General features: G+C 44.0%; 5 protein-coding genes and 1 long non-coding RNA gene across 11 annotated transcripts in view; 3 read left to right on the forward strand and 3 right to left on the reverse strand.

Annotated features, from left to right (window-relative positions):
* Positions 1-194,262: 194,262 nt before the first annotated feature.
* YTHDF3 (YTH N6-methyladenosine RNA binding protein F3) lies at positions 194,263-233,561 on the reverse strand. 3 transcript variants are annotated; one of them, XM_066578280.1, is made up of 6 exons: positions 233,162-233,561; positions 225,430-225,558; positions 221,203-221,227; positions 211,911-211,996; positions 208,575-210,152; positions 194,263-202,432 (listed from the first exon to the last, which is right to left on the reverse strand). In XM_066578280.1, exons 2-6 carry the CDS (start codon positions 225,451-225,453, stop codon positions 202,409-202,411), a joined length of 1,737 nt encoding a protein of 578 aa, XP_066434377.1. In that variant the 5' UTR covers positions 225,454-225,558; positions 233,162-233,561; the 3' UTR covers positions 194,263-202,408. The 3 variants fall into 3 exon arrangements, with proteins under 3 accessions (XP_066434377.1, XP_066434378.1, XP_066434379.1); XM_066578281.1 differs by lacking the exon at positions 225,430-225,558; XM_066578282.1 differs by lacking the exon at positions 233,162-233,561 and having other exon boundaries at positions 221,203-221,261; positions 225,430-225,560.
* A 52,930-nt stretch (positions 233,562-286,491) lies between these two features.
* TTPA (alpha tocopherol transfer protein) lies at positions 286,492-324,796 on the forward strand. The gene is made up of 5 exons (XM_066578283.1): positions 286,492-286,718; positions 309,917-310,070; positions 314,057-314,250; positions 316,691-316,801; positions 321,774-324,796. The coding sequence occupies exons 1-5, from the start codon at positions 286,524-286,526 to the stop codon at positions 321,945-321,947; spliced, it is 828 nt and encodes a 275-aa protein (XP_066434380.1). The 5' UTR covers positions 286,492-286,523; the 3' UTR covers positions 321,948-324,796.
* Positions 324,797-336,338: 11,542 nt separating this feature from the next.
* Positions 336,339-337,254, reverse strand: LOC136578314 (uncharacterized). Its single transcript, XR_010786623.1, has 2 exons — positions 337,094-337,254; positions 336,339-336,549 (listed from the first exon to the last, which is right to left on the reverse strand). It is a non-coding gene; the product is annotated as an uncharacterized lncRNA (long non-coding RNA).
* A 6,337-nt stretch (positions 337,255-343,591) lies between these two features.
* Positions 343,592-364,581, forward strand: GGH (gamma-glutamyl hydrolase). Its single transcript, XM_066578284.1, has 9 exons — positions 343,592-343,917; positions 350,793-350,907; positions 353,518-353,568; positions 355,384-355,468; positions 357,138-357,276; positions 358,031-358,137; positions 359,177-359,267; positions 359,413-359,550; positions 363,793-364,581. Exons 1-9 carry the CDS (start codon positions 343,641-343,643, stop codon positions 363,909-363,911), a joined length of 1,122 nt encoding a protein of 373 aa, XP_066434381.1. The 5' UTR covers positions 343,592-343,640; the 3' UTR covers positions 363,912-364,581.
* A 29,698-nt stretch (positions 364,582-394,279) lies between these two features.
* NKAIN3 (sodium/potassium transporting ATPase interacting 3) lies at positions 394,280-944,683 on the reverse strand. The gene is made up of 6 exons (XM_066579000.1): positions 944,345-944,683; positions 633,452-633,589; positions 628,108-628,188; positions 532,174-532,371; positions 426,555-426,615; positions 394,280-394,851 (listed from the first exon to the last, which is right to left on the reverse strand). Exons 1-6 carry the CDS (start codon positions 944,396-944,398, stop codon positions 394,838-394,840), a joined length of 546 nt encoding a protein of 181 aa, XP_066435097.1. The 5' UTR covers positions 944,399-944,683; the 3' UTR covers positions 394,280-394,837.
* A 115,830-nt stretch (positions 944,684-1,060,513) lies between these two features.
* The window catches only part of LOC136578315 (aspartyl/asparaginyl beta-hydroxylase-like), a 100,253-nt gene continuing 7,333 nt past the window's right edge, over positions 1,060,514-1,153,433 (forward strand). The window contains exons 1-17 of one of the 4 annotated variants that reach the window (XM_066578286.1): positions 1,060,514-1,060,739; positions 1,095,083-1,095,229; positions 1,103,052-1,103,120; positions 1,121,605-1,121,673; positions 1,126,261-1,126,308; positions 1,129,741-1,129,788; positions 1,131,846-1,131,917; positions 1,132,988-1,133,476; positions 1,135,370-1,135,432; positions 1,135,584-1,135,643; positions 1,136,536-1,136,559; positions 1,138,576-1,138,620; positions 1,141,696-1,141,731; positions 1,145,530-1,145,556; positions 1,145,954-1,145,992; positions 1,146,731-1,146,772; positions 1,152,228-1,152,272. In XM_066578286.1, coding sequence (XP_066434383.1) covers positions 1,060,706-1,060,739; positions 1,095,083-1,095,229; positions 1,103,052-1,103,120; positions 1,121,605-1,121,673; positions 1,126,261-1,126,308; positions 1,129,741-1,129,788; positions 1,131,846-1,131,917; positions 1,132,988-1,133,476; positions 1,135,370-1,135,432; positions 1,135,584-1,135,643; positions 1,136,536-1,136,559; positions 1,138,576-1,138,620; positions 1,141,696-1,141,731; positions 1,145,530-1,145,556; positions 1,145,954-1,145,992; positions 1,146,731-1,146,772; positions 1,152,228-1,152,272 — 1,357 coding nt within the window. In that variant the 5' untranslated portion in view covers positions 1,060,514-1,060,705. Of the gene's footprint in view, positions 1,060,740-1,089,410; positions 1,089,597-1,095,082; positions 1,095,230-1,103,051; positions 1,103,121-1,112,647; positions 1,112,693-1,114,074; positions 1,114,117-1,118,524; positions 1,119,247-1,121,604; positions 1,121,674-1,126,260; positions 1,126,309-1,129,740; positions 1,129,789-1,131,845; positions 1,131,918-1,132,987; positions 1,133,477-1,135,369; positions 1,135,433-1,135,583; positions 1,135,644-1,136,535; positions 1,136,560-1,138,575; positions 1,138,621-1,141,695; positions 1,141,732-1,145,529; positions 1,145,557-1,145,953; positions 1,145,993-1,146,730; positions 1,146,773-1,152,227; positions 1,152,273-1,153,433 lie in introns of those variants that run through there. The other 3 variants (XM_066578287.1, XM_066578288.1, XM_066578289.1) reach the window with 3 other exon arrangements.

The following is a 1,153,433-nucleotide window of genomic DNA, read 5'->3' on the forward strand; positions in this document are numbered from 1 at the left end:
AAAATGTTTTGTTAAAATTTTGAATTGTTCCTTAAAATCTTTAACCAAGGTGCAGTTCCTCCGAATCCTCCTAAATTGTCCATAAGAAATGTTGACCTTCCACTGTTTGGCATGGCAACTAGTAAAATTCAGCTAACTGTTGGAGTCAACGTTTTTAAAATGTATTCTGGTGTGGACAGACCCATCTTTGATAAATAATTCAAAATCCAAAAATATGATATTTTCCTGGTCAATGGCCCCAGAAAATTCCAAACCCCGTTAATTTTTGTTTGGAGTATTGGCAAAAAACAATCAGTCTTACATTTTGCCACCTCAAATGATTGCAATGTCATCAATGAAACTTTTTAAAAATACTATGTGAGGATTCTGTATATTTGCTTTAAAAGCTTTCATGTAGAAGTTCGTATAACTTGGGGCAAACCTAGAACCCATCACTGTTCCCTTAATTTAAGGATAAAATTGATTGTTAAAAACAAAATAGCTATTATGTAAGATAAAATTGATAGAATCTAAAATAAAGAGTTTCTAAGTATGTATAAATGAGTCTTGTTCCACAAAATGTCAAATTGCTTTTATTCCCATGCCATGTGGGATATTGGAATGAGGGGCTTTAACATTAAGTGAAGCCCAAATATATGATTCTTTCCATGTAATATGTTCTATCAAAGTTAATAGGTGATCAGTATCTCTAAGGTTAGCTGGTAAATGGAGAATGCATTTCTGGAAATGATGGTCTATGTATTCTGAAGTTCCACTGGTAATGAAACCTTTGCCTGAAAATAATTGGTCTACCAGAGTTGTTTGTGACACTTGTGAATTTTAGGAAGAAAAGAAAATATGGTAATTCAGGATTGTTAATTCAAATAAAGTTTTTCTCAGTTTTAGACAAACAGTTGTGCAGTTATCCTCAACCACACAGCGTAGGGAGGCACTGATGTCTGCTGTGGGGTTCTTCTCAAGCTTTTTGTAATGTTCTAAATTGTCAAGAATTCTGGAAGCTTCTAAGTCATAGGATGCCCTGTCCAAAATTACAACAGAACCCCCCTCGTCAGCACTTTTGATAACTATGTTCTCATTGACTACTAACTAGTAGGGTTTCTTAGGGTAGAAACTTGTGAATTATTCAAATTAGAAAATGATGTCTGCTTATGTTTTGACATTTTGTTGAAGTCCTCAAAAACTTTCTGATAAAAGGTCTCTATAAATGGGCCTTTGTTTTCTAATGGGTAAAATGTACTGACTGGTTTGAGGCCAGTGGTGATTGGTTCATGTAGTACGGCAAGCATCGGTTCATCCCAATGGACTGCTAAGTTGGATAATTGGAGATGGAAGTGTCATTTAAGTGATACGTACCTTCTGCTTTTTTTAATGGCAAAATGATGACAAATTGTTTATTTCCTTATCAATTTGTTGTGATAAGCAAATAAATCAAATAGATCAGAGGGATGAGTAGGACTGAAGAAGAATCATTTGCTGAGGACCTTCAATTCACTTCTCTTTAAAACATGTTTAGATAGATTAAGGATTCTAAGGGTACAAGTTTTTCTGTTATTTCCTTATGGGGTTAGATTTTTTTTTTTTGTTTTTTGCTAAGGCATTTTACTGCCCTCTTACCTCTTCACCTCTGTTTTACCTTTTTCTGTGGTTCAAGGTTAAGGAAATTGGTTGGTAAAATTGAGTAATTTTGGACTTCACTATTAGGCCTTAGTCAGGCGGGCGTTTTTTCACGCGATTTGCGGATGCGTCCGGTGATTTTATAAAACCAATGGTATCGGACACATGAGCGCTTTTTATGCGCTCGTCCGATAAATTATAGAACAGAAATCGCAGATCGCACCTATCTACGATCTGCAATTCCTGTTCTCTTCTCTATATGCACTCAATGGGGCCGGCGGCAGCAGCGCCGACCCCATTGAGAGCATATACTAGACAAATCATTCTTCTCTGCCACAGCTGTAACAGCTGTGGCAGAGAAGAACGATGTTTGCCCATTGAATTCAATGGAGCCGGCAATACAGCCGGCTCCATTGAAAGCAATGGGCTGCCGGCGAGCGCGGGATGAATTGTCGGGAAGGGCTGAGCCAATCAGGGGCAGCTCTCACTCACAACCACTCACACCCACTGCTGGCCGGCCGCGCTGAACTCCGTCTGCCGGGACAAGGTGAGTATATATATTTTTTTTATTTTTACACATTTCTGGATGAATTGCAGGGAAGGGCTTATATATTTAAGCCCTTCCCGACAATTCATCGTGAGATCGCCCGCAGCGCATTGCTTTCAATGGAGCCAGCTGTATTGCCGGCTCCATTGAATTCAATGCGCTGGACAGCTCCTTCCCGTTTCTATTCAAACGCGGCTAGGAGCCGTTTTTTCGGGCGATTTTTCGGCCCCGGTCACACGATTTGCGGATGCGCATCCGTCATGCGATCCGCAAATCACGGCAAAAAACGCCCGTCTGACTAAGGCCTTAATAGAGAATGGATAGTTGGGTTTGGTCATACTAGCGTATTGTGGTTTGATGCTGTCCGTATGGGTGAAATGATGTGACTGGGAGTTAGTGGATATGAAAGAAGAGTGTGATTGGAGATTATATCTAAAAAACCAGAAGACTTCTGAGTGGATGAGGATGCACGACCAGAAATAGGAACATTAACTGTTTAGGTTGTTGGAGGTGGAGTAATGTTGAGAGGAATGTTTTCTTGGTACACCCTGAATTCTTTGATACCTGTGAATAAACACCAAGACAAATTGCTGCAATTGTGAAGACTAACGGAGGTGCAATTCAATACTAGAAGAGTGTCTCTAATAGATTGGACATTCAATGTATACATAGATGTTACCTTTCATTGTAATCCTACCTGTGATGATAATGAAATGACTGCTGAAAAGTCTTCTCTACAGAACAGGAAGTCTCAGCATATTATTAGGCCTAGTGACCAGAGTAAAATAAACATGATCCTGATATATATACTGATCTATATATATCAGTATCATGTTTATTTTACTCTGGTCACTAGGCCTAATAATATGCTGAGACTTCCTGTTCTGTAGAGAAGACTTTTCAGCAGTCATATATATAGTGATTTAGAAAGTAAAATAAAAAAATCACCAATATTTTTTTATTATGTCTCACATAAAAGCTTGATTTAAAGAATAGGTTAATTTCTGATGACACATTTCCTTTAAAGAACATTTGTTTTGTACTTATTTTAAGTATTTCTTGCCATCTGATTGCTTTCTTCCTGATAGTGTTACTTTTGAGCAATTGCTATGCAAGGACAGCAAAGTAATGGACCCATGAATATGTTCCTGCTTGTTCCAGTCATGCCTCTATTGATTTGATTGTGCTACACACAGTGCACAGATTCTTCTGCCATCTGGACATTTTCATCTAATGCATTATCAGATTTATTTGGTTTATCAAACAAGTGACAGAGAGGTGTCTTGTCAGTTGTAAGGCAATACACAGGTGGTAGTCAAAAGACCGATTCAGCTGTATTTCAGAGGAAAAGGGGATTCATGCATAAAGTGATGAGAAAAGTGATTTTACCTTTTTTTTCTTATTTATCCTACTGAATGATTTCTGATCTTTGATTAAAAACTGTGATACAAAACAAAGACAGTGTGAGCAAATACATAACCCAAAGTCTTCATTATTATTACATTTATTTAAAGAACACTAATGCTTGAAATGAATGACAGAAGTGAAAAGAAGAAAAACTTAGGCCTCCTTCCCACGAACGGATTTCTGCCGCGTAATTTGCGGCGAAAATCCGCTGCGTTGCCCGCAGCTATTAGGTTCTATTGAACCTAATAGCTCAGGGCACACGGTGCGGAATTCCACCGCAGAATTCCGCACCGTGAAATCTCCCGTCCTCACCCGCAGCATGCTCTATTTGCCGCGGGTGTACGCGCTGACGGCTTCCATTGCAGTCAATGGAAGACGTCCGTTCACGCTATCTCCCGCTGTAACACAGCGGAAGATAGCGTGACAACGCTTTCCCGCCTACCGCCGCCGCCTCATATGACGAGCTGGCGCGTCACATGACACGGCCGGCCGCGTCATGTGATGCGGTGGGCGTGTCATGTGACATGGCGGCGGTGGGCGGGGAAGCGTCATGCGGGAGCGAAAACGCCGAATACGCTAGTAAGTATGGGGTCTCTGGGGGGCGCCGCGGCGGAGCCCGTCACGCTCGTGTGCAGCCGGCCTTATAGACACTCATAGCCAATCTGCAGATTTTCTGCAATCCTATACAAAATATGACAGAAAATAAAGGAAGTTAATTTCCTCCTGAGCCCTTCTAACTTCGCTGACATCTGAGGAGATTTGCTAAGGGGTGGAGTTTAAAATGACTTGTCCCATACAATAGGCAATGGAGTGGGGAGAGGCTCCCGCTGCAGTCTATAACCTTATAGACAGGGACAGGCTGGGTCTTTTTCTTGAGGGAAAATGGCAAATCCTGTGTCACATAGAGAAATTCTTTAAATTGTTCTCACAGTTGTTTTTTTTATCATATTTCTTTTTTTTGAAAAGTTTTTCCAAACATAGCAAAAACAACAGAGTGCACAATAAGCACATTCTTATGTTGAACTATGATGTTAAAGTAATAGCTTCATGTTCTATACAAGCAATTTGCTCAACATGGATCACCACAACTTTATAGTCAACATATTAAGATATTGTGAATCAACTTATAACTAAACAGTTCTTTTTATTGTGATAGGAGACAAAACAGAATCAAGGAAAAAAAGTGTTTCATTTTCTTAGTATTTTCCTTATTTAGTGCTTATTTAAGTGATTATGATTAAAAATTAAAGTGAATTTGCTCATTTGGTTTGATCGAAGCAGACTTATTAATCTTTGCCATGATAGTGAGGAGGAAGGTATATTTATGAAAATATACCATACAACTGAAATTTTTGAGCCCCATGTTTTCCAACATGCAGCATCCTTTCAGAATGTGTTTTACTTCAATTTTAAGTGAAAATGCACCAATAATTGCAATTGATTATATGAACTATGTGGTAGCTTTTATAGCACTTAGGTGCATTTTAAAAATCTTTTTTTTTAATGTTTTAGCTATATAACAAATATAATGCATGCTAAGTGCTATAGTTTTAAGAACATTATTATGCTAGATTTTCAGGTTTTTCAAATTGAAAATATTGGGGAATATTAAGCTGGGAAAAACACAGGCCCTGGTAAACATGTCAGACCTGGCAACTTACAGTACTTTACATGTGTGTAAGGTGGTAGAGGAACTCAATTGCTTCTATACTAGAGATGAAGTAGCAGGTACTGTTCCAATGGGTGCTCCATGGGTAGGGTTAAGCCTTGCCCCTTCCACTGACAACAGGCACGGAGAAGTCCAGCTCCTTTATCTTGAGTGAAGTAGTCAATGTGTCACGGGGCTAGGAAGACTCAGCCCCATTAGTTAAAGGCTTATAAATCCTGGTGCAAATATTTCAGTTTGAGGCCCTTGTGTGCAACTTCTTTTCATGGCTGCTGGAGACATTCCATCTGTAACTTTCTGCAGCAGCGCTGGGTCGCATAGACAGCTCTCATGAGGTTTATTTAAGTGAAAATTCACAACAGAAATCCATGCAGCTACCACAGATTTCTGACATAGATTTTCAATTCTTAGATCCGCAGATCCACATGCAGATTTAGCACAGTCAATAGGAAAACTCCACATGCGATTTGATACAGCTGAGCGCTCCGAGCGGGGTATGCAGAACACAGCTGTAGCGCTGTGTTCTTCATACCCTGACTGTTCATGGAGCACTCAACTGGTATACAGCTGTGCGCTCTGTGTGGAGTATGCAGAACACAGCTGGTCTTCATACCTCGGCTGTGTTCACAGAGCAGGATACAGCTGAAACAATAGTATTAGCTGTATCCCACTGTGAACTCCTGATAAGCCTGATAATTCTCTTTCAGCATGCTGAAAGAGAACGATCAGCGACTGGTTAGCGAAAACTGCAGGATGTCAGTGCAGTTAGACACAATGTTTCTCACTCAAAAGACGGCTTTAAGCGATTTTTGAGTGAGAATCGTTGTGTCTAAATAAGCCATTAGTCTGTTCTACTGCACCAATCAGCTAATTTCCTCAGTTGACTGCACCCTCCTGGTACCCACCTCGTCATTGCACCCAGTGCACATGCCGCTTCTTCTGTGCAAATCAATTGGCTTTTAATGTGGCCGGCCTCACTTACGTATGTTGCATGGTGGTTCTGGCTTCAACTGGTTCTGGCTAGTACAGAATCAGGAGTATTCCTCAACCACGATTCCCAGCAATCCAAGTGGTTGTCCAAACATCCCCCTGGGAGTTGCAGGCTCAGTGTCAACTCCTTTTGTTCTGTAGATCGTCACGCCCTGGGTGGCACCTTTACTGCAGGCCATTGCACTTCTATAATAGTTCCTCTGCAGCTACAGACAGGCTTTTAGTCTTGAACTCAATGGTCCCATATATTCTCAGTAGCTACTACTGTGTTTCTGTTGTCTGAGCAGTATATTGGGCCCCCCAGCTTTTCAGCACACCTCAGCTCCCCTATAACATCCCTGTGCTTCCTCTTTTGGAGCAAAAGTACTCCCTGTTATATGAGCCTAGAACCTTTGGGACCTTTTCTTAGGGAAGGGGTACCTTCTGAAGGCTGTACTGTCTAGTCCATCATGAAGGTGTGGGGGCTTCATACTGGTGCTCCAACACCCTGCTCTTTGGTTTCTCCCCTGCTATGTCCTGAGTAAGGAGTGTGGCAAAGCACAGATATCAGGCCACTGTTATGAGCACCTGTACTGCTTCAATCTGTAAAGGCAAGGGCGGAGTGGTGCCCCTCCTGACATATAAATATATGACTTTTTGGATTTTGTATTAAATTACGCCTGACAGTTTGCCATCATCTTTTCAGTTAGCCATTAGAAGGGCTTTCACTTTTTATCTTTTTTAGCAACTGGCAAAAACAGTACAAAAAAAGCACCGCTTTAAAATTCATAATAGCAAAGAAATTGAGATGACATCAGTGCTGTTAGAATATCCCTGTCTGTTTTCTACCACTATTATTACCACTATAAAGTGTTCCCATATGATTTCTTGCTTTAGAACTTCAGAGGGGTACTTTTCTACCCGATGAGATTGCAGTCCACCATTATCTTGTGGATATGGGAAACATAAACTCCATGATTAACTCCAAGGCCAAGATAAACAAGTTATGAAAATGGAAGCAAACTAACGCAGCCACAATTTACTCCATATCAGCTTTAAGTCAAAACCCAAAATACAGTAGACTTGAATATCCCAGCAGTAAGGCTTTATTACTTTACTAAATTAATTCCAGCAGACACTGTGCAAAGTGTAACTGTATTCCAATTGCTATAGGGATACAATGACTATAAGTTAATTAAATTTATTAATTTTAATGTTTTATTATACATATTTAACATTGTTCTTTTTCTACGTCTTGTGGTCACAAAGAATAATAATGCAATTGGCAGAGCATGCAATTAACTTATCCATAGATTGTAGCTGTGTGACTCAGTTTGGTAATATAAGGCAACAATTAGTGTTGAGCGAACAGAACCAGAAGAACCCTGTTTCAGGTCAAACTTTACTAAAAGTTCAGTTTGGTACAAAATATCTACCCAAAACAGAGTTCTACTGATTTGATTCACTCAACACTTGTCTTGAACATTGATGTATAACACTGTCAAAGAGCCATAAAAGCACTGTATAATTCTTTTAGAGTGTTATTCAAGGCTTGTATGGCACCTAGACAGTGGTATACATCAGTTTTAGGGGTGAACTTTTTATTTTGTTTGAATCATTTTGGACCAAACAGAACTTTTTACAAAAGCCAGCCGTACGAAACTTTTTAAAAGTTCGCTCTTCACTAGCAATAATATTCATGCTAGGTGTCACAGCTTGACAGCCACGACTGGATCATGGCTTAACAGCCATGATGCAGAAACACAGTGGTGGCACAATGTCAGTCTAAACCACATTATGGAGTTGGAAGCAACCTCCAGGTTCATCTGGTCCAACCCCCTGCTCAGTGCTCGATTCACTAAGTTAACCTAGAAAGATATTTGTCCAGCCTTTGTTTAAACACTTCCATTAAAGGAGAACTCACCACCTCCTGTGGTAACCTGTTCCACTCATTGATCACCCTCACTGTCAGAAAGTGTTTACGAATATCTAAATTGTGTCTCCTCCCTTTCAGTTTCATCCCATTGCTTCTAGTCTTTCCTTGTGCAAATGAGAATAGGGCTGATCCCTCTGCACTGTGACAGCCCTTTAGATATTTGTAGACAGCTATTAAGTCTCCTCTCAGCCTTCTTTTTAGCAAGCTAAACATTCCCAGATCCTTTAACCGTTCTTCATAGGACATGATTTGCAGACCGCTCACCATCTTAGTAACTCTTCTCTGAACTTGCTCCAGTTTGTCTATGTGTTTTTTAAAGTTGGGTGCCCAGAACTGGACACAGTATTCCAGATGAGGTCTAACTAAGAAAGAGTAGTAGAGGATAATTACCTCACATGATATAGACTCTATGCTTCTCTAAATACATCCCAGAATTGTGTTTGCCTTTTTGGTTGCTGCATCACATTGTTGACTCATGTTCAGTCTATGATCTATTAGTATACCCAAGTCTTTTTCACATGTGCTGCTGCTTAGCCCAATTCCTCGCATTCTGTATGTGCTTTTTTCATTTTACTTGCCCAAATGTAGGAATTTGCATTTCTCCTTGTTAAATACCATTCTGTTAGTCACTGCCCACTGTGCAAACTTTTCTAGACCTTTTTGAATACTCTCTCTCTCTCTCTTCCCTAATGTTAGCTATCCCTCCTAGCTTTGTATCATCGACAAATTTGATCAGTTTTACATTAATTCCCTCCTCCAGATCATTTATAAAAATTATGGTGTGGTTATATAGTTATTTATTGGTGTTGCTTCTGCCATTGCCCCTGCTGTGTCTACTGTTATTACCACCTGTGTATAGCCATTCCCTGTTTCCACTTAGGGACAGTTAGGTGGACAGCTTTCTAGATACCACAGTAGAGTAATATCTTATGCTCTAAACAAAACACCTGAACTAAAAACATGAACATATTGTCCCCCCAACAAATTTCTCCATGACTGGCTTCATCATTTATTCCCCTGATGAAGCCAGTCATGGAGAAACATGTTGAGGGGGCAATATGTTCATGTTTTTAGTTCAGGAGTTTTCTTTGGTGTGTAAGATATTACTCTACTATGATAGCTAGGATATTTTATATGTAGGTGGATTCACCTTCTACTCTCATATTACTAGGATAGCCTGGCAGGCTTGCTCAGCTTAGGCAGTTTGGTTTCACTGGGATACCACCTGCAATGCACATGTCTTAAATTGACGCATTGGCTTAGTGTATTTGGACCGCCTTCTCCTGTATTTTTAATTGTCCTTGCCTTAGGAATTTTGCATACATGTAATAAAGATTTATCATTTTATTTTCATCTTGGGAAGGTATGATAAGTCATTTTTTTGCCAATTTGAAGTTTTTCTTGTTCAGTGTGGACACTGCCTTGCATCTGTACTGGGCATCCGTTAATGATCAGCATGAACATAACATTAAGGCTAATGAAGCTGTATGCATGGACCCTGCACACTGGTGCACCAGGCCCTACAGTCTTGTATTACACACTGCTATGCACTCCATATAGCAATGTACAATGCCCGATCAGCTCTGAACTGGTACTGAAATTCATGAATTTCAGTGTCATGAATGTGAAATATATTTGTTTGCTGGACAGGTGATAAATGCTAAATAGGTGAGGGTCCAACAGATTGGATCCCGGCTGCCTAACCCCTTAGGTGCTGCAGTCAACAGTGAACACAGCATCTACAGAAAGTAATTAGAGTGTGGGGGCTCCCTCTGTCACCCCATTGTCTGTTCCTGCAATGGAACTGCAGGGTGATAATGGCTTGTCTTGGCTTCCAAGGCCTAATGAAGGCTCCATAGAGCTGCCATCCTTGTCCATGTATTAGGTCATGCTAGAGGCAAGGCCTAATAGGATGACATTAAAGGCACAGTACAGTGCAATAAGGAAGCAAAAAAAACGAAATTAAAAAGTTTTTTTTATTTTGTAAAATCAGTAAAACATAACTAAAACTGTATAAACTCGGTATCGCTGTAAACCTACTGAGCTGCAGAATAATCTTAGCATATCATTCTCACTGCACAATGAACACCATAAAATGAGAATGAAACCCAAAAAACAATCACAGAAAATGCTTAATTGCTGGGTTTTTATTTTTTTGATTTCCCAGCAATACAATTTTTAAAAAGTTTTTCAGGATATGTATATGCAAAATTAAAAAAATTGGCCAACAAAAAACAAGCTTTCATACAGCCATGTCAATGGAAAAATAGAAAAGCTATGGCTCTTGGAAAGTGACAATAAAAAATTGAAAAGTTTCTGCCCAGTCCTGGCCCCCATAAAACACCATATTTTTTTCTAAGGGAGAATACCTTCATAACAATATTCATTGGCCAAACTTTCGTTTTTTATACATTCATACAAAAGGCATGCAAGAAAATGTCCATGTACCCTCATTTAAGGTACGAGGCACAGAGATACGGTATGGCAATCCATTGGCACCGCATTAAAGATTTGTACACCAATGATCATAATACAGCCATGTAGATAAAGACATGAGACTATGGCCGCCTGCAGACGGCCGGGTCGGATCTGGCTGCGAGAATTCTCGCAGCGGGACCCAACCCGAACATCTGCAGAGAGCAGCATGACACTCACCTGCTCCCGCGGCCCCGGCTCTTTCATGTGCCGGCTGTCGGGCAGCCGGCGCATGCGCAGCCAGCGGCCGGTGAGTGACGTTTCTGTGCGGGGCTCCATGAGCCCCGAATAGAAATAGAGCATGACGCGATTTGTTCGCCACGCGAGATTTCGCGCTGCCAAATCGTGGCCGTCTGCATAGGATTGCGTTTGTTAACGCAATCCTATTGCAGCTTCCAGGGGTGAAAAGTCCGCGGGAAATCCGGCAGCGGAATTTCCATCCGTCTGCAGGCGGCCTATAGCAGATACGCCTCACCAAGAATATGGTCATATGTTTATTCCATTCAGAAGTTGGTCTGATTGAACTAAAATATCTGCAGCATACGGGAGAATATTATTTATTCAAGTAACATATAAGTGTGATTTTTTTTTTACTTTGCTTTTTCTGCTTAAAAACAGGTTTGACAAAGAGAAACTTTTCAAGGATTTTGCAAGGAGGAAGCAAAACACATCACTAGCAGGTTGATTTAACCTCAAAGGATTCTAGGAAAATGTGCAGTGAATAGCTTCAGGTTCAGGATGGTTTTGAACATTAAAGTCTATGGCTTAAAAGCTTTCTTAATAAACGTAAAGCTTAGACAACTTCTTTAATATTTCTCTTGTTAGAAGCATCTTAATAACAGAATTATAGCAAGTAATAAGAGTAAATTAAACGTGATTGCTCTCAAAATGTGTGTCAGGATTTCATTTTCAGATCTACAATAGAAAACATGTCAGACTGAAAAATTTTGAATGTTCTTGTATTCTCAGACATAAAGATAAATGAGATTCAGAGATGTTTGTTTGACATATGCACAAGGAAGATCTTACTAAAGCAGAAAAAAAAATCACATTTTTGGATATTTTTCAGTTTATGCTTAGAAATTTTAAATGGGTGAATCAACCACTCCCTTCTCTCTTTACCACTGATATATACATACCAGGAAATGTAACCAGTAAAGCTAGCTTTATAATGCCAACTGGTATTGTCATTTAACTTTCCTAAACTCACAGGAAAACTCTATTTAAAGATGCGTCCAGAATTAGGAAAAAGGGTACTTTTCTTCTTGAAACAGCACCACGCTTGCCCATAGGCTGTGAATGGTATTGCAACTTTAGTAATCCTTATTAAAACTGAGAGCAGACTATTTTTTCTAATCCTGAACATCCCTTTTAGCTCCTTCCCTCTCTAAGACATTCATGTATGTCACAGAGATACAGGGCGGGTGTGAATCAGACTCAGAAGCAGGAAAACTGAACCCCTGAATGTTAATGTGAACGAGTCCTTAGTCCTTTAATACTCATGTGATACAATATTTGCAGTCCCACAGGATATGCTCTCCTGTCACTACTATCAATTCGATATGGCTGAACACAATAGTTGAGGAGGAGTTCTGAAAACTGTCTAAAGCAAAAGCTGTCTTTGTTGCTTATAGTAACCAATCACAGCTCAGTTTTCATTCCTCCCTCATAGTGCTCTTGAAAAATGTAAAAACTGCTCTGTGATTGGTTGCTATGGGCAAATGAATGGCCAAGCGCTGCCTGTTATTAACCGAGAGCTGTGACCAATCATAGGCAGTGCTCAACTGTTATTCAATAAATGGCTGAGGGCTACCTGTGATTGGCTGAGTGCTCAGCCAATCAGATACAGCCCTTTCAGCAGGCGGGTATTTTAAATCGCTGCCTGCTGTAAGAGACTGACACCAGTGATGGGAACCCAAGCTGCTAGACGCTGTTACGATCATGTGGGCAAACTAAGCATGGGGCCCACACGATCGTACCCAAAAAGGGAGTGGAATGGATGCACTGGTTTCACACGGGTCACACGGGTTTCAGGCAACTGACCCTGTTCTACACGGGAGGATGGCATGGCCCTACCTAAGCGGGGACATTGCCCCAATAAGGGCAGCCCAGTGTTCTTCGGATCTGGGCCCTAGCTGATCCTAGGAGCCACGCACCAGAACAGGATGCATTCACATGCCACATGACAGGGACTGAACAACAGGACACACAGAGCCAGAATACACAGCATACGGCATCCACAATGCAAACACTAGTAACAGATGATAAGCTGGGTGTAAATACCAGGTATTAGTTGACATTTTTTACAAAACGTGGAAGCTAGCAGGCCAAACTTCACGGCTCCTGGTTATACCGCTAGTCCCTACATTAACCAGGAGTCCAGCAGAACCAGACAGAGTTCACACAGAACGCGGCAACAGGACACACATAGCAGGTCACACAGCAAGCTAACACAAAACTGACAAAATATAAACGGACATGAACCAGCAAAACACAGATCACACAGCAAACTTCAACAGACAAGGATTCATGACTGCTCACTCTGAACACCAGACAGAGACTGACCAGGAGCTGGGTTTATATGTGAGCACAGACCCGGGAGATAGGCTAGCAGGAAGTACCACACCCAGCCAGCTCAATCAATTAACCCTGTGAGGGCTGTGCTGCTAGGAAACTTACAACTACAGATCCCAGCAGCACCTGTAACAGACGCGTCTGAGCCCTGGCAGCAGCAGAGAGGTGAATATTTTTTTAGTTTTACTACCAGATAGAAATGATTTTCAGGGAAGGGCTTGTATTTAGAGCCCTTCCCTGAAAATCACTGCAGCGGTGCTAGCATCGCAATCCTCTGCCACAGCTGTGACAGCTGTAGCAGGGGATTCTTTACTCCCCGCAGAGATAAAGAAATCCTCTGCCACAGCTGTCACAGTTCAAATAAAGAAGAATCAGGCAGCAGATTTAAGAACGTCTATGCATCCATAAGAATGCCTTACAAGTACCTCATAATCACAAGTAGCAGCGACGTTTCGACCCCAAATGTCCGGGTCTTTGTCAAGCTTGTTGCAGCAAGTTTTCTGCACCTTAAATCTGCTGCCTGGTTCTTCTTTATTTTGACTGTACACATATGGGATTTGGATTCAATCCCTATTTGGGCTTGCAGTGATCTTTTTGAAGTGACCCTCCCAGACGGGTTGTGGTGAGTGCTGTTGGTTTCTTCTACTATTTTACAGCTGTCACAGTTGTAACAGCTGTAGCAGGGGATTCTTTAGTCCCCGTGGGAAGTCCCCTTGTCACTGAACACTGTGGGGAATATTGACATGCACCACGGACCTATGGTGCACGCATGTCCTATGTTTTGCACGTACGTGCATTTGCACGCCTGTAAAACACAGACATGTGAACACACCATAGGAAACCAATGGTTGTAATAGACACATGGTTTTGTGTTCACCTATGTACCAATTTTTTTATGCCCCTGTGAATGAGGCCTAATCGCGACTAGTAATATATTCATTTAAACCTCTGCACTTCTATATTTAGGAGTCCAGTGGGCAGTCCTAGTGGTAATTTGTATGCACACTTATACAGAGAAGGCTGTCAATCACTAATAGGACTGCCCACTGGACCCCTAAACTTAAAAAGTGCAAAGATTTAAATGTATGAAATACAAGTTATACTGAATAGAGATAGAGGTAGGTTTCCTGTTGTACAGGTATAGTGCAAGGACCAATCTAACTTATGTTATCTGGTTAGGGCAGGTGAACGTAGAGAATTTGCTAAAAATGCGCACTAAGAATATCAAATTAAACATTTGTTTATAGCAATTTATTCTAAAAGTTGTTTAAGACATTAATAATGAGTCTACGGATTATAACAATAATAATGACAATAATCATAACTCAATTTCACATCTCCCATAAAATATTTTAATTTTATTCAGATTTGCAAGAAAGCTAAAAAAATGCATTATACCATTATGTTATTATAAATGACAGTTTTCAGTAAATATCAGAGGGAAATTTAGTCTCGATTCAGTCTTGAAATATGCATAACTGGATTGTAATTGTCTTTCAAGCAGAAATGCCTTTTCTGTAGTATGTAACACATCCTGACAGCAAAAACACAATATTTTTAAAAGGACTTTTATTATTTCATGACAGGCTGTATTATTTGCTGAGATTGTTTAAATTTCTTCCTTCTGTATTGAAATGAGAAAAAAGGCAAAAGAAGAAAAAAAAAAACAGCAATGAGATTAAGACCTAATTAAAAATACCTTTGATAAAGAAAAGAAGCTCTCACATCTAAGAAATGCAATACAATCCCAATTATCACTTCCACTTAATTACTGTAACCTGGAACCATTCGAGGAGCCGTCGGATATAACATTGTTAAATTTTAATAGAGATGCGTATGTATTCAAATTTATGGAAATCTGTTTGCAACTTTCCAAGGCAGTTCTGTTAGTGGCTCCCAATGGAAACAAGAATGTGGTCTCCGCTGGATTATTCAATTGAATAAAAAATATAAAATTAAATATATAAATAATTCATAGTCAAAACTGATTTAAATAGCACCAATCACTTCATTCTATTCTTCAAGATAATGTTTCTGTAAGGTCTGCAAAGCGAATCAAGCCTTCACTTCTAAGTTCTATTCCTGTTTAGTTCGCTGCATCATACTTTGTTCAATCCGTGTTCTTCTAGTCTTCCAATAGGCCTTATCTGTAGGTAAAGTTTTTAACTGTTCTGTATAGAAATACAATATGAAGTAATATCAAAAATATCTTAGTAATTCATGATCATAATACTGTACTTTGGAAGACATTTCCTAAAGGCGGGCAACTAAAGTAATTAACGGAATGGCTGGACTATAATACCCAGAGAGGTTATCAAAAGTTGGAATATTTAGTTTAGAAAAAAGATGGCGGAGGGGCGACCTAATGTATAAATATAGCAGGGGACAATACAGAGATCTCTCCCATCATCTGTTTATACCCAGGACTGTGACAAGGGGGCACTCTCTATGTCTAGAGGAAAGAAGGTTTCTTCACCAGCATAGAAGAAAGTTCTTTACTCTAAGAGCAGTGAGACTATGGAACTCTCTGACTAAGGACGTGGTGATGGTGAAGTCGATAAAAAAAAGTACAAGAGGGGCCTGGATATCCTTCTTGAGTGATACAATATTATATGTTATAATCATTGATAACATCAAAGTGGTTGTTGATCTGGGGATTATTCCGATTTCCAAATTGGAGTCAGGAAGGATTTTTTTTTCCCCTAAATGGAAAAAATTGGCTTCAACTTCATTGGAGTTTTTTTCCTTCCTCTGGATCAACATTGGGAGGGTAATAGGCTGAACTGGATGGACATGTCTTATTTTGGCCCTACATACTAGGTTTCTAAATACTCTTTGTGGTTGAACACTCCTCTTTTAAGAATGTTATATATTTTGCTGGTTATGCGGTAAATTTATAAAAAGTCACATGACAGAGTAATGCAGAGTACTATCTTAGCAATCAATTGATCAAATCTTCAAGTTTCCTGAAGGAACTAAAAAATAGAATTACAAAAATTCAATATACGTAGTTTAAAAAAAAATACGTATTTTTCCTCACAAAAACCCTTTTAAATTGCCAAAATTTAAAAATATATATAAAATAAGCAACACATAATATGTATTACCATTTGTGTGACAACTAGAGATGAGCGAACGTACTCTGTTTTGTCCGAGTAGTCAGTTACTCGGGAAAAGCGGTGCTCGAGTCCAAAAACACCCAAACCGAGTACGTTCGCTCATCTCTAGTGACAACCCAAACAATGAAAATATTTTGTTATTTATCTTGCATAGTGAATGCCCTTAAAATAATTTTAAAAAGTAATGGCACAATTGCTATTTTTCTTTTATTCACCTTTTAAAAAACACAATGAAAATAAATCCAAAAGTTGCATGTACCCCAAAATGATATCAATAAAAACTACAACTCTTCCTTCAATAAAATCAAGACATTACATAACTCAATTACTGGGAAAATAAAAATGCTTTTGGTCTTAGGCCTCGGTCACACAGGCGATTCTCCGTGCGATCTGCGCATGCGATGTGCGATTTTATAAAACCATTGCTTTGCAATGGTATCGGACACATGAGCGCTTTTTATGCGTTCATCCGATAAATTATAGAACAGAAATCGCAGATCGCACCTATCTGCGATCTGCGATTCCTGTTCTCTTCTCTATATGCGCTCAATGGGGCCGGCGGCAGCAGCGCCGACCCCATTGAGAACATATACTAGACAAATCATTCTCCTCTGCCACAGCTGTAACAGCTGTGGCAGAGAAGAATGATGTTTGCCCATTAAATTCAATGGAGCCGGCAATACAGCCAGCTCCATTGAAAGCAATGGGCTGCCGGCGATCGCACGATGAATTTTCGGGAAGGGCTTAAAAATATAAGCCCTTCTCGGAAATTCATCCAGAAATGTGTAAAAAGTAAAAAAAAAACATATATACTCACCTTGTCCCGGTAGACGGAGTTCAGCCGTGGCCGGCCGGCAGTTCTCCTGAACTGCTATGAGTGGTATTCAGCAGCCGGGGATTTAAAATCCCCGCCTGCTGAATGAGCTGCCTCTGATTGGTCACAGCCCTCACCAATCAGAGGCAGCTCTCACTCACCCATTCATGAATTCACTCACCCATTCATAAATTATTAGGTTATTTTTACCTCTTGGTGAACGCAATAAAAACAAAGCTAAAAATTTAAGGGAGGGGGTTGGGGAACACACCCAAAAATGTTTAATGACTTGTAGAACAAACTATATATACCAAGGATACTAATGTGTTGTACAAGCATCATTCAATTTTTTTTGGTACATATAATGGAGTTGTGCTCTTAAAAAGTACAACTCGTCCAACAAAAAAAGCAAGCCCTTAGACAGCTATGTCAATGAATTATGGCTCTTGCAATGTGACAAAGGAAAAGTGAACATCGCTTGGTCCTTAAAGCACAAAATAAGCCTGCTGTTATTTTCCCAGATTGTCCGGCATTTTCAACACCTCTCATCAAGTCGGCCACATGTTTAAGTGGTTTCCAAGGTTATAAAAGATGGCTTTTTTCTTTTAAAATCAGTACCACACGTATTCACAGTGTGTGTGGTATTGTAGTTCAGTGCCATTCACTTTAATGACACTATAAGTGCCTAAGTAACATATAATTATGCACAATTTATATATGAATACATAATGATCAGCGCATTCATATGTAAATTTTCCATTCAGCATGGGCCCTTCCCCCAGGGCCAGATACAGGAACAAACCTATTGTGTTTGTAGGTAAATCCAGCTCTATACATATATATAGTGCGTCTACAAAAGTAATAAAGTACAACAGTCATGGCTACCTTGATATCCCAACACACTACACAAGAATATCAAGACCTGTATTCTCTTAGCACAGTGGGGTCAAACTGATTTTCACCGAGGGCCACATCAGCCTTATGGGTGACTTCAAAGGGCCGATTGTAATTGTAAGACAGTATAATAATAGTGACCCTCATAGTGGCCACAGTAGTAGTGGGGATCCGATTAGTAATAGAGTCCCCATAGTGGTCCCAGTAGTAAGTGACCCCCATAGTGATCCCAGTAATGATAGGGACCCCATAGTGGCCCGAGTAGTAATAGTGACCCATATAGTGACCCCAGTCATAATAGTGGCCCCCGTAGAAAGTGACCCCAGTAATAACAATGACCCCCAAAGTGAACCCAGTAGTAATAGTGTCCCCAATAGTAGTCACAGTAGTAAATGACCCTCATAGTGACCCCAGTAATAGTGACCCCAGTAATAATAGTTACCCCAGTAATAGGAATGACCCCCACAGTGGACCCCGTAATAACAATGACCCCATTAGTGGACCCAGTAGTGATAGTAACCCCCATAGTGGCTCCAAAAATAATAGTGTCCCCCATAGAGACCCCAGTAAGGTCGGGACATCGAAAACTGATATATCGAAATATCGATTTATCGCTAATGCTTTGGCGATACTTTTCATCGATATTGTTATGTTCGATATATCAGTAACATCGATAGTTTAAGGCAATATAATTTTTGTAAAGAAGAAGCGTGCCTTGTAGAGATGAGCGAGCACCAAAATGCTCGGGTGCTCGTTACTTGGGACGAACTTTTCGCGATGCTCGAGGGTTCGTTTCGAGTAACGAACCCCATTGAAGTCAATGGGCGACCCGAGCATTTTTGTATATCGCCGATGCTTGCTAAGGTTTTCGTTTGTGAAAATCGGGGCAATTCAAGAAAGTGATGGGAACGACACAGCAACAGATAGGGCAGGCGAGGGACAACATGTTGGGCTGCATCTCAAGTTCCCAGGTCCCACTATTAAGCCACAATAGCGGCAAGAGTGCCCCCCCCCCCCGCACTGTCAGCATAAAGATCGTTCTCCTCTGCCATAGCTGTAACAGCTGTGGCAGAGAAGAACGATGTTTGCCCATTGAATTCAAAGGAGCCAGCAATACAGCAGGTTCCACTGAAAGCAATGGGCTGCCGGCGATCGCAGGATGAATTGTCGGGAAGGGCTTAAATATATAAGCCCTTCCCTGCAATTCATCCAGAAATGTGTTACAATAAAAATATATACCGTATATACCGGCGTATAAGGCGACGGGGCGTATAAGACGACCCCCCAACTGTCACCTTATACGCCGGGAATACAGCGGAGCAAAGAATAGAAATCATTACTCACTTCACCGGTGCTTCTGCGGTGCTGCTGCAGGCTGTCGCTCCCTCCTGGTCCCCCGGCAGAGCATTGCTTTCTGGACGCAGTGGTTGAAATCCCTGCCTCCAGAAACACACGTGCCTTCAGCCAATCACAGCCATTCAATGACATCATTGTCATTGGCTGTGATTGGCTGAAGGCACGTGTGTTTCTGGAGGCAGGGATTTAAAGCCCTTCGTAGAGAAAGCAATGCTCTGCCGGGGACCAGGAGGGAGCGACAGCCTGCAGGAGCACCGCAGAAGCACCGGTGAAGTGAGTAATGATTTTTATTCTTTGCTCCACTGTATTCCCGGCGTATAAGGTGACAGTTGGGGGGTCGTCTTATACGCCCCGTCGCCTTATACGCCGGTATATATTTTTATTGTAACACATTTCTGGATGAATTGCAGGGAAGGGCTTATATATTTAAGCCCTTCCCGACAATTCATCCCGCGATCGCCGGCAGCCCATTGCTTTCAGTGGAACCTGCTGTATTGCCGGCTCCATTGAATTCAATGGGCAAACATCGTTCTTCTCTGCCACAGCTGTTACAGCTGTGGCAGAGAAGAATGATTTGTCTTCTATATGTTCTCAATGGGGTCGGCGCTGCTGCCGCCGGCCCTATTGAGCGCATATAGAGAAGAGAACAGGACCGTTGGGGTTCTTGAAGCCTAAAATAACTCCTAACGGTCTCCCTATAGCAGCAGCACTTTCCCTGATTTATGTCAGAAGGCATCTGTGGCGAGCCGCGGGAGGGCAGATTTTAATTCTCGGGTGACACCTGATCTCACCAGCCACTCACTGCAGGGGGGTGGTATAGGGCTTGAACGTTGCAGGGGGAAGTTGTAATGCCTTCCCTGTCTTTCTATTGGCCAGAAAAGCGCGCAAATTTCTCAGGGAAGAAAATGAAAGTAACCCGAACACCGCGTGGTACTCGTTACGAGTAACGAGCATCTCGAACACCCTAATACTCGAACGAGTATCAAGCTCGGACGAGTATGCTCGCTCATCTCTAGTGCCTTGTGGTCCGGTGACCAGATGTTCTTTCTTTACATTCTGCCCTTCCCTTTGTGTTGGTACAGGATGTAGTTTTGCTCGAGGCACAAACTTATAAACAAGTTCTAGAAACTTTTGGAAAGTGTGAGGTTCCTCTTTGTCACCAATAAGGTTTGCTACAGGCAAAACGACTCTCAGAAAAAGTGGGGTCTTAGGCCCCTTTTCCACATGCGTTTGTTCATCGCGTTAGATGCAGGCTCTGAACACTTGCGTCTAACGCAATGGCTGTGGGCAATGCTGCACCGAAAAAATGCTGGTGAAATTATGTCGGCTCGAAGGAGCATTTTGAAGGGAGAGCATGCGGGCAAATTAATATTTCTTGGCTCATTAGATAACGATTATTGGGGCCAATGCCTAATTTTAATTATATGTTCCATCTATAATTTTTTCTCATTTGTAACTTTAATATATTTTTATGTTATTAATAGTTACTAGAGATGAGCGAGCACCAAAATGCTCGGGTGCTCGTTACTCGAGACGAATTTTTCGCGATGCTCGAGGGTTTGTTTCGAGTAACGAACCCCATTGAAGTCAATGGGCGACCCGAGCATTTTTGTATTTCGCCGATGCTCGCTAAGGTTTTCATGTGTGAAAATCTGGGCAATTCAAGAAAGTGATGGGAATGACACAGTGACGGATAGGGCAGGCGAGGGGCTACATGTTGGGCTGCATCTCAAGTTCCCAGGTCCCACTATTAAGCCACAATACCGGCAAGAGTGGGGCTCCCCCCTCCCAACAACTTTTACTTCTGAAAAGCCCTCATTAGCATGGCATACCTTAGCTAAGCACCACACTACCTCCAACAAAGCACAATCACTGCCTGCATGACACTCCGCTGCCACTTCTCCTGGGTTACATGCTGCCCAAACCCCCCCCCCCCCCCCCGCACGACAGTGTCCACAGCGTACACCAAATTGTCCCTGCCCAGCCTTCAGCTGCCCTCATACCACGCCACCCTCATGTCTATTTATAAGTGCGTCTGCCACAGGAAAAGCAGGCACACACTGCAGAGGGTTGGCATGGCTAGGCAGCGACCCCCCCATAAAAGGGGCGGGCCGATAGTCCACAATGCTGTACAGAAGCAATGAGAAATCCAATCCTGTGCCACCACCATCTGGAGCTGCACACGTGGGCATAGCAATGGGGAACCTATGTGCCACACACTATTCATTCTGTCAAGGTGTCTGCATGGCCCAGTCAGACCGCGGTTTTTTATAAATAGTCACAGCCAGGTACAACTCCGCAATGGGAATTCCGTGTGCACCCACAGCATGGGTGGCTCCCTGGAACCCACCGGCGGTACATAAAAATATCCAATTGCATTGCCCATCACAGCTGAGGTAATGTCGTGGTTAATGCAGGTGGGCTTCGGCCCACACTGCATGCCCCAGTCAGACTGGGGTTCTTTAGAAGTGGAAACAGATGCATTTACAACTCCCTGTGGACCGACAGCATGGGTGGGTGCCAGGAAGCCACCGGCGGTACATAAATAAATCCCATTGCATTGCCCATCACAGTTGAGGTAATGTCGTGCTTAATAGAGGTGGGCTTCAGCCCACACTGCATGCCCCAGTCTGACTGGGGTTCTTTACAAGTGGACAGATGTAGGTTAAACTCCGTGTGCACCTACAGTATGGGTGGCTCCCTGGAACCCACCGGTGGTACATAAAAAAATCCCATTGCATTGCCCATCACAGCTGAGGTAATGTCGTGGTTAATGCAGGTGGGCTTCAGCCCACACTGCATGCCCCAGTCAGACTGGGGTTCTTTACAAGTGGACAGATGTAGTAACAACTCCCTGTGGACCCACAGCATGGGTGGGTGCCAGGAAGCCACCGGCGGTACATAAATAAATCCCATTGCATTGCCCATCACAGCTGAGGTAATGTCGTGGTTAATGCAGGTGGGCTTCGGCCCACACTGCATGCCCCAGTCAGACTGGGGTTCTTTACAAGTGGACAGATGTAGTAACAACTCCCTGTGGACCGACAGCATGGGTGGGTGCCAGGAAGCCACCGGCGGTACATAAATAAATCCCATTGCATTGCCCATCACAGCTGAGGTAATGTCGTGGTTAATGCAGGTAGGCTTCGGCCCACACTGCATGCCCCAGTCAGACTGGGGTTCTTTACAAGTGGACAGATGTAGGTTAAACTCTGTGTGCACCTACAGCATGGGTGGCTCCCTGGAACCCACCGGCGGTACATAAATATATCCCATTGCAGTGCCCTACTCAGCAGAGCTAACGTCAGATACAATACAGGTGGGCTTCGGCCCACACTGCATGCCCCAGTCAGACTGGTAATATGTACCTTAACAGTAACCTCGTTGGTGGTAATGTGGTGGTGACTGCGGACCTAGTAGCGCGGTTTTATTTAGTTGGTTTTCGGAATGTGGCCAGGATTAAGTGGGCCATGGCGGGGGGATGGTGGTGGTGCTCTCTTGTTGTGTCGTTAAAGGTGAAATTCTTGGACTGCCACCAGACGGACCAATGCAAAGGTATTTGCCAAGAATGTTTTCATTGTTGGAGGAGGAGGGGGATGTTTTGGAGGCACTATGTGTCCTCTACACGTGTCCGTGGTTATATGCACCTTAACAGTAACAGCGTTGGTGGGAAATGGCCTCACCGCCATCATGTCTTTGTGAAGCCTCTGTTTCCACACCCCAGTGACATACCATTAGCAGCGGTATAGGCAGAGCCCAGAATTATTAACATTTCAGCGGTAGCATTAGGGACAGGCCCCACTAACATATCACTAGCAGCAGTATAGGGGGAGCGCAGTCTTAGTTCCATTTCAGTAATAGTAGCACTCAAGACAGGCCCCAGTAACATTCCCATTGCAGCAGTTTAGGGAGATAACAGTCTCTTTCACATTTCAGTAGCTGCAGTATAGACAAGGCCCCAGTTACATTTATGTAGCTAAAGTGTAGGCCAACCCCACACACCTTTTTGTACCATGAGTGCAGGCGAAGAACATAGAAATTACTATGATTACACTGTAGGTGAGGGCTCAAAAAAATTGGTGTACCAACAGTACTAATGTACCTCAGAAAAAATTGGCCATGCCCAACCAAGATGGCAGGTGAAACCCATTAATCGCTTTGGTTAATGTGGCTTAAGTGGTAAAACTAGGCCTGGAGGCAGCCCAGTTTGACGAAAAATTGGTTCAAGTTAAAGTTTCAACGCTTTTAAGAGCATTGAAACGTATAAAAATGGTTTAGAAAAATTATATGAGTGAGCCTTGTGGCCCTAAGAAAAATTGCCCGTTCAGCGTGATTACGTGGTTTCAGGAGGAGGAGCAGGAGGAGGAGGAGGAATATTATACACAGATTGATGAAGCAGAAATGTCCCCGTTTTGGATGGTGATTGAGAACGATGCTTCCATCCGCGGGTGCAGCCTACGTATTGCTTAGGTATCGCTGCTGTCCGCTGGTGGAGAAGAGAAGTCTGGGGAAATCCAGGCTTTGTTCATCTTGATGAGTGTAAGCCTGTCGGCACTGTCGGTTGACAGGCGGGTACGCTTACCTGTGATGATTCCCCCAGCCGCACTAAACACCCTCTCTGACAAGACGCTAGCCGCAGGACAAGCAAGCACCTCCAGGGCATACAGCGCTAGTTCAGGCCACGTGTCCAGCTTCGACACCCAGTAGTTGTAGGGGGCAGAGGCGCCACGGAGGACGGTCGTGCGATCGGCTACGTACTCCCTCACCATCCTTTTACAGTGCTCCCGCCGACTCAGCCTTGACTGGGGAGCGGTGACACAGTCTTGCTGGGGAGCCATAAAGCTGTCCAGGGCCTTAAAGAGTGTTGCACTGCCTGTGCTGTACATGCTGCTCGATCTCCGCACCTCCCCTGCTACCTGGCCCTCGGAACTGCGCCTTCTGCCACTAGCGCTGTCGGATGGGAATTTTACCATCAGCTTGTCCGCCAGGGTCCTGTGGTATAGCAACACTCTCGAACCCCTTTCCTCTTCGGGAATGAGAGTGGAAAGGTTCTCCTTATACCGTGGGTCGAGCAGCGTGTACACCCAGTAATCCGTAGTGGCCAGAATACGTGCAACGCGAGGGTCACGAGAAAGGCATCCTAACATGAAGTCAGCCATGTGTGCCAGGGTACCTGTACGCAACACATGGCTGTCTTCACTAGGAAGATCACTTTCAGGATCCTCCTCCTCCTCCTCCTCTTCCTCCTCCTCCTCAGGCCATACACGCTGAAAGGATGACAGGCAAGCAGCATGGGTAGCGTCAGCAGTGGGCCAAGCTGTCTCTTCCCCCTCCTCCTCATCCTCCTCCCCCTCCTCCTCCTCAACGCGCTGAGATATAGACAAGAGGGTGCTCTGACTATCCAGCGACATACTGTCTTCCCCCGCCTCCGTTTCCGAGCGCAAAGCATCTGCCTTTATGCTTTGCAGGGAACTTCTCAAGAGGCATAGCAGAGGAATGGTGATGCTAATGATTGCAGCATCCCCGCTCACCACCTGGGTAGACTCCTCAAACTTCCCAAGGACCTGGCAGATGTCTGCCAACCAGGCCCACTCTTCTGAAAAGAATTGAGGAGGCTGACTCCCACTGCGCCGCCCATGTTGGAGTTGGTATTCCACTATAGCTCTACGCTGCTCATAGAGCCTGGCCAACATGTGGAGCGTAGCGTTCCACCGTGTGGGCACGTCGCACAGCAGTCGGTGCACTGGCAGATTAAACCGATGTTGCAGGGTGCGTAGGGTGGCAGCGTCCGTGTGGGACTTGCGGAAATGTGCGCAGAGCCGGCGCACCTTTACGAGCAGGTCTGACAAGCGTGGGTAGCTTTTCAGAAAGCGCTGAACCACCAAATTAAAGACGTGGGCCAGGCATGGCACGTGCGTGAGGCTGCCGAGCTGCAGAGCCGCCACCAGGTTACGCCTGTTGTCACACACGACCATGCCCGGTTGGAGGCTCAGCGGCGCAAGCCAACGGTCGGTCTGCTCTGTTAGACACCGCAGCAGTTCGTGGGCCGTGTGCCTCTTATCTCCTAAGCTGAGTAGTTTCAGCACGGCTTGCTGACGCTTGCCCACCGCTGTGCTGCCACGCCGTGCGACACCGACTGCTGGCGACGTCCTGCTGCTGCTGACACATCTAGATTGCGAGACAGAGGTTGCGGAGGAGGAGGAGGAGGAGTGTGGTTTAGTGGAGGAAGCATACACCGCCGAAGATACCACCACCGAGCTGGGGCCCGCAATTCTGGGGGTGGGTAGGACGTGAGCGGTCCCAGGCTCTGACTCTGTCCCAGCCTCCACTAAATTCACCCAATGTGCCGTCAAGGAGATGTAGTGGCCCTGCCCGCCTGTGCTTGTCCACGTGTCCGTTGTTAAGTGGACCTTGGCAGTAACCGCGTTGGTGAGGGCGCGTACAATGTTGCGGGAGACGTGGTCGTGCAGGGCTGGGATGGCACATCGGGAAAAGTAGTGGCGACTGGGAACTGAGTAGCGCGGGGCCGCCGCCGCCATCATACTTTTGAAGGACTCTGTTTCCACAACCCTATACGGCAGCATCTCAAGGCTGATAAATTTCGCTATGTGGACGGTTAACGCTTGAGCATGCGGGTGCGTGGCGGCGTACTTGCGCTTGCGCTCCAACACTTGCGCTAGCGACGGCTGGACGGTGCGGTGCGAGACATTGCTGGATGGGGCCGAGGACAGCGGAGGTGAGGGTGTGGGTGCAGGCCAGGAGACGGTAGTGCCTGTGTCCTCAGAGGGGGGTTGGATCTCAGTGGCAGGTTGGGGCACAGGGGGAGAGGCAGCGGTGCAAACCGGAGGCGGTGAACGGCCTTCGTCCCACCTTGTGGGGTGCTTGGCCATCATATGTCTGCGCATGCTGGTGGTGGTCAGGCTGTTGGTGGTGGCTCCCCGGCTGATCTTGGCGCGACAAAGGTTGCACACCACTGTTCGTCGGTCGTCAGGCGTCTCTGTGAAAAACTGCCAGACCTTAGAGCACCTCGGCCTCTGCAGGGTGGCATGGCGCGAGGGTGCGCTTTGGGAAACAGTTGGTGGGTTATTCGGTCTGGCCCTGCCTCTACCCCTGGACACCACACTGCCTCTTGCAACCTGCCCTGCTGCTGCCCTTGCCTCCCCCTCTGAAGACCTGTCCTGAGTAGGCGTTGCCAAACCAGGTGGGGTCAGTCACCTCATCGTCCTGCTGCTCTTCCTCCGAATCCTCTGTGCGCTCCTCCCTCGGACTTACTGCCCTTACTACTACCTCACCGATAGACAACTGTGTCTCATCGTCATCGTCCTCCTCACCCACTGAAAGGTCTTGAGACAGTTGCCGGAAGTCCCCAGCCTCATCCCCTGGACCCCGGGAACTTTCCAATGGTTGGGCATCAGTGACGATAAACTCCTCTGGTGGGAGAGGAACCACTGCTGCCCAATCTGAGCAGGGGCCCGAGAACAGTTCCTGGGAGTCTTCCCGCTCCTGAGCATGTGTCATTGTAGTGGAGTGAGGAGGCTGGGAGGAAGGAGGAGCAGCAGGCAGAGGATTCGGATTTGCAGCACTGGACGGCGCAGAACTGTGGGTGGATGATAGGTTGCTCGAAGCACTTTCTGCCATCCACAACAGGACCTGCTCACACTGCTCATTTTCTAATAAAGGTCTCCCGTGTGGACCCATTAATTGTGCGATGAATGTGGGGATGCCAGAAACGTGCCTCTCTCCTAATCGCGCAGCAGTCGGCTGCGATACACCTGGATCAGGAGCTCGGCCTGTGCCCACACCCTCACTTGGGCCTACGCGTCCTCGGCCGCGTCCATGTCCTCCAGGCCTACCCCTACCCCTCAGCATGCTGTATTACCAGTGATTTGATTTGCCAGCCAGGAAAGAAATTGGCGCAAGCCTGCAGGCCAAATAGAATTTTTGCCCTTTTTTTTTTAAAAGGAAAGGCCCAATGACTATATTCAATCAATAATGTGTTGTGGCCCTGCTGTGTGTCACAGAACTACAGTGCTATTAACTGCAGCAGAGCGGTGATTTCCCAGCCAGGAAATAAATTGGCGCAAGCCTGCTGTTAAACTTAGCTGGCTGCGTATGATTTTTTTTACCTTCTCCAACCAGCACACACGTACCCAGAACGCTGAGGACTGTCAGAGGCAGGCCAAATAGAATTTGTTTGCCCTTTTTTTTAAAAGGAAAGGCCCACTGACTATATTCAATCAATAATGTGTTGTGGCCCTGCTGTGTGTCACAGAACTGCAGTGCTATTAACTGCAGCAGAGCGGTGATTTCCCAGCCAGGAAATAAATTGGCGCAAGCCTGCTGTTAAGCTTAGCTGGCTGCGTATGATTTTTTTTACGTTCTCCACCCAGCACACACGTACCCAGAACGCTGAGGACTGTCAGAGGCAGGCCAAATAGAATTTTTGCCCTTTTTTTTTTTAAAAGGAAAGGCCCACTGACTATATTCAATCAATTAATAAATGTGTTGTGTGGCCCTGCTGTGTGTCACAGAACTGCAGTGTTATTAACTGCAGCAGAGCGGTGATTTCCCAGCCAGGAAATAAATTAGCGCAAGCCTGCAGGCCAAATAGAATTTTTGCCCTTTTTTTAAAGGAAAGGCCCACTGCGTATATTCAATCAATAAAATATGTCTTCTGGCCCTGCCTACACAATTCTGTCCCTGGAGTATTACTGCAGGGCGCAATGCTCTGCACGGCCGATTTGGAAAAAAAAAAAAATGTGCAACACTGCTAACAGCAGCCTCCACACTACTGCACACTGTTAGATGTGGCCCTAAGAAGGACCGTTGGGGTTCTTGAAGCCTACACTAACTCCTAACGCTCTCCCTACAGCAGCTCCAACACTATAGCACTGTCCCTCAGCTATCTCACAACGCATCTGAGGCGAGCCGCGGGAGGGGCCGACTTTTATACTCGGGTGACATCTGATCTCCCCAGCCACTCACAGCAGGGGGGTGGTATAGGGCTGGAACATCACAGGGGGAAGTTGTAATGCCTTCCCTGTCTTTCAATTGGCCAGAAAAGCGCGCTAACGTCTCAGAGAGGAAAGTGAAAGTAACCCGAACATCGCGTGGTGCTCGTTACGAGTAACGAGCATCCCGAACACCCTAATATTCGCCCGAGCATCAAGCTACGTTCGCTCATCTCTAATAGTTACAAGTTAATAATAAATTCAACAGTTATTAAAGTTTTAAAAGAAAACTATAATTTTTTTGTTGATTGTGTTGCTTTATTAACCCTAGACCTGTTTTATTTTTATACAGCATTTTAAAAAGTCGATATATCGAAATATTGATAGTTTTCTACCCCTATTTTACAAAAATCGATAGTTTGTTCATCGATAGTCGATACTATTGACTTTCAATATTTTTGTGTCGATGTCCCAACCTTAGGCCACAGTAGTGATAGGGTCTCCCACTGTGGTTTCAGTAGTGATAGTGACCCCTCATAGTTACCCCAGTAGTAATAGTTACCCCCTTAGTGGCCCTAGTAGTATCAGTAACCCCCATAGTGGCCCCAGTAGTAATAGTGACCTCCAAATGATCCTCAGTAGTAATTGGTCCCTGGTCAGCCAGCATTCCTACAGGCATTCGATTCACCCAGCCGCTGCTGAGCCTGTAACTCTCCCCCTCAAGATCCGTGTGGCATACAGGATGGCACACACAGACACGGCAGGGAAGAGGTCAGTGGTTACAGACTCTGCACCGCCGCTGGACCGGAGCGGCAGGCTGTGTGAGTGAAGTGCCTGTTAGGGCTCTTTTTTACATGAGCATATATCAGCTGTGCTTTCATGCCCTGCCAATATATGCTGCCCATCTAATGCATTGTCTTCCAATGCATCAGTGCCGATGGGCGTATTCCTGCAGCGTAACAGCGACTGACCAGCAAAGGCCCCCTGCACACGGTCAGGTTGGACCCCGCAGTGGAGTTCAACCCAGTGTCTGGATGGCGGCCCCAGCGTACCTGTATGGCGTGTTCTCCTCTGTGTTGTGGATATGCCAACCAGCAGGCCGGTGCACATGTGCGGTACAGATGATGCCGTGCCGTCGCTATGGTGATGACGCGGCTCCCTCAACCATTCTGCAATGATGATTGCAGAATGGCCGCAGGATAGACGGCTTCCATTGACTTCAATGGAAGCCACCCATGTGTAGCCTGCGTAAAATCACAGCATGCTGGGATTTCTTCCCCGCATGCAGAAAAACCACAGAGTAGGACTTACAATCACAGGCAGCACTTATCCATGGTGGTCCAAGAGTATGTCAGTTGCCACATGGATGTACTCAAAAATGGCCTTGGCCCCTTTGACTTCTGGGTTTGTAAGCTAAACGAGTGGCCAGAGCTTGCATAACATGCTTTAGAGGTGCTTGCCTGCCCCGCTGCCAGCATGCTATCAGAAAGGGTGTTCATAAGGTGACCAGATTTTCCCAGGGTCAAAGTGGGACAAAAGGGTGTGGTCAAGGGGCGGGGCTTATCACGATTTGTGATTTTTCCTCTGTCATTATAAAATGTATAGGGCCATTTCAAAAAAGACAGGGAGCAAATTCCAGAGCATTTCTGCACCCAAATGCTTATTTTGACTGGAAATCAGCTAAGTATCCACAGCTGATTTCATACTATGCGACGCTCCCCTTAACCTCTTCTGAAGGCTTCCTGCTGTCAGCTCCCCGGCTAACAGTTCCCAGCGGCCTGTAGTGGAGTCACCAGACCAGGATCACCAGACCAATGGTGCTGCACGTGACCAGATGGCTGGGAACCAGAAGCTGGGGAGCGCTGACTGCTGGAAGCCTTCAGAAAAGGTTAGGTAGAACGCCGCATAGTATGAATTAAGCTGCAGATATGCAGCTGATTTTCAGTCAAAAACTGCACCAATAGTACAGATTTTGACTGTTTTTTGGATGCAGAAATGCTGCGGAATTTGCTGTGTAAATATACAGTAAGTCAGCTTGAGTTAATCTGCCACGTACAGAGTGGCCTCACTAATGACAGTGGCCCCCACAGTGGCCCCAGTTGTAATAATGTTCCCACAGTGGTCTCAATAGTAATGGTGGCCCCAACAGTGGCCCTAGTAGTAATAGTGACCCACACAGAGGCCCTAGTTGCAGTAGTGTCTCCACAATGGTCTCAGTACTAATAGTGATCCCCACAGTGGCCTCAGTACTAATACTATTACTACTGGGGCTGATATAGGTGACACTGTTACTAATAGTGTCTCCTAAATTGGCCCCAGTAGTAATACTGACCCCCACAATAGCCACAGTAGTAATAGAGCCCCTCCCCATATACTTACCTTCTCCTCACCTTCAGAGTGCCGCTGCTCCTCTTTTTTTAGCTCTGCTGCCGATGGAAGTGTGGGCCCGGCACCCCGGCTGGTAGTCATTCACGTCCTGAAAATGTGATAAATGGCTATCCTTCTGGGGTCCTGTTGGAAAGCCTGACATAGCATCCCAAAGCAGGACTGTCCTGCCTAAATCCGGACTTCTGGTCATCTTATTGTTCAACACACACACAGCTGGGGGTGTATTAACTGAGAGACACATGTGCTTGTCCACAGACAATGTGGATTACCTGACGTTTATAGAAATAAAGCAGATATGAATTTTACCAGACTTCTGCAACCACATGGCAGATTCCACTGATTAGCACGCTGGTAATTTTTACTTGCATATGACTGAGCAAAGATTTATATCAATAACTACACTGTGTCCTCAAGGTGATGTTGCTGCTGATTCTCCTTTTCCTGCTTCCATCATGTTTCCTTCTCCTACTTCCCCCAAATGAAAATCTGTCAATATGGAAATACAGAGTTCCAGCTTGCATGTTTCCACAAGAAGCACATTCTGCCCTCAAGGTGGAGGTGGTGGAACTGCTGCTGCTCTCCATCTCCTGCTTCCGCCATGTTTCTTTCTCCTCCTTCTCCCAAAATGATCATTTTGTAAAGCACAAGAAACACCTGTAGCTCTACAGCTTTTCCTTGGAGCAGGTCCGTGCTGGACTGTTCTGCCCAACTAGTAGAATTTGTCTTTTGCAAGTTTTATGACATTACATTTTAAACTAATAGCACACCTGCTGTTTTCCTTGGCGCAATTCTTGATTTAGGAGACTCTATGTGCGTCTTTGTTTGTTTTCATTGACTCCCCTGTGCTACGATTGACACCTACACCACTGTACACTATTTTGACAAATTTTGGGAGGAGCACAGTGTTCCCTAGGTGTGTAGCTGTATTCCCTTTGGAGGGCTATAGCTGTGTTGGGGACCTTTGGGAGGGCAAATTGGTGAACCTGATTTTTACTTCCTTTGACTTTAATGGGAGATGGAATCAACCATCTTGATTCATAATGACTTTTGTGAAATTGTTCTGATACCAACATAAACTGATTATTCAATTAATTTCAAATCACCACAAAATTACATGGTATCTTGCTACTTACATAAATATCCAAGTGGAAAGCACTTTGGATATTAAATGCAGAGGTTACTATACTCTTCTAATCACCAAATCCTATTATTATGTAAAAACAAAAAATAAAAAGTTTTTCTGCACTCGTCTGGATAAAAAGTGATGTCCGGTACTCGTTGGAGATTTTTTCTTTTGGTTTAATAATTACAAGGCGTGAGCAACACGTTTCGGCCAAAATTAGCCTTTTTCAAGCTCAAATAGCATACGTACAGAAAGACAACACATACAATATAGCACTTACATTGCCCGTGGATTTGTTGTGAGGAGGACGCCATGGGAGGTTCTATGTTCTCACGGGGGGTGGGAAAATCCCACCGTGACGAAACCAACTTGATCTTATGTTACATGGAGCACACGTAGTGTTCCAAAGTCCAGAAATAAATTTTAAATAATCGATTTAAACATTATGCAATATAAATGGATTCAATCTAAAAATACATATCAAGCATATCAATGTTTAAATCAAGTCTACTTGGACAATAGGTGTCAGCGGGGTTCCTGCAGAACTTGTAGATGACTAATTCCTCCTAAAAGTACTGTAAATGTGTGAAGAATAGGGGTAACACTCATCTGGCCTTACACATTAGATTCATGTAGACTGATGCCACCGTGTCTTGTAGATTGCGTGACTATCTAATGTCTATCAGTCCACCTTCAGGTTTTTAAATTTAACATGGTAGATCTTTAAAAACACTCTAAGGGCTCCTTCACACTGGCGAGCGCGATATTGCCATGAGAAAAATTGTGGCAATATCGCAATTTTGTTCATGAGATGTCTGAGCGCCAGGGATGTTTTTTCCTGGATAAATATTGCGCATCACTGCTGCCCGCCATTTTCTCTAATGTTAAAAGTGCATCGTACGAAAATCACAAGTTTGTGCCTTGCGATAAACTGGAGGCTCAATAGGGAAACATGGGTGAGAGAGAAAAAACGCAGAAAGATAGAGCAGGCAGCGATTTTTAAATCTTGCAGCATCACATGAGAGAAAACATCACAAAAGGGAATGAAGTCACTGAAAAGCATGAGTTTCATAATTCTGAGTTTTCACGCACTCTTGCATCACGCAACAATCTCGCGATTTTCTTGCAAGTGTGAGTGTTCCTAAGGCTAGTTCCAAATGGGCGATTGTGTTTTTTTGTCAGGTCCACTGGAGAAAATCCACACAAAATCCGCAGTGGAAATAACGCTGGATGTGGATTTTAAATCATCAGCATAAATTGACATGCCTCCGAAATAATTTTCAGCAGATGTAGCAGCAGACCCACCCTGTCAGTTTTATATGAGCATATTAATATACGTCCTTCATATGGATCCACAGTATGGACATATTACAGATTATATTACATTTGTATTTCATGAATATGTGATCTGTATTCGCATCCATATCCTCTTTCACTAGTTTAATTTTCTACTGGGCGAATATGGATCTGTTTCTTGCCCAATAGAAAATATTACACATGGATGGCATTACGAATGCATCTTTATTTTAATCACTTCCTGTAAATTATAATGGGAGTATAATTCAGGAAAAACATACTAAAGTAGCACTTGCTGCCATGAAAAAAAATGCACATTGAATAGCCCTATAGATTTTCATTAGTTCTGTATTATGGTCTCCAAAATATGTATTAAATGTGGATTTGAAGTACGCTCAAAGTGACCCAAGGCTAGTTTCAGACAAGCATATTTTAGCTCCATATTAGATCCATGTTTTGGGAACCGTAATACACATCTATTATAAATCTATGTATCTATTTTTACATGGCTGCTTTTTAAAAATGCAGCATGACCTATTTTTTGCCTTTCTGCCTCTGTATGGCTGTCATTTTCTATCGGGCAGATATGAATCAGTATTTGCCCAGTAGAAATAAAAAAAAACAATAGAAGGCAAATACTGATGGCGTAATATGGATCCGTATTAGGGACATATTTAAATACGCTTGCCTGAAAGGGAGACAGAAATGTCACATCATGCATGTCTAGGATTCTAAAATTTAAAATTAAACAGGCAACTTTTTAATATAAGGGTGACTACCCACTAGCGTTTTTTTTTCTGCTGCGAATTTGCTCCTATTTTTTCTTCCAATTGTCAATGGGACTTTCTAATGTTAAAAACGCAAAGTTGCGGTGCGTCGCGATGGGTCGCGTTGCATTGCGTTGCGGTTTTAACATTAGGAAGTCCCATTGACAATTGGAAGAAAAAATAGGAGCAAATTCGCAGCAGAAAAAAAACTGCTAGTGGGTAGTCACCCTAAGGAAGATGAAACAGACATGAGACAAATAGACAAACAGACATGAGACAGACAGACAAACAAAAACGAGACAGATCAACAAGCAGACATGAGACAGACAAACAAACATGAGACAAATAGACAGACAGACATGAGACAGACAGACAAACAGACATGAGACAGACAGACAAACAGACATGAGACAGACAGACAAATAGACATAAAACAGATACAGAAACAGACGTAAGACAGACAGACACACAGATGTGAAACAGATAGACAAACAAACGTAAGACAGACAGACAGACATGAGACAGGCAGACAAACACTCGTGAAACAGATAGACAAATAGATGTGAGACAGACAAACAGACATGAGACAGACAAACAAACATGAGACAAATAGACAGACAGACATGAGACAGACAGACAAACAGACATGAGACAGACAGACAAATAGACATAAAACAGATACAGAAACAGACGTAAGACAGACAGACACACAGATGTGAAACAGATAGACAAACAAACGTAAGACAGACAGACATGAGACAGGCAGACAAACACTCGTGAAACATAGACAAATAGAAGTGGGACAGACAGACAAACAGACATGAGACAGATAGACAAACAGATTTGAGAAAGACAGACAAACAGTCTTGAAACAAACAGAAAAACAGTCATGAGACAGACAGACAAGCAGTCATGAGACAGACAGACAAGAGACAGATAGACAAACAGAAATGAACCAGACAAACAGACATGAGACAGATAGACAAACAGACATGGGACAGACAGATTTAATCCTTACTTGAGAGCTATCAGGTGGATTGTTCCCAACAGCAGAGCATTTTTCCAGTTATCGTAAAAAGTATAATTCAGAATTTTGTGAAATCCTGTAAGTGCATCTGTGGTAGACAAATGTAAATAATTTATTCAGCAACGACTGGAAACAGGAAATAGAATGTCTGCTTTCATAGGGAAATACTTTTCTTCCACTTGGAAGGAGACCTGATACATCAGTACATCTGCCTTTTTGGTTTCAGAAAAGCTCCCATCAGCTGTGCACATGCTTGATTTATTTCATGTTGGTTTATTTTTTTTCAGCTGAAAGGCATAACCTCTTTCCTGTTTTTATTTTTAGTCCTTGATTGGTTAAGATGTCTATAAGGCATTGCTGTGCTGGGTTTCCGGCAGGGATGGAGTTAAATAAATGTCAAGGCATTCTGAGCATTTTTTGCCAGCAACCATGAGATTCAATTTCAGCTTATTTAGGTTTAATGGCAATAGCTTAAAATCACATAGGCTGCAGTGAATGCGTTGAGCTGTTGTGAAGGCAGCCCGAGCATATTTGGTCTGAAGGCTTTGTATCTAACCTGCTTATAATAACATCTTGCAAAACAAGGGTGGAAACTGGATGCATTTAATAAAAAGTAAAACATCAACTACAGAACTGAAGCGGAGTGATTTTACATTTTTCTATTTGTATTAAGCCCCAGAGGCAGTGTCAAAGCAGCTTTAGTTATCATCTTGCGATCTATATGCCTCAAGACCGACCTTTTATATAACATCAAACAGCTGCGCTGATCGATTGATTCCGTCATGGAGGTTTGCAAGGTTTGGGATTAATGCAAGCAGCTTGGAGAGATTGAAAAAGCAGGGTAAGTAGTGCAAGTAAGACAGTTCAGTGAGCCAAGAACATGGAAAGGTTAGATAAGCACATGTTCATGGAGAAAACTAGATGTTCCATTCATAATCTACCCCTTAGGAAACTTCTTCAGAATATATTAACAGTCATTTTAATGCAAGTGTGAGTTATTCAAGGGGTGTAAGAGCCATCACAAATCTAGTCTGAATGGGTAATGGTAATAACTGGTATTGAATTTCAATGGTCTATATATACTACTGATTGCAAGGGTTCAAAACTTTGAAGTTTCAGTAGCTAAGACTGTTGCCTATCACCAAAGCATTGATCAGACTTTGACGAAAACTCACCTATTGATGATGTTAGCTAAGGTATACTTTGATGTCCCACTATAATAACTTTAAAATACACATTCGTATTCAACAGCGACTCCATTACGAGTTTATTTACTTTAGTTTGTGATTTAGATTTCCAGCCTGCCTAGTATACTTGCTTAGCTTGATGGCTGTCAAAAATAAAATATTGTTGGCCTCAATTAAGGCAAGCTAAGAACAGGAAAGTCAAGGTGGTTTCATACCTACGTCAGGGGTTCAACTTTCCTTCTACGTTCAGGGAGCAGGAAAGGGGTATCCCCATGGCCAAATGGCTCCATCTAAGGGAGAAGAGCACCGAATGGACCCCATTAACTATAGTGGAGTCCAATTGGTTTCTGCTCAGCTGGTCAGCTTTTATCCAGAAGAAAAAGTGCTGCATGCTGGTATTTTCTGCCGGATCTATGGCAGACCCTCTGACCGGAAGTTCCAATGCAGATGTGAACAACCTTTAGCGTTCGAAGGATGCAAAAAATGCTTCCTAATTAAAGTATACCATTTTTCTACTTTCCAAAATTCCTACCATTGTCAGACTGAGGTTCCTTAGGCCTACCAGAAAATATTCCCTACCTATACTGAACATATGCATGGCCAATTTTAATTGCATCATAAACGCATTGTTATCATTGCACACAGGGCATATCATCAATAATATAAAATGGGCTATTTGTTAATCAACCCATGATAGACTCAAGTGGCAAGTGATTGCTCCAAATAGGTTTGTCTTATGCTGAACCTTTTGAGTCCACTTTTGTGTCAGAGCTTGGGCCGATCGGAGGATCCTCTAGTACTCTAGTGGGCCAGTCTGCAGCCTAGAAAAAGAAATACTAAAGTGATATTAACAATGCAGAACACAGTCTAGAAGTAAGGACATACAATGTTGTGATATTATCATAAAAGAACACAGCCTACAAATGAAGACCCAATAGTGGTTCCACCAACATAGGATACAATTTGCAAATTAGGATGATGAGCACCATTATAGCATCTTCACGACAAAACACAAATTAAAGGGCTTTCCGATTAGTGAATGAAATTCTAAGTTTTGACCCATACACTGAATGGGGGAAAGCTAATAGACCCCCACTGATCTCAAGAATGGGAAACCAGTGCCACACCTTTTTCCCTTCTCTTATTTCTGTAATGTAGTTGAGAATGGGGCACTGGTCGCACATGCATGGAAGCAGTTCTTTCATCACCATTCATTTCAATAGGACTGAGGAAATAACCCAGCGCTTTGCTTGGCTATATCTGTCTACCACATTAAAATGAATGGAGCCACCACTGCAGATATGCCCTGCTGCTCCATTTATTTCAATAGCTCTGACAAAAATAATTGAGCATAGTGAGAAACTCCGATATCATGCTTGTAAACTTGTGATTTTCCCTGTGATTATGATGTCTTTTGTGAGGAAAACGCGCTTTTTCATGTTTTCCGGTGCATGAAAATCACATGTTAATTCAGCACTAAAAGTAAAAATTGCACCGTACTCACATGAAAATTGCATCTGCATGTGTTTATGATGCAAATTTTTTCTTGCTCTAATGGAAAAAAATGGGCGATAACACCCAAAAAAATAGAGCATGTTCTGATCTTTCTAACAGTACTGCTGGGAGAGAAAAATCGCACATGTAATTTACACCCATTGCAAATGGCTTCTGTTCCACTGCAGGTTTTTTGCTTCTCGCAACGCACAAAAGTTGCACTATTCAATCACTCTAGTAAATGTGGTCTAAAAATAAAGACAAACACTACTGTGATATAATCACACAATACACAGTCTAACACCACAAGAGAGCAAAACATACTGATAATTAAAAACAATACTGTGACATCAACAATATAAATCACAGACAATGAAAAGACAGCCACTATTATGACATCATTACAATAGAACACAGCCCAGGAATAAAATTAAAAGACAATTGTGACATCATCATAATAAAACCGGTTATAAACAAGACGTAAGCTATTGTTATAGCATCACTACGGAACACAGCCTAAGAATAAAATCATAGTATTTTGTGAAATTGTCACAATAGAATACAGCGTGTAAATGAAAACAGTATATCTCTATTGTAACATCATCTGAATAGAACAGCTTATAAATAGACAGGCCATTATGATCAGCAAACTAGGCCATAGTCTAGGATTAGCGATAAAAAATTATAGTATTAACACAATAGAACACAGACAGAGAATAAAGTCAAACACAATAGTTACATTGCATTACAGTAGAAAACACATTCTAACACAGACACAGTCTATTGTGACATCATCAAACTAGAACAACTGATACAAAAGGCATTATGACATCAGCACAAAGAAATACAATGTACAAGTAAATTCATAGGCTTTTGTTATATGATCGTAAAGGATGCTGCCACTCACCACTTCTTCCATCTTTTATTTACAAGAGCTATAGGAGTCATGTGGGTTGTTTATCCACATGACAGCTGCAGCCAATCGGAGACAGGACAGGGATATAATCAGTGACATCCTATAAACCAGCCTCAAGGCTTCTATACTAGATGCCCACGTGACAGTTTTTTTAAATTTTTTTTATTCTTTATTTATTCAAAGAAAGGCATGTATACGTTCAACAGTTACAGGAAGCATATACAGTTATTTGCTTAGTACATTAGTTGAACAATAAGAAAATTGCAATACAGTTTTTCAAAGATTTTCCTTGGGTTAGGGGGGGTGGGATGGGGTGTAGGGTAGGGGTGGGAGAGGATAGGGGAAGGTATAAGGGGGAAGGGGTAAGGGCACTAGAATTTTCCTGTGACATAGAGTAGCTAATAACACGATACAACAGTGTTAATATAAGGCATCCTTCGGGTAGAGGACACGTGACAGGTTTTTGAGATGTCATCAGGCCTTCTGGCTGGGTGTTGTCACCTGTCGGATACTATGGCGCTGGACTATCAAAGTGGTGGTCAAGTGCTACATTGAGTATATTGATATTATATAGTTTTGGGTCTGGAAAGGCCTTTAACAATAGACACAAACACTATTGTAATATCAAAAAAGACAAAGGCTATTGTTATATGATCATGATTTTACATAATGTAGGGGGGAAAAGGCAGTCAATTGTAACATCATCAAAGTAGAAAACAACTTGCAGGAGAAGTTACAAACCATTGTGACATTATAAAACATTACACAGATTATAAATGAAGACATGGACTGTGTTGTCTTGTGGTGAAGTTTGAATAGTCTAAGAAAAAAGACAAACACCATGGTGAAATTATCACTCTAGAACATGTGCATGAAATGAACAAACATTCTATTCATTTTGACTGGAAATATCCCTTTAAATGGACTGTTTTTCAAGTAATTTAGTTGTTTTTAAAGTTAAGGTGGCCACACACATTAGATGAATGTTGACTGAAACCACCAATTTTGGTCGGACCAGCCAACTATCTAATGTGTATGGGGTGTCCGAACATTAGAAGTCAGGGGAAAAGAAGGTTTAGGCAAGTTGAATTTCAACATCTCCAATCCAATTGGGAACATATGCATGCTCAACCAAGTCCAGCTTGCATCGGTATAGGGGGGTCAGCAAGAAGAGTTGTTGGCTGAATTAGTGTTCAACCGATAGTTATCTAGTTTCTACGATCTGTCTTACACTTCAAAATACATTCCAAAAAACCCCACTACATTATAAATAATAGCCATAACAATCAACAATAATATAAAAACTGGATAAGCGTTCAATTAGGAATGACCATTTATCTTACGGAATATATAACTTAAAAATATATTGCTTACATATATGGAGTAGAGGAATTAGACTCCTCTCCCTCCCCATATGTAAGTAATATATATTTAAAGTCATATATCCAATGAGAGAAATGGTCACTTCTGATTAAGCACCTGTCCATTTTTCTCATCTTTGTTTCTCTGCTTTGTCATGGCCGTTTAGTTGGTTTATGTGGAGGTGGCTGTCTGCTGGATTGACCATGGAATCATGGATGTCTAGCCACTTGTGATTTGTATATAATCTACAATAAGGACAATATACAGAAATATACAATGAAAAATCCTCTAAGGCAACACGGAGACTAAATAAATATGGTCAAAACCCACTGGATCTATGGTATCCTTTGCTACCACACCAAATCCAAATAGGCAGTAAGCATGGAAGTCACTTAGACCAAAGGGTCGGACTCTTCCCAAAAAGTCCCAAGCACGATCCATAACCTAAGCAGATGGTTGTTTCATATATAAGTGGAGTTAAGAAAAAAAAAGGAAAGCATACTGAAGAACCAACTAGTCCTGTAATATTAGATATCAATGGATTATGAATTATATATGGAAAACACTCAAAGGGGGGAGGAGGAGACTGGAACTCTCACACCTCTAACAACCCTTTAAGAAGTCCAGGTGAGCCTTAAAAAAAATGTAAGACATTCATACATTCAAGTAGGGACCTTTATTAAACTACATTTCAGGGAATAGATATCAATTCCTCTCCCTAAGGAGCAGCAAAGACTAATCAATCAAGACAGTCATCATACATATGACTTACAAGTAAAATGATAGGACTCATCATCCTAGCTGACAACCACGCCAACAGCAAGATGCCAAAGGAACATCCGGTCACATGACCCCACGAGCCCTGCCAGAAGCATTTTATGAGCATTCCCAGAAATGTATTGAGTCCTTTTAGTGTGTTTAATAATGATCCGTGTTTGAGTTTTTGAAGACTTTTACCTTCCATTTTTCTTAATGCTTCTTGGGGATTATTAGGGGTGTGAGAGTTCCACTCTCTCCTTTCCCCCTCTGAGTGTTTATATAATTCATGATCCTTCAATATCTGATATTACAGTAGCGATTGGTTCTTTAGCTCCCTTTCCTATTTTTTCTTATCTCCACTTGAATAATGACAATGTTAATGGTAAAATAATGGATCCACAAATACATTTAGTAAAATATATGCTTAGATTACACAATTTAGCCGATGCTTCTTCATGGAGTCAACTCGTACCTAAATAAAATCTTTTACCAAGTTAAGAAAGAGGAAATAAAAAAAGTAAGAGACAGACCGATAAAACCAATCAACTAAATAAAATATTACCCCTCTAGAAAACCTTTGGAAGACTTTATCTATATATATAAAGACGAAAGCCCTCACTCACTCACTGACTGACTCGCCACTAATTCTCCAACTTCCCCATGTTGTAGAAACATGAAATATGGCACAAGCATAGACTATGTCCAAAATAGGAAAAGTAAATGGGTCTCAACTCGATTTTTCAATTCTTAGCGCAAAAGAATTAGCGTCCACATTTTACGTACGTAATCTAATTCTCTCACTTCCCGATGTCATAGAAATTTGAAATTTGGCAGGGCATTGATTATGTCATAAATAGGAAACATTAATGGGTCCCAACTAGAGATGAGCGAACGTACTTAGTAAGGCTGATTTCGCAATCGAGCACCGCGATTTTCGAGTACTTCACTACTCGGGTGAAAAGATTCGGGGGGCGCAATGGGTGAGCGGGGGGGTTGCAGAGGGGAGTGGGGGGGGGAGGGAGAGAGAGAGAGCTCCCCCCTGTTCCGCGCTGCTACCCCCCAGCTCCCCCACGCCCTGCCCCCCCAGCGACCCCCGAATCTTTTCACCCGAGTAGTGAAGTACTCGAAAATCGCAGTGCTCGATTGCGAAATTGGCCTTACCGAGTACGTTCGCTCATCTCTAGTCCCAACTCGATTATTCAATTCTAAGCGCAAAAAATTAGCGTCCAAATTTTACGTACGTAATCTAATTCTCTCACTTCCTGATGTCATAGAAATTTGAAATTTGGCATGAGCATTGATTATGTCCTACATAGGAAAAGTTAATGGGTCCCAACTCGATTATTCAATGCTAAATGCAAAAGAATTAGCGTCCAAATTTTACATACAAAGTCTAATTCTCTCATTTCCCGATGTTATAGAAACTTGAAATTTGGCACGAGCATTGATTATGTTATAAATAGGAAAAGCTAATGGGTCCCAATTAGATTATTCAATTCTAAGCGCAAAAGAATTAGCGTCCAAATTTTACGTACGTAATCTAATTCTCTCACTTCTTGATGTCATTTTACATAAAAGAAATGTCGCATGGTTACCTCCACGTAGTGTTTCCTGGGTAACACAAAGAACCATGCAAAATGGTGAACATATTTTTTTCCTTGGTATCTCTAAAGTAACCACCAAGATTTTCCGTGTGAACACCAGATAAACACCAGTACCAAATTAACTTGTGCAAAGCCGGGTATATTGGCTAGTCTTAAATATAGGTAAAGTTTTGGATTCCACACGGTAAAAAGGGTATAGGAAAGCACCAGATGGTTCAAAGGTAGACAACTAGACATAAGAATCACATGGGAGGTCTCTTTTAGAAAACTGGACATGTTCACCTTTTAAAAAACATGACTTAGAAGTGTATTGTCTTCCAAGACATATATATACTATCTATGATGAAGAGCAAATAAAAAAAAACTATTCTCCAAAAAAGAGATCCAGTCTTATTCACTATGAACCACATATAGGACAAGTCGATTCTAACATCTGTACACAACTCCAAATAAGAGAATATCATGTGTATGAACGTCTCTATTTTTGTGCTACCAGGACCAAGCAAATGATCAAAGTATTATCAGGAATATGTTGCTAAGAGACCTTGCACCTTCCATTACAGAATGATATTAGCCAACTAAAAGAGGTGAGAAACTGGGTAATAAAGATATAAATGTCTGAAGACGGCTGATTGTTCCAGAAATTTCATGGTAACAGTGTCAATTTAACACACAGGGACAATCTAAGTTCTTACATTTTTTGAAAACTCAGATATTGCTTCTAACTTTTTTATTACTTTATAGCTGCTCATACTGTATGTCCTCAGAGTTTTTACTTTTGTAACAGAGGCAATTTGCTTCGAGATGAAAATCATTGGACTGAAATGGAAGCCATGTGCTCCCCAACATAAAAGCACTTATATACCCAGGGTGTCAATGTCCAAGAAGGAGACAAATTAATTTGGTTATTGCCCTCTTGACTTCTTTCAAGAGTAGATCGAGTCAATAAATCAAAGCTGATTGTGGATAATGAGAAAATAATTTGATAGTATCTTGATTCAAAGAAAATTCTGAGCCATGCGTTCAGAATCCAGAAGTGTCTCAGCACATCCATATTCACTGCCGGGAGCTCCTAGGCAACCAAATGACATGATCAATTATCACCCCATCATCTAAAGTATCTAAAGTGTAGGCAGTGCGCACATGTAAAGTATTTTTGAATGTAGCACAATAGCATCTGTATTTAGAATATCTATTTACCACTTATTAAAAACTGACTGTTAATAAGTAGAGATGAGCGAACGTACTCGTCCGAGCTTGATGCTCGTTCGAGTATTAGGGTGTTCGAGATACTTGTTACTCGAGACGAGCACCACGCAATGTTCGAGTTACTTTCATTTTCATCTCTGAGACATTAGCGCGCTTTTCTGGCCAATAGAAAGACAGGGAAGGCATTACAACTTCCCCCTGCGACGTTCAAGCCCTTATACCACCCCCCTGCAGTGAGTGGCTGGCGAGATCAGGTGTCACCCGAGTATTTAAATCTGCCCCGCCCGCGGCTCGCCACAGATGCATTCTGACATAGATCAGGGACAGTGCTGCTGCTGGTGCTGCTGCTATAGGGAGAGCGTTAGGAGTTATTTTAGGCTTGAAGAACCCCAACGGTCCTTCTTAGGGCCACATCTGATCGTGTGCAGTATTGTTAAGGCTGCTGTGAGCAGTGTTGCGCTTTTTTTTTTTTGTGCATATCGGGCGTGCAGAGCATTGCGTCCTCAGTCTGCAGTCCTTGTACATAGTATAGGGCGAGTACTGGTGAGGCAGGGAAAGAGATATACTGTCTATATAGGCAGTGGGCTTTTTCAAACAAATTTGGGAAAAATACTATCTTTGGGCTGCCTGTGATCGTCTTGAGTGTACTGCGTCTCTGCTGGGGGTAGTAGTCCTAATTATTACGCAGCTCAGTGTTACAGCGGGCTTGCGCAAAATTCTTTCCTGGCTCTGCGTTGCCCGTTACATCACCACCGTCATCCCGTCCAGAGGGAAACAGTCTGCAGTCCTTGTACATAGTATAGGGCCAGTACTGGTGAGGCAGGGAAAGAGATATACTGTCTATATAGGCAATGGGCTTTTTCAAACAAATTTGGGAAAAATACTATCTTTGGGCTGCCTGTGATCATCTTGAGTGTACTGCGTCTGGGGGTAGTAGTGTGAGGGTATATATATATATTGCCATATGTTCTTTATACTTTTATACCTATATGCAAGTTTTATTCAATTCCAAATGAGAAAAAACGTATATATGTCGCCTTACATCAGATATTCCAAGGCTTTGCAAGGCTGAGAGAGATGTTCTAGAAATTCAGAGATGATACCGAACCAGACATGAAGGACGCGTGTACTTGGCCGTTTTCCCAGAAGCAAGATATCAAGATGTTCCACTATGTACATAATTTTCACTGTCTTAGGCCGGAAATCCGGACTTCCCATATATGGAGAATGCATGCTTGGCCGTTTTCTTAGAATTGAGTGGGTGATTCTTTGTACTGGAGTTAATTGAATACGTGATTTTCTGTACATAAGCCAGAGGCGCCGTAGCAAGATAGCGACTGTTTTCACTATCTCAGGCCGGAAATCCGGACTGCCCATATATGGTTATGAGCCCATCACCCCTTGTTGGTGATGGGACAAAGGGTATAAGATCTCATGTAATCTGTAATAAAGCTCGGCGAAGCGCAGCCATGCCCCGTGTGATGAATTATACCAGACCTCCCTGTGTGGTGTCTCTTCTTACCGCCGGCAACGGGGCAAGTGGGGTGGGCCCGATTGGTGCTGTACTTAGAATTTTATTACCCTGACAAATGGCGCAACCAACTGGGGCGAGAAAGCCAGAGCCTACAACGCATTCCACCCGGATCCACGCCGCGGGGAAGCCGTCCTGCTGCAAACCGAGCCTGATCAACTCACAAGAACTCCAGGTAAGACCGGCATATATTTATGTTGTGTTTTACACTGCGAAGTCTTGCAGCGGGACTGACTATCTGTGGTTTGTGACCGGACGGGTTGGGTTAAGAGTTCTACACGGTAACTCGTGTGGGCTCCGGGTTTGCCATCATGGACCACTGACCGTGATATGCGCACCAATCGGTCACCCGGAAACTAGTCTGTAGTCTATTTGTACTTTGAAGTTTTAACGTTTTAATAATAGTGGAGATTGTTGTATCTGCAGAAGTTTTTTTTCTCTTTCTTTTCATTTTGTCTCATAGAAGAAGGGACCCTCGGTTTTAGTTTAGTTAGTTAATGGTTTAGCTGAGGAGGAGACGCACTCTATGAGATAAGTCTCATAGAAAAAGGGACTCTCGGTTGTTTTGCCTTATATATGGGGCTAACGATTTGATTTAAGAGAGATGCATTTTATGAGGCTGGTTCCATAAAGAGAAGGGACCCTCGGTTGTTTTGCCGGTATATAAGGGGCTGACAATTTGGAATTAAGAGGGATGCACTCTATGGAGCGTGTTATTATTATTGTTGTTGATGTTCTAATATGCGTAATATTTTATTAAAGAAGACAGAGCCCCTCAAGGGCTGCCGCCGTGTGGATGAATCTGTAAAATGTAACAAAACTTATGAAAATGTGTGACACCGACCCGCACGGCAGATTACAAAATGGTGTCTGGGAGGAGGTCTTTAGGACCGAGAGGTGCCTTGGAAGATCAAGGTTTGCTAGACAGTGCTGGAGGAGGAGAGAGAGAGAGACAGTCAGAGAAAGTTAGGTATGTACACATTATTTGTTTAAGAAAGTATCCGTAAGTGAAATGTTGAAAAGTACAGTAAGTGATCAAGAGGGCGTCAGGAGAGTGTCTATTAAAGGTTATATTGACAGCTAGGTAGGGAGAAAGTGCTGAAGGAACAAGCAAGTCGATAAGAAAGTTACAATGCATGTGATTTGTTGGCAAAGAAAGAAGAAAATGTGTATAATACAAGATAGATAATAGATATGGATATATATGTGTGTATATATATATACTGTATGTGCAAATAGTTAACTGAGCTTGCTTTTAGGGGAGAAGAGTTTTGTTGACATGTAGCTGCGAGTCTGTGTAAGCTTTTCAAGGTCAAGAGATAACGAAGCGAGAGAAAGAATGCAATAATAACCCTGGATAATATCTCTGCTTGCTTAAAATGAATTGAAATGAATTTAATTAGTTATACTGTCATAGTAGGCAAGGAAATATAGCAATTTCTAAGTTATATTCTTACTTATACAGGGGTTGAAAATGAATGTTGCAAGGTCCCAGCATATGTGTTAATTATGAGTTCAAATGCAGGCAATAGTTTACGCTAAAACAATTCAGTCTGTGTTTCATATTCGTAGAGAGATAAGAGATGTTTTAAAAAGGTGGGGGCTTTCAGATTCACTCTGAGCTCAGGGTCACAAGGGGGGCTGAAAAATACCCACAGATTCTAAAATACTTCAGCGTTTAATACAGCATATAATAGCTTCAGTAGATAAGAAATATAGAATGTATCAGCAAACTTTTTTTTCACATAATTTGTCAAAGATAGCGCTCATTCACAATCTCATCTCAATAGAATTATGTACTTTATAACATTAAAAGCACTCACCTCAATGTTTTTCAACTGATGTATGTTTGTTTGTCAAACTTTTTTTGTCTGTGCATTTGTATGTACTGGTACACCTTCAAAGGGGGTGACGGAGCAAACTTCAGCGCATGGATGGATGAGAGTTAGTGACCCGTGTTCGGGCTGTGTGGAATGTGTGATGCAGATATTGACTGGGGATAAAAGTCCTCCCCATGCATGGGACTTTGCTTGGTTGTGATGTGGATGCTTGGACTGTTAAGCTGAAATGAGCTGAGAAGACGGACGCACGGAGCCAATATCGAAGGGGTGGAGCTAGATGATGTAATAGTACGTAATGTTTCATCCTTCTTGTCCAAGGGAGGGGTGAGGAGCTTGAGAAGCTAGTAAAAGTTTTTGTTTTGTTTGTTTTTTCTCCTGTCTCAGATTTGACAAGACATTGCATGCAGGAACAGACTAATAATGAATTTGCTTAAAGGAATATCACATTTCAAATATTAGTAGATGTTTTGTAGGTTATTCTTCCCCGGTGTAACTCATGTTTCTGCTATTGGTGCTAACATCTTACAGGCCTTATCTGCATCCATCAAATCTTTTTACAATGTTGTACTACCTTGAAACCCGTCTACTATTGTTCCAATTGAGTACCCTGGTTTAAAGGGGGGAGGAGAAGGCATAGGTGATCTAGGTATTGCAAGTCAGCCATTTTTAAATTCAGCCATTTTTAAATTTTTTGCAAGCCATTTTTTAATTTTTTAATTTTTTGCAACAAGATTCTGATCTTTTTCAAATAGAATATCAGCCTGATTGTCTAGCAGTGATGCAACAAGAAAATTTAAGTTTTAAAAAGTTACTGAAAGCCCTTGTTAATAATGCATATTTTGAGTTGTTTTTTATAGATGGTACCAGGGTGATTGACGACTCCACACTGGATATGCAGTGGTTACACAACAAGATGTCCTAAAAGCAGAATGCCTCCGCATGTCGCAGTACAAGAAGCGGATCTAAAGGCCCTCGCTGAGGCGTGTAGAGTGGCCACAGGTAAGACGGTAAACATTTACACTGACTCCCGGTATGCATTTGGCATAGCTCATGATTACGGCCCAACATGGAAGGCCAGACAGTTTTTTACCACAGCAGGACAGCCAATTAAGAATGATGCAGCGGTGCAGTCTCATGGAGACCCTACTTCTACCTGACAAAGTGGAAAGCTCACACCAATTCCTACACCAAAGAAGCAAGAGGTAATGCCATCACAGGCCACACAGCAAAGGCAGCGGCCCTCAAGCCGTGGAAGAAAGAAGAAAAGAAGAATTTGATAATAACTTTGGACTTTGACTACACTTGGACTTTGATAATAACTTTGGACTTTGATAATAACTTTAGACTTTGATAAGAACTTGGACTTTGATAAAAAAAACTTGGACTTTGATATGCTAAAGACTTTACAGTTACAAGCCAGCAAGGAAGAAAAGGAAAAATGGACTAAAAAGGGACGGCGTATGGTGAACAGTCAACAGCACTTGCCTACCACGGTCCCTGTGCCCCATGATGGCCCAGCTGACGCACGGAAAGACGCACCTCTCAAAGCAGCAATGATGACGACGCTTGAACAAGGACGGGTGGCTCCTGGGTTTTCTGTAGCTGCTGCATCATTTGTCCAATTTTGCATGATCTTTGCCGTAAGCAACAGGGCAGAAGTAAATTTGCCACATCACGCTTGCCTAGACCACTCTACCCATTTCAGGGATTGCAAATTGGCTACACTCAGCTTCCACGTGTTGGGAAGCATGAATATGTGCTTGTTGTTGATTTCTTTTCAGGTTGGAGACCTACCCTGTTACCAAAGTAAATAAGCAGGTAATCACACAGGAGCTCATGAACGAGGTAATCCGCAGATATGGGGTACCGGAAGTGATTGAGTCAAACAAAGGTACACACTTCACAGGTGAAATAATGCAACACATTATGTCTGTTTTGGGTATATTCCAGGCTTTTCACACACCCTACCATCCGCGGAGTAGGGGGAAAGTAGATACAAAAGACAATGGAGGAAATGGGTAAATTTTGAATTGAGTGTCTCCCATTAGTTTTTCTTTTTCTTAGGAGGGTACATGCCACAGTAGCAGAGTTTGGGGAATGATTTTCTTGTTAATGTTGTCATAGGCCTCTCCAAGGAATTGTCAATAATGCATTCTGCAGTCTCTGCTTTTCTCCCAGGACCTACAGATGAGTGTCACAATCTGAAACCAGGTGACAGGGTCTATGTGAAAAAGTTTGAGCGAGAAACCCGGTTTGAATGTCCTTACCAGATGTTGTTCACCCAACTGCAGTCAAGCTCGAAGGAAAGCCCACTTGGATCCACACTTCGCACTGAAAAAACTAATGATCCTGCATATCCTTTACATGCTATAATTTGGTACAATTCCTCTAACACACCTTTGACTACTGTACACTAGCCCCGTGTTTCAGGTTTCAGAACAAATTAATACAATCAAATGTGCAATATGAAGACTACACTGAGGGTGAGAATCCAACACCGCATCGTGCTAAGAGAGAAGTTGACGCTCCAGGTGGTAACTTTGACCCACATGTATACATAGATGTAATAGGAGTGCCAAGGGGGGTGCCAGATTAATTTAATTCTAGAGATCAGGTTAAAGCAGGTTTGGAGTCCTTATTTGCTATTGTCACTGTTAATAATAATGTAGATTGGATGAATTATATCTATTACAATCAGCAGAGGTTTGTAAACTACACCAGAGATGCTTTACAAGGGTTAGCTGACCAGTTAGGGCCCACTGCATCCATGGCGTTCCAAAATAGAGTGGCCGTGGATATGATTTTAGCAGAAGGAGGTGGGGTATGTAATTTCCTGTTTGTGTATTATCCCTTTAATATGACGCCAACATTTACCTTGTTTGAAAAAGATGAAGAGCCAGTTCCGATAATACCAACCAGGTACGTTACCAGAAGAATGGAGAAATGTACTAGTACTGAGCCGCCCCGGTCTCATAAGATGGACTGTCAGTGGACTTCCCATTTGCCTAGGGAAAGTGCAGAAGACCTTAGGTTCCGGCGAGGGCACACCCTGTGGGGTGTTAACTCGTACAGATAGAGGGTATGGAGGTCCGGAAATAAGCCCAGGGAATCCATGGCCTCCTTCTGAGGTGAGGTAGGGATCCTTCCCCTTTAGGAGTAGGGACTTACGGGCAGTGGAGAAACCCTGACGCAAGGGAGAGACGACCGAGGAAGAGTGCAAAGTCTGATGCTTGATCTCCATATTAAGTTTTTTAGGGGGGTTTGTGAGGGTATATATATATATTGCCATATGTTCTTTATACTTTTATACCTATATGCAAGTTTTATTCAATTCCAAATGAGAAAAAACGTATATATGTCGCCTTACATCAGATATTCCAAGGCTTTGCAAGGCTGAGAGAGATGTTCTAGAAATTCAGAGATGATACCGAACCAGACATGAAGGACGCGTGTACTTGGCCGTTTTCCCAGAAGCAAGATATCAAGATGTTCCACTATGTACATAATTTTCACTGTCTTAGGCCGGAAATCCGGACTTCCCATATATGGAGAATGCATGCTTGGCCGTTTTCTTAGAATTGAGTGGGTGATTCTTTGTACTGGAGTTAATTGAATACGTGATTTTCTGTACATAAGCCAGAGGCGCCGTAGCAAGATAGCGACTGTTTTCACTGTCTCAGGCCGGAAATCCGGACTGCCCATATATGGTTATGAGCCCATCACCCCTTGTTGGTGATGGGACAAAGGGTATAAGATCTCATGTAATCTGTAATAAAGCTCGGCGAAGCGCAGCCATGCCCCGTGTGAGGAATTATACCAGACCTCCCTGTGTGGTGTCTCTTCTTACTGCCGGCAACGGGGCAAGTGGGGTGGGCCCGATTGGTGCTGTACTTAGAATTTTATTACCCTGACAGTAGTCCTAAATATTACGCAGCTCAGTGTTACAGCAGGCTTGCGCAAAATTCTTTCCTGGCTCTGCGTTGCCCGTTACATCACCGCCGTCATCCCGTCCAGAGGGAAACAGTCTGCAGTCCTTGTACATAGTATAGGGCCAGTACTGGTGAGGCAGGGAAAGAGATATACTGTCTATATAGGCAGTGGGCTTTTTCAAACAAATTTGGGAAAAATACTATCTTTGGGCTGCCTGTGATCGTCTTGAGTGTACTGCGTCTCTGCTGGGGGTAGTAGTCCTAATTATTACGCAGCTAAGTGTTACAGCGGGCTTGCGCAAAATTCTTTCCTGGCTCTGCATTGCCCGTTACATCACCGCCGTCATCCCATCCAAAGGGAAACAGTATACATATATACGCTGCCTACAGTATCTGTCTGCTGTCTCAGCTCAGCCTTTAAAAAAATAGAAGCAAAATACTTAAGGCCTACTAGTGGCCTTTGGACACTTGACTGCTTCTTCGCTAGCTCAGTCATATTCCACTAGCTCAGTCATACGCACCTACGTCTCACTACAGGCTTGCGCAAAATTCTTTCCTGGCTCTGCTGTGCGTTCCGTAAGCGAAGTCAGCCTCCAACCACAGGCGAATAAGCGGCACATTTAATTACAGCGTTCTGTTTCTGCACTACTGGTAATACACCATGCTGAGGGGTAGGGGTAGGCCTAGTGGACGTGGACACGGACGAGGACGCGGAGGCCCAAGTCAGGGTGTGGGCACAGGTCGAGCTCCTGATCCAGGTGTATCGCAGCCGACTGCTGCGGAATTAGGAGAGAGGCACGTTTCTGGCATCCCCAGATTAATCTCACAATTAATGGGTCCACGCGGTAGACCTTTATTAGAAAATGAGCAGTGTGAGCAGGTCCTGTCGTGGATGGCAGAAAGTGCATCCAGCAATCTATCGACCACCCAGAGTTCTACGCCGTCCACTGCTGCAACTCTGAATCCTCTGGCTGCTGCTCCTCCTTCCTCCCAGCCTCCTCACTCCATTACAATGACACATTCTGAGGAGCAGACAGACTCCCAGGAACTGTTCTCGGGCCCCTGCCCAGAATGGGCAGCAATGGTTCCTTTCCCACCGGAGGAGTTTGTCGTGACCGATGCCCAACCTTTGGAAAGTTCCCGGGGTCCGGGGGATAAGGCTGGGGACTTCTGGCAACTGTCTCAAGAGCTTTCAGTGGGTGAGGAGGACGACGACGATGAGACACAGTTGTCTATCACTCAGGTAGTAGTAATTGCAGTAATTCCGAGGGAGGAGCGCACAGAGGATTCGGAGGAAGAGCAGCAGGATGATGAGGCGACTGACCCCACCTGGTTTGCTAAGCCTACTGAGGTCAGGTCTTCAGAGGGGGAGGCAAGTGCAGCAGCAGGGCAGGTTGGAAGAGGCAGTGCGGTGGCCAGGGATAGAGGCAGGGCCAGACCGAATAATACACCAACTGTTTCCCAAAGTGCCCCCTCGCGCCATGCCACCCTGCAGAGGCCGAGGTGCTCAAAGGTGTGGCAGTTTTTCACTGAGAGTGCAGACGATCGACGAACTGTGGTGTGCAAGGTTTGTCGCGCCAAGATCAGCCATGGAGCCACCACCACCAGCATGCGCAGGCATATGATGACCAAGCACCCCACAAGGTGGGGTGAAGGCCGTTCACCACCTCCGGTTTGCACCACTGCCTCTCCCCCTGTGCCCCAACCTGCCACTGAGATCCAACCCCCCTCTCAGGACACAGGCACGACTGTCTCCCGGCCTGCACCCACACCCTCACCTCCGCTGTCCTCCACCCCATCCAGCAATGTCTCTCAGCGCACCGTCCAGCCGTCGCTAGCGCAAGTGTTTGAGCGCAAACGCAAGTACGCCGCCACGCACCCGCACGCTCAAGCGTTAAACGTGCACATAGCCAAATTGATCAGCCTGGAGATGCTGCCATATAGGCTTGTGGAAACGGAGGCTTTCAAAAACATGATGGTGGCGGCGGCCCCGCGCTACTCGGTTCCCAGTCGCCACTACTTTTCCCGATGTGCCGTCCCAGCCCTGCACGACCACGTCTACCGCAACATTGTACGCGCCCTCACCAACGCGGTTACTGCCAAGGTCCACTTAACAACGGACACGTGGCCAAGCACAGGCGGGCAGGGCCACTATATCTCCCTGACGGCACATTGGGTGAATTTAGTGGAGGCTGGGACCGAGTCAGAGCCTGGGACCGCTCACGTCCTACCCACCCCCAGAATTGCGGGCCCCAGCTCGGTGGTGGTATCTGCGGCGGTGTATGCTTCCTCCACTAAACCACCCTCCTCCTCCTCCTCCTAAGCAACCTTTGTCTCGCACTCAAAATGTGTCAGCAGCAGCACGTCGCCAGCAGTCGGTGTCGTGCGGCGTGGCAGCACAGCGGTGGCCAAGCGTCAGCAGGCTGTGCTGAAACTACTCAGCTTAGGAGAGAAGAGGCACATGGCCCACGAACTGCTGCAGGGTCTGACAGAGCAGACCGACTGCTGGCTTTCACCGCTGAGCCTCCAACCGGGCATGGTCGTGTGTGACAGCGGCCGTAACCTGGTGGCGGCTCGGCAGCCTCACGCACGTGCCATGCCTGGCCCACGTCTTTAATTTGGTGGTTCAGCGCTTTCTGAAAAGCTACCCCCACTTGTCATACCTGCTCGCAAAGGTGCGCCGGCTCAGCGCACATTTCCGCAAGTCCAAGGCGGACGCTGCCTCCCTGCGCACCCTGCAACATCGGTTTAATTTGCCAGTGCACCGACTGCTGTGCGACGTGCCCACACAGTGGAACTCTGCGGTCCACATGTTGGCCAGGCTCTATGAGCAGCGTAGAGCTATAGTGGAATACCAACTCCAACATGGGCGGCGTAGTGGGAGTCAGCCTCCTCAATTCTTTACAGAAGAGTGGGCCTGGGTGGCAGACATCTGCCAGGTCCTTGGAAACTTTGAGGAGTCTACCCAGATGGTGAGCGGCGATGCTGCAATCATTAGCGTCACCATTCCTCTGCTATGCCTCTTGAGAAGTTCCCTGCAAAGCATAAAGGCAGACGCTTTGCGCTCGGAAACAGAGGCGGGGGAAGACAGTATGTCGCTGGATAGTCAGAGCACCCTCATGTCTATATCTCAGCGCGTTGAGGAGGAGGAGGAGGGGGAGGAGCATGAGGAGGAGGGGGAAGAGACAGCTTGGCCCACTGCTGAGGGTACCCATGCTGCTTGCCTGTCATCCTTTCAGCGTGTATGGCCTGAGGAGGAGGAAGATCCTGAAAGTGATCATCCGAGTGAGGACAGCCACGTGTTGCGTACAGGTACCCTGGCACACATGGCTGACTTCATGTTAGGATGCCTTTCTCGTAACCCTCGCGTTACACGCATTCTGGCCACTATGGATTACTGGGTGTACACACTGCTCGACCCACGGTATAAGGAGAACCTTTCCACTCTCATACCCGAAGAGGAAAGGGGTTCGAGAGTGATGCTATACCACAGGACCCTGGCGGACAAACTGATGGTAAAATTCCCATCCGACAGCGCTAGTGGCAGAAGGCGCAGTTCCGAGGGCCAGGTAGCAGGGGAGGCACGGAGATCAGGCAGCATGTACAGCACAGGCAGGGGAACACTGTCCAAGGCCTTTGACAGCTTTCTGGCTCCCCAGCAAGACTGTGTCACCGCTCCCCAGTCAAGGCTGAGTCGGCGGGAGCACTGTAAAAGGATGGTGAGGGAGTACGTAGCCAATCGCACGACCGTCCTCCATGACGCCTCTGCCCCCCACAACTACTGGGTGTCGAAGCTGGATACGTGGCCTGAACTCGCGCTGTATGCCCTGGAGGTGCTTGCTTGTCCTGCGGCTAGTGTCTTGTCAGAGAGGGTGCTTAGTGCGGCTGGGGGAATTATCACGGATAAGCGTACCCTCCTGTTAACCGACAGTGCCGACAGGCTTACAATCATAAAGATGAACAAAGCCTGGATTTCCCCAGAGTTCTCTTCTCCACCAGCGGACAGCAGCGATACATAGGCTGCACCCTAAACAATACATAGGCTGCACCCGCGGATGGAAGCATCGTTCTCTATCACCATCAAAAACGGGGACCTTTTAGCTTCATAAATCTGTGTATAATATTCATCCTCCTCCTCCTGCTCCTCCTCCTGAAACCTCACGTAATAACGCCGAACGGGCAATTTTTCTTAGGCCCACAAGGCTCAGTCATATAAGTTTTGTAAACAATGTTTATACATTTCAATTCTCAATTCAATAAAGCGTTGAAACTTGCACCTGAACCAATTTTTATTTGAACTGGGCTGCCTACAGGCCTAGTTACAAATTAAGCCACATTAACCAAAGCGATTAATGGGATTCACCCGCCCTCTTGGTTGGGCATGGGCAATTTTTCTGAAGTACATTTGTACTGTTGGTACACCAATTTTTTGGGCCCTCGCCTACAGTGTAATCCTACTACTTTTTAGCCCACCTGCATTAAAGCTGACGTTACCTCACCTGTGATGGGCACTGCAATGGGATATATTTATGTACCGCCGGTGGCTTCCTGGGACCCACCCATGCTGTCGGTCCACACGGAATTCCCATTGCGGAGTTGTACCTGCCTGTAACTATTTATAAAAAACCCCGGTCTGACTGGGGCATGCAGACACCTTGACAGAATGAATAGTGTGTGACACATGGGTTCCCCATTGCTATGCCCATGTTTTCAGCTCCTGATGGAGGTGGCACAGGATTGGATTTCTCATTGCTTCTGTACAGCATCATGGGCTATCGCCCCGCCCCTTTTAAAGAGGGTCGCTGCCTGGCCGTGCCAACCCTCTGCAGTGTGTGCCTGCCTCATGGCAGACGCACGTATAAATAGACATGAGGGTGGTGTGGCTATGAGGCCAGCGTGTGGCATGAGGGCAGCTGAAGGCTGCGCAGGGACACTTTGGTGTGTGCTGTGGACACTGGGTCATGCGGGGGGGGTTGGGCAGCATGTAACCCAGGAGAAGTGGCAGCGGAGTGTCATGCAGGCAGTGATTGTGCTTTGTTGGAGGTAGTGTGGTGCTTAGCTAAGGTATGCCTTGCTAATGAGGGTTTTTCAGAAGTAAAAATTGTTGGGAGGGGGGGCCCACTCTTGACGCTATTGTGGCTTAATAGTGGGACCTGGGAACTTGAGATGCAGCCCAACATGTAGCCCCTCGCCTGCCCTATCCGTTGCTGTGTCGTTCCCATCACTTTCTTGAATTGCCCAGATTTTCACAAATGAAAACCTTAGCGAGCATCGGCGAAATACAAAAATGCTCGAGTCGCCCATTGACTTCAATGGGGTTCATTGCTCGAAACGAACCCTCGAGCATCGCGAAAAGTTCGTCTCGAGTAACGAGCACCCGAGCATTTTGGTGCTCGCTCATCTCTATTAATAAGCATGAATATGATTCCTGTGTGGTGCAGAGTACTAAGCTTTCGCTCACGGCCTGAATGTTGCTAGTTCAATCCCCACTTGGTTCAGGTAGCCGGCTCAAGGTTGACTCAACTTTCCATCCTTCTGAGGTCAGTAAAATGAGTACCCAGTTTGGTGGGGGCTAATAAAATACCTGAAAGCGCTGTGAAATAAGTTGGCGCTATACAAATAAAAAGATTTTATTTTTATTTATGAATATACTTTAGATCTGAGTTGTATATTCAACATACACTAATTATAATTTTCTATGGGCTCCTTCTGAACTTCCAGGTTCCAGGCATGATCCAGCTGCAAGCTGCCAGTTGGTGGATAGAGAGTCAAGTGATCATTTTCAGAGTTGCAGAAGTGAAACTTTGCCAACTGTTAGATGTCTATTCTGCATCTTGTTGATATACTATAAATGTCTGAAAAGTGAAAACTCCTTAAGGGGTCGTTCAGACGAGCGTGTTTTACAACCACACTTCTATAGCAACCAATTGGTTGCTATTAGAGATGAGTAAGTATACTCGCTAAAGGCAATTGCTCGAGCGAGCATTGCCTTTAGCGAGTATCTCCCCCGCTCGAGACAAAAGGTTCTGGTGCCGACGCGGGGGAGCGGTGGGAGAGGGGGGGAGAGAGAGATCTCCCCTCCGTTCCACCCCGCTCTCCCCCGCAGCTCCGTGCCCGCTGCCAACACCCAAACCTTCCGTCTCGAGCGGGGGAGATACTCGCTCGCTCGAGCAATTGCCTTTAGCGAGTATACTCGCTCATCTATAGTTGCTATGGAAGCACTCACATGGTCCCTTTTTAGAAGTGCAGAATCTGTGCTTCTAAAAAAGAACAGACAGCGAGTGCCAACTTGCCTGTCAGCTCCATGGTTCGTGCTGTCCAGGGTGCTTACCATAGGCTCCTATGGGAGCCATGAAAGCAGGTTAAACGCACCATGGATGTGGAGCTAGGGGCAGCCCGTTTACGTGCACAATCCCTGCATTTCAGCAGCGTGGTTTACATGTTGCTCAGCAGCGTGTAAACCATATTCATCTGACTACGACCCTAAAGAGCACCAGATATGCCATGTCAGTGGGGCTGGCTACATGGCTTTGTAGCAGCTGCCCCTCTGAGTCCAACAATGTCTCTCTTTTCCTTCTATTCGCTTCATTTCCTGACTCTTCTTAGTTTCAATCTGAATGTGTCAAGTGGGCAGTCGCCACCTCTCACTGTCAATCAAGTTTGATGTAACCTATTAACAGTGAGCTGTGGGGACTACCCACCAGACATATTCACAGCTCCAGGAACCAAAGCTAAGAAGAGCTGGTACAGGGAATGGGAGGGAGTAGAGGCAAAAGAGAGATACCATTGGAGTCAACAGGGCCGCAGCTGCAAAGATCCACTGATATACCCAAATGACAGACCCTCTTTAAGCTCTAGTCTTTGTTTTGTTGAAATTGGAACAACGATAAAAATTATAGTAGCTAAGGAGACCAGCACTGAACAAAATAAACAATGAAAATCATTCATGGATGTCTTACATATAATCTTAAATTCTTAATAGAATTTCACTTTCAATGAAACTTTTTCAACCAATTAAAATAGTGAAACCTTTTATATCCTTTTTCCTTCTCTGATTGTATATTCTATTTCAGAATTCTTTAGGCACTGAGGGCTGTGTGAGACAACTCCTGACACCTCTGTCTTAAGCCTCAACAGAACTTTCCTCATCCCTTAATTATACATGTTGACTTAGGCTTTTGGTAATTCTGGAGCAACACTTCACTGCATGGCTGGTTCCAAGTGTATGTGGGCCATTCTATCTATTACTGCATCAGCTGTGATAGAAGTATGCTGGTTAGTTATTATAATGATCCGGCAGCCAGCACCTCAGAGGTGATGTCACCAACAACGGAGGGACCACAATACCAAGTGACCACTCCACAGAACTCAGCTGGAAGTGCCTGTTCTGACTGCACTACTCCAGATGAATATTTAAAATCCCTGGCAAGCCCCTTAAAGCACTGCCACATTCTATCCCTCTTACATGTATATGCCACCTCTTGTCCCCTTTTACCTATAGATGTCACTTTTTGCCTCTTTGACATAAGTGTCCCCTTAGCAATATATAATAAAATTATCTGGGTGCACTACGTTTTTGGTAAAGGGATAATTAATAATAATTAATAGCACATAAAATTTTTATTGATTCTCTTCTTTCTAATAGTAAAGAGGGTTTCACACCTGCACCTGGGGTTCCACTTTCCTGCTCAGTTCTGGGAGCAGGAAAAGAGATTCCCGGTGGTTGAATGGGTCAGTTTTGGGATGGAACCAAACAATGCCAAACAGACTCCATTGACTATAATGGGGTTCATTCAATTTCTGATCAGTTGCCTGGTTTTAAGATGAAAGAAAAAGCTCTGCATGCAGCGCTTTTTCTTCCAGTATTTGAGCTGGATCTGTGGCGGAACCGCCCTAAAACAATTTATTCCATCTCATCATTTTTTTACAATAGTCAACCTGATTACTTTTTAGTAAGTAATTCTGTTAATTTGATAACATTATAATTAGAGATGAGCGAGCGTACCTTTAAGGCAAATTACTCGAGCGAGTATCGCCATTTTCGAGTACATGCCTGCTTGCCTGAAAAGATTCGGGGGCCAGCGGGGGGCGGGGGAGAGCGGAGGGGTACGAGGGGGAGATATCTCTCTCTCCCGCCCGTTCCCCCCTGCTCACTCCCGCAACTCACTGCTCACCCCCGCCGGCCCCCAAATCTTTTCGGACGAGCAGGCATGTACTAGAAAATGGTGATACTCGCTCAAGTAATTTGCCTTAACAAGTACGCTCGCACATCTCTAATTATAATATTTAAAAAATCTAGAATGAATAAGAGCTCTGCATATATTGTATGATGTAATCTGCATTTGGTTGCCTGATTATAGACATCAATATATGTAGCCCCTTTTGTTTATTGACACTGCTCCTTATATTAGTCTCCTATGTGACCATGAACAAAAGACTTCACAGTTGATTGGACATGCTCTGCTTGAACGGAGGTTGTAGACAACGGAGGACTCACTATCCAACAAACGGAAATTCTCTAAGCCAAGAAGAATCAAGGTGAGCAGTTAGTAGAATGTTATTTTATTTAAAAAAAATGTCTCTGTAGTTTTTGATGCAGTTTTTGGAGCCAAAGACAGAAGTGGATCCAGGAGAAAGGAAAAGTGTGAGGCCGCCTGCACACGAACGGGTTGGATTCCGTATGCGGGAGTCCACAGCAGAATCTGACCCTGTGCCTGGTTGGCGACCCTGCGTACCTGTCATTTCTCTTCTCTATACGTTGGATGGCTGCAGCGAGCCGTTGTCAGATATGCACGGTACAGATTTTTAAAAATTGTTTAGGCGATGACTCGGGTACCCGTGATCTTTCCGCAAAGTCAATTGTGGGTTGGGCAGCAACAAAAATAGAGCATACTGCAATTTTTCCCCCGCTCGCGGAAACCGCTATTGATTTCCGCAGGTGTGCAGGAAGAAGCGCTTTCCCATAGCATGCTATGAATGGTATTTGCTGCAGACCTGCGGTGCAGACACCCACCACGGATTTAACAATGCAAATCCGTTCGTGTGCAGGCGGCCTAAGGTCTTCTTTTATACTGTAATCTCCATTCCCCAAAAAGTGCTTTGTGTGAAAGCACCCTCATTTGGTTCCTACCTGCCACCTGATACACACCACTAATTAAAATACACTAGGGAGTGTGCCTGTATACTTCCACGTGGTTTTTTCCTGCTGTATGAGACTTGGGAACGTAAACTAGGTCCCCCGAGAACTAGACTGCTCGCACCCATCATACTCTTTTTCGGAAGTTTTCATGGGAGTTTAGCCTTGAGTACAACACATAGAGGGGAGCCTACATCTATTAATGAGGCTTTTTCTCCCAACACAGTACTACACTATTGCACTTTTCTTTCTCTCCTCCCTCCCCTCCACCTGGACTACTTTGAAGTTCTTCATTGTCCTTAATATACAAACAATGTTTAATAAACCAGTACTTTGGGGATCCAAAGAATGTCAGATTATATGAATTCTCCTCTAATCTTAATAATAATCATTACTACTGTTACTATAAAATCTTATATTACATTATTAAAAATGAAAACACTTCATATCACAATGACCTTAGAATAACGACATTCTGATTGCTCTACCTCTCTAGACAATATAGATCAGTACACTGCATATAAAGGCATACAGAATAAATTAAAGGTAGTGTCATTATTGATGCACAAATTCTCACACTGATCATCATCTTCACTATGAGAATCAATTATTTTATAATGAACTGCTGAGAATTGATTATAATCAAGAAGGAACAAAACCTGCTGTATATATATATATATATATATATATATATATATATATATATGTATGTATTAGGGGGTGCTAATATGTCCTCGACTTTGACCACAAAAAATTGCCATAGAACAAGGACATTTCACAGTTATTAGTCCCCTCCTGCACTTCGGTGTTGCAGCTTCTACAACCCATCTGGATAGAATTCCTTTGGTTGGGCAATGAATCAGATGTCAGCCGCCGCAGTTGCATCAGAGATGGAGGCGAATTTGGTCCCCTTGAGGTGTTTCTTCAAAGTAGAAAACAGATGATAGTCCAAGGGTGCCAGATCAGGTGAATAAGGAGGATTATCCTGCATCTCGAAGCCCAAGTGAGCCAGTTTACTCTGGGTGATGGCCGCTGTATGAGTCGCATCGTCATGCATAATTAGTAGAGATGAGCGAGCGTACTCGGTAAGGACAGATACTCGAGCGAGTATCGTCCTTACCGAGTACCTGCCTGCTCGCCCGGAAAGATTCGGGTGCCTGCGGGAGGCGGGTAGCGGTGGGGGAGAGAGGGGGAGAACGGGAAGGGGGGGGATCTCTTTCTCTCCCCCCCCCCCCCCCCCCCCCCCAGCTCCCTCCTGCTCCCTCCCGCAACACAGCGCTCACCCCGCGCCGACACCCGAATCTTTGCGGGCGAGCAGGCAGATACTCGGTAAGGACGATACTCGCTCGAGTATCTGTCCTTACCGAGTACACTCGCTCATCTCTAATAATTAGTCAATATAGATAGAATAGATAGATAAATGGATAGATAGAATATTTATAGTAATATTGTATGAAATATTTCGCTTTTATAAGTGGGACAGTTATTTCCCCAAGCTGTATTGTCAGCAGTTGGACAATAGAATGCAGTATATTCTGTACCAAAAGTATTGTGAGCTGGTGTTTTTTTTCCTAGATTTGCCTTCTTTATGAATTTCACTATCGGATGACATGAGACCTATATTAATCACTCTTAGAAGGTGCAAATTCTATTTATGTTTAGCCCATCCATATCTTATCAGCTTGCCCAGACATGTGCATTAAAATTGATTTCTTAACACATCTTACATGGATAACACAAGACTTTCATTGGATTATACCACTGCTTTTTATCATACATATGGAAGCATACTATATTTTTTACGAATGTGTGGCATACTTACAAGCGATTCGCAGTAGGAGAATTAAAAAGAAACCCACAGAATAATATAAAGGTGATTCACAATAATGTTTAATCTGCGTTTTGGCTTTCTGTCTCTTTGTTCAACTTTGGAGGGGGGGGGGGTTAAAATTGTAAAGCTTTCCATTTGCTTTTGTTCCGCTAAGTTTCTGTTTCTTAAATGGAACAAATACCGTGTTTCCCCGAAAATAAGACACTGTCTTATATTATTTTTTGCCCCAAAAGAGGCACAGTGTCTTATTTTCGGGGAGGAAGGTGCTTATACTCACCTGGTCCGCGGCGTCCCGGTGCCAGCCCACTGCTGGTCTCCGGGGGTTATGCGGCAGTCTGCAGTGTCCTCCGCGCTGAGATATCCTCTTCTTTCTGGTGGTAGGGCTTTGAATACCTCGCCTCCAGCAAAGCAAGCGCCGTGATAGGGTCGAGCGCCAGCCAATCAGTGCCTGCGCTCGATGAACTAATCACAGCCATTCAGTGATGTCATTCACTGGCTGTGAATGATCGAGCACCGGCTCTAAATGGCTGGTGCTCGAACCAATCACAGCGCTTGCTTTACTGGAGGCTGGGTATTCAAACCCCAATCACCAGAAAAAGAGGATATTTCAGTGCGGAGGACACAGCAGCCTTGCCGCAACGCCAGGGACCACCGTAAGAGACCACGGGCCAGGTGAGTATTGATGGGTTTTTTTTCATGTATTTTAGCTAGAGCTTATTTTTGGGGAAGGGCTTATATTTCAAGCCTCGCCCGAAAACCAGGGTAGGCGTTACTTTCGGGGTAGGTCTTACTTTTGGGAAAATGGTAGCATAGTCTTCAGCGCTATCTGTCCTGTTTAAAAAATAGAAACCTAACACAATGGAAGCAAACAGAAAGCTTTCTATTTGCCTTCCGATTTTAACCCCACCCCCACTCCCACCCCCTGTTGAAATCAATGATGGTAAAAGCAAATCCATTTAACTCAGTTTTAATTCCAAAAGCGGAAAAGAGATGGAAAGTGAAAACCGAGATTAAATGTTAGTGTGAATCCGCCATATTGGAGACATTTGTAAAAAGTGTCATTTTGCAGACAGGTTTTGGTACAGGAGAAATGGCACCACGGCATATACTGCAAGGCACTTTATAAGGGCTCAATGTCATGGGCGTAAGCACATTTCGGTCATGCAAGTACGCTGCTTATTTATGTGACCAAAAATTACTTATGTCCATGTACTTTGCTCAGTCCAGCAGGTTTTTGTGTTTGCAAATACAGTGCGTATTTGCGCACACAGAAAACAGGTTTACTGCATATTTGCACTCGCCCATTCTCTTCAATGGCCTATTGGGGTGCGTAATACAGACCAAAATAGGGCATGCAGTGTATTTTTTCATGCAATTGAATATCGGGTGAAAAAATATGCTCATGTGAATGAACCCACTGAAATCAGCTGATTTTATTCACTACGTATTACACATGCAAAAATTGTGCATGTAATACATTGCACAAATACGCTCATGTATGAGCCCTAAGTGTTATAAACATGTTTAAATAAGCTACAAAGACATCTAATGACTATATTATATACATAATTTCACAGGGGGTTCTCAGACAAATAAAAGAGTTTTACTGTCATATGAAAATACTAAATATCCCTATATACTGACCTTTATAGTATGCTTCGTCCCATTGCCCAAATCACCCAATGCTACTCTTGTTTACTGGCCAACGCAATTAGGTATGAGATATATGTAAGGGGGATACAAGTTTTTATTGTTACATGTTAAATACTATTTAAGAGGGGTGGAAATGGAGAAACAGAGCTGAACAGGAAGAGACAGGAAGTGCAGGGTGTGTGGCACGCAGCTAAGCTGTAGATTGAGGCGTAAGTGAGTCTGTGCTCCGGTGTAGCCGTTAAAGTCCTATGGACAATCTCCTCCAGGAAAAAAAAAGCAGGCCAGTCATAGAGGATCAGGACATCTGAAAGGCTAAAGGCACATATTCCACTGTTTTCTCCTCCTCATCTACTGCAAGCTAATGGACCTTGAGTGAGTTTACTCCAAGTCAACCGGGTACAGGACTTTGATTGATAAGCTATTTTCATGAACTTTTGAACTATACTGAAATACTGAGTTATCCCGAATTACTGGGTTACAAGTTGCCTTGTTCTATAGTTAATAAACCTGTTGCTTGTTCTGCAGTGATGACTTTCATAAAGTATGCTAGCTATCCACAGAGTCTCGGGCCACAGCCACCAGCTGGACCTATTTCAGAACTCAGCCATCACCCAAACCAGTATGGCTGGAACCAAACGTTGTGCCATCTGCCAATGCAGGAGGACAAGGGGACCATAATTCCACTCATGGAGATCAGCCTAGCACTCCCTATCTCAGAGCAAAGGTCACTGGTTGCCCACCAAGCTGACAACTGCCCAGACACCCGGGAAAGACCTGAGCCTGCCACCCAAGCCCTCTCACATATAGGGACAACACTTCATATGTGTGGTGGCCAATGACAGAACAAGTTCTGAGCAGGTCATATAGATGGTCTTACAGCTTTACTGCTAATGTTTTTACCTATTACCTCTAGATATATAGACTCTAAAATAGATTTGCCCTTACTTTGCTCTTGTTTTTTGCCCAGAGACTACATTTTACTGTTCACTGTTGATTTCTGCATGGAATATTGACTCAGCCTCTCACAATTCTCATAGTACTGCTCACTGTTCCCACTCACCCTGTCCTAGACTTCCTACCTCCTGACTTCATACTGCCTATAATTGCCAATGAATACTCATACACACTTTCCACTTAAAGGAGACTTCCATTTTTATTGCTCCAATGGATCTTAAATGAAAAATGAAGAAACTTCAAAAATAGTCTTGCTAAAAATTGTCCAACTATTTCACGTCCACAACTCCAATGCAGACATATGCGACTCCATGGAAAGAGACTGAAAACAAACTCTATAAGGTTATATTGTCATCCATTTCTTCCCGGCTATTTGCCAACCTAACAAATGTACGTTAGCAAGAATAACAGGGCAAATAGAAGGACGTATGCCTGTAGGTTCACACTACATGGGGTTTCTTTGAAGTCCATTACCACGAAGATGCACATGTTACAAAATTGCTGATCAAGACCTATTGCAAAATTGCTTAAATTTTCATTGTAGACATATTGGTGGGATAAAAAAAATGGTTATAAAGGTATACATAGCCTCAAGATCTGGGACCAGCAGAGGGCCAAAACCCAAACTAAGAGTAGAGGAAAAGGATGTTCCATAAAGTGAATTATGTGATCCCTTTGGGTTCTTTCTCTGAGTTCGACTCAAGGCTCAAAGCATTGCATTGACTCAAATTTATATTTAAGTTTACCGCATATCTGCACATGTATTTAGGCCTTTACAATGGAGCGAATCCTCCTGCAGATTTATAGACATGAAATCCGTGTCAAGAAATGGCATGGCAATCATTTTATCTCCACGATGTGGATTAAAAAATCAGTGCTGTATGGACTATGGCGCACATTTCCATTGGAGATAATTGTACAATTTATAGGCGCAGATTTCAACGTAGATTTGATGCAGAATTGGCACAGATTCCCTGTCCAATCCGCTGCAAAATCCGCCATGTAAACAGAGCATTTCCCATTAAATCCACAAGCATTTTTTATTTTTTTTATTTTCCATTTAACCCTTTCCAATCCACTGTCTAGCATCTGAAGACATTCTGATTGAAGGCTGTGCAGCTCCGATGTCGGAAGACGTCCGGCAGGGTATTCTTGCTGTATATTACTGGCCGCTCTGTGGTCGGGGCCCTCTCCAGCATGTCCCATACCGCAGTACTGGCTCTATCCAGCAGATGGCTGCATTGTATAATGGCAGAAAGAGAAAGCCCCCTAGGAAACCCTGAATCCAAAATTGGATTGCAAAGGGTTAAATTAATAGTAGTTGCATTATGTGATCAGATCTTTGATACTAGATGGCACTGATATTCCCATTTCATTTTTTTTTTTTGCTAGTTTTATGTCTATTCATCCAATATTTCTCTCCCTACTACAGCCCATATGCAGATACTGTACCATAGCGAAAAGAATGAATACATAAAAATAGAAAGTCATTTAACACCACAAAATATATTCCGCTAAACTAAGAGTCTATAGAGAGTCCATTCATTATTTGTGACAATATGATCAGCTGTTTTGGCATATCAGACTGGCTTCCATATCAGTCATCCTCCAGATCTGCCTTGTGGGAAATGTATTACCACGCAGGGGAATGCATGATTATGGAGGAGCCACTTACAAAACCATAGTCACATTGTTCTGCATGACCCATTTATTTTTTCATAAAAACATAAAATGTAAAGTGTTTAGGCAACTGATACAATAGACGCTAGCAGCCATTATGAGAAGAAGCGGCCGTGGGAATCTATTTTGTATACAATTACTGTACATTCTTCATGCTTCTGTATTACCAAACTATGTAACAAACAAAAACCCCTCACTGCGTCTTCTGTGTGAAATGGAGTACAAAAAGCACAATCTAAAAGGCCACGATAATATTCATAATAGAAAAAAAAAAAAAGAATCTAATGATTTTATCCACCGAGTACATTCATTTTCCCATGTGGAATTGCCTCCTTGTAATGTGTCACTGTTCTTTGTACCTCCGTGTTTCACATCCATCTCCAAATCCTTCGAGCAGTCTTGTAGAAAATGATGTCTCTACTTCAAAAGCCTTGCTGACTATGTTTAACTGTTATTTATACATAATATGTGGTCTTATTTTCACCTTCCTTCCACTACAAGGGGATCTTGCAGAGTCTGCTTGGATTATACCATGTTAACCTTGACCTCTTTGATGCAGATAATGTTTCTTGTATGTGTACATCTACAATTCTTCAAAGCCCTCATGGCCCCTTTTTTTTTCAACACTGAGGCAGAATCCATATTAGATTTTCTCTTTGAAATTGTCTTTTTTTTTGGAAAGGTATACTATCCATACAATGCTATTAACAGAGGTGGCTACAATACAAAAATACCAATAAAGTCTCCTTCTCGGACAGATAGATTTGTAAATCTTCAACTGTATATACTGCTCAGTGTAAACTCTATAGATGTCAGCCATTCAGCAAGGGAGAAACAAAAGCAGTAAGTTAATTACCCATCATTTACTGCTGCTGAGAGGACCAGATGGCAGAAACCGATATGTTAATGGCAAGGGGCAGTGATTATTTGATTTTTTTGTTCCTGATTCATAGTAGAAGCCGGTGACTGTAGCCACTGATAGTCACCAAACAATACAGAGCTAAAAGCTTTATAGATTGTAAGCTCATGAGGGCAGGGCTCTTCTATTATATCGAGTCTATGCTATATCTGAATTTGCCTTACTGTACTCTGAATTGTATGCTGCATTGTTTTATGTAGGTTGAGTATATATATATATATATATATATATATATATATATATATTTATTTTTTCAGAAAATAATGTGATGGTGGGGATCCCATTTCTGAGATCTCCTCACATACAATGTAAGTGAATATATGTAGGTTCTGTATACTTATGTATATATATATATATATATATATATATATATATATATATATATACATATATATATTACACACGTATACATGTATACTCAACCTACATGTCAAAATGCATGGTTTTGGTGATTACCTTGCACTGATTTACATTATGTAGGTTGAGCAAAAATGCATATATATATATATATATATATATATATATATATACACGTATATATGCACTGCGTTGTATTATATTGTACATTGTGGGCATTGCTTATGGAAAATCATTGACTATACCATACAATTTAATAAAACACTGTATCACTCTCTGACCTTGAAAAATATCACCTGTGTTTGTGCCAACTGGCATATTTACACATTATTGGAGCCAAACCACACTTCTAATTTTGGTTTACTTTTTTTGATTGCCCACACTGTTACTCAGATTTACACATGGTCAGCAGTTTTTCATCTTCAGTCATTGGGATAATAATTCACATTAACATTCATAAAATAGTAACATTTCTGTTCCCCAAACTAACAATAATCAAGTTGCAGAAAACAGTGTTATGATGGCAATCCGATCTCCGAGGTCGCCTCACATACAGTGAAATTGTATATATATATATATATATATATATATATATATATATATATAGGCACACACGCACATACATATATACACATATATATATATATATATATACACACACACAAAATGTTATTGTATGTAAGGCGACCTTGGAAGTGGGATTGCCATCATAACACTGTTTCCTGCAACTAAACTTGATGGTTGTTAGTTTGGGGAACAGAAATGTTACTATTTTATTAATGTTAATGTGAATTATCATCCTAATGACTGAATATGAAAAACTGCTGACCATGTGTAAATCTGAGTAACAGTGTGGGCAATCAAAAAAGTAAACCAAAATTAGAAGTGTGGTTTGGCTCCAATAATGTGTAAATATGCCAGTTGGCACAAACACAGATGATATTTTTCAAGGTCAGAGAGTGATACAGTGTTTTATTAAATTGTATGGTATAGTCAATGATTTTCCATAAACAATGCCCACAATGTACAATATAATACAAACACGGTGCAATGTCACATAATACAGCATGAAATAATATAATGTCATAGTACAGCATAAAAATTGACGTTATCATACAATGTTATCATAAAACACAAGAGAACAGAATATTATGAAATACAGTGTATAAGGTACTATACAATGCAATGTCCTGTAATACAACATGAAATGATATGATAAAATATAACACAAAGCTATGATATATAATAAATCATAAAATAGTGAAATATAATATACCACATACTATAATACCGTCTATCTATCTGTAGGAGGGGGTGTTATGTTTCTCTTTCTACAGAAGCTTTTCAGCTGTAGAGCATGTGCAGTTTTTTCTTAACCTTTGGCTGTTCTAGACAGAACATAGAACCCATTATCATGAATACAAATGTGCATTTAAAATCTATCCCTTTGCACAGTTAAAGGCATTTCCTGCAGCAGAAGAGTGCATTTTACTCACACATATTTATAACACCAGGTTTATGCTTCCTGGAGAGACATTAGTATTAAGAATTTATGACGCCTGTTCGTACCAATGCTTTATTTCCTGCTCTATGGTAGGCGATGGAATAAAGTAATTTCCAGACTGCATTGGAGTATGTATCATGACTGTAGATTATAGAGCATAGAACTAAATCAATGCACTGCAAACAAGAAAATGGACGATCTCAGCTAAGACTTACTGGAGATAAAGGGCTGAGAAATTAAAAAAAAAATCTGGGTTCATGTCCAAGACAAGAACAAGTGGAAAATCCATTATACATATGTGTAAATGTGAGCATCCTCGAGATTTTGAAATATTATATACATATATACTAAATCATATTAAATATTTACATATATATATATATTTATTAGACAAGCACACGTGCTGTATTATATATATACTAGTCAGCCGTACCATAGAAACCACCAACCTAACATTGTATAGGTTCTCATCAGAGGCGTAACTTGAAGCTTCTGGGCCCCCGATGCAAAATCAATACCAGGGCCCCTAACTATAATGCTTTTTTCCTAGTACTGGGCTCCCAATATGTAGAAGAGAGGCCTTATGGGCCCCCTAAGGCTCCTGGGCCCGGGTGCAACCGCATCCCCTGCATCCTCTATAGTTACGCCCCTGGTTCTCATCATATCACCAGTAGAGTTTTGACCTATCGAGACACGGATTCCACTAGACTTCTGTTCTCTAGTCTATGGCACCAAGATGCTAGCAGCACTTCCTTTACAGAGTATCCGTCACCATGTTTATCTTGCCCTATCCGAGGGCAGTAGAGATGAGCGAACACCAAAATGTTCGGGTGTTCGTTATTCGGAACGAACTTCCCGTGATGCTCGAGGGTTCGTTTCGAACAACGAACCCCATTGAAGTCAATGGGCGACCAGAACATTTTTGTATTTCGCCGATGCTCGCTAAGGTTTTCATGTGTGAAAATCTGGGCAATTCAGGAAAGTGATGGGAATGACACAGTGACGGATAGGGCAGGCGAGGGGCTACGTGTTGGGCTGCATCTCAAGTTCACAGGTCCCACTATTAAGCCACAATACCGGCAAGAGTGGGCCCCCCCCCCCTCCCAACAACTTTTACTTCTGAAAAGCCCTCATTAGCATGGCATACCTTTGCTAAGCACCACACTACCTCCAACAAAGCACAATCACTGTCTGCATGACACTCCACTGCCACTTCTCCTGGGTTACATGCTGCCCAACCGCCCCCCCTCCCCCCCCACAGCGCACACCAAAGTGTCCCTGGGCAGCCTTCAGCTGCCCTCATGCCACACCACGCTCATGTCTATTTAGAATTGCGTCTGCCATGACGAGGGACCGCAGGCACACACTGCAGAGGTTGGCACGGCTAGGCAGCGACCCTCTTTAAAAGTGGCGGAGCGATAGCCCACAATGCTGTACAGAAGCAATGAGAAATAGAATCCTGTGCCACCGCCATCAGGAGCTGCACACGTGGGCATAGCAATGGGGAACCTATGTGCCACACACTATTCATTCTGTCAAGGTGTCTGCATGCCCCAGTCAGACCGGGCTTTTTAATTCATAGACACAGGCAGGTACAACTCCCTATTGTGAAGTCCCTGTCGACCCACAGCATGGGTGGCTCCCTGGAACCCACCGGCGGTACACAGAAATATCCCATTGCATTGCCCAACACAGCTGAGGTAGTAATGTCGTGCTTAATGCAGGTGGGCTTCGGCCCACACTGCATGCCCCAGTCTGACTGGGGTTCTTTATAAGTGTACAGATGTAGTAAAAACTCCGTGTGCACCTACAGCATGGGTGGGTGCCAGGAAGCCACCGGCGGTACATAGAAATATCCCATTGCATTGCCCAACACAGCTGAGGTAGTAATGTTGTGCTTAACCCTTTCCAATCCAATTTGTATATGGTTTTCCTAGGGGGCTTACTCTTTTTCTGCTGTTATACAACGGCGCTATATGCTGGCTAAAGCCAGTACTGCATGAGCTGACACGTAGGATAGGCTCCGACAGCAGAGAGGCTGGCAATATACAGTAAGAGAACCCCGACGGACGTCTACCAACAACGGAGCTGTACAGCCTTAAACCCTAATGTCTTCACAGGTCACACAGTGGACTGGAAAGGGTTAATGCAGGTGGGCTTCGGCCCACACTGCATGCCCCAGTCAGACTGGGGTTCTTTACAAGTGGACACATGTATGTTAAACTCCCTGTGGACCCACTGCCTGGGTGGGTGCCAGGAAGCCACCGGCGGTACATAGAAATATCCCATTGCATTGCCCAACACAGCTGAGGTAGTAATGTCGTGCGTAATACAGGTGGGCTTCGGCCCACACTGCATGCCCCAGTCAGACGGGTTCTTTAGAAGTGTACAGATGTATTAAAAACTCAGTGTGCACCTACAGCATGGGTGGCTCCCTGGAACCCACCGGCGGTACACAAAAATATCCCATTGCATTGCCCAACACAGCTGAGGTAGTAATGTCGTGCTTAATGCAGGTGGGCTTCGGCCCACACTGCATGCCCCAGTCAGACTGGGGTTCTTTACAAGTGGACACATGTAGGTTAAACTCCCTGTGGACCCACTGCCTGGGTGGGTGCCAGGAAGCCACCGGCGGTACATAGAAATATCCCATTGCATTGCCCAACACAGCTGAGGTAGTAATGTCGTGCGTAATACAGGTGGGCTTCGGCCCACACTGCATGCCCCAGTCAGACGGGTTCTTTAGAAGTGTACAGATGTATTAAAAACTCAGTGTGCACCTACAGCATGGGTGGCTCCCTGGAACCCACCGGCGGTACATAAAAATATCCCATTGCATTGCCCAACACAGCTGAGGTAACGTCAGCTGTAATGCAGGTGGCCTAAAAATTAATTTGATTACACTGTAGGCGAGGGCCCACAAAAATTGCTGTATCAACAGTACTAATGTACATCCCAAAAATTGGCCATGGCCAGCCAAGAGGGCAGGTGAAACCCATTAATCGCTTTGGTTAATGTGGCTTAAGTGGTAACTAGGCCTGGAGGCAGCCCAGTGTAACGAAAAATTGGTTCAAGTTAAAGTTCCAATGCTTTTAAGCGCATTGAAACTTATAAAAATTGTTCTGAAAAATTATTTGAGTGAGCCTTGTGGCCCTAAGAAAAATTGCCCGTTCAGCGTGATTACGTGAGGTTTCAGGAGGAGGAGCAGGAGGAGGAGGAGGAGGAATATTAGACACAGATTGATGAAGCAGAAATGTCCCCGTTTTGGATGGTGAGAGAGAACGTAGCTTCCATCCGCGGGTGCAGCCTACGTATTGCTTACGTATCGCTGCTGTCCGCTGGTGGAGAACAGAAGTCTGGGGAAATCCAGCCTTTGTTCATCTTGATGAGTGTTAGCCTGTCGGCACTGTCGGTTGCCAAGCGGCTACGCTTATCTGTGATGATTCCCCCAGCCGCACTAAACACCCTCTCCGACAAGACGCTAGCCGCAGGACAAGCAAGCACCTCCAGGGCATACAGCGCTAGTTCAGGCCACATGTCCAGCTTCGACACCCAGTAGTTGTAGGGGGCAGAGGCATCACCAAGGATGGTCGTGCGATCCGCTACGTACTCCCTCACCATCCTTTTACAGTGCTCCCGCCGACTCAGCCGTGACTGGGGAGCGGTGACACAGTCTTGGTGGGGAGCCATAAAGCTGGCCAGGCCCTTAAAGACTGTTGCACTGCCTGGGATGTACATGCTGCTCGATCTACGCACATCCCCTGCTACCTTGCCCTCGGTACTGCGCCTTCTGCCACTAGCGCTGTCGGCTGGGAATTTTACCATCAGCTTGTCCGCAAGGGTCCTGTGGTATAGCAACACTCTCGAACCCCTTTCCTCTTCGGGAATCAGAGTGGGCAGGTTCTCCTTATACCGTGGATCGAGCAGTGTGTACACCCAGTAATCCGTAGTGGCCAGAATGCGTGCAACGCGAGGGTCACGAGAAAGGCATCCTAACATGAAGTCAGCCATGTGTGCCAGGGTACCTGTACGCAACACATGGCTGTCTTCACTAGGAAGATCACTTTCAGGATCCTCCTCCTCCTCCTCCTCAGGCCATACACGCTGAAAGGATGACAGGCAATCAGCCGGTGTACCGTCAGCAGCGGCCCAAGCTGTCTCTTCCCCCTCCTCCTCATCCTCCTCATGCTCCTCCTCCTCCTCCTGTACGCGCTGAGAAATAGACAGGAGGGTGCCCTGACTATCCAGCGGCATACTGTCTTCCCCCGCCCCCGTTTCCGAGCGCAAAGCAGCTGCCTTTATGGTTTGCAGGGAATTTCTCAAGATGCATAGCAGAGGAATGGTGACGCTAATGATTGTAGCATCGCCGCTCACCACCTGGGTAGACTCCTCAAAATTACCAAGGACATGGCAGATGTCTGCCAACCAGGCCCACTCTTCTGAAAGGAATTGAGGAGGCTGACTCCCACTGCGCCGCCCATGTTGGAGTTGGTATTCCACTATTGCTCTACGCTGCTCATAGAGCCTAGCCAACATGTGGAGCGTAGAGTTCCACCGTGTGGGCACGTCGCACAGCAGTCGGTGCACTGGCAGCTTAAAGTGATGTTGCAGGGTGCGCAGGGTGGCAGCGTCCGTGTGGGACTTGCGGAAATGTGCGCAGAGCCGGCGCGCCTTTACGAGCAGGTCTGACAAGCGTGGGTAGCTTTTCAGAAACCGCTGAACCACCAAATTAAAGACGTGGGCCAGGCATGGCACGTGCGTGAGGCTGCCAAGCTGCAGAGCCGCCACCAGGTTACGCCCGTTGTCACACACGACCATGCCCGGTTGGAGGCTCAGCGGCGCAAGCCAGCGGTCGGTCTGCTGTGTCAGACCCTGCAGCAGTTCGTGGGCCGTGTGCCTCTTATCGCCTAAGCTGAGTAGTTTCAGCACGGCCTGCTGACGCTTGCCCACCGCTGTGCTGCCACACCGCGCGACACCGACTGCTGGCGACATGCTGCTGCTAACACATCTTGATTGCGAGACAGAGGAGGAGGAGGAGGAGGAGGAGGGTGCTTTAGTGGAGGAAGCATACACCTCCGCAGATACCACCACCGAGCTGGGGCCCGCAATTCTGGGGGTGGGTAGGACGTGAGCGGTCCCAGGCTCTGACTCTGTCCCAGCCTCCACTAAATTCACCCAATGTGCCGTCAGGGAGATGTAGTGGCCCTGCCCGCCTGTGCTTGTCCACGTGTCCGTAGTTAAGTGGACCGTGGCAGTAACCGCGTTGGTGAGGGCGCGCACAATGTTGCGGGAGACGTGGTCGTGCAGGGCTGGGACGGCACATCGGGAAAAGTAGTGGCGACTGGGAACTGAGTAGCGCGGGGCCGCCGCCTTCATGATACTTTTGAAGGACTCAGTTTCCACAACCCTATACGGCAGCATCTCAAGGCTGATGAATTTTGCTATGCGGACAGTTAACGTTTGAGCGTGCGGGTGCGTGGCGGCGTACTTGCGCTTGCGCTCGAACACTTGCGCAAGCGACGGCTGAACGGTGCGCTGAACTACACTGCTGGATGGGGCCGAGGACAGCGGAGATGAGGGTGTGGGTGCAGGCCATGAGGCGGTAGTGCCTGTGTCCTGAGAGGGGGGTTGCATCTCAGTGGCAGGTTGGGGCACAGGGGGAGAGGCAGGGGTGCAAACCGGAGGCGGTGAACGGCCTTCGTCCCACCTTGTGGGGTGCTTGGCCATCATATGTCTGCGCATGGTGGTGGTGGTGAGGCTGTTGGTGTTGGCTCCCCGGCTGAGCTTTGCGCAACAAAGGTTGCACACCACTGTTCGTCGGTCGTCAGGCGTCTCTGTGAAAAACTGCCAGACCTTAGAGCACCTCGGCCTCTGCAGAGTGGCATGGCGCGAGGGGGCGCTTTGGGAAACACTTGGTGGATTATTCGGTCTGGCCCTGCCTCTACCCCTGGACACCGCACTGCCTCTTGCAACCTGCCCTGCTGATGCCCTTGACTCCCCCTCTGAAGACCTGTCCTCCTGAGTAAGCGTTGCACACCAGGTGGGGTCAGTCACCTCATCGTCCTGCTGCTCTTCCTCCGAATCCTCTGTGCGCTGCTCCCTTGGACTTACTGCCCTTACTACTACCTCACTGCAAGACAACTGTGTCTGATCGTCATCATCCTCCTCACCCACAGAAAGTTGTTGAGACAGTTGGCGGAAGTCCCCAGCCTCTTCCCTCGGACCCCGGGAACTTTCGAATGGTTGGGCATCAGTGACGATAAACTCCTCTGGTGGGAGAGGAACCGCTGCTGCCCAATCTAAGCAGGGGCCCGAGAACAGTTCCTGGGAGTGTTCCCGCTCCTGAGCAGGTGTCATTGTAGTGGAGTGAGGAGGCTGGGAGGAAGGAGGAGCAGCAGACAGAGGATTCGGATTTGCAGCAGTGGACGGCGCAGAACTGCGTGTTGACGATAGGTTGCTCGAAGCACTTTCTGCCATCCAGGACAGGACCTGCTCACACTGCTCATTTTCTAATAACCGTCTCCCGCGTGGACCCATTAATTGGGCGATGAATGTGGGGACGCCAGAAACGTGCCTCTCTCCTAATCGCGCAGCAGTCGGCTGCGACACACCGGGATCAGGAGCTCGGGCTGTGCCCACACCCTGACTTGGCCCTCCGCGTCCTCGGCCGCGTCCACGTCCTCTAGGCCTACCCCTACCCCTCAGCATGCTGTATTACCAGTGATTTGATTTAACAGGCAGGAAATAAATTGGCGCAAGACTGCAGGCCAAATATAATTTTTGCCCTTTTGGGAAAAAGAAAGGCCCCACTGCCTCTAGTGAATGAATAATCTAAGTTTAATAACTGTGCTGTGTCCCTGCTTATGTGTCACAGAACGTGAGGGTAGCAGAGTTATTATAACTCTGGCAGAGCAGGTATTTTTTTTCCCAATTAAGGAAAGCAAATGGCGAAGCCAGCAGTAAAGCGTAGCTGGGTGCGTATGATTTAGCAATGTTTTTCACGCAGCTCACACGTGTCCACAGGCGTTAGGACGGACAGAGGCTGGACAAATAGATTTGTTTTCAGTTTTTTCCCACCAAAAGGCAGCACTGCGTATATTCAATGAACATGAGAAGTGTAATAACTGTGCTGTGTCCCTGCTTATGTGTCACAGAACGTGAGGGTAGCAGAGTTATTATAACTCTGGCAGAGCAGGTATTTTTTTTCCCAATTAAGGAAAGCAAATGGCGAAGCCAGCAGTAAAGCGTAGCTGGGTGCGTATGATTTAGCAATGTTTTTCACGCAGCTCACACGTGTCCACCGCCCGTAAGGACGGACACAGGCTGGACAAATAGATTTGTTTCCACTTGTTTTTCCACCAAAAGGCAGCACTGCGTATATTCTATGAATAATAACTGTGTTGTGGCCCTGCCTATACAATTCTTTCCCTGCAGTATCAATGGAGGGTGGAATGCTCTGCAGAGGCGATTTTGAGAAGCCCAAAAAAAATGCAGCATAGCTAACAGCAGCCTGGACAGTACTGCACACGGATAAATATGGCCCTAGAAAGCACCGTTGAGGTTCTTGAAGGCTACACGCACTCCTAACACTCTCCCTGCCTATGCAGCACTTCTGTCCCTAATGCCAGGTGCAACGCTCTGCAGAGCCGATTTTGAGAAAAAAAAAAATCCCACTGCTAACAGCAGCCAACACACAGCTATCAGTGGCCCTAATAAGGACCTTTGGGGGGTCTTGAAGCCTACACTAACTACCAATTCTTTCCCTACAGCAGCTCCGGTATAAACAGCACTGTCCCTCATCTAACTCACACCGCATCTGAGGCGAGCCGCGGGAGGGGCCGACTTTTATATTAGGCGAACACCTGATCTCGCCAGCCACTCACAGCAGGGGGATGGTATAGGGCTTAAACGTTGCAGGGGGAAGTTGTAATGCCTTCCCTGTCTTTCAATTGGCCAGAAAAGCGCGCTAACGTCTCAGGGAAGGAAGTGAAAGTAACCAGAACACCGCATGGTGTTCGTTACGAATAACGAACATCCCGAACACCCTAATATTCGCACGAATATCAAGCTCGGACGAACGCGTTCGCTCATCTCTAGAGGGCAGCTTAAAACACTGAGGCCAGTTCACACGGGTGGATTTGATTTGCGTATTCCGCCCCTGGCACCTGCACAGACGATACGCGGTAATACGCGGCCATTGAAAGCCATGAACTTTCGCAGCTACACTCAGACATTTCAAATAGGAATTGCAGTTTCCACAAGCTGAATGAAAATCGCAGCATGCTCTATTTTTGCGCGGATTCTGCACAGATAGCCCCCATTGAAGTCAATGGATGCGAGTGTTCTGTCGTCCATTTGCAATCAACCTTGCATATGAGCGGCAGAAATGCTCGCAACTTCAATAGAAAAACCGGAGTGCCGGCTGGAGGGGAGAGGGGGAGTTTTGTTTCCGACGATACACTGTGCATAGCATAAATCTGCACTCAAAAATGCTCACATCTGCGGTCTTCCACGATCATTTGCAGTTACTTTCCGCGGATGATTGCAGGTCTTCCACTGTGGAAATTTGCATGCAGATTCCGACCTGTATGTGTGAGCCTGGCCTGACAGAGACTGATTCCAGAGCTGTTTCACTTTTTTTTCTGGCAGTAGTTTTGATACGATCACTCAGCTGCTGTATGAGTCCAGCACTGGAGTCCCCTCAATGATGTGCACATGCTTTAGAATGCTCGATATTTATAAGCTGATAACTTTGCTGCCCACCTGCCTCTGATTGACAGCTTTCTCCCTACGCACAGTATAGGGAGAAAGCTGTCAATCAGCCATGAGAAGGCAGAAAGAACTTGCTGCTCACGATCAGCTTGTGTTGCAGCTGCTAAGCAGTGATTTTAGGAAAACTACTGAAAAAAAGTAAGCAAGTGACAGACAGCTATAGTTAGGGTGTCTGTCACTACTTTATGCTGCTCTCAGACACAGTAGCATAAACCTGGGCACAAATTTCCTAAAAGTCCTTTCAGATGCAAGGTGCGGTCTTCATGGATCATACTTGTTTGTCCAGTACACCCTACAGATACTTGATCAAATTTAGATCTGGGAAGTTTGGAGGCCAAGTCATCACCTTGAATTCTTTGTCATATTTTGCAGCGTGCTAGGGTGGATTATCCTGTTGAAAGAGGCCACTGCTGTTAGGGAACACCTTTGCCATGTACTTGGTCTGTGCAGCATTTAGGTAGGTGGTACATGTCAAAGTAACATCTACATGAATGCCAAGACCCAAGATTTCCCCAGTACCACATGGCCTCTGAAGCCTTTTCTTCTCTTAGTGTATCCTGGTGCAATGTCTTGCCAAGTAATGCAGACGGATTTGGTCATCGAATTGAGGTAAAAGGAAAAGGTAATTCATCAGACTACGGCACGGCATCTTTTTCCATTGCTTCATGGTCCACTTCTGATTCTCACATGCCACTTGTGGCAGTGGACAGGAGTCAGCATGGGCATTCCAACTAGTCTATGGCTCTGCCTCACTATATCCTGCAAGTTGTGATGTCCTGTGTATTCTGACATCTATCTATCATAGCAAACATGACCTTTTCTGCAATTTGTGCTACAGAAGTTCTGTTGGTAATGGACCAGACAGACTAGCCTTCACTCCCCATATGCAATCAATGAACCTGGGGTGCCGATGACCCTGTCGCTACTTTACAGGTTGTCCTTCCTTGGATCTCCTTTAAGAGTATGCTCTAGCCCAGTTGTCTAACATCACAATTCTTCTCTTGTCAAAGTCGCTCAAATCCTTACACTTGCCCATTTTTCCTGTTTTCAACACATCGACTTCAATAACTGACTGCTTGCTACCTAATATATCCCACCTTTTGACAGGTGCAATTGTCATAAGATAATTATTGTCAATCATTTCATCTGTCTGAGTATATAGTGAAACCTCTTTGAGACTAGCTATTGAAAATCTGTTACAGAAAAATCTGGTGTAGATTAGGGATATTCCTCTCAATTTTTACCATGTATACATATAGTAGATGATAGATTCTGAGTCTTCATGAGCCAGGTCTTCCCTCCTTCTATACAAGTTTGTAACTCTTTTTGTTAATATTTATTGTTCTCATTTTTATAGTGAATTTAAACCCCCTGTTTTTATATGTTCAGTGCCATAGAATTAATGGCACTTTAAATAATAATTCTAGTTCACTTAGCAGGTTACTGCATCAGAAGGTAGGTAGACGTTGTCTGTATTTCCATCCATCCAAATGTTAATACTTAAAGGGGTTGTGCAACTTCCAGCTGTCTTTCTACAGGAAGCAGACAGCTCTGTACATTGCACAGTGGCCCAAGCTGGTACTGCAGGTTGAGTCCTATTGAAGTTAATAGGACTCAGCCAACATACAGAGCTGTCTGCTTCCTACAGCAAAACAGCTAGAAGTGAGACAATCCCTTTAATTTCCTTATATGTCATATTTTGTAATTAGCAGATGTGAGATAAAAATGCCCTAGCAATCTGAAAACAAATAAAGTTTGCTAAAATTTTCCATTTTACCATAGTTTAATTGAGATATAACTTTTAGTTATTTTGATGTACTTAAGAAGCCTCTAAGTAACGTTTAAATAGGCAAATGCATTGTAAAAAAACAGGTTTTGCTCTCTACCTTGATCCCACTGCATGTTGTCCTGGCTCCACCTAGGTTTCCTTCACAAAGTCAGCTCCACCGCCCAGACCCAAGTGGAAACAGGCAAAGAGAAATGTTCTTTCCGAAGAAAAGAAGGATACTAGTTATCAAAGTGCAAAAAAGGAACATGCCTTGCTTTAAAAAAGTTGTGCCATTACATCTTCCACTAAGAATAAACAAGGACACGTTTAGGGTGATCACCAAAACCATGCATTTTGACATGTAGGTTGAGTATACTGCTGACCATGTGTAAATCTGAGTAACAGTGTGGGCAATCACCTAATGTGTCACCACTCCTGACTTTACGGTTATGGCTAGGCAGGATTAAAAATGTGTTCAATTCATTGTACAGATTATTATGGATACAATGATACCAAACAAAAGAGCGGGCTTTTTTTTTTTTTTTAACAGTATTTTTATTTTATTTTTTATGTTCTTATAGAAGACCTGAGTCATAAAAGCTATGGTCACTATGATAATGCATTGCCACGGCAATCCATCAGCCCTATGGAATTATATTGCAGAGTGCCAATGCTGTCGAAGAGGGAGCGCGATTCTGCAATGTCCGAGGAGCGGGCCTTCGGACTAGGAGACAGCGGGGTACAGTTGGGGCATTGCCATGTGGCTCTACAATTTCTCACCCTGAGGGTAGCACGGGACCTGTCCAAGTTACTGAGGGGAAGTCTTGCAAAGAGATTAACCCAATACGTGGCTTACCTTAGCATTAGGTTGTCACGGGTGACGCCACCATTCCTTCCTGCGGTGAATCCGGATAATGAAATAAATGGCCCACACTCACAGGGAACTTTTAACTAGCAAAGCTGGGAATGGTCGGCAGTGCTGGTTTACTTGTAGAAAATTATGTACAGTCGAATTCACAACTTTACACTCATGCCAGCAGGAATAATGGTGCATAAATCACGAAGTGGTGCGTCAGGGAGGAAATAACAGGTTGACAGAAGAATCTACAGCCTTAGTTATCTGCAGGGTTCTGCTCCTGGTACAAACTCCTTTTACTCTCGCCAGCTCTCAACCGGTCAGCACTCATGTTCGGTAGATGCTCCACACAGCAATGGCGGTTCCACTCTCTCCGTTTATCAGTTGCTCAGGACACCACTGGCATCTCCTGGGCAAAGCAGGCCCAGGGAAGACTAAGGATGCCTTTCAGCCTTTTCCATTCCTAGTCATACAGATCAGAAGGTGTCTGTGTGGCTCACCCGCAGCTCAGACTAGCACAGGCTGACTGACAGGCACGGACTGGCAGACTCACTTGCTAAACCCCTTGCATTCACATATATGAAGCATGGTCACATGACTGACAACAAGATACATTTCTCAGACATCTCACATACCAGACAGCTAACTCATTCAGTGCTGCAGAAATGCAATACACATTATATTCATGCAACATGAAAGACACTGACAATACATAGGCATGAGACAAATGCATTCATACACTATGAAGGGGCCCAGCTACCTCTGGGCCACTACAATCCCTCCATGAACCCTTTACATGCTGCAAAGTACATTGATCATGGCATGTAGGGGGTTAACAGCGGGGATCGCTGTTCTTATCGATCCCCACTGTTGCAGCGAGAGGCCCACTGTCAGACACAGCTGGCCTTTGCTGCGGGATGGCGTGGGTGTGTACTAATGATCCCGCACCATACGGAGGACATAAGTTATGTACTGTTGCGTTAAGTAGCCCCCAGCCAGGACTGAAACTTTTTTTTTTGTATGCAGGATAGTATTGCATAAATGTGATACTTACAAAATGCCCTCAGCTCAGTTAAACTAGCGTTACTTTCATAAAAAAATGTAGATTCAGTGAGGTTCTAAAAATGATTTGGTCATGCAAAAATAAAACCGGCTACAAAAGAATCTCATTGCAAGATGGATGCGCAATAATGAACATCTGCAAACTACTGTTATATTTTCAGACAAGTTTGACAATGGCAGAAATTACAGATTTTTAGCAGATGTTTTTATTGCACACAACAGCTCTTCAAACATTTATTGCACTGGCAGAATGTATTTTGAATCTAAATTCAGATATCCACTATTCCAATTCGGAAGACAAAAAGTGTCAATAACATTGAACCAAATTTCCACTATTTACAGGCTATTTTAACACCATTTATGGCTAATTACAGTCAACAAGTACTAAAACTGACATCCAGCCATTCGCTAAACCCAAATGTAATCTTCTTTGAAATGTAGGTCAAATCCAATGGAGACATAGAATTCTAATTTCTGCATCATATCCCTAAAAAAATGGGCCGCATATTATTTAATGGACGAAAATATCAAACACAAAGAAGCTGAACATACAAACCCGGTCTGTTTATTTGGAAATATGCCGAGAAGAGGTTGAAACGTAAAAAGTGGTAGTCACATGTGGAGGTATTATAAGTGCATGACTGAACCTCACAACGGTGGTCATAATCTCTGAGGTAAAACTTCAGTGCAGTTTACCAGACAGATTTTGACAGACTTTGACACAGGTCTAATATACGGTGCAGTCAGGAAGAAAAACTAGAAGCGTAGCTCAACCTTTTTTTTTCTAAAAGATGTCATTAGATTGCTGAAGGTAAAATAAAAAAAGGAAATTGAACTGCTTAACTTAAATATAGACTTTTTCGCACGATGCCTCCGGCTAGAAGACCTGTACCAATATATTTTCATCTGCATGAACGTGCCCCTTCTAGAATTTGTACATGAAAAACTACACATGGAAATGGGACAGGAGTATGCTCAGGCTCATACAAAATGCACTAAAAACCTGGCGCAAGACAAGTCCATGTCCTTCTGCTGTCATCTCACTTTCACATAAGTCACTGATGTTTAGGGTCCTTTCTAGAGATAAGCGAGCGTACTCGCTAAGGCGAACTACTGGAGCGAGTAGTGCCTTATGCGAGTACCTGCCCGCTCATCTCAAAAGATTCGGGTGCCGGTGGGGGAGAGCAGTAAGTTGCAGGAGTGAGCAGGGAGGAGCGGGGGGAGAGAGAGATCTCTCCCCCGTTCCTCCCCGCTCTCCCCTGCCGCTCTTCCCCTTCCGGGCACCCGAATCTTTTGAGACGAGCGGGCAGGTACTCGCATAAGGCAATACTCGCTCGAGTAGTTTTGCCTTAGCGAGTACACTCGCTCATCTCTAGTCCTTTCATACGAGCCAATTATCATTTGAACGAGCGAGTGACATCATCGCTAGCTCATTCGCTCTTGTGCTGTCTGTTTATCCAGGCAGATGTATCATTGGCTTGTTCAAACAAAAAGTTGGCCAGTTTTTCACATTCACTGTATAAGCAAATGAGAAGGACAGAACAGGCGCTGTTTAAACAATAAGTGTACGAACCAACGATGATTTTTATGCCTGCATAAAATGAATGAAAGGCAGCGATTATTGTTCGTCATTCGGTTGTTGGCTCACGTTTAGATCGAACTATTATTGTTCACTTTTGCTCATTTGAACGATAACACTGGACAACAAAAACTTTAAAACTTTTTCCTTCCTCAAAATAGTTAAACTACCCTAATTTTGGATTGAGAAATGTTGTATATGACATTAGATTTTGTTTATTAGCTCTGGTCTTTAAGATATGCTAATCTCAAATCACATACTAAAAATGCGTTTTGAAGTTCTTTCTTTTCTCTAAATAACTTAACTACCCTGATTTTGGGTTGAGGAAAATGAATGTGACATTATATTCTGTTTAGTAGGTCTAACTCTGGTTTATAGCTACACTAACTTCAAATTAAAGGGCTTCATCACGTGAATGGATTCTTTTTGCTAGTTGCTTGCACTTCTTTTCTGGGTCTCTTGTCACTGTCCAACAGTAGTCCTCAAGCAGAAAAGTTTCCATTACCCCTGATACCTTTGTTCCATTTTTGATATATCCTGATGGAGTCGCTCTCCATGTTCGTCCCTCACGGCACCACTGTTGTCAGGGAAGAAGTCCAGGTCAGAATGTAGGAAATGGATTTTGAGTGACATGTTGCAACCTAATCGATGGTACTTTTCTAGAAGTTTATTCACAATCTCATCATAGCTGTCAACTCTGCGATTTCCCAGGAAGCCATGCACAACATCTTTAAATGCCTCCCATTCTGTTTTCTGATGATCCTGAAGAACTTGCTCAAAGTTTTTATCAAGATGATGACGAATTTGTGGGCCAATGAAGGTGCTTCTTTAACTTTAGCATCACTGAGCTGTGAGAATTGTCTTCTGAGGTACCAAGAAGCTTCTCTACCCTGGTTCATCCCCTTTACAAAGTTCTACATGAGTCCAAATTATATGTCAGATGATCATGCTAGACATTTTTCTCTCCGGGGCAGAGATTTTCCCTTGGGGGCCAGACTTTTATCTTGTGGTGAGTAAACCTATCCCGAGATACATATATTTATTTAACTTAAATGGGCTCAGAGCCAAGAGTGAACTCAAATTTTTTTATGTCATTGTCATTTCTTCCATGATGAAATGATTAAGTCGGAAAGATTTTCTTTGTTGACCAGTGTAATCGTTTTAAAAATCACCTAATTCTTATCTATTGGTATTTCAAAATCTGCTTTCAAGCATTGTTGTGACTATTGTTATTTACATCTGGCAATTGTCGACCCCTTCTTGACACCAAAGGACAGTCTAGAAGGTCTCCAGGTTCCAGACATGTGGCTGCTCTCATGAAAATAATTGCCCCCCTTCTAGATAGAGTGAGATTTCTCTTTCCCCACTTTCAAGTTTAGTTATTAAAGTTGGGAGGCTGCCTTACACAGATGATCAGCTGGTTCTGGCAATATCCGCGGGTTCAGCCGAGCTATATCTAATGTTTAAGTTCAAACTTAAAAAGTGAAAAAGAATTAAGACCGGCAGGAGCAGAGCTGCTTCTGGTTTTATAAAAGCAAAACTACAATTGTGACATCTTATTGTAACCTTTTACCTAAAATATCTTGTAAACAACGTTTCATTTCTCTGCCCCATACTGTCTTTTGTAATTGTTCCAATGTGTTACCCAAATATTGTGCTAAGCAACGCACTTCTGAAGTTGTTGATGGCATCTCATAAATAAAAATAATAATTTTAATAAAGATGAGAGACACAATACAGATATTTCAGGAGCTTAAATTAATGACAGTGTTTTTAATACATGCAGAACTTGTTTCCGCAGCAAAAAAACATGATTCACGATACAAAGACTATCCTCATTTGCATTGAAGTGAAAAGCGGATGAGGACAATTAGGAAAAACTTGGCTAAATACAGTTAGAGAAATCGTGAGCATGTAATTAAAGGGGTTATGCAGGGAGAAAAATAAATTCAAAGCAAGCCACTGTGATGGGAAAATATTAAAACATAACATACCTACCTCACCCGCTTCCCCGCTGCTCTGCACTATCTGCTGCAGTGATGACATCACCAACTTGAGCGTCATGTGACCACTGCAGCCAATCACTGGTTCCCTTCAACCTCTGATTTAAGGGGTTGTCTGGCGTTTCTTTTTCCTTCTGGCTTTACTCACCGTTTTAAGATACCAGCCACTCCAGTTCCCATCAGTCTTCTCATACTTTTAAGTACAGGAGATCCCATGCTATTTAGGTGCATAACTACTAAAACCAGTCATTGGCATCAGCGGTGACAATGTTAAGCTCATTGATTGGCTGCAGCAGTCACGTGGTTTTATTGCACATGATCTGCTGTGTTTGAAAGTATGCAAAGGCTAGTAAGGAATAGAGTAGCCAGGGACCAGAGCGGCCAGGATCTTAAAAAGGTGAGTATAGCTTTGTTTATTATTTTATACCTGTGCAAGTCTGAAAAAACAATACACCAGGCAACCCCTTTAACTGCAGTGCTCACATGTCCCATTGTCATAATATAATCACTGCTACAACAGAGGAAGCGGAGAACATCAGGAAACAAGGCCCCAGCATGATTAGAAAATTCAGGATCAACTGCGGTAAGTAAGGATTTCATAGAATCATATACTGGTAGAGTTGGAAGGGACCTCCAGGGTCATCTGGTCCAACCCCCTGCTCAGTGCAGGATTTACTAAATAATCCCAGACAGATATTTGTCCAGCCTTTGTTTGAACACTTCCATTGAAGGAGAACTCACCACCTCTCGTGGTAACCTGTCCCACTCATTGATCACCCTCACTGTCAGAAAGCTTTTTCTAATATCTAATCTGTGTTTCCTCCCTTTCAGTTTCATCCCATTGCTTCTAGTCTTGTACAAATGAGAATAGGGCTGATCCCTCTGCACTGTGACAGCCCTTCAGATATTCGTAGACAGCTATTAAGTCTCCTCTCAGGCTTCTTTTTTTGCAAGCTAAACATTCCCAGATCCTTTAACCGTTCCTCATAAGACATGATTTGCAGACCGCTCACCATCTTGATAACTCTTCTCTGAACTTGCTCCAGTTTGTCTATGTCTTTTTTAAAGTGGGGTGCCCAGAACTGGACACAGTATTCCAGATGAGGTCTAACTAAGGCTGCCTGTCCACGGGCATTGCGAAATCCCGCGGTGGATCTCTGCCGCTGGAACCCCCACCGGGTAGCAGGAGCCAGCAGACGGATCTGCGGGGTGAGCCTATCTGACAGATAGGCTCACCACAGAGAATCATGGCATTTCTTAGCAGGCTTCAAAATGCCGTCCACGAGCAGAGAATCGCTATGATTCTCCGCTCGTGGATAGGGGGGCTGCGCTTTCCATAGCAATGCTATGGAAAGCATTCACTGCGTTCCCCATGGCGATAATCCGGCCGTGGGGAACGCAGTGAAAATTCACCCATGGACAGGAGCCCTTAGGAAGAGTAGAGGGGGATAATTACCTAACGAGATCTAGACTCTATGCTATACATCCCAGAATTGTGCTTGCCCTTTTGGATATTGTATCACATTGTTGACTCATGTTCAGTATGTGATCTATTAGTATATCCAATTCTTTTTCACATGTGCTGCTTAGCCCAATTCCTCCCATCCTGTATGTGCTTTTTTTATTTTTCTTGCCTAGATGTAGGACTTTGCATTTCTCCTTGGTAAATACCATTCTGTTAGTAGCCGCCCACTGTTTAAGCTTTTCTAGATCTTTTTGAATACTCTCTCTTCCCTAGTGTTAGCTATCCCTCCTAACTTTGTGTCGTCTGCAAATTTGATCAGTTTCCCATCAATTCCCTCCTCCAGATAATTTATAAAAATGTTGATCAACACTGGGCCTAGGACAGAGCCTTGTGGTACACCACTTGTTTTATGTTTTTCCACCACACTGATCTTCTCCGATTTTTTTCTCCCTAAATAACCCCTTGAAGAAGCCTAAAGTGTCAAACCATAAGTCAAAGTCAAAATTGATTCAGCAGTACTTAAAAATAACAATAATTATAATTTTTGTTTCATTGTTGGATATAAGTTCTGTGCCGAATTGTGGGAAAAAAATTGTATGTCTTGTATATGGACTGTTTATGTCATAAGTATAGTGCATAGTGTTGACTTTGTAGATGTTCTACAAGTAATCACCACCTCTTTGCCTAATAACTGGATGCTTGGATGTTATGTGTGTTGTGAGGTTTAGAGCAAGCTGATGTCATTTTCTTGCCATCAGCAATTACCTTGGTTTCACAGAGAGGCCCACATGTAGGTTTGGAAATCATAAGTTTTATCTCCTGTAAGTTTATTTTTGTACTATAACAATCTGTAGGAGTATTACCAAGTATTATGACCACTACTGTGAGACTTGTCTTTGCTGCCACTTTTTATCTGGATCTAACAAATTATTTAAAATAGGTAAAATTGAAAGTTATGCTCTAATGGTATGAGCAAACATTAAAACACTGATGTCACCTATATATCATTTACTTTCCAATGAGGATAAATCCAAATTTGAAATCATTTAAAATTGTGATAAAAATGTCAAGCATTAACGATCATTTTACTACCATAGGCTTACATTCCCTTCCACCTGACTATTGTCTGAGGGGCGCAGGGATCATGGTTTCACACGTCATATGCCTGTTTCTTGTAGACCTCTGTGATTAATGTTCTGCTGTCCTCTCATCGATGATTATTTATGCTGTGATTGTAAGGCTGATATTGTGGTAGTATGGCATCAATATTTAGGCTTTTACCTAGTTAACTTTACCATGTGTTCATTCACTTACATTGATATCATGTAGTGTTGTGTATATATTTTCAAGGCCATGGTATGTACCTTCTGCACTTTTTATGGATGTCTGCTTTTACAAGATATATGGAAACTAAACTTGTTATGTTCTGACTTATCATCCTAGACCCCCTATTTTTAGTGGAATATTGCAAACATTATTTATGACTTTAATGCTATATCTAATACAGAATTAATATTTTTATGGGTTTTAATGCCCTAGTGTTTTTGTAGGTTAAGTAGTTATCTCACAGCATGCTTTAGGTCATTGAGCAGTATTTATTATGGATCTACAGTACTGTGCAAAGGTTTTAGACAGGTGTGGAAATGATGTCGCAACGTTAGAATTAGAGATGAGCGAACGCGTTCGTCCGAGCTTGATATTCGTGCGAATATTAGGGTGTTCGGGATGTTCGTTATTCGTAACGAACACCATGCGGTGTTCTGGTTACTTTCACTTCCTTCCCTGAGACGTTAGCGCGCTTTTCTGGCCAATTGAAAGACAGGGAAGGCATTACAACTTCCCCCTGCAACGTTTAAGCCCTATACCACCCCCCTGCTGTGAGTGGCTGGCGAGATCAGGCGTTCGCCTAATATAAAAGTCGGCCCCTCCCGCGGCTCGCCTCAGATGCGGTGTGAGTTAGATGAGGGACAGTGCTGTTTATACCGGAGCTGCTGTAGGGAAAGAATTGGTAGTTAGTGTAGGCTTCAAGACCCCCCAAAGGTCCTTATTAGGGCCACTGATAGCTGTGTGTTGGCTGCTGTTAGCAGTGGAATTTTTTTTTTTCTCAAAATCGGCTCTGCAGAGCGTTGCACCTGGCATTAGGGACAGAAGTGCTGCATAGGCAGGGAGAGTGTTAGGAGTGCGTGTAGCCTTCAAGAACCTCAACGGTCCTTTCTAGGGCCATATTTATCCGTGTGCAGTACTGTCCAGGCTGCTGTTAGCTGTGCTGCATTTTTTTTGGGCTTCTCAAAATCGCCTCTGCAGAGCATTCCACCCTCCATTGATACTGCAGGGAAAGAATTGTATAGGCAGGGCCACAACACAGTTATTATTCATAGAATATACGCAGTGCTGCCTTTTGGTGGAAAAACAAGTGGAAACAAATCTATTTGTCCAGCCTGTGTCCGTCCTTACGGGCGGTGGACACGTGTGAGCTGCGTGAAAAACATTGCTAAATCATACGCACCCAGCTACGCTTTACTGCTGGCTTCGCCATTTGCTTTCCTTAATTGGGAAAAAAAATACCTGCTCTGCCAGAGTTATAATAACTCTGCTACCCTCACGTTCTGTGACACATAAGCAGGGACACAGCATAGTTATTACACTTCTCATGTTCATTGAATATACGCAGTGCTGCCTTTTGGTGGGAAAAAACTGAAAACAAATCTATTTGTCCAGCCTCTGTCCGTCCTAACGCCTGTGGACACGTGTGAGCTGCGTGAAAAACATTGCTAAATCATACGCACCCAGCTACGCTTTACTGCTGGCTTCGCCATTTGCTTTCCTTAATTGGGAAAAAAAATACCTGCTCTGCCAGAGTTATAATAACTCTGCTACCCTCACGTTCTGTGACACATTAGCAGGGACACAGCACAGTTATTAAACTTCTCATGTTCATTGAATATACGCAGTGCTGCCTTTTGGTGGAAAAACAAGTGAAAACAAATCTATTTGTCCAGCCTCTGTCCGTCCTAACGCCTGTGGACACGTGTGAGCTGCGTGAAAAACATTGCTAAATCATACGCACCCAGCTACGCTTTACTGCTGGCTTCGCCATTTGCTTTCCTTAATTGGGAAAAAAAATACCTGCTCTGCCAGAGTTATAATAACTCTGCTACCCTCACGTTCTGTGACACATAAGCAGGGACACAGCACAGTTATTAAACTTAGATTATTCATTCACTAGAGGCAGTGGGGCCTTTCGTTTTCCCAAAAGGGCAAAAATTATATTTGGCCTGCAGTCTTGCGCCAATTTATTTCCTGCCTGTTAAATCAAATCACTGGTAATACAGCATGCTGAGGGGTAGGGGTAGGCCTAGAGGACGTGGACGCGGCCGAGGACGCGGAGGGCCAAGTCAGGGTGTGGGCACAGCCCGAGCTCCTGATCCCGGTGTGTCGCAGCCGACTGCTGCGCGATTAGGAGAGAGGCACGTTTCTGGCGTCCCCACATTCATCGCCCAATTAATGGGTCCACGCGGGAGACGGTTATTAGAAAATGAGCAGTGTGAGCAGGTCCTGTCCTGGATGGCAGAAAGTGCTTCGAGCAACCTATCGTCAACACGCAGTTCTGCGCCGTCCACTGCTGCAAATCCGAATCCTCTGTCTGCTGCTCCTCCTTCCTCCCAGCCTCCTCACTCCACTACAATGACACCTGCTCAGGAGCGGGAACACTCCCAGGAACTGTTCTCGGGCCCCTGCTTAGATTGGGCAGCAGCGGTTCCTCTCCCACCAGAGGAGTTTATCGTCACTGATGCCCAACCATTCGAAAGTTCCCGGGGTCCGAGGGAAGAGGCTGGGGACTTCCGCCAACTGTCTCAACAACTTTCTGTGGGTGAGGAGGACGATGACGATCAGACACAGTTGTCTTGCAGTGAGGTAGTAGTAAGGGCAGTAAGTCCAAGGGAGCAGCGCACAGAGGATTCGGAGGAAGAGCAGCAGGACGATGAGGTGACTGACCCCACCTGGTGTGCAACGCTTACTCAGGAGGACAGGTCTTCAGAGGGGGAGTCAAGGGCATCAGCAGGGCAGGTTGCAAGAGGCAGTGCGGTGTCCAGGGGTAGAGGCAGGGCCAGACCGAATAATCCACCAAGTGTTTCCCAAAGCGCCCCCTCGCGCCATGCCACCCTGCAGAGGCCGAGGTGCTCTAAGGTCTGGCAGTTTTTCACAGAGACGCCTGACGACTGATGAACAGTGGTGTGCAACCTTTGTTGCGCAAAGCTCAGCCGGGGAGCCAACACCAACAGCCTCACCACCACCACCATGCGCAGACATATGATGGCCAAGCACCCCACAAGGTGGGACGAAGGCCGTTCACCGCCTCCGGTTTGCACCCCTGCCTCTCCCCCTGTGCCCAAACCTGCCACTGAGATGCAACCCCCCTCTCAGGACACAGGCACTACCGCCTCATGGCCTGCACCCACACCCTCATCTCCGCTGTCCTCGGCCCCATCCAGCAGTGTAGTTCAGCGCACCGTTCAGCCGTCGCTTGCGCAAGTGTTCGAGCGCAAGCGCAAGTACGCCGCCACGCACCCGCACGCTCAAACGTTAACCGTCCGCATAGCAAAATTCATCAGCCTTGAGATGCTGCCGTATAGGGTTGTGGAAACTGAGTCCTTCAAAAGTATCATGGAGGCGGCGGCCCCGCGCTACTCAGTTCCCAGTCGCCACTACTTTTCCCGATGTGCCGTCCCAGCCCTGCACGACCACGTCTCCCGCAACATTGTGCGCGCCCTCACCAACGCGGTTACTGCCACGGTCCACTTAACTACGGACACGTGGACAAGCACAGGCGGGCAGGGCCACTACATCTCCCTGACGGCACATTGGGTGAATTTAGTGGAGGCTGGGACAGAGTCAGAGCCTGGGACCGCTCACGTCCTACCCACCCCCAGAATTGCGGGCCCCAGCTCGGTGGTGGTATCTGCGGAGGTGTATGCTTCCTCCACTAAAGCACCCTCCTCCTCCTCCTCCTCCTCCTCCTCTGTCTCGCAATCAAGATGTGTTAGCAGCAGCATGTCGCCAGCAGTCGGTGTCGCGCGGTGTGGCAGCACAGCGGTGGGCAAGCGTCAGCAGGCCGTGCTGAAACTACTCAGCTTAGGCGATAAGAGGCACACGGCCCACGAACTGCTGCAGGGTCTGACACAGCAGACCGACCGCTGGCTTGCGCCGCTGAGCCTCCAACCGGGCATGGTCGTGTGTGACAACGGGCGTAACCTGGTGGCGGCTCTGCAGCTTGGCAGCCTCACGCACGTGCCATGCCTGGCCCACGTCTTTAATTTGGTGGTTCAGCGGTTTCTGAAAAGCTACCCACGCTTGTCAGACCTGCTCGTAAAGGCGCGCCGGCTCTGCGCACATTTCCGCAAGTCCCACACGGACGCTGCCACCCTGCGCACCCTGCAACATCACTTTAAGCTGCCAGTGCACCGACTGCTGTGCGACGTGCCCACACGGTGGAACTCTACGCTCCACATGTTGGCTAGGCTCTATGAGCAGCGTAGAGCAATAGTGGAATACCAACTCCAACATGGGCGGCGCAGTGGGAGTCAGCCTCCTCAATTCCTTTCAGAAGAGTGGGCCTGGTTGGCAGACATCTGCCATGTCCTTGGTAATTTTGAGGAGTCTACCCAGGTGGTGAGCGGCGATGCTACAATCATTAGCGTCACCATTCCTCTGCTATGCATCTTGAGAAATTCCCTGCAAACCATAAAGGCAGCTGCTTTGCGCTCGGAAACGGGGGCGGGGGAAGACAGTATGCCGCTGGATAGTCAGGGCACCCTCCTGTCTATTTCTCAGCGCGTACAGGAGGAGGAGGAGGAGCATGAGGAGGATGAGGAGGAGGGGGAAGAGACAGCTTGGGCCGCTGCTGACGGTACACCGGCTGATTGCCTGTCATCCTTTCAGCGTGTATGGCCTGAGGAGGAGGAGGAGGAGGAGGAGGATCCTGAAAGTGATCTTCCTAGTGAAGACAGCCATGTGTTGCGTACAGGTACCCTGGCACACATGGCTGACTTCATGTTAGGATGCCTTTCTCGTGACCCTCGCGTTGCACGCATTCTGGCCACTACGGATTACTGGGTGTACACACTGCTCGATCCACGGTATAAGGAGAACCTGCCCACTCTGATTCCCGAAGAGGAAAGGGGTTCGAGAGTGTTGCTATACCACAGGACCCTTGCGGACAAGCTGATGGTAAAATTCCCAGCCGACAGCGCTAGTGGCAGAAGGCGCAGTACCGAGGGCAAGGTAGCAGGGGATGTGCGTAGATCGAGCAGCATGTACATCCCAGGCAGTGCAACAGTCTTTAAGGGCCTGGCCAGCTTTATGGCTCCCCACCAAGACTGTGTCACCGCTCCCCAGTCACGGCTGAGTCGGCGGGAGCACTGTAAAAGGATGGTGAGGGAGTACGTAGCGGATCGCACGACCATCCTTGGTGATGCCTCTGCCCCCTACAACTACTGGGTGTCGAAGCTGGACATGTGGCCTGAACTAGCGCTGTATGCCCTGGAGGTGCTTGCTTGTCCTGCGGCTAGCGTGTTGTCGGAGAGGGTGTTTAGTGCGGCTGGGGGAATCATCACAGATAAGCGTAGCCGCTTGTCAACCGACAGTGCCGACAGGCTAACACTCATCAAGATGAACAAAGGCTGGATTTCCCCAGACTTCTGTTCTCCACCAGCGGACAGCAGCGATACGTAAGCAATACGTAGGCTGCACCCGCGGATGGAAGCTACGTTCTCTCTCACCATCCAAAACGGGGACATTTCTGCTTCATCAATCTGTGTCTAATATTCCTCCTCCTCCTCCTCCTGCTCCTCCTCCTGAAACCTCACGTAATCACGCTGAGCGGGCAATTTTTCTTAGGGCCACATGGCTCACTCAAATAATTTTTCAGAACAATTTTTATAAGTTTCAATGCGCTTAAAAGCATTGGAACTTTAACTTGAACCAATTTTTCGTTACACTGGGCTGCCTCCAGGCCTAGTTACCACTTAAGCCACATTAACCAAAGCGATTAATGGGTTTCACCTGCCCTCTTGGCTGGCCATGGCCAATTTTTGGGATGTACATTAGTACTGTTGATACAGCAATTTTTGTGGGCCCTCGCCTACAGTGTAATCAAATTAATTTTTAGGCCACCTGCATTACAGCTGACGTTACCTCAGCTGTGTTGGGCAATGCAATGGGATATTTTTATGTACCGCCGGTGGGTTCCAGGGAGCCACCCATGCTGTAGGTGCACACTGAGTTTTTAATACATCTGTACACTTCTAAAGAACCCGTCTGACTGGGGCATGCAGTGTGGGCCGAAGCCCACCTGTATTACGCACGACATTACTACCTCAGCTGTGTTGGGCAATGCAATGGGATATTTCTATGTACCGCCGGTGGCTTCCTGGCACCCACCCAGGCAGTGGGTCCACAGGGAGTTTAACCTACATGTGTCCACTTGTAAAGAACCCCAGTCTGACTGGGGCATGCAGTGTGGGCCGAAACCCACCTGCATTAACCCTTTCCAGTCCACTGTGTGACCTGTGAAGACATTAGGGTTTAAGGCTGTACAGCTCCGTTGTTGGTAGACGTCCGTCGGGGTTCTCTTACTGTATATTGCCAGCCTCTCTGCTGTCGGAGCCTATCCTACGTGTCAGCTCATGCAGTACTGGCTTTAGCCAGCATATAGCGCCGTTGTATAACAGCAGAAAAAGAGTAAGCCCCCTAGGAAAACCATATACAAATTGGATTGGAAAGGGTTAAGCACAACATTACTACCTCAGCTGTGTTGGGCAATGCAATGGGATATTTCTATGTACCGCCGGTGGCTTCCTGGCACCCACCCATGCTGTAGGTGCACACGGAGTTTTTACTACATCTGTACACTTATAAAGAACCCCAGTCAGACTGGGGCATGCAGTGTGGGCCGAAGCCCACCTGCATTAAGCACGACATTACTACCTCAGCTGTGTTGGGCAATGCAATGGGATATTTCTGTGTACCGCCGGTGGGTTCCAGGGAGCCACCCATGCTGTGGGTCGACAGGGACTTCACAATAGGGAGTTGTACCTGCCTGTGTCTATGAATTAAAAAGCCCGGTCTGACTGGGGCATGCAGACACCTTGACAGAATGAATAGTGTGTGGCACATAGGTTCCCCATTGCTATGCCCACGTGTGCAGCTCCTGATGGCGGTGGCACAGGATTCTATTTCTCATTGCTTCTGTACAGCATTGTGGGCTATCGCTCCGCCACTTTTAAAGAGGGTCGCTGCCTAGCCGTGCCAACCTCTGCAGTGTGTGCCTGCGGTCCCTCGTCATGGCAGACGCAATTCTAAATAGACATGAGCGTGGTGTGGCATGAGGGCAGCTGAAGGCTGCCCAGGGACACTTTGGTGTGCGCTGTGGGGGGGAGGGGGGGCGGTTGGGCAGCATGTAACCCAGGAGAAGTGTCAGTGGAGTGTCATGCAGGCAGTGATTGTGCTTTGTTGGAGGTAGTGTGGTGCTTAGCAAAGGTATGCCATGCTAATGAGGGCTTTTCAGAAGTAAAAGTTGTTGGGAGGGGGGGGGGCCCACTCTTGCCGGTATTGTGGCTTAATAGTGGGACCTGTGAACTTGAGATGCAGCCCAACACGTAGCCCCTCGCCTGTCCTATCCGTCACTGTGTCATTCCCATCACTTTCCTGAATTGCCCAGATTTTCACACATGAAAACCTTAGCGAGCATCGGCGAAATACAAAAATGTTCTGGTCGCCCATTGACTTCAATGGGGTTCGTTGTTCGAAACGAACCCTCGAGCATCACGGGAAGTTCGTTCCGAATAACGAACACCCGAACATTTTGGTGTTCGCTCATCTCTAGTTAGAATGCTTTCAAGAATAGAAGTGTTAATAGTTTATTTTTGTCAATTAAAAAGTGTAAAGTGAATGCAAAAAAAGTGAAATCTAAATCAAATCAACACTTGGTGAGACCGTCCTTTGCCTTCAAAACAGCATCAAGTCTTCTAGGCACACTTGTACATAGTTTTTATTACAAAAAAAGGAAAGAAAAGGCTTATGCTCAAATGGAAGTTGGAGGCAGCTCACACGAAAAAGACATACATGAATATATACAAAGTGTTGCATATATATATATATATATATATATATATATATATATATATATAATTTGAAACAGCACTTACTAATTTGGGGTTCTCTCCATGAGTCCCCCCTAAGGATTGTTGTAGCAGAAAGAAGTTGTCTTTTTCAATCCAAGAAAGCTTCGGTATTATTGTATCTTGACTCCACCGGAAGTAGTGGTGGAGTCAAGATACAGGGTGTTTGACAGGGGGTTAACACCCCCTGTTCATGATTGGCTGCACGCCATTCTCACCTTCGTCGGCCTCACAGGTCCTGCTTCTGGCCCCGCGGTGACTTTAAGTGGCGTCCCAACAGCCCTACTTTGACTCTCCGTGGCGCCCCTTTTGTATTCAATGTTATGTCCCTCTATACCATCATACAACATGATGTGGGCCTGATGGCAACCAGACACTACCTCCAACAATCGGACCTCCCCAATGGCTGTATGGAGTTTGTCATGGCCTTACTGTCCTTGGTTTTGAATAACAACTTTTTTTTGTTTAACAACAGGTTCTACCCTCAGCGGTGAGGGACTGCTATGGGGTCCAATATGGCCCCCTCGTATGCTAACATTTTTATGCGGTATGTAGAGGACACATCTCTGTGTGCCTCCATATCCTGGACCTTGGTCCAGGTGTGGTGGAGGTACATTGATGACGTGTTCTTCATTTGGAATGGGACATAGGCCCAATTGAATACATTCCATCAGGAGCTGAACAACATCCACCCTGAGTTAAAATTTACTATGGTGGCTTCAAGAGATTCATTTCAGTTTTTGGACGTGTCCATAATCAAACAGGGGACGTCCCTCTATATGGATCTACACACAAAAGCGACAGATCGTAATAATCTGTTGCATTTCCGGAGTAATCATCCTCCGGCATTAATTAAAGCCCTGCCCTGGAGTCAGTTACTCCGAGTTAGGCGCATTACGAGCGATGAATACCTGGACAAACGCCTTAGTAGAATGTGTGACAAGTTTCTTGAAAGAGGTTATCCTAGAAAGCAGCTGGATGAACAGATGAGCAGGGTTAAATCTATCCCTCCAGCATCCTGGCTAGCTGAGACGTCTAGGGATCAGGGAGTACAACGTATCCCGTTTGTGGAAACTTATGGGCCTATCAGCAAGAGCGTGAAACGTATCATCAACAAACATTGGCACATTTTGTCTGGGTGCCACCCCAACATGGCGGAGTTTGCTTTGCCTCCCATGATGGCATACTGCAGGGGCCGTAACTTTAAAGCTACGTTGGTGCATAATTTTAAGAACAATAATAATAATAATCTTTATTTGTATAGCGCCAACTTATTCCGCAGCGCTTAACAAAACCTCGAATGCCTCACAGCGCACATTGGCGCCGATTAGAAACGGCTGTTTTCCTTGTTTGAAACGTGCAGTCTGTAGTGATCTCCTTAAAGGAGACACTTTCGCACATCCCTACACTGGCACTCAATACCACATCAGAGGTCACTTTACATGTGCATCATCGTATATAATTTACATGGTTACGTGCCCTTGCGGCTTATGGTACATTGGAGAAACCATCACAGAAATATGCAAACGCATTGCCAATCATAAGAGTAGCATTAGGACTGGCAAGGTCAACCTGCGTGCCTAAGCACTTTATTGACTATGGGCATTCCGTGAGCCAGCTCCGCTTCAGGATTATAAACGCAGTTCCTTCAAATATACATGGTGGCAACAGGGAGAAACAACTACGTCTCCTCGAGGCGCAGTGGATCTTCCAGTTGGACACCTTACAACCCAGAGGGTTGAATATTGATTATAACCCCTTAACGTACGCTATTTAACAAGAAAGGGTTGTTGCCATGACTAGAACTTTGTTGGATTTGGTTGTTCTTTAATCATGCTTTTATTGTTTCTGCTTTCCATAGATCCCCAGTTGCAGGGTGCTGCATGTGGTATCGTTGCAATCAGGCATGGATCCCAATTATTGGGGGGATATTATAATGCCCGAGTACTAGATGCAGGCTGTCTATTTGCACTTTATGTACTTTAAGATCAGAAGTAAACTTTTTGAGCAAGTTATGAGAGCGCTTTTTCATTTACACCTTTGTATAAGGTTGATGGGCAATGGTGTGGTGTGATACAACACTTAAGCAATTCAGTACAAATGTAAGAGTATTTAATGTAATTCAATAGTATTTTGGTACCCTGTTTTGCGACTCCAATATATCATTTCGTACTGTTTGTCAGATATGTCTGATTGTCGGAGATAAGTAATAATAATGAGCATTAACAGTCTTTGCATATGAGGTATAATATACACTGAAGACCACCGTTGTGAAGGATGCTCAGTACACTTATCTCTTTTTTGATAGGACCATCTTTCTATAAGACCCCTTTTTGAGTTTTAGATGGTCACTCCAAATAGGTTTCACTGTGCCAAAATATAAAAACAATACAACACCTTCCAAACTTTCAAAAGTAACCTGAAAAACCACCTCTGCAGAAAAACCTGCAAACTAGAACAATCCCTATTGCCACGACACCATCTGAGCAGCTTCGACCCTCATCTATTGTCTTCTTCCATCTTCTCTTATAGGTCGTCAGCTCTCGTGAGTAGAGTGCTCGCTCCCTCTGTCCCAGTCTGTCACTCATTTAGTTGATGCTTATTGTACGTGTTTGTCTTTTTATGTACTTAAACCCTTTTCATAGAACTAATATACACTGATACAAGATTAATACTGCACTACTACGATTGCTGAATCTGTAGTACATAAATAAGTGCAGGACTTAGAATAGTAGAAAGTAGGTCACTGTATTCAATATGCAATCTTGTCTCTAAATTACTGAGCCTCTCAATGTAGATTCCAAATGCTGCATGCTTGAATATAGTGATCCACTTGCTATTATTTTGATTCCTGCCCTTCTACATTTATGTGACTCTACAGGATCCTAGATTGCTTCTAGAATACCAAACGTGCTCTTTTTACCTTACACTCTTCACCATATTCAGCAACTGCTGTGACGTATTTTTGTTCCCACATTGAACCCTTTTGCCTCCTATATGTGTAGCATTTAAAAAGAATGGTGGCTCAGTGGTTAGTACTAGGGTCCTGGGTAGAGGCGTAACTTGTAGCTCCTGGGCCCCAATGCAAAACCTTTTACAGGACTCCCAACTATAATGCTTTATTCATTGTATTGGACTCCCTATATGCAGAAGAGAGGCCTTATGGGCCTCCTAAGGCTTCTGGGCCCGGGTGCAACCGCATCCCCTGCATCCTCTATAGTTACGCCCTTGGTCCTGGGTTCAAATACCACCAAGGACAACATCTGTATGGAGTTTGTATGGTCTCCATATGTTTGTGAGGGTTTCCTCCCACATCCCCAAAAAAATACTAATAGATCAACTCAGACTGTGAGCCTTACTGGGGGCAGAACATAGCAAGTAAAGTATATGCTGTGGAATAAATGCTGATACTGTGCTGGGCTGAGATGCGGTACCTGATGGTCTGAACAGTATGCAATAGAAAAGCAGGCTTGGGTCAGGCTGGCAGCATCAGTGCGTAAATGAAGCTCATACTTTAGGGCAGGCAGCAGATAAAAACAGAGTCCATTATACAGAGCTGAGGTCGGGGGGGGGGGGGGGGGGGTACAGAATTCAATACAGTCCATAAACAGGCATTGATCAAAATGGGGAACAGGCAACATACAGGGGCTTTGTGGTTGAATGAGACCAATTGCTTGAGCATCCTCCATAGGGAAAGGATGCCTCATATAGCAGGTGTGGGCTGCTCATAGGTGGAGTGTAAGGTAGGTGAGCCAGAGAACATTAGAGCAGAGTTCATGGCAATAAGTATGATCTATACACATGTGTAAAATCAATAAAAAGGACCAGTCACCACTCCTGACATATCTACATAGTAAAATGGTATGCAAGGCCGAAAAAAGACATGTCCATCCAATTCAGTCTATTACCCCCCAATGTTGAGTTAGAGGAAGGCAAAAAAAAACTAATGAGGTAGAAGCCAATTTTCCCCATTTAGGATAATTTTCCCCAATTATCTATTTTAGTGAATACTTTATTCCCCATAAAATAACAGTTCTGGGGCATCTTTTCTGCATTGTGCCATCCCTCTGTTACTTCTCCTGGAACTGTATCAAAATGACAACTCGATGCTACCATTCCCCTTGTCAGTAGAGTGTTTCCCTATATACTCTGCCACTCAGACATGACAGTGTTGGATCATGTAGCGACACATCCTATTGACAAGTGGAATAATAACATCTAGTTGTCAACTTATTCCCACATTCCTGGAGGTACAATAGAGGGGAAGTACATGTTGTGTAAAGATGTTGACTGATTCTTTTTGGCTTCCTAATAGTCTTCATCCCACTAGTGGCTTACTGATCTGTAGTTTATAATCACTATCAGCAAATGTAAACCGGAAGACCTGTATGGGGGACAGACATGAGAGTGCCCCAAGCCCAAAATTGGCATTTGGTGTAGTTCTACCACATATATATTTTGATCAAATTGATAACAATTTTTCAAAGTTCATTAAAGGGTTTGTTGAGGACTTTAACTATCTATGACCTATGCTCTGGATAGGTCATCAATAGTTAATGGGTGTGGGTCTGCTGCTTAGGATCCCTGCTGATCAGCGGATGGCAGGGCCTGCTGTCAGTGCTGGAAGCACATAGTGCTGACAACATTGCAGACGCCAGGTTTGGCACTACAGGCACAGCTCCCATTGAATTCAGTTCAGTTCAAACCAGGCTGTTGCTTGTCCTCACTTAGAGTGGAACTGGGAATCAGCTGATCATCAGGAATCCCAAGCAGCAGACCCTCACTAATCAACTATTGATGACCTATCCTAAGGATCTGTTAAGGGCATCCTGAGGCCTGTTGCCTTGTGTGTATGCCCTCTTGCATCCAATGGCCCCAACACCTGCTAGCAGTCTTGTCAAAACGACCCAGATGGTGGGCAATTCATTGATACAACCATCCAGCTTTCCACTTTCCAATAATACGCCCCTCTCAATCTCTGTTAACTGGGCGAAATCTCTTTGATTGTGTCGTAGAGGCGTCTAGTGGTTAACAAGCTCCACACAAGTGGAAAAAGAGGTCACTACATACAGGTATCCTCTAAGAGCCTTTTTATAGGCCAAGGGTGGAACCACTTTTAGGGCCTCGAGTGACAAGACCGTTCATCTAATCGCATCACCATTCTAATCATTTGCATATCTGCCTGAGATGTAACTGCATGCTGAGTTTTGCAGCAAAACTAGGTGCTTGACTTTTTTTGACAAAGAGTGTAATGTGTAAAAGGGTTATATTAAACATGTTTGGACTCAACACTTGAAGGAAATTTCGACTTTTTTTTTTCCCGTCTATGATTTTCCCCAAGGGAAGTAATGCCAGAGAATATGTAGATTTCTGAACAAAGCATGTTTCCACCAGCAAATAGGGACATTAATCAATTCTACCCAATGGATACATGGGGACAAAAGCACAATGTACACACTAACCATACTGTAATCATTGTCTTACCATAAAGGCATTGTTACATGTTTTGATTGCCAATTCCAGGATGTTTACATAACACTGATGAGCCAAAAGTCATGGCACAGGAGCTAATATCAAATAGAACCCCCTGTAGCCTAGCAAAGTGCAGCAGCTCCATGTAGCATGGATTCCATAAATGGACAGAAGATGTCTGAAGGGATGTAGTGCCATGCCATCTGGATAGGCACCCCCGGCTCTGTGATATTTACAGGTGCAGTATCATGGTTACAAATGGACCTGTCCACCACATCCCATATACAGTATGCTCGATTGGGCTGATGTCAGGTGAATGTGCAGGCCTCAACATTCACAGAAACTCTCCGAAATGCTCCTCAAACCACTTCTAGACAACTTGAGCTCGATGGTACAGTGCATTATCCTGCTGGAGTATCCAGTCATTGTGGGAGTACATGACATCTATGAAGGGCTACAAATGGTCACCAAACAGTGAAATGTAGCCAGAAATACTCAATGACGTGTTTAGTCAGACCAGTGAACCCAACCCATGCCATAAGAACACACGCCACACCAGTATAAAAAAACACCAACTGCCTGCACAGTGCCTGTTGACAATTTTGGTCCATGGCTTCCTGTGGTCTGTTCACCACACAAACCCTACCATCAGCCTGAAACATTTGAACATTTGGTACCATGAGTCATGGAATGATACTACATGTTGGCATTCCTCTAAGGTGCAGTTAGCAGCCTCATAAGCCCAGGTGAGGATGTGCTGTGTCCAATATTGTGATGTTAATAAAGGCACTCTTGTGGGTTTTCTGTTTCCAAATCCCATGGAAACTAAAAAACGCTGGGCAGACCAGCAAGATATGTATATGGGGCCTTTTGTATCGAATGTGGATGTAATTTCTGCCAATCTCTTGTCTGTTCACATGGACAATTCTAGGCAGATGCTGCCAGCTGTGATCATTAAGCACCCGTGGGCCGCAACTGTGCTGTCCACTGTGGCAGTAATGCTTTCTATGATGTATTCCTGGTACATATATCACACAGTGGTTTGAGGATTGTAGAATGTGCATACAACTTCAGAAATGGAATGTCCCATCCATGTGGCACCCAAGGTTATGCCTCGTTCAGACTCTGATTGCTGTGATAACTGTGAACACGCTGGCCAGTGTTCAACCTCACTTACAAGTTCCAAAGCTGTCACCTGATGAACCTGATGTAACACCACTCCATAGTCCATTCACATACTGCTATCCCATGACTTCTGGCACATCAGTGCATTAAAGAGACTCTGTCATCTCCAATGAGCCCCATAAACTAAAGTTATGTGCTCATATGATTTGGGTCGCTGAGCTCAGGGTGTCACTCTGTCCGCCTGCAAAGCTGCAATTGCTGTATACAGTGTACTACTTATGTACGCACTCATAATAACAGGACTCTTCATTACCTGAACATTGCAAAGCATCCAAAGCATTATGTAAATGCATGCAATCTTCGCTGTGTTGTTATAGTGATTGGGGCTTTTGAAAAGCTTTGCTGCAATTGCGATAAATCAGTAGCAAAGTCTGCACTACATATGTGTGTATATATATATATATCTATATATATATATATATATATATATATATATATAATGCAGACTTTATAATTTCTAAGGAGATATATATATATATATTTATTTATTTATTATATATATATATATATATATATATATATATATCCTTAGACATAATGTTCATGTCCTATATTCACCCGCTGTAGTAATAAATGCCTGTCTACTTCATTTAAACAGTGTTGGTCGGTTGTAGAGTCATTTATTGATGGTATGAAATAAGGACGTGATGTGATAATACTATGTAATACAACACTGCCCTCATTTAATCCTGGTTTATAGGCATTGATTCATTTCCATACTGTCTGAATAAAGACTAGCGGGGAATTACAAATGATCATGATCTAGTCTATACTGAGATAAGCAAGCCGTGATATATACAATGTAGCAACTCTCTGTGCATTGCTATATTCTAGCAAGATATTGAGCAAATAAAGGCTTGATATTTTAATACATAATGTAATGTAACCGGAAAGAGGAGCGAACCACATAATGTCTAGTAAATCTTCCCTATTGGAAATGTAGCTTAGGTTTTCTCATTTTTACATCTCTTTCAAATACCTTTGTCTGCCTCCATTCTTATCACAGCAATTTTTATACTTAAAAAAATACCTATGGATTCTAAACAGTCTTTTACAGTCGCAATTCCTGCAACTGATAGCTTGCTACACAAGAGTGCCCTCTATAGGAAAACAGTGGCCATGCTGATTTTTATTTTTTTTTGCAATGTAATCTAAAGCGAATAAACTCCCCAGCCAAGAAGGCATCTCCTGAACTTTCAGAATAGCGATTAGGCACAAAATTGCAATTGTTCAAGAACAGAGAGTCTGACCAGTAATGAATCAAAGAGCTGAGATACCCTGAACTAATTTTCTTTGCAAGAAAATCACTAAATTCCCTTTAACTTTTGATGATAGAGTAAAACTATGTGCCAAGTACTACAAGAATAGAGAATACTGTATATATTTTAGACAAAGAGCTGTCTATGTGGATGTGGAATAGTGCATTGCCCAATATCACCTGTTGCCTTCTTATCTTAGATATTTATCTTCTACTTTTACCATGGTGATAAAACTGGCCAGGCATCAGAATTCTGACAGCAGATGCCATTGACTTGGATGGGATCTATCTAATAACTCAAGACGATTAAAGCCCCCATGCTCATTAGGGAAAAGTCATTTGGGCAACTACTTAATGTATATGGGGGCTTCCCGACTCTCAGAACTAAGGATTGGGCATATTAAATTTCAGTGCTACTGTAAATGGTTAGTGGGCACAGGCTGGGGTTCTCCCCTGTCCTATGGTGAAGAATGTTCCTATGGCTAAATTGCCATCAACGTATGTGGGAGGTGATGCCAGTAGGCTCATGCCCAAGTTCTGGCCACACTCATTCGTTAGAAATAGGCCTGAAGGGTGGCAGTGGGAAAAGCTCTGGAAACTCTAAGACTCAATGAACATTTAATGAACAGAACATGATAGTAACATTAAAAAAGGCCCTCTGATTGGTGGGAGTTCAACGCTATAGCCTGTACCCGGTTTCTGGGTATAAATCAACAAACACTTCCCGTTTGCTGGGTATCAAAAATGCAAAATATGCTCAGTCTCCAATTAGTCTGTGTATAGGGCCTACCAGCATTGTCTTTTGTCCTCCGTCTGTCTTTACTTGGTGTCCGGGTTCAATACTAGCAATGTCCGAGAGTAAGGCTGCCTGTCCATGGGTGATTCTTCACTGCGTTTCCCGGGGCGATAATACGGTCGCGGTAATCGCAGTGAATGCTTTCCATAGACTACTATGAAAAGCGCCGCCCTGCTGTCTACGAGCTCATGGGTTTTAAATCGCAGCAGGCTGCGATTAGCCGTGATTCTCCGCGGTGAGCCCATCTATCAGATAGGCTCAGTGCGGAGAAGCGTCAGCTCTCCCCGGCTACTGGCGGTGGCTCCCACGGTGGAGATCCACCGCGGGATATCGCTATGCCTGTGGACAGGAGCCCTAAGAAAGCAAGAGAAAACCAATGGTGACAAGCAATGGTGCAGATGGCAACAAGAAGCTCTGCACTCACGCTCATAGGCTTACTATCTCTCAGTACTCTTTCTTGGCAGGAGCTTCCCCAACATGCATCACCACTGACCATCTGCTCTACCCACCTTCTGGTTTGCGGTCAGGGATTTCCTTCCTGCACATTCTAACAATGCAGTAACACAAAACAGGCCCTCTTTACACCTCCACCAGAGCTTCTTGGCCGCGAGTTACTCCTCTCTGCCTATTGAAAACACATGAGTGGTCGGCTGAGACGAGTATTTACATGCATGTAGAGTTAGGCAGCTCACACACAGCCCGCTTTTTTGAATTTTTAGTGCAGCGTTTTAACCCTTTCCAATCCAATTTGTATCCTGGTTTTCCTTGGGGGCTTATTCTTTGTCTGCCACTTTAAAACGGTGCTATCTGCTGGCTAAAGCCAGTACTTCATGAGGTAACACGTTGGATAGACTCCGACAGCAGAGAGGCTGGCAATATACAGTAAGAGAACCCCGACGGAAGTCTAGTAACATCGGAGCTGTACAGCCTTAAATCATAATGTCTTAAGATGGCAGACAGTGGATTGGAAAGGGTTAAATGCTGTAAAATGCTCCCATTGATTTCAATGGGGACTTGCAGACTAGCATCTGAATGCATCTTTCGAATGTGGCATTTCTAATGCCACAATTTTTGAGCGATGTCTGCCCTGTTCTTGTGCATTTTAGCGCTTTTTAATGGACCTCACCACCCATCACAATGATGGGTTGACTTAAAAATGCTGTCTAATGCGTTCGAAAATGCTGCTCAAAATCACGGTAAAATGCCAACGATGGGGTGCGTTAAAAACGCTGCTGAACGCTATACAATCCGTTCATAAATGTTCTTCAAAATCGTAGTAAAATGCCACAATTTCAAATGTGTCATCTTGCTAACGCCTGTGTGAGAGCAACCTTATAGCAGTCAGCCAAATAAGGGTTCAACTAATAACTATTGAAGGTGTATGTGCACCTTTAGATAATCCCCCTGTTGGTGGGCTTACATGGGACAACTATCATTCGAATAGTCACTGGAAATAGTCACCACATGGCATATGAATGATTGTTTGTGTGCTTTTACACAGAGTGATTGTTGTTCACTTGTTCAACTTCATGGTCGCTGAAGCGCTCACCTCCTGGTAAAGTTATCGGTTAGTCACTAGTACTAGTAGGGTCCTCCAGACCAATCAATGATCACAACTACAGCCAGTTATTTGCAGTTATGGCATCTGTTGGAAAGATATATCTCTGATACAGTGGTTTACATGAAGAATATACATTATATATTGTCAATAGGAGAATCAATTTAATAGATGCTTGGATGACTGCTATAGAATGTCTTTAATCAGCTTCAATATTGATTTTCCTCTTTTATTATTTTTCATATCTGTTACAGTGTATGAGCCCTGAACAGACATGGCCAGCAAATGGCTTTATGAAGAATCAGAGAAACAGATCAATCCTAGTACTACCTTTCATAAGCATCATATAAGCTATCATTTCTGTTCTTAAGGTGAAAAGTGAAGAGCAACTTTTGAAGAGTGTGGTTCAACTAGTTAGCCAAACTTTTTCAAAAAGTTTGGTTCGTTTCAATGAGTTTGAACCAAGCCAGAAGTTCACCAAAACCCCTAAAGTACAGGTCTTGTATGGCTCGTACTCAGTGTTATACTTCAGTATTCAAGACTAGTATTGAGAGAACTAAACCAGTAGAAGCGTTTCGGGTAGAACTTTGCTAAAAGCTCAGTTCAGTTTCATTCCAAACTGAACTTATAGCAACCTTCGACCCAAAACAGGGTTCCACTGGTTTAGTTCGCTTAACACTATAGGCGACCCTATTCACTATCACTGTGTAATATGCAGTTTGGATTTTGGTGAGTCTGTTTCTCCAAGGCCGGTTGGTCACAGGTCCTGAGAAGAACCATCACTTCTGATGTATCTTACTAGAGCTAATGACCTCTAGCTACTTTTCAGTAACTAAAAGCCCGTTTTTACATTCGGTGATGAATGATATAACAAGTTGGCCAGTGTTTGTTTTAAAAACCTCCATACAGCCCAATGCAAACTTTATGGATCAGACGCTCATATGAATCTGGTTCAGCTGGTTATCTGCCCATGTAAGAGCGTTTCTACGCACTGCTTAATCTGTCTTCATACAATGTAATGCTACTGTTGATATGATTAACTACATCTACTTTTGTTTTTCTGGCTAGTGTTCAAGTAATATTTTAATTTCATCGCTGCCTATGACACTAATAATAGCATTTATTTTTCCTGTCCCAGCGCACTAAAAGGAGTGGCGGAAAGTGTACATACAACATAAAATAAATCCAAGGCACTGGAGTTATATAACCATTAAAAGGTTAGGGCCCACTCCCATCTGCATTAGAGATTTTGTTTTCCTGCTCCGTTATGAGAGTAAGAAAACAGAATACCCTAACTGAATAGTTCAGTTATATAGTTAAACGGACCTGATTGACTATAATGGGGTCTGTTTGGTTCCGGTTATCAAGTCTGGCATTTTACCAGATGAAAACGTCCTGCACTTCATGCCAAATCTGGGTCATTGGCTCCAACTGGGGACTCTGGTGCAGATGTGAACGAGCCCTTAAATCTTTATTCATCTCATACTTAAAAATGGCAATGCACATTTCAGCTACACGGGGCCATTTTCGAGCCGAAAGAATTCAAGGCATTAGACAAGGCCCTGCATGAACCAAACATGTGTTCCTATTTTTAAGGATGAGATGAGTAAATAGTAACCTTTTTATAACTCAGATACCTGGTGCCTTGGATTCTATTTACATTATTTGCATTGTCTGTCCGAAAGAAAGACCACATGAAGTATTGCATAGAAGGAAATCAGTGATGCATGGGGACTTGCAACAATACTTGAGGAATATCTACACCTGCTTGGACAAGAAGATGGATAGATATAATTGAGTCTTGAGAAGATCACTGCAGGAATTTGGCAAAGCAAATGTATAATATAAAATATTAAAAGGGTTTTCCAAAAGATTGAAACATTGGCGGCAGTGTATGTGTGTGTGTGGTGGGGGATATAGAAATAAATAAATACTCCACCTCTCTGATGCTGTGCTGCTACCCCCGCCACTGCTCCCATCCTTCAGTGCCTTATTTACTTACTCTGCAGTGATCTCATGAATTATTTAGCCACATAACAACTGCAGCCAATAATAGAAGACCCGACAGGAATGTTATCAGTGACATCCCGTAAATCTGCCGAGTACTTCTACATTATAAGCCCACACGACAGGTTTATGAGATGTTACTGATCTTCTGGCCCAGTGATTACCTGTCGAATACCCTGATGCCAGAGCCTCAAGGCGGTAGTCCAGTACCATATTGATTGTATATACTTTTGGGCATGGGGAGCCAAAACTATACAAACAAAAAAAACTTGAAAAAAAACATTAAAATATGAGAGAACATTGGTTTTACATTTTAAAGGCCGGTGGAGATCAAATTACCATCATAGGACTAACAAGATGGAAATACTGAAAAAAAGACCTCTGTAGTAGCCGAAAGGAAGCATTTCCTCTCAACTCCTAGCTGACTTTTTATCAATGATATCCAAAACTTTTGCAATTTTAAAGAACTTAGGGCCAATTTATGTCTCTATATGAAAGGCATATGTAAAAGCAATATACTTTTGGCCAATGAAACAGGATCAGATGACGTCAGCGGAAAGAAGGAAAACTTTGCCTTTTCATGAAGTGGTGTGAATGAAACCTTAGAGACAAACACTAAAATAGGAATTCACATCAGGTCAGGCCTGGAAAATAAACAGAAGTGCATATAGTATGATAGGATGTGATATATGATATTATCCTCAACAGTGTTGGATGAATGGAAGTACAGTCTCTTGAGAATCTCAGCCAATCTTTAGAATGCCTGGTCAACACATTGGTTAGCTGAAAGAAGATGTGTCTTTTGTGGCAAAACTCCTTAAATTATGTTATTGATCATCGAACCACATAACCCCTTTTGGCTTTATCCATAAACTGAATTTATAAAATTATCTTGTAGACAACAGCCTATTCAGCATTTACGGCAGGTTATCCTTCATGTTTCCGCAATAACCAGATCATCCTAGTGTTACTTGTAGTAGTAGTAGTCTGTGTGGACAGAGATGGTAACAAGATAACACCTTCCTAAATAGATAACGCATTTCCTGGTTGTGAGAAAATGTATCATCGTAATTTGTATATGTATGAATGTGACGAATTAAGACAAGACTCACTGACATGGTTATCTCCACTCTTCTAATAGTGTCTGGATTAACTTCCTCAGGGTCCTGCCCATTTATGTCTTCCATACTAAATGCACTAATGACAATGCATGTGTGCCAAGTTTTCACTTGACAATAAGTAACCCTTTATGTGTTATCTGTGGACTTGCTAGCTATTAATTTAGATGTGGCATTTATGCTTTTTGATAAGGAACTTTTTTAAATGCATTTAACAGAATCATGGTTATACCAATAATGATGCAGACTTAAGGCCCATTTACGCGCAAAGATAATCTTTCAAACAATTGAAAGATTGAAAGTTTTAGTGATCATTTTGCATAAAGTGTTAATGACCACTAATGTCTGTTTACACTTTATCATCTTCATTTGCATGTAAAAGGGCTTCCAGAAGCTGTTTGCAGAGCCCAGCATGTGGGCCGGCCTCTGCACACAGCTCCATTGTTCTCCCAAGGGCTGTCCACAGAATGCAATGTAATCTCCTGTCTTCTGCGGAAAACAGAGCATGTGGTCTATTGAGAGATACTTAATCTCTCTGCAGCTGAATGATGGATTTTAAGTAGAGATGAGCGAACGTACTCGTTAGGAGTACTTGCGCACCCGAGTACCGCCATTTTCGAGTACTTCAGTACTCGCGTGCAAAGATTCGGGGGGCGGCGTGCCGGCACGGGGGGTAGCAGTGGGGAGTGGGGGGAGAGGGAGAGAGAGAGGGCTCCCCCCTGTTCCCCGCTGCTACCCCCCGCACCGCCACTCCTCTCCCCGCCCCCCGGCGCCCCCCGAATCTTTGCGCGCTAGTACTGAAGTACTCGAAAATGGCGGTACTCGGGTGCGTAAGTACTCGTAACGAGTACGTTCGCTCATCTCTAATTTTAAGTTCACCTTAAAATCATTGTTCAGATCAAAAGTGCACAATGCTAGCGTTTACAAGCAACGATTCATTTGCAGTTATTTGAATAAATTTTAAGTGATAATGATTGCGTGTAAATGGGCCTTAACTGCAGTTCTATTAGTCTGTCCTGTGATAGTAATTCTAAAGCTTATTTAGTATTAGGCAACGTTAACTTACTGCAAAATTACTACTATACTCATTATAGTAGTCATTTGTAATATGGTAAAAAAAAATTATGGCCTTACCTGTATCCCCCTGTGCCTCCAATTAAAAAAAAATGTAGGCCATAATATTGAGTCTTCCTACTACGGGAGAATCCAATGCATTACAAGTCTCCATATGCAGCTCACAGAGTGCTATTGCTGCATAATATTGAGCTGTAGGGTCTCCATCTGCCATTGCATATACTTGGCTTTGCCATCTGTATGAGGCCTTAGATTACTGGTAGAGGTCAAAACACTACAGATAGTTAATCATTTCCATATATTAAACAGTGAGCTGTTTTATGAGTAAAGTAATATATAATAAAAAAGTTTTTGTCTAGTACCTTCCATCCTCTACTTAGCTCTTTCACCAAGTTTATCACTAGAGATTAACCTATGAACATGTCAGTCATCAAATTATATTAAATATTTGTGCCAATAATTGGTGGGTCAACAGTATCAAGACAATCCCCTTTTTTCCATACTCATCTGCCTTCACACAGAAGGGCTTTTTTTATGTCTGGCTCCGGGCACTCTCAAAGTGTCAAGAGGGCGGTCCCCACTGCTCATCATTTTCAATGGTTGACGTCTGACTTGATTATAACATCTGATTGTTTTTTGAAGAATCATGCAAAAATAAATACGTAAATCTGGCATCACATCAGCCTTGGAAGACGATTGAGTAATCATGTTTTTATGTTTTTGAATCGGCAAACTTTACAAATACTTTAGAATTTTCCTTTAATTCACTAATACTTTCTTCCAGGTCACAATTAGTGTCTATTTCCAAGTCCTATTTTATAGGAAGAATTAATGCCTTCTCCAGTGTTAAGAGTAAGATCTGAAGACTTCTCCCTAAACAGTGACCATCTGCTAAGCAAAATATGGGGTTCTGACAAGTCAGACACTACTCATCTCCCTTGTTGTTCCACATTATTGCATATCTGACAAGAGCAATAAGGGGTTGTCACACGCTTTACATGACAGGTCCTAAAATGACTTACAAAAGGGATAGTAAAGCATGCAGCCCTTTGAAAAGACACAATCTCTTTATTTCAACTTTGAATCTCAGACATCATTATTTCGATATTTGGCTATCTTGCATTAATTCATGTCACATTTGTAACATTTTAGATAATCTTTTCTGTAATGTATGTACTGGACAATATTAAAGAAACACTAATCTCTAAAATCTATCACTTTCAGTGCAATGTGTAAAAATAAAATTTAATAAAATCTTGTATGTTCTGGCATTCTGTCTTTTAATGAAGATATTTTCAGGAGTGGCAGTGAGTATTCTTAAATGACAGCTGTTAAAGGGGACTGAGCAACCCACAGTCTTTTTTTTTAAATTTACTATCACCTTTATTATTTTTAGGGCTAAGACAAGTATTGTTCAGGGAGGTTAAATACTTCCACAGACCTGTGGTGTCAGGACCTCTACTTTCTGCCAGATTTTGACACTGGGTCACATGGTATTGCCCCTCTCGCAGTGCTCATCACATCATCCAGGCAGCTAGCTGTTCAGGTCATTTTCATAACTAAGCCAGACCCTTTTTCTGCTTCTGAACCGGCCATAAGATAAGTCGAATAGCAAGCCCAGTTAATGATGTTTTGAGCACAGAGAAAGGGTCCGTACCATGTGACCTGGCATTAGAACCAGGCTTTCACGTCTGGTATAACCAGTTATTACTCGTACAAGCAAAGGTGGAAAATTGCAGAGCAGAACACAGGTTCTATCCAGTGCACAAATAAATGGGATAACTATGATCTAACGTAGGAGGTGTTAAATGGAATACAACTAGAAACTGTGGCAATGGCAGTCATGTATACCAGAACTGCCCAAACTGGACTGGCTTCACAAGCGGAGCACCTGCCTTGAAAAGGGTGACCCCACTGTGGGAGAGAAGCCAGTCTCAAACAAACTGGTGACACTGATCCCTTAACTCCAATCCACAGAGTATTTGGGTTCAGGATACAGAGCTGAGCACTAAACAGAACTTTGGAGCACTAGTTCACTTTGCACGATTTAATCACAGAACACACTGGCACAATGTAATGTCTAGTACACAGGAAGTATAACTAGAAACACCTGCACCAAAGGGCCTTAAATACCCTTATATAGAAAATGATAAACTAAATAGGCTGAAAGACAACCCAGCGTACAGCATTGGAACCAGAGGGAGATGATAATCCATCAGTGTCCAGGGCAGAATAAAATGGCATATACAGTTAGGGCCAGAAATTTTTGGACAGTGACACAAGTTTTGTTATTTTAGCTGTTTACAAAAACATGTTCAGAAATACAATTATATATATAATATGGGCTGAAAGTGCACACTCCCAGCTGCAATATGAGAGTTTCCACATCCAAATCGGAGAAAGGGTTTAGGAATCATAGCTCTGTAATGCATAGCCTGCTCTTTTTCAAGGGACCAAAAGTAATTGGACAATGGACTCTAAGGGCTGCAATTAACTCAGAAGGCGTCTCCCTCGTTAACCTGTAATCAATTAAGTAGTTAAAAGGTCTGGGGTTGATTCCAGGTGTGTGGTTTTGGATTTGGAAGCTGTTGCTGTGACCAGACAACATGCGGTCAAAGGAACTCTCAATTGAGGTGAAGCAGAACATCCTGAGGCTGAAAAAAAAAGAAAAAATCCATCAGAGAGATAGCAGACATGCTTGGAGTAGCAAAATCAACAGTCGGGTACATTCTGAGAAAAAAGGAATTCACTGGTGAGCTTGGGAACTCAAAAAGGCCTGGGCGTCCACGGAAGACAACGGTGGTGGATGATCGCCGCATACTTTCTTTGGTGAAGAAGAACCCGTTCACAACATCAACTGAAGTCCAGAACACTCTCAGGGAAGTAGGTGTATCTGTCTCTAAGTCAACAGTAAAGAGAAGACTCCATGAAAGTAAATACAAAGGGTTCACATGTAGATGCAAACCATTCATCAATTCCAAAAATAGACAGGCCAGAGTTAAATTTGCCGAAAAACACCTCAAGAAGCCAGGCCAGTTCTGGAAAAGTATTCTATGGACAGATGAGACAAAGATCAACCTGTACCAGAATGATGGGAAGAAAAAAGTTTGGAGAAGAAAGGGAACGGCACATGATCCAAGGCACACCACATCCTCTGTAAAACATGGTGGAGGCAACGTGATGGCATGGGCATGCATGGCTTTCAATGGCACTGGGTCACTTGTGTTTATTGATGACATAACAGCAGACAAGAGTAGCCGGATGAATTCTGAAGTGTACCGGGATATACTTTCAGCCCAGATTCAGCCAAATGCTGCAAAGTTGATCGGACGGCGCTTCACAGTACAGATGGACAATGACCCCAAGCATACAGCCAAAGCTACCCAGGAGTTCATGAGTGCAAAAAAGTGGAACATTCTGCAATGGCCAAGTCAATCACCAGATCTTAACCCAATTGAGCATGCATTTCACTTGCTCAAATCCAGACTGCAGACAGAAAGACCCACAAACAAGCAAGACCTGAAGGCTGCGGCTGTAAAGGCCTGGCAAAGCATTAAGAAGGAGGAAACCCAGCGTTTGGTGATGTCCATGGGTTCCAGACTTAAGGCAGTGATTGCCTCCAAAGGATTCGCAACAAAATATTGAAAAAAATATATTTTGTTTGGGTTATGTTTATTTGTCCAATTACTTTTGAGCTCCTAAAATGTGGAGTGTTTGTAAAGAAATGTGTACAATTCCTACATTTTCTATTAGATATTTTTGCTCAACCCTTTAAATTAAACGTTACAATCTGCACTTGAATTCTGTTGTAGAGGCTTCATTTCAAATCCAATGCGGTGGCATGCAGAGCCCAACTCGCGAAAATTGTGTTACTGTCCAAATATTTCTGGCCCTAACTGTAATATAATAATAATAATCTTTATTTGTATATCGCCAACATATTCTGCAGCGCTTACATAGACAGGGGGAATACAGAAAGACAAAAGTACAAACATTACAGAACCACGGTTACATAGTAATCAGTTGATGAAAACAATAGGGGTGAGTGTCCTGCTCCAAACGAGCTTACATACTACAAGTAATGGGGTGATACAGAAGGTAAAGGGCTGGAGATGTGCAGGTATGGTGAGGTGGAGAGTGAGGGATGCTATATACAGACAATGGTCAGACATTTAGCTGTGTGACGGCAGAATCGGTATGACTGCAGGAGCGGTTTATGATGGCTAGCAGGGATTGCAGTTAGTAGGACAGGGAGCATGTTATCAGGCGGCGTACAGAGGAGTTTGTTTAGGGAATGCGTTATGCCTCCCTGAAGAGGTGCATTTTTAGAGCATGCCTGAAGTTCTGCGAGTCCTGTATTGCCTGGGTAGTCTTTGGTAGTGCGTTCCAGAGGAGTGGTGTTGCTCTAGAGAAGTCTTGGAGGCGGGAATATGCGCCACCCAACACATTACAGGGTTTAGAACTGATGCAGTGACCTCACCTCGGATCCACTGAGGAAACCAAGAAGTCACGGCACATTCGGCGCTGTGACACAGGCCAAAAGTTTCAACAATTCAGGTCCATGTACGCATTTAGCCTCCCTGGACAAATTCTTTAAAAACAAAGTCAATTTTTTAATTTTGTGTCCTTTTCTTTTTTTAAAGTTATGTAGCTATTTGAGGCCTTATTTTGGGTGGAAAGTGTTGAACTTGTATTCAGTTTTTATAATAACAAAGGCTTAAAAAGAAAAAACATCCACCATTTTTAAAATAGTTTTATGCCATAATTATTAATAGATTGTATAACTTTTATTGCACGAGTCAGTATGTTCATCTTTTTACTATTAATTTACTTTTATTAAATTACAATTAATTATTTGAATAATGTGTTTGTTTTTTTCATGCTAAAATTTATTTTTTATGATTATTCATTTTACTAAAACCAGCACTTGTAATTGTCAGTTACTTTTATCTCATATGTATTACTAGTGCTAGGAAGCCTGCCTACTCTAATAGTATGGGAAGTATTAATAGGCTGCTGACCAGCCTTGTCCATAATATAATGTGATTGCCACCTGAAATGTGCAATTAGCAAACTAAGCATCTCAGAGGTTATTCTAGCCTTTCTGCTCTCTGAAATGTAAAGTGAAATACTGGCCACTATCCAATTGCATTTTACAAAAAGGGACAGGTAAATGTGCTCTATACAGCATGCTGTGAATGTCTTTTTATGATAAGTCAGATAGATACACAAAGTGAGGTCCATAAAGCCATGCTTCGACAAGTTCAGTGTGGAAGAACTCAAGTGGTTGCAAAGGACACCGTCCTCAACCTCACTGAACGTTTGGAAAGAAGTGGAACACAACTTGCAAGCAAGATCTTCTTGTCCAACATCAGTACATGACCCTTATGAATGTTTCTTTTTGTTGAATGGGCAAAAAGTAGCACAACACCACTCCAAAATCTTGTGGAATGCCTTCCCAAAAGAGTAAACCACTCCACCATAAGGGGGAAATAATTGTGTACGGATGTATACTGCTAGCATTAAACTAAACTATATGAATCTTTATACAATGAGCTCCCCTTGTGGCAGCTATAGGTAGGCATTTTAATAAAGAGGACCCACAGCCAAGGAAGCCTCAAGCAGGAATAGACATAGCCTTACCTCCTTGGGGGAGACTGCATGGCTCAGTATCAGCTCTTGTCTGCATCATACTTTCACCGGAAACCTCTTGGCAAAGGCCTGGTTAGAAGCTTTTACAAAGCCACAGCCTGCATTAGACATATCAGTAGGTGAAGACCACATCAGTGCTTTCAACCAGAGAACTTTTATGAACAAGAATTCCTTGGGAACTGCTCACATGCTGTATAGGTATCTCGCACTGTCAGTCTTGACCATCAGATGGGGCAGTGTCTTTCTTGACAGGAAAGACAAAAGCTATTAGCAAAGGTGCTGCTGTTTCTTGCTGCCGCAGTCAGGCCAATCTGGCCTGCTCCGCACAGTTCTACAGCCTTCAGAAGCTTTTGTTGACTCATTTCTGTTTGGACCAGACTAAGTGCACCACAACATACACTTCCAGAATGCTCTGCCTCTTATAACTTCTTACGTACGCATAACAACCAGGTCTTCCACCATGCCCACTCTACATAATCCATCAATCGAAGCCAGGACCTGGGGGCACAAAACTTAAAGAAACCATTAGAACAATCACATATCAACTGAAGTGTTATACAAACTGAAACAGTTGAACCCTGTTTTGGATCATATCTTGCTAAAAGTTCAGTTTGGCGAGGAACCCGAACCTATGACACTTTGTCTCGGCCAAACCTGCTAAAAGAAGAAGGAAGAAAAAGAAGGAAGAATATTTTCTTTCTTCTTTTTTTTCCTCTTTGTCGTTAGCTTTGCCTTAAAACAGTTCAAAAGTACTTAGATACACTCCTAGGTGACCCAAAAATGTTACACATGGCTTTTATGGTTATTGGGCAGTATTATACACATTGCTAGGGGTATTGGTGAAGTTCCAGTTTGGTTCAAATTAATTCAGGCAGAACCAAACTTTTTGCCAAAATTTGGTGAATCAGTCAACCAGAAATTAATTAACAGTTGTCCATAATAAAACATACAGGGTATCTTTGACCCTGCTACAATAACATAATGTCATAGCAAGCGGATTGCAAATTTGCAGTCATAGCAAATTCATTATGGCTCCTCCCCCTTTTTGGCTAATACTGTGTAGAATGCAGCAAAATGCAGTCTCAAGAGGCTTTGTACCCAGTGGTGGAAGCCACTTCAAAATTACAGAAAAGCATCTTACGTATGACCGATTCTTTACATAATCTGCAGTAATATACTTGATTAATACATTCTTTTACTGCAAGTTTGATTTTTCCACATGACATCTGTTACATTTGAGAAAAATTAATTAAAGTTGAAACTAATGAATCTTGCTATTTGATATCTACCCGTTTGCAGTTCAACAGATTTAAACATGTTTATTCCACAGAAATATTTTCCTGCCTATTTTACAATCATCCAGTAAGGGCCGAGCCTCACAATATTGGTAGAACATATAACTACAGCTATAATTAACTCTACATGGTAATTCTTTCCATTGCCTTTCTATATGAATGTTCTACATTGGTCAGAATATAATTGTATTGCATAAAGTAGATTACACAAAAGTCTCTTTTCTCATTAGTAGCAGCTTATTTACATATAGATGAAAAGGCATCGTTTCAAGGGGTTGTACAGCATTAGAAAAACATGGCTGCTTTCTCGTAGAAACACTGCCATGCCGGTACAGGGTGACCCACTGAAATGAACTAGAATGAACAACAGCACACAATGTGTTGAAATATCAAAAATTATGAATTGTAGCACCCTGGATACATTCTTCACCATCTGGAAATACAAGAAACAGATAAGATTATCCATATTTATTCTGAAAGATATGATATATGTACCGTCAAACTCCTTTAATGAATGGGTGCCTGGCTATCAAATATTCTGGATTATCAAACAGTCATAAAACAAGTCTATAAAATGTGCTTGCAAGTGTAGAATACTTTCAAAAAGTGCAGAACATATTACCACAAAATATGCAGATACCGCACTTGTTACTTTGACCGATGGCGCACTACAGGGGCAGATTAATGAAACTGTTTGATAGCAAAACTGTCTTTGTTGCCCATTCCAACTAATCCCAGTTCAGCTTTGATTTTCTAAGAGCACTTTTAGTGTTTTTGATGTAGTGCCCTACTGAAATTACATAGTGCAGATTGAGTGACAGTTTTGAGCAATCATTTTGCATAAACTATTAAGTAGCTACTCGGCTACTTAATAGCTATTTAGTGTGTAAATGCAGCCTTCACTGAATGCAGTTAATAGCCCAAGGGCTCTTATTTGCATTCAGCTCCTATGTTCTCCGAGGGGAAACAATGCTATCAGCACTACCCGTGGAGAACTGCTGATAAGGCTGAACGACGATTTTTAGGCTGGCCTGAATTTAACGATCAGCTAGAAGTCCCTGAAAAGTGCCCGATAGCCGCGGGTTTAGACGCAATGATTATCGCTCAAACGATCGCTTTTTAGCGATTTTTGAGCAATCATCGCTCCATGTAAATAGGCCTTAAGGTTCACCACATCTGTACTTCTGGCAGTTTGCTTCATCATTAGAGGAGTTTCCTCATTGTTTCTCTGTCCAGTCTTCTGCTTGCATGATTCTGAAATTTCACACTATACTTTAGATTTGCGCTGAAAACAAGTACCAAATCATCAGATTTGCTGGATTGAATGAAAATTACAATTTTTTTCCCACATTTGACTTATTATACATGTACAACATAAGCCATGAATCTCAGATAGGTGGTTGTCCCATTTTTGGGACCCCAACCACTGGGAGAAAGGGATACTTCAACTTCTGTTATGTCAAACGAGCTTTTTTTGTCAAAAATTTAGAACCAAGCTGGAAGTTCATAAACCCCCCTGAAAACTAGTATAGAACAACAGTGGAAGTGGGTCAATGAATATCACTTAGTGGTTAGCACTGTTGTGTTGCAGTGATGGGTTCTTCAGTTCAAATCTGACTAAGGACAACATATGCATGGAGTTTTCCCAATACCATGGAGAAGTTGTCCTTGGTCTGATATGAACCCAGGGCTCCAGCGCTGCAAGGCAACAGTGCTAACCACTATGCTGCTTCTTCTTTCTTTCTTGTCCTTCCTACTTTGGAGGAGTAGAAAAATAACGAAAAGAAAGGCAACCAGAGAGAACATACAAACTCCATGCAGATATTGTTTTTGGTCAGATTTGAACCTTGGACCCCAGCAATGCAAGGCAACAGTGCCAACCATTAAGCCATCATGTGGAGGAGAGGGAGAACAAGAATTTTCCAGTTCCATGCATATATTGTCCTTGGTCAGATTTGAACCTAGGACTCCAATACTGCATTACCACAGTACTAACCACTCAGCTACGTCCACTGAAGAACCTCTACATAAGAATGTGCCTTACTAGCCTAGTCATCTAAAGAAGGGGAATTGGGGCTGGGAGGTCTCTGTTCCAGTGATCCATGGGAGTCCCAGTGGTCAGACCCCCACTGGTCTAACACTACCTATCCATGTGATAACTAACAGTAGAATCCCTTTGCAGCAAATTATCTTATATCTTCCAATATTATATGCCAAGGTACTAAAATAGACTTCCTATATATTCTCAGCCATGTAAATTACTGTATTATATTCCTATTTTTATTCTAAGCATCGTTTTCCACCGTATGTTTAATGAATCTTTTTATTTCCCATCTCTATAGAGGACATCACAAGTGAACACACCAAAACATCACATAGTTAGTTAATGTTAGGGCTTTAAATTAAATGTCATTGAGTTTCTGAAAACTATGATAAGTAATGCGTAATCCCCTGTAGATGTCTATGGGGGAGGCCATATAAGGTGTTTCTATACAAAGGATGAACAGATGGGTTATAACAGTATGTCTCATACCAATAGCTTAGAAGTGCCATTGTTCCTTATCAAGTTAATTAAATTGGATTTTATCACTGTTTCAAAACAAAACTATCTTCAAAAGGCCACATTGAATTAATGTAAAATGGTTTTCAAGGCGCAAAAATGGACAAGATTGTACAATCAGCGATTAAATCTAAAGTAAATTGTAATCTATTTAATACTACAGAACTTTAACAGAAAGGATTTGTGTCTTTGAGGCTTATAAGGCTTCAGTAAATGTTATTCTTTTATTTTCTCAATGTAAATAGTTTTTTGGTTATTTGTGTTAATAAGGTAATTTCACACTATAACCTTATGATTTTATAATCGCCAACCGCGTGAACAACAACATACTAAAACAGGTATGATCTCAGGCCCGCCAGATTTTTTCTTCGGAAGCAAATTTCTCTCCAGGAAGAATTTACACAGTAATATGCCTAAAATATATCCTAAATTCAGTCTAAGGGTCCTTTTGGACAAGACGATTGTCAGGCGCTTAAGCGCCCAACAGTCGTCTCAGCAATATTCACTTCTGTGCTTTCTTATAGGAGCAATAATCGTTCAGTGAATGGAGTGGGTTGGAGATCTCTTCTGAACACCTGAAGGTCCTTTTACATGCAACGGTTATCATTTGAATGAACGAATGAATGAACGACTTTTTTGCATAAAATGTTGAACATTTATACTGAAAGATAATCGTTTGAAATCCTCTTCATTTCCCTCATTAGCTAAAGAAAACACTGTATATGTTGTTTGCTCAGGTAGGCAGGTGTTTATGTGAGGAAATCTCTGGTCAGCGGGGTTTTAATTAGTGGGAAGAAAAGCCATTGTCTTCTGCTGGCATGAGTAAACAAGTAGTCATTGTGTTTAGCAAGGCAAACAATCACCCTTTCCACTCAAGTCTTTCAGTTTTTCAAAGACTGAATGAATGCCATTTAAGCTAAACGAAAAGCAAAGTACCAATGACTGTTTTATGCAGGCTGAAACTCAGCAATAAGCGACAAGTGAATGAAGAGTGATGGCTGCGCATTTACACGTAACAATTATCGCTCACTTTTGCTCGTTTGAATGAATTTTGAGCGATAATTGTTGCGTGTAAATGGGCCTTGATTTAATACACGGCAGTCATTCATAGATGAACAATTGCCCATTTACACAGGCAGACTGTTGTTTATTTTACATACCTGCCTAAACTGAACGACGAACGATAAGCAAAAAAATGATCATTTGCCATTCAGTCACTGACAGAGTTTACACTGAATGAATATTGTTCAGTTTCACATGAGCCAGCGATCTGAATGATAATCGCTCAGTGTAAAAAGGCCTCTAAATACTGAACCCTCACCTCACAACAGGTTGACACTTGTAATTTTTCAGATTGTTCTGTGTACAGTGGAGGGCAGGAACAGCAGTCATCTCAATATCATCACTATAAAGCTGACACTGGATCACACCATTAACAATAGATAATGGGAACAGCTCAGGTTCTCTATTCTCTACACAGTGACCCTCACACATTCTATAGTGAATGCCCACCACACTCTTCTATAGGAGTCAGAACAGGTTCAGGGGTCTACTGGTGTCACAGATTACCACCACAATTCTCTCCCGTAGAAATCAAGAGTACCAGGCTGTGGTTGCATGTCAAAGAGCATGCCCACAACACAGTGAGAGAAACACATGCTTCAGCACTCAAACACATTTAATATCTAAATAAAATTGCACAACTGTTTGTACTAACCTCATAAATTGCACGTTTATTAGCAATCAAAACATGTGAACCCATCTGCAACAACCAAATGAACATTAATGGAAATTAAGGGAAAGGTACCCAGCTCTAAATTCCCCTTTCTTTGGGCCAAAGGCTTCCAAATGAATTCAGGGAAAGCAGGATATCTGGCTGTATACTTTTATTGGAACACCTTGGATGGAATGGTAAATAGAGTGCACAACAAAATTATAGGTGGCACTTGCAACAAATAAATTAAATGCAAAGGTGAACGTGAGCTATGGCTGCAACAAAAACACTAACAGAAACACTTGCTGAAGCACTCATACACATTTGAATAAAATTGCACTACTGTTGTTTATACTAACGACATGAAAAAATGCAAGGTTCTTGGTGTACATTTTGATCAAAACATGTTGGCCCAACAACCACACCCATATGTTCATTAGAAAACTGACACTTGCACCATTAAAAGTAAGTAATGAGAAAAGCTCAGGTCATACATTCTCTGCACAGTGACCTCTGTGCATATTACAGTGCATGCCCATCACACTCTTCCATAGATGTCAGAACAGGTTGATGTGCCTGCTGGTGTCACAGAGCATGACCACAACTCTCTCCCACAGAAGTCAAGAGGTGCAGGTTGTGCTTACATGTCAAACAACATTCCCACACCACAATGATGGATTATAATATGGGCAGTTTTGGCAAGCGCCTATGACCCAAGGCTGCCTAAATCAAATGGCTATTATATTGAAAGTTATCCATATTATTCACTGTCACAAGCCACGGCACATGGCTGCCATTGATGTCTCACTGATGTAGTGGTTATGTCATGTTTTTTGCTGCAACATAAAACTGTGGCTTGGCTACATTTTGCAATTTGTTTGTGGTACTTGGAGCAACAATTCACACTATGACCACTACATCTAAAAATACCATAGTGGGGAAGGCGGTCAAAGTTTTGTGAACAACCCAGTGTCTTTGGTACATGCAATCAGCAACTACTGCAACATTCGCTCATAGAAGTCAAGAGATTGAAATATCTGCTGGAAAGCCAATTTTTGGAGCTGAAACAAAGAAGATTAGAAAAAAAGAATATGTTTCAGTAATTATTTTAATGCTTAAACAAAATAAGGTGATAACATTCCCTTTAGGCCTCGGTCAGACGGATGCGCATCCGCAAATTGCGTGACCGGGGCCGAAAAATCGCTGGAAAAATCTGCTCCTAGTCGCGTTTCCTTTGAAATGGGCCGGAGCAGAGGAGCGCTGTCCAGCGCATTGAATTCAATGGAGCCGGCAATACAGCCGGCTCCATTGAAAGCAATGGGCTGCCGGCGAGCACAGGATGAATTTTCGGGAAGGGCTTAAAAATATAAGCCCTTCCCTGAAAATCATTAAAATCCCAGCCTGCTGAATGGGCTGCCTCTGATTGGTAACAGCCCTCACCAGTCAGAGGCAGCTCTCACTCACCCATTCATGAATTCATGAATGGGTGAGTGAGTGCTGCCTCTGATTGGCTCAGCACAGGGACCAATCAGGGGCAGCTCTCAGCTATTGAATGACAGCTGAGAACTGCCGGCCCCATTGAGCGCATATAGAGAACACAAGGAATCGCAGATAGCCGCGATAGCCGCGATCTGCGATTTCTTGTCCTATAATTTATCGGACAAGCGCATTACAAGCGAGGCCTTAAGCTGCATATATATACAAGTGAGTCAAAAATTATCCACACTCCAGTTATATGAAAACCTCTGTTGGCTTCACTGTCTTATCTTATCAATGCTTTGGGGTGTAGGTTTGAATGTTTTACACCAGTTAATTTCTGACTGCAGTGCAAGAAAAAAATGGCTGCACCTCTTGTGATTTGCATGAAAGTGAGAGATGAGTATTTCAGACTTGGCTTTTGAAAAGTCCTTGAGATGGAACCGAAACAACTCACGGAAGAGCAGAAATAGAGATTGCTATGCAAGTGTGTTGTGATGTAACATGACAATGCATGTCTGCACACCGCTGCTCATACTGTCGCCACTCTCCAAAAACTTTGTTTTGAGGTCTTAAAATATCCTCCCTATAATCTTGATCTGCCCATCGGACTGTCACCTGTTTGGTCCCCTGAAAGAAGCCCTAAGAGGATGAAGATTCACATCTAATGAAGAAGTGAAGACACTGGTGCATTTGTGGCACACAGCTCAGCCTAAAAGATTTTTTAATGAGGGAATATAAAAGTTTGTTGACAGACGGACAAATTGTATTAAAAAGCAGCGGGACTTTGTTGAAAAATAACATAGACTTTTCTTAAAGTTGATTAGAATTAATTCTACAGCCAGAATGTGGATAATTTTTGACACCCTTGTACATTCATTAGCTGTTCCTAGACTCCCCCATAAACATGTTCACTAAAACTGGCCATGGATACTTATTTATTTCCACACATTGCCATAAACAATAACAGTGTTCACTTGACTGCAGAATTAGGCCCAATGTCCACGGGCAGATTTGATTTGCGGCACCTGCAAGAGATCTGCAAATCAAGCCGCCCATAGGCATGCGCTAGCATCCGCAAAGCAGCTAAAAGCATGCGGATGTGGTTTTTTTCTTCCTGGCGTGCAAATCACAAGCGTGGGAAGAAATCGCAGCATGCTCCATTTTCCTGCAGATCCCACGCGGACGGCTTCCATTGAAGCCAATGGAAGCCATCCGATCCACGGATTGCCCGCAGCTGTCACTGTGGACGGGCCATGGATCTGCAGGAAAGCAGGAGATTTAAAGAAAAAAAAAGGAGCACTACGCATGCGCCGGGCGCGCCAGCTGGTGCGTCCGAACACATCTAACCATGCAGAAGAAAGAAGATCCGGAGAGGTAAGAAACTGTCTTTTCCTTTCCATGTCTGCGAGTACGCATGGATACAGCTGTGGGATTCAGGAGTGGAATCCGTTCATGCAAGTGGACATTGGGCTTTAGTGGCGCAGTCTTTTATAACTTGGAACTCAGTTTCAGAACGTTGCAACATCGTTTTAGAACTCGGCAACACAGTCTCAAGTACTTGTGACACAGATTTGGCCTTTCTGCCCTTGTGGAAACAAGTTACAGTCTCCATAAATGGGCTGGGTTCACATGAACATATCTCGCAGCCACTGGGGATGCAGAGGATGTGATTTCCCCTGGGCCCAGGAGCCTTAGGGGGCCTATAAGGCCTTTCTTCTCCATATAGGGAGCCTAGTACTATGAATAAAGCATTATACTTGGGGGCCCTGTTACAGGTTTTGCATTGGGGCCCAGGAGCTTCAAGTTCCACCTCTGCGTTAAGGATTTAAGAGAATTGGGGGGCTCCAAGATAAACTTTTGCACCCGGGCCCATGAGCCTTTAGCTACGCCCCTGCTCACAGAGTGCAGGCTGAGAGATATATGCACATGACATGCAGTCAGTAAGTATGCAATGACATTGTGTACTGGCTGTGTACGCTCACCACCATGTACTATCTTGGAGTGTATGCTAGCGTAATACGCGCCAAGATAAAGTATGCTGCAACTTTTCTTGAACTCATATTTTGCACAAGTCATGTGAGCAGCAACATGGCCGCCTATTTCATATTGATACAGAGTATTTTGCACAGAAGACCCACGTGTGAAATGTGCTGTTCCGACATGCTCGTGAGAACCGGACCATACTCAGCAGACCTGGCATGGCTCCAGGAACACACTTAACAGTTCACATGGGTATGCACTTACAGTCTCTGTGGTATATAGGCTTCCACTCTCTCAGCAATATAGTAGGTTAACAACTGGAGCTCATTCTGCTCCCACGGTCACAAGACTCCTTGGCTTTCTTACAGCACAGTACTTTCGGTTGCATTGAACCTCTCAGCAGGCTCCAGCGCTCACTCACGGCTCACCACTATAGGTTGCACCAAAACTTTCCACAGACCTCTTGTACTTGCTTGCGCTTTTCACCAAAGCAGCAACAAAATTGATCTTGCCTTTCAAACCCCACCATTTGTGCCACGCACAGGCAACACCCTAGATGGTGAAACGTGCCATACCATTCGTTCATCATATGCGCATGCCCCATCCAGTATGGTGACCAGTTATGTGAACCTTAACCCCTTAAGGACACAGACATTCTTTTTTCCCCCATTTTCATTTTTTCCTCCCCTTTTAAAAAGTCATAACTCTTTTATTTATCCATCACCGTAGTTATTTGAGGGCTTGTTTTTTTGCGCGACGAGTTGTATTTTTCAGTGGTACTATTTAATGTACCATATAATGTACTGAAAAACTTTTTAAAAATTCCAAGTGGAGTAATATTGAAAAAAATGAAATTCCGCCATCTTTGTGTGCATTGTGTTTCTATGGCGTACACACTACAACAAAAATGAGCTGATAACTTTATTCTATGGGTTAGTATGATTACTATGATACCACATTTATATAGTTTTCTCTGCTATACTACTTTTATTGTTTTCAAAGATATTTCTTTTTTTTTATTATTTTCTGCCGCAATCTTCAGCCATAACTTTTTTTTGTCAACATAGTTGTGCGAGGGCTTATTTTTTATTGCAGGACATCCTGTAGTTTCAGTTGGTATCATTCTGGAATACATACGACTTTTTGATCACTTTTTATTGCATTTTTCTTGGAGCCGGGGTGACCAAATAAAGGGCAATTCAGGCATTCTTTTTCTTTTTTCTGAGGATGTTCAACGCGACGGGGGGAAATAACACATTATTATGATAGATTGGACTTTTACGGACCCAGTGATACCATATGTGTATTTTTGTTTTATTATTTAGCTTCTTTTATTATAAATATGGCAAAAGGGCTATTTTTAAACTTTTATTTTAATAATTAGTAAAACTTTTTTTTAACTTATTTTAACTTTTTTTGGTTAGTTGTCAGAAGGGACAACAACTTGCAATGGTTTGATCGCTCCTGCAATACAATGCATAGCATCATATTATACCACGGTCTGACAGGCATTCTATCAAGCCATGCCATGGCTTGATAGCATCATATTATACCACGGTCTGACAGGCATTCTATCAAGCCATGCCATGGCTTGATAGGCCTTCTGCTATGACAGCCCTGGCACCTTTCAGAAGGCCCTCGGCTGCCATGGCAACCCACGATCTCATTGCGGGGGTGCCGCACAGCACCCCAGAACATCGGTCAGAGGATTTAAATGCTGCTTCCAGAATTTACAGGATTAACAACTCCGATAAGCGGCTTATCGGAGCTGTTTACCGCGGGTATCGGCTGTACGAAACATCCGGCACCTGCGTTATATGGAGCGGCATCGCTCCGCGATCTCTCTTCATGCCTTCCCCCGAACGTACAGGATGTAACTGTACGCCCTGCAGTGTTAAAAGGCTAAAGTGGCCCTGAACTGGGATGGAGACCACACACACCACATCCACAGGGGCGTCCACAGTGCCTGTTACACCAATCAGATTAGATAGCTGAGTAATAAACATCTGCAACTATAGCATTTATCAAACTATACAAAGCAAGCATTTTCATTACGCTTACATATATTTCAACAGGCTGTAATCATCAGGGTCCAGATAATAAACTTCAGATGCAACATGCACTTAGAAGCCTGTAACTTCCAACAATTCATTAGTATTCAATGGCCTGGGGGTGCTGATGCTGTAACAAGACGACCCATAAACACGGTTTAGTATAGGATAATTCTACGGCGCGGTGTCTACCATACGGATATTTTACGACAGCTGCAGGTCCGGCTCCAATCTGCTGCAGGCGACTATCTTTTTTTCTTTAGAAATTGTTGAGGCCTTCTGCACTATTGTGATGCATTAACGGAGTCCGTCTGCCCCATCAGACCTCCTCAGCAGTCCTGAGAGGAGAATGAAATCACTTCTATTGACCGCTGACATATTTATGTGATCACTCGTTTTGCTGAGCACGCTAGTTATCAGTTTTCAATCTCAGTAGTGTGTTTATTCAGCAGCAAACTAAATCACATCTGTGCCTATGTGCAACATTAATCAGTGAGGGTAAACTGCGGGTACAGGCTGCCAGCCCTATACGACAGCTGCACGAGTGAGGAGATGAGGCAGGCGCTGACGAGATCTCACCGAGGTTTGCTAGAAGAGATTTGTTTAGGATTGCAGGGTTTATGTAGATTATTGTAATGAGTAAAAGTACTATAAAAATAGGTAGGATTTATAAAGTTGGGTGGGTAGAACAATGTTTGGAAATATTAATTTGCACTTAATTTTCACCTTTTTATCACTTTCTACATGATACAATGACCACTCCGCCCCACATATCCCTTATTAAAAACTCCCCCCTCCCCCCTTTTACCTATACCTCCTCAACCCCTGTTCTTCTTTTCGTTCTTTTCTTCTTTCATCTCATCTTTAATTGCATTTATTGTGTATTCCCGTAATAAAAATGTTGAAAATAGAATTTCATCTGCATTCTACGTAACAACATGTACATTTATGTTTTTCACTGTATTGTACTTGCAATCGATTTCAATAAAAAAAGAATTTACAAAAAAAAAAAGGCTACAGAAATATTACAGGTCTAACATTGACTACCATGCGTTCACAAAAGGCCCCTATTTCTGGTCACTTTTCATGTTCTGCTGGGTACACAAGATCAGCAGTGACTTCGATATCAGAGGGCAGGATTACAATACAAGGAAACACCTCTATTATACAGTTAATATAATAAATTGTACAAAAAGACACAAACCTGTGATATATCACCATCAGCATAATAGAAAGAACAATGAAAAATGGAGATGTAACATCAGGACTGGCCTTCAGTTAGATGGCAACATGTACAGATTTTTGTTTGCACCCCCAAGTTAATAGTACCCTTTTTTACTCCATAAAAGGTAATAATGCCCTCCTTATGGCCCCCATGAAGTAATAGTGCCCCCTTTGTGGTCTCCACAGGGTAATAGTGCCCTCACAGTACAATAGTGCCTCTTTCATCTCTTATAAGGTAATAGTACCCCCACAGTACAATGGTGCTCCTTTTTATTTCTTATAAGGTCGTAGTGCCCCCTTTTCTGTGCACAGTTTCGGCTTATTTCTTTCCTCCACATGGCAGTATCTTTTGGAGGTACTCTAGACCTCATGACTCTGACTCCTGCCCTCCAATGTTCGAATGCACTGGAGAAGGAATAGAGCCAGGAGAAGGGTGATTCATGTAGACCCACAAGAGGTTTCTGCATGGAAGATGATGATCTGGGAATGTTTAGCTTGCAAAAAAGAAGGCTGAGAGGAGACTTAATGGGGTTTTCCAGGGAGAATACTACTGATGACCTATCCTCAGAATAGGTCATCAAAAGTTGATTGGCTGTGGCCCGTTACTCGGGACCCTGACTGATCAGCTGAGCGGGTGCAAGGTGTCAGCGCTGCAAATACAAAGAGGTAGGAGCTGAAGCAGCGAAGGCCTCTGCGCCAATCTCTGTGTAGTGGATGGTGCTTGTAACTGCAGGCGCGGCTCGCGTTGATTTCATGGTTTGCTATGCTTCTTGTGGGCCCAACCCAGTTTGCAGGTGACTTTACATCTACAGGTATGGTGGCTACTTGAGTGCACTGTGGAATTGTTTTTACTTACTGTATTTCCTACTGTGATATTTGCAGTATTGTTATCTTTCTAATGCATACGTAATAGGCATAGAGGGATAATTATAAAACATTTTATGCCAATCTCTGGCATAAAAATTAACAAAAATGTTGAGACTTTTGGTAGTTTGCGCTGCCGTCTGCCACTTTCCGGAAAAGAAGGGATGGTTTGTTGCGCATGGAAATGGCCTCCCCAAACCAACACAATTATATGTGATTTATGCCAGAAACAAATGTAAATTATACCAGAAATGTATGCCAGGTCAGACCATGTGTGCGCCAGGGAAAATAATTTTTGAAATGCTGGTCTTCATAAATTTCTCCCATAGTGTCTGCAGCATTTTGAGGTGGAAAGGTTTTAATCTGTGTGTTTTTGTGCAGTATCTACTGTATCGTTAGATACTCGCGCAGCACATATTTCGAATGTTTAGGACCCACTTTGTATAGATTGACTGACCTCTATTATAAAGCTGGGGGGGGAGATAGCTCACCTCCTCCCCCTCCCTGCACAGCAACCTCTTCACATCGCAGAGTATACTCACAACACTCTCCCAATGATTTATCTTTTCTTCTCCTTTTCTTCCCTGCAAGTGTCTGCTGTAAATCAAATCTCTAGAGCTCTTGTCACATTGTCATCACAGCAGATTTGACAAGATGGCTGGCCTCATAATCGTGTAAATAAAAATTATATATAATTAGAAAGTCAATACAAGCGAGTACTTTACAGTATTTTTAATCAATGAAAAAAACACAAGGAGATACAAATACATTCCTTTTTAAACACTAGCTTGTCACTGACCACTCCATCCGACGTAAAGACTTCCCTGGTGCTAATCTGCAGCAGTCAGTGGTGGTCAAACAAGTCAAACTGTAAAGGGAACTGGAGTGAGAAAAAAATTAAGTGCTTTTTATTTTTAACCAATTGAACAGCCCGAACAAGGTGCAAGCCCGGCTCTGAAACACGTTGCACCTGTTTCTGTACTTACCTTATGGAATAAATCATTAAATAAACATTTTGCTCTACTGGCTAACACGGTACCAAACCCTTGTTTTCATTATACCTAACTCAGCATGCAGTTACATCTCAGGCAGGTATGCAAATGATTGGAGATGTAGTGAGATTAGATGAACGGAGTTGCCCCCTCAAGCCCTAAAAGTGGTTCCACTCTTGGCCTATAAGAAGGTTCTCAGAGGCTCCTTGGGTATAGTGATCTCTTCTTCCGCTTGTGTAGAGTTTGTTGACCACTAGACGCCTCCATGATGCCATCAAAGAGATTTCAACCCATTATCTAAGAGGGAGGGCAATATTGGAATGCAAAAGGCTGGATGGTCGTATCGATAAGTTGCCTGCCATCTAGGCTGTTCTGACCAAACTGTTAGGAGGTGTTGGGACCAGTGGATATGTGAGGACATGTACATAAGACGACTAGGCTCAGAATGCTCTTGACAGACCACCAGTAGAGAGACTCATGTGAATAGTCTGACAAGTAACTGTTTCATGGTCTACCATCCAGAGACAGGTGGCACCATTGTTACAGCCCCCTGTGTCCATCTGAACCATTTTCAAGTCTTTGGCTGAAAGCCATTCGGTCCAAAGGCACCAATTATGTGTACTGCCTTTGATATCCACCGTCACCTCAGTTTTCAGTGATGTCATGAATGACATAACTGGACTGCTACAGAGTTGAAATGGGTTGTCTTCAGCGACAAATCCAAGTGTACTTTGGGCACTGACAACAGCCGTGTTTGTCCCTGGAGATCTAGGGGTGAGCACCTCAATTCTGCCTTTACTGTAGAGGGGAACACTACCCCCACTGCTGGTGTAATGGTCTGGGGGTCCATCAGATACGACAGTCGGTCACCTCTAGTAGTGATACGAGGGACAATGACAGCTCAGCGATATGTTCAGGACATCCTGCAGCCACATGTGTTCCTCTCATGGCGGCTTCCAAGAGGCATCTTCCAGCAGGATAATGCTCGGCCGCAAACACAAGGGGGTCACTGGAATGTCCCCACAACATTGTCACACTTCTGTAGCCTACCTGGTCTCCGTATTATCACCAGTAGAACATGTATGGTACCATCTAGAATGCCAACTTTGACAGCCTACCAGTTCCCACATTCTAGAGGATCAGTTACAGCAAATGTGGAGCGATGTGCCACAGGGTACCATACAGAACCTATACGCCTCCATGCTTTCCTGTATCACATCTTGCATCTTGAATATATATATGTATGTATATATATATATATATATATATATATATATATATATATATATATATATATATTCTTATTCTTTGGTTTAACAACAAAACAAACTACTAACAACTAGCATCTGTTGAGGAATCAATGTGAAGTGCTTTAGTGCAAAAGGTTTCATTAACATTCATATGTATGAGTATATATATATATATATATATATATATATATATATATATATATTTTATGCACTACAATTGGGTGTGATGTGTGCAGTCATTTCCTGCATAGGATATAGGGCCAGCTAAAATACCACTTTGGTTGATATAAAACTAATGTTATTACGCAAAAGCACATTAGCAGTTACATGGGACCTAGGCAACACAAAACTAGTGATAGATTCCCAGAAACAAAAAAAGTAAGTTACCTATTATTGGTGAACCATGTGTTAAAAAAAAAAAAGGAAGAATAAGGCCCCCTGTCCATGGACGTGATTTCGCCAGCGGTAAATCGCAGGAGAATCACGCAGTCTGCAGCTTTCCATAGTGTTGCTATGGAAAGCGCCTGGCCCGTGTCCACAAGCAGAGAATCATTGCGATTCTCCGCTCACGGCCGGCGATTCGCAGCATGCTGCGATTGCCGCGATTCTCCGCGGTCAGCTTATTTGTCAGATGGGCTGACCGGCGGAGATCTGTCTGCCAGCTCCTGCTCCCGTGGATAGGGAGCCTAAAAGAATGTTGATATTGCTATTTGTGCCATAAAAGGGGTAGTCTCACAAGTTAACAATCCCCAAAATGCAGCCTGAGAAATAGCCGGGTTGAAGCAACCAACTATCTGCGCCTGCCTTCTCAGGATCGGTGGGGGTCGTAGCAATCAGACCCCACTAAACACCATGTTATCCCCTATTCTGTGGATAGCGAATGACTTTCTTTGATGGGAATACCCCTTTAAACACTAATTTATAGTATATGTATCCAAAAATAGAACTAAAAAAGAGAGCTTGTCCTGTAATATGAGACCTTATACAGCTACACCAGCAAAAAAATAATTTTTAAAAGGTTACAGCACTCAGAATATGGGGAGGCAATAACGGACCTGTTGTCTATAAAGGTGATGTGAATATCTGCAGTCAATATCTTTTATATCTCTATATAGCAGCTGAATAAAAAAAATGAAGTAACTTTATAAAATATCTCCTATGGTTTCAGGTTTTCCAGTTCATAGTCAGACCTAGGTGTTTCCATGGTTACAGACTACAAACAAATCCTGTGTTGTCGGATGTTCTAGTCATAATCATACACTCTTCCTTGTTTAGGTTATTAAAGGGGTTGTCCCGCGGCAGCAAGTGGGGTTATACACTTCTGTATGGCCATATTAATGCACTTTGTAATGTACATTGTGCATTAATTATGAGCCATACAGAAGTTATAAAAAGTTTTTTACTTACCTGCTCCGTTGCTAGCGTCCTCGTTCCCATGGAGCCGACTAATTTTCGCCCTCCGATGGCCAAATTAGCCGCGCTTGCGCAGTCCTGGTCTTCTGCTCTCTTCAATGGAGCCGCTCGTGCAGAATGCCGGCTCCGTGTAGCTCCGCCCCGTCACGTGCCGATTCCAGCCAATCAGGAGGCTGGAATCGGCAATGGACCGCACAGAAGAGCTGCGGTCCACGGAGGAAGAGGATTCCGGCGGCCATCTTCACCGGTAAGTATAGAAGTCACCGGAGCGCGGGGATTAAGGTAAGCGCTCCGGTAAGCTTTCTTTAGGTCCCTGCATCGGGGTTGTCTCGCGCCGAACGGGGGGGGGGGGTTGAAAAAAAAAAAACCCGTTTCGGCGCGGGACAACCCCTTTAAGCAGTAAGGGACTAATGGAAGGGAGTTTGGCTACAGAATCAGACTACACTGATCATGTTTGTTAGTCCTTTTAGACTGGGGTCCTATAAGACTTGGGTTGGGGCCATTATTTGCTCTTTCTTCTATATATATAAAATTGAATGTATGCGTGTCTGTGTGTCTGTCTGTCTGTCTGTGTGTGTGTTTGTCCTTAATGTGCTACTACACCATTCATCCGATCGCCATGAAACTTTGGGAAGTTGTTGAGTACACTCCTGGGAAGATTATAGGCATAGTAAAACTATCCTACGATAAATGGCGTGCGTGCGAGCGTCGTCGACAGTTACGCCCCCCCACGTAGATCGTTTGATTTCCATCACTGCCACTAATTCTCTCACTTCACGATGTCATAGAAACTCTAAATTTGGCATGAGCATTGATTATGTCATAAATAGGAAAAGTTAATAGGTCCCAACTCAATTATTCAATTCTAAGCGCCAAAGAATTAGTGTCCAAATTTTACGTACGGAATCTAATTCTCTCACTTTCCAATGTCATAGAAACTTGAAATTTGGCATGAGCATTGATTATGTCATAAATACGAAAAGCTTACGGGTCCCAACTCAATTATTCAATTCTAAGCACCAAAGAATTAGCGTCCAAATTTTACGTACGGAATCTAATTCTCTCACTTCCCAATGTCATAGAAACTTGAAATTTGGCACAAGCCATGATTATGTCATAAATAGGAAAAGGTAATGAGTCCCAACCCGATTATTCAATTCTAAGCGCCAAAGAATTAGCGTCCAAATTTTACGTACGGAATCTAATTCTCTCTTTCCAATGTCATAGAAACTTGAAATTTGGAACGAGCATTGATTATGTCATAAATAGGAAAAGATAATGGGTCCCAACTCGATTATTCAATTCTAAGCGCAAAAGAATTAGCGTCCAAATTTTACGTACGGAATACAATTTTCTCACTTCCCAATGTCATAGAAACTTGAAATTTGGCACGAGCATTGATTATGTCATAAATAGGAAAAGATCAAGGGTCCCAACTCGATTATTCAATTCTAAGCGCCAAAGAATTAGCGTCCAAATTTTACGTACGGAATCTAATTTTCACACTTCCTAATGTCACAGAAACTTGAAATTTGGCACGAGCATGGATTATGTCATAAATAGGAAAAGCTAATGGGTCCCAACTCAATTATTCAATTCTAAGCGCAAAAGAATTAGCGTCCAAATTTTACGTACGGAATCTAATTTTCTCACTTCCCAATGTCATAGAAACTTGAAATTTGGCACGAGCATTGTTTATGTCATGAATAGGAAAAGCAAATAGGTCCCAACTCGATTATTCAATTCTACGCGCAAAAGAATTAGCGTCCAAATTTTACATACGGAATCTAATTTTCTCACTTCCCAATGTCATAGAAACTTGAAATTTGGCACGAGCATTGATTATGACATAAATAGGAAACGTTCATGGGTCCCAACTCGATTATTCAATTCTAAGTGCAAAAGAATTAGCGTCCAAATTTTACGTATGGAATCTAATTCTCTCACTTCCCGATGTAATTTGGCACAAGCATTGATTATGTCATAAATAGGAAATGTTAATGGGTCCCAACTCGATTATTCAATTCTAAGCGCAAAAAAATTAGCGTCCAAATTTTACGTACGGAATCTAATTTTCTCACTTCCCAATGTAATAGAAACTTGAAATTTGGCACAAGCATTGATTATGTCATAAATAAGAAAAGTTAATGGGTCCCAACTCGATTATTCAATTCTAAGCGCCAAAGAATTAGTGTCCAAATTTTATGTACGGAATCTAATTCTCTCACTTTCCAATGTCATAGAAACTTGAAATTTGGCACGAGCATTGATTATGTCATAAATAGGAAAAGTTAATGGGTCCCAACTCGATTATTCAATTCTAAGCACCAAAGAATTAGCGTCCAAATTTTACGTACAGAATCTAATTCACTTTCCAATGTCATAGAAACTTGAAATTTGGCACAAGCATTGATTATGTCATAAATAGGAAAAGTTAATGGGTCCCAACTCGATTATTCAATTCTAAGCGCCAAAGAATTAGCGTCCAAATTTTACGTACGGAATCTAATTCTCTCTCTTTCCAATGTCATAGAAACTTGAAATTTGGAACGAGCATTGATTATGTCATAAATAGGAAAAGATAATGGGTCCCAACTCGATTATTCAATTCTAAGCGCAAAAGAATTAGCGTCCAAATTTTACGTACGGAATACAATTTTCTCACTTCCCAATGTCATAGAAACTTGAAATTTGGCACGAGCATTGATTATGTCATAAATAGGAAAAGATCAAGGGTCCCAACTCGATTATTCAATTCTAAGCGCCAAAGAATTAGCGTCCAAATTTTACGTACGGAATCTAATTTTCACACTTCCTAATGTCACAGAAACTTGAAATTTGGCACGAGCATGGATTATGTCATAAATAGGAAAAGCTAATGGGTCCCAACTCAATTATTCAATTCTAAGCGCAAAAGAATTAGCGTCCAAATTTTACGTACGGAATCTAATTTTCTCACTTCCCAATGTTATAGAAACTTGAAATTTGGCACGAGCATTGTTTATGTCATGAATAGGAAAAGCAAATAGGTCCCAACTCGATTATTCAATTCTACGCGCAAAAGAATTAGCGTCCAAATTTTACATACGGAATCTAATTTTCTCACTTCCCAATGTCATAGAAACTTGAAATTTGGCACGAGCATTGATTATGACATAAATAGGAAACGTTCATGGGTCCCAACTCGATTATTCAATTCTAAGTGCAAAAGAATTAGCGTCCAAATTTTACGTATGGAATCTAATTCTCTCACTTCCCGATGTAATTTGGCACAAGCATTGATTATGTCATAAATAGGAAATGTTAATGGGTCCCAACTCGATTATTCAATTCTAAGCGCAAAAAAATTAGCGTCCAAATTTTACGTACGGAATCTAATTTTCTCACTTCCCAATGTAATAGAAACTTGAAATTTGGCACAAGCATTGATTATGTCATAAATAAGAAAAGTTAATGGGTCCCAACTCGATTATTCAATTCTAAGCGCCAAAGAATTAGTGTCCAAATTTTATGTACGGAATCTAATTCTCTCACTTTCCAATGTCATAGAAACTTGAAATTTGGCACGAGCATTGATTATGTCATAAATAGGAAAAGTTAATGGGTCCCAACTCGATTATTCAATTCTAAGCACCAAAGAATTAGCGTCCAAATTTTACGTACAGAATCTAATTCACTTTCCAATGTCATAGAAACTTGAAATTTGGCACAAGCATTGATTATGTCATAAATAGGAAAAGTTAATGGGTCCCAACTCGATTATTCAATTCTAAGCGCCAAAGAATTAGCGTCCAAATTTTACGTACGGAATCTAATTCTCTCACTTCCCAATGTCATAGAAACTTGAAATTTGGCACAAGCCATGATTATGTCATGAATAGGAAAAGGTAATGAGTCCCAACCTGATTATTCAATTCTAAGCGCCAAAGAATTAGCGTCCAAATTTTACGTACGGAATCTAATTCTCTCACTTTCCAATGTCATAGAAACTTGAAATTTGAAACGAGCATTGATTATGTCATAAATAGGAAAAGATAATGGGTCCCAACTCGATTATTCAATTCTAAGCGCAAAAGAATTAGCGTCCAAATTTTACGTACGGAATATAATTTTCTCACTTCCCAATGTCATAGAAACTTGAAATTTGGCACGAGCATTGATTATGTCATAAATAGGAAAAGCTAATGGGTCCCAACTCGATTATTCAATTCTAAGCACCAAAGAATTAGCGTCCAAATTTTACGTACAGAATCTAATTTACTTTCCAATGTCATGGAAACTTGAAATTTGGCACAAGCATTGATTATGTCATAAATAGGAAAAGTTAATGGGTCCCAACTCGATTATTCAATTCTAAGCACCAAAGAATTAGCGTCCAAATTTTACATATGGAATCTAATTTTCTCACTTCCCAATGTCATAGAAACTTGAAATTTGGCACGAGCATTGATTATGACATAAATAGGAAACGTTCATGGGTCCCAACTCGATTATTCAATTCTAAGTGCAAAAGAATTAGCGTCCAAATTTTACGTATGGAATCTAATTCTCTCACTTCCCGATGTAATTTGGCACAAGCATTGATTATGTCATTAATAGGAAAAGTTAATGGGTCCCAACTCGATTATTCAATTCTAAGCGCAAAAAAATTAGCGTCCAAATTTTACGTACGGAATCTAATTTTCTCACTTCCCAATGTAATAGAAACTTGAAATTTGGCACAAGCATTGATTATGTCATAAATAAGAAAAGTTAATGGGTCCCAACTCGATTATTCAATTCTAAGCGCCAAAGAATTAGCGTCCAAATTTTATGTACGGAATCTAATTCTCTCACTTTCCAATGTCATAGAAACTTGAAATTTGGCACGAGCATTGATTATGTCATAAATAGGAAAAGTTAATGGGTCCCAACTCGATTATTCAATTCTAAGCACCAAAGAATTAGCGTCCAATTTTACGTACGGAATCTAATTCACTTTCCAGTGTCATAGAAACTTGAAATTTGGCACAAGCATTGATTATGTCATAAATAGGAAAAGTTAATGGGTCCCAACTCGATTATTCAATTCTAAGCGCAAAAGAATTAGCGTCCAAATTTTATGTACGGAATCTAATTTTCTCGCTTTCCAATGTCATAGAAACTTGAAATTTGGCATGAGCATTAATTATGTCATAAATAGGAAAAGCTAATGGGTCCCAACTCAATTATTCAATTATAAGCGCCAAATAATTAGCGTCCAAATTTTACGTATGGAATCTAATTCTCTCACTTCCCGATGTAATTTGGCACGAGCATTGATTATGTCATAAATAGGAAAAGTTAAAGGGTCCCAACTCAATTATTCAATTCTAAGCGCAAAAAAATTAGCGTCCAAATTTAACGTACGAAATCTAATTCTCTCACTTCCTAATGTAATAGAAACTTGAAATTTGGCACGAGCATTCATTATGTCATAAATAGGAAAAGTTAATGGGTCCCAACTCGATTATTCAATTCTAAACGCTAAAGAATTAGCATCCAAATTTTATGTATGGAATCTAATTCTCTTACTTCCTGATGTCTGGTTGTTATATATTATACCGCTGAGGTAACTTGAAAGCTGCGCTGTGATTGGTTGTTATCTAGATATATAAAAACGAATGTATATATGTATGTCTGTCTTCGCAGCAACGCACGACCGGTAAGCTAGTTACTCAATAAAATGCAGTAAACAAATTTAAAGGGATATTCCAGGCTTTTAGTATTGATTAGTTACTCTCAGGATAGGTTATCAATTGGTGATTGGCAGAGAGCCAGCGCTCAGGATCCCAATTGATCAGCTGATCCTCCAGCCACTGTCAGTGCAGCAGGGCAAGATTGGTTAATGATGGATGATATTGCCTCTATATATAGCATGTCTTGTGATTTATGTATTAGCTTGAAGAAGGCCAGCAAGGCCGAAACGTCGCGTCTTCATGTAATGGGGTAATAAAAGCGTTTTTTTGTATTTTCCTACATCTGCCTATGCTGACAGTTCATTTTTTGTGTGGACAGTTATCTAGAACCTTTCTGGTTTTTTGGTTCTAATCTGTCTTGTGCATTTTAGTGGCCTGACCCCGGGAAGGGTTTATTTTGTGCTGCTGGTGGGATTTGCTATATTTTTGCAGCAGGGCAAGATGTCATCATTGGTGGTCAGGACCAGAAGTGTCATTCCTGTCATTCCTACAGCTTCATTCCTATTAAAATCAATTGAAGTGATGCTTCCTATTACAGTTCTGACCCTGACGTCAATGAGGAGCTGGAGGTGTATTAGGAGGCATCAATTCCATTGATTCTTAATGGGAATGAAGCTGTCTATTACACTTCTGTTCCTGACCACCAATGATGACATCTTGCCCCACTGCACTGACAGTTGCCCGGAGGATCAGCTGATCGGCAAAGATCCTGAAAAGCAGATCCCCACGGTTCAAGTATTGACCTATCCTGAGCATAAGTCATTAATAATAAAATTCTGGAAGACGCCTTTAGACTGCATTTCCACGAACGTATATTGGCTCAGTTTTCACACCGAGCCGATATACGTCATCCTCATCTGCAGGGGGGGAGGATGGAAGAGCCAGGAGCAGGAACTGAGCTCCCGCCCCCTCTCTGCCTTCTCTCCGCCCCTCTGCACTATTTGCAATGAAAAGAGGCAGGATGGGGGCGGGGCTGAGTGCTGAGAATTAGCCCCACCCCTGTTCCACCTCTCCCAATTGCAAATAGTGCAGAGGGGCGGAGAGGAGGCAGAGAGGGGGCGGGAGCTCAGTTCCTGCTCCTGGCTATTCCATCCCCCCCCCCCCCCCCCTGCAGATGAGGATGATGTATATCGGCTCGGCGTGAAAAACCCAGCCGATATACGGTCGTGTGAATGCACCCTTAAGCTGTGATAACTAACAGGATATGCATGCAACTTGTTTACATTTTGGAATAGGATTTATATATCCATACAATAAAACAGGGCAGTTGCAAAGCTTGAACAGTCTGTGCAAAATTATTATAACAGTCCAACTGCAAAACTCGTCTTTCACAAGAACACTTGGCATTTATTCCATTTACCTCTATTTGTACTTAGCCACTGCATACAACAGGTGCCCTTTTCTGTTATTGTATGTTCTGGAGATGTGACTTGTCTGTCTTCTTCAGCAGCAGAGTTTCTTGTCCACTTTTGAGTTCCTTGGGCTCTGCTAGTCACCAGTGGCTCCAGTATCTGTCTGACTTTGACACAGCTCTAATACTCTGCACCATAACGTCATATTATCTCCTCTTGTGGCACTGATTCTCCACTCAGCCTGCTCTGGTATCTTGACTTGGATGATGAGGTTGTGTAGTGGCCCAGTACGTGCTTTCCTGGCCCCCTCCATAAATGTCATACATGTAATGTCTTGTCTTGATGCAGTGTGAAAATGTCTGGTCATTTTGTTATGTGTATTGCAGCATTATGAGCTGACTGTCTGTAATGTATCAATTTCTATCCTCTCACGTGGTATGAGAGAGGTTAAAAAATATGAGTGATTGAGAGTGGGAAAGTAGTTCCATGTCTTCAGGAGTGGTGGTCGGGAGGTCTAGGTGCATGGGGGCATATTCAGGCCCTATGTGGTGAAGCATGGAAGAGGAGGAGAGGTTTCCCATTGTGGATGTATTTGTGAAGAGAAGAGTGAGAGCAAGAGCAGTTGTGAGCAAGTGCGCATCAAGGCCCAGTGCGGAGGTACTATACATTTTATTTTTTCCTAAGCGGCCATTTGAAGTCTGGATAACTGCGTAAAGGTACACCTTTTTGTCTGTCACGCACTGGTTGATCTGAAGTCTGGGTCACCGTGTGGGGGTACTTCTGTCAAGTTTATTAAATTGCCTGCACTGTATTTTCTTCAAAGTCTGCCTTGTATTGCTGAAGTTTCCATTAAGGTTATTTTCAGGCCCTGACTGTTCCCATGGACCCGAGGTACTTAAACTGTCTGTGGCTCATTTATTTTTCCTGCCAATGTTCATGCCGGGGAAGGGGCGGTATCAGAATGGTGGTGTCACCCGTGGCAAATCCCTCTACACCTATTATCCCGTTTTTTTGGGCATCCCATTCCAGGGGTGTCCAGAAGAGGTCCAGCGCTGCCCTGGCCTTGGCTACATGCGTCCCTCCGAAAGGGATCGTGGTAAGTGCTGCCGTGACAAGCCAGCAGCTTGCCCTCCCAGCTCCTCAGCATATGCCATGTGTTCGGGGTCTCCCTACGGGACGCTGCAGTTGCAGGGATGGTAGGTTTAAGCAAGAACAAGAATACAATGAAGCAGATGGAATACCCAAGGAGAACAATATTTATGTCTAACATAGAATTTTTTATGAACTATAGGAGTTGCAATGGTGACAACTAATGCTAATGTAAATTTACTGTCTAAGCACACTGGAACAAATGCTAGCTATATAATGTGCGACTAAGGTTGGTTTCACATATATGGCAGGGATTCCACTTTCCTGCTCCATTCAGGAAACAGTAGAGGGGAATTCCTGCAGCTGAACGGTTCTGTCTCTGGGTGGAGCCAAACAGCACAGACGGACCCCATTGACTACAGTGGGGTCCACCCAGCTGCCCAGATTTGCGACAGAAGAAAAAGTAGTGCATGCAGCATTTTCTTGCTATGTATTTTTAGCCGGATATGCAACAGAATCTCTGTCTGGAGGTTCCGATGCAGATATGAAACCAGCCTAAATAGTAAATAGAAATGGTAATAATGAGAACAAGAAAATTTATTTCCGCAGTTCTCTACAACTTAACTAGGTCCTATTTACGTTCTCTTTATGGTACAAACTAAGTGTCTGCTAAAAGACAACTCAAATTTGTTTTCATCTCAGTCTAATGCTTATCCTATTCTAGCTTTAGCACAGTGTATAATAGTGTGCACACTTTTATGATATACTGAGGTTGACCTCACTCACATCTCCATTGGAGCGAAGTTCAATCTTCAGCTCAAGACTAAATAGGCAGTAGCTCTCTTTTGCCATTCAATGCTTTACACATTGGTGTTCCAGACCAGCAAGTACTCTGGCCCCGAGCAACAGCTGCAGCAGCTTCTCTGGGTTGCAATCTCCCTCTTGCTCCAAAACTTGGGTACAGAAGGGCTCTCAACCTCATCTGAGCAGCAGAACAGCCCTCCTAGGTAGAGCAATAGTCTTTCACCCCAGGGTGCTTCTTCTCTGACAGTTCTGTCAGGATCCTGCACTCATCCCTCAGAGCAATTTTGATTCATTCCCAATTCTCCAGGGACTCTCCACAGCAGCCGCAGCACCAGCCCCATTAGCAGCCCATTGGTCAGCTCAGTCCTCTTTCCCTGCAGGCAGGACCCTGATGCAACTTTTTACGAGCAGATCAGCAGTCAATCGATCCCAGGCTGCCTCAAATTTTGTCTCATGTTCCAAATTGTCACAAGATCTGTCACATCTCATAGCCATTCTGTTCCCAGGGCAATTATTTAACCCTTTAATGATGCATAGACTGGAACAACTGTACACAGACATGTCCTGTCCAGGCTGAATCTGCTTGTCCGATTGTCCTGACCAAGAATCTGGTGCCCTCTGCTGCACAATACACGAATTAAATGCTGCAGCAGTATTTCTGTGTATTACAATCTATAACCATGGAAACAAATAGATCTTGAAGGGAGCTGAAGACACAAAACAATAGGATGTTTTTAAACAAAACTATTTACAAAAGTTATTTTGTTTTAAATTGTACTTTTACATATACTGTAGCAATAGACATAACAATCAGTCAGAAAGGAGGAGGTATCTTTAAGGTTGAAAATGACTTGGGCTTCAAAGGGGTTAATGATTCTGTAATAATTGCAGCGCTGTAGTTCTCGCTATGCAGAAAAAAAGCTGAAGGTCTTCACCACCACAACAAGAAAAAGACTGATTTAAAATGAGCCAGAATTTGGAGTAAATTTATTAGTGAACCCCTGAGAATGCTGCACTCTCTCAGGAAACATGCTTCCCACAAATAACTTCACAGATTAACGTGCTTTGTTTTGACTGATTAGTTATACAAATAGTCTGCTTCACATCTCCAAAATAAATCCTTGAAGAAAAAAAATGAATTTCATATGCTTTAGAGTGCTATTTAATTGAATTAATAAGAAAAGCATAGGTTAATTGCATTCCCTGTTAATGGCTGAGTATTATGCATGCAGGCATAGTTTATTTATAGCCGGAGTGTTTGATGTACACAATCAATTCCAAAAAGGGATAACAAAGACTTGTTTGTGTCTGTGCGGAATAATAATTGAGGATTCTCATGATTTCAACTTTTAACTAGATACTTTTATAAACTTATTTAGCATAATGCATGCAAAGATGTCTGGAGGGATTGTTCTATAAACAAAATAATGATATACATACACATTATCTATGTATAAACATTTTACTGATTTTTTAATGTGTGTAATGTGTCTATTTTACACCTAAAGTTCTGCTACAGTCAAACCGCATGGAAAAGGGAATTTCCGAAATAATTTGGAATTGAATAAGAAGACAGCTGCTCCACCATCACAACTTGCCTGTAAGACCAGATCACCACATATTTTTTTTCCCCCTCTGGAGTTGTTGTGAAAATGCAGTGATGCCAGAACCAAGCTCATCATTTTCTTATAATTCTTTATTTAACAAACAAAGGAGTGAATACAGAGCAGGGCAGGCAATCTCCACCTTGAGGAAATCTAAAGTTGTCAAGCCAACATTGGTACAAAACATGAGTAACACAAAGATTGTGATTAGAGATGAGCGAGCGTACTCACTAAGGCAAACTACTCAAGCAAGTAGTGCCTTATTCGAGTACCTGCCCGCTCGTCTCTAAAGATTTGGGTGCCGGCGGGGGGCAGGGAGCGACGGGGGAGAGCAGGGAGGAACAGGGGGGAGATCTCTCTCACTCTTTCCCCCCCACTCACCCCTGCTCACTCCCGCAACTCACCGCTCTCCCCCGCCAGCACCTGAATCTTTTGAGACGAGCGGGCAGGTACTCGCATAAGGCACTACTCGCTCGAGTAGTTTGCCTTAGTGAGTACGCTCGCTCATCTCGAATTGTGATCACAAACAAAAACCAACACTAAGTGAATATATTAATGCAACTGCTGGCTCCCGCACTGATCCATCTTGTTTTTAGCAATAGAAAAGTTAAATTCAGGGGGTGAAGCCATCTTTTCCCAGTATAGAGGAATACAAGAATGGGCCACCAGCAGCAAAAACTGAAGTAGTGAATTTTTATAGGTACGGAGGGGTAAGTTGCAGTGATGGAGGAAGAGCAGTGCTGAGTGCAGCTCCATATTTGGCCTCTGAGATGGAGCGCGTCACCTGTTGCACTTCTGTCCAAAGGGGTTCTAATTCTTTACAAGACCAAAAAGTGTGCAGAACAGTACCTTCCTCCACATCACCAGCAAACTGGGTTCATGTCAGGAATGAGAGCATGTAAAGAGAAGGAACTTTGTACCAACATTACAAAAATTTAAAACTAGCCTCCTAAATTTAGATCTTTGATTAGCAGTGAGATCAAAAAACAAGATCAGCGTCTCAATGTGCAAGATACTTAGGGGAGGCATTCCTGAAGTAAACACAAAGAGATAGATAAAGTGTGATGGATCATATCTAATCCCAGACAGAGCTTTTTGAAATCCAAGGTTTCTTACATGTAAGATGTCCTGGGTAAGGAGAGATAATGTCTCATCTGAAAAACTCTCCAGAAGCCCAGAGGAGGGAGATTAGCTGTGTTAAAGAAAGTAGCAGCAGAAGACCAATGAGAGTCCCCATTGAAATGCATGACCCGAAAGAGATTAGCTTCAATCCAGGAGCAAAATACTGGAAGGAAATTTGCATTGCCCAGAACTGGAGTCAGCAGAGAGAAGGGAGGGAGGGCATGAGAGCGCACCAGGAGGAGGTTGCACAACTTAGCACTGTGGGGCAAAAACAGGGATGAGATTTCACTGAGGCTATTTTGTGCCAAACCAGCCAAGGCAAGGACTTAAGTAGAATATTCATAAAGCTTTGTTTGATTTGCAGCCACCATTTTATCATCCCATTTTGACACCAATTAGGAACCCTAACTGAGTAGCAATGTCCTAAAGGCTCACCCAACACCGGGCTTAGAGATCATTGTATACATACAGTTTTGCTACGGTATTAGTGTATCTGGACGCCACCAAGAAGAAGCTTGACAGAGGGGGGTCACGCCCCAAGGACCTAATTGGTTGCAGAGCTGTATGGGCTGCAGGTCCCGGCAGCCCACTAAGCTGATGCTGCATCTAAAATGCAGGGAGCCGTGCACCTTCGTACGTTCCCGGCCCCCGCTGGAGGCGCGCATTTGCCCTGCTAAAGCCCCTTTCCCTGCCGGCCAGCCACAAGAAGGCCCACTAAGGTGATGCAGCATTGCCCCTGCTGAAGCCCCCTCCCCGCCGGGCAGCCAGAAGAAGGAACCCCGCTTTGTGTTACACCGCAGAGCGGGATTGGCATGATGGAGCCGACAGGCTCGTCAAAGGTGTTTGCCGATGGCGCCGCTGAGGCCCCACACCTGTACCTTTCCTTCCCCCCGCTCGGCATCAGCGACAACACAGCATAGGGGACCCATGCCATTACAGATGCCGTACTGCCACAGTAGCAGTACAGCAGCAAGCCAGCAGCGGAGGCGAACACTTTGACATGTGGCCGCCGCACACTGCATAACGAAACCAGACAGCCAAGAGCGGTGGGGGAGTCAGCTTAAGCAATACAGCGGCTGCACATAACAGATGGAGGAGGACAGCTGGGAGAGGTGAGCCCCGGCCAACACACTGACCCATCCTCAGTCACTTACAGCGGCCTTACCACATTCATTTTACCTCCCTGCAGGACCTTACTTTCTTGAGCCAGTCGGGAGCAGGGGGTGTGACAGGGGCGTTACTCCTGTCAACCACCTAGCTTCCTGGTGGCGTCAAGATACACTAATACCTTTTGCTACCGCATATAAACCTTCTTTAGAGCGATGCGAGATTCTTGAAAAATGTAGAGGGGATTGTAATTCAGAACTTGAAAACTATATAAGATTTGCAGAAGAATATTCATTTTAAAGAGCTCATATCACCCAGGTAAATATACCCATAGTCAATCGAGTACATTCCTCCTAAACCTTATGCAAAAGCTATGGAAAATTGAATTGATACAGGTGATCAGGATCAGCTGTAAGTTGAATTCTTAAATATTTTAGAGACTGGGCAGCCCAGCAGAAATTAAATGAAGATTCCAATAAATGTGTGGTCATAGGTGGAAGGGTAACACTCAGGGTCTTGGTTTTGGTCATGTTAATTTTAAAATCAGATAAAGAAGAGAACCTTTCAAACTCCTTCACTAAATTTTAAAAAGATATAACCGGTTGGAAATTAAAAATAACAGATAATCAGCATATGCTGCTATCTTATGTGGGTCGAATTGGACCTGGATACCGGATATATCCGTGTTTGTTCTAACAAATCTGAAAAATGGTTCCATAATTAGGATAAAAATCAATGGGGAAAAAGGGCAACCACGACTCATATTGTTGTATACTCCAAATTCCTCAAATAGAATGCCATTCACCCAAACGAGGGATAGTAGCATAGGGACATAATCCATTTCAACATACTGTGGCGCAAACGAATTGTGTAAGGTGTCTCCTCCATGAAGACACAGGCGGCCACAAGCATAAACTGACATTCCCTCTATCCTCAAAAGAGAACAAAAGGGGAGGAAACAAACTTCAGAAACAGTTCTCAACCAGAGAGATAAAAATGCACGCATAATCCTTAGTGGAAGAACAGTGTGAACACTGATCAAAGCAGCGAGAAACAAATCAATTGGCTGCTATCAACATAATAGGCTGAAATTGGAGGGGGAAAAAAGAGGTGGGTGGGGAGTATTTCCTGGGTAGTGAGTGCCAAAACAGGTAGTGCATATACATGCAGCAGTACAAATCCCAGATAGGGTAAGTAGAGGAACAGGGCATGTCAAAGGGTCAGGGTCGGAAGAGAAGGAAAGAGAAGAAAAGAAAGCAATCCACCCATGAAGTTGTTACATAAAGTTACTAATTGGCACACAAGAGAATATTGTCCTATACATTCCCTGATAAAGGCCTGAGAACAAACAGACCAAAATCCCCCTCCCTGTTCCTCTTATAACTTGAGAATAAACATAGGGAATAAACCTCAGAAGATAGATCCCCTGACTGAGGCAGAAAAAGCTCCAAGGAGTCCACTGGTCACAGCTGAATACACCTAAAAGTTAAGCATTATTAGGAAAATCAATGGAAATATCCACTGGCAAAGGAGCGGTGGACGATGGTAAGAGATCTGGAGAGTTCTGAAGATCACGTTTCCCTGTGTGATGTGTCCTCAGAGGGGTCTCTCAGTCTGAAGCCAATTAAGGACTTGAATCAGGAGAATCCCCAGAAAGGCAAACAGTCCATCCTGATCTGAATATTTCCTCAGGTAAAAAAACGTAGATTTTTTCACAATAATCAAATGGAAGAGATGGACCCATCTATATGAGGCCCCAGCAATTATAATCTTGTCCAGAAGAGGGCTCAACATTCTCCTTATCATCAAGGTGCGGTTGGAAATGTCAGAGGACATGTGGTTGTTGAGGAAGCGCTTCATCCCTCCAGTCTGGGGCTCAGGAGCTGCGAAAGCTACAGGGATTATGGTGCTTTGTCCCCTTCATTTACCAAGCATCACCTGGGTCCAGGTAACTAAGTCTGTATGAGGTAGTGGCTTGTGGCCGCAGAGCTCCTGTGGAATGCATCCTCACATCGACATGATCAAGCTCTGCCCCAATCTCATAGGTTTTCTATAGGACAGTTCAAGGCATTCAACAAATCAGTTTTGATATCGGTTGCCCTCCTGTGCAAGATAGAAAAACATTGTTTTTCTATCAGGCTACAGACACTAAACAGGCGTGAGAGCCTTGTTTAGCACAGAGTGTTAAGGCAGCAGAAATGCAGCCCTGAAGGTTATGAGTTCAATCCCTGCATGGTTCAGGTAGCTGGCTTAAGGTTGACTCAGCCTTCCATCCTTCCAAGGTCAATAAAAATGAATGCCCAGGAGGGGGAGGAGGGGTAATAAAAGCCCCAAAAGCTGAAGGCATGCAAAATAAGTTGGCGCTATACAAATAACAAGCTTTGGTGTAAAAAATCTCATTGTGACAATTGATGAATGGGAACCCAAGCTTACTGATGTGCAACTATAGCTGTAGTGTAACTCCTAGAGGACAGGAGGTCTTGGTCTGGAGGCTAGTTCAGAGCCCAAAACAAGCTCTATAAATCACTATATGTAAATATTTCCTACTTCGTACATATGGATTCCTTTTGTATGAAATCAGAAGCATGCATATATGTACCTCTATGGAAGCCTTATTATGGCAACATATTAAATGGAACTGTAACTTAGCCATGTGCATGAGCCCTTATTTTTTAAATGGTTTCACACATGAAATCTGCAGACTAGTACAAATGTTTTAACAAATCCCACTGACTTGAAACGGCTGTGGATTTTTTCCACTGTTAATGATGCTGTGATTTTCAAATCCACAGGATACTCTATTTGGTGTTAATACTTTATGCGTATTTCATTTATTTCACTGTAATGAGTACAAACCTCAGATAAACCTGCAACAAAATTGTCTGCAGAATTTTTTGTGCAGATTTATAATGGAATTTTTATGCTGTGTGTAAAACTAGCCTTACATTAACCAGGCTATATTGGTATTCATGTGTCAGTGAACATGCAAACTACTAACTAAAGACATGTTAGAGCAGTAAATATGAATCCATTTTGTATCATGTATCCATGTAATATGTTTCAGTCTGTTATATCATATTTTTGTCATTTTCTTGTATGAAAACTTTGCAGATGTACTGGACAACCTTGATTGTCGAGTACATCCAAAACCAGACTGATGGCCTTGGTATTATCAGCACCAGTTCTCCAAGACAAAGCTATATCTTATTTTATACATGTTTGTTTTATAAATCTTATTACACACAAAAGAATATGTTCTGTTTCACTCTACCCAATAAATTGACATAAGAGCTCCAATAAAGGAGAGATGGTTTCCAATTACATCTGTTGTGTGCGATTTGTAAGCTTCTTCGATACCTAAAAACATACCAAGTAGCAAATATTTATGCTAACTAATTGGTGCCCAATGGGGACTTAACCAGAATATCTCACTCCAGATCCCAGCAAAGAATTCAGTGATTTTCTCTTCTGCGGGAAAGACAGACAGAGTGCTCTATTAACAAAAGGTAAGATACCTTATTTCTTACAAAATTATTTGTCCTCCCCTGAGATTGGGATTGCCCCTCTTTGCTGACCAAGGAGGGCATTACTGTCATGCTTTGAGATTCGTCTCAAAAAATCCGACAGACGGTATGTTTTTGGGTAAGAAAATTGTATGTAAATGGTGAACTGGTGTCTGGTGTCTGGTGTGAACCTATGACAAAAGGGCATTTTTGAGTGTTATTGTCTTGACACTGTGAGTTTGCATGATTTTTACACCACACTGTTTTTGCCAAGGAAAGCTATGGAGCTTGGTAACTAATAGGAGAGCGTATGTACCCTTGTGGTAAAATATATATTGTCATATATTGTCCTTGGATAAGAAAGTGGATGAAAACTACAGTAGCAATTGAATGTATCTGAGAGTAAAAGGTAGAAAATGCTTTCTTATAAAGTTCTGGATTACAGTTGACATGTGTGCTAAAAAATCTCAAGAAAATACTAGAAGATTGTTTTGTACACTTAGAAAGAAAAACAGAAAGAAAATAACTTAAAAATACCACATTAATATACAATATTTTCATTTTATCATCACTTATACTTGTATAGGACTTTATTGCTGCATAAACCAATACACTTTTGCAGAAGAGATAAAGGAAACAGAATCTCAGTGCAGCGTCTTGTGAATGACCTATGTTGTCTTCTAGTTTAGATTCCCTCTGGCCACTTTTTCATCATGTCTTGATATACAAAGGGAGAACTACTTCATCGCATTAATACAAGAAAGTTACCTCTAGGTACCCTCTAGATGCAGGGTACAACAAAGATCTATCATATATTATGGCAGGAAAGGTGATTATTTCTGACGATTGATAAAAATCTCTGAAGAAAGCTAAGGATTAAAACCAAGTTGTAGGATGACATATAGAAGCTATGGGTTTTAAACTGAAGCCGCACCTTGGAGGCTTTCCTTGCCATAAATTAATCAGTAATTACATAATATTCTGTATGTTGATCATCAGATTTACTCACTAAGGCCTCTTTCACAAGGGTGTTGTAATATTTGGCAGCCAACATCGTGGTCAAAAATCGCATGAACGAGAGAAAGACACGACCAAGTCGCCACTAAATCTTCCGTTTTCTCGCCCATTCACATGGCTGGGCTGCGGTGTCTATATGCCACAGCCCAGAATTCTGTGAGCAGGAGGCGAGAGACCTTGCTATCTCCCTCCCCTTGTCAGCTGATAGCAGCAATAGAACCTCCCATAGAAGCCTCTGGGAGCTGCTGGCAAGGGGAGGGACTTTAGCAATGTGAGGCGCTACTAAACTCCCCCTTCCCTTTTCTGATGGTTCTCATAGGAATCTATGGGAATGGCTGGCATATTCACACAGAAGATAGGACAAGTCCTATCTTTTCCAGCTGGCCAATTATACACACCAGAAAATCACCCATCTGAACAAATGCATTGGAGTCCAGTGCTTCAGATGGTCATAACTTTCGGCCAGCGCTTTATCATGGGAAAATAGCCGCGATAAAACGCTTGTGTGAAAGAAGCCTAATACTGGAATCACACACTTTTTTTTGGAGCTAAAGTCAGACATGGATCCAAAAGGGAAAGGGAAATAAAAAAAGAAAGACTGAAAGTTGGATTCACCTCTGGCTTTGGTTAACCAAAAACTACATCAAAATCTGCATATGTGATTTCAGCCTTAGGCCTCATTCACACGAGCATTTTACGCAGCTAATTGAACTGCGTTGAAAAATCCGGACCATGTGAAGCATTGAAGTCCAATGTATTCATTCCCAGGCGCTGACAAAATGAGAACATCGACAAGCATTTTTGGTTACCAATTTTTCATGCTGTGTAAAAAGATAGGTCTTGACTAGAGATGAGCGAACCTACTTGTTTCGAGTAATTACTCGATCGAGCACCGTGATTTTCGAGTACTTCCGTACTCGGGTGAAAAGATTCGGGGGGCGCCGGGGGGTGGGGGGAGGCGTGGCGGAGCGGGGGGTAGCAGCGGGGAACAGGGGGGATTCCGCTCTCTCTCCCTCCCCCCCCCCACTTCCCGCTGCAACCCCCCACTCACCCACGGCGCCCCCCGAATCTTTTCGCCCGAGTACGGAAGTACTCGAAAATCGCGGCACTCGAGCGAAAAAGGGGCGTGGCCGAGTACGCTCGCTCATCTCTAGTCTTGACCACTCTTTTGACGAAAAACGCTGGTAGCTTCTATACACTCCTATGGGAGCTGAAAAAAAAAGGGAGGGGGAGTTTACCTGTGTAAGGCGGACGGAAAAGAAAAGAGCTGCTACTATTTAAGCTATTGAAGCTATTAGAAGTTATTCCAAGGATTTTGCTGAGTGAAGGAATTCCACACTGCAATGTATTTTTCCCGCGATATGCCCGTGTGAATGGACAAGGAAACGCTAATTAAGCTCGGGATTTGATCGCAGCTATTCTTCATTATTGCGATTTTACTTCGGGTGCGGGAGGCTATAAAAAAGCATATGCCCGTGTGAAGGAGGCTTTAGTCCGCTTTGAGATGAGTGCATTTTAGCTCTGTGTTTGGTCCATCTTTTGCGGACCGTAATACAGAGCTAATGCAGATGTATGCATCTATTCACATGGTTGTATTTTTCAAATACATTTTTTTTAAGGCCTCATGTCCACGGGGAAAAGAAGAATGCATTCCCCATAGGAATGCATTGACCACCAGCGGGTAGATAAATACCCGCGGATGGTTAATAAAAGTGAATTAAAAAATTTCTGGAGCATGAAAAAAAATGGACATGCTCCATTTAGGTGCGGGTCTCCTGCGGGGATGGCTCCCGCAGGCTTCTATTGAAGCCTATGGAAGCCGTCCGGATCCGCAGGAGACCCACGCCTGAATTAAACTCACCTGCTCCGGGCGATGCAGATCTTCCTTCCTTCGTGGCAGGATCTTCTTTCTTCGGGCTGGCGGATGTGCCCGGCGCATGCGCACGGCACACAGCCGGTGTGCCGAGCACATCCGCCGGGCCGAAGAAAGAAGATCTGGCCGCGAAGAAGAGAAGACCTGCATGGTCCGCTGCAGGTAAGTTTATTCTTATTTTAATGCCTCATGTCCGCGGGGCAGGAGGGACCTGCTACGGATTCTCCATGCAGAATCCGTAGCGGGCCTGATTTTCCCAGTGGACACGAGGCCTAAAAGCCCAGTATGACTTATTTTTGTCCATTTTCGCCCCCATATGGGTATGGTTTTCTGTTGGGTAAATATGCATCAATATTTGTCCAGCAAAAAACTAAATATATGGAGGCAAAAACAGATCAAATGCTGGTACTGATGACATACGATAATAATGTTATCTGCAACATGTCCATAATATGGATCCTTATTACGAACGTATTTAAATATGCTTGTCTGAATCTGCCTTAAAGGGGTTGTGTGGATGTTATATGATTTTTTGTAAATGGATCCAAGTCTGTTAAAATACGGTAATAAAAGCAGCAGCACGTACCCATCCTCTGCCCCAGCAATCCAGTGCTGCAACCCTGCCGTTCTTTGTTAAGGAACGACTACCACCTGACTACTGTAGCTAATCAGAGCCTGCAGCAGTCAGGTGCCAATCTCCTGGCATTGGAGTGATAATAGCAGGAAAATGGCACCTGACCACTGGGGCCTCTGACTGACTGCGATGGTCAGGTGGTAGTTGCTCCTAAAAATAAAGACCAGTAAGGCCATGTAAGGAGAATTTATGTGTTTATCAAAGAGAAGATGATCCCAGATCTCGTGCAGAAGTCTGGGCCCAGGGGAAATACAAATCACACCAGCCTGTGTGGTATCAGATGATTTCTAATTTATTCTAAGGTGTATTTGGTTTTTATACTATAAATGACATCACAGAAAAAGTATATACCTCCAAGATTAATAATAATACATAATAGGCTGAAACTAAAATGATTAACATAAGTTACACCTTTTGAGGTGTTACTATAACATACAATGAGATCGTTATGAGTTCAGTGAAAAGGAATGCAAGGGGGGGTCTGGGAGACTCTCTTATCTCCCCGCTGTCCCAGTACCATTCGCTATAGAAAGCTTTCGTTTAACCTCTTCACTACTTATATTAGCATCATGCTATATGGTATCTTTCTAGTCTACAATCCAATAAAAGAACAATTAACTGATACATTGATCTACAATTTTCTTAACAGGCCACAGGGCTGCTGTGCTGAGGAAAGAGTAGGAAAGCGCTGCTACTTTTTCTAATTTAAAAGATTTAGATCCATTTACAAAAAATTCTATTACACCTGGATAACCCCTTGACAATCGTTTCTCTAAATGTGGATTACCTGATCACTGCAGGTCAGGGAGCTGAAACTGCAGGCAAACCAACATTTGTTCTACAGTGGCCACTACAGGTGAAACAATGTATTACATATGCCAATTCAAATAAATGAGTGACCACTCAATATATGGCTACGCTTGGTCCTCCAGGTCAAGCAAGTGCCATTTTTACAGAAAATCTCAGCTCTGGCAAATACTTGAAATGGGGAAAAGACAGCTGACTGCGCTCGTGGGGTTAATGATTTTTATTATTATAACAGAGCGACGCGTTTCGACGGACATATACCGCCTTTATCAAGCTCAATATACTATTCAACAAAAAAGACATTTATATACAGACAGTTGCTCACAACTTCTAACTTTATTAACCGCCGGTTAATATCATGTAACACAGCTTAACTCATTCACTGACACGACGCACAAAATCGGCTTGGCGTTATAATGATGTTTCTCTGTGTAGTTAGAAACTATAAAAACTACCATATCAGACAATATCTACAAATATAATTGTAAAATATTAGTAAATTACAACAAAATCACATAGTTATTATCACCAATAATAAAAAGTGATAACCATACTGGAATTTAAACATGTAAAACTTTATATAAAAAATCTATATATAATAAAAAGGAAAACTATCCTTATCTGAATAATGTTCAATACTCATCTATAAAAAAGTAAAAAAACATGACAAACTATGTGTTTCATGTTCCACCCAAATGTATAGATGTTATTTGTAGTCTATAGTGCTGCTATCACGCCCTTTCGGGAGGAGCAGCCCTGCTCCTTGCATAGCTAATTAATCCCGGCTGTTAATTAAAGCCGGCTGTTGTGAGTAACTGTCTGTATATAAATGTCTTTTTTGTTGAATAGTATGTTGAGCTTGATACAGGCGGTATATGTCCGTCGAAACGCGTCGCTCTGTTATAATAATAAAAATCATTAACCCCACGAGCGCAGTCAGCTGTCTTTTCCCCATTTCAAGTAATTTCTCAAGCACCTTGCGAGGTGCTTTGCTGGCTGAACACTGCAGCTCTCCGTCGCTCCACGGATCAGGGAGTTAAAGATTCCATTCAAAGCCGTCCTGGACATCGGTGCCAGCAGGGTCTATCTGACAGATTTTCCCTGCTAGGCACCAGGTGAGTGCAAAGATGTTTATTAATGCACTGCTCTGAAAATCCTTTTTCCTTAATCTTCTGATAACTTGGCGCACCCCTCATTTCTATAGCTCTGGCAAATAGGGTATGTGAACACTAGTTAGTAAAGGGCAGCCCTAGAAATTCCCTCCTTATCCGTTATCCGTAGTATACAAGCACCAGTCAAATGTAACAATAGGCATTGTGAACTAATTACAGAAAAACTGGTTCTGCCAGTGGCACTGACCGTGCTGCTTGTACAATGTGAGATCATCGATGCAGTTGCAGTGGGGTGGTACACAAGTTACCTCAAGGTGGGAAAGGGTTAATCCTACTAATAGTCCCAATCAGCTATTGCAGCTAATCAGTTTGCAGTGGAGTGATTCACCAATGATTATTAGAGTTGTGATCTCCCATCATAGCTGACAAAACACGTTTTTATATTAAAATGTCATGTTACTGATTTTAGCGGTTACTGTTTGACATCCTTATGATTGGATAATAGGCTGCAATGACAGTAATTAAGGTGTGGAATTTCATTAAAACTATACACTAATTAACATTTAAAACAAAGTAAAAAAGCAAACAATATATTGCACATAATTTAGATTGCAATTAATAGAAAAAATGCAAATGAGATTGGCAAGAAAAGTAAAAGTACCGACAACTTCATAATAAATTAAGATGTTGTGATACAGACTGAAGTAGAAACTTGAGTCTCCTGGGCTTACATGTAAAATGTGTAACACCCCTGCTGGCCAACTATTATATTACTGGTCTGGGACAGAGGGGCCTTATGGGTGTCCTGAGGCTCCAGGACCTGAGTGTGATCACAGCCTCAGCCCAATGGCTTATATATTCTTCCACTACTGTTTCAGTCTTTCACTTTCTAATTATACCCATTAAACTGATCAATAAGGAAATATGTATAGAACTTCGATCACTTTACCAAAATCATATAAAAAGGGCCATAAAAACGCATTTACATGGGCAGATAATCTGCCTGCAATAACAAGGAGCTGACCAACAATGAACATGTTGGTCAGCACTGCCCAATTTACACGAAGGGATATGCTGCTTGCATAAAAGGCAAAATCGGCCAAAGAATGTTGTTGGCTGATTGTTTGCCCGTTTACAAGGCCCAATGATTGGGGTAATGAATACTCGGGGCAAATATTTGTGCCTGATCATTGACCCGTGTAAAAGGGCTTTTAGTGATAGGAGTTTCTAGTAAGAACTCAAACTGACAAAAACAAGAATACTCTGTAATAGAGATGAGCGAGTATACTCGCTAAAGGCAATTGCTCGAGCGAGCATTGCCTTTAGCGAGTATCTCCCCGCTCGAGATGAAAGGTTCGGGTGCCGATGCGGGGAAGTGGTGAGTAGCGTCTGTCAGCAGGAGGGAGCGGGGGGAAGAGAGGGAGAGAGAGATCTCCCCTCCGTTCCGCTCCGCTCTCCCCCGCAGCTCCCTCCCCGCTGTCGGCACCCGAACCTGCAGTCTCGAGCGGGGGAGATACTCGCTAAAGGCAATGCTCGCTCGAGCAATTGCCTTTAGCGAGTATACTCGCTCATCTATACTCTGCAACAATACTTTCTGCACTACTCCCAGATATTAGAACTCCCTATTCTCTTTCTTTGATGAAGTGTATTAAACACCATCCACATGTATTGTACTTTAAAGGGGTTGTCTGGGACTTTTACTAATAATGACCTACCCTCAGGATAGATCATCAGTAATTGAACAACATGGGTCCACTCTTTGGACCAATTATCAGTGTGAACAGCGCTGGAAGCAGATAGTGCTGTCCATATTCCAGTGGTCTAGTTTACTACTGAGCCTTGTGTGGTGCAGAGTGTAAGCTCTCGCCTACGACCTGAAGGTTGCAAGTTTGATCCCCGCATGCGTCAGGGAGCCGGCTCAAGGTTGACGCATCCTTTCAAGGTCAGTAAAATGAGAATCCCGCTTGGTGTGGGGTAATAAGTAATAATTACCTGAAAGCGCTGCGGAATAAGTTGGCTCTATACAAATACCAAGATTTATTTTTATTTTACTACAGGAACAGCTCTCATTGAATTAAGTGGGAGCTGCTGCAATTTTGACTGGCTTATCTGCTTTCAGCTCTGTCAGAATTGACAGTATTGCAAGGAATCAGCTGATTGGCAGGGCTCGCTGCTCAGTATCCCTGCCGATCAACTGCTTTTGACCTATTCTGAGGATGTCACCAATAATAAAAGGTACCAGAAAACTCCTGTCATCTCTTTTGAGTTGTATGTAGATCATATTAAATAAACCATGTTTTTTATTTTTTACTTCGTCTTGAGGAAGCCAAAGTGTATTAGGATTGGTGGACCATCATCTGTAAGAGCAAGGTCATACTTGGATTTCTGGTACACCCTGACATATAAATAGGATTCATGTTAACTAATGTTAGATATAGGCCACTTTCACGCGATTTTCATGCGAAGTGACGCATTATGAAACGCATACTCTCTAATGGTTTAATTCCCATTTGCAGAGTTTTCACTCATTTAAAAATCGCTGCATGCCCGATGTTTCTGCATTGTGCAAATTTTTTTCTAGCTCATGTTTTTCTATGGAGTCAATCAGGAGGCTGGAATCGGCACATGTGACGGGGGCGGAGCTACGCGATGACGCGTACAAGGGGGTGGAGGCAGAACACCGCTGCTGCCGGAGTGAGCCGAAGGGTAAAGACCCATCTGCGCAAGCGCGTCTAATCCGGCGATTAGACGCTGAAACTAGACGGCACCATGGCGACGGGGACGCCAGCAACGGAGCAGGTAAGTGAATAACTTCTGTATGGCTCATATTTAATGCACGATGTATATTACAAAGTGCATTAATATGGCCATACAGAAGTGCTGAACCCCACTTGCTATCGCGGGACAACCCCTTTAAGGCTGGGTTCTCACAGAGCGTATTTCCAGCGGAAATCTCGTGGTTTGGCCACAGCGATAAACAGCGAGATATCCGCCGGGAAAGCGCTGCTTCAAACCCCATGGCACTTAGCCGCGGGTTTTGAAGCGACCTGGCCGCACGCTTTTCAGTTTCTGTGGCCGGTGAATCTGCACCACAATGCCGGCTTCTCCCAGCTTTGCCGTGACAGATTCGCTGTCCCATGTGGACGAGAAATTTCGTCCACAAAGCTGGCCAATTGAGGGATTAGCGGCCACAGACATATCTGCCGTGGCGAAATAAGACACCCCCTGAAAATCAGACGTAGCGCATATTTGGGAGCAAAAATTAATATAAGACACGTCTTATTTTCGGGGAAACGGGGTAGACCCTGGCCAGCTGTAGCAGGTTGTTTTCCCCTGTAACTGAGGCTCCTATGGATGCCCCAGCTACAGTGGGAAAGTATCGAATAAAAAAAAAAAGTGGGTGTCCCCTAGAGGTCTTATATGACATCAGGGGGGACATAGTTAGTAAAAGAACATGATCACATACACAAGTGATCAAAAAATTACAGAATAAAACAACAATATATATTAGCCTATGCCAACCAAAACTGTCGCTATATGTGCCCTGTAATCCAAAACCATACATATTATATATCAAAATATCCGAAACAAATAGAGGAACCCAGTCCCATACTTTATTTTAGCATAAATATGCTAAACAAAGAAAATAACTATACATGTTAAAAAATCATTTTTTTAGCATTTTACCCCCAATAAAACTAAAAAAACAGGGGAAAAAAAAGTCAGTGAAAAAGATATTTTAAAAAAAAATCGCCCTATATGTCACGGAAAAAAGTCCACAGCAAAAATAGTTTTGGTAGCTAAAGAAAATAAAATAGGGCAGTAAAACCGCCACATGGGTAAAATCCCTAAAAAGTCTGGTCATTAAGGTACAAAGCAGCTTGGTCCTCAAGGGGTTAACCTTGTAGGTGGTTCTACCATTTCCAGCAGTTGTTATGATTTTTCTCTTCTTGATGTTTAAGAAGAGACCTTCTAGTTCACTTCTTTCTTTGGCTGCCATTATTAAGTGTTCTAGATCATCTCTGCAAAAAGGCTGGTATCATCACCATATTGCGATATGTTCCGCCCTCCTATTTTCCTACCAATCTCTGACTCAGCCATGCCGATTTTCTTCATAACGTCCTCAGTATACAGAAAAGAAATGGCGACAGAATGCACCTTGGCACACTCCTTTTCTGGTTTTAAACCAGTCTGTGCCCTTAAATGGTGTTCTGACTAATTGATATAGAGTGATCTTATGAGCTCAATGAGATGTTTTAGCCAAATCCAGAGCTTCTCATGGTCTACACTATCGAAAGCCTTGGTAGAGGTAGAGGTCAAGCCCATAGTACTAAAAGGTCAAAGCTATAACACTAACAGATAGCAATACGGTGACAGCTATATACCCTAATAATATCTTACAGGGAGTCTGGCATCCATGTTGTTGATGCAAAACTGCTGACAGCACTATCTTAGGGGAAGGAAGCATGGCTCATACCTAGTCTCTTCATATAAACATCTATCAGCCACATTGTGAAGAGCAACTTTTACTCCATGGTGCTCCCTGCTGCAAGTTTCCTGTAGGCGGGGCTTCTTTATAAAGTTTTCTCCCTCTTTGTCCAATGAATTGCTTCAGAGCTTTGACAGCTATAGTAGAGTTCTGATTGGACACACAGGTATGTATGAGCCATGCTCCCCTGCCATTGCATATTGTTAGTGTAGAGAAGAAAAAAAATAGATAGATCCACACTGAGTTGGTGCCTAGAGATTTAAAATAGTTTGATGTCCATAATCAGAGAATGGAGATGAAGTTAGAATAGAGGTACTGCCAACCAGGTTGCAGCCTTGCCCAGAAGAGCAAGCATGAGAAATTGGGTGAAACAATCATAAAAAGTCTGGTATGTCACATAACTCTCGAATGAAGATACTCGAGCCCAATGGATAAAATTCACTTGTCTAACACATAGCTGAAACATTGAAAAAGTGCATTAAACAGAAATTATTCATAAATAATGAAATACGCCATATAGGATAACCGGGTGTAATAAAATTCATGCTATTGATATATCATTGCACATAACGATGCTGAAATAAAAATTGGAGAGTTGTGCCATGCACTAGGCTTTTTATGGTTGTTTCACACTATTGAATATTGCTGTCAGTAGTTTTGCAAAATTGCGACAAACACACTTTAAATAGACTCCTCCCTTTTCTCACTATGGAAGCTAAAAAAAGCCAAAAAACTCTAACACGTATTGAGACCTGAATGTGGTCTCTTCTTCCTGAGGAGGATACGCGTTGGAGTTTTTTTGGCTTATTTTAGCTTCCTTAGTGAGGCTAGGTGACGTCACCCCCCAGCCCGCAGTGTCTGTGCATGCAGCCGCTACCGACCGGAGTAGCTGCGGCTCACATGTGTGCTCTGTGCTTTCTCTGTACTGCTGGTTATTTGGTTATTGCCTTTTGCTCCCGTTCTACATCCGCTGCTGGGTGAGTGTTTTTTTACATTGATACATTGTTGTGTTTTACTTTTATTGCTACTTTTTTCTTATATTTTTTAACATAGCAATACTCGTGTTTATTTGTTACTACCAAATAAAGCTAATTTAGAAATAACAAAGATAAATAACTTACATCGCTTATAAAACATAACAAATAGTAACATTGGAAATAAAATGAGAATTCCTGCATTCCTCAGGACGCTGCTCTAGTTTTCTCATTGTCCTGTGCAGTAATCTATGTATCATATGCTCCCTCTGATGGCTAGGAACTAGAATTACAGCTGTGATGATCATTTGTTCCTAATTATTTCATTGACTTTCAATGTTGATAGAACTAAGTATAGTTTTAGGGTTTTACAACACTTTACTGTATAATAATAGCATGTCTCATGGGGAAAAAGTTTTTTGAAGGAGGTATAAAAAATAACAGCAATTCCATGAATTAATTTTAGCATGATAAATGCATGCCACTCGCCGTACGGTATATATATAGTGTTAATTTTATTCTATGGTTCAGTACAATTTTTGCAATACCAAATATGTATAATTTTTTATGTTTTTACTTCTTTTGCAAAATAATAATAGCACATCTCATGCAAAAATATATTTTTGATGCTGCCATAATGTTTTTATTTTTCCATCAATGTGGCTATATGAAGACTTTTTTTGTGAAGCCAGCTGCACTGATAAGATTCTCTGTGCCTGTGTCCTGCTGTGAATACACAACGGGGCATGGTCTGTAAGAGCAGAGAACACTACAGCTGTTTGCATATGCAAAGCAGCTGTATTGTTCTATTGGGGGTCCCAGCTGTGTCCCACTCCAGCTGCATATTCTATAGTAGCTACTATAAAGTATGCGAAGATGATCGCTCAAAACTGTCACTTAAACTGTCTTTGAGTGACTTTTGAGTAATTATCTATCAGTCTAAATGGGGCTTAAGGCATATCATAATTTGATTGCTCTTATAATGCTTTAGTGCTTTTCTGTGCAATATCGCTGCGTTTTCTCATGGCGATATTGCGATTTTTGTATCAAAATGCGAACCATTCAATGCGATGGCTGTGATTGGTTCATCGAGCACCAATCAGAGCCAGCGCTTCCTGAAGGCAAAGTTTTTGAACCTCCAAACAAGGACGCATTGGCTGACAACTACAGATAAGTGCCGGAGCTGCAGCGAAGTGCGGCTAAGCAGACAGCACCTGTTATATCAGGCCATGTTGAAGACAAAGCCTTACAGACATGATGGGTCTGGGGGCAACACATCAGCTCCCTTCCTCTGTCTAACTACCTAGATGCTGTGGTTGCTATTGACCATGGCATCTAGGTGTTAAAGAGCCTGAGGTAATCGAGCAGGCACAGCTTTTGTGCCCGCACAATTACCATAAGATAAAGGTCCATCCTGAAGACTTAATGCAAGCCAGTCTACGATGTACATTTACGTCATGGTCAGGAAATGGCGTAAAAAAGAAAAAATCCTCAAATACTGCAGGTTTTACTCTATCCATTAGGCTGCATCCTCCTGCTCTGTACAGATCCACTGTGCTGCTCATTCACCTCTTCACTCTTTTCAAGGAGATTAAGTTGCCTTTGGGACCTATGTGTTTGTGCAACCGCCGGAGTAGCAGACTTTCCCCCATCAGCATTAATTAGGCCTGCGCTTCCATTAAGAATAGGTATAATCCATGTTCAATATATAACATGGTGAAAAATTAGGAAGAAATCCCTTTTATATTTTAGCTTTTATGCTTGCAATCACATTATGAACTTGTGTGACATCATCAAAGGGGAGGAGACATAAGAAGGAACTCATTATACAATGAGAGGTGATTCTGTGCATGATGGGTGATGAGGTGTGTGATGACACGGTGGTCTTCACTGAGAGGATTGGTATTTTCTCCTTTCAATCATAGTGTAGATCTGTCAGGATTGGCTACAAGAATCATGCAAGTACCGCCCTCTTGTCTTATAAGAGTTGTCAGTTTGTGGCAGTTTCATCTATAACCCCATTGTTATCACTGAGGATGCAAGTCTGTCTGGTGAAACATGTTGGGGGGGGGGGGGGTCTTTATCTTTTAAACTCCTGTCCATCACTGCAGTTCAGATAGCACAGCACCTCCTTCAGCTGCTCCATTACTATGGATCCATATCTCCCACTCACCGAGCGACTGACATTGTAGACACTTGGCTACTTTCATGTGTCCTTAATAGGGACTTATTGGTGACCTGGGTCAGTATAAGCTGACTGAGTAGGGAGTGCTGGCCTCCCGCTTGGTCCACCACTGACCGTACAGCTTTCACCAATGGAACTTATATGCAGCCTTGTACTTTATAGGGAGGTCAGTTTGGGCTCCTTATACTTGTCCTTATTGATCTGTGGACACATGCAGGCAAATGTTTGTCGCACCCCGTCCCATCCATGCTGCCAACACTGGTTGATATGGAGTTTTACAATTTCTATAGTGTGAGCTTTTTTAGTATATAATAAGTAGAGATGAGCGAACACCAAAATGCTCGGGTGCTCGTTATTCGAGTCGAACTTTCCGCGATGCTCGAGGGTTCGTTTCGAGTAATGAACCCCATTGAAGTCAATGGGCGACTCGAGCATTTTTGTATATCGCCGATGCTCGCTAAGGTTTTCATTTGTGAAAATCTGGGAAATTCAAGAAAGTGATGGGAACGACACAGAAACGGATAGGGCAGGCGAGGGGCTACATGTTGGGCTGCATCTCAAGTTCCCAGGTCCCACTATTAAGCCACAATAGCGGCAAGAGTGCCCCCCCCCCCTCTCAACAATTATTACTTCTTAAAAACCCTCATTAGCAATGCATACCTTAGCTAAGCACCACCATACCTCCAACAAAGCACAATCACTGCCTGCATGACACTCCGCTGCCACTTCTCCTGGGTAACATGCTGCCCAACCCCCCCCCCCCCCCCCCGCACGACCCAGTGTCCACAGCGCACACCAAAGTGTCCCTGCGCAGCCTTCAGCTGCCCTCATGCCACACGCTGGCCTCATAGCCACAGCACCCTCATGTCTATTTATAAGTGCGTCTGCCATGAGGAGGAACCGGAGGCACACACTGCAGAGGGTTGGCAGGGCCAGGCAGCGACCCTCTGTAAAAGGGACGGGGCGATAGCCCACAATGCTGTACAGAAGCAATGAGAACTCCAATCTTGTGCCACCTCCGTCAGGAGCTGCAAACGTGGGCATAGCAATGGGGAATCCATGTGCCACACAGTATTCATTCTGTCAAGGTGTCGCATAGCTCAATCCACACTGCAAGGGGAAAGCCGTCAGCGCTCTGCCCCCTACCCAAGTCAGTCAGTGCCTTTGTGCCAGACAGGTCAAACACCGCAATGGGAACTAAGTTTGCACCAACAGCATAGGTGGGTCCTAGGAAACCCAAGACATGAACAAAAAATTGATCTGAGCGGCCAAACATGGCAGACTTGCACTGCGCCCACGGCATAGGCCTCGGCCCACGGATTCAGCAATCCTAGGCTGGAAGCGGACTTTCACTGCACCCAGGACATAGGCCTCTGCACAAACCCTCAGCAATCGCGTGCCTACAGCGGACTCCAATGCTAGCGTAGCTGTGCACGTCTCATTAGCGCTGTATTGATCCTGTAGTTTGTCCCAATGCAGTGCCCCGGATAGTAGAGCTAATGTCAGATTAAATACAGCTGGGCTTTGGCCCACACTACATGCCCCAGTCAGACTGGGGTTCTTTATAAGTAGACACAGGCAGGTACAACTCCGTGTGGACCGACAGCATGGGTGGGTCCCAGGAAGCCACCGGCGTTACATAAATAAATCCCATTGCATTGCCCAGCACAGCTAAGGTAACGTCAGATTAAATGCAGGTGGGCTTGGGCCCACACTGCATGCCCCAGTCTGACCGGGGTTTTTAATACATAGACACAGGCAGGTACAAATCCCTAATGTGAAGTCCGTATGGACCCAAAGCATGGGTGGCTCCCTGGAACTCACCACGGTACATAAACAAATCCCATTGCAGTGCCCTGGACAGCAGAGCTAATGTCAGATACAATACAGGTGGGCTTCGGCCCACAGTGCATGCCCCAGTCAGACTGGTAATATGTACCTTAACAGTAACCGCGTTGGCGGGAATGTGGTGGCGACTGCGGACCTAGTAGCGCGGTTTTATTTAGTTGGTTTTCGGAATGTGGCCAGGATTAAGTGGGCCGTGGCGGGGGGGTGGTGGGAGGGCTCTCTTGTTGTGTCGTTAAAGGTGAAATTCTTGGACTGCCACCAGACGGACCAATGCAAAGGTATTTGCCAACAATGTTTTCATTGTTGGAGGAGGAGGGGGATGTTTTTGAGGCACTACGTGTCCTCTCCATGTGTCCGTGGTTATATGCACCTTAACAGTAACCGCGATGGTGGGAAATGGCCTCGCCGCCATCATGTCTTTGGGAAGCCTCCGTTTCCACACCCCAGTGACATAGCATTAGCAGCGGTATAGGCAGAGCCCAGAATTAGTAACATTTCAGCGGTAGCATTAGGGACAGGCCCCAGTGACATATCACTAGCAGCATTATAGGGGGAGCCCAGTATTAGTTCCATTTCAGTAGTAGTAGCAGTCCAGACAGGCCCCAGTAACCATTCCGAGGCACGTATAGGGGGAGCACAGTATTAGTTCCATTTCTGTAGTAGTAGCAGTCAAGACAGGCCACAGTAACATTCCCGTTGCAGCAGTTTAGGGAGATAACAGTCTCTTTCACATTTCAGTAGTTGCAGTATAGACAAGGCCCCAGTTACATTTATGTAGCAAAAGTGTAGGCCAACCCCACACACCTTGCTGTACCATGAGTGCAGGCGAAGCCCATAAAAATTACTAGGATTACACCGTAGGCGAGGGCCCAAAAAAACTTGGTGTACCAACTGTACAAATGTACCTCAGAAAAATTGCCCATGCCCAACCAAGAGGGCAGGTGAAACCAATTAATCGCTTTGGTTAATGTGGCTTAATTTATAACTAGGCCTGGAGGCAGCCCAGTTAAAATAAAAATTGGTTCAGGTGCAAGTTTCAACGCTTTAATGAGAATTGAAACGTATAAACATTGTTTACAAAAGTAATATGACTGAGCCTTGTGGGCCTAAGAAAAATTGCCCATTCGGCGTGATTACGTGAGGTTTCAGGAGGAGGAGCAGGAGGAGAAGGATGAATATAATACACAGATTGATGAAGCTAAAAGGTCCCCGTTTTTTATGGTGCTAGAGAACGATGCTTCCATCCGCGGGTGCAGCCTACGTATTGTTTAGGTATCGCTGCTGTCCCCTGGTGGAGAAGAGAAGTCTGGGGGAATCCAGGCTTTGTTCATCTTTATGAGTGTAAGCCTGTCGGCACTGTCAGTTGACAGGTGGGTACGCTTATCTGTGATGATTCCCCCAGCCACACTAAACACCCTCTCTGACAAGACGCTAGCCGCAGGACAAGCAAGCAGCTCCAGGGCATACAGCGCGAGTTCAGGCCACGTGTCCAGCTTCGACACCCAGTAGTTGTAGGGAGCAGAGGCATCACGGAAGACGGTCGTGCGATCGGCTACGTACTCCCTCACCATCCTTTTACAGTGCTCCCGCCGACTCAGCCTTGACTGGGGAGCAGTGACACAGTCTTGATGGGGAGCCATAAAGCTGTCAAAGGCCTTGGAGAGTGTTCCCCTGCCTGCGCTGTACATGCTGCCTGATCTCCGCACCTCCCCTGCTACCTGGCCCTCGGAACTGCGCCTTCTGCCACTAGCGCTGTCGGATGGGAATTTTACCATCAGTTTGTCTGCCAGGGTCCTGTGGTATAGCATCACTCTCGAACCCCTTTCCTCGTCGGGTATGAGAGTGGAAAGGTTCTCCTTATACCGTGGGTCGAGCAGTGTGTACACCCAGTAACCCGTAGTGGCCAGAATGCGTGTAACGCGAGGGTCACGAGAAAGGCATCCTAACATGAAGTCAGCCATGTGTGCCAGGGTACCTGTACGCAACACATGGCTGTCCTCACTAGGAAGATCACTTTCAGGTTCCTCCTCCTCCTCCTCCTCCTCCTCAGGCCATACACGCTGAAAGGATGACAGGCAAGCAGCATGGGTACCCTCAGCAGTGGGCCAAGCTGTCTCTTCCCCCTCCTCCGCATGCTACTCCTCCTCCTCCTCCTCAACGCGCTGAGATATAGACATGAGGGTGCTCTGACTATCCAGCAACATACTGTCTTCCCCCGCCTCCGTTTCCGAGCGCAAAGCATCTGCCTTTATGCTTTGCAGGGAACTTCTCAAGAGGCATAGCAGAGGAATGGTGACGCTAATGATTGCAGCATCCCCGCTCACCATCTGGGTAGACTCCTCAAAGTTTCCAAGGACCTGGCAGATGTCTGCCAACCAGGTCCACTCTTCTGTAAAGAATTGAGGAGGCTGACTCCCACTACGTCGCCCATGTTGGAGTTGGTATTCCACTATAGCTCTACGCTGCTCATAGAGCCTGGCCAACATGTGGAGCGTAGAGTTCCACCGTGTGGGCACGTCGCACAGCAGTCGGTGCACTGGCAGATTAAACCGATGTTGCAGGGTCCGCAGGGTGGCAGCGTCCGTGTTGGACTTGCGGAAATGTGCGCTGACCCGGCGCACCTTTCTGAGCAGGTCTGACAAGCGTGGGTAGCTTTTCAGAAACTGCTGAACCACCAAATTAAAGACGTGGGCCAGGCATGGCACGTGCGTGAGGCTGCCGAGCTGCAGAGCCGCCACCAGGTTACGGCCGTTGTCACACACGACCATGCCCGGTTGGAGGCTCAGCGGCGAAAGCCAGCGGTCGGTCTGCTCTGTCAGACCCTGCAGCAGTTCGTGGGCTGTGTGCCTCTTCTCTCCTAAGCTGAGTCGTTTCAGCACGGCCTGTTGACGCTTGGCCACCGCTGTGCTGCCACGCCGCGCGACACCGACTGCTGGCGACGTGCTGCTGCTGACACATCTTGATTGCGAGACAGAGGTTGCGTAGGAGGAGAAGGAGGAGGAAGCATACACCGCCGCAGATACCAGCACTGAGCTGGGGCCCGCAATTCTGGGGGTGGGTAGGACGTGAGCGGTCCCCGGCTCTGACTCGGTCCCAGCCTCCACTAAATTCACCCAATGTGCCGTCAGGGAGATATAGCGGCCCTGCCCACCTGTGCTTCTCCACGTGTCCGTTGTTAAGTGCACCTTGCCAGTAATCGCGTTGGTGAGGGCGCGTACAATGTTGCGGGAGACGTGGTCGTGCAGGGCTGGGACGGCACATCGGGAAAAGTAGTGGCGACTGGGAACCATCATGTTTTTGAAAGCCTCCGTTTCCACAAGCCTATACGGCAGCATCTCTAGGCTGATCAATTTGGCTATGTGCACGTTTAACGCTTGAGCGTGCGGGTGCGTGGCGGCGTACTTGCGCTTGCGCTCAAACAGTTGCGCTAGCGACGGCTGGACGCTGCGCTGAGAAACATTGCTGGATGGGGCCGAGGACAGCGGAGGTGAGCGTGTGGGTGCAGCCTGGGAGGCGGTCGTGCCTGTGTCCTGAGAGGGGGGCTGGATCTCAGTGGCAGGTTGGGGCACAGGGGGAGAGGCAGTGGTGCAAACCGGAGGCGGTGAACGGCCTGCGTCCCACCTTGTGGGGTGCTTGGCCATCATATGCCTGCGTATGCTGGTGGTGGTGAGGCTGGTGGTGGTGGCTCCCCGGCTGATCTTGGCGCGACAAACCTTGCACACCACAGTTCGTCGGTCGTCTGCACTCTCAGTGAAAACTGCCACACCTTTCAGCACCTCGGCCTCTGCAGGGTGGCATGGCGCGAGGGGGCGCTTTGGGAAACAGTTGGTGGATTATTCGGTCTGGCCCTGCCACTACCCCTGGCCACCGCACTGCCTCTTCCAACCTGCCCTGCTGCTGCACTTGCCTCCCCCTCTAAAAAGACCTGTCCTCAGTAGGCTTAGCAAACCAGGTGGGGTCAGTCACCTCATCGTCCAGCTGCTCTTCCTCCGAATCCTCTGTGCGCTCCTCCCTCGGACTTACTGCAATTACTACTACCTCACTGATAGACAACTGTGTCTCATCGTCATCGTCCTCCTCACCCACTGAAAGCTCTTGAGACAGTTGCCGGAAGTCCCCAGCCTCATCCCCCGGACCCCGGGAACTTTCCAAAGGTTGGGCATCGGTCACGACAAACTCCTCCGGTGAGAGAGGAACCATTGCTGCCCAATCTCGGCAGGGGCCCGAGAACAGTTCCTGGGAGTCTGCCTGCTCCTCAGAATGTGTCATTTTCATGGAGTGAGGAGGCTGGGAGGAAGGAGGAGCAGCAGCCAGAGGATTCAGAGTTGCAGCTGTGGACGGCGTAGAAGACTGTGTGGTCGATAGATTGCTGGATGCACTTTCTGCCATCCACGACAGGACCTGCTCACACTGCTCAGTTTCTAATAAAAGGTCTACCGCGTGGACCCATTAATTGTGAGATGAATCTGGGGACCCCAGAAACTTGCCTCTCTCCTAATCCCGCAGCAGTTGGCTGTGATACACCTGGATCAGGAGCTCGGCCTGTGCCCACACCCTGACTTGGGCCTCCGCATCCTCGCCCCCGTCCACGTCCTCTAGGCCTACCCCTACCCCTCAGCATGGTGTATTACGAGTAGAGCAGAAACAGAACGCTGTAATTAAATGTGCCGCCTATTGGCCTGTGGTTGCAGGCTGACTTCACTTACGGAACGCACAGCAGAGCCAGGAAACAATTATGCGCAAGGCTGGGTTTTAATCACCGACTACTCCCCCCAGCAGACACGCAGTAAACTGAAGACAGTCACAGGCAGGCCAAATATAGTATATTTTTAAACTCTTTGGGAAAAGGCCCACTGCCTCTGATATACACTGTATTTCGATTTCCCTGTTGGAGGCTGACTTCGCATACGGAACGCACAGCAGAGCCAGGAAACAATTATGCGCAAGGCTGGGTATTAATCACCGACTACTCCCCCCAGCAGACACGGCGTAAACTGAAGGCGGTCACTGCCAGGCCAAATATAGTATATTTTTCAACTTTTTGGGGAAAAGCCCACTGCCTCTGATATACACTGTATTTGGATTTCCCTGTTGGAGGATGACTGTGGTTACTGAAAGCCCAGTGCAGCCAGGAAACAATTATGCGCAAGGCTGGGTATTAATCCCCGACTACTACCCCCAGCAGACACGCAGTAAACTGAAGACAGTCACAGGCAGGCCAAATATAGTATATTTTTCCACTTTTTGGGAAAAAGCCCACTGCCTATATAGCCAGTATACCTCTTTCCCTGCCTCACCAGTACTTCCCCTATGCTCTGTAAAATGACTGCAGACTGAGGACGCTATGGTCTGCACGCCCGATATACAAAAAAAAAACACTGCTAAAAGCAGCCTCAACAGTACTGCACACAGATGTGGCCCTAAGAAGGACCGTTGGGGTTCTTGAAGACGAATATAACACCTAACACTCTCCCTATAGCAGCTACAGCAAGACAGCACTTTCCCTGATCTCTCTCAGCATGCATCTGTGGCGAGCCGCGGGCGGGGCAGATCTAAATACCCGGGTGTCATCTGATCTCTCCTGCCACTCACTGCAGGGGGGGTGGGATAGGGCTGGAATATCACAGGAGGAAGTTGTAATGCCTTCCCTGTGTTTCTATTGGCCAGAAAAGCACGCAAATTTCTCAGGGAACGAAATGTAATGGAGTTGAGCACCACGTGGTGCTCGTCTCGAGTAACGAGCATCTCGAACACCCTAATACTCGAACGAGTATCAAGCTCGGACAAGTACGCTCACTCATCTCTAATAATAAGTTATATTTTAAGGTCCCGCTTTAGGGGTTATTGCCTCTGGTATTATACTGATCTACATAGAGGAGTCAACTTTCCTTGTAATTTTGCTTGTGATGTAAATGAGATGGCTGCTGAAAGAGTTCTCTGCACAGAATAGGAATATAAGACTATTAATAGGCTTAATGTGCCTAAACACATTAGACTAAGGTTTATGGATGATTTCAACTAAAACAATCGATTATAGGTGAAGTTTAACAACGATTAATCATTTTATCAAACCAATGACAGAAGTCATTCAAAATTTCATCCAATAGGGAAATGCGAGATCTTTCATGTATGAATGATAGAGAGATCTTTCTAGAAACAGTGTTTTAAAGAAAGCATAATCCCAGAAGGATATTTCTTTGAAAGAAGGTGTTCAAGAGAGATGGGTCATGCATTGCTTGGTGTCTTTGAACAGGTATGATCAGTCTGAACAACAGTAACGGCCAACAGTAAAGTCTCCAAAAATTCTTAAAAATGAATTTAAACATAAAAACCTGTTATATACAATGAATCATTTTCTGAGGACACATTCCCTTGGAGTTTGTGGGGGTTGGATATGCTTTCAGCGCCAGAAGCAAGTAGATCTTATATCAGACAGTCTATGGGAAGTTAGTAGATGCTATCCTATGGGTTGACAACAGATAGGAAATGTATGGGAACAGCAAAAGGGCTCAGACTGCGTGCCGCCCACAGGAGAAGCTAAAGGTACGCAACAAGGACACAATGTCATTGTGCCCTTGCTGCGCACCACCAATTGCATGCACTATCTTGGTGTTTATGCACACGTAATACAAGCCAAGATAAAACATGCTACGATTTTTTTTGCACACGTTTTTTTACGCAATTACAGTAAGTGGCAACATGGCCACCTATGGTAGCTTGGTACAGCATATTCTGCGCTGCATACACTATACCAACACAGTCATGTGAGCTAAGCCAAAAGAGGGGTATTTTGGAGTTAGATAACTAATTGTTAAAGGGGTTGTCTCGCGCCGAAACAGGTTTGTTTTTTTTTTCAATAGGCCCCCCGTTCGGCGCGAGACCAACCCAAAGGATGGGTTAAAAAAAAAAAATATATATATATATATATATTACTTACCCGAATCCCCGCTGTGCGACGACTTCTTTCTTCCTTCTCCAAGATGGCCGCCGGGATCTTCGCCCACGATGCACCGTGGGCTCTGTGCGGTCCATTGCCGATTCCAGCCTCCTGATTGGCTGGAATCGGCACACGTGACGGGGCGGAGCTACGATGACGACGCGGGACCAGCTCTCCGGCACGAGCGGCCCCATTCACCAGGCAGAAGACCGGACTGCGCAAGCGCATCTAAAAACGCCAGAAGACAGCGAATTTAGATGGATCCATGGCGACGGGGACGCTAGCAACGGAGCAGGTAAGTGAATAACTTCTGAATGGCTCATAATTAATGCACAATGTATATTACAAAGTGCATTAATATGGCCATACAGAAGTGTATAACCCCACTTGCTGCCGCGAGACAACCCCTTTAAGTTTTATTTCATATTAGTGCAGTGGAGCACTGGGACATGGTAGCATTTACAATGCCAAAATATTGGAAAACCATTAACAGTTGTAAAGTCAGTGGCATGCACTACACCCTACAGTGGCAACACCCAGCTGTTATCTGCATTCAGTGAAAGGCTTCATTTGCATGCTACAAACTCCTAACTAGCTGAGTAGCTACTTAAGAGGTTATGCAAAATAAATCGCTCAAAACTGTCATTCAAACTGATGTTTGAGCGAATTTTGAGCATTCATCATTGAGTCTAAATGGGCCTCTAGTGAACCCTTAGTAATTACCTGGAAATCTGCATTGATTACTAATAAAATATGGTCTGATTGTTACCCAAGTTACAATCAGATAATAACTAATCTAATAGTTGTACTTGTTCAGGTCTTTTATTGAGCACATTGAATTAACCTTCACAGTGAAGGGACAAAAAGTAAGTGAACCCTTGAATTTGATAACCTGTAGTTCCCCCTTTAGCAGTCACCCTCCACATATGTTGTGCTGTAAATTGTTGCCATTGCAAGTCCGCTGCATGTGAATTGTCTCTTATGTCGCCGCTTATTTCATCCACCTAGTATACTTTGCAGCAATGTGACAGGTGAAGTTTTTTCTGCCTAGTTTTCTAGTGTTTTTTGGTAAACACGACAAATATATTTTTGTCTCATTTTTACCAAAAAATGCTAAAAGATGTCAAGTCTGCACATATCCTAAGACCGAGGGACTCAACAGTATGCCATGAACTCTGTTGTTCAACACTGAAAAACTTGAGTGCTGTACTTGTTTAGTTAAAAAAAAAAATGATTGGAACATTTTTGCCTTCCAAAATATCACCAGTATCTCATTGTTCTACTCTAATAGTTTCCAAAGGTGTCCTTGGGTGCCCAAAGAGGTGCCTCAATATGATTAAAAAAAAAGATTTTTATTGCCTGCACATGCCATACACTATGTGCAGTTTAAGGTCTAGGGGTGGAGACCCTGCCAAGAAAATCGGGGGTGGTGGGGAAGATGCGGCACTCTTGCGTTATGCCTTGGCTATTGGACATGCAAGATATTAGACAAGGCTGCTGGCACGGTTTCATAGTTAGGACAACCACAAAACTAATTCTGTAAATTGCCAGCTCATGTGCTCATATGGGCACCTGTATGTAAGAAGGACATAGCTGAACAAGAGCAGGTGCAGAGGAGGTGACCAGGGTAACAAAGGAAAAGGGTAGATTTCAAGGCAAGTCATCAAACTTGCCATTATTCAGTTTGGAAGAAATACAACTTAGAGGCAGGCTAATTAGAATGTAAAAATATGTGGATGGACAGTAGAAGAGGGGGGCATCCCCTACATCTAGATGAAAGAAGCTTTCACTATTGAACAGGGAATCTTTACTGTAAGGACACTGGACTAATTCAAGAAGGGCCTGGATGCCTTTCTTGAAAGATATTATATTGTAAGTTATGGGAACTAGATTTACTCTGATTGTCATGTGTGGAGTCAGGAAAGAATTTTTCCCTAAAATGGAGTGATTGGTATCCACCTTGTAGGGGTTTTTGTATTTCTCAGGATCAACATGGTAGGTTTATAGGTTGGACTTGAAGGACCTGTATCATTTTCGACATCTTCAATTAAGAGAAACTAGAACAATATAGGAAGGGAAGTGAAAGGCCAGGTAAAAATATACAGCTAATTAATATGTTTGAGAACCTTGCTATTAGAAGTGGAAAGAAAGAACAAAGACAAAAAAAATCAGAAGGCAAGTAGAGGAGCAAGAGACACCGATCACAAACTAAAATGTTTTTACACAAATGCACAGAGCATGGGAAACAAACAAGGAGAATTGTAGCTCCTAATCCAGAAAGAGAAGTATGATGTCATAGGCATCACGGAAACTTTGGTGAAATGATACACATTATTGGAATACAAGGCTTGAAGGATATAACGTATTTATAAGAAACAGGCCAAAGAAAAGAGGAGGAGGTATTGCGTTGTATGTTAGGAAAACATTCATCTGCACAGAGATTCAAGCTTCAGAGCAGGGGAGTTCTGTAGAAACTGTTTGGGTAAGAATACAAGGAGAGAACAAATAGAAAGAATACCATTGTAGGCATTTCCTACAGGCCACCTGGACAAGCAGAAGATAAGGATGAACTCTTTCTACATCAGATGGCCAAGCTCTCAAAAAAGCGTGATATAGTTATTATGGGAGATTTTAACTATCCAGACATTTGTTGGGAATCTCTCTAAGGTAAAAGTAATGGATCCAACAAATTCTTATCCGCTCTTGCTGACAACCTTATCTTCCAAAAGGTTGAAGAGAAAACAAGGGAATCTGCTATCTTGGACCTAATTCTTACCAACGGGTAGGAAATGGTTGAGGAAGTAAGAGTGGCTGGGACCTTAGGAGGCAGTGATCATGCTATCCTTGAATTTTGGATAAAAAGGGGAGGAAGACCTGAGAAAACTCAGACCTCAAGGTTGGATTTCAGAAAGGCAGATTTCAATGAACTCAGAAAGAGGGTAAGAAAGAATCCAATGGTTGGATGATATTAAGGAAAGAAATGTCCGCGAAGGTTGGGAAATATTGCAAAATGCGATTCTCAAAGCACAATCATTAACAATCCCTGAAAGAAGGAAGAATGGGAAGCATTTAAAGAAACCAGGATGGATGAACACAGAACTTGCACACATGTTAAAGATGAAGAAAAATATGTTTATCAAATGGAAAGAGGGGGGAATATCTAAAAAAGAATATAATGTGGTCTGCAGAAACTGTAGGGCAAGTGTCAGAAAAGCTAAAGCTAATAATGAATTAAGACTTGCAACAGAGGCCAAAAGCAATAAAAAAGGATTTTGGGGGTATGTCAAAAGGAAAATAAAAGTCAAAAATGCTATTGGATGCTATTGGACAAGATGAAAATAGTGAATTAGTTAAGAATGATGTTGAGAAGGCTGAACTTTTAAATTCCCATTTTGCATCTGTTTTCTCTCAGAAAGTAGATGCAACATCAACTAATCTTCCCTGTGCTATTGGGGGAATAAAAAAAGCAGGCTATCTATAGGCAGAGAGATGGTGAGGGAAAACTTAGCTAACTTAAATGAATTCAAGTCTCAAGGCCCAGATCAATGACATCTTAGGATACCAAAGGAAGCAGCGGACGCAATTGCTGAACCACTCGCCATGATCTTTGAAAATTCCTGGAGACCAGGAGAAGTCCCAGAAGATTGGAAAAGGGCAAATGTTGTCCCTATCTTCAAAAAAAGGGAAGAAGATGAATCCAGGAAACTACAGGCCTGTGAGCCTGACTTCTATACTGGGAAAGATGTTTGAACAAATTATTAAACAGCATGCATGCAAGTACTTCGGTGAAAATGGAGTAATTAACCCGAGCCAGCATGGGTTTTTTAAAAAACAAGTCATGCCAGACAACTCTAATTTCCTTCTATAACAGTATCACCGACTGGGTTGATCAGGGAAATGTGGGGGATATAGTGCATCTTGACTTTAGTAAAGCATCTGACAAAGTATCTCATACCATACTTATTGAAAAAATGACCAAATATGGGATTGACAAGGCAACTGTTAGGTGGATTCACAACTGGCTGAGTGATTGTACTCAAAGAGTGGTCATAAATGGCTGCACATCCAAGTGGAAAAATGTATAAAGTGGGGTACCACAAGGCTCTGTCCTAGGCCCAGTGTTGTTGACCATTCTTATAAATGATGTGGAGGAGGGAATTGATGGGAAACTGATCAAATTTGCCAACGACACAAAGCTAGGAGGGATAGCTAACACTAGGGAAGAGAGAGTATTCAAAAAAAGCGGTTATTTTTTAGACTATTGTCTTCTAATTTATATATATAACTTAGTGGATTATTACACCCTAAACACACTTCTAATTATTATTAAAATATATACATAAATATTATCTTCATAATATCACATCTAAGATTTGTCCTGGTATTTAAAACATTTCTAAAATTATATTATATATATTGCAAACTTCACCCTAATCTGCATAATGAATCGATTGATTAAATCTTTGTTTATAGGTTTACCGTTATCTAGATAAATTAGAAGACAATAGTCTAAAAAAATAGTTTTATATAGTCCAAATGACCATTAGTGATATACTGCGTAATATTATATGAGTTAACATTTTTGATTACTACAGAGTAAACTCATGAAGATTCATTCTTTGGGAGCAAATTTGCCCCAAGAAGAACCATATGAACCCTAGATAACAGTAGGGAATAAAGTATGGTTGCTATACGCAGGTAATGCAGAATACGCCCACATCATAGCAGAGAACAGACGCTCTATACAATAGTTCTAAACTATGAGAGCGCGATACACAGCCATGTTATCACGGTACGGCACGTGATCCCAGCCGCGTCATCGCGTTACTACATGTGATTACCTGTGGAATGCACCGGTGCGTTCCACTTAGGAATCCCAGGTCATGTGAGCACAACTGACAGTCGTGGCGTGAACTTGCACCGTAACACAGCTAGGAACGCTTAACAGAGAGCGGGAGAGGTAATTAGGGCTTGGCTTATTTTATATATTTATATGTGTTAATGAATACGTTTTATAGTTATGCTTGACAAAGGCTTATTCAAAAGTCGAAACATGTTGCATTTGTTTAATCAATATCCACTACTGTGAAATTGGTTTTGCCACAGCCAAAAAGCGCAAGATTTCTGTGTGATAAGCGCTGCTCCAAAACGCGTGGCACTTAGCCGCTTCGCCGCATACGTTCCGTTGTGGCCAGCTCTCCCGTAGTGAGGAGCGAAGCCGCAAAAGAAAAAAAAAAGAATGGACATGCTGCGTCTTGGGAATCCACGCCACAGGGCCGGCTAATGCTGGCTTTGCCGCGACGGATTGTCTGCCCTGTGTGGACAAGATCTCGTCCACATGGCTGGCTAATCCTGGGATTAGCGGCCACAGGCGGATTTGCCGCTGAGAAATTCCACAGCAAATCCGCCCTCTGTGAACCCAGGTTAAGTGTTTTTTAGTCTATGAATAGTATATAGGGGTACAGGTATTTGTGTTACAACACAAGGGCTGCAGAATTCAAGGATGTCTTGGCGGTAAACTCTGTGGTCTTCAGGAAAGTCATTATGGTAGTCTTTTTTTATTGATATTTGCCTTTTTTTAAAAAAAAACAAAAAAACAACAACTTTATTCCACACCATGAACCCAGCGCTTTAGATTCACACAATTCCTGTCATACAAGCCAATATAGACGTTCTACACTTATTAAGTTCCTCCCTGCCTTCCCTCCTGGGGAACTTAGCGCCCCCCCTTCATCCCGAACACACACATACCCCACACCCTGCATTAGCTGCATTGCATGAAAAAATGAATGCATTATCTAGCAGGCTCGGTCCAGGTCCCTCCCACTGCTCTGGGGAGCTCCAACGTGCTTCTTGCAGTCCTCGGCCGCCCAAGAAGATCACTTCCTGGTTACAGATTCATAAATCCCACCACCAGGGAAGCATTGGCTCCGATTGGTTCTCATGTGCTGCTCAACCAATCAATGCAGCACTCGATGAACCAATACGATGGCTGCGATTGGTTCTTCAACCACTGCTCAGCCAATCACAGACATTGCGTTGTGGAGTCTGGATTTATGAACTGGCCAATCAATGCCACGGCTCAGCCAGTTAATCAATCCCGCCTCCACAATGCAATGTCTGTGATTAATTATTCGACTGCTGCTCAGCCAATCAATGCAGCACTCAATAAACCAATCAGAGCCATCACATTAGTTCATTGAGTGCTGCATTGATTGGCTGAGCAGTGCTTCAGATCCAATCAGAAGCATCACTTCCTGGAGGCGGAATTTATGAATGCCGTAACTACGAAATGATCTTCTATCGGCAGCCGATGACTGCAAGAAGTGCGTAGGAGCTCCAGAGAACAGCAGGAGGGACATGGAACGAGCCTTCTAGGTAAGTGTAATAAGACATCCCCCAAAAAATAAGACCTTGCACTTCCTTTTGGGCAAAGATTAATATAAGAGGGTCTTATTTTTGGCGAAACACGGTAGTACTGTGCACTATAGTCTCCTGGCATATGTGCATAAAAGCTGGCTAGTGGGCCTTATGGCAGGTGGATGCTTTCCATACCTTTATAATGTAGGAATTAAACATCCTTCTGCCTCCCAACGATCCTTTATTTTATCTGACCTACAGTACTGTTTTTAGGCAGGTGTGGAAATAATTTTACAAAGAAAAATTGAAGTCTGATTGGCTCTAAATTTATTTTGTAGCAGGACAACGACCTCAAACATCCAACCAATGTCCAACCAATTAATAACTATCTTTAGTGTAAAGAAGAACAAGGAGTCCTGGAAGTCATGATATGGCCCCTGATCTCAACATCATCCAGTCTGTATGAGATTACATCAAGAGACAGTAGGATTTGAGCAAGTCAACAGCCACAGAATATTTGTGGTTAGTTCTGCAAAATGTCTGGAACATTCTCCCTGCCGACTTCTTTCAAAAACTGTGGAGATGTACCTGGTAGAAGAATTGATGCCAGTTTCAAGGCAAAGGGTTGGCAAAAAAAGGGGTTTTCTCCGCTTTAGAGATGGCCGACTATGCTCAACCTAGGAATACTTATTAAAAAGAGGTGCAAGAATCGCAGTTGTAGTTCTCATTGGGAAAGTGAGACAAACTGCAAAAATGCTTGTGTAGGAGCCATATAGTAGTGGCCATGGTCCACAACAGGGTAAGGGATGCCCCCTCTACAGACGTATGGTGTTTTGAGTGCTAGGCCTGACTAATAAAGGAGGGATACTGTGTATGGTGAGAGCTCAGATGAACAGCATTTTATTATTATAATGTGCTATTTGTTGTGACATAAATTAGACTGATGCAAACCAGTTTTAGGCTGTATTTATATGGGGACTAATTTGATATAGTCCCCCAAAAAATAGTTCCTACATCGCACTTATTTAACCTGCAATTTTACAGATGATTTTCAAGCTGAGCAATAGATTTTTTGTGAAAAATATGTAATATGCAGATTTACTTGCTTTTTTCACTTCCCTGATAAAAAAAAAATGGAAGCGTAGTTAAAATATTATTAAAAATGTAATGCACTCTCATGCAAAGCTCATTGTATGAGTGCGATGAGATTTTTTTTCATGCTTCCATAGGAAAGAATGGGTGATTCTCTCGCCCAAAAACAGGACATGCCGGGATTTTTCGATCTTGTATCGACGCAAGTGAAAAATCGCTCATGTAAATGAACCCATTGAAAATAGTAGGTGCTTTAAACACGTGAGGTCTGTGCCGTCGCTCGCTATTACTACCTGTGTAAATGCAGCCTTAAGCAAAGCTCTAGTGTTTGAGTATCTTATGTGCGTGCCTCCCGTCCGGCTGAGGAAGGTGGCGATATCAGCAAGTTGACATTCGCCAAGTGTCACATGATATATTGGATGTTTGACTTATTGTCTGGCACAGTGTCTTTGTAGGTGTAATAAAACAAAGGGTTGACAATATCTATATTCCTCGCCTAATACTACAACTCCAAGGCCGGAAAACCACTTAGAAGTTCATAATCAAAGTAAATTGAATTAAATAGTTTAGTAGTCACCCTCCATCCCGCAAGAGGATAAAAGTGAGGAAAAAGGTCACCAAGCTGGCACTATACTAGTACGTGGATTAGCGTGTCAGCTCTGTTCCCAGAAGCATCACTCGGAGATTGATGATATGTGACATTATCATAATCAGCCTTGAAAAGACTTTGCAGCATTCAACACAATCCCCTGGAGTCATCCAGCATTTTACCTTGAATGAGGTGATGTACGACTACTTCATACCCGATAGTATCCACCACTGACCACACACTTAATAAGGTAGGAAATTAAAACCCATATCCAGACTGTATTTCATCCTCCGCTAGACCCAAGAGAGAAAAGTTTCTGAAATCTCAAAGTTAGGGTTAATACAAAATAAAGTTAAGTGCATTCATTACATATTAAAGGGGTTTTCCAGGCAAATACTATTGAGTTATCCTCAGGATGGGTCATCAGTAATGTTTTAGAATAATTGATTGACTGGGGTCTGTCGCTGGGGATCCTGGCTGATCAGCACCTACTGTCAGCACCACAATAGACTGGGGATCTGACCACTGTGCGGTGGCTGGCTGTCATTACAGGCACAGCTCTCATTCAAATCAATGACAGTTCCACCTGCAATTACAAGCATCGGCCACTGCACAGGGGACAGAGCCATCTGTATCTGCTTCAACCCCTATGTATTTTAGCACTGACAACAGGTGCCTAATCACTTGGCGTCCCAATTGGCAGACCCCAACTATTAATGGCCAATCTTGAGGATAGGTCATCAAAAGGACTTGCGTGGAAAACCCTTTTAAAGTTATGTTCTATTGATTTTCATTGACTTTTTGTATTTAGTTGGTCATATTTCGTGCTTTTGCCAATCTTTACGTTGCACCCAAAACCAGGAATATATTCCAAAAAAGTGTTTTACCATTTCCCTCTGCTTTGAACCTGTTCTTCGCAAGACATTTCAGGCAAACCTGATAAATGCAGTTGTAAATAGTGCAGAGCTTGACTGCAAAAGAGAATCTCTGTGGAATGCACTGCCACCAATGGCCACAGTGGATTCATTAGGCATAACACAGAGGCCAAGTACTGATTTGACTTGAGACTAGATCCAGGGGGAGCACCTGGGGTTTCCTGGTTATCACCATTTCAACCCACTGCAGGGACTGTATGCATTTCTGTATGGCCATTACAAAGCACTTTGTAATATACTGTGTGCTTTGTAAATGAGCCATACAGATGTTATATACTTCCCTACACAGGTCACTATTACTGCTGGGGCAATTATTGGGGATCAGTATTACTGCTGGGGCAGTTATTGGGGGGGTGAGTATTACTGCTGTGGCAATTATTAGGGGTCACTATATCGGGATCGGCTTTCGGTGCGGCAGTGCTGTCCATTCATAGCAATGTTGGCCATTCAGTTCTATGGAGGTAGGCGGGGCCTGGAGAGACTAACATTTAGTGCAATGAAGGTGGGCGGGGCCAGGAGATAGCTTTTCAGTTTAATGTGTCCTGCTGGCATCGGGAGCGTGCACACAGAGGGGGGAGGTGCAGGGCATTGTGGGATTGCAGCACAACAGCACCATCTTTTAATACTTGCTTATGCAGCTTATATTTCTGCCATTTTGAGCCCATGTATGCTGTGTTTTAGAATGGTTAGTGAAAGGAAAGCATTATTATAAGAAAAAATGTCACCCTGCGTGGCTGGACAACTCTTTTAAGAGGCATCCAACTCATTTGGTAAGGCTTCCCATAATGCAGTAGTAAAGGCTGTAGACAGACACAGAGTTGTAAAACAGAGAAACAGAGTAAGTGCATTTGAAATTGTTTCACAACATAGATCAGATACTTTACATAAGTCAACCCAGTTGGTAATTAGATTTGTCTGGCATGACTTGTTTGTTACAGACCAATCCTGGCTCTGGTTAATTACTCCATTTTCATCCACATACTTACACACATGCTGTTTAATAATTTGTTCAAACTTCTGTCCCGGTATAGAAGTCAGGCTCACAGTCCTGTAGTTTCCTGGATCCACCTTTTTTATTTATTTATTTTTTGAAGATAGGGACATTTGCTCTTTTCCAATCTCCTGGGACTACTCCTGTTCTCCAGAAATTCTCAAAGATGATGACAAGCGGCTCAGCAATTACCTCTGATGCTTTCTTTAGTATCCTAGAATGTAATTCATCTGGACCTGAAGACTTGACTTCATTTACGTTAGCTATGTGTTCCTTCACCATCTCTCTGCTTATAGATACCTGTGGTCTACCATCAAGGCCACAGGCTTTACTTCATTTTATTTTTATCTCTGCTATTCACTAGGCAACTGAGAGCTAAGGGCATTGAATTAGGCTACTTAGAAAAAAATATAATTGAAGCTAGGAGGCTTTCTACCCCAATAGTCATCAGATAGAAGTAGAATAGACTGATTCTTCTAAGGAAATTCATTAGAAATCTCTTTGCAAGTTTACTTAGCCTATACACATTTATTTGTGAGGTAGATCTAGCCTTGACTTCATGAAATCTATGGTGCCACAGCTTGGCGTCTCTACCTCCTTACCGGCCAGCATTATCAATAGATTGTCTTGACAGTAAACTCAGACCTGACACTTACCAAGCTGTGTCTGTGTTGAATGCATGAGGGTTAACATTTTATGAATGGTTATCCCTTCAAGAAAGGCTAGGGGGTTCCTGATGAACTACTGGAGCAGTAGGGAAACACGTCCAACCAAAAATCCTAGACAATCACTAAACGCAACCTAGTACCAATTTGAACCAAGGGCCGAGATTATGGATAGTTCCACTATGTATCATACCAGATCTATAGCCTATCAGGTTGTGACTAACACATCAAGCATATTCTGTCTTTCACTGCAGAGTCTTATTGTACTGCAGCGAAATAAACCTCCATTAGTGGGGGGTTGTACCCTCAGGAGACATATATGGTGTCTGTGGGTGTGTCTGTGGGTGTGTGTGTCTAGGTCATCGCTCCCCTCTCTCTCGCCTAGTGAGGGTTACACGACCGTTATTGAGTGTCCTGTGTTTTTAGAATATCGACGTTAAATACTCAACATTTTAGTACACGACTGAACTGTGAAAGGGTTTAAGAAAATATAGACTTCTCTGCCTCAGTGAAATACCTTTGGACCTTGAGACTTGAATTCATCTAAATTAGCTATGTGTTCACTCACCATCTCTTTGCTTATAGATAGCACAGGGAAAATGAGTTGGTTACATCTACTTTCTGAGAGAAACCAGATACAAATAAATTTTAAAAGTTCGGCTTTCCCAACATCATTCTTAACTAATTTACCATTTTCATCATGTAAGCTTTAGGGATGAGCGAGTATACTCGCTAAAGCACTACTCGCTCGAGTAATGTGCTTTAGCCGAGTATCTCCCTGCTCGTCCCTGAAGATTCGGGAGCCGCCGCAGCTGACAGGTGAGTCGCAGCGGGGAACAGGGGAGAGCAGGCGGGAGAGAGGGAGAGAGAGATCTCCCCTCCGTTCCTCCCCGCTCTCCCCCGCAGCTCTCCGCCCCGCGCCGGCCCCCAGTCTTCAGGGACGAGCAGGGAGATACTTGTCTAAAGCACATTACTCGAGCGAGTAGCGCTTTAGCGAGTATACTCGCTCATCCTTAGTAAGCATCCAATAACATCTTTGACTTTTCTTTTGCTTTTGACATACACCACCACCCACACCCACAAATCCTTTATTTCTTTTGGCCTCTGTTGCAAGCATCAATTCATTATTAGCTTTAGATTTTCTGACACTTGCTGCAGACCACATTATTCTTTAAATATTCCTTCCTCTTTCCAGTTGATAAACATTTTTTTTTCCTTTTCAACATGTGCAAGTTTTATGTTCATCGATCCTGGTCGCTTCAAATGCTTCCCATTCTTCCTTCTTTTAGGGGTTGTTAACAATTGTGCTTTGAGAATCTAATTTTGCAATATTTCCCAACCTTCTAAGACATTTCTGTCCTTAAGAACATCCAGCCATTGGCTTTTTCATATGCTCTATCTGAGTTCATTAAAATCTGCTTTCTGAAATCCAAACTGGAGATCTGAGTTTTCTCAGGTCTTCCTCACCTTTTTATCCGAAATTCAAGGATAGCATGATCACTACCTCCCAAGGTGCCAACCACCTTTACTTCCTGAACCTCTCTCCCTCTGTTGGGAAGAATTAGGTGCAAGATAGCAGATGCTCTTGTTTTCTCTTCTACCTTTTGGAAAATAAAGTTGACAGCAAGAGTGGATAAGAATTTGTTGGATCCATTAGTTTTACCTGAGAGAGATTCCCAACAAATGTCTGGATAGTTCAAATCTTTCATGATCACCATGTCATGCATTTTTGAGAGCTTGGCCATCTGATGTAGAAAGAGTTCATCTTCTTGTCCAGGCAGCCCATAGTAATTGCCTACAATAGTGTCCTTTCTGTTCTCTCCTTGTACTCTTATCCAAACAGTTTCTACACAAACTACCATGCTCTGAAGCTTGAATCGCTGTAGAGATGAATGTTTTACTTACAACACAATACCTCCTCCCATCTTTTTTAGGTCTGTTGACCAGTTAGGTGGTTGACGAAAGTGTGGCTTAACTATCTTTTTGTCCTACTTAGGGCTAGTCTTAGGTTATCAGTGTCTAGAACATGTAATATTGTTACACTTAAAGGCATCCATACCACTCCTAAAACTTTCACCGCAAAAGGCAGCCCTGGTTCTACTGCAGCCAGGATAGAGATGTTCCTGTTGCATAGGGTAGTTTTATATACAGACAGGCAAGTCAGAAGGAAAAAAAAAAAAAAAGGGGGAGGGCTGGTTGCCTGGAATTCTAAGAGATTTCACATATTTCTCAGTTGTAATTGGCCAGACAGTGATTTAGGCCCTCTGCAAGCAAAAGGGGACAAAATTGGGGAATGAGGCGATGATTGGAGGACTTTATCATATGGCAGGATTGGGAGATTGTAGTGGAAGGTGGGAAGAAGCAGGAAAATTAAGTTAAAGCATTGGGCAAATAGGTGAGCTAGGTTAGAAAAGTTGGTTAGCGGTGCTTGTCATCACTATGATATAACACGAGGTAGGTAGCCAACATCTATGTAGAGGCAAATGGGGTGATGTTGCAATGACAGAATAAACCCTAGTTGAACATAGTAATCCAACATACAATGCTCAAGAAGGGGGAAAAAAAAAAGGGACCACTTAAGCATAACCACAATATCCATCTGTCTCGCTAGGAAACCACCAACTGTGAATCAATCTCACCTGCAAATAAAAGTGACAACAGGTGCCCTGGAGATGCAATAGCAAGACAACCCCACCAAAAAGGAATGGTTTGGCAGGTGGTAACCATATACAGTTAGTCATTCCTGCCTGATTTTTCTCTAGTTTTGCATTTTGCTAGCATCTTTGGTCATACTGGTAACATAAGTCGGTACGTGCAGCTCAGTCAGGTTGTACAGGTAGCCCTACTCCTCCAGGATGGTACATCCATACATACCTTCGCAAAGTTTGCTTGGTTTCCCAGCACAGTTTTAAGAGCATAAAGCAGATCCCAAGACATGGGCAGTTACACGGGAACTGGACAGGGCTGTAGAAGGGCACCCACCCAGTATTAGAATGAGTATCTGCTCCTCTGGGTGAGGAGGAATAGGAGGACTGCCAGAGACCAACAAAAGGACCTCCAGCAGGTTGCTGCTCTTCATGTTTCTGACCAAAAACTGTCTCAATGAGGACGTGATGTCCAGTAGGAGGAGGAGGCCCTGTGGCACAGCCCAGCACGATGTAGCTTTATTAGCATTAGCCATAGAACATCAAAACTGGCAGGTCCACCATTGGCTCCTCATTCTCGTCCCAAATGATAGCAGATAACAGAAAGGCTGGAGCTGCCGAGGTGAGCGCTATGCAGTGTAATTTAGCAATCCTTAAAATCTTTTATTTTTTTTACCAGTATAGTTACAGTCAGCACTTCAAGGGGAAGTGAAGTTTAAAAAAAATGCACCCAATAGTCCTTTAGAACATCTTACAAGTAGTTTTGTTTGGCGACATTCCAATTAAAATGTGCATCAGCAAGCAATGTTCGCTGCAAAACATTTAAATCATGATTGTACTGTAGGGTTTGTGTCATGAAAATCAGTTGAAACAACCCATTTTAAATCTAAAAAAAACCATACATTCGTTAAGTTGGTTAAAAGTAAGACCAGAAGGAGGGAAGATAGAAGACAAGAAAAAAAAAAAAAAAAAGGAAAGTGAGGGTCATTGTTAAAATCAACTCTTTTATTGGGCTCTTTTATGATGTCATTGCACAGAACCAACAACTAGCAATTTACATAAGGCATTGGTGATTATACTTATTTATAGTGTTAGCGGGCCACATTCATGTCTATGAAATTAAACTGCAGAGGAGAAATTATAAAGAAAGCATGCTTCTTCAATTAGCTTGTCTCTGACTGAGGATTGCTCCATAAATTAACGTGTTAACGGGAGTAGATTTTGAAATTTCAAAGCAATGCCAGAGTAATTGCTGCTCAGCGCAAAAATCAAAAGCGCACAAAGACTGATTCTTTTGAAGGGAGTAGAAACACTCTTGGCAAGCCATTATTAATTGCTTGCAACTAACCACAGTATATGTGTAGGATGTGAATCTGGTTTTCATTTACAGATACACTTCCAAAAAGTGGAAAAGCTGGTGCTGCCTTTATGTACCTGGTAGCAGAAGATGCCAATCACATCATTTAGACCAGTGGTTCTTAACCTTTTTCAGCCCAGTGCCCCCTTTAGGTATTGGGATGGATGGCGGCCAGCGTTCCCCCCCCCCCTCCCCCCCCCAAGCCTCACTAGTTTAAATCCAGTCAAAGTTTACCTTGTTTACAAAAGTTAAAAGTATAAAGTAAATTAAAAAACAAAATACTTTGAGAGTTTGATAGCGTTTAACAGATTAGCATTAATTGTGAAAACATTAGAGATGAGCGAGCACCAAAATGCTCGGGTGCTCGTTACTCGGGACGAAATTTTCGCAATGCTCGAGGGTTCGTTTCGAGTAACGAACCCCATTGAAGTCAATGGGCGACCCGAGCATTTTTGTATATCGCCGATGCTCGCTAAGGTTTTCATTTGTGAAAATCTGGGAAATTCAAGAAAGTGATGGGAACGACACAGCAACGGATAGGGCAGGCGAGGGGCTACATGTTGGGCTGCATCTCAAGTTCACAGGTCCCACTATTAAGCCACAATAGCGGCAAGAGTGCCCCCTCCCCCCCCCCCCCCCCCCCCCCCCCGCACTGTCAGCGTAAAGATCGTTCTCCTCTGCCATAGCTGTAACAGCTGTGGCAGAGAAGAACGATGTTTGCCCATTGAATTCAATGGAGCCAGCAATACAGCAGGTTCCACTGAAAGCAATGGGCTGCCGGCGATCGCAGGATGAATTGTCGGGAAGGGCTTAAATATATATGCCCTTCCCTGCAATTCATCCAGAAATGTGTTACAATAAAAATATATAACGGCGTATAAGGCGACGGGGCGTATAAGACGACCCCCCAACTGTCACCTTATACGCCGGCAATACAGTGGAGCAAAGAATAAAAATCATTACTCACTTCTTCTGACGTTCTGCGCCGCTCCTGCAGGCTGTCGCTCCCTCCTGGTTCCCGGCAGAGCATTGCTTTCTGGACGCAGGGCTTGAAATCCCCGCCTCCAGAAACAGCCAATCACAGCCATTCAATGACATCATTGTCATTGGCTGAAGGCACGTGAGTTTCTGGAGGCGGGGATTTAAAGCCCTTCGTAGAGAAATCAATGCTCTGGTCGTCTTATACGCCCCGTCGCCTTATACGCCGGTATATATTTTTATTGTAACACATTTCTGGATGAATTGCAGGGAAGGGCTTATATATTTAAGCCCTTCCCGACAATTCATCCCCGCGCACGCCGGCAGCCCATTGCTTTCAGTGGAACCTGCTGTATTGCTGGCTCCATTGAATTCAATGGGCAAACATCGTTCTTCTCTGCTACAGCTGTGGCAGAGAAGAATGATTTGTCTTCTAGATGTTCTCAATGGGTGCGATCTGCGATTTCTATGGCCTTAAGAAGGACCGTTGGGGTTCTTGAAACCTAAAATACTCCTAACACTCTCCCTATAGCAGCTCCACCAAGAGACCACTTTCCCTGAACTAATGTCAGAATGCATCTGTGGCGAGCCGCGGGAGGGGCAGATTTTAATACTCGGGTGACACCTAATCTCGCCAGCCACTCACTGCAGGGGGGTGGTATAGGGCTTGAACGTTGCAGGGGGAAGTTGTAATGCCTTCCCTGTCTTTCTATTGGCCAGAAAAGCGCGCAAATTTCTCAGGGAAGAAAATGAAAGTAACCCGAACACCGCGTGGTACTCGTTACGACTAACGAGCATCTCGAACACCCTAATACTCGAACGAGTATCAAGCTCGGACGAGTATGCTCGCTCATCTCTAGAAAACATCTCTCTAAAAATTACCAAATAACTATTTTAGTCAGCTTACTTTTAGCAGCTAAACTGTAGGTGCTAAATATGTAAAAACAGGTTAACTGGGGATACAATAATAGGTTTTATTGCAAAAGATTTTTTTTTTTGGGGGGGGGGGGGGGGAAGCAAGCAATAATACCATCTTTAATTATCATTTGATAGAAATGTAAAAAATATAAAAGAAAATACAAGATGCAACTTAATCCTTAATGGTTAGAAGACTAAAATGCAAGAACAATGAAATTCGACTAATAATGTTTGCCACAATCAATCTGTGTTATTAATGGCTGCCTTGGCCACTTACACATATCTGAAGTTATTTTCTTGCTTTGGTCAGGAGCTGCTGAACTGCGCTGAAGCCCCTCTCCACCAAGTACGTAGATAGAAAAGCCAACACGAGCAACTTAACTTCCTGCCACAGGATAGGATAGGAATTCTTCACTTTCACCCAAAAACATTCATAGCCACAATGCTGGAAGAGTGCTTGGGCTTCGCTATTGTGTTTCAAGTCGATCAACTGCTCTTGTAATCGGAGATTAAATTCTCCTGCATCTGCTAAAATGGATTGAGTACCCACCTTGGCATTTCAAGGGTACATAAATCATAAAACCTAGTTTGCATGTCTTCGGCTTGTTTGAGACTAGAGGAAAAAAACGTCTGTCTTCACGTGCAATTTCTTAAGACTCAGAAACTGACAGAGCTCGACTCAGGTTATTGGTATGAAGGTCTAGTTTGGCAATGAAGGAAGAGCTTAACCCTTTAGCCTTAATAAAAAGGCATTTTGTCTCCTTGTAGCTTTGTGTTGACCTCATCGAGTTTGTCAAATAGGTTTGTGAGATCGGCAACGTCAAGACATTGTAGTTCGATTACATCACAAAGGCTTGGGTCAATCGGCCGAAGAAACTCAACTACTGTGTCAAAAAGGTCGTAGAAGCATCGTAAGCACTTTCCTCTGGACAGCCACCTCACTTCGGTGTGTAGAAGTGGACATTTGAATTTGTGTCATGGTCTTGACAGAGCTTACGGAAAACGGGAATTTTTCTTACCGATAATTCCCTTTCTTGAAGGCAGCATGACCGCATACGCTGGAGGTTGCTCACCTGCTGACCTGATGGGACAGGAAAAGGCAGAGCATAAAAGAAACCTCCCCTCCAACAAACACCAGTGCGTTCCAAATAACCACAGTGACAGTATACTTAACCAGGAGGTGTGTTTTTATTGTCATCACACACCTCAGACAAAGAAACAAGCATACACATTACCTCATGTGTTAGACAAAACAAGGATAACCATGTCGGTAGGGATGGGGGGGGGGGGGGGGGGGGGGAGGAAGCCCGTATGCTGTCATGATGCCTTCAAGAAAGGGAATTATCGGTAAGAAAAATTCCCGTTTTCCCTCCGACATCATGACAGCATACGCTGGAGGAATAGCAAATAACTGGCATGGGCTTTTTTAGGGAGGGATTACTGCTTGAAGCACCTTCCTCTCGAAGGTTGCGTCCTGGCTACATTTAAAGTCCAGCCTGTAGTGTTTAATAAAGGTATGGCTAAAAGTCCACATGGCTGCGTTACAAATCTGCTCGATTGAGGCGTGCACTCTTTCTGCCCAGGAAGATGCCACTGCTCTCGTCGAGTGGGCCTTTAATCCTTCTGGAGGAGCGATGCCCTTGGCCTTGTAAGCCTCCTGGACAGCTCTCCTGAGCCACCGGGCGATCACATCTTTAGAAGCGGCCCTTCCTTTGGCCTGCCCCTGAAATTGAACAAAAAGTTTGTCTTTCTGAAACGTTCCGTTGCCTCAAGGTACACTAGTACAGCTCTTTTGACGTCTAGATTATGGAGCTTCTGCTCCTTTTCATTTTTGAAATCTTGGCAGAAGGCTGGAATGACTATTGGCCGGCCTCTGTGGAAATCGGACAAGACTTTAGGCTAAAAGGACGGGCCTAAAGAAAATACTATTTTGTCTGGGTGAATAGTCATATATGGGGCCCTTTGTGAGAGGGCCTGGATTTCACCCACGCGTCTAGCCGACGTGACTGCCACAAGGAGGGCTACCTTATACGTCAGCAAGGCGATGGATAGATCTCTAATAGGTTCAAATGGGGGAAATCGCAGAAGGCCTGAAAGACTATGGTCAGATCCCAGGGGGGTGCCGTAAGCCTTGTAAATGGATGCAATCTACTTGCCCCTCTAAGAAATCTAATCCACCTGTGCTCCGCCAGCCGCGAGATCAAAGAATGCCCCCAAAGCCACTACTTGGACTTTGAGGGTATTCGGACTCAACCCTTTATCCAGGCCCGCCTGGAGAAAATCTAGGATTGTACGGATGTCTGGCTGATCTAACTGCTGGATGTCCTTGCCCATCCACCTCCGAGAATTTTTTTCAGACTTTGGAATAGATCTTTTGTGTCGAGGGTTTAAGGCTCTCGCTAATAGTGGAAATTACGTTAAGAGAAAGGCCCTTTCCCAAGAATTTTACCCATTCAAGATCCAGGCCGTAAGCCTGAACTTGTGAACCTCCGGGTAAAGAAGAGGGCCCTGCAGCAATAGGTCCGGTCTTGGTGGAAGGTGGAAAGGCTCTCCTACTGACAGATCTCAGGAAGGGAAACCAAGGTCTTTTGGGCCAATAAGGTGCTACCAGAATTACTGACAGGCTTGACCGCAGTAATTTCCTTAGTAGGAGCGGAATTAATGGTAAAGGGGGAAAAAGTCTCAAACCCAAGGGGGAGAGAGAGCGTCCGTGCCCAAGGCCTGTTTCTCCACGCCTCGGGAAAAGAAAAGCCAGCACTTGGTATTTCGCTGTTCAAGTGCCTAATTGTTTTTAAGCATGTATTGAAATAAAGTAAAGAGTATACTCTAAAGATTCCAGACTTCCCTGCATCTACTATTGTTCATTTAGAGAAGCCACTGGACCGAGTGGCGTATGGAATGTGAGTATAATACTTTTACATCTAAGGAACAGACGGATCAACAGGCAAGAGCAAATGTGAGACAATCTATGCTACATGCTTTTTTGAAATACTTATGTCTGTAGGTTGGCCCACTGGACCACTTACCGTTTGGAGATTCTCTGGGTCCTCTCTGGCCGACATCCTGCGCTTGTGAGATCAACTCCTGTACTTAGGATCAATTCTCCGGCGTGAAGAAACACCAGCCTTCTTCCCTGGTCCAGAGCTTTACAAATTGAATCCGGCGCCAACCGCGCTAGGCCACGCCCCCTTACAGAGCATGTGACGTCACTCCCTGTGCTCCGTCGAGGCCACGCCCTCTTGCTGCTGCTCAGCCCTGGACCCAGAGATGACGGCCACGGTGGTGCCGGACAGCCCGTACTTGGACCGAGGCCCACGCAGTCCCCGGTTAGCTCCCAGATGAGGTACTTCCCACTGGGGCAACCGGGGCTGCCAGAAGAGATGCCGCCACTCACCGGTAAGCCCTGGAACCTCCGGCATGGGACAGCATCGCTGGAGCTCTGCCACTGCTGTCCTAAAGGGACAGGAAAAGCACTGGTGTTTGGTGGAGGGGAGATTTCTTTTATGCTCTGCCTTTTCCTGTCCCATCAGGTCAGCAGGTGAGCAACCTCCAGCGTATGCTGTCATGAAGTCGGAGGGAAAAGATGTTTGTTTAAAGAGTGCGCTTTTATCTTAACAGTATTAATTACATAGCGCAGAGAATCAGGCAATCTCTCCCATAAATGTTAAGCAACAAGGTGCTGCCGATGGATCACACAGTTGACCTCCATTATGCCAGGTATAGCAGATTTTAAATGGGCTATAAATCCGCAATAATCGATCAATCATGGATGCAGCTCCGTCGGTTGCACAAGCAAGTACATTTGGTAAAGAAATGTTTTTTTTCTTAGAAAAATTCTTCCACTTTTTTTTATATAGAGGAGCCTTTTGGGTCGGTGGTTAAATTTCTGGTTAACACTTCTGCCTCTACCTGTTCATTCGGATTAATGAAACAAACGCAAGCTAGCAGCAATGCTTCATTGTCTCTAACTGTTGACTTGTCAATTTGCATTACAAATGCTTTTAAAAAGCATTTAAAAAAGTGTTTCTTCCACATCAGCAGTAATCTAGACTCTTATTGAAACGTTGTCATTACTTAAAGGAATCAAATTTCACTATGGCACAGGTGTCAGGTCCCAGCATAGTACTGACAATCTCTTTAACTGCTGGTAGCACAAGTGTTTCCCCATTAGTATGTGATTTGCCACACTGCGCTATTAATAAAGACTTTATAGGAAGCAAGGAGACTTGTCAGCATTGAGAGCAGATTTTTCGAATAGCTTGCGTACAGTGCTGCAGTTCTCAAACTTTGATTTTAAACCTTGGAAAAATGAAATAGGCTTACCCACTTTGTTTGAATGCATTTTTGCAAGGTGATCACTCAGTCTCGAAGGCTTCATAGCTTCATTCGAAAATGCCTTTTCACAAACTGGGCACAGGGGAAGCTGTCCGTTTGTAGAAGGGATGAATCTGTATTTCCAGTATTCATTTGAATATGGACAGCATTCTCAGCTTTTTTTTATTTTATAAAAGTAGGTTTCAAGAATGCACTGTTTACGTCGCTCTATCATGTAATGATGTGACTTTTCTAACTCCACTACAGATCAATCACAAACCTAAACAACCTAAGCCGCTGTATTCCATAATGTCGCTGATTGGCTGGAACTTTGAATTGTGTGGGTCTCTGGGAGTTGTAGTTTATATCACTATTCTGAAAAGACACTTGGCATCCACTAAGACTACAACTCCGAGACCCAAACAAGTGAAAGTTTGAAGCTGTTCCAATCAGCAGCATTATGGAGTACAGTAGGTTAGGTTGTGCTGTAGGTTATCCAGTGTTATGAAGTGTGATTGATCTGTAGAGGCGTCATGTAGTTATAAAAGTCATACATTATATGATAGAGGCGTGCAGGCTGCACACAACCCCCATTACATGCAAGTGATTAATATGGAAATAATTGCCTCGGTTTTAGATTTGACAGATTGCTTTTGGATGGATTATCGACGAAAACCGAGGTATCACTACAAAATTGTTTTAAAAAATTTAGCTACTAGGCGGGAAAAAAACAAAGCAAACAGAATGCCCCCTATCGCCCCCTTTACGTTCCTGCTGTTACTTTTCGTTCCCCCGCCCCCTTGAGAAGTAACCCCCCCAAGGGGGCAATAACTCCCATGTTGAGAACCACTGATTTACACCATATACATAAAACAGATTCATTTTACTCATAATCAGATTTTCCAAAGCCTATGACAGTATCCCCAAGAGCCCGTATCCCCAAGAGCCCGCATCTGCTGCACAGGAAACAAACAACTAACTCAATGTCTACAATCTTCAATTACTGTAAAGAAATTCAAAGAGGATAAGCAAGTCTGGTTTTATAGAATATGGGGCGCTAGGCAACAGCTAGCTGCCCTCTTCTTATGCGGTTTCTAATAATTTCCGGACGCTTAGTGGTCCAAGTGGAAGGGTTAACTGGAAATTACATAAAAACTGTAAAAAGAAAAGTGGTATTAGTGTAACACCCCTTAAACCGGTCCCTGAGGGTGAGGAGCAATGAAAGGACATAGACAAGTCCCAAAGAAGTATGAATATACAGTGGGGCAGATTTACTCTCTATATTACACAAGAAAATTGTCTTACATGCTAAAATGGCCAGTGTCTAAAAACATATAGTAAATGTGGTGCAAAGCAACTCATACGGAAAAGGGAGAGTGCTTAATAAAGGGGGTGTGGCCTAAAGTGCACTAAACTGCTTCCACGTTGTTGCAACTTTTGACATAAACTAACCCAACTAATCTCTATAAAATTAGACTAGACAGTCTTAAATTCAACAGTATTACCATCCAGCACAAGTAGCTTATTTTTAATTACAGCTCTATACAAGCCCTACAGAACCTTATTGTGCCACCCATAGACACATGGTCCATCTAAGCTGCCTTCTATAACTTCCTCTTTAGGATGCATATATGCTTATCCCAGACAGGTTTACATTCACTTAGGGCAGCTTCTCACGGGCAAAGTGTTTTTGCACGTGCCTAAGTGCAACACATTTGCACCGTGAACTATGCAGTTTTGCATGCACGTTACTGTCCTTTTTGCCCATGGGACACACCCCACCATGATATGAAAGCCTGTTTAGCCTTATAAGGCCTAGATATGTTCTTTTCCCTGTGGTTTTGCACTGTATTTCACTCATCCCATTGTATATTGCATGCACATTTGCACACCCCCAACAGACTTCTATGGGGCCCTATGGTGTGCAAATGCGCACAAACTAGCGCATGTTCTATTTTGAGCACAAAAAATGTGCGCAGGAAATGAGAATGTTCCCATTGCAATGGGTTCCATTCTATGCACGTTGGGTGTGCAAATACATCTGTGTGAAGCCCCCCTTACTGTTTTTATTTCAACATGCCTGCTAAAAGTTTGTTCCAAGCATCTACTGCTCCTTCAATAAAATTCCTGCCGCTGCAGTCTCCCTCCCAACTAATCTCAGATGGTGCCCTTGTTTTAGCATTTAAGTTAGCCTTATTTAGATCTTAAGCTTTCGCTCACATGTTCCCCCTTCTCTCCTTTAGGCAATACAGATTAGGGCTTTCCGGATTCCCCCAACCATTTCTGTAGCTCGTCTTTTACACTTGCTCCATTTTATTAATTACCTTCTGCAGAACAATTGAAAATGGGTTTTCTAAACCAGACAACCCCTCTATTACAAATGGTCACTAAATTTTTGCATCACAGTAACATAACGTAGTATGTATGGCTAAAAAGACATGTCCATCCATTTCAGCCTATTACCCACCCCCAATGTTGATCCAGAGAAAGCCCAAAAAACAAAAATGAAGAAGCCAATTTTCCCCATTTAAGGGTAAAAAAAAAAAAAATTCATTCCTGACACGAATCTGGCAACTGGAATAATCCCTGCATCACCGACCCTTCTGAAGTTAATAATGCTAACATAACCTTGTATCGCGCAAGAAAGATGGCCATGCCCCTCTTAAACTCCTAATTTGCTGTATTTAGCAATCACCATTACCTGGAGTGCAATTTCAGGAAAAAAGTCACTTACTTTCCCCTTCAACTTATCGTGTGTACCCCTTAGATCCCACATTCTGAACACATTCTGCACTGTACAAAAACATCAAATAAATACGTGGCAATGACTAGATTTTAACATTGTTTATTTTCCAGCTCGATAATGACTGCTTTGCTCTGCCGTATTCATATACAGTATATGGGATATCTAACTTTTGAATCGCATACATAAAATTCAGTTGTACAAGACCGGGTCACCACAGTTCTCACAAGAGGCAGAGTGATGCAGAGGCACAACTGTGTAATACAACTGGAATCTTCCTGTAATCAGATTTTCAAAAACATACATAGTTACAAAGAAAGAAATGTTTAACCCTTTTTTTTTATATATTTCGTGCAGTGCAACCAGAATTTTATATCTGTATGCTAGGCGCAAAAGTGTACCCCATGTGAAATGTAACTTTGCAATAGATCTAATATTCCTTTAAAAAACACCAGCAACCAAACAAGTTTCTTTGTTGCATAAAATTATATAATTCTACTACACATTTCTATACATAGATGACATATCCAGATTGATTTCAACCCAAATGCCAGTTAATATATGTATATAATTTTAATATAGGTATACAATAGTTTTTTTTTTTTTAATTTTTATTTTTTAATACAACCTGACCGAACGTGTGATTAGAAAGATTAATTAAAACTGTTAACCTGTACCATAATTATAATCTTAAGCTTTGGATGGATAAGTATTCAAACAGTAAGTAAATATTACTGTAATTATCAGGGAAATTTGAGAAAATAGCTAAAAAAATATTCTTCGGATTAGAGAGAAGGGCAGGCAGAATAAAGCCGCTCGTAATACTGGTATAGCACTTGAGGATTGGAAAAAGGTCTCAGTAATTTATGTACGCTAAAAAAAAAAAGTTTGAAGAGGGGGAAAAAAAAACAACTTAAAAACACAAGTTTCTTTTGCTATAGTATGGAACTGTAGAATATGGACATGTTAAAGAGGCTCTCCACCTAAAAGGCTACTCAATTGTGTGCATATGTATAATATAGAATTATGGCCTTCTTTGCACACAAATGGCCCGCTACAATAAAGAAAATTACAACAAACTATGCAATTTTTGGTGGTTTTCATTAAAATTGAAGTCTATGGGGTCCTAAAAAATATGCGACAACGTTGCATAGAGAACTTTCAAATCTCCTACTGACAATCATGGTTTGCATTAAAGACACACACACACACACACCAAAAAAACACCTGACTTAAAAACTTACGTGAACCCAGCCCACCATGCTAGCATGAAACAGATGCATGTAATAATGTATCCAGATCAAAACTGAATTGGCAGAGAGCTGAGGCTGCTAGGGCCACACTGCCCAACTACCCTACAAATGCTGCAAGTCTTATGGTTCTGTTCACAATTAAAAGTGCCTATGCAGCAAAAACATTTTTCCATCCCTACACCCCTCACCTGATTGTCTCACTCTGGACGTCTCGTGTGTATTCCAGTCACTTCCATGCAGTGCAGTCCCCTGTGATACTTATCAGGCACCATCTGTGTGTTGACCTTCACATCAATTCCATGACACATCAGCACAGTATTACATGATCAGCTACAGCCTGTACTATCTCTACCACAGTGCCATTACCGTCTGTATTCTAGATTCAATTAAATAAGCTACATACCATAAGTACAGTCATAATAAAGGAGATCATGGCTCATCTTTCTAACTGTGAGACAGGAACCGTGTGATCACCATTAGTTTCTGCATCCCCCTCTAAGCCATCTCTATGCTAGGGTTCATGTAATAGTCAATTTCTCAGTCTTTGTGATGCTAGTTTCAAACAGCATAAACCTAAGTAAATCTGAGAGGACGTGACCACCTGAAGATGAAGACTCCAGGCAACACTAGCTCACATATACACTTGGTGGTGCTAGTTACATAATGAAAGAAAAAAAAGTCACCGGAGTGGCCAAAAGTACTGTTCCATATGGTTTCAATTGTTCCGATCTGTCAGAATAGTGTAGTCTTCGGTACTATTCCATCTGCCAACGTTTTGCACTAAAGTTGCGGCTCTTCATCTCAAACCTGCACCTTATGTATGTTCTTATGCATAAAACTGATTTGGGAAAATGAATGGCAAAGCCACCAGTAAAAGCATTCTCAATTAGGGAACCTGAAGTCATTGTGTGAATAGAAGTGAATATTTTCTTATTCAATCAAAGCAAAAACATCCGGACAGAAAAGCAAAGTGCCGAAAGGTTCTCAAACCCCGGGGTATGAATTCAGCCTCAATAAATGTAGGTGGAGAACCCCTTTAAACGTAAGACACAAATGTCTAATGGATGGGTGCAAACTAACAGACCTGTCGCACTGCACAGTTGCTTGCATGCTAGGTTGGAGCCAAGCAGGTAGCAGAGGTAATTTCCAACTGTTGAACTTAAATACCAGCATGCAGGGAAATCCTTAGGACTACGAAATAGCTCTGTAACAGCTGAAGAGAGATGAGGTTACACATGGGAAACAGTATATTCCACACACCACTCATTCTGAAATAACCAACGTGGATTAAATACAGCAAGCTTATACCAAGAATGGCAATTGTGCAATTGAAAAGAACTATACAGAATTAGTAAAAAAAAAAAAAAAAAAAAAGGGGGGGGGGGGGGTTCTATTTGTCCGACGGGGTGTACATTACACAGACAATTCATTGAAATATAGACTAAAGCTATGTTATACTTCCACCTATCTCATGTGTATCCAAAACGGGTAACAATACTGCAGCAGCTAGTGAGAAGTCACATTCTAGCAATCCACAAAACACGGATTCTGGACAGAGAGAAAACTATTTCATTGCAAAGATGGGAACTAGGCGTCAAACTACTAGTCATGGCTAATATGTGTAATGGTCAAGTTTTGCCCACAGCACTAGGTAAATGAAGAGGTCATCAGATTTATTAAAATAGAGGGACATACCAGGAACCAGTTTCCTTTAGTGTTGCAGTGCACCACCAAAAACGAATCTACTTGGACAAAGGGGCTGGGATATACTTGCGATCATTCTGCCACTTGATTGGTAAATCACTGCAACACCGACTCCTAAAAGCAGTATAGGTGACTGAACCTGGCAGACGTATAAGCGTTCGTATACTCGAATCACCTGTTAATATTTAGGAGAACCATCCATTATCGTCTCAACATGAATCAAGTCCCCTTATCTTCATGCCAACAATTAAAATTATATACGATAGACGACCAATGCCAAATAAAGCTAATGATAGTCACTTTTTCAGCGTCCTAATAAAAAGGAGGAGTATCGTTAAGAATCCATGTAAACTTAATCCTTCTTTGGAATATAAGCTTTTATAAGAATTTGTAACTATGACAGACCTCATTATGGCTAAAATCAGTGGGATCAACATTACCATTGCTGCTGACTGGTCATAAGGAATCAGTGATTGTGGGGAACAAATGGTTACACACTAAATTTGGCCATACACATTAGATAGCTAATCAGCTGAACCTCCCAAAATTGGGCCTGGATGATCATCCAATGTGTATAGGAGGGCTCCTGACAAAAGAGGTCGGGGAAGGCAAGTATCGACAAGTTGGATTTTAACTGCCCAATCCTTTTGTTCTTGGGGAGATAAGCCAGCACCAGGTGTCCGGCAATGGCCTTCTCCCCTTTCTACATTCAGAACACATGCACACTCTACTGAGCATGCATGTGTATCGGGGTATTGAGTTAGATGGCCAAACGAGCATACGCCAGATGAGTAACGGCTATCAAAGGTGTAACACCAAGCGCAAAATTCTAACTACAGTTCTTTAATGCAATTACTGACCAATTGGAAATATGCAATTTGTTTCATATCTCCAGTCTGAAGCTCCAGATATGTTTACACACAAGCGTGAAAAGCATTAGTGGTAGTTTACATGAACAGTGCACTATATCATAGGCTCCTTTAACATGGAGCATTTTATTTCAAACACACAATTAATTTAGAAGATTCAGGTGTGCCCAACTAGTAGAGCTCAATTAGGGGACCCGGTTGTTCACACAGGTTCTTAAAAGGTTTTAAAAAATGACTTGTAAAAATCGTAATTAAGTTCTTATTTGGGAACCAAAAGACCAAAAATCTAGAGAATAGCAGCATGGATTTTACATAGAAAATGATTCTCATTTTTGCAGACATGTCTAATAGCACTTCCAGAAAATACTAGAAACAGCGGGATTGTCCACTTTGGGTAACGTTCGTAAGAAGAGTCCCAAGACAACAAGGTGATCACAGGAAGCCTCATTGCTGTAATCTGTAAGAGAAATCTGCAGTAAGTCTTCAGTCTCCCGACGGCAATCTCATCATCACCACAAGAGAAACGAAGCATCACAGTTCCCCTATAAATCAGGGGACCATCGGTATAATACAGACAAGCTGGGCCCTCCAGAGTTAGTCTTAGCAGTTGTTGTATAAATGAAGGACAGATATCCTGCCTTTGTCAACCCATTAGTGAATTCAGTTATCTGAAGATGGGTTTCCTTCAACTGCCCCTGTTGCTTACCAGGAAGTTGCAGCTTATGGCCTAAAAACCATTTAAGTTGACCCATTTACAAGGAATATAAAAACGCACTTTGGGCAACCTATTTATGAAGGAAGGACAAACAAGACACTTGGAGTTTTGCCTTTCCAAAAGTGGAGGCCTGTCTGCCAGCTGCCATGACATCTTTTGCATATGGGCCCCCGTGGGGTCTATAAGCACAGAGCAGTCTTAATCTTTGTTTTCACCAAGATTTTCGCAAAATCACTTTAAAAAAAAAATGCAATTTGACCACACAGTGTGAACAGACCCTTAGTTAACCAAAGTATCTTATTTGAGGACCTCTTAATATAGGATGCACTGCTAAAAACTTCTAAGCACTTCAGTTGCCTTTCTATTATGTCTCAGTGATTCCTATTGCCAAATCGAATATTCATGATTAGTTTAACCTTCAAATATATTAAACCGAACTACAATCAACACAAAAAAAAAAAAAAGAAAAGAAGATTCAGGTGTCAATAGGGAAACATTGGAAAAGACATGTTACAAATGTGTGCAATCATCAGAGTTCTTCAGATTCCGCAATGAATCCTCCATCAACAGAGGTGACCACAATGGACGTTCTGTCGAGGAAATAAAACCAACCACCCCAAACTCTCCAGCGTGATAACCTGAAATAACCCATTTTTGAGCTCCCTGGGCAGCTGCAAGTATGGTGGAGATATTAATATTAACACAAATGTTTATCATTTTACCTTTAAGAAGCGTTTATGGTGTTTTGGCGCCAACAGTCTTCCATTACAAGCTTTTTTTTTTCTTTTTTTACACATTGTTGTTCCGTGAACCAACATTATATCCCTTAAACCCAGGTGTTGACCCCATTTCACAATTCTCTTAGTGAACTAGATGTCATCTTAAATTTATTTCAGTATGGAAATACAGACTCTCTCCATTCAATATAGAAGCATCGACTACAAGTAAATAAAAATTAAATATACTAGGTTGTTAGAGTTTGTTTCAGAAGTGTAGATATGTCAACCATTCTTTACCATGAAAACAAAACAAACAAAAAAAGTAGTAAAAACGGCAAGTAACACAATCTTCATGGACAAAACGTGATTAGCATAGAAATACATTTCTACTAGGAAAATGACCCCAAAAAGGTTACATTAGTTGAAGCTAGAAAGCAGCTTTGGAAAGAATGCACGACTACTGCCATACTCTCAGGCTCATAGACTCTACATTAATACGTTTGCCTGTAATACATGATTAGATTATTTCTCTATACTAGGACAAAAATGAGAAAACTAAATAAAAAGGAGGCACTTAAAATCACAACATGGGCTGAGGGATCTAGGAGCGGACCTAAAATGTGACAAACAGCGGCCGTAAAGTTATTTCCAAGAACTAAAGAGCCATAACAAAAACAGAGAAGTGCTGAAAGCCACATCTAATGCTTGCTAATTTTTTTTCTTTTATTAGCTAATTAAAAAGAGCAAGTTTCTATTGAATGAGCACTTGATTAGGTCTGCAGACATCCAGGAATACGAGCTGAAGGGAAATAGAATTTGAACGATTTTTTTCTAAAAAGGTCTCCCATGGATTGAGGTACATTGGTGATACAGGGTGGTATCAAACGAGGATGTTCTTGTTTGGGCTACTTTGCGTGCCTCTAGCAATAAGGCTAGGTTCACACACCGCATTTTATATATTACCATACCTCTGCACCCCACCTCTTTGGGAAACTTTACCGTTCTTTACTCTTGTCTTTGGAATCAACTCTTGCCATATTAGAAGTAAATCTACAGGAGGCAAAACACGTCTAAAGCAGTAAATCCAGGGTATACATCGATAAAAGAACCATAAAAGCAAAGTAAAGAAACACTAGTAGTATTCAGCAGGTATAGGGAGACGGCATACAAATGGCATTAAAAAGTAGTCTTCTAGAGGGGTGGTCTTTTTAAAGAAGGTTGCACGTATGGATGGAGCTGAAAACCTGGTCTGGAAAAAGGGGTGGCATGGTTTCACTGCATTTGTGTCCTGAAAGTACATCCAACAGTTAAGGGGGTATTCCTATCTTGGCTTTCCATGGTCGTGAAAGGTAACCCTGGTTGCTCTGTTCTGACCAGCTGTCATAAAGAGCCAAGCACTTAGACCACCACTTTTTCCGTAGCACTAACTGTAATGAATGTCTGCTACGGAAACAGCATAGCGCGCCATTTCTGAAATGCCGACTCACTTTTATTACAGCTACAGAAACAGCACTGTGTAAAGCACTCTGCTCTTTCCGTAGGCTGGGGCCTGGTGGTCAGCAGCCAAGGCGGCTGTTTCCCATCGCAGCCAAGAAAAGCCACGACAGAGAGCCCCTAAAGTGTATGTTTTACTTGTAGCGGAAATTCCACAGCATTTTCACTTCTAAAACAAGAGTCAAAATCAACACCATGAGCATGGATTCTGAGTCTAAATTGGCTGTGCATCCGTAGATACAGCGCTTCCCGCACCTCTAAAGTCTTTGTGCTGTCAGCGCTTCCTGGTATCCAGCGGCTTGTAGTGAGATCTGCATTACTTGCCCAGTGGCGCTGAAGTAGCATCACCTGACCAGCGGCGCTGCACTCACTAGAGGCCACCGGGTGCCCAGTGAAGGAAGCGCTGACAGCGTGAAGACCTGGGAAGTGAGGGGAACCCCACATCTTATGAAATCAGCTGTGCAAACTGTGCAGATTTTGACTCAGTATTGAATGCGGAGATGCTGTGAAATTTGCTGCAGCATTTCCGCTGTGTGTAAACATACCTTTAAATCAGAGCAGCTTCCATTTCTTACAGCGTGCGGCAGGTGATATCTCAGCGCCACTCCGCAAGACAAAGCTTCTTACTGACTGCATGTAATTGATGCCCCGCATACAGTAAGACGTTGATGGCATGTTGTGGTGCTAGGAGCCCTCCAGACTTCTCTACTTTTTGCTAAGGCCATTAACTGATGCGCCAGCTCTTGAATCTCAGGAAAAAGTGCACCAAGTGGCATATGGCTTACCTTATACTGCTACTTCTGTTCTGTTTTTTTGTGGTTCAAACTAGAGGTACCTACTAAATACGGTGTGTGAACCCAGCCAAATAGAAGCTCAGCTCTAAAACATAGATGTGCATTAAAGCTGCATTACTTTTTAATCACTAAAACAAAAATGGCGACTATGGAGACAGAGGATAAGACTTCGTGTACCATAGTGATGTCACTACAAAAAGTTAGAGCCAACTACTCTGACCTCCTGAATTAAAGACAGTTGATTTCATTTTCCAAAAGGCAATTAAAAAAAAAAAAAGGCCATAATTCTCAATCTTATTAACTAGCAACAACTTTCTAATAATTAGCACTCAACAGAAAAAAAAATATAGGACAAAGGAATCCTTGCATTCATTGGGACCGCTAGGCCGTAGCTAGAATACAAAAAGAGCAGATACTGGTTAAAAGCTTCAGGACAGAAAGTGCTTGACAAAAAAAAAGTTAAAGTTCTCAAGTGTTTGGTGAGGAGTACAAGGGCAGATGCACTGATGAAAACCATTATGTAAAAAGAGGGAGGGGGAGAGAAAAAAAAAGTCAATTTTATGTTAAAGTATTCAAAGATGTTGCCATAAGCAGAAATAAAATGCATTATGTTTTCTTCCACAAAGTAGGCGATTTCCAGAGTCTGCATCATTAGTGTTTTACAGAAGGACTAACTCCGTCTAATTATTGTTTGTTTCGATTTCTCTCCTGCAAAACACAAAAACAGAAAGTTAAATTGAGATTAAATTATTTTCTTTTGCAGAATTTAAAGGATCACAGAACAGAAAACACTTGACTGTCAGCAGGGACCACGTGGACCGTTCTACAGGGACCAACACAAAACCTCTAGGAGCGCTGGGTCCGTCCAGTCTGTGATATGGCTGCAGTGAACAATAATTATTGCTCGGTCTAAACACGAGCCAACCCCCAGATGACAGATATTTGTTCAATTTTCGCTTGTTGCTCATTGTGCGCAGGCATAACCATGGCTGTCTCGTTGGCTTATGGTTCGGTTTAACCAGCGCTCGCTCCATTCTCCTCACTTATACAGCCAATGTAAAAAGGCTGAAGATTCTCGTTCGTACAGGCAGATACATTGTTGGCTCGTTCAAATGATAATCGGCTCGTCTAAAAGGACCCTTAGATTTACATAGCATTCTACGGTGATCATTCATTTAAGGATATAGGGGCTCTGGCTCTTGCAGCTGACTTACAACCTCCCAACCCCAAAAACAATATAAACAGATCTCTGTTCTCCCTGCAAACTGTTCTAGTCATACGCATGCAGCAGCATCAATAAAGCGCTCCGGGACTCTGCAAAGCTGTAATGTGGTGGAGCCACCTGCTGGCAGAAGGAGGTCACAAGTAATGCACAAGTGTAACTAGCTAAGCTGTATTCCAATATACAAGTGTGATGGAAAAAATAGACACAACAGAAAAAAGTCCAAAATAAGAAGCCCCCACTAGTAGTATTCAGCGTACCTGACTAGTTATGTACTAGTTATGCCTGCCGTTCCATTCAGTGTCCTCCTCACCGCACCCCCAGGCAGGAGGGGGAGACACAGGGACTCCGTTCCCAGCGGCGAGACCTTTACTGATCAGGCTCCTATGGATAGGTGATGAAGTTTATTTTGGGGATCCCCCTTTAATTTACACAAGAGATCATCTTCTGATGACATTCCCTTTAAGGCTGGCTGTCCAGGGCATCACGACTGTTTGAAAGAGGACTGGTCATACTGATTAAGTGCCGTTTCCGTTAATTTTGGAATAAACTGACGGAGTGTTACTAGTTGGGAATCCGTCCCTACAAACGTGCGGTCAGCGCTGCGGACAAGAGGAACCGTAACGCCTACCTCTCCCGTTGACTCACAAGAGTAATGTTACACGTACCAGAACTGGCCGCGGGAAAATTGTAGAACAAGTAATGTGGGTGAGATTAAGAAATCCCATCTACACGGCATCGCAATGGGATTTATAGCGGGGTTTCTACAAATGTAGGATGCCAATTGGTGCGCCACATTTTCAGCGTAGATTTCGTCTCTCCCAATAAGGGGGTGAAGTCTGCTGCAAAATCAACATGTTTGTGTAAATTTTGCAGATTTGCTGAACATTTCACTTCAATTATGGGGGTTAAAGTTGTGACAAATCTGCGCGATTGGCTGAGGATTCCTCAGTGGCAGAAAATCCGCAATAAATCCACCATCTGTGAACATAACCAGAGAGAAGCAGACCGAGCAACCATTCCGGATGGAAGGAGACCCCTATGATGCATTAAAAGCCAGCCGTCGGCCATGTGTAATGTATGCAAGTGAGCAGTCAGGAGTGCGCGGTTGTTACTCGGTCTGCGTACTACATGGTTAGTCATTTATGTACAGTACATGGCCGATATCCAATATCACACCTCCTCTGCATTGAGCCGTTAACTGCAGGCTGAATACTAATTGAAAAGCGGTTCCCCAAGATTAGGGGAAAGAAAATTCCCCAGAAATGGCCTATAAACAAGAGTGGTGCCATTTCTTGATAGAAAGCAGAGCCTTTAGTGCTGAACTCAGGCAGCCTTTAGTCTATGTTCACGTTGCAGAATGCTGCAGGTTTTCACACCGGTGCGCTGCAGCTGCACTCATGATCACGGGCGGTCCTGGGGAGATATTAGTTTTGTGGGATAACTCCCTTCAAAAAGGAGTTAGCCAACTCCCCTCCCCCCCCCCCCCCCCCCCCCCTTTAAATAGGAATCTGTCCCCTGGGCGACGGCGCCCGAACCCCAGACAGGTGCGACGATTGCCCCAGTGTATGTGTTATTCTGAAACACTGCAGTTTCAAATTAAGGCTTCATGTCCACGGCATGCGTGGATTTCGACAGCGGAAGAACTGCGAGTCAGTGTGGAAATGATTCTTAAATGCTTGCTGGCGATCGCAGATCGTTTTTTCCCCTCGCGCAGATTTACTGCGGATTGTCCACGCAGGGGGGGTGGGGGGGGGAAATGCAAGCCCAAAGTGCCTGCCTTCCCCTCCTCCCTGCTTGGTCCCCAAGCAACCAGAGAGGTATTTGCCTACAAGTCCACAACTGAATTGTAGATCGCTCACTTCCATGAAGATGAAAGAAGTCAGTATGCACGGAATCCACGCTAAAATGGAGCATGCTGCGATTTCTTTTCCGCGCACAGAATCCGCAAATCAAATCCACATGTCTCAATTGAGGTGCGAACTGCACGAACTGCTGATCTTCCATGCGGATTCCGCAAATCAAATCTGTCCACGAACATTGGGCCTAAGGGTTCATGTCTACGGCCGCGGCCGGCCTCCCTGTTTACGTGTCTGGGTCTGTACTGCAAATGTGTACGAACGCGCCGGCACACATGCACAGTACTTTTTTTTACTCCAGCATTCCTGTGGAATCCGGGGCCCATCCTCAATGTTAACGGACAGGCTGCGGATAAGACAGCTTTCATTGACTTCAATGGAAAAAGTCAATGCGAGAACCACACTAAAATAGAGCATGCTGCGATTTGTTTTCCGTATGCGGAATCCGGAAAACAAATCCGCATGTGGAAACTAAAGATGCCCATGATTCCCTACGGGCGGCTTGAACTGCAGATTCCATATTTGGGCCTAAAACACATTATGAAGTTTAACTCGCAATGGAGCTCAACTCACAGACGAGCCTCTCTCTCCGCCCGCAACGTGTTACCCGTCAGCTCCCTCCTATAAACGAGAGGAGAGCCGTCAGCCACCACGCTGCCTACGGGCACTTCCCTCACTTTGCGCTCTGTCTTCAGGGCACCAATATATTTGGTGGCGCTCACCCTAAAGCCCCATTTAGACGGGACAAATGTTGGGCAAGCGGTGCCCGACACTCGCCCCTGCACATACATGCTCCCCTGTTCCTGTACGGGAGCTTCTATCGCTGGCTCACAGCGGAGCAGATTTCAGTTCTAGCTTCCCCCGCCCCTCTCCATTCAGTTAATATAGTGGCCATTCAATACTGAACGACTGCTATTTACACTGCACTCTCATTGTTAAACTCATCGTTTATGCAGCATAAACGATGGACGATGAGTTTAACTATGACAGTGCAGTATAAATAGCAGCCGTTCAGTATTGAACAGCCACTATATTAACTGAATGGAGAGGGGCGGGAGAAGCGAGAACTAAAATCCTGGTTTAGACAACGGATTATTGCTCAAAAAAATCTTTTGAGCAATAATCGTTGTGCGCTTTTACAGCGCTCCGAGCGGGGGATACAGAAGACAAGCAGGGCCGTTTGTCTTCTGCATCCAGCAGTTCTCCGCACGGAGCGCCCGGCTGTAATACAGCCGAGCGCTCTGAGCGGTGGATGCAGAAGACAAGCAGGGGCGCCTGTCTTCTGCATCCAGCTGTCCCTCGCTTGGAGCACCCAGCTGTTATACAGCCGAGTGCTCTGAACGGATAATGCAGAAAACAACCGTAGCTGCTTGTCTTCTGCATCCAGCTGTTCTCTGCTCAGAAAGCCCGGCTGTTATACAGCTGAGCGTTCCGAGCGGGGAATGCAGAACACAGCTGGACCGCTGTGTTCTTCATACCTTGGCTGTATCCCGCTGTGAATTCCTGATAACTGATCACTGATCTTTCAGCATGCTAAAAGGGCCTTAAATGGGGCTTTAGGCTACCCTTCCTGACTACCAGACAATGGGATTCTTCACCTTCCAAACAAAGCACATGAGCACATCATTTAACCCGTTGGTGCCTTACATTGTAATACACGTGGACTATGCAGCTTCTACTATTACAGAGGTGAACAGCTCTGCCGAACCAACTATGGAAGAATATAGCTAACCATACTTTCAAATGGCACTCAGTATATAGTGCATGTAAAAAAACAAAAAAACTACAGAAGTGGAGCCCACTATAGTACTAGTATTAACAGCCAACACACAAGCATCTGAGACGGCTCCATTAATACGAGGGGAACAAAGCGTGAGCCTATATTTAGAGGCGTGTAATTTATTTTCCTAATCTGGCAGTTGAGAATAGAAGCCGCACTTAGCGGATGACTCATTATGCTGCATAACTAGATCACACAGACGGGACAGGAACTCCTGATTTTTAGCTGACGAGCGTTTCTAGCCCATTTGTATTGTCCAACAGATCCCTACTGGATATAACCCATACAGAGGAACCCTCCTCGTCCAACAGATCCCTACTGGATATAACCCATACAAAGGAACCCTCCTCGTCCAACAGATCCCTCCTGTATATAACCCGCACAAAGGAACCCTTCCCTCACAAAGGGATCACTACGGCAAAACTAACAATAGCTTTACAATTATGGATCACTACGATTAAAGCAATACCAAAAACGTATGGATTTTTTGTTGTGCCAATTTTAAAAAGCAAAATATCTTTGTAAAAAGTTTAACTTTTCTGCCACAAAAACTTAATTTTCCTTTCAACAGTTGAGAGCTTGCATTTTTTGTGGGACATCTTGTAGTTTCATATGGTACATACAAATTTTTGATGACTTAATTTTTTTCTTGAAGGCTACAGGCACAAAAAAAAATAATTTTTTTTAAAAACTAAATTCTTGCAGTACATCCCCTCCCCCCCCCCCCCCCCCCTTCCCCGGACGACATTCAATGTAGGGAAACGTCATTACTTTGACAGATCAGATTTCTATAAATGCAAATATGTTTACAGCAATCTTTGTTTAGATTTTTTTAATTGTAAATATGATAAGCCAGACTTAAGGCCGCCTGCAGACGGCCGGGTCGGCCCCGGCAGCAAGAATTCTCGCAGCGGGACCCGACCCGAGCGCCTGCAGAGAGCAGCATGTACTCACTCGCGCTCCGCAGCTTCGGCTGCAGGCGCATGCGCAGACTGGAGCCGGCGGCGGGTGAATGCCGCACAGAACTAGAACATGCCGCGGTTTGTTTGCCGCGCGAGATTTCGCGCGGCCGTCTGTATACGATTGCGTTTGTAAACGCAATCCTATGCAGGCTTCAAACTGCGGAAATCCCGCCGGTCTGCAGGCGGCCTTAAAGAAAAAAAAAATGTACTGTTTTCTAATAATTAAATAACACATCTTGTTTCGCTTTTTTTTTTTTTTTCGAAGACTTGAACTTGTGATTGTTTGATTGCTCATAAGAGTATAATGCAAAGAGATCTCTCTCCCCCCGTCGCCCCCCTGAGCCTACTCGGACCAGTAAGCAGCGACGCTCCCTCGAGTAACTGCTGTATCCAAGTGTGCTCGTTCATCTGTAGTATTATACCAAAAACAATTACTACCTACCAACCGAATAGGTGATAAATGTTTGATTGCAGGGTATCTGACTGCTGTATTAGTAGAACGGCGCACCCCAAGGCCCTCGGAAGAATAAACCATAGGTCTGTATACATGAGGTGAACCGGAGCCATGCGTTCACTTCTGTGGGACTCTGGGAAATAGCCATGCACAGAACTCAGCCCTTGCCATAGGCTGTGAATAGAACGGTGCTCATGCACACATGGATTCCATCAGTCAGACCCCAAGCAATCACACATCACCTATCCTATTGATAGGATACACATGTTTTTAGTGGGATAACCCTTTTAAAGTCCTTGTTCCTACAACTGAGAAGTACCAGGTGGGGTGTCCGGCTGTCAGGCACAGTCACAAACCCTAGAAGTCAGAAGCAGTCTACTTCCACTTCTGCAAACTGCATAGAGATCAAAGAGTTCCAAGTAGTCTTGTCATTTAGGACTAATATATACTGATCATTAAAAGGTTAAAAAAAATGAATCCACGTCATCCTGGCGATGTGCACCGCTGAAACGTACTGCAAAACAAATCTAACACCAAAATGCAAAACAGTGACGTTAGCTGCCGCTCCCTTACCCTACGCATGGCTTCCTCCTCTTCCTGACGCTTCTCGTAATGTGCAAAGTCATCAAAGATAGAGGTTGTATGCTTGAAAGTCGCAATTATTTTAAGGACTTGCTTGGCTTTTTCTAGGGGTACCTCTTGAGTGTCCCTTGAGTTGGTAACAGGCTTATTATCGTTGTTTTCCAAACGAATGTGTCGCAGTTGGTTATTAGGAACGTCTTTGACGAAGACCCATTTGACTTCGAACTTTCCCTTCCACTTGTCTTGAGACCAGACTCCAGCATAGGCATTATAGTCTACAACAGACTTCATCTCCGCAACGCCACAAAAATGGCCACTCCCGTTGACGCTGAAGAGTAAATAAAGTGGACCTTTACCATTCAAGGATCGGTACGCAGCATCCAAACGCTTATTGCCATGTTCAGTACTGCACCAGATTGAGTACTTGATAGAACGGTGAATATCGTCCTCCGAGTAACTTTTGATTATAAATACGCGCCCATTTTTCAGACTCCAATCAAAGTCTTTGGGATTATAGTTGTTTATGGCCTTCAATTTCTCCAGTACGGGGTGAACCTCAACACCGGGTGAAGAGCTAATGGGCACAACACCTAAGCTAAAGTTCTCATTGCCAGCTAGGTTGTTCTGATTGAAGCCTACGCCCCGGTTCCTCGGTGCCACCCAGCGGTTCTGGAGCTGCTGCTGCACCTGGTGCGTCGGGGCCTGCTGCTGAGGTCCTTGTTGCTGCTGTGGCGGTTGCTGAAGCTGCTGTTGAGGCAGTTGGTTTTGCACCATGGGTAGAGGTTGAGTTAATGGCTGAGGCTGCTGAATTACAGGCTGAGGAGGCAGAACGGGCTGAACAAGAGGAGTCTTTACCACGGCCCCTTTGTCATCCCAAGTTCCAATATTGATGTTGTGTTTTATAGGCGGTGGAGGAACTGCAGAGCTACCAATACTCATATTGCCCTTCGGTTTAAGTTTAGGCTGAGGTTTTGCTGGCTTTCGAGCAATGGCAGCCCAAGAGGTTGGTTTAGGAGCTGAACTGCTAACTGGAGGCACGCTATTTGCGGCTATACTAGTCATTCCTGCACTAGTCAAGGCTGAACCGACGGTTTTCGTTACAGCAGCAGTCATGTCCCCGCCAATTTTCAGTCCCGTCATTCCTTGCTCGATGCTGTTAATCCCTGGCACCTTGCTTAACGTATCGCTGCCAAAACCAGCTTGCCCATCAGCAATGGCTCTCCCAAGGGAACTAGGTGGGTATCCGTAGCTGCTGCTATAGGCAGAACTTTGAGCTGATTGTCCCTGAGATCCACTTGTCCCCCATGTGGAGAAATCTGCATTCCCAGGAAAAAAGTTAAACCCATGCTGGCTTAAGAAAGGAGGAGTGTTCCCCAAAGCGCCAGGCTGGCTAAACACTCCATCTGGTATGTAGTGGTGTTCCCCATTGCTCATCTGTCCATACAAGTACGACATTGGTGGGTCTCCAGCAGTTGACCATGCTGCCTCACCAAGGGAGTAAGGAAATCCAATGGATGGAGCATAATAACTAGGCATGTAAGGGTCTGACATTGGTGGATAGCTATTACTCTGTAACAAATAAAGAAGATGAACTTCAGCAGACAAGATAAGGTCATGGTGAAAGATTTTACATAGAGCTTACATAAAAGAAAGCTGCCACTTCTACAAAGCCCAGTTCTCATCTAAGGATGCTTTTATACAGGACGTTCATACTTAGAAGTCAGACTGAGCCGAGCTCTCAAGTTGAAGGGTTAATCCATGCCGGGCTCTCCGTGCCCGCAGTTTATAGAGATGGGGCTGTCACTCTTGATGCTGCGGGCAGGGTAGTCCGGCACCACTCCCCTCTTATTCAGAGCTCCGCGTCAAACTTTCAAGTGTGAATAAAACATCCAAGGGGGCTGAATGGGCATATCCGTCCCAGGGTCAGGCTGCCTGTGGCTCGAGCAGCATGAAACTGGTGACAGGTTCACTTTAAATAAACTTTTGTATGATTTTTCTTGGCATTTAAAAATAAACAAAAACATAGCTTTACATTTCCTATTGCCAAAACGGTAAAATCAGAGGCATGATATACTTTTTTTTTGTGTGGCATCAAAAACAACACAGATGTTAAGCAGAATACACGTAGACATAAATATGCACTTTGGGGCTACGTAGTATGAATTATAGCCTACCAGTATGTCAAGCACTATGTTTTATAGACCTTTTGCATTAATGTATACACTCAACTGATGCCCCTAAGCTTTTCTCATACTAGCTAGGAGATAGGAGACTACAACCAATGGACATCATTGTTATTAGAGCTGGTTGCCAGAATAGGACATGCTGCACTTTCTTCACCCATACCAGTGGCCCATGTGCAAAATCTTATGTCGGAATAGTTATTGGCTATTATGCAGTCTTGTGCCGTCCATGTCAGGTCTGTTGAAAGCTGGCCTGAATACACGATTGTGCGAATAACTCCCAAGGATAATGCAATTAAATGGAAATACCCGAATGTATAAGTTAAGGGGGAAATGCTTTTAGATAAGTGCCTATAGCTCTATGTTCTGACATGGTACAAGACCATATATAATTGGCTCTATTTAAATCCTCTTTTGCTAAACTGAGCCCCAATTCAGGGGGGACTAAAACCGCTTTTCTGTGCAAGATCTGAGAGAACGGGTTGTCTTTTCTACCCGTGGTTGTAAAACAATCCAAGCAAGTTTTTCTGAACAAGTGAACGGGGTTATAAGCCCCCTCCATTTACATGGACTGGAGGCAGAATATTAGTGAATTGGAAGAATAAGCCCTAACAGTCTGTACTCTACATTTTACACTTCTTTAGGCTTTAAATATATAAAGCAAATGCCAAATATAATAAAGCGGTTTAACAATCCATCGCCTCCTATCTGACTGAATAAAGTGCTCGGCGCACTGGCCAATATATAATAGACTGACTTTGTGTGGGCCACTCTTCCACCAGATGGTTCCTTTCAGCCGAGGCATTAATTATTCATCGCATTTCAAAAGTCAACAGAAAGTACAATTGTTTTTCACACAAGTAAACAGTGAATGATCTCCTTGTTAGTCAGTAACTTGACACGCACTTTCTTAGCTCTGCAAACTAGCTGACAAGAAGGTGCAGCCCATTATTGTATTAGCACATTGCATCATGTTCTGAAAAGAAGGCAAGGTCATGATTGAGAAACAATTGCTAATACAAGGATTTCGGTCTGTACTTTTCTGTAAACCAGATCTGAGCAAGCAGCTGGATACGGCAATGGTAGTGTGCCATCAGGGAAGAGAAGAATCGTGGACACATCCTGATACTTCAGGTTAACCTACCTGATTAGTCTGGCTGGTTAGATATGGCTCAAAGTCGTCATCGTTTACTGCATCCTTCTGATGCATTGAACCGTTCTGTACTGCAACTAAACAGAAAACATTGTTGTTTGTTACAATGTAATAGTCCGTATAAACATCTAGAAATAACAGGCGCAACACAAATGAATTAGACACAGGATAACTTGCCGATTGGTGGAAGTTCGACTGCCCGGACGTCCCCACCACGATCTACATGAAGCGCTCCTGGCACGTCCCTAAATTTTGGCTGCACATGCACAGCATTGACTTCAATAGGAACTGCAGGAGAGAACAGAATTCAAGCACTCGGCAATCTCCAGCAGCCCCATTCACTTCAATGGGACTGCCAGCAAGTGCCGAATACATGAATTCAGCGCTCTCCAGCGATCACTGTGAAATTAATAGCGAAGTGGTACAACCACTACTGCCAAAGTTTCAAGATATGCAAGGGGCAAATTCACTAGTTTGCTGGTGTCCAGGCAGTGAGACCCCCATTAATAAGTTATCTCCAATCATGTAGATAAAGGGTTATTCCCATCTGGGCAAGTTATCTTCTATGTTGGTTGTTTGCTTTTGTGCTGCTCAATTACATAATAGGAAGCAGAATGTTAATCCCTTACATATAAAAAGCAGGAAGCTTGGAGGCCAGTTGTATCTTTTCGAAAACATACCAAGTAAAAGGAATTGGAATTTCCCCACCACCAATCAGCAGTTCCCCAGTACAGAGCCGGAAGCAGATTGCTCCATTCACTTGGCAGCAGGCCAGGTCTGTACTGCAGGGACTGATCCCCACTGAATTCTTGAGGGAAGGCCATCAATAGTTCAAAGCTAAACAACCCCTTTAAACATGTAATTGCAATAGGAGAATTTATTATGGTTAAATGGGTTATCGAGTTGTAAACCATCAATGGCCTATCCTCAGGATAGGTCATCAATGGTAGATTTGTGGGGGTCTGTCAATCAGCAGTTTGCTATGCTGGAATATTTGCTTCCTACAGCAACCAGCTGGGTGCACAAGGACAGCGGCGCAAGGAACTTCTGATTGGCTGGGGTCCCTGGCGGCAAACCCTTTTCTAGTTTAATATTGACTAATCCGGAGGATAGTCCAATAAAAAAATTTACAACCCCTTTAAAAATTTGCAATTTCAGTTTTTCAGTTTCAGTAGCGTTTAGAACACAATTGGGGAGAAAAACATAAAAAAAAAAAGAAGCCGATCTGTTAAAATTAAACAGCAGTTGTCATGACCTCAGGTCTGAGGAGCCGGAAAAATAGCTTTGCAGCCGCGGCCCCATCAGATTTGACCGAGATGAGCAGTGGAGACCATCTAGTTGATAGTTGCAAAGCATTGGGAGCCAAAACTAAAAGGGCTCCATATGGAGGGGGCAAGTAGAGAGTGAAGTAAAGATGCAATAGACTCAGTGGGGCCTCTCCTGGCAAAGCTATGCCCTCACTAAGGCAGCATAAGGTGGTGACAGACAGGCTGATTTTAGAGTAGTATGTTATATGTCCGTGTTGTGTAGATTTTGAAAAATCTTTTTGCCCAGTAGTGCAGCTCAATCCCATTCATTTTAATTGAGTTGAACTGCAGTACCAGTCACATCCACTCCAGAAAGTACGGTGCTGTGTCTGACAGACAATAAAGAGGATGCGGCACTTTGAAGAGGCTGTGCTACTCCAGAAACAGTTGATGGAGTTTCCAACACTGAGATCTGTGAATGGCTACAGTAGACTGTGATGTCCCATATGCAGGCTAATTGCAGCTGTGATTATGGAGATACGGGACTATACATTTGTAGGGCCAGGAGAGGCGAATAAAGTCTCTTTTTCTTTTTAATTCCTGCTTCCCATAGATAAATATAAGTAAAGCCTCACAACCCCTTTAGGTTGCATTTACACCGCCGAGATTGTTACACTGGAGATTCTCAGACGTAACTGGCATCACACGGGCACCCCGTTCCTGTAACGTGCTATGTGGGACACAGTGTAAGTCCTATTCTCGTGCAACACTCGCATGAAAATACAGCATGCTGCAATTTTTGGATTTCACTCTATTACAGCGAGTGTAACGTCAGTGGTGTAAATTAACCCATTGAAAATATGGTTAATAAAAATAATGGGTTAATAACGCATGAGTTCTGTGCGTCTTGCAATCAGAGTATGCGCGCATCATTCTCAGCCGTGTACATACAGCCTTAAATGTTACAAAAAAATTTGTGCAAAACTGTACCGTTAAATGGGAAGGCCGTTGGGCACTTAAAGGGGTTGTCCCGCGCCTAAACCTTTTTTTTTTTTTTTATTCAATAGGCCCCCCGTTCGGCGCGAGACAAACCCGATGCATGTGTTAAAAAAAAAAAACGTTTAGTACTTACCCGAATCCCCGCGCTGCGGCGACTTCTTACTTACCTTACTAAGATGGCCGCCGGGATCTTCACCCACGATGCACCGCGGGTCTTCTCCCATGGTGCACCGTGGGCTCTGTGCGGTCCATTGCCGATTCCAGCCTCCTGATTGGCTGGAATCGGCACACGTGACGGGGCGGAGCTACGAGGACCAGCTCTCCGGCACGAGCGGCCCCATTCACCAGGGAGAAGACCGGACTGCGCAAGCACGTCTAATCGGACGATTAGACGCTGAAATTAGACGGCACCATGGCGACGGGGACGCCAGCAACGGAGCAGGTAAGTGAATAACTTCTGTATGGCTCATAATTAATGCACAATGTACATTACAAAGTGCATTAATATGGCCATACAGAAGTGTATACCCCCACTTGCTTTCGCGGCACAACCCCTTTAAAGGGGTTGTCCCGCGAAAGCAAGTGGGGCCAATTTGTTTTCTGAACGACTGCCTGTTCATAGTGAATTGGGGCGGGTGGCTGGATGAGATTTCTGGCGCACCCTGCCTCCATTCACTGGATGACCATGACTCTTGTGTGATAGTCGTTGAGACGGTTGTCCGATGCTTAAAGGGGTTGTCCCGCGAAAGCAAGTGGGCTTAAGCACTTCTGTATGGCCATAATAATGCACTTTGTAATATACATCGTGCATTAAATATTGGCCATACAGAAGTTATACACTTACCCCCTCCGATGCTGGCGTCCCCGTCTCCATGGCGCCGACCGAAGCCTTCTTCTGCCTGGATTAGACGCGCTTGCGCAGTCTGCCCTCTTCTGTCCGGCTCCAGCGTGCTCGTGCATGCGCAGAAGACCTGTGCGGCGCAAGCACGCCGGAGCGGCCCCTTCAGCGCAAGCGCGTCTAATCCAGGCAGAAGAAGGCTTCGGTCGGCGCCATGGAGACGGGGACGCCAGCACCGGAGGGGGTAAGTGTATAACTTCTGTATGGCCAATATTTAATGCACGATGTATATTACAAAGTGCATTAATATGGCCATACAGAAGAGCTTAACACCACTTGCTTTCGCGGGACAACCCCTTTAAGCATCGGACAACCGTCTCAACGACTATCACACAAGAGTCATGGTCATCCAGTGAATGGAGGCAGGGTGCGCCAGAAATCTCGTCCAGCCGCCCGCCCCAATTCACTATGAACAGGCAGTCGTTCAGAAAACAAATGACGGCCTGTTTATACTCAGAAGTTGTATCAGTGAGCTGAAACGAAGAACTAATGAGCGATTTCTCGATCAGTGCCCTGTCAGTTCCCACTTTTACACGACATACCTACTGGTCAAAAATCGTGTTTTAGCAATTTTACCACATGTAAAAGTACCCACAGACCAAAAATTGTGGTTAGAATTGTGTCTGTAGTCAGGACTACTGAATTCTAGCACATGCGTTCCTGTGTCTGACACTGAAAGCTATAAGAAACCTTGTGTTTCCTTCATTTGGGTTTCTAGCTAAAGGTGAAATTCTCTTGAATTGTAGATGGAACAGTAAAGCTTAATGTCCACGGGCGGAATTGAATTGCGGAATCCAGGCGGGGCATCCGTGCAGATGATCTGCAGTTCAAGCCGCCCATAGACAATCTTGAGCGTCCGCAGCTGAATTTAAGTATACGGATTTGATTTGCGGACCTTTTGGTCCAGAAAACAAATTGCAGCATGCTCCATTTTGCTGCGGGTCTTGTTCAGATGGCTTCCATTGAAGTCAATGGAAGTGGTCCGATCAGCAGCCTGCCCACAGCTGAACCGCTGATCAAGAGGGGAAAGCAGGAGAATTAAGAAAAAGAAAAAACTCTGCTGCGTATGTGCGACAGCGTATTTGCCCAAATACCGTCGCACCCTCCTACATCCGCAGTGGAGAAGATGGAAGACCCCGCACAGCCATGCAGAGGATCTGAATGGGTAAGTAATGTCCTCTTGCCGCGGGCAGGGCGCAGCAAGGTGGGCTCCCGCCCGTGGGCATGAGGCCTAACACTAGTTTTAGCATAGGACGATGGTCCAAGGCTCTTATCGCTGTCAAGTTCAGTAGAGACAGCTAGGCACTGAAGTCAGATGCCCATTTCAGATCAGAGCTCCACCGCCCAGTTTTCTTCTTCAGATTGAACCTTCTATAAGTACTGTTTACCATTACAACCCTGTTCCAGAACAAGAACCAACAAGAAAATGAGAAAGATTTCCAGCTGTGAAGCACTACAAAGAAAAAGCACAACAGTTCTACTGCAAGACCTCAAAACAGAGTTACTCACCTGGCAACTTATGTGCTACACAAGTACTCAGTAGTTCCCACCCTGAGCATGTGAGTAATACTAGTCAGCCAATGATCCCAATACACCGTGCAGTACCAGAGTCAAAGTAAGGCCCAATGTCCATGGGTGAGTTTGATTTGCGGCACCCACGTGGAAGATCTGCAATTCAAGCCGCCCTTAGGGAAGCATGGATGTACACACTTAAAGCATTTGTTTTGCGGACCTTTGGGTCCGGAAAACAAATAGCAGCATGCTCTACCCTAGTGCAGATTCCGTGCAGACAGCTTCCATTGAAGTCAATGGAAGCCATCTGTTCTGCGCCCCATCCGGAGCTGACACTGCGGACGGGAACCGGATTCCATGGGAAAGCAGGAGTGTAGGAAAAATTGGGGGGGGGGGGGAACACAAAACAAAACCCTACTGTGCATGTGCACTGGCCAGTACTTCCACACACATCCGCAGTACAGAAAAAAAGACCACAGTCAAATTCCACTGCATGCGGAATCTGACCCCCACCCACCCAGTCTATGGACTTGAGGCCTAAAATGTACCAGACAAGGTGCAGGCAATGAGGGTTATATATAGGACTGCCAGAGATGGCCAAATACATGCGCTTGGCACCTCTGGCAGTCCCATTAAAGTGTAAGGCGTGTTGGCATGCATGGTCAGCTCCATTCAAGCGTAGGACAAAGTAAGGAAAGCGGGACAAGACCGGAATTCCCATGATCAGCGACGGCCCAGTGGTGTGATTCCTACTGTTCAGACTTCTTTTATTACCTACATATATAATGCAGGGCTTTTATAGCAACCTTCCAGTTGTGGGACAAAGTGCTGGCCTGGGACAGGAGGAGGTGCTGATGGTGGAGTGGTTATATTATACTACCTGTACCCCTCTGCCGCCCCTTTGACTTGTTGGTTGTACGCCCCATTTTCAGTTGTCCAAGATAGCTGCAGAAATTTTCTAACTACCTAATGCAAACTGTGCACTGCTCTCCGATTGGCCAGTTCTAATCACATGAGCAGTTCTGGCAAATCAGAGCGCAGATATAATGCATTGGTAGTCCAACAATGCACTATGGGGATTAGGTAGTCTGAAGATTGTATTGGTCATAGTCGATGGCCTGAAAGAGGACCCTAAACAGGTGGATTGGAGGGACAGAGAACATTTGCAGGTAATATAACCTCCTCTGGTCCCAGGACAGAATTTTATCCCGAGACCGGAGGGTTGACAGATTTATTTATTTCAAAATCGGCTTTCCTTAACATAACATTAGAAATGAGCCAATACTCCTCTCTCCTGGCTCCCTGCATGTCCCACACAGCTGTGATGGATTGTTTACAGGCTGCTGTAGCCAATGACAGAGCTCAGCAATTGATGGGATACAGGCAGCAGCAGCCTGCAGACAATACGGCGGAGCTGTTGGCAGTGGAAATGTGGAGAAGTCAGTAGAGGAGAGTATTACCTTGCTTGTTATTTTAGGTTATGGGAAAGTAGATTTTACAATAAAAAAATATAGGCCTAACAACCTCTTTATATCTTTTTTCGTTGGGGGGGGGGGGGGGGGGGGTTAGGGGTGATTAAAATAAAACCCAGAAATTTCACCAGTGTTTGGGCTTGGATTCTGTGGCATGAACGGAGCAGTATAAATAACATAACTTTCCTCTCTGGATCAGCAGGATTACGGTGCTAACAAGATTACACATATTTGGTTTATATTACTTCAACACAAAACAAAACAACAATATTTTTCTGTGGCCGCAGTAGACTGGGTTCCCACACAGCGTATTCCTGGCGGAAATCTCTGCTTCAAAACCTGCGGCACGTAGCCGCGGGTTTTGGAGCGGCTTGGCCGAACGCTTTCCTGTTACAGCTGGCGCTCCCATAGAGGAGAGCATGGCCGCAACAGTAAAAAGAAAAAAAAAAAAAAGAATGGATATGCTGCAGCCGGCGAATCGGCGCCGCGATGGATTCACTGTCCCGTGTGGATGAGATTTCTGAGAGATCTTGTCCACATGGCTGGCTAGGCCCGGGATTAGCGGCCATAGGCGGACTTGCCGCGGCGAAATTCCGAACGGAATTTCCACAGCAAATCCATCCTGTGTGAAACCAGCCTTAAAAGGACAACTACATTTATTTTTCTGCAACATGGCTGTATAAAGGCTTATTTTTTTGTGGGAAAGGTACCATTTTAGGTTACAGATGACTTTTTAATCAGTTTCTTGGGAATCAGGATGAACAAAAACAACATTTATCGAGTGACAACTTTATTCTGCTGGTCGTCCAACTAGGACACCAAACTCATAGCTGCATCCCAGACCTGTAACAGTTATTTTCCATCAACAGAGCTGTGGGAGGTCCTGTTTTTTGCGGTTCGAGTTGTAGTTTTTTGCTATTTGAGGTACACACAACTTTGAGAATTTTATTTTAATACACCTGATAAGCAAAAAAAGGCAACTCTGGAATTATTGCTTTGGTATTTATTTTATTAATCCATTAACGCTACAGGACATACAGTTACATCCTGCAACGTCAGGGTATGTATAAAGGGAGACCGCAGGGCGACCTCTCTTCATACAGAGCGGGAACCAGCAGTTTATTATAGCTGACACCAGCGGGCAAAAGTTGCAAAAAAAAAAAAAAAAGCAATCAAAAAGTCATGTATTCCAACATGGTACCAGCGCAAACTACAGTGAGATTCTTAGAACTATGTTGATGGAAAAATAAAAATTAATAGCACGGGCAGAGGACGGCGGCAGAAAAGAATTAAAAAAAAAAATTAAATGTCTTTAAAAAATAAAAAAAAGTACAGAGCCAAAAAAAAACAAAAAAAAAAAAAACAACTACTATACAAATTTGGTATCGTAATCATACAGACCCACAGAATAAATTTATGTCATTTTTGTTGCAGTTTGTGCGCCGTAGAAACAAGATGCACTGAAAGATGGTGGAATTTTCTCTTTCATTTGACTCCACTTAGAATTTAAACGTTTTTCAGTACATTATATGGCACATTACATAGTAGCATTGAAAAATACAAAATGCCACCCAAAAAACATCATTCGATCACTGCCAAACTAAACTTAGCCCATTGGACCCTGGAAACAGCGTGTAATAGGCTGGGTTACAATGCAGAAAGTGGAGTTAAGTGGAAAAAAAAAAAAAAGACATTCCGCCATCTTTCGGTGCATCAAAGATATTTAATCTTTAAATTGTTTTCTGTTGCCATCTTCTGCGCGCAATAACTTATTTTTCCATTGACAGTTATGTGAGGGCTCATTTTTTTGCGAGACGTCCTGTAGTTTACGTTGTCACCATTTTGGAATAATTATGACTTTTAGATCTCTTCTTATTGTATTTTTTTCTGGGAGACAGGGTGACCAAAGAAGTGCATTTCCGGTGTGTGTTTTTTCTCTCTTTCTGACGACGTTCAACGTGTGGGGTAAGTAATGCGTCACTTTGATAGAGCGGACTTTTACAGATACGGCGAAAGCAAATATGTATTTTTGATTTAGGATTTAGATTGTTTTATTATAGATATGGCAAAAGGGGGGTGATTTAAGCTTATTACTAATTGTTAAAAAGAAAAAAAAGTTAAAAACTTTATTGATCTTATTTTTACTTATTTCTTTTAGGGACCACCACTTGCAGTGCTTTGATTGCTCCTGCAGTATGATGTAATGCTATAGCATTACATCATACTGCGATTAGGCAGGCAATCAAGCCACCCCACGTGAACGGCTTGAGAGGTATTCTGCTAAGACAGCCCTGGGCCCCCGGCTGCCATAACACCCGCACAGCTCCCTGTGATCTCACCGTTCAGAGACAGTTTAAAGGGTTAATAGTGGAGATCAGCCATGCGGCCGATTGCAGCTATTACCTGCGGGTGTCAGTTGTAATAAACAGCTGGCGCCCGCACTGTATAAAGGGAGATCGGCCCGCAGTCTCTCTTTATATACACCACGACCCAGCAGGATGTAACTGTACATCCTATAGCGGGGAGGGGGTTAAAGCCAGCTATTCAGACAAATTTGCTTTCACATGAACTAATCCGTGTTAAAGGAAGGAAGGGAGTAGACGGACGCGGAACATGATTGACATGCAACGTGCAGGGTCTGCTAGCGCTGCACAGCTCATGGACAGTAGTCCGTGCACTGTCCTATACAAGTCATGCAAGTTATACCCAAGCTTCCTGTGCGTATCTCATGTACGGACATCTGAATACAGTTTAGGCCTCTTTCACACCAGCTACTAAGTCGCCAGATTTTGTAGCAATGCAACATCGCTACAAAACGCATGTATGTGAAGCCCATGGTTTCTGATGGGTTCTTTCAGGCTACAAAACATCTCATGTGAAAGAACTCATTGGAAGCCATGGGCTTCACATACATGTGCTTTGTAGCCCATGTGACAGGGGCCTTAAGGAGGTACTGGGTACAGCTTAAGGAGGCCTATGGATACTCAACTATAAGAAAAACTGGTGCATTTCAAAAGGGAAAAGAAACGTTATTTACAATGGGAGCTTAAAAAATTTCCTTCAAGGAAGTCAAATATTAACATATCAGCCAATAATTATAGGGAGGGAGAGGTGATACATTTTGGGCATACAGATAAGGAAATAGAAGCTCTTACCTTTGTTTCCCTGCCCTTTAGGTCTCTGCAACAACGTGGAAAAAGAAAGAAAAAGGTCACTGGAATTAAATACACAGAAAATTCTTTAGAAGTGAGAACAGATGAGACAACTACACGTCATAGTTTCTACATAAATGTGTAATAACCCAGACAACGGTCCACAGGCGACAGATACATACAGTAAACATGACCAGCATGAAGCCTAGCAAGCTGAGGAGTCATGCCAGGAGCCATGTATTACTGGTCCTTCACAGCGGCCGATCTCAGGCCCATAAAGAGAATCTGTCGATGCTGACCCTCGTCTGCAGGAAGGTCAAACGCTGGCATTAATCGTTTATCCCACACACTTTCATCGTCACCAGCAGGGAGATGTGCTGCCAACAACCATGATGCCTATTTATAAAAAAAGGGGCTTAAAGGGGAATTCGGGAGACTGGGCAACATTTTCTACATTTCCCTAACGCTTCCACTTCTTGCCATTATTTCAATAGTATCTGAATCGAACTAAGTTCTGGAAACTTTTTTTTTGTCAACATGCACCACCGCTGTGTTCCAGATATCTTCAGATGTCAACATTTATTTAAAATGGCCACAAAAACTACATCTCCCAAAATGCCCCATTGTTCGTTACTGACGAATGCGCATTCACAACTGTACAACCTGTCGTTATTACAGAAATTGAAGGCACTGAGCATGTCTGTCCAGTGAAACAGTGGAGCATACAGGACACAACCATTGGGCACCAATGGAGAACTGGATTCCATTTGCAATAATCCACAACGGCTAAAGGCCCATTTAGACAACAATTATCGCTCAAAAGCAGTTTTTTGAGTGATAATCGTTGCATCTAAACGTGTGGGTAACGTGCATCGCTCATTTCTAGCCAGCTAGATATGAGCGATGAGCCTTATGGGCACCGCAAGCTGATATCTCAACATTCTTTCAGCTATAATCCCGCTGGCAGTTCTCAGTGTGATACCAGCTGAAAGAGTCGAGAACAATGCAGCTGTTTGCATATACAAAACAGCTGCACTGTTCTCGGAGCTATTGCGGCCGTATCCCGCTCCGCCTGCATAATTCTTAAATAGCTAGTTAGCTACTTAGATGATCGCTCAAAACTGTCACACAGACTGTCGTTTGAGCGATCATCGTTCCGTGTAAATGGGCCTTTAGTCTAACAGACCCCCGCTGACTTAAAACTTTCATTTTTACCAGCTATCTCTACTGCATTGTTCCTTCTACTCTGCCTGTGAGGTGCAAAGAAAATATTTTGCAGCTGAATACAAGTGTGAAGAGAACCTGAAGGCGGCCCTACCGATTCTCCTAATATGTCCGTTTTCGTAAGCAACTATATTACCCGTTAGGTCATTCTGGAGAGTCTTGGCTTATACATTTCCAAGAGGAAGAATGCAGGTCCCCAAGAAAACACAAGTCCCCATTCCCCTTGTCATTAGCACGTCTTGCACAGTCTGGATTTATTGGACAGTGCATAAGGCCACGTGCCAACAACAAGAAGAAGGGTAATGCCCAGGCCTCAAGATCTTCACAAATCTCCAGAATGAGTAACCAAGGAATTGCATAACAGAATTCTAGGAAAAGGAGCTCCTGGATTATTTTATGGGGAATCCAAGTATAAAACGCGCCAGGAAATAATCCTACGAGTGACAGCAGCGCTTCAGACACAGGCATCTATAGGACTGATAGGGCCAGTTAGCGCACAGTGGGCAACAAGCTCAATGTTCTGTTAGCCATTTTGATGTGGTTTGTGATAAGTGGGGGAACGTGAGCCTTGTCAGCAGCGTCATGTGTTGTACTGCCAACCCTGCGGTATGGGGAGGCTGCACAGCGGCCAACATTCTAACCACTCAGGCATTTAATGGAAATCTATATGTACCACAGTCACATGGCTGCCATTTTAAAAGGGGTTCTCCAGCCTTTTTTTTTTAAACAAACTCTTGCCCCAGGATATGGAATTGCATTAAAAAATTGGCTAAAAGAGGTCATTCCTCACATTTCCTACTGCAGCCAATCACTGACTTCAGTGGTAACATGCCGTTCGTGCACATGACTAAGGCAAGCGATTTGCTACATCGGTCTTGTAGGCTAGGGGTCCCCAACTCCAGTCCTCAGGGACCACCAATAGGTCATGTTTTCAGGATATCCTATGGTGAGAACACCTGTGGCAATGTCTGAGGCACCGACAATAATTACATCACCTGTGCAATACTGAGGAGATCCTGAAAACATGACTTGTTGGTGGTCCCTGAGGACTGGAGTTGGGGAACGCTGATGTAGGCGATGAACAGGATAGGACGTCTTTGCTTCCTGCTTCAGTAGGTTGAGAAGGGGACCAAGACAGCGGTATTGGATTTAGACAGTGGAAATGAGAGTAATGGCCTATTTTTTATGGCAATCCTCACCCTGGGGCAAGTTTTTGTTTGTTTTTGTAAGGTGAGAAAACCCCTTTCAGCTGCGCTTTAATGAGAAGGTTTGTCATTTAGACTTTGCAAATTGCCAAAATAGCCATTAACATTTTAGAACATGAATGGATAAAGCAGTAAGCAACCACATGATGAGGCCCGAGTTCACACCACCCAGTTCAGGAGCCGCTGACGCACATCCAACTGCGAATGTGACAGTCTGGACTTCCATGCGGTTCTTAGTAGACAATTCATCAATACTCATCATTGACATCTACACATGAAAAGCTTCTCACAACACAAGTTCATATCTAGCATCATTTGCCCCATATTAAATGGTCCTTTTACATGGGCCGAGAATCTCGTGATTCTCGTTTGGCCGACGGAAGGAGCTGGTGATGTCATCTATGAACGACAACCTGTTCACTCTGAATGAAGGCGCGCGGTGAGGAGAGATCTCTGGCACGCTCCACCTTCACTCAGTCAGCAACTATAATCATTGGGATGGCTGTTGGAACGATTAAGCACCCAACAGTCATCCCACGTAAAAGTTCCCTTATGGGCCATTTACACGGGACGATCATCAGTTAAAAATTAGTTTAAACGAACTAATTTAAGTGATAATCATGCAGTGTAAACGCACAAAAGGGAAACAAAATGCTCACTTTTCGTTCACGTTTTTAACGCCGACTTTTCGGTCAGCTTAAAAACCACCCCTGGATCACGGGCTTGTCGTTCTGTATAAACGCTCCCGAGTGAGAAACCCACGATCCAGCGGTGAAGTCTGTCAGTGTAAAGGCTCTGCACAAGCGCCGAGGACCTCAGCGCTCGTGCAGTTGACTTGTCGGCCTGTGTAAGAGGGCCATAAAGCTTCATTCACACTTGCAATTTTCTTTCGGTCAGTATTTTTAACGGTGGCTTTACATGGGACAGCCATCACCCAGATAGTCGCTAAAACGTATGGATGACCGTTTTTGTGCTTTTACACTGAACAGTTTTTGTTTAGTTTTTTTGGGTGCATACCCCCCTGCAAAGTTATGGGCTAGCTGTTAAAGGGCACCAATTGCCCGTTTAGAGCAGATGATAATTAAATCAACCAGCAACTATTTTAAGGCGAGCTGAAATGAAGCAACTAATGAATGAATTCTCGCTCATCACCTGGTTGGTGGCAGTGTTTACACAAAGCAGCTCTCGCTTACATTCATTACATCATATAGCGACTATTTGGATGATAGTCGTCCCGTGTAAAGCCACCCTAAGGCTACCTTCACACGGGCGAGCGCGATATCTGGCCGAGAAACCCAACCCGATCTCACGTGCATTTTACCCGTGGATGCAAGGTGGTTTTGATGCAAAACCGCCTCACATCACTTCTCTGAAATTACGATCCTCCGGCGCTTGTTTCACGCACGAAGCATCGGCAAGTGTTTCTCATTGATTTCATTGGGAGACATCACATCGCACGGCATGCAATATGTTTGAGTGTCCCATTGAAAACAATGGGCAATGCGTTTCACGGTAAGCAAAAAAAAAAAAAAAATGATAGGATAAGGAACCCCCCCAACAAAATAAAATAGCTTATGTGTCTGACCCCATTAAAAAGAATGGCGTTCATATTCATGCAAGTCTTGTGCATCTCGCAACGCAGAAAACTTGCGCAAGATTCACACTCGTGTGTGTGTGTGTAGCCTCAGTCAAGACTAGGAGTGACATAAAACAGAGAAACTACAATGGAAAGTTTTCTACCGCATGGTATTACTGAGCCGTTCCTGGCTGTGGCTAAAAACACTAAATACATAATACTGACCAAAATCTGCAAGTGTGAATTCATTTCACAATCCGGGATACTTCAGCAACAAAAGTGGACGATTCCGCTCATGGAGGTTTCAGCTGGGACCACCACTGATTTCAAGATTGAAGGGGTTTGCAGCAGTCACTATATTGTGCATGAAAAAAAAAGGATGTAATTGAAATAAAAGGCTTTGGAGAGGCAGAATTAAGGAAACGTTAATAAGCCTTAAAGAATTTCTCAGTACCACTTGGTCTCTCATTTTGATAACCGAGGACAGACCCAACTTACGGATATTCACGCCTACCATCTTTTGAGAGGTTTCTATAATATTAGAAGTTAAAGCTGTTTTCCAGAACACCCCGGGGGTCGGAGCAGAAGCTGCTGCTCCAACCCCTGGGTAGTGACCGCCACTCGTAATTGTAGGTGCATCTATGAAAGTCCAGCCATTGCCCGCGGTCACTGAACATGTGTGGCCAGTTTGAACAACCCTAGTAGCCAATATGGACCAAAAAGTGTATTGCTGCTTCTGTGAATCTATTGCTCCCTAGGCGATTGCTCGTTCAACAGTTGTCCAACCTGCTTCTATCCAGTGTGTATGACCACCTATAGAGTAACGTGTCAGCTAAAGAAAACCTAATGTCATCACTTACCTCCAAAAAGAATCTGTTCAACCTAGAGGATCCTTGTTTTGCTCTACCTCACTGTCCATATATGTTTAATGGGATTGTCCGGGACTTATTTATGACCTATCCTCACGGCCGATTTGGACGCAGATCTGCAGATTTCACCCTTTCAATGGAGATGAAACCTGCCGTGGATCCGCACCAAAAGCGGAAGCACCTTTCAAAATTATCCCCCATCCACAGGGTAGGATAACTTTATAATCAGTGGAGGTCTGACTGTTGGGCCCCACCCCCCGATCCCGACAGGCTCTGCATGAATGGAAAGGACATGAGCCTCGTTGCTCCATTCATTTCAATGAGTGTCGGAGCGCACCGAGCCACCGTAATTTGCAATACATACAGGTGAACTGCCACGCCATTCATTTCAATGACGGCGCCAGAGATTGCCAAGCGCCTGTACTTGGCAGTTTCTGGCATTGTTGCTGAAATAAATAGAATGCTGATGTTCATGTGTGTCCTCTGCTCCATTCATTGGGGGACCGCCAGGACCCCCATTCTTGGGATCAATGCAATCCTAGTGGTTTGACTCCTACCAATTAAAGTTATTCCCTAGCCTGTGGATAGAAGGTAACTTTATGACCGCATGCACACGGCAGAGCCAGATTCCACATCCGGCCCCGGCAGCGGTGGCAGCAGCGGGTGCCGCGTGTACCTGTTATCTTGGATCCTCTGTACTGCTGATGGTCTGCACAGCTTCTATTGACTTCAATGGAGGCCGTCCATGCGGACACCGCAGAAAAGTGGAACATGCTGTGATTTTTCATCTGCGAGTGGAAACTGCAATTGGTTTCCGCTCATGTGCGTGAAGAATCACTTTTCCATAGCATGCTATGGGAAGTATTTGCTGCGGATTCCGCAATTCAAATCCACCATGCAGTCAGTCATCTTGGTACAACCCCTCCCTCTAACTGCAGTGGACCCACCATACCTATGTATTTCAAGGTCAAGTCTACATTCAGTGGGCAGTGTATGGGTGGGCACAGCTTCCCCTTGCTGACAACAGATCAGCATGCCAGCTTTAGGTTTGAAAAAAAAAAAAAAAAGTTCTCTTTATAAGACAGCCCCTATTTAGAGTTGCACACAATATTCCGTTTAACTACCCCGGGACTCAAACCTGACTATTCAGCGGCCAGACAATTCTTTCAGAGACGTCACAGAATTTAAAAGGTAACAGCAATTTTACACGGCCAATGACCTGGCCCAAACGTTCCTGCAAAAATCTGTTCACCCAACAGTTGGGCTTGGGAAAAGACCAACAATCAGCCAACAAGCGAGCAAGTGCTCATTCTTTAGCTGATCAGTTTTAGTGATCATAAAAACCATTCGCCACTTGGCTATACATCCCTCCATGGGAATGGGGAAATAAATAACTGGCCTATGGGGCACGGGACAGTAATTATAATCATTCACGCCCATATGTCGCTTCTCAGCCTGTGTGCAAGAAACATGAAATGAGCGCTGATTGACACACATTGCAATTGGCAGTTCTTAAGATTGGACCAAAAGCTTGGCTGGGCTAGAAGGAGCATAAGGCTCTGACGATCATCTCCAGATGTGACGGCCGCTCGGTGCCCGTGTTCCATTCCGCTCTAGTTTGGCTCATACAGGTAAGGACACAATGATATCAAGTGATGTAATGACCAAAACTAACTTTTTTCCAAGTCCAAAAAAACCTGAACATTCTACTCAATAGATTAAGGCCTCATGTCCACGGGGAAAATCGGGCCCGCTACGGATTCTACATGTAGAATCTGCAGCGGGTCCCTCCTGCCCCGCGGACATGAGGGCTGAAAATACAAATAAATGAGAATAAACTCACCTCCCATCCGCTCCGTTTCTTCTCTTCGCGGCGGCGTCATCTTCTCTCGTCGCGGCCGGATCTTCATTCTTCGGCTCGGCGGATGTGCATGATGACGTCGGTGACGTGCCCCGCGCATGCGCCGGGCCGAAGCAAAATGATCCGGCCGCGACTGAGAGAAGATGGCGCGGCGCCGAAGAGAAGAACCGGAGCGTGTAAGTAAAATATGATTTTTGTGTCCCGCGGATCCGGACGGCTTCCATAGGCTTCAATAAGAAGCCCGCGGGAGCCGTCCCCGCGGGAGACCCGCATGAAAATGGAGCATGGTCCAGATTTTTTCATGCTCCATTTTTTTTTAAATCACTTTTATTGACGATCCGCGGGTATTTATCTACCCGCGGGTGGTCAATGCATCCCTATGGGGTGCGGATCCGCGCGCGGGAGAAGAGTTAAAATCCGCTGCGGATTTTAATTCTTAATTTTCCCCGTGGACATGAGGCCTAAAAGAAGGAAAAAAAAAAGCTATCCGTTTTACTTTTATTTTTGTAAATACGCTAGTGCGAACTGCGCTGTAATCGCTGGGATTTAACACATTTCTGTGCTGAAGAGGCGATAATGCTGGACCTCACGCATCCGATATCGCTTTATGGAGGGTTATTGCACATTTCAGGGCAGGATGCTTTTTTTAAACCTGAGACCAAGCAGCAAAGCGGATGAGATTTGCAAAAATCTCTTTCACACGCTGCCAGCAGGCCGTTGCACAGAAACTGACGTGCGGCGCGGCATGTCAGCTGTACCGCCATCTCCGCTGCAGACTTCTCTATAATAGCAGGCTTCACTCCTACTGCAATGGCTCCTCTCTGCGCTTAGCGCCGCATGTGTAGCCCTGACCGCAGCGAGGAGTCATAATGATTGGCAGCACTCACACCGGTTTTGATGGGAGTGAAACAGACTATTCCAGTTCCTGCGGTCATCGGGACACTGGCCTGGAGGATCAGCTGATCGGCAGGGATCCTAAGCGCTAGACCCCCGCTGATCAGTAGGGGGCACCCCTTCAGCCTACAGGTGTGCCGTGTAGGAGCAGGGATTACAGGGTGCGCCCCGCGAATGGAACGCAGCAGCCGTGACGGAGGGGAAGTACTGGCCATCTGTAGTGTGACTGACGAAGCGTACAGAGATGATGGGGATAGTAGTAGATGGACAGCTTCCGCACCAAGATTTATGGCCCCAGAGCGTACATAGATCACAACGGGGCTCGGCGCTACCCGACGGGGCTCGGCGCTAGGGATGGAGCCGGCGCTACCCGACGGGGCTCGGCGCTAGGGATGGAGCCGGCGCTACCCGACGGGGCTCGGCGCTAGGGATGGAGCCGGCGCTCGGCGCTAGGGATGGAGCCGGCGCTAGGGATGGAGCCGGCGCTAGGGATGGAGCCGGCGCTAGGGATGGAGCCGGCGCTAGGGATGGAGCCGGCGCTAGGGATGGAGCCGGCGCTAGGGATGGAGCCGGCGCTAGGGATGGAGCCGGCGCTAGGGATGGAGCCGGCGCTAGGGATGGAGCCGGCGCTAGGGATGGAGCCGGCGCTAGGGATGGAGCCGGCGCTAGGGATGGAGCCGGCGCTAGGGATGGAGCCGGCGCTAGGGATGGAGCCGGCGCTAGGGATGGAGCCGGCGCTCGGCGCTAGGGATGGAGCCGGCGCTCGGCGCTAGGGATGGAGCCGGCGCTCGGCGCTAGGGATGGAGCCGGCGCTCGGCGCTAGGGATGGAGCCGGCGCTCGGCGCTAGGGATGGAGCCGGCGCTAGGGATGGAGCCGGCGCTAGGGATGGAGCCGGCGCTAGGGATGGAGCCGGCGCTAGGGATGGAGCCGGCGCTAGGGATGGAGCCGGCGCTAGGGATGGAGCCGGCGCTAGGGATGGAGCCGGCGCTAGGGATGGAGCCGGCGCTCGGCGCTAGGGATGGAGCCGGCGCTACCCGACGGCGCTCGGCGCTAGGGATGGAGCCGGCGCTACCCGACGGCGCTAGGGATGGAGCCGGCGCTACCCGACGGCGCTCGGCGCTAGGGATGGAGCCGGCGCTACCCGACGGCGCTCGGCGCTAGGGATGGAGCCGGCGCTACCCGACGGCGCTCGGCGCTAGGGATGGAGCCGGCGCTACCCGACGGCGCTCGGCGCTAGGGATGGAGCCGGCGCTACCCGACGGCGCTCGGCGCTAGGGATGGAGCCGGCGCTACCCGACGGCGCTCGGCGCTAGGGATGGAGCCGGCGCTACCCGACGGCGCTCGGCGCTAGGGATGGAGCCGGCGCTACCCGACGGCGCTCGGCGCTAGGGATGGAGCCGGCGCTACCCGACGGCGCTCGGCGCTAGGGATGGAGCCGGCGCTACCCGACGGCGCTCGGCGCTAGGGATGGAGCCGGCGCTACCCGACGGCGCTCGGCGCTAGGGATGGAGCCGGCGCTACCCGACGGCGCTCGGCGCTAGGGATGGAGCCGGCGCTACCCGACGGCGCTCGGCGCTAGGGATGGAGCCGGCGCTACCCGACGGCGCTCGGCGCTAGGGATGGAGCCGGCGCTACCCGACGGCGCTCGGCGCTAGGGATGGAGCCGGCGCTACCCGACGGGGCTCGGCGCTAGGGATGGAGCCGGCGCTACCCGACGGCGCTCGGCGCTAGGGATGGAGCCGGCGCTACCCGACGGCGCTCGGCGCTAGGGATGGAGCCGGCGCTACCCGACGGCGCTCGGCGCTAGGGATGGAGCCGGCGCTACCCGACGGCGCTCGGCGCTAGGGATGGAGCCGGCGCTACCCGACGGCGCTCGGCGCTAGGGATGGAGCCGGCGCTACCCGACGGCGCTCGGCGCTAGGGATGGAGCCGGCGCTACCCGACGGCGCTCGGCGCTAGGGATGGAGCCGGCGCTACCCGACGGCGCTCGGCGCTAGGGATGGAGCCGGCGCTACCCGACGGCGCTCGGCGCTAGGGATGGAGCCGGCGCTACCCGACGGCGCTCGGCGCTAGGGATGGAGCCGGCGCTACCCGACGGCGCTCGGCGCTAGGGATGGAGCCGGCGCTACCCGACGGCGCTCGGCGCTAGGGATGGAGCCGGCGCTACCCGACGGCGCTCGGCGCTCGGGATGGAGCCGGCGCTACCCGACGGCGCTCGGCGCTAGGGATGGAGCCGGCGCTACCCGACGGCGCTCGGCGCTAGGGATGGAGCCGGCGCTACCCGACGGCGCTCGGCGCTAGGGATGGAGCCGGCGCTACCCGACGGCGCTCGGCGCTAGGGATGGAGCCGGCGCTACCCGACGGCGCTCGGCGCTAGGGATGGAGCCGGCGCTACCCGACGGCGCTCGGCGCTAGGGATGGAGCCGGCGCTACCCGACGGCGCTCGGCGCTAGGGATGGAGCCGGCGCTACCCGACGGCGCTCGGCGCTAGGGATGGAGCCGGCGCTACCCGACGGCGCTCGGCGCTAGGGATGGAGCCGGCGCTACCCGACGGCGCTCGGCGCTAGGGATGGAGCCGGCGCTACCCGACGGCGCTCGGCGCTAGGGATGGAGCCGGCGCTACCCGACGGCGCTCGGCGCTAGGGATGGAGCCGGCGCTACCCGACGGCGCTCGGCGCTAGGGATGGAGCCGGCGCTACCCGACGGCGCTCGGCGCTAGGGATGGAGCCGGCGCTACCCGACGGCGCTCGGCGCTAGGGATGGAGCCGGCGCTACCCGACGGCGCTCGGCGCTAGGGATGGAGCCGGCGCTACCCGACGGCGCTCGGCGCTAGGGATGGAGCCGGCGCTACCCGACGGCGCTCGGCGCTAGGGATGGAGCCGGCGCTACCCGACGGCGCTCGGCGCTAGGGATGGAGCCGGCGCTACCCGACGGCGCTCGGCGCTAGGGATGGAGCCGGCGCTACCCGACGGCGCTCGGCGCTAGGGATGGAGCCGGCGCTACCCGACGGCGCTCGGCGCTAGGGATGGAGCCGGCGCTACCCGACGGCGCTCGGCGCTAGGGATGGAGCCGGCGCTACCCGACGGCGCTCGGCGCTAGGGATGGAGCCGGCGCTACCCGACGGCGCTCGGCGCTAGGGATGGAGCCGGCGCTACCCGACGGCGCTCGGCGCTAGGGATGGAGCCGGCGCTACCCGACGGCGCTCGGCGCTAGGGATGGAGCCGGCGCTACCCGACGGCGCTCGGCGCTAGGGATGGAGCCGGCGCTACCCGACGGCGCTCGGCGCTAGGGATGGAGCCGGCGCTACCCGACGGCGCTCGGCGCTAGGGATGGAGCCGGCGCTACCCGACGGCGCTCGGCGCTAGGGATGGAGCCGGCGCTACCCGACGGCGCTCGGCGCTAGGGATGGAGCCGGCGCTACCCGACGGCGCTCGGCGCTAGGGATGGAGCCGGCGCTACCCGACGGCGCTCGGCGCTAGGGATGGAGCCGGCGCTACCCGACGGCGCTCGGCGCTAGGGATGGAGCCGGCGCTACCCGACGGCGCTCGGCGCTAGGGATGGAGCCGGCGCTACCCGACGGCGCTCGGCGCTAGGGATGGAGCCGGCGCTACCCGACGGCGCTCGGCGCTAGGGATGGAGCCGGCGCTACCCGACGGCGCTCGGCGCTAGGGATGGAGCCGGCGCTACCCGACGGCGCTCGGCGCTAGGGATGGAGCCGGCGCTACCCGACGGCGCTCGGCGCTAGGGATGGAGCCGGCGCTACCCGACGGCGCTCGGCGCTAGGGATGGAGCCGGCGCTACCCGACGGGGCTCGGCGCTAGGGATGGAGCCGGCGCTACCCGACGGGGCTCGGCGCTAGGGATGGAGCCGGCGCTACCCGACGGGGCTCGGCGCTAGGGATGGAGCCGGCGCTACCCGACGGGGCTCGGCGCTAGGGATGGAGCCGGCGCTACCCGACGGGGCTCGGCGCTAGGGATGGAGCCGGCGCTACCCGACGGGGCTCGGCGCTAGGGATGGAGCCGGCGCAACCCGACGGGGCTCGGCGCTAGGGATGGAGCCGGCGCAACCCGACGGGGCTCGGCGCTAGGGATGGAGCCGGCGCAACCCGACGGGGCTCGGCGCTAGGGATGGAGCCGGCGCAACCCGACGGGGCTCGGCGCTAGGGATGGAGCCGGCGCAACCCGACGGGGCTCGGGCTCAGCGCTAGTACTATACGATCGGGGTCGGCGCTAGTGATGCAGCCGATGCTGCACGACAGGGCTCAGGGCTAGAGATGCACAGCACTCACTACAAGCGCCTCGCCCCCCGCCCACAGCCGCCGCCCCCGGTTACCTGGTCCACGCTGGTGGCAGACATTCTCCTGTGAGCCGCGGGTGATGGAGCCGCCTGGATCCTGCCTGGGAGCCTCTACACGTCTGCGGGGCGGCGGGACGGGCGTCTAGCGGAGGCGGCGCCGGGCACACACACACACGGACGGGTACAGCGCCGTACACATACGGCTACACAGACATTCGTGCCGCCGGGCGTCCGTGTAGAAGTGCGAGACGGAGCTACAGAGGGACGTGTATGTGTGTGTCCGGCTGCGGGACACAGGGGGAGCGGCCTCCTCTCTCTGGCGCTCCTCGCCCCCCGGCTCTCACTCCCGCTCTGGACGGGCTCTCTGCTCCACAATGGCGGACGAGGCCTCGCACTCTCACTTCCTCTCAGAAGCTCCCCCTGACCTTCCGCCGTGACGTCAATCCACAACCACTTCCCTGTCATGTGACCGCGGGGTGGGCGGGGCTCTCCTGCGGGACTAGGGGAGCACGTGACGGACAGAGCGGTGAGCGCCGGGAAAAACGTCTGCGGCTGCGCAGCTCGCTGTACTGTGGCCGTACCTCTGGGAGGACAGGCCATGTGTCCAGCTGGGCTCCTGAAATGGCCCTTTTTTGACCTAGAAAATACATTTGCATTAATAAACTTACAAATTTGCTGCCTGTTAGACCCCAATTAGTGTATTACTCCATCATGGCGTCATTTGGATCTTAAAGGGGTTGTCTGAATACAGAACAACTTACCTCCCATGGAGCTGACTAGTAAACTAATAAAGTACACAGTACTTACCCCTCCGCCAGGATACGGCACTGTGGACCCGCTATTTCCATGGCGAGTGGGATAACACACGGATTTTGCCTCTAGAATCGCAGCAGAAATCCGCTACATTTCTGCCACGTATTGTGCTGCAGAGCTGCATGCGAATTTAACTCGGTCCGTGGGCAAAACCCACACGCAGAAATTCTGGCGCAATTCCACGCTGATCCACTTGGAGACGTGACAGATCAGTTCTTTGCATCATTCTGCATTTTGCGCATTGACAGGGCTAAATCCACATGGGGATCCGTGACAAAACGTGACGGAAATAGCCGTGGAAAAACCCACATCAGATTCCGCCATGCGGCCTGCGGGCGCGCTCACATCACTATTTTGGTTTTCCGTTTTTCGTTACTGTCAGAGGAGCTGAAAAAGAGTGAATAAAGCGGCTGCGTTTCAAGTTCCATTCATTTCAGTCGGACTTTCTGAGCTTCAGTTCCGCTCAGTTTCATTCTATTCCGTTTGATTTTTGTTTTTTTTCGTGTAAACAGTAGCGCAGACCAGCTGTTATTTCCATTTAGAAAACGTAAAACACATGAATCAGTTTTTTTCTACATTATAGGAAATGGGTGACGGAATTGAACAAAAAGGTTTCTGTTTGGTTCCGTTTTTTTGTTAGTGCAGCAGCCGAGGAGCGGGGCACGGCCTAGGAGACAACGGGGTAGCATTTGGGGCTTGTCACGGTGGCTCTACCGTCTCCCCCCTTTAGCGTGACCACGGCACGTCCAAGGGCAGGGGGCAGGTGGGTAAAGCGGGGAACCCAATGCTGGATTACCTTAGTTAGATTTGTCACTCGTGATGCCACCGCTTCTTCTGCAGACGAGGGAGGATTCCAGGATGGTGGAGTAGACCCTCTCGCACAGCCTCTGCGGGGGAATTCCCAGTTGGCAGAGTAAATTCACACACACACGGGTACTGGTTAAGCCACAGCCTCCGGAAACGGACGGGCGACTGGTCGTTTTATTGAACTTTCAACAGGGTACAACTTAGTAGCAGCTTTACCAAGTGGTGTGGCAGGAGAACTTCACAGGGATGCAGGGGAAACCACAGTCTAAGTTATCTGCAGGTCCTGGCCCGGTTCCACTCTTCCGCTCTCTTTCTCTACCGGTCCACACTCACTGGTTATTCCACACTGCATTCTCCGGAAAACATCATCTGCTGTCACAAGCAACAAGAAGAAAAAAATCCTCAGTTCTCACACTATGCAATATATATGGGACGGAAAGCAAAGGAATAGAATTATGCAACTTACTTCACAGAGGCGCCTATGGCCTTTGCTTTCCATCTCATATATATTGCATGGTGTGAGCGCTGAGGATTTTTTTCTTCTTGTTACATTTATTATTCCTCCTTCACCACGTGATTGGAGTCTCCTCTGGCTGCTCTCTCGTATTCGTATGAGATTGCTTAAGAAGCACCCATGAACCTCTGCCTATCTTAGAAGTTGGACCCTTCACTAACAGTATTCTTCAGCATCCTCCGAGTGAGCGCTCCTTCCTACCTTTCTACTGCTGTTACAAGCGATAGGCCATCCTCTCGGCCTCCTCCATTCTGTATCTGTGGGTTGATGGTACCCACAGACAGCCGCCTTGGCTGTCTCTCACTCAGGGACTGACCAAAAACCAAAAAGCCCCTTGCAACTCCTCTCATACCAATAAATAATACAGGGTCACGTGACAGACAAAAGATACAATACCCAGACACTTAACCCATTTAGTGCTGCAAAGTAGGCAATACACTTCACTCACACAGGACAAAAGACACTGACAATACACACTTTTTAGAATAGGCCCCATTGTACTGGGCCACTACATCAGTTTAACAGTTTTTAAATGAGCGAGTACAGAAAGTTAGGAAGACAAGGCAATAAAAAGAACTGACTCCTTAAAAACGGATGAGCGAAAAGTGAGCGATTATTCATCACTCGTCCGGTCATTGACTCACATTTAGACTGAACAATTATCTTCACTTTCACTTGTTTGAACAATTTTTTTGAATGCTAATTGTTCAGTCTAAATGCTTCTTATGATAGGCCGTCAATATGTTAGTCTTGGGGAAACCCCCTTTAAATACTGAATTGATTTCAATCTGTTGGCAGCACTTTTAAAGGCGTTAAGCAATTTTCAGAACACGGGAACACTTTTGCATTGTTAAACCAGTGTATTGCCATCCTTGGTAAACCTGAAGAGTATTTCTACACTTCCACCTGATAGGAGATGGACTGGTAAGTATTAGGAAATTATAGTACCAGTGTTTCTGGTGGCCCAATGTGGCACCCAGTGGTGCTGCATGGTACATCCATTATGATCCCCACACATCACACACAACTCTACTACATCCATCTTGATTTCCACACAAGACCAACACGGCTTGGCTCCTCCCAAAGCCGTGACTTCACCGCAGGTCCTTCAGCTCACTGGATCTCTGTGGTGGTAGGTCAGTGTCTTCTGTCAGGAATGCTAAGTTGTGTCTGAGATACTTATGGCTTAGTTGTATTCTCAGTGAGTTGTTTTTGTTCTCTCCTTCCAAGAGCCCTAACTTTGTTGTTTTTCTGTCAGTCAGGGTCTATGTTTTATAAATGTTGTAGGACCTGCGATGATGTCACTAGGGGGCAGAGCATGAGAAGAACCCACATACAGTACATTCTACCAAACTGCAGCATGGCTCCTCCCACAGCAGTGACATCACTACAGGTTCTTCAGCCCACGGGATCTCTGTGGTTGGGGTAGGTCAGTGTCTTCTGTCAGGACTGCTGAGTTGTGTTTTAGATAATAACGGCTTAGTTGTATTCTCATTTTGTTATTTTTGTACTCCCCTTTTCAAGAGCCCTAACTGTGTTTTTCTTCTTTCGGTCAGGCTCTGTATTTTGTATGTGTTGTAGGACCTTCGATGACGTCACCGGGGGGGGGGGGGGAGCGATGATGTCACCAGGGGAGGAGGATGAGAAGCTCTCACATACATACTCACTGACAAGTGGTCGTTGTTTGCTGAAAGCAGAAACACCCTGATAGAAATTCTCAATTTTTTAAACTTATTCATCTACCGGATCTGTTAAAATACGGAAACTATGGTTTCCATGTGAATTCCATTCTGCTGTCCAATCTATTAAAAGAAAAAAAAACTGATTTATTCAAAACACAAATTAAAATGCTGATGTGAATAAGCCCTAAAGGCACATTTACACTTGCAACTAATATTCTGCTCTTTTTCCATTGCTCTGCTCAATGAAAATGATCTGACACAACCAAAAGGCGCAGAAAGCATCACATTGACTACAATGAGGTCTGTTCAAGATAACAACAAAGTCATTTTACCAGATGATATATAAACATGCTGCGTTATTTCATCTGGGATTTTATGCAGTATGGCAAGGCAGTACACAGAATGGCCTGCAGAGGGCTGTAAGCAGGTTTTCTCTGTACTGGAAGGTGCGTTAATCAGTAGGGACAGCTGTGCAGGTGTGCTGGAAGGAGCTAAAATCTCCAGACACATTCAGTTCCTAGCTGAAAGCTGGTGCAGCACTGCTGCTGAAAGCCAAAGCTAGGCAGAGCTCTGAGAGAGAGCTGGAGTTACTTCCTGAGAGGGAGGCTACGAGGTGGCTGAAAGCCTGACATCTGTCATCTGTAAGAGACCAGACTGTCTGCCGCCCTCTTGCGGTCCTGGGCAGATGCGAACATCGCACTGCTTCTCCTGTGTGTAGGGATTCTATGTCTGTTTCCTTCCAGTACTGAAGGGGATAACCAGTTCCCTGGCTCTCAGCCCAGCTGTGGGGTTAATAGGAATTACTTCCCTATTTAAGCTGGGCTGAGGCACTTCCTCCTTGCCTGAGAATTGATGTGTGTTTGTCTCTGACACTCAGCATTTCTAGGTTGCCTGTCTCAGGTCTGTTTTGTCTGTTTTATCCTGTACCTGTATCTTTTTATTCTGTAGGTTCTTTGCTTGTGTGTGTTTTGTCCATTTTCCTTTTAGTCTTTGTCTCATTCCTATTTCTATGGGCATCAGTACAGTTCTGTGTGCCCTATGTTCAGTACATTGTCCCTGTGTCCTGTCAAGGATAGCCAGCCCCGAGGTTCCAGCACGGGGCTGTCCTTATCAGGATGATCACCCTGCTTGCAGGCAGGGGTCTTCCCATCTTCCCGATCAGCTAAAGGCTAGACTTCGCTTCTGATATTGCCTTTTATAGTACCTCTCTCTACTGGTGTCAGCTGCCAACCACAGCAGGTCTGGTCCAAAAGCCAGGTTGGTTGGTTAGCACAGTGGGTCCACACTCTCAGTCCGTAACATAGCACCTTGGCAGGCAAGTGTTTTATGGTTATAGCACAAAATGTATGTGCTACCAGTGTCTGCTGTGTTTCCATTCAATTCCCGTGTTATTACGGAATATTCAAGAAAATAAAGTTATTCTGACTTTTTCATGGACGAAGTGAGGCGCTGTGTTGTTGCTGACACAAAAGTGAAGTCGGCTAAGGGTGGGTTCGCATTTGTATTGAAAGTTCTGCAAAATATGTCAGAATTAGCAGAGCATGCAGTGCTAAAATGAGAGAAATCCAGTGACCATTGCATTTCAAGTGTACCTTTGCTGTATGCCCTGGGAGAGCTCTTTGCAATAAACTGATCCATAGATCCCCACTTACCTGATGGAAGCCAATTTGCTTGGTATCTATAAGGGTTCCACACACTTGTGTCTTTTTAACGCTGCCGTTTTTTTAAAGCAATTGTCAATGGGACTTTCTAATGTTAAAAACGCATCGCACAAAAATCGCAAAGCACAAATTTATGATGCATTTTTAACATTAGAAAGTCCCATTGACAATCACGTTAAAAAAACACAAGTGTGTGGGAGCCCTAAGTGTTCCCATTTTCTACTGCATGGAATAGCACAACAGACTACCCTATTCCATGCAGTGGTATCCAGTATGAAAAATATTTACCATGTGGTATAAATTATTTGTTACAATGGCAGCCTATGATTGATGGATGTCACTGAGTGGCAACTGTTAAGGGATGTATGCATATGCAGTTTCTGTCAGTAATTCCCATTGTCTATGAAGCTTCTTTCACACCGTATCCATCGGGAGAATTACTGACAGAAAACTCATAGTCAACGTAGAGCCATATTTAGGGTTAATTTTGCCCAAGAAAGTATTAGTGCTCACACCCCTATTGGTGAGTCAAATTAAAACTGCTCTCCATACCACTTTTTTTTTTTTTTAATTAAAGTATTTTTTATTTAACTTTTTCACCTTTTGCATATTTTAAAACATTTTTTTTAACAAATCTTTGGTTTCCCCTCCCTCCCTCCCCCTCCCCCTCTCACCCACCCCCTTCCCCTCACCCCCCTCTCTCCCCCATCCCCCCTAAGATCTCTCTCTCAACGTTCTGTTCTTTGGGTAAACTGTCTCTGAATGAACACAGTGTTGTGTTGTAAACAATAATAACAGTTCTTGTAACGTATATTTGTTTTCTTCTTTGGTCTTCGTGTTGCTTATCTTCTTGCTGTTTTCTTTTATTGATTCAGGGTTAGATTTTTTGTTGCATTCGAGGGGGGGTCATATTTCTTTTGCCCGTTGCCCGGTCTCTCTCTCTCCAATCCCTCCTTTCTTAACTTTTCCCTATTACTCCTTACCACTTTATTTTATTGTATATCGAGTCTGTAATTTGTTCTACATTTCCCAATAAACTTTATATATATCCATTACATACGTTGTTATGTCTTAGTAAATCCCCGGTTTACTGGTGCCTCCCCACACGGCTCACCACTCCCTATGTATTTGATCCAACATTACTGCTCTGGGCGTGTATCCATCTCAGCCATATGTCCTGATATTTTTGACTGGTCTTACGCTTAGTGTAAATACTCCTTTCCCACGGTAAAATTTGGTTGACCTTATTTTTGAATTCTCCCAGCGTGGGTGGTTCTTCGTCCAACCAGCGCTGGGCTATTGTTTTTCTGGCTATATACAATAGTCTGGCTACCGCTAGTTTTTCATGATCATCTAATGTTAGATCCTGTATGTATCCCAGAATGCACACGTATGGTGTAAAGTCCATACGTATGCCAAATGCCGCGTTAATTGCATTTCTTATTCCCATCCAATATCTGTGCAATTTCGGACATCGCCATAGCATGTGGATTAGGTCCGCCGTGTGGGTTCTGCACCTTGCACATATCGGGGAGGTTCTCATTCCTATATTGTGTAAGAAGGCCGGGGTGCGGTACACTCTGTGTATTAGAAATATTTGTGAGACTCTGTGTGATTCGCTCAGAGATAGCTTGGGTGTCATTTGTAGGATTTCCTCCCAGTGCGACTCCTCAATGGGCCCTATGTCTGCCTCCCATTTTGCTCTTGTTGATAACGGGTTGTGTGCATTGACCGTGTCCTGTATATGGGAATATAGTACAGATATTTTCCCCGCTGTGGTGGTGGCTTTTCCTATTATGTCCGCTACTATATTTATTACCATTGTTATTTCCGCCGTGTTTTTTTCCGCTTGTATAGCGTGTCTAAGTTGCAGATATTTGTAAAAGTCACTATTGGGGATGTCGTGGTTTTGCCTTAACTGCTCGAAGGTTTTTAGTTCCCCCCCCTCCAGTATCTGATCCATTCTCCTAACTCCCCTGTCTTTCCACCCTTGGAATCCTTTTAGCTTGTTGATTTCTGGCAGGTGCGGGTTATTCCATATGGGGGTATGTTGTGTGCAGTTTTTTATATCAAGCATGTTTCTGGTCTTCCACCATATTTTATGTATCAATAATAGCGTGGGGGCACTTTGACCGTTTTTTTTAAACGCTCCACGTTCCAGGGTTTCAAACAAATGTGATCCGTTAAAGAGATTTTTAAGGATTCTGAAACTAGCGTCGTGTGTTTCTTCTGTCTCCCATCCCCTGAGATGCTGCAGCTGGGAGGCCATGAAGTACGAGAACGGATTGGGCAAGGCTAATCCTCCCTTTTCTTTTGAATTGTATAGCAGTTCTAATTTTATCCTAGGTGTCTTCCCTCCCCATATGAGTTCTCTAAACAGTCCCTTGGCCTTGTGGAAAAATTTTTGTGTTATCCAGTGTGGGGAGTTGTGTATTAGATACAGTAATTGGGGCATCCATATCATTTTTATAAGATTCACTCTTCCTATGATTGTCATGGGTAGTTTTTTCCATACGTGAAGTTTTTGTTTCCATTTTTCCATAAGTGGTTCCAGGTTTATTTTCCCGTACTCACTGACCTCTTTCGTAATTTTAACTCCCAGATATTTAATTGTTGGGGTGCATTTCAGGGTTAATTCTCTGTTGGCAACTTGCATGTCTGGGGTGTCTATTGATAGTATTTCGGATTTGGTCCAATTGATAGCGAGTCCTGAGAAGGCTCCAAATTCTTTTATTGTTTGCATCGTGGTTTCTAAAGATTTTTCCCTGTCCCCTAAAAATAATAACATGTCGTCTGCATACAAAGCGATTTTCTCCTCCATGTTTCCTCTTATGAATCCCACTATTTCCTGGTGTGACCGAATTTTGCATGCTAGGGGCTCTATTGCAAGTGCAAACAGGAGTGGCGATAGTGGGCATCCCTGCCTTGTCCCTCTATGTAGTGGGAATGTTTCTGATGACCCCCCGTTGATGGACACATCCGCCTCCGCTCTAGCATATAGGAGTTTTACTCGTCTCACAAATATTGGGCCACAGCCCATTTTTTCTAGTACCTTCCACAGGTATTGCCACTCAACGCTATCAAACGCCTTGGCCGCGTCCAGTGAGCATATGATTCTGTCTCCGGTATTATCTACGGGTATTTGTAGGTTTAGAAATACTCTACGGATGTTCGTTGCCGTTGATCTTGCTGGTATAAACCCACTCTGGTCTGGATGCACCAAGGTGGATGCCACTTGTGATAGCCGCTTGGCTAAAACTTTTGCTATAATTTTGACATCCGCGTTTAACAGCGATATCGGCCTATACGAGTCCATCAACAGGGGGTCCTTTTCTGGTTTTAACAGAATTATTATTTTTGCTTTTCGCATTGTTTGTGGTAGTTCCCCTTCCTTTTCCGCCCCCGCCCATGTCTCCAGGAGTTGTGGTAATAAAGTGTCTGCATGTTGTTTGTAAAATTCTATTGGGAAACCATCCTCCCCTGGGGCCTTGTTATTTTGCATATCTTTTACTGCCTCTTGCATCTCCTCCAAGTCTATTGGTGCATCTAGAAACTCTCTCTGTTCCTCCGTCAATTTATGTGTTCTTATATCCGCCAAGTATTCCTCGATTTGTTCTACCGTTTTTTCCAGTTTCGAGGAATACAGAGAGGAGTAAAATTCCCGTGCAATCTCTCTTATGGATGTTGCGTCCCTGACTATCTCGCCTCTCCATACCACTTTAGATAGTTGTCGACCCAACGCTCATTAAGTCATCAGCTATCACTCCCAACTCTCCCATGTGCATGCACACTCAGCTGAAAGTGCATGGGTACTCGGGGAAAAGGAAATAAGCTACTGCCAGACACCTCTGAAAGAGGCTTCTCTGCCACAATTACTTGCATATGCTAATAGAACTGAGCTTACTACATAGAAACAGTACCAGAACCAAGCTTAGTACTTAGTAATGGTACCAGTACTGAGCTTAGGCTTGATGAGTGTATGCCAATGTGTTGTGTATGTGTATACCTATGTGTTGAGTATTTCACTGACAACACACTGATCCATGGCCTATGAGGCTATTGACATGGGTGAGATTTTACACGGTGTCAGGAATATGCTGATTGTATATATGATTATCTAGACTCCATTTTTGTCTCTTTTAGCCATTCATGAACTTTGAATAACCTATTTTTCTGAGCAGAGAGTCAAAATGAAGATATCATGCTTACTGTGGTTGTGTAACAGGACACAGCTGTGGCAATGAGTTTGCTTTCTGCCTCACTACAGAACACACTGGCTATTTAGTGTCTCAAGGACTAATAAATGCATATGCTGGTATTTGTTCTAAGATAGTATAAAAGTTTTACTTTTTGGCGCTAAGACAAAAGCTCTTCATATAGGTGAAGGGGATGCCCTACCTGTCAGTCCAGTTCCTGGAGAAGATTCTCTGTTTTGGCGCCATTTGGAAGTGGGCTTTCCGGGTGCTGTTATACAAGCCAGATGATGCTGCCTCCCAGTGATCTGATGTAAGTTATAACCGTTGTGTATACATAATGATGTGATGTAAGTTTTTATCCTTTGTATATGAGTAATTTACAAAAGAGGCACAATTATCCATCACTATGCTTGATTATCACTTAATTTTAATAAACTATTATTTTTAAACCTTCCACATTGCCTTACTCTCTTTAAAACCGTATCCGAATCTAAGTCTTACTCCTTGTGGCAAAACACACAGACTGATGGTCTGTGTTCCATATCAAGGACAAGAATAGGTCATGCAATATGCACTGACCCCTCAGCATTTGGATTGGTGTCCGTGTGCTGTCCAATGCTAGTTGCGCCTGAGATTCTGAAGTTTGCTACATAGGCTCAGTACCAGAACCAAGGTTACGTTTGCAACTATCAGAAAAAAAATCCATCACCATTGTAAAAAAGGTAATGCTACAAAATTTGCCCCAGTCAATCCACACCAAAATATGCGGAACATGAGCATGTAACAGATTTTAATTTTGCTGCAGATTCTTTGCCGGCTCTGCAGTGGAATTGCAGAAAAATCCTCCTTCATTCTAATTAGGGGGGGGGGGGGGGGGCACAGACTGCAGCCAATCATATCAACACCTTTTGTTATGTCTCATGGTCCGAGGACAAGTCAGACAATGTTACAGTGTTTCCCTGAAAATAAGACGCTGTGATTGGCTCATTAAATGCCAGCTGTGATTAGCTGCTAGCGCTCGATTAGCCATGCACAGTGCTCGCTTTGCTGGAGGCGGGGTATTCAAAGCCGCGTCACCAGAGAGAAGCTAAGATGGCAGACGGGGCAGTACACTGCAGTTTGCTGCAGCGCCACCGGAGACCATTGGGACACCGCGGACCTGATGAGTATTTTTTTTTTTTTATGCAGGTTAGCTAGGTGTTATTTTTGGGGAGGCCTTATGTTTCAATCCTCCCCTGAAAACCGGGGTAGGTCCTACTTTTGGGGAAACATGGTATTAGGTGACCAGTCATGTAATTTCACATATTAGTCTGGATACCTGCAGTCTCCACAAGGGGGAGCTTACTTCATACACATTTATACAATTCCCCATTGAAGGCAGAGATGCAAGTACTGTATAGTGGATGCTCAACGGGTCGGCTGATCCGAGGGTGGCAGATATCAGCTGTATATAAGACTCCAACCTAATATTAGGGTGCTTTTAGACGGAACGATTATTGTTCAAAAAAATTGTTCAAACAAGTGAAAGTGAATGATGATCATTCAGTCTAAATGCGAATCAACAACCAAACAACGAACAATAATCGTTTGCTTGTCGTTTGTATTATGCAGGTATAATCCTCTGTACTGCGCATGTGCCGGCTGGCACATTCGCGGCGGAGCTGTAAGCAGGGGTCACTGGCCAGGCCCCGGGTTGAACTCCGCTGCGGGAATCCCGGATGCGAGGTCCAACCCGCCCGTGTGCAGGCGGCCTTAAAAGGCCTTTAGTGCGGTTTCAAACGAGCTTATGTGCAAATACGTTCGCCGCTGCGGATCGTATTTGTGCATGAACAAAGTTGGAAGATGGCAAGAAACAAGCTGATACGCACATGCCAGCGAATAGTACTGTAATTTTCGCGATCAGAATGTCAGTTCATCGCTCGTGTGTTACACCATTCCTGTGCAATGAAAAATTAAATGCCAAATTAGGGCCAGCTGTCTTTTTTTCCCTCCATTGTAGGCAAGGTAACTCCATACCCTCTTATTTTTTAAGCTGCCTAGACTTCTCTTGTCTGAACGAATCTATTGAAATCAATGTCTTTGCTTCATTGTATTATACGGGTGAGGTTTTCACATACGGAAATACCTCTGCAGATACGCTCGTCCTGGGGTGTAACTATAGGGGATGAAGGGGATGCGGTTGCACCTGGGCCCAGGAGCCCTAGGGGGCCCATAAGGCCTCTCTTCTCCATATAGGGAGCCCAGGACTATGAATAAAGCATTATAGTTGGGGGCCCTGTTACAGGTTTTGTACCGGGGCCCAGAAGCTTCAAATTATGCTTCTGCATTTGTCTGTTTGAGCCCTAAGTGGTGAAATGACCCATTTCCATTTTTTTGAAGGATTCTAACTTGTTTTAAAAGTTTGTATAAAAAGAGGGATTTCCATTCGAGGGCTTAATTATATGGGCGACAAAATCACACGTGTTCAGTGCGTTTGTGTAGCGGCCAAAACTCATGCAATGTATTAACCCAATGCTTCCAATGGGTTAATTTACACAGGTGTTTTTCCTCTTGCAGCTGAACTGAAGCATGTTCCATTTTTAAATCAAGATTACTGAAAACTCACCCATTATTTGCTATGGGCAAGTTAAAAATCACATCACATGTACATATGAGTTTCATGCCAGTGCAATATGATTTTTTTTTTTTTTTTTTTTAAATCAAGTTTTATTAAGATTTTAGATAATTATTACATACAATACTGCAGATGAGTAATCAAATGATTGCGCAAATGAACATATGAACAGTTGAATAATGGAATGATTGACTATACGGAGGTAAACAGGCAAGATAATGTTAATCAAGGTATACGGAATTCTATGTCGTGTTGTAACTGAACCATGGAGGTTCCTTCTTTGGGAAACAAAGAACCGAAGCCATAAACTTCATGACTGAAATCCCATATATCAGGCCTCCCTGGAGAAAACATCCTCCGAGTAGTATTAATATCAACTAATGACAGACAAAACAAACAAGACATGAAGGGGAATGGGAAGGCCACAACGTGCCTATGATAGCTAAGAGAGGGGGAAAAGGGAGAAGCAGGTACGGTGGGAGGTTAGGGTGGGAGGAGGGGGTATGGGGAGGGTTGGGGAAGCGTGAACAACCTGTCTATGTAAAGTAGGACTGACCTTTAGTTGAATATTGAGCCCAGAGAGGTGTGTGGGGCCTTGCTTCAGAGGGCCATGCTTGATCAGAGGATCCTGTCTGCTGTGATAATATGAGTGAGTTTCCCTTCGGGGATAGCGATGCCCGCTAGGGGCCCCTCGATAAGGAGTGGGGGGGGGGGAAGCGGCTCTCCATCTCGTGCCGACTGCAAGTCTCCATTGGAATTCCAGTCAACTTGGATCAACCTGGGCTGGAGGGTCGTCTCAGTTCCCTCCACGGACCCCATATGTGGAAGAACTCCTCTCTGTTGCCTCTGGACCAACTGGAGAGTTCTTCTAAATTGCAAATATCATCTACTCTCGCCATCCATTGGGTCACTGACGGCGGGGTTTCTTGAAGCCATAAGGTAGGTATTAGGGCTTTGGCCGCATCTATCAGGAAAGCAATGAGTTTATTCTTCTTTGGGTGAAACGCAGGAGACGGTCTCCACAAGAAAATCATCTCGGGAGACAAGCGAAGAGCCGGGGTGATCCTTCTCATGGTATCCTCCACCTCCCTCCAAAAGGGTGCCAACACTGAACATCCCCACCATATATGAAGGTAAGAGCCAGGTTCTCTGTCACATCTCCAGCACCTCTCATGTGGTGCTAATTTGTAGGCGTGGAGCCATTTTGGTGTTTTATACCACCTTACTAAAAGTTTATAGTGGCTTTCTTGTGCCAGTACGCACTGAGATAGGCCGAATGACGTGCTCAAGATAGTGTGTGTGTCGCTTGAGGAGAGAGTGATGTCTAACTCTTTTTCCCAAGATAGTAGGAAAGAGGGTTTAGATGAGGTTGTTTTTAAGATAAACTGTTTCCGTACCGTCGCTAGTTTCCTATGTTTTGGGTTGTGTTCTTTCAGCGCTTTTTCGAAGGGCGTCAGGGGTCTGGTGGAGATGAATCTTTTGGAGAATTCCCCTAAAGCCTTTTCGACCGATGCCTGTTGCAGAAAGGAAAAGTTGTGATGCGGTAATAAGCTATTAAGGACGTTGGCTGGATTTTTATGCGCTAGAGCTTGGAGGTCTCCTATATTAACCGAGCTAAATCTTTTCCACACTGACCTGGACGCCGGGTCCAGCGGGATGTTAAGGAGCTTTGGTAAGGAACTAAGTGGGGCAAGCGGTGAAGGGTCGGGAGCTAAGTCTCCTCTCAGGTCGGCCCAAGTTTCACAAGGACCCTTAATCAAGGGGTTGTAGTTTTTGGATCTACATTTGATTTTTGTAGGGAACCAGAGGTCCTCTATGTATGAGTCTTCTCCCGTTGCTTCTGCCAAAGAGGCAAAGAGCGGATCTTTTATAGGAAGAACTAAATCCATCCAGTAGCCCATGAGTGAGGCCCGGTATAAGTCCTGGATGTTTGGGAGATCAATGCCGCCCTCCGCTCCTCTCCTCGTCATCAAACTGTAAGCCAACCTCGGTCTCCTCTGCCTCCAGACGTACCCCGTGAACACCCTGTGGAGTGCTCCAAAGAAGCTTACCGGAAGGTGGATGGGAAGCATCCTTATTTTATAGATAACTATGGGCAAAATGTAGGTTTTTAAAACATTCTTTCTCCCAAACCACGAGATGCGAGGGATATCGTATAGTTTCAGTAAATTTTTAATTTGGTCTAATAGCGGTGGGAAGTTAGCTGTGTACAGGTTGTGTGTTTCCCTAGTTATTTTGACTCCAAGAAAATCGAGTGAAGAGTCTGCCCAGGTGAAGGGTGAGTTTTCTTTTAAGATTCTACTCTGATTTGCAGGGGTGGACACGTTAAGAACTGTTGACTTCCCATAGTTAATCTTAAAGTTAGAAATTAAACCAAAGCTGTTAAGAAGTTCTATTAGCCTAGGAAGCCCTTTCTCGGGATTGGTTACTATAAAAACTATGTCGTCTGCAAAGGCGGTTATATTGAGAGAGTGGTGTTCCCATGAGAGTCCCGTAATCTCTGGGTCATGCCGTACAAGCTGGAGGAGGGGTTCCAGCGCAAGGACAAATAACGTGGGGGATAGTGGGCATCCCTGGCGAGTTCCATTTTTAATATTAAAGGGGGCTGAGAGAATTTCATTAATTTTGAGCCTGGCGTATGGGGCTGCATAGAGGGAGAAGATAGCAGAGACAAAGGCCGGGGGAAAGTTGAAGTGATCTAGGACCTCCTTCATGTAGGGCCAGTCGACACGGTCAAACGCCTTTTCGGCGTCCGTACCCACAAGGACCAGCGAGATATGGCGTTTTTGAGCTAGTCGTATTGCGTGAAGCAATCTGCGACAATTGTCTCTGCCCTCCCTCCCCCGTACAAAGCCCGCCTGCTCCTTGTTGACCAGAAGGGGCACAAGGCTCTCCATTCTTTTTGCGAGGAGTTTGGCCCACAGCTTAATGTCAAAGTTGATAAGGGAGATTGGGCGGTAGTTGCTACATATCTCCGGGTCCTTGTCCTGTTTATGGATTAAAGTTATGTGCGCTTCAAGCGCTTGTTTGGGCAGGGAGGCTCCTTTCATCAATGCATTGAAAAGTTCAGTGAGTTTGGGAATTAAGATTGAGCTGAATGCTTTATAATATGGGAGATTTAGACCATCTGGGCCCGGGCTTTTGTTTTGGGGGCTAGAGGCAAGAAGCTGTTCCACTTCAGATTGCGTTATGGGGGTCAGAAGTGAGGTAGCTTGAGTATCACTCAGTTTCGGGAGCCGCGCTCTACGTAGGGAGGTCTCTGTCAAATTTTTAATGTCTATTCCCTCAGGGTGGGGGGTGTCTTGTTTGATGTCCTATAGACGCGAATAGTAATTCTGAAAGGTGTTAGCTATTTCCTCTGAGGAAGTTACCTGTGATCCTGCAGGAGTCTTTATAGACTTAATGAAGCTTTTTGCGCGTGCTTTCTTTATTAATGCAGTCATGAGCTTGCTTCCTTTATTGCCTTGGGCATATACTGCATGTTTGAAAAATAATTGTTTTCTATTGAATCTTGACTCCAGGATTTGTTTAAGGTCTCTCCTCAGTTCGGTTAGGTTGTCAATGATGGTTTTAGTTTGGGACAGTTTCGCCTGAAGTTCTAATTTTGAGATTCTGTTAAGTTTGTCGTCTATGGCTTTTTGTTGAGGTTTTTTAGTTTTAGAACCTAAGGCTATCAAAAGACCTCTTATAAAGGCCTTATGAGCCTCCCAGATCATAGGAACCTCCGGGCCACTCTCACCGTTTAGGAGGAAATATTCTTCAATAAGTTTAGAGAGGCGTTCTCTTTCCTCTATTGGGTCCAGAAGAGAGGCGTTGAGGCGCCATCTCCACTCCTTGGGTTTGGGATGAGCTAAGCGCAGATCCAGGTGGATCGGTGCATGGTCGGAGATAGTAATTGTGTCGATTTTGGCTCCTACTAGGCACGTCAAGAGGTCAGAGGAGACGAAGAGGTGGTCCAGCCTCTGGTATGACTTGTGTACTTGAGAATAGAAGGTATAATCCTTCACAGAGGGGTTCAAGAGCCGCCACCCGTCAACCAAATTAAGATCCTGGAGAGCTCGTGAAAGCCTCCTGAGTTTTGGTTGGGAGATGTGCGAGCGTCCCGTAGAGGAGTCAATCAGGGGGTGGAGAGCTACGTTGATATCACCGCCCAGGATCAGGTGGCCTTCCCTGAAATGGTTCAGGATTGTCAGTTGCTTAATTAACCAGGGAATTTGGTCTACGTTCGGGGCATAAAGATTTGCTATGGTCATTTTTATGTTGTTCACTAACCCCTTTAGGAAGAGCACTCTGCCCTCTCCATCTCTGTATTGGGAGATGCTGGAGAAGCTAAGGGATCTATGAAAGTATGTTGACACCCCCTTGGAGGACGAGGAAGGATGAGCACAGTGGAAGCTCTGTTCAAAATGTCTGCCCGGTAGAGACAGACACTTCGCTTTTTTAAAGTGCGTTTCCTGCAAAAGAAGAATTTTCGTGCCATACCTTCTGGCCATCAGGGAAACATTGTGCCTTTTCATCGGAGAGTTGAGGCCCTTCACATTAAAAGACGAAATCCGTAGGACGTCCATCGTGCGGAGGGTGGTTCTGCTTCAACAGGGTAAGTCTATCAGCCAAGACCTTCTACTAGAATATAAGGGTGGAGTTACAATGTATCAAGACAGGTGTTCAGGCAAGTTAAGGTGTTAGCACCTAAAATTAATTATTCGAAGAGGGGTAGGGGTGGGGTGTGTGTGGATGGGGGAAGGGAAAGACACCAGGTAGAAACACAAAGGTTCAGACGTGGGGAACAAGGGAAACAAATAAGTGCTCTGAGAGAGGTGAGGGCACCTATAGAGAGAATTGGAGCGAGTCACCCGGAATCGAAAGAGGATCCGTGAATCTCTCTCCAAATGCGTTGGTGAGTAAGGAAGGGCAAGCGCCGCACCAGGCCAGTTGACGGTAAGGTTTTACGTAGTCCAGCTTGGCGGGATCCACCTCGGGACCTATGAGGTGGGGTAGTTAAACGATATGAACAAATAAGTTTAAGCATATTTAAAGATAGTGCAACTGAGCAGCCTATTAACAGACAAATAGTAATACTGGTCGTATCACGAGCATGGTAGCGTCCTGAGAGACTATGCAACCTAGGAGGCATAAGTATTAGTTCTGTGATGGACCAAAAGGAGTGACAGTAACCCTTTCTGTCGGTTCCCTTCAGCAGAATAACTGCTAAATGGTAAGATGGTGAGAAATGGTCGGATCACAGAGCTCTTAAGACTTTATGTGGACAATTGTCCATCAAGTGTGAGAACGTAAAGACATGTAAGGCCATATCACGATTCAGGTAGAATCTCCCGTGGGTTCCTCTCGGGTCTTCTTCTTCTTCCCCCTTGGGGATTTCGTGTTCGCTGCCGGTTGCCATCTTTCAGGGGGATCGAGACGAGGCAAGCATGGGAAGTCGGGGATCGGCAGCCAGCATGGAAGGTCCATGGGTTCAATCTCTAAGATCTGCCAAGAGTTCTGTAGTTCCTCCGGGGAGCGAATATTTAGTTTACGCCCTTTGTGGGAGATACTAATGCCGAACGGGAAGAGCCACGTGTATCTGATATTTTTTGCCCTTAAAGCGTCTAGAAGTGGGCGTAGTAAGCGGCGTTTTGCGAGCGTAGATGGTGCAAGATCTTGAAATATTTGTATTGGGGACTCAGCATAGCTGAGGTCTTTGTGGTTTCTTGCTGCTCTCAGAATTGCTACCGCGTCTGGGAAGTTTAGCAGTCTACACACAATGTCTCTTGGAGGTTCAGATGTTGGAGGAGGGGGCCGCAGGGCTCTATGTATACGTTCTATAGAAATACTTTCTGTTCTGTCTTCGCCCAGGAGTAAGGAAAAAATCTCTTTGGCAATTTTAGGAAGCACTTCAGTAGCCCAACTCTCCGGTAGGCCCTTTATGCATATATTATTGCGCCTATTCCTATTTTCGATATCCTCCTGCATAATAAGGGTTCTGTTGAGGTAGGCGTGGTGTTCGATTAGCACTTTCTCCATGTCAAGTGCATGAGCAGAGATGGAAGCGGAAGAGGATTCCAAGTCCTCCACTCTTCTGCCTAGATGCTTCATTTCTTCCTTAATTTCTCCTAGCTCCGCTAGGACGGGTTTTATAGTAGAGGCCATGAGATCCCTCATAAAGGTTTTAGAAATGCTCTCACCTTCCTCCCCTTCTGAGTCCCCTTCATCCTCTCTATCCGCACCAGCTGCTCTGCAAGGGTCTTGAGTGGGTGTCATCCTGGCAGCGTCATGTACGGATCTGGTGCTGCGCTCTTTCAGATAGCGCTGCATATCTACTTGTCCCTTATTAGAGCGGGGAGTGCTCTGGGGGTCACTGCTTCTCTCTTTGCTCGTCTTCCCCATTTGTATTTCTGAATTATTATTAGAGGTCCCGATAAGAGCCGCCAAGCAGTCCTTGTTTTTAACGCATCATATCTCTGGTGGTGAGCTCCACCCCTTGAGTTGAGAAGAAGAAGGGAAGGGGGGAGTTTCTAGGTGGGATGATGCGTGTAGCGACTTAGTTGTTGGAAGATTGGGATAGTGCGTTACTAGGAGTACTTGTAGGAATGTATAACCACCTAGTAGTGATTTAGGTCTTAATAAAGGGGTTCTCCTGTCATGTATCACTGATGGTTCTTTCTTTGTGTGTTTCTGTATACACTTCTGGTGCTGCAGCCTTCACTCTTCTTCTATCACACCTGAGCTGTGCAGGGAGGGGGGGGAGACACCGTAGGGGGGGGGGGGGGACCGTATACAATGCTGCTTGTAGCCTCTGACCCGTTGTCTCTGGGTGGTATACTCTTTTCTCCTCACCCTGGGTCTGGTAACACGGTTCATGAACGTGTGTTCACAAGAGGGGGGGGGCAATTGCCTTTATCAGAGGCGCCGGGTTGCTTCTCCTACACCGGTCTCACTTCCCCCTCAGCGCTATCGTCAGGCACCGGATGAGCGGGGGGGGGGGGGGCGCCGCCGCCGTGTCTCCTGGTGTAATCTTGCGGCCGCTGGTCCGGACCCTCCGGGAGGTATGTCGCCCTCTCCTCCAACCCGACCCCCCCCCCCGGGACCTCGGGGGTTAAGTGCGCTGGAGAGGCTTTCACCGTGGGGAGCTCCGGGGTGCCGAACTTCCGGTCGCTCCTGGTTGCGCTACAGCAATGTCCCGCGGTCCGGATCGCTCCAGTGCGGGGTTGTAGGCTCCGTTTCTGCCCGGTCCCTTCCCCCCCCCGACTGACCTTGCCCGGGCGCCTTGTTGTTATGCGGGTCCGGAAAGGAGTTGAGACCGGAGCCGGTAGGGGAGCTTCACTTCCGGTCCGCGTAGGCGCCTAAATCTAGGGCCCGGCTTCAGCGCCAGAAGCAGGCCCGGAGCTGGGCTTCGGCCGGAGCGGTCTCCAGGCCTCTCTTTCTGTGCCTCCGCTTGCGAGGCAGCTTATGCTGGTGTTGAGCGGAAAATAACCGGCATCAGCAAGTCCGCAGACAAAAGAAAACTTCCTTTACTGCAGGAGCACCGATCCCGTGCGGCCGCTCTCTCGGCAAGCTAGGCTCCGCCCCCAGTGCAATATGATTTTTAAATATTTTCTATTGATACAAAATGCAATGTTCACGCACAAGAAAATCACATGTACCGCGATGCGACTTTATCCAATACTGCTAGTGATGAGCGAGCATACTCGCTAAGGGCAATTCCTCGAGCGAGCATTGCCCTTAGCGATTACCTGCCCGTCCAAGAGACAAGGTTTGGGTGCCGGCGGCGGGCAGGGAGCTGCGGGAGAGAGCGGGGAGGAACAGAGGGGAGATCTCTCGCTCCCCCTGCTGACTGTCGCAACTCACCGCTCCCCCGCGCCGGCAGCTGAACCTTTTCTCTTGAGCGGGCAGGTACTCGCTAAGGACAATGCTCGCTCGAGTAATTGCCCTTAGTGAGTATGCTCGCTCATCTATAAAAACTGCATCACACTTGCATAGAAATGGCAGATATAAGACTGTGATATTGGTCCAAGTTTCTTAAACCAATATCGCACTCACCCATGTAAATACTGCCATAGACATTTATGGCATACTAGCAGAACCCCCATCGGTCCCAGGCTGGCATCTGCACTCTGTGTATCTCCATGCTCAGGAAAATCATTCAGTGGAAATAGTAATAATAGTTATAATGCAAGGGCGGAATAATGCTATTCTGAATCCAGGAAATGCGCAGGACAAATACATGGAGGTGCTTCGTTGTCTCATCCTCTCTCGCAGCTCGGCGCTCCTCTTCACTATTATATATTGTCGGGTGCACCAGGATTTCACATCACTTAGATTTGGAATTTGTTAACTCAAGATTTTGCCACTTTGGGAAACCGTCGTCATGGAACCTCAGCAGATGATTGATGAAAAGTCTACATTTTAGGTTTCCATTTCTTTGGATGGGAAAATAGTCACAGTATCAAACGCTTTGGAAAAGTCCATTAATACAAGGACTGGGAGGACAGCCCATGTTCTTGCTCACTCCTAATACTACAATGAAGACTCTCCACACAAGTCTATCTTTTTAGTGGCTTTAAGTGGAGTAGGCCACAGCTTTATTTAACCATTTATGAACTTTATCCAAAATGTATCAAGATTTTAACATTAATACTTCCCATGCTTGACCTAAAGAACATCTATTTCTTTGATTCCGAAAGGCATCGTAAAGCCCCTTCTCCAATCGCTCCTGACTCCATCACTGCTTCTTCCTTCTTATTTGCCTTTCTATCCCCTCCTCTTCCTCCTACTGTAATCTAACCTCCGGTCGCTGCCCTCTCAAACCTATAACCACGCCCCCAGTCCAAGGCAGCTTCATTAGTCATTTTGCTGCCCCACAATCCAGGAACTCTCCCCGCTACAGTCTAGAACTTCCCTCTTCTTAGCAGCTGATCAGGTTGGTTTGACAGGAGTGACCCCTCATGAGCCCATGTTGATACAGAGTTATATGGCTATTTTCCTTGAGGTACTCCAGGATAGCATCTCTTAGAAACCCCCAAAACATTTTGCCCACAATAGAAGTAAGACTAAAGCCGCCTTTACACACAACAATTATCGTTTCAATGAAGGAACGACTGAACTAATTAACAATTTTTTTTGCACAGCAATGTTTAGCATGTAATGTGCAGATAATCCTCCTCATTTCCCTCATTAGCTAAAGTAAACACTGTTTGTTATTTGCTCAGGTGGGCGTGTGTTTATGGGAGCGATTTCTTGCTTGCAGCTTTTTAATTAGTGTGAAGAAAACCCATTGCCTTCCTTGGTCATGAGTAAAGAAGTAGTCATTTTGTTTATGAAAGGTAAACAGTCACCCTTCCTCTCAAGTTGGTCAGTTGTTCTAGACTGAACAATTGCCATTTAAATAGACCGACAAGCCAGCGAGCCAATAAAGTTTTTAAAGCTGACTGAAAAGTCAGTGTTAGGTTGTGCATCTGGGACCTGTTGTTTTACAGATTTCCTGGTGCGCTCCTTCACAGGTGAGGGCTTAATTGAGCCGACTGGGTGTGGTTGCTCAGGTCAGCCAATCGCTTGGGTCTGGGTGTAGATATATACTCCAGCCCATCTGCAAGAGAATGCTGTATCTCTTCAGTCTTGTCTGCCTGTGTATGTGTCATGTCTCCCTGCAGCTTGCTGTGTGTGTAGTGTCTGGACATCTTATTTTGCAGCTTGCTGTGTATTTTGTGGCCTGTGCTGCCTGATTATGTGTTTTACTAGAGTAGGGACCGCAAGACATGAGGACCCTTGATTGTTGGGCATGTGTCTTAAGTTCATTGGCCAATGCATGAACTAATCCCTCGTTTTTGTATTCAGCTTTATCTGCTTTAGCGTGCGTGGTTGAGTGTGTTTGTCATCTGTCAGTTTCCTGTTTGTGCATTTGGATTGTCCGTACTTGTCCTGGTTCCGTGCACCATCTGTTCTGGGAGAGCCAGGGCCAACAATCTAGCATGGGGCTGCCTTTATCAAGGCGATCGCTCCGCTGTTAGGGAGAGTCTTGCCATCTTCCCTTCAGCACAGGGTCAGTGGTCTGTTGATTGCCATTCAGGACTCTATGGGTCACATTCCTGTGGGCTCGGTGCTTGCTTGCCCACACGAATGTAACAGTCAGCCTAAACAACCGCTAACGACAAGTGAGGGATTTTTTTTCCCGCATTCACACTGAACAATTATAACTCAAATTTGTTCATCTGAATGAATTTTGAACGATAATCGTTACATGTAAATGCGCCTTTCCAAGCTTGTAGATTGCAGGTTCACTTTTCGACCCCTGTTTGAATATTGGAAACCCATTGGATATGATCTAATCCAGTGGAACAGATGCCGTCACTATAGAGTCCTTAAATATAAGAAACAAGCGTATGTCTATCACATTACTTAATTCCCTTAGAACCCGGGGGTGTATGCCATCGGGACCCGGCGATTTGTCTATTTTGATCTTTTAAAGACGGCTCTGCACTTTTTTCTGGGTTAAACTACGTGACATTTAGTGGAGAGTTTACTTAATCACTCTACATTTCATGTGATTGTTCCCAGGAAGAGAAACCAAGTAATCTTGTAGATATGATACCTTTTAATGGCTAACAAAAATACATGATGTCATAGCAAGCTTGCAAACCTCTCGGGTTCTTCTTCAGGCTTAAATGGAATAGATCTGAAGATGCATGGATATTTATACACACTTATGACATACATACTTATTACAAGGCACATCCATGTCTGTGCCTTGTCATCAGTATGTATGTCTTAAGTATTTATAAATATTCATGCATCTTCAGATCTATTTCATTTAAGCCTGAAGAAGAACCCTGCGTTGGTTCGTAAGCTCGCTATAACATCATGTATTTTTGTTAGCCATTAAAAGGTATCATATTTACAAGATTACTTGGTTTCTCTTGCTGAGAACAATCATATTTGACTCTATTGGCTAACACGGTACCAAACCTTTTTTTTAATTCGACATGTCATCTGACACTTCATTTTTCTCTGTGAATACACTGGAGAAAAAATATTTAATAGATTTGCTCTCTGCTCATCAGTCTCTACATTTTTTCCTACATTTATTAAAGAGCCAACACTTTCATTATTAATCTTTTTACTATTTATATAATTGAAGAGCAGTTTAGGGTTAGTTAAACTTTCCTTGTCAATAAGTTTCTCTGTCTCCATCTTTGCTGCTTTTATCTGCTTTTTTCATTATTATTTTTCTTTTCCTTTACAGGTTTTCAGTGCTTCTTTCCTGTCTTCCTGTTTTTGTAGTTTAAATGCCTTCTTTTTGCTGTTTATTGTCCCTTTAAAATATTATAATTGAGCCACATTAGTTTATTCCTATTGCTGATTCCTTTATTCCTGTTAGGTGGGAGCCAGTCACAGAAAGTAATTAGGATGTTTTTAGACATTTCCCATCTATTGTCTGTACTCTGTACTGTATTTTTGTGGATTTTTGACAGTGAGTATATTGGTATATCATGTGCCGTAAACCATGCTGTAGAAGATGCAGACTCTTGGAGGAGACAGTCATAGTTTGTGATGGGAACCATACGCTATTGAATATATGCAACAAGCCTTCCATTACAAAATTGCAATGCATCAGCCCGTCTACAATGGTATAAGGAATATTGTTGTTGGACATTTGAGCAGTGGAAGAAAGTTATATGGAGTGATGAATCATGCTTTTCCATCTTCAAATGAGATGGACGTACCTGGGTGCAGAGGATGCCTGGGGAACACCTTTTACTTGAGTGTGTTGTGCCAACAGTTAAGTATGGTGGAGGTTCTGTTATGGTCTGGGGATCTCTTACGTAGCATGGATTCAGTCCGTTAGTTGTAGTGGCAAGAACCATGAACATGGAGATGTACCTTGACATTGTAGATAATAATGTGCTGCTGACAATGTGACGATAATCTGGGAATCCTCAGCAATACTTCCAATTAGACAACATGCCTTGTCACAGATCCAACGCTGTTTTACGTTGGTTTAAGGAGATGGATGTTCCAAGATTGGACTGGTCTATGCATACGGCCATAGATATTTACGGCATCTCTGGATCAAACTGGAACATCAGGTTATATACAGCGTCCATCTTCTTTGAGAGAACTCAGCAGATATTTGCAGGATCAATGGATGGAAATACCAGCTGAAGTGTATTAGGCGTTAGTAGAAAATATGTCACGGAGAGTAGCTGATGTCATTAGGGCCACTGGAGGCCCCGCTAAGTATTAACTTATGGAAATAAATACTACTATTGATTCTTGCTCAGGGGTCGAATTACTTTTGTTAGGATAGTATATCCTGGGGTTTGTATTTAGCTTGGGGTCTGTATGCTGTGTTCTGGGATCTGCTCTGATATCTGAATTTATTTTGGAATTTGTTTTCCAGGGTCTGTATTTATTTTGACATCTAATTAACCCTTTCCGATCCACTGTCTGACGTCTTCAGACATTCTGATTGAAGGCTGTACAGCTCCGATGTCGGAAGACGTCCGGCAGGGTATTCTTACTGTAGATTACTGGCCGCTCTATTGTCGGGGGGCCTCTCCAGCATGTCCCATACCGCAGTACTGGCTTTAGCTAGCAGATGGTGCCATTGTATAATGGCATAAAGAGAAAACCCCCTAGGAAATCCAGAATCCAAAATTGGATTGCAAAGGGTTAAGGTTCTGGGTCTACATTTTCTTTTGACTAAATCTGAAATGCAACTCCGCCAGTTTTTTGGTTTTTTTTTTTTTTTTTGGGGGGGGGGGGGTTGTTTTTATGTTCACTTTTTTCTGAGTCAGTATGTCTATGGCAATACTAAATTTAGATAGCTTTTTAATATTTTACTACTTTAAAAAGAAAACCTTTTTATTTATTTTTTTTGTCGCAACATTCTGACACCCATAACTTTTTTTAGTTTTCCATCAATGAGGCTATGTGAAGGCTTGCTTATTGCTATGCAAGCTGTAGGTTTAATCAGTACCACTATGGGGTACAAACAACTTTTTGATTACTTTTTATCTAATTTTTTTTAGTAGCCTGGTGACAAAGAAAACTGCCATTCTGGTGTTATGGATTTTTTTTTCTTACCGCTTTCAGTGTGCAGGATAAATAATGCAGTATTTTAATAGTTTGGACTTTTACAGTTTCAGCAATAAACGTTTGTTTATTATTAATTTTGTTATGTGAAATATTGGAATTTTTTAATATTTCTTTCCTAATTTAGAAAAAAAATGTAATAAACATATTTTCACTTTTTTCAGTCTGTAACTGGTGATTGTCTGATCGCTTATACAATATACTGTAATAATTCAGTATAGTTGTATATTATAATTCTGTAGGCATTTTTCTAAGCCCTGCCACAGGCACGGCTTAATAGGCAGAAATACATAGCAGCCCTGTCACTGACTAGGATACCTTAGTGGTAAAGCAGAGGTAGAGGGCTCCCTTTGCCATGCCATCAGCACTCTTCTGATTTGTGATGCGATCATGAGGTGCCAATGGGTTCCATGACCCCCAGTTCAGGCATCTCTGTACTCTTATTAGACTTTGTCAAAGGCCAGCCCTAATTGGATGCCTGCCAGCATTACACTGACTGGCATAACCCAGTGCAATATTGAAGCATTGAAATGTATTATGTGAGCAATCATTGTATGTAATGTTTATTGTATTTTGTATGACTGTTCTTGCCAAGTCTCTTGAGGAGTGCAATACTCCTGAAATTGACTGCATGTAAAGCTAACTTGGTAGGCTAGAGGACCTTCAAGAAAACCGAAGAAGCAGAGATGTTTTTCAAATTTTTTTTCATATCTGCAACAAACAAAGCGAGGCCCCCAAGTCTGCACTGCATATCTCCGTCTCATGCACGCCCACCAAACAGCCCCCCCACACGCCCATGTTATAGAATGTACTATCTGTTGTGAGTGATATGTCGGATGTACATCACATATATTAAACCTACATATTACTGAGCATATATCCTGCTCTACTCCCTCCTCAGGTATATTGAGACATTTTTTGGAAATCCACCAAGGGAATATATGTTCATTACAGTCACTGGCATTGAAAGGGTGTTCCGCAAGAGGTAGAGATTGGTTTAAAAAATTGCTTTCAAGACAGGCTTATTGTATTATGCGGTTAAAAACCTGATTTCCATGTGGTCTTGACCTTAGATCTGATCTTATGATTATATACGAATGTTTGTTGTACTAATGTTGTTTTGTATTGTTTTTCATGTGTTCCATTTCCTCATTATTTATTCATTAGTAGGAGTGGTCATGTTTTTGTTAGGTCATATCCTCTTACCTTTAAATCACTTGCCTCTTATACAGGCTATATGCTATTATTAAGGCTTAGTTTTTGGCCAAAATGTGTAGGTCCCTGTGTTTTTCACGTTTTTATGGATATATTCTAATAAAGATTCCTATTTTATGAGAAGTGCTGGAGCTATATACAGCGTTTTTCCACATTCTACACACACCCATGTCAGCTTTCACAACAGCATTGCAGAATATGCCCTCCTGCCGAATTTTCAGCCCCAATATCCACACTGCGAACGTTCAGAATTTGGTGCAGAATTGAAAATGACAGAATCCTGCCTGGAATTCCACATCAAAATCCTCAGTTAGCGGTGTGGATCTTGCTGTGGAATTCGGGGTTGGCAAATTCCACAAGGGTGTTGCGAAATATTCCATCCCTAACATTTCAGTGATGTTTTGGAAAATTGCTAGTTTCCTTTAAAAAAGAGGATATTAGAGAACTAACGCTAATAATAAGAGGTTCAGTTCCTGTATGATGTCAGTAGATGGTGCTAATTCCAAATTCTCAGGAGCCCTACGGATCTGAGGTCAGAGGGCGCATGGTGTCCTCATATATAACGCTCAAAGTTCTAATATGAGAGCCCTAAGAAGCTCCTAATAAATGACAGTTTACAACATGATTGTATTACAGGACTTGTGGCTTCTTCCATTTTTCACAATCTGAACTATTATTTTATTTCAGCAGAGAGAAACTTTCTAACTGCAAACAACAAGGGCAGAAATGTAATACAGCAGGCTGGAAAAACTTATATGGTTGATATAAATGGAATAATGACAAGCCATAGTCGTACTTAATACCAGACTAACGCCCCATTTACACAAACGTATTCGTATTTGCGAAATTATTATTTTTTCTTTTGCACACGCATCGGCATATTTTACCGCACCTTTTACGCCCACAAGGCATGTTCATTTGCACGCGTCAAAACGCACTAATTGAAATGGCTAAGGGCCCTTTTAGACACAACGAGAATCGCCCAAAAATCACTCAAAGTTGTTGATCGCTGAATTCTAGCTTGCTAGAATTGAGCAATCAGCTGTTATCAGCCGGCTGCGCTGATAAGATTCTCTGTGCCTGTGTCCTGCTGTGAACTCACAGCGGGGCACAGGCTGTAAGCACAGAGAACACTACAGCGGTTTGCATTTGCAAAGCAGCTGTATTCTTCTATTACCGGCCACGGCGGTGTCCCGCTCCGCTTATATATTCTATAGTAGCTAATTAGCTACTATAAAGTATGCAAAGATGATAGCTTAAAACTGTCACTCAAACTGTCGTTTGGGCGATCATCCATCAGTGTAAATGGGGTTTAATTCGTCTAATGAGTTCCAGATGTGTTCTTTTTCATGCACAGTTACGCAGTGTTTCACGCATCTGCTAGCGTATTGCTCCTGAATTTGCGCATCTCCATTGCCTTTTATGGGAACTTTGGGTGCACAGAGCGCAGAAAAATAGAGCATGCTGCGTTTTTTTTTGCGCAACAGGAAAAATACGTACATGTGAACAAATCCATTGAATTCATTGTGTTCTATGCACTGCTTATTGTGCACGCAAGTTTTGTATGCTCAAATACGCCCGTAGGAAGGGAGCCTAAGAGCCATGAGTGGCTCAAAATGTGCAAGTGTGTCCTATGAGCGGTAGTGAAGCTTGGTTTGAGAAAAAAATGCCTTTAGCCTTCAGAAATGTTGTTTGCTCCTGAATGGATATTGTCCTGCAACGTGAGTTACACCAGAGAGGGGCTGCCATACTACAAGCACTCAGAATCTAAGGTGTGCAGAATAAATTAAAGGGATTGTTTGTTAAAAAGGAACTTTGAAAATTAGATCCAAGTGAGTGAAAACAATAAAGCAAACTGTACTTACTGGTCTTCAGCTCTGGCGATCCAGCACTACAGCCCTGCGATTTTCCCCAGTCTCTGTTGACAGCAGAAGTCCAATAACCTCTGCCTGCAAACGAGAGGCCATAGCATCATCGTTCTGAAGTCCTGGCATCGTGGCACCCAGGTTGTGAGCACTGATGCTAGAAGAACGGGCAATGACGCTGCAGCCTCTGAATGGCGAGCATTGGATTCCAATGCATCAGATCACATGGCCATATTCCCATGGCGTGAAAGCGTCCCGCCAGGCCAATATAGCACAGAGTGCTTTCATGCAGACCTGCAAAGTTAGTCCTAGAACTATCCTATGGGAGCCAATGACAGCTGCCGGAGAAGGGAGGGGGAGGGAGCTTAACAGTGTGACTGCTAAACTCCCTCCCTCTTCTCTCCTCCTCTCTCCACCCCTCCAGGTATTTGCAATGGGAGGGGGTGGGATGGGGCAGAGCTTATTACTCCCCACAGGTTTATGTGCTCCGGTTCTGCTTGATGTCTTCTCTGCTTTGTCTTCTTTCTTTGATTTTTTTTTACTAAATAAGAATGGAAAACTACTATGCACTTTATTAATATATTGCTATTTAAATAAAGGATTTTTCTTTAAAAATCGGTTTATATCCTTTTTTTAAATTAATGTTTGTCTTTTTTCATATCTAATACACCTTATTATCTGTTTTGGTTATTTTTTGCCTTTTTCAGTGTTTAAATGTAGTTTCCTATATGTACTGGACTGTATCTGCTCCTGTTTGATGTCCTCTCCGGAATTTGCGTCAAGTGTTCATTTGAATCACATGACCTTGGCACATGACTGCCTTATGATTTGTTCTGAGGCCTGTATGGCATCACCTTCACTATGGTTACGGCGCATGCACAGTCCACCACCTTCTTATAGATATGGATTCATGAATGGGTGAGTGCTGCCTCTGATTAGCTGAGCGCAGGGATCAATCACAGGAAGCTCTCAGCTGTCATTCAATAGCTGAGAGCTGCCTCTGATTGGTCAAAGTACTCAGCCAATTACAGGCAGCCCTTTCAGCAGGCAGAGATTTTAAATCTCCGGCTGCTGAAAAATCCTCAGAGCAGTGCAGGAGAAGAGCCGCGGCTGAGTCCCGGCAACTGCAGAGAGGTGAGTATACATATTTTATTTTGTTTTACATAATTTTGGATTGATTTTCAGGGAAGGGCATATATTTTAAGCCCTTCCCCGAAAATCACTGCAGCGCTTGCCAGAAGCCCATTGCTTTCAATGGAGCCGGCTGTATTGCCAGTTTCATTGAATTTAAAGGGAGAACATCGCTCTCCTCTGCCACAGCTGTGACAGCTGTGGCAGAGGATTTCTTCATTTCTGCGGGGAGTCCCATTTTTACTAGACACTGTCACAATGCTGTCACAGTGTCCAGTGACAATGGGACTCCCCGCGGAGATGAAGAAATCCTCTGCCACAGCTGTCACAGCTGTAGCAGAGGATTGCAATGTTCTCTGTATGTCAAAGGGGCCGCCGCAGCTGCCGCCGGCCCCATTGACCACAGGTGAAACCCTTGGATGTGACAGCATCCAGGGGTTTCACATCAAAGGAATCCCCTGCTGCAGCTGTCACAGCCGCAGCAGGGGATAGCAGGCAGCAGTCTTTTGGTGTGGATAAACGCTGCTAGCAGGGTTTTTCCACCGTGACGCTCGCTTCGGTCACACTAATTTTTGAACGCATAACTGATGCGTTCAAAAATTCGTGCGTCAAAACGCCCGTGTGACTGAGACCCAAAAGGTACCATATCTACAAGATTAGGGTTTAGTCACATGGGCGTTTTTACACGCGTGTATACGCGCGAAAAACGTTCGTACTGCGTTCGTCAAAAAAAAAAAAATCGCACCTATAAAAGATAGAACATATGGGTGGCAATGGACATGGTCACGCGTATGTACGCCCGTGTGACTGAGCCCTTACTTGGTTTCTCTTGCTGAGAACAATCACATTTTGTGATTTCAAACAGATTGAAATAGAATTCCTGAGATGGGAATACACCTTTTAATGTTCTGATTTATGTCCTAATAAACAAATAATTGCGAACACATCTGAAACTTAAGTAAATACTAAGTTACACAACGTTTATATGGATTGAACCTTGTAGAGCTTCCTGGAAACCCCTGTCATCCTGGTTTATGGTCCAAGTTCATCTTTATTTGTCTTCTTTGACTTTAAGCACAATAGTCAAATTATAACTGGCTACAAATGGACACATTAGATGTTTTATACATTAAACATTGAAACATTTCTTTTCTTCTTCCTGAAATTGTAATCTATTTATTGAATGATGTCAACTATATATTTTGTAAAATTGTAAGCCTGGAAGTAATTGTTTTACATTTACTACTTATTTTATTGCAAAGCCTAATATCAGTCATTGAACATAAATTGGTCTGGGCTTGAAATAATAAAATGGTAGCAATAAAAATAAAAGAGATGTGCTGGTAAGTGCTGCGTTCTTATTAGTTTATTTTAGAACGTTTGCTGCTGCCATTTTTGTACTCTCAGACAACGCTTTTGACTTCACCGCTTTCACTACCAAGGAGCATGTAATACAGCATGGCTTTACATGCTTGTCTCTAGGTGCAATATGTGGGGAGCAGCATGTATTAAAGTTGGGGAGCATGATGAAAAGTTTTCCTTCCTGCTTGTGTATCACCCTAAGGGCTTATTCACACAAGTATATGTCGGACGCTGTTTTCACAGCCAGCCGATATATGCTACCATCGGATCTGACTCCCTTTCCCTCCTCCTCGCTGGCTCCCTGCCTTTCTCCTCCCCTCCGGCTGTTTACAATGGAAGTGGGGGTGGTGGGGCAGAGTTAAGCTCCCGCACCCTCCCTGCCCCTTGTCCGGAGCCAGCAGTGGGACGGAGCGGGCCAGAGAGCTCCGCCCCGTCCCACCCCCGCCCATTGCAAACAGCCAGAGGGGATGAGAGAGGCAGAGAGCCAGCAAGGGGGAGGGAAGGGGAGACAGCTCAGATAGTAGAGTATATCTGACGGCCATGAAAATGGCAGCCGATATACGTGCGTGTGGATAAGCCCTAATATTGTATTTAGGCCTCATGTTAACGGACGGCTAGCTACATGCTGGTCCCAAGCCTAGATAAATGGGGAGGGGTGGAGAAAGCAATGGCAAACTACTCCACTACTTCATAGCGGGGTTGTGTTTGAAACCGCTGCCCATATGCAATATGGACATCCCCAGGTTCATGTCCATATTGGCTCGCCTACCCCAAGAATTCCTGGAACTCTGTCGTCTCCAGGAAAAGGGTCCATGCTCTGGGTGATTTTCCGCCATCAGTTCCTCCATATGTCTCAGGTGACCTAACTCTTGGACAAATTCTACTATAGTGCATGGGCGGGTGTTCCACCAGTGCCTGAGGATCACAGCCCTCGCTGCTGCAAGGACGTGACGCAAGAGGCCTTTTATTTATTTTCGACAAGCTCCCAGGAATGATGGAGAGCAGTGCCAGCTGTGGTGTTTGAGTGACCACCCTGTGTGTTGCCTTTTCATACATGGAAAACACGTCTTTCCAGAAGGGCTTCAGATCTGGGCACTCGCACCAAATGTGGAGCATCGTCCCCACCGCAGAGTTACATCGCCAGCACTGGTCCGACACTGATGGATATATGCGATGGATTAGAACTGGACACCCGTACCATCTGGAGAGAATTTTAGGCCACCGGTAGTTTGTGTGAGAGTAGATATGCCCTGTCCCAATTCGAACCCGGTATCAGTATGGCCAATTCTTTCTCCCAACCAAGGACAAAAGAGGGGGTGCCTGAGGTGGTGCTACCCAGCAGGATACTTTATATACTTGAAAGGCCGTGAGGAGGAAGGGATACCTGCAGAAATAGGTTTTCAATTGCTGTAGGGGCTTCCCCCAGCTGGGAGGAATCCCTTTGGTAGTTGAGAAAGGCCGATAGCTGCCTCTATTTGAATCATGAGAGTGTTATGTCTGGATGTCTGGCCTGAAGAGGGGGCAACGAAGGCAGGATCCCACTTGGAGCTACCTCTATCATCCTTGCGTTATCGGCTGCTTTCAAGCACAGGAATTTCTTTGTGTGTTGTCTGGGAGGGAATGAAGGATTATGGAACAGAGGGGCTTGGGCTCTCTTGCACACTGGAAGACTCCCACTAGACACCAACCCGTCCCAGATATCCAGGCAGTTTCCTGCGAATAGGGAGTATGATTTAGAGAGAGTGTCTATTTCTGGGGGACAGCAAGGCAGGGTCTGGATATTAGGTCTGATAATGGCCCTCTCTATCTCCACCCACTGTTTGGATTTTGAGCAGTCTCGTGAGTATGGCTGTGAAGTAGTAGAGCTAAGGATCTTGGGTCCCCACCCCTCCGCGTGACTTACAGCGAGATAGAGTGCGATAGCTCAGCCTACTCCCTCTTCACCCCCAAACAAATCTGTGAAAGACTGCCTAGACTTGCCTGATATACTGAGCCGGAAGCCCCATTGGGAGTGTCTGGAAGATGTAGAGGAATCGGGGGACTATATCTGCATTACGAATATTGATTCGTCCAAACCATGACAGGTGTTTTCTGGCATAAGTGTTCAACTTTTGGGTTGTTTTTTTCCAGCAATGGGGCATAATTTAGTTGAAATAATTGAGACAATTCAACAGACACGTGGACACCTAAATATTTCAGGGAAGAGGACCTCTACTTGAAGGGAAAGTGACTGGCCAGCTGCTCGACCTCCTCTGCCAGAAGAGATATGTTCAAAGCTTCGGTCTTGTTCATATTGACCTTAAAATTGCTAACGTGACCGAAGCGTGCAAATTCTCTCAAGATGACCGGGAGAGAAGTCCGAGGCTGCAAGACATACATAAGGAGGTCATCAGCATACAAGGCTGTTTTATATTGTTCCCGACCAATGGTCATAGTATTATCTTTGGCCTCTCTGCCCGGGAAAAAACCCACTTAATCATTGTGTATAATTGAGGGCAGAAGTGGGTCCAGCCTATTCGCCATATTTTTGGAAAAAAGTTTGATATCGATATTAATCAATAAGATGGGACGGTAGTTTCTGCACATCAGTGTGTCCTTTTCTGGTTTGGAGATCATCACAATCTGAGACATGGAAATGGAGAAGCAAGGGACACTTTATTAAAGACCGTTGTCAGAAAGGGGGAGAGCAGCTCTTGAAATTGTTTGAAAAACCGAGGCGTGAATCCATCAGGGCCAAGAGATTTAGCCGCTGGGGATCTCTTAATGACTTCCTCCACCTCTTTCTGAGATATGTCCCCCTCCAGGAGATCGCAAGTTTCCCCAGGCACTGGGGGGAGAGATCGGTTTCCTGCATGTAGGATTCGAAGCGTGCGTGCTGGGCCTTTGGTGCCATGTCATCTAATTGGCCTTTAATTTGATATAGGTCCTTATAAAACGCTCCATTAGCACATGCGCCTGTCTGAAGAAGCCCCAAAATAGCTCTTCTGTGTATTTGGACCACAGGCTAGACTTCACTCCCTATGTGCATCAAGAATATGGGACACCCATAATCCTTTCGCTGGTTCACTGGTTACACTTGTTTGGACCAATTTTGATAGGTACTAACTAGTTTTAAGCAAACCGAAACAATCAAACCTTGTTTAGCATTGAACTTTGCTAAATGTTTGGTTCAGCAAGAAACCAAACATTGGGTTGTTTGTATCAGCCAAACCCACTAAAAGAAGAAGAAAAAGGAGAACGAAAAAGAAAGAGAAATAATCTTTTTCTTCATTTTCCTTTCTTATTCCTTCCTTTTTATTCTTTCTTTCTTCTTCTTTACTAACTTCATTAAAAGCTCAAAAGTGCTTAGATACACCTGTAGGTGACCTATGAGGGTTATACAGGGATTTTAAGGCTCTTTGACAGTTATACACCAATTTTGAGGGTATTGATTAAGTTCTGGTTCGGTTTGAGCTAATTTGTAAAAAATCAAATTTTCTGCCCATCAACTGAAAAAAATCAACTAAACTGAATGTTTCAAAAATGTTCACTAATTAATAGAACTAACTAGAGATGAGCGAGCATACTTGCTAAGGACAATTACTCGAACGAGCATTGTCCTTAGCGAGTACCTGCCCGCTCGGAAGAAAAGGTTCGGGTGCCGGCGCGGGTGAGCGGTGAGTTGCGGGAGTGAGCAGGGGGGAGCGGGGGGGGGGGAGGAGCGCTCTCCCCCGCCGCTCCCTGCCCCCCCGCCGGCTCCCGAATCTTTTCTTCCGAGCGGGCAGGTACTCGCTAAGGGCAATGCTCGCTCGAGTAGCTGTCCTTAGCGAGTATGCTCGCTCATCTCTAGTACTTACCATTACCTAGTGAGAACACTCCACAAGACTTGACCAGTCATTTAGACATAACAATTTGGTCCTTGTCAAAGTCACTTTCCCATTTTCCTTTTCCTGAAGAAGAACCCTAAATAGGATTGAAAGCTTGCTGTAACATCATTTATTTTTTTAGCCATTAAAAGGTATAATATCTACAAGATTACTTGGTTTCTCTTACTGAGAACAATCACATTCTGCATCCAAAACATCAACTTCAAGAATAGACTGTCCATTTGCTGCCTAAGGGCGCCTATGAATGGACAATAGAGCATTGCGTTACTCGCAGCAATAATCCTATCCACGAGCAGAGAATCATAGCAATTCTCCTCTGGCTGGACTCAAATCGCGGCATGCTGCGATTCGCCGCAGTGAGCCTATCTGTCAGATAGGCTCACCACAGAGAACTGTCAGTTCTCTCCCCTGCTCCCTGGCAGCGGAATATTGCTAGCGATATTCCGTCTCGCCTGTGGACAGGTGGCTAAAGGTGCATTTACACTGCAAAGATGATCGCTCAAAAGATGGCTTTTGAGCGATCATTTTGTATAAACTACTATTATGTACTAATGCCTATTAGTACCAAGTAGCAGCATGTGAGCTGCCAGGAGCTCTAATCAGGGAACAGACCACCTGCTGTTCCCTGATTACATTCCCTTTGTTCTGCCAGCGGGGCTGACAGCTTAGAGAATGCAATCAGCGGTAATCAGCGCTCCCCGGACAGAACACAGCATGGGGTCCTGCTTATCAGCTATTCTGCAGAATGATGGTTTTCAAGCAGAACTGAAATTCATTGTTCGGCAGAAAACTGAAATATGGGCACATTTACACCCAAAAATTATCGCTCAAGAGATGGCTTTTAAGTGAATTTTGAGCAATAATCGTTGTGTCCAAATGGGCCTTAATACAGTACTGTGCAAATGTCTTAGGCTGGTGTGCAAAAAATGCTGCAAAGCAAGGGTGCTTCTACACAGAACAATTATGTCACAGTTTGCTCGTTTGTTTGGTCAGCTTAGATACAAAGATAAATAGTTTATTTTTTTCAACAGAATCATTCAGTTCGTTGTACCAGTGGATGAGAACAACTGAACAATCAGTGTTTAAACAGAAAGATTAGCGAACGAGTCAACGATTATTTTTATGCTTGCATAAACTGAACGATAAGCAAACAAATAATCGATTAGCATTCAATTGTTGGCCATCCAACATTGCAACAATTTTTTGAATGATACAGTCTTTCCATGTAAAAACACCTTAAGAATAGCCCTATATATCCCAGCCTTTGACAGATGCCACATGCATGAGAATGTTATTCACCTCACCGGTCAGGACTTTAAGGAAACTCCTGATCAGTGAATTGCCTAATATACTAAAAGAAGAAAACGAAGTTTGAATTTAGGAGGTGACGGACTGTATTGCTGTACAACATGAGCCTCTCTGAGTAGCACATCGGCTTGTATCTATGTTCGGTTTAAAGTTAAACTTTTTGTTTTGTTTGTTCTGTTTGCAGAAGTGAATTCCTGATAGATAAATATACCTTTACCCAGCAGAGCTAATACTGATTCATACCTCCTGGATGTCAATGATCCCGCTACCATGAGCCTGATTTATGTTGGCTTTATTTCTAGGGGATAACATAACATAAGGCTAACATAAACATAACATAACACAGTATAAAGATAATGTAAAGCTAATGTAAATCAGCTGCATCCAGGAGGTGTGAATCGGTAACAGCTCTGCAGGGTGAAGGCATTATGCCTTTGTTAGATTTTATAACCGGCCCTCTCAGGTCATTAATTACTCCAGGCGCTCCACGAACTGTGAACAGAATGTTCATAGAGCATCTTTGTTACCATGCGGCGGCTGTTGGGGGCGCGGGTGGCTGGTTGATGTGGTGCGCGCGCTTGTGGATCCGGGCGGCGACGTACGCACCTGTGAATTCATGAGCCCCTGGTTATGGGATTCTGCTGGTAGGTCGTCTCCTCCATTTCTCCTAATTCTCTGACCTTAGCCCCGCCCCCGTCCAGCCTCCTCTCATTGCAAATAGTGCAGAGGGGGGGAGAGGAGGCAGAGAGGGGGCGGGAGCTCAGTTCCTGCTTCTGGCTCTTCCATCCTCCCCCCCCCCCTGCACACGAGAACAACGTATATCGGCTCGGCGTGAAAACTGAGCCGATATACGTTCGTGTGAACGCACCCTAATAGTTAGGGACGACATCACGGAAAACCTGAGCGATGGTAAAGACCCTACGCGTTTCCCCCACAAAAAGTGGGTTCCTCAGGGGTTCAAATAGAACAATTCCAGCAAAAAAAATCGTAAAACCGGATAATGGCTGTAATAGATAAGTACCAGCCAAAAAATAATATAGCTGGGTAGTGGCTTCAAAAAAGACAAAATCTTCAGAAGATAACGTATCTGTTATCCCTCAGCGATAATAAAGAAGAGAATTAAAATAAAAATCTACTCTCCTAGGTAATTTGAGACCATAAATATGGTTCCTAGTCAATATAACGCCGTTTTTGTTGCAAAAAAAGGAGACCAGCTAGGGTTAAATTAGATATAGATATCACAACCAGACGATACTAAAGCTCTAGCCAGAATAGAGTATCCCCACTTGATGCTAATATCATCAGTAAGGAGACAGAAACAAAATAAAGAAAGAAAATGAAAAAAACGGCGGCATGTCAGTCCTGGTGGTGGGCTGACAGCATAATGAATGTCTGGATCACTTGGTCTTAAATAGGGATAGATTGTCCAACTTCTAGATGGGAGTGTCACTCTAATAGCCAATCATAGTTCATGATGTCAGCCGTTGTCATGGCTGACATCATGTCATGTTAATTAGCTTCACCACCTACCAATGTTAAATGTTAAAGTATGTGGATCAAATCAGGTGAGAATTTGTAAAGCTGTCCATTAGAGATGAGCGAACGTGTTCGGCTCCGCCCCTTTTCACCCGAGCACCGAACTTTGCGAGCAATTCCGTGCTCGGGCGAAAAAAGTTCGGGGGTCGCCGTGGCAGCGCGGGGGGGTGCGGCGGGGAGTGGGGGGGAGAGGGAGAGAGAGAGGGCTCCCCCCTGTTCCCCGCTGCTGCCGCCCGCGCCGCCGCACCTCCCCCCGCCGCCCGGCGCCGGCCGAATACTTACGCGCGGACACTGAAGTCCTCGGATAAGCCGGTGTCTGGGTGCGTAAGTGTTCGTTAAGAACACGTTCGCTCATCTCTACTGTCCATCTTAAGTATACTGACTAGAGATGAGCGTGCACCAAAATGCTCGAGTGCTCGTTACTCGAGTCGAACTTTCAGTGATGCTCGAGAGTTTGTTTCGAGTAACGAACCCCATTGAAGTCAATGGGCGACTCGAGCATTTTTGTATATGACTGGTGCTCCGCTTAGGTTTTCATTTGTGAAAATCTTAGCAAATCACCAAAGTCATGTAAAAAACACAGAAATGGATAGGGCAGGCGAGGAGCAACATGCAGGGCTGCATTTCGGGCTCCGAGGTCTCACTATTAAGCCACAATGACAGCTGAGAGCTGCCCCTGATTGGTCCCTGCGCTGAGCCAATCAGAGGCAGCACTCACTCACCCATTCATGAATTCATGAATAGGTGAGTGAGAGCTGCCTCTGATTGGTGAGGCTGTGACCAATCAGAAGCAACTCATTCAGCAGGCGGGGATTTTAAATCCCCGGCTGCTGAATACTACTCAGAGCAGTTCAGGAGAACTGCTGCCGGCCGCGGCTGAACTCCGTCTGCCGGGACTGGGTGAGTATATATATTTTTTTTGTTTTTACACATTTCTGGATGATTTTCAGGTAAGGGCTTATATTTTTAAGCCCTTCCCGAAAATTCATCCCGCGCTTGCCGGCAGCCCATTGCTTTCAATGGAGCCGGCTGTATTGCCGACTCCATTTAATTCAATGGTCAGTGCTCGTTTAATTGAGACGAGTACCGCGTGGTGCTTGTCTCAAGTAACGAGCATCTCGAGCACCCTAATACTCGAACGAGCATCAAGCTCGGATGAGTATGCTCGCTCATCTCTAATACTGACCTATATGAGCAGATGGCAGAACAATGTATTTGATCGCTTTAGGAACCTCTGATAGCTGTCAAAGAGTCCAGTACTATAACCGCTGATAGCTGTCAAAGAGTCTCTGTAGTATCGTGCGTACGTACCGTGACGTCATCGCACGACAAACACGTGATACAGCCCATTTGTTGCCATAGTGGAGCGGGTGTGACGTCATCGCATACGACGCATCACGTGACCCCGGGGAAGAGGCGTGTGTTCTCAGTAGTAGCTGAAAAGTGCGTTGCGTCATCGCATGCGCCGCCTCACGTGACCCCGGAAAGGAGGCGTGTATGTTTTACTTTAGCTGAAAGGCCAGGGCATGACGTCGCCGTGTTTATCGCAACACGTAACCTCAGAAAAGAGTATACAGCAGCATATATCATCATTCCTGCTACACATGGCTGAAGTATATAGCGGCATATATGATCATTCCTGCTGCACATGGCTGAAATATACAGCGGCATAAATGATCATTCCTGCCACACATGGCTGAAGTATACAGCGGCATATATAATAATTCCTGCTACACATGGCTGAAGTATACAGCGGTATATATGATCATGTCTACTACACATGGCTGGAGTATACAGCGGTATATATGATCATTCCTGCTACACATGGCGGAAGTATACAGCGGTATATATGATCATTCCTGCTACACATGGCTGAAGTATACAGCGGTATATATGATCATTCCTGCTACACATGACTGAAGTATACAGCGGTATATATGATCATTCCTGCTACACATGGCTGAAGTATACAGCGGTATATATGATCATTCCTGCTGCACATGGCTGAAGTATATAGCGGCATATATGATCATTCCTGCTACACATGACTGAAGTATACAGCGGTATATATGATCATTCCTGCTACACATGGCTAAAGTATACAGCGGTATATATGATCATTCCTGCTACACATGGCTGAAGTATACAGCGGTATATATGATCATTCCTGCTACACATGGCTGAAGTATACAGCGGTATATATGATCATTCCTGCTACACATGACTGAAGTATACAGCGGTATATATGATCATTCCTGCTGCACATGGCTGAAGTATATAGCGGCATATATGATCATTCCTGCTACAGATGGCTGAAGTATACAGCGGTATATATGATCATTCCTGCTACACATGGCTAAAGTATACAGCGGTATATATGATCATTCCTGCTACACATGTCTGCATCATATAGTTGGTTACAAAGAGAGGATATAGCATATCGTGACAGCTGTATATTAATTAATGCAAAGGGACGAATTGAAGAAGATGATATGGCATCCGATGATTGGCTCATATAGCATCATAGCAAAAGATGCAATTGGTACAGAGCAGATGTTATGGCCTAGCAATACCCTTAAGCAGTAGCGATGTCACTTACTGCAAAAGAGGGGGTATTATTGCAATGTAATGTAGAGGCATCTAATAATAAAGATATAAATATGTCTACATGTTAGCACATTAGACCAAACTGTAGCCACACTATAAACCAATAATACTAATATAACAGTTAGGATATTGATGTCGAGATAAATTCAGCTGTCAATCTGTGTCCAGGATATTTTATAAGACCATCATCAAATCCAGATTAGTGGTAAGTAGAAGATGTGAATTCCACATTTCATGATCATTATGCACAGAGATCATATATCAAGATTTCAATGTATAGAGGGAGAGTCGACTATAAATATGGTCAAAAAAAGGATAAAGTTATTTGGAGGTGTTTTGCTCCTCTGATGGTGGATTTACTACGTATAAAAATCACGTTAGCAGCACTGACTGTATGTATGTCTCAACTAGATAAAGCAATTAAAAGATAGCTGTTCGTGAAGTCCTTTTGGAGCGACTGACTGGATTCGAAACATCCAACTGACCTCTTTTTGCAATAAGAGTCTGTTTGTCTCGCCACGTCGCCCATCTTGGCATTCTATGCCCTGGAACTTGATCTGGGTTTCGTCACCCCCATGGGCATCCCAGATGTGTGTAGCTACGGGTGTTGGTTCGTTCCGTCTGATGTTGCCTACGTGGGCAAGAATGCGGCGACGGAATTGTTGAGCCGTCTTGCCCACGTAGTTCATTAGGCAGGAGTAGGTGGCTAAATACACGACATTCTTGGAGCGACAATTGATGAATTCTCGATTGTAGAATTCAGCAGATATTAAGGCGTTGCGAAAAACAGGGCTTTTTGTGATAAACGAGCATGCTGCACACCCGGAACAAGGGAAAGTACCCTTTAGATTATGCCTACCCAACCACATACTTGCCGGGATTTCAGATTTAAGATGGCTCCTTACGAGCCGGTCCCGCAAGTTACGACCTCTTCTGAAAGTAATTAGTGGAGACGAGGGTAGTATGTCACGAATGTCCTCGTCATCCCTCAAAATGTCCCAAAAACTACTGAGAATATTTTTTACTGCAGATGAACCTGTATCGTAAGTACCGATAATTCTAGTGATGTTTTGATCGTCTTTTTTATGGGTTTTTTATTGTTCCGTTCGCTTTTTTTCTGCTGCAAAGTTATAGGCCTCTGAGATAATTGTTTCTGGGTAGCCCCTTTGTTTAAATCTCGAGGACAGTTTTTTCCCTTCTGATATAAATTCGTTTTCTGAGGAACAGTTCCTGCGAATCCGCAGGAACTGGCCTTTAGGGATCCCTTTACGGAGTGGGTATGGATGATGACTACCCCATGTTAAAAGGGAATTGGTTGCAGTGGATTTGCGAAACGTTGTGGTAGACAGAGTCCCGTCTGGTTCTTTAGAAATCCTCAAGTCGAGGAAAGTAATTGTCTTCTCATCGCATTCGGCCGTTAGTCGCAAATTGAGATTATTTTTATTCAATTTGTCGACAAATGTCACAAAGTTGTTTTTTGGGCCGGACCAGAGTATAAAAATATCATCAATGTACCTTGACCACATGATGATATTCTTGGTAAATGACTGGTTCACCTCAGAAAAAAACGTGCCTTTCTTGCCATCAGCCCAGGAGCAGATTTGCGTAAGATGGGGCGCAAGGCATCCCCATCGCGGTGCCCCTGAGCTGGTGGAAAAAGGTACCCTGGAATAAAAAATAATTATGGGTTAAGATAAACCCTAAAAGGTCTTTGATAAATTGGTTATGTTCATAATACTGATGACCTTTTTGGCTGAGAAAGTATTCGGTGGCTGCTAGACCTAGATCGTGGGGAATCGAGCTGTAAAGGCTCTCAACATCCATTGTAGCCAGAATGACGTCTGGATCTGTATGGATGCCCTCGATTTGGTGCAACATGTCGAGAGTATCCTCCACATGCGATGGAAGGGAGGATACAAAAGGTCTTAATAGTTGATCCACGTACGTGCTTGCATTCTGGCTGAGATTAGACACACCAGAAACAATTGGTTGTCCTTTAAGGAGCGTTAACCCCTTATGTACCTTGGGCAAGGTATAAAATGTAGCTACCCTGGGATGTCTAGGAACAAGGTACTCGAATTCTGTTGAACTAATCAATTTGGACGACAAAGCTCTTTCGGCAATGGACAATAGCTCACGAGAGTATTGTACTGTGGGATCAGATGGTAGTTTTTCGTATGTATCTGTATCATTTAGTAGAGTCATACATATATCGACATATTGTTCTCTATTAAGGACCACGATGTTGCCACCTTTATCAGATGGTTTGAATACTATCTCATTACAGTTTTCCAGGGATTTTAATGCGAGAGATTCGGTACAAGTCATATTTTGAGGACCTCTGCAGTCTTTGGGGTTGAGATTTTGAATTTCTTTCAGGACAATTTTTTCAAAGGTATCGAGAAGAGGGCAGGGTAGAGAGGGAGGATTAGATGAATTTTTATTTTTGAGTTGGGTAAATGGGCCTCTCCCAGGGATGCTGTTCATGTCGTTTTCCAGATGCTGGAGGTCTCGTAGTATGGGCATGTCCGATGGAGATAACCCATATTAAGCAGCTTGTTTTTTATCTGATTGAACGAAGTACTTTTTCCATCTGAGTCGACGCATGAAGAGGGAGATGTCCTTTGTCCAGACGAATGAATTAAACCAGTTCGTCGGGACGAAGGACAGCCCCCTCTCCAATACGCCCATCTCAGTGGACGATAATGCTTTATCTGAAAGATTAATTACTTGTAGTTTGTCGGGCGTAGGACTCAAGACTTGATTAACTTGTTGGTCAGTAGAAGTCATACACCCCTCCTGTCTCTTAGGGGGTAGCTGGTTGACGGAGGTCCTAAAAAACTTTGGTCTGAATTGATATTAGAATACCTGTTTCTACCTCGACCTCTTTGTTGTGTTCTACCCCTACCTCGACGAGGGTATGTATTATATCTACCTCTAGATTGACTTTCGTTTTCCGAGAATTCAGGCTCGGAGGAACTAATGTCTGTGTCAGAACGTGATCTGTTGATGTTATATGCACGGTTCTCTCTGAAGTCAATTAAGTCTCGGTTGAATTGACTATGCTTACGTTCTTTTATTTGGGAGGTGTATTTCTCCACATTAATCTGGAGGGTTCTCTCTTTAGAAGAGAATTCAGGATCATCAGCGAATTTCTTCTCTGCCTCCAGGGTCTCATCTAAACATTGTTGATTTTTGGTTAATATTTGTTGTTTCTCTATAATGAGGAGCTGAATTAGTTTCAATGATGACTCTGTGGATTCTTTCTCCCATTTGGCTAGAAAATCATTAGTTCTCAACCGAGGAGGAGGTAGAATGGGATTGCACAAGCCCCTGGGAACAATCTTGTTCTCCATATATCTCTTGAGGCCTTGTACTTCCCACCACCCTCTAATACAGTCACGGTATTGTTTTGTTAGTTGCTTGAAACAGCCATGCATGTCAGTGCTAGATGTGTTAGGGTTATATCCCTCTTGGGAAAATACGGCATTTGCCTCGTTGACCCAGCTCTCAACATTGAGCTTATGAGCTACTACTATAGCAGTGTGCTCAGCAGATACCGTACTGGTCCCGGAGTATTTGTCGGATTTTGAGGACGTATTCTCCAAAAAACTGTCTGAGACTTTGCCTCCTCATAGGGAGTGGGACTGTGGTGTTGATCTGATTCCCGACAGTCTCATACCTAAGAGAGCCATTTTCAATTTGTCGGGGCGTGAGCACAAAGCCCTTAAGTCCTCTATCTCGGAGTCTCTGGCCAATCAACATATCCTGCAGTCCAGGTCCCCTACCGGGGCAGGTCTCTTCTTTGTTGAGAAGAAGGATGGGACATTGAGGCCTTGTGTGGATTATTGGGCCTTGAATAAAATTACAGTGAAGAACCAGTGCTCCTTGCCCTTGATTCTGGACTTATTAAATCAGGTGGTGGGGGCCCACTGGTTTTCTAAACTGGACTTGCGGGGGGCTTACAATTTAATTCGCATTCGAGGGGGAGATGAATGGAAGACCGCGTTCAACACCCCGTTAGGACATTTTGAATGTCTGGTCATGCCCTTCGGACACAACGCCCCCGCTGTGTTCCAGGGTTTTATGGAGGCGGTCTTCCACGACTTCCTGGGGGTATTTCTGGTCATATATCTTGATGACATTCTGGTGTATTCTCCAGACTGGGATTCACATGTGTGGCACCCGTTTGCGCGAGTATCAACTTTTTGTCAGTTGGAGAAATGTACATTTGGTACTAAACAAGTATCTTTCCTGGGTTATATGGATTTGAATGGAGTCTGATAAAGTAGCAGCAATCTCCCAATGGGTGAGACCAGACAACCTTAAGGCTCTCCAGCGGTTTTTGGGTTTCGCAAATTTTTACCGTAAATTCATTAAGAATTACTCGGTTATTGCTCAACCCTTGACCGATCTGACTAAGAAGGGGGCCGACTTGGTAAAATGGTCGCCTGCGGCCCTAGAGGCTTTTAGTCATCTAAAAAGAGCGTTTACTACTGCCCTGGTGCTAGTACAGCTGGATGCGCAATGACCCTTTTTTCATTGAGGTAGATGCATCTGAGGTGGGGGCAGGAGCTGTATTGTCTCAGGAAGTCATTGGGAGATCCGGGTATAGTCTATATGCGTTCTTTTTGCGGATGTTTAGTTCAGCACAACGCAGTTACGACGTGGGTAACCGTGAGTTACTGGCGACCAAATGGGCTTTAGAAGAGTGGCGACACCATCTTGAGGGGGCTAGACACCCCATTACCGTGTATACCGATCACAAGAATTTGGTATATCTTGCCAATGCTAAAAGACTCACAGCTCGTCCAGCCAGGTGGGCGTTGTTTTTCTCCAGGTTTAATTTCGTCGTGACATATATCCCAGAAGATAAAAATGTGAAGGCGGACGCCCTATCACGGAGTTTCGGGGCGCCGAAAAGTGAGACTATGACTCCCAAGAATATCTTGGCACCTGGGGTGGTGGTGGCAGCTGTAGAATCTAACTTCGTCCGTCAACTGCAGAACTGTCAGCAGGACGCTCCTTCGGGGGTGCCGGAGGGCAGATGGTTTGTTCCAGAGACCTTACGTCTCAGAGTCATTGAGGAATCTCATTCGTCGCTTTTTGCAGGCCATCCGGGGTTTCAGTGGACCCTGGTTCTTTGTTCTAGACACCAGAGGCGTATCTATAGAGGATGCAGGGGATGCGGTTGCACCCAGGAGCCTTAGGGGGCCCATAAGGCCTCTCTTCTCCATATAGGAAACCCAGTACGATGAGTAAAGCATTATAGTTGGGGGCCCTGTTACAAGTTTTGCATCGGGGCCCGGGAGCTTCAAGTTATGTCTCTGCTAGACACTTCTCGTGGCCAGGCATGTCTCAGGAGATCCGCGACTTTGTTAAGGGATGCTCTGTCTGTGCACGCAATAAAAGTTGTCGGCATCCTCCGGAGGGTCCTCTGAGGCCGTTACCGGTACCCTCTCGTCCGTGGTCTCAGTTATCGGTAGATTTTATCACCAATCTACCGGAATCCCAGAAGTTCACCACTATCTTAGTGGTTGTCGACCGGTTCTCAAAGATGGCACATTTTGTGGCGTTAAAGAAGCTACCTTCGGCAATAGAATTTGTTAAGAGTTTTGAAAAATAAACAATTCGCCTACATGGGGTTCCACAAAACATTGTATCTGATCGCGGGGTTCAGTTTGTGGCGCAGTTTTGGCGAGCCTTCTGTAGAAACCTGGGAACGTGACTTTTTTTCTCGTCAGCATTTCATCCACAAACCAATGGTCAGACTGAGCGGAAGAACCAAGATTTAGTGCAATATTTACGGTTGTTTGGTAGCTGGGGTATCTCCATTCTTTTGTGTTTACGGTCAGCATCCTCGCTTCCTTACAGCGATCCCTACTCCATCTGTCTGCTCTGCAGCTGACGTCGCCACAGATACGCGGCAGGGAGTATAGAAAGAGGTACAGAAAAACTTGGAAGCAACAGGGGCTCGTATGCAGTTGCATAGTGGGAGGAGTCTGTCAGTATCTGAACCTTACAGGATGGGACAGAAGGTATACCTGTCTTCTAAAAATCTCAAATTAAGGGGCCCGTCCTTGAAGCTGGCACCGCATTATATGGGGCCCTTTGTCATTACACGTGTAGTGAACCCTCTCGCCTATGAAGTGGGTTTGCCAGCTACATGGAGGGTTCACAGATTTTTCCATAAGTCTTTATTGAAACCTTCTGTCCCTTCAGAAATGAAGATATGACTTGGGGACAGAGTCTAATTGGGGTACCTTAAGCTCAGCCAAATAAATATTCCAAGGGTCAATCGTCAATATATACTGAACATGTCCACTTATAATTACACTGTAATGCATCCTATCCCACAAAAGCAGTGTTGGATAGAATGATGCTACATAATTGCACCGCTATTATTAGTTCACATTGGTAAAAGCTGCTGACTGGTTCCCTTTAAATGCTTTCAAAAATGCCTTGAATTTCAATTATTTTTCATAATGAGTTATAGAGAAAATCCCAGCACTCCAGTGATTATACTGATAAAATCTGTAGACTTATTTCACTGGGGTGCCTTCCTGCTGGCACCCCGAATCCCAGAAAGCTTGTGGTTGAGCCAAAGTCAGATGCAAGAGGAGATATGCCAGGATTGCATGAAATGGATATTTATTAGAGATGCAAGCGTTTCGGCTTTCCACACAAGCCTTCTTCAAGCATTCAAGTGCTGGGATTTTTTCTATAAAACATTATACTTCTGTCTTTTGGTATGCATATGCCTGGAGTTATCACATGACGCTCTCCTGATGGGATGTCGTTAAGACTGGTGATCTTCACACAGAATATATCCAGCTGATTATAACCATTGGAATATTGATCTGCTTAGCTGTGTGTTTTGCCTACCTGGATTTTTGAAGTACCAGTGCCTCCAAGGGAATCCGGTTGCGTCGGGGTGAGTCTAATCCAATTTAGATTGTTCCTATTACTATCTCTCCCCTCCAGAACGCTGCCTTCTGATTTTTGTTTAATTATTTTTCATAGCAATTTTTACAAGTATATCAGCCAGGTTTTCATGCCTGGCGAATATACGCTACCCCTCTTTGCAAGGGGAGGAGGCGGGATGGGGCGGGAGTTGGTGTGCTGAGCTCCTACCCCCTGCCACTGTTTGCAATAGGAGAGGTTTGGGGTTGAGCTTAGCTCCGCCCCGTCCTTCCCATTGCAAACAGTAGCGAGGGGCGGAGAGTGGGCAGCAGCTCAGCCCACTAGCTCCTGCCCCATCCCACCTCCTCTCCTTTTCCAACTTTACCATTCTATGACTCTATATGACACTATTCGGGGAAAGCCAGGGCCAAGGTTCTAGCGCGGGGCCGCCTTTATAGAGGCTATTGCTCCACTTGTTAGGTAGGGCCTCACCATCTTCCCTTCAGCACTGAGTCAGCTTCCTCTAAACCGTGTTCATTGGATCCCTAAAATAAGCTACACCACGCGAAGAAAAAAAGAGCAATATTTACCTAGCAGGTGCCGTCTGGGTCCCTCCCGCTGCTCTCTGGTGTCCCGGCAGGCTTCCATGCAGTTGTCAATGCCAGCAGAAAATCACTTGCTGGTAACAGGATTTGTAAACCCCAGCTCTAGCAAGAGATTGCTCTGATTGGTTCTCAATGAATGGCTGTGATTGGTTAATTGAGTGCTAGCTCTGTTTGGCTGAGCCGCGTGCTCGAGAACCAATCAGTCATTCATTGAATGGCTGTGATTGGTTCATCGAGCGCTGGCTCTGACTGGCAGAGCACTCGCTTACTGGAGGTGGAGTTTTCAAACCTCAATACAAGCAAGTGATGTACTGTTGGCACTGACAACTGCACTGAAGCCTGCCCAGAGCTCTGGAGACCAGCGGGAATAACCTGGACGAGGCCTACTAGGTAAGTATAAGACATCCTTCGAAAATAAGACCATGTGCCTCTTTTGAGGCAAAAATTAATATAAGACAGGGTCTTATTTTTGGGGGAATCAGTAGTTGCGGCAACATAAGGTCCAAAGCTAGGTCTGCTTACAGGACTTGTGCAGCCTGGGCATTCTTTAAAACCGCAGGTGATGACAGAAGAGTGGTCACCTGTAAGATCTGCAGTAAGCATTTAACCCTTTCCAATCCAATTTTGGATTCAGGGTTTCCTAAAAGGCTTTCTCTTTTTACAGTTATACAATGGTGCATCTGCTGGCTAAAGCCATCGTGTGTGCAGCAGAAAGGCTCTGACAGCGAAGTAGCTGGCAATAGATAGTAAGAATACCTTGTCGGACATTGTCTGACATTGGAGCTGTACAAGCTTCAATCAGAATGTGGGAAGACGTCAGACAGTGGATTGGAGAGGGTTAAAACACGGCAAGACTGTAAACAACCTCAACACAACATGTATAAGCAGTCACATGAACTCCCACCACCTGCTGCTTTGGAGAGTCCACCTGGACCAGATGCCAAAATTCAGCCTCATCCTGCTCCTTCTTCTGCTGCTGTAGCTCGTACTCCATCTCCCTCCCTGTTCATGCAGTAGTCTCTGAGCACAGAGAGGCAGTTTTTCTGACACGTGGTTCAGAAAGTATGGCCAGGGGCGTTACATAACCTTAACAGTCTTCTAGATGGGGCATGAAGCCAAAAGTGGTGCTCCACGTTTCATGGTATCCCCAATACTTGCGAGACATTTATCCATGTCTGTCTGCTCTTCACTCCTCTCCTCCTTCTCTTCATACCACCTTTCAACACTCTGCAGGCCAAAAGTGGCTCTGCAGGCCAAAAGTGACCCTGCACAATCTGAAGGCTGGCATGGTTGTGTGTGACAATGGGGCCAACCTGCTGGCAGCTCTTCGCCTTGGCAATCTCACACACATACCTTGCCTGGCCCAAGTAATGAACAGCACTTCCTAAACAATTACCCAGGTTTACACCCAGTCGCCGCTTGCCTGGGTCCCAGAGACAATGACGTGTTGTTGTCACAGGAGCAGGAGGAGGAAGAGATACCCATCTCACAACTGTCAGGCCAGTTCACCATTACTTAACACTGCAGGGAAGGTCGCTTTGTGCAAAAAAGGGGGCTGTCTTCTCCCCCCATGGGAGAAGTATAGAAGAGAAAGAGCAGAAAAGGGAAGAGGAAGGGGATAATATAGGTCCAGAGGCAGGGGAGGGGGTCTATGCAACGTTCCTTCCATTCATCACTAACCCCAGCTATTCTAGATAGCAAGACCAGCCGGAGGACACTTTTAGGCCTGACCATGATAAATGTGGGCCATCACCCTTAGGCACTCTATTGTATACCGCAGAGCTTAAAGAAGGACCATTGCATAGCCCACATCAAAACATCAGATCATTATTGGATAGCCACCCTCTTTGATACCCGCTACAAGGCCAAAATGACAAATCTCATTTCGGTAGTGGAGAGAGATCTCAAAACACAGCAGTATCGGGACAGATTATTAAGCAGCTTGAGCATAGCATTTTCTCATGGCCTCAGAGCTGCATCTGCAATAGATCGCCCCTTTGCAGCTCATGGTGGCTGAGCAGGAAGCTGCCGCAGCACCACTACTGGTGGCAAGGGAAGTCTGCTGCAAAAGCACAAGGTAGGACTGACAGTAAGGCTGGGTTCACACGGGGCAGAATTGCTGCAGAATTTCCGTGAAGATTGTCCGCACGGCAATTCTGCACGCGGCTCCTAATCCCAGGATTTAGTCAGCAAAGTGGATGAGATTTTGCAAAAATCTCGTCCACAAGCTGCGGCCAATGCGTTGCGGCCAAGCCGTGCAGAAACAGCTATGTGGCGCAGAGAACAAAGACACAGCATGTCAAATCTTTTTTTTTTTTATGCAGCGGCCTTTCTCCTCTCTATGGGGAGAGATGGCCGCAGCAGAAATGCAGGCGGCGAAGCTGCTTCAAAACCCGCAGCTGTGTTTTTCCAGCAGAATTTCCACCGGTTTTTGATGTGGCTAATCCGCGAGAATTCCACTGGAAATCCATCTTATGTGAACCCAGCCTAACAGGCAGCACTAATCCATGATGGTCCAAGGGTATGTCAGCTCCCATGTGAATGTACTCAGGCATTGGCCCCTTTGACTTTTTCGTGTTCAAACTGGGTAGGTGGCCAGAGCTTGCACAACATGCTAAGAGGTGCTTGCCTGCCCTGCTGCCAGAGTGCTAACAGAAAGGGTGTTCAGCACAGCTGAGGGTGTGATAACTGACAGATGCATTTGCCTGTCCACAGACAATGTGGATCGCCTGACGTTTAAAGAAGTGAACCAGGCGTGGATTTCACCTGACGTCTGCACCCCAGGGCAGATTCCACTGATTAGTTGGCACGCTGGCAATATTTAATCACATATGACTGAGCAAAGATTAATATCAAAAACCACATTGTGCTCTCAAGGTGCTGTTGCTGGTGGTGGTGCTGCTCCTTCTCCTGCTTCTGACAGATTTCCTTCTCCGATTTTCCCCCAAATGAAAAATATTTCAATATGGAAATACCGAGTTACAGCTCTCAAGTTTCCATTAGAAGCACACTTTGCTCTCAAGGTACTGATGCGATTGGTGCTGCTGCTCTCCTTTTCCTGCTTCCACCATGTTTCCTCCTGTTTCTAAATTTTCTGAAGGACAAGAAACAGCTATAGCTCTGCAGCTTTTCCTTGAAGCGGGTCCGTGCTTGGCTGTTCTGTTCACCTGGTAGAATTTGTGCTTTGCAAACTTTATGACATTACTTTTAAAACATGCACCACCCATGCTGTCTCCCTTGGCGTAATTTTTGGTAACTTTACTGTTTTTCCTTGGATTAGTAAAAATGGCATAACTTTGTTTCAAGGTCTGAAGCACACGGGCAGATTTTTGCTGTGAAATCTATGGATTCTGCAGCAGGGTCTGTCCATAGCATGCAATGTAAAATGATTCTTCTGCGCCCCCGGAGGAAGAATCACACCATGCTCTATTTTGGTGCGGGACTTGCACAGATGGCTTCCATTGCAGTCAATGGAAGCCTCCGGCCCTAGGTGTTTCTAAAATGTCAATTTCGAAATTGTCACGTCATCGCCGGTGTGGCATTCCCTGCACTGCACATGTGCAGGTCTGCGTGGGGTCACCGACCGGCACAGGGTCTAATTGCTATATGCATGTGCCCTAACAGAAGTGCTCCATAGCAATATACACAATGAAATAAATAGGTCAGCACATAGAGCTGAATAAAAGGTATCAAACTTTATTTATACATAGGAAAATATAAAAAGACAATTAAAAACATACACAGGATGAGCTGACAACTGAAAGAGCAGGGACAGGATGTGGCAATTCAATTGCAATATATACAGTTTCCCTGAAAATAAGACCCACCCTGAAAATAAGACCTAGCATGATTTCCCAGGATTTTTAAGGATGCTTGAAATATAAGCCCTACTCCAAAATTAAGCCCTGCTTACAGTTAATTAAACAAGTCAATTTAAATAGTGTCCAGGCAGCTATACATGTAAAAAAGTTAAATCTTTTTGAGCAAAGATTAATATAAGACACTGTCTTATTTTCGGGGAAACAGGGTATGTTTTAGTGAGAGATCCACAGTGTTCAAATAAAGGTAACATCATTGGGGTGCAGGTGACCAAGTGTGGTATCATGCGGTAAAACTAGTTTATGATGATTTTTGTGTGATCCCTTTTATTTGATTGCTTTTCCATGGAGTAGGAGGCCCGTGCTTGAGTGTTGTGTTCACCTGGCAGAATTTGTCCTCATAAAATTTATGACTTTGCTTTCAAAACAAGCAACGCACCTGACTTACTCCGGTTTCACATCTGGATCAGAACCTCTGGCCGGAGGTTCCGTCAAAGATCCAGCTCAAAGTACTGGAAGAAAAAGTACTGCATGCAGCACCTTTTCTTCCATCTGAGAGCCAGGCAGCTGGGTGGAAAGCAGAAGGACCGCATTATAGTCAAAGGGGTCCATCCGGCACTGTTTGGTTCCATTCAGAGACAAAAATACTCAGCTGTGGGGATTCCCCTATCCTGCTCCTCCTCTAGAGCAGGAAAGTGGAATCTCCAGTACAGATGTGAAACCACCCTTAGGCCTCATGCAGACGGCCTGGTCAGATCCCGCTGCAGTGACCCCTGGCGGCTCACCTCCTCCCGGTGTCTCCTCCGCTCTGCTATGTGCCAGCTGCCTCCCAGCCGTCACATGCGTACAGCAGAGCCAGCGCATCAGCCGTGACGTTTCTGTGCGGACCTCAACAAGGCTCGTACAGAAATAGGACATGCTGCGATTTGTTTACCGCGCATGTTTTCACGCAGTCAAATCGCAGCTGTCTGCATAGGATTGCATTATCTAATGCAATCCTATGGCAGCGGGCACGGGCAAAAGATTTGCAGGAAATTTCGCAGCAGAATTTCCGCCCGTGTGCATTTACCCTTACTGTGTTACAGCTACCTTCTTGTGACTTAGCACTCCTCCTTGAGGAAGCTACATTGTGTGGCTATACACATGGGGGTTAGCATACCCCCATCCCCCTCTGTGCCATTTGTTCATTGCACACTTTTAGTAACATTTCTTCTATGGATTAGTGTCTATTCCATATTATTTGTGCATTGTCCTACAGCATGACTTCATATCACTGCAGTACTACCTGGTTAAGCATCTGCAGTTGGGAAAGATTAACCCATGTTTAACATAATATTTCATATATATTGGGATATCTATATATATCTATATATATATATATATATATATATATATATATATATATATATATATATATATATATCCCAAATTGTTCAAGATCTTTCAATACCTTTTGAAAAAATGAACTGTTTCCCCATATGGCCGCAAACGGGACAAACAAACTTATCCAACTTTTTGCTGCAGTTTTGGGTCTGAAATCTGCTGCAGTTTGCTTTAGTTTTTGCTGAATGTCCAGATGATGCTGGCAGATACCAACTACATACATGATGTAGTAAGCCTGTACATGTAATGCCATGGAGTGTGATGGGTCCAGTGTGCGTACAGCAGTGTGAATGGGCGGCAGCGCTAGCTGATACCTCCCCGGGGAGTCATCTGGAAGCAGCCAAGCTCCCAGCACATGTAGTGGCAGGAGCAGAGGGCAGAGCCCGCAGGAGGAGGAGGAACACTCCCAAACTTCTGCGGAACATGTCCGAGGACTATGAGGAAGGGAACCCCCGGCTGAATGAGCTGCCCGACCAGTGCCCGGTGGTGGCAGAAGCGCTGCGGATCATCCGGCAGCGGGCAGAGGCGGAGAGCGGGCACTGGCCCCTGGGGCTCTCCGACCACTTCTTACTCCGCTTCCTCAGAGCCAGAGACTTCTGTATGGAGCAGAGTGTCAGGGTGAGTATACATATATACTGTGCATCCCACTACTACTGGTAGTACCACTGTACATATACCGTGTGCACCCCACTACTACCACTATTATACAGTCTATACAGTGTGCAGGGAGTGCACCCCACTACTACTACTATTATACAGTATATACAGTGTGCAGGGAGTCCACCTCTCTACTAGTACAACTATACAGTATATACGGTGTGCAGGGAGTGCAACCCACTACTAATACTACTATACAGTATATACCGTGTGCAGGGAGTACAACCCACTACTAGTACAATTATACAGTATATACAGTGTGCAGGGAGTGCAACCCACTACTAATACTACTATACAGTATATACAGTGTGCAGGGAGTGCACCCCACTACTACCAATATTATACAGTATATACAGTGTGCAGGGAGTGCACCCCACTACTACCAATATTATACAGTATATACAGTGTGCAGGGAGTGCACCCCACTACTACCAATATTATACAGTATATACAGTGTGCAGGGAGTGCAACCCACTACTACTACTATTATACAGTATATACTGTGTGCAGGGAGTGCACCCCACTACTAATACTACTATACGGTATATACAGTGTGCAGGGAGTGCACCCCACTACTAGTACAACTATACTGTATCTACTGTGTGCAGAGAGTGAACCCCACTACTAGTACAATTATACAGTATATACAGTGTGCAGGGAGTGCAACCTACTACTAATACTACTATACAGTATATACCGTGTGCAGGGAGTGCAACCCACTACTAGTACAATTATACAGTATATACAGTATGCAGGGAGTGCAACCTACTACTAATACTACTATACAGTATATACTGTGTGCAGGGAGTGCACCCCACTACTAATACTATTATACGGTATATACAGTGTGCAGGGAGTGCAGCCCACTACTAATACTACTATACAGTTTATTCAGTGTGCAGGGAGTGCACCCCACTACTAATACTACTATACAGTATATACTGTGTGCAGGGAGTGCAACCCACTACTAGTGCAACTATACAGTATATACAGTGTGCAGGGAGTGCACCCCACTACTAGTACAATTATACAGTATATACAGTATGCAGGGAGTGCAACCTACTACTAATACTACTATACAGTATATACTGTGTGCAGGGAGTGCAACCCACTACTAGTACAATTATACAGTATATACCGTGTGCAGGGAGTGCAACCCACTACTAGTACAACTATACAGTATATACTGTGTGCAGAGAGTGAACCCCACTACTAGTACAATTATACAGTATATACCGTGTGCAGGGAGTGCAACCTACTACTAATACTACTATACAGTATATACCGTGTGCAGGGAGTGCACCCCACTACTAGTACAACTATATTATATATACTGTGTGCAGAGAGTGAACCCCACTACTAGTACAACTGTACAGTATATACTGTGTACAGGGAGTGCACCCCATTACTAGTACACCTATACTGTATCTACTGTGTGCAGAGAGTGAACCCCATTACTAGTACAACTGTACTGTATATACTGTGTGCAGGGAGTGCAACCCACTACTAGTACTACTATACTGTATATACTGTGTGCAGAGAGTGAACCTCACTACTAGTACAACTGTACTGTATATACTGTGTGCAGGGAGTGCAACCCACTACTAGTACTACTATACAGTATATACTGTGTGCAGAGAGTGAACCCCATTACTAGTACAACTATACTGTATATACTGTGTGCAGAGAGTGAACCTCACTACTAGTACAACTGTACTGTATATACTGTGTGCAGGGAGTGCAACCCACTACTAGTACTACTATACAGTATATACTGTGTGCAGAGAGTGAACCCCATTACTAGTACAACTATACTGTATATACTGTGTGCAGAGAGTGAACCTCACTACTAGTACAACTGTACTGTATATACTGTGTGCAGGGAGTGCAACCCACTACTAGTACTACTATACAGTATATACTGTGTGCAGGGAGTGCACCCCACTACTAGTACAACTATACTGTATATACTGTGTACAGGGAGTGCACCCCACTACTAGTACAACTATACTGTATATACTGTGTACAGGGAGTGCACCCCATTACTAGTACTAACACTGGTACTGGCATCTACTGTCACTACTTATATATGATCTATCTGGTATATTATCTGTCATTGATACGTTACATAGTATGCATCTCATGTATTCGTTCATTGCATGTATTTACTAATTTAATTATTATGTATCTATTTGGTAGAAGAATTGTGCAGTAAAATATCAATATTTGCAGATAACACAAAACTATATAAATATATTAACACTAGAGAGGACGCAAGGAGATTGCAAGTGGATCTGGATAATTTGAGGGCAGGCAAATAATGTTTAACACTGAGAAATGTAAGGTTCTGCACATGGGCAGAGGAAATACAGGTCACCCTTAAACACTAAATGGGAACCACTGGGTAACACATGGAAAAGGATTTAGGGGTTTTAGTTAATTGTAAACTAAACTGGAGCAACCAGTGTCAGGCAGCTGCTGCCAAGGCAAATAGGATCATGGGGTGCATCAGAAGAGGTCTGGGGGCACATGACAAGAACATTGTTCTTCCTCTTTATAAGTCACTGGTCAGACCACACATGGAATATTGTGTGCAGTTTTGGGCACCAATACTCAAGGACATATCAGAGCTTGAGAGGGGACAAAGGCGGGCAACTAAAGTAATAAATGGAGTGGGCGGACAACAATACCAGAGAGGTTATCAAAATTGGGGTTATTTAGTTTAGAAATAAGACTGCTGAGGGGCGACCTAATAACTATGTATAAATATATCAGGGGACAATACAGAGATCTCTGCCATCATCTATTTATACCCAGGACTAGGACTGCAACAAGAGGGCATCCTCTGTCTCTAGAGATCTATCTATCTGTCTGTCTATCTGTCTATCATAGTATGTAAGGTCGAAAAAGAGATATGTCCATCCAGTTCAGCCTATTACCCCCATGTTGATCCAGAGGAAGGCAACAACTCCTAATGAGATAAAAGCCAATTTTCCCTGTATCAATCTATCTATCTATCTATCTCATATCTCTCTCTCTCATATCTATCTATCTATCTATCTATCTATCTATCTATCTATCTATCTATCTATCTATCTATCTATCTATCTATCTATCTATCTATCTATCTATCTATCTATCTATCTATCTATCTCTGTCATCTCCAATTGGTGTACTGTAAGGGCAGCTCCTGTCTCAGCAGTGCTGTGTGGTATGTGTGGTGTGTAGTATGTCTGCACTTATCAGCTCCTTTTATCCACTATGTTTAGTCCATGTCCTGTCTCCTCTGTAAGGGCTCCTTCACATGGACATATGCGTATTTGTAACATATTTGCTCTATGTGCAATGCTTTTTTTTCACGAGTATTGGCGTGCTTTACCGTATTTGTTGTGCACACATGGCATGTTCATTTCAATACAGCCTAATAAGTTCCAGATGTGTTCTTTTTTCATGTAAATGCACTCTGTATTGTGCATCTGTGCTTGCTTTTGTGAACCTCCTATAGACTTCTATGGGGAACTTTGGTGCGCAAATGCACAGAAAGATGGAGCAGGTTCCCTTTTTTGCGCACACAGCGCACACAAAAGAAAAGCTGTATGAATGAACCCAGTGAAATCAATAGGTTCTATTCTCTGCGTATTGCACACACAAATTTTGCGTGTGCAAATATGCCCGTGTGAAGGAGCCCTAAGGTTAAACATACTGTACAGTATGTACATTAAATGTCCATTCATCTGGTACCTGGTAATCCGGATTTTCTGATAATCAGGAATGGATTACTAACTGTCACTGTATCACTGATGACCCTGCAGCATCCCTCCACATTCACTCTTTTGGCAGTTCGGCATCCGTGGTATGTCGGTAACATCAGCCGATGTGGCGCCATAGATGGTTGTTTCATACCTGGTGGTGTATGTACTATGCGAGTAGAAGACCTGACACGTGACACTGAATACCCCGCACAAGAAGAACAAAGGGGACATAATCCGCCATGCAGATGTTGTGGTATCTGAACTAATGATAAGGAGATTTTCTGATAATCCCGCTCACTCCCTTCAATGCTGATTTTATTCAGAGGCTGCTGGATCCAGGATTATCTATATGGGAAGATTCTCTACTGTGGGGGTGGGGGGCTATGTAAATATGACAGGGGGTAGGGGCTGAAAAGTTCTCAGCCCGATCAAGAAGGGAATGAGCTAGGGGCATGAAACTTTAAGGCCCCCTGTCCACGGGCGTTGTGGTATCCCGCGGTGAATCTCCACCACGGGAGCCGTCGCCCGGGAGCAGGAGCTGGTAGACAGTTCTCCGCAGGTCAGCCTATCTGACAGGTAGGCTTACCGCGGAGAATCAGGGCAATTCGCAGCATGCTGCGAATTGCCGGCTGCGAGCTGAGAATCGCTATGGACAGAGGGGCCTAATCCTGTTCAACATATTTCCCCTGAAACTCAATATACACTTGTTATATTGTTTCTGAAGTTTCTTAAGGCCCTTTTAAAACAAAACTGCTCTGTTGCTGCTATCACCTGTGAATCACTCAAAATGTTGTGTCCCTTAAAGGGGTTGTCCCGCGGCAGCAAGTGGGTCTATACACTTCTGTATGGCCATATTAATGCACTTTGTAATGTACATTGTGCATTAATTATGAGCCATACAGAAGTTATCAAAAGTATTCACTTACCTGTTCCGTTGCTGGCGTCCTCGTCTCCATGGTTGCCATCTAATTTTCGCCGTCTAATGGCCAAATTAGACGCACTTGCGCAGTCCGGGTCTTCTGCTTTTCTCAATGGGGCTCAGTGTAGCTCCGCCCCGTCACGTGCCGATTCCAGCCAATCAGGAGGCTGGAATCGGCAATGGACCGCACAGAAGCCCTGCGGTCCACGGAGGGAGAAGATGCCGGCGGCCATCTTCACCGGGTAAGTAAGAAGTCACCGGAGCGTGGGGATTCAGGTAAGCGCTGTCCGGTGTTCTTTTTTAACCCCTGCATCAGGGTTGTCTCGCCGAACGGGGGGGGGGGGGGGTTGAAAAAAAAACAAAACCCGTTTCGGCGCGGGACAACCCCTTTAAGGGCTCATCCCGACGAGCGTTACGGAATACTGCCACGGATTTCCGCTGCGGGAGTATCGCGTGTAAAAAGCAAGTGATCGCAGAATTCCGCCATGGATTTCCATGGTCTCCATTAATACTATATTAATGGAGATTTCCTGCTGTGGAAATCCCCGGTGAAATAGAACACGCCGTGTTTTTTTTCCCGCAGCGGAAATCCGCAGCAGAATTCCGAATGTGAGCATTGGCCGCAGGAAAGCTAATAGGCTCAATAGAACCTAATAGCTGCAGAATTCCGCTGCGGGAAATGCAGCAAAAAGCCGTTAGTTGGAATTAGCCCTAAGGCCCCATGTCCACGGCAGTTTTTTCGCCGGTGGTAAACCGCCGGCGAATCATGCCGGCCGACGCTTCCCATAGCATTGCTATGGAAAGCGCTGGCACCTGTCCACGAGCGGAGAATCATTGCGATTCTCTGCTTGCGGCGGGCAATTCGCGCTGCGAATTGCCCCGATTCTCCACGGTCAGCCTATCTATTAGATAGGGCTGACCCTTGGAGATTCGCCGGCGGCTCCCGCGGCAGAGCTTCGCTGCGGGATACAGCTTCGCCCATGGACAGCCGGCCTAGGCTGTCTGCGCATGGGTGGATTTTGCTGCAAAATCAAAGGGGAGTGTCTGGCATGGCATGCTATGGGAAATTAATTCTCCATTCATGGAGGAAAATTCACAGCATGCTCTATTTTTGCGTGTTTTCCATGCAGACGTCTTCCATTGACTTCAATGATATTGCGGAAAGGCTACAAGTACCCGCGTCGTCGCCTAGCAACACCATGAGAAAAATAGTCAAAAAAAAAAATCTGTACTGTGCATGTCCGACGGCGAGCCATTGCGTCTATCTGCAGTACAGATGACAAAAGACAATACAGGTACGCAGGGTCGCCGGCCACAGTCAGAGCCGGAATCTGCTGCAGGAACCTGCATGCGGAATCCGGCTTTGCCATCTGCAGTCGACATAACATTTTTTTTCGAGGTTTGGAGATGGGTAATAGTCTGATAGAGCAAGATCTGGTGAGTAGGGTGGATGATGGTCTATGCCAGTGATGGCGAACCTCTTAGAGATAGAGTGACCAAACTGCAACCCAAAACCCGCTGCCGGGGAGCAGGAGCCAGCTGCCGGATCTCACCGCGGAGAATTGCAGCAATTCGCAGCATGCTGCGATTTGCCAGCCAAGAGCGCAGAATCACTATGATTCTCCGCTTGTGGACAGGGAAGCTGCGCTTTCCATTGCAACGGTATGGAAAGTGTGCACTGGGTTCCCCGCAGGGAACACAATGCAAAAACACCCGCGGACAGGCAGCCAGGCTTGTGAATGCTGTGCAGAGAATAGGATAAAACTGCAAATGGACATTAAAATCTTGTCTACAGGGGCTGCCAGACCCTCATGTTACATCTTATATTGGCGGGAAAATACATCAGACTGTGTCAGGTAGCCAATGCTCTCAGAAATGTCATACAGACACCTAATTTTTGTATGCTGGGCCACTAAAAAAGTGAATTTAACTCCTTAAAAGTTTTGGCTGAAAAGTCAATATTTTGTCTAATGGTAGCCAATTCCGTTATTTCCCAGAAATAAGTGGCACCAAAACTGCCTGACTGCCACTTCTCAACCAAACCAAAGAACTAATGTGCATGCTTGATCAGAAATGAGTAGGAATAAGTAGCAACATACAGGTTAGGCACAAAAATAGTCCTTGATTCCCAACAGATATAGAATGTAACTTTATTGGAATATTCTTAATAGAGATGAGCGAACGTACTCGTCCGAGCTTGATACTCGTTCGAGTATTAGCGTGTTCGAGATGCTCGTTACTCGAGACGAGTACCACGCGATGTTCGAGTTACTTTCACTTTCATCTCTGAGACGTTAGCGCGCTTTTCTGGCCAATAGAAAGACAGGGAAGGCATTACAACTTCCCCCTGCGACGTTCAAGCCCTATACCACCCCCCTGCAGTGAGTGGCTGGCGAGATCAGGTGTCACCCGAGTATATAAATCGGCCCCTCCCGCGGCTCGCCACAGATGCATTCTGACAGAGATCAGGGAAAGTGCTGCTGGTGCCGGAGCTGCTATAGGGAGAGTGTTAGGAGTATTTTAGGCTTCAAGAACCCCAACGGTCCTTCTTAGGGCCACATCTAACCGTGTGCAGTAGTGTGGAGGCTGCTTTTTGCAGTGTTGCACCTTTTTGTTTTTGTATATCGGCCGTGCAGAGCATTGCGTCCTGCAGTAATTTTACATTGTCCAGGGCCAGTAGTGGTGGTGAGGCAGGGACAGAAGACATATTTATTGAATATAGGCAGTGGGCCTTTCCAAAAACATTTGGGAAAAAAAATCTATTTGGGCTGCCTGTGACTGTCCTCAGTGTACTGGGTCTGTGCTGGCGGTAGTTGTCCTAATTCATACGCAGCCAGCTAAGTGTTACAGCAGGCTTGCGCAAAATTATTTCCTGGCTCTGTGTTGGCTGTAACATCACCGCTGTATTCCAGTCCACAGTGCAACAGTCTGCAGTTATTTTACATACTCCAGGGCCAGTAGTGGTGAGGCAGGGACAGAAGACATATTTATTGAATATAGGCAGTGGGCCTTTCCAAAAACATTTGGGAAAAAAAATCTATTTGGGCTGCCTGTGACCGTCCTCAGTGTACTGGGTCTGTGCTGGGGGTAGTTGTCCTAATTCATACGCAGCCAGCTAAGTGTTACAGCAGGCTTGCGCAAAATTATTTCCTGGCTCTGCTGTGCGTTCCGTAAGCGAAGTCAGCCTCCAACCACAGGCCAATAAGCGGCACATTTAATTACAGCGTTCTGTTTCTGCACTACTGGTAATACACCATGCTGAGGGGAAAGGGTAGGCCTAGAGGACGTGGACGCGGGCGAGGACGCGGAGGCCCAAGTCAGGGTGTGGGCACAGGCCGAGCTCCTGATCCAGGTGTATCGCAGCCGACTGCTGCGGGATTAGGAGAGAGGCACGTTTCTGGCGTCCCCACATTCATCTCACAATTAATGGGTCCACGCGGTAGACCTTTATTAGAAAATGAGCAGTGTGAGCAGGTCCTGTCGTGGATGGCAGAAAGTGCATCCAGCAATCTATCGAACACCCAGAGTTCTGCGCCGTCCACTGCTGCAACTCTGAATCCTCTGGCTGCTGCTCCTCCTTCCTCCCAGCCTCCTCACTCTATTACAATGACACATTCTGAGGAGCAGGCAGACTCCCAGGAACTGTTCCCAGGCCCCTGCCCAGAATGGGCAGCAAGGGTTCCGAATCCTCTCCCACTGGAGGAGTTTGTCGTGACCGATGCCCAACCTTTTGAAAGTTCCCGGGGTCCGGGGGATGAGGCTGGGGACTTCCGGCAACTGTCTCAAGACCTTTCAGTGGGTGAGGAGGACGATGATGATGAGACACAGTTGTCTATCAGTGAGGTAGTAGTAAGGGCAGTAAGTCCGAGGGAGATGCGCACAGAGGATTCGGAGGAAGAGCAGCAGGACGATGAGGTGACTGACCCCACCTGGTTTGCTACGCCTACTGAGGACAGGTCTTCAGAGGAGGAGGCAAGGGCAGCAGCAGGGCAGGTTGCAAGAGGCAGTGCGGTGTCCAGGGGTAGAGGCAGGGCCAGACCGAATAATCCACCAACTGTTTCCCAAAGCGCCCCCTTGCGCCATGCCACCCTGCAGAGGCCGAGGTGCTCAAAGGTCTGGCAGTTTTTCACTGAGTGTGCAGACAACCGACGAACAGTGGTGTGCAACCTGTGTCGCGCCAAGATCAGCCGGGGAGCCACCAGCACCAGCCTCACCACCACCAGCATGCGCAGACATATGATGGCCAAGCACCCCACAAGGTGGGACGAAGGCCGTTCACCGCCTCCGGTTTGCACCGCTGCCTCTCCCCCTGTGCCCCAACCTGCCACTGAGATCCAACCCCCCTCTCAGGGCACAGGCACTGCCGTCTCCTGGCCTGCACCCACACCCTCACCTCCGCTGTCCTCGGCCCCATCCACCAATGTCTGTCAGCGCACCGTCCAGCCGTCGCTAGCGCAAGTGTTGGAGCGCAAGCGCAAGTACGCCGCCACGCACCCACACGCTCAAGCGTTAAACGTGCACATAGCCAAATTTATCAGCCTGGAGATGCTGCCGTATAGGGTTGTGGAAACGGAGGCTTTCAAAAGTATGATGGTGGCGGCGGCCCCGCGCTACTCAGTTCCCAGTCGCCACTACTTTTCCCGATGTGCCGTCCCAGCCCTGCACGACCACGTCTCCCGCAACATTGTACGCGCCCTCACCAACGCGGTTACTGCCAAGGTCCACTTAACAACAGACACGTTGACAAGCACAGGCGGGCAGGGCCATTATATCTCCCTGACGGCACATTGGGTGAATTTAGTGGAGGCTGGGACCGAGTCAGAGCCTGGGACCGCTCACATCCTACCCACCCCCAGAATTGCAGGCCCCAGCTCGGTGGTGGTATTTGCGGCGGTGTATGCTTCCTCCACTAAACCACCCTCCTCCGCAACCTCTGTCTCGCAATCAAGATGTGTCAGCAGCAGCATGTCGCCAGCAGTCGGTGTCGCGCTGCGTGGCAGCACAGCGGTGGGCAAGCGTCAGCAGGCCGTGTTGAAACTACTCAGCTTAGGAGATAAGAGGCACATGGCCCACGAACTGCTGCAGGGTCTGACAGAGCAGACCGACCGCTGGCTTGCGCCGCTGAGCCTCCAACCAGGCATGGTTGTGTGTGACAACAGCCGTAACCTGGTGGCGGCTCTGCAGCTCGGCAGCCTCACGCACGTGCCATGCCTGGCCCACGTCTTTAATTTGGTGGTTCAGCGCTTTCTGAAAAGCTACCCACGCTTGTCAGACCTGCTCGGAAAGGTGCGCCGGCTCTGCGCACATTTCCGCAAGTCTCACACGGACGCTGCCACCCTGCGCACCCTGCAACATCGGTTTCATCTGCCAGTGCACCGACTGCTGTGCGACGTGCCCACACGGTGGAACTCTACGCTCCACATGTTGGCCAGGCTCTATGAGCAGCGTAGAGCTATAGTGGAATACCAACTCCAACATGGGCGGCGCAGTGGGAGTCAGCCTCCTCAATTCTTTACAGAAGAGTGGGCCTGGTTGGCAGACATCTGCCAGGTCCTTGGAAACTTTGAGGAGTCTACCCAGATGGTGAGCGGCGATGCTGCAATCATTAGCGTTACCATTCCTCTGCTATGCCTCTTGAGAAGTTCCCTGCAAAGCATAAAGGCAGACGCTTTGCGCTCGGAAACAGAGGCGGGGGAAGACAGTATGTCGCTGGTTAGTCAGAGCACCCTCCTGTCTATATCTCAGCGTGTTGAGGAGGAGGAGGAGGAGCATGAGGAGGATGAGGAGGAGGGGGAAGAGACAGCTTGGCCCACTGCTGAGGGTACCCATGCTGCTTGCCTGTCATCCTTTCAGCGTGTATGGCCTGAGGAGGAGGAGGAGGATCCTGAAAGTGATCTTCCTAGTGAGGACAGCCATGTGTTGCGTACAGGTACCCTGGCACACATGGCTGACTTCATGTTAGGATGCCTTTCTCGTACATTAGTACTGTTGGTACACCAATTTTTTGGGGCCCTCGCCTACAGTGTAATCCAATTAATTTTTTGCCCACCTGCATTAAAGCTGACTTTACATCAGCAGTGTTGGGCACTGCAATGGGATATATTTATGTACCGCCAGTGGGTTTCAGGGAGCCACCCATGCTGTGGTTCCACAGGGAGTTGTAACTGCATGTGTCTACTTCTAAAGAACCCCAGTCTGACTGGGGCATGCAGTGTGGGCCGAAGCCCACCTGCATTTAATCGGACGTTACCTCAGCTGTGATGGGCACTGCAATGGGATATATCTATGTACAGCCGGTGGGTTCCAGGGAGCCACCCATGCTGTGGGTGCACACGGAATTCCCATTGCGGAGTTGTACCTGCCTGTGACTATTTATAAAAAAACGCGGTCTGACTGGGGCATGCAGACACCTTGACAGAATGAATAGTGTGTGGCACATAGGTTCCCCATTGCTATGCCCACGTGTGCAGCTCCTGATGGTGGTGGCACAGGATTATATTTCTCATTGCTTCTGTACAGCATTGTGGGCTATCGCCCCACCCCTTTTAAAGAGGGTCGCTGCCTAGCCGTGCCAACCCTCTGCAGTGTGTGCCTGCGGTTCCTCCTCATGGCAGACGCACTTATAAATAGACATGAGGGTGGTGTGGCATGAGTGCAGCTGAAGGCTGCGCAGGGACACTTTGGTGTGCGCTGTGGACACTGGGTCGTGCGGGGGGGTTGGTCAGCATGTAACCCAGGAGAAGTGGCAGCGGAGTGTCATGCAGGCAGTGATTGTGCTTTGTTGGAGGTAGTGTGGTGCTTAGCTAAGGTATGCATTGCTAATGAGGGCTTTTCAGAAGTAAAAATTGTTGGGAGGGGGGGGCACTCTTGCCGCTATTGTGGCTTAATAGTGGGACCTGGGAACTTGAGATGCAGCCTAACATGTAGCCCCTCGCCTGCCCTATCCGTTGCTGTGTCGTTCCCATCACTTTCTTGAATTGCCCAGATTTTCACAAATGAAAACCTTAGGGAGCATCGGCGATATACAAAAATGCTCGGGTCGCCCATTGACTTCAATGGGGTTCGTTACTCGAAACGAACCCTCGAGCATCGCGATAATTTCGTCCCGAGTAACGAGCACCCGAGCATTTTGGTGCTCGCTCATCTCTAATTCTTACACATTGGTGGCTACAGTTGTATCAACTCATCATGTTTCATGCGGCATGGGTTGGTATCACACACTTGATCTGCGCAAACATTGATGAGATAATCTAGCTTGGACCAGACTCTTTGCAGTGTGATTCAGTTTACAGCTTCACATTCACCCCCCAGGGTAGCATGTGGATTCCCTCTCCCCCATATCCTCACATTGTGCCCGTTGACCTTTCCACTCACATAGGAAGGTCATCTCAGCAGGTTATCATCATTTTCTATTAACACCTGAAGATTTCTGCAAAATTCAAGTCACGTTTCATTGTCTTGTAGTTGGAACCTTTGGACCACTGGAGCTTGGGAGAAGCGTGCAGAGATTATGCAGGAGAAAAGATGATACTTTTTGAATTAATGTATCTGTGGTCACCATATTTATAAACCTGTTTTGATTTTATAACTACTTGAGACCAATGACTGTCTTGGGGCTCACCCTCTATCTAAGGCCGCCTGCACACGGGCGAAATCCCGCGGCTGAAAGCCTGCATAGGAGTGCATTACAATACGCACTCCTGTGCAGATGGCCATGCTTTGTCCGCGGCATGTCCTATTTTTGTGCGGGGCTCGCAGAGCCTCGCACAGAAACGTCACTCACCCGGCCGCCGGCTCCGGTCTGCGCATGCGCCGGGTGATCGGCAGCCGGCACATGAAAGAGCCGGGGCCGCCAGGCGCGGGTGAGTACGCGCTCCTCCCTGCAGGCGCTGGGGTCGGGTCCCGCGGCGAGAATTCTCGCCGCCGGATCCGACCCGCTCGTCTGCAGGCGGCCTAAAGGCCTTGGAAATAGTTTCAAAGTAAATGTTAGGAAAGGTTTCATCACATTTGGGACTGGATCAATATGAGTGAGAGAGGACAAATTCCCTAATGTTTCACTACAGAACGTTTCTGCTCTCTTCCTTGTTGCGTAATTGGATCCTCTCTTCATTCTAAAAAGACCTGCAGGAGGAAAAATCTTCTGAATGAGCTGTATACATATAAATATGATGTTCGGAAAGAGCAATTTCCTAATATAATCCTATTCAGTTTATATGGTTGGATTATTTGTAGAGCAACAAACATGTGAATGTAGCCTGACTTCGTAACTTTGTACACTGTATATGTTGGCGACAGACTCCGACTGGCATGTCAGGAAAGAGGTGAATCCTCCGATGGGCTCTGAGTCAGGAGTGGACCCCCACCAACCAAACCCGCATGAGCAGTGCACAACGCACTACAGTTGCTCCAGTACAGTACATACAGATATAGTAGGCAGCGTACAGTTCATCAGCCATCCAGTAGAAACTGGCTACTAGGCGTATAGGTGGATGGAATAAGATCTAGGTGCAGAGGCTGTCCCATACCAGCCGGTATTCTTCCTTCCTCCCTGGGCTCTGGTTTTATTGCAAATTGGTGCAGGTTTCTAATTAATTAATAGCCACGCAGTTTCGCAGATAAAACTGCTTTTCACTGGCAAAACCATGCAGCCATTAAAAAGCGATCTTAAAAACGGTTCTGTCTTACTACAACTACTCATCAGCGCAGTTTTCAGCCACGTTTAGGCTGTTGTGTGGTGCCGCCCTACAGGGGATATGCCATAAGTGCTACCTGTGGGATCCTTACCAATCAGGTGAATATGGGCTTACCAATTCCTGCTTGAATAGAGTCAAGGCAGCCACCTTTTCATTAAAGTATTTCATTTAAGTAGGGAATTACAAATGTAAATCAGGTAATATTTGCATGGGTGTACAGTGGGCCCCCAGGATCAATTTAACTAGTGGGCCCTAGGCCCCCCAGTCTGATGATGGTTGTTTATTTACACGGGAGAGAATTTCGAGTAGGTTTTGTGCGTTGCAAGACGCACAAAACTTACACGGATAGGAACTCCATTCTTAAAAATCTATCTTCCCACTTTTTTTTTTTCAAACTCACGAGCCATAGCACAGAGTTTGAATAGTCTAAAAAAAAGAAAGCACTAATTAATGTGCTAATATGCTCCATAGCGGTGCGCATTTTAGTGCATCCACCCATCAGTTTAAAAGCTTAGCACAGAAACATGCATGCGTTAATAGATTTGACGCTGCGGAGTGTATTAGCACATGAACTGTCTTTTTTTTTCAGCATGCAAATTTGAGAAAAAAAAAGTTGGAAGATACAGTAGGTCCTGTCCTATTTTCTTACACTTAGTATTAGCTATGTGCGAGAACAATAGGGAAGAATCCTGATAGTGAAAATGAGACCATTGTAATTAATGATTTCACTTTGTGCCGTTATGTAGCTGTGATGTTCATGGCCGCGTAACGGGACAAGATCACACTCATCAGTTTGAGGGCGCTTTCCCACGAGCGGGTATACAGTGACAGCGTTATTACGTTTTCATGCCTACTCCATATAAGCGCCTGAGTTTTTTCGCTATCACGGCCACCGTTTTTTTTCCCGTCCATTCACATAACCGTGAGTATTGTTTTTAGCTAAAAGAATACGCCGCACCCCGGAAATCTCTCGCTCTGCCAAAATCCTCGGGATGCCTTCCAGTGCCTATATAGAGGCACCTGTAAGTTTTTCGCAGCGTTGGACGTTGCAAACATGCCTCCCTCTCACTTCTCTTTCCCTGGTTCCATAGGAGTCTATGGGACCCGCCGGCCTATATTGGCCAAAACATAGTTCCAGAGCTATTTTTTGGCTGAACGTATATGCGCCGGCCACATATATGTTCGAATTTTCAGCCTGCCAGTGTATTTATGTGCCGTATATTCGCCCGTGTGAACGGATGCCTTGAAAATCAATGTCTCTCATGGGCACGTATATACACCCATGCGTAAAAACACGCCGTATATATGCTCATGTGAAAGAACCCTTAGTGCATGAACCAAACCATGATTTTTATGCTAATAAAAGTGAGCAACAAATGAAAGGTAAATGAATATTGTACATTTTCTTAGCATTTAGATGTAATAGTTATTGGCCATTTTCGTTCGAACAAATTTTGCGAGATATTCGTCCTGTGTAAATGGTCCTTCAGGGCTCTTACCCAATCGCGTTCTTTTAACGCTGCGATATCGCTGCCTTTTTTTAAAACACAATTGTCATTGGGACTTTCCAATGTTAAAAACGCATCGCACAAAAACCGCAAAGCACAAACTTGTGATGCGTTTTAATATTAAAAAGTCCCATTGACAATCGCATTTAAAAAATGCAGCGATAATCGCATAAAAAAGGCAAGTGGGTAAGAGCCCTTAGTCCCAGAAAACCCCTTTTTAAGAGAATACTGGGGAAAGGCCCATTTAGACACAACGATTATCGCTCAAAAGCCGTCTTTTGAGCGATAATCGTTGTGTGTAACTGCATTGACATTGTGCAGTTTTTGTTAACCAGTCGCTGATCGTTGTCTTTCAGCGTGCTGAAAGATCATTGATCAGTCATCAGGAATTCACAGCGGGATACAGCTGATACTATTGTTTCAGCTGTATCCCGCTCCCTGAACACAGGCGGGGTATGAAGAACACAGCAGTCCAGCTGTGCTCCTTATACTCCACACGGAGGGCACAGCTATATACTAGCTGAGCGCTCTATAAAGAGCCGGGGTATGAAGAACAGAGTGGTTCAGCTGTGTTCTGCATACCCCGCTCGTAGCTCTTGGCTGTATAACAGCCGGGCACTCTGAGCAGAGAACAGCTGGATGCAGAAGACAAGCGTACCAGTTTGTCTTCTGCATACCCCACGTGGAGTGCTTAGCTGTATAACAGCCAGGTGCTCCCAGCAGAGAACAGGTGGATGCAGAAGACAAGCGGCCCCGCTTGTCTTCTGCATCCCCCGCTCGGAGTGCAAAGTGATCATTCAACGTTTGAGCGATCACCTTGCGCTTAAAGGCACACAACGATTATCATTTAAAGGCATTCGAAAGACATGCCTTTTAAACGATAATCATTGTGTCTAAACTAGGCTTAACTTTTTCTCCTAGTGTTTACTGCCAGTAACATGGTGTTGACTCTTGGACTGGGTTCTAGTAATGACTGACCCCCCTGGTGCCGCTGTGGCTGCTGACAGCTGAAGAGAAACCCACAGGGAACCTAAGGGCTGTATCTGGTTAGGAAAGAATGGTCGGGTGAATCTTGCAGACACACAGTTGTTTGCTTAGCTTGAGATCAAGAATGGTTATCTGTGGATTAGTCCCTGAAAGTGTTTGTCCAGCGTATAGAAAGTCACTCAGAAAAGTTGTTGAAGCCTATAAACACCCGTGACTTTTAAACAAAGCAATGATTGTTCATTAGTTGTTTGACGAGATATCGTTCATAGAGGGGATCTCCTCATAAATCTGTTCGCAAGTTATTAAAATACGAATGACTGTAAAGCCCCATTTACACTGAAAGATAATCACTCAAAAATCGCCTAAATGACAGTTTGAGTGACAGTTTTGAGTGATCATCTTTGCATAACTCTAAGTAGCTAATTAGCTACTTAAGAGTTAATGCAGGCGGAGCAGGATACTACCACGATATTTCCGAGAACAGAGCAGCTGTTTTGTATATGCAAACAGCTGTATTGTTCTCGGGGCTTTCAGCTGGTGTCCCGCTCAGAACTGCCAGCGGAATACCAGCTGAAAGAATACTATCAGTATCGTCCGCTGAGAAAATCAGCATGCGGCGTTGATGAGAGTCATCTGTGATTTCTAGCTTACTAAAAATCACCAATGAACGAATAGTGCACGGACAGTGCACGATGGCAGCGCATTTAGACAGAACGATTATCGCTCAATAGATGGCTTTTGAGCTAATTTTGAGCGATAATCGTTGTGTCTGAATGGGCTAACTTCACACCAGACAACTTTTGATCAACCAGCAACTATTATTTTGGTAAGCTGAAACAAAACAACTAGCGCTTATCACTCATCACCCTCTCGGTGGTCATGTTTACACTGAAGAACTATCATTTATATTTGCTTTTCCCAACAATTACCGTATATACTTGAGTATAAGCCTAGTTTTTCAGCACATTTTTTAATGCTGAAAAAGCCCCCCTCGGCTTATACTCGAGTGAGCAAAAAAAAACAACAACAAAAACCAGCAATACTTACCTGCCAGCCTGCGTCTGTGTCCCAGGTACGATGGTCTCCCCGGCGGTGCGGCAAGCTGCTTGAGAATTCTCCCCGCTGTCAGTGCTGTGTAGGTAAGTGCTGTGATTGGATCGAGCGCCAGCCAATCCCAGCCGGCACTCAATCATTCACAGTCATTCAGTGGATGACATCACCGAATGGCTGTGATTGGTTTATCAAATGACGGCTGTGACTGGCTGGCGCTCAATCCAATCACAGCACTTACACAACGCTGACGGCGGGAGAATTCAAAGCCGAGCAGGGAGAATTTTCAAGCAGTTTACCACACCGCCAGGGAGACCATCATGCCAGGGACACAGACGCTGGCTGGGAGGTAAGTATTGCATTTTTTCTTTACCCAGTATATACTCGAGTATAGCTCGACTTATACTCGAGTCAATAAGTTTTACCATTTTTTTGTGGTAAAACTTATAGACTCGGCTTATGCTCGGGTCGGCTAATACGCGATATATACAGTATTTGGCCGATTGTCGTCCCGTATAAATGTACCTTAACACCTCTGCTTGCTCACTTGTTTTCATAAATAAATAGTACAAGCTTAGTTAAGAAACGTTATAATATATCTTAGACGACCTCATTATCACTGCAGTATTTGGTCAGTATTTTACATTAGTATTTGTAGGCCAAAACCAGGAGTGGTGCAAAAACTTCTTGTGCGTCTATAGATTCCAATTCTGGTTTTGCCTTCCACATACTGACGCAAACTACTGACCACATACTGCTGTCTGAATGGTGCCTTAAATCGGGTGTCCCACTTCTAGTTTTTTTTATTGCAGGATGCAGACAGCTCTGTACATTGCTCAGTGGCCTGGGTGGGTACTGCAGGTTGAGTCCCATTCACCTTAATAGGACTCAAACTGCAGTACCAACGCAGGCCACTGAGCAATGTACAGAGTTGTCTGGATTCTGTCTCAAAAAGGCTATGGGCCAACCCCATTAAAGGACTCCTCTTTCCCCCTTTACTCTTTGTTGTGCTGACTGGAAATCTGGGTATACCCATAAAAGTCCTAGTGATCGTTCGGCCCCATAAGCCAGTTCCTTATGTACCAGCTAAGCAATCAACTTACATTGATTCCTATGGAATGGTTTCAGATAAAGCCGATTGCTTTCAAATGGATTACCAACGTTAGTAGAGGTTTTACCAAATATTGGAGCTTCCTGCGCATTTCAGCAAAAGATAGGGCAAGACCCATCTTTTGATGTGGTGTAAAAATCAGCGACCAAAAACATGTATATGCTATTTTTTCACAGCGCAATTTTTTTAAGCGGCCAAAAATTGTTCATGTGCATAAATACATTGGAGTCCAATGCTTCGGATGGTTGAGATTTTAGGGTGATTATTTTACACGGCTAAATACCTGCGTAAGCACGGTCGTGTGAATAAGCCCTAGGGCTATATATTTAGGTAACCCAGTTTTTCGACTTGCTCATATATCCCTGGGAAAGCACATCCTGTCACATGGATACTTGTACAATGTAAAGATTTAACATATGACATTCAAACAGGCAATGTGCAAATAAGCATTATAAATGAGACCTTAGATATAGGGGATGCAAAGGGTAGCAGTCGCCCTCGGTCTTGATGCCTCGGATAACAATTTTTGCGCAATGCGTTTTTAACATTAGAAAGTCCCATTGACATTCACGTGAAAAAAACGCTCAAGAAAAATGCCAGTGTGCAAGAGCCCTATATCAGACATCAGATAACCACATACAAATATTTTACTTCCTGAGAAGACTCCGGCTTTGGCTTATATTCCCAATCATTACTACAAGACCTGTAAAAAGGTCTGACATTGATTTGCAGGAATACTGCCCTCTCATAGGTGGCGCCACAGAGGCATCCTACCTTTTCCTTATTTGCATATTCAAATTAATTAGAGGAGCATGCATGGCCCCATATGTCGCCTCACACTTTCTAAGTGCTCTTCCTAAGGAGAAACTATACCCTTCCTGACCCAGTATTATAAATGGCATATGGTAGGTGGCCGCCTTGCTACAGATTTTACATTGGGGTCCATGAGTTTCAGATTACGGCTGTCAGTATAATGGACCCTGTCTGTTCCCTTTCTCACAGTCTGATGGTCATGTCACCAGAACCGTCTTTACTAATAAAGATTACATTTAGTTTCAAGAACATATTAGATTTCTGTTTAGACTGGAATTATGAAGAAATGCTGTAACCACTGCTTGTCTTTGCCGAATATTTTGTAATATTGTCCAAAAGTCATTGTCTTACTATAACCCAGAAAGTTATTTATGTATTTGTTATTTCACTGATTATTTTGATTCTTAGGAAATATTGCTGCAAGATTCAAGGCCATTCGCCCCTATTTCCACGGCACACGCGGACTTTCAAAGCGGATATCCGCAGCGGAAGCACTGCGGATCATATTAAAAATGTTTTTTTTAATGGCTTGCGGGTGACCGCGGATTGTGTGTTTTTTCATCTCCCATGGAGATGAATGGAGCCACATCCGCACGGTATCAGCGATAAAATGGAGCATGCTGCGATTTTAGATCTGCGCGAAGCTTCCGCAAAGCACTTAAAAATCAAATCTGCAGGGTTTAATTCAGTTGCGGACGCCCTATTGTTTCCTATGGGCGGCTAGAGCGGCGGATCTCCCGCCGAAGTACCCTAGTGGGGTATATGGCAGTAATACCCATTGACAAGGACACTTTGTTACCTTTGTCTATGGTCAACGTCTGGTATTGCATCCCAGCCACATTCATGGAGCATGCGCACCATTCAGCTCTGTGGGACTATCGGATATAGTCAAGTGTTTTTAGGCCTCATGTACACGGGCAGATCGTACGGGAGCCCACAGCGGAATCCCACCCTGCCCGCGACCGCGGACACTGCGGGTCTTCTACTTACCAGTCCAGGTCTTCATTTCCTTCACTGCGATGCGTGCGGAAGCGTCGGCCGACGCGCCACCGCACATGTGCAATGGAGTTTTTTTTTTTACACCTGCTATCCTGCAAAATCCATGGCCTGTGTGCAATTCAATTGTAGATGGGCTGCGGATCGGACGGCCACCATTGGCTTCAGTGGAAGCTGCCCATGCAGGATCTGCACTGAAATGGAGCATGCTGCGATTTATTTTTTTTTCTCCGGAACAAAAGGTCCGCAAATCATATCCGCATGCTTTATTTCATTTGCAGACACCCATGTTTCCCTTTACTCGGGTGCCCCTCATGGATTCCGCAAATCAAATCTGCCCGTGGACTTTGGGCCTTACTTGGGTATCTTCAGCATACTCAGTTGCATACTCAGCCATTTCTGCGCTGTGAGGGGTTCAGTAAGGAGGAATGGGGGGGGGGGGGGGAAGCATGGGACCTCCATTCTTGTGATTGCCAGTTGTGAAACCCTGACCAATCAGCCTTTTATCACCTGTCCTGTAGATAGCCCTGAGGTGCCTGGTAGCCCACAGATATGGATCGACTTGTACAACAGTGAGAAATCTAGTTCAGTCTTTCCCTGTGCAAGCAAGGCGCGGCAGACTGGCATACATCACTCTACATGCATTACAGTGCAGCCAGCAAACATAGGTGGAGCCGCGGCTTAACGCTGTGGAAGAAGTACAATCCTGCTCCTGAGCTGGAGTTCATTACTGGAGATCCAAAGGTTCCACCGGTGTAATATAACAGCGCAGAACTCTTCATTACAGCTGTATTATCTTGGAAGCAGATTAGTACGCTTTGCAAATAATCATTATGGTGCAACGATTGCTGGCAGAAAATATATCTTACATTGCAAAACTGATGTGAGTTTGCTGTGACCCAGTCCTCTAGCACAGGGCACTCAGCTGCCTCGTGATTTGTCACATGATTGCCACTTACTGTCCTTTGTACATGGTGCCCACTGAGCATAATGTCTGTAGCCGTGGGAATGACTAAAATGGTAATAAACTACCTCTGCCTGCACTATGGGGGGATTCCAGACAGTAGAAAAAGGGTCTGGTACTTTTAAAATAGAGACTGCTACTACCATCCAAGAGCGGTGGCTGCCACTACAACTCATCCCCATTCATGTGAATGGTAATAAGCTGCAATACCAGACACAGCTCTTGGACAACACAGTTTCTGGTAAAATCAAACCCCTTTTTTGTAAGCCCACACCACTTCATAAAGCATTAAATGATCAATAATACTCTCCAAATTGTTGAGCAGGGCTTGTTCTTCTGAGCACTCGCCAACCAGAATGCATGGACCAGAAAGTAAATTCATCAACCCTGGATGAAGTAGCATAGCAGGCTGTACTATTCTGTCTGGGAAAATTCTGGAGAACATGGCGACCTCCCCCCCACACACACACACACCACCCCATGTGGATCCAGAGGAAGGCAAAAAAAAACAAACAATGAGGTAGAAGCCAATTTTCCTGCTTTAGGGGGAAAATTCCTTCCTGACTCCAATCTGCTAATCTGGCAATTGGAATAACCCCTAAATCACCGATCCTTCTGAAGTTATTAATGATTATAACATATAATATTGTATCGTCGAAGAAAGGCATTCAGGCCCCTTTAGAATCTTTTATTGAATTTGCCATCACCACATCCTCTCAGGCAGAGAGTTTGATAATTTCACTGCTTTTACAGTAAAGAATCCCCTTCTATGTTGGTGTAGAAACCTTCTTTCCTCTAGATGCAGAGGATGCCCTCTTGTATCATATCTGTATGTACTCCATGTTTTACAAACCGTAATATGAAGCTAATGAAAATCTAGGAATCCATGGGTGTATAAAATATGCACTTATTTATAAAACCCAGCATGCGCTCGTTTAATCTGTTTCACAGATGTAATACACTCATTAAAGTCCATGGAAAGTGATTACGAGGTGCATTCAAGTTCTAAGAGTTCCTAACTTTTTTTCTTGGTAATAGGAACAGGTAGAAACATGGGACACATTCTGGAAAATTCGGTCATTGTGTGGGGATGAGTGAGACAAATGGCAGCAGCATCCAGTGTACAGAAACCTGTGACCGCGGCTGGAGTTAGAAGCGTATTAAATACTTTAAACGGCGATATTCATATTTCAAGAAAATCATCCATTTGCTTCACTTGTGAGGAATGACACCCACCAACATTCATCATCAGTTGAGTGAGACATGTGGTGAAGGGGTCATGAAGGTGTTTGTGGGTGCAACAGTTCAACAAAGGCGAACATTGTGTGAGAATGATCCAAAGAGGACTTAGCCATGCGCTAGATGGTTCAATAACACGATTGAGCATGATGGGGGACCACTGATTGACTGTAGAAGAGATAAGCTGCAAAGTTGGCATTTCTGTAGGATCTGTGCGCACCATCCTGCGTGAAGACTTTAAGATGCAGAAAGTTTCCTTCAGATGGGTGCTACAATTATTAACAGGCGATCATAAGGCTGTGTGCGTGGCAATGTGTCAGGCTAATTGACAAGTGATGGCAAGAATGCTGTCTTCAATCCGTCCATTGTCTCAATGGATGACATGTGGATGAAGTTCAGGCATTTTTTAGTGGGCAAAAGAGACCCCTAAAGAAGTGTTTGCAGCAGTGATGCAATCATGGTATCTTTCTAGGGTAAGTAGTTTTTTCGAAAACCATTAGGAGACCCTCGAACTGAAATGCATCTCGTGTGTCATCTGTCTTTGCTTTCATTAGTATTATTTTCTATTAGGCAGAAATGGATCTGTAAAAAACAAAACCCATGGAAGCAAGAACAGATGGAGATACAGATAAAATACTGATGACATACTGATGCCGCTTCATTTGTAGTATGTCCGTATTATTGATATGTATTACGGATCCGTATTATGGACATTTACAAATACACCAGTCTGAAAGAGACTACAGACGCTCTGTTCACACGTTTGGCGGCTCCTTCAGGGGTTTCCACCATAAATGCTGGAAAACATTAGCGTAGCATGGTAAAATAACAGACACCATGTTGTAAACCCAACGGACCACATTACAGTCAATGGGTTCCATTTGGAGCTGTTGGTTTTGGTCATACAACTGACCCGCACGCCATTATTGTTTTCATCATGGAACAGAACATCTTATGTCAGGAGTTAAAAAACTAAAATTTTTAGCAAATGTGTGAACATAGGAATTAATAAGCAGCTAATAGGAGACAAGTGCTGTTTATGGCGGCCTATATCAGCTCAATGCAGAAGAATGATCTGCTGTACATAAGATAGAACATTCACGCTAACTATTCTATTTACATTTCAGCTGTTGAAGAACTACCACAAGTGGCGGAGGGAGTGCCCAGAAATTAGCGCAGACTTACGCCCATCTCCTCTCCTTAAGCTCTATAGCGCTGGGTACCATGGTGTTCTGCGGTCAAGAGATGCGTATGGAAGCAAAGTTCTTATTTATAGAATTGGTAACTACTGTATAAATTATATATACTGTAAAGTTAAAGAGGATATGTCATGTTCTCACGTTGGCCGGGGCTGGCTACACGGAAGCGACAGCCCCGCTAACTCCAGCTATGTGCTTCATACATGTGTTCCCCTGTATGGGCAATTAGAATCAGCTCCAGGCTCTGTGAATGTATCAATAGGTGACGTCAGATTTGACTAACAGTGAGTGGTGGAAATAAATCTGACATCACCCATTGACATTGAGTGGTGGGGACCACCCACGTGACACCAAAGGTACACCAAAGTACGGAGAAAATAAAATGACACGTAGCCAGGTAAACACACCCTGCAGTCTCCACACCAAAAGGTGCCCCTTACTCTGTCCCTCGTTAGGTTCACACAGTGTGTGTCCTTTTACCATCTACTTTGGGGGCACGACTTTGGTCAGCAATTTTTCCATCCCCAACATCCTCATTGATGGTTATTTTTGGCTGACCTATGCCGTTGCACCTCAGTCTCCTTTAGTTGTGACCAAAGGCTCAGGGGTTGTCACCATACCCATACCCCTGTCCGTCTAGTGGGGTATTTCTCTACTTTTGTATTTATTTGGTATTTATCAGCCCTTATTTGATATTTTAGACAGTTCTAATAAAAGTTATATTTTAGGGGTGTGTTCAGTGACATTTTTTAATACTTATACAACCCTTTGGCTACTCTGTGATTTCAGTTTAATATTATACTATGGATTATTCTGAATATTTGTAGCCCCTTAAAGGAGTTGTCTATGACAGGTAAATAAAAACTTGTGCAACACCCCAGAGGGATACCCTTGACACTTGACTAATATGAAGTGCTGGACGGTTAATTATTGGCTTGTCACGCGGCACTTACCGGATCTTTTCCCAGAGGAAGGACAATGCAAAATAACCAAATAGGTATTAAGGCCCATTTAGACACAATGATTATCGCTCAAAAGATGTCTTTTGAGCGATAATCGTTAGGTCATTTACATCGCAAGATGATTGCTCAAACGTTGAGCCATCACCTTGTGCTCCAGAGGATGCAGAGAACAAGCGGGGAGGTGCTTGTTCTCTGCAACCAAATGTTCCCCGCTGGAAGCCCCTGGACGTTATACAGCCGAGCGCTCCAGTGGAGGATGCAGAAGACAAGCGGGGTGTCCCAGCTTGCCTTCTGCATCCATCTGTTCCACGCTCCGAGCGCCAGGTTGTTATACAGCCGAGCGCTCTGAGCGGAGGATGCAGAAGACAAGCCGGGTGTCCCCGCTTGTCTTCTGCATCCAGCTGTTTTGTTGCACGGAGTACCCGGCTGTTATACAGTCGAGCGCTCAGTGCGAGGTATGGAGAACGCAGCTGGACAGCTGTGTTCTTCATACCCCGCCTGTCATCAGGGAGCGAGATACAGCTGAAACAATAGTATCAGCTGTATCCCGCTGTGAATCCCTGATAAGACTCATGGTTGTCTTTCAGCATGATAAAAGACAAAGATGAGTGACAGGATAATGAAAACTGCACAATGTCAGTGCAGTTACACACAGCGATTTTGAGGGATAATCGTTATGTCTAAATGGGCCTTTACTCACTTGATAGATCCCCCACTCCTCCGGTGGACCCGATAGTTTCTTACACTGCCCAGCAGTGATGATTTTGCTAATACCTACATGTGACTGTTGCAGCCTATCAATGTCTTCAGAGGTGATGGTAGCATGGTGGACACATGATCGCAGAGGACAGTGATGGGCTGCAGCGGTTAGGTGAGAATTAGAGATGAGCGAGCATACTCGTCGGAGCTTGATACTCGTTCGAGTATTAGGGTGTTCGAGATGCTCGTTACTCGTGACGAGTACCACGTGATGTTCGAGTTACTTTCACTTTCTTCCCTGAGAAATTTGCACGCTTTTCTGGCCAATAGAAAGACAGGGAAGGCATAACAACTTCCCCCTGCGACGTTCAAGCCCTATACCACCCCCCTGCAGTGAGTGGCTGGCGAGATTAGGTGTCACCCGAGTATTAAAATCTGCCCCTCCCGCGGCTCGCCACAGATGCATTCTGACATTAGTTCAGGGAAAGTGCTATCGTGTTGGAGCTGCTATAGGGAGAGTGTTAGGAGTATTTTAGGTTTCAAGAACCCCAACGGTCCTTCTTAAGGCCATAAATCTTCTCTACATGCGCTCAATGGGGCCGGCGGCAGCAGCGCCGACCCCATTGAGAACATATAGAAGACAAATCCTTCTTCTCTGCCACAGCTGTAACAGCTGTGGAAGAGAAGAACGATGTTTGCCCATTGAATTCAATGGAGCCAGCAATACAGCAGGTTCCACTGAAAGCAATGGGCTGCCGGCGTGCGCGGGGATGAATTGTCGGGAAGGGGTTAAATATATAACCCCTTCCCTGCAATTCATCCAGAAATGTGTTACAATAAAAATATATACCGGCGTATAAGGCGACGGGGCGTATAAGACGACCCCCCAACTGTCACCTTATATGCTGGCAATACAGTGGAGCAAAGAATAAAAATCATTACTTACTTCTTCTGACGTTCTGCGGTGCTCCTGCAGGCTGTTTCTCCCTCCTGGTTCCCGGCAGAGCATTGATTTCTCTACGAAGGGCTTTAAATCCCCGCCTCCAGAAACACGTGCCTTCAGCCAATCACAGCCAATGACAATGATGTCATTGAATGGCTGTGATTGGCTGTGTTTCTGGAGGCGGGGATTTCAAGCCCTGCGTCCAGAAAGCAATACTCTGCCGTGGACCAGGAGGGAGCAACAGCCTGCAGGAGCGCCGCAGAACGTCAGAAGAAGTAAGTGATGATTTTTATTCTTTGCTCCACTGTATTGCCGGCGTATAAGGTGACAGTTGGGGGGTCGTCTTATACGCCCCGTCGCCTTATACGCCGGTATATATTTTTATTGTAACACATTTCTGGATGAATTGCAGGGAAGGGGTTATATATTTAACCCCTTCCCGACCATTCATCCTGCGATCGCCGGCAGCCCATTGCTTTCAGTGGAACCTGCTGTATTGCTGGCTCCATTGAATTCAATGGGCAAACATCGTTCTTCTCTGCCACAGCTGTTACAGCTATGGCAGAGGAGAACGATCTTTACGCTGACAGTGCGGGGGGGGGGGGGTGTTGCCACTCTTGCCGCTATTGTGGCTTAATAGTGGGTCCTGGGAACTTGAGATGCAGCCCACCATGTAGCCCCTCGCCTGCCCTATCCGTTGCTGTGTCGTTCCCATCACTTTGTAGAATTGCCCAGATTTTCACAAACGAAAACCTTAGCGAGCATCGGCGATATACAAAAATGCTCAGGTCGCCCATTGACTTCAATGGGGTTCATTACTCGAAACGAACCCTCGAGCATCGCGGAAATTTCGTCCCGAGTAACGAGCACCCGAGCATTTTGGTGCTCGCTCATCTCTAGTGAGAATCCTTTATAAAAACTCGCTTTTAGGGCTTAAACAGATGAGTATAAAGCACAAACTTGCGATTTTTTGTGCAATGCGTTTTTAACATTAGAAAGTCCCACTGCCATTCACATTAAAGAAATGCAGCGTTATCGTGATCGCAAGTGTGAAGGGATCCTAAGGCTACCCTCGGACACACTGTATATGCTGCAGCATTTACAGGATGCCATGTGGACAAGATTTCAAAAATCTCATCCACATGGCGTAGAACATTTCCGCAGAGAATCTACAGCATATTCTAAATGCACTGCAGATTCTAAATCTACAGAATGTCTATTTGTGTTGCGGAGTTTTGCTGCGGATTTCAACATTTTAAATGCAAGAGTTGAAATCCATGGGAAATCAGCTACAAAATTCGCTGCAAAAAGCCCACAGCGAATACGTGTTGTGTGAAGGCGCCCTAATATCCTTAGAATTTATAGTCTGTGTATATTATCCTATATACTATAGTATATCCAGTCAGTTAAGTATTACTGAATAGGAACAGAACATTTTTAGATGTGTTTTTGAATGTTTTGCAGAAAAATGGGACCCAAAGCAGTTTACAGCATATGAAGTGTTTCGAGTGAGCCTCATAACATCTGAGCTCATAGTGAAGGAAGCGGAGACTCAGAGGAACGGTATTAAGGCTATCTTCGACCTCCAGGGATGGAGATTAGTTCATGCATTTCAAATCACCCCAACTATTGCCAAAAGGATTGCATCGGTCATGACAGTAGGTGAAGCTTTTCTCATTGTTTTCCTTTCTCTAATTGAATGTTTGTAAATTTCCAATACACTGAAATATTAGGGAAATGGGCAATGTCAGACTAATGGAAATTCTGTGCTGATTGCTTCATGATGTTTTATTCAATCATAGGAAGAAATAAATCTATATTTTTGACCTTTAAAGCAACTCTTCTAGTCCTGGGGCAAAATTTGTCTTAAGGATCAGAGGGGGGAAATTGCAGGGAGGGACAAAAATACGGAAACGCCGTACAAAAATCATGCCTTAAATAATATGGGATTATAAATCCTATTTCAATAAGACATGTAGAGACCGATTGTAAGTGGAGGTAATATGACACAGATGCTGCCGGGTAGAAGTGAACATCTGTCCAAGCAACAAGGTTGTATTGGTCAGGGGTTTGAGACACTCAGCTGCTGTTACCAGCTGGCTCCCAAAACCACCCAGAGCAGAGCAAGAGGTTAAGTAAACACAAATTTGGTGGGAAAGCTCAAGCAGGGGATAAAAGGGCAGCTCAATGCTAATGGTTAAAAACCCATTTATTTCTAATGTGTTTCCATATTTTTGTCCACCACCTGTATATTGCGTGATGTTGTCCCTTCTCCCCGTTCTATTGCTAAGCCACACACATGAACAGCGCTGGCCAATCCAAAAGCGGCATGCATTCTCTGTCTACTGATGTGCGGTGTGACAATAGTGCTGCAGCCATGTTGGAAGAAGGAAGAGGGTCCTCAGGAACAAGCAGATTAGCAGAAGAACAGGGAGAATGGAGGGCACCAGGTTATATAACTCCCTGCTCAAACATTCCCATCTGGTCCCTAGGCAAATTTTGTCCCCAGGACTGAAGGATTGCTTTAAAACAAATTAGAGAGCTAATTAGTGTAAGTGTGAAATATTATAATGCTAGTGCTAACAAATGTTACAGTATAGACACAGCTCGGTTGGGCAATAGCTGTATACTACATTTCAGCTCTATATCACTCCGTCAGTTCTATTAGTAGTCATTTCATTTCTTGCCTAGCAGTAGCATTTAAAGGACAACTTTAGTCTGTATAGTTGCTCGATAGAGGGAAGGTAAGTGACCATTGCTCTGTGTAAACACAGTCCAACCAAGTGACGAGCGAGAATTTGCTCACTAGCTGCTAGTCGCTTCGTATCAGCTCACATAAAAGTAGTCTCTGGTTGATTAATTATCATATGGTGTAAAGAGGCAATCGTTTGTCCTTCAATGACTAGCCAAAAACTTTTCATAGGGTTGTGCACTTCCCACCGAACGTTGATTGACTTCAATCTTATTTTGAACATTTTGCCCTCCTACTTAATGCTCATCGTTTACCGAAAATACGTGTGAACAGTGAGTGTTCACTCAAGGATTACTTCACGTATTTATGTCCTTTCAGTGGAATTGGCAACCAATGAGCATGCGTTGGGGTGAGGTCAGAATTTCAAATAGATGCCTAATAAAGAAGCTCACATTCCCTAACTAGTCAACAAGCAATATTTCAGCCCGGGTAAATGCTCCCAACAGTTCATGCAGATATTGCAAAATTGAACAAGTGAACACCAATCGCTCTGCCATTTGTAAGCTTTAGCGACTATTTTAAGTGACTATTCAGACAATAGTTGGCCCTTGTAAAGTCACCCTGAAGGTCCTTTTACACAGGCAGACATATTGGGAGGGACTTGTCAATCTAGCTGATCCAGGCAGGAAGCTGCCCCAATGGCTCTTCTCCGTTTTTCTAGCACGTTTCTGAAACATATGCTTCCTCTGATATGCCAACGCACTTCAGAGTAAGACGTACAGTTGTTTTCTGTAATGCCTGAAAGATTTTTTGCCGCCCATGGTTCAAGCCACATAAATCTCCTGACAGGTTTCCTTTAAAGTTGAGCATTTAAAAAAGTTTTCCGGCATAAACTATTGAGGACCCATCCTCAGGATAGGCCATCAATAGTTGATTGGTGGAAGTCCGTCACTCGTGATCCCCACAGATTAACTGATTTAGGAGGCAACTGTCCTCCAGCAAAGTTCTGTGGCCTCTTCTTAGGCCAGAGACGTCAGGTTCATTCGTTGGGTGACCTGAGAGCAGCTCAGTCCCATTTAAGTGAATATAATGGAGCTGCAATACCAAGCATAGCCACTATACAATGAACACCGCTGTGCCTGGAAATGACAGCAGTGCTCACCTGAGTGCCGCTGTTACTACAATCAGCTGATCGGTGAGATCAGGAGAGACGGACTCCCACCAATTGATGGCCCAAACCAGAGGATGGGTGAGCAGTAGTTTAGTGCTGGAAAATCACTTTAAATTATGACAAAAGCCAGAAGGTGCAGAACTACTATAGAGCAACAAATACATGTGTCTTGGTAAAAAATGTATTTGCATACAAGGCATTAACATTTCGGGATGATTTCTGTTTGTTCTTTCAGGACTCTTTCCCACTTAAAGTCCGAGGGATACATCTTATAAATGAGCCACTCTTCTTCCATCCTGTCTATTCATTAATCAAGCCATTTCTTCCTGAAAAGATCAAGGAAAGGGTGAGTGAGCTGAAATAACCCGGTAATGGATGCTTTATAGCTGTCACACTGTGGCTGTCACTGATATGGGAGCTTTATGCCTGTCAAAGGCTATAAGGGCACTATGTCTCATTGATATGGGAGCTTTAGGGGGGTCACAGGTTATGGGGGCACTACAGCTGTCACTGTTATAGATGCTCTAATGCACTCACAGATTTAGGGGGCACTGCGGGCCACACTGATATAGAACACTATGGCTTGCTCTGTTATAGATGCTCAATCACTAATAAGTTTTTGAGGCCACTGGGGGTAATCACTGATATGGGAGCTTTGTGGGTGTCACAAGTTATGGGGGTGCTATGGTTGACACTGTTGTGGGACTATCAGTGGCATAGCGGGGCAGCATGCAAAACTCAAATCTCTCCTCCTCTCCAGCACCTGATCTCTTATATAGTTTGCCACGGGGCAGTGTGTGTAACTCAAATCATCCTTCCTAGTCACTTCTTCTCTGGCGCTCTGAGGAGGAAACCCGGGAGGACAATTCAAGTTGCACATGCTGCCCCATGGCGTACATTGTAAGAGACCAACACCACCTAATCACAGTTGTAGTGGGTGGCATTGTGACACAGAGCAAGAACTATTACATATGGGTGCATGGGAAAGTATCACTTTGTGTGGGGTGAAAGGGAGGGCACTATTACAGAGTATGAGAGCACAAGGGACCAATATTACAGTATATGGGGCACAAGGGAGCACTATTACAGTATATGGGGCACAAGGGAGCACTATTACAGATTGTGAGGTAGAATGGAGCACTATTACGCAGTGTGGATGAAAACCCGAGCTTTATTACAGAGTAGGAGGCACTATTACAGTGGGTACAAGAGGCACTATTACAGAGTGTTGGGACAAAGGGAGCTATTACAGCATGAGAGGATGCTAGTACAGTTTGTGGGGGTACAGGGGAACTATTACAGTGCATAGATGCCTTATAACAGTATGTAGGTACACAAGGGAGCACTCAGTGTGTGGGGGCACAAGGGCACACTATTACAGTGTTTGCAGGCACAAAGGGGCACTACCACACTGTGTGTTGGCCCAAGAGAGCGCTATTATAGTATGTAGTGGCACAGGGACCTATTACAGAGTGTGGGGGTACAAGTGAAACTATAACAGTGTAAGTGGGCACAAAAGGGTATAGTATTACTGTGTAAGCGCACGAAGAGGGGCATTGGAGCAGCAGGATAGTGAGTTTGTTTACAGAGGCAAGTATTTAGTGGAAGGAATTGTCATGGCCAGTTGGGCCCCGGATGAAGAAGAAAAAGGAAGGCAGGCGACTCCAATCAGAGAAGACGTCACCTGTGATCACCTTTCCATACCTCGAGGTAAATGCAGAGTAATCACTGGTATCTAAGTACTATTTGGGGACTGCATTACACTACAGCTGAGCTGCTGTATATAAGACAACCGTGCTATAAAGGTCGTCCTATAGATATGCTCTCTCCAATATATATATTGGTTTTTTTTCTGGGAGCCAGACAAATCACTGAAAAATATGGATAGGCTATGGCAGTGAAGACCCTGGTCTCTTCCAACAGCTGATTGGTGGGGTCCGGAGTGATAATCCCCCACTAATCTGATATTGAAGAGTTATCCTGAGGATAGGTCATCAATATCTCAGTCCTGGAAAACTCCTTCAGATGAAGGCCACCTGTGAGATTCTTTATGAATATTTAAAAGGGATTTCCCCATAAAATACATGGAATATTGACTAAATATATTCTAAATATCAGATTGGTGGGGTGAAACTGGCAGGACCCCCAAAGTCACCAGAGCAGTGGTTCATAGTCCCTTTATGCCTGCCTTGCATGCTTCTTTTGCTGTATCTGCCCTTTTCATTGACATTAATGGAGAGTGACTGGACTTGTGTGATCACTCCTTCTACTGGGATGAACTCTGGTGGATCTAATATTGCATTATATTTAAAATATAACATATTCTAGTAGTGCCTAAGGCCAAATGCACATGGGCGAAAATTCCGTGGCGGTATTTCCCGCAGAATTTCCGCCCGAGCCCGTTGCCATAGGATTGCATAAGATAACGCAATCCTATGCAGACAGCTGCGATTTGACCGCGTGAAAACTTGCGCGGTAAACAAATTGTGGCATGTCCTATTTCTGTGCGAGCCGGCTCTGGTCTGCGCATGCACAGCTGTGCGACAGCTGGCGCAGAACAGAGCAAGACGCTGGGAGGAGGTGAGCACCAGGTTGTTGCAGGGGCATGGCTCGCATTCCGCTGCGAGAATTCTCACAGCGGGATCCGACCCGGACTTCTGCAGGAGGCCTAACCATGGGCTTTAAACCCCCAGCTGGGTGTTATGCCCGTATACAAGTGCTACGATAACACTTATACAATGACAATATTACACATGTATCCTAATCTAGTCAAGCCAGCAACCTACTGCACATTGATGAGGGGCAAAAACCCTGAAAAAGTCTGGCTGTACGTGGTTATATTTTTTTTCTGGAGAAGACTCTCAGTTTGGGTGATATTCCCAATCATTGTTATAAAGCTTGTTAAAAGGTCTGACATTGACTTGCAAGAATGCTGCCTTCCTGTAGGTGGCGCTGCAGAGGCATTGTTTCATCAACCTATTTGCGTACATTTCCCAGAGGAACATGGATGTCCTTATAACTCTCCTCACTAGGTGCTCTCCCTAAGGATAAACGAGGTACTGGTGCATTATGTCTCCTCCGGAAGTATGGGTGGAGACATGGGTTGGCTGGACACAGTGACTAGGAACACCTCCGTAACGCCCCATGCTCCGGTCATGGTTGACAGCTGGAACTCACTGGTGCTTTGCTATGTACGGTTCTGCCGAGGACACTACTGATAGCTGTGGTTGGGGGCGCTGCAGCACTGTGCTGTTTTGCTGTGCTGAGCACCGGACTGTGAGCTCTGCTTGGCCCTGCCCCCTGCGGTGCTGTGCTGGGCAGCTCTGCACAAGACTGACAGCAGCTGCTGTTGGTGCTGAGCACCGGACTGACAGCTGTGGTTGGCCTCCCGCTACGGTGTTCTGCTGGGCGGCCCTGCACAGAAGCAGCTGGTATTTTCTGGGAGGCAAGAAAACTTTCACAATGCTACTTCTGGCATCCTGCACTGCTTCCCCTGGTTTGTTTGCAGCGGTCGGTTCGTAGTCCTGTTATGCCTGCCTCGCATGCTTTGTTTGGAGCCGACGACCTGCTTGTGGATACAGCCGGTCCGCAATGTGTCACCAAGCCAATCTGAAGTTGGGGGCGTGCAGTTTGCATCCACCCATTCTAGTGGCCAACCAATCACAAGTTGTGGCATAGTTGTGGGCGTGCAGTTTGTCTCAACCCTTTCTGGTGGTGGAGACATAATGCACCAGTACCGAGAAACGATACCCTTCCTGTCCTAACCCACAGTGACAATGTGGATGATTTTTTTTTTTTTTAAATCCAGTTTTTATTGAAATTTTGTAATAAACAGAGAATACACAGAAAAGGCTGACATACGTCTAACAGCTCCTGCTAAAGCGAGACACAGGCACATATGCATTATGGAACAAACATCGTTGTCCTCGGTGGATAGAAGTGGTGAGCTCTCTAAGACTTCTCATATGAACCTTTGAGCAACGTCAGAGCTCTATCCTTGAGTCTATGTGCTATCTGAGTACATCAGTCATAACCTGGGGGAAGGTAAACAGCACTAGTACACTTACACGAACAGACACAGAAAAAAGGGGGGGGGGGACAATAGGGGGGGGGGGTCGATGGAATAGGATTAGTATGCCTGGGAGTGGGGGGTGAGGTAGGCCTTAGGAGAGAGGATCAGCCTCCGTCTCACTCGTCCCAGCACGTCGCCTGTCTCAGCTTGATCCAGGGTGTCCAAATTTTGTTGAAATTATCGTGTGTATTTGTGGACCAGCTGTGTAATTCTTCAAGGTTAAAGAGGTTGTCCACCCTGTCTTTCAATTGTTTAAGTGTTGGAGATGTCTGTTGCCTCCAGAGATGAGGGATTAGTGATTTGGCCGAGTCGAATAGAAAGGCTAGTAGTTTATTTTTCCTGGGTTGGAAGTGGGTTGACGGTCTCCATAAGAGAACCATGTCTGGCGATAACCGGACATTTGGTGAGATGTACTGGGTGATTGTCTCTACCTTCTTCCAAAAGGGGGAGATTTTTGGGCATGTCCACCAGAGATGAAGATATGAGCCTTCAGCGCTCCCGCATCTCCAGCAGGTTTCCTGGGGTGCGAGACCATGGTCATACAACCACTGGGGGGTCCGATACCATCTAGCTAGCAGTTTATAATGCGCTTCTTGCGACAGTATACATGGCGAAATCCCAAAGGAAGTCTTGAGAATTGCCTCTACTTCGCTAGATGCTAGTGAAATGTTCAACTCCTTTTCCCACGAGGAAATGAATGCTGGTTTGTAAGATAGAGGGGGCGTTATAAAGTTTTTACGAAGGAAAGAAATTTTCCTGAGCGAGGTTTTATTTTCCCCTAGGGCCTTCTCAAAAGGGGTCCGCGGTCTAGTCGATCTATGTGCCGCCAAGAAATCTCTGAAGATCCCTAGAATATGGGCACGGTGTAAGAAGGAGAGATTTTCGGATGGTAGTAGTCTGCGCAGAATGGTTGTTGGACAATGTGGATGATTTAATACCAATTTTTCCCCAAGTATTACTTATACTATTTTAGTAAATCTGTAATTAGAGAGGTAACCATTGAAATCCTCTGTATCCCTGGGCTTACAGATGGACCAGGTTGACAGTGGCTGTGGCTCACAAGTTGAAAATATCAGATACATTGCAAGTATGTAAAGTGCCGACTTTGCTGCAAATCCACAGCAAATCTGCTGCACAGTCTGCAACAAGAAATATCTGTCGCATCTGAACCCATCCTGAGAGTCAATATAAAATCTCACTTTAACATTGTCATCATATATCATATTTTTTTTCTTTGCTCTTTCAGATCCATTTACACGGTAGCAACTACGTACCAACCCTTCACCAGCACTTTGCAGAGAATATCCTCCCTCCAGAGTATGGTGGGATGGGACCATCAATGAGTGAACTTTGTAAAGAGTGGACTGACCACATCATGAACTCTGAAGACTACCTGCTCAGTATATCTGAGAGTGTATAGTCTCTTCTTCTTCCCTATAGATTATATACTTGAAATGGATGCACAACCCAAAATGTTTGGGCGAAGATTCAGAGGAAGAAGTGGGATCATATTGTGAACTCAAGTGCTTTACTCTGTAATAGGAGGAATAATACATTCACAGCGGCAGATTCCATATATAACATTCCATTGTGTCTTAGCACCCATCCAGGAGACCACTGGACCCATCACAGAAGAGCAGTTGGGGAGCGTTTACTGCAGAGAGGCCAAAATACTTAGGGAACACCAAACAAATGGGGGAAGATAGAAGTTAAAGGGGATGGTGCCACATGGAGATCCAATTAGACTTCCAAAAAATTGGCACAACCTGCTAACAGGAATGACTTTCCCCTCACAGTCCTCCATTCCAGATAGGAGAGTCGCCTTATCCCAGGCACAGAAGAAAGAGAACCGCCCTTTAGTGCAAAAGTGACCAAAATAAAAATGAACAAAATTGAATTATGTATATACACTATTTGGCCAAAAAAAATCAAGCCCCTAGAAGAAGTTGGCATTTTGCTGTAAACTCAGCATGCAGTTACATCTCCAGCAGATATGCAAATGAATAGAGTTGTGATGAACAGTCTTGCCAGCTGAGACCCTAAAAGTGGTTCCACCCTTGGCCTATAAAAAGGCTCTCAGAGGCTACTTGTGTGGAGTTACTTCTTTTTCCACTTGTGTGGAGCTTGTTGACCACTAGACGCCATTATGACACAATCAAAGAGATTTTGCCCAGTTAACAGAGTTTAAGAGGGGGCACATTATTGTAAGCTGTATGGTCGTATCAACAAATTGTCAACCACCTAGGCCATTCTGACCAGACTGTTAAGAGTTGTTGGAACCAGAGGATGCATGAGAGTATGAACACAAGGCGACTAGGCTCAGGACACCCTCAACAGACCACACCATTAGAAAGGGTCATCTGATCGTCCGACAAGCACGAGCAACTCCAACTGGTTTGTTGTCTGCTATCCGAAGACAGGTTGCACCATTGTTTCAGGCCCCTGTGTCTGTGGAAAGCATTTCCAGGTGCTTGACTGAAGGGCTTTTGGTCTCACAGCATCCATTACATGTACTGCCTTTGACACCTACCATCGCTTCCATTTGCATTGGTGTCGAGAACAACAAAACTGCACTGCTACAGAGTGGAAACTGGTTGTCTTCAGTGACTATTACAGGTTTAGTTTGGACACTGATGACGGATGTGTTAGTGTCTTGAGACCTCGGGATGAGCGCCTCAATCCTGCCTTTGCTGTGGAGTGGCACACTGCCCCCTGCTGGTGTGATGGTCAATGGGGCATCGCATACGACAGTCGGTCACTCGTAGTGGTACGAGGGACATTGACAGCTCAGCAATATGTCCAGGACATCCTGCAGCTACATGTGTTGTCTCTCATGTTGGCTTCCAGGAGGCATTTCCAGCAGGCTAATGCTCGGCCGCACACACAAGGGGGTCACAGGAATGTCCTCACGACATTGTCACAATTCTGTGGTCTGCTCGATCACCAGATTTATGCCACAGGAGACCATACGAAACCTGTATGCCTCCATGCCCGCCTGTATCACATCTTACACCCAAGCTACAGGCGGTACAACAGGGTACTAGAGCCTCCATGCCTGCCTATACCACACCTTGTATCCAAGCTAGAGGCGGTACAACAGGGTACTAGAACCTACCTTCAAATGGTCAGTTTTCTGCAGTAAATGATCCTTTTGCTTTGATATTGTAATCACTTATGGCAACTTTACAATCACACATAGAAAGTTTCATTCAATTCTGACAACTCCTTTTAGGAGATTGATTATATTAACACTAAATTGCCACATACAAGTGCGGTAATACATTATCCCCTCTAGCTGCTTCCTGGTGGATTTTCACCTAGGCTCCCCTCTGGACCAGTGAGTATTACATACAGAATTCAGCTCCGTTCACTGTCACACTGAGCGCCATTCGTTTTCTTCTTTCCGTTATACTGCCTACCTAGTTGGGTGACAACCTTTGTTGAAGCTAAATAATTCTTAAATATTGTTGACTTCTATATTGGACTAAATTATGTATAAATGTTCTTCAATGATACTTCCAAATGTAAAACTAATTAGTTAGATATTGGCTAAGCAGTTAATGACACTTTGGGAGAAAACTAAATATATGGGGATGTAAAGAGATACTAGAGGCAAGATCTAAAATGTAGAAGTATTGTGCAAAAATATAGGAGTTTCCTTGCCTACTCCAGATCATAACTACATAATAGCCTTTATGGGCACTGCCATGATCCCCCCGCATGAAGTAGTCCTTGCTTTGTAAGATATCCAGAGGGGGTATTTATGCATAGAACTAGGTGGACCATGACATCTTACCATGCTCATGCATTGACCATGCATATATCAGTTTACAATGGTTTCAAGCAACAAAACGGGGTACAGATACGTGAGTGGTAGGATGAGTAAATTATATGTATAAAAAAGTATCATTCCTCTGTAAGTGTCATATGACTAACTGTGAAAGCACCTAATGAAGGAAGAACAGCTTCTAACACAGCGGTGCCCAACCAGCAGCTTGGGAGCCACAAAGGGTTCACAAACCCTAGCTACGTGGCTCACCATAGGGGCCCTCTGTTATGGCCCTACCACCACTGAAAGCTGAATGTGGCTCATAAGGTATGGAAGGTTGGGGACCTCTGCTGTAGGGTTTACTCATACAAGTGAGTTAGCAGATCATACAGTTTGCATCTCTTCTTGCATCATTGCACCTTTATTTTTTTATGGAGTAATATTGTATTATATATAATCAAGCAATAAAGGTTTTAAAGCTGTGAAAATACAAAAAATGTCATGGGGAAAAATAAAAATAAGGCATCGGTGTGTGACTTTCGATACAAATTTACCAGATTTTGATAAAAAGTGCTCCATGCACGGCTATTTTTCCCATCAAAACAACATCTACCCTGTTTCCCTGAAAATAAGACATAGCATGATTTTCCAGAATTATTGAGGATGCAAAATGATTTTCCAGGCTTTTTGAGGATGCTTGAAATATAAGCCCTACTCCACAATTAAGCCCTGCTAACATTTAATTAAAAAAGTCAATTTAAATAGTGTCCAGGCAGCTATACATGTAAAAAAGTTAAACCTTTTTGAACAAAAATTAATATAAGACACTGTCTTATTTTTGGGGAAACACGGTAGATGAAACCTGAAGAGTCAAGGGTGTCCCATCAGGTACGGCTAATCCCGCACAGTGTTGTAGCCTCTTATATTAGTGGAAGCCACAATGCAGTAGTGAACAGAACAGTTGTCCGGGACTTTTACTTATTTTTGGGATAGATCATCAATAGCTAATCATTGCAAGGTCACCACAGATCAGCTGAACACTGAGTCTGAGGTCAGTACAGATAACACTGAAAGCCGATAGTGTCTGTACCTCAGTACCCGGATTGGTACTGCTGGCACAGCTCCCATTATATTTGTACCAGCCTGGGCCGCTACAATATGAACAGTTCTATCTGTTTCCAGTGCTGTTAGCCCCTTCCAAACTGATAGGGGACTGTGCGATTAGCTGATCGTTGGGGATCCCAAGCGACAGACCCCGCTGATCAACTATTGAGGGCCTATCCTAGAAGGCTTTATCCATTGCAGTACAATTTATATTCTGCTTCTGTTCTGTATGGTCAGTCACAGCACATACCGGATTAAAGGAGACCTATGATCACCTGAGCACCATATTTGCACACCCATGGGAGTCGGCGACAGTACAGCGGTTTCATATTTGTAGGCTTTGTCCACACACTCCCACAGAGAACAATGTGTGCACACACTCTGCAGAGGTGAGTCCACACACCAACTTTCACAGGTAACAGAGAGTCGGATAAGTATGCCAAGTACATTCCCAGACTCCTTGGGACTTGACCTATGAGCACCATAACTTAGAATCGTAGAATCATAGACTGGTAGAGTTGGAAGGGACCTCCTGGGTCATCTGGTTCAACCCCCTGCCCAGTGCAGGATTCACCAAATCATCCCAGACAGATGTCTGTCCAGCCTCTGTGTGTAGACTTCCATTGAAGGTGAATTCACCACCGCCTGTGGTAACCTGTTCCACTTATTGATCACCCTCACTGTCAGAAAGTTTTTTCTAATATCTAATTTGTATCTCCTCCCTTTCAGTTTCATCCCATTGTTTCTAGTCTTTCCTTGTGCAAATGAGAATAGGGCTGATCCCTCTGCACTGTGACAGCCCTTCAGATATTTGTAGACAGCTATTAGGTCTCCTCACAGCCTTCTTTTTTGCAAGCTAAACATTCCTAGATCCTTTAACTGTTCTTCATAGGACATGATTTGCAGACCGCTCTCCATCTTGGTAACTCTTCTCTGAACTTTCTCTAGTTTGTTTATGTCTATTTTAAAGTGGGGTGCCCAGAACTGGAAACAGTATTCCAGATGAGGTCTGACTAAGGAAGAGTGGGGGTGGGAGGATAATTAACTCATGTGATCTAGACTTTATGCTTCGCTTAATACATCCCAAAATTGTGTTTGCCTTTTTGACTGTTGCATCAGATTGTTGACTCATGTTCAGTCTGTGAACTATTAGTATACCCAAGTCTTTTTCACATGTGCTGCTGCTTCGCCCAATTCCTCCCATTCTGTATGTGATTTTTTAATTTTTCTTCCCCAGATATAGGACTTTGCATTTCTCCTTGTTAAATACCATTCTGTTAGTCGCTGCCCACTGTTCAAGCTTTTCTAGATCTTTTTGAATACTCTCTCTCTCTTCCCTAGTGTTAGCTATCCCTCCTAGCTTTGTATCGTTGGCAAATTTGATCAGTTTCCCATCAATTCCCTTCTCCAGATCATTTATAAAAATGTTGAACAACACTGGGCCTAGGACAGAGGCTTGTGGTTCCCCACTTGATACATTCTTCCACTTGGATGTTCAGCCATTTATGACCACTGTTTGAGTACAATCACTCAGCCAGTTGTGAATCCACCTAACAGTTGCCTTGTCAATCCCATATTTGGTCATTTTTTCAATAAGTATAGTATGAGATACTTTGTCAAATGCTTACTAAAGTCAAGACATACTATATGCACCGCATTTTCCTGATCAACCCAGTCCGTGAATTTGTCATAGAAGGAAATTAGATTCGTCTGGCATGACTTGTCTGTTACAAACCCATGCTGGCTCTGGTTAATGACTCTATTTTTATCCAAATACTTGCACATGCTGTTTAATAATTTGTTCAAATATCTTTCCCGGTATACAAGTCGGCCTCACAGGCCTGTAGTTTCCTGGATCCACCTTTTTCCCTCTTTTGAAGATAGCGACAATGTTAGCACTATTCCAATCTTCTGGGACTTCTCATGTTCTCCAGGAATTTTCAAAGATTATGGCGAGTGGTTCAGCAATTACCTCCGTTGCTTCCTTTAGTATCCTAAATTCATCTGGACCCTGAGACTTGAATTCATTTAAGTTAGCTTTTAAAGATGAGCGAGCATACGCGCTAAGGCTAACTACTCGAGCGAGTAGTGCCTTAGTCGAGTATCTGCCCGCTCGTCTCTAAGGCCTTAGTCAGACGGGCGTTTTTTCACGCGATTTGCGCATGCACATGCGATTCACGCATATATAGAACTAATGGTTCGCTATGGTATCGGTCACATGGCCGCTTTTTATGCAGATATGCGATAAATTATAGGACACGACGATTCGCAGATCGCGCCTATCTGCTTTCGGCGTTTTATGTGCGCACCAAAATCATTTACTGCAGCTAGCTGCGTTTTTTTCGCCGGCCAGTCTAAGTTTCATGCGCATTTTGATGCGCGCAGCGATTTTACTCCGGTCAGACGGGCATTTTGCTGCGACAACGCGGCTAGGTGCAGATTTTTCCCGTGATTTTTCGCCCCCGGTCACGCGATTTGCGCATGCGCATCCGTCATGCGATCCGCAAATCGCGCGAAAAAACGCCCGTCTGACTAAGGCCTTAGCGAGTATACTCGCTCATCTCTATTAGCTATGTGTTAGCTTAGTTTATGGTGCTCATATGTGATCATAGGTACTCTTTAACCCTGTCATGGACCATAATGTATATATCCAGCAGGAGTTACTTCATGCTTTATGATGGATATATACTTCATGGAGATCTGGGTACTGCCACTGTACCCAGGAGAGCAGCCACAGGAGCCCAGCTGGCATACATAGCCATCTGCGGCCACAACTGCTGGGATTAGAGCTAGCTCCTTTCCATGTTGTCAATAGTTAGAAGTGTTGCAAGCTACTCATTTAGTAGCTGCTCAAGGCGGTCACAGCTTCATCCTAGTAGTCCTTATTGGGGAGATATGACCAAATATTGAAATGCCTATTCTTCCTAAAGATTCTTGCATCCAATCAGCCTGCCTTCCTCTAATGTCATGAGTGGAAAGTAAAAGATGTAGCTGGGAAGCCCAATTTACTCCAGGAATGCAGAACCCATTTGTCAGAATTCCAGGAGATTGTATCACATAATGGAACTACCTGCTACCTAGTACTAATTACTTTCATCACAATATAAGTCAGAGTTGTGATTTTTTTTTTAAACTGCAAGGGATGGTATGAAATAAACCGTGCTTACCGATTCCAGACACCTGCAGTGCTAGCTCCCGTCTTTCCTGGTGGGATATCTTTACATGCTGCTGCGATGACATCCCGTATAGTGGTGTATGGATGCAGCAATGGGGGCCTGGAACTGAATAGTTGATCCCACATATTGTAATTTACACGAAGAACACTTGATGACATGCACTACACGTGTATTGGAACAGTTAATAAAGGATACGATTTTAAAATCCCTTTTCTTACCATTAGAACACACCTTGCTAGGCGACGTATACTTGCAACATCCACAAGTGGGCATGCCACATCTATATCAACCCTTCATTTCTATATCTGATGGAGAAAGGACATTTACTATTGCCATACCCACCTTGGCAGAAAACTTGCAACCTGCCTGTAATATTGCCTTAAGCTTATCCATGTGCACGATAGGTAAATATTTAATTATAGGGATTACTTTATTATAATCTGTGGAATATTGTGTTAACGTGGAGATACCTCGTCTATGTGTCCCAGACTTCTTTCCTCTAGATGACTGTCATATCATTGTTGTTCATGTGGGAACAAGGTCTGGCATGGCAGACCCCCCTAAAATAAATGAGATGTCTATATACCTGCTATACTAGACAACGTCTCCCACATGGATAGTATTCTTCAAATATATGGAGAACGCCTCCCACACTACAACATACAAATTGGCCAGGGAGGACGAAAAAAGAAAAGCCCAGTGGACAACCGCATACCTGGAGGTAAAAATCACCATCAAACATAAAAAAAAAATATTCTGTAACAAAAAAGAAGTAACAGAAATAAGATATTCCTTCAACTCATTTGCAATTGTGGTACAATTATTTTTGCAATATATAATACCCTGTCATGGAGTATTGACGTATATAACCCTGAAATATCACAAGTAACCTACACATAATTTTGCTGCTTTCCTATGTTCTACAAACAGTTAGGAACATTAAAAAAGTCTCTAATAAATCTAGGTAGCTTCTTTATTATGGGTTGCAGAAAACCATCCAACCACATGGATAATCTCTTGAGGAGAGACCCCACGCCAGAAGCTAGAGGCCTCAATGGAGGAGGGGACTGGGGCTTATGTAATTTTGGTAATGCATGGAAAATGGGAACAAGTGGATATTCCACTAGAAGTAAATCCCTTTGTGTCTGTGTTATAAAACCCATATTTAGTCCCTTCTTCAGACCCAAAGTTTAGATTGAACTACCGGTGGAGTCTCCCCTCAAGCGCCGATACGTAGAGGTATTGAACATGCTGTGAACTTGCAGTGTGTACAAGTCGCAATCCAGAATGGCAATTGATCCACCCTTATCTGCAGGGTGGATAGTAATGGAGTTGTTGAAAAATCCTAATGACCGTAACCCTTGACTGTATAGGGTAAAAAGTTTTATTAGTCACTGAATTTTCTTGTCTGTGCTGCAATCCGATTAACCCTTATAAATCCTGTTCACTTTGCAATAAGACTAGATCCCTCAAAATCATCTGTTCCGAAAAACGATAAAGCAGTAAAGATGTTAGTCCTCCATTCTATAATGTCCTCATATTGATCATCCACATTTTCTGGGTTATTATCCAAGAAAAGTCTCTTCACTGTTAGCAACCACCAACCTGTTCACATCTAGCAAGGTGCGGTACAAATTGAAACCTGGTACAAAAAATAGCCGTTTTTTAAGTGATTTGATTTAAGATTTAATTTAATTTTTAAGCTATTTAATTTTAGACACTATACATGCAGTTAGATTAAAAATAGTGTGATTAGATTTTATGGTGCATCTCAAATTTTATATTTGTGTGCTGCAGCGAAAAGATGATTTTAGTAGTGGCCTCTTCTTCCCCCTTGGTGCTAAAGGCCCCAGGGTGACCTCCCTACAACCTAAATCTGTCTGTGCCCCTATAGGTACACCCCTGCATGAAACTAATTAAAGTATATACTTCCAAATGAGAAAGTTCTCATGTTAGGTCTCCCATAATAAATATGAGGCTACAGTTATAAATGAGGTTCTTAAAGGGGTTGTCCCGAGGCAGCAAGTGGGTCTATACACTTCTGCATGGCCATAATAATGCACTTTGTAATGTACATTGTGCATTAATTATGAGCCATACAGAAGTTATAAAAAGTTTTATACTTACCTGCTCCGTTGCTGGCGTCCTCGTTCCCATGGTGCCGACTAATTTTCGCCCTCCGATGGCCAAATTAGCCGCGCTTGCGCAGTCCGGGTCTTCTCCTCTTCTCTATGGGGCTCCGTGTAGCTCCACCCCGTCACGTGCCGATTCCAGCCAATCAGGAGGCTGGAATCGGCAATGGACCGCACAGAAGCCCTGCGGTCCATGAAGACAGAGGATCCCGGCGGCCATCTTCAGCAGGTGAGTATGAAGACGCCGGACCGCCGGGATTCAGGTAAGCGCTGTGCGGGTGGTTTTTTTAACCCCTGCATCGGGGTTGTCTCGCGCCGAACGGAGGGGGGGTTTAAAAAAAAAAAAAAACCGTTTCGGCGCGGGACATCTCATTTAATGCACATTTCAATCAAAATGTGCAAGCCCATCTGCCCCGTCATGGCGACCTCATTCAGATGGGGCCCTACACTAAGACTTCATTTGTATAACGAGATATTTAGATGCATTACGTGTCCCTTTTATATGTGCTACATGTCAAAAATCATTACAGCATGAAACTTGCTATATTCAGCTTTCTATATTACACCTATAGACAGACAGATGACACTATGGAACTGGTAATAGTCCTGTGAGTGACCTTGCAAGCAAAGTGCAAAACTGTACTGATGGAGATAAAGAGTTTGTCCAGGAGTATCCAACATCTAAATTACTGACTAATAGACTCACTCTAACCATCTAATATTCTCATCTATGGTTGAGCATTGTAACCCGTGAACCATAGATCAGTGCAGTGTAACAGTGAAGATATCAGAAGGTTAGAGCGCATCTAGCGATCACTTATATAACAGCTATATCATTATCCCCCAAAAAACCTTGTAAAGCCAACCAATTACAATGGAAGAACTGGAAATTGTATGCTACCCCTATTTTACTGTGGGACAATACTGAGTGTAATTGGAAGGCTTTAACCATAGCAGTATGTCCTGTATTCTGCTTCTGTTCTGGTCAGTCACAGCACAGTGATAACTGGTATTAGTTAGAAGTACTTGATTAAAAGAGTTGCTTGCTGTCTTTTCCATCGATGACCTATCCTCTGTATAGGTAATAAATAGATCATGGACGGGGGTCTACCATTCGGGAGCCCAGTCCTCTAGTTGATCGCGAGCTGCACTGGATAGCGGGCCAGATGCTGTCATCGGCGGACAAGAGAAGTGCAGGCACCGGCGTCACTCCCATTGAAGTCAGTGAGAGAGGAGCTCTGCTTCTCCATTTCCTGCTTCTCTCCTGGTCATGACTGGATGTGATGTCTTGACCAGGAGACAAGCAGGAAGTGGAGGAGCAGCGCCGTGCTCCCATTGATTTCAATGGGAATGAAGCCTCTGATGACAATGTCCGGCCTCCTGTCCAAGTGCAGCTGGGAGGACATTGTCATCAATGGTCAGGGGAAGAGAGGTCAGACAACTCATTAAATTAATATATTAATTTAATACATATTTGTGCAATCAGAACTCTCATATAAATACTATAGTTTTATAATATACTTTATAGAGGCTCTGCCACTAGGGGGAGCTTAGGTGCTACTGAATATGGATTCAGCAAAAACTGTAGGATATGCTTACACGTAGTGGAAATGCTGTGGAGTTTCCGTATCCGAAACACTCAAAATCTGTATAATCAGCTGCGTATTAGAAATGGGAACCTCTTTAGTCACTCCACTAGTAATAGTGTCCCTAGCATTAGCCCCAATAGTAATGGGAAACCCTTTAGTGGCTCCATTGGTAGGCCTCCTTTAGTGGCCCCATGGTATTAGCTCCCCCAGTAGTAATATGGCCCCCTCTATGCGCTCTCTCTACCCCTGAACCTCCGCCTGGGCAGCAACTACACTATCAAGCATTGTAACTCTCTCGCAAGTTCCGGTTATAACGTGGCTGCAGTCCTCACAGAAGAGCCTCCCTTCCAACTTCTTCGCTGAGTATTGTGTGTGCAGGAACGCAGACGCCAGGAGGAGGAGTGATCTTCTCTGAGCCCTGCAGAGGTGTCCCAGTGGGAACTGAGTTGTACTGCTTGATGATTGATTGCTGCCTGCACAGAGCTGCTCATTACAGGTAGTTATTTTTTACCACCCATTAGTATGGCTGACAAAATCATATACTGGCCCCAGCTTCTGGAGTAAATTACTGGCCGGGTGGCAAACCTACATCTGTGCTGGATAGTGCTTGGATTGTCTGGTGCAGATCTGGCACAAAGTGACAGCTGAAGTACATACTGCGCTATTTCATCCAAGACAATGCCAAATGAAATGCCAGAAGCCAGATGGACCCATTATAGTGAATAGGGTTTGCCTGACGCTGTTTGGGTTTGGCATATCCAGTGCTTCCTAGGACGGAGTTGAACAACAAACCTCCATAGCGCTAGTGTGAACCTAATCCTGCAACCGGGAGATGTGCTTCCGATAAGGATGATTTTTTTTAGTGCCGTCCAAATGATGCGATCAGCCAATGGACAAGTGTTTACTTATTTGTTGGTTAATCAGGGGGTGCATTTGCACTGCTAGATGATTGGCAAACGAGTCTTCCTACCTGACCATCAGGCTGTATAACAGGGCTTCAATGTAGGTGGCATGTTTCTTAGATCCACAGGCTATAATACTTTAAATTTTTTTGTGAGAAACATAGCCCACAAAAAAAGCGTGGAAATGTATACATTTTTTAAAATATTGCAGTCAGTGAAAAACGTATGGCGGTTTGTTACCATTCGCTTAATGTATAGTTTTTTGTGATCAGGAGAGGAATAAAGTGATAAACTACAAAACATATACGTTTCCTTATAAAAAAAAAACCTGATCAAAACCTATACCATACATACGATTTTAAAAACATAAACCTATGCTTAAGGGCTGTTTCAGACAACCATATATTGGACGGGTTTTCACGCCGGCCGATATACAGCGTCTCTGTCTGCAGGGGGAGGAGGCTGGAATTAGCTCCCGGCCCCCCTCTGCCTCCTCTCCACCACCTCTCCACTATTTTCAATGAGGGGAGGCTGGACGGGGGCGGATCTAATTCCCGAGCACTTAGCCCCGTCCCCATCCCGCCTCCTCTCATTGCAAATAGTGCAGAGGGGCGGAGAGAAGGCAGAGAGGGGGCGGGAGCTCAGAGCACTGCTCCCAGCTCTTCCAGCTCCCCCCCCTGCAGACAGAGATGCCGTATATCGGCCGGCGTGAATACCCAGCCGATATACGGTCGTCTGAAACAGCCCTAAATGTTACGCATTTTTACACGTTTTTTTCATGTACGTTTCTCATATATGTGAAATGTACATTAAAGTGTCAGTATGGACAGCCCTAAACCAGTCTTCATAAATGAGCCTGCAGCGTCCCTTGGGGTGACTCCGGACACAGGGCATACGTTGAGGAGCTGGGAGAGTAGAGTGGTCACGGTGGCACTTACCAGGCTCTCTCCTCGAGGGACACACGTAGCCTCAGCCAGAGCAGCGCTGGGCCTCTTCCGGACACAACCAGGAGAGGGATGGCCAATAAACATAAGAACAGGAGATAAGGTTGTCACGGGTGATGCCACCATTCCGTTACCCACCGAAATGGCCCTTGGCTGTAAATAAATGAGCCGAAGACTTGTGCAACGTACCTCGGGTCCTTGAGAACGGTCAGGGCCTGGCAAAACTTTACTTGGGAACTTTATCAGGATACACTGAAGAATACACTGGTGCAGGTAAACAGAAGATTAGAGGTCAGGGAGGAAATTCAGGATGAAACTGGTCCTACAGTCGCAGTTATCTGGGGAACTCCCCAGAGTAGGATAGAGGTAGGGTCACTCCACAGAGACTCTCACGGAACAGTACTTCTGCGGTGGTCTTGGCCATCTCTTCTCGCTCACTCTCAGTCTCTCTCTTACTGGCTCTCACTCACTGTTGGCTCCTGGCATTGGGGTCACTGAGGTAACCCCTTTTTTTTTACATTCTTCACCAGATGAGGGTGGTAGGTACCACCATGTGGCTGGCACTCTCTCTCCCAGAAGAATAGAACCAGAAGAAGAATCTCTTCCCACTCTCAGACACTCATACGAAAGAAAGGAGTACAGGTAGAGACCTAAAAAACCTTAGCGCTCCAGCAGGAATATAACACCCTTACTTCACAGGGGTGTCTCCAATAAGAACACCCCTATCCAAGACAGCGTCATTAACAGACGTCACAACCATACATGTGCATAGGTCCAGAGGTCAGGACAATGCGTTGTAGCAGCAGACGTTTTTGTTCCAAGTATAGTTTATAATGCAACGCGTTTCAGCCCAGCAACATAAAACAGGGGCCTTTCTCAAACAAAACGGGGGCCAAAACGCGTTGCATTATAAACTGTACTTTGAATAAAAATGTCTGCTGCTACAACACATTGTCCTGACCTCTGGACCTATGCACATGTATGGTTGTGACGTCTGTTAATACCGCTGTCTTGGATAGGGGTGTTCTAATCGGAGACACCCCTGTTAAGTAAGTCACCTGCTATATTCTGCTGGAGCGCTAAGGTTTTTTAGGTTTCTACCTGTGCTCCATCGGACTACCATGGTGACCCTCTCCTGCTCGGATGTTCTGAGAACCAGTGGATACAATTTTCTTTATGTGCCTACTTGGATTTTGGGCACCCTAGTAGCTCCAATACATCAAGGGTGTTCCTTGGTGTGTCAGAGTGAGTTATCAATTGATCCATCTTGATCACCTTCTGTTTTTTTCTTCTCCCACCTCTCTCTTGGAGCGCTGCCTAAGGCCTCATGTCCACGCGCAAATTATGAATTAAAATCCAGAGCCTTTTTCCCGCACGCGGATCCGCGCCCCATAAGGATGCATTAGACATCCGCAGGTAGTTAAATACCTGTGGATGTCATTTTTCCCTGCAGGCGCGGGTCCCGCGTGCAGGAAAAAATCCGGACATGCTCCATTTAGGTGCAGGTCTCCCGCGGAGACGGCTCCCGTAGGCTTCTATTGAAGCCTATGGAAGCCGTCCAGATCCGCGGGAGACCCGCACCAGAATTTAACTCACCTGCTCCGGACGGTACAGGTCTTCCCTTCTTCGCGGCCAGATCTTCTTTCTTCGGCCCGGTGGATGTGCCCGGCGCATGCGCGCAGCACGCAGCCGGCGTGCCGAGCACATCCACCGGGCCAAAGAAAGAAGATCCGGTCGCGACGGAGAGAAGATTAGGCCGCGAAGAAGGGAAGATCCGGAGCGTGCAGAGAGGTGAGTAATTCTTATTTTCAGCCCTCATGTCCGCGGGGCAGGAGGGACCCGCTGCGGATTCTCCATGGAGAATCTGTAGCGGGCTTGATTTTCCCCGTGGACATGAGGCCCAACTAATTCTATTGACACTCATACTTATAGTCTCTAGCATACCACATGACCGGACATAAATGTATACATTGTAGACATCTCCCAATCTCATGTAAACATTAACCTCTCATTTGCTGCAGCTGTAGAATACACATAACAAGATGACACAGCGCATCTACAAAAGACATGACATTTATAGAGGAGCCAGGAATATACATTCTGGGCCACTAAAAGCCCCGTAGTGTAATGTTACAAGTCTGCATTCATATAAGGAGGGAAACCCGAAATTCTGAAATCATCACAGGACGCCAAAATCTGCTCCACATGTTTATTCATGGAAATCTCCTGCCGTTGTGGGTCATCTAATGTAAATGTAACAATGAAGATTATTTTCTTCTGTTTCTTCTTCTTTCGGATGGTTTACTCAGAGTATGGGGAATTGGGTGAAGTCATCAACAGCAGGAGACGTCATCTTCACACTTCTCAGCAAGCAGCTTTAGTGATGGCGACGTGTGCGTCTGTGAACTGTAACCATGGAACAAGAGATCAGATGACAGGAATATATTTACACACACACACACAGATACTGGGGCAGATTTATGGGAACACTCTCAAATAAAAACTGCTTGCCCACAGCAACCAATCACAGCACAGCTTTCATTTTTCCACAGCCCTATGAGATATGAAAGCTGCGCTGTGATTGGTCCCTTTGAGCAATAGAGACCATTTTAGGCAGTTTCGTTGATCAAACTTTGTCGCCCGCAGCAATCACAGCTCAGATTTCACGTCTCTAACTACTCAGAATGCTGCTCTGTGGTTGGTTGCCATGGGCAACGGGGCCAGTTTTGATAAATGAGGCCCTGACGGGGTGGAAGATGACACAAAAAAACTTTTAAAAAGCCAGAATGCGAATTCCTGTCATTCACTGCTCCCTCAGGAGCTACACTCTAATTAACCGACTGTATTAAATATGCCAAAATGGCTGCCATTACAGCTTCTGCAGGGCTGACACCTAGTTTTCCAGAATGTTCTTTTCAGTGCAACACAGATCGTTGTCACCCAGCTTTACCTGATTTCTGAATGGCAAAGTTGCCTTGTTATGGACTAAGTCTCCCGCTGCAAAACTAGCCAAACTTGCCATGCTGGAGCGTAATAAAAGTGAACGACAAGCCCTTGGGAAGGCAGAAGGTGGAATAGCGCCCATATTAGTTGTCACCTAGCCTTTCTAGAAAGTGCTCAATAGAGTTTTTAGCGAGTTGTTAAATTTTATTTCTTGTTTTACCTGTTTTACGGCTCACACGGCGCTTCTGGTGGATCCTCCTCCTGGCTATGCGCCGCCTTTTGGGTTCGCTGCTACGTTTTCTCATTTTGTATGCCATGATTAAACTGCGATGTTATAGTTCTGGGATCAGGAGCAAAATGATGACTGCAGGGTGCAGAGCGGAATATTCATGACTGCTGACCATTCTAATGACATCACAGCTATATGACATCACAGACTACGCCAATCACCTGTATGTGGTGATCTGCCGACTTATTAAAGGAGCCACGCCGTTTTGCCTTTGTCATCATATTGGGAGGTCACAACAGTCAGAGCACGTAAAGATTCCAGCCGGAGCCCGGCAGCCACCATTAGTGAGGATGATGGATGTGCGGAAGGAAAGTGACGTCTCCGCCCAGCTCTTACGTCGACAATATTTGCTTGAGTTGCTCCATGGGAAGAATTGAAGTCATGTTACAATTGAATGAGATGTTGCGTAATAAATCTAAGGAGCAAAATTTGGTCTCTTATGGTGAATTTAGGGTAAAAAGCGTCTTCTGGTACTTGTGCTATATCTACAGGGGTTAAGAGGTACTGGCCCTTTAAACGGCCGGGATTAAAGTCTCTTCTAATCGGCTGTCAGACTGTATTTACATGGGTGAGGGTGAGAAACTCAGATGGATATCGCACTTGTAAATCTGTGATCTTTTTTCCGCAGAGTCTGATGCGTTTTGCGAGGAAAAACTGATTGCATCGCTGTACATGATATTATCACGCATGGGAATAAATTGTTGCTCCAATACTTACAATGGTAAAAATCGTGGCACACTCACTTCCACAGCGCGTGGCATGTGAGTGCGATACAATTTTTTTCCACACTCCCATGGAAAATAATGGTGAGATCACTCACAAATAGCGCATGCTGCGACTTTTCTATTTTAGTTTGAGAGACAAATTAGCTCATGTGTATAAATACATAGAAAATAATGGGTTCTTTTCTGATGTAAGTTCATCCATATCACAATCGGATGGAACTCGCTTGAGGACATCGACCGTGTGAATAGCCTATGAGTTTGCATGATACAGAGGCTCAGTTACAGCAAATATGCCGCAGGATACCATACAGAACCTGTATGCCTCCATGCCTGGCAGTATCACATCTTGTATCCAAGCCAGAGGTGATACAACAAGGTGCTAAAGCCTCCATACCCACCCATATCACATCTTGTATCCAAGCTAGAGGAGGTACAACAGGGTACTAGAGCCTCAAAAGTTACATGATGGAGATGTGTATATGAGGGGCAGGATAAGTATATTATGGTGGGTGGGTTACCTCATGGAGATGGGTATATGAGGGGGCAGGATAAGTATATTATGGTAGGTGGGTTAGCTCATGGTGATGGGTATATGAAGGTCAGGATAAGTATATTATGGTGGGTGGGTTACCTCATGGAGATGGGTATATGAGGGGGCAGGATAAGTATATTATGGTGGGTGGGTTACCTCATGGTGATGGGTATATAAGGGGGCAGGATAAGTATATTATGGTGGGTGGGTTAACTCATGGTAATGGGAATATGAGGGTCAGGATAAGTATATTATGGTGGGTGGGTTACCTCATGGTGATGGGTATATGAGGGGGCAGGATAAGTATATTATGGTGGGTGGGTTACCTCATGGAGATGGGTATATGAGGGGGTAGGATAAGTATATTATGGTGGGTGGGTTAACTCAAGGAGATGGGTATATGAGGGGGCAGGATAAGTATATTATGGTGGGTGGGTTAGCTCATGGTGATGGGTATATGAGGGTCAGGATAAGTATATTATGGTGGGTGGGTTACCTCATGGAGATGGGTATATGAGGGGGCAGGATAAATATATTATGGTGGGTGGATTACCTCATGGAGATGGGTATATGAGGGGGCAGGATAAGTATATTATGGTGGGTGGGTTAACTCATGGTGATGGGTATATGAGGGTCAGGATAAGTATATTATGGTGGGTGGGTTACCTCATGGAGATGGGTATATGAGGGGGCAGGATAAGTATATTATGGTGGGTGACCTCATGGAGATGGGTATATGAGGGGGCAGGATAAGTATATTATGGTGGGTGGGTTAACTCGTGGTGATGGGTATATGAGGGTCAGGATAAGTATATTATGGTGGGTGGGTTACCTCATGGTGATGGGTATATAAGGGGGCAGGATAAGTATATTATGGTGGGTGGGTTAACTCATGGTGATGGGAATATGAGGGTCAGGATAAGTATATTATGGTGGGTGGGTTACCTCATAGAGATGGGTATATGAGGGGCAGGATAAGTATATTATGGTGGGTGGGTTAACTCATGGTGATGGGTATATGAGGGGGCAGGATAAGTATATTATGGTGGGTGGGTTAACTCATGGTGATGCGTATATGAGGGGGCAGGATAAGTATATTATGGTGGGTGGGTTACCTCATGGAGATGGGTATATGAGGGGGCAGGATAAGTATATTATGGTGGGTGGGTTACCTCATGGAGATGGTATATGAGGGGGCAGGATAAGTATATTATGGTGGGTGACCTCATGGAGATGGGTATATGAGGGGGCAGGATAAGTATATTATGGTGGGTGGGTTAACTCGTGGTGATGGGTATATGAGGGTCAGGATAAGTATATTATGGTGGGTGGGTTACCTCATGGTGATGGGTATATAAGGGGGCAGGATAAGTATATTATGGTGGGTGGGTTAACTCATGGTGATGGGAATATGAGGGTCAGGATAAATATATTATGGTGGGTGGGTTAACTCATGGTGATGGGTATATGAGGGGGCAGGATAAGTATATTATGGTGGGTGGGTTAATTCATGGTGATGGGTATATGAGGGGGCAGGATAAGTATATTATGGTGGGTGGGTGACGGAATGGAGATGGGTATATGAGGGGGCAGGATAAGTATATTATGGTGGGTGGGTTACCTCATGGAGATGGGTATATGAGGGTGCAGGATAAGTATATTATGGTGGGTGGGTTACCTCATGGAGATGGGTATATGAGGGTCAGGATAAGTATATTATGGTGGGTGTGTTACCTCATGGAGATGGGTATATGAGGGGGCAGGATAAGTATATTATGGTGGGTGGGTTACCTCATAGAGTTGGGTATATGAGGGGGCAGGATAAGTAAATTATGGTGGGTGGGTTACCTCATGGAGATGGGTATATGAGGGGGCAGGATAAGTATATGTTGGTGGGTGGGTTAACTCATGGTGATGGGTATATGAGGGTCAGGATAAGTATATTATGGTGGGTGGGTTTCCTCATGGAGATGGGTATATGAGGGGCAGTATATATTATGATGGGTGGATACTGCCTGACGTTCAAGCTGGCTTATCCAACAAGTGCAAAGGGAAAGCGAATGTGTGGGACTGTATCTCAACAGCAGGAAAACGAAAGTCATGACTGCGGTAGGCAACGGTACAGTGAATATAAAAATTAAGAACGAAGAGGTCGAGTTGGTCCAAGAGTTCCTTTTTCTTGGATCCAAAATTAATTGCAACAGGCAATCTGGACCTGAGATGAAGAGACGAATTACACTTAGTAGGAATGCAATGCAGGGAATCGAAAAGATCTGGAAAAGCAAGGATATCAGCATTGCAACAAAAACCAGACTGGCCAATGCAATCGTCTTTCCCATAATGATGTATGGTTGTGAAAGCTGGACTCTCAGGAAAAAAGACAGAAGGAAAATTGATGCGGTTGATTCATGGTGCTGGAGGAGAATGCTGCGGATACCTTGGACCGCCACGACCACGAATAAGGTAGTGTTAGATCGCGTCACACCGAAAATATCACTAGAGGGCAAAATCATCAAACAGCGACTCTTTTTTTGGCCACGTGATGCACGCAAACTCACTGGAAACAGTATTGGTGCTTGTCGTAGTCAGTGGAAAGAGAAGATGACAAAGAACAAGATGGCTGAATACAATCAAGGCCACCACAAACATGTCAATCGCTGAACTGAAAGAAAAGGTGAAAGACAGGAATGCGTGGAGAACATTGATCGATAAAGTGACCGAAGGTCGGATGCAACTGAACAGATAATCATCATATATTTTGGTGGGTGGGTTTCCTCATGGAGATGGGTATATGAGGGGCAGTATATGTTATGGTGGGTGGATTATCTCACAGAGACAAGGTATATGAGGGGCAGTATATGCTGGCTGGGCTATCTCACAGAGGCAGGGTGCATGAAGGGCAGTATATGTAATGGTGGGTGGGTTATCTCATGGAGACTGGGTATATGATAGGCAGTACATGTTAAGGTGGGTTTCTCGCGGAGGCTGGGTATATGAGGGGCAGTATATGGTGGGTGGGTTTTGTTGCAGATTCTGGGTATATGAGGGGCAGTATATGGTGTGTGGGTTATCTTGTGGAGGCTGGGTATATGAGGGGCAGTATATGTCATGGTGGGTGGGTTATCTCATGGAGACTGGGTATATGATAGGCAGTACATGTTAAGGTGGGTTGGTTTTCTCGCGGAGGCTGGGTATATGAGGGGCAGTATAAGGTGGGTGGGGTTTGTTTCAGATTCTGGGTATATGATGGGCAGTATATGTTAAGGTGGGTGGGTTATCTCGTGGAGGCTGGGTATATGAGGAACAGTATATGGTGGGTGGGTATTCTTACGGAGGCTGGATATATGAGGGGCAGAATATGGTGGGTGGGTTATCTCACTGAGGCTGGGTATATGAGGGGCAGTATATGCTACGGTGGGTGGGTTATCTCATGGAGGCTGGGTATATGAGGGGCAGTATGTGGTGGGTGGGCTATCTCACAGAGGCTGGGTATATGGGGGCAGTAAATGCTAGGGTGGGTTATCTCACAGAGGCTTGGTATATAACGTGCAGTATATGCTACGGTAAGTAGGTTATCTCACAGAGGCTGGGTATATGAGGAGCAGTATATGCTACGGTGGGTGGGTTATCTCACGGAGACTGGGTATATGAGAGGCAGTATAACTGATTTCCACATGAAATCCCCTACTGCCTGTGTTCCCCATGCCTCGCCCCCCCCCCCCCTTGTACCTCCTGTACCACTCCCACCCCATTTGTTTCAAATTGATTGTACCTCACATTATAATTGTTGTATTGTTTGGATTTATCCCATGCTTGAAGCGCTGCGGAATAAATTAGATTAATAAAGATTATTATTATTATAAGATTATTATATTTTATGGTGGGTGGGTTATCTCATGGAGGCTGGGTATATGAGGGGCAGTATATGTTATGCTGGGTGGGTTATCTCGCGGAGGCTGGGTATATGAGGGGCAGTATATGGTGGGTGAGTTATCTCGCGGAGGCTGGGTATGAGGGGCAGAATATAGTGGGTGTGTTTTCTCGCGAAGGCTGTGTACATGAGTGGCAGTATATGAAGGGTAGGTTATCTCGCGGAGGTTGGGCATATGGGGGGCAGTATATGGTGGGTGGGTTTTGTCGCGGAGGCTGGGTATATGAGGGGCAGTATATGGTGGGTAGGTTATCTCGCAGAGGCTGGGTATATGAGGGGCAGTATATGGTGGGTTATCTCACAGGGGCAGGGTATATGAGGGGCAGTAAATGTTAAGGTGGGTGGGTTATCTCGTGGAGGCTGGGTATATGAGGGGCAGTTTATGGTGGGTGGGTATCTCACGGAGGCTGGGTATATGAGGACAGTTTATGGTGGGTCGGTTATCTTGCGAAGGCTGGATATATGAGGGGCAGTGTATGGTGGGTTATCTCATGGGAGCAGGGTATATGAGGGGCAGTATGTTTTACAGTAGATGGGTTATCTCGTGGAGGCTGGGTATATGAGGGGCAGTTTATGGTGGGTGGGTTTTGTCGCGGAGGCTGGGTATATGAGGGGCAGTATATGGTGGGTAGGTTATCTCGCAGAGGCTGGGTATATGAGGGGCAGTATATGGTGGGTTATCTCACAGGGGCAGGGTATATGAGGGGCAGTAAATGTTAAGGTGGGTGGGTTATCTCGTGGAGGCTGGGTATATGAAGGGCAGTATATGGTGGGTCGGTTATCTCACGGAGGCTGGGTATATGACAGTTTATGGTGGGTCGGTTATCTTGCAGAGGCTGGGTATATGAGGGGCAGTATATGGTGGGTTATCTCAGGGGAACAGGGTATATTACGGGCAGTATGTTTTACAGTGGGTGGGTTATCTCATGGGGGCTGGGTATATGAGGGCAGTACATGGTACGGTGGGTGGGTTATCTCATGGAGGCTAGGTGTAATGTTTCCCCGGCCTTCATCAGGAGGAAGTGACCTCCCAGCCTCCATTTCTCTTCCTCCTTCCTGACAGGGACGGGGCCGCTGATGCAATGCGGGGTTTTGTGCTGTGAGCCGGGGAGGAGGAGCAGGGGATGCCGCATCCTGCCTGCCGTGTGCCGCACTCCGTACAGCCGCTGCCCCCTCCCTTGGAGGCAGTGCCGGCCGCCGATCAGGAAGGAGAGGCTCATCAGGAGCGCTGCCATCGTCATGGGTACAGCTGCTGCCCTGGGGCTGCTGGCCGCCCTGCTGCTGCTCACCACCGGGACATGGGGGTCCTCCATCCACAGCCACCAGCCCCCCATCAATGACAGGCCGGTGATAGGTGAGAGCTCACTGCTGGGCATGGGTTGGGGGTAGGTAGACATAAGGGCAGCGGTGTGGGCATGAGAATGGCATATGGGTACAGTACCTAACACCTTCATGAGGCATATACAGGGCATCCTGGCTGTAGTTATAGACAGTAGCTGAGGATATTTCAGATGGCCAATATGTGCTATATGTGGAGCAGCAGATATACTGAAGGGGTCTTGGGGTGTGTGTGTATGTATGTATGTGTGTATATGTGTGTGTATATATATATATATATATATATATATATATATATATATATTTATTATGGACCTGTGATTTGTTAGTGGATCCTTTTACATCTGACTTTGTCATCTATATGACAAGTGTGCCCGTCACCCAGCATCAGGTAAGGCTTCAGGTGGGCAGCTGCCCCTGCCGAGGCAGCCCAGTCACCCACCGTTCCTCCATGCATTGCCAATTCTGCCCCCGGTCCTCAGAGCTGTACAAGTAATGGATCAAATAACTTTTGTTGCTCCCTTTCTGAGATTTCCATTAATCATGAAGGATATGTGGACTATTAGTGGGGGATTTATAATTCTATCTCTGCACTGATTGAGACATGTGAGAGGATGGGCTCCGTTACCTGGTGGTCTGGCAATGCCTATAATAAGGGTGTCCCCAATTCTTCACCGAGCGCCTTGCCTTTTTAGCTTGTGAAGATATCCAAGCTTTGCCCACAATGCTTAGGTCATACCTTCAGGCTGACGATACTTTATGACATGGGGATTTCTAAAAGTGAACTTCCTCTTAAGCAAGCTTACCAGAGCGCTCCTGCGGTCCGTCGTTAGACTATATTTGGGGCTAACGCCCTTTTTGGATATAGCTATGTACACTCAGTGTAAACGAAAAACATCCCACCCCTAGGAGTTGTCGTAATGGAACTTTCTCTGTGTGATTGTAACGTTGATATAAGTAATTGATTACAATATCAGAGCAAAATTATTTGTAGGGAGGCTTTAGTACTCTGTTGTACCGCCTCTAGCTTGGATACAAGATGTGATACAGGCGGGCATGGAGGCTCTAGTACCCTGTTGTACCGCCTCTAGCTTGGATACAAGATGTGACACCGGAAGGCATGGAGGCTCTAGTACCCTGTTGTACCGCCTCTAGCTTGGATGCAAGATGTGATACTAGTGGGCATGGAGGCTCTAGTACCCTGTTGTACCACCTCTAGCTTGGATACAAGATGTGACACCGGAAGGCATGGAGGCTCTAGTACCCTGTTGTACCACCTCTAGCTTGGATACAAGATGTGATTCGGGAAGGCATGGAGGCTCTAGTACCCTGTTGTACCACCTCTAGCTTGGATACAAGATGTGATACCGGAAGGCATGGAGGCTCTAGTACCCTGTTGTACCACCTCTAGCTTGGATACAAGATGTGATTCGGGAAGGCATGGAGGCTCTAGTACCCTGTTGTACCACCTCTAGCTTGGATACAAGATGTGATACCGGAAGGCATGGAGGCTCTAGTACCCTGTTGGACCACCTCTAGCTTGGATACAAGATGTGATTCGGGAAGGCATGGAGGCTCTAGTACCCTGTTGTACCACCTCTAGCTTGGATACAAGATGTGATACGGTTGGGCCGCCTCTAGCTTGGATGCAAGATGTGATAAAGGTGGGCATAGAGGCATACAGATATCCTGCGGCATATCAGTCAACATTTGCTGTAACTGAAGCTCTAGATCGTGCAAACTCGTAGGCTGTCAAAGTTGACATCCCAGATGATCCCATACATGTTCTATTGGCGATAAATGTGGCTTTAGGTTGTCTTGAACATAACACTGAGCTGTCGTTGTCCCCCATGCCACTAATGGGGGTGACCAACTGTCATGTGATGGGCCACATCAAGACCATCACACCAGCAGGAGGGGCAGTGTGCCGCTTCACAGCAAAGGCAGGATTAAGACCCTCACCCCGAGGTCTCCAGACATGAACTTGACCGTCCTCAGTGCCCAAACTAAACCTGGATTTGTCGCTGAAGACAACCTGTTCCACTACACACAAGTAACCTCTGAGAGCCTTTCTATAGGCCAAGGGTGGAACCACTTTTAGATGCTCAGATGGCAATACTATTCATTTAATAACGTGTATATCTGCCTGAGAGGTTTTGCAGCAAAGCGGCTCCTACTTCTAGAAGCTTGTTTTTTTTGTCATTGACTTTGTGTAACCTGAGTGATCCCTTTCTTTTAGGTTGATTTTTGATGAGCGTAGTTTAACTCCATATTTGTATCCATCTGTATTTGCCCAATAGAAAATATAACCAATGACAGCAAATACTGATGACATACATTGCAATGTCATCTGTAAAATGTGCTTATTCCAGGCGAGTTACAATATACTCATCTGAAACAGGCCTTAATCATGGAAGGGAAAGATCAGAGCCTTGCTCTACTTGACTGATATCTCAACGTCAACTGGTGAAGCATTTACCGAACTACAACCAAATAGTCTAGACTATGTTCTTGTCTCTTTTGAGTTTGGTTGGCACAATAACGTTATGTGGCACCCTCTGGCCATAGACGGATTGTAAATGATTAAACCCTTACATTAGACCTTGTTCACATCGGTGTGATGGGTTTGTTTTCCTGCTCCAAACGGATTTTGATACAAACTGACTCATTGATTATAGGGTTCCGTTTGATTTTTGGCATGCTGCCTGACATTTTCTTAGAGGCGCTATTTCGTTGGGGGTTTTAATAGAAGTCAGCGATGGAGACTCCGAATGGAGTACCGAAAGTTGATAGAAACATGGCTTTAGGCAACTCTGGAAGTTTTGTGTCTTGTCGGTAGGAAGTGATGATGTCAGCACATCATCTGATGGTTTCAAAACCATGTTCTATTTCAGTTACCACATGATTGGCTCATAGAGATGGAAACATGTAAGACCGGTCTTACCAGAAATTTCATGTTTGAGGAGATCATCTTGATGACTCAGTGCTACCTTGTTGACGAGGACTTGAAACCCGTGCGTAAACATGCGTCATAGAAGGGATTTGCTCATGATTTCATCGTTATTTCTCTAGTACATGTGTTTTGAAAACGTGTCCAAGAGTACTTACTGAGGGAGAAAAGACACACAAATGGGCTTCATAGGGTTTGGTCTATGAAAAAATAGTAGTAGTGTGATAAGGCTGAACAGTATAGAAAACCCATTTTTATACACTATAAAGTGACCACTTTTCTTACTACCTGTTCATTGGTAGTCTAAGACATTACATGTTGCTCTGATTGGCCAGCACTGCTTACGTGAGCTGCACTGGCCAATCAATCAAAGCAGTGTGTAGTGTCTTAGACTACCGATACACTAAAATGTACATTTGGGCCTTAGTCACAGCTGCGGTAAGGGCCATTTGGTTTGTCCACAACCGGTGGGACACTTTATAGTCATTATAGGGGGTTTTCTGCTCAGGATTCTCATCTTCTGGCTAGAATGGAGAGCCGGTAGAGAGAAGGTCTCACTCTCTGTCCTGTCTGGCAACACACAGACAACCCACTGATTTGAATGGACTCTGTATAATGCTTATTTTCCCCCTATGGTGGCGCTGTAGAGAAACGGAACATTTATTTCCATGTTTTGACACAGAACAAAGTCGATATCTGGAGATTCAAGCACTGGGACAGTAATCAGGTTATTGTTAAGCATCTATAATTGGTGATTGCTCAAAGCAATCCCTTTTAGCTCCGTTGTGCACGGGGCGCAGAAGAACCATATAATCCTAGATATTGAGGGTCTTCAGTCTTGGATTAGATTTAAAAAAAATCTTCTCAAGTTGAGTTTCTTTACTTTTTCAGCGACAACAATAAAGTGCTATTATGAATTAGCCCATTCTGCAGCGGACTTTGCGGCATCAGGAGGCAATCTCTACTTCTGTACATGGATATCCTATTTCAGGACAGGATAGAGGGAGAACTTGCTGATCGGTGGGGATCTCACAACTGAGACCTCCATCAATTTTCAAGAACAGGGATCCTGTGTCCCCCATCTTCCTCACTGTGGGGTTACTGCACCCACCCACAGTGAGGAGGAGACACAATGAGGCGTTGGTCACACAAGAGCATCAGCGCTCCATTCACTTTCAATGAGACTGCCGAGATACCCAAGTAGCATCGGCTCTCGTATTTCCATCTGCCCCGTTGAAATAAATAGAGCACTGGCTGCACATGTACGACCAGCGCTCCATTTAGAGTGCTGTCACTCCTGTTCTTGAGATCAGGTGGGGTCTCAGAGGGGTGAGACCTCCACCAATCAGCAAGTCATCCCTTATCCTATGGTTAGGGGATAACTTGTAATTACGTCTTTAATTTACAGTAACGTAGTCATGTAACAAGTCCTACAAATGTTAGGGGATTTATAGGTTTATTAATGTACATGTATGACTTGGAGCTGATCCTGGCACATCGGCTCTGTGCCCACTAATCCACGACTCCTGACCAGTACTCGGTGAATGGATGCGTTGGGTTCGGCCATAAATCATTTGCTGTAATTGTATATTGGCTTCCTGGGACAAGTTTACTTTTCCATGAATTGTATGGCTTGGCACACATAGCACCGTGAAGTGTTGGAACAAGCTAGCGTCACAATTGTTGGACTACTCATTACTCACTTGTGTAAACACTGTAGCTCAGCCCGGCGTGTCCGAGAGATCTCCTCCCGTATAGCCTTCAACAAATAGGCTAGATGTTCCGTGCAGTCAGAACTAGATTTGCCTTACTGTTCTCTTCAATGATACTTTTAGAAAGTCCAAAAATCAGAACTATGGACATAGATGTCTCCGCTTTCGCTCCTTTGTGAATGTTCTCTGCTTGTGGAAATGCTGCGGAATTGCTGCAGCGGAATTGAATGCAGAAGATCTACAGCTTTTAACAGTTGAGGGAGTGCGCTAGATATCAAGGAACCCCATCCACACACGGCAGGAAAACATCTGCAGCATAAGTTGACTTGAGGTGTGGATTTTAACTTCTCAGTATGTTATTTAGGCCTCCATTGTGGGGTTTTTGGTTTTTTTTTTTTTTTTTTTTTTTCATCCATGAGGAAACTGTTAAAAAAACTGGCAGCATATGGACCCATATTACTCAGTGTGGTAACATGCAGCACAGAGTTTGTTTTCACGTACAAATGGACTAATTTGTTTTATGAACAAGGCTTACCCATTAAAGTCTATGGGGATAAGGGAGAAAACAAAAAAAGGACCGCACTCCGATGCCATCCGTGTGCTGTCCATTTTTCTTGAGAAATGCAGCAAAAAAGTTTTGGGTCTTTATTTATTTAATTTATTTTTTGTGAATGTGGAAAAAAAAATGGCATACTGAAGTAAAAAACAAAACTGACACATGGACTGCATATGGATGGCAGAGGATGACACAGAACTACACACATATGAAAAAATGTCCTTTTTTTTTTTTTTTTTTTGTAGATCTACATGGATGATTAAAAAATAATAATAATAATAAATTTATTGCAAGTGTGCACCTAGCCGTATGTTGTGGATTTCACCTCTTTATATGAGGTACATTAAACACGTGGATTTTCCGCTATGAGTGAATGTAGCCTTAAGGTGATTTGCACGGGACAACTATCATCTGAACAGTGGCCCAATAGAGCGACTATAGGCAGCAGTTGTTCTGTCTAAACACAGCCACCAACTCAGTAATAAATGACAATTTGTTCGCTGATTGCTTAGTTTTTTTTTTCTCACATAAAAACAGTCGCTGACTGATTAATTATTGTCTGATGTAAACAGTTATCGTAGTCTTACAGTGACCAGCTCAATACTTTGCAGGGAGGTGTTTTTAAATTTTTTTCCCTTCCGTTGACCGCTGATTGGCTCCCGCCTGTACCCCTCTGCCAGTTATTAATTAAAGAGAAACTCTCTAGTCTCCACGAGGCTTCTGTACTAACATTTGCAACTCCGGACATTTATTTCCAGTTCCCTTCGATTAGCATTATTACACCCTGTTATACATGATGACTAATTGGGCTGGTTGTGCCCAATTAGCCGCTCTATAAAATACTCTACCCTCAACCACTTGGACTACACACCTAGTAAAAGTTGCTCCACCTGTCTCGGTAGTCCCCTTGAAAGGGTCTGGAGCATCAGCGCATTTGTGTGACTCTCGCTTCATTCATCATAAGGGGTGCAGTAAACTCACTCCTAAGAGAATAGGGGACATAGGACCCCTGTACTTCGGATTGCTGGGGGTTTCTGTAGTGAGACTGCCACCGATCAGCAAGTTATCTCCTATCCTTGGATGTAGAATAACTTGTGATCTTAGTACACCAACTTTTAAATAGTCTTCGAATGTGGTAATCCCATCAAGTGCGGGCCTCCTCTCCTAATAGCGGAAGTCGCCAGTTTCCTTGGTGGCAGCAAGCTATAAAGAACAAGACAGCAGAGGAACGAATATCTGAAGAGTAGGGCGAGTTGGAAATTGGCATCTTATGGGATTTCGGAGATGTGAATATCCCTTTGAGCCATTAAAAGGCTATTATCACCTAGTAATAATTGTAAACCTACTCTGGCACGGATAGTTATCATAATTCATTAAGAGTCAAGTTAAACTTTGCTACTTGGGTATAGTCATGTACACTAGGGTCCTCAGTGGTTTGGCAGGAATGATAATTGGTATGTGCTTGGTTCCAGTGCTCACAGAACCTCTATCATTTGCAGATAACTATGGAAGATACAGAGGAAAGGATCGGGGTTATTGCCTTTACTTACAGACCAATTAGAATTTTTAAATATTGTGGTGACGTCCGGCATCAGAGATTGCTATTTACACATATTATGGGTGATATATAATTATATTAATGTTCTAATGCAGCTTCTGTTTTATGCTTGTAGGTGTTCTGGCGCAGGAGACACACTTTAAGAACTTGCGGTCCTTAGGCCGTTCCTACATTGCTGCCTCCTATGTGAAGACGCTTGAATCAGCTGGAGCAAGAGTAATCCCCATAAAGTAACCTACAATTACTGTTCTTTATGGCACATCCTAGCATAGTGTTTATGCTTCATTTATGGCACTAATATAGCTTGCATTGCTATACAGAGCATGTATTTAATGTTTTTGCCTCTTATAAGTAGACTAGTAATTATTAGGAAATTATAGTACCAGTGTTGCACCACACAGCTGTGCTACATGGTACATCCATTATGATCCCCACACATCACACACAGCTCTACTACATCCATCCTGATTCGCACACATTACACACACAGCTCTACTACATGCATCCTGACTTACACACACAACTGTAGTACATCCATGCTGATTTCCAGACATTACCAGCTCAACAAACTTGTAGATATAGTGATCAGCCCCTGGTCATGTGATCCCTGACTCCACCCACACAGGTGATCACATGATGGTGACATCACAGGTCCTGGTAGTAACTGCTGTTGGCTTATCTGGTATACAGTACTTTCTATTAAACTGCACAATGGCACCTCCCACACCAGTGACCTCACCGCAGGTCCTTCAGCCCACCGGATATCTGTGGCGGCGGTAGGTCGGTGTCTTCTGTCAGGACCGCTGAGTTGTGTCTGAGATAATAACTGCTTAGTTGTATTCTTATTTTGCTATTTTTGTCCTCCTTCCAAGAGCCCTAACTTTGTAGTTCTTCTGTCGGTCAGGCTCTGTGTTTTATATATGTTGTAGGACCTGCGATGACGCCATTAGGGGTGGAGTGTGAGAAGCACCCACATACATACATACTCTCAGACAAGTGGTCGTTAGTAGTTTGATGTGTCATTTTAATATGCTATTTCATTTAAAAGCTGCATTCACATTTCCACCTTGTAAAGTGTTGGCATATCATTTGGTTGAGCGTTCATGTATTTTCAATGGGGAGAGTGGAGGAAGCTGCTGCCTGACATCTTTGGCAGCAGTTTATTCCTGTGAGTACAAAGGATTGGGCTTGTTGAGTTCAAGGGGTCCAATCGTTCTTTTTTCTGATGTCATAAACGCCCTCCTACACATAAGGTAGCCTTAAGAGCAAAGTTGACCAAACCTACCAATTGTCACTGAAATTGGTGTGTTCAGACAACTTTGCTCTTAAGGTATGTGCATGGGCACCTAAGTGCATCACAAGAGATAGGGGTGTTCTACATGACACTAGTTAGAAACTGTTCAGAGTTAGAGAAAGAGATTGGAATTCCGATAACCTGTTTATTCCTTTATCTTCAGTCAAAAATATTCTGCAAAGTTATACCCCTAAATACTGGCTTAACTACAATATTGTCTTACTCTTAGATAGAATGTGATGTTCTCATGATAGATCCACTTTCTCCACTTTTATATTAGGCAGCGTTAGGATGATGTGACCAAAGGGGAATAGTTGGCTTGGTAAGAGGGGGACCTATGGCTGACACCAAAAGGGGCCCCTGTGGTAGGAGGACAAACAGTGCATCCCAGACTCAAATGCCTATCACAAGTTACTGTATGGTTTGGGGGCGAATGAAAATGGTAGTGCAGAATTTATGTGGGTATACATTGCATGAGAAGCTCCAAAAAAAAAGTTCTGCCTAAGTTGAGGAGTACCTATTGTTGTATTTTCACAGTTTGGAAGATATAAGTATATGATTATGGAGGTATAGTGGACTTTTTCTTGAAATAACAGGCACACAGTGAGCATATTCAAACTCAGAAACAGATGACCTTGCTTGAAAACTATTTGTCTGGGCTGTACTGCACAGGACTAGAGCCTGCAAAGTATACATAGAGACCCGGAGTTATCGCCAGTTACTGTTATGTAAAAGGACTGCTTTTTGCATGGCCATCCATAGATGTAAACTATTAACGGCCTATCCATAGGATGGGCCATCAATAGTAGACCAGCGATGGCCCACTGCCAGGACCCCAGCTGTTTGCTGGCCTAGTGTATTTGTGCACTGACCTGATTTCTGCAGGAAGCAGACAGCTCTACTCCGACTGCAGTGGCTAAGCTTGGTATTACAGGGAAAGTTACTATTCATTTCTATTGGAACTTCACCTGCAATACCAAGCCTGGCCACTGCAGTGGGAACAGAGCTGTCTGCTTCCTGCAGAAAGCAGTGTAGTGCACAAGCCCAGTGAACAGCTAAACAGCAGGGGGTACCAGGCAGCAGAACCTTCTGTGATCCGCTATTGATGGCCAGTCCGGGGAATGGGTTATCAATAATTTACCATTGGACAACATTAGAGATGAGCGAGTATACTCGCTAAGACACATTACTTGAGCGAGTAGTGCCTTAGCCGAGTATCTCTCCATCCCCCCCCACACCCGCTCGTCTCAAGATTCGGGGGGCGGGGAGCGGCGGGGGAGAGCGGGGAGGAACAGAGGTGAGATCTCTCTCTCCCTCCCTCCCCTCCTCACTCATCTCTAGACAACATCTATAATACTGGGGGGGGGGGGAGGGGGGGGGGGTCGACATGAGGAAGGCACAAAAGAGATGGCTCAGACTTGAAAAATGGGGAAAATGGGGAAAAAAACCGAAGGGTCCATATGTTGACTTATTTACTGTAATAGTAAATAGCTTTTAGGTGGATGCTGTATAGCTGGTATGTGATAACTGGGCTTTCCTTTTTCAGGATCAATCTTCCTGATGAAGAGTACGTGAAAATCTTCAAAACCATTAATGGGTATGTGTCAGCCATGCCAGTTTGTGAAATATGGTACGGAACAGCATAAATAAATTCTTCTAGTACCGAATCTCAATCCAAGAATCCCCATGAAATAAGTGTTTGATTCATTGTATCTTACAGCATTTAGTATCAATAAACTAGAACAGCTACAAACTGGTTGCCAAGCGTTATTAGCCTGTGTTCACACTGTAGGAAGTCGTGGGATAACATAGTGCAGCATGAACTGCTCAGACGGTCAAAGAAGTAGAAAAGCGAGCCAGAAAATAGCGCCAACTAGCATAAACAAGAACCAAGCTATGTGTAGGCTCACGGGAACGGATTACAGTAAATCAGGATTCCCACCGACAAAGCTTTTACTTCATAGTATTTTAACCCCTAAATGCCATATTAAAGCCTCTTTCAAACAAGCGTCCGTATCATTCGAAGTTAGCCGTGCAAATAAATCTCTTCCGAAAATGGATGTGTGAACGGACGATTTTCCACAAACTATTCCTGAGCTTAATTAGTGTTTTCTGCCCAGTCACGCATCCGGCCGTGAAGTGGTGCCAAAGAAGTGTGCTGCTGCTTGGAATTCTGTTGCAGAAAACCGCTCAATGACTTAAATAGAGGCACCTGCCATCTTTTCCCTGCGATGGATGCAGCTAATCTCCCTCCTCCTCCCTTTTTTTGCAACCCCCCATAGAAGTCTATGGAGGCTTCAGCATTTTTTTGGTCCAGACATAGGGCAAGGCCTACATTTATTTTGCATCAGGAAACTTCAGTCGCCAATGTGCTATCGATTTCCCGCCACCCCCCCCCCCCCCCTCGGCGGTTGAAAATAGTTTGTCTGAATAAATACATAGGAAACCATTGGCTCTAATAGTCGCGATTTTATTGCACAGCTAAGTTTGTGTTCATTTAAATTGAAGAGGTGGGATCTGCTGTAGTTCTGAACCAAAATCTGCTGCAAATCCGCTATGTGAGAACACACCCTAAGGGAGAATAGAACCCATTCACAGAGAATAGAACCTGTTGATGTCAATAGATCTGTTCTCATGAGCGTGATTGGGGACCTGCATAAAAAAGGTCCTGCTCGATCTTCCTGCATATTGCGCCGCAAAGACCCCGTAGAAGTTTATGGAAGGAGTGCAACTTAAGCAAAGGAATGCGTGAAACCCTGTGCACAAAACTACCGGGAAAAGAACGCATCCGGACCGCATTGGGGTAAATAGCCTTTTATTCCACGGATGGTGTATATCGTACGCGCAAGTGAACTGGCCCTGCATACGCAAAAAGTACTATAATATGCACACAAATGTACCTCATCGAACCTCATTCAAAGCGCGAGGAGAGTCTTCGCATATGTGCTTGAGTGAAGCCGTCCTAAGACTGCAAAAATCCTGTCCCAACTCACCTCAGTAGTGAATGAGAATGACTGGTGTTTACACCGAACAATTAGCGAATGAGCCAGAGATGATTTTTATGCCTGCATGAAATGAACAACAAGCAAATTGTTTCAATGGTTGGCCGTGTTTACACCAAGCAATCTGATTTCACTCGCTTAAATCAGAGGTCCCCAACTCCAGTCCTCAGGGACCCCCACAGGTCATGTTTTCAGGATATCCTATAGTAGGAACCCCTGTGGCAATGTCTGAGGCGCCGACAATAATTACATCACCTGCGCAATACTGAGGAAATCCTGAAAACATGACCTGTTGGGGTCCCTGAGGACTGGAGTTGGGAACACTGGGTTAGATTATTTATTTTTTTAAACCACAATTGTTCCGTGCAGAAGCGCCTTAACTTGTACTAATCTAACTTCTTTCATTCCAGATTTCTTCTTCCTGGCGGTGGTGTGGACCTTCAAAATTCCGAGTATGCAAGAGTGGCCAAGATATTCTATGATTTGGCCTTAACGGTGATTCTCATTTTACTCTATTAACAACATCCTTTTTTTTTGTTTTGCTATCGTTTTTCTCACTGATGATTTTAGTTTAATTTCAGACTGGTAGAACTGTATACAATTTCTATATTTCCCTGATTCTGCTTTAAAAACCTTTAATCCTGAAGTGGGCTTAAAAAAAAAAAACGTCCACAGACGTTGCTAAAGCTGACTTGTAAGAACGCATCTTATGATAACGCAATATTATAGCAGAAAGTAAAGAAAACTATTGGAAAGGGGGAGAAGAGAGAAGGGAATAGGACTGAGAGTGACTACATAGTCCGAATTGGTAAATCTGTGGAATCATTGGGTTCTCGAGAGCCATAAGGGAAGGGAATCAACGCTTTGATCAGGATCCATGGAGTCTGTGTTCTAAGGAAATACTTAGTTCTGGACTAATAATTCCTCAATCCTGTAAAGGTCAGAGAAAGTATCCAATCATTCCTTCCTTAACCCCTTAATGACACGGCCTATTTTGGGCTTAAGGACGAAACAATTTTTGGCGGATTTTCTTCTCCATTTTTCAAAGGCATAACTTTTTTATTATTCCATCGACGCGGCCATATAAGGGCTTGTTTTTTGCGTGGCAAACTAGTTTTTGGGTACATTGACTATATTGTAAAACTTTTATTATTTTTTTTAATGATAGCAGGGAGAGAAAAGTACCAATTCTGCCATAGATTTAAAAAGAATGACACAATCCATTTTATCTGTGGGTCGGTACGGTTACAACAATACCAAAATTCTTACCTTTTTTAGGTTTTTCCACTTTTCTGCAATAAAACCCCTTTTTTTTTTAAATCAAATTTTTTATTTTTTTTTTCTAAATAGCTGCATTCGAAGTCCTGTAACTTTTTTTATTTTTCTATGTATGGAGCTCTATGAGGGCTTATTTTTTGCGCAACAAGCTGTAGTTTTGATTGGTACCATTTTGGTGTACATACGGCTTTTTTGATCACTTTTATTGCGTTTTTAGGGAGGCGAAATGCTAAAAATTTGCATCTTGCCTCGGTTTTTAGTGTGTTTCTTTTACACTTTTTTCCCTGCACAGTCAAAAGCATGTGCAACGTATTGTACGCGTACTTATGGATGCGACAATACCAAATATGTGGGGTGTAAATTTTTATTTTTTTTAATGCTAATATGAGAAAAAGCATAAAAAGGGTTTTTTTAAACTTTTTTTTCACATTTTTCTTTTTTATTCGTTTTTTTTTTTTAATCTTTTTTTTTTTCACGGTTTGTCCCCCTCTGGGGCACTTACAGCACAGCACTTATGATCGCTTATACAGTGATCACAGGCTATGGCAATACAGGACATCTCGCGAGAGCCCAGTGACAAATATAGGACACCCCTGTTATGTATACAGAGACAGATATAAAAGTAGGTCAGAAGTGCTTGCTCGCCTTAATGCATTGTGTAAGAGGGCACCGCTAATGAAGGGCATCAGACTCGGGGACTGCCAGGGTCCCTCTAGTTCATAAACTATGAGGTCAAAAGTTTTCCAAAGAACAGTGGTGGGCGGAGGGGGGTGACAGATTCGGTGTAGATTAGGGAGGAATGTGGTGTGATTGGGGCCTTACTCTTATTCATTTGTCAATATTGATGTTACTTAATATATTAATGTCATTTTTTTCTTTTTTACAGGCAAATGACAAAGGCGACTACTTTCCTATCTGGGGAACATGTTTAGGATTTGAGCAAATGACTGTACTGACAAGTGGAGAACTCCTACTAACACTGACCAAAACGGAGGACATTTCATTGCCTCTAAACTTCACTAAAAGTAGGTCTATTGGGCCATATGTCTTCGCTTGTGCATACGGTGACTAAATACCAGGATGCCCAAATGACCATGAATGCCACAGTGGTCCCTTAAGTTACAACATGGCAATAATGTCCATTACCACTTTATCATCTTCATTTGCGTGTAAAAGGGCCTCCAGGAGCTGTTTGCAGAGCCCAGCATGTGGTCTAAGCTCTGCACACAGCTGCATTGTTCTGGCACGAGCTGTCGGCAGAAGACAATGTAATTTCCGGCACCTGCTGAGAACACAGCGTGCGGTCCCTGTTATCTCTCTCCAGTTGAACAATGGATTTTAAGCTCACCTTAAAATCATCGTTTAGACGAAAAAGTGAACGATGGCCGCGTTTACATGCAACGATTATCACTCATTTGCCATCGTTTGAAAACCTTTTGAGCAATAATCGCTGTGTGTAAAACGGTCCTTTACTCTCTTATCACTTCGTTAGCCTAATAAACCGTATATGCGCATAATTCACATATAAATGCATATTCAGGGTGTTCATCTGTAATTTCTATGTCTGGCAACTTTCCCAGGGACACCTGTGTGCACAGATCTACTGTGCCTATAGGTTAATCTGACCTTTCCTGTATAAGCTTGTATGGCGAGAGCTACCTCCTCTGTCCACTATCTGCCTTCAGACAGAAGAGGAGACCTAACCGCTCCACTTCTAACACATTTGGATGTTAAAATATATAAAGTTAGTTTTTAACTCTAAGCATATATATTTTCCAGATGTATTAGAAAGCAGATTATTCGGGAACATTCCAGATCGATTGTATACGGCGCTCTCCAGCATGTCCATCACTGCAAACTTCCACTCCTGGAGCCTCTCTCTGCAGGTATGTTACATGATGATACTGGTATTTGGATTGATCATTTTTAGTACTTGGCTTTTAGTTTTTGGTTTCATCAAAAGCACCAAATAGCAGAAATGAACTGCAAAGTATTTCCGAAGTTACCAGGATTATACCACCACGGGACACATCTGCACGACGTCAGCCACTAAGGTCGTTGGCGCTCGTGCAGAGCGTTTAGACAGAATTCGCAGCTGGATCCCTGGGTTCTCGCTTGGTTCTCGCTCAGCGCTTCACCTTTTATGTGACTTGCTGAGCATTTACACGCAACGAGAAGCCAACGATCCAGAAATAGTTATGCTGAATGAAAGTCAGTGATAACGAATAGAGAGTGATTATTTATTTTTTGCATTTACACTGCACGATTATCGCTCAAATTTGTTAGTTTGAACTCCTTTTGAGCGATAATCGTTACGTGTAAATGGGCTATTATGATCCATCAATAGGATTACTTCTGGGGGATCTGTTTTTTTTTTTTTCTGAGTCACTGGTTGGGGACCACTGCCCTGTCCCATGGATAAAGGATAAACTAAATTCAAGATAATGCAAAGGGATTATAAATGGCAGGAATTAAAACTCCCAGTTCCAGGTAGAAAAAAAAAGACTTGCATGGGAACATGGAAATGTTGTCTTGTGTCCACCTGACCAGATCATAATTGTCATCCTTGGTAAAGCGCAGTGTGATATATCCCATATTGTGACCTAGGTTAATTTGATGTAAAATTTTGGTAAATATTAGTAGTTAATCTGACTTCAGTCAATGGTTTAAAGTATTATTGGAGAATAGTCCCTTTATTGAGAAACCATTTTGAGAAATTAACACTCAGACAATGTTGGGCTCAAAGGCTTACACTCCATCCCACCATACCAACCCGTCAGATCTCGTTAGGAACTCTCCAGCACTGGACGGTTCACATCTGCTTGGTTTCTATAAGCAGCTGACAGTAGTTTTTTGTCCACATGAAGTTTCTTGTACCCTTCTGGTATTCTTACATTTTGTCTGTTTCTGCCTTTTTTTTTATAGAACTTTACAGCAAATGAGAAGTTAAGAAAATTCTATCACATCCTGTCAACCAACTCTGACGGCATTCTGGACTTTATCTCTACATTCGAAGGTATGGCCGGTGACTGTCATGAAAATGGGGAATTATAAACTTTTATACACAATTAATGCATTTGTGTGAGTGCGACCATTTGATATAATGGTCCATGTGACTGCTTTCCCTCATAAAACTGCTCCTGTCATATTGTGTTTTTCAGCTTATGATTACCCTTTCTATGGCGTCCAGTGGCATCCTGAGAAAAATCCATTTGAATGGAAAAAAACCTCGGATATTTCCCATACCGCAGAAGGCGTGCAAGTGGCTTTTTATATGGCTGATTTCTTTGTTAGTGAAGGTACGACCATAGTGAACCAGGGTCATTCCTTATATATAATGCCCCACTGCCTCGTTACGGATAGAACTGTATGAATTATTACTCTCCGGTAATTAACTCTAAGGAAGAACCACCAGAGCACGGATCGCACCCCCCGACCCGCGGGCAATGAATTCAGAGTGGAAATGTCACAATGTTCTCCTTAATCCTACATCTTCACTAGAATTCAAACTTCCACCATAAAAAGTATAGTGATAGAATCAAAATTGCGTATGCGTTTCGGGAGAGTATACCGTGCTTACCCATAGCACACATATATATATATATATATATATATATATATATATATATATATATATATATATATATATATATATATATATATCTCACATCAGTGTAACACTATTTAACATACAAACAGCCAATCAGATTATCCTCAGGAAATGCATAACGTTAGATCAATAGACATTAAAAGAATGCAAAACAGTGCTCTATAACAGCAGCAAACAATAGAACTGCATAGCACCAAATTAACAATATGGGTCGGAAAGGGTATCTTCTCTGCTTAAGGAGAGCACCTAGCAGGTGAGTGAGGAAACTTACAAGGCCATCCATACTCCTCTGGAAAATATGCAAATAAGGAAGATGGAACAATACCTCTGCAGTGCCACCTATTGGAAGGCAGCATTCCTGCAAGTCAATGTCAGACTCTTTATACAAGTCTTTAGAACGATGACTGGGAATTAAAAAAAACAAAAGCCAAAAAAGCCGTCTTATCACAAAACCAACCTTGGGCGATATAATCTTGCCTGCGAGCAGCGCCCACCCTATAAACACTATTAGGGCTATCCCAATTGGATTTTGAATAGGGGTAATAAATTGCAGCTAATAGAATATGTTCTTCACTTGTGTGCGCAGGGAGATGGGGAATGCTTTTTCAGAGGATAGGGTTAATCTTAACCATTATTGACTTTCCAGAAGAGTAGACCATTTTAGGAGATTAAATGAGTTTTTACATCCCTTGCCTGTATTATGTGGTGACGTTTGGCCGATATGACCAACACCGTGGTTACATCATGCAGTATCTGGTACCTGCCAACTTTTCATTAAAAAAATCCTGATCGCTCTACTAGACTTTTTAAAATTCTAGTTATTGAGAGGGTAAGAACCCAGGAGAGAGGTCGGGGCCGCAGACAGCTACCCCTGGTGGTTATGGTTATGTAACACCTTTTGCATTATTTTAGTAGTCCAACCTTATGCATGATGTCACTTCCTGAGGATAATTTCAGTGGCTGTTTGTATGTTAAATAGTGTCACACTGATGTGCTTAATATATGCTGGGAATACGGACGGTATATAATATTTTTATTCTATTACTCCAGTTTTATGGTGTTGTATTCTGCATGCAGGAGGACCACAGCCGGTGACCCTGCGTACCTCCCTTAACTGTACTGTGAGTGACCGCAGAGGCTCGCAGGTGGTCATGTGCAGTGCATTTTTTTTTATTTTGGGTTGTTTGTATTTCCTGTGCGGTTGCTTAGCGATGACATGGGTACCCGCAGCCCATACGCAATATTAATTACATATGGGCTGTGGGTCGGACACTTCCGTTGCCATCAATGGAGGCCGTCCATGCGGATTCCGTGGTAAAATGGAGCATACTGTGTTTTGTTTTTGTTTTTTTTGTTTGTTTGTTTTCTCCCCACCCCTCTCTTTCACTCACGGAATATGCAATTTGTATCTGCGAGTGTGAAAGAAAAAGAAAATGCATGCCTTTTTAATGGCTGTGTTTTAGTCTGAAAAGAGCGACCCCACTGGATGATAACTGTTAACAGTATATAGCTTATTACACCCTACATATGTGTTCTTCCTGAGTAAATGTCTTGATAAGCCAATAGGTTCAAGATGGAATTCCTTAAGAAAATAGTCCCAGTCCCAAAACATTTCCCCATTGACTGTACTCCAGAGGGCTCATCAGGGAGCAAACTAAAAGTAAGTCCAAACCGTTCCTTCAAATGATGTGTTAAGACCATGATGGCAGGCATGGGTCAATCCAGCCTGGAAAGGCTATTTACACCTAACAGGCGCACACACTCCAATCAGCGATATCACTACATCAAATAACGCAATCTGCGAACGCATTGGATGCATTAAACCCGCCCTAACGTCGTAAGGTGCGAGACTACAATTGCATTTGCTCAGTTAATGAGAACTGTCGTAGTCTCGTGATGTGCAAGACTTCAATCACATGATTGCAGGACACCTATGACTTGACCATCCCATTAGATCATGCAGTATGCGAGTGCATACAATGTTAGTTATACTCAAGGACCACGATGGGCACAGAATCGATCTACTACAGCAAAAAAATGTTGTTACATATATGATGATATTAATATTCTTCAGGTAAGGACATATGGTTACCACTAGGGTTGAGCTGTAATTAGTTAAACCACAGGAGTGTCCAATAGGGGTCCCGTATGCGGCCTGATATGAATGTAACCTCTCGTCATAGTGCTTGTCCATGAATAATGTATTATATGCGCTCACTTACCACACAATCTAATTGTGAGGTCAGTTGATGTGTCCCATGATCTTGTGATTGAAGTCTCCCACATCATGAGACTGTGGCAGATCGGATTAACTGATTTTACACTTATACGATTGTAGTCTCACGCCTTATGTTGTAGGGGCAGATTTAATAAGTTTGATGCATTCACATATCATTGTATTTGATAACTTAGTGATATCGCTGATTGTAGTGTATGATAAGTGTGGGCGTGCCTGTTAGGTGTAAATAGCCTTCCCGGGTTGGAACGACACCATCATGGTGTCACACATTATTTTAAGGAATTGTTTGGACTTTCACTTTTTTTTTTTTTTTTCTTTGCTCCCTGATGAACTCTCTGGAGTACAGTAAAGGGGAAATGCATCAGACCTGGGACTTTTTGCTGAGGGAATTCCATCTTGAACATATTGGTTTATGAAGATATTCCCCACCACCACCAGACACCATATTTCCTATTCTGTGGATAGGGAATACATGTTAAAGTTGGCACAAGTGGTTTAACCCATTAAGTACCAAGCGCCGTAAATTTATGGCGCTCGGTCCTTGGGTTTAAAGTTCCTGAAATTAAGCAGGAGCAGGTCAGGTACTCAGCTGAGGACCCAAAGGAGAAGACAGAAGTGTTTTTATAGGCTCAATGAGCACTATGCAGAGAATGCAGGTAATGGCATTGCTATTTCCTGTAGGATACCTGGGTTCTGGCATGTGAGAGCTGCAGGGTATTCGCAGACCCCTTACTACTGTCACTCTAGGGGAGGATGCTCCAGTTACAGTGGAAAAATGTGAAATAAAAAAAAAATACAGTGTGAATGTCCCCCAGAGGTCTTATATGACATCTTGGGGGGGGGGGGGGGGGGGGGGGGGAGTTACTAAAATAAATGTAAAAAGTACAGAATAAAAATTAAAAATTATATAAGAAAAGAAAATGACCCACTGCTGAGTCCAACCTAAACCGTTTGAGATTACAAATTATATATCAAAATGGTATTAAAATATGGACCTATATGTGACAGAAAAGAAAAAAACGCAGCAAAAATCATTTTGGCAGACGAGGTAAAAAAAATAAAAATAAAATAGGGCCATACAACCACCATGTGGGTACAATCACTAAAGTGTCTGGACTTTTACGCAATCGTGAAATTAAGTTAGGGTTCCTATATAGCAAATGGCACTGATAAACCATATTCATACTGGAATCCTTATGGAAAGTTGTTCCCCTCTACTTCACAGTGCATGAACTAGTTACTTCTTCTAGTGTTTGTAATTAGTGTGAATGCACAGGGGGTGGACAAAAATATTTGGAAATACCATACGAAATGCAAATCGGTCTCTACATGTCTTGTTGAAATATGATTTATAATCCCATGTAACTTAAGTGGAGGTAATATGACACAGATACTGCCAGGGAGGTATTCACATCTGCATGAGCAACAAGGTTACTATTGGTCAGGGGTTTGAGCCAATCACTTGCTGTTACCAGCTGTCTCCCCAAACCACCCAGAGCAGGGCAAGAAGTGAAGTAACCACAAATTTGGCAGGAAATCTCTCAGCCAAGCAGAGGTCAAAAGGGCAGCTCAGCGCTAATAATTGTAATCCCATGCATTTTATATGGTGTTTCTATATTTTTGTCCGCCCCTGTATACTGTACATTGTGTCTCGCACATTGTGATCACCATTTTTCTTTCCTGTTTTTGCAGCCAGGAAAAGTCATCACCAGTTCTCAGATGCCGCACAAGTACAATATCCACTGATATATAATTATTGTCCATTGTACACAGGAAATATTTCTGTCTTTGAGCAGATGTACTTTTTCTGAAGAAATGTTAAAGCTGTTCTTCGTGTGGTACGATCCATCGTGAGAAGATATTTTTGCTACGCACATTTTATTTGCCACTAATGTGAGGGCAGAAGATGGGTTTATCAAGTCAGCAATTAAGGGGGCTTTTAGACGAGCAGATCTATCGTTTGAACGAGCGAATGACCTCTTCATTGGCGTGCGCAGCCTGGTTATACAGCAGATACATCATTGGCTCCTTCAAACAAGAAATCATTCAGTCGTCACACTGGCTGTATACGTGAGGAGGAGGACGGAACGAGCGCTGGTTAGACCGAACCACAAGTGAGCGAGCCAAGAATGGCTTTATGCCTTCCGAAAACGGGCAACAAGCAAGCGATGCTCGTTCTATCGTTGTCTGCGTTTAGACCGAAGGATTATCGTTCACTTTCGCTTGTTTGAACCGTTTTTTTTCCTTTTTAATGATGATCGTTCCGTCTGAAAGCCCCTGTAGCCAGCAGTCACCGATTTTTACCGGAACAGGTATTAATGTATTGTATGTGTTACTGGAATCTCCATGTAACGCTGAATGTCAAGCTGTATTTATTCCCTGCGCTGCGGAGAACGCCGTGTTTCTTATTAAATTATTTTGTTTGTTCATCACTTCTGGAAACTGCGTACAATTAAATGTTGAGTTGACAATTCAGGCTGACGCTTTGTGTCTAGACTTCTGTGTTCAACTCGTTGCTTCTTAGGCCGAAGATCCACAATTCAAGCCTTCCATAGAGAAGCATTGGCGTCCGCATCTGAATTAAAGTGAGGGTGATCAGTGAGTGGAACAAGTTACCACAGGAGGTGGTGAGTTCTCCTTTAATGGAAGCCTTCAAATAGAGGCTGGACAAATATCTGTCTGGTATGATTTAGTGAATCCCACATTCACACAACCGTATTTGCACTGACCAAGTTTACTTGTGCAATACTCTGTGAATAAAACACATTGATTTCAGTGGGTTAGTTTACAAACGCATATTTTGCATGCGCAATTCCGTCACGCAAGGAAAAATATGCACCATGTTCTATTTTCCAGCGCATTTACACAGGCCAATACAACATATGGAACTAGTTCCATTAATTGGCCGTTTCAATGGCTGGGACCATGGAGGCATGTTTTTTGCATGCGCAAAAAGTACAGTACAAAATACAGAAGCATCTGCAAAAACACAACACGCGTGTGCAACCGGCCTAGGATGGACGGTCATGATCCTTGTTGGTGCATTCGCCTATATGGTGCATGGCCAGGATGGTAGAACGTCTTGCAATCACTTTAGCATCAGTATTGACCATCGTACCCTGATGGGAGTACAACCAGTCCCTTCACTTAGAAATCATGTACCATCTTGCACATAATAAAGTTGGTTTGCTTTTCCAAAACTCTGGGAATGCCGTATAAACTGAGGCTAACTTCACACTGGTGAGCGCAATATGGGGCTGTCAATTACTCCCCATATCGCACTCCCCACCATGTGAAATTCCCTGTGGATGCGAGCCGTCGTCACGTCAAAACGGCCTTGCGTCACTTCAGGGATGTAGCAATCTGCTTCCGAAGGATCGCAGAGTTTCTCCAATTGTTCTCTATAAGAGACCTCACATTGCGTGCACTTAGCATGTGGTGCCATGCTGCCGCCGGCCCAATTGACAGCAATGGGCAGTGCGAGGGCACACAACAAGGTAGAACATGCCGTAATTTGTTTCTTGCATTGTGGTGCCATGACTGAAAACATCGCTCATGTGTAGGACCACATAAAGAATGGGGTTCATATTTGTGCGTCTCCCAATGCACAAATCTTGCAAAAATTTTTTTGCCCATGTGAAGGCAGCCTGAATGGTACAATAACTCTTTTGTAAGTATTTTCCTCCTATTCGGCGATCTGCTCCATTCTGTGGGGACATTGGTAAGCGTATCATATTCTATCTTGTGCCGTCTTCTGGTATTGAAAGAAGTGCCACAAGTCCTGAAGTGAAGCGCGTCACACTCTTCAGAAAGACCAAGTTTGAACATCTCTTTTTCTAAAGTTATGTTTACTCTTAATTTTAATTTTTAATCTAAAATCTATGTTCTGTTTCTTCAAGCCCAGCGCAACCTATTGTTTGTCTTAACCACCCAGGTCAGAAGCCATCCGAATGGCACGCCTTGTGACAGAACCCACAGATTCAATTTTCTTATTGTAGAGATTTAAAAAAAAAAAAAATGTAATTCTCTTTTCTAAGCATGACTATGGGGGTGGCCAATTTGCTTGAACTGCAGTTTGCAGCATTCAAAGATATGCTTTACAGCAGACACATAGGCCATAGGAACCTGCAGAGTCCATTAGATCGTTGACTTCTATGCAAGACTGTTCTTGACCTGCTGTGTGATCAGTGGAGAGGTCACTGTGCAGGGAGGGAGGGAGGTGAGCTGTGATCACCTAATGTAAATGCTAGATCCTGTGTTATCTGTATATACTCTTTGTCAAAGTAAATCACACTCCCAGGAGAAGTTGTCATTTTGCTGGAAAACTCTGCAGGCAATTACATCTCAGGCTGATCTGCAAATGATTTGGAGTTGTGGCGTGATTCGATGAATAGTATTGCCACCTGAGGCCCTAAAAGTGGTTCCACTCTTGGCCTATAAAAGGCTCTCCGAGGCTCCTCGTGTAGTGACTGCTTTCAGCTTGTTGACCACTAGACTCCTCTATGACACAATAAAAGAGATTTTGCCCAGTTTGCAGTCTGAGAGCGGTGCATTACTGGAATTGATTGTTGTATCAACAAATTGCCCACCACCCGGGCCATTCTGCCCAGACTGTTAGGAGGTGTCGGGACTAGTTAATATGTGAGGGCGAAAGACCACCAGCAGAAAGGATCATCTGATCGACCAATTTGTACATGTAGTTCCAACTGTTTTGTTGTCTGCCATCTAGAGATATGTTGCACCATTGTTACACCCCTGTGCCTATCAGAACCATTTCCAGGTACTTGACTGAAGGATATTTGGTTTCATGTTACCCATTACCTGTACTGTCTTTGACTCCCACATCCGTTTGGAGTGGTGTGAACTATGAAAATGGACTACTACAAAGTGGAACCAGGTTGTCTTCAGGGATGAATCCAAGCTAGAGGTGGTGCAACAGGGCACTAAAGCCTCCATGCCCGTCCGTATTACATCTTGTATCTAAACTAGAGGCAGTACAACATGAAACTAGAGCCTCCATGCCTGCCTGTATCACAATTTGTATCCAAGCTAGAGGCTGCCCAACAGGATGCTAGAGCCTCCATGCTCCAAGTATCACATCTTGTATCCAAGCTAGAGGTGGCCCAACAGCGTACTAGAGCCTCCATGCCTGCCTGTATCACATCTTGTATCCAAGCTAGAGGCGGTACAACAAGGCACTAAAGCCTCCATGCCCGTCCGTATTACATCTTGTATCTAAACTAGAGGCAGTACAACATGAAACTAGATCCTCCATGCCTGCCTGTATCACAACTTGTATCCAAGCTAGAGGCTGCCCAACAGGATGCTAGAGCCTCCATGCTCCAAGTATCACATCTTGTATCCAAGCTAGAGGCGGTACAACAGGGTACTAGAACCTCCATGCTCCCCGTATCACATCTTGTATCCAAGCTAGAGGTGGCCCAACAGCGTACTAGAGCCTCCATGCCTGCCTGTATCACATCTTGTATCCAAGCTAGAGGCGGTACAACAGGGTACTAGAACCTCCATGCTCGCCCGTATGACATCTTGTATCCAAGCTAGATGTGGTACAACAGGATACTAGAGGCTCTATGCCCACTCGTATCACATCTTTTATCCAAGCTAGAGGCAGTACAACAGGGTGCTACAGCCTCCATGCCTGCCTGTATCACATCTTTTATCCAAGCTAGAGGCGGTACAACAGGGTACTAGAACCTCCATGCTCGCCCATATGACATCTTGTATCCAAGCTAGATGTGGTACAACAGGATACTAGAGGCTCTATGCCCACTCGTATCACCTCTTTTATCCAAGCTAGAGGCAGTACAACAGGGTGCTACAGCCTCCATGCCTGCCTGTATCACATCTTTTATCCAAGCTAGAGGCGGTACAACAGGGTACTAGAACCTCCATGCTCGCCCGTATGACATCTTGTATCCAAGCTAGATGTGGTACAACAGGATACTAGAGGCTCTATGCCCACTTGTATCACATCTTTTATCCAAGCTAGAGGCAGTACAACAGGGTGCTACAGCCTCCATGCCTGCCTGTATCACATCTTGTATCCAAGCTAGAGGTGGCACAACAGGGTACTAGAGCCTCCATGTCTGCCTGTTTCACATCTTGTATCCAAGCTAGAGGTGGCACAACAGGGTACTAGAGCCTCCATGTCTGCCTGTTTCACATCTTGTATCCAAGCTAGAGGCGGTACAACAGGGTACTAGAGCCTCCATGCCCTCCGTATCACATCTTCTATCCAAGCTAGAGGCAGTACAACAGGGTGTTACAGCCTCCATGCCTGCCTATATCACATCTTGTATCCAAGCTAGAGGTGGTACAACAGGGTACTAGAATCTCTATGCCCACCCGTATCACATCTTGTATCCAAGCTGGGAGATTGCTGCTACTTCATCTGAATCTCTATGGGTGAGATTACATAACCAAGGAAGGATACTTGTTTAGAACCAAATGTGCATTTCTCTAACTTGACAAAAAGTTGATACTCGTGCAAACGGGTCAGGACCAACCTTAGGTGCCGCACATGTGAGTCCCAGTCAGGCGAGTACACCAGAATGTCGTCAAGATAGATGACCAGAAATACCCCCAGGAAGTCATGAAAGACCGCGTTCATAAAACCCTGAAACACACAGGGGTCGTTACAGAGTCCGAAAGGCATGACCAGACATTCAAAATGTCTTAACGGGGTGTTGAACGCCGTCTTCCATTAATCTCCCTCTCTAATGTGAATTAGATTATAAGCCCCCCGCAAGTCCAGTTTGGAGAACCAGTGGGCCCCTACCACCTGATTCAACATGTCAGGAATCAAGGGCAAGGAGCACTGGTTCTTCACTGTGACTTTATTCAAGGCCCGATAATCCACACAAGGCCTTAGTGAGCTGTCCTTCTTCTCTACAAAGAAGAGACCTGCCCCGGCCGGTGACCTGGACGGCCGGATATGTCGGTTGGCCAGAGCCTCCGAGATATAGGACTTGAGGGCCTCGTCCACGCGGCCTGACAAATTAAAAATGGCTCCCTTAGGGATGAGACTGTCGGGAATCAGGTCAATACCACAATCCCACTCCCTATGCGGAGGCAGAGCCTCAGACAGTTTTTTGGAGAACACATCCTGAAAGTCTGACAAATACTCCGGAATGAGCACAGTATCTGCGGAGCACATGGCTATAGTAGACAGGTGACTATGACAGGATGATCCCCAATGAGTCAACTCCCGGGTGGACCAATCAAATTGGGGATTGTGCAGTGCCAACCAGGGCATACCAAGCACCACATCAACCGACATTTTTTCTATAACCAGGAAAGACAGTTCTTCCGAGTGGAGAATCCCCACCGTGAACTGCAATCCTGGGGTCCTCCATCACACCAGGCCTGTAGAGAGAGGGGTAGCATCAATGCTGGTAAAGTGAATTGGTGTCTTCACCGCCACAAATTCTGCCATCAGGGAACGGACAAAACACAGACTTATCAAGTTAGAGGCTGCTCCGGAATCAATAAACGCCCGCCCTAATCGGAAAAAATCCCGGAATTTAACATGACACGGTACCAAAAGTTTAGGAAGTACCTGAAGTCCTAGGTGATCCTCCCTACAATCGCCTAGGACTCGGAGTTTTCCGCCGGTTCCGGCTGCGAGCGTGGAGACCTCAGGGGGCAGGTTATCACCCGATGTCCAGCTTTCCCGCAGTAGAGGCAGAGACGATGCAACAAACGGATCCGGTGTCGCTCTTTGGGGTCCAGCGGATCCACCTCCATCGGCTCGAGAATAGAGACTGGTAAGGAGGAAGAGGGACCAGGGCAACCGACCTCCCTGATTCTACGGGTCTGCCTGTCCTGCTTCCTAGACCTGAGCCTTCTATCCGCCTTCACCGCTAGCTCCATAGCCTCCCTTAAAGACCCGGGAACGGGATGGGAAATTAACAGGTCTTTAACTGCGTCCGAGAGGCCCTGCAGGAAAACGTCTTTCAGAGCGCTATCGTTCCATGCCGTATCCCCCGCATAGCGCCTGAAGTTCGAGCAATAATCCTCCACACAAGACGACCCCTGCTGCAGCGCCAACAACCGCGAAACCGCCAACCCCGCTCAGTCCGGTTCGTCGAAGATACCCCCGAGTTCCTGGAAAAAGGAGTCCATGGACTGCAGGCAGGAGGAACCCTCGGGGATGGAAAAAGCCAAGGTCTGGGCAGAGCCCCGCAGCAGGGACATTATCAGCCCGACCCTCTGAGCCTCCGACCCGGAAGAACAGGCACGCATCCGAAAAAACAGGTGGCACGCCTGTCGGAAAACAAAAAACTTGTTCCTCTCCCCAGAAAACACCTCGGGAAGAGGGCACTTGGGTTCTGGGCTGGTTGAGGCGTCCGGCCCCTGCGACACCCCCCGCTGCTCCTGGGCCACCATGCGGGCGGATAAATCCTGGATCACAGGCACCAGGGCCTGCAGCTGGTTCGCGAGGGAACTGATCGCCTCCATGACAAAACAGTTTTTAATGGCCAGTTATTATGTTACGGCACTCTGCCCCCCGAGCGCCAGGTGGGGTGCCCTGAATTTCCCGCACCGCACTGTCCCTGCCTACTTGCCTCGGCCCTGGCTAACCCCAGGCGGACAACTGGGCGGCAGTCCCTGCTCTGGCTAAGGACCTGGCGACTACCTAGATGGAACTAACTAACGGGGGACAGAGTGCCGACAGAAGAGGCAGGTGGAACAGACCAACAAAACAAAGACTGAGCAAAGACAGGCTGGAGGAAGCTGACTAGCTAACTAGGAACTGCTGAGACTTGCTGCAGACAGACTAACTAGTGGCTAACAGAACCAATAACTGGCAGTGAGCTCAGGTCACTGCCAGCCTTTTAATTTCAAGCCTCCGCCCAGGGGCGCAGAGTGGGAGGAGCCGACTCTCCCACTGTTGCATAAAGAAGGTGGGGGAGAGCGGGCGGCACCCTACGGGCGGACACGCCCACGCCGCCACACGCTGGCTGCCCCACGCCGCCGGGAGAGCCCCAACTGCAGAGCTTCGGGACGCCGGAGCCGACACCGGAGCGGCGCGTGCTGGCCGCGGGACACAGCGCCGCCCTGCATGGTAACAGTCCCGATGGTATAGAACCTCGGAGACCTTACAAAGAATCTTTCCTCTCACTCCACCTACATGTTGCAGATGCAACGCAGATAGGGGCGATATGTCACATATTTGGTGGAGCTGCCCGACGGTGGCCACATTGTGGAGGGAGGTGATGGAGATTTATAACACAATATGCTCCCCACAGATAACATTAACAATGGAAATGGCCCTTCTCTCAATCCTCCCAGGCTCAATTAAAGCGATCAAAAGAGGAATCTTACGATTCTTTATATTGGCAGTTAGAAGGATAATTCCAAGGCTGTGGCGATCCACCTCTCCCCCGTCGCGGGTTATGTTGGTTGAGGAGCTCAATGAACTGATGCGATTTGATGAAATGGGGGCAGACGAGAGCGGAGCACTAGAAAAATTCTATGGAGTTTGGCAGGTATGGATCTCCTTCCGAGCATCGACAAGATTCATAAACTGGATAGATACAGGATCTGTGTTACGGCACTCTGCCCCCCGAGCGCCAGTTGGGGTGCCCTGATCTCCTGCACCCCACTGTCCCTGCCTACTTGCCTCGGCCCTGGCTAACCCCAGGCGGACAACTGGGCGGCAGTCCCTGCACTGGCTAGGGACCTGGCGACTGCCTAGCTGGAACTACTAACAGGGGACAGAGTGCCGACAGAAGAGGCAGGTGTAACAAACCAACAAAACTTACAAGTACAAGCAGGGCTGGAGATGGAGCTCACAGGCAGATAGACAGGACCCGAATAGCAACTAGTGCTGACTGGGACAGACCAGACTAGGGGCTAACAGGACCAACAGAAACAGGCTGAGAAAGGATAGCAGGGCTGACAGACAACTAGTGACTGGCTGAGGTAAACTGCAGACAGACTAACTAGCTGAAAGCAGAACCAATAACTGGCAGTGAGCTCACATCACTGCCAGTCTCTTAACCACAAGGTTCCGCCCCCGGGCGGAGAGTGGGAGGAGGCAACTCCACCCACTGCTGTATAAGACGAACGGAGGAGTGCGGGCGGCACCCTACGGGTGGACACGCCCATGCCGCCGCCCACCGGCCGTCCCAAGCTGCTGGGATAACCTCGACACAGGGCTCCAGGCTGCTGGAGCCGACGCCGGAGCGACGCGCGCCGACTGCGGGATCCCGTGCCGCGCTGTATGGTAACATTACCCCCCCTCTGACGGGGGACCTCCGGGCCCCCGGAAACTCGACCAGGCTTATCCAGGAGGCGGCTGCGAAAACGCTGTACCAACCCGAGAATGTGACCCACCTGGGCGGTCACCATGGGCTGATCCTCAGGTCCATGACTTCGGTAGTCTGTGGCTGCCCCATTTCCTTCAGGGCCAACCGTTGACATATCGTCATGTTTCAGGTCGTCTTCCGAGTCAATGTCCAACCATTCACCACTGTCTTTTGACCCATCCTCGCTACCAATGACGCTGCCTTCAAAATCTGAGGCATCTCCAACTTTAAAATCACTGTCATCTGAGCTATCATACTCCAAAAAACTCTTCCGGGCCCCCAAATATTGTAAGGTTCCTGTAGCCCGGCGAGAATCCAGGATCTCCTGGGCCTCGTATTCAACTTCATCACGGACCGGGGTGGGCGGCGGGGGACCGGAGGTGGGCATCACCGAAGGGACAACAGGTTTCGACACAGACTTATGGAACCCCCTGCGACCCCTCCTTTTGCGATTTCCAGAGGACCGGTACCCCTTCTGTCCCGCCCTGTACGGCTCAACCACCGACAGACTCTCCTCACAACGCAACTGCATACGAGACCCCACCCCTTTCTTCCGTCCCCCCTGCAGGGCATCGGTGGCGACATCAGCAGCAGGGCAGGCGGACGGGGTGTGAAGGTAAGTGGGACCTCGGGGACTGAGTGCGGTCTCGACTGAGCAGGGAGGATGGGAAGCGCGATGGCTATGGCAGAACGGGCCCCACTGGGTTAGCTCCCCAGTGGCCCAATCGAATTGGGGGTTATGCAACGCCAGCCACGGCATCCCTAGTACCATGTCTACCGACATTTTCTCCATTACCAGGAATGATAGACCTTCCGAATGGCGACCCCCCACAGTGAGTTGTAACACTGGGGTCCTCCATCGTACCAAGCCCGAAGCCAGAGGAGTAGCATCAATGCTAGCAAAACGAATTGGCGTCTTCAGCGCCAAAAATTCCGCCCTCAGGGGCTCAACAAGACGCATGCTTACCAGGTTAGCGGCTGCTCCGGAATCAATAAATGCCTGCCCTAGGCGGGAGAAGTTCCGGAATCTAACCTGGCAGGGTATTAGAAGTCTAGGACGTACCTGTGGTCCTAGGCGACCCTCCCTGCAATCGCCTAGGACTGGGAGTCTTTCTGCCGATTCGGACTGTGGGCGCTGAGGCCTCAGGGGGCAGGTTATCACCCGATGTCCAGCTTTCCCGCAGTAGAGGCAGAGATGATGCAATAACCGAACTCGGCGTCGCTCCTTGGGGTCCAGCGGGTCCAGTTCCATAGGTTCGGGAACAGAGACTGGTACGGAAGAGGAAGGAACCGGACAAACGACCTCCCTGACTCTACTGGTCTGCCTGTCCTGCTTCCCAGCCCTGAGCCTCCTATCTGCCTTCACCGCTAGCTCCATGGCCTCCTTTAAGGACCCGGGAATGGGATGGGAGATCAACAGCTCTTTGACCGCGTCCGAGAGACCCTGCAGAAAAACGTCCTTCAGGGCACTCTCGTTCCATGCAGTGTCGCCCGCATAGCGTCTGAAACTGGAGCAATAATCCTCCACACAAAGCGACCCCTGATGCAGCGCCAGCAACCGTGAAACCGCCAACCCCACTCGGTCCGGCTCATCGAAGATGCCCCCGAGTTCCTGAAAAAAGGAGTCCACCGACTGCAGGGAGGGGGAACCCTCGGGAATAGAAAAGGCCCAAGTCTGGGCAGAGCCCCGCAGCAGGGACATTATAAGCCCGACCCTCTGGGCCTCTGAGCCCGAAGAACGGGGACGCATCCGAAAAAACAGGCGACACGCCTGTTGAAAAACGAAAAACTTGTTCCTCTCCCCAGAGAACACCTCGGGGAGAGGGCACTTGGGTTCGGGACTGGTAAAGGCGTTCTGCCCCTGCGACAACGCCCACTGCTCCTGGGCCACCATGCGAGCTGACAAATCCCGGATCACCGGCACCAGGTCTTGCAGCTGGTTTGCAAGGGCGCTGATCGCCGCCATGAAAAAAAAGGTATTTTAAGGGCCAGTTATTATGTTACGGCACTCTGCCCCCCGAGCGCCAGTTGGGGTGCCCTGATCTCCTGCACCCCACTGTCCCTGCCTACTTGCCTCGGCCCTGGCTAACCCCAGGCGGACAACTGGGCGGCAGTCCCTGCACTGGCTAGGGACCTGGCGACTGCCTAGCTGGAACTACTAACAGGGGACAGAGTGCCGACAGAAGAGGCAGGTGTAACAAACCAACAAAACTTACAAGTACAAGCAGGGCTGGAGATGGAGCTCACAGGCAGATAGACAGGACCCGAATAGCAACTAGTGCTGACTGGGACAGACCAGACTAGGGGCTAACAGGACCAACAGAAACAGGCTGAGAAAGGATAGCAGGGCTGACAGACAACTAGTGACTGGCTGAGGTAAACTGCAGACAGACTGACTAGCTGAAAGCAGAACCAATAACTGGCAGTGAGCTCACATCACTGCCAGTCTCTTAACCACAAGGTTCCGCCCCCGGGCGGAGAGTGGGAGGAGGCAACTCCACCCACTGCTGTATAAGAAGAACGGAGGAGAGCGGGCGGCACCCTACGGGTGGACACGCCCATGCCGCCGCCCACCGGCCGTCCCAAGCTGCTGGGATAACCTCGACACAGGGCTCCAGGCTGCTGGAGCCGACGCCGGAGCGACGCGCGCCGACTGCGGGATCCCGTGCCGCGCTGTATGGTAACAATCTGAGGCTTTGAAGTCAGAACAACAGTCTTGATAAGACAAAGATCGGAACTGCGCCCTTGTCGGCACCCTAACACTGTCCAGGTTCGAACCCCCCCCTCCCCATCTCCCCCTTTTTTCTTAACCCTCCCTCCCCTCCTAGTGTGTATATGTCTAGTTGTTTGGTTCCCAGTTAGTGTGTTTCAGTTAAAGTTCTATATTGGAAGGTCGACAAGGAAACGTGCCTTCTAGGCGTTTGGAGTATAATTGGCTTGACTAGTCGTCTCTATAAGACCTAAAGGCACCAACACAATCCGTGTATTTGATTACAATGTTTATTTGACCGCAATGTTTGTAATGCAAAGGAAATGCAAATAAAAAATGTTTGAACATAAATAGTTGGAGGGAAAGTGTCATTCTGAAATCCTGTTGTTTTAAGGCAAGTTTGTTAAGTTAAACATACTGTAAGAATTTTTTTTTGTTTTTGTCAATCTTTCAAAGCACCCAACAGTCACCCCAAGCAAAAGGACCCTGAGCCATATAAAACTTTCTGTTCTACAGAGAAAACTTTTCAGCAGTCCTCTCATTTTCATCACCGACAGGATTACAAATTGTGGTGTTCTCTATATATCTGCACATCTTTCAGCTACACTACAATAGCCAAAAGAGTTTTGCTCTGCTTGTTTCCCACCTTGTGTCTACACATGGACCACACATGGTGCCACAACTCTGAGACCACCTTGCCTTGATTTTCAGAAAAATATGCAGCAACAACTGCAATGTGTGGCCTCACCTTCTCCCATCTACCATCCAATCCTCAGTGGCAATAAAAACTATTCCAAACTGCCCTGAGTAAATAGTCTTAATCACTTAGGCTATGTTCACATCTCCTTTGGTCATAGGAGCAGGGAAGCAGAATGTCAGATGGGAACAAATCTGTTACATGATAGAAATGAACGGTACTGAATGGACTCCATTGACTATAAGAGTCTCTCGGATTTCATCATGCTGCCTGGTGGTTTCCCAGACAAAACAGCACAGTATGCTGCGCTACTTTGTCCAGGATTTTGTGTCCTAATCTGCGCTCGAGCCTCCAATGCAGATGTAACCAGAACCTTAGTGTCCAGTATGAAGCAGGTCATATTGGTGGAACAGAGAGGTTTACTGTCTAGAATATAGAATGAATAGTCAAAAGCAGGGGTGTAGCCAAAGGCTCCTGGGCCTGGGTGCAAAAGTTTAACCCCTTAACGTAGAGGCGTAACTTGAAGCTCCTGGGCCCCAATGCAGAACCTGTAACAGGGCCCCCAACTATAATGCTTTATTCATAGTACTGGGCTCCCTATATGGAGAAGAGGAGCCTTAGAAGCCCCCTAAGGGTCCTGGGCCCGGATGTAACCGCATCCCCTATAGTTACGCCAGTGGTCGAAAGAGTAAATGTGTGCAAGTCAGGAGTGGGGGTTGTAAAGAAAGCGGTCGAGTGCTCCTTTAATCCCTTGAGGCCTTACTTACATGGGTGATAGTTTCTCATGAGTTCCATCCAATTGCGATCTGGATGGGGAAAAAAAAAAACAGTGTCCACTCAGACCGATGGTCCGAGTTTGAAAAATTGCTGTATGTGCTATTCTTCTGCGAGTCTTGCACGAGAATAGGACCTGTCATGTGTGGCGTCCCGCACATCGGACAGCACACCAATGGAGTGTCCATGTGCTGCGCAGTGCAAGTTGTGCTCAGCACACGCTCCTTAAACAATACTAAACAACAACAGAAATGTATCAGAAAATCCGGCTAAGAACAAGCTATGATAGAAATGTCCATGAGGTGTTGCTCACTTATAATGTATCATGTGAAAAGTTTATTGCAGTAAGGTAATGTCTTCTGCTATAGTCCTCATAGTAAGGGACCTGTGCCATAGAAGAGTATGTCATTGTGCATTGAAAGGATTGAGTCCACACTACATATTGGCTTTGAAGTGGATTTTCTGGTTATGCATTTCTATGACAGCTGAATGTCGCCACCTGTTGGTAATTCATTAACTTAGCAGACTTCAAAAATTGAAGAATCCTGTACAATCTCCCATTGAACTACTGTAAAAAGGGTGTGCTGGTTATTCTAATCATCACTTACCTAAAACATTGGTGTTTGCAAGAATTTATAGGAAGAGAGAAATAGACCACAGAATGCAAAGAAAAAAAAGTATTTATAAAAGAATCCTCCTAAGGCTAACTCCACACGGGCGATTGCGATTTTGCCGCAAGAAAATTGCTGCAACGTCACATCTTTATTCACTGCAAGTTGTGAGCGGCAGCAATGCTTTTTTTTGGAGAATAATCCCAAATTGATGCACCCCCGTCCCACCCCTCCCATTGCAAATGCTGGAGTGGAGGAGAGAGGCAGAGAGCTGGTGAGGGGGAGGGAAGGGGGGAACTGCTTAGATGAAAGCGTATATCGGCTGGGCGTGAAAACACCGGCCGATATACTTCATGGGAATAAGCCCTCAGAGTGAAAGACAGCAATCCAGAGCAGGTGATAATTCCCGGGATTGTCATATTATATGTCAGGGGACAGTACAGAGATCTCTCCCATCATCTATTTATACCCAGGACTGTGACTGTAACAAGGGGGCATCCTCTGCGTCTAGAGAAAAGACGGTTTCCACACCAACATAGAAGGTGGTTCTTTATTGTAAGAGCAATGAGACTGTGGAACTCTCTGCCTGAGGATGTGGTAATGGCGAATTTGATAACCGAGTATAAGAGCGGTCTGGATGCCTTTCTTGAGCGATACAATATTATAGTCACTGGTTACTTCAGAAGGGTCGGTGATCCAGGGATTGCATGTATAAGGCAGATAGAGGGATGCGGCTCCCTCTGTCACTCATTAGACCCCCACAATGTGATTACAGGTTGGCGAAGGATTGCTATTAGAGATGAGCGAACATACTCGTCCGAGCTTGATACTCGTTCGAGTATTAGCGTGTTCGAGATGCTCGTTACTAGAGGCGAGTACCACGCGATGTTCGAGTTACTTTCACTTTCATCTCTGAGACGTTAGCGCGCTTTTCTGGCCAATAGAAAGACAAGGAAGGCATTACAACTTCCCCCTGCGACGTTCAAGCCCTATACCACCCCCCTGCAGTGAGTGGCTGGCGAGATCAGGTGTCACCCGAGTATATAAATCGGCCCCTCCCGCGGCTCGCCACTGATGCGTTCTGACAGAGATCAGGGAAAGTGCTGTCTTGCTGGAGTTGCTATAGGGAGAGTGTTAGGAGTATTTTAGGCTTCAAGAACCCCAACGGTCCTTCTTAGGGCCACATCTAACCGTGTGCAGTACTGTGGAGGCTGCTTTTTGCAGTGTTGCACTTCTTTTTTTTTTTGGTATATCGGCCGTGCAGAGCATTGCACCCTGCAGTAATACTCCAGGGCCAGAAGTGGTGGTTAGGCAGGGACAGAAGACATATATTGTGAGGCAGGGACAGAAGACATATTTATTGAATATAGGCAGTGGGCCTTAGCAAAAACATTTGGGGAAAAAAATCTATTTGGGCTGCCTGTGATTGTCCTCAGTGTTCTGGGTTTCTGCTGGGTGTAGTAGTCGTCCTAATTCATACGCAGCCAGCTAAGTGTTACAGCAGGCTTGCGCAAAATTATTTCCTGGCTCTGTGTTGGCTGTTAAATCACCGCTGTATTCCAGTCCACAGTGCAACACTCTGCAGTTATTTGACATACTCCAGGGCCAGTAGCGGTGACGCAGAGAGAGAAGAGATATATTTATTGAATATAGGCAGTGGGCCTTTGCAAAAACATTTGGGGAAAAATTCTATTTGGGCTGCCTGTGACTGTCCTCAGTGTTCTGGGTCTCTGCTGGGTGTAGTAGTCCTCCTAAGGACGTGGACGCGGGCAAGGACGCGGAGGCCCAAGTCAGGGTGTGGGCACAGGCCGAGCTCCTGATCCAGGTGTATCGCAGCCGACTGCTGCGAGATTAGGAGAGAGGCACGTTTCTGGCATTCCCACATTCATCGCACAATTAATGGGTACACGCGGTAGACCTTTATTAGAAAATGAGCAGTGTGAGCAGGTCCTCTCGTGGATGGCAGAAAGTGCATCCAGCAATCTATCGTCCACCCACAGTTCTGCACCGTCCACTGCTGCAACTCTGAATCCTCTGGCTGCTGCTCCTCCTTCCTCCCAGCCTCCTCACTCCATTACAATGACACATTCTGAGGAGCGGGCAGACTCCCAGGAACTGTTCTCGAGCCCCTGCTCAGATTGGGCAGCAGTGGTTCCTCTCCCACCAGAGGAGTTTATCGTGACTGATGCCCAACCTTTGGAAAGTTCCCGGGGTCCGGGGGATGAGGCTGGGGACTTCCGGCAACTGTCTCAAGACCTTTCAGTGGGTGAGGAGGCCGATGACGATGAGACACAGTTGTCTATCAGTGAGGTAGTAGTAAGGGCAGTAAGTCCAAGGGAGGAGCGCACAGAGGATTCGGAGGAAGAGCAGCAGGACAATGAGGTGACTGACCCCACCTGGTTTGCTACGCCTACTGAGGACAGGTCTTCAGAGGGGGAGGCAAGGGCAGCAGCAGGGTAGGTTGCAAGAGGCAGTGCGGTGTCCAGGGGTAGAGGCAGGGCCAGACCGAATAATCCACCAACTGTTTCCCAAAGCGCCCCCTCGCGCCATGCCACCCTGCAGAGGCCGAGGTGCTTAAAGGTCTGGCAGTTTTTCACTGAGAGTGCAGACGACCGACGAACAGTGGTGTGCAACCTTTGTCGCGCCAAGATCAGCCGGGGAGCCACCACCACCAGCCTCACCACCACCAGCATGCGCAGACATATGATGGCTAAGCACCCCACAAGGTGGGACGAAGGCTGTTCACCGCCTCCGGTTTGCACCGCTGCCTCTCCCCCTGTGCCCCAACCTGCCACTGAGATCCAACCCCCCTCTCAGGGCACAGGCACTACCGTCTCCTGGCCTGCACCCACACCCTCACCTCCGCTGTCCTCGGCCCCATCCACCAATGTCTGTCAGCGCACCCTCACCTCCGCTGTCCTCGGCCCCATCCACCAATGTCTGTCAGCGCACCGTCCAGCCGTCGCTAGCGCAAGTGTTGGAGCGCAAGCGCAAGTACGCCGCCGCGCACCCGCACGCTCAAGCGTTAAACGTGCACATAGCCAAATTTATCAGCCTGGAGATGCTGCCGTATAGGGTTGTGGAAACGGAGTCTTTCAAAAGTATGATGGCGGCGGCGTCCCCGCGCTACTCAGTTCCCAGTCGCCACTACTTTTCCCAATATGCTGTCCCAGCCCTGCACGACCACATCTCCCGCAACATTGTACGCGCCCTCACCAACGCGGTTACTGCCAAGGTCCACTTAACAACGGACACATGGACAAGCACAGGGCCACTATATCTCCCTGACGGCACATTGGGTGAATTTAGTGGAGGCTGGGACAGAGTCAGAGCCTGGGACCGCTCACGTCCTACCCACCCCCAGAATTGCGGGCCCCAGCTCGGTGGTAGTATCTGCGGCGGTGTATGCTTCCTCCACTAAAGCACCCTCCTCCTCCTCCTACGCAACCTCTGTCTCGCAATCAAGATGTGTCAGCAGCACGTCGCCAGCAGTCGGTGTCGCGCAGCGTGGCAGCACAGCGGTGGGCAAGCGTCAGCAGGCCGTGCTGAAACTACTCAGCTTAGGAGATAAGAAGCACACGGCCCACGAACTGCTGCAGGGTCTGACAGAGCAGACCGACCGCTGGCTTGCGCCGCTGAGCCTCCAACCGGGCATGGTCGTGTGTGACAACGGCCGTAACCTGGTGGCGGCTCTGCAGCTCGGCAGCCTCACGCACGTGCCATGCCTGGCCCACGTCTTTAATTTGGTGGTTCAGCGCTTTCTGAAAAGCTACCCACGCTTGTCAGAGCTGCTCGGAAAGGTGCGCCGGCTCTGCGCACATTTCCGCAAGTCCCACACGGACGCTGCCACCCTGCGCACCCTGCAACATCGGTTTCATCTGCCAGTGCACCGACTGCTGTGCGACGTGCCCACACGGTGGAACTCTACGCTCCACATGTTGGCCAGGCTCTATGAGCAGCGTAGAGCTATAGTGGAATACCAACTCCAACATGGGCGGCGCAGTGGGAGTCAGCCTCCTCAATTCTTTACAGAAGAGTGGGCCTGGTTGGCAGACATCTGCCAGGTCCTTGGAAACTTTGAGGAGTCCACCCAGATGGTGAGCGGCGATGCTGCAATCATTAGCGTCACCATTCCTCTGCTATGCCTCTTGAGAAGTTCCCTGCAAAGCATAAAGGCAGACGCTTTGCGCTTGGAAACAGAGGCGGGGGAAGACAGTATGTCGCTGGATAGTCAGAGCACCCTCCTGTCTATATCTCAGCGCGTTGAGGAGGAGGAGGAGGAGCATGAGGAGGATGAGGAGGAGGGGGAAGAGACAGCTTGGCTCACTGCTGAGGGTATACATGCTGCTTGCCTGTCATCCTTTCAACGTGTATCGCCTGAGGAGGAGGAGGATGATCCTGAAAGTGATCTTCCTAGTGAGGACAGCCATGTGTTGCGTACAGGTACCCTGGCACACATGGCTGACTTCATGTTAGGATGCCTTTCTCGTGACCCTCGCGTTACACGCATTCTGGCCACTACGGATTACTGGGTGTACACACTGCTCGACCCACGGTATAAGGAGAACCTTTCCACTCTCATACCCGAAGAGGAAAGGGGTTCGAGAGTGATGCTATACCACAGGACCCTGGCGGACAAACTGATGGTAAAATTCCCATCCGACAGCGCTAGTGGCCGAAGGCGCAGTTCCGAGGGCCAGGTAGCAGGGGAGGTGCAGAGATCAGGCAGCATGTACAGCGCAGGCAGGGGAACACTCTCTAAGGTCCTTGACAGCTTTATGGCTCCCCAGCAAGACTGTGTCACCGCTCCCCAGTCAAGGCTGTGTCGGCGGGAGCACTGTAAAAGGATGGTGAGGGAGTACGCAGCCGATCGCACGGCCGTCCTCCGTGACGCCTCTGCCCCCTACAACTACTGGGTGTCGAAGCTGGACACGTGGCCTGAACTCGCGCTGTATGCCCTGGAGGTGCTTGCTTGTCCTGCGGCTAGCGTCTTGTCAGAGAGGGTGTTTAGTGCGGCTGGGGGAATCTTCACAGATAAGCCTACCCGCCTGTCAACCGACAGTGCCGACAGGCTTACACTCATCAAGATGAACAAAGCCTGGATTTCCCCAGACTTCTCTTCTCCACCAGCGGACAGCAACGATACCTAAACAATACGTAGGCTGCACCCGCGGATGGAAGCATTGTTCTCTATCACCATCAAAAACGTGGACCTTTTAGCTTCATCAATCTGTGTATAATATTCATCCTCCTCCTCCTGCTCCTCCTCCTGAAACCTCACGTAATCACGCCAAACGGGCAATTTTTCTTAGGCCCACAAGGCTCAGTCATATAATTTTTGTAAACAATTTTTATACGTTTCAATGCTCATTAAAGCGTTGAAACTTGCGCCTGAACCAATTTTTATTTTAACTGGGCTGCCTCCAGGCCTAGTTACCAATTAAGCCACATTAACCAAAGCGATTAATGGGTTTCACCTGCCCTCATGGTTGGGCATGGGCAATTTTTCTGAGGTACATTAGTACTGTTGGTACACCAATTTTTGGGGGCCCTCGCCTACAGTGTAATCAAATGAATTTTTAGCCCACCTGCATTAAAGCTGACGTTACATCAGCTGTGTTGGGCACTGCAATGGGATATATTTATGTACCGCCGGTGGCTTCCTGGCACCCACCCATGCTGTCGGTCCACACGGAGTTGTAACTGCATGTGTCCACTTCTAAAGAACCCCAGTCTGACTGGGGCATGCAGTGTGGGCCGAAGCCCACCTGCATTAAGCACGACATTACCTCAGCTGTGATGGGCACTGCAATGGGATATATTTATGTACCGCCGGTGGGTTGCGGGGAGCCACCCATGCTGTGGGTGCACACGGAATTCCCATTGCGGAGTTGTACCTGCCTGTGACTATTTATAAAAAACCGCGCTCTGACTGGGGCATGCAGACACCTTGACAGAATGAATAGTGTGTGGCACATAGGTTCCCCATTGCTATGCCCACGTGTGCAGCTCCAGATGGAGGTGGCACAGGATTGGATTTCTCATTGCTTCTGTACAGCATTGTGGGCTATCGCCCCGTCCCTTTTAAAGAGGGTCGCTGCCTAGCCGTGCCAACCCTCTGCAGTGTGTGCCTGCGGTTCCTCTGGCAGATGCACTTATAAATAGACATAAGGGTGGTGTGGCATGAGTGCAGCTGAAGGCTGCGCAGGGACACTTTGGTGTGCGCTGTGGACACTGCGTCGTGCGGGTGGGGGGGGGGGGGGGTTGGGCAGCATGTAACCCAGGAGAAGTGGCAGCGGAGTGTCATGCAGGCAGTGATTGTGCTTTGTTGGAGGTAGTGTGGTGCTTAGCTAAGGTATGCCTTGCTAATGAGGGCTTTTCAGAAGTAAAAATTGTTGGGAGGGGGGCCACTCTTGCCGCTATTGTGGCTTAATAGTGGGACCTGGGAACTTGAGATGCAGCCCAACATGTAGCCCCTCGCCTGCCCTATCCGTTGCTGTGTAGTTCCCATCACTTTCTTGAATTGCCCCGATTTTCACAAATGAAAACCTTAGCGAGCATCGGCGATATACAAAAATGCTCGGGTCGCCCATTGACTTCAATGGGGTTCGTTACTCGAAATGAACCCTCGAGCATCGCGATAATTTCGTCCCGAGTAACGAGCACCCGAGCATTTTGGTGCTCGCTCATCTCTAATTGCTATGGCACCCAGAGGCTTCAAAATACTTTCCAGGTCTGCTATTTATGGTACCCATTGAGGTCCAGGCAGAAACAGGGTGTCATAGGCTGTATAATGCATACAAAAAACTTGTATGTCAAAGTACTTTTCCCCATTGAAATGCCATTAATCTGTTCCAATTCATTCCAATAGTGAAACTAACTACAAGTAAAAAAAATAAATAAATTAACACTCACCTACCGTCGGCATTACGCGATGGTCTGCGGCGCTGCTGCAGGCTGTCGCTCCCTCCTCCACGCCGACAGAGCATCTCTTTCTGGATGCAGGGCTTGAATGCCCCGCCTCAAGCAAGCTAATGCTCTGACATCATTGAATGGCTGCGTGATTGGTTAACCCAGCACCAGCTTTCATTGGCTGACGCGGCACTGGATTAACCAATCAGAAAATTAGCTTGCTGGAGGCGGGGCATTCAAGCCCCAAATCCAGAAAGTTATGCTCCGTCGGCGTGGAGGAGGACGCGAGAGCTTGCAGCCATTGCGAGGACCTGAAACGCAGTGAGTATTAGACCCTCCTGAGCATCAGCTTGTGAGCTGATTGACTTGTGAGCAGGCTCATAACCCCAGCTTTTGCTCTTAAATCATAGCAAAAATTTGGGAGAGAACCTACTTGCAAGTCAATAAACTAGCAAACTGAGGCACTCGCATCCCGAGGTAACACTGTACTTAAATAGTCCACTGATAAAGATGTGAAAGTTTTATGGTCTCTGAATTAGGCCTCGTTCACAAGTCATGTGATTTTGTTGCGTTGCTACAAATCGCATGTAAGTGAAGCCCATGCTTTCCTATGGGTTAATTCACATGTGCGATGTTTTGTAGCCTGCAACAACCCGACACAAAAACATCATGATACTCGTGAGGTTTTGTAGCTCATGTTTCCCTATGGAGCCTTCCTCTCTGTTGCATCGCGCAAAAACATTGTTTTCGTCCGATGTAACTTTGACAGTAGGAAATCTTACTGTCAAAGCCATGACCTAAGCCCTAGCTGCAGGAAAAAAATAAAAAAATACACATACATCACCTTAGAAGTGCTGTCAGCCCAGCTGCATCTTCTTCCCGGGCCCCGACACTGGTCTTCTCTTCTGGCCGCGGATTGAAAAATCCCTGCCTCCTGGAAGCGCTGCCTCTGATTAGCCAATCACAGACAGCGGTTGATGAACCAATCACAGCCATTCATCAATGGCTGCCTTTGATTGGCTAAGCAACAGCCAATCACAGCCAGTGTTTCCGGGAGGTGGTGATTTTTCAATTCCCAGCCATAGGAGAAGAAGACAACCAGTGCAGGGGACCCGAAGAGAAGCCACAGCAGAGCCATGGACAGCACTTCTAGGTGATGTATACCCTTTTAAAACATTTTCTTCAGCTAGCGCTTATTTTTGGGGTAGGGCTTATATTTCAAGCCCCACCCCCCGAAAAATCCTCGCTTGTGATGCTACAAAGTCGCGGTATTACTGTGAGAAACTGCAGTGATATCATATGGACCAGCTATACGATATCGCTGTGATTTTCTTGTGGTAATGACGTGTCGCCCGTGTGGACGAGGCCTTAGTGTTAGGGGGTCACCAGGCTTGTCTGTTATCTCTGCTTTGAATTTCTCATACTTGCCACTCACACACGAATCCTCTTGAAGAATTTAGATCTCTGCTGAAAGGGTCAAAAGGCCACCAACCAGACATTCACTACACCGGATCAGGTACACAACATCGGACATGGAACATGTGAATGTCTCCGGGATCTTATAGTCCTGCTGTGTGTTGGGGATTTGTATCCTGTCCACAGTCCATACATGTGAGCAGGTCTTACAGCTCCCTACATTACAGGGATAAGTTCCCTAAAAAAATATATTAAAACGGGGCCAAAATAGCTAATTTTGACTATCTAATCTCAAAAGCAATGGGATAGAAAGCAATCAAAAAGTCATATGAATCACCAAACGATATCATTAAAAATACAAGTTGTCCTGCAAAATAACCCTCACACAGCATGGTTGATAAAAGAAAGATGTTCGAGGTCTTTGAAAACAGGGACGCAAAAAAAAAATACATTTTTTTAAAGTGTGAAAAAGTAGCAAAATATTGAAATATTATAGAAATTTAGTACAAACGTAATCGTACTCACCAGCAGAATTTGTTTATCATATTACTTATACTGCACAGTGAATGCCATAAAAAACAGAATTGCAGATTTTGTTAATCTTGCCCCTAGAAAAAAGTGGAATAAAAAGCGATGAAAATGTTAGATGTTCCCAGAAATAGAACCAATGAAGACTAGAGCTCATCTCACAAAAACAAGCCCCATAGAGCTCTATCGATGGAAATGTTACGGCTCTTGGAGTGTGGTGACATTTTTTTAAACTTTTTTTACTGTACAAAAAATAGTAAAACCTAAAAAAAAATGTATAAACTTGGTGTGGCCATAATCATGCTGACCCCCCCCAAAAAAATGTTATCACTAGAGATGAGCGAGTATACTCGCTAAGGCACATTACTCGAGCGAGTAGTGCCTTAGCCAAGTATCTCCCCGCTCGTCTCTAAAGATTCTGGGGGCGGGGGGCGGCGGGGTAGAGCGGGGAGGAACGGCCGCAACTCACCTGTCACCCGCGCTGGCCTCCAAATCTTTAGAGACGAGCGGGGAGATACTCGGCTAAGGCACTATTCGCTCGAGTAATGTGCCTTAGCGAGTATAGTCGCTCATCTCTAGTTATCACATTTATTCTGTATGCTGAATGCTGTAAAAATGAAATCCAAAAACAATGGTGGAATTTCTCCTTTTCCCAATTCACTAAGAAAAACTTCTTAAAAATGCTACAAAATATATTATATGTAAATGGTGCCATTGAAAAACATAAAGTGTCCCTCAAAAAACAAGCCCTCATGTGGAGGAACGCGATGATGAAAGAAACCAACCTGGTTGGTTCTTATGTCCTAAAATGGGCCTTTCGTTAAGTAAATGAAGCCTAGTGTTACGGTCTGTCTGATGCAGGCTGAGGGCATGACGCAGAGATTCTCTCTCCTTATACCATGTATTGCTTCTGCAGGTCATGCGCTAGCTATAGCACAAAGTAAAAGTTCTGCTTGTAGTCTGGCTTTAAAGTTGCAGAGTTCTTTGAACATACAGACCACATGAGGATACATTGGTTTTCCTGTGTAACCGCCAGAAATATAGCTCCACCAAGTTTTTTTTGTACTTTGAAAACTTCCCCTGAAGTCTGCAAACCCTGTTGAGATCATTCTAAAGATAAAATACGGAAACAGATAAGAGTTCACTGGCCAACAAGAAAAATCTACGTCACACTTGTATATTGAAAAAGCACTCTGGGAATACGTCTTATCTTTGTCCCTGTGTATCAACTGCAGTCCTGGACAAAAGTTTTGAGACTGATACAAACTTTGGTTTTCACAAAGTTTGCTGCTCTAGTTTCTATAGTGATGATGTGCATTAACTGTAGATGAAGATGAATTGCAATAGATTGCAAAGACATTCTTTGCCATGAAAATTAACTTAATCACAAAATCCCCATTTCCACTGAACTTCAGCCCTGCCACAAAATGAGCTGTCACAGTCCAGCATGTACCAGGACGTCTCCTACAGAGGATTCAGCTTGCACAGGAATGGCAGCAGGCAGGTATCAGTGCATCTACACACACAGTGAGGTGAAGGCTGTTGGAGGCCACCTGCTGTCAAGAAACCACTTCTCTCCAAGGAACCCATCAAGGACAGCCTGACATTCTGCAGGAAGTACAGGGAGCGGACTGCAGAGGACTGGGGGAAGGTGATTTTCTCAGACTGAGCCCCCATCAGACTGGTTGGGACATCTGGAAGAATTATTATCCAGAGGTGAAAAGCTAAGCTCTATCATGAGTCCAGGTCATGCCAACAGTAAAGCATCCCAAGACCATCATGTGTGGGGTGGCTTTTCATCCTAGTGAGTGGGTTCAATAATTTTGCCCAAGAACACTGCCCTGAATAAAGAATGGCATCTAAACCTCCTTTCAAATGATTCGGGGGCAATTTGGTGATGAAGAACACTTCTTCCATCATGATAGAGCACCATGTCACAAGGCAAAAATGATAACCAGGTGGATCCCTGAACAAGCATGGAAGTTTTGCATCCATGGCCAGGAAACTCCCAAAATCTTAATCCCAATGAGTACCCGTGGTCAATCCTCAAAAAGCGGGTGTACAAACAAAAACACAGAAATTGTGATAAACTCCAAGCACTGATTAGGCAAGAATGTATTACTACCAGTCCAGATTTGGTCCAGAAGTGGATATCAGCATGTCAGAGTGAACTACAGAAGTCTTGAAAGAATAGGCTCAGCACTGCAATTGTGAGTCTTTGCCTAAACTTGATGTAGTTGTCAATAAAAGTTGAAAATAATTCACACGTGACTAAAAGATCTAAAAACACTGAAACAGCAAACTTTGTGAAAATTAAAATCTGTGTCAGTCTCAGAACTTTTGGCTACAACTGTATATTATATACAAGTGCTGGGAATTTAGTTACCGGTGGCTTATCTTGCCGAATTAGCAGCTCCAGTCCCAGCATCGTTAGGAAATGGGCTGCAGGTGCAGAATATAATGCGGGTGATGGAGAGGCGCTTTACAGCAGTGTGGTTGAACAAACCGTGCTTTACTGGAAGTACGATAAACACTAATGTGGCAATAACAGTTAGTGTTATTGAGATACAATGCAAACAGCCTATGAATGTTCGATTCATACTATAACTCAGTCCATATCCTACGAATAGCGAGTCCTTCAGGGGGTTTTCCTGGAAGATACTACTGATGACCTTTCCTCGGGATAGGTCATCAATAGCTGATTGGCTGGGGTCTACCGCTCAGGACCCCAGCTGATCAGGTGCCCGCTGTCTGCACTGCAATACACAAGGGTGGGACGGACTTCTATAGGAGAGCTTGCACAGTGGTATGAAGAGTCAGATTCTCAGACTGTGCATCAGCTTCACGTGGTGACAGCGCGGGAACGGAAGGTGGGTGAATATAAAAGACCCCCCACCAGCACCATAATTTAGTTTATTGTTCCATTCCAAGGTAACAGGTTTCCTTAAAATTGTCCATTTTCTTTTATTTTTTGCATACAGCTGAAAGTTAGTAAATTTTGGAAAATAAACCTAATTTGCAAGTGGGTGTGTGAATACTTTTGATTGCAGCTGTATAATTAATTCTACACAAATACTGTATGAGATTGCACTGCATTTACACCCTTACAGGTTCCTTTTTAAATCCAGCTTTTCACTCACCATTCTGTAATGATTACAGTGTACACCAGGTGGCAGTATTGCTTTTGCTGACTTCCATTACGTTTGCTAGAAGCCCTATTTACTGCGCTGAACACTAAAAGTATTAATTATTTAGATTGGCTGAGAAAATCCAATAACATGTTGCTGAGAAGAAAGAGTTGGTGAAGCAAATGCATCTTTAGCAACATTTTTATCGTACCTTATTTCTCACTCCATTTATATGCAAAATGGCACAATTTCTGACATCCACGCAGCGTTACATTTGTTTTTCTGTAAGTATTCTTATCTTAAACTGTTACACAAACCTTGTTTTCTAGTCATTGAACAGTATGTGCCAAAATATTCCTTTTCTTCATCTCCTTGCACTGTGCTGGGGTCCTTGTACAACTGCAATGTGAGTTCTCACTCTCTCTATACACACTGGATACAATTCATCAGATGTAGATCAGGTCGTTACTGCAATTTTTTAATAGCTCTTCTTCAAAAATCCCTGTCCACTAGAATGTATTGAGCTGCTTGACAATCATTGTGTGACTTGCTAGTTATGGCCAGTTTCACAGGAGCGTATTGCAACATGTCCACAATATAGATCCATGATGCAGATGATATTACGCCTGTATGCCATCAGTATTTCATCGTTATGATCTGTATTTCTTCTGCAAGCGCCATTATTAGTTTTATTCTCTACTGGGTAAATAGGGATCCGTATTTGCACAATGCAAAATAATGCCAATGGAGGCAAAAATGGACAAAAATCGGTCATGCTACATTTTTTTAATACATGACCATGAAAAATACTGTCATGTGAATAGATACATATATTTATATTACTTGCATAAATAAGGAAAATTACGCTCGTCTGAAAGTGGCCTTTTTTTGAGAAAATGTACGAAGCAGCGCTACTTTTCTTCTCCATATGAAAGTGACTTATACGGAAATTGTTTTATGATATAATCATTCTGTTGGCAAAAGTCCAGCAAAAAAATGCATGAGTCTAGCCTCCGGCTTCGTTCACACAGTATTTTAAGTGTCAGGTCCATGTTGGGGTTTTTTGATGTAGATCTGATACTTTCATCTGCGGCAGAAATGGGAGGCTTAACCTCAGAGTTCTGCAGCAAATTCACATGTGGTTTTAGCCTCAGTTAAGTCTGAGCAAATTTGACAAGCGCCAAACTGTGACCAGGTCTTGTGGGGTGTTCCTAGTGTGCGGAGGTTAGTACCTGCCGAAAGTGATCTAAGGAAGGAGAAGCAAGCAGTGACAGGGCCATGGATGCCCAAGGCTCATCGATGTACGTGGGCACTGAAGGCTGATCTGTGTGGTCTGACTACACAGAACAGCTACTATGGCTTTAATTGCTGAAAACGTTAATGCTGGCTATAATAGAAGGGGATCAGAACACATAGGGCATCGCAGCTTGCTATATATGGCGTCACGAACCTGCATACTGGTCAGAGTGCCCATGCTAACCCTTGTCTACCACTAAAAGCATCTACAGTGAGCACTAGAGCAGCATCATAACAGGACCATGGAGCAATGGAAGAAGATGGCCTGGTCTGATGAATCACTCATATGGATGTCTGAGTCTGTGTATGTCACTTACCTGGGGAAGACATGACACCCGGATGCACTATAGGCAGAAGGAAGTTTGATGCTCCGGGTAATGTCCTGCTGGAAAACCTTGGGTCCTGGCATTCATGTCGATGTCACATTGACCACCACCTACCACACATTTTGCAAAGTAAGTAAACCCTTTTATAACAGAGGTATTCCCCTAAGCGCAGTAGCCTCCTTCAGCAGGATAATGTTCCTTGCCATACTGCAAAAATTGCTTAAAAATGTTTTGAGGAAGATGGCAAATAGTTCAAGGTAAACTGTATTGAAAAACAAAATCTACACTTTTCAATACAGCTGAAAAAAAGATCTATTGACAATAAAGCCCAATGCCCATGGGCGTATTTGCACTGCAGGATCCAGAGCGAGCATTCGCCTCTGGATCCCGCAACAAATACTGCCCGTAGGACATGCAAGGAAAAAGGTTTTCCATGCCCACAAGCGGAAATCAACTGTGATTTTCTGCTCGTGGGGAAAAATTGCAGCATGTCCTAATCTGGTGCGGGCCTCGCATGAACGGCTTCCAGTGCAGTCAATGGAAGCTGTGTGTCCTGCTGCGAGTTAGGGCTGATCCGCGTCATAGCCGGCGCAACTCTCTGCACTGCCCATGTGCCGGCACATCTGCCAAAAGGAAGAAAGACAGCAGCACTGCAAGTTACCCAGCTGGTAACGCTGGGGAAGGGGGTCAATGCTGGAGCAGTCATAATCCGACCCAGCCATGGGCATTCGGTCTTACTGACCAGAAGCATACATCTTTTTGTCTAGCCATTATAACACTATAGATATATTTCTCAGGAACGTTTCTCAGCGTGTACCATGAACATATAGCCTGAATGTGGTGTGAATAAAGTCTAAGGGCTTTTTTACACGGGACACCTGTGGGGCACAGGAGCGCCCAACAGTGGTCCCACCGATTATCACTTGTGTGTTTTCATACAGGAGTGATCATCACTCAATGGGTGGAGATGGAGTAGTAGGGGTTCATTTCACAGTAAAACAGGCTGTAGCTCATAGATGAACCACTGCCTGTTTACACAGGCCAACCATCATTTGATTTTTACACCTGCACGATCCGACCATGAAAAAATAATCGTTTGTCATTCATATAGTGCAGGCATTTATACTGCATGATTATTGTTATGTGCATAAGTGCCCTAGGGCTTCCTTCTAGAAAAAGGCAAAAAGAAAAAAATACCCTCACCCTGGCCATAGTTGCTTCACACAGGATAAACAATGTTTTCTTAATCCCACATGGCGGTCGGTTCATTTTCCTGGATCAATTAAGCATAAAAAATGCTGAACTTTGCAAATGCGTAAGTCTACCTCCTTTGTATTTACTCCTATATATATACACTAGCTGATATACCCGGCTTCGCCCGAGTTAATTTGGTACTGGTGTTTATCTGGTGTTCACACGGAAAATCTTATGAAGTCGTGGTTACTTTAGGGATACTGAGGAAAAACATATGTTCACCATTTTGCATAGTTCTCTGCGTTACCCAGGAAACACCACATGGAGGCAGCCATGCGACGTTTCCTTTATATAAAATGACATCAGAAAGTGAGAGAATTAGACTCCATACGTAAAATTTGGACGCTAATTCTTTTGCGCATAGAATTAAATAATCGAGTTGGGACCCATTAGCTTTTCCTATTTATGACATATTCAATGCCCGTGCCAAATTTCACGTTTCTATGACACTGGAAAGTGAGAAAAATACATTCCGTACGTAAAATTTGGACGCTAATTCTTTTGCGCATAGAATTGAATAATCGAGTTGGGACCCATTAGCTTTTCCTATTTATGACATAATCAATGCTCGTGCCAAATTTCACGTTTCTATGACACTGGAAAGTGAGAAAATTACATTCCGCACATAAAATTTGGACGCTAATTCTTTTGCGCACAGAATTGAATAATCGAGTTGGGACCCATTAGCTTTTCCTATTTAGACATAATCAATGCTCCTGCCAAATTTCGAGTTTCTATGACACCGGGAAGTGAAAGAATTAGATTCCGTACGTAAAATTTGGACGCTAATTCTTTTGTGCATAGAATTGAATAATCGAGTTGGGACCCATTAACTTTTCCTATTTATGACATCTTCAATGCCCATGCCAAGTTTTAAGTTTCTATGACATTGGGAAGTGAGAGATTTAGATTATGTACGTTAAATTTTGGCGCCAATTATTTTGCGCTAGAATTTAATAATCAAGTTGGGACCCAATTACTTTTCCTATTTTGGAGATAATCTATGCTCGTGCCAAAATTCATGTTTCTACGACATCGGGAAGTTGGAGAACTTTTGGCGAGTCAGTCAGTCAGTGAGTGAGTGAGTGAGTCAGTGAATGAGTCAGTGAGGGCTTTCGTCTTTATATATATAGATATATGATTTAATATTTCAGTTTTCATATTGGCTACTAGAGCAGGCGCAATAGGCTGACATTTCTTTTCTTTTTCCACAGTTCATTTCAGCTTTGCTGTATAGATTGGGGCATAGTCAGAGTCATCGCATTAGTATTAGAGGGCAGTGGATTAAGCAACAAATAACAGCTTTATTGTACTGCTGACAGGGTAACCATACTATCTACAATAAAGGTGGAGGCTATACTTCAACTCTTCACTGTATTGTGACACGTCGCTGACCATTACCTCACTGTCATTGCAGCTACCATAAAGCACACGTCCTGTTGCACAGACAATACAGGAAACAAGTATGTCTCTCCACCCGTTTGTGGATGTCCCAATATTTTTTGGAATAAGGTTTTCAGTTATATCTTTGAGAGCCCGTTGTTTTCAATGCCTATGTCTCCAATATTGCTGCCCTTGGGGTAGTTTTTAACTAGAGATGAGCGAGTATACTCGCTAAGGCACATTAACTGAGCGAGTAATGCCTTAGCCGAATATCTCCCCGCTCGTCTCTAAAGATTCGGGGGCCGGCGCGGGTGACAAGTGAGTTGCGGCGGCGAGCGGGCGGGGAAAGAGGGAGAGAGAGAGAGATCTCCCCTCTGTTCCTCCCTGCTCTCCCCGCCCCCCGCCGGCCCCCGAATCTTTAGAGACAAGCGGGGAGATACTCGGCTAAGGCACTACTCGCTGGAGTAATGTGTCTTAGCGAGTATACTCGCTCATCTCTATTTTTAACCCTTTCCAGTCCAATTTGTATCCTGGTTTTCCTAGGGGGCTTACTCTTTTTCTGGCATTACTGCATGAGGTGACACGTTGGAGAAGTTCCGACAGCAGAGAGGCTGGCAATATACAGTAAGAGAACCCCGACGGACGTCTTTTAACATCGGAGCTGTACAGCCTTAAAGGGTTAACATATAAAGCTACAAACTGTAAGCCAAAATAAATACACACATAAATCAGTAATTCATGTCCCCAACTAAAATAGAGGAAAGCAGTTGCTATTTATTTTATTATTTACAGCTATGCATTTGTCACAGATGTTGAATTATAGAGTATTAAAAACATGTAAACTTGTGTAAGAAATAAAATGCACCACTTTGACTCGTCATACAGAAAACCGCACTTGTATTCCGTGTAGTTGTACAGTACACTTGATTTTTTTAAAATTATTTTTATGTCTATTACATTCTGAAAGTATAGGTCTTCCTTCACATCAAAAATCAAAAAAATAATATTCAGTTGCGTATACTCTTGGTTCATCACATTACCTGTATGTTTGTGGAGGTAAAAAAAAAATACCCACCGTCCATACCGAAAACACCACTTTTCAACAATCCATTGGTTTCATGCTACAAAGAATAGAGAGAAAAATGTACAAGTGTCTCCAAGTGTCCAGGTAACTCAAATAATACTAGAAATCATAACCATCACTTATAAAGACAGTACGCGCTTGTATTGTTGCATTCTCAGAAGTTAGTCTCCTGAATTAAATGTTCCCATTCACAATGAAAAAAATCGGTGACTGTTCCTCCATGGTACATTTTCATCCGTAGTTGGTACAGGAATATTGCAGAAACTTGAAGTTTCCTTTCCATGTCACTTATGCCGACCTAAGGGGGAAAAATCATTAGAAGTGTTAGATACATAACAGTCACTGCAGCAATAGCATTCTTTAAGTCCTGGGAGCTGACACGTGTTGACTTATCGGGTATTTTGGATCATTGTGCAGTCGCAGTCCTCGAATCTTGTCAGAAAGCCCTAAATACAATGTTCACATTCTCTAAATTAAATTTTGGATCAGAGGGATTTCCTAATTGGGTTTCTCTGCTTGGTTTTCGGCTTCTGGCTTTATGAAATTTCACTTTATATTGCAGTTCAATGTTAGAAATAAGTGTTGAATCATCAGACTTTTTGGATTTTTAGATGCTTAACCCTTTGAGGACTTGGTCATTTTGTTTTGTTTTTTCATTTTTTTTTTCCCTACCTACTTTTAAAAAAAAGTGCTTTTTTATTTTTCTGTATTAACCATGCACGAAAAAGATAGGGCGGATAGGCGTAGTATTAACGTGCGAGAATCCTGATAGTGAGAATGAAACTATTGAAATCAATGGTTTCGTTTCTTCACGTTATGCGGCTATAAAAAATTGTGGGCTCATAACCGGACTAAAAGACGCCCACCTGTTTAAGAACTTAATTTAAGAAGTAGCTATAGTTTTGAGTCGACAGCTCCTCTGCAGATAGATGCGTCTCAGTGGCAACAGATGATAAACCAACCCTGTGTTGTCTGATAGATTAGCAAGGAGTAGAGGACAGATGAAAGTGTGAAGGCAGGATCAGAGCACACAGATCTTTTTGCAGTCTGACCTATAGACACAAAACAATAGGAAATGATTGATCAAGACCTTCTGCAATGCTGATTCATTGTTCATTTTAGATCTACCAGAGCCGTAGCGGTGAACCTATGGCAGGCATGCTAAAGAGGACACTCAGAACCCTCGCTGTGGATATGCATACCGATGGCTTGTCAGCATGATTGTGATCACCAGTCTGTGTGCCGCAGCTTCCCAGCTAGTAATCACTCAACGGCACTGTTTACGAGTGCCATACTGATGGCAGTGTGTGCACCTGGGATCCTCCTCCCCTGACCCGAGAAGAAAGGAGGAGGTGTCCAGGCACATACACTTCCGCCTGTGGGAGAGTCAAAAAGAGGGGCAACGGTGCTCTGAAGACCAGGAGGAGGTAAGTATATGGGTTGGGGGGGAGGGAGGCGCTATTACTACTCAGGCCACTGTGGGGTCACTATTACTACTGTGGCCGATATAGGGGACACTATTACTACTGAGGCCACTATGCACGTGGTAGTAAGTAAACCTCAAGCTGATTTAGGGTTTGTTTACACAAGGCGGAAATGCTGTGGAATGGCAAATTACGCAGCATTTCTGCATCCAAAAAACTGTTAAAATCCTCACCATTGGTGCGAATTTTGACTGGAAATCAGCCGCGTATTCGCAGATGATGTCATATTAAGCAGCACTCCCTTCACCTCCTCCGAAGGCTTCCTACTGTCAGCGTTCCCCAGCTTCAGGTTCCCAGCGGCCTGGTCAGGTGTCACACTGCTGTTCAGGTGAGGCCACTTCAGGAAGCTGGCAACTGGAACCTAGAGAGCGCTTACAGTGGGAAGCCTGCAGAGGACGTATGAAATCAACTGCGGGTACAAGACTAATTTCCAGCTAGAAAAGAAAAAGCACAAGGCATTTCCCTGCTGTCTATTTTGAAGCGTCTCTGTCTTTTTTATATCGATCGAGGTAAAATCCTATGTCGTGATAAGCTCCACCCCATGCCGTGTTAGCACTTTGTGATTAATAAGTGGGTTTTGGGTTGCAGTTTGGACACTCAGTCATTATAAGGTTCACAATTACTGGAATAGAGCAATAAAAATGGTTGCAAGGGCTTACCTATATGGGCGCATATGCTAATACGCTCACCGCTACAGAGTGAATTCGTGCATGAACCAGGTTTTTTCCTATTTCACTATTTAAACTCCACGCTATAGCACGCAAGTTTGAAAAAAGGTAGGAAGATCGGTCCTGCCCTATCTTTCTCGTACATAGAAAAATGATGTGCGCGAAAAATAGGGCAATTCCTATCTTTTCTCACACATGGTATTAACGTGTGAGAATCCCGATAGTGAAAACTAAACCATTAAAATCAATAGTTTTCTTTCATCCAATTTTGCGGCCATGATTTTCATGGGGCAAAACGGGACAAAAACACGCCTATGTGTTTAAGCCCTGAAGGTGGATATAGTCTTTACAGAAAGGAATTTGACTGTACTTGTACGTTCCACATTGGAACAGTTGGGAAATTATTTTGTATCAACCACCAGACTGGTCACAAACAGTTAACACTCTTAGAAAAATGAGCTCATATTCAGGCTGTTATGACCAACCCGGATGTATTAGCTGTGCCCTAAATGGATGAATATTTATATACTAAGTATAAATGTGGTTAACACAAAAAGGAAGCAGAAAATGGGGATCCAACTCTAAACCTTCTGAGAAGAGAAGACCTTACTTTTAAGCGGAGCAATCGCCCTGGTGAGGGCTACCCCACGCCGGGAAGCTGGAGGGACTCTGACTTTCCCTAAATGGTGAAGGGGAATATTGGCACATGTAAGATGTAATACACCCACTAGTGAAGGAAAAAAGATGTAAAAACACCGCAGATAACTAAGTAGAACAAAAGCAGACTTATCTTAAGCGTGTATTTAAACTAACTATTTTCCCGTGCGAGTTTCGTTCAACTGTGATTTAGACGGAACACCAAAATAACCAAATGATTTATGGGCTAATTAACATGGTCCTGATAGCAGCATGTCCTATTTTGGCTGATTCTTGACAGAAGAATTAAAAAAAATGCATTGCACTCACATGTAAATGTGAGTGGAATGTGATTTTCTATTTTTCTATTGGAACAACATGCAATTCACATGTTGCAGCTATGCAATGCGTTCTTCTCACAAAAAGCATCACAATCGCAGGAAGAAAATGCCGGTCTACAAGTACAATAAAACTTGGACCAATATCGCAGTCACCCATGTAAATATGACCTAACGGAGATTCAATTCCAATCCAGGAGCTGCAGACAAGGCCAAAAATCCTTCCAAACTGAAAGTATAACCAGCACCTTCTGTTCAGAAGCGCTGGTTTAAATAACCAAACAATGCTAACTGACTGGCTGAGCAGCCAGCTAACCCAGCCAGTCAATTAACCCCTTAACAGCAAGGAGTAGTTAACTCCCTGCTGACCAGTGCTGACAGAAAATGAATACATGTTGACATGTCACACCATGTGGACCACAAGCCACCCGGACCACGGCCGTCCACCAGCCACAACATGACGTAGGTGTTTTTAAACACAAGAACTGAGGGTGACTCAGGAAATCTGGGTAGTTGTATAAGATGCCACTCGACATTGCAGAACCCGAATGTAAAATCCATAGCAGAGCCCCTATTAGGCATCATTTATAACATTGGTAAGTCTTGGTCTACTCAACTGGGGCAGTAAGGCTCTCTGGGCCCCTTCAGGCTCCAGGGCCTCTGTAAAATTGCAACTTCTGCACCTTTATAGATTCTCCCCCCAATTCCACCAAAGGGGTCTGAAGTCACAGCAGATGGAAACAATTAGTAGAAGACACAAAATCAAAACTTGCTCCTGCCATTCAGAGATGGATATCAATGTATACACTTTACAAAAAGTAATTATTTTGGCCTTAGCTACTTCAAATAGAAGATAAATAGCAAAAAAATGTAGCTAAATGTCACCAAGTTGTATCATGCTGCTTTATGCTATGGCTCTGTTATCCCGCAGAACAGAAACTACTTGGTGCCCTGTATTGATTACATATTTGGACTTGGTAAAACTAGTTCTGTGCAGTATTCCTGAGTACATGATAGTTTTACCGAGCAGCGCCCAGGCTCATGTCTGCTAGGATTTATGTGCTTGTTTTGGGATATTACACTATGAAGGACTTTTACTGATTTATTGATTCACTTGAGGAATCTGTTTTGCCTGTGGAGGCAGATACATCTTCTAGTAGAAAAAAACTGTAGGGGATTTCTAATAACTGAGTGCAATTTTTCAGCCTTTCATCTAGAAATTGGCTGAGAGCTACAGTCCGGAGAACAAGAAGAAAAACACTTCAGAAACTTCTTCAATCTTTCTCCATGCAACTTCCCAATTGCTGCTTTCTGTTCCCTAAATAAGCACTTAGGGCTCCTTCAGATGGACGTATTTGAGCGCGTAAAATATACACGCGCAATATGAGGAGAATAGAACACATTGATGTCACACTGACGTTATTTCATATTAACAATTTTTTTTACGTGTATTTCAGTTGTGTGTAAAAAAATAGGACCTGCTCTATTGTCCTGCGTATTTGAGTACCGAAGGGCCCCATAGAAGTCTACGGGAAGTGTGCAAATGTATATGCAATACACAAGGGGATGTGTGAAACACTGCGCAAAACAAGTGTCACTATATGTATATAACATAGGATGGAACATGCCATAATTGTTTTTTGTTGTATGGTAAAAAATTTGTTGGCTTCCATGCTAAATTAGACGCATACATGGAAACAGTAGGACCTCATACATTTCTATGAAGGCCACATTATGGATCAGTACAGAATATATCCATTATACAGCTGTGTGCATAGGGCCAAGACTAGTTCAGAACGTCAGACCTGGTGTTTGCTGCCTTTTATACAAGCAGCACACCTTCACCTGCAGGTTTTCTTGCAGAGTTGTTGGGTTGTGGGGTGACTTCTGCTCTTCAGGACCACAAGTTGTCATGCTGTGTTACTTGAATACAGCTTCATTACCATACTGAATAGCTTTCTAATATATCATGGCCTTGATTTACTACATCTACAATGCAGTTCTTAGCCTGAACTGAGTCTTTAACCCCTTCATGCCCAATGAAGTACATGTATGTCATGGGTGGGAAGGGGTTCTTCCAAAATGCCTTACATTTACGCCATGTAGAGGGCACAGGTTCAGAAGCTGAACTGATGGGTGACTGACAGCCAGGGTCCTACATTGCCATATCCGTAATGACCTGTGCAATAAAATGAACACTCTTTTTATCCCATATGGCAAGCACTTTAAGAAAATGCAAACAAAATTGAGCCGAAATGCTTCTTTTGTCTATTTTGCAATAGAAGTGATCAAAAAAATCATATGTAACCCAAAATGGAAAAACAGACCCTTACATACCTGCTTCCATGGAAAAATAAAGTTATGGGTCTTTGAATGCAGTGATGGCAAAAATATATATTTCCCAAAATACGGTTTTTACTGTGCAAAAGGGGAAACACTTAAAGAAATAGGTAATTTTGGTAACCGACTTGCAGAAATAAATTATCATGTCAGTTATTATAACACATACTGAATGCCATAAAAAATGGCAAGATTAATGTGTTCCTTCACCCTATGTCCCCCCCAAAAAATTAATGTTATATAATTCATTAAGTGTACCCAAAAATGCTACCAATAAAAACTACATCTCACCACAGAACAAACAAGCCCTCATGTGGCCAACAGAAAAATACAAAAATTATGGCTTTTGAAATGTGGAGATGAAAATCCCCCAAATTTGTTGCATCCTAAGTACTAAACTACGCCGCATCCATAAGGGAGTTCAAGAAGTTTTTGCTTTTACATAAATTAGGTTTAATCATTGTATAATGAAATATTCTGCATCCAGTCTTTACTGCGTCCAATGAAAACTCTTAATTTAAGATTCCTATGGAGAGTCTTAAAAGCTCAAATCAATGTGGGGTTCACTAATTGGATATGGGTGAATCATACTGCCTGATTTGCCCAATTTACCTATTTGCCAGTCCACATAATATAGTAGGAGAATCAACACTACTATTATTCTCTTTACTTCGCCAAAGGCAAACTTAAAGTCCGGCAAATTAATTTGTCTAATGCATCCTAATGATCAGGGGATTGCAAACTGATTTGTGAACCATTAAAAGTTGGATTTGGCCCAAAAATGAGTAATATTGTATGCAAGACTGAAAAAAGACATATGTCCATCAAGAAATAAGAGAATTGGATGCAAACTAATACAGATTTCTGTAAAAATATAGATTCATTGGCAAATCATATCTTATACATACTCGTCATTCTAACGGATAGGCCATAACAACAATTCATAGGGTCCATAACAACTTTGGCAGGGGCTGACTACCTTCACCACAAAGGAATAGACTAAAATTTAGGAGCCACAATTCAGTTTTTAACTAGTTGACAAGTAAGTAGTGACATAAAGTACTATACATCCCCATGGTACACAATATCATCACATATTAGGGACATTTCAATGCCACATAGTAGGTACCACCAAACTGTAAAACCAGCACTACAGCACTAAGAACGTAATGTGCACAGTAGTATTGACCTAACAGTTAGTGCAGTCCTAGAGTTGTGCTCTAACATTATTGTGGCTTAAAGGGATATTCCACCATGGTAAGTGGGCATATGGCTCGGATACTGATTGGTGCAGAACTGATTGTCAGAATCCTTATCATAAAAGGGCTGCAGTGCTAGTTATGTGACTTTTGTACAGTGTTTTCCTGCATTGCAGATGGCAAGAAGTCGGGACCATCACTAGAATGGAGCTGTATTGCAGTTTAATTTCTAGTAGGTGGTCTTTAGCTCACTGTATAGAACAAAAGCTAAAAGGACACCACACCCTTTGTTCTCCTTATGATGAGGGTCCTAGAGGTCAGGCCCTATTGATCATGATTAGATATGAGCGAGTGTACTCGCTAAGGCAACCTACTCGAGCAAGTAGTGCCTTATGCGAGTACCTGCCCGCTCGTCTCAAAAGATTCGGGTGCCAGCGGGGGGTGGAGAGTGGTGGGGGAGAGCGGGGAGGAACGGAGGGGAGATCTCTCTCTCACTCTCTCCCCCCCCGCTCCCCCCTGCTCACTCCCGCAACTCACCGCTCTCCCACGCCGGCACCCGAAACTTTTGAGACGAGCGGGCAGGTACTCGCATAAGGCAATGCTCACTCGAGTAGCTTGCCTTAGAGAGTACACTCGCTCATCTCTAATCATGATGCTACCAGAGGAAAGAATCCCTATAATAGAGCATAGTTTAAGCTAAGAGCTGTTGCTATTTAAATCAAATGTTCCTGAGACTAAAGATATACTTTAGAGTGGTCCGCAAGCTATATTCATAGTACATAAAATATGCCGTCACTGGATCAGTGCATCAACATGGCTACATGCCCAGTGGTTTTTAATAAAATTATAAAATCCATGCCCGTGTACCCCATTACAATTCCAGTTCTGATGGTCGTTGTCAACTAGTAGCAGACTGTCACATGACTGCATTCTCCATGACTTTGAGCAACTGCTCATGTGCTGCTAAATGGGTTGGAAGCAGGGGCGTAGCTAAAGGCTCATGGGGCCCACTAGCTTCTCTTAACTCCTGAATGCTATAATGCTTTATTCATACTACTGGTCTCCCTATATGGATGAAAAAGGCCTTATGGGCCCCCTAAGGCTCCTGGCCCCAGGTACAACCACATCCCTTGCATCCCCTATAGTTATGCCAGTGGTCGGAAGGACACTACCTCATTCTGTAGCTTGTGGCCAATGGGAATGTAATTTCATTGTAATCCTTTTTGGTTAGAAGGAGCCCCTGTAGACTAACAGATCAACCGTTACTGGCAAGTGAATTAGCCATTCTTAGTAGAACTATACTAGGAAATAGTGAAAAGCAAACTTTTGAAAAATTTGTTTTGGCTGGTTCGCCCAACTTTTGCAAAAAGTTCAGTTTGGTCTGCATTAGTTTGAACCAAACTGGAAGTTCACCAAAACCTCTAAAACTAGTGTGTAACACTGTCCAAGAGCCATCAAATCCCTGTATGATACCCTGAGAATGTTATAATACAGGGCTTTTATTGCTCTTAGGCAGTGTTACACATCAGTGTTCAGGACAAGTGTTAAGCAAATCAAACCAGTAGAACCCTGTTTCAGGTAGAACTCTGTGCTAATCTTAACTTTTAGCAGTTCGACCTGAAACAGGGTTTTACTGCTTTGGCTGGCTCAACACTATTAGGGAACTTCTCTATGTGTAATTCCCTTATGATAAGTGAAGTTTTGCCTGTGACTCAACATCATCCCAAAGTCGGTGCAATTTGTGCCCAATTAGTTGTAATGATAGGCTTTGCTTCTTTAGCTGTAAGTGCTGCAGAACAATCCATTTCACATTACAGTAAACTGTGTATGGTTAGAAATTCTTATAATCCAAGTTGCGTCTTACAGCAAGTTACAGCAGATTCACTGTGCATTAGGGCCTCGGTTTATCTCGGTGATTGAACATATTTCGGTTCCAAACATAAACAATAATTTACTCTGCAGAACACAGAGCTGATTTACAGTGGAAGAACTTGGACACTGCGCCACTAGAAACAATACTCCATAACTTCCATCTGTACAACATCTAATGGAATAGTTTTCTCTTTATCAGATACAATATTTGAAAAAAACGTAAATGTTTCCTTCCTTATAACATTAACATTTAAAAGCACTTAATGCCGGGAGCGGTACAATCATTATTGCTCTGCAGAATGAGGAATTTCTGTTTTCCTAACTCCTACCTATGACTGAATCGAGCAGAACAACATAAATCTGAATGTTTTATCGTTTTAACTGTGAAAAGGCCCGGAGCACATCCGACTTCAACACAAAGTGAGACTAAACAAGCAAAGCAGATCTTTATGTGGTGGCTTGTAGGACCAAATTCAACAGCTGCGTCTGCAGATAAAGCGGCGCTGGGTTGGTAGTTTAGCACAAATCATTGTGAGATCAGGATTTTATGACAGTTATCTCAAATTCAGCTCTGATATATGTATATATATCTATTATTTTCATGATTCGTGTCAATTATATACCGCCCACATAACCTACAGTGCGGTACGGAGATTGTCATCACTTACGGCGGCTTCACATGAGCATATGTGCAATTGTTCACGCTTCAGTAAGGTATTGGCGCAGTGAATGAGGTTTGATGAGGTAGGTTAGAGTATGTATAGGTGCATAGTACTGTAGTTTTTGCACAAGAAGGGTCAGTTCTCATGGGCACACGGCACACCTCTTTGTGATTTAAAAGGCTATTTAGCCTAATGAGGTCCAGATGTGTTCTTTTTCCCCACAGAATTGCATATTTGCGTGCATGTTAATTAAAATTTGCTCACCTCTCATAACTTCTATAAGGGTCTTGGTGTGCAAATATGCAGAAAAATAGAACCAGACTTACTTTTTTGCAAGTATCACGAAATACGCCTGCAAAACGTGCTCATGAGAATAAACCCATTGACATCGATGGGTTCTATTCTCTGCGCATTGAAGAAGTCCTTATGTCTGTTCTCGTAAAGCCTCATTCACATACATTAAAATGTGCGTTGCAAAAAGCTAATTTGGATTTACCCCATAATCTGGGGCAGAAACCTTAGGCGGAGCCTTGGATCTCTATGACGGAGTTGAATTTAAAGTTGCCGCAGATCCATAGTGGATTAGTCGTATTGAATAGAGTTTCCTGATGACAATTCCAGGTAGAATCCACATGAAGCATACTCCTGCCATATGTTGTCTTTGTGCATTTGACCCAAAAGCAGAAGTCGTCTCCAGGCTCCTCTTTTCTTCTTGCTCTACTATTGTACCTATATTAGGGTCCTATTCTCTCACACTTTGTCCAGTCTTGCTCCCCATCTATTATTAGTCAGCTCACTAAAATATGTACCCTCTCTCTTTCTTCTAGTATCTTTCCCTCCTCTTTTAAATGTTCAGTCATATTCACATTACTGAAAAAGATACCTTTCATGACTCGTCCTGCGTTACCAACTACCGACCTCTCATTTACTTACCCTCCTGGAACACTTGGTCTAGTCTAATCAACTATCTCTGTGGCAACTCTCTTCTTGGCTCCTCATACTCTCGTTTACTCACTCTACACTCTAAACAAACTGCTCTTACTAAAGTGGCAAATCATCTCCTGAAGGCCAACTCTAGTGGCAACTGCTCTCTACTGATTCTTCTAGAATTCTCTGCATTAAATCATTGACTGTTGCTCAATATGTGGCCTTAAGGACACTGCTTTCTCTTGTTTTCTTTCCTACCTGTCTGACCACTCCTTTAGTGTATCATTGGTCAGCTCTACGTCTTCTCTTCCTGCCCTTGCTATGGGGTCCTCCAAGTTTGATCCTAGGCCTTCTCCTCTTTTCTATCTACACAGCCCATATAGGACAAACTATCAGCAAATTTGGATTTTAGTACCATCTCTACGCTAATGACACCCAATCAGAATTGGACTGGCCCAATTCCCTGGTGAATTCCCCGGGCGGACCTTGAACCTTAGCAGAATAGGCTGACTGCTCTCCAGCACGGCCATAGCTCTCTCTCCTCTTATCTTGTTGAGTTGAAGAGGGAGGAAGGTAGGACTGGAGCACAAGATTAGGGTGTGCGCAGTACACAGTGAATAGAGTCCATTGATGTAATTGGGTTTACTCATATTAATGATTTTTTTTGCATGCGTAAAAAATGGGACTATCTCTGGACATGCAGCACGGAATTTAAGTCCGGCAGTATTACAATTTATAGCAGTGGATTTTCGATCCAGTTTCCACCTCTTCTAATGAGGGGGTGAATTCCACACCAAATTGCTTATCAAAATGGTGCAGATTTTGAGTTGGATTTTATGCTACTGATTTGCTGTGAAAAGTCAGCTGCGGTCGCTTTTTAAAATTGTAATTTAGGCAAGATTTACACCCTGTTTTCAAATGTATCCAGGTGTCTAGAGAACAAGGGGACACAACTGTATGTCTATATACTGTTTTGATGGATTATGTTTTTTATATACTGGTAGTGAATATATTTTTCCTTTGAAAGTGACAAACATAAGCTTGGTTCTGTTCTTGTATCTATGTAGTAAGCTTGGTTCTGGTGCCATATCTACTGTGTGTATGCAGTAACCTGGGCTCTGGTATCATACCTACACAGTAAGCCTTCTTCCGTTACCACATCTATGTAGTAAGCGATAGATAGATAGATAGATAGATAGATAGATAGATAGATAGATAGATAGATAGATAGATAGATGGACATCTATAAACACCAATGATTGTCCGTTGCCTTTAACATCATGTCCTATCTCTATCTGAAACTGAACTTCTTGTGTTTCCACCATCTACTAAGCTTGTGTCACCCTTTTTCCCTTATAGATTGTAAGTTCTTGCGAGCAGGGCCCTCGCTCCTCTTCTTCAAATGGTTTATTAGTTTAAAGGGGTTGTCTGGGTTCTAGATTCTGTGTAAAAGGCATTTCCCATACAGTAACATAACAAATAGGCTTAGTTTCCCTTCTCCCCACTGTGTCCCCCAGCCCCAATTCGGGCCTGCACTCTAACCTCACAGACTGCCCCGGGATGTTGCACGCACTGCAGCCAATAACAGAGTTCACCGATCAATCAAACAAATAACTGGAGGACTAATAGGCACTGCAGGAAACAGCGGGAGTGGGAAGAGGTGAGTATTAACCTATTTGTTATGTTACTGAATGGTGAATGCATTTTACACAGGATCTAGAACTTTAAGGCAGCTTTCCAAAAAGCGTTTTTTTTAGCCCATATTTGGCCCATCTTTTGTGGACCGTAATATGAAGCTAATGACATGGCCTTGTTTCACTGACATGTTTTAAGAATGCAGCTTGTTTGCATGAAAAATACACCCATTATAGTCTACGGAAAGTGCCTACAGATGCACTGAGAAAACCAGGGATTCCAAGACAAAGTAAGTATTTTTTGGCATGAGCAAGAAGGATGCAACAAATGTATGTGTTAAAACAGTGTGAAGAAGGAGAAATGATCAATAAGGAGGGCACATAATAACTCATGGGGCAAAGAGGTGAAAATCAGATGAAGTAATATAGAAATCTGAGAGATAGAGGTGAGCTCAGTTATTTCTCTTATAGTTACTATTACTGTTAAAGAAAGACCGAAAATTGTACAAAACTAGCAGAATAAAGAGAAGTCATTAGATTTCAGGCTGTTGGTCAAAGCATGAAAGTAAAAGAGAACTTAAAGTGTACCTAACTTTTCAGATAGCTTTTTAGAATAAGTCACTGTGTATGAGGAACAACATTATTTCTGGCCGTTATATGATTTGTATTCTTTATTTTGCAGGGTGTACATGTGATTCTCAGTTCTCTCAAGACTGGTGGAAAGAGTCTGGCTGCTATGTTGTGTTCTACAAACTATGCACAAAGAACTGCAGATCCTGTTCTCTGTCTGTAATGCTCAAACATAAACTCATGCTGTATTATATTGTACAGCAAGGGTGAGCAGTGGAGATGTGATTTCTGTAGCTAAAATATGGTGACTTACTATTAGTTTGCAGGCAGAGTCAGCTGGAGACTAGAAAAAGTTTGGTGAGGTGATATGCTTTGATGTACTGTATTTAGAAGAAAGAGCTATTATGTACAACCTATTAGACAAAGGTATTCAATAAATTCATATTTGTTAGCAGGAACCTAACTATAGGGATACATAGGTTGTAGTTGTACAAGAGCCTTGAAGCCTGAGGAAGCTCAAAATGTCCCTTTAGTTATTCCATATTTGGAGACAATACTAGAAATGATGTTTGCTAGTTGAGGGCTCCTGTTACTTGCATTGAGCCCCATGAGCTTTAAGTGATGCTGTCGGTGTTTAGTATACAGTCAGAGTTGCACTTTTGGAAGCATTTCTGTTTGTAGTCTCTTTGTTCCTATGGAGGCACCTGTTTGACAGATGAAAAGCCTCCAAGAAGACAACATTCAGTAGTAAACGTAGACTAATGTTGGTTGTTGTGGATAAAGGGAAGGGAAGATTAAAGCTGGGTTCAGCGTGCGCCCATGTTTTCCATCTGGGGGTTCCATCTAAATCACAGAAAACTGCATTCAGATGGAACCCTGAACGAAACAGTAAACTTCTTATTAGTGAAACGGAGACTAATGGTACAAGCTATGGTCCCTGAACAAGTTTCCATTTCTTTCGATTCGTTCTGACAAAAAATGCTTGAAGGGAATGGAAAGCTGCTCAAACAGAGACCAAAGTGATCTCTGTTTGACTAATGAAAGCACATTGTTCTGCCCAGGGTTCCATTCGAATGCTGTTTTCAGTGATTTGGACGAAAAGGTCGGGTACCCACTGAAATACCTCATGGCTGAGCCTAAGAACCATGGTGATTGAGCTGAGTGTTGTGGACATACATACCCTTATATACATAGATGTTTCTTCAGAAATTATGAACATTAGTTATAGACATCTGCCATCCAATATGGATGTGTGCGCATAAACAGTTTCTGAGATTAACGCTTAGATTTTGGATATACAGACCACTAGTCTTATTTTAGCTTTGATGCAGGAATACACGAGACCAGATCAATGTGACCATCATTCTGGATGTTAATTAGGACTTATAATTTGGCTACATTACTGCCTATCAGTTCCAGCTCCCATACATTAGTTTTGCCGCTCCTATATTCTGGCATTTACACAAATATGTGGTACAAAGGTATCTTTTCAGCCTGCATAGTCTGAATGTATACTGCCAGCTAACACTGTGTACATTCTTATAAACAGTGCCAAGTGCTATGGCCCAGTGTAATAACCCAGATGCCACTATGATGCATTTGACACATCTGCTGTTCTAAAAGAATATTGCAAGCAATTTTGCAATGAAGAACAAAATCTGTTGGAGCAAAAATTAAAAGATCATATTTTCTGCATGCCCCTTCTATCAGAACAGCTTTACCAGGATACTTTTTTCCTAGGAAATCTATCAGGGTACCAATCAGGCACAATGACACCCAGGTGAAATCTATTTATGATAGAAAATAATCAACTACCAGTCAAAGCGACCCCCCAGGTGTCAATTAGGTAGTCAGAGAAGTGGTGCCGCCATCTTTGTTTCTACAGGTCTGGAGGGTCGCTTCAAGGAACCTTCGTGATCAAGGTACAGTATTAATAGTTTATGTTGCTCCTTGTAATTTTTGCCTTTCTTTATTATCCTCCACTAAATGTATTAACACAATTAATGGTGGAGGGCATGATAACCCATGTGGTGTATCCATATATATGCAGAGCAACTGATAGAGAATCCCACGAGCTGCTTTCAAGTTCTAAGGTCTCCTCATTTTTTTTCTTCTCAGGAATAGGGTCAGATGGAAGCATGGGACACATTTTAGAAGATGCTTGCATTCTGAGTGACAAAGAGGGCAGCATCGTCCGGCGCACAGAACCCATGTGACAGCGGCCGGAATTAGAAGCGTTGTGAATGTTTAAAATGATGATGTTCATGTTCCAAGAACAGCATATAATTATCCATTTTTTTCCATACGTGAAATGACACCCATCAACATTCATCGTCAGTTGAGTGGGACATGAGGTTAAGGTGTCATGGACATGAAAAATGTGTGTTCACTGGTGTGACATCTCTAAGAAGGCCAAACGCTATGTGAGAAGTAACCAAAGGAGCCTCAGCTACACACCAGCTGGTACGACAACTTGATTACACAACTGGAGCAAGTGGTTATAGAGGACAGTTGATTGACTAGAAGAGATTGAAAAGTTGACATTTCCATAGGATCTGTGCACATCATCCTGAAGACGCAAAAGGTTTCCTCTAGGTGAGTGTCATGAATCTATCAAGACGAGACTCATGGGGTGGGGGCGTTTCTTCATCACAACAACTTTGAAGTGGTTCCTCATACTCACTAGTCATTTGACCTTGCACCTAGCAATTTTTGGCCTTTTCCAATGATGGACTCTCTCCGTGATCGCACATTTTCCATTTGTGCTGCTTTTGCATAAGCTAATTTCCTGTGGGCAAAACAGAACCCTAAAGAAGCGTTCGCAGAAGCCATGCAATCATGGCATCAAAGTTGTGCAAAATGTGTACATCAAGAGGGAGATTATGTTGAGACGTCACAGCTATCTAGGAAAGTAGTTTTTTAGAAAAAGCTTAGACCTTAGAACTTGAATGCACCTCCTAAGTATCTGGAACTATACCAAACACCGAAACATCAACCTTAGAAAATGCTAGGCAGACAGGACTAATCATCTGTGATGGAAAGGACAAATATAAATGAAACATATAGTTTATGTGACTTAGAGTCTGTCGCTTGACCTACTGGGTTATGGATGCTCTCCGGAGCCAAAGTGGACTCCAGTTAACCATGGGTCCAGGTGTTGATGAAGCATTGAGAATAGTCTTGTGAAGTTGCCATGAGGCATTGCATATGACATATGGTGTTTATTCTTGTTTTCACTGCTAACACAAAGAGTTTGGCAGTCATCCAGTTTCACGTAATGTGCAATCTTCCTGCCATACGAATCGCCGGTACTGAATGATTTCTGTGTAGATTCAACTTTGTAAACTTTACTCCCAGTAGGTTATTGGTGGTCTATATGGTCATGTCTATGCAGGCAGGATTTATAGCTTTGATTTATTGTGTAGTTACTTTCCACAGACATGCTGTTCCCCAAGAAAGCTTCCAAATATGCTATTGCCTATGCGGTAAAGCTTCTGCAGTGGCGATGATATGTGAGGCACATTCTGTAAGGATTTTCTATGTGTTGAATAAATTGATATTAATGTCAGTATTTATGCCCACATTATGCAGAAAAATGTTAATTTCCACCCAGTAAATGTACAATAAATAGTATATAATATGTGCACACACATTACCTGGAAGTCTCTCAAATATATCTTCTGTCAATCCTTATAAATGGTTACTGCTGCTGTTTTTGTACAAAGTAAATGTAAGGTTTATGCCACAGCAGTGAATTTTGAAAGCTGATGTATGTGATACCACAAATATTCCTCATTATTACTCAATAGATCACTGGCAAACCTAAAAATCAATATTATGAAGAGCACATGGTACTGTAGGTGGGGGTCTGCCATAGATTATGCATTGGGGATTGAAGGAGCTTGAAGTTATACCCCTGCGGAATGACATTAGAAATAAGGGCCTTGTCACACCGGGGTTTTCATTTCCACTTTGCTGATCCATTGTGGAAACAGCAAAATGGAAAGAAAACGTTTCAGTTTTTTTTCAAGTCCATAGGAATATATGGAAGGTCTTCAGTTTCCATCCGTTTTTGTATTTTCCGTCTCCATTCCGTCTTTTAGGCCTCGGTCACACGGGCGATTTTTCGCGCGATTTGCGCATGCGCATGCGATCTGCGATTTTATAGAACCATTGCTTTGCAATGGTATTGGACACATGGGCGCTTTTTATGCGCTTGTCCGATAAATTATAGGACACAAGAAATCACAGATCGCGCCTATCTGCGATCTGCGATTCCTGTTCTCTTCTCTATATGCGCCGACCCCATTGAGAACATATACTACACAAATCATTCTCCTCTGCCACAGCTGTAACAGCTGTGGCAGAGAAGAATGATGTTTGCCCAGTAAATTCAATGAAGCCGGCAATACAGCTGGCTCCATTGAAAGCAATGGGCTGCCGGCGAGCGTGGGATGAATTTTCGGGAAGGGCTTAAAAATATAAGCCCTTCCCTGAAAATCATCCAAAAATGTGTAAAAATAAAAAAAATATACATACTCACCTTGTCCCTGCAGCCGGAGTTCAGCCGCGGCTGACCGGCAGTTCTCCTGAACTGCTTTGAGTAGTATTCAGCAGGCAGGGATTTAAAATCCCCGCCTGCTGAATGGGCTGCCTCTGATTGGTCACAGCCCTCACCAATCAGAGGCAGCTCTCACTCACCCATTCATGAATTCATGAATAGGTGAGTGAGTGCTGCCTCTGATTGGCTCAGGGCAGGGACCCATCAGGGGCAGCTCTCAGCTGTCATTCAAAATATAAGCCCTTCCCGAAAATTCATCCTGCGCTCGCCGGCAGCCCATTGCTTTCAATGGAATTCATTGAATTCAATGGGCTGGACAGCGCTCTTGTGCTCGGGCCCGTTTCAAAGGAAACGCGGCTAGGAGCAGATTTTTCCGGCGATTTTTCGGCCCCGGTCACGCGATTTGCAGATGCGCACCTGTCATGCGATCCGCAAATCGCGGCAAAAAACGCCCGTCTGACCGAGGCCTTACACTGGATCAAATGCGTTGACTGCTGCGCTTTTTTTTTCCAGTTTTGGAAACAGAATACAAATGGTTCCATTTTTTAATTGCATTTTACTCAATGGGAGGTGGATGAAGGCAATCTGTGTGCTGGTGCCTCTTCAAGGAATGTCAAAGTTGCACAAAGGGCAAGAAGCACCCAAAAAAAAAGTGCTTGGAAAAATGTCTTTATGTAACTTTATGCAGCACAACCCGGAATATATGTGTGTACAACTATGGTAACCTCAGATGTAAGCGTAATGAAGGGAATCCATGGTCCAGGACACTTTTCTATATTAGCTAATCATTATAATGTATTGTAGTCCTGGCACGCATTGTCATTGAATTAGCAGCAAGCGTACTACAGCTTAGAGAAGCATCTTCATTCACTTCTAGTAAATGCCACTATAATTATATCTGTAACTTCCCAAGCACGCTTCAGAGAATGTGCTTCTAAGGGCAAGCGTAGGTGTGACTACATCATTAGGGAGCATTATCTTTTGTAAGTGTAACTTCGGCTGACGATTAGAGGTAAAGGATTTTTTTCCCTAGAAAAGTCAAAAGCAGCAAATGTCAATCGTAGAAAAACACAGCTTCACAAATATCTGTCATCGATGAAGCTTAGTTTGTTGCTATACTCTGTAACTTTTCAGCATATTGTAGCAGTTAGTCAATTTATTTTGTTACTTGCACATTCTAGTCTAATACAGTGGTCCCCAACCTTTTTGGCACCAGGGACCGGCTTCAAGCAAGAACATTTTTACAAGGCCCGGCAGGGTTGGGCGGGACATGGGCGGGGCTTTGGTTATATGGGGCGGGTTTATGAAGGAGGTTGGAGTTTAGTGCATACTTATTTAATTATGACATTTAGAATGTCCTGGCAAAACACACATAGGGCAGTATAATATATTCCCCCTTCCCCCCCGCGCCTGGCAGCACACACATAGGGCAGTATATAATCTATTTCTAGGGCAGTATATAATTCTATTTCCCCCCGACCCCCCCCCCCCAGCACACACATAGAGCAGCATATGATTTATCTCCCCCCCAGCACCCACATAGGGCAGCATATAATCTATTCCCCTCCCCCCCAGCACACACATAGGGCAGCATATAATTTATCTCCCCCCCCAGCACACACATACGGCAGCATATAATTTATCTCCCCTCAGCACACACATAGGGCAGCATATAATTTATCTCCCCCCCAGTAATAGACAGCCCTCCCCAGTAATAATCAGCCTCCCCCTCAGTAATAACCAGCCCCCCACAGTAATTAGCAGCCCCTCCCCCTGTAATAAGTAGCCCCCACCCCCAGTAATAAGCAGCCCCCCCCAGTAGCAAGCAGGCTCCCCACCAGTAATTAGCAGCCCTCCCCCAGTAATAAGCAGCCCCCCCGTAGTAAGCAGCCCCCCCTAGTAATAAGCAGCCTCCCTAGTAATAAGCAGCCCCCCTAGCAATAAGCAGCCCCCCCCCACAGTAATAAGCAGCCCCCCAAAGTAATAAGCAGCCCCCCAGTAGTAAGCATCCCCCCCAGTAGTAAGCAGCCCCCCCAGTTGTAAGCAGCCCCCCCAGTAGTAAGCAGCCCCCCCAGTTGTAAGCAGCCTATCTTTCTAACCCGTTCTATCTTTCTCTGTTTTTCTATTGATCTCTCTGTTTCTCTATCGCTCTCTCTGTCTGTTTCTCTATTGCTCTCTTTTTGTCTGTCTTTCTATTGCTCTCTCTGTCTGTCTTACTTTCTATCTCTTTCTGTCTATCGCTCTCTCTCTGTCTTTCTATCACTTTCTCTCTGTGTTTTATATCGCTCTTTCTCTCACTGTCTCTCTCTCTATCACTCTGTCTCTCTATTGCTCTCTCTGTGTCTGTCTCTCTATCATTATCTCTCTCTATTGCTGTCTCTCTATTGCTCTTTCTCTCACTGTCTCTCTCTATCGCTCTCTCGCTCTGTCTCTCTATCGCTGACTTTCTCTCTGTCTCTCTATCTGTCTCTCTCTCTATCTCTGTCTCTCTATCGCTCTCCCACCGTCTCTCTCGCTATCACTCTCTCACTATGCTTCTCTATTTCTCTCTCTGTCTCCCTATTGCTGTCTCTCTCTGTTTCTCTATCGTTCACTCTGTCTCTCTCTCTATTGCTCTCTCTCTCTATCGCTCTTGGTTAGGCAGTGTATGGTGTAGCTTAGCAGTGTATGCCTGAAGCACAGCAGCGCCGCCCATAGACTTAACATTGTAACTTTCAACCTGCCTGACAGTCCCTGAATGTATTCAAGTCACATTTGATGATTTAACAGCACCGGCGAGCGTGTGAGTCATCTAATGACACCAACATCATACACCAAAGTTACAGCAAAAGGGTCAAAAGTGTGGTGCAAGAAAAAGCATGTAGGCTTATTTATATTAGATTTGTAATTAGGTGATAGCAGTGCTGTGGGGGATAGACATCCCTAGATAGGTCATCAATAGTTGATGAACAAGGGTCCACCACTCGAGACTCCCATCAGCTGATCATCCAGACATTGTCATCAATGATCAGAGGAGAAAGTCGGAGCACTGGCTTCATTCCCATTGAAGTCAATGGGAGCACTGCCCTGCTCTTCTACTTCCAGCTCAGGATGTCAGGTCCTGTCCGGAGCAGGAGGTGTAGGAGCAGCACGGCGCTCCCATTGACTTCAATGGGAATGCAGCCTGCACTTTGATTTCCTTCTCTGACCACTGATGACAATATGCAGCCAGCTGTCAGAGCAACAGGTCAGACAGTCAACTGATGGAGGGGGGTCCCGAGCGGCAGTTTAAAAAGCCCAGAATACCCCTTTAAAGGGTTATTTATGCAGGCTGATTAATCGGGCACATTTATGCAAGGAAAAATATCCTCACTGGTTAGATGTACATCTTTCATGTGAACAAGGACATGCACACCCGACCAATGTCAGCACTATGAGGACGAATGATTGTACTAACAATCGTACATCCCCATACAGCTGATCATCTGCTGTGTGTGAACGGCAGTGAACAAGCACCAATCAACATGCTTTGTCAATCAGTGCGTTTACAGCAGGCCAATTCTCAGTCTGTATAAATGAATTTTCAAGACACGGCCTACTTGATAGATAAAGTCTATAAGACCTTTCACACAGAACAGAATTGTTCCGCAGTGGAATTTGCCACTGCGGAAATCCACATCAAAATCCACCGATTTGCCAATATAAGACGTTTTCGAATCTGCATCTCTATCTGCTCGGTAGACATGCAAATTTTGGTATGAAAGGGCAAATTCTGCAGCATTTTGCAGAATCATTCTTCCTGTGTGAAAGGTCCTAAGGCTCCAAACTGTTACAGAATACATTGGAACAAATTGGATTAAGAATAAGAAACAGAAGATAGCAAAAGCTGAACATAAACAGGTGAGTCACCAACTTTGCAGCATTTTTGGTTTAACATATTTAGAATACTGAATTTTCAGAATAATCAGCATATATCTCGGAAGACAGATCTGCCGCTATGCCAGGCAAGTGGAAAGTACAGTTTACCTGAAAACAAAAGTCATACATTTTTTTATTGGTAAAGCTGGAATAATATATTCTGTTTTGATGAAAAAAAAATCATTAAATACTGTACCAAAAGCTGCATACAAACTGCATGGGTGAACCCAACTTGAAGGGTGTGGGTACAGAGATCAGCAGAATTCCTAGATAGAAAGGACAGAAGTTCTTGGCTGAGTGATGTACCCCTACAACTCTCACCAGCAATTTCTTTGGGGAGAGATGGGGTTAGCCATGTACAAAAAAAGTTTTCAACGCCTCTCCAAGGACAGCTAATGGCAGGACAAGGAACAAGACTCATCAGAGACCTTCTGCCACTTGGGGTCTTTATAGTGGGGGCTGAGTGCTGAGATGCTCCTGTTGAGCGGTGGTCTCAGATCTCCACTAATAGAGACTTGTCAGAAGTTGAATTAGTCTGCCCCAAGTATCTATTGTTCTTTTAATATACTTTGTAATATCACTTCAGATCGTTTCACATTAGGTCTACTGACTCCTGAGATCTTGAAAAATACTCCACTTTTAAGATTTTGATCCCCTTAAAAGGGTTGTTCCAAAAATTACCTTTATAGCATGTCAAATAAACAAGTCTGATGACTGAAGGTATGTTCACATGGTGGGACATTCTCAAGGAAAAATCTGTTGTGTATTTGCAGTGGAACCTGCAGCAAAAATCAAAGCTTGAGCCTCGGATTTCTGCCATAAATTTTCAGTTATCATTGCTATAGAGTTATGACGGGTGAACGTACCCTGAAGGTGTGGCCGATGAAACCCCTTCTAATGCCAAAGTCCGTGCGGACCATCAATACACCATGGCTGCATATATGCCAATAATCTCAATATACAGTAAATGAGAGGGAGTTATGAAAACCTGTAGTCTTCCTCAAGCCCTCCAAGTTATTTTATAAGAAATGCAAACATTTACTAAAACATGTACCACACCCAGGGTGGACACACCGTGAGACTGACTGATCTGGTTTTTGGCTACTCCTGAGGGCAGCTCTAAGTGGTTTCTGGTCTTCACCCTGAAATCCATTTTTTAGATCTGGCCTTCACAACAGAGGAACCTCCTGGTTATTTCCCCTGGAGTACAGTGGTAATTTACCTGAGCGAGTCAAAGGCATCGGAGCGTGGTACCAAAGGGATAGGCAAGGACATAGTCAATATAAGAGGCCAAGGTGAAGATAGGACGAGTTCATGCAATATGGTTAATCAGGCAGATTTACTGTATCGAATGAACATGCCAACCTTAATAAATTCCCCACACAGTGCTTATAAGCCTTAATGCTTGAGTACACTGATTGAAAGGAATGAAAAGTAATGAAAGTAGATTATGAGTGATGTAGCATTTAGAATCTTATATTGTGTGTATACTTATATGGCATCTTTGAAATATATAGCAATTTATGATATTATATTAATAATACAGAAATATACAGAGTGATTTAAAAGTGAGGGCAACCTAGAATATCTTCTGAATAAAAAGAATGTAAATTGGAAACTTTGTAGAACATATAGCTGGGTAGGAGAAAACCTTTGGGCACTATGATGGTGGTGCCTGTTGGCCAATTTTGGTGGAGCCACCATGTATTCAGCCCAAGAAACGTCAATGAAAAGGGGGTCATGGGATATATAATTTAAGGGTAGAATTTCATAAGAAATTGATAGATGGAGTCATTTTTTCAATAAACCTTTTTCAAGTTATGGATGATGTCATGTTGAACATTAATAATTGACTGTTACTGAAGAGGTTATGTTACATTATGGGGTATGGAAAACACTAATCACATATCTTTGCAGGTACCAGAAGATGTAGTTAACAATCTAGGACAGAATTGAGTAAATGCTAATGGTCCGTAACAGAAGTTCTTGAGAGATGTTTGTCCTGGACATTACCTGTTTCCTGACAGTTCCTGTACTCACTGGCCTCTTCCTGGGTGTTCTTGATTGAAAGCCTCTGCCGCCTCACATGAACCTCTGTTCCCCACAATAAGCATGATCTCAATTCCATCCTAGATAACACTGTGCAACACAATTTTTGTAACCGAGAAGCAGATAGGCGGCTTATAGTAACTTTAGTTCTCTGAATTCAAATATGATATCCATTTTTTTCTGCCACGTAAGGTTTTCCAATTAGGGGAAATAATTTAATCTACTTGCCGTTGTATTGTATTTTTTTGAAATATGCCTATACAATTAATCCAGTCAGCTCGCCATTAACCTTGCTTAATAAAAAGAATAACAAAAGTGATTGCGCAACTATTTCACAATCTCTGTTACACACCGCGTGCTGACTGAACACTATAAGGGTAGGTTTATGTAACATATAGGGTATGTTTCCATGTGGCATAAACACTGTGGATCATCAACCAGTAACTCGTAATTAATGAACTGTGTTTTTACAGGTCATTGGCTAGACTAAATAAAAGAATCAAAATAATAAAACAAAAATACATGTTTGGTATCACTGCGTCCGTAAAAGTCCGATCTATCAAAAATAATGCATTATTGACACCCCACGGGGAACGTCGTCTGGAAAAAAAATTAGGAACGCCTGAAATGCGCTTTTTTTGGTCATTCTGTGTCCAAGAAAAAATGCAATAAAAAGCGATCAAAAAGCTGTATGTATTCCAAAATGGTACTAACACGAACTACAGGATGTCCCCCAAGAAACGAGCTCTGGCACAACTATGTGGACAGAAAAATAAAAAAAATTTTGCATGCAGAAGATGGCGGCAGAAAATAATTAAAAAAAATAAAATGTCTTTGAAAATGGTACATTAAATAGTACCATTGAAAAATACAACTCGTCCCACAAAAAACAAGCCCTCGGTGAATAAATAAAGGAGTTATGATTTTTTAAAACGAAAAAAAAACTTTGTCACTCAGGGGTTAAATAACTTGAAAATAAGACATCCTGCTATTATTCAGTTTTACCAGTGTAATGCTGAAATTCTACCCTTAAATTATGTATCACATGACCTCCTTCAATTGAAGTTTCTTGGGCTGAATCCAAGATGGCCGCCAGGCAGCACCATAGTGCTAAAACATTTCCCCTCCCCCCTCCAATCTATGTGTACGACAAAGTTTCCTACTACTACCCCTTTTTATTCAGAAGATATTCTGGGTGGCCCTGACTTTTGAATAATCCTTTATAATGGGATTACATAAAAATGAGAAAGTTTCCTCTTGTCTCTTTTTATAATGCGTGGATACAATGTAACATACAATAGAAAGTAAACAAGTACGGATATGCATCAAATAAAGCAATTTCCCTTTATTTAAATATATTTTCATATAGTTTGTTGCTAGGCAACAATTGAGAGCATTCTTGCTACTCGGTCGTGTAATTTCTCATTTGCCGGGGCCAGATTACATACAATTTCTATTTAATTAAATAATGAGGAAATGTGCAAGAATGATTTCTGCTTAATTTGTAAAAAAATAATTGAATTTTGGCAATAACATCTTAAGAAAAACCTCAAGATTTTAGTGGCTGATTTGGAATGAAGTACAGAGTCCTGAGAATGAGAACAATCTTCCACCATCTGGCATGAAATCGAGAAAGTGTTTATAAATATGTTACGGTTCATCAGCTTCTAGCTGGACCGTAAGATTTTATTTCACTCGACCAATGAAAATCCTTAATCTGCAACCAAATTCAGTAAAGCAGATCATTACATAGTGGCATAAATTTACTTCAAATTTTCTAATGCAACTATGCTAATGATCATCTATCACTGAAAGACGTTGCAGTCCGACACTTTCCTTCCCACCGTGATTTCTAGTCATTTCAATTCCTGTCTGTTCAAAGAAATCAAATATTCACATATGGGAACACATAGACACTTGATGGACACGTTTCTGATATGACAGCTTTCAGTTACAAATGTTTCTTGTGATAATGGCAGAGTGGGATGAATTAGGCAGCAAGGGAACAGTCAGTTCTTGAATGTAATGTGTTGGAAGCAGGAAAAAGGGGCAAGTATAAGGATCTGTGCAACTTTGACAGGAACCAAATTGTGTTGGCTAGATGACTGGGTCAGAGCGTCTCCAAAAAGCAGGTATTGTGGGGCATTTCCAGTATGTAGCTGTTACTACTATACCTACCAAAAGTGGTTTAAGGACGGACACGGACGTGCTTCCCAAACTGCCCATAAGCATCAAAACTGGACCATGGAGCAATGGAAGAAGGTGGCCTATAATGACGAATCACATTTTCTTTTACAATATGTGGACAGCTGGGCAATGGGCATATGTGCATTGCTTACTTTGGGAAGAGATGGCAATGTGAGAAGATGACAACGTGGTGGAGGCAATATGATGCTCAGGACAATGTTCTGCTCTTAAACCTTGGGTCCATGTACCATCTACCTACACTGTTGCAGACTAAGTACTCACCTTCAGGACAAGGATATTCCCTAATGGCAGTGGCTTCTTTCAGTAGGACAGTGTATCCTGATTTACTGCTAAAGTTATTCAGGAATGGTTTGAAGAATATGGCTAAGAGTTCAAGGTGTTCACTTGGCCTCCCAGCTCCCCTGATCTCAGTCAAATTGAGCATCTATGTGATGTGCTGCTGGAATGACAAGTCGGATAAATGGAGGCTCCACCTTGCAAACTAAAGGACTTAAAGGAACTTCTGCTAACATTCTAGTGCCAGATACCACAGGATACCTTCAGAGTCCATGCCATGACAGAACCAGAGCTCTGTGGGCATGAGTGGGGCCTACAGAATTTTAGGCAGATGGGTTTAATGCTAAGGCTGATCAGTGATTGTCTGTGGGTGCTATCTTAAAGGGGTTGTACCAAAATCTAAAGTTATCCCCTATCTTTATTTATTGGTGGAGTCTGATTGCTGAACCTTCAGCAATCCCAAGAATGGGGATCCTGACAGTCTCCGCATGAATGGAGTGAAGGACACTTATGTGCTCCAACATGCTGTGTTATACTGCTGAGAACTGTCTGCAACTTCCAGGTAACTCTGATCCCTGCCAATTAACGCTTTAGATGACATGTCAATAGCGACTGCAGCATCTAAGCAGCTAGACTTGGGATGGGGCTCCCCCTTTCACCTTATTGACCTCCCCCCAACATGATGGTGTGGTGCCGAGTGGTTTTCATTGTATCCCAGTGCTTAACAATGCCCCCAGCCCTGCCGTATATGGAAGGCAGGGCCTAATAAGCCAACACTGACAGGCATAATACATTGCAATACAAAAGTATTGTAATATACAGTATTGTGCAAGCAAATCATTTCGAATTAAATTAAAACAAATGTAAAAAACTATTTTCCAATTTGTTATATATAAAAAAAATAAAAGTAATCAGATTTTTTTTTAGTTATGGGCAATTCCACTTTTCCCTTACTCTAGTTTTTAGAAATCTTCTACAATGTGTAAAACACCGTTGAAACCGCTTAGCTGAGCTTTATATTTCCAAGCAAATATAAACTTACATCTGCAGAAAGTAGAAAATAATATTCTGTTGTATTTATCTTTTTGAAAATTAGGCTTTTATGGTAACATAAAATGATATTGCCTTTTAAATCCATGTCTTTAAAATGGAAATGTGCTGTTTAGTATTCTACAGGAAATGACTTAGATTATTTTTTGTAATATCTTGTAAGCTTCCTGTATGATTGGACGTGCATAAATTATGTAGTCGTAGTGTTATTTAATTCAATCTTGACACTGCAGATAATACGAGTTTAAGATGGGCATAAAGATCTACTTATTACTATCATATGGTCTGTTATTATACCTCCACTCTGTACCCTGTGTGTTCTGGCACTGACAGCAGGCTCCCAAACAATTGATCTGTTGGGGTTCTGAATGGTGAATCCCAACGATCCTCTATTGATGACCTATTCTGAGGAAAGGACATCAATACAAAATTGTCTGGAAAACCCCTTTTAACAGTGCATGTTAACCTTCTGGAGCCCCTACGTTGTAAAAGGTGCCCATTCACTTTCAATAGCTGTGAGTCAAATGTTGCTCCTGCCAACAGTTATTTCTCCCTAATCCCCCATACACATGAACCCTTGGTTTGGCTAAGTGTCCATTTGTTTTACAAAGGGATAGGAAGGTAAGCCACAGCTAGATAGTTATGTGGCAACTTATCTCTGGGGGATAACGAAGGATTCAATACCCGAACCTTTTGCCTCCTTTGGATATAAGCCACTGCTAAACTGTCTGCTTTGATTGAATATTTGTTTTTTACAACTGGAAAGGGAGGTAAGCCACAGCCAGGCAGATCTTAGGCGTCTTATCTCCAGGATGGTCAAAAGATTTGGGTGTTTAAATTAAATGTCCTCAATCCTTCTTTTCCCAAGATCATTTATTGAGGGAAAGTTCAGGGGCTCCCATACTTATTCAACAGTCATCCAGTCTTGCTGGAGGATACAGTAGCAAAAACACATCATAGCTCTTGTACATATTCAATATCTGAATAAAATTGCACACCCATTATATTTACTAACCACATAAAAACACAAGGTTCTTAGTGGATATTTTCATCAAAATATGTAGGCCCATCTGTCATGTTCAGACGACCTTTACTCAGCACCTGGACCCCCCACCAACCAAAACTTCTGAATATGTGACTATGACATGTCAGAAATTTTATAAAATCATAGGTACCCTTTAAAGGATTTGTTCTGTTACCGGACAACATTCACCTTATACTATCAATTGTGCTAAAATAACAAAATCAGCTGCATTTACCTGTTCTCTCCCAAGTGATCCAGCACCATAGCCCCGTCACTCTCTTGGTGTTTGTTGTTGAAGATGATGTCACTAGATATCACCACATGATATCCACATGAACATGACCACTGCAGCCAATCAGAAGCATCACTGATCTGAACTCCTTGCATCATGGCACACAGGATGTGAGTGCTGATGCCAGGAGAATGGGTGGTGATGCTGTGGCCTCTGATTGTTATCCGGTGACATTATCTTCACCAACAAACACCGGGTATATAGCGGGTCTACAGCACTAGATTGCGGTGGCAAAGGACAGGTAAGTAAGGCTGATTTTGTTGTATTAGCACAGTTAAGGGATATTGTTCAGTAATCAGACAACCCTTTTAAGATGATAATGAATCAGAGAGATAATAACATAGTATGTAAAAAGACATGTGTTCATACAGTACAGCCTATTATCCTGCTATGTTGATGGAAGGCAAAAAAATCCCAATGAGGTAGAAGATAATTTTCCTCATTTTAGGGAAGAGATTTCTTCCTGGCTCCAAATCTGGCAATTAGAATAATTCCTGGGTCTACAGCCCTGCTGAGTAATTAGTGACTATAACATATAATATTGTAACACTCAAGAAAGATGCCCAGGCCGCCACAAATTTTTTTTGCCAATTCACCATTACTGCGTTCCCAAAATTATACAAGTGTAAACTCAAGGTACTTAGAGCAAAAGATCCATCAACAGCAATGCATTAAAAGTTTCCTGGTAGGAAAACAAGATTTCTTTCCTTATTGCACAGGGTGAAAATAGGGTAGAAAAATGTAAATGAATACAATGTTAGGCTTCATTCAGACGGGCATGAAGATTTTCAGCCGGCCATGTCACGGTCACAGTATGGCCAAAAATCACGTGAACAAGAGGCAGCTCCTGTTTTAACGCCTGTTCAGATGGCTGAGTGCGGCGATTATACACCACACCTGGAATAGGCAGGGGAGACAGTTTAGTTCTGCTGAGTTCTCCGCGGGTAGTGCTGATAGCATTGTTACCCATCGGAGAACAAAGGAGCTGAATGGAGATAATAGCCCTCCAGCTATTAACTACATTCAAGTAAAGGCTTTATTTGCACATTAATAAGCTATTAAGTAGCTGAGTAGCTACTTAATAGTTTATGCAAAATGATCGCTCAAAGTTGTCACTCAAACTGTCGTTTGAGCGATCTTTGAGTGATCATTGCTTCGTGTAAATAGGCCTTTAGAGCTTTCCTCTAATTAATTGGTATTTAGAGCTGCACTCTGTTACATCCATGCAGGCCGTGAGAGCAATGACCTACACAAATACAACCCAATTTCATGTCTGGACAGATGAAAGGAGAGTTGGGATGTGCCTACACAACCAGACATCAACATCAAACCAGCATAAACCAGACATAAATACGAACACCCTCAGAGAAAAAAAAGAACTTCATACCCAACAATACACTGGACAACTTCATACTTACCAATGTACTTAACAACCAGATAGATAGAAATATCTGTAAGCATGTAAGAGGTTCTTGTTTGTGTTTTTGGCCAAAACACGTAAGCTCACAAGCCCACATCAGGGGTTCTTGTTGTATTGTGAATCCCTACACTAACAAGACAACTACAACAAAGGAAAGGGGGACCTTGCCTACAAGCAGGGCGATTGTCCTCATAGAGATGGCCCCATGCTAGAACCTAAGGGACAACTGTCTCATCTGAGGTGGTAATTGCCAGGAGCACAAGACAAGGGAAATACAAGATAATATACACTAAACAAGACAGTTGACACTTACTGTAGTCCACACCTTCAGACATGCACAGAACACAACCCTGTTAACACCAAGTGACTGCAACATAAAAGGGAACACCACATAGAACAAGACATTGTTCACACCTTATGTAGTCCACACCATCAGACATACACTGAATGGGACCTTGTTCACACCATGTGTAGTCCACACCTCATGCATACACTGAACAAGTCATTGTTCACACTTTCAGACATACACTGAACAGGACCTCGTTCACACCTAAAGTCTGCTCACCTCACAGACAGAAGGAAACCCAACTCAGAACCTCATGCATGCATAGATAAAACATAATCGAGGTCATGTGTCCACACACCAAGAAACGGGTAAGAGCGTCAGACACAAATCTGACGTAAAAGGAACATGTCAGACAACACCCACCAGACAACATACAGGACATCAGATGTCTGGAGGCCGCACCTGATAAAAGGGAAGGCAGAGGGGGTCCTCAGAACATGCAGACAGGGGGATCAGTTTCCAGACCATACTCAGGGAAGGAGTGGAAAGCAACTCAAGCAAGCAGCATGTATGACACAAAACACCAAGTACTGAGAGAGAAAGGGATAAATGTCCAGCACCCTATAGTAAAAGGGGCAGGAAATTATTTGCACAAATTTGTGGTGATTGGCTGGCCAGAGCAATCCACACACCCAATCATAGAACTACAGGTCCCAGGAGCAACACAAAACACACTAGAATGCATTGGTACCTACAGCTGCCCTCTAATACATTGGTACTTACAGCTGCCCTCTAATGCATTGGTACATACAGCGGCCCTCTAATACATTGGTACTTACAGCTGCCCTCTAATACATTGGTACTTACAGCTGCCCTCTAATACATTGGTACTTACAGCTGGCCTCTAATAGATTGGTACATACAGCTGCCCTCTAATACATTGGTACTTACAGCTGCCCTCTAATACATTGGTACTTACAGCTGCCCTCTAATGCATCAGTACATTCACAGCTTCTTAGTAAGTAGCTGACAACTTAGTGGTTAATGTGCTCAATATTATACACCGGTTTGTGCAAGCAGAATGTTGTAATACACTCCTACGCCGCTTTCTCATAGAAAACCTATCTGGGAGAGCACTCTGGGGCACCCACCACTGATAAGGAAGAGCTGCTTGGATAATAAACACAGGATATTCTGGTGTGTTCTTATTTAGTTAGAGGTGACATGTTTGGTAGCAGCATACACCTGGTGCGTTAACATATGTTAATCATAACGTCATTACATACTAAGCTAATCATGGGTTGTTATGATGTTGGGGGCTTACTGTGTATTGATGAGTCATTCCCACTATATCTGTAACATGATGTTAATAAAGAATCAGAAGCATACTGATAGTTGACCAAACGTGTCAGAGTCAGTTACATTGCATGCATGCTACTTCTTATTATAACCAATTTGGAGCAGGACAGGGAAGTGAATGGAATATGATATTATTCTCATAACAATTGGTACTTAAAGCAATCCTCCAATACACTAGTGCTTACAGCAGTTCTCTAATATGTTGGTACTTACAGCTGTCCTCTAATATATTGCTTCTTACAGCCGTCCTCTAATACATTGGTACTTATAGCAGTCTTCCAATACATTACTACCTACAGCTGTCCTCCAATACATTAGTAATTTCAGCTGTCCTCTACTATATTAGTACTTACAGCTGTCCTCCAATATATTACTACCTGCAACTGTCCTCCAATATATTAGTACTAACAGCTGTCCTCCACTACATTAGTACCTACAGCTGTCCTCCAGTACATTAGTACCTACAGCCGTCCTCCAATACATTAGTATCTACAGCTGTCCTCTAATACATTGATACTCACACCTGTCCTCTAATACATTAGTACCTACAGCTGTCCTCCACTACATTAGTACCTACAGCTGTCCTCCACTACATTAGTACCTGCAACTGTCCTCCAGTACATTAATACCTACAGCCGTCCTCCAATACATTAGTATCTACAGCTGTCCTCTAATACATTGATACTCACACCTGTCCTCTAATACATTAGTACCTACAGCTGTCCTCCAATACATTAGTACCTACAGCTGTCCTCCAATACATTGATACTTATAGCTGTCCTCTAATACACTAGTACTTACAGCTGTCCTCTAATACATTAGTACCTACAGTTGTCCTCTAATACATTAGTACCTACAGTTGTCCTCCAATACATTAGTACCTACAGCTGTCCTCTAATACATTAGTACCTACAGCTGTCCCCTAATACATTAGTACTTACAGCTGTCCTCCAATACATTAGTACCTACAGCTGTCCTCCAATACATTGATACTTATAGCTGTCCTCTAATACACTAGTACTTACAGCTGTCCTCTAATACATTAGTACCTACAGCTGTCCTCCAATACATTGATACTTATAGCTGTCCTCTAATACACTAGTACTTACAGCTGTCCTCTAATACATTAGTACCTACAGTTGTCCTCCAATACATTAGTACCTACAGCTGTCCCCTAATACATTAGTACTTACAGCCGTCCTCCAATACATTAATACTTACTGCTGTCCTCTAATACATTGGTACTTACAGCTGTCTTCTTCATCTGTGAAAACACTGATCACATAACAGGCGTAGACAAAACCGATGAGCTGCAAAGAAAAAGCAGAAGAGATCTCAGTTAATAGGCCAATTATAAAGTAGAATTCATCTAGCGGAGAGTGTTGGCATTGTTAATTTGAATAAAAAGGTATTATTAGCTCATTAAACATCCTTATGAAAGTACGGCAAATGCGGATCTACAATAAACCTCCCTGATTACTTGAGAAAGCAGCTTTAGCTTAAGAGGTTACTTGCTCTCATCGGTAAGGAATATAACAAAGAACAAGGCGCAAAACAGATACATGACATAGTACTTGGCTATTAAACTACAGCAATACACTAGCAAGTGACAGTGTTAAATACACTCGAGTTCATTTGAGGATTGCTTACACTCAAGGCTGAGTTTATCATTAGGCACAGTAGGTCTTTGCCTATAGGCAGCGGTGGTGAAAAGAGATCTGTTTCCTTCTTGCAGGCACAGCAGGCTCATTTTCTTTCCAAAGTGAATATAGTGAAAACATAGAAATAAGCTAAAAGGGGCAGTCTGCTTTACAAATCCATTTTTTATGCAATATTAGGAGTTAAAGGGCCATTCCAGAAAAAAACTTTTTATTATTTCCCTAGATGCAACTTGTATACAAAGCATATAGGGGCAGATAATATATTTACCAATCCCTTCACTCATGCAAGAGCTACTCTGCTTTGGTTGCCGATCATCCCATGTGACCTCCATTATGACTAGTTGAATCCTGCCATGCCTGTGATGTGGAGCAGAGAGGACTTGTTCTATTCATTCCTATGAGAGTTGCAAAGTCAGTCTCATAGGAATAAATAGAGACGGTGACTTCCGGTCTGCTGGGGGATCCTGATAGTCGCAGTTTGAGTCACGAGGGACCGGAGCAGAGTGGCTCTCTCATCAATAAAGGGATTGGTAAGTATGTTATCTGTTCTAATATGGCCTGTAGGCCAATTGCACCCTAGAGTTAAGGTGCATTTGCACTGCAAAGATGATTGCTCAAAAAATGGCTTTTGAGCGGTCATTTTGGATAAACTACTACTTATTACTAATGCCTATTAGTACCAAGTAGCAGCATGTGAACCACCAGGAGCTGTAATCAGGGAACAGACCTCCTGCTGTTCCCTGATTACTTTCGCTTTGAAGTGTGGTCAGGGCTGACAGCTGAGAACAGCTGAGACAATCCAATCAGCTGTTATCAGCTCTCCCCCAGCGGAACACAGCATGTGGTCCTGCTTATCAGCTGTTCTGCTGAACAATGGTTTTGAGGCAGATCTGAATTCCATCATTTGGCTGAACAGTGAAAGATGGGCACATTTACACACAACGATTATCACTTAAAAGATGGCTTTTGAGCAATCATTTTGCATAAACTACTTCTTGGTACTGATGCCTATTAGTACTAAGTAGCAGTGTGTGAGCACCTGGGAGCTGTAATCAGGGAATAGACCAACCGCTGTTCCCTGATTACTTTTGCTTTGTTCTGCCTCGGGGCTGACAGTTCAGAACAGCTGAGCAATCAGCTGTTATCAGCTCAACCCCCCTTACCCCAGCAGAACACAACATGTGATCCTGCTTATCAGCTGTTCTGCTGAACAATGGTTTTTAGGCAGACATGAATTCTATCGTTCGGCCGACTAGTGAAAGATGGGCGCAAGATGGCTTTTGAGCGAATTTTGAGCAATAATTGTTGTGTCTAAATGGGCCTTAATTCTTTAACAGAAAGGGACTCATGCAAGGTTCTAATTTATTAGTGAAGAGTGAGCAGCTGCTATTAAGAGTACAGCCCTTGTGTAATCTTTCATTTGCTTTGTAGGGACATAGCAGGGAATTGAAAGGTTCCCTCAGAGATTAGAGTTAATCAATTTATCATCTAATGCCCCATTTACAAGGTGTAAACCTTTTTCCAATGCCAATCTAGCTTTGAAGTGAACTCCTGACATATGTTAGATACACTGATTTCTGAGGACACATCTACAGACTTTCACTGAGTGGTCAGACATCATGTCTGTGGCTACCAGCCTGACTCAGATTAGTCAGATCTTCAGCTTAAGGTCAGGTCTGCATTGAAATGAAGACAGCCAAGGGTCAAGAAGGCTTGGCATTCCGGTGGGCAACTAATTTAAGTATGCTTTCTAATAATATAGAAAAAAAATACCACTATTTAATATATTTTTTTTAAAATGATGGAAATGCTAAGCTATGTAGGTCCACTTTATAATAAGATACTGCTGTGAATATAATAGGGAGTAATTACATCGCAAAATTATACTCGTTAACATAAAAGACATAAATATAAACTATTCATTCGCTGTAAATGACTTTCAAGCCAGCAATAGTTTATTAACAGCATCAAGTACACAAATATATGCAATAAGGAGTAATGACCCAGAGAGAACATGAAAAATAACATCACTTACAGTACTATCAGAATACAAATTAAAATGGCAATTTACAACATATTTCTTATGTAAAGTGTGAACTGTTAAACACAAAGAACGATGGAGCGCAGTGGATGATTAGAAGTGCTTGATAATATCTATTGTAGCAATCAGAAATTTAGACCTCATTTGTACTGGTGGCATCTGCATCACAAGAGACTGGGAGATCACACAGATTGATGCCATAACAGCGAGCTGGTAATTGTACTGTACCCATTATTGCCCTTGTCTTGGCTGTTTAATGCCATCACATTCTCCATTCTGGGATGGTAGGGCTTGGTCTGTGTTTCCCTTCAACATCCCTATTAGAGTTGAGCGAACATACTCTGCCGAGCTTGATGCTCGTTCGAGTATTAGTGTACTCGATGGTGCTCGTTACTCGAACGAGCATCAAATCGTGTTCGACCCCGCCCCAGTTTTTGGCTCCTCCCCGCTGTGACGTGCCTGTTTTGTCCCCTCCCTACCGCGACCCAGTGCGCGTCATTGGCAATTTTTTTGGCTGGCAGGCAGGGGGAGAGAGAGAGAGAGAGAACCTAGAAAAAAAAGCTTGGGACCCGGCGTCCCACATACAAAAATGCTCGAGTCTCCCATTGTAGTCAATGGGGTTCGTTACTCGAGTAGAGCTCTAGAATTTTATGAAAAGCTTGACTCGAATAACGCGGACCCGAGCATTTTGTGTGCTCGCTCATCTCTAACCCCTATGCATTCCTTGTAGGAAACAGGGGATAGAATAACCCTCTGGTTGTTTCCTCCTCAACTGCCTTCATTGTAGATAAGACGTGATCCTGTTTAAATAGACACAGATCAATAGAAAAACAATAGGGTAATGGTGACAATACACCTAAGGGCTCTATCACACGGGTGATAAGATTTTCAGTCGCCTGAATTGCATCTGAAAATCGCATGAACGAGAGGCAGCCATGACCAAGTCACAACTGCATCTTCCATTTTCTTGCCCATTTAGATGGGTGGGCTGTGGCGTATATATGCTGCAGCCTGGAATACTGTCAGCCGGTTTTTAACAAAGGGTGGTAGCTTAGCAGAGCTAGTTGTGCCAAACTTCCTCCACTCCCTCTACAGCCTATGGGAGCTGCCGGCAAGGGGAGGGGGAGGAACTTTAGCAATATGAGCTGCTATTAAACTCCCTCCCCTTTCCCTTTTCTAATGATTCTCATAGGCTCCCACAGGAGTCTGTGGGAAGGGCCGGCATATTCTTGCACAAGATAGGACAAGACCTATCTCTTCCAGCTGGCATAAAAGCGACCATCTGGAATGCTCTCCATATGCGCTATCTTTTCCGGACGGCTGATTTTACGAAAATCGCCCATCTGAACAAATGCATTGGAATCAAATACTTCAGATGGTCGCGATTTTCGGCTGGAGTTTTATCGGGGCAAAATCGCCGCAATAAAAGGCTCGTGTGAAACTTGCCTTAGATTATTGGTTCAGCGCATGTTTGGCCAACAGTTATTCCTCCTGACCCCGAGACAGCCAAGCTTTCATGTTTTCAATGGGGAGAGAGAATAATTTAATGCCAGACACCTCCAGTAGCAGCCTACACTATCCTACCAAAAGTAATTGGTCACCTGAGCAAAAATTAAAAGAAGCATTTACTTACATATGTTAATAATTAGTGATGCCTCCTTTGATGCTAAAGACATCAGATACTCTCTGTGACATACTTTCTACTAACGCCTAATACATTTCCCTCCATTCACCCTGCAAATGTCTGGCAAGTTCTCTCAAAGAAGATGCATCGGCCCATCTACAGTGGTGCAAGGATTATCATCATTGGACAGTTAAGCAATGAAAGAATTTTCTATAGTGTGAATATCATGGTATTCCATCTTCAAATCAGATGGATGTACCGGGTGTGGAGGATGCTGGGTAACGCCTTTAGCCTGAGTGTATTGTGCCAACAGTTAAGTACAGCGGAGGTTCCATTATGGTCTGGGCATGGCTTCGGTCTGTTGGTTGTAGTGTAGGAACCATGAACACGTAGGTGTACTATGAGATTTTAGACAATAATGTTGTGCTGACAATGTGACAATACTCTGGGAATCCTCAGCAATACTTCCAACAAGACAACCCGTCGTGTCACAAATCCAACGCTTTTTTATATTGGTTTGTGGATAGAGAAGCTCCATGATTAAACTGGCATAGACTGAGTCTCAGTCTGAACCCTACTGAACATCCTTATAATGAACTGGGTCAGGAAAGATGAACAGTGTCCACCTTCTTTAATAGAACTCAATAGATGTTTGCAGAATGAATGGAAGGAAATACCAGCTGAAGTGTATTTGACATTAGTAGAGAGTATGCGACGGAGAATATCCAATGTCATTACGGCCAAAGTCCCAACTAAGTATTAAAATACTACTTTTAATTCTTTCTTAGGTGTCCAATTACTTTTGCTAGGATAGCAACTGAGCCTGATTCTTCTTTATCCAGACATCTGCCATCAGGGGAGAGTTGGATAACAATCGTAAACACTAGATAGTCATCCAGACCTGTGAACAACAGCAGGTTCAATCAACTTACATCTAATATTCAGTGGTACTTCGGCTTGCAAGTGCCTCAGCTTGGGAGCTTCTTGACTTGCGAGCAGCTCTCTCCTGAATTTTTGCTCTAATTTAGGAGCAAAAAGTTGAGTTACGAGCCTGCTCGCAAGTCTAGAAGCTCGCAAGCTGATGCTCAGGGGGTCTAATACTCACCTACCACCGGCATTCCGGTCCTTGTGATGGTCTCTGGTGCTGCTGCAATGATGTCATTGAATGGCTGTGATTGGTTAACCCAGTGCCAGCTTTCATTGGCTGACGCGGCGCTGAATGAACCAATCAGAGCATTAGCTTGCTGGAGGCAGGGTATTCAAGTCCCGCTTTCAGGAAAAAATGCTCCGTCGGCAAGGAGGAGGACGCAGCAGCCTGCGGCAGTATTGATGTTTGTTTTTTTACATGCAGTGTAATTAGTTTTCCCATTGAAATGAATTGAAACGCCACTAATCTGGAACGCATTAATGGCATTTCAATTCATTTCAATGGGGAAAAGTGATTTGACATACAAGTGTTTTGGGTTAAGAGCTCCGTCACGGGACAAATTAGACGCGTATGCCAAGGCATTACTGTATATGAAGATATTTAGTTTGAGCTAGATTCGTCATTTGGCGGTTGTATTGGCTACCTCTATAGCACAGTCTTTGTGCTGTTGATTACAGTGCAGATGGAAGGTGTTTTCCAAAGATGAAATATTAAAAAGATTTTCAAAAACATAAAAAAAATTAAAAAGGGTTAAAATGAAGAAAAATTGAAGACTCGCCTTTCCCTGCTGGTGCATGACTGCCCACTGCTTCTTCTGTGTTCCATATAGTGGACAGCGGGGCTGCATCGTTTGGACAGGGAGCTGCTGGGATAGATGAGTATCCATTTTTTTTTTCATTTTAACCCTTTTATAGTTTTTTAATGTCCCAGGAAACCCTGATTCCAATAATCTTACTGAACTGAACAGACACCATGGACTGATAGGAGACATAGACTGTATGATGAATATTGCATCGCTTTGGGATGGTTTGCTAAGAGGGATGTCGTGACCTAGTCATTGACTGCTGTGTCTCTTCTGGACCCTACATTTCAGGAAGCATGCGCTGGATGTTATAGCACCAACTAGTTTAGTGCATATGCTAATACAAAGAACTTTGATGATAGATGCTCTGGTGGAAGCTGGAGTTTTCTATTGCAGTTACTCATTAAATAGTCTTCAGTTGCTGTAATGATACATACAGTATAGGCATTACACTTGCTCAGCAACAGTCTAAAAAGTCAGGAGGCTAAAAGGAAATAGACCCCCAAGTGGTGTACCTTCAATGGAGACAGACCATGGAGCTGCTATGGGGCCCAATGGGATGAGAAGGTCGGGGACAGAATGGCCCACTCCCCGTCCCATCCATTCATAAACAAAGCAAGATTTTATTAGTTTAGTTAATCCAGTCCAGAGCTTGGTGCCCACTAAGGCCTCCCAGCTTTGCTGTCCTATGTATGGCTTTCCTTGGCTATTCTGTTGTCACAAGAGTCAGCTGACCAATAAGCAGAGAGATGCTCTGCTTATTGCTGGCATGTTCCTTCTGCTCCGCACTGCCTCTTGACTTCAGGTGTTAATAGCGCCACTCACTGCCACTCTGCTGCAATTTAATGTCAAGTCTGAGTCCAAACCTGAAGAGGCTGAACAGCAGCAGGCATGGAGTCAGCTGGTTTCCTGCTCCAGTACTGTGACTACTGGACTTGGTCAGGGAGGTAAGTGCAGTAGTGTACTGGGGAAAAGGAGGCTAAGGCTGGATGAGTGATGAGGACTTTCTTTGATGTGGAGGAACAGGGTGAAGGGACCTGGGGGATGCAATACTCACTTTTGCTATGGGGACACATTACTTCTAGGTCACCCAATAGAGAGAGTCATACTGTATTCCTGTGTTCTTGTAGAGACCAGTGTGGTAACTGGTAGCATGTATTGTTAAACACCTTCACTTTGCAATGGAAGACTGCCACCAGTCTCTGTAGATGCAGAGCTAAGTATTACTTTTTATTTTTCAGCATTGCACTGCAGGAGACGGTGCCTCTCTGTTGGAGGTTTTCTTCATTGTATTCCTAATTGCGAAGAAGAGTTTTCAACATACACATACAGCTGTTCTAGTTTAGCTGTAGGGTGCAATACTGAAAGTCTTGTGAACTCATTTGTATGGAATTATTGAAAAAAATATGGACTGCTGTAAAATTTCTATATGCTGCCATTGCAAGATGAAAAAAGAAGGCTAGACTAGGGAGAAAACCCTACAACCCCATAGTTATATCACACGCCAATGCAGGTTGTTGCTGGCAGTGGCATAGTATGGGTGAGATCTCATGGACTTCATGGGAATACCTGGCCTTCTGTTTCGACCACCCGTTGGCTTCAGCATATCGCTGTTTTCATAGCTTCTATTGAAATGAATGAGAACTATGAAAAACAGTGTAGCACAGCACTCAATGCTGTTTTCATAACTCCCTGAGTTACAGAAATGGCATAGCACGATGTGCTACACTGCTTCCATAGCTCCCATTCACTTCAATGGAAGTTACAGAAATAGCGCTGTGCTGAAGCGCTCAGCTATTTTCGCAGTTACCAGCCATGTGGCTAGTAACTATAGCAGCGGTTCTCCATCTTGGCTATGAAAAGCAAGAGAGTGTACACAAAAGAGTCAGATTTTCGCGTGGTGTGCGGACTTCACCGGGTGACAGCACTGAATCGCAGGTGCACGCGAGTATATAAAATACATCATCCGGCTCCCTGTCACATCTTCTAACTGGTGCTGTGGGGGCAGGCTTCCTTTAAATATGACAAATCAGCAAAAATAGAAAAAAATCAGGTGAGGGGCAAATACTTTTTTACAGCACTGCTTCTCATAACATGGTTCACCACCAACTAACTCATTACATTTGTTAAATCGGCTACAGTTGGCACATGCCAGCAGCCTTATCAAACATTTAGATACTTTGATGAACTAGGGATATTTAATTACAATATATCCATTTTTCTTCTTTTTTTGCAGCACCAAAGATGTTCTAGTAGCATAAATTAACACGTTGAATAACGCTGTAGTTGCTTAGAAAATCTGGAAATGTATTTTAGAGCACATTATAAGTGATTGTTCTGTATTTTAAAGCAGGAGACTTTGTAATTCTGTATATGTTTTTTGGTGGAATGTGTTGCCTTTCATCCAGCATTGCATAAGATCAGGGGCATAACTGAAGGCTCAGGGGCCCTGATGCAAAACGTGAGCTGCCCCCCCCCCCCTATCTGTATCTGTACCCGTACCCATACCTAAACCATGCTGCACAGAGACATAACTTCAAGCTTCTGGGCCCCAATGCAAAACCTGTAACTGGGCCCCCAACTGTAATGCTTTATTCATAGTACTGGGCTCCCTATATGGAGAAGAGACGCCTTATGGGCCCCCTAAGGCTCCTGGGCCCGGGTGCAACCGCATCCCCTGCACCCTCTATAGTTACGCCCCTGCATAAGATACTGTAGTTGAGGAATTCAGTCACAGAACATGTTGGCAGAACAAATGACTACATTCTTCACAAGACAGCACAGTAGTTCTCTTAATGGTTGTAACTCATATTTGAAGGCCCAATATGCTTGGTGGTTACAACACACTCTAGATGGCACAAGTAAGCTTGATGTTAGTTTCTGGTCACACTAGGTGGTTCGGAACACTTGAACTGAGAACTGTTCTAGAACTGAGCTTAAACAGTCTTACTTGAATTAACTTTAACTCCTAACTGATCAATGTTAACTTTACAGAGACCTCAGTTAAGTGTTGTTTTCCGACAGATCACTTGTCACAAGTGAGCTATATAAAGCACAATAGTATATTCTTTGATGTTTTAACAGAGGAAGAGAGTTATTTATCACACAACTAGTTCTATGCCCATGGGCCTCTGAAGTAATCCCTCTGACAGCTGTTCTTCATTCCACATACATCCAGGTCTGAAGTACTGTATACAAGTTACATTGCAGACCACAAGGCACTGGCGTAACTATAGGGGATGGAGGGGATGCGGTTACACCCGGGCCCAGGAACCTTAGGGGGCCCATAAGGCCTCTTAGGGGGCCCAGTATTATAAATAAAGCATTATAGTTTGGGGCCCTGTTACAGTTTTACTTTGGGGCCCAGGAGCTTAATGTTACGTCTCTACGTTAAGGGGTTAAGAGAAGTTGAGGAGCACCAAGATAAACCTTTGCTCCCAGGCCTATGAGTCTTTAGCTATGCCCCTGCCACAAGGCATACAACTTCCCACTATCAGTTGGTCGTTAGTCTTTCCCTGGCTAATGTCTCATGCAGCCCCACCATGACCCAGGTATAGCTTTTCCCGGGATTTATGTCATGTTTGACTCACCCAGCTTTTGCTCTACACAGGGCTGATGTTACTCACAAACCATGTTGACCTCCCAGAGCTACCAAAGCCAAAGATATTCTCAGGCCTCTATTATAGTACCAACAGTCAACTTAACATTGTGGTGCAGTGCTTGAGATGGACATCTTGCACACCTACAATGCTAGCGCCTCCTACTATTATCTGCTAGCCAGTAAAGTAACTTTCCTGCTGTTAGTTACCATGACCGAACATGGCAGCAACACCATGCACCACAGTCCGCCATGTATGTATCACTGGACCTCCATGTGCATAGAAGATGTTATCTTGTACCTCAAAGTGCAAGATAACATATGTGTAGATAGATAGAAAACATTACAAGAACCCTCCCTAGTAATCACGCTGACCAAGCCAGCTCACCCCCTTCTTTCTGCATCCGCATTATCCTACACAGGAGCCACTGGTGTGCGGCTCCCATATGTACCTATTCTAGGCAAGCAGCAAGGATGGAAACTACTCAGAAGAAACACAAGACCACAAGGAAACTCTTCTCCAGCTCACAGCATGTCATCAGGGTATGGTCTTTGGCACACGTGCCTAGCGTATGGCATGTCTGCTAGATGCACTGTGATTTTTTTTTCACAGAAACTGGTAAAATAAAAAGGTTACGTATACCAATAAGAAATAACATTCCTGGCTGTGTTACATCTAATATACACCTATAGCCGCCTAAGGCATGATTGTGGGTATTTATATGTTAACAGTGGAAGTGGAACATCATTTTTCAGCAGGTGGATTCTTCAGTTCAACATAACTTAGTTTGGCGCGCGGCAACTCATTTACATTCTCATTAAATATACAGATGACACCTGTCGGTTACATGCATATTAATAAGGTGATCAGGTTTCATTTACACAATCCCAAATGTACTTGCAAATGGTTCCTGTAAACAGGCAGAGGAGAAACATACTGCAATAATCTCTTATCTCTTACTGCAAGCTATCAGTGTATTGCCTTTACAAGCACATACAGTATCTAATTATCCAAGAACAGCCTGTTATCATGTCTTAAAAAACACATATTCTACACTTTGGAATGTTATGTGGGATTTATAAAAAGTAAACTTATAGCCAACAGGAGCTGAGGAACCTACCGCGGGTAAGAGAGATGCAGCAGAAGTGAGGCATATGTGATTGTGAACCTTAGATTTGGTGTGATAGTTTATTTGTGCACATCAACACTATGTCTGTCAATCGTAACAGCTTGGTCATTAGTTGGCTCAGTTGGACACATCCATATTGCATAGACCCACAAAGTTATAAACTAATAATTTCCATATGGAAAATACTGTACATATTGAATAATTTAGGTCTGTGTTGCTGCGTAACAGCATATGAAAAGGCAATATGTAACGTAAAAGGCCTCTCAGTTGGTACTGTGGATAGGAAGGTTAAAGGGGCACTAGCTTTTCAGATAACTTCTGCTTATCTGCTGGCTTGTGTTAGTCTCATCATTTCTGTAATATCCTTGCTTTAAAAATGTTGCTGCTTTACCACTGTAAATCACATTTGAAGTGGCTGCCACTAGGGGTCACCATTCCAACTTCTCTGCAAACCACTCTTTGTCGTCAGGTACAAAGCTTCTGTAGAAACAAGGACATAGGGACTTTTCCATAGCAACAGGGAGAGGCAGAAGTGTAACTTGAAGCTCCTGGGTCCCAATGCAAAACCTGTAACAGGGCCCCAACTATAATGCTTTATTCATAGTACTGGGCTCCCTATATGGAGACGAGGGGTCTTATGGGCCCCCAAGGCTCCTGGGCCTGGATGCATCCCCTATAGTTACGCCCCTGGGGAGAGGTGCTATCTTCGCAGACAGCTCCCGTGTACTCACAGGCTGACGAAGCTGCAGACAATGTGTTAAGGATCTCCACAGTCCCTGCCTCTCCTGCTGTTGTAGCATGTGGGTGTGTGTATGTGTGCATGCATTACACATGCATTATAGTGGTTTTAGTAACCATTTGGCCAGAATGTCTATAAATGTGTGATCATTCTAGGAGAACAGAGGGGTGTGCTTTCATATACGGTCTCCCTGCTGATTGAACCAGAAACAGTGCAATCAGCATGGCAAATATGGGCAAGGAAGTCAGGACAGTGAACTACTGGCAGAATGGTAGACTTGCTACACTCCCCTCGCTGAAAGTGGATTGCAAACAGCTGAAAAATGGAGGAGACCGGCTGAAAATCAGAACTTAGAGGCATGAAACAGGGGCAAACAGCAGCAAATGAGTGGGCAAGGAGTACCTGGTATATTTTTAAAAACTTTTTGAAAACTGAGGTCACTTTAAGAAACAATCTGGCAGATGCGTTGTAGGTTATGTGGGTATGCCATAATGGAATATATTATCTTAATGCTTCTCTAAATCTAGAGTTTGAAATTGAAAGCAAGTGCTGTAGGGAACAGATTAATGTAGGAATCATGGACTGGGTATGAACCCCAAGGTTGATAAACTGAATGCTACACTACACACCTACTACAGTACTTTACACAATCTAGAAATTGACAAATCAGCAAAAAATGACTAGATACTATACAAAATGGGTAAATATAATCTCTCTGCATCACCAGGAACTGCATGGCACTAGATTACAAAGCGAACTCAATCACCTTAAAGGGGTTGTCCAAAGTAGAAAACCACAGCTGCTTTCTTTCAAAAACAGTACACCTGTCCACAGGTTGTGCACGGCATTGCAGCTCAGCCGCATTCACTTCAATTGAGCTAAATTGAAATACTAGACACAACGCATGGACAGTTGTGATGCTATTTTTGAAATAAAACAGCAATATTTTCATCATTATGGATAACCCTGTAATATGTCATTGAGCCAAAAGAAATAGAAAATACATTTTGCAGATACCAAACGGTTCCTTGGGATAAACCTTGTTGATGGAACAGAATTCCCATGGACTGTGTTATATATCGTAATATAGTACAGTCAATCAGCCCAACGTTACCAACTGACAGTGAGTAGTGGGGACTGCCCATTTGCCTATTTGCAGTGTCAGGAGTTAGAACCAAGAAGAGCCTACCTGGGCGAATGGAGGTAAATAAGAAAAAAATGGAGATAGATGAAGCTGGGCAGTGCCTGCAGAGCTATGCAGCCAGCTCCGCTGACTTCTGACTTTATCCATTGACAGGTCCATTTTAAAATCCCTTGCCTTCTAATGATAATAAGGTGACTCTAATCATTCTTTCCCAGTCTACACAACAAAAAGGACAAGTAAACTACAGAAAACTTGTCACAGCTCAGCTCCAGTTACATGATTTACAACCGTGAACTGCCTAATCACCATTAATTATTTAGTTCCCCATTCTGACTGCCTCTTCTTATTAAATTAAGTCCAGCATAACGACCCTTTGTTAAATAAACTGGTAGTTAGAACAGTTGCTTTTAACTTGCAGGAAAAGTACTTCTATTCTGTAGTGCCAGTCCAGGTCACTACAGTGGTCATTCTTAAAACCGGAACATTTAATCCCCTCCCACTATAGGACATAAATTTATATCCTAGCTGGGAATGTGTTCTTGCAAATGGCTGCAAACTTAGGTCCAATGGATGGCATTGCTATGTGCACTGGAAGTTGGCTGTGACTGACAAACGGCCTCCCGCTGCAACAGTGAGGATCAATGAGAGTGTCATCGTTAACTCCTCACATGCCACAAGAACTGTTGATTGTGGCGTGTAAAGGGTTTACAGAGGAAGAGTGCTCCAACTATGACATAATCAGTCCTCCGCGATGTACTGCAATGCATTATCATAGTAATCATAGCATCACAAATTCAAGTCCCCTACAGGGACATAAAAAAATGTAAAAAAAATAATAAAAAAATAGTAATAAAGACCTTTCTTTGCAAACTTTGCCCTCTTTTTTTCTAAAAAAAAAATAAAACCCCACATATTTGGTATTCGTAATAACCTGCACAATTAATTGAAGACTATTTATCCTGCACGGCAAAAACCATTAAAAGTACCCTTAAAAACTGAGCCAAAATGCTTATTTTGTTCATTTTGTCTCCCAAAAAACACAATAAAAGCGATCAGAAAGTTATAGCTTTTGAAAAGTGTAGTTGAAAATCTCCAAAAAATCATTGTCTTCAGGACCAAAATAACTAAGGGGTTAAAGATAAAATGTCAAGTCCTATAAGCACTATAAACTATACTATGGTGCTCACAGGACAGGGTATGTGCAGTTTGGAGATGTACTTTTTATACTTACTCGGCTCCCTGTCACCCCTGGAGGATGACATTCAGTCTGTGAGTGTGACTCTTCTCTACAGTCAGTGCCCACACACATACCGTTCTCTATGGAAGTGTGTACGCACCAAGTGAAGAAAAGTCAAGCTTCCAGGGTTGACAGAGAGGGAACAGGGAGCCGGGTTAGTTTAAAAAGTTTACCCTGGACTCCACATTTCCTGTCCTATGAGACCATAACTTAGCTTAGGATGCTTATTCGACTTTATAAGTTCCCTTTAAAGGGTATTTTTTTCAATATGGACAGTCACATAAGAAAAAACATCACCAGAAACTCAAAAACAATGGGGAATATTTTCAATTTGATTTACAACAATTTTATGGTTTGAAAAGTTGTAAATTTTGGCACACATAAGATTTGAGCTAAAATTTGTGATTTTTCTGTATACTCCCCACTTTTGAAAAAAAGCATAGTCAACAATGGTGCAACAAATTTATTAGGTTAAAGTCAGAAAATAGCACAGAATTCGATGTCCAGAGGTGCTCCCAGTCATCTGGCTGTGCAACTAACCACAGTCAGCCCCACTGAGTTGAGCTTTTGGTTGGGACCCTGCTGTAAGGGAAAGACTATGAAGCGGCCACAGTGCTGAATCAGTCCTGGAAACACTTCATTCTCAAGTTTGGTGAAGGTCTCAGAAGGGATAGCTTAGCGAAATGCTATTGCTTTATATACTCTTTTAATGCTATTAATGGGTACATCCGCCATTAAATTTCTGTATACATATAAGGAAGCCTGGGCCTTCTTGGTCATTCATAAGCACTAAGAGGGCTCACATGTAGGCTCCTTCCACCACAGATTAGTATTTCGGATGCATTTCTTTATCATATACAGTATGAAGCTGTATTCGCACACAGATGCATAGCGTTTTGCTTGAAATGCCCTTTAAACCTTTTACTGTTGCAGCATTCTGTATATAGAGGCTCTGCGGATAAGGTTATAAAGTGAGAATGGGTTTAATCCTCCTTGGATTGTTAATCACAAATTGTCTGAAAGCAGCATATGGCTTTCTGAAATACATATGTGACGTGAAAGTCAATAATGAACATTGACTTCTTTTAAATATCACAAGCAAAGGGAATAGTGAAGTGTGTAAATCTGGAAGGTTAGAATTCCCCTATTCAAAGATGTGACACTTCATTCTTCCCAGCGGAGCGACAACATTTTATTTCTCTAATCCTTTATAAGAGTCTGGAAATGATAGAAATAGGTAACTCTTAGCTCACTGAAATGTTCACATGAAGGGTGGCTTCACATATACTGCTTTACACAAAAACGGTTTTTCTCTAGGCATTTGTGTGTTTCTTTTTGGCAACATTGTTTTTCACTTGCCAGGCATTTTTTGATCAGTGGTCTTTTTCAACTGCAGCAGGCCATAGGTTTGCATGTCTAATTGACTATAACGGGTTCCATCCAGATTCCGTTATTTTTAGACACTGCACCTTGATTTTAATGGATATTTGTAATAGAGGCTTTGAATGGAATATCTGATGCAGATGTGAACAAGCCCCAACCGTGTTGGAAGGGTCCAGGGGTATCTGCAGTCTTCAGTGACAAAATCAGAGCCCTTTGTCTTCCCCACCATCAGCTAGACCATACCTATCCAGAGCACCATGGGCTCCAAAGCCCACTGGGTCCCTGTCAACTGTCCAGGTTTCCAAGCTGCAATTGAAAACGCTAGTTGGCAGTTTGGCATCACGCTTGGACAGTCTTCTACTGTTCAGGAAAAGAGAGGAGGTCCAATGTTGGGTTAAAAGCTTTCTGCCTTATGATGTAAGATGGCACATGTCCTTTTTTCCTCCATGTCTGTCTGTCTGGATCATTTAAAAAAGACTGAAAGATTTTAACCCAATGCTGGACTTTCTCCATTTTCTTGTGCATCAGTTGTGGTTTTCAGTCAGTCCTTGCATGGGAGCGACTGCGGAGGAGCTGGTTTCTGGTTTGCAGTCTTCTAATGTCGGTATGAATAATCTTATGTTGTCATATATGGCTGGCTTTGGGCTCATTCACACCAGTATTTAGTAGTTCCGTTTTCATGCCCCATTCAAAGAGCAGGAAAACAGTAGCCCTTGGTCAACCAGATCCGTCTTAGGACAGAGCCGAATGGTGCCATATTGACTATAATTGGGTCCATTCGATTTTTGGCTAGCAGTCCAACATTTTGCCGGAATTTACAGGACCAAATATTGCAGCCTGCTGCACTGTTGTGTCCTGTTTTCTACTAGAAATCAGCAATGGAAATTCTGAACGGAACCTCCGACTGCTGACTGCTGAGGTCGGTGGTCCGCAATGGGGTGGGGCTTGGGGGTTTCGACATGTAGACGGGTTAGCTGCACTATTCCAGTCCATCCTACAGGTTAATTTTATGTTTCTGTGGTTTGTCATTGTTTAAAGTGTTACTTGGGTCGATTGTCTGTATTCCCCCAGTGGTTCCCTTGTCACTGATTGTGTTCCTTTGTTTGACACGTTGATTTTACCCTGGTTTTTGTGGCATTTTGTCTGTCCTGGTGCATTACCTCAGTCATTATATAAAGCTCCTTTTCGGGTGCAGTTGTTGCTGAATATTGTCTCAGTCTTGGTGGAGTGAAGTTGTGTTTATTGGCATTCTGATGCTAAACTAAGTAGTTGTTACGTCCGCTTGATGCACTAAAGCGCCATGCCTCTGTACGGACGCACAGTTGTGTCCATTTAAAATTGCAAACACTCTTATAGTAATTTGCAAGAACCAATTGCACCTCTCCAAGCAAGATGGAAGGACCCCTGTCCCTTATTAATCAGGGAAAGTGGGGAACCCCTGCTTAAGGCCCGCTTGCACATGGCCGTGACGGGCTCTCCTGCGAAATTCCACAGCAGAGCCCGTCATGGCGCCCCCCAGGAGACCCCATACTTACTTGCGGATCCGGCGTTCTCGCTCCCGCATGACGCTTCTCTGTCCACCTCTGCCGCATCATGTGACACGCCCACTGCGTCACATGACGCGGCCGGCCGTGTTATATGACGCACCGGCCGCGTCATATGACGCGGCGGCGGTGGGCGGGGAAGCGTTTTCACGCTATCTTTCGCTGTGCTACAGCGGAAGATAGCGTGAACGGACGGCTTCCATTGACTGCAATGGAAGCCATCCACGCGTACACTCGCGGCAAATAGAGCATGCCGCGGGTGAGGACGGGTGAATTCATGGTACGGAATTCCGCGGTGGAATTCCGCACCGTGAGCACTGAGCTATTAGGTTCAATAGAACCTAATAGCTGCGGGCAACGCAGCGGATTTCTGCCGCGAATTAGGCCTAAAAGTGGGGTAATCGTCCAGATAAGGTCGGTCCCACTGTCTTCATCTTGGACCTGGCTATACCTGATTAGGGACCTGGAGAGATGCATCTCTCTCCCCCCTGCTGCCCCCCACGCTCTGCCCTCCACCCCACCCGCTGGCCCCCCCACCCCCGCGCATGCTGCTCGGGCGAGTACAAAGTTACTCGATAAGACTGCTACTCGATCTAGTAGCAGCCTTAAACGAGCATGCTTGCTCATCTCTAGATATGATCTTACAGAGTACCAAAATCAAATCATTACGAAAGGAAATCTAGATGTAAAACACAACAAACATGCTGCTATGTAATACATTGTGAAATAGGTTGTAATGAATTAATTACTACATTTCACCTTACATTTCCTACATGAATGCTCATAGTAATTAAATAATAATGGTGAATGGCTTTTTATACCCCCTTTAAGCCTTTTCTGCCTTTCATAAATATTGTAATAATCTAGAAAACATGTCCACCATTGCCATTAATCACTTAATTGTTTTTCTACCCTGATGAGAAAGAATTGTTTTCATTTGATGCAAAGTCTTCCTTAAAGAGAGGTATACTGTATGGCTTTAGTTGGAAATTGAAATTTACCAACCTGATAATTTTTTGAAGCAGACGAATGAATCCATCATCCATCATTAAATATCTATCTTAAAGAGAAACTGCTTACATGGCATGTCTCTACCGGCTAAGGCCTCGGTCACACGACCGTTTTTTGGTCCGATCTGCAGACGCGCTTGCCATCTGCAGATCTATAGACCAAATGCATCCCAATGGGATCGGTCACATGTCCGCTTTTTATGCGGATGTGCGATCAATTATAGGACACAACGATTCACAGAACGCGCCTATCTACGTTCTGTGCATCGCTGTGTTCTATATATGCACTCAATGGGGCCGGCGGCAGCAGCGCCGACCCCATTGAGAACATATACTGTAACAGCTGTGGCAGAGAAGAACGACGTTCGCCCATTGAATTCAATGGAGCCGGCAATACAGCCGGCTCCATTGAAAGCAATGGGCTGCCGGCGAGCGCAGGATGAATTTTCGGGAAGGGCTTAAAAATATAAGCCCTTCCCTGAAAATCATCCTAAAATGTGTAAAAATAAAAAAAAAATGTATACTCACCTTTTCCCAGCAGCCGGAGTTCAGCCGCGTCCGGTTGGCAGTTCTCCTGAACTGCTATGTGTAGTATTCAGCAGCCGGCGATTTAAAATCCCCGCCTGCTGAATGATCTGCCTCTGATTGGTCACAGCTCTCACCAATCAGAGGCAGCTCTCACTCACCCATTCATAAATTCATGAATGGGTGAGTGAGTGCTGCCTCTGATTGGTTGAGCGCAGGGACCAATCAGAGGCAGCTCTCAGCTATTGAATGACAGCTGAGAGCTGCCTCTGATTGGTCCCTGCGCTCAGCCAATCAGAGGCAGCACTCACTCACCCATTCATGAATTCATGAACTGCCGTCTGGATGCGGCTGAACTCCGGCTGCTGGGAAAAGGTGAGTATAATTTTTTTTATTTTTACACATTTTAGGATGATTTTCAGGGAAGGGTTTATATTTTTAAGCCCTTCCCGAAAATTCATCCCGCGCTCGCCGGCAGCCCATTGCTTTCAATGGAGCCGGCAGTATTGCCGGCTCTATTGAATTCAATGGGCGAACATCGTTCTCCTCTGCCACAACTGTGCCACAGCTGTGGCAGAGGATAGCGGGCAGTGTGGGGCGGTTTCACTGAAAACGCTGCTAGGTGCAGCTTTTCCAGCAAATCGTCGGCCCCGGTCACGCGATTTGCGGATGCACATCCGTTATGCGTTCTGCAAATCGCGGGAAAAAACGCCCGTGTGACCGAGGCCTAAAGGAGCGTTCTTACTCCAGACAGAGCCACTTATACGGGGGTTGTTGTAACTGATCACTAGAGGTCTGGCTCTAGAGTGCAACAGCTGATTTTGCAAGAAAAAGCAGCAGACAGACAGAATTTGTAGGAAATGTAGTATTATATAGTAACCACTCAGACGAATGGCTGACTATGTAGTACCTGGATGCCTCGAATCCACCAGGAGAAGAGCTGCTGCATGTTAATAACCTCTACACTGGCTGTTATTGTGAATGGCAAGCAGTGGAACCCCCATCTATGAGATTCATATGCCTTAAGGCCCCCTGCACATGAGCGGAAATTTTGCAGCGGGATTTTTCCGCAGAATTTCCGCCGCTGGAAGCCTGCATTGGATTGCATTAACAAACGCAATCCTATGCAGACGGCCGTGGTTTGGCCGCGTGAAATCTTGTGCGGCAAACAAACCGCCGCATGTCCCATTTCTGCGCGGGGCTTGCAGAGCTTGCAGAGCCCCGCACAGAAACGTCACTCACCCGCCACTGGCTCCGGTCTGCGCATGCGCCGGCAGCCGGCACATGAAAGAGCTGGGGCAGGGGCTCGGGTTGGGTCCCGCGGCGAGAATCCTCGCCGCCGGATCCGACCCGCCCGTCTGCAGGCGTCCTTAATGTGATGACCCAGAGTTGTCACTACATAGAAAATGTATATAGTTTATTTAAATGTGTGTATGCGACTTTAATTTATACTTGCTTTGTATTGGATTTAGTGATTGGAGGACCAACCAGTCCCAAATAGTGGATAGACTAAGCCCTTGTCTAGCCCCTGAGCTCTATGCTCAGGGGAGGACCTAGAGCCTATAAATGGTGTAGTTAAGAACAAGAAAAGATTAGGAGAGATAGAGCGAAAGATACCGATCTCTATATCTTATGTCGTATCTACCACCTTTTCTCAGATGCGGAGAATGGATTATTCTCTCTCTCTCTCAAGTGTTAGATACAACGCATTGTTTTAAGGGCGCTATCTCCAGTCACCAAACTCCGGATTGCTGTGGTTGGGAACTAGACCTGTATTGGACGTTACCTTGCTTTCCTAAGATTGCAAATAAAATTTAGTTTTACCTGTTTCACCCGTAGCCTGACTCCCGAAGCACCATCTTACTAGGAAACACCAGCACTATGCCACATATTACACCACATACTATACCACCCTCCAGGGGAAGGGACTACAAACCCAAAGAACCAAAAACTTTGTTCGTAGTACAACCCAGCTGCCCTTGCCTGTTGTGAACTGGCATCACAAACTACCCTTTACCATCATCAATAGGAGTCAGGATTTATAGCTGTCGTGAACCCAAGCTGACACCCAACTCCCATAAGGTGCATTAATAGGATATAATAAGGTGAGCTGTCTTTATAAGATTACACTTTTTAATGAATTAATGTGACAAGATGGGGGGCTAGCATGCTTATACATAGAATTATTTGCAAGTTTGAAATTGTTTTTGCGCGTTTTTGAATGCTTCTGAACTTTAGAGACACTTAAAGGAAATGTGCCGACATGCACAACCCCTTTGAGAATGTGGGGCTTGGGGCAATCAGCTGGGTGTACTGATTTCCACTCTTTGCACTCACAACAAAAAGCGAAATTTGTCAGGAAAACAGCAGCCAGATATCTGCCCTGCAGTAGCCACTACAAAGGAAAAGTAAGGGCCGTGGCTGGTGCACCACATGACAGGGTAAGCAGGGAGTGGTAGGAAAGGGTTAACAGTCGTGAGGAAGGGAGGAGCTACAAAAGTATGGGAATATTCCTTGGAGAGTGAAAGCTCAGATGATAGGAACAGGAGGACAAGGAAGTCCCACCCCCCACCCGTTAAATATTTTTATTAAATGGGGGAATGAAATGCTAAATTTATCTGGTGGGGGATTTTGAGCAGCGGGGGGGGGGGGGGGCAAAGGATTGGGGTGGAGATTATATTAATTCTTATGGCAGCGGTAGGCGGGTGATGGGTGCTTGGAGTTGGGTATAAAATTGGTTGAGGGGAGGCAGGGTGTGGATAGCCACCTCCCCCCTCTGATTGGATGCTGTGTGTTGGTGTCTGGCGCTTCTTGGCTCTGACAGAGGGGAGTCCTTGCAGAGATGGTTGAGTTTATAGCTTTGTAAAGGCTAGTGGTGTCTCCAAGTCAGGTGAAGTTCGACTGGAGACAATTGGGATATTTTGGGGCTCCAAGGACCTTCCCTCTTTGGTGGAGGGTTAAATTAATTTGGGAGCTTTGGTTAAAGGATTAATATATGTTAAATTGTTTGTAATAAAATGGCTGCTGTGGCTAAATTATGCAAAAGTAAGAAGTGTTTGTCACCACTGGGGACGTAACGGGTGTGGGGTTGGTAAATAGGAGGTTGTAGAGGTGATGGGGGCTACAGCAGGTAACGACTCTGGTATACCCGACTTATGTACTATTACAGGCCGGCCCTTATACGTTGCCAACCTTTTTTTTTGCAGTAAGGGCATGCTTGAGCACTGCTTTTTTGAGGAATGAACGATGCTTTGGTGCATTGGTGTATTTTATTATACTTTTTGTCTCCACAAGGCATGTTCATTTGCACATGGCAAAGAAATGCACTTATTGAAGTGGCTAATTAGTAGCCAAATTAAGCAGTATTTCATGCATCTCCTAGCATATTGTTTGCACGTGCATTTGAGCATCCCCCATTGGCTTCTATGGAGACCTTCTGTGCGCAAATACACAGAATTGTAGAACATGTCCTATTTTTTTTGTGTGTGACCAAAATGCGCGTACAAAATACAGAAATGTGAACGAACCCATTGAAATTAATGGGTTCTATTCTCTGCATATTGTGGCCGCAAACACGCCTGTGGGAAGCGGCCTTACATAGGCCTATATCTGCCGTTGAAAAAATATTCTGGTATTGAAAGGAGAGGATGGTGGTAAACACTTCAGTAATGCAGTAGTTAAAAATATGTCCACTGTGTGCCATTTTGATTGAAGCTAGCGATGATGAAAAACAGATGAAGTAATTGGTAAAAGACATTTTTGCGCACCTGCTGTATCATCCGCGTTTCCAGCTTGAAGTTCGCATCCATTTTTGGTTCAGATAATTAATAAATTTTTTCATAATGGGAAATAATATAATTAAGTTACTTGTAAGTAGCAGTTACTTCACTATTTCCCAGCAGGATGCGGGGCGGGCATAAAATACCATATGTTATGGAAATTGCTCAGTAATTTCTCATGAAGTCATAGACTAAAATTTAGATCAACATTTGCCAAAGTGCACTAATATATCCTCCAAATAATATTCGGAAATACAGATCACAGCAGTCGGAGACACAAAACATAAGCTGCGCGCCTGACAAATAGTATATAGCAAGAAATACGACACAGCATGTGTGCCAATAAAAGTGTCAGGAAAAACAGAAGAGATCCTGCACCAATCTTCTATTAGTTATTGCGGCTTTAAAATGCATGTTCAGAGGAAGCATCAAGCCCAATTGTGAAGTTTACAGCGCAGGTAATGGCTAGCACAGACAATAGCATTTCATCAAAGTATTACCTACAATTCCACTCACGATGGTAGACAATGGCATTTTGTCATTCAAGTGATATAAGTGAATGGCGCTAGGGAACGATTGCTAGCGCCTGATGCACTCGGCCGTATTATATATGGAGCCATTATTGGGCTACCAATTTAGTGCATGGGACCCATCCGGTACCTCCATGTACCTCTGGTTGCATACAAAAGTTCACAGTGGCATTTTCTGACATGCATTCTCCATCAGATGTCATATATTTTCTCAGCTAAAAGCATGGCTAGCCATACATTGGGTAGATTAAATTGGAACAACCTTTCACGCGCCAGTCTAAGAACACTGTGCCCATCTACCAACTACAAAGAGGGGCAAGCCTCTTAATACATTGTTTCTGGTGGCACCTCTGTGCAACACATGAAAAAGGTACTCCTGCTAGCAGGTGGGGCAGGTCCTCAGTATAAACTACACCCATTTGTAAAATGTGATTATGGCATGAGCGCCAAAATTGTGCCTTTTAGATGCAAGAATTCTGATGTCCACATCATAGTAAATACTGAAACAAACCCTGTTTGGGGAGATTTTTTATGGCGTAAAAAGTCTCGAAATCTGGGGTAAGTCTCACTTATACAAAAATTTGTGGCAACAATTGCTACAGTGGTATACTTTAAAGCAAAACCCGGAACACAGAAAAACTAAAGTGGGAGGTAAGCATTCCATATTTGCTCTAAGAACTTGCAATGCTTCATAAGATAGAATTACAGAAAATATTGCAAATTTCAGCTCAAATCTGCCCAATATGCACCAAATTTACTAAGAGGCATCCACTTAATACATTTGGAAGTAAATGTGTCATCAGAAAACACCTTAGAGGTGAGCTGTGACCATCTCCTAAGGTGAGTGCTGTAAACCTGTTATTGTACCTTTCATTGTAATGCTGCCAATGATAATAATGGGATGAGTGCTGGAAAGCGAACTCTACAGAAACGGAAGTTTCAGACTATCATTAGCTTAGTGTAGTGCTGCAGATTAAAGACATTACCTGTTATGTTCGTGTGGGCAAGTGAGTTACCAAAGATCAGAAACACAAGGGGAAACAACCACCAATTAACATCTCTCCCTATCTTCTACAAAGGCGGATGACCAAGGACCTACCTGAGTGGGGACATTGCCTTAGAACACACACACCCAGGCTAGGATGCATACACATGCCACCACTGGCAGGGACAACTGGGCAGGATAAGAAGACACACAGAGCCATAATCATAGCATACAGCAGCCAATATGCAAACACTAGTAGCAGATGTTAATGCTATAAATTCCAGGTATTTGTTGACATTTTGGCCAAAATATGGAAGCTAGCGGGCCACATCATGGCTCCTGGTTATACCGCTAGTCCCTACACTAACCAGCAACACAACCAAACAAGACCCAAAACACAAACCTTTCTTGCAGCCACCACAAATAGAACCTGCTCACACCACAGAGAGAGAGAGAGAATGACAACAGAAAAAGCTGACCACACCTTGGAAGAGAGCTTATATGTATACTGACCTAGAGTGATTGGCTGACTGGAGACACACACATGCCCATCTGGCACAATTTCCACTACCAGAGCAGGAGAACTCCAGAGCACCTGTAAAACCACAGGTCTCAGGGGACAGCTGTGACATTACCTAAGGGTCATTGACTCCGAAACTTAAACGTTTTGTTGCCAAATGAAATTTTTAGTTGCCAAATTTAAATACATATAAATGTTAAAATAAAGACTTACTATGATGTATTATAAATTACACATACACATCCAGAGTACTAACCCCAGGATAATACAGTATGCAAGGCTCATCCAAAGCTCTCCTCCCAGTAAGACTGCATTCACATGGTGGAATTTCTCAGTGGATTTGGTATGGATTACACACTCAAATCCATATACTTTTAGATTTCTATTAAATGCTATGAAAAGTTGCGCTGTAGTTCATATACATTTTTATATATGCGGATAAACAGAACTGACATACTGTTAAAAACTCTGATTCTATGCACTTAAGGGCAAAAGCACACTGCCATGGGTGCAACTCCCCCGGTGGTACAGCGCGTAGTTGCACCTGAATGATGGAGATTCCTTCTGCTTCGCTGGCAGTTCAAACTCCGCGCCAGAGTGCAGGAGTTTGAAAAAAGAGACGGGAAGACCTGTTGCCCGATCTTCCCCACACAATGTATTCGCTATATGTGGGGAAGATTGGGCATGTTGTATATATTTTCTCGGCTGTAGTATTTACGGCCGTGAAATCCCAACAGTGAAAACATAATCACTGAGATCCTACTGAGATCAATAGTTTCATTTTGTCTGCTTCTACGGCCGTGATTATCACCACTGCAGAAGGGGAGAAATTAAGCCCTAAAACAAAAGCCACATAGAAAGGTTCTTGAGATGAAGTAGGCAATAGTGTTTCTGATTTATTCTTTTGAATCCCCCATTCCCAGAATTTATATCATGAGTAAGAACATTACTGTTAAAAACACTTAGGGTCCATTCACATGGATGTACGTAAGCTGCGCTTGAGATACTTGGGTGCAACTGGCATCTGACAGTGCATGGACACATGTCAGAGCATATTGCACGTCCGCTTCTGGTCCTATTCTGTATGATTAATAAAGACTGCATTGGATTTTATTCCACTGCCGGAATCTTCTCCTTTCTGTTGCTTTTATCTCTGGAGCCAGCATCTTCCGGAGTGCGGATCATTCATTCTGAGGACTGTGCATAATAAGGTGGTTACAGGTTACTCTTGCTTTATTCTATTGTTAATCAGCATTCTTCGCCTCCTTACACCTTTCCGGAATACACAGTATACCTACGATTGCAGTTCCTCTTTGAGATTTACAACTATGACTGTAGACCCTCTTGACACACTACTTAGGGTGCCTTCACACTGGCGAGAAAATCGCACAAGATTTGTGCTTTGCGAGACGCACAAATATGAACACAATTCTTTTCAATGGGTTCATTCACATTAGCGATGTTTTCCTGCATGGCACTGCGATGCGATACTATGCAGGAAACACATTGCAACATGTCCTATCTTGCTGTGAGATCTCGCAGCGCAGCCCCATTGAAAGCAAAGGGAGAACTCTGCGTTCCTCTGCCGCGGCTGTGACAGTCATGGCAGGAATTCCCTTCATCATTGCAGTGATGCGAGGCTGTATACACATGCAAATGCCTGGCATCCACAGGGCTTTCATGGATAGTGAGACAACATGTGAGTCACGGCCTGATATCTGCCACGCCAGCGTGAAGGAGCCCGTAGGGTACTTTCACATGTAACAGAAATGCTGTGGAATTTCTGCAGCGGAGGATTTCGCAGCTGATTCCGCAGTATTTTTTGCATATCAGAATGCATCTGCAGCTGATTTTAGCAGCTACATCACTCCTGCTCACCTCCCAATACATTGCGCCCCGTCAAACATCACCGGCAGCCTCTAGTGGGCACCACTGGTGAGGTGATTTGGAAGTGGCATCACTCCACTGGCAGCTCAGTGCTCACTAGAGCCTGCTGGCTGACATGTGACAGGGGGGATGTATATTGGGAGGTGAGGGGGAGCGGTGTAGCTGCTAAAATCAATTGCAGACCTGCAGCTGATTCCTGGTCACAATCTACACCAATGGTGCAGACTTTGCCACATGCTGCCGAATTTGCCTCGGAATTTTCAGCTCTGAGATTCTGCATCTTTTCTGCTGCATGTGAACCTACCCTTACATAGATTGCAGGCACCATTAACCCCTCTATCAGATTTTCCAGGCTCACACGGGTGTTTGGCACATTGACGTCTTCTACTTCTGAATCTATTGAAGTCATGATAAAATTGGAAAAGCTCTTTAACAATTATCTTAAAACTTGGTGGGATTTCAACATGCTGAAAATGTGTGTAGACCGCCAGATAATACCACGAGGTCTGCAGATTAAGAAGATACTGTATAGTCAACAGAATTTGTTACATCATGGGATGCAATCCTGACAGATTGCTTTATCAATTTGATGAATTTAAGGAGGCACAAAGGAGACTAAACTGCAAGAACTGAAGAGGTAAATCGATTTACTTCGTTCCTCACTTTCTAAATATTGTTCTACACCGGAGTTTATTAATCTTCCAGAGAATATGAACACTAATATTGCTAAGATGAAAGAAACCACTATGCAAATGATGAAATCTAAATATCAAAGGGATATACAGTAATTGATTATTCTAACGATATAGTATATGCATGGAATAGAAAGAGTACTCAAGCTTAAAGGGGTTGTAGCAAAATTTCAAGTTGTCCCCTATACACAGAAAAGGAGATAACTTGCTGACTGGTGAAGGTCTTCTCTTCCCGCAGTGACGCCAAAGTGAATGCAGCGCTGGTTGAGTATGCACAGTCAGCGCTCCATTCATTTCAATGGGGCTTACGGAAATACCCGAACATTTGCCTGGCTACACACTTTAGGGATGTGGTGGGTAACCCTCATCAGCAGTATGGAGGAGAGAGGTTAGCACTTGCCTAAAGGGAAGCTGTTATCACATTTTAGTAGATGAAACCAATTACAGATGTAAATCTATGACATACATCTGTTTTAAAAACTTATTTTACTGTTGTTCTTTATAAAGCATACCTGAAGAATGAATGTTTTTAAACTTTCTGCGCCATATGAAGGTTAGGCAAATCGGTCAATTGGGTGGGCCAGTCCACCTTTGCTACCTGAAGGTCTTTCTCAAAAGTCCATCCCTCTCTGCTCCTATGACATCTACAATGCTGTGAATCTTGCACTTGCGTTGGAAGTTCACTGATGAGCGCATGTGCAGATGATGTGTCCCTTTAGGGCTCAGTCACACGGGCGTTTTTATGAGCGTATATACGCGCGTAAAAAACCCCAGCATGACCATGTCCATTGCCACCCATATGTTCTATCTTTTGTAGGTATGTTTTGTTTTTTGACGAAGGCAGTACGAACGTTTTTACGCGCTTATATACTCACGCTTAAAACTGCCCGTGTGACCGAGCCCTTAGTAGGCACTGGGATCATCCGCGCAGGACAGTGAACTCCCAGCATAAGCATGAGATTCGCATCATAGGAGTAGAGAGGGGCAGACTTATAAGAAAGATCTCCAGGCAGCAAAAATGGTCCAGCCGCCCACCCAGCTGGTCTGCCTAATTTTCATAGGGCACAGTAAATTTATAAACACTCCCTCTTCAGGTATGCTTTTATAAAGAGCCACAACAAAATACATTTTGAAAAGAGAAATATTTGTATATCATAATGCTATCACTGTGCTTGGTTTAACCCATTAAGGACCAAGTGCGGTAAATTTACGACGCTTGGTCCTGGGCTTTAACCCCGCCCCAATGGTAAAAATACAGTGGCAGATTTAAGCCCCTGCTGCTGCAATCATGCAGAAGCAGGTTGGATTCTCAGCTGTTAGTCACTAATTTAAAAAAAATATGTATAAATGTTAAAAAAAAATCCTTTTTTTTAGCTTTTAACCCCCAATAAAACTAAAAAGCGGAACAAAAAGTCGAAAAGGATATTTAAAAAATAGCCCTATTTGTCAAGGGGAAAAAAAACACCGCAATAATAATTTTGGGAGCTGAAAGAAAAAAAATAGGACAGTAAAACTACCACATGGGTTAAATTCCTAAAAAGTGTCTGGTCCTTAAGGCGTAAATGTACTATAATGTGATGACAGGTTTACTTTAAGCCACCAACCTCAGGAAATTGGATTATAAAGTTTTGTGCCTTCTTCAATACGAGGTTGAACCATTGTGCTACTGGATCAAGTGAAAGTGAGTTGTACGGTTATCCTCATCCTGACTCTCTGGACTCTTTATTTCCATGGGGGCCTTGCACTACATAATATCAGTATACCAGGGAGCAGAGACCAGCCCTTTCTCCATCAATTACAGTGACTCACTTAGGCCTCCTTCCCCCGTAATTCGCGGCGGAAATCCGCTGCGTTGCCCGCAGCTATTAGGTTCTGTTGAACCTAATAGCTCAGGGCTCTCTGTGCGGAATTCCACCGCGGAATTCCGCACTGTGAAATCTCCCGTTCTCACCTGCGGCATGCTCATTTGCCGCGGGTGTACGCGCGGATGGCTTCCATTGCAGTCAATGGAAGTCGTCCATTCACGCTATCTTCCGCTGTAGCACAGCGGAAGATAGCGTGAAATCGCCTCTCTGCCTACTGCCGCCGTGTCATATGACGCGGCCGCCGCGTCACATGACACGGCCGCCGCGTCATGTGACATGGTGGGCGTGTCATGCGACATGGCCGGTGAGTCACATGACGCTGCGGCGCGTCACGCCGAAGCGTCATGCGGGAGCGAGGACACCGGATCCGCAGGTAAGTTTGGGGGTCTCTGGGAGGCGCCGTGACGGGCTCCGCTGCAGAATTCCGCGGCGGAGCCCGTCACGGCCGTGTGCAGCCGGCCTTATTATCCAACATGAACATAATCCCCATACTGGTTACCGCATGTACACAGCACAAGGTAAAAAAAAAATCACCACCAAATTGAGGCTTGGACATGTAGACATATTTGGAAATATCTCAACAATATGTTTTTATATATACACTTTTTGTAATGACTATGAAAAAGTTTTTATACTGAGAGCTGTAAGACTGAAGTTATACTTCACTTCACACTTAGCTCTTTTGCTAAAATAATCATACAGTTATTTAAGAGATAATTGCCATTCTATTAAGATGATCTCACTAAACAATACAATAACAGAGATAGCTGGACTAGATATGTGCCGCACAGCACGCCATTCATTTAAATCAGAGGTGTCAAACTCATAGGGCCACATCAGCTTTATAATTGTCTTCAAAGGGCAGATTGTAATTGTAAGGCTGTATAGTAATAGTGTCCCCCCATAGTGTCCCGAATAGTAATAGTAACACCCATAGTGGCTCCTGTAGGAATAGTGTCCCCCAAAATGGCCCTAGTAGGAAGAGTGAAATAAATCGATCAGAGAATTATTACAGGTGTTAAAGATAGAGCGCAAGATCTTTTTATTCTCTGATTGACCTATCTCTTTGTTTGTCTGAGGTGTAGTCCACCTGTGGAAATTCCATAGATGCTCTTTACCCTGTGGATATCCAGTAAGAACAGGGGACTTTGGCTGTAGTTCAAAACTTGAGGCAAACCCGGACGATAGGTGTTACAGCCATCCTTAAAGTGGCTGTCCGCGTCAGGTGAGTCAACTTTGATTTAAAATTCTGCTTGTTTCCAATACACCATTACTTTTGGAGTGCTGCCCCCCGCTGTAATTGTTCCAGTAGGAATACTGTCCCCTTTAGTGGCCCTAGTAGGAATAGTGACCTCCATAATGGCCCCAGTAGTAATAGTGATCCCCGCAGTGGCTCCAGTAGTAATAGTGACCACCATAATGGCCCCAGTAGTAATAGTGATCCCCATAGTGGCTCCAGTAGGAATAGTGACCTCCATAATGGCCCCAGTAGTAATATTGATCCCCATAGTGGCTCCAATAGTATTAGTGACCACCATAGTGGCCCTAGTAGTAAGTGTCCCCTATATTGGTGGCTCAAGTAGTAATAATACCCCCCATAGTGACTCCAATAGCAAAAGTGCCCCTCATAGTGCTTCCGGTAGTAAAAATGACCCTCCCATTGGCAAGAAAGCCAGGCAATATTCCTACAGGCATTCCACTCACCTAGTCTGAAGCAATGGTCCGGCGGCCGCAGTGCAAAGTCTGTGACCATCTGTTCTGTATACAGGATGGCACACACAGACAGCAGAGGTAGAGGTCAGCGGTCACATACTCTGCACTGCCACCGCCGGACTGCTGCTTCAGATTGGGTGACTGTAATGCCTCTTAGCTTGCCGCACCATTGGTGGGCCACATAAAATGAGGTGTCGGGCCGGATTCAGCCCGTGTGCCTTGCATTTGACATGTGTGATTTAACTGCGGTGCATTAGCACTAGCTGTCCAGGCAGCAGCAGTTCTCATTGGCACGTGTGTGCAAAGTTTCCTTATAACTGTATATTTTAACTAAAGGTTTTCAGACACTGCTGTCTGCCCAGTTATTTTTGGTATGAGACACTATTCATCTCATGGACAGAGCTATATGGGTGCATAGCTAGCAGTCACACCTGGGCCCGCTGCCTAATTATCAGACACCACTGTTATTAATGGCACATGGCATGTAAGGATGCCCTGCTACAGATTTTGCATTGGGGCACAGGAACTACAAATGTGATTTATCTCACTAGATGCATTGTATTTTTCAACATCTAAGGAACTAGGAAAGTGGCTATAAGTGTGTAGGAACATGAAAAAAAAATCACATCTTGCTATACATTTAGGCTAACTTCGCACGGGCGAGTGCAATATGGGGCAGTGAATCATGGCATGATATCGCGCTCGCCACAATGTGAATTTCCTGCAGATGCGAGGCGTTTTTATGTCAAAACTTCCTTGCATCACTTCAGGGATGCAGCAATCCTCCGCCCTAGCTGTCAGCCGCTGCGGAGAATCGCAGAGTTTCTCTCATTGTTTTCAATTAGAGACCTTGCATCGCATGCACCTAGCACATGGTGCGAAGCTGCCGCCGGCCCCATTACAGACGATGGTGCTGTGATGCGACAACACACAGAAAGATAGAACAAGCCGTGATTTGCTTCCCGCATCGCGGTGCCATACAGGAAGACATTGCTCATGTGTATGACTCTATTCAAAAGAATGGGGTTCATATTTGTGCGAGATTTGTGCGTCTTGCAACGCACAAATCTCACACGATTTTCTTGCCTGTGTGAAAGCGTAGACCGGACCTTACAGTAAGGCCGCCTGCACACGGGCGGGATTTCCCGCGGGATTTCCAGCGGGATTTCCGCCACTGAAAGCCTGCATAGGAGTGCATTACAATACGCACTCCTATGCAGACGGCCGCGGTTTGGCCGCGCGAAATCTCACGCGGCAAACAAACCGCGGCATGTCCTATTTTTGTGCGTGGCTCGCAGAGCTTCGCACAGAAACGTCACTCACCCGGCCGCCGGCTCCGGTCTACGCATGCGCCGGCTGCCCGGCAGCCGGCACATGAAAGAGCCGGGGCCGCCGGGAGCGGGTGAGTACGCGCTCGTCTCTGCAGGCGCTCGGGTCGGGTCCCGCGGCGAGAATTATCGCCGCCGGATCCGACCCGCTCGTCTGCAGGCGGCCTAAAGCATGAACTATGACTATATGTCTAAGATTATATTAGCTAATGAGTTTCCAGAAGGTCTTAGGGACCTTTTATATGAGACGGAATAGGCTGCATGAAGCACTGCCGTAAATTGCGCACCAAATCTGCAGGCTACCTGTGGATTTTGATGAATTGTAAATGGATTAAAACCTGCTGCAATTCTGCATCAAAATCCACAATTAGGGCTCTTGCAGACGAGCGTTTTTGTATGGATTTTTGCGCATAAAATTGCTCGTGTAAACTACAGGCAATAGTACCCCTTGAGTTTAAGGGGTTCCCTCACATTCTGTGTTTTTGCGCTCATTTCTGCATGCATACACAACATGCATTTGTGTGTGCATTTGTGCACCCAAGCTACCATAGTCTATGGGGGTGTGAAAATGCACACCCCGTGTGCACAAAATCACGTGATTTTGCGGTGTTAATAGATAACACTAGGGACTAATTAGGCTGCCCAACCAGTTTAATCACAGAGGGGGGTGTCCTGTATTAATGTGAACGGACACAGCAGCACGGAAAAGTGCAGAAACAGCGCTACTAGGCGTGTGAAAGCACATGATAGCGCTCCATTCAAAGTGCAATCATGCCACAATATTGCAAGCGTATATGTGCCTACGCTCGTCTGCAGGAGCCCTTAAACCTGTGGATTTTGGTGTAGACTTCTGCATCCAGTGGTGTAATTCGGTCCCGTGTGAAAGGTCCCTTACCCTATCATCTACTGCACAGTGAATGGAGTACAGTCCAAATGATGTAACAAAAGCCTTTTGCAACATTTTAAAAGCCTGCATATTACTTTTGTCAAGTTTCCCTTTAATTTACAACATTTTGCAGTGGATAATGGGTTTAGTGTCCGTAGGTAATTGTAACCATAAAACCTGTATAATTACCATAATTCTGATTTATGCAACTGGGGCACCAAGCGCAGGCTCTTTCTTCTCGATGAATGCTAAGAATAACTGTTACATTCTCTCTGGTGTTCACAGCTTGTTCTCGGTGTACGTGTACTAGTATCCATGGCAGAATTTATTATGTATTGCTGCGCTTATCAGTATGAAGTGTTTGGAATAGAAATTGTACAAAATGTGCGCTAGAAAGCAGATAAAATATGGTCAAAAATGTTACAAGGAAATTTAGAGATTAGCCATTTGTAATGCAAACAAATGTTTCATCTGGAAAGCCAGTAAGAGGCAACAAGTTTCAAAGCAACACTTTTATATCCCGCTCTTGTAAAAGTGCTTGTTTATTTGGCATTAAATTAAACACTATTTTATTTTAATCACCTCTTCCCCGCTGCACATTGAGATTTAGCTGATTCAGTGGAGCTTGCAGACTTTCCATTTATAAAACTGCACCCTACGGAAAATATAGCCACAAAAATAAAATGATAGAGTCCCTTAAATTAAAGGGGTTTTCCAGGACTACAACATTTATGACTTTGTCTTGGGATAAGCCATCCATATGAGATTGGTGTGGGTTTAACCCCCATCACCCCTGCATACAGATGGGGTAGAGCCCAGATACCAGATTCAGTGATGATCAATGAGTGGAACAGGTTGCCACGGGAGGTGGTGAGTTCTTTTTCAATGGAAGTGTTCAAACAGAGGCTGGACAAATATCTGTCTGGGATGATTTAGTGATCCTGCACTGAGCAGGGGGTTGGACCAGATGACCCTGGAGGTCCCTTCCAACTCTACCATTCTATGATTGATTGTTCCTGTGCTTTTACACAGAAACGATTATCACTGAGTGAATGAAGGTAGAGAGGGTTGGGGATCGTTTCGACTCACCCACATCCATTATGGTAAACAGGCAGTCATTTGTAGGGGCCAATCGTCATTCAGTTTTCATGCATGCATAAGACGAGCAATGAACAATAAGTGAACTAATTGATTGTCAGCCCCTTAAGGCCCATTTAGACAGAACAATTATCGCTAAAAAGATGTCACTCAAGCAACTTTTGAGCGATATTCGTTGTGTAATTTGCAGCCCAAGATGTCTTCTGCATACAGCTGTTCCCCTGCTCTGACGGACGGCTGTTATACAGCCGAACGCTCTGAGCGGAGGATGCAGAAGACAAGTGCGGTGTCCCCGCTTGCCTTCTGCATCCAGCTGTTTTCTGCACGGAGCGCCCGGCTGTTATACAGCCGAGCGCTCCGTGCCAGGTATGGAGAACAGAGCTGGACCGCTCTGTTCTTCATACCCGGCTGTCATCAGGGAGCGGGATACAGCTGAAACAATAGTATCAGCTGTATCCCGCTGTGAATCTCTGATAAGACTCAACATTGTCTTTCGGCATGCTGAAAGACAACGATGGGCAATGGCTTAACGAAAACTGCACAATGTCAGTGCAGATACACACAACGATTATTGCTCAAAAGACGGCTTTTGAGCGAATTTTGAGCGATAAACGATGTGTCTAAATGGGCCTTTACTCTTTAGCTGGTTTCTTAACCGCATGCCATGCTATCCAGCAATTTATTTACACTTTGCATTACTTTGCAATGCTTTTTGTTGTGTTAAGATAAGAGAATAGCTTTTTAATGGATTAAGATAAGACTTATCAGTGGGGGTGTCAGGAGTTGGACCCAAACCACTATGACACTAATGGTGTATCTTTAGCACAGGCCATCACTATTGTAGTCCCAGATCATTTATATTTTATATGCTCTTGTATATAACAAATGGTCCCTGGTGTCGATGACATCATTGCTGGTTCACTACAGCAGGAAGTGAACCCCAGTGGGAGACCGGGCACCAAAGGAATGGGTACAGTAGAGATTTGGATGAGATGAGTTTTGCTACCACTCTGAGCTGGTTTGATTTTTTTTTCTTCCTGGGTAACCCCTCAAAGTATTAGAAAGGGCCTCTCCAGGCATTAGTATATGCAGGGCATCATGTATAAAAACAGTGCAGACAAAAAGTATAGCAACCAATTTAGGTTTTATCACTGCAGGTTAGAAAATATTCATATTTTTAGTAAATATAGATCCCAGACGGAAGCGGCACAGTTTATTTAAAGAACCAGCGTGCCAGCAGAAATAAATTGCAATCATGAATTCTTTCATAAACGATCTAAGAATGTTGCAGCACTCCCAAATAGCATAAATTCAAGTGATTTTATTAATCCACGGGTAAGGGCCCCCAATAAAAGGTTAACGTGTTGCTGTGGCAATGAACTGAGAGTTTTGCACCAAATTTTAGTGTGACTATATGGAGCAAGCCTAGACGACTTTTACCACTTGTCGATGCCTGGAAGATAAAAAGGGAATTTTTACTGAGCTACCAATGCAGCGTAGGGACTAAATGAATGAGTAAGTAAGTGGGATCCTAGACTCCTTGTTGACAGAGGGTACCTGGAGGATAGAGAGTGGGCCAAGTGAAGCCGAGTGCTGGACTGTGAGGAATGCTTGGAGATTTGCTGTTGGCATCTTGAGCCAAGAGGGAGAGAGCAGCCGCGCCACTGCCCTAACCTGATGATGCAGCTGAATCATGATAAGGGACCAAGGAGAACCATGGTAGAGTCGCACTACTGACCCAGGACAAGCTCGGGTGGGTAGTGGTGGTGACTCCTGCACAACTAAACCATAAGTGGGGCCGACCTCAAAGAGACATCAGCAAAGAGTTAGAAATAGTCAGCAGGCTTGCTGTAGAGAGAGACAAAATCCACACAGGGAAATTGTACCATCGCTATGGATCTAGTGCTTGGCTTCCTGTTCACAGCCTGATTCAAATGTTGCCTGGGATATTGAGCAAGGCTTAAAGAGACAGCAGGATTCTCAATCTTTAAAGTGTTAATTCTGCATTTCTTGGAAACAGGACTGATTTTCACAAAACATTATTGATTTAGTTCTTGAAGATATTATGGTTGTTTCGCATAGTACACAAAGTAATATTCTTAGGATTTAGTTAGCGGAAGCTAGCATCAAGTCATTCAACAGCCAAAGTTTAATTGCTTATTTGTTGTTATATTATTATTTACTTGTGTTACTTTCTTCTTAAATATTGTTCATTTTGGTTACTTTATCTGCTGTATCATATCCTGAATAAGGCCGCCTGCAGACGAGCGGGTCGGATCCGGCGGCGAGAATTCTCGCCGCGGGACCCGACCCGAGAGCCTGCAGTGACGAGCGCGTACTCACCCGCGCCTGGCGGCCCCCGGCTCTTTCATGTGCCGGCTGCCGGGCAGCCGGCGCATGCGCAGACCGTAGACGGCGGCCGGGTGAGTGCGAGCCCCGCACAAAAATAGGACATGCCGCGAGAGATTTCGCGCGGCGAAACCGCGGCCGTCTGCATAGGAGTGCGTATTGTAATGCACTCCTATGCAGACTTTCAGCGGCGGAAATCCCGCGGGAAATACCGCCGCGGGATTTCCGCCCGTGTGCAGGCGGCCTAATGCATCGCAACATCACCGCTCATGACACAAGTACCATATTTTTCATACTATAAAACACATCTTGTAGCAAGAAAAAAAAATCTTGTTATCTTATAGTTTGCAGTCAGGAGGGCCTAAAAGCACCAGACCTCCTTGATTGCTTCTTTAATGATTTGGCAGAGCACTCATAAAGCTCTGTGCCTGGTCATTGAGAGTACTGTGCGGCTGTTCATAGCTGCACAGTGCTTCCCCCCTTACCCGGCATTGATCTATAAGATTAGTGCCAGGCAAGAAGCGAAGCTAAATGCGATCTGAACATTGTGTTCAGCTTCCTGATAGTACACGATACTGGAACCTGGGCAGGTAAGAAAACCACCAGATTTTCATGTTTTAACAAATGGTCTTAAAGGGGTTGTCTCGCGAAAGCAAGTGGGGTTATACACTTCTGTATGGCCATATTAATACACTTTGTAATATACATTGTGCATTAAATATGAGCCATACAGAAGTTATTCACTTACCTGCTCCGTTGCTAGCGTCCACGTCTCCATGGTTCCGTCTAATTTCGCTGGCGGCTTGCTTTTTTAGACGCGCTTGCGCAGTCCGTTCTTCTGCTCTGAGCACGAGCCGCTTCAGCGTGCTCGCCGCTACAGCTCTTCTGCGCATGCGCAGACGAGCTGTAACTTCTCGGGAGCGCGCTGGAGCGGCCATTCTGCTACCATCCTCTCTTAGAGAAAGGTGCAGAAACTTGAGCCACCCAGCAGTGCCGAGAAGCCGCCCAGCAGTGCCGAGAAGCCGCCCAGCCGCCCAGGTAAGTGATGGGTCGGGGGTGACGAGTGACTAACTGGCCTGGGCCCCGGGGCCTACCGCTGTGGCCCGGGGCCTACAGCTGTCGCGAGGGGACTGCCGCTGGGCCCCGGGGCCTACATCTGTCGCGAGGGGACTGCCGCTGGGGCCAGGGGCCTAGAGCAGGGGAGTCGGGGCCTAGCACGGGGGAGCCGGGGCCTAGCGCCGGTTACCTGCTGCCTGGCGGTGGGTGACTGTGGCCCAAGAGCGTGTGCCGTGGTCGGCCGCGTTCAATCCCGAGGCCCGGTCGGTGGCTGTGGGGTCTGGTCGGCGGCCGCGGTGGGTCCGGTCGGCGGCTGAGGGGCGTCTGGTTGTCAGGGAGACACAGCTGGTAGCGTCTTGGGAGCGCGCATGTCGGGCTACAGCAAGCGCGGTGCACCATGGGAGAAACCCGCGGTGCACCTTGAGAAAAGAACCGGCGGCCATCTTTGGGAAACGTTTTATAAGCTGCTGAAACACAAGAACTGTGAGTAGAAACCGGCTTTAAAACCCATTTACACATGTGCATAGTAAGGTATGCTTAAGAAGGGGGACTGGGCAATAAAAAAATTACACCCTTGCCTCGAGACAACCCCTTTAAGGTTGTCTGAACTTACATGTTCTGTATCATAGTTGAATTCCTATACAGGCTGTCACTCACAAGTCTGTATGTAAGGAGTGTTACCTTTGCAGTAGTTACTACTGTTTTTCATGGACATTAGAGATGGCTCAGTGTTCCTACTCTCCAAGAAAAAAATCTCTTTTTGTCATCCTAATTTCATTTTTCCATCTGCAGTAATCATTATTCTCTAAATCTACAGATCGGCTTTCTTATTTGTATACTTTAGACATGTAAGTTACACATTTCTTTCTTTCTATGCCCGGTTTAATCCAACAGTGGTTCTTCTAGAGTTGTCCTCTAAATGAAAAAAACTGCAAAAGATGCACCAAAATGCTTATGACTTGTGCTTATAGCATTATGGATTCTTACAATGCCGTTAATTTGAGTCATTAGACCTACAATTGGACTGGAACTTGCAACCATAATATTGAAATTAGCCTCCCCCGGGACACCGACGACACCTGCAAGATGAGTATTGATTTTTTTTTTCCAGGTAGTGTAGCTAGGGCGTTTAGCACTGCCAAAAATGCGGTACCAAGTTGTGCCACATTTTTGGCAGGGCTGAAACCGTTGCCCATTCATTTCAATGGGCGACGCAGGGCCGAAAACACTTGTGTGAACAGCCCTATTGAACTGAATGCGAGCGTTGTACAGTGTTTAGCGCTGTGCTGAAAAAGCAGCACTAAATGCTGTACAAAAATATGGTTTGGTGTGTTTTTTGGAATGTCTAGAACAAATTAATTTACATTGATTCCTATAGAAAAAATTGCCTTGAGTTTCATTGGTTTTAAGTTTAGCCGATTGCTTTCAGACGGATTACCAACGAAACTAGAGGTTTGACTGTAGGTTATTTAAATGTATGTATGTCACTTAAATTAACATTTGCTCTAGAATGGATTTGGTGATTGGAGGATCAACGACACCCGGTTAGCGGTTAGAGTAGGCCCCTGCGTAGTCCGAGGCTGTATGCGCTATACTCCACCCAGATTCTAGAAAGTTCAGTTATTGTTGTTGAGGAGAAGATCAGAGAAGTTGTTTACCAAAGAGAGTGAGAAACGAGGAAATAGTGCAGTGAGAAGAAAAGGTGGAGTTAAAAACAAGGAAAAATTAGAATAAGGAAAGAGAGAGAAAGAAGATTATAAAAGAAAGAAAGGAAGATCTACAGGAAAGCTGGAAGCCAGGACAGTTAGAGACAGAGCCATTCCCTGAGTCCAAGAGAAGGTGCCAGATACGACACAAGTATAGAGAGCGGTATCTCAAGTGATAGATACGACACATTGTTCCGAGAGCGGTATCTCAAGTGATAGATAGGATGCATTGTTCCGAGAGCGTTATCTCCAGTCACCAAAGTCCTGATTGCCATAGATGGGAATTGGGCCTGTATTGGGTGTCATATTTTCCTAAATCTACAAATAAAAGTTTCATCCTTTACCCCGACTCCTGGCACTCCTTTTCACTAGAACCACCTGCACTACACCACATACTACACCACCCTCCAGCAGAAGGGACTACCACCCCAAATACCCCAAAACTTTATTCACAGGGTGGAAGTGCAACTACCCAGCTGCCCCTCACTCTGGCCAGCTGCGGACTTGTGTCACAAATTACCACCACCATCCCTATGCCACATATTTTACCCCTTTTTCTCTTGTAGCTGAGCAGTTGAGAATCAGGATTTTAAATCACCATGAATCCCAGCGGACCCCCCACATCCCGCTCGCTGCACTATAGCAACAAACGTTCAGTCCACACACTGGGGCTTTTTTCAAGCTTAAGGCCGGCTGCAAACGGGCGTATTTGCATTTCAGAATCCAGAGTGGGCATCCGCCTCCGGATTCTGCAGCAAATACTGGCCATACACATGCTATCGAAAATCGCTTTTCCATGTCCACGAGTAGAAATCAATTGTGATTTTCCGCTCGCGGATGGAAAATCACAGCATGTTCTATTATAGTGCGGTTTCCGTGTGGACGCCTTCCATTGAAGTCAATGGAAGACGTCCGATCCGCGGCTGACACTATGGACAGCCCGCAGAATCCACCTCATCATCTAACGTCAGCGTGGCATAATCTGTACTGTGCCAGCTCGCCAGCCGGCACATCTACAATGCAGATTATGAAGAATCCAGACTGGTACGCAGGGGTAACCAGCCAGGCACAGGGTCGGATTCTGCTGCGGTATCCTGCATGCGGAATCTGACCCGGCCGTGTGCATTCAGCCTGTAGGGAATCTGTCAGCTACTTTAAGCCCTACAAGTTCAGCTTATTGACTAAAAGTAGATGTCCTGTTGAGTCCAGGGGGGTAAGTTTTATACTTATTTTCCTTGCTGTTTTCCTGTTGGCAGCGCTCAAAGCCACAACATAACTGCAACGCATTGAGATACATGCTAAGAAGTCCTTCTATTTTATGCATTGCAGCAGAGGGATTGAGCGCTGACAACAAGAGAACGATGGAGAAGGTGAGTATAAAACCTGCACCCCTGGACTCAGCAAGACAGCTACTTTGAGTCCATAGGCTTAGCTTGCAGGGCTTGTAGAGTCTCCCACTGTGTGGGCTGAAATGTCTCTACTATTAATCAATCACATGAATGGGTGCTACTTGGGAATACTGCAAAGTTCTAGGACTGTAAGTAAAAATAGTTCAATGTCATTAAATTGGTTCATTTACTAAATCAGTGTTCATTTTATTTCAATATTTTCTTAAATGTAGAAGTAAGAGAGGCTTCAGCAGTAGGAGTAAATGATCAAGTGAAAAGCATTGTGAAATTCCCCGGCATCCATGTACTTAGAACAAGATCAGCCTTTTGTCTGCCGCCATTCATCGTACCTCGCGAATCCGCTGCAAAAGAAAATCATGCTAAAAATAAATTGCCAGAGTGCGCCATATTTCCTTAAGGTCAGGTAGGAGAGCCGACACCTTTCAATAATGCTTTTCTATTCACAGTCCTTCCTTTATAAATATTGTGAATGTCACAAAGGGTGTTATGATTTTTGATGTATAATCTACAGCCGCTGATAATAAAATAGCAAATGTGGATCTAAGGATTTCATCCTCCTTTCTTGTTTTCTGGTCTTGTAGAGATATAGAAATGCTTCTAGATAATACTGAGGTCAAATATCCAGCGTCTGCCTAAAATTCTTTGTGCTATTGTATCCAGTACCGTGGTAGATACTGCTTCTCTGGGAATTTCATGTGATACTAAGAAAAGCCCCATGCACTATACTCACACAATAGATCAGAGGAGTAGAATACAATGTGCCATACACTCACTGTACATAAACTGCATGAGATAAGATACATTTACTGGAGTAGTTGATCTCTCCTTCTTTCAGGGATCACTCTAACTTCATCATTGACTCGTTATCTTTTGTAATATTACACTTTGCAAATAGAATCAAATTCCTTAATGTTATTAATACAATCAGGACATCTATAGGGAAAAATAGGGACTGAATTTCCACAGGAATGTACAACGCAATGTAAGTGAATGGGGTTTTAGCAAACCCCAGTCACTTACAGCAGAAGAAATCCATAGTGGATTCTAGTCATGCTGCCTAGTAACATAGTATGTAAGGCCAAATGAAGACAATGTCCATTTAGTTCAGCCTGTTTATCCTCCTGTGTTGTTGATCCAGAGGAAGGCAAAAAAAAACAAGAGGCAGAAGCCAATTAGCCCATAATGGGGGAAAATTCCTTCCCGACTCGCTAATGGCAATCAGACTTATTCCTGGATCAACCCCTAATAGTTCCTACCTGCCTGTATACCCGGATTAACAATTAACCTAAGATTTATATCCTGTTATATCCTTCCATTCTAGAAAGACATCAAGTCCTCTTTTAAACTCCTCTATGGATTTTGCCTTCACCACATCCTCAGGCAAAGAGTTCCACAGTCTCACTGCTCTTACAGTAAAGAACCCTTTTCTGTGTTGGCGATGAAACCTGCTTTCTTCTAGACGTAGCAGATGCCCTCTTGTTACGGTCGCAGTCCTGGGTATAAACAGATCATGGGAGAGATCCTTGTATTGTCCCCTCATGTAATTATACATAGTTATTTGGTCTTTTTTCTAGAGTAAATATTCCCAATTTTGATAGCCTCTCTGAGTATTCCAGTCCCTTCATTCCATGTATTAATTTAGTTGCCCTTCTTTGAACCCCCTCATGCACTGTAACTTCTTTCCTGAGCAGCGGTGTCCAGAACTGTACGCAGTATTCTATGTGGGGGCTGACAAGTGCCATATATAGTGGGAGGATAATGTTCTCGTCTCTCGCCCGTATACCTCTTTTAATGTACCCCAAGACTTTATTAGCTTTTGCAGCAGCTGACTGGCATCGGGTACTACAGTTTAATCTACAATCCACTAGTACTCCCAGGTCTTTTTCCATGTCACTTTTCCCTAGCAGTACCCCATTTAGTGTATATTGGTGACATTCGTTTCTCCTGCCCATGTGCATAACCTTACATTTATCCTAGTTCCAAGTCCACATCATGCTCTGTCATGGAAAACATGGTGACTTTTCACAGGATATTTCAACCACAGCAATGTCATCTCAAAGGATTTCTACTAAGACAGCATGCATAAAATATACTTCGAGACACTGGATTTTGACTTAAAAATTGATCTGTGCTAGGCTTCATTCACTTCACAGAACATAATTTTGCAGCACTTCACAATGACATAAACAGCCAAATAAACCCTGGCTGTTTAGCCACTCGCTAAACATCACGATCTTCTGTATCAGTCACTAGGTCTACCAGCCAGCAGACTTGAAGGGGTTTTCTGGGAATTTACTATTGATGACCTATCCTAAAAAGAGGCAAACAAAAGAACTAGTGTAACAGCATAAATGGTGCAAAAAAGTCAAAAAGATACTTTATTCCTCCGTACAAATGTGGAGGAATAAAGTATCTTTTTCACTATTTGGCACCATTTATGCTGTCACACTATTTCTTTAGTTTGCTGCATTTGGTGGATCCTTGATTTGGTCTCCTGTCTGTGACTGTGCATTTTTTATCTGCCTCGCTGGGAACAGCAGTCCAGGTTGTGCTGCCGGCATACATTTATCTTTCTCCTCTATCCTGAAAAGAGGTCGTTAATAGTTGAACGTCGGGGATCCATCGCTCCAGTTCCACACTGATCAATTATTCCTCTGTCATTGTAGCCAAGTCAGATGACTACATTGGGGTTGGAGCTGGAAGTATAATAGAGGGCATCACTCCCATAGAAATCGAACCCCTCTAGACCAGCTCTGTCAGGTCTCCTGTGCTTTCTTATTTGAGAGCAGCATAGAATAGAGGGAGAGAAGCTGAGTTCGATAATATCATTTTCTATTATTTGATTTTGTATTTTCTAGTACAAAGCTGTTTAAGTGGTCACTAATTTTCCAACAAACTTCAATTCCAATAGACAACAAAGTGGTACTGAAGTTCAAAAATAATACTAGTGGAAGTCTCATACAAAAGTGTGATACAAATACTCCAAATAAATCCAAAGTGTCCAGAGCAAAATGGAGGAGACAGAACATCCACAAAAAATGACCTCTTAATTCACCACTCATAGTGTTTCAGTTCTCTTTGATTGCTTGAGAAAGGTTCAAGAGAACTGAAACATTTCAAGGGGTGAATGAAGTGGTCAATTCATGTTAATGTGCTGTCTGCTCCATTGTCCTCTGGTTATTTTCAACTAACCTTTTCTATGTGATAACCAATGTGATAACTAGCAAAAGTGCAAATCAAACTTTGAAAAGAGGTTAACGGCACTCACCAGTGGACGACCACCGCTGCCCATGACTCTGCATAGTAACTTAAAGGTGCTTCAGCCTCAATTAAAGAGTATCAAATATCCAGAAAGGGAAAATCAAAGCGTCATGTGACGCAAACCAGCTGTTGCCTATTTCTTGTGCACCGTGTCCTGTTTTTACACCTGCTATTTTTTTATATGAAATAAAGCGCTGCTAAAAAAAGTTGAATACTAGAGATGAGCGAACACCAAAATGTTCGGGTGTTCGTTATTCGGAACGAACTTCCCGCGATGTTCGAGGGTTCGTTTCGAACAACGAACCCCATTGAAGTCAATGGGCGACCAGAACATTTTTGTATTTCGCCGATGCTCGCTAAGGTTTTCATGTGTGAAAATCTGGGCAATTCAAGAAAGTGATGGGAACAACACAGCAACGGATAGGGCAGGCGAGGGGCTACATGTTGGGCTGCATCTCAAGTTCACAGGTCCCACTATTAAGCCACAATACCGGCAAGAGTGGGCCCCCCCCCCCCCAACAACTTTTACTTCTGAAAAGCCCTCATTAGCATGGCATACCTTTGCTAAGCACCACACTAGCTACAACAAAGCACAATCACTGCCTGGATGACACTCCACTGCCACTTCTCCTGGGTTACATGCTGCCCAACCGCCCCCCCTCCCCCCCACAGCGCACACCAAAGTGTCCCTGCGCAGCCTTCAGCTGCCCTCATGCCACGCCACACTCATGTCTATTTAGAAGTGCGTCTGCCATGAGGAGGAACCGCAGGCACACACTGCAGAGGGTTGGCACGGCTAGGCAGCGACCCTCTTTAATAGGGGCGGGGCGATAGCCCACAATGCTGTACAGAAGCAATGAGAAATAGAATCCTGTGCCACCGCCATCAGGAGCTGCACACGTGGGCATAGCAATGGGGAACCTATGTGCCACACACTATTCATTCTGTCAAGGTGTCTGCATGCCCCAGTCAGACTGGTAATATGCACCTTAACAGTAACCGCGTTGGTGGTAATGTGGTGGTGACTGCGGACCTAGTAGCACGGTTGTATTTTGTTGGTTTTCGGAATGTGGCCAGGATTAAGTGGGCCGTGGCGGGGGGATGGTGTGGGGGCTCTCTTGTTGTGTCGGTAAAGGTGAAATTCTTGGACTGCCACCAGACGAACCAATGCAAAGGCATTTGCCAACAATGTTTTCCCTGTTGGAGGAGGAGGGGGATGTTTTTGAGGCACTACGTGTCCTCTCCACGTGTCCGTGGTTATATGCACCTTAACAGTAACCGCGTTGGTGGTAATGTGGTGGTGACTGCGGACCTAGTAGCACGGTTGTATTTTGTTGGTTTTCGGAATGCGGCCAGGATTAAGTGGGCCGTGGCGGGGGGATGGTGTGGGGGCTCTCTTGTTGTGTCGGTAAAGGTGAAATTCTTGGACTGCCACCAGACGAACCAATGCAAAGGCATTTGCCAACAATGTTTTCCCTGTTGGAGGAGGAGGGGGATGTTTTTGAGGCACTACGTGTCCTCTCCACGTGTCCGTGGTTATATGCACCTTAACAGTAACCGCGTTGGTGGTAATGTGGTGGTGACTGCGGACCTAGTAGCACGGTTGTATTTTGTTGGTTTTCGGAATGCGGCCAGGATTAAGTGGGCCGTGGCGGGGGGATGGTGTGGGGGCTCTCTTGTTGTGTCGGTAAAGGTGAAATTCTTGGACTGCCACCAGACGAACCAATGCAAAGGCATTTGCCAACAATGTTTTCCCTGTTGGAGGAGGAGGGGGATGTTTTTGAGGCACTACGTGTCCTCTCCACGTGTCCGTTCCATGTCAGCAATAGTAGCACTCAAGACAGGCCCCAGTAACAATTCTGAAGCAGCAGTATAGCGGGAGCGCAGTCTTCGTTCCATGTCAGCAATAGTAGCACTCAAGACAGGCCCCAGTAACAATTCTGAAGCAGCAGTATAGCGGGAGCGCAGTCTTCGTTCCATGTAAGCAATAGTAGCACTCAGGACAGGCCCCATTAACAATTCTGAAGCAGCAGTATAGCGGGAGCGCAGTCTTCGTTCCATGTCAGCAATAGTAGCACTCAAGACAGGCCCCAGTAACAATTCTGAAGCAGCAGTATAGCGGGAGCGCAGTCTTCGTTCCATGTAAGCAATAGTAGCACTCAGGACAGGCCCCATTAACAATTCTGAAGCAGCAGTATAGCGGGAGCGCAGTCTTCGTTCCATGTCAGCAATAGTAGCACTCAAGACAGGCCCCAGTAACAATTCTGAAGCAGCAGTATAGCGGGAGCGCAGTCTTCGTTCCATGTAAGCAATAGTAGCACTCAGGACAGGCCCCATTAACAATTCTGAAGCAGCAGTATAGCGGGAGCGCAGTCTTCGTTCCATGTCAGCAATAGTAGCACTCAAGACAGGCCCCAGTAACAATTCTGAAGCAGCAGTATAGTGGGAGCGCAGTCTTAGTTCCATTTCAGTAGCCTTAGTATAGCCAAGGCACAAGTTACATTTATGTAGCTAAAGTGTAGGCCAACCCCACACACCTTTCTGTACCATGAGTGCAGGCGAAGAACATAGAAATTACTATGATTACACTGTAGGTGAGGGCCCCAAAAAATTGGTGTACCAACAGTACTAATGTACCTCAGTAAAAATTGGCCATGCCCAACCAAGATGGCAGGTGAATCGCTTTGGTTAATGTGGCTTAAGTGGTAACTAGGCCTGGAGGCAGCCCAGTGTAACGAAAAATTGGTTCAAGTTAAAGTTCCAACGCTTTTAAGCGCATTGAAACTTATAAAAATTGTTCAGAAAAATTATATGAGTGAGCCTTGTGGCCCTAAGAAAAATTGCCCGTTCAGCGTGATTACGTGAGGTTTCAGGAGGAGGAGCAGGAGGAGGAGGAGGAATATTAGACACAGATTGATGAAGCAGAAATGTCCCCGTTTTGGATGGTGAGAGAGAACGTAGCTTCCATCCGCGGGTGCAGCCTACGTATTGCTTACGTATCGCTGCTGTCCGCTGGTGGAGAACAGAAGTCTGGGGAAATCCAGCCTTTGTTCATCTTGATGAGTGTTAGCCTGTCGGCACTGTCGGTTGACAAGCGGCTACGCTTATCTGTGATGATTCCCCCAGCCGCACTAAACACCCTTTCCGACAAGACGCTAGCCGCAGGACAAGCAAGCACCTCAAGGGCATACAGCGCTAGTTCAGGCCACGTGTCCAGCTTCGACACCCAGTAGTTGTAGGGGGCAGAGGCGTCACCAAGGATGGTCGTGCGATCCGCTACGTACTCCCTCACCATCCTTTTACAGTGCTCCCGCCGACTCAGCCGTGACTGGGGAGCGGTGACACAGTCTTGGTGGGGAGCCATAAAGCTGGCCAGGCCCTTAAAGACTGTTGCACTGCCTGGGATGTACATGCTGCTCGATCTACGCACATCCCCTGCTACCTTGCCCTCGGTACTGCGCCTTCTGCCACTAGCGCTGTCGGCTGGGAATTTTACCATCAGCTTGTCCGCAAGGGTCCTGTGGTATAGCAACACTCTCGAACCCCTTTCCTCTTCGGGAATCAGAGTGGGCAGGTTCTCCTTATAGCGTGGGTCGAGCAGTGTGTACACCCAGTAATCCGTCGTGGCCAGAATGCGTGCAACGCGAGGGTCACGAGAAAGGCATCCTAACATGAAGTCAGCCATGTGTGCCAGGGTACCAGTACGCAACACATGGCTGTCCTCACTAGGAAGATCACTTTCAGGATCCTCCTCCTCCTCCTCCTCCTCCTCCTCCTCAGGCCATACACGCTGAAAGGATGACAGGCAATCAGCCGGTGTACCGTCAGCAGCGGCCCAAGCTGTCTCTTCCCCCTCCTCCTCATCCTCCTCATGCTCCTCCTCCTCCTCCTGTACGCGCTGAGAAATAGACAGGAGGGTGCCCTGACTATCCAGCGGCATACTGTCTTCCCCCGCCCCCGTTTCCGAGCGCAAAGCAGCTGCCTTTATGGTTTGCAGGGAATTTCTCAAGATGCATAGCAGAGGAATGGTGACGCTAATGATTGTAGCATCGCCGCTCACCACCTGGGTAGACTCCTCAAAATTACCAAGGACATGGCAGATGTCTGCCAACCAGGCCCACTCTTCTGAAAGGAATTGAGGAGGCTGACTCCCACTGCGCCGCCCATGTTGGAGTTGGTATTCGACTATAGCTCTCCGTTGTTCATAGAGCCTGGCCAACATGTGGAGCGTAGAGTTCCACCGTGTGGGCACGTCGCACAGCAGTCGGTGCACTGGCAGCTTAAAGTGATGTTGCAGGGTGCGCAGGGTGGCAGCGTCCGTGTGGGACTTGCGGAAATGTGCGCAGAGCCGGCGCGCCTTTACGAGCAGGTCTGACAAGCGTGGGTAGCTTTTCAGAAAGCGCTGAACCACCAAATTAAAGACGTGGGCCAGGCATGGCACATGCGTGAGGCTGCCGAGCTGCAGAGCCGCCACCAGGTTACGGCCGTTGTCACACACGACCATGCCCGGTTGGAGGCTCAGCGGCGCAAGCCAGCGGTCGGTCTGCTGTGTCAGACCCTGCAGCAGTTCGTGGGCCGTGTGCCTCTTATCGCCTAAGCTGAGTAGTTTCAGCACGGCCTGCTGACGCTTGCCCACCGCTGTGCTGCCACACCGCGCGACACCGACTGCTGGCGACATGCTGCTGCTAACACATCTTGATTGCGAGACAGAGGAGGAGGAGGAGGGTGCTTTAGTGGAGGAAGCATACACCTCCGCAGATACCAGCACCGAGCTGGGGCCCGCAATTCTGGGGGTGGGTAGGACGTGAGCGGTCCCAGGCTCTGACTCTGTCCCAGCCTCCACTAAATTCACCCAATGTGCCGTCAGGGAGATGTAGTGGCCCTGCCCGCCTGTGCTTGTCCACGTGTCCGTAGTTAAGTGGACCGTGGCAGTAACCGCGTTGGTGAGGGCGCGTACAATGTTGCGGGAGACGTGGTCGTGCAGGGCTGGGACGGCACATCGGGAAAAGTAGTGGCGACTGGGAACTGAGTAGCGCGGGGCCGCCGCCTCCATGATACTTTTGAAGGACTCCGTTTCCACAACCCTATACGGCAGCATCTCAAGGCTGATGAATTTTGCGATGCGGACGGTTAACGTTTGAGCGTGCGGGTGCGTGGCGGCGTACTTGCGCTTGCGCTCGAACACTTGCGCAAGCGACGGCTGGACGGTGCGCTGAACTACACTGCTGGATGGGGCCGAGGACAGCGGAGAAGAGGGTGTGGGTGCAGGCCATGAGGCGGTAGTGCCTGTGTCCTGAGAGGGGGGTTGCATCTCAGTGGCAGGTTGGGGCACAGGGGGAGAGGCAGGGGTGCAAACCGGAGGCGCTGAACGGCCTTCGTCCCACCTTGTGGGGTACTTGGCCATCATATGCCTGCGCATGGTGGTGGTGGTGAGGCTGTTGGTGTTGGCTCCCCGGCTGAGCTTTGCGCAACAAAGGTTGCACACCACTGTTCGTCGGTCGTCAGGCGTCTCTGTGAAAAACTGCCAGACCTTAGAGCACCTCGGCCTCTGCAGGGTGGCATGGCGCGAGGGGGCGCTTTGGGAAACACTTGGTGGATTATTCGGTCTGGCCCTGCCTCTACCCCTGGCCACCGCACTGCCTCTTGCAACCTGCCCTGCTGATGCCCTTGACTCCCCCTCTGAAGACCTGTCCTCCTGAGTAAGCGTTGCACACCAGGTGGGGTCAGTCACCTCATCGTCCTGCTGCTCTTCCTCCGAATCCTCTGTGCGCTGCTCCCTCGGACTTACTGCCCTTACTACTACCTCACTGCAAGACAACTGTGTCTGATCGTCATCGTCCTCCTCACCCACAGAAAGTTCTTGAGACAGTTGGCGGAAGTCCCCAGCCTCATCCCCCGGACCCCGGGAACTTTCGAATGGTTGGGCATCAGTGACTATAAACTCCTCTGGTGGGAGAGGAACCGCTGCTGCCCAATCTGAGCAGGGGCCCGAGAACAGTTCCTGGGAGTCTTCCCGCTCCTGAGCAGGTGTCATTGTAGTGGAGTGAGGAGGCTGGGAGGAAGGAGGAGCAGCAGACAGAGGATTCGGATTTGCAGCAGTGGACGGCGCAGAACTGCGTGTTGACGATAGGTTGCTCGAAGCACTTTCTGCCATCCAGGACAGGACCTGCTCACACTGCTCATTTTCTAATAACCGTCTCCCGCGTGGACCCATTAATTGGGCGATGAATGTGGGGACGCCAGAAACGTGCCTCTCTCCTAATCGCGCAGCAGTCGGCTGCGACACACCGGGATCAGGAGCTTGGCCTGTGCCCACACCCTGACTTGGCCCTCCGCGTCCTCGGCCGCGTCCACGTCCTCTAGGCCTACCCCTACCCCTCAGCATGCTGTATTACCAGTGATTTGATTTCACAGGCAGGAAATAAATTGGCGCAAGACTGCAGGCCAAATATAATTTTTGCCCTTTTTGGAAAACGAAAGGCCCCACTGCCTCTAGTGAATGAATAATCTAAGTTTAATAACTGTGCTAATGTGTCACAGAACGTGAGGGTAGCAGAGTTATTATAACTCTGGCAGAGCAGGTATTTTTTTCCCAATTAAGGAAAGCAAATGGCGAAGCCAGCAGTAAAGCGTAGCTGGGTGCGTCTGATTTAGCAATGTTGTTCACGCAGCTCACACGTGTCCACAGCCCTTAGGACGGACAGAGGCTGGACAAATAGATTTGTTTTCAGTTTTTTTCCCCCAAAAGGCAGCACTGCGTATATTCAATGAACATGAGAAGTTTAATAACTGTGCTGTGTCCCTGCTTATGTGTCACAGAACGTGAGGGTAGCAGAGTTATTATAACTCTGGCAGAGCAGGTATTTTTTTCCCAATTAAGGAAAGCAAATGGCGAAGCCAGCAGTAAAGCGTAGCTGGGTGCGTCTGATTTAGCAATGTTGTTCACGCAGCTCACAAGTGTCCACAGCCCTTAGGACGGACAGAGGCTGGACAAATAGATTTGTTTTCAGTTTTTTTCCACCAAAAGGCAGCACTGCGTATATTCAATGAACATGAGAAGTTTAATAACTGTGCTGTGTCCCTGCTTATGTGTCACAGAACGTGAGGGTAGCAGAGTTATTATAACTCTGGCAGAGCAGGTATTTTTTTCCCAATTAAGGAAAGCAAATGGCGAAGCCAGCAGTAAAGCGTAGCTGGGTGCGTCTGATTTTTACAGGTTGCAGACGCAGCTCACACGTGTCCACCGGCGTTAGGACGGACAGAGGCAGGACAAATTTAATTATTTTCCGTTTTTTGGCACCAAAAGGCAGCACTGCGTATATTCAATGAATAACAACTGTGTTGTCGCCCTGCCTATACAATTCTTTCCCTGCAGTATCAATGGAGGGTGCAATGCTCTGCAGAGGCGATTTTGAGAAGCAAAAAAAAATGCAGCACAGCTAACAGCAGCCTGGACAGTACTGCACACGGTTAAATATGGCCCTAGAAAGGACCGTTGAGGTTCTCGAAGGCTACACTCACTCCTAACACTCTCCCTGCCTATGCAGCACTTCTGTCCCTAATGCCGGGTGCAATGCTCTGCACTGCCGATTTTGAGAAAAAAAAAATTTGCCACTGCTAACAGCAGCCAACACACAGCTATCAGTGGCCCTAATAAGGACCTTTGGGGGGTCTTGAAGCCTACACTAACTACCAATTCTTTCCCTACAGCAGCTCCGGCACCAGCAGCACTGTCCCTCATCTAACTCACCAGGCATCTGAGGCGAGCCGCGGGAGGGGCCGACTTTTATGTTCGGGTGACACCTGATCTTCCCAGCCACTTACAGCAGGGGGGTGGTATAGGGCTTGAACGTCACAGGGGGAAGTTGTAATGCCTTCCCTGTCTTTCAATTGGCCAGAAAAGCGCGCAAACGTCTCAGGGAAGTAAGTGAAAGTAACCAGAACACCGCATGGTGTTCGTTACGAATAACGAACATCCCGAACACCCTAATATTCGCACGAATATCAAGCTCGGACGAACGCGTTCGCTCATCTCTATTGAATACCAAGGAGTGAGACCTTTTCAACTTCCCTTTCGGGATAAAACTGCAAATCACTTCTAAATTGCTGTCCACTGCCTAATATCCTGATGTCATATGAAGTTTGTCTCTAGACTTTGCTTGCTGTATTTTCATGCTGCCCATAGAAGTATAATCTCTGTGGAGGGATTAGAGGGGAGCTGTTGTAAGGAGACAGAATCAGAAAGATTCACACAGACATCCTGCTGAAGCTTCTAGTAAGTGGTTTACTGTCTCACTGCTACTGGATTCACATCTACACTGTTCAGCTGTGCTGTATAATATCCTCTGTGATGCAGTTACTTATGAGAGTGTGCTATACAGAGATAGAGTTGAAGATATTTTGCTCCTCTGTGTGTGATGTGTATGAGAGACATCCTAGCAGCATGCATGGAGCCTACAATGGGGTAAAACTGGCTAAAATGACCTATATTAGTCATATAATTGTCAGATATCACCATAGTGCTATTACCCATGTACACACATATTCTGAAAATTCACAGCTCATTCTGAAAAGTCACTTGAATCCTTAGGTACTCTTCAAGTGCTGACAGGACTCAGTGTAGCACAGGATATGTGACAGAGCAGCTTAAAGGATCCAAAGATTTTTTTTACTTTTACAACTGCACATTCTTATCCTCAGATCCTAAAAGTTGGAATTGATATATGTCACATATGGACTTCTTCAGCACATAACATGGGTGTGACTGCAAGGGGTTGATCTAGCTATCTCAATCTTATGCACACCTTCCATTCTGATTGCAAATCAAACATAAATCACACCCCAACACTGTCCATCTATCTCTATCTATCTCTAGGTTCTTGCTGTCACCACTATTGCAATGCAAGGCCAGAATTCCCTCAAACACATTCACACGCTCAAAGGGTTAACATCACCAAAGGCATAAAAGTTCAGAGCAACAAGGACCAAGCTTTCTAAAGTTTTAAGCTTTAATACAAAAAATGTTGTGCTTACAAGAAAGTAGTAAAAAGACGACAAAATAAAATGTCATACAAATAAATGGAAAACAGTTATGAAAATAAAATGTAAAAAAAACACAGAATCCGAGAACTTAGAGGCCATTGAAGTGTTTGTTCCTGAACGTAGATGGAAAAATTGGAGCTCATTCCAGCTACATAGCTGCCCTCTTCAAATGTGATCCTGTCTCATTGTTCGGCATGTCTGTATGGACTTTCCATCCTGAACCCCCACAGGAATGGGCTGCCGGGTAACATGAACCCAATGAAAATTTAAGTCTGTCTTCTTGTACTTCTTTTCCCCACCTGGTGATGGAGCTGCTTGATTTGGATGGCAAATTACATCTAATTTATTTATTAGCTCCGAGTCAAACTTCAAAAGTTGTGTTTATTCCGAAACGCTACAGCATGGGGGCAGCAGGCATCCCTGTCCCGGGTTCATGCTGGGACAAGGAACCCGATGACAGAATCCCTTTAAGATAAGGAATGGATGGTGACAGGTTCTCTTTAAAGGCGTATAAATAGAATGACTAACTACAAAAGATATGATATCATTTATGCAAAGTTTTGGTAAGCCTCATTCACGCCGTGCATTTTATAGATTCTTAGAAAAAAAGCTCTGCATAAAACCAAGCATAACAATTGCTATTAAAATACAAATACACAGCGCTTCTTCATTCTTTCAAGCTGACAGCAGATGGCAATTTATTTTTCAAGAGTGGTTGTGGAAATTTTCTGGCAGCCTGTTTAGTTTACTCAGTCTTGTAACATAGCAACTTCCAATTCATTTCAGTAACAGGCCTTAAATATGTCCCAAAATAAAAGATTACAGCAATGTACCGTCATTTATTCTAAGGTGGCAGACAATCAAAGCCTTTTCCTGCAATCAGGAGCCCACTCTCTACTGTAGTAAGAATGTTCTTGCTGCTGACTTGCACAGAAGAGGATATTCATTTCCACAGATGTAGACACTTTAAATAGATGTAATCTGAGTGTTTTGTTCCATGTGGAGGTGAAAATGAAAAGTTTTTTTTTTAATTTAGTGTTCGGGTTTTTTTTAGGGGCGAAATCGTGCAATAGCATATAAAAGCCTCATCCTGTTACATCTACGGACAACAATCGCTTTTATGTAAAACTAGTTATTGTGTCCTTGTACATTGCTTATTAGGACAATGTGTGGAATTGCTTGATGTGATTTAGTGTTTTCATTATGTTTCTTTAAATACATAAATATAGAAACTTTATGTACATACAATGTATCCAATTCATAACTATGTACTGGTGTGAAAAGGGGCTTGTTAATGGAGAAATGTTATGAGCAGGGAATGGGCTACAATTAAAGAAAAAACATTAGGTGGGGTTCAGCCAGGGCAGAATTGCCACAGAATTACAGTAGCAGCAAAGTGGACGAGATCTTCAAAATCTCGTCCACAAGCTACAGAAATTACCCGCACAAAACCCGTACGGAAATTGACTTGCAATTTAGAATTCAATTGTGCAAGTTTAGGGCTTATTCAGACGACCATATATCGGCCTCGTATGCACGCCGGCCTATATAGGGCGTCCCTCTCTGCAGGGGGAGGAGGCTGGAAGAGTCGGGAGCAGTGCTCTGAGATCCCGCCCCCTTTCTGCCTCCTCTCCGCCCCTCTGCACTATTTGCAATGAGGGGAGGCGGGATGGGGGCGGAGCTATATCCCAGAACTTAGCCTTGCCCCCGTTCCACCTCCTCTCATTGCAAATAGTGCAGAGGGGCGGAGAGGGGGTGGTGAGTTGGCAGAGAGGGGGCTGGAGCTCAAAGCACTGCTCCTGGCTCTTCCAGCCTCCTCCCCCTGCAGAGAGAGACGCCATATATCGGCCGGCGTGAATACCCGGCTGATATACGGTCGTCTGAATAAGCCCTTAGAGGCAGGCTTTCCACGGCTGATCTGAATTGGAATGCCTGCTGCAGACATTTTGCTGGAAATCAGCCCCGAGTAGACCAGCTTTAGGGCTCCTGCACATGAGCATATGCGTATATATGCTTGCAAGATGACGTGATTGCGCTCTGAATGCAGCAAGATTACGTCCTTTCCCACTCATTCCCGTGCATTTTAGTGTACATTTTTGTGCTGACAGGCCAGTTCACGTCGGTGCGAGAGAGTTTTGAATCGGCTCAGCAGCCTAATTAGTCATTGGTGTTAGCAATTAACACCACGAATGTTCAGTTCCGTGCGCAATTTAATGCAGAGAGCATTTGTGCACCCCCATAGACTCTTATTGAGCCTCGGGTACAATATCGTGTGCAAAAACACCCCTGTGAAGGAGCCCGTAGGCTGCTTTGACACCTGCATTAGGCTCAGTTCATGGTTTGTGTCTCTCGGCTCTGTTTTTTGAGGAAATCAAAATAAAACTGGAAAAAAGCTGTTACGTTTATTTTCCCATTAATTTCAGTCTGCAGCACTATTTTCTGTCCAAACTATGTGAACCTGATGGAATGGAAGCTAAATAAAGATTTAGGGTTTTTTAAAACCTCATTGAAATCAGTGGGGAAAAAACTAAATCATTTTTTCTCCATTTTATTTCAGTTTCCCTCCTCCAAAAATGGAGCAGAGAGACAGATGGAAACCATGAACTAAGACCTAACAGTGTAAAAGTAGGCTTACTTGCCGGTTAAATGGCTTTTTGAGTCAATGCAGCTGCCTAGTTCCTGCCACTGAGGTCCCAGAAGCTCCTGCAATGGTCACGTGCGGTTCATTGTTCACCTGACTGATGTAGCCAATCACTGGCTTCAGCAATGATATTGCCATGAACAGTACATGACCATGGAAGCCACTGATTGGCTAAAGCAGTCATATATGAACAATGAATAGTATTCTAATGGTCACACTGGTCTCTTGTGTTGCAGATGGAGTCCTTGCTGTGTGTTTCGGCCCTGACTGCCTCAGGGTCTCCGTTGTATTCTACTAAATCACAAGAAAAAAAAAACGCACCACCAACTTTTTTAGATGGCATGTAAAGTTGTTCTTCTTTATTGAAAATACATGGATTCCATATGTAGAGCATAAGTAATGTAGCAATGTTTCTGACTAGATGTCCTTCGTTGGGCCATTAGATTGAGAGCGGATAATTCACTGGCCCTTATGCTAAAAGAGAAATGGTGGATCCGGAACCCCAGAAACCACCACAACAATAATGGAATTCATGTATTTTCTATAAAGAACAATTTTACATTCAAGCTAAAGAAGTCTGTGGTAAGGTTTCTTCTTGTGATGTGAACAAAGAATGGTATGTGACTAGAGTTGAGCGTACTCGATGGTGCTCATTATTGAAATGATGTTCGACCCCGCCCCAGTTTTTGGCTCTTCCCTGCTGTGACGTGCCTGTTTTGGCCCCTCCCCGCCATGAAACAGGGCATGTCAATGGCAAATTTTTGGGCTGGCAGGGAGAGAGAGAGAGAGAGAGAGAGAGAGAGAGAGAGAGAGAGAGAGAGAGAGAGAGAGAGTAGAGCTGTCGAATTTTCCGAAAAGCTCGACTTGAATAACGCGGACCCGAGCATTCGGGTGCTCGCTCATCTCTATATGTGACTATTGCTGGAATTTCTGAGATTGCAGGAGGTTGTACGGGGATGGCCAAGCTAGCTGGATAAGGGGCCATTGAATAGGTGAGTAGTGCCTATTTATTTATTTTTTTTAGCGCATTCAATGCTCCTTTATATTTGCTTGCAAAATAATGCTTGCAATGCAGCTTTACTGATGTCATACAGAGCAAAACAAAGCAAGCAAACTTACAAGTATTGTAACATTTTTGACAGAAGGTCATTTGAAATTTTTCTATCATAGGAAAGAATTGAAGTTGTCACGGTGATTGTACTTAGATAAGGCAAAGCTCCATGCTGCTAAAGAGCTCTAGCTCTAGTGTCCACATCCATTTCCATTCTAAATTGGTTATGTGTCATCATAGAGCAGGTGCCCTGCCCTCAGCTAGCTAGAGCTTTAAAGAAGAGCAGTTCTTGCTCTGGTGTACCCTACCTGTCCATACAGTACATTGAAAAATATATGGCCACACAAAGTTTGCCACTGCAAAAATAGATAATCTATGGTGGTTTGTAATGCTGGACTCAAGGCAATCAGCTTATTGCTGGGATGACTTTAATTTATCAAAAAGTGTTACCTTTATAAGACAGCCTCTTAAAGTATGCCAACAGTAGAAAAAATGGCTAGCATACACTTGAAGGGATTTTCATGCACCTAAAAAGATTCATATCAGGACTCGAACCCAGGAGCTCCTGTGCTCCACATGGTGGCTCTTCCTTCTGAGCTATTCATAGAGTTGGATAGCTCCCCTACATGACCTTTTCCATGTTTCCATGCTTTTGGTCAAGTTCCCTGTTTTGGCTTTGCCCTGTTCCTGATTTGACTCTCTATAAAAGCCTGGTCCTTCCACTTCTTATTGTGAGACTATTGAGGTCCCAGCCTGTTGTCAAACTCCACCACCTGCCTGCTCCTCCATAATGTGAACTGATACCATCCCATTACTGACGCCTGGCCTTCCTTTGACTACGCTGCCTGCCTGCTGCTTTGTACTGCAACTGATACCTACCCATTACTGCCCTCTGGTCTTCTTCTGCTGCTGCCTGCCTGCTCCTTTGTACTGCAACTGATACCTACCCACTACCAACGTCTGGCTTTACTGACCACACTATCTGTCTGCTCAGGTTACAACAAGAGGTTCCAAACCCACACCAGATTGTTACAGTACTTGAACAAGCTCCTGATGCCAGCAAAATATCAACATTTTTGGCATAGCCCTTCATCAAGACATGTCTGGTTAAGCATACATAAAAGACATATCTAGGTGTTAAAAAAGGCAAAAGGAGATTTTGATGGATCAAAAACTATTGGAGAACATATGGTGGAACCAGTGCATGGGGACAGGAGTTGACTCTTTTGTCCCTGTACACCAGTTCCACCATATGTTCTCCAATTGTTTTTGATCCAACCCTTGAGAACTCCTCCTGCCATTTTTACCATCTGAATATGTCTTTTATGAATATTTACCCATATATGCTTTCATAAAGGGCTTTGCCTGAAAAATTAGGATTTTGCTGGATCCAGGAGTTTGTTCAAAGGAAGAACCTTCTTAATTGAACAGAAATCTCTTCTAGTGTGCACTGCCCATTCTTTTCCACTGTTGGATTACTTGGCTTTGGAGTTAGCACCACATGGATTGATCACGTGGAAGTGCTGCTGCTGGAGCTTTAACCCCTTAAAGTATAGCTTCAATTATAAAGCTCTCCCACCCAAGGTCTACAGATAACATTGTAAGATGCTGCCAAGGAGACAAGGCAGTCCAACTGGTAAGGCAAGTGTCGGACACCAAAGCCTCATGTGCAAAGCTTCTGTCTGGGCGAGTCATCACCGGCCTACTATGCCTCTTCTTCAGCAGTCCCAATGCTGCCAGTTCTACACTTTGGGTTTACATAAAGTATATATATTGATAGCAGTTTTTTAAATGTATTTGCCATGTTTTTACAATTCCTTCTTGTATTTGTCTCTTATACATTTATTCGAACATTGTTAGAACAGCATTGAATTCTTCTTTTCCACAGACTACATTTAGATCCATCTGTTTTATCGTCGCCATATCAGTTTGTAATTAAATAATTGATACATTATTCAGATCTATACAACGTGTACATTTGGCACTATAATTATCTTTATTTTCTGAAGTCTTTCATTAAATCTTCATAAGAATCAATTATCCTTGGATTTGCATTGCTAAATAGTTTATTAAATACTAACCACACATTTACTAATCATACTTGAAAGGCTGGATAAGTAAGAAACGTTACATACTACTAAATCTAATAGTCATGTTTCTCGGTCTCCATGGTTTCACAGATGGGATTTAAAACCCCATTACCATACTCTGCCCTTACATCACATTAAATGCCTAGCTGACAGTACAGGCAAACACATAAAGAGACCCTCCACACAGGACGGAACGGTCTGCAGGACGAAGCGCAGATCTTGTCAATTAGTGTGGATTTTGTTACGTTTGTAACTGCAGAATGTGTTCTGTAGAACGCTTTGAAGTAAAGACGCAGGGATTTTAACGGTGCACCATGGGGCTAAAAAATACTGTGACACAGAAATGTCCGCGTGGACAAATTCCGTCGCAGGTGAAAGGTCCCTTGGCGGATCTGACCTACATGCATATTATCTTTCACCTCCATTTACAACAAATGATTTTCACTTGACATTTTGAATAAATGCCCTTGTGGATTGTATGCCTGGACTACAAATCTGAAAGAGGTTTGGAACAGGAAAGTTCTTAAAAGTAATTTTTCCTATTTAAAAGCAAAAATATATATTTTATTATATAGTAATACAGAGAATAGTGCTGCTCATCTTGATCGGCAAGGCAATAATTTTAACAAAATAGAATCGGGCTAGATCAAACCGATTTTTGGCGAAAATCATGGGTAAATCGAATTTACCATATTGCCTTCTGCAGAGGTCAGTGTGCAGCCAATGAACAGCCAGGGTGCCTTGCTGATGTCACCAAAATTGTCAGTCGTGATAATGCACTGTTGTCTATCTGCTGGAACAGATACTACAGGGCCTCAGGGACAACGATGAGTTGTTGTCACAGGAGGAGAAGCAAGGTATACCAATCTCCCAACTGTCTAGCCAGTCTGCCATTACTCCACACTACAGGAATGGCAGCTTTGGGCAAGAAAGTGGGGCGTGTTCTCTAACACGTCTCTCCACCCATGAGAGAAGTATAGATAAGAAAGAAGAGAAGGAAGAGGAGGGGGATAATATAGGTCCATAGGCAGGGAAGGAGGCTACCCAACATTGCTTCCGTCTATCACTAATGCCAGCTATTCTATTTGGATGGTGGGACCAGCCAGAGGACACTCTTAGGCCTGACCTTGAGGAAAGTGGGCCATCACCATTAGGCACTTTGAGGCATATGAGTGCTTTTATGTTGCAGTACTTGCAGAAGGACTGTCTCCTAGCCCACATAAAAAATCAGATCATTATTGGGTGTCCAACCTCCTTGATCCACACTACAAGGCCAAAATGACAAATCTCATTCTGGCAGGGAAGAGCGACTTCAAATGCAGCAGCATCAGGATAGACTGTTAAACAGCTTCAGCCCAGCATTTCCCCATGGGATATGCATCCGCAATGGATTGCAGCTCTGCAGTTCATGGTGGACGAGCAGGGCCAGTCTAACAAAGGTGTTGCATAGTTTTTTCATCTCATCGCAGCGTGCAGCAAAAGCACAAGGTAGAACTGACAGTCACAGGCAGCACTTATCCATGATGGTCCAAGAGTATGTCAGCTCCTATGTGGATGTACTCAGACATGGCGTTGGCCCCTTTAGCTTCTGAGTGTCTAAGCTGGATGAGTAACCAGAGCTTGCAAAACATGTTTTAGAGGTGCTTGCTTGCCCTGTTGCCAGAGTGCCTTCATAAAGTGTGTTCAGCACTCTGCCCTCAGGGTGGTGTTGCTGGTGGTGGTGATGGAGCACACCTACCACCTTGTGTTGCTAAATTTTCTGTAGTTCTACAGCTGTTCCTTGGAGCAGGTCATTGCTTGAGTTTTTTTTTCTCCACACAGAATTTCTCCTTGTAAAATTTATGACATTGCTTTTAAAACAAGCAGCAGCAAACTTGCTATTTTTCTTGGTGCAATTGTTGATCTGGGAGACCCTATGTGGGACTTTTTTTTGTTTTCAGTGACATCCCTGACTTTTGTGAAATTGACTTGATACTGACACAAACTGATTTTTTCACTAATCCTCATTGCTAGCTCCTTATTGCTAGGTGCATCAAAAATGTTACTTCATATCCAGGCAGATTTATCCCTATAGGAGTCAGGTAATCATTAGTTCCAGCCTCTGTATAGTCAGTAATGGTACCCTTTGCTGCAGTCATTTTCTGAAAACACAGGGCGACTGCTATGATCCCTGTGCATCTGTGTGGCTTCAGTTTTATTCAAAGGCACATGAAGATTTGTTCTATATGAATCTGAGTAAAAATAATTATGTTCCATTGCATGCCATATTATAGAGGTATTCTCTCCCCTAATCAGAGCCATCATATATTGTATCAGCATATGATGTATCTATAGGTCCATAATACACACTTAAAGGGGTTCTCTTGGGTTAGAAAAACAGGGCTGCTTTCTTCCAAACACAGTATCACTCTTGTCCGTTGGTTGTGTTTGTTATTGTAACTCAACTCTTATTCACTTCAATGGAGCTGAACTGTAATACCACATACAACCCTATGGACAAGTGTGGCACTGTGTTTGGAAGAAAGCAGTCATGTTTTTCTAACTCTGGACAACCCCTTTAAGCTAAGGCTACATGGATATTGATTGTGCAACAAAATCAATAGAATGTTTGCTTGAAAATACACATGTAGGGACATATGTAAAGAAAAAGGCTGCAAAACGCCCCAATGATTATACCTTATAGTCTACTAATAGCTTAATTGTCTTTTCATATCAAAAGCTTTGTGTGCTATATGTATAGGTTCAAAGGGTTGGGAGTTGTAATTATTATACAGAACTCCAAATTTTCTGTTTCTTTTCACTCAGCCATAGCCAAAAGATAAAATTGTAGCTGTGACTCCGACTACCACTGAGGAGCTTTACAGCCTATGGATTTATACAGGTTCCTTTGAGCTTAAAAACATTGCATTATTCAGTAAGCATGTAAGTGTCCCCCAGTGGCTGCTACAAGTATTTTGAGCTCTGCATGAAAGAATGGAGCTCTGACCCTTATATTGTTAACCTGTTCTTTTTCTAAAGCATACATTTTGCCCTTTAGTGTCACTAAGTAATTAACAATTGAGTTAACCAACCCAGTAGAACCCTGCTTCGAGTTGAACTTTGCTAAAAGTTCAGTTTGGCATGATCCTGAACCAAACTTTTATACCAGTTCTACTGGTTTGGATTGCTCAACACTAGTTCTGTCTAGGAGACATTAAAAGCCCTCTATAACACTCTCAGCAAACCAGCAAAACCAAGCCTTTTAAACGTTTGTTCATCACTAGCTACCATTACTCTTAGTATACTTTGTATATTTCTTTCATGTTCATTTACATTTTCAATAACACTGTAGAAGATAATGTTTATTGAAACTTAGGCACTGTTTACATCTATATTTGGGTTTCCACTTTCTTGCTCCGTCATGGAAGCAGAAAAATGGGGTCCTTGCAGAGAACAGTTCCGTGTTATGATGGAAATGAATGGTGCTGGCCGGATTCCATTGACTATCAGAAGTTATGTCTGACTTCATTCATGCCCTTAGGTATTTTTCCTATCGTAATAGTTTATATTGATGCATTATTTTGTCCAACATTTTTGTTTGGATTTGTGTTGGAGGTCTTAAATGGAGCCTTTGACACAGATGTGAACAGAGCGTAAATGGTAAAGAAGTTTATTTTCACCAGCGAGTAACAACCTGCACATCTACGTCGTGGGTTCCGGTTTCCTGATCTGTTCTGGGAGTAGCAAAGGGGAATCTCACAGCTGAATGGCTCCATCTTATGACGGAACCGAACAGTACTGGGTGGACCCCATTGACTATAATAGAGTCTGTGTGCATATCGGCTCAGCCAATCACAATCAGAGCTACCAGCAGGCGGGGATTTTAAATCCCTGGCTACTGATAGCTGAGAGCTACAGAGCAGGAGACAGCATCCGAAGTTGCGGCTGAGCCCCGGCAGGTGAGTATTGTTTCTTTTTTTTACACTACTTTTCTTGGATTTTCAGGAAAGGGCTTATGTTTAAAGCCCTTCCCTGAAATCCAATGACAGGGTGACGGCAGCAGGATTCTCTACCGCAGCATGACACCTGCGGTTGAGAATTGAAGAATTCCTCTGCTGCATCTTTTAACTAGTTCTTTTAACTAGCGGGGATAAAGGAAACATCTGCCGATTGTGGCAGATGTGTTCTTTATGCCCCCGGGGGTCACGGCAGCGACGGAGAGGTACGTTTTGTTTTTTTTACACTAAAATGTTTCTTTTTTAGGGAAGGGCTTATATGTAAAGCCCTTCCCTGAAAAAGAATGCAGAGGGCCGGCAGAGCATTGTTTTCAATGGAGCCGCAGGCAGCAGCCACACAGCTCCATTGACAACAAGCACGCAGCTATGTTCACACGTGTTTTTGCTCGTACCTAGGTGCGCACGTATGTACGCAAAAAACACACTTGTGTGAACCCAATATAAATCAGTAAATCAGCATCTTCTTATTAGCTTTCATAACGGATACCATGCAACTTCTAAGAAGGACCGTAATTATCCTGGAGCACACTATGCTCACAGCAGCAAAGTATGTAACATCGTAATAATGATATTACAAATATTAGTTAGTTCTTACTAGAATCATACATATGTGTGCTTATTAAATCAATGTGATAATAGCAGAATGTTATCTTTGGAATTAAACAATGAAGGTTCATATTGTCAGACTGCAAGCAGAGATCTAGAAATCCATAGGGAAAACTACGCAAAGTACAGTTTATTAGAAAATCTTATAGTGATAGACATTTTTGTTCTTAAACACTACTGGAACATTGGCCAGTTTTGAGGGGTTCTTTATCGCGGTACTAGCAAAGTTTTCAAAGAAGTAGAAATAGTACATATATCCCAGCCATATACAACATTTGTGTCAAGTAAATATTTTATGGAGCATTGATTTTTTTGTTTGTTTGTTTAACTTTTGGCAGTTTTCAGCTGTCTATTTTACTGGGCAATGATAGTTTCTGAAATACCCATTTATAAACTGGGTCTCACTTACTTATACCGGCATACCACCAGGAAGTATGCCAGTAAGTAATTACTGTACTGTAAGTAATTACTGTACTCCCCAAATTGGAATCATTAACTTTAATAAAGTAAAACGAGACCAAAAGTCTCTATCTCTTTTTGGAGGCATGGTCGACTAATATTCTGTCTTATACAAATATAGAAACAAATGAAAACTAAGTCAAATCAAGACCTTTGAATCCTTAGTCTTCAAAGGTAGCCACACTTTCATATCTGTAATCCCAATATTAAGATAAACTTTTAATAGTGTTATACATGGTTTTTCCTAAAATCCTGTAATGAATAACACGCCGCACTGTCCCCATGTAGTAAATAAGGAGCCATACTCTCTCTGTTGAACTGCGCTGTTCCCCTGTATTAATAAATAGCTGTACTGTTCCTCTTTAGTAATAAATTGCCATACTGCCCCTGTAGTAATAAAAACCGCCACAATGTTCCCTGTATTAATATATAGCCACACTGTTTTCCTATAGGAATAAACAGCCATAATGTCCTCCTGTAGTAAAAATAGCCATGTTGTTCCCTGTAGTAATAAATACCTGTAATGTCCTCTTGTAGTAATATATAGCCATAATATTCCCTTGAAGTAATAAATAGCCAAATAGCCATGATGTCCCCTGTGGTAGCCAAAACGTTCCCTGTAGTAGCCATAATGTCCCATGTAGCCATACTATTCTATATCCTAACCATAATGCCCCCTGCAGCAGCAACCATATTGTCCCGATAGTAAAATAAAGGTCCCATGGTGCCTTTTGTACACCACCAGGCCTCTTCTGGTCAACATCCTGTTGAACGATGCAGGCGATGCTATAACATCATACCACCACCTGCGTCATGTAGAAGATGTTGGACAGTGGTGCAGGGGACTCAGCCTGGCTTCTGGCACAGCGCTGAATCTGTTAATTTTATCTACTTCTTAAAGACGTGGATGAAGCCAACTTCTAATTCAGCGAGAGGATCAGCAGGCCAAGACTGCAGCTCACTGATTCCAGGCATCAGCGTAGCCCACCGGAAATCTGCTCTGTAAGGAGATTGCCAGTACAAGCCCGAATACAGGCAGTGGAATAGCTGCACCCTACATTTCGAAAGGCGCACTTGAGGCAGAGCACTCAACTTGCCTCATAGAAAGCATGCTCCTACATATAAGTACTGAACACTCTACTGTTCCTCAATATACCCCAATTTCATACATTAAAAAAGGGGGCTGGTTGAATGGTTCCCTCTTTAAAGAAAACATTATACCATATTGATCAATACACAAGGCTTTTATTTTTCTTAACGCTAAAGCGGAACAACACACTCGATAGTTATTAATCTCGTATAAGGCACAGAAGCTTTGTAGTTGCAGACACAGTACACTGTAGGTAGCGCTATTGCTTCAATATTTCATAACACAACTTGAACAGTTTATAGAAGAGTCTATAGAATTTAATGGTTATAGTCTGACATGTCACTATTGACTCCACAGGGGCTGCACACATACTCCTGGATAGTGTTAACTTTGCACTACTTTCTAGAACTAGTCAAAGTTAATCAATAAGTCACAGTTCAACTTTACAATATAGCTTTAAGTATGCAAATAGGAGGAGGGTCACTGCTATTCCCAGTCCTTTTTCTGCGATCAATTTCTCAACTGATCCCTCCAATTACACTTCGCCATAAAAGTGAACCTACAAGACTACACCATAGCTCCCAGGGCAGGCATCCTTCTGCTATACACTGCTCACCAATCCCTCCAAGGTTGTTGTCTTACACAGCCCCTCCCTAATTCTTTGCATATGAGTCTAGCACCACCCGAGCCCGCCTTCGCTCCCTCCCTGGCTGATATCTCTCATTGCCCTTACAGGCCTCCTAGAACTGACTTTTCCCCAAGCTGACAGCATGCTCACCTACACAGCTTTAGAGTGCTGCAAGCTTTCCTGTTTCGAAGCTAGACTACCCAGCCTACTACTCTACCAATTTCCATGTCCATCTGCTCTCTGTGACACTCTCTACGCCTTGCTCAACAATATCTAAGTGACAACTCTTGAACTCGTGCCTAATGGGTCCCCAAAGAACACATCAGATGCCCCATTATGTATACACTCTGGCCTTCAGTACCTTGCCTTTCTAGGAGTTAATGTGAAACATGTACTCTCCTTACTCGAAATGGGAAATGTACATTTAGACCCTTATATACAGAGACATATAGAGGGTTTTTGTTTGATTGTCCCCTGTAGGCATTGTTTGTTGAGGAGAACATCTTCATATACAAAGGAGTCTGTACAGTAGTGCATGGAGGCTCCGAGCTGTACCATACTGCATGAGTCCTACATGACAAAATTACTTAGAATACAGTTATTTCATATATTAGTGGGAGCCTACCCCAAAAATAGAATGGAGTTGTAGCGTCTTGAACGAACTCGTTTCTCTATTTTTGCTAACAGGCACTCTCTCTCTCCAATCTTTCTTGTACACGTGAATTACAAAGTGTAATTAGAGCATGTTCAAATATGGTTTCTGTAAAGAATATTTCATTCTAACAGGCTGTACTTACAGATTAATAATGACCTAGAAGTCGGCAGAAAATTAATTGACTATCGCAGCAGCGGCTTAAGTTTTTAAAATCTCTCTCATGTATCTAAAATTCCTTTGATAAGGTTTTAGTTGTTATGTATGAGACATTAAATTATTAGGAACTCACTTTTTACAAGTTTAACCAAGAAATCATGTTTAATCAGTTTAAGGAGAACATGCAAGTTAAGGCTGTGAGAGCTAATTATATTTTTTATTTTCACTATTATGACTGCTAATACTGGCATTATATGATTATAGTGCGTGGCGGTAGAAAGTTTTTCATTAAAGGGATCCTGCCAGCAGTTTTGCCCATGAAAACTGCTAACAGATCTATAGTATATAGGGGCTGGGTAGCAAGAAGTCATCATACTGGGTTTTCAGGGGATTTACTCTTGGTCACCTGTTCTCAGGATGCGTCATCAATAGTTGATCAGCCGGGGTCTGCAGCTCAGGATGCCCACCGACTACAGATGAGCGAACGTGCTCGTTTAGGACAATTACTCGATCGAGCATCGCTTCTTTTGAGTAACTGCCTACTCGGGCTAAAAGATTCGGAGAGCGGCAGGGGGCATCAGGGTGGAGCGAGGGGTAGCAGGAGGGAACAGGGGCGAGCTCTCTCTCTCTTTCCTCCCCACTCCCCACCGCAACCCCCCGCTCACCCCTGGCGCCCCCCGAATCTTTTCGCCCGATTAGGCAGTTACTCGAAAAAAATCGTTGCTCAATCAAGTAATTGCTCTAATCCAGCACGTTCACTCATCTCTACCCCTGACTAGCTGATCCTATGGCCTGCTGTCAGTGCAGCTGAGCCAGACATCCACATCGGTGGTCAGAGTCGAACGTGTAATAGAAAGGCTTAATCTCATTGAAATCAGTGGGAGTGATGCCTTCTTTTACACTTCTGGGTCCTCATTGAGGTCAGAGATGGAAGTGTAATAGAAGGCATCATCTTCATGATTTCAATGGGAGCAAAGCCTTTCTATTACACTTCTAACGCTGACCATTAATGAGGTCATCCACCACTGACAACAGGAAGATCAGCTGGTCGGTGGGGATTCTGAGTGGCATATCTCTGCTAATCAACTATTGATATCCTATCTTAAGAATAGATCATCAATAGTATATGCCCGGAAAACCCCTTTAAGACTGTTAGTAGGCACATCAGTGATAAATGCACCTTTTAATTTCTGCTGCCAATGCAGGATTTCCTTCTCAAGTGCTCTACTTCTATGTTCAGCTCCGATTGACAGCTGTAGCCGTCTCCTTATTGGATGCTACAGCTATCAATCAGAGCTGTGGAACAGTTCATTGGACACATAGGTAGCGCACTTGAGGAAGAAGTCTCACCCACAAAGCACTTGCAGCGGCACATGGAGGGGATTAAAAGCTGTTAGCACTGATGAGGCCACTATTTTAAATAAAGGTATGATGACTCCTGGCCTGCTCCATTGCCCTAAGTTGATCGGTCAGCAGTTTTGCATGGACAAAATCCCTTTAACATGTCTATAAAGAAGATTTGTATAACCATCACATTTTGATGTCAGAACCTGAGATAAGTAGTGCAATCTAGACACTGCTGATCTCTTCATGTCACAGGTCACTTTTGCATTGAATTTCTTGTCTTATCATATTATATAGCCCTGGACCCCAGCTGCTGCAGAACATCATAGCAGGCACTGCAAACTTTCTTTTTGAAAAAAAAAAAAATGTAGGTAGCTCGTATCAATGAATTAATAAATGCTGGACAGAAAATACTACCATAATCCTCAAAAAGAGGTTCTGCAGCAGGTCAGCTGTATTATAAGGAATAGTAATATTCTTATAATTAAAAGTAGGGCCAGGCTTAGTATTACAGACAAAGTTCCTATTCACTTCAATGAGAACTTTGCCTGTCGAATCAAGCCTGGCCACTGGAGTGGAAACAACTGTTTGCAGGAATCAGCTCATTGCACAGGCATACCTGTCTGGCAGACCCCCACTGATCTACTATTGATGGTCAATCCTGCGAATAGGTCATCAGTAATTTATAACTGGACAATCCCTTTAACAGTTAACCCAGTTAAAGTCTCATGCATACAACAGAAAGCCTGTACGTCAGAACATAAAATCCATGTGCCGCCAGATAATGCTCAGTCATGTACCGAGCATGCAGAACTATCTTCCCCAGGAAGCAATGTCTCCATACTTGATCACGTCACTATTTGTTTTCTGTTGGATTCTGTATGCCTTTGTGTGATATTGGATGTGCGCAAAAACACAGTAGAGACTGCATACACTAGAATGGGAGGCCAGATAAAATGGAACCACAATACAGCTGTGCGCATGACACCAATGGGTCAGTGTTGAAGCAATTATCGTTTTCAGATGACGATTAAAGGCATTTGTTAAATGTGACTCTTTAAATATGCATTTGTGATCAGTTAATAGTAAGTTCTTGATGAGCTACAGTAAATCACTGTTTGAGTTGCTGGAAGCGTAGACTGTAGACATATGGAGGCTTATGGCTCATAACTGCCAGAAAATTACAAAAACATTAAAACAGGTTACCAAAATGAAATCTTTCATAAATCTCAATATCATTGTAGTCGTCACCGTACTCATTCTTTATTAAGAGATAATTACAGCCAAGCAATGTTTAAAGAACCATTGTGGGAAAAATGATTTAATAATTAAACAAAATGATAATACTATTCAGTCAGATGAAAGTTACCATCCAGATCTCATCAGCAACATTGAAATTCGAGATCTTAGAACTCTAAAAACAAATGTGTACTTATGCATGGTTTCTTTATTCTGTTGAAATGTCATTTAAAAGCTATGGAAACCTTTGTGCATGAAATATCAATAGACACATCTTTACTACTAAGTCCCTGCAGAAAAAAATGATGCACCTATCTGTTTGTTTTGCATTGAGTTTTCCTCATGCTTGGTCTGCAGGTTCAAGTTTATGGAAGGGTGGCATTCCCAGCACTGATTAGCTGGTCTCTCATGTAAATGCATACAAGCTCAGATTCCCCTATCCTCTTTCAGAGGCTGTGTAGCATAACCACACCCACTTATTACTACACAGCTATCTCTCCTCTATCTAATCTTCTGGCTGAGTAGCTGCTTGTGGTTTCCTCTCATTGCTGATAAGAGGAGGAAATTCACCAGGAATTAATTTCAGTCCAATGCAATAGTAACTTTCTCTTCTCTCTGTCCTATTGATCTTCACCATTCTCCACTGCTGTCATGCAGCCCTATGTACTAATAGCTTTCTCTGCTCTGCTCTCTGTCTTCCACATCTCTTCCACCAACCCCCATACAGCCTCTGTAATAGTTCAGTGGAAAGGCAGTGAATGTACATTCACAACAGGGGAGCAAGCTAAGGGAGGATCTGTCAGATTACTGTAGGTGACGGAATTTACTAGGATTTTGCAAAGTTCAGAACAGGTTCAGAGGATCAGTCCCCAGAGGCTTCCAGTTGGAGGGCTTCTTCAGCTATATTCGGCATTCCTATACCCAGTGGAGGCTCCATAATCTGCTCTCTGTAGGGGGTAATCAGGAAGAACACAAGGCTGGAATCTGGTGGGAATTATGTGGTACGCCTATGGGTCATCCTAGCTGGTGTATATCGTAGCTGCAGCTTTTGCAATTCCCATGTTAAAGCCCTTGAAGTCCACATGCTTGCTGCTAGAATTCTTATCTCTTTACTTTTTGAAAGCCAACGTGGCAACACAGAACATGTAAATCAAGCAGTCTCTTATGTCTCAGACAGGGTTTTAGCCTGGCATTGCGATTACTGAACTTAGTGCACTTTAGGGTTTGTTCTGTGCAATACTCTAAATGTCCACTAGACTAATACTGCAGTGTCTTGCTACTGTTCCTGAAGAGTCAGTACTCTCAGCAACAGGAATTCTCTCCTTTCCCAAGTCCCAATGCTATCTCTTGGACTGCTCCACTACTGCATCCTAAAGAACTAGGCCGCTTGCAGCACGTGCTACTCAACAGTTGGCGCTCAACAAATCCGAACCCCCTTTATAGGTACAGCACTAGAACAAAACATTGCTACCACAACAACCTGGCAAAAGATAAGAACCATAATGATGATGGTCATTATCACCCCCCCCCCCCCCCCCCCCTTACAATTTTAGTCTTCCAGTCTGCACTGTCTGGGTAAACAATGTAAACATAAAAATCAAACAATCAGAAATGTTTAATTAAAAGCAATTATAAAAAGTCTTCATTTCCAAAAACGCGTTGATTAAAAGAAGAAAAGTGCAAAGGTGAACATAGCCTTTGAGCTTTGGGAATGATTTAGTTTCTATTTGTGTTCATACATAAAAGGTAAATTGTAAGAAATATTAAAACAAGCAAATGAAGAATTTCTCATTATTTAGACCCCAGTGTACCTCCTAATCGAGCACATCACATCAAAGTGCAACCAAGTCTATGATCATGCACTGTGCTGCTTATTAACAGCAGAGCATGGGCACAGTACAGGTGCCCTCTAGTGACATGCTACGCACCCCTTGGTGTCCACATACCAGAGGTTTGACAACCACTCAAAATTGCATTGGAGAGTGGTTCGCTATGAGGAGGTATGTATAATATGTGGTGAAACTGAAAATCTGTCACATAATATCTGGTCTGGATAAGGGAGTCGTCTTTTCAGAAAGGTAGTCTTTTGGAAGTTTCATTGTATATAATTAATATTACATTAGTAGCAATTGAACTCTGGCACTTACTGATGTGTCAATTGAAAGGGACTTTGTACCATCCCCCCAAAAAGTAAAAAATCATCTACCTCTATGGAGTGAGAGGAGCATGTGAACTATCAGATGCATTTGAGATCAATAGTAGTAAGGGAACCTGCTAATAAGGTCGGACACTATTGTTGTACAGGGTTGCTCACAAATTACTACAAATTCAACAACTTAAATAGGTTCTTATGCTTTTTTTTCTTAACCAGCTATGGTAGATCACCTTATGGGTGTCACCGTGATGCCGTAACCCAGTGTTTCCCAACTCCAGTTCTCAAGGAACCCCAGCAGGTCATGTTTCTGGATTTCCTTAGTATTACACAGAATCCTAGAATGGTAGAGTTGGCAGGGACCTCCAGGGTCATCTGGTCTAACCCCCTGCTCAGTGCAGGATTCAATTACACAGGTGATGTAATTGTTGTCAATGCCTCAGACATTGCCACAGGTGTTCTTAATATAGGTTATCCTGGAAGCATGACCTGTTGGGGTGCCACCGCCCTAGCCTAACGGTGGCAATACATATCAGACAGAAGTAAGGGTGGGTTTATACAGGAAAACTTTCAGGCGCGTAAGTGTTCGACAGCTGTCCCAATGGTTGTTTCTCCTGTGCTTTCACACAGGAATGATAATTGCTCACTGAATGGAGGTGGAATGCTCTGGAGATCTCTTCTGGTCTCCAGCCTTCATTCAGAGTAAGCAATCAGCCATTCAACGATGAACAATTGCCGATTTATGCAGGCTTATACACATTTTAGTCTATATTGGCTTCAAACTAGCCACACATGCTCAATGACACCGTGCGATGAACAAACATTCTTTCTAAGAAAGATCTTTCATCAACCTATCTGACAAAAATTTCAAACATGGTCAACTTCCTTGTAGACAATGACAATGTGTCATTGGTTGTTTAAATTCCACCCGATTCATCAACTTTCATCAACTTTAGGCTTCTTTCCCACGAGCGTATCTCGGGCGCCGTTTTCACGGTCAGCCAATATATGCTACCATCTGTGGCGTTGAAGCACCTGAATGGCGCACAAACGCATATACGCGGAGGCTACCATGCTGTTGTCCCTTTCCCCTCCCTCCCCCTTGCAGGCACACCTCTGCTTTTCCTCCACGCTTGCTCTTTGCAAGGGGAGGGGGCGGCCTTGTCCCACCTCCTCCCATTGCTGGCTGTGGACAAGTGGCAGGATGGAGCTAGGCACTGCCCCCTCCCTGCCCATTGCAAAGAGCGAGCGGGGAGGAGAGCAGAAGGAGAGAGTTTAGCAGCCACGCTGCTAAACTCTCTCCCACCTCCGTCTGCTTTAATGGGCTCCCATAGAAGCCCATGTATCGGCCAACGTATTCCGGCCCAAAATAGTTCCAGGACTATCTTTTGGGGCCAATGTAAAAACGCCCGGTGCTATATTGGACAGCCAAGTGCTTTTACGTTACAAGAATAGGACCATGTGATCTGATGCATTGGAAACGGCGTGTTGATATACGCTTGTGGGAAAGAAGCCTTAGTCTAATGTTTAAAGTGACCTTAACAGTTGAAGTGGGCTCAGACACTGACTGGAAGAAGAAAATGCTTTGTTCACAGCATTGGTTTAGAGCCATCTCATCGACCCCCTCAAATCTGATAGATTAGAAAGGTAAAAACCAGACCCATAGCACAAAGGTCAATAAATTATAGAGTATACTGTTTCCATACACTCTTAGTGTCTTAATTCACTTGGAATACACATTGGTGGAACCACTAACAACAGGAGCATAGCTAAAGGCTCATGGGCCCAGGTGCAAAAGTTTATCTTGGGGCCCCCCAACTTCTCTTAACCCCTTAACGCAGGGGCGTGACTTGAAGCTCCTGGGAGCCAATGCAAAACCTGTAACAGGGCTCCCAACTATAATGCTTTATTCATAGTACTGGGCTCCCTATATGGAGAGGAGAGGCCTTATGGGCCCCCTAAGGCTCCTGGGCCCAGGTGCAACCGCATCTCCTGCATCCCCTATAGTTACGCCAGTGACTGTCGGGTCCATGGACTTTTTAAAAATGGACCCTTCTTTGCATCAAATGATAGTGTTTTGTTTCCAGTTTCTAGCACTGGTATAAATGGGCATTATTGTGCTGGTCTGCTTGTGCCCAGTGTGCCAACTTTTGTATTAATAAAATCATACACTTGTGACTTTTGGCTGCACAAGCGAGTAGTTTGGATTCATCAGAGACCGTAACATGGATAAAGAAAGTGCTTTTTGATTGAAATGTAACTTGGCAATGCATGAGACACATTGTACTTATCCTTTGATGAGAAATTCAGAAAAATATGTCTGCCCTCAGAAAATAATTTTATAAGAAATTCCTGCATTAAATGCAATTAAATAGAAAGTCTTGTCATCTTTGCTCACATTCTCCGGGTCTTTAAAATCATATCCTGCTGCAGTGGCTGCTAGAAAATGCAAATGATCAAATAGTCGGGATGATAGAAGGGCCGGCTTTACTGCATGATCAAGTCACAATGTTAAGCTTTGGAGACAGCTTTGTTTTAATGATGCAAAAGGGATAAGGATATTTGATGAACAATGACGCGACTTTTGTGCAAGGTAAGAATGTAATATTAGTGACGAGGAAGTTAAAAGAAAGATTGCATGGATATGTACCTATATGTGAATAGGGCAGAAGGACATACTCCTGTAACCTCTTAAAGGGAACTTGTCACCATGATTGTGCAGCCCTCACTGAGAGCAGCATAAGGTAGTGACGGGCACACTGATTACAGTGATATATCTGCTGTAAGTATCTGTGCAGTAGTTTTAGATAAAAGTGAATTTTATTAGTAGAAGCCAGACACAGAAGTAGTCCTTCATATTTATGAGCAGCCGGCTAGCCACACCCACCCCATCATCCAGCCAATTGACAGCTCTCTCACTATGCACAGTAATCGGAAGGCAACAGTCAATCAGTGTTTGGAAGGCAGGGTACGTGTAGATAGCCTGCAGCGCGTAAATATTAAGGACTACTTTAAGTGGTCCTCTATGCATGTGCTGCTACTGATAAAATGTCGTTTTCTCCCAAACACAGATCCACACAGCAGACATATCACTGCAATCAGCGTAGCCGTCACAACCTTATACTGCTCTCAGAGATAACTGCAAAAAAGATGACAACAGAGTCTCTTTAAAGACAATGCTTATTCAAGGCAGCAAACAAAGGCTCTGAAAACCTTTGTGCATAAAAAAACATACACACATCTTACTAAAACTCTACATAAAAAGGGTGCACTTATCTGTTTTTTTGCATTGAGTTTGCCTTTTCTTGCATTTAGAGAGCATCATACTGTGGTCTCCAAGCCGTATAGAGAAGGAAACATAGACTGCACGATGGTTAAAGGGTTAAATTATGTCCCTGGTAACAAGCTTAAAATAGACACCTGATGTGATCGGTGTTCATGGGTGAGGAGGAGCAGTTGGGTTAATCTTAAAAAAGGAGATGATGGGGGAGTGATCTCCCTCTTGTCCCCTGGACAGTGTGAGGAACACCCACCCCTCCCCTTGATAAGGTGATGATTTTTTTTATTCAGTGGCGTTTAATATATTTTGGACAAGTAGTGCTGATTTTTCTTTATCTTCAGATTGTCACAGCTGGCGGGTTTGTACCCTGAACGCAATGAGAACCTACATGTACGCTGTCCGGACGGGCGGTGGGTTAGCATATTGGATGTTTTGTTGGAAATAAAATATTTCTGCTCCTTCAGGGTCGGTGTGTTTTTCTATTAGATAAGGCTGTGGCCACTCCTTTTTTACCAGCATTAGTGTCCATGTGTTATCTAATTTGGGGTGTTACAACATTATGTGCTGAGTATGGTTAAGGGGAGGTTGTCTTTCCATGCAGTCTTGGTTTGCAGACTCTCCTACAACCAAGTTTCTGGCTGGCAAATGTTCCCAGCAATGGTCAGCTGGACTCTCTCATGAATGCGCATAAACTCAGCTCCCTCTCCCCTCTCCTCTTTCTGAGGATGTGAAGCATAACTACACCTACTCAATAGTACACATCTATCTCTCATCCTCTCTTGAAGTAGTTGCTGGTCCCATTCCTCCTCACTCCTGATAACAGAAAATTCAGCTGGAGTGAATTAAAGGCCCTCTGTTATAGTCGCTTTCCCTGCTCTCTGTCCTCCTGATCCTGTTCTTCATCCCTCCTTGGAAAACAATGTAATCATGGAAATCAAACAATCTGGAATTTTTAATGAAAACCAAATACTAAAACTCTTTATTTCCAAAAACACATTGATTAAAAGAAAGAGTGCAAAGGTGTAGGTAGCTCTTAACATTGGCTTAGTTAAAAGAAAGCTCAGCTACATCTCTAGCAAACTTTATTGATGTTTGGATTCATGGTGAAGCACAGGGATCTCTTCCGTTTCTTGACACATACAAATAAATAGATCAGCGCCTTGTAAAAGTCCAAAATACAAAGCGATGAATGAAAAGGTGTGCACTCACCTGGTGCTCGGTGGACTTCTCTGTATAGAGAATCCACCGACACCTAAATCCACGATCTCCTTGAACATATATCTCTGGTTCCCAATCCAGCTCCCTGGAGATCCGGGGAATGGAACCCACAATGGGCTGGGATAAATCCAATCAAAGAAAAAGATCCCTGTGCTCCGGAATACAGAGAGATTAGCCGCAAAACCATAACACAAACAAATGAACCCTTTGTGATATGGGTTTACGGTTGATCTCTCTGGATTCCGGAGCGCGGGGATCTTTTTCTTTCATTGATTGGGTTTATTGACACATAATTAACAATGTATCAACATTAATTGCAGTGATTATTGCCAACCATTCCCAGAGTATTGCCACATTACCGGTAGCACATTATTGTCTAGAATGTCAAGGTACATCTCTGTGTTCATGGTTCTTGCCACTACAACCAATGGACCGAAACCATTTCACATAAAACATCCCCAGACTATAACAGAACCTCCGCTATACCTTACTGTTGGGACAACACATTTAGGCAAGAGGCGTTCCCCTGACTCTTCCACACAGATACATCCATCTCATTTTAAGATGGAGTAGCGTAATTCATCATTCTATTGCATGATCTTCCATTATTCAATGATATCATTGAATGGCTGTGATTAGTTTATGAAGCACCGGCTTTGATTGGCTAAGGCGGTGCTCCTGAACCAATCAGAGATTTCGCTTGCTAGAGGCGGTATTCAAGCCCTGACACCAGCAAGAGATGCTCAGTCGGCATTTAGGACTACAAGAAGCCTACAGGAGCGCCGGAGCTTAGCGGTAGGGAACCGAACGGCAACTGCTAGGTGGGTATAAGACACCCTCTGAAAATAAGACCCTGTGCTTCTTTTGGGGAAAAAAATAATATAAGTCAGGGTCTTATTTTTGGGGAAACGTGCTAGTATGTGAAGTGATAGTTCTGTGCCTTACTGCTACTAGGAGGTACTGAAGGAGTAACGGAGATGTAAATGTTGGTGAGATGCCATGTGATGAAAGTACAGTCCATGTCGTGGATGATATTTTGATGACTGTCACTTTAAGAGTGCTGTCACTTTAGTTTTTGACGGAAGTTATCCTGCAACGTTACAGTACCAGAATTCTCCTACGGAGCATAATCATGTTTATTTGGTAAATGTTTTAGTAAAGCATATTTTTGGAAAAATGTGTCACTTCTGCTTCTGTCCGTCATAGCGGCGTCATCCTGAGCCTGTGTTGCACCACCATCCATGACACGTGTATGGAGGTGTCAGAGTTGATAGCTGTCAGCCAACCGAGGGCTCAGATGAGAGTGATCTAATATATATGGACAACCTTAGATTGTTTTCCTCTCAGCTCTTTCTAAGAGTCAAGTACAGTTATAGAGCCATCTCTAACAATTGTGGGGCAATAAAATCCTGTACCCAGGGAGGAAGTAAGCAGCGTCTTCTCATAGTTGTATATTGCGTTCTAGCAGAAATCAATACAGTTGATAGCTTGGGACGTAACTGAAGAAAGATAAGACATGGGAAATATAACAAACAAAAGTGACAGCTTTATTAGACTCCTTGAGAGACATACTGTAAGGAGTTTTTCCATGAGTATCTAGTGCTATGTTTTTATATTTTCATATGCACACTCATAGTAAAAAAAAACAAGCATCTAGAAGTAGTTGTCAGAATCTAATGAAACTTTGTGTGATTGTAACATTGATATTAATAAGGGATTACAATGTCAGAGCAAAAGGAGAATTTATTGTGGAAAACTGAACACTTGAAGAAAGGCTCCAGTACCCTGTTGTACCGCCTCTAGCTTGGATACAAGATGTGATACAGGTGGACATGGAGGCTCTAGTACCCTGTTGTACCACCTCTAGCTTGGATACAAGATGTGATACAGGTGGACATGGAGGCTCTAGTACCCTGTTGTACCGCCTCTAGCTTGGATACAAGATGTGATACGGGTGGACATGGAGGCTCTAGTACTCTGTTGTACCGCCTCTAGCTTGGATACAAGATGTGATACGGGCAGGCATGGAGGCTCTAGTACCCTGTTGTACTGCCTTTAGCTTGGATACAAGATGTGATACTGACAGGCATGGAGGCTCTAGTACTCTGTTGTACTGCCTTTAGCTTGGATACAAGATGTGATACAGGCGGGCATGGAGGCTCTAGTACCCTGTTATACTGCCTTTAGCTTGGATACAAGATGTGATACTGACAGGCATGGAGGCTCTAGTACCCTGTTATACCATCTCTAGCTTGGATGCAAGATGTGATACTGGCAGGCATGGAGGCTCTAGTACCCTGTTGTAATGCCTCTAGCTTGGATACAAAATGTGATACATGCAAGCATGGAGGCTCTAGTACCCTGTTGAACTGCATCTAGCTTGGACACAAGATGTGATACGGGCAAGCATGGAGGCTCTAGTACCCTTTTGTACCATCTCTAGCTTGGATGCAAGATGTGATACTGGCAGGCATGGAGGCTCTAGTACCCTTTTGTACCATCTCTAGCTTGGATAAAAGATATGATATGAGCGGGCTTGGTGGCTCTAGTACCCTGTTATACCGCCTCTAGCTTGGATACAAAATGTGATACAGGTGGGGATGAAGACTCTATTATCCTGTTGGGCCACCTCTAGCTTGAATACAATATGTGATACAGGCGGACATGGAAGTACACAGGTTCCGTATGTATCCTGCAGCATATTGATCCACAATTGCTGTAATTGAGCCTCTGAGCAAATTCATAGGCTGTTGAAGTTGGCAGCCCAGATGATATCACACATGTTCTTAATCTGGCAACCGGGCAGACCACAGAAGTGTGGCAATGTTGTGGGAACATTCCTGTGACCTCCTTGTGTGTGCAGCTAAGCATTATCCTGCTGGAAAATGCCTCTTGGAAGCCCTGCCATGAGAGGAACACATGTGGCTGCAGGATGTCCTGAACATATCACTGAGCTGTCATTGTCCCTCGTACCACTACTAGGGGTGACCGACTGTCATATGCGATGGCCTCCCAGACCATCACACCAGCAGGGGGCAGTGTGCCGCTCCACAGCAAAGATAGGATTGAGGTGTTCACCCCGAGGTCTCCAGACACGAACACATCCGTCATCAGTGTCCAAACTAAACCTGGATTTGTCACTGAAAACAACCCGGTTCCACTCCATAGCAACCAGTTTTGTTGTTCATGACACAACAGCAAACAGAGGCGACAGTGGGTGTCAAATGAAGTACATGTAATGGGTGTTGTGAGACCAAATGTCCTTCAGTCAAGCATTTGGAAATGGTTTCAACAGGCACAGGGGCCTGAAACAATGGCACCACCTGTCTCTGAGTGGTGGAACACAAAACAGTTGGAGCTGCTCGTGCTTGTTGGACAATCAGATGATCCTCTCTACTAGTGGTCTCTCGAGGGTGTCCTGAGTCCGGTCGCCTTGTGTGTGTGTCCTCATGCATCAACTGGTCCCAACACCTCCTAACAGTCTGGTCAGAATGGCCCATGTGGCGGGCAATTCATGGATACAACCATCCAGCTTCTCACATTCCAATAATGCGCCCCTCTTAGACTCTGTTAACCGATCAAAATCTCTTCAATTACGTTGTAGAGACGTCTAGTGGTCACAAGTGGAAAAAGAGGTCATTACACACCAGGAGCCTCTGGGAGCCTTTTTATAGGCCAAGGATGGAACCATTTTTAAAGCCTCAGGTGGTAAGACCGTTCATCTAATCACACCACAATTCTAATCATCTGCATATCTACCTGAGATGTAACTGCATGCCAAATATAGCAGCAAAATACCAACTTGATTTTTTTGACAATAAGTATAGTTTAGTTTGCATCTAATATGTTAGTTGATGATAAGAAGCTTATATTTTGGAAGATAGCAAGCTGTGTTTTCTAGTTATCATCATTATTTAAAGAAGCATGATTAATACAAGCGTTTCTAGAGCAGAAATCCAGGTTTAATCACAACTCTAATTTGCCTGTCCTGCAGAGAAGATCTAGACCCCTGGATAGAGAGTGTGACAACTAAAAGTACTAAAGTAAGATAAAAAGACATTCCAGTAACTCAGAACCACAGGAACCTTTGGACTGTTATCAGTACATTGCTTAAAAACACATTGGTGCTGACCGTACAGAGTTTATTACAGGAGCAGGGCTCAGATAAACCGCGGGAGGTTGCACATATAGGATGCAGCTGCAATTGCTTTGATGATACTCTGAGGATGCCATTCCTCACAGCACAGCATTTTTATTATTTCAATGAACTTACTTACAGAACATTGTTATTTACCGGTTTAATAATGGCCTCTTGGATCTTTTCTGGAGTGGTAAATGATGTTCTGAAATCTACTTAGCTTATAAGATATTTACATGCCATTATAACTGGTGTGTTTGTTAAAATGGTTGTGCCAAGATAGAATGTTATCTCACATCCACAGAATATGGGATCATTTTCTTATCATGGGGGTCTGGTGGCAGGAACTCCCACCAATCCCAAGAACAGGGTCCAGTGCAGATCAGTCACACATGGGCACTGTCGCTCCATTCATTTCAATAAGCATGCCTGAGACAGCCAAATGCGAGCACTCAACGATCTCTAGCTCTGCCATTGAAATGAATGGAGCTGCAACATGCATGCTTGACTGACGAACTATTCATGTGGCAACCTTCAGGACACCTGTTCTTGGGATCTGTGGGGGTCTCGGTGCTTAGACCCCACCAATCGCCAATCAAAAAGTTATCCCTTTTCCACAGTATAGGGTTGACTTACTATCTGTTAACAACCACTTTAAACCAACATTCTGAGAACCACTGCACCAAGCCAAATGTTTAAAAGGGTTGTTCAGCTGTTAACTATTCATGGCCTGTTCTTAGAAAGGCCATCAATATCAGATCAGTAGGGTTTTGCCACCCAAAACCCCTACTGATCAGTTGTTATGTAGACCGATTGTGCACTGAACAGATTTCTGCAGACAGCAGCCAGCTCCATTCCCACTGTAGTGGCCAGGCTTTGTATTACAGGCAATGTTACCATTCACTTCAATGCTTGCAATACCAATCCTACATAGTAACATAGTAACATAGTATGTAAGGCCGAATGAAGACATTGTCCATCTAGTCCAGCCTGTCTATCCTACTGTGTTGATCCAGAGGAAGGCAAAAAACCCCAAGGCCAGAAGTCAATTAGCCCTTTTGGGGGAAAAATTCCTTCCCGACTCCCTAATGGCAATCAGACTGTTCCCTGGATCAACCCCTAATAGTTCCTACCTGCCTATATACCAGGATTGACACTTAAACTAATATTTATATCCTGTAATATCCTTCTTCTCCAGAAAGACATCAAGTCCCCTTTTAAACTCCTCTATGGATTTTGCCATCACCACTTCCTCCGGTAGAGAGTTCCACAGTCTAACTGCTCTTACAGTAAAGAACCCCTTTCTGTGTTGGTGATGAAACCTACTTTCCTCTAATCGTAGCGGATGTCCTCTTGTTACCGTCGTGGTCCTGGGTGTAAAAAGATCGCGGGAGAGATCCATGTGTTGTCCCCTCATGTACTTATACATAGTTATTTGGTCGCCTCTTAACCTTCTTTTTTCTAGAGTAAATAGTCCCAATTTGGACAGCCTCTCTGGGTATTCCAGTCCCGTCATTCCATGTATTAGTTTAGTCGCTCTTCTTTGAACCCCCTCCAGCACTGCAACATCTTTCCTGAGCACCGGTGTCCAGAACTGTGCGCAGTATTCCATGTGAGGTCTGACAAGTGCCTTATATAATGGAAGGATAATGTTCTCGTCCTTCGCCCCTATACCTCTTTTGATGCACCCCAAGACTTTATTTGCCTTTGCAGCGGCTGACTGGCATTGGTTACTCCAGTTTAGTCTATTATCCACTAATACCCCCAGATCCTTTTCCTTTTTCAAAATCCCGGCCATTGCAGTAGGAATAGAGCTGTCTGCTTCCTGCGGAAATCATCTCAATGCAGAAACACACTGGCTAAGTGAACAGCTGATCGACAGGGGTCTCAGGCAATAGATCTACAACTAATAGCCTATCCTATGGATAAGTCATCAATAGTTTACAACTGGACAACCCTTTGAAGTGAGTATTTTTCCTATGGAGAAGAGGTTGATTCATTCTATTGAACTTTATTTGTACCAGAGACATTTCCCTAGAGGCAGATTGCTACAGAAACTGAGTGACTGTCCCTAATTAGGGCCCAAAAGGCTTAGAGACTTTCCTACTGCCGCCAGTTTATATGCCATATACATTCTCAGTGAAGCATAAAGAAGTTAACTCTTTGCCTTCTTTTTGTCTCAATCCCTCTGTGACTATGCGAGGAGGGTATTGAGCTCCTCTAGAATCTTACAGCAGGAAAAACTATTTTAGTGGCCAGGTCAAAGTCATTACAATACCACCCTCAACCGCTTCCTAGACACCATGATCCAGCCACCCATATCCAGCATGCAGTGGAAGCATGATGAATGAAAATCAATCTTTTCTTTGACACACTGACGATGCTTTCCACTTGTCAGACGTCTAAAAGCCAGTTATGGCTTATCATAACAATTAGGAAGCTTTTAATGTTTTCAATGAAGACCGTCACCCTGGAGTGCTAATTATGGATGTGCAGCCTGGAGAATCCACTCATTACAATACAAGACGTAGAGCTGGAGGTCTGTCTCTTTGGCTCACAATATAACAGATCATTTGTGTAAGCTGTTGCTCTGTTTGAGCACTGTGCAAATAGAAACCATTCTCATGGAATATAAAATGTCAGCGCTTTTGTTCTTTTGTTTTGTCTACCAATAGATTAGGAGACATTAAAGGGAACCAGTCATGGTGAACATGGACCAATCTGCAGACAGCATGTTATGGAGCAGGAGGAGCAGAGTGGATTGTTATATAGGTTTCTGGGGAAAGATTCAGTATAACGCATTGATTCATTGAAATCCCTGCTCATTCTATACTTAGGAGTCCAGTGGGCGGTCCTAATCAGTGATTGATGACTCACTCTGAATGCACACTCTTATAGGGAAGGCTGCCAATCTGCTCAGATGCTTCTAGCCAAAAACATTCTGAGGTAGGGTTATCAAGGACTGTGTGCTAAGTTTCTGTCATCACAAAGTTTCAAATTTTTGCACAAGTGTGGTTTTGCTTAAAAAAATTCAACTTTTTTGCCGTTTCACACTTCTCAATTCACTTTTGCAAACTGGACGGAGAAGATTTGTGGTTTAGTTTGTGGGGTGAGATTTTAGACAGATTTAAAGGGGCACTAGCTTTTCAGATAACTTATGCTCATCTTCTAGCTTGTGCTAGTCTCATCATTTCTGTAGTATTCTTGCATTAAAAATGTTGTTACTTTACCACTGTATATCATGTCTGAAGTTGCTGCTAATAGGGGATCTCCTTTCCAGCTTCTCTGCAATCAACTCTCTGTTGTTAGGTACAGAGCTTCTGTAGTAACAAGGACGCATGGACATTTCCTTAGCAATGGGGAAGGAGCTGTCTTTATCCCGTGTACTCAGAGGCTGCAGACATTGTGATAACAATCTTCACAATTTCCTCTTCTCCTGGGGAGGTGTCTCTGTATGTGTCTGTCTGTATGTGTATGTACCCAAATTATATTGGGTTTACTCACCATTTGGCCAGAATACCTGAATCGTTCTAGGAGAGCAGAGGGGCAGGCATTCAGCTAGTGCCCTCCTGCTGATTGGGCCACAGACAGTGCAATGCAGCTGTTAAGTCTGCTACCCGTTACTGCCACCCTCTTGTGGTTCCGGGCAGACGTAAACATCGCTCTGCTCTAACTGTGTTTATGGACTCTATATGTCTGTTTTCTACCAGCACCAAAAGAGTTAACCGGTTTTCTGCCTCTCAGTGCAGCTGCAGGGTTAATGGGCATTACTCTCCTATTTAAGCTGGGCTGGAGCACTTCCTCTTTGCCTGAGAGTTGTTGTGTGTTAGTCTCAGATACCCAGCTTTCCTAGGTTGCTCATTCCTGTCTTTATTGTCTGTTTGATCCTGCACCTGTATCTGTATTCCATTTATTGGTTGCCTCCCTGTCTCTGCACCTTATCCTATTTATGTGTTCGTCTCTGTCATCCTGCATAGCTTCCATACTCCTGTCTTCTCAGTCAGCTCTTTGTCTTGTATGTTTGCTGCTTCCTGATGTTTGTATCTTAGCCTGGTGTGAGCCTGCTCCAGTCTCCCAGCATAGGTATCCTGTACCTATTTCTCTGTGTACATTTGTTTACCATCAGATCCTGTCCCTGACTTATTGTCTAGTGCCATTCTGTACCTATATGTTTGTCGGTTGTCAAACCCTGTTCCTGACCTATGTTCTGTTCCTGTCCTGGCTTGTGTCTTTGTGCACATTTATCTGCTGCCAGATCCTGTCTTGGTACTGTTCTCAGTTTTGTGGGTTGTACAATCCTGTCCTGTATTATTGGTGCACCCTGTAGTGAGTACTTCTCTCCTGTGTCCTGTAAGGAATAGCCAGCCCTGAGGTGAAGACCGTGGGGTCATCCTTGTCAGGATACCTACCCTGCTATTAGGCAGGGCCCCTCCCATCTTCTTGTTTAGCAAAGGGCTAGATTTGTTTATACATTGTTCTGTTTCATGGCGCCTTATGCCAGTACCTCTGAAAACAAGGAGTCAGCTGCGAATCATACCAGGACTAGCCTAAAGCCTAACTGGTTGGTGGGTCCAGTGGGTCTACACTCTGTATTTGAAACAGCAGCATGGGAAGTCAAGGCAGGAAAGTGCAGGATAGTGAACTACTGGCAGAATGCTATACTTCCTACATGAAAATGGATTGCAGTAGAGCAATGGAAAAATTAAGAAGACCACCTGAAAATCAGAACTTACAGACATGAAACAGGGTGCAAACAGACGCAAATGAGAAGTTTTAGAAAACCTGTTTAAAATATTACATAATTTTTTGGAATCTCACTCAAATGAAGGAATTGGAGCAATAATTATTACGCGTGAATGGAAAAACATTGCTCACTATTCTTTCACTGGTCATTAATTATCGCTGAATTTCAGTCGGCAAAAAAACTATCGCTGGCTTCTCGTTACGTATAAATGCTCCCTGCTCAGCGCTTCACATAGAGGGTGAAGCACTGAGCAAGATGCCCGCGGTCCAGTGATAAGTCTTTAAGTGTAAGTGCTCTGCACGAGCACTAACGACCTTAGCAGTTGTGTTGGCGCTCATGCAGTCATTTACCCGACTGTCGGCCCGTGTAAAGGGCCATCAGTCTGTGATGCATGGCTGCTTGTAAACAATAAGGATGTGGGTAACACATTCATACTGACATCCCACAAACACAGTGGAGCAGATTTACTAATCCTGCCTACTAATTACACCATGTAAGCTGAGATCAGGTAGCCTAGAAATATACCAAATTTATCACAGTGATTTGTGCTATACTGATAAATCTGGTGTGTTTTTAACATTTTTGTCTATTTTTAAATCACTTATTGATTTGCTTAGTTTGCTGCTAAATTTGTGCCATTGTCATATGTAAGACACGCCCGATTCTTGCTAAGCCGCAGCCCATTTTTTGCTAAACCACGACACCTTGTCAAGCAAGGCAAAATGGATTATTCTTTTTGGTGCACTTGCTTCATAAATAGGTCTAATACTTGATGCAACATTGTGAGACCTGTTTATTAAGCCATGGATCCCAAAATTCTACCAATAGACATGAAACTGTAATCGTCCAGAATCCGGCCAACCAATCGTCCATGGGTTTTGTTGGTACAAATGATCCCACCAGCAACTGGACAGACTAAACTGGCCAATGAGGGACTTGGTTTTAAAAGACAAAACCGGAAAACAGAGGCTTAAACAAACATTGACAGCATTTGCAGGTTACCCCAAACACTTCAATCTTTAACAGAACGCAGGCGACATCTTTCAACATGACGGATCACATTTTTGGCAGACTACAGTTTGCCGTTGTCCATTGCACTTGCAAATACGTGTTTTTCAAATGATCGACGCTCAAGATTGCCAAGTTGACCATTTCAGGTAACTTTAATTGCATTTGTATGAGCACTTCACAGGTAAATACCTTAAAGGGGTATTTTCATCTCAGTCCTTTATAGCATATTTACAGGATATGCCATAAAAGACTGTTAAGTGTGGTCTCAGAGGTGCGACTATCTTCAGCTAGGGCTCAGACTGCCCCATGCCACGCAGAATGCAGTGCTCAGGGGTGGTGGGGAGGGCAGAAATAGCCAATCGCTCTGAGCTATGCTGCTTCAAAAAATTATTCAAATGAGTGAAAGTGAATGCGATCCAACGATGAACGAGAATCTTTAGCCTAAATGTGATCCAACGATGAACGAGAATCTTTCACTTTTCATTCGCCGTTCATGTTTTACAGGCATAAGAATCATCGTTGGCTTGTTTGCTTATTGTCCGATATAAACAGCGCTCATTCAGTCCCTCTCATTCGCTTATACAGGGCCTGAACGATTCTCATTTGAACAAGCCAACGATGCCTCTGCCGGTCTAAACAGACTGCACGAATGTGAACAAGTTCGCGGTGATGTCACTCGCTCATTCAACAAGAATTGGCTTGTCTCAAAAGGAGCATAACTCCTATGGAAGACAATGGGAGTTATGCAAACAGCGTAACACAGACAGATAAGCTGATTCTATAAGGGCTCTTTTACACGGAACAATTGTCGGCCAAATAATTGTTGAAATGTGCAAAAATGAACGGTAATCACTCAGCGGAAACATCGCCAACGATTGAACAATGAACAATACTTCATTCGCTTATAGTTCACCATGCATTTTATGTAAGCATAAAAGTCACTATTTGGGCTTATTTACACGAGTGTATATCGGTCGGGTTTTCACAGCCGTCCGATATACGCTTCCATCTAAGCAGTACACCCCCTTCCCTCCCCCTCACCGGCTCTCTGTCTCTCTCCTCCAGTCTGGCGTTTGCAATGGGAGGGGGCAGTGTGGGGCGGAGCTAACCTCAGCTGTGCCCCGACCACTCCCATTACTGTCTATGGACAAGAGGCGGGGAGGGGGCAGGAGCTTAGCTCTGCCCTCATCCCACCCACTCCCATTGCAAACCACTTGGAGGGGAGGAGAGAGGCAAATAGCCGGTGAGAGGGAGGGAAGGGGGGAACTGCTTAGATAGAACCATATATTGGCCGGGCGTAAAAACCCGACCGATATACACTCATGTATTTAGGCCCTTTGTCAGTCGTTCTGTGTAAAAGGTGATTGTTCAGACATTCACAAACCCTTCCCAGGCACTTTCAGACTCCCCGGACTGACCAACAATGGATTGAGTGAGCTATGACAAAAAAATGGCAACAAAAATTTAAACGATCTGCAAACGAATATTCTTTTAAAGCAAACGCCTCCTTTCATCATCCCAGCAATTAATTGCTCTATGTGAAAAGACCCTAACTCAAGAACAGCAGAAACAGTGTAGGTTACTGTGGTATACTGTTGACATCTATGGGAGGTATGAAAACAGCGTGGATCAGCAGAGTTTCGCTATTTTCGTTATTTCAGCCATATGGCCATCTCATAATTAGCAGTGTTCCCATCTCAGACATTTTTAACCAAGATGGGAATACCCCTTTAACCCCTTCCCTCTCCAGGGCGTAAGTTTACGTCCTGGGAGCGGGGTGCTTCCCACAACAGGGCGTAAACTTACGTCCTGGGGATAGCGCGAGATCACTTATGATCTCGCGCTACCCCGCAGCGGGAGCCAGCTGTCAGTCAAAGCCGGCCTCCCGCTGCAACAGCGGGGGGGGGGGGAGCATCGGAGATGCGCCTCCCGCTGTTAAACCCTTCCCTGCCGCAATCTAAGTAGATCGCGGCAGGGAAAGAGTTCACAGAGGGAGCGCGCTCCCTCTGTGTCTGCAGCCGACTCCCGCGATGTTATCGCAAGAGCCTGGCCTGTCGCCATGGCAACAGGATGCCAGACACTGGCGTCCTGTATTGCCAATGCCTATTATCGCTGTATAAGCGGTAAGGCATGGCAGGGCAGTAGCCCTGCCATGTCTTATCACAGCGATGGGCAGTACTGTGTTCAAAGTCCCCCAGGGGGACATAAGTTGTGTAAAAAAAAAGATTAAAAAAATGAATAAAAAAAAAATGTAAAAAAAAACCTTTTTTAATGCTTTTTCTCATATCAGCATAAAAAAAGGTTAAAAAAAATTAAAACCCCACATATTTGGTATTGTCGCGTCCGTAACGATGCCTACAATAAGCTGCACATGCTTCTGAGTGTGCACGGAAAAAAGCGTAAAAAAAAACGCAATAAAAGTGATCAAAAAAGCTGTATGTACCCCCAAATGGTACCAATAAAAACTACAGCTCGTCTTGCAAAAAATAAGCCCTCATAGAGCTCTGTACATAAAAAATAAAAAAGTTACAGGACTTTGAATGCAGTGATTTAGGGAAAGAAAGGATATTCAAAAAAAGGGGTTTTATTGCAGAAAGAATTTTGGTATCATTGTAACCGTACCGGCCCGCAGAAAAAATGTATTGTGTCATTTATGCTGCATGATTAACGCTGTAAAAAAAAAAAATCGATGGCAGAATTGATGCGTTTTCTCTCCCTGCTATCATAAAAAAAAAATAAAAGTTTTACAATATAGTCTGTGTACCCAAAAGTGACACCGTTAAAAACTACAGTTCGCCACGCAAAAAAGAAGCCCTTATAAGGCCGCGTCGACGGAAAAATAAAAAAGTTATGACTTTTGATAAATGGAGAAGAAAATCCGCCAAAAATCATTGCGTCCTAAAGCCCAAAATAGGCCATGTCATTAAGGGGTTAAATATAATTTATGGCACACCACACTGATTAACATTATTTACCCCAGACACTAATAATTTTGAAGCCCATGACTAAGCCATCTCTATATGCTGACAAGCGCATGAAGAAATGTCAGACAGTTGCTTCCAGTAAAATAACGATGGACGAAGGTTTTTATGTTGCAGCTAATTTTTGCATTACTTTAGGACACAAATATATTAATTTAAGAGGACCAAAATTGACGTACTGTACAAATAACACTAGTACATGGCTTCTGATTAACGACCTGTTTTATGGATAATAAATAATATTTAATGATAAAGGGTTTATAGTTTATCAAAGATCGTCTTACATCTACATCGCTTTACATCATTTAAGTCATAATCATAATGGTAAGTGTACAGAGGTCGTTGCTATTATGACTGTCATCACACAATGCACCAAACACTTAAAAAAAATCTCATCTACTGACCACAATATTAATGCTTTCCTATCCCTCAATTATATAAAAGGTCAAACGCTCACACAAGAGAGGCACAGATGTAGAATACCAATGGTGGCCTGATAGTACACTTAAGCACCTAGGAGTAATGTATGCCCTATAATTCCAGTACATGATAATTCTAAGAATTGTTATACTGTTGCAGTGTCCAAGGAGCGGGCCCTCAGCCTAGCAGAGAGCGGGGTAGAGTTTGGGCCTTGTCATGGGGCCCTACCATCTCCCACCTTGAGGGTAGCATGGGGACCAGTCCAAGGAACCGAGGGCAAGCTATTAAATGAGTAACCCAACTGTGGTTTACCTTCAGTCTTTGTCATGTGTGACGCCACTTTTCCATCCTTTGGGGTGAATCCCAAAGATGTCAATAAAGAGTCCACACACACAGAGTTAATATTTCAAGGCTGAACCAGGAATGGTCAGTAAAGCACTTTTACTTGAAGAACAACTTAATAACAGTCCACAACTATTTACATAGTAACATAGTATGTAAGGCCGAATGAAGACAATGTCCATCTAGTTCAGCCTGTCTATCCTCCTGTGTTGATCCAGAGGAAGGCAAAAACCCCTAGAGGCAGGAGCCAGTTAGCCCTTTTGGGGGAAAATTCCTTCCCGACTCCCTAATGGCAATCAGACTATTCCCTGGATCAACCTCCCATATTTCCTTCCTGCCTGTATACTCGGATTAACAATTAACCTAAGATTTATAACCTATAATATCCTTCCCCTCCAGAAAGACATCAAGTCCCCTTTTAAATTCCTCTATGGATTTTGCCATCACCACATCCTCAGGCAGAGAGTTCCACAGTCTCACTGCTCTTACGGTAAAGAACCCTTTTCTGTGTTGGTGATGAAACCTGCTTTCCTCTAGACGTAGAGGATGCCCTCTCGTTACCGTCGCAGTCCTGGGTGTAAACAGATCCTGGGAGAGATCCTTGTATTGTCCCCTCATGTATTTATACATAGTTATTTGATCGCCCCTTAGCCGTCTTTTTTCTAGAGTAAATAATCCCAATTTGGATAGCCTCTCTGGGTATTCCAGTCCCTTTATTCCATGTATTAGTTTAGTTGCCCTTCTTTGAACCCCCTCCAGCACTGTAACTTCTACTGTCAGGACACTAGTGCAGAAGGATTAGTGGTGTGACAGGGAGGAATCACGGGATGACAGATGAATCCACAGGCCAAGTTACCTGCGAGGTTCTATTCTCAGCCACTCTTCTTCTCTCTCTCCAACTCTCCAACGCTCAAAGATATGCACTCAGCGCTGTACGGTGGGCTCTCGCATACTTGCGGTTCTCCAACGCTTCAACAAAGAGGCTTGGGTAGATTGGGCCCAGGGCACACACGTAGCAATTGCTCTGCTTCTTCCATCTTTCCTACACATAGACTGAAGGTGTCCGTGTATAGGCAGGCTACTCTCACATCTACTCTCATGCACCTTGCAGACACATATATAAAACAAGGTCACATGACATACAACAAGATACATTTTCCAGCCATAACCCAGACAGTAACCCATTCAGTGCTGCAGCTATGCAAAACACATCAAATTCACTCACATAGAAGACACTGACAATACATAAGCACAAGACATACATAGATCATTCAGAAAGGTCTAGAAAAGTCTGTACAATAACTTCTGTACACTACACTGTAATTGAATGGAATAGTTCCCTTATATTAAAAAAATGGCACTGCCAGGACTAAGCCCTGTCCCCTTGGGTGACACAGGCATAACACAAGTAATACGTCATAATCTATGGGACAATGTAGTGATAGGCACCACTTCTTTGCTGACATGACAAGAGGGTTATAAAAGCACTGGTAGGTACTATCTTGGCCAATAAATGTGGCGTGTGCCACGTGGTGGACACTCAACACCCTGCTGGTGGGGAGGGCTGAAATAGGCCCAGTTATTCATTTTGTGCCTAGGTGGAGCACATAAGGCCCAAGAGACATCAGAGCTCAATGACTATCAGGTTCAGCAGTCTATGCCTGGAAGCAATCCCTGACTGGAGATCACCGTAGCTTTGATTGCCAAAGGATAGCCACAGAACACAATGTGGTCCAGTGAAAGTACCACACTGGAAGAAAGTCTTCTTTCCTGCCATGACCACTGGTGCTGTCGAGTCAACAGGAGTTATTACTTTGGCCTGTACGTCGGTGCCCTATGTCCATAGAACTGCAAGAAGGATAGTGCTCTGTATGAGTGGATGCCACTGTGACTTAGGAGGGATCTCATCACCTGCCCTTGTGGCATGGGGTATGTGGGTGAAACCACCATGGAAGTTAGATCACGTATGGTGAAGCACAAGAGCACGATCCGGACTAGAAATTTGCAGTTACCCGTATCACGACATTTTTTGGAGGCTAAGCATAATATCAGTCAATTCAAATTTAGGGTCATTGACCATGTCCCCCTGCTCCCACGAGGTGGAGACAGAGAATTATTACTCAAGAAATGTGAGTTAAAATGGATATATGAGCTTGACACCATGCACCCTAAGGGGCTTAATCAAGAATATATTTTTCAGCCATTTCTTTAAAGATCTTGGAACACACATCATTATATGTATTGTGCACATGCTTTTAATTGTTTATATTTATTCGGTTATTTTATGTTGGGTATATGTGTAATTATATCTATTTCTGTATTTTTTCACAGGAATTCTCTATCGCTGGTTCCCTCGTCTCACGTCAGCTGTCGTTACAATTTCTAAAAGCTGTTTTTGTACAATTTGCATGTAATAATAATAAAATCGTGTTTTGGCATGTTAGATACCATCTTTGTCTTAAATTATCCTCTATCCATTGAGGTGGAACAGTTATTTTAATATTGGGTAAAACTCCAGGCAATTATATGGAGAGGATATAGACATGACCGGTTGGTCGTCTATTTTCCTATTCCTTACCTATTATAACTTCATCCAACCCCTATTCTATAGATGTGGTTGTAGATACTATATATATATATATATACTCAATACATTATGTCTACCTTGATTGCATCCTTATTGGTTGCAATATATATTCTACACCAATTATCCGGGATATATAACCATTTCTCCCTGTATATATATGGGAGATGGGATATAGGTTTGTAAAAGTAATAGAATATAACTAAATTACAAGAGAGGTAGTTTTCTCTATCCTTGCTAAAACAAATAGCATACCACAGATTATGCAAATAGAATGATTGTTGTCCCGCTTGAGTATAGCGAGATATCCGACTGGAAGAGCTAAGTATATGCTTTCGGCATACTGGGCATGCGCTGGAAACATACAAGGTATCGCTGTATTGTGATGGAGCCGGGTATCGGCTCTCGCGACAACGGACATCCCACGCATGCGCAATAGAGATGGCTCTGCAAAACCCACGTGATCGGGTCTGGATGAATGTAGTCGACTAGGATATGATGTCATTCATCATGCGTCGGACATCAGCCGGGACGTGGATAACGGGGCAATCAGCGATGGATGAGGTATACCTGTGTACATTTTGATTTTATTGGTCTGTGTACTTCACATTTTGCCTTTATATAGTGCGCACCTGAATGTTTTTGTATTAGCTTGAGGAAGGTCTACTCGACCGAAACGTCGCTATTGTTCTATGTTATGGGGTAAATAAACAAGTTTTGTATCTTTCTACATCCTAGATTGCTGCCAGTTATTACTTCCTTTATTAGGAGGGATCTATCTGGACTAGGCAATGAGTCAGAGACTATCCTAGTGACTTAGGAGGGATCTATCTGGACTAGGCAATGAGTCAGAGACTATCCTAGTGACTATGTATATAATTGACTCTTTGAGGCCACAAGGCCTATGTAGACTATGACCTTTAACCCTTTGGCACCATTAGGCCTGTGCTGATTGGAAATGTTGCTAGTAACGTTTCAAATGTCTGTGCCCTCTTATGGAGTGAAGAATGTAATATGTAAAGTTATATATAAGTAATATATAAAGTTATGTAAATGTAGCATGTTGTTGTTAGCATTTTAGTCGTTCACGACCCTTGGTGACCCTAAAGGCAAGCCCCCTCCATGTTTTTCGGTTTTGCACTGCTTGTTTCAGTTGTGTGATATCCAGTATCAGCTTTGACAGTATCAGCCATCGTGTCCCTTGGCGGCCAGGTCTTCTTTTGTCACTGATCTGTCCAAGCATTATAGATTTTTCTAGTGATTCTGCTCGCATTTCATGGCCAAAATCCGTGAGTCTGAGCCCGGTCATCTTGTCCTCCAGTGATATATCGGGTATTATACGATTCAGGACTTCTCTGTTTGTTACTCTCGCTGTCCAGGATATACACAGCAGCTTTCACCAGCACCACAGCTAAAACGCATCAATCCTCCCTCTATCAGCTTTTTTCACAGTCCAGCTTTCCCTCTAATACATGGCTATGAGGAACATGATGGTTTGCACTATCCTGCGTTTAGTTGCTATACCGATATCCCTACTTTTCCAGATTTTGATGCCGATTTTGATTCGAACTTGGCCATTTTTTGCAGTTGTCATATATATATATATATATATATATATATATATATACACATATATATTATGTGCATGTTATGTGGAAAGTTGTGTACATGTTATAAGTCAAATTTTAAACTTTGCTGCAACCCATCCAAACTTGCTGCTTATAACAATATTCTTAACAGATATAAAGATTAAGAGAAGTAACAAATGACTAGAGATGAGCGAGCGTACTCGTCCGAGCTTGATGCTCGTTCGAGTATTAGGGTGTTCGAGATGCTCGTTACTCGAGACGAGCACCACACGGTGCTCGACTCCATTACATTTCCTTCCCTGAGAAATTTGCGCGCTTTTCTGGCCAATAGAAACACAGGGAAGGCATTGCAACTTCCTCCTGTGACATTCCAGCCCTATCCCACCCCCCTGCAGTGAGTGGCTGGAGAGATCAGATGACACCGGAGTATTTAAATCTGCCCCGCCCGCGGCTCGCCACAGATGCACGCTGAGAGAGATCAGGGAAAGTGCCATCCTGCTGTAGCTGCTATAGGGAGAGCGTTAGGTGTTATATTCATCTTGAAGAACCCCAACGGTCCTTCTTAGGGCCACATCTGACCGTGTGCAGTACTGTTGAGGCTGCTTTTAGCAGTGTTGCACAATTTTTTTTTTTTGTATATCGGGCGTGCAGACCATAGCGTCCTCAGTCTGCAGTCATTTTACAGAGTATAGGGGCAGTACTGGTGAGGCAGGGACAGTGGTACAGGGAAAGAGATATACTGGCTATATAGGCAGTGGGCTTTTTCCCAAAAAGTGGAAATAAATACTATATTTGGCCTGGCAGTGACCGTCTTCAGTTTACGGCGTGTGTGCTGGGGGTAGTGGTCGCTGATTAATACCCAGCCTTGTGCATAATTGTTTCCTGGCTGCACTGGGCTTTCAGTAACCACAGTCCTCCTCCAACAGGGAAATCCAAATATAGGGTATATCAGAGGCAGTGGGCTTTTTCCCAAAAAGTGGAAAAATATACTATATTTGGCCTGGCAGGGACCATCTTCAGTTTACGGCGTGTGTGCTGGGGGTAGTAGTCGCTGATTAATACCCAGCCTTGCGCATAATTGTTTCCTGGCTGTGCTGTGCGTTCCGTAAGCGAAGTCAGCCTCCAACCACAGGCCAATAAGCGGCACATTTAATTACAGCATTCTGTTTCTGCTCTACTCGTAATACACCATGCTGAGGGGTAGGGGTAGGCCTAGAGGACGTGGACGCGGGCGAGGACGCGGAGGCCCAAGTCAGGGTGTGGGCACAGGCCGAGCTCCTGGTCCAGGTGTATCGCAGCCGACTGCTGCGGGATTAGGAGAGAGGCAAGTTTCTGGGGTCCCCAGATTCATCTCATAATTAATGGGTCCACGCGGTAGACCTTTATTAGAAACTGAGCAGTGTGAGCAGGTCCTGTCGTGGATGGCAGAAAGTGCATCTAGCAATCTATCGACCACCCAGTCTTCTACGCCGTCCACAGCTGCAACTCTGAATCCTCTGGCTGCTGCTCCTCCTTTCTCCCAGCCTCCTCACTCCATGAAAATGACACATTCTGAGGAGCAGGCAGACTCCCAGGAACTGTTCTCGGGCCCCTGCCGAGATTGGGCGGCAATGGTTCCTCTCCCACCGGAGGAGTTTGTCGTGACCGATGCCCAACCTTTGGAAAGTTCCCGGGGTCCGGGGGATGAGGCTGGGGACTTCCGGCAACTGTCTCAAGAACTTTCAGTGGGTGAGGAGGACGATGACGATGAGACACAGTTGTCTATCAGTGAGGTAGTAGTAATTTCAGTAAGTCCGAGGGAGGAGCGCACAGAGGATTCGGAGGAAGAGCAGCTGGACGATGAGGCACATTGGGTGAATTTAGTGGAGGCTGGGACCGAGTCAGAGCCTGGGACCACTCGCGTCCTACCCACCCCCAGAATTGCGGGCCCCAGCTCCGTGCTGGTATCTGCGGCGCTGTATGCTTCCTCCACTAAACCACCCTTCTCCTCCTCCTACGCAACCTCTGTCTCGCAATCAAGATGTGTCAGCAGCAGCACGTCGCCAGCAGTCGGTGTCGCGCGGCGTGGCAGCACAGCGGTGGCCAAGCGTCAGCAGGCCATGCTGAAACTACTCAGCTTAGGAGAGAAGAGGCACACGGCCCACGAACTGCTGCAGGGTCTAACAGAGCAGACCGACCGCTGGCTTGTGCCGCTGAGCCTCCAACCGGGCATGGTTGTGTGTGACAATGGCCGTAACCTGGTGGCGGCTCTGCAGCTCAGCAGCCTCAGGCACGTGCCATGCCTGGCCCACGTCTTTAATTTGGTGGTTCAGCGGTTTCTAAAAAGCTACCCACGCTTGTCAGACCTGCTCGGAAAGGTGCGCCGGCTCAGCGCACATTTCCGCAAGTCCAACACGGACACTGCCACCCTGCGGACCCTGCAACATCGGTTTAATCTGCCAGTGCACTGACTGCTGTGCGACGTGCCCACACGGTGGAACTCTACGCTCCACATGTTGGCCAGGCTCTATGAGCAGCGCAGAGCTATAGTGGAATACCAACTCCAACATGGGCGGCGTAGTGGGAGTCAGCCTCCTCAATTCTTTACAGAAGAGTGGGCCTGGTTGGCAGACATCTGCCAGGTCCTTGGAAACTTTGAGGAGTCTACCCAGATGGTGAGCGGCGATGCTGCAATCATTAGCGTCACCATTCCTCTGCTATGCCTCTTGAGAATTTCCCTGCAAAGCATAAAGGCAGACGCTTTGCACTCGGAAACAGAGGCAGTGGAAGACAGTATGTCGCTGGATAGTCAGAGCACCCTCATGTCTATATCTCAGCGCATTTTGGATGAGGAGGAGGGGGAGGAGCATGAGGAGGAGGGGGAAGAGACAGCCGGGCCCACTGCTGAGGGTACCCATGCTGCTTGCCTGTCATCCTTTCAGCGTGTATGGTGTGAGGAGGAGGAGGAGGATCCTGAAAGTGATCTTTCTAGTGAGGACAGCCATGTGTTGCGTACAGGTACCCTGGCACACATGGCTGACTTCATGTTAGGATGCCTTTCTCGTGACCCACGCGTTACACGCATTCTGGCCACTAAGGATTACTGGGTATACACACTGCTCAACCCACGGTATAAGGAGAACCTTTCCACTCTCATACCCAAAGAGGAAAGGGGTTCAAGAGTGATGCTATACCACAGGACCCTGGCGGACAAACTGATGGTAAAATTCCCATCCAACAGCGCAAGTGGCAGAAGGCGCAGTTCCGAGGGCCAGGTAGCAGGGGAGGCGCGGAGATCAGGCAGCATGTACAGAGCAGGCAGGGGAACACTCTCCAAGGCCTTTGCCAGCTTTATGGCTCCCCAGCAAGACTGTGTCACCGCTCCCCAGTCAAGGCTGAGTCGGCGGGAGCACTGTAAAAGGATGGTAAGGGAGTACGTAGCCGATCGCACCACCGTCCTCCGTGACGCCTCTGCTCCGTACAACTACTGGGTGTCGAAGCTGGACATGTGGCCTGAACTCACGCTGTATGCCCTGGAGGTGCTTGCTTGCCCTGCGGCTAGCGTCTTGTCAGAGAGGGTGTTTAGTGCGGCTGGGGGAATCATCACGGATAAGCATACCCGCCTGTCAACCGACAGTGCCGACAGGCTTACACTCATAAAGATGAACAAAGCCTGGATTTCCCCAGACTTCTCTTCTCCACCAGCGGACAGCAGCAGTACCTAAACAATACGTAGGCTGCACCCGTGGATGGAAGCATCGTTCTCTATCACCATAAAAAACGGGGACCTTTTAGCTTCATCAATCTGTGTATTATATTCCTCCTCCTTCTCCTGCTCCTCCTCCTGAAACCTCACATAATCATGCCGAACGGGCAATTTGTCTTAGTCCCACAAGGCTCAGTCATATTACTTTTGTAAACAATGTTTATACGTTTCAATTCTCATTAAAGCGTTGAAACTTGCACATGAACCAATTTTTATTTTAACTGGGCTGCCTCCAGGCCTAGTTACAAATTAAGCCACAGTACGCTAAGCGATTAATGGGTTTCACCTGCCCTCTTGGTTGGGCATGGGCAATTTTTCTGAGGTACATTTGTACTGTTGGTACACCAATTTTTTTGGGCCCTTGCCTACAGTGTAATCCAAGTAATTTTTATGGGCTTCGCCTGCACTCATGGTACAGCAAGGTGTGTGGGGTTGGCCTACACTTTTGCTACATAAATGTAACTGGGGCCTTGTCTATACTGCAGCTACTGAAATCTGAAAGAGACTGTTATCTCCCTAAACTGCTGCAATGGGAATGTTACTGTGGCCTGTCTTGACTGCTACTACTACTGAAATGGAACTAAGACTGTGCTCCCCCTATACTGCTGCTAGTGATATGTTACTGGGGCCTGTCCAGACTGCTACTACTACTCAAATGGAACTAATACTGTGCTCCCCCCTATACTGCTGCTAGTGATATGTTACTGGGGCCTGTCCAGACTGCTACTACTACTGACATAGAACTAATACTGTGCTCCCCCTATACTGCTGCTAGTGATATGTTACTGGGGCCTGTCTAGACTGCCACTACTACTGAAATGGAACTAATACTGTGCTCCCCCTATACTGCTGCTTTTGAATTGTTACTGGGGCCTGTCTACACTGCAACTACTACTGAAATGGAACTAATACTGTGCTCCCCCTATACTGCTGCTAGTGATATGTTACTGGGGCCTGTCTAGACTGCAACTACTACTGAAATGGAACTAATACTGTGCTCCCCCTATACTGCTGCTAGTGATATGTTACTGGGGCCTGTCCAGACTGCTACTACTACTCAAATGGAACTAATACTGTGCTCCCCCTATACTGCTAATTTGGAATTGATACTGGGGCCTGTCTTGACTGCTACTATTACTGAAATGGAACTAATACTGTGCTCACCCTATACTGCTGCTTTGCAATTGTTACTGGGGCCTGTCTTGACTGCTACTATTACTGAAATGGAACTAATACTGTGCTCCCCCTATACTGCTGCTAGTGATATGTTACTGGGGCCTGTCTAGACTGCAACTACTACTGAAATGGAACTAATACTGTGCTCCCCCTATACTGCTGCTAGTGATATGTTACTGGGGCCTTTCTAGACTGCAACTACTACTGAAATGGAACTAATGCTGTGCTCCCCCTATACTGCTGCTTTGGAATTGTTACTGGGGCCTGTCTTGGCTGCTACTATTACTGAAATGGAACTAATACTGTGCTCCCCCTATACTGCTGCTTTGGAATTGTTACTGGGGCCTGTCTTGACTGCTACTATTACTGAAATGGGCGGTTGGGCAGCATGTTACCCAGGAGAAATGGCAGCGGAGTGTCATGCAGGCAGTGATTGTGCTTTGTTGGAGCTAGTGTGGTGCTTAGCTAAGGTATGCCTTGCTAATGAGGGTTTTTCAGAAGTAAACATTGTTGGGGGGGCACTCTTGCCTCTATTGTGGCTTAATAGTGGGACCTGGGAACTTGAGATGCAGCCCAACATGTAGCCCCTCGCCTGCCCTATCCGTTTCTGTGTCGTTCCCATCACTTTCTTGAATTGCCCAGATTTTCACAAATGAAAACCTTAGCGAGCATCGGCGATATACAAAAATGCTCGAGTCGCCCATTGACTTCAATGGGGTTCGTTACTCGAAACGAACCCTCGAGCATCGCGGGAAGTTCGACTCGAGTAACGGGCACCCGAGCATTTTGGTGCTCGCTCATCTCTACAAATGACATATTGTGAGATAGTTGTATGTAATTATCCGTGTCCCGTTCCCTATTATTCATGTATTTCACAAACTTGTATTTAATACAATTGTTATCTGTGAATGAAAAGGCTACATTGGCCTCCAATTAAGCTTTGATTGTGTTATCATCTGCAAAGGTCTGTGTAGCACAAATGATGAAAAGTATAATATATACAGCATCTGTTCTAAATGTATTCTCTGCTTTCCATCCAGTAGTAGTAATCACTCTTCTTTGGCACTGCCGGACAACAGTAATTTTCCCTAGTGTTCCTGGCATATCGGATTCATACAAGTATGCAAACGGCTAAATCCATATAGTATATTGAACTGCTGCTTTGATCATGCTATAAATTCTTGCAAAATATGGATCAATGGCTGCTATGATATTGGGTTTAGGGAAAACTGAGGCAGCGTGTATTTTGCAATTGTGACAAAATGGGCTAAAAGATGATCAGAAGTTCTTCACTATGAAGAAAAAAATTCAGTCCTCATATCAATGTATTCATAGCAAGAGTGAGAAGGATTTTTATAACAAGCAAATAGATCGTGGAACATACAGCACAAAGAACAACTGGAAATCTTTGCTTCAAGTCAGTAACTTTTGCTCCATAATCCTCTCTACTATCAATGTATAGTGAGTCCCATAGAAGGCACCTTCTGTATTGTCTATACTTACGGCATAAAACTAGCAGTCCGTGAAATGAATAAGAAATCAGATTTTCTGTGATATTCAGAGCCTTCTGTTTGGTTAACAATGCCCTTCTTGCCTTTCAAAAACATATAAATTGTTTAAAGGAGGACATATTAGTCAGAACTTTGCTCTTCGACTTGATTCCAAGACAATGCACTAATGAGGTTGGGCAGTGCCCCGACCATAACATACCAACCTATGTATGAAATAGAAGAGCCGCTCTGCCAATCCTCAGATGTATATTTCTTTTACCTCATTTGTAGACCTGTGCATTTGGAATAGAAAGCTTGTGTTGAAGAGCGCAGGTTTTCCTTGTAGGCTATAAATATTTATAGTGCAATGTTTTCAAATATGTGATTGATTATGCATCAACTCTCTATCTAGAAAGTCTGCCATGGCATAAATATGAGCGAGCATACTCGATAAGGCAAACTACTCGAGCGAGTAGTGCCTTATTCAAGTACCTGCCCGCTCATCTCTAAAGATTCAGGTGCAGGCAGGGGGCGGGGAGCGACGGGGAAGAGCGGGGAGGAACGGAGGGGAGATCTCTCTCTACCTCTCCCCCCCCCCCCCCCCCCCCCGCTCCCCCTGCTCATCGCCGCAACTCACCTGTCACCCGCGCCGGCAGCCGAATCTTTAGAGACGAGCGGGCAGGTACTCGCATAAGGCACTACTCGCCTTATCGAGTATGCTCGCTCATCTCTAATATGGGCCAATATATTCTTCTTAAAGGGGTTGTCCCGCGCCGAAACGTTTTTTTTTTTTTTTTTCAATAGCCCCCCCCGTTCGGCGCGAGACAAACCCGATGCAGGGGTTAAAAAAGAAAACCGGATAGTGCTTACCTGAATCCCCGCGCTCCGGTGACTTCTTACTTACCTGGTGAAGATGGCCACCGGGATCTTCTCCCTCGGTGGACCGCAGGTCTTCTGTGCGGTCCATTGCCGATTCCAGCCTCCTGATTAGCTGGAATCGGCACGTGACAGGGCGGAGCTACGAGGAGCCGCTCTCCGGCACGAGCGGCCCCATTCAGAAAAGAAGAAGACCGGACTGCGCAAGCGCGTCTAATCGGGCGATTAGACGCTGAAAATTAGACGGCACCATGGAGACGAGGACGCTAGCAACGGAACAGGTAAGTGAATAACTTCTGTATGGCTCATAATTAATGCACAATGTACATTACAAAGTGCATTAATATGGCCATACAGAAGTGTATACCCTCACTTTGTTTCGCGGGACAACCCCTTTAAGCATGCCACTTCTGTGTTCCTTAAACTAGGAAGCATCTTTAAACGGAGCTATATGTGAAAAGATAACATTAAACAGCAATGTCAGTATATACCTATACATAGAAGTTGTCATTTTAGTGGATGTGCTGCTAACAAGATGAACGGATATATTATAAGTACACTTTGGTATTATTCTGGAACTGAAGTTTACTGTCCATAGAATATTCATATTGGACAGCATATTTCAAGTGCCCCCTGGAAAAAACACAACCAGAATATGCTTATATACGGAAAATTGTGCTGCTTTCCGAAATATGGTACTTTTTTCTATACATTATCATCTATAGATATTAGGCTGGCCATGCTCATTAGAAAAGCATCAACCAAACACATTGATTTAAACAGGGCAGCTGATATTTTAATATGTATGGAGGCTTTCTGACCATCCGCCAAAAGCAGATATTAGGGAAAGACGTTTTGGCAATTTTTTTCCCATAGGCGGTGAGCAGCTACCAGTGGGGTCTGGCAACGGCTCATTCCCTCCTCCCATTAAAAATAAGTGAATATGCTCGGCTGAGAGTGCATGTTTATGGTGAATTTGGGTGAAATAGCTTTCAGGCATACAAGAATGCAGTCAATAGCAATTGCATGTATGTAAAGGGGTAGAATGTGATTGTTCTCAGCAAGAGAAACCAAGTATTCTTGTAGATATAATACCTTTGAATGGCTAACAAAAATGTATGATAATATAGCAAGCTTGCCAGCCTACTTAGGGTTCTTCCTTAGGCTTAATGGAATAGATCCAAAGAAGCATACATATATATATACATACTGTTAGGTACACTATTCAGACACATTTTCTGCTTCTGTGTCTGGCAAACATGTTCAGACCTTGCTGCGGTGTTGTTGAGAGTATGTTCCCTTCACTTCACGTCCAGCTGCTGCTTTGACAGTTACCTGGCTACCTTGCATTTTGCTTGTCTTCTGTGATTTTCATTTGTGTACTCTGTGGTCTGTTATTTCCGTTGTCTGCTTTTCTGTTTATTCTTGTCAGCTTGTTCCTTCTTAGTTTATATACTCCTCATTGTTGTTCTATCTTTGTCCAACGGGTGTTTTGGTCCAACAGGGTAAGTCAGCGCCTAGATGAAGATTGTGGGGTCATCCTTATCAGGACGAGTGCTCCGCTTATAAGCAGGGGTCTCCCTCTCCTGGTTATCAGTTCAAGGCAAGATACCTTCCCTAGTTTCCATCCATATACGGGGCTGTTCATCTGGTATCTTATCTCCCACGCAGGGGTTAGCTGTCAGCCGTGCTGGATCTGATTTTTACCTACCCGGTAGGTGGACACAGTGATTCCACATCCACAGTCCTTATACATACATATGAAAAGGCACAGATATGGTGTGATTAATTTGCACTTAAAACAATACCAGAACAGGATGAGCAGAGGAGTAAATATTTAATTAGTCCACTAATAAGGATGTGACAGTTTTAGGTCTCTGAATTGGTGTTGGGGGGTCACCAGGCCTGTGTGTTATCTGTGTTATAGATTTCTCATATTCTCTGCTGATGCATGAAGCCACCTCCGATGTTCATTCTGTTCTTTAGTGTCAAAGGGGGTTATAAACTTGTACTCCCTAATTCACCTGTGACGTTGAGATTTGAAGTTGCCTTTTAACATAGTAACTTTCATATGTTCTATGTTGTGCCTGTCGCTAGAAAAATGCTCCACCACAGGTAATTCTGTCTTTCTTTCTTTAATTGTGTAGTGGTGAGACCTCATCCTGGCTTTCAGATTCTGGTCTATTTCCCCAACATAAAACCCCCCAACAGGACATTTATAGCACAGGAGCAGGTACACAACATTGGACGTGGAACATTTGAATGTCCTCAGGATCTTATATCCTGCTGTGTGTTAGGGATTTGTATCCTGTCTGCGGTCAGTACACGTGAGCAGGTCTTGCAGTTTCTTAAATTGCAGGGATAAGTTCATTTTTGTGTGTTAGAGGGCAATGCACTCCTGATTATAAAGTTCCTCAAATGTGTCAGTCACCATAGAAATGTGTGTGTGTGTGTGTGTGGGGGGGGGGGGGAATGGGGCTGGACGAGAATAGGATTTTCAGATAGTCATCCTTGTGTGGGCATGATGGAGTTTCTTTATGGTATTGTAGGTCACTACTAGAGGTACACAATAGTTTTTATTCCTTCTCTGTGTATTGAAATAGTTGATTTCTGGATATCCTGGTGGCTCTGGTGATTTGGTTATCAGTTGAGGTGGGATGGTAGCCCTGATTTAAAAATGTCCTTTTTAGATGGTACAAATGTTCACCTCTGTCTGTTGGGTTGGAGCAGATCTGGTTGTATCTGATGGCCTGGCTCTAGATTATGGAATTTTTAATATGTTTGGGATGAAAGCTGTCCCATCTGAGGTATGTGGACCGATCAATCGGTTTTCCGTATAGGGATGTCTATATTGAATTGTTTGACATTTTTATGATGGTGTCCAAAAACTTGATTTCCGTATACGAGTAGCTTAATGTCAGGTTTATGGTGGGGTGGAATGCAGTGAATCTTTCATAGTACTTTATTAGTTCTTGTTTAGAGTTGGTCCAGATGTTTATGATGTCATCAATGTATTCGAAATAGGCAAGTGGTTTGATGGGGCAGGAGGCCAGAGAGTCACTCTCCAGTTTCGCCATGAAAAGATTGACATATTGCGGTGCTATTTTTCTGCCCATGGCGGTTCCAGTGAGTTCCAGGTATATCTCTTTGTCGAAAAATAAATAGTTGTGCGTGAGAATGAATCTTGCTAGTTGTAACACCGATTCAGAGGCAACCCCATCGGCCTTAAGGTATACCTGGCAGGCAGTCAGTCTGAAAGGTGGTAGCACATAGTGCTCCTAAAGTAATGTTATTTTGCCCTCCAAAATGAGTCTTATGTTTTGCTGGCCTCTCTAGCACAATTACTGCTTTTGCAATTGTTTTTTGGGACGCCATTAAAAAGCTTTTCTTTAGTTTATGGATGGTCATGGGGTGTGTCATACAAGTGCAGGGACGTGAGCAATGTAGAAACGAAAGGGAGAGAAGATGAAGAATTTGATGGGGAAGCAGAGTGACACATTGAGCCCTCTCCTCTCAGATGTGAAGTGCACAGTGGTACCCTCTGTGCTTATGTGGGTTTGATTGTTTGTAGAATGTGTAAAAGATCTCAAGTATCTTGAGTTGAAGACTCCAGTCCAGCTTCTTAAGTTATTGATGATCCCGATGACTTTTGACCTTCCCCTCTATGACCAACTACCTTTTACCAGAGTTGCTTTGAAGAATAAAGTTTTTTTTGTTGACTTGCAATACAGGGACTGCATGTTGCAACTGCCCTCGATGGGGCTGGATGACTAGTACGTCCCACCCCTTAAACGTACCTATCTGGTGCTCTATGGATCAGGGACTACCAGAAAATGCATAGGTCTTCCCTCAAGAACAACCCTCCATCTCCAAACCAGCGGGAAAGTCCTGAGCCCAACAAGTCCACGATTCCACCTGTGGCCTTCCCTTTCACATGTATATGGACAGCTTTAGGAGCATATTAATTTATCAGAAATAACTGTGGAGATTAAGATCACAATGAGGATCAGAATGGTATTTCCTTATTGCAAATAAATACAAACACACTAGGACCAATTTCAAAGGAAGTCAATTAACATATGTTTTTGCAGTGTGGGAGGAAACCCATGCAAAGTGGGTTGGATGTACAAAATCCTGGCAGATGTGGAGCTCGGTAACAAATAAATGTGTCATGATACTGAGCATAGATGTGCACAGCTAAAGCTTATATAACATGTTCCTAAGGGGTGAGCTACAAAGCACATGGCTGTCCAAATGACAACTCTAGAGTATATTTAATCTGCATACATGGTGCTTCTTCTGAGCTGCCCAACAATGTGTCTATCATAGCGATCAACTGTTAATACCACAGCAACAGCTACTGTCCTCAGATTCTATCTTCTTGCATTTACTATTTTTATAGCATTCTATAAATACGAATTTGTCACAAAATCATGTTTTCAATCATCTCGACTTCTCTAAAAATGTTACATTTTTGACCACTGTACCATTAAACAACCATCATAAGAAAAGAAATCAGTTTTACAATTTGACATGATGATATAGAATAACAGATAAATTGAGAAAAATACTTGCTGTGCCTATGGGGGAAACAGGAAAATAACAACACTTTAGTAATTTCACAATTTCAGATGTGCCACATGGCTGGAGGGTGGAATTGATATTGTGGAGTCTTAAAGAATGGTAGGACTATTTGGTATACCTTCTGAAAACGGTTCAGTAGAGAGACATAGAAAACTAGAGGACCTTTCACACAGGTCGGAATATTCCAGAACAGCATTGAAGAATATGTTCCACCGCAGAATATTCAGCAGCAAAATCTGCACTACTATTTTGCAGATTTTGGTACTAAATTGAAAATAGCAGAATCCTGCCTGCAATTCCTCATCAAAATCTGCAGTAAGCAGTGCAAAAAAATATCAGACAGCACACTAAACTATCTGCATGCTGACCAATGTTCATGGAGTCCAATGTTGCATGACTTATTGTTATTCCCAAAGACGTAACTAGTAGCTCCTGGGCCCTAATGCCAAACCTATAACAGGGCCCCCAACTATAATGCTTTATTCATAGTACTGAGCACCCTATATGGAGAAGAGAGGCCTTATGGGCCCACAAAGGCTCCTGGGCCCGGGTGCAACCGCATCCCCTGCATCCACTATAGTTACACCAGTGGTTGTTCCCCAAAACTGAGAAGTCCAACATTGCATCACCTATTGTCATTCTCCAACATTGCATGGCTTATTCCCCTTCCATGAAAAAGGAATAGAATAATACTTGCTGTATTTTTTTTACCAGATCTAGGGTCCATTGTAAAAAAAAATCGCATATGAGTACCCTAATTGGCTATTATGAGTCTTCGTGTTGCCAAAGCGTTACAGTTTGTGCTTGATTAAGGAGGCAGGCATGCTATAAGGACCTCTGAAACGCATTGGCCCTGTGTATAATGAAACGCAGCAGCCAGTCCACAGGGCGGTCAGCCCTCTGCCATTCCACCCCTGTGGGCTGCACTAATAGTCATTCTGTGCCACATGCATTCTGTGGACCGCAAGTTGGACACCCTTGTCCTAAAGTCAAGTCTATTCATTGGTTAACTGTAAACTGATAAAATAGGAATGGCTTGGTCTTCTTCAATATTAGCAAAGTGTAAAGATACAATATCTACAGGAGGAAAACTATATAAGAAAGCAACTTACAGAGAGGAGTATCTGAAAAGCACTGTGGATGACCTCTAGGTACTGAAACTCAATGATGCATCCTGTCACCGAGATGAAGGAGTGATCTCCAAGGTTCCTGCTGGCTGGAGCAGGCACCACCCGTCGCACGCATCCGGGCCCGTGTTCTCTCCACCATGAGCGATGAATGGAAATGTTAAATGTCATGAGATCTGTCTCCTACAAGAAGAAGTACAGAGAATTAATATATAGCTGCAGGATATATTGCTTCCTCCGAGTAGGGCATCCAAATATTACATTGAAACTGATAAGAACAAACGAAAAACCACCTTCCAAATATTATTTTTCCTAAAGCCGTATAATAGGCAAAGCATAATATACAAAACGCTGGGAAACGGAAATGTAAGATTTTTTTGTGTTCATTATTGTATGCAGAATTCTGTACTCTTTTATAAGGAGGATATCAAATTGCCTTCAATCATCCAGGTTATTATCAGGAAGTGAGCATTAGACTGGATACATGGAATTTATACAATTACACAAGGTTTGATGAAATATGGCTGCTTTCTTCCAGAAACAGTGCCACTCCTGTCCATGGGTTCTATCTGGTAATGCAGTTCAGTTCCATTGAAGTAAATAGGGCTCAGCTGCAATACCACATACAACCTGTAGACAGGTATGGCGCTGTTTCTGGATGAAAATAGCATGTCTTTCTAATCCTAGACAACTACTTTAATATGGTCTAAAAGTCTAAGCCTACTGGAGAGGCGATTGTCTTAAACAACATAGTGGTGCACCGTCTTGTTACCAACACTTCATGAGTATAAAAGTATATAATGTTTGCTAGCACTTTATTTTTTTACGTGGTTTGTCCCTCCGTGCACCAGGCTCCTGGCCAGCTGGTTCTGGGCTTTTACTTAGGGTACATTCGTACAGGCATATGCAATTTTGGACGGACTTTAGCTTCACCCCATCCCGCCCCTCCCATTGGAAGCAGTGGCGAGTGGCAGGGAGAGGGGGCAGGAGCTCAGTGAACTAGCTCCTGGCCAGGCCCGCCTCCTTGCAGAAAGGGACAGCGTATATCGGCCAGGCGTGAAAACCCGGCCAATATAGGCCTGTCTGAATAAGCCCTAATGGAGGTTTCAGGTGGCTTTTTTTTCCTGTAGCTGTTCAAACTCTGCGCCATAGCATGTTTTGTTTTGTCGATGGTTTTATTTTGTTCCAGCCACATAACAGGACTAAAACACCTTCCCGTGTTTAAGACCTAATATGAACAGAAAATGCCCCCACGTGAATCAGCCAATCTGAGAAGAGTTGCAAGGTAAAGCACAGGGGACAGTAAGCAGCAGAAGGCAGAGATTACTTCAGATAAGGAATTTGCCAAATGTGTTTTACCCATTGGTTTGCAGTGCACAAGTCCATCTTGGCTTTGGCTGCCAGAAATATAGTTTTTGTATAGTCCCTCCAAACCCCCAGAGTCCACTAGAGTTAATAGAACAGTGAGCTAGATGGGAAATAAAATCGTGTTTTTCTATCATTTCTCTGCACGGATCACTAGAAAAATAGTTAATTTTCCTTTTTTTGCCCAGGACTGCAACTGCACATTAAATTTGGGTACAGGACTTAAACAAGTATTTGAGTGCATAAAGTATATTACTTTTTTTATCAGTAAGGCTAAAGCATACCTAATTTTAGGAAATGTATCTAATCCCGTTGATCTTGTAATATACTCTCAGTATTCTTTTGTTTTACCCCTGTAAATCACTGCTGTGAACAAAGCAGTAGAATTCTTTTTTGACTGATCTTTATTAGCTGCTTTACTAGATCTTGTGTGCTTGCATGGTCACAACATATATAGAGTGATATCTAGAAATCTCTTTACATGCTGCGTGTCACGTTACAGCCAGCACACGTTACAGCCAGCACACGTTACAGCCAGCACACTGTCAAGTCTCTGCCAGCACACCTTTGCTACTGTGGGTTCTATCCTGACTAGCTCGGGTTAATATCTCCTGTGATTACTAGTTTAGGTTAATTAGTTCTGCAGCTATTAGCTGTGGTAGTGGGTGGTGATTGACAGTTCTGTTAGCCAATCAGCTTCTCCCTTTTCCCTGTATAATCCAGCTCTTCCTGGTTGGAAGTTGTCAGTTATTTTTTCAGTGTTCCTATTCATGTAAGCTTGCTCAGTGCTCCAGAAGCGCCGGAATATTAGCCACAGGCGTATATATGTAGGCAGCACATGACAGGGTTAACGGGGAGGCTAGGGGTTAACAGTAGTGCAGAGGTGGGGGGGGGGTGAGAATAGGGAGGGGGGAGCAGTTAGAAAGTGCGGGAAAAGCAGGAGGAGGAGTTTCAGTATGCAGCAGAAGGAAGAAGGAGCAGAAGAGAAGAAGACGGAGACAGCGAGGAAGTCCCACCCACCCGCCCGTTGGTTAGTAGCTAGGGGTGAAAGTTTAGTGAGAGGGAGGGGGGGCGCTTTGGAGGTGATATGTAGATTGTCATAGCGGCAGTTGGAGGGGGGGGGGGTGGAGTTCTCGGAGCCAGTTAGGATGCGGGGCGAGGGGGGGGGGGGGAGAGCGGAGGGCCGATGGCTGCCTGTCCCCCCTTCCCGCCCCATTGTTGGTTTACAGTGTGCGGTAGGTCTGTCGCCTCCCGGCTCTGTCAGGCCGGAGTCCCTGCGGAGACCGGTCGGCTGGCCTAGGAACGGCTAGCGGGTCTCTGAGTCGGGAGGTGGGCGACTAGGGGCAACCGTGTGTGTGTTGCCTCCCGAGTCGGCGGTCTCGCGACGGGAGGGCGGTAGCGGGAGGGATCTTCGGTCTCCCGAGTCGGATAGTGGGAGAGAGGCGGGAGGCAGTACGGAAGATCCTTTTCCCTGTAGTGAGGCGACAGAGGGGGTTGTAGGCTCCGGGGACTTCCCCCTTTTGGTGGGTTGTCTATTCTTGTGTTTTTTACCCATTGTTAAACTTAAAGTTAAATAAATGGCCGCTGTGGCCAAAATTATCCAAACTAGAAGTAGTAGCGTATTGTTTTGATGGGTTACAGGGAAGTGGGGGGATAGGTCACAGAGGCTCACTCCGTGATACCCGCGTCATGTGTTCTGTTTTGTGTCTTTTATTTATTGTCAGTTGCTGTTTGTCACTGTTTTTCTGTACTCTGGTTCCCCTCTGACCTTGGAACTGTCCTTGTGGAAGTAGTGGGTTGTGTCGGAGGGGTTCAGAGTACCCCGCTCTGATCACTACCTCTCACTTCTCTCTACGTCTATGTCTAGCCACCTGTGTAACAAGCTAACACATCAGTCCGGACTGCTCCAGTACTAATTCTTCACATGGTCTTGCCTGCCGTCCAGTATGAATGTAACACTGTAACTATGCAAATACATAAAAACTAGTTAAGCAGCTAATAAAGATCAGTCCAATAAGAAGTATGCTGCTTTGCTCACAGCAAACGGTAAAACATATATAATGTCTACTACATAAAGATAAGTGCACATAGCAGGTTAGGAGAGGCAGAGATTCTGTACACACTGATTGCAGATCTAAGAGCTGTGTGAGTACAGGGAAGCTTAGCTTGTGGAGACAGCCCCTCCCCCGCAGCTAGGTAGACATCCTTATGTCCCAGTTACTAAAGAAGTTGAATGCCTAATGACAAGCAGTGGATTGTAGAAGGGCTGCACGTCAGCAATGATTTACAGGGGTAAAACAAAAAAAAGTTAATAGAAGTATATTGCAATATTGATGAGGCACACATAAGCTATTAAATGAACATAAGTCGTCTGAATTTTTTTCTAAAACTGGCTGCTTTTCCCATGTAATCACCTAGCGATGGTGATTAAGCGATTTTGCATAGCATGTCTATGGGCAGTATTTGCTGCGGAATCCGGAGGCAGACTACCGCTCCGTATTCCACAATGCAAATATGCCCGTGTGCAGCCGGCCTTAAATGGAGAAGGGCCTTCAGTAGTAGAGCTTATGCAGAAGTTGCTACACATGTATGAGAATACATTTCCCACATTTATCACTCTTTTTCCTGAATCATGTGTAAAAAATGTAACATTATTATAGCAATATTGTTCCTGCTAGAAGAAAATATTTTCTAAAACATTGAGATGACTCCGTCTTTCTTATGTATGATTGTCCCGGTCTCCTTCCACATACCCTCCAGTCTCACTGGCAGCAGGAGCCGTGCACACAGCAGCATTTAGACATCTCTGCACATGTTCTAACAGATATAACTTTCCTGCCTAATGGAGCTTACAGAGCAGTATTTGTCATTCCTAGAGCTCAGGGACAGATTTCAGGGGGCAGTTGTAGTAATATTTGCACGTGGAAAAATCCAGCGAGAAATGGGCAGAAAATGGAACCCATTAATTTCAATGGATTCATTCTCCTTTCTTTTTTTTTGCACACACGAGGGCAGCTTCACACGAATGTATTGCAAAATACACTCACTGCTGCACAACTTTTTTGTGCATTGAAGGAGGTACTTTGCACACGTGCCTGCGCACAACACTGTGCGTATTTGTGCAGGAACCGCTAATTCACATGAGCATGAGAATAACCCCTGCCCTGATTTCAATGGCTATTAAGCCAAAGGAGGCGGTTGTGTGCGCGGGTTTGTGCAGTGTATTACTCATACCTGCGCGTATATACCTCGTGTATATGTGCACCTCTCATAGACCTCAACAAGACTCTTTGGTGGGCAAATGCGCACAAAATAGAGTAGATGCTATTTTTCTGCGGCCAAGAATGAACCCATTGTAATTATTTCGTTTCTATTCTCCGCGTATTGTGCATGGGATTTTTCCACAAGCAAAAACATGTGCAAATACGCCTGTGTGAAAAAGCCCTAAATGTGTTCCCCCTGTAGATCAGCTCCTTAGTTTGCACATTTTCCCTGCAGTCTAAATGTAGTATTCAATTGAATGGCTGACCAACTTTTACATGATTGTGCCGAGTCTGCCAGAGTCATAACTGCTGTTTGGAGCAAATCTCTGCGTTGGCTATGATATCTATATGCATTCAATCAGATAATTTCTCCAGCGCCTATCTGCTTCAGTAAAAAATGTTTATTTGAACATCACTTAAAAACAACAGGGTGCACATCCATTAAAAACAAGAGACCATGTGATACGGTCCAAGCGAGGTCTTCTGCTCTTAATGGATGCGCACCCTGTTGTTTTTAAATGATGTTCTAATAAAAAAGTTAAGTTTTTAACTGAAGCATATAGATGCTGGAGAAATTATCTGGTTGTTCATCGTGTACGGCTGCCTGAGGACTGGCTCGGCGTTTGAGCTTTGTGCGTCTTGCCAAGATGCAATAGATGTGTTCCTGTGGCGATGAGCTGATCTGTTTTTCTTGTGTATTACACACAATTTATGATGTCTATATGTTCCTTTACTATAAATGAAACCTCTCGAAAAGACCAGCTTTTCGAGAAAATCACCCCCTTACATAGACAATTTTTTCTGTGACTGATTTTTAGTTCAATCAAATGTAATGCATTCTGGCCAATTTCTTTGAGAAGACCACACTGAGAAGACCACTTTAAATGCAATTTTGAATGTCATTCTCAAGAGTTGTCAATGTATGCCCAAATCCTACAATAGGTTCACAACCTCGGATAGATATATCCTACAGTAAACATCATCTTTGTGATGTCCACCCCACTAGGAGACCACCTTTGGATGCAGTCTTGGGTGGTCCTCTCAAAGATGTTTTACCGTATCTTCAATCTGTAATCCAGACATATATGCTCCAACCTGTCATATGTTCTCCTAATGACTATTCAACATGATCAAAGACAAAACTTAAAAGGTACCTTATGTGTTGAATGCAGCTTAGCAAAAATGACTGATTCTTTTTTTATCTTTTGTTTCCAATTATAAGGCCGCACTTCAAAGTCCTGTAGACTTTTTAATGAACAATTGTTTGGTATCCATGTAGTAGGGGGGCAGGCTGCTCCTGCTACAATTAGTATAAAGCCAACCCCTCTTAAAGTCAATGTACAGTGATGCAGACTATAATATCAACATTGCCCTCGAGATTAAGCTCCAAAACTGGCAAAACTATTGCCAATAGAAATGAATAGGAGCCATTATATCCTTTGGACTTTACTGAGAATGCTCAATAGGAATGTGGTGAAAATGTCTAGAAAGGAGAATCTGAGCAGAGCAGTAGTAGTTGTAGCTGGTAAAAAGTTTGGGGAGACAGTCCTGCTGTGCTATTTGCTGAGAAAAGAGTTGCTTCTAAGGACTGTTGCTGCCAAGAACATCTGATTCAGCAAGCTGCCACATTGCCCAACCTCAGAAATTGCTTGCCAGTGACAGACAGGAACTTCCACCGATTATCCAGGAGGACAGTAACCAGGTAGAGCACCTACCCCTACAACACTCACAAAGAAGACTCAATTGAGCTTGTATATCAACCGGGACACAGCTGCCAGACACATAAGAGATTAGCTACTGTGTGCGCACTATTAGGGCCTATTGCTTTATGGACTGTACAGCTCATAAGGTCCTGATTACTCTGGCCTGAGACAAGTCAGGGAGTATCTCCTCAAAATGACTGTGGCTAACATAGCATTTGGATGGTGTCATTCATGGCCACTAAGTTGTGGCCTTCTTTGGCGGTTTAAAAGTTATTATGGTGATATCTTTATTATGGTGATATATTTCTATGATAACTTTTTGGCATACGATGTTGCCTGACAAATACAAAGGTACCCAGTATTAAAGGGATTTTCTGGGACATTAAAAAATAATTGAGAGGGGCTAGAATGAAGACAAATTGAATACTCACCTAGGCTCCCCATCTAGCACTTGAGCTGCTGTGCCAGCCGCACAGAACCTGAAAGAAGCGACAGGAGGTTACTAGAGATGAGCGAGCATACTCGTCCGAGCTTGATGCTCGTTCGAGTATTAGGGTGCTCAAGATGCTCGTTACTCGAGACGAGCACCACGCGGTACTCTTCTCGATTAAAAGAGCACTGACCATTGAATTCAATGGAGCCGGCAATACAGCCGGCTCCATTAAAAGCAATGGGCTGCCGGCGAGCGCGGGATGAATTTTCGGGAAGGGCTTAAAAATATAAGCCCTTACCTGAAAATCATCCTAAAATGTGTAAAAATAAAAAAAAAATGTATACTCACCTTTCCGCTGCAGCCGGAGTTCAGCCGCGTCTGGCCGGCAGTTCTCCTGAACTGCTCTGAGTAGTATTCAGCAGCCGGGGATTTAAAATCCCCGCCTGCTGAATGAGCTGCTTCTGATTGGTCACAGCCTCACCAATCAGAGGCAGCTCTCACTCACACCCATTCATGAATTCATGAATGGGTGAGTGCTGCCTCTGATTGGCTCAGCGCAGGGACCAGGAGAACTGCCGGCCAGACGCGGCTGAACTCCGGCTTCAGCAGAAAGGTGAGAATACATTTTTTTTTTTTACACATTTTAGGATGATTTTCAGGTAAGGGCTTATATTTTTAAACCCTTCCCGAAAATTCATCCTGCGCTCGCCGGCAGCCCATTGCTTTCAATGGAGCCGGCTGTATTGCCGGCTCCATTGAATTCAATGGGCTAACATCGTTCTCCTCTGCCACAGCTGTTACAGCTGTGGCAGAGGAGAACGATCTTTATGCTGACAGTGCGGGGAGGGGGGCCACTCTTGCCGCTATTGTGGCTTAATAGTGGGTCCTGGGAACTTGAGAGGCAGCCCAACATGTAGCCCCTCGCCTGCCCTATCCGTTTCTGTGTTGTTCCCATCACTTTTGTGAATTTCCCAGATTTTCACAAATGAAAACCTTAGTGGGCATCGGCGATATACAAAAATGCTCGAGTCGCCCATTGACTTTAATGGGGTTCGTTACTCGAAACGAACCCTCGAGCATCGCGGGAAGTTCGACTCGAGTAACGAGCACTCGAGCATTTTGTTGCTCGCTCATCTCTAGAGGTTACATGCTGTTCATTGTGCATGTGAACGCTCAGCCACTCATAGACTTCAGCAGTGATTCTCCCATGGCCGCTAAAGCCTGTAAGTGGCTGAGCAGTCACATGCACAATGTATGGCACATGACTGTCCTCCGCTTCTTCTGGCTTCTGGCATCGGGGCTACAATGCCGAATGGAGATGGGTGAGTATTTAATTTCTCTTCATTTTAACCCTTTATATTTAAAAAAAAAATGTCTCGAAAACCCCTTTAACATGAAGTTATCGCTAAATTTAGAATTAGACAGGGGTACCATTAGCTAGTAGGCACTAGGCAGGTATAGTCAGTCATAGTATTGTTTGTTTTGCTGATGTGAACTGTGCCATCCTATCTGTTCTCAACCAAAAACAATGTTATGTTTGTCCCCATGTCTCATTTTGTGTTGTATTCTAAAACCTGGACACCTTGCCCGTGACCCAATACATCCTTTTTTAGGCCATCAGCTAAAGTGTAAAATCAGAAATAAGTTTGATAACTAATATTTGGCAACTATGTTTTTTGACTTAGTTTTATCATAATGGTCATTTTTGCAAAACTGAAATAACAGCCATATATATCTCACCCTCGACAAAAGCAGGTGAAATTAAAGGGCAAGTCTTTAAAAATTAAAATTTTATGTTCTATTAGCATTAACGCTGAATTATTTTACATTAAAGGCATCAAATTAAAGTGTTCGTCCCATGTACTTGACCTCTAGCATCTGACTTAACAGAATTCATCACTAGTACTCTGCCTGCTGATAAAAGCTTAACCACAAATCAATACCTGCAAACATCAAAATCAATCTGGTGAAAGAACCGGAGTTCACCTCCCGTTAAACTTCTTGGAAATCTCTGTGTAGGACTGTAAGATGTCATCAAGAAATCTATTACCACATGAATTTATTATCATTTACAGGAAAGTATCTCCAAGAAATCCACAAAACTTAATGGGAAATTGCTACAAAGCATCTCACAAGACGGAATGACAGCTAAGAAATATAGTAAGTAATTCTAAGAGGTTACAACCTCTGATTATCATTCACACATTATGGAGAAAGACCACAGCGTGAAATGCTGCTTACAGGCAAATTTCTAGCCACCGGGGGGCAATTAAAGGTTCATGGGCCCTGGTGCAGAAGTTCCCCCAACCCTGGACCACCTGTAACTTAGTGCTGTGTAGTTGAGTCTCTTACGTGACCCATTAATGCAAGACTATAGCAGCCAGTGGCGTTTTTAGGATCTTAGAAGATTTGAAGCAAAAACTCCAAGACATACAGGTATGCCTTGACCCCTCTCCCAAACAAGAGACAGCGGACAGGACTATGTGCCCACAGAATAATAGCCCATACAGTAATGAGCAATGGCTTTTGCTCATCTATTCTATTCGCATTTGGGTAGATACACGGGTATATCTGAAATAGTAGTTTCATAACTGCGTTACATAGTATATGATATATCACATTAGCATCAGTCTGGTTCTGTCAGACATATATTTTGTGTCTACATGTTCTCCCCGATTCACCTATTTTTAGATGTAACCCAAATAACCTATCATTCTGAGTACATTTGTTATTCTAAGTTTCAGCCTTTTGTCTTCATCATTCCCTGGCTATATGTCTAGTTGATTTGTCACTCCTGTCATTCTCGCCCTGTACCTGCTGTGCTTGCATGGAAAAGCAGCATGAGTTCTCCTAATACTTAAGTGGGCAAGTTATATTGTCATCAGTTACTGTAGACATTGACAAATAACAGATCCTGTCATGACATTAAAGGTTATACGATTTTCATTGTGTTTCCAGTGCAAAAATCGGTTATTGCGCATTTATGATCTATCTATCTATCTATCTCATATCTATCTACCTAATATCTATCTATCTCATATCTATCTACCTAATATCGATCTATCTCATATCTATCTATCTATCTATCTCATATCTATCTATCTATCTATCTCATATCTATCTAACTAATATCTATCTACCTCATATCTATCTATCTATCTATCTGTCTATCCATCTCATATCTATCATCTATCTATCTCATATCTATCTATCTATCTATCTCATATCTATCTATCTATCTATCTATCTCATATCTATCCACCTAATATCTATCTACCTCATATCTATCTATCTATCTATCTATCTATCTATCTATCTATCTATCTATCTATCTATCTATTTATCTATCTATCTATCTATCTATCTATCTATCTCATATCTATCTCATATATATCTATCTCATATCTATCATCTATCTATCTATCTATCTCATATCTATCTATCTATCTCATATCTATCTCATATCTATCTATCTCATATCTATCATCTATCTATCTATCTATCTCATATCTATCTATCTCATATCTATCATCTATCTATCTCATATCTATCATCTATCTATCTATCTCATATCTATCTATCTTTCTATCTCATATCTATCTATCTATCTATCTATCTATCTGTCTCATATCTATCATCTATCTATCTATCTCATATCTATCTATCTATCTATCTATCTATCTATCTATCTATCTATCTATCTATCTATCTATCTATCTATCTCATATCTATCTATCTATCTATCTCTCATATCTATCTATCTATCTCATATCTATCATCTATCTATCTCATATCTATCATCTATCTATCTATCTCATATCTATCTATCTATCCGCAAAAGTAACTCCAGTGATTTTAATAAAAAATATTACAATTATATCCATTCAATAAGGGTTTCAAAGTTAAAGTTCAACTTCTACATTTTTAGATATTTATGACCAATGAATATGTATTAGATCACATTACACTTTTGCTTGTGGTAAAGAGTTTCTGACTATTGCTCTAAGATGCAAGCACACAGCAGAGCCATGTGTATGCAATCGGTATGCCAATGCCATGCAGCTCCCTAGTACAATAGGGCATGGCCATAGGGGGCGCAGGGGTGGCATTGCAACCGGGCCCCCTCACCACTAACATTGCAGTGCTTTGCTCACATGAACTTACAAACGAGACATATTTATGCTGCCTTCTTCCCATCACTGCAGAAGGTCCCAGAGGCTTTCTCTATTAGAGATCCCTCAATGGGGCTCACTGTGTAATGTGTCTTTCATAACCCTGCTATATGTAGTGATGGTAAGTCACTACAGGGCTCAGCGCTCCAGGAATGTTTACATTAAATAACCCTTAAAGGGGTTGTCAGGGAAGCGGCTGCTGGGATACACCGAGGTCAGAGCAGAAGCACTGCTCTGACCCCTGTGTAGCGACCGACTCTTATAATTGCAAGTGCAACTCTCATTGTAATCAATAGGAGCTGCACTTGTAATAGCAGGCACAACTCCCATTGATTTCAATGAGAGCTGTGCTTGCAATTACGAGCACCAGCTGCTATAGAAGGGTCGGAGTAGTGCTTCTGCTCTAACCCCGATGTATCCCAGCAGCCGCTTCCTGGATAATCCCTTCAAACGCTTAACTAATTGTCCTCACCACTTCACCTCTGTGTGAGGAGCATGTCATCTTTCGAGCAGTGGAAGGGTTACAGCCTGTAACTTGCAGGAACCCATTCTACGAACCTTTAGCTACGCCTCTTTGTATAGGCTCTATTTTCTGTTGTGCAGGGATCATCCAGTGTATATCTATGCTGCCGTTCTCTTGTGCTTCCTTTATCAAAACTGGTCTTGCTGCTAAGAACAGCCAATCACAGAGAAAGGGTGAAATCTACTCAGATATGCGCCAAAATCTGTAAAAAAAATCTGCAACAAATCAACAACATGTGAACACAACCCAAAGGAATGCAAACTGAATGGAATTGGTTGCTATGGGGTATGGGTAACAAAGGACATTTGGTAAATACTTCTAGGGGAGACTACCACTGTACAGAATATAGTTTCACTGGCTTATATCCTTAGTCATGTTGCAACACCTGTTAAAGGGAACGTGTCATGACATTTGACCCCCATAAATTACATTAGGGAACAGGGAGTGGTGTTTCGTACTCTCTGGGTGCCCTATTCCAGGGCTGTGTCCCCAAAAAGTTGGAGTGCACATGCAGTGTGACTCTTTGCAGCACGCTTGTGCAGCCACTTTTTCATTCATCTCTATGGGGGAGGGCACGCACAGAGCTGGCTGACAAGAATCACAGTCTGTGTGAATGCCAACTTCACAGAAACACAGTACTGGAACAGGGTGCCCAGTGATTGTGAAACATTGCCCCTGGGCTCCCCATTCCCTGAACCTTGAGCCATGTAAAATAATTTAATGGGCTCAAAAGTTATGAGAGGTTTCCTTTAAAAGGTCAGACAGCAATTTATAAGACTGCAACCTAAATGCTGGATATAGCTAATTTGCATACCCTCTTTCCCAGGGAGCATTGCCTAGCCTATAACACTTCCAATTGAAACTGCTGCTCTTCATAAGGTAAAAAAGAGCTACATCAAAGGCAACTCATCTAGCCTACCAGTAACCCGTTCAGCACTGATAAGAAACAAGAATCTAGAAGAACTCTCTGCAGATGGGTGTCCTTTCCCTATGGTGAAGATTTTGATTGCAAAAACTGTTAAAGGGTCAGACATTGGCTGGTGCTCTCTCCACAAGGAAAAAAAGTGCAGCACAAAACTATAGTTCTATATAAAAACAGAACCGTAATATAACCATGGGCATGAGGACAAGGTAGATGGTCACTACAAGTGTTGAGTGAACTTTTGAAAAGTTAGGTTATGCCAGTTAAAATTAGTTTAAAACAAACCAAAAGTTCACCAAAACCCCTAAAACTGGTGCATAACACGAAGAGCCATAAAACCCTTTATAACACGCAAAGTTTTTATGGCTCTTTCAGAATTAGGCTTGAGTAAATCAAACAAGAAGAAACCTGTTAAAACCAGTAGAATTCTGTTTCAAGTAGAATTTTGATAAAAGCTTGCTTTGGGTTCATGCTGAACTGAAGTTTTAGCAAAGTTTGACCTGAAACAGGGTTCTACTGGTTTAGTGTGCTGAATACTAGTGGCTACAAATGTAAGAAGAAAGATGAGTTGTGTTGTGAGGTTTGATTGCAAGGATGGTAAGTCAAGTTCCACCATATGTAGTGGAATAAGAAAAGGGAAGGTGTTCTGTATATACAAAGATTAGCAAAGACATCAGTAGTAGAGATGAGCGAGCATACTCTCTAAGGGCAATTACTTGAGCGAGTATTGTCCTTAGCGAGTACCTGCCCGCTCCGAAGAAAAGATTTGGGTGCCAGCGCTGGTAAGCGGTAAGTTGCGGGAGTGAGCAGGGGAGAGCGGGGGGGAGAGAGGGAGAGAGAGATCTCCCCTCCGTTCTCCCCCCGCCCCCCGCCGGCACTCGAATCTTTTCTTCCAAGCAAGCAGGTACTCGCTAAGGACAATGCTCGCTCGAGTAATTGCCCTTAGCGAGTATGCTCGCTCATCTCTAATCAGAAGTAAAACCGTTACATAGGCAGCATAGTTCAACACAGTTTCCCACCTATCTCAAAAATATGCAATACCAGTATCCGTTTCATTTATTTTCAAGCTCGGAAACTACAGAAATAATTAGCAGTAGCTCAGTACAAGCAGCAGGTAAAGAATACTTTGGGGATATGACTGTGAAATATTCCCACAAAGCAATTTCAATTGCCTTATACTGTAGTGTGTGATTTGCAATGACAAAAATTTCAGATGCCATTTGAGTGTTTCATATGTGTAGTTGGGCGGTAGGCTAACGTGTTGTGCACTGCAAAGGTACAGAAGATGTTTTTTTTTTAATTATAACCATAAAGGCTTTTTTATCAGAAAAGAAAATTGTTATTTTTTAGATTAAGAAGTCATCAGTTAAGAAGGGAATAACTTTTAGAAAGTCAATTACATGAAAAAAAATCATAATTATGTGATACAAAGTCATAATTATAAGATAGCAAGTCATACAGTAATTATTAGACAAAAAGTTATGCATATGACAAAAAAGTCATTATATTATTAACTATAATTACGGGATAGCAAGTCCTAATTATAAGATGAAAAGGCATCATCATTATATGCAAAATCTTGGAAACAACACTGGCTTTGATTGGTTGCCTATAGAGATGAGCGAACACCAAAATGTTCGGGTGTTCGTTATTCGGAACGAACTTCCCGTGATGCTCGAGGGTTCGTTTCGAACAACGAACCCCATTGAAGTCAATGGGCGACCAGAACATTTTTGTATTTCGCCGATGCTCGCTAAGGTTTTCATGTGTGAAAATCTGGGCAATTCAAGAAAGTGATGGGAATGACACAGAAACGGATAGGGCAGGCGCGGGGCTACGTGTTGGGCTGCATCTCAAGTTCACAGGTCCCACTATTAAGCCACAATACCGGCAAGAGTGGGCCCCCCCCCCTCCCAACAACTTTTACTTCTGAAAAGCCCTCATTAGCATGGCATACCTTTGCTAAGCACCACACTACCTCCAACAAAGCACAATCACTGCCTGCATGACACTCCACTGACACTTCTCCTGGGTTACATGCTGCCCAACCGCCCCCCCTCCCCCCCCACAGCGCACACCAAAGTGTCCCTGGGCAGCCTTCAGCTGCCCTCATGCCACACCACGCTCATGTCTATTTAGAATTGCGTCTGCCATGACGAGGGACCGCAGGCACACACTGCAGAGGTTGGCACGGCTAGGCAGCGACCCTCTTTAAAAGTGGCGGAGCGATAGCCCACAATGCTGTACAGAAGCAATGAGAAATAGAATCCTGTGCCACCGCCATCAGGAGCTGCACACGTGGGCATAGCAATGGGGAACCTATGTGCCACACACTATTCATTCTGTCAAGGTGTCTGCATGCCCCAGTCAGACCGGGCTTTTTAATTCATAGACACAGGCAGGTACAACTCCCTATTGTGAAGTCCCTGTCGACCCACAGCATGGGTGGCTCCCTGGAACCCACCGGCGGTACACAGAAATATCCCATTGCATTGCCCAACACAGCTGAGGTAGTAATGTCGTGCTTAATGCAGGTGGGCTTCGGCCCACACTGCATGCCCCAGTCTGACTGGGGTTCTTTATAAGTGTACAGATGTAGGTTAAACTCCCTGTGGACCCACTGCCTGGGTGAGTGCCAGGAAGCCACCGGCGGTACATAGAAATATCCCATTGCATTGCCCAACACAGCTGAGGTAGTAATGTTGTGCTTAACCCTTTCCAATCCAATTTGTATATGGTTTTCCTAGGGGGCTTACTCTTTTTCTGCTGTTATACAACGGCGCTATATGCTGGCTAAAGCCAGTACTGCATGAGCTGACACGTAGGATAGGCTCCGACAGCAGAGAGGCTGGCAATATACAGTAAGAGAACCCCGACGGACGTCTACCAACAACGGAGCTGTACAGCCTTAAACCCTAATGTCTTCACAGGTCACACAGTGGACTGGAAAGGGTTAATGCAGGTGGGTTTCGGCCCACACTGCATGCCCCAGTCAGACTGGGGTTCTTTACAAGTGGACACATGTAGGTTAAACTCCCTGTGGACCCACTGCCTGGGTGGGTGCCAGGAAGCCACCGGCGGTACATAGAAATATCCCATTGCATTGCCCAACACAGCTGAGGTAGTAATGTCGTGCGTAATACAGGTGGGCTTCGGCCCACACTGCATGCCCCAGTCAGACGGGTTCTTTAGAAGTGTACAGATGTATTAAAAACTCAGTGTGCACCTACAGCATGGGTGGCTCCCTGGAACCCACCGGCGGTACACAAAAATATCCCATTGCATTGCCCAACACAGCTGAGGTAGTAATGTCGTGCTTAATGCAGGTGGGTTTCGGCCCACACTGCATGCCCCAGTCAGACTGGGGTTCTTTACAAGTGGACACATGTAGGTTAAACTCCCTGTGGACCCACTGCCTGGGTGGGTGCCAGGAAGCCACCGGCGGTACATAGAAATATCCCATTGCATTGCCCAACACAGCTGAGGTAGTAATGTCGTGCGTAATACAGGTGGGCTTCGGCCCACACTGCATGCCCCAGTCAGACGGGTTCTTTAGAAGTGTACAGATGTATTAAAAACTCAGTGTGCACCTACAGCATGGGTGGCTCCCTGGAACCCACCGGCGGTACACAAAAATATCCCATTGCATTGCCCAACACAGCTGAGGTAACGTCAGCTGTAATGCAGGTGGCCTAAAAATTAATTTGATTACACTGTAGGCGAGGGCCCACAAAAATTGCTGTATCAACAGTACTAATGTACATCCCAAAAATTGGCCATGGCCAGCCAAGAGGGCAGGTGAAACCCATTAATCGCTTTGGTTAATGTGGCTTAAGTGGTAACTAGGCCTGGAGGCAGCCCAGTGTAACGAAAAATTGGTTCAAGTTAAAGTTCCAATGCTTTTAAGCGCATTGAAACTTATAAAAATTGTTCTGAAAAATTATTTGAGTGAGCCTTGTGGCCCTAAGAAAAATTGCCCGTTCAGCGTGATTACGTGAGGTTTCAGGAGGAGGAGCAGGAGGAGGAGGAGGAGGAATATTAGACACAGATTGATGAAGCAGAAATGTCCCCGTTTTGGATGGTGAGAGAGAACGTAGCTTCCATCCGCGGGTGCAGCCTACGTATTGCTTACGTATCGCTGCTGTCCGCTGGTGGAGAACAGAAGTCTGGGGAAATCCAGCCTTTGTTCATCTTGATGAGTGTTAGCCTGTCGGCACTGTCGGTTGACAAGCGGCTACGCTTATCTGTGATGATTCCCCCAGCCGCACTAAACACCCTCTCCGACAACACGCTAGCCGCAGGACAAGCAAGCACCTCCAGGGCATACAGCGCTAGTTCAGGCCACATGTCCAGCTTCGACACCCAGTAGTTGTAGGGGGCAGAGGCGTCACCAAAGATGGTCGTGCGATCCGCTACGTACTCCCTCACCATCCTTTTACAGTGCTCCCGCCGACTCAGCCGTGACTGGGGAGCGGTGACACAGTCTTGGTGGGGAGCCATAAAGCTGGCCAGGCCCTTAAAGACTGTTGCACTGCCTGGGATGTACATGCTGCTCGATCTACGCACATCCCCTGCTACCTTGCCCTCGGTACTGCGCCTTCTGCCACTAGCGCTGTCGGCTGGGAATTTTACCATCAGCTTGTCCGCAAGGGTCCTGTGGTATAGCAACACTCTCGAACCCCTTTCCTCTTCGGGAATCAGAGTGGGCAGGTTCTCCTTATACCGTGGATCGAGCAGTGTGTACACCCAGTAATCCGTCGTGGCCAGAATGCGTGCAACGCGAGGGTCACGAGAAAGGCATCCTAACATGAAGTCAGCCATGTGTGCCAGGGTACCAGTACGCAACACATGGCTGTCCTCACTAGGAAGATCACTTTCAGGATCCTCCTCCTCCTCCTCCTCCTCCTCAGGCCATACACGCTGAAAGGATGACAGGCAATCAGCCGGTGTACCGTCAGCAGCGGCCCAAGCTGTCTCTTCCCCCTCCTCCTCATCCTCCTCATGCTCCTCCTCCTCCTCCTGTACGCGCTGAGAAATAGACAGGAGGGTGCCCTGACTATCCAGCGGCATACTGTCTTCCCCCGCCCCCGTTTCCGAGCGCAAAGCAGCTGCCTTTATGGTTTGCAGGGAATTTCTCAAGATGCATAGCAGAGGAATGGTGACGCTAATGATTGTAGCATCGCCGCTCACCACCTGGGTAGACTCCTCAAAATTACCAAGGACATGGCAGATGTCTGCCAACCAGGCCCACTCTTCTGAAAGGAATTGAGGAGGCTGACTCCCACTGCGCCGCCCATGTTGGAGTTGGTATTCGACTATAGCTCTACGTTGTTCATAGAGCCTGGCCAACATGTGGAGCGTAGAGTTCCACCGTGTGGGCACGTCGCACAGCAGTCGGTGCACTGGCAGCTTAAAGTGATGTTGCAGGGTGCGCAGGGTGGCAGCGTCCGTGTGGGACTTGCGGAAATGTGCGCAGAGCCGGCGCGCCTTTACGAGCAGGTCTGACAAGCGTGGGTAGCTTTTCAGAAACCGCTGAACCACCAAATTAAAGACGTGGGCCAGGCATGGCACGTGCGTGAGGCTGCCGAGCTGCAGAGCCGCCACCAGGTTACGGCCGTTGTCACACACGACCATGCCCGGTTGGAGGCTCAGCGGCGCAAGCCAGCGGTCAGTCTGCTGTGTCAGACCCTGCAGCAGTTCGTGGGCCGTGTGCCTCTTATCGCCTAAGCTGAGTAGTTTCAGCACGGCCTGCTGACGCTTGCCCACCGCTGTGCTGCCACACCGCGCAACACCGACTGCTGGCGACATGCTGCTGCTAACACATCTTGATTGCGAGACAGAGGAGGAGGAGGAGGAGGAGGAGGGTGCTTTAGTGGAGGAAGCATACACCTCCGCAGATACCAGCACCGAGCTGGGGCCCGCAATTCTGGGGGTGGGTAGGACGTGAGCGGTCCCAGGCTCTGACTCTGTCCCAGCCTCCACTAAATTCACCCAATGTGCCGTCAGGGAGATGTAGTGGCCCTGCCCGCCTGTGCTTGTCCACGTGTCCGTAGTTAAGTGGACCGTGGCAGTAACCGCGTTGGTGAGGGCGCGCACAATGTTGCGGGAGACGTGGTCGTGCAGGGCTGGGACGGCACATCGGGAAAAGTAGTGGCGACTGGGAACTGAGTAGCGCGGGGCCGCCGCCTCCATGATACTTTTGAAGGACTCAGTTTCCACAACCCTATACGGCAGCATCTCAAGGCTGATGAATTTTGCTATGCGGACGGTTAACGTTTGAGCGTGCGGGTGCGTGGCGGCGTACTTGCGCTTGCGCTCGAACACTTGCGCAAGCGACGGCTGAACGGTGCGCTGAACTACACTGCTGGATGGGGCCGAGGACAGCGGAGATGAGGGTGTGGGTGCAGGCCATGAGGTGGTAGTGCCTGTGTCCTGAGAGGGGGGTTGCATCTCAGTGGCAGGTTGGGGCACAGGGGGAGAGGCAGGGGTGCAAACCGGAGGCGGTGAACGGCCTTCGTCCCACCTTGTGGGGTGCTTGGCCATCATATGTCTGCGCATGGTGGTGGTGGTGAGGCTGTTGGTGTTGGCTCCCCGGCTGAGCTTTGCGCAACAAAGGTTGCACACCACTGTTCGTCGGTCGTCAGGCGTCTCTGTGAAAAACTGCCAGACCTTAGAGCACCTCGGCCTCTGCAGGGTGGCATGGCGCAAGGGGGCGCTTTGGGAAACACTTGGTGGATTATTCGGTCTGGCCCTGCCTCTACCCCTGGCCCTGGCCACCGCACTGCCTCTTGCAACCTGCCCTGCTGATGCCCTTGACTCCCCCTCTGAAGACCTGTCCTCCTGAGTAAGCGTTGCACACCAGGTGGGGTCAGTCACCTCATCGTCCTGCTGCTCTTCCTCCGAATCCTCTGTGCGCTGCTCCCTTGGACTTACTGCCCTTACTACTACCTCACTGCAAGACAACTGTGTCTGATCGTCATCGTCCTCCTCACCCACAGAAAGTTGTTGAGACAGTTGGCGGAAGTCCCCAGCCTCTTCCCTCGGACCCCGGGAACTTTCGAATGGTTGGGCATCAGTGACGATAAACTCCTCTGGTGGGAGAGGAACCGCTGCTGCCCAATCTAAGCAGGGGCCCGAGAACAGTTCCTGGGAGTGTTCCCGCTCCTGAGCAGGTGTCATTGTAGTGGAGTGAGGAGGCTGGGAGGAAGGAGGAGCAGCAGACAGAGGATTCGGATTTGCAGCAGTGGACGGCGCAGAACTGCGTGTTGACGATAGGTTGCTCGAAGCACTTTCTGCCATCCAGGACAGGACCTGCTCACACTGCTCATTTTCTAATAACCGTCTCCCGCGTGGACCCATTAATTGGGCGATGAATGTGGGGACGCCAGAAACGTGCCTCTCTCCTAATCGCGCAGCAGTCGGCTGCGACACACCGGGATCAGGAGCTCGGCCTGTGCCCACACCCTGACTTGGCCCTCCGCGTCCTCGGCCGCGTCCACGTCCTCTAGGCCTACCCCTACCCCTCAGCATGCTGTATTACCAGTGATTTGATTTCACAGGCAGGAAATAAATTGGCGCAAGACTGCAGGCCAAATATAATTTTTTCCCTTTTTGGAAAACGAAAGGCCCCACTGCCTCTAGTGAATGAATAATCTAAGTTTAATAACTGTGCTGTGTCCCTGCTAATGTGTCACAGAACGTGAGGGTAGCAGAGTTATTATAACTCTGGCAGAGCAGGTAATTTTTTTCCCAATGAAGGACAGCAAATGGCGAAGCCAGCAGTAAAGCGTAGCTGGGTGCGTATGATTTAGCAATGTTTTTCACGCAGCTCACACGTGTCCACCGCCCGTAAGGACGGACAGAGGCTGGACAAATAGATTTGTTTCCACTTGTTTTTCCACCAAAAGGCAGCACTGCGTATATTCAATGAACATGAGAAGTTTAATAACTGTGCTGTGTCCCTGCTAATGTGTCACAGAACGTGAGGGTAGCAGAGTTATTATAACTCTGGCAGAGCAGGTAATTTTTTTCCCAATTAAGGAAAGCAAATGGCGAAGCCAGCAGTAAAGCGTAGCTGGGTGCGTATGATTTAGCAATGTTTTTCACGCAGCTCACACGTGTCCACCGCCCGTAAGGACGGACAGAGGCTGGACAAATAGATTTGTTTCCACTTGTTTTTCCACCAAAAGGCAGCACTGCGTATATTCAATGAACATGAGAAGTTTAATAACTGTGCTGTGTCCCTGCTAATGTGTCACAGAACGTGAGGGTAGCAGAGTTATTATAACTCTGGCAGAGCAGGTAATTTTTTTCCCAATTAAGGAAAGCAAATGGCGAAGCCAGCAGTAAAGCGTAGCTGGGTGCGTATGATTTAGCAATGTTTTTCACGCAGCTCACACGTGTCCACCGCCCGTAAGGACGGACAGAGGCTGGACAAATAGATTTGTTTCCACTTGTTTTTCCACCAAAAGGCAGCACTGCGTATATTCAATGAACATGAGAAGTTTAATAACTGTGCTGTGTCCCTGCTAATGTGTCACAGAACGTGAGGGTAGCAGAGTTATTATAACTCTGGCAGAGCAGGTAATTTTTTTCCCAATTAAGGAAAGCAAATGGCGAAGCCAGCAGTAAAGCGTAGCTGGGTGCGTATGATTTAGCAATGTTTTTCACGCAGCTCACACGTGTCCACCGCCCGTAAGGACGGACAGAGGCTGGACAAATAGATTTGTTTCCACTTGTTTTTCCACCAAAAGGCAGCACTGCGTATATTCAATGAACATGAGAAGTTTAATAACTGTGCTGTGTCCCTGCTAATGTGTCACAGAACGTGAGGGTAGCAGAGTTATTATAACTCTGGCAGAGCAGGTAATTTTTTTCCCAATTAAGGAAAGCAAATGGCGAAGCCAGCAGTAAAGCGTAGCTGGGTGCGTATGATTTAGCAATGTTTTTCACGCAGCTCACACGTGTCCACCGCCCGTAAGGACGGACAGAGGCTGGACAAATAGATTTGTTTCCACTTGTTTTTCCACCAAAAGGCAGCACTGCGTATATTCTATGAATAATAACTGTGTTGTGGCCCTGCCTATACAATTCTTTCCCTGCAGTATCAATGGAGGGTGGAATGCTCTGCAGAGGCGATTTTGAGAAGCCCAAAAAAAATGCAGCACAGCTAACAGCAGCCTGGACAGTACTGCACACGGATAAATATGGCCCTAGAAAGGACCGTTGAGGTTCTTGAAGGCTACACTCACTCCTAACACTCTCCCTGCCTATGCAGCACTTCTGTCCCTAATGCCAGGTGCAACGCTCTGCAGAGCCGATTTTGAGAAAAAAAAAATGCCACTGCTAACAGCAGCCAACACACAGCTATCAGTGGCCCTAATAAGGACCTTTGGGGGGTCTTGAAGCCTACACTAACTACCAATTCTTTCCCTACAGCAGCTCCGGTACAAACAGCACTGTCCCTCATCTAACTCACAAGGCATCTGAGGCGAGCCGCGGGAGGGGCCGACTTTTATATTAGGCGAACACCTGATCTCGCCAGCCACTCACAGCAGGGGGGTGGTATAGGGCTTAAACGTTGCAGGGGGAAGTTGTAATGCCTTCCCTGTCTTTCAATTGGCCAGAAAAGCGCGCTAACGTCTCAGGGAAGGAAGTGAAAGTAACCAGAACACCGCATGGTGTTCGTTACGAATAACGAACATCCCGAACACCCTAATATTCGCACGAATATCAAGCTCGGACGAACGCGTTCGCTCATCTCTAGTTGCCTACTGACCAGTTACTTCATAATTACTTCTCTCTACCTACTAACATCTCATTGATGCACACAGCATTGGCATGTCCCGCTTGATGATACTCTGGCAGGTGCCAGATGTGTCTAGGGGATCATAGCTCCTTAATATGGCGTGTAGCAGAACATGCAGAATTCTATTAAATCTGGCATAAAACTACCTTAATATATCCAGGGGTTGAATTTGGGAGGAGGGAGCTAATGGAGAACCTCCTCTACCCCTTCAAGTTGGATTGTGTGGATTTTATCTGCTGGGGATTCACACCAAAATCCACATCAAAATCTGCACCAATGATTTTGGTGCGAATTTGCTCCAGATTTGTTGTGATCCTAAATGAGCTGATTTAAACATGCAGGAAAGAAGAGATAATCAGTCCAGCACACTCCTATTCAGGCTGAAGCCCCTTTTACATGGCATGACTATCGTGTAAATAATTTGTTAGACTGAGCGGATTGCATGATAATTGTGATCCGTGAATGCATGCAATGAAAGAACGATCAGCGATACATTGCTGATTGGATCTTTTATGCAGACCTAAAGGCTCTTTCACACAGGTGCTGCAATTTTCAGTTGCCAGCATCGCGGCTGAAAATTGCATGAATGGAAGGCAGCCGCAACCAAGTCATGGCTGCATCTCCTGTTTTCTCACCAATTCACATGGCCGCGGCCCGGAATACAGTTGGCTGGGGTAGAGAATTCAGCTCTTCACAACTCACTCTCCCTTGCCTCCCCCTCTCCACCCCTTGCTGGCTGCCGGCAAAGGTGGTGGAGGGAGCTTAGCAGAGCTAGTGCGCTACATTTCCTCCCCCTCTCCGCCCCAGACTTTGGGAGCTGCTGACAAAGGGAGGAGGAGGGACTTTAGTAACGCGAGCTGCTGCTAAACTCCCTCCCCCTTCGCTTTTCTGACAGCTCTTGTAGGTTCCCATAGGAGTCTATGGAAATTGCTGGCGTATTCCTGCAAAAGATAGGACAAGTTCTATCTTTTGCGGTTGGCAATTTTACACACCCAAAAATCGCCCATATGAATGGATGTATTTGAATCCAGTGCTTCAGATGGTCGCAATATTCGGCTGGCATTTAATCATGGCAAAATAGCCGAGATAAAATGCTCGTGTGAAACTAGCTTAAATATCATCGCTGGTCTGTGCCGCGGCATCGGTCCATGTAAACACGCCATCGTTCATCAATGAATAGCAGTCTACTTACTGGGAATGGAGGCGAGCGGCCCGGAACGATCTCCAGCCTGCTCCGCCTCAAGTCACTGAGCAATGATCCTCTTGTGTAAGAGCACAGAAGCGATCATTACTGGGACAGGTGAAGTACCCGTCATCCCGTGTATAAGGGCTTTAGACTGCAGTGTCTATATAAAATGTTACGTAGAAGCTGCAGAAGACAAATGATGCAAAAAAAAAAAAGTTTTTTTTCGCACAATCTCTTTTTATCGAAACACAAGAAAAATAAAACTAATTATCACTTTGTGGTATTTGACAGAGCGAGACAGGCAGGTTCCTTTCACAGGATAGTAAGAGACAGCACATTAGGTACAAGGCAGGAGGGTCAATCAGTATCTGGTGATAACTGTGACCAAGAGCGGTTCTATCAAACTTGTCCCGGACTCCAACCTGTCAGGCCCAAAGAAAAAGAATAATGCAACAATTTTTAATGAAACCCTATTGTAAAAATGATTGTCAGCCCCAAACAATGCATTTTAAGTAAATAAAAAAAATTGCCCTCCATAGATGTCCATATCCTTTAATCTGTTTACAAAAAGTCTTTTTTTATTCCGTATGATGCAGATTTCAAATGCACATACGATAAAATCCGTGCAGTGTAAACTATGGCATGAATTCTCATTCAAATGAATGGCAGGAGATTGCACACAGATTTGACGGTGAATTGAGGTGGAAAGTTTTGCGTAAAATCTGTGGAAACAGCCATATGGACAAAGCCTAAAGTTGTTCTCCCCTCTTCCAAATGAAATCCAGGATCCATCCCTGAGTGTGTAAAGTTGGAGGCCTGTAAAACACAGCTCTTCAATATAGTCATGTTTCTGAGGCCTAAGTCATGCTACTTCTAAGGGCATTTATTGCTGAGCATGGAGGTAGCACAAAATTATTTACAGAATCTCTTTTTTTTTTTAAAGTTTAAAAAAAAAAAGTTTAAAAGTTCATAATAAAAAAAAAAAGTTATAGACAAATGCAAAAAATATAGAGCATTTTAGCAATTGTAGAGCTAATAAGCAATAGTAATTACTAATCTGTCTGAACTCCTGGTAGTGCTTCATTTGCATCGACATAAAGTAAAATATGTGGTTAATATAATAGGGAAATGCAGTAGATGATACTATGGGTTGATGCCAAGTTGGCTGGCCCTCATCAAATTAATGATCCCTGTAGAAGGATACTGGAAGCTGTGAAGTCCTATGGGATTTAATTAGAAATATAGGAAATGTAGTTTTGCCATGTGCCGAACAAGGAGGAGGGGTAAAATGTATAGTCTTTACAAAGCAATGTCAGCAGTGACATCATAATTAGAATCTTACAAAAGTCGATGCTTGGCTTGATTACTTGGTGATCAATGATGCATGATACATCATAAAACATGGAGTAGCAGTGAGGTGAAAATCAATAAGTTGGATTAAACGCAGAATTATTTGTTTTCTTGGAAAGTATATTACTATGGGAAGAAGATCATTACAAGTACAAAGAACTGTATTCTTTGGGTAAATTTCAGACTAATGTAATTCAATGCATGTTTCTTCAACATGAAGCAAATTCAAAGGGTATTGATTATTTCCATTTAAATTCTGGAAATGGCATGGTAAAGGAAATGGAAAGGTGTGTATCCATGTGGGGCTTGATCAGAATAATCAAAATAACTAGAGTGGTAAGAGCAGGCATTTAATAGTATAGTAAAATCTCTACTAATGTTCGTAATCCGTCTGAAAGCAATCGGTTTTACCTGAAACTGTTGTTACATCATCTGTCCTCAGTGTTATCACTGTGTTCTCTGTGCTGTTGCATAGGACTGCGGGTGACATCATTATCTGTCCTCAGTGTTATCACTGTGTTCTCTGTGCTTTTACATAGGACTGCAGGTGACATCTGCCCTACTACAGTACATCATCTGTCCTCAGCATTATCACTGTGTTCTCTGTGGTGTTACATAGGACTGCAGGTGACATTGTTATCTGTCCTCGGTGTTATCACTGTGTTCGCTGGGCTGTTACATTGAAGTGTAATTATACAGTAAAGTACTGTACTAGTGTATTACCTGTCATCGATGATGGAGAAGGGTGGATTGCATTAGCAGCAGGAGGAGGAGATGCCTAGCAGGAGATCATGTGGGTTCAGCAGCAAGCTCACGTGGGCCGGCACACGCCAGTGTTACTAGAGGCAACCAATGTTACTAGAGACAACATTTTGGCTGAAAAAATGACCTTACTTGAAATCAGCCTTAGTAGATGTCAATACTGGAAGAGGTTTTACTGTATTATGATTAAGGCATACTTTCTATAAAAAATAAAAACTTCAAAATAGTCTTAGATCATACTTGCCAACTTGTAGAAACTGCCATGAGCAAAATTGGAGAGAGCGGTTGACAAGGCACGCCACAATTTTTTGTGTGTGTAGCCATTCCTTTTCTCAGACGACAACCCTTTATTACATGTCACACTACAGCACACATCCCCTGCTGCAAAGGCACTCAGATTAAGGGGGTATATGGAGACTAGCCATCCTTCTGACACTGCCACTTGTCTCAGTGCCCCCTTAGTAGTGCTCAGGGGTCAGAGCCTAACACTACAGTGTTTATTCTGGTCAGGCTAACAGGACCAAACAGTGTGGGGTAAGGCACTACCCCATGACCCCTTCCCACTCCGGTCTACGGATGCATTCTCTAATATGAGAATGGATTTCCACAAGCTACATAGATGGCAGTTATTTTTTTTACATATCTGGACCAGCCCTTAATGAGGACCACCTGAAGAAAAGCGGAACATTTTTTTTTTTTTTAAATATAGAGGTAAATTTATCCTAAGGGGAATTTTTGACATCAGTTTTCTGGCAGCTTTTGGTCCCTTCTCCAGTTTAAAGATACAGCAAACTTATCAATGTTGCATGACGTTGATACATTTGTCACATCTTTAAATATGTATACAAATGTGTAGCCACATTGAACAACCCTTGGAGTGAGATTGTGACAAATTTTGTGATTTTTTTTTAGAACGTTGAATGTTGTAAGTGTCTCTAAAAACCTCACTCCATTCAACACCACACCCTTCTCTAGACACGTTTTAAAGTTAAGAGTCTTAAGATGTGTTCTTTTTGGTACAACTCAATGGTAAATATGTCTAAAATGATTTGTATCAAAAAAGGCACAACTTACACTAGCATTCTGCCACAACGCTAGAATAAATCTGCCCAATTGTGCATCAAACCTAAACCTACTGTAAGACTATTGATATATCAGTCTTATTTTCCTAGTATTTTTTATTTAACAAGTGAAGTGAAGAATGAAGAACAAAAGGGTGGAGCCCCCGTAATAAGAGTACTATGGTAAGTCACAGAACACCATTCTGGTCCCCTCCATAAATGTCATACATATTTGTCCTATGTAGATGCACTGTGCAAAGCTTGTCTTGTCATATCCAGTGTGTGTGTTGCACAGTTGCGGCACTTGAGAGGTTAACAGTAATAAAATCATTGTCTGCATGTAGATGTATCAGTTTGTCATGTCATGTGGTGTGTAAGAAGCTATAAATAGGAGTGATTAGGAGCGGGAAGAGGTCTTTAATCTGTGTTCAGGGTCTTCCATCTTGTCTGCCGAGAGATTGCTAACACAGAGCCACATGGAAGCACCTTCAGCTTCCATGTAGGTGAAGATGGAGGAAGAGGAGAGATATCCCATAGTGATTGGAGTCTGCATGTAAATAGAGTGAGTCGCAAGATCCTAGAGAGAGAGCAATTCCAAATAGTTTTGTATAGAGAAACCCACCGTACAGTTACCAATTCATACTACAGGCTTTTCCTGTGCGGCCATCCAGAGTCAGGATCATCGCACAGAGGTACGCTACTGAGACACATCCATGCATAAATAATTGTCTGCCGGAGTGCCTGCGGAGTGACCCCTACCCCCTTCCTCCTCTGAAGTGCTCCCAGTCCAGGAGCGGTACCGTACAGATAACGTGGACTGTAGGATCGGTTTCATTCTGTGCATCCTTCCTGACCTCTGAGCTCTAGTCTACTTGCACTTAAGAGAATTGTAACTGCATTGCCTCGAGTAATTGTTTGTGAAAGTTATTTTTTCAAGTCAAGTTATACAGGGTCCTAACCATTCCTGGGGAACGAGGTACTATACACAAGTCTCTGTGTTATTTTCTCCGCAGCATACCGGTGTGTGGGAACAGTGGCGTCACAAGTGATAACTACTACTAGTTGCTTCTCATAGTGAACCTCCATTCTGGAAAATAGAGCTGGGTCCAGAGCGGGGGACCCAGCTTTATGATGTTCATATGCCCCAACAGGGCAGATGAACAGGGAGTAGCATCTTGGCAAAAACCGCTTTAGGTAGCGTTAATTTAACTCAGAGTAAAAGGTTGGATGGTCTGTAGGATACAAGTAAAAAGAGGATATTAAGTAATAACTTCTGGGCAGTTCTACAAGATAGGGAAGATAGAACCAGCAGGACTTTCATTTAGAAAGCATTCAGAAGGTATAGTTATGTGTTTTTAGAGAATTGCAGTTCTACCTGTAGGGTCAAAAAATCTACATAAACACTGTGTGGATATATGGCAGCTATCATCCAGTAATGAGGGTACTTGGCTGCTTTTTCCAAGGAGATAATGTTCTCAAGGTCATCTTCCAACTTTCTGTGTAGAAAACCCGTAACGATAATCACTAGATTGCATAGATCCTGGTACAGCACATAATTCAAGCTAACAGGATCACGAGTTGCTGTCTATTGTTCACATGTCGAAGAGTATGAACTGTTGAGATCCTACCATGTAGAAAGATCATGCAGATTATTATAGATTAGACATCTTTGGACCCCATTCTATCATCCTCTAGGCAGTCTACTCATTTTATCATTAGGTTACATTTTACTTCATTCGCCTCTGATGTGCAGGTGAAAAATCACCCTGATACATGAGAATGTATGGATCAGTTGTCTTCTAGCAATAATAAAGAGGTTGTCCGTGATAAGAAAAAACATGGCTGTTTTCTTCCAGATTAAAAGTGCCACACCTGAACACAGTGGCTGTGCAGTTCACTTCCATTAACCCTTTCCAATCCACTGTCTGACGTCTAAAGACATTCTGATTGAAGGCTGTACAGCTCTGATGTCGGAAGACATCCGGCAGGGTATTCTTACTGTAGATTACTGGCCGCTCTGTTGTCGGGGGCCTCTCCAGCATGTCACATACTGCAGTACTAGCTCTAGCCAGCAAATGGCACCATTGTATAAAGGCAGAAAGAGAAAGCCCCATAGGAAACCCTGAATCCAAAATTGGATTGCAAAGGGTTAATGTCAATGGCACTTAGCTGCATTACCAGACACAACTAATAGGTTGGTGTGGTGCTTTATTAGGAATAAGGAAGCCATCTTTTTAGTCCTGGACAACACCTTTAAAATGCTTCTATAACCTTAAACCTTGGCATCAACCCAGCTAACATAATCTTGCACAAAATATGCTGGGAAACAAAAGTTTGAGATGCATTATTTAATGTTTACCAGTACTGGAGACCCACCAAACACCACAAACACAGAATTCAAACACCCACCTACTGGTTGATAGGATTAGAACATCATTTAAACCAGAATAAGGCATCAGATGCCGCCCATTTGACGAAGCAGGAACTAAGGCATCAGACAACACCTGGCGGAGTAAGGACTATGGCATGAAACATCACCTGATGGAATATGGACTATAGCCTAAGACCTCACCTGACGGAGTAGGGACTATGGAATGAGAAATTACCTGAATGAGTAGAGACTATGGAGTCAGACATCACCTGTAGGAGTAGGGACTATGGAGTCAGACATCACTTGAAGGAGTAGGGTCTATGGAGTCAGACATCACCTTACGGAGTAGGGACTATGGAGTCAGAAATCACCTAAAGAATAGGGACTATGGAGTCAGACATCACCTCACAGATTAGGGACTATAGAGTCAGACATCACCTAAAGAATAGGGACTATGGAGTCAGACATCACCTGAAGGAGTATGGAGTATGGACTATGAAGTCAGACATCACCCGATGGAGTAGGAGCTATGGCATGTCAAGAATAAATACACACAAGTAATGGCTGATTGGCCAGCCAAAAGACACACCTCCCTGTTGACCAATCAGTCCATTCACCATAAGATGGAGATAGCACACCGTAATACCTATCCCAAGGATAAGTCATCAATAGGAAAAGTTTTAAATACCCAAACAACCCCTTTAATTAAGGTCAGTATTGTAAAAAAAAACACCATTATTTATGTAAATACTGAAGGGCCAAAAGGTTTTGCTATACCATAGCAAAATATGTATGATTCCCTACATGATGATTGGGTGCCACCCAGTAGACATGGGTGATGAGAGTGCACTCTACATACAGCAATGCAGGTGATTACTGCCATATAAAGCAATGATACTGAGCTTCTAAGATTCACTAGATTTGAATCACATTAACTAGCAATAAGGACTTCACAGGACCGCTGATTAATGCCTTAATATTATAAAACTACAAAGCAAATATGGATTAAACTGAAAAATGATTTCCCCAATAATCCGTATAACAGGACGAGACCCTGAATCATGACCAACATCAGTTATCATCATATTACAAGTCCAAATTATTAAATCCAAATTATTAGTGTTCTCAAGGTCACGTTCCAACTCTCTGTGTGGAAAAACTGTAATAGTAATCACCAGACTGTGACCATCATCACTTATCGCATTACAAGTCCAAATTGTTAAGTGCAACAACTTGCCAGAAAATTACTTTCACTTATTCCTTTTCCTTTTGCTACAGAATATCCAGCAGAGATCTGTTAATTAAAAACACAGAATATGGAATATAGTTTTTCTTACAGACCATTAATATCTCATTGTTTAATTATAAATGTTAATATTACGTCTGCCCGGATTAGGTATATTGGGTGATGATCACATTGATATCACTGGGCTTTTCATATCTCGCTAGGAGAACCCACATTTTCAGTACATTTTCAATGATGTCCATTGTCTACTAGTGAACATACAGGGAGTTTCAATAAGAGATCCAAACATTTCTCAATAGCTTTTTAATAGAGATGAGCGAGCACGCAAATGCTCGGGTCCACGTTATTCGAGTCGAGCTTTTCGTAAAATTCAAGAGCTCTACTTGAGTAACGAACCCCATTGACTACAATAGGAGACTCGAGCATTTTTGTATGTGGGACACCGGGTCTCTCTCTCTCTCGTTGCAGAACAGTTTTTCTTTTCAGGTAAATTTACATATATTGGAAATGCTGCAGAATTTCTGTAGTGGAAAATTCAGCTGAAAATTGTGCAGCATTTCCGCTTCCAAAAAAGAGTTGAAATCCCCACGACGAGGGCAGATTTTGACTCAAAATGCTGTGTAAATTCCGCAACATTTTCACTACATGTGAACATACCCTTAGACAGTTTTTTATAAATCTGCTCCATAATCGTCATCCGTGTCAATTTTCATGGGGACCAAAAAATTAAAAAGTTATGGAGAAATATTTTGGCTTCCTTTCGAGAGAATCAACCTGTATAAGATATAGTTCAATTGTGCTGGAAAAAGCAACTTTTGTCTAATAGACTCTAGACTAGGGCCTCTTGGACATTCCTTTCCTACCTTTGTCTGTCTTTCTTGTGTATCTTTCCACTTTCTTTCTAATTCACATTTTAGTAATAGGATATATGTTTTTCGTGGAGCCAATGCATAAAAGCAGTTAAGTACTGTATGTATGTATGTATTAACCATTTGCAAAAAACGTTTGTTACTCTCACCATCCAGGGTATACGCAGCAGCTTTCGCCAGCACCACAGCTCAAACGCATCAATCCTTCTTCTATCAGCTTTTTTCATGGTCCAGCTTTCACATCCATACATGGCTATGGGGAAAACGGTGGTTTGCACTATCCTGCGTTTAGTTGCTATGCCAATATGACTACTTTTAAGGATTTTGTCCATTTTTAGCATTGGGCTTGGTCCAATGCTATCCTAAGTTTTATGTCTGGCATAGATTCTCCAGCCTGGTCAATTTTTAAACCAATTGTCACACGCGTAGCGGAGATTGCTGATGTTTCTGCCACCTATTCTCACTCTGAATTTCAATTCATCTGGGTCCATTTTCCGCATGATACCTTCAGCATATAGGTTAAACAAGAAAGGTGAGAGGATGCAGCCCTGTTGGACACCTTTCCCAATCCCAAACCAATCTGTGTCCCCATACTGTGTTGTTGACATACGATAATGTTCTGTAAACAATATCTGGTGAGGAGCAGTAGAAAGGCAATGCTGTCACAGTGAAGGATTTAAGTGGTAAGAAACTATTCCTTTGTTGTTTGGCACTATGCCCCGTTTTTCTTCTAATGTTGTTTGTGCTCATACAACCCCTTTAATTAATGTAGATTGAAACATTCAGAACACAATGCCAGAATTGCCTTTTTTGGTCACCCTGCCTTTCAAAAATAATTAGCAAAAAGTGGCCCAATCTACAGAAAAGATTTTTAAAAATCATGGGTCCCAGAGTATGGTGACAAAAAACAAATTTTTTTTGTAAAATAAAAAACTATATAAATTCAATTTTATCATGATCATTCTGATCAACGGAATAAAGTTAACAACCCATTTTTATCGCAATAAGACCGCCATAAAGACTAAAACCCCCAAAACAATAATGCAATTGTAATTTTTTCATTTCACCCCACTCTATTTTTTTTACTGCCACAAAAAAACAAGCCCTCTCACAGCTATGTCAGCAGAAAGTTAAAAGCTGTAGCTCCTTAAAGGTGGGGACAACGAAACGAGCCGAAGAACTGAAAAATTGCTCAACACAACAATTGGAAAAGTAGAGCGCCCTGAAAATGGAGGAGATAGATATCAAATGTTGTTACTTCAGCATGAGGCAAAATGGATCAGCAGAACGAATGCTTTGGAGGAATTAGGTCTAAATGAGATAAACAAGTTGCATCCATTTGTGAAATACGTTCTTAGAGTGTCTTATATGGTGTGTTAGGGTTTCTGCAGGGATCTGTGGTACTACATTGTTTTCCAGCTGATCAGCCCCACAAGTGGGGGTTGATTGAGCTGACTGGGGGTGGATTTCTCCAGCCAGCCGTTACCCTGAGTCTCAGACCCCTGTGTGTTAGGTGCTTGCATCTCTGGAGGCCCCTCTTTAAGGGGGAGGTACTGTTAGTGTTCCCTGCTGGGATCTGTAGTACTACATAGGTTTTCAGCAGCATAGCTTTATTTTTGATTAAGCTGGCTGGGTGTAGATTGCTCCAGCCAGCCAATCCCCAGGGTCTGTTGCTCATATATATAAGCTCCTCTGCTTGGGGCTGCTGGACTTTCTCTGTTTGTTCAGTGTGGGCAGTGTTGTGCTCCTGCATGTCTGTACATGTGGCTGGACATGAGGTGTCTGTGCAGCATTCAGGATGCTCATTGTGAACCGTGTCATGCTCCTGTGTATCTATGCGGCTCTTTGTACATGTAGTGTGAACTGTGTCTTGCTGTGGGTCTAGATTTATCATCTAGAATAAGGTAGGTCCCTAGGTTCCCTATCGGGACGATCGCCCTGCATTGCAGGCAGGTCTCCTGGGGTTAGTTGTCTTGTTAGTGTAGGGACCCGCGTGACATCGAGAACCCTTGAAGTGAGCTTGCGGGCTTAAGTATCTTGGCCAAAATATGAACAAATACCTTGTATTGTATCTATTCCATCTGTTTATACATGCGGGTATGCTTGGTGCGTGTTTTAAGCGTTTATGAGCCGTCGGTTTGTGTCTGTCCGTGAGTATGAAGTCCATTCCCCAATTCTGCTGTTCGGTCTGGTTTTGCCAGTTCGTGAGTGTGAATGGCATAATGTTTATGTCTGTTTTTCAGTCATGTCCCCGGGTTTCGTATCCAATTCGCAGTTCTGCACTTCACATGCCGGTAAGACTCTGCAGAGTGATCATGTCCCAGTTTGTCGTTACATGGTGTCTGCATTGTTTGTATTTTGCTAAGAGACAACTAGGATGGTGCATTTAAATTAATCTCTAGTACTCTTGGGGGTATGAAGTCTTGAGAAAGTGACATGTGATGCAAAACAGTCGTTGTCTTTCTGTGTGCACAACCTCCTCATTTTTACTCCCTAACTTCTGTTATGGGATAAAGTACCACTACGGAATTAGAGATCATGGAGTGCCGCCAGTTCATTCTACTTTGTGGTTTTTTGTCTTATAATGGCAGAGCACAATTGATTACCATTCAGTAAATGCTGTAAAAAATTTACTTTGGTGAGTGCCGCTTGCTTCTATTTCATGTTTGAATCTCTTTAGTACATGTTGTTTAAATATTTTGTATGCTGAAACAAAAAGACAGATAAAAGTAATCTGTCAGGATAAATATAGTTTTTACACATGATCCCCTATATCAAGGTGGCAAACCTATGGCATGCATGCCAGAGAGGGCACTCAGAGCACTCTGTGAGCATGCGCACCGTTCATTATTACTACTTCTAGAATAATGTGACCAGAAGTCCCAATTTAGGCTGGACAGTCCCGCTTTGGGATTCTGTGTTCCTCTGTCCCTACGGTCCCTGAGGAGGACAGCCCTTTATCTAGCTTTCGGGACATCTGTCCCACTTTTGTCAGGCTTTCAGAACATTGGGTAACCATCAAAGTGATTACCAGCTGGGGTGCTGTGGATTTTCAGCTGGTAATCACTCAGTGGCACTGCTACAGGTGCACAAAACAGCAGTGTGTGCACCTGGGTCCCTCTTCCTCTGACCTCTCCTCCTTTGTTCTGCAGGAAGAGGAGTCTTCCGCCCACAGCAGCGCCAAGCAGAGGAGCGGTGGTGCTTTGAAAATAAGGAGGAGGTAAATATTTTGGTCTCGGGGTGGCACTATTACTACTGGGTCTACTATGGGTGTCAATATTACTGCTGGGGATGGTATAGGGGACACTATTAGTAAATGTCTCTTATATTGGCTCCAGTGGCAATAGTATTACTACTGAGGCTAATATAGGAGACACTATTACTACTGAGGCCACTGGGTAGGTCACCATCACTACTGGGGCCAATATAGGGGACACTATTCGTACTGAGGCCACTGTTGGGTTCACTATTACTACTGGGGTCGATATAGGGAACACTATTACTACTAAAGGCCACTGTGGGGGCCACTATTACTTCTGGGACCACTGTGGGGGTCACTATTACTACTATGGCAGATATATGGGACATTATTCCTACTGAGGCCACTGTAGGGGTCACTATTCTGGGGCCACTGTGGGGGTCCCACTACCTTTTGGGGCCACTGTGAGGGTAATTTTTACTACTGGGGCCAATATACTGGACACTAGTACTACTGAGGCCACTCTGCATATGGCAGCATACTTTTAAGCTGACTTCCAGGCCACTCTCCCACGACCGTGAAAATTGCACAAAATTTGTGAGTCGCGAGATGCACAAATCTCACATGAATATGAACTTTCTTCTTTTGAATGGAGTCATATACATGAGCGATTTTTCCCACATATACATAGCATTTGCACAAGCATGAAAATGCGCTCTGCCTCAGTATTCAGTAGAGATGAGCGAGCACCCAAATGCTCGAGTCTGCGTTACTCGAGTCGAGCTTCTCGTAAAATTCAAGAGCTCTACTCAAGTAATGAACTCCATTGACTGCAATGGGAGACTCGAGCATTTTTGTATGTGGGACGCCGGGCCCCGAGCTTTTTTTCCCCCCTTGGTTCGTGTGTTCTCTCTCTCTATCTTTCTCTCTCTCCCCCAGACAAAAAATTTGCCATTAACACACGCTGCGTCGCGGCAGGAAGGGGCCAAAACAAGTACATCACAGCGGGGAGGAGCCAAAAACTGGGGCGGGGTCGAACACGACTTGATGCTCATTTGAGTAACGAGCACTATTGAGTACGCTAATACTCGAACGAGCATCAAGCTCGACAGAGTATGTTCGCTCAACTCTAGTATTCAGGTTAAATTGCCATGTTGGCAAGTTGAGATAAATAAGTGGGTTTTGGGTTGCAGTTTGGGCACTCAATTTCTAAAAGGTTCGCAATTAGTCCCTATACTGTATATTTAGCTGTGTCGTAACGTATATTCACATCTGCGTTAGGGCTTTCAATCAGAACTCAGATCCTTTGTTTTATTTATTGTTCCATTTTTAGAGCTGAAAACTAGAATTAAAATGGAAATAAATAGAGATAAGCGAACGTACCCGTTTAGAGCAATTACTCGATCGAGCATCGCTTTTTTCGAGTAACTGCCTAATCGGGCGAAAAGATTTGTGGGGCGCCGGGGTGAGCGGGGGGTTGCAGTGGGGAGTGGGGGGGGGGGGGGAGAGAGAGAGAGCTACCCCTGTTCCCCCCTGCTACACCCCGCTCCACCCCGGCGTCCCTGAATATTCTCGCCCAAGTAGGCAGTTACTCGAAAAAAGCGATGCTCGATCGAGTAATTGTCCTAAACGAGCACGTTCGCTCATCTCTAGAAATAAACATTTCCTTTTTTTCCCACTGATCCTAATAGGTTTGCAAAAAAAAAGGAAATGCTTTCAGTTTGCTTCTGTTACATTAGCTTCCCGTGTTTTTTTTTTTAATGGAACAAATAGTGCAGTCTGTAGATCTATTTATTCTCGTAAAAAAAATGAAATTAATGGAACTGAAGCAAACAGAAGCATTTTTTTAAAACCATTGAAATCAATGAGAAAAATTGAAATGTTTAATTCTGTTTTTCTGCTCTAAAAACAAAACAGAGAAATGGAACTGTGACATAAAGGCCTAACGCAGGTGTGAATGCACTCTAAAGCCATATGTCTGTGCGAAAAACATCAGTGTGTTTAGCTGTCTGTGGATTATCACAGATGCACATGCTCCCAAATACAGTACTGTGCAGCTAGCCTAAACATTGTTAAAAGAGAGTATTCCAGAAGATCTGGATAAGCTTGCACAGTGGGCGGCGACTAACAGAATGGTATTTAACAAGGAGAAATGCTCTATTTTTGGGAGCAATTGCACACTGAAGGCCTCTATCTGCAGAAAATCGCGCACAGAACTGCACAATTTTGCAGGGTTAAACAATGCCACCTGAGCCTACTAGGTCAACTGACCCATTTACCAAGTCAGCTAACCTACCTATAAAGTAGGCTGTTCTGCCTACTCAAACGTGGCGCTTCTGGGACTGCGCCAATGTGAGCAGTCCAATTAAGTAGTGTAAAATGCGACGATCCATGTGCAGTAGCGGCAATCGTACATCCTGCATAGCACATATATGGCTTGCAATAGCGATTAAAAAATCCCGAGAGCCCATTGATTTTAATTAGCTCATTTGTTTGGACCTGCTTTATTTTCTGTGCAATTGCACACCAGAGAGCCCCACAGAGGTCTACGGGAGGTGCACGGGTATGCCCAATACCACTCCGGCACCTCCTTTGGCTTAACACCTATTTAAATGTGAATTACTTGCGCCTGCGCAAATACGCACAGTATTGTGCTCAGGGACACTTGCAAAATACCCTCATTCACTACACAAAAAAGTTGCGCAGGAGCGATCATATTTCACAATATGCTTCTCTGAAGCTGCCCTTATTTAGCTTCATTTGTGGCAAAAATTGTGCCAATTTTGTAGCGCTCAGTGAATTTTCGTCCACATCTCCTTTTCTATGAAAGAACACTCCTTTTTTCAGAAACAGCTAAAAAAGTGTCTGAAACACGTAGTAAATGTAGCGCAAAACATATTTGACACTTTTGAGCTGCAATTTGTGGCAGAAAACCGTCAAATTTTTAATTGTTAATAAGCCTGTATCCAAATAGAACACTGATGCAGTCAAACAATCTGCGACTAGGTTCTGCTAAAACTATACCTTATGCATCAGACTAATAGGTGCGCCATGCTATACGAGAAATGTAGTCCAAGAAACCCTCTATAACGCGGATATAATTGCATCGTCAATGCTGAAAACTGACACATAAATCGGCATTGTTTTAGGCACTTTTTGCTCTCTGTCAAATTTACTTTATGTGGCAATTCTATCTTTCAAGTTTTGGATACGGCGGCACACAAGAGCACACTCAGCCCCTTGTTATGCAAATACAACTAGAAAATGTGAACAAAAATGCATTGACAAGATGGAAACAGTAAAAAGAAAAACATATCAAAGTTGCTTTAAAAAGGCTTTCGCACCCTAGGGAAATTACATTTGCAAATTTATTCTTGGCGCTTTTGAAACAGATACGATTTTCATCATATGTTGGTAGAAAATCAAGCAAGGTATTGATATGCAAATTCCGTTTAAAAAAATAGATATTATTGGAAATCAAAGTAGCAGCGAGCTTGTAACTCGGTCCAAAGACCTGATTAAGAAATGAAATAATGACAAAGCAGACAAGCTAATAGCCTCAGACATCCATTGTGTCTGCCCAATCTTCAGCAACTGTGGTGTGCGCATTGTCTTGTCAATCTTGTGACCAAAAGCGAATGCGAAATACTCCGTTTTCGCAAAAAAATGAGGGTAAATCCAAGATCATATCTGGCAGAAGAATGCATTCACCACTAGTATGACAATTAATTATCTTACAGCTTTGCCCACCAGTTATTTATTCCCAGTCTTTATAGACAAGTGATCTGTTTGTCAAAGCTTTTACTTACTCATTGACCATAGATGAGTTCCTGAGCCCCAATGCAAAATCAGTTATATGCCCCCCCCCCCCCCCTCTTTCCACAATGTACCTTTTATAATCCTGATGACTTATATAGTAGAGGGGTCTTAGGGCACCCTTGGGCACCAGGGCCAGAGTGCAACTTCTACCTCTGTACTCTCTATACCTACACCACTGCAACTCATGTTATGAAGAACGAATGTCACACTGAGGCATATTTATCAGCACAATGACATCAATTTTCTGGTTACACTGCATTGAAAACAAAAGTGTTAGGCTGGGTTCACACGAGGCGGATCACACGGCAAATCCGTATGCGGCCGCTAATCCCGGGATTAGCCAGCCATGTGGACGAGATTTCTCGGATTTGCCGACCGCAGCATGTTCATTTATTTTTTTTCTGCTGTTGCTGCGCTCTCCTCTATGGGAGCGCCGGCCGCAGCGGAAGAATGAGCGGCCTGGTCGCTTCAAAACCACCGTTTTGAAGCAGCGGTTCTTCCGGCGGAAATCTCGCAGTTTTTCGCTGCGGCCAAACCGCGAGATTTCCGTTGGGAATCCGCCCCGTGTGGACTCAGCCGTAGAGCGACTTCACATGGGTGTATTTGCACTTGCGAAAAAAAAACCACAGCATGCTCTACTTTTATACATGTCCGCGCACCAAAGGTCCCCTTAGAAGTCTCCGGCGGGGGCACAAATATGCATACAATACGCAATACACTGCACAATTCCACAGGAAAAAGAACACATCTGAAATTCATTAGACTTAACAGCCATTTAAATTGGGGCGTGGTTGTGTCCCATAAAAAATAAGTCATGCCCTGCAGGTACAAAAAAATGCATTAGAATACGCCAATACGTGCGCAAAATAGACTGGTTCATAGCGTAAATACGCTGCGCTGAGTTGCACGTGAAATTGCATACACCCGTGTGAAAGAGTCCTAAACGCGCCCTAAGGCCAGACTTACACACGCGTATGTGCAAAAATGCACACGGTTGTGCAATGAATTTGCACTGTGATCTAGTCTTTTTCGCACATTAGTGTACTTTTAGCACTGGCGGTGCGATTTTGCATGGGCACGGATTTCTAAGACTATTCAGCCTAATTAGTTTCAGAAGTTTTTTTTTTCCCAGGAAATTGTGCAGAGTAATTCGCAATCATGCGGGTACTAGACCTACATGGGGCCTTTAGTGCGCAAATAGAGCATGCTGTGCTCTTTTTTGGAGTGCCCGGAATGCACGTGCAAAAATGTAGAATGAACCTATTGAAATCAGTGGGTTCTATTTTCTATGTATTGCAAACAAAATACGTCCGCGTGGGTCCGGCCTTATTCTGGTGAAAAGCTGCATAGTTCTCTTTGTGATCAGGCCTAGCAATTCAGGAGCGCTCTGCCTGATCATTTAGAGAAGGGAAAAATGTGATGGGTGTAGGTGCAACTGATCAAAATATAAAGTTCAATAACAATACAAGAAGTAAGCTCAGCTTCTCCGTTTTATTTTATACCAGCATAAAAATACGCTTTTTGGGGCAATGCCCCTTCCTCAGTTATAGTTGGGGATACACCTTGCGTTAGCTGTTGGTATGTGCATGATGTACCAGGCAGAGAGGCAGACCTGGTATAAAATAAAATGAAGAAGCTGAGTTTACTTCTTGTATTGTATTGTACTTTAAATTTTGGTCAGTTTAGGGACCCAGGCCTAAGAGGTGGCTCTACTGCTCCTCCTGGAAGATGGTAACAATGGTGGTCTACTGGGCCTACCTAAGTCAGTGGTAAAAATATAAATAAAATTGGGGAAGCTGTTGGTTTGACATTACGCCAGTCTGTATATGGGTAGGGACCCATTACGGACAGAAATAATAAATATAAAAATGGGAGAACGCAACAATAATGGGGTTAGTAGTCTTTGCTCCTGAAGCGTTAGTGTGGTACCTCAGTGCAATATATGGATGATGGGAAGAGACTCCAGGCCACAGACTTTAGATTAACAAACAACTTAACTCTTTATTGCAGGGAGGGAGAGTACTTTACGTTTCAGTTACATCGCATTTAATTGAGGTAGACGATGAACTGAGATCACACTTGCAGACATTTATGAATATAGATTACACTTCTAAACTTGGATTACTCTTGAACCTGGATCTTCTCAGGGAACTAGCATTAACTTCCAGCTTTTCTTCCTGGCTTTGACTATTACATTGACACAAAAATTACTGACTTGATTTCTTACCTCTCTCTATTTTCTCCTTTCTCTCTCCTCTGCTAACTCTCCAGAATACCTTGCTTGGTACTCACACTTGTTCCAGCTTCCCACTGCACTGACTGTTAGTAAAGATGTTCTTCTGATTCCTCCCCGGTATCTATCTCTGGACTAGATTTTCTTTATGACTGAGCTCCAGGACTAGACTAACTAACCCCGCCCACTCTCTACCTTTTATGCCTTTCCTCTCCACCAATTAACCTGAGGTCAGTGATCGGCGCCTGCGTGTAGATTGTATACGAGCGTCATTCACACTAAACGTCATCTACTTGGGAGAACACGCTGGCCTGGAACCCGAGCATGCGCACACACGCTGGACAGGATCAGGAGATAAAGGAGAAAAAAATGCTGCGATACGACACGCCCCTTTTACCAGGGCCAGTATTTTTTCGAGACAAAGGTGGCAACCCTAGCTGAGACCCCCAATGATTCCTAGTATGAACCAACTGAAGTACTTGTCTGAGCACGGTCACTGCTTGCTAGCTGGAGACAGGTTCAATAGAAAGTCTATGAGCAATCAAAACCATTGACATATCACTAAGACATGTCAAAAGTTTTTAAAAAACAGAGTTACACTTTAAGGGCTTAAACAGATGGGCATCATTTTGTCCCATAATGGAACAAAGCAAAACCATCGATTTCAATGACTTAATTTCCACTATTTGGATCCTCGCGCATTAATACTACGCATGAGAAAAGATAGGGCTATAGTGCAGAGTTTGAATAGTGTGGGGGGAAAAAAACCCTGTTCATGCGCTAATATGCTCTGTTGCGGTGAGTGTATTAGGGCATGCATCCATCTGTTTTTGCCCTAAGGAAGAGCCTAGTGTTGCACCAAACAGATGGGCTTTCTCTCCAAGAGAAGAACTGTCTGCAGTCACACAGCTAAATGTATAAGCATTGCTATTGCAGTTCCAATGGTGCGAATACTGCCTTAATGCCTAAAAATGTAATTTGCATCCAAGTCATCAGCGCTTCGTATCAAACAATGGGATTTATTACATTCCACAAGAAAATGTAGGCATCCACATTTACAATGTGCAGTAATGAAGATTTATGATTTTGCAGAAGACAAATTCACATACCAAGATAACAGCATTTTTTACCAACAGTGAAACCTTTTTTTCAGTTAGTTGTATGAAAAACCCTTCTAGTGTACATTCCTCTTAGTGATTATTTTCAGTTTTACATAAAAAAAATCAGGTCATTATTATTGAAATTACATTTCCAAATACAATTACCCCATAATTTCTACACATTTATACATGCATGAGCATAACCTGTTTCTACGGCTCACAATCTGAAACAAAAATAACCTGATAACGTTATTCTATGGGTCAGTACGATTGCTATTACACCAAATTTATATAGCTTTTTTTTCTGTACTACTTTTATTTTTTTCCAAAGATATATATATATATATATAATTATTTTCTGCTGCCATCTTCTGATAGCCATAACATTTTTATTTTTCCATCAACATAGTTGTGTAATGGCTTATTTTTTGCGTGACATCCTGTATTTTCTATTGGTATTATTTTGACGAACATGCAACTTTTTGATCACTTATTATTACACTTTTCCTGGGCGACAGGCTGAATCGATTCTGGCGGGGGGGGGGGGGGGGTTCCCGACGATGTTCACCATGCAGGGTAAATAATGCGCTACTTTGATAGATTGGACTCTTATGGATGCAGCAATACCAAATATGTTTTGGAGTTTTATTATTTAGATTTAGAGATGGCGAGCACCCAAATGCTCGGGTCCGTGTTATTCGAGTCGAGCTTTTCGTAAAATTCGGGAGCTCTACTCGAGTAACGAACCCCATTGACTACAATGGGACACCCGAGCATTTTTGTATGTGGGACGCCGGGTGCCGAGCTTTTTTTTTTTTTTTCTAGGTTCTCTCTCTCTTTTTTTCTCTCTCTCTCTTTCTCTCTCTCTCTCTCTCTCTCCTACCACACAAAAAATTTGCCAATGACGTGCGCTGCATCACAGCGGGGAGGGGCCAAAACTGGCACGTCACAGCGGGGAGGGGCCAAAAACTGGGGCAGAGTCGAACACGGCTTGATGCTGGTTCGAGTAATGAGCACCATCGAGTACGCTAATACTCGAACGAGCATCAAGCTCAGCAGAGTATGTTCGCTCAGCTCTATTTAGTTTCTTTTATTATAAATATGGCAAAAGGTGTTTTTTAAAACTTTTATTGCCCTTTTTTTTTAACAGTTAATAAAACTGTTTTAAAACTAACTTTTACATTTTTTTTAGTCCCTATAGGAAGCGAAACTTGGCAATGTTTTGGGATGTAATACCGTAGCATTACATTACATTGTGATCTGACAAGCAATCTATCAAGCCACGCCACAGGCATAGCTTGATCTTTAGAAGGCCCCCGGCTGTCATGGTAACCACAAAGCACCCCATAATCTCATCGCGGAGAGCAGTGCAGGACCACCGAACATCGATTGGGGCATTAAAATTGACAGAATTGACAGCAGCATTTAAAGGGTTAATGGGTCCGATGAATCGAAGCTGTCGCTGGTGGGTGTCGGCTGTAAGAACCACTTGGCACGCACGTTGTATCGAGTAGGATTGACTTTCGATCCCCCTCAATACAGACCCCAAACCTCCAGGACGTAAAAGTACATCCTGTAGTGTTATGGGGTTAAACAATCATAATCTCTTCCATCCCCAACAAAAAAAACTTTTCTCCACCTTCTCACCTCTCTCCCTCACCCTCTCTACAGGCCCATTTACACCAGCCGATGATCGCTAAAAAAATTGCTAATCGGCGATCGCTAGAGAGAGAGACATAGAGAGAGAGAAACACAGAGAGAGAGAAACAGAGAGAGAGAGATAGAGAGACCGTGTAAACCAGCCTTAAGTCCCATCAACTGTTTTACAATACTTCTATGCAAGCAGCATTCAGTTTGAACTATCCATTATGTATATATCAGACCATCTTCCCCAAATTTCCTCAAACTTAGTCAACTTTTTTTATATATCCCCCTTTCCAAGGATATAACCTCTCTTATATCCCCCAATCTCATGCAGCAAAATCTCCTACTGTGGAGGGGTGGGGTGTGCACGTTGCATCTAACAGGCAGTAATCAGCCTCTGTGCCTGATACAATGCTTTCTGAATTCAAAATAGAGTATGCCCATCAAGCCCATCAACAATACCCAATATACAAATTCTGGTATTAAGATCAATGTTGACAAGATATATTTTAAATAATCTCTAGTACCCCATTTCAATATTTATGCAATTTTACACAATCGCAGACCATATGCATTAAATCTGCACCTTCCACGTAAATTTTTGGACAGTTTAATCTAATACCCATGTTAAACAACTTTAATGAAGTATGATAAACTCTATGCACTAAATACAATTGTGATACTCGTTGACTTTCAGATAGAGAGATCATTGGAATCACATGCAACACTGTGGCCCATTCAAAAATGGATATAATAGGACTTGTTAATCTACTCACCTTCCCGTATACAACAACAGATCATCTGCATAAAATAAGATATGTTCCTCAATTTCCCAATACTGCAATCCAACTATATCAGGTGATTGCCTTATCAAATTAGCCAGGGGCTCAATTGCCAAGTGAAAGAGAAGCAGGGACAAGGGACACTCCTCCCTTGTTACCCTCTCTAACATTATCTGTCTCAAAATATGACCATGTACCCTCACTGTTGCCCCCAGCACTGAAAAGAGACATTTAACCCACGTCAAAAATTTCTCACCATCCTATGAAGAACAGCTCTCAAATAGTTCCACTCGATGCTGTCAAAAGCTGTGGCAGCATCAAGTGAAAGAACAGCCCTGTCCCCACAAACTTGATGATCTGCCTCAACATTCAGATACAACGTCCTTAGACACTTTTTGCACCTCACTAGATAGTGTTGTAACGTGTCTGTAACAGGGCTGTGGCGTAAAGAAAAGAGGTATGGTTTAACATGTGCCAAATTGCTCCAAAATCGTAATGCAAAATATTGGTCTACAGTAGGCCAACCAAGACGTGGCATGTAAAGAAGAACAAGGAGTCCTGGAAGCAATGATATGGCCCCCATGGAGCCCCAATCTCAACATCATCCAGTCTGTCTGGGATTACATGCAGAGACTGAAAGCATTAAGCAAGCCACATCCACAGAAGATCTGTGGTTAGTTCTCCAAGATGTTTGTAACAACCTCCTTGCCCAGTTCTTTCAAAAACAGTGTGCAAGCGTAACTAGAAGAATTGGTGCTGTTTTAAAGGTAAAGGGTGGTGACGGCAAATATTGATTTGATTTAGTTTTTTTTCTTTTATTCATTCACTTTGTATTTGAATAGACAAAAATAGACTATTAGCGCTTCTATTTTTAAAGGAGTCTTACTTTGAAGAATTTTTTCAAACCAGTTTAAAACTTTTGCACAGCGCTGTATCTGCATAGAAAAGCGCAGCACCTCTTCTTCACTCTCTAAACATGCTCTCAATATTTTAAAATACATTTTTTATTTTACATCCTTGACTGTCAGTACACTAGAAAAGAAGCCAGACGGTAGGAAAACTCATAAACTTCCATCAAGCCCCTCTCTTTTTAAAAAAAAACTTTTTTCATTATGAAGAATAGCCTTAGACTAGCAGAAGCTAGCAACAAAACATTTTTTGTACCGTTAATGATTTATTTTATTATGTCCGTGTAGCTTAAAATACCCGAATATTCACTATCCAATGTAGTATGCTTGGTACAGAACAAAGCAGCAATTGATCACTTCCCTCTGACAGCTAATGATGAAATATTGTATGAACACAATATATTTATAGCAGGACTGAGAAGAGAATTCCACCGATAAACTACTGGAGTTATTTAAATACTGCAGCCGATGTGGTTCTGTTACTTATATGACTGTGTTTCACTAACTCATTTAAATAAGTTAATTAAATCACTCCAGAATTCTTCACATTTTTTTTGAGATGACAGATGTTTCAACAGAATTCATTTTAACTTTGTGTCACATTTTTAATTATTTTAGCAAGGTGAATAGTAATGTGTAGACTTATTTTATAGGCTTCGCTATAGTTAATTATGTACGGTGAACCTATCATACTTATTGCAGTGTAGTTCATTGCAGCTGAATTGCACTGTGAAAACTATTTAATGTAATAGCCTATACTTAGTTACAGACTATGTCAAATAAATAGAGCCAAACATTCCTTAACTCCTTAACGACCACCCATATGCCTTTTTATGGTGGTCATTAAGGGGGCTTTTTCTGATACATTTACATTTTATGAAGCCTGGCATGGGACACCCATACCATGGGTAGCAAGGACACCCATACCATGGAGAGTGGGACATGGCTCCAGGAATAGCAGTGGGGACTGGCAAAACTGCCTATCTCCGTCGTTTAACTCTTTGTCATGATCAGTGTGACCACGGCATGCAGAGGTCTGACAGAGGGAGGAAGCTTCCTCTGTCACCCATCAATCCCCACAATGTGATTGTGGAGTCCCAATTGATTGCTATAGCACCCAGATGTTTGAAGATGGCCTCCAGGTGTGCCAGCAATGGTGGTCTGTACGGCTCAGCCTGTGGATTAGCTTAATAGACTTCATAATACACTGCAATACTTAAGCATTGTACAGTATTATAAAAATGATTAAAACTTGTGAACTTCAAGTCCTCTTGTGGGACAAAACTAAACAATTAAAAAAGTGTAGGAAAAATAGTAAGAAATACAAAAAAAGGCAAAACATCAACACTTTTCCTCCCTTGGTATAAAAAAAAAATCACAACAAATTTGGTATTGCCATGTTCGTAATGATTCACGTCAAAAATGTAGTACATTACATAACCCACAAGGTGCAAATCATGAATAAAAAGCAATCAAAAAGTCATATGCTTCAAAAAATGGTACCATTAGAAAGTACAAATCGTCTCACAAACATAGGCACTCACACAGCACCACTGACAAAAAAAAGAAAAGTTAGGAGTCTTTGAATGCAGCACTAATTTTTTTTTAAATTTAATTATTCAAATTTGGTATTGACGTAATCATACTGGCTTGTAGAATTAATTTAACATATTATTTATACTGAACAGGGATCGTCGTTTAAAAACAAGAAAACATGCCAAAATTGTAGATTTTCTTAGTCTTGCTTCTAGAAAAAAATGGAATAAAAAGTGATCAAAATGTTATGTGTTCTCAAAAATGGGATAAGGGAAGAGTTTAAAGTTCATCTCGCAAAAAACAAACCCCCACAGCTCAGTTACTGGAAAACTGAAAATGTTATGACTCTTAGAGTACGGCGACAGAAAAGCAAATGTTTTCAGTGTACAAAAATAGAAAAGCATAAAAAAACTGTCTAAACTTGGTCTAGCCGGAATCGTGCTGACTCAAAGAATAGTGTTAGCACATTATTTATTCAGTATGCTGAACACCATAAAAATGAAATTGGGGGAAAAAAAGAAATTCTGCCACTATTTTCCAAACATATATTATATGTGCCCCAAAACAATGAAACATAACAATGTAATATAAATATACAACTTGTCCTGCAAATTACAAGCCCTCATATAGCTGTGCCGTGGAAAAATTAAAAAAGTTATAGCTCAGATGAAAAACGCATCATCCAACTGCATTCACTAGAAATGCCTTAACCCCTTAACGACTGCCCCATCGGGAAACTACGTCCTCAGTAAGTGGGCTTTAATCCTAGAGGACGTAGTTTTATGCATCCTCTTTGGATTAATGCCCACTTGCCTGAGGACGTGACAGCTCCATGCTGTCAGTGCCCGCAGGTAGCCTACAGCATGGAGCTGTCATCCCAGGATGCGGGCTGTCCCCCCCGGTATTGCGATCGGCGCTATCCAATGGATAGCGCCAATCGCAAAAAAGTAAATAAAACAGTGAAAAACATTAGCTATTCAGCTGCCCTGATGGATCCATTCAGCTGCCCTGATGGATCAGATCCATCAGTGCAGCTGAAAATACTCACCCGCCTTCTCCCCGCTGCCCGCTGAAGATCTGGTCCTCCCGGACCCGCCGCCGGCCTTCTGCGCATGCGCGCCAGATGATGACATCACGCACACGCACAGAAGCCCGGGAGCCCCCGGCAAATTTAAAAACATCTGGCTCCCGGCTCCTGAAGGTAGCCGGGAACCAGGAGGTGTTACCAAAAAGGGTGCAGAGTGTGTGTGGGGGGTGGGAGGATTTTTAGGGAGTCAATTTTTATTCCGTACAAATAAGCAATGGGGCCTGGAATTTATTCAGTTGTGCCCTGAAATCCAACGGGTATTCCCTCCATTATGGGCCTAGCCATGTGTACCGTAAGTAGATTAGGGCCACAATGGGTATGTTTTTGAACACGGGACAAACGGGGGTATCCATTTTGGGGTACATGTCTTCATTCCTATCTACACTGTACAAAAAACCTGTTTTTAAATTGACAAAATTGCCAAAAAAATGAAAATCGTAATTTTTTCCTTCTGCTTTGCTTAGATTTATTCAAATACTATGGGGTCAAAATACGCAGTACACCCCTAGATGAATTCGCTAAGGGGTCTAGTTTTTAAAATGGGGTCATTTGTGGGGGTTCTTTATCGTTTTGGACGCTCAATGGCTCTATAAGTGGGCAATGGGGCCTGGAATTTATTCCGTTGTATCCTGAAATCCAACGGGTGCTCCTTCTATTATAGGCCTAGTCATGTGTCCTTTAAGTAGATTAGGGCCACAAGGGTTATGGTTCTGAACACGGGACAAACAGGGGTATCCATTTTGGGGTGAAAGTCTTCATCCCTATGTGTGCTATACAAAAAAACTGTTTTTAAATTGATACAACTGCCAAAAAAATGAAAAATGTAATTTTTTCCTACTGCTTTGCTTAGATTTATTCAAAAATTGTAGTGTAAAAATACACAGTACACTCCTAGATAAATTCATTAGGGGGTCTAGTTTTCAAAATGGGGTCATCTGTTGGGGTTCTCTGTCGTTTTGGCCGCTCAAGGGCTCTACAAGTGGGCAATGGGGCCTAAATCACCTTCATGCTAAATTTCTGTTCTGAAAGCCACCGACTACTCCTTTCATTTTGGGCCCCGTTGTGCATCCAGACAAAAGATTAGGGCCACAATGGGTATGTCTCTGAACACGGGACAAACAGGGGTATCTATTTTGGGGTGCAAGTCTTCATTCATGTGTGTGCTGTACAAAAAAAGCAGTTTTTAAAATGACAGAATTGCCAAAAAAACGAAAATCACATTTTTTCCTTTTGCTTTGCTTGAATTCATTCAAAAACTGTGGCGTCAAAATGGGCAGTACACCCCTAGATAAATTCGTTAAGGGGTCTAGTTTTCAAAATGGGGTCATTTGTGGGGGTTGTCTTTGGTTTTGGCCATTCAAGAGCTCTACAAAGGTGCTATGGGGCCTAAAACGCCTTCAAGCAAAATTTATGTTCTGAAAACCACCGACTACTCCTTTCATTTTGGGTCCCGTTGTGCATCCAGACATAAGATTAGGGCCACAATGGGTATATTTCTGAACACGGGAGAAACGGGGGTATCAATTTTGGGGTGTAAATCCTCATTTTTATGGGCACTATAGGAAAAAAATATGTCTTTAAAATGACATATTTGCAAAAATATGAAATTTTATTTTTTCTCCTCTAAATTTAATTAATTCCTGAAAAAAACTGTGGGGTCAAAATACTCATGACACCCCTCAGTGGATACATTAAGGGGTGTAGTTTTTAAAATGGGGTCATTTGGGGGGTATCTATTATCCTGACACTAATGAGCCTTTGCAAACTTGGCTTGGTGCAGGAAAACAAAGTGTTCCTCAAAATGCTGAAAAGTAATGTTAAATTTGTATGTCCTCTAAATGGTTAAAAAAACACAAAAGTTTTTCAAATGTGCATTCAGAATAAAGTAAACAGATGGAAATATATATCTTATAAAAATTTGTACAGTATGTTTGGACATATTTGAGATATTACAGTTGAAAATGTGAAAAAATGACAATTTTTTCACAATTTTCCCAATTTTGGCGCTTTTAATAAATATACTCAAATTATATCAGTCTCTTTTTACAACCAAAATGAAGTACAACATGTGGCGAAAAAACAATGTCAGAATCACTGGGATATGTAAAGCCTTTACAGAGTTATGCTACGTTGAACGACGCATGTCAGATTTCCAAAATTTGGCTCCGTCACCAAGGCACAAACAGGCTTCGTCACTAAGGGGTTAAGGTGATCAATCAGCATGGGTGCTTGAATTGATATATTTATATTGTGTCTTTGAAAAGCAGAGAGAATTCTCTGGAAGCCCTCCAGTAAAGTTAACAAATAGGCACATTTCCATGTATTATACCCAACGCCAACAAGCTTTGCTTACTTGGTTGCATGTGGCATACTCAACAGGGACAATCAATGACAATGAGGCCACCAACTGACTGCTATGGTTATGTGTCAAACACAACTCATCATCACTGTAGCCTAATAAAACAGTTGTAGAGCAGTGTTTGCATGTGGGATTGTATTTGGATCTAAATAAGACAATATAGGAAAAGACACAATAGACAGAACCAATGACATGCTGCCAATACATGTCTGTTATGAGGTCTGCCTAGCAGGGGTCCGAATGAGGCCAAGCCTGGAGCATGCTGATCATTATCGAACGCCTCCCCTTGCTTCACTAATATTATGTGGGCACTTAGAGGAGCACTGTAGGTAGTGACAGGGTAAGGAGAGTGTGGAGAGATGAGTCATGGCTGGTAGAACTCTTCATGATGGTCTGGGCCAAGATAGACAAGAAAAGGGAAAACAGATGTCACAAATCAGAGGAGATGTCATCTTTGATCACTGCGGATACTTGCACTGTAATGACTATCACTTTGTAGAACTGGTATCTGACTATTATATGGTTACTGCATTACATAGAGGTATACTGGAGCTGAGTTTCTGTATCTAAGCCTGCCATATTATAAATGTTGTCTAATAGACATATTTTTATATATTTTTTCTTTTTGGAGGAACCAAGTTCCAAGTTTTTATTTACACCCCTGGACAGAACCTATGCACAGGAAAATGGAGAAAGTCTAGCATTGGGTAAAAAGCTTTCAGTTTTTATTAAACAATCTAGGCATGAAGGAACATTGAACATGTTTTTTACCCAACGCTGGACTCTCCATTTTCCTGTGCATCAGTTGTGGTTTCCAGTCAGTCCTTGCGTGGGATCGACTGCAAAGTAGCTGGTTTCTGGTTTGCATTTCTCTAAAACTTGGTACATATAAGTACACTAATGTGGTCCAAATAGAGAAAACTATCCTTTTAAGGTCAATGAAATAGTGGGACTAACAAATAATTGAGGAAATGTTATTGAACCACAGACTATCACTCTAATGCTCAACAATTCATTTACCTTCACTCTTCACGTATATTTTTATTGGCCATTAGTAGAATAAGAACTTGTGATACTGCATGCTGTAATGTCCGATCAAGATCAGCCTCAACACCATTCATCAGACCTATAAGCAGCTTCATGAAAATGCTGCCTGTCTTGACCTCCTTACATCTTATCAAAGTATTCCTGTATAAATATGCTAAAGATTTTAGCATATAGTCAAAATTATGTTAATGTTGTGTGCACTAAGATATAATGGTGATGATAAGGGTCATGGTGACTAGATAACATAAAACTATATTTATCTACTGGTGAGAACAGGAGGAGTATAAATAAGGTCTTAACAAGGAAATATATCCAAATGTTTGAAGAGTTTCAGCAACTTCTGATACAAATTAGTGACTCAAACAATTCATCCGGGTAAACATCTTTTCTGCGCATATCGGTGACTCTCAAACTGCTGGATGTAAACTGGGAGAAAAACACCACTGCAGAAATGCAGTCGTAAGCTGTCGCCCACGACCTGAAGGTTGTAAGTTCAATCCCCTCATGGTTCAGGTAGCTGGCTTAAGGCCCATCCCTCCAAGGTCGGTAAAATAGGTACCCAGCTTGGTGGGGGGTAATAAACAAACTACTTGAAATCGCTGTGGAATATGTTGGCACTATACAAATAATAAGATTTATTTTGAAGCTAGGAGGTAATTACAGGGGATGCCGTGGTAACAGTAGCACCCAGGCTCTCGGGGGGTTAAAAGAACCTCAAACACATTAAAAAAAACACCTGTATTATAAATGACATATAGTATGTGGATTCAGCCCTGTAACACATTTTGCATTGGGGCCCAAAAGCTTCACATTACACCTCTGTTGGGTGGTGATGAGAAAGAATTAATGTGTCTGCCCAAAAATATTTTAGAAATGTCATGTCTGCACAAGTCATTAGTGGGAGTTCGTGAGCTTTATTTTCATGTTATTGTGACATTCTCTTGGTTTGGATTCTGTGTTTTTGCCTTTTATTTGTTTTCAGTTTCTGATTGCTACCTCTTGTTTCTGTCTGCTCCTCTGTCTAGCCACCTGTGTCACAAGCTAACACATCAGTCCTGACTGCTCCAGTACCAAGTCCTATGAGGGTTTTGCTAACAGTCCAGGTTGAACATAACATCACTCTTACAAAAAATAAAGTTTGCAAAAATTTTCTTCCATGCTTCTTGTAAACACCTCCAAAGCTCAAAGATGTACCCATTCCCCCCCCCCCCCCCAATATATAGTAGGTATGTAAGTGTTTGTCCATCAGCATAGTGCACTTGTGCAATGTTCCTCCATATAGCAATTTGCCCATCTGCATGCTGAGGGATGTGGTGTCTATACCTGCCCTTGTATTTTCTATCAGTATTCCAGTAAGTATGGCTGCCTTCTATGTTTGTAAATTTGATATGTCATTTTTTGCGATTTGCAGGATCAGTATCTCACGAACATTTTACAATTTGTTTGTATTTACGAGCATTTGTGATGATGACTAGAGATGAGCGAGCACACTCGTCCGAGCTTGATACTCATTCGATCATTAGGCTACTCGAGATGCTCGGTACTTGAGTCGAGCAACACGCGGTACTCGAGTCACTTTCATTTCCCTTCCCCGCATGTTTAGCGCCATTATTTAGCCAATAAACATGGCATTACCACTTCCAGCTGTGACGTGCCAGCCCTGTGCACGTATACAGCAGTGAGTGGCTGGGCCGATCAGGTGACTGCCGAGTACTTAAACTGGTGCCGCCCGCGGCTCGCCTCAGACGCATGCTGGCAGAGGTTAGGGAAAGAGCTGCTGGCGCTGAGATAGGGAAAGTACGAGTTTAGGGTGCGTTTAGACAGGAATCCTGACTAGAGATGAGCGAGCACCAAAATGCTCGGGTGCTCGTTACTCGGGACGAATTTATCGCGATGCTCGAGGGTTCGTTTCGAGTAACGAACCCCATTGAAGTCAATGGGCGACCGGAGCATTTTTGTATTTCGCTGATGCTCGCTAAGGTTTTCATGTGTGAAAATCTAGGCAATTCAAGAAAGTGATGGGAACGACACAGAAACGGATAGGGCAGGCGAGGGGCTACATGTTGGGCTGCATCTCAAGTTCACAGGTCCCACTATTAAGCCACAATACCGGCAAGAGTGGGGCCCCCCTCCTCCCAACAACTTTTACTTCTGAAAAGCCCTCATTAGCATGGCATACCTTAGCTAAGCACCACACTAGCTACAACAAACCACAATCACTGCCTGCATGACACTCCGCTGCCACTTCTCCTGGGTTACATGCTGCCCAACCCCCCTCCCCCCTGCACGACACAGTGTCCACAGCGCACACCAAACTGTCCCTGCGCAGCCTTCAGCTGCCCTCATGCCACACCACCCTCATGTCTATTTATAAGTGCGTCTGCCATGAGGAGGAACTCCAGGCACACACTGCAGAGGGTTGGCACGGCTAGGCAGCGACCCTCTTTAAAAGTGGTGGGGCGATAGCCCACAATGCTGTACAGAAGCAATGAGAAATCCAATCCTGTGCCACCTCCATCAGGAGCTGCACACGTGGGCATAGCAATGGGGAACCTATGTGCCACACACTATTCATTCTGTCAAGGTGTCTATATGCCCCAGTCAGACTGGTAATATGTACCTTAACAGTAACCGCGTTGGTGGTAATGTGGTGGTGACTGCGGACCTAGTAGCACGGTTGTATTTTGTTGGTTTTCGGAATGTGGCCAGGATTAAGTGGGCCGTGGCGGGGGGATGGTGGGGGGGCTCTCTTGTTGTGTCGGTAAAGGTGAAATTCTTGGACTGCCACCAGACGAACCAATGCAAAGGCATTTGCCAAGAATGTTTTCATTGTTGGAGGAGGAGGGGGATGTTTTTGAGGCACTACGTGTCCTCTCCACGTGTCCGTGGTTATATGCACCTTAACAGTAACCGCGTTGGTGGGAAATGGCCTCGCCGCCATCATGTCTTTGGGAAGCCTCTGTTTCCACACCCCAGAGACATACCATTAGCAGCGGTATAGGCAGAGCCCAGAATTCGTAACATTTCAGCCGTAGCATTAGGACAGGCCCCACTAACATATCACTAGCAGCATTATAGGGGGAGCACAGTATTAGTTCCATTTCAGTAATAGTAGCACTCAAGACAGGCCCCAGTAACAATTCCGAAGCAGCAGTATAGGAGGAGCATAGTCTAAGTTCCATTTAAGTAATAGTAGCAGCCTACACAGGCCCCAGGAACAATTCCGAAGCAGCAGTATAGTGGGAGCGCAGTCTTAGTTCCATTTCAGTAGCTGCAGTATAGCCAAGGCCCAAGTTACATTTATGTAGCTAAAGTGTAGGCCAACCCCACACACCTTTCTGTACCATGAGTGCAGGCGAAGAACATAGAAATTGCTATGATTACACTGTAGGTGAGGGCCCAAAAAAATTGGTGTACCAACAGTACTAATGTACCTCAGTAAAAATTGGCCATGCCCAACCAAGATGGCAGGTGAAACCCATTAATCGCTTTGGTTAATGTGGCTTAAGTGGTAACTAGGCCTGGAGGCAGCCCAGTTTAACGAAAAATTGGTTCAAGTTAAAGTTCCAACGCTTTTAAGAGCATTGAAACGTATAAAAAAATTTTAGAAAAATTATATGAGTGAGCCTTGTGGCCCTAAGAAAAATTGCCCGTTCAGCGTGATTACGTGAGGTTTCAGGAGGAGGAGCAGGAGGAGGAGGAGGAATATTATACACAGATTGATGAAGCAGAAATGTCCCCGTTTTGGATGGTGAGAGAGAACTATGCTTCCATCCGCGGGTGCAGCCTACGTATTGCTTAGGTATCGCTGCTGTCCGCTGGTGGAGAAGAGAAGTCTGGGGAAATCCAGGCTTTGTTCATCTTGATGAGTGTTAGCCTGTCGGCACTGTCGGTTGACAGGCGGGTACGCTTATCTGTGATGATTCCCCCAGCCGCACTAAACACCCTCTCCGACAAGACGCTAGCCGCAAGACAAGCAAGCACCTCCAGGGCATACAGCGCTAGTTCAGGCCACGTGTCCAGCTTCGACACCCAGTAGTTGTAGGTGGCAGAGGCGTCACGGAGGACGGTCGTGCGATCGGCTACGTACTCCCTCACCATCCTTTTACAGTGCTCCCGCCGACTCAGCCTTGACTGGGGAGCGGTGACACAGTCTTGCTGGGGAGCCATAAAGCTGTCCAGGCCCTTAAAGACTGTTGCACTGCCTGGGCTGTACATGCTGCTCGATCTCCGCACCTCCCATGCTACCTGGCCCTCGGAACTGCGCCTTCTGCCACTAGCGCTGTCGGGTGGGAATTTTACCATCAGCTTGTCCGCAAGGGTCCTGTGGTATAGCAACACTCTCGAACCCCTTTCCTCTTCGGGAATGAGAGTGGGAAGGTTCTCCTTATAGCGTGGGTCGAGCAGTGTGTACACCCAGTAATCCGTAGTGGCCAGAATGCGTGTAACGCGAGGGTCACGAGAAAGGCATCCTAACATGAAGTCAGCCATGTGTGCCAGGGTACCTGTACGCAACACATGGCTGTCTTCACTAGGAAGATCACTTTCAGGATCCTCCTCCTCCTCCTCCTCCTCCTCCTCCTCCTCAGGCCATACACGCTGAAATGATGACAGGCAAGCAGCATGGGTACCGTCAGCAGTGGGCCAAGCTGTCTCTTCCCCCTCCTCCTCATCCTCCTCATGCTCCTCCTCCTCCTCCTGAACGCGCTGAGATATAGACAGGAGGGTGCTCTGACTATCCAGCGACATACTGTCTTCCCCGGCTCTGTTTCCGAGCGCAAAGCGGCTGCCTTTATGGTTTGCAGGGAACTTCTCAAGATGCATAGCAGAGGAATGGTGACACTAATGATTGCAGCATCGCCGCTCACCACCTGGGTAGACTGCTCAAAGTTTCGAAGGACCTGGCAGATGTCTGCCAACCAGGCCCACTCTTCTGAAAAGAATTGAGGAGGCTGACTCCCACTGCGCCGCCCATGTTGGAGTTGGTATTCCACTATAGCTCTACGCTGCTCATAGAGCCTAGCCAACATGTGGAGCGTAGAGTTCCACCGTGTGGGCACGTCGCACAGCAGTCGGTGCACTGGCAGATTAAAGCGATGTTGCAGGGTGCGCAGGGTGGCAGCGTCCGTGTGGGACTTGCGGAAATGTGCGCAGAGCCGGCGCACCTTTACGAGCAGGTCTGACAAGCGTGGGTAGCTTTTCAGAAAGCGCTGAACCACCAAATTAAAGACGTGGGCCAGGCATGGCACGTGCGTGAGGTTGCCGAGCTGCAGAGCCGCCATCAGGTTACGGCCGTTGTCACACACGACCATGCCCGGTTGGAGGCTCAGCGGCGCAAGCCAGCGGTCGGTCTGCTCTGTCAGACCCTGCAGCAGTTCGGGGGCCGTGTGCCTCCTATCTCCTAAGCTGAGTAGTTTCAGCACGGCCTGCTGACGCTTGCCCACCGCTGTGCTGCCACGCCGCGCGACACCGACTGCTGGCGACGTCCTGCTGCTGCTGACACATCTAGATTGCGAGACAGAGGTTGAGGAGGAGGAGGAGGAGGAGGGTGCTTTAGTGGAGGAAGCATACACCGCCGAACATACCACCACCGAGCTGGGGCCCGCAATTCTGGGGGTGGGTAGGACGTGAGCGGTCCCAGGCTCTGACTCTGTCCCAGCCTCCACTAAATTCACCCAATGTGCCGTCAGGGAGATGTAGTGGCCCTGCCCGCCTGTGCTTGTCCACGTGTCCGTAGTTAAGTGGACCTTGCCACTAACCGCATTGGTGAGGGCGCGTACAATGTTGCGGGAGACGTGGTCGTGCAGGGCTGGGACGGCACATCGGGAAAAGTAGTGGCGACTGGGAACTGAGTAGCGCGGGGCCGCTGCCGCCATCATAGCTTTGAAAGCCTCCGTTTCCACAACCCTATACGGCAGCATCTCAAGGCTGATAAATTTGGCTATGTGGACGGTTAACAATTGAGCGTGCGGGTGCGTGGCGGCGTACTTGCGCTTGCGCTCAAACACTTGCGCTAGCGACGGCTGGACTGTGCGGTGCGAGACATTGGTGGATGGGGCCGAGGACAGCGGAGGTGAGGGTGTGGGTGCAGGCCAGGAGACGGTAGTGCCTGTGTCCTGAGAGGGGGGTTGGATCTCAGTGGCAGGTTGGGGCACAGGGGGAGAGGCAGCGGTGCAAACCGGAGGCGGTGAACGGCCTTCGTCCCACCTTGTGGGGTGCTTGGCCATCATATGTCTGCGCATGCTGGTGGTGGTGAGGCTGTTGGTGGTGGCTCCCCGGCTGATCTTGGCGCGACAAAGGTTGCACACCACTGTTCGTCGGTCGTCAGGCATCTCTGTGAAAAACTGCCAGACCTTAGAGCACCTCGGCCTCTGCAGGGTGGCATGGCGCGAGGGTGCGCTTTGGGAAACAGTTGGTGGATTATTCGGTCTGGCCCTGCCTCCACCCCTGGCCACCGCACTGCCTCTTGCAACCTGCCCTGCTGCTGCCCTTGCCTGCCCCTCTGAAGACCTGTCCTGAGTAGGCGTTGCACACCAGGTGGGGTCAGTCACCTCATCGTCCTGCTGCTCTTCCTCCGAATCCTCTGTGCGCTCCTCCCTCGGACTTACTGCCCTTACTACTACCTCACTGCAAGACAACTGTGTCTCATCGTCATCGTCCTCCTCACCCACTGAAAGGTCTTGAGACAGTTGCCGGAAGTCCCCAGCCTCATCCCCCGGACCCCGGGAACTTTCCAATGGTTGTGCATCAGTGACGATAAACTCCTCTGGTGGGAGAGGAACCACTGCTGCCCAATCTGAGCAGGGGCCCGAGAACAGTTCCTGGGAGTCTTCCCGATCCTGAGCATGTGTCATTGTAGTGGAGTGAGGAGGCTGGGAGGAAGGAGGAGCAGCAGACAGAGGATTCGGATTTGCAGCACTGGACGGCGCAGAACTCTGGGTGGATGATAGCTTGCTCGAAGCACTTTCTGCCATCCACGACAGGACCTGCTCACACTGCTCATTTTCTAATAAAGGTCTCCCGCGTGGACCCATTAATTGGGCGATGAATGTGGGGACGCCAGAAACGTGCCTCTCTTCTAATCGCGCAGCAGTCGGCTGCGACACACCTGGATCAGGAGCTCGGCCTGTGCCCACACCCTCACTTGGGCCTACGCGTCCTCGGCCGCGTCCACGTCCTCTAGGCCTACCCCTACCCCTCAGCATGCTGTATTACCAGTGATTTCCAAGCCAGGAAAGAAATTGGCGCAAGCCTGCAGCCGAAATAGAATTTTTTCCCTTTTTTTTCAAAGGACAAGCCACACTGCGTGTATTCAATGAATACTACTAAGTTTAATAACTGTGTTGTGGCCCTGCAAATGTGTCACAGAACTGCAGTGATGCAAAGTTATTCGCTACAGCAAATCAGGGATTTCCCATGCAGGAAAAAAATTGGCGCAAGCCTGCAGCCAAAATAGAATTTTTTCCCTTGTTTTTCAAAGGACAAGCCACACTGCGTATATTCAATGAATACTACTAAGTTTAATAACTGTGTTGTGGCCCTGCAAATGTGTCACAGAACTGCAGTGATGCAAAGTTATTCGCTACAGCAGATCAGGGATTTCCCATGCAGGAAAAAAATTGGCGCAAGCCTGCAGTAAAACGTAGCTGGCTGCGTCTGATTTTTTTTAACGTTCTGCACGCAGCACACACGTACCCAGAGCCCTGAGGACTGTCAGAGGCAGGCGAAATAGAATTTTTTCCCTTGTTTTTCAAAGGAAAAGCCACACTGCGTCTATTCAATGAATAATGTATGTCTTCTGGCCCTGCCTACACAATTCTATCCCTGTAGTATTAATGCCGGGTGCAATGGTCTGCACAGCCGGTTTTGAGAAAAAAAATAAAATATGCAACACTGCTAACAGCAGCCTGGACAGTACTCCACACGGATAGATGTGGCCCTAGAAAGGACCGTTGGGGTTCTTGAAGCCTACACTCACTGCTAACACTCTCCCTGCCTAACCACCACTTCTGTCCCTATTGCAGGGCGCAATGCTCTGCAGATCCAATTTTGAAAAAAAAAAAAAAAATACAGTGCTAACACAGTACTGCACACTATTAGATGTGGCCCTGAGAAGGACCGTTGGGGTTCTTGAAGCCTACACTAACTCCTACCGCTCTCCCTACAGCAGCTCCAGCACGATAGCACTTTCCCTCAGCTAACTCACAAGGCATCTGAGCCGAGCCGCGGGAGGGGCCGATTTTTATACTCGGGTGACATTAGATCTCCCCAGCCACTCACAGCAGGGGGGTGGTATAGGGCTTGAACGTCACAGGGGGAAGTTGTAATGCCTTCCCTGTCTTTCAATTGGCCAGAAAAGCGCGCTAACATCTCAGAGAGGAAACTGAAAGTAACCAGAACATCGCGTGGTACTCGTTACGAGTACCGAGCATCCCGAACACGCTAATATTCGCACGAATATCAAGCTCGGACGAGTACGTTCGCTCATCTCTAATTCTGACATCAAGAACCCGACAGTCCTTCTTAGGGCTACTCCTTATTGTGTGCATTACTTTTGTGGCTGGCTGGGAGCAGTAGTGCACCAATTTTTATTTTCAAGCATCTAGGCCTGTACAGAGCATTGCACCTATACCATTCTCTGTGTGCAGTGCATTAGGCAGAGTTCTCATGGCTAAAAAGGACGCTAAATATTCCTGGGCCTGTACAGAGCATTTCACATCTACCATTCTCTGTGTTGGGTGAAGTAGCCGCAGTTATCAGCACTATCCACTTGGTTAATAGTTCTCTGCCCCTGCGCAGAACATCTCACAATAGACTTTGCTTGTGTGGGGTGAGGTAGCCGCAGTTATCTGCACTATCCACTGGGTTAATAGTTCTCTGCCACTCCATACAGCCTCTCTTATCTACAAGTCACTGTGAGTGGTAAATTACCCCTAACTATCAGCGCAAGACAGTGGTTTAATTTTTTCTGTCACAGCTAGAGATGAGCGAACCTACTCGGCCACGCCCCTTTTCCGAGTACTTCCGTACTCGGGTGAAAAGATTCGGGGGCGCCGTGGGTGAGTGGGGGTTGCAGTGGGGAGTGGGGGGAGAGGGAGAGAGGGCTCCCCCCTGTTCCCCACTGCTACCCCACTCCGCCACGCCTCCCCCCACCCCCCCGGCGCCCCCTGAATCTTTTCACCTGAGTACGAAAGTACTCGAAAATCGCGGTGCTCGTTCGAGTAATTACTCGAAACGAGTATATTCGCTCATCTCTAGTCACAGCATAGAGCCTCCATTATCCACAAGTATCTGTGTGCAGTGAATTAGCCCCAGTTCTCAGCGCTATACAGTGGGTTAATTTATTTGGGCCCTGCTCTATCCTTTATCTGACATGATGAGGAGTAGGGGTAAGGGTTGAGGACGTGGACACGGGCATAACAAGTGAGGATGTGGGCACAGGCCATGATCCTGGGCGGGGTGAATCACAGCTGGCTGCAGAGGGATTAGGAGAGCGCCGCGACTCTCCCCTCCCCAGCGTCATATCACAATTTGCAGGTCCGCGTGGAAGACCTTTATTACAAGCACGCAGTGCGAGCAGGTCCTGTCATGGATCGCAGATAACGCGTCCAGCAATGTATCGAACCCCCAGTCTTCCACGTAGTCCACTACTTCCGGGCTAGGGACTGCACCTCTGAATCCTCTGGCTGCTCCTCCTTCCTCCCAGCCTCATCACCCTAGGAAAATGACAGATTCTGAGCAAGCAGACTCCCAAGAAATGTTCTCGGGTCCCTGCCCTGAGTGGGAAAAAAACGGTTCCTTACCCACCTGGGGGGTTTGTCGTGACCGATGTCCAACATTTGGTGGCAGCTCTGCAGCTTGGCAGTCTTACACACGTGCCATGCCTGGCCCACATCTTCAATCTGGTGGTTCAGCCATTTCTGGAAAACTACCACTTGTCTGACCTGCTCAGCAAGGTGCGCCGCGTGTGCGCACATTTCCGCAAGTCCACCATGGATGCTGCCACCCTCAGGACACTGAAATGTCGGTTTCAGCTGCCAGAGCACTAACTGTTGTGCGACGTGCCCACGTGCTGGAATTCTATGCTGCACATATTGGCCAGGCTTTACGAGCAGCATAAAGCAATTGTGGGATACCAGCTGCAACATGGCCGGCGGAGTGGCAGTCAGCCTCCGCAGATCTTCACAGAGTAGGGGGCATTATTGGCAGACATCTGCCAGGTCCTTGGAAACTTTAAGGAGTCTACCCAGATGGTGAGCGGCGATGCGGCCATCATTAGCGTTACCATCCTGCTGCTTTGCCTGCTGAGAAGTTCGCTGCTAAGCATAAAGGCCGACACTTTGTGGTTAGAACAGGACATGGGGGATGAAAGTATGTCGCTTGATAGCCAGACCACCCTCATGTCTATATCTCAGCGCATTTTGGAGGAGGAGGAGGGGGAAGAGAATGCTGGCCACACTGCAGAGGGTACCCATGCTGCTTCCCTCTCATCTGTTTAGCGTGTATGGGCTGAAGAGGAGGATCCTGAAAGTCATCTTCCTAGTGAGGACAGCGATGTGTTGTGTACTGGGACCCTGGCACACATGGCTGACTTCATGTTAGGCTGCCTTTCCTGTGACCCTCGCGTTAGACGTATTCTGGCCAACACGGATTACTGGGTGTACACCCTTCTCGACCCACGGTATAAGGAGAACCTTTCCACTCTCATTCCCGAAGAGGAAAGGGGTTCGAAAGTGATGGAATACCACAGGGCCCTGGTGGAAAAAGTGATGCTAAAGTTCCCATCTGACAGCGCTAGTGGCAGAAGATGCAGTTCCAAGGGCCAAGTAGCAGGGGAGGCATGGGGATCAGGCAGCATGTCCAGTGTAGGCAGGCAAAAACACTCTCCAAGGCCTTTGCCAGTTTTATGGCTCCCCAGCAAGACTGCATCACCACTCCCCACTCAAGGCTGAGTCAGAGAGAGCACTGTAAAAAGATGGTGAGGAGTACATAGCCGATTGTACCGCCATCCTCCGTGATGCCTCTGCTCCATACAACTATTGGGTGTCAAAGCTGGACACGTGGCACAAACTTGCGCTGTACAGCCTGGAGGTGTTGGCCTGCCCTGCCGCCAGCGTCTTGTCAGAGAGGGTGTTTAGTGCAGCTGGGGGGATCTTCACGGATAAGTGTACCCGCCTGTCTACTCCAGCGCCGACATGCTTACACTCATGAAGATGAACAAAGGGTGCATTTCCCCAGACTTCTCTTCTCCACCGGTGGAAAGCAGCGGATCCTGAAGAGTTTTAGCTGCAACAGGAGAAATATGCTTCCTCTATCACCCCAAAAAAGGGGAGAAGTAGCTTGGTCTATCCCTCTCGGATATTACTCCTCCCCTTCCTCTGCCAAATTTTCAGAGGGCCAAAAGGCTCTGTTAAAACCAATGTTTCAGGAGTCCGCCTATACATTTGCTACTGAAAGGTTTGAGGGGTTTGCCTCTACTCTTGCTACAGGAAGGTTGGAGGGGTTCGCCTATACTATTGCTACAGAAAGGTTTCAGGGGTTCGCCTACACTCTTGCTACAGGAAGGTTTGAGGGGTTCACCTATACTCTTGCTACAGAAATGTTTCAGGGGTTTGCCTATACTGTGGGTGCACAAAGGTTTCCCATAGCGGTGTTCAGCTGCCTGGCACAAATACACTGAATGACTGGGGCAGAAGTGTGGGCCGAGGCTGAGGTCCTGGGTGGGCTAAAACTCTGCCATGTTTGGGCACTCTCATTTCTTCATGTGTTTTACTGTCTTTGGGTTTCATGGGCTCGCCTATGCTGTGGGTGCACAAAGGTTTCCCAGCGCGGTGTTCAGCTGTCTGCCACAAATACACTGAATGACTTGGGTAGGGTGCAGACAGCTTTCCCGTTGCAGTGTCCAACTCTCTGGCACAAATACACTGAATGACTTGTGTAGGGTGCAGACGGCTTTCCCATTGCGGTGTTCAGCTGTCTGGCACAAATACACTGAATGACTTGGGTAGGGTGCAGACGGCTTCCCCATTGCGGTGTCCAGCTGTCTGGCACAAATACACTGAATGACTTGTGTAGGGTGCAGACGGCTTTCCCATTACGGTGTTCAGCTGTCTGGCACAAATACACTAAATGAATTGTGTGAGTACACATGCGTTTCCCATAGCTATGTAACTCATGGCACCTTGGGTCACACAAGGTGGAGGCTGGGACCGAGCCTGACCCTGAGCCCGCTCACATGCTTCTCATACAAAGTACTATGGGTCCTACCTTGGTTGCGGTCTCTCGGGCTTATTATGCCATCTCCTCCTCCTTGGGGTCTGGGGAACATCGCTGGTCGGCATGTATTATCTCTCGTTTTACTACAGTTATCCGAGATACTGGATTGGAGCGTTCACAGTAAGCCTAATAATAATAATTGAATAAGATGTCCACAGGGTCACTGTATACCTGTGGTGGCTACTTTTGAGACACCTCCTGCTTCAAACCAATCTTTGGTGTTAGTATGTGCTGCTGCATTGTGGAGATGTGTAGAAGTACTGCCATCTGAGTCCCCTTTAGGCCCATGTTTGCGGCTCCTGACAATTTTCTGACAGAGGTGGCACGGGATTGAAATTATGATTGTACGTCAATTTATCATCAATTCTCATCAGCATTGTGGGCTATCGCCCACACTTTCAAAGAGGGTCGCTGCCAGGCCCTGCCAAACCTCTGCAGTGTGTGTCTCCGGTTTCTCGTCATCCAGTACTCAGAGGCAGTGGTGTCACCCGCAGGCGGTGATTGTCCTTGGTTGCAGCTAGTGTGGTGCTTAGCTTAGATGTGCCAGCGCATGTGCCGTGCTGCTTATGGTGTGTCCCAAGTAAATTGTTAGGGGGGTGACCGCCAGTCTCTTGCCCCCAATTTGGCTTAATAGTGGGACCTGGGAGCCTCAGATGCACCCATGTATGCTGCCCCTGACGTTCCCCATCCGTTTCTGTAGTGTTTCCATGACTTTCTGATGTTTTCAGGTGTTTCACACAACCTCTATCATGCGGAGCATCGGTCAGCTTGAAAAATGCTCGAGTCCCCCATTGACTTCAACGGGGTTCGTTACTTGGAATGAGCTCTCGAGCATTACGAAAAGTTCAACTTAAGTAACGAGCACCCGAGCATTTTGGTACTCGCTCATCTCTAATGATGACTTCAAACTGAAACAAGGAAAATGTCTCACCAGCAGCACTTTAAAAAATCCCACAGGGACAGAACACAAATGCGATGCAGCAGCCACCGGGAAATGGACAAAGTCCCAAAAGGTCCAACCATACAAAGTAGAGGTGGCATCATCAATAGGTGCAAATAATCTAGAAAAGTTTATTCTCCCATAGCAAAAAACAGTAATATAGCGACGTTTCGACCGGTGATTTGGTCTTTATCAAGCTTAAAAAAGCTTGATTCCGCTGAAACAAATCACCAACTGTGGATCTTGTTATACACCCACAAGCATAAACTGATCCTTCACCATGCTTGACTAATAATTGAGTCAAAGAGTCTTTGATTGCTTTGTTGATGTACATACTACCTTCCTTAACTCCTAAATATCTCAGATGTATACTCTTCAGTCCATTAAACCTAGTTCTGTATTTCTATATAACTAGTATTGGTTTGCTAGTGCAGATTACTTTTGTCTACTTTTCTGTTATCAGTAACAGCTTTTGACTGCTACAAATCCTTTCAGACTGCAAAGGACTGAAATAAGTTTCTATGGTCAAGCTGAAACTCCCCTGTATTATTTATGTTTAGTGGGGTATCGCTTTAATATTATTTGACTTTATTCTGTTATGTTGGTAAGGTGACGAGATGGATGGAGCAATGGAATGCTGTTATGAAAGATCCAAACTAAAAAGGGCAAGTTCACAGGAGTAAAGGTGCTTGTGCATGCCATCTGGCTGTGGAAGCCAATAGTAAGGGTATGGGAACCAAGGTTCAGAGCTCCCACCTGTATTACTGAAAGAGAGTGTTCCAAAAGACTGTGATTCTTGCAGCGAGATGCAACCCTGTGTCCCTGCAGTGACCTTCGACTTACCTGTCCAGCGTCTTTGCTCTGCTCTGTGGATGTGTCGGCTGGCGGACAGCTGCACAGTGCAGAGCCAGAACATCAAGCTCGCACTGAAATAGGGCATGCCATGATTTTTTCCCTCGTGCGCGTTATCCGCGATCAAAATCGCGGCTGTCTGCATTAGTTTGCGTAAAACAAAGCAATCCTATGGCAGTGTTCAATGGCAGGAATTCCGCTGTGGAATTTCCGCACGTGTGCATTTGACCTAATAGTAGTAAAAAAAATCTGCAATTTATTTAACACACTGCCACGCTTATCCAATGGCTGTATCTTGCATTGCAGCTTTGCCCTTTTTTGCTTCAAAAACATTGCGCTCCAGCATAACAGCCAAGAAAAATGCAGACCTCATTTTCTAATCTTGGAACACTCCTTCAAGTACTGTTTATCTGACGGTGACAGCATTAATGATCTAACAGATGTTGCACAGTTGTTAGGGAGTCCACTTTCTCTGTTATTTAATAATAATTGCTTGCGGTGGATTATTGGGTTTGTTTGAGTTTGTTTACTCTTTGGAAACACGTAATTGTTTGCTTTCTACTTCTTTCTTTCTACTTCTACAGTAAAATCATTTAATAGTTTATTGCAATTGTCATTCATACACATCTAGCAAATGTTAGCTTGATATTTCAAGGATACCTGTCCGCATCTCTCCTGCTACTCAACTAGTAGCACAACAGGAATGCTGGCATGGAGGCGAAGCCCAGGACGAACGTAAGGTTGTGTTCACACAAGGAGCTGATGGCGGAATGGAATATAATATCATATAATCTAAACAAAAGGCGGAAGGCAAAACCTCACTGAGTACTAGGACAAGAACCACCATGCCTAAAAGCGAGGTTATCGCCTCGATAAAGGTGGCCCCATGTCTTGTGCCTCAGCTACTGACTTTAGCATCTAAAGGAAGGGAAACACCAATGAACAAGCAAAAACACTGCTTAGATTTACAGCAGAACTCCTACCACCATAAACACGTCTATTCTCCACAAAGACTGAGAAAATAATCAGCAACAACCAGACCCAGATGCAGACTTAAATAATGGCCGAGGCAATGCAATTGGGCAGAAAGAGTTCCACAAACACCAGGGTAAAATCCACATACAAAACAAGAGAACAAAATCAGTGACAGGGAAAACACTGAGGAAATACAAGGAAACAACTAAAGTAACACCTAAACAAATAACAAACCACAAGAACATAAACATCAACCTGTAAGGGCTCATGCCCACGGCCGAGTCGGATTCCGACTGCGAAATCTCGCAGCAGAATCAGACCCGGCGCCCCAGAGAGGCCCTATACTCAACTCTCCGGATCCACCGTGAGCGTCTCAGTTGGCGCGTATGCAAAGTGTAGGGCATGACACTCCGGCGCGGGGCCATGACACAGATTTTCGTGGTTATTTCCGCAGTACCCACTGCACGCAATATCGCGGGACAGACAGCTTCCATTCACTGCAATTGAAGCCGTCCGTGCGATTTTCTGCACAGAATAGAACATACTGCGATTCTCCCCTGCAAGTGGAAAATTGCAGTTGATTTCTGCTTGTGGGCAGGGGAGAATCTTTTAAGCTAGCATGTCTATGAACAGTCATTGCTGAGGCATTCACGGTGGGTGTCTGGCCGTGAATACCGCAGCAATAATCCGTCCGTGGGCATTAGCCCTAAGACAGACTGGAACAGACTGTGACACAGGCTCACATACCACCATTACTGTTCATGTACCATCAGTAACCTGGCATTTGATATTGTCATGTGCCATATGCAAATTATCTAATAGCCATCTGATGGGCAGTCCACAACAACAGAGTGGTCCTTTGGTGAAACTTTTGTAATGATTTGCTACTGCAATAAGTTATAAATTAGGGTGCTGTCCACTGTGATTGGGCCACTACACATTTCTTTGTTCTCCTTTTTGCAATTAGGAACTCCTGTGAATGAGCTACTTCCTTCAGAAGAGCTTTGGAAGAGCATTTAATTGCTGCATGTTGTGTTCTTATCCGATGCACAATACAGACAATTGGGCATACCTGGTTGATGAGGCTTCTTGAATATCACCTAAATTGAGCAATTACTCCAACAGCTTTAAAGTATTATATTTTATTGAATAGTATGTAATGCGTTAAATGTCAAGTTAACATTTGTCACATCTGTACATACAAGTAATTATCATCTGCGTTTTTACAATTATAACACATCACTGGCACAATCAAATTTGGGTTTGAAATGATGGCTTGTATGTAATTGTAATAATATAAACTTCCTTTCTTGGGTTCATAATTTTCTTTGTGGTTTAAAAAAATGACATGTAAATGGACTTTTAGCCTTTTCGACAGCATTAGATTACGCAGAGCATGAGTTCAAGCCCATGAATATAATTGAATTAATACAGTAGAGGTTTGTTCCCATCTATGCAAATGATTCCATTTTCTCACTCTGTCATAAGATCAGGAAAACAAAATCATTGAGCAAAATGTATCCATCCTATGATGAAACTGAATGGAATCCATTGTCTTTAATGGGGTGTGTTTGACTTCCGTTATGCCGTCCAACATTTTACAAGATGAAATATTGCTAATTTGTAGTGTATTTTAACAGTCGTCAACATCAGAGGCTCCAAATGGAACCTCCTACACTGATATCAATGAAGCTTAAAGGGGCCGTCCCACTTCTAGTAGTCTTGCTGCAGGAAGCAGACAGCTCCATATATCGGGTAGTGGTCCAGATTGGTACTGCAGGTTGAGTCCTATTGAAATGAATGTGACTCAGCCTGCAGTAAGAACCTGAGCTACTGCCCAATGTATGGAGCTGTCCTCTTCCTGCAGCAAAACCGCTAGAACAGGGACAACACCTTGACTTTATCTTGTAAAGTGCTTCACATCGAGGATGTGCTGCAGTCACACCAACAAATACAGTGACTCAATAATTATAAAGCAAGCAGATGACTCCCCCATACTGGCTCCATACTGGCTGAGGTCTGTAATTAGCTGCAGCAGTCTGTTATGTCCCATACACAGGCTGACCTCAGACTGGTAAACACCGCATCAGAGGGGTGATTGGAGCTATGGTGATGAGGCTGTGGGGACCCAAGAGAGGTGAGAATGGGATCTTTTATGTTTGATCATGGAGAACACGGATTAAAAATTAACTCAGACAATCCTTCCATAACGACTATTGAAAAGTCATTCAAGTAAAAATTTATAAGGTCAAAATGTATGACACAGTACAAGCGGAGACACAGGTGGCTGAACTCATTCATAGGTTGTAAACCTAGACCATAGCTCATATATTCACCAGTGACCAACTTATTTTTGAGTTCCAATGGCAAAACCTTGAAGTTTCTGGGCTCCAATACAAAATCTGTAACAGGGCCAGCTACAGTATCAGGTGCCAAAAGTAATACTCTGTCTTCTCAGATTGGAAGGTAGTGTATTTCCCTGCAGAGATCCAGCTGACGTAGGGAGTCTTACAGGCATTGATTCTGTTGAAGAGCTTCCGAGTGCTTCTGGGTGCAGGGACGGGTCTGGGGTGATGTCTTGGCATCATTCCTGTCCCATATGATGCGCACGCTGGCACATGTGCAGTTTTCATCCTAGGGTTGATGCTGAGGGAGTAACAACTTCCCTGATCTCTGCGGGCTGACTGGTTGTCTGGGCTGTCTGTCGACCCATCCAACCTGTAAGTGTTTAGCTCTGGCTATTTAAACCAGCTCCTCTGAGCAGAGCATGCAGGTTATACAGCTTATTTCCTTGTAATCCTGGTCAGTTAGTGGTGGTGAGAATAGTGTCCTTTTTGTTAGTTTATTGTGTTGGCTGTTCTTCGGCATCAGCATTTACCCTTGTCTCTTTTGTGGGTTGCTACTTTTTGTATCATTTGTCACATGTTTCCTGTCAATTTACGAGCAGGCAGGTCCAGCCACTTTTAGATCAAAAATAGGTTCCCAACCCTTCCTTGTCTGTTGCCCTGGTGTTTTTCCTGTACCTCTGTCCCACTTAATCCTTGTGGTTCCTGCAAAGTCTTGGTTGGATGGGAAGAAAATGCAAATTACTTCTCCTCCAGAAGGAAGAAAATTGTCTCTCTAGTGCCACCTGTAGGTAGCTACCTGTAGATTCAATGTCCAACTAAACAGACTTGAAATTTGACCAGGGATATCGGATAAGCCAGAGACACTATCTGTAGACAGCACTGTTTCAGAGTATTTACTTCTTTCAAAGAGTAGGATTTGACTGGGTGAGATGCCTTTTAAAGTACTAAAGTCACTGGTCAGATTTACTTCTGGAATCCAAAAATTTCTAAAACAAATTTACAGAAAATCTGTCTAACATACAACATTTATGATGCATTTTAGAAGCTGTTGGACACTTTTTTAATACGTCGAACAAATTGGCATGGCTTTGTGGAAAAAGCACTGTGGCCTAAATGCGCTAAATTGTATCAATTTGTGCCAAAAGCTGAGCCAAAATTTGGGGGCAAATTTAGTCTTAAGCTATCCCAATACTAATTACTACAATAACTAATAATAGGTAGTATAAAGTTAGACAAGACAGTCTTGAAATTCAACAGATTTATCATTCAGAAGAGCCACTTTGATAAATCTGGTGGATTTAAAGACTGTCTTGTCTAAGTTTGCACTGTCCAATTATTAGACAGTATTAGTAAATCTGCCTCAGTGTCTTTTAAAGTTAGACACTTTTCTTCCTTAGTGCTAAATTGCATGCTGTCTCTTTACATAACAAAATGGCCTGGGGGCAACTGCAATCCTGGCACCTCGTATTTCACACCTATGGTTAGTGCCTTTTATATATGACATGGATATTGCCTGTAACTTATTACAATGTGTTATCTTTTATCTATAGCCCTGTTTTCAAAGATAGGTTAAACCATGATGAAATGGAGGGTAGCTTAGATTAGATGTTGAATAAAATGGTTTGTGAAGTTTCAGGGAATAAAGCAAATTTAAGACAATAACTCAGTTTAATTGCGTCTTTATGTGATATGAACTTTCACCTGCTGTTTTCAAAGCATAAAGCTTACAATGAATTCACAGTCTTTAGAAGTTAAAGGAGAAGACAAGAGCTATTCATCACCATGCACACATACCACACTAAATTGTTTTCACTCATTTCAATAAGATATAAATGGCATTCTTTCACTGACAGTCTAAAGCCACATAAAATATGAATGACAAGCCTCAGGTTATTGCTGCTCTAATAAAGTATGTATAATAGTTATGCGCTGCAACAACAGTAACTTCAGACAACTAGATGCAGCCACAACGGATGGCGTTGATCCTACTTCTTACATTACAAATCAAGTAAAGTGAAAAATCTTAAGAGAACATTTGATCATTAACCACATATTAAAGCCACCGCCACGCTAGAGTCTTTGGGGCCGTATGCTGACCGTGTTAATTCGTAGAATCATAGAATCCTAGGATGATAGAGTTGGAAGGGACCTCCAGGGTCATCGGGTCTAACCCCCTGCTCAGTGCAGGATCACTAAATCATCCCAGACAGATATTTGTTCAGCCTTTGTTTGAAGACGTCCATTGAAGGAGAACTCTCCACCTCCCGTGGTAACCTGTTCCATTCATTTATCACCCTCATTGTCAGAAATGTTTTTCTAATATCTAATTTGTGTCTACTCCCTTTCAGTTTCATCCCATTGCTTCTAGTCTTTCCTTGTACAAATGAGAATAGGTCTGATCCATCTGCACTGTGGCAGCCCTTCAGATATTTATAGACAGCTATTAAGTCTCCTCTCAGAATTCTTTTTGGCAAGCTAAACCTTCCCATATCCTTTAGCCGTTCTTCATAGGACATGATTTGTAGACCGCTGACCATCTTGGTAACTCTTCTCTGAACTTGTTCCAGTTTGTCTATGACTTTTTTAAAGTAGGGTTCCAAGAACTGGACACAGAATTACAGATGAGGTCTGACTAAGACTGTATGCTTCTCTTAGTACATCCCAGAATTATGTTTGCCTTTTTGGCTGTTGCATCACATTGTTGACTCATGTTCAGTCTATGATCTGTTGGTATACCCAAGTCTTTTTCACATGTGCTGCTGCTTAGCCCAATTCCTTCCATTCTATATGTGTTTTCTTCATTTTTCTTGCCCAGCTGTAGGACTTTGCATTTCTCCTTCTTAAATACCATTCTGTTAGTCACTGCCCACTGTGCAAGCTTTTCTAGATCTTTTTGAATACTCTCTCATGGGAAACATATGGCCCCATTGGGGTTATGCACATTGACGCTTTTTCTTGCGGACCAATGGTCTGTGTGAAAAAAACTCATTGTGTGTTCTATTTCTGTTTGTATCACAGATGAGAAAATGAATATTCTAATGCATGTCAATGTGCCTTGTTCATGTACATTGGTCAACACTAGAGATGAGCGAGCGTACTCGTCTGAGCTTGATGCTCGTTCGAGTATTAGGGTGTTCGAGATGCTCGTTACTTGAGACGAGCACCACGCGATGTTCGAGTTACTTTCACTTTCATCTCTGAGACATTTGCGCGCTTTTCTGGCTAATAGAAAGACATGGAAGGCATTACAACTTTCTCCTGTGACGTTCCAGCCCTATACCACCCCCCTGCAGTGAGTGGCTGGCGAGATCAGATGTCACCCGAGTATATAAATCGGCCCCTCCCGCGGCTCGCCACAGATGCGTTCTGACATAGATCAGGGACAGTGCTGCTGATGCTGCTGCTGCTATAGGGAGAGGGTTAGGTGTTATTTTAGTCTTCAAGAACCCCAACGGTCCTTCTTAGGGCCACATCTGACTGTGTGCAGTACTGTTGAGGCTGCTTTTAGCAGTGTTACACAATTTTTTTTTTTTGTATATCGGGTGTGCAGACCATTGCGTCCTCAGTCTGCAGTCATTGTACAGAGTATAGGGGCAGTACTGGTGAGGCAGGGACAGTGGGAAAGGTGAAAGAGATATACTGTGTATATAGGCAGTGGGCTTTTTCAAAAAAATTGGGGAAAAATACTATATTTGGGCTGCCTGTGACCGTCTTCAGTGTACTGCGTGTCTGCTGGGGGTAGTAGTCCTAATTAATACGCAGCTAAACGTTACAGCAGGCTTGCGCAAAATTGTTTCCTGGCTCTGCTGTCTCCGTTACATCACCGCCGTCATAGCGCCAGAGGGAAACAGTATACATAATATACGCTGCATACAGTATCTGTCTGGTGTTTCAGCTCACCATTTAAACAAATAGAAGCAAAATACTTAAGGCCTACCACTGCCCTTTGGCCACTTGACTGCTTCTGCGCTGTGAATTCCACTAGCTAAGTCATACGCACCTAGGTCTCACTAGAGGCGTGCGCAAAATTGTTTCCTGGCTCTGCTGTGCCCGTTACATCACCGCCATCATAGCGCCAGAGGGAAACAGTATACATAATATACGCTGCATACAGTATCTGTCTGGTGTTTCAGCTCACCATTTAAACAAATTGAAGCAAAATACTTAAGGCCTACCACTGCCCTTTGGCCACTTGACTGCTTCTGCGCTGTGAATTCCACTAGCTCAGTCATACGCACCTACGTCTCACTACAGGCATGCGCAAAATTGTTTCCTGGCTCTGCTGTGCGTTCCGTAAGCGAAGTCAGCCTCCAACCACAGGCCAATAAGCGGCACATTTAATTACAGCGTTCTGTTTCTGCTCTACTTGTAATACACCATGCTGAGGGGTAGGGGTAGGCCTGCTGCAACGGGAATGTTACTGTGGCCTGTCTTCACTGCTACTATTACTGAAATGGAACTAAGACTGTGCTCCCCCTATACTACTGCTAGTGATATGTTACTGGGGCCTGTCTGGACTGCTACTACTACTGAAAAGGAACTAATACTGTGCCCCCCCTATAATGCTGCTAGTGATATGTTACTGGGGCATGTCCCTAATGCTACCGCTGAAATGTTACTAATTCTGGGCTCTACCTATACCGCTGCTAATGCTTTGTCACAGGGGTGTGGAAACGGAGGCTTCCCAAAGACATGATGGTGGCGAGGCCATTTCCCACCAACGCGGTTACTGTTAAGGTGCATATAGCCACGGACACATGGAGAGGACACGTAGTGCCTCAAAAACATCCCCCTCCTCCTCCAACAATGAAAACATTCTTGGCAAATACTTTTGCATTGGTCCGTCTGGTGGCAGTCCAAGAATTTCACCTTTACCGACACAACAAGAGAGCCCCCCCACCATCCCCCCGCCACGGCCCACTTAATCCTGGTCACATTCCGAAAACCAACTAAATAAAACCGCGCTACTAGGTCCGCAGTCGCCACCACATTCCCACCAACGCGGTTACTGTTAAGGTACATATTACCAGTCTGACTGGGGCATGCACTGTGGGCCGAAGCACACCTGTATTGTATGTGACGTTAGCTCTGCTGAACAGGGCACTGCAATGGGATACATTTATGTACCGCTGATGGGTTCCAGGAAGCCACCCATGCTGTGGGTCCACAGGGACTTCACATTAGGGATTTGTACCTGCCAGTGTCTATGTATTAAAAACCCCGGTCAGACTGGGGCATGCAGTGTGGGCCGAGGACCACCGGCATTTAATCGGACGTTACCTCAGCTGTGATGGGCAATGCAATGGGATATATTTAGGTACCGCTGGTGGGTTCCAGGGAGCCACGCATGCTGTGGGTCCACACGGACTTCACAATAGGGAGTTGTACCTGCCTGTGTCTATGAATTAAAAACCCCGGTCAGGTTGGGGCATGCAGTGTGGGCCGAAGCCCACCTGCATGTAATCTAACGTTAGCTTTGCTGTCCAGGGCACTGCAATGGGATATATTTATGTACCGCCGGTGGCTTCCTAGGACCCACCCATGCTGTCGGTCCACACGGAGATGTAACTGCATGTGTCCACTTCTAAAGAACCCCAGTCTGACTGGGGCATGCAGTGTGGGCCGAAGCCCACCTGCATTAAACCTGACGTTACCTCAGCTGTGATGGGCAATGCAATTGGATATATTTATGTACCGCCGGTGGGTTCCAGGGAACCACCCATGCTGTGGGTCCACAGGGACTTCACAATAGGGAGTTGTACCTGCCTGTGTCTACTTATAAAAAAACCCAGTGTGACTGGGGCATGCAGTGTGGGCAGAAGCCCACCTGCATTTAATCTGATGTTAGCTCTGCTGTCCAGGGCACTGCAATGGGATACATTTATGTACAGCCAGTGGGTTCCAGGGAGCCACCCATGCTGTGGGTGCACACGGAATTCCCATTGCGGAGTTGTACCTGCCTGTGACTATTTATAAAAAACCCCGGTCTGACTGGGGCATGCAGACACCTTGACAGAATGAATAGTGTGTGGCACATGGGTTCCCCATTGCTATGCCCACGTGTGCAGCTCCTGATGGAGGTGGCACAGGATTGGATTTCTCATTGCTTCTGTACAGCATTGTGGGCTATTGCCCCGCCCCTTTTAAAGAGAGTCGCTGCCTGGCCCTGCCAACCCTCTGCAGTGTGTGCCTCCAGTTCCTCCTCATGGCAGACGCACTTAAAAATAGACATGAAGGTGGTGTGGCTATGAGGCCAGCGTGTGGCATGAGGGCAGCTGAAGGCTGTGCAGGGACACTTTGGTGTGCGCTGTGGACTCTGGGTTGTGCGGGTGAGGGGGGGGGTTGGGCAGCATGTAACCCAGGAGAAGTGGCAGCGGAGTGTCATGCAGGCAGTGATTGTGCTTTGTTGGAGGTAGTGTGATGCTGAGCTAAGGTATGCCTTGCTAATGAGGGTTTTTCAGAAGTAAAAATTGTTGGGAGGGGGGGGGGGCACTCTTGCCGCTATTGTGGCTTAACCCCTTAATGACGCGGCCATTTTTCGTTTTCCATTTTCGTTTTTTCCTCCCCCCTTTAAAAAAATCATAACTCCTTTATTTATCCATCCACGTCACTGTATGAGGGCTTGTTTTTTGCGGGATGAGTTGTATTTTTCAATGGTGCTATTTAAAGTACCATATAATGTACTGAAAAACTTTTAAAAAATTCTAAGTGGAGTAAAATGGAAAAAAAACGACATTTTGCCATCTTTTAGTACGTCTTGCTTCTACGGCGCACAAATGGCAACAAAAACGACATGACAACTTTATTCTATGGGTCGGTACGATTACTACGATGCCAAACTTGTTTAGGTTTTTTTTTACTATACTCCTCTTTTTTTTTTTTAAAGACATAAAATTTTTTTCAACTATTTTCTGTCGTCATTTTGTGCGCGCGATAACTTTTTTATTTTTCCGTCGACGTAGTTGAGCAAGGTCTCATTTTTTGCGGGATGTCCTGTAGTTTCTGATAGTACCATTTTGGAATACATACGACTTTTTGATCGCTTTTTATTGCGTTTTTTATTGGAGACAGGGTAACTAAAAAAGTGCATTTCTGGCGTTCTTCATTTTTTGTTTCGGACGACGTTCACCGTGCGGGAAAAATTATGTGCTACTTTGATAGATCGGACTTTTACGGACGCGGCGATATCAAATACATATTTTTAATTTATTATTTAGATTTTTTAATAATAGATATGGCAAAAGGGGGGTGATTTAAACTTTTAGAACTTTTTTTTTTTTTCAATTAAAAAAAAACTTTATTGATTCTTTTTTTTACTTTACTTTGAAGTCCCCCTGGGGGACTTTAAGATGCGATGCTTTGATCGCTCCTGCAGTATGACGTAATGCTATAGCATTACGTCATACTGCTTTTTGACAGGCAGCCTATGAAGCCACCCCACGGGGACGGCTTGATAGGCAGTCTGCTAAGGCAGCCCTGGGGCCTTTCATTAGGCCCCCGGCTGCCATGATACGTGCAAGGCTCCCCCGATCTCACCGCGGGGGGGCCGCGCGGGACCCCCGAACATCGTTCGGGGGATTTAAATGCCGCTGTCAGAATTGACAGCGGCGTTTAAATGGTTAATAGCCGCGATCGGCCGCGCGGCCGCTCGCGGCTATTGCCCGCGGGTGTCAGCTGTTATAAACAGCTGATGCCCGCACTGTATGAAGAGAGGTTGCCACGCAACCTCTCTTCATACATACCCCGACGCTCCATGACGTACCAGGTACGTCATTGGTCGTTAAGGGGTTAATAGTGGGACCTGGGAACTTGAGATGCAGCCCAACATGTAGCCCCTCGCCTGCCCTATCTGTTTCTGTGTCGTTCCCATCACTTTCTTGAATTTCCCAGATTTTCACAAATGAAAACCTTAGCGAGCATCGGCGATATACAAAAATGCTCGGGTCGCCCATTGACTTCAATGGGGTTCATTACTCGAAACGAACCCTCGAGCATCGCGAAAAGTTCGTCTCGAGTAACGAGCACCCGAGCATTTTGGTGCTCGCTCATCTGTAGTCAACACACAGAATAGTGCCCATGTGCTGTCTGATGTGAGTTACACCCAAGCCTCTCGGGCACAACTCGCACACATGGGAAGTGTGTACCTGACCTAGCTGAGAGAAATAACTTTTTTTAGCTGGCTAACAGATTACCAAACTTTTTGTCTTTTTGACCAGGTTAGATATCACTAATCTTGGACAAATTTGGTCAGAAAGCTTTTCAACAAACAAATCTTACATAAAGAGAAAGGAAACCCAATACAAACTCCACTTGACAAGACCTTTGTAACCAAACAACTTGAAACTTCTGAAAAGGTATACTATTGTAAAACAACTTTTTTCCAGATTTTATTGATATTTACACAGTTTATTGCTTCATATATACTTCGAAATGAAAGTAGAGAACAAATAAACATGTTAAGATGAATAAAAATGATGGTTTAACTTTGCTTCATCAAATTAAATCAAGATTTTTGAGTTTCAAAGTCGCCCCCTCTAGCTGATATAACAGCTTAACCCAATTGAGTTATTCTCTTTACAATTGCATTCAGATATTATTCTGAAATTTCTGCCCAATATTGTTGTAGAAGTTTCCAGAAAAGTGCCCTACTCGTAGGTTGCTTTAGTTTCAGTCTTCTGTCCAGTTAATTCCAAACAAGCTCGATGGGTTTAAGTATGGAGACTGCAGACCATTCCATTTTTTTGAAGCCTAACAGCTTCTTCTTGTCTTTCTAAGTAGTTCTAAGATAACCTAGAAGTATATTTTGGATCATTGTCTTGCTGTAATATGAACTCCTGATCAACTAGGTGTACACCAGAAGGTAATGCATGGCTTATCAAAATGCTGTGGTAACCCTTTTCATCCAGAATACCAGTCATCTTGTGAGAGTTGTTAACTCTGGATCAAGCAAAAGAGCCCCAGATCATCACGTATCCTCCTCCATGACTTAAAATTGGTGTAATACACTCCAGAACCATATTTTTGCTTACTTGATGGCTTACAAAATCCATGCGTGATGTACCAAAGATGTCAAAATGTGATTAATCAGTCCCTAAGACCTTCCAACCTTTAGTAGTCCACTGGAGGTGTTGTAATTTTTTTATTATTTTTATTTTGCAATCTTAGCAGTGGCCTTCTTACTGATACTCTACCTCTCAAACCTGCCTATAGATATCTTCTCTTCACAGTTGAAATAGAAGCATGTTTATTTTTTGCTGCATTAAGCTGTACTTGAAGATTTTGTGCTGTGAGGAGTAGATTACGTAAACTGTTGACTCTCAAAAACTTGTCATCTGATTTTGTAGTGGCTTTTGGTCTTCCAGACCTCTTTCTGTTAGTTTCCTCCAGTTTCTAAGTGCTTTTTGATGGCATAGGAATCTGTACTGACTGCTACCTTGGCTTTCTTTGAAATTTCACTATAGGATAGACGTATACTTCCAAGAGTTATCATTGTTTGTTTTCTTTGATTAATTGCCCTTTTATTGCCATCATGATAGCAGTGTGCTCCATGCTGAAGAGCAAATTTGTGCAAATCCTGCCCTAGAGGATGTTGTAGTGCAGTCTGTTCCAACACTGGTTATATAAAATCAAAGCCCTTTAGTTAAAATCATAAATTCAGACTATTGTTGCGTTTCAGGCAAAAAATTTCACAATATTTTTTATGTTTTAACTTACTTTTGAACCTTTGAACCATTTCATATTATTTGCTGAACTTGCACTGTATTAATGTCCAAAATAACTGGAAAATTGATCAAGTTACAAATACAATGGGTATCAACAGGATACCATAAGAAGAACCATTTATGGCATATCTATAGGATAGCTCCGTCCTGACCTATCAGCAGAATGAGTTCCAATCACTGTTCTTTGTCTCTGGGACCAAAATTAGGAGATAAGAAATAACATGGTGGACCACATTATTCTTTCCGGCATAAAATGAAAAAACAGAAATCTGACAAATGAGTTGAAAGGTTCCCTAAAATTTCAATTCCAGGTTGTTGCATCAGGTTTTAATTTTCATTCACGGAGGTCTGGTTTATGCTAGTGCTGTTTTGGATTTTCCACTTAGCTTTCTCTAGCACTGGTGGTAGTGTCTATGTGAGTGTTCTGCTACCTGTTGCACCTGCCTAGAAATCAGGGAAGCTTTTATTCCTGTCTTGGTTGTGGACCTGTGCTGATTATTCTCAGTCTTCATCTGATGGTTGTTAGAATCAGAGCTGGATCTTAGGCTCCAGTTTTTTCTTGCTCATCTCAAGCTAAGTACTGTGGTTACTGGTGGTAATTGTATTACATTTAGTTACTTCTGTCCCAGATAAGGACAATGAGTGGCCAAGGATCGTGGGTCGGGTGCGTTATGAGGATGCAACATCCGCTAGAGGCAGGTACGGTCTCTCATTCTGAGTCATATAGGGAAAGTTCCTCTTTCCAACTGTTGTTCCACACATTTCCTGTGGTGGTTTATGTTCTTTGTTTCACTGTGTGAATATAGCGCAGGAACTGTTTTCTTTTCAGGGATTTAGATGTAAACTCTGACAGAACTCTTGAACATAATAAATAGCTAGCTCTGAAGGCCCCTAATCCTTAAATGTTTATGTTGTGAATATGAACATCCATTTGGCAGTCATAACTTTTAAAAAGAGTCTGTAGTTATAATAACTTTAACACTCTATAACATCCTAGAAATGCAAAATCAGCTCACCCCATCTATAATGAAAAATGATAAAAATGTAAAAATCTCAGAGTATAGCTTGTAGATTTTAAAGGAAAAGAATCAGAACATTTTTTACATCTTGAAAGAAATGAAGCATTGAAGCACATCTTTGATCTGTGCCCTTAGTCCTTCTGGAAACAGGTCAGTAAGGGCAGATTACTAGCTGTCTGCTGCACAAATCCAATCATTTATTTCCATTCGCTGATGATATGAATTGTCCTTAAACTTGTCTCTAAACCCAACATGCAGTATCCTGAGATGTATGGTGCAAGATGTTATACATGTAAAAAACTGTATACTTCCAATGGATGCCAACCATTGCACATCCGATACATATACCTCGTAGATCCCCAACAGTCCCCCAGGTTAACAAATATAAATATTTCACCTAAACATGTTTTTGTAATGGCTGTGATGGATGCCTCTGACGTAAGCCATCTGTCACACATAGGCTGGGCTCACACAAACGTATTTGATTTGTGTATTACACATGCAATGGACATGTGTATAATACGCGGTAAAAGGACTCAATAAAAGTACATTGATTTTTATTGTTTCACTCACACTTGTATATATTTATTGTATATGTTACGCACATAAAAAAGTACTATGGTTCTCAATGGGTGCTTTTAGAACGTAGTGCATATATGCAACATTTTTTACGCATGTTGTTAGGAGAAATGAGAAGGAAGTTTTAAAAAAAACTGGGAAATTGTAGGCAGACCGTGCAGGACAGGGTCTAGGGACCACCAACCCATTCAACCTGCTGTCTGTGGAAATTGGAGGTCAGTACATACAAGCCATGGCTACTTTTGATAGGAGCAGACTCATTGCTCTAATGCCGGACTTGACTGTAATTTGGGACACCAACTGCTCTGATTATCAGGAGAGCAATGCCAAAATACGGGGCATGGGATGAGCAGTGGATTACTCCCTACTTGCGTACGTTCATAAAATACGCTGTACATACACAATACATACGCAGGCACATGCGACAATACACAAGGATACGCAATTCCATACACAGGTAGAAAGCTGTCTTACAAAAGTGATAGGTGAAGGTGGTGCCATGGATGTCACCTATCTGGATGTCAATAAAGCCTTTAATACAGTCCCACATAAACAACTTACAAGTGCGTGATTGAAAATTGATTCGCAGTTGGTTAAAAGATAAATATCAGAGGTGACAAGCAGGAAAATAGAGATATATACTTTTTATCTGGCTTCAGCTACTAGTTACAGGAGGAATTACTGACATTCACAGACCTACTACCTCCGGATTTTTGTAGAGTGGTCCAACTAGTAAGTTTTTTTTTGCATCTTTCCCTACTGCCTCCACTTTTAGTGGACCTTCGACTCCGTTTGAACAACTATGCTCTGGTTTGGGTCACATTCGCCATTCTCTTTCTTTTGCTGCTTATCTCTCCAGCTCCTAATTTCAAGCCACCTTTCTTGGCAAAATTGGAATGTGACCTTGGCTGTACACTCTCCACCCCTCAGATATTAGAATCCTTGAATTAACCCATAAATCCTCCACTACAAGTAATTTCCAAGAACCTGGCTATAAACTGCTCACTGGCTGGTATCGTGTGCATTCCTGGTTTCACAAAATATTCCTTTCCATCTACCCCAACTGTTGACAATGTTAGGGTACTAAAGGCTCCTTACTCCTTGTTTTGGAGACTGTCTGAAGCTAAATGATTTATGGAAGATGGTCCATGCGGTTACTTGCAATGTTCTCTACCTCCATCTTCCCAAATCTCTCGTTTTGCCTTTTGCACTTATCCAACTTGCCTCTAAAGATTTCTTGGAACATCATTCTAAGGCATTTAGTTAATGGTGTTACCCTCTAGAAATCAAGTACAGTCCCCACGTTTTCTTTCTGGATACAGAAGGTTGATGAAATAATGACTATAGAGAAACTCACTACGTCACTACGGTACATACAGCATTCCTTCATCTCTTCCTGGACACCCTGCCTTATGTTTCAAGACCTACCCGACCATTCTGGGTGGTTCTGAGTAGTCTGTTCGCTACTCCTTTCTCCTTTTCCCCTCCTTTCTTCATCCCTTCTTTGCCTCTTCATTAATCCATTTCTCCTCCTTTTTCTTACTCTTTCTAGTCCACATGGTTCAAGTTATCAAAATATGGATAAGTGGTTAGGTTCTAAATTTCAGTGACAATCTAGTTCCGGAATGTTTTTTAGGCACCTGTCCCCAACTGTGATCTCCCAACATGAGATAAGGGTTGTAGACATCCCATCTCAGCTGTCGTTAGAGTTGGTTGTTTTTGTAAATTGTTCATGCCTAATTGGTATACTGCCAGCCTTCTATACGTCTTTTTGTAATATGGAACATTTTTTAAATTTTGTTCATATGAATTTTTGTGTTTTCTACACAGACGAAAAATTCTACAGAATTAAAAAAAAGATACATATCGGAATATTGTTGTTAATGTAGTGTATTCTGAACAGGGACAAGTAGTGAGCACAAGGGTCCGTCCTGAGTCCAAATGTTTTTGATGTGTTTGTAAGTGACATACAGCGGATATAACAAGTCTACACACCCCAGTTAAAATGCCATGCTTTTGTCATGTTAAAAAATCCGACAAAGATGAATCATTTCAGATTTATTTCCACCTTCAATGTGACCCGTTATCTGTACAATTCCATGGAAAACCAAGCTGAAATCTTTAAGGGTGGGAAAAAAATAACGTGGTTGCATAAATACGTACACCCTAAAACTAATATTTTGGTGATGTAGCCTTTGACTTATGACAGTTTTTCAATCTTTTTGGGTAGGTGTCTATCATATGTACAGCCCTCTTCAGGTCAACTTACAAAGTTTCAATGGGATTAAGGTCTGGGCCATTTGCCTGTTAATTTAGAGGTATGCCTTGGGTTGTTGTCATTGTAAAAGGTGAAATTCCTTTTCATCTTCAGCTTTTTATCACAGGCATGAAAGTTTTGTGTTAAAATTGACTGATATTTGGAACTGTTCATAATTCCCTCTACCTTGACTAAAGCCCCAGTTCCAGCAGCAGAAAAACAGCCCCAAAGCCTAATGCTGTTCCCACCATCTTCATGGTGGGAATGGTGTTCTTTTGGTGATACACAGTGTTGGCTTTGTGCCAAACATACCTTTTGCAATTCTGGCCAAAAAGTTCAATCTTTATCTCATCAGACCATAACACATCCTCCACATACTTTTGACAGACTTGATGTAGGTTTTTGCAATACATAGCTTCCATCTTGCCACCCCATCCTACAGACATATGAAGAATATGTAAGATGGTTGTCACATGCACTACACAGCTAGTATTTGGCAGAAATTCCTGCAGCTACTTTAACATTGCTGTAGGCCTCTTTGCAGTCTCCAATTTTCTTCTGGTCCTTTCATCTTTGAGGGACGTCCAGTTCTTGGTAATGTAACTGTTTTGGCAAATTTAATCCACTTAATCCACTTATTGATGACGGTCTTCATTGTGTCCCATAGTATATGTAATGCCTTGGAAATTTTTCAGTACCCTTCTCCTGACTCATACCTTTCAGCAACTAGATCCATTTGATATGTTGTAAGTAGAATTGAGCGAACGTACTCTACCGAGCTTGATGCTTGTTTGAGTATTAGCATACTCGGTGGTGCTCGTTACTTGAATGAGCATCATGCCATGTTCGAGCCCGCCCCAGTTTTTGGCTCCTTCCCGCTGTGACTTGCCTGTTTTGGCCTCTCCCCGCCGCAGCGCATGTGTCAACGGCAAATTTTTGGGAGAGAGAGAGAGAGAACACACAAACCAAAGAGAAAGAAAAAAAAAGCTAGGCACCCGGCGTCCCACATACAAAAATGCTCGAGTCTCCCATTGTATTCAATGGGGTTCGTTACTCGAGTAGAGCTCTCCAATTTAACGAAAAGCTCGACTCGAATAACGAGGACCCGAGCATTTGGGTGCTTGCTCATCTCTAGTTGTAAGCTCTTTATGGATTATGATTTTTTACTGAAAAATACAAGTCAAAAAATGTCATGAAAATCCCCCTAGAAGAGCTGAACTTTATATGGGGAAATCAGAATCACTGTAAATAATCACCACGAAGAACTGACTGCTATTTAATATGAGTTTAAATCCCAGAGGCTAATTCTGAACACAACCACATCCCCAAATATAGAGGGTGTTCACACTTATACAACCTCATTATTTTAGTTTTGTTATTTTTATTTTTCCACCCTAAAAGATTTCAGTTTGTTTTTCAATGGAATTGTACAGATAACGGGTCACACTAAAGGTGGAACTAAATCTGAAATGATTCATCTTTGTTGGAGTTTTTAACATGCCAAAAGCATGGCATTTTAACAGGGGTGTGTAGACTTTTATATCCCCTGTAGAAGTTTTAATAGGTACGTTTTCTCTGCTTGCTGATGGCACAGAATAGGGTTAATACTCCTGATTGTGTCTTGATCATGTTGAAAGATTTAGCCTTAGTGGATAAATAGTCAAAACAATGGAAACTGCAGTTCAATGTTAACAAATATATAATAATGCACTTGGGGAGAAGAAATCCTCAGACTGAGTATGGTATTGGCTGTTTTGCGTTATCCAAGGCTTCAAAGAGAATGATTTAGGGGTTCTGAATTCTGACAGCTACAAAATGAGTCCACAGTGGGATTTGGCTGCAGGAAAAGCAAGTAGGCTGCTCGGCAGCATAGCTAGAGGAAAAACCAGTAAAAGATGGAGATTGTGGTCTCGCTGTATAGAGCTATGGTGAGACCACATCTGGAATACTGTGTTTAGTTCTGGAGAACTCATTTACAAAAAGACATTGATAAAAAAAAATAAGTCTAAAGATGGTCTACAAAAATGGTGGAAACCTTTATATGTGTTACATCAAGAAAGAAGGGAGAGCGGGGACATGATGGAAACCTTTTATATATAACACAGGAGGAGAGAAGGGAGAGGAGGGATATAATAGAAACCTTTATATATGTTACAGGAAGAAAGATGGGAGAGGGAGACATGATGGAAACCTTTATATATGTTACAGGAAGAAAGAATGGAGAGGGAGGACATGATGGAAATGTTTATATATAACACAGAAGGAGAGAAGGGAGAGGGGGACATGATGGTATCCTTTACATATGTTGCAGGAAGAGAGAAGGGAGAGGGAGACATGATGGAAACCTTTATATATGGGAGAGGAGGAGAGAAGGGAGAGGGAGACATGATGGAAACCTTTATATATGTGAGAGGAGGAGAGAAGGGAGAGGGGGGCATGATGGAAACCTTTATATATGTTACAGGAGGAGAGAAGGGAGAGGGAGGACATGATGAAAACCTTCATAAATGTTACAGGAGGAACAAAGTGAGAGGGAGAGATGATGAAAACCTTTATATATGTTACAGGAGGAAAGAGGGGAGAGGGGGGACATGATGGAAGCCTTTATATATGTGAGAGGAGGAGAGAAGGGAGAGGGGGACATGATGGAAATCTTTATATATGTTACAGGAGGAGACAAGGGAGGGGGGGCATGATGGAAACCTTTTTATATGTTACAGGAAGAAAGAAGGGAGAGGAGGGACATGATGGAAATATTTATATATATTATAGGAGGAAAAAAGAGAGAGGGGGACATGATGGAAACCTTGCTATATGTTACATGAGGAGAGAAGAGAGAGGTGGGTAAGACGCAAAACCTTTATATATGTTACATGATGAGAGAAAGGAGGGTGGACATTATGGAAACCTTTATATATGTTACAGGAAGAAAGGGGACATGATGGAAGCCTTTATATATATTACAGGAGGAGAGAAGGGAGAGGCACGATGGAAACCTTTATATATATTACAGGAAGAAAGAAGGTAGAGGAGGGGAACATGATGGAAACCTTTATATATGTTACAGGAAGAAAGAAGGGAGAGGGGACATGATGGAAACCTTTATATATGTTACAGGAAGAAAGAATGGAGAGGGGGACATGATGGAAACCTTGCTATATGTTACAGAAGGAAAGAAGGGAGAGGGGGGACATGGTCCATGGTTAAGGTACAACTAAGGTTCAGGAAGTAAGTATTTATTAGGAAGCTAAGTACTAGAACAAGGGAGCACAATCTGAGATGATTTGGAGGAAAAAAATCAGAAGAAATGTCAAAAAACATTTTTTACTGAAAGACTAGTAAATGCTTGGAACAAACGTCCAGCAGACGTGGTTGAAAAATTAACAATAAATGAATTCAAGCATCCCTGGGATAAGCATAGATCTATCCTAAGAGAGAAATAAAAGGGAAGTACTGTAATAGAAATGCAGACTACATGAACTATATGGTCTTTTTCTGCCATCAATTTTCTATGCTTCTAAAATGGTCCTGTTTTGCACCATGATTAAAATGCATTACTGAAAGCGACTGCCTGGAGGATCGGTGTGTACAGAAAATTTATTTTTCGCCTGTTATTTTTCTAATGTGTCAAAGTTTGTTTCCATATAATAATACAGTTTGTTTTGCATTGCCAAACAACAAACAGGAGAGTCATTAATAAAGCATGGAGAGGCAGGAGCTTAATCACAAAGCAGTTAACCTCTGTGCTGGCAAAATAATGTGCCGCTGAGCAGTTCACACCAAACTTTACAAATCAGGATTGAAGTTTTACTACTCAACTGGTAAGATGAAACAAAAGTACACACAGAGCTGGAGTTTACTATCTGTCTATAGAAGCAAGGGAAATTATCAGGACTCCATTATGCCATGTTAACATGTTGCAAATTTGTTGCAAATTTTCGGTCTGGATTCGCCACTGAAAATCTGATGATAAGCACAGTATAATAAACATGTAAGTAAATGGGTTTTAAAAAACTGCATTTACAATTTGAGGGAAATATGTGAATACAAGGTATGCTGAGTATTTTCAATGACATGTCCTATAGTTTGCTTATCACTATAAAAAACGTTTAAAAAAGCGCTCCATTGTGCAATGATCACCAAGAATAGGAAAGCTATGGGAGACAGCAAAACTACTGCTCACCTAGGGAGGTTGTGGAAGGTAGGCACAACACTGTTCCAAGCCATTCCAGGGATGGATGGGTGAAACACCTCCATAGAGGCATACTCTGGCAAGCAAAAGTAACAACAGATCCATGTTGTTGTTGGACTGAAGGAGGGATCAGTGCAGTGGAAAACAACTTTAGTTGGTTATGCCTTTCTTTCAGCACCCTGTTTAGTTATTCCGTCTTATCTAAAAATTCCTGAAGTCCTTCTCTGCAGTTGGGTCATGTGATCTTATAGTGACTGCCGGGAGTTACTTGCCTTTGTGTTCTCTCAAAGTGTCACAATATTCACTGACAGAAAGGAATAACTAAACAAGGTGCCTGCCCAATCCTGAAAGGCATAACTAAATTCACAACCCCCCCCCTCCTCCTTTCTCCCCACCCCCCACCTCCTCCAATCATTCCCTGATGTTTTTCTAGATTTGCTTCCAAACTCTGGTTCCTGCAGCTGTACTTTTTTTTAACCCTTTATGGGCATCTTACTGTTCCTTTTTAAAGAACTCCTGAAACCCCCTTTCTATCTGTACTGAAAAGAAAAGTACAGCAAAATATACAACCAGGCTGACACACTTATTCTATCCTTTGAAAACATTTTCTCATAACTTCAGGAAAAATTCAAACCTTTCAGAACATTTAGACATAATTAATTGTTATCCTTTATTGCTCTAAGAGCTTTCCTCAATTGGAGCAATTGAAAACCATCAAAGAAAAATGGGCAGTGATCAAAGAAGTATTGGCTGCTTAGCCACAAATGAGTACTTCAATACATTACTTAATCAATACATGGAAGAGTCTCAATTTAATTCCTTATCTCTGGGAAGTTGCCATATACTAATTGTGAGAATTACACGTCCGCTGGTTGGCTTGAGTTTTTGCATGCATGACTTGAGACGGTTGGATGTCAATGCTGAAATATTTTATTAAAGCAGAACAGAAAGATGTTTTATGAAGATCAATATGCAGGTTAAATAATTTTCAATAATCTGCTTTTGATGTTAAACTATTTATTGCAATCACTCCCTAGTGTATAGTAACATAAATAATTTGCTGGGAAAAAGTATGTGGTAACTACTATGCAGAAGCCTCCCAATTAATAGTCATGAATCACTTGACTTCCATACTGTGAAGTCGCTGGGCGGTCAGTTAAAGTACCCCTTTAAATGTGCAGAAAACCCATACTACACAGTACAAACAACCAATGTAACATATGCAGAAGAACTTTACAAGCAGTTCTTCTAGTAAATAGTTGCTAGGCATGAAAAAGGAGCAATTTCTGCCCTGGGACGGAAACCTTCTCAAAGCTTGTTGCTTTCTATCCCCATGGAGCGCTAAGTCTTCTGTTTCCATAAAAACACATTTAAAAGTGATTTTAAAAAATGAAAATAATACTTTGCATCTATGTAATCAGTTTGTTTATGGCTTTAGTAAAGATCATTTAATATACCCAACACTAGAGACCCATTAAACCATCCAAAAAAGTCAGAATTCCAAATATATGGTAATTCTTATGGCCCTCAATATCACCCTCTGAGGTAAAATTAAACAGACTTTTGCAACATCGCTGTTGAATAATAAGTCAATATACATGCATGTAAGTCTAGATCATATTTCCCCTTATGTAAAAGACTATAGGTAAAGTATATCACTTTTAAAAATATGTCTTTTCGTGTCATACTGTTATTGTTATACAGTATATATATACAGTATGTATATGCTGTATATGTAATGTATAAACTGTCTATGTACCTTGTGATCCATAGTAAGGTTGTTATGCCCATGATGCATGGTGCAAACATAATGTAGTAAAACGACAAATATACACACAAAATACAAATATGAACAACACAAAACAGTATATAAGGAAACCAAAATGGGGAAAACAGGGAAACTGACCATAACCAACTGATAGGAGGAGTCCCTGCCTATAAGTGGAGCGATTGCCCTCAGGAGGACAGACCCACGTCAGTAACCTGGGGTAACCCTGTGTGCACCTAGTTTAAAGTGTGGAATGTGGCAAAGGTTAGATGAAATATAAATGTAGAATATACAAATGTACAGGGATACGATGTAATCACACTCCAGATAAAGTGAATAACCAAAAAGACTTAGATTGAACAACACTTTTATAAATGATCTGGAGGAGGGATTTGAGGCGAAACTGATCAAATTTGCCAACGACACCAAGTGAGAAGGGATAGCTAACACTAGAGTAGAGAGAGAGAGAGAGAGAGAGAGAGAGAGGGGATTTAATAAGATCTAGAAAAGTTTGATTAGTGGGCAGCGATTAACAGAATGGTATTTAACAAGGAGAAATGCAAGGTCTGGGCAAAAAAAATGTAAAAAGGACATACAGAATGGGATGAATTGGACTAAGCAGCAGCACATGTAAAAAAGACTTGGGTATACTAATAGATCACAGGCTGAACATGAGTCAACAGTGTGATGCAGCAGCCAAAAAGGCAAACACAATTCTGGGATGTATTAGGAGAAGCATAGAGTCTAGATCATGTGAAGTAATAATTCCCATCTACTCTGCCTTAGTCAGACCTCATCTGGAATACTGTGTCCAGTTATGGGCACCCCAATGTAAAAAAAGACATAGACAAACTGGAGCAAGTTCAGAGAAGAGTTACCAAGATGGTGAGCAGTCTGCAAATCATGTCCTATGAAGAACAGTTTAAGAATTTGGGAATGGGAATGTTTAGCTGGCAAAAAAGAAGGCTGAGAGGAGACTTAATAGCGGTCTACAAATATCTGAAGGGCTGTCACAGTGCAGAGGGATCAGCCCTATTCGCATTTGCACAAGGAAAAACTAGAAGCAATGGGATGAAACTGAAAGGGAGGAGACACAAATTAGATATTAGAAAAACATTTCTGACAGTGAGGGCGGTTAATGAGTGGAACAGGTTACCACAGGAGGTGGTAAGTTCAATGGAAGTGTTCAAACAAAGGCTGGACAAATATCTGTCTGGGATGATTTAGTAATCCTGCATTGAGTAGGGTGTTGGATCTGATGACCCTGGAGGTCCCTTCCAACTCTACCATTCTATGACTCTATGAGACCCAGATTAGGCAGGGAAATGCAGACTAGATACACTTCAGATAGGGGTCAGACTGGAGATCTTCAAACAGTGTGATCAGACAAAGTCAGATCAGACCAAGTGAATAACTGGCACCCACTGAAAGGAGGGGCAGGTGTAAATATACACAAACTAATGACAACTGCCTGGCTTCGCAGTTCCGCCTCCCAGCTAACCAATTTGCCCACACACAGCAGATGTGTCACTGTCGATGCCCAGCACCAAAATGACAGAGAACATGTGCCAGTGTGAGGACGTTGTGGGCCAGGGCTGATGGCACAACATCACTCCGGACACAGTCTTCATGCTGCTGCCAGTGGCCATGCCAAAAGTGGGCTGGCAGGTTATGGTATGCGGTGGCACTGCCATGCCATATCAAAGTAGCTGGGTAACACAAATGATTTTCTTGGCTACCAGCTTGCAGAAGGAGCTTCCAATATCACAACACTAGTAGAATGGACAGAGGAGAGTTTATTTAAGGGCAGTGCTTAGAACCAAATAATGAGTGTTTGGTGAGACCACGGCCTAAAGTGCTAAAGTAACCTGTGGTTGGCTTTAGTGGGAATTGGGTCTTAATTTGTTCACCAAGGGGTGTGCCAATGGACTTGAATCTGGAGCAAGTAACTGTGAGCCTGAGTGGAAATTGCCCAGTGAGTACCTTGAAGTAGAACCAGAGACTCAAAGATCCAGAAGAGTAACTGCATTACCACACAGCAGGGCCAGAGCCTTGTCACAGAGAGATAGTTGGTGAGCTGGCTGTGGAAAGTAGACTGTGTGGGCTATGTGAAACTTCAGTCTTTTGAGATGCCAAATCTGAGGAAGTGTGTATAAGATTCAGAACTGTGAGTAGTTGAAGCTGAGATAGTGTGGCCTATGTGAGATATCAACATTGAATTAGAAAGTGAGTGATCAGAAGAACGGGAGTGATTGGCTGTCACATGACTTGGGAAATGGCCTGCATTTCTAGTCCAGAGAATTAAGAGGAAGAGTGTAAGCCCTAACGATTCTTGGAAGCAAGCTATGGGTCAACAAAGTAGCTGAAGGCAGGCTCATAAACTTTCTACTGAGCACGTCTTCAGCTAGCGAGCCGAGTCAGTGATCGGGTGAGCGACTTGGCTGCTTCATTCTTGCAATTAATAGAGGTCTCGGCACACAGACCCTCACCGATCAAAACTTATGACATATCCATCTGACTTGTCAAAAGCTTTTGGAAAGTATAGCTGCAGCTTAAAATATCTTTGTTGGATTAACTTCACACCAAAACGTAGACAGGACACAGTACTGAAATTTGCACATCATAATAGCAACAGGCAGTCACTACCTGGTCATTCAGACAATAGGGCTGTTCCTGCAGAGCATTACTCTCAAACCTTAAACCAGTGCCGTCTTAGCAGCATTATGGGCTCCCAAGCAAAGAAGTGTACTGGGGCCCCTATAACAACTACTCACAGCAGACGAGTGAGTTAGTAACTGGCGACCTAGACCGGAGAACGGGAAGTCTAAGTCTCCAGGGTCCATTTTCCTCTTGCACTTTGTTCATAGTGCTAGGCTACTTTACACTAGAAAGTGATGAGACGATGTACTACGCTTCACAAGATGATCCACACATCCATTCGGCGAGAAATCTCTCTTTTTATTAGAAAAAATATGGATAATTTACAATAGTAATTATGGGTAATTTAAAAGTGAGACAGAAAGTGACAAAATTAAAGTCTTCACACAAATTCAGCATTGTGTTAATCAGCAAATGTATGATGTATGATGGTTGATAAGTCCACAACCACTATTGCTTGGGTATTGAGGAAAGGAGGAGATTCTGTGATTCTGAGGTTGGTTGGCAGCAATAGCTGGGAGTGCCTTCAGCAGACAAGCAGTAGATGTTCTTCACCACACCTTGTAAGTACTATATACATTATAAATAATAATTCTAATCACATATTAAAGTAACAATTAGAAAAACAATTTTTATGAATAGTTAAGTCTAAAAAATGCATTGGTTTTAGGCTCAGGTGTCTTCCTTTGAATAAAATAATCCATTATATTATAGGTCCTTCTGACACCTGGTATCAAAAATATGCCAGCTCTGTAAGGAAACGGGACTAATCCTTTCCGTAAATTGCTGCCTGTGGTATTGAAAAACAGAGTAGATTGCTGACAAGGGACACTGCAAGGATAACCTGACTTTTACAACTTAACCATCTCTTAAATAATTCATGTATATTATTCAGACTTTATGCAGTTTGACAGCCATTGATTTCACTGAGACCCTGTCTGCAGTTTCATGCACAGAAAACACGCCATTTCGGATAAGATTGAACATTCTGTAGGTTGGTGGGAAATTCAATCAACTTGGGAAAGACACCAGTGGCAATGGGAAAATCAGAACAACTAATTCATTAGACATGTCCTACTGACTGGGTCATATAGAGGTAATGGCCGCAGAACTATTGTATGCGGTGCTTTAAAGATGTTCTAGAGTAAAGATGGCCACATAATGTATAATGATAGCGTTGGTCTTCTGATTGTGTTATCTGAATATTAAATAATAAAATATCCTTAAACAACAGCCAAGATTAGAATTTGGACACAAAAAACCTTAAACCCAGCTTTATTATGTCTACCAGTTAAGTGAACTTTTGAAATGTTCGGTTTGGGCAGTTAGCTAATTTTTTGTAAAAAGTTTGGTTTGGCCCGAATTAGTGTGAACAGAACTGTAAGTTCAACAAAACTCTTAAAACTGGCATATATTACACTCAGCCGAACCAAAACAGGTTTCTATTGGTTGCGTTCGCTCAATACTAGTCCTGAACACTGGTTTATTACACTGTGTTAATGCCATAGAAGCCCTGTATAACACTCTGAGGACTGAGCTATAGAAGGTTCACTACATTGTATTGGCTCTTTAAAATAAACTATTGCAAAATAGATTACCGCCGTAAACATACTTTGTATATTAAAAACCACCCCCTGCCCTACCGCTGACTCACTTCCCCCTTCCCTGAATATCCAATGAGTAGTGGCAGTACAGGTCTGTCTGTAACATACATTTTTGCAAATCTGGACTATTAGGCCGCTCTCACACATGAACGCGGCAAAGTGCCACGATTTCAAATGTGGCGCTTTGCCACAATTTTGCTTTCGCCACAGCTCTCTGCAGTCGACAGCGTGTTTTAGCATACCCCATCATTGTGAATAGTGATGAGGTGCGCTGAAAGACCAAATATAGAACAGACTCCACTCAAAAATCGAGCGCATGTCTGCGAGCCCCATTGATTTCAATGGGAGCGTTGTATCATGAGTAACGCAGCAATCAAAATGTTGCATTAACTGCGGTAAAAAGCAGCTGTGTGAGAGAGGCCTAAGGACTGAAAGATACAAGGAGATGTGCTGCTGGCCCCACATTCAGGGAAAGGGGGAGACACAGAGAAGGGACACAAGTAGTTTGTGGGGCCACAGAGGAAACACAAGTACTGTAGAGCAGTGGTCCCCAACCTTTTTGGCACCAGGGACCGGCTTCAAGCAAGACCATTTTTACAAGGCCCGGCAGGGTTGGGCGGGACATGGGCGGGGCTTTGGTTATAGGGGGCGGGGTTATGAAGGGGGCGGGGTTATGAATGGGGTTGGAGTTTAGTGCATTCTTATTTAGTTATGACATTAGAATGTCCTGGCAGTACACACATAGGGTAGTGTATAATCCCCCCCCCCCCAGAACACACATAGGGCAGCATATAATTTATCTCCCCCCCCCCCAGTAATAGACAGCCCCCATCCCTCAGTAATAGACAGCCCCCACCTCTCAGTAATTAGCAGCCCCTCCCCCTGTAATAAGCAGGTCCCCCCCCCCCCAGTAATAAGCAGGTCCCCCCCCCAGTAATAGGCAGCGCCCCACCCCCAGTAATAGGCAGCGCCCCCCCCAAGTAATAGGCAGCGCCCCCCCCCAAGTAATAGGCAGCCTCCTTAGTAATAGGCAGCCCCTTCCCCTGTAATAAGTAGTCCCCACCCCAGTAATAAGCAGCCCCCCCCAGTAAGCAATCCCCCCCAGTAATACGCAGGTCCCCCCCCCAGTAATAACCAGCCCCCACAGTAATAAGCAACCCCATTCCCCTGTAATAAGAACACCCCCCCCAGTAATAAGCAGGTTCCCCCCAGTAATAAGCAGCCCCCCCCCAGTAATAGGCAGCCCCTTCCCCTGTAATAAGTAGCCCCCCCCCAGTAATAAGCAGCCCCCCCAGTAAGCAACCCCTCCAGTAATAAGCAGGTCCCCCCCCCCCCAGTAATAGGCAGCCCCCCCGTAATAGGCAGCCCCTTCCCCTGTAATAAGTAGCCCCCCCCCCCCAGTAATAAGCAGCCCCCCCAGTAAGCAACCCCTCCAGTAATAAGCAGGTCCCCCCCCCCAGTAATAGGCAGCCCCCCCGTAATAGGCAGCCCCCCAGTAATAGGCAGCCCCTTCCCCTGTAATAAGTAGCCCCCCCCCCAGTAATAAGCAGCCCCTTCCCCTGTAATAAGTAGCCCTCCCCCCAGTAATAAGCACACCCCCTCCCCCCTCCCCAGTAAGCAACCCCCCTGTAATAAGCAGGTCCCCCAGTAGTAAGTAGCCCCCCCCAGTAATAGGCAGCCCCTTCCCCTGTAATAAGTAGCCCCCCCCCCAGTAATAAGCAGCCCCTTCCCCTGTAATAAGTAGCCCTCCCCCCAGTAATAAGCACACCCCCTCCCCCCTCCCCAGTAAGCAACCCCCCTGTAATAAGCAGGTCCCCCAGTAGTAAGTAGCCCCCCCCAGTAATAGGCAGCCCCTTCCCCTGTAATAAGTAGCCCCCCAGTAATAGGCAGCCCCTTCCCCAGTAATAACCAGCCCCCCCAGTAATAGGCAGCCCCTTCCCCTGTAATAAGTAGCCCCCCAACCCATATACTTACCTCCTCCCTGCTGTCGCTCTCTGTCTGCTTGCCCTGACGTCAGCCCGGAACGCTTCCTCCCCGAGTCCTCTCCTGCGGAACTAATGAGCAGGGGACTCGGGGAAGAGTATCCTGGCTGCACAGACGTCAGTGTGCGCCGGCATCAGCGCGATTACCAGCGGGGAGCTGCGGCGCCCTCGCTGGTAATCGCTTCGGTGGTCAGCGGCGTCGGCACGCCGCGGGCCACATAGCACAAGGCAGCGGGCCGGATTCGGCCCGCGGGCCTTGTGTTTAGAGTAAAAGTTCCCGGCGGTGCCGCGGACCGGCGCTAAGCACCCAACGGCCCGGCCCCGGGCCGCGGCCCGGCGGTTGGGGACCCCTGCTGTAGAGGGTAGTGAGAGTTTCATTGAGGGTGTTGGTAGGATGGGAAGAGTGTGCAGAGTCATGGCTGCAAGAAATCTTTATGGTGGTTGGGGCCAAGATAAAGTACAAAAATGAAAACGGACGTCACCAATCAGAGAAGACGTCACCTGTGATCACTGGAGTTAACTGCACTGCAATCATTATCACTGCGTAGAGCTGGCATCTCATCATTATTTGCCAACTGCATCATTTAGTGGTATACTAGTGCTGAGCCGCTGTATCTGAGCCCTGCGTGCTATGGACATGGCCTCATATAAATTATTTTGATGGGGGGTTGGGGTGGTGAGATGGGACAATTCAGAGTTTTGCTATGGGGCCCCCATGAGAGTTCTATGTGCTCTGCTGTTCTGAACCATAAATGTTATATATATTAAAAAAGCAAGTTTTTTTCCATTCCAACCATACAATGGTGTTCAATTACACTGTAGAAACAACTAGAGAGCTGAAAGCTAGTAAAAGTAAAAAGCAAATAGGTCAACAGCTCCACATACCGGAGATTCTGCGGTAGTTTTCATTATTTATTTCAAATAAAGAAATCTTTATAAATTGTCTTTTCCATTTATTCTCCACAATCTGTACTATTATACTGTACCTAGCAGTGAATCCCTCACCTGAAGAACTTACTATACCACCTCGGTTAGCTAGCCACAACCAATGGGTAACACATCCAAATCTTTAAAGGGGTTGTACCACAACTGAATCTACAATCCATAAAATAGGTGATTAAAGTCTGATCGATGGGGGTCTCACCACTGAGACCCTGACGATTCCAACAACAGGGGTCCTGTGTACTTTTCTTCTTCTCACTGAGATCAGTGCATCTTCTACAGTGAGGAGGAAATTGAATGGAGTAGCGATCGCACATGTGTAGCACTGCTCCATTAATTTTCCATTGGACGGCTGGAAAAACCCAAGCGCTTGTACTCGTCTATCTCTGTCATCTTCATTGAAATTAATTGAGCAGCACCACGCATGTGCAACTGCCACTCCATTAAATCTCAAAGCCACTGGTGGAGGCAGTGACGAGAAGAGGGGGACACAGGACTCTCGTTCTTGGGATTGATGTCGGTCTTAGCCGTTAGACCCACACTGGTCAAACTTTTATCAGCTATTGTATGGATAGGTGATAAAAGTGAATTGTGGTACAACCCTTTTAACCTCCAGAATGTTCTAGAGATTTCATTGTGTCTGTCACATACTACTACCATCAGCACTTCCACTAGAATGACAGAGAGAGAGAGCAAGATGACCAATGTTCCTCCATAGTGAAGCAATAATAATCTAACAATAGGTAAGTTGGTTGTTCTATTATTTATTATTGCCTCTTAATTTTTCTACACAATTTTAACCAAGTTAAGGAAATAGGAACACTACAAATGTGCAGCGCAGGGGTCCTCGTTAGTCTTGTTGGGAAGTATATTTGGGGTTCATACAACCTACTTCTTCAACTTTTTAAGAGTCAAAGTCACATATGTGGTGACAGTTGGTAAAATCACTTCTGTGGTCAAGAAATCTCCTTGTTGTGACTACATGGAACAAAAATGTATTGAATTACTTTTCACTTTAAATGCACAAAAATAATCAAGAATAGTCTTTTCAGCTTACCTTAGACAGTCCGCCTACCTCCAAATAGAAGCAGATGACAAATACATTCCACGCCACCCAAAATGCTGTCCAGACTGTGTACTGGGGAGAAAAAATGTAGACTTTCTTAACATAACCGTAAGTAATTATAAACAATAATAACATATGGTAATATCTATTGTCCTCCTTTTGATAACCACTTGGACTATGGTTATATAGTTTGTGGCATCTACTAAGGCACTGTTCACACAAGTGTTAAGGCTTCCATTTACAATAGCTACCAGTAAATCCCTATCGAATTCATTGACCATAATAGGTCAGTCAGGTTTTAGTGAAGTCAGTCCTTAGCAGACTGCATTATTTCTTTCTACTAAATATACTGGACAGTCTTATGGAAACCAAGATAAATTACCTTACAATAAATGTGAATGCAAGCAAAGCAAGAACAAAGAATACTTCCACCATATTATATAAGGAACTAAAGGCCCTCTTGCACAGGCTAATATTTGGGCATAATCTATTCATAGGAAGGCTTGTTTTCCTGACACTTGGCCCATGTGAAGCTATACACAATCAGCCAACGAATGAGAAAATACTCATTCATAAACTGATTGAGTGATTTATGCCACCAGAAAAAACATTGCTTAAAGCAGTAGCTCTACCTGTGTGAATAGAGATGAGATGCCGAGAATAATTTTTAAAAGCACATGCAGTTGCTGGCACTCTAATGAAGAAGGAAATTTCTGATCCCGACTGGTTGCCAGTCGTTCATGTGGCTGCTACACAGAATACCATAGTAATTACTTTCGGGCAATACAGCATTAGCGTTCAGTGTAGGGCAGCTGGGATGGGAGCTTTTCTTCTTTATTAAGGTGCTCGGTAAGTACTCATCATTGCAAGTAGGCCACCACCCCTTAAAAAAATAAAGTAATCCAAATGAATGGGGATCATATGAAGAATCATGTGTCCCCCATACTGGCCTGTGTAAAAGGTCACTTAATTGAGCATCAATCTCTATGATCAGCACTCTTTAAAAGATGTATTTGCCCATGTAAAAGGGCACTTACTATTGACGCAATTTCATAATACAGATATAATCGCTAAAGTGGCACCAATGATGGAACTTCAGTTTCTACTGGGTTTTCCACTTTATGATCATACGATCAAAAAGATTTGATTATCTTCAGGGCTTAGTCACATGGGTGCATCCGGGTGCCGATGCGCCCTTGTTACTGCACGAAGAAGATGGCCGCACTGCAGATGCGGACAACTCTCCGCACCCCTGGAAGAAAGAACACATGACCGGCAATGGAGCCTGTCATGTGTTCTTTCTTCCAGTGATGTGGAGAGTCGTCCGCACCTGCAGTGCGGACGTCTTATCCTGCAGTAACACAGGCGCATCGGCGCCCGGATGCGCCTGTGTGACTGAGCCCCCTCTCTCACATAAGTGGTTGCTGAAAGTCGAAAAATTATTTATTCAAGATTGTCCATGCCGAAGAATTTGCATGAAGTTTGGATGTAGCCTAGAAAGATACACTCTTTGTAAAAAAAAAATCAGGCCCCTAGAAGGAGTTGTCATTTTGCTACAAAACTTGGCATGCACTCTGGCAGATATACAAATGATTAGAGTTGCGGTATAATTAGATGAACGATCTTGCCAACTGAATGTGTAATAGTGGTTACATCCTTGACCTATAAAAATGCTCTCGGAAGCTACTTGCATGTAGTAGACCTCTTTTCCACTTGGGAAGAGCTTTTTTGACCACTAGAAATGCTTCTACGACACAATCAAAGAGATTTGCCCAGTTAATGAAGTCTGAGAGGGGGCGCACTATTGGAATACGAGAAGCTGGATGGTCATATTGACAAATTTTCCACCAAGTGGGTTGTTCTAACCAGACTGCTAGGAGGTGTTGAGACCAGTGGATGCGTGAAACCACACACACAAGCTGACCAGGCTCAGGACACCCTTAACAGACCACCAGTAGAGGATCATGAGCAGCTCCAACTATTTTGTTGTCCACCATCCAGAGACAGGTGGCACCATCATTACACCCCTGAGTCTGTCGGGAACCATTTCCAAGTGCTTGGCTGAAGGACATTTGATCTCATCGCGCTCATTACATGTACTACCTTTGACACTCAAACACTGTCATCTCTGCTTGCAGTGATGTAGTGAAAGATGAAACTAGACTGCTACAGATTGAAACCAGGTCTACTTCAGCAATGGACCCAAGTTTAGTTTAGACACTGATGACGGCCATGTTTAAGTCTGAAGATTTAGGGATGAGCTCCTCAATCTTACTTTTGCTGTGGAGCAGCAAACTGCCCCCACTGCAGGAGTGACGGTCTGGAGAGCTATCAGATATGACAGTTGGTCACCCCTAGTAGTAGTACAAGGAACAATGACAGCTTAGTAATATGTTCACAACATCATGCAACCACATGTATTGTCTCCATGGCGGGGCTTCCAAGAGGCATTTTCTAGCAGGATAATGCTTGGCTGCACACAGCAAGGGTGTCACAGGAACGCCGCCACAACTTTGCCACACTTCTGTGGCTTGCCCAGTTGCCATATTTATTGCCAATAGACCATGTATGGGACCATGTGGGACTGGGACACCGTAGAATCAAAGAACCATAGAGTTGAAAGAGACCTCTAGGGTCGTCGGGTCCAACCCCCTGCTCAATGCAGGGTTTACTAAATCATCCCAGAGGGATGTCTGTCCAGACTCTGTTTGAAGACTTCCATTGAGAGAGAACTCACCACCTCCCGTGGTAACCTGTTCCACTCATTCATCACCCTCACTGTCAGAAAGTATCTTCTAATATCTAATCTGTGTCTCCTCCCTTTCAATTTCATCCCATTGCTTCTAGTCTTTCCAACTTTGACAGCCTACGAGTTTGCATGATCTAGAGGCTCAGTTACAGCAAAAGTGGAGTGATATTCCACAGAATACCATACGGAACCTGTATGCCTCCATGCCAGCCACATCAAAACTTGTATCCAAGCTAGAGGGGGGACTAGAGCCTCTCTTCAAATGCTCAAGTTTTCTGCAATAAATTATCCTTCTGCCCTGATGTTGCAATCACTTACTCACATCAAAGTCACGCATATAAAATGTCATTCCATTCTGACAACTCCATCTAAGGCATGGATTTTTTTGATAATGAGTGTATTTCTCACTGTACCCTCAACATAAGTCTGATTGAGCTTTTTAGGCTACTTTCACATCAGCAGCGGTGGTTCCATTTTTCTGCTCCATTTTCCTGGTCGAACGGGTCTGTCTTATGATGGAACCGAACAGCACCGAACAGACTCCATTGACTAAAATTCGATCTGTTCGGTTTTTGCTCAGCTGCCCAGCATGCAGTTCTACTTCTTACGGTATTTTGTGCCAGATCTTGGATGGAACCTTCAAACGGAAGTTCCAGCGCAAATATGAACCGGGCTTTACTATTATATAAGGAAGGGACAAATTATTCAGCAACTTTCCATTTTGGGAAAGAAATAGATTATTTTAATTATTATTAAAAGGATACTATTATTTGCTCTGTAATTCCTGTAAGTGTGATCACCTACACACATTTAATGGTTTTATAGCAGAAAACCTTTCATATAGAACAAATGAAATTCACATTATTTCAAATAAAATATTCATTTCTACTTAATTATATATTGCTAATGTAATTTCCCTTGTGGTTAGTACAGATTTCAATTGAATATTAGAACTATTATGAATAAAGTATATTCACTTACGTTCCTAGCCAGAATTTCTGATTAACAATTGAAGTAGTGTATGCTGAAAATGTGAGCAAGCATTTATTCACTTCAGTCAGTAGATAATGCAATGGTAATATCATAAAATTCCTCCTCGTTCCTAAGGGTGCATTTGCATAGGCAATGTTCCTGCAAGATTTCTGTGTGTTGCGCAATGCACAGAAGTCACACGGAAAAAGAATCCATTGTTTTTAATGGGTGGGATTGTTCTCTCGCATCGGCGTGAGAAGAATAGATACAAGAGAAAAATTGCAGCATGTCCTATTTTTACACGATTCTGTTGAGGAATCATCCCTTTCATCCCTATTGGAGTAAAAAAAAATATCACATCGCACTCCCATGTACATGCAAGTTTCATGTGAGTGTGATGCTGTTAGTCTGGTCCAAAGAAGTCTATGGGCATGTTAAGGGCGAAGTTGAATGAGCGTTTTTTTCGCGTGCCTATGTGCGCAAAAAAAGCATGTCTGATAGAACCAATGGTTCCCATGTAGTGTTCACATGTCCATCTTTTACAGGCGCAAAATACTTGTACCTGCAAAAGACAGGACATCAGATGAGTCCTCTCATCACTGAACACTGTGACAGCTCAGCCAATCAGAGGCAGCACTCAGCCATTCATTTATTCAATTAAAAGGTTTATTCCATGAAAAACAATATTTATAGTTAAATCTAGCCCATAATTAAAAAGATTTGTTTGCATTTACACATATGAAAACAAAAATGTTATATCCCCAAATATTCCAGGACCAATTTTAGAGTAGTGTCATCTGCTGTTTCTATTCTGTGACCAACTGAGCAATTGTTCTAAGGTGGTCACACCTGCTCAGTCTGGCTGCTCCCTCTACTCCACTGGGTATGTGAAGGGATCCCTGGTGTGTAAAGAGCTCTATGGTGTGGTGAGCGGCTGCTGCTGAAGTTGCTGCACCTTCCCTGATGTCAGAAGAAATGCTGAGCAAGCAATGAGCGTGAGGGTTCAGTCACACGGGCGCATTGGCGCCCGTGTGACTGCAGGAAGGAGACGGCCGTACCTGAAGACGGATGTCTCTCTGCAGCGCCGGGAGAAAGAACATGTGACCGGCTTCATTGCTGGTCATGTGTTCTTTCTTCTGTGCTGCAGAGAGACGTCCGTCTTGAGGTACGGCCGTCTTCCTCCTGCAGTGAGGGCTCAGTGACACGGGCTGCAGTAACACTGCAGAGAAGACTATGTGTGACCAGCTTAGAGAAATTATTGCTGGGGCTTGAACACGAAAAGGCTCTTCTGTGGAGGCGACAGATAGCACAGTTCTTACATTAGCTATAGAATATCTGGGGATAGAATTTTTTTTAGTAAGCATAAATACAAAAATCTTTATAATTATCGGCTGGATTTAATTATGAAAACAATATTTTTTGTGAGACAACCCCCTTAACAAAGAAAGACATTTTTTAATCTAACTGATGAAGTTCATTGCACGGTCTTCTAAACATGACTAATCAAGAGGGTATTTATGTTACAGTATATTTTATATAGCTAAAAAATCTATACATTTACAATTTTTTTATCTTTATTCAGTATGTAATACAGTAAAAAAGGTGTAAACTTACCACTACTATGTATCGCGGTCTGTACTGTATAGTGCCAAATAATCCCAATATTACAACTATTATATGAAGAAAATTTGCAAGGATTGGGGCCCACTGATATCCAAGAAAGTCAAATATTTGCCTCTCCAACGCTGCCAGCTGTAAGAAAACAGAATCGAGTTAATCCTGAAAATTACCTGGAACATTAACTTGGGTTGTACAGTACTGTGTAAAAGTTTAAGGCAGGTGTGGAAAAAATGCTGCAAAGTACAAACTTTATTCCAACTTTATTCTGCAGCAGGACAAACATCCATCCAATGTCATTAAGAACTATCTTCAGTGTAAGGGCGCCTACCCACTGGCGTTGCCGATTTTCGTGCGTGAAAAACGCAGCGTTTTCCGCGGCGTTTTTTGCGGCTTTTTCGTTAATTTCCATTGACAATCATGGGTGCATTAAGAGAAAAATAAGGAGACATATGCAACTGACAGTTCCTATGTTAAAAATTGCAACGGACCGGAAAAAAAAACCGGAATGGACAAGAACACATTCTATACTAATTGCTCTTCAGAAAAAACGCAAAACGCAATTTAGCATCGCAGGGAAAAAAAAATGCCAGTGGGTAGGCGCCCTAAGGGTGCCTACCCAGTAGAGTTTTTTTTTCCCTGCGAAATTTGCAGCATTTTTTTTCTCTGCAGGGGTCTATGGGACTTGAATGTTAAAATCGTGATCGCGCAAAATCGCAATTTACCGCGATTTCGCGGTTAATTGCGATTTTGCGCGATCGCGATTTTAACATTACAAGTCCCACAGACCCCTGCAGAAAAAAAAATGCTGCGAATTTCGCAGGGAAAAAAAGACTCTGGTGGGTAGGCACCCTAAAGAAGAACAAGGAGCCCTGGAAGTGATGAGATGGCCCCCACAGAGTCCTGATCTCAACATCACCCAGTCTTTCTGGGATTACATGAAGAGACAAAAGGATTTGAGTAAGCCGACATCCACAAAAAACGTTCTGTGGTTAGTTCTCCAAGATCTCTGGAACAACCTCCTTGCTGAGTTCCTTCAAAAACTGTGTGCAAGTGTACCTAGAAGATTTAATGCTGTTTTGAAGACAAAGGGAGGTCACACCAAATACTGATTTGATTTACATTTCTCTTTTGTTCATTCACTTCGCATTTTATTAATTGATCAAAAAACTATTAACCCCTACTTTTTAAATCATTCTTACTTTGCAGCATTTTTGTACATAATAATGTGATATAATGCAAAGCAATGAAAAGAATAGTAGATAATTGGCTGTTGCAATTGTTAAACAGTAAGCAAGATAAATGACAGTACTTTATTATTTTCCACACCATTGAAATGGCTCGAAGTTCTTTTTAGGTCCCCTGGAGTATTGATCAGTGAGCCTTGCTGCTGAGGCCACATTGGAGAGATTAGGAGTTTATATTATATTGCTTGTACATTGAACTCAATAATAAAATCCTATGTATTATGCTCCCGAAGTCACCAGCATTGTAGCTGCAGGCAGGAAGAAAGCGCTGCTGTTCCTGGATCAACATTACATTGTTGGAAAACTATAAACTAGATCCCCTTAATGTCTTCTTGTGCAACAGCATTGTTACACTATGGATTTAATTAGGCTTTTTACTAATAAAAAACCTCTTTAGGCTGCGTTCACATGTCACATTAGGGCAGACGACACAGGAATCAGGCTACGATTTGCCACCAGGCTTGCAAAGCTATATATGCTTTTATTTTTACAAATAAATTTGAGGATTAAGTTGCCGTAGAAGCTTCTGTTCATAGATAAGCACTATGCAGTTATTCCGAAATGTTGGAAATCTAACTGACTCTATCTAAGAGTAAGCTTAACGCTAACGGGAGTGGGGTATGCTAACAATCTGTAATAAATCACCAAGATCAGCAACACACTTCAATTGTAGAACACGTGGTAGTTTCACCAAACATTTCAGCCCGACAAATAGTGTCAATACCTTATCCGTAACTGGCAGATTAATATGTGTCCACTGGTGTTGGCTCCAGCTTGCATATTTTAACTGGCAAGCTGGCATTTAAGTCACTCCCTGTGTGCATACGTTGAGTCTTTTCCTGAGGGCCTACCTCACTTACATATCTCCAGTGTTTGGGGCACTAAAAGTGGCACTTATTGTGTAGGGCCTATGGGGAGCACAAGAATAGGGAATACTATTTCTGTGCGGGCAACCTCAGCTTTCATCATTTATATCAGGGGCACTATGAATGAGGAGATCATATAGAGATTTGTAAAATGAAGCCAGGTGGATGGAAAATTGTGGAGTCAAAGATGCCTATGTCATATTCCGGAGATACAAGTTGTGACCCGGAGAAGTCATCATGCTGGTCTGGGACAGATGGAGAAGAAAAGGGAAAGTTAATGACTCCAGTCAGAGACAACGTCACCCGTGATCACTGGATATAATGGTACTATAATCACTAGTATGGTCTGCACTGCACCTTTGTAGAGCTGATATCTATCATTATATGGTCACTAAATGGGCAGGTAATAATGGTCTTTGTATCATGTTTTTCAGCCACACTATTATGATATTTTGTGGTCACAGTCTGGGAGTATTAACTGGCCCTCATATAGCTTTGTTATTGATCTTTGCAGTGCTCTTTATTCAGTGATAGTATCTCATGTTGGTATTAATCACTATGTGGCGGTATTATTTTGCCCTCATATAGTGTTATTGGCAATACTGATCTTCGTATTGGTACTCAGTAAAAGTATGGTATTAGTCACTATGTGGTGGTTATATATGGTCAAAGTAGGGTGGTATTATTTAGCTGTTATGCGGTGTTACTATTGGTAATATTAGCCTTGCTATAGTGGGTTTTGTTAAGTGATAGTGGAGGTAATTGTACGAGGCATGACAATCGCATCGATTTTGCATATGTGTTTCTTTTTCAGTAAAACAAGAGATGTTTGGTTCCATGTCAGCGAGTAGATTAAAAACGTAAAGTAGTCATGTAGATATCATACCTTTAAATAGGCAACATTTTAACAAAGTCAAATCGTTTAAATAAACGTAATTAATGTTTATTCCATCATTTTTTTTAAACCCACACTACTAAGAATAGCAAAGAATTATTCCCTGTGCATCTAATATTGCAGAGCAATGTATTACGCTGTTCTGAAGGCACAATAATGACAGCTGCAGCTGCAATTACCAGCGTTGGCCACTACACAGGGAATGAAGCTATCTGCTTCCATTCCATATACTGTGCTGTGGTGCTGCCAGCACACACCCAAACGGCTAATCATCCACCATTTGGGGCCCTGGCCGATCAACTATTGATGACTTATTTTGAGGATGGGTCATCAATAGTAGCTCCCCGAAAACTCCTTTAATGTAAACCTCCAGTCCTAACATGTTTTGTACTTTGTAGAAAATTTGCTGCAGCAAGCAATGCATGCTGCATAGACTTCTCCCCTCCTTCCGCCTTCGTGGCTGCGGCTGGCAGAATGCTGACCCCTTCCTACTTGAGTTTACCCCACTTGCTGTTGATTTGGGACCAACTATAACATGGAGCCACATTTTTTCCTAGGGCCACTTTGGGTTTCCAATCCACCCCTGCACTTAATACCCCTTTGAATACAGTTCATTCAGTCACTAAACCATGGGAAGAATTTAAACAGTCATATCCTTTCTCTAGGACAAGTAACAAGGAAGACTTTAGCGAGACCTATGACAACTCTAAAGAACTCCATTAGGGTATGTTCAGATGAGTGGATCCTAGTTAGGGTGGATTCATATATGGCATAAACATCCACCAGCAACAGATGCACCACAAAATGCGCATGTCTTACATGTGGATTCAATGCTTTTTAATGATGTGGAAATGCTGCACCATCTCCCCACTACATCTGCACTCAAATTTGCATCAAAATCCATATGTAACACAAGTGAATTTGTTGGTAGTGGATGTTATGCCACATGTGAATCTACCCTACTTGGGATAACTGAGACTGTGCTTTGTTGCCCAAGTGCTACAGTATACCAGGCACAGTTTTGATTTTGAAAGTATCTCAATTGGCATTTCAAGTTTAGTTATCCAAACAGAATGTCCTAGACTCTGATTTCAGCTGGGAATAGATCCTATGATTTGACCAGATCAAAACTGAGTTTATGAAAAAAAAAACATACATTAGTGAATTTATAAAATGCAGCAGTTTTCTGGCGCAGAAATATCGCACATTATGGCACATGCTCTTATTATGTAAAAAATTGTGACTTTTTAGTTTTTATGCCACACTTGCCTGTTTGCCACACAGTGGGTTTAGTTTTGCATAAGGGGTGAGGCTTCCTACAACTCAACACATTTACTATAATTTATGCTGGCAAATGATGTAAATTGTGGTGCAAATTTATGTCAGCTCAAACCAAATCTGTTTTCATGTAAGTGAATTGCTGTCCTGCAACACTGCTGCTGTAGCAAAAGTCAGGCTGGTCTCTGCTTTCCCTGGCATAATCAGCTGTTTGGCATGTGTGCTGGGAACAGGACTCGGACTGATCAGCTGATCAGGGCTGGTGTGCTTGTGCATGGAAGTAATTTCTGCTGGAAACACACAGCTCCATTCCCACTGAATAGCTCAGCTTGGTATTACAAGCAGATCCCCCATTTGGTTCAATAGCAACTGTGCCAGAGCAGTGGGTAGTGATGAGTAAACTTTGGAAAAGTTAGATTCAGCAAGTCCACCAAACTTTTACAAAAAGTTCAGTTTGGTCCAAATTAGTTCAAACCGAACCAGAAGTTCACCCAAACGCCCTGTAAAACTCTCTGACAGTGTTATACACTAATTTGCAGGACTAGTTTTGAGCAAACTGAACCAGTAGAACCCTGTTTTGGGTAGAAGTTTGCTAAAAGCTTGGTTTGGGTTTATGCAGAACCAAACTTTTAGAAAAGTTCGACCTGAAACCAAGTTCTATCGGTTCGGTTCGCTCAACATTAGCAGTAGCAACGGGGCTGGGTACTTTCGGCAGAAATCACCTCTGTGCGCAAGTGTGCCAGCCCAGTGAACAGCTGATCAGCGATGCTCCAAAACGGTGGACTCACACCAATCTACTATTGATATCCTACTAAAGGATAGTCCATCAATAGTTAAAAGTTGCACAAACCCTTTAGGAAATGCCTGTCTTGAAAAGTCAGAAGCATAATGCTTGACGGATTAGTCCTTCGCCTGAGTGTCCTACGCATACTTCTATACAAGCGTTATGCTTATACTATTGGTTCCTTTTATTTTAACATGATCAATAACCTTGCCTAAGTACAAACCACTAACTTTCCATTAAAGAGCTGCATTGTGTGGCATCCTATAAAGGTGTTCATCCTGTTAGTTTCTTACAGATATAATGAAAAATAATGCATTTTCCCCTCCATTTAAGATGTATTCCTGCAAATCTTTTGTATTCACTAGAGAGTTTGTAAAATGAAAATAAAGCATTAGTCAGCAGCATGAAAGTCAGCATGCCATAATATAGGGACAATGTAAATGTTAATTACGCTCTGTAGTGCTAATGTATCATTTGCTAAGTCTCATTGCTTTTCTTATAACGAGCTGCTTAATCAGTCAAAATGAAAACTTTGCATCTCTGATCAAAAGCATGTTCTGAAAGAAGAAACAAACTTATGCATAGCAATTATGTATCCAATACCCAGCAATGTCACCATGCGCTCTTCTATCAGCATGTAATTTATACAGGAAGGGACACACACATTGCATATTTGGAGAAGTAGTTGATATTTTACCCCTGAGAGATTTTTCCCTTCCCTACAGCTGTTAGAACCATTGGTGAGTCATTAAGTGATCCTGATTCATTGGGGAACATTTAATAAGGCTGGCATTTCATTCACCAGTCTGAGGGGGGTTTCACACACAAAATACCACTGCAGTTCAGAAGTGGATACCAAAAGTTTGGGAAATTTTACAGAAAGGACTTCTACTTCTCCTTCCTACTGGATGCACATCTGGCTTTGGCTCAAAAAATTGTTCTGGTGTTTTTCTAATATGCACTATATGTGAAACCACCTTAACCCAATTCTGACCAAGTGCCATACATGTAAGGTGTTTGGTCCGAACTTTAAACCAACGCCATTATACATATTTGGCACAGGTTTAAAGCTCCTGCAGTCTAGCGGGAGCAGAGCAGGTGCTCAGCTGTCAAAGGCAGCCCGAGACTCTGAGGAGAAGACAGAAGTGCTTTCTTCCCCTGTAAGGCTGCATATTTGTGCTGCATATAGAGATACACTAGTCCTGATGATAACAATAAAAGAGAATTGGATGTTTTCACCATTTACCTGTCTGCCGGAGTGATTCCGTCTACCCAGGGACCACACGGCACCTTATTACTACTACGCCCTCCAGCTACAGACACCAAATACCATCATTGTCCCTCTGGCATTACAAACTTTTACCATCTTGGTATGAATTTGTAGTTGCAGCCAGATGGGAGGTAGAGATGATTGGCGCCGTGACATAACAGCAAGAGGGTTCAAGTAAGAACTACCGATCACATCATCCACAACCACCAGGCCCACAGCTACTGCACACAGCTACAGCAATTGGGGACAAACATGCCGCAAGATGCCATATGAAACATGCCTTCCCGTATCGCATCTTGCATCCAAGCAAGAAGTGGTACAACAGGGTACTAGAGCCTCTATGCCTACCAATATCACATCTTGTATCCAAGCTAGAAATGGAACAACAGGTTACTAGAGCCTCTTTGCCCACCCATATCACATCTTGCATCCAAGCTAGAGGCAGCCCAACCGGGTACTAGAGACTCCATGCCTGTCTGTATTACATCTTGCATCAAGCTAGAGGTGGTACAACAGGGTACTAGAGCTTCCATGCCTGCCCATATCACATCTTGCATCCAAGCTAGAGGTGGTACAACATGGTACTAGAGCCTCCATGCCTGCTTGTATCACATCTTGTATCCAAGTTAGAGGCGTCACAACAGGGTACTAGAGCCTCCTTTCAAGTGCCCAGTTTTCCAGAATAAATTATCCTTGTAATCATTTACTTATATCAATGTTACAATTACACATATAAAGTTTCATTCGATTCCGACAACCCCTTCTAGGTGCTTGATGTTTTTGACAACAAGTGTACATACCGTCCTAGCTAGGTCTGGTACTACAGCTCAGGCCCATTGATTCTACTCGTCAATGGGGGTCTATCAAAGGTCTATCAAAGGCTTCCACATCTTTTCTTTTTTTTTCTCAAGCTGGTGCTACACATTGGATGAATTTCAGCCCAACCTTACAATTTTGGTGGGACCCACTGACCATCTAAGATGTTGGTGGTGTCCCTATGCTGCTGTCAGGGAAAAGCTTTAGCTGTCAGGTGAAATAAGCCCAACTGTTTTGTTCTAAAGTGAGAAAAACCTATCCCGAGGTATCTGGCACCAATTTACTCCTTACCTTAGCAAAGATAACGTGAGCAGACATAATTGCATACGAGAAATGGTTATTTGTTTCCTTCATTGTTCAGATTCATTCACACAAAAAATTTGAGCATTCTCTTTGAACACAGACAGCTACTGAGCTGCTCAAAAAATATAACTGTCACTAGGTTCATTGATTCTTATTACAACCACTCTTGTCCACTTATATCCGGGGATCTTCCACATGAACGCTTTGGCAGAAAACCAGAAGTAATATGACATACTTTAGATCCCTTCAACGGAAGTTTTGGGCCATTCACACAGATTCAATAATATACACAGCGTGGAGGTATGAGATTCACCATAAGATATCTTTGCATTTTATTTTATATATGTTAATTTTATACAAAATTATGGTTATTGGATGAGAAATTCAATCAGGCTTTATTCATATCTGTATAAAAGAGAATAATTGTAGTTAGTAGGTAATGTATCTAGACATTCAAGGTGATTCAAAAACTAAGTTGCAAAAGTAAGGGTACTTTTACACACTTAAGCGCTCAACAGCTTCCCCACCAGTCATTGCTCGTATGCTATGATCGCTCACTGGATGGAAATGGAGCGTGCCAGAGATCTCTTCCAGCTGCCTGACTCCATTCAGAGTAAACAGGCAGTCGTTCATAAATGATTGACTATCATGTTACATGCGTATTTGCTACCAACTTACTGCGTATTATACATGCAATACACAGTCTAATTACACTCATGCGAGTGAGTCCTAACAGACATCCAGCCAGATGTATCTCAAGGCGTAGTAAAATAGGAAAGCAAGAGTTTTCCATAAGAATTACTGATTAGGAAGTCCTCTGGGCTCCCATTCGGTACCTATTTTTTGTATTGATGTCTCTCTAGTAACTTCATGTAAACAGGGTGTCAAGTTGACTTCATATTGTGCAAAGTGTATAGTAACATAGTATGTTAGGTGGAATGAAGACAATGTCCATCTAGTTCAGCCTATTTCAACACCCCCCACCCCCGCCTTCTCTTGTTGGTCCAGAGGATGGCAAAAAAAAAAAACAAGCATCCATTTAGCTCATTTGGAGGAAATAAAAATCCTTCCTGACTCCATAATGGCAGCCAGAGTAAACCCTGGATCAACATTAGAAATCATCAACCTCGCTGGTCACCTAATGTCTATATCCTGTAATATCATAGCACTCTAGAAAGACATCCAGTCCCCTCTTAAACTACTCTTTAGATTTTGCCATCACCACGTTGTCAGGCAGAGAGTTCCCAAGTTTCACTGCTCTTACAGTAAAGAACCTCCTTCTGTGTTCATGATGAAACCTGCTTTCTTCTAGACGTAGGGGATGCCCTCTTGTTACTGTTGCAGTCCTGGGTATAAATAGATCATGGGAGAGATCCTTGTATTGTCCCCTCATGTATTTATACATAGTCATTTGATCACCTCTTAACCGTCTTTTTTCCAGGGTGAATAATCCCAATTTTGATAGCCTCTCTGGGTATTCTAGTCCTCCCATTCTATTTATTAATTTAGTTTCCCTTCTTTGAATCCCCTCAAGCACTGCAACATCTTTCCTGAGCACCGGTGACCAGAACTGTACACAGTATTCCATGTGAGGCCTGACAAGTGCCTTATATAGTGGTAGAATAATGTTCTCGGACTCGTCCCTCGCCCCTATGCCTCTTTTAATGCACCCCAAAACTTTATTTACTTTTGCAGCAGCTAACTGGCATTGATTGCTCCAGCTAAATCTACAATCCACTAGTACCCCCAAGTCTTTTTCCATATCACTTTTCCCTAGCAGTACCCCATTTAGTGTATATTGGTGACATATGTTTCTCCTGCCCATGTACATAACCTTACATTTATCAATATTGAATTTCATTTGCCATTTTTCTACCCAAGCCCCCAGCTTATCTAGGCCTTTTTGTAGCCGTACATTCTCCTCCTTTGTATTAATTACCTCGTATAACTTTGTATCAAGGCGCTATTCGCCTTGTATAGATGAATAGCGCCTGCAGATCCAGGAGGATTGGAATATTTCTGTAAAAAGTATCAACTTGAGTACAACTTGAGTTCTTCTAGATCGCTGTCTGTGCACCTATATGACATTTCCTAAATATACTCTCAAGAGCAGTCAAATCTTTCTTCTGTTCAAACAAATATCAAAAGCTAGGCTATAATCACTTGAAATTTACAGTTCCAAAACCCTGAGGCTGTGTTACTGAGAGGTGCAACATTTCTGAAGCACCGTACAGAAGCCATATCAAGCATATTAGGAAGACTTCAAATCATTTATATTGCTAATTTCTTTGGAAAAAAAAGGTAACCCTGGGTATTCTTTTACCTCCTGACTCCAAAAGTCCACTTTACTTATTGTTTCGCTATGTGAACAAACATGTCAACAATGTTTAAAATGAATGCACAAGTAAATAGCGCAATGTAAAGAATCTACTTTTCACACAATGCATAATAAAGAGGATCTGTCAATACTACTTCACCCATCAATGAAATGTGTCCAATTGGGAATTATATGTTCCCGTCATGGGCAAAAGCTGCTTTTTGAATATTCAGGCTTTCTGTCCCTTCCCCTCAGACATGCAAATGACTGAGTTCCTAGAAGGCCTGACATAACAGGTCAGTAATTTACATACTGCGATGGAATGGCTTTTTTGGACATAATGCATTTATAAATATGGATAACATACAATATTACATCTCCTCTTTAATAATGCCTATGCTAAAAATCCGCATATGTAAATATACACTACCGTTCAAAAGTTTGGGGTCACCCAAACAATTTTGTGTTTTCCATGAAAAGTCACACTTATTCACCACCATGCATTGTGAAATGAATAGAAAATAGAGTCAAGACATTGAGAAGGTTAGAAATAATGATTTGTATTTGAAATAACATTGTTTTTACATCAAACTTTGCTTTCGTCAAAGAATCCTCCTTTTGCAGCAATTACAGCATTGCACACCTTTGACATTCTAGCTGTTAATTTGTTGAGGTAAGCTTGTGAAATTGCACCCCACGCTTCTAGAAGCATCTCCCACAAGTTGGATTGGTTGGATGGGCACTTCTGGCGTACCATACGGTCAAGCTGCTCCCACAACAGCTCAATGGGGTTCAGATCTGGTGACTGCGCTGGCCACTCCATTACCGATAGAATACCAGCTGCCTGCTTCTGCTGTAAATAGTTCTTTCACAATTTGGAGGTGTGTTTAGGGTCATTGTCCTGTTGTAGGATGAAATTGGTTCCAATCAAGCGCTGTCCACTGGGTATGGCATGGCGTTGCAAAATGGAGTGATAGCCTTCCTTATTCAGAATCCCTTTTACCCTGTACAAATCTCCCACCTTACCAGCACCAAAGCAACCCCAGACCATCCCATTACCTCCACCATGCTTAACAGATGGCGTCAGGCATTCTTCCAGCATCTTTTCATTTGTTCTGCGTCTCACAAACGTTCTTCTTTGTGATCCAAACACCTCAAACTTGGATTCATCCGTCCACAACACTTTTTTCCAGTCTTCCTCTGTCCAATGTCTGTGTTCTTTTGCCCATCTTAATCTTTTTCTTTTATTGGCCAGTCTCAGATATGGCTTTTTCTTTGCCACTCTGCCCTAAAGCCCAAAATCCCGCAGCCGCCTCTTCACTGTAGATGTTGACACTGGTGTTTTGCGGGTACTATTTAATGAAGATGCCAGTTGGGTACCTGTGAGGCGTCTGTTTCTCAAACTAGAGACTCTAATGTGCTTATCTTCTTGCTTAGTTGTGCAACGCGGCCTCCCACTTCTTTTTCTACTCTGGTTAGAGCCTGTTTGTGCTGTCCTCTGAAGGGAGTAGTACACACCGTTGTAGGAAATCTTCAATTTCTTAGCAATTTCTCGCATGGAATAGCCTTCATTTCTAAGAACAAGAATAGACTGTCGAGTTTCAGATGAAAGTTCTCTTTTTCTGGCCATTTTGAGCGTTTAATTGACCCCACAAATGTGATGCTCCAGAAACTCAATCTGCTCACTGGAAGGTCAGTTTTGTAGCTTCTGTAACGAGCTAGACTGTTTTCAGATGTGTGAACATGATTGCACAAGGGTTTTCTAATCATCAATTAGCCTTCTGAGCCAATGAGCAAACACATTGTACCATTAGAACACTGGAGTGATAGTTGCTGGAAATGGGCCTCTATACACCTTTGTAGATATTGCACAAAAAACCAGACATTTGCAGCTAGAATAGTCATTTACCACATTAGCAATGTATAGAGTGCATTTGTTTAAAGTTAGGACTAGTTTAAAGTTATCTTCATTGAAAAGTACAGTGCTTTTCCTTCAAAAATAAGGACATTTCAATGTGACCCCAAACTTTTGAACGGTAGTGTATATAATTGTATAAGATCAAAACAGCACTAGATCTGTGAAATGGTAGCTAAAGGTAAAGTCCCCTGGTGCAAGCACCAAGTCATGACTGACTCCATAGGGTGATGTCACATTGTGATGTTTTCTTGGCAGACTGTTTTTGCGGGGTGGTTTGCCATTGCCTTCCCCAGTCATCTTTTACCCCCCAGCAAGCTGGGTAACTCATTTTACCGGCCTCAGAAGGATGGAAGACTGAGTCAACCTTGAGCTGGCTACCTGAACCATGCAGGGGTTGAACCCACAACCTTCAGGTCGTGAGCGAGAGCTTAGGACTGCATTTCTGCATTTTTACTTAATGCTATCTGCACTAACTCAATTTTATGAATATTACTCAATGCAAGCGATTTGGCTTGGGACTATTTCTGAGGGCAGAACTTGGCGGTCTCTTGGTTTTCACCCTTTAACCCCACCACTTGGGATCCGTTGTAGGGACCCCCAGGAGTAGTCTTATTGCTGCAGCAGCTAATGCAAACTGGTCAGGGCTTACGTAGCACAGTATTGGAGGAGCAGGCAGGAAAGTAGTTAAGATGCAAAGCTACAGTTAAAAACATGGTCGAGATACATAGCTCTGCTACTGAGGTAATGCACAACCTGATATCTACTACCCAGCATGTGAAACACACTCACTCCAGGGACAGGGAAGAAGGGAGAAAGTCAGCGTGGAGTGCAGATAGGCAGAGGAAAGGAGATTTGTGGCATACAGTACATCAGGGTGGGAAATATTAAGGATAACCACTTGCTAACCTCACACAGGCAATAGTAAGGATGTCCTAAGCGACGGACCTCGGTCAATCAACTATTGATGACTTATCCTGATGATAGGTCATCAATAGTATTTCCCTGGAAAACCCCTTTAACCCTTTCCAATCCACTGTCTGATGTCTAAAGACATTATGATTTAAGGCTGTACAGCTTCGATGTTGGAAGACATCCGTGGGGGGGGGGGGGGGGGTTCTCTTACTGTATATTGCCAACCTCTCTGCTATCGGAGCTTATCCAACGTGTCACCTCATGCAGTACTGGCTTTAGCCAGCATATAGCGCCGTTGTATAACGGCAGAAAAAGAGTAAGCCCCCTAGGAAAACCGGGATACAAATTGGATTAGAAAGGGTTAAAGGAACCTGTCACCAAGGTTATGCCGCCTGAACCATGAGCAGCATAAACTCATGTACATTACAGGCATGTATGTCATATTTTGAAACACTGCAACGTTTCAAATAAACATACTTTGTATGTATCATGAGGACGGGGCTGTGCTGGCCTCTCCTCGCCCACGTCATCTACAGTGATATATATCTCTATATACAAAGATGGAGAGTGCCGTCACTCTAGGTGGTCCTCGATGCATCCAGGACCCCGTGACTCTAAACTCCATTTAGAGTGGATCTTCGAAGTAGGTTTCTTCTGCAGCATTTCCTAATAAGACATACCTACCTGTACAGGGTTTATGCTGCCGGCGACTCAGACACCAACAATCTGGTACTCTTTAAAAAAATTGCACACAATTTTTAAAAACCATAAGACCAATATAATTGTCTTAGTGAATGCTTGCCCCTATTTGGAATGTTACCATGTCATGTGTGCATGAGGTTATGTTCATGTGGTTCTAATGCTAAAATTACACCAAAATGCCTAAATTTAGGGTTTTTTGACTGGAATAAATCTGCTATGATCACTCCTACCAACATGTAAAAAGTAGTTCATGTATTGTCTTTGATATGCATGTAGGTGACAAAGTTAGAGGAGCTATTCTTCAACACCAACAAAGTGGTTCCGAGTGGCGTAGTCTTTAAATACCACATGTCATATGCTCTGGAATTAAAGGTCTACCTGAGATGCCGTTGACAATACGATATAGCCTGAGTCTCATATCTAGCCAACCTTACATAAGGAGAACTCTTTTAATGTCACTGCGAGTTTCACAACCACATTTTTTCGCCATGCCACTAAATGTAGCCTTCTGAAGAACTAAAATATAATATATACTTTATGATTATTCCCCTTTAAAACACACAGTAAACATGGACCCATGGAAATAAATGGGATCTGAAGAGCCTGTCATTTTACAGGCCTCTTCATCATCTTAATAGTAGCGAGCCTAATAAATAAATGCAGTAAAAAAGACAAATCGTTAAAAACACCTTTCAAATAAAATGCAGGTACTTAAAGAGAGCAACATAAAAAGTATGCCATCTCAGCAGTTCTGCCTTGGCCTCATAGCAGGGTCATTGCAGACACTGGAAGTAGTGTGCAGCCATCTGTAAAGTGGTAATACAAGCACATTATTTGTATTCTGACCTATTACTTTACATGAAAGTTGGTCTTTTCTTCACCACAAAATAAGTGCCAGTTACTGATGTATTTTCATAGGTTGCACCTTCATGTGACCTTGCATACATTGCACATTCTTGAGATGGCTAGCTTACTATAGATCACACCTGATAAATATAACATTATTGGTCTTATAAAGGCTGCATTCACATGGGGCGGATTTGTTTCAGATTAATAGTACCGATTCCGCAAAAATTTAGATATTGCGGGAAATACAGGACCACATGGATTTGAGTACATGCTGCAGATTTTCAAAATCACAGCATACCCCAATGCGAATAGTGAAATCTGTTGCAAATTTGCAGCAGTCCTTTTCTATAGCTGAATATATTGGTTGTACATAGCCAAAAAAGTGATACTGTACAAGAATCCACCCAGACGACTAGTAGCAGTCGATAACTACTACCATTGTGCTCTTTGTGGACACAGCATGTAACACCCTACAGGAAAGGACAATATCACACCTGCTTTGGGATTCTGCTTCCCTGCTGCATTCAGGAAGCAGGAAAGGCGAATCCCCGTGGCCGAATGGTTCCATCTCAGGATGGAACCGAACAGTGCAGGATGGGCCCCATTGACTATACGGGGTCTGTCCGCTTTCCACTCAGCTGGACGGCTTTTGCACGGAAGAAACAGCATGAATACTTCCAGTATTTTGAGTCGGATCTGCGATGGATGGTTCCAATGCAGATATGAAGCCAGCCCAACCTCTGGAAAGTATTTCATGTCTTGTTGTTCTTCACTATGTATGTGGTCACATGCTGCATATTTTTATTAGATCAGACAGCCTGTGGGTATCGCTCTATTCTTGAAAGATAGTTCTATAGAACATTTGGTTGGTAGGAAGGTGTAGATATACTTTATTATCAGTGATCTAGCGCTTTCACCATTCTGATTGTTCAGCCCCTATGACAGAGCCGATCAATGGAAAAACTAGATATAGAAATGGACAGGCCTTAACCTGCATAATTATTAAAGGGATTCTGTCACCAAGCTTATGACGTTTGAGTAGGGGCTGAGCCCTGAGTCATGGAGGTGGACCATCTAGGAAAAGTCAGCGTCACTCCCGGGTTCTGATGCAGGGTCTCCTTTATCAGGGTGAGCACTCCACTTATAGGTAGGGTCTTCTCGTCTAGAGTCAGTTCCTCCATATTCCTACGTTTTGTGTTTCCTTATACATTTTGTGTTATCCTCGTTTATACAAGTGTGCGTAAAAATTTGTCCTTCTAAGATGTAACTAATATGTCCAGGTCGAACCTAATATATAAGATTTCCAACCCTTCTGTATTAGAGATGTACCTACAAGTACTGGTGCAAAATACTGACATGTGAAATTGGCCGTATATGGGAAGGGAATGAATAATGGAATATTAGAAACTTATTAGAATGATTATATTTAGTGGGATTTTCATAGGCTTCTATAAAAATGCCCCCAAATTTTCCTGAATGCCGTTCAATTCCCTGACAGGTGTATTTCTTGCTGGAGGTATGCTGTACAGCTTTGGACCCCCTCTGATATATGTTGTCCTGGTCCCAATGCCATAGATAATTTACAGTCAGCTGCAGCTGGCCCCCAGGACTGCAATGTTGACTGCGTAGAATGCTTGGCAGTAGTCACTGCGTAGTATGGGCCTTACCCCGGAGTACTCAAGGTGACATATTACAGTTACAAGCTTTTGGCACATAGTCATGCAACATATTAGATTCTACTTATTGCCTTTTTTTAAACTAGCACAGCCAAAAAGCACCTTATGAGTTTAAAAGATATATAATGTTGTAAACAGGGAACATGATATGTGAGACAAGGGAGTATAATAAAGCGGACCTCAGACGTGAGGTATGTGCCACTTTGTCTGCCCAATTCCACAGCTTCAAATCCCTTGTCATCCAGATGTTGATTATGTAGTCAAAAAACGGTAGGAAAACATCTGATGTTCCCATTTAACAGATGGCATTAAAAGGTGTTCATAACTTCTGCTGGCAACTGTCATTGACAACAATACTTTCTGAAAAGTTGTTCTGACTGCTGGAATCTGTACAAAACTTTAGAAGCAAATTTCAAATGGATAAAAAAAAATCACATCATAGGCATAAGCTCATGTATTAATTAAAAGTACATCTTTACAAAGCACAGATGTCACTTGTGTTATTGCTGACCACAGTTAACATTTTGCATGAGAGAGAAAGATAGAAGTTGCTGATTGGTTGCAAAAAAATACTATATAGTAAATGATTGGCATAAATGGCAACAGTCGTTTGCCAGATTATCGGCTATTCTAGCTTACGGGGTGCCATTAGAAACATATATAAAAAAAACATTTAACCCTTTCCAATCCACTGTCTGACCTCTGAAGACATTATGATTTAAGGCTGAACAGATCCGATGTTGGAAGACGTCCGTTGGGGTTCTCTTACTGTATATTGCCAGCCTCTCTGCTGTCGGAGCCTATCTAAAGTGTCACCTCATTACAGTACTAGCTTTAGTCAGAATATAGCGCCGTTGTACACCGGCAGAAAAAGAGTAAGCCCCCTAGGAAAACCAGGATACAAGTTGGATTGGAAAGGGTTAAGGTCTCCATCGCACATACTTTTTGTCTGTTTCAAAATTGTCTCTTGAATGTACATTTTTCCTGGTGTTTTTGAATTTCTGTAAAGTAGCCTATCAAGAGAAACCCTACTAAAAATCTAAAATCCCCAATATGCTTTGTGTGTTAACTGTTCAGTATTTTACTATTGACTTTAAAGAGTTTATCCAGGGACTGTCTTTTTCTTTTCTTTTTCAAAAACTTGCTTTGGGCTCCTTTACAAAGGTGTACTTGTACATGGAAAAAGTGCCTGTGCCGTACGCAGAGAATAGAACCCATTCAATTCAATGAGTTCTTTCTTATTTCCCTTTTTGTGCACACATTTCTGCGCGCACAAAAAAATACAGCATGCTCTACTTTGTGTCCATAGAAATCTATGTGGGGGGTGCGTAAATTCGCATGCAATATGCAAGGAGATGCATAAAACACAGCACAAAACCATGGGGAAAAGAGCACAACTGGACCTCATTAGGCTAAATAGCATTTTAAATTAGGGCAGGGGGTGTTGCGCTCACATATGAACTGGCCCTGCGTGCACAAAAAAGTACATTGTGCAGCCATGCACACAAATCAACCTTGATCATAATGCAAATATGTTGTACTAAAGTGTGCACATTTGCGCATACGCTCCTGTGAAGGAGCCTTTAGTCTGTGCTAGCCAAATAACAGAAGACATACTCACCTTTCCCTGCTGCTTCACTGCTACTTGGTCCTCATTAATCTTTACCTCCAGGAGAGGAGTGTTTACAACCCCGGGTCTTGTGAACACTACAGCTATTCACTGGCTGAAGGGAATCAGTGATTAGCTGCAGCCGTTACATGGCCCTTTGGCATTGGTGCAACCGAAAGTGAAGACTAGCTGAGACCAGCTACAATGGAAATAGCAACTGCAGGGGAGCGGGGAAGTTGTGTATGTCTTCGGTAACTTTTTCTAGCACAGACTGAAGACATTTCTAAAAAAGAATCTGTCTCTGGATAACCCCTTTAAAGGTGCTGTCCCACAAAAAAACTTATCACCTATTCACAGGATGAGTGTGTGATTGTCAGAGGTCTGACCTCTAGGATCCCTTCGATCATGAGAACAAGTGTCCAAAAAGAATGGAGCGGCAGACCAATGCTCCATGGAATAACGGAGGAGCATACTAATACTCCATTCATCTCTACGGGACTGCTGGAGATAGCTGAGTGCCTAGTGTTGACTTCTTTCTTCTAGATGTAGAGGATGCTTCCTTGTTACAGTCCTGGGTATAAACACATCATGGGAGAGATCTCTATATTAACCACTAATATATTTATACATATGTATTAGGTCGCCCCTTAGTTGTCTTTTTTTCAAAGCAAAATGAGCCAAATTTTGATCATCCCTTTGGAAATTGCAGTCCGTCCATTCCATTTAGTACTTTAGCTGCCCACCTTTGAACCAGCTCAACCTCTACTCTGACTTTCTTGTCCACTGGTGATCAAACATGTACACAGTATTCCACATGCTTGTGATTTGTAAACTGGTTTAACTATGTTTCCTTTATGTGTTTCTATGCCACTTTTGATGCCCTTCTTCATTTTTTTTGCCTTAGCAGGAGCTGCCTGACACTGGTTGCTAAAGTTAAAGAGACTCTGCCACCTACTTTTAGCCCAATAAGATAAGCTGAAAGTATATGACCTGCTCAGTCCTGAGATGTAGGTGTTATTTTTCTTTCCCCCGATGTTCTATCGCTGTCAGTGCTGAAAGCCACCACTCAATACATTAAGCAGAATGCTAAGTAGTCATCGTTTCTAATTTTAAAATTGGCGGAGTACTGATCAGCGCCGCTCAATGCACTGAGCACCAGCTTCCAGCAATGACGCCGGAGAAACGATGGAAAGTATAACTCTTACAATCCCGGACTCAGCAGGTCAACTACTTTATAGGGCTAAAAGTAGGTGACAGCGTCTCTTTAAGTTTACCGTCAACTACAATTCCAAATCCTCCCAATTAGAAGTCCTCTTTCATGTTAGCTTTTCCCAGTAACCTTCCATTTAGTAATGTAATAGTAGTTTTGCGTGATTTTCCTGGCCTTGGAAACTCACGTGGGAGTTTTAAACATCATCCTCAACAAGTCTCTGCATTTCACAGGCTAGTTAGCAGAGCGGCCTCTGGCATTTAAAAAGCAAAGTCATTTGCTTCAGTACACATCTTTGTTAAGAACCTGTCTTGACCAGTCAACGTATGACAGGCTCCAGAGAGATAGGCTTGTAAGACTACAATTACTTTAAATGGAACGGACATGGGAGGACTATTGATCCTGGTTTATCTGATAATATGTCAAGATGAGCAACAAGAAAAAAAAAATCGCTGAAAAGAAGTACGCATCCTCCAAATGTTACTCCCTAAAAATCTGAGAATATAACTATTTAGTCTGAAAAGCAAATTTACACTTACACATATAATTGAAATATTCAACAAATTACAAGGTAATTCAAACTTTCAAGAAAGTTTTTGTTTTTGTCCATTTGAGCCTTTTTCTGGACAATAAATCATGGATACACATGGGGGGGCGCTTTTTATTGCTCCAATGCTTCTAAGGGCTCAGTCATACGGGCGCCGATCCGCCCATGTTCCTGGATGATAAAACGGCCGCACCACGTGCGGACGAATCTCCGCATGACCGGCTCCATTGCCAGCCATATGTTCTTTATTCCAGCCAGTGCGGAGATTCGTCCACACCTGCAGTGTGGCCGTTTTATCGTCCAGAAACATGGGCGGATTGGCGCCCGTGTGACTGAGCCCTAAAACGAAAAATGAAGGAAATTTGCAATAACTATTGATTTAAAATGTCCCACACTTTGTACCTTCAGCTTCTATGCAGACTTGTGAGTCTCTATGATAAGTACTACAAACTGTAACAAAATGTAGGAGACCAATGGAAGGTTGTGGAATCCAACAACGTAGAGTTTGCCCATTACCACCAAATCCTACTGCAATTAAAAAAATAATAATTTTAGATTATATTTCTATGAGTAAAACCAATATTTCAAGAACATTGAGATAACACCTTCCAGCAATCTTTTTGGAATCACTGATATTTTATGTGCTGTCCTACCAAGCTGTTTGGAGTTAAATACGGACCATGAGTGGTGGATCGAAATGTGATATGTACCAGATACAAACCTTATATGTATGTATGTGCTGCAGCTTTATGCATACAAAGTGGTGATCTCCGTAAGTACCAAGATCCAAATGTCAGTGTAGGACAGTCTACAAGGAACACCTAATACTAAATGTTTCCCAATAAACTATATAGATCATTTCAGCTCATCCTGCTCTATAACATGTTGCCTGCTGATCAGACAGTTGCAGGTTCCCTTAAATGTCATTAATCACTAGTTACTACTTATCCAATTAAGGTAAATCCTTTAAGCTTCCCATACACATAAAATAGCTATCAATCCTCCAACAACCACCGCTAGCCCAACATCCTCATACATATGCAGGCTCAGCCGAGTATCCATATGTTTTGAATGAAGAAAAGAAAGAACTGCTTATCTCCCTTGTGCAATTGAAATCCAATCCTTATCTCCCCATAAAGTCAGAAGTTTCCCCATACACATTAGATTATTGTCCACTTCATCCGAAATGTGAAAGTTCAGCAAATCTATACTTAATGTTTGCGGTCAGCCTTAAGGCCCTTTTACACGGAACGATTATGACTGAATGATTTCTCGTTTGAATGAGCCAACAATGTATCTGCCTGTATAAACAGGCTACATGAGAGCAAACTCTGACTTCGTTCATTCGTTCAAGGGTTTGGTGTAAATTGACCTTTACTGGATATTTAACTCTTACCAAGGGGGATAAGGTACATATGCATGCCACTCACTGTTAGCCTTGTTGAGAAACAGTCAAAAACCAAGTTTCATATTATATATTCTAATTTTCCAGCCTTTGAATGACATTAAGTTTTATGAATAAGTTTCACATTTTTCATTTTCCATTATATTTAATATCTTTTTCCTAATAGGAATAGTCACATTTGATTAGTTATGACCCTAATGAATAATAATAATGCATTTTTCTCTACTTTAGTGCATATATATGCCTATAAGGGCCTATATTCTATATTTTCTAATAATGAAGAGAATGCATACTGACTGGTGTTGTTTAAAGGGGTTTTCCAGGCTGTGTTCTGCTGCTTGGGACTCCGGTTCATCAGCTGGTTTGGGTGCCCACTGTCAGTGCCACAACACAGGATAGGGAGCAGAAGCAGATCGCACCGTCCCCTGTGTAGTAACCAGCATTGGTAATTATAGGTGCATCAACCATTAAATTCTGTAAGAGCCTGCAATTATCAGGCCGGCCACCACACAGGGGTCAGAGTTATCTGCTTTTGTTCTTTGCTATGTGATGTGGCGCTGACAGTGGGCACTTGAACAACTTATTAGCCTGGGTTCTAAGTGGTGGACCCCAGTTGATCAACTATAAATGACCTATCCTGTGCAAGGTTACAAAAAGAAATTGCCTGGAAAAGCCCTTTAAGTTTAAAGGGAGTAAATAAAAAGAGATGGGCGGAGCTCCTTCTGCTGCTGTTGTACAGGAAGGCTTTCCTTATAGGAAAAAATAAATGAAATAAATTAAGGTGCTGCCACTCCACTAATGCCAAACCGTTTGTAATGGAGCATGACAATTAGATTAGACACCGATGTGCCAGGTCTTCCATACCTGCGTTTGTTTAAAGGCTACAGTCCACCCTGTTTACAAGATAGTAGAAGATAGCAGCAGCACTCACTTATCATCTGCTGCAGGGTGCGTTCACACGAGCGCATAAACGGCGTGTTTTTGCGCCCAATCGTATAAACGTGACCATCTGAGGCATTGGTTTCCAATGTATTCGTTCGCACGGCCGATTTTACGGCGCGTAAAAATGGCAACCTGAAAAAAAAACGGAACATACGGGACCGAATTACGCGCCAACACATATTCGATGGCCGAAAAGATAGTTTGCAAAGTAGGAACAAACGATAATACGCTTTCTAGCTCTGGTCATGATCGCCGAAAAACGTTCTTTCCGGCGATTAAACGCTGCGCACGTGCGAACGTAAATACGCCTACGCTCGTGTGACCGCACCCTTAAGCATGAAGCATGTAGAAAGATGCAAAGCCCAAAGAAGGGACCTGACTCCCTAGGTCCACAAATATCCACTGGCAAATCCGTTGTATTCAGGCAGCATCACAGAATAGGTAAAAAAAATACTTCTCTATTCAAACCATTAAAAAATGGAGGATGTAGCAAGCAGCCACGTATCGGCCCTACAATTGGGCCTTTTTCAAGCTATCAATTCACTCCACACAATAACATATATAGTAATAATCTACCAATCACCATAGAGCCAACAATTTGTGCAAACAAGAAACATATGAGCAATGCACTCACCTGTCAGGCCCATCACAGAAAGCATGGGGAAGCGTGGCGGCATCTGGAGGCATAGAGACATTGCTATGTATCTACATGCCATCAGTCCGGCGTCGCTGTGACATCATTACGTACTGCGTCACAGCGCAGGCATCCCTACTGCGCATGCGCTAGGATTCCCAAGCGCCCAGCATCATTAGGAGATACCAGCTAGTCACTGCTTCGAACTGGGCCTGCGCAGCCTACGTAGGCATGCTCCAACGTCGCCCACAGTTACTTCCTTACATACGTGTCATCCGCCGATACCCGGATCGCTACCCCGGGGTCAAAGTTCATCAGGGCTGCTATTCTGGCATCATAAAGCTTAATAAAGGTTTTTACCAACCAAAAGGGGTCGATTATTACGTTGTTTAAACTCATTTATGTAGGGTAGCAATGTAGCAATGTCTCTATGCCTCCGGATGCCGCCACGCTTCCCCATGCTTTCTGTGATGGGCCTGACAGGTGAGTGCATTGCTCATATGTTTCTTGTTTGCACAAAATGTTGGCTCTATGGTGATTGGTAGATTATTACTATATATGTTATTGTGTGGAGTGAACTGATAGCTTGACAAAGACCCAATTGTAGGGCCGATACGTGGCTGCTTGCTACATCCTCCATTTTTTAATGGTTTGAATAAAGAAGTATTTTTTACCTATTCTGTGATGCTGCCTGAATACAACCGATTTCCCTGTTTACAAGATGTCACAGGCACTGCAAGTAATAACAGAGCTCAGCGATTGAACTATGAACTCTGCTTTTGGGACGTCCCATAAACAGGCTGGGGCAGCCTGTAAATATGGCGTCACATGGGACACCTGGCGCACCGGCGCATGACACATTGGGAGTGGGGAGAGGTGAGTGTATTCCTGTTAGTTATTTTACTGCATGGGAAAGCTCTTTTAGGTAAAACCCACAACTCAGACATCCCCTTTAACTAATACATGATGATTCTAACGAATGAATTCTTGTATGACCAAATGTGTTCTATGTAAGACATAATATGTAGTTCGTTGTTTCTTTTCTGTTAGAAGCATGCACCAGAAATGCAACAATTTTGTGATCTCCATAAGTTCCAAGACAAGCAGACAAGCAGCTAGATGCAGCTGAGCCCCGATAGCAGCGGAGAGGTAAGTATTAGAGATGAGCGTGCATACTTGTTAAGATGTTAAGACGATTTACTCGAGAGAGCATCGCCTTTTTCGAGTACCTGCTGGCTCGTCCCTGAAGTTTCGGGGGGGGGCTGCGGGGAGCGGGGAGGAGAGTGGGAGAGATCCCTCTCTCTCTCCTGATCCTCTCTGCAACCCCCCGCTCACTCCCACTGCCCCCCCTTCCCCAGTCTTCAGGGACGAGCCAGCAGGTACTTGAAAAAGGTGATGCTCTCTCGAGTAAATCGTCTTAAAGAGTATGCTCGCTCATCTCTAGTGAGTATAAATATTTTTAATTTTTTTACACATGCTAGGGATGATTTTTCAGGGAAGGGCTTATATTTAAAGCCCTTCCCTGAAAATCATTGCAGTGGTTGCCGGCATCCCATTAAAAGCAATGGGAGAATATCGCGATCCTCTGCCACAGCTGTTGCAGCTGTGGCAGTGGATTCTTTACTCCCCACAGGGAGTGCCATCATTACTGAACACTGTGACATTGCTGTCACAGTGTTCAGTGATGAAGGGACTCCCCGCAGGGAATATTTATGCGTAACACAGACCTTTCCGGTGCACGCATGTGCTATCTTTTGGAGGTGCGCAAATTTGCACGCCTGTAAAATACGTACATGTGGACTCACAATTGGAAACCAATGGTTCTAATAGATGTGTGGTTATGTGCGCACAAATACACGCTCGTCTGAATGAGGCCTTACACACATATTTTGAAATTTATTTTTGTATTTAGTAAACGGAATGATTGATTCTTTTTAGTCCTTTTAGTGTGATGTCAGGTAAGACATATTTATAAGTACACAATCAATGCACAGATTTGCAGCAGCCTGAATTATGCTCTGCACCGCTTCAGTAAAGTGTTAGAATCTTTAGTTTTGAAGACATTTTTAGAATAGTACATGATAGAGAAGGACGGCCTTCACTGTGGAATGTTAATAATTTAAAAGAAATCCATCAGCTGTCCCCATGAGAACCATCCTGACAAGTATATTGAGTGCCTCTTATCATATGTCCCAAAAATGTCCTTCATTGCTGCTACGGCGGGTGGATTAGGCCATGCACGGCTTAAGTAAACAGAAAGTCTGCAGGCTAGAATTAATTAAATGTATACTTTAAAGCTTCCGAACCACTACATTTAATTACAATTTGTCAAGGCATTTGCAACACATTTTAGTACTGTACATAGAGCTTTCATGTATAAATGTTACATTTGAAGACACTTCAAACGATTCAGGTTTCCTTCTTACACTTTTTTTGTGTGGTTTTTTTTTTCAATACAAAAAATGCATATAAATATTTACAAAATGTGTTTTGGGCAGCGTTGCTTTTATTTACACATTTTTAACAAGTATTTTTTTTTTGGCACTTTTCATGTCCTATAGAGAAGTAAGTCTATGTAAAAGGGAAAGAAATGAAACACCAAACCCGCAGTCTGTTGCAACTACAAAAATACTCCACTGCCCCCCCAAAAAACACACGAGATAAAGCGATGCCACCAAAAACCCATATTGTTGGTAGTGTGTTTCATAATTCCTTATTGACCTACAGTTAACATCTGGCCTCATTATTTTTGCCGCAAAAAGCATAGCAAAAAATGCAGTGAAAAAGGCCACTAAAAAGTTGATTTTTTTTCAGAAAAAATGCCATCTGTGAAAATACCCGTATGATGTCAAATCCAAGAGAAACAGTAGCACACCAATCCAACAGGTTGTTTGTGGTATTGAAACTCAACCCCATTTACTTAATTGAAACTGAATTGCGATACTACACACAACCCATGGACAGATGTGGCGCTGTTTCTTAAAGAAAAAGCAGCCATGTTTTTCTAATCCCATGCCACCCATTTAAATCCACCAAGAATCTTGACTCTTTCTTTACTGTCAGTTCAGTGGGGTCTTTGCTCTTGTGCTGAAGACTTGAGGAAGAGTATGTTCCCAGCATGTGTTTGAGGTAACGGGGTTCCATCTGAATACCTGAAAATGGTATTTAGACAAGAGGAAAAGGAGTTGTACCAGCAGCACCAGTAGAATACCCACTCTAGGTCGGGCTATAAGATGCAAAGCCAGGGCAAAAGGGAGCCCAAACTCCCTCAGGGAATCCATATAATGAAGAAAAGGCTCTGGCAGCATGCAGGGGTACTAAACAAAGCTAGACTTTTGCTGCCCCATCACAGAAGAGTACAGCAACGTTTCGTCCGGTAGGCCTTTCTCAAGCTGACAATTGTATTCAGACAGAACCACAAACTGAACCATAGACTTTCATTAGTCAAAGGGAAACCAGGAAGGCCTCCATTTAACAAGGTTTCCAGACTCTCTGGTATTTATGCCAGACAGAAGAGCGTAGTTGACTACACTATTCTGTGTGCACCAAATGCCAGAAAGTGAAGGGAAACTTGTCAAATGGAGATGCTATTGGTCTACCTTTGACTCATGAAAGTTTATTGCTCAGTTCAGGATTCCATCTGAATACCATTTTCGAGGATTCAGATGGAACCCTGGGATGCAAACCCCGAGACATATCAAAATAGGTTGTGTGAACACCACAATTGGCAACCAGTCTGTTTCATATGACCCGCTATCTGACAATTTTATTGAAATGAACTGTGGTTGTTAGGTAGAGGTAGAGCATTCCTAACATCCAGGTTACCATGGAGAATCTGTCATAAAGTGGATACGTGTCAACTATGGCAAAAATGTGTACATTATGTAAATCCTTGAATTATGAGTTAGTCATCATGTTATAGCAACAGGAACTGATGGCATAAACATAAAACACAATAAGGCATATTTACTAATGCTATTCATAAAATCACAATGTGACATGTGCCATACTTTCCATGACATTGCATGCTAATTGAGAAATACAGAATAGCAACTATATCTAATTACTATTCGTTTATTTTTTCCAATAAATTTTATTGAGCGAGATTGTTGTAATATCACAATTTTAAATTATGATACAAAGTCCCATTAAAAGATTACTGTAGCTCATAAACAATTTTATATATAAAGAGCTCCATTTAGTTTTTTTTAATTACATTGAAAAATAGAAAGATAACAGGTAGCTTTCAAATATGGAATACCTCTAATAACGTTCTATCTAAAAACTCAATGAGCTTATGTAATATTAACACAGGATAAAAGAATAAAATGGTGCATTTATCCACTTCCCCCAATTAACCCTTTCCAATCCAATTTTGGATTGAGGGTTTCCTAAAATGCTTTCTCTTTTTATGTAATACAACGGTGCCATCTGCTGGCTAAAGCCAATGTGTGTGCACCAGAGAGGCTCCGACAGTGGAGTGGCTGGCAATAGACGGTAAGAATACCCTGTCGGACGTCTTCTGACACTGGAGCTGTACAAGTTTCAATCAGAATGTAGGAAGACGTCAGACAGTGGATTGGAAAGGGTTAACAGTATATTTTGCATGCTTCCCATGCATGTTTGCTAATGTACCCTCCAACCTGCAACTGTTGCTAACATAAGCAGTAAGCTCAGCCATCACAGCCACCCTAGAGATTTTCTAAAATTTCACAATCAAAGCCTTTGCTGCTACTAGTACATGGAAGACTATGGGGCTAAACTTCCAATGCCTGCATGCAGCAGTACTAAGGAGCAGCTCCATATTATTGGAATACGTAAAGTATTTTCAAAATGGTTTGGAATTTAGTTTGGTTCCAAAAACAGTTAGTACTTGGGCACACCCAAAAAATGTCTTTCAAGGTCCCTTTGCCACTAGAGCAACTCCAGTGTTTATCTGAACTCATAGGGTAAATAACAGCAAGGTATATAGGAGTGAGAGGTGAACAAAACAGAAGCTTCCTTGTCAGCTCTAAATACAATGTAAACTTTGAAAGCGAGCTTGCTAACATAAACATTTTACTCCAGTCTTCTATGCCTATAGAGATACCTAAATCTATTTCCCAATGAAGTAAGCAGTGAGGCCTCTCCCCCAGAGATCTATCCACAATAACCACATAAAGTCTTGACATGCCTTTGGCAACTCTATTTAAATTAGAGAACGCTAATTCAAACGTAGTTTTGGGAAGAGAAAAACAAATTAGGAGTCTGAGTAATAAAATGGCGTATTCTAAAGAACTTATAAAAATCTATGTTAGGAATGTGGAATTTAGCAGAGATGTCATTAAAGGACATTAGGTGATCACTGATTACCTTCCCATATATCTGAGATTGAAATTATCCCGGCAGTAATCCAGTCACTAATTGAGATATCTGGAATAATAAAGGGTATCACCTGTAAAGTTAATTCAGGCAGTCTGAAGGGGATAATAGATTTGAAAATTATTATTTCCATGCTGTGAGCCCAGCTTCCATATTAATAAAAGGAGATTTAGGTAAAGAAACCCCTAGAATGATTTGCAATAATAATACGTGGGAAGGTATAGTGTTTGGAAATGATTTTTTTCATATTCACTCAATGCATTTGGCTTTTCACTGTCAATTACAGTCAAATAGTACCAGAAAGAAACTTTTGATAAGCCTAATCCGCCTTTATGGATGGGAAGGTATAACGTGTGGGCTGCCACATGGTGTGAGGGTTAGGGGGGTGCGTTGCCCTTAGCTTGCAATAAGAGATCCTACTAAATTTATTTAGGATTTCTGTCACTGCAGGTAATGAAGATTCTGGGTTGATGGGGGTTAGAATTACGCCATCCGCAAGAAAACCAATTTTGTTGTTCTCTTTCCCCTACAGTAATTCCAGATACATCTTTTGTATTCTTTACTAGAGATGAGCGAGCACCAAAATGCTCGGGTGCTCGTTACTTGGGACAAAATTTTCGCGATGCTCGAGGGTTCGTTTCCACTAACGAACCCCATTGAAGTCAATGGGCGACCCGAGCATTTTTGTATATCGCCGATGCTCGCTAAGGTTTCCATTTGTGAAAATCTGGGCAATTCAAGAAAGTGATGGGAACGACACAGCAACGGATAGGGCAGGCGAGGGGCTACATGTTAGGCTGCATCTCAAGTTCCCAGGTCCCACTATTAAGCCACAATAGCGGCAAGAGTGGGCCCCCCCCCCTCCCAACAACTTTTACTTCTGAAAAGCCCTCATTAGCAAGGCATACCTTAGCTAAGCACCACACTACCTCCAACAAAGCACAATCACTGCCTGCATGACACTCCGCTGCCACTTCTCCTGGGTTACATGCTGCCCAACCCCCCCCCCCCCCCCGCATGACGCAGTGTCCACAGCGCACACCAAAGTGTCCCTGCGCAGCCTTCAGCTGCACTCATGCCACACGCTGGCCTCATAGCCACACCACCCTCATGCGTCTGCCATGAGGAGGAACCGCAGGCACACACTGCAGAGAGTTGGCACGGCTAGGCAGCGACCCTCTTTAAAAGGGGCGGGGCGATAGCCCACAATGCTGTACAGAAGCAATGAGAAATATAATCCTGTGCCACGGCCATCAGGAGCTGCACACGTGGGCATAGCAATGGGGAACCTATGTGCCACACACTATTCATTCTGTCAAGGTGTCTGCATGCCCCAGTCAGACTGCGTTTTTTTATAAATAGTCACAGGCAGGTACAACTCCGCAATGGGAATTCCGTGTGCACCCACAGCATGGGTGGCTCCCTGGAACCCACCGGCTGTACATAAATGTATCCCATTGCAGTGCCCTGGACAGCAGAACTAACGTCAGATTAAATGCAGGTGGGCTTCGGCCCACACTGCATGCCCCAACCTGACCGGGGTTTTTAATTCATAGACACAGGCAGGTACAACTCCCTATTGTGAAGTCCCTGTGGACCGACAGCATGGGTGGGTGCCAGGAAGCCACCGGCGGTACATAAATATATCCCATTGCATTGCCCATCACAGTTGAGATAATGTCATGTTTAATGCAGGTGGGCTTCGGCCCACACTGCATGCCCCAGTCAGACTGGGGTTCTTTAGAAGTGGACACATGCAGTTACAACTCCGTGTGGACCGACAGCATGGGTGGGTGCCAGGAAGCCACCGGCGGTACATAAATATATCCCATTGCAGTGCCCAGCACAGCTGATGTAACGTCAGCTTTAATGCAGGTGGGCAAAAAATTAATTGGATTACACTGTAGGCGAGGGCCCCAAAAAATTGGTGTACCGACAGTACTAATGTACCTCAGAAAAATTGCCCATGCCCAACCAAGAGGGCAGGTGAAACCCATTAATCGCTTTGGTTAATGTGGCTTAATTTGTAACTAGGCCTGGAGGCAGCCCAGTTAAAATAAAAATTGGTTCAGGTGCAAGTTTCAACGCTTTAATGAGCATTGAAACGTATAAAAATTGTTTACAAAAATTATATGACTGAGCCTTGTGGGCCTAAGAAAAATTGCCCGTTCGGCGTGATTACGTCAGGTTTCAGGAGGAGGAGCAGGAGGAGGAGGATGAATATTATACACAGATTGATGAAGCTAAAAGGTCCACGTTTTTGATGGTGATAGAGAACAATGCTTCCATCCGCGGGTGCAGCCTACGTATTGCTTAGGTATCGCTGCTGTCCGCTGGTGGAGAAGAAAAGTCTGGGGAAATCCAGGCTTTGTTCATCTTGATGAGTGTAAGCCTGTCGGCACTGTCGGTTGACAGGCGGGTACGCTTATCTGTGATGATTCCCCCAGCCGCACTAAACACCCTCTCTGACAAGACGCTAGCCGCAGGACAAGCAAGCACCTCCAGGGCATACAGCGCTAGTTCAGGCCACGTGTCCAGCTTCGACACCCAGTAGTTGTAGGGGGCAGAGGCGTCACCGAGGACGGTCGTGCGATCGGCTACGTACTCCCTCACCATCCTTTTACAGTGCTCCCGCCGACTCAGCCTTGACTGGGGAGCCAGAAAGCTGTCAAAGGCCTTAGATAGTGTTCCCCTGCCTGTGCTGTACATGCTGCCTGATCTCCGCGCCTCCCCTGCTACCTGGCCCTCCGAACTGCGCCTTCGGCCACTAGCGCTGTCGGATGGGAATTTTACCATCAGTTTGTCCGCCAGGGTCCTGTGGTATAGCATCACTCTCGAACCCCTTTCCTCTTCGAGTATGAGAGTGGAAAGGTTCTCCTTATACCGTGGGTCGAGCAGTGTGTACACCCAGTAATCCGTAGTGGCCAGAATGCGTGTAACGCGAGGGTCATGAGAAAGGCATCCTAACATGAAGTCAGCCATGTGTGCCAGGGTACCTGTACGCAACACATGGCTGTCCTCACTAGGAAGATCACTTTCAGGATCCTCCTCCTCAGGCCATACACGCTGAAAGGATGACAGGCAAGCAGCATGGGTACCCTCAGCAGTGGGCCAAGCTGTCTATTCCCCCTCCTCCTCATCCTCCTCCCCCTCCTCCTCCTCAACGCGCTGAGATATAGACAGGCGGGTGCTCTGACTATCCAGAAACATACTGTCTTCCCCCGCCTCTGTTTCCGAGCGCAAGGCGTCTGTCTTTATGCTTTGCAGGGAACTTCTCAAGAGGCATAGCAGAGGAATGGTGACGCTAATGATTGCAGCATCGCCGCTCACCATCTGGGTAGACTCCTCAAAGTTTCCAAGGACCTGGCAGATGTCTGCCAACCAGGCCCACTCTTCTGTAAAGAATTGAGGAGGCTGACTCCCACTATGCCGCCCATGTTGCAGTTGGTATTCCACTATAGCTCTACGCTGCTCATAGAGCCTGGCCAACATGTGGAGCGTAGAGTTCCACCGTGTGGGCACGTCGCACAGCAGTCGGTGCACTGGCAGATGAAACCGATGTTGCAGGGTGCGCAGGGTGGCAGCGTCCGTGTGGGACTTGCGGAAATGTGCGCAGAGTCGGCGCACATTTCCGAGCAGGTCTGACAAGCGTGGGTAGCTTTTCAGAAAGCGCTGAACTACCAAATTAAAGACGTGGGCCAGGCATGGCACGTGCGTGAGGCTGCCGAGCTGCAGAGCACACCCTGCAGCAGTTTGTGAGCCGTGTGCCTCTTCTCTCCTAAGCTGAGTAGTTTCAGCAAGGCCTGCTGACGCTTGCCGACCGCTGTGCTGCCGTGCCGCGAGACACCGACTGCTGGCGACGTGCTGCTGCTGACACATCTTGATTGTGAGACAGAGGTTGCATAGGAGGAGGAGGGTGGTTTAGTGGAGGAAGCATACACCGCTGCAGATACCACCACCGAGCTGGGGCCCGCAACTCTGGGGGTGGGTAGGACACGAGCGGTCCCAGGCTCTGACTCTGTCCCAGCCTCCACTAAATTCACCCAATGTGCCGTCAGGGAGATATAGTGGCCCTGCCTGCCTGTGCTTGTCCACGTGTCCATTGTTAAGTGGACCTTGGCAGTAACCGCGTTGGTGAGGGCGCGTACAATGTTGCGGGAGACGTGCTCGTGCAGGGCTGGGACGGCACATCGGGAAAAGTAGTGGCTACTGGGAACTGAGTAGCGCGGGGCCGCCGCCGCCATCATACCTTTGAAAGCCTCCGTTTCCACAACCCTATACGGCAGCATCTCCAGGCTGATAAATTTGGCTATGTGCACGTTTAACGCTTGAGCGTGCGGATGCGTGGCGGCGTACTTGCGCTTGCGCTCCAACACTTGCGCTAGTGACGGCTGGACGGTGCGCTGAGAGACATTGGTTAATGGGGCCGAGGACAGCGGAGGTGAGGGTGTGGGTGCAGGCCAGGAGACGGTCGTGCCTGTGTCCTGAGAGGGGGGTTGGATCTCAGTGGCAGGTTGGGGCACAGGGGGAGAGGCAGCGGTGCAAACTGGAGGCGGTAAACGGCCTTCGTCCCACCTTGTGGGGTGCTTGGCCATCATATGTCTGCGCATGCTGGTGGTGGTGGCTCCCCAGCTGATCTTGGCGCGACAAAGGTTGCACACCACTGTTCGTTGGTCGTCTGCACTCTCAGTGAAAAACTGCCAGACCTTTGAGCACCTCGGCCTCTGCAGGGTGGCATGGCGCGAGGGTGCGCTTTGGGAAACAGTTGGTGGATTATTCGGTCTGGCCCTGCCTCTACCCCTGGCCACCGCACTGCCTCTTCCAACCTGCCCTGCTGCTGCACTTGCCTCCCCCTCTGAAGACCTGTCCTCAGTAGGCGTAGCAAACCAGGTGGGGTCAGTCACCTCATCGTCCTGCTGCTCTTCCTCCGAATCCTCTGTGTGCTCCTCCCTCGGACTTACTCCAATTACTACTACCTGAGTGATAGACAACTGTGTCTCATCGTCATCGTCCTCCTCACCCACTGAAAGCTCTTGAGACAGTTGCCGGAAGTCCCCAGCCTCATCCCCAGGACCCCGGGAACTTTCCAAAGGTTGGGCATCGGTCACGACAAACTCCTCCGGTGGGAGAGGAACCATTGCTGGCCATTCTGGGCAGGGGCCCGGGAACAGTTCCTGGGAGTCTGCCTGCTCCTCAGAATGTGTCATTGTAATGGAGTGAGGAGGCTGGGAGGAAGGAGGAGCAGCAGCCAGAGGATTCAGAGTTGCAGCAGTGGACGGCGCAGAATTCTGGGTGGTCGATAGATTGCTGGATGCACTTTCTGCCATCCACGACAGGACCTGCTCACACTGCTCATTTTCTAATAAAGGTCTACCGCGTGGACCCATTAATTGTGAGATGAATGTGGGGATGCCAGAAACGTGCCTCTCTCCTAATCCCGCAGCAGTCGGCTGCGATACACCTGGATCCGGAGCTCGGCCTGTGCCCACACCCTGACTTGGGCCTCCGCATCCTCGCCCGCATCCACGTCCTCTAGGCCTACCCCTACCCCTCAGCATGCTGTATTACCAGTAGTGCAGAAACAGAACGCTGTAATTAAATGTGTCGCTTATTGGCCTGTGGTTGGAGGCTGACTTCCCTTACGGAACGCACAGCAGAGCCAGGAAACAATTTTGCGCACGCCTGTAGTGAGACGTAGGTGCGTATGACTGAGCTAGTGGAATTCACAGCGCAGAAGCAGTCAAGTAGCCAAAGGGCAGTAGTAGGCCTTAAGTATTTTGCTTCTATTTTTTTAAAATGCTGAGCTGATACAGCAGAAAGATACTGTAGGCAGCGTATAATATTATGTATACTGTTTCCCTCTGGCGGGATGACGGCGCTGATGTAACAGAGACAGCAGATCCAGGAAACTATTTTGCGCAAGCCTGCTGTAATGCTTAGCTGCGTATTAATTAGGACTACTACCCCCAGCAGATAGATACTGTAGGCAGCGTATAATATTATGTATACTGTTTCCCTCTGGCGGGATGACGGCGCTGATGTAACAGAGACAGCAGATCCAGGAAACAATTTTGCGCAAGCCTGCTGTAACGCTTAGCTGCATATTAATTAGGACTACTACCCCCAGCAGACACGCAGTAAACTGAAGACGGTCACAGGCAGCCCAAATATAGTATTTTTCCCCAATTTTTTGGAAAAAGCCCACTGCCTATATAGCCTGAATATCTCTTTCCCTGCCTTACCAGTACTGGCCCTATACTCTGTACAATGACTGCAGACTGCGGACACAATGCTCTGCACGCCCGATATACAAAAAAAAAAATTGTGCAACACTGCTAAAAGCAGCCTCAACAGTACTGCACACGGTCAGATGTGGCCCTAAGAAGGACCGTTGGGGTTCTTGAAGCCTAAAATCACTCCTAACGCTCTCCCTATAGCAGCTCCGGCACCAGCAGCACTTTCCCTGATCTCTGTCAGAATGCATCTGTGGCGAGCCTTGGGAGGGGCCGATTTATATACTCAGGTGACACCTGATCTTGCCAGCCACTCACTGCAGGGGGGTGGTATAGGGTTTGAACGTTGCAGGGGGAAGTTGTAATGCCTTCCTTGTCTTTCTATTGGCCAGAAACGCACGCTAACGTCTCAGAGATGAAAGTGAAAGTAACTCGAACATCGCGTGGTGCTCGCCTCTAGTAACGAGCATCTTGAACACGCTAATACTCGAACGAGTATCAAGCTCGGACGAGTACGTTCACTCATCTCTATTCTTTACCCATTCTGCTAAGGATTCCATGACCAGAGTAAATATTAAAGGTGACAATGGACATTGTTGCTGAGTGCCATTGGAGATATTAACCTTTCCAATCCACTGTCTGACCTCTGACATTCTGATTGAAGGCTGTACAGCTCCGATGTCGGAAGACGTCCGGCAGGGTATTCTTACTGCATATTACTGGTCGCTCTGTTGTCGGGGGCCTCTCCAACATGTCCCATACCGCAGTACTGGCTCTAGCCAGCAGATGGCGCCATTGTATAATGGCAGAAAGAGAAAGCCCCCTAGGAAACCGTAAATCTAATATTGGATTGTAAAGGGCTAAATGTGTATGCTGATGTTAGTACAGCAGCAGATGGGAGGGAGTATAGTGCCATAATTGAGTCATATGCTACACCAAATATCCCAAATTTGAGCAGAAGTTCAATTAGGTACCCCCAATGAACTTGATCAAATGCCTTCTCTGCACCAAGGGAAAGAAGCAGAGAAGGCATCCGAATTTTTTTAATAAAGTCAACAATGTTTACAAATCTATGGGTACCATCAATTGAGTACCTACCCTTAACAAATCCCACCTGATCTTTAAAAATCAGATTAAGTAAAATATTCACCAACCAAGTGGCTAAAATTTTTGAAAATATTTTAAAGTAATGATACAGGGCAGAAGTTTCTGGGATTTTCCCTGGTTTAAAGACAGTAATAATTGTGGCAAGTAACATCTCTTTGGGTATTCTACCTGTTTTGTTATAAGGCCTCAGTCACACGGGCGCATCGGCACCCGTACACCGGCGCCGATGCGCCCGTGTGACTGCAGGAAGGAGACGGACGTACCTGCAGTCGTCCGTCTCTCTGCAGCGCCGGAGGAAAGAACACATGACCGGCAATGAAGCCGGTCACATGTTCTTTCCTCTAGCGCTGCGGAGAGACGGCCATCTTTAGGTAAGGCCGTCTGCTGGTGTCAGTCACACGGGCTCATTGGCGTCGGTGTACGGGTGCCGATGCGCCCGTGTGACTGAGGCCTCAAGGAGATAGAAAATGAGGGCAAAAGACAGCCTGAAAAACTTTATAGCCAACATTTGTTAAACCCTCAGAACCAGAAGATTTATTTGTTTTAAGTGACTTGATAGCACTATAAATTTCTGGTGAAGATATAGGAGCAGATAATGTTTCTAACTGCTATGCTAACACCTAAAGTTAGATATCTCCACAGTAGTGGGTTGGGGAGTTGATGGGTCACCTTGGAGATTATAAAGTGAAGCATAATAATCATCATTTTGTGCATTAAAAATATAAGATATTTTAGAGTTAGCTGCTCTAGATATGAGATATGATACTAATAGAGATGAGCGAGCGAACTCGCTAAGGCAAATTACTCGAGTGAGTATTGCAATTTTCGAGTACATGCCCGTTCGTCCCAAAAGATTCAGGGGCCGGCGGGGAGGAGTGGGGAGAGATCTCCCTCCCCCCGCTCACCATGCTCACTCCCGCAACTAACTGCTCACCCCCGCTGGCCCCCGAATCTTTTGGCACGAGCGGGCATGTACTTGAAAATGGCAATACTCACTCGAGTAATTTGCCTTAGCGAGCGCGCTCGCTCATCTCTAGATACTAACTATGCACTACCTTTATTATTTTGGCTATAATTCCTGGCTTTAATTTTTCCCAGTGCTCGTTCATATTTATGTAAATCTAACTGATTGATGTAACTGATTTTGGAGGTCACGTATCATGTCTGATCTAGATGGACAGTATTTTACTTTGTTTATTAGACTCAAGCGAATAATATTATTTGAGAGTTGTAATCTAAACTTGTACTTTTTTCTGTGAACTGCAGCTGCTAAGCTTATAAAATGTCCCCTAATTATAGCTTTATGAGCACACCATATTGTGGGTGGCTGTATCTCAGGTCTACAGTTGTTATAAAAAATATCAAGGAGTAATAAGGACAATTTGGTCAGGTATATCTGGTAAAAAAAATTTGAGGGATTGGCATGTGATTGGTAATTATACCAATTTTAGGAGTTACTGCACTTTGAAACAACAGATTATCACATGTATATGTAAGCGTAGGTCTTGTTCAAATATGATAAAAGGTCTAGTCTTTTTTAGTACGGTGTTACAGCTTTCTTGCATCAAGAAATGTTTTTTTGTGTGTGTCAATTGATATAAATCAGTGGGTTTATCTGTCAAACTAGAAGCAAATGAGTCTAAAATCTCCTGCAATCAGGACAGATCCATCCTTATAATTTTCTTGAAAAAGCACAATACAATTTAGTTTGTTTTTTATTTGGGACTTTAATGACTCCTATAACATAATTTATATTATTTCTTGTACAAACCAGTATAATATATCTTCCCATTGGGTCGATAACAGCCTGAATTGGAGAAAAAGCTAAACTATTCTTCACCAAAAAGTCATCGAGTTGTGGAGGCAGGATTTATGAACTGGCTGAGCTGCAGCATTGATTTGCCAATTCATAAATCCCACCTCTGCAACACAAGAGTTGTGATTACTTCTCAGCCAATCACAGCCATCATGCTGTGGAGGCAGGATTTATGAATTGGCTGAGCTATGGCATTGATTGGCCAATTCATAAATTCTACCTCCACAACACGATGGATGCGATTCATTCTTCAACTGCTGCTCAGCCAAGCAATGCAGCACTCAATGAACCAATCACAGCCATTGATTCATCAGGTGCTGCATGGATTGGCTGAGCAGCGCTCAAGAACCAATCAGTGCCATCACTTCCTAGATGTGGAATTTATAAATCCCATAACTAGGAAGTGATATTCTCTCACCGGCCAAGGCTGCAAGCAAGCATGCCGGAGCTCTTGAGACCAACAAGAGAACCAGGATCAGGCCTGCTAGATAATGTGTTGCTTTTTTGGTTTTTTATGTAATGCAGCTAGGGCTTATTTTTGAGGTAGGGCTTATATTTCAAGCCAGCCGAAAAATCCCCCAAAATTAGAATAGTGCTTTTTTGGGGGGGAGAGGGGGGGGGGGCTCAATAGCATCAGCTTATCTTTAAAATAGCAGAAATGAAACCAGAGTTGATGCAGGCAGAGATTATGTTCTGGTATTCATTGCACTCTGTCTAATAACAGATTAATTGGAAGTATATTTGGAAGTGTAACAAAGGAATCCATAAGATATTCTGCTAACTAGTCTACTTTAACTGTTTGAGGTATGTCACTGAATTGCACGTTGTTATGGCAAGACCAATCTTCCAAATCTGCCACTTTCAATTTCAGTGCTTCTACCTCCTCTTCTAGGGCATTATTTATACACACTAACTTATTGTGAGCTGTTGAGAATTCTGCCATTATAGATTCAATGTGAGAAATATAGTCTCCCAGTGCTGTAAATTTTGCTTGTATGGTTTTAAAAGCAGCATTAACATCTTTCTGGAGTGTTGCTCTCAACTCCAGCAACATAGCATTAAGAGATTTCTCAGACACTTGTTTGAGGGTGGAGGATAGAAAGTGATCATACTAAAGCAACTTCTGCTGAATAATGTGCTGCTGATCAAATACATATGATGTAGACATGCCCTAGGTTAGCAAAAATTCTGGAAGGGAATAATTCATTTAATAAATTCTGTATATAACTGCCCCTTTGTATACTGGGTTATGTGGAAGATTTGCAGTCTTCAGAATGTACAAAATTGGCAGTTGCTAGACTATTATACTTGAAAATTGGTGGCTCAAGAAATGGAAACAAGACTCCTCCAACAGACAAGTAAAGTAAAGTTAATTGACTTGTAGGTATGGAAAAACAGTGAAAGCTGTGGGATTCTTTGCAGTATTTTTCACCTTTGCCCATCTTCCAATGGACCAAGGTATTTTACCATTTTGCTTTTACCCCAAAAGTACTGGCCCATGAAACTCAGACAGCAGGTTTAGGTATAAGTTTGATATAAGACCCTTCGATCTATCTGACACTCCCACCATATTTATAATTTGGTAATCAGTCACTGACAAAGATCCTTCTGCATTCAGCACATTATGAAGCTATAGATACTTATATAAGTGGATGTATAGTAAATCAAACTATTCCTGTAAAGCTTAGAATAGCTTAAGGTGACCTTCAATCAATATTTGTGATATACGTCTTTTGCCCTTAAATTTCCATTTGTGAAAACCTTCTCATTTTGACAACTCACATAACCAAGGTGTGTCCAGAATTGATGTTTCTTGTGTACAGTTTTGGATACCAAATATATATCGTATCTCTTATTTTCCAAAATATCATATATATCATATACACTGTAAGTAGCCTTTTAGAGTGTATCCTAAATGTATTTTCCTCTAAAGCTAAAAGAAACTGATCTATTGACAGAAAGAGTTCCAGTATAATCTTAGAGGAATCTGATAATTCTCATCCTCGAAAATGTTGTAGTTGGTCTTATAATATATTTTTGGATGTGGTACTGCCACCACCCCTTCCAGTTTATTCCATTGCAGAACCTCCAGATTAATCCCCACGCTGCCTTTACACCATATCAAATCACGAAACAAACTGTCAACCCAATGAATAATAAATTGAGATAAGACAGGCGAGTTGTGTAATACATATGACAACTGGGGCATCCAGACCGTTTTCATAAGATTAACGCGCCCCACCACTGAGATTGAAAGTTTACACCATGCAACTACTTCTTTCTTAAGTTTAAGTAAGAGTGGTTCTATATTTAATTGCTCATAGTCAGGAATGTGGACACATGTATGCATAAATATTTGATAATATCAGTGCATCGCAATGGGATCTTCTCTTGATCTAGCTCTATATCTTGCTTAACTACTGGTAACAATTCTGACTTAGACCAATTTATAGATAACCCGGAATATTGCCCATATACATTCTATAACATTGTGGAGTTAAAGGGGTTGTCCCGCGGCAGCAAGTGGGTCTATACACTTCTGTATGGCCATATTAATGCACTTTGTAATGTACATTGTGCATTAATTATGAGCCATACAGAAGTTATAAAAAGTTTTATACTTACCTGCTCCGTTGCTGGCGTCCTCGTCTCCATGGTTTCGGACTAATTTTCGGCCTCTGATGGCCAAATTAGCCGCGCTTGCGCAGTCTGGGTCTTCTGCTTTCTTCAATGGAGCCTCTCGTGCAGGATGCCGGCTCCGTGTAGCTCCGCCCCGTCACGTGCCGATTCCAGCCAATCAGGAGGCTGGAATCGGCAATGGACCGCACAGAAGAGCTGCGGTCCACGGAGGAAGAGGATCCCGGCGGCCATCTTCACCGGTAAGTATAGAAGTCACCGGAGCGCGGGGATTCAGGTAAGCGCTCCGGTAAGCTTTCTTTAGGTCCCTGCATCGGGGTTGTCTCGCGCCGAACGGGGGGGGGGGGGGGGGGGTTGAAAAAAAAAAAAACCTGTTTCGGCGCGGGACAACCCCTTTAAGATTGTGCATCCACCAAAAATAGAAGTATATCATCAGCATAAAGAGCAACTCTATACTCCCCAACACCACAACAGAAGCCCCTAGTGCCAGAATATGCCTGTATGTATATCGCTAGAGGCTCTATTGCAATTGCGAAAAGCAGAGAAGACAGAGAGCAACCCTGCTGTGTGCCTGTGCTTAACACGAACACTTCTGTCAGTTGATTATTAATATCTATTTTAGTATCAGTCTAGCATCTAATAATCTTACAGAATGTATAAAAGAGTCCCCAAAGCCCATCTTGAACAACGCTTGTTATAGAAATTCCCACTCAACACTATGAAAGGCCTTGGCTGCATCCAAAGAACAAATTACTCTTTGACCAGGGTTACCAACAGAAATCTGTAGATTCAGACTCGGCCTACGCAAATTAATTGCTGTGGACTTTTCAGGTATGAAACAACTTTGATCTAGATGAATAATATTGCTTGTCACTTGGGAGAGACGTATAGCCCAAAACCTTGCAATTATTTTAATGTCTACTGGCAAAAAGTGATTTTTAACTGCTTGTGCCGTATCATTGCTTTTGGGAGAAAACCTTTGCAAATTAGTCTTACACAGCAGAGGCATAATAACACGTTAAAGGGGTTTTCCAAAATGTATGTGGGACCATGCCCTCAATGAGGGCATGGTCCCACACAGCAGCAACCAACAAGCATATGGATGGGGTTTTCAAATCTATTGTTATTTGGCAGTACAATTTTGTGAGAACTATAGAAGCTGTACCAGCAAGACTGTGCAACCATTAACAATCATGTTAAAGGTCATTGAATTTTAGGGGTAGAACTGCAGTCAGCTAGCAATCTGTTTGAAAAGCCTTGAATGGACACTAACTTTTCAAACAACTAGTGCTTATATTATAGCCATTGTGATAATTATAATTAGCAAAACTGCTATTTGCCTTACCAAAAGTAATGTTTTGTACTGAAAAATCACTCTAAAGTGCAGTCTTCCTCCCCCTACTTGTCTGTTCATTGTTTGCTCTCACATGATTGATAGGGAAAGCCAGATAGCAGAGCAAGGGGATGAGTTATTTTGCTCAGTGAATCGCATGCAAAGAGGAGAGAAGTTTAGAAGGAGGGAAAAAACACACATGGGAATGAATGCTGGAGCTAATTCTGAAATATCTGCTGCTGTTTATACATATACAACACTGCTGAATTTTCTCTATACTCCTACATCATAATGTTATGTCTGTGTGTAACAGACAGTTAGAGATCAGAATCTCTGCCGATGTCTGTGTACAGTCAATAGAACAGAGCACACATAGGACTGCAGCAGCATCGCCCATGTGTCCCAAGAGGATTGAGAATCAGATATACACCCTACAGAGGTGGAAAGTAAGGAAGCTACAGAATACAAGTCATATAATGGCCAGAAAGAGTTTTATTCCTCGTGTATTGTACACACATGGCAGCCTATTCTGAAAAGTCAAGTATGCTTTAAGACAAACCATTAATGAACTGTATAATTAGCCAAAGTCATCCGGTCTGGTTGCATTCTAGAAAATCCCTTTAATTCCAGTGAGAATTCTTATAGAAAACTATGGTTTGCAGTGCAGATTCCCTTCAAACACAACTTCTCAGTATTACATTTATGTACTGATAACCAATAAGGAAGCTTTCTTAGTTTCCAGTTTAAGCTTGAGTTATCTTAGTAAAAATGCTAACAATGTACATATCTAGACAAGATAATACAATGTAATCGTTTGTATTAGGGTCATTTTCTCTTTGCAGCTCAGCTTCTTTTGCTTTCTTATTTTTTCTTTCTACTCCTCCCTGCTTGTTAAAATTGAAAAATGTTAACAAGAGAATATTGGGGAAAATCTATGAGCAATAGGAAAAGAAAACATTCTCTGCTTAAAATGGGAATTTATTATCTCACGTATAACTACTGCATTGGGGAGAATCTACACTTAAATTCTGATCTCAGAGACAACTTTCAGTTTATTTATCTCCCACCGGAGCATTTAAGAATCATCTATAACTGAGAAGAGTTATGTAAATGAAATACAGGATTGTAATTACAAATACTGTATAAAGCAATCACTTTTTATTGTAAGTGCGCTGGGAATACAAAACAAATTTTTACTTACAAATATATTACCATTATATAACAACATTGAAAGGGAGACAAGGAGCAAATCCTAGCACAAGATTCTGGTTGGTAAGACTAGAATAAACCATCAAGTAAATAAACAGCCAAGATGCATGGAAAAAATAAGTAGTTAGAGCTTAAATGGTCACTGCACTTCGGGACAGGTTGTGTTCATATGATAGCCAATGTGATAACTAGCTACGGAACAAGTCACTTCATTTACCTAAAATGATGCTTTTGTGCTGAAAAAATCTCTGTAAAGTGTTTGCCACTAATTTTCTGTTCGCATCAACTGAACTCCATAGCTTGTGACAGGGATAATGTAGTGTTGTACTCACTAATTAGTGACTTTTCTCTCTATATTGTATTTTGGAAGCCATAGGGACATTTTGTGTGTCCTATCCTGTTTAGGTAAGCTGTTTGACTATAGATAAATACAACTACAGTAACAATTAGAGATGAGCGAGCATACTCGTCCGAGCTTGATACTCGTTCGAGTATTAGGGTGTTCAAGATGCTCGTTACTCGTAACGAGTACCACGCGGTGTTCGGGTTACTTTCATTTTCTTCCCTGAGAAATTTGCACGCTTTTCTGGCCAATAGAAAAACAGGGAAGGCATTACAACTTCCCCCTGCGACGTTCAAGCCCTATACCACCCCCCTGCAGTGAGTGGCTGGCGAGATCAGGTGTCACCCGAGTATTAAAATCTGCCCCTCCCGCGGCTCGCCACAGATGCATTCTGACAGAGATCAGGGAAAGTGCTGCTGATGCCGGAGCTGCTATAGGGAGAGTGTTAGGAGTGATTTTAGGCTTCAAGAACCCCAACGGTCCTTCTTAGGCCATAGAAATCGCAGATCGCACCTATGTGCGATCTGCGATTTCTGTTCTCTTCTCTATATGCGCTCAATGGCGCCGGCGGCAGCAGCGCCGACCCCATTGAGAATATATAGAAGACAAATCATTCTTCTCTGCCACAGCTGTAACAGCTGTGGCAGAGAAGAACGATGTTTGCCCATTGAATTCAATGGAGCCAGCAATACAGCAGGTTCCACTGAAAGCAATGGGCTGCCTGCGATCGCGGGATGAATTGTCGGGAAGGGCTTAAATATATAAGCCCTTCCCTGCAATTCATCCAGAAATGTGTTACAATAAAAATATATACCGTATATACCGGCGTATAAGGCGACGGGGCGTATAAGACGACCCCGCAACTGTCACCTTATACGCCGGCAATACAGTGGAGCAAAGAATAAAAATCATTACTCACTTCTCCTGGCGTTCTGCGCTGCTGCTGCAGGCTGTCGCTCCCTCCTGGTTCCCGGCAGAGCATTGCTTTCTCTACGAAGGGCTTTAAATCCCCGCCTCCAGAAACACACGTGCCTTCAGCCAATCACAGCCAATGACAATGATGTCATTGAATGGCTGTGATTGGCTGAAGGCACGTGTGTTTCTGGAGGCGGGGATTTCAACCACTGCGTCCAGAAAGCAATGCTCTGCCGGGGACCAGGAGGGAGCGACAGCCTGCAGCAGCGCCGCAGAACACCAGGAGAAGTGAGTAATGATTTTTATTCTTTGCTCCGCTGTATTGCCGGCATATAAGGTGACAGTTGGGGGGTCGTCTTATACGCCCCGTCGCCTTATACGCCGGTATATATTTTTATTGTAACACATTTCTGGATGAATTGCAGGGAAGGGCTTATATATTTAAGCCCTTCCCGACAATTCATCCCACGATCGCCGGCAGCCCATTGCTTTCAGTGGAACCTGCTGTATTGCTGGCTCCATTGAATTCAATGGGCAAACATCGTTCTTCTCTGCCACAGCTGTTACAGCTATGGCAGAGGAGAACGATCTTTATGCTGACAGGGGGGGGGGGGCACTCTTGCCGCTATTGTGGCTTAATAGTGGGACCTGGGAACTTGAGATGCAGCCCAACATGTAGCCCCTCGCCTGCCCTATCCGTTGCTGTGTCGTTCCCATCACTTTCTTGAATTGCCCAGATTTTCACAAATGAAAACCTTAGCGAGCATCGGCGATATACAAAAATGCTCGGGTCGCCCATTGACTTCAATGGGGTTCGTTACTCGAAACGAACCCTCGAGCATCGCGAAAAGTTCGTCCCGAGTAACGAGCACCCGAGCATTTTGGTGCTCGCTCATCTCTAGTAACAATCTATTGACAGTATAGATGGGGTTTATCTAGAACAATGGGGTCTTAAAGTTTGGTTTCTGAATTGTGACTTCAGAAGGTATCTGGGGATGGGACAATACAGCCGACCGAAAATTAAGATGAAACAACCTAAATAAATAATGGGATGTCTATGTATATGTAGGCATATGGGTGAGGATTAGAGATGAGCGAGCATACTCGCTAAGGACAATTGGTGAGCGAGCATTGTCCTTAGCGAGTACCTGCCCGCTCGGAAGAAAAGGTTCGGGTGCCGGCGGGGGGGCGGGGAGCGGCGGGGGAGAGCGGAAGGGAGATCTCTCTCTCCCTCTCTCCCCCCCGCTCCCCCCTGCTCACTCCTGCAACTCATCGCTCACCCGCGCCGGCATCCGAACCTTTTCTTCCGAGCGGGCAGTTACTCGCTAAGGACAATGCTCGCTTGAGCAATTGTCCTTAGTGAGTATGCTCACTCATCTCTAGTGAGGATGCCTAATATAGCCAAAGGTGTGTGGTGAATGGTTTGGGAGACATTTAGGGAGTGCATGATGGCCCTTTTAGAGAAGGGGCTGAACCACATGCAAGCCCTGTGGACAGAGACCAGGGAGCAAGCTATGGAGTGAGTATGGTATGCAGTGTGTGGATGAAAGAAGCACCAAACCACATCCCCAGCAACAGGGTGGGCAGTGGTGGCACCCATTCAAGTAATTGGAAATAATGCTTGCAATACCAACCCAGGCCACGGAAGAGGGTATGGAGCAAAAGTTTCTGGCACACATCATCTCCATGCATTGCAACACCAACCCCTAAAAACAAATGATAGTCAGGGTCGTAGCTGGCGGCCTCCCACTGATCAACTGTAGATGACCTATCCAGAATTAGGTCCTCAGAAGATTAAAGCTGGAAAAAAAACTCTTTGAGGCCTTTTTACATGGGCCTACAGACTGACTATTACGAGTGCCTATCTTCAATATAGCAATTGGCGCTAATCCTGGGCAACTGTCGGGGACAGACAGCTCTATGAATGATCATTCATGTGGCTATCATTTCCAATACTGTCAGCAACATAATCCCTGTTTGCTTGATGTTTACGCAGGAGAAATGTTCAAGAACGAACGCTGATACGAACATGTGTTCAGCTGATCATCAGACCATTTAAAGGGCCTTTATTGGGCAGAAGCATATCAATAGACTTGTGCTGCCTCCTTCCCTAAAAACTGGGAAGTGACATAGAAGCTGCATTCAGAGCCCTATCCGTGTGTATTGTGTTGCTCTCCTGCCTTATCAAGGATTCGTTATACAATGTCATGTACAGCGGATGTGTTCAGTGATTATATGGTGCAGGCTCGGGAACGGAGATCACGCCTTATACGGCAGGTGTCCGTTGTCTTTGAAGACTGATATGCAGCCACAGCAGCTGCGATTAGGGACTGTATAAGAGATCAATCACAAGTCCTATTCCCCTAAGGGGACTAAAAAAATAAATGTAAAAATAAGTGAAAAGTTTTTTTCTAATTATCATAAACAATAATAAATAATAAAAGTTTTTAAAAAAACCCTTTTCCATGTTTATAATAAACAAACATTTATAAAATGTGGTATTGCTGCAACTATAGAAGTCTGATTTATTAAAATAAATGTTATTTATACCACTGTGAACACTGTCTGAAAAAAAATACACAATGCCAGATTTTTTTGGTCACCCCATCTTCAAGAAAAAAAGTTAATAAACAGCAATCAAAAAGCCATATGTATCCTAAAATGGACCAATAGAAACTGCAGGTTGTCCCTTTAAAAAAAAGCATTCACACAGCTGCATCAATGGAGAAAAAAGTATGATACTCAGAAGATGGCAACAATTTTTTTAAGATTTTATTTTATAAAAGCACTAACACCAAACTATATACATTTGGCATTGCCATAATCATACTCACACACAGCATAAAGTTATCATGTCATGTTTTTCCGCAGTGTGTACCTCGTAAAAAGGAGACCCTCCTCCCCAAAAAATGGTGCAATTGCAATTTGTTTCCCATTTCACTCAACTTGAAATTTTTTAAAGTTTTTCAGTACATCATATCATACCTTAAATAGTATTACCGAAAAATACAACTTGTCCTGCGAAAAAGAAACAAGTTATGATTTTTGTAAAGATATTAACACAAGAGAGGAGCCAGTGTGAGTCAGAGAGGCTCCAACAGCGGACTGGCTGCAATAGACAGTAAGAATACCCTGTCGGACGTCTTCTGATATTGGAGCTGTACAAGCTTCAATCAGAATGTAGGAAGAGGTCAGACAGTGGATTGGAAAGGGTTAACACTGACAAATGTAAGGTTATGCACATGGGCAGAGGAAATACATGTCACTTTTACACACTAAGGGCTCAGTCAGACGGGCATTTTTTCGCGCGATTTGCGGATCGCATGACGGATGCGCATCCGCAAATCGCGTGACCGGTGCACGCAAGTCGCCCGAAAATCGCCCGAAAATCTGCTCCTAGCCGCGTTTCATTAGAAACGGGCCGGAGCTGTCCAGCGCAGTGCATTCAATGGAGCCGGCAATACTGCCGTCTCCATTGAATGCAAGCGCTGCGGGCGAGCCCCTGATGAATTGTCGGTAAGGGCTTAAATATATAAGCCCTTACCTGCAATGCATCCTAAAATGTGTAAAAATTAAAAAAAATTGTATACTTACCTTCTGCCTGCAGCCGGAGCTCCGTGCGGCCGTCCTGCAGTGGGTGTGAAGGGGGTGTGAGTCAGACCTGCCCTCTGATTGGCTCAGCGCTGAGCCAATCAGAGGCATGCCTCACTCACACCCATTCATGAATTCATGAATGGATGTGAGTCAGACCTGCCCCTGATTGGCTCAGCGCTGAGAGGCAGCAGTCACTCACCCATTCATGAATTCATGAATGGGTGTGTGAGTGTTTTCAGCCTCTGATTGGTCAGGGCTGTGACCAATCAGAGGCAGATCATTCAGCAGGCGGGGATTTTAAACCCCCGCCGGCTGAATAGTGCCGAGAAGCAGTTCAGGAGAACTGACAGCGGCCGCGGCTGGACTCCGGCTGCAGCGGAAAGGTGAGTATACAATTTTTTTTTATTTTAACACATTTTAGGATGAATTGCCGGGAAGGGCTTATATATTTAACCCCTTCCCGACAATTCACCCCGCGCACGCCGGCAGCCCATTGCTTTCAATGGAGCGGCTGTATTGCCGCTCCATTGAATTCAATGGGCAAACATCGTTCTTCTCTGCCACAGCTGTTACAGCTGTGGCAGAGAAGAATGATTTGTCTTCTATATGTTCTCAATGGGGTCGGCGCTGCTGCCGCCGGCCCCATTGAGCGCATATACAGAAGAGAACAGGAATCGCAGATAGGTGCGATCTGCGATTTTTTGTTCTATAATTTATCGGACGAGCGCATAAAAAGCGCTCATGTGTCCGATACCATTGCAAAGCAATGGTTTTAAAAAATCGCCGGACGCATGCGCACGCGCAAATCGCAGCTAAAAACGCCCGTCTGACTAAGGCCTAAATGGGAAACCACTGGGTAAACCAATGACATGGAATAGGACTTGGGGATTTTAGTTAACTGTAAACTTAACTGGAGCAACCAATGTTAGGCAGAAATGACAGCCTCTTTGTGTGCTTCAGTGGATTTGGGAAAACTGGTCATGCCAGGATTTTTAATATGTACAGTTGCATAAAATAAAACAAAACACCAGAAATATGTTCCTATCCTAATGAGGCTACATTTAAATAATATGTAATTTTCCAATAATACACTCCCTTTAATGCTCTGTTAACTCAAGTTACAACAAATTGCCAACCCCTTTAAACTGGTAGATATGAAAATGAGAAAATCAGTGTGGTGGCATCTGTCCTCTGTGACAGCTGACAATATAATCTGGCTAGATAATCCTGCTAACCTTTGGTGATTGTCACACTTAAAAGAGGGTGGCTTACTTACTTATATGCTAGTCGCGTTATACAGAAAGCACTAATTGAATCTCCTCTGTCAAAAAGCACTTTGAAGACTGAGGCAAAAATAAAGCTGTTGTCCAGAAATGTAACAAATTATAACTATCGTATATTTTGGAATAAAAGATGCACTTTTTAGCAGGAAAAAATCTTGCTAAAATGTTTGTGCATCCTATAGTCGGAAGTCGGGTAGGTCCAGCTGTGCCAGACCCTCCTGACAGCTTCCTTACTGATCAGACAGAATGCCGATGGAGCTCCCACAAGATAACTCTGAGAGCTGTGCAGCTACAGAGACCTTTTCCTGCCCAGCGCCCATCTGTGATATTAGCATTGGGCAGGAGAAGAAGAACTGCCAGAGGGACCTGTGGGAGAAACACTCACCTCCTATTTGCAGGTCCTGACACTGTAGTACAAGCAGGGTAGGAGTGAAGATGAAAGCTCTGACCTTTCATTATGTCATCAGTATGTGATCAGTGGAAGGTGGTAGGCAACACACTCAGCAAGAATGCTGGTATGCATAACGTTATTAAAATCAATACGTCTAGCTGCAGTAGACTATGTGTATGTGCAGTAATGTTTGCAGCAGAGTGTGAGTGTATGCAGAAGGGCTAGTGTGCAGCAGTGTTGTGTGTGTAGTGTATATACATTATTTGTCTAGCAGAGCTGTGTGGGTATGTAGCAGGGCTATGTGTCTGTATGACCGGCGTGTACAGCGGAGCTGTGTGTATATACAGTGTGTGTGCTGCAGCAGTCTATGTGCACATATAATGTCTTAGATGGAGTGAAAAAAAAATTACAATACTTAAAATGATAAAAACCACATAAGGTCCCTTTCACACCTGCACTTGTATTTTCATTGTTGAGTTCCATCCTTGAAGGCAAGCAACAAAAATACTGGAAGTGCTGGATTCACGAAATGCAGGATTCAAGCAGTACTAAAACAGACCCATTTACTGTGAATGAAGCTTAAAGAAAACAGCATAAAGCAGGAAAAGCAGACACAAAAGAGCAATATGGCAGAAAAACACTACAAGTGAAACATTTCCGTGGCTAGCTAAATGTTATGTGGTATCTACATAGTAACATAGTATGTAAGGCCGAATGAAGACAATGTCCATCTAGTTCAGCCTGTTTATCCTCCTATGTTGTTGATCCAGAGGAAGGCAAAAAAAAAAAAAACAAGAGGCAGGAGCAAATTAGCCCATTTGGGGGAAAATTCCTTTCCGATTCCCTAATGGCAATCAGACTAATCCCTGGATCAACCAGTAATAGTTCCTACCTGCCTGTAACAATTAACCTAAGATTTATATCCTGTAATATCGTTCCCCTCTAGAAAGACATCAAGTCCCCTTTTAAACTCCTCTATGGATTTTGCCATCACCACGTCCTCAGGCAGAGAGTTCCACAGTCTCACTGCTCTTACAGTAAAGAACCCTTTTCTGTGTTGGCGATAAAACCTGCTTTCTTCTAGACATAGTGGATGCCCTCTTGTTACCGTCGCAGCACTGGGTATAAACAGATCGTGGGAGAGATCCCAGTATTCTCCCCTCATGTATTTATACATAGTTATTTGGTCGCCCCTTAGCCGTCTTTTTTTTCGGGGTAAGTAATCCCAATACATGGTCATTGCAATTTGTTTCAATGGCAAAAGAAAATTTGAACACACTGAGTTTAACAGGCGCTGACTCTTAGCTATCAACTACTTTACCTTACATAGAATATCCAAAAAAGGGGCACTACTCTAGACCACCAAAGTTAGTGACATTGAAACTTCCACATTTTTAGACCACCAGGAAATTTTTAATTAGAATGAAATATTTTTCTATTTTTTCTTGCATCTTAGGGCTTAGTCACACAGGTGCCAATGCGCCCGTGTGACTGAGCCCTTACTGCAGGAAGAAGACGGCCGTACTTCAAGACGGACGACTCCCCGCAGAAGAAAGAAAGAATACATGGCCGGCAATGAAGCCGGTCACATGTTCTGTCTCCCGGCGCTGCAAAGAGACGTCCATCCTGAAGTGCGGCTGTCTTCTACCTGCAGTAACACGGGCGCCGATGTGCCCGTGTGACTAAGCCCTTACAGTCAAGTTATCTTACAGTCTGAAAAATAAGATATTTTATAAAAACTAGGACAACTATGAACTTTCATTTGAAGTTGAGAAAACCACAGCATTTCGTACTTGGCATGACAGCTACCCCTACTGTTTATACTGCTGTGTAGCTCACCAGCACTGTAGGTGTTAAATAAACTCTGTCACCAACTTTTAGCCCTATAAACTAAGCTTATGGGCTAAAAGTAGGTGACCCGCTGAGTTCACAGATGTAAATGTTATACTTTCCATCTCCATTGTTCCCCCAGTGTCAGTACTGGAAGCCGTCACTCAAGGTGTTGAGCACTCATGCTAAATAGTCCGCCCATTATAAAATTAGAATGAGCAGACTACTTAGCGGGTCGCTCAATGCATTGAGTGGCAGCTTTCAGAGGTGACACCGGGAGAATGATGGGTTAGGTGACTTAGCGTGAGAAGTAGTAATAGATTCCCTTTAATTTCTTCAAGGAGCCATTTGAGTACATTGTTTAAATGTATTTTATATTTGTATTTAATTATATCTAAATGAACTATAAAATAAGACATGGTTTATTAACTAAAATATTGTTACATTTTCCTTACCACAAAAATCTGAAGAAATGTGCTCTTTATACATAAGCCATACCACACAAAAATGAGTTGACCATAAAGTGATCATCCATTAAAAGTAAAACTCATAAAAAGGTCTATTGAAAATACAGTAAAACTAAAGCTCAAGTGCATCTTATATTCAGGGAACCCTCATAAAACACTTTGGAACCATTACAACATTGCCATTTAAACACAGGAAAGCAGAGTAATATAGTAAATCAACAACATTCTCTAAAGTAGGTTCATATAACTGCATTTAATGTACAGTTTCCAACTGAATATAGCGTATTTCAGACTGAAAGAAGATAAAAAGAGCTACTTAAAGTGAAGGTTTGCCCAAGGGGACTATAGGAGGCTGATGGGGAAAAAAATCTATGGATTCTGTGGGTGTTTATTGAATTCATTGGCCACCTTGTCATGATTTGTTTCAGCAATGCAAAGTGTACAAGAATCTAGAACAGTGCCCTATAGATAACTGTGGGAGTTCAAAGAAGCAAGATCTCAGGGGTTTTCCATTTATAGTAGATTGACTATGGTCTGCCTTCTGGAACCCCCACCAATCAGCTGTTCATGGAGCCAATGCATTTGTGGACTGAGCTAATTTCTGCAGGAAGCAGATAGCTTGGTTCTCACTGCAGTGGTTAGACTTGGTATTACATGCAAAGTTCCCACTGAAGTGATTGGGAACTTTGCCTGTAATACCGAGCCTGGCCACAGCAATGGGAATGGAACTGTCTGTTTTCTTCCAAAATCAGCTCAGCACACAAGTACAATAGTCTGTTGAACAGTTGATCAGCAGATATCCGAGGTCCCGAACCCTAGCCAATTCAATATTGATGGCCTAAGCTGAGGACTGGTCATCAATAGTTTACAAACTACTAATTATTAGGAAATTATAGCACCAGTGTTTCTGGTGATGCAATGTGCCACACAGCTCTGCTACATGCATGTCACACACAGCTCTGGCACAAGCACGCCACACACACAAAGCTATACTGCATGTACATCACACACAGCTCTGGGATGAAAACATATAGTTTTCATCCCATACAACAGGGATCACAACCAGCACTGTATTCACTGATCACCCCCCTGGTCATGTGACCCCGGACTCCTCCCACACTGGTTACTGATCACATGACGGTGACATCATTACAGGTGCTGTAAGCACACGGCTGCTGTCTGGCTCTACAGCTTTTTAATAATGTGAAGTCCCCGTGATTACGTCACCATTATGTGATCATGGGCGTAGCTCAGAGCCCTGATGACTGATCCAATGATGGTGGCATCTTCACATGTAACTCACACAGTCACTCATGTACAAACAGATGGTTATTAGTATTCCATAGCAACTAAGGCCACAGGGGTTTTTAGGGGATGTAGTCCACCCATGATCTGCACAGGGATGAAAGACCTGTGATGATGTCACTGTCATGTGATCAGGGGGCGGAGCATGTAACTCACTCACAGACAAAGAGCCCAGGTGACATCATCACAGGTCTTGTAAGCACAGGCTGCTCTCAGGCTCTGCATGTTTTATGACCTTTGATGATGACACTGTCATGTGAACAGGGGCGGAGCATGTAACTCACTCACTCATGGACAGGTGGTCATTAGTATTTTGATGGACAACCCTTTTAAGTTACAATACTTTCAAGCAACAGCAGTCGTTCCAGAATAAACTGATACTGCAATGTTAGAGAGCACTTGTACAGAAGTGTAATTTATCTAAATATTACTACATTTTGTCAGTATCAGTTCCTAAAGCATCCAAACAGTTTTTCCCTTTGTCTACATCAGTACATTTATTAACAAATCCCTCATGGATAGGCATTTAATCTTGTGCCGATTTTAGAGCAGACAAGGAAGTGAAGCAGTGTCTGAAAACACCGAAAAGAGCGAAAAGTCACATTTCATTTTTCTTCAACCGATGTGTGGTTTCTTCTTTGAAGGTAATAGTGGGGAAATAATTGCAGGATCTCTGCTCCCTTCTCATCAGAGATGTAACTTGACATTACCAACAGCAGAAAAGGTGAAGGCGCAAGTTAAAGCCCTGTCACTCAGGTACAGTTCTATCGCAAGGACAAATGTATTGTGTTAACAGTGCAGTGATAGAAAGCTTCCAAAGGGATTTGAGCATCACAGTAGAATTTTATCTGATGGACGCAAAGATATAATGGCAAAACTTTTGAAAGTTCTCACAAAACTTGACCTCTAACACTTTGTAGGATTCATCCATTTATAACAGTTTCCATGCTTTTACATGCCGACGGATTAATATTTATGACTATCTGAACAGGTAGATGGCTCACAGCAGAAGCCAAAAGAAAAGCTGGACATACACATGATATCAAACACTAATTTTTAACAAGACCTGGCAAAAATCTAACGTTTATCTGGCAGCAGACTGTGCCTTCATGTCTGTTGGGCTAATGAGAATTGGACATGTTGGATTTTAGCTTGTCTGGTCCCTAGTTTCCCATGACAAAAGCACTGACAGATGTATATGACAAGCACTTATCCCACCCTTGGCAATTAGTGTTGAGCGTCCTGAACTAGCAGAATCCTTTTTTGGGTTGAACTTTGCTAAAAGTTCTCGTTGGCACAAACTCAAACCGAACTTTCAGCAAAGTTCTAATCGAAAAAAAAGACTCTACTGGTTTGGTTTGCTCAGTACTAATGCTAAACACTGTCTAAGAGCCATAAAACCACTGTATAACACTCCCAAAGTGTTATACAGGGCTCTTACGGCCCTTAGCCAGAGTTATGCAGCAGTTTTAGGGGTCGGAGTGAATTTGTAGTTCAGATTGAACTTATTCGGACATATATAGATGTCCACATCATATGCTGTGTATACAAAGGGATCCTAATCCACTCCATACACAGTGGGTATTAGCTCTCTTTGACAGGCGAGAGCAGAGATATCACAGCTGTGAGCCCTTTAAATGCCGCTCTTAATTCTGAGAGTGACATTTAAATCTCCCAACTGATTGGATTTCCAATGTCGTGAATTGCTTGCTGTGATAAGATCCTGATGGGGGGTGCTGTCTGAGTGTCATGGCAGCCTGGGCCTTCTGAAGGCCCTCATGGCTGTCATGACTGTTGTCTATTGGGACATGCCTGTGGCATGTCTTTAATAGGAAGCATGTTAAAATACAATATAATGCAATATCATAGTATTGCATTGTACTGTATAAGCAATAAAATGATTGGAAGTTCAAGATTAGAGTTGAGCGAACGTATTCTTTCGAGCTTGATGCTCGTTTGAGTCTTAGCATACTCGATGGTGCTCGCTACTCGAGCGAGCATCACGCCGTGTTCAACCCCGCCCCAGTTTTGGCCCCTCCCTGCCGCTGACGTGTCAGATTTGACCCCTCCCCGCTGCGACGCTGCGCACGTCAGCGGTAGTTTGTGGCTGGCTTGGGAGAGAGAGAGAGAAAGAACAGGGAAAAAAGAAAGCTTGGAAACTGGCGGGTCCCATACAAAAATGCTCGACTCTCCCATTGAAGTCAATGGGGTTCGTTACTCGAATAGAGCTCTTGAATTTTACGAAAAGCTCGACTCGAATAACGCGGACCCGAGCATTTTGGTGCTTGCTCATCTCTATTCAAGATGGCTATAGGGACTAAGAAAAGATATAAAAATAAGTAAAATAAGTTTTTCATTACTACAAAACATAAAGAATATTACAGAAATAAAAAAAGTTATGGAAGTCAAAAAATGACAACCGAAAGCAATAAAAAAAGGGTATTTTATTTCTATAAGTAGTACTATATTAAAAATGATGTAAATTTGGTATTACTGGAATCATACTGACCCACAGAATAAATATAACGTCATTTTTACTGCACCTTGAATGCTGTAAAAACAACCCCCCCCCCCAAATAAAGTGGTATAGTTGCATTTTTTCCCATTTCTTCCCACTTAGAAATTTTTAAACATTTTCCAATACATTATATACTGTGTGTAGTAACATTGTTAAAAGAATACAACTATGCAACTTATCCCACCAAAAGAATCCCTCCTGTAGATGTCACCGGAAGAATAAAAAAAGTTATGACTTTTTGAACTTGGGGATATCAGAACTGCAGAATGTGACTTGGGCACCAGAGCATCATTGACCCTTGGTTATGAAAGGGTTAAACTTATAAACTATAGGAGCAGAACCATAGGAGTTAGGGTTCTGCTCACAGGAGCTTATAATGTATTATCTGTTCATGGACACAATGAGGTAGACTTATTAACAATATTGTAAAGTTAAAGTTAGACAGGCAGAAACTGCACAAAATATATCAAAATGATGCACACAGTATCCTGCACTTGGCCAACTTGTCAGCCATGTTAGACATCTTGGGAGGGGGGATTCACTCAAATCCGGATTTTTATGCTAGTCTAACTAAAGTCAGACACGGAGTGAAGTGTGCCAAGAGGCATACATCTCTTAATAAACTTGGCACATGTCTAGCCAGTTTGTGTGCCAGACTGAAATCTATGCCAGCTACAAGCTGGCGCAGATTCCAGCTATATTTTATGTCAACACTGAGCCCCATTTATTTAACACACACATATTCAGCAGTACTATACAGATATGGACATCACTAACTGTCCTCATTGGTGCTCACAATGTAAAATACAAGTTAGCCCATTATGTTGTTTTTCGAGTGTGGAAGGAAGACATGGAGAACCTACAAACTGCATGATGTTGCCCATGGTCAAATCTGAATGCAGCACCCCAGGACTACAAGACAGCAGTGCTAACAGCTGAGCCATCATACTTCTGTAGAAGCTAGAAATATATGGCCAGCCTTTTGATGAATCCAAGACCTGAACCGTGATCATCCAAGTTCTGTCTGAGTTTGTAACTGAGTAAACTTGGACAGAACTCGGACACATTAACCTTAATTGGGGCTATTCAGCCAAGTGATTTTTCACATGGACCGATGGTCTGTATAAAATAAATTCCAGTGTTAGTGCAATGTAGCGCTAAAGGTATAGTCTTGCTGTTCCAAATTAAGGGTTAATATGAGCTGCTCAGAGAATCACAGGTCACACACACTGATTTCTGTAGATCACAAATGATTCAGTTTATTTGTGAACCAGCCAAAGAATATATTGTCCTTTAAGACAAATACATTGAAGTCAGGTGATTGATTGTTTTATTTTGTGATTACCCACTGATTTTTTTTCATTTGTATTGTAACCCCTCCCCCCTTTTATATTAATCTAAAAATAAAGAATATATACCAAAAAAAGGCACTTGAATTGGCATAAATATGACTTGTTACGCCTCTTTATTACTGATTAGTAAACTTAGCATGTGCAGTGACGTCTGAGTCTTTCAGTCACGTGCTGTCTGAGATCATTGCTTGGTAATCTATAAGTATTCTTAAGATTTATATATGTATAGAAGATCAAATAAAGTTAAACAGATGATAAAGGATTTTATTTGCTAAGCACATTTCTAAAACAAAGTCCATCTATAGGCCTTAGTCAGACGGGCGTTTTTTCGCGCGATTTGCGCATGCGCATGCGATTTGCGCATATATAGAACCAATGGTTTGCTATGGTATCGGTCACATGTCTGCTTTTTATGCGGATATGCAAAAAATTATAGGACAGGACGATTCGCAGATCGCGCCTATCTGCGTTCTGCGTTTTATGTGCGCACCAAAATCATTTTTTTCGCCGGTCAGTCTAAGTTTCATGCGCATTTTGATGCGTACGGCGATTTTTCTCCGGTCAGACGGGCGTTTTGCTGCGACGATTAACGCGGCTAGGTGCAGATTTTTCCCGCGATTTTTCGCCGCCGGTCACGCGATTTGCGCATGCGACATGCGATGCGCAAATCGCGCGAAAAAACGCCCGTCTGACTAAGGCCATAGTCAGCTGTCTGGCTACACATTTGTGTAAGCGAAGGTCAATTACATCTTTTTCTTCTTCAGGTTTTACAATCTTCTGAACAAAAATATCTAAATGGTGTATCAAGTAACTAACAGAAAATGGAAGGGAAACGAGATGGTGTTTAATAGGCATTATGGTTTCTCTAACACAGTATGTTCTACCCTTGTCTCTTTTCATGAACAAGAACAGCACATGCAGGGCCAAGCAGCTTGGGCAGTACATGGATGGAAAATCTGAGGCATAACTGGAACACGGCTATCTGAATGAGGCCTTATAGTTCCTGGTGACAGATTTACTCCATTACTGGAGGGAGTAAATCTGGATCTCTCCTATGATCTGTTTATACCCAGGACTGCGGCAGTAACAAGAGGGAATCCTATAAATTTAGAGGAAATAATGTTTCATCACCAACACAGAAAAGGGTTCTTTACTGTAAGAGCAGTGAGACTGTGGAACTCTCTGCCTGAGAACGTGGTGATGGCAAAATCGATAGAGGAGTTTAAGAGGGGACTTGATGTCTTTTTAGAGCGGAACAATATTAGAGGATATAGACATTAAATAGCCAGAAGGGTTGTTGTTCCAGGGATCTTCCGAAAGCCGTACTTGGAGTCAGGAAGAAACTTTTCTCTGTAGAGCGTTGATCCAGGGATTATTCTGACTGCCATTATGGAGTCGGGAAGGAATTTTGTTTCCCAAAATGAGGTAAATTGGCTTCTGCCTCATTGAGGTTTTTTTTGCCTTCCTCTGGGTCAACATGGAGGGGTGGAAACAGGCTAAACTTTTTTCAGCCCTGCATACTGTGTTACTGGAAAGAAGAAATATGCAATGTTGTCTATGTCTACCTATCCATGGACATGCTGCTATACCAGTTGCACCATAAATGGGTGGCACTACTGTAGGTTAGCTGCTACCCTAAGATCCTATGCACATTTGTAAAGTAAAATAAGATATTTATTATATATTTGATGAAGTGAAGAGTGAGCTCCATTTGGTATGGTATTATTGGTGACCCTCGGTGAGTCCACTTGTAGATTATTTATAGTATATGGAATTGTGTTTGTTCTGCAGCTGAGACTCTAAAAGGCGAGTGCACCAGCTAACTAAAATCATAAAGGAACATTATGTATAGGAAATGAGGAGATGCAATAGAACTGGACCGAGTCATCATTTATTCAGTAGGAAACATAAGTCTATCATTCTTCTTGAAGTAGTATGAAATTGGCCCTAAAGTGTGTAAGTGCTTCAGATAGAGAAATTAGATTAAGAACCCCACTGGAGACGCTGGAGATGGAAGCTGAAGTGAGTACATTCTCTATATAGTGCTGGAAAATCAAGTAGACTTAACAGAATAATTGGAACTGGGAGAAGGATGAATGAGGCCCCAGGCACAACCTATTCAATTAGTTTTATGCCCACTTTGTGCTTCCAGACCAACTTCACGTAAGACATACAGTAAGAGCCATGTATAAAGGCTAGTACAATAGGGCAGCATGGTCACTCAGTGGTTAGCACTGTTGCCTTGCAACGCTCTGGGGTTTACTCCAAAAACATACTAAAAGGCAAATTAAGATTGTGGACCCCATGGGGGCACGCCCCACTGTGCAGTATTGTGGAATATATACCCTGTATAAATGAGTGAAATAAATAAAAAAGACTAAATCATGTTAGCCATTTGTTATGTGCAGTTACAGAAAACATTTGGTGGAAGTGATTGCTGATAGAGGAGATCTACGGTCTATTAAATTCAATGTTTACTTACTTTTCTCCCTGCACTGTGGATGTTTAAACAATATTTACTATTATTATCTAATAGTTAGACAGTGCAAAGTTAGTGTACTTTTACATAGGTTGACAGTTTCCCGAGTAATCGCTTAAAAGACCAATTACGAGCTACTGTTGTCCCATGTAAACATGGGACCCAACAGGGCAAGTGAGCAAGAATCGCATGTGAGTCTGAGTTGCTTGGTTTTCAGCTCACCTAAAAACCGAGTGTTTGTCGGACCATTAAAATAGGCAGTCATTTATCTATGATCGACTGCCTATTTCCGCTGAATGGAGGTGATCAGCCAGAAGAGATCTCTGGCACTCTCCGCCTCCATTCATTGACTAATCAACACACCTGTGTAAAAGCACAGGAACAATAATTGCTGGGACAGCTGTTCAGTACTTATTATAATAATAATCTTTATTTGAATAGCGCCAACATATTCCGCAGCGCTTACATAGACAGGGGGAATACAGAAAGACAAAAGTACAAAAATTACAGAACCACGGTTACATAGTAATCAGTTGATGGAAGCAGTAGAGGTGCGGGTCCTGCTCCAACGAGCTTACATACTACAAATAATCGGGGGATACAGAAGGTAAAGGGCTGGAGATGTGCACAGTATGGCGAGGTGGGGAGTGTGGGATGCTATACACATAAACAATGGTCAGACATTCAGCCGTGGCTACACATTTGTGTAAGCGAAGGTCAATGGCAGAATCTGTATGACTGCAGGGATGGTTGATGGTGGCTAGCAGGGATTGCAGTCAATAGGTTGGGGAGCATGTTATCAGGGGGAGTACAGAGGGGTTTGGTTTAGGGGATATAGTATATTAGCAATCAATGTAGAAATCCAGGTAATTTCAAAGGGTTCATTTACTTTCTCTTGTGATCGTAGTGGCAGCAGCTTTTACCCAGAAGGAAAGGGCTATGGGGAGGAATTTCCAAAGGTGGCGCAAAAAGAGAAGAAGTTGCAGATTTTTGTGCAAATATCTGTGACTTTTTTAAGCCGAAAATTGGAGTAAAAAGTTTTGTAAATGTGGGCCTATATGTTTTTAACTCATCCTAATCTATTTCATGACCTTTGAGCCCATTCTCCACCCACTTCTTTAATAGAATACAGTTTCTATGAAGAGGGGTCTCTGTAATACTTTCTCACCACCCACCTATTAGAAAAGGTAATGGAACCAGCCGGGGCTGGGCCCCTTCTCTCATACCAGCTGTAAGATCTACCTCTATAGTATGTACACCCTTGTCTTGATACTCCCAGTTGTACTATATGTAATTAATATGACGCTAATGTGATGGTGTGTTGACCCTCCATTGACAACTAATCTATGTTATTATTAAAAGTTATATGTTGGGGCACTCGGTGAATCTACTATATGTAATTATGTGCTTACACCAGTTCCTAATTACCCATAGCCTGTAGAACATTCAAGTCGCCCATGCCTGGTGCGGGGTGGAGTAAAGCTTCTGGTCAGAAAGAGGCTGCATTTCATAAACCCACCACGTGGCTGTCACATGCAAACCATAATTATAATAAACCATGCAAAGAACCCTAGTAAAGATAGCAGTGGAAGCACTATTGACTTTACATGCAAGTTGTTGGAGGTTTCTGTGGCATCAATTACCAGCAACTATACCTGCTGAACATATTGACATTCACAGTCAGTTCTATAGTATCTTAGCACATGCAGGTCAGCCACTGCGGACGTACCATAGGTAAATTCCATATGATAAGGTGAAACCTCCCATTAGTGTTACGGCACTCTGCCCCCCGAGCGCCAGTTGGGGTGCCCTGATCTCCCGCACCCCCACTGTCCCTGCCTACTTGCCTCGGCCCTGGCTAACCCCAGGCGGACAACTGGACGGCGGTCCCTGCCCTGGCTAGGGACCTGGCGACTGACAAGCAGGAAACTACCTAATGGGGGAAACAGAGTGCCGACAGAGGAGGCAGATGAATCAGACCAACAAAACTTGCAAGGCTGGAGATGGGACTCACAGGCAAACTGGCAGGGTGCTGGATAGCAACTAGTGCTGGCTGGGCCAGACTAGATTAGAGGCAAACAGAACCAACACAAACAGACAGAGTAATAGGGGACCAGAGGGAGCTGACCGACAACTAGGGACTGGCTGAGGTGAACCACAGCCAGACTGGCTAGGTGCATGCAGAACCAATAACTGGCAATGAGCTCACTTCACTGCCAGTCTTTTAACCACAAGGTTCCGCCCAGGGGCGGAGAGTGGGAGGAGGCAACTCCGCCCACTGCTGTATAAGAAGAACGGAGGAGGGCGGGCGGCACCCTACGGGCGGACACGCCCATGCCGCCGCCCACAGCTGCTGGGATAACCTCGACACAGGGCTCCAGGCCGCCGGAGCGACGCGCCGCGCTGTATGGTAACAATTAGGCCATGTATTTGCACACACAAAATTTGCATAAGCACTACACAGTTAATAGAACGCATTGATTTCAATGGATTCATTCACATGCACTTATTTTATCTGCAAATTTCGGTCATGCAAAAAAATACGCTCTACTTTCTTGCGCATTTGCATACCAAAAATCCCCATAGAAGTCAATGGGGATTCGCAAATGTGCATGCAATACGCTAAGAGATAATTGTGCTGGAAAAAGAACACATCTGGAGCTCACTAGACTAATTAGCAATTTCAATTAGTGCGTATTTTTTTTCATATGCCTTGCTTGCCCAGAAGTACAGTAAAATACACTTATGCACGCACAAAAAAAGCATTGTTCATTACGCAAATATGCTGCAATCATGAGCTTGCAAATACGCATGCGCTCGTGTGACTCTCACCTTAGAGTTGCTGATATAGCCCCACTTGCTGATATAGCCCCTAGCTTTTTGGGTGCTCTCCTTGGGGAGAGACCGTACCATCCCCCAACCCACTCACCCCCTAGGTGTCTCCACACACTTTTGGGGTACTCTCCTTAAGGAGACATGACACCCCTCCTAGCCCCAGTACCATAATGCTAAAAGGAACCCATCTAAGGTTTAATACCAATGCATTACAAAAAGTCACCTCAGTCCATTCATTGCTCATGGGTAGATAAATACATTCATTTTCTATAACTATTAATAACCCTGCATCTTTCTGAAGATTATGTTTACCGGTCTGACGCTTGAGCCTTGGGATTATTACATTTTTTATAACAATACCCATGTGGTAATAAGAAGCGAAAAATGGGTCAGTAAAACATAAATGGAGCCCTGGACATATTGTTATTCACTCAGATGGCTGTGTGGCATTATAAATTTGAAGGTTAATGGTAGTATAAATTCCTCATAAGTATCAAAGATCATTGTCTATTCTCTTTGGGAGTTTTAAGGGGTATTTTGTACTGAACTAATGATTAGTACATCTGTGTTAGCAGTATGCTTTACCTCCTAGTGGATGGGTTTTGTGGCAGTCATTTAGAAGGATGAGTTTTTCAGAACTATTAAGAGTGGCATATGGACAGGACAGCATCATTTATTCAAATGCTATTCTCATTATCCCCAGGCACAACAAAATGCAAATTGTCATGTGTAATGGTGTATGAACTTAGCACTTTGCAAGTGTTATTTAATGTGTAATTGATCTCATGCTAACTACAGATGGGGAAGAGAATACAAGTCATCAAACACCATAAGCTCTATACCGAAAGATGGCTTTCCTGCTAGCTTAATATAAAACCATTCTGCCATCAAATCAATGATCAGTCAAGGACTTTGGGACTGTTTACTGACAATTCTGATTGACTCTCCAATAAATACTTTTGGACTGTGTTTCATAAACTAATGCAGATGTAAGCTGAGATCCTGGATTTAAGCCATTACTCCATATAAAGAGGTAGGAATAGCACAAATACTTACAGTGAAAAATACAGTAAAAACAGTTGTCACACTATGGATATGACGAAAAATGTCTCCACATATAGCTCATTGCATTGCATTTAACAATCAAAGCTTACCTGTTGTCATTTCAGGTAAATTTTCAGAATTAGCTGAGGAATAACACTAGCTATGGCCGTTATATGACTCATATCCTGCATTTATTACTAAGTTTTCCCTTTGCAGGCTCAACTCTAATCCTCGGTTTTTCCTTAGCTGATGGGTGAAGTCTAGCTGCTGGGATGTCTCCCACACACAACACACAGAGAACAGCCTCCTTCCATACTGCTCTGTAGTATACCCCAAGAAGCAAAAGCAGCAAGGAGCACATTGTACAGCATTACTGAGCAGTGTAGATGTGAATCCAGCAATAAGATAAGACACTCACTAGAGCCTTCAGCAGCACCTCTCTGATTCTCTCCCTCTCTTTCATTAAACAGATTATTCCTCCCCACTGCCCTCTACATAGACCTCTATGAGCAGCCTCAGTATTGCAGAGTTAATGATCAGTAGAGGAGTAAGAGAATAGAAAAGGTGGCTCATAAGTGGAGAAAACAAATTTTTCTCTAATAAGACATATTAAAAAGGTTTCTTCTTTTTATTTGTGTTGTTGTTTTAATGCAAAGTTTGCTGAAATAACATTACTTATAGTCTGTAATAACATAGTTATTACACGTTGTATAGTTGTACAATGATTCATTGGGTGATGTATATAGAAAGCTCCATATGTATCTAATGGAGCATTCCAGAAAAACATTAGTGCATCTGTATATGAAATGGGATGAATACCGCGGTACAGTAACGCCTCATGCTCCTCAATCATTTGGATGCATGCATGAGGACTAAGGCTTTTGTAGCATTGTAGCCGTTTGTAAAGCTGAAAAAAAGACATCAATTCATCCAATGCAACCTATCATGCTGCAATGTTGATTCAGAGTAAGACAAAAATCCCCTGAGATAGAAGACAATTGTCCTTATTTTAGGAAAAAAAATTCTTCCCGATACCAAATTTGGCAATCTGAATAAATCTCTGCATCAACACCCCTTCTGAAGTCATCTAGTAACCATAGCATGTAATATTGTTGTCCACACAACTTCTGAGTTGGATGGAAGTCTATTGGCCGATACCATTTCTCCTTATCTCCCCATTATCATACAGAAGCCTACACAATATTTTGACTCAAGTTTATACAGAATTTAACAGAAGAAGAAAATCAGGACCATGCACCATTGTATACTGCATTATGAAGATGTTCTCCCCTGGACAGTAACTTTGTAAATCAGTACTGTATGGAGGCGCCACATGGCTACACACAGGTATCTATGGCTCTGTAGTACATAAATTTAGGGGCTCTGTATGCTGCTCTATATGTTGTGTGCACACAACTCTTCTGTTTGCATGAGGCCTTATCTTGAGAAATTGCTGGAAATATGTTTAAAAAACATAAAATAAGAAATCCTATCTCCATGAGCATGATATATTAAAATACTAATGACCACCTGTCTGTCCGTGAATGAGTTATATGCTCCGCCCCTGATCACATGATGGTGATATCCTCAAAGGTTATCAAGCATAAAACACACAGAGCCTGACAGCAGCCGTGTGCTTACAGGACCTGTGATGATTTCACTGTCATGTGATTAGTCACCTGGGCTCTGTGTCCATGAGTGAGTAACATGCTCCACCCCTGATCACATGACAGTGACATCATCACAGGTCCTTCATCCCTTTGCAGATTAAGGGCAGACTGCATCCCCTACAAAACCCTGCGGCCTCAGTTGCTATGGAATACTAATGACCACTTGTCTGTAAGTGAGTGACTGTGTGAGTTACATGTGAAGATGCCATCAGTCACTGGGTCTCTAAGCTCTGCCCCTGATCACATGACAGTGACATCATCACAGGTCTTTCACCTTATTAAAAACCTGCAGAGCCCGACAGCAGCCGTGTGCTTACAGCACCGTCATGTTATCAATCACCTGTGTGGGAGGAGTCATGGGTCACATACCAGTGCTATGTGTGTGTGTACCAGAGCTGTATGTTATGTACATGTAGCAGAGCCGTGTGTGTGATGCACATGTAGGAGAGCAGTGTGTGTCTGATGTGCATGTAGCACAGATGTGTGTGTACCAGAGCTGTATGTGATGTACATGTAGCAGAGCTGTGTGTGTGTCACGAGCATGCAGCACAACTGTGTGGCGCATTGTGCCACCAGAAACACTGGTGCTATAATTTCCTAAAAATTACTAGTACCCCAATAAAATAAACACATGGTTGCCAATCTCTGTATGTTGCAAACGTGGCAACTACAATAGGAAATTGACTATATTACCACTTTAACAACAAATAACATTCATCAATGTGTAATAACATATGTTATGTAGATATATACACAATATATATGTTGTGTAGGTACTAATTACACATGTAATCTGTAACATCCAATATGTGGTTATACAATGCTTAACAGATAGAATATTGGAGCATTTGTCAGATGTTGAGAAAGAGGGCACGAGAAATCCTTCAAATCTGTCACAACACTGCCTTCTGGAGGAGACGGATTATGCCTCCAAGTACAAGAGAGGAAAGAATAGAGTCATTTCTTATCATGTAAGGAATCGAATTGGATACCATATTGACAAAGCACACTCCCGCTGCTTTCAAATTACAATGTGATCTGCTATATCTAACAATGGTTAAATATAATATGTCTCTATCTCATATATCCCATAAGTAATTGTAGTCACTTCATTTATTAGCTACTGAATAAACAATCTACAGTACATTCTTGTTATTTATTACTACTACTATTATAATGTTAATATACATTATACTTGGGAGGTGATCATATTAGATGACCACAGACATACGCTACTATTTTAAAGGGCCACTCCTGCAAAAACACATTTTTCCTTCCATATGCCCTCACATGATTGCCTGTCACACTCTGACAGTCTTCTCTATGTATTCCAGACTCTTCTATGCAGTGCAGCCCTCTGTTTGATGTTTATCATGCACCATTTTGATGGTGAAAATGTTGCTTTCACTTTCAAATCAATCCCATGATGCATCAGCACAGCATTAGCTTGATCAGGCATATCCAATCTGCCAAGGATAGCTGTGAACGTGGCCGACAGGGACGGATTGGCTATTTACTGCACTAGAAAAATTCCTGATTGGCCGACCCCCACTGGGCTGCTGCACTTCATTACACAAAGGGCCGGCTGCTGTCAGCGACAACTTAACTACATGCAACCAGCCCTATGTATAAGAATTGCAGCGGCCCATCTGCTCAACTATTACTGTGTGTTACTGTGAAGTAAGAGAGTATGGAAACACTAGCATACAAGGGGGGCACTTACAGTTCAGGTGCTGCTCTTGCTGCTCCAAGTTGTAGGAGAATCCTTATGGAGAGGAGAGCCAATAGGGGGCCATGCTAGCTGAGTCTAAGCCAGCAAGTTCCATCATTGGTCCAGCGCTTAGCAGTCCCGCCTCCAGGCTGTGCTGATCATGTGACAGGCTGCCAACTTGGACGCATCAAGATGTATTTAGCGGAACCGTGGTTTGCCACCGGGTGCCGTTGTTAGCTCCACCTCTCTAATTCTCTCTTGGGCTGCAGTTAGGCCAGCACCTAGTGCCCAGGAGCAGTACTATGAAAAGTCTGTGTGAGTTAATGAATGGGCAGCCCAGTACAGTTAGTAGACTAACCAGGTCAATGATCGCTGCTGCATTAATTTAGAAGATATCAGGTCAGTGTTGCCTGCCTCTGTGTCTCAGGTTGGCATTAACTGATTATTTGAACCCCAAGGGTACATGCACATGGCAACAGTTTCACTTCTGCAAATTATACCTCTAAAAACTGCAGCAAAATCAGTGCTTCTTGCTGCAGTTTTTGCTATGGATTCGCCTGCGGATTTATCCTTGTCAATAGGAGTAATCCACATGCAGAATTCTGATACATTTTGTTAGTGTTTGCATATTTATTGTGAACCTGTGGGCAAATAAATTGAAAACCCCTGAGCTAGATGCAATACTATTTCTGCCTACTGCAGGAACAGTTTAATTATCATTACCTTCTATATTCTTCCAAATAAGCAACAGTAAGTAAGTAAGTATGCAGTCAGGAGGATGAGCTGTGATCTCCTCTATTGTAACTGTGTGACAGGAGCTGTGTGATCATCATCAGTAACTGTGATAGGAGGCCAAGAAATTGACTAGTTTCAGACAGAATACCCCCAAGTAAATCTAAGCTGTTCAGAATTGAGATCGCATGACCATCGAAGAGAAACGGGCCAAAAAATTCAGATAGAAAGAAATAACTATCAGAGGTAACACTGGCCGATTTATATGTACTGGGGCGAAAGCTGCATAATGAATGAAAAAAAAATCATAGGAATTATTTTATTGTCTTCCATTTTAATCATTTTACTGTTTAATCATTTTACTGTTTTTAATCATTTTATTATTTTATTGTTTTTTACGTTGTCGTAGTAATATCTGATTGAGGTTATAGTAGGTTTGCAAACTTGTTTACTTTCATATTTGATATTAAGGAATAAGCAAATTTTTGCAAATATTGTACCAAATCTAAAACAGAACTACAATTTAACTATAACATGTAAATATACCTTTACAATATCATTACAATGAAAAAACAGCTATTCTAAGCTAACAGTGCAGAATGATGGTGCCTATAACAGACTCAAAGTCTAAAGCCCCATTTACACACATTGTCATTTGAACAAACAAAAAAACTGAACAAATTAATGACTTTTTTGCATAGAAATGCTGAGCATTTAAATGTGCAGATAATCTTGTGAAATCCTCTCCATTTTCCTCATTAGCTAAAGTAAACTCTGTTTATGTTGTTTGCTCAGGTTGGCGTGTGTTTATATGAGGAATCTCAATCCAGCTGGGTTTCTATTAGTGTGAAGATAAGCCATTGTCTTCTGCTGGCATGAGTAAACAAGTAGTCATTGTGTTTTAGGAAGGCAAACAATCACCTCTCCACTCAAGTTGTTCAGTCTACCAAAGACTGAAGGAATGCCATTTAAATGAAGCGAAAAGCAAATGAATTAACAACAAGTATTTTTATGCAGGCTGAATCTCAGCGATAAATGATAAATGAACGGATAGTGCACGATGGCTTCGTATTTACACATAACGATTTTCACGCAAATTTTTTAAATTTAAACGAATATTGAGCGATAATCGTTGCATGTAAAAGGGCCTTTAGGATGGCAATGCATATTAGATAGCTGACAGCTATCTTGCCCAATGCCCCCACTTGCAAATCTAGCTTGGCTACCCATGCATGTAATCTAAATACACAGAGTGCAGATAGCCTCTGCCCAACACCTTATTTCTAGCTTATCTCCCTGATAACGAAAAGACTGGGCAGTTGAAATCCAACTGCCTAATCCTTATCTACCCTGATGTCTAGCACTGGGGAGGGTCAGGAGGCCACCATACACATTAAATAATTGTCTGGTATCAACACAATCAATACGTTTGGCCCATATACATCTAATGTTTATGGACACCGTTCCTTATTGGTCCCCAACCATGAGGGAATCTAAAAACATATAATGTGCCAATTTTAATATTTCTGCCTCTTATGTGGCAGAGGGGCCTTTGGGCTCCCTCATCACCAGGGCATATGAAAGTTTATGGAGGTCAGATAGGTCGTTTGCCACGTCTCTTGATTTTGAGAGGATCATTCTTTCAAAAAGTACCAAGGTGACAGTTTTTAAGTTAAGTATCATAAGAGTCCGAAAAAAATAACAAATTACAGTGACCTCCATATGCTTTCTTAAGCTAATTAACATATGACAATTGGTGTAGCGTCACCCATAGAGGAATTATTATAATTTCTTGTGAAGCAATGGGCCTAATAAATTCATGTATTTTACTTTTTTAAGCTGGTCCTATTTATTTAGCATTCATTTACATTCAGGAAGTTACACTTCATAGACATGTTAATCATCTAACATTGAACATTTTTATGGCTCTCACAAAGGTATATTTCCAAACTCAGCAGATTGTTGAGAGTATTATACAAATCACAGGCAAACACCTAGTGTCGTTTAGCTTGCAGAAAATATCCTTGTTATCCTGTAAATCACGTCAAGAGAGATGTTAATGTAATCTTAAAGTACCTGAATACAAAATACCATGAATCACAGAGGGAAGAGGTTTTACTCTAAGAACTCATAAAAATTATTTTACCTCCTCTCCAATTTTTCAAGATGCAAAAGCTAATGGAATAGGAAAACAATTTAACAAATTTATAGCCTACTAATAAATCATTATTGTATAACACCACTAGTTTGTAAGACCCTTATGCAATATAAAATCTTTTCCCACATGTAACCCATTTTGATTTTCACTATAATGTTACCGTTTACCTAGAATGGGTTGGTCATACGATTAGGCACAGTGTTCGGGAGCGGAACACATTGCCCATTGATTTTAAAGGGGCCTTAAATACATTGCATGGCTCTCGCATGCTGTGCCGGGTGCATGTGAGTGTGCGATGCGAAGTTTCCTATTGATATCAATGGGAAACACTTCTGATCCTCTATCACAGGTGAAACTTGCGCAGGAGGATTGGAATTTCACAGAAGCGATGCAAGGCATTTTTGCCTGAAATTGCCTTGCATCCACAGGTACAATGCATGTCCACGGGGCGCGATATTGCACTCGCCTGTGTGCAGTTAGCGTCAGGGTGTATTCACGCATCGCTGATTTGCAGCAGATCTTGTTGTGGATTTTATTGCAGATCTGCAGCAGATCTAACCCCTTTAATTTGAATTCAATTGGAATGGTAAAATCTGCTGCAGATCTAAGATTTTCAAAGCACAATCATTAACAATCCCTAAAAGAAGGAAGAATAAGAAGCATTTAAAGAAACCAGGATGGATGAACGCAGAATCTGCACACGTGGTAAAAGCAAAGAAAAATATGTTCATCAAATGGAAAGAGAGGAGAATATCTAAAGAATAATATAATGCGGTCTGCAGAAACTGTAGGGGAAGTGTCAGAAAAGCTAAAGCTAATAATGAATTGAGGCTTGCAACAGAGGGCAAAAGCAATAAAAAAGGATTTTGGGGGTATGTCAAAAGCAAAAGAAAAGTCAAAGATGCTATTGGATGTTTACAAGATGAAAATGGTGAATTAGTTAAGAATGATGTTGAGAAGGCCGAACTTTTAAATTCCTATTTTATATCTATTTTCTCTCAGAAAGTAAATGGAACATTAACTGATCTTCCCTGTGCTACTGGGGGAATAAAAGAATGCAGGCTATCTGTAAGCAGATAGATGGTGAGGGAACACTTAGCTAACTTAAATGAATTCAAGTCTCAAGGTCCAGATGAACTACATCCTAGGATACTAAAGGAAGCAGCGGAGGTAATTGCTGAACCACTCGCCTTAATTTTTGAAAATTCCTGGAGAACAGGAGAAGTCCCAGAAGACTGGAAGAGGGCAAATGTTTTCTCTATCTTCAAAAAAGGGAAGAAGGTAGATCCAGGAAACTACAGGCCTGTGAGCCTGACTTCTATACCGGGAAAGATCTTTGAACAAATTATTAAACAGCATGTATGCAAGTACTTGGATGAAAATGGAGTAATTAACCACAGCCAGAATGGGTTAGTATCACTGATTGGGTTGATCAAGGAAATGCGGTGGATATAGTTTATCTTGACCTTAGAAAAGCATTTGACAAAATATGTCATACTATACTTATTTAAAAAATGACCAAATATGGGATTGACAAGGCAACTGTTAGGCGGATTCACAACTGGCTGAGTGATCGTACTCAAAGAGTGGTCATAAATGGCTGCCCATCCAAGTGGAAGAATGTATCAAGTGGGGTACCACAAGGCTCTGTGTTGTTCAACATTTTTATAAATGATCTGCAGAAGGGAATTGATGGGAAACTGATCAAATTTGCTGATGACACAAAGCTAGGAGGGATAGCTAACACTAGGGAAGAGAGAGTATTCAAAAAGATCTAGAAAAGCTTGCACAGTGGGCAGCAACTAAAAGAATGGTATTTAACAAGGAGAAATACAAAGTCCTACATCTGGGCAAAAAAAATGAAAAAAGCACATACAGAATGGGAGGAATTGGGCTAAGCTGCAGCACATGTGAAAAAGACTTGGGTATACTAATAGATCATAGACTGATCATGAGTCAACAATGTGATGCAGCAGCCAAAAAGGCAAACACAATTCTGGGATGTATTAAGAGAAGCATGGAGTCTAGATCACATGAGGTCAATATCCCCCTCTACTCTTCCTTAGTCAGACCTCATCTGGAATACTTTGTCCAGTTCTGGGCACCCCACTTTAAAAAAAGATATAGGCTAACTGGAGCAAGTTCAAAGAAGAGTTACCAAGATGGTGAGCGGTCTACAAATCATGTCCTATGAAGAACGGTTAAAGGATCTAGGAATGTTTAGCTTGCAAAAAAGACTGAGAGGAGACTTGATAGTGGTCTACAAATATCTGAAGGGTTGTCACAGTGCAGAGGGATCATCCCTATTCTCATTTGCACAAGGAAAGACTAGAAGCAATGGGATGAAACTGAAAGGGAGGAGACACAAATTAGATATTAGAAAAAAGTTTCTGACAGTGAGGGTGATCAATGAGTGGAACAGGTTACCACAGGAGGTGGTGAGTTCTCCTTCAATGGAAGTGCTCAAACAAAGGCTGGACAAATATCTGTCTGGAATGATTTAGTGATATCCTGCATTGAGCAGGAGGTTGGACCCGATGACCCTGGAGGTCCCTTCGACCTCTACCATTCTATAATTCTATGCTGCAGATCTGCACCAAAATCTGCAAGAAAATCAGTAGGAAATCAGCCATGTGTGCACAGACCCTTAGGCCGCTCTGAGACTGGCCGCTTCCATTTTAATGGGGCCTTGAAGAACTGCACCCAAACAGCGTTAGAAATGCTGTGGTTTTAGAAAGCTGTCATTTCTATTTTTCGGCAGTTTGCGTTTTTAAGACACCTTATCACCCATTACAATGATGGGGTGTGTTAAAAAGCGCTGTCAAATGCTGTAACAAGCATTCAAAAACGCAGCTCCAAATCGTGGTAAAATGCCGTGGCTTCCAGTAGCGTTTATCTAAACGCATGTGTGAGAGTGGCCCTACTAGAGACAGATTTTACTTGTCAAAAGACAGTTGACAATAAATTAAGAGGCAGTGAGACCCCTAGTGGCCAGCACTTTGGAGTGATTTTCCAGCGCAAAAACATAGTTTTAAGTAATTTGCACTTTGGCTAGTTATTACATCGGCTACCATATTAACACAAGTTGTTACAAAGTGCAGTGACCACTTAAGGTACAGTATATTACTAGACTGTACTAATCTGTGTACTCAACAGCCAATGTATATTTAAAAAAGAAGAAAAAAATAACATTTTGGCAACAAATGAGGAAATTCATGCAGGTTACCAGTAATCAATTGTTATTTCTTAGTATCCATATTTTTTCTACCTTGTTTTGACTTTTATATGGTTGTAGAGTTAACTAGAGAAAGAAGCGATGAAGGGTGATCAATTATGAACTCATTCAGCACCAAGGTTTTTATTTATCTAGTATAAATTAGAATTGAAAGGTAATGATTTTTCAAGGCTTTATTAACATCGTAGCCACGGATGACTGGTATATGCTGTTATTAGAGGATAATCATCTAATTACATAATCATGGTTTATATCATTCCAAGGACAATAACGTTATGGGAAATGTATATAGTATCTGTGTATCATAAAATAAGTCAGTCTGTTTTGAGAAAAATAACATATTGATTAATGCAGAAGGCTTAAAATGTGTCATATCCAAAGGAAACCAAAAAAACATCATCAATTTACAAAGATGGGATATGTCTATGATTTAGCTTTTGAATACATTTGTCTTTTTCAAGATATTAAAGGGTTTACTAATTAGAGATGAGCGAGCACGCTCGGATAAAGCAGTTACTCAAGCCAGCATCACTCTTCTCGAGTAACTGCTTACTGGTCCGAGCAGGCTCGGGGGAGCGGCGGGTGTTAGCGGGCGGGGGGGGGGGGGGGGGGAGAAAGAGGTCTTGATTTTTCTTAATGCTGAGTTGGTCGTTAATTAGACCTTTACTTACGGCAGTATTCCCTCAGGTTCGTTTTTAAAGAGTGACGATTGTATGTTGAAAATATTGTAACTTCAGATCATAACTCCAAGTGCAATTATTAATGAATTCTGCAGCCGCCAAAATATCAACTCAAAACAAATAAGCAGATAATTGATACTGATAAGGCAAGTGTTTAAATAGGGTATATCAGTCAAAAAGAACTGCTGGAAGCTGGGGAATCATTTTTTATGTTGCGGACGGGGGCTTCTTCAGAATTGCTACAATATAAGTGGGAAATTAGTTTTTCCCTAATCTGTGCACGGTTTTCATGATCCTAAATGGGTTGTGCCAAGAACAGATCTCTTATTTCTATGTGCTATTAGGGCACATGAACACCATAGAGTGGGGTACACTGCTCAGGATCCCTCCTCTATGAATTGTAAAAGTGGGGCTCTTGTTCTGACATACTTTGTGCCATCCTTGTATTACAGAAGAGCCATTCATCTGAATATCCATCGTGTCACATTACCTTCTGCCTGCAGAGACCACAGGTTGTGGCTTCCCCTAAAAAAAATTAGCTGCTTGCTGGGAGCGAGTTGCAGGGCGACCAGCTATTCATTCTGGGGTGCCATATTCTAAAAGTGGCCATGTCTGGTGATACAACTCCTTTTAATAGAGTCAGGATAAAGCAATGAAGTTTTAACGCTATATGAGAGTATATGGAGCAGAGGCATATAGCTGTGCAGTACATGGAGCACAGGCAGATAGCAGTACTGTACATGTAGCACAGGCAGAGAGCAGTGCAGTACTTGGAGCACAGGCAGATAGCAGTGTAGCACATAACACAGAAGAAGTACTATACATGGAGCACAGGCAGATAGCAGCACTGTACATGTAGCACAGGTAGAGAGTAGTGCAGTACTTGGAGCACAGGTAGAGAGCAGTAGAATCATAGACTGGTAGAGTTGGAAGAGACCTCCAGGGTCATCGGGTCCAACACCCTGCTCAATGCAGGATCACTAAATCATCCCAGACAGATATTTGTCCAGTCTCTGTTTTAACACTTCCATTGAAGGAGAACTCACCACCTCCCGTGGTAACCTGTTCCACTCATTGACCACCCTCACAGTCTAATATCTAATTTGTGTCTCCTCGCTTTCAGTTTCATCCCATTGCTTCTAGTCCTTCCTTGTACAAATGAGAATAGGGCTGATCCCTCTGCAGTGTGACAGGCCTTCAGATATTTGTAGAACGCTATTAAGTCTCCTCTCAGCCTTCTTTTTTGCAGATCCTTTAACTGTTCCTCATAGGACATGATTTGTAGACCACTCACCATCTTGGCACAGGTAGAGAGCAGTACTATACATGTAGCACAGGTAGAGAGCAGTATAGTACATGCAACACAGGTAGAAAGCAGTGCCACACATGTAGCACAGGTAAAGAGCAGTACTGTACATGTAGCACAGGTAGAAAGCAGTGCAGTACATGTAGCACAGGTGGATAGCAGTACTGTACATGGGGCACGGGTAGTGAGCAGTGTAGTACATGGAGTACATGTAGAGAGCAGTACTGTACATGGAGAATAGGTAGAGATCAGTACTGTACATCTAACATAAGTAGAATGCAGTGTAGTACATGTAGCACAGGTAGAGAGCAATACAGTACATGGGGCATAGGAACAGAACAGAACTATATGTGTACCACAGGTAGATAGCAGTACTGTGCATAGGGTACAGGTAAATAGCAGTACTATACAGTAGGCACAGGTAGATAGCAGTACTGTACATGTAGTATGTGTAGAGCACAGTACTATATATGTACCACAGGTAGATAGCAGTACTGTGCATGGGGTACAGGTAGATAGCAGTACTGTACAGGGGGCACAGGTTGAGAGCAGGGCTATAAATGCAACACATGTAGAGAGCAGTATAATACAGTACATGTAGCCCCAGTGTAGTACAGTGTTTGTAGTAAAAATAGAGAGCAGCATTGTGCAAGTAGCACAACTAGATGTAAGTACAGTAAGGCTGGATGTGAAATTCGGTCATGCCAAAAAATATGCGACATGCTCTATTTTCTTGCACATTTATGTGAGGAAAGAACACATCTTGAACTCATTAAACTAATTGGCCATTTCAATGGATGAGAGCATCGGTGTGTTTTTTTTTTTTTTTGCACATACAATTGCGCACGACTTGCAGAGGGCAGTACACGAGGCACTGTGCTTCAAAGAGGTGCTGTGAGTCAATCAGTGCATGCACTTTAGTAATGGACTGCCCACTGATTGATCTACTCGCCTTCAATTATGATGAGCTGATTCAAGGACATGTTACCAGAGATATGTGCACACTGTGTAGCCCGGTCTTCTAGCCAATACTACAGTATATACTGAAGATCAGCACTGCTTATGGAATTATAATGTGGTGGAAAAAACATCGTAGATTGGAAATATTGAAACCTGCGACTATAGTAACTTGAGGGAACCATTGTTGTAACCTGGGGCTATGGTAACTTGAGGGACCATTGTTGTAACCTGGGGCTGTAGTAACTTGAGGGACCGTTGTTGTAACCTGGGGCTGTAGTAACTTCAGGGACCATTGTTATAACCTGGGGCTGTAGTAACTTGAGGGACCATTGTTGTAACCTGTAACTATAGTAACTTGAGGGACTGTTGTTGTAACCTGGGGCTATAGTAACTTGAGGGACTGTTGTTGTAACCTAGGGCTATAGTAACTTGGAGGACCATTGTTGTAACCTGGGGCTGTAGTAACTTGAGGGACCATTGTTGTAACCTGGGGCTGTAGTAACTTCAGGGACCATTGCTGTTACCTGAGGCTGTAGTAACTTGAGGGACCATTGTTGTAACCTGTGACTTTAGTAACTTGAGGGACCATTGTTGTAACCTGTAACTATAGTAACTTGAGGGACTGTTGTTGTAACCTGGGGCTATAGTAACTTGAGGGACTGTTGTTGTAACCTGGGGCTATAGTAACTTGAGGGACTGTTGTTGTAACCTGGGGCTATAGTAACTTGAGGGACTGTTGTTGTAACCTAGGGCTATAGTAACTTGGAGGACCATTGTTGTAACCTGGGGCTGTAGTAACTTGAGGGACCATTGTTGTAATCTGGGGCTATAGTAACTTGAGGGACCATTGTTGTAATCTGGGGCTATAGTAACTTGAGGGACCATTGTTGTAACCTGGGGCTATAGTAACTTGAGGGACCGTTGTTGTACTCAGTGACTATAGTAACTTGAGGGACCATTGTTGTCACCTGGGGCTATAGTAACTTGTAGGACCATTGTTGTAAAGTGTAACTATAGTAATTTGAGGGACCATTGTTGTAACCTGTGACTATAGTAACTTGTGGGACTATTGTTGTCACCTGGGGCTGTAGTAACTTGAGGGACCATTGTTGTCACCTGGGGCTATAGTAATTTGAGGGACCATTGTTGTAACCTGGGGCTGTAGTAACTTGAGGGACCATTGTTGTTACCTGTGACTTTAGTAACTTGAGGGACCATTGTTGTAACCTGGGGCTATAGTAACTTGAGGGACTGTTGTTGTAACCTAGGGCTATAGTAACTTGGAGGACCATTGTTGTAACCTGGGGCTGTAGTAACTTGAGGGACCATTGTTGTAACCTGGGGCTGTAGTAACTTCAGGGACCATTGTTGTAACCTGGGGCTGTAGTAACTTCAGGGACCATTGTTGTAATCTGGGGCTATAGTAACTTGAGGGACCATTGTTGTAACCTGGGGCTATAGTAACTTGAGGGACCATTGTTGTAACCTGGGGCTATAGTAACTTGAGGGACCGTTGTTGTACTCAGTGACTATAGTAACTTGAGGGACCATTGTTGTCACCTGGGGCTATAGTAACTTGAGGGACCATTGTTGTCACCTGGGGCTATAGTAATTTGAGGGACCGTTGTTGTAACCTGGGGCTATAGTAACTTGAGGGACCATTGTTGTAACCTGGGGCTATAGTAACTTGTGGGACCGCTGTTGTAACCTGGGGCTATAGTAACTTGAGGGACCGTTGTTGTAACCTGGGGCTATAGTACCTTGAGGGATCGTTGTTTTAACCTGGGGCTATACTAACTTGTGGGACCATTGTTGGAACCTGGGGCTATAGTAACTTGTGGGACCATTGTTGTACCATGTGACTATAGTAACTTGTGGGACTATTGTTGTCACCTGGGGCTGTAGTAACTTGAGGGACCATTGTTGTCACCTGGGGCTATAGTAATTTGAGGGACCGTTGTTGTAACCTGGGGCTATAGTAACTTGTGGGACTATTGTTGTCACCTGGGGCTGTAGTAACTTGAGGGACCATTGTTGTCACCTGGGGCTATAGTAATTTGAGGGACCGTTGTTGTAACCTGGGGCTATAGTAACTTGAGGGACCATTGTTGTAACCTGGGGCTATAGTAACTTGTGGGACCGCTGTTGTAACCTGGGGCTATAGTAACTTGAGGGACCGTTGTTGTAACCTGGGGCTATAGTACCTTGAGGGATCGTTGTTTTAACCTGGGGCTATACTAACTTGTGGGACCATTGTTGGAACCTGGGGCTATAGTAACTTGTGGGACCATTGTTGTACCATGTGACTATAGTAACTTGAGGGACCATTGTTGTAACCTGGGGCTATAGTAACTTGTGGGACCATTGTTGTAACCTGTGACTTTAGTAACTTGAGGGACCATTGTTGTAACCTTTAACTATAGTAACTTGAGGGATTGTTGTTGTAACCTGGGGCTATAGTAACTTGAGGGACTGTTGTTGTAACCTAGGGCTATATTAACTTGGAGGACCATTGTTGTAACCTGGGGCTGTAGTAACTTGAGGGACCATTGTTGTAATCTGGGGCTATAGTAACTTGAGGGACCATTGTTGTAATCTGGGGCTATAGTAACTTGAGGGACCATTGTTGTAACCTGGGGCTGTAGTAACTTCAGGGACCATTGTTGTAACCTGGGGCTATAGTAACTTGAGGGATCGTTGTTGTACTCAGTGACTATAGTAACTTGAGGGACAATTGTTGTCACCTGGGGCTATAGTAACTTGTGGGACCATTGTTGTAAAGTGTAACTATAGTAATTTGAGGGACCATTGTTGTAACCTGTGACTATAGTAACTTGTGGGACTATTTTGTCACCTGGGGCTGTAGTAACTTGAGGGACCATTGTTGTCACCTGGGGCTATAGTAATTTGAGGGACCGTTGTTGTAACCTGGGGCTATAGTAACTTGAGGGACCATTGTTGTAACCTGGGGCTATAGTAACTTGTGGGACCGTTGTTTTAACCTGGGGTTATACTAACTTGTGGGTCCATTGTTGGAACCTGGAGCTATAGTAACTTGTGGGACCATTGTTGTACCATGTGACTATAGTAACTTGAGGGACCATTGTTGGAACCTGGGGCTATAGTAACTTGTGGGACCATTGTTGTACCATGTGACTATAGTAACTTGAGGGACCATTGTTGTAACCTGGGGCTATAGTAACTTGAGGGACCATTGTTGTACCCTGTGACTATAGTAACTTGAGGGACCATTGTTGTACCCTGTGATTACAGTAACTTGAGGGACCATTGTTGTAACCTGGGGCTATAGTAACTTGAGGGACCATTTGAGGGACCGTTGTTGTAACTTGGGGCTATAGTAACTTGAGGGACCATTGTTGTAACCTGGGGCTATAGTAACTTGTGGGACTATTTTGTCACCTGGGGCTGTAGTAACTTGAGGGACCATTGTTGTCCCCTGGGGCTATAGTAATTTGAGGGACCGTTGTTGTAACCTGGGGCTATAGTAAGTTGAGGGACCATTGTTGTAACCTGGGGTCATAGTAACTTGTGGGACCGTTGTTTTAACCTGGGGCTATACTAACTTGTGGGACCATTGTTGGAACCTGGGGCTATAGTAACTTGTGGGACCATTGTTGTACCATGTGACTATAGTAACTTGAGGGACCATTGTTGGAACCTGGGGCTATAGTAACTTGTGGGACCATTGTTGTACCATGTGACTATAGTAACTTGAGGGACCATTGTTGTAACCTGGGGCTATAGTAACTTGAGGGACCATTGTTGTACCCTGTGACTATAGTAACTTGAGGGACCATTGTTGTACCCTGTGATTACAGTAACTTGAGGGACCATTGTTGTAACCTGGGGCTATAGTAACTTGATGGACCATTTGAGGGACCGTTGTTGTAACTTGGGGCTATAGTAACTTGAGGGACCATTGTTGTAACCTGGGGCTATAGTAACTTGAGGGACCATTGTTGTACCCTGTGACTACAGTAACTTGAGGGACCATTGTTGTAACCTGGGGCTATAGTATCTTGAGGGACCATTGTTGTAACCTGGGGCTGTAGTAACTTGAGGGACCATTGTTGTAACCTGGGGCTATAGTAACTTGATGGACCATTGTTGTAACCTGGGGCTATAGTAACTTAAGTCAGCCCTCTATGTCCATTTATGCTTCACATAGAAGGGATTGCTTTGGTCGTGAATTTTTTTGTTGGCTCCTCTTACCGTCTATGGTTTTCATTATTTTTTCCAACATCAAAGTTAAAAAGTACAATGTTCATAGACATCAGTACTTCAAGCTCTGCTTTAAATATTCAGTGTTCTCATCCATGTAATATATTTTAATGGAAAAGGTTTATTTAACGTGTGAAACATATATGTGAATAAAATAATTGGTACTATGATTGTACTTCTTTATGGGTTCAATATGTCTCTATGATACATTTATCATTTTATGTTTCGCAATATCTTTAACAGCGCCTCTTGGCCAAGGTCTTCATGGGTGGGAAAACTTATCCTAGATACATCTTATTTTTACATTTTCATTACATTACTTTCTCTAATAACATTACAATGCTCCATTAATTTTCTTTCTATAGATTATCTTTCCCTCCAGAGCAAAAATGATAATTGGGTTTGCCCACACTGAGCTTGCATGGCCTGTCATTCCATTTTAATACACAGCATGATAATAGTCCTGTGCTATAAATCTTCTGTGCTGCAGGACCCATCTGTAGGAGTTTATTCATTATCATAATGATAGAAGGTAATGATAGGTTACACCTTAATGCCTCAGAACAACAGAGAAGAAACAAACTGTACCTCTACAATGTTTGTAAGAACGCTACTCAACATGAATTAAAAATAGTTTTCTTAAATGGGTTGTACGGCATTTGAAATACATGGCAGCTGTCTCTTAGAAGCAGTGGCAAACCTGCCAGTCCAGTTATGCATAGAATTGCTGCTCTGCACCTTAAAAATGATTGGGCTGTAGACATGTGTGGTTCTGGTTTTGGAAAAAAGCAGCCACGGTTTTTCAATCTTGTTCAACCCCTATAATTATTTGAAAGGAGCAGTACGAACCCAGAACAGGGAAGCCTGTTACCTCCGTGCATGTTATATTTTGAAATGCTATGGAGTCACAAAGGTGGGATGTGCCGGCCTTCTCCAGCCCACTGCATGTAGAGTGATAGCTATCTCCCCTCTTGCGTAGAGGGAGAGAACTGCCAGTCTACGTGCAGCAGGTGCGGAGAGACCAGCATGGATCACCCTCATCACTCTGAGCTCAGCTCTGAGTCAAACTTCAGAGTGCATTTCTTCTGAAACGCTGTAACTCTTGAAGCGGCTCCTATCACCGCCTCTCACTCTGGCTCTCAGCCAACTTCCTTCTGAGTGTGGTAGGAACTGGTACTTTTGTCTTACTTCCTACCTCACCCACAGGTGTTTTCTCTCACCCCTAGTACCTGAATACTTGCCCACAGCCCCCTGCAGGCTATTTTGTGTACTAGCCTTCTGCAAAGGGTTAGGAATAGGAGAAAACCATTGTGGCTCAATAAATATGTAAAGGGGACAATAAACAGCAATAAAGAAAACATTTAAATTACTAAAACAAGAAGGCAGCAATAAAGCACTAAAAACATATAAGGAAAAAACAAAATTATGTAAAAAGCAGATAAAATCAGCAGAGATGGAGACAGAAAGACTAATAACCACTGGGTAACACTGACATGGAAAAGGACTTGGGGATTTTATTTAACTATAAATTTACCGTAACTGGAACAACCAGTGTCAGGCAGCTGCTGTCAAAGCACATGGGATCATAGGGTGCCTCAAAAGAGGTATTGGAGCACACAAGGAGAGCATTGTTCTTCCTCTTTACAAGTCACAGACCACACATGGAATATTGTGTAGAGTTTTGGGCACCAGTCCTCAAGAAGGACATATCAGAGCTTGAGCGGGTACAAAGGCAGGCAACTAAAGTAATAAATGGAATTGGTGGACTACAATACCCAGAGAGGAGTTATTTAGTTTAGAAAAAAAGCGGCTAAGGAGTGACCTAATAACTATGTATAAATATAACAGGGGTCAATACAGAGATCTCTTCCATCATTTACTTATACTGTACCAAGAGGGCGCTCTCTACATCTAGAGGAAAGAAGGTTTCTGCAAGAAAAAATAGTATTCTGCCTCATTGTCTTCCTCTGGATCCACATTGGGGCGGAGTAATAGGCTGAACGAGACAAGTGTCTTTTTTCATCCTAACATACTATGTTACAATGTTACTACAGTCTATAGTATGTGCATCATTTGTATAATACAGAATGGTGATGTGAGCCTAGAACACCTGCGGGGAAATTTCTATTCTTCCCTCTTGTCCTGCTGTTTTTCAGCTCGCTTCTGAAGGCAATGAGGATGATTCCATTAACAACAATAAATTAGATTCTTATTGAGATATACTCAACACTTCTAAACTGCAAATAGGATTAAGACTAAAGACTGTTGTGAAACTGTCTATAACTTGCTGATTGACAGAAAAGCTGCAAGGAATATAAACTACCCGTGGCTACCACACTCTACTGTATATGGAAGCCAGAGTGATTCTGCTAATAAGCATTAAAGAATTGGTGAAACAATATAGAAAAAAGCAAAAATACCTCAAATTTGGTGGACCTATTTCAAGGAAATGGTCACATGGGACAGAATTTCTTCAATAGAAGCGAATCCATGGCAAAAAACTGCAGGTGATACATGTGGTTTTGTTGAATTCATCCAATGTATTGTAAAAGTTGTAATCCATGAAGAAGAAATGCAGCAGTTTCAAAATCCGCACGATAGGTCAATTCAGCTGCAGCGTCCTTGTTTGTGCAGCATAAGGATGAGATTTGCTACAATCTCTGCCTCTTTGTGTCTACTATAAAATTACTGTACATTTTCCATATGGAAATCTGATGCAGAGAATCAGCAGCGTATCTGCTCAGCGTGGCAACACCTCCATAGGTTAGAGGATTAGAGAGACCAATAGATAGTTGCTTTCATGTAGGTCTATTAACCCGTTTAGGACCAGCCACAGAAAATTTACGGCAGCTGGTCCTGGGCTTTGAGCACCGCCGATAGTAAAATTACGGCGGTGCTTTAAGTCTCCTGCCTCTGCAATCAATCAGAGGGCAGGAACGGGTTATCAGCTGTTAGCGACAGCTGATAGCCCGGAGCAGAAGGCAGGAGGGGTATTTAACCCTTTCTGCCTTCTGCTTCCCCGTTATACAGTGCTCAATGAGCACTGTGTGGGGAAAGTGAAAGTAAAATGCACTTTCACTACGGGAGCCCAGGGTCATGTGACCTCCCAGGATTCCCTGCTACTACAGAGCTGGAGGGTCAGACTAGACCCTGGCAGCTCTGCAAGTGACTAATGTCACTACAGGGGTTGCTTTCCGCTGTAACTGGGGCTCCTATGGATGCCCCAGCTACAGTGGGAAAGTGTCAAATAAAGAAAAAAAAAAGTGAATGTCCCCCAGAGGTCTTACATGACGTCATGGGGGACATAGATAGTAAAAAACAAAATTACATACATCAGTAAAATAAAATTACAGAACAAAACAATAATATATACATAAGAAAGAGAATAACCCAAAACCGACGCAAACCAAAACCATTGCCGTATGCGCCCTGTAAACCAAAACCATACATGCTATATATCAAAATGTCTGAAATAAATAGAGGAACCCATTCCTATACTTTATTTCAGTGTAAATATAAAAATAATTTTAAAAAAACTACCCCCAATAAAACTAAAAAAAGGGGGGGGGGGAGTCAGTGAAAAAGATCTAAAAAAAATAGTCCTATATGTCATGGAAAAAAAATGCAGCAAAAATAATTTTGATAGCTAAAGGAAAAAAAATAGAGCAGTAAAACCGCCACATGGGTAAAATCCCTAAAAAGTGTCTGGTCCTTAAGGTACAAAACAGCCTGCTAAGGGGTTTAAGGGATGTTCTCACCGGACAATAAGTAGTAAGAGATTTTCTTGTAGACAACGGTATCTCCAGTCACCACCTCTGAACCTGGATGTTGGAGACTAGTTATAGACATCAACTAGGAATATCACTCTGCATGCCACCTGAAGCTACAATAAACATATGTTTTGCCATTAACCCCTTCTTGACTCCTGGAGCTCCTTTCCACCTAAAGTCATGCACTGTGCTACACTGTAACTTCATCCCCAGGAGCAGAGAACAGCACATACCATCCTGTCCCCCACCATTCACTGTAGTGCAGCTGGTGGGGGACAAGATGGCTGGTGCAACTAGCCTCCTGTCCTGGCTCATTACCCAGAGGTCACATGACTTCTACTGATGGCTGCTGTCACAACAAGTGTTGGAATCACAGCTCTGGATCCTGGCGTTGGCGGAGGGGGAAGTAAAGCTCTGTTTATTATGTTACTACAGTCAGCCCTATTGAAGGGATGTTGTTCGGTAACCAGACAACCCCTTTAAAGTACTGTTTGGGGCTGAGATGCAATATAACACACAAGCCATGGACAGGTATGATGCTGTTTTGTAAGAAAGCAACCATGTTTTTCGAATTCTTTACTGTATTCATAGATAACAATAGTTTATTCACTACATCCCCACATATCGTACATATATCTGCAACAGAAAGATACTTTTAGCCCTCCGCTTCAAAAAATAGGCAAGACTATGTGCACAGATCTTCTTGATAAGCAAGTCACTTCTCCAGCTGAGCAGTGGCGGGCGCAGAAGCCTTGTCACTAAAGACTAATTATCCAAAGTGCCATATAGACATCTGTTCTCACAGCATGCCGAGTGAAATAGATAACACAACCTGTCCACAATTGTTCATTTTGCTTATTTAAAATGAGTATATTAGAAGATTAGGAGGGTCAACATTAGCCCAGATCGTAGTCCTTTATTTTAACCATTTAGGAGGGTTGACCTTTTTAACAAAGCATTGACGATGAGTAAGGTTCAAGATGATTAAGGATTCAATCACACCAGTGTTGGAAACCTCCATCGCTAATTTCCACAAAACCAGGACGAAGTAACATGCAGCAATATTTCATCTTGTCAAAATGTCGGACAGTCCGACAGAAACCAAACGGTCCCCATTATAGTCAATGAGGTCCATTCGGTGCTATTCACTTCCATCATATGACAATTCCATTTGGCCAGGGGTTGTCATTTCCCTGCTACCCGAACGGAGCAAAAAAAATGGAAACCCCCAGAGCTGATGTGAACGAGCCCTTAGATTCACTCCTTTACACCCTGTGGAGTGCTGGGCACGTCTGACCTTATGTCAGTATAACTAAAGACTAGAGATGAGCGAGCATACTTGATAAGGCAAACTACTTGAGTGAGTAGTGCCTTATTCGAGTACCTTCCCGCTCGTCTCTAAAGATTCGGGTGTCGGCAGGGGGCGGGGGAGAGCGGGGAGGAACTGAGGGGAGATCTCTCTCTCCCTCTTTACCCACAGCTCCCCCCTGTGCTCACCACCTCAACTCACCGCTCTCCTGCTCCGGCAGCCGAATCTTTAGAGACGAGCAGGCAGGTACTCGAATAAGGCACTACTCGCTCAAGTAGTTTTCCTTATCAAGTATGCTCGCTCATCTCTACTAAAGACCCTTTTTCATAGGTGAATTGTCTGTTGTTTTTAAAAAATGCCCATCAACAATATAACAAGTTACTCAGCGCTCTCTGCTCTTCACATGGGGATTGCTGGTATGGGGATGCATAATCATTAATAGAATTTTTGTTCTGATACAGATTGATTTCATTGCTATCATATCTGCGTGTGTAAAAAGGAAGATGTGCCGCCAACGAAAGGTAATGCACAGTTTTATGCACACATGAACAATCCAATCAGCCAATGAATAAGCATTTGCTCTTTCATCAGCTTATTTGGGGCATGTTCACAAGGGTCAATGATTGGGCAAACAAACTTTCTTATAAATACTCGCGCCCAATCATCGGCTCATGTAAAAAAGTCTTTAAGAGATATGGAATGTGGGTAATTTATACAATGATTCCAATGTGCCACTGCGGTTATTACCGTGTTTCCCCAAAAATACATCGTACCCGATAGTAAGACCTACTGGGTTTTTGGTGGAGGCTTAAAATATAAGGCCTCCCCTGAAAAAAGGAACTTGGTAACATGCCGCCCCCCCAAAAAATCAATACTCACCTGGTCCGCGGCGGCAAACTGCACAGTCCTCCCCGTCTACTATCTCAGCTTCTGCTGGTGACAGGGCTTTGAATACCACGCCTCCAGCAAAGTGAGCGCTGTGATTGGCTAATCGAGCACCAGCAGCCAATCAGTGAATGACATCACTGAATGACTGTGATTAGCTCATCGAGCGCAGGCTGTGATTGGCTGCTGGCGCTCGATTAGTCAATCACAGCACTCGCTTTGCTGGAGGTGGGGTATTCAAAGCCACATCACCAGGAAGAAGCTCAGCTGTGAGACGAGGAGGACATAGTTTACTGCAGCTCCGCCGAAGACCATTGGGGGGCATCGTGACGCCGCAAACCAGGTGAGTATAAGGCCCCCCTCCCCCGAAAATGAGACATTGTGCCTTTTTTGGGTCAAAAATTAATAGAAGACAGCGTCTTATTTTCAGGGAAATACGGTAGTAGTGTATTACTGGTGTATTTAGTGCAAAAGTGGTGAACAACGTAGGAGCTTCAGATGCAGTCCTTGACACCATCAGAAGGTTGTATATCCGCAATTGGAGGTACTGAATGGCCCCTGCAATGAAATTATGAGATGCCTTTTGAAGGCTTCCAAAGCTGCCATGCATTTCTACCTATTAAGACATGCCTCCAGCACATACTTATACAATGTTGGCAGAAATACCATATAATGCAATGCGGAATTTCCCTTACGGGAGTAAAAAGGGTAAAAATATGTAAATTTGTAAACAATAAAGGATAATAAAAGGTTTAAAAAAACATTTTTCTGTACTTAAAAACTAAACAAAAGTATATTTGGCATCAAACTGTCCATAAAATTACAACTTATCAAAGTAACACATTATTTATCCCTTATGATCAACATCATCAGAAAAAAACCCACAATGTTAGAATTGCACTTTTTAGTCACTCTATCTGCAAGAAAAAAAATTGAACAAAAAACACTCAAAAAGTTGAATGCACTTTCAAATGGTACCAATAGAAACTAAAGAATGTCCCTAAAAAATGAGCCCCCACACAGACCCATCGATGGAAAAATAAAAAAAATTATGGTAGTCCGAATTAGGCAGTAGAAAATAATTTTTTAAAAAGATTTTATTTTATAAAAGTAGCACAATAAAAATAAAAAAACTTTATGAATTTGGCATCATTATGACCATACTAACCCACAGAATACAGCTATCATCTCATTTTTGCTGCAGTTTGTACACCATAACCCACAACCCAAAACTAGAGATGAGCGAGCACCAAAATGCTCGGGTGCTCGTTACTCGGGACGAAATTATCGCGATGCTCGAGGGTTCGTTTCGAGTAACGAACCCCATTGAAGTCAATGGGCGACCCGAGCATTTTTGTATATCGCCGATGCTCGCTAAGGTTTTCATTTGTGAAAATCTGGGCAATTCAAGAAAGTGATGGGAACGACACAGCAACGGATAGGGCAGGCGAGGGGCTACATGTTGGGCTGCATCTCAAGTTCCCAGGTCCCACTATTAAGCCACAATAGCGGCAAGAGTGGGCCCCCCCTCCTCCCAACAACTTTTACTTCTGAAAAGCCCTCATTAGCAATGCATACCTTAGCTAAGCACCACACTACCTCGAACAAAGCACAATCACTGCCTGCCTGACACTCCGCTGGCACTTCTCCTGGGTTACATGCTGCCCAACCCCCCCGCACGACCCAGTGTCCACAGCGCACACCAAAGTGTCCCTGCGCAGCCTTCAGCTGCACTCATGCCACACCACCCTCATGTCTATTTATAAGTGCGTCTGCCATGAGGAGGAACCGCAGGCACACACTGCAGAGGGTTGGCACGGCTAGGCAGCGACCCTCTTTAAAAGGGGCGGGGCGATAGCCCACAATGCTGTACAGAAGCAATGAGAAATATAATCCTGTGCCACCGCCATCAGGAGCTGCACACATGGGCATAGCAATGGGGAACCTATGTGCCACACACTATTCATTCTGTCAAGGTGTCTGCATGCCCCAGTCAGACCGCGTTTTTTTATAAATAGTCACAGGCAGGTACAACTCCGCAATGGGAATTCCGTGTGCAACCACAGCATGGGTGGCTCCCTGGAACCCACCGGCTGTACATAAATGTATCCCATTGCAGTGCCCATCACAGCTGAGGTAATGTCCGATTAAATGCAGGTGGGCTTCGGCCCACACTGCATGCCCCAGTCAGACTGGGGTTCTTTAGAAGTGGACACATGCAGTTACAACTCCCTGTGGACCCACAGTATGGGTGGGTGCCAGGAAGCCACCGGCGGTACATAAATATATCCCATTGCATTGCCCATCACAGCTGATGTAACGTCAGCTTTAATGCAGGTGGGCAAAAAATTAATTGGATTACACTGTAGGCGAGGGCCCCAAAAAATTGATGTACCAACAGTACTAATGTACCTCAGAAAAATTGCCCATGCCCAACCAAGAGGGCAGGTGAAACTCATTAATCGCTTTGGTTAATGTGGCTTAATTGGTAACTAGGCCTGGAGGCAGCCCAGTTAAAATAAAAATTGGTTCAGGTGAAAGTTTCAACGCTTTAATGAGCATTGAAACGTATAAAAATTGTTTACAAAAATTATATGACTGAGCCTTGTGGGCCTAAGAAAAATTGCCCGTTCGGCGTGATTACGTGAGGTTTCAGGAGGAGGAGCAGGAGGAGGAGGATGAATAGAATAGACAGATTGATGAAGCAAAAAGGTCCCCATTTTTGATGGTGATAGAGAACGATGCTTCCATCCGCGGGTGCAGCCTACGTATTGCTTAGGTATCGCTGCTGTCCGCTGGTGGAAAAGAGAAGTCTGGGGAAATCCAGGCTTTGTTCATCTTGATGAGTGTAAGCCTGTCAGCACTGTCGGTTGACAGGCGGGTACGCTTGTCCGTGATGATTCCCCCAGCCGCACTTAACACACTCTCTGACAAGACGCTAGCCGCAGGACAAGCAAGCACCTCCAGGGCATACAGCGCGAGTTCAGGCCACGTGTCCAGCTTCGACACCCAGTAGTTGTAGGGGGCAGAGGTGTCACCGAGGACGGTCGTGCGATCGGCTACGTACTCCATCACCATCCTTTTACAGTGCTCCCGCCAACTCAGCCTTGACTGGGGAGTGGTGACACAGTCTTGCTGGGGAGCCATAAAGCTGGCAAAGGCCTTGGAGAATGTTCCCCTGCCTGCGCTGTACATGCTGCCTGATCTCTGCGCCTCCCCTGCTACCTGGCCCTCGGAACTGCACCTTCTGCCACTAGCGCTGTCGAATGGGAATGTTACCATCAGTTTGTCCACCAGGGTCCTGTGGTATAGCATCACTCTCGAACCCCTTTCCTCTTCGGGTATGAGAGTGGAAAGGTTCTCCTTATACCGTGGGTCGAGCAGTGTGTACACCCAGTAATCCGTAGTGGCCCGAATGCGTGTAACGCGAGGGTCTCGAGAAAGGCATCCTAACATGAAGTCAGCCATGTGTGCCAGGGTACCTGTACGCAACACATGGCTGTCCTCACTAGGAAGATCACTTTCAGGATCCTCCTCCTCCGGCTATACACGCTGAAAGGATGACAGGCAAGCAGCATGGGTACCCTCAGCAGTGGGCCAAGCTGTCTATTCCCCCTCCTCCTCATGCTCCTCCCCCTCCTCCTCAACGCGCTGAGATATAGACATGGGGGTGCTCTGACTATCCAGCGACATACTGTCTTCCCCCGCCTCCGTTTCCAAGCGCAAAGCATCTGCCTTTATGCTTTGCAGGGAACTTCTCAAGAGGCATAGCAGAGGAATGGTGACGCTAATGATTGCAGCATTCCCGCTCACCATCTGGGTAGACTCCTCAAAGTTTCCAAGGACCTGGCAGATGTCTGCCAACCAGGCCCACTCTTCTGTAAAGAATTGAGGAGGCTGACTCCCACTACGCCGCCCATGTTGGAGTTGGTATTCCACTATAGCTCTACGCTGCTCATAGAGTCTGGCCAACATGTGGAGCGTAGAGTTCCACCGTGTGGGCACGTCGCACAGCAGGCGGTGCACTGGCTGATTAAACCGATGTTGCAGGGTCCGCAGGGTGGCAGCGTCCATCTTGGACTTGCGGAAATGTGCGCTGACCCGGCGCACCTTTCTGAGCAGGTATGACAAGTGTGGGTAGCTTTTCAGAAAGCGCTGAACCACCAAATTAAAGACATGGGCCAGGCATGGCACATGCATGAGGCTGCCGAGCTGCAGAGCCGCCACCAGGTTACGGTCGTTGTCACACACGACCATGCCCGGTTGGAGGCTCAGCGGCGAAAGCCAGCGGTCGGTCTGCTCTGTCAGACCCTGCAGCAGTTCGTGGGCCATGTGCCTCTTCTCTCCTAAGCTGAGTAGTTTCAGCACGGCCTGCTGACGCTTGCCCACCGCTGTGCTGCCACACCGCGCGACACCGACTGCTGGCGACGTGCTGCTGCTGCTGACATCTTGATTGCGAGACAGAGGTTGCGTTGGAGGAGGAGGGTGGTTTAGTGGAGGAAGCATACACCACCGCAGATACCAGCACCGAGCTGGGGCCCGCAATTCTGGGGATGGGTAGGACGTGAGCGGTCCCAGGCTCTGACTCGGTTCCAGCCTCCACTAAATTCACCCAATGTGCCGTCAGGGAGATATAGTGGCCCTGCCCACCTGTGCTTGTCCACGTGGCCGTTGTTAAGTGGACCTTGGCAGTAACCGCGTTGGTGGGGGCGCGTACAATGTTGCAGGAGACGTGGTCGTGCAGGGCTGGGATGGCACATCGGGAAAAGTAGTGGCGACTGGGAACCGAGTAGCGTGGGGCCGCCGCCGCCATCATGCTTTTGAAAGCCTCCGTTTCCACAAGCCTATACGGCAGCATCTCCAGGCTGATCAATTTGGCTATGTGCACGTTTAACGCTTGAGCGTGCGGGTGCGTGGCAGCGTACTTGCGCTTGCACTCAAACAGTTGCGCTAGCGACGTCTGGACGCTGCGCTGAGAGACATTGCTGGATGGGGCCGAGGACAGCGGAGGTGAGGGTGTGGGTGCAGGCCGGTAGGCACTCGTGCCTGTGTCCTCAGAGGGGGGTTGGATCTCAGTGGTAGGTTGGGGCACAGGGGGAGAGGCAGTGGTGCAAACCGGAGGCGGTGAACGGCCTTCGTCCCACCTTGTTGGGTGCTTGGCCATCATATGCCTGCGCATGCTGGTGGTGGTGGCTCCCCAGCTGATCTTGGCGCGACAAAGGTTTCACACCACTGTTCGTCGGTCGTCAGGCGTCTCTGTGAAAAACTGCCACACCTTAGAGCACCTTGGCCTCTGCAGGGTGGCATGGCGCGAGGGGGCGCTTTGGGAAACAGTTGGTGGATTATTCGGTCTGGCCCTGCCTCTACCCCTGGCCACCGCACTGGCTCAGCCTGTGCCCACACCCTGACTTGGGCCTCCACGTCCTCGCCCGCGTCCACGTCCTCTAGGCCTACCCCTACCCCTCAGTATGCTGTATTACCAGTAGTGCAGAAACAGAACGCTGTAATTAAATGTGCCGCTTATTGGCCTGTGGTTGGAGGCTGACTTCGCTTATGGAACGCACAGCAGAGGCAGGAAAGAATTTTGCGCAAGCCTGCTGTAACACTTAGCTGGCTGCGTATGAATTAGGACAACTACCCCCAGCAGAGACCCAGTACACTTGTGGACAGGAATACAGCGGTGATGTAAGAGGCAACACAGAGGCAGGAAAGAATTTTGTGCAAGCCTGCTGTAACACTTAGCTGGCTGCGTATGAATTAGGACAACTACCCCCAGCAGAGACCCAGTACACTTGTGGACAGGAATACAGCGGTGATGTAAGAGGCAACACAAAGGCAGGAAAGAATTTTGCGCAAGCCTGCTGTAACACTTAGCTGGCTGCGTATGAATTAGGACAATTACCCCCAGCAGAGACCCAGTACACTTGTGGACAGGAATACAGTGGTGATGTAAGAGGCAACACAGAGGCAGGAAAGAATTTTGCGCAAACCTGCTGTAACACTTAGCTGGCTGCGTATGAATTAGGACAACTACCCCCAGCAGAGACCCAGTACACTTGTGGACAGGAATACAGCGGTGATGTAGGAAGCAACACAGAGGCAGGAAAGAATTTTGCGCAAGCCTGCTGTAACACTTAGCTGGCTGCGTATGAATTAGGACAACTACCCCCAGCAGAGACCCAGTACACTTGTGGACAGGAATACAGCGGTGATGTAAGAGGCAACACAAAGGCAGGAAAGAATCTTGCGCAAGCCTGCTGTAACACTTAACTGGCTACGTATGAATTAGGACAACTACCCCCAGCAGAGACCCAGTACACTTGTGGACAGGAATACAGTGGTGATGTAAGAGGCAACACAGAGGCAGGAAAGAATTTTGCGCAAGCCTGCTGTAACACTTAGCTGGCTGCGTATGAATTAGGACAACTACCCCCAGCAGAGACCCAGTACACTTGTGGACAGGAATACAGCGGTGATGTAAGAGGCAACACAGAGGCAGGAAAGAATTTTGCGCAAGCCTGCTGTAACACTTAGCTGGCTGCGTATGTATTAGGACAACTACCCCCAGCAGAGACCCAGTACACTTGTGGACAGGAATACAGTGGTGATGTAAGAGGCAACACAGAGGCAGGAAAGAATTTTGCGCAAGCCTGCTGTAACACTTAGCTGGCTGCGTATGAATTAGGACAACTACCCCCAGCAGAGACCCAGTACACTTGTGGACAGGAATACAGCGGTGATGTAAGAGGCAACACAGAGGCAGGAAAGAATTTTGCGCAAGCCTGCTGTAACACTTAGCTGGCTGCGTATGAATTAGGACAACTACCCCCAGCAAAGACCCAGTACACTGAGGACGGTCACAGGCAGCCCAAATAGATTTTTTTTCCCAAATGTTTTTGGAAAGGCCCACTGCCTATATACACTAAATATGTCTTCTGTCCCTGCCTCACCACTACTGGCCCTGGACAATGTAAAATTACTGCAGGACGCAATGCTCTGCACGGCCGATAAACAAAAAAAAAAAAGTGCAACACTGCAAAAAGCAGCCTCCACACTACTGCACACGGTTAGATGTGGCCCTAAGAAGGACCGTTGGGGTTGTTGAAGCCTAAAATAACTCCTAACGCTCTCCCTATAGCAGCTCCGGCACCAGCAGCACTGTCCCTGATCTCTGTCAGAATGCATCTGTGGCGAGCCGCGGGAGGGGCCGATTTATATACTCGGGTGACACCGGATCTCCCCAGCCACTCACTGCAGGGGGGTGGTATAGGGCTGGAAGGTCGCAGGGGGAAGTTGTAATGCCTTCCCTGTCTTTCTATTGGCCAGAAAAGCGCGCTAACATCTCAGAGATGAAAGTGAAAGTAACTTGAACATCGCGTGGTACTCGTCTCGAGTAACGAGCATCTCGAACATGCTAATACTCGAACGAGTATCAAGCTCGGACGAGTACGTTCGCTCATCTCTACCCAAAACTGAAAAAGGTGGCATAATTATAAGGTTAAAAAGGTTGCTTTCTGGGATCTGGAAGTCCATGGCTGAAAGATGATATACTTTCCCACTAACCCGTGTCTCTGCTCACCCATCTCATGCTCTGTCGTCTCGAGTATAGCAGTAAGGGGCATAGGCCAGCAGTATGTGCACATAGAAGACGGCAGAAGTGCGATTAGTCGGAGGTTATAGGGTGAGCCTCCAATAAGTGCATGCTATGTAGTTGCCCATGATTGGTCTAGTTCTTTGTGGTCAATGTTGAAGTATGGTAGGTTCAGTGGCTGATAACTGGCGAGTCTTGAGGGAAACCATATAATTTCTGGAGGTCCTTTAGGTTTTTTGTGAGAATCTTGTCCTCTCTGCTCATCACAGAGTAGGTTGTTCAGAAGAATGGATGTTATGTTTCCCTATATCCAGCGGATAGGGGCTGGTTACATTTATCGGTGTCCAGTTGGTGGGGTGGGTTACATTTCACTGTTGTTTAATTATATAATGAGAATTAATCTATGTAATAAGCTCCATAAAGATTAGAAATGATCATAATGAAAAGTACTGAAAAACATGTTTACAGCTCCCCGAACATAACAGCTGTGTCCATAGATAGCACACAGAGCTATTTATCTGTCAGAAAATCATTATTGCATCAAATTTGATGGAGGATTATTTTATGTAAAAACCTGAAACTGCAGGGTTTAATAATAAGTTGTGTTTACAAGTCAGAAATTGTATTTTTCTCCTGTATGGTTAAATTATAAGTTTGGTTTAAGTCAAACTATGAATTAAGAACTGCAGGGGTAAACTCCATTGTATACACAGAAGAAACAGAAATGGCTTCGGGTCAGTTCATGTACATGGAGGGAGGCGGATTAGATTTAAAGAGCCGCCACCTGGGAGTCTAAAGGGACTTCTATCAGCCCTTAGGGTGCGTTCAGACGAGCGTGTTTTGGTGCGTGCATACGCACAAAAACACGCTTGTATTTACAACACTGCATTCCCTATGGTGTGTGCACATTTCCGTACTTTGCAGGTGCGTGCCTGCAAAGATAGGACATGCGTGCACCATAGGGAATGCATGCATTGTTTTCAATGGAGCCGCGGCTGCTGCCGGTGGCTCCATTGAAAACAATGACCTGCTGGCTCCCTGCATTCCTTTTCAGGGAAGGACTATACATATAAGCCCTTCCCTGAAAAAGAAAGGTTTTAGTGTAAAAAAAAAAATGCTGGCATTCTCTTCAATAGAGCCGCTTCTGCTGCCGGCGGCTCCATTGAAGACAATGGTCTGTGGCACACCTGAATTGTTTTTCAGGCAAGGGTTTTACATATAAGCCCTTCCCTGGAAATCAATTAAAAGTGATTTTAAAAACAAAAAAATAGATACTCACCTCCCTTCAGCTGCCGGGGCACAGCCGCGTGTTCTCCTGCTGTCCCCTGCACTGTGGTGCTGATCTAGTGCTCAGCAAATCACAGGCAACTCTCCTCGAATGAATGACAGCCAATTACATACAACTCTTTCAGCAGGCGGGGATTTTAAGTCCCGGCCTGCTGATAGATCAGCAGTTCAGCACCACAGTGCAGGGGACAGCAGGAGAACACGCGGCTGTGCCCAGGCAGCGGAAGGGAGGTGAGTACCTTTTTTTAAAAAATTTTTTTACTATTTTAAAAGGCTTTTCAGGGAAGGGCTTGTGAAGCCCTTCCCTGCAAAGCCACTAACAGCTGCCAGGGCTCAGCAGGGACTTCTGCCGCTGTCCCCGGCTCTGTAGCGCTGCTGAGCTATCAGCAGCCTGCTGGTAGCTCTGATTGTGAATGGCTGAAGCAATTCAGCCAACCACAATCAGAGCTACCAGCAGGCGGGGATTTTAAGTCCCTGGCTGCTGATAGCTCAGAACTACAGATCCGGGGACAGAGCTAGAAGTCGCGGCTGAGCCCCGGCAGCTGAAGGGAGGTGAGAATTGTTTTTTTTAAATTTTTTGCACTATTTTAAATGGCTTTTCAGGGAAGGGCTTATGAAGCCCTTCCTTGAAAAGCCATTGACAGGATGCCGGCAGCAGGATTCTCTACCGCAGCTGTCATGTGTGACAGCTGCGGTTGAGAACTGAAGAATTCCTTTTGCTGCATCTGCCACAGATGTGGCAGATGTAGCAGCAGGGAATTCTCTTAACTAGCGGGGGTGAAGGATACATCGGCAGCATGCGGCAGATGTGTTCTTCATGCCCGCGGGGGTCACAGCAGCGGCGGACAGGTAAGTTTTTTTTATTCTTTTTTGTTTTGCATTAAAATGTTTCTTTTTCAGGGAAGGGCTTATATGTAAAACCCTTCCCTGGAAAAGAATGCAGGGGACCAGCAGAGCATTGTTTTCAATGAAGCCGCCGGCAGCAGCCGCGGCTCCATTGACAACAAGCACGCAGCTGTGTTTACGCGTGCTTTTGCTCGTACCTAGGTGCGGGCATATGTACGCACCTAAGTACGCACCAAAACACGCTCGTCTGAACGCACCCTTAGTAACACAATAATGTCAGCTACTGCATGTGTAGCAATATAATAGTGCTCCTGACCAATTATTATGTATCCACTTTGTTCAAGTTGCCAGCCACAGATAGGAGGGTTTATGCTCCTACCAAACTGGCATCATTGGGCGTTGTTGGGTTGTTTTTTTTTGCACTCGTTAAAAATGCAATGAAGACAGATGCAGAATGGATGTAAAAAAACACATACGCACCAAAGGAGGGATTTACCATATGTGCAGCTTTATTGTGATTATTTCTTGTGACTTTTTGGCTATGGCAGGTGTCACTCACAGCATGCTAGCCCTTTCCAATCCACTGTCTGACGTCTAAAGACATTCTATTTGAAGGCTGTACAGCTCCGATGTCGAAAGACAACCGGCAGGGTATTCTTACTGTATATTACTGGCCGCTCTGTTGTCGGGGGCCTCTCCAGCATGTCCCATACCACAGTACTGGCTCTAGCCAGCAGATGGTGCCATTGTATAAAGGCAGAAAGAGAAAGCCCCCTAGTAAACCCTGAATCCAAAATTGGATTGCAAAGGGTTAAATTAGGCGCAAATTCCTTCTTTCTCTGTCGTGTGAAAGTTCTATGCTGAAAATACACCTCCTTAGCACTGGAGTAGATGTGCGTGTTGTTGCACGTGCAAAAGACAAAAGCTGAAAGGCAGGGGAAGGCCTATCTTTTCTCGCACGTAGCAATTGCATGCAAGAAACATGGTCACGAGCCATTGAAATGAACCCATTGAAATTATTGGCTTCACTTCGTCGTGTTTTGCGGGTATGATTTTCATGCACGAAAAAATCTCCACAAACACATTCATCTGTTTAAGCCTTAAAGGGGTTGTCCCACGCCGAAACGGGTTTTTTTTTTTTTTCAACCCCCCCCCCCCCCCGTTCGGCGCGAGACAACCCCGATGCAGGGACCTAAAGAAAGCTTACCGGAGCGCTTACCTTAATCCCCGCGCTCCGGTGACTTCTATACTTACCGGTGAAGATGGCCGCCGGGATCCTCTTCCTCCGTGGACCGCAGCTCTTCTGTGCGGTCCATTGCCGATTCCAGCCTCCTGATTGGCTGGAATCGGCACGTGACGGGGCGGAGCTACACGGAGCCGGCATCCTGCATGAGAGGCTCCATTAAAGAAAGCAGAAGACCCGGACTGCGCAAGCGCGGCTAATTTGGCCATCGGAGGCCGAAAATTAGTCCGAAACCATGGAGACGAGGACGCCAGCAACGGAGCAGGTAAGTATAAAACTTTTTATAACTTCTGTATGGCTCATATTTAATGCACAATGTATATTACAAAGTGCATTAATATGGCCATACAGAAGTGTATAGACCCACTTGCTGCCGCGGGACAACCCCTTTAAATCAGATCTAAACTGCTGCATCACTTAGACCACACCCACAAAATTAGACTAAATTGATAATGGTGTGACCTGGCATACACAGGCGTGCAAGGTTCACGAATCAGGCGTACAATTTCTAGACCTGAAAAAGTTGTCTTTCATGACAAAACCACAACGCGCATGCGTTAAAACGCTTGCCACTCCGGTGCCTGTGAGTTTGAAAAATACTGCAGGAAGATAGGTCCTGCCCAATCTTTCTCATATGTAGTATTAACTATGTGTGAGAAAGATGGGGCAAGTCCTATCTTTTCTCACGCATACTATTAACGCGCAAAAATTCGGATCGTCAAAACGAAATAATTGAAATCAAGGGTTTTGTTTGGTCCCGTTATGCGGCCATGATTTTCATGTGCGTAAGTCCTTAGGATAAAATCCAGGTGCAAAAGCTTTGATAAATTTCCCCCAAACACGCACACGGGGGGTTATTTTTTAAGCTTTTAGGCCAGAAAAAAGTTGCTAATTTTTGCACAAGTTCCACTTGCACAAAAATTTGCTAAATTTCAGCTTTTCGAGCTGGCTTGGCAACTTTTTTCTGAAAAGTGGGCAGGCCTTGTCATACTCCTACCCATGTGAACAAGCGGTGCCTGTTCAATTACGCTCAGTATTTGTGCAGGCATGCATGCAAAATACACTCATTCGCTGCGCAAAAGATTTGTGCAGGACCGAGTGTGCTGCGATATACACTCATCTGTTGAAGCCTTTAGGTGTGTTGTGCACTGAGGGAAGTTATACTAAGACTAGTGTTGGAAATGCCGGTCTTAGGGCTCCTTCACACGAATGTATGTGCAATTGCCCTACACGCTCATGTTAACAAACTCATCAAAATGAATGGCTTCTATTCACTGCATATACCGCTCACCAAACTTGTGTGCATAATATATTGCGCAAGCATGCTGATGTGAACGAGCCCTTACTATACAATTACAATCGGCACTTTGAAGACAGCCATAAGGCTGATGGGGTCCTCGATGAAAATGACTTTGACACCCCTGTGATAGATAGTTACTTATTGTAGTTCCATTTCTGCCTACTACATAGTGGACCTAGAATACGAGAAAATATACTGCAGCTTTTGGTTATGCGTCCCTCTATTAATATAGCAAGAATTGTTATATAGTATTGATGCTCCGATGCTGAAATGAGCCGAGCTTCTCGGTGATCCCACCAGCCACAATGCAGCAATAAAACAATATTACTCCAATGCAGTCAAGTTTCCAGGGCAAATTGCAGAGATAGATTTTCCAAAATGGCGCAGTAATTCACTCATAAATGTGTCCCTGTATATTTAAAGCTGCCCTGGCTGCACAGAACGTCGGTGTTATTTGCTAGTTACAATACAGAAAGCAGGCGAAGTTAAACCAACACGCTCCGCACACATCTGCGCCACCCTCGGTACTTGCCGCTGCTCGGGGAACAATCTAGTTTGCCTACTATGCAGCACAAGTTAATTTTTAAAGAAGCTTTAGCTGACAAAGTGTAGCCAACTGCTTATAAAATATATACATAAGTAACACAGAGACTTATGTACATAAAACTCTAATGACTTCTAAATAATGTAAAGCAATGCAATGTGGTCTGGATTTAACTATTTAATGTCATTTGCTAATATAATGGATATACAAAGTCGAGTCACATTATTATAACCACCTTTTACAGCCCTAAGGTGGCAGCCGAACACTACCACACTATCCTCAGATATGCCCTGGACGAGGCAGCACCACCTGTGACCCAAGCTTACGTCCCGAAAGCGCTTCATCTGGTGGTGCTCTAGTTGCGCCAAATGGCTGTGGAGAAAATCAAAGCTGCCCGCAGACATCCTCCACTTCAAATTCGTGCTTAAAACTTATAATCTCACCCTTCGCCATGCCGAACAAGTCTATTTCACCTCCCTCGTCTCCTCACTATCCCACAACCTCAAATGACTCTTCGACACCTTCCACTCCCCCCTCAGTCCCAAAGAACTGGCCTTCGTGATGGATCTTAGTGCTGGACAACTAGCCTCCTATTTCAAGGAAAAAATAGACAACATCCGAAAAGAAATCTCAAAAAACTGCACGGCTAGCCCTGATCCCAGTCTGCTCAGCACTGCTTCCATCACCCATTCACTTTCTATGTTAGAACCAACAACAGAGGAAGAAGTCTCCGTACTGCTCTCCGTCACTCACCCGACCACCTGTGCTAGCAACCCTCTCACCTCCTCCAGTCCCTCTCCCCAGCTGTCATTACCCACCTCACCACCATCGGCGACCTCTCCCTAACCTCTGGCACTTTCCCCTCCTCATTCAAACACTACATCATATCCCCTCTGCTTAAAAACCATCCCTTGACAAGACCGACGCTGCCAACTACCGACCCATCTCAAACCTCCCCTTCATCTCCAAATTACTAGAACGCCTGGTCTACTCCCACCTCATACGTTTTCTCTCTGACAACTCTCGCCTCAACCCCCTCCAGTCTGGTTTCCATCCTCTCCAGGCCTCGGTCCTAGGTCCCAGGTCCCCTTCTCTTCTCTATCTACTCAGCCCCAGTTGGACAACCCATCCGCAAATTCGGCCTCCAATACCCTCTCTACACTGACAACACCCAATTATACACCTCCTGCAGTGACATCTCTGAATCTTTCCTCCAAAATACCACTGACTGCCTGTCTGCGGTCTCTAATACTATGTCCTCCCTTTTTCTCAAATTTAACCTCTCTAAAACTGACCTTCTCGTCTTTCTGCCTTCAAACCGACCTCCCCTCAACATCTCCATTCCAGTGTCTGGCACCATCATAACCCCCATACAGCACGCCCGCTGCCTTGGGGTCACAATGGACTCTGACCTCTCCTTTACCTCCCACATCCAATCTCAGCCCGAACATGCCACCTGTACCTCAGAAATATTGCTCAAATCCGGCCATTTCTAACCATGGACACTCGTTGTCGCCCTCATCCACTCCCAACTCGACTACTCGACTACTGCAACTCACTATTCATTGGCCTTCCCTGCACCAGACTCTCCCCTCTCCAATCCATACTAAATGCGGTAGCTAGGCTAATTTTTCTATCCAGCCATTACTCCGATGCCTCTACACTATGCCAGTCACTGCCCATCCACTACAGAACTAAATTTAAACTCCTCACCCCCAAAGCTCTCCATGGTGCTGCACCACCATACATCGCTTCCCTCCTGCCCATACACCACCCAGCCTGCACACTCCGTTCCGCTAACACACTCAGACTAAATACCCCTCTAATAGAAACCTCACATGCTCGCCTACAGGACTTCACCAGAGCAGCACCGATCCTCTGAAACGCTCTACCTCAAAGCATCAGGATAATTCCCGATGCATGAAACTTTAGACGTGCCTTAAAAATGCACCTCTTCAGGGAGGCATACTTAATCTCCTGACCTAGTCCCCCTGCCCCTCCCTATGGCTTCCCACAGCTTCAACCCTGCTTATAGCATACGACCCCTACCCCTGCACCCCCTTACTGCCCCAACTCCGTTTGCTTCTTAATAACTGATTTCCACATGTAATTCCCGTACTGCCTATGTTCCCCCAATGCCTTATCTCTCCCTCCCCATACCTCCTGTATCACCCCCACCCCGTTTGTTTCAAACGTATTGTATATCACATGTAATTGTTGTATTGTCTGTGTTCTCCCATGCTTGAAAGCGCTGTGGAATAAGTTGGAGCTATACAAATAAAGATTATTATTATTATTATTACTTTCAATGTTGGCAGCACGTAAGCCATGAAGGAAGTGACGTGTGGTGGGATGGCTTGGTGGGTATATAAGGTGTGTGATAGGATGTCTGCTATTACGTTGTCATGGGTAAAAGGGGTGATTTATCAGAGTTGCAAAAATGGATGATTATTGGCTTTCAGGCTAAGAGTGGCATTATTTCTCAAACAGCACAGTTTGTGAACTGTTCGCAAGCTGCTCTGATGAAAGTGTATCATGAGTGGACAAATGGCGCTAGTGGGAATCACCAACGTAGGAACTATGGAGCACCATGTGTCATTGATGTGAGAGGTAAATGTCAGCTACGAGGTGTTATAATATGTTACAGTGCAGCAGCTCACCATGAAAATAAACTAGGGGGCTGCCAGTGTCAAAATAGGACCACTGTTAATTGGCAAAGGGTTTTGTGGTGGTCCAGAGTTAACGGGGCCCCTCCATCAGTGTGAATGCCTTTGTCTTGTGCCTATGTGTTGTTAGTGTCTTCTGTGTTGCATGAATATGATGTGTATTGCATAGCTGCAGCACTAAATAGGGTAGTGGTGGCGAACCTATGGCTCACCACTTTAGTGAATACCGGCAGGGGCTGCGACTCCCCTGCTGGCATTCACTCAGCTGCGCTGCTGTCTGCGCTGATCCCAGCGCACACTGTGATGTCAGTGTGCAGCTGGAATCCTCCTCCCCCTCCCTTGATGTCTCCTCGTAGCTTCCGCAAGAGCATGGGAGGAGACATCTGGCAGCACACTGACATCACAGTGTGCACTGGGATCAGTGCCAATCAGCAACGCCGAGCGGTGCTTCCACGAGGGAGTATGTGGGTCTCAGGGCCGCTGTGAGATGTCATTATTACACTGGGGCCGCTGTGTGGTGTCACTATTACACTGGGGCCGCTGTGGGGTGTCACTATTATACTGGGTGCCGCTGTGGGGTGTCACTATTACTACTGTGGGGCGCTGTGGGATGTCACTATTACTACAGGGGCCACTGTGGGATGTCACTATTACTAATGTGGCTGCTGTGGGGTGTCACTGTTATCGCTGGGGTCGCTGTGGGGGGATCACTATTACTGCTGGGGTATGTTTACATGCGGCAAAAATGGGCAGGGCTGTTTCAAAATAGACAGCATGCAGATTTTGACTGCTTTTTGGATGCGGCAATGCTGCAGAATTTTCCCCCGAAATTTCCGCTGAGTACATTCTGCAGCATTTCTGCATTGAAAAAGCAGTCAAAATCTGCACACTGTCTATTTTGAAGCGGCCCTGTCCTTTTCAGAACGACGGTAGGTAAAATCATACGTCGTGATAAGCCCCACCCCCTGACGTGTTGGCACTTTGCAATAAATAAGTGAGTTTTATGCTACACAATAGTAACTTACAGGCTAGAAATAAGTGACGACTGAAGCTGAATCTAGGCTAACAGAAATCTGGTCCATGACTGCTATCCACAGATATTTTTGTCAGTTATATCCAAAAAGATGCATAGTTGGAACAGTGAAAATATACAAGTGGCAGTTGTGTGCCCGTATTCTAGATGGCAAGCAAGTACCAAAGACATGAGATTGCCACGGATATGCCAACAGAAAAACTCAAACTCATGGCTATGGCCAGCTTAACTTACTGTGTCAGGATCTCCCTTCTTCAGAGAAGTGAGCAGAATGCATGAAAACTGTTCTGCCTGCGCTTTAAACCCTCGTTTCTCCTTCTCATCCATCATCGAATAGAGATTTTGGCTCAGAAGCAAGATGGGAATATGAGCTATGTATTAACCAGATTTATATAGAGCACATCATCTGGATTTTTTTGAATGGTGGCCCTGTCCTGAAAAACTCACTGGATCTGAGGGGCTTTTACCTCTTCTTCACGGGCATAACAACAGGATGTGCATTGACAGCATTCACATTGAACCCTATTGCCCCTCTGCCACATAGCAAGACATAAGTCTTGCAAATGACACCTGGCAGGTGGGGTCCCTTTTAGATTTTACACTGACATCTATGAGTGTTAAGCAGAGGTGTAACTAGACGCTCTTGGGCCCTTATGCAAAATCTATAACGGGGACCCTTACCTACCATGTGCTATTTATAACATTATGTGATAAAGGCTCCAGGGCCCGGTATTGACTGCTACCCCTGCAACCCCTATAGCTATGCCCCTGGTGTTCAGTGATATCATGTGATGCAGTATGCTACAAGCCATTGTATCAGCCCTGCAGAGTTATTACTTTCAGTGTATATGTGCAATTTATTGCATTTAGATGTAGATGTTGTTAATTTTATGTGCGTAGAAAAGAATTCAGAGTTTTCTGCCCTCCAGGTTAGCATAGAGTTGCTATGGGGACAGGATACTATACCACGGCAGTAGATGATGTAGTGTGAATTCATTCAGTAAATCAGGGTGAGGCACAGCACAGTCACTGTTAACCAGATTACGCTGCACATCATCATCCCTGGGTGTAATCGCCGAATATATCCCACCGTAACATTCAGCGCACCTTTTGTATTATATTTGCAAAATCTTTGAAAATACATGATTTTTAAGAGTGCTGATGCATCAGTTCTGCTCCGTCAGAAAGAGCAATAAAATTGGGTTACTTGTGACTTAGAATTGCCCTTGGCATGTTTCCACTGAGAGGCAGAGGACGAGTTATTGTTGCATTTACTCTGCATTAGTTCCGTGAATGGTTGGTAAACATAGTATTCGAATAGAAAAATATTATATCCACTTGTCGTCATTTTTTATCATCGGCTTTATGATTCAGATCAAGATTTCTGCTTGCTGGCACTGAATGGATAAAATGTTCTGTTCTTGTCTCCTGACACTGCTGGAAGTCTTATTAGAAGATAGAGTGCTTAAAAATAATGGAAGCCAAAATCTATGCCCTCATATGGGTTTACTATGAATCACTGGGGTTTTCAAAGGGATTGCTATTGGCTTTGTAGTCTTGTATGCAAAACTAGGCGCCTGTTAACAATCAGTTTGCAAGCTGCGCTGATTTATGGACAACTGCATGCCGGCGCAGTTTTCACCCATGCACTGGTCACCGTATGAGGACCCAACCTAAAAAGAACAGACACAAACTGAATGCTGTTTGTCGTAAACTTTACATAGGGTTTTCTGTTGCAATTAAACATCCCTGCAGTGATTCGCCACTCCACATGACTAAGGACTAGCTGCTAAGGTGGTTGCTGATGCAGCAATGAACCGCACCTTCTTACCAGAAATGAGAATTGAACTGTGTTTGGTCATTGAATGATGATGGTCCTAGCAATACAGCCATTTGCTATGTTTATGATCGCACTGTTTTCTGTGCCGTTGCATGCCGCCGCATGGGCTCCATCAAGGGCAGAGTCTGAGACTAAAGTTTGGCTGCCTCACAAGTTACACAGTGACAGAGTGAAGTGCAGCGAGTAGCATTGTATCTCAGACTTACTGGAAAGTGAGAGTCATATGCATTGTTCTGTAAGAAACAGAGTTAAGTCCGCATATATAGACCCTGGAATCCTGTGGGTTGAGATCGGTTATCCTGGCCCTTTGAACTGTGCTGTGTCAATTATGACCTTGCATGGGATAGCTGGTCTGTTGAGAAATCTTAACCACAAATGCTCCTGGATAAATAGGGGCAGTTCTGGACCATCACTTGGATGTTTGTACTGTGGGGTAGTTGAACCCTGGAGGAACTGCCAAGTGGACCAAAATTTGCTGGGTATAACTTTACAAAAGTCAGTGCTTTCTGCATTAATGGAGACTGTAACCATAATGCGGTGTGCCTCGTAGAAAGACTGTAACCAATAAGACGAGAGCCATTCAAAAAGACTGTTTATTTGTTTCCCAGAACTGCCAAGCTTTATATCAATCTTGCAAATGCAAATTTCTGCACCCCAAAAAACTCAGTAACAATAAAACTTATATTCATTATGCCTTTAATGTGCTTTGTGCTTCTTGTGACCCTCTGGCCCCGGACAAGCAAAGATAGCTGAAGCGGTTCTCTGACTACCTGATGCACAGTATGCATTGGTAGTATATCAGTAGTCCAGAGGCATAACTTGAAGCTTCTCGGCCCAATGCAAAACGTGTAACAGGGCCCCCAACTATAATGCTTTATTCATAGTACTGGGCTCCCTATATGGAGAAGAGAGGCTTTATGGGGCCCCTAAGGCTCCTGGGCCCAGGTTCAACCGCACCCTCTGCTTCCCCTATAGTAACGCCAGTGCAGCAGTCACATACACTGTTCTGTTTGGACAGTGCTGGTCACATAAGGCAATCAAAGTTTCATGTAGGGTCAAAGGCTACCAATGCACTACTAATGCACCAGGTAGTGACGTGGTGCGGCTATGTTGGTTTTTCCGTAACCAGATGGTCACTATGAATTGATTGCTGGTGTTGTGAAAATAACAAGATCACATTTTGTTTTTACACTAGAAAAACATTAAATTCCATTCATTTCAACGTACTGTGTTTTTTTCAGAGAGCAAAACTGTTATGGAGCACAAGCCGTCGTGATCTAAAGCACTACTACAATACTACAAGGCAGAATAGGAGATGCTTGTCTAATCTGATTAGAATCACTTTATGTACCAGGAGATTGAAAGTTTAATAAAAAAAAAAAAGTGAGGCATAAATAATTAAGCTGTGGAAAAAAAAATCTCTGCATATTCTATCACCGTCGTCTTATTTAAAAGCCACATTTATAATATACTGAATTTTAATGTACAAATTGTGTCTGTTTTCCATATTACAAAATATAATAATTATCGTCTCTCAGCGTTTATTCTGTAATCGTTTTTATTAGTTTTAAGTAATTAAATTAATGCGGCATCCAACTCCTCACCGGGTTTTCAATTAATCTACTTCCTAATGTCAGAATCTAAGATGTAAACAAAATCATTTGTAGTTATACCCGCGTGAAATTAATGTGCTGTAATTACTAAAATATTCATAAACTTCATTTCAGGACATAACAGACTGAAATAAACGTCTTTGCAAAAATATATTAATGAATGTTTGTAGGAACTGAAGACATTTGCATTCTCTTGCAGCGCCGTACAAATGTATTCACAAACATCGCAAACTTTAAAAACTAGAGCTCACAAAAAATGAGCAGTTGCTCATTGGAACTAATCAAGTTGTTTTTTATTTTCTAACCCACATCAAAAGATTATTGGTTGCTATGGACAGCTACGACACTTTTAGTTTGAAATAACACAAAATCAAGAAAGGAATGATAAAAGCAAGGCTGGGCCCGGATCCGGTAAAAAATCCTGGGTGAAACAGTGCAGCATGCTGTGCTATTTCATCTGTGAAAATTCAGGAAGGCAGTTAGTGGTGGAGGTGGGGCTTAATTATTCAGTTTCCTATTACATAAGGAGCAATGGCAAGTTGGTCAGTACCCTACCTAACGGAGCCCTACCTTCTCATCAATGCTGATGAGGCCTCCAACACCAATCAACTAGTTTTAAGGGGTTCTGTCACTAAAAAAGAAGAATTCTATACTTATCTATTTTCCCCCGTCAGTCTACTTACTAGATCTTCACCTCCCCCATCTTCTCCTGTCTCCTGCAGTCCAGAGGGGTCACTTCACCTTCAGCTGCCTGATTCTTCTCCTTCCGGTGAGGTTACGTACATTTGGTTGGCGGTCTTCTACCTGCCAACCAATGTACGTTACATCACAGCTCACAGGCCAGCACGAGGACTGCCTATCTTCTTCAGAGATTGCTCATGCGAGCTGTCTCTGAAATTGATTACAATTCCTTCCTAGGCAGTGAAGGTACAGCACAGGGATGTGACCTTCACTGACCCGGCCAGAAGGAATTTGAGGAATTCAGCCTTCATAACAAGCTGGGCCCAGCGTGCAATGAGGTGCCTCGGGGAACTGCAGAAGATCAGCTAGGAGAAGATGTGCTAAAGAAAGTGACAGGGAAGGAATAGGTAAGTATAGATTTTTTTTTTATGACAAAACCCCTTTAAGGCAAGAGCCATACAGCAGGCTATAGAGAAGGGTCCTGGACAGTAACAGTCCAAAGCAAAAGCCAGGCAGCAGTCTACTACTTAAAAAAAGTGTGCATGGGATGTCTATCCTGTAATAACAGCACAGCACAAGGTCCACCAAAACATTTTGGATCATAAAGGAGGGTCCCGAGTGGGGGACCCCACTCTATGATGTTCATGTACCCTAATAGGGCATATTAAGAAGGAGTGCCATCTTGGAACAATCCCTTTAAGTGGGGTAGTTAATGGGTTTATAGTAACATCCTTGAGATCAATGGCAGAGAAGGAATACATGTCTGTAACCCTGGGGGTCCAGCGGGGAAGAAGTTAGTGGAGTGGCAATCTACATGGGGGCAGACCTTTCCTGATTGGAGTCTTCAAGCTCAGCGTCCTTACTGCCATGCAGCTTAAAGGAAAAAATGTTGGCAGCTTCAGCTAGATGAACACAATATCATCATATGGCCCTTTCATGTCATCAAGGACTGCATTTGAAGCCAGTACAATATTTTGAGTTGATCACCACCAAACTAGATGGATTTGGGTCTTTTATCAACCGTACTATATTTCTGTGTCAATGTTAGCCTAGTCTTTCATATAGACATTCAATGAAAAACAATGGTCCCTTCCTTTAGGTATCCATGTCTTTTATTTTTTTACAAAATATGTGTTACAAAGAAAAATGTGCAAAGAACCCCGTTTTATCGATTGCTAAAAAAATACTTAGATCTTTGGTAGCACAGATGACAAAAAGTAAAAACTTGGTTATACCGAGCTATGACCTGGACTTCCTGAGAACAGGCGCAATGTATTGTACATAATAGTAATTATCGTCTACAGTCATGACTTTTAATAGACTAGTCACAGATTTCAGTCAATGCTGACTTTGCGTCTGTTCAGGGTCACTAGATGGCAGCAAATAATGCAGCTAATAAATGCTGTTCTGTAGATGACCCTGTGTTCCAGGAAATAATATCACACGTCAGACATGAACTGTGTCCAGACCTTGTAGCCTCTGTTAGGCTATAGAAATCGACACTGGCCAATGTTTACTCAATGATTAACGTTTAGTAGTAATGTCAACATAAGAGAACATTTAGCCAGGATCACACACACACACAATGCTGCTCATGAGATTGGGATTTGTTTTACAACTATATGTTGCACTGACAAGTAATTCTCCATATTGGCGCCATCACTTGCACCCTTCCCAGCTTTATGCACTTTGCTGAACATTCTATTTTCCTTATGCATATATATGGATATATATATATATATATATATATATATATATATATATATATATATATATATATATATATATTACTAATCTTTGTTATATACTTGTTACTTTCTTTCACTTATTTATGAGTTTGTTTGTTTTTTTAGAAAAGAAACTTAGTGAATATATATTTATTTACTGGTTGTTTGTGACCTGTAAACTTAGTCAAAAATGTATGGTGAATTCCTGGAAGAAGCAGAGTGAGACCCTAAGGCTGGGTTCACACTGGGGAGGATTTGCTGTGGAAATTCCGCCACGGCAAATCCGCCTACGGCCGCTAATCCCGGGGTTAGCCAGCCATGTGGACGAGATTTCTCAGAAATCTTGTGCACACAGGATGGCGAATCTGCAGCAGCAAAGCCGTCAGAAGCCGGACCTGCGGTACGGATTCGCCGGCCGCGGCATGTTAATTTTTTTTGTTCTTCCGCTATGGTCGCGCTCTCCTCTATGGGCTAAGTGCCGCAGGTTTTGAAGCAGCACTTCTCCCGGTGGAAATCTCACGGTTTTTCGCTGCGTCCAAACCGCGAGATTTTCGCCGTGATTCCGGTGTGTGTGAACCCAGCCTAAGGATGTTCTCACACGGGCATATCATCATTACACGACACACGATGACAATAGCCCATTGATTTGTATTGGGCCACTGACACCTCCATTTTTTACACACATGTATTACTCACACAAAAGCGATTGTGTACTTGCTGCGTGCCAGAAATTTGTGTGCAGCATGCCGGTGCTCAGTCATGTGACCGAGGCTTATCAGAAGTCAAAACTGATTCTAAAAGCACAATCCACTAAAGTTTCCTTAAAAAATTATTACATTTCAATTAAAAGAACAAACAAGCATCATATTGTAGCAGTATAGTTGCCTTCCACTAAATTACAAGGACTTAAAGAGGATGAGTCTCATACATGGCTGACCTTAGTTACATGCAACTCGGGTTGTCGCACAGGGCACCATTTACCTGCTTGTTGAGAGGCACCTGGCATATGTTGGCTGAGGGGCAATCGTTCCCTTATGTCCGCCCAGCAAGATGATATTCCTCCTCCATGCAACTGCGTCTTGTGCAACTATATCAATTATCCTCTTCTTGGCTCTGTCTCCTCCCCTCTGATGTTCCAAGGTGCTTCTTCCAGCCTATCGGTGTCTTTGCAACACAATTGATTAGTTGTATTACTGTATATTATGAGCTTGGTTCTGGTACTGTATTTATTCATTGACCTGTTCTGATGTGGGTATGCTGTTGTCTTGCTGCTTCCTGCAAAATTAAATAGGCAGACTGCCTATCAGTACAATATATATCATTTTTTTCTTATGACAAGATGTAGGGTGATAGTCTGTTTACCGTGACAAGGTCGTGACACGGTGGTTTCGACACATAGATGGACTGGCTGTACTGTTCCAGACTATCTGACTGGTTGATTCTTATGCTTTTGTGATTTGTTAGGTGCTACTTTGGTAGTTTCTTTGTATTCCCTCAGTGTTCCCCCTGTAACTGATGTTGTTCTCTTGTTTCGTATGTGGATTTTGCCCTGGTGTTTGTGGAGCTCTGACTGTCCTATTGCATTGCCTCGGCCATTATTTAAGTCTGCATCTGGGTCTGGTTGTTGCTGGTGGTAAGAGTTCTACTGTAAAGCTAAGTGGTGCTTTTGATTGTTCATTAGTTTATTCCTTCTTTTAGTTGCTAGAGTTAGTGGCCGAGGCACGAGACATGGGGCCACCTTTATCGAGTCAATAACCTCGCTTTTAGACAGGGTGGACCTTCTCCTAGTAGTCCCTCCTTCCTTTTGTTTAGATTATATGATATTTTACTCCATTCCGAAGTCTTCTCCCTGTATGAACACAACCCTACGTTCATCCTGGGCGTGTTGCGTCGTACACTCAGGACGAACATGACATGGAGTGAATAAAAACAAATGCACAGAGTGTAATTTAAACTAAGACTGGCAATGGTGCATTCTGAATAGTATATAGGTTGGTGTTTCTATCTCATTGTACAGTTCCCCTTGTGTATTATCCGAATAGCTCAGGGACTATAACTATGGGAGTAAGTCTACATTCACATCACCTTTTTCCATCCTGTTAAAATGTCCATTTATTTTTTCATTAAGAACTACAACATTTTTTTATGAGAAACCAGAGGATGAACAATTGTACTCCTTTCATAGATCCATTTGATCAATTTGTATCTGTTTTCAAACACAACAGGGTTTTCAAAATGCATTGTACAACAGGATGCCAATTCTGTTGCGATAGGCTTGAATTGTAAAGCAAATAGATCTGTCAGGATCCTATTGTTCAAAAGGATAGGAAAATAAGACAGTCTCTGTTTGTCTCGCCTAAAGAAAAAAGATCCTGACAGAAACTTATCAAAGGGAGACAGACACATTTTTAAGTATGGTGGAAGTCTTACTAAAAACCTATAATATAAAACTGGATTAGTTTGAAAAATAAAAGAATAAAACAAAACAAATGAGGTTTCAAAAGGATAGTAAAATATAGAGTGAACCTAGAATACACAAGATTGAGAGATATGGAAAAAGTGCTACAATCAGCAGGAATGCTACTGCTACTTCATCATCTCCTGTCTTGCAGATTTTTGTTGGGGCAATTCCTATGCAACTGCTTCACAACTGACCCATTGGAATGGGTCAATTGATCTCAGTGCTGTAACTCAGGCTCATCTGAAGAGGAGTTACTAATTGGCTAGCCTCCCTTGAAATATCCTTGGCTTCTGCAGTGTGTTGCTGGTTATAGTGTATGTGTGTTTTATTCCAGTATTTTTTGTAGATTTCTAGTATAGTCTTTCTAATCTAGCTTTGCTTCTTGTCAATGTAGTTTTGTTCCTGTGGTTATTTCTAAACCAGTACTTGTACTTGTCTGTTTTTTCCCTGTTTGTATTTTTCTTTATCTTGCTTTGTTAGTTAGTTCAGTTCTGCACAGTTTGTTTATCTTGTTTCTGGATCTGAGTGCCCTTTCATTGTTTGTCAGGTTCAATGTTTCAGATTAGTTTCTAGTAGAGATATCTTCAGGGATACTTGGGGACAGTTATGTCTGATGTTAGGGTCATCATTAGAGAAAGATTAGGGGAAGACTTGGCAAACACTAGAATTAGGGACAGTTCTTGTCAGTTTAATATTATCTGTTTCCCACCACCCACCTGCTCCATTAGCAGACTATTATCACCAAGTATCATTTGTGTCATCATCTGATTACATCACCATTCTGTCATCTATTGGTGAGTGCCTGTTTCTGCATTTTCCTTACCCACTAGTGTTTATACATGCTTCATATTGTTGCTCATTTCACAGTCTAGTTGCTACATAATTCTTTCCCACTCTACGTCCTGGAGGTACATGAGTACTGAGACCCCGTTAATACTCGTAAAAGTTGACTGCTCTAAGTGACGTCCAGTTCTGTCATCTTGTGTTCAGCTAACATCAAAATACAAAGGATAGATGGATTAGGGAAAGACGGGAAGTGTTTGTGCATACTTAGGCTTTTTTCACATGGCTTATTAGAGGCTCTGACAGATATCCAAGGCTCTGTTAATATATGCATCAAAGGCTCCATTTAGAGCATCTAGTGCAGATCTGGGACAAAATCCAAAAAGAAATGGCACAGCATGCAGCACTATTTCATCTAGGAAAATGCTGGACAGCATGACAGAAGTCCATGTGGCCCACCATTTGATGGATCTGTTCCTGCTTGTCATTCCGCTTTTCTATTCCTGACAGAACAGGAAATCAAAATGAACATGAATGTGAACATAGCTTAAAGGGGTTGTCCCGCGAAAGCAAGTGGGGGTATACACTTCTGTATGGCCATATTAATGCACTTTGTAATGTACATTGTGCATTAATTATGAGCCATACAGAAGTTATTCACTTACCTGTTCCGTTGCTGGCGTCCCCGTCTCCATGGTGCCGTCTAATCATCAGCGTCTAATCGCCCGATTAGACGCGCTTGCGCAGTCCTGTCTTCTGTCTTCTGAATGGGGCCGCTCGTGCCAGAGAGCGGCTCCTCGTAGCTCCGCCCCGTCACGTGTGCCGATTCCAGCCAATCAGGAGGCTGGAATCGGCAATGGACCGCACAGAAGACCTGCGGTCCACCGAGGGTGAAGATCCCGGCGGCCATCTTCACAAGGTAAGTAAGAAGTCACCGGAGCGCGGGCATTCGGGTAAGTACTACCCGTTTTGTGTTTTTTATCCCTGCATCGGGTTTGTCTCGCGCCGAACGGGGGGGCTATTGAAAAAAAAAAAACCCGTTACGGCGCGGGACAACCCCTTTAATGGCGAGATCTATAACTCATAGGATATAATGACATCCTATAACAATGCATCAGTTAAATAGATACCATTATAAACTATAGGTAATAGATGAAATTGCTAGGCATTTATGTAACACAGCCATCATGCATAGGTTATGATGATATCTGTTTAATGGATACATAATGAAAAAGCTCATGACATATCTGTTAAACAAATGGCATACAGTGACATCCATCACCCATACACTATTATAGAATCTGTTCAATGGAACCTTTTTTTTACAGGATTTGACTGTCACGTCTAAGTAAGATGTGCTGGATCCTTAAACCTGAAATATTCACGCAATTGCACACTAAACAGTGTAAAACAATAAAGACAACCATAACAATAAAAACACTGTCCCTAATGAGCCTTACCTAACCTTACCATTGAAGGGACCTGCCTATACGCAGGTAACCCGCCCTGAGAAAGACAAACCTGACAACGTACCTTGGCCACTGGTAGACCCTACGTGGGATAGGAGAAGAACAGAGAAAACAAGATAAAAAAATGGCAACAAGTGCATTACTTAGCTTTGAGAAGACTTCAGGCAAATAGTAGATCCAGTACCAACCTTTGACTCTTATCACAGTCAGAGGAAAACTGAAATTTAAACAGCACTTGAGCTAAGCACAAGGCAAGGCTAAATAGTCCTGACAAATTCCCCACAGGTGAGACTAAGCATGTCTCATCTACTACCACCAGAGCAAGAAGATGGGGAAACACATACAAGACCTGTACCGAAAACTAAAAAGGAACAGATCCCAGAACCGCCGCAACATGGAATTGTTCAGTCTGCTACGTTATTCCATCCAGAAAAAAATGGCATCGCCAATGGATATCAATCAAAGAAAAGCTAAAACTGGATTCTTTTGACATGTGTGCTGAGAGTCTTCCCAATGCACATGTCAAACAGATTGTAAAAATGTAGTTGCCTTAAATGGGTAACCGAATGATTAAATCACTGCAGTCTATTGCCTTTGACATTTGTGGGTGATGATTGCAAATTCCTGTCCACAGTTACAAAATGAAGAGCAGCTCTGAAGCACAAACTACTGCTCTGCCAAGTATAATACTGTGCAGAAGTGTCATTAATGCTATTTAAACAATTAAACAGTTGCGGTTGTTAATATTCTTGATTCCCCCATATTTTATATATCAAAAAAACTATATAAGGTGGCTAGAGACTCATGTCACAGTTACATCAAACTGTGATTTATAGTGAGAAGAATAAAAAATATACCAAGCTGTGATCAAAATCACTAATGACTCTCTGTTTTCCTATCTGGATGGATTTGAATTGCAACACAAGCGAGAATGACGAGTATAAATAATGACAAAGTAATGCTTTATGCTATCAGCTTTATTGGAAAATCTATTGCGCTGTTAAGCAAATTACCTGTCACCCTTGTTGCAGTACATTAAATTTTACATTAACAAGGATCTCGCTTTGTATCCTTGTTTTAGATGCTTCTGTCCCAGGACTTGGCACTAGTAATGGCAGAATTAATTTGGGAGTTAATGGACATGAAATGCCATCTGCAGTAGTGGGTTAGAAAGACTAGCCATAATAAATTAAACTCATTAACACCCATTACCATTATTTATATATTATATTAGTAACTATGGGAATACTGAAGCCCTGCTAATTATCTGTGACTTTGGAACTCTGCAACAATGAATCCAATGTATCAATATGTTCATATTGAAAAATGGTTCAGGGTTGTAATTAGAGGCAAGTAAAACATAGAACTAGAATGGTCATAAATCATGTTATTTACAGTATTGGTATACAGCAAAGAAGGAAAATACCTGCGGATGTAAGTCAATGATTTCCCCTGCCTGTAAAACCTTGTATTATACATTCAGCCAGTTATGTGTTATCAATGTTGCTTGCTTGTCTCTTTCCATAACTCTCATAGACTTCACATCTCCATAGAGCATCATGGAAACTGCGGCTGCTATGAATTGGGTTTACAGCCAGAGATAGAACCTGTAACTAGCTGCTTAAAGTGGATGTGCCAGGATTGAAAATTACCTGATCATTGGGGGTTCGACTACTGAAACCGACACCATTCACAAAATTGGGGGTCCTTTGTCCCCTGTGTATGGAGCAATTGCTGAGCATGCATGCTGCTGCACCATTCATCTCTATAGTAATGCCAAAGAGAGACAAACGCTTGAACTGTGACTAATAGCTAAAACCCGCCCTGCTTCTGATTGATTTCAGAAGTAGGAGGCTTTAATCCCCGTCATAGTTTTACATACGGCTGGGCTTTAAGCCGGGGACCAAGTGCCGTAAATTTACAGTGCTTGGTCCTTAATCGGTTAAAGGGATCATCCCACTAAAAACATTTATTAAGTATCCACATGATAAATGTTTGATCCCTGGAGGTACAACTCTTCCGTGAGAATGGACATTCATGTGTGACAATTGCTTTATTCACAGTCTATGGAGATAGCAAAGTGCTTGACTTGACTATCTCCGCCCTATAGTCCTTTAGACTTCCAATGACTTCCAATTGTGCCTCTCCCACACAGCGCGTGAAAGGCGCGCACAAAGAAGAACGCGGCATGCACTAACTTGGAGAGTATTACGCACACATACATGCCAACATAGTGTATGGGGATTGTCAGCCTGCAGCAAGTACGCAATTAATTGCATATTCAGTGCGTGCTCCCACGTGGGAAATATGCGCGCGCAAATGCTCGTGTGAGCGAACCCTTCGAAGAGGTCAATATCAGATCCACAACAAATACATTTGGCAACTTTTGGTCCCTGTTTCTCTGAACATCTTGGGAAACACTGTCCAATCTTGACATTGATATCCATGCTTTTTTTTTGGTTCTTGTGTCTTATGAAAACAAGGTTGCAGAATTATCGTGACAATTTGATGAAGGGCAGTAGCCTGAAAAGTTGCAGTTTTTATAGCTGTGTACATCTGGATATCAACAATAAAACAGAACTGCATTTTTTTTTTTTCAAAAAGACTCTAAAGTTTGTGCTTTCCCTTACTTTTCAATGGATTTCAGACCAGTGGGAATCAATCACATGGAACTCCTACTGGTTAAAGACGCCACAGCCCTTAGGTGAGTGGCACAGCTTCTCCGCAGGCAGTGACATCACGTTCATCGTCACGTGATGTCACTGAGAGCAGCACAGTCCCATTCAAGTGAATAGGACTGAGCTGCAATACCAGACAGAGCTGCTATGAATTGTACGGCGCTGTGCCTGGTATGGACTGAAGTGACAGCAGCACGTGCCCAAGTGACGCAGTTACTTCAGTTAGTTGACCGGGGAGATGAACCCAAATGGCAGACGCTCATTGATCTAATATGGATGACCTATCCTGAGTCTAGATCATCAATATCTTAGTGCCAAAAAGCTCTTTAAAGGGTATTGCTGCAATAAGTGTATATAGCAATAGAAATTCATTCTGGTGAACTGGTCACTTGTGATACACTACTAGTACATGACAAACCATCCACTAAAATATCTGCGGCCGTCTTACTCTGCAGAGTAAGCAGATGTTAATGTAAAAGTGCAAATTTGGCACATGATGCTCAAAAGCTTATTTTACTAGTCCTGACATCAGCGGAATCAAACAATTCAACACACTGATGCAGTGTCAATATAAAGCAAACACAGCAGCATAAAAGATAATTGAAAATAAGCATGTTACGCTTGGAGATGGTGCCCGATGTAACGGCAGCACATCGTGCGATGCGTCTTATTAGCTGGAAATATCATTTTGTTTTACTCCTTGAAGCAAAACACAACGGTAATATAATTCTAGTTCCTTCTCCACCTTAACCGAGCTATTGTACCTAATAGATTTACAGGAGCAGTGCTTGAGCTAATCTCCGGCATTGTGCCTCCAGTGATCTGAGGTCAATACCTTATCATGGGACCCATATAACTCAATTATTTTTCTCGTGCTTAGTTGGAGGTAGAGGCAAGGTGACAAGATGACACTCACTCTGCTTTACTGCGTGCCGAAAAGGAACAAGGATATAAGTAACAAAACACAATTGCTTTTAGAAAAATGGATAATTGTAACATATTATACATTTTGTATACATGTTGTTTATTCGGTCTGTCTGCCTGGTTCTTAGATATTCTAACCAGCCGTTTGGGATGTTTCTGGGAAAGCTGGGTGACTATTCCAATGGGATCTATTATTGTACCCTTAACCCTTTCTAATTTAATTTGTATCCTGGTTTTCCTAGGGGGCTTACTCTTTTTCTGCCATTATACAACAGCGCTATCTGCTGGCTAAAGCCAGTACTGCATGAGGTGACATGTTGGATAGGCTCCAACAGCAGAGAGGCTGGTCATATACAGTAAGAGAACCCCGACAGACGTCTTCCCACATTGGAGCTGTACAGCCTTAAATCATAATGTCTTCAGAGGTCGGACAGTGGATTGGAAAGGGTTAAGGGTTGTCACACAGCTTTTTCATACTTATGAATGCCAAATCTGCCTAGTTATGAAATCGGGAAATGTGTAATTACGCAGCCAGATTTTGCAATCAGGAGTAGGGTTAAAGGGGATTTCCAGGGAAATACTATTGATTACCTATCCTCAGAATAGACCATTAATAGTTGATCGGCTGCGGTCCGCCACACTGGACCCCAGCTGACCAGCTGATTGGGTGCCCGCTGTCAGCACTGCAACACACAGAGGTATAGAGTAGAAGTTAATGCTCCGACTCATGTGTAGTGGCCGGCGCTTGTAACTGAAGGTACAGCTTCCACTGGTTTTAATGAGAGCTGCATCGGCAATTAGAGGCGCCGGCCACTTCACAGGGGTCAGAGCAGATGTTTGCATTCAGTACCTCTAGGCTTATTCACACGAGTGTGTATAATCCGGCATTTTCACGGCTGGCCGATAAATGCTACCATGTGATGCATGGGCTCGGCGTGGGGGGGCAAAAGACAGCTGCGCTCCGTAGCGGCAAGCATGGTCGCACATCCAGCCATGTGAAGCCGCCCTTAAGGACTTAAAAATCACCTCACATCACAATTGCAATTTTCACAAGAGTATTTCACGCGCATGAAGAGATCGCAAATACTTCCCATTGACTTCAATGGGCAAAATCCCATTGCAGTCGCATGCACATCACATGGCAAAGTGATTTTTTTTCAAGATCCCATAGGAAACAATGAGCTATTCCTTCCACACTAACGCCCAAAAAGAGAACATGCTGAGATTTTTTTTACCTCGCACCATTGTTGTGAGCAAAACATTGCTCATGTGAATAAACTCATTCAAGAGAATGGGTTTCATATTTACATAAGTTTTGTGCATTACGCATTGCACAAAACTCACAGAAGAATCTCTCGCCCGTGTGGATAAGCCCTTTGCAGATGTTTTGTGACCAGTTGTGCCACTACTGCTACTTTCATTTAAGAACACTCAGGTTCCCCATTCTCGTGATCCCCACCAATCACATGCTTATGACCTATGTTGTGTTAAAGGGGTTGTCCCGCGCCGAAACGTTTTTTGGTTTTTTTTCAATAGCCCCCCCATTCGGCGATAGACAAACCCGATGCATGTGTTGAAAAAAAAAAACGGATAGTACTTACCCGAATTCCCGCTCTCCGGTGACTTCTTACTTACCTTGCGAAGATGGCCGCCGGGATCTTCACCCTCGGTGGACCGCAGGTCTTCTGTGCGGTCCATTGCTGATTCCAGCCTCCTGATTGGCTGGAATCGGCACACGTGATGGGGCGGAGCTACGAGGAGCAGCTCTCCAGCACGAGCAGCCCCATTCAACACGGAGAAGACCGGACTGCGCAAGCGCGTCTAATCGGGCGATTAGGCGCTGAAAATTAGACGGCACCATGGAGACGGGGACGCTAGCAACGGAACAGGTAAGTGAATAACTTCTGTATGGCTCATAATTAATGCACAATGTACATTACAAAGTGCATTAATATGGCCATACAGAAGTGTATACCCCAACTTTGTTTCGCGGGACAACCCCTTTAAGTTCTTTTCATGGGACAATCCCTTTAAAATATCAGTGAGGAAATGGAGAGAAACGGCACTCAATTGTGGAAACATGCATATGTTGCCCATGTAAAAAATGTAAAACCTTTCCTTCACTATTCTCATTTCCTTTGCTCCTATCTTGTCTCATATTGCAATATATAAAGAATGAATCCCCTCACTCCTACAGTCCCGTGTCTGTGAGACAATTGCCTCTAGCATATTATCTTAACTAGACTCCTAGGAAACCTGGTGCTAAACTGTAAATATTAATTCGCCCATTAGACCCAATGACCCTCCTGAGTAAAACGTAACCTTTATTTATTCTCTACATCCCCCTACTAGCCTGACCATCTGATGATGCAGCAGTAGCGGTGAAACATGTCAGGGGGGCTGTGTAGATGACATGTTAATAGCAGCCATTGCTCCACATTATGACCCATCTGCGGTAGTGATTTGTATAGCTTAGTAATTATCAATGGACAATTGTTGGATTGAGAAGATAAGCGCTTTAGCTGTGCTTTTCATAAAGAGTTTGCCACTAATTGCTAATAGTTTTAACACAATAAATAAAGGCTATGTTTTAGTAGCAAGGAACTTAGGAAGGCTACCATGTCTAACTGATGAATTAATATCATTGGCTGTAGCAGGCGCTACCGCCCAGTCCGCTATCTGTAATAGGAGGCAGTGAGTGTTACGCTCCTCCTGCCCCGCTCGCCCAGCCTCTTGCCAGTGGAGAATGGCAACAATAAGTAAGCAAATTAATCTTCGAGTTCCCTGTAAGATTGTTACCAGACTGTTTAGTTCAGTCTCCTGCAGAAAATCCTGACAAACACTGAGGGTCAACTTTATTTCCACTCTACATTTCTAAGTTTACTTTTCCTTTAGGGTAAGTTCACACATAGTGGAAATGTTGCAGAATTCTGGCTACAGAATGTGCACTAAAATTCAACAACAAAGTCAATTACTAAATAAGGGCTAATGCCCACGGCCGGATTTCCACCACGTGGAACGCAGCAGAAATCCACGGAGTTACACTGCAGCTATTAGGTTCTATTGAACCTAATAGCTGAATGTTCACCCGCGCCATGTCCTATTTGCCGTAGGAATACATGCGGACGGCTTCAATTGTAGTCAATGGAAGCCTGCCGTCACGTTATACTCTGGCTGTAGCACAGCAGAAGTATAGCGTGAATACATGCCCCGCCCACTGCTGGCCGCGTCATATGGCACTGCCGGCACGTCATATGACACTGCCGGTGCGGCACGCCATATGACATATGGGGGGGTGCCGTGATGGACTCCGCTGTGGTATTCCACTTGCGGAGCCCGTCATGGTCATGGGCATGAGACCTAAGTGAGAGGGGTTTAAAAAAAAACATTCCGGGCTTCTATAGATGGGCACATGCTCTCGAGCATATTTCCACATGAACCAGTCAAAAGTCTTTTTTTTTACTGTGCAAACTTTGCGCTATTGCGCTTGTAAAAATAAAACCTGAAAGATGGGTCCTGTTTTATCTTTTCTGACACATAGGAAAAGTAGGGTGAGGCCTATGTTACGATGCCCGAGAACAACGCTAATGAAAACAAAGCCAATGAAATCAATGGCTTCGTCTAGTCACGTTTTGCAGGCATGAGACAAAAACATGGTCATCTGTTTAAGCCCTGCACAGACAGCAGAAGAAATCCACAGTGGAAAATAGTCTTGAGGCCTCATTTATACGCTTGCGAAAGGAGGACGTGATTGCGCTCTGAGTGGAGTGCTATCATTTCCCCTCACAAGTATAACCATGCTCCTTTACTGTATGTTTATGCGCTGCCAGGTCTGTTCACATCGGCGATGGACAATCAAGCCATGTTTGAACAGGCGGGGCAGCCTAATTAGTCCCCGGTGTTATCACGGCAAAATCACGCATTAGTATGTGATTTCGTTCGGTACAAGTGTGCATAGACTCCTACTGAGCCTCTGACAAAATAGAGCATGTCACATATTGTTTTCACCTGATGGAAATGCGGGCGCAAAAATGTTTCATGTGAGGGAACTCATTGAAACCAATGGGTGCATTTGGGTGAGGCTTGTGCAAGCAAAACCGTGCCCCAAATTGTCCGTGTGCAGGAGATCTGCTGCAGATTTTCAAACCCGCAGTATGATCTGTTATGGAAAAGCAACTGATTTTCACCACTGATTTCATTAATTGCAATGAGTGAATGTCACAGTGAAAATTCTCACTAAAATCTGCAGATTAAGACTAGAAGCAATGGGATGAAACTGAAAGGGAGGAGACACAAATTAGATGTTAGAAAAAACTTTCTGAAAGTGAGGGTAATCAATGAGTGGAACAGGTTACCACAGGAGGTGGTGAGTTCTCCTTCAATGGAAGTGTTCAAACAAAGGCTGGACAAATATCCATCTGGGATGACTTGGTGAATCCTGCACTGAGCAGGGGGTTGGACCCGATGACCCTAGAGGTCCCTTTAAACTCTACCATTCCATTGTAATAGAAAAATAAACCACGGAGTGAGTTTTTTTGTGCTTTCTTCGTTGTGCATTTTTTGGGTCAATAGTGTAATCACAGCCGACTGTAGGTTTGGCATATTCGTATCATTCTCTTTATGGGAAAACAAAGGCATGTAAAAAAAACATGGATTAAAAAATGCTATGTAAAAACACCTTAGAAAAACGTTGGAGTTGAAAAAAAAAATTGTTGGCTTGTTTATGTGCAGATTTTCTGGAGCAAAAAGTGCCAGCAATGAAGTGTGAATGAAAGAAGCTCAAACGGCAAAACGTTACCTAGTAGGGGACCTAAATGTACGACAGGAATATGCTCTTCGGTGTCTCGGAGTCATGCCCCATCAGGCCTGCACTAGGCATAAGAGTCTACAGGAATAATGTGAGATGCTCTATCAGCAAACCCATAAAGCAACCATAAAGAGCGTGAAAATCGGAGGCTTCTACTATGTCAGGCCAAACTTCTTGTCTACTTTACAAACGTGCATTTTTATCAACCTCTGTCTTATGGGTCGAGAGCACAAGTTAATAAAACTCCACATGGCTTGTTGGATTTCTTGACTAAGCCTTGTGCGTTATTCTTATGACTATCAATATAATTTTAACGACATAAAAAGCCATCAATGATAGATTTGTAACACCATTACATTCACTGTAAAAAGACTGTGTCTTTCAGAAATAAAAAGACCTGAGGGACTTTTAAATCTCATAGACCATATCCAGTGTCTATTATTCAGTAATGTGCAGTCTAAGAATGGCCAAATAGGAAGTGTCTGCTCGCATAAAGATCTCAAGAAAAGAGCCAATTACACGGAAAGTACCCGTGCAATCCTCGAAATGGACCTTTTCATCCAAGTTTTTATTTAAAGATTGTGTCATTCGCTCACTTCCACATTAGGAGCAAGTTTTTAAGTAACATCAATTATTTGTATAATTTTGCATCACTGAATAGCACTTAGTATTGTACAGCTTCGCTACCTCAAGCCAATGTGATTTCTTTAAATACTTAATAAAGCTACATGGGCAGGAAACATTCAGTATTATGCTTCACACAACAGCGCCATATACAGGAGATTCAATGGAGGTACAATGTGGGTGTGAACTACAGAGCCATAGGCATTCAGCGTTTCATAGAATAGTACTCCTTATGGGGCCGTATTATGGAATTACTTTCCTCTGCTCCGTAATACAGCATCCAAATGTGCAGGGGTGTTGTCCTCCCTATGGGGCTACACGTGTCCTCTGATTTGTTCATCAGACGCAGCTGGTGCTAGACACAATTAACATGGTTTCAGGGTTCAAGACTAGAGATGAGCGAGCACCCAAATGCTCGAGTCTGCATTATTCGAGTCGAGCTTTTCGTAAAATTCGAGATCCCCCCCTCTCCCCCTCTCTCCCTCTCTCTCCCTCCTCTCTCTCTCTCCCCCCTCTCTCTCCCCCCTCTCTCTGTCTCCCCCTCTCTCTCCCCCCCCTCTCTCTCTCTCTCTCCCTCTCTCTCTCTCTCCCTCTCCCTCTCTCTCCCTCTCACTCTCTCCCTCTCCCAGCCAAAAAAAATTTGCCAATGATGCGCGCTGCGGCGGGGAGAGGCCAAAACAGGCACGTCACAGCGGGGAGGAGCCAAAAACTGGGGCAGGGTCGAACGTGGCTTGATGCTCGTTCGAGTAACGAGCACCATTGAGTACGCTAATACTCGAATGAGCATCAAGCTCGGCAGAGTATGTTCACTCAACTCTATTCAAGACCAAAGTACTCAACATTGTGTCAGGCCACTCAGAGACTATTATACTCCCCAACTGCACAGCCATGCATAGTACTCATCCTAAGCCAGTAACCATCAGTTGTTATTATGTACCTACCTAACATTGGCTACTTTGTCAGTCAACTGCACCACACATTCCAGCATCTACGTTGAAATATACATTATTATGACAACCCATATTCCTTAATGGCTATACAATAAACATGTTTGCATACATTATGAATTCTTTGGCCCCATGTCCACGGGTGTGATTGCCGGCGAATCACGCCGTCTGAAGCTTTCCATAGCTGCGGGATACCGCAACGCCTGTGGACAGGGGGCCTTATAATACATTATAAGCTCTAACAGCTATGTTCACACTATTAAAGGGGTTTTCTGAGACTCTAATATTGATGACCATCCTATTGATAGGTCATCAATATCTGATTGGTGGGGTTCCACCACTTGGGGCCCTGGCAAATCCAGTCAGCTGAATAAAGAGGCCACAGTGCTCAACTCAGTGCCGTAGCATCTTCTTGGGCCAGCAATTTTACGTTCGTAAGTCACATGGCCGAGAGCAGATTTGTTCGCAAGTTCAAATATTAATGACTGTACTATAATGTCTTTACACTGCGTGACTTTTCTTCAACCAACTGTTTTTTAGCCCAGTCGGTGACCATGTTTACATGGACCGACTGTTGTTTGCATTCACTCATTCAAGCAATGATTCGGCTGACAGTTGTCCAGTGTAAAATTACCTTAAGAGTAACCCAACTAGACATCCTTTAGAAAAGGTAGTTTTAAAGATGAATTCAAAAGCACAACCCAACAAAATCTCCTAAGATCCAGTATAAAATTTCTATTAAAAAGAACAAACAAGCATTATAATGTAGCAGTATAACTGCCTTCCAAAATGTGATGTGAATCTAGAATACACAACATTGAGAAACACAGAGAAAGTGCTACAATCAGCAGGAATGCTACCACTGTTTTGCCATCTTATGTCTTCTAGTTTGTATTTGGGGCAATTTTTATATGACTGCTTCATGGCTGACCCATTGGAGTTGTGTATTTGACCTCACTGCTGCAGCTCAGGTTCATTTGGAGAGCAATTCCTAATTGGCTAGGTTATTTTTAAATATTTCTGGCTTCTGCTATGTGTTGCTGGTTATAGCATAAGCTATGGGCATTTTATTTCACTATTCCTTCTATGCTTCTAGTAGCTTGTTCCTAGTCTAGCTTTATTACTCATCCGTGTAGCATTATTCCTGTGGTTATTTCTAGTCCAGTCCTCACTTCTTAGTCTTGTACTTGTCTGCTTTTTTCCTCTCTATGTTTGTCTTTGTCTTGCTGTGTTAGTTCAGCATTGCTAAGTTTGGTTTTCTTGCTGAGAGAGAGAGAAGAGAAAGATATTCTCCCCAGGAAGATTTGTTCTCAAGTCGTTACAATATAAGTGACTATGCCTTTACCGCGGGCAACTTTTCATTAACCACTGTATTTTAAGTGAGTTGAAATGAAACGACAAAGAATTATCAGTTCAGAGGTATACAAAAGTTCCACCAGCAGCACAAAAGTAATCCCACTTCAGGGTCAAGCTGGTAAATCCAACGCCAGATAGGAGTCCAAACTAGGAAGACTCCAAGTGATAATCCAGCAAAAGAAGTGACTGGCAGCATACGCCGCTGTCATTGTGATGGGGCAATAAAAGTCTTTGTGTCATTTACATCCGCATATGCTGCCAATCACTTCTTTTGCAAAAGAATTATCAGTTGTCATATAACTGTGTTTACATGGGACAATATCATTTACATTCGGCTATTATGTGTCTAATAGTTTAGACCATATGTCCAATCGTTGTCCAATGTAAAGGTACGTTACATTATAATCACAGATATCAGCTCTGTCTTAATCAAGCTGAGCTAAAAGGCAGCCAAGGAGCAAGATCTGAGCAAAAATGAATAGCAGGTAATCCTGAGCTCCTGATTGGAAGGTTGTATTAAAGGGATTATTTCCCCAGGTTCATGAAGTTTTGAGCACTGAGTCACGGAGGTGGACCATGCTGGCTTTTCCCAGCCTACACCTTGCAGACTGACAACTCTCTTTCCTTTCGTGTATAGGAAGAGAGCTGTCAGTCGCCATACTGTGGGTAGGGAGAGGCCAGCGAGGCCAACCTCTGTGACTCAGAGTTCAGCTCTGAGTCAAACTTCATAAACCCGGTGACAGAATCCCTTTAAAGAAAAACTTCAGCAAAAGTTTGTCTCCATATTATCATAAAGCACCCATGACACATTTCCTGAATAATGTTGCCTCCATAGCATTTTATTACATTGAATTTGGTAATGAATAGGAATATGGGGTTATAATGCATTGGGGCTAGAGATGAGCGAGCGTACTCGCTAAGGCAAACTACTCGAGCGAGTAGTGCCTTATGCGAGTACCTGCCTGCTCTTCTCTAAAGATTCAGGTGCAAACGGGGGGGAGGAGCGGCAGGGGAGAGCGTGGAAGAACGGGGGGGGGGGGGGGGGAGATCTCTCTCTCACACTCTCCCACCGCTCCCCCCTGCTCACTCCCGCAACTCACAGCTCTCCCCCGCCGGGGGAGAGACGAGCGGGCAGGTACTCACATAAGGCACTACTTGCTCGAGTAGTTTGCCTTAGCAAGTACGCTCGCTCATCTCTAATTGGGGCCACTGCATAGCAAGAGTCCATGAGACAGCAAGGTGATCACCATCTCTGTGCATAGATCTTATTTTAAAATAATGGTCTAGTTTCTAGGAAGACAGTGCATACTCATGCTGATAGATTAATATAAGCAAAAATAGTAATGTTCCCTGTTTTTTTATTCTTGTAAATGTATGCACAGATAGTACTGCTTCCTGGTCTCTGCTTGTAAATGATGTTCTGTAGATACAGACTGTACTGCTTATCTCTACCATTTTCCCAAAGCTGCCTCTTAAAAAAAGCTATGTTTGTGATCATGGCAAAACCACAACAAAAATGTATTTATATGCAGCTCTTGTTGCAGATTTCACCCTGCAGGAAAGTGCGGCTCTCTCTGCAGAATGTTCAAGTATCTTAAATGAATTAAACAGCCACATTTCCACTGCAGGATCTAAGTCTTGTGATGCACATTTGCCTTCTGAATTTGAAAACTACAAGGAATTGCACTTTAATGAGAATATACTTTAATTTGTAGATTTGAGGGCTTGCAGATGCAGACCCATTGCCTTCTCTTAAAAAGATCTGCAAATGTCACTCTGCTCGACCACAGTCACCCGTCACCTTTAGAAATGTGTCTAGCGGCTACAATGAGTCATTATGCTTAGATGAAAAAACATTATGTAAAAAAAATCACCATCAAATATAATTTCATAGTAGCAAAAGCTCTGAGTCGTGTCAAGGGCGAAGTAGCTTCATCTTGATAATACATATCTCATTTTCTTTGTGAAGCTGCCTGATTAACTTACTGATTTTGGCTGATCTCAGTCTACACGTGTTGGAAACAACCTCTGGCACAAGCCCAAGCCCACAGACAAAGTTCTGACCTTTCACAGTTTGTCATATAATCTCCAGATGGCACCAGATGTAAACAGCAAATTCTCTGCATTCTAAGTTTATCCTTGGTTTACCTGTGCAAACATCTGAAATTCTTATAGAAACTAGATTTCTTGCACAGTTAGATTCTAACAAAATACGAATGGACAATAGCCCCGGAGCGAGCATCATCTACGGGTCTTCACCAACATTAATGAAGCCCGGAAATAAGCACTTATTTTTGTAGACACTGCTACTCTGTAGTCAGCAATCAATTGTTGTTCTACCAGATGCTACTGAGCACCCAAAATAATCCAGGTCAGATTGTTACTATGTATATCTGTCATGGCGCACTTCCGTTGCTAGCTCTTTGGTATGACGGTTCCTGCCTCTAGCTCCTTCCTTCTCTATTGCTCGCTCCCTGCCCATGCATGTCCCCGCCCAGTCTCTTAAAGGGCCAGTGTTCACTCACATAACGCATTACCCTTCAATCTTGTTCCTGTACTCCCTATATTAGGCATCCACACCCTAGGTTGGATGCCTAAACAGTTGGTCTTCTACTGCCATTTATGACAAAGCGTCTGGTTACGTTTGTTCTGTTTCCGACCCTTGCATGATTTTGACTATTCTAATTTCTGTGCTCTCTGACCTCGGCTCTATTCTCTAGACAAGAGGTCCCCAACTCTAGTCCTCATGGACCACCAACAGGTCATGTTTTCAGGATATCCTATGGTAAGAACACCTGAGGCAATGTCTGAGAATTACATCACCTGTGCAACACTGAGAAAATCCTGAAAACATGACCTGTTGGCAGTCCCTGAGGACTGGAGTTGGGCACCCCTGCTCTAGACTTCATTATTGTCTGCTACTCCTCTGAGCTTCAGCCTGGACCTCATTTTTGCACCTTTATTGCCAGCCCTGACTACAGCTTTTTCTCTTCTACGCTCTTTTTCAGACCTTTAAGTACTGCACCTTGGTCCAGTGCAGTGTCAGCCACCACAATATCGGGATTATCTGTGCATATAATTGACTAGGGGCCATGCAGGAAAGACCATACCCCAGGTGCTGCCTCCACAAATTGCCCAAAGTCAAGTATGTGGCAAGATGGATCCACATCCCCTGCCAATATCAATAAAGACATCTGGCAAATAAGCATTTCATTAATAAAATTACTGTACATTACAGTAACCTACCATATGTCTTAGAGAACCCTTCCCAAAAACTTACCTGCATCATTAGTGCTACCGGTATTTTGTAGTGATGATGCCACTAATATTCATTTCTTACGTTCACCCTGACTTTTCTGAACTAATCAGTTCTTTTCGCTTTCCTAAAAGGATAAAAGGAGAGGAGTGGCCATATTACATTGCCCAGGGGCATCAAAAGACATTGATGACGCCTACCCCTGGAGAAACACCTAAAGATGCCCATAGAGCTTCAATAGTTGTTGATTGCATGTTTATTTGATGACAGCTATCTTTCCAGAGTTCCCCATACACATCAATGCATGGTTCAGCCAAGTGTTCCTGTGTTTCCAATTAGCAGAGTGGAGAAATGCTGCTGCCTGACAGCTCTGGTGGCAGCTTATCTTCAGGGGAAGAAAAATGAGGAAGCTAAATGATTAGCCGTTGAAATTCAACATGCTCGATCCTTTTTCCTCCTGAGATTATCTGTCAGTGGAGAGTCGGAAAGCCCTCATACAAATACAATAGCCATCCGGTCCAGCCAAAATCAACAGGTTCAGATGAATTCTCTAGAATATGTATAGGCTCCTTTAGTATGCAAGGGACATATATACAACAGAGGCAGTGCATGCAAAGAGAAGTAGCCGCATCCTTTTTTCATGAGTGCTGAGAACTGGTGCAGGGATCTCCTTTCTACAATGTTAGCAAACAAAGAGGTATGAAATTACTCTACAATCAAAGAATGCAGAAGAGAAAACAAGTACCAACTCCCAGATGGTTAAGGCTTTGGTGGTGCTAAGTAGAACTAGAAGCGGGTCCATTTTAGTTTTTGCTGTAGGGCTCTGTCACCTTATGTATACCCATAAAGCAAGTCTATTAGCTTCAACCTGTTGTCCAAACTGCTGACATCATGTAATAGAGCAGGAGGAGCTGAGCAGATTGATATATAGTTTTATGGGGGAAGATTCAGTATAACTTGTATTACATTCATTTAAACTCCTGCACATTCTGAGCTGAACAGTCCAATGGGCGGAACTATCAGTGATTGACAGCTTGCTCTGTATTTACAGTCACACACAGATATCTGCCAATCACTCATAGCTCCGCCCATTTGACTGTTCAGCTTAGAATGAGCAAAGATTTAAACTGAATCTTTCCCCATAAAACTATATATCAGTCTGCTCAGCTCCTCCTGCTCTATATCATGCTGCCAGCGGTATGGACACCATGATCAAGCTGGTAGACTCTCTTTAATTATAGTCTCTGAACTGAATACCATTTGGTCCAGTGTAACTTTATCCTCTTCTTCACTGGAAATGACTCTTAAGCATCCTTCTACCAGGTACCAGTGCTCTGCATTAGTGATGAGCGAGCTTTTGAAAAGCTCGCTTCGACCACTTTGTGAAACTTTTGCGAAAAGTTTGGTTTGTTCCGAATTAGTTTGAAGTGAAAGTTTGCCAAAGCCCCAAAAACTGGTGTATAACACTGTCTAAGAGCAATAAAAGCCATGTATACAACTTTGAAGGCCTCCTTAATATAAGCACTTTTTTCACACGCAGAAAATCAACTATGGGAACCACAACCATTAAAACCCATAGGCTTTAATGGGTTCACTCACATTGGTCAATTTTTCTGGGTACATTTTCACCATCGGCGAAAATATTCAATATGCTCTATTTTTGCCCATCTGAGGCACCATAGGAATTTATGCGGGTGCACAAATATGCGCCTGTGTCCACAAAAACATGCTCGGAACGGTGCAATTTTGAGGTATTAATTACTAACACTGGTGACTAATTAGGCTGGGAAGAGAGAGAGAGATCTCTCTCACTCTCCTCCTCCCCCCCCCCCCACATGGTGCTCGGTCGAGTAATCAGTTACTCGACAAGACCGATGCTCGATTGAGCATCAGCCTTAAACGAGCGTGCTCGCTCATCTCTAGTCACCAGCTATAAGCATTATATAAACTAAGCTACACTGCTCATAGGCTAGGTGTTAATTACTTCTGAAGTCCTCCAGGGTGTGTCTTTCCCACTCACCCCTGATGAAGCTGGAATTGGTGAAACTGGTATGGAAGGACAAGCAAGAGTCTTGATGATCTTCATTGATGTTTTAATGCATTTTTGACTTTTAATCTTGCAAGCATGATAAATAAATGCGTGTCCTCTTTTATCCATGAGGTTCTGCAAAGTTCTTCCACTCCTTTTTGACACAGGTACAACAGAGGGAAACTCCATGGTGTACGATGGAGGCAGTAGAGCATAGATGGATCTGTGCATTATGCTGTGGCATGAATTTACTGCCTATTACAACCGATGAGTATGAAAGACACATGGAACCAAAGTTCCAAGGTGGCATGGATTAAAGATAAGTTTTAATATTTAGTTTTATTACTAGAGTCTGATTGCATTAGCCAAACTTTTACGACTTATAAACTGGAGCTCTGGGCATAAATGTTTTTGTGGTGACTATGTTGCCGTCAGTACAGGAGACTGGCAGTCTTGATGTAGCTCCAGTAACCCTCTTTCCTTGCATTCTGCTGTTCATTGAAGCTTAAATGTTACCTTTGGCCCATTGGGCAACTCAGCATTCCTGTATTATATCTAAAGTTAAAGGCACAAGTACAGGCTCACTTGCTTTGTGTGATTTATACAAACTGGCTTACTGTTTAATGAAGGGTTCATTACGGAGAATCAAATAGCGTCTGATTGTACGCCTACATATTATTGTGTGTATTGATTGCTACTATAACTGCTGGACATCTAGGTCAGCTGGATATACCGTATGTAGACACAGTTCATTTGTTTCTAATTATGGTGTGTCAGTGTTTCAATTAAATGGCAAATCCATATTAGTAAGTGCAGTTTACAAGTGGAAATTGGAGATCGGTATTTTTCCTAAGGAAAACTCCTCTTTCTTTGATTCCACTCTATTACTCCAGAACAACAGTTACTATATAAAATGGATTTTTTTTTTCTTCTAAGACTAACATTTTTAAAAGGGGTTTTCTCACTGACAGAACTTTATAAAATGTAAATGTCATATAACCTGATGACTTTAAGAGTTAAAACAGTAGGTAATACTCCCCCGAACCAGATTTTGGTGGCGTTGTAAGCTGCTTTTATTTACTAACTGCTATTCCATTCCCTAGGCTGGTGTCTTAGAGTATCTAGTAGAGGAACTGCCTAACTTAGTCCCCTTTCCCACCTGCACCAAAATCCCTGGTGAATTCTATTGTTCGGCTCCCTCCTCGGAGCCAAAAAACAAAAATACAGGGACCACCAGATCTGGCACATGCTGGAGCCAAACTGGCCCCGTTGACTATAATGGGGTCCATCTGGCTATTCGTATTCCTATTGGCCTTTTACTGAAGGAAATAGCGTCATATTTTGTTACAGATTGTCTGCCAGATCTGCGTCTTGATGGAAACTCCAATACAGATGTGAATGGGCCCTTAAAGCGCCAACATATTATACAGCACTGTACAGAGGCTGTCATCACTCCTTTACCCATTGGGTTTCACAAAATAATTTTCAAATTATCAGTACGTTTTTAGGGATCAGGATAAACCCAAAGTAATTGTAGGAAACCCACACAAACACAGGAAGAACATACAAACTCCATGCAGATGTTGCCCTTGGTCACGATTGAACCCAGGACCCCAGCAACGCAAGGCAACAGTGCTGGCTATGTTATGTTAGAAATGTATCTTCCTTCACAGCAAGTCATATGTCCTCAGGGGAATGCTGAGGATTTTTTTTTCATGCAGATATTGACTAATATTCAGAGCTTCAAAGTATCACCGTTTTGAAAGCTGGAAATAAAAGCAACAGCAGGATGTACAGTACGACTTGCTGCAAAGGCAAAAACTTCAAAGACCATTCATATTGTAGCCTTTCTATTACAGCCAGAATAAAACACATACAGTGCCGCATAGTATTTTACATTATTAATGCGATAAAGGTGTAATAAAGTCATTAATACCATAAAGGTATAAAGATAGAATACAACTTATTAGGTAAGACTTAGAGAACTTAATTTGTATAACCTGTAGGAACGATGGAAAAGGATAGACAAGATGAAAATATAATCTCTAAAAATGTTAGAGGTTTAAATTAGCAATCTGAGATTAGTTGGAGGAAAGAACAAAAGCAATGTCAGAAAATATTATTTTACTGAAACAGTAGTAGATACTTGGAACGAACTTCCAGCACATGTGGTTGGAAAATCAACAATAAATGAATTCAGGCTACCTGGGATAAGCATAGATTTGTCCTAAGAGAGACATCAATAGGTAATAGTGTAAGGACAGACTCGATGGACCATGGGCTTTTTTTTCTACCACCAATCTTCTGTTTCTATGTCTTGAAGCAGAGGCGTAACTTGAAGTCCCGGGCCCCAATGCAAAACCTGTAACAGGACCCCCAACTATAATGCTTTATTCATTGTACTGGGCTCCTTACAGAAGAGAGGCCTCATGAGCCCCCTAAGGCTCCTGGGCCCGGGTGCAACCGCATCCCCTGCATCCTCTATAGTTACGCCCCTGTCTTGAAAGGAATCTGACAGCTTAATGTGCATTAAGCATATACATTATTCCAGAGAATGTTGAGCTTGGGATAATGACTATAACACTTTCTACTTTACATCGGAGGGTAGGAAAATAAGAGAAAGGCAAACCATTGCTTTATGAATGGTGTAGCGGGGGAGCTCTGCTCCATCACTAGTTTATTTGAAATTGTAAACCACTTTATGCTACGTATATTCGCTATCTCTTTAGGGTGCGGTTATAGTAATACAACACAGAGGTTAAGTCTTGCAAAAAGTGCAGTTGACTTCCAATAGGTGGTGCTGTATAGGTATTATACGATGATCCCATTTGCATATTTCCTAGAGAAGCATGGATGGCCTTATATGTCTCCTCACACCTTCTAGGGCATTTCCTAAGGAGAACCTGTACCCCTCCCAAAACGTACAGCTGACATAAGAGGAGTGTTACACATGCTTCAGGGGTTGGGGAGACGGGAGGGGAAAGTCCCACTCAGTTGGAGGCTGTAGGATATGCTTGATAAAAAAGTTGGATTATATTGCTGACAATAATTTTTGTCTTCTGGGTTCCGACTGTCCAGCCCTGCTGTAAAGTACTCATGGATGTACAAACAACATTGCTAGTTTACGCTGGACTTTTCGTTCTACTTGTTTTGCATTCCTTGACCGCTGGAGAGAGGTTGTTCGCTGAATAAAATTTTTATTGCATCTACAATTTGGAGTCACAGATCACAGCCAATATACCCAATCACCACACCACTAGTAATGCCTTATGTAGCCGGTGACCATCCCGGCACTATTGGCCCCGTCCAATGGGACCTGTGGGTTCTGCCAATGCCAGATGCAGACTGTCATGTTGAGGCCTGCCCTTGTAACAACCCCCTTGCTGCCAGTTCACCTTCTCACCCATCTTCAATAGCCACCTAAAACAGAGGATGATGCTGCTCTTTTTTTCCTACAAGGTACAGGAAGAGAGTTGGGGTAAGCACGTACACAACACTTGATATGGGTATGTAGCGATGTGAAGCAGTATAATTATACACTTCCTTTACCATGTGAGTTATCATCATATAACTTCACATTATCATTGTTTGGCCACCACTTGGAAATCTAGGCGGCCGAGGGATGCGATTTGCATCATAACACATCTGTCTCGTCAAAATGCAGCCTCCCCATAAGGTTTAATGTTACCGAAGGGGCGCGCTCCATGATCAGATGACATAATACGTCATGAAACCCCACCCCTTCTCCCTCGGCACTGTTGTTAGAGGCTGATCAGGTGGCACAATGACGCAGAAAGCGTCATGAGACTCCACCCTCACCACCCGGCGACCGGATAGTTCCGGCACCGCTGTGGGTTTTATAACATTAAACCAGCTACTTTATTATATACTCACCAGGACAATCTAACCTTGCTCCAAGGAAGCCCCAATATGGGATTATATCATACGGAGACGCTGCACATGTCACAGAGCACCGCCCCCATACTGCATGACGCCTTTGACGTCATCAGTATACGCCCACCCTTCGAGACGCCGGGAACACGGCACTGACAAGCATGTGAAGGGTATGTCTTCATTTTTTATTATGTATAAATCTATGCACTGTATACCTGTTTTATTTGTATGGCTTTAGAAAGGTGCTTTGCTTTGCACCGAAACGCGTTGCCTGATTAAAGCATCGCCTGATTAAAGTATCCTGTTCAGTACTATGTACCCTGGAACATAGTTCTATATCCTGTGGAAGACACTCTGAGGAGGGGGCATTTGTGCATCATACCCCCCTCCTTCCAAGTAAGTGTTATACCAAACCATTTCTTATAAGTGAAGCTGTCCTCAGTTCACTCCAAATTGAGCGCAGATTTTTTTCTGACGTCCCACTTTCTTGATTTCCACTGTGGGACCCTCTCTACTTCATATACCTCTAAGCATAATGAGCAAATCAGTTCCAAAAGAAGAATCTGACTTTGATTTGGCTGGGGGGTCCTGCAAGAACAATCTAATTTTTCATAAAACAGGAATAGCTTTGAGGCAGATAATTTTTTTATTCAATAGGCATTTATTGATTTTCTTGTATAAGAAAATGAGATAGGACATATCTGTCAAAGCAAAATAGAACAAGGAAAGAAAGGTACACATTATTAACACGTACGTCAGAACAAAAAAAGGGGTGCAACACACTGTAGCTACTGGAAGAATCTCTATATGTTCAACATATAGTAACATATATTGAATGGAAAACAATGTATCATAATAAAAGTATAAATATCATTCATCAAATAGCAATCTTTCTACATAGTAACATAGTATGTTAGGCCGAAAGGAGATATTGTCCATCTAGTTCAGCCTGTTTCCACCCCCACCTTGTTGATCCAGAGGAAGACAAAAAGCCCCCAATGAGGCGGAAGCCAATTTAGCCCATGTGGAGGAAAAATTCCTTCCCAACACCATAATGGCAGTCAGAATGATCCCTGAACGTTTGAAAGTTCTCACCTGACTACAAGACCCAAATCAACACCACTTCTATTTAATGTCTATATCCTGTAATATCATAGCGCTCTAGAAAGACATCTAGTCCCTTCTTAAACTCCACTCTCGATTTTGCCATCACAACGTCCTCAGGCAGAGAATTCCACAGTCTCACTGCTCTTACAGTAAAGAACCCCCTTCTGTGTTGGTTATGGAACCTTCTTTCTTCTAACCATAGAGGATGCCCTCTTGTTACGGTCGCAGTCCTGGGTATAAACAGATCATGGGAGAGATCCTTGTCCCCTAATGTATTTATACATAGTTATTTGGTTGCCCCCTAGCCATCTTTTTTCCAGGATGAATAATCCCATAAGTAGCTATATGGTGGATGGTAGATTCATCCAAGTAGACCATTTGTGCAAGCATTTGTCTCTAGGGTGAGGTCGCAAAGAAATGTTCACAAAGGAAATGATGAAGGGTTCTGAAGGAACATCCACATCAGGGGTGTAACAGTTGGCTTCCAGTTAGTGATAAATTATTGAGCAATTCTAAAAATGTGGCCAACTGGGGTAAATGTTAGAGGTGGGATAGAGGATTTGCCTATGTCTAGTAAGGTCATAGCTGGGTCTGGGTGTAAAGGAAATCCAAGCAATCGGGATATGAATTGAAAACTCTTTCTCCAAAAGGGATTTACAACTATAAGTGAAAAAGTGTCTCAGTACAGTCACAATTTCTCCAAGACAAAGGATTTCTCTGGTAAGATGCCATCTCATCTGAGTTTTCATAGTAGATTCCAGTTGACTTGTGTATCTTGAGATTTTAGACGTCCGTATAAGAGCTAGGCAGCAGAAAGTCCTGTGATAGTATTTTTAGAGATAGGATATGTTTGGTAAAATGAGTATATACCAGTTGACAATTCTATGTTAAGAGAGGCAGTGTCAGATTTGCAAGAAATTATAGAAATGAGAGTGCGGAATATCAAATTTACTATGAAGGTGTGAGAAGGTACATATGGTGGGACCGTTGAAGAAGTGCGCTAATGAAGAAGGCAGGTAATTTAAAAAAGTCTTAATGTAAAGAAATGGGGAAAAAATAGAAAAAAAAACGAAGAAATTCCTTTTAAGAGAAAACAAATAATGTATGTTTCCTGTTCATTTATGCCTTCTATAGAGCTGACGATGTTCCCGTGAAGACCTTGTGCGGATAGTAATCACCAAATCCATCAATGTCTTCATACGCACACATATCTGCCACTATTCTAGCAAAATATGATATGTTTCAAGCAACAGGAAAAGTTTTTCCCTTGTTCACTTCCCATTTTTGGTGACAGAAATCAGAAAGGAGAATAGATCTCCCTAATTGTATAACTAAGATGTAAGTAAATAAAAGCGATGAAAACATATTCCTGTAAAGCTGCTAAGAATGTAGAACAAATGTGAAAAATAAGGACCCAATACATTCAATGCTAAGCGCATTCACGCTTCGATCCACCATAGAAAGTATCTGCTGTCCAGAAGATACAAAATGATCCTGCTTTATAGTCTCTGTTGCTTACAGTCTTCTTCTCCCAGGAAATTAGACTGTGATCATATTTTCAGAATGAGCGGCGGAGCATTGTTAGCTACACTATGCACTGAATGTTAAACACCAGGACTACATTGATCCAGGAGCAAATCTAAATGCTATTATTCTCTCAATGAAGAAGACTTCTGTTTCTTATGAGACCTAATTGATAAATTCATCATTTCAGCTTTGTATCAGCCTAAGGATCAATAGTGGTAGACACACAGGACCTCCCAATTATTTTATCATGTAATCAATGACTGTTCTAAAACTCTTCTACAGCTTAAAGAGTCCCTCGCCTTTTGTAACCTGTCAGGCACATTCAAGTATAACATTAGAATATTAGCAGAAAATAGGAAAAATCTTCCAAAATATTCTTACACATTTAATTAAAATGCAGAAAACGTGTCCCCGCTTAGTAAACAATAAGCAGCAGTTACAAAGCCTCTATACTCAATACTATGTGTAAGAGCCAAAGAGCTACAGAAGGGGACCTCATAGCTACGTATGAGAGAGATCCATAGATCTACCTGGGATCTAACATTCTATGGGGGAATTTAGGAAGGGTTGCACGGTAGATATCACATATTTTTGACACTCTCCAAAAAAATGGAGCGGGCTTCACTAAGGAGACGAGGGCCACCTGTTGCCCGATAAATTTACTATATTAATGCCAATAACTGGCGTCAATTATAGCACAAATATAAGCTCACAGCCGGCATAGATTGGACTTTCTGCAGCACAGATGGCTAGAGATACAGCAAATATTCGAGAGGGGGGGCTGAAAAATTCCCCAGCAGACCCCCTTTCTGAAATGTATGCAAAATGTTGTCATTGTTGCTATAAAGTGTGTTCTTTTATAGGCTTAGCTGCCAATTTTCACATAACTAAATGAAGCATGGGAGAGAAAAATGTGGAATTCCCCAGCATTGAGCTACGAGGCTTCATGAAGTTCCTGTTTGTGTGTGCAGAATAAAATAACAAAGGATATTCATGAGTGCATGATGGAAACATTGGGTGACCTGCTCCAGTAACAGTCAACTGTAAATAAGGAAGATGGAACAATACCTCTGCAGCGCCGCCTATTGGATGGCAGCATTCCTTCAAATCAATGTACGACCTTTTAACGAGTCTGTAAAACAATGATTGGGAATATGAAACCAAGCCAGAAAACCATACACAGACAGCTGTTTCAGGGTGTTTTTACCCTCATCAGTGTGCAGTAGGTTTCTGGCTTGCAGTCAACTGTAAGATATGGTGTGCCAACTTTCAGCAGGGTAATTTTTCCACCCAAGATCTGGAAGACCCAATTTCAGTGTCAACACCTGAAATTGTTGAATGTGCTCATGACAACGTTTTGGAAACTAGGCGACTCTCACTGAAAACAATAGCTGAAATGTGTTTGAAGCATATGCACAACTGGATATGCACAAGCTTTCAGCTAAGTAGGTGCACAAATCTTTGAATGCTGACTAGGAGTGCTGATTTTGAAGCATTTCAATGAATCATGTGCTAATTTTTTGGAACGACTGGTGACTGGTGATGAAACTTGGTTACACCACTACAATTATGAGACCAAACAATAGTCCTCACAGTGGTCACACTCGGGCTCTTCACCAAGATCAGCAGGAAAGGTTATGGCTATCTTCAGAAGGGCCAAACCAAGAATGGAGAATACTAATGTAAGCTGCTGGACAAATTAAGGGCCGCACTGAAAGAAAAAAGATGCAGAAAGCTGCAAAAATGTGTGCTTCTTCTTCAGGATGACACTCTTTGAAACATTGCTGTGAAGACATAGGATCTTCTGAAGGATTTGAGGATTCAATGCATTGACCATCCACCCTACTTAACAGATCTTGCTCTGTCAGACAATTACTTTTTTGCAACCTAGAAAAAAACTTGTAGGAATGCAAATTTTTGAATAAATCACAGGTGATAGCAGCAACAGAGCAGTTTTTCAGTGACCAAATATGAAAAAAAAATTGGGATGGGTTAAAGAAACTTTATAAATAATGTATTGAGCTTTAGGGGGAATATGTTGAATAGCATTAAAAGTTTCACACTGCTAGCTTATTCTCTTAGTCAGGCTGAGAACTTTTCAGCCCCTCCTCTCCCCAATAGTGGGGATCATTGAAAACACCGATAACCGCTGTTAACCCCTTACATGCCACAATCAATGTTGATAGCAGCATGTAAAGGGTTCACAGAGGGAGAGTGCTCCCTCTGTGATATCATGGGCCCTCCACCATGTGTAATCGCAGAGAGCCAATAGGTTGCCATGGCAACTGGAAGCCAGACAATAGCATACCCGATCTGCCAAGGCCTATGATTTTTAGGAATAGCAATAATCCATTGCAGTAGAGATGTACTGCAATGAATTATTGCTATTCCTAGGATCACATGTTCAGGTCCCCTACAGGGACATAAAAAATATTCCAAAAAATAAGTAAGAATAGTAAAAATACACATAAAAAAACTTTGGGGCACTTTCCCACTGTTTAATAAAAAATAAAAGAAAATCTCACGTTTGATATCATCACATCCTTAACAACCCGTACAATAAGTTGGACACACTTTTATGCTACACTGCAAATGATATAAAAAGAAATCAAAATGCTTTGCCTATGAAGAAAAAACAATGAAAGTGACCGAAAAAGCCATATCTACCCCAAAATAGCACCAACAGAAACTACAGCTTGTGATGCATAAAATAAGATCACACAGAGCTCCATTGATTGAAAAAATTCAAAACGTTATGGGACTTTGAATGCAGCAATGCATATATATATATATATATATTTCCAAATAAGGGTTTGTATTGTGCAAAGTAAAAACATATAATTTTAGTATTGTCGTAAAAGTACCAGAAATGTATTATATTATTTATGCTGCATGATTAAATGATTACACGCAGCAATTATCGCTCAAAATGTGTCCAAACAAGTGAAAGTAAACGATAATCGTTACATCAAAACACGAAGCCATTGCGCACTATTCAAGGCACTATTGAAGGATTTCAAATGATTATCTTTACGTGTAAACGCTCAACATTTGTAAGCAAAACATCAGTGAGTCATTCATTCAAATGTCAATTCTTTTGTGTAAATGGGCCTTAACACTGTAAAACCCTTCCCCTCCCCCCAAAAACAGCTGAATTTAAGTTTTTGTTCCCTTCAAAAAAAAGTCATGGAAGTTATACAATACTTTATATGTACCCAAAGAATGGTACCAATAAAAGCCACAGTTTGCCAAGCAAAAGAACAAGCCCTCATATGGCCATATGGATGAAAAAATATAAAGGTTATGGCTTTTGAAAAGTGGAGATGAAAATCCCCCGAAACGGTGCGTCCTTATGGCCAAAATAGGTAATGTGATTAAGGGGTTAAGTAATTAAACATTTCTGCAATCCAAGTAGAGGAATTGGGTCTGAATGAAAGATGCGCTGGATATAATGATCCACATTAAATCAGGAAAGCAACATGATACATTTAATGACAGTCATCTGTCTTTTGTTATAAAAAAGTAACAACTATAATTAAATGAAACAACATGGGTTAATTAAACATGATGGCCCCCGCCTGCACTCATATTAGTTCACATGTTGCTACAACCCTTTAATATTTCACTGCACTGTAAACCAGATGTCATCACCCACATCAGTCCTCGTCCCCACTGGGGTTCACAGTCTAATTTTCCTATCTCAGACATGCACACATATGCAATTAGAGCTAATTGTGAAGAGGCACTTGATGTAGGAGAAAAAACATAAGGAACAGCACTGATCAGAACTTCATATTAACCCATTATCTGCAAGTTGTCGACAGTCTGTGCGGGGCTGGTAAAAGTTTAAAGAAAATAAACTATAATAATCTTTATTTATACAGGACCAACTTATGGCAGAGTTCAACCCAAAAACAGGGTTCAGCTGGTTCGGTTCGGCCAACACTGTCAATGAGATTAGTGTGATATTATGTGCCCACAGTAAAGTTGGGCTGTATAGGGTCCAACAGGTTGTTAGTTTTTAAGTGGTCAAATATCCTCCTTTTTCAGGAAAGTTTCTATTAAGTTGACACTCTGGTCTCTGTCTCAGGGCAGGAGGGGGCAGGGGGTATGTTACCTGCAGTTATTCTTTTCTGCTGACCCTCAGATCTATCTGTTTCAGGACCTTTTTGGGCCTTCCACGATGCAGCAATTTTCTAGCTACCTAATGCAAACTGTGAACTGATCACATGAGTAGCTCTGGCCAATCAGAAAGCCAGTATAGTGCATTAGTAGTCTAATACTAGCAATGCACTGTGGGTGATCAGGTAATCTGAAAACTGAGATTGCCATCTTGGACAACCAAAAGTAGTACCTGGAACCAGAAGATTTGGGAGATGGCAGAGAACAACAGCAGGAAATATACCCCCCTCCCAAAACCAGAGGATCGCTTTAAGTTTACTTCTACGGCTTCTTTTCTACTGCTCTCATCATCAGGAAAATCGCCTGTTTAAAATGACTGCTTATAAAAATCAGAGGTGCGACAATCACAGATTGGAGTTCTTTAAGAACTGTGGGGTGGGTGGATGCCATCTGGACTCATTCCTTTATTCAACTTTAGTGTGTAAGTACACTATACCAGCCTCCTGTGGCGCAGAGTGCTAAGGCAGCAGAAATGCAGTCTTAAGCTCTCACTCACGACCTGAAAGTTGGGAGTTCATGTTCAGATAGCCGACTCAAGGTCGACTCAGCCTTGCATCCTTCCGAGGTCGGTATAATGAGTACCCAGCTTGGTGTGGGGTAATAAATAAATTACTTGAAAGTGCTGCGGAATAAGTTAGCGCTATACACATAACAAGATTTATTTTAGTTATAAAAACACTGGATCAGAGCTCCTACAGCTAGTAGTACTACCAGGCTCAATCATATAGTCATTCTGAAAACCAGCATCTGAAAATACTGAATGAAAGTAGCTATTTAAATGGTTAGCCCTGGCCTTATCTTCATTAATATAGTTATGAGCCCCATTTTGTATTTTTGTAAATCCACAGTTTTTCACCTTTCCGTCACTCAAGACTCTGTCACACGGGCGTTGGCATTTTTACGTTCACCTGGCTCAGGACACCGTTGGGTGGGGGCAGGCAGGTTAGCTCTGCTAGACTGTCTCCCCCTCACCGGCCTGCTCACTGGCTCTCTGCAAGGGAAGGGGGCAGGATGGGGCGGCAGCTAGTGTGCTAAGCTCCCGCCCCCTCTCCACCCCTTGTCGGCAGCCAGCAATGGGCGGGGCAGGGCGGGAGCTTAGCAACTAGCTCTGCCTCTGTCCCTCCCATTGCAAACAGCGGGCAAGGGCCAGAGAGGAGGAGAGAAGAGGGGGTTTAACAGTCATGCTGCTAAACTCCCTCCCACCTCCTTTCTCCGGCAGCTGTCATAGGCTCCCCGTGTGATCTGATGCATTGGAATCCAATGCATCAGATGGTAGCGTATATCGGCCAGCCATGAAAACGCCATCTGATATATGCTCGTGTGAATAAGCTGTAAAATGCAGCACCTGATAAAGTGTTTATTCCCCTTATAAATGGATTTGGCCATTTCTTATTCTTTTTGTACTTTAGCAGTATTAAGGGGGTTTTCTGGGACTTTACTATTCATGACCTGTTTTATTCTTCTCTGTTAATTCATTAAAAAAAACTCACCTATATCCTTGAAATTAGTTGTTCTAAAAACTAATACTTTGGTTGTAGTAAAGGATTGCTTAAAATCAGTTTTTATGTCAAACCATAAACATTGGTGGTTGCTGGAACCCAAATTCTCTTCCACCTGAACCTCAGACACCAGATCCCCATTAGTTAATACTCGATCTAGAATGTTACCTATTCTGGTTGATGACCTAACGAGCTGATCTAGAAAATCTTATTTAAGTGACTCTATGAAATTCCTGCTCCTGTTCGTAAATGCGCAATGTGATTGTTCCCAGCAAGAGAAACCAAGTAATCTTGTAGATATGACACCTTTTAATCGCTAACAAAAATACATGATGTTATTGCAAGCTTTCTAACCTCTCAGGATTCTTCCTCAGGCATAATGAAATAGATCCAAAGAGGCGTGCATATTTATACACACATACTTATCACAAGGCACAGACATGGATATGATTAATTTGCACTTAAAAGAATACTACAACAGGATGAGTAGAAAAAAAAATACTTAAATAGTCCAATGATAAAGATGTGAAAGTTTTATGGTCTCTGAATTAGTGTTATGGGGGTCACCAGAGAGTGTTATCTCTGCTATAGATTTCTCATACTCACCAGTCATGCATGAATCCTCTTGAAGAATTTAGCCCTCTGTTGAAAGTGTCAACTGTTGCTATAAATTTGTACTCCCAAATTCTTCTATGGCTTTGTGATTTGAAATTGCTTTTAAGTATAATAACTTTCATGTGTTCTATGTTGTGTCTGTGACTAAAAAAGTGCTTGGCCACAGGTAATATTTCAATCTACATCAGACATAAAGAAGTCACCCTTAATACAATATCTCCTTTTATTGCCATCAGGGTAATGTCATCAACCAACAGATTATCATAATCTTCAGTTTGTACTGTATTCACATATAAGGTCTGAAGAACTCCTGTGCAGAACTAGCATCTACTTCTATATAGTGGTGATATTGGTGCTTATTCAGTAACAGCTGGTATTATGCCCCATAATGTAACAAGTTCCCCCAAATTGCTCCAAAATGCCCCCAACCTCCCCAGTAAGGAATCCTCACCTGCCAGCACTTCCACATAGTCACAGAGCTATCTACTAGGGAGGACATGGTTACAACTGAATCCAAGGAATGGGAACAAAGTATGCATTCAGGCCACCCTAAACTGGCTGAGCCTGCCACTGCACAGATATATCATAGAATGGTAGAGTTGGAAGGGACCTCCAGGGTCATCAGGTCCACCCCCCTGCTCAGTGCAGGATTCACTAAATCATCCCAGATAGATATTTGTCTAGCCTTTGTTTGAACACTCTCATTGAAGGAGAACTCACCACCTCCCGTGGTAACCTGTTCCACTCATTGATCACGCTCACTATCAGAAAGTTTTTCCTAATATCTAATCTGTGTCTCCTCCCTTCCTCCCTTTCAGTTTCATCCCATTGCTTCTAGTCTTTCCTTGTACAAATGAGAATAGGGCTGATCCCTCTGCACTGCGACAGCCCTTCAGATATTTGTAGACAGCTATTAAGTGTCATCTCAGACTTTTTTTGCAAGCTAAACATTCCCAGATCCTTTAACTGTTCCTCATAGGACATGATTTATCCAAGTCTCATTAATATGAAGCATATGCTGCACTATACATAGCAAGGAGGGTCAATAAATTAGCAAAGCAAAAACAAATAACTACATTGTAAAAAGCTTAAATTAGTCATGTGATAATGAATCAGCATAACAAATACGGTACAAAAGACAATTTGTTCACATCTTTTATGACCTTCTAGATGCCCAGAAGCACTCAATGCACTTTCATTGTTATAGCGGGAAGGGGCTGTGGCGTTGAATCCTGGTGCCCATAGCTGTGCCTTTAGCAAAACGCAAAGTATAACCCTGAGTTCACTGTAGTAATGTATTCTGCGTAGATGTTACAAAAATGACATTGTGTTATTCATAGATGGGTAGATTTGATGATGGATCATTTTCAAGCTGTATCCAAATGCCAGGCATTCACATAAACATTAAAAGATTGTACTTTATATCAATGAACTTCACACACCTTTAAACGAACACAAGCACCAATGCAATCAAACACAATTCCGGATAAAACCGCCCCCTGTAAGAGAGTTGTGCTGTACTTCTAATTTCCAGTTACAAATGTTTCATGTAGAATCGGACCTGAGGGAGCACTCGTAATTTTACTTGAAAAGTTTCATTGCTCACCTCTGATAAGTTGCACTCTTCATTGAAATAGCAAAAGACCCTAAGAGGAGACTTTTACAAACTCCAAGAGTATGCATGCTGGCTACTTCAATGTAGGAGTACCTTCCTTCTACTAATCTAATCATTCAGGGAGGAAACCTATGGAAGTAACATATAAAAGAATGACAGATACAAAGACAGGAGCAGAGGGGAAGAGTTGAGCTTGTGCATACTTCTATGTTTTATATATATATGTATATATATATATATGTATGTTTTATACACAGTATATAACTACATATATGTGCTGTATATATGGTTTTATGCAAAAATTTTAGGCAGGTGTGGAAAATTCTGCTATAAGGTAAGAATTTTTTTTTAAATATAAGACTTCTTATGACTCCAAATTTATTCTGCTGCAGGACAACGACCCCGAACATACAGCCAATGTCATTAATTACTATCTCCAGCCAGCGTAAAGAAGAACAAGAAGTCCTGGAAGTGATGCTACGGCCCTACAGAGTCCGGATCTCTACATCATCCAGTCTGTCTGGGATTACGTGAAGAGGCCGAAAGATTTGAGCGAGTCTACATCCACAGAATATTTGTTGTTGGTTTTCCAAGATGTTGGGAACAACCTCCTTGCTGAGTTCCTTCAGAAACTATGTGCAAGTGTACTTAGGAGAACTGATGCTGTTTTGTGAAGGCAAAACATTCTTACTTTGCATTTTCTCCAGATCACCCTAAAACTTTTGTACAGTACTATAATATATATTGATATATCTATGTGTGTAGCTTTGTACACCAACAGCATATCTGTCAGCAGATATGAGATCCATAGGCTAATAGGATCTGATATGCTAAATCCAGTGATGTGAGTCTTATTTGTACATCAAGGCTGCCTGCACATGAACGGATTTGCATTGTGGAATCCGCAGCGGGTGACATCACCGCAGATCTGCAGCAAATACCCGTCATAGCATGCTAGGGAAAGGCGCTTCTTCCTGCACACTCACTGAAACCAATTGCGGTTTCTGCGAGCGAAGGAAAAATCGCAGCATGCTCTGTTTTTGTGCGGTGTCCGCACAGACAACTTCCATTGAAGTCAATGGAAGCTGCCTGACTCACGGCCAATCTGCAATTGACATTGCGGATTGGTCGTGGGTACCCATGTCGTCACCTAGCAACATTGCGGGAAAAAGAAACATTTAAAAAAAAAAATCTGTATGCACACGTCTAATGGCAGCTCACCACAGCCATCCACAGTACAGAAAAAGAAGAGAAAAGTCAAATACGCATAGTCGTGGGCTGAGCACAGGGTTGGATTCCACTGTAGGCTCTCGCATGCAGAATCTGACCCGTTCGTATGCAGCCGGCCTGACTACTGTTCCTCTACTATGTGCTGTCAAATCCGCACCCTGCAGACTACTAGTCCTCATATTCTATGCATAACCAAGTAGTCCGTCGGGTTAATTCAGCTGCAGCTTTGACAGCGGGGGAACAGCCGATAGGCTCCCTACAAGCTAGAACTGAACCATTCAGAAATGCCCACAAAACTTTACAGAAGTGCCAATTTTGGGGCATTTGTACATAAGCCCTTCACTTTCACGTCTGTTTTTGCAGCTTGGCTGTGGAAGTATGTGTAAGCTTTCAAATATTTTGGTCCCTGTTCCATAAATCAGCATTAGACCTTTGCATACATAGAGGCTCTGTTCACACCTGCATTCTTTGTTTCTATCGTTCTGCTGCATCATAGGAGCACATGGCAGACACCAACAGCACCCATTCACTATAATGATATCCTTCAGGTTCCCGACATGCTGTCCATCATCGTAGACACAATATACTACGGAGTCTCCTAAGGGATGTGAATAGAGGGTAGGGTCCCAGCAGTAGGATCAACATCTAAGGTTAACTAAATCTATGTCAAAAATAAATGAGAGACAAATAAGATTCATTAGTATTAGAGGAGTAGATATAAGTCCATCTGCCCTATTAAGACATCAGAGAGCAGGATCCCTTCTATTCGCAAGAGTAGATTGTTGCTACCTGGAATGGTTCTCACTCTCGAGGACTTGGCACAATGATGTATTACGTAGTTGCACATGGATTACGGTTTTCCTATCACGGTTATCTCATGAATAGTATTCTTCCAGAATATACTTCCTAATGTTCTCTGTAATTGTTCAGGCTTCTTATTGGCATCTTTGTGATTTCTATAGTGGCACCCATTCATCTTATTACTGGTCATGGTCTTTTTCTTTTACTTTTAACTCTTCCTTGTATTACTGTCTATGAGTCGGGTGTTTGGGGATCATTTACACATAAGGAAACAGCCCAGCCAATATTCCGAAGACGTTATAAAGAAAATGGGGCATGCACGTATTTCATATTTATAACATATGGCCATCAATATTTCAGCTCTTACGCTTGGCTGCCACTTTCCTGTTTGTTTGCATGGCTGAGAATGGTGAGCGGTTCACACATAAAACAAGTGCATTATTTTCTGACTTCAGCTCTTGGCCAGCTAATGGCAGCTCTGAGCTGTCACACAAAGTAGAATGGTTTTTATAAAGGGTGAAATGTCACGCACTGGCCATGTAATATGTGAATTTTCCTTTATAGTTGTGACATTTCATTCATAACATGCCAAATAAGTATAGTAGGTTTACTTTGTGGTGACAGGTATGTGTGAAGGAAACACATCTGTCATACCTAAGGGAACATTTATCTGAAAGCTTTAATGTTACCGTTGCCCTTTATGTCTTGAAATTCACTGAAATATATTTCTTAGGTTAGGGCTATATGTAGTACTTGCAACATATTCAGGTATATGACATTTGTACTTTAAATAGAAATATGGGAAAATAGGATTGATTTGTTTTTCTTGTCATCCATTATATCCACCTCACAGCTAAAAGCCATCAATAATTTTTGAGCACTACTACCATTTTGCTATTGCTACGTGATGCTACCTTAAGCCTTATCTACACAGTGAAGATTGCTAAAGGGGTTGTCCAGTTGCAAATTACTCATGGGTCCTATCCACAAGACAGGCCGTCAATAGTACAACCCCAATTCCAAAAAAGTTGGGACGCTGTGTAAAATATAAATAAATATAAATAAAAAAGGAATGCAATGATTCTGAAATCTCATCTAACCATATTAATGTTCACAACAGAACATAAAATACATATCAGAAGTAGAAAGGGAGACATTTTTATACAGTGGTGCCTTGGCTTGTGACTGCCTCAGCTTACAAGCTTCTTGACTTGCGAACAGACTCTCTCTCGAATTTTTGCTCTCATTTAAGAGCCAAAACTTGGGTTACAAGCCTGCTCACAAGTCAAGAAGCTTGCAAGATTATACACGGGGGACTGGCTCGGGGGGGGGGGGGTCTAATACTCACCTACCGCTGGTGTTCTGGTCCTTGTGATGGCCTGCAGCGCTGCTCCAGGCTGCCGCATCCTCCTCCATGCCGACAGAGAATTTGTTCCTGGAAGCAGGGCTTGAATACTCCGCCTCCAGCAAGCTAATGCTATGATTGGTTAATCCAGCACTGCGTCAGCCAATGAAAGCTGGTGCTGGATTAACCAATCACAGCTAGTCAATGATGTCATTGAATGGCTGTGATTAGTTATCCCAGCACCAGCTTTCATTGACTGACGCGGCGCTGGATTAAGCAATCAGAGCAACAGCTTGCTGGAGGCAGGGAATTCAAGCCCTGCTTCCAGGAAGAAATGCTCCATCGGTGTGAAGGAGAACACGGTAGGCTGCAGCAGTGATGGAGACCCGTGCGAGGACCGGAACGCCGGCGGTAGGTGAGTATTGATGTTTGTTTTTTTACGTGTAGTGTAGTTAGGGCTTTGGGGAGGTCCGGAATGGATTAATTGTGTTTCAATTCATTTCAATGAGGAAAATTGATTTGACCTACGTGTGTTTTGGGTTAAGAGCTCCGTCACGGAACGAATTACACTTGTAAGCCAAGGCACCACTGTATTTCCTTTTTTTTAAAAAGAATTTACTCATTTAGAAAAAAATAACTCATGGCAGCAACACATCTCAAAAAAGTTGGACAGGGCCCTGTCTACCATTGTGTAGCATCCCCTCTTCTTTTTACAACAGTCTGTAAATATCTGGGAAGTGAGGACACCAATTGCTGGAGTTTTGGTAGAGGAATGTTGTCCTGTTCTTGTCTGATGTAGAATTGTAACTGCTCAACAGTCCTGGGTCTTTTTAGTTGGATTTTTTGTTTCATAATGCGTAAAATATTTCTATTGATGAAAGATCTGAACTGCAGGCATATGATTTCAGCACCCGGACTCTTCTTCTGCGAAACCATGCTGTTGTGATGGATGCAGTATGTGGTTTAGCATTGGCCCCATATCACGCTCGCCCATGTGAAGTTAGCCTTAAAGATGTATTCCCATTTAGGACATTTATGGCATATCCATAGTATATACCATAAATGTCTGATAGAAGCAGATCACATCTCTTGAGAACTGCTCTCCCCTCAACCTCCTCCTTTTCTCCGTCACAACCAAACTGCCTAAGGTGGCCCGGCATTATGGAAACATTTGAGCTGACTCTTCTGTGTTGTTTCCATAACACTCATAGAAGTGTGATATGTTGTTTGCATAACTTCCATGCACTCAGCTGTTTCTGTAAAACCTGTCTACCACTTGCTAGCCTGGATGCGGAGGCTAGCGGGAAAGCACCGGGACGGAGTGAGCAGCCGAAATGGAAAAAAAATATGACATCATCATATACAATTCTGAAGACTATTATTATTAGATTTGAAGACTTTTAGAAAATAAAGTCTGCAAAGATTTATAGAAAAAACAGTGTATACAACCTTACATCTTATGTGCTAGTTAGAGATGAGCGAACGTGCTCGGCCACGCCCCTTTTTCACCCGAATACCGCGATTTTCGAGTACTTCCGTACTCGGGCGAAAAAATTCGGGGGTCGCCGTGGCGGCGCGGGGGGTTGCAGCGGGGAGTGGGGGGGAGAGGGAGAGAGAGAGGGCTCCCCCCTGTTCCCCGCTGCTACCCCCCACGCCGCCACGCCTCTCCCCGCCCCCCGGCGCACCCGAGTACTTTTCACCCGAGTAGTGAAGTACTCGAAAATCGCGGTATTCGGGCGAAAAAGGGGCGGGGCCGAGCACGTTCGCTAATCTCTAGTGCTAGTGTATAGTAATTGTACAGAGTCTGCAAATCTAAAAATTGAGTACAAATCTAGATTGCAAAATAGTTTGCCATTGGAGCAAAATCAAAGTAAAAAAGACCTTAAACAAAGAATTTATAACAGTTAAACCAGTTAACAACAAAGAGTCCATTACCATTAACTCCTAGAACATATATAATTAAGAGAAAAAGTAGGAGCTGTTAATCCGAATTATTTCCCACATTAATACCACTTGCATCTATGAAAACATGTATGCTATATAGCAACATGAGCAAACTTTTGAAAAGTCTGATTCAGCTGGTTCACCGAAGCTTTGCAAAAAGTTTAGTTTGCTCCAAATTAGCTTGACCTGAACTGGAAGATCAACAAAAGAACTAAAACTGGTGGATAACACTGTCTAAGAGCCATAAAAGCCTTGTATAACACTCTGAGCGCTCCTTGCCTGCGTCGCGGCTGCATTGCAGCTGAAAATTGCATGGCCGAGAGCACCAGAATAGCATCTAGCACAGGGAGAGAGTTTAGCTTTGCTAAACTCCCTCCCCCTCTCCACCCCTTGCCAGCTGCCAGCAAAGGAAGGGGGCAGGAGCTAGTGTGTTAAACTCCCACCCCCTCTCTGCCCCTTGCTGGATGCCAACAAGGGGAGGGCCGGGACGGGGCGGGAGCTTAGCAAAGCTAGTGTGCTGATCTCCCACCCAATCCCGCCCCCTCCCTTTACTGGCAGCTGGCAAACTGTTAGTAATGTTTGACCCAAAACACGGTTCTCCTGGTTCTGTTCACTGAACCATATTACATAGTGTAATTGCACAAGGCAGTGAATACGCTTTCTCATTCTCTACATGTCCTCTAGAAGAAATACCTCTATAATACCATATGTGATATACATCATTCAGTATCCCAAGTTTTGCTTATGGCACCATAGTACGGAGCCAAAGGTACTCCATGCAGTTCCATATATACATGGTGAGGCCTTCTACAATGCTCCACATGCCGTTCTTTTACATAATAATAGTATAATAATCAGTAGACAGTATATTGCTTTGAAAATGCTTACAATTCACAATGATGACAGAAGGAGGCCAAGTAAAATGTAGTATTTCTTGCCTAGAAGAGTGGATCCTAAGCAGCTGCGCTCATTATCAGGTTTTGTCAATGGAAATATCATGCTACATTGGAAAAGGTCTTTGGGTAATGGCAACTCCTTGTGTTCTTGTAAGGAGCTATTGAGATGGTGAACGTATTCTCCATGCAATCCATAGAGCTGCAATCAGTATTTTATGCAGTGATGCCGGCTTCATGTAATTTAGTCACTTTAGCAGCCACCGCAGGTGGTGCCACCTGCATTAATCATTGTCCTCTGACGATTAATCAAGAAAATAGGGAAATCTGCAAAGTGAAATAATTAATCCAAAATATCTCTCATCATTAGACAGAACTGCCAAGTCTAATCATGTTCAATCTCCTTGATTTCTTATTTAAAGCAATGTCTCAGACAAGCTCTGCCGAAAACATCACATCTCCTGAAGTACAATTACCGTATTGTAAGCTTTCCAACTCAACTGCCATCAAGTGCAAAATGATTTCATCATAAGCCATTCATTTTCCAAACACTTTCCTTTTCGGAAGTGTTAACCTTCTCTTATTGAATTAACCAGTTGCTTTACTGGGAAATCTCACATTTTCAGACATAAATGGGAATTTCGGCTAATGATTTTACAGGTGGTAGAGCAGCTTGTGAAGGTTCATTAGGAAGGTTTCATATAATAAAGAACAGAACTGTCAGAACAGTCTTTTCGTCTAATCTTTAGTACTGAGAAGGTATTTGAAGAAAAACTAAAGTACTCTGAAACTTTTAGACAATTTATTCTGCCTTTCAGGACGTAATATCGTACTGTCATGGATACATATGGTAATGTGGGATGTGCTTTGGCTGTATTAACATCGGAGAATGCGGTTTGGGGCCCTGATCCTTTTCCATGTGATTTTCACGCTATTCTCATTCGATTTTTATGTCACATGAAAACCGCGTGATTTTACGTTTCCGTTTTTCCTTGCAATTGTTCTTTTTTTTAATTTGAGCTCCATAGTAACCCGTGTTAAAAATACATCACACTCGCATAAAAATCACATATAAGTCACGTGGCATGAGATTGCGATGCGCTTTTTAATGCTCCCATAGAAAATAATTGGCGATTCTTGAAGAGGAACAGCAAAAAAAAAATAGGGCATGCAGCGATTTTTTTCTAACTCGGAGGGCGACTTCAGACGAACGAACATATGTGCAAATACTTAAGTTTGAGCTCAATGTATTTGCGCAGTGAACAAGTCTTTCTTGTCTGCGTGTCTGCACATAGTACAGTTTTTTGCGCACATAGGGCCTGTTCATATGCGCATGTAACACCCGCCTCCCTGATTTAAAAGAGTATTTAGTCTAATGATGTGTTTGTTATTTTCCCGGAATTGCACAGCGTATTACGCATCCCGTTGCATACCGCGCACGCATTCATTTGCGCACCCCCTAAAGACTTTTATGGGGCTCCTTGGTGTGCAGGGAAAAAAAGCATGTTCTATTTTTTTGCGCATCCATGAAATGCACGCAAAGAGTTTGTGGAGGTGAATGGGTACTATTCTCTGCGTATTGCGTGCATATATTTTGCACACGCGAATACGTTCTGAAGCCGCCCAGTTCATGTAAATTAATCCATTGAAATGAATGAGTACTTTTCCCGTCCAGGTTCTGTTCATCTTGGAATCGGACTGAACTTGCAGGAAAAACCACCCATGTGAATACATCCTCAAAAGGCAGGACTTGCCCCAACATTCCTTTGTGTTTTGATTTGCGCACATGAAAAAGGCGATACAGACGTTAAAAACATGCTCATGCATCAAAAACATATGCATTGAAAATGGTGCGCTTTTCATGGACTGAAATCGCATGCGCCAATGTGAATAAGTGTTTATGCAAAAATGTTGTTCTAAACGCATCTCACTCACATGTACATACCACCCCCCTATGATGACAACCAAAGTGCTATATAGGACCCTCCACATAGACTAGACTATTCCTCAGCAATATTGTGGAATATGTCCTCTTGCGGAAAATTCAGTACCAAAACCTGCACTGCTAAGGTACGGATTTTGGTACAGAATTGAAAATAGCAAAATCCTGCCAGAAATTCCACATCAAAATCCATAGTTAGACATGCAGAATTGGTGCGAAATTCAGGGATGGCATATTCTGCAACGCTGCTGTGGAATATTCTGGCCCTTGTGAAAGTTTCCTAAGTAATCCCCATAAATAGTGCCCCACCCCATAATGCCAGACGATAGTCCCCCATGAAGAATAACAGAACTCTAAGAGGTTAACCAGAAGTGAATGTATATATTTTCTTGCTAATGCTTATTTTTCTTTGCCTGTTTCTTTAAAAGGTCAGAAACAAATGGCACTTTATCGGCTTGCCACCATCAGCACCTCAGGCCATATCGGAAGTTAATAAAAAGTTCAGCACAAGTCTATGGGTAAAAGGTTATTATATGTCTTCCCGTTTTATATTTCAGATTTGTGTTTATTGAAAATGTGAAAATTGTCCAGAATGACCTGGGAGCAAAATGGTTAAAATTTAAAGTTGCTGGCCCAATGTTTTGCTGCAGGAAGCAGACAGCTCCGTACATGGTGCAGTGGCCTGGGCTGGTACTACAGGCAAACATCTATTGAAGTGAATGAAACTGCAGTACCAAAACGGGCCATTGTAGCTTTCTGCTTCCTGCAGTTAAACAGCTCGAAGTAGGGCAACCCATTTATGATCAAACTACCTATTAGTACATAGGAGAGATTTATCAAGTCACTTTCCCAATAAAAGGTCTGTGGGAGGGTCAGTGGCCACCTGGATGACACATTTATGTATAATTTTACGCCAGAAGATGGCATAAATTATACCAGAAATCTACTCTAACTCTTCTGTGTAGGACCGGGGACAGCCTGAGATGCCTCTAATATGTGAAGAGGCTGGCGCTTCCTCATATGTTACGTGCATTATGCGCCAGGACGGATTTTATTAAGACCATCGTTTGAAATGGTGGTCTTCATAAATCTCCCCCTTTAGTCTAGAGCAGTATTTCTTCAATGTCTTCTTACTGGAAGACTCAATTCGATGCACAGATCATTTGTTGATTCTTCGCAGTAAAGATGTCAGTTGTCAGAATTTTTTTTTCACCTTTTTCAAAAAGATCAATGGAATGATATCTATAATTTCAGAATCCAACCTTCCGCTTCTGGGTGACTTTAGCTATACAGATCTGTCAGAGAATAAGAAGCAGACATGGGTGGCCTTTTCACAGTGTGACTCGGGGGACTGGAAGTTTCTTCCTTATCTGTGAGATACACATGGATGAACTAAGAGGATTTCATTGCTTTCCGCAGGCCTACACAGACTTAAAAATAAACTGGGAGCTTTGTACAGAATACACGACATTCCTATATTCTAGACTCTTGCCAGCAGCAGACCAGTCATCAAATACAGCAAAAGATGAATCATTCAGTGCCGCAAAATTAGGAAACTTGTTGCCTTGATTTTAAGAAAAAACCTCTAAAGAAATAAGTTTTAACGATGGAAATAAAGTCCTGGAATAAATGACATTTTTATATAATCCGGCACATTTTTAGTCATTCAGTAAAGACATCTTAGGGCTCATTCACACGAGGGTAAATATCCAGTGTATTACATGCACATTTTTTACGCGTTTAAGGACTTCTTCAAGCGTCCATATATGTGCATGTTTTTGCGCACCGAACACAGAGGATGGAAGCCATTGATTTCAATGGGTTTAGCCTCATGAGCGTGATTTCACGTGCGTGGAAAAAAATAGGACCTGCTCTATCTTTCTGCGTATTGTGCAGGAAAGGCCCACATTGAAGTCTATGGGAGGTGTGCAAATACGCAAGGGGATGTGTGAAACACTGCAAAAAATTGCGTGGAGAAGAACACTTCTGGACTTCATTAGACCACTGAAAGGGTGCATTGCGTTCATGTAAACCAGCTCTGCTTTCGCAAAAACTACAGTAATATACGCACGTAAATCAACCTTGTTCATGCGCAATTACGTTGCGCTGAGGCAAGCATTTTTGCACATATGCTCGTCTAAAGCCACCCTAATAGGCAGTGAATAGAGACCATTGATTTCAGTGGGCTCATTCAGAGCTGTATATTTTTCATGCCACTTTCAGTCACGTGAAAAAAAACGCAGAATGTCCTATTATGCACTGTAATAGCCCAGCGGGATCAATGGGCGTGTGTAAATACATAGGAGACCTGCATATACGCTGTGTATATATATATATATATATATATATATATATATATATATATATATATATATATATATATCAATGGGATTTTGTGGATTTTTTCTAGGCATGTAAATATGCTGTGTATTTTAATAGACTGCCAATAGACAGAAAAATACTGAGAAACAGCATATTTCAGCCTATGAATATGCTGCATATTCACAAATCGAAATACACAATACGCCCATGTGAACGAGCCCTAAGAGTTGTGACTGTTCAAGTAGTTATGCTACTACCATAACAGTTTGACAGATTTGGCTTTTAAATATCGGTTAGTATTTCGGGACCAACCATTAGGAATCTTTTTATGTATATGCATACATAGTAGGTAACGCATCTTGTCCCCCTTCCAGCTGTATTTATGTCTGATGCTTAAATTGTTAAGTAACCCCACAGACGGGTGCCCATCGGGAAAGTTGTGCACAGCTGAGAAAAGCACCAACGACTATGTCATCCTAATAGGAAACCCTAAACTGAACACTTTAATGCACATTTGCTTTTCACTGCAATATAGTCATTTTGAAGATAATAACAGCACATGTTTTCCAGCTTTGCACAGTAGGAGAATAACAGCACAATATAGTATATGGTACAAATAGAAGGTGAGGAGAAAAAAGGACGGAAACCAAAGGAACACAGACTGAACGCTAAACTACTGTAGCGAAAACAGGAAAAAAGAGTTTTAAAGAATTCTCTCAATATAAATATTCTCTAAGGAAGGACAGCGCCTTGAAATACAGCCGGTGATGTTCCTAAAGAATGTCCATTGTAGAAATTCTTCTCAACCCTTCATATAATCCACAGTGGTGGAGAGCAGCATATTTATAAAAATAAGAAATCCCCGAACAAGTGGGGGTAAAAGTAATTAAAATGTGACAAGCCTTCAAGAGGGGGAGAGAATGATAAAACAGCCTTACTTAGGGAGGGGGAGATCCCCCTAGTGCCAGAACTTGGGATGGATCTCCTGCCTTGGAACCCAAAGCGGCTATTGAGGCAGAAGTTCTTTAGACATGGATAATGTCTTCTTGACATCATGCTTGAGAAAGCCTCAGGAACGGCCGAAATGCGTTGCATGTTTGTCCCTATTATGTATATGCCGTGCACCATTCATCATCTATGTATGAAATAAAGTCAAGAAGACATTATCCATGTCTGAAGAATTTCTTCCTCCCTAGCCACTTTGGGTTCCAAGGGAGGAGATTCATCCCAAGTTCTGGCACTTAGGGGGATCTTCCTCTCCCTTAATAAATGAGACTTTTTTTAACATTCTTTCTACCTCTTTATCGCGTTTGTCACATTTTAATATAAATATTCTCTTAGTTCTACAAATATAAGCAAAAAGGATAGTGAAGGAAAAAAAGGATAATGATGATGGGGAGATAAGAGGCATCAGAAGAGGGAGTTGCGACGGGTTGACTATGTCACACATAAATGGGCCATTTGTGCTTTCAACCAGTACCATGCAAACCACAAAAGCCAAGACTCTTAGAACTTGGCCCGCTACCAGCGAAAGTTTTCCTTTAAATAAGTTGTCCGATTAAAAAAATCACGTTTTAAATTTAGAGCCAAATAACTTAACCCTTTCCAATCCACTGTCTGACCTCTGAAGACATTATGATTTAAGGCTGTACAGCTCCGATGTTGGAAGACATCCGTCGGGGGTTCTCTTACTGTGTATTGCCAGTCTCTCTGCTGTCAGAGCCTATCCAACGTGTTACCTCATGCAGTACTGGCTTTAGCCAGCAGATAGCGCCATTGTATAACGGCAGAAAAAGAGTAAGCCCCCTAGAAAAACCAGGATACAAATTGGATTGGAAAGGGTTAAAATAGCAAAGCAAATGGGTACTTACCCGGCGATCCAGCACTGCAGCTCTGCGATTTGCCCATTCTCTGTTGACAGCAGAATTCAGATGACTGCTGCCTGCCAATCAGAAACTGCAGCATCACTGTTCAGAACTCCTGGCACCCAAGATGTGGGAGTTGATGCCAAGTGAAAGAGAGGGGAAGCTGTGGCCTCTAATTGGCAGGCAGCGGTCACCTGACTTCCATTCTCAACATGGATCGGAAGAACAGTGTGTCTGTAGCGCTACATCAACGGGTCTGAGGATGGTAAGTAGCCAATTGTTTTTAGTTTAAAGTGATTTGGCTCTAAATTTGAAATTAGATTTTCCAACCGGACAATCTTTAAACAAACCCAGGTGGGTTTATTATACAGAGGTTCAAGCATTTGCCTCTCTACGATGAATACTTTTAAAAAAGACCATCTTCTTGGAACCATTTAGGATGGGTTATTGAAGAATTGCTTGGACCAGTGCTTTGCAGAGGTGGATAATACATGTCTACCTAGAATTTCTGTACCTTGGGGCGCTCTAACTAAACAGAGAACATATGGTAGTGTCCAGCTATCCACAGTGCCGCAAGCACCATGGAGAGGATTGCAGTAAGATTATTGCCAATCTCGTACTTTATACACCGGTTGCAACCAGGAAAGTAATAATATGGAAATAGTCCATATCTATGTTGTTGTGTGGTTTTCATTAATTTGTACAATGTGAAGAGGCAATCATATATTCACATATCATTTCTGATTGGGACAGCAGAGAAATAATCCACAAATATAATATCTGGGCAGTTTTTTTCATCCTACAGCTAGAGTGGAGACTAAAGAAGTAAAGCAGTAAGTAGGGTGCGTCCTTACAAATTCTGACACTTTGCAATCAATTACAGTAGGAAACCCTATTGATAAGGGGAATAGTAATGCCTGGTTGTCAATTTATTCATACATTTCCAGAAGAAATAACAGAGAAACAGGAAGATACGGAGTTCTAAGAAAAGCATTAGTCCATGATGAATACAAGTATTTAGTTACTAAAACGGAAATGTCCAGACAGTGAAGTGAGTCAGAAAAAAGTATCATGACAAAGGGCACGCAGCTATACGTTCATGGTACAATACATTGCTATATGCTAATAAATAAAGTCATTTAGGGTGCATACAGATCGGGTGGAATTATTCTGTATTCCGCTGTAAATTCCACAAGGCTCCGTGTGCATTTTAATGCAGAATTGAAATAGCTTAAATTAGCCGGCAATTCCGGATCAAAATCCGTAATGAGACTTTTGGGTTTTGATGCAGAATTTGCACAGCAGAATAAGTTGCAGATTTAGGTGCGGAATGCAGAATAATTCCGCCCCATGTAAAAGCACCCTTAAATGGTCACTAACTTTTTAATCAACGTTTGCTTATGTGATAGCCAATGTAATAACTAGCAAAAGTGCAAATCACTGTATTTACCTGCAATAACGTTTTCATTAAAAAAAAATTATCCAAAAATGCTAGCAAGTAGGGGCTCCCTTCCTTGTTGTCTAACTTGCTATCCTTTTGTCAAGTGATGCTGTCTCTGTTGCTTGATTCAGCAGGACAGGGATCAGAAAGTGAAGGAGGGTGGTGATTCATCCTGCTCATTGAATTCAATAACAACAGAGGGTAGGAGGAAGTAGGAGCTGTGAAGCAGAGACACACACAGATTATTATTCAACTCTACACTGCTCAGTTTTGCTGCATACTGTACTGCATGATGATGTTATGTCTGGTTGTGACAGACAATTAGAGAACAGAATTTGTAGATTTACATGTACAGTCTATAGAACACAGCATAACAGCAGGCTTCTCTCACCAGTTTTTAAAGAATTGAGAATCAGATATACAGCCCACAGAGGGGGAAAATTATGAAAAATACAGCTAGAAGTCATATAATGGCCAGACGTCATATGTAAAGTAAGGTACGCTTTAAGACTGTAACTACAATAAAGAAAATACGTAATAACAAAATGCAGGAGGCAAAACAAAACTCTGAGCCCTCAGTAGATCCTAAAGTGACCCTTATTTTTGTTAATTAAAGGGAACCTTTCACCTTCCTACATACAGAGGCGTGCAGTTGCACCCGGGCCCAGGAGCTTTAGGGGGCCCATAAGGCCTCTTTTCTCCCTATAGGGAGCCCAGTACTATGAATAAAGCATTATAGTTGAGGCCGCATTACAGGTTTTTCATTGGAGCCCAGAAGCTTCAAGTTTTGTCTCTGTGCAGCATGGTTTAGGTATGGGTACAGGTACAGATACAGATAGAGGGGGGGGCCCAGCTCACATTTGGCATCAGGGCCCCTGAGCCTTTAGTTACGCCCCTGCCTACATAACTAAGTTATGCTGCTTTTAGGGGGGTGCTGTATTTTTTATACTCACCTGCTTGCGTGGTCCAGTGGTGTGCCCCTCTCAAGTTAGCGCATGGAATGAAAGTCTGACTCTTCTCACAATCCCATGTGCATGCTCTCCTATACAAGTCTATGGGACAATGGGGCACAGATCTCTAAAAAGAGTCAGATTTCTGTGCAGGGCATCAACTTCAGAGCAGGGGCGTAACTATAGGGGCTGCAGGGGATGCGGTTGCACCCAGGCCCAGGAACCTTAAGCGGCCCATAGGGCCTCTCTTCTCCATATAGGGAGCCCAGTACTATGAATAAAGCATTATAGTTGGGGGCCCCATTACAGGTTTTGCATTAGGGCCCAAATGCTTCAAGTTACGCCACTGCTTCAGAGGGGTACACCGCTGTATCCCAGGTCCCGGTCATGTCCCCTAACACCGCTAGAACTCTGTTTATGGTGCTGTGGGACATGTAACAGGTTCCCTTTAACAGGCATTTTCCCTTTTAATGCCCAATGTGGCCCAACACCACCTGTCATATCTTAAAAGTTGTTCACAAGTAGTAAAGTTAGGAGACCTCTTCTAACGTGCTATAGACACCTGATTATTAGCATACTTGAAATCTGCTCTGTATTTTGCACTTAATTATACTTCCATGCACTACTTTTAGAAATACACTGTCAAGCGTGCATCTGCTTTCCATCATTCGTGCTAGCTCCATCCCTTCATTCTCATTGCTGTGTCTTCAGTTGTGTGTCCCTAAAATGTAGAAGTGCTACGCTCATACTGAGATCAGCAGAGAACAGCAGACGCAGAGTAGCACGCATGCCGTGTTTCCCTTCTTATGAGTAAATGAATCAGAAAGTTGTTTCTTCTAAATGAGTAGAGCACAGCTTCTCTCACATCCTTGCTCTTTCCTTGCAGTAAGTCTTACATGCAAAATGTGGTGGACCAAAACAAAATCAATAAAACTCTCTACATGACTTTATTGATTTCAGGAACTTTCCAAAAAAAGTAACATTTTCACCCCTGATAGCACATTTAAGAGGTTCCATTAACTTTCTGGTACAGCCACCTTTCCTCTTGATTGATAATGATACTGAATATGAGAAATATGTAGTGTAAAACTCCATAGTATAAATATACAGAGTGATTCTCTCACTGGGAAACCTGAACATTCCTCAATAACTTTTTAATTTTTGCATGGAAATTGATCTGCATTTACCTTGAATGTTGCAAAACAAGGTCTACCTAGAGCATATGCTGATAATGGCCCCTCAGGCTTACAAGAATTTGTATATGTCAGTCTGCTTAATGACAAACACATTTGTAATTTGTGACATTAATAATGGCAGGGAGAAAAATGACCTGTGAAGCAGAGACACACAAATATGCTACTAAAGCTAGTAGTGAGTAATTTGCTGCCATTTATTCACGTATACACTGCTCAGTCCTGCTGTATACTACCCTGCATTATGATGTTACAGTCAATTAGAAAGCAGAATTTGTAGATCTCCATGCACAGTCTATAGAACACAGCTCTATGGAAATCTATAAAATACAGACTCCTTCTGTCAATTCTGAGAGACTTGAGACTCAGATATAGAGAAAATTGGAAAAAAGTACAGATAAAGGACATATAATGGTTACTTCTCATGTACAGACCCAGCAGGTTATTCAGAAAAGTCATGTAACAGTCCAGTTTATTCACTGAAAAAGCCAAAAATACAACACCTGAAGGTCTGCAAAGCAGACACGGTCGCCATAGGCACGATCGCCATAAGGCAGGCACAATCGCCACCGACACAATCGCCGTAGGGCAGGCGCAATGGCCTTAAGCCCTGAAGATATGTAGTCAGCCAGACAATAATGTGTGGAGGAGCAGCTTGTTCCTGGCAGGCTAATATGCAGTCACCCACTCAACCCAGCCCAGATTGGGGAGGAGTGACTGCATATACTAATAACCTGCACATGTGAACGATACCAGAGATGTCAGCCATAGATGGGTGGTGACCCGCCATACAGGATATCAACCCTGGCTGATATGACAGCGGGTTGCCCTGTATCTCCAAGGTGGGTCACACTGGCTAACATCTTGGGCTTAAGGCCATTGCGCCTGCCCTACGGCGATTGTGCCGGTGGCGATTGTGCCTGCCTTATGGCGATCGTGCCTATAGCGACCGTGTCTGCTTTGCAGACCTTCAGGTGTTGTATTTTTGGCTTTTTCAGTGAATAATGTGTTTTTTTTCTTTTTCCTCACCTCTGTGATTTTAACAGTCCAGTTTAGGTTCGGAGCCTTAGTATTAAACCAATGCAGGCAGAGCTTGGGCAGGGGAAGCCAGAGGTCAGTACATGGGTAGTATCAGTTGCAGTACAGAGTAGACAGGTAGCGTAGCCAGGGGAAGACAGAAGTTGGTACATGGGTAGTATCAGTTGCAGTACAAAGGAGCAGGCAGGTAGCATAGTGAGAGGAAGACAGAGGTTGGTACACAGATATTATCGGTTGCAATTCAGAGGAGTAGGCAGGTGGCTGAGTTTGACTATAGGCTTGGAGCACAAATAATCACGCAATGAGGAAGTGCAAGGGCCAGGCAATATTGGACATCCAATATTGGAGAACAGGGTGGAGCCAAACAGGAAACTGGATTAGGAGCAAGAAATACAGGCAAGATCATGCAGGGGAGCTATACAAATAGTTGGATAGCTCAGCATGTAGAGCCACCGCCTGGAGTACAGGAGCCCCTGGGTTTGAGCCCAAGTTAGGTATACTTTAAGATAACTACAATGAAGAATAGATGTGATGAAAAATGCATATCACATGTCATTTGCTGCTATTTATTCAACTCTATACTGCAGTTTTGCGTCTTTGAGGGCATCAATTGTTTGTGGCATTTTGCTGTATAAATGGCCCTTCAGTAAACTCCACAAGAAGAAATCAGGTGGCATCAGGTCTGGTGATCATGGCGGCCACAGATTTATCAAAATTATTTGGTCACTGACATAACTTTTATTTCCTTCATGCTTGTATTAGAAAGATGACATGTTGCACCATTTTATTGAAATTAGTCTTATATTAATTTATCTCAATTTTTTTCACCAATTTGTCAATACAGGAATTTGGGGGTAACTTCCTTCACCATACTTATTCTAAAATGCATTTGATATTGTCTAAAAGATCCTGTTCATCCCTATGCATGAAAGATACATAATGTTCAACTGAGTACATGTTTGCAAGCCATGTTTCTAAGATGGCCACAAATTTTTAATTGCGAAAATTGGGTTACTATGTGAAGACAACTGGTCTGCAAGCTGTTGGTAGTAATGTTGTACAGACTGAAACAGTTGAACCCTGTTTTGGATTGAACTTTGCTAAAAGTTCCGTTTGATGTGAACTCGAACCTCGGGCACTTCGTCTCAACCAAACCCACTAAAATTGCTTCTCCTTCTCCACCTTAATAGATGTGATTTTGCATGGGTTTCATCTTCACAATACACAGTGAGAACATACAACTCCATGCAGATGTTCTTCTTGGTCAGATTTGAACTTAGGACCCCAGGACTGCATGTCAACAATGCTTATCACTGAGCCACCATGCTTTTTCCTCTTCCTCCTTCTCAGGTTCAGGCCACGTAAAAATACAGAAAGCATGGTCAAGAGCTCGACAACCTGTATGACAGAGAACTTGTGAATTCCCGAGTTAGGTAGGGGATTGTGAGAACTATTTTTCTTAGGCATGCCCTGGTTGTCCATATTATCTGGGCCCTTTATCACACTATTAGGAACATATTTAAACTGCAATTCTCATTAAATGATTTGGGCTTCAAAGAATGCAACAAAAGTATGTAACTTGACAAGTGAAGGAAATTTTGAAATGCATATGAATATGTGTGGCATATATTTACTATTTCTTTGGCCAGTTTTAAAAAAAAATTAAAGGAGACATACCCAAAGGAAAATACTGGGATTTTGATGATAACATTTCCTGATCTTACTTGTCAGATGTAGTGTTATGGTGGGAACCTTTTGTGGATTCAAACTACCAAATACATCTATGACCCCATATACAGTATATACAAATAACTGCCACTCGTCAAGTCAGGTAGGGATTAGATATTACTGTGTTACAATTTCCTAACATTTCCACAACATCCCTGACAATACAACACCAGACAAAAACCAGAGCAACATGTCTTGTCATTGGAACCTCAGTAGTGCAGCCTCAGGTTTTGAACCTGTAACTTAAAGTAGTTACACCTCGATACTGAAGATACTAAAAACAGGCATCCTATTTTCACACTAACCTATTTTGTTTAATTGCTTTCTGGCACCTGCTTCAAAATTGTATTTATAGTTTCCCGACTAGTCAGATTTTCCAGCTATGGAGCAGCAGACTTCTACATAAAGTGAGATTAAGTTGATTACAGAACGTATGAAGTTATTATAAAAAAAAAAACTTGTGTTATTATTAGTAAAACAATTAGCTGTAATATAAACCTATGATTAAGGTTTTAAGAAGAAATACAGTGCATAAAGAAACAATAAGAAGCTTGATTAAATTAGACAATTTCAGTTACATGGCTGAAAAGAATGGGTAGGAGGGGGAGATTATGGTTATAAAGTACATATACAACAAAAAAAAGAGACATTGTGGCACATTCTACTTGTATTCCTTATTGCTATAGTGCCAACATAGAATATTACCCCTTGAATTGTAAAGTCTAGAGATGAGCGAGTATACTTGCTAAGGCTAACTACTCGAGCTGAGTATCCTCCCGCTCGTCTGTAAAGATTCGGCTGCCGTCGCGGGTGACAGGTGAGTTGCGGCAGTGAGCAGGGGTAGCGAGGGGGAGAGAGGGAGAGAGAGATCTCCCCTCCGTTCCTCCCCACTCTCCCCCGCCGCTCCCCGCCCCCCACCGGCCCCCGAATCTCTACAGACGAGCGGGAGGATACTCGGCTAAGGCACTACTCGCTCGAGTAGTTAGTCTTAGCGAGTATACTCGCTCATCTCTAGTAAAGTCCTATCGTTCAGACCTTCATTAGGCACCGTATGTATGAAGCAATACTTCTAAAAGGACAATTCTTCTGTACATATGGCCTCCAGTGAAATATACCATGCTTTGTGAAAGGGCCCATTCAGACAGCCATATTTTCAGGCCTTGTTCTGTCCATGTATTCAATGGGGCTATTCATCAATGGTCTGTGTGAAAAAAAAACCGGCATGTTCTATTCTTGTCCATTTGTACAGACATGAATAGGACATGCACCATTGGGGCTCCGTGAACATCAGAGAGCACATGAATGGTGTCCCTATACTCTTGAATGCTTTAAGTGCCTAGTTTGACATGAGCAACATGACCATGGCCATGTGAACACCATATGAAATCGGTGGTGTGGGAGGGTATATGAGAGGACTCATGAATTGGAGCCCTTTGTTGGCTCCATACAAAACCGGTCAATATTTGTGCATGTTTATCATTGTTTTAAGACTTTATACACTCAATCATAGTAACTGTTGACTGACCTATGCCTGCCGAAAGGTTGATTGGTCATGTTCATTTGGCCAATAACTAATTTTGTGTTTTTCATGACACTTTGTTGTTTTGAAACCATATTCATATTCTGTCAGTTTAGTTTGCATTTGATGGTGGGATAGTTCTATTTGTAAAAACAACTTGATATATGACTGACCGGTCAAATGGTGGCCAACATTAAAGGTGCTGTCTGATACTTTTTTTTCTATCGATGGCCTATCCTCAGGATGATCAGTGGGAGTCCACTGTTGGATTCCCATCGATCAGCTGATGACTATGGAAAGCACAGGAAGCACATTGTGCTGACTATAACACAACAGCCCAGTTTGGTATTTTAGGCGCAGCTTCCATAAAATTCATAGCAATACCAACGTGGCCTTCCATAGTGACGGCCTTGCCGGTAATCAGCTGATTTGGAGAGGATCCACCATTCGGATATACACCTATTATCTGTCGACGACCTATCATCAGGACAGGTCATCCATAGAAAACAAAATAGAGAAGTCCCAGACACCCACTTTAGTCTTATATGTATGGCCAGCTTTAGGATGACTGCACACATACTATCTATAATAGTTAAGACAGGATATAAAACTTAGAAAAAAAAATATTAGAACTTTGCAACACTAATCCAGACATCAAAGTACATTTCTATATTTCAAGAAAACATCAAAGTCAAGTATTAAAGACATTTACGTATGCACAGACCACTGCACTAATCATTTCCTCTTATTATAGGGTTTTCATAACTGCAAATCGTAATAAAAATGTAACACCACAATTTCCACAGCAATCAGAGGTCATAATTTTTTTAGTGGAAAAGCATGTATTTCTATTCAATGACAGGTAAATTACTACTGCTTTCATTCTACCTATCCATATTCCCCTTGATACTGTAGAACTGTATAATTTCCAAGAAGCAACCACTGTTTACCAAAAATAGCCACACAATATACAATGCATTATACTGTATAACAAGTCTGTGATTATCTAAATGGAAGAAAGCTCAGAGTGTTGAAAACAAGTATGTACAGCTATAATTTGGTAGTTCATATGTGACACGTGAGGGTTTGGTAGAAATCTTAGTAAGGCTCCAAAATGAAAAAAAAAATTACAGAAATAAAGATGGTCTTTTACCATTATTGTGCACACACACACACACACACACACACACACTTGTTTTGTAGATAGGTTCATTTATAACATTTAACGGTTTTGTTGACCTTAGCAGGTGACCTTAAAGTGTCCCGATGTATCTAAAGTAGTGTTACGCTAACCAAAACAGTTGAACCCCGTTTCAGGTCAAACTTTACTAAAAGTTCAGTGCACACCCGAACCTAAAGCCGTACATCTTTCTTCTTCTGTTTTCTTCTTCTTCCTCTTCCTTTTCTTCTTTTTTCTTCTTCCTCTAACTACTCCGTTTCCTTTTCCTCTTCCTCTTTTTCCCTCTCCCTTTCTTCTTTCTCTTCCTCTTCATTAACTTTACCTTTAAAACAGCTCAAAAGTACTTAAATTCACTCCTAGATAACCTACAAGTGTTATGCAGGGCTTTATGACTCTTGGATTATGTAACACACCAGTTTTAATGCTATTGCTGAAGTTCCAGCTTGGAACTGAACTTTTTGCTCAATTTCAGCAAACTGGTCGAATCAAACTTTTGAAAAGTTCGCTCATCACTAATCTAAAATGAAAAATGAAGTAGCATTGCATATGGGCTTGATTAATAAATTTGTCTAGTGTCTACATCTATCACTTTATGAAAAACACTTACTTTATAGTCTGATCCTGTAGGCATTGTCACATTTTCCATACTTCTTAAGAAACTACCATATGTATAAAGGCGACAATAGTTGACAGATGGACGAGAATATGACTGCAGGATCAGATTACAAAATGACATGGTTGACATTGCTTATTGTTTCCCCATTTACACGGCCTGATGATCAGGTGAACATTCTTTCCCAAATATCCAGCCATGTAAAAGTCCCTTTAGGTTACTGTACCTGTGAGGGAGAGCGACAATCAAAGTATCTAAAGTGGAAAAAGTGACATACTGTAACTACGGTATGTGTTGATATCAGACAATTGACTAAAAGGTTTGTGGAGCCTGAAAACAGCCTACAGGCCAGTAATATAATAATCAACATTGATAAAAATCATTTTTATACATATTGGCTAATACAATATGTATGAGAAGGTGAAAGCAATTGACTTCTGGTACCCTGTTTGGCCATATGATTAAACCAAAGCCAAATAAAAAACAGATTCTGTTGTCTCTAGTTTTCATACAAAGGGTCATATAACATTTGGCCCCTTTGATGTCTGTCTTTCTCGATCTGTACACAATGGATGGAACTGAAGAATGCTCAAATTCAAAGTTGCCTTTTGAGAATTGTTGGAATCAGTGATGCACATGACTGGTTACATCACCATATCCAACTTCGTACGCTGTCCAAACTAGAGCAAACATAGTAATACATGCTGAAAAAATACACATGCCCATCTAATTCAGCCTATTTACCCCCGCCCTTCCCCATCCTGATTTTGACCCTGAGGAAGAGATTTTGACCCAAAGAAAACCCAATGAGGTAGAAGCCAATTTTCTTCATTAAGGGAAAAAATATTTTCCTGACTCCAAGTCTGGCAGTTGGAATAATCCCTGGATTAGCAACCCTTCTGCTCAAGAAAGGCGTCCAGACTCCTCTTAATAATTTTCACTAGTAATATATTCTGAAGCAGACAATTCCATAGTCTCACAGCTCTTACAGGTAAGAACCCCCTTCTATGTCGGTGTAGAACCTTTCCTCTAGATGTAGAGAGCGCCCCCCTTGTTACTGTCACAGCTCTGGGTATAAATAAATGATGAAAAAGATCCCTGCATAGACCCCTGATATATTTATACATAGTTATTAGGTCGCCGCTCAGCCATCTTTTTTCTAAAGTGAATAACTCAAATTTTGATGACCTCTCTGGGTATTGCAGTCTGACCCTTCCTTTTATTAATTTTTTTACCTGCCTTCGAACCGGCCCAAACTCTGATGTGTCCTTCTTGAGTATTGGTACCCAAAACTGTCCACAATATTCCATGTGTGGTCTGATCAGTGACTTGTAAAGAGGAAGAACAATGTTCTTGTCATGTGCCCCTAGACCTCTTTTGCTGCACCCCATGATCCTATTTGCCTTGGCAGCAGCTGCCTGACACTGGTTGCTCCAGTTAAATTTACAGTTAAAGGTGCTTTCCAGTTAAATACTATTGATGACCTATCATCTTGATCGGCCAGGGCCCGACCAGTCAGCTGTGCGGGTGCATGCTGTCAGCGCCGCAATAACACAGAGGTTGGAGCATAAGCCTCCGTGCCGACCTCTGTGTAGTGGCCGGCACTTGTAACTGCAGTCATGCCTCTCATTGAATTCAAAAGGGCTACAGCGCTCACACAAGCGCTGTGCCCCTTCGGCTAACTTGCCTGTTGGTAGCTGAAGACAGAGATGTAGCTGTCTGTAGAGGTTTTAGCATCTGTCTTCAGCTGCCAAGAGCTGTCAACAGGCAACGAAGACAGCCGATGTGGCATAGCGCTCGGTTGAGCACTGCAATCTCTTCATTTTTTTTACACCTATACCCCCACTGATAAAAACTTTTGACTTTGACATGTCAAAAGTTTTTAAAACATGCAGTTACTTTTTAAATATAGGCACATTTCCATATTAATATGTTAAGTTTCTCAGGGCTACATTTTTGTATCTTTTTGCAGTGGTATAAAATACATAGAGCAAATGAGTTCTAAATCAGAGAGCTGCACAGTTTCACGTCCTTTCGTGTCTCTGCTGTTAGGCATGTCATTTAGCATTCTATGCATAAAGTTCCACTTCATCACAAAATCTAAGTCTGTCAATGGTAACTGCTGTCGAGGTATTACAGAGAATCAAGGAGGCACAAGGCTATCAGTCAGTTCTTTTTCTACCTTGTAGATAGAAGAATTAGAAGTTGCTGCTATCAGCGTTCCCTGTCACCCAAACTAAAGATTTTATCAAGACACAGACTAATCTCTCTAATAAAATACAGATATTGTATAATGCAAATGTGAGCCTATTGGTGTCATATCTGAAGGCTAATGGGGAAAACAAGGTCTAGATTTGGCTTATATTGCATTTTACACCTTATCTCCTGTCACTGAAGCAAACTGAATGTCTTGAACAATAATGGGCAATTGACCTGTGGTGCTTGTGAGTCTTTTACAATCTTAAGATCTTTGCTGAAAAGTGCAGAAAGGTCTAATTAGCTGTTAAAATTTAAGTCTTTAGAGCATGAGACAGAAGAACTTCAATTACTTTCCTTGATCCATTTAAAAATGAACCGCAAATTTCTAAATGAGCTAATCTCTCAGAATAATGTAATAAAGTGTAAAGGTGCATTTAGACTGAAAGATGGATGAGCGCTCAAAAATTGCTCGAACGGCAGTTTGAATGACAGTTTTGAGCGATCATCTTTGCATAACTCTTATGTAGCTAATTAGCTACTTAAAGAGTTAAATGCAGATGGCACACCGCTGATAACTCAGAATAAAGCAGCTGTTTTGTATATGCAAACAGCTGCTTTGTTCTTGCAGTTATCAGTGTGGTCCCACTAAGCTGATAACTCCGAGAAACAGCAGGAGCGTTGACAGCTCTTTTGTTCTCAGAGCTTTCAGCTGGTATCCTGCTGAGAGGTCCCAGCAGGATACCAGCTGAAAGAATGCTATCAGCACCGCCCACTGAGAAAATCTGAGTGCGGCACTGATAAGAGTCATCAGTGATTTCTAGCTTACTAGAAATCAACGATGAACGAACAGTGCTCGATGGCAGCGCATTTGGACACAATGATTATCGCTCAAAAGATGGCTTTTGAGCGAATTTTGAGCGATAATCATTGTGTCTAAATGGGCCTTAAGGGTGCACTCACGTGTGTAGTCCAATTGTGGTTTATCACATAAAATCACATAAAACTTCCACTGTTCTGTAGCCATTTCACAAAAGCTTTAATGTTTGGATGAAGTTTTGCAGTAATTGTGTCAGTAAACTGTAATGTGACCCCACTGTGTGAATATACCCTTACATTTATCATAGTGGAAAACTGACCAAGTGAAAGATTTTCTTTTTAGCTTCTATTGAAAGGATAGCACACTCCGTACACTAACTTTAAGGGTCTGTTTACATGGACAATTTTAACATCTGAGTTCAGTCTAAGTTAGAAACTGATAGAACTTGTACAGAATGAGATCCCATCAAAGTCAATGTGTGTACTCAGAATTGACAATTTTTTTCAAGGATCGATGGTACATGTAAAAAAAATTGCAACATGCCTATTCTGGTGTTATTCTCAGAACTGAATCACCCATTGATGTCAATGAGTGCTTTCAAAAACTGAATGCACTCACATGGCATGTGGTGCTGCAGGTTTTGTTTTTTGTTCACAGAGGTCTGGTGTGTTGTTTTAGATTTTCCTCTTGGCTTTCTCTAGCACTGGTGGAAGTGTCTATGGAAGGGTTCTGCCACGTGTTGCACCTGCTTAGCAATTAGGGAGGGATTGTATTCCTGTCTAGGCTGTGGACCTGTGCTGATTATTCTCAGTCTTCATCTAATTGTTGTTGGAATTAGAGCTGGATCTTGGTCTCCTGCTGATCTCAAGCTAAGTACTGTGGTTATTGGTAGCAATTGTATCCTTACTTAGATGTTTACTTCTGTTCCAGATAAAGACAGTATGTGTCCAAGGATTGCGGGTTGGGTGTGTTCTTACCAAGATGAGACATCCACTAAAGGCAGGTATGTTCTCTTATTCTGAATCATATATAGAAAATTGCCCTTTCCAACTCTTATTCCACACGTTACCTGTGGTGGTTTATGTGTTTTGTTCCACTGTCTTAACATAGCCCAGGAACTGTTCGGGGGACTGGTTTCGGTACATCCTAGTCAGATGTGACAGCATGTGTGTGCATTCCTCTTTTTTCATGCACCCATTTACTTCAGTCGAAGTTTTAAATTTCATCAATTGAACCAACTTCCGCTTTTTGTGATGCACATGAAAAACTAAATGACACTCGAACATTAAACATGCAAAAACTGAACGAAAACTAATGTAAAAAAGCAAATACACTTGCAGTGAAATTGGTTAGCTTTCACTGTGCAAAACTGCACTCACCCATGTGAGAATAGCGAAAGGGAACTATCACATGGTCAAGAAGGTCAGCAATACTTCTGACAATACAACGAGCCTTGTCACAGATCCAACCCTGTTTGAGGATATGGATGTTCCACAATTTGCCTGAACCGAGTCCCAACCTGAACCCCACTGAGCATCTTTGGGATGAGCTGGAATGTTGGGTCAGGAAATATGAAGAGGATCCCTCTTTTTTGACAGAACTTGCCAGTTGTTGGCAAGATGAATTGAGGTAAATACCAGCTGAAGTGTAGCAGACATTAGTATAAATTATGCCACATAGAGTATCCAAAGTCATTACAGCTGGAGATGAGCGAGCACCCAAATGCTCGAGTTCGTGTTATTCGAAGTTGAGCTTTTCGTAAAATTCGAGAGCTCTACTCAAGTAAAGAACCCCATTGACTACAATGGGAGACTCGAGCTTTTGTGTATGTGGGACGCCGGATGCCGAGCTTTTTTTTTTTTTCTAGGTTCGTTCCTCTCTCTCTCTCTCCTGCCTGCCAGACAAAAAATTTGACAATGACACGCGCTGCTTCGTGGTGGGGAGGGGCCAAAACAGGCACGTCATAGTGAGGAGGAGCCAAAAACTGGGGCGGGGTCGAACACTGCTTGATGCTCGTTCGAGTAACGAGCACCATCGAGTACGCTAATACTCGAACGAGCATCAAGCTCGGCAGAGTATGTTCGCTCAACTCTAATTACAGCCAAAGAGCCCCACTAAGTATTAACATATGGAAATAAATACTACTTTTGATTCTTGCTCAGGTGTCCAATTACCTTTACTAGGAAAGTGTAGATTCTAGAGATGAGCGAGTATACTCACTAAGGCACATTACTCGAGCGAGTAGTGCCTTAGCTGAGTATCTCGCCGCTCGTCTCTAAAGATTCGGGGGCCGGCGCGGGTGACAGGTGAGTTGCGGCAGAGAGTGGGGGTGAGCGGGGGGGAGAGAGGGAGAGAGAGAGATCTCCCCTCCATTCCTGACCGCTCTCCCCTGCCGCTCCCCGCCCCTCGCCCAGGAATCTTTAGAGACGAGCGGGGAGATACTCGGCTAAGGCACTACTCGCTCGAGTAAAGTGCCTAAGCGAGTATACTCGCTCATCTCTAGTAGATTCCCATTAGCTCTAAACACAGACCAAATACGGAGTTAAAAATATACTCGTTTGAAAGCGGCCTTATAGAAATAAAAAAGCAAAAATCTGTTACGACCGTCTACCTGGCAGATTGGCATTTGCTATAATATTCCACCGTTCAGATTGAAGCTACAAACATTGGGATGACAATTACTGAGACATATGAAAAAAAGTGTTCTCCTTTTCTTTCTGACAGTTCGGTAAATCTTGAGAAAGCAATCATACCTGTTTGTTAGATTCAAAGTACAATACAGAAACCCTGTGACAGAACAAAATCCGTTTGTACTTATGTTACACAAATATCAGGATTTTTCCAGTGACTCGTGACAGACTCAACATCCTTTGTGTAATGTGCCATTCTTTTCTAAGTCAACTGCCTACAGCTCGGTGATTTTTGTTGGAACGGTTTTGGAGTTTTCATGGAAATAGCCTACCTGACAAGCTTATAACTGATCCATTGTAGCCTTTAAAATCACTCCCTTAAATACTGCTTACTTACTATGTATTTTCTTTAGCTTTTAAGCTCTGTTCTATTAGTAGACTGAAGTAGTCTGAAATACCTTGGTATGTAATTAGTGGCTCATACTGTTGGGCTATACGTACTCAGGCTTTACGCTACAGCTTTGCAGATTCCGTCATTATTTATGGAAATAAAAGCAATGTGTGCATAGCTATTTTTTTCTACAAAAACCATGGACATAATGGCAGAACCTGGTCGACTCCTTTATAAGCCAGAGGGACCCATTGCTCGCTGCTGATTGCCATTACGCAAAAGATCCAATGCATATATTCTACTAAAGACTCATTTTTTTATGAGAAGTGCTGGAGCTATTGTGTTTTCCAGATTGCATTCTTGAGAAACCGGCTGGGCGCTGTTCTCTGTACACACCTCTTATTGGAGCTAGGCTGTTGGCATAATGCTGAGGATCAGGATTCTTAGTGAGTTGTATTTTACCCCTTTACTGTTTATATATACTAACCTCAGGACAGGGTCGACCGCTCTGGATCCCTGCTGATCAGTTGATCATCTGATCTGCTATTAGTGCAGCAAGGCTGGACGTCGTCATTAGTGGTCAGGGTCGCAAATGTAATAGATGGCTTCACTCCCATTGAAATCAATGGGAGCTGTGCATCCTATTCGAATTTTGACTCTCCATTATGGGCAGAGCTTGAAGTGTTATAAGAGGCATCCCTTCATTGATTTCAATGGAGTGAAGCCATCTATTACACTTTTGGCCCTGACCACTGATGATGACGTCTGGCCCACTGCACTAACAGTAGATTGGATAATGAGCTGATCGGCTGGGATCCAGAGTGGTGGACAGAGGCGTAACTTGAAGCTTCTGGGCCCCGATGCAAAACTTGTAACAGGGATCCCAACTATAATGCTTTACTCATAGTACTGGGTTCCCTATATGGAGAAGAGAGGCCTTATGGGCCCCCTAAGGCTCCTGGGCCCGGGTGCAACCGCATCCCCTGCATCCTCTATAGTTATGCCCCTGGCGGTGGACCCTCACCGATCAACTGTCCTGAGGTTACATCATCAATAGTAAAAGTTCCAGAATAGCCCTTTAAACATAATGTGTTACGATATTAAAGTAAATAGTAAAGTGTTAACTACACACTTTGCTGATATTCATAGTTGACTTAATATATACCATCTATTTTAGTACACAGAAGGCAGTGGAAAGATACAGTATTATCTAATCAATACTCCCATGTATAAGTATGTTGATTTGTAGTGTATGTGTGATTAGTTGAATAGACATTGGCGGCATGATGCTGACTGCAACTACTACTATGTATTTTTTTCTGTAGCAACTACAACCTTCATGTAGCTTGCAAGAAATCTCAATTTTTACATGACATCACCACAAGTTCTTCTGTTATAACCTAGTGGAATTACTGAACATTTTCTATAATGATGGTTTGAGTACAAGATGGAGCACTTCTCTCCAATGGCCAATGGTCCGTGGCTACTGACAGCCCCTAATAATAATAATTATGCTGTTCTTAATAGTGTCCAGCTTAGTGTTGCAATGAGATACCAAAGTTCCCACCGGTGGCAGTAAGAGAGAGAACAACTAAATACTGGGATAAAATGGGACACTGTGTAATATGAGCATATGGCAGATATTGTGAGATAATCATACACCTCATCTAAGAAACATGACATTCGTGAAAGGTACCACTTTTCTTTACAGCTGAAGATTCATGCTATTTGTCATACTACTGTCATTGGACAATTGGTATTTTACAAAGAATTATGTAAGCCTTCGTAGGTATTCTACACTTAGGGTTGTACAAAACTAAAAAAAAACATCCTATTCAAATAACAGGAAACTATTCTGTTTACTATATAATAAGACAATGTAACCCGTTCCTCATGATAGGCCATCAATATCTGATAGGTGGGGGTTTGCTGTTTGGGATCCCTGCTGATCAAATTGATTTAAGGGACCGCAGTGCTAATATGAGTGCTACAGCCTCTTTGATGTTTACACCCGAGGACGATCGTGCTTTCCCTGCAGAACGCCATATTACTCATGGCAACTGTTATGAGTACTACAAGCTAGTCCCTATCATGCTCAGATATAAACATTGAAGAGGCTGCAGTTCTTATATGAAAACTATGGTCCCTTCAATCAGCTGATCGGTGGGGATTCCAAGTGGTGGATCTCCACCAATCATATATTATTGGCCATCAACTTTACAAAATTGGATAACCCCTTTAAGCAAAAAAACTATGAAATTATTGTACAGCTTTACAATCTAAAATGTCCCTTGTGGGAGATATATTGTATGATTGGCCTTATTTCTGCAAAATTACACACTGATTATTCCTTGGTATGTATTGAGGGGATAATTTGGAATACCAGCCACTAACTACCTACTTGAGACAATGAACTAAAAAGTTGTCTCCTCAGACAAAGTCTCGCCAATATGTTTCACTGCAGGACAGGATCATCAAGGTGATGAGGAGAAAGCAAATCTTTTAAATAGTTTCTTCTCCAGTGTATTCACAAAGGAAAATAAAATGTCAGGTGAGATGCAGAGTGATAAAGTAAACTCTCCACTGTCACCAGTCTTTCCCAGGAATAAGTGCAGAGCCATCTTAAAAAGATTAAATTAGACTAATAGCCATCTTCCATCTACCCCTGGATTCTAAGAGAATTAAAGGGGTTGTCTCGTGAAATCAAGTGGGGTTCAGCACTTCTGTATGGCCATATTAATGCACTTTGTAATATACATCGTGCATTAATTATGAGACATACAGAAGTTATTCACTTACCTGCTCCGTTGCTAGCGTCCCCGTCGCCATGGATCCGTCTAAATTCGCTGTCTTCTGGCGTTTTTAGACGCGCTTGCGCAGTCCGGTCTTCTCCCTGGTGAATGGGGCCGCTCGTGCCGGAGAGCTGGTCCTCGTAGCTCCGCCCCATCATGTGTGCCGATTCCAGCCAATCAGGAGGCTGGAATCGGCAATGGACCGCACAGAGCCCACGGTGCACCATGGGAGAAGACCCACGGTGCATCGTGGGTGAAGATCCCGGCGGCCATCTTGGTAAAGGAAGAAAGAAGTCGCCGCAGCGCGGGGATTCGGGTAAGTAATAAACTTTTTTTTTTTTTAACCCATCCCTTGGGTTTGTCTCGCGCCGAACGGGGGGCCTATTGAATAAAAAAAAAACCCGTTTCGGCGTGAGACAACCCCTTTAAGCAATATGATAGATAGACTGTTGTTTCATATATTTAAGGACTCTATAGTGAAGTGCAGTGCCAATATCCAAAATGGGGTCAAAAAGCAAACCTGGAAACTCAAAGACAGTAATTCTTCTATTGCTGGTAAAATGTTTGAAGTGTTTCTAAGAGATGCTATCCTAGAGAACCTCAAGAAAAGTAAAGGTATAACTTCATATCAGCAGGAGTTTACTAGGGGTTGCTCTAGTCAAACCATTCTCATCAGCTTCTACGAGGAGGTAAGTTCTAGACTGGACCGTGAAAAGTCATTGGATTTTGTAGATCTGAAATTTTCCAAAGCAGTTGACTCTGTGCCACACAAAAAGTTGGTATATAAAATGAGAATGCTTGGTCTGGGTGAGAATGTGTGTAAGTGGGTATATAATTGGCTCAGTGATAGAAAGCAGAGGGTGGTTATAAATGGTACATACTCTGATTAGGTCACTGCCCACAAGGGGGCAGTATTTGGCCCTATTTTTTATATATATATTTACTAATGAGCTGGTAGGATTGTACAGTAAAATATCAATATTTGCAGATGATACAAAATGATGTAAAGTCATTAACACAAAGGAGAACAGAATGTGAATTCAAATGGATAAGTTAGTGGCTTAGGCAGAAAAGTGGCAAAGGAGGTCTAACACTGATAAATGTAAGGCCAATTACATTGGCATAGGAAATACATGTCACCATTACACATTAAATGGGAAACCACTGGGGAACACTGACATGTAGAAGGACTTGGGGTTTTTAGTTAAACTTAATTGGAGCAACCAGTGTCAGGCAGCTGCTGCCAAGGCAAATAGGATCATGGGGTGCATCAAAAGAGGTCTAGGGGCACAGAACATTGTCCTTCCTCTTTACAAGTCAGTGGTTAGACCACACATGGAATATTCCCTTACATAGTCAAAGTGTAACACCACCTAAAGTGTACAATTTTCCAATTATTTATTAGTCAATGGCTGGGTTACGAACATATGTCACCCATAAAAAATTAATAGTTGGAATAGTCCACTTGACGCATTCACAGCAACTGGGATCAAATCTAAGCCGTGCTAGAATGTGGGTGAGTAGAAATGTTTTACTAAAAACATTATTTTGTCGAGAGAATAAAATAGAATTGTCTTTCAGTTTTAACAAGTCTTCTTAATTTGCATTTTAGAAAGGTAATTTATGAAATTAACCAGCAGAAATCGATTAATCAAAAATAGTCTGGGGAGTGTATTAACCTTACACGTTATAATTTGATTAATTTGCACTATTTTAGGATATTGTCTAACTCTGCTGCATCTTTTGCTTTACATACAATATGCAACCATTTGCTACATTCCATTGAAAAATATTCAATTCTGATTTTATAAGAATATAAGAAATATCATAAAATTTAGGATGGCGCATAACATAATAAGTGTTGTAAAGGTGGTAAAAATCTACTTAACATACAAATTATTCCCTAAATTAAAATTATCCTTTAGACCTTGAACTTAGCACAAAGTAGCTACCCTACAGACCAACCGAGCATAATTCATATGTTCACTATATACCAGTGCCAAATAAGCAATCCTGCGGGGTGAACATTTTGGGTTGCAAAAATCTTCCAACATTACAGAAAATATTATTGCATTTTGGTAAAAGTACAATTTGTACAGGAGCAGGAGTTCAAAACAGAAACACCCTTATGTGTTTTGCACTAGCTTGGTTCTTACTCATAGGTAATTTTAAGTCCTATATTTTATTATATATTTTAATTTCCCACCCACATCATCTTACTTCCTATCACAGTTTCCAATGACTTGGAGACCCTAAGATCTGTGCAATGTAGGAATTAATAGAACTAACATTTTAAAGAATAGGTAAAGTCCCCTGGTGCAAGCACCGAGTGATGACTAGGGTGACATCATATTGTGACGTTTTCTTGGCAGACTGTTTTGCGGGGTGGTTTGCCAATGCCTTCCCCAGTCATCTTTTACCCTCCAACTAGTTGCATATTCATTTTACTGACCTCGGAAGGCTGAGTCACCCTTGAGCTGACTACCTGGACCAAGCAGGGATTGAACCCGCAACCTTCAGATAGTGAGCGAGAACTTAGGATTGCATTTCTGCTGCCCTAACACTCTGCAACACAGGGTAACTGAACCTAATTAAAGGACAACACAGAATTTTTCCATATTTTGTGGAGTTACAATTTAAAGCACACCTGCATTTTCAGATGGCTGTTCAGATTAAGTTGCCATGTATTTATACCATGCCATTATATGACTTGTATCCTGCATTTTTCACAAGTTTTCCGTCTGCAGACTGTATGTCTGATTTTCAAATATTCCTGCGCTGGTGGAAGGAGACTAGCTGCTAAGATGGGTCCATACACTGCCCATTGACAAAACAGCAGATCTGCTCCCTCACTCACTATAGCACACAGGGAAATAACAGCATTATTGCCATGGCAACAAACGTGAATCCACTGTGCCTCTAAACATAATTGACTTAGCGCTTCATCTGAGGGCTATACCTAGGAATCTACGGTTTTCATCCTTTAACCCCCACCAATCAGGATCTGGTCTTGGGCAACTTCAGACCACTATCCCAGAAATATTCTTGGTCAAGAAGCAGATGATGCAACGTACCCAAGAATACAATAACACAGTTTTGCAGGGTGTAGACAGAAACATAGTCGAGGAGTAGAGTTGAGGTCAGGACAGGTAAATATCTTGTGTTGTCGAGAATCAGACTAAGGCCTCATGTCCACGGGGAAAATCAGGCCCGCTACGGATTCTACATGGAGAATCCGTAGCGGGTCCCTCCTGCCCCGCGGACATGAGCGCTTAAAATAGGAATTAATAAGAATTAACTTACCCGCAGCAGGCCGGGCATGTCTTCTTTTCCTCACGACCGGATCTTCTTTCTTCGGCCGGCGGATGTACTCAGCACGCCGGCGACACGTCGGCAACGTGCCGTGCGCATGCGCCGGGCACATCCGCCGAGCCGAAGCAAGAAGATCCAGCCGTGAGGAAGAGAAGACGTGCCCGGCCCGCTGCGGGTAAGTTATTCTTATTTTAGGTCTCCCGCGAATCCGGACGGCTGCCATAGGCTTCAATAGAAGCCTACGGGAGCTGTCCCCGCGGGAGACCCGCACGAAAATGGAGCATGTCGCGGTTTTTTAAATGCTCCATTTTTTAAAATTTACTTTTATTGACCATCCGCGGGTATTTATCTACCCGCGGGTGGTCAATGCATCTCTATGGGGTGCGGATCCGCGTGCGGGAGAAGAGTTAAACTCCGCTGCGGATTTTAATTCTTCTTTTGCCCGTGGACATGAGGCCCAAGGGTCAGGGCAGACAACAGGCAAAGGAATCATATTTCCGGTGCTCCTGATCTGTGTCGCAGGAGAAAATCATAAAGGAGTTGAGAGGGGGGAGAGAGGCAGTCAGTGGAGTGCAGGAGTCTGTGGAGATAGAGGCAGAAGAAGGGGATAGGATGTTTCCAGCCAGGTAAAGCAAGATTATGGGCTTTTCTTTCCCTGTCTTGTAACTGGAGAAGCTACAGCACCTGTAATCCCCTGTTGAACTGATCGTTCACCCACTACTTTTTAGAAAGCCTTCAATCATTTCCAGGAACTCAAACCCTTTCAAGCCATGTCTTGCCTCCATGCTTGCAGTGAACAGTTAGAGAAGCTCCTGACCCACAAGCTGCAGGCAGCAGAGACTCTCCATAAGACCAACTAAGTGAATACTGGAGAACTTTCGCATGTGTTTCAGGTTTACAATTACTGTTAGTGAGGTTAATAAAGGGTCCTCATCAGTCTTTCTCTATAGCTTCCCTTATCTCAGGTGCTGCCTCCCCAGGGCTTATCTAACTGGGTATCAATGTTAAAATTGTGTTTATGCAAGTTCTACTGTCTAAAGTGTTTGCAGACTTCCACGTTCAATAGTAAAAGGTGGGCCTGCAGTTTATTCAAACACGTGTGTTAGTCTTATTTCCCTACCAAGACCTTTTAAGTCAGGCATTCCATTAGTTGACCATATCCTGTTGTCTACCTTTATCTGTGTGCCGGATTACATAGAGGGTGTTGCACTCCTCACCGCCATGACATGGCTCCTCAGCTACCTATTAGAAACCGCTCAGAGAGTGCAGGCCTCTTCCCGCTTGTCGCACATTGCACAGGCACAGGTCAAAAACCAGGAGATCAGATGGAAACACTTTAGCACCATTGCATAGTAGGGGGCTAATTGCTCTGGCACCCTCTAGTGGGGGAGGGTGCCTTAAATAGACTGCAGCCTGTCCAAATTGGCTGGGGACAGGCAAACAGGAGTGAGCTGGAGTAGTGGCAGGAAGGTCAAATCCTCTGCCACAGATGACAGAGAGACCACGGCACTGGCCATAACTGATAGCAGGAAGAGGAAAGAGACACCGTTAGCCAAAAACAGCATCCATAGTAATCAATAAGGACAGTAGAGAAGTACTGAGCAATGTAGATGTGATTTCAGTAGCTGTACAACAGTAAATCACTTCCTATTTGCTTAAGCCACATCTGTGTTAGTTTCTATTGTTCTCAATTCACTTCCTAATTTCCCTTCCATTCTTGATAAACTTCACCCTCATCCACTTCCTGTCCTTCATATTGTTATCTTTGTAACTAGAGACACACTAGTAACCCCTAGTGGTCAACACAAAAATGTCATTTCAGGTAAATAAAGTGATTTGCACTTTTTCTAGTTATCACATTGGCTATCACTTTAGGTCAGGTTGTTCCAAAGTGCAGTGACCATTTAGGAAAACATTGTTTTACAGTGTGGAAATTCTAGTATAATTATTAGCAGGGTTGTCGTTGCTCATGCATATACATTTGAATGCTTTTCTTATCCCCCATCCCAACTGTTAGTGCGCCTTAAAGGGAAGCTGTCACCTGCCTAAAGCATCATAAACTAAGTTATGGTAAGTTAGGGCAGGTAACAGGGAGCCGTTGCTGTATTTTTCATACTCACGTGCTTCCCGGTTCCCATGTTGCTGCCTGTACAGTCCACGCGCAAGCTGGACATCTGACTCTCTTCAGAGTCTTTTCCATGCATTCTCCTTTACAGGTCCATGGTGCTTTAGGCAGGTAACAGATTCCCTTTAAGCTGTTCAATCACATTCCTTTTCTTTTTAGATGATAGAGGAGTGCTCTGAGTTTTCAAAGTAACATTAAAATTGCCTTGAATGCAAAAATAATCAACTTTGTTATATTCTGTACTCACTCACCTTACTGTTTATTGACCATTTTCATCACTATGCACTCATCACAACAAATTGACAGTGTGTTGCAATAAGGGTTCTAGAGATGAATAGCATATGGGATTAGGCAAGTAAACCAGGTATATTATAAAGTATATGTTTCATTTTAGATGTTATTAACATCATTTTTTAGAAACCTTAAAAAGATACTGTAGGCCAACTATGTTATGTCTAGTGCATGACTTGACAGGGCAGTTCACAACACTGGAAATCAAAAAACTCAGGCACTGCACAAGGCTATATGCAGCATATCAGTTTCGCCTGCATTGTTCCTTTAAATTTCACTATAACGACTATTCCCACCAGTATTAAAATAATTAGTATTGATTATGTTACAGACAGAGAGTGTGGACCCACTGTGCCAAACAATCGGTTTGGCTTTGAGCTAAACCGAAGGGCATTGTTCTGACTGTTCCCTGGTGTTCACCCTTTGACTCCTGTACAGGGATCTAGACTTTGCTGTGGAAATCTGAGCAGGCCGCTACCTCCTGGAACAGTCCTGGTGTGGTTGACAGCTGACCCATGGGGGTCAGAGACACTGGTGCAAAGCACCGTGACAGTCTGAACTATGAACAGGATCTGGTCTGGTGTCATGACAGGAGCATGCAAATGGAAACCAGGTATTAGTCCAAGAATCAAGGCAGAAGCTGAAGTTAGGTGCAGGAGGCCTTAGCTAGGTGACAGACAAACACACACCAATATTTCGGCAAGGAGGAGGATCCCCAGTGCAGCTAAATAGGAGGGTAATAACCAATTACCCTGCAGCTGGGCTGAGAGCACTGGGAAGGATTAACTCCTGCAGTGGTGATGGAAAGTAAACAGTTAAAGGCTATTCATATAGGAGGAGCAGAGCTACATCTGCGTCTGCTCGCAATAGCAAGAGGGCAACTGCCCCGGGTAACTGACCTAACAGAATACACAATCAGCAGTGCAAAAACCAGGCAGCCCAAGGAAAGAAAATGTGAATAAAGAAAAAGGAGTTCAAAAGGTTTTTAGGAAACAATTATGATATAATGAATTTTACCACTCAACGTTGGTAACTCAAAATTGCAGGGAAACGTAATTAGCCACGTGAGATATGCCAAAATCTATGCCAAAATCTGTGCGAAAATTGGGTGAAGCAGAACTGAGCATACTGTCTAATTGGCTATGGCCTGACACATAAAAGGAGTTTCTGCTGGACCACAAGCAGAATGCAGGGACTGTGTAAGCAAGGAGATTGGGCTAACAGTATGGATGCTGGACTTTATGCAAGTTTTGGGAACTGTTGTTTAAAGGAATACTCCATAGCTTTCCTAAGAGACTGAGTGGGGCATTGATAACGGAAATTGAAGTGTTAATCTTTTATAGATGAACTGTGTATGACTTATGTGATTTGTCTTTCTGGACTACAGAATTGATCTTCAAACTGCATTATTGATATTGCTTTGTCTGTATTGTTTCTTATTTAAAATAAAGCATTTTTAGAGTGAATGCACACGGGCGGAAATTCCATGGCGAGATTTACCGCAAAATTTCTACCCGTGTACGCTGCCATAGAATTGCATTGGTTTATGCAATCCTATGCAGACAGTCGTGATTTGACCAAGTAAAAACTTGCGTGGTAAACAAATCGCGCCATGTCCAGCCGGCAAATAGCAGAGCAGAGAGAAGACACTGGAGGAGGTGAGACGCGGGTCACTGCAGGGGCACGGGTCGCATTCCGTCCCTCTGCAAGAATTCTCGCAGCAGTATCCGACCCGGCCGTCTGCATTTACCCTAAATCCTAACATTTAGTTAGCAGTAGTAAGCAGTAGGCAAGTCTATACTAAAAGTTAAATTGCTTACTTATTATAATCTTACTTTCATTCCTTTGTTTGTAAATAAACATTGAATGTTTTTGTAATTTTTTTCTGCTGCATCGTAACCTGATCTGCATGGCAACACCACCACATACTACAAGAGTACCTCCTCTCCATCATCTTAAGAAAACGCATGAATACCTACCACACCTCCTGGTGTGACGATTATGGTAGCACCACTGTAGTTGCAACACCCTGCCTCCAAGAATCATAGAATGGTAGAGTTGGAAGGGACGTCCAGTATCAGCGGGTCCAACCCCCTGCTCAGTGCAGGATTCATTAAATCATCCCATACAGATGTCTGTCCAGCCTTTGTTTGAACACTTCCATTGAAGGAGAACTCACCACCTCCTGTGGCAACAGCAGAATGGTTCCAATTAATGGAAAAGAAAAGCCCCGTTGACTTATATATAACAGGGCCCATCAGAGTTCCATTGCAGTTTCTGTCTTTTTTACAGCAAAACTAGCACTACATGCTGCACTATTCTTGCTGTCAAAACTAAATGACAGAGCCTCCAACGCAAAAGTGCACATAGCCTTATAAGTATGACAAACTAGTTTTAAACAAAAGAATCCATAACAGACGCTCATAATCATAGCTAACAAGTAATGGGTCTCTGTTATCTCACTAATGATTTTATTGTCTGGCCTCTTTTATATGTGCAACAATTTTCATACCATTAATATTCTGTAGTAGGAAATGGCCCATGGGAGAAAGTGGTAACAATTTATATCTGTGTATGAACACAGCAGAATGAAAAATGTATGGCTCAATGATTTATGCTTTCTCTAATGAGCAATTAATTTGTAAAAGATGAAACAAATATGAAACCCCGGTTCCAGCCTAATTCCATTCACTTTCTATCCCATCTGAAAAATAGCACTTTGGTGCAGGAGCTAATTAAACATAAAATGAGCACAACCTCAGAGGAGAAATAATGGTGTGTGCAATATAAAATCTTCATTCATAGAAAAGTAATTAAACATCATTTGGCGTCAGCGTTACTTACATATGTATTGGCATATACCGCATTACCTCTGGTCATCATAATACGGTAAAGACACGAGCTTCAGCATTGTGCATTGCACCTCATTTGTTTAGAGTCTGTTGTGCAGCCTGACTACTATGTGCATCCATTATTTTCTCACTTCATTTAGAAATTTATCAAATTGTCCATTTCTCTGCTCCGCACTTACAGTAGCGGTAGTTTTTTTCTTTGACCTGACTTCAGCTAATTAACACAGAGAAAACAAGTCTTTAATATGCTGCATTTTGGTCTAGATAAACTGTTGCACTGACCTCTACGGTACACCAATTTGCGTACAGTTTTTGCAGATATAGGAGAAATATTTTAACCACTTCATTGCCAAACTCATGCTTTTCCACACAGATTAACATGAACCTTTTTGCTGTTTTTCGCTGAACTAACATTATTGCCTTTTTAAAAAAAAACACATAGGCAATGTTGCAGCGTATTGGCAGCAATCAGGAAGTGGAGCTAAGGTGACTTCACAATGTTCGCCCTAACCTATATGACAGCTACTTCGGCACATGCACTCTGTCAGTTGGAGCTGGGTGTCAATGAGTACCTTCTTCTTGTCTCTGCAGAAGGGTAATGAGGTGTCGCTTATCAGTAATGCCTCAGTGGGATCAGTCTACAATATACCCTTCTTCACAAGCCTGCTATAATATCTGTTGTGTTTTATACACTGATTGGCCAACAAGGAGGTCTTTCCCCAGCCAGCAAATCAGCCATAATAGTAATGTATTTATTTCAGTCCCGCCTCTACATGGGTGCTGGTTATTCTCCTGTCTCAGGTGTTTGGTGAGGCAATTGATTTCTGTCAGCTAAGTACCTGTGGTTATTTATTCTGCTTGGGCTTATTCACTTCTACCAAATACTGTGTTATGTAAATTGCTCATACCTTCTGCATTTAACATTTTCCCTAACCTCCATCTAGAAACAGACTAGGCCTCCTAGGTTCCTGATATGGGGCCGACCTCTAAGCAGGGTCTGCCACACCAAAGTTGGGTAGGGATAGCAGTCCCATCTCCATATTTCTGCTACCATTATTTGCCCTATCTTGTGTTCTCTGCATTTTGGTGATATAATATATGCCTCTGTTGGTCCACTGTGGATATTAATTATGTCTTGCTTTGACATGTTGGTGACATCTGTGAAGGGTACCGTAATTGCACTCTGCACAAATGTAGCAGACAGCACTTATTTTGCAGGTCAGGAGCTTGTAGGCACAAACTTTCTCGAGCCTTAGACTCCACCCATGAAGTAGGCTACACCTTAAGCCATGCATAGTATGGCTTTAGGGTGGTTCCATACATAGCGTTTTTCTGGAAAAGGCCAGTGCAGCTTTTAATGGGTCGTTTTCCGTTTGTTTGAAATGTAGCTCTAAACGGATCTGTTCAAAGGAAGCCCAAATGGAGACGAATGGAATAATTCCCATTTGTGTCCATACACTATAGAGTACCATAGCAGAAAGTATGGCCATTCCATCCAGTTCTTGTCTTTTTGTATAGAAAAAATATCATGCAGGTCAGTCTTTTCTTATTGTCAAAAAGAAAAACCGGAAACCAAATGTAACAGAAACAAACTGAAAATAATGGCCTTATTGATGTGGGAGATTAAGACATTTATTAGGATGTAGCTATCTTGTACATCATGTCTTTACTAAGCGAAGGCCATTAGAACCTATGAACTAACCTATGAGCATCTATCCAGTGGAAACAACTGTGGAACACAAAGGTTAACTTTTTGCTTGAGCATTGCACGTTGCTATATATATATATATATATATATATATATATATATATATATATATATAGCAGGTATATGTCACAGAGGTTGTTAGCTTCTGTGATGTAGATCGGTCCAATTTTACTCCAGGACAGATCTTACACCTAAACCAGCAAGCTATGTAAGGAGACAGGTGGAAGTGAGGAGGAGGTGTGTGTGTCTGGGAGAACCAGACTTCAGTGGTAACCTGACTTCTCTTGTGAGCAGAGAGATGTCGTGGATAAGGAGCTACGTTGTTCCAGCAGGACCCTTGGGGAACGCCTGCCCTAGGACTGGGGTCTGGAGACACCATGACTTAAGGACCAGCTGCGCTCTGGACAACCACAGGTCTGTGAAAACAAAAGGACTTATTACTGTTTTCCTTAAGCTGTGGACTTACTTGCTCCTCCTGTGGACTACGGAGGGTTAAATTGAAAGGACTTTTGCAAACTTTATTATTTCTCTGGAGACCCAGTCATTTATGTTCTGCTAAAACGTGTATAAATACACCAACCAAGAAGTAAAAGTGACCATTTGGCGTACTCATTAACCCCCGTGTTGCTACAAGATATATATATATATATATATATATATATATATATATATCTCATACCCCAAAAGCACTGATGTTCTTTATGTGACAGAGGGTCCTCCTCACGCAAAAGAGCCAAGCTGCCTCTGAAGCCCCCTACTGTTACCCCCCACTCATAGATTGCCCCATCCTTGAATTTCCATCTCCAACATTTTATCAGATTTTCTTTATTAAAATTTATCTAGCAAGATAATGAAGTTGTCAAAGAGTGCTGCAGCAGCTACTTCACAGATTTTCCTTCTACAACGCGCTCCCATCCATTCACAGTCCAGAGAAAACCAACAAGGACCCATACACTGGAATAACATTGTAGTTCTCCACACAGCGGATCATCCAATGCACCACTGTGCACAGAAAAAGCCAAAGGAGTCCCTGCTTCTTCATTTAGGTGATCAACAAGGACCGCACCTCATGTCTGCCAATAGAAATTGTATGCCATGTATTGAACTTTTGGAATTAAATTTTAAGATGTGAAATCTGTTGCAAATTTGCACTAAAATCTGCAACAAAATCCGCCAAAAAAATCAGTGATGTGTGAACGCACCCGTTGACTTAAAAACACAGTTGGCTACACTTTTCTATAAAGTAGGGACCGTTAGATCCAGCTGTGTGCCAGCCATTAAAATGCTTGTCTCGGAAAAATAAATTATCCCCTATCCACATGATAGGGTATAGCTATCTGATTGGTGGGAGTACAATCACAAGAATAGGGGTCCTGAAAGTGCTTGAATAAATGGAGCCACTGTTTGAACATGCACATTGCCACTCCATTCATTTCAATGGGACTTTCGGAGATAGCCATGTTCAAGCGCTCACTATCTCCGGCAGGCCTGTATAAGTTAACGGAGCAGTAGCGTGCATCACCATAACCATTCATTTGACGACATTCAGAACTCCTGTTTTCATGTTTGGTGGGGGTTCTAGTGGTTAGACCTTCCCACCGATCAAATAGTTATCCCCTATTCTGTGGATACAGGATAAGTTCTTTTCATAGGACAACCCATTTTTAAAGTCTAGGTGCACGTCTCCATATCTGTCGAGATATGTTTTGAGGTTTGCAAAAAGCCTATCTTTCCTTAACCCTTTCCAATACAATTTTGGATTTAGGGTTTCCTAAAAGACTTTCTCTTTTTGCTGTTGTACAATGGTGCCATCTGCTGGCTAAAGCCAGTGTGTGGTGCCAGAGAGACTCCGACAGCGGAGTGGCTGGCAATAGATGGTAAGAATACCCTGTCGAACGTCTTCTGACATTAGAACTGTACAAGCTTCAATAAGCATATAGGAGGACGTCAGACAGCGGATTGAAAAAGGTTAAGTCCTGAATAACCCAATGACTACCTTAAGGGCGCCCACCCACTGGCGTTTGCGATTTTCGTGCGTGAAAAACGCAGCGTTTTCGCGGCGTTTTTCCCGCGTTGTTCGCGGCGTTTTTTGCCGCGTTTTCGCGGCTTTTCCATTAATTTCCATTGACTTTCATGGGTGCATTAGGAGAAAAATAAGGACACATATGCAACTGACAGTTCCTATGTTAAAAAACGCAACGCAACGCAAAACGCCAGTGGACAGGAGTACATTCAATTCTAATTGCTCTGCAGGAAAAACGCAAAACGCAAAGAAAAAAAAATCGCCAGTGGGTGGGCGCCCTTAAAGAGCAGGAATATAAAATGTCTTATAATGGATATGTGCAACTCCTTTTTTTTTATTGTAGAGCCAACAAGTTGAATCAGGGCAAGAGCACAGAAGTGCTTGAGTAAGCCACAGCTTTTACATTGTGATACCTTTTAAGAAATACAGAAGCAGCAATACACTAGGCACAAGCAATCCACCATCCAGCAGTCATAATGAAAAAACCTCATTCATTTCATCATTTTAGTCAGTGGCAAAGGGCCGCACAAGTATTATCTACTCTAAGACTGAGACACTTTACCAGCAAAATAAGTGAAGTAATTTAAGCAGGGAAATATTTTCCATCGCATATATCTCCGTCATTAAGTCATTTTCAATCCCAGGTAACATTCAGCCTCATTAACAAATTCATGAGGTTGAGAGTAAATGGGGGTTAATGTGCAGAAAATATCATGTATTATAGCTAAGGCTTTGTCCAAGACTATAATTGATGGATCCGAAGCTCATTCCAAATGATGGAATTGAAATAGTGTGGTTGGAACAGAGTGCTCTCCTCTCAGCTTTCTTCTATGCTCTCATTCACTGCTGTATCTTAGAAATGCATTTTCCATGGTTGTTTCCTCACTAGAGTATGACACACAGATCTGCGTCATTCAAACTCCACTTGTCAAGTCTGGTTCTAAATAACAAGAAAAGGAAAAAGCAGAAATAGAAAAAGTGTTTAAAGCTGAACATCCTTTATTATAACGGTATAATAATAACACAATAATGAGACTTCTTCAGGATTTGGGGGCATAATAGAATTTGTGAAGGAACTGTGAAACTTGAGTAATTGAAAACTGCTTTGGATTAAATTACTCTCTAACTTTGGCTCAAGTTGAAGCTTACCTAACTTTTCTGATAGTTTTTGCTCATTTAATAGGCTATATGTGTCTCATTAATCTTACAACAGACTTTCATAGTTTTCTTTTTGTAGCCCCTTTGCAATCCACTGCTTGTCGTTAGGCATTCAGCTTCACTAGCAATTGGGACAATAGGACATCTTCTTAGCTGCGGGGAAGGGGCTATCTTTACAAGCTCAGCTTCTCTCTACTTAAACAGCTCTCAGACCTGCAGTCAGTGTGTACACAATGTCTGCCTCTCCTAACTTGCTATGTGCACTTGAGCCAAATGCACACCAGACAAATTGACCAGCTTATTTTCGTGCTTGTCAACAGGTGATCCACTGCTCAATGTGCCTATTGAGGTGTGTGGAAATTCCTCTCTCCACACACACCAGCGCATTTTATTTGTGGCCGCTCTATGCCGAAATAAAATCGTAGCATGCTCTATTTTTAGAGCAGATACGCAGGGATGGCTTCCATTGAAGTCAATGGAAGTCGCTGCGGCACTTCTGCAATGATCATTGCGAAAATGTTGCGGATCCGCATCATCGCCTAGGCAAGGGTGCTGAGAAATCTGTACTGTGCATGTGCCGCTGGCACATCCACATACAGAAGAAGAAAGCATCTGACAGGTACGCAGGTTCGCAGGCAGCAGGCATGGGAGGATTCCGTGTAGGATTTCCCACATGGAATCTGTGCGTGCCCGTGTGCATGAGGCCTTATTGTCACGATTCTGGCATGGGACTGGAGTCTCTTGTTGCAGCCGCTACTGGAGGGTAGTGTTATCAAGGAATAGTCAAGGTTTAGTACACGAGATGGCGGTGCAGCACAAAGGGTTTGAGCAGAATCGTAGTCAGGAGGTAGCCGAGGTCTGGTAATACAGGAGGACAATCTAATTGTAGAGAGGCAGCTATGCAGGAAGGCAGCTTGGTTAAAGGCACAATAAACATGCAAGGATGGGAGGTGCTAGGCCCGGTTATATAGGGTGTGCAATCAGGGAAACCGTGTAGAGCAATCAAGGAAACAGGGACCGGATAAGAGCTAGGGACAAGGGACAAGGTTAGCAGAGGAACTTGTCAGAGGGCTGAATAGCTCAGTAGGAAGGTCTGCTTCCTGGGGCACAAGAGGTCTCAGTTTCCAGACCTGACACTTATCTTTATATTGTAGGCATTATTTGTATATCCAGTTAGCTTTGTGCAAAGCAGCAAAATTGTTATTGGATTGATCTTTATTAGCTGCACTACTCAATCTTGTGTATTTGTACGGTCACATATATTTAGAGATCTCTATATATGCTGTGACCAAGCAAACATAGATGGACGAGTAAAACTGCTAATAGAGATTAATCCAATAAAAATTATGCTGCTTTGTCCACAACAAACTGGAGATATATACAACACACCTACAACATAAAGATAAATGCACATAAGAAGTTAGGTAAACTCGTTTTATACGAGGCTGCAGGACCTCAGAAGGGTGGTGAGTTGCCACCTGGCTCGTTTTTATTTTTTTTTACTGGCCATAATAATGGCCGTTAAAAAATATTTGCCAGCTGTAAGCTAGCTGCGCAGCAACCCCAGAAGCAGTGCACTTTGTCCACGGCTCTGTCAAGGCTTTATTCACATGAACGTTTTATTGTGGCTATTTTGCCGCAATAAAAACATTGCCCAAAAATTCCGGCCATCCGAAGCATTGGATTCCAATACATTTGTTCAAATGAGTGATTTTCCGACACATAAAATCGTCCATCCGGAAAAGACATAAAATCGTTCTGGCCGTCCGCTTTTACACCTGGCCGGAAAAGATAGGACTTGTCCTATCTTTTGGCCGTGATCAGCTTGCAGCTCCCATAGAAGCCTATGGGAGCTGCCGGTAAGGAGAGAGGGAGTGCTGGTAAACACGACTAGCGCTGCTAAACTCTTTCTCCCTCTTCCTCCGGCTCCCTTTGCGGCCACTCCCATAGGCTTCTACTGTCGTGATCACCAGCAAAATGGGAGGGAAAAAAAGAGTTTAGCAGTGCCGATGGAATTCCAGGCTGCGGCATATATATGTTACGGTATCCTAACCGATGATACGCCATCCTGGGTTGCCCTAGAACTTACCCGTAACCCCTGTCCCTGCCTACTTGCCTCCACTCCTGGCTAACCCCAGGCAGGCAACTGGGTGGCGGTCCCTGCTCTCACTAGGGACCGAGAGGGGGGACTGGCGTACCAAGATGGAACAGGGTAGAATACCGACAGGAAGGGCAGATGAAGAAAACCAACAGGAAATACACGCAGACTGAGGCAGATGGAATAACATGGCAGATATAGCAAAAGCTGACAAACAGGAGACTGACAGAGGCAGGATGCTAGCACACTAAGCAGACACCAATAACTGGCAGTGAATGGACCTCAGAAGCTTCCGCCCAATGGCGGAGAGAGGGAGGCCACTGCCTCCCAGCAGAATCCCATAAACAGGGGCTTGTGCATGGAGCTGCACTCACAGGCGCGCGCACGTCGCCAACCGGACCCACGAGCATGCGCACCACGCCAACCAGCCACCCGTGCCCCCGGCAGCCGGACAACCAGCCAGGGGGACGCACCCCGACCATGGGACCCAGCACTCCGCCGCCCTGGGAGGACCCGCAGCCGCCGTATGGTAACAATATACCCTGCACCAGGCTGTCTGAATGGGCGAGAAAACACGAGATTTAACTGCAACTTGGTTGCGATTTTCTCTCGCTCATGTGATTTTCGGCTGCGATGCGGGCGGCTGAAAATTGCAATGCCCATGTGAATGTGCCCTTAGGCTCAGTTAAGCACAATCTAATAATAATGTAGTTACTAAAATATACCACATGTAACAAGTCAGGGTTCACTCGCCTCTGGATCGCCATCCACACGGTTAGGATGTGGCGAACCTTGCACGAAAATATGCTCAGCAGTCTGAAGTTACTTTAAACTTGGTTCCTGCCAGCCTTTATTCACAGCACCTCAAACATCATACACAGTCCATATCACTTTTAGGGTTCACAACCCACAAGGTCCTGTCACTAACCCCTCCTGGGATGTCTGGAGGGCGTCTTCCTCTGTCAGACAGGGTGACAGACCCAACTGGTCCAATGCAAAGCCCATAAACACCTCACCTGGGTGTGAGGTTAAGGTTGTCGTCCCTGTCAACCTCAGGGCCTTTGCTGGTCCTCACTGAACCCCAGCTTGCAGCCTGTCCTGCACTGCCAAGCTGTAACTTCCCCCATATGGCTTTAGGATTCACAACTCACAGGGTCCTGTCACTAACCCCTCCTGGGGCATCTGGAGGGCCTCTTCCTCCATCAGACAGAGTGACAGACCCAACTAGTCCGCACCGGACCTCAGGCTCCAAGTCCCTGATGCGGCTCCTTTCACCACCTCTCTGGCTCTCAGCCAGTGTCTCTCTCTGGCTCTGGCAGTAACTGGCTTTTTTGTAGCCACTTCCTGCTACACCCATCAGGTGTTAGCCCTTACTTTTCCTTCTGCAGGTGTCAGAATGCCTATCTAGCACCCTCTGCAGGCCATTCTGACATTGCCCTGCTACACACAATACAAAATTACTTTACATACAAATGGTCAAAAGTAAGTGAACACCTAAGCACCAGACCCTTAAGGTATGCAAACATTTTGTACAACACCCATGCGCATATATAGTGCGTTGTTTCCTCATTCGTACAAACAGCAAGACTTCTAGGAAGGTTTTCTACTAGAGTTTGAAATCTGGCTGTGGGTATTCATATCCTTTCAGTCACATCAGAACTAGTGATGTTGGACTTCTAATTAAATGATAAAGTTTGGTTAACATCCAGGTTCATACGGTTTTTAAAAACGCTTTTCATTGTGGAAACGTTCCGCGCCATGTGAAGGAGATTTCTGACATTGTCTCTACATGGCTAGTACTGTAAACCATGAAGAATTTCTGCTGTGTTTTTGGAACGTTTGAAGGTGGTCTATTTCTGCAGCATGCCTATTGCTGCGGATTTCAACCCTTGAAATACAAAGATTAAGGCCTGTTTCACATGGGCGACGTGATATCGCCACGAGAAAATTGCAGCGATATCGCATCAGTGGTCCGTGGGATATCGCTGCATTTTCTCACAACGATACCATGATTTTGTGGAACTACAAAGTCGCAAGTGGTGCTAAAAAGTCACGCGAAATATAGGTCCTACCCCAAAAATAAGCCCTAGCTGCAAACAAAAAACTGAAGGAATACATTGCTTAGGAAACGCTGTCCGGCTCTGCTGCATCTTTTCCTTGGTCCCCAGCAGTTGTCTTCATTGAATGGCTGTGATTGGTTTATCGAGCACTGCCTCTGATTGGCTGAGCGCCATGGTGCTCAGCCAATCAGACGAAGTGCTTCCTTTTTTTCCAATCCCTGACCATAAGAGATGTCTGAAGACCAGTATTGGATATCGAGGAGAACATACAAAAGAAGGAGCGGAACTCAGATCCACTTCTGATATTTTTTTTTTAAAAAAGGAGTCCATCAGGTATATTTGTTACTCCATACAGATATGCAGGAGAAGATGCAGCGAAGCCGGACAGCACTTCTTAGGTGATGTATCATTTTTTTCTGCTCTTTTTCTGCAGCTAGGGCTTATATTTTATTGAATGGCTGTGATTGGCTCATCGAGCGCTAGCTCTGATTGGCTGAGCGCCACGGTGCTCAGCCAATCAATGGAAGCGCTTCCTGGAGGCAGGGAATTTCCAATCCCTGGCCAGGAGACATGCTTGAGGACAATTGCCGGGGCCCGGGGAGAAGACGCAGCAGAGCTGACAGGGCTCCTTAGGTGACGTATGTGGGGTTTTTTTTTGTTTTTTTTTCTACAACTAGGGCTTAGTTTAGGGCTTGGACAGTAGGATTTCACACTGTCAAAGTTGCATCGCACCGGGTTTTCGTGATGCAGCAGAGAGGAAGGCTTCATAGGGAAACATGGGCTCAAAACATCGCAAGTCACGTGCATATCGCGAAACCTGTGAGGTTTTTAACTTGCAATGCCGCATGTTACAAAACATCACAAATGTGAAGGAACCCATTGTCACAATGCGAGAAAATCGTGTGACTTTATCGGCCGTGTAACACAGGCCAAAATCCACAGCCGATCCGTTAGAAAAAATGCAACCAAATCTGCACTATTTATGTGCGAGTCTGGCCTATAGATTTGTAGGAAATACGAATCCGGCCCCCGCTATGTGTGACGATGCCCTAAAACTTTTGTGGAAGCCACAGAATTTTCTTAGTTTCAGATGAAACAATTAGGCAGATTATCCTTTCATTTACTATTTGAGCAGTAGGTGAAATATAAAGCCGGTCACCTTCTGGAAGATGCATTCTGTTTGCCGCACAATAAATAATAATGGAACTTCAATGAAGTTGCAAGGAAAATGAAAGAAGAAATGCTTGGCGAAAGCAGAAATCCAATAGAAAATAAAAGGCTGAGCCAGCTTGAATGAGCTTGTTATATTACTTGTAAGACAGAAAGGAGTGGGTGAGACAGAAACTTGGAAAGAGAGTATATGTGAAGTGGTACATCAAGCAATATGCTTAGTCTGGCTGGCCACATCTTGCAGGAAATAGCAAGGGTATACACAGGGTTTTGTCAAGGGGAGTTTCGAACAAAGATGTAAGTGCACTCAAGAGGAGAGATACACAGATGCAAGAAAAAACATGCATTTGTCAGCGATAATCAAGGCAGGCTGGCGTGCCGCATGGGAACCTCTCATGCGTGAGCGATGCGGCAAATATGCAATGATGTGCGTACTTCCTGCATGACGCCAATCTTCATGCACTATCTTGGCATGTATGTGCACCAAGATAAACATTGCTGCATTTTTTTTTCGTGTAAGTAAGGCTGGGTTTCCATGGGATGGAAATCCTGTGCAAATCTCACAGCTTGGCCGCACCGAAAAGCCGCTAGATTTTCACGGGAGAGCCGCAGCTTCAAAACCCACAGCATTTCACTGCGGGATTTGGTGCGGTGCGACCGCAGGCATTCCGTTGCGGCTTTACCTCCCCTTAGAGTCGAGTGAGGCCGCAACGGAAAAAAAAAATTGACATGGTGCGTCCGTGAATTCCTTGCCGCAACGCCGGCTTTGTCGCGACAGATTGGCAGCCCCGTGTGAACAAGATTTTTGCAAAATCTCGTCCACATGGCTGACTAATCCCTGGATTAGGAGCCCCAGTGGGTGGATTTGCCGCTCAGAAATTCCACACGGAATTTCCGCTGCAAATTCGTCCCGTGTGAACCCAGCCAGGGCAGCTGCACACAGGCAAAGGACATTCACTCATGTACTACGTATTTGCAAAGTGAAGGAGTGTTTTTTTGCACCTGTGCTTGTGCAAATACTGAGCATATTTGTGCAGGCACCGCTCGTTTACACAGGCGTCATTGTCTGTGCTGTCATTTAAAGGGCTAATTAACCTCTTGAGGTGCCAGTGTTCGCTGGTATGCACAGTGTTTTGCACATACCTGTGCGTAAATATATGTGCATTCCTGTACTCCCATTGACTTCTTTGGCAAAATGGCCATCTGAACTGAGGCACTGGAAACCAATACCTCAGATGGGCCGCGTATATCGGCTGGTTGTGAAAATGTGGCCAATATACGGTCGTGTGAATCCAGCCTATCAGTGATGGTAATCAATGAGTGGAACAGGTTACCACGGGAGGTGGTGAGTTCTCCTTCAATGGAAGTGTTCAAATAGAGGCTGGACAGACATCTGTATATAAGGATTTAGTGAATCCAGTACTGAGCAGGGGGTTGGACCCGATGACCTTGGAGGTCCCTTCCAACTCTACCATTTTATGAATCTATAGAAATCCTGCCAAAATTTTAAACAGATTGAACAGTAATGTCCAAGTACAGATTCCTGTAACAATGGTCCAGTTCCAATATCTGGAAAAACTGCCCATAACCTATGAATGTGATGAGAACCTACCTAAAAGGGGAGCACTCACCTTGATGATGGCCACCCCACATCAGGAACTTGGAGCATCCCTGTCTTTCCCTAAGTGAAAAATAGTGATGCTATTTCTGCAGAGAATAATAAGAAATAGGACTAGAATGGAAACCAGCAGACTATACACAACATGGAACACAATAGTAAAACGCTCTGGAAAAAGATGTTACAAAACCCAAGAGTGCCTACTATACCAAACAGATTTATCTGATTATGGAGCATGACGGAAGTCACCAACTTGACCAGATACAACAGCTGATATGTAGTATAACCAGCATCCTCCACAAGGGGGAGCCAGAATAAATATGTACAGTCAGGCACTGATAAATATGTACAGTCAGGCACTGATTGGCCCACTGGGACACAAACCTGCCAGCAGACTAATCATTCCACACACCTGTAAAGACATGATCATGTTGGCGCCCAACCCCAAAATGACACTGAGTGTGCATGTGCCAACATGGGGATCACATGGGCCGGGGCTGATGCTGTGACGTCACTCCAGTCCCGATCTGGCATGTGTCGTGGATTTATTTTGGGTCCACAGCGTATTCAGTAGGATTGTTTGCACCTTTCCTGGTTTACATTCAGAGATTGTGCGCACAATGGAAGAGATCCCACAGATACAGACTGTCAGTGTAGAAAGTCTTCCTAGACTCTGTTTATTAGTAGGCGTATAGCATCTTTTACAGCATATGAGTTAATTGCCCTTTATGGGCATGCCAGAAGCAATACATGATTGGGAATCAAAGCATGGGATTGAGTGGTCCAACTATGGTCTTTTTACATCCGGTCCTGTGTGAGTTTCTGACATCATGGACATCCGGCTGTTACCATACAGCACGGTACGGGGTCCCGCGGTCGGCGCGCGTCGCTCCGGCGTCGGCTCCGGCGGCCTGGAGCCCTGTGTCGAGGGCATCCCAGCATCTTGGGGCGGCCGGAGGGCGGCGGCGTGGGCGTGTCCGCCCGTAGGGTGCCGCCCGCACTCCTCCATTCTTCTTATACAGCAGGGGGTGGAGTGGCCTCCTCCCACTCTCCGCCCCTGGGCGGAGCCGTGTGGTTAAAAGACTGGCAGTGAGTTGAGCTCACTGCCAGTTATTGGTTCTGCTTTCATCTAGTCAGTCTGTCTGCAGTTTTCCTCAGCCAGTCCCTAGTTGTCTGTCAGCTCCTTCTAGTTGCTAGTCAGTGTCCTGTCAGTTTGCCTGTGAGCTCCATCTCCAGCCCTGCTTGTACTTGTAAGTTCTGTTGGTTTGTTCCACCTGCCTCTTCTGTCGGCACTCTGTCCCCCGTTAGTGAGTTTCCATCTCGGTAGTCGCCAGGTCCCTAGCCAGAGCAGGGACCGCCGCCCAGTTGTCCGCCAGGGGTTAGCCAGGGCCGAGGCAAGTAGGCAGGGACAGTGGGGTGCGGGAAGATCAGGGCACCCCACCTGGCGCTCAGGGGGGCAGAGTGCCGTAACACCGACATCATGTGGTTTCAGATGAAAAACGGCGACATCTTGGGTGTTCGATGGAGGGGGCAGGGGCGGAGTGAGCAGCGTGTCGTCAAATGATGCCTGAGGGTTATGTGCGGGTAACAAATGTGCCCTGAGGTTATGTGCATGTATTGTATCAAGCTGCATATTCTGATAACAGGATGTGGCCGACACATTCCATTCTGCTGGTTCAGGAGGTGAAATAGACATTTCACCTTGGATATATATATATATCCTCCACACATGAACAGTGAGCCGTGACAATTATCTTCCACTACAAATTCAAATAGCCTAACGGATGCTTTCCAGGCATTAAAGTTACCTTTAACATATGCAATAAGCGCATGTCAGACACAGTATGGAATCCTTTCTGATTGTATTGCAGGCTCCTCACACAATATCTCTCATTTTAAATAAATGGATACTAGCAACCGGTCTTAAGACCAAATTGGCTGTCTATTAGTCTTGAGATAATTATGTATATAAGTAATGTATTTGAATCCCGAACTGGGAACTTCATCAGGCCTGGGAATCTTTTCTGAATTTGGATCATTATTCACTCGGCCAGGACAAGTCATTCATTATTATGGCATTAGGTTTGTTAGAAAACATATCCCCAGCAGAGAATTCAGATGAGAAAACGTATTTAATAGCTTTGGCTTCTTAATGTTCTCCATGATTAAATCAGCTTTTGTATTGTTTTTAGGAAGTTTTTTTCACTATTAATATATTTGAGATTTTTAGGAATTTGCTTCTGATACATTGCCGTCTTACAACTTGCAGTTCCAGAACTCTGTACCGTTATAGAGCTACATTTTACAATTACTTTGTTTATTGCATTTATTTTACTTTTACCCGCATTTCTTTAAAGCGATTTCCAATTTCCTCATAGACTGAAGTGATGCCTTTGGGGAAATTTACTTTTTTAAAACGAAATGTTTCTGTCCTGTACATCAGCCTCACTTCATTGCAGCTAAAGTCAAAAGTGATTACTTAGTGGTCACTATTCTCCACGTTCTCCTTCATGACTGATTAAGAGTACATCTCTATATTGTTGTCTGAAAACAACAGCCACCAGGACATTATCTCTGTAGGTGATATAATATATTACAATTCACTTCTCACCTGGCTCTGAATTGGTTTGTCCTTGGCATTAAGTGTTATTAAACAGTCTGAATTAAAGAGTAACTGCACTTTTTATGTACAGAATAGGTGATTCTAAGTAGTTTTGCAATACATTTTATCAGCCTATTCTGTACATTTCTCATGCAAAACTCCTTTTCAGCTATGTAGCTAATTGAAAATGGTGCAGAGAGATCCGTCTTCTGCTTGCTAACTGCACATAATAGGACACTCCAGCTGTGCCTGCACTGTTCTCTCTAGAGCAGGCACAGCTGTTCCATGTAACAGTTTCTTTAGAAAGTTAGCTCTATACAGTATTGATTTTCAACCATACAACCCCAATTCCCAAAAAGTTGGGATGCTGTGTAAAATGTAAAGAAATGTAAAGATTAAAATAAATCTCATATAACCATATTTTATTCACACTAGAACATAGATCATATACCAAAAGATGCAAATGAGACATTTTTCCATTTCTTTAAAAAAATTAACTCATTTAGAAATTGATGGCAGCAACATATCTCACAAAAGTTGGGCCACGGCCATGTCTACCCTTGTGTAACATCCCCTCTTCTTTTACAACAGTCTGTAAACATCTGGGAAGTGAGGAGACTAGAGATGAGCGAACGCGTTCGTCCGAGCTTGATATTCGTGCGAATATTAGGGTGTTCGGGATGTTCGTTATTCGTAACGAACACCATGCGGTGTTCTGGTTACTTTCACTTACTTCCCTGAGACGTTTGCGCGCTTTTCTGGCCAATTGAAAGACAGGGAAGGCATTACAACTTCCCCCTGTGACGTTCAAGCCCTATAACACCCCCCTGCTGTGAGTGGCTGGGAAGATCAGGTGTTCGCCTAATATAAAAGTCGGCCCCTCCCGCGGCTCGCTTCAGATGCCTGGTGAGTTAGATGAGGGACAGTGCTGCTGGTACCGGAGCTGCTGTAGGGAAAGAATTGGTAGTTAGTGTAGGCTTCAAGACCCCCCAAAGGTCCTTATTAGGGCCACTGATAGCTGTGTGTTGGCTGCTGTTAGCAGTGGCATTTTTTTTTTTTCTCAAAATCGGCTCTGCAGAGCGTTGCACCTGGCATTAGGGACAGAAGTGCTGCATAGGCAGGGAGAGTGTTAGGAGTGAGTGTAGCCTTCAAGAACCTCAACGGTCCTTTCTAGGGCCATATTTATCCGTGTGCAGTTCTGTTCAGGCTGCTGTTAGCTGTGCTGCATTTTTTTTGGGCTTCTCAAAATCGCCTCTGCAGAGCATTCCACCCTCCATTGATACTGCAGGGAAAGAATTGTATAGGCAGGGCCACAACACAGTTATTATTCATTGAATATACGCAGTGCTGCCTTTTGCTTGTAAAACAAGTGAAAATAATTCTATTTGTCCTGCCTCTGTCCGTCCTAACGCCTGTGGACACGTGTGAGCTGCGTGAAAAACATTGCTAAATCATACGCACCCAGCTACGCTTTACTGCTGGCTTCGCCATTTGCTTTCCTTAATTGGGAAAAAAAATACCTGCTCTGCCAGAGTTATAATAACTCTGCTACCCTCACGTTCTGTGACACATAAGCAGGGACACAGCACAGTTATTAAACTTCTCATGTTCATTGAATATACGCAGTGCTGCCTTTTGGTGGGAAAAAACTGAAAACAAATCTATTTGTCCAGCCTCTGTCCGTCCTAACGCCTGTGGACACGTGTGAGCTGCGTGAAAAACATTGCTAAATCATACGCACCCAGCTACGCTTTACTGCTGGCTTCGCCATTTGCTTTCCTTAATTGGGAAAAAAAATACCTGCTCTGCCAGAGTTATAATAACTCTGCTACCCTCACGTTCTGTGACACATAAGCAGGGACACAGCACAGTTATTAAACTTCTCATGTTCATTGAATATACGCAGTGCTGCCTTTTGGTGGGAAAAAACTGAAAACAAATCTATTTGTCCAGCCTCTGTCCGTCCTTACGGGCGGTGGACACGTGTGAGCTGCGTGAAAAACATTGCTAAATCATACGCACCCAGCTACGCTTTACTGCTGGCTTCGCCATTTGCTTTCCTTAATTGGGAAAAAAAATACCTGCTCTGCCAGAGTTATAATAACTCTGCTACCCTCACGTTCTGTGACACATAAGCAGGGACACAGCACAGTTATTAAACTTCTCATGTTCATTGAATATACGCAGTGCTGCCTTTTGGTGGGAAAAAACTGAAAACAAATCTATTTGTCCAGCCTCTGTCCGTCCTAACGCCTGTGGACACGTGTGAGCTGCGTGAAAAACATTGCTAAATCATACGCACCCAGCTACGCTTTACTGCTGGCTTCGCCATTTGCTTTCCTTAATTGGGAAAAAAAATACCTGCTCTGCCAGAGTTATAATAACTCTGCTACCCTCACGTTCTGTGACACATTAGCAGGGACACAGCACAGTTATTAAACTTAGATTATTCATTCACTAAAGGCAGTGGGGCCGTTCGTTTTCCAAAAAGTGCAAAAATTATATTTGGCCTGCAGTCTTGCGCCAATTTATTTCCTGCCTGTGAAATCAAATCACTGGTAATACAGCATGCTGAGGGGTAGGGGTAGGCCTAGAGGACGTGGACGCGGCCGAGGACGCGGAGGGCCAAGTCAGGGTGTGGGCACAGGCCGAGCTCCTGATCCCGGTGTGTCGCAGCCGACTGCTGCGCGATTAGGAGAGAGGCACGTTTCTGGCGTCCCCACATTCATCGCCCAATTAATGGGTCCACGCGGGAGACGGTTATTAGAAAATGAGCAGTGTGAGCAGGTCCTGTCCTGGATGGCAGAAAGTGCTTCGAGCAGCCTATCGTCAACACGCAGTTCTGCGCCGTCCACTGCTGCAAATCCGAATCCTCTGTCTGCTGCTCCTCCTTCCTCCCAGCCTCCTCACTCCACTACAATGACACCTGCTCAGGAGCGGGAACACTCCCAGGAACTGTTCTCGGGCCCCTGCTCAGATTGGGCAGCAGCGGTTCCTCTCCCACCAGAGGAGTTTATAGTCACTGATGCCCAACCATTCGAAAGTTCCCGGGGTCCGGGGGATGAGGCTGGGGACTTCCGCCAACTGTCTCAACAACTTTCTGTGGGTGAGGAGGACGATGACGATCAGACACAGTTGTCTTGCAGTGAGGTAGTAGTAAGGGCAGTAAGTCCGAGGGAGCAGCGCACAGAGGATTCGGAGGAAGAGCAGCAGGACGATGAGGTGACTGACCCCACCTGGTGTGCAACGCTTACTCAGGAGGACAGGTCTTCAGAGGGGGAGTCAAGGGCATCAGCAGGGCAGGTTGCAAGAGGCAGTGCGGTGGCCAGGGCCAGGGGTAGAGGCAGGGCCAGACCGAATAATCCACCAAGTGTTTCCCAAAGCGCCCCCTCGCGCCATGCCACCCTGCAGAGGCCGAGGTGCTCTAAGGTCTGGCAGTTTTTCACCGAGACGCCTGACGACCGACGAACTGTGGTGTGCAACCTTTGTCGCGCAAAGCTCAGCCGGGGAGCCAACACCAACAGCCTCACCACCACCACCATGCGCAGGCATATGATGGCCAAGCACCCCGCAAGGTGGGACGAAGGCCGTTCAGCGCCTCCGGTTTGCACCGCTGCCTCTCCCCCTGTGCCCCAACCTGCCACTGAGATGCAACCCCCCTCTCAGGACACAGGCACGACCGTCTCATGGCCTGCACCCACACCCTCACCTCCGCTGTCCTCGGCCCCATCCTCCAATGTCTCGCACCGCACAGTCCAGCCGTCGCTAGCGCAACTGTTGGAGCGCAAGCGCAAGTACGCCGCCACGCACCCGCACGCTCAAACGTTAACCGTCCGCATAGCAAAATTCATCAGCCTTGAGATGCTGCCGTATAGGGTTGTGGAAACGGAGTCCTTCAAAAGTATCATGGAGGCGGCGGCCCCGCGCTACTCAGTTCCCAGTCGCCACTACTTTTCCCGATGTGCCGTCCCAGCCCTGCACGACCACGTCTCCCGCAACATTGTACGCGCCCTCACCAACGCGGTTACTGCCACGGTCCACTTAACTACGGACACGTGGACAAGCACAGGCGGGCAGGGCCACTACATCTCCCTGACGGCACATTGGGTGAATTTAGTGGAGGCTGGGACCGAGTCAGAGCCTGGGACCGCTCACGTCCTACCCACCCCCAGAATTGCGGGCCCCAGCTCGGTGCTGGTATCTGCGGAGGTGTATGCTTCCTCCACTAAAGCACCCTCCTCCTCCTCCTCCTCCTCCTCTGTCTCGCAATCAAGATGTGTTAGCAGCAGCATGTCGCCAGCAGTCGGTGTCGCGCGGTGTGGCAGCACAGCGGTGGGCAAGCGTCAGCAGGCCGTGCTGAAACTACTCAGCTTAGGCGATAAGAGGCACACGGCCCACGAACTGCTGCAGGGTCTGACACAGCAGACCGACCGCTGGCTTGCGCCGCTGAGCCTCCAACCGGGCATGGTCGTGTGTGACAACGGCCGTAACCTGGTGGCGGCTCTGCAGCTCGGCAGCCTCACGCACGTGCCATGCCTGGCCCACGTCTTTAATTTGGTGGTTCAGCGCTTTCTGAAAAGCTACCCACGCTTGTCAGACCTGCTCGTAAAGGCGCGCCGGCTCTGCGCACATTTCCGCAAGTCCCACACGGACGCTGCCACCCTGCGCACCCTGCAACATCACTTTAAGCTGCCAGTGCACCGACTGCTGTGCGACGTGCCCACACGGTGGAACTCTACGCTCCACATGTTGGCCAGGCTCTATGAACAACGGAGAGCTATAGTCGAATACCAACTCCAACATGGGCGGCGCAGTGGGAGTCAGCCTCCTCAATTCCTTTCAGAAGAGTGGGCCTGGTTGGCAGACATCTGCCATGTCCTTGGTAATTTTGAGGAGTCTACCCAGGTGGTGAGCGGCGATGCTACAATCATTAGCGTCACCATTCCTCTGCTATGCATCTTGAGAAATTCCCTGCAAACCATAAAGGCAGCTGCTTTGCGCTCGGAAACGGGGGCGGGGGAAGACAGTATGCCGCTGGATAGTCAGGGCACCCTCCTGTCTATTTCTCAGCGCGTACAGGAGGAGGAGGAGGAGCATGAGGAGGATGAGGAGGAGGGGGAAGAGACAGCTTGGGCCGCTGCTGACGGTACACCGGCTGATTGCCTGTCATCCTTTCAGCGTGTATGGCCTGAGGAGGAGGAGGAGGAGGAGGAGGAGGATCCTGAAAGTGATCTTCCTAGTGAGGACAGCCATGTGTTGCGTACAGGTACCCTGGCACACATGGCTGACTTCATGTTAGGATGCCTTTCTCGTGACCCTCGCGTTGCACGCATTCTGGCCACGACGGATTACTGGGTGTACGCACTGCTCGATCCACGGTATAAGGAGAACCTGCCCACTCTGATTCCCGAAGAGGAAAGGGGTTCGAGAGTGTTGCTATACCACAGGACCCTTGCGGACAAGCTGATGGTAAAATTCCCAGCCGACAGCGCTAGTGGCAGAAGGCGCAGTACCGAGGGCAAGGTAGCAGGGGATGTGCGTAGATCGAGCAGCATGTACATCCCAGGCAGTGCAACAGTCTTTAAGGGCCTGGCCAGCTTTATGGCTCCCCACCAAGACTGTGTCACCGCTCCCCAGTCACGGGTGAGTCGGCGGGAGCACTGTAAAAGGATGGTGAGGGAGTACGTAGCGGATCGCACGACCATCCTTGGTGACGCCTCTGCCCCCTACAACTACTGGGTGTCGAAGCTGGACACGTGGCCTGAACTAGCGCTGTATGCCCTGGAGGTGCTTGCTTGTCCTGCGGCTAGCGTCTTGTCGGAAAGGGTGTTTAGTGCGGCTGGGGGAATCATCACAGATAAGCGTAGCCGCTTGTCAACCGACAGTGCCGACAGGCTAACACTCATCAAGATGAACAAAGGCTGGATTTCCCCAGACTTCTGTTCTCCACCAGCGGACAGCAGCGATACGTAAGCAATACGTAGGCTGCACCCGCGGATGGAAGCTACGTTCTCTCTCACCATCCAAAACGGGGACATTTCTGCTTCATCAATCTGTGTCTAATATTCCTCCTCCTCCTCCTGCTCCTCCTCCTGAAACTTCACGTAATCACGCTGAACGGGCAATTTTTCTTAGGGCCACAAGGCTCACTCAAATAATTTTTCTTAACAATTTTTATAAGTTTCAATGCGCTTAAAAGCGTTGGAACTTTAACTTGAACCAATTTTTCGTTACACTGGGCTGCCTACAGGCCTAGTTACCACTTAAGCCACATTAACCATTGCTTACATGGAACGAAGACTGCGCTCCCGCTATACTGCTGCTTCAGAATTGTTACTGGGGCCTGTCTTGAGTGCTACTATTGCTTACATGGAACGAAGACTGCGCTCCCGCTATACTGCTGCTTCAGAATTGTTACTGGGGCCTGTCTTGAGTGCTACTATTGCTTACATGGAACGAAGACTGCGCTCCCGCTATACTGCTGCTTCAGAATTGTTACTGGGGCCTGTCTTGAGTGCTACTATTGCTTACATGGAACGAAGACTGCGCTCCCGCTATACTGCTGCTTCAGAATTGTTACTGGGGCCTGTCTTGAGTGCTACTATTGCTTACATGGAACGAAGACTGCGCTCCCGCTATACTGCTGCTTCAGAATTGTTACTGGGGCCTGTCTTGAGTGCTACTATTGCTGACATGGAACGGACACGTGGAGAGGACACGTAGTGCCTCAAAAACATCCCCCTCCTCCTCCAACAGGGAAAACATTGTTGGCAAATGCCTTTGCATTGGTTCGTCTGGTGGCAGTCCAAGAATTTCACCTTTACCGACACTACAAGAGAGCCCCCCCACCATCCCCCCGCCACGGCCTACTTAATCCTGGCCACATTCCGAAAACCAACAAAATACAACCGTGCTACTAGGTCCGCAGTCACCACCACATTACCACCAACGCGGTTACTGTTAAGGTGCATATAACCACGGACACGTGGAGAGGACACGTAGTGCCTCAAAAACATCCCCCTCCTCCTCCAACAGGGAAAACATTGTTGGCAAATGCCTTTGCATTGGTTCGTCTGGTGGCAGTCCAAGAATTTCACCTTTACCGACACTACAAGAGAGCCCCCCCACCATCCCCCCGCCACGGCCTACTTAATCCTGGCCACATTCCGAAAACCAACAAAATACAACCGTGCTACTAGGTCCGCAGTCACCACCACATTACCACCAACGCGGTTACTGTTAAGGTGCATATTACCAGTCTGACTGGGGCATGCAGACACCTTGACAGAATGAATAGTGTGTGGCACATAGGTTCCCCATTGCTATGCCCACGTGTGCAGCTCCTGATGGCGGTGGCACAGGATTCTATTTCTCATTGCTTCTGTACAGCATTGTGGGCTATCGCTCCCCAACTTTTAAAGAGGGTCGCTGCCTAGCCGTGCCAACCTCTGCAGTGTGTGCCTGCGGTCCCTCGTCATGGCAGACGCAATTCTAAATAGACATGAGCGTGGTGTGGCATGAGGGCAGCTGAAGGCTGCCCAGGGACACTTTGGTGTGCGCTGTGGGGGGGAGGGGGGGCGGTTGGGCAGCATGTAACCCAGGAGAAGTGGCAGCAGAGTGTCATGCAGGCAGTGATTGTGCTTTGTTGGAGGTAGTGTGGTGCTTAGCTAAGGTATGCATTGCTAATGAGCACTTTTCAGAAGTAAAAGTTGTTGGGAGGGGGGGGGCCCACTCTTGCCGCTATTGTGGCTTAATAGTGGGACCTGTGAACTTAGGATGCAGCCCAACATGTAGCCCCTCGCCTGCCCTATCCGTCACTGTGTCATTCCCATCACTTTCCTGAATTGCCCAGATTTTCACACATGAAAACCTTAGCGAGCATCGGCGAAATACAAAAATGTTCTGGTCGCCCATTGACTTCAATGGGGTTCGTTGTTCGAAACGAACCCTCGAGCATCACGGGAAGTTCGTTATGAATAACGAACACCCGAACATTTTGGTGTTCGCTCATCTCTAGAGGAGACCAATTGCTGGGGTTTGGGGAGAGGAATGTTGTCCAATTCTTGTCTGATGTAAGATTCTAGCTGCTCAACAGTTCTGGGTCTTTTAGTTTTGTAATGCACCAAATGTTTTGTATTGGTGGAAGGTCTGGACTGCAGGCGGTCAGTTCAGCACCCGGACTCTTCTTCGATGAAGCCATGCTGCTGTGATGGCTGCAATATGTGGTTTATCATTGTTTTTCTGAAATATGCAAGGCCTTCTCTCTAAGAGATGTTGTCTGGATGGGAGCATGTGTTATTCTAATATCTCTATATACTGCTCAGCATTGATAAAGCCTTTCAAGATGTGTAAGCTGCCCATGCCATGGGCACTAATACAACCCCATACCATCAGAGATGTAGGCTGCTGAACTGTGCGCTGATAACAAACTGGATGGTTCCTCTCCTCCTGAGTCCGCAGGAGTGGTTTCCCAAAAAAATGTAATTCAAAAATGTTGATTCCTCTGACCACAGAACAGTTTCCCATTTTCCCACAGTACATTTTAAATAAGCTTTAGCCCAGAGAAGACAACGGCGCTTCTGCATTGTGTTGTTGTATGGCTTCTTCTCTGCATGATATATATTTCTCCAGATTCTCCGAATCTTTTGATGACATTATGTAGTATAGAAGGTGGGATATTCAAACTCTTTGCAATTTTACATTGATGAATATTTTTCTGAGATTGTTCCACAATTTTTAAATGCAGTTTTCACAGATTGGTGATCCTCTGACCATTTTGCTTCAGGGAGACTCTGCCCCTCTAACATGCTCCTTTTAATACTGTCATTTGCCTTAGTAGGAAATTGAACCTCCAGCTGATTTTCGTTAGTCCCACTTACTTTTCCAGCCTTTTGTTAACCGTGCCCCAACTTCTGTAAGATATGTTGCTGCCATCAACTTCTAGATTTGTTTTGAAAAAAAGTCTAATTTTCAACTTCAGAAATGTATTCTATGTTCTGTTGTAAATAAAATATAGTTATATGAGATTTCTATATCATTGCTTTCTTTTTTCCTTAAAATTTCTTTACATTTTACAGTGTCCCAACTTTTTTGGAATTGGGTTTGTATTTTGTCTGTCCTCCCGTGATCTCTCTCCCAGAACTGCTTATTCCTCTCCCTCTCTCTGTACCCCAGCAAGGTGTGCAGATAAAACGTTCTTTGTTGAAAACAGCTTTTCACAGCATGCTCGTTCCCCACCATACCCAATGAACTGTCAGGGTCTCAATGCATCGGGTTCACCAGAGAGAACAGTGCAGGCACAGTTGGCGCTCCCTGTTCAGCTATGCAGTTAGCTGAAAGGAAATTTCTCAGCACCGTCTTCACCTAATTCCAAGGCTGGTGAGCGGTTTTGTCCAAAAAATGTACAAAATAAGCTGATAAAACCAATTGCTAAAATGATTGTAATCACCGTTTTTATACGTAAAAAAAGAATTAAAGTGCACTTAAGGCCCATTTAGACACAACAATTATCGCTCAAAATTCACTCAAAAGCCACCTTTTGAGTGATAATCGTTGTGTTTAACTGCACTGACATCGTGCACCTTTCATTATGCCGTCACGCATCGTCGTCTTTCACGTGCTTTTAGACTTCTGAAGCAATTATCTGGATAAAATGTTAAAGAGGAACAGCTAATCCTGATTGTATTTATTGCAAAATCCCCATTTCTTCTCCCTGGAGTTGGGGGCACTGCAGGCTCCTGATACAATATCTCTCCTTCCAAATAAATGGACACTAGCAACCGGTCTTAAGACCAAATTGGCTGTTTATTAGTTCAGATGACCTCTTCCTTCCAGTGCCAACAGTCTGACACTGGGGTGCCTAGAGCTCACTAGTGGGACTGATTCTGGGGAGCCACAATGTACTTATTGTAGATAGAACTCACTACTGTCAATCCTCAGAACCAGGGAGAAAGAAGATGCTGACCCAGCTCCAACTTTCAATCAGTTGGATCCATGTCTTTGTGGATAAAAAGCTTTTAAGCAAACTACAACTCCCAGAGTGCCCAGAAAGTATGCAGCTCTAAGGGTATGTTGGGAGTTGTAACTTCTAAGCAGATCAGAAGACAATCCCTTCAATAATCGGCAGTAATGTGAGCAGATGATCTGACGGAGGTTACGAAGGGTCCTAGTGGCATGCAATCTATGGCGCACAGATTTTTATGAAAGGTCAGTACACCGTTTTATAGAGTTGGCAGTTAAAGAGTTTGTCTATTCATTTCTTAGGAAAGTACAAGATCCAACAAATCATGAGAGCTATAGACCTTCAGAACATGCTGGCAGTTGTAGTGGACAAAACTATATCTCCCAGCATGCACTGAAAGTCACCCTGTATGAATACTTACATTACTATGACAATCTGGAAATCCAAAATGACTGCAGGTCCTACGATTTGATGTTCATGTTACACCAAGTATTCAACAATTCTGTGTGTGCAGATTCTCCGCATGTTCACCGGAGTTTACAGTCTTATAGTTCTCAAGGAAATGCTTTACAACCATTCAACATAACGACCACCACGAGTCTCAAAGTTGTCCACTGGATCTTGGAAACAACGGTCTTTCATGAGTTCCCGGATTTGTCGTCCTTCAAATTTACCTGCTTTTAGCTTCTCCATGCTCTTCGGAGGAAATTTTCTACATTTGTAGCCGAAATATATTCTATTTCTCTTCAATGTATTACACATTGTTTCATCAACCCAAGTGTGATGTGCAGTGGTGGCGATATGTATTATGTGTACTAATAGTAAGCAAATGCTGCGGAAAACTAAAGCAAAAATAACAAAAAAAAATAATAACATCAGAAATATCTAAAAAACTAGAGATCGTGGTATCCTGAGAACATGCTATTTTCGGAATTAGCCACAGAAACACATCCAAAACAATGTCTAAAATTCCAAGCACCATGAAAAAAAAATTTTTTTGTTCTCAGGTAAAATCGGTCAGTCTAAATGCGAACCAACAAACAATGAATGAGAATTGTGCGCTCCTCATTCAGTTTCTGCAGGACTAAAAATCATTGCTGGCTCGTTCACTTGTCATTCCATTTAAACACTTCTCTATTAGTGTTTCACATAAGAATATGAGCAGTAAATGAGAAGTGAATAGAGATGAGCGAGCGTAGTCGCTAAGGCAAACTACTCGAGCGAATAGTGCCTTATGCGAGTACCTGCCCGCTCGTCTCTGAAGATTCGGGTGCCGGTGGGGGGTGGGGAGCAGTGGGGGAGAGCGGGGGTGAACGGGGGGGAGATCTCTCTCTCACTCTCTCCTCCCCGCTCACCCCTGCTCACTCCCGCAACTCACCGCTCTCCCGCGCTGTCACCCGAATCTTTAGCGACGAGCGGGCAGGTACTCGCATAAGGCACTACTCGCTCGAGTAGTTTGCTTTAGCGAGTACGCTCGCTCATCTCTGGAAGTGAACCATTCTAGTTAAACGAATCAATGATGAATCTGCCTAAGCAGACGGCATCAGAGCGAATGAGCTGGTGATGACATCACCGGCTTGTGCAAACGAGAATTGTGCAGTGTAAAAGGAGTCGGAGTCCCATCCAGCAAGCAAACACTGTAGAAAATCAAACAAGGAGATAAAGATCCCCTGTTTGTCTGCTGAATTTACACAAAACTGTTATGGGAGTTTGCAGAAAATTTTAATTTGGATAATGGCAGGTTTTTAATTAGTTTCACTAATCGACTCCAGGTTAACTTTTAGACCAGCAATCACAATCAAATGATTTGCCTCACCGAAGCCTTGTTTAGGACTGATTGCACCGTATTGGAGTATACAGGGAATAGATAGTTACAAGTTCAGTATATATACAACAGAGACAAAAACTACAATATTCCACAACGTTGCTTTCACATGTGTGGAATATTTGGGAAAGATGCATCTAGAGACACAGCTTAGGGGAGGTTCACAGGATTCTGACTTTCTCCCCTTGTAAGGGTGCGTTCACACGAGCGTAGGCGTATTTACGTTCGCACGAGCGCAGCGTATAATCGCCCGAAAGAACGTTTTTCCGTGATATTGACCAGAGCTAGAAAGCGTATTTTCATTTGTTCCTACTTTTCAAACTATCTTTTCAGCCATTGAATATGCGTTGGCGCGTATTTCGGTCGCTTATGTTCCGTTTTTTTTCGGGTTGCCATTTTTACGCGCCGTAAAATCGCCCGTGCGAACGAATACAGTGGAAACCAATGCCTCAGATGGTCACGTTTATACGATTGGGCGCAAAAACGCGCCGTTTATGCGCTCGTGTGAACGCACCCTAAGGCTGTGATAATCACGGCCGTATAACGGGGCAAAACCAAACCCCTGATATCAATGGATTTCAGTTGTTTTGTTTTTTTATTTTTGTTTTCACGATCAGGATTCTTGCGTGTTAACCTTTTCCAATCCAATTTGTATCCTGGTTTTCCTAGGGAGCTTATTCTTTTTCTGCTGTTATACAATGACGCTGTCTGCTGGCTAAAGCTAGTACTGCATGAGGTGACACGTTGGATAGGCCCTGACAGCAGAGAGGCGGGCAATATACAGTAAGCGAACCCCGACGGACATCTCCAAAATCGATGCTGTACAGCCTTAAATCATAAAGTCTCCAGATGTCAGACAGTGGATTGGAAAGGGTTAACAGTATGGGTGAGAAAAAATAGGACTTGTCCTATCTTTCCACTCATAGTGAATACTACATGCAGGGAAGATCGGATGGCACCAATCTTCCCACATTCTTTTTAAACTCCTGCACTCTGGTGCAGAGTTTGAAAATCTGGTGAAAAAGAAGGGATTCCCCTCACTCAGATGCAACTGTAGTGACCTGGATTAGGGTCACTACAGCACTTAGGTGGTCACTTCGTGGTTAAATGTGTTTATTAGGTTAAGTGTTAAAAGCTAGGTTTTGCACTCATATTCTGCTTCATCACTGTTTTGATTACTGACAGGTTCCCCATTCTCATTGAGTTTCCATCACTTAGTGACAGCTGGTCGAGTGGTTAGTCAGGTAACAGGAAGAAAGAGAGCCCATGATTGGAGGATCAGCCCTCCGCATGGGTTGAGCAAGAGGATGCAGATAAAGGAATAGAATGGGGTGGAGTCGAGAAAGAAGTGAGAAAGTTCAAAAGAGTTAGGGCTAGCCAATGAAGAGGAAGCAAGATCAAGAAAAAAGTCAGTGCGGTGGAAAGTAAGGAACAAAAGTGTGAGTAAAAAGCTTATTCAGGTATAGAAAGACAGCAAGAGAGAGTAGTTGGAAAAGGAAGAAGATAGAAAGAAGAATTTAACAATCAGGATGATAAAGAGAGTGATAGAAAGAGAGAGTAAAGAGAAACTCTATAGACAACCCCTGAGAAAAGCTGGAATAGAAATCAATGTAGATCAAGGAGTATTCCCATCATTCAATTGTAATCATCTACCCTAAGTAAATGTCATGCAAATTGTGTAACTGTCCCTAAGTGAAGATCTCTCTCTCTCTCTCTCTCTCTCTCTCTCTCTCTCTCTCTCAAAAAAAAAGCTTTCCATTGTTTTACTGTTCATCCTCCCTCCTTGGAGTCCCTTCCCACCACCGACAACATCTGCATTGAGGTACCACATTACACTTCAGGGAGAAAGGAAGGTTTTCCTTTTTATTTTATTTTTACATTTTATTTATTATTTTGTCTACATACAGCCTACATACAGACTGGCATCATAAACCTGACAAATCACCATTGTACCCTGCCCAACTTCGCGATAGTACACAATGCCAAATACAGAACACTATTCACACTGCGACGTTTTCTGGCAGGTCGTGTTTTTTTGTGCTTGTGAGATGGCGAGTAGCGGAACCACTGCTGCTGCCATTTGCTGTCACTCGCAACCATCCGCGGCCTGTGGGTGCCACACAACTATAATCCATGCCGGCGAGCATAGTTGCGCCCACGCCCATAATCCACATATATACATGCGAATTTTGGTGTAGAATTTTCAGTGTTTGGGGGCTTCTTCACAAATATTGTGTTTGCACAGGTATTTGCACTAAACACAAAGAATAGATTCCATTGATTTCAATAGGTACATTCTAAGAAGCTCAATTTGTGTGCATGGGAAAAAGTAGGACCTGCTCTATTTTTCTGCATTTTGCACAGCTAAATTCCCATAGAAGTCTATGGGAAGTATGAAAACACACAAGGGGAAGGGAGTGACAATGCGCAAAACTGCAGGGAAAAGAACAAATATGGACTTCATTAGACTTTATATAGCCATTAAAATCAGCAAAAAGGGTGTGTCACTGCACTGTTGTACCACCTCTAGCTTAGATACAAGATTTGATATAGGTGGGCATGGAGGCTCTGGTACCATGTTGTACCACCTCTAGCTATGATACAAGATGTGATACGGGTGGGCATGCAGGCTCTGGTAATCTGTTGTACCACCTCTAGCTTGGATACAAGATGTGATACTGGTGGGCATTCAGGCTCTGGTACCCTGTTGTACCTCCTCTAGCTTGAATACAAGATATGATACGGGTGAGCATGGAGGCATACAGGTTCTGTATGGTATCCTGCAACATGTCGGTCCACATTTGCTGTAACAGAATCTCTAGATCATGCAAACTCTAAGGCTGTCAAAGTTGGCTTCCCAGATGTCTGGCGACCAGACAGGCCATGGAAATGTGACAATATTATGGAGGCATTTCTGTATCACCCATGCTGTGCTCATTATCCTGTTAAGGCTACCTGTCCACGGGCGAATTTTCATTGCGATCCACCGTGGGATATTGCTACGCCCGTGGACAGGCAGGCTAACTGGGCAAAATCTCTTTCTTTGCACAGTAGAGACGTCTAGTGGTCAACAAGCTCCACACAAGTGGAAGAAAAGGTCACTACACACAAGGAGCCTCCGAGAGCCTTTTTAATAGGCCAAGGGTGGAACCACTTTTAGGGTCTCAGATGGCAAGACCATTCATCTAATCATATCACCATTCTAATCATTTGTATATCTGCCTGAGATGGAACTGCTTACAGAGTTTTGTAGCAAAACAACAACTTCTTCTAGGTGCTTGATTTTTTTTGACAAACAGTGTATTTGAAAGCCTTGCACAGGGAATGTCTGCAGCCCAGTGAGGCATGGTGTCTCTCAGACAGACATTTAATCAGAACCATTCACATCATAACACGTTCCCCATCCCTTCTCAACACACTGGAGAAATTAAAAGACCAGAGACCATGACTAATCCATGATTCATCTTCTCCCATTGTGCAGACAGCATTGTATATATTATACTGAACGGCATCACTTGGGTATCAAAAATATACATGTGGCATATCAGAAATGTATTCACACAACTAGTAATGCCATGCGAATATACATAGTATTCATACAAGTTTAATGCATCCATGGAGACATTAATCATTTTGATTTAGTAGTTCAGATTTAGTGCTCCAGGACTGAAATATTGATGGCCCATGCATAGGATATAGGCCATCAATATAAGATTGGTGGTGGTCAGATGCCCAGACCCTCCCACATTTACCTGTTTACCAGGCACAGCTCCGTACATTTTGTAGTGGCTGTGCCTGGTACTACATCTCAATCTCATTCACCTGAGTCAGACTGAGCTATAGTACCAGGTACAGCCATTACTAATTGTGTGAAGCTGTGCCTAGCCAACAGGATCGGCTATGATGCTGCCTTCAATCAGTGGATCGCAAGGGATATTTGGAACTGAATTCCCATTTCGCTGATGTTGAGGATCTAACCTAAGGATAGGCCATCAATATTGTGCTTCCAGAAAACCCTTTACATTTACATTTTACATGGAAATATTAAGATTAAGTTCACATTTTGCAGATTTTTTGGCAGAAATGTCTGGAACTGCAAAATGTATACCTGAACTGGGTTTCTAGAGCATAGAGAGATTTCTGCAAGCTGCAGTCAGATGACTGGAATAGTCACAGATATTATACAACAAAGCTGCTGAGTGTGCAAATATCATATGAAAGCAAACTGGGAAGTCCAGCAGGTCAGGTATTGTAAGTCATGGAGAGGAATATGCTGGCAGGAATCCAGGCCTGGATTATTAGGTACGTCTTCTGTTATTTATATTAAGGTGGCTTGAAAGAGGTCAAGGAACAGGAAGAAGATGGAGACATTGCAGCACATCTAGGAAAAATGTGGCCATGGTTTTCTGACACGACAACTGCTATGAAAATTGCACCAAATGCACAAAATTGGCAAACCTCTATAGGGTACAGCATGCTCACTGAAAACAAAATTTTTGAATTTAAAATGTATGCCTGATCTAACCTGGCTTAGCAAACTTCATTATTTTACAGTGTAGGAAAAGCTGCACCCTAATATTTGATGCACATAATAATTTTAATTCCAAATCCCTTTTACTATTCTGTACAATGTGAAGATCTCAATAGGGTTGTTGTATAGGGTTAAAAAAGCCTGCCTCTTTTCTTCCAAAAACAGTGCCACACCTGTCCACAAGTTGTGTGCGGTATTTCAATAAAGTCCCATTAACTTCAGGCACAACTTGTGGACAATTGTGGCACTGGTTCCAGAAGAAAGCAGCTATTACGTCCGAGCTGGACACAAAACATCTTGTTCCTTCTCCTAAAAAGACGGATATGCTCACAGTATATTAGTGTGGAGAACACAAAGTACTTATATCAAAACCAAGAAGTTGGTGAAGGGAAATCTGTCCCTAACCTACTAATCTGATGAGACGTTACCTAAAAGCAGAGTACCTGTCTTGATAAGGGCGACCCCAACGTCAGGAACCTGGGGCGACTCTGACTCTCCCTCGTTAGAAAAAAGGGAAAATGTTACTACAATAAATAACAATATAGATGATATAGACGCTAAACAAGAATGCAATAAACCCGATGAAATACCAATACAGAATAAGCAATAAGTCAAGAGATAGATGTTACAACACGCCAAATACCCTTAACCCCAAACAGGCTTATCTGACAGAGGAACAAGACAGGAAATGTTGACTTGACCAGAAACACCTTCAAACTAGAAGGATAACCAGGATCCTCAATGAGGAGGAGCTAGAATAAATGTGTACAGACAAGAGCTAATTAGTCAACTGGGACACATGTCTCTCAACCAATCAATCCATCCACACACCAGTAGAGAGATGACACTGAGCATGTGCTGGGGTGTGGATCATTTTAGCTGGGGCTGATGCCATGATATACCCCCAGTCCTGACTCCTGACAGTAGCCATGTCTCTGTAATTCTGTGCAACCCCTTTAAAGGGGTTGCACAGATTAGGATTCCAATGCATTAGTTCACATGGGCAATTTTGCACCGTGAACAATCACCTAGTGGAGAAAATTATCACATACACTGCCGATTCTGGAGAGCACTTTTACGTGTGGATGAAAAAAAAATTCTGGTTCTATTTTGCGGCCGGAATACGCCAGTGGCTCCAATAGGCTCCTATGGGAGCTGTAGAAATAGGGAGGGGGGCAGTTTAACAAGGTCCAATGCAGGATAAGGCATACGGGTGCCTCTATTTAGGCATTTGAAGTTATTCCCAGGATTTCTGCCCAGTGAGAGAATTTTTGGACTGCGGCGTATTTTTTGCCAATATGTCACACCCAGCCGTGTGAACGGATGAAAAAACTAATTAAGCTCGGGACTTGGATGGCATCATTTCGTCATTCGTGCGATTCAATGGCGCATGTGGGAGACTGTTAAAATGCATACGTTTATATGAAGGAGCCCTTAAGGAGTATTATATTTACTGGTTTTAATAACGAATTCTTACACACAATGACAGCAAATAGCAACAATTAATGGAGATTTAAAGGAAACCTTTTGCTGAGATTTGCTGCACAGGTGTATCAAATGTAACCGCTTCCTAGCATCAGACTGCAATCCACTCCTTTGTTAGTAACAGTTGGGCAGATTTATTGATATTGTTGCTGGGAAGAGATTTTCACGCTGTGTAAAAACTCATTAATTTGAGCAGTGTCCCTAATTCTAACACGTTTCCTAAAACCGCTGCCAGGTTTTCATTTACTGTCATATATTTACTCGGCTACTGTATGACAAGGATAAATGTTTATTAACCATTGATCATGCTATGAATAGCTGAACGCTAAAAAGTGAAACTTTATCTGAAAATGCATGTACGGGAAATTACGATGAAATTAATGAATTCGACAAAATCAAATTATGTTTTTTTTTCTGGCTGGTAAGATTTTAGGTAAAATATTATCAATAAAACAATCATTTTTTAGGAGCACAAATACTGAAGAGGGTTCAATCACTGCTAATAGCAATAAGCTAACCAAATCTGTAAAACCCAAATTTGGGTCGAACTTTACTAAAAGTTAGGTTCGGCGAGAACTCTAACCTCAGGTGGTTCGTTTTTGCTGAACCAAAAATTCATAAAAACACCAAAAACTAGATTGGCCACTAAGAGCCCTGAGGTGGTGGTGCTTCAATGGATGTGGCTCAGGGGTTAGCACTGCTGCCTTGCAATGGTGGGGTTCTAGGTTGAAATATTGCCAAGGATAACATCTGCATGGAGTTTGTATGTTCTTTTTGTGTTTCTTCTTCGTGTTTTTCTCCTTCTTCTCCTACTCCAGAGAAAGAAGAAGCATGGTGGCTCAGTTATTAGCAGTGTTGCCTTGCAGTACTGAAGTCCTAAGTGGTACCACCACCAACAAACAAAATCCACATTATATAGTGTGGATTTTGATGTGCATTTTGACTTGGCTCCACAGGAGATTTCAGCCTTTCGGTTGAAGGGGTGAAGTCTGCTGCTGACCTATATTAAAATCAGCATGGACTTCAATGTATGAGAATATAGTCTAAAGGAGTTATATTATTAAAAATATGTTTAATAGTTAATACCAGTTATAAGCAGTTTTTGCATTTACACTTACCTAAATAAATGTTTCTGTTTCCATATATTCCAGGACTAATATTAGAATAGCGCCACTTGCTGCTTCTATTGAAAAGTCCTTCTGTGTCCATTCCACCTCAGTAAACATTTCAAGGTGGTCACACATGCTCAGTCTTGTTTCTATGTAGTGCAGCGTCGAGGAAACAAGACTTAACAGGTGGAACAATTACTGAGGTTGACATAGAATGGACACAGTAGTCCTGGAATAGCTGAAGATGGAAATATATATATTTTTAATAAATGTAAATACAAAAATGTTTCTATTTATGCGCTGGGTTTACCTATAAACAATATTTTTTCATGAACCTGACCCTGTTCCCTTCCTTCCTTGATTGTTTATTGTACCTTGTGCCTCTAATCAAGCTTCCTCTCTGCATACCTGCTTTTCTACCAACAGATCGTCCTCCCGTATTAGCAGACCTCGGCTTCCTCCTGACTACTCTGCTGCCTAAACCCATAGTACTGCACCACCAACTTGGGAACCAGACCTCCGCTACCTTCTGACTATTCTTCTACTTAAACCCTCTGTACTGCACCCCCATCTTGTATACCAGACCTCGGCTATTCCTGAACTACGACATCTCCCAGTAATTAGCTACAGCACAAGATTCCAGTCTCGCTCTAGACTCGTGGCAGTATGATTATCTCAGTGCCAAATGTACATATTTGTTTTAATGTAGTAAAAATTTTAGAAAAAGTAAAATAAAATACTTATAAAATGTTTCTGCTTTCTGATGCCATGTTTTGAACATCATAATGTTTTTTAGATCTTTTTGTTGCGCAGCTGATGGGAGGGCTTGTTTTTTGTGCGATGACATTTAGTTTTTAACAACATTATCATTTTAGAGTATATATGACTTTTGGATCACTTTTAATTTGATTTTTTCTTGGATACAAAGTGACCAAAGAATCCAAAATTCTGACATTAGAATTTTTTTTTTCTGGCGGTGTTCCCCATGCTGGATAAATTATGTGATATTTTATTAAACTGGACTTTTGTGGACGCAGTGATACAACATTTTAATTTATTTATTTTACTGATTTATTTCGTTATGAAACAACTAGAATTTGTTTTTTAACTTTTACAACCTTTTTATTTTTTTAATTAATTAATACAACGTTTTGTACTTATTTTCACTTTTTTTTTTATAGTTCCCAAAGGGGACTTAGTTATTATTTGATTGCTTATATAGTATAATGCAATACCATATTATCGCATTATACTGCATTGACAGGTAGTCTATGCCATATCAACTGAACAGCACACCCTGATCGCATTGTATGGGGGGCATTTGGGAGCCCCCTGAGTGTAAAAGCTGATTGCGGCTGTTGTCGGCTGGTGTCAAAGATGGTTGACATCTGTTGTGTATACAGCGGGCTCAGCTCCTGAGCTCCATCCATACACAATGTAGCTACAATGGAAAAACGCTGATCAACTGCTGGCATTGCAGTTTTGTACTACATTACACACCTTCAAGTATCACATGATCATGCTAAATCTGCTAAAACAAGATTCATTTTTTTCACAGTTCCTGACTGCAAATGTTGGGTAAAAGAAACTATTATATTTCTGCCACCTAATCTGTTCAACTGTCAGGGCTCAAACCCACAACCTCTTGTGTTGCAGTTGGCAGCTCTCCAGGACTTGGACAATTTCCTTGCTAAAACCTAGCCTTGTTCTGTATTTCTCAGTTATCTAGTTCCTGTCTCCTGGTCATGACCCCGCCCCTGTTCCTGATTGCACTTCCTATATAAGCCTAGCCCTGCCACTCCTTCAGTGCGTGATTATTGTGTTCCACCATCTTGATCAAGCTTCTCTTCCTCCAGCTCCTCTACAAGCATACTGATTCCTCCTGCTGCTAACCTTTGCTTGCATTGACTATGCTTCTGTCTCATCCATTTGTACTGCATATCGATACCTCCTGCTGCTGCCCTTTGGCTTCCATTGACTATGCTTCCATCTGATCCATTTGTACTGCATACCATGACTCTTGGACAATGACTCCTGGCTATTCTGACTACTCTCCAGTGACCAGCTCGGCTACTACACCTGCGGCCCCAATCCAGCATCGGTAAGATGCAACATCAACATAATTCATCCTATTGAAATAAATATGTATACTAATCCAAGCGTGTATATTTGTAGAGGGATGGAGAGGAATTAGTGCCTAGTCATCAGTTATTACATGGGTATGACCAACTTATGTGTCAGTCACCTGTTAGGACCAACCACTGGACTCACAGGAAACAGGGATTTCAATTAACACATTCTTTTTTATAAGATATACTGAATCTTTTCCCAAAAACTATATATCACTCTGCTCAGTCGTGCCTACACTATAACATGATCGGACTGCATGTTCAACGTGACAGATTCCCTTTGAGTCTAAGATTTGATAAGCACCAAATATACTGTAAGTATTCTATACAAGGTACAGAAGGAAAATTGTAATTGTAAAACCTTTGCTTTCTATAAGTCCTAAATACTTCAGAATGCTATAAAAGCTCATTGTAACATTTATGATCAGTTATAAGTTAATGGTTTCAGGTCTGGCGAGTCTCAAAATAAATGAAGCAAAGAAAATGTATCCCTGTAATCTCAAGAAACAAATTAAATGTGTGACCTTTAGAGCGTTTTTCACAACAACCAAATATAACAGCATGAGGAGCTGTCTGCTGTCTGCATGAATGGAAAAACCTATTCAGTGCGTATCCACATCTGAAAAGATTGAGTGCAGAACTTGTACAGCAGGAAATTGCCTACGAGACAAAATCTGCCAATGGCAAATTCAGCTGTGACTACTACTACTGATGGGGAAAGGCTACAAAAATGTTACATATAAACCTGCGCAGGCAAAATTCGGATTTGTAAAAAAATCCTGTCTTAAAAATGTTTGGCTGTAGGCATTTTAATCTTCCAATCTGTCTTCAGGTACTGAAATACTTTACTTGTAGCTTTGTGTCGTATAGAGCTTTATTTACTGATAAGTTTTATTTTCAATGGAATATTACTGTGAAATATTGTGATATTTTGGCTAAATTAAATAAAGCTTATTTGTATAATGAGAAGTTCTACAATGTTCTAATATACATATCAATTCCTCACTATTGTCTTTGCTTGCTACAGTAAAGACCTCTTTAGGCCTCCTGCACACGACAGGGTTGGATCCAGCATGCGGGATAAGACCCTGGGTCTGGCCGGAGACCCCATTTACCTGTCCAGATTCTTCTGTATCTGTACTGCGGAAGTGTGTGCCAGTACAGATTGTGCTGCACCATCGCTAGGTGATGACGAGGATCCCATTACCTTTCTGTAATGATGATTGTGGAAGGGCCACGGGCAAGATGCCTTCCATTGATTTCATTGGAAGCCGTCCATGCGGAAACTGCGCAGAAATTTTCTGCAACTTTTCTGCCACAAAATATTGTTGATATTGTTACTTAAGGCCCATTTAGACACAACGGTTATTGTTAAAAATTCGCTCAAAAGCCAACTTTTGAGCACTAATTGTTGTGTCTAAACACACAGCCATCATTCACTTTTTGTACACTATTCGTTCATCGCTGACTTGAAGCAAGCTAAAAGTTGGGGATGACTGTTATCAGCGCCCCATGCTGAGTTCTCAGCGGGATATTGCTGATAGTATTCTTTCAACTGGTATCCCACTTGGAGTTCTCAGCGGGATACCACTAATAGCTCCGAGAACAAAGCAGCTGTCAGTGCTCCTGCTGTTCTCAGAGCTATCAGTGGTATCCCGCTCCGCCTTCATTTACAAGCTAACAAAAACTCTTAAGTAGCTAATTAGCTACTTAAGAGGTTATGCAATGTGATCGCTCAAAACTGTCACTCATACTGCCATTTGAGCGAATTTAGAATGATCATCGTTCTGTATAAATGGGCCCGTACACATGATGTCCTCTTTAATTAGCATTGTCATTTTCTTTTGAATCCTGTCCAGACAGACATGACAACTTATCCAGGACAGAATTTGTCTCTTTAAAGGTCATCACACAGGCAGCTTTGGTTCTTTGCATTCTCATATCTGTAATCTCTATATTAAGATAAACTTTTAATAGTGCCACATATGGTTTCCCCTAAATACTAGATAACCATGCAACTCACAGCAATACCTGAATAATGAATAACAAGCCGCACTGTACCCCTGTAATGAATAATAATCCACACTGTAACACTGTAGTAAATAAGGAGCTATACAGACCCCTTAGTAATATATAGCCATACTGTCCCCCTGTAGTAATAAATAACCATAGTCTTACCTGTAGTAATAAACAGCCACCAACCATCTTGGTGGAGTAGATGCCGTTCCCGTGAGCTTAATACCCCCAAGTTATCCCAATAGTCATAATGCCCCCTGTAGTAATAGCTATAATAACCTCTGTAGTAATAAAATTGTATAATGCCTCCTGTAGTAATAAATAACCATACTATCACCCCGTGGTAATAATTAGCCATAATGTCTCCTGTAGTAATAAATAGCCACAATGTCCTCCTGTATTAGTAAACAGTCATATTGTCCCCCTGTAGTAATAAACAGTCACAATGTCCCCCTGTAGTAACAAATAGCCATACTATCCCCTTTGGTAATAGATGTACTGTCCTGTGTAGTAATAAATAGCCATACTGCCCCCTCTAGTATTAGCTAATACTTTCCCTATAGTAGCCTTAATGTCATCTTTCGTATTAGCTATACTATCCTCTGTAGTAGCCATAATGCTCCCTTTAGTAATAGCCATGCTATCTCCATGTAATAGCCATAATTTCCCCTTTAGTAGTGGCCATTCTGCCATATTTAGTAGTAGCTATACTGTCACCATAGTAAAATAATAAAGTCTCTCACCTTTCCAACGGTACCTTCCATCAACCGCCTAGCCTCTTCTGGACACGATGATGTCCAAAAGAGTCTCCTGTGTAACAATGTAGGAGATGCAATGAGTGGTGGTGCAGGGAGCCCAGCATGGCCTCCAGTGACAGCACTGCCACCGTTAATTTTATCCGTGTCTTAACGATGCAGATGCAATTAACTTTACATTTCGCCAAAGATTAGCAGGCGGCACCAGTAGCCCACTGAGCTCAGGCAGGCAGCGGTCTTCCAAATTGTTGCCCCACTGCAGTAGGGAAGGGGCGCTGCCTGAGGCAGATTGCTCAACTCACCTCATAGATGCGGCACCTCTGCATACCGTATATATAAAACACAGATAAAAGGAGCTCCTTCTTCCCTATTACAATCTCTTATATACATAGAAAAAGCAGCAGGATGGAGAACATTATACAGAAGTACTGAACGGTATAGATGTGAATACAGCACTGCTTCTCTTTCCAGCCAGCAGCTCTCTCCTTTTCCCCTTTTCCCATAAACTTTTATGGACAGCATACGACAACCATAAGCTGCTAGCTATCACATGGAAGCAAAAGTTTGCCAAAAAGTTAATGATCATTTAAAGTCAATGTTTTGTTTCTGCAAATTATGTTCTGTCCCTGGAAGCGCTCTTTGAAAGTTCTGCATATTTGTCAACATACACAAATACTCAGAAAGGTGTGATTAATGATATCCACCAAGGATACAGCCAATATTTAAATCACCTTGTATAAAATAATGTTGAAGCTTCAGCACATTATAAAAGATATTTTAGTATAAGCAACTGTGTATTGTGCTGATACAAACTTACATCAGCACTTTTGCACATCTCATTTTAATTGTGATATAATTAGTCACTAAGGCTTTTCCAGACCTTGCAAGTCAGTATTAAATCAGTCAGCTTTGAGTATTATACGGGTATACACTTATATGATGCTTACCAATTACTAATGATTTTCTCATAAGCCCACTCCCCGTAGGATTCCATCATCCAAATGTCAGGACCACATTTGTTGCAAAGCACGGCATATCTGCTGAAAAAGAAAACCTTAAAGTGGTTCTACTGCATATTAAAATTGAATAGTCCCCCAGAAGCTGAAATGCAGGGTGCAACTCTCCTACAGACTCCCCAACCCATATCTGCCACTTAACAGTGATTGTTGGGCTTATAGGGAGCATGAGTGTTACCTCTGAGCTGTGCATTCTGGAAAGGAACGAGCTCAAATAACATACGGAAGAGGCCAACTAACCCAATAATAGCTCTACCTCAACTTAGTGTGAACAGTGGAGGGTACACTGGAAGCTGTGTATGAAAAGATCCTACATGTTCCCTTATGTCTAGTGATTCATTAGTGATGAGCGAACTTTTGAAAAGTTTGGTCCGGACGGTTGGCCGGACTTTTGCAAAAAGTTCAGTTCAGTCCAAATTAGTTTGAACCAAACCAGAAGTTTACCAATAACCCTAAAACTGGTGTTTAACACTGTCTAAGGCTGCATTCCCACAAACGTATTTGCAATGAAAGGAGGCGGGGCGGGGCTAAGTTTCCAGAATTAGCCCCCGTCCCACCTCTCCCCATTGCAAATAGTGCAGAGGGCCGGAGAGGAGGCAGAGAGGGGGTGGGAGCTCAGTTCCTGCTCCTGGCTCTTCCATCCTCCCCCCTGCAGATGAGGAGGACGTATATCTGCTCGGCGTGAAAACCGAGCCGATATACGTTCGTGTGAATGCAGCCTAAGAGCCATTAAAGCCCTGTATAATACCCAAGAGTGTTATAATACAGGGCTTTTATGGCTTTTAGACAGTGTTATACATCAGCGTCCAGGTCTAGTGTTGAGCGAACTGAACCAGTAGAACCCTGTTTCGGGTAGAACTTTGCTAAAAGCTCAGTTCAGGTTCGTGCCGAACCATACTTTTTGAAAAGTTCAACCTAACACAAAGTTCTACTGGTTGGAGTTGCTCAAAACGATTTGTCATATGTACATGTTATAGAGAAGAGGCAATTCACCTTTAAAGCTATATTCGCACGTGGCAGATTTGTGGAAGAAACAGCTGCAACTTAACTATTTACCTATATGGGCTTACAGAGATCCATACACCTGCTGCAGAAACAAATCCATTCGAATGTATTGATTTTTGGAACTTCAGTGTATGAATCTACCCTACCTGTTGTAAAGTCTTTTCAGAAGATTGAGGTTCAAGCACCATACTAAACACTTGCAAAACGATGGCATGGAAATCATTTTCACTTACAAAGTAGCAGTGTTTATGGAGATTTCCAAGATTATAATTCATAGAAATTGCTGGCCTGAACCAAAAGGAACTCTTTCTAAGCATTGTGGTGTTCCAGTTTATGGAGCACCACACTGACCTCTTTTTATGACAAGATAAGGAAAGGTGGAAGCATGACATTAAAGTACCATTTTTAAATGGAAAACAATGAGACTCCTTATGTGCGTCCTTATTGTGGTCTTTTCAGGGACTATTTCTATACTGTCCTTGTCACTACTAATGCCATAATGTCCATAGATAGAAGTGCACCTAAAAAGCTGTACTCCAGCACCAACAAAACGTGTTAAGGTGGCCATAGACATTGCATAGCTGTCTACCCAATGCTTGTTTGGTCAAGATCAACAGATGTATTTTTCTTTAGCTTGACTCTTAATGCAATATGATATCACAGTGCGCCGGGCTATCAGGGTGGTTTATTTACACTTTTAATAACTTCACAATGAGTTTTGTTGTGTCAAGATAAGAGCACAATAGCTTTTTACTCACCATTAAGTTAAAATTTTGCCTCAGCTTCTTCTATCGGGGGTAATTTGATACACATTAGATGATCAGCAAGAATCTAATATACATTGTCACCTTTTAGGATGATTTCACACATTATTCTGCAAGATGCAGCCCAGTTACAGTTTTGTCAAATAATGCAAATTTTGTAGCATTTTTAACATTTTGTGGAATTTCTTGTGTTTTTTAACTGCAGACTTTATTTGCAGAATTTCATCTTCTGCATGTTAGAAATCATCAACAATTCTATAAGGCATCCTTAATTCCACAGCAGAAAGCTTTTCAGCAGCGGATTTTAATCTTGAGGATTTGAAGTAAAGATGTACTTTACTTCAAAGGTGTAACACTGTGACTAGAGATGAGCGAGCACCCAAATGCTCGGGTCCGAGTTATTCGAGTCGAGCTTTTCGTAAAATTCGAGAGCTCTACTCGAGAAACGAACCCTGTTGACTACAATGGGAGACTCAAGCATTTTTGTATGTGGAACGCAGGGTCCCGAGTTTTTTTTTTCTTCTTGCTCTCTCTCTCTCTTTCTCTCTCTCTCCCCCTTCTCCTTCCCCTTCCTGCCAGACCAAAAATTTTCAAATGACGCGTGCTGCGTCGCAGCGGGGAGGGGCCAAAACAGGCACGTCACAGCGGGGAGGAGCCAAAAGCTGGGGCGGGGTCGAACACGATTTGATGCTCGTTCGAGTAACGAGCACCATCGAGTACGCTAATACTCGAACGAGCATCAAGCTCGGCAGAGTACGTTCGCTCAACTCTAACTGTGACACATAAATGTCCACGTGGACTAATCCCACCCTGTGTGAAAACACCCTTAGTGCTGTTTCTTGCCCATGTAAATAATTTTTCTATACCGTTGTTTGTAATCTCAGAGCAAGCATAGACAAGATAAGTAGAACACTTTTAACAGATTACCATTGCTGATTTATTCACAGGAACATCTTCTATATAAACTATGCGGATTTTCATTATGTTATACATAATCTCACAACAAGAGTTTAGAATAAATGACTAAGTGCATCTAAAGTCTACCTACAGTTAGAAAATCACTTTTCAGTGATCTAATTGCAATAAAAAGCCCTGCAGCTTGCTGACATGTGTTTACAGCGCAAATCTTCCATTATTCTTGTTCTCATGCCTCCTACTACAATCATCCTGTTAAGAACTTAAAGGGGTATTCCTATCTCAGGAATACTATTTCACTGTGTTTGAAATCGCAAAACAATGCACTCACCCAAAAAATGTTTATTTCCAAAATGCTCCGTTCTCCAGATATTACAGATATTGATTCCTCTGGTTGTTTACTGCTTGTTGCCAGGGAACAGACCACGTCTTCTGTGGAAAGAAATAGCAGAGAAACAGAGGAGGCTGGCAGTTGCGCACTTCTTTCATCTAAATCTGACGGCCGGGGCCTCAGGAGCGCAGGCGCCTGGCCACTAGAACCATTGTGCTCTGCTATTTCTTTCCAGGCGGTCTGTTTCCCTGCAGCAAGCAGTAAATTAACCAGAGGACAAAGGAATCAGTATCTGCAGAATGGAGCATTTTGGAACCAAACATCTTATGGGTGAGTGCATGGTTTTTTAATTTTGAACACATTGAAATAGGATTCCTGAGATAGGAACACCTCTTTAAGGGGGTTGTCCTGCGGCAGCAAGTGGGGTTATACACTTCTGTATGGCCATATTAATGCACTTTGTAATATACATCGTGCATTAAATATGGCCATACAGAAGTTATTCACTTACCTGCTCCGTTGCTAGCGTCCCCGTCGCCATGGTGCTGTCTAATTTCGCTGTCTCCTGGCGTTTTTAGAAACGCTTGTGCAGTCCGGTCTTCTGGCTGGTGAATGGGGCCGCTCGTGCCGGAGAGCTGGTCACCGCATCGTCATCGTAGCTCCGCCCCGTCATGTGTGCCGATTCCAGCCAATCAGGAGGCTGGAATCGGCAATGGAACGCAAGGAAGGAGAAGAAAATCCACGGTGCACCATGGGAGAAGACCCGCGGTGCACCGTGGGAGAAGACCAGCGGCACCATCTTTAAAAGAAGAAAAGAAGAAGCTGCAGAACGCTGATGCAGGTAAGCGCAATGCCATTTTTAAAAACTAACCTATGCTTTCTTTTTAACATGGCAGAATGCGGGGGTAAGTGAAAAAAAAAATTTTACGCTTTCGCCGCGGGACAACCCCTTTAATTTGTATAACCTGGAGGAAAGAAAAAACAGGGAAGGGGAAGGTGGCATGATCGAAATCTTTAATATGTTAAAAGTTTAACTAAATTTAAGGAAGGAAGAAGCTAAACACTACAACAAGGGGGCACAATCTGAGATTAAAAGGGGGAAGATCAGAAATTGTTATGTTACTGAAAGAGTAATAGCTAGAGTTGAGCGAACGTACTCTGTCGAGCTTGATGCTCGTTCGAGTATTAGCATACTCGATGGTGCTCGTTACTTGAACTAGCATCAAGCCGTGTTCGACCCCGCCCCAGTTTTTGGCTCCTCCCCGCAGTGACGTGCCTGTGACACGCGTGTCAAGGGCAAATTTTTTGTCTGGCAGGCAGGGAAGAGAGAGACACGAACCAAGAAAGAAAAAAAAAAGCTCAGGACCCGGCGTCCCACATACAAAAAGGCTCGAGTCTCCCATTGTAGCCAATGGGCTTCGTTACTCGAGTACTGCTCTCGAATTTTATGAAAAGCTCGAGTCGAGTAAAGTGGACCCGAGCATTTGGGTGCTCGCTCATCTCTAGTAATAGCATGTTTCCCTGAAAATTAGATCTACCCCGAAAATAAGCCCTAGCATGAGTTTTCTGGGTTTTTGAAGATGCTTAAACTATAAACCCTTCTCCAAAAACAAGCCCAAGTTACAGTTAATAAAAAAGTCAACTTAAATAGTGTCCAGACAGCTATACATATAAAAAAGTTGAACTTGGAACAAACTTCCAGCAGGTATGATTGGAAAATCAACAATAAATGAATTCGAGCATATCTGGGAAAAGCACAGATTTATCTTAAGAGAGAAATAATCTAAAGGCAAACTATATAGATTAGGGACCTTTTTGCCATCTATCTTGTATGTTAATGACTATATCTGTGACTGCTCTCACTATGCATGTAATCAACAGAATATTGTTAGTTATTCTGTGTAACACAGATGACTGCCCACAGAACAGGAAACTCACTGCCAACGACCATACCTACTGATGCAGGGGTTCAATCTGCATCTACATATACATTTGTATGTGTGTATATATGTGTGTGTTTATTAATGCCATACTTGTCAGCTCCCTTTGGAATGTCTCGAAAACCCCTGGAAAAAGGGGAGATCTCCTGGAAGAGCCAGCAAATTTCCCAGGTACTGCATTCTCTCTGAAATATATTCACCTGTCCTACAGCCCTCTTCATTTCTGGGTGCTGTTCTTGCACCAGGATTGTGTCTGCAGACTGTAGTGGCATCAGGGAGTGAAGATTAACGCAGGCGCAGTGAGATGGGAGAATATACATCTCTGGCCTGGAGTCTTTTTTTAGGAGGACCCTGATCTGGCATCTATAGTAAGGGGATGATAGGTCTGAGGGTCTGTACTTATGGGGTCTGTATCAGTATTCTTTAGGGGGTCTGGTCAAATATATTAGGTTGTGGGGTATATATTGTATAAAAATAAGCAGAGCATTTACCTTTTCAAAATGTCCCTGGTTCTTAAAAATATGACAGTGTCTTTCACTATGCCAAGGCATTCCATCTCAAGACTCCATCTGAATCGCCAAAAACGGTATTCGGATGAAACCCTTGACAGAACAGTAGGCTTTAATGAATTAAATAGATACCGCAGACATTAATGATTTATTTTTGGTGGACAGATTACTGTAGTTGACTGCATTATTCTGTCTTCCAGAAATAAATGGAAGAGAATGTAACCCATGTCCAACAGAGACACGTTTGGACTCTGTTTCACTAATTGAAATTTATAGTTCCATCCAGGTTTCTGTTTGAAAGCTGTTTTAAATGATTCAAATGGAACTGTGAGACAGAAAGGCTGGCCGAATAATAAAACTCAGACTTATATGGGGCACATTCAGATTCTGTGCCTAGGGTGGCACCACTTTTAAATACAGGCATGAATACACTTTAGAATATGAAATCCTGATTCCAAAACAGTTGGGATGTTGTGTAAAATATAAATAAAAGCAAAGTAAAAAAGAATGCAAAAATTTGGAAATCTCATATAACCATATGTTACTCACAACGGAACTTAGAACATGCATCAGAAGGTGAAAGGGAGACATTTTTCCATTTGATTTTTAAAAATGTAACTCATTTAGAAATTGATGGCACAAATCAAAAAAGTTGGGACTGGGGTAAAAAGACTACAAAAGTAAGTGGTACTAGTGTAAAACAGCTAGAAGGTCAATTTTCTACTAAGTCAAATGACTGGGTATAAAAAGAGCGTGTTAGAGAGGCACAATCTCTTGGGAGCAAAGATTTTCAAAAGTTCACTAATCTGTCAAAAACTGTGCCCAAAAATTGTGAAACAATTTCAGAAAAATGTTCCTCAATGTAAAAGTGCAAAGATTTTGAATATCCCACCATCTACAGTACATAATATTATCAAAATATTCAGAGAATCTGGAGAAATCAATATGCTCCAGGGACACGGCCAATGGTCAGTATTGGATGCTTGGGATCTATAGGCCCTCAGGCATGACTGCATTAAAAACAGGCATGATTCTGTAATGCAAATCCCTGCATTACAAAGAATTACATTATTCCTAAGAATACTTCTAGAAATCATTGTCTGTGAACACTGTTTGCTGTACAATCCACAAATGCAAGTTAAAGCTGTATCATGTAAAGAAGAAGCCATATATCAACACAATCCAGAAAGACCAACATCTTCTCTGGGCCAAAGCTCTATTAGACTAGACAAAGGCAAAATTGCAAACTGTTCTGTGGTCAGATGACTCAAAATTTGAAATTAGTTTTGGAAACCAGGGACGCCATGTCTTGCGAACTCAAGAAGAGAGGGACCATCCAGCTTGTTATCAGCCACAGTTCAAAAGCCTGTATTTCTTCTGGTATGAGGCTGTATTAGTGCATATGGCATGGGTAGCTTACACATCTGGAAAGGCACTATCAATTCTGAGCAATATATAGAGGTTTTAGGACAACATATGCTCCCATCCAGACAATAACTCTTTCAGGGAAGGTCTGGCATATTTCAACAAGACAATGCTAAACCACATACTGCATCCATCACAACAGCATGGCTTTGCACAAGAAGAGTCCGGATGCTGAACTGACCGCCTGCAGTCAAGAGCTTTCACCAATAGAAAACATTTGGCGCATTATGAAACGAAAAATCTGGAAAAAAGATTCAGAACCGTTGAGCAGCTAGAATCCTACATCAGACAAGAATGGGGCAACATTCCTCTCCCAAAACTCCAGCAAGAGGGCTCCTCACTTCCCAGATGTTTGCAGACTGTTGTAAATAGAAGAAGGGATACTACATAATGGTAGACATGGTCCTGGCCCAACTTTTTGAAGATATATTACTGCCATCATTTTCTTAATTAGTTTTTTTAATTAAATGGAAAAATCTGTAACTTTCACCTTCTGACATGTGTTCAATGTTTTTAGTGGGAATGAATATGGTTATATGAGATTTCAGAATCATTGCATTCTTTTATTCTTCACATTTTATTCACATTTTACACTGCGTTCCATTTAAAAAAAAAATTGCAGTTGTAAATAAGTAAAATAAATAATAAAACAGAAAGATCTTAGCTCACACAATATTCACATGAAGCTGAGAATTTATACTGTAAGACCTGCAATATAATGGATACATGATCACAAGGTTTAGGGGTGAATGATGCTTTGTGCCTGCAGATAAACAGGAAGTACTATATATAATTTTCTCTTATCTGTACAAATACATGGCAGTGACCTTCCATATTATAGACTGACATTGTATCTACAATGGCAGCATTTGATGATAAAGCATCTTACACTGTCATTTCAGAAGTCGCTAGCTTAAGGCAATATCTAATCTTCAGCATCATTAGCGTGTCTACTATTAAGAGGACTGGTGCAGACACCAGGAGGAAATCGTGTATTAAAAATTTCATGAGTGCTTCCTAGAACAGCTGGAATGAAAAGGAAGAAAAATTAAATCTCAGATTCAGTAGTTGTGCTGACTGAGAGCAAACACCACTAAACACGGCTGATCCAAAGCAATGCATTATTGTATACTATATGTATTAATAATATTATAGCGTATTTTAAAAATCTCATAGGTCATAATAAGATTAGGGATTGTGGAGACTGAAGGAATTGTGTAAAATAAACCTATAAAATCTGCCGTGTCTGGATATAGCCTTAGCTTTTTTAGGCTCAATTCAGACGGTATTCGAGCCTTTTATTGGAAGTATATGTGGAAAGGTATATGTCTCCCATAGGTTTCTATGAAAAAGTAACATATACATACTATGCATTATAGATGTCTGTGCTTGATGCTTCTGCATAGAAAAGCATATTCAGCTATGTTTGGCATATTGGGAGCTTTCTCAGTACTAGCGATGAGCGAAATGTTTTAAAAAGTTTGGTTCGGCTGGTTTGCCAAAAAGTTTGGTTCAGTCCAAATTACTTCAAACCGAACCAGAACTTCAGCAATACCATCAAAACTGGTGTATAACATTGACTGAGAGACATAAAAGCTTAGTATAACACTCTTAGGTCACCTAGGGGTGTAGCTAAGTAAACTTGAGTTGTTTTTAAGGCAAAGTTAATGTAGGAAAACCTGAAGAAAAAAAAAAAAATGAAGAACTGAAAAGTAACAAAAGGAAAAGAAAAAGATTATTTTTCTTTCTTTTTCCTTCTTCTTTGTCCATTTCTTTCCTCCTTCTTCTTTCTCTTTTTCCTTCCTTGTCCTCCTTTTTCCTTATTTTTCTTTTAATGGGTTCAGATGACGCGAACTACCCAATGTTCAAGTTCACATCGAACCGTACAGGGCTGACTTTTTTGTTATGCTCAACACTTCACAAAGCTCAATGGGGCTTGTTTACTATCTATAATATAACAGTTTTCTGGTACAAATTACACCAGAAAACTACTTACATGCGTTGCAAAATATTTACTATGTGTTTTTCGACACTTTCAGGCCTTAGTCACACGGGCGTTTTTTCACGCGATTTGCGGATCGCATGACGGATGCGCATCCGCAAATCGCGTGACCGGTGCGCGCAAGTCGCCCGCAAATTGCCCGAAAATCTGCTCCTAGTCGCGCTTCATTAGAAACGGGCCGGAGCTGTCCAGCACATTGCATTCAATGGAGACGGCAATAGAGCCGGCTCCATTGAAAGAAATGCGCTGCGGGCGAGCCCGGGATGAATTGTCGGGAAGGGCTTAAATATATAAGCCCTTCCCTGCAATTCATCCTAAAATGTGTAAAAATAAAAAATATATATATATTCACCTTCTCCCGGCAGCCGGAGCTCCGCGCGGCCGTCCTGCAGTGGGTGTGAAGGGGGTGTGAGTCAGACCTGCCCCCTGATTGGCTCAGCGCTGAGCCAATCAGAGGCATGTCTCACTCACACCCATTCATGAATTCATGAATGGATGTGAGTCAGACCTGCCCCTGATTGGCTCAGCGCTGAGAGGCAGTAGTCACTCACCCATTCATGAATTCATGAATGGGTGTGTGAGTGAAACCTGCCTCTGATTGGTCAGGGCTGTAATCAATCAGAGGCAGATCATTCAGCAGGCGGGGATTTTAAAGCCCCGCCGGCTGAATAGTGCCGAGAAGCAGTTCAGGAGAACTGACAGCGGCCGCGGCTGGGCTCCGGCTGCAGCGGAAAGGTGAGTATACAATTTTTTTTTATTTTAACACATTTTAGGATGAATTGCAGGGAAGGGCTTATATATTTAAGCCCTTCCCGACAATTCACCCCGCGCACGCCAGCAGCCCATTGCTTTCAATGGAGCAGCTGTATTGCCGGCTCCATTGAATTCAATGGGCAAACATCCTTCTTCTCTGTCACAGCTGTTACAGCTGTGGCAGAGAAGAATGATTTGTATTCTATATGTTCTCAATGGGGTCAGCGCTGCTGCAATGGTTTTATAAAATCAAAGCAATGGTTTTATAAAATCGCCGAACGCATGCGCATGCGCAAATCGCGGCAAAAAACGCCCGTCTGACTAAGGCCTCAGACAGTTTTTTTCAACTAGTTTGAAAGAGGGCTGTGGCCTGAATTGAGCTAAAACTGTGCCAAATTGCTGTGAAATGTGCCAAAAGTTTTGCAACATTTTTGGTGTGAACTAAGTCAAGTAATAGGTGGTCTAAAGTTAGACTAGATAGACTCATAATTTGACATATTTATCAATTAGAAAAGCTACTGTGCTAAATCTGGCACATGTTAAGTCTTTTTAGTCTAAGAGTCTGTTTAGGCGAGACGATTTCTCGCTTTCTATCATTTGAACAAGTTTTTGAAGGATAATTGTTCCATGTAAAAGGGCCTTAAATTTGCATTGTCCAACCTTTAGACAGTACTAGTAAATATGCCCCTTTGTGCTCAGAGCCCTAGCTATAATGATTGTAATGGCTGTAGGATTTTTGTTTCTATACTGTTTGATAGCTCGTTCACAGTTTCTTTCTCTTGAGGTTTTTCATTGATTAGTGGTGGACACCCTACTTCTCCCTGAAGCTAATTAGCAGAACTAGTAACAAGTTTGGTTTTCAACTGGCTGAGTGATTGTACTCAAAGAGTGGTCATAAATGGCTGCACATCCAAGTTGAAGAATGTATCAAGTGGGATACCACAAGGCTCTGTCCTAGGCTCAGTGTTATTCAACATTTTTATAAACGATCTGGAGGAGGGAATTGATGGGAAACTGATCAAATTTGCAGACAACACAAAGCTAGGAGAGATAGCTAACATTAGGGAAGAGAGAGAGTATTCAAAAAGATCTAGAAAAGCTTGAACAGTGGGTGGCGACTAACAGAATGGTATTTGACAAGGAGAAATGCAAAGTCCTACATCTGGGCAAGAAAAATGAAAAAAACACATACAGAATGGAAGGAATTTGGCTAAGCAGCAGCACATGTGAAAAAGACTTGGGCATACTAATAGATCATAAACTGAGCATGAGTCAACAATGTGATGCAGCAGCCAAAAGGCAAACACAATTCTGGGATGTATTAAGAGAAGCATAGTCTAGATCACGTGAGGTAATTATCCCCATCTACTCTTCCTTAGTCAGACCTCATCTCGAATACTGTGTCCAGTTCTCCGCACACCAATTTAAAAAGACATAAACAAACTGGAGCAAGTTCAGAAAAGAATTATCAAGATGGTAAGCGGTCTGCAAATCATGTCCTCTGAGAAACGGTTAAAGGATCTGGGAATGTTTAGTTTGCAAAAAAGAAGGCTGATAGGAGACTTAATAGCTGTCTACAAATATCTGAAGGGCTGTCACAGTGCTGAAGGATCAGCCCTATTCTCATCTGCACAAGGAAAGACTAGAAGCAATGGGATGAAACTGAAAGGGAGGAGACACGGATTAGATATTAGAAAAAAACCTTCTCACAGTGAGGGTGATCAATGAGTGAAACAGGTTACCACGGGAGGTTGTGAGTTCTCCTTCAATGGAAGTGCTCAAATAAAGGTTCGACAAATATATGTCTGGGATGATTTAGTGAATCCTGCACTGAGCAGGGGGTTGGACCCGATGACCCTGGAGGTCTAGTCCAACTCTACCATTCTATGATTCTATGATTCATATCATCTGTGTACTGATGATACCAAGATGTATACATGCTGTCATGAACTCTCTCCAGTTCTTCAGAATTTTGCCTTGTATGTCTTATAGTTGTCTCCTCTATCATTTGCTCCCTTTACCTTAATTTTAACTTTTTCAGGGTTGGGCTTCTGCTACTTACCTTCCAACCAAAGATGTTATTATCATGTGTGCAGTGGTGCCAAGCTGCACATCCATTGTAATTTGTGCTTTTATCTTCTCTTCAGATGACTACTGCAACTTAAAACTGTCCTTTTCTAAACTAAACTGCATCTCCTTCAACTAATATTGAATGCAACAAGAAGACTGAATTTTCGATGCAAAACTAATACTAATTCCCCTGTAATAGTCATGGCACAAACCAATATTCAATTTTACAGCCTCCTGGATTTCTTCACTCACTTTTACATATATATACATATATTTTAGGCATTTAAAGGGTGAAGTTGTGGATGGAGTATAACTCCCTCCCAGGCTTTTAGTCTGGACAGGGTGGCACTCCAGTCCACAACTTCACCCTAGTTCTCAGGAACTGCAGCTGTAGGCCCTGACCTCATTACTGGAGCATAAAAGACTTCAGCTCCAGGAAGTCAGGGCCTGACAGCCTGAGGAGAGAAACCTCTGAGCACTTGGTATGGTGCAAACTGCCTTTATGCTTGTATGGACTGGAGCACCCTGCACGGTGCCTATGTTATGGTGAAGGACACTGTTTGTTTGCTGTGCTGAGAAATAAAGTTTGCCGTGAGTTCACCTATGGGTTTGGAGTCCAGTGTGTCGCTGCCGCCCCTCCCCTGGAGGACACTAGACCACAATATATATATATATATATATATATATATATATATATATATACACACACAAACATACATACATATATATACGTCACTTCATATGCCCCTCTGCTATTTCATCATATTATGCCATAGTTCATTCACTAACACTTGCAGTTTTGGGGTCAAATCTGTGGTTGAGCGGATTTTCTCCGTACTCCTCTTCAGAAAAGCCATAAAAACATACTAATAGGTTGACTGGTGCCATATAAAATTATTCTTTGTTATAGTGTCAAAAACTGGTAGTAAAGGTTTACAGAGAAACTTGATATCCTAAAGGGCATTTACTCATTATTTCCATGTATTGTTTGCCTCTTGGCTCCTCCCACTCCTCTAATGCTCCAAAAGCCCCCCAAAACGTACTAGTAGGTTAACTGGTGCCTTATGAAATTGTTCCTATTGTGTATGTTGTGCTCCTTGGTGGTACCTGTACTTTACAATGTCCTTCTTTATTTTTTTATACTTGTTTTGTTTATTTTAATTTATTTTATTAGCTTTAATTATTTCATTGTGTTTTAATTGGTGCAATCTCCAATAAATACGTTGTCAAGATTCTAGTCCAGTTACGTCAATCCACAGTATTTGGACACAGAGAGTTGAGAGAGTTCCGCATGGGTTGACATTTCTCCCTGGTGAAGTAAGTTACTTACCATTTACCCTACTTATTTATCAGTTCGTTCTTCGGATTGTCCTTGAGCGCTCTGCGTCTTTTTTTTTTTCATTCTTCTCCAGACTAATATTTGTTCTTATAAACACATCCTTAAAAGACATTTTGTTAGTGTTGCTTATCACACTTTTTGAAACACTAACTGCTATTGCGGTTCTTGGTTTTCACACTCTTTACAGTTACAGCTTCATTGCTAAAAGCCTCTATTTTGGATCCACCTGCTCTTTTCTGTACCATATTCCTTATCTTCCATCATTCAGCAGTATGCTGTATTAACCCTCTGGGATTTTTGTCTAACTCATAGCGCTATATAAGCAATTCTACCAACTGTATTACTACTCTCATTCGGCCTTGGGTTGTATTTTCTAGAGCGTAGGATCTGCTTTCGTTGTGTCCCAAAATTTGTAGAACTTTTAAATGCATTCATCGTCTCTGGAATTACTGTGGAGTGAACTGAAACAGCCAAACCGTATTTTGGGTTGAACTTTGCTAAAAGTTTGGTTCGACGACCCCAAATCTCTGGTTGCTTGTCTCAGCCATACTTGCTAAAAGAAGGGAAAAGTAGAGTACGGGAAAAAAAGGAGAAGAAGAAAAAGAAGGAAGAAGGAGAAATAAGAGTTTTCTTTCTTCTTTTTCGGACCAAACTGAATTGCTTGATGAAATTCGGTAAACCGTTCGAACCGAACTTTTCAAAAGTGCGCTCATCACTATTTGTAATGTGTAAGTACTTATGTATTCCTGCATTTGCATGTTAGTACCAGATGAAAACAGCTAAATAAATAACAATGATATGGATAATATCACTAGCCACGGGCTTGGACATATGTGTGTCCCTGGTTCTAGCATCAAAAGAGAGAGCTATGCTTTAAAGAAAAGCTGTAGACATCCCAAGGGGCATTGATTCATAAATTCAATGTATTGTTGGCCACAACTGTTTAGAAATCTGTTTGATGTTTCCTTTACAGCAGAGGTATGAATTTTTTGTCTCAGGCAACATTGTCAAACTGTAGAAGTCACAAGTCTGAAATAAAACTGAGATTTTTAGGCCCATTCACATGGGTGTATGCTCCGCTCATGTGCTGCCTGTGGATTGCAATCGACAGCATATGGACCCATTATAGCCAGTCAAGCTATCCAGCCAAACGATCTTTCACACAAACCACAGAAATTGCAGTGTGTTTTTGCAGACAAGAATCACACATGGCATGCAATATATGGGGTCTGAGCAGCTCGGACAGCACATGGCAGGTATACATGTGCTGTCCGATGTGAGTTGCAACCGAGAAACCTGGGTCGCAACTTGCACATGGCTATCTGAATATAGCCTTAAGGAAGATCAACAGTATATGCCATAAATGTCTGTGAGTGCTCCATTTCTAGGACTACCTGGCATTAGGTGAATGATGGCTCCCTGCTCCCTATTTGGCACTTCAAAGAGAAGAACATCATAGAGGAGACCTTAAATATGGAGGCCCTAGAGAAGACTGGAAGCTGCAGAGAGCAGCAATGTAGATCCCATGCTGAGGGCTGTGTGCCCCCGCTTTACAGCAATAGATGGTTCATGAGGTAGAACACCAGGACAATCCAATATATGATTGCAATGCTTACCGAAAAGCAGTTTAGTACCATGTTAGCTAGTAGATCAAAGTATGATTGTTCTCAGTAAGAGAAACCAAGTGATCCTGTAGGTATAATACCTTTTAATGGCTGACATCCATTATGCCTGAGGAAGAGTAGGTTGGAAAGCTCGCTATAACATCATGTATTTTTGTTAGGCATTAAAAGGTATCATATCTACAAGATTACTTGGTTGCTCTTACTGAGAACAATCACACATTGCATTGCTTACCATGATGGATCTCTTGATCGCCAATCTTCTACTGCACATTAAATGAATGCCACCTTGAAAGCCTTCCATGACAGTCTGTGATATACAACTGATCATGCACACATATGCATGCAATTCAGGAAGTGCAGTATATTTAATCTACTGCTGTAATGATACTTTCTAAGTGCATTACACTAAAAGCAATGGCTCTGAAAAGTAGCATTATATCACGTACTCTATTCCCCAGGATTTTTTTCCACCATTAAGCTCCTGATCTTAATTAGATTTTTCTCACAATAAGACAACTATAAGACTGAAGTAAGTCCATAATCAGCACAGAATAGACTGATGCTTATACCCCATGTGAAGAAAGAGAAATAACAATAAGGAGAGAAAGGAAAAGAGAAGGAAAGAATTAACCCTTCCCGTCATACATACGGCTGTACACATCCTAACTGCATATGCACGATGCAGGTAGGACATACTGTATGTAGCCATTCACAGCATATGCTGTATATGTAGTAGGCTTAGGAGTACTACATACATCGCGGGTATCGGATGTCTTTGACAACTGACATCTGCCAACAACAGCTGCAATCGGAGATAACTTTGATTGGTGCAGTTAGCCCTTTAAATGCCCATGTCAGTTCTGATGTCACAGGGGTGCCATACGGATGTTGTGGCAGCCTGGGGCCTTCTGAAAACCCCCAGGGCTGTCATGATTGTTTGCCTATTAAATATGTGCCTGTGGCATGTACTTAATAGGCAGCCTGTATGTATACCATATACTGTACTGATCGCAAGTTTATTTATTACTCCCTGTGGGGAGTAATAAAAAAAAGTAAAAACATATAACATAAAGATTTTAATTATTGTAAAAAAAAATTTTTAAAAAGCAAAAAAAACTTTTTCCAGTCATCGCATCTAAAGAATAATAAAAAAAAAATCTAAAGATTGGTTTTGCTCTATCTGTATAGATTTAGTCTATTAAAATAAGACCTTATCAATCCCACATGATTAACTCCATCAGAAAAAAAATAGGTAATGGCAGAATTGCGCTTTTTTTTAACAGTCTGTCTCCAAGAAAAAGTTGAATAAAAAGCAATCAAAAAGTTGTATTCCCCAAAATAGTACCGATGCAAACCACAGATTGCCCCACAACAAACAAGCTACTACACTGCCCCAAATACCAATACGTTATATGGCATGTTAAATGGTACCATTGAAAAATACAATTCACCCCGCAAATAAACAGCTATTATGTAGATATGTGTACTGAAAAATACAAAAAGTTATAATTTTTTGAATGTGGGAACACCAGAACTGCAAAATGTAGCTAACTCAACCACTCATCCATAGGCCTCCTCCCCAAAAGAACAAGCTCCACCCACCACAATGGTGGGCTGCTGAGCATTCATCAATTATCACTGTCATTAGGTAGGGGGCTTCACACACTCATCCATATGGGCCATGACAGATACCTTTATACGGTTAAATATGACAGCTGAGAGCTGCCCCTGATTGGTCCCTGCGCTGAGCCAATCAGAGGCAGCACTCACTCACCCATTCATGAATTTATGAATGGGTGAGTGAGAGCTGCCTCTGATTGGTGAGGCTGTGACCAATCAGAGGCAGCTCATTCAGCAGGCGGGGATTTTAAATCCTCGGCTGCTGAATACTACTCACAGCAGTTTAGGAGAACTGCCGGCTGGCTGCGGTTGAACTCCGTCTGCCGGGACAAGGTGAGTATATATATATCTTTTTATTTTTACACATTTTAGGATGATTTTCAGGTAAGGGCTTATATTTTTAAGCCCTTCCCGAAAATTCATCCCGCGCTCGCCGGCAGCCCATTGCTTTCAATGGAGGCGGCTGTATTGCCGGCTCCATTGAATTCAATGGTCAGTGCTCGTTTAATCGAGACGAGTACCGCGTGGTGCTCGTCTCGAGTAACGAGCATCTCGAGCACCCTAATAATCGAACGAGCATCAAGCTCGGACGAGTATGCTCGCTCATCTCTAGTCACGAAGAGTTGATCGACCGGGGTCAACCACTTGGGACCTCGACTAATCAGTTGATTGTGCACCTGCTGACAACACTGCAAATACACAGGGGTCAGAGCAAAAGCAGATGCTCTGACTCCTGTGTAGTGGCCAGCGCTTGTAACTGCACGCACGGCTCCCATTGATTTCAATTACAAGCACCTGTGGGCACTATGACTACTAAAGGGACACCTGGGGCGCTATAACTATTAATGGAATACCTGGAGGCACTATATATATTAATGGGACACTTGGAGTTGCTGTGACTATTAATGGGACATCTGGCGGTGCCATGACTAATAAGGGGACAGCTTGAGGCACTATGACTATAAGGCTTCCTTCTCACAAGCACATATAGGCCGTGTTTTCACACCTGGGCTTATAGGCGCTACCCATGTGAAGCATTGGTTCCCAATGTATTCGTTCACATGGGCGATTATATGGTGCGTAAATACGTCAGCCCTGTGAAAGATGGAACACAAGCGGCCGAAATACGGACGGCATATATACGGTGGCAAAAAAGATTCTGGAACTATGTTTTGGCCAATATACACCGGGGGGTTCCATTGACTCCTATGGGAGCAGGAAAAAAGAAGGGAAGGGGAGGCATTTTTGCAATGTCTAACACTGCAAAAAGCTTACAGGTGCCTCTATATAAGCACTGGAAGGCATTTCGAGGGTTTTGGCAGAACAAAGTTTTTCTGGGGTGTGGCGTATTTTTTCACTAAAAACGACGCTTGCAGTCGTGTGAATGGATGAAAAAACGCTGGCTGTGATTGCGGAAAAACAGCCATTCAGGCGCTTATATAAAGCGGGCGTGAAAACGTAAAAATGCCATCGCCGTATATCCGCTCGTGTGAAAGTGCCCTAAAAGGGACACCTAGAGACAAAATGACTATTAAGGGGACACTTTGGGGTACTATGACTACCGTATTAAGGGGACACCTGATTAACTACATGAAACTAAGAAAACTTGCGAAATGTGTTCTATTGGTTTTTAGAGGCTTACTTTGTAAGTAAAGGTATTGATTACACTTTTATTAGCTTTACTTACAAAGTGAGCTGATAGAAACCTATCTGCAGCCCTGAGAGGTTTGTCTCTTTTTAATTTTGGCCCCTTCGTACTGCCAAGTTGTGCCGGCCTGATCTACACAATACACATTATTTATTAGTGGCATTCCCACAATGACATGCTGCAGTTATGCATTACTTATCCCTCACTGCAGTATCTATCTACTGCAATATGGTCTACATGTTAGACCTGTATACATGCAGTACTGTGTAAACGTTTTAGGCAAAAATACAGCAATGTAAGAAAGCTTTCAGAAATAGTATTGTCCGCCTGAGTGACGATCGCACATTCCGCAATTGCAATCCAGTTGTGTGAAGCCAGCCTAAGGCTACATTCAGATGGCCATACAAGAGTTGCGTACAAGAGTGTCAGACGCAGCTTGTATTGGACAAAACATGGACACCCATCCGTGTGCTGTCCGATATACAGGGACAGTGTACATTGCATGGCCTACTCTGACCAGAATAGGACATGCAGCCATTTTTTTCACACGGACCATGGGTCTAGTTGAACAGCACTCATCTGAACAGCCTATAATGGGTCTGTGTGCTGCCCGTGAAAAACATGGCCATGCGAATAAGGCCTAACTAAATACATTCTTCTACTTGTCTAGCATTTACAAACATTAACTAGCTGCATGCAAATATATGTTTTACTATTGTGAGAGAATGTATCATGAATGAATCTATAGTAACTCCATTTTCTTTCTAAGGGTGCATTCAGACGACCGTATATCGGCTGGGTTTTCACGCCCAGCTGATATACGGCGTCTCACTCTGCAGGGGGGGGGGGAGCCTGGAAGAGGCAGGAGCAGTGCTCGGAGCTCCTGCCCCCTCTCTGCCTCCTCTCCACCCCCTGTGCACTATTTTCAATGAGGAGAGGCGGGACAGGGGCAGAGCTAATTCCCAGAACTTAGCCTCGCCCCCGTCCCACCTCTTCTCATTGCAAATAGTGCAGAAGGGCGGAGAGGAGGCAGAGAGGGGGCGAGAGCTCAGAGCACTGCTACCGGCTCTTCCAGCCTCCCCCCCGCCAGAGAGAGACGCCGTATATCAGCTGGGTGTGAAAACCCAGTCGATATACGGTCGTCTGAATGCACTCTAAGGCCTTAGTCAGATGGGCGTTTTTTCGCGCGATTTGCGCAGCGCATGTCGCATGCGCATGCGCAAATCGCGTGACCGGAAGGCGAAAAATCGCGGGAAAAATCTGCACCTAGCCGCGTTAATCGTCGCAGCAAAACGCCCGTCTGACCGGAGAAAAATCGCCGTGCGCATCAAAATGCGCATGAAACTTCGTCTGACCGGCGAAAAAAATGATTTTGGTGCGCACATAAAACGCAGAACGCAGACAGGCGCGATCTGCGAATCGTCGTTTCCTATAATTTTTCGCATATGCGCATAAAAAGCGGACATGTGACCGATACCATAGCGAACCATTGGTTCTATATATGCGCAAATCGCATGCGCATGCGCAAATCCCGCGAAAAAACGCCCGTCTGACTAAGGCCTAACATCCATTTTCCTTGATATTATATATATATATGTATATATATATATATATATATATATATATATATATATAGTCTGTAGAGAACTATATAATAATATATATGCAAGATATATGCTAAAACTAAACTGTAATGCACATAATAAGTTGCTAAGCTTTTGCAAATAAAAACACAATTTTGCTTATAACTTTCCCTAATTTAGATAGTTAACTTTTTCAATCTCCTTACGTGTCTGTGGTGGTGGAGGGGGCTGAGCTCGCTAAGGAGTAAATTTCAATTATATTTCAATAATTGCATATTAACACTTTCCAATCCACTGTCTGATGTCTGAAGACATTATGATTTAAGGCTGTACAGTTCCGATATTGGAAGACGTCCATCAAGGTTCTCTTACTGTACATTGCCAGCCTCTCTGCTGTCGGAGCCTATCCAACATGTCACCTCATGCAGTACTGGCTTTAGCCAGCAAATAGCGCTGTTGTATAATAGTAGAAAAAGAGTAAGCCCCCTAGGAAATCCAGGATACAAATTGGATTGGAAAGGGTTAACTGTCAAATTCAGAGATGAAAAAAACCAAAACATTGGTTTGAATTTTGGGTCTGGTGTTCGATTCCCTTTGCTGTATTTTCCAAAAGTTTGCTTTGGGCCCAGCATATTCTGGTTACGCTTCTGTTTTCATCTACATTCGCATCCTCTGGTATTTTTATTTTGGCAGTATGGTATTTAGGGGCATTGGGCAACACTGTAGGTACAATAATTAGATCACAGTATTGGTGGTAACAGCATGTCAAAAGGGGCAGCAGGATGTGGAGTTTGTTTTGTGATAGTGGGTAGGGAAGGGCTATGGAAGGGTTGAGCTAAAGCCAGAGGTGTGTTTTTTATAATATTGGTATATTTGCATACGGCAGGGAGGCCTTTGGACGCACTATGGCTGCAGGAAGTGACCAAAGATGTCTCAGCAGCAAACTCTGCAGTCTTCAGGAGTGTCATCATGATGGCCTGTACCAGACGGAGAAGAAAAGGAAAGAAAATGCCAACAATCATAGAACACATCACCTGTGAATCACTAGATTAAATAGTTATTTTTTTCTGCGTCTGGCTGTGTCTTTTAAGATATATTTAAATCTCTTTCATTTGCAAGTAAAGTAGCCTTGCACTGATGGGGAGGGGGCAGAATTTGCCTAATCTGCCTAGGGCACCAAAATGCTTTCTCCCATGAATTATTTTCTATTAGCAGGCACAAATTAACATTTATAGCCAAGGAATATGTATGCAACAGAGCTAACAGCTGGTATTAATTAGTTGGCTGAAAATAATATGCAATATATTTGAGCAGATCTCCAAATTACAGGGTCTTTAGATAATTCGACCACTAATATAGGACAGCAGATGGGCCAGACCCTGCAGAAAACCAAACCTCATACATCTGTGTTCATGACACTGAAAAAGCTAGTAAGGTCCTAAATAACAAAATGCCTCGGTCCTAAAGGGGTTAATGTGTCCTTGATGGAGCAAAACATAAAGGCAACACTTGCATCAGGATAATCCCTTAATTGTTAGAAGTGTTCAAGAATCAATAATCCTAATGCAAGTGTGATATCAAGTACTTTGTGAAAAAGCTCCAAAAGAATCTGATTCTCTGCTGCTCTGCGCTCTACTGCAGCGAGATATCCGCAATCGGTATATGATGTACTTTTATGGATGATATGACTAATTTTTAGTATAAAAAATCTTTGAGCAGCACCCAATGGCTTTAAGCTATTTATACAGAGAGCCCTTTAATAGTGGCAATCATTGGCAGTCAAAGTTTACAGATCTCCCCATTATGATCATCTTATATGTATCCAGGACATATCAGAAGATCATTATTACTAGATTTCCCTTTAAAAGGTCAGAATAGTGTCAGTGGCTTACACTGACCATCCACCATTGAACACAATGTACAAGGCTGTATATATATAAAATTAATCTGCATAACAAGTTGAAAACTTTGTAAATACAATGTTTTACTTTATACTGATCCTGATTTACAGTCTGTATTATGGTCTTTACATGATGGGACACAGAGTCCCTGTGATTCCATATGGTAATGTTACATGTGCTGCTATATGGATCCTCCATTTGCCACTATAATCTCCTCTTGAAGTTTTACTGAGGCACCGCTGAAATAGATGGAGGCCATCGGCAATACTCCAGTAATGGGACAAGGCAGTGGTGTGCAGTCAATGTAGGCAGACCATGTGACTGCTGTGGGGCCCTTAGCAAGTCAGTGGTGGCTAGGGGCCAAAAGGCCCTACCCTGTCCCACCACTGACTTGCCTTCCCTTTCCCCTGAATGTAGAGTCACTAGAGGCTGCATCTCCCCTTCTTTGCAGTACTACAAAGACAGCAGGAAGGAGAGGGACAAGCAGCCAGCATTAACTGGGACTGCAATGTTCTGAGCAGCTACAACGCAAGTGAAAAGTCTGTGACTAGCCAGAAATTCATGGGAAGATGGAGTCACAGAAGGGGGACTCCAGTGCTATGGGGGATTAAAGAGAGGGAATTCCACTGCTGGGAGTGGGGAACCACAAAAATGGACCTCAAGTCCTACGGAGGTTACAGAGGTGACACCAGTACTATAAGAGTCGAATTCAATAAAAGAGTTTAAGAGGGGTCTGGATGCCTTTCTTGAGTGTTACAATATTACATCTTATAATCACTGATTGCTTCTGAAGGGTTGGTGATCCTGTGATTATTCTGATTGCCAAATTGGAGTCGGGAAGGAATTTTTGTCCCCTTGGGCTTATTCACAGCGGCATAGGTGTTTTTACGTGCGCCTGCTGGCACCCTAAAAATGCACGAACGGGCACACAAATCTGTCGTTCGTGCGCCCGTTCAGAGGATCTGAGTCCGGCGCATATACGCCGAGCCTGGATTGCCGTCGGGTGGGGGCAGACAGTTTAGCTTTGCTAAACTGCCCTTCCCCTTTTCACTCCCTCGCTGGCTCTCGACAAGGGAAGGGGGCAGGATGGGGCAGGAGCTAGTATGCTAAGCTCCCGCCCCCTCTCAGCCCCTTGTCGGCTGCCAACAATGCGAGGGGGTGGGACGGGGTAGGAGCTTAGCAACTAGCTCCTACCCCACCTATTGCAAACAGCCGGTAAGGGGTGGAGAGAAGGAGAGAAGGGGGTGGAAGTTTAGCAGACATGCTGCTAAGCTCCCTCCCACCTCCCTTCTCCGGCAGCTGTCATAGGCTCCCATAGGAGCTGGCGTAAAAGCACCCAGCTGAAATGCACTCCCATGCAGTATCTTGGCCAGCTGAACCCTTTTACGTGGTGGAAAATCGCCCATGTGATCTGATGCATTGGAATCCAATGCATCAGATGGTAGTGTATATTGGCCAGACGTGAAAACAGCGGCCAATATACGCTCATGTGAATAAAGCCTTAAACTAGGAAAATTGGCTTCTTACTCATTGTTTTTTTTTCCTTTCTTTGGATCAACATTGGGGGATAAAAGCCTGAACTTGATAGACATACGTCTTTTTTTCGCTCTAATGTGTAACAGAAAGGATGTGGCAGCATTCCAGGTGCAATTTTCCAAAAGAGATTTCAATCTTCCCAGGTCACAAGACAATGACATTTTTTTTCGCTCTAACATACTATGCTACATTTATAATATGGGTTGTACTATCTTTATTTTAAAAATGCCGGAGACTTCCAATAACTTAAGATAATAACATTTACCATGTTCAGTTTTTATAATGCCCATGCCGCCTTGCTGCATGCTCAGTTTCCTAACAGCTCTTGATAACTTACACCACATGAGGATGTTCTGTATAGTGATGATCCATTCTAACTGACGTCACCATTGCAGCCTTGTCATGGAAAGATGCAACGTAATCACAGCACAGAAGTAAAGAAAAGCCCAAAATATGCAGCCCCCTCATGGCAGGCATTTTAAAAGACGAGCATAGGCATAGTATATCTTGTTATTTTAAGCCTCCTGTTCTCTTTCAATAGAGGAGTTCTGACAAAACCTTTAACGGAAATAAGTTAATTTGCATTACTAAAGGGATTTTCTATGACTGAACTATTGATGGCCTATCCTCAGGATTGGTCATTAACAGTTAATCAGTGCAAATGTGTCGCCCCAGACACATGCTAATCAACTGTTCACTAGGCAGTACAGAGCAGATATTAATGGAAATGGGAACTGTGCCTGCAATAGCATTCTGGGCCACTGCAACATGTACAGAGCTGTAAGTTTCAAGCAACACATTGGCTCCACACACTACTATAGTTGCCTGGTGATCAGGTGATCAGCTGCTCAGTGGGGGTACTGGTGGCAGACCCCTGCCAATCAACTACTGATCAACAATCCTAAGGATAGGTCATTAATAGTTCAATCCTGGAATACTCGTCAAGGACACAGCCTATTTTGGCCATAAGGATGGATTTTATCTCCACTTTTCAAAAGCCATAACTTTTTGTTTTTTCTGTCAACATGCTCATATGAGGGTTTGATCTTTGTGTTGCGAACTGCAGTTTTTATTGTTACCATTTTTTGAGTACTTATAATGTATTGCAAAATTTTAATTTGTTTTGGAGCGCAGAGAGAAAAGAATACATCAATTTTACAGCAATTAGGCCTTATTCACACCAGCGCATATATGTCGCGTATGTACAGTCGGGCGTAAAAACGCTGCATATATACGCGACCGTATATATATGACCATCTGAGGCATTGGATTATAAGGCATTCATTCTGGAGAATATACGGCGCGTAAAAATGTCGACCCACTGAAAATGGAACATACGCGTCCGAAATACATCCAGCGTATATATGGTGGCCAAAAAGATAGTTCTGGAACTATCCTTTGGCCAATATACACTGGCAGGGCCTATAGACTCCTATGGGAGCAGGGGAATCAAAGGAAGCGGGAGGCATATTAGCAGTGTCCAACGCTGCGGAAAGTTTACAGGTGCCTTTATATAGGCATTGGAAGGCATCCTGAGGATTGTTCTGCAGAGCGATGGTTTTCCAGGGTGCAGCATATTTTTTCACTAAAAACGACACTTGCAGTCATAAGAATGGGCAAGAAAATGCTGTCCGTGATCATGGAAAAACGCCCATTCATGCGGTTTCACGGTGTCGGCAGGCAAACGTAAAAACGCCTATGCTCATTCGAATGAACCCTCAAACATACAGCATAAATGACATTATAAATTTTTTTTGTGGGTTGATACGATTACGATGATACCAAGATTATATATATATGTTTTGGTTTCTCTGCTTTTACACAATAAAAACACTTTTTGGGGATTTTACACATATGTGGAGTTTGAAAATATTATTTTTTATACAAAGAGGGCAAAGTGCACGGGGTTTTATTTTACTACTTTTCTTTTTACAGTTTTTATGTCCCTGTAGGTGACTTAAACCAGAAAAGCTATTATCGCTTTGATAACGCATTGCAATACTTCTTTACTGCAATGCATTATCACTTACAATAGTTTGTCAGTGATTGATTGTGGCATGTAAGGAGTTAAAAGTGGGGATCGGAGTTCTTACCAATCCCCACTGTGGCAGTGGAAGGCTGGCTGTCAGTCACAGCTGACTCCCTCCGCTTGTGAACCCATACCATGCATAAGTTTATCTCCTGTTGTGTTAAGTACCATGCACCCAGGGCGCAAACTTATGTACAGTGGCGTTAAGGGGTTAAGCATTAGAGATGAGCGAACGTACGCGTCCGAGCTTGATACTCGTTCGAGTATTAGCGTGTTCGAGATGCTTGTTACTCGTGACGAGTACCACGCGATGTTCGAGTTACTTTCACTTTCATCTCTGAGACGTTAGCACGCTTTTCTGGCCAATAGAAAGACAGGGAAGGCATTACAACTTCCCCCTGCGACGTTCAAGCCCTATACCACCTCCCTGCAGTGAGTGGCTGGCGAAATCAGGTGTCACCCGAGTATGTAAATCGGCCCCTCCCGCGGCTCGCCACAGATGCCTTCTGACAGAGATCAGGGAAAGTGCTGCTGGTGCCGGAGCTGCTATAGGGAGAGCGTTAGGAGTTATTTTAGGCTTCAAGAACCCCAACGGTCCTTCTTAGGGCCACATCTGACCATGTACAGTACTGTTGAGGCTGCTTTTAGCAGTGTTGCACAATTTTTTTTTTTGGTATATCGGCCGTGCAGAGCATTGCGTCCGCAGTCTGCAGTCATTGTACAGAGTATAGGGCCAGTACTGGTGAGGCAGGGAAAGAGATATTCAGGCTATATAGGCAGTGGGCTTTTTCCAAAAAATTGGGGAAAAATACTATATTTGGGCTGCCTGTGACCGTCTTCAGTTTACTGCGTGTCTGCTGGGGCTAGTAGTCCTAATTAATACGCAGCTAAGCGTTACAGCAGGCTTGCGCAAAATTGTTTCCTGGATCTGCTGTCTCTGTTACATCAGCGCTGTCATCCCGCCAGAGGGAAAGAGTATACATAATATTATACGCTGCCTACAGTATCTATCTGCTGGGGGTAGTAGTCGTAATTAATGCGCAGCTAAGCGTTACAGCAGGCTTGCGCAAAATTGTTTCCTGGATCTGCTGTCTCTGTTACATGATCGCCGTCATCCCGCCAGAGGGAAACAGTATACATAATATTATACGCTGCCTACAGTATCTATCTGCTGGGGGTAGTAGTCGTAATTAATACGCAGCTAAGCGTTACAGCAGGCTTGCGCAAAATTGTTTCCTGGATCTGTTGACTCTGTTACATGATCGCCGTCATCCCGCCAGAGGGAAACAGTATACATATTATTATACGCTGCCTACAGTATCTATCTGCTGGGGGTAGTAGTCCTAATTAATACGCAGCTAAGCGTTACAGCAGGCTTGCGCAAAATTGTTTCCTGGATCTGCTGTCTCTGTTACATCAGCGCTGTCATCTCGCCAGAGGGAAACAGTATACATAATATTATACGCTGCCTACAGTATCTATCTGCTGGGGGTAGTAGTCCTAATTAATACGCAGCTAAGCGTTACAGCAGGCTTGCGCAAAATTGTTTCCTGGATCTGCTGTCTCTGTTACATCAGCGCTGTCATCCCGCCAGAGGGAAGCAGTATACATAATATTATACGCTGCCTACAGTATCTGTCTGCTGTATCAGCTCAGCATTTTTAAAAAATGAAGCAAAATACTTAAGGCCTACTACTGGCCTTTGGCCACTTGACTGCTTCTGCGCTGTGAATTCCACTAGCTCAGTCATACGCACCTACGTCTCACTACAGGCGTGCGCAAAATTGTTTCCTGGCTCTGCTGTGCGTTCCGTAAGGGAAGTCAGCCTCCAACCACAGGCCAATAAGCGGCACATTTAATTACAGCGTTCTGTTTCTGCACTACTGGTAATACAGCATGCTGAGGGATAGGGGTAGGCCTAGAGGACGTGGACGCGGCCGAGGACGCGGAGGCCCAAGTCAGGGTGTGGGCACAGGCCGAGCTCCTGATCCAGGTGTATCGCAGCCGACTGCTGCGGGATTAGGAGAGAGGCACGTTTCTGGCGTCCCCACATTCATCTCACAATTAATGGGTCCACGCGGTAGACCTTTATTAGAAAATGAGCAGTGTGAGCAGGTCCTGTCGTGGATGGCAGAAAGTGCATCCAGCAATCTATCGACCACCCAGAATTCTGCGCCGTCCACTGCTGCAACTCTGAATCCTCTGGCTGCTGCTCCTCCTTCCTCCCAGCCTCCTCACTCCATTACAATGACACATTCTGAGGAGCAGGCAGACTCCCAGGAACTGTTCTCGGGCCCCTGCCCAGAATGGGCAGCAATGGTTCCGAATCCTCTCCCACTGGAGGAGTTTGTCGCGACCGATGCCCAACCTTTGGAAAGTTCCCAGGGTCCAGGGGATGAGGCTGGGGACTTCCGGCAACTGTCTCAAGAGCTTTCACTGAGTGAGGAGGACGATGACGATGAGACACAGTTGTCTATCACTCAGGTAGTAGTAATTGGAGTAAGTCTGAGGGAGGAGCGCACAGAGGATTCAGAGGAAGAGCAGCAGGACGATGAGGTGACTGACCCCACCTGGTTTGCTACGCCTACTGAGGACAGGTCTTCAGAGGGGGAGGCAAGTGCAGCAGCAGGGCAGGTTGGAAGAGGCAGTGCAGTGGCCAGGGGTAGAGGCAGGGCCAGACCGAATAATCCACCAACTGTTTCCCAAAGCGCCCCCTCGCGCCATGCCACCCTGCAGAGGCCGAGGTGCTCAAAGGTCTGGCAGTTTTTCACTGAGAATGCAGACGACCGACGAACAGTGCTGTGCAACCTTTGTCGCGCCAAGATCAGCCGGGGAGCCACCACCACCAGCCTCATCACCACCAGCATGCGCAGACATATGATGGCCAAGCACCCCACAAGGTGGGACGAAGGCCGTTCACCGCCTCCGGTTTGCACCGCTGCCTCTCCCCCTGTGCCCCAACCTGCCACTGAGATCCAACCCCCCTCTCAGGACACAGGCACTACCGTCTCCTGGCCTGCACCCACACCCTCACCTCCGCTGTGCTCGGCCCCATCCACCAATGTCTCTCAGCGCACCGTCCAGCCATCGCTAGCGCAAGTGTTGGAGCGCAAGCGCAAGTACGCCGCCACGCACCCGCACGCTCAAGCGTTAAACGTGCACATAGCCAAATTTATCAGCCTGGAGATGCTGCCGTATAGGGTTGTGGAAACGGAGGCTTTCAAAGGTATGATGGCGGCGGCGGCCCCGCGCTACTCAGTTCCCAGTCGCCACTACTTTTCCCGATGTGCCGTCCCAGCCCTGCACGACCACGTTTCCCGCAACATTGTACGCGCCCTCACCAACGCGGTTACTGCCAAGGTCCACTTAACAACGGACACGTGGACAAGCACAGGCGGTCAGGGCCACTATATCTCCCTGACGGCACATTGGGTGAATTTAGTGGAGGCTGGGACAGAGTCAGAGCCTGGGACCGCTCACGTCCTACCCACCCCCAGAATTGCGGGCCCCAGCTCGGTGGTGGTATCTGCGACGGTGAATGCTTCCTCCACTAAACCACCCTCCTCCTCCTACGCAACCTCTGTCTCGCAATCAAGATGTGTCAGCAGCAGCACGTCGCCAGCAGTCGGTGGGCAAGCATCAGCAGGCCGTGCTGAAACTACTCAGCTTAGGAGAGAAGAGGCACACGGCCCACGAACTGCTGCAGGGTCTGACAGAGCAGACCGACCGCTGGCTTGCGCCGCTGAGCCTCCAACCGGGCATGGTCGTGTGTGACAACGGCCGTAACCTGGTGGCGGCTCTGCAGCTCGGCAGCCTCACGCACATGCCATGCCTGGCCCACGTCTTTAATTTGGTGGTTCAGCGCTTTCTGAAAAGCTACCCACGCTTGTCAGACCTGCTTGGAAAGGTGCGCCGGCTCTACGCACATTTCCGCAAGTCCCACACGGACGCTGCCACCCTGCGCACCCTGCAACATCGGTTTCATCTGCCAGTGCACCGACTGCTGTGCGACGTGCCCACACGGTGGAACTCTATGCTCCACATGTTGGCCAGGCTCTATGAGCAGCGTAGAGCTATAGTGGAATACCAACTCCAACATGGGCAGCGCAGTGGGAGTCAGCCTCCTCATATCTTTACAGAAGAGTGGGCCTAGTTGGCAGCCATCTGCCAGGTCCTTGGAAACTCTGAGGAGTCTACCCAGATGGTGAGCGGCGATGCTGCAATCATTAGCGTCACCATTCCTCTGCTATGCCTCTTGAGAAGTTCCCTGCAAAACAGAAAGGCAGATGCTTTGCGCTCAGAAACAGAGGCAGGGGAAGACAGTATGTCGCTGGATAGTCAGAGCACCCTCCTGTCTATATCTCAGCGCGTTGAGGAGGAGGAGGAGCATGAGGAGGATGAGGAGGAGGGGGAAGAGACAGCTTGGCCCACTTCTAAGGGTACACATGCTGCTTGCCTGTCATCCTTTCAGCGTGTATGGCCTGAGGAGGAGGAGGAGGAGGATCCTGAAAGTGATCTTCCTAATGAGGACAGCCATGTGTCGCGTACAGGTACCCTGGCACACATGGCTGACTTCATGTTAGGATGCCTTTCTCGTGACCCTCGCGTTACACGCATTCTGGCCACTACGGATTACTGGGTGTACACACTGCTCGACCCACGGTATAAGGAGAACCTTTCCACTCTCATACCCGAAGAGGAAAGGGGTTCGAGAGTGATGCTATACCACAGGACAAACCCTGGCGGACAAACTGATGGTAAAATTCCCATCCGACAGCGCCAGTGACCGAAGGCGCAATTCCGAGGGCCAGGTAGCAGGGGAGGCGCAGAGATCAGGCAGCATGTACAGCACAGGCAGGGGAACACTCTCTAAGGCTTTTGACAGCTTTCTGGCTCCCCAGCAAGACTGTGTCACCGCTCCCCAGTCAAGGCTGAGTCGGCGGGAGCACTGTAAAAGGATGGTGAGGGAGTACGTAGCCGATCGCATGACCGACCTCCGTGACGCCTCTGCCCCCTACAACTACTGGGTGTCGAAGCTGGACACGTGGCCTGAACTCGCGCTGTATGCCCTGGAGGTGCTTGCTTGTCCTGCGGCTAGCGTCTTGTCAGAGAGGGTGTTTAGTGCGGCTGGGGGAATCATCACAGATAAGCGTACCGGCCTGTCAACCGACAGTGCCGACAGGCTTACACTCCTCAAGATGAACAAAGCCTGGATTTCCCCAGACTTCTCTTCTCCACCAGCGGACAGCAGCGATACCTAAACAATACGTAGGCTGCACCCGCAGATGGAAGCATTGTTCTCTATCACCATCAAAAACGTGGACCTTTTAGCTTCATCAATCTGTGTATAATATTCATCCTCCTCCTCCTGCTCCTCCTCCTGAAACCTCACGTAATCACGCCGAACGGGCAATTTTTCTTAGGCCCACAAGGCTCAGTCATATAATTTTTGTAAACAATTTTTATACGTTTCAATGCTCATTAAAGCGTTGAAACTTTCACCTGAACCAATTTTTATTTTAACTGGGCTGCCTCCAGGCCTAGTTACAAATTAAGCCACATTAACCAAAGTGATTAATGGGTTTCACCTGCCCTCTTGGTTGGGCATGGGCAATTTTTCTGACGTACATTAGTACTGTTGGTACACCAATTTTTTGGGGCCCTCGCCTACAGTGTAATCCAATTAATTTTTTGCCCACCTGCATTAAAGCTGACGTTACATCAGCTGTGCTGGGCACTGCAATGGGATATATTTATGTACCGCCGGTGGGTTCCAGGGAGCCACCCATGCTGTGGGTGCACACGGAATTCCCATTGCGGAGTTGTACCTGCCTGTGACTATTTATAAAAAAACGCGGTCTGACTGGGGCATGCAGACACCTTGACAGAATGAATAGTGTGTGGCACATAGGTTCCCCATTGCTATGCTCACATGTGCAGCTCCTGATGGCGGTGGCACAGGATTATATTTCTCATTGCTTCTGTACAGCATTGTGGGCTATCGCCCCGCCCCTTTTAAAGAGGGTCGCTGCCTTGCCGTGCCAACCCTCTGCAGTGTGTGCCTGCGGTTCCTCCTCATGGCAGACGCACTTATAAATAGACATGAGGGTGGTGTGGCATGAGTGCAGCTGAAGGCTGCACAGGGACACTTTGGTGTGCGCTGTGGACACTGGGTCGTGCGGGGGGGGGGGTTGGGCAGCATGTAACCCAGGAGAAGTGGCAGCAGAGTGTCATGCAGGCAGTGATTGTGCTTTGTTGGAGGTAGTGTGGTGCTTAGCTAAGGTATGCATTGCTAATGAGGGCTTTTCAGAAGTAAAAGTTGTTGGGAGGGGGGGGGGCCCACTCTTGCCGCTATTGTGGCTTAATAGTGGGACCTGGGAACTTGAGATGCAGCCCAACATGTAGCCCCTCGCCTGCCCTATCCGTTGCTGTGTCGTTCCCATCAGTTTCTTGAATTGCCCAGATTTTCACAAATGGAAACCTTAGCGAGCATCGGCGATATACAAAAATGCTCGGGTCGCCCATTGACTTCAATGGGGTTCGTTACTCGAAACGAACCCTCGAGCATCGCGATAATTTCGTCCTGAGTAACGAGCACCCGAGCATTTTGGTGCTCGCTCATCTCTATTAAGCATCATATCTATAAAGACACTTTTATCAAGACACACAATAGTTCTCATTCCTCTGAAGCTCTGCATTTTGGCAGCTCACCTGAGCTCTGCCAGGATCAGTACAAGATAAGGAATACTAACAAAATTGCTTAACTTTCATGTCGATGTTATCAATGCATAAACTAAAAACTGATGTTGATAAGTGGACATTTACAGCATTATAATTGGTACTTTCCCCTAATAACGGTCTAAAAAAGAACAAACGTGAATGTATCTTTATGAAAATCCCATATCTATCATTATGTTGTCTAGGCAGACATGTATATGTGCTGTAATAGCAGGAAATGTACCGCCTACCCTCACTTTATTTAATTTGATCCACTCCCTAAGAGCTGCTGACGGCTTCATGGCATGAAATCACTAACTCTGCCAAATTTGCCATCAACAACCAGCAATTTAAATTCTGATTAATCTTTCATCTTATTTGCTGTGTGTTGTGTGCAATGATCCAAATCATCTGTTTCTTTCATCAGGTGATGCTGCTTTGAGGCCGCTTGTCACATCATCATAGATTAGAATATTCTGCGAAAAATATAACTGTCATCCATGTTAACAAGAGATGGTATTTGTCAACAAAAAACTCTTATAATGGTAAGTATTTACTTGAGAATCCTCCATAATTTTTACAAGTTCTGTAAAACAAGTAATAGTCGCTTATATTCTGGCAGCTATATAGCAACAGAAGTTGGTAGTGATTCCAGGCTACTGCCACTCTATTGAGAGAAAAGGGGGTTCCAATAAGACAGCACCCATTACATTTTCCGATTTTCCTTTCCATTTATTGCATATACAGTACAAATAATGACTATGGAATCAGTGTAGATGCTGCTGTGATCACAGGACTTTATTAACTAGAATGTTCCTTTTACAGATGCACTGACACATGTAGTATCATGTTTAGATATAGATATGATATATAATAGATAAAAATACTTTAGTTATTTTAGCTGCCTCTCTAGCTATCTGCTAGAAAGTAAAGGTCTGCAGTAATTCAAGCTTGCCTGTACTCTGCCTCATATTGAAATGAATGGAATGTTCAGCCTGTAAGTCAGTGAAGCTAATAAATAGTGTATGCCACTTATTTTTGAAATTCTAGATTAGAAGCTTGAATTTGCATATCAAGGTGAATAATCTAAAAGGTTTTTAAGCAGATCACCAAAGATAAATTGTCAGCAGGATTCGGTGATAACACAAGAAATAAAGTATGGATTACCTGTGAACTGCACTACTATATCAAACTACGATAATGCTATAGATATATCTATCATCGATCTTATAAAGAGGGACGCCACGACGCCAGATCCTTAAAGTCACCACAGCTGCTTTCTGCCAGTACTTTACTATGTCACAAGTACTGTACCATTTCTTTTACTATTAACTATGAAGGTTGACAAAGGTAGGTAATTACAAGATAACTATCCTCAAGTCTCCTTCTTTATTTCATACAATTTCAAGAAAGTGGGCCATTTGGGTTAGTTTAGTTAGATTGTGTTTGTCTATAATTGTGAGTTGGATAACAATTAGACCACATTTTATTAGTGATCAATGCAAACATCCAGGTAATTCCAAAGGGTTCACTTACTTTTTCTTGCAAATGTATACGGTTAATTTGTTAAAGTTTTCCATCATATCCTGAAATCTATGCTATAAAGATTGCATTTGAACTCTCTTGCAGCAATATAAGGCATAGAACTTGTAAAGCCAAGCTTTGTTCTCAGTCATCAGCCTTTATAATTCTCCGAGGATATCACACTAGTACAGAGGTTAGGGAGTTTTTTTTTTTAATATATTTTCATTACATTCAACTGTAGAAGGCTACAGTCAACACAATATATTACCGAAGAATAACTAATATACAGCCCAGGGGAGACTGCTGTGGTGGAAGATGCTAATAAAAAAGACAGAATAAAGTAGGAAAACAAAGCTTTCATCTGTGTGATTATCTACTGAAGACATCAGGTTAACATTACAAGATATTACACAATTCATTTTCTCCGTGGACAAAAGTCTGACTTTGTAAAGGTCACAAAGACTATAAATTTCATCTTCTCATGGTAAGTTGTATTACTCTGCTAATTAACAATATTTATCTGGCAAATCAATATCAAAGCTTTAATATAGGACATCATGTGGTTAATCGATAGTGACCGGATTCCACTAAATGTATCTGGGCATGCCCTATAAAAGTATATCAGATGTACCAAAGGTGAAGTTTCTTTGACCACTGAGAGCTACGTGCGAGAGGTAGAGGACTCTGAAGATATCCATTTCATTGCTATAATTTCACACACAGGAAAGTGAGACTTAGTGGTAAAAGCTTTTAGGTATTTATTAAGCGCTTCATTCTGAAGAACACAAGGATGAGAAATGTATTATGAAGTGCCTTTCTCAGACTGCAGAGAGTTGGATGGTGGGCTAAACCAGACAGCCAACTCCAAGCAAGACTGGTCACCGATCTTCATATTTTTCTACCAGGCTTTAGCACAATAAAAACTCTTGATTGTAGCACATATATACATAGTACTCCATTCAAGAGGTGTATCAAGGATCTACTAATGGTCCTTAAAATCTGTTTTGCTACATGTGGCTAAGAACCATGTGAAAGGCATTCATTTAGACTCTACAGTGCTTCTACTGCTCCAGTACAAGCATAGGCAGTGACACTAGAGAGATAGATAGAGATAGATATGAGAGAGATAAATAGATATAAGATAGATAGATAGATAGATAGATAGATAGATATTAGAGATAGATAGATAGATATAAGATAGATAGATATTAGAGAGAGAGGGAGAGATAGATATGAGAGAGATAGATAGATAAATAGATAGATATAAGATAGATAGATAGTGTAGTAGTGAAGTACACAGAAGGGCCTGTAGAGGGCTACAGACAGGACTTCTGAAGATATAGGGTTAACACCTGATGGGTGTGGCAGGAATTGGTTGCATAAAAGCCAGTTCCTGCCAGAAGCAAGGGGAAAGTTACAGCTCAGGTGAGCTGGAAGGACTGAAAGCCTGGGGTCCAGTGTGAACCAGTGGAAGCGGTGGAGATGTCGCGTCAGGAACTGGGAGCCTGATCCGTGCAGACCAGTTTTGGGTCAATCACACGTCTGACAGAGGAAGATGCCCTCTAGACACCCTGGGCGGGGTAGTGACTGTGACCCAGTGGGTGGTGAACCCAGGATTATACATTGAACTGTGTTTGTATGCTGTTTGCTGTGAAATAAAGGCTGACAGGAGCCAGAACTAAAGCGAATCCACATCTCTGGAGCATTTCTACACGTGTGGTGTGCCATTTTCATGAGAGTTCAGCGATCCGGGGGCGAGTAACCCCAACTTGCCACAATAGATAGATAAATCTATAAGCATTCAACGGTATGTTTTGCTTTGGAAAGAATTGATGAGTAATTACTATTTACAATCGGGTTGATTAAATGAGAAAAATATTAACTCCTTAGGGACGAAGCTGGTTTGCACCTTAATGACCAACTAATTTTTCCGTTTTTTTCATCACCGAATTGCTAGAGCCATAACTTTTTAATTTTTCCACCAACATAGCCATATGCAGACCTGTTTTTGTGGGTCAAGTTGTAATTTTTAATGGCATCATTTTTGGGTAAATATAATGCATTGCATAACTTTTATTGACTTTTTTAGGGGGATTGGGGAAAATAAAATTCTGCCATGTGTTTTTTGGATTTTATTAGAGATGAGCGAGCACCAAAATGCTCGGGTGCTCGTTACTCGAGTCGAACTTCCCGCGATGCTCGAGGGTTCGTTTCTAGTAATGAACCCCATTGAAGTCAATGGGCGACCCGAGCATTTTTGTATGGGACCTATGCTCCGCTAAGGTTTTCATTTGTGAAAATCTGGGAAATTCAAGAAAGGGATGGGAACGACACAGAAACGGATAGGGCAGGCGAGGGGCTACATGTTGGGCTGCATCTCAAGTTCCCAGGTCCCACTATTAAGCCACAATAGCGGCAAGAGTGGGCCCTCCCCCCAACAATTTTTACTTCTGAAAAACCCTCATTAGCAAGGCATACCTTAGCTAAGCACCACACTACCTCCAATAAAGCACAATCACTGCCTGCATGACACTCTGCTGCCACTTCTCCTGGGTAACATGCTGCCCAACCGCCCATTTCAGTAATAGTAGCAGTCAAGACAGGCCCCTGTAACAATTCCAAAGCAGCAGTATAGGGGGAGCACTATATTAGTTCAATTTCAGTAGTAGTAGCAGTCTAGACAGGCCCCAGTAACATATCAGGGGCTTACCCCTACCCCTCAGCATGGTGTATTACGAGTAGAGCAGAAACAGAACGCTGTAATTAAATGTGCCGCTTATTGGCCTGTGGTTGGAGGCTGACTTCGCTTACGGAACGCACAGCAGAGCCAGGAAACAATTATGCGCAAGCCTGTAATCAGACCTAGGTGCGTATGACTGAGCTACTGGAATTCACAGGGCAGAACCAGTCAAGTGGCCAAAGGCCAGTGGTAGGCCTTAAGTATTTTGCTTCAATTTTTTAAAATGGTGAGGTGAAAAACAAGACAGACACCATATGCAGCGTATATATGTATACTCTTTCCCTCTGGCGGGATGACGGCGATCATGTAACGGACACAGCAGAGCCAGGAAACAATTATGCGCAAGCCTGCTGTAACGCTTAGCTGGGTAATAATGAGCGACTACTACCCCCAGCAGACACGCAGTAAACTGTACACGGTCACAGGCTTGGCTGGGTAATAATGAGCGACTACTACCCCCAGCAGACACGCAGTAAACTGAAGACGGTCACAGGCTTGGCTAGGTAATAATGAGCGACTACTACCTCCCGCCAGACACGCAGTAAATTGAAGACGGTCACAGGCAGCCCAAATATAGTATTTTTTTCCAATTTTTGGGAAAAAGCCCACTGCCTATATAGCCTGTATATGGATTTCCCTGCTGGAGGATGACTGTGGTTATTGAAAGCACAGTGCAGCCAGAAAAAATTATGCGCAAGGCTGCAGTAACACCTAGCTGGGTAATAGTGAGCGACTACTACCCCCAGCAGACACGCAGTAAACTGAACACGGTCACAGGCAGCCCAAAGATTTTTTTTCCACTTTTTTTGAAAAAGCCCACTGCCTATATAGTCAGTATATATCTTTCCCTGTACCACTGTCCCTGCCTCACCAGTACTGCCCCTATACTCAGTAAAATGACTGCAGACTGAGGATATTATGGTCTGCACGTCCGATATACAAAAAAAAATGTGCAAAACTGCTAAAAGCAGCCTCAACAGTACTGCATACGGTCAGATGTGGCCCTAAGAAGGACCGTTGGGGTTCTTGAAGACGAAGATAACAGCCTAACACTCTCCCTATAGCAGCTACAGCAGGACGGCACTTTCCTAATGTCTCTCAGCATGCATCTGTGGCAAGCCGCGGCCGGCCCCAGTTTATATACTCGGGTGTCACCTGATCTCCCCAGCCACTCACGGCAGGGGGGTGGGATAGGGCTGAAACTTCACAGGAGGAAGTTGTAATGCCTTCCCTGTGTTTCTATTGGCCACAAAACGGCGCAATCTTTTCTGGGAAGAAAATGGAAGTGACTCGAACACCGCGTGGTGCTCGTCTCGAGTAACGAGCATCTCGAGTACCCTAATACTCGAACGAGCATCAAGCTCGGACGAGTACGCTCGCTCATCTCTAGATTTTATTTTACAGCGTTCAATGTGCTAAATACATATTGTGATATGAGGGCTTGCTTTTTGCATTATAGTCTTCATTTATTTAATCTGTGGAACATATAACATTTTGATTGCTTTTTATTTCATTTGTGTTTCTAGAGACAAGATTACAAAAATCAGCAATTCTGGCATGTTTTTTTTTGTTTTATGTCACTTTATATCATTTATATGTTGAATTAATTCTGTTGGCCAGTACGATTACACCAATACCAAATTGATATAGTTTTTTTTTTTTTTTTTAACTTTTTCACACACAAAAAAAAATTGCTACATTTAGACTTCTAACATTTTTCTTTTTTTCGAAAGTTGCTGTGTAAGAGGTTTTTTTAAGGATGAGTTGTACTTTTTAATGGTGCCATTTGTTAATCCCTGCAACATTTTGATCACTTTCTATTCCGTTTTTTGAAAGGCGAGGTAGGCAAAATTTTGCCATTTTTTTTATTTTCATGGCGTGCACTGTATGGGTTAAATAATGTACTAACGTTTTACTCTGGGTCATTACGAATGCAGCGCTATCATATGTGATTTTTTTCTTTTCTTTTATCTAGTAAAGTGGGGTTTTGACATTTTTTATTTGTACTTTTATTTATTTTTTTCAAATTTTTTAATACTTTTTAAATTCTTTATTTTTGCCCTACCAGTGGACTTGAATATCACCATATTTTATCATTCTTCTAATACACTACTATATTTCAGTACAACAGTGTATTATAATGCCTATGAAGCTCAGCCAAAGGCTGAGACTCATTGGCCACCATAGCTGGTAGACCTGGAGGCCATATTCAAGCCTCTTGGTGCCATAGTTACCCATCGGAACTTGTAATCACATCAGAGGTTTCTTTGGTCCCTGCTATTTGAGCATGTGCCAAGTTGTTATTCAACAGCTGAGCATCCGCTCCCCCTGGCACAGGAGAACCATGTAAGGCTTTGGATGTAGCTGTCATTAAAAGATTGCAGCTTCAGAATAAAGCCCCTTAACAGCCATCATGAAAAGACGTAAGGTCGGTAAGGGGTTAAGACATAACAAAATGGCTATTACCTCTTGAAATGACTGATCTGTTTTATAATTTATCTGGCTCTATCTGCACTACATTCATAGGGCACATTTGATCACAATAATCACCCAAAATATGTGCCAAAGGTATAGTGCCAACATATGCAATTTTATGTCATGGAGTTGCACATATTACTCATTATGTCATATTGTATGAAAAAAAGTATGGAGGGTGTGTTTTCCTCCTCTGATGCAACTTTTACTATGTTATCTCACTCTGTAAGCAAGAAGGGTAAGCATGGCCCTGTTTTATATGCTTCATCTGTCTCTGCAAATACTATTTTGCAGGCCATTTCAGCATAAGCTAGCGGTGTGAATATATAAAATGATACACAAAATTAATCTAGTATACCCAATATGTTTCAAGCTGTGACTAAAAGAAATAATATTTAGGCTTCCCTCTCTGCTCAGGATAGTAGCCTAAAAAGGGATGTTGAATTTATAAGACATGATTCACAGAAAGTTACTGAAAGATTGTCTAAAGCAGACACACAAATTAATGAAATGGAAGAAAAAATTATTCCTCCGCAGGATAGAATTAGTAAATGTGAGCAGTCTATCTGTACTTTGCAATATAAAGTAAATGATCTGGAAAATAGACTAAGGAGAAATAATTTGTGACTCGTGGGGGTTCCAAAAAAGGTAGAAGCATTGTATTTGAGATAGTCTTTTGAGGGATTACTGAAATTAACTATTGAGGAAGATATTTTGTCAGCTTTCTTTGCTATGGAAAGGGCTCATAGAGTTCCTGCTAAACCACCTCTGCCTGGGGCTATGCTGAGAACTGTTTTGATAAAACTCCTACATTATACAGATCAGGACATTATTTTACAGAGAGCCAGAGAAATGAATGAGATAACTATGGACGGTCATCCTACAGTTGTCTTTCTAGATTATTTACTGGACTTGCAAAACAAATGGATGCATTTTCAACATGTTAAGAGAAAGTTACAGAGTTTACAGCTGACTTATTATGTATCAGGCACAGATGATAGTTGCCATGCAGGGGAAAAACATTTCTCCTTCATAATTTTAGAGATACTGCCTTCTGGATTGATAAATATAAAGAATATTTAAATAAGATTAATAAGTAGTCTTTTTATTAGGGGATTATTTGTAGAGAATTTAACCTCTTGAAATGAGATTATTTGTTAAATAGGTAGGAGGTTCCTGGGTACTGCTCCTTAGTATTAGTGATTAGAGATGAGCGAGCATACTTGGTAAGGCGATATATTCGAGAGAGCATCGCCTTTTTCGAGTACCTGCTAGCTCGTCCCCGAAGATTCGTGGGGGCCACGGGGTCGGGGGCGGCACGGGGCAGTGAGGGGGAGCAGGGAGGAGAGTGAGAGATTCCTCTCTCTCTCCCTTCCGATCCCCTCTGCAACCCCCCGCTCACCCCGGCGGCCTCCCCAAATTTTCAGGGACGAGCCAGCAGGTACTCGAAAAAGGCGATGCTCTCTCGAGTATATCGCCTTACTGAGTATGCTCGCTCATCTCTATTAGTGATCTTACTGTGATATTGTTTTATTTTTTACCATTATCACTGCGCCTAGGTGATTAAAGCCATAGGGAATATGCGTATGTGTGTATGCAATGGGATGTTTTTTTTACCTTCTCTCTCCTTCTCCTCTGCCATGCAATGCAACTGGCGTCTTAAATAATATGTGTAAAACATAAATAATTAATATAATTTATCATGGTTCAAGAGGTTAATATATTTTCGTGTAATCTGTGGGAGATGTGGGATAACACTAAAGGATATTCTGTTTTTTCATCTATTCAGAAATTTCAACCAACTATTACTTGTCTTTTTGAAACATATTTCTGAAAGATGTTGTTCACTTGCTTCACCATTCTGTATGGTTACATTCTTTTTACTTTCTCTACTCTAGTGATTCCCATGGTATAAGTGTACTGATTCATAAAAATGTCGCTTTTAAATGTGAGTCATCTTTTATAGATTCCATGGGGAGATTCATTTGTCTTGAATATATTATTGTGCAAAAGAAATACTTTTCACGGCAATATAGATCCCCCTTCAGTATTCCAGGGAATGTATTAAGAAGGTGATGGAATTTGTGGCTATATTCCTTGCTTTTCTATGTTAATTGTGTGCGAGTTTAATTGTCTGGATCTCTGTTTGGATAGATTTAATACAGGCCCTATAGTGGATTCTCCCTCCCCAACTGCTTGCCCATGCTTATTAATGGAATTAGGTTTATATGATCTCTGGAGGTTACGAAATCCAAAAGTTCTGTAATACTCTTGTTCTTCCAGGTTGCATGATACACTTTCTAGAATAGATCTCCTGTAGGCACTCCATCTATGTCTTTATATTCGTGGAGTAGAATATCTACCATGAACTGTGTCTAATCACTTTCCATTTTACTTTTTGTTGAGTATGAATGATGGGGGATTTGGTTTGGATAGAGTTTGGAAGTTAGAGCCCCTTTCGTTGAACCTGCTTGATGGTAATTCTGGAACAGAGGAGCCTCTATTGGAGTTTTTTCAGATTAATATTGACCCTTCTTCAGTGTCCATACTGTGGGATGCTATGAAGGCATTTGTACGTGGTCATTATATACTGACAATTACATACCTGACATAAATTTAAGTCTCAGGATTTCATTAGAGTCCTTCAGTGACGAGTTTTTGAATGCAGAGCAAGTGTATATATATTTACCAATCAGGTGCAAATTAATTGGAAAGAGTCTGAGTCTCAACTTGTGGATCATGTTAGAGGTGTAGCAAAAATAAGTGTCTTTTTATGAAGCGGAAGCTCTTGGAGGGGGTTATTTTTTGGCTTCTATAATTAAGGCACTGGAATCATCATCCTATGCGGGAGCATAATTCTTTGGTTATAAAGGAGCATGATATGTTTGAGACATCTTTTCTCTATTTTAAAAACCTACTAAGTTAAGTGTGGATTGTGAAGCTCTTTATGAATATTTGGCTTGGATGCAAGTGGCAATTTTGTCTGATGACCAGAGAGCGATGTTAGAGGCTCCTTTGACACTGAATGAGTTAAGAGATGCAGTAGCAACATTTCCCAATGAAAAGTTGCCTGGATTGAATAGTCTTCCAAATGAAATTTTTAAGCAGTATATGGAACTTTTTACCAGTATATGCTTCTGCCACATTTATAGACGGTATTTAATGAATTATTTCAGGAAAGCATACTTCCGCCATAAATGAGAGATGCAATAATTATCTTAATTCCTAAACCGGGAAAGGATTTGTCTCTTCCTGATTCATATCGTCCAATATCTCTGTTGACCACTAAGGTTAAAATCTTGGCGAAGCTACTTGTGACTAGATTGCTTTTAGTAATTTTTCATTTAATACACGAGGATCAGTCTGGCTTTATGCCAAACAAATCAACTGCTATTAATTTTAAAAGGTTATATCTGAATCTCTAGCCGAATCATTGAGTTTATGGGAGCAGGGCTGTTTTTTTCACTCAAATCTGCCAACGCTTTTCACAGTCTGGAGTGGAATTATTTGTAGGCTGTTCTTAATAGGATGGGTTTCGGTGAGAAATTTTTGTGGCATGGGTTAAACTGCTCAGGGGCAAGAGTGAGTGTAAATGGTCTTATTTTGGGATGAACGATGTTAGAAAAGGGAACAAGGCAGGGATGTCCATGTCCTCTCTTCTCTTGGCAATCGATCCCCTGGCTGGCTGAATAGGGCAATTATTAGAGATGAGCGAACGTACTCGTCCGAGCTTGATGCTCGGGCGAATATTAGCGTGTTCGGGATGCTCGTTACTCGTAACGAGTACCACGCGATGTTCCGGTTACTTTCAGTTTCCTCTCTGAGACGTTAGCGTGCTTTTCTGGCCAATTGAAAGACAGGGAAGGCATTACAACTTCCCCCTGTGACGTTCAAGCCCTATACCACCCCCCTGCTGTGAGTGGCTGGGGCGATCAGATGTCACCCAAGTATAAAAGTCGGCCCCTCCCGCGGCTCGCCTCAGATGCCTTGTGACTCAGTTAGCTGAGGGAAAGTGCTGGTGCTGGAGCTGCTGTAGGGAGAGTGTTAGTAGTGAGTGTAGGCTTCAAGAACCCCAACGGTCCTTCTCAGGGCCACATCTATCCGTGTGCAGTACTGTGGAGGGTGCTGTTAGCAGTGTTGCACAATTTTTTTTTTTTTCAAAATCGGCTGTCTGCAGAGCATTGCGCCCCGCATTAATAGTCCAGGGACAGAAGTGGTGGTTAGGCAGGGAGAGTGTTAGGAGTGAGTGTAGGCTTCAAGAACCCCAACGGTCCTTCTTAGGGCTACATTTAACCGTGTGCAGTACTGTGCAGGCTGCTGTTAGCAGTGTTGCATTTTATTTTTTTTCAAAATCGGCTGTGCAGAGCATTGCGCCCGGCAGTAATACTACAGGGAGAGAATTGTGTAGGCAGGGCCAGAAGACATATATTATTGATTGAATATAGTCAGTGGGCCTTGTCTTTTTAAAAAAAGGGAAAAATTCTATGTGCCCTGCCTCTGTCAGTCCTCAGCGTTCTGTGTACGTGTGTGGTGGGTGGAGATAGTAAACAAATCATACGCAGCCAGCTACGTTTAACAGCAGGCTTGCGCCAATTTATTTCCTGCCTTCCTGGGAAAAATCACCGCTCTGCTGCACTTCATATAACTGCATTTCTGTGGAACTGATTTCTTATCTGATTGAATATAGTCAGTGCCAGTGGGCCTTTTCTTTTTAAAAAAAAGGGAAAAATTCTATGTGCCCTGCCTCTGTCAGTCCTCAGCGTTCTGTGTACGTGTGTGGTGGGTGGAGATAGTAAAAAATTCATACGCAGCCAGCTACGTTTTACAGCAGGCTTGCGCCACTTTCTTTCCTGCCTGTGAAATTCCTTGCTCAGCTGTAGTTAATAACTCTGCAACACTAAAGTTCTGTGACACATTTGCAGGGGCACAACACAGTTATTAAACTTATTATTCATTGAATAGACGCAGTGGGCCTTTCCTTTTAAAAAAAAGGGAAAAAAGTATATTTGGCCTGCCTCTGACAGTCCTTGGGGCTCTGGGTACGTGTGTGCTGCGTGGAGAACGTAAAAAATCAGACCCAACCAGCTACGTTTTACAGCAGGCTTGCTCCACTTTCTTTCCTGCCTGTGAAATTCCTTGCTCAGCTGTAGTTAATAACTCTGCAACACTAAAGTTCTGTGACACATTTGCAGGGGCACAACACAGTTATTAAACTTATTATTCAGTGAATAGACGCAGTGGGCCTTTCCTTTTACAAAAAAGGGAAAAAAGTATATTTGGCCTGCCTCTGACAGTCCTCGGGGCTCTGGGTACGTGTGTGCTGCGTGGAGAACGTTAAAAAATCAGACGCAACCAGCTACCTTTTACAGCAGGCTTGCGCCACTTTCTTTCCTGCCTGGGAAATCAAATCACTGGTAATACACCATGCTGAGGGGTAGGGGTAGGCCTAGAGGACGTGGACGCGGGCGAGGAGGCCCAAGTCAGGGTGTGGGCACAGGCCGAGCCAGTGCGGTGGCCAGGGGTAGAGGCAGGGCCAGACCGAATAATCCACCAACTGTTTCCCAAAGCGCCCCCTCGCGCCATGCCACCCTGCACAGGTCAAGGTGCTCTACGGTGTGGCAGTTTTTCACAGAGACGCCTGACGACCGACGAACAGTGGTGTGCAACCTTTGTCGCGCCAAGATCAGCTGGGGAGGCACCACCAACAGCATGCGCAGGCATATGATGGCCAAGCACCCCACAAGGTGGGACGATGCCCGTTCACCGCCTCCTGTTTGCACCACTGCCTCTCCCCCTGTGCCCCAACCTGCCACTGAGATCCAACCCCCCTCTGAGGACACAGGCACTACCGTCTCCTGGCCTGCACCCACACCCTCACCTCCGCTGTCCTCGGCCCTATCCAGCAATGTCTCTCAGCGTAGCGTCCAGACGTCGCTAGCGCCACAGTTTGAGCGCAAGCGCAAGTACGACGCCACGCACCCGCACGCTCAAGCGTTAAACGTGCACATTGCAAAATTGATCAGCCTAGAGATGCTGCCGTATAGGCTTGTGGAAACGGAGGCTTTCAAAAGCATGATGGCGGCGGCTGCCCTGCGTTACTCGGTTCCCAGTCGCCACTACTTTTCCCGATGTGCCGTCCCAGGCCTGCACGACCACGTCTCCCGCAACATTGTACGCGCCCTCACCAACGCGGTTACTGCCAAGGTCCACTTAACAACAGACACGTGGACAAGCACAGGCGGGCAGGGCCACTATATCTCCCTGACGGCACATTGGGTGAATTTAGTGGAGGCTGGGACAGAGTCAGAGCCTGGGACCGCTCACGTCCTACCCACCCCCAGAATTGCAGGCCACAGCTCGGTGGTGGTATCTGCGGCGGTGTATGCTTCCTCCACTAAAGCACCTTCCTCCTCCTCCTCCTCCAACGCAACCTCTGTCTCGCAATCAAGATGTGTCAGCAGCAGCAGCACGTCGCCAGCAGTCGGTGTCACGCGGCGTGGCAACACAGCGGTGGGCAAGCGTCAGCAGGCCGTGCTGAAACTACTCAGCTTAGGAGAGAAGAGGCACACGGCCCACGAACTGCTGCAGGGTCTGACAGAGCAGACCGACCGCTGGCTTGCGCCGCTGAGCCTCCAACCGGACATGGTCGTGTGTAACAACGGCCGTAAGCTGGTGGCGGCTCTGCAGCTCGGCAGCCTGACGCACGTGCCATGCCTGGCCCATGTGTTTAATTTGGTGGTTCAGCGCTTTCTGAAAAGCTACCCCCACTTGTCATACCTGCTCGGAAAGGTGCGCCGGATCTGCGCACATTTCCGCAAATCACACATGCACGCTGCCACCCTGCGCACCCTGCAACATCGGTTTAATCTGCCAGTGCACCGACTGCTGTGCGACGTGCCCACACAGTGGAACTCTACGCTCCACATGTTGGCCAGACTCTATGAGCAGCGTAGAGCTATAGTGGAATACCAACTCCAACTTGCGCGGCGCAGTGGGAGTCAGCCTCCTCAATTATTTACAGAAGAGTGGGCCTGGTTGGCAGCCATCTGCCAGGTCCTTGGAAAATTTGAGGAGTCTACCCAGGTGGTGAGCGGCGATGCTGCAATCATTAGCGTCACCATTCCTCTGCTATGCATCTTGAGAAGTTCCCTGCAAAGCATAAAGGCAGACGCTTTGCGCTCGGAAACAGAGCCGGGGGAAGACAGTATGTCGCTGGATAGTCAGAGCACCCTCCTGTCTATATCTCAGCTCGTTCAGGAGGAGGAGGAGGAGCATGAGGAGGAGGAGGGGGAAGAGACAGCTTGGCCCACTGCTGACGGTACCCATGCTGCTTGCCTGTCATCCTTTCAGCGTGTATGGCCTGAGGAGGAGGAAGAGGAGGAGGAGGAGGATCCTGAAAGTGATCTTCCTAGTGAAGACAGCCATGTGTTGCGTACAGGTACCCTGGCACACATGGCTGACTTCATGTTAGGATGCCTTTCTCGTGACCCTCGCGTTACACGCATTCTGGCCACTACAGATTACTGGGTGTACACACTGCTCGACCCACGGTATAAGGAGAGCCTTTGCACTCTCATTCCCGAAGAGGAAAGGGGTTCGAGAATGATGCTATACCACAGGGCGCTGGTGGACAAACTGATGGTAAACTTCCCATCCGACAGCGCTAGTGGCAGAAGGCGCAGTTCCGAGGGCCAGGTAGCAGGGGAGCCGCAGAGATCAGGCAGCATGTACAGCGCAGGCAGGGGAACATTCTCCAAGGCCTTTGCCAGCTTTATGGCTCCCCAGCAAGACTGTGTCACCGCTCCCCAGTCAAGGCTGAGTCGGCGGGAGCACTGTAAAAGGATGGTGAGGGAGTACGTAGCCGATCGCACAACCGTCCTCCGTGACGCCTCTGCCACCTACAACTACTGGGTGTCGAAGCTGGACACGTGGCCTGAACTCGCGCTGTATGCCCTGGAGGTGCTTGCTTGTCCTGCGGCTAGCGTCTTGTCAGAGAGGGTGTTTAGTGCGGCTGGGGGAATCATCACAGATAAGCGTACCCGCCTGTCAACCGACAGTGCCGACAGGCTAACACTCATCAAGATGAACAAAGCCTGGATTTCCCCAGACTTCTCTTCTCCACCAGCGGACAGCAGCGATACCTAAGCAATACGTAGGCTGCACCCGCGGATGGAAGCATCGTTCTCTCTCACCATTCAAAACGGGGACATTTCTGCTTCATCAATCTGTGTATAATATTCCTCCTCCTCCTCCTGCTCCTCCTCCTGAAACCTCACGTAATCACGCAGAACGGGCAATTTTTCTTAGGGCCACAAGGCTCACTCATATAATTTTTCTAAACAATTTTTATGCGTTTCAATGCTCTTAAAAGCATTGAAACTTTAACTTGAACCAATTTTTCGTTCAACTGGGCTGCCTCCAGGCCTAGTTACCACTTAAGCCACATTAACCAAAGCGATTAATGGGTTTCACCTGCCCTCTTGGTTGGCCATGGCCAATTTTTTGGATGTACATTAGTACTGTTGATACAGCAATTTTTGTGGCCCCTCGCCTACAGTGTAATCATAGCAATTTCTATGTTCTTCGCCTGCACTCATGGTACAGAAAGGTGTGTGGGGTTGGCCTACACTTTAGCTACATAAATGTAACTTGTGCCTTGTCTATACTGCAGCTACTGAAATGGAACGAAGACTGCGCTCCCACTATACTGCTGCTTCGGAATTGTTACTGGGGCCTGTCTTGAGTGCTACTATTACTGAAATGGAACGAATACTGTGCTCCCCCTATAATGCTGCTAGTGATATGTTAGTGGGGCCTGTCCTAATGCTACGGCTGAAATGTTACTAATTATGGGCTCTGCCTATACCGCTGCTAATGGTATGTCTCTGGGGTGTGGAAACAGAGGCTTCCCAAAGACATGATGGCGGCGAGGCCATTTCCCACCAACGCTGTTACTGTTAAGGTGCATATAACCACGGACACGTGGAGAGGACACGTACTGCCTCAAAAACATCCCCCGCCACAGCCCACTTAATCCTGGCCACATTCCGAAAACCAACAAAATAAAACCGCGCTACTAGGTCCGCAGTCACCACCACATTACCACCAACGCGGTTACTGTTAAGGTACATATTACCAGTCTGACTTGGGCATGCAGTGTGGGCCGAAGCCCACCTGCATTAAGCACGACATTACTACCTCAGCTGTGTTGGGCAATGCAATGGGATATTTTTATGTACCGCCGGTGGGTTCCAGGGAGCCACCCATGCTGTCGGTCCACAGGGACTTGTAAATGCATCTGTTTCCACTTCTAAAGAACCCCAGTCAGACTGGGGCATGCAGTGTGGGCCGAAGCCCACCTGCATTAAGCACAACATTACTACCTCAGCTGTGTTGGGCAATGCAATGGGATATTTTTATGTACCGCCGGTGGGTTCCAGGGAGCCACCCATGCTGTCGGTCCACAGGGACTTGTAAATGCATCTGTTTCCACTTCTAAAGAACCCCAGTCAGACTGGGGCATGCAGTGTGGGCCGAAGCCCACCTGCATTAAGCACAACATTACTACCTCAGCTGTGTTGGGCAATGCAATGGGATATTTTTATGTACCGCCGGTGGGTTCCAGGGAGCCACCCATGCTGTCGGTCCACAGGGACTTGTAAATGCATCTGTTTCCACTTCTAAAGAACCCCAGTCAGACTGGGGCATGCAGTGTGGGCCGAAGCCCTCCTGCATTAAGCACAACATTACTACCTCAGCTGTGTTGGTCAATGCAATGGGATATTTTTATGTACCGCCGGTGGGTTCCAGGGAGCCACCCATGCTGTCGGTCCACAGGGACTTCATAATAGGGAGTTGTACCTGCCTGTGTCTATGAATTAAAAACCGCGGTCTGACTGGGGCATGCAGACACCTTGACAGAATGAATAGTGTGTGGCACATAGGTTCCCCATTGCTATGTCCACGTGTGCAGCTCCTGATGGCGGTGGCACAGGATTATATTTCTCATTGCTTCTGTACAGCATTGTGGGCTATCGCCCCGCCCCTTTTAAAGAGGGTCGCTGCCTAGCCGTGCCAACCCTCTGCAGTGTGTGCCTGCGGTTCCTCCTCATGGCAGACGCACTTATAAATAGACATGAGGGTGGTGTGGCATGAGGGCAGCTGAAGGCTGCGCAGGGACACTTTTGTGTGCGCTGTGGACACTGGGTCGTGCGGGGGGGTTGGGCATCATGTAACCCAGGAGAAGTGGCAGCGGAGTGTAATGCAGGCAGTGATTGTGCTTTGTTGGAGGTAGTGTGGTGCTTAGCTAAGGTATGCATTGCTAATGAGGGCTTTTCAGAAGTAAAAGTTGTTGGGAGGGGGGGGGGGCCCACTCTTGCCGGTATTGTGGCTTAATAGTGGGACCTGTGAACTTGAGATGCAGCCCAACATGTAGCCCCTCGCCTGCCCTATCCGTTGCTGTGTCGTTCCCATCACTTTCTTGAATTGCCCAGATTTTCACACATGAAAACCTTAGCGAGCATCGGCGAAATACAAAAATGCTCGGGTCGCCCATTGACTTCAATGGGGTTCGTTACTCGAAACGAACCCTCGAGCATCGCGATAATTTCGTCCCGAGTAACGAGCACCCGAGCATTTTGGTGCTCGCTCATCTCTAGCAATTATCTGATATAGTTGGATTACAGTATGGAGAAATTGAGAAACGTATCTATATGCAGATGATCTGTTGTTGTATACAAGGAATCTGAGTAGATCAATGAGTCCTATTACATCCATTTTTGATATATTTAGTAAGATGTCGGGTCTTCTATCAACTGTTAGTACATATGTTATTCTTCCTTTGGATCCCTTGCTAGTGGACTATTCATTGGAAAATTTGCAATTACAAGTAGTGAAGGAATTCAAATATTTAGGAATTGTGGTATCTTCTAAGCCTCAAGACTATATTTCTGCCAATTTGCTTGCATTGGTATGAAAGTTTGAGGATGAGATTAAGGTCAGGAATCATCTCCCATTATTGATTGGAAGGGGAAATCTTATCAAAGTGGTTGTGATGTCACAACCCCTTTATACACTCTAAAATTCTCTAGTTTGGAATTTTAAATATTTTTTAAACTCCATACAGTATTTAGGAGTTTATTATGGAATAGTAAATTTGCTAGAATTAAATTTGAAATGTTTGGATTTGTATTATCAGGTCACCATTGGAATAGTTGAAAGGGTGGGGAGAAAAAAATAGCAGATTCGTTTATAAAATGACAGGCTGTAGCCCCCCTATAATGGTATTTGGGAGAGGGATGAAGGGTAGAATAAAGGGACTATATCAAACAATTATTTTAATAAATTATTAAATAAATTTAAGCAGATTTTGCAACCAGATGTATTTACTATATATACCATCCTCTGAAGGAGCCCTAAATTGCCAGAAGTTTTTAGGTTGGAGGGATTTTCACCATGTGACAAGAGAGGGGTAATCCTTTTGGAACAGGTACATTTTTGGAGTCTTATATTATAGTTTTGAACTGTTTAAAAAGCTTTATGATGTTCCTCATAGTTATTATTTCCAGTTCCTTCAGTTATGATATGCATTTGCTGATTGGCTTGATTGGTATTTGTTCTTATGGTTCAACAACACCCTTTGGTGAATTTTCTTTGGTGTCCTAGAGCTACAAAGAGTGTAATATCTTATTTATATAGACAGATGCTTTCTTACTATTTACAGCAATTCACAATAAAGGTAAAAGAAAAATGGTAAAAAGATTAAAGTCATATTAGTGAATATAAATGGTCTGCAGTATATGATTCCACTGATATCGCTATCTGAAAAACCTCAAATAAATAAATTAGTATTTGCCACCCCATTTAGTATGGACTTCTATAAAATTAAAAATCTCTTTATGCGGTTTTTACCCATATTAAAACAAGACAAGATCCTCAATGATATATTAGAAGAAGGAATTCTCTGCATAGCCAAAAAGAACAGGAATCTGGGAAACATTTTGTCCCCCAGTCTTTTTGAAAACCTTGAAAAAAACAACTTACAGTAGATAGAATTTAAAGGCTTTTATAGATGCGGAAGACATCATTGTGGAACCTGCACTAAAGCACTTAGAGCACATAGCTTTAGTAATAGCGATAACAGAAAAGGTTTTCTTATAAAAAGCTATATTAATTGCGAATCATCAAATGTTATTTATGTTATTGAGTGCACCAAGTGTAACCTTAGGTATGTTGGTTGTACCATTTGTAGGATGATGGTACGCATTATGGAACATCTGCAGCACATTAAGAACGGTAACATCTGTAGTTTAGGTGCTGTTAAACACTTCACTGAGAAGCACAAAGGAAGTGTCGAATACTTTTCATTTTATGGGATAGAAAAGGTGAAAAATATTAGAAAACTTACAACGGGACAAGATCAGGTTTTGAAACCTGAAACCTTCTGGATACTTGCATTGAATACACATTCCCCAGAAGGGCTTAATATGAGATCTGATCTACTATATATTTATTAAAGGACCTATTTTAAAAAAATTGCTATTAATTGATATATATTATTAAATATCAAGTGGCAAATTTAATTTTTTAAAATTTTTTGTACGCACATATTGTTTTTTTTTTTCCTTTCATGGTAATTCCTCTATTGTTCACAGATCATTGGAACAAAATTTTTGTATATACATTTAGACATTTCCTTAGTTTATTAGTACTTTTCATTTCTATTTAAATTAGATATAGAGTTGCATCAGATGAAGTAGAATTTATATATAGTTATATATTTTTCATACTCCATTATTTTATTTGTATAATGGATATTTTTATATCTGCATACCACTATATTTGTATATATTATAACATGAAGTAATACATATATATTTTTCTTGCATAGATTGAAATACTGATATTATGACATTGGAGGTAACATAGTAACATAGTATGTTAGGCTGAATAAAGACAATGTCCATCTACTTCAGCCTGTTTCAACCCCCTTGTTGATCCAGAGGAAGGCAAAAAACCCCAAGAGGCAGAAGCCAATTAGCCCATTCGGGAAAACATTCCTTCCCGACTCCCTAATGGCAGTCAGAATAATCCTTGGATCAGCCTTTTATAGTTCCTACCTAAATGTAAGACCCAGAATAACAACCCACTGGTCACCTAATGTCTATATCCTCTAATATCATAGCACTCTAGAAAGAAGTCTAGTCCCCTCTTTAACCTCTCCATTGATTTTGCCATCACCACGTCCTCAGGCAGAGATTTCCACAGTCTCACTGCTCTTACAGTAAAGAACCCTCTTCTGTGTTGTTGATGAAACCTGCTTTCTTCTAGACATAGAAGATGCCCCCTTGTTACCGACGCAGTCTTGGGTATAAACAGATCATGGGAATGATCCTTGTATTGCCCCCTAATGTATTTATACATGGTTATTTGGTCGCCCCTTAGCTGTCTATTTTTCAGGGTGAATAATCCTAATTTTGATGGTGATGACACAAAGGTTTTTTTACATTGCCGGTAACTAGTGAAGCTTGAAATGAGTTAATGTGTTTGACTATTTAAAAAAGATGCAGGAAAGCAAGAGTTAATTACCAGCGGATCCTCTGTTTTTAATTATATATGTTTCTTAAGGAAGTGACATCTATTATAACGATAAGGTGATCAAGGTTCTGACGAGAACTGAAACGCGTCCTTTATTTTAGCTAGATATGTAAAGGCACATTCTAAATAAACGAAGACATATCCTTTTTTCACTATAATCAGCTTCATTCATTCCTTGGATTTATTGCATGGCGCCAATACTCTCTTTGCAAAAAGTCCAGTCTTATTGCATGCGTCTTGAATAAATCATCAAATGTCTGCTCATTTCTCAAGCATTATTATCTTTCAACGATAATGAAGGGATTCCGTCATCAAAATTCTACTAAGTTGCCACCATAGCGCTAACTTCCTCATGGAACAGAATATGTGTGTAATAAAAAGCAGAATATTCATTTCCGCAGAAACGTACCTTTATAGTCTCCTGTGCTGTATCATAATTGACCCTGCCTCAAGCCACAGAGGCACGCCGCATGAGCCCCGAGTCAGGTCTTCCATTAATATGCATGCCCCCATCCACGAGTCAACTGCCACTGCCTGCCACAGACATCAGCGTAATCCCTGGTGAAATCCTGTGCTTGCACTGTACGGCCCTCTGCACAACTGAAGTCCAGTAGTGGGATTTCACAGTGGCTTGCACTGACATCAGCGGCAAAGGGAGGCAATGGAGCTGTGAAGGGGGCATCCATAATTAGCGAAAACTGTGACTTGGGTCTTAGGAGTCCCACCTCCATTGTTCGAGGCAGGTCAATTAATATACAGTACAGGAGACTATAAAAGTAAGTTTATGCTGAAATGATTATTCTGCTTTCTATTATACACATATGTCTAGCTTCTGATTAGAGATGAGCGAACGTACTCGTCCGAGCTTGATATTCGTGCGAATATTACGGTGTTCGGGATGCTCGTTACTCGTAACGAGTACCACGCGGTGTTCCGGTTACTTTCAGTTTCCTCTCTGAGACGTTAGCGCGCTTTTCTGGCCAATTGAAAGACAGGGAAGGCATTACAACTTCCCCCTGTGACGTTCAAGCCCTATACCACCCCCCTGCTGTGAGTGGCTGGGGCGATCAGATGTCACCCGAGTATAAAAGTCGGCCCCTCCCGCGGCTCGGCTCAGATGCCGTGTGAGTTAGTGAGGGAAAGTGCTGTTCTATTGGAGTTGCTGTAGGGAGAGTGTTTGTAGTGAGTGTAGGCTTCAAGAACCCCAACGGTCCTTCTTAGGGCCACATCTACGTGTGTGCAGGCTGCTATTAGCAGTGGAAAATTTTTTTTTTTTCTTCTCAAAATCGGCAGTGCAGAGCATTGCACCCGGTATTAGGGACAGAAGTGGTGCTTAGGCAGGGAGAGTGTTAGGAGTGAGTGTAGCCTTCAAGAACCTCAACAGTCCTTTCTAGGGCCAAATTTAACCGTGTGCAGTACTGTGCTGGCTGCTGTTAGCAGTGTTGCATATTTTTTTTTTTTCAAAAAATCGTCTGTGCAGAGCATTGCACCCTCCATTGATACTACAGGGACAGAATTGTGTAGGCAGGGCCACAACACAGTTATTGTTCATTGAATATCCGCAGTGGGGCCCTCCCTTTGCAAATTTGCGAAAAAATTATATTTGGCCTGCCTGTGTCAGTCCTAAGGTCTCCGTGTACGTGTGTGCTGCGTGGAGAACGTACAAAAATCAGACGCAACCAGCTACGGTTTACTGCAGGCTTGCGCCATTGTCTTTCCTGACTGGCAAATACCTGCTCTGCCAGAGTTAATAACTCTGCTACACTAAAGTTGTGTGTCACTTTTTCAGGGCCACACCACAGTTATTAAACGTATTGTTCATTGAATATCCGCAGTGGGGCCCTCCCTTTGCAAAAAAAGTGAATTCAATTAATTATATTTGGCCTGCCTGTGTCAGTCCTAAGGTCTCCGTGTACGTGTGTGCTGCGTGGAGAACGTACAAAAATCAAACGCAACCAGCTACGGTTTACTGCAGGCTTGCGCCATTGTCTTTCCTGACTGGCAAATACCTGCTCTGCCAGAGTTAATAACTCTGCTACACTAAAGTTGTGTGACACTTTTTCAGGGCCACACCACAGTTATTAAACGTATTGTTCATTGAATATCCGCAGTGGGGCCCTCCCTTTGCAAAAAAGCGAATTCAATTAATTATATTTGGCCTGCCTGTGTCAGTCCTAAGGTCTCCGTGTACGTGTGTGCTGCGTGGACAACGTACAAAAATCAGACGCAACCAGCTACGGTTTACTGCAGGCTTGCGCCATTGTCTTTCCTGACTGGCAAATACCTGCTCTGCCAGAGTTAATAACTCTGCTACACTAAAGTTGTGTGACACTTTTTCAGGGCCACACCACAGTTATTAAACGTATTGTTCATTGAATATCCGCAGTGGGGCCTTCCCTTTGCAAAAAAGCGAATTCAATTAATTATATTTGGCCTGCCTGTGTCAGTCCTAAGGGCTCTGGGTACGTGTGTGCTGCGTGGAGAACGTAAAAAAATCAGACGCAACCAGCTACGGTTGAGTGCAGCCTTGCGCCAATTTCTTTCCTGCCTGGGAAATCAAATCACTGGTAATACAGCATGCTGAGGGGTAGGGGTAGGCCTAGAGGATGTGGACGCGGCCGAGGACGCGGAGGGCCAAGTGAGGGTGTGGGCACAGGCCGAGCCAGTGCGGTGGCCAGGGGTAGAGGCAGGGCCAGACCGAATAATCCACCAACTGTTTCCCAAAGCGCCCCCTCGCGCCATGCCACCCTGCACAGGTCAAGGTGCTCTACGGTGTGGCAGTTTTTCACAGAGACGCCTGACGACCGACGAACAGTGGTGTGCAACCTTTGTCGCACCAAGATCAGCTGGGGAGGCACCACCAACAGCATGCGCAGGCATATGATGGCCAAGCACCCCACAAGGTGGGACGATGCCCGTTCACCGCCTCCGGTTTGCACCACTGCCTCTCCCCCTGTGCCCCAACCTGCCACTGAGATCCAACCCCCCTCTGAGGACACAGGCACTACCGTCTCCTGGCCTGCACCCACACCATCACCTCCGCTGTCCTCGGCCCCATCCAGCAATGGCTCTCAGCGCAGCGTCCAGACGTCGCTAGTGCCACAGTTTGAGCGCAAGCGCAAGTACGACGCCACGCACCCGCACGCTCAAGCGTTAAACGTGCACATTGCAAAATTGATCAGCCTACAGATGCTGCCGTATAGGCTTGTGGAAACGGAGGCTTTCAAAAGCATGATGGCGGCAGCTGCCCCGCGCTACTCGGTTCCCAGTCGCCACTACTTTTCCCGATGTGCCGTCCCAGCCCTGCACGACCACGTCTCCCGCAACATTGTACGCGCCCTCACCAATGCGGTTACTGCCAAGGTCCACTTAACAACGGACACGTGGACAAGCACAGGCGGGCAGGGCCACTATATCTCCCTGACGGCACATTGGGTGAATTTAGTGGAGGCTGGGACAGAGTCAGAGCCTGGGACCGCTCACGTCCTACCCACCCCCAGAATTGCGGGCCACAGCTCGGTGGTGGTATCTGCGGCGGTGTATGCTTCCTCCACTAAAGCACCTTCCTCCTCCTCCTCCTCCAACGCAACCTCTGTCTCGCAATCAAGATGTGTCAGCAGCACGTCGCCAGCAGTCAGTGTCACGTGGCGTGGCAGCACAGCGGTGGGCAAGCGTCAGCAGGCCGTGCTGAAACTACTCAGCTTAGGAGAGAAGAGGCACACGGCCCACGAACTGCTGCAGGGTCTGACAGAGCAGACCGACGGCTGGCTTGCGCCGCTGAGCCTCCAACCGGGCATGGTCGTGTGTGACAACGGCCGTAAGCTGGTGGCGGCTCTGCAGCTCGGCAGCCTCACGCACGTGCCATGCCTGGCCCATGTGTTTAATTTGGTGGTTCAGCACTTTCTGAAAAGCTACCCCCACTTGTCATACCTGCTCGGAAAGGTGCGCCAGCTCTGCGCACATTTCCGCAAATCACACACGCACGCTGCCACCCTGCGGACCCTGCAACATCGGTTTAATCTGCCAGTGCACCGACTGCTGTGCGACGTGCCCACACAATGGAACTCTACGCTCCACATGTTGGCCAGACTCTATGAGCAGCGTAGAGCTATAGTGGAATACCAACTCCAACTTGCGCGGCGCAGTGGGAGTCAGCCTCCTCAATTATTTACAGAAGAGTGGCCCTGGTTGGCAGCCATCTGCCAGGTCCTTGGAACATTTGAGGAGTCTACCCAGGTGGTGAGCGGCGATGCTGCAATCATTAGCGTCACCATTCCTCTGCTATGCATCTTGAGAAGTTCCCTGCAAAGCATAAAGGCAGACGCTTTGCGCTCGGAAACAGAGCCGGGGGAAGACAGTATGTCGCTGGATAGTCAGAGCACCCGCCTGTCTATATCTCAGCGCGTTGAGGAGGAGGAGGAGCATGAGGAGGATGAGGAGGAGGGGGAAAAGACAGCTTGGCCCACTGCTGAGGGTACAGATGCTGCTGGGCTGTCATCCTTTCAGCGTGTATGGCCTGAGGAGGAGGAAGAGGAGGAGGATCCTGAAAGTGATCTTCCTAGTGAAGACAGCCATGTGTTGCGTACAGGTACCCTGGCACACATGGCTGACTTCATGTTAGGATGCCTTTCGCGTGACCCTCGCGTTGCACGCATTCTGGCCACTACGGATTACTGGGTGTACACACTGCTCGATCCACGGTATAAGGAGAGCCTTTGCACTCTCATTCCCGAAGAGGAAAGGGGTTCGAGAATAATGCTATACCACAGGGCGCTGGTGGACAAACTGATGGTAAACTTCCCATCCAACAGCGCTAGTGGCAGAAGGCGCAGTTCCGAGGGCCAGGTAGCAGGGGAGGCGCAGAGATCAGGCAGCATGTACAGCGCAGGCAGGGGAACATTCTCCAAGGCCTTTGCCAGCATTATGGCTCCCCAGCAAGACTGTGTCACCGCTCCCCAGTCAAGGCTGAGTCGGCGGGAGCACTGTAAAAGGATGGTGAGGGAGTACGTAGCCGATCGCACGACCGTCCTCCGTGACGCCTCTGCCCCCTACAACTACTGGGTGTCGAAGCTGGACACGTGGCCTGAACTCGCGCTGTATGCCCTGGAGGTGCTTGCTTGTCCTGCGGCTAGCGTCTTGTCAGAGAGTGTGTTTAGTGTGGCTGGGGGAATCATCACGGATAAGCGTACCCACCTGTCAACCGACAGTGCCGACAGGCTTACACTCATCAAGATGAACAAAGCCTGGATTTCCCCAGACTTCTCTTCTCCACCAGCGGACAGCAGCGATACCTAAGCAATATGTAGGCTGCACCCGCGGATGGAAGCATCGTTCTCTCTCACCATCCAAAACGGGGACATTTCTGCTTCATCAATCTGTGTCTAATATTCCTCCTCCTCCTCCTCCTGCTCCTCCTCCTGAAACCTCACGTAATCACGCTGAACGGGCAATTTTTCTTAGGGCCACAAGGCTCACTCATATAATTTTTCTAAACAATTTTTATATGTTTCAATGCTCTTAAAAGCGTTGAAACTTTAACTTGAACCAATTTTTCGTTAAACTGGGCTGCCTCCAGGCCTAGTTACCACTTAAGCCACATTAACCAAAGCGATTAATGGGTTTCACCTGCCATCTTGGTTGGGCATGGCCAATTTTTTTGATGTACATTAGTACTGTTGATACAGCAATTTTTGTGGGCCCTCGCCTACAGTGTAATCAAATGAATTTTTAGCCCACCTGCATTACAGCTGATGTTACATCCGCTGTGTTGGGCAATGCAATGGGATATTTCTATGTACCGCCGGTGGCTTCCTGGCACCCACCCATGCTGTGGGTCCACAGGGAATTATAAATGCATCTGTTTCCACTCGTAAAGAACCCCAGTCAGACTGGGGCATGCAGTGTGGGCCGAAGCCCACCTGCATTAACCCCTTAACGACTGCCCCATCGGGAAACTACGTCCTCAGAAAGTGGGCCTTAATCCTAGAGGATGTAGTTTTATGCATCCTCTTTGGATTGATGCCCACTGGCCTGAGGACGTGACAGCTCCATGCTGTCGGTGCCCGCAGGTAGCCGACAGCATGGAGCTGTCATCCCAGGATGCGGGCAGTCCCCCCCGGCATTGCGATCGGCGCTATGCAATGGATAGCGCCGATCGCAAAAAAGCAAAGAAAAGTGCGTAAAAAGTTAGATATTCAGCTGCTATGATGGATCGGATCCATCACGGCAGCTGAAAATACTCACACGGCTTGTCGGCGGTGTCCCCCGGAGATCTGGTCCTCCCGGACCCGCCGGCGGCCTTCTGCGCATGCGCGCCTGACGATGACGTCACGCGCACGCGCAGAAGCCCGGGTGTCCCCGGCAAATTTAAAATCTCCTGGCTCCCGGCTCCTGAAGGTAGCCGGGAACCAGGAGGTGTTACTGGGGACCACTGTGAGCGGTCCCCGGGCCCGCGATCACCGCTATCCATTGCGATAGCGGTGATCGCGAAAAAGTTTAAAAAGTAAAACAAAAGTAAAGTTTCACCTCCCCTCATGGATCGGATCCATGAGGGGAGGTGAAGATACTCACCCCCGGTCCTCTGCGATGTCCCGATGTCCCGGGACCCGAAATCCCCGTCTGCGCATGCGCGCCCGATGATTGACATCGGGCGCGTGCACAGAGGGGCTCAAGCCCCGGGAAATTCAAAATTGCTCTGCTCCTGGCTGCCATGTGTAGCCAAGAGCAGAGGGATGTCACCAGGGACATGATCACTGTCATCCAATGGATGACAGTGATCATGTAAAGTAAAAAAAAGTGTAAAAAGTAAAAAAATAAAAATAAAAAAAGGGGTAAAAGGTAAAAAAAAAAAAAGTGCAAAAAGTAAAAAAAAAGTTTTAAAAAGTTAAAAAAAGCTTGCGTTTCATCTCCCCCCACGGATCATATCCATGAGGGAGGATGAAATGACGTACATAAGGCCTGCGGATTTATCCGCGGACCTCAACCCAGCTTCTGCGCACGCGCCCGTCACCAATGTGGCAGGCGCATGCGCAAAAGCCGTGGTTTTTTAAAATCTCCCTGCTCCTGGCTACAAAACTTAGCCGAGAGCCTGGAGATTTCACGGGGGGCCGCGGTGAGCGGTTCCTGATCACGTGTTCGCCGTTATCCAAAGAATAATGGCGATCACGTAAAAGTTAAAAAAAAGTGAAGCTTCATCTCCCCTCACTGATGCGATCGGTGAGAGGAGATAAAAATTTTTACCGGAGGCCTCCATATTTGCACCCCGACGCAATCTTCTTCCGTGAACTTTCCCGTATTCTGCGCATGCGACCGCTGGCAAAACACCGGACACATGCGCAGGAGTCGGGGAGCCCAGGAAACTTAATATCTCCTTGCTCTCGGCGACCGTTGGTCGCCGAGAGCCTGAAGCAGTGACGGGTGGCCTCGTTGAGCGGTCCCCGGTCACGTGAAAAAATGGTAGCGATCTACCTTTGGTCGGTCTCACATGACCGGATAGGAATTACGGATTCCGCATGCGTTTGATTAGCGGTAATACGCAGATCAATCGCATTGGATTACACAATTCCGCTCACATTAGCGGGTTGGAATTGCGTAATCCACTCGCAGAAAAGAGAACGCAGCAGGTTCTATTTTACCGCGAATATCCGCAACATAGAGCCCATTGTGCTCCATGGTCGCGGATATACACGCTGCCCATACGCAACTACGTTGTATACGGGCTGCGGGTACCCGCGTCATCGCTAAGCGACGGTGCGGGAAATACAAACAACAAAAAAAAAAGGTGTACTGCGCATGACCGCCCGTGTAAGTACGCAGTTATGCGCAGTACATTACGCGGCCGTACGCAGGGTCACAGCCGGGCTGACAGCTGGGATCCGCTGCAGGCCTCCGCAAGCGGATTCCACCTACAGCTGTGTGAGCCCGGCGTTATTCAGACCGCTACCTGTAATACGCAATTTACAAGAAGCCCCGGGAACGCTCGCCTTCCTGCAGTTCCAGGAGCAGCTTGTTGAGCGCCTTCTGTGTGTGAGACCGCTGCACCGCAGCAAGATTACGGAGACTCACAGAGCGCCACTTTTTACACCCCATCCCCGCCACTGAGGTCAAAAAATGACTCCCAAAAAGCATGAGAGGAGGGGGGATACACGGTTTTATTGCCCCATGTGCCCATCCCAACCAGCCTCCATAATTACCCGTCTTTGGAAATACTACACAGTTCACATTATTACTTTTATCTAAGATTTGGGGAACGCCGAAAAGGGCGCGGAGGGGGGGGGGATTTTAGGGAGTCAATTTTTATTCCGTACAAATGAGCAATGGGGCCTGGAATTTATTCAGTTATGCCCTGCAATCCAACTGGTGTTCCCTCCATTACAGGCCTTGCCATGTTTCCTGTAAGTAGATTAGGGCCACAATGGGTATGTTTTTGAACACGGGACAAACGGGGGCATCCATTTTGGGGTGAACGTCTTCATTCCTATGTAAACTGTACAAAAAAAAAAGTTTTTAAATTGACAAAATTGCCAAAAAAATGAAAATTGTATTTTTTTTCTTCTGCTTTGCTGAAATTTATTCAAATACTGTGTGGTCAAAATACGCAGTACACCCCTGGATGAATTCGTTAAGGGGTCTAGTTTTTAAAATGGGGATATTTGTGGGGGTCTTTATAGTTTTGGACGCTCAATGACTCTATAAGTGGGCAATGGGGCCTGGAATTTATTCCGTTGTACCCTAAAATCCAACAGGTGCTCCTTCCATTATAGGCCTAGCCATGCGTCCTTTAAGTAGATTAGGGCCACAAGGGGTATGGTTCTGAACACGGGACAAACAGGGGTATCCATTTTGGGGTGAAAGTCTTCATCCCTATGTGTGCTGTACAAAAAAAACTGTTTTTAAATTGATACAACTGCCAAAAAAATGAAAATTGTAATTTTTTTCCTACTGCTTTGCTTAGATTTATTCAAAAATTGTAGGGTAAAAATACACAGTACACCCCTAGATAAATTCGTTAGGGGGTCTAGTTTTCAAAATGGGATCATTTGTGGGGGTTCTCTGTCGTTTTGGTCGCTCAAGGGCTCTACAAGTGTGCAATGGGGTCTAAATCACCTTCATGCTAAATTTCTGTTCTGAAAGCCACCGACTACTCCTTTCATTTTGCGCCCCGTTGTGCATCCAGACAAAAGATTAGGGCCACAATGGGTATGTCTCTGAACACGGGACAAACAGGGGTATCCACTTTGGGGTGCAAGTCTTCATTCATGTGTGTGCTGTACCAAAAAAGCAGTTTTTAAAACGACAGAATTGCCAAAAAAACGAAAATCACAATTTTTTCCTTTTGCTTTGCTTCAATTCATTCAAAAACTGTGGGCTCAAAATGGGCAGTACACCCCTAGATAAATTCATTAAGGGGTCTAGTTTTCAAAATGGGGTCACTTGTGGGGGTTCTCTTTGATTTTGGCCGCTCAAGAGCTCTACAAAAGTGCTATGGGCCTAAAACTCCTTCAAGGAAAATCTATGTTCTTAAAGCCACCGACTACTCCTTTCGTTTTGGGCCCCATTGTGCATCCAGACACAAGATTAGGGCCACAATGGGTATGTCTCTGAACACGGGAGAAACAGGGGTATCCATTTTGGGATGAAAGGCTTCATTCATGCGTGTGCTGTACAAAAAAAGCTGTTTTTAAAATGACAGAATTGACAAAAAAATGAAAATCACAATTTTTTCCTTTTGCTTGGCTTGAATTCATTCAAAAACTGTGGGGTCAAAATGGTCAGTACACCCCTAGATAAATTTGTTAAGGGGTCTAGTTTTCAAAATGGGGTCACTTGTGGGGGTTCTCTTTGGTTTTGGCCACTCAAGAGCTCTACAAAAGTGCTATGGGGCCTAAAACGCCTTCAAGCAAAATTTATGTTCTGAAAGACACCGACTACTCCTTTCATTTTGGGTCCCGTTGTGTATCCAGACATAAGATTAGGGCCACAATGGGTATGTTTCTGAACACGGGAGAAACGGGGGTATCTATTTTGGTGTGTAAATCCTCATTTTCATGGGCTCTATAGGAAAAAAATATGTCTTTAAAATGACATATTTGCAAAAATATGAAATTTTATTTTTTGTCCCCTAAATTGAACTAATTCCTGAAAAGAACTGGTGGGGTCAAAATACTCATGACACCCCTCAGTGAATACACTAAGGGGTGTAGTTTTTAAAATGGGGTCATTTGTGGGTGTATCTATTATTCTGACACTTATGATCCTCTGCAAACTTGGCTTGGTGCAGGAAAACAAAGTGCTCCTCAAAATGCTGAAAAGTAATGTTAAATTTGTACATCCTCTAAATGGTTAAAAAAAACACAAAAGTTTTTCAAGTGTGCATTCAGAATAAAGTAAACAGATGGAAATACATATCTTATCAAAAATTTGTACAGTATGTTTGGACATATTTGAGATATTACGGTTGAAAATGTGAAAAAATGATAATTTTTTCAAAATTTTTCCAATATTGGTACTTTTAATAAATATACACAAATGATATCGGTCTCTTTTTACAATCTAAATGAAGTACAACATGTGGCGAAAAAACAATGTCAGAATCACTGGGATATGTAAAGCCTTTACGGAGTTATGCCACGTTGAACGACGCATGTCAGATTTCCAAAATTTGGCTCCGTCACTAAGGCGCAAACAGGCTTCGTCACTAAGGGGTTAAACATGACATTACTACCTCAGCTGTGATGGGCACTGCAATGGGATATTTTTATGTACCGCCGGTGGATTCCAGGGAGCCACCCATGCTGTCGGTCCACAGGGACTTCACAATAGGGAGTTGTACCTGCCTGTGTCTATGAATTAAAAACCGCGGTCTGACTGGGGCATGCAGACACCTTGACAGAATGAATAGTGTGTGGCACATAGGTTCCCCATTGCTATGCCCACGTGTGCAGCTCCTGATGGCGGTGGCACAGGATTATATTTCTCATTGCTTCTGTACAGCATTGTGGGCTATCGCCCCGCCCCTTTTAAAGAGGGTCGCTGCCTAGCCGTGCCAACCCTCTGCAGTGTGTGCCTGCGGTTCCTCCTCATGGCAGACGCACTTCTAAATAGACATGAGTGTGGCGTGGCATGAGGGCAGCTGAAGGCTGCGCAGGGACACTTTGGTGTGCGCTGTGGGGGGGAGGGGGGGCGGTTGGGCAGCATGTAACCCAGGAGAAGTGGCAGTGGAGTGTCATGCAGGCAGTGATTGTGCTTTGTTGGAGGTAGTGTGGTGCTTAGCTAAGGTATGCATTGCTAATGAGGGCTTTTCAGAAGTAAAAGTTTTTTGGGAGGGGGGGGGGGCCCACTCTTGCCGCTATTGTGGCTTAATAGTGGGACCTGTAAACTTGAGATGCAGCCCAACATGTAGCCCCTCGCCTGCCCTATCCGTTGCTGTGTCGTTCCCATCACTTTCTTGAATTGCCCAGATTTTCACACATGAAAACCTTAGCGAGCATCGGCGAAATACAAAAATGCTCGGGTCGCCCATTGACTTCAATGGGGTTCGTTACTCGAAACGAACCCTCGAGCATCGCGGTAATTTCGTCCCGAGTAACGAGCACCCGAGCATTTTGGTGCTCGCTCATCTCTACTTCTGATCCATGGGGCAAGTAGCGCTGAAGAAGTACCTTAGTAATGAAATTGTGTTGACAGATTCCTTTTAAATACATAGGGCTACAATACATTCCTAAGAAGAATGGGACTTCCGTCCTAAATATGTCTCATTCATTCAGTGTTACTCATGTACGCCTCTGAATGCAAGATGAGAAGAGAATGGTGGGTGAATCAATGGACCTCATTCGTGCAAAAATGTATGAATAAATTGACAAATGTGTGTTACCAGTTGGGGATCTGTCCATACACAGACTGATTCTGTGCAATTGGTGCTGACAGTGTTATATATTACCCCCACCCGGTTACACCCCATTGTCAATCTATTCATACATTTTTAGGAGGAATAACAGAGGACCATTACAATACAGAGTTCTAAGAAAAGATGCTTTAAAATTGTTATTTCATGGGCGATAGAAGTATTTACTCAAACTGTCATGTCAGAGGAGGTATCAGATCCTCTTTAAAAACTCTTCTATCAGCCTGAATTAGAGGGGGCGCTATACAGAATTATTACTTTTTTTATTGGATGCAAATGTCATCATATTTCATACCACGACAGCAGAAATGCTGTATAATGATGAAAAGAAATCCTGGCATATAATAAATTTCCTTCTCACTAATAAATACACAAATAAAGCATAAGCGCTGCAAATAAAAAGAGGTAATATTAGCATACAGCAATACCGAAATAAGCTCCTTGTCACAGTCTCCCAATTTAGGATTTAGCACTCCAACAGTGAGATATACATTTAGAAAGATTGTAAGCCAGGTTTAGTTTAGCATAAAGCCAAGTTGTTAATAATACATGATAAAGACAGCCAGCGTGGTGTTGGAGTCTGTGCAAGGTTTAAACATTAAACCCAATAGGACTGCATTTTGGATGACATCTAGAATATCAGCGATATCACTCACGGAGACAGAAACCCGGCATCTCTAAAAATGTGGTAGTAATCAGTTCTTCCATTGCACATGTACCTTGACCCTTTTAGTAATTAGATTTAATATTATTGTAGCACAGAAATAATTCAGGCTGGACTCCTAATTCTTCTTTTTAGGACATTTTAGTTTTAATTTACAACAGATATAAACATATTACACAACAGTGATACATTTTTAACTCTTCCGTTCATGGCTGGCCTTAGCTACATTGGATCCATACAGTTGCATAGTGTGCCAGCCACCAGCTTGTAGGAGGAGCGCCAGATGAATGTGGGCTGCGGACGATCTTCTTTAGGTCTGCCCAGCCAGATCTTCTTCTTCCACGCAACAACGTCTTGTGGAGTCCCATGAATCATCCTTCTCCTGGCTCTGTCTCCTCACCTCTGATGTCAACCCATCCATTCTCCCACCATACAATCATTAAGTTCTGCAACTGTATTTATGTGATTAGTTCTAGAACTGTATTTATGTTATGGGCTTGGTTCTGGTGTTGTATTTATGTTATGAACTTGGTTCTGATGCTGTATTTATGTTATGAGCTTGGTTCTGGTATTGTATTCATGTTATGGGCATGGTTCTGGTACAGTATTAATGCACTGAGCAGTTTTGGTGCCTGCTGCTATCTTGCTGCTTTTTGCACAAGATGCCATCTATCCTAAGGCCTGCATTGCTTCCGTTCCATATGGACATTATAGAGGGGGTCCCAAAGAACACAGAGCACAGGTATACAAATAAGACTATACATAGACACATACACAAAAACAATACAACTTTTGGAAATGGGAACGTTACCACTGTGTCCCTATACTAGTGGAGCTCTCCAGGTCTTTATAGTTATAAGAGAACTCGGTGGACAGGAGTGCTAAAATCTGATGCTGATAATCCTGAGGAAGGCAAATATATCACATGAATTTTCCATTTTCCTGGGGGCCACACATTAAGCACATAAGGGCCACTGGTTGGGTTAGATGATAGGAAAACTGATGCACAGTAAGGTCAATTTTTGTATCTGCTGTCAAATCTGTCTTTATAATATTAGGGCTCTTGCACCCCGCACAAAGCATTATGAGAGTGCAATGAGATTGTATGGCCCTTTTTGAAGAGAGCCATATAGCCTCTGTGCATTGCCGTGCAGACGCCGTTGGGCTCCATGTGTACAGAGATATTCTCCCAAGAAGCATGGCTGTATGAATGAGGAAAAATGTGTCACGCATCATCAGACTCCATTAAAAAGTTGGAAGCATGCAGAGATACAGTAGAAGCCTTGTGCACCTCAATGGCAGCCCTATTGTGGCTGGTCCAAAATGATGTGATCGGACCTTGAGTAAAATTTTTGAAAATGTTAAAAAACCTAAACAAAACATTAAGACTGTGTACTTATTAGACCAATGTTCTAAAAACTTTATTATTCAGTGTTTTCATTTGACTCTTATTGGTGGGACCATTCAAAGTGCAGGGTGTCTCATCGATTCTCAGCAATGATTAGTCTATCTTCACTTTTGCTACCCAGTTCGGGTGCATTGCACACTATTTTTAATTTATGTGATATATGGATTTTATTTGTGCACCCAGGTTCTGAAGATCCTTATTCAGGGTTTCTAACATCTGGTACTTGACGCCTTAACTGAGTCCAGAAAGTTTCATTAGAAACAGAAATTAATAGAAGAAAAAATCTTTGTGGTGAAAATATGGGAAAAAGAATGACTACCGCCTCTGACCTGACTGGGGCAAGAAAGAGGAATGATTGAGATGATTGGGAGGGTTTCTGTATTTCAAAGTTTGGTAAGTATATACTGGTTCATTGGTCCATGGTGTCTTATATGAACATGTAAAACAGGAGATTTAATATTGGGAGCAATTGAAACCCTGCGGGCTTCTGGAAATTGATATGTTGCATTGTATCATAGAACAGATCAGCCTTTGTGACTTATACGTATATTGATACAATATACGCACAATAACCCAAGCGACTTTGCTCTGATTCTATTATGGCCTCAGGAAGCTCACTGCTCACCTTTATGTACCAGCAGAGACGGTTGCTTAGCATTTGTGTTGCCAGCAGATAATTATTTGCATATTACCCAGAGGAGCGTGCGTGGCCATTTGAGTCTCCTCACTTAGTTTATAGTATATAGTTGCTCTCCCTAAGGAGAAAAGAGTGTTTCTGACCCCTGTTGCCAGCAGTACATATTATTTACATTGAGGAAAGCGGTGGAAAATATACTATGTGGTCGATCTGAAGATGTGACAATGTTTTTTATATATTACTCCTACATAAAGAGACTTTTTAAAGGGGTTATACCAAGCTTACAAATTAATCCCTATCCACAGGATAACAGATAACTTGGTGATGAGTCCCACCCTCACCCATCTCAAGAACGGGGGTCCTGTGTCTCCCTCTGCCTATCACTGTGGGGGTTGCTTTTTTCCAGTGACGCCAAAACGAATGGTGTGCAGGCCAAACATGCGTGTTCAGCACTCTAGTCATTGCAAAGCGTCTGACAGAAATACCTGAGTGCTTACCGCTTGGATATCTCCACAGTCCCATTGAATGTAAATGGACCATCAACATGCTTGCGCAACCAGCACTCCATTCAGTCGCCTCCTCACTGAATGGGGTGCCGTAACCCGCAGTGAGGAGGACTGTGGGCACAGGACCCCTGTTATCGAGATTGGCAGGGGTCCCAGCGGCGAGACCCCACCGATCAGCAAGATATCCCTTATTCTGTAGATAGGGGGTAACTTGTAATCTTAGTACAATTCCTTTAAGTAATGATGTGACTCTTATGAGTGATGCGAATATAGTGATTTATTAACACACAGAGTCCAAGGCTTCAATATAATGAATTAGCAGTGTTAGTACATAACAGCCAGATGCACTGCTCAACGTGATTTTTTTTCACAAGAATATATAACGGTGATTTTAGTAATTAGAGATGAGTGAGCGTACTCGTTAAGGCAAAATACTCGAGTGAATGTTGCCATTTTCGAGTACATGCCCGCTCGTGAGAAAAGATTCGGGGGCCGGCGGGGGTGAGCGGTGAGTTGCAGGAGTGAGCACGTGGGAGCAGGGGGAAAAAGAGAGAGAGAGCGAGATCCCCCCCCCCCCCCCGTTCCACCCCGCTCTACCCCGCCACCCCCCACCGGCCCCCGAATCTTTTGGCACGAGTGGGCATGTACTCGAAAATGGCAATACTCGTTCGAGTATTTTGCCTTAACGAGTATGCTCGCTCATCTCTATTAGTAATATTTCACCTCTTGAATTCAAATCTGTTAGATTTTTTCATCAGGCAGGTATTTTTGCCACTGGATGAATTACCTCTATATTTAGTGTCCTAAATGTTCCTATGTGAATGGGACAGCAGGGATAGGAAGTCGAAAACAATGGCCTACATGTGCATCTCTTATTCCTGGACTAAAATATGTATCAAATGTACCTTTCGTGAATCCTGAAAACATGTATTTGCCTTCACTGCCTATAAAACTGGGACTGATGAAACAATTTATAGAAGCAATTGATAGAAATTCTGCAGCATTTATGTATTTGAAATCTAAATTTCCCAGATTTAGTGATGTGAAACTGAAAGAAGAAGTTTTTATAGGGCCACAAATAAGATCATTGATGGATGATGAAAAATTTCAGGAGCTGTTAAATCCATTGCAAAACGCAATCTGGTTGACATTCACAAATGTCTTCTTCTTTTCTTGAAAATCATAAATCCGACAACTATTGCGATGTAGTGAGTGATCTTGTGAAGTCATACCAAGCTATGGAATGTAATATATCCTCAAAACTTCACTTCTTGGAGTCCCGCCTGCACCGTCTGTCAGTGACCAGCAGGGTGAGCGCTTCCATATGAAGTTTTGTACGATGGAACAGAGGTACTAAGGCAAGTGGAGTCCCAGTATGCTGGCTGACCATTGCTGGGCCATGAAGAGAGACATCCCAGAATCAAATATTCCCGTCAATCGTTATCAAAAACTTTCTAGGTAAACAGGATTTCACATAATGTTGACTTACATAAGTACTAATTTTATAAAACTTGAAATGTGCGTCACAAAAATACCTCCCTGATGGAAGCATTCCAACATCATATTTGAATTCAGGAGGTGAAATACTACTAGAATCACCATTATATGTTCTTGTGAAAAAAAAGTTTGGTTTTGTAGGCCATTGGATGTTATTGAACATTTGGTTCTTGCAACCTTTAGGCCTCATGTCCACGGGGAAAATCAGGCCCGCCGCGGATTCTCCATGCAGAATCCGCAGCGGGTCCCTCCTTTCCCGGGGACATGAGGCTAAAAAAAGATTAAACTCACCTGTCCTGACGCTGCGGATCTTCCCTCCGTCGCGGCCGGATCTTCTTTCTTTCGGCCCGGCGGATGTGCTCGGCAAACCGGCAGCGTGCCGCGCGCATGCGCCGGGCCGAAGAAAGAAGATCCGGCCGCGACGGAGGGAAGATCCGCAGCGTCAGGACAGGTAAGTTTTAATTCAGGTACGGGTATTTCACGAATCCGGACGGTTTCCATAGGCTTCAATAGAAGTCGTCCCCGCGGGAGACCCGCACTAAAATGGAGCATGCCGCGTTTTTTTTTCCACACACGCAATCCATGCCTGAAGGGAAAAATGACATCCGCAGGTATTTAACTACCTGCAGGTGTCCAATGATTCCCTATGGGGCACGGATCCGCGTGCGGGGAAAACGCTGCGGATTTTAAATCATATTTTTACCGTGGACATGAGGCCTTATCGACAATGATGGCTAAAAAACCTCAGAGCAAACCAAATCTGACCTTATAAACAAAGAATATAACAAAGTTATCAAACAAAAACAGAATATAAATATTAAGCAGAAATAAAATGTGACACTCAGTAAGTGACAACCAGTGCCGCCTTTAGGTTAGATGGCACCTCATACAAAATTTTTGTGAGGGCACTTCCCCATCAAAAGTCTGTAAAATATGCATATTACAGTCTGCTTTTAGTCTATTTGTGTAGAAAGAAGAAAGATACCAGCATACCCATATGAGAACAGCTCAGTGAATAAATACAGTACCAGAACAAAGCCCAAACCTTAAATACAGCACTAGAACTAAGCTCTGTACATAAATACAGCAGCTGAACCAGCGAAACATAAACACAGCAAAACCAACACAAATATAGCAGAAACTGACCTGAGCTCATTGATACAATACCAGAGCCAAGCTCAAAACATAAAAACAGTAGCATAACTAAGTGATCGCGTTATAGTGTCGCTGATTGGCTGATAATAGTTCCTTGGAACATCAGAGGGGAGGAGACATAGCCAGGAAGAGAATTCATGTAGGTCCACAAGACACAGCCACATGGAGGAAGTCTGACTTAGTGGACCTAAGAAGGATAATTGCCTTCAGCCTACATCTGCCTAGTGCCCCCCTACATACCCAAGGCTGGGCATGATCACAACAGCAGGATAGGGAATAACTTGCTGATCAGTGATGATGTGATCGCTGAGACCCCCACCGATTTCGAGAACAGGGATCCTTTGTTCCCCCTCCTCCTTTCTGTGAAGTTACTGCAACCCCCAAACTGAGGATAGGAGATAACGTGTAATCTTGGTACAACCCTTTTAAGTAATTGCTGCTTGCTATCATCTCGCTTGATATTTTATCATTCGCTTTTTTGTGATATCTTTCATAAGGAATGACTTGAGAAACTGGAATTAATGACTTGTCAGAAATCTTTCTTTCTAAAGTTCCAGCTTTTGTAAGTGACAGGACTGACCCCTCGCTGTGCTCGCTAATATCAGTCGCTGTATTGTCTGATGTCAGAACTTCTGTTCTGCTTTGTCTAACATACTACAAGGCCAGAAAGTTGTCGTGCTGAGAAAATCCTGCTAAATCACATTAAGCATAGGCTTTATTAAGGATCATTTCACTAGAAAAATATATCATGTAGCAGCGGCTTTGATCTTTGATAGAACTGCTGCTTAGGTTTGAATCTTATGATAAAAATTAGTGATCTCAGCTTAGTCAGTAATCCAGCCTCAAATCAATGCACACCCGCTTCATAAAGGCATGGTGTCCAACATCACTGTGAAGCTTGTACCAATGGAATCAGATAATACATTCCTAAACATCATGGAAAACATCTGGCGGAGGAATATATACAGCCTTGTATCCATAGTGGGATCCTTGTTTCCAATTTTGAACTGTCGAACATAGGGCTTGGTGGCTAACTAGACCTCCACTCGTGCTTCAGATGATTGCTCTCTTCCGTACGCACCCTTTACTGTACACACAATCCTATGATGCACCACTCGTGGTTATATGGAAGACACATCAGCTCCACCTTAGAAACTAGAGACATAACATTTCTGGTACCGCAATGTCCACCATCAAGTCAACGCAAGGCATCCCAACAATGGCCCCCTCTAACTGATACCTCATCCACCTACAGTTATGAACTAAGGACTTAGAATGGAGCATCATCAAATCATCATCAATGGAGTAGGGCTGGATGTCCTACAGGTCCGTTCTCAATCATCATATCTCCGATATTGGCTCTGGCACATAAACAATAGCATGGCTGTTTAGTACATGTGCCAGTGGCCTCATTGGAGACACAGTGAGAACAGATCTACTGCACCTGCACTTGCAAGAGGATCATTGGCAAGTGCAGAGGGAAGTTGACGTCAGGAGAAGATATTGGGGTAAACAACCCCGGCGATCGCAGCTGGGTGGATAAGAGCACTGGCGGAATGCTCCAGCAACCTCCTATACGTGATATTTAATCATAATGGGGCATAATAGCGCTTAATAACGGGATTCTGAGTTTTAAAAAAGTAACTGGAAAACCCCTTTAATAAAACATGATTCTCATCAGATCAATGCTGCATCTCTGACTGCAATCTATGGGGAACTCCTGTAATAGCTCATTTAAACTCTTCCGAATCACACCCAATAGACATCAGATTTCTCTGACTGCCATACTATCTCATAATGAGAGAAGGCATACAACACGTCGAAGACAGTTGAAAGGCCTCTTAGATGAAAGCCACAGTATACGGATCAGAGAGGAGGAATGAAGGATCCTGTAATATTAGACATGTAAAATGGAGCGGTGCAACCAGGACGTCATCATACATCGTAGTCAGTGCACAGTGCACTAACAAAACGGACACAAGGAATAGACTATTATCATGGCATATAATTATATAGATTTTAATTCAAAGGGATGTTTCCATCATCGCTTTGTCTTGACATTGGTTAAGTGATGTGCGCACAATATGTAGTGAATGGAATCCATTGATTTCAAAGGGTTCATTCACATAAGCGTATTTTGCGGGTGCATTTCGTTTGCATAAAGAAATATTCAGCAGGCTTTATTTTCCTGTGCATTTGTGCATGTAAATTGCATATATTGAACTAATTAACTTAATTTCCCATTGCAAGGATTGACAGCATGGTTGCGTGTTTTTTTTTTGCATGACTTGAGACATTGGTCTTCAAGGGAAATTCCAGTGAAAACACAATTTTTGATCCCTGCACCCCTTCACCTGATTGTCACACTCTAGAAATCTCCTATGTGTAGTGCAGTACCTTCCATGCAGTGCAGCCTCCTGTCTGACACTTATCAGGCACCATCTTGATGTTGAGATTTGTCCCTGCTTTCTCTTTCACTATTTTGTGTTATCAATCCCATGATGCATCAGCACAAATCACATGAGCAGCTAGAGTCTGTATCATCCCTGCCTGCAGGGAGAACCCTGCCATGACCATTTGTACTCTGCATTCACCTAAATAAGCTACAGACCATAAATATACAGTCAGGAGGATGAGCTGTGATCTCCTTCATTATAACTGTGTAACAGAAGCTGTGTGATCATCATCACTAACAGTAATAGGAGTTTCTTTGGCCACCCTAAAGAGCTTATGTGGTAGGGTCCATCACCTAGGAATTATGCTGTCTGAAAAACTGACTAATTGTAAAGCACATAAACCCAAATAAATCTGAGCTGGTCAGAATTGAGATCACTTGACACACCTGAGGGGAAGGACTCCAGATGTTTCCGATAGAAAGAAATAACTAAACAATGTAATACTAGCTGATGGGGGATAGCTATATAATGAATGAAAAAAAAATTCACTGGTGTGACCCTTTAATGAAGCTGCATCGAAACTCTATAAACAGTGGTACTCCTAGGGACCTAGGCACTTGCTGTGCCGGAAACATAAATCAGCAGTCCCTCTGTTCTCAGGATCAACAGGGGTCCCAGAGGTCAAAACCCAAATGATAATGCTTTGGCATATTCTAGGGAATATCCCTTTAAAAGAATGATCAGCATCCCTGTATATGAATATTTCAGTTGCTCAAAAAAAGGCTTCACCCTTTTAGATGTGTCCTGCGCATCTTTTTATATCTTCTTGATTGCAGACACACAGAACTGCTATGTGAGCTGTGCCATAAAATATTGTATACACAAAGAGCTATTAACCTATTAGGAGAAAAGGTATTCATATAATGCAATCAAAAGCAGGCAGCAATTCTGTGAATAGAGATCGTATCAAGTAAGCAGAAAAATATATTAGAATAATTGTAATATGCTCCTTACTCAAATAAAGTCGACCACAGAGCAGGCAGCGGAGAGAATTTCAGCTTCCTTTAGGGGATTTTAAATAATGCAATTTCCTAATATTTTTAGACAAAGCTGAAGATCTCTTTCAAAAAACCTTAAAGGGGTTGTCCAAAACAAAAAGTATTTTTTAAAAAAAGGTCCCCCATGCACAAATAATAATAAAGAGCTTATATTCACCGCACCCCGCAAGTCCCCCACCGGCAGCTCGGGTCTCCTTGCTGAAGTAATGTTTAAAAACTGCAGCAGCCTGTGTACAGGACATCCTTAGCACCACAATACAGATTTCTAATTTCACTTTTCATCAGTCACTGAAAAAAGTTTACGTTGCGCTCAACTGGAAATGACATGAACATTGCATCAGTCAGGGATTTCCACCTCCTTCTTGACCGAAGAATATGCTTCAATCCTCCATGTTTTAGATCCTTTCTACACAGCATCGTCCAAAACACACAAACCATATCTCCTCCGCTGTTCAGAGGAGGGTCTGGGATGCCGTCACAATGTCAGCCCCAGCCTATGTGATTGTGGCACTGGCACATTCACCATGTTATTTGGCAATAGACTCAGACATGAACACCTATCTGCCCATGTAGGGTTTGGTTGGTTGGCAAGGAGGTGGTTCCCCCAGCCCATCAATTAAATATTATTATAATATATTTATTCTCAGAGGGTGCTGGTTATTCATCCGCCTGGTGAAGTTCTGGTTGGGTTAGCGTTTTCCTGGTGTCAACATCTAACAGATAAGTTTGGGGTGTTATTACTGATTGGTTAGCATTGCCTACTCTGCCTTAAAATGTTGTGTCAATTGGGTTTTACATTTGTCTAGTGCGGTGTTTCCCAAACTCCAGTACTCAGGGACCCCAACAGGTCATGTTTTCAGGATTTCCTCAGTATTGCGCAGGTGATGTAATTATCGTCAGTGCCTCAGGCATTGCCACAGGTGTTCTTACTATAGAATATCCTGAAAACATGACCTGTAGGGGTCCATGAGAACTGGGGTTTGGGAAACACTGGTCTATTGTCACCCTCCTCATCACCACTTAGGGACAGACTAGATTGCCCCAGGTTCAGAACATGGGGTGGCCTTGTTAGGGTGATCCTCCCGCTTTTAGGTAGGGTTTTTCTCATATGTGTATGTTAGGATGAGTTTCCCCCATTCCCTTCTTTGGTATCGTTATTCATACTTATTGTTCTTCGTGTTATTGATTGAGTTTATAGTCATCTATTTGGGACAATGATTACATTCGATTTAGACAAGGTTTTTGGCGTCCAACTTGGACATAGCACATAGGTGTACATAGTGCAATAAAGTTTGGACCATAAATGAGTTAAATGGGTGACCTGGTTATAATACAATGTAGGTTTAAAAATATGGATGCAAATGAAGACAATGATGGAATCCATGTGGTGTTCAAGCCTAACTCTAGATTCATCAGGTTTGCCGTGTGCCAGAAAAAGCTGAACCTGGTGAAACTCAAGTTGGGCTAGCATACTACATAGATTTCAGTTGATGGAAGACGGCTATATTCAGGGATGATGGAAGATGATTATATCACAAGGTGTGTCTTAAGAGTCACCGCTAACTGTAAAAACAGGCACATGACCCTGGAGATTCTTGGACGTCAGTGACGTCCCATTCCTAGTGACATCACATACCTTGCCTGGCTAGATGTGCAGTGATACTGCTTTTAAATTTTGCAGGCATTCACTCTTTTGGACCCTGTATAGCTGAGAGACTTTTTATCCCTAGTATTCATTGCTAATGCACTGCACCTTTACCTGATCAGAAGACCCAACCAATGGTGGTGTGAAGACGTTGTACACAACAGGTCTAGAACTGGGTGAGAATACAGCACTAGGAAAGCTAGCTAATAAACTCTAAAACATCCGGACGGTGACACACTTGGAAGTAAAGGAGGTAAATAAACTAGGCATGAGGTGGAAGCCATGGAAAAGACACAGAAGTTGGAAAAATTCTACAGAAAGGTATTTGTGTCAATTGGGAGACTTATTTGGGAGCTCACCAGACTTGAAAAACTGGTTTGGGAGTTGAGAATTCCCTTTAAGACTGCATTATGGCTTCATAATAGGACACAAATGGGGTCTTGCTGTGCTTCTGTATGCCTCCGATTTCTTATATATGTCACTACTACCTCTGCATCATCTGTAGTTACAACCCTGCGTATTGCAAGGACACATCAGAAATGATGACTCGGTTCAGCACCATAAGTTCAAAGCCAACCTGGACAATTTACAGCTCAATACAGTTATTTTCACACTTCAAAGTGTAGTTCTTATCACTCCTTCCAGACATGTTATAATACATAAAGCAGACCAAGGCCGACCTTACTGCTTATGTGGCCAAAAAATGGCCATATCTCCAAATAATGATGTTTAGTGACAAGAGTAATGGTAAATACTAGTAATATATACTAAGTGAACATATTACCATGGCAAGGTATGAAGAAGGCCAATGCAAAAGGGTGAATAAAACATTCTATTCAGGGTTCATTTATGTCTTTCACATAAACTAATCTAGTTTAGTGCTTGACATGTCAATTATTTTGCCTTTCCATATTCTAAATGATGCTAAGATCAACACTGCCTTTAGATATCTCCATATATTCATATACTGTGCCTCTGCATATCATTTTACATTGGAAGCACATTGAGATGATGTATTAGAAGTCCAGAATCCGAGGTGAGGGAATGTTGAAAGCACATTAGTAAAGACAGGGCTATATTAAAATATAAATTTCAGGTTAACAGCTTTTAGCTCTGGGAACGGGAGTGTGAAGGTTCATTTTCTGGATAAATACTCCATCAATGAGTCAGATAGTTGCAAGACTTGTCATTCATTATGCATGATTCAAACTTAATCTGTATCACTTTGAAAATAAAGCCGTGCGTGGACCACAGTGCAGGATGCTGGAGTCCCCAGCCTGTAATGACCTGATAACTGCTGAGCGATGAGTACGAAGGTAGAGAACCAAGATGTGACATCCCGGATGTATACTGAAGGGTCTGTCCATCATCATCTAAACAAACCTTATAACTGTATGATGAAAAGATATGGAGCACTGTAGCATATTTTTGTGGTGCAGTTCTTCATCATTTAAAGGTTGGGTTCACAATTCGTCTTAATATACGCATTCAGATGGAATCACAAACCTCAATGAGTCAAACACTTTGGTGTCCCACTGACCTAGTTTCTGCTCCTTGCCAACATTTTTGGAGCACAGAATGGCATGCTCAATTACTCGTTTCTATCCACCAAAATAAATGGAAAGGAATGGAAACCATGTCAAACGGAATCAACTTTGGTCTCCATTTGACTAATGAAAGTCTATGATTCCATCCAGGGTTTCATCTGAATGTGACGTTTTCGGTTATTCCGGGAAGCCTGGACACATTAAAACACAGTGTGATCCCAGCAGGAGATCTCTGCTTGTTGTTAGTAATTGGAAACATTATTGCTTACACTCAGAGACGTTGATCATAGAATGGTAGAGTCGGAAGGGACCTCCAGGGTCATTGGGTCCAACCCCCTGCTCAGTGCAAGAATCACTAAATAATTCAGATATAAGGTTTGTAGCACATTTGGGTGCTTGAGGAGGCCCAAAGGTTCCTTCTGCCACATGAGACAATCCTTATATATGCCTAATAGGACATATGGACATTAAATAGGGCTCCCCTGCTCAGAGCCCTCCTTCATGAGCTAGAATGCCATTTAAAGAAGTTATCAGGGACTAATCTATTGATGACCTAACCTCAGGACAGGTCATTAATAGTTCATTATTGAGGTCCATCACTCAAGATACCCACTGATGAGCTGATCGAAGAGGCTGCAGTACAGCCTTATCTCAGAACTGTGATGTCACGTTCATCATACACGTGGCCTGAGAGCAGCTTAGTCCCATTGAAGTGATCAGGATTGAGCTGCTATACCAGGCACAGATGCTATAAAATATAAGGCGATGTGCCTGGTATAGACTGAAGCATCCCCTAAGCACCACTATCACTTCAATCAGCTGATCGGTGAGGATCCTAAGCGGCTGACCCTACCAATCAACTATTGATGACCTATCTTCAGGATAAGTCATTAACAATTTAGTCCCCAAAAGCCCCTTTAACACTATATAGCTCCAATAAATGTCTAACCGGCTGTAACTATTTCAGGCATATTCAGCTGTTTGGTGGGAACATCATGAGTTCGGCTTGTGGCAGTCTTGCAACCCAATTAAGCTGTATTTTGATAATTTATGCAAGAAATTCTTGTGAAGAGAATCTATAAATATAGTCAAAGGTATTTATTTCCCCAAAAACCTGTGTTCCGGCTATATGGAGAGAAGAGATTATGTTCATGTTAATAAATGTATATAAAATAATACCATAATGTTGAAGCAAAATCAATCTGTCATTCTACATTAGTGATAGAACATATTCCCGATGTGATAAGTTCCAGCACATGCTGAATCCTGATTCATACGTCTACTGCAAAAAACAGAAATACATTTCAATTTGCATTTAGCAGAATTCAGTACGAGACTCAATGCTTAAACTTTATGCCGTGTGACCTTTAGGTAAAACAGATTTATGGATCTGCTGGCAACTCATGAATGTTCCCACGTTTCCATCTTCCACACTGTAGAAATTGATAGAATTGCCATTGAACTACAGTAATTACTAGCAAATGCAGAGGAACATAGTACATAAGAAGTGACTGCAGTACACGAACAATGCGGCCGTGCATTCGAAAACACAAATAGTAGATGTGGCATAGTATAACTGCAGAGATGCATTAGGGTGGCTTTACACACGGCGACTGTGGGGAGAATAAGTGCCTGACAGTCGTCCCAAGACTTATCACTCTTGTCCTTTCACAAGGGAGTAATAGTCGTCCGCTGGGGGCGGAGTGCACCACAATCTCTTCTGGTCACTGTGAACAGGCAGTCATTCATAGATGAGTAACTGCCTGTTTACACTGGATAAGCGCTCACTCACTAGTTGCATTTTTCAGTGACTTCTAAGCGCTTTCCCGCTCAGTACCCTGTCGGGTCTCGTGTTTATACGGGGCAACTATCACGCGTTTGAGCAATTTTGTGGCTGAGAGTTGTCCCATGTAAAGCCACTATTATACTTCTGTACACAAGAAGTCAATGCACTATTTTACAAAAGCAGCAATGTACTACAGATTACTAGATAATAGAGATGAGCGAGCGTACTTGCTAAGGCAAATTACTCAAACGAGTATTGCCTTTTTCGAGTACATGCCCTCTTGTCTCAAAAGATTCGGGCGCCGGTGGTGGGCGGGCAGCGGTGGGGAGGAACGGTGGGAAGATCTCATTCTCTCTCCCCCCCACTCCCATCTACTCACTGCCGCAACTCACCGCTCACACCCGCCGGCACCCGAATCTTTTGAGATAAGCGGGCATGTGCTCGAAAAAGGCACTACTCGCTCGACTAATTTGCCTTAGCGAGTACGCTCGCTCATCTCTACTAGATAAACTACTATAAATTCCATATATACCATATTCATTCCAGGCTTATCAGGCACAGGGAACGTCTTCAACATTAGCTCATGTGGAATAAGTGCTCACTCCACTATAAACTGTACACATTCCCTGTTCATTGCACGTCTCCGAATCACAGGAAAACTCCTAAAACATCTGTTTATATGAAATATCTGTTCAATCTGTTATAAACTACAAATATACTTTGTTCATTCCATGTCTAGCGAGCATGGGAAATACATTATTAGAGATGAGCGAACCTACTCGGCCACGCCCCTTTTTCGCCCGAGCGCCGCGATTTTCGAGTACTTCCAAACTCGGGCGAAAAGATTCGGGGGGCGCCGTGGGTGCGTGGGGGGTTGCAGCGGGGAGTGGGGGGGAGAGGGAGAGAGAGAGGGCTCCCCCCTGTTCCCCACTGCTACCCCCTGCTCCGCCACGCCTCCCCCCGCCCCCCGGCGCCCCCCGAATCTTTTCACCCGAGTAGTGAAGTACTCGAAAATCGCGGTGCTCGATCGAGTAATTACTCGAAACGAGTAGGTTCCCTCATCTCTATACATTATACTTCTCTTTATATATCTACTAATTAGTAATGAGGTTCATTCCTTTTTAGTTCATCTCTTGCCTTCATTTCACTTGTATATCCCGGAATTTAGTACATCAAAATAAGATTAAAAGGGTTATCTGACATTTTAGAATTAAGGATAGGCTGTTGAAGGAGTTGTACCAAGTACAACATTTATCACCTATAGTAACACAGTATGTAAGGCTCAAAAAAGACATATATCCATCCACTTCAGCCTATTATCCCCCAATGTTGATCCAGAGGAAGGCAAAAAAAAAAATTATGAGGTAGAAGCCAATTTTCCTAGCTTGATTGGTGGGGGGTCTCAATAATGTTGAGGATAATCTTGGGAATGGGGTCCCATGTCTCACTGTTCTCATCACTACAGGGTCAATGCACCAAGCTGCAGTGACGTCAGATTGAATGGTTACATACGCGCAGTGCCACTCCATTCATTACAGTGGGGCTAACGGAAATAGCCGAGTTTTAACACATTAGCTATGCATGCACATATTCAACAGTCATATATACCGTATAATAAAACAGACTCAACCATTCCCCAACCAGAGGAGGGGGTCTCTTCCATTCCTTAAAGGTGCACTATGGTACACAAGCATTGAGTTTACAGAGTATACTATTGTGCAGCAAACACTCTATTCCTGGATCCCACCACATAAGGACATTTCGGCTTGGCTGCAAAAAAAAAAAAATACTTAACAATACATTTAGAAATGCAAAATAAAGTTGAAGGATGACAGAACTAGAAAACCAGACGTTCACATTATACAACCCTGATCTACATATGGACTGAAGTATATTGCAAAATGAGAAATGAAGCCGAAGGACTGAGAATCACTGCAACTAAATCTCAAGAAATTGCCATTTTCAGACTCGGCAGATCAGATTTAGGAATAATAAAAGACAAAAAAAATTTGGCTGCAAAGAGTGGGACTTTATAGGTGTAGACTGAGCCTGCTCCATATAATAATTACACTGTACATATGTAAACAGCAATTTTCTGCAGAATGTAACCATGCGACATATCACCACTACAGAGTAGAAATACATTACACCTGGGCCATGCCAGTAAAACAGAACATCTTTATTTAAATGATTTGTATGCATCGTTAACAAGCTCATTTGGATTTTATTTGGCCATACCAGCAGCCAGATGCTCATCTCCACATGAATGGATAAGCATTTCTGTCCCTGCTCCATTACTAGACCCAGTGACAAAACAGTCCTTCATAGCAACACTGACAATAATCGCACTGGCAGCAACCACATAGTCTATCGTGGTATGAAAAGAGATCAATGATATGTTCTTTATGTCGCATACCTACATACAGGGCTCAGAACTCATAATGGTACTTCAGTTGGGAAATTCGGCTGTAAATGGCCTTCTATGTCATGGACATGTCAGAAGACCACATCGGTGAAGTCAAGGAGCTCGAACCAGCACTTTTTTTGAGTGCCTCAATATTGTGTAAGCAAGTACAACTGATTTGAATGGTCCTTCTTTATAAAGCTGTGTCAGACATTTCTGGTGATTAGAGATGAGCGAGTATACTTGCTAAGGCAAATTACTCGAGTGAGTATTGCCTTTTGCGAGTACCTGCCCACTCGTCTCAAAAGATTCGGGTGCCAGCGGGGGTAAGCGGTGAGTTGGGGGAGTGATCAAGGGGGGCGGGGGGGGGGGGAGAGATGTCCCGTCCGTTCCTCCTTACTCTCCCCAGGCGCTCCCAGACCCTCGCCGGCACCCGAATCTTTTGAGACGAGCGGGCAGGTACTCTCTAAGGGCAATACTCACTCGGGTAATTTGCCTTAGCATGTACACTCGCTCATCTCTACTGGTGATGGATCTCTAAGGCTTTGGGCTTTCCATAGTTTAGCAAAATTAGCCAAGGTTAATGTTTACAAGTCCCCCAATGTAATGTCAAAGATTACTTTTGGATAGATTCTCCCCTATATTTGGTTGCATTTTGAAGTATGTTAGGAAAGTATAATAGTATATACTATACAGCAATTTGTCAGCTGAACTGAAGACGGCATAATTCACAGTAATGACAGTGTCCCTATAGTTCTCCAGAATTAGTCACATTGTGCACCCACAGTCATATCCGCATAGTACTACCCACAGTACCGGGCAGTATCCTCATAGTGCTGTCCCTTCAGTGCCATAACAGTACAGTTAGTGCCCCCACACTAGTTTTCCCATAGCAGCTTAACAGCTTTCACAATGGGATACAATTGGGACATATTACTTGCTCAAGAATTATGGTCCAAAAACAATTTTTGGTGCAGGTCAAAATTGCAACTTTTTGAGCACTATAGATTGTAGCTATGCATGGTCCCTCAGATTTACTATAATTTACACCAGAAACTTGTGGCAATGATGGCTGAAACCTATGCAAACTTCTAACTGGTGTATGCTTTAGTCTGGTGCATGGAGATGCCCCCAGGTGCTTGCGCCTCTTAATACATTTGTCACACTTACACAGGTACAAACTTACTTAGTCCAGCGTTTGAAACGTCAGTCTAAGTAAGTATGCACTTATGTTCCTATAGTGCCCCAACAGTATCCTATTCTGCCCTTATGGTATCCCTCTCTCCCATTCATTGGGAGGCATTTGTCTTTTAGAGTTAGGACCCAATCCAATAGGGTTGGGCTGAATGTGGCAAATGGGCCCACATGTTTTGATCAAATTGTGTGCTACGAACCTTGCATTTTTATGCAGCATACACATTTTATTTGGATATTAAACGTGTATGAGTGCTTAAGCATGTGTTTATGTATTTGTTGCAGCCAGAGCTTACGGGAACCATCACATTTAATTTATTTTTTGGAAGTGCTTGTGCATAGGAGGAGGATTGACACTGTCCACTTTTGTCATACACTCCATTCACCTCCCAGGATAGCCAGCTATCCTGTTTTTCCATTTATTTGGAGGCTTTTGGCCCCCCAAAAAGGTGTCTTTTAGAGTTGGGAACTTGTCCAATAGGGTCCGCCTGAACGTGATGAATGGACCACATGTTTTGATCAAAATGCATGCTAGGAACCTTGCACTTTTATGAGGGTACTATAAACAACAGTTGCGCAATTTCATTCAGATATTAAATGTGTATGAGTGCTGAAGTGTTTGTTTCTGTTACTGCATTTGTCGCAGCCATGGCTTATGTGCACCATCACATTTATATGTTGGAAACGCCGACTTTCTTTTTTGTTATGGCAATTTCTGTCCACAGAGTGCGCTCCTGATGGTTGTCACAGTGCATGTGCCCCACAGTACAGTTTCTCTTCCATGGCTGTAAATGTACAGCTTAGTGTTGTTCACGGTTATTACTGTGTTCCTATATTGCTCCCACAGCAAGTAGTATCCTTATTGAGCTCTATAGTGACCCTACAGTGCCCACAACCATGACAAATAATAACATATAGCTTTAAAGATATAAACCTTCTACCTCCGTGCTCTTTATAAAGTACTAGTTTTAATTGGGGAGAACATTCTTTATCTGTATTTGAGATTTTGTATCTCTGATGTCATAGCAGATTCCAGGAAACAGATGGTGACGGTGCAGTGAGTGACGGGAGCTAGTTAAGAGCCCGCTGTGCTGTAATATGTCCTGATCAGCACTTCACTTCCATTTGGCTAAAGCCATAAATATTCATGCTGCAGGTTTATAATATCTCAGTGATTATACAATAAATTACACATACATATGCTGGCTCTATCACTACGCAGGGTTCAGCAGGGTCTCGGCAAGCACAGTACTCTATATAATCAGATTCTATAGACATAAGATATTGGTGAACTGTTAATGTATGAACACAAGCAATAAGAACAAATACTTACAAGGCTTTTGTGGATGAAAACACAAAAATGAATATCCATGCATATATTTACTAGTGGTCTAAGTGGAGGGATGGCGTCCAAGCAATCACTGGGTGTCAAGGGGGAGGTAGGGCACCAATACGCTGCTCTGTCTAGGCCAGGGTACGTCGATAACAATCTTGGCAGTGAACATAATCTTTGCCTGGGTAAAAGAAAGGCCGGGCTCACAACGCAGCGCAAGACCTGCGATCATTAGCGGAAAATAATTGGGAATGAACGTGGAAGATCGTGGATGCAAACTTTTTTCTGCGCGAATATAACCTATTTACAGTGCATCGCCCGCGTGGAAGAAAGCATTTTCGTTGTTAAATACATATGGGTGACGGGGCACTCGTATCCATTGACTTCCATGGGGGCCGCCGTGCGGAATCTGCAAAAAAATTACAGCATGTTGCGATTTTTATTTCGCTCGCGGAACCGCAATTCCTATCTGCTCATATAAGTGAAACTGCGAAAGTTCATGTATTTCAATGGGTGCGTATTACCGTGTATCATCCACACAGGTGCCGATCGCGGATTGCACAATTCAAATCCGTCTGTGTGAACCTGGCCAAAGCCTAACATTATGTATGATAGTGAGTTTGTCAGTAGAAATAAGCTGTTTTATCAAGGAAGCATCTCACTTAGTGGCCACTGCATAGTTGGGATGCAGCCAAAAGCCCCAAGTCGGTGCAGTTTGCCAATGAACTAACTATGAAGTGATTCTTGATGGCATGCATTTTTAGATGCTGTGGCATGAGCTAAAGAGGGTGTGCATGCAAAGCATCCCAGAAATATTGATGAAGGGAAACACATTTGCAGGGGGGGAACAGTTCAAAATTCTTTGTTAGCATTGTACAAACCTTATTTGTAGCTGCAGTACAATTCATGGGTTCACTTACTTTTTTGTCAGCACTGTGAGTGTTTAATCAATGTGCTCAGTAAAAGACATGGATTGTACAACTGCATGTTTAGACTGTTCAGCTATACAGTAACAGTGACTTAGAAAATAATCAAACCACATTTTATTAGTAATCAATGCAGAACTCCAGGTCATTCCAAAGGATTCACTTGTTCTTGCAACTGTATAGAAAGATTGCACTTCACACATCCGCCATTGTTCATTAGGGATTAGTAAGCCAAGCAAAAGTTGCATAGCCATCCAATAATAGCAACAACCTTAATACTTAGAGCCAACAAATATAGATAAGTGAGCATACAGATGGCTCACTTATGTCAGCTTGTGTGACCTAACATTTCGTAATGAAGCTGATGTTGCTCCTAGAAGTTTCCACTTTACAGTGAATTGATTTGTTGGAAAGGTGAAATCCTACGACAGTTGTAAGTTTGAAAGGATTAAGCTTTTCGGTGCGGCACAATCTACTGCTAATGTTTGCCAATGGATATGGCATGGGTGTATGCCTGCTTTGATGCACCTGCTAGCAATGGATATGGTTGAAATGATTTCCCAGCAAACATTAAATTCTCATTACCTGTCCAATTTTTTCCAAAATATTTTTAGTTCACCCTAACTGTGCAAAATATAGAGAAAAAAATCTCCTGTTGCTATCTAAAGGAATACCTGCCATTTCAGGTGACTTTTCAAAATCAGCTGCTGTGTGTACATGAGGAATAACACTATATCTGGCCATTATATGGCTTGTATCCTTCATTTTTTAGCAGTTTTTCCCCTACAGGCTCCATGTCTAATTCTTAGTCCTCCCTGAACAGGTGGGTGTAGACTAGCTGCTACGGTGTTTCTCATACACAGAACACAAAGAGATCACGCTCCTCTATCACTATGTATCATATATAGAGAAGTGCTAGCAGCATGGAGTACATTACAGAGAAGTACTGAGCAGTGTAGGTGTGATTCCAGTAGCACATGCATTATTATCTGCAGCACCATCTCTATGCATGTCTCTCTGCTTCTCTCTTTTTCAGCTCACCCCCACCCCTCTAATTCTACTTGGCTGTACTATTGATTTATACAAAATTTGCTGAAAAGTTAGTGACCATTTAAATATGGTGCTGTTATTCTAAGTGTCAGTTGCTTTATAATGCTCTCCTATTGCGAACAAACTCTTTATTCACCTTTACCACTGTAACACCACACCATCTATGGTCATTAAAGGGGTGTTCCACATGACAGGGAATAATTTGTTGATTGCGTGGGTTTGTCAGCTAGAACCCCCATCGATCCAGATATATCTTCCCTTGCTTGTCCCTAAATTTTGGCTGAGGTGGCTATGCATGTGCTCCATTAACTTCAATGGAAACTAACGGAGATAGCCAAGTTCAAGCACTCAATAATCTTCAGCGGTTCTACTGAAGTGAATGGTATGGTGTGTTCATGACTGATATTGTCAAAATATAGGGACGCACTGGAGAAGATATCTCTGGATTGGTGGGAGTCCCAGTGAACAGATCCCCACTCATCAGCAATATACTATGGATAGGGGATACATTCCTGAGATGGGAGTACCCCTTTATCCCATGAATATTCATATTGTGGCCAATATGACAAATCTGGGGGGGGGGGGTTGTCGTACCCTTGTTCCTCTGGGGAGGTGAGAGAGGAACAGGAGTAGGGACAAAACCCAACAACATGTGGTGGACGTATACTACATTGATGCTGGTTATAAAACAAACTTTAGATAAAGAACAACTTCAGAAAAATATATGTATCCCAGAAAATATTTGTTACAAGCTAAAGGAAACAAAGTTAATTGTTACATATGTACTAAGAGATGATGTAAGACTTCATATTTCATGCATTTTTCCACTACCACTTTAGTAAATTACCCCTTCATTCCATTGGACTAGGTACACAAAGACAAGTCAGCTGTGAATGGAAGGAGAATAAATCTTTCTTAATGATACTAAAAAGACTGAATGTGATTTAGCAATAAGTACTTTCCAACTGGAACTCAAATGACCTCAAGTAAAAGAGTATAAATCTCCAGTTTGCCTCTAAAATATCATGACCTTGCTTTATAGTTCAATGCAGTAAGTCAGAGTTACGGTACAAGGTATTAATCATTGAGCTGCACAACGGAACATGAAAAGGTCTGTGGGATTCGTAAGTGCTGGCTTCTATAAGAATACAAGGTAAAGTAGGCAATATGGTCATCTAAATCCTATTCCTCTGAAGCCGCTGGGAGATTATTTTTAAAGATCACCACAAAGTGCTCTTTAGAGTTGGAACGAGGTGTGATTTCTGGGGGGTGATACAAGCTTAATAGGCAGGTACCTTCCAATAAACAGACCCAGGAGACACATAGGGAATCACTACCGCTGTGTGATCAGATACCATATACATAAGAGGTTTACAAGTAAGACAATAGGGAATTCAGAATTCCCATTCACATAAAATAGGGATGATTTTTTGAGCCCCTTCTGTGTTTCACCTCTCCTAATGCTTCTGCTATAGAAAATACTTGCAATCCACGTGAGATAACAGTTTCGCAGCATCTTTTCTATAACTTTGTTGCTATGTTTGTGCAGGGCACAAGTACAGTGCTCTTTGAGGTTGTCACCAACATGTCGGGCCAAAAGGTGATTAATGTCCTCAATGACCAATATGGATATATATTATATCACCAAAATGAAAAAAAGGCACAAAATAGAGCAAATAACGGTAACAGAAATGTGGGAATGGGAACGCTATCCCTAACCAACCTAGGCGTGGCAGACCCTAATTATAAGCAGGGTGATCGCCCCAATAGGGGCAGCACTATGCCAAGAACCTAGGAGGTCTAGCATAGTCCCTAGATAGAGGATAGGGAAGGTGTTTAATGCAGATTGAAAGAACAATGTATATAGCATAGTATTTAATAGAAGTGAATAAGCTCCATATCGGTACTTAGCTGACAGAAATCCACTGCCTTACCAAACATCTCAGGCAGGACAATAACCAGCGCCCATGTAGAGGCGGGACTAGAATAAACTTCCCTTATGCACTGAGGGATTTCTGATAGATGACACCCCAGGGGCCTTCTACAGTAACAGGAAGAAGGAGCTCCTCGAACCCAGTGCCAGGGCACATGCGCTGAAGCAGTAGTCATGTGGTTTGTTCGAGACCGATATCATGCTGTACCATTCCTCTGTTATTCCTCCTGTATATTTATGAATAAACTGGGCGTTCCGATTCCCCTTGATAAAAGGGCGTGTCATTATAGTCAACAGTGATTGGGCAGCATGAGACTGTGTAGGACACACCTCCAAGTGGAAACAGCCGATTGTCAATTTATTCATAAATTTCTAGAAGGAATAGCAAAGGAACAGAAAAGATGCTCCAGAATTGTTATTTCATGGGTATAACAATTCTTTACTAAACCAGACATTTTTTTTTAGCAGGAAACAATTCTACATTTCATAATTATTTTATATATGATTCCAGTTTAAGTGCTACAATAAATTACTATTCCCATCCATTTCATTGTTGACTTGGGTTTGATGAGGATCTCAGTTTGCTACCATCATCATTCATCATTGTCCTAATTTCAGCTGATCCTTGAGCTCACAGAGCAGTTTCCAGAAAATCTCATATATATATATACATATATATATATGTATCCACTGTGTCAAATCTGAGCAGGGCCAAAGGGGTCTTATCACTATGGAGTTTACTAGGAAATTCTTGTATAAGGACAACAGTGACAAATGGATCTTCTCTGATCCTACTTTATTTTTCATAGAACATTAAGTACATCATAGATCTTCACTAAAACCATAATTTCATCAGTATCGTACTTTTTACTAAAATCAGAAAAAAAGTTTAAAGTTTGGTCAAATGTCTTATACATACGCCCCATTACAACATGGGTATGTACGATATTGATGATATAGACAGTAATCTAGTTACATTCAATGATCTATTCATTAGGATTGGACGGCAGATAAATCAAGATGGCTAAGACCAGCTTAGAAGTTGGACTATGTGACAAAACCATTGCTGTCTACGGGATACAAAATGCCTAAATACACTGGCACTATGTAAATAAAACATCCTACTCATTCCCTTTTTAGTTAAATGAACAATCACACAATTGTAGAGCAATTTCAGGAGGATTCTAGCACACAATGCAGCCGTGAACAGCAGCGAAGAACAAAAAAATGACATCTCTCTTTTGTTAGGTTTATGCAAACTAGTGGGTTGACAGAGAAAATGATACAACACAATCACAAAAGTGTTCGCTTCTTCCCTGCAGCTGTATCCCCCAACACTGGCAGACAATGGACCAGGTACATACATATCATTACAGACCTGGCAGAGCAGACAGACCAGGTACAGAAAGGTAATGAAGTGACATTAAAGTATTGATCATAATAACCCCATTACTGCCGTCACATACATATTATATTAAATTCATGGAAGATTCTGAATACAATCCATATGGCATGATGTTGGTGACCGGAAAGCTACCAAAAATTGGCCATTATGTTGCGCTTATTGCCAAATGACAAAACATTGATCAAAATCATCATGAACTGGTATAAATGGGTGAAGAACCTCATTTTTTCTATACACGTGTAGCCTATGACACTATTGGGCACTTCAATGGACAATGCAGTCAATATGTTGATACCAGTCTGTTAGCCGCTAGACTTTGCTATACTTTAATGTGTATGTCTAGCTTTACAGACAAAAAGGAAGTCACAAGTTAGATTTCAGACATTGGTTGTAGCGATCACCTGTGCGAATAGTCACATGGAGGTGTAAAACCACCTCCTGGAACCTAAAACCACTTCTGTGGCCAGCTTAGATACGGTATATCAGCATTACGCCAGTCATCCTACGGACGGTACAGCACGTCATGGAGCATAAGTTCATATATTGGGTATATTAGTGCAATAATACATCACATTACGTCCAGGATTTAAAGCCATGATACCAGACATTAGGAAACTGAATGCAAGTTCACAGATCTCCTTATAGCAATAGGTTCAAAGGAAAGTGCATGTATGGGATTGACTCACCATCTGTAAAGTGCAGATGAAAATCAGCGTACAACGTCCTGTGCAGCAGCCCATGGCGGGTCTACCAGTCACACTATAGTGTCCTGCGGAGACGGATTCAGGAGCAGAGTAGCTGGACAGCTCCTTAAGGCGTAGCTGCACTTTCTTGAGATTCAGCACCTGCAGTCCTATAGATCCCTGTATAGTAGTAGCTCCAATGCTTCATACAGCAGCAGCATTACATGTGCAAAGCTGGAATCCTGCTCCGTAATCCCAAAACCTGAGCAGTGATCCCATACAGCGAGCAAAAATCCCAAACACAGACCAAGGAAAGCGCAGATCTCCAGAACCCAGACCTCTCCTTCCTTTCTTCTCTTTTACGTGTGACTTTTGATTGCTATGGGCCGGATGAAGGCTCTCCGCAGCCATCTAGTGGGCAGAAAAGGCACTGCCTCAACAGGTTTACGGCACCTGTATTATAGGGATGGATTTAGCAATGCATATAGTTTTATTTCATTCATACAGTATGTACATATGACGTCTAAGCAGCCATTATTATAAAGGTATCAGGCTGTATTCACACAGGCATTTGTTGACAGTGAAAAACTGTTTTCCATGCGATTTTCATGCTACTTTCACGCACATTTTTCACGGACTTTCTAGGTTCAAATCTGTACAACATCTGCATTGAGTTTGTATATTCTCCCTGTGTTTGTGTAGGCATCCTGGCACAAGCCAAAAGCATGATAATAGGTGAATTTAAATGTTGGGAGCTCCTATGAGGATAGACTCTGTGATATAAAGGGCTGTGACATATGTATGCGCTATATAAATAAAGGTGATTATTATTTTAATATGAAACTGATAGCAAAACAGATTTACAATAGAAGCAAATGGAAACTAGAGTTTGCATTATTTTAACAGATCTAGTGGACAGATCTGTCAAAAACAAATTATTTCACTATATCAGTTTGGTTCTGTTTTGTTCCATTTATATCCGTTTTCAATGGATACATTTTGTCTTCTTTTGTTTATCTTCCCTTCTGTGCATGCTCATTTAAAAGCAGATCCATTAAATGGACAACATAAACAGACCCAAATCGAAACCTTTTTCTTCTGTTCCATTAGGCAAAAAATAAAAGGGTTCTCTCTGTTTCCGTTTAGTTTTTTCTTAGGTCTGGTCCACAAAAGTATATTGTAACACGTCCGTAATGCAAATCTGTTTTAGGGTGGTTTCCCATCTACATTTGGGGTTCTGCTTTCCTGCTCTGTTCGGGAAACAGGAATGGGGAATCCCCACAGGTTGAACAGCTCTGTCTCTGGACGTAACCAAACAGCTCCAGACGGATCCCATTGGCTACAACGGGGTCCGAACGCTTATCGCCCAGCTGCCCAGTTTTTGGACGACAGAAAAAATCCTGCAAGCAGTGTGTTTTCTTCCAGGATTTTGAGCCGAATCTGTGGTGGAAACTCTAATTGAAGGTACCAACACAGATGTGAAACCGGCCTTACATGTTACAGATGACATTACAACTATATGTCATCAGTACTTGCCTTTGTATTTATTGCCATTGTTTTTACTGAGCAAATACTGATCTGTACTGTTGCTTCAACCTGTGTACTTTTAACTGCAGGCTATGGTCTCATTAAAATCTATGGAAGCTGCACTTGTAGTTACAAGCGCCAGCCACTACATAGGGTTCGGAGTAGTAGCTTCCGCTCTGTATTCCTGTGTGTAGTGGTGCTGACAGCGGATGCCCAATCAAGAAGGCTCTTGAATAGAGTTGAGCAAACGTATTCGGCCAAGCTTGATGCTCGTTTGAGTATTAGCATACTCGATGGTGCCCGCTACTCGAAAGAGCATCACACCGTGTTCGGCCCTGCCCCAGTTTTTTGCCCCTCCCCGCTGTGACGTGCCAGTTTTGGCCCCTCCCCGCCGCGACGCAGAGCGCGTCAATGGCAATTTTTTTGGCTGGCTAGCAGGCAGACGGGGAGAAAGAGAGAGAGGGAGAGAGAGAGAGAAACACATGAACCAAAATTTTTAAAAAAGGCACAGCACCCGGCGGCCCACATACAAAAATGCTCGAGTGTCCCATTGTAGTCAACGGGGTTCGTTACTCGAGTAGAGCTCTCGAATTTTACGAAAAGCTCGACTCGAATAACGAGGACCTGAGCATTTGGGTGCTTGCTCATCTCTACTCTTGAACAGCAGACTCCAGCCAATCAACTATTGATGACCAATCCTAAGAAAAGGTAATCAATAGTATTTTCCTGGAAAACCCCTTTAATGTGACCCCACAGGAAGAAATTCAGAGGGCTCAAGTTTGAGGAACGTAGCAGCCAAGGAACAGGTCGTGTGTCCACAGAAATAGCGGTCCAGCAGCAAGAGAGATCTTTCCTTTTTATTTCACTGATTGCATTAATTCATTTGTGGCACTTTTCCTATTTGCTACTAACGAATAAATTCATTGTGACACTAATTTGTGTTAAATTGATTCCCTTTGGTTTTTTTGGCGCTGGAACAAGCTGCTCCTCACACATTCCCTTGTCCAATGCTGGAAAGATGTCTTTTGCCCCGTATAAGTATTTCTGTATAAGCAGTGGGAAGTAAGTCCATAAATAAATACATTTAAAGGGGTTGTTTGAGATTTTTTTTTTAATTGCCATTTAGTAGAAAAGGCTGTTTTCAGATCTGGATCCTCCTGTGCAGATCCGGTGACAAAATAGTGCAGCACGTGATACTGTGTTGTCCGGGACAATGGAAGCAGCCTGACAGACACCATTATAGTCAAATTGGTCTGCTGAGCATTTCTTTCCATGATGTGATGGATCCGCCACCAGCTGACATTCTGTTATCCCATTCCTATGACAGAATAGGAAAGCACAGTGCCCCAACACATATGTGAATGACATGTAACTGTATAAAGAATAACCATTACTCACATTTTAAATGTCCCATCGCTTCGGTCCCAGAAGCTCATGCAACAATGGCATTACATTCATTGTTCACATAACTGCTGCAACCAATCACTGGCCTAAGTGATCACATGTCATTCTGGCACACATGACTGCTGAGGTCAACGATTGGTTGCGAACGTCACATGACTGTTTTAGGAGTTTCGAGGATCGGAGACCGGCCCATGAGATTGAAAAGGTGAGTAATGATTTTTTTTCATTATTTTATACAGTTATCTGCTCTCTGCCAAATTTTTCTGAACAATCCTGGAAACCCCTTTAATAGAGAATGAACATCATTCATAATTTGGCTCATTTGCATACAACAAAAAAGAGACACAAACAGAGGAATTATTAATATCTAGAACGAGTTCCAAATATTCTGCATCATTTTCCTGCCAGATACAGACAAACCCGACAGCTATTACCTATTAATTCAGTACAGCAGTTATTAGCAGAACACCGATGGCATACATAAGCAACGGGCTAAACTGAACCTACCGGCCTCCTCTCCCCAGTGCAAGATGCAAACAAAATGTCTTTAATGGGATGCAACAAATTTGGTAGCACTGGCCGTAAAAATGCAAAAACCAACAGACGAGCCCTCTCAGGATTGCTAACATTGTTTCTTGCTTTTTTTCTTTACTGGGGTTTTCTGGGCAATTAACATGAAGGCAAAATGAATCATTAAAAAATGATGATCTTATCCAAACACTGTAGGTGACATTATTTGAGCATTGCATGAGTTTTATTTTGTTTATGCACTGTGTGGATTATTGTATGGATGCTGCTTCACAGTATTGGGCACCGTATGTCAGTACTAGTCAGTGACTATCTGAGAGTTTTATCTAATCATTGCACAGTGGCATTATTTAGGCACTGCATGATTGTATTATTAGGACACTGTACGATGATATTGTGATACTATATGGTGGCATCATTCAGACACTTTATGATAAAAACAGTAGTATTACTTGGGTCTAGTAGGGTGGTATTATATGGTATCATATGACTTTGAGCTAGGTATTCTGTTTTCTTCTGATATATATATATATATATATATATATATATATATATATATACACACATTAACGAGGTTTTACAAGACCTTTATTATAAATGACCTATTCTCAGGATATATCAATAGTTGATCAGCGGGGGTCCACCACTGATTGAATCCAATGGGAGCTGTGTCTGCAATACCAAACCAGATCACTGCAATATAGACAGCACTATTTGCTTGTAGCTCTGTCGAAACTAAAGCAGGCTTGGCCATCAACTGATTGGTGGGGATACTGAGCAGGCGACCTCCGACGATCAACTACTGCTGACCTATCCTGAGGCCATCAATAGTAAAAGTCCCAGACAACCCCTTTAAAGGCAGTTCTTTGGCAAAAATGTAAACAATTATACCATATAATATCCTCCAATTGTAGCAAAAATCAGTACAACAGGGTTGCAATTATGGATTGTTATTACTTTTGTGTTGTTTGAACTACTAAGAACTATCATGCCAACCCACCACCTGCGCTAGCGATCCTCACACCTCCTCCGACCCCTCTTCCCTGCTGTTATTACCCACCTCACTACAATCTTCAACCTCTCCCTGTCCTCTAGGTTATTTCCCTCCTCTTTCAAATATTCCATCATATCCTCTCTTCTAAAGAAACTGACCCTCAACCCAACTGATGCCGCCAATTACTGACCTATCTCTAACCTCCCCTTCATCTCCAAACTACTTGAACACCTTATGTACTTCCGCCTAACTCACTTTCTCTCTGGTAACTCACTCCTCGACCCCCTCTAGTCTAGTTTCCGCTCCCTCCACTCAACTGAAACCGCCCTCACAAAAGCGTCAAATGACCTGATAACGGCCAAGTAAAGAGGTGACTACTCCCTACTAATCCTCCTTGACCTCTCTGCTGCATTTGATACTGTCAACCATGACCTCCTCCTCAGGATACTTCACTCTATCAGCCTAAAGGTTACTGCTCTCTCATGGTTCTCCTCTTATCTCTCTGACCGCTCTTTCAGTGTCTCTTTCACTGGCTCTTCCTTCTCTCCACTTCCTCTTGCTGTTGGGGTACCCCAGGGCTCGGTCCTTGGCCCCCTTCTCTTCTCTATCTATACAGCCCCAATCGGGCTAACCATTCGCAGATTTAGCCTCCAATATTACCTCTAAGCCAACGACCCAGCTATATACCTCCTCCCGTGACCTCGTTTGCACCTTTCCTCCAAAACATCTCCAACTCTCTGTTCACTGTCTTTAACACCATATCCACCCTCTGTCTCAAACTTAACCTCTCAAACACTAACCTTCTCATTTTCCCACCCTCTACCAGCCAACCTCCCCCCAACATCTCCATATTAGTATCTGGCACTACCATAACCCCCAGGCAGAACACACGCTGGCTAGGGGTCCAACTTGACTCGGACCTCTCCTTCACTGCCCATATCCAATCGCTGGTCGAACATGTCACCTGCACCTCAGGAACATTGCAAAAATCAAGCTGTTACAGACTATGGATGCACTAAAGACACTCATTGTTGTCCTCATCCATTCCCAATTCGATTACTGTAACTCACTGCTTCTCCACAACAGACTCCCCAATCCATATTAAACACAGCAGCTAGACTCATCTTCCTGTCCAGCAGCTTCTCAGACGCCTCTTCACTATGCCAGTCGCTGCACTGGCTGCCCATGAATTATAGAACTCAATTTAAACTCATCACCCTCACTCACAGAGCTCTCCATGGCGCCACGCCACCATACATCACCTCCCTCCTGTCTATACATCACCCATCCCGCACGCTCCGCTCTGCCAACACAGTCCGACTAGATGCCCCCCTAGTATGAACCTCACATGCTCGCCTCCAGGATTCCACCAGAGCAGCACTGGTGCTCTGGAACACTCTACCTCAAAACACCCGAACAATCCCTGATGCCTGGAATTTCACATGTGCCCTAAAGACTCACCTCTTCAAAGGAGCATACCAACTCCCCTGATCTAGTCCCTGTCCTCAAATTACGCCCATGATTTACATTTCCTGCTTCCAAACCTCCCCGATTGAGCTCCCCTGTGCATTGAATGCACTTCGGAATAAGTTGGCGCAGTACAAAAAAAGTTATTATTATCATACATTTTGAAACATGTTTAATTCATTTTTAGACATTTGCAATTTGTCATCTATGCCTTGGGCACCTAAACACCTGTAAACAGGAGCATGTAGCTTGCAGCCATATTCATACTATTTCCCTACATGTATATCACCAGGTAGGCAGACATTGCCTAGTACATCTATTAGCAGAGCACAGGCTTTGGCACCATAACATGTAATCTAACAATTGAACCCAATCTATGCACTATTAAAAGCTTCCTGTGTCCACTGATAAACTTCCAGAACAAGAACACCTTATATGTTAGCAAAATAGAAGTAGGAATGTTCACAGAAGTGTTCATAAGTATCTATAATTAACAGCGTTTTGCCTTTTATGTGCTTTTTTTACTGCTTTTTCAAAGTGGTGTAAACTGGCGTAAATTATAGTGCAAAGCTTTGGCAGTTCATAGCTGATGTAAATTTTTGGGCCATGGTCAGGAAAAGATGTGCCAAACGTGCATGGGCAGCATAAGTGTAATTACCATTTCCCATGACAACATGGTGCATCTGACATTGTCAGCACTGACTGGACAGTCAACATGGGATTTGTATCACCCACTGTTAAATTATTCAAACATTTCCATGAGGAATTAGAGAGGAACAACAATGTAGAATTCTAAGAAAAAGTTGACCCACAATGGTTTTCATGGGCAATGCACATATTTTTAAAGCAGACATGTCATGTGTTAGGACTGGCAGGGGCAGATGGATAGGAGATCCCTACGCCAGCCCTCTCCTATGTCCCTACCTACTTGCCCCCCTGGGCTAGGCCTCAGGGCGACAACTGGGCGATGGTCCCTGCGCTGCACTAGTGATGGGGACCCCAAAGAAGGAGGGACAGGGAGACCGGTAGGTGAGCACCACGTAGTAACTAATGAGCAGACCAGAGAGTAGTCAGAAACAAGCAGGGTCAAACCGAAAAAAACGTGCGGAGTACAGGAGGGCAAAACAGAGGCAGAGTCAAATGAAAGACAGAAGTCGAACACACAGAAGTTGGGTCAATAATTGCGGCTATACATCAAACACTGTCAACCAGAGTCTGGGCCAGCAAGGTATATATGCAGAACTCCCCGCCCAGAGGGGCGGGGCAAAGTCACGTGATGACCGGAGGGAATCATAAGGCCGCCTACCCCTGGCGGCGCGCACTGGCCCGAGCGCCAGGTGGCCGACCAGCGGACCGGCGTGCCTGCGCACGACGTGGGACGCGATGCCAGCTGCCGCGACCGACCCCCACAGTGGGGGAACCCCGGACAGAGCCACCAGCCCAGGCCACCACAGCACCAGAACGAGCACCCCGCACCAACCGGACCCCGGCGCCCCCAGTGGTAACCCCATATCTAACATCAGGAGAGCTAATAGTGCTTCTGTGTCTCAATGTATGAACCTAATCAATGTTCTTTCTTTATTCATACCCCTCCCTAATAAAGACTTCTTCATTCATAAATCGCATACAATGGAATATTTGGTAAAAAGAAAAAAGTTGTTAGTGTTCATAAAATAAAATGTGAAGTAAACTTTATACTCAGTTTTCAGATATATTAAAGTCAAAATTCATCTAATTCTTCCAGACATATGAAATCTCCTAAGGGTGAGAACAATACGAAGTCAGTTGGTTTATGAGAAATGAACTGGCTAGATCAATGAAAATTTATTATAAAGGTAAACATCATAAAAAAGAACACAAAGAAAAAAAGATTTGGAATGCTGCTTAATACAGAGAAAACACGTCCAATAAGATATGTTGGGGTCTGGTAATCTTCACATTCACAGCTGTAGATTGATTTGTCTTGAAATCCAAGCAGGAGAAGGACATTAGGGGAGAGTTATCAAAACTGCTGCAAAGGAAAAGTGGAGCAGTTACAACCAATCACATTGCTTCTTTCATTTTCAAAAGTACCTGTAGAAAATGAAAGATGAAATCTGGTTGCTATGGGCAACTGCTGCACTCTGCTGCACATTTCCCCTTCTAAAAGTGCCCAAACAACTTGTTTCTGGTTGGTCAAGCTGTTCTTGGGAATGGGAGGAGTTTAGTCACTTCCATTCTGATACTGCAGTCCAGTGTTTCCCAAACTCCAGTTCTCACGACCCCTCAACAGGTCATGATTTGAGGATTTTCCATAGAGAGAATCCCTGTGGCAATGTCTGATGCACTGACAATAATTACATCACCTGTGCAATACTATGGAAATCCTGAAAACTTGATCTGTTGGGGGTCGTGAGGACTGGAGTTTGGGAAACACTGTTGTATCCCTTCAACATTGGAGGATCACAATAAGTATCTTTGATCATATTGGATGATTTCACCAAAATGATCATTTTTCAGGTAAAATTTAGCAGAGGGCAATCATTTTGGCTGGCACACCGTCACCTGGAAAGAAGTCAGTAAGAGAAACACATGCCTCAGCACTCATACTCATTTAATATCTAAATCAAATTATACACCTGTTGATTATACTAACAGTATAAAAGTTCAAGGTTCCTAGCACATATTTTGATGAAAGCCTGTAGGCCCATCTGCCATGTCAAGGCAAACCTTATTGGATAGGCCGCTAGCTCTAAAGATACCTCTCTTTGGGCCAAAATCCTCCAATAAACTCAGGGAAAGCTGGATACCTGGCTATATCATTATATATCATTAAGCTGAACAGATGGGTAAATGGAGTGCATGACAAACGTCAGGGCAGCCACATCACCACCAATGAACATGCATACGAAAAACAAAAGTCAGCACTTCCAACAAATAAAATATGAAGGTGCAGGGAAGCCATGACTGCGACAAATACAGTAACAGAAATACATGAATCAACACTCATACATATTTAAAATCCGAATAACTTGTTTATACTAACTGCATTAAAATGCTAGGTTTTTAGCACATATTTTGATCAAAGCATGTGGCCCCATATGACACAACCAGCCAAACCTTATTGGAAGGGTACGTAGCCCAGAAGACACCTCTCTTTGGACCAAAGGCCTCAAATGAACACAAGGAAGCTGGATTCCTGGCTATATATTTTCATTAAACGGGTTGCACCATCTCTGGACAACCCCTTCCCCATGCACTAACATAACAAAGTGTCATATACTCAATTCTCCCCACTCTTGCTGTGTCCTACGGCGGTCACGGTCCCCTACTTTGGTCTCTGTTGACAGCTGCAGTCCCACCTGGTTTACAGGACGTCACAGCCAATAACAGAGCTCAGAGATCGATCAACAGTTGCCTCTTATTCAGTTCCTGCAACTGCAGAGTTGCTTGAAGTTTTGTGTCCATTATTGGAGCCGATACTGTTTCTTTCTTTTCTCTGTGCCTTGTCATAAGTATGTGTGTACATATATATGCATACCTCTTCGGATCTATTTCATTATGCCTGAGAAAGAATCTTCAGAGGTTCGAAAGCTCGCTATTAGAGATGAGCGAGCACGCTCGGATAATGCAGTTACTCGAGCGAGCATTACTTTTCTCGAGTAACTGCATTCTCGTCCAAGCAGGCTCGAGGGGGCGGGGGGTCGTCGGCGGGTAGTGGGTGGGAATGGGGGGGAGAGTGAGAGAGATCTCTCTCTCTCTCCCCCCTCTCGCCCGAGCCTGCTTGGACTGGAATGCAGTTACTCGAGAAGAGCGATGCTCACTCGAGTAACTGCATTATCTGAGCGTGCTCGCTCATCTCTACTCGCTATAACATCATGTATTTTCCTTAGCCATTAAAAGGTATCATATCTACAAGATTACGTGGTTTCTCTTGCTGGGAACAATCACATTTTTCTTTTTTCCTCACACCCCATCTACAACCAGTCTGATGTGCTCCGCATTAAGTGCTAAGTTGCCTGCCCTGTGCCCTCTGCATACTGAAGAATTAGGATGGTGTGAGGTAAATGAGGCAGCGGGTACAGTGCTTCCCCTCCATCCATATGTAAAGCACATGTAAATAATATGTGTCATGGATGTAGTGTAGCCTAGGTCTGGGGTCTGTATACAGGGGGAACTAGTACGGAATCTGTATACAGGGGATAGCTGGTCTGGGGTCTGTATGCAGGGAGGGCTGGCTTGGAGTCTATAGACAGATGAGAACTGGTCTGGCATCTGTTTAAAGGGTTGGGCTGAGTTTTGTATTATTGGCTGTCTTGTTTCTACTCATGGAGGACCACAAGTGACATAGACTATTGCCGTATATATTTACAGAACTGCTTCTTACTGAAAACCCTGGTTTGTAGCTCCAGATAAAAATGGTTTTCATTCTTTTAGCAAATAAGCAGGCATTGTATGCAAAAGGAGTGTTTGTGTAGCGTACAATTTTTCCATGTGCCATATTATTAAAGGGAACCTGCGGGCACCTTTGAACCCCATAAACTATGCTAAAGACCCCATAAACTATGTAAGGCTTAAAGCTGCTGACAGATTTCTTTTATACCTTCCTGAAGCTGATTGCAAGTATGCTTTAAGTTATTTCCTCCCTTGTTGATGGTATTAAAGTAAACCTCTAGCATATCTTGCCTTCAACCTGTAACCTTATAGGCGAAGAATTAGGGTGATCAACAAACATCCAGTCACCAATACCAGTTCACATTTCACCTGTTCACTGTGAATACTACTGGCGAGTACACTGTGGGTAACTATGGTAGGTACCAGGCCAAGTAGTTTCATGAAAACTAATATGTCTGACAAAGGTAACTACTTCCTGTCCCACAAAACGGAATGCAGGTAAAGTATGCCACAAAAAAAGCCGAGCATAGAAGAGAAATTCTATACATTTTAAGGGCCAGTTCACATTAGCACTGAATCATCATCATTGTTGAATCCCCCTAAATAACTGGATGAAATAGCACTGCATGCAACACTAGTTCATCCTGTAAAATGCTGGATGGTTGGCCGTAAACTGAACTGACCCCATTATAGTTGGTTCTGTTTGGTTCCATCATGTAATGGTTCCATTTGTTCACTGCACCCATATCGAAGCTGAACAATGGAATCCATAGTTCTAGTGTGAACGAGACCTAAGACATTAATGTGTGAAAAGCTTTGGTGGGACCAGCAGACCATCTATTGCCTCCCAACCCTTCTCCGATGGAAGATGCTAAAAAAAAGAAGGATTAGGCATAGTGATTTTCAACATCTGATACCTGCACATGGATAAGGCTTAAAAACCTGCATGGTACATTACATGTAATTGTGTGACTGGCACCGTATACAAGCTTTATTTATGTGCAAGTATAATACTAAGCAGCCACTACCCTAATGAATAGCATGTATGTCAGTGGTTGCTCATCAGTACTTTATATCTTTACAACCTCTCCCAAATAGTATTTTTTTTCTGCATGCTGCTGGAGATCAGTGTTTTTGCCTGTCTTTGTACCTTTGTAGCAGTACGATTGGAGTTTTTTTTGGTAATTTTTAAAAATAGATTTAGTCCCATTTTTTGCGCTTTCCACAAGATAAGATGCCACTAGAGGTGTATGTCAGTGGCTGGCTCTCCTCTCCCCCTTGGCCGAGCCAAGCCTGCATGTGTATGGTAGAGTTGGGAAGAGTAACTGTGGTGAACACTCTGGTCTTTGTAGGAGTGTAAGATGTGACTGTTAGAAAAATTGGTGGAGCAAGCCCGAAGTAATGTTTAGTCACCTACATGATGACACTAGGAGAACAAGAAGGTGGATTGCTTTAGCAGAGAAAGTGGAAGCAGCAAAGCAAAGGGATTATGACCAGTTTCTCATTTATTATAAAAGAGACAGTGTTAGCTTGTGCTGCTGGAGCTGCTGGTGGTTCTACAGGTTTCCATGAGCAGAGCTTCACAGGTGAGGGATAATTGAGCTGACTGGGTAAGGAGTTGCTCCTGCCAGCCAATCCTCACTGGTCTGCTGCTGCTTCCAAGAGGAAGCTGCCTGCCTGTATATGTGTCCAGTGTGAACAGTGTCTTGTCCAGTGTCTGTGCAGGTGGCTAGACATTAGGTGGGGATAGTCCCGTTCTGTGTGTGTTCTGTCTTGCATGCTAGCTCTAGAGTGTAGGTATGAACTGTGTCCTGTCCTGCTGGATCGTTTGTCATCTCTGGGCTAGTGAGGCCCTTAGGTTCCAGTGCGGGGCTGCCCTTATCAGGGCGATCACTCTGCTTGCAGGCAGGGTTCTGGTGGATGTTGTCTCATTAGCGTAAGGACCTGCAAGACAACGAGGAGCCTTAAAGTGGTTTGCGGGCTTAAGTGACTTGACTAGTTCATGAACCAATACCTCATACTTTTATAGCAATACCAGCTGTTATGTGTGCAGATATGCAAGGTGAGTATTTTGGTCATTTGTCAGTCCCTATGTTATGTCTATCCATGAGTCCAGTTCCCGGTATGCAGTTCACTGTCCTGTTGGTGTTCCAACCAGCGCATCCTGTTTTAATGCATTACCCTTCCTGCATCTAGCCACCCATACTTCTAGTTTATGGTGTCTGTTCTGGCTGCCCCCTGTACCAGGTTCCTGTTTGCAGTTCAGGACAAACATAACAGCCAGCAATTAAACACGTTTCGAGGTACAAAACCTCTTCATCAGTAATACTGGTATACAGAACAGCTATAGCTAAAAAGTGGGCTTAGCTGTCCTAGGGTAATTGAAAGTACCACCCCAATGATGAAGGAACAGTGTGCAACCATAAGGAAAGCCTTTTGGCTGCACATGGTTCTCTCATCACTGGTGCTGAGTGTTCACCCACAGCTATGCTTTCTAAATCCCCCATACAGATGGATGCTTGGCTCTATATTAATAAAGAAGACGTTGGTCATAATCCCTTCGTCATGTCGCTTCCACTATGCTATCTTGGAAGGTTGCACCATTCTACCAGCCATTCTTGTCATTTTACGTCTTTGAAGGTGTATGGACACATTTACTATACATATCCATAAGCCAATGGTGGCAATTTGAAAGAGAGAACATAAATGAGAACATCTTAAATACAGCTAGATAACTTCAGAGTAGAATCTCTTACATTTTGGCCTCTTAGCTTTCACCTTCATGACCACCACTGTAAGAATGGACAGTTGTGTTTATTTCAAATCCCTTCTATGGACATGGATTACATTCACAGGTATCTATGTAGGAACCATGTTCATAAGGGCATAAAGTTTCTCATTGACCACATAACAAGAGCAGATTCATTTAGATGTAACTGCCTTAATCGGTTACGTAATTACTTTATTTGTTTATGTTTTGATTTCTGTTTATCCTTTATCAAAAATATTAATATTGCAGGAAAGCATAGACCTCTCGTATGCTTAACCCTTTTCAATCCACTATCTGACGTATAAAGACAGTCTGATTGAAGGCTGTACAGCTCCGATGTCAGAAGACGTCCAACAGGGTATTCTTACTGTACATTACTGGCCGCTCTGTTGTCGGGGGGCCTCATCAGCATGTCCAATTCCACAGTACTGCCTCTAGCCAGCAGATGGTGCCATTGTATAATGGCAGAAAGAGAAAGCCCCCTAGGAACCCTGAATCCAAAATTGGATTGCAAAGGGTTAAATATAAATAATACAAATATATTTGCAATTTTGTGTTAACACATTAAATTTATAACTTCTGATAGGGACATGCGTGTCCCATTTTATGTTGCCTCTTCCAGGTCTTTCAACCTGAGGTTTTGTAACATGCATTGCCAATTTGAGCTGTACTCAATAAAATAAGATTGATAACATAATGGCATAAAGAAACAAGATTCCCCACTACAGTCCTTCAAAGACTATCTTAGAAGATTAGTGCAGTATGGGCTGGAATATGGGTTTTATTAGCTGTATTTGTTTGCCTTCCTCTGGATCAACAAGGGGGAAGAGGCTGAACTAGATGGACATTGTCTCCCTTCAGCCTAACATACTCTGTTACTATGTATTTGGTAGGTAGCACTTTATGTTTCTGCTTCTGATTTGTCCCTATATCATTATTAAGGATAAAGAAAATAGTGACTGGCAGCATTCAGCAATGTAGAAAAATACAAGATTTATTTCCCCATTACAAAAATTTCGGCAACGTTTCGGTCGTAATAGACCTTCCTCAAGCCAATACATATCATATAAAGTGCACCATATATATAGGAAATGTGAACACCATTAACCAATGACATACAAACATGCACAGGAGTGTCTCATCACTGATTACCTCTCTCCACACGTCTCAGCTATTATCCGGCGCATCGTTGATGATGTCATCTTTGATTGACCTCCTCACATAGTGGTGCATCCAACTAAGCTGAACTGCACCATCTGCGCATGTGCCGAGCTACAACTATCGCGAGAACACGCTCCAAGACACAGTAGGGCACAGAGGCCATGTCAGAAGTGGGCAAAGCGCACTGATAGTGCGTCTGCGCATGCGCCGGTCGTCCGTCATCACAGAGGCCGATATTCGGTCCCATCACCGCGTCTCAACTTCACTTCCATATTCCACATACATATTATTAACTCGAAAACCTCCTCACTATATTAGTCACCAGCAGTGATGCAATGGGAAGTGTCAGGGTCGCCGATTATGCGTTACTGTGACTAACACTGAACGCACACCGCATAGCCTGCAACACCTATTGGGAGGACATATCCAATGGATAAATATGAAGATATAATAAAGAGTAAGTAGATTCTTTCTCAATCATGCCAATCACAGGGAGAATATATCTATCCAAACAGAATATATCATGTTGGTGTAGTATAGATGACCTTTTGGCATTACTATGATGTTCTATATCTGGTAGAAAGGGGTATATCAACAACCTCCTGGTTATATCAAATAATGTCTCCATATTCGTCTAGAAAATCATCTCCTCATAGTATATTCACGTTGACAAAGGCCATCTTATCTAATAATATACATTCTCACCCATAAGGCATAAATAGTCCAATATTGACCCATTATATAAATCCAATAAGAAAGGACAGACCAACAACTGTACACTGCCTAATCAAATTGTGATTTTATTGATACTATACATCAATATGCATGAATCTATACTTTTTCTTCTAGATGACGTAATAGTGGACCGTCATGTCTCAGACGTGTGGCGAGGGAACCAGCGAGAGACCAGCAACCTGTGTAAACAGAACAAAAAGAATATACAATTACACATATACCCATAAAAAACTAATTAATAAAACATATGTACAATTCATATACTGATGTGTGTAACAAGATTTACAAGAACGGCTGAAAAATGTACTCCTGATTAAGCCCCTTTGGGTGCATGGTGTCCAACTCGTATATCCATTTCAACTCACGCTTTTTTAATAAAAATTCTCTATCACCCCCCCGTGGAAGCACGGGGACATGGTCAATGACCCTAAATTTGAACTGGCTGATGTTGTGTTTAGCCTCCAAAAAATGTCGCGATACAGGTAATTGTGAATTTTCCGTCCGAATTGTACTCTTGTGCTTCACCATACGTGATCTCACCTCCATAGTGGTTTCACCCACATACCCAAGGCCACATGGGCAGGTGATGAGGTAGATCACGTATGGTGAAGCACAAGTATATCTCCCCTGTATCTTGTACCTATTGCCCCTGAGAGGATGCCGAAATTCGTCACCGCTCACCAAATTGTTGCAACAACTGCAGGCAAGGCATGGGAAGTTCCCCTTTCTAGGGGGTTTGAAGAAACTCTGGACGGCTGATTTGTGTAAAACAAAGTGTGAGTGGACCAGTTGGTTGCCTATGTTTCTACCTCTTCTATACGCATTTAGAGGCTTGTTTTTAAATTCAGGTATAACAGACCCATCTAATGTCAGCAGTGGCCAATGTTTTTTGATGATGTTACCAACGGCTCCACTAAGACTATTGAAGGTACTGACAAACGGAATCCTATCCATTGTCTGTCTCTTCAATTTAGGTGTCAAAAGTTCTTGTTGTGGTATTGCCCTAGCTCGTATGGCAGCTTTTGTGATGATTGGTGCAGGGTATCCCCTGTCCAGGAACCTCCTGCACATCTCATCCAATCTTAAATCAATGGTTCGATCGTGTGCTATTCTCCGCACTCGTAAGAGTTGACTCCATGGTAGTGAGTCCTTCATGGCGACCGGATGGTTGCTACTATAGAGCAATAAACTATTCCGATCTGTCTTTTTTGTGTAAAGATCCGTTACCAATCCCATTCCTTGTCTTTTAATCAAAACGTCAAGGAATTGGATTTCCACAATAGAGTAGGACATGGTGAACTGAAGTTCTGGGTAAACAGCATTTAAAAAGGTATGGAATTCATGTAGTGTTTGGAGCGAACCCTTCCATATAGCAAACACGTCGTCGATGTACCGACCCCAGTACATCAACGACGCCGCATATATGGAGGTATAGATATATTTCTCCTCAAATTGGCGCACAAAAATGTTGGCGTATGTTGGCGCCACATTGGAGCCCATAGCAGTGCCCTGTCGCTGTCTGTAGTACACCCCCCCGAACAAAAAATAATTGTTGCGGAGGATGTACTCCAGCAGCGACAGGGCAAGCTGCATGCACTCAGAGGACATATCCGACGCCATCAGAAACTGTCTGACGGCATCTATCCCCTTGTTATGACTGATAGAGGTGTATAGTGCAGTCACATCGAAGGTGACCAGGATGACATCTTCGGTCATATCAAACGATGCAATTTTTTTCAAAAAGTCAGATGTATCCCTGATGTGTGAATCTGCCTCATCTGCAAAACGCCTCAGGACCTTGTCCAAAAATCGTGCGATATTGCAGAAGAGTGAGTTTCTGCCCGAAACAATCGGTCTCCCAGGAGGGTTCTGGGGATCCTTGTGGACCTTTGGAAGGGTATATAGAGTGGGAACAATGGGGTGCTGGATATCAAGGAATTTCAACAGCTTCTTATCGATCAAACCTGCCCATAGTGCCTCATTCAACATTCCCCTTAGTTGTAGTTGGAACCGTATGGTAGGGTCTGATCACAATTTCTCATAAACATTTTCATCATTTAGTTGTCTGAACACTTCTGTTGTGTACATAGTAGTATCCATCACGACTATTGCTCCACCCTTATCGGCTGGTTTAACCACAATCGTATCATCCTGCGCAAGAGAATTAAGGGCTTTTCTTTCCCTCATATTAAGGTTATTCTTAAGCCTCCTCTTGTTACCCAATGTTTTGGATCTCAGTTTTTCAATATCTTTTAATACTAATTTAGCAAATACTTCAATCTGAGGATTTGATGTAGATGGTTGATACGTACTTTTGTTACGAAGACCAGTTCCAACCAGGGAAAAAGACCCTGGTGTAGTGGTCTGTGCAACCGTACGTGCTGGTTGTGAGGAAAATTGATTTTTAAGCCTTAAATTTCTGAATAGACGATGTACATCAAGATTAAGATCAAACCAATTCATAGAAGTTACACAGCAAAATGATAGACCCTTGCCCAATACAGTTGTCTCATCTGGTGTCAATACTCTAGAAGAAATGTTGATTACAATACCGTCACTGATAGGTTCACAAGCTCTGTCACCGACTATTTCCTGAAGTCCATCAGCGGTGGTCGTTTCGTGGATCGGGTCATCACCCCGTCGGGATCTCTTGTATGCCCTATGATGTTTTCGTCCGCCTCGGCGGCACCGGAAGGTCCCTCTTTTCTCTTCATCCTGTTTGGATTCCCACGGCCTAAAAAAGAAGAAGAGGATGTGGAGGCACCCACATGGTCATTCTTGGCCGAATCATCCGTTGAAATCGAACCCCGAGATGAGAACCCAAATTGGTTTCTATTCCTGGGTTGACGGCGTCGTTGTCGTCTTTGTTTGGTATTTGATTCAAAGGGATCTGTGACTTTATTCTTTGATGTCTGCCAACAAAATACACGACCATAAGCATAATCGTCGACATCCCTAAACCACTTGGTTTTTTTTATACTCTCCAATTCCTCCTGATGTCGTTTGAGATATGTTGTTTTTTTCTCCTTATGTTTGTTCCAGTCCTCTGGTGTCAGGATCTCTAGAATATTCTTTTCCAAGGAGGATATGCGAGCTGTGCTCTCAGCAATCTCCAACTGTAAGAACTCAACATTCAAGACAATCATGTCAAACGAAAATTTATTCACTATGCCCTCGAATTTTGAACAGAATGTCTTGTTATCTGCCATTAAGGTTGGGCGCACATGTGGGCGTAGCCCTCTAGGAATACGTTTTACCTTAAAGTATTCACATAGTGTAGACATATGTAGAGATAGGGAGATGTTCTTTTTATTTTCCATCTCCCACTTCCGTAGTAGCATATCCACTGTTGGCATTTCTAGATAGCTATTCTTGCGTGTGGCTCCTGAAATAATCTTGTTAACATCCACATCCGAATACGAAAAAATAACAGGGTTACCTGGTCTGTCAGAGTCCGGGTATTTTTCCATTTTGTGCCTGTATCAGGTGCAAGCTGGATCTGGTTTGTAGAAATCACTGAATAGAAGAAAGAGGTTCTCAGCAGCACAGCATATATCCTCACATAGAGCCAGGCAAAGCAGTGTGCAAACGCCAGTCAGGAAGCCTAAACCAGGGAGGCTCCCGGGGTGCAGTCAGGATAAAGAAAATAGTGACTGGCAGCATTCAGCAATGTAGAAAAATACAAGATTTATTTCCCCATTACAAAAATTTCGGCAACGTTTCGGTCGTAATAGACCTTCCTCAAGCCAATACATATCATATAAAGTGCACCATATATATAGGAAATGTGAACACCATTAACCAATGACATACAAACATGCACAGGAGTGTCTCATCACTGATTACCTCTCTCCACACGTCTCAGCTATTATCCGGCGCATCGTTGATGATGTCATCTTTGATTGACCTCCTCACATAGTGGTGCATCCAACTAAGCTGAACTGCACCATCTGCGCATGTGCCGAGCTACAACTATCGCGAGAACACGCTCCAAGACACAGTAGGGCACAGAGGCCATGTCAGAAGTGGGCAAAGCGCACTGATAGTGCGTCTGCGCATGCGCCGGTCGTCCGTCATCACAGAGGCCGATATTCGGTCCCATCACCGCGTCTCAACTTCACTTCCATATTCCACATACATATTATTAACTCGAAAACCTCCTCACTATATTAGTCACCAGCAGTGATGCAATGGGAAGTGTCAGGGTCGCCGATTATGCGTTACTGTGACTAACACTGAACGCACACCGCATAGCCTGCAACACCTATTGGGAGGACATATCCAATGGATAAATATGAAGATATAATAAAGAGTAAGTAGATTCTTTCTCAATCATGCCAATCACAGGGAGAATATATCTATCCAAACAGAATATATCATGTTGGTGTAGTATAGATGACCTTTTGGCATTACTATGATGTTCTATATCTGGTAGAAAGGGGTATATCAACAACCTCCTGGTTATATCAAATAATGTCTCCATATTCGTCTAGAAAATCATCTCCTCATAGTATATTCACGTTGACAAAGGCCATCTTATCTAATAATATACATTCTCACCCATAAGGCATAAATAGTCCAATATTGACCCATTATATAAATCCAATAAGAAAGGACAGACCAACAACTGTACACTGCCTAATCAAATTGTGATTTTATTGATACTATACATCAATATGCATGAATCTATACTTTTTCTTCTAGATGACGTAATAGTGGACCGTCATGTCTCAGACGTGTGGCGAGGGAACCAGCGAGAGACCAGCAACCTGTGTAAACAGAACAAAAAGAATATACAATTACACATATACCCATAAAAAACTAATTAATAAAACATATGTACAATTCATATACTGATGTGTGTAACAAGATTTACAAGAACGGCTGAAAAATGTACTCCTGATTAAGCCCCTTTGGGTGCATGGTGTCCAACTCGTATATCCATTTCAACTCACGCTTTTTTAATAAAAATTCTCTATCACCCCCCCGTGGAAGCACGGGGACATGGTCAATGACCCTAAATTTGAACTGGCTGATGTTGTGTTTAGCCTCCAAAAAATGTCGCGATACAGGTAATTGTGAATTTTCCGTCCGAATTGTACTCTTGTGCTTCACCATACGTGATCTCACCTCCATAGTGGTTTCACCCACATACCCAAGGCCACATGGGCAGGTGATGAGGTAGATCACGTATGGTGAAGCACAAGTATATCTCCCCTGTATCTTGTACCTATTGCCCCTGAGAGGATGCCGAAATTCGTCACCCCTCACCAAATTGTTGCAACAACTGCAGGCAAGGCATGGGAAGTTCCCCTTTCTATATCATTATTAAGGTGATATTCGCTGTGAACGCCTTGCATTATCCTAAAATTTATTTTATGTATACAAAAATTTCTATCTTAAAAGCCAAAGTAAGGAGTATTTTCTACTCCTTACATTAAATCTGCAGATATATTTCAAGACATTATATTGTGAATCTCCAGAAAATTGGTTTTGTAAACTGCTTATAAACCTTAATAGTTTGTAATTTACTTCTATCAAGGTACAAGACCTAAACTCTTCTGGTTTACTGCAAAATCATTGCAATTCGTACAAGTCCCAAAGCAAACAATATAGTGTAATGTGAGCTGTAAAAAAGTATGCAAATTTCCGATATCTCACAGTAGTTTATCAGATATATGAGAAAGTAACAGTAGGGAAATCAATACATGGTTATAAGGCAACATTGTGATTTGTACCCCTTCATAAATAGGATTAGCCTAATGTCCTGTTGCTTAATAATAGCTCAGTAATTATAGGCATCTACTCCCGGTAATCGGGTTGCGGGCCATGTTCCCATAGAATAGTATGCATTTATCAGTACTTTATTACCTACAGATCCACATAAAAACTGCAGCACACAAGATAAAGGATGAGAGATGAGGTGCAGATTTATGCAAAGTGCTGGGATCAATATGTTCCCACTGCTCATTCTTAATGACTGATGTTGGACCGACAAACAAGAGTCAAGTAAATCGTTCCAGCAAAGGTTGCAACCATCTGTTTTGAAAAGATACTTGTGTTACTGTGCCCCGCCGCTGATTCCCTGCTCACTGGCTGCTTCAGTCGAGGTTGGACGCTGCTGTCAGCTATGCACTGCATGCCGCACTCATTCCACATCTTGGTCTCTGCCCATAGGGCTCACGCACTTTACTATCCTCTTTTTTAAAGGTCTAGCACATCCACCTAAATGTGTTCTCCTCAAATCATTACTCATCCTTGGCTATATTAGTCATCCTCTTGTGGAAAATGCCTAAATAATCAGTGCTGGCTGGGATCTGTTGTTTCTAGCAGTGTTTCTAGCAGCACAGCCTCACAGGTGGTGTTGATTGTGCTGGCTGGGTGTGGTTTGCTCTAGTCAGCCATCCCTGCAGGTCTGTTGCTTATATATACCAGCTTCTTTGTCGGTGTCTGCTGTTTTTTTCTCCTGCAGTATGAGTAGTCTTGTGTTCCTGCTTGTCTGTGCAGACTTCAGCATGTTTAGTTTGAACTGCTTTAGGTTCCTTCATGTTTGTGCAGTCTTCTGTATCTTCTGTGCATGTGGCTGGACATGAGGTGTCTGTGCAGCATTCAGGATCTTCAGTGTGAACAGTGCCATGCTCCTGCGTGTCAGTGCAGCTCTTAGTGCATGTGGTGTGAACTGAGTCTTGCTGTGGGTCCTTTATCATCTAGAATGAGGTAGGTCCCTAGGTTCCTGCACAGGGTCATTCCTATAGGGATGATCGCCCCACATTGCAGGCAGGTTTCCTGGGATTCGTTGTCTCATTAGAGTAGGGACCCTTGAAGTCGGGCTCACAGGCTTAAGTTTCTTGGCCAAAATATGAACTAATACCTCATATTGTATCTATTCCATCTGTTATACCTGCGGGTATGCTTAAGGTATGTTTTAAGTGTTTGTCTGGGTATGTATTATGTCTGTCCGCGAGTATGTAGTCTGTCTCTCTGTCCAGTGGTTCAGTCTGAGTTCACCTGCCGGCAAGTTTCGTGTCCAGTTCGCAGTTCTGCAGTTCACATGCCAGTAAGACTCTGAGTGTTCATGTCCCAGTTTGACGTTACATCTGTGCTCCTGACCTCAACTAATTTATTGGACTTTGCTGCCTGCCCTTTTGTCTGCCTGGATATTGTTATCAAAATTGCAGTGGCATCCCTGACCACTGTTATTTGCCCAGATAAGACACTGTTCACACAGCTATGCTCTGTGCCTTGGTCCTGTGCAGTGTTAGTAGCCACACAACAGAGATTATCTTTACAAGTAATGGCTTGGGGACCCCTCCAGCGAAGACAAAATCCTTCTTGGGGGGGGGGGGGGGAGGGGCAAGTGCAAAAACTGAGGTTCCCCAAAGTCAAATCATTGTGTTGGAAAGCAGATCCACATCCACCTGCCTGACAACGTGGATGTGCAGCTTCAGATCCCTACAACCTTGCGATCTCAATTATGAATTTACGACAGGATTTGAGAAAGGAATTTAAGAAAGGAATTGCACCACAGACTTTTTTGGATGCAAATAAAAACTTGTTAGACTTTATTTTATTTCACAAGAGTTTTAAAATTATTGTACTGTAGCAGTGTTTTGGATTATTGCCCTTCTTCAGGTTTCACATATAGTAGATATTTGGTACAGATAATTGTCACATACAATAAGTCTTTAGACAGTGGAAGCCAAAATATCCAATGGAATCCTGGTTACTCTGGATAAAGAGTGTAACAACGGTGAACTTTAGGCACCAGTCAGATGGCACATGGGTTTCATCTGGCCAGCGCCTTAAGTTCAACTCTGTGACCAAGACTCTACTGGATAATTTGGCTTCCACTGTCAAAAGACATGCTGCATGTGACAATCATCCTTAGGAAATATCTAATATGTTTGTAGCTGAAAGAAGGACAATAGTCTTAAACTACAGTACAATAATTTTGATGCCCTTGTGAAATTAAATAAAGTCTAACAAGTTTTTATTTGCATCCAAAAACTTCTGTTATGCGATTGTTTCCTTCTCTATATGTCAACCAAGAGTCTGTCCAGGTAAAGGGAGATGACTATGAAAAAAGAAAAATGGGGACTGAGTTATCAGGGCCGCAGCTGTAGCCAACTCCACTGACTTTATCCTGTGATACTTCTTCTTATAGCACACATAGGTAGCAGCAAGTAAAATATATAATGGATCACAGAAAACAAAGACAAATCTATTCAAAAAGCACTGAAAAAGCCAATACTTACTGATGCAAACATACATGGACAGGTACAAACTCCAGTTCCATGCAGCAGGCAGAAATAGCCAAATGCTATATGGGAGAGGTAGCACAGGTGCAAAATACCGATGAACAGCCTCTCACGCACCTACCATACATGTGAGAGGGGGATGCTGCTTAGCATTATACTTGCCCATAGATAATGTTTCTATAGCCTTTCCTGCATGTTCCTGGGCACTAGTGTTTGTGCCTGCTCTTGTATCTGTGTATCAGTAAGTAAGGCCTTTTTCAGTAATTTAAAAAAAAAATACAATGGGCCTCATAATTGGCTAGCCATACACTGATTACCCACTTTTAATATGCTATCATTGTTAGAAAAAATTGTGCAATGATTAAGTTTATAAAACATCTTTATAGTGGTCGGACTTTGGTTTTCTGCTACCATGCTCCAAATTCCCTGTATGTCTACAGCTAAATGATGAAGCTCTTTCCACCTACGGGTTCCTCTAGGATGAGATTAAGAGCTTACCGTATAATGCTTTATTAGTGAGTTCAATGTATAGGCAGTATGCAGTAAGCTTCTAAGCTTCTCCTAGAGGCGACTGCGGGGAGACAGAATTTTATTACTTAACTATGTGACTATACAGAATCTTGAGTTGTGTATCAGACCACCTAAGCTCTAAACTGCTATGAAGCTAAATTATAAAGTTAATCAATCTAGAACTTTGGACCTAGATAGATTAAATGGTGCTAAATGGCAGACATTTACTTTAATGTCTTACTTCTTATGCATGTCGGTCTGGTCAAGCACATGCAGACAAATCTGTACAGCTGTGAAAAGCTTAAAATGCTGCAATGCAGGTCGAAAAACCTTTAGATGAACATTGGAGAAGCAAATGCATTGCACTTCTGTGAAATTTCAACACAAATAATACATGGTATTGTACTTAATGTCTTTAGTGAGGACTTTTGCTTCTGTTTTAGACTTAGACTAATGATTGGGACAGATATCTAATACACACTAAAGCGCCATTTACACGCACTGATTATCGCTCAAAAGTCGTTCAAACGATGGCTCTTGAGCGATAATTGTTGCATGTAAATGCTTCCATTTTTCACTCTTTGGCTGAGTGATGATTTTTAGGTGAGCTTAAAATCCATCATTCAGCTGGAGAGAGATAGCAGGGACCGCACACTGTGTTCTCCACAGGAGCAGCTGATTACATTGTATTCAGCTGACAGCCCATGGCTGCCTATGTGAAGACAATGCAGCTGAATGCAAAGTTCAGACCACATGCTGGGATTTGCAAACAGCTGCTGGAGGCTCATTTACACACAAATTAAGGTAATAAACTGCTAATGGACATTAGTGTCCATTAACAGTTTATGCAAAACAAATGCTAAACTGTCAATCTTTAAATCGTTTGAAAGATTGTCTTTGCGTGTAAACGGGCCTTTAGTTTTTGAAGTTATGGTTTAGCATAAATTAGTATAAAAAATGAAATGAATTAAAAAGAACAAGCGACTAGTCTGCTGAAGTGTTATTCCCATCATTGAATAGTATGGCTAATTGCTAGGAGAATGACCAATGTTTCAAGTAATGGGGCAGTGTTGCTTTTCCATTTAGAATAGGTTGCCAGGAACTTCTATGTGCAAGCAAACACTTAGATGGCACCACAGCTATTTCTAATGCTACAGCCCCTTAATTCTAGAGATTTAGGAGCTGGTGTTGATTTCTGGTATAATTTACTCCAGTTTGTAATTTACACCACACCGTGCCCAATGTTTCCAAAAGTGGTGAGGACAGTGTGGAAAACTGAAGATTCACTCAATTGTTGCGCCACTGGGACTTGCACCAAAATGTGTGACTTTTCTACACCAGAATTCTGTCGCAAAGCCCATGGTAAATATAACCCTGTGTGTTTTGTGGTCTACAGCTTTCTGGCCACTTTATAACAAAAGTACTTACAGTGTATCAGGGCTGACCTAGCAGATCAGGAATTTCACAAACTGACTTCAGGTAAAAGCAGAAGGTAGCATCATACAGTCATGGAGGTCTTCAATGTGCCCCGTACTATTATGGTTGTACTACTATTGGTAATAGGTGTGACTAAGTACCTAAACATAAAGTCTTTTACATGGGCTTATAATAGACTTAATGAATATACTTCCACACACTCATTCCCAACCATTAGCCCTTGTAAATATGCTGCCAACAGACATGGAAATAAACACCCAGATGAATGATAGCTAGTAAATGAATATTCATGCGTATGTTCATTCAACATTCTTCATCCAGGGTGAAGTCCTCCTTTTTCTCATAAAATTGTTTATTGGAATTTTTGGTAACATACATAAAATTAAGTAAATCGCATGAAAATGAAAAGATACTTTAAAATAGCATGTTTACTATGTAACAGTATCACTATCCCCTGCTGTGGCTGTGACAGCTGCAGAAGGGGATTCCTTGGATGTGAAACCCCTGAATGCTGTCACATTCAGGGGCTTCACCTTTTTGTCAATGGGGCCGGTGGCAGCAGCGCCGGCCCCATTGAAACCATAAAGAGAAGATGCGCTCCTCTGCCATAGCTGTGACAGATATGGCAGAAGATTCCTTTATCCCGGCGGGAAGTCCCCTCATCACTAAACACTGTGACAGTGCTGTCACAGTTTTCAGTGATGAGGGGACTCCCCGTGGGGATGAAGGAATACCCTGCTACAGCTCTCACAGATCGCACTCTTCTGCAACTGCTGTGACAGCTGTGGCAGGGGATTCCTTCATCCCCGGGGGAATCCACTCATCACTGAATGAACACTGTGACAGCATTGTTCAATGATGAGGGGAGTCCCTGCGGGGATGAAGGCATCCCCTGTCATAGCTGTGGCAGAGAAGCGCAATGCTATCCCATTGCTTTCAATGAGGCCAGCGTTGCTGCTGCCCCATTGAAAGCAATGGGATGAAAGCAATCCCCACAGGGATTTTCGGGTGTGGGGGAGGCTTGAAATATAGGCTGTATCCCAAAAATAACCCCTAGCTGCAGGAAAAATATTACATCACCTATAAGTGTTATCCAGGTCAGGCACATCTTCTTCCCTGTTCTTCTTCATTTGTTCTTCTTTTGTGGAAAACGCTGTCCTATCTTTTGCAGGTGCAAATTTTTAGCGCTTGAAAAAATCGGACAGGGACTGCTTTTATTGAAAAGCATTGCTTTTAATAGAGCCGTTTTTAAATGCACCTATACACACGTGAAAAAAACACTTGTCTGACTAAGCCCTAAAGGGAGATAAGTAAAGACTAGAAAAATGCAAGGAAAGCAAAGTTATAGAGAAAAATATTGAAGCCACGGGCTCCACATTAAATAATAATTTACATATTGTTATTTCGAAGGCCAAAGAATTTTTCATTCACATTGTGTTCAGAGATCATTGTTATCAAAGCAATGGGAGGCGTGGGAGACTTCTAATTTCTAATTAGGAGAAGTGTAGAAGGGAGAAGAATATGCCATGTCAGTTTTCAGGAAGAAGGGGAGACTAAGGTTAATGTCTAATAACAGTAAGGCTAGCGAATATTTTCACCTATAACTTTTCTTATGAGGGAAAACACATCTTTCCAAAAAGAGAGGAGTCTAGGACAGTCCAAAAATATGTGAGATATAGAACCTACATATCTAACAGTTTCTCCAGCATAGATTACTAGAATCAGGAAAACGTTTTGCGACGTTAAGGGTGCCTCCACACGGACGCTAAAACGCTGCGTTTTTTGCTCTATGCTAGAGTGAGTAAATAAGTAGATTTATGGCACCAATGTCTTTCAATGGTTTCATTTCCATCTGCGATGTTTTCTCTGTTGTGATAGTGAAAAAATCACGGCATGTTCTATCTTTCGGCTTTTTTTTTGCCTTTTTATGCACCTATGTTTCCATATGAAGCCATCATTTGTTTGATTCGGGTGAAAAAAGGGCACGAAGACGCACTTTACAAAGCAGACACACTTTTGCCCTATCGCTGCATTTTTCGCCCGCCCCAAAACGCAAACGCCTGTGTGGAGGCACCCTTAATGAGGTACAGTGCCATCTAGTAAGCAATTTATAAGGTACCTCTAGAAGGGAAGCACATAATGAAAACTTGTTAGCCCATTCAAGTGTTCCATACCACTGATCCAGGAAACAAATCACCACCTAAATCCATCTCCCAATTCAAAAAATGTGCCCTCTTGGAGTCTACCTTGTCTCTAATCATCATGCTATATAAAATGTGTACATATAACAAAGCTTTGGTTTGAGCATCAGATATTAAATTTAATAGTGTGGAAGAGATTTTACCATCATGAGCATAAAAGGTCTTAAGAAAGGAGCATATTTGGCTTTATTTATGTGGGATGTTTTATTCTACACCTACAGTTCAGAAGGTTTTAGTGCCAACATTAGTCATAATGTCCGAAAAATACATAAATTGGGGATACAATATTTGAGGATCTCTATAGGAAGCTTGATTATTGTTTGCTTAGCGGAGCATTTAAACCTCTGAGAACAGAAATTCCAGGATTGAAGAGAGGCAGTCATCAAAGGGGACCCAGGGGAGTCTTAAAGGAGAGATTTAGATCAGAATTTTGTTGGGCTATTGTAGAGGCTAACAACAATTACCATAATTATCTATTTCCCTTAGGGCTCACACCCACTTGCGTTTTTTTTAAGGCTGCGATATTGTTGTATTTTTTTCACACAATTATCAAGGGGACTTTCTAATGTTAAAAATGCATTGCAAGTTGGCGCTTAGCAATTTTTGTGCGATGCGTTTTTAACATTGGAAAGTCACATTGACAATCGTGTTAAAAAAAATGCAGCAATACCGCAGCATTAAAAAAACGCAAGTGGGTGTTTACCCTTAGGCTTCTTTCCCACAAGCATATATTGTCTGGCGTTTTCACAGCCGGCCGCTATACGTTACCATGTGGGGCGTAGAAGCTCGTGAATGGGCACACCAATCTACTGTTTGTGTGTTTGTTCACAAGGCATGGGCCCTGATGCATACATTCATACCCTTGCAGGCTCACCTCTGGTCTCCTCCCCGATCATTCTTTGCAATGGGAGGGGGCCTGACAGGGGTGGAGCTAAGCTCCACCCCTGTTCCGCCCCTTATCCATAGACAGCAATGGGAGGAGGCGGGTTCGGGGCAGCACTGAGCCCCGCCCCGTCCCACCCCCTCCAATTGCAAAGAATGAGCGGGGAGGAGAGCAGAGGGAGGAGATTTAGTAACCACGCTGCTAACCTCGCTCACACCACCGGCCGCTGTCATGGGCTCCCGTAGGAGCCCATGCAGCAGCTGACGTATTCTGGCCTAAAAGATAGTTCCAGGACTATCTTTTGGGCCCAACTTAAAAATGCCCGGCACTATATTGGCCTGGTATCAGATCACAGCGTATATTGGATGGCTGTGAAAACGGCCAGCTGATATACGCTCTTGGGAATAAAGCCTTAAAGTGAATCTCTAGGGAAGGCCAAATTTAACCACAAAGTATGAGGCCTAGGATCGTAGTTCGTTCAGGATTTAGAGAGGTAGTAATGCCATAAATTAAGTACTCCCAAACCTCCTCGTTTTTGGTGGAGATAGATAATGAGGAAGCAACTTTTTTTGTGTGTGTTATTCCATATAAAGCTCAACAGCTGTTTTTGACAATTAGCTACAATTGATTTGGGAATGAGAATGATTATAGTGCGAAAATAGTAGAGGGTTTTTGGTAAAATTAACATTTTGTAGAGTACAATGCAGCCAACCCAAGAAAGCTTGTGTTTAGAGAAAAGATTGAGTACTGTTTGAAGGGTAGACAGCAATTGTAGGAAATTAACTGAGATGAGATTGGATAAAGTGTAGCCAATCTTTATTCTGAGATAAGGTATTGCATTTGATTGCTATTGAAAAGGGAATTCTCGTTGGATAGAGTCTTTTAATGGAACAGAGGTGTTAATTTCTAATATCTGAGATTTGTTGACATTTAATTTATAAAAGGAAACTTGACTAAATTGAAGTAGGGTATCATGTGCTATTCTCAAATATGGCAGCTAATCCAATAATGTTAGAATCAGATCATGTGTGAATAGTCCAATAATGCTGTTTTTCTCCCAATTGAATGCCTTTAATATTAATTTTTGTTCTGATCAGTTTTACTGCTAAAGTAAATAGCATTGGGAATAGAGGACACTGTTACAGGGTTCCATTGGATATTTCAAATTATTTGGAGAGAACACCATTGACAAAAGCTTTTTCAGAGGGGGGACTATATAAGACTTGTATTTATTTAAAGATATTACTAAAAAACCTCACAAATTTATGTAATGTTGCAAATATGAAGTCCCAGTGCAATCTGTCAAATGCCTTCTCCACGTCCAAAGCAAGAAGCAGAGAGGGCATACTCAAGAGCCCAGCACTTGTAATGAGATTTATTATCCTCCTGGTACCATCCAGAGCCTTCCTATCATAAAGCCCACTTGACCATTGTGCATAATAAAGGGAAGAATTGTGAGAAGTCTTTGTGCTAATAATTTATCTTGGCGTCACAGTCGAGCAAATAAATTGGCCTGAAATTTGCTAGGGAATAAAGTAATTTGCCTGGTTTAGGTATCGTTACATTGGTCGCCTGAAGCATTTCATCTGGGAGGCGGCCAGAAGAAACTGCCCTATTGAGTGTATTAGCTAAATGGAGGGACAGAATGGGTTCAAAAAGCTTACAATATTAATTGACAAAGCCATCCTGACCCAAAGTTTTTGAGACTTAAGTTATTTAATCATTTTAGTAACCTCTGAAGGTAGGGTAGCAGCATTGAGGTTGTTAAGTTGCATCGGTGATGGGGTTGGGACATTGATTTTTTGAAGAAATTTGATTTAGTTAAGTAAGGAATTTTTTTCCTTAGCTTGTTTCTGTTTAATGGGATAATGTTAAAATTAGTCTGGAGGGTTTATTATGAGAAGAATAGTATGAAATGCGTATTACAGTTTTTTAACTTAATATTCCAAGAGTATAAGCCTTAAGTTATGACGCAATTTAGAGAATCTGAAAGAGAGGTCTAGACCCGTTGTTTGAGATTCGTGAGAGGGGACTGTTATTATGAGTTTGTTTCAGTTTTTTATATTGCTATCTACCTTTTATCATTACTTCCCAAATAAAAGCTTTATGCTCGTTTCTGATCGAAAATGCCTCAGTCTCAGGTATTGTATTATGTAAAAAATAATCAATAGGTGCGGTAGTTATGTTTTTGTTACAGTAAGGGAGTTTCATGAGCAAAACATTGTTTCGCCAAGATCTAACGTTAAAGACAGGGATATCCAGGGATATAATCAATAAAACAGCGGAATGGTCAGACCATGTAATGATTCCTATTTGATAGGAATTAATAGAAGGAAGGGTCTATTGGTCAATTAAAAATAAGTCTATGCAGGAAAAAGTACTATGTTGGGAAGAACTGTAAGCAAATTCCTTGGGGGGCAATTTAAGCATCTAAAAATGTTATAAAGGCCTTCCTTATGTAACCATGGAGCAAGAGTAGATGAGGTTCTATTGGAGTGTCCGGTGGAGTCTGAATTCTTATCCAGGATAATGTTAAAATCTCTGCATATTATGTAGGGAGCTTTACTCTGAAACCAACATATGCACAATGAGCCATAAAATATAAAACAGCACAAAAATAAGCCCACTACCAGTCGAAATCATATCTCAACTAGAGATGAGCGAACACCAAAATGCTCGGGTGCTCGTTACTCGAGACGAAATTTTAGCGATGCTCGAGGGTTCGTTTCGAGTAATGAACCCCATTGAAGTCAATGGGCGACTCGAGCCTTTTTGTATATCGCCGATGCTCGCTAAGTTTTCATTTGTGAAAATCTGGGCAATTCAAGAAAGTGATGGGAACAACACAGCAACGGATAGGGCAGGCGAGGGGCTACATGTTGGGCTGCATCTCAAGTTCCCAGGTCCCACTATTAAGCCACAATAGTGGCAAGAGTGCCCCCCCCCAACAATTTTTACTTCTGAAAAACCCTCATTAGCAAGGCATACCTTAGCTAAGCACCACACTACCTCCAACAAAGCACAATCACTGCCTGCATGACACTCCACTGCCACTTCTCCTGGGTTACATGCTGCCCAACCCCCCCGCACGACCAAGTGTCCATAGCGCACACCAAAGTGTCCCTGCGCAGCCTTCAGCTGCCCTCATGCCACACGCTGGCCTCATAGCCACACCACCCTCATGTCTATTTATAAGTGCATATGCCATGAGGAGGAACTGCAGGTACACACTGCAGAGGGTTGGCACGGCCAGGCAGCGACCCTCTTTAAAAGGGGCGGGGCGATAGCCCATAATGCTGTACAGAAGCAATGAGAAATCCAATCCTGTGCCACCTCCATCAGGAGCTGCAAACGTGGGCATAGCAATGGGGAACCCATGTGCCACACACTATTCATTCTGTCAAGGTGTCTGCATGCCCCAGTCAGACCGGGGTTTTTTATAAATAGTCAAAGGCAGGTACAACTCCGCAATGGGAATTCCGTGTGCACCCACAGCATGGGTGGCTCCCTGGAACCCACCGGCTGTACATAAATGTATCCCATTGCAGTGCCGAGCACAGCTGAGGTAACGTCAGGTTTAATGCAGGTGGGCTTCGGCCCACACTGCATGCCCCAGTCAGACTGGGGTTCTTTTGGACACATGGAGTTACAACTCCGTGTGGACCGACAGCATGGGTGGGTCCCAGGAAGCCACCGGCGGTACATAAATATATCCCATTGCATTGCCCATCACAGCTGAGGTAACGTCCGATTAAATGCAGGTGGTCTTCGGCCCACACTGCATGCCCCAGTCTGACCGGGGTTTTTAATACATAGACACTGGCAGGTACAAATCCCTATTGTGAAGTCCCTGTGGACACACAGCATGGGTGGCTCCCTGGAACCCACCGGCGGTACATAAATATATCCCATTGCATTGCCCATCACAGCTGAGGTAACGTCAGGTTTAATGCAGGTGGGCTTCTGCCCACACTGCATGCCCCAGTCAGACTGGGGTTCTTTAGAAGTGGACACATGGAGTTACAACTCTGTGTGGACCGACAGCATGGGTGGCTCCCTGGAACCCACCGGCGGTACATAAATATATCCCATTGCAGTGCCCAGCACAGCTGAGGTAACGTCAGCTTTAATGCAGGTGGGCTAAAAATTACTAGGATTACAATGTAGGCGAGGGCCCAAAAAAATTGGTGTACCAACAGTACAAACGTACTTCAGAAAAATTGCCCATGCCCAACCAAGAGGGCAGGTGAAACCCAATAATCGCTTTGGTTAATGTGGCTTAATTTGTAACTAGGCCTGTAGGCAGCCCAGTTAAAATAAAAATTGGTTCAGGTGCAAGTTTCAACGCTTTATTGAATTGAGAATTGAAACGTATAAACACTGTTTACAAAAGTTATATGACTGAGCCTTGTGGGCCTAAGAAAAATTGCCCGTTTGGCGTGATTACATGAGGTTTCAGTAGGAGGAGCAGGAGAAGGAGGATGAATATAATACACAGATTGATGAAGCTAAAAGGTCCCCGTTTTTTATGGTGATAGAGAATGATGCTTCCATCCGCGGGTACAGCCTACGTATTGTTTAGATATCGCTGCTGTCCGCTGGTGGAGAAGAGAACTCTGGGGAAATCCAGGCTTTGTTCATCTTTATGATTGTAAGCCTGTCGGCACTGTCGGTTGACAGGCGGGTACGCTTATCCGTGATGATTCCCCCAGCCGCACTAAACACCCTCTCTGACAAGATGCTAGCCGCAGGACAAGCAAGCACCTCCAGGGCATACAGCGCGAGTTCAGGCCACGTGTCCAGCTTTGACACCCAGTAGTTGTAGGGGGCAGAGGCGTCACGGAGGACTGTCGTGCGATCGGCTACGTACTCCTTCACCATCCTTTTACAGTGCTCCCGCCGACTCAGCCTTGACTGGGGAGCGGTGACACAGTCTTGCTGGGGAGCCATAAAGCTGTCAAAGGCCTTGGATAGTGTTCCCCTGCCTGTGCTGTACATGCTGCCTGATCTCCACGCCTCCCCTGCTACCTGGCCCTCGGAACTGCGCCTTCTGCCACTAGCGCTGTCGGATGGGAATTTTACCATCAGTTTGTCCGCCACGGTCCTGTGGTATAGCAACACTCTCGAACCCCTTTCCTCTTCGGGTATGAGAGTGGAAAGGTTCTCCTTATACCGTGGGTCAAGCAGTGTGTACACCCAGTAATCCGTAGTGGCCAGAATGCGTGTAACGCAAGGGTCACGAGAAAGGCATCCTAACATGAAGTCAGCCATGTGTGCCAGGGTACCTGTACGCAACACATGGCTGTCCTCACTCGGAAGATCACTTTCAGGATCCTCCTCCTCCTCCTCCTCCTCCTCAGGCCATACACGCTGAAAGGATGACAGGCAAGCAGCATGGGTACCCTCAGCAGTGGGCCAAGCTGTCTCTTCCCCCTCTTCCTCATGCTCCTCCCCCTCCTCCTCCTCCTCCTCAACGCACTGAGATATAGACATGAGGGTGCTCTGACTATCCAGCGACATACTGTCTTCCCCCGCCTCCGTTTCCGAGTGCAAAGCGTCTGCCTTTATGCTTTGCAGGGAACTTCTCAAGAGGCATAGCAGAGGAATGGTGACGCTAATGATTGCAGCATCGCCGCTCACCATCTGGGTAGACTCCTCAAAGTTTCCAAGGACCTGGCAGATGTCTGCCAACCAGGCCCACTCTTCTGTAAAGAATTGAGGAGGCTGACTCCCACTACGCCGCCCATGTTGGAGTTGGTATTCCACTATAGCTCTACGCTGCTCATAGAGCCTGGCCAACATGTGGAGCGTAGAGTTCCACCGTGTGGGCATGTCGCACAGCAGTCTGTGCACTGGCAGATTAAACCGATGTTGCAGGGTGCGCAGGGTGGCAGCGTCCGTGTGGGACTTGCGGAAATGTGCACTGAGACGGCGCACCTTTCCGAGCAGGTCTGACAAGCGTGGGTAGCTTTTCAGAAAGCGCTGAACAACCAAATTAAAGACGTGGGCCAGGCATGGCACGTGCGTGAGGCTGCCGAGCTGCAGAGCCGCCACCAGGTTACGGCTGTTGTCACACACAACCATGCCCGGTTGGAGGCTCAGCGGCGAAAGCCAGCGGTCGGTCTGCTCTGTCAGACCCTGCAGCAGTTCGTGGGCCGTGTGCCTCTTCTCTCCTAAGCTGAGTAGTTTCAGCACGGCCTGCTGACGCTTGGCCACCGCTGTGCTGCCACGCCGCGCCACACCGACTGCTGGCGACGTGCTGCTGCTGACACATCTTGATTGCGAGACAGAGGTTGCGTAGGAGGAGGAGGGTGGTTTAGTGGTGGAAGCATACACCGCCGCAGATACCAGCACCGAGTTGGGGCCCGCAATTCTGGGGGTGGCAGTAACCGCGTTGGTGAGGGCGCGTACAATGTTGCGGGAGACGTGGTCGTGCAGGGCTGGGACGGCACATCGGGAAAAGTAGTGGCGACTGGGAACCGAGTAGCGCAGGGCCGCCGCCGCCATCATGTTTTTGAAAGCCTCCGTTTCCACAAGCCTATACGGCAGCATCTCCAGGCTGATCAATTTGGCTATGTGCATGTTTAACGCTTGAGCGTGCGGGTGCGTGGTTGCGTGCTTGCGCTCAAACATTTGCGCTAGCGACGGCTGGACGGTGCGCTGAGAGACATTGCTGGATGGGGCCGAGGACAGCGGAGGTGAGGGTGTGTGTGCAGGCAAGGAGACGGTAGTGCCTGTGTCCTGAGAGGGGGGTTGGATCTGTGGCAGGTTGGGGCACAGGGGGAGAGGCAGTGGTGCAAACCGGAGGCGGTGAACGGCCTTCGTCCCTCCTTGTGGGGTGCTTGGCCATCATATGTCTGCGCATGCTGGTGGTGGTGAGGCTGGTGGTGGTGGCTCCACGGCTGATCTTGGCGCGACAAGCCTTGCACACCACAGTTCGTCGGTCGTCTGCACTCTCAGTGAAAAACTGCCACACCTTTGAGCACCTCCGCCTCTGCAGGGTGGCATGGTGCGAGGGGGCGCTTTGGGAAACAGTTGGTGGATTATTTGGTCTGGCCCTGCCTCTACCCCTGGCCACCGCACTGCCTCTTCCAACCTGCCCTGCTGCTGCACTTGCCTCCCCCTCTGAAGACCTGTCCTCAGTAGGCGTAGCAAACCAGGTGGGGTCAGTCACCTCATCGTCCTGCTGCTCTTCCTGCGAATCCTCTGTGCGCTCCTCCCTCGGACTTACTGCAATTACTACTACCTGAGTGATAGACAACTGTGTCTCATCGTCGTCCTCCTCCTCACCCACTGAAAGCTCTTGAGACAGTTGCCGGAAGTCCCCAGTCTCATCCCCCGGACCCCGGGAACTTTCCAAAGGTTGGGCATCGGTCACGACAAACTCCTCCGGTGGGAGAGGAACCATTGCTGCCCATTCTGGGCAGGGGCCCGTGAACAGTTCCTGGGAGTCTGCCTGCTCCTCAGAATGTGTCATTGTAATGGATTGAGGAGGCTGGGAGGAAGGAGGAGCAGCAGCCAGAGGATTCAGAGTTGCAGCAGTGGACGGCGTAGAACTCTGGGTGGTCGATAGATTGCTGGATGCACTTTCTGCCATCCATGACAGTACCTGCTCACACTGCTCATTTTCTAATAAAGGTCTACCGCGTGGACGCATTAATTGTGAGATTAATCTGGGGACGCCAGAAACGTGCCTCTCTCTTAATCCCGCAGCAGTTGGCTGCAATACACCTGGATCAGGAGCTCGGCCTGTGCCCACACCCTGACTTGGGCCTCCGTGTCCTCGCCCGCGTCCACGTCCTCTAGGCCTACCCCTACCCCTCAGCATGGTGTATTACCAGTAGTGCAGAAACAGAACGCTGTAATTAAATGTGCCGCTTATTGGCCTGTGGTTGGCCTGTTGGCCTGAGGCTGACTTCGCTTACGGAACGCACAGCAGAGCCAGGAAAGAATTTTGCGCAAGCCTGTTGTGAGACGTAGGTACGTATCACTGAACTAGTGGAATTCACAGCGCAGAAGCAGTCAAGTGTCCAAAGGCCACTAGTAGGCCTTAAGTATTTTGCTTCTATTTTTTTAAAGGCTGAGCTGAGACAGCAGACAGATACTGTAGGCAGCGTATATATGTATACTGTTTCCCTCTGGACGGGATGACGGCGGTGATGTAATGGGCAACGCAGAGCCAGGAAACAATTTTGCGCAAGCCTGCTGTAACACTTAGCTGTGTATTAATTAGGACTACTACTCCCAGCAGATACGCAGTACACTGAAGACGGTCACAGGCAGCCCAAATATAGTATTTTTCCCAAATTTGTTTGAAAAAGCCCACTGCCTATATAGACAGTATATCTCTTTCACCTTTTCCACTGCCCCTGCCTCACCAGTACTGGCCCTATACTATGTAAAATTACTGCAGACTGTTTCCCTCTGGACAGGATGACGGCGGTAATGTAACGGGCAACGCAGAGCCAGGAAACAATTTTGTGCAAGCCTGCTGTAACACTTAGCTGCGTAATAATTAGGACTACTACCCCCAGCAGAGATGCAGTACACTCAAGACGGTCACAGGCAGCCCAAAGATAGTATTTTTCCCAAATTTGTTTGAAAAAGCCCACTGCCTATATAGACAGAATATCTCTTTCACCTTTCCCACTGTCCCTGCCTCACCAGTACTGGCCCTATACTATGTAAAATTACTGCAGACTGAGGACGCAATGCTCTGCACGCCCGATATACAAAAAAAAAAAGTGCAACACTGCTAAAAGCAGCCTCAACAGTACTGCACACGGTCAGATGTGGCCCTAAGAAGGACCGTTGGGGTTCTTGAAGCCTAATATTACACCTAACACTCTCCCTATAGCAGCAGCAGCATCAGCAGCACTTTCCCTGATCTATGTCAGAATGCATCTGTGGCGAGCCGCGGGCGGGGCAGATTTAAATACTCGGGTGACACCTGATCTCCCCAGCCACTCACTGCAGGGGGGTGGTATAGGGCTGGAACATCACAGGAGGAAGTTGTAATGCCTTCCCTGTGTTTCTATTGGCCAGAAAAGCACGCAAATGTCTCAGAGATGAAAGTGAAAGTAACTCGAACATCGCGTGGTGCTCGTCTCGAGTAACGAGCATCTCGAACACCCTAATACTCGAATGAGCATCAAGCTCGGACGAGTACGTTCGCTCATCTCTAATCTCAACCAATTTTTTATTAGGACATAATCTGAATGCATGTATATGATCTTTGAACGACAACTGGAGCAGCTTATTTTCCCTATCTCCTCCCCAATATAGTTTTGGTACTCCATCTATGATCCTAAATCTAAGTTGGCTAATAGAGATGAGTGAGCACGCTCGTTTAAGGCAGATACTCGAGCGAGCATCTTTCTCACTCTCCCCTCCCTCTCCCCCGCTGCCCACCACCCCCCGCATTTGCTCGGACGCGTAAGCAGTTACTCAAGAAGAGCGATGCTCGCTCGAGTATCTGCCTTAAACGAGTGTTCTCGCTCATCTCTATTGGCTAACCATATGTCCTGCTTCAATAAAGTGTTTAGCCACGGGAACATCAACATTACCAGTGCTGATGGTACTTTTATGATTGCAATTAGAGATGAGCGAGCACCAAAATTACTTCGTTTCGAATAACGAACCCCATTGAAGTCAATGGGCGACCCGAGCATTTTTGTATATCGCCGATGCTCGCTAAGGTTTTCGTTCGTGAAAATCGGGGCAATTCAAGAAAGTGATGGGAACGACACAGCAACGGATAGGGCAGGCGAGGGGCTACATGTTGGGCTGCATCTCAAGTTCCCAGGTCCCACTATTAAGCCACAATACCGGCAAGAGTGGGCCCCCCCCCCTCCCAAAAACTTTTACTTCTGAAAAGCCCTCATTAGCATGGCATACCTTTGCTAAGCACCACACTACCTCCAACAAAGCACAATCACTGCCTGCATGACACTCCACTGCCACTTCTCCTGGGTTACATGCTGCCCAACCCCCCCCCCCCCCCCGCACTACCCAGTGTCCACAGCGCACACCAAACTGTTCCTGCCCAGCCTTCAGCTGCCCTCATGCCACGCCACACTCATGTCTATTTATAAGTGCGTCTGCCATGAGGAGGAATCGCAGGCACACGCTGCAGAGGGTTGGCACGGCTAGGCAGCGACCCTCTTTAAAAGGGGCGGGGCGATAGTCCACAATGCTGTACATAAGCAATGAGAAATCCAATCCTGTGCCACCTCCATCTGGAGCTGCACACGTGGGCATAGCAATGGGGAACCTATGTGCCACACACTATTCATTCTGTCACGTTGTCTGCATGCCACAGTCAGACCGCGATTTTTTATAAATAGTCACAGGCAGGTACAACTCCGCAATGGGAATTCCGTGTGCACCCACGGCATGGGTGGCTCCCTGGAACCCACCGGCTGTACATAAATGTATCCCATTGCAGTGCCCTGGACAGCAGAGCTAATGTCAGATTAAATGCAGGTGGGCTTCAGCCCACACTGCATGCCCCAACCGGAGCAGGGTTTTTAATTCATAGACACAGGCAGGTACAACTCGCTATTGTGAAGTCCCTGTGGACCGACAGCATGGGTGGGTGCCAGGAAGCCACCGGCGGTACATAAATATATCCCATTGCATTGCCCATCACAGCTGAGGTAATAAATTCATGTTTAATGCAGGTGGGCTTCGGCCCACACTGCATGCCGCAGTCAGACTGGGGTTCTTTAGAAGTGGACACATGTAGTTACAACTCCCTGTGGACCCACAGCATGGGTGGCTCCCTGGAACCCACCGGCGGTACATAAATATATCCCATTGCATATCACAGCTGAGGTAATAAATTCATTTTTAATGCAGGTGGGCTTCGGCCCACACTGCATGCCCCAGTCAGACTGGGGTTCTTTAGAAGTGGACACATGCAGTTACAACTCCCTGTGGACCCACAGCATGGGTGGGTGCCAGGAAGCCACTGGCGGTACATAAATACATCCCATTGCAGTGCCCAACACAGCTGATGTAACGTCAGCTGTAATGCAGTTGGGCTAAAAATTAATTTGATTACACTGTAGGCGAGGGCCCACAAAAATTGGTGTATCAACAGTACTAATGTACCTCAGAAAAATTGCCCATGCCCAACCAAGAGGGCAGGTGAAATCCATTAATCGCTTTGGTTAATGTGGCTTAATTGGTAACTAGGCCTGGAGGCAGCCCAGTTAAAATAAAAATTGGTTCAGGTGAAAGTTTCAACGCTTTAATGAGCATTGAAACGTATAAAAATTGTTTAGCAAAATTATATGACTGAGCCTTGTGGGCCTAAGAAAAATTGCCCGTTCGGCGTGATTATGTGAGGTTTCAGGAGGAGGAGTAGGAGGAGGAGGAGGAATATTATACACAGATTGATGAAGCGAAAATGTCCCCGTTTTTGATGGGGATAGAGAACGATGCTTCCATCCGCAGGTGCAGCCTACATATTGCTTAGGTATCGCTGCTGTCCGCTGGTGGAGAAGAGAAGTCTGGGGAAATCCAGGCTTTGTTCATCTTGATGAGTGTTAGCCTGTCGGCACTGTCGGTTGACAGGCGGGTACGCTTATCTGTGATGATTTCCCCAGCCGCACTAAACACCAAGACGCTAGCCGCAGGACAAGCAAGCACCTCCAGGGCATACAGCGCGAGTTCAGGCCACGTGTCCAGCTTCGACACCCAGTAGTTGTAGGGGGGCAGAGGTGTCACGGAGGACGGTCGTGCGATCGGCTACGTACTCCCTCACCATCCTTTTACAGTGCTCCCGCCGACTCAGCCGTGACTGGGGAGCGGTGACACAGTCTTGCTGGGGAGCCATAAAGCTGTCAAGGGCCTTAAAGAGTGTTGCCCTGCCTGTGCTGTACATGCTGCCTGATCTCCGCGCCTCCCCTGCTACCTGGCCCTCGGAACTGCGCCTTCAGCCACTAGCGCTGTCGTATGGGAATTTTACCATCAGTTTGTCCGCCAGGGTCCTGTGGTATAGCAACACTCTCGAACCCCTTTCCTCTTCGGGTATGAGAGTGGAAAGGTTCTCCTTATACCGTGGGTCAAGCAGTGTGTACACCCAGTAATCCGTAGTGGCCAGAATGCGTGTAACGCGAGGGTCACGAGAAAGGCATCCTAACATGAAGTCAGCCATGTGTGCCAGGGTACCTGTACGCAACACATGGCTGTCCTCACTAGGAAGATCACTTTCAGGATCCTCCTCCTCCTCCTCCTCCTCCTCAGGCCATACACGCTGAAAGGATGACAGGCCAGCAGCATGTGTACCCTCACCAGTGGGCCAAGCTGTCTCTTCCCCCTCCTCCTCATCTTCCTCCTCCTCCTCCTCACCGCGCTGAGATATAGACAGGAGGGTGCTCTGACTATCCAGCGACATACTGTCTTCCCCCGGCTCTGTTTCCAAGCGCAAAGCGTCTGCCTTCATGCTTTGCAGGGAACTTCTCAAGAGGCATAGCAGAGGAATGGTGACGCTAATGATTGCAGCATCGCCGCTCACCATCTGGGTAGACTCCTCAAACTTTCCAAGGACCTGGCAGATGTCTGCCAACCAGGCCCACTCTTCTGAAAAGAATTGAGGAGGCTGACTCCCACTGCGCCGCCCATGTTGGAGTTGGTATTCCACTATAGCTCTACGCTGCTCATAGAGCCTGGCCAACATGTGGAGCGTAGAGTTCCACCGTGTGGGCACGTCGCACAGCAGTCGGTGCACTGGCAGATTAAACCGATGTTGCAGGGTGCGCAGGGTGGCAGCGTCCGTGTGGGACTTGCGGAAATGTGCGCAGAGCCGGCGCACCTTTCCGAGCAGGTCTGACAAGCGTGGGTAGCTTTTCAGAAAGCGCTGAACCACCGAATTAAAGATGTGGGCCAGGCATGGCACGTGTGTGAGGCTGCCGAGCTGCAGAGCCGCCACCAGGTTACGGCCGTTGTCACACACGACCATGCCCGGTTGGAGGTTCAGTGGCGCAAGCCAGCGGTCGGTCTGCTCTGTCAGACCCTGCAGCAGTTCGTGGGCCGTGTGCCTCTTATCTCCTAAGCTGAGTAGTTTCAGCACGGCCTGCTGACGCTTGCCCACCGCTGTGCTGCCACACCGCGCGACACCGACTGCTGGCGACGTGCTGCTGCTGCTGACACATCTTGATTGCAAGACAGAGGTTGCGTTGGAGGAGGAGGAGGAGGAGGGTGCTTTAGTGGATGAAGCATACACCGCCGCAGATACCACCACCGAGCTGTGGCCCGCAATTCTGGGGGTGGGTAGGACGTGAGCGGTCCCAGGCTCTGACTCTGTCCCAGCCTCCACTAAATTCACCCAATGTGCCGTCAGGGAGATATAGTGGCCCTGCCCGCCTGTGCTTGTCCACGTGTCCGTTGTTAAGTGGACCTTGGCAGTAACCGCGTTGGTGAGGGCGCGTACAATGTTGCGGGAGACGTGGTCGTGCAGGGCTGGGACGGCACATCGGGAAAAATAGTGGCGACTGGGAACTGAGTAGCGCGGGGCCGCCGCCGCCATCATACTTTTGAAGGACTCCGTTTCCACAACCCTATACGGCAGCATCTCAAGGCTCAAGGGGGCACTTTAGGAAACAGTTGGTGGATTATTCGGTCTGGCCCTGCCTCTACCCCTGGACACCGCACTGCCTCTTGCAACCTGCCCTGCTGCTGCCCTTGCCTCCCCCTCTGAAGACCTGTCCTCAGTAGGCGTAGCAAACCAGGTGGGGTCAGTCACCTCATTGTCCTGCTGCTCTTCCTCTGAATCCTCTTTGCGCTCCTCCCTCGGACTTACTGCCCTTACTACTACCTCACTGATAGACAACTGTGTCTCATCGTCATCGGCCTCCTCACCCACTGAAAGGTCTTGAGACAATTGCCGGAAGTCCCCAGCATCATCCCCCGGACCCCGGGAACTTTCCAATGGTTGGGCATCAGTCACGATAAACTCCTCTGGTGGGAGAGGAACCACTGCTGGCCAATCTGAGCAGGGGCCCGAGAACAGTTCCTGTGAGTCTGCCCGCTCCTCAGAATGTCTCATTTTCATGAAGTGAGGAGGCTGGGAGGAAGGAGGAGCAGCAGCCAGAGGATTCTGAGTTGCAGCAGTGGGCGGTGCAGAACTGTGGGTGGACGATAGGTTGCTGGAAGCACTTTCTGCCATCCACGACAGGACCTGCTCACACTGCTCATTTTCTAATAAAGGTCTACCACGTGGACCCATTAATTGTGCGATGAATGTGGGGACGCCAGAAACGTGCCTCTCTCCTAATCCCGCAGCAGTCGGCTGCGATACACCTGGATCAGGAGCTCGGCCTGTGCCCACACCCGGACTAGGGCCTCCGCGTCCTCGGCCGCACCCACGTCCTCTAGGCCTACTCCTACCCCTCAGCATGCTGTATTACCAGTAATGCAGAAACAGAACGCTGTAATTAAATGTGCCGCTTATTGGCCTGTGGTTGGAGGCTGACTTCGCTTACGGAACGCCAGGAAATAATTTGGCGCAAGCCTGCTGTAACACTTAGCTGGCTGCGTATGATTTTGTAGAACTACTACACCCAGCACACACAGACCCAGAACACTGAGCACAGTGACAGGCAGGCCAAATAGATTTTTTGCCCAATATTTTTTAGAAAAGGCCCACTGCCTATATTCAATCAATAATATGTCTTCTGTCCCTGCCTCCACACTTCTGTCCCTGGAGTATTACTGCAGGGCGCAATGCTCTGCACGGTCGATATACCAAAAAAAAAAAAAAAGTGCAACACTGCAAAAAGCAGCCTCCACAGTACTGCACACGGTTAGATGTGGCCCTAAGAAGGACCGTTGGGGTTCTTAAAGCCTAAAATACTCCTAACGCTCTCCCTGCCTAAGCACTTCTGTTCCTGGAGTATTACTGCAGGGCGCAATGCTCTGCACGGCCGATATACCAAAAAAAAAAAAAAATGTGCAACACTGCAAAAAGCAGCCTCCACAGTACTGCACACGGTTAGATGTGGCCCTAAGAAGGACCGTTGGGGTTCTTGAAGCCTACAATAACTCCTAACACTCTCCCTATAGCAGCTCCAACAAGATAGCACTTTCCCTGAACTATGTCAGAATGCATCTGTGGCGAGCCGCGGGAGGGGCCGATTTTTATACTCGGCTGACACCTGATCTCGCCAGCCACTTACTGCAGGGGGGTGGTATAGGGCTTGAACGTCGCAGGGGGAAGCTGTAATGCCTTCCCTGTCTTTCAATTGGCCAGAAAAGCGCGCTAACGTCTCAGAGAGGAAACTGAAAGTAACTCGAACATCGCGTGGTACTCGTTACGAGTAACGAGCATCTCGAACACGCTAATACTCGAACGAGTATCAAGCTCGGACGAGTACGTTCGCTCATCTCTAATTGCAATGCGTTGTTTTACTTCAGTTGTAGTTTCCCCAATGTATTTAAGCCCACAAGGGCACACTATCATATAGATTACAAATGTGGAAAGGCAAGAGAATCTGTTGTTAATATGATATATCTGACCCATATTTGAATGCATAAACTTATTGCCCATGAAGAGGTTGTTGCAACAAGCGCAACACATACAGGGGAAGCACCCTTAGATGGAACAAATGTGTTCTGTCCCGAACAGTTTTTTTTGCGTTTCCCTGTTTTGACCAGCTTGTCCCTAGTATTAAAGTCTCTCTGATATGTCATCACATGGGCTGCTACAAATTCAAGTACCTTAGGGAAGCAGCGGGTTAACATAGGCCAATGCCTTCGCAAAATGCGAGATATGTTACCACTTTGAGGACAAAAAGAAGGGACAATTGGGATATGTCCATTTTTACCATTGTCACCTTTAGGAAGGAAAAGATCATCATGTCGTAATGCATGTGCTTTGGTGCTGAGATTACTGATAAAGATACCGCTTTCTAAAAATTTCTAGCACAATTGGACCAGCCTATATTCCAGATGATCATCATCTACTATCCTTTAGACCCTGAGCATTTGGCTCCAGGGCAATGATTTTAAAATATTAGGAGGATAGTGACTCTTAAAACAAAGCACATTATTCCGGATAGTTGGCTTTTGATATAGATTAGTCCTTAGCTGACTATCAGACAGAAAAACCAAGATGTCTGTTTAGGCGCCATCTTGCCAGGTTGAGGGGTGCTAAGTATGGGGTGCCTAGTCCATTTATTACTCACCAGATTTCGTGAGGAAACAGACTTCTGAATTTCCAGAGCCACAGGTAATGTTGCAGGAGAGCCCACTGGAAATAGGTCTGGAGCGTGCTCACTATTGCGGGAGCCACTGGGGAATGAAGAGCTGCAGGCCTCATCAGCCTCCTTGTCACTCTGGGAGCCTCGGGCAGCAAAGAGGTTAGTCAAGCACCTAGGATGCGCTTTAGAAGTCTTATGGCAGGTCATGCTGCTATTCCTGAAGCTGATCCAGGTAATTCTCAGGGTAAGTATCCTGCGAGTGTGCTATTGAGTAGTTTAAGAAGTAGGTTAGATCACAGAAGAGAGTGGCCATCATCGTCTGAAGTCAGGCCACACCCCCAGTGAAGTCCTTTTGAACGAGCACTAATTGACTTCTAATATCACCACTTAAAGCTCATAAGGGCAATTGGTTTGCTCATCTACAAAGATTCTTAAATTCTTCCCAACGTGTGCTGTACATGTACAGTACACATTAGGTGCATTGTATGGAGCAGGCTCGGAGGGCAAGCCAGTTACAGCAGCTGCAATCAGAGAAAAAGTTGATTGTAGCTATTAGCTGTTTAAATGTCTCTGTCAATTCTGGAATGTTCCAAGCGGCTCTCCCACAATCAGATTGCGGCTGGTCATCCTGGTGTCATGGCAGCTTGGGGCCATGAAGTATTGCAGTAAATTGTAAAAGTAATCAATGAATGCAAGTTAAAAAAAAAGTAAAATAAATGAAATAAAGATTTTTTTAACCATTATAAAAATAAAATAATTGAAGTTTAATACCCCTCTCTTTTCCCAGTTATCGCATTAAAAAAATAGTTATTGTTCTCCCTGGAAAAGGCCAATTTATTAAAATCACATTCTTAATTAATCACCGTGAATATCATTAGAAAAAATGTACAATACCAGAATTGTGCTTTTTGGTCACCCTCTCTCCAAGAAATTATTGAATTAAAACTATTAAAAAGTCACTTATATATTCTAAAGTTTATATACCTATTTAGAGCCTTGCCAACTAAAGTGACCAATGAGTCCCTAGATCAAATCCAACATTATATTAACAAACCAATGTGGGCAGGCCGCTAGGCCCAAGTCCCGAAAACAATGCTATTATAGATTCTAATTTGAGCAATAATCGTTCAAAATGAATGCAAAAAAATCACTCACTTGTTGTTCATGGTTTGTTTAGCTGACTTTTCAGTTAGAACATTGTTGGCTCGCTGGCTTCACATCAAGTGGAAGGGCTTTCTGTGTAAACACTCTGCGTGAGCGCTGACAACCTTAGCGGAAATGTCAGCGCTCATGCAGTGCTTAAAAGACTGTCGACCCATGTAAAAGGGCTATTAGCCTTCTCAACTTTAAATTATACTATCATGCTGCACAAATTGTGCAAATTACATCATAAAGCTGCACTGATGGTGAAGTGGGTCTTATTTGGTTAAAGGGGTTGTCCCGCGCCGAAACGGGTTTTTTTTTTTTTCAACAGCCCCCCCGTTCGGCGCGAGACAAACCCGATGCAGGGACCTAAAAAAAAATCCGCACAGCGCTTACCTGAATCCCCGCGCTCCGGTGACTTCTTACTTACCGGTTGAAGATGGCCGCCGGGATCTTCTCCCTCGGTGGACCGCAGGGCTTCTGTGCGGTCCATTGCCGATTCCAGCCTCCTGATTGGCTGGAATCAGCACGTGACGGGGCGGAGCTACCAGGAGCCGCTCTCAGGCACGAGCGGCCCCATTGAGAAAAGAAGAAGACCCAGACTGCGCAAGCGCGTCTAATCTGGCGATTAGACGCTGAAAATTAGACGGCACCATGGAGACGGGGACGCTAGCAACGGAACAGGTAAGTGAATAACTTCTGATAACTTCTGTATGGCTCATAATTAATGCACAATGTACATTACAAAGTGCATTAATATGGCCATACAGAAGTGTATAGACCCACTTGCTTTCGCGGGACAACCCCTTTAACAATGTTTTTTAATTGATTTTGAAAATGCAATATCATTCGAACGATTTCAACATTACAATCATGTTTTAAATCAGGGGGTCGCAAGATTAACTAAAATGACAATAAAGTTATGTAACAGATTTCTTGTGTTAAATTTTTAATTCTATTTCTTCGTTAACAAAGTTCCCTAAAGAAGAAAAGAAAGGTAAAAAAGTGGGGGATGGGAGGCAAAGATTAAAAGAAAATAGGGGGAGACCAGGGGGCATGAGGGCGGGGAAACACATGAGGAATGGGTTGGGGCAGAGTTGGGCTATTCTTGTTTGTAGGAGGGAGTTGAAAAACCCTACAAGATTGGTGCCTAAGCATGTGTTAAATTTCGTAGATTTTCACTTATTTTAAAGAATGGAGAAGCTGTCTGGACCTGGAGCTCTGTAAGGTTCAAGTGATTTTATTGCTTCCTGTGCCTCTTCCGTTGTCACTTCTAGCTGAAGCTCCTATAGCACTCATCACATTCGGAGTGTGTTAAAATCCATTTCAAACTCAAAATGAATACGGTTCAACAAATAATGTCTAACCACGCAAGGTAGGGAGTCTGAGGGGCTGTTGCATAGGTGAGAAAGGTTCAATAAACATCGAATTTGCTGTGTGTCATAAAGTCCAAAGGTAATAGATCTTCGTGTTTATGGCCTTGGGGAGAAACCCCTTGTTGTGTGACTATATTTGAATCAGGTTATATGTTCAGCTTTCCTCTTGGTTGCAGACTTCCAAAGTGGCGAGAGTAGTCTGTGGTCTTCCGTGGAGAAATGGTGATCTGTTTTGCACTGCCAAGCAGTCACCGGGAGGTGATTTGTTGAGCCCGCAGCCCTTTCTACCCAGTTGTCAGAGTGGTGGTCACCTGCAAGGAAACGAGCGGGTTGCTCCCAGGGGCCACAAATGCTTCTGTAGGTGTGGGGAGGAGGGATCACGGCCTTCTATTTCCTCAGGGGGCTATTATATAGGCCTCTCCAGCAGTGATTTTCAAGGCTATAGAAAGTCTGCAGGGGCTCCTCACCTCTTCCACCACCTCAGAGGGCCTCTGTTGGAGACACTGCTGGGCAATCCCCTGGATGTCGATTGGCCATGCGGGTCGACTCTACAAATTTAGCCCGTGGCTTCACAGCCTTCAATAGGCTGCATCATCCATTCGGGCTACAAAGTCTCTCTACTATCATGTCTCAGTGCAGGGAGGACAGAGGAGGCACCCAGGAGAGTGAGAAGCACAGCAGGAGGCCCTATGGTACAGGATTTTGTTTGTAGCTGAATAGAGTTCTCCTGCTGTGAATCCTCTCGCGATGATGGCCAGGCAACATCCTCAAGTGGGTCTTATTTGAATCATTTACAATATCTTCTCCTTTGTTAGATATACTAATGTGCTCCCTACTATTAGGAGATCATATCTCCTGTATATACAATAGAATAGTTCAACACTCCCTCTCTCTTTAGCTTATATATAGAACTAGATATAAACTAATCTCATACTCATCTTTATTACAACCACTACTATTAAATCCTGACGTTCTTCCTGGTCATCCTCCCTTGGAGTTCCACAGATGGTCATGAGCAGGTCTTATTCCACTAAATAAGCTCTGCAAAAATAACAAAATTGTCTCTTTTGAGGATCTGTGCCAAGAGTACCATATTCCACAAAGACAATATTTTTGATATTTACAAATTCATCACATTTTGTCGATGCTTAAATTTATTCCAAAAAATCTTCAAATAATTAGTTCAAAAGGTTTTTATTGGAACAGAGAATAAAGACAATATGCATTCCAAGATGCTTTTCAATTTTTAGTACATTTAAGATATATATAAACTTTAAGATGCATCCGCTTTCCGGCTCCCCCACCTCTCCTCTGGGGAGCCTACTGTTGATCTCTCTCTGTCCACCATTTTCTTTTAAGGAAGAAACTCCGTCCCACCTCTAGGTAGGGTTCCAGGAGGAGGTAGAAAACAAACAAACGAAAGAACGAAAGAAAATATAACCAAAGATAATGCTCCAAGGAGCGTATCAGGGAATTAGAAGGGATTAGGGGTAAGGATGGGGGTAGTGACTAGAGGCTGAGGTTATGACATCGCTATACAATCCTGTTTGCATATGTCAATCATCGTGCTTTGTGTCTCCTGGAAGGGAGTTGGGTTTCAGTTTAGACATGTCTCCTCCCCTCTGCGCCAGGGGGCGGGCGTCACTCCCCAATCATCCTGTGATGCGTTGCTGATGTGCCGCCTACCTATGGCACTCCTGTGATCGAGCAATCCACTCCCCCATTCTGGGGGACAACCTAAAGTCACATCTTTAAATAATTAAGTTTGAGGTCTTATGCCGTAATTCTCCTAGAAGTAAACGGGTTATATCCTTCCTCTGCAGTCAATTCATATCCCTCTACTTCTCAGGTCCTTCCCCTTATATGAGCTCTTGGGAAGAAGATTTTGATCCGATGTCTAAGCATTGTTCTTGGCAGCAGATATTAGATAGTGCTAGCACTATCTCTCACTCTAGTTAGTAATATAAAATAAACTTCCTATAAACTAACCTACATGCTCCAATACTCGGTTTCATAGTTGTGGAAACGTTAATACTCTGGGGCACATTTTCAAGTATTGCCTTATTGCAGAGTCACACTGGAAGAGAATGGAACACCTTTTGAACTTGAAGTTGGAAACCCGAATTCAGCTCTCTTCCTGGTCTGCACTTTTTAATTCGAACACAGTAGAGCTTTCTAAAACACTGCAGCAATAAGTGGCGCATGTTCTGTCTGCTGTCAAGTGGGCAACTTTCACCTAGGTGCAGCAACAGAAAAATTAAAAAAAAGGTATGGGGATCAAAAGATGGTGACAGAGTCTTTTTTTTAAAAGGTTGTTTAGTAGTACAGCACAAAAAAACCCTATATAAATATGGTATCACCATAATCGTACTGACTCACAGAATAAAAGATATCTCATTTTTACTGTACCATGAACATTGTAAAAGCAAGACTGCCCAAAAATGTAGAAATTGCCTTTTTTTCCATTTCACCCAACTTAGGAATTTTAAAAAGTTTTCTAATACATTTTGTAGTACATTAACTCTTACCATTTCAACGAACAACTCATCTTGCAAAAAAACACACCCTCATGTAGCTATGTTTCAGGAAAAATAAAAAGTAAAGATAAAAAAATAAGGGGTAAAATGAAAGAGGGCTGAAAGGGGGTAATAATCTTGGAAGGGCCCAGTCTACCTTCTGGGCTGGAGATGCTGCTGCATCCGTAGTTCCGTTTCTTCTTTAGGACTAGTTAGGTTTAACTACGCTATCTCATTTTCGTCTTTATCTAAACTAGGTCCTTCTGATGTAGAGTATTAGCTCAGTTACATTAGGAACTAAAGAGGTTTATGCAGTGTTGATTTCCTTTTTAAAAATTTCTAAAAAAAAGTTTTTTTTGGGGGGGGTCACACTCCTCAGGGCTACATTATCAACCTCTTAATGATATTGGAAGGACATCCATCTCATTTTGTCGTCTAATCTATCCATTAGGACGCCACTTAGGAGTTACCTCTGTTGTATGCGTGAATTTTAATCACGGACAGTATCTCCTTGTCAACAACATTATATATCGGTTCCAGTTGCTACAAGACTAGAGTGGGCATTTTCATCAACATCCACACTGTATTAAAATCTTGGTTGATTTAGAACCGTGTAGGGTTCCTGATGAGTCACTTATATGACTGAAACGCGTCGAACCGAAATAGTTAACATTAGCCATTCTCTGTAAATATCTTGTAGAACAATATCGTATTATCTTTTCAAACACTTTTGATATAGTTGGAAGAAATACAGATCTCTGATTACGGAGACCTCCTCTGACCAACTAGTAAAATAGGGGCTAACCTGTATCTTACTACTTATCGCCCTCTTTTTGCTTTGGTTGTTCGCCTTCTGATGTTTATGTCTTGTGCGTCTTTTTGTTTTTTGAGTTGCCGAGGCGCATTATTTTAAATTACTAATAAAAGTTCAATTTTAAAGGGTCAACAGAGTGATTATAATCTTGGAAGGGTGTTCACATACTTTGCCATATAGTGTATTTGTTATCAAGGTCTGACCAGAATCTTCTTTTAATTGTAGAGATCACTCGTTCCAGGCATTTTGGATGTTTCAGTAAATCTAAATCAGTTGTGTTTCCTTGAAGCTAAGCTGACCCTAAATGAATTGCTGCTCTACTAGACAATGTTCTATTTACATAGCTAGCAGTAGGATCAATCAGTTAATTCAGGTTTGGATAGGAAGCAGTTTCTATAACAAAAATGTAATGAATTCTCATATTGTAGATGAAATCTACCCTGCAGCTGCAAATGAGTTATGTAGCTTTCCAACTTCGTCCATTGACCTCAAAATGATAAAGAGGTCATACACTTTAAATAGACATTTTTTATTACGAACTATGAAGAAAGCCAATGGAATGCTCCTAGGTACCGATAGATTTATGGAGCCATATAAACGGCAACCGAATGGACTGAAAATAGTTTATAACCCTATTGGCATATTTTACTGATGTATGAGCATTTCTAGAATTCACTTACCGTACATTCCTTAAACTCACTAGCTCTCCATCACAAACTATGCAACACTGAATAGTGGTATCCCATATTTCCTTACTAATGCTTCCTTGACACTTGACTTAATAATATTGATACATTTTACTGAATTTGCTTTTACAATTACATTGCAGCTTACATTTCTTGTAGAAATCTTGTTTGTTGAAAGATTCAGAATGGAACCAGAAATCGAAACTCTGCCTTATTTTCTAGAAGTATATCACCATCCTTCTCAATAAGAAATAAAGGCATATCAAAAACTAATGGAATATTTTCTATAACAATCACTACAAAAAGTGGCAAACTATAGATCTTAAAAATCAATATGGGCATGAAAATATATTAACCTTTATCAGTGTCCTGGATTTTAGGTACTATTTCGCCATTCCACTGTCCTGCAGAGCTAACAGCTAAGAGGACTTTCGGACTCTTCTCTTTCCCTATTATAGGGCTATGTTCACATGTAGTTGATCCGGGCCAAAACTGCCATGCTACATGTGGATTTTGATGTGGGTTTCATCTCCTCCTTTGAAGAGTTGAAATTCACACTAAAAAATGTCCAACATAAATTGATATGCTGTGGATTTAAAATATGCAGTGCAAGCCAATGCTGATATGGATTCTGTGCAAATGTTAACTGCACCATATGGTTGAGATCTGTGAACATCTTATCCACATGGCTAGTACTGTTATGCTGGGTTCACACACGGCGGATTCCCGTCGGAAATCTCGCGGTTTGGCCGCAGCAAAAACCGCGAGATTTCCGCCGGGAGAACCGCCGCGGTTTAAGCCGCGGTGGCTTTGAAGCGGCCCGGCCGCTCGCTCTTTCGCTGCGGCCGGCGCTCCCATAGAGGAGAGCGCGGCCGCAGCGGAATGAAAAAAAGAATGGACATGCCGCTTCTTTTGAAACCGCGGCTGCGGCGGCCGCAGCCGCGGTTTCAACCGGATTTACCGCAGTGGATTAGCCGTCCCGTGTGGACGAGATTTCTGAGAAATCTCATCCACATGGCTGGCTAATACCAGGATTAGCGGCCGCGGGCGGTTTTGCCGCGGGCGGATCTGCTGCGGCAAAACCGCGGCAAATCCGCCCTGTGTGACCCTAGGCTAAATGTTGTGGATTTTCAGCATGGAAAATCTGCAACATATATGGTACATGTGAAGATAGCCTAAACTTCCCCCACAGTGAAGCTAATAGCAGACTGAATCTTGGTTCCTGCACCATACAGCAGAGTTTATTTCTGGCGTAGAAACCAGGCATGGCTGTTTTCTCTCGCAGGGTATTGGACAGTGGGGAGTTGTAACTGTAGACAGTAGACATTATTTGCTTTAAACTGGCAATGAATGCACTCATTTTCTGAGCAAAGTATGACACTGACACTGTTTAGTAAAGAACACTTTGATAATCCATTTTTACATTATGGCCATGCCAAAACTGTCTCTATACCAAGCTTGAAAAGTGCCTGTTTAAACAATCCAGTCTCCCCTTCCCGGGGTACATCATTTCTGCTTGAGGCCTCAGTATGGACAAAGAAAAGCTGTCTGCTCTTCTCAACTGGCCTAAACCTCAGAGTCTGAAGGCCAACCAGCACTTTTTGAGGTTTGCAAATTATTACCACCAGTTTATCCCACACGTTTCCACCTTGACTGCTCCGCCATGATGTGTCAGTATGCTAACTTTATAGACTGGTCCTCTGAGGCTGAAGAAGCCTTTCCCAAGTTTAAACAGATGTTTGTCATTGCCCCTATTCTTCACCACCCAGATACCTTTTTATCTGGAAGTCGACACTTCCTTCCCGGGGCAGGGGCTCTTTTGTATCAAAAGAATTTCAAAGGCAAAAACTCTACCTGTGGTTTCTTCTCTAAGATGTTTACTTTTGCTGAGAAATATTATGCCATAAGTGACTGTGAGTTAATGATGATTAGCTTGCCTTGGAAGCACGTCCATCTCCACGTTTTTGCAGGCCCTTGGGCGACAGAGTCTCAGTGGACCCATTTGCAGTGTGGCATGACACATACGGCAATCAATCTGCAACTGCGCATAAAGTGATCATATAAAAATAGATATCAGCTCTAAACAGGTGCTTGGCAGACCCTATAAATGATTACTGTATCGTTATATGCAGTGATCACAGGTGACACCTTCTTTGATTGGGGTTGTTGAGTTTCGCCATGATGACTTCTTCTGGCCACAACTTGTCTCTGCAGAATTTGACACACAGGAGGGCGGCATTGGCCTACCGGACGTCCGGGAGTTCTACAGGGCTTCACTTATGGGCTACTGGATGGATATGGTCCACCCAATAAAGGACAAGCTCTTTGTCTCGCTGGCTAAATACGCAAGTGGCGATGCATTCATAGAGGATCTCTGGGCCCCCTCAAAAACTAGGTGCAGAGCCAAAAACTTCAACCCCCTGATTAAAGGTCCGTGCGAGACTTGGGCTGAGCTGAAGAAGGAATTGATCCCTGAGCCGCCCACACTTGCCCCACTGAGCCTTCTCCCGAGGCTCCTAGACATACCTCTTGACTCAGCAACCAGAGCAATATGGGATAGGTTCAACTCGCTTAAAATAAACGACTTGCAAGTGCTAGCGCACTTAAGTCCCGCTGTAGCACTTAAAACCTTAGTCCCACAACATAAATTCTCTTTCCTACAACTGGCCTCGGTCGAGAGGATGTTTGGGGAATTCTTCAAAAAATTTCCCTCTATCAGACCCCAGACGCCCCTTGAGAAAGCGCTGATGGAACAAAACCCAAAACGGAGGAAATTATCGCGGATCCGTAAACAATTTATCATTAAAACGTACCCTTCCAAACCTGCCTTTTTACTTTCGTGGGAAAAGGAGCTGGGCATTACTCTGTCATCAAGCGACACACACTTAATTCTAAACTCAGCCTTCGGCCTCTCTCAGTGTGTTTTAGCCCAAGAATGCCATTACAAACTCCTCGTTAGATGGTATAAAACACCCCAATGGCTCTACGCGTACAAACTGGCACCACACGAGAGATGCTGGAGATGTGATGGGGACCCGGGCTCCTATCTCCATATCTGGTGGGATTGCTCGGTGTTGGCACCCTTTTGGAGGGAGGTTGAGGAGATCATGAGGAAAATCGCCCCTGCTCTTGCCTTAACCCCGGAGATAATCTTCCTATGGAAGCCGTCTCCAGCGTTTCATCCAAGGAAGAACAAACTCTTGGCCTTCATGATCGATGCGGCTAAAGCCTTGATTCCCACCCTGTGGCTCCAAAAAATAGCCCCTTCAGTTTCTCAGTGGTTAGCTAGAGTGGACGATATTTGTAACTTAGAAGAACTCTCCAGTTGGTCCGGGAACACAAGGGAGGAGTACTTTCAGATTTGGGGGCCATGGAAGGAATTGAGACGCACCCCACATTAGAGTGAACTCTGATTAATTGAGAAAAAGACATAACTCGGCACGCTTCTGACCAAGAGAGAGCCTTTCTTTCCTGACCCTTCGCCCCACCTACCCCTCCCAACCCCCTTCTCCCCCCCCCCCCCACCCCCACTGATGGTCACCCCCTGTCACCACCCTGGACACCACCGATGCTATGTAATAGTTTCTCCTTTCCTAATGTTCCCGTTCATTATGTTTGTCCGTCTTCATTTGTTTATATCAATGACCGGAGGGTCGATATACAAGAGGATAGCAGTTCTAGGCTCTGGCGCACAGAGCCAGCTGTGGCAAGGCGACCCTCATGAAGAGCGATCCTCTTCCATCCAAGTTAAGCATGCTCTGCAGTCATTGTATTATGTTGATTCGCCTCATATATACTGTATGTTTTCAGTCACTGGATTTATAACTTGTTATATCTGTATTAAAATAAAAACTTCAATAAAACAGATTTAAAAAAAAAAAAAAAAGAATTTGACACACAGACATCTTTGGCTACTCATTTTTCTACCACCCTCCCTATGTTATCTACACATTTACACAATCCCCCATTTTATAGTACCCAAAACAGTAATAATGCCACCTGTGGTACACCACACAGTGGCAGTGTCCCCATGCTTGTGCCCCCTATGGGCTCTACACAGTAAGCATCGTTTATCCCTCACATAGTAAAAGTGCCCCCACTTAGCAATAATGTCTTATGTCCCCACTTAGTAATGATACCACCTTTTGCCTCCACTCAGCAATTCTGCACCTTTTGTCTTCCTTTACTAATGGTACCCCCTTTAAAAATTAATGTTTTCTTTTAGAAATAATGCCCTTGTTTGTCCTCTTTCAGAAATAATGCTCTGTTTGCCCATTTTAGAAGTAATGCCCCCATTGCCCCTTTTTAGAAATAATGCCCATTTGGCCTCTTTTAGAAATTATGCTTCATTTTCCCCTTTTAAGAAATAATGCCCCATCCTAATATTCCACCTCAATTTCTTAAAGTTATGTATATGACTATTTTTGCTGACCTCCTTGTAACAGTACAGATGAACCACCCTACCTTCCTAATGTCATGCTTCGCAGACCATAACTCATAATGTATAACTTGGAGTCTTGTTCTTATTAGGTGTTTGTTACTTGTTTTTCTCCCTTCCCTTCCACATTTTGAGACCAAATATTTTATGTAAGATAGCCAAGTTCAAGCAGCAAACGTAATAATACAGCCAGAATAAGATTTTGTACAACTCTACAACATTGAATTACAATTATATTTCTGGCTTGGACTCCTAGTTCATTACCTTTTGGGGAAAATTATATGATCAACATTAAAATCTAATGATATTCTTGGTATGTGGAAAACTATAACTACTTTATGGTCACATGTCTCATAATCTACTGTATCCATTTTTGTAATAAAATCAATAAAATATATGTCAAAGAAATAATGTCCTGTGCTTGCCCCTTTTAGAAGTAATGCCCCCTTTAGTAAAAAAAAAAAAGGACAAACGGCATTATTTCAGAAAAAGGACAAACGGAAGCTTTAGTAATAATGCCCCCTTTGAAAAATAATGCCCCCTTTCAGATAATAATGCCTCTTTTCAGAAAAAAATGCTCCCAACATCCCATTATATGTAATAAAATAACAAACAGTCCATATTCACTACCTGTGTTGTTCTCCATCAGCTGTAAAGGGAGTTGATGTCCCCTGCTGACGTCCATTTCCGAATTGTGTGATGGTGATTCACATGATCACTGCTAACATTCCCTTGCCTCAACTAATGCTGAGGATGGGAATTGACTACACTGGTCATGTGATTGTCCCATGATCGCACAAAGTCAATGGTGGCTAGCAGCACCCTTTATAGCTGCCAGGGAGCAACACAGGAAGTGAGTACAGGTGTTTTTTTATTTTTTTAATTAAACACTTCAAACTACAATCAGGGGGGCCCGACTGCTATGCCTGACCAAGCAGCCCAGGCCTCCTTGTGACCTACCTCTTGTCAGAAAGTGGCATTCCTCCTGGCTCAGTGGGCACCAGCATGTGCCCTGGTTTGCCAGGTGCTGACGCCAGGCCTGCTTAGAAGAATTGAGACACTTGCTGAGGAATCAACTCATCCATTCTATATCTACACCAGTGTTTCCCAAACTCCAGTCCTCATTGACCCCCACAGGTCATGTTTTCAAGATATTCTATAGTAAGAGCAACTGAGGCAATTTGTGAGGCACTGATGATAATTACATCACCTGTGTAATACTGAGGAAATCCAGAAAACATGACCTGCTGGGGGTCCAGGAGGATTGGAGTTTGGGAAATACTGAGCTACACGAATCATAAGAATGTAATATGTATTCAACCTACCCAGCATCTGAATCCTTGTCAAGCCTGCTGGTGACTGTTCGTAGTCAGATTCAATTTCCTTCTACATTTCTATCCTGCTGAGAAGAATACTAAGGCAGTTGTTCTCTCCGGGCCCTTTGATGAGTCAGTCCCAAACCTTAATTCATTATTGATCCTGAAAAACTTGTTTCTGCTAATCCAACATGTTTATGCAACATGCTTCCAGGAAAAACCTTTGTCCCCACTACTCAGAGGTCTCACATTCTTTCTTGGGTGGCATGACTCTAATCTGGCTGTACATCCAGGTTATAGGAGGACTCAAACTTATTTCTCATCCTTATTGGTGGCCCACTATGGATAAAGAGTAGAGATGAGCGAGCACCAAAATGCTCGGGTGCTCGTTACTCGGGACAAAAGTTTCGCGATGCTCGAGGGTTCGTTTCGAGTAACGAACCCCATTGAAGTCAATGGGCGACCCGAGCATTTTTGTATATCGCCGATGCTCGCTAAGGTTTTCATTTGTGAAAATCTGGGCAATTCAAGAAAGTGATGGGAACGACACAGCAACGGATAGGGCAGGCGAGGGGCTACATGTTGGGCTGCATCTCAAGTTCCCAGGTCCCACTATTAAGCCACAATAGTGGCAAGAGTGGGCCCCCCCCCATCCCAACAACTTTTACTTCTGAAAAGCCCTCATTAGCAATGCATACCTTAGCTAAACACCACACTACCTCCAACAAAGCACAATCACTGCCTGCATGACACTCCGCTGCCACTTCTCCTGGGTTACATGCTGCCCAACCCCCCCTGCACGACCCAGTGTCCACAGCGCACACCAAATTGTCCCTGCGCAGCCTTCAGCTGCCCTCATGCCACACCACCCTCATGTCTATTTATAAGTGCGTCTGCCATGAGGAGGAACCGCAGGCACACACTGCAGAGGGTTGGCACGGCTAGGCAGCGACCCTCTTTAAAAGGGGCGGGGCGATAGCCCACAATGCTGTACAGAAGCAATGAGAAATATAATCCTGTGCCACCACCATCAGGAGCTGCACACATGGGCATTGCAATGGGGAACCTATGTGCCACACAGTATTCATTCTGTCAAGGTGTCTGCATGCCCCAGTCAGACCGCGGTTTTTTATAAATAGTCACAGGCAGGTACAACTCCGCAATGGGAATTCCGTGTACACCCACAGCATGGGTGGCTCCCTGGAACCCACCGGCTGTACATAAATGTATCCCATTGCAGTGCCCATCACAGCTGAGGTAACGTCCGATTAAATGCAGGTGGGCTTCGGCCCACACTGCATGCCCCAGTCACACTGGGGTTCTTTAGAAGTGAAAACATGCTGTTACAACTCCCTGTGGACCCACAGCATGGGTGGGTGCCAGGAAGCCACCGGCGGTACATAAATATATCCAATTGCATTGCCCAGCACAGCTGATGTAACGTCAGCTTTAATGCAGGTGGGCAAAAAATTAATTGGATTAAACTGTAGGCGAGGGCCCCAAAAAATTGGTGTACCAACAGTACTAATGTACGTCAGAAAAATTGCCCATGCCCAACCAAGAGGGCAGGTGAAACCCATTAATCGCTTTGGTTAATGTGGCTTAATTTGTAACTAGGCCTGGAGGCAGCCCAGTTAAAATAAAAATTGGTTCAGGTGAAAGTTTCAACGCTTTAATGATCATTGAAACGTATAAAAATTGTTTACAAAAATTATATGACTGAGCCTTGTGGGCCTAAGAAAAATTGCCCGTTCGGCGTGATTACGTCAGGTTTCAGGAGGAGGAGCAGGAAGAGGAGGATGAATATTATACATAGATTGATGAAGCTAAAAGGTCCACGTTTTTGATGGTGATAGAGAACAATGCTTCTATCCGTGGGTGCAGCCTATATATTGTTTAGGTAACGCTGCTGTCCGCTGGTGGAGAAGAGAAGTCTGGTGAAATCCAGGCTTTGTTCATCTTGATGAGTGTAAGCCTGTCGGCACTGTCGGTTGACAGGCGGGTACGCTTATCTGTGATGATTCCCCCAGCCGCACTAAACACCCTCTCTGACAAGACGCTAGCCGCAGGACAAGCAAGCACCTCCAGGGCATACAGCGCGAGTTCAGGCCACGTGTCCAGCTTCGACACCCAGTAGTTGTAGGGGGCAGAGGCGTCACGGAGGACGGTCGTGCGATCGGCTACGTACTCCCTCACCATCCTTTTACAGTGCTCCCGCCGACTCAGCCTTGACTGGGGAGCGGTGACACAGTCTTGCTGGGGAGCCATAAAGCTGTCAAAGGCCTTAGAGAGTGTTCCCCTGCCTGTGCTGTACATGCTGCCTGATCTCTGCGCCTCCCCTGCTACCTGGCCCTCGGAACTTCGCTCTCGGCCACTAGCGCTGTCGGATGGGAATTTTACCATCAGTTTGTCCGCCAGGGTCCTGTGGTATAGCATCACTCTCAAACCCCTTTCCTCTTCGGGTATGAGAGTGGAAAGGTTCTCCTTATACCGTGGGTCGAGCAGTGTGTACACCCAGTAATCCGTAGTGGCCAGAATGCGTGTAACGCGAGGGTCACGAGAAAGGCATCCTAACATGAAGTCAGCCATGTGTGCCAGGGAACCTGTACGCAACACATGGCTGTCCTCACTAGGAAGATCACTTTCAGGATCCTCCTCCTCCTCCTCAGGCCATACACGCTGAAAGGATGACAGGCCAGCAGCATGGGTACCCTCAGCAGTGGGCCAAGCTATCTCTTCCCCCTCCTCCTCATCCTCCTCATGCTCCTCCTCCTCAACGCGCTGAGATATAGACAGGAGGGTGCTTTGACTATCCAGCGACATACTGTCTTCCCCCGCCTCTGTTTCCGAGCGCAAAGCGTCTGCCTTTATGCTTTGCAGGGAACTTCTCAAGAGGCATAGCAGAGGAATGGTGACGCTAATGATTGCAGCATCGCCGCTCACCATCTGGGTAGACTCCTCAAAGTTTCCAAGGACCTGGCAGATGTCTGCCAACCAGGCCCTCTCTTCTGTAAAGAATTGAGGAGGCTGACTCCCACTGCGCCGCCCATGTTGGAGTTGGTAGTCCACTATAGCTCTACGCTGCTCATACAGCCTGGCCAACATGTGGAGCGTAGAGTTCCACTGTGTGGGCACGTCGCACAGCAGTCGGTGCACTGGCAGATGAAACCAATTTTGCAGGGTGCGCAGAGTGGCAGCGTCCGTGTGGGACTTGCGGAAATGTGCGCAGAGCCGGCGCACCTTTCCGAGCAGGTCTGACAAGCGTGGGTAGCTTTTCAGAAAGCGCTGAACCACCAAATTAAAGACGTGGGCCAGGCATGGCACGTGCGTGAGGCTGCCTAGCTGCAGAGCCGCCACCAGGTTACGGCAGTTGTCACACACGACCATGCCCGGTTGGAGGCTCAGCGGCGCAAGCCAGCGGTCGGTCTGCTCTGTCAGACCCTGCAGCAGTTTGTGGGCCGTGTGCCTCTTCTCTCCTAAGCTGAGTAGTTTCAGCACGGCCTGCTGACGCTTGCCCACCGCTGTGCTGCCACGCCGCACGACACCGACTGCTGGCGACGTGCTGCTGCTGACACATCTTGATTGCGAGACAGAGGTTGCGTAGGAGGAGGAGGAGGAGGGTGGTTTAGTGGAGGAAGCATACACTGCCGCAGATACCAGCACCGAGTTGGGGCCCGCAATTCTGGGGGTGGCAGTAACCGCGTTGGTGAGAGCGCGTATAATGTTGCGTGAGACGTGGTCGTGCAGGGCTGGGACGGCACATCGGGAAAAGTAGTGGCGACTGGGAACCGAGTAGCGCGGGGCCGCCGCCGCCATCATGTTTTTGAAAGCCTCCGTTTCCACAAGCCTATACGGCAGCATCTCCAGGCTGATAAATTTGGCTATATGCACGTTTAACGCTTGAGCGTGCGGGTGCGTGGCTGCGTACTTGCGCTTGCGCTCAAACACTTGCGCTAGCGACGGCTGGACGGTGCGCTGAGAGACATTGCTGGATGGGGCCGAGGACAGCGGAGGTGAGGGTGTGGGTGCAGGCAAGGAGACGGTAGTGCCTGTGTCCTGAGAGGGGGGTTGGATCTCAGTGGCAGGTTGGGGCACAGGGGGAGAGGCAGTGGTGCTGCCACGCCGCGCGACACCAACTGCTGGCGACGTGCTGCTGCTGCTGACACATCTTGATTGCGAGACAGAGGTTGCGTAGGAGGAGGAGGAGGAGGGTGGTTTAGTGGAGGAAGTATACACCGCCGCAGATACCACCACTGAGCTGGGGCCCGCAATTCTGGGGGTGGGTAGGATGTGAGCGGTCCCAGGCTCTGACTCTGTCCCAGCCTCCACTAAATTCACCCAATGTGCCGTCAGGGAGATATAGTGGCCCTGCCCACCTGTGCTTGTCCACGTGTCCGTTGTTAAGTGGACCTTGGCAGTAACCGCGTTGGTGAGGGCGCGCACAATGTTGCGGGAGACGTGGTCGTGCAGGGCTGGGACAGCACATCGGGAAAAGTAGTGGCGACTGGGAACTGAGTAGCGCGGGGCCGCCGCCGCCATCATACCTTTGAAAGCCTCTGTTTCCACAACCCTATACGGCAGCATCTCCAGGCTGATAAATTTGGCTATGTGCACGTTTAATGCTTGAGCGTGCGGGTGCGTGGCGGCGTACTTGCGCTTGCGCTCCAATACTTGCGCTAGCGACGGCTGGACGGTGCGCTGAGAGACATTGGTGGATGGGGCCGAGCACAGCGGAGGTGAGGGTGTGGGTGCAGGCCAGGAGACGGTAGTGCCTGTGTCCTGAGAGGGGGGTTGGATCTCAGTGGCAGGTTGGGGCACAGGGGGAGAGGCAGCGGTGCAAACCGGAGGCAGTGAACGGCCTTCGTCCCACCTTGTGGGGTGCTTGGCCATCATATGTCTGCGCATGCTGGTGGTGGTGAGGCTGGTGGTGGTGGCTCCACGGCTGATTTTGGTGCGACAAACCTTGCACACCACAGTTCGTCGGTCGTCTGCACTCTCAGTGAAAAACTGCCACACCTTTGAGCACCTCGGCCTCTGCAGGGTGGCATGGTGCGAGGGGGTGCTTTGGGAAACAGTTGGTGGATTATTTGGTCTGGCCCTGCCTCTACCCCTGGCCACCGCACTGCCTCTTCCAACCTGCCCTGCTGCTGCACTTGCCTCCCCCTCTGAAGACCTGTCCTCAGTAGGCTTAGCAAACCAGGTGGGGTCAGTCACCTCATCGTCCTGCTGCTCTTCCTCCGAATCCTCTGTGCGCTCCTCCCTCGGACTTACTCCATTTACTACTACCTGAGTGATAGACAACTGTGTCTCATCGTCATCGTCCTCCTCACCCACTGAAAGCTCTTGAGACAGTTGCCGGAAGTCCCCAGCCTCATCCCCCGGACCCCGGGAACTTTCCAAAGGTTCGGCATCGGTCACGACAAACTCCTCCGGTGGGAGAGGAACCATTGCTGGCCATTTTGGACAGGGGCCCGGGAACAGTTCCTGAGAGTCTGCCTGCTCCTCAGAATGTGTCATTGTAATGGAGTGAGGAGGCTGGGAGGAAGGAGGAGCAGCAGCCAGAGGATTCAGAGTTGCAGCAGTGGACGGCGTAGAACTCTGGGTGGTCGATAGATTGCTGGATGCACTTTCTGCAATCCACGACAGGACCTGCTCACACTGCTCATTTTCTAATAAAGGTCTACCGCGTGGACCCATAAATTGTGAGATGAATGTGGGGACGCCAGAAACGTGCCTCTCTCCTAATCCCGCAGCAGTCGGCTGCGATACACCTGGATCAGGAGCTCGGCCTGTGCCCACACCCTGACTTGGGCCTCCGCGTCCTCGGCCGCATCCACGTCCTCTAGGCCTACCCCTACCCCTCAGCATGGTGTATTACCAGTAGTGCAGAAATAGAACGCTGTAATTAAATGTGCCGCTTATTGGCCTGTGGTTGGAGGCTGACTTCGCTTACGGAACACACAGCAGAGGCAGGAAAGAATTTTGCGTAAGCCTGCTGTAACACTTAGCTGGCTGCATATGAATTAGGACAACTACCCCCAGCAGAGACCCAGTACACTTGTGGACAGGAATACAGCGGTGATGTAAGAGGCAACACAGAGGCAGGAAAGAATTTTGCGCAAGCCTGCTGTAACACTTAGCTGGCTGCGTATGAATTAGGACAACTACCCCCAGCAGAGACCCAGTACACTTGTGGACAGGAATACAGCGGTGATGTAAGAGGCAACACAGAGGCAGGAAAGAATTTTGCGCAAGCCTGCTGTAACACTTAGCTGGCTGCGTATGAATTAGGACAACTACCCCCAGCAGAGACCCAGTACACTTGTGGACAGGAATACAGCGGTGATGTAAGAGGCAACACAGAGGCAGGAAAGAATTTTGCGCAAGCCTGCTGTAACACTTAGCTGGCTGCGTATGAATTAGGACAACTACCCCCAGCAGAGACCCAGTACACTTGTGGACAGGAATACAGCGGGGATGTAAGAGGCAACACAGAGGCGGGAAAGAATTTTGCGCAAGCCTGCTGTAACACTTAGCTGGCTGCATATAAATTAGGACAACTACCCCCAGCAGAGACCCAGTACACTTGTGGACAGGAATACAGCAGTGATGTAAGAGGCAACACAGAGGCAGGAAAGAATTTTGCGCAAGCCTGCTGTAACACTTAGCTGGCTGCGTATGAATTAGGACAACTACCCCCAGCAGAGACCCAGTACACTGAGGACGGTCACAGGCAGCCCAAATAGATTTTTTTTCCCAAATGTTTTTGGAAAGGCCCACTGCCTATATACACTAAATATGTCTTCTGTCCCTGCCTCACCACTACTGGCCCTGGACAATGTAAAATTACTGCAGGACGCAATGCTCTGCACGGCCGATATACAAAAAAAAAAAAAAGTGCAACACTGCAAAAAGCAGCCTCCACACTACTGCACACGGTTAGATGTGGCCCTAAGAAGGACCGTTGGGGTTCTTGAAGCCTAAAATACTCCTAACACTCTCCCTATAGCAACTCCAGCAAGATAGCACTTTCCCTCCTCTATGTCAGAACGCATCTGTGGCGAGCCGCGGGAGGGGCCGATTTTTATACTCGGGTGACACCTGATCTCGCCAGCCACTCACTGCAGGGGAGTGGTATAGGGCTTGAACGTCACAGGGGGAAGTTGTAATGCCTTCCCTGTCTTTCTATTGGCCAGAAAAGCGCGCTAACGTCTCAGAGATGAAAGTGAAAGTAACTCGAACATCGCGTGGTACTCGTCTCGAGTAACGAGCATCTCGAACATGCTAATACTCGAACGAGTATCAAGCTCGGACGAGTACGTTCGCTCATCTCTAATAAAGAGGTAAAAGAATTTGTCTCTGCACACCATATCTGTGCCAGGAACAAGCCTTCACTTCAACACCCAGTTGGATTACTTCACTCTCTGCCAGTCCCACAGTCACTCTGGTTACATATTGCCATGGCCTTTATGACATATCTTCCTAATTCGTCTGATCACACAGTGATTTGGGTGGTAGCTGATAGATTATCCAAGATTACATACTTTGTTTCCCTTCTTGGTCTGCTCTCTGCTACCTGCCTGGCACAGCTGTTTGTGGAACATATCTTCAAGTTGCAGGGACTTACACTTCATATCATCTCAGATCATGCAGTTCAATTCACATCTTGATTCTAGAGAGCTTTAAATTGTCTGATGGATGTCAAACTTGATTTCTCCTCCATGTATCATCCCTAGTTTAATGGCCAGGTTGAGTACACCAATCAATCTCTGAAACTGTTCTTTCATCATTTTGCATCCTCTCACCAGGACAATTGGTCATCCCTTCTTCCCTAGGCTGAATTTTCTCACAATAATCACATCAATCAGTCCTCTGGAGCCACTACCTGTCTTCTGCTTCACAGATGTGCCAGCAGCAAATCAGTGTAATCAGAAATGTAAAACTATCTGGGCCCAGACCAAAAACTCTCTCACTCATGCTGCAACATTAACTAAATAATCTGCTGTTTAGAAGAGAAGACCTCCTAAGTACTCCCCGAGGATCAATATGACTGTCTTCTAAAAACGTATGCCCAAGGGTGCCTTCTTTCAAATATGTCCCTAAATTCCTAAGTCCCTTCCAAATTTTGAGTCAAAGTAACCCCATCATGTACAATTTCCATCTGCTGTTTTCATGGAGTATTCTGAATTCCTTCTGCGTCTTTCTCATAAAGCAATTGGTCCTTATCTCCTTACTCTTCTGCTGCTGAGGAAGAATATGAGGTTCAAAAATTCTTGATGCTAAGACTATAAGAGACAAGCTCTTCTTCCAGGTGAACTGGAGAGGTTATAGCTCTGAAGGGAGATTTAGTGAGCCCAGTAGAACACTAACGCTCCTCAAGAAATTTATTTTTGCAAAAATGAGTAGGACAAGAGGAGAAAGGGGGTACTGTCACAGCGCATCACTGCTGCTCAGCCTGGTCACCTAGTTCAGGGGTTGTGGATGGACATTGCCTGTTACATGTTGCACACTGCACCTCTGGTTTGCACCGATAGGGCTCGCAGGCACTCCTGCCCCTTTCTTAAATGGCCAGCGTGCAGTGGCTAAACCTGTTCCTCTCCAATCCCATTCCTGCACTTGCTATATTAGGCAACCCCTAGGGTGGGTGCTTAAGCAATTTTGTCTCATTAGCCATATTTGACAAAGACCTGTACATGTACTTTCTGGTTCTGACCTTTAGTTTGACTCTGACTATCCTGATTTCTCTGCCCCCTGACATCAGCTCTCTATTCTGGACCCTGATATTGCTTACTGCCTACCCTGGCCTTCATGACTTCTGTTCAGACCTTCAGGTACCACAGCTCGGCCCAGTGCAGCATCAGCAGCCACATTGCCGGGACTATCTGTGTGTGTATTGACTGGGGACCGCACAGCTAAATCAGTATCCCATTTGAAGGGGTTTAGCATGAAAAATGCGGTTCCCCAAGTCCTGCCACCTCAGATAGCCAATACCCCAACCAGTGTGTGTCAAGGCAGATCCACAATCATCTTCCTGACACATTCTCTGTGAAAAGTGTATGACTATCTAGGCAAAGTATAGTACTTCTGGCACTATGCGGGGACTGGACAGCATTGTCTGTGCACTCTTGGGCACAATAATGCTCTATGAGACACTGTGGGTACTTTTTAGGGTGCCATCTGTTGGCTTAGTTAGCCACCATTCCATCAGGCTTCCATAGTTTTTGGCAGGCACAATGTGATAGTCTTCTATACTATTCTATCCAGTAAAAAATGACTTAACTCAGATCCTCAGGGAATACAATCAAATTAAAAAAAATTGGCTGGGCATGTAATTTTATACTTTGAATTCTTTTTTTATACGTTAGTAGAAAAGTTCAGGATATTTCATAATGTATGGCTACACAAGTAATGTTAATTGTCCCTTTATTAGCAGAAATGTCAGAACAACGGTGTCCCAATGCTGAAAGGTTTAGCTTGCATAATTTACTGATGAATTATAAATATTTTGTTCTATAATTGCTCTGCTACTTTTTCCTAGCAGTATAAATGGAATTATTCTGCTTCTGACTAATGCTCATTATAAATGCTGCAATACTGAGTCTCAAATCCTAATTAAATATTGTACCATACAGCAATGTTCAGTAATGATCTGAGTGAGACCCGTGAATTTATTATAAGGTTTCCTAGTAAATGACTTTAGAAATAATCCAGCAGCTCAGACGTAGGGACCATTCAACTGGGACTCTACTAATTTGGCCTCCGACATATAAAGCCAAATTGGACACTGATCATGCATTACTGCCAAGCAGCGAAATTGTCCAGTGGGCAGCAGCTCATACTTTTATATAGTAAAATAAACTTAAAGAAAAAGAGGCTACACTATCAAGCATTCCAGAATATCAGAATGACACAGAGAAAAATTACGGTTAGAGGTTAGGACGAACAGCCCTGTGAATTATAATATGTAAGATGAAATGAAAGGAGCACTAAACCTAAAAAGAATGATGAAAGGAAACGGATAAACTTGTCGACACTGTCAGCCTATGGGATTCTCTGCTTGTTCCTGAAGCAGTCTTGCAGAACTCTTGCAAGGAACATGGGTTAAGGCCCATTTAGACCCAATGATTCTCGCTTAAAATACGCTCAAAGCGTCTTTTTTGAGTGATAACCATTGTGTCTAAATACATGGACATCGTGCAGATTTTGTGCACAAGTTGGTCTACGCTCAATTCTAGTTTTCTTGAATTGAGCTATGAACTCTTATCAGTGGTGCAGGCCGTTATCACAGTTGGCAGCACTGATAAGATTCTTTCAGCTCGTGTCCTGCTGGTAGTTCACAGCGGGATGTGAGCTGTAAGCCCAGAGAACAATACAGCTGTTCGCTCATGCAGAACAGCTGTATTGTTTGCCGAGAGATAGCGGCGGTGGCCCGCTCTACCTACATAGCTCGTAAGTAGCTACTTAGCTGCTATAGACTATGCAAAGATGATTGCTCAAAACTGTTACTCAAACTATTGTTTGAGCGAATTGTGAGCGATCATCTGTCAGTGTAAATGGGGTCTTACTTGCCTCCTAATCACTTCTATTTTCAATTAGTAAGGTCGGGCTCACATGGCCATAAGTGGAAGCCTGCAGCAGATTCCAGCTGTGAGCCTGGTCGTGACCCTGCATACGGTCGTGTATGGCGGAGAAATTGTACTGTACATGACTGTGAACTCACGCAGGCAGTTATACGCACGACACCTTTTTTTATATTTCCCACGCCGTCACTTAGCGATGACGTGGATACTCACAGCCCATATGCAATTACATTGCATATGGGCTGCAGGTATATCTGTGACCATAGAGAACAATGGGCTTTATGTGGCAGATATTTGCAGTAAAATAGAACAGGCTGTGTTCTATTTTCCACAAGCGGATTAAGCAATTCTCACATGCTAACGTGAGCGGAACTTTGTAATTCAGTGCATTTAATTGAACTGCGTATTATTGTGGATCAAACGCTCGCAATTCAAATTTGGTCGCGTGAGACCGGCCTTAAGGCCTTTTACACACAGCCATATGCGTTTTTATGTTTGGCCGTACGCGCTGAAAAATCGCATGAATGAAGAATAGCCTTGATCAAGTCCCGATCTTTAGCCACATATTTTCTGCCATTCACACAGGCAGCCTCAGTGTATCAGCAAAAAATATGCTGCAGTGCAGATATCCCCCGATCAGCAGAAATCCTGGGAATGACTGCTAATGCTTAAATTGTACCAGCTGTCTTCTTTTCCCAGCGTTGGGCGCAGTTAAACTCTCTCCCTCTCCCTTTTTTTTTGAGCTCCCATAGGAGTTTATGATAGCTTCCAGCTTTCTCGGCCAAAGATAGGGCAAGACCTATCTTTGAATGTAGTGTATAAAATCGATGACTGAAAACAATCGCGGACGCTCTATTTTTGATGGCACAATTCTTTTTAATGCGGCTAAAAATCACTCATCTGAATGAATACATTGGATTCCAATGCTTCAGATAGTTGTGATTTTTGCCTGATTTTTGGATGCAGCTTGTGAATAAAGCCTGAGGGAGGTAAAAAAAAGTCAGTGAACCTTTAGGGTGCCTTCACACTGGCGAGAAAATCTGGCGATTTTCTCACGCTGTGAGAGTGAGTGAAAACGCATGATTATGAAACCAATGAATTTCAATTGTTTCATTCTCATTTGTCATGTTTTCACTCCTTCGAGGTTGTAAGAAAAAGAAAATTCAGCATCCTTCTGCGATATCGCCATTGTTTTCAATGGGGCCTAATGGTAGCAGCGCTGGCCCCATTGAAAGCAATGGGAGAAGTTCGTGATCCCCTGCTGCAGCTGTGACAGCAGCGCCGGCCCCATTGAAAACATAGTGAGAACATATCAATGTACTGTTACTGCTGTGACAGCAGCGGCAGGGGATTCCTTCATCCCCACGGGGAGTCTCCTCATCACTTAACACTGTGACAGCAGCAGCAGGAGATCGTGATGTTCTCTCATTGCTTTCAATGGGGCCAATGCTGCTGCTGCCCCATTGAAAGCAATGGGATTCTCGCAGTGATTCACCTAGCATCCAGGGGTTTCTGGAAGGTTTGCGAGAGTGATATTGAGCTGTGAATCACGGCCCAATACCACTCTTGCCAGTGTACAGGAGCCCTTAGATTTAATAACCTACACATTGTCACAGCTTGTTGGTCGCGACAGTGTCATGGCATGGTGGCTTTGATGCAGGCTCAGACCTGTCGCCTTGTTATTCAGGAAAAGGGTTAATGCACATTCTGCAGAGACTGCTGGTGGCTGTCTCTCTATGCTGCATGGGTGCATGCTGACTATTAGTCATTCCTGGGAGAAGGTTGGGGGTGTGGTTCTGTAATTGCTCTTCCAGTCTACAGGTGTGTAGAGCTTTATATTCTTACCCCTCTCTTTACTCCCTGCTGCTTATGCAGTTCCATAGAGGAGAGGTTGGAAACTGGTGTTCCTCTATGCTGGGTGAATTGCTCCTTATTCAGATAAGTGATGCGGTATCCTGTCAATTGTATTTCTGTTATCTATATTGTTTTGCTTTTCAGTGTCAGTTCATCTCTCCAGGGGTTCCTACCGGGATAGTCAGGGCCCAGGAAGAAGACAGTGGGGTTGTCCTTATCAGGACAATTACTCCACTTTCAGTCAGGAACCCTTCATTTCCCTGTTAGGTTAGGGACAGGCTTCCATCTTCCTGGAGTGTTGCTCACTGTCCTGCATTGCATGGTGTACTACTATTACCATGAGTATGAACATAACCCTGCACCTGTGCTGAGCGTTGTGCTCTTGTGCCGCACGGACGAGACATAGAGGCTTTCATCTTCCTGGAGTGGTGCTCACTGTCTTACAGTGCATGGTGTACTACAACTGCATTAAGTGTGAACGTCACCCTGCACCTGCTAGCATGGTGCTCTTGTGCCGCACGGACATGACACACATCTCCCATTACCAGCAACCTTCTCCACAAATGTTGCATGTAACTGCAATGCACAATGTTGGGCTATTCCTTCTTGCAAATGTTTCAGTTCAACAATATTTCTGTGATATTTTGCACGCACAGCCCTCTTCAAGTCATTCCATAGCATATAAATAGGGTTAAAGGGGTTATCTGGGTTTTTTAAATTGATGGCCTATGCTCAGGGTAGGCCATCAGCATCTGATTGGCAGTGGGGGGGGGGGGTGTTGTCTTTTGGAACCCTTGCTGATCAGTTGATTGAAGAGCACTTTGGCCTCTTTAATATTTACATCTCCCATTCAATAGGACAACGCTGCAGTATTCAGCACAGCCAGTGCTAAAAGTGCGACTGTAACAACAGCTCGCTGCACAGATGCAAGCATGAAAGAGACTGCAGCTCTTGTACAAGCGTATGTGTGTATATATTGTTAGCCCTCACCACCAGTTTTAATAGTGTAATACCGTAAACTGCTAATGTAGGTATTTGTTATTGGCTTTAGGCTGGTTCTTCATCTATCAACTTTTTGCAGGATTGACCTTCAATATACATCCTGATGTTGATTTATGATTAGAGATGAGCGAGCGTACTCGGATAAGCACTACTCGCTCGAGTAATTGGCTTTATCCGAGTATCGCTGTGCTCGGGTCTAAAGATTCGGGTGCCGCTGCGGCTGACAGGTGAGTCGCAGCGGGGAGCAGGGGAGAGCGGGCGGGAGAGAAGGAGAGAAAGATTTCCCCTCCGTTCCTCCCCGCTCTCCCCTGCAGCTCCCCGCTCCGTGCCGGCACCAGAATCTTTAGACCCGAGCACAGCGATACTCGGATAAAGCCAATTACTCGAGCGAGTAGTGCTTATCCGAGTACGCTCGCTCATCTCTATTTATGATCCTTTATGATGGGCTATTTGGTCATTGTTCCATTTTAGAAAAAAAGGCAGGGGAAAGGGAATTTATCACGTGCGTTTTTTTTCTGTAATTTTTTTAAAATTAAAAATAAAATAACAGATATCATGCAATACTTTTCAGATACTGTTGCAGATACAATAAAACAGAATTGCATATACATTTCCAAAAGAAAACTGCTTTGAAATTTTAAGTTTTTCACACAGGGAAGAGGGAGAGAGGGAGGCACGGGTATGCAGCAGGGAGAGCGGAGGAAAGCAGGACGAGTGGATTGGGGGTAAGGGAAGGGAGTGGACCCTTAGGCCAATTTCAGACATTGTAAAAGTTGACACATCCAGGCGCGAGATCATATCTCAAACAATATCTATTGAATACAAGAATATAAGGAGCCACATGCTTAAGGTTAAATCATTCAGTTCGAACAGCTCATCAAATCAAGCAACTTAGCAAACAACCATGACTCAAGATACAGTCTGCCAAAGAGACCTAAATTTATTGTGTGTTCTGGACGCCCAGCTTGACAATTCTTCAAATCTACGGATTTCATTAACCTTTGCTATCCACTGGCTAACAGTGGGAGCATTGGTTTGGAGCCACAACAGAGGGATTAAGGACTTGGCTGCCATAATGAGGTGGGTAATTAGGTTAGACCTGGAAGGCTTATAGTTAGCTGAGGGTCCGGATAAAATCACATAGTCAGGTGAAAGCTTAAACACAGCTTGTGTCACATATTTTTTTTCTCCACCTAAACCCAAAATGGTCTCAGGGCAGAACATGACCACCAAATGTGGATTACGTAACCCATCTGAGCGTAACAATGCCAGCATAGGTTAGAAACAGAGAGTTTATAGGCAAATAACCATTCAGGGGCTTTGTACCATCTTGTTAACAGTTTATAGTGGTTTTCCTGTAGCTTGACGCATCTAGAGTGACCATGTGAACTGCCCAGGATCACCTTCACCTCTCTATCTGTTAGCTTAATATTGAGTTCTCTTTCCCAAGAGGCAATAAATGCTGGTCTGAGGCCTGTCTGTGGGGTGATGAACTTCCTTTTAAGGAGAGATACTTTCCTACTGGAACAACATCGTGCTAGAATTATGCTAGGGTGAGATTAAGGGAAGACTTTGTTGAATTGCTCAAATGTTTTAGATAGGTGCAACCTTTGTAAGGAATTGAGAGTGGGGGTTGTTGTCTGAGATAGCAGTCCCTCTGAGAGCTGCGTGTTCAAAGATGGGTGATAATGCCAGAAGTCTGTGATTGAGAGGTCACTAAGAAATGACCAGATTTGCTTTGCATGAACATCTAATTTTAAGCCTAGATAGCCTGAAATTAAACTCAGGTGGGCAGCTTGAGATGGGTGTGGGGCCAGCTCCCCTCGGATGGTGTCTCAGATCTTGGAAGCTCCCCTCAACAATGGGTCAAAGAAAGCTTTCTTGTACATTTTTTGTGTGATGGAAACCATAAGTCTCGAAGGAAGGATGTTCCATAAAAGGCTTGGTCTAGTTGTCTTACAATTCGGTTTTCGAGGGATTGATAATTCTATCAATCTAATTAATTGGATTGATTTACAGTATTACGACATGTCAGGAAGGTTTATCCCTCCACACTCTTTCCTCTGTATCAGAAGAAGGTGAGCCATGCAAGGCCTTTAGTGTTTCCAGATGAAACTAAAGTGCAATCTGATTTGTTTAAAGAAGGGGTCTGGAAGGTGGATCAGGAGCATTTGTAAGGTATATAAAATTTTAGGGATGATGTATGTTTTTTATGGCCAAACCAAGAGAGCATCAGCAGGTCATATGTTTGCAAATACCCTCAATATCACTACATTGCCACTCTAATTGGAGAAGAATTTCCAATGATAGGATAGAGAGTAGAGAGTTGATGACAAAGGGCATCCTTGGCATGTACCATTGGAAATAAAGAATGGAGGTAAGAATGAATTGTTTACCTTGATCTCAGCATGGGGATTGGAATATAATGTTAATCAAGGGTGAGGGGAAACTGAATTTTTCTAGGACTGCCTGCATAAAAATCCAATCTACTCTATCGAGCACCTTTTCAGTGTTGATACCTAGAAACATTAATAGAGTTTTTTTTCGTTTTGGGCGTATCTTATTACATGAAAGGGCCAAGATGAAATGTCTTTCCTCTCTCTACCCGTGACAAAACCCGATTGTTCCTTATTAATTAATCAGGCTAGATATAAATTTGTTGATTCATCTGGAGAGGAATTTAGCCCAAATTTTTACGTTCAAACTTAAAAGGGAAATGGGTCTATAACTGCTGCAAAGAAGGGGACCTTTCCCCTCTTTATGGATAAGGGTGATAAAGACTTCTTGTGTCTGTTTGGGTAACTGTGCCCCCTTCAGTAAGGTATTAAGTGACAGACCTAGATTTAGTAGAATTATATCTTGGAATTTTTTATAATATACTAAGGGTAGTCCATTGGGCCCTGGGCTTTTATGCAATGGTAAACTGTTTAGGACAATGTGCAGTTTTTTTAAGCCAGTTTTGCTGGAGGCCACATTGCCATTATTTGCAGCATATTTAGCAAATGTCACAAGCTGATGATAAATTAAGGACCATTTAGACACAACGATATAACGCAAAATTCACTCAAAAGCGATCTTTTGAGTGATAATCATTGTGTCTAAATGCAGCCATCATGCACTGTTCGTTGGGAAGGAGAATATAGGTGTTCATTCCTGCTACATTCAGAGGTAAAAGTGGTCTGCAAGCCAGAGAGAGGTCCAGAGAGGGACCAGGGCTGAGAGCAAGAGGTCTAGAGAGACCTGGACTGAGAGAGAGAGAGAAGTCTAGAGGGAGACCTGGACTGAGAGAAAGAGGTCTAGAGAGAGACCTGGACACTGAAGAGACTGTTTGTGTGCCTCAGGAAAGTTGGGTGAAGCATTCCTGAGGAAAACAGAGTGATTTCTGAACTGAAGACAACTGTATGAAGCTGCCCTGGAGAGTGGGTGAGAAACACAGTTGGACTGTTAATTGAAATCCTGCTTAAAAGGACATTTAGTTTGCTTGCTAAAATGCTGTGCTAGAGCAAGCGGATATTGCTGTGAAGGTGAAAATAAATAGAAATGTGGAGTTTAACCCATTGATGTCTACCTGTGACGTGAGCGAATGATCCCCGGGTTGCTACAATATACAAACAGATGCTTTGTTCTTGCAATCAGTGGTGTCCCGCTCTGCCTGCATTTATAACTCTTTAAGTAGCTAATTAGTTACTTAAGAGTTATGCAATGATGATCACTCAAAACTCTCATTCAAACTGCTGTTTGAGCAACTTTTGAGTGATCATCTTTCAGTCTAAATGCACCTTTAGTCACATCTTTAAACATGTATAGAGCTGTGGAGTCACTTTTGATGCCACCCACTACTACTGTAGTATGATTGTGACAAATATTTCAACTTTTTTTTAGAGTCACAGCTCATAAATCTATCTAACGCTACTGCACTCAAACGACACCTCTTTTATAGATACTTTTGTGCTAACATTATCACAGATTAAGACTGTGTTCCTATACAGCAAAAACCACCAGCAACTGAGACCTCACCCAGTGGGCAATGACAAGATCATGCAGCCATTGGCTAACACAACTGGGCAGGGCTTTATCCACCAGCAGTTTTTGCAGTATAAGAATGTAGCCTTAAAGGGTTTGTCCAATTTGTAAGAACTTTGGACAACGCCTTTCCCATGCATTAACCCTTTCCAATCCACTGACTGACCTCTGAAGACATTATAATTTAAGGCTGTACAGATCTGATGTTGGAAGACGTCTGTCGGGGTTCTCTTACTGTATATTGCCAGCCTTTCTGCTGTCGAAGCCTGTCCAACGTATCACCTCATGCAGTAATGGCTTTAGCCAGCAGATAGCGCCGTTCTATAATGGTAGAAAAAGAGTAAGGATACAAATTGGATCGGAAATGGTTAAAATAACAAATGATGATATAATCATCTCTCCCTGCTCCCACTGTGTTCTGAAACATCGCTCGATCCCTAGCTCTGACCTCTGTTTACAGCTGCAGTCCCACCCGGTACACGGGATGCCACAGGGGCTGCAGCCAATAACAAAGCTTAGTAACTAGAGATGAGCGAGCGTACTCGGAAAAGCACTACTCGCTCGAGTAATTTGCTTTATCCGAGTATCGCTGTGCTCGTCCCTGAAGATTCGGGTGCCGGCACGGAGCGGGGAGCTGCAGGGGAGAGCGGGGAGGAACGGAGGTATGATCTTTCTCTCCCTCTCTCCCGCCCGCTCTCCCCTGCTCCCCACTGCGACTCACCTATCAGCCGCAGCGGCACCCGAATCTTCAGGGACGAGCACAGCGATACTCGGATAAAGCAAATTACTTGAGCGAGTAGTGCTTTTCCAAGTACGCTCGCTCATCTCTATTAGTAACTGATTTCTAAGCTCTGTTATAGGCTGCAGCACTTGTGCTGCAGATTTGGGGACCGAGCACCGTTGCAGGAAACAATGGGAGCAGGGACAGATAAGTATATCATTATTTGTTATTTTTATGTATGGGGTTGTCCAAAGTTCTTACAACACGGACAATCCCTTTAAGGTCCTTTGTGATTGTTCTCAGCAAGAGAAACTAAGTAATCTGGTAAATATGATACCATATGGTACCAAACATTTTTGCTTTTACTTTAAGGTCTTTTTACACGGGTAGGTCATCTACCTGTACAACAAGTGCTGGCCAACAATGAGCATGTCGATGAATGCTTTTTTATTATGTTTATGGGCAGATCATGTGCCTTATGATGATGAACATTTATTATTACTGTAATTCATCCCTTTATTGCTAGCATTGGTTGGCTGCACATATCCCCCTTTACTTGGGGAGATCTGCAGCAGACCAGTAAATATTTTTATGTTCTCATAAAAGAAATAATCAGACGATGAACAAATATTTGGTTGTTTGTCGGCTGGTTATTGGCACATTTAATACAAGGTCTGATGATCAGGTGAACGTTTATGCCTTATCATCAGGCTATGGAAAAGATCCTTTGGTACAGTGTACTGTAGTCACTCTGAAGTAGGAGTTTACCAACTCCCAAGGGCAATATTCTGAATTTGTCTATTTACCATAATGCTATTAGAGCTACAAGTGGCATTTGAAAGCCATATAAAAACTCTGAGCTGTTTAATCACTATTCAAGGACAATATATTGCTGATATAATCCCGAGGGCTTGAGGGTTTAAAAGCTTTTGTGGGAAAAAATGTAAATAGTAAGATTTAAAAATCTAAGCTCCTGGTTGATAGAGATAGCAATCACTACACCGAATATATGAATATAAATGTATTACAGTAAAACACATTTGTTTCTTCATCTTTGTAAACAGCATCTCTGCACATTAAAGTGTATCCCATTGTTCAAACTTAGTTGTAGAAGTTATTAGTTTGTGTGAATATATAAAACTTCGTAATAAGACTTATTAGGAAGAAGTTGCATTTTCCTCTCTCCCCAGTAGCCTGTAGTTCCTCTTTCCCTATGTGCAGAATCTCAAAAAATGCTATAGGCAGTACAAATATCGGTTTAGTCTGAGGGTGCATAATCTTTTTTGGTCTGCGGGCCACACCATCAATTGTACAGGTCCCAGAAGCCAGTGATTGACTTCAGCAGTCATGAGTGTTGATATCACGTCATGGCCACAGCACTGAAAACAGAAATCGATGGGGAACATCGGAGTAGTGGGGTATTTAATAGGCAAGTAATACTGCTTTCATTATTTTATTACATTTGTCCCCAACCCCACCCCCTGGGCCAATTTTTTTCTCAGATGGGCATAACCCTTTAAAACATTACCCTGGGTAAAAGTGATATGCTGAGGTGACAGAACATGATACAAGAATTGAAAGAGCACCAAAGAGAGAATACCAGTCATGGTTATCCCTTAGGCCTACACTAAGCCCCACAATACCAGAAGTACATTGTTCCCCCAATAAGTGCTAGTTGTAAATACCTGTTAGTCCTCTTTTTTCTGACATGGAAGATACATGTGAGAAACCAACAGAAGGAACACACATGTATTTCCCAGGACCTGCACTTATCATTGCAGGGAAGAGAGAACTGAACTACCACATAATGAATCTGTTCCATATCTCAGAATGGTGTTGCCATCTTTTAACAGCTTTGTCCTGCTGAACTATCAGAACACAAACTCATATTTCTAGAGGTATTACTTGAAGATGCAGAGTCCCCCAATTATAATGCTTCATGCACAGTTCTGGTCTCCTCCTATGGGGAAGAGAGGCCTTATGGGTCCCTTATAGCTTGAGGACATCTTCTGCACCTACTATAGTTACATCCATGTAGCCTATATTTCTCCATCCTAAGGGCTGCAGAGATAGGCATTGTGAGCTACATGTTGTAGATCTCTGATCTAGATTGAACAATAAATACTAGAGGGAACTTCAGCAGTAAGTGTTATCTCTAATTCTTCCATGAACTAGGGAACTCGAATGGGACACATGGGCAGACATAACACAAGGACTGTCAAATGACCCAAAACACTCACATTGCATACCTGCACGCATGAACAGATGGAATAGATACAGTACGAAGTACTAGTTTGTATTTTGGCAAAGGTACTTAAGCCCACCAGCTAGCCAACAAGGGTCCCCATTGTCTCGTGGCTCCCTACTCTCACAAGATAACTTCCACATGAAACCTGCCTGCATGCAAGGCGATCGTCCCGAAAGGCACGGCCCCATGCTGAAACCTAAGGACCTAACTTGCCCTTGATGGTAAACGATCCAAACAGACAGGATACAGTTCACACCAGGCAATACATACTCCATAGAAACAGGACTGTCCATACCACATGTCCGGCCACCTGTACAGACACAGAACATGTCACAGTTCACACCAACAACAGAGAGAAACCCCACTCAGAAAGCTCATGCATACAGATATTAAGCAATAGCTAGTGAAAGTGTCCTCGCATCAAGGGGGAAAAGTTAGACACCGAACTGACATAAAGGGAAAGGTGTCTGGAGGCCACACCTGCAAAGGGGGAAATGGGGAAGGGGCCCTTACATAAAATTCAGACGGGGAATGCAGGTGTTCAGGCCATCCTCAGGGAAGGTGAGAGACCAACATGAAACAACACCAAGCCAGCTCAATTATTGTGCTGCTGGAGAGTCATAGAACCACAGTGTTACGTCTGTCTCCTGGGATCTGTGTTAATACAGATGATCTGCATCTTTTCTGCATCTTTTCTGCTTAGGTGTGGGGGATTGTGCTGGCTGGGCGATATGTGTCAGCCAGCCAATTATTCTGTGTCTGTACACATTAAGGCCGGCTTCACACGAGCGTGACGGGCTCCGCTGCAGAATATTCCGCAGTGAAGCCCGTCACGGCGCCCCCCAGAGACCCCATACTTACCAGCGGAAGATAGCGTGAAGACGCTTCCCCGCCCACCGCCGTCGCGTCATGTGACACGCCCACCGCGTCACATGACGCGGTAGGCGGGGAAGCGTTTTCACGCTATCTTCCGCTGTGTTACAGCGGGAGATAGCGTGAACGGACGGCTTCCATTGACTGCAATGGAAGCCGTCAGCGCGTACACCCGCGGCAAATAGAGCATGCTGCGGGTGAGGACGGGAGATTTCACTGTGCGAAATTCCGCGGTGGAATTCCGCATCGTGAGCATTGTGCTATTAGGTTCAATAGAACCTAATAGCAGGGGGCAACGCAGCGGATTTGTGCCGCGAATTTACGCGGCGTAAATCAGTTCGTGGGAAGGAGGCCTTAGCTGTCTTCCCAGATGTGGGTGTGTTCATATCTCTGTTCTCTTTCTATCTCTGTTTGTGCTGTGAACAGGTTCTATGTGTGGTGACTGCAAGAAAGGTTTGTGTCTTGTGTTTGTTTGGTTGTGTCAGGACTCCTGGTTAGTGTAGGAACTAGTAGTATAGCCAGGAGCCGTGAAATGGCCTGCCAGCTTCCATATTTTGATCAAAATGTCACCTAATACCTGGTATTTATAGCATTTACATCTGCTACTAGCGTTTGCATTTTGGCTGCTGTATAGTGTGATTTTCGCTCTGTGTGTCTTCTAACCCTGTCCAGTTTTCCTTGTTGGTGGTGACATGTTTATGTGTCCTATCTAGGGTGCATGTGTTCCTAGAGGCAGCTAGGGCCTAGATCCGAAGACCGCTGGGCCGCCCTTTATTGGGGCAATGTCCTCACTCAGGTAGGTCTGTGTCACTAACCCTAGTAAAAGATAGGGAGAGGTGCTAATCTGTGGTGTTTCACCTGGTGTTTCCTATCCTTCTTGGACATGTTTGTGTGGGCCCGATGCTTACTTGCCCACACAAACGTAACACACAGGTCCCAACCGCACAGTAAGACTGTTAGCTGTTACATCATGTTATATTGGCAACAGGCGTAACTGCAACAAATATTTTAATATATGTTAATCCTTTACCTACCACGATCAGAAGCCCATCATCCAGTAATGGTTCTTACTGACCATAAAAATTTAGAATTTCTACTTACTGCCAAGAGATTATCTGAGAGATAAGCATGATGAGTTCTGTTCTTCTTTAGGTTTAACTTGGTTGTGTCCTACCACCCCGGTTCCTGAAATGGCAAGGCAGGTGCATTGTCCGTGATATTTTTGGAGCCTGAATAGAATTCAAAGACAGACTACACAATTCTGTCCCCAAAATTTTTTGTAGGTATCCGTCAATTGGAGGACCTCCTAACAAAGCTTAAGACAGGCTATGAAAGTGACCCTTTCCTGAGTCATCCTTCTAAGGATGCAAGGCTCTCTTTCGAGAATGGACTTTAGAGGCGAAAGCACCAACTATATGTTTCCAAGGCAGGTCAACTCAAAGTCCTTAAACTGTTCCATGATACCAAGCTGGCCGGTCACCTTGGGGTCACAAAGACTCGGGAACTCTTGCTTTGTTCCTTCTGGTGGCCCCAACTGCAGTAAGGACGTGAAGAAATATGTCACTTCTTGCGATGTATGTGCCCAGAAAAAAACACCATGAGCTCACCCTCTGGGTTTCCTACAACGTCTGCTAATCCAATCCAGGCCATGGGGATCTATATCAATGAATTTTCTAGTGGACCTGCCCCCCTCTAAAGGAATGACCACCATCTTTGTTGTTGTAAGCTGTCTAATGAAGAAGGCTCACTTCATCCCCATTGAAAAGATTCCCACAGCTGAGCACACCGCGGAGTTGATGATCCAGGAAGTTTTTTGACTACATGGTTTTCCAGATGATATTATCTTGGACAAAGAAGTTCAGTTCACCTTGAAGTTCTGAAGACATTTCTGCATGGCCTTGGGAATTACCGTGAGTCTCTCTTCTGTCTTTCATCCGCAGTCTAACGGCCAGACCAAGAGAACTAACCAGATACTGGAAAAGTATCTCTGCTGCTTCATTTCCCATCTTCAAGATGACTGGATGGATTATCTATCAACAGAGGAGTTCACTTATAACAATGCCCAACACAGCTCAACCGCCCAGAGCCCATTCTTTGCAAACAACGGGACACATCCTGCCTTTATTGTGGGCCTTCCAATCAGAACTCCCATCCCGATGGTCAACCACAGACTGATGGCATTAGCTGAGATCCAGAAAAAATTAACAGAGACCTTGCCAGGATGCCTACAGGAGAGTAGTGGACAGACATCGTCAAGCAGCCCCCACCTTCCAAGTGGGCGACAAGGTGTGGTTATCCCCCAAAAACTTAGCATCACGTACCCTCTCCCAAGCTTGGGCAAAGATTTATGGGACCCTTCCCAATCACTGCAAGGATCAGCCAGGTGGCTTTCCGTTTGAAGCTCCCGCACAGCTTAAAGATCCATCCTGTCTTTCATGTATCCCTGCCTAAACCATTCTGGGACAAGACCTTCTTGGGAAGAAACCAGCCACCTTCTACACCAGTGAGGGTCCAAGAGGAGGAGTTTGAGGTAGATAAAATTTTGGACTCAAGAATCCATAGAGGAACCTGGTGAAGTGGAAGTGGTATAGTCCAGAAGAGAATTCGTGGCAGCCAGCCAACGGTTATGCGCGCAAGCTCACAGACAGATTCCATTGCAGGTACCCAAGAAAGCCTAGAAGGAAGGGGCTACTGTCGGGAACCTAGAACCTCCTGCAGTCCTGGCAGCAGCTCTACCTGCTGAGCCATCAGCTCCTTGGCCATTGCAGTACTTCAGTCTTGTTCCCTTCTTCCTGCAATCCAATCTCTGTCTTAGCTCCACCCTGTTCCTGATTAGACATGCTATAAAAGCCTGACCTTGCCACTCCCTCAATGCGAGATTATTGTGCCCTTTGCCTTGATCAAGCGGCGCCTCCTAAATCTGCTCCTTTCCTGCAAATGTGACTACCAGATGACTCCTGGCTTCCATCTGACTACGCTTCCTGCTTCATCCATTGGTACTACAAACATGACTACTCAGTAATGACTCCTGACTACTCTCTGGTCCCACACAGCTACTACATCCACGGCTCCTATCCAGCGGCGGTAAGACGTTATAACAGGTCTAATGTCTTCTTCTTTTTGTCACTGTGGGGTTGCTTCTCCAATCCGCAGTGAAGTCAGATTGAATGGAGTGCTGGCTGCATATGTCCAGCTGCTGCTCCATTCCTTTCAATGGGGATGATGGAAATTGTACTTGGTTACCTCCAGCAGTCCCATTGAAAATGAATGGAATTGCACCATGCATGCATGACCACTGCTCCATATTTTCTCTTCCGCACTGAGGTGCAATAAGCCTGCAGTGAGGAAGAGGGGAAATATGGGACATCCCATTTTTGAGATCGGTATGGGTCTCAGTGATGATCATAAAGTTATCCCCTATCTAAAGGATACATGATCACTTTAGATTTTGGGATAACCCCTTTAAGTCATGTTAATTAAAATGTAATATAATGAACTAAAACTCAGAGTGAGAATGTATTTTTGACCACTTACTAGATTGTACAGATGACTCATAATAATGACATAATATTATAGCTAATGTGTGTGTATAAGGCTTACCTGATGGAACAGATTTAACCTCACATCCAATTGTCTCAGTCTTTCTGCTTTCTGAGTGTTGTACTAAGGGCTTCTTACATATGCTGATTCCTGACTGATTTAATAACCACCGACCGACGATGCAGCCTGTTGATTGATGCTCACTAAGTGGTTCTACTTTGGCAGATGATCGCTGGTATGGCAAAGAATAATCATTATTATGGCAGCTTGCACTAATCAGCACCATATTTCCCTGTTTACACAGATGTGCAACTGACCAGACAGAAGTTTTTTTTATAATTGCAATAAAGATCTAATCAGCTGATGAACTAATGTTTAAGTGCTCATCAGTCAATTGGAGGCACACTGCCCAATGACTGGGCAAATAAACGTCATTACGAAAGTTCGTACTCGATCATCAGTCCACATAAAAGGGCTTTAAGTACTCAGATATGTTACTGTTCTTTACAAAGTATAACATTGTATAGAATTATAATAAAACAATACTGTTTCTAAGAAGTTGATCATCAAGATGTAAGAAAGATCTGTGAGTCATACAATAAAACCTGGCTATGTAAAGCATTGTTAGTGTGACATCTAGTGTTTGCAGACAGAAGTATTATAATGATAGATGGAAAATACATATAGTCTACTTCTAGTAAGAAATTTTCTACTCTACATGTGAGTGGCACCTAGTTGCACCTTCCACGTAAACTGGATCAGGAAGACAATCGATTTTGGAATGGGAAGCACCTGGGTGATCATCTGATTGCCACAGGTTTGACTTATTTTTTCCCTGGTGATCAGCTGTTATTGCTGAGTGAAGCCATGCTTGCCCATTCATTACATATTGTGTCATTACATACTAGCTACACCATAGATTGGCTGCTCATGTCATGCATGAACTCACCAGGTATGCCACAGTGTGAGCCACTCTTTATGACATCTAATGCCATAGGCTCTACCCACAGTAGGACCTGGATATCTGTCAGGAAATCTTCATGGAGATTGCCCACTCTTCAATTTGTGACCTAAAGCTTATGCAGCAGGGCAATTATCCAAAGCACACAAGCAGGTCCACCTCTGAAATTAAATTAACATCGTATAGCGGCCGAGTCAACGTCCTGACTTGAATCCCAATGAGAAGCTGTGGTAAGACCTCAAACGGGCAGTTCATGCTCGAAAACCATCCCATGTATCCGAATTAAAACAATTCTGCAAAGAGTGGGCCAAAATTATTCAACAGGAATGTTAAAGACTCAACAGACGTTACCGCAAACATTCGATTGCAAATGTTACTGCCAAGGGTTACATAATTTGATAGCTTAAAAATTATCCAGATGGATCACATAAAGGAGGAACTCTAAACTGATTTGAGATTCTAAAAAGGAATAACGACTTTTTAGATCTACAAAAGTCATTTATCAGTGGGTTAAAGCACATTACACACTTTAAGATGACTTTTTAGAATATGTTTCCATGTGTGTACCTTTAAAATAAAACTATATCTGGCCATTAAATGACTTTTATTTGGCATTTTTCACAGTTCTTCCCTCAGTAGGCTGCGCACTCTTTCTAATTCTCAGTTAACTGCAGAAGCACCACTGTGAGTCTCTTTCCATCCTTCTTCCTTCTCTCCATAAACTTCTATGGGCAGCATGAGTCATCACCATCCTCCATAATGTTATCTCTAGTGGACATAGACTTTTCTTGACAACAGGCAGTGGACAGCAAATTAGAAACAACGCAGACCCCTAGTGGCCAACACTTTAGTGGACTTTTTCATCACAAAAACATAATTTCAGGTAAATAAAGTGATTTACACTTCAGCTAGTTATCACATTGGTTATCGAATTAACACAAGTTGTTTCAAAGTGCGGTATTTGAATGAAGTCATTCCACCCCTCAAAACACTGTGTACAAGCAATCCGATGTAAAACTATAGACACTGTTTATATGTACAGTATATGTCAAAAGTTTGGAAATATCTACTCATAGTGAGGTTATTTTTCTATTGTTCCTTTTAACACATTTAAGAATCCTAGTAGAGATGAGCGAACATACTCGTCCGAGCTTGATGCTCGGGCGAATATTAGGGTGTTCGGGATGCTCGTTACTCGTAACGAGTACCACGCAATGTTCGGGTTACTTTCACTTTCCTCTCTGAGACGTTAGCGCGCTTTTCTGGCCAATTGAAAGACAGGGAAGGCATTACAACTTCCCCCTGCGTCGTTCAAGCCCTATACCACCCCCCTGCTGTGAGTGGCTGGGGAGATCAGGTGTCACCCGAGTATAAAAATCAGCCCCTCCCGCGGCTCGCCTCAGATGCGTTGTGACAGAGATCAGGGACAGTGGTATCGTGTTGGAGCTGCTGTTGGGAGAGTGTTAGGAGTTAGTGTAGGCTTCAAGAACCCCAACGGTCCTTCTTAGGGCCACATCTAACCGTGTGCAGTACTGTGGAGGCTGCCTTTTGCAGTGGTGCACATTTTTTTTTTTTTGCTATATAGGCCGTGCAGAGCATTGCGCCCTGCAGTAATACTACAGGGACAGAAGTAGTGGTTAGGCAGGGAGAGTGTTAGGAGTTAGTGTAGGCTTCAAGAACCCCAACGGTCCTTCTTAGGGCCACATCTAACCGTGTGCAGTACTATGGAGGCTGCTGTTAGCAGTGTTGCACATTTTTACTTTTTTCAAAATCGGCCGTGCAGAGCATTACGCCCTGCAGTAATACTCCAGGGACAGAATTGTGTAGGCAGGGCCAGAAGACATATTTTATTGCTTGAATATAGTCAGTGGGCCTTTCCTTTAAAAAAAAAGGGCAAAAAGTTCTATTTGGCCTGCCTCTGACAGTCCTCAGCGTTCTGGGTACGTGTGTGCTGGGTGGAGAACGTAAAAAAAATCATACGCAGCCAGCTAAGTTTAACAGCAGGCTTGCGCCAATTTATTTCCTGGCTGGGAAATCACCGCTCTGCTGCAGTTAATAACAGTGCAAGACTGCAGTTCTGTGACACACTGCAGGGCCACAACACATTTATTATTGATTGAATATAGGCAGTGGGCCTTTCCTTTAAAAAAAAAGGGAAAAAATTCTATTTGGCCTGCCTCTGACAGTCCTCAGCGTTCTGGGAACATGTGTGCTGGGTGGAGAACTTAAACAAAAATCATACGCAGCCAGCTAAGTTTAACAGCAGGCTGGCGCCAATTTATTTCCTGCCTGGGAAATCAAATCACTGGTAATACAGCATGCTGAGGGGTAGGGGTAGGCCTAGAGGACGTGGACGCGGCCGAGGACGCGGAGGCCCAAGTGAGGGTGTGGGCACAGGCCGAACTCCTGATCCAGGTGTATCGCAGCCGACTGCTGCGCGATTAGGAGAGAGGCACGTTTCTGGCATCCCCACATTCATCGCACAATTAATGGGTCCACGCGGGAGACCTTTATTAGAAAATGAGCAGTGTGAGCAGGTACTGTCGTGGATGGCAGAAAGTGCTTCGAGCAACCTATCGTCCACCCACAGTTCTGCGCCGTCCACTGCTGCAAATCCGAATCCTCTGTCTGCTGCTCCTCCTTCCTCCCAGCCTCCTCACTCCACTACAATGACACATGCTCAGGAGCGGGAAGACTCCCAGGAACTGTTCTCGGGCCCCTGCTCAGATTGGGCAGCAGTGGTTCCTCTCCCACCAGAGGAGTTTATCGTCACTGATGCCCAACCATTGGAAAGTTCCCGGGGTCCGGGGGATGAGGCTGGGGACTTCCGGCAACTGTCTCAAGACCTTTCAGTGGGTGAGGAGGCCGATGACGATGAGACACAGTTGTCTATCGGTGAGGTAGTAGTAAGGGCAGTAAGTCCGAGGGAGGAGCGCACAGAGGATTCTGAGGAAGAGCAGCAGGACGATGAGGTGACTGACCACACCTGGTTTGCAACGCCTACTCAGGACAGGTCTTCAGAGGGGGAGGCAAGGGCAGCAGCAGGGCAGGTTGCAAGAGGCAGTGCGGTGGCCAGGGGTAGAGGCAGGGCCAGACCGAATAATCCACCAACTGTTTCCCAAAGCGCACCCTCGTGCCATGCCACCCTGCAGAGGCCAAGGTGCTCTAAGGTCTGGCAGTTTTTCACAGAGACGCCTGACGACCGACGAACAGTGGTGTGCAACCTTTGTCGCGCCAAGATCAGCCGGGGAGCCACCACCAACAGCCTCACCACCACCAGCATGCGCAGACATATGATGGCCAAGCACCCCACAAGGTGGGACGAAGGCCGTTCACCGCCTCCGGTTTGCACCGCTGCCTCTCCCCCTGTGCCCCAACCTGCCACTGAGATCCAACCCCGCTCTGAGGACACAGGCACTACCGTCTCCTGGCCTGCACCCACACCCTCACCTCCGCTGTCCTCGCCCCCATCCACCAATGTCTCGCACCGCACCGTCCAGCCGTCGCTAGCGCAAGTGTTTGAGCGCAAGCGCAAGTACGCCGCCACACACCCGCACGCTCAAGCGTTAACCGTCCACATAGCCAAATTTATCAGCCTTGAGATGCTGCCGTATAGGGTTGTGGAAACGGAGTCCTTCAAAAGTATGATGGCGGCGGCGGCCCCGCGCTACTCAGTTCCCAGTCGTCACTACTTTTCCCGATGTGCCGTCCCAGTCCTGCACGACCACGTCTCCCGCAACATTGTACGCGCCCTCACCAACGCGGTTACTGCCAAGGTCCACTTAACAACGGACACGTGGACAAGCACAGGCGGGCAGGGCCACTACATCTCCCTGACGGCACATTGGGTGAATTTAGTGGAGGCTGGGACAGAGTCAGAGCCTGGGACCGCTCACGTCCTACCCACCCCCAGAATTGCGGGCCCCAGCTCGGTGCTGGTATCTGCGGCGGTGTATGCTTCCTCCACTAAAGCACCCTCCTCCTCCTCCTCCGCAACCTCTGTCTCGCAATCTAGATGTGTCAGCAGCAGCAGGACGTCGCCAGCAGTCGGTGTCGCGCGGCGTGGCAGCACAGCGGTGGGCAAGCGTCAGCAGGCCGTGCTGAAACTACTCAGCTTAGGAGATAAGAGGCACACGGCCCACGAACTGCTGCGGGGTCTAACAGAGCAGACCGACCGTTGGCTTGCGCCGCTGAGCCTCCAACCGGGCATGGTCGTGTGTGACAACGGGCGTAACCTGGTGGCGGCTCTGCAGCTCGGCAGCCTCACGCACGTGCCATGCCTGGCCCACGTCTTTAATTTGGTGGTTCAGCGCTTTCTGAAAAGCTACCCACGCTTGTCAGACCTGCTCGTAAAGGTGCGCCGGCTCTGCACACATTTCCGCAAGTCCCACACGGACGCTGCCACCCTGCGCACCCTGCAACATCGGTTTAATCTGCCAGTGCACCGACTGCTGTGCGACGTGCCCACACGGTGGAACTCTACGCTCCACATGTTGGCCAGGCTCTATGAGCAGCGTAGAGCTATAGTGGAATACCAACTCCAACATGGGCGGCGCAGTGGGAGTCAGCCTCCTCAATTATTTTCAGAAGAGTGGGCCTGGTTGGCAGACATCTGCCAGGTCCTTGGAAAGTTTGAGGAGTCTACCCAGGTGGTAAGCGGCGATGCTGCAATCATTAGCGTCACCATTCCTCTGCTATGCCTCTTGAGGAGTTCCCTGCAAAGCATAAAGGCAGATGCTTTGCGCTCGGAAACGGAGGCGGGGGAAGACAGTATGTCGCTGGATAGTCAGAGCACCCTCCTGTCTATATCTCAGCGGGTTGAGGAGGAGGAGGGGGAGCATGAGGAGGAGGGGGAAGAGACAGCTTGGCCCACTGCTGACGGTACCCATGCTGCTTGCCTGTCATCCTTTCAGCGTGTATGGCCTGAGGTGGAGGAGGAGGAGGAGGAGGAGGAGGATTCTGAAAGTGATCTTCCTAGTGAAGACAGCCATGTGTTGCGTACAGGTACCCTGGCACACATGGCTGACTTCATGTTAGGATGCCTTTCTCGTGACCCTCGCGTTGCACGCATTCTGGCCACACTGCTCGACCCACGGTATAAGGAGAACCTTTCCACTCTCATTCCCGAAGAGGAAAGGGGTTCGAGAGTGTTGCTATACCACAGGACCCTGGCGGACAAGCTGATGGTAAAATTCCCATCCGACAGCGCTAGTGGCAGAAGACGCAGTTCCGAGGGCCAGGTAGCAGGGGAGGTGCGGAGATCGAGCAGCATGTACAGCACAGGCAGTGCAACACTCTTTAAGGCCCTGGACAGCTTTATGGCTCCCCAGCAAGACTGTGTCACCGCTCCCCAGTCAAGGCTGAGTCGGCGGGAGCACTGTAAAAGGATGGTGAGGGAGTACGTAGCCGATCGCACGACCGTCCTCCGTGACGCCTCTGCCACCTACAACTACTGGGTGTCGAAGCTGGACACGTGGCCTGAACTCGCGCTGTATGCCCTGGAGGTGCTTGCTTGTCCTGCGGCTAGCGTCTTGTCAGAGAGGGTGTTTAGTGCGGCTGGGGGAATCATCACAGATAAGCGTACCCGCCTGTCAACCGACAGTGCCAACAGGCTTACACTCATCAAGATGAACAAAGCCTGGATTTCCCCAGACTTCTCTTCTCCACCAGCGGACAGCAGCGATACCTAAGCAATACGTAGGCTGCACCCGCAGATGGAAGCATCGTTCTCTCTCACCATCCAAAACGGGGACATTTCTGCTTCATCAATCTGTGTATAATATTTCTCCTCCTCCTCCTGCTCCTCCTCCTGAAACCTCACGTAATCACGCCGAACGGGCAATTTTTCTTAGGGCCACAAGGCTCACTCATATAATTTTTCTAAACAATTTTTATACGTTTCAATGCTCTTAAAAGTGTTGAAACTTTAACTTGAACCAATTTTTCGTTAAACTGGGCTGCCTCCAGGCCTAGTTACCACTTAAGCCACATTAACCAAAGCGATTAATGGGTTTCACCTGCCATCTTGGTTGGGCATGGCCAATTTTTTCTGAGGTACATTACTACTGTTGGTACACCAATTTTTTTGGGCCCTCACCTACAGTGTAATCATAGTAATTTCTATGTTCTTCGCCTGCACTCATGGTACAGAAAGGTGTGTGGGGTTGGCCTACACTTTAGCTACATAAATGTAACTGGGGCCTTGTCTATACTGCAGCTACTGAAATGTGAAAGAGACTGTTATCTCCCTAAACTGCTGCAATGGGAATGTTACTGGGGCCTGTCTTGAGTGCTACTATTACTGAAATGGAACTAAGACTGCGCTCCCCCTATACTGCTGCTAGTGATATGTTAGTGGGGCCTGTCCCTAATGCTACCGCTGAAATGTTAATAATTCTGGGCTCTGCCTATATCGCTGCTAATGGTATGTCACTGGGGTGTGGAAACAGAGGCTTCACAAAGACATGATGGCGGCGAGGCCATTTCCCACCAACGCTGTTACTGTTAAGGTGCATATAACCACGGACACGTGTAGAGGACACATAGTGCCTCCAAAACATCCCCCTCCTCCTCCAACAATGAAAACATTCTTGGCAAATACCTTTGCATTGGTCCGTCTGGTGGCAGTCCAAGAATTTCACCTTTAACGACACAACAAGAGAGCACCACCACCATCCCCCCGCCACGGCCCACTTAATCCTGGCCACATTCCGAAAACCAACTACATAAAACCGCGCTACCACGTCCGCAGTCACCACCACATTACCACCAACGAGGTTACTGTTAAGGTACATATTACCAGTCTGACTGGGGCATGCAGTGTGGGCCGAAGCCCACCTGTATTGTATCTGACGTTAGCTCTGCTGAGTAGGGCACTGCAATGGGATATATTTATGTACCGCCGGTGGGTTCCAGGGAGCCACCCATGCTGTGGGTGCACACGGAATTCCCATTGCGGAGTTGGACCTGGGTGACTATTTATACAAAAACGCGGTCTGACTGGGGCATGCAGACACCTTGACAGAATGAATAGTGTGTGGCACATAGGTTCCCCATTGCTATGCCCACGTGTGCAGCTCCAGATGGAGGTGGCACAGGATTGGATTTCTCATTGCTTCTGTACAGCATTGTGGACTATCGGCCCGCCCCTTTTATGGGGGGGTCGCTGCCTAGCCATGCCAACCCTCTGCAGTGTGTGCCTGCTTTTCCTCTGGCAGACGCACTTATAAATAGACATGAGGGTGGCGTGGCATGAGGGCAGCTGAAGGCTGGGCAGGGACAATTTGGTGTACGCTGTGGACACTGTCGTGCGGGGGGGGGGGGGGGGGTTGGGCAGCATGTAACCCAGGAGAAGTGGCAGCCAAGTGTCATGCAGGCAGTGATTGTGCTTTGTTGGAGGTAGTGTGGTGCTTAGCTAAGGTATGCCATGCTAATGAGGGCTTTTCAGAAGTAAAAGTTGTTGGGAGGGGGGGGGGGGCGGTATTGTGGCTTAATAGTGGTATTGTGGCTTAATAGTGGGACCTGTGAACTTGAGATGCAGCCCAACATGTAGCCCCTCGCCTGCCCTATCCGTTGCTGTGTCGTTCCCATCACTTTCTTGAATTGCCCAGATTTTCACACATGAAAACCTTAGCGAGCATCGGCGAAATACAAAAATGCTCGGGTCGCCCATTGACTTCAATGGGCTTCTTAACTCAAAACGAACCCTCGAGCATCGCGATAATTTCGTCCCGAGTAACGAGCACCCGAGCATTTTGGTGCTCGCTCATCTCTAAATCCTAGTAAAATCACTGGAACTCGTACAAGGAGAAGCAAAAAGTTAACACAATTCAAAATGATCTTATATTTTAAAATCTTCAAAGTAGTGACTCTTAGCCTTGATAGAAGCTTGGCACTCTCTGAACCAGCTTCATGAGATAGCCACAAGGTATGCCTTTCTGACAGTCTTGAAGGAGCTCCCAAGTATGCTAAGAATTTGTCAAGTTGTTTTCAGTGACTCTCTGGCCCAACTCATCCCAAATCATCTTTATTGGGTTTAGGTTAAGAGATGTTAGAGGCCAGGTCTTCTATCTCAGCAGTATATTCCTCTCATTTTTGTCAAGTAGTTTCTACACAGCCTGGATGTCTTATAGGTCCTTATTCTGTTGAAAAACAAGTGATGGCCTAACCAGTGACAAGAATGACTTGTCACTACAAGTTATGTGGTAAAACACTGCTTAAATGTGTCCTCATACTTATATACATTTCGAAAAGTATAACCAGCAAAGCCCCCCACCCCCATCCACGCACACACCATCACAGCTACTATCACATATCCAGACATCCCAGATATATATATATCCAACAGCACACAATGGAAACAACCCTTCAAAAAGGGGAGGTTTTCTCAAACGCTGCACAGCCACAGGCTGAAGATGGACTCCTATCTTCTTTAGAATATGTCCCAATGTTAGATAAAGTGACAGCAGCAAAAGTCCAGGTGCAGTAAAAAACAGGTTTCCTTTATTTCATCAGTAAAACACGCGAAGTTTCGGTCATTGCAATGGCCTTTCTCAAGCATGCAATAATACCAACATGTTAGGAGGAAAGTTACCAGCAGCGCAGTCGGGTCTCAGCGGCATGCCAGACCTGCTGCTGGGGTCCAGGCACGACATTCTTCCTCCCGGTTCCGGCGCCGGTTCCCTTAGGGCGGCAGCGCGGCTCTGAGAGTCTTTTCTGATTTGAGTGGGTGGGTCTTCTTCCCCCACCCACCAGCATGTCATTGGCTCCGCTCCCCTTGCTAGACTTAAAAGGCAGCAGCTGGCTAGGTTCATTGCCAGTGTTTGTTTGTACCTAGTGAGGTTAACTAGGTCTCTCTGGTCTTCAAACCTTGCCTTAACCCTTGCTCTACCCTCCTTGCTGTAGGTTTTTTCAGTCTCCAGTCTCTCCCTGTTTTGTGCTCCTTTCCCCTGTTAGGATCTGAGTTCCCTAGACAGTACAGGGACCGCCACCCAGTTGTCCCTCTGGGTTTAGCCAGGGCGAGGCAAGTAGGTAGGGTCAGAGGGGTGGGTGGTTTTTAGGGACTCCCAGTCTTCTTCTGTACCCTCCTAACAGAAACACTGGCCATAAAAAAATTAAAAAAAACTTTTTTTTTCCTTCTGTCCCTCTCTCCCCAGCACTCAGCGCTCCAGTTTTTGTTTTTTATGGATGCGCTTACTACTCTTGCAGAGCAGGTTAGAAACCTAACTGGTGTGGTACAAGAATTGTCCAGCAGAGTTTTTCTCCAAGAACAGACCATCTCCACGATGCCCTGTCCGGTTTCCGAACCCAAGATGCAGTTGCCGGATGTTTTTTCTGTGGATCGGCGAACCTTTTTTTCGTTTCAAGAAGGGTGCAAATTGTACTTTAAGTTGCGGCCCCATTCTTCAGGTACTGAAGCACAGAGAGTAGGTCTCGTTATTTCTAGGTTAAGAGGGGGTCCGCAGAATTGGGCTTTTTCCTTGCCGGACGATTCTCCCGCGCTATTGTCGGTTGATAGTTTTTTTAAAGACCTCGGTCACATTTATGATGAGCCTGATCGTGCTGTCAGCAAACTTTTAGAATTGCGTCAGGATAGACGCTCTGCAGAGGACTATTGTTCTCTGTTTAGACAATATTCGGTGGACTCTGGGTGGAATGACCACGCTCTTAAAGATCTTTTTCTCATTGGATTGTCAGATTCACTAAAAGATTTGCTTTTGTCTCACCCAGAGCCTAGAACTCTGGAACAAGCCATGATGTTAGCAGTCAGAGCTGACCGTCGGCTTCGTGCTAGACGCAAGCCTCCTAGGGGTCCGGTCGTTACACCTCAGCGGAAGGAACCCCAGGATTCTCCTTCGTCCACAGCTGAACCTATGGCTGTGGATTCCATGTCCCCGCTAGAGCGCAGAGAGTTTCGCGTCAAGAATCGGCTATGTCTGTATTGCGGCAAACCAGGCCATGGGATCGCTGCATGCTATAAGAGGAGACAGCAGGAAAACTCCCACTCCTAGACGATTTGCGGAAGGATCGTCTAGGAGAACAGGTACTTCCGAGATTTTCAAAATTGTTTGTTCCTTGCGTCATTGCATTTAAAACTTTCAAGTTAGAGGGGAGAGCCTTTATTGATTCGGGGGCAGCCGCGAATTTTGTCAATGCCGATTTTGCAAAGTCTTTGTCATCTTCCTTTATTTCTTTCAGGTCTCCTATCCGATTTTCTGGGATCGACTCAACACCACTCCAGGCTGGCTTCATTACCAAGAAGACTCCTGAGGTCTTATTTTCTGTGGGGGCTTTACACACTGAGACGTGTTCGTTTTTTGTTATGGATAATTTATCCGTGGATGTAGTTTTGGGGTTACCCTGGTTAAAGCTCCACAATCCCCAAATTGATTGGGTAAATTCTGAGTTAGTATGCTGGGGGGTTGCTTGTCGAAATCATTTAACTCATGTACTTGTCCCCTCCATATCTGGTACTGAGGTTTGCCTACCCTCATACATTAAAGAATTTGCAAATGTGTTCTCTAAACGTTTGTCTGAGTCTTTGCCTCCACACCGAGAGTGGGATTGCTGGATTGACCTCATTCCTGGTAGCAAAATCCCCAAGGGAGGGATTTATAATTTGTCTGTTCCCGAACGTAGTGCCATGAAGGAGTACATAACTGAGAGTCTGAATAAGGGACACATCTGACCCTCTAAATCACCCGCTGGGGCGGGATTGTTCTATGTTGAAAAGAAAGATGGTTCTCTCCGTCCCTGCGTGGACTATCGCACGTTAAACGAGATCCCGGTTAAGAACCAGTGCTCATTGCCACTTATTCCCGATTTGCTCAATCACATTGTTGGAGCCCAGTGGTTTTCTAAGTCAGATCTTCGAGGAGCATACAACCTGATTCGCATAAAAGAAGGTGATGGTGGAAAACTACATTTAATACGCCCTTAGGGCACTTCGAGTGTTTGGTCATGCCTTTTGGCTTGTGTAATGCTCCTGCCATTTTTCAGAGTTTCATGAATTCTATCTTTCATGACATTTGTGGGTCCTTTTTGGTGGTCTATCTTGATGATATACTGATTTTTTCCCCCGACTGGGAAACACATGTAAAACACCTACATATCGTGTTATCTCGTCTTTGAACTCATAACTTATTTGCCAAGTTGGAGAAGTGTATTTTTGGGGTTCAAAAGATTTCATTCTTAGGGTGTGTCATCACTCCTACTAACATCCTAATGGATTCTGACAAGGTCAAGGCGATTTCTGAATGGGCACAACCCACCAACTTGAAAGCCTTACAAAGGTTCTTAGGGTTTGCAAATTTTTATCGTAAGTTCATAAGAAATGTTTCCACTATTGCCAAACCTTTAACTGATATGACTAAAAAAGGGGCGGACTTTAGTGCTTGGTCGGTAGAGGCAGTCCAAGCCTTTTCTCAGTTGAAGAAGGCCTTTTCTTCGGCACCAGTTCTCGCCCAACCTGATTTGGATCGGCCATTCGTTGTTGAGGTTGATGCGTCAGAGCATGGTGTGGGTGCAGTTTTGTCGGAGGAATTCCTAGGAGGCTCGGGCTTGCAGCCTTGTGCGTTCTTCTCCAAGAAATTTAACCCTGCCGAGCGAAACTATGATATTGGCAATAGGGAGTTATTGGCCATAAAATGGGCCTTTGACAAGTGGCGACACTTTCTTGAGGGTGCCCGGCATACGATTACAGTGCTTACCGATCATAAGAATTTTATTTACTTGGAAACTGTCAAACGCCTTAATGCCCGACAAGCCCGATGGACACTTTTCTTTTCTGGGTTCAACTTTATGGTTACGTACATTCCTGGTACTAGGAATGTCAAGGCGGATGCCCTGTCGCGCAGTTTTGAGGCACCTGATTCCATGGAGTGCCAACCAGTAAATATTTTACAACCAGGCATAGTAGTGGCTACTCTCTCCTCAAGCTTGGCAACTCAACTTCAAGTGGAACAACAGACAGCACCAGAAGGTGTCCCGGAAGGGAGGTTATTCGTTCCCAGTACCTTGAGACTAGTGGTTTTGGAGGAAGTGCATTCGTCAAGATTAGCAGGGCACCCAGGCATTAGAGGAACCCTGAGTTTGTGTTCGCGTCTTTACTGGTGGCCGCAAATGTCGCGGGATGTTAAGAGCTTTGTTAGGGCCTGTTCAGTCTGCGCCCGAGGGAAGGCCGTTCGCAGACCTCCTGAGGGTCCGCTTCTGCCTTTACCCATTCCTAACAAACAGTGGTCGCACCTTTCTATGGATTTTATCACGGACTTACCGGAATCGTTAGGTAACTCCGTCCTCCTAGTGGTAGTCGACAGGTTGACCAAGATGGCTCACTTTCCTCTTAAGAAACTACTCACGGCTTCTGAGTTGGCCACCGTTTTCACTAAGGAGATTGTTCAGTTACACAGCATTTCCACCAACATTGTTTCTGATCGTGGTGTCCAATTTGTAGCCCAATTTTGGCGAACTTTTTGTAAGAGGATCGGTATTGAGTTATCTTTTTCCTCCGCCTTTCATCCCGAATCTAATGGTCAGACTGAACGGATGAATCAGGAACTTCTTCTATACCTTAGGTTGTTTGTGGGTGACAACCCCAGTCGTTGGGCAGAATTCGTGGCGTTGGCAGAGTTTGCCATTAACAATCATGTAAATTCTGCTACTAAGATTTCTCAGTTTTTCTGTAATTTCGGTCTGCATCCTCGATTCTCTACTTTCAATTCTCTTGAATCTAACGTTCCGGCGGTAGAGGATCGTATTCAGGAATTTCAAAAGATTTGGAATAATGTGCGTATTAATATCGAAAAGGCATGTAAGGAAATGTAGGATCGTAGCAGAAAGAGGTGTACTATCTCTCAGCCTTTTTCTGTGGGTCAATTGGTATACTTGTCTACCAAGAACCTTAAATTAAAGGTACCTTCCTCTAAGTTCATGTCTCGGTTTGTGGGACCATTTGTTATTACTCGGGTCATCAACCCGATGGCCTATGAGTTAGATTTGCCCAAAATCTGGAGAGTCCATAAGGTGTTCCACAAGACATTATTAAAGGAATTCATTCCTGCGGTGTTGCCCACCTCCGGTCCCCCACCGCCCACGCTTGTTCAGGGAGAATTAGAGTACGAGGTGGAGAGGATATTAGACTCCAGGATGCTTCGTGGTTCCCTTCAGTATCTCATTACATGGAAGGGATTTGGTCCGGAGGAACACTCGTGGGTTCCTGCCAGAGAAGTTCATGCTCCTCGTCTTGTACACTCTTTTCATAGGAGGTTTCCTCGAAAACCTGCCCCGATGATCGGGGTTCCGGAGGTCCCCCGTAAAAGGGGGGGTAATGTTAGGAGGAAACTTACCAGCAGCGCAGTCGGGTCTCAGCGGCATGCCAGATCTGCTGCTGGGGTCCAGGCACGACATTCTTCCTCCTGGTTCCGGCGCCAGTTCCCTTAGGATGGCAGCGCGGCTCTGAGAGTCTTTTCTGATGTGAGTGGGTGGGTCTTCTTCCCCCACCCACCAGCATGTCATTGGCTCCGCCCCCCTTGCTAGACATAAAAGGCAGCAGCTGGCTAGGTTCATTGCCAGTGTTTGTTTGTACCTAGTGAGGTTAACTAGGTCTCTCTGGTCTTCAAACCTTGCCTTAACCCTTGCTCTACCCTCCTTGCTGTAGGTTTTTTCAGTCTCCAGTCTCTCCCTGTTTTGTGCTCCTTTCCCCTGTTAGGATCTGAGTTCCCTAGACAGTACAGGGACCGCCGCCCAGTTGTCCCCCTGGGTTTAGCCAGGGCGAGGCAAGTAGGTATGGTCAGAGGGGTGAGTGGTTTTTAGGGACTCCCAGTCTTCTTCTGTACCCTCCTAACACAACATACCCCCCTTATATATTAAAAACAAACCACAGAATGACTTTGGCTTTTCCTCAGTGGGGTCTAGTTCAGCTGAGGATATTACATCTGGACAGCATAATGATGATTCTTTTTTAGGAACTGGTGATCGATCGCAGAAGAAAAAGAAAGAAAACCCCAATACAGGAAGAGACGGGGTGGAAGAAAGCACCAGAGGATATGGAAGGGGCCAAGGAAGAATGCTGACTCGGTCCACGGGCAGACCACCAATACCCGAGGGGAGGACACCACATCCGATCTAGTGGTGAATATATCCTCTAGAACTCTTGATAAGTCTGAAATTGCAGTATTAACCAAGGGTTTGTCCTTTTGCCCTGTTAATGTGGTAGATTGGTTTCAGGTTGACCGGGAGCTAAAAAGGTTTTTCAGAAATTTGCGGCTTAGGGCTCATTTTTATTTAAGTCCACGAGGGGTGGTGTTGTTGCGCAGTCCAACCCACGTGAGGGGTTTAACCTCGGTGGGGTTGGACTGCGCAACAAGAGCCACTATCAACCTCCTGCGAGCAATTGTCCGGTTGAGACGTATATAGAATTGGTTGAGAAAGATATTAGAAAGCTGAGAGCTAAATATTTGAGGACTAGAGCCAGGCTAGACAATAATCTATCCAGAGAAGAGAGGAATGCGATTAAGACTTTGTCTGAGGATAAGAGTATAACGGTGAGAGCTGCGGACAAGGGAGGGGCAGTTGTTATAATGAACACCGTGCAGTATGAGCGAGAAATATATAGGCAGCTGGCAGAAGTTGAGGTCTATGAAAAACGTGAGAGTGATCCAACAGCACGTTTTAAAAAAGAACTAAGTGTGATACTCAATGATGCCACTGTGGATGCTATCATTGACCAAGCGCTAGCCAAATATCTAGATGTGGCATTCCTGAGAGTGCCTATAATTTATACTCTGCCGAAGATCCACAAAGATGTTAATAACCCCCCCCCCGGCCACCCGATTGTGTCAGGGTGTGATTCCCTATTTTCCAATATTTCTAAATTTTTGGACAAAGTACTGCATGAATTTTCGGTAGAATCAGCTTCCTATATTAGGGATACCACACAGTTCCTTGAAAAATTGAAGTTGGTACAGGTCACAGAGAGCACAATATTGGCTACGTTTGATGTCGTAGCCCTATACACTTCAATTAAGCATTCTAAAGGGTTGGAGGCAGTAGGTCGGTATTTGTTCGGTTCCACGATTCCCACCAGGTGTGTCGCCTTTGCCCTGTCGCTGCTGGAGTACATCCTCGTGAACAATTATTTCATGTTTGCAGGGGTGTACCATTGGCAGCGACAGGGCACTGTGATGGGCTCGCATGTGGCGCCCACTTACGCCAATATTTTTATGAGAGCATTTGAGGGAGATTTTGTTTATACGTCAACTTGGTGGCATTCAGTAACAGCATGGTGGCGCTACATAGACGACGTTTTCGTTTTATGGGAAGGTTCGGTGGATGACCTTTATAGCTTTCAAGGAGCTTTGAATGCAGTGTACCCAGAATTACAGTTCACCCTCACGTGTTCAACAAAGGAGATCCATTTTTTAGATGTACTGGTAACGAAAACATCTAATGGCATTAGCACGGATATTTACAGGAAGCCGACAGATTGCAACAATTTGTTGCGCTTTGAAAGCTTCCATCCGAGTGCTATGTTGACATCACTACCAGGTAGTCAGTTGTTGAGGGTGAAGAGGATAGCTAATGACAGTATCGTGGAGGAGCGCCTCGAAGAAATGTCTGACAAATTTAGACAACGTGGTTATCCGGATGAGGATCTGAACAAGGCCAGGGAGAAGGTGTCAAATCCAGTGACAATAGAGACACAGAACCCTGGTAGTGTCAAAAAATCTGAGAGAATCCCTTGTGTCATGACATATAACAACATGAGTAAGAGAGTAGTAGGTGTGGTGAGAAAGCACTGGAATCTCTTACAGAGATGTTGTGTGGATATTTGTGAGTTCCAATCTCCTCCCATGGTGGTATTCAAGAGAGGTAAAAATTTAAAAGATATGTTGGTGCGGACAGTAACTGTTACGAATGATGGTGGGAGACAGAGTGTGTTGTTACCGGTTCGGCAGGGCAATGTTCCATGCTTAAACTATATTTGTTGTGGTAATTTAACAAGAGGGAGCATGTTTAGGCACCCTCTGACTGGAAAAGAATTCCCTATTAGAGGGAGATATACATGCAATTCCAGTTATGTGGTTTACTTGCTGACCTGCCCATGTGGGTTAGGCTATGTGGGGGAAACCACTCAAGAAGTTAAGAAGCGAATCATCCAACATAAGAGTACGATACGCCTGAAGAATCTTGATTTGCCTGTTTCTAGGCATTTTGCGGACCGTGGTCATGCCGTGAACCAATTAGGGTTCAGGGTCATAGACCACGTCCCAGAGCTCCATAGAGGTGGTGACAGGGTTGCTCAGTTGAAGCGAAAAGAGCTTCGCTGGATATACACACTCGACACTATGGTTCCAAGAGGTTTAAATATTGAGTACGGTTACCTGCCATACATTTAAGCCATTTTTTCTCATGTTTTCTGACTATGCTTTTATTGAGGTTTTGTCTAAATTTGGTCATTGTTTGCCTTTTTTTAATTGATTAATATTTTTCTTTTTTTGTGTTTTTAGGATTCTTCAGATTCTCTGCGTGAGGGCACAAGTCTCGGTACACGTAGTACATTTGGACTGAACTGTTTATCATACTTGATTTATATAGAGTACGCAGGTGTTGAACGTATGATCTAATTTGTGTTTGTTGTTACACTTTTGAATAAAATTACTCTTGCATTCAGTGGATTTTGTGCAATGGACAGTTATATTACCTTATCAGAGGGCTCTGTTATACTTGATATGGGTATGGTACATTTGGCTGTCAATGTGGTATAGAAGATGGAAACCCTATGGGATTAGAAGATTAAGATCAATATGCAGTTGTTTTTCATAGGGTTCCTCCTTAATTTATGAGGACGTGTATTGTACTATAGCACAGAATGTAATGTAGTATAGATATTAGATTTGGTGATTGACAGTGCTACATTTCCATCAAACACAGTTTACAGGGTCTCCAGGAGGTGGCGCAATATTGTACTATCTCTGCTCCTACTGAAACATTCATACATGGGCGTTACTTTGTGATCACATGTCCATGGAAGAAGATGATGGAGATCTCTTATAGAGATTGTGTGTCGCTCCTATGCAGTTGTGCGTGAGGGGACGGCGGATATAGGTCACGTGGGTAAGACACGGCTCCGTGTTGGCGTGATGACGCAGCTGGAGCGGGTCACGTGGCGATGACGCGGCCCGTTCGGGTGTGGTGACGCGGCGGGCGTAGGTCATGCGGTAATGACGCGGCCCATGCTAGCGTGATCATGTGACCTGTGCAAGTGTGGTGACGTAGCGCTGAGAACTAGCTCCGCCCAGGAGGCCAGCGTAGGTATGGCATACACTATGAATAGATGTATTGACACTGTAGTAACCACAGCGGCAACACATATGTTGATTAGTCAGGTGGTCCGTGCAGGTGCAATGATGTGTTCAGATACCAAAATGGAGGACGGATGCCGGGTGGTGCTCTCACGCAGGTGCACAGTATAATGTTAACATATTAATCATTGTTAATGAGATACAGCTATGCAAGTAGGAGTGTTTTGTTGCAACCAATGACCATTTGGCACTACCTCTGTTTTTAATATATAAGGGGGGTATGTTGGTATTATTGCATGCTTGAGAAAGGCCATTGCAATGGCCGAAACGTCGCGTGTTTTACTGATGAAATAAAGAAAACCTGTTTTTTTTCTGTACCTGGACTTTTGCTGCTGTCACTTTATCTAACATTGGGACATATCCAGACATCCTTCATTCACCTTCACTATGGATAACAAAGACAGGGTGGTTTCAGACAAGAATCTTAAATATGGACTCTAGTAACATTGTATGCAAGGCCGAAAAAAGATATATGTCCATCCGGTTCAGCCTATTACCTCCCACCCCACCTCAATATTAATCCATAGGAAAGCAAAAAAACAAAACAATGAGTTAGAAGCTAATTTTCCCCATTTAAGGGGAAATTTTTTTCCCCCTCTCAGCCAATGGACTGTATCATTGCCTATTACATGCGCAAAGTATGCACATATAATATGTGCAAAGTGGTGTAAATGAAAGTACATTGCTTTTCATTGTTCCACACACACTTGCGTAGATTCAATGCGTATGGTACGTGTGTAAAAAGGAACGCAACATGTTCTATTTTTCTGGGCATAAGAGACCTATTCTCATTGGGTGCATTCCGAACTTTTTGCAATTTCTTTGCATATTTGCAACATTTTTTACACATCTTGCTAGGAGACATGTGAAGGAAGTTAAAAAAGAAACCAGGAAATTGTAGGCTTTAGAGACCACTGACCCATCCAAGCTGTTATCTGTGGATGTTGGAGGCCTTAACTGCCCGCTTGTCTCTAAAGATTCGGCTGCCGGTGCGGGTGACAGGTGAGTTGCGGCGGTGAGGAGGGGGAAGCGGGGGGGAGAGAGTGACAAAGAGATCTCCCCTCCATTCCTCCCGCTCTCCCCGCCGGCACCCGAATCTTTAGAGACAAGCGGGCAGGTACTCTAATAAGGCACTACTCGCTCGAGTAGTTTGCCTTATCGAGTATGCTCGCTCATCTCTAATAGCAAGCAGTGGATCTCTGCCTCGACCGGCTGAAAAACTATTTATGAGAGTATCGTTTTTCCTTTTGTTTTGATTATTCTTTATTTTTGTCCTTAAAAAATTGTATGCAGGCCGTATTTACAGTACTGTTCCATTTTTATTGTTTCTCTGTGTGCTTTTGGAGCAGAGACGGAAATAAATGTGGAAATCTATTATTAGATTTTGAAATAAAAGAGAATGGTTAACATATACTTTCATTGTTCTCTGGTGTTTACCAGACCAAATATTACACTATGCTGCGCTATTATCTATCTTCAAAGAACGGAAGCCTCCGACAACCTATAGAATTTTTTTTTAAATTTAACTTTTTCTGCACATTTTATACACATTTAGTATTTTCTGCAATCAAAAGAGAAAAGGCCGGTTGTTAGCTGAAACACTACTGTGAACAGAGCCTACAAATGATGCACCTCGCAGCTACCATGGAAGTGCATTCAGAAGTATGATTTAACATAATAAATAGAGATGAGCGAGCGTACTCGGATAAGCACTACTCGCTCGAGTAATTGGCTTTATCCGAGTATCGCTGTGCTCGGGGCTAAAGATTCGGGTGCCGCTGCGGCTGACAGGTGAGTCGCAGCGGGGAGCAGGGGAGAGCGGGCGGGAGAGAAGGGGAGAAAGATCTTACCTCCGTTCCTCCCCGCTCTCCCCTGCAGCTCCCTGCTCCGTGCCGGCACCCGAATCTTCAGGGACGAGCACAGCGATACTCGGATAAAGCCAATTACTCGAGCGAGTAGTGCTTATCCGAGTACGCTCGCTCATCTCTAATAATAAACCTTTTAGGAAATGTGAGTACCTGCAGTTTCATAGAAAGTTACACCATAGAGACATTTTAATGCCATAAGAGACATTTCAAAAGCCTAAAATATAACCTGCATGATAGGTTCTCGAAATAACATATCTAGTCAGACTATATTTGAACTTTGTTAATGAATTTTATACACCTGTCCTTTTTGAAAAATGTATCGCCCTACTTCCCACCACAATTTTCTGCAATGCTAAAAATTTGTTTCTTTTTTACTGTATACAAGTAGAAGTCACTAAGATGAATCAAACGACACCTCACACAATGTGATGGAGCAACACTAATTCTTAGCCGTGCAGCAGACATTTTAGAACCACAAGATGGCAGCGCTATTGCTTCACCCCATAATGTCATACAGAGGTTATACTCTTGTTGCTAGGTACATTGCTCCTTCCTCACTCTACAATGAGATATTTTGCACGGTTGTGATACCTGTTGTCAAGAGTATTGTGATTGTAAAACCTTTATTTTTTGGTAATGCTCACTGGCCCAAGTATGCTTCTGAAACTATAACCAGCTAAAACACGGTTGTGGCAGAACATTTCTTGGGTCTGCGCTGCAGCCTACATATTGCAGTGAGCAGTGTTTCTCATTGGCGGCTCCACCATTGTTTAAAAGTTTGGCCTGTATGCCCTGTCTTAGTGCAGGTAGTGATGAGCCAAAGTTATCCCCATGGGTATCCTGGTGAAGATACTATAAACCAAGCTGACCATCAATTGCAACGGCTACAAACTCCAATAACAGGCCCCAGTGAACACAGCATTGAAAGTCCATAATGTTCTCAAGAGTCACAGTGGCATGGAGTTTGGGTCTTTTGCATCACCCACTGGTGAGGCTGGGGCCAGTTTTGCTGATTTGTAATATTCTGTAATTCAGAATATTTTTATTGAAAAAAAATTTCCTTTTAACAATTTCACAGTTATCCCCTTGCAAACCAATTACAGAACGGCTTTGCGGTCATGTCCACTGTAGTAGGAGTTGTGTTCCAGGGGAAGGGGGGAGTTCATGTCAGATGACCTTCCAACAATTCTTTGGGATTCCAGAACTCCTGTCATATTTCTCAAACTATCTTGCATGGCGGGGAGTGGTAAGGGGGGCATGGGAAGGAGGGGAGTGGTAAGGGAGGGAAAAATGGGAGGGCACAAACTTTGGATCTAATTGTTTGACCCTTTCTACCAATACAAATAACAATAAACTAAGTTGACACCCCATATATTATTTGTTTAATTTTTTGCTTCTCTCCTCTCTTCTATATTCTCAGATCTTCTGCACACCTCCCAGGTCACGCCCTATCTCCTGGATCGGGGGGTCCCCGGATATGGATCTTTCCACATAATCAAATGTTATTATTTTAAAGAAAACTTTGCCTAATTAGGCCACATCACATATGCTCGCAACCCACGTCAAGGGTCCTCATTATCTAGCTAGTTTCTACCTTTAAAAAAATTGGCAGTCAGTTAAAAAAAAGCATAACAGTTTAGAGAGTCCAGATCGCCACAGAACTTTTCCCTGAGGAGTCAGAAAAAAGTCTTTAAAGAGGTCTCTGACCAGAAGTCCAGATGATGCAGGCCAACACTGTTGGGTCTGTTGTGAGGTTGCTGCAACTGGATCATTAACCACAGTCCAACCTGTGTCATTGGTCTGGCAAAAATTGTGCAGAACCACAGCAACTTGAATTACCACACACACATTCTCGGGTTCCATCTGAATGGTGCCCAGGAAAACTTGCTATTAACTGGTAAGAATCCCATAGACACATTTGACAAAATGAGGAGCCCTTGCAAGTTGGTAATTAAAAACCTGCCACCTGGTCACAGGAACAGAAAAATGGAAAACAGGATTCATCCTATGACAGAACTGAATAATGCTGGGTAGACATAATTGGCTATTATGGGATCAATTAAGCTTCCGTCACACTATTCAGCATAAACCTCAACAAAATGCAGGATGCTGTGCTATTTCATCCAGGATTATAGGATGGAGCTGCGCCAAAGGTCCCCAACAGACCCTGTATTTGCGAGTTATTCTGCAGCGTTCCTCTAACACTATTAGGGTTTTCATCAATCTCTGGTTTTCTGATTTTAGCAGATCCTTATTTTTAAAATAAAACAGATAACACAGAATTAAAACAAACAAAAGCCATAGTTTCCCATGTTTTTTAAACTCCCTAGTGACAGGCCTATTTTGTGCCTCAGGCCATTCTCACACCAACGTATTGTCATTGAGAGCTGCGTGCGAGAAGCCAAGATAGTGCATGAGGATTGGCGGCACGCAAGAACACCTATCATTGCAAGTGATTGATGCATGTCACGCTGTCACTCATGGTTGTGTGAGCTTGGCAGTAAGGTCCAAGCAATTTTCATTGTCCCACTACAAGAGCCATAACTTGTTGACATAGTCGTACATGGGCCTGTTTTTTGTGGGACGACTTCATATTTTAATGGCACCACTCTGGGGTACATATAATGTGTTGTTTAACCTTTATCAAAATTTTTTTTGGGGGGGGGGGGGAGATGGAACCCCTCCCCCCAAAATTCTGCCATTGCTTTCTGGGTTTTGTTTTCACAAGGTTCATCATTTGATAAATTTCTTTCCCATCTGGATCAGCACAATTACTGCAATACTAAGTTTAGAGATTATTAATTTTTTACTACTTAAGGATAGAAAAACACGTTTTTTTTTAAAAAAAGCAATTTATTCATCAACATTAGATTTCAACCTACAATGCCAGCATTGCAAGGCAGCAGCGCTAATAACTGAACTACTATACTTGAGAAGAATGAACAGAATGAGAAAATACAACCTCCGTTCAGACATTGTCCAAAGTCAGACGTGAACCTAGAACCCCAGCATTACAAGGTGTGGCAGCTCAGTTGTTAGTACTGCTGCCTTGCAATGCTGGAATTGTAGTTCAAATGTAGATAGCAAACAGACCCCATGTCAGGATTCAAACCTGTGACCTCCTGCACCCTGAGCAGGGTCCTTTATACTGAGCTATTGATCATGCTGGATAGCTTCCTGGATTCCTAGTGTTGTGTTCCTCATCTTTTGTCTCCTGTTCCATGTCTTGTACCTTCCTCAAGTAGTCTCCTATATAATCCTGGCCCTGTTCCCTACTTCCTTGTGTGTTTATTGTGCCCGGTGCCTCTAACCCAGCTATCCTCCCACACACCTGTTTCTCTACAACTGATCGTCCATCTTGTGTACTAGATCTTGGCTGTTCCTGTTGACTACGTTACTGCTTAAATTCTCTGGTGCACCTCCTGACTATTCTTCTGCCTGAACCTGCTGTACTGCACCACCATCTAGTCAACCAGACCTTGGCTACTCCTGGACCACACTACCTTCCCATAAGGGCTACAACACAAAATTCCAGTCCTGCACTAGACTTGTGACACCCTATTATAGTCAATGGGGTCTGTTCGGCGCTATTCGATTCTGTCCTGAGACGGAGCCATTCAGCTACAGGAATCCCCTTTCTTGCTCACCGAGCACAGGTGTGAAACCAACATAACATCACTCTTGGTCAGCTGACTGGCTTTTAGACAGAAAAAAAAGCCCTGAATTAGATGGAGTTAATCGTGCCCTTGATTCTAAGCATTGAAAGACAACAGTGCTAACCACTGAGCCACATTCACTGAAGAACCCCCACACAGAAAACAGGCAAAACTGGAAATGAAAAACGGTTTGTTTTCAAGTTTTATCTGCTCCCTGTTGAGTAGTAAAATGCATTAACAAAAAGGATCTATCTGTATTACATTTCCAAAACTGGACAGAACAGTGCAGCGGTCAGCGCTTCTCATCCAGTGTAAAAAACGGAATGAAGATGGAAAATACAGAAATGGATTGAAACTGAAGACCTTCCACTTCAAAACATTTCTAGGGGCTCGAAAACAAGCATTTTCTTTCCATTTTGCTGTTCCTATTACGAATCAGCAAAACAAACATGGGTCCTTTCATACGCAGGTTTTTTTTAAGCAGAGAAGAGAAAACTCTGTAGTCTCTGCTATTGTTTTCAATAAGGAATAAAAACCCAAAAAGCTAAACTGAGCACGAGGGCGGGCTCACACGGGTGTTTTGCATAACGTTGGTAAACGACAGAGCGGGAAATTAAAAAAAAGTCAGACTTCGTATGACAGCGTGAGATATGCTGTCATCCATAGTGAAAAATCGCTGCCATACACGCGATACGCCGGCTCACGCAGCGGTAAAGCATGGCATTATACGCGCAGTATTTTACAACACACTCATGTGAGCCCGGTCTTAGGGCTCATTCACACCATGTAATACACACAGTGTTTTTTACACATACAGCCTTGTGAATGAGCCCTTATCCCCTTGGTGATGAGCCTATTTTTTGGTCTAAGGACCAAGTGATTGTTATTGTGGCATTGCAAAAGCCAGAACTTTTTGACATAGTCGTATGAGGGCTTCTTTTTGTTATAAATGTCACCAGTCTGGGGTACATATAATCTGTTGCATAAATTTTATAAAAATCTTTTTGGGGAGGAGATGGGAAAAAAAACTCTCAGAAATTCCGCCATTGTTTTTGGCTTTTGTTTTTAGGGTGTTCACCATTTTGCAAATATCACGTGATAAGTCTCTTACCTGGATCTGCAGGATTACTGCAATACCCAGTTTATAGAGATTTTGTTATTCTTTACTACTTTTGCACAATAAAAGCACATTTTTAAAGAAAAACAATTGAATCTAAATGTCCACATTCTAAGGGTGGACACCCACTGGCGTTTTTTTCTCCACTGCGATGCGGGACTAAAGTTAAAGTCTCGCATCGCAGTGCGAGAAAAAAATCGGCATGACGCCGAGATATCGCTAGTCTCTTCAATGGGGCCAGCAGCAGCAGCGCTAGCCCCATTGAAAAGAGATGGAGAATGCCGGGGACTTTTGCCACAGCTGTGGCAGCTGTGGCAGGAGTCCCCAGCATTCTATTCCATTGCTTTCAATGGGATCGGTACTGCTGTCGATCCTATTGAAAGCAATGGTTTCAGCCAAGCCCCGCAGTAAGATTATCGGGGAAGGGCTTGAAATTTAAGCCGTTCCCCGATTAATCAGCAAAAAGTGTTTAAAAAAATTTAAAAATTATGAATCATGAATGAATAGCTAAGGGCAGTGTGTCATTGGCTGAGCGCTCAGCCAATAGCTAAGCAGTAGCTGCTATTGGCTGAGCCCTCAGCCAATCTGTACAGCCCTTTCAGGAGGCGGGGATTTTTAAATCCTCGACTGCTGAAGGAGCTTAATAGCAGTGCCGGGGAGCCAGCAGGAGGACGCGGTTGAGCGCCGGAGAGGTGAGTATAATTTTTTAACATTTTTTTTCACACTTTTGGCAGATTATCGGGGAAAGGCTTACATTTCAAGCCCTTCCCCGATAATCATTCCACAGGGCTTGGTAGAAAGCAGTGCTTTCAATGGGATCGGCAACAGTGCCGATCCCATTGAAAGCAATGGGCTAGAATGCCACGGACTTCTGCCACAGCTGTGACAGAGGATTCCTTCATCCCCGCGGTCCCCGCAGGGATGAAGGAAACTCCTGCCACAGCTGTGGCAGAAGTCCGCGACATTCTCCCCATGTTTTCAATGGGGCTAGCGCTGCTGCCTACTTTTATTTAAACTGGATTCTTTATCCTTTAAGTTTAACTTACTTGGACTTTTTGACGCTATTTTTTTTGTCCCTCAGGAGGACTTGAAGATGTGGTAGTTGGATTGCTACGATAGTACATTACCTTACTTATGTAGTGCATTCTACTAAGCCTATGACAGCACCTTGGGTCATTCCATGTCAACTGGCCTAATTTGGAAGAGGGTCCCTGCTCGACCACCTTCAATTTTGCTGAAATTTTTGCAGAATGTTCATACAACACCTGTATGAAGTTCTGCAAAGTTTCAGCTTGGTTGAGGTGCTAGAGCCATTTGCATAAAAGTCACCCTCCCCTCGCAGAGGTTGTTTTGAAAAAATATCCAAGTTTGAGTTACCACTGTTCTTGATCTAAGCAAGCTAACTCACTGAAACTTGTTGCACTTAGCCAACTTTTTGGGTAGGGCTCCCCAAGCATTGGTTTGGTGACTAAAAAGGCCCAAAGTGGCTAGTAAATATTGTTACAACAAAATTGTCCACAAGTTTAGGAACGTATAACTTATTAACAAATAGTTTAAATAAGCTGGAATTTTGCCAGTGAGTAGTACAAGCGCCGTCCAAAGCACTGTTAGGCCTCATGTCCATGGTATGCGTGGATTTGGGCAGTGGAAGACCTGCTTGTCAGTGCAGAAATGATTTTTAAATGTTTCCCGGTGATCGCGGATGTGATTTTTTTTTTTTTTTCCGCGCAGATGCAAATCCGCAATTGAATTGTGGCCCGCTCGCTTCTATAACGATTAATGGAGCCCCTTTTGCATGGAACCCGTGCTAAAATGGGAGCATGCTGCGATTTCTTTTCCGCATGTGGCATCCGCCAATTAAATCCACATGTGTTAATTGAAGTGCGGACGCCCCATGCTTCATTATGGGTGGCTTGAAGCGCGGATTTCGCAATTCAAATCTGCCTGTGAACATGGGCTTTTTTTTGCTTGCATATTTACTGTTTTATCCCTCACTGAGATTGGTAAAAAAACAGCATTTTTGCAAATTTTACCATCTAATATAAAACAGCCTACAAGCTTTTTCTTGCACTCCACTTTGATGGAGGATTTTGGTGTCATTAGACTTCTTACATCCTCACCACCGCCGTAAAATCAAAAAATTTGAGTTTGATGCATTGAGTGATTGTCAGGCGAGTTGAAAATTCATAAGTTAAGTCTAGTAGCGCGGTTGTACTTAAGCCAACAGTGCCGCTAGGGAAAGTCAAATGTTGCTGAGAAATGGTCATAGCAAGTCATGAACTGTGAACAGTTGAAGGAGAGAGAGACCTGTAGGCTATTTTATATTAGATATCTGCTCCAAATACAAAGTGACACTCTGAATACTCACCAAACCAAGCAGATTTAGAAGTTCACAACAACCATTTTTCCAAACATATTATGTTTGTGTAGCAAACATCGGGCCAATCTAGTTTTTTCCTGCATTGTGATGCCATGCAGGAAATCCCCTCAGCATGTTCTATCCTTTTGCAATATCGCCCATCGTCTTCAAAACAATGGAAGAACTCCACAATCTTCTGCGGCATTTGTGACAACCGCGCCAGGGAATTTCTTCAGCCCCGCAGCGATGCAAGGCTGTTTTCAGATAAAAACGCCTCACATCCAGGGGTTTCATATGGATGGCGAGGGCGATATTGAGCCGTGAATATCGCCCTCGCCAGTGTGAAGGAGCCCTGAGGACATAGTGATCTGATTAAGGGCTCATGCCCACGGACGGAGCAGGATATGCCCGCGGTTTTATGCCGCAGGAATAAATAAAAAAGTCCCCACTGGCGATCGTGTAAAAATGCGCTTTTACTGTGTTTTTCCGTGGTCTCCATTAATACTATATTAATGGAGACCTCCTGCCGCAGAAAAATAGAACATGCCGCGATTTTTTTTCCCACTGCGTAAATCCGCAGCAGAATCCCGCATGTGAGGACTGAGCTATTAGGTTCAACAGAACCTAATAGCTGCGTTATTCCGCCGCAGATTTACGCCACAGGGAACTCGGCACAAATCCGTCCGTGGGCATTAGCCCTAAAAGAGTACAAGAGGGGCCTGGATGCCTTTCTTGGGTGATACAATATGATATGTTATAACCACTAATAAATTTAGGAGGGTCGGTGATCCGGGGATTATTCTGGTTGTCAGATTGGAGCCAGGAAGGAATTTTTTCCCTTAACCCCTTAGTGACCAAGCCTGTTTGCGCCTTAATGACCAGGCCAAGTTTTAAAAATCTGACGTGTCACTTTAACATAGAATAACTCCGCAAAGGTTTTGCAGATCCAAGCGATTCTGACATTGTTTTTTCGACATTTGTACTTCATTTAGGTGGTAAAAATAAACCGATAAAATTTGTGTATATTTATTAAAAGCGCCAAAATTGGGAACATTTTGGAAAAAATTTCATTTTTCACATTTTCAATTGCAATATCTCAGATATGTGCAAACACACTGTACAAATTTTTGATAAGATATATATTTCCATGTGTCTACTTTATTCTGGACACACTTTTGAAAAAAATTTCATTTTTTTTTAACCATTAAGCAGATGTACAAATTTAACATTGATTGTAAACATTTTGAGGAGCACTTTGTTTTCCTATACCAAGCCAAGATTGCAAAGGCTCATAGGTGTCAGAATGATAGATGCCCCCACAAATGACCCATTTTTAAAAACTACACCCCTTAATGTATTCACTGAGGGGGGGTCAGGAGTATTTTAACTCCACAGTTTATTTTCAGGAGTCAATACAATTTAGAAGAGAAAAAATAAAATGTCATATTTTTGCAAATATGTCATTTTAAAGACAGGATTTTTTTCTACAGTATATATGAAAATGAGGATTTACACCCCAAAATGGATACCCCTGTGTTCAGAAACTTACCCAGTGTGGCCCTAATATTATGTCTGTGTTTGGGCACAACGGGGCCCAAAATGAAAGGAGCAACTGGTGGCTTGTAGAACACAAATTTTGATTGGAAAGATTTAGGCCCTATAGCAGACTTGTAAAGCCTTTGAGCGACTAAAACGATAGAGAACACCCACAAATGACCCCATTTTGAAAACAAGACAGCTTAGCAGATTCATCTAGGAGTGTATTGCTTTTTTTTACCTCAGTTTTTGAATGAATCTAAGCAAAAGAAGAAGGAAAAAAATTACGATTTTCATTTTTTTGGTAATTCTGTCATTTCAAAAAGTTTTTTTTGTACAGCACATATATGAATGAAGACTTGCATCCCAAAATGGATACCCCTGTTTGGCCTATGTTCAAAAAACATACTCAGTGTAGCCCTAATCTTCTTATAGGACACATGGCTAGGCCTATAGTGAAGGGAACACCCACTGGATTTCAGGGCACAACTGAATAAACTCCAGGCCCCATTGCACGCTTGTAGAGCCATTAAACTGCCAAAATAATAGAACGACCCCCACAAGTGAACCAATTTTGAAATCAAGACCCCTTTGCTCATTTATCTAGGGGTGTACTGAGCATTCTGGCACCACATTATTTTTTTTAATTATTATAAAGCTGTTAGGGTTGTGCTGGCTGGATCTGTTGTACCACATAGGTTTCTAGCAGCACAGCCCCACAGGTGTGGAATGATTAATCTGGCTGGGTGTGGTGTTCTCCTGCTAGCCAATCACCACCACTCTGCTTGCAGATAAATATCCTCCCTCTGAAACAGGAAGCTGGTATCCTTTCACTCAAGGGTCTGTTGGTCTTGCATGCCTGTATCTGTGTTTGAACAGGGGCTTGTCCTGTGTTCGTGCAGGTGGCCAGACATTAGGTATAGATAGCCCTGTTCTGTGTATATGGTGTGAACAGTGTCATGTTCTGTATGTCTGTGCTGGTGGCTAAACTTGAGGAGTGAACTGTCCTGTTCTGTGTGGTTGTTCTGTCTTGCATGCTAGCCCTAGTATGTTTGGGGTCTTGTTGGTTCATGTCCATTCTTAATTTATTTTCTGTCAGTTTGTCTCTGCTTTGTCCTGATGAGTCATTTGCCATTTCTGGGCTAGGGTGGCCCTTAGGGTCCTCTGGTACATGTTGTCTTGCTAGTGTAGGGTCCCGCAAGATGAGGAGCCTTGATTACGGCTTGCGGGCTTAAGTATTTTGGATAATATACAAACCAATACCTTGTTCTTTTATAGCTATAGCATCTGCTTATGTGTACAGGTATGCTTGGCGAGTGTGTGTTGTCAGTCGGTTCCAGTTTGTGTCTACTGCCAGTACGTCCAGTTTGTGTCTGTTTTTTGACACTGTTACAGTGGTCCCTAATCCCTTCTGGGTCCGGTGTTTGTTTGCTCACACAAACATAACAAAAACAAGTGAAAAATAAATACAATTTCATTTTTTTCACCAATTTGTCACTTTCATGACCGTTTTGTTTCAAGTAGGAAAAACTGGGGAGACGCATGCCAAATATTATAGCAATAGTTCTTCTGTGTTCTGCAATACCCCCATTGTAGCGCCAATTTTCTTATAGTACGCATGGCTAGGCCTATAATAGAGGGAACACTCGTTTAGATTTCAGGACACGACTGAATACGTTCCAGGCCCCACTGCATGCTTATAGAGCCATTGAAATGCCAAAATAATAGAAAGCCCCCCACAAGTGACCCAATTTTGAAATCAAGACCCTTAGCTCATTAATTTAGGTGTGTCCTTTGCATTCTGGTCCCACATTTTTATTTGTTGATTATTTTCAAGCAAGTGAAAAATAAATACAATTTCATTGTTTTCACAAATTTGTCACTTTCATGAGTTTTCTTTGTTTCAAGCAGGGAAACCTGGGGAGACACACCAAATATTATAGCAGTAATAAAAAATAAAATTGACTCTCTAAAAAGAATTCCCCCCACGCTCCTCTTTTGGCATTTTTTATATATTAGATAAAATTAATAACGTAAGACAGTATGGTAGGTTTTGAAAGCAGGGGTAATTACAGAGGCCTGGTTGGGATGGACACATGGGGCAATAAAATCAAGTATCCCTTCTTCTCGTTTGCTGCAAACCAAAGACCTTTTTTTGCCCACAGTATCAGGGATGGGGTGCAGAAATTGGCGCTCTGTGAGCCTTCGCACCTCCTCGGACTGTAATGATTCCTGCGGTGCGGCAGTCTCTAACAAAAGGTGCTCAATAAGCTTCTCCTGGAACTGCAGGAAGCTCAGCGTTCCCCAAAATGATTTATGAACCACGTATGCATTATATGTAGCGATCTGTATCAGGTAGATCGCTACCTTCTTACAGTTAGGGCCAGAAATATTTGGACAGTAACACAATTTTCGCGAGTTGGGCTCTGCATGCCACCGCATTGGGTTTGAAATGAAGCCTCTACAACAGAATTCAAGTGCAGATTGTAACGTTTAATTTAAAGGGTTGAACAAAAATATCTGATAGAAAATGTAGGAATTGTACACATTTCTTTACAAACACTCCACATTTTAGGAGCTCAAAAGTAATTGGACAAATAAACATAACCCAAACAAAATATTTTTTTTTTCAATATTTTGTTGCAAATCCTTTGGAGGCAATCACTGCCTTAAGTCTGGAACCCATGGACATCACCAAACGCTGGGTTTCCTCCTTCTTAATGCTTTGCCAGGCCTTTACAGCCGCAGCCTTCAGGTCTTGCTTGTTTGTGGGTCTTTCCGTCTGAAGTCTGGATTTGAGCAAGTGAAATGCATGCTCAATTGGGTTAAGATCTGGTGATTGACTTGGCCATTGCAGAATGTTCCACTTTTTTGCACTCATGAACTCCTGGGTAGCTTTGGCTGTATGCTTGGGGTCATTGTCCATCTGTACTGTGAAGCGCCGTCCGATCAACTTTGCAGCATTTGGCTGAATCTGGGCTGTAAGTATATCCCGGTACACTTCAGAATTCATCCGGCTACTCTTGTCTGCTGTTATGTCATCAATAAACACAAGTGACCCAGTGGCATTGAAAGCCATGCATGCCCATGCCATCACGTTGCCTCCACCATGTTTTACAGAGGATGTGGTGTGCCTTGGATCATGTGCCGTTCCCTTTCTTCTCCAAACTTTTTTCTTCCCATCATTCTGGTACAGGTTGATCTTTGTCTCATCTGTCCATAGAATACTTTTCCAGAACTGGGCTGGCTTCTTGAGGTGTTTTTCGGCAAATTTAACTCTGGCCTGTCTATTTTTGGAATTGATGAATGGTTTGCATCTAGATGTGAACCCTTTGTATTTACTTTCGTGGAGTCTTCTCTTTACTGTTGACTTAGAGACAGATACACCTACTTCCCTGAGAGTGTTCTGGACTTCAGTTGATGTTGTGAACGGGTTCTTCTTCACCAAAGAAAGTATGCGGCGATCATCCACCACCGTTGTCTTCCGTGGACACCCAGGCCTTTTTGAGTTCCCAAGCTCACCAGTGAATTCCTTTTTTCTCAGAATGTACCCGACTGTTGATTTTGCTACTCCAAGCATGTCTGCTATCTCTCTGATGGATTTTTTCTTTTTTTTCAGCCTCAGGATGTTCTGCTTCACCTCAATTGAGAGTTCCTTTGACCGCATGTTGTCTGGTCACAGCAACAGCTTCCATATCCAAAACCACACACCTGGAATCAACCCCAGACCTTTTAACTACTTAATTGATTACATGTTAACGAGGGAGACGCCTTCTGAGTTAATTGCAGCCCTTAGAGTCCATTGTCCAATTACTTTTGGTCCCTTGAAGAAGAGGAGGCTATGCATTACAGAGCTATGATTCCTAAACCCTTTCTCCGATTTGGATGTGGAAACTCTCATATTGCAGCTGGGAGTGTGCACTTTCAGCCCATATTATATATATATAATTGTATTTCTGAACATGTTTTTGTAAACAGCTAAAATAACAAAACTTGTGTCACTGTCCAAATATTTCTGGCCCTAACTGTATACCATGCTCTGGTTTTGCGCTTTACAAGATACAGCTGAAGTGCCTGGTCCGACAGATCGACGCCCCCCATAAGTTTATTGTAATCTGTGACCCAGACTGGTTGTGTTTTCTCTGTTGCAGCCCCGCTCTCCCTTACTGCAACGGAGGTGTCTGCGTGCACAGCGGAGAGCACGTACACGTCTTCTCTGTCACGCCATTTTACGGCAAGCAGGGAGCCATTAACCAGAGCATAAGACACTCCTGTCTACGCGCCTGGAAACCAGGGGTTGTGGGAATCCAACTGTTTTTGCACACAGTTCCGCCAGCCCCTGTATCTGCGCCGTGTAATGCGTTCTACAGTAGGAGACTGGGTGTAATAGTTGTCAGTATACGCAGGGTACCCTTTATATAAAAATGGCCCCACGAGCGCCCACACAATATTTCCATTAATGCCAATATTTTCTGGACATTTAGGGGGACTTCGTTGTCGGTCGCTGCCCTCATAAATTGCACGTATGCCTTGTTGTGCTCTCACAAACGTTATAAAGCTTAGCGCCATACCTAGCGAGCTTTGAGGGTATAAATTGGCGAAGGATAGACAGCCCTTAAAGCTCGTAAGCGACTCGTCCGCGGGCAAATATTGTTCTGGGGTGTAAATATTTTTAAATGAATCTTTTAGTAAGGATATAAGCTCCCCTCCCCTCCCCCTGCGAATAGTGACAAGGGGGCGGAGCTCAGTGCACTGCTCCCGGCCCGTGTCCCCACACGAAAGGGACACCTTAGGTAGGCCAGGTGTGAAAACCCAGCATGTATATATATGGGCGTATGAATAAGCCCTTAGGGTGCCACCACACGGGCGCTAAACCGCTACGTTTTTTCGCTCTTTGCGACAGTCAGTAAAACAGATTTGCGGCCCCAATGTCCTCAGGGCTCTCAGTTACATCCGCAGCGTGTTCTCTCTTTTGGCGGTTTTTTAAAGCACCCATTTATCCATATCCAGCCATGATTTGTTCGATTTGGGTGAAACAAGGCACGGCGGCGCACTTTACAAAACGGGCACGCATTTGCCGTATCGCTGCGTTATTTGCCCGCCCAAACCGCAAACACCCATGTGGAGGCGCCGTTAATGGGGGAGACTGGCCTCCACCTCATGGGGCTTTTCCCTTCCTCTGGATCAACATTGGGATTACAGGCTGAACCGGATGCACATATGGCTTTTTTCGGCCTTCCATACGGTTACTAAGGGGTTAAGCAAATCTGCCCGTATGAAGGAAACCATTCGGCCACTATGAGCCGCCCTGCAGCACTGCCATAGGCAGCTTCCTGCACATGGACGCGTCTACTAATCGCGGGGATTCCCTTCAGACTACTCGGTCATAGTTCACCGTCTCATCTCGTTACATAACGCACAGCAGCGCCCTCATCTCCCGCCCTGCGCTCCCCACTGCTGAAGCGCCGACGTCTCTCCCCTCAGGCTCTTGAACTCTCGCGAGATCAGCGGCCCTTCCATGTTGCCACGTTCAACGCTCTTGGAACGCAGCGGGAACGCAAGAGAGGAATCACAGCTCCAGGTCAGGCCACGCCCACTATTGTGCTCTATTGGGGTCAGGGATTAGCGAGTCTACGCTTCCTGGGGGCGTGACCAGCGCCCGAACCACGCCTATCTAAGAATACTATTGGCTGGAAAACCTTGTCATTCATAAAAAATTGGGCGGGTCAGCCAAAAAGGAAAGAGACGGGGGGAGGTGGGTGTTCACGTAACGAAGCGTGGCGCGGTGCATTTTGTAAGCTGGTGTGAGCGCTGAGGCAGGAGCGACTGTCACCGCAGCACTTCTGTAGAGACGCCGTTTGCTTCCATTAGTAAGAACGTTCCGTGTGCTTCCATTTACCTCTAATACCTGCACAGAACAATCATGGCTCCCAAGAAAGCCAAACCCGTGAGAAGAGGTCAGTATGCGCACAATTTGCACTAACTTTGCGCTGGCACCAGAATCTGCAGGGTTTGGGGGCTTGTAACTGCAATGGAGCTAGAAGCCTCAGTGCATCCTGGGAAACGGCATGCTGGGACGTGTAGTGCTTCATCTCTAGTGCATGAATGAGGGCTGCTAGTGATGTGTTATGTGATCCATCTGCTGGGTGGAACATTGTGTCATCCTTGCAGAAGGGCTTGCAACAAAACTGTTACTTCATGCAACTTTGTTGCACCCCCCCCCCCCCCCCTCCTGGATCCGTGCAGTAGTTGCCTCATATGGATATAATTTGTAGATCCGACACCCCGCCTGCTGCTTTAGGTTATTCTCCGCCACAACTTCTTAGGCCAGTCACGTTTCGCCGTAACGTATTTTGCGCGGCGGTAATGAATGAGTCACGTTGATGCAAAGTTGCAGGATGGCTTCTATCCCGTCGTCAGGTGTTGCCCTAAGTGGTTTGATGAGCAGGTACATCACACACAGGTGCAGTGGCCCTGGGGCCGGGACTGCCTGTGCCTTGTCGGAGGGGCAGCGCTCTGCGAATGGACGGATGGAATGTGCACAGCGATTGTCTTAGGATTAATGATTACGTTAAAGAAGCGGAGAACCGCCAAGTGTGCGATGAACTCCCTCCTGGCACCTACCTCTAAGAGGGGAGTTACGCAAGCGATTTCCACGTGCGCTATCCGAACGCTATGCGAAACGTATACGAGTGATTCTTCGCTCGCACCAATAGCGTGAGGCTGAAAAATCGTGGCGTGCTCTATTTTGGGGCATTATTACCCATTTCCTAGGAATGGAAGTGTGGGGGTGGAAAGTCGCTTGTCGATACGATTTATACGATTTTTCGTGTGATGCGTTTTTAAAATGTGTTTTTATTACAGAAGCAGCACGCGTTGTTGTTTTTCCTCTTCCCCGTGCGGACAGGCCTGAAAATTACTTGTGCGTTGATGCGGTTTTCTCGCATTATGCGTCGCACTGGCAGCAAAAATCGCCGGTTTTAGTGCGATATTTGTCTGTTCTTTGGGGCCAATATCGCACTCAGCCAAGTAAATTTAACCTCCGGCCGAATTCACACGGGCATATGCGTATTTGCGCTGCATTTTTGCGCATCGCGTGTTGTGCATTTGTACGCATGACTTCATTTTTTTTTTTCTGTACTGTTTGCGCGCCGGTCGTGTGCAAAATCATTTCAAGATGTGCTCTTTCCTTGCACAGATGCGCAGGAAAATAGAGCGTGCTGCGATTTATTTTGCGTGATGGAATTGTGCACTTCAAATATGTGCATGGGTTCTGTTTTCTGCATATTGAGCTGTCAGTGATGTTTTCTGTCTGGCCACTTGAGGCCATTTACACGGGCAGCTATTCTGTCCGTACGCAGTGCGTATTTTTATTTTTTTTTACTGAATGTGAGAAGCACGGATCTGTTGACTTAAATCGGCGTATTCACACATGCGTCTTTTTTTTGTGTGTGTGACCTGAAGTTGCAGATAAAATTGCAGTATATTCTCTTTTAACGTATAATCACAGACCAAAATCCGCAGTGATCGCATATTGGCCAACATTGTTTTTTTTTCTTTTTGCGCTCATGAAACACAGATGATACGCAAATGCAAGACAGACTTTTAAAAATTGCGCACATTTCCACCAAAAACCTAGCTACACACAGTGAAAACAGTGTATCTTCACAGACCAAAGTTGCATCCGCTCGTGTGAATGAGCCCTAAACGGCCGTCTTCTGACTTGATGGGACGAGGCGCCCAACTAGAAGGCAGCAATAAGTGTTTCCAGACCCGCAGGACGCGTACAAGGAGGCGCAAGGAAATGAAGAATGAATGGGACTGCTGTGTCTTCAGGTGGAGAGGAAATCCTTCCCATGTGGCTGTGCAGCCTGTTCACGTGTCACTCTGGAAGGGGGTCCACGAGATCCCGGAGGAGGAGTCCCACCCGCCGCTGTGTAGTAGTGCTAAGCTGGGCTCCAGATGTTGCCGTCACTGAGGGCACAGCGCTGGCAGCGGATGGATTCCTGATCCTCCCTGACATCGGTTCATCTTAGTTACCCATTAACAAGGAGAGGGCAGACGCGTTTCTAAGCCTGCAGTCGCTGGTGCACTTGCCGTGGATTACACCACCTCTGTGGCCTCTCAGAACTTGGCTTAGAACTTGTGTATAAAAAAACGTACATTTCTGTTTCTTGATCTCATTTGTTTTACGACTTTAATTAGTGATTACCTTATAAATTCCCTACATTCTCAGTAATGCGGTCTATCCCTGACGGTGTGCTGCCATGTTGCTAAGGCTGCGCTCACACGGGGCTGATGTGCTGCAGATTTCCCACCCAGACTCTCCGCTGCACTGACAGTAGCAGAAAAGTGAATGCCGATTCTCAAAATCTTGTTCTTGCTTCATTGAAAATCTGTGCCGAAATAAACCCACAGAACGGATTTTTGCATTCGCAGTATGTTTATTATAGCGCCGGGCCATATCTGCTGCAGACTTCTGTCATAGACTTCAATAGAGAGGATGAAATCTGCAACAAATCTACCACGGTAGCCGCAGAGTTGTTAGATTTTGGCTTCGGAAATGCGGCAGATTTTCGGTGTGGTGAATCTGTCCCTTGTGAATATAAGCTGGGGGTGCTGTGCCGAAAATTACGCACCAAATCCTGCACGCCTGAGACTGCACCGCAGTAAGCGCATTTCGGCTGTGCAAATACGCCATATGTTTGCGTGACTGAAATGCGTTTTTGTTCGTGTATTTCACCCGCTTGTATTTGTGTGTGCAAATGCGCTGTGTTTGGGCACATAAAACCACACATAATCAGGTTTTCTGCGTATATCATGCGCATTTACGCAAGTCCATAGACTTCTGATTTTGCCTGTGTAATATATACCCTATGGAACCCATTGGTTTCAGTCGGTTAATTCACGTGAGCATACTTTTTTCACGCGATGTGCGACGGTGTGAAAACAATACACGACGACACATCTTGTGCACATTTGTGCACCCCAAGAGCCTGTTGAAATCAATAGGCCTGCATAAATGCCTAAAACATGCATATACGCTGCGCACAATCAGTTCATTTGTGCAAACGCGCATGTGGGAGCCGGCGAAGGCGCATTTCGGTCACGTAAACAAGTAACGTACTTGTATGGCTCAAATGCGCTTATATTGGTATGAGCCCGACCTCAGCCAGCTATCGCTCAGCAGCGTTACTGCCCTACAAAACACAGGCAGATCTATACTGATAGAAGCCGGCAGCTGGACGTCTCATAGTCGCTGACCCGAGATGTCCTGCTGCCGCCTGCAGCTCCTCTTGCGTTTTTGCAATGCAGCATGTAATCTGGCCGAGACACTCGTACCAGATGTGCGCGTTAAGATGACCAATTCTGACACCATATGAACCCCATTCTTTTGAATGAAGTCACATGCATGAGCGATGCAGGAAATAAATCGCCGCATGTCCTCTTTTTTTTGCATTCCTCGGAAAGCATCGCCCATTTCTTTTCAATTGGATGGTAGAACACGTTCTGATTCCACCGACCGCCTCGCAACGCTGTGGTAAAGCATGTTGGGGAGCGTGCTATTAGGCCAAGTTTCTCTGTCCGATATTGCAGTCACTCTTGTGTAGGTAGTCTCAGGGCTAGTTCACACCAGTGTACGCGTATTTCGGTACGTGAATACACAACGCATTCATGAATCGAAAAAAATGCCTATTTTTCTGTCCTGCATTTTTTTTTTGTCGCAGGCCTGTAAATACGCAGTGTACTTGGGTACGCCAAAAACCCCTCAAATGCTCATTCATTCCTTGCGCAAAAATGCAGTGAATGCGCAAGTTTCATGTGTAATCCCTGTGTATTTACTCAGCGCCATAGTCACAATGGCCTATCTTGGTGTGTAATATGCACTAAAATGGGACATGCTGCTTTTTTATTTTTTTCACGCAACTGGAAGTCGCGCTAAAAATATATTCATCTGAATATCCCAATGGAGATGCAGCACAGCGTATTACACTGCGATAATCCGCCCGTGTGAACTAGCCCGTAGGCCACCTCACATGGCTGGAACGCTGTGGAATCTCCACTTGCAGAATCGCTGCGGAAAGTTCCGAGCGTTTCCATGACAACCCATGTGGTTGAGAGATTTGTAAAACGCAGTGGATTCTGATTCCACAACATGTCTATGTGCCGTTTGCGACCCTTGGAATACTTGGGGTGAGGTCTGCAGTAATGGCGCACATTGGCCATCACTGTCGTGTTTGTGATACTGAAATAAGAACAATGCAACATGTTGCCGTGTTGGATGTTACAATGTAACATCATTTGTATCTGCAGCCATCCTAGAATATTTGCCCTTGTTGGTGTTGATGAACATCCTTCTACCCGTTTCCTTATTTTAGGCTCTATTCCCATCCGCACCGAAGCCTCCAGCGCAGATCTGACCCAAAATTCTGTTGTGCATGTAAAACGTCTTATTTGGTAAAAATGGCGGCCAGGTGCGGGAACCGAACAGACCCAATTATAGTCAATGGTGGTCGCTCGGCACAGATCTGTTCATCCAGGGGAATTGGTTTCTCTGCTCCCATTGCAGAGTATGGAATCCCTATTGCCGATGTGACTAGAGCCTGGAGGTCACGGCCGTGTAGTAGCACTCCAGTGCATTTCCTTTCGTTTTTGATATGAAGGCATCTACTGTCCAGATGAAATGGTGTAATTATCCCCTCCCTGCTGTCGCTCCACTAATTTGCTGTGGAAATGAAAGGCTGGATGCAGTAAGGTGGCAGTAATATGTGATGTGTGGTTCAGTGCATCACAAAACTCCATCTAGCTGAATCAGCGGAATATTGCCTGCAAAAGAACATAGGACATTCCTCCTTTTGAATAACATAAAAAGGGCTTTATTAACCCTTGTGGGACCTAACGAGCGATGCAAATGGGCCCCTGCTTAGAAGAGCTCTTCAGCCACTCCAGTTGTGATGAAAGTATGACTCCAATCAGGCTCTCGGCGTAGTATCAGCATGTTTGGGGTTGTAGTCCCATAGCTGGAGATCCCGTGTTAATGAGGGGGGTGCCCCTGTAACTTCCCTATATGTTTGCACATCACTATAGAGAAGTGGGTTTCTAGTTCTGTATCTGCCTAGTGTGTACAGTATAATGTGAGCGGCTCCGGAATCAAACTTACTATCTTTTTAAAACCGTGGGATAGAAAATGGAAATTCGGTGCAGTTTTTCATGTTCATCATGGGATTTGAAATGTAGACTGTTTAGCAAGGTTGTAACAATTTCTTAATTTGCATTGACCCACAAAGGAAATCCTTAGTGGATTGTTAAACGCTACAATTATAGAAGCAATTTTTAGCATGAGAAGATACGTTTTGAGTAATAATCTGACAGAGTTACTAGCATATTATGGTTATTCAGGCATTATTCACACGGGCTACAAAATTGCTCAATTTTGTAGCGCTACAAAAACGCATGTATGTGAAGCCCATGGGCCTGAAAGAACCCATTGGAAACCATGAGCTGCACATACATGTGGTTTGTAGCGTACAAAGTCGTGGGGTTTTTTTTTGTTTTTTTTTTGTAGCCTGTGTGAATAAGGCCTTGTGTCGTGTAGGTGAGCCCAAGTTAACAAAGGTAAAGTGTCCCCAATCGCACTGGCTAAAAGGACTGTTCACATGCAGGTTATCCCATGTTTTTTATCAGAAGTCAAAATATGCTGAATTATGAAATAATGTGTATATTAGGGTGGTTTCACATCTGTCGGTACCTCCAATCAGAGTTTACATTATTTGCAACCACATCTGTGACAGAAGAAAATACACTGCATGCAGCGCTTTTTCTTATATCCCAAAACCAGGCGGACCCCATTCTAGTCAAAGGTGTCTGCCCGGCGCTGTTTGGTTCCATCCAGAATCGGAGCCGTTTGGCTGTGGGGATTCCCCTTTGCTGCTCCCCGACTAGAGCTGGAAAGCGGATTCCCCAGCACAGATGTGAAAGCACCCTTATACTATAATTTTTTTCAGCATTCACGATACATGTATGAACGGAGAAGATGTGATTAGTGAAGAAAAACAAACAAAAATCAGTAAAGAACATCAGAAGTTTTGCCCATGAAATGTAATCCTATTAGCGGTATCCTTCCACTTTAAGGTTCCCATGGTTATCACGTATGTGAACTTGTTGAAGTTGACGGAGGAATGAGTCATTCTGGTTCAAGGTGTGTCGCCTCTTCCAGATGAATTCTTCTGATAATGATTTGTCAATGGGTTTTATCCTACTAATCTGTGTCAGAGGGAACATGCAACCTGCCAGATTACTGCAGTTAATTACATAACTTGGCGCTCAATCTTTGAGCTCTGTTATAGGCTGCAGCAGCCTTTTGGCTACTTGCATACAGGCTGCAGCAGCGAGTCATTTTTATAGCAATACAGCCTCGCATCACTTCAGGGATGTATCCATCCTCCGCCATGGCAGCAGTGGAGGATTGCAGAGCTTTTCCCATTGTTTTCAATTGGAGATCTCGCATTGCATCATGTGCAGCTAGCATGTGGTGTGCTGCTGCCGCCGGCCCCATTGAAAGCAATGGGTGCTGCGATGCAAGAGCATGCAGAAAGATAGAACATGCCGTGATTTGTTTCCTGCATTGCGGTGCCATGCCAGAAAGCATCGCTCATGTATAGGACCAAATTCATAAGAATGGGGTTCACATTTGTACATCTTGCAACGCACAAATCTCATGCAATTCTCTTGCCCAAGTGAAGGCAGCCTATTTACACTTAAAGATAATTGCTGAAAACTCACTCAAATGATGGTTTGAGTGACAGTTTTGAGCGATCATCTTTGCATACTTTCTATAGTATCTAATTGGCTACTATAGCAATGCAGGCAGAGCGGGACACCGCTGTGGCTACTAATAGAACAATACAGCTGCTTTGTATAAGTAGACAGCTGTAGTGTTCTCTTCACTGACTGCTAGTGTCCCCGCTGTGAAGTCACAGCAGGACACAGGCACAGAGAATCTTAGTGCAGCCGGCTGATAACAGCCTGCTCCGCTGATAACAGCTGAGCGCTTAATTCTAGCTTGCTAGAATTGAGCGATCAGCGACTCGTGCGCGAATACTGCACGATGTCCCTGCATTTAGACAGAACGAGAATTGCTCAAAAAATTCTCTTGAGTGAATTTTGAGCAATTCTCATGTCTAAATCGCCCTTTAGTTGGAAAGGTGGCTGTACATATTCATTGCCTCTGGGCTGAATACTCGTTTGACCAACAGTCTTTCCTCCTAGTTTCCCATATACATACCCAGTTTTGACCTCTTCCCCGCTATCTCCCATGCATATAATACACTTCAGATGGTCATGTGATCTTGCTGGAATCGGTAGGTTCATCCAACCTCGGTGTAATTTTGTATGGCCACGTTAATACTGCACCCGTCTCCCCTGTCCCCCATCCAAATCACAGAAGAGCATTTCTACCAGGTGCCCATTCAAACGGGTGTATTTCCTGTCTGTGTGATGTCAGTGTTTATGACGGACGGCACTAGCCAATTAGGCTGCTTTCACACTGGCAAGAAAAGTGCACGATTTTCTTGCAATATGAGTCAAAATGCAGAATTATGAAACCAATGGTTTCCTTCACATTTGCGACGTTTTCATTTATGCAATGTTGCAAGAAAAAACAATCATGGCGTGCCCTATCTTTCTGCATTTTGCTTTTTTTTTTTTTTTTTTTTTTAGTTTCCCATGTTTCCCTATTGAGCCTCCTTTTTATTGCATCGCAAAGCACAAATAATGCAAATTTTTTTTTTTTTTTTTTTTCATGTGATTCGTTTTTAACATTAGAAAGTCCTAGTGACTTTTACGGCAAAATTGCGTTAGAAAACCGTAAGTGGCAGTGATGGTTTTGCGAGAGATCAACGCGGACGCTTAAATCGCTAGAAAAGTCCCAATTTAGCAGTCCACGTTACAGACTAGAATGGGACATGTCATGGCCTCTGCCCATGAGTTTTGAGTAGCACATAGATGTGCGTGCGCTGACTGTTGCAAGTTGTGGCTGAAAATCTCGGGCGCAACCCGCATACGCCGATGTGAATGGGCTCCTACCAAAATGAATAGGTTTCCAGTACTTCATTGCTTCTTCATAAAAAAAAAATAATAATAATGAAGTTTATTGCATGTATCTAAAGGTAGTACATGAAAAATAGGAGACAAGTCGCTTCCGTGTTTCAGACCAGGGATATGTGGTTCTTGTAGCATGAAGACACTGGGGCTGGTCTATGTAGACCAAGTACTGGTGGGGAAGTGGGGTGAATGTCCTAAAAGGTCACAAGTTGATGGCAGCTGCAACTGGATAGCTTTTAGCTAGAATTCCAGCAGTTTCTGGAGTAAATAATAGTGAATATGGCGGCCAGCATAAGACTGGGTTCACATGGTATGGAAATCTCGTGGAATGTCTGCAGCGGGACCGCACGGAAATTCCCTGAGATCTCCACAGCTGAAGTCCTGAGACATTTGGTGCTGGTTTTGAAAGCGGCTTATTCCACTGCCCCGTGGGAACCCAGCCTTAGACCTCATGTCCACGGGATGATTTGAATTGCGGGGCACAATTCAAGCCGCCCATAGAGATGCATGGGCGTCCGCAGCTTAATTAAAGCAAGCGGATTTGTTTTGCGGAGTGTCATCAGTCGCGGGCAGGGTCAAATCCCACTGTGGGCTCCCGCGGGCGGAATCCAACCTGCCCGTGGACATGATGCCTTACTATTTAAAATAGCAATTTTTGTCACTTGCACCAAAATTGTGACTTGTTGCCACTATAATTTTGCACATGCCAGATGATAAATGTGACTGTTTCTTCTGCACGTTTCCTGGCCTGTAAACGCTGGTGAAGAACCTCATTGCCATGCTGTAAGCCCTGTAACTCGGACTCCGTACGGCATGTTTTATTACACTGTATGAAGTATTGTGCAGTTAATTTTGTTCTTGTTGGGTTGTCCCTCAAATTCAGATGTTCTCAAGTCAGAAGACCCTTTACCCAATGAAGAGCCCAGACTGGTAACTGTGTGGCATTGGTGTTGTGCCTCTTTGGAGATGCCATAATTCTGCTCTGTGTTCTTGTGTGTTTTTGGGTTTTTTTTGCATGTCTGTCTGCAAAATCTTGCGAGCTTTGGATCTGAATTCTTTGGTTAACAATGCATGGAGTGAAAAATATGCAATAGATACTGATTTATTTATTTTTTTAAACTTAATGTGGACATTTTTAAGGCTGGGTTCACACCTACATCACTGGCGTAATTATAGGGGATGCGGTTGCACCCGGGCCTGGGACAATTAGGGGGCCCATAAGGCCTCTCCTCCATATAGGCAGCCTAGTTCTATGAATAAAGCATTAGAGTTGGGGCCCCTGTTACAGGTTTTGCATTGGGGCAAGATAAACTTTTGCACCCTAGCCCATGAGCCTTTGGCTACGCCCCTGACCTACATCATGGCTCAGTTCAGGGTTTTCATCTCTGTCCTGTTTTTGGAGGAGAAACTGAAAGAACTGATTCTTTTTTTTTTTTAAATTGACTTCAATAGGGGGTTTAAAAAAAAAAAAAAAAAAAAAAAAAAAAGCTTCTATTCCATCGTGTGTTTGTTGTTTTTTTTTGTTGTTTTTTGACTGCAAAACGGCAGAATGGAAGCAAACAGAAGCCTTTTTGTTGCTTTTTTTTTCTCCATTTTAAAAAAAAATTCCATTGAAATCGATGGGGGAAAAAAATGCATCTGATTATTTTTCCGTTGGATTTCAGATTCTCTCCTCCAAAAACTGAACACAGATGGAAACCCTGAACTGAGCCCCAACACGGGTGTGCAAGCAGCTTAGTCCTACTCGGGCAGTTAAATTAGCAGTTTTTTATATTTGCATTGTGTGACACCAAATATCATGGAGATTAAGACGCATCCTTCCTGCTATTTAGAGAGCAAATACAGCCAATATTGGCTTCAAATGAGATGTCTGCTGAAAGAGGTTGTCCAGTTGTAAACACTGCGGTATACTGTTAATAGGCCCTCAATAGTAGATCAGTGGGGTGCTGCTACACTGGTGCAATGAGCCCATGTCTACAGGAAGCAAACAGTTTCATTCTCACTGTAGCAGCTAGGCTTCGTGTTACAGGCAAAGCTCCTATTGAAATGAATGGGAGAGAGAGCTGCAGTACCAAGTCTGACCACTGCAGAGAGAACGGAGCTGTCTATTTCCTGCCGAAGTTAGCACAGTGCTTGAGCACACTGATCTGGCAAACAACTGATTGATGTAGGATGTAGGATCCAGGTGGCAGACCCCTGCTTATCTACTACTGATGGCCTGTCCCGAGGCTAGGCCACCTATAGCTTACAACTGAAAAAACCCTTTAATATATGTGAATTTGGGGTTTTATACATTTTAACTTGGTGCAGTGACTAGTTACATTTACCATATGTTATGTATGTGCATGCAGTTATGCAAACTAGGAGCGTCCAGGATACATTGTGTGTAGTGAAATAATGCGGAACTTGCTTAAATGGACTTTTGCGCTATTCACTGTTCTTTCACACAGCAGCGATAATCGCTCACTGAGTGGAGGCGGAGCGGGCTGGAGATCTCTTCTGGCCCTAGATGGACAACTGCTTATTAACATGGGCCAATTATCTCCAGGTTTTTATATGCCTGCATAAAATGATCGGCGAGCGATAAGTTAATTATCGTTCAGTCCTTGCAGTGTTTGCACTGAACTACTATGGTTCAGGTTTGTAGAATCCCAGCCTGTGGTATATGCGGTCCACGTGCCTCTTGTGTTATTTTGGAGGGGGCAGGGCTGCTGACTGCCACAGGATATTGGGAGTAGATGGAATGTAGCTGTGTCTTGGCAGGTTCCTCATGGAATGATAACCTTCCACTCTACACATGCTGTTGTATAGGCGCAGTGCTGCAGCTTGTTGGTGTCGCCTGCGCTCCATGTGATTATACTGGGGGCCCTCAACTTACAATATTAAAGGGGTTATCCGGGGCAAAAATCGTTTCCAAAGCTGCTCATCCGTCCGCTTGTCGGGTCCCCTGCTTGTACTCCCTCCCGACAACAGTACGTGACCATTGCAGCTAATAACTGTCTGATGGGGAGTCTGTGATTGGCTGCAGTGGTCACATGTCCCTGGTGCAATGATATAACCCCTAACATGCTGCAGTCACCTGTAAAGGGTCATTTACATGGGACGATTATTGCTCAATTTGTTCAGACCAATCAAAAAATCGTTCTCAAGCTGTTATCGCTGACTTTCACGCAGCACAAAAATTATCGCTGACTTCTTGTTCCGTGTAAATGCTCCCCACTCGGTGTGTCACTAGAAGGTGAAGCGCTGAATGAGAAGCCTGCGATCAGTAGCGAAGTTTGTAAGCCTAAATGCTCTAACAACCTTAGCGGTGCCGTCGTTTATCCAACTGCAGTCCCATTTTTTTTAAAAGGGCCATAAAGACAGTCTGTGTTTTCAGCATGGTGCACATTTTTTTTTTTTTTTCTCCTTTCACAAAATTACAGCAGGTCCTACTTTGGTTAATATGGTGAAGGATAGTAGTACATGCAGTGTCCTCTGTCATCGCTACTTGGGCAGCACACGGGCTTAAAGGGGTTGTCCCGCGCCGAAACGTTTTTGTTTTTTTTATTCAATAGGCCCCCCGGTTCGGTGCGAGACAAACCCAATGCATGTGTTAAAAAAAACAAAACGTTTAGTACTTACCCGAATCCCCGCGCTGCGGCGACTTCTTCCTTACCTTAGCAAGATGGCCGCCGGGAACTTCACCCACGATGCACCGAGGGTCTTCTCCCATGGTGCACCGTGGGCTCTGTGCAGTCCATTGCCAATTCCAGCCTCCTGATTGGCTGGAATCGGCACACGTGATGGGGCGGAGCTACGTGATGATGCGTAGAAGGGGGCGGAGCCAGAACGCCGCTCGTGCCCGGACCGAGCAGAAGCAGAAGACCGCACAGCGCAAGCGCGTCTAAAAACGCCAGAAGACATCAGAATTAGACGGAGCCATGGAGACGAGGACGCCAGCAACGGAGCAGGTAAGTGAATAACTTCTGTATGGCTCATAATTAATGCACGATGTATATTACAAAGTGCATTAATATGGCCATACAGAAGTGTATACCCCCACTTTCTCGGGACAACCCCTTTAAGTCATAAGGTCACAACTTTGTAACTGGAGTTCAAAACTAGTAATTTGTTTCGGAGCCCCTGAAATATCAGCTAAAAGATAAGTTAAGATGTCTACTGATAATACAAGATGCAATATAAGTCAGGCCGGGCTCATGCGGTTGGATTCCTTATGCCGGAGGCCCGCAGTAGATTCCGTCTGAGCCCGGCTGGTGACCCTGTGTTCTGCAAACACCTGTATTGCGGAAGACGGCGGAGGCTTGCAGACGGTCATGCGTAGTGCTGGTTTCTTTTGCGGGGTGGACGCCTCCATTGGTTTCCATGGAGACTGTCTGCTTGGATTCCGCAGCAAAATGGAGCATGCTGCGGTTTTTTTTCTTCCGCTTGTGGAATACGCAATTTGTATCGCTGTGAAAGAAAATTACGAAAAAGCACAGGCCTTTCAATGCCCACATTTTATCGTGGATAGTTTGTGCGGACAGCGAGCGCTGAATCCGCAGTTAAAATCTGGTCGTGTGAGACCGGCCTCAGGAGGAGCTGCAGGAAGCGGTGAATGACTTCTACATAGCGGACAGGAGCTTCTTCAGGGGCCTGCACAGAATTTGGTGTGCCCAGAAATGTAGCCACCCTCATCTGGTGTCCAAAGGGGCAACAAACCCTGGGGCACATAGAGCTGTGCAGACATGTAGTACTGCATTGTACTGCAGAGAGGCGCTGCTGCACAGTCAATTAGTGCGTTCATGATGACCTTTCACTTTAACTTTGCATGCTTTTGCCGTGTGCACTCACCGACTCCAAATCGGACTTTGTACAGTCGTGCTGCTGATACAGACCCAGCCGGCCAAGTGACATACCCCCGACGGACACCAAAATATCGGCCAAGTGGTCAAAGACCAGTCGTTCCGGGCAGAGAAAGATCTCTGTGGCTTGTGGGCCAAATCAGGAAGCGAGTTACAGCAGCCAGCAATAGACTGATAATGTGTAGCTTGAGCCAGCAGAGGGCGCACCTCCACACCTTCAGTAACCTGCGAGGACGGGCTCACGTATCCTCGGTCGCAGCGCATTTGTTGGATATGTATTCGTTTAGATGTGTCCACATATCAACCGTTTTAACTATAATTTTTGTGAGGCACTTGTCTGAATTGCTACACAAATCTATGCCAGCTCCTGGCACTTTTTGCTTTTTGGTGCACAGATTGACCATGAAAAACCAAATTTGACTACCTAAATGTATTAATCCCTTAAAGAGTGTATTGATCCTCAGGACCAGACAATTTTACCCATGTGATGGTTTTATGGCCCACTTATTTTTTTTCTTGGGCTGCAAAAATTTATTTTGCTGCTGCTTTTTTTTTTTTCTTCTGTGACATGTAGAGCTATTTTTAATTTTCTTTCTGTAACTTTTTAAACCTACTTTTGTAACTTTTTTAAGGGGTGATGACCACGGACGGATTATCGCACCGGAATTCACGGTCAAGATACCCGCCACAAATTCTGCAGCAATGTCCATCCATAGACATGCTGTTAAACTTTTCTCCCATGCCCACGAGCGGAAGTCAACTGCGCTTTTCTGCTCGCAGGGGAGAATCTCTGCATGTTCTATCCTATGCGGAAGATCGCACGGACGGCTTTAATTGCAGTCAATGGAAGCCATCTGTCCCACGATACTTCTGCTGTGAGCACAGCGGAAATACTGCGAGAATCTGTCACCGCCAGCGCCGACGCGTCATGCACCGTGTGTGTGCCGGCTCACTGGGTCAGACACTCACGCCAGATCTGGAGAGGCGAGTATAGGGTCTCGGGGAGGGGGGAGGTTGCTGGGTCTGATTCCACTGCAATATTTTTCACAGGCGGAACCGACCCGGCCATGGGCATGACCCCTTAACATCTGTCTCCCTCGACTCTAGAAGACCTGTAGGTGACATTCACACTACTGGCTTATTTTCAGTTTCCCACTTACTGGGGTTTCTACAGGAGCCCTAGTTACAGGAGAAAACACAAATATAGTGTGACAGTAATCACTGGCAGAGCTGAGCTGGGGTCTGCCAACACCCTGTCTATCTGCCATGCCACTTGTTGCTGGGGATCATATGACTGCTGGGTCCCACAGAGGAAATGGCTCTGCAGCTTCCTGCATCCTCTACAGTGGACTCATTGAGCACTATGTAAGCTGGAAAAAAGACCAAAGTGGTCATAAACTGCTTCAGTCTTCTCTTCTGGGTCCTCTGCTGTGCCTGCCAGCTGAGCCCCTGACCTGTTAATCCCGTGCTGTATTTTTACTGTGACGTGGGATTAAAGCCCAGGACCAGGTGTTGTATATGTCGGTAAGGGCCTCTCAATAAACTTGGCACATCTTGCTCCAGTGTCCCCTTCTTACCTTATATCCACTCATAATATACCTCCTTTGCATTGTAGCTCTAGATATTTTCTGTAGGCCCTTTTACATTGCCGGTCAGACATGAATGCTTGTATGGGCGTTGGTTTGCCCAAGTGAATACACACAAGATTAGCCAAGGAATGGGCAAACCCTTTTATTGGCTGATTTTCTTTTATGTGGGTGGAAGAATGCTCCCTTATCGATATTACATTTCCCCAAGTAAACAGGGGGTGTGCAGTCAGTGAATGCAGTCTGTACGTGGGTGAACGATTAGTAATGATCGTCCCTGTACTAATCACTTGTTGATGACCGTGTAAGGGCTAATTGGCGCTTGTTTAACAGACACAATATCTGCCTGCGTAAACGGCCATTTAAAGTCGAAGGGACCTTTTCACGTGGGACAGAATCTTTCCTCAACAAAACAAATCTGCACCCAAATCCAGTTGTCTAAATGCAGATTTGTAGGTGGAAATCCCAGCAGAATTGGGCCACTTTCAATTCTGTCTCAATTGAACTAGGAGCCTCGTGTGGCACAGAGTGTTAAGGCAGCAGAAAGCAGTCCTAAGCTCTCACGACCTGAAGGTTGCGGGTTCAAATGGTTCAGGTAGTCGGCTCAAGGTTGATTCAGCCTTCCATCCTTCCGAGGTCGGTAAAATGAGTACCCGGCTTTCTGGGTGGTAACAAACAAAATTACCTGAAGGCGCTGCGGAATAGGTTGGCGCTATACAAATGCCAATCCCCCCCCCACTTCTGGATTTTGGTGTGGAGTATTCTGCAGGATGGCAAGTTTCGCTGCATCCAGCATAGTAATACCATCTCTAGGTACCTGTGTATAAGGTCCCTAGAGAATCCCAGGAAAGGCTGCAGCAACATATGAACACACCCTAAAACGTTGTTCCTGTTTTGGGACATGTTCACACTTTCAGTTCTTGTCGTTGACTCCACGGATCCTTTGCGGGATCTGCAATGGTCAATCGGCACTCTGATTGTCTAAAGTAAAAGCTTGTGTCCAGGGCTCAAGCAAATAGAAATCTGGCTTTCATTGATTGATTGTCTTAGGTGTGCAACCCTTTTTCTATCCTAAACTGAAGGAAACAGAAAATCCTCTAACGCAGTTTCCACGCGGCCAAGATAATTGCATGAGACTTGGGTGTTGCAAGACGCCCAAATCTCGCATGAATGTGAACCCCATTCTTTTGATTGCGGTTAAACACGAGTGATTTGTGTGGAATTGGTGCGGATTTCCTGCAGCCAAAAATCGGCATCAACGTTGCACCAAAAACGCATTAAAATCTGCACTATTGGTTCAGATTTGTGGTGGCTTTTGACAAAAATCTGCTCCCAAATCCGCAGTGTAAAAATGCTGTGGGTTTAGGCGTAGATGTGCACCGAAATACGCTGTATGTGAACGCGCACCAAGGCCTCACACGGCCGTATTGCGCCCAAGAACATCTCTTCCCATCAGGTCCGTTCTGCTATCTGATCTTTGTGGCCGAGCAGCGCCATTAGTACACGCTGCGCTATTTCATCCAGGAAAAGGCTGGTCGGAATGCCAGATGGGCCCAATTATGGTCAGTGGGGTCCATTCGGCGCCGGATTTGACAGTTGCAGTATATTCATAGCTCAGCTGATGACAGCGGGGGGGGGGGGGGGGGGTGTTGCGTGTGAACAGGGCCTTATATAACTGCTCTGCATGTGATTTTTGTTTTCTTGACCTATTTGCAAACATTGGTGATGAGGGTGACTTTGTGTGCCTGTAATGTTTGGGCTGATTTATCCTGTTTGTAAGCGAATTAGATGAGGAGTACAAGATTTAGTAACTGAATAGAAATTAACCACTTTTGTTGCACCCGTGTAACTTGTCAAGAAATGTGCATGTGACAGTATCTACAATGTCAAAAAATCCATACCTCAGAAGTTCTTGGAAACTAATGACCCTTCCTCAGCGTGCTTGTAACGTTGATAGAAGTGATTACAAAATCAGAGCAAAAGGATAACTTATTGTGGAGAACTGACCCCTTGTATGGAGGCTCTAGTATCCTGTTGTAGCGCCTCTGGCTTAGATACCAGATATGATACGGACTGGCATGGAGGCTTTAGCACCCTGTTGTACCGCCTCTGGCTTGGATACAAGATGTGATACAGGTGGACATGGAGGCTCTAGTACCCTGTTGTACCATCTCTGGCTTGGATACAAGATGTGATACGGGCAGGCATGGAGGCATACAGGTTCCATATGGAATCCTGCGGCATATCGGTCCACATTTGCAGTAACTGAGCCCCTAGATTGTCAGAACTTGGTGCCCCAGGAGGTCCCATACGTGTTCTATTGGTGATACATCTGGCAGCGGGCAGCCACAGAAGTGTGACAATGTTGTGGGGACATTCCTGTGATCCCCCTGTGTGTGCAGCCAAGCATTAGCCTGCTGGAAACCTCTTGGAAGCCCAGTAACATTGTGTGTGACCTCATGCATCCACTGGTCCCAATACCACCTAAAGCCCCCTGCACACGGGTGGAAATTCCGCGGCGGGATTTCCTGTAGAATTTCCATCCATGCCCGCTGCCATAGGATTGCATTAGATAATGCAATCCTATGCAGACAGTCGCGATTTGACCGTGTAAAAACACGTGCTGTAAACAAATTGAGGCATGTCCTATTACTCTGCAAGCCTCGCAGAAGCCCGCACAGAAACGTCACTACTGACGCGTCAGCTCTGCTCTGGGGTCGGAAACGCTATCTTTTCTCCTTAGGGGAGAGCACCTCGACAGTAAGTGAGGAGACTCCAATGCCATGCACGCTCCTCTGGGCACTATGCTAATGAGGAATATGGAATAAAACCTCCACAGTGCAACCTACGTACATGTGCCAGCTGGGAGAAGGTGAGCCACAGTGGTCACTGCAGGGGCACGGCTCGCAAAATTCTCGCAGTGGGAACCGACCCGGCCGTCTGCAGGAGGCCTATGACCAGTCTCACACAGACATTTGTAAAAACGCCATGTTTTATAGTGTTTTCAAACTCGTTCGACAGCGGTTTTAACGCACCCCATCACCATGGGTAATGTAGTGCATTTAAAAATCGCTGAAATGCACTAAAATGGAACAGATGGTGTTCTAAAAGTGCAGCATTAAAAAATGCCAAGCTAAAACACTCATCTGAGAAGTCCCATTGAAATTAACGGAGGCTTAATACAGCATTCTTAGCGGGTGTTTCAAACTCCTGCTAAACCACTGTAAAGAGTGCCTGTGAGAGCAGCCTAAGAATCTGGTCAGAGCGGCCCCGGTGGCTACAACTCATTGATACGACCATCCAGCTTCTCTCACTCTAATAATGCGCCCCTCTCAGACTCTGGTAACGGGGTGGAATCTCTTCAATTGTATCGTAGAGGCGTCTAGTGGTTAACAAGTGGAAGAAGGTTACTATACACGAGAAACCTCAGAGTCTATGGTGGAACCACTTTTAGGGCCTCGGGGGACAAGACCATTCATCTAATCACCACAACGCTAATCATTGGCATATCTGCCCGAGGTGGAACTGCATGCTAAGTTTTGCAGCAAAATGACAACTTCTTGATTTATTGATTTGTATGTGGATAATAGATTTTTGGCTCTGACAATTCCCATTCCACCGGGAGCAAAGAGCACAAATTTGAAAGCATTTTTTAATATAAGAGCTACATTTCTATTCAAAAGTGAAATCTCCTAAAGTATATCTTAATGGCTGCCTAAATAGACCACCTGCCACACACAAGCTGTGTCAATTATGAAGGCCAGGCACATTGCCCCTTGATCACAGTAGGTGGTGGATGTTGGTGTTGCCCTAACAAGAACCTGTTAATTGGCAGGAGCAGACCCTATTACAGCGTTTCCTGTGATTCCGAGTCTTGGGTGAGGGTTATATACTGTTACATATTATGGAATGCTGTAACGTTACACCGGCACACATTCAGTACCGGGCTCACACCAGCAGGGGGAGAGCGGTGTAAGGAATGAGTTGTGTAATGCACTTCACACATTAGCTTTGTGTTTTGCTTTGATTTTCGTAAGAGGTTAAACGCTGCGCCACTTTCATAATAAAAGTATTCTGAAGCCCAAATATTTTATTGCTGTCTTTATTGAGAAACACCTCTTTCATCACATCACGTCCATCCTGACAGCAAACATGCAGGTTACCCCGCCTGTGTTCCTTGGGACAGGAAGGAGAGTTCTTTAAAAGGCCACCTCCCACCGCTTGACTCCAATGTCTTCCTGTCTTAAACGGACACAGGAGGGGAGTTCTCCGTGCTGTAGATGGAGGCTGCAGGCTGCATAGCGCTACTCACCAGGGTGCAGGGGATCCGGCCAGAGAGGCAGTCTCGCAGCTCCATCCTGAAGTCCGGCACCAGCAGAGGTGAAGGTGCGGCTGCTCTGCGCTCCTGTTCCCCGACATTTAGCGGCGGCCGGCTTCCTAGTATGTAGCATGATGACCTCAAACGACGGCGCAATGATGTCAGACGCAGCGCTGGCGCTTAAAGGCGCCAAATTCAAAAATTTTAAAACCTCCTCCATAATTCTCCGGCTCCTTTTCTGTAAATCGGACGCCATGGACAGCGCTGAGGGAGAAAAGGGGAATGTGCCAACTGTAAGTAGTCCACTTGGACAAAAAGTTGGTAATTTTTGTGAGTTCACACCCGGTATTAGTAATGGCTTCTCCTTTTTAGAAGGAAGCATTAAAAACTAAACAGGAAAAAGAAGATAAAAAGGTGTGCGTTATGCGCCAAAAATTGGCCGATAACTCTAAGAGACCCATTTGCTCAGATTGCACTTCAAAAATCGTGAAAGATTAGCAGCAAAACTTACTACAAGGCATTTGGGAGATGTCCGAGAGGAAGTGCAGGTTCTAAAGGAACAATCCTTTTGACTCCCAGCCAGGGCCGTCGAGGAAAAGAGCCCGCACTAGGGATTACGAGGTCTCTTCAGATGAATCGTCTGAATCGAGTGTTCAGATGAAGTGTCAGTTCCTGCGCCAGAGATAGAAAAAAAATATTACTTCTCTAATTTGGACCTGGAAGAATTAATTTCCACGGTACGAAAGACCATGGAAGTAATGGAAATACCACAAGTCAGATCAGTGCAAGATGAAATGTTCGGGGGTCTCTGAACCTGTCGCAAAAAGAGTTTTTTTTTTTTAATTTTGTTTTAGCCACTCATTCACAGTGATTCTGGATGAGTGGCATAAACCCAGACGGGGTTCCATCATTCAGAAAGAATTTAAAGAGAGACTTTCCTTCTCGACAGAAGATGCCTCTTTCTGGCGTACAATCCCAAAGGTGGATGTACAAGTGGCAAAATTAACAAAGAAAACGGCGCTTCCTGTGAGGATAGTTCCCAACTTAAAGACCCAATTGAGTGAAATATGGAAGGGTTTCTGAAAGGGGTGTGGGAGTACGCTACTACAGTCGTCGTTGAGGCCAACATAGCGGCCACGTCTGTAGCTAGATCCCTATATTTATGGCTCGACCAATTGGAATCCCACTTGAGGATTTCTTCCCTAGAGTTCAAGTGCTTGCCACTAATCAAGAAAGCTACGGCTTTCCTAGCGGATGCGTCAGGGGAACCCGTTAGGTTGGCCGCAAGAAGTGCAGGACTGGGTAACTGTTAGGTGAGCTTTGTGGCTCAGGTCATAGGCGTGAGACCCGACCTCAAAGTCCAAACTATGTACGATTCCCTTCCTGGGAGAGTATCTCTTCGGGGGTAGACCACTTCAGTATTCAGAAAATTGGCTTCAGATTTCCAAAAGCCCCTGGGTACTTAGGGTAATCTCTCTGGGTTACAAAATAGAGCTAGCCTTAAAGTCCCCCGAAAAGTTCTGTATAACACCTCTGCAGTCTCCTGGCCTCCAAGAGCGATTCAGAGGATGGTGTCTTTTAATTTAATTTAATTTAATTTAATTTAGATAGGAGTGGTTGTTCCGGTCCCTGTGCTATAACAGGGCCGAGGTTATTCCCGTTTATTTTTAGTTCCCAAACTTAATGGCTCCTTCTAGAATTATATTGAATCTCAAAGGTTTGAATACACAAGTGAATAACCATACATTAAAAATGGAAATGATACGCTCGACTGTCCCCTTAATTGGTCCCGGTAATGTTATGTGCACAGTAGATTTAAAAGATGCATGCTTTCATATCCCTATCTGTGCAGCATCTCAGAAATGTCTGAGGTTCGCGGTCAACTTAAATATTTATCATTTTCAATTCGTTTGTTTGCCATTCGGCATCTCCTCAGCTCCAAGAATATTTAGAAAGGTCATGATAGAGCCAATTAGTTTCCTTCAAAAAGAAAATATTAGGATCATTCCATACTTAGATGATCTTCTGTTAATCGCGAACAATGAAAACACTGAGGTCCCATTTAGAGCAGACTCTAGATCTCCTAAAAAATTTAGGCTGGATTATCAATCACGAAAAGTCCAGTCTTGTTCCAGAGACCAGAAAAATATTCCTGGGGATCCTTCTGGATTCTAGGAAATGCTGGTCATATTTACCAGAACCTAAAATTTCATATGTTATGGCAGAAATATGGAAATTTAAAAAGAAAAAATACATGTCCGTAAGAGAAGCAATGCACGTCTTAGGCCTAATGACAGCCTGTCTCCCAGCAGTGCCGTGGTCCCAATTTCATTCCAGACTCCTGCAGGAAAAGCTTTTGGCATCTTGAGATCGATCCCAGAATTCCCTGGATGAGAAATTTGAGCTACCACAATGGGTAAAAAAAATCCCTAGTCTGGTGGCTCTTACCCTCAAATCTGAGGAAAGGATTCCAGTGGTCGTTTATCTCCATGCGTCACGGTGACCACGGACGCCAGCAGTTTGGGATGGGGAGCCCAAGTGGCAGGTGAAGCCTTGCAGGGTTCCTGGTCTAGGTTCACTAGCGCCCACTCCTCAAACTTTAGGGAATTAAGGGCAGTTTGGGAGGCCCTGATCAGATCAGAAGACGTAATCTGACTACGGTTTCCTTTCTTTGCCACCAGGGAGGCACCCGGCACCCTTGTCTGCAGCACATGGCGAACAAAATCCTAGTGTGGGCAGAGCCCTGGTAGAGTGGGCCCTCGTCCCCTCCGGAGCCACCAAACTCTGGCTTTATAGGTCTCCTGGATTGCCAATCTGATCCATCTGGCTACGGTATTTTTTTGAGGCTGCCCTGCCTTTATTGGCGCCTTTAAATTGGAGAAAAAAATCTTTTTGAATTCCGAAAGGGTTGAGTACTTTGTAAGTAAACTTTTACTGCTCTACGAACATCCAGGCTATGTAGTCACTGTTCCTTATCGTTACTGAAATTTTGACAAAAGGCAGCGTTATCTCCTGATTCATGTGGAAAGGAAACACGACTTTTGGGAAAAAAAATTAGGGGTATTTTTGAATATTACACGGTCCTCTAGGACCCTTAGATAGGGCTCTTTACTTGATAAAGCCTGTAATTCGGTGACTCTCCTTTTAGAAACCTTCTTATCCACTTATTCTCTGTGTCTAATTTCGACTAGGGCACTGAGGGCTGCCTTCTGTACCCGTAATGTTCTAGGGCTGAGACCTTTATATCTAGCCCTGCCTGCAAGAAATCTAGGCTTTTAACATAATCCGGACGATTTGGGTCCGGACTGTCTGGTTTGTACCAGGTGCAAAATTTTCTCCATACTTTGTAATAGATTTTTGAGGTAACTACTTTCCGACTCCTGAATAAAGTGTCAATCACCTTATCGGAAAGTCCCTGTTTCTTTAGCCTCTTCCAATCAGCAGCCAGGCCGTCAATTTTGGCCAGTGGATTCTCTGAAACAGCACTGGGCCCTGGGATAGGAGATCTTCTCTGAGGGGCCTCGATTAGATCAGATTTGCAAAGCAGCAACCTGGTCCAGTATTAATACCTTTGCAAAACATTATAGACTAGATCTCCATTGAAATGGAGAACTGGCCTTCGGGCGAAAAGTGCTCTAGGCAGTGGTGCCCCACCCTAACATCTGATGATTTGGTATACCTCCATGTATGCTGTCAGGATGGCCCTGATGGAAAGACAAGAATTATTTCTTACCGATCATTCCTTTTCCATGAGTCCATCATGACAGCACATGCTTTCCCACCCTTGTACGATTTATAATGCATGTACATATATTGATGTCATTTAGTGATCATAACAAAAAAAAAAAAAAAAAACTGTTGGGCCACGTATCCATTGTGATGATTTGGAAGTCACTGTAGTCAAGCGGTGGGAGGTGGCTTTTTAAAGAATTCTCCTTGTCCCAAGGAACACAGGCGGGGCAGCCTACATGTGTGCTGTCAGGATGGACTCATGGAAAAGAAGTTATCAGTAAGAAATAATTCTTGTGTTTCTCAGTATGTTCACTTCTACCAGCTGACACCGCTGTGTGAAGCCGGTGTCTCCTAGATGCACACAGCCTTTACTAAGGGTGGAGCATGTCTGGCCAGTCCTACGCACAGGACTGAAATGTTCATGTCCATCAAATTGAGGTAGGGAGGAAAAGCTGCCCGGAAGCTGCCCAGTTGACTCCGCTTTGTTCTTGACTCCTCTATAGACTGTGTTCTTTGAAGCTTCAGTGTTCCAGAGTAAAATCTACCAGTTTGTAACTGCAGATCCCGTTGGTATTTAGTGCTGGCCGTGGTTGGACCACATTACCCTCCTAACATTTAACCATTTTACTACGTGCCAGTTCTTTGGTCGGTCTGAAACTCTTGTTTGTTCCAGTTTCAACTGAAAGGTATGTTGATGAAAACATGCAATAAATTGGAGGGGAAAAACCAACCCTGAATACTGTCTTTAGAGTAGCTGCTCTTATTAGTTCTGTCTTTATGGAACATGCGTGTAATTTTGACTATTCTGCTGTGGTTAGCATTTACATTCCCTTGTCCTGGTCTTCAGACAGCTGTCAGATCTGTGAGCGTGTGATGTATGACATGTTCCACATGGCTTGTACAGTGTGTCACATGTAAGGGAAGGCATTGGTAGAATACTTATTGTCACAAGGGGGATTATCAGACTATGAAGTATTGAATAGAAGCATCTAACCACAGCTTATTAACCCCTCCCTGCTGCAACCCTTTTTATCTATTTTCCTTTTTCTTTCCCCACTTTGAAAAAAAAAATCAAGTTGTGATTACTTATTTATTTTGAGCTACATAGCAACATAAGGCCTTTTTTTATTTTATTTTTTTTACTGGATGACTTGTATTTTCAATGGTACTATTTAATATGCCATATAATGTATTAGAAAAATTTTTTTAAACTCTCCATGTGGAGTAAAACTTCAACATTTTGGGTCAGTGCAGTCAGTGATATGAAAATTATAGTTTAAAAAAAAAATTGGTACTATTTTGGGGTACATACAGGTGTGATTTATTTATTTATTTTGATCATTCCTTTTTATGAAATTTCTTCCTCGAGACGAAGTAGCCAAAAAAAAACAAAACGTATTTCTGTCATTCCTCTTTGTTTTTATTTCTTTGAGTCTTTTCATTGTGGGATGAATATTGTGATTATTTTATTTGGACTTTTCTAGGAACAGCAATAACGTAACTCTTTTGACATGCCAACTTGGAAAAGAGTTAAAATATTTAAAGCTGACTAAACGTTATTCTTATTTTTACATTTGAACTGGCAGTTGTACAGTATATCCTACATTTGCAGGCATTAAATTAAGCCGTGCCACTGGCAGGACCTAATAGGAAGACCTATATGGCAGGCTTCCATGGCAACTGAATGGTAGCCACAATCTTTGCTGACGGCGGGGAGCTTCTTTCCTCTGTTAAGCCATTTAAGTGCTGCAGTCACTACTAACAGCACAATCTAAAGGGTTAATGGTCAGGATCGGTTCTATCTCCGATCCCAGCAATTGCAGTAGGGTCTGAGCTGTACGGAGCAGGCCTGGCTCCTGAACCCACTCCATACAGTGTCACCCGACTTGTGCTGTACATGTATTGTGCTTGTCAGGAAGAGGTTAAATTGCACATATAGGTAAGAACAATAGTAAGGGCAGAATGTTTGATTATATAATTTTTCTCCTTGGATGATTTGGCATGAAGAACTCAGAATGATGCAAGACTTTCTATTCACAAAGCGATGGACAATCCACAAGTAAGAGACAGTTCTGTAGAGAAGTATGGTGTGATACAGATTAACTCTTTCCAATCCAATTTATATTCTGGTTTTCCTAGGGGGCTTACTCTTTTTCTTCTGTTATACAACGGCGCTATCTGCTGGCTAAAGCCAGTACTGCATGAGGTGACACGTTGGATGGGCTCCGACAGCCGAGAGGCTGGCAATATACAGTAAGAGAACCCCGACGGATGTCTTCCAACATCAGAACTGTACAGCCTTAAATCATAAGGTCTTCAGAGGTCAGACAGTGGATTAGAAAGGGTTAATACGGTCTCCTATTCGGGAGCGACTATCATTCGCTGCTTTGGTGTTTATGGAAAGAGCTGGAAGGACCGTGACCTATTTATTTTTTGCTTATATTTCTGTAAATTTTTTTTTTTCTTTAGTTATTTCCCAAAAGGGAACCTTAAAACCGCATCCAGTCTTTATGATGTGACATTTTTGCAATGAATCTTGGGTGACTTTTTGTCCATGAGCCTTAAATAGGTTGAACCTCTGTGAGAATGCAGAACTCGGGGAAATCAGCTGCCCGCCCTGAGTCCTGCGCTCGGAACCTCCAGCAACCTCCAATTTTAATTTTTATGTTTGGCCCCCCCCCCCCCCCCCCCCCCCCCCCATGGCAAAAAAAAAAAAAACTGTAGGTCTGCCAGGCTGGTAATTGGTCTTATGAATAAGGGGATGCCATCTTGGCATTACCCCATGAAACTAAAAGTCCACCCTTTTTAAATGCCTTTTTTTTTTTTAAATCTAAATTTGCAGAATTTTGGCACATGCCTCCCACTGTAAGGAGATCGGCAAATAAAACGCAGCTCTGAGTGGCTGGGGAAGGAGTTCTACTTGACTGGCGTTACCTGTATGGTCACACGTTGCAGATCTAGGTGTGGATCCGCACCAAAATCTGCAATATATTTTATGCTGCGGAATTTGTTGTGGATCCGCACCAAAAAAAAAAACACAATCAAAATCTGCACAGTTTGTTCTGCCTTTTGATGCAAATCAGCAGATCTCACCCTTATTGTGAAATTTGGAACTCCTTTTTTGGTATGGAGTTTTCACTGTGAAAAGTCCGCACAAATCCTGCTACGTGAGAACGTACCCTACACTTGAGTGTAGTGACCTCTTGCTTTTGTTCTGCCATGTTATACCATTATGCTCGTCTGCTGTGATTGGTAGCAATCCCTTGGAGCCAAGTATAACCTCAACACAAATTCCCCAATTGAAAGGCCTTGGTAATTTGTTCTGGCAGCACTAAAGACTCCTGGTATGAATATCCTCTTTAGAAGCCAAGACAAGCTGACAGATCTAATGTGGCTCTTATATTCTGGACTGATGGTACCTGAAGTCACTCCAGAGCTGGCCAATGAAAGTGAGAGGATGAAATGATAACCGCCATACAATCATTCTGACAGCGTAACAATGCCAGCAGCTGAGTAATGGCCGGTCGCGTACTTAAAGGGAACCTAGCGACATATTGCTGCCCTAGTATGATATATATTGGCAGGTGCTCTGGCTATACTAAGCTGTACCACATTGTTTTACAGAAGTCTTTGGGCTGCTTTCACACCTGCATGCGGGGCTCAGCTCAGGGTTTCTGCGTCTCTGCTTGGTTTTTGTAGGAGAGAGACTGAAATAAAACGGATAACCCTGAACTTGTCCCTTGTCTTCTGCATCCAGCTGTTCCCCGCTCAGAGCGCCCGGCTGTTATCCAGCTGGGCACTCTGAGCGGGGTATGAAGAAGGCAGCTGGACCGCTCTGTTCTTCATACCCCGCCTGTGTTCAGGGAGGAGGATACAGCAGAAACCATAGTATCTGCTATATACCGCTGTGAATACCTGATAAGGCTCCTCACTCTGAAAGACAATAATGAGCGACGGCTTAACGAAAACTGCACGATGTTGGGGCAGTGAGACACAGTGATTATTGCTCAAAAGACGGCTTTTGAGCTATTCCATCTAAAAGAATGGGTTTCATATTGGCGCATCTCTCAACACAAAAATCTCTGCCTTGTGAAACCGACCGATGTAAACTGTTCGAATGAGCGGAGTTGGTCCTCACTCGCTCGTGCAAACGTTAAATCACTGTGTAAAAGGAGTCTAACTGGACACCCCCTTTACGGAGATGAGCTTGGAAGGGTGGCTTTTATATGCTAGGGAAACCGTTCACTGCGTTAGCCACGGCCGGATTGTCGCCTCGGATAACGCAATGAGCTATTGCCCGTGGACAGGATGCAAAAATCCACATATCAATGCAATGCAAAAATCCAGGTCATTTCACAGGATTCACCTGCTTTTTCCTTCTCTGCAATTATAGTGCAGTGTAATAATGGCACCGTTCGATTATGCCGGCTGGGACAGCTTGAGCCTGCTGACAGGTTGCCTTTTAAAAAGGTCACGGTTTGACTACTATGGGTCCATGTGCTAGCAGTCTAGTCTGTTGTGGACTCGGACAGCGCACGGACTAAGAATTTGTGAGGCACACTGTGGGAACTAGAATATGTTGGCCAAATAAAATCATAAAAAATATATTTTGAAAAACTTAGAACCACCCGTGCAACTTGCATCAGAGCTAAATAATGCGCAAGAAACCTATAAAACGAATTTTGCTTTTTCTTTAAGCCCAATTAAGTTATAAGGACGGGGCTTTCCTCTATCGGCCTGAGTGAAAAGCCCCTGACTGATAGCATCTCGTGGTCTAGATCCCCCAGGCCAACCCTTACATTCATGGCTGTTTATATGAATGTAATGGCCCATTTAGATATAACGAGAATTGCTCAAAAATTGCTCTAAGTAGTCTTTTGAGTGATACTCGTTGCGTCTAAATGCACTGACATCGTGCAGTTTTCATGCATGAGTCGTTGATCGCTCACATAAGTTTTCTTGAATTGAGCAATCAGCTTTTATCAGCGCAACCGACTCCGCTGATAAGATTCTCTGTGCCTGTGTCCTGCTATGAATTCACGGCGGGGCACGGGTTGTAAGCCTGCAGAATAACACAGCTGTTTGCTTATGCAAAACGGCTGTATTCTATTAGCGGACCTGGCTGTGTTCCGCTCCGGCTGCATAACCGTATAGTAGCTACTTGGCCACTATAAAGTATGCAAAGATCACTCAAAACTGTCGCTCAAACTGTCATTTGGGTGTGTCTTGACCGATCCTCTGTCAGTGTAAATGGGCTCTAATACTACATATCCGTGATAGAATGCGCCGCCTCCACCTTGGTCTTGACGTTTAGCATGAGAACTATGCAGGATGAACAGTCATGTATGTGACAGCTGTCACTCTTGGTAAAGCCTGTAACATCCACTCTTGGTATGCTGAACATGCATATTCTGTCTGTATGTTACGTTTCTGCCTGTAATGGCCATATATTTATGACTGTTTTACATTATGTCTATTTGGCTGTGCAAAGTTTTTGTTTGGCAGCCCGCCCTTTCCCAAACAGCCCCCTAGGCGGATGCCTACTTGGTCAACACTTCATCTTGACCATAGTAACGTCACGGGACCGGAAATGCCCCACACTCGCTTAAAAGTAGTATGATTTATGCCTTTTAATAACTTCTGTTCTTTGATAGTTTAGGCTGGCAAAAAAAAAATGCCAACCAAGCATTTAATTCTGGGCAAGTCCTTCAGCTGCTGTTTAATCAATGCATTTCAACAGTAAATGGATTGATGGACTGTATGCGGTCAGGAGCCAGCTGTACAGCCGTCTGCTCTAATTCACTCTCCAAATAGTTATGGATTAGAAGGTGCGGAGCTGATTGACCATGTTTATCATCGTCCGCGACGAGGTATGTGGACAACATTGGCGTGCCTTTGTTTGATGTCGCCGACTCCTAAGTCTCGTCCCTTTTCTGTGGCTCTGCAGGAGTTAAGACTTGTTACATAGCACAGGATTTCCATATGAGTGCCTGCGAGAGTTTGGCTTTAGAAGGCAGGACTATTAATAGAGATTCAGCAGCCTCGCTGGGCAGGTCTAGTTTCAGAATCTAGCTGACTTAACTGTGCAAAGCCATTTCACCCCTGCTGGATGGGGGATACTGCTTCCCTTCTTGGGCGCTGTTGGTCGGAAGGAACGGAGGCATTTTCTTGAGCCATTGTTTGGGGGATGTTCATGGGTGAAGAGTGGTGAAAGCATGACTGAGGATACAGGTATTGTACATTCACATTACTCTATATATGTTTGCTTGATTAGAGTGCTACGTCATCGGTGAACTGATTTTTGTAGTTTTCATTTGTTGTTGCACCTCCGAGAAGATCAAGTTATAAATACGGGCTGACTATGGCTTCCGAATATCTAGAGTCCTCTTGGCCCACGAGCCCTTCCCCAGTGACAACTGTTTAAACTCATTGGAATATCTCCTATTGTGGTGGGAACAGGGTTCTGCGTAAGGGTACAGGTCGAGCCTTGGGCACATTCCTAGGCACACTCGGCATTGAGCACACACTATCCATAGCTTTCCCCTAGTTTATTAATCGTATGGGTTTTGCAGATGTGAGCTCCTCCAAAGTTCTGTCCTCTTTCTCTGCATCTTCTACTAATCAAAGGTTTGGAAGAATATAAAAAATTAATTAGAAGTTGTTTTTTTTTTTTTATGACTTGCATCTATCTTGCTCTCTCCATTTATATGGGACTTGTAGGAAAAGTAAAATTAGAATGCTTTCTACTGATGTTACATTTGCTGGCAGAATGGCTGCTTATGTCAAAATAGCATCTTGAAAGCAGAGCGTTCTGTATCCGTCAGCAAAATACGGCACACCAAAAGAACTCTTTATAAAGTCAAGGGGTGTAGAAATGGAAAAAAACACTATCTTTTTACCTGGGGCCTCCGGACTGGCACTTTTTTTTTGTAATCAGTTGAGTGATTTGGTTTCTCCAATGGTGCCACCTTCCAGATATCATGGTCTACCATGAAACTGTTGTCCATATACGTGACGGTTAAATAAGCTATCCTAAATATGATCTGCTCTGTTGGTTGGACAGCTTCTCTTCAGTAGTTGTAAATGATGCCGGAAAAAAACATGTAGAGAAGTGTAGATCTACTATATCGCCTACAATGTAGTCCGTTTCCACGGGTGGAACTAACTTATATTGTGGGAAATTGCTAACTTTGTAACAAGCGTTCTAAGAGACTGCTTGTCATACGGTGGTCAAGTCTTGAGCGTTGATAAACTTATTTTCACTTTTATAGTCAAAAGAAAGCTATAAGCATCCAAAATGGAAACAAAGTAATGTCAGCAAGAAGGGAGGAAGGATCTAGAACACTGGCCATAGCTGTCAGTGAAACAAATGTTCCTTCATTAAAGATGCAGCAGCTTCTAGCTTGACTGTTGGCTGACCAACTAATATGTATGGAGGAGTCCCCTATAATGTTGGGTGGGGAGGAAAGAGAGATGGGTCGAACACTTTGAGAACAAAAGTGTTGAGCATGTCGAAATCCAAAAGAGATACAATTATTGCTAGAAGAATCTGAAGGGCTTACTCCCCTCTTATTAATGAGAACACATACGTTCTAGGTCATGAAATGAGTATATTGGTGAGGAGCAGTTGTGTATAGCCACAACCATCTTGAGGGGGCTATTTTTGTTCTGAGAGGGGCCAACTAAGAGGCTACTATAAACCTAGTGTTGTATTGCACTAACATTCTGAGTTTGAAGACTGCTTGTAAATGGCCTCTTGCATAGAGAATTGTAGGTTTGAGTGACATTGATTTGCACTTCTTGGACTGATCCACTCCTGTGTGTGAATGCGAACCCTAAGTAGTTGTCAGATGGAGATAGAGATATAGATATATTTATATATTCTTATTTCATACATTTCTTTTTTTTTTTATTTTAATTTTCGGAAGCTCTTGCAAGGCTTGGCTAATTAGTCATGAGAATGTGGAAGGGCGTGGAGCCATGGTTCTATGTATGTAATCCTCACACAGTGCTGCAACTTTTTCTTTCTTGACTTTATTATACATTGACATATACCATCGTCTGAAATTTTATTGAAAACAAGCCTTTCCCAATGTGAAATGCCACTTATATGATGAATGATGGATTTCGGGTTGTATTTTTCCCTCCTGCTCGTTAATGACTGTGTGAGCTTGCTGTCTCAAAAATGACAGTCATTTAGTGCAGAAATTGCATTACTTTTACTTATATGTATGTTGGCAATGTCTGACAGACTAAACTATAAAGGTGGTTGCAGACATGAAATCTTGTCAATGGATTGATGGCTGATCTCATGTTTGCTGTGCCTGCCCATTGGTCATGGGGTTGTGGCTGGGAGAAAAGAAGGGTTGGGCAGGTTCAATTGTTCATGTGATGTGTTTTTTTTTTTTTTTTCTTCTCTCCTAAACTGGGGAAGTTGCCAGAGCCAGACGTGTCATTACATCTACTTTTACTTCATTGGTAATATGCCACACACAACCTGTATGCCTCCATGGCCGTCCGTATCACATCTTACATCCAAACTAGAGCTATATGTGTGTGATATCAATTCTCCTTAAAGGAGTTGTCCCACTTCTAGTTGTTCACTGCAGGAAGCATTCAGCTCCATTATATTGTGCAAAGGCTCCGTTTGGAACTGCAGGCTAAGTACCATTTGCTGCAGTATTACTCAGCCTGCAGTACCCACCCGGGCCACTGCATAATGTATGGAGCTGTTTGATTCCTGCTAGAAGTGGGACAACCCCTTTTAAGGTTCATCAGAGCTACCTGTTTGAGTCCTACAGATTTTTGCTCGATTGTGAAAGGCAAGAAGTATATCGGTCTGCATTAATTGTGTGATATATCTTCATAGAGCTTTTAAAATCTTCTAATTTCCCCCCAGAAAGAGTTGTGAATGTGTTTTAAATGATGACTAAGACCATAATGGGTGCATTGAATGTAAAGAAAAAAACAATTAACTGTTCTTATTAGGTAGGGAGAGCCTTTAATTGATGCAATTCATGAGTGCATACCTGTTCACCTGTGCTTGTTCAGGTAATTTTGTGGGTGTACAGGTCCAAATTGTAGAACAAGAATCTGTCGTCCCTCCCGTAATGTAACCTGATGTGACCGCACATTGAAGAGGAGCCCAGCCCTGAAGTCTGCTCTCGTATTTAGCTTCCTATGTCTGGCACGTCTGTTTTGAAGGTGGCAACGGGCCGCTTACTTACTGTTAAGGGCTCCCACCGACTTGCGTTTTTTTTTTTAACGCAAGTAGGTAGGAGCCCAAAGGGTATTTTCCCACTACTAAAAGGTGTTGTGCAGTTTCTGACCTGACATGCACTATATGTGGAAAAAGGACGAATTTTAACAAATCTGATTAGTTGTATTTACAACTTTGTATGCCTATAGGATCTGTGTTTGTGTGCAGACTGTGCGTTGTGCTGTCACTTTTCTGTGTCGGCGTGATCTCGTACACTTGGTACCCTTTTGCTCCTCCAGAGAGGACATGCATGGGGAATGGAGTCTTGGGAGAATTTTTTTGTCCGCCTATGGAGAACAAATACTAGGCACTGGACTATGGAGGGAAGAGCCAGTAGGCCACACATGTGTGACCATCCATCCAAGTGCCACTGGTGGATGTTCCCACTGACAGTGGGTTTAATAAACCTAATAATTGTCACTTTTTAATCATTTGACTTGTCTATTCTCAGGCTAGATCATCCAGTATTGGATCGGTGGGGTCTAACTCCCGCCACCCTGTCAATCAACTATTAGAAGGAACCACAGCGCTTGGATAAGTGCTGTGACCTCTTTTTTTGGGGCCTGCGACATCATGCTAATCGATCATATGGTCGTTCCGCAGCTTATTCCCATTCAAATGAATGAAACTAAGCTGCAATAGCAATTACCGTCACTGCACAATGAATGAGGCTTTACTCGGTATATAGTGAAATGTTACCACGGCACTCACCTGAGTGGCCACTTGAACCCACTTATCAACTGAGTTGCTCCCCCTCCCAATCTGGGATTGAGGCCCTATCCTTAGAGTAGGGCGTCAGTATTAAACTCCAGGAAAAAGTACTTAACATCAATGGTGGGATGAGGAATGACCCTTAAAGCTTATTCACACTTCTTAGGCACACTTCTGTCCGTGTGATGTCCAACGCATGTCCATGTGCTGTCTTAGCGCAGAGACAGTGGACATTGCATGTCCTACTCATTAGGGGTCCATGTAAAAAAAAAAAATAAATCACGTATGTAAAAGCCCATTCAAGTTAATGGGTTTATGTATTTGTCAGTGTGCAAAAATGCTATAAAATATTATTTTTGCATATCTAGAGGAGCCGAGGGATGTAACGTATGTGCTAAGAAGATTGTAGAGTGTTCTTTTTTTTTTTTTCCCCTTGTTTAACTTTGAGTTGTTGAAATAATAACTGGACTGTAGAGCTTCGCCAAATACCACATTCTGTTGTGGGAAAAGATACATGGCTGTCGGCTATAGCTGTCTGTGAGAAAAGGACTCCATTGTCCTCAGAACTTGTATAATGAGGGTGAAGTGTTGCTCGGTCCGTGTGATGCTGCCACATATGGTTACATTTTGCTATCTTTCCGAAAACCTTGAAATGAATATTCGACTATAGTGTTACTAAAACTAATGTGGATGTAATCTCTTGGCTCGCTGATCGACTGATTTAGTGGCCTTCCTGTTATCGGTCATTTCAGGTTGAGGGGGACGGTGACTAATAGGAAGTACAGAAAATTATCTGCACCTGTTATCACTACTGGAAACGGTGACCTACATATGTGTGTGATTAGGATTAGCAGCTCTTGAGTTGGCTATCATCACTATTTGCTCATTTCGAGCGATCGTAGTGATGAAAAGGTCGATAAGGCTATTGATGATCCCGATTGATCACGACGACGTTGCTAGTGTTGATTGCTTTTGACATTTGCACAAGGAATCATTGGCTAATGTATAGCTCTTGTGGGTAATGATGCTCCTCGGTGTGCAGTTGCTCTTCTCTGCCGTCACATGGATTCAATTTTTGAGCCTCTGAGCAGTCTGGGATAGTATTTAAAATACCTCATGTGTGTTATATGTTCACCTAGTAAATGGGTTCTCCGTTATACATGTCTTCCTGTCATCTGTCTGGTGGCAAATTCCCTTTTAAGGTGTTGCCTAGAACATGTCCCTTTACAGTGTGACCGAGCAGTATAGCGGAAAGTTAAGGATGATACAGCTAATACCGCAATGGCCATGTGACCAATGGATGTGTCATCACTGGACTAAGAAGAGTCCACAACGCTGCAGACCCTACAGACAGCTGATCGGCAAGGGTGCCTGGGGTCGGACCCCAACTGATCTGATGTTGACCTATCCGGAGGCTAGGTCATCAGTATTTTAGTTCTTAAACTCCTTTTAAGCATATGCTCACTTCAGTTGACTTTAGTCCCAAAAAGCCTCCTTTTTAAATGTTGAAGCCTGCTCTCACGGCAGACATTGCATGTTTTGTTATAGGGATGTATGCTCAAAATGTGATGCAGTATTGTTATATGCTACACAACAGCATTAAATCAGTGATCTCAGAATGGTCACTGAAGTCAATCGCCTTCTGAAAATGGGGCAGTTACTTTTTAACTTTATACAATATGAAAACTTTGCTGAGATCCAATTCTAACAGTTTTCCTTTTATATTGTTAATAATCTTTTCAAACAGACCAAAAACATGGTGGCAAGAATGGGAAAAAGGAAGGCCTGTCCGGCAGCTCCTTCTTTACCTGGTTTATGGTTATCGCTCTACTAGGTGTCTGGACGTCGGTTGCGGTCGTGTGGTTTGATCTTGTAGACTATGAAGAATTTCTAGGTAAGCATTCAAGTTATTCGGCTTTCTTGATCACACATTACAGTAAAAATGTTATACATGTTATGTAATCAAAACTTTTTTTGGTTTACTGATGTTTAACTTTTTCCTATGCTTTTTTTTATTTGTCTGTATGGTAGAAGGGAGTTTAAACATTATTTTCTGTGGTGTTGCCTACCTGCTAGAATGTACACACTGTTTTGGGAGGACATACCCTTTTACATAAAGTTTTAATCTTCAAGTAAAAACTTAAAATTTAGACTTTGGCTGAACGAGGGTCCGTCTTAACCCATGGTACTTGAGTACACGGTTTCAAGATCTTGGTGGATAGCATTTATTCTTCCTTCCAGCTTCCATCATAGTAATGTTATGCTTGTCCCTTTCCTCATTATAAGGAATTGTACCTTTTGCTGGAGGTTGAGGTTTGGCTATGGTCTGGCGGATGCTGGTAGGAAGAACAGACCCCATTACAGCAAAACTCCTTGTAAGCGAGAGTTACTGTATATTCCGGCGTATAAGGCGACGGGGTGTATAAGACGACCCCCCCAACTGTCACCTTATACGCCGGGAATACAGTGGAGCAAAAAAAAAAAATCATTACTCACCTCCCCCGGCGTTCTGCGGCGCTGCTGCAGGACGTCGCTCCCTCCTGGTCCGCGGCAGAGCATTGCTTTCTGGACGCAGGGCTTGAAATCCCCGCCTCCAGAAAGCTAATACTGTGATTGCCTAACACACGCCGTCAGCCAATTACAGCCATTCAATGACATCATTGAATGGCTGTGATTGGCTGAAGGCACGTGTGTTTTAGCCAATCACAGCCATTCAATAACATCATTGAATGGCTGTGATTGGGTAAAACACACGTGCCTTCAGCCAATCACAGCCATTCAATAACATCATTGAATGGCTGTGATTGGGTAACACACGTGCGCCTTCAGCCAATCGCAGCCATTCAATGATGTCATTGAATGGCTGTGATTGGCTGATGGCGTGTGTTAGCCATTCACAGTATTAGCTTTCTGGAGGCGGGGATTTCAAGCCCTGCGTCCAGAAAGCAATGCTCTGCCGGGGACCAGGAGGGAGCGACAGCCTGCAGCAGCGCCGCAGAACGCCGGGGGATGTGAGTAATGATTTTTTTTTTTTTTTGACACTTTCTTTTTTTTGTATTACCGGCGTATAAGACGACCCCCGACTTCAGAGCAGATTTTTTGGGGTTCAAAAGTCGTCTTATACGCCGATATATACGGTAGATGGGTTGGCAATAGACTTGGGGCAAAACTGTATTTTCTCTCTTAAGGATGGTTTCACACACAGGTTTCTGTGGCAGTTTTTCATGCTGTTTTTTTGAGTTTAAGCCGTAAGTGAGTTCAAAAGATGCAGAAAATATAAAGAGGCCTTGTATGGTACTTCCTCCTATATGCACTTCTGGCTTTAGCTCGAAAAACGTCATTAAAAACCGCCACGTAAGCCTGTGTGTGAAACCAACCTTAAAGAAGTTTTAAACTATTGATGGCCTATCCTTGTAATAGGTCATCAATAGCAGATTGGCGTGGGTCCCTCCCCAAGTATCCTGCTGATCAACTTTTCTGTGGTTCAGTGTGCTAGTGCAAAGAGCTGAGTTCTGCAGGAAGCATACAGCCCTGTTTCCACTTCAGTGACCTGTTTTGGTATTGCAGGCTGAGTTCCCATTAATTTCAATGGAAACTTGGCCTGCAATGCCCAGGCAAGCCACTGCAGTGGGAACAGGGCTGTCTTCCTTCAGAAATCTGCCCAATGCATGAACAGTTTCTTGTCAGGAGTCTCAGACAGTGGTTCCCTACCAATATTTCTGAGGATACGCCATCAATAGTTTACAGCTGGGTAACCGTTTTTAAGGCTGTTCTTCATTGAAATAGATATAGTCAATACAGGAGTACAAAGGGTGACTTCCCTCCTTGTTAACCGTGTCTTTATATATCACACATTTCTTCTGTTGGATACTCAACTGATCTGTCTACATTCACTGGAAGGATTTTTGATATTTCTTGTTGTGTTGAGCACATACTGTGAAGCTTAGCACTAAAACTGATTCCAAGGCAATCTTCCACAGAGAGTACTTGTAGCCTGCGGTTTGGCCATGTTTTCTGCTCCGTTAACAGTAGTTTTTTACATAAGGGCCCTCCTGTGAATATAGATAATATGTAATTGGATAAGGTTGTCAGTTTCTCTCTGGTTATGAGTAACATATATACGTATCTCTATATTTTTATCACACATGCAGCCAAGGCAAAGGATTTCCGTTATAACTTGTCAGAGGCTCTTCAAGGTAGGATTGCTTAGCAAGAACATTCCACTTTTTCCCATCGTTGGACCTTTGGCAGGTCTATTCTAGATCATGAGTGCTTCCCTCCCACCTCCTTCTACATGGTCTTCTCTCAATCATATTCTCTTTTTTAAAATATTCCAACAAGTTGGGAACAAAGTACAAACCTTCTTAGTTTTGTCTTTATTCCATTTTGGTTTTCTATTTTGAAGTTCCTCAATGTTTTTATATTGGGAGATGAGTTATAAGACGGCTCAGTTGCTTTAATATGCTGCTGTAATCAAGACCGCATTTGAAGTAAGAGCCCCAACAGCTGCATATCTTTTCTCTATGCTTTACAGCCCTGTAAGCGGAGCATGTTAAATTTCTACTGTTCCTGCGCTGTATAGTTCTTGGGTCCAAATTTGATTAATTTCTTATCTCGATAGAGATTGAAGCTTCATTTCACTGATGGCCCAGCTCCAAATCCTTGACAGTTAAATCCTACAAATATGGCTGCCTTGAGAGACTACATGATAATGGAACGCTATGCGGTTGGCTTCTCATTCAACTCCTTTTCCCTCATGGAGGTCCAGAAACCTACATAGATAGTGCTCCAACCTCTGTAGATATCTAAAGAACATAGAATTTGTGACCTATTTCATGTTAAAAACATAATTTCAAGAGTAGACATTCTCTTAAGGGTTAGCCCTGCTTAGACACAGTTTAAAGGGGAGGGCAAGGACTCCCCAGTTTGGAGTGCCACCACTAGTGTTAGCAATAGATAGATTTACTCCTCTTGCCATTGCTACATCCAGCATTGTGTGTGTATATCTGCTGTAATGTCTTCTATGTTATATGCCTATCCCTGCATGTAGCCGTTGGCACAAGGACCTTCTTTGTTTACATTGCTGGCTGCGTCCGAGGACCCTGCGGGCATCGGTGGGCTAATACTCTGGATTACCTGCAGTTATTTCCGAGTTGATGTTACTATGAACGGTTTCTTGAAGAGAATTCTCTTCTGCTTGTTTTCTACAGAAATTCTTCACCTGACCAGCCCGCTGTATTTGCACATGGTTCTTTGTAGCAGCTGGCTTAAGGCCGGTTCCACATCTACGTTGGAACCTCCAGCCGGAGGTTCCGTGTCAGATCTTTTCTTCCGTCCAAATGTTGGGCGGAAAGCAAATGGACCCCATTATAGTCAATGTGGCCGCCTGGTGCTGTTCAGTTCCGTCCAGAGACTGAGCTGTTCCGCCACTGGGATTCGCCTTTTCTGCTCACCGAACGAAGCAGTAGAGCGGAAGCCTGAGATTGCCAGCAGACACAGCACAGGAATGTCTTCTATTGTAAATTGTAGCGTTTTTAGTATACAGTCATTTGTTGAATTGTGAAAGAGGAATCTTATTTTTACTTTTTTTTTTATATGAAAATCAGTTTCTGTGAAAATGGGGCACTTTTTTTTTTTTTTCTTTTTTATATATAGATTTCCCCCCTTTTTAAAGGAACACTAAACCTAAAAATGAAGAAAAATATTCCCCAGTGTTTTATAGCGAAAATATGCAAAAAATACTGAACAAACACGGTTGTAGGAATCTTGAAAGAAATAAGGATGTCAATTTCTTCCAGCCAGAATCAGATATAACTCAGTAAAAAATTCCTCCTGCGCTCTTAATCGGGGTTTTTTGCAAACCAAAAGGGAAACTAAAAAGTCTCCACAATGAGGAAAATATATTTAATTGTACAATAAGTACATAAAAAACATAAGACTAATAAAAATTCTTGCAACGCGTTTCGGCACTATACCAGTGCCTTTTTCAAGCATGACACATTAAAACAAAGCATCTCTATTTATAGGATTACTTACATTTAGTAGTCACGGAGTCCGGAGCCTGCATCGTGGGACGCCAGTCTCCCCCTCGCTGACGTATTGATCAAGCGTCGGGTAGTTAAATATGACGGTACGATAAAGTTACGTCATTTACGTAGCTACGCAAAAACTTACGCAGTTTACGTAGCGGTGTCCGTACGTGCTGAGATCCGGACTCCGGCTAGTAAAAAATGTATTAAAACTGTGCTAAATAGCAATATACTTACAATCATGTATAATAAATCAATACATATTATTAAATTACAGTTTTTTCTCTCAAAACTCTATTAATAAATTATCCATCTCCATAATTATAATATGTATATAATAAACCTAGCATTATTCCCATTCTTAATAACAACTATATAAATAGACATGAAGGAAATATTTTTTTACAGATAAATATACTAATAAAAGGATAAATACATGTCAAACTACTGTTATAATATGCATAATCTCTACTTATATCTACCAAGTAGTAATTAAAACCAGCTGTTATAAAAAGAGTGGAAAACCAATATCCCCTTCGGTCAGTTCAGGAGGATACGCAGAAATTGTTCCTCGACAAGTATGTATTCATCCCAAGCACTAATTTTAAAGGAGCGATTCAAAAATAAAGGGTACCCTCCTGAACTGATCGAAGCCGCTTACCATAAAGCTAGTATAGATTCAAATCATATAGAAAAAACCCAGAAGAAAAAAGATAAATTTGATACCCAAAAGAATGTTTTATTTGTCACAAAATACAATACACAGCATAATCTCATAGAAAAAATTATTAATAAAAATTGGGAAATCTCAATGAGAGACCCAATACTTCATAGAGAAATTCAGAATAAACCGAAAATCGTCTACCGTAGGAATAAAACTCTACAAAACGCATTAGCTCCCTCAAATCCGGTAAAAAAATTCCAGAATAAAAAACACAGCATACCCACAACGGTTGGAGTGTATAAATGTGGAAGAAAGCGCTGCAAGTGTTGCGACAGTATTGGACAAGGAAGGAAAGAGGTTTATTGTAAAAGACAAAAGAAAAATATAAAAATAAACCAATTCCTTAATTGTTCCCGCTTTATAATCTACTTAATAGAATGCCCATGTAGATTGCAATACATTGGTCGCACTACTAACACTCTAAGTTCCAGATTAAACCAACATAGATTTAATATATCTGTGGGTTATATGAAACATAGTGTTTCACGGCACTTTGCAACAGAACATCAAAAAAACCCCAAGGATTTGCGCATCACACCACTGGAACATATCCGCAACCATTCTTTTGCACAATTAAAAGCCAGAGAGATGTTCTGGATTTATAGAATGGATTCGTTAGTACCGGTTGGATTGAATGAGGTGTTAGAAAAAATATGAGGGACACTATATTGCAGGAGAATATCAAATTGTATATAACAGCTGGTTTTAATTACTACTTGGTAGATATAAGTAGAGATTATGCATATTATAACAGTAGTTTGACATGTATTTATCCTTTTATTAGTATATTTATCTGTAAAAAAATCTTTCCTTCATGTCTATTTATATAGTTGTTATTAAGAATGGGAATAATGCTAGGTTTATTATATACATATTATAATTATGGAGATGGATAATTTATTAATAGAGTTTTGAGAGAAAAAACTGTAATTTAATAATATGTATTGATTTATTATACATGATTGTAAGTATATTGCTATTTAGCACAGTTTTAATACATTTTTTACTAGCCGGAGTCCGGATCTCAGCACGTACGGACACCGCTACGTAAACTGCGTAAGTTTTTGCGTAGCTACGTAAATGACGTAACTTTATCGTACCGTCATATTTAACTACCCGACGCTTGATCAATACGTCAGCGAGGGGGAGACTGGCGTCCCACGATGCAGGCTCCGGACTCCGTGACTACTAAATGTAAGTAATCCTATAAATAGAGATGCTTTGTTTTAATGTGTCATGCTTGAAAAAGGCACTGGTATAGTGCCGAAACGCGTTGCAAGAATTTTTATTAGTCTTATGTTTTTTATGTACTTATTGTACAATTAAATATATTTTCCTCATTGTGGAGACTTTTTAGTTTCCCTTTTGGTTTGCAAAAAACCCCGATTAAGAGCGCAGGAGGAATTTTTTACTGAGTTATATCTGTTTCTTTCCCCATTTGTGTGGTACAACACCCACTGGGGTTTTTTCCACTGCTGCATCTCCTCTTATGAGGATTTTTGGGGACCTTGCATTAAGAAGAACATCTATAGTTCTACAGGTGACCGGGGATCATCGGTGCAAGCGGGTTTTTCTCCCTGAGGTGGGGATCCCGCTTTGCACCAGGTGAGTAAAAATCCCCTTATCTCTCTATTTCGGATCCCTGTATGGTGGCGCGGATCTACACTTTGAAATTATTCCAGCCAGAATCGATAGACAGCTGTTTTGGGATGTTTGCCCCTCATCAGTGTGCAGTAGGAGTCTGGCTTGGCTAGTGGGAGACCTGTGACGTGGGTGGGTAACATATCTCTCCTTAGGGAGAGCACCAAGAAGGTGATTAAGGAGACTTATAAGGCCAGAGGTATTCCATCTTTCTTAGAGCCTCATGTGATGCAGAGTGCTAAGGCAGCAGAAATGCGGTCCTAAGCTCTCACTCACGACCTGAAGGTTGCAGGTTTAGTCCCCGCTGGTTCAGGTAGCCGTCTCAAGGTTGACTCAGCCTTCCATCCTTCCGAGGTCTGTAAAATGAGGACCCAGCTTGCTTGCTAGGGGGTAATAATTAAATTACCTGAACGCGCTGTGTAATAAGTTGGCACTATAGAAATAAGATTTTTTTTTTTTTTAAATTACCCAGAGGAGCATGGGTAAGTTTCCTCACTTACCTTCTTGGTGCTCTTCCTAAGGAGACCTGTTACCCCTCCTGACCCATTTTACTTTAACACATTTGCAGCCATTTGTTCGTCTCTAAAGTTCACATTTAAGGCTGTACCTGCACTGGGAAACTATCACTAGTAAATGTACTGCGGACTGCAGCCACAGCATCAAGCATGAAGTAAAGGTGACCATAAACCTTCAATAACTGTTGGTCAGACTCGCCCATTTGTATGAAGGTTTGGCTCGGTTGAGCATTAATATGTCTAGGGAGGTAAGCCGCAGCCAGACAGCTCTGGCACTAACGCCTCTCCTGGGGAATGAAACTGTCAGGCGCTGGAATTCAAAATCCCCAATTCTTCTTTCTCTCAACGTCTGTCAGGAAAGCTGAGGGGCCCCCATAGACATTAGTGTTGTCCGGCTGACTAAACACTGATATGTACAGGGACATTAAGGAATTCATATAGATAAAACTGCATAAATGGAGATGGATAGTTACCAATCTGGTTACAATATGTTAAGGTTGCAAGTAGGCAACAAACTACAAATGACACGGAGAAGACTTTTTTTTTTGTCTTTTAGTGATGTTGAAGTTTTAAGTTTTTGACTTGAATGAGTTCAAAAAGGCTTAACTTAAAAGAATTTAGTTGTATTCGTTTCCAGTTATACAAGTCGGATGAGAGAATGCTGAACTAGAGCACAGCCACTGGAGCCCAGTGTATCTCTTAACCAGATACTTGTAGCCTTCCCGTTCTCGTTGTCAGTCTCTCGTAGCCAATGGATGTAAACTATTTTGCTGCAAATTCTAAAATTCTTTTGACTTTCTTAACCAGGAAAACTCGGAGACTATGATGCCGACGGCGATGGAGATTTTGACGTGGATGATGCCAAGGTTTTGTTAGGCAAGTACATGTTTCTTTGTTGTTTGTGCAGGTTGATTTGCAAAGACCTAATAACTCTGCAAGCAGTTTACTGTATAGCTTGCCTTTATGTTTGCTCATGTCCTAAAACAAAATGTCACCAGGTTAAGTCCTCCTACACAAAATATTGTGCCAAACTGCCGTTCTACTGCCGTGTGTGGTTTTTATTGCGAGATGAATTTGCCCCCAGTATGCATGTCTGTTTTATGTTTCATCCCATGCATGCGGCCGCCAATTATGCTTATGCAATTGTGTGAAAATAACTTGTCTTCATTACTCTTTGGAAATGAGTAGCCTAATCAAATGGAAATAGCTTGGATTTAGTTTATTTCCATTTTTTTTCACTTTAAAAGTTTTTTTTTTTAAGGGGGCGGGGGGGGGGGGTGTAAAAAAGGCAAATGTGATAAAATGTAAAAAAACAGCTTTAATCTTCATGAATTTGTTTCTATTTAAAGTGGAATATTTCTAGTTTTTTTTCCCTCTTGGTTGGCATTCATGCATGTTTCCTCATGTCATTGTCATGTTAAACAGCAGCTTCATGACTGTTAATGCATAGCTATGGTACTTCATGGAAAACTGCTTAAATAATCAGGATGATGGAAAATGGTCATTTTACTTGAATTGGATTGAAATCAACGCGAACTGTGCCTGCAGTTACAAGCGCCGGCCACTACACAGGTCGGCGCGGAGACTTCCGCTGCTTCAGTTCTGACCTTTGTGCGTTTGTGGCGATGACAGCACGCGTACGCTTGGCTGATGAGTCAGGGTCCTGAGCGACTGACCCCAGCCATTCAACTATTGATGACATGTCCTGAGGATAGGTCATCAGTAGTATTCTCCCTGGAAACCCCCTTTAAGCTGGCCATACACTTTAGATGGCTATTGCCCGAATTACCAGCCAGTTCAGCCAAAATCGACAGGTTCAGCTGCCATTAATCTGTGTGACCAGTTTCGGGGTCTCTGGTCAAATAATATACATATTTTTTTTTTTTTTTAAAAAGGGAACGTGCTTATCCCACATCAGATCTCAAGAACATTCAAGCTGAAAATCTTTACTACTATAGACTGTTTTATTGAGAGTAAAATGACTTCTCAATGGTTAGTGTAAACCAAAATTGTCATCCATTTGATGACTGGATTCAAAATCGTCCTGAAAATGTGTCTGAATTTCGTCATGGCACCTCTTAATGTGACTCTGTATTATGTACGGCCCTCACCTGTCTGTATACACTCCCTACACGTTCCGGGCATGCTCTTGATGACATGCCGAATGGTGTCCTGGGCATTTCCTCTTTGACTTGAATCAGGGCAACCGTGAACTGCGGGAGAATTGCACTACTTGGTGGCATCGGGTGCTCTGGTACAAAATATCCCATAGGATGTGAGTTGGCTTACGGTGTAGGGAATGTGAGGGCCAATCATGCAGGAACTGCCTACACATTCTAACTACATGAGGCCGGGCATTGTTCTGTACTAGGAGAACTTGGGGCCCACTATACCAGCGTAAGGTCTGATGTTGACTCTGAGGATTTCATCCTGATACAGAACTGCAGTTAGGGTATTGACTATCACATGAAGATTTGTATGACCTTCTAAGGATATGCCATCCCAGACCATTACTGGCTACTGGTGCATCTTGTCTCCACCAGAAGAATGGGTGAAGACCTAGTGAATGATTTTATCCACCCTGTTAACGCCTCCCCAAGCTCCTGATTGGCTAGGGTGGCGGTTTGCCGTGGCTGGAGGACTAAGCTTTACCATGGCTGGAAGGGTTAGAGTTATTGTTATGCTTAAGCTTAGGCTTACAGGAGTAGCAGCGGCGGGACTGATGGCGCCGGCTTCAGGAGTTGGCCGAGGAGCAGCACGAGCTTCCACAGCGGGACAGAGGGAGGTGTATGCTGCAGTTGCCCCGCCTATAGCCAAGACTCACAGCGCAGTATCCGGGAGAGGACAAGGGAGATCAGTGCAGCAGGAGGACTGGAGGACACACACACTTGAGTGCTGATGGGACAGCAGCGAGGCGACAGAGTGCAGTAGCCGGGAGGGGACAAAACAGTGGTGGGGTGAGTGACAAAAGGCTGAAGGAGGAACCCAGCGGGGAGTTCACACACTGCAGAGCATTGTTGCAGGCCGGCAAGAGAAAAGTCAGAGGCTTCGGGAGTGGACATTGCAGGGCGCCGGGGGAAGACTCACAGCAGTGGCCAGATGCGCAGATCAACGGCGATGCCAGGGCAGCAGCGAGCAGAATTACCAGAAGGCTAAGTATCAGCCAATCCACTGTTGTGGGCGTCACCTGGTCCTCCCCTAGAAATTAACCAGGGCAAGCCATGCCTCCACCCATTCTTCTGGTGGAGACATGATGCACCAGGACCCCATTACTGACCCACCGCTAAACCAGTCATACTGGATGATGCTGACAACATAATATACCCCATGTCAGCTTCAGGTTTTGAGGTTTGTCACATGATCATTGTGAACCTGCACTCCTCTTTGAATCGAACAATGCACCAATGAGCAAACCTGCCAGTTTTTGTGTTCTCTGGTGAATGCCAGTCTAGCTACGTGGTGCATGCTGGGCTGAGTGTACAGAGTGGCAGGCCATCATGGAATCTTTCTGACAGTTTGATCAGAAACATACAGACTAGTAACCCCCTGGAGGTCATTTTGTAGGACCCTGGCAGTCCGCCTGTTCCGCCTCACAAAAAGGAGCAGATACCAGTCCTGATGCTGGGTTGGTTGATGCCTTTCTGTATCACTGTCCAGTGCTCCTCAGCCCTGGTCCAGATATCTGCTCTAGTCTCTTGAGACAGAGCAAACCCTCCTGCAACGGCATGTATGGTGGTTCCATCCTGGAGGAGCAGGGCTACTTTATAAACAACCTGATTGGGGTGCAGGTACTGTCTCATGGTACCAGGAGTAACTGGGACACTAGCGCAATGTAAAACTATAGAAGAATCAATCCGAAAGGATAAGCATAGAGGCTACCACCTTCAAAACCATTCCCTTTTTAGAGATGGTCTTGGTCTTCAGCATTAACGTATGCGATTATCTTGCAGGTGTACTGAAGTCATTCCTTATTTTTTTGAGCTTTGTCTTTGTTGGGTTATAGTTTTATAAAGAAATGTAATTTCTGTAATATCTTCTCTTACGGTATACGCTTTGCTTGTGGAAAGGGGTTGACTTTTTATATATTGTACACATGGATGTCCTACATGGAGTCTTGAACTACTTTGCTGTAGCAGAGAGCTGCTAATGAAGAGTAGCTCTGCTTGACCTGGCCCAGCGATTCGGTTGAACTAGGTAGCTGCGGTTTTGGGGACATTGACTAGGCCGACTTCAATCTAAAAAGGGGTTGACTAGATAAGACTGTCCCTTTTTAGTACAGTTTGGGCACAGAAGAACTAGACCTGATTCCGTATTTTATTAATTACATTGGCTTATTATGCACAGTGGGTGCAAGTTTTTTTTTTTTGTTTTTTTTGTACCCCACTTTTAAATCCCATTTTATGGCTTCATCACAGGTAGGCATATTTTCTTTTGTTTTAAAATTCAAAAATCGGAGCTAGAAGAAATTAAAATACCAACCGTTTTCATGGCCTGACCCAGTTCTCTTCAGTATTAAATATTCTACAATGTTGCACAATTAGTCCAACAGTAGCCGTGCCCAGTCTTGTACAAAGAAGGGTGTATTCCTTTCTGTTTACTTAGTGTCATCAGGCGCCATTTGTCAAATAAGCCACAATTCAATTTCAAATGCACTGCTGGGTAAATAAAAGCCTTGTTTACTTTCTGTACTTTTAGTAATGCTTAGAACATGTTGGTGTGTAGGCTACGTCATGTAAACACGAATGAATTGTACCCTCATTGGGGCAAATTGCAGTCAGTGTATAATAAAGTACAATGTCCACTGTACAGCAATCCTTAGGACTAACAATTTTTATAGAAATTGCTTTAAAAATAATTAGAAACTTTTATTGTCACTTATCAGATGGAATCCTGTACTCTTTTTAGTCACTATATAGAAATTCTGAAAAGATCACACTATAATAAGTTACTTTAACTTTTGCATATTCTTTTCACTTGTTCCTATCCTACAATTATCCTGTAGTACAAGAGGAAGTTTCTGAACGATTTTTTGTAAATTATGGTAAACTTTTTTTTTTTTCTCTATCACATACATAGTTCATAAGGTTGACAAATACACCAATTCATAAACGCAAACGTTCAGTTTTTGAATTGGAATTGTTTTTTGCAATAAAGAACAATATTAAAGGAATAATTTTTACGTCTCGAGGCTTTGGGGAAAAAAAAAAATCTTAATTTTATAAGAGTACTACCGTGCCTCATGGTTGTGTGTGGTTATAGAGTCACCGTTTTTGAATTGTCTTGCCTAAAAAGATTTGAAGAGGAAAAAAGCCTGTTGAAAAACTTGTGCGAAGACTTTAATATCATTTATTACAGTGGATATTCTCAGCTAGCTAGTTTAGTATTGCATCCTAGGTTTTGTCAAACCCGGTAATGCTACTTTTTTGTTTTGGCAGCAAATAGAATTTAGTAGTGTTGCTCATACATTTGATATTCTTGCTTTTGCCATTTTGTATTGCCAGCAGCTCTTTATACAAAGAGTTTTCTTATGACAGAGCAATGGCCTAGCTCATGGATAGACCATAACATTTTTGGTGGGTCTGGGATTGCCGGATCCTGATGTTGAAGAGGTCACAGGACTGGTTGTGCCCTGAACAGTACTGCTGGCCACCCACTGTGCAGGGAACTACCACACCGGTCCGAGTCCCACGATGCTCGGGAGCGGTTTGGGTTCTGGCAGTCTGATCCCCAACCAAGCAGAAAGTGATGACATCTCCTTCATATTCCATCACTTTCTCTGATGGGGAAACCACTTTTATTGTAGTTAACATATTTGGATGGGGTTATGTAAAACCTTATTCATTTGGACTGCACCATTCTTTGTTATGGATTGACCATGCAAACTCTACTAGAAACCCATGTGCAAATGTGGCCTAAGGGCGATCTCAGTTTGTTGAGTTTCTGGTCTTCATTTGCATGTAAGCTCCCTCCTTTATGTTGATATGGGTAGGGTGTTCCTTGCTGCCTGTTAAATATCTGCATGGTTTATCTTTTGAGTTCTCCGTTTTTCACTGTCATTCAGTTTCCTTTTATCCTTTAAGTCTTCATTGTCCTAGAGGAGTGAGTGGATGAAGCCATTTGCACATCCCTGCTCTTAATGGCCCTTGTGTCTACTTAACTGCTCCTTTTTTTTTCTCTTTCCCCTCTTTTTCCTTTTTACTCTTTTGTGTAGGCCTCACCAAAGATGGCAGTAGTGTGAATATTGATTCTCTAGAGGAAGTCCTTAATATTTTAGCTGAGGAAAGTTCTGATTGGTTTTATGGCTTCCTCTCCTTTCTTTATGATGTAATGACTCCTTTTGAAATGGTAGAAGACGAAGAGAACGATCCCGCAGATGATGTTGATGGTACGTCACAGAACGATGGGGTTCAGGGCAAAAAGACCTGTGTCATACTGGATTTGCAGAACCAATAACCTCTCTTCACAGACCTGATACTAATTTCTCTCTGTGGTTTTGTTTTTTCTCATAAGTAAAGCCACAAGATACGGGATCTCCCACTTCATAGTGGACAGTCTGGATTGAAGGAGCCATGTGGTGCCCATATAGCTGAGTGTCCTACTTGGCAGATCCTGTACACAATAGAATGATTGATTAATAGTATGGGTTGGTCTTAAATCCCAGTGAAGATTTCTGCAATCCAGGTCCTATGTGTTTTTTTTCCCCCCTTTTTTGGCATCCATTTGTTTTATTCCCATTTTAAGCTTTGCACAATGATCCTTCCATGGCTTAGGAGGCAAGTACTGATGAAGTTATAGTACTAATGGCATTGCACCATTTGGCGCTGGAATATGGCACATTCTCCCAGCCAGCCTGCAACATTCCATGTCCTTCATAGTCCCAAGAAACTAAATGCAGCTAAACTAGTCTCCCAAAAATCTTTTTCCACCTTCATCTATCTCATTTAGTCTTTCAATATGTCCATTAAGCCTGGCAAGTAAGGACTATTCTTTCTTGCAAAACTTTGGTGAACCCAGGAGATCTAACCTTGCACTTGCTTGGCACGATTCTCAGGTCATTCCTTTTGCTTGGCTATATAACCTTTTTATGTCTTAACATTCCTTTCTAAGTGTTGATTGGGATTTCCATAAACTGTACAAATAAAACCTGATGACTTACTTGTTTTTGTGTTGTATAAAACTAAAGATATACTCATTTTATTCTGCTTTATTTATTGATAAAAGTTTTTGATGCAAATAAAATCTTTCCCAATATGTTCTGAGTAGTAAGTTTGTTTGTTAATGTTTGTCTTACTGCTAGAAATTTAAAATGATCGCTATTTTAGAGGTTTACTAGTCATACATTTGGTTAAGCAGGACGTGTTTATTTGGATAACTGAGGCATGGCATTAAAGGAGTTTTGTAAAAAAAAAAGAGATTACATACATACATACATACATACATACATACATACATACATACATACATACATACATACATACATACATACATACTCTATACTCGCCTATTCCTCACCTATTCCTCACCCCTCCCCCAGTCTCCTTACCACATCTCTTGGCTGAGCTTCTGCAGTGCCCTGGGGTCACCTCACCACACGGCTTGTTATGAAGGCTGCATTCCTCACATTCTTTCCGGCCTGGTCAGTTAAGGTCAGGTCCCTGTGCTGTATCGTTCACTGGCTGGAAAGGAATGCTGATCTATTGCTGAGACAGCTTGTATGGGCAATCTCTGAAGCAGAAGACAGGAGAAAAGTGGTGAGGTGAAGATCTGGTAAGTAGACTGACGGGGGGAGGAATAGGCAAGTATAGAATTCTTTTTTTTTTTTTTTTTTTTGACAACCCCTGTAATGAACTCCATAAATCAATAGGTCTTAAGGGCAACCTGGTACTAGTACATGTTCTCTTAAGATTAGGGAATTTTGTTTCACGGCCTATCAAAGCTGAATTAATAAGTGCAATTCCAGCTGTAAATGGTCTACTAATGTGCACGGTTTGGTTGTCTCTTAAAACTAATTCTGGGGTCACCCTTGCCACCACATTCCCGTAAACTTCAAAGAGAAGAGGTGGGGCTCTGGTAGGAAGGATACTTGCCAGCCTCCCAATGTGCCTAGATGTTGTCTTAGCCTGCCTATGCACCGTTTTTATAAATTGAGTAGCTAGTGTATTTTATGGGTGTATAGGCTGGCTGAGATGGTGCATACTCTATTTGTGGGTACTGCAGCAAATCTACTCAACATGTGCTACTCATTTTGGGGACCCACTGGGAAATTTATCTTTTTTTAATCCCAGAAAAGGTCACTGACCAAAGCTGACACTACTGCAGTGTGAAGAGAATTCCATAAAGTTTATACAGCTATACTATATATGGAAACTCCTTTTTCCATATGCATTATAAGCTTAGGATGCAGTCTATAAGCCAGAGCAGTGAGCCATTAAAAGAGCCGCTCTGGAGCACTCTGGCCATATATTACGAGCGAACAAACAATCTAAGATTTCTCCCTGTGTAAACTGTTTGAACTAATTAACGGTCATTGTTCGCTTGTGCGAACATTTTATCTCTATGTGAATAAGGAGCCTAAGACTGCTATCACATTGCCATGTTGTGACCATAAAATTAGGGTACAAAAAATGCATTGAAAAGCCTATAAACACCTGGGTGGGTGGTTGCTGATCATGGACCCTGTGAAAACTGACGAGAATGGGATATGCTGGGATTTAAACATGGCCGTGCGAAATAAGACCTTGGGCAATAGGGTGATTGCTGGGCTGGTTGTCTGGATGGCCCTTCCAATGGCAAGATATCTTTGGACTTGTAAAACAAAGCCTTACAATACTTCCAAGTTTACAAGGTTTTCCTAGTCTCAAAAGACTTCAAGACCTAATATGTATATTCTGGAGAAAAGACGGGAGAGGGGAATTATAGAAACATTTTTTAAAGGTTTAAATAAGATTCGGGAGGAAAGGACACAATTCAAAATTATTGGGGAGAGCAGAAGCAATGTTAGAAAATTATTGTACTAAAATTGTGGAACAAACTTTCAGCTAACATGGTTGGAAAATAAGGGAGTTCTTAAACATAACTGGCATAAATGTATATCTAAGATCTATGAGATGTCGGTGTTTTTCCAGTCTGCTGGGATACAAAGGGTTGGAGAGGGAACCACTGCTCCGACCCCTGTGTAGTGGCTGGCGCTTATAATTGCAGGTGCTACGCTCATTGAAATCCATGGGAGCTGTGCTTGTAATCCGTTGATTTAAATAAGCTGCTCCTGCCCTTACAGCGCCAGCCACTACATAGGGGTCGGCCCAGTGGCTTCCACTTGACCCTGTTGGCGTCCGGCACTTAGAGAGCACTGCCTGGAAACCCCCTTTTTAAGATAAAAGTATACAGGAATGATCTAAGGCAAACTAGATGGATTGTGTCTTTCTGCCATTCGTTTCTGTTTCCATGTTCTACAATGGCACTTCTTGCAGTACTTTTTAGTAATTCATTTTTTGATGCATCTTTGCCATCCGGGATTGCATTTGTAGCCTCTGTGATGCTTGGGTGCGATAACCTCTGTTAAAGCCTATGTGTTCCCAGCATGCACTGCTTCTTCCACCTTGTAACTTTTTTTTATACGAAGGAAAAGAACCCTTGAATTCTGTGACTACCTTCAACATTTGGTGATTTTACGTATAAACTGTTTTTGTCCATATTAAACACGTTTAATGAATTGCATTCATTAAAGTTCTGATATTTTACTTTGAAAACTTGTGATTTATCGATGACCCCCCCAAACAGATGGAGTGTACTGTGAAGCCCAGCGATTCTTCTTGTTTTGTATGATGACATCGATTCTTTTTTTCACTCGCCTGGATTTGTTATCCTGCTGTTGGCATTACAAGTATAAAAGGTTTTTGCATTACTGTGGTGAATAAATGACCTCCAATAACGAAGGGTCCAACAAGACTAAATCTTCTGTAGAGACGTAAAATGGTGCAAGAAGGATAGATCACTGGGAGAAAAAGCTGCTCAAACCAAACTAGCAATATGGCAGACTTAAAAGGAATAAATGATCAGAAAACTGATACCAGTAGTGCGGCACATGACCGCTGAGGCCATTTACTGGCGGTTTGTAAGGAAAGGCTAGTGGTGCGCTGCTGTATCGGATGGGAGGGATTAAAGAGGAGAGTATATGTCTAAAATATATATTCTTTTAAAATAATATATATAATTATATATTGTATTTTATTTATTTATATCGGTTGCCACCCCCCGCCCCAGTATTGGACACCACTTTTTTTGTTTTGCTTTTACCCCTTGCATTTCTCACAGAGCAGTATAGTAACAATAGCAAAGTGTTTTTGTTTTTTTTGTTTTGTTCGCTTTAGATTCTGTGTTTAACACTTTTTTATAAACTTCAGGACTTGCACAGCCTCCAGTAACGGAGAGGGTTACCAAGGCACCAGGTACTTTGGTTTTCTTAACTGCTCCAGATGGCTTCAGTAAATTACTAATCATTGCATGCTTTGGTTGAATAAGCATGAAATATGCCCCAGACAATTCGATATACTAGAGTAAATTTTTTTCCCTTAAACTACATGTTTCTCTAAAGTTTATGCAAGTGGAAAGGCGAAACACCCCTCTAGGGTCTGTCTCCTATTAAGTTAGATATTGACTTGCAGTGACCTGTAATATAAACCAAAGCCAGAGTCTTCTCCAGAAGGAAATGGATAACCATGTACAGACAGACTTTGGGGGTTTTGCCCCCTCCTCAGTGTACAGTAGGTTACTGTGTGACAGACCTGGGGTGTGGGTCAGGAAGGGTAAAGGGACTCATTGGGGAGAGCACCTAGTAGGTATGCAAAAACTTATAAGGCCATGCATACTTCTCTGGGAAACGTATGCAAATAGGAAGGAATAATGCCTCCACAGTGCCAGCCTCCTCCCTCACCCCTACTAGTTCTCCATAAGGAGAAACTTCACCCCTCCTGACCCTCATCATGAGCATCTCGGCCAGCAAACTACTGTAAAACCCCAAACAGTCTGTTCATGATTACCTTTTCCTTGAGAAGACTGGCTTCCAGTTATTGTTACATGGCTGTTAAAGTCAGACATGGACTTGTAGGGATGCTGCCTGATTCTCTGAAGTTTAGCGTAGCTTTGAAAGAACTTTATTTTGGCAGAAAAGTGAGATAATGTGATATTTTCTAGGAAAATTTTGCTACTGGTGCTTACCTGTAGCTGTAGAGTAAAAATGTCAGTATGCATGGACATGTAGCTAGTGGCCCTTCCTAGGCAAAAAAATGCTCCCTGCCAGAGAACTACTCCAGCTTGCATTCTTCGGGGGATTTGTGTACCAATAATTTTTACTTGCCTATGGAATCTGATTTTTGACTATGTATTTTCAGCACTGTCCCCTACTTCTCGGATCTGCAGTGTAGTTACCGGCGCTCGCCCATTGACCTCAGTTTTTGGGGTGCCAGCTAAGGGTCTATTTCTGTCAGTTTCTCATTTGAATTAACGAACCATGCCATAGTTTACTCTGATAGCCTGTTCACATGAGAAATCGTTTACTCTTTCACGCTCACTGTATAAGTGAATGAGGCCGACTGAGCAATTAGTGAATGAGCCAATTATTTTGTGCCTGCATAACATGAACAATCCATTCGATAATCGACTCCGTTTTCATTGAACTATTCGTTTTTTTGTTTTTTTTTAATTTAAAACTATTAATCGTTCTGTGTAGAAGGGCCTTTAGAGTCTTGGTGGCCAACCTGGCAGTGGAATTTAGGTTGTGTGCTTTGACTGGTGTGTGTTGCTTCCTAATATATTCCCACTCTAAACTCAGATATAAGAGGAGGCCTAACCAAGACTAAAACCAAGGAAGAAGGTATTTTGCATCCTTTGCGTACTGCTGGTTGATGCATGTTTTTGTTTTTGGAAAAATATTTTTTCCATTCATTTAAATGGATTAGAAAATAGATAGCAATAGTGTTTTAAATTGAAATTTGTATAGATTTTTTTCCCCCCCTAGTACAGACAAGGGAATAATGGAAAACAAACTAATTACTAAAGGTGTAGAATTTCACTAAAATGTTGAATGCCCTTTCCTTTAAAAAAAAAAAAAAAAGGGGGCTATGCTTACGCCATTTGTTACACAGCCCTTTTGTGTCATAACTAAATCTCACTCCACACATAGGTGGCCCATCAAATACTTGTCCCTTTTTTTAAAGTAACTGCTTTCCATTACAATTTTTTGTTATTCCTTTTGGACACCCCCCCCCCCCCCCCCCTTGCCTCCCCTTCTCTCCTCAAAATCTTAGGACAGGACATACACTTTCAAGGTTTTTTCTTTTTTTTTTTTTTTTCCTCCCTCTCTTCTTGCTCTTTTACACAACTCTGAGACGACCTGTAATATGTGCTTTTTGTAGACCAAATAGATTACACAACGTTTTATGTACATTTAGAGCAGTCATGCTGCATCAAACAATGGGCTTGTAATGTTATAGGTTTATACTTTTGAATAATAGAATATTTGATTTTCTGATGTCCTGTTAGCTATCTAAAGATGACTGATTTTGTTTTTCGCATGTAATTGTTTTTTAAATTTGTCTTTTTGCATGGTGTGAGCGATAGACTCAACCCCATTTGGAGGTCCTGTTGGGCTAATATATATACTAGTTGCAGATTTTTCTCATGGGTCCTCAAAGTTTTACATTAATACAGTTTATGGGGACTTTTTAGCCACGATTTGCTTAACGAGTCGTTTCTCTAATAGTTTCAAAATGGCAACTGCCTAATGTATTATTGATGGAATAGTCTTGTTAAAAAGGGGCTGGGGGAAAATTATATCAATATGTACATGGACGCAACATACAGATTGCTTACGAGGACCTCAGTCAGCTATAGGCAGAGTTAACTGAAATGACTTGTTATAGTCTACAAATGTCCGTTTTAGATAGCTGAACTGCTTTCTGAGCAACTGATGTGCAACCCAAATTCCAAAAAAAGTTGGGATCTTGTGTAAAATGTAAATGTTAAGAAAAAAAACATGCAATGATTTGGAAATCTCATAACAATATTTTATTCACACTAGAACACATATTAGAAGGGGAAAGGGAGACAGTTTTACACTTTTTTTTTTATGCAATGGAACTCATTTAGAAATTGATGGCAGCAACACATCTTTATAAAGTTGGGCCAGGACCATGTCTACCATTGTGTAGTATCCCTTCCTCTTTTCTACAGTAGTCTGTAAATGTCTGGTAAGTGAAGAGACCAATTTCTGGAGTTTGGGGAGGTGGGGCTGTTGGACTATTCTTGTCTGATGGATTCTAACTCCTCACAGTTTTGGGTCGTCTTTGCTGGAGTTCAATTCATAATGCACCAAATGTTTTCTGTTGATGAAAGCTCTGGACTGCAGGCGTCCGGTTCGGCACCCAGGCTCTTCTGAAAAGCCATGATATGATGGATGCAAAATGTACTTTCTGAAAGATGCAAGGCCTTCCCTGAAAGATGCAAGGCCTTCCCTGAAAGATGCAAGGCCTTCCCTGAAAGATGCAAGGCCTTCCCTGAAAGATGCAAGGCCTTCCCTGAAAGATGCAAGGCCTTCCCTGAAAGATGCAAGGCCTTCCCTGAAAGATGCAAGGCCTTCCCTGAAAGATGCAAGGCCTTCCCTGAAAGATGCAAGGCCTTCCCTGAAAGATGCAAGGCGCCCATGCCATAGGCACCAATACAATCCCATACCATCAGATGCAGGCTTTGAACTGTGCACTGATAACAATCTGGATGGTCCCTCTCCTCTTAAGGCCGCCTGCAGACGGCCGGGTCCGAACCCGCTGTGAGAATTCTCGCAGCGGGATGCGGACCCGTGTCCCTGCAGAGACCTGCGGCTCACCCGCTCCCAGCAACTTCCATCTCTGCTATCCGTCGGCTGCCGCCCAGCCGATGCATGCGCCGAGACGGACCGTCACTACTGCGAGACCCACACAGAAATAGAACATGCCGCAATTTGTTTTCTGTGCATATATTCACTCAGGCAAAACACGGCTGTGTGCATAGGACTGCGTTTTGCAATCCTATGCAGGCAGCACGGTGGAAATTCTGCAGGAAATCCCGCCGTGGAATTCCTGCCCGTGTGCAGGGGGCCTAAATCAGGGTCAAATATTTCAAAAAAATTTCAAATATTGATTCATCTGACCACAGAACAGTTTTTTCCATTTTGCCTCAGCACATTGTAAATAAGCTTTGGCCCAGAGAAGACGCGGGCATTTCTGGATTGTTGCTATATGGCTGCTTCTTTGCATAGTACAGCTTTAAAGGGGTTGTCTCGCGGCAAACATCAAAATTTAACATTAGCTCATTCCCCCTGTCACCCCCAACCGCTTGCTACTTACCGATCCGACGAAATATAAAGTTTTAAAAATCTTCTCCCTAAGATGGCCGCCGGTCCTTTCCCAGGGATGCACTGCGGTTTTCTCCCATGGTGCACCACGGGTCTTCTCCCATGGTGCACCATGGGCTCTGTGCGTTCCATTGCCGATTCCAGCCTCCTGATTGGCTGGAATCGGCACACGTGACGGGGTGGAGCTACGATGACGACGCAGTGACCAACTCTCCGGCACGAGCGGCCCCATTCACCAGCCAGAAGACCGCACAGCGCAAGCGCGTCTAAAAAAGCAAGAAGACATCAGAATTAGACGGATCCATGGAGATGGGGACGCTAGCAACGGAGCAGGTAAGTGAATAACTTCTGTATGGCCATATTAATGCACGATGTATATTACAAAGTGCATTAATATGGCCATACAGAAGTGCATAGACCCACTTGCTGCCGCGAGACAACCCCTTTAACTTGCATTTGGTGATTGCACGACAAACTGTGATCACAAACCCTGATTTCTGGAAGTATTTCTGAGTCTGTTTTTTAATGCACAGGCCTGGAGGTCTTAAGCATATGAATTTCTCAGAATTTTTGGATATGTACTATAGATGGTGGGATATTCAAAGTTTTCACAATTTTACATTTTAACATTCTGAAATTGTTCCACAATGTTTAGATGCAGTTTTTGAGAGATTGGTGAACCCCTTATGTTTCTTTCTGAAAATATTTCACTTTCAACATCTCATAAAACCCTATTTTTATTCACAACAGAACGCATTTCCAAATCATTGCTTTTTTTTCTTCCTTAACATTTACATTTTACAGTTCCATCTTTTTTTCTCATAATTGGGGTTGTATGCTGAAAAGTACTTAATTTAGTCTTCTGCCCCAAATTAAAATACATTACCACTGCCTTATGAAAGTGTCCAAAATATATACACACATGCTTAAAATTGCATATGTTTGATTTAGGCTGCCTGTCCACGGCCGGTGATCCGCTTGCGATAAATCGCCCGAGGATCACGCTCTGTAAAGCTCTCCATAGGATTACTATGGAAAGGACAGCGCCAGCGTCCAAGCAGAGAATCGTAGCAATTCTCCGCTTACGGGATTTAAATCGCGGCATGCTGCGATTTTCTACAATGAGCCTGTCAGCGCTCCCCCCCCCCCCCCCCCCCCTAGCGATATTCTGTTGCGGGGGACGGAGGGGAGGGGGGAGTACTGACAGGTCTTCGCCGTGAACCTATCTAATAGGCTCACTGCGGAAAATCGCGGAATGCTGCAATTTGAATCCCACGAACAGGGAATAGCTATGATTCTCCGCTTGTGGACGTCTGGCTACGCTTTTCATAGTTGGCCTATGGAAAACGTGTCATGCGAGGTCTGCGGGCGATTTTTCCACCGTGGATCTCGTAATGACAACTCGCCCGTGGACTGGCAGCCTCAGCATATATGTTGAGTGTAAAGCCGTTTTTCTAGACGTTGGTGTCAGTTTTTACATAAAATCCGTTTTTCACTAAAGATTTTTTATAAATTAAATACATTTCTTGCTTTTATTATATAAACATTCGACAAAAGTAGAAGCCTTCCTAGATCTGGCAATGCTGGGACTGAACGGCACTCGACAGACCCCATTAGCTACACCAATGGGTTGCATTGGGCTTCCAGTATGCCAGCCGGGCTATTTAATCCAAGATTTTCTGCCTTTTCTGCATTGGAAACTGTAGGTGGTGCCTCCGATGCAAAATCTAAGCCATCGGCAAACCAAATTGTATAATCCGTTTTGTGTACGTGCCTATCGTTTTGTTATTAGATGTTTATTTCATATTTTTCCACATGGGGTTAAGTCTGCATTGGAATTTGCTTCCTTATTAAAAGGGTGGGTGACTGACTATTCTTTTCTTCACAATGCAAGTTAAAGAGGGTATTAAAGAGCAACTTAAAAAGGTAACAGAAAGATATCTAAGTCATGGAAAAGAACAACCAAAGGGGAAACCCGACAAGGAGCACAAACATGTAGAGAAGAGCGAATCCAGGAGGAAAAAAGATGAGAAGCCCAGGGAGACTACAAGAAGAACGACGAGCGGCAGAACCTCGAGTGCCGACCGAGGGAGAAAGACTGAGAAAAAGACGGACAAATAAGAAATGATGATGATCAGCGCAGATGTGGGTAGTGTTCTGTTTTGTGCAGATAGTCTAGAAAAAAAATCAGCCTAGAAGGAATATATCAATGTTCTTCTATGAGTGCTTAAACAGCAATACCATTTTGCTCTGACTGCTTAAGTAGTACTTTGAATTTGTATCCATGCAAAATTACAGAATTTTAATGTGCTATCACACACAATGAGAACTGTAAATTAGTTTGTGAATGACCTGCTGGTACTTCAGCACTCCATAAAGAAAATGCATCTATCAGCCACACATTCTTTATTTTTGCCCCCCCCCCTCCCCCCCTTTTTTCTTTCTTTTTTTTTTTTTCTTCCCCCCTGACCTCCCTCCTATTACATTTACATAAGTGATGTAGTTGCCGACATAGTAGTACTTGATGGAACGGAGATGCTGATTATACTTGTGTAATCTTTTCTTGCATACTCTTGACTATAAGATTAGGGATTTCAATAAATAACTTGTTTTAAAGCTTGTCTTGTCTTATATATCTAGGCAGCGCACACTGCATCTTTTTGAGTAGATTTGGTGATTTTAAGATTGTCTTGATTGTTTTGTTTTCTGCTAAAGCCCTGAACACCCTTAGGGCTCGTTAACATGATCGGGATTTCGGCATTTATTAGGGCAGCGTGACATCCGGTGAATGGAGTCAATGATAGTAAATGGACTTTCATTGATCCGTTCACATTAGCATGTAAACACTCTCAATGCGCATGAGAAATAGATCGCGTCATGCTTTTTTTTTTTCTCTGCGTACCACATAGTGCGAGCCCTATGCTTTTACAGACTATGCCCATACACAATACATTGCGTATGGGTGGCAGTTCATACTCAACCCTCAGGGAATTAAAAAAAAAAAAATAAAAAAAAAACACTGCATGACCGTATGCGCGAGAGACGTGGTCATGCACAGCACACTTGCAGCCGTACGGCAGAGCCGGTATTTACAAACGCTGGTAAAATGCTGCGGGGAAACCCTGGATGTTTTTTCCAATAGATGTGTTAATGAGCCCTTATTCCATATGTTTTTTTTAACTGTACAAAAACACTATTTCAATACATTGTGAGTTCTTATTTTTCCTACATTGGATTAGTGTATATTGCATGGTGTAAGGAGGCTTCACATGGGTGGTAAATACTGCAAAATTTGCGATAATGGAATTACTTCCGCATAATTTTTAGCCCGTGCAGATGGGATTTTTTTTTTTAAATGACTTCACATGGTGCAGATATTCTTCACAATATGAACTGCAGAGTTTTTGAAGAAAAACCACTGGATTCTAAATCTGCAGCATGTCTATGCTGGGGTGTTCAAGGCTTAAATCCCATAGGTGACCTTCAATTAAAAATGTGGGCAGAACCGCACTATTTAGGATTTATAGCATAAATGCTGCGCTACTGTTGGGAAATGTGTAAAAGTGGCCTCTAGACTACACAAGTCAAGATGATGGCATGTACTTTGTACGGTTCATAACCCAGCAGAGATTAATGGAAGATGTACGTGTAAACCTGTCAAACGTCGTTCTGGATGACCGCGAACTCTAAGTGCTGAAGGTGAGAAGTGTGTATATACAAAGTCACTCAACGGTGTATGCGGGTCTATAGCAAGAGATCAACTGTAAAGCGTCCGACAGGGTCTATAGCAAGAGATCAACTGTAAAGGGTCCGGCAGGGTCTATAGCAAGATATCAACTGTAAAGGGTCCGGCAGTAACTTGTTCCTGGAGTCCAAGCAGCCATTGATGACTTAGACTGGAATTATGCAATCCTGAGTCCTAAAAGAATCCCTTGTATTCTTATCTTCTTTTTTTGGCAATCAAATGGTTACTTAAATTTCACTTAAGTGTAAAACTTCCTGTAGGAATGGAACAACTCAACATTTAGGCTAATGGAAGTTTGGTTTATTTTAGCTGTACTTATGAAGAACTTCTAGTGTGACATTTAACATGAATCAAATAAGACCTAAAACACATGGCCTTGTGCTATAACATACAGTTCCTGCTCTCAGAACCCTCTCATAAGTGCCTGAACAATCATGTCTATGTGGTGGGCACTAACACTAAGGCATTGTCATAAAATACAGAATGGGGGAATGTTGGTATATTCAATTCCATTGTATTTTATATAGAATTTTAACAGGTTGGTTCCCCGTGAGGCCTAATCCACGGCTCACATGCAAATCGGCGTGAGACCTTGCTGTTGACTGTGCCTTGTACATTGCAGAGAACTGAATCTACACTATCTGCATGCCTGACCTGTGGATTTTAATGCCGCGTGTAAAGCCAACCCTGCTTTTATATTTTCTCTAACGTTATTGGATGCGTTGCTGTACAAAAGATTTCCTCGGAGCAGGGTGCCTGCATTGTGACAACTCAAGAAGATTCAAATTGTATATTCCTGCATACATGATGTACACATGCTCTCCCAAGTAAATGTCTAATACTGACACACAGTCCACAACTTAGCAGCTGACCTACTCATCAGTGCCGTACCCGCTGCAGCTTCACACAGACTATTCCACCATGGGAGTCAGCACTGTGCAACACAAGCTAGAAAGCCACAGGCTGTAGCCGGGTATGAGAGACAGTAGCGAGGTTGGGGGTTGGTTTCAAGGCTTGCTAATACCTGTGGCTGACCCCGACTGCCAGAGCAATGTAGTCTAAATGTGCTGGTTTGGCCAGTGGAAATAAAAAGAGAAGCTCTACAGTGCACAAACCAGTAAGTGGCATTTTGGTGACATGAGCAAACATAAATCTAAATTTGCCTTATTTGCATTGTCTTCTCTACATATAGTCAGTATTTTAATAAACTTTATAACTGGGAAATGCAGGACTGAAAGAGAGATCAGTGTCGAAGAAAATTTCTGAAGACCTTGATGAGACAGATTCGCTGCCATCTGGTAAGTCCCCGCTTCTAGTCTCTTGTATTATGCTTCTACTCCTTTCTTTTCGGCCGTGTTCACACTGGGTATTTTACCAGAGATTCCATGTCAAACTAGTGACCCAGTCATTTGAATAATACTCATTGCAAAAGCAGTTATGTCACTATGCGACATGGATTCCAGATGTCGTCTGCATTCAGATGAGCCCCATGGTGAGGCTAATCCATATGGAATTCTGCGGCACTAGTACACACCAATTTTTGCTACGATTTTTCTTTTGCGACCTGCATTGATTTTATTTTTTTTTTCACGTGGATTTCCTCTGCAAACATAGCCTAAAGATGAACTGGTGTCATCACCCTATTACAAGTTTCCATAACCTCTAAAAAAAAAAAAATCTATATATTGAATTAGAGAAGAAAAAAATATCATTAAACTGATTAACCATATATACTTGAGTATAAGCCTAGTTTTTCAGCACCTTTTTCTTAATGCTGAAAAAGCCCCCCTCGGCTTATACTCGAGTGGGGTAAAAAAACAAAACGCAATACTCGCCTCCCAGCCTGCGTTTGTGTCCCCAGCACGATGGTCTCTCCGGCGGTGCGGCAAGCTGCTTGAGAATTCTCCCTGCTCAGCTTTGAATGCCCCCGCTGTTAGCTCTGTGTAGGTAAGCGCTGTTATTGGATCAAACGCCAGCGCTTACTTACACTGCGCTGACGGCAGGGGAATTCAAAGCCGAGCAGGGAGATGACAGCGGGCGAATTCTCAAGCAGCTTGCCACCGCCAGGTAGGCCATCGTGTCGGGTGAACAGACGCAGGCTGGGAGGTGAGTATTGCATTTCTTCTCTACCTAGTATATACTCGAGTATAGCTAGGCTTATACTCGAGTCAATAAGCTTTACCAGTTCTTTGTGGTAAAACTTATTGACTCTGCTTATACTCGGGTCGGCTAATACTTGAGTATATACGGTTATCTTTTCATTATGTGTTTTTTTTTTTTTATAGTTTTTCTCTACACCGTTCTAACAGCCTCCATATTGCACACATACTATATTCCACACACCATTTTCGCACTAAAACTTGAAAATCGATACACATTGGGATAGCTTTATTATTGCAAATACGGTAGTATTTTGGCAGAAAACCGCCTTACATGATTTGCACCACATTTATTGTGTTTTTAGAGCATTTGGTAAGAAGGAAACAGTTTGGTACTGTAGTAGTCAGTAGAGCAAAATGTGACTGGTTTCAGTAAGAGAAAAAAAACAACCGTGTTTAAAAGGACATTTTAAAATCAGGGCTATCATCCCACCTCTACCGATGATCAAATCAGCAGAGCCACACGAACACCCAGAAGTCAACTACTCCTATAGCCTGAGAAGGAAGAAAATGGTCATATACCTCTAGTAGTAACCTACAATATGGAGCTAGAGGTTCATCGACGGTCTTACAACATATATAAACCACAGCCTGACTGACAGAAGAACAACAGTTAGGGCTCTTGGAAATAAGAATACAACTAAGCCATTCTTATCTCAGACACAACTTAGCGGTCCTGACAGAAGACACTAACCTACCCTCTCCACGGCGATCTGGTGGGCTGAAAGACCTGCGGTGATGTCACTGCTATAGGAGGAGCCATTGTGCAGTTTGGTAGAAAGTACTGGATACACTGACAGCAGCTACTACCAGGACCTATGATGATGGCACCTTCATGTGATCACCTGTGTAGGTAGAGTCAGGAATCACATGACATGGGCTGATCACTGTATCCAGGAGTCTGGTGCTGTGTGTGAATCAGGATGTAGCACAGCTGTATGTGTGAGAGAGATGTGTGATGTCCGGATGGATGTATAATGTAGCAGAGCTGTGTGTGTAATGTGTTTGGTCAGCGTGCATGTAGCAGAGCTGTGTGTGTAATCTGTGGGAATCAAGATGAATGTAGTAGAGCTGTGTGTGTAATGTGTGGGAATCATAATGAATGTACAATGTAGAAGAGGTGTGTGTGGGAATCATAATGAATGTGCAACGTAGCAGAGGTGTGTGTGACGTGTGTGAATCATAATGAATGTACAACGTATCAGAGATGTGTGTGTGTAACGTGTGGGAATCAGGATGAATGTACTACAGTTGTGTGTGGGAGTCAAAATGGATGTAGAAGAGCTATGAGTGGCATGTGGGGAGATCATAATGCATGTACACAGCTGTGGGGCATATTGCTCCACCAGAAACACTAGTACCATAATTTCCTGATACTAGTACCCTACAAAAGGATGACCGTCTGAAAACCATGTTCCCCGAATCTCCACTCCTATGTTGCAGACAACCTCCAAAGTTGAGGAAATTTATAAGCAGGAGATCATTGCCCTCCAACACACAAAAAGGAAATTAATGTAATGTAAGGAGCTGCAAGACCTGCTCACATGTACTGGCCACGGACAGGATACAGATGCCCAACATACAGCAGGATTATAAAATCCCAATGATATTCACATGTTCCACGTCCAATGTGTACCTGATCCTGTGCAGTAAATGTCCTGTTGGGGCCTTTATGTTGGAGAAACAGGACAAAACTGAAAGCGAGGATGAGATCTTGCTGCCAACACAAATAAGGAAAGACAGAGGTACTTGTTAAGCAGTTTTCTAGCCAGACACAACATAGGAAGTTTACTATGTTAAAAGTCAACTTCAAATCTCAACACTGCAAAAAAAATTGGGAGTACAAGTTTATAACAATTTTTGACACACTCACCACAGGCCTAAACCTTTCAAAAGCCTTCATGCTACAGTGGGGCACATGCAAAATCTGTTGCAGAGATAACACATAGGGCTGGTGACCCGATAACACCAATGTGTTTACTCCTCTACTAATCCTGTTTTGGCATTCAGTGCAAATAAATCACACTATGTCTGTGCCTATAGGTTTTCACAGAGGTCAGCTGTCACCCGGCAAGCTTTGTCCAGGTCCTTTTAGCTGCTGTCCAGGGCCCCAGAGTGCATCCCGCAGTCCTTGGCCACCCACACAGAATTACTTCCTGGTTATGGGATTCATAAATGCCACCTCCACAAAATGATGGCTGTGATTGTCTGAGCACCACTAGAAGAACCAATCACAAGCCGTCACTTCGTGGAGGCGGGATTTATGATTAGGCTGTGCTGCGGCTGTGATTGACTGAGCCAGTAAACAGATGAGATGGATCGGCACACAGGAACTTTATTAAAAGTCACCACTCCTTATTTCTCCAGCAGTAAAAAGGCTGCGGCATTTCGACCTTTCGTAGGTCTTTGCTATGCTATTTCTATCTAGTGTGATTGGCTGAGCAGCGCTCACAGAGCCAATCACAACCGTTACTCAGCCAATTCATAAATCCGACCTCCACAAAGCAACGGCTGTGATTTGGCTGTGTGCACGCTGCATTGATTGGTTCTTTACCTCTTGAAGAACCCATCGCAGCCATCACTTCTTGGAGCTGGCATTTATAATTTGGCTTAGCTGCGGCTGTGATTGGTTGAGCAGTGCTTGAAGAACAAATCAATGCAGCGCTCAAAGAGCCAATCACAGCCATTGCTTTGTGGAGGCAGGATTTATGAATTGGCTGTGATTGGTTATTTGAGCGCTGTATCGCTTTGACTGAACAGTGTTTCATTGATGGTTCTTCGAGGACTGCTCAGCCAAATCGATGCAGCTCTGTTCAGCCAATCAATGCAGCGCTCAAAGAATCAATCTCAGCCGTGGCTTGCCCAATTCATAAATACCGCCTCCACGAAGCGATGGCTGTGATTGATTGGCTGAGCAGAACTCAAAAGAGCCAAGGTAGTGCTCAAAGCACCAATCACAGCCATCGCTTCATGGAGCCAGAGTTTATGAATTGGCTGAGCTGAGGCTATAATTGGTTCTTCAAGTGCTGTTCAGCCAGTCACAGCTGCCGATCAGCCAATTTATAAATCCTACCGCTATGAAGTGTGGGCGGCCATGTACTTTGGGAGCCGCGTTGGTGCTTTGGAGAGCCGAGCCTGCTGGTAAGTGACTTGGCTGACCTACAACAAAATAAAACATTCCCTGAAAATAAGCCCTAGCACATCTTTTGGGGCAAAAATTAATATCAGTCCCTGTCTGATTTTCGGGGAAGCGCGGTAGATATATATGGGTACTTATTTGCTAGTATTGGATTACTTTTTGAAAATAAAGTGAATCGTGTAGTAATCGACCCCTGTCTTTTTACCCACAATTGGGGTTTTCATTCTGATAGCTGTGGTGTGAGCAGAACAGCCACAATCGCTACTATAGGCATTTTGCATATTGGTAAAGCCTTGTTTAAAAAATGACGTGACCCTAATATGCCCATAGTAGTGTCTATGGGGTGGGAGCTTCACTGAGTGACCTACTACATGGTATTGGGATCATTTAAGTCTACAGTGCTAATCACAAATGTAAATGTTCACATCCCATGTCATGTTTGCACTTTGGAAGGCGGTTTGGTTGTGTACACAATGCCATGTAATGATATACAGTGACCTTATTCAGATACTAATCCTGTGTAAATGGCACATAGACACAGTTACAGAAAGAACATTCAGTTATTTTACTGTATTTTCTTTATCCAGATATCTCCGATGATGATTTGGAGGATGTTATAAAATCACTTGATAATGGTAAGATTGGCACGGTTAGTGGCTCTCAATGCTAATGATAATTCCAGCCTTTACAGTGGGTCCAAAAGGTCTTCAGACCAGAGAAGAAAAAAAAAATCAAGTGTTTCGCCCTCACTCTGCACTCAATACCGTTTAATAGCCAAATGAAAACGGAATTTTAGAAGTCTTTGTAAGTGTAAAAAAAAAAAAAAATTAACATTTTGCATTGACATAAATATTTAGAAAACTGTACTCAGTACTAAGTCGAAGCACCTTTAGTAGAAATTACAGGCTTCTTAGGTATGATGCCACAGGGTCTACACACCAAGATTTGCGGATTTTCTTCCACTCCTCTCTGCTGATCCTTCAAGCTATGTCAGGTTGGATGGGGACTGTCCATGGAAAACCAGTTTCAGGTCTGTCCAGAGACTTCGATTGGGTTCAAGTCAGGGCTCTGGCTGGGCCACCCAAGGACATTCACAGAGCTGTCCCTAAGCCATTCCTGTGTTGACTTCACTGGGTGCTTAGCGTCATTATCTTGTTGGAAGCTGAACCTTCTGGCCAGCCGGAGGTTCAGGTTCTCATAAAGATTAGCTCTGTATTTTGCTCCATTCAACTTGCCATCAACCCTGACCAGTCTGCCTGTCTCCGCTGCTGAAGAACACCTCCACAGCACGATGCTACCACAACTAGGCTTAACTGTAGGGATGGTATAGGGTAGATGATGAACACAGCCTGGTTTTTGCCAGGCTTAGAATTGGGGCCAAAAGGTTCAATTTTTGTTTCATCAGACCAGAGAATCTTGTTTCTCACAGTCTGAGAGTCCTTTAGGTGCTTTTTGGCAAACTCCAGGTGGGCTTTCATGTGTTTTTTACTGAGGAGAGGCTTCTTTCTGGCTATTCTGCTATAAAGCCCAGATTGGTAAAGTGCTGCATTAATGGTTGACCTTCTGGAAGTTTCTCCCATCTGCAAACAGGATCTTTGGAGTTCAGCCAGAGTGACCATTGCTTTCAAATCACAGCATGCTGTGATTTGCCTCGATTCTCCGTGGTCAGCCTATATGTATGATAGGCTGACAGCGGAGATCCGTCTGCCAGCTCCTGCTCTCGTGCGGCGGAGATCCGCAGCGGGATACCACAACGCCCGTGGACAGGCAGCCTAACATTCGCTTTTCACTTTGTCACTGTGGGGTATTGAGTGCAGAATGATGGAGAAAGCTTGTTTTTATTTATTTTTTTTTATTTGCACAAGGCCCCAACATAACAAAAATAAAAAGGTGAACGGGTCTGAAGACTTTCTGTACGCTCTAGGTATGTATTTTTTTCAAAAAAGACAAAATATTTCTGATTAAATGACATATTTACATTTTGAACCTTTCCGTTGAAGGTTTATTACGGACATACTTAAACCTTTTGTGCCTTGTGAGCCGCAGCCAACTTTGAGTGCTGCTCACCAGGTTGAATTCAGAGATGGGGGAGAGGTATAAATGGGAACAAATAAGAAACTGTGAATTTGCAAGTATTTGCTGCTCAATATTACTAGTATTATGTCACTATTACTGGCATTAATTGGTGGGTAGGACATTTGTGTAATAATGGAATTTGACAGTGCATATGGTTATAAGCCAGGACTCTTATCGAAAGCCACGCACAATGGAGTTGCAGTCACATGTTGCGCAAGGCACTGGGAATCACAACTTAAATTTGGACGAAGGGATTGTGGGGTTAATCTAAAGGGGAGACCCAGGAATGAGTAGCTCGGCAGTTTATTGGTAGGGTAAGCAGAATGTAAATGATATAAGTAGGTACCTTAGAGCACCATTCATAAGTTTTATACAAGGTTTCTGGTGTAGCAAACTCACATTTTGCTTATGTGCCAAAATGTGACGGTTGGCAATTTTACGTCAGCTTCACCACTTCAAAACCAAAGGGAGGGGGGCAATGCTTAGTGTTTAGTGGGTGTGGCGGCCTGGCACATTTACTATAATGTACACCATAAACTGGCACAAATTATATCTGAAACCTGTGCCGGCATGTAGCTGGTGTCATTTCATATTTGGTGCACAAAGTGCCTGAAGACGCGCTGCTTGATACATTTGACGTACTTAGTGCAGTTTTTACTTAGACTGCTCTATGAAATGACAGTCTAAATACTTCTGCCCTCTAGAGTTTTATATAGATGCCTACGGTCCTCCAAGTTTGAGCAAAGCTACAGAATTGGCTCTCTTCTTCATCTAGTAGTTGGGGTTCCAACGTGACATATTCTCTTGGTCCAATATGCACTAATCGGTAAATAACGTAGGGTTGGCGAAGGTAAACAAAACCTATTAATTTGAGTTTTGCATTGGTCATAGACACATCATTTTCCTAGAACAGCCAAGAGTCAACATGTAGAGTGAAGTCACAAAATAACTCATTGTTCGCATTATGCAAAATAGTATTCGTTCGTTATTCTGCATTCTCAATTAGTAAACCTTACCATCAGGTGGTAAAATGCTGTGACTTGTATGTAATGCAGTTTGAGATCTAGTTTATCAAGAAAACTCTTGAATCACTAGTTTTATATACAATATCCAGTACTTATGGCCCTTAAATATATTTAAAGAGGTTGTCCTGCCCCTCTCCCCCACCCAATGTGATGGACGAGGAGAGATACTGCTGCGCTCAGGGCTGGACAGTTGCCAAGACCACATCCAACGCCCAACAAGTATCGGCATGTGTGTTATTAATTACGCTGCCATATATTGCTTACATCATGGTGCCAGTGTGCCCAAATAAAAGCATTATATATAGTGCAATACTGCACTCTTCTCCCCATGTGTAGAGAACAAACCATGATGTGACCATTATGTTGCTTGAAATTGTTTCTACTAGATATGGAGGCAACTCCTCTCCTTTTTGTTCCCTAAGGCTGGGTTCACACAGGGCAGATTTGCTGCAGTTTTGCCGCGGATTGCCATTGCATATCCGCACTGCGGCAAAACCGCTGCGTTTGCAGTGCAATGCAGCACAAATGAGATTTGCCAAAAAGCTGTTCTCACAGGACGGATTTTTTCCGCACAGCCGCAGTGCGGAAATGCAACTGCGGCGCGGTTTTAAAAGATGCAGCATGTTCATTCTTTGGTCTTTTCCGCAGCGCTTTTTTGTCCATAGACCTCTATGGACGCAGCCAAATCCGCACCAAATACGCGGCAAATACGCAACCAAAAGTAAAAAAGCGCTGCGGGAAAAACCGCATGCGGATTTTTCCACACGAAAATCCGCAGCAAAATCCGCAAGCCCAAATTAACCTTTGAAGCGGTTTTGCCACAGAAGCAGTTCTTCTGCGGAAAAACCGCAGCGGAAAAACCGCGGCAAATCTGCCTTGTGTGAACCCAGCCTAATATGGCAAGTTCAGGTGTAAATACTTTGCTCTCATCTTTGAATGTAACTTTAAAAATCATGTTCTTTTCAGATATCTTTGACATAGAAGACGCTCTGGATGATCATGAAATGCAAGATGGTAATTATTTTTCCATTTTTGTTTTTTAAATTTTAGGCTTTTTTTTTGTCAGTGCACGGTTGGTTATATGTATATTATAGTATGCAGGAGAGAGGTCCAACATCAGACCCCTCTCCTGCATACTGTAATATACGTAGATAGAGTATGCATGTATAATATATATGCTATATATGTGTATGTAAGATACATATTAACTCCCAGTAAATTTCCAAAAATTGCAAATCTTCATTGCGAGCCGGCAGTCAGTGACCGCCGGGTGACCTCTGTCACAGCAGAGCTACAGGGCCCCAGCAGACCCTGATCAGCTCTACCAATGACTAATGTCACTACAGGGTATGTTTTCTCCTGTAACTGGGGCTCCTATGGATGCTGCTCCTATGGATGCCCCAGCTACAGTGGGAAAATGTTAAATAATAAAAAAACATGTGAATGCCCCCCAGAGGTCTTATATGACGTCATGGGGGACATAGATAGTACAAAAAAATAATCACATTATAAATTAAACTGATCAATATATCAGCCACGTTTTGTTCATAAAATAAAATTTTATTAGGCAGTTCATATTGTACGGACAGATTAATACATGTCATATTTACCTTACAAAGTAAATGCTTTTTTTTCTTTGCATGGCCATGTAACGTACCCATTTAACCATTTATATTCTGTACGATGCTATTTAAGAGTGATAAATAAAACGAAGTTAAAAAAAAAATAATAATTACATAAATAAGTTTTAAAAAAATTACAGCATAAAACAACAATATATGCGTAAGAAAGAAAATAACTCAAAACCAACGCCAACCAAAACCGTCGCTATAAGTGCCCTGTAATCCAAAACCATACATATTATATATCAAAACATCTGAAGCAAAATGAGGAACCCGTACCCATATTTTATTTTAGAGTAAATATAATAATAAAAAAAGATCACTATAAGGCCTCATGTCCACGGGAAAAATCAGGCCCGCCGCGGATTCTTCATGCAGAATCCCGCAGCGGGTCCCTCCTATCCCACGGACGTGAGGCCTAAAAAGAATTACTTACCTGCCCTCCGTCGCGGACGGATCTTCTTTCTTCGGCCCGGCGGATGTGGATTTGCAGGTGAATTAAAGTGTCAGATCCTTAATGGAAAAATTGAACACAATCTGCCACCTTAGACAGGCTTCACTTTTTTTTTTTTTCTAGTTTTAATCCCAACCGAAGGGAACTCAGCTTTGAGGCATAGGAGTCTGCCCTTTTTATACTCCCCACTTCTCTTGAATGCCTATCTAACTTTGGCTCAAGAGTTTAAAAACACAACAAAAAGGCACCTTGAAAAATGCATCTGCTTTGTGTTTTTAATCCATGTTAATTATACTCAGTGATGTAACGCACAAAACATATACATTTTTACGTCTTTTTTTTTTTTTTTAATGCATGCATTTTTACATGTTTTTTGCAAAGTATGTTTTGGTCCTTTTTCTAAACACTGAAAACCGCTGCCATGTAACAAGCAGCCTAACAGATCATTGCCTAGACTGGGCACAATTCAGCTGAGAGCAGGGTTAGCTATGTACAAGTTTGCGGTCTATGATTGTATGGTTTCATGCACTGACAGCAAACTAATATCTGGATAGGGGGTTGAAATGTGAAACTGATTTCTGATTTTATTTATGTAGTGATAAGGCTTTATTAGTCTAAAACCAAGGAAAAAAATCGGCGGTATGGAATACATTGTGGAAATACTGTGAATTCTCCTCAGTGTTTTGCAGTATAGGTATTGTGGATGAGATTGCAGGAGATCTCATTCACGTGCTACAGAAAAAAAATCTGCAGTGTAAATTAAGTGGTGGTGCGGATTTTAAATCCATAGCATGTCTAATTAATGCTGCAGATTTTGGTTCTTCAAATGAACGGGTAAAATCTTTGTCAAAATCCACCTGTAGAGACTTTCTACTGAAGGAATTCCATAACCTGAACTTAATGGCACACTCAATGACATAACCACTGTAAGACTACCGGATGCAAATCCTCACTAAGAGATCACATATTTGAGGCTTTTTATGTTTTTCCTTCAGATGTGGCGAGTGAGTTCTCGTTAGAAGATGCCGTGGAGCCCAGTGTTCATGGATCACTTGGCTCAGAACCAGGTATCGTAAATACTAATGGAGTTTAGTAAATGAAGGGAGAATAAATGGGTCGATCTCGATTCTGTTTAACGAAGTACAGCATGCAGTTTCATTAACATTCCTTATTTATTGGTTGAAGTAAGCGTAAAATCTATCTTGTCAGTGTATACCTGGTCACAACAAGCTTTACATTGCTTCCTAAATGCAAAATTAAGCAACTTTTATATATAATCTTGATTAAATAAAAATTATATTATTTTGCTGGCTGTTGTTGAATCTGTGTAACTACCCCATGTAGCTGGCTGTCGTGTTCCGTCTGACGTTGAACAAGCATACTACTCACGCTGGTGCGAGCACAAAGGGTTAGACTGCACAGGGCAGGTGGAGGAAGGCAGCCAAGTCATCAGGGAGGGCAGATCACAGAAACTGTTCTGAATCGCAGTGTAGATGGGAAGAAGGGCACAGATGGCAGTCTGAAGGAGCTGAATGGCACAGGTTGTGTAGATGGACAGAGAGGAGCAGGAAGCAGGGACAAATCATAATTTCTTCAGCATCCATGTCGACAGAAGGGAGAGGAGATTTCTTAAGGCTATACAAGGGAAAATCTGTACAGGAATAAAGCTTTGCTGAGGCATCGGATTTAGATAAGGCGGCGGCATCCTGGACATACAGACCTTGCATCCAGTATGTATTGCTGAGAGGGAGATACTTGCATGAGAAGTCTGAAAGTAGGAGCAGGTAACAAACTGCATATTCATTTTAAAATGAAGAAAATGAAGATTACAGCATGAAACTTAGTAAAACTTTTTTAATTCAAACTAACCACTTTGTATGTGTATGTAGATATATATAGAGAGAGATATATATAATGTATACAAATCTAGTGTGTGTATGTAAAATATATTTATATATCTTTTTTTTTTCTTAAAGGGGTTTATAACCTTACGTAAGGGGTGGTTTAAAGGTATAATCAATAGTTTCCCGTTGATTAAATATTTTTGAAAAACCTGGAAATATTTTTTTTTCTATCTTTTTAATGAGGGGTTGCCAAACATTAAATAAATATTTTCTTATTGTTTTAACCATCTTAGATGTTAAAGAGGAGCCGGAGGGAGAACCAGTAATAGAAGAACAAGCTAATGTTGAAGAGCCCACGGTTGAAGAGCTAACTATCGATTCAATTATTGAGAACATTTTGGAGCAAGAACTTGCTGCTGGTCATGATGATGATGATGATGATGATGTAGAAGAAGCAACAATAACACATGAAGATGACCATGGGACACATCATGAACCAAAACATGCACATAAGCAGGAAGTAGAAGAGACGGAAACTGAATTTCTGAATGCTCCTACTCCAGAAGTAGAGGAACCTGTAGATGTAGAAGATGGGCCAGAACCTGTAGCAGATGAAGAACCTGAGGAGGAGGAGCTAGCAACAGAGGAACAGGAACCTCAGGATGAACATTTTGAGAACATTAAAGTAACAGAAAATCAGGAAAAATCTGAAGATCATGAAGAGTCTGTCTTTATGGGGAAGGAAGACCTAAATGAACCAGCAGAAGATGAATCTGATGAAGGTATATTAGCAGTTTTTCTTTCCTAAACATTATTTCCATGAGATGAATTAGTTACTGTACTTACACTGGCTTGCGGCAATGCAGCCTTAGAAGAACTTATATTTACAGTCATTTACCTTACAGCCATATCAGATGCTGTTTACTGAATAACAGATGCCTAACATTTACATTGAATGTACAGTACTTGCATACATCAAACATATAAACCTCCATCACATCATTGTAGATGCCTTCTAAGGACAATGAAAATGTTTCAGAGGGTTTCTTTGTGCTCCATAACAAGATACTTCGATAGTTTTATATGCGTTTCTCTGGTAAAGAAACACGTTAACTGTTTCCCATATTAGACATTTATGAAATGTCAACTGGATATTCCGATGTGTTATTGGTGGAAACATCCCATTTGTTCATTCGGGTGTTTGTGGCTCTCTCTATTGAAGTCGGAGTGTTGCAGTAACAGTATGTAGGGCTTAAGATTCTGCAGTGTTGATACTGAGGAAGGCAAAAACACCCATGAACCAAAAGCCACCTGTACTTAGGCCATTTTCACATGGCTGAGAAAATCACATGACATTCGTGCGATGCGAGACACTCAAATCTCGTACGACTGTGAACCCCATTTCTTTGTAATATTACGCTCAGGAAAGACATACAGGCCTCTTGTGAACTCCTTCAATGACTTCACTGAGAACTTAAAGAATTCCCTTCTGTGTTGATGTAGAAACCTTTCTGGGGATGTGAGAGGGTCCTGATCATGGAGGAAGCCATTTTTCTGAACTTATGGTCTTTTTTTTTTACACGGGCCTGAACATTTCTCTGAATACTCATTGTCCTCACAGTTTGGCTAAGTAAAGCGACTACCAATTAGCTGGCGAACGAGTGAAGGGCTGATCATTCAGTTTCAGTGACCATATAAATGCTATCTGAGTGTTGTTACAGCTCCTAATGTAACTATACAATAGGCCTATGGGGACAAACTACTGTAGTGATCGTTCATCCCAATGTTAGGCCGTTATATTGATATAATGGGATATTCTCATCCCAAAAATAAATAAAAAGGACAAGAATTATGTATTGAAGAACACTACAATCCGCCCCTTCAAAATTTGAAAGGACTTAAACATTTTACACAAGATGAAGATTGGCCAAATATTCTTTCTTTTTTGATCATTGTTCTGTTTAAACATCCCAGCGATCGGCCAACAAGGGAGCAAATGCTCTCTTGTTGGCCAGTTCTATCTTCTATGGAGACATTCGAAGAACTTCTCACCAGTGCCTCTTCCCGTGTAAACAGGGGTTGTGCCTTCAGCAGTAAAGGAATTAAGTGAACAAACGCTCATACGGCCACATACAGGCCTGATGATTGCTCCATGTAAATGGAAATAACGAGTGACTATCAGCCTCCTAATATCAGTTGGTGCTGCTTATGTACACAAAATCTAGGCATATCATAAGGTCCTTAGGGTGCTGGTCCACTGCAGCGTTTCTCTTCTCCATCATGTTGGCAGAGCTCTGCTGATTGTGATTGGTACCTGGACTTGTAATATTTTTTGCATTGAGTTTTCTGATGAAGAGGCATTACCTGTACTAACAGCCATAGGGTCCCTTTAAATTAACCATTAACATCAGTTTACATAAAATAGGTTGGTAATTGAATCCTGATGGATATCTATGCTATATTAATGGGGCACCGAAGCTGTATACCATGGGCTCTATTTATATACTTCATAGTCTACAGAATTTGAAGGAGCTCACCACAAGATGTCAGTATTGTTTTCCTCATTGCCATCTGAGCACATAATCGTATCAGTAGTCATTCAGTTAGCAGTAAGCTTTATATTTCCGTTTTAGATGATGGTTATGTGCATAATTTATGTCTTTTTTCGCTTTCAGTAAATGACTACAATGATCAGACAGAGCTGGAAGAAGAAGAAGAAGAACCATCTGAATTATCAGGTACGTAGGGAGTTGATTATACCTTGAGAGCTCATAAGGTGTCTACACCAAATTACGACTAATTGTAAGCATTTTCCCACGACTGTATATTAGGAGTAGCAAAGCTCTTCAATTATTTTTTATTAACATGCTATTCCCTGGTGTTGTGTAGATGAACCGTATGGGGAAACTGTGCCTGAACAGACCGAGGAAGCTGCGCCGGAAACCTCAGGTAATTGTTTCCTTTATCTTTGTCCATTAGGAGCCTAGAAGCATGTCAATTCGACAAAAAAAGACATATATAGGCTACAGCTACGGAGGACTTGCATGTTTTGTTTTAGCATTGAGATACTACATTAGATGTACTCTAAGTCCACCTTTTCGTGACTATTTGTAATTATCTGCTTGGATGCATTATGACTAATTTTGTGGATTTGCAGTCCCATCGGGTTAGTGCATCTGCTGTCACGTAATGAGCATTTCCTTCTACAGTCCAAATACTATTGCAATCATTTCCTAGAAGTGCTTGTCCTGTAAATTGATGTAGAGATGCAATTAGTTGGATCGCCTGTTCTAAGAAAAGATTATAAAGGGTTTTTCTAAAGTTGATATTTCCAGGGTAGATAAGTAAGTGATCACTGGAACCACCACTAAGCACTGGAACGGGGGTCCTTCACAAACATCCAGTCTCACTGGGAAAAATCTCCCTCATTCGACAGTGGTGGTGGGTTGTTTCTAGACTTTTATGCTAGTGAATCACCTATATTGTGAATAGGTAATTAATATTTAGTTGTGGGAAAACCCATTTAAATACTGTAAGGTATGCCCACCCCAGCATATGATTTTGCGTCGCATTTAGATGTTGCGGATTTTTAGTGACGGTTTTGCACTGAAAAACTCCCATGTTAAGGGACAATACAAGCTTGATGAATGGGGAATAAAAACCTCTGCAACTTGGCATGCTCTGTGTGTAGTCGAATTATGTGTTCAATTTGACCCTTTACAGTCCATATAGTGACTCAAGAGCTTTACTTCACCAACAACGAAAACTTCTTGTATGTATTTGTGTGTGTTCAGGCATCAAATCAATGTTTTTTGTGTTTTTTTTTACCTTTTTAATCTAGAAACCGATGAAGATACAGCAGAGGGTAAGATATCATTTGCGTACAATGAAAAATATATTGTCCTCTGAAACGTCTATGATATGTTATTGTTATAAGCGTTATAATTATGTGCTGTATGTATCTAGAATTTAGAGGAAGAAGTCATTAGTTGGTAAAAGGCTGCTGCTCTAGGGCTCATGCCCACGAGCGATGCAGAATACGCCTGCGGATTTACACCGTGGGAGTACCACAAATCAAAACAAAAAGTGCCAGTGAGTGATCATGTTTTTCCGTGCGGATTTCCGCGGTTTAACTTCTATTGCTATCAATGGAGCCCTCCCACGGCGAATTCGCGGTGAAATAGAACATACAGAGATTCTCTCATGCTCGCGGAAATCCGTGGTACAAATCTGCATGTGTGCGCTGGCAGGCAGAAAACCATTAGCTTCAATAGAGCCTTGCCACTGCAGAATTCACGCGCTGATTTCCACTGCGGGAAACGCAATCAAATCCATCCATGAGCATTCACCCTTAGACTGGTTGCACCAAATTCAACTTTTATCACCTATTCCCAAGATAGATAATAAGTTCGGTGGTGGTTTCACTGCTGAGACACCCACCGATCCTGAGAAGTGGAGTCCAATGTCCTCCACTTCTTGTCACTATGGAGTCACTGCACCCGCCTACAGTGATGTTAGATTGAATGGCGCGACGGTAGCACATGCGTGGCATGTGCATTCATTTCAGTGGGGCTGATGAAAATAGCAAAGTCAAGTAATTTGCTCTCTCTAGCAGGCACACTTAAAATGAATGGAGCATTGCCACTCCATTAATTCTCCTCAACGCAGGAGGTACAGCAAGCCTGAAATGAGGATGAAGGGGGGCACAGGACCCTTATTCTCGGGGTCGGTTTGGGTCTCACTGGTGAGACCACCACCTTTCCTATGGATAGGTGATAAAACTTGATTTTGGTACAACCCCTTTAAGAACCTTTACTAGGTAGGATCCTGTTGTGTAGGAATATAGTATTGTTGTGAATCTACTATTAGAATGGGAAAATCAAATGATCTGAGCAACTTCGAACAAGACGTGGCTTGGACTAGCTGAGATCAGGTTTTCAAGAACTGCCAATCTTGTGGAGTTTTCTCATGCAGTGATATACCAAGAATGCTGGCTGAGGAAGAACATCTTGCAAATGGAGATCTCATAGATGTAACCAATTTGCCAGAAATCATTCGAATGAACAGGCAGTGCACAATCAAGCAAATTGTAGTAGAATAAAACACCAATGCTCCAACTCGCGTATCCAAGCACACAACATGTCATTCCTTAGCATGGATTACCTATAACAGTTAAGGTGTTTCTAAAAGAAACAGGCAATATTTTATTGGGCAAAAGAGACCAAAAATTGGATCACTAAACTATGGAAAAAGTATCACCTGGTCAGATGAATCCAGATTTCTGTTGCACCATGATTAAGGGAGGGTCAGAATTTTGCACAGGCAGCATGAATCGATGAACCCTTCCTGTCAGTTGTCTGCATGGGCAAATATACCTGCAGAACGATTTTAACATCTGGTTGAGTCTATACCATGACAAACTGCCGTGTATAAGAAAGCCAAAGACAGTCCCACGTACTACTGGATGGGTGTCTATTCATTGTAAATGACCAGCCCTAGCCATAGATTCCAATATTAGATGCTTTTAACACTTGACATGTCCAGTCCAAAGGCTCCTCTTAAGTCATGCACTATTATCTGTGCCTCAGTATGGGATTACCATCTCCAATAATTCCCATCTCAGATACTCTGAATCTCATCACTGTACAGATGATGTAATAGTCAGTTGTTTGTACAGTCGGCTTTCTTTATGCCGACATGACAGGAATCCATGCCAAGTTGCAATTAGCTTTGTTAAAGTGTTGAGTTGGGATTTTCATCGTTGAGTTTATTATTACTTCTCTTACTAATGAGATCAGGGCATTAAATACTCCTGTATGTTTCAGCAATTCTGCTTTTTAGATTTATCCATCTTTCAGTATTTTTGTTCTTTCCCTTCTAGATACGGAGGACGTCGTCCGTGATGACAGTGAAGAGGAGATTAATGGTAATGTAGTAAATATGTGATGATTTATTATGACCCAGCCCTTTAGCGATCTAATAAATAATGCGTTGCTAGTGTAAGCAGAATGCTTTTCAAGGCAATTAAATTGGAAATGCATGTTAAGTGGATTTTGTGCAAGTTACACAACAATAATTAGGTCTCAGTAGATGATTAATGATCTGTAGAGGGCGCCTTAACTGCAGAAGGCATATTCAGTCCAGCTAAGGTAATAACAGAAAATGCCCACGTAGAAATAAGGTTCCTTGGTGTTCCCAGCAGCCGTTGGTTACAATTGTAGATATGTCAGGATTGAATTGGAATCTTGAAGCTTTCGTCTACTTATTATGATAAGTAGACAATAGCACGGTGTACTCTGGCCCACACTAGCCATAACACAGTGCATCACTTTTGCTCAGCTTACCCCTGTTAGGTGTAAAGGTGTATGTTTCTTAACCGCGGTAACCTGTGAGAGCCAGTACATCTGCAGCGGGCAGAACCGAGTGCAGATCCGCAGTAAGGGGTTTGAGCAGTGGGGAGTAAGATGGTAATTACTGTGGCTCTGCTACTCCCCTGAGACATGGAAAATCGCGATTTAGTGCAGTATTTTGCAAGCAGTGGTAAATTTGGCAGTTGTTTTTGCAGCAGGATAAGATGGTGATACCCATGTGGGGCGCTACCCACAGAGTTCGGTAGGGGACGATCTTGTTTTGTTGTGACGCCAGTCCGTGTACATATAGGGACTCGTTCCAAACAAAAATAATAAATACAAAAATTGGAGAAATAGATATAACGGGGGGGAAGGGGGGGGGGGGGGGAGAACCTCTGTTCTGCCTGGAGTGCTTAGTGTGGTACCTTAGTGCAGATGTTTGCAGATGGAATCAATGGTAGGAAGGGACTCCAGGAGTTGGGTGTAAAAGAAAACTAAAACACTTTTATTCTTCAAGAGCAGATAAGGGTTCAACTTGACTTGTTGCATACAATTCACATTAGATGACTTTAGAAGAAACAGTTACAGTTTCAAACATAAATGACTTCTGCAATTTTCTCAGGGGCTTGATACAGGGAACTACATTTATCCTCGGTGGTTTGCCTTCTAGCTTCGCTCCCTGCTTGGGCCTGTCTCTGGCCAACGTGGTGTCTTTTCTTACTGTGCCCATGCATGGCTGGCATAGATCTCCTTCTCATCTTCTCTCTCTTGCTCTTGAGTGCTTACACTTTAGATGTTTCACTTCCCACCATACTGGCTTTCTCCTTGTTCCTCCCTGATCTCTCTCAAGCTCAAGCTTAGCTCTGTACTTGGAAGACTGACTTAGCTCTGCCCACTCTCTCATTTTGTACTGACACTAACCCAGCCTATCTAGGGACTTTACCAATCACAGGCTCTCTATACCTGGCTATACACTCCCCTGACTGTTGCTATGTGACCTGTACTCACCAAGGGTTGGAGAATATTACAAGAACACATAATTCAATGAGAAATATGAACACATAACATCATAACTTGTCACACTTATTAATACATTACTTTAAACCTGATTTAACACTGTAATCATAACCGAAAGTGCTGGAGTACCCAGCTCTGGGGTACTACACATCCATGCATTATGCACTGCATGGTCAATTTACTAGACACTGGTCCTTTCATGACCTCCCTGTATCGAAATTAAATAGATGAACTGTCTGAGTGAATTCGAATTAAGCATGCTCATCGGTGCTAGACCAGTCGGGGGTCGGTATTTCACTGCCAAGCTTGTGGGATTTTCTCATGGAACAGCGTTGAGAGTATGCCAAGAATGGTGTGATCGAGGGAAACCTCAAACAAAAGGGGATGCTGAGGACATAAACAATTTGTCGATGAAAGTGATCAAAGGAGGATCAACGATTGTTCTGATGAACAGGTGCTGTATGAGAAACGAAAGCAAGACCCCAGTGAGCGAAAAAGTGTAAAAATTGTATTAATGAGCAGTGGATAACATTGACTGGTCGGATGAGTCCAGATTTCTGTTGCACTGTGTGGATGAGAATCCGAGTTTGGCACAAGCAGCATGAAGCAATGACCCCTTCTAGTCAAAAGCAGCTCAGTATCTCCATCTAATTTGTGGCAACTGCAGTAAATTATCCTGTCCACATGGACCAATATTCCTGAAATATGATTCGCCCACTGAATGGAATCCATGCCATCACGAATTGCTGTGGTTACATGGCCATAGGAGGTCCAACATGCTTCGAGATGGGTAGCCATTTAATTCTTTTATGACAATCTTAAAGAGCCTCTGTCAACACTTTTAAGCATCGTAAACCACCATAATGGTGCTTAAAGGGGAGTCTAGGGTGGTTTGTTTTTATACTTGCCCTGTCTTCTATTCCTGCGCTTGGTTCCCACGAACTTATCGTGCGCAAAGGTGCTGCCAAGGCCCTTTAACCCTTTCCAATCCACTGTCTGACGTCTGAAGACATTATGATTAGAGATGAGCGAGTATACTCGCTAAGGCTAACTACTCGATCGAGTAGTGCCTTAGCCGAGTATCCTCGGGTGACAGGTGAGTTGTGGCGGTGAGCGGGGGGGGAGGGGGGCGAATCTTTACAGACGAGCGGGAGGATACTAGGCTACTAGGCTAAGGCAAAACTCGCTCAAGTAGTTAGCTTTAGCGAGTATACTCACTCATCTCTAATTATGATTTAAGGCTGTACAGCTCCGATGTTGGAAGACATCCGTCGGGGTTCTCTTACTGTATATTGCCAGCCTCTCTGCTGTCGGAGCCTATCTGTGTCACCTCATGCAGTACTGGCTTTAGCCAGCAGATAGCGTCGTTGTATAACAGCAGAAAAAGAGTAAGCCCCCCTAGGAAAACCAGGATACAAATTGGATTGGAAAGGGTTAAATGTCTTTGCTTGCTGCGCGGGAAATATATGTCACGATGTGCAATTCTCCCAGTGAAAACTGCTGATGGCTGGGTGCCACATTGTATTGTCTAAAGTAGAACTTTTATGTACTGCTTCTCATCAGTTGTTTAAAATTGCAATGGTTGTGAAATGCTAAACTTCATTTAATTTTTTTATTTTTTTTTAACATTTTAGATATTCCTGTAGGTGAAGAGCCAAGTGAATCAGCAGGCAAGTGATTCCAACTGCCTTGCAAATTATCATGTATTGCATTATTATGTGCAAAGCTGTCAGATTATGGCAAATGTTTGCTTGAGATCCAATATTTGATCCCTCTCCTAGGTATACGTTATTACAACTACATCTTCATATTCATGCTCAGGTGTTTACACCTTTTAAATAGATGTCATTATACTGTACATCTGGGAACTACAGAATACGAGCATGGTCATGGAACCAGTTCAAGAAGGCTTTTTTATATGGATCGTTATCCTGTTGACAGTCACCATCAGGAGATGGGTTTGCTGTAGCATTTTACACATTGCTCAGATGTTATAAAAGTCTAATATGCGCCAGGAAAATATAACACATTCCATGACGCCTCAACTGTTTAAAAGGCGGGTTGGCGATCAGGGATCTGTGCCCTCCGTAGCTTCAGTTTACTATTCTGGAGTGGAACCTAATGTGGTCTTCCATTGCTCCAATACACATTAAGGATTGCGATGCAGTGTATCCAGGGATGTTTGTTTGCACTCCATTGTTTTATTGCATTATTTATTTAGTTTTTCTATGGTGCCTTGTGATATTAATCAGTTTGGTCACTCTACTCCAACTTCTCTTTCTTTTTCTTTTTTTTCCCCTTTGTTCTCCACATCCTTGTGTTTGAATTCAGTAAACTATGTATAACCGTCTCAAGGGAACAGTAGCTTGGGATGCTTTAATCGCCCTGTCTGATACAATTCACAAAATAAGTCATAACATACAGTATTAAACCGTTGCAAAGCTTGAGCAATAGGGTAGAGGGCCCTGTTCGCAAGAGCTTACAGACTATAAGGAAGTACACACATTGGGTACTATTTATGCGTATTCGGAATTAATCTGATTGGCTGGGGTAGTTTATTCCAGAGAACTGGTGCGGCTCCGGAGAAATCTTGGAGACCGTAGCAGGAGGTTTGGATTAGAGAGAAATTAGTAGAGCGGAGAGCATGGGTATGGTCGTAGACCGAAATGAGGGAGGAGATACAGGGCAGTGCAGCACTGTGGAGAGCTTTATGGATGCGTGATGAGTTTTAATTGTATTCCAAATTTAACGGGCAGCCAGTGTCGTGGAGGCGGCTGGCGCGGTGGCAGTTATGAGCCTGCTTGTAAGCTTCTACACGAGGAACTGGCTTTGGAAAGGGGAGTCTAATATTCACCTACCGCTTGCGTTCTGGTCTTCGCAATGGCCTGTGGTGCTGCTGCAGGCTGCCACATCCTCCTCCACGCCGACAGAAAATTTCTTCGTGGAAGCAGGGCTTAAATACCTGGCCTCCAGCAAGTTAATGCTCTGATTGGTTAATTCAATTATGTCTTTGAATGGCTGTGATTGGTTAACCCCACGCCGGCTTTCATTGACTGACGCGGTGCTGGATTAATCAATCAGAGCATTCGCTTGCTGGAAGTGGTGAACTCAAGCCCTGCTTCCAGGAAGAAATGCTCTGTCGGTGTGAAGGAGGATATGTCAGGCTGCAGCAGCGACGGAGATGCGGAATTCGACTCTGCCGTGTGCAGCGGACCTTAATATAGGTATTACTCCCATTTTTTTTTATTTTTGTAATTTTGCATTTTTTATCTTATTTCTGTCACTAATTATATTTAGAAAATGTTAATAGATTTGGCCAGTTTTCCCTCATTTTGTGCTTTAGCAGCAATAATGTTTAGCTCTCTTCTAATTTTATACAATTCTCTGTCTGTTACATTTTCCAGTTTCTTTAAACCTCTTATTGGCATACTTCTTATCTTTTATTATATCACTAACTTGTCTAGTGAGCAAGAGTGGTTTTCTTTTTCCCTTTTTACTTTTGCTAGTTTTGTTTGACGTTTAAAGTTTTTAATTACCTTTATGATAGTCATTTTTAATCGTGTCCACTGGGCAACGACTCCTGCTGTTTTATTCCACCCTGTTAATTAGTTGTTTTTTTAACTCCTCTATATCCTTGAAATCAGTCTTACTAAAATCCAATACTTTAGTTGTAGTAAAGAATTTCTCAAAGTCTTTTCTTATATCAAACCATAAACATCAGTGGTCGCTGGAACCCAAATTCAGTTTCACCTGACCCTCAGACACCAGATCCCCATTAGTAAATACTAAATCCAGAATGTTCTCTTTAACAAGTTGTTGTAGAAATGCTTCTTAAATGCCTATATCAAATTCTTGCTCCTGTTTGTAAGTGTAATAGGGATACTTCAAGCATGTTGAAGTCACCCATTATTACACTTCCCTTTACTGCCATTTGAGTGATTTAATCAACCAGCAAGTTATCATAATACTCAGTTTGCCTTGAAGGCCTATATATGACACTAATTCTAATCACAGTTCTCTCTTAAGGGACATATACACATAATGATTAACAAGCAAAATCTGTTTAAATAAATAAAAATGCGTGGTAATTAGAGATGAGCGAGCGTACTCGGAAAAGCACTACTCGCTCGAGTAATTTGCTTTATTCGAGTATCGCTGTGCTCGGGTCTGAAGATTCGGGTGCCGGCACGGAGCGGGGAGCTGCAGGGGAGAGCGGCGAGGAACGGAGGTAAGATCTTTCTCTCCCTCTCTCCCGCCCGCTCTCCCCTGCTCCCCGCTGCGACTCACCTGTCAGCCGCAGCGGCACCCGAATCTTCAGACCCGAGCACAGCGATACTCGGATAAAGCAAATTACTCGAGCGAGTAGTGCTTTTCCGAGTATGCTCGCTCATCTCTAGTGGTAATCATTATATCTAAATGCAAAACATTTTCAACCAGCATAAAATTTATCGCTGGATCACTCACTTCTCACCGTGTGTAAATGAAGCATTACTTTGCATGTAAAACCAGAGAGTTTTTAAGTTCTTTGTGTGTATTTTGAATTGCTGTTTAAATACTCCCCTTAACCTAAATAGCTATTCAACTGCCCATTCTTTCTACTGTCTTTTCTGTACATTGTGTATCCAGGCATGGCAGTTTCCCAATCACTACAAACCTTAAGCCATATCTTGGTTATGGCAACCTGGTATAAATTACTCCCAGATATAATAACCATTAGCTCACCTTGTCCAGAAACAGAGAGGCTCCTTAAGAGGTGATTCCTGTTCTGACAATCCTTTTATTGCAAGATGGCCATACATGTGGTGATTGATAGTCCTGTAATATTATTCTTCTGCAGCTGCTGAGAGATGTCAGGTTGGCTGCGAATTTCCCCAGCAAAATTTGGTGTTTGCTGGGGATGCCAAGAGCAGGACTCAAGGAAATAGGCTCATCACCTCGAGCCCCACATTCTCAAAGGGGTTGTGCATCTTGGTACAACTTTTATAGCGACCTTCTAGATCTGTAGTCAAACCAAGTTCTCTACACACTGCTTTTTATTAATCAGTGCTGTCCACATGAGCAGGGATGGCCAATCAGAGCAGCATGTAATGTCTTAGCCTACCAATGTGTATAACTACTCAGTGTGCATCAGATAGCTAGAGAAGCGGAGTGGGCATTTTTTTTCTCCAGACCAGAGGGTCACTTTAAGTCCTATGACACATGGGAATTCTGCTTGTAGTTCAGGTGTCTTGTTTTAATTTGTTTACTGTGTGTGTGTATGTGTGTATATATGATGTGTGTGTGTGTGTGTGTGTGTGTATGTATATAATATATATACATTTTTAATTTATTTTTTAATTATGTTTGACCATGGTTTTGTTTTTTTTAATTATTTTTTTTGTGGTGGGAGTGATGGTTTTACTGCAAATCAGAATATCACATTATTCACTACATGGACTGATTTTGTCTTTTTATGTTTTGTCTTGCAGAAGATCATAGTGAGGAGCCAGAGAGTCGTAAGTACTGAAGTACCTTCCTCACATCATGTTCAAAAATTTTATTATACTTGGAGTGGCTTAAAGGGGTACTCCCATCTGATACGTTTATGATGTACTCAAAAATGTTGCAGATTGTAATATCCCTTTCAAAGTTATTGCCCGTAAAGTACATTTTATCACCTATCTGCTTCTGGGGGGGGGCAGCACTGCTTTTTTCGTCGGTAGCAGACGAAGTGTTTACGAAAGTCTAACCTTTTTTTTTTGTCCTAATGCAGTGGTATTAAATCTTTAGTTGCAAGTTTACATTTAACTTTTTAGCAGCTCCCTCTGTAGCAGTGATTTATGGTTAGGTGATAATATGAAAATATCCTGCTTTTGGTTTCTCTGTATCAATAATGTTTATAATTTATTTTAGCTCATGAACATATTGAAGTAAAGCAGAATGAAATGCCCGGTAAGGCTCAGACTGCATTTTAACCATTTGCATTTCGGCTCTTACATCGTGTAAAGCAATTCTGTGGTCCTAGGGACAAGATTTGTCCATGCACTGGGGTAGTTAGATTACTTGGTATCCTCCTTTATGGCCATACTGTGGCAGAGCTACCTAATCTGAAGCCCCTTTGCAGTGTTCCAAGCTGGACACGGTGCTACGTAACCTAGATTTGTTTCTCAGTGTTCTGTGACACCACACATTTACGTAAACTGTTTGTGCCAGTTGGAATACACCTGTGATACGTGTTAAGGCCCAATCTCCATGAGGACCTTTTGATCTGGAAGAAAAAAAATCACAGCATGCTCCATTTCTGTGTGGTTCCTGCACAGATTGCTTCCATTGAAGTCAATGGAAGCCGTCTGATCCGTGGCTTGTCCACAATTGAATTGCGAACAGGCAGCGGATTCTGTGGTAAAGCAGGAGTTTTTAAAAAAAAAAGTAAATAAATACTCCACTGTCGCACACATCCAGAGTGAAGGAAATGAGGACCCGGACCGGTAAGTAGAAGACTCGCAGTGTCTGCGGTCAGGGTCTGATTTTGCTGCGGGCTCCTGCATGCAGAATCCCATCCGCTCGTGGACATGAGGCCTAAGGCTGAATAATCGTTTTGTGCAGACCTATTCCAATGTACAAGAAATACATTTTAAATATTCCAGTCTGTATGGTTTTTGATACCTTTTTTATTTTTTTTATTTGCAGAACATCCAGTTGTGGATGATAGGCCAAGTGAAAGGGCAGAAGGTATGTACATACACTGGGTAATTAGTGTTGAGTTATTGTCATTTATACAGAACGTGCAGCAAATTTATAGTACTGTAAGAGTACAATTTGCGCAGATATCGTAGAGTAAATCTACTTGTGGGTTTTGGTGTAGATTTTTACAGCAGAATTCACTCATTGCATTGAATGAAATCTGTGGTGAAAATCCACTGGAGAATCTCACCGAGCGTTGCTATTCCACCCCATCAAATGAGCGGAAGCCGAAAGCCAATGCTAGGAAACATTAAAGGAAAAAGGAAAAATTTTCAGCAGCTCAGGCAATAAAAAAAAGTGGTTTCTTTTAGCATTTCAGTAAAGACCTGAATAAAGAGCCCAGCATAGGTATTTTAAAGGCCTACATGTTTTAAGCATAAGCTCTTCGTCATGGCATCTGATGCCATGTAGGCTTGAAACATGTAGGCATTTAAAATACTCATGCTGAGTTTTTTTTATCCAAGGTTTTACTGGAAAACTGAAATAAAGAAATCCTTTTATACCACCTAAGATGCTGGAAACAGCCTATTTTTCTTTAAGGCCTCTTTCACATGGGCTACAAAATCTCGCTACAAAACGCATGTATGTGAAGCTGAAGTTTTCAATGGGTTCTTTCACATGAGAAGTTTTGTAGCCTGAAAGAACCCATTGGACACCATGAGCCTCACATACATGTGTTTTGTAGCAATGATTTTGAAGCCCGTGTGAAAGAGGTCTTTTGCAGTGAAAATCTGTGGCTTTTCCATGACACGGGTTGCTGCGGAATTGAAAATCTGCAGCATGTCTATTTTTTCTGCAGAGAATGAATGGTTTGTTGAAACCTCCTTCACTTACACAATTTTCGGCACAGGTTTCACAGTTAAAATTCCACAGCAATTTCGCCGTGTGAACTCTCTCAAGGGTTGTCTCACACACAGGTTTTTTGTGACAGGTTGTGATGCGGGTATTTGAGCCAAAGCCTGAAGTGTATTCAGCAGGAAGGAGAAGGAGAAGTAAAAGTCCTTCCTTTTTTAATTGATTTTTGAATCCAATTTGACTTTGGCTCAAAAAAGCATAATCAAAAACTGCCACGCAAAAACTGTGTGAGATGGGCATAAATAGTTTTTTAGAGTTTTTTTTTTTGCTTGTTTTTTGATAGGAGAATTATAATGCTACATACCTGCAGAAAGGCTTTTTTTCTGCCAAATAAGGCTGAATATGCAACAACAAAGGCTCTGAACTAGATGTGAACATGGCCTAATAGTGGACATGATTGGTGTAGACTGAAAGTAGGACCTGAAGCTCACCTGATCCAACAATGTTTTTGGAGTTTCTTGTGAAAAAAAAAAGTTTCTCCAAACAAACTCTTAAATTGCTAGTTTTTTTTACTTCTTATATTCCTAATCTTCATGTTGCTTATGCTTTTAATGATTTTATTCAGCTTGTCGAAGGTTCTACTATCTCCAGTCTACATATATAAAAGCAAAAGTCATCACCCAATTACTCACTGAATGACTGACTCGCCACTAATTCTCTAACTCCCGATGTCATACAAACTTGAAATTTGTAACAAACATTCTTTAGATCCCAAATAGGAAAAGTAAAGAGGTCACAACTTGATTATTCAATTCGAAGCGGGAAAAACCCGTGATACACGAGAGAGTTCTTTTCTCAGAAACCACAAAGCTGAGATAAATGATTTTTTGCACACATACCTTCAGGTCGTGGAGGTGTACTAAGCAGGCCTTTTTGAGAAATGCATTGTCCAACTGTGATAATTCGCAATCAAAATGCAAATCTTGGAAATTCGGTATGTAAATCGGGAAGTAAAGAGGTTACAACTTGATTACCTCACCTCTATGTGTATATAATAGGGTGTATCTACCTCATCTCTCTGTGTATATACTGAGGAGAATTTACCTCACCTGTATGTGTATATACTGAGGAGAATCTACCTCACCTCTATGTGTATATACTGAGGAGAATCTACCTCACCTGTATGTGTATATACTGGGGAGAATCTACCTCACCTCTGTGTATATAGTGAGGAGAATCTACCTCATCTCTGTGTGTATATACTGAGGAGAATCTACCTCACCTCTGTGTATATACTGAGGAGAATCTACCTCACCTCTATGTGTATATACTGAGGAGAACCTACCTCACCTCTGTGTGTATATACTGAGGAGAATCTACCTCACCTCTGTGTATATACTGAGGAGAATCTACCTCACCTCTATGTGTATATACAGAGGAGAATCGACCTCACCTCTATGTGTATATACTGAGGAGAATCGACCTCACCTCTATGTGTATATACTGAGGAGAATCTACCTCCCCTCTATGTGTATATAGTGAGGAGAATCTACCTCACCTGTATGTGTATATACTGAGGAGAATCTACCTCCCCTCTATGTGTATATAGTGAGGAGAATCTACCTCACCTGTATGTGTATATACAGAGGAGAATCGACCTCACCTCTATGTGTATATACTGAGGAGAATCTACCTCCCCTCTATGTGTATATAGTGAGGAGAATCTACCTCATCTCTGTGTATATAGTGAGGAGAATCTACCTCATCTCTGTGTATATAGTGAGGAGAATCTACCTCACCTGTATGTGTATATACTGAGGAGAATCTACCTCACCTGTAGGCCTCTTTCACATGGCCGTAGCTGTTTTTATGTCCACCCGTAGGTGCCATAAAAACATGTGAACAGGCGCACAAATCTAACGTTTGTGCGCCCGTGTAGAGGGCCCAGGCCAACGAATATATGCTGAGGCTGCAAGGCGGTTGGGCAGGGAAAGACCGCTTAGCTCTGCTAAGCTGTCTCACCCTTCCCTCAACGGCTCACCACCTCTCACCTCCGTCTGTTTGCAATGGGAGGGGGCAAAGCTAAGCTCTCCCCCCCCCCGCCCCTTGTCCGCAGCCAGCAATGGGAGGGGGCAGAGCTTAGCCCCACCTCCATCCCGGCCTCTCCCATTGCAAACAGCCAGAGGGGAGGAGAGAAGGGGGATGGAGTTTAACAGTCATGCTGCTAAACTCCCTCCCAGCTCCTTTCTCCTGATGCTATCATTAGCTCCCATAGGAGTGTATGACGTGCCTGGCGTATTCCGGGCAAAAACATAGTTCCAGGACTATCTTTCCTGCCTGGCGTAAAAGCGCCCGACACTATATTGGCTGGTCAGGCGCTTATATTCCGTGGGAATGCGTCTGTGTGATCTGATCATTGGAATCAGATGGTAGCGTATATCGGACAGCCGTGAAGACTGCGGGCAGTATACGCTACTATGAATAAGCCTGTATGTGTACATACTGAGGAGAATCTACCTCACTTGTATGTGTATATACTGAGGAGAATCTACCTCACCTGTATGTGTATATACTGAGGAGAATCTACCTCACCTGTATGTGTATATACTGAGGAGAATCTACCTCACCTGTATGTGTATATACTGAGGAGAATCTACCTCACCTGTATGTGTGTATATACTAAGGAGAATCTACCTCACCTGTATGTGTGTATATACTGAGGAGAATCTACCTCACCTGTATGTGTGTATATACTGAGGAGAATCTACCTCACCTGTATGTGTGTATATACTGAGGAGAACCTACCTCATCTCTCTGTGTATATACTGAGGAGAATCTACCTCATCTCTCTGTGTATATACTGAGGAGAATCTACCTCATCTCTGTGTATATACTGAGGAGAATCTACCTCACCTGTATGTGTATATATTGAAGAGACTCTACCTCACCTCTATGTGTATATACTGAAGGAAATCTACCTCACCTTTATATGTATATTCAGAGTAGAATCTACCTAATCTCTATGTGTATATACTGAGGAGAATCTACCTCACCTGTATGTGTGTATATACTGAGGAGAATCTACCTCACCTGTATGTGTATATAATGAGGAAAATCAACCTCATCTCTCTGTGTATATACTGAGGAGAATCTCCCTCACCTGTATGTGTATATACTGAGGAGAATCTACCTCACCTCTGTGTGTATATACTGAGGAGAATCTACTTCATCTCTCTGTGTATATACTGAGGAGAATCTACCTCACCTGTATGTGTATATACTGAGGAGAATCTACCTCACCTCTCTGTGTATATACTGAGGAGAATCTACCTCACCTGTATGTGTATATATTGAAGAGACTCTACCTCACCTCTATGTGTATATTCTGAAGGAAATCTACCTCACCTGTATGTGTATATACTGAGGAGAATCTACCTCACCTGTATGTGTATATATTGAAGAGACTCTACCTCACCTCTATGTGTATATTCTGAAGGAAATCTACCTCACCTGTATGTGTATATACTGAGGAGAATTTACCTCACCTGTATGTGTATATATTAAAGAGACTCTACCTCACCTCTATGTGTATATTCTGAAGGAAATCTACCTCACCTGTATGTGTATATACTGAGGAGAATTTACCTCACCTGTATGTGTATATATTAAAGAGACTCTACCTCCCTCACCTCTATGTGTATATACTGAAGGAAATCTACGTCACCTTTATGTGTATATTCTGAGGAGAATCTGCCTCACCTGTATGTGTATATACTAAGGAGAATCTACCTCACCTCTATGTGTATATACTGAGGAGAATCTATCATGTATCTCACCTCTATGTGTATATACTAAACACACACTGGTGTAGGCACAACTATTCTCGCTGTTATGGAGCGTAGTTGCGCATGAACCAGGGCTTTTCTTTTTGTTTTATCGGACCCCCCAAACTCTGTGCCATAGTACGCAAGTTTGAAAAAAACAGTGGGAAGATAGGTCGTGCCCTACCTTTCCTGCACGTAGTTAATAGTACGTGCGATAAAAATAGGGCGAGACCTATCTTTTCTCGGCCATACTTTTAATGGGCAAAAATACCGCTAAAGAAAACAAAACTCTTGAATTCAGTGGTTTCGTTTCGTCCCGTCATGACGGAACTAAAATACACCCATGTGAAGAAGCCCTTATATGTATATACTGAGGAGAACCTACCTCACATCTGTATATATAAATGTGAAAGCCCTCACTGATTTTTCACTCACTGAATGACTCCTCGCTAAGGGCTTCTTCATATTAATTCTGGTGAAGCTGGATATGTCTGCTAGTATTTTTATATCAGAGCTGGATCAACAACTTGAGTCATTAAGACCATATGGAGCAGTTCCGCTTCCAGTGAACATGAGGCAGACAAGACAAGGACATATCTTTGACGCTTCACGGAATTCTACAAGACATGGCGACACATGCAGCCTTTATTAGGTTTAGTACAGCAAGTTCATTTGTTGTCTTTAATGCAGAAAGTTGGCTGTGCTACAGGAGTATTCTCATGGGAAGAATGAGACCTCAAGAAGATTTGATTTAATCATTGATAATGATTGCTTTCGCTAAAGTTTTTCGTCCAAAATGAAAATCTTTGTCATGTTTCTTCCAGAACAAGGTAGACACGCTTCAGAGGGTCAGCAAGGAGAACATGCAGGTAAATCAAAGGTTTTGTTAATGTATTTCTATAGCTTGATGTTTTTGGTACCAGCTCTTTTTGGTAAATTGCTCTTAGAAGGTTACACTGCACCCAGCTTATCCGTTGCACCCTTATATTGTCTAAACGGCGGACCATATCACGTAATCCAGCAAGCAGGGATTGCCAAATGATACATATCTCATCTCTGTTTTATTGTTCCATCTGCATTACAATGCTCTCGGACAATGCATCTCAAGCCATAACATTCTTTCTGCCTGATGAGATCAGTACAGCCTCATGACACTAATCTGACCAAACCGCATTCTGCTGAATCATAGGCACGTTGTTATGTATGTGTCCATTATTCTGGCTGACAGTAGGGTGTACAAAGCAGCTTATTGAAGATGGAGTCATTCTTGCATTCAGTCAATATGTTTAAATTGTCACAATCTACTTTGTGTTAAAGAGGTTTCTACCACAATAGGCTTTTATCACTTATCCATAGAGTAGGTGATAAGTCTGATCAGTGGGGGTCTCACTGCTGAGACCCCCTTTCGATCTCAACAACAGGGATCCCGTGTTCCCCTACGCTTTTCACTGCGGCCTCCTGTACCCACCTGCAGTGATTTCAGACTGAATATAGATGCAGTCACATATGCACTTCACCACTCCATTCATTTCAATGAGGCCAACGGAAATAGCGGAGTACAAACACCTGGGTCTCTTTGGTCACCACTCTATGTAGTCTCCTCACTGTGGGGGTTGCAGTGATCCTGCTGTAAGAAGGCAAGGGGGGGGGGGGGAGCCTCTTTCTTGAGATCGGTGAGGGTCTTAAGTGGGGACCGGAGCACCTTTCTTGGGATCGGTGAGGTTCTTAAGTGGTGCGATCCCCACCAATCAAACTTTTTATAGGCTATCCAGTTAATAGGTGATAAGTCTATCATGGTACAACCCCTTTAATATGATAGCCAATGTCATAACTAGCAAAAGTACAAATCATTTTATTTACTTAAAATAATGATTTTGTGTTGAAAAATCATTAGCCACTTAGGTCTCCTTTCCTTTCTTGATAACTTCCTGTGGTCAAGTGAAGTTTGTCTCTAGTAATAGCAATAAGATAGAACACGAAAAGTGAAGAAACGGGGGTATGACTCCTGCTGCCCCTAGATGCCTATAGAG

Source organism: Eleutherodactylus coqui, chromosome 9 (assembly GCF_035609145.1).
Source record: "Eleutherodactylus coqui strain aEleCoq1 chromosome 9, aEleCoq1.hap1, whole genome shotgun sequence".
Taxonomy (NCBI): domain Eukaryota; kingdom Metazoa; phylum Chordata; class Amphibia; order Anura; family Eleutherodactylidae; genus Eleutherodactylus; species Eleutherodactylus coqui.

Bases quoted from the DNA above. Each gene is read 5' to 3' on its own strand.
- YTHDF3 (XM_066578281.1), bottom strand. From the start codon at position 233,185: ATGTCTGCCACCAGCGTGGACCAG. The intron at 221,228-233,161 runs GTAACCGGGGGC...ACGTTGTTGCAG, and splicing joins CTGCCACCAGCGTGGACCAG to AGACCTAAAGGGCAGGGAAA. The intron at 211,997-221,202 runs GTAAGAGCTTCT...TTTTCTGTTTAG, and splicing joins TAAAGGGCAGGGAAACAAAG to TTGCAGTACAGAACGGTTCA.
- TTPA (XM_066578283.1), top strand. From the start codon at position 286,524: ATGTCCGAGGACTATGAGGAAGGGAACCCCCGGCTGAATGAGCTGCCC. The intron at 314,251-316,690 runs GTAGGTGAAGCT...TTGTTCTTTCAG, and splicing joins GGATTGCATCGGTCATGACA to GACTCTTTCCCACTTAAAGT. The intron at 316,802-321,773 runs GTGAGTGAGCTG...TTGCTCTTTCAG, and splicing joins CTGAAAAGATCAAGGAAAGG to ATCCATTTACACGGTAGCAA.
- GGH (XM_066578284.1), top strand. From the start codon at position 343,641: ATGCAATGCGGGGTTTTGTGCTGTGAGCCGGGGAGGAGGAGCAGGGGA. The intron at 353,569-355,383 runs GTATGTGTCAGC...CTTTCATTCCAG, and splicing joins ATCTTCAAAACCATTAATGG to ATTTCTTCTTCCTGGCGGTG. The intron at 359,268-359,412 runs GTATGGCCGGTG...TGTGTTTTTCAG, and splicing joins CTTTATCTCTACATTCGAAG to CTTATGATTACCCTTTCTAT.
- NKAIN3 (XM_066579000.1), bottom strand. From the start codon at position 944,398: ATGGGCTGCTGCACAGGACGTTGTACGCTGATTTTCATCTGCACTTTA. The intron at 633,590-944,344 runs GTGAGTCAATCC...GTTTTCTTACAG, and splicing joins TCATCTGCACTTTACAGATG to CTGGCAGCGTTGGAGAGGCA. The intron at 628,189-633,451 runs GTAAGTTTACAC...TTTTCTCCCCAG, and splicing joins GACCGCGATACATAGTAGTG to TACACAGTCTGGACAGCATT.